General features: G+C 34.8%; 32 protein-coding genes, 1 long non-coding RNA gene and 6 other non-coding genes across 79 annotated transcripts in view; 22 read left to right on the top strand and 17 right to left on the bottom strand.

Annotated features, from left to right (window-relative positions):
* Mvb12 (multivesicular body subunit 12-like Mvb12) overlaps positions 1-5,353 on the top strand; it is a 25,474-nt gene extending 20,121 nt beyond the window's left edge. For both annotated transcript variants that reach the window (XM_076133402.1, XM_076133410.1), the window contains exon 6: positions 1-5,353. This exon is cut by the window's left edge and continues 2,517 nt beyond it. The gene's annotated coding sequence lies outside the window, so the exon portion shown is untranslated.
* Positions 5,354-5,692: 339 nt separating this feature from the next.
* Positions 5,693-17,596, bottom strand: LOC142985268 (uncharacterized). Of its 2 annotated transcripts, none has more exons than XM_076133339.1 (18): positions 17,388-17,596; positions 17,067-17,166; positions 16,350-16,475; positions 15,929-16,047; positions 15,482-15,655; positions 14,815-15,000; positions 14,355-14,498; positions 14,010-14,103; positions 13,240-13,423; positions 12,820-12,960; positions 12,291-12,447; positions 11,437-11,565; positions 10,882-11,102; positions 9,655-9,746; positions 9,297-9,419; positions 7,771-9,015; positions 7,398-7,499; positions 5,693-7,052 (listed from the first exon to the last, which is right to left on the bottom strand). In XM_076133339.1, exons 1-18 carry the CDS (start codon positions 17,417-17,419, stop codon positions 6,966-6,968), a joined length of 3,456 nt encoding a protein of 1,151 aa, XP_075989454.1. In that variant the 5' UTR covers positions 17,420-17,596; the 3' UTR covers positions 5,693-6,965. The 2 variants fall into 2 exon arrangements, with proteins under 2 accessions (XP_075989454.1, XP_075989462.1); XM_076133347.1 differs by having other exon boundaries at positions 10,894-11,102; positions 17,388-17,595.
* Positions 17,597-17,933: 337 nt separating this feature from the next.
* Positions 17,934-19,810, top strand: LOC142985282 (uncharacterized). The gene is made up of 2 exons (XM_076133359.1): positions 17,934-18,101; positions 18,182-19,810. Exons 1-2 carry the CDS (start codon positions 18,048-18,050, stop codon positions 19,166-19,168), a joined length of 1,041 nt encoding a protein of 346 aa, XP_075989474.1. The 5' UTR covers positions 17,934-18,047; the 3' UTR covers positions 19,169-19,810.
* Positions 19,811-19,891: 81 nt separating this feature from the next.
* LOC142985287 (casein kinase II subunit beta-like) lies at positions 19,892-25,616 on the bottom strand. Of its 3 annotated transcripts, none has more exons than XM_076133373.1 (8): positions 25,521-25,616; positions 25,196-25,271; positions 25,021-25,123; positions 22,980-23,079; positions 22,191-22,282; positions 21,779-21,968; positions 21,566-21,663; positions 19,892-20,154 (listed from the first exon to the last, which is right to left on the bottom strand). In XM_076133373.1, the coding sequence occupies exons 2-8, from the start codon at positions 25,265-25,267 to the stop codon at positions 20,123-20,125; spliced, it is 687 nt and encodes a 228-aa protein (XP_075989488.1). In that variant the 5' UTR covers positions 25,268-25,271; positions 25,521-25,616; the 3' UTR covers positions 19,892-20,122. The 3 variants fall into 3 exon arrangements, with proteins under 3 accessions (XP_075989488.1, XP_075989505.1, XP_075989497.1); XM_076133390.1 differs by having other exon boundaries at positions 25,516-25,556; XM_076133382.1 differs by having other exon boundaries at positions 25,392-25,530.
* Positions 25,617-27,301: 1,685 nt separating this feature from the next.
* Positions 27,302-31,699, bottom strand: LOC142985257 (casein kinase II subunit beta). Of its 2 annotated transcripts, none has more exons than XM_076133327.1 (8): positions 31,582-31,699; positions 31,257-31,332; positions 31,082-31,184; positions 30,504-30,603; positions 29,529-29,620; positions 29,179-29,368; positions 28,959-29,056; positions 27,302-27,567 (listed from the first exon to the last, which is right to left on the bottom strand). In XM_076133327.1, exons 2-8 carry the CDS (start codon positions 31,326-31,328, stop codon positions 27,536-27,538), a joined length of 687 nt encoding a protein of 228 aa, XP_075989442.1. In that variant the 5' UTR covers positions 31,329-31,332; positions 31,582-31,699; the 3' UTR covers positions 27,302-27,535. The 2 variants fall into 2 exon arrangements, with proteins under 2 accessions (XP_075989442.1, XP_075989432.1); XM_076133317.1 differs by having other exon boundaries at positions 31,453-31,636.
* A 923-nt stretch (positions 31,700-32,622) lies between these two features.
* LOC142985252 (BTB and MATH domain-containing protein 40-like) lies at positions 32,623-35,478 on the bottom strand. Its single transcript, XM_076133303.1, has 3 exons — positions 35,325-35,478; positions 35,048-35,162; positions 32,623-34,529 (listed from the first exon to the last, which is right to left on the bottom strand). The coding sequence occupies exons 2-3, from the start codon at positions 35,156-35,158 to the stop codon at positions 33,525-33,527; spliced, it is 1,116 nt and encodes a 371-aa protein (XP_075989418.1). The 5' UTR covers positions 35,159-35,162; positions 35,325-35,478; the 3' UTR covers positions 32,623-33,524.
* Positions 35,479-37,941: 2,463 nt separating this feature from the next.
* On the top strand, positions 37,942-60,208 carry LOC142978698 (uncharacterized). The gene is made up of 7 exons (XM_076123232.1): positions 37,942-38,321; positions 43,513-43,656; positions 47,945-48,023; positions 58,472-58,621; positions 59,157-59,286; positions 59,556-59,645; positions 59,844-60,208. Exons 1-7 carry the CDS (start codon positions 37,990-37,992, stop codon positions 60,032-60,034), a joined length of 1,116 nt encoding a protein of 371 aa, XP_075979347.1. The 5' UTR covers positions 37,942-37,989; the 3' UTR covers positions 60,035-60,208.
* Positions 60,209-64,627: 4,419 nt separating this feature from the next.
* On the bottom strand, positions 64,628-65,172 carry Polr2I (RNA polymerase II subunit RpII15). Its single transcript, XM_076123219.1, has one exon. The coding sequence runs from the start codon at positions 65,064-65,066 to the stop codon at positions 64,686-64,688; it is 381 nt and encodes a 126-aa protein (XP_075979334.1). The 5' UTR covers positions 65,067-65,172; the 3' UTR covers positions 64,628-64,685.
* Positions 65,173-65,419: 247 nt separating this feature from the next.
* Positions 65,420-67,930, top strand: RpS23 (ribosomal protein S23). Its single transcript, XM_076133290.1, has 5 exons — positions 65,420-65,548; positions 65,896-66,055; positions 67,025-67,223; positions 67,500-67,590; positions 67,844-67,930. The coding sequence occupies exons 1-4, from the start codon at positions 65,545-65,547 to the stop codon at positions 67,566-67,568; spliced, it is 432 nt and encodes a 143-aa protein (XP_075989405.1). The 5' UTR covers positions 65,420-65,544; the 3' UTR covers positions 67,569-67,590; positions 67,844-67,930.
* A 3,329-nt stretch (positions 67,931-71,259) lies between these two features.
* On the bottom strand, positions 71,260-106,374 carry Gapvd1 (GTPase activating protein and VPS9 domains 1). 3 transcript variants are annotated; one of them, XM_076133262.1, is made up of 31 exons: positions 105,804-106,374; positions 95,542-95,765; positions 94,982-95,149; positions 91,441-91,653; positions 89,808-89,991; positions 89,166-89,363; positions 88,670-88,776; positions 88,147-88,284; positions 87,569-87,810; positions 87,023-87,146; positions 86,526-86,667; positions 86,061-86,167; positions 85,847-85,952; positions 84,860-84,983; positions 84,253-84,356; positions 83,718-83,822; positions 83,479-83,546; positions 83,258-83,390; positions 82,657-82,754; positions 81,927-82,544; positions 81,432-81,580; positions 81,047-81,230; positions 79,221-79,332; positions 78,847-79,076; positions 77,908-78,053; positions 77,530-77,619; positions 77,174-77,288; positions 76,711-76,858; positions 76,056-76,169; positions 75,336-75,512; positions 71,260-75,024 (listed from the first exon to the last, which is right to left on the bottom strand). In XM_076133262.1, exons 1-30 carry the CDS (start codon positions 106,095-106,097, stop codon positions 75,354-75,356), a joined length of 4,944 nt encoding a protein of 1,647 aa, XP_075989377.1. In that variant the 5' UTR covers positions 106,098-106,374; the 3' UTR covers positions 71,260-75,024; positions 75,336-75,353. The 3 variants fall into 3 exon arrangements, with proteins under 3 accessions (XP_075989377.1, XP_075989393.1, XP_075989384.1); XM_076133278.1 differs by having other exon boundaries at positions 81,444-81,580; XM_076133269.1 differs by having other exon boundaries at positions 81,927-82,541.
* A 414-nt stretch (positions 106,375-106,788) lies between these two features.
* LOC142985195 (dual specificity mitogen-activated protein kinase kinase 7-like) lies at positions 106,789-132,554 on the top strand. Of its 4 annotated transcripts, none has more exons than XM_076133245.1 (15): positions 106,789-107,070; positions 109,172-109,263; positions 109,939-110,082; positions 110,446-110,673; positions 111,745-111,924; positions 112,483-112,629; positions 113,030-113,106; positions 113,967-114,251; positions 115,406-115,510; positions 116,396-116,477; positions 117,007-117,107; positions 117,538-117,687; positions 118,094-118,203; positions 124,840-124,879; positions 125,290-132,554. In XM_076133245.1, the coding sequence occupies exons 1-15, from the start codon at positions 106,917-106,919 to the stop codon at positions 125,366-125,368; spliced, it is 1,974 nt and encodes a 657-aa protein (XP_075989360.1). In that variant the 5' UTR covers positions 106,789-106,916; the 3' UTR covers positions 125,369-132,554. The 4 variants fall into 4 exon arrangements, with proteins under 4 accessions (XP_075989360.1, XP_075989345.1, XP_075989353.1 ...); XM_076133230.1 differs by having other exon boundaries at positions 124,768-124,879; XM_076133238.1 differs by lacking the exons at positions 124,840-124,879; positions 125,290-132,554 and adding an exon at positions 121,510-121,811.
* Positions 132,555-133,036: 482 nt separating this feature from the next.
* Positions 133,037-149,076, bottom strand: Uck (Uridine-cytidine kinase). Of its 2 annotated transcripts, XM_076133217.1 has the most exons (7): positions 148,885-149,063; positions 147,182-147,441; positions 146,147-146,289; positions 145,516-145,613; positions 145,190-145,238; positions 137,791-137,945; positions 133,037-137,542 (listed from the first exon to the last, which is right to left on the bottom strand). In XM_076133217.1, the coding sequence occupies exons 1-6, from the start codon at positions 148,978-148,980 to the stop codon at positions 137,800-137,802; spliced, it is 792 nt and encodes a 263-aa protein (XP_075989332.1). In that variant the 5' UTR covers positions 148,981-149,063; the 3' UTR covers positions 133,037-137,542; positions 137,791-137,799. The 2 variants fall into 2 exon arrangements, with proteins under 2 accessions (XP_075989332.1, XP_075989323.1); XM_076133208.1 differs by lacking the exons at positions 133,037-137,542; positions 137,791-137,945 and adding an exon at positions 138,391-144,772 and having other exon boundaries at positions 148,885-149,076.
* Positions 149,077-149,620: 544 nt separating this feature from the next.
* Positions 149,621-156,279, bottom strand: Paics (PAICS bifunctional enzyme). The gene is made up of 8 exons (XM_076133194.1): positions 156,117-156,279; positions 154,808-155,011; positions 152,105-152,362; positions 151,666-151,791; positions 151,428-151,513; positions 151,004-151,172; positions 150,425-150,642; positions 149,621-150,080 (listed from the first exon to the last, which is right to left on the bottom strand). The coding sequence occupies exons 1-8, from the start codon at positions 156,133-156,135 to the stop codon at positions 149,886-149,888; spliced, it is 1,275 nt and encodes a 424-aa protein (XP_075989309.1). The 5' UTR covers positions 156,136-156,279; the 3' UTR covers positions 149,621-149,885.
* A 1,003-nt stretch (positions 156,280-157,282) lies between these two features.
* LOC142985155 (amidophosphoribosyltransferase-like) lies at positions 157,283-182,689 on the top strand. 4 transcript variants are annotated; one of them, XM_076133156.1, is made up of 14 exons: positions 157,283-157,440; positions 163,616-163,764; positions 172,758-172,866; positions 173,933-174,079; positions 174,612-174,735; positions 175,781-175,911; positions 176,169-176,287; positions 176,789-176,824; positions 177,304-177,393; positions 177,802-177,960; positions 178,379-178,506; positions 178,960-179,181; positions 179,568-179,688; positions 180,482-182,689. In XM_076133156.1, exons 2-14 carry the CDS (start codon positions 163,623-163,625, stop codon positions 180,631-180,633), a joined length of 1,680 nt encoding a protein of 559 aa, XP_075989271.1. In that variant the 5' UTR covers positions 157,283-157,440; positions 163,616-163,622; the 3' UTR covers positions 180,634-182,689. The 4 variants fall into 4 exon arrangements, with proteins under 4 accessions (XP_075989271.1, XP_075989297.1, XP_075989288.1 ...); XM_076133173.1 differs by lacking the exon at positions 157,283-157,440 and adding an exon at positions 162,257-162,406; XM_076133163.1 differs by lacking the exon at positions 157,283-157,440 and adding an exon at positions 163,162-163,316.
* Positions 182,690-183,932: 1,243 nt separating this feature from the next.
* LOC142985145 (xaa-Pro aminopeptidase 3-like) lies at positions 183,933-189,933 on the bottom strand. Its single transcript, XM_076133145.1, has 10 exons — positions 189,783-189,933; positions 189,430-189,707; positions 189,016-189,165; positions 188,619-188,755; positions 188,059-188,300; positions 187,548-187,718; positions 187,054-187,160; positions 186,438-186,575; positions 185,875-185,995; positions 183,933-185,494 (listed from the first exon to the last, which is right to left on the bottom strand). The coding sequence occupies exons 1-10, from the start codon at positions 189,814-189,816 to the stop codon at positions 185,325-185,327; spliced, it is 1,548 nt and encodes a 515-aa protein (XP_075989260.1). The 5' UTR covers positions 189,817-189,933; the 3' UTR covers positions 183,933-185,324.
* An 867-nt stretch (positions 189,934-190,800) lies between these two features.
* pot (zona pellucida domain protein papillote) lies at positions 190,801-276,471 on the top strand. 2 transcript variants are annotated; one of them, XM_076133123.1, is made up of 21 exons: positions 190,802-191,004; positions 216,677-216,744; positions 233,962-234,047; positions 257,812-257,950; positions 261,157-261,240; positions 264,518-264,655; positions 265,026-265,168; positions 265,566-265,768; positions 267,353-267,517; positions 267,923-268,079; positions 269,341-269,497; positions 270,542-270,652; positions 271,279-271,388; positions 271,571-271,685; positions 271,993-272,152; positions 272,466-272,689; positions 273,016-273,240; positions 273,555-273,703; positions 274,234-274,365; positions 274,741-274,871; positions 275,167-276,471. In XM_076133123.1, exons 4-21 carry the CDS (start codon positions 257,819-257,821, stop codon positions 275,238-275,240), a joined length of 2,610 nt encoding a protein of 869 aa, XP_075989238.1. In that variant the 5' UTR covers positions 190,802-191,004; positions 216,677-216,744; positions 233,962-234,047; positions 257,812-257,818; the 3' UTR covers positions 275,241-276,471. The 2 variants fall into 2 exon arrangements, with proteins under 2 accessions (XP_075989249.1, XP_075989238.1); XM_076133134.1 differs by lacking the exon at positions 270,542-270,652 and having other exon boundaries at positions 190,801-191,004.
* LOC142985124 (cysteine-rich with EGF-like domain protein 2) lies at positions 203,830-207,170 on the top strand. Of its 2 annotated transcripts, XM_076133111.1 has the most exons (4): positions 203,830-204,058; positions 204,172-205,151; positions 205,422-205,472; positions 206,489-206,624. In XM_076133111.1, exons 2-3 carry the CDS (start codon positions 204,184-204,186, stop codon positions 205,435-205,437), a joined length of 984 nt encoding a protein of 327 aa, XP_075989226.1. In that variant the 5' UTR covers positions 203,830-204,058; positions 204,172-204,183; the 3' UTR covers positions 205,438-205,472; positions 206,489-206,624. The 2 variants fall into 2 exon arrangements, with proteins under 2 accessions (XP_075989226.1, XP_075989219.1); XM_076133104.1 differs by lacking the exon at positions 205,422-205,472 and having other exon boundaries at positions 206,489-207,170.
* Positions 276,472-278,703: 2,232 nt separating the features above from the next.
* On the bottom strand, positions 278,704-345,366 carry PsGEF (Protostome-specific GEF). Of its 8 annotated transcripts, none has more exons than XM_076133039.1 (32): positions 345,119-345,358; positions 322,441-324,818; positions 322,288-322,352; positions 321,924-322,111; positions 300,697-300,932; positions 300,320-300,503; positions 297,988-298,173; positions 297,455-297,707; positions 295,436-295,660; positions 294,887-295,045; positions 294,357-294,575; positions 293,965-294,078; positions 293,468-293,678; positions 293,034-293,187; positions 292,802-292,907; positions 290,213-290,371; positions 289,964-290,119; positions 288,722-289,894; positions 288,579-288,649; positions 288,393-288,499; positions 287,910-288,060; positions 286,724-286,883; positions 285,404-285,540; positions 284,901-285,000; positions 284,097-284,169; positions 283,144-283,269; positions 282,752-282,898; positions 282,209-282,363; positions 281,706-281,859; positions 281,229-281,328; positions 280,937-281,033; positions 278,704-279,656 (listed from the first exon to the last, which is right to left on the bottom strand). In XM_076133039.1, the coding sequence occupies exons 2-32, from the start codon at positions 324,809-324,811 to the stop codon at positions 279,579-279,581; spliced, it is 7,815 nt and encodes a 2,604-aa protein (XP_075989154.1). In that variant the 5' UTR covers positions 324,812-324,818; positions 345,119-345,358; the 3' UTR covers positions 278,704-279,578. The 8 variants fall into 8 exon arrangements, 7 of the variants coding, with proteins under 7 accessions (XP_075989154.1, XP_075989162.1, XP_075989169.1 ...); XM_076133047.1 differs by having other exon boundaries at positions 285,404-285,522; positions 345,119-345,357; XM_076133054.1 differs by having other exon boundaries at positions 285,404-285,510; positions 345,119-345,357.
* Positions 345,367-420,426: 75,060 nt separating this feature from the next.
* LOC142985077 (uncharacterized) lies at positions 420,427-482,673 on the top strand. Of its 2 annotated transcripts, none has more exons than XM_076133027.1 (8): positions 420,427-420,587; positions 463,029-463,188; positions 474,341-474,475; positions 475,943-476,080; positions 478,254-478,383; positions 478,780-478,916; positions 479,948-480,144; positions 481,493-482,673. In XM_076133027.1, the coding sequence occupies exons 2-8, from the start codon at positions 463,113-463,115 to the stop codon at positions 481,661-481,663; spliced, it is 984 nt and encodes a 327-aa protein (XP_075989142.1). In that variant the 5' UTR covers positions 420,427-420,587; positions 463,029-463,112; the 3' UTR covers positions 481,664-482,673. The 2 variants fall into 2 exon arrangements, with proteins under 2 accessions (XP_075989142.1, XP_075989132.1); XM_076133017.1 differs by lacking the exon at positions 420,427-420,587 and adding an exon at positions 441,989-442,147.
* Positions 432,906-432,978, top strand: TRNAR-UCU (transfer RNA arginine (anticodon UCU)). Its single transcript has one exon. It is a non-coding gene; the product is annotated as a tRNA-Arg (tRNA).
* Positions 434,410-434,482, top strand: TRNAR-UCU (transfer RNA arginine (anticodon UCU)). Its single transcript has one exon. It is a non-coding gene; the product is annotated as a tRNA-Arg (tRNA).
* Positions 481,518-487,716, bottom strand: LOC142985073 (5-hydroxytryptamine receptor 1D-like). The gene is made up of 9 exons (XM_076133001.1): positions 487,525-487,716; positions 486,840-487,083; positions 485,913-486,177; positions 485,385-485,532; positions 484,847-484,929; positions 484,327-484,431; positions 483,689-483,792; positions 482,957-483,145; positions 481,518-481,657 (listed from the first exon to the last, which is right to left on the bottom strand). The coding sequence occupies exons 2-8, from the start codon at positions 487,081-487,083 to the stop codon at positions 482,958-482,960; spliced, it is 1,137 nt and encodes a 378-aa protein (XP_075989116.1). The 5' UTR covers positions 487,525-487,716; the 3' UTR covers positions 481,518-481,657; position 482,957.
* A 367-nt stretch (positions 487,717-488,083) lies between these two features.
* Positions 488,084-637,130, bottom strand: N (neurogenic locus Notch protein). 3 transcript variants are annotated; one of them, XM_076132973.1, is made up of 33 exons: positions 636,809-637,130; positions 591,950-592,028; positions 542,347-542,624; positions 536,087-536,431; positions 529,543-529,705; positions 518,847-519,040; positions 518,271-518,426; positions 517,698-517,880; positions 507,931-508,045; positions 507,425-507,546; positions 506,820-506,987; positions 506,120-506,258; positions 505,145-505,297; positions 504,464-504,570; positions 503,894-504,007; positions 503,175-503,331; positions 502,102-502,334; positions 501,604-501,749; positions 501,060-501,208; positions 500,464-500,613; positions 499,777-499,916; positions 497,276-499,488; positions 496,763-496,974; positions 496,198-496,398; positions 495,630-495,798; positions 495,030-495,234; positions 494,381-494,537; positions 493,987-494,098; positions 493,554-493,667; positions 493,012-493,141; positions 492,216-492,338; positions 491,779-491,886; positions 488,084-491,239 (listed from the first exon to the last, which is right to left on the bottom strand). In XM_076132973.1, the coding sequence occupies exons 1-33, from the start codon at positions 636,918-636,920 to the stop codon at positions 491,046-491,048; spliced, it is 7,341 nt and encodes a 2,446-aa protein (XP_075989088.1). In that variant the 5' UTR covers positions 636,921-637,130; the 3' UTR covers positions 488,084-491,045. The 3 variants fall into 3 exon arrangements, with proteins under 3 accessions (XP_075989088.1, XP_075989095.1, XP_075989102.1); XM_076132980.1 differs by having other exon boundaries at positions 493,012-493,126; XM_076132987.1 differs by having other exon boundaries at positions 505,178-505,297.
* A 581-nt stretch (positions 637,131-637,711) lies between these two features.
* Positions 637,712-642,923, top strand: CCDC151 (Coiled-coil domain containing protein 151). The gene is made up of 12 exons (XM_076123205.1): positions 637,712-637,850; positions 638,154-638,353; positions 638,925-639,104; positions 639,905-639,993; positions 640,081-640,177; positions 640,303-640,483; positions 640,651-640,767; positions 641,008-641,185; positions 641,383-641,527; positions 641,799-641,957; positions 642,338-642,461; positions 642,745-642,923. The coding sequence occupies exons 1-12, from the start codon at positions 637,745-637,747 to the stop codon at positions 642,858-642,860; spliced, it is 1,692 nt and encodes a 563-aa protein (XP_075979320.1). The 5' UTR covers positions 637,712-637,744; the 3' UTR covers positions 642,861-642,923.
* Positions 642,924-643,680: 757 nt separating this feature from the next.
* LOC142984990 (radial spoke head 14 homolog) lies at positions 643,681-646,064 on the top strand. Of its 2 annotated transcripts, none has more exons than XM_076132903.1 (3): positions 643,681-643,986; positions 644,551-644,726; positions 645,027-646,064. In XM_076132903.1, exons 1-3 carry the CDS (start codon positions 643,872-643,874, stop codon positions 646,062-646,064), a joined length of 1,329 nt encoding a protein of 442 aa, XP_075989018.1. In that variant the 5' UTR covers positions 643,681-643,871. The 2 variants fall into 2 exon arrangements, with proteins under 2 accessions (XP_075989018.1, XP_075989026.1); XM_076132911.1 differs by lacking the exon at positions 643,681-643,986 and adding an exon at positions 644,046-644,129.
* Positions 646,065-646,173: 109 nt separating this feature from the next.
* On the bottom strand, positions 646,174-681,809 carry sws (patatin like phospholipase domain containing sws). Of its 8 annotated transcripts, none has more exons than XM_076132852.1 (29): positions 681,575-681,809; positions 669,423-669,504; positions 668,785-668,996; positions 666,672-666,858; positions 666,175-666,320; positions 665,891-666,019; positions 665,524-665,604; positions 665,047-665,175; positions 664,483-664,575; positions 663,822-663,920; positions 663,336-663,467; positions 661,798-661,894; positions 661,301-661,509; positions 660,864-660,996; positions 660,407-660,586; positions 659,662-659,820; positions 659,177-659,295; positions 658,779-658,892; positions 658,345-658,527; positions 657,808-657,963; positions 657,311-657,430; positions 656,777-656,963; positions 654,410-654,526; positions 653,619-653,739; positions 653,277-653,367; positions 652,748-652,965; positions 651,897-652,044; positions 650,572-650,622; positions 646,174-648,967 (listed from the first exon to the last, which is right to left on the bottom strand). In XM_076132852.1, exons 1-29 carry the CDS (start codon positions 681,674-681,676, stop codon positions 648,857-648,859), a joined length of 3,906 nt encoding a protein of 1,301 aa, XP_075988967.1. In that variant the 5' UTR covers positions 681,677-681,809; the 3' UTR covers positions 646,174-648,856. The 8 variants fall into 8 exon arrangements, with proteins under 8 accessions (XP_075988967.1, XP_075989007.1, XP_075988958.1 ...); XM_076132892.1 differs by lacking the exon at positions 654,410-654,526 and adding an exon at positions 655,032-655,148 and having other exon boundaries at positions 650,533-650,622; positions 681,575-681,808; XM_076132843.1 differs by lacking the exon at positions 654,410-654,526 and adding an exon at positions 655,032-655,148 and having other exon boundaries at positions 681,575-681,808.
* A 130-nt stretch (positions 681,810-681,939) lies between these two features.
* Positions 681,940-685,323, top strand: LOC142985017 (RNA-binding protein 1-like). Of its 5 annotated transcripts, none has more exons than XM_076132948.1 (5): positions 681,940-682,081; positions 682,182-682,390; positions 683,453-683,524; positions 684,760-684,906; positions 685,004-685,323. In XM_076132948.1, exons 2-5 carry the CDS (start codon positions 682,182-682,184, stop codon positions 685,008-685,010), a joined length of 435 nt encoding a protein of 144 aa, XP_075989063.1. In that variant the 5' UTR covers positions 681,940-682,081; the 3' UTR covers positions 685,011-685,323. The 5 variants fall into 5 exon arrangements, with proteins under 5 accessions (XP_075989063.1, XP_075989055.1, XP_075989071.1 ...); XM_076132940.1 differs by having other exon boundaries at positions 684,983-685,323; XM_076132956.1 differs by having other exon boundaries at positions 684,760-684,910.
* Positions 683,233-683,368, top strand: LOC142986478 (small nucleolar RNA SNORA53). The gene has a single exon (XR_012960379.1). It is a non-coding gene; the product is annotated as a small nucleolar RNA SNORA53 (small nucleolar RNA).
* Positions 685,324-687,494: 2,171 nt separating the features above from the next.
* On the bottom strand, positions 687,495-692,407 carry LOC142985007 (UDP-xylose and UDP-N-acetylglucosamine transporter-like). The gene is made up of 4 exons (XM_076132922.1): positions 692,069-692,407; positions 691,435-691,556; positions 690,024-690,291; positions 687,495-689,079 (listed from the first exon to the last, which is right to left on the bottom strand). The coding sequence occupies exons 1-4, from the start codon at positions 692,234-692,236 to the stop codon at positions 688,714-688,716; spliced, it is 924 nt and encodes a 307-aa protein (XP_075989037.1). The 5' UTR covers positions 692,237-692,407; the 3' UTR covers positions 687,495-688,713.
* Positions 692,408-693,038: 631 nt separating this feature from the next.
* TRNAR-UCU (transfer RNA arginine (anticodon UCU)) lies at positions 693,039-693,111 on the bottom strand. Its single transcript has one exon. It is a non-coding gene; the product is annotated as a tRNA-Arg (tRNA).
* An 879-nt stretch (positions 693,112-693,990) lies between these two features.
* LOC142984939 (uncharacterized) lies at positions 693,991-777,316 on the top strand. Its single transcript, XM_076132828.1, has 7 exons — positions 693,991-694,362; positions 715,523-715,707; positions 768,340-768,510; positions 771,387-771,570; positions 771,923-772,159; positions 774,203-774,340; positions 774,660-777,316. The coding sequence occupies exons 1-7, from the start codon at positions 694,308-694,310 to the stop codon at positions 774,896-774,898; spliced, it is 1,209 nt and encodes a 402-aa protein (XP_075988943.1). The 5' UTR covers positions 693,991-694,307; the 3' UTR covers positions 774,899-777,316.
* A 798-nt stretch (positions 777,317-778,114) lies between these two features.
* Positions 778,115-779,823, top strand: LOC142984932 (uncharacterized). Its single transcript, XM_076132817.1, has one exon. The coding sequence runs from the start codon at positions 778,209-778,211 to the stop codon at positions 779,742-779,744; it is 1,536 nt and encodes a 511-aa protein (XP_075988932.1). The 5' UTR covers positions 778,115-778,208; the 3' UTR covers positions 779,745-779,823.
* A 4,679-nt stretch (positions 779,824-784,502) lies between these two features.
* Positions 784,503-971,830, top strand: LOC142984915 (uncharacterized). Its single transcript, XM_076132800.1, has 4 exons — positions 784,503-784,882; positions 926,836-926,908; positions 966,623-966,733; positions 968,303-971,830. Exons 2-4 carry the CDS (start codon positions 926,895-926,897, stop codon positions 969,372-969,374), a joined length of 1,197 nt encoding a protein of 398 aa, XP_075988915.1. The 5' UTR covers positions 784,503-784,882; positions 926,836-926,894; the 3' UTR covers positions 969,375-971,830.
* On the bottom strand, positions 940,278-975,869 carry LOC142984926 (uncharacterized). Its single transcript, XR_012960172.1, has 3 exons — positions 975,661-975,869; positions 975,071-975,192; positions 940,278-942,176 (listed from the first exon to the last, which is right to left on the bottom strand). It is a non-coding gene; the product is annotated as an uncharacterized LOC142984926 (long non-coding RNA).
* Positions 975,870-1,021,635: 45,766 nt separating this feature from the next.
* On the bottom strand, positions 1,021,636-1,023,605 carry LOC142978674 (uncharacterized). Of its 2 annotated transcripts, none has more exons than XM_076123192.1 (2): positions 1,023,010-1,023,605; positions 1,021,636-1,022,803 (listed from the first exon to the last, which is right to left on the bottom strand). In XM_076123192.1, exon 2 carries the CDS (start codon positions 1,022,712-1,022,714, stop codon positions 1,021,650-1,021,652), a length of 1,065 nt encoding a protein of 354 aa, XP_075979307.1. In that variant the 5' UTR covers positions 1,022,715-1,022,803; positions 1,023,010-1,023,605; the 3' UTR covers positions 1,021,636-1,021,649. The 2 variants fall into 2 exon arrangements, with proteins under 2 accessions (XP_075979307.1, XP_075979298.1); XM_076123183.1 differs by having other exon boundaries at positions 1,022,953-1,023,561.
* Positions 1,023,606-1,025,933: 2,328 nt separating this feature from the next.
* RpL7A (ribosomal protein L7A) lies at positions 1,025,934-1,029,522 on the top strand. The gene is made up of 7 exons (XM_076132780.1): positions 1,025,934-1,026,092; positions 1,026,482-1,026,596; positions 1,027,275-1,027,424; positions 1,027,721-1,027,809; positions 1,028,274-1,028,405; positions 1,028,822-1,028,944; positions 1,029,317-1,029,522. Exons 1-7 carry the CDS (start codon positions 1,026,078-1,026,080, stop codon positions 1,029,497-1,029,499), a joined length of 807 nt encoding a protein of 268 aa, XP_075988895.1. The 5' UTR covers positions 1,025,934-1,026,077; the 3' UTR covers positions 1,029,500-1,029,522.
* LOC142986510 (small nucleolar RNA SNORD36) lies at positions 1,026,770-1,026,846 on the top strand. Its single transcript, XR_012960390.1, has one exon. It is a non-coding gene; the product is annotated as a small nucleolar RNA SNORD36 (small nucleolar RNA).
* Positions 1,027,574-1,027,654, top strand: LOC142986456 (small nucleolar RNA SNORD36). Its single transcript, XR_012960372.1, has one exon. It is a non-coding gene; the product is annotated as a small nucleolar RNA SNORD36 (small nucleolar RNA).
* A 10,154-nt stretch (positions 1,029,523-1,039,676) lies between the features above and the next one.
* On the top strand, positions 1,039,677-1,151,494 carry LOC142984890 (uncharacterized). 2 transcript variants are annotated; one of them, XM_076132762.1, is made up of 5 exons: positions 1,039,677-1,039,986; positions 1,120,172-1,120,546; positions 1,147,788-1,147,914; positions 1,148,272-1,148,329; positions 1,148,761-1,151,494. In XM_076132762.1, exons 2-5 carry the CDS (start codon positions 1,120,465-1,120,467, stop codon positions 1,150,312-1,150,314), a joined length of 1,821 nt encoding a protein of 606 aa, XP_075988877.1. In that variant the 5' UTR covers positions 1,039,677-1,039,986; positions 1,120,172-1,120,464; the 3' UTR covers positions 1,150,315-1,151,494. The 2 variants fall into 2 exon arrangements, with proteins under 2 accessions (XP_075988877.1, XP_075988885.1); XM_076132770.1 differs by lacking the exons at positions 1,039,677-1,039,986; positions 1,120,172-1,120,546 and adding an exon at positions 1,138,674-1,138,854.
* Positions 1,151,495-1,153,433: the final 1,939 nt, after the last annotated feature.

Below are 1,153,433 nucleotides of genomic sequence, written 5' to 3'. Positions count from 1 at the left end.
TATCTACTAGCGGACCCGACAGACGTTGTCCTGTCTAATAAATTAAAAAATAATTTAAAAAAACATTGTCCAGCGAACAAAATTGTGAATCTAAACCATTCTCAGATCCCCTTGAACACACACAAAAAATTTCATCAAAATCGGTCCAGTCGTTTAAGAGAAGTTCAGTGACATACACACTTACAGAATAATTATATATATAAAGATTTTCCTTAAAACTTTAATTGTCTGTTGTTTATAAAACAAGTTATTTTAGTACTAATTTAGCCGTGACATTGTTATTATAAAGTAATATCCGCCATTGTCTGTTCCGTAGCGACCTCGGGGCCTTGTTCGCGTGACTCGTAGTATTATTGAAGGAGTTCTAACACGATGTAAATTGATGGGATAGCGGTGATTCTAAATAAAATGTATGTACCGTTATGTATGTGAAGATATTTTGAGTATGATGTGATTTTGATTGCAGACAAATGTTTATTTTTTCTTTATAATGATAGGTATCGTGTTGCGAGACAAACTACGGTCATTAAATGCAATTTTAAGTGACATTAATTATAGAAACATATCTCCAAAATCGCAAGTATATGTTCTTGTACGGTATAGTAGGCCTTCTTTTTAGGATTTGGGTATCGAAAGGTTAATTTCTTAATTGACTACAGTAGCCGCTCGTGACAGGGATAAAAACACTGTATATGAGTTCTGCCACAAGATTAAGGGTCAGTTTTTACATCTTAAGTCTCTAAAACTATTCTATAAATAACGTGTTTGAAATAACTGCCAAAATACTACCAGATAAGGTAAGTAATACTTATTCAGTAGTCATGATACCGAGACTAATTTTGTGTAAGGAATTTCATTTGTAGTCTATATCCGACACTGCATTTTACACTAACGTATTTTTATAATGTACACCGTCATAACTTAAACTCTCGCGTTGCATGTTTAATGTATAAATAGAATACGGGAATTAACGCGAACCCGCAGCCTGCGACCACGGCGAGTGCAACCTGCGCCGAAACGTTAGGCATTTTAAGGTAAAATGCGTGTTCGCGTTAATTTCCGTATTCTATTATACATTAATGTACACCGTGTTAGAACTCCAAGGATTGTGAATGACGATGCAAATTCGAAGACTCTCTTCTAAAGATAGAGTTATTATTACTCTTCATTTTAACAAGAGGCATCAACGCTCATTGTCAAATGTGTCAATTGTACACACTTATATAAATGTAATGGAAAATTATGATTAAGGTAAACTTCATAGTGATACCCAATATTAATTGATTGTGATTTTTCTTTCTTTTTATTATTAGATATTGCGAGTTGTTCTCAAATAATATTGACCAAAATAATATTTTTATTTAAATGTCTGAACTGAATGCAAATATCGCTCCCTATTCATTGGATATATGTATATTATGTAATTTCGAAAAGGCCACATGTTTTATATTTTCCTTTTTAAAAATTGTACATCTAATTTTAATATTCCCAATTATACATTTAGTATATTTTTCAATATTTTTCCTTTTTTCAATAAGACTTGTATTAAATTAACTACAAGTAACGTACTACCCTCATTTGTTGTAAATTTACTCTCGTCCTATCGCATTGCCCCAGTTGTGACACTCTTATGAAACTTTGACTACAATTTCCTAACGAAATGACGACTTATTAACTATTTTACTAATTATTGACTATGTGGCATGGCCATTATTATTTGTCACTCTATAGTATAGACAGTGGTTAGCTATTTGGTACTACAAAGATATTTTTTGAGTTGCATAGTAAGAGTTGTCCATTACTCACGTGATGAAATCCCTTTGACGAATTCTTCTTTATCTGCTCTTCTTTCAGAACTAACGTAATTAATGGATGATTCCTTACTAGCAATACTTTTAACCATTCTAACTGAGTACAGTACTTCATCGTTTCTATATATTAGTTCAATATTTTATTTTAATTAATAGCTAATCACTGCATAGAGTGATGAAATAAATATGTTTAGTACTAAAAGCCACTCCCATTTTTATAATACGAATCAATTGTGCCAATACCAGTTTTATATACAAGTCTGGTTACCCGGCGAGCGCCAGCCAACTCGACTAGTCATAGTGAACGAATTTTATACTACACTGCACGTTAATACACGAACGGACACTTGAACACCATTTACATTTCATTTTTATACAAAATTGAGGTTTGTAGACCTCCGTGCCTCGGAGAGTACGTAAAGCCGTCGGTCCTGCGCCTTACCTCTCATTGGTCGTGTCGATTATCCGTTACGGACTATGAGAATGACGGAATAGAGAGTGTACCTGTGTATTGTGCACACACTTGGACACTATAAACAAAGTCCTGCACCATTGGCCAGTTTCAATGAAACTGACCGCCGTAGCCGGATATCGGCTAGGAGGACATCATTATATATGTTACTGTAAAAGCCCGAACTGTGGTAAATCCTAAGATTTTCCGGTAAAACCTAAGATTTACCAACTCTCAATGGTAAAAGTCCGAACAAGCCAGAGTTTAAAAACTATGTTACGATATATAAAAAAATCCTCCTTCATAAATATGTTTATAACTATTTCACGGTATAATAATACACTGTGACATAGTTATAAAGAAGGAGTTTTGGGCAAAGCGACATGGGACATTATTTTTTTTTTAACCACCCAGTAGGAGGAGCCCCGCGAAGCGGGGCTCCGGCGACATCTCGACATCATCAAGTGAATATAGGTAAAAGCTCGAAATAAAATAATTGTTCGGACTTTTACCATTGCGAGTTGGTAAATCTTAGGTTATACCGGAAAATTTTAGGATTTACCACCGTTCGGTCTTTTACAGTAACATATACATACTTTTACAATATTTAATTAATTAAATTAGAGTTTTAAGAGTCCGAACTTGTATAAAAGACTTTTCCAAGCTCATTCTCGTATACTGATTGTGTATTTTTATTCTCGACTGTCCTATACACGACAATATCGGTCTTCTTATAGCTAAACCATGGACAACATTTTTCTCACGATTTGATAACATCAAAAAATTTTGATATTCCTTTAATAAGGCTTCCTTTCCTCCTATGCAAACATCGATCGAGCGTAAGGAATATACACTATGTTTTTTCATACAGCAACGCTGATTATTGAAGACAGCACGTGAGACCAATGTCAGCGTAAGAGCAAAGGGAAAGCCTAACTGTCTAGAATTATTCATAAATTAAAGTCGTGATTAAAATGTTGTTTCAAAGGTGACTTATGAAAAACGTTGTGAATGTTTAGATTTAATTGTATTGATGTTCAGAAACATGTTTGTTTGTGATCTATGCCAATATACGTTGATGTTTGTACCATGCAATATTATAATGTTATGTGTTAGATGGTTTACTGTACAGAGATGGATAGCCATGTATTTTACTGACTTTAAAGATAATCGTACACTGAGAAACTGCTTGGAAGTTGGCGTTCACTGTACGTTGTGTTGTCCTATTAGTCCCCTCACGCACTAGACGTTGCGCTAGCTGCTTTAACCGTTTAATATGCAACTGCCTGAAAATTCATTTCGGTTGAGTGCATATAATCACAGGTGGAAGCAGCTAGAGCGTAAGGGGGCGTTAATAAAGTATATGGCTATTCTTCACTCAAGAGTTGGTGCCTATCTAGCTGTCTCTACTTAACTATGGAGAACGAAGAATAAGGATGATGCTAAGATATGTAAAATTAATAACGAAGTATTTTAATGAAATGATAAAATGTGTTACTTTATCATGTCATCATCATTTTGTGTATTATTCATGACGTTGAAACAGTCTGGACTTTTTACGCAGTTTTAACATATTGTAGAGACAGTAAGATAGGTGCGTTTGTCATTATAAACGTACCTCACTGGATAATAACGTTAGTTATATGATTATACATTATAATTATACTTTTGACTGCGAGAGTCACTCGACGCAGATTTTGCACCAAACATTTGTAGAAACACGTTCTATGAGAGATTATGTAAGAAAGAGTGACTTCTTGTGGTTATAGATTCATATTTACTAGTCGATATATTGATGTTTACTGAACATATAAAGTTAATTTATGGTATGGTTGGTGGTCAACCTACTGTCTAAATTATTCAAGCCTCACCTAGGCTTTTGACACTAGGTTGACATGTTAAAATGAAAAGCTAGCATAATGGTAATAAATGATTTTCAGCGATAAAAAAAGCTCCCCATGAATCGACAGTTAAGGCCAGTTTCACTACTGACGAACAATCCGAGAGATAAATTAACAGCACCATACAAAACTGTCAAATTTTTACAAGATAAGTTAGTCAATACTTATTTAAACTGGATGAAACTAAATCTTATACGTAGTATTCAGTACCGCGATTCTGTAGTACTATCGACTACCGACAACCGGCTAGCTATCGAAGTCTGACATTTAGAATGTACTGCCAAAAAAGTTTCTACGACATCCGTCAGAAGCGCTGATCAGATTTTCATACAAAATTTCTCGATGACAGGTCGGTTGTCGGTAGTCGATAGTAATAGAGAATTGAGCTACAGTATATCGACTAGTAATATGTGTGATGATACACGGTCCATTGTAGCACGATATTGTTTGTCAATTTGTTGTACATATCTTGATGTATTGTGTTCGCACGACTTGTTATTTATTCATGTGTATCGTTCATAGCTTTACTTTGCTTTATAACACAATGATTGAATACAAATGTTTTACTTAAATAATAAACGTTTTTTCATATGTTAGGTATACGCTTATTTACGTATACGCCCGTATACGTATGTCGTTACGTATACTAAGGACTAGTTTTACACTTTCGCTGCCAACAATCCAATTGGTTAGTTTAATATCAATGTGTTAACTAACTTGGGCACTGAAAGTGTAAACAACTTATGAATAAGTGCCGAATAACCTATCCGATAGATAATGACAGCAAAGGTATGGAAATATTCTTCGAAATACCTTCTCATTCGCTATCCGATACTTATTCAGAAGAGGTTAACTGGTTAGTAAAGCATCTGTATTCATTTTATTTGTGATAATACTGACCTATGTTCTTGAAAATTAGTCTCTAAAGAGTGTAATGAAAAATTTAATAAAAAATATTAGCTCATGTTCATAGATGTATTGTTATAGAAGGAAGGTGACATAATTAGTATTGTTTTCGTCTCAAATCCTATTTGTTTTACTCAAATATTTATTAGCGATACTGTAAATACATTATGTATAATGCAATTAGACAATTAGTACGCTTTTTTACACATTAGAAATGTATTACGTCTGATAATTGTGTTTAGAATTATTATGAAGAAATAAAAATTTAAATTATTGACTGATTATATTATTGCGTTATTATTTCACTCCCAGGAACTCATTCATAGACTTACAAGCACAACACTAGAATTCGTTTCCTGAAACCTGTGTCCAAAGCTATCTACAGATGATGTTACTGATAAAAAGAAACGTCAATATTTATAACAAAAATATCTTTATTAAAAAATATTGTTTCACAAAGGTTACTTTAATTTATTTTCACTTAAAATCACAACAAAAACATGCTTATATTATAGTATTTGTAAATGTCCAACTACACTGGGCTAGCGTTAATGCAGCACATTACATTATCACCAATATATTTTTTACTTGGAAGATTTTCATAAGTTTTTCTTTCAGACATTATGTAATTAAACATTTACAAATAAGCCTTACATCCTGCCTTTCACGCGATTCACTGAAACTATACAAAATATGCATATACATAGAGCAAGTAATTTAAACGGCCGGCAGATAAACTTTGCACAGATTTATACCCAAGCACTATTGCCTAAAATATATTTTTTATTAGAAAATATTTTTTTGTGCTCGCCTTCACAATATATGAAATAATTCGTAGTATGAACACTAAACTTTTAGTTTTGACAACGTCTGCGTATATTTTATTAGTCCTACTAAAAATCATTTATATAAAAATGAATTTCGAGCGATCCATATTGCATCAATTCCGAATTTTCGTTTTTTTCTTCATAAAATATCACAAATATTTCTAGGAGTAACTCAATACAAACGGATTTAAATCATACGCAATACAAAAAAAGACAACAGTGCTTGCACAAAATCTTTTTATAGTATATTGCCGCCGACATTTTACAAATGTTTACATTTATAGTAGGTTTACGATGAACTACTTACCAACTCAGTTGATAGACTAGCGAGATATACCGACACTAAGTACAAACTGATTTTTACATCAAACCTGGCCACACACAATCAGAAATTCGACTATCTATAGACACACACCGTAGCCAGTTCATAAGACGACAGCATCGATACATCGCCTTAGTAACCAACGTAAACCCATTTTTATAAAATTTTATACAACAAATATTCTACACTACATCATGAAAATTTTCAATAAATAGTCGACTAAGCATTGGTAAGCATTAAAATTCCATATTACTGTCTTTTAAAAAGTAATAGGAACATTGTTTGTAGTTCCATTCTGCTTCGAAGCAAAATATTCCACTCGGGAATTTAGGCAAGCTTGTAGCTTGTATACGAATAATATGTGATTAATATGACGGTGGACTAGCATTTCCTTTAAACTATAATCACTATAAGAGCCAAAATATATTGAACAATAAGACAGAAACGAACAATGTACATCGCTGTTTTAGATTCAGGCGCTTCAACCGTCAATCGAGTGCACGCTACGCCCGTAGACCGTTCGTAGCGTATACGCTACGAAAGACGTAGACGCTCTACGTACAAATACATGCGTACATAGCAAAATATCAACGGGTTCTGTGATTGAAATGTGATGTTAAAACAATATGAGTGAAGTCACAAGCTATATATCTAATACGTATTGTAGTATTAGATATGTACAATGTGACGTGTTCACATAAGCTGACGGTGTCCGATATAAGTCCTTGTTGAGAGCAGGTACGAGTGTCATTGTGGCGCGGGGGGCTGCTTCATTTGCTTCTGCTGTTCGAGGAGACGCTCTAGAGGAGATGGACCTGGACCGGACCATAGAGACTGAAAATTTAGAAAATTTTACATTAACATTTTGTTAGAGGTGATTTTCTGATTGCTGTATTAAATTGATTCGAAAATTCCAAAATAAATTGGCATAAAAGAGCCGCTCTCATCTTAACTATCACTCATCATCAGTCTAGCCTTTCTTCCAACTATGTTGGAGTCGGCTTCCAGTCTTACCAGATGCAGCTGCACCTACCAGCAAGAGCGACTGCCTATCTGCCCTCAAAAACTTAGTTATGACACTTATCTTAGCTATCACTGATTACACATAATGAGATTTTTATGTATAAAAGTTAGGGAAAACATAATATTGTAAGTAAATAGTAATAGTTATGTAATTACCGGTGGTTGTCGTTGCGCGGCGCCCCACGAGGTAGTGTCGGGCGCGCCGCTGAACAGTGAGTACGTACTGCTTGGAGTCTCGCCGCTCTGGCCTTCACCGCTCTGGAGTACAAGAATATTGTGTTATAACATCAATATAGCCAATAGATGAATGCTTAGGTTCTCAATGTGTAGTATAGTTACATATCGTACTTTAGTTTAACATACACGCACATATGCATATCGAAAATGCGACGACTTTTGTTACCAAACGACACCTACCACCATGAAAAGATTTACACAGTACAGTGTGTATGCAGTAAATGAACAGGGACAAAGTATAGACCCTTCATCATCCGTTAGAATAAAGGCAAACGTTAGTTAGTCTACTCACCCCAACTTGATCCGTATTCTTACTCGCGGCATCAGCGAGCGTCTCATTGAAATTCATATTCAGATTCCTCTGATCCAACACATTGGCTCCAAAGCCGAGTGCGTTCATATCCATCAAGTCTTTGTTCCCCTGGTAACTTATCTGAGGCTTATCTCCCATCTTCATCTGCAGAGGCTGGTAGTTCAACTTGTTGTTAAACTGCGGGTACATTGAAGAATCGTAACTCACTGACGGAGCGTAGGAATTGAAACTGTTTAAAGATGAACTAAAGTTAGGAGAGGTGACCATATTCTGCAGCGCTTGCAACTGTGGCTGACCTATCGCTGACTGTAAGTACCCAGGCTGAGTAAAACCTTCTTGTTTAGGAGCACTTTGCACCTGATTGTATGCTAAATTCTGATAAGGATTAGGTAGATTCGCGTTCAAATGCTGCGAGTAAAAGTTTGGCAGTGGTGTTGCGAAGTTCGCGTTGAAGTTAGCCGCTTGTTCCGGCTTCCACCACACTGGCTGCTGATAATTCTCTGGAGGTTGCTGCTGGTTCCAATTGCGTGGTTGCTGAGCGTTGAACATCGGGTTAGTTTTAAAGCTATCGTCTCGAAATTTATTCTCATTGAACTGGTTGTCTTGAGCCGTTTGCCAGTAGCGGTATTGGTTAGCGAACCGCGGAGGTAGATCGTTCATAAAGTTCTTCTTATCACCAGACATTTGATAGTTGTATTTCTGTCCGTCTTGGAACAGCTCTTGGCGGGAGTTCTGTTTCTGTAGCGCTGCAGTTCTGACGTCAATCTCTTTAGGATTAACGACTGGTAGTCTTATACCTGGGTTATTCATATTCGGTGCATAGTTAGGGTTATAATTTAAACCTTGATTTTGTACTGGGTAGTTTTTCTGGAAGTTCATTCTCGGTCCTTCAGGGAATGGTACATTTGGTCCCCAGTTGGGCGAGGTGGGGTGTTCGAGTCTCTTCGGCTGGAAGGTCTGTGAATTCTGACTGGACTGACTTGGTTTCACTTCTTTCTTATCGTCTTTTTCTACTTTCTTAACCGGTTCCGGTTCAGTGTTGACTAGATGCGGGTAACCGGCTGATTTGTCTTTGAGTGAGAGAATCCCGCCAGTTTTCCTTCCTAGAGGGATGTTGGCGAGAGACTTGATGGCTTTCGGTTGGATCACTTTGGGCTTTTCCTCCTTGCTGTCCGTGGAGTCTGTTGTGGAGTCCGGCGTCGGCGGCGGTGTCACGAATTTCACCTGTGATATAACAATTACAAAATCAAAAAAATATTCGTCAATGTATAAACTAGAAAACTGAATTATGTTTATTGCGAAAATATACTATAGATTTTAATGCATTTGATTTAAGTCTCCTAGGCAAAGCTATTTTTGACAGAGTTTTCATAATTCTTGTATCCTTCTACTGCCTTTGGACACCACAACTGAACACTAAGCGGGAATTAAGCTAAGGGTCTACGTTAGGGGCAATGTTGTAGCTCCTAAGTTAAGGATCTATGTTAGGGGCAATGTTGTGGTACCTGTTTGTTAGTTTCCTCCTGTTTCCTCATGATGGCCGCCATGGCGATGTTGACGCGAGGCTTGCGAGCCTCCTTCTTGTCCTCGCCGCGGCCCTCCTCCGGGATGTCCGGCTCTTGCGTCAACTGTTACAATAACATGTAGCATGTTAGTCCATTAGAAAGACCACTGTACTGGTAGGAAATCATTTGGATAAGAGTTTCAGTAGAGATTGGTTAATTTAAATGTATTTGTGAGAAAACTTTGTAATCAGAGAAGCAGAATAAATAGATTGCGCGCTTAATGATTTGGTTAAAGATATATTGAACTAATAAGGCAGACTTTTATGAAACAATAATATGTAGGTATTTTAAAGGGTACCTGTTGTTCCTCCTGCGTGGCGAGTGCCCGCTCTTCCCTGGCGCGCTCCAGCGAGCCCTGCGGCTTCAGGATACCCACGCGCTTCTCACGCACTACACAGTCAACCACATGTTAGACAAGTGATACAACTGTGCCGGGTTTGTGTAGTGACATCTTAGTTTTAACTAGCTGACCCGCGCAACTTCGCTTGCGTCACATAAGAGAGAATGAAAAAAAAATCCCCGTTTTTGTAACATTTTTCGTTGCTACTCCGCTCCTAATGGCCGTAGCGTAATGATATATAGCCTATAGCCTTCCTCGATAAATGGGTTATCTAACAGTGAAAGAATTTTTCAAATCGGACCAGTAGTTCCTGAGATTAGCGCGTTCAAACAAACAAACAAACAAACTCTTCAGCTTTATAATATTAAGTATAGATATAAAAGTAAGTATATGATTTTAAAGTGATCTCATATACTTATATTTGCAATGCTAGACATATCCTTTTGAATAATAACCCCAACGGCAAAACTCTTTGTGTCAGGATTCTTATCATTACTAAAAAGGGTAGGATTTATCAAGTTGTTAAATGGTACACAGTATTTATTTAAAACACTAAAAGTCACTTGCGAAAGATTTATTTTGGGGCGAATATCTATATGGGATCAACAACATTTAAATATACGGTATACTTTACCTGAAGCGCTTGTTAATATAAGCGTAACAACATCGATATATAACTAAATACTTCTAGAGCTACAACAATATGTACTATCGCATGTTTGATAAGTAATCTACCACATTTATAGGTGGGTCATCCACTATTGAACAAGTTACATTTAAGTCTTTCTACAAGATTGTCAACTTTTTAATATTAATTTTGAGCACTTTTTTGATTCCATTGCTGGCCTTTGCTCAGCTGTGAAACAATATAGGCCTATAATATTCATCTCAAACGGGTTAGGAGTACATACGTGTACGTATACGTCGTGCACGCAATGTTAATTCACGGACCTCAAAAATATTATTGTTTCTTTTGATTCTCAGTTCTCGCATTTCAAAATATTACGTTAAATATTGCATTACCAAAAAATATACACAAAAATATGTAGTACAACAAGTAACCTATAACAAAATAATAATTTAAAAGTACTCTACTTGATAGCCACGTACTATTCAATACTAAACATGCGACACGCTACCCGTATACATGAACACATATATTGTTGTAAGAAAGTGTCAACGAACCAAGCACACTACCTTTCTCCCTGAAGTCGGCCTCCGAGATGACGATGGGCGGGGGCGGCGGCGCGGGCTCGTCGTCCGACTCGTCCTCGGGCTCCGGCGGGCAGGGCGCGGGTCCCGGGCCCGGCCCCGCGCCGCCCGGGGCCCGCAGCTGGGCCAGCGCGCGGGACAGCTGCTCGCCGCCGACTGTCGACGCCGTGAATGTTAGCTTGTCGTCTTCTTCACTATAATAATGAGAAAGGGTTGTTTTGGAAATTAAATCATTTACACGTGCGTCTGAAAAGTATGTATTATATCGTATAGGTAAAGATCTACTATAAAATAAATTTCTGTTATATTCTTCTTTTTGCGGCATTTTTAATTGTTTCGATTAAGACTTTCGAACACGTAATAAGTTTTGGAGATCACGTCTACTGAAATCACAATATACAACACAATGTTAACATAGATACAAATAGAAAAGAAACACACTCCTTTAATTTAGTTGTAAACTGTAGTACTAAATCACTAATAATGCAAACAATATAAAATACAGAATGTAGACAGTTAAATACTCACGTATAGGAGAGGTGTTCAGGAACAAGTTCAGCGAGCTTGACGCCTAGTCTGATGATGCGGTACGCGCGCACTCTCTGCTCCAGCCCCGGCTCGCCGCTCAGACATGTCACCGACACTTCAGCTGGCGACCTGAACAAATACACAGGTTATTACAATATAGGAACAACAATAGAAGCTATTTTTTAGAACAGACCTAACATTCCATGAAACATAAATCTATACTAATATTATAAAGCTGAAGAGTTTGTTTGTTTGTTTGAACGCGCTAATCTCAGGGACTACTGTTTCGAATAGAAAAATCCTTTTTGTGCTGAATAGATCATTTACCGAGGAGTCTCTAAGCTATATAACATCACGCTACGGCTATTAGGAGCGGAGTAGCAACGAAAAATGTAACAAATACGGGGAAAATGATGACCCATTCTCTTTTATGTGACGCAAGCGAAGTTGCGCGAGTCAGCTAGTTTACTATAAACTCGTTAATATATATGAAATGGACAATTGAAAACTTATAACTTCTTAAAATATTACTTTTCAGCGCGTAGAGCTCCGCACCTGAATTTTCAATGCATTTTTTTGTTTCTTTTTACTCTCCATAAAAACCTTTCCCTTGTTTAAAGACAATTTTACAAAAACAAAAAGTAAAATAATTGGTTGAGCTGTTTGTGTTTTGCATTAATTTTTATATAATAGAAAATAATTTTTAACATTACATATCCAATCAATAGACGCACATAAAAACTCTTTAGAACAGTAAGAGATAATTTACATATTATTTTGTCGTAATGATTGGAATATAAGGACACTGGGCGTCAGTAAGAACAAAACTTCAGTGGAATAGTATGTGTACTTACTCTGGTTCATTGTCCTCGGGCTCCTCGTCGAGGTCGGGCACTCGTCCCCCGTACGTGTCCCACGCGGCGTGGTTGGGGAACCGCAGGCCTTTCAGGGCCTTCTCTAGAGGCAAGAACCCGGCTAACTCCTCGTCTTCAGGCAGAGGGACTCTGTCATCTGCAGCGAAAAAAATATTTTCTTGAAAAATACGAAAATTTAATCCTTAATAGCACTATAATAAAATAATGTGTGTATTTTGGGTAGAATTAGATTGTTAAAGAGCTAATGGTGTAGTTATTTTGTAATCACAAACGGTTTAATACATTTATGAATGTAACTAAAACTAAGGTATTATATCTATGAGTCTTTGCAACTAAATATCGATACTAAATATTAGGAAATTCTATGTTCATGCTTTCGCGTTAAAACTGAATGATTTAATGACGTACATTTTTGTACAAATATAATTACAGAATATCACAGTGGTATGCAAAAAGTAAATTTTTGTTCATTTTGCAGTACAAAATAATATAAAAATGGCGGACTTACATTTGTCAGTAAGCTGTGCCGCAGTGGGTGCCAGCATGTTGAGTGTGTGCGCCACGGCGGGCCACAGCGCCGCCACCGCCTGCCACGCGGGGGTGCTGAGGATGGCCGGGTGGTAGGCTGCCCACGATAGCCATACCTTCACTGTGATAACAAAAGTACATATTTTTATACAACCCTCTTAACTCATCCAGCAAGAGTTTTAGAATTTAAAATTGCATTAAAAATGCAAGATCAATACTGAATTTGATATTTCGAAAGGCATACGAGAATAAACAGTTATTAACATAAAGACTTGAGGTAGACCATTTGACGAACCATAAATGTTTTGCAAGTCAGCTTAATTTTAATAAAAAATAAAAACTACAAGTGTAATAATAATTGGAGGTCTAAGTAGATGGCAGTAGGGTGTAGTGTAGTGACCTGCAGGCAGCGCGCGCTGCAGCGGCAACTGTGTGGTGTAGTGCGGCAGCAGCAGCGCCAGCAGCGTGGCCGCAGCGAGCCCGCACGCCGCCCGCGCCGCGCCCGCCTCGTCGCCGCTCAGCGCGCGCTCGTCGCTCAGCTCCTCCGTGGACGAGTGCACCAGCCAGATCAACACGCACGCCATCTAGTAACAACATTATTTACATTCATTAATGTCCTACAAGACTCCCTTCTTCTTCTTGGAAGTATAGCATAATATGGTTAGTAGTCAACCTAGTGTCAAAGGTGTTCAAGCCGCCCGAAGGCCTTTGACGTGGCTTAACGACTGTTATCTTAATTGACAACAACTGGGACCGACTTTTTACGTGTCCTCCAAAGCACGGAGACGCCGAATACCACTATGCGGTTACCCATCTATGGAATGACCACGCCAAGGTTTGCTTAACCCACAGATCGTTTACGGACAACGCGCAACTGGCTACGGGCGCCTCCCGTAGCCAAGACTCCCGGGCTCCGTTGACTAACATCCAAAACCAGTAACAAAGAAACCATAATAATCGCCGCATCACCCCAAAGTAGACTAGCAGATAATATATTATGGTTTAATGCAATACTTTTCTACAACGTTCTATATTAAATTTAAATAAATAAATAAAATAAAATTCATTTAAAATCTACATTTGTACACTATATAAAAACGTACCATGTTTGTTCTTAACTGTATAACTTTTCTAAATAGCAAGTTAATCTTAAATCTTTGTATTTATTACCTTGATGAGAGTCATGGACTCAAAGTTGTCGGTCGCGATGAGCGCGCTCAGTGAAGCATTTAATGAATTTATTATAGCAGCCGCCGTGTCCAGCCTGTAATAGAGAACGAAGAGTACAGAAAATAAGTATCAAAGAACCCTATAAAAATAAAATATACAGGAATGAAAAACTTTCTCCTTTACAGATATATATTTATATTACACGCATAACTAATTTGGTGGTTGCCTTAGGTTCGAACCCTTGAGCACTTGCGTTGAGAGCTAGAGCTCATTTGGCAAAATAAAATTATAAAAAATTCTACACAGTATGCATGATTATAAGACATATTATTATTATGTACTCACTCTTCAACAGTATGTATGTAGTGTATAGCTCTGATGAGCTCTGTGACGTAGGAGTGCGCGTCCAGGCGCGTGGTCACCGCCGCGGGAGACGCCTTGCTCTGATCCGTCACCCCCGGGATCACTGGCAGAGGACTCGCGTCCGAACTGTGAGGAGGAACCATATCGTTAATATACTAATGTCATGATATTTTAGTCTACATATTGTTAGTAGTTGCAGTGTGAAGGACATCGACATGGAGTAAGGTACAACAAAGCTTTATTATGCTTTCTGACGCAGGGAAACGCTCAACTCAAATACAACCATCATCGACACGGCCACCTAAGAAATGTCCGCGTCGAAGATTACTTATTGCAGAGTCTCACCTCTACCAGAGCAGTTTACTTGTGCTAGAGTGAGCATGCCTGGCCTACTCATTAATAACTAGTTAGTAATATAATCATGAATGATTGCACACGGTACCTGGCAGCAGCGGCGGCGGCCCGCAGCGTGCGCGCCAGGTTGGCGGGCGCGGGCGGGAAGGGCGCGCGCACGTGCAGCGAGCGCACGTGCCAGTACAGCGCGCCCAGGCGCCGCCCGCGCCGCCACGCCACCAGCGCCAGCTGGTTGTACGGCTGCCCCGAGTGCGCCGACACCACCAGCGCGTGCCTGCGTGCCGAACGAACCGCTGTTAGCCGACTGACACTGCTTATCGTGAGGTTATATTTACGCGGTGGCGAGCAAAACTGTCTAAAAATAAGTCTCTCGTTTTCAAAGTTCCCCCTACATAAGAAAACGCAAATAAAATTGTCGGTATACTTAACATTATTGCTTGTCCCTACACACAGAGGACGGGGCGACGATAAATATGGTGCTTTGTCTTCAAAAAAAAAGAACATTAATAATCTGTTTGTCATGTTGTTCAGATGCATCCAGATAGGTGGGCTGGTATCGTCACACAATGGATGCCTGAAAGTCGACGACGACGTCGAGGCAGGCCGAGGAAACGTTGGCGCGACGATTTAGACATTTATCTGGAAGAGTGGCAGGAAGTAGCTAACGATAGAGACCGTTGGAGAAGTTTTGGGGAGACCTTTGCCCAACAATGGGACAGTATAGGTAAAAAAAAAAAAATAATATGGTTAGTAACCTGTAGAAAGTATGCGCGACTCTCAGTTGTTGCCTGTAGCGCGCCAGGTCGCCGAGGTGCACGAGGCAGTGCTGGCAGATGTACCGCGCGGACGCGGGGGGCGGCAGGCGGGCCCCCACCGCGCTCTCGCCCGCACCCCACCCCTCCACCAGACCTAGCAGGGAGGCGCGACGTCTGAATAACGAAAATAAAATACAATAATTATTATTCTCAACCACTCCAGCATTGGTTTATCTATGTCAATACTAACATTGTTAACAAAGATTTCATAATATTATTAGTCTGCCCTGAGCATTCTTAATTAGTAATTTAATGACTCAACAACTTTTTACACAATTAAAAAAAAACTGACTTTGTTCTAATTTCATAACAAAATTCAAGGATGGTGCAGTTAAATACTTATAACATTAAATAGTAATAAATAATATAACATTAAATAACAGTTACCTGAATGGTAGATCTAGTTTAAAGGTGCTACAGATCTGGTGTAGCAGGCAGAGATAGAAGCCGGCGGCGGCTTGCAAGACCCATGATAACATCGCCTGACCCTCACTGCGTAGGGGATTCTTAAACAAAACAACATTCATAAAATTATTTAATTGACAAAGACTATCTTTGAAAGCTATTGGGTGACATTGGCATTGGAATGGTGCAACTTGAAAACTTAATCAAAAACAAAGGAGAGTTTGCTAAGGGTAGATAAAAAAACATAATATATACAATACTCAACATGATGTAGTGCCAATTCTAAACTTTTTGTTAAAATAGGATCCATTTCATTCTACATTTTAAACCATAGATAACATAATTCAAATATGAAACATCATCATTATCATCATCAAATGAGTATATTTTTAGTCATACATACTTTCCTGTCCTTGGAGATGGCTTGTAGAGCCTCAATCTGCTGCTTGAAGCCCACATTCCATAAATCTTGTTCCACTTTCTTGTCCAATGCATAGTCGAGATCCAAAACTAGTACTTTTTGATATACCTGTAAATTTTACTATATCTATCAGTAAACACTTAAGATGCATAATAACCAATCTGAAGTGCTCTAAGCAGGACATGTGATTATATGTGAAGATAGAAGGTGGACCAAACCAGTTGTCTGGCAGCCATGAAATGGGTAAAAATTGCAAGGAAGACCTACAACTAGATAGTCAGACTAATGCATGTCTGAGAGACCAGTAGTCTACAGTGGGCTAAATAGATAGATAGTAAACTAATGACTGATTTACCCATATACTTATAGATAACATTATAAGATGAATTATACTAATATTTTGTTTGATATTATTTCACTATTGGTATCTACTTTTAAATTCTGTAAAGTTCTTTTAATGTTTATCTTGATCTATAGTGCTCAATCTAGAACATTTACACAGCACCAAATACAATTAATTATTCCTTTTTTATGGAAACATTAAAATAGAATGGTTACAAAAAAGTATATATTATGTGAATATTGATTTTGAATTTGATTGATTGTGAATTCTACTGTAATGTGAAAGACTTGATATAATTGTTAGAGTGTGTAACTTAATTATATCATGCATTGAAGCTAGGCTGTTAGACTAATGACCTTCTGCAACTGTTGTTGTGTGGCCCATAGACTACGTTCCTGTAGCATAGAAGTTCCACTCTTGAATTTAGATATTTTCTGTTTCAGCTCATCCGCCTCCCTGAATAGAAATAAAACATTATGTCGAAAAATTAAAATTTCTATGACGAAATAATACAAGGTTACAACGACAAAAGAAATTCTAAGCGAAGTTTTCCCACAAGAATTGTGTGACTCAATTGATACAATAACAACGCACAAATTAATTTAATGATCGCTTATTACTAAATAGAATAAACTAGAATTATGAAATAGGTTACTAATAAAATTATCTTTACTCACCTTAACATCTGCACAGCGGCGTTTAAAACCATTATGATAGAGGCTTAGAGCCTCAGCAATTGTCATAGCATTAGGAAATAATCCAAATTAAAATTACGGAATAATGAAATGAAAAACTCTAAAAACAATCGAGATCCATGCACTGTCAAACTGTCAAGGTGACATTAAACGTGAAAATTGCCATTTTTGAATGTAGACGTAATGCGTTCCGATCCTTCGTAATTCAACAGGACATCATTATGATATGTGGTTTAATAAAATGAGAATAATAAACGGACAACTTTAGTCGTTACTTGCAATCCTAATTGCCAACTTAATGCTATTTAATTTAAAGTATTGTTTTATGTTTTTTTAATTTAAGTACTTCAAAATATGTAGTAGGTACTATATTGGATCATAATGACCATTAAGTAGTAACGTAAGCCGATAATATTTACAAATTTATCAGTTTTGGTTCTTCAGTTAAGATCTTATTACATATCCCTTCATAAAAGATCCATATCATAAAAATTTACAAATAAACGCAGAGGACTAGAAAATACATTTTCTACCACTACCACTGGAACGGAACGCAATATTTGCAAAAATATTTATCAGTCTTGCTAAAAGCGGCTTTATTCCGAATAATATTAATTTGAAACAGATTTTAATAATTATAAAATGTACGAAGCACGTGTAGTACCCGGCCAGGAGCAGAACAAAATCAATATAACGGTAAGCCATCATTTTCATTCTTATTTGCTTTATCATCAGAACTTCTGAGACTATGACTAATTTATTGTGCAATTCTCCAGGATTCTGAAGTTGTGCATGGACACCGTACAGTCCAGACCAATGAAGCTAAATGGCTGTGCCTCGACCAAATATACGAGAAGTTTCACCGTCCTAATTTCTATGATATCGGGGGCACTCATATGGAAGATGTGGCTGACTACTGGTTCACGTATAAAACTGAACAAGTGGGTGACATGTTCCTCCTCCACTTGTTTGTATGCAATCGCGGCGTGAGCTCATTCACTGTCGCCGTGAGTGGCGGCAACAAACTCAGAATCGACAAGAAGAACAACATAGTGTACTTGCAACAGTTCCTCAAAGAATACAGGTTCAAAAAACTTGCAGAGATGTCCCATAGTTACCTGACCACCTACAACTTCTCAGAGCTAGATGTGGCATGTTTACAATCTAGAAATCTGTATATTGCAGTGGCATTGCCTCATTGCAAGAAAGAAAGTGTCAGTTTTGATGTCATCAGTAGTATCAAAATCAACCATGACTGTGGTGCTCTCTTGACTGATCCCATTGGGTCAGATTTTACCATAGAATCTGCTGATGGTTCCAAGTTCCAGATCCACAAAGTCATACTGGCCGCACACAGTGAAGTCTTCAAGGCTATGCTAAAGGAAGAGACAGCTGAGAGCCAGAACAGTTATGTCAAACTAGTTGATGTAGGAGATGAGGATTTACGTTATATGTTAGAATATATCTACACAGGAACAGTCAAAGATATTGAAAATATAAATTTTGAGAACATGTTAATGTTAGCGGACCGATACAACCTGAAAGGTCTATGGGAGTTATCCCAGTATGCTTTATCAGAGCAATTGAGCCTGCAGAATGCTTTAGACCTGCTTATTATTGCTGATATGTATGATTCTGAATTCTTGAAGATGGAATCAATGAAATTCATTAAAAATAATAAAGAAGTGCTGGGTAGTAACACTTTCAAAGAGATTAACAATGTTGATTTAGTCCGGCAACTGTGTACATTCCTAGCATCTTAAGAATGACAAGTTATGTCAATAGTGTATTCTCAGTAGTGTATGTTTGTAATTTATATGACAATCAATGATTTTTTTAACAGTTTTGTATGCTAGAATAGTGACAGGATATTCTACTAGATCTATGTTGCATTAAACTTAGATATACAATATATAAGAAACATATGTTCAGATCCAGTCTAAAGTAGGTGTAAACTGCAGAATGTTGTATGGGAAAGTAGTGCTCTCTCTGTCTACCAATGTCCTGTGGTAAATATTGTAGAAGGAGGACTTCCTTTAATAATGATAATATTGTGTAGTGGTTAGCCATCACACAATATTATGAGAAAGTCATAAATACATTGATATAGAATTAACTCTCTCATCTAGCGTAAGATAAAATAACTACCAATTTTCTCTAGCTTTATTTAAAAGTAAGAATATTTTTTGAGATGTGATAATTGTGTATGACTTAGCATTTGTTACTTACATTTTATTACCTTTAGTAACTGATTCTTTGTCTACTCATATATTATGTAAGGATCTAAAATTTTAATAACATACTATAATTTGATTAAATCAGTGATATTATTTAAAATTTGTTGCGCATTATTATTTCATAGTTGTTGCTTCAAATTATTTAAATAAATGATAAAATCTTATATTTTACAAAATATATTCTTATTACTTATTTAATGTCATAAACCTTCATAAACTGCACACACAAAATAAATGAAAAACATACTGTACAGAAAACGTAAAAATAAACTTTATTGAATTTAAAACATAACTGTATCGTTATATGGGAAGTAAAATTAATAAAATAGTCTTTAATAAATATTATTATGTATGCATGTATTACTCGTAGAAGATAAATATATCGTGGTACAAGTGAGGTGGCACGCAGGTCACTTGCTCAGTCCGCAGCAGGGTGCTTTGCCCTGTGCCCTGGTCGCAGCGCACTCGGTGGCTAAATTATCATTTTGGAATGTTACTGGAAGTCTTCGTTTCTGCGGCAAACAAACATTTTCTCATTAAAAATGTTAGTTCACGAGTTACGTTCGGGTGTATTGCGACAAAGGCGGTTAATAACTGAGTAACGTGATGCGGGTGGAGTGTTCACGTCGCGGCGGCGCCGCAAGCTCTCGCGCTCAGCTGTCTGCCGCGTGACGCGTCTGTTCAACTAAGCAAAGGCGTTGCAACAAGCTCAAGCTTCTCGTCCGCGAACAAGCTCTACCCGCGGCGACGGTGAACACTCCATGAGATAGCGTGGCGACTACGTTAAATAGCGATCATGTACGTAACTAGCTAAGGTGGTACTCATGTCAACTGTACTATATTGCGGCCGTCGCAACTCAGCGCTACGATGACTCTCACAAGTACGTAAACAGTGTTACTCGACACGACATCTAACTTCGACTCTATCCTCCATTCGTGTGCGGTCAGCGAGAGGATTCGTCGTGGTCAACATGCAGGATAAGCAAGAAAAAAGGCCAATAGTTGTCTCATCGTTTATTGATAATTACTGGAACCGGTACACAAGAACGAAGTAGAATAAATCTCTCACGAAAAATAATCGCGTCCATGTAATGATCACCTACATCGTAATGGCTGTAATCGGATATAAAAATAATAAAAATACATGAACCCCTACTGTTACTCTCATATTGAATGCAAGCTACAGTACATAATGCTACTCGTCAACTGCGTTTACTTACTACAATGCTCATGGTGTTAGACCATAACATACATTACTGTGACGCGAAATGAGCTCTTGTTACAATATATTATGTTATTTATCGCTAATTGGCCACAGGATTGTAATAATCTTAGTATACAGTCGGCAAACGTCCCACGACAGACAGATCCCAAGATCGGCTGTAGAGAAGCGGCTCTGTCGTCTGTTCTGTTTGTGTAAAACAGTGATAGCAGACGAACTGTGACTGACACCCGTTTGTCCCCGAGTGACTCGACACGGCAGGCTCCGAGTACCGAGCGCGCCCGCCCGCCGCGGCACGGCACATAGCTACCGGTGTGAGCCACGCTCCCGCTAGCGACACTTCCGACTCAAGCTTATTGTAAGCGTGAAAGTTAGATCAAGAAACAGAAGGAACACAAACATACATACACTGTGCGCTGTGTCGTACAACAACTATGATATTATGAGCTTTGATGGTTTATGATGCACTCGAATGCCGATGTTAATGTTAAACTATCAAGACGCAGTTCTAGCGCGCTGCCCTCGCGACATGAGAGTGATGGGTCACAGGGCGGGGCTCGCGGGGCACAGACCGGCACAGGGTGGCGGGTGGTCACAGGCCGCGGGCGTGACGTATGTACACGGGCGGTATCGATGTGTGGGAGCGTCTGTATCAGTGTGCGGGTGTGGCGCCGGGCGGCGCGGCTGTCACTAGCGTTTACCGTTGTTGTACGAGATACTCCGCAGCGGCGCCTTGAAGTTCGCCGCCGATTGCTGTTGGATCTGGTACGCGAGCGGGTGGATCTTGAACCCGTACAACCTGCGCAACGAAACACGCTTGTGTTACAAAAATGGTTGATGACAAGCACTCTTCAGCAGAGAAACATGGCATTAGTCACTTAAACTGACTGTAACATTATAAGTAATGCGTGTACCTAGGCACGAACTGCGAGGCGGGTCTCTTAGGTCTGTACTCCGGGTGCACCATGAACACCATGTGCGGGAAGCCGGTGCCGAAGTAGGCGCCGTCCGTGTGGTGGTGCCGCGAGGACTTGGGCGTGTACACGTCCATGCAGCGCGGACAGTACAGCTTCACCATCGCCTCGCCTGGCATGTCCGACAGACCTGCCACATACAAACATAACATGTAACACATATAAGGCGACATTGAAAAACTGCATTAATCACCTGAGTACATGTTAACGTCATTTTTACCAATATATTATCAGTAAGCTACTACTACATACTATAAGCATATAATTATACAATTTTGAAAGGTACATCCCACACAAAGAATGCTCTCTTTTTCGAAATTTCATATTATTATTGAACTGTTAAAATACATACCAAGTGGAAGCATTGGTTGACATTCACAATAAACTCGAGGGCAATGGCCAAAATCACCAGTTTGGAATTTTTCTAACATTTGTCCAATCCCTCTGTAACAAAAACAAAAAAATAAATAATGTAATGCCCTACAAAAGTCGAAGCTAAACTGGCACTGCGAAAAACTTTAATATTATTTTTAGAATTATTGCAAGTAATTTTGAAAGGAATGCATTAAATTCGTAATCTTACATGTTGTTCTTGCAAGCTAGAAATATCTGGTTTGCGACTGTAATACACAGAAAAAAAATCAGGATCGTGTTTATTACATAGATTGAATTTATTCCTTTATCAAAAGGGCTTATTCTTTCTAAATCTATATTGTTCAAGTGGTAAGTAAGTCAACATGACATCCCAGTGCATTTGTCAATGTCACATAACTCTTGCCTATAAATTATTTATAAGCATTGATATTCAGCAAACCAGACAACAAAACTGAATATTTTAAAAAATCCCCTAAGTTTTTACTTAAACATGAAATTTAAATTGAGTTAGGTGATGCTTGACGAAAGAAGGCTACACCATGGCCCGGTAAGACGGTGGATCGCCTGCCAGGCGCTCTTGTTGCATAAAGAGGACCGTGTGGTAGACTAAGTAGTGAAACTGGCCCTCTTGGAAGCACATGAGGCTCGAACTCCTCTTTTACCGGGACCCACACATGGCCCGCAATGTCCCCTAATACAGGGCACCACAGAGCCAATAGCTACTTTTGCATTACTACTGACTATAGTTATAGAAATTAATAAATACCTATTAGTTAAGATATAACGCGCATGAATCAGTCCGTAGAGGATCTCGGAGGCCTGCTCCACCAGATCTGACTGGTTTGGATTGTCATCAAGGTCATCATCTGCAAATAAACAAATAAAACACAATTAAATCACTGTGTAGTTCAAGTGGTAGTATATGCACTGCTAATTGTCGGTATTATGGACTTTTTGGAGTTTAATTCTCGAGTCCTAGGCAAACAATTCCCATACTTTTTTAAACAAATTAAATGGTAAAAGTGTTTGGTACAGTCAGCATCAAAAGTACCTGATCATAGTAATTTTTTTAAAAATCAATATACTGAAGTGTGCACATTATTCCACAACAAAATCAGGTAGAATGAGATAGAATTAAACATTTCAATCAATGGCAAATGTTTTTTCTATGGAATAATGAGCACACTTCAGTATATAGGGTTTCAAAAGATTGAGTATGATCAGCTACTTCTGGAGCTAACTGTGCCATATCTGGTAGGAAACATGGGAGTATTTCATACACTTTTATCAATCACTCAAATACAGTAGGGGTAATTTTATGTCTGCTACTGAAATATAGGTTAGTAGCATACTATAAACAAAAACTAAGCCATGTTATCAAGATAATGGGCCTATAATATAGATTTATAGGCACCTATGACAAATGAGTAGCTGACCTCACAGGATGCAGCACTCTACAACGAGAATGTTTATCAAACTCATCTGATTACAGTCAAAGAGTACTGATGCCAGATATAAAGAGAAAAAATATCAAGATAATAATATATGTGGGAAACATCACACATGGCAGCATGAACAACACAAACACTAGTTATCTATTATGATATGACTAATATTGACATAGTTTTAGTATGAAGAACATAACCTTTCTCATTCAGTTGGTTAATAACACATTAATAATTTACAATCATGTGCTATGTGAATGATAATCACTACAAATATTGTGTATTGATATTGACACATTTGTGTAATCAATTCTGTATGTTTGAAGGTAGAACAGGGGTTTTAACAACAGGTTTTCATTTTAATTTTAAGACAGAATATTGCAAAACACAAAAAAAAACTATGCAGTAAGTAAGAATAGTCTTTAGGTCTCGACATTAATTGCAGGTGTGTTCACAACAGGTGGGCTTTGTCATTTGTAACTACAAACTATAATTCTTATGTTCTAGACTTTTTACTGGAAGTAATGACAATTTATATGAATTTACAAAACTGTCTTCTTAAAGAAAGTGCTTAATTCTCTTTGTCTTTAGCTTGGTCAACCTGCATCAGACCATCAGTTATAGAGACAGTTTTACTTTTGAGAATTCTTTTTTAAACAGCTAGTAAGAAAATTCTATAGGTCTAAGAAAAAAAAACCATTATGTGAATATTGGTAGGGTTTAACCATTTTTTTTTCAGTTTGTATCAAGCAAAACTTAATGAACTATCTATGTGGTATAAAGTGAAGTTCCCAACAACATCATTACAAAATGCCTGTGATAGTTATTAGTGTGCAATAAAAATCTATTGTGTCTATGAATACTAATGAACAGTGATTTTCAGGGTTAAACTATTTACCCCCAGTAAGAAACAATACAGCCAACAAGATAAATGCTAACACACAAATAATATTGGGTTAACAATATAGTTTGCAATACCGAAAGCTGACAAAAGGTCATACTTTGTGCAATAATTGTATGAAATCCATACATTATAAAGGATTTCAAAGCTATTATTATAATGTGCAGTGTGCACATCACAAATTAGTGTCAACTTCACACTAATATAATAGCGATTACACCCACACAAGTACAAATTAGTGTATATTGTATAATCATCATGAACAAATCTCTTTGAAGATATATAAGGGCAATAAATAAAAATAACTAGTACACCAGCTGACATGACAAATAAACACAAATCCCATTTATGGTGTTTTTTTACTCTACCATGAACAATACTTCTTGGATTTGTTTAAAATTAGAACATTAACCTCAATTTAAGTTGTAAGTTAGATCACAACAATAACACATTAAACTTACCAGGCTCCAGATCTAATATCATATCCAAAGCTTGTCTGTAATGTGGCACCTGCTCATTCAGCCCCGTCAAGTTAAATTTATCATTTATATAATCCTCGTCCACCTGAAATCACATATGTTAGATCAATATCAAATACAATCACAACACAACTCACGAGTAAATCGAACTAAGTACCTCGCAGAAGAACTCGTTTCCCCGCAGCCCGCAGAACCATGAAATCCATGATACCTCCTCCGAGCTGCTCATTTTCCTAAAATAAAAACATTTGATAAGTGGAAACCGTTTCCGTGCTGAAATATGGACATAACAAATCCAACGCTTCTTGGTCCACACTGTTACAACAAAATACTAAGCATTTCTATGCTTTCACCTGGTTTTTTATGATTCTTTCGATGACCACACTTTTATTTTTACGTAAAATACCGATTTTAAATGAATAACGTGGATATTTACACGAAATAAACAGATTTAAAAGCAATAAAGTGATGACAAACCTCACCTTTTCGTGCCTTGATTAGCCACGCTTGACGGGAGGATAACTTGGTTGGGATGAGGGAGAGAGAAATTTCAATTTGCTGTCTGTGTGGGTGTCACAGAATATAGACAACCTAGTCTATGGTACAAATATACTTCGATAAATCATTCAAATGTTCATTCTTTAGTATTTTATTAATGGTGCAAAATTTATTCTCTACACATTTTAAATAATTTATATGAATAAACTGATAACCTAAACTAGCAGTGACTTGTACACGAAAGTAATAATGATATTATAATGTGTCTCAAAAGACTATGTTACAACATGAAATTAAACATTATAAAAATATATTATAAGCAATATAAGCCCACTTACGCACTAGCGGTATCAGTATTATTACTATACTCTGTGACTAGCGGTTATTTAGTGGTAAAACGTGCGGTTATAGTTCAATATTTATAAGCTTGAACCTCCATCCATAAGCGGTTGCATACTAAACAGTAACCGCGCGGTTAATCCCGAGGGCAGTTAACGGCGCGGTTGCTGTTATTTTTTTTAGATATTTATTTTTATTTTGAATAAACTACGAACCCATGCACATATAATAACTATTTATTTTATGTTGTACCTACTTTTGTATCACTTTACGATAACTACATTATACCGGAGCCACGGTTAACCAAAAAAAATTATATTTCGAAACTGATACTGTCATGAACGCTTTAAAAGTTCGATGGCCGTAAAATGTAGGCAACTGTTAGCACAACCTTGAAAAAAGACCATAGCTAAAAGCAGCTTTCCACGACCGGTGCGTCGATGCGGACCAGCTTGTACCGTTCCACCAGAGGAAAGTTCTTGGTCCGTGATAGCAAAGGCCAGGCATGGTGGTGTTCTGTATCAATAGCTGGTCGATAACTTCTATAGTGCGGTACCGGTTCCAAAAATGTTACTATATTCCAACAAACTAGTAGATAACCTCGTTTGCAACGCTCGCGGACGGCGGTGGCAGTACTTACATAAAATTCAGAATACTGCTGCTTTATTTTGGTAACATATACCTAGGACAAATAATTTTAATTGAGACAAATCGTGCATGCCAAAACCCTCTACTAGGATGTCGGACTATAAAACAAACGGTCCTACCAGCGCTGGCAGGACCACGGGACTGTTTAATTTGTTAATTTTCTCCCGGGCGAAACTTACCCACCAACTAGGTACATTCATTCTATCCTGATATCCCCATTGCTTTTTCCTTTAATAGGTCGTGTAGTATTGTTTTTTCAAATTGATACCTACCACAACCGCAGCTGCTGAACGATATGTTATGCCGCGAATCCTATTATTTATGTTATTGTATCTATACAACAAACTAATGAATCGAATGCTTCTGTATTGATATACCTAGGTATCAAAACTTATCTAGAAAACTCGTGCGAGTATACTCGTTTGAGCGTCTTTACCTATAGTGACATAAACTGCATTTGCAGTAATAATAGCTAGGGTAGCCAGATGACCGAGATCATAAAGATTGTTCCGAAAATAAGCGCCTTGCTGGGAGTCCAGTGAAGAGACACTTACACGCACAGAACACCCTGATTCTTTTGTAAATATAATATGTATTAGGTACACCTTCAAACTACCCAACGGTTTGAATGGCTTACTCATGTGACTACCCTTCAGTTAGGTATTATACTAACTTATATATCATTAAAATTGAAGTTCATATCTTGCATTCTACAAAACATACTCTTATTTCACATGTAATTTCATAAACTGCACACACAAAATAAATGAAAAACATATTGTACAGAAAACGTAAAAATAAACTTTATTGAATTTAAAACATAACTGTATCGTTATATGGGAAGTAAAATTAATAAAATAGTCTTTAATAAATATTATTATGTATGCATGTATTACTCGTAGAAGATAAATATATCGTGGTACAAGTGAGGTGGCACGCAGGTCACTTGCTCAGTCCGCAGCAGGGTGCTTTGCCCTGTGCCCTGGTCGCAGCGCACTCGGTGGCTAAATTATCATTTTGGAATGTTACTGGAAGTCTTCGTTTCTGCGGCAAACAAACATTTTCTCATTAAAAATGTTAGTTCACGAGTTACGTTCGGGTGTATTGCGACAAAGGCGGTTAATAACTGAGTAACGTGATGCGGGTGGAGTGTTCACGTCGCGGCGGCGCCGCAAGCTCTCGCGCTCAGCTGTCTGCCGCGTGACGCGTCTGTTCAACTAAGCAAAGGCGTTGCAACAAGCTCAAGCGTCCCGTCCGCGGCGACGGTGAACACTCCATGAGATAGCGTGGCGACTACGTTAAATAGCGATCATGTACGTAACTAGCTAAGGTGGTACTCATGTCAACTGTACTATATTGCGGCCGTCGCAACTCAGCGCTACGATGACTCTCTCGAGTACGTAAACAGTGTTACTCGACACGACATCTAACTTCGACTCTATCCTCCATTCGTGTGCGGTCAGCGAGAGGATTCGTCGTGGTCAACATGCAGGATAAGCAAGAAAAAAGGCCAATAGTTGTCTCATCGTTTATTGATAATTACTGGAACCAGTACACAAGAACGAAGTAGAATAAATCTCTCACGAAAAATAATCGCGTCCATGAAATGATCACCTACATCGTAATGGCTGTAATCGGATATAAAAATAATAAAAATACATGAACCCCTACTGTTACTCTCATATTGAATGCAAGCTACAGTACATAATGCTACTCGTCAACTGCGTTTACTTACTACAATGCTCATGGTGTTAGACCATAACATACATTACTGTGACGCGAAATGGACTCTTGTTACAATATATGTTATTTATCGCTAATTGGCCACAGAATTGTAATAATCTTAGTATACAGTTGGCAAACGTCCCACGACAGACAGATCCCAAGATCGGCTGCAGAGAAGCGGCTCTGTCGTCTGTTCTGTTTGTGTAAAACAGTGATAGCAGACGAACTGTGACTGACACCCGTTTGTCCCCGAGTGACTCGACACGGCAGGCTCCGAGTACCGAGCGCGCCCGCCCGCCGCGGCACGGCACATAGCTACCGGTGTGAGCCACGCTCCCGCTAGCGACACTTCCGACTCAAGCTTATTGTAAGCGTGAAAGTTAGATCAAGAAACAGAAGGAACACAAACATACATACACTGTGCGCTGTGTCATACAACAACTATGATATTATGAGCTTTGATGGCTTATGATGCACTCGAATGCCGATGTTAAGGTTAAACTATCAAGACGCAGTTCTAGCGCGCTGCCCTCGCGACATGAGAGTGATGGGTCACAGGGCGGGGCTCGCGGGGCACAGACCGGCACAGGGTGGCGGGTGGTCACAGGCCGCGGGCGTGACGTATGTACACGGGCGGTATCGATGTGTGGGAGCGTCTGTATCAGTGTGCGGGTGTGGCGCCGGGCGGCGCGGCTGTCACTAGCGTTTACCGTTGTTGTACGAGAGACTCCGCAGCGGCGCCTTGAAGTTCGCCGCCGCTTGCTGTTGGATCTGGTACGCGAGCGGGTGGATCTTGAACCCGTACAACCTGCGCATCGAAACACGCTTGCGTTACAAATATGATTGATGAACATGACAAACATTCTTCAGGAGAAGAAACATGGCATTAGTCATGTAAATTAACTTTAACATTATAAGCAATGTGTGTACCTAGGCACGAACTGCGAGGCGGGTCTCTTGGGTCTGTACTCCGGGTGCACCATGAACACCATGTGCGGGAAGCCGGTGCCGAAGTAGGCGCCGTCCGTGTGGTGGTGCCGCGAGGACTTGGGCGTGTACACGTCCATGCAGCGCGGACAGTACAGCTTCACCATCGCCTCGCCGGCCACGTCTGACAGACCTGCCAATACATAGGTTACACTATAGTCTATACAATCATTGAAAAATCAGTAGCTGTAGTACACATTTGTAACAAATTTGATAAGTCACATCTCACTGTGAAATTCTTGAAATCCTGTACATATAACAGATAATATGTAATAATATACAACTATACATACCAAGTGGAAGCATTGGTTGACATTCACAATAAACTCGAGGGCAGTGGCCGAAATCACCAGTTTGGAATTTCTCTAACATTTGTCCAATCCCTCTGTAACAAAAGTTAAACATATAAACTTATTTACAAAAACCTTGTTGAATATGAACAAATTTAAAAAAGATTCAGGCTCCCCTAAAATAATATCAACTTAGCAACAGTATAACTATAATTTATAGTAATAGGATTCCTAACATGTTTCTCTAAGATCAAGACAAGACAAAGACAAAGGAGTTATTCTTCCTTCATCCATACAGTTTCAATTCCAAGTGAATCAACATGACATCATCAGTGCATTTGTCAATGTCACACAACTCTTAGCTATAAATTATTTATATGCATTGACATTCAGCAAACCAGACAACAAAACTTAATATTAACATATCTCCCCCTAGGTTTTGTAACTGAAATATGACTAATGTCTTTACATAAATATTTTAAAGTTTGAACCATAACATGGCCACAGGTAAATAAATAAAATATTATACTTGTACTCATAAAAAGTTCATCCAAAATGCTCATGCTATGACAATATTTTTCATAAAAATGATGTTAAAATAGAATTAATTTCAGTCTGAAACATAATATAAGGCATTCATTTAATCTCCAACAAATGTACGACGTATTAAAGCCACTATGCCATTTATCTAGATTTCATAAAGAGTAGCTAATTGGACTGCTAGTTATTACTTCTATAATAAGTGAGAAAGTTTGTGACAAGTTGTTCAAAAGGAGTTTTTATCCTAAGCTTGCATTTCAACAGGTTGCAGGCATTTTTTTTTAACTAGAGAGCTGTCTTCATCACATCATTGTAACCAGGTTTGAACTCTTATACTGAATCTAATTAAAATATTAAATATCACATATATAGTTTTGTTCTTACATATTTTATTCTGGATCATGAAGTTATACTGGTGAAAAAATATGTGTGAGTTACCTATTAGTTAAAATGTAGCGTGCATGAATCAGTCCGTAGAGGATCTCGGAGGCCTGCTCCACCAGATCGGACTGGTTTGGATTGTCATCAAGGTCATCATCTGCAAACAGATAATATTGAATCATTCCACATGTATTAGCTGCTTTGGTGAAGCAAATTGTTATCATGAGGTCTAGCTAAGGTTTCATAGATGAGTCAGTAAGAATAATTTCTTATAAAGTTCATATTTACAGCAATCACTGTATGAAAACAATGTATTAGTGTAATCATTGTATCAATGCATTAAGATGTTATATACACATTATCACAACATAGTGTCAATAGGTACAAATATGTAGTAATAGGTATATAAATAAATTACTGTGCATTGACTGAATTACAAAGACTAGAACAACAGCTGACATGATAAATAAACACAAATCCTATTTGCAGTCATACAGTAATATTTTATCACATAACCATTAAGTCATCAACAAATAGGTATTTCTCAAGCTATGAGATCATGAAATTAGGCGCAGGAGTTTTTTAAATTTAGAACACTAACCTCAATACAAGTAAAGTTAATACAATAAACTCACCAGGCTCCAGATCTAATATCATATCCAAAGCTTGTCTGTAATGTGGCACCTGCTCATTTAGCCCCGTCAAGTTGAATTTATCATTTATATAATCCTCATCCACCTGAAATCGAAAATGTTGGATCAATATCTAATACAATCACAACACAACCCACTGATAAATCGAACTAAGTACCTCGCAGAAGAACTCGTTTCCCCGCAGCCCGCAGAACCATGAAATCCATGATACCTCCTCCGAGCTGCTCATTTTCCTAAAATAAAGACATTTAGTAAGTGAAAACCGTTTCCGTATAAAGATACGGACATAACAAATCCAAAGCTTTTTGATCCACACTGTTACAACAAAATACTAAGCATTTCTATGTTTTCACCTGTTTTCCTACGATTATTTTGATGTCCACACTTTTATTTTCACGTTAAACACCGATTTCACAACAAAAACGTGGGTTTTTATACGAAATAAACAGAATTTGGTGCTTTAAAGCGATCACAAACCTCACCTTTTCGTGCCTTGATTAGCCACGCTTGACGGGAGGATACCTTTGGTTGGGATGAGAGAGAGAGAAATTTCTATTTGCTGTCTGTGTGGGTGTCACAGAATATAGACAAGTTTGTCTATGGCACAAATACCCTTCAATAAATCATTCAAATCTTCACTCTTTATTATTTTATTGCATAAACTGCCGCAAAATTAACTTTCTGCACCTATATTTTTAGTCATGTTTTGTTTGAAATTAATGAAACTTAATTAATATTGTGTTCGTTGATTGATATCTTTCAACAAGACGTATGTTATGAGTAGGGAGTTAGTACGTAGCGTAGGTATTAAAGGACTTAGATATGTTATAAATTATTATGTAGGTATGTACCTACTTAGGGTCTCAGCACACATATGGGATCGGAAAGGGATCGTAACCGTAACGCCTTTCGCCTCGCTGTCAACCTACCGTATGCACGTAACGAAAGCGTATCAGCAGCGCCTGTACGTCAACTCAGCTACGGCTAGGCGACACCGCGCTTACGCCTCGCTTATGGATATTTTCTCACTTCTTCAATAAGTTTCTCCCTTTGCATCGTTATTTTGTGTTTGAATCGAACTTAAAATTTTAAATAAAACATACGCGCAACACGAATGAAATACTCCTTGCGAATGGCGGCGTCTTTAGCAGGCAAGTCGCGGGAGGGGAAAGGGTGGACGAAGAGATGTGAGCTCGGGTACGGAGAGACGTAAGCGCGGGTACGGAAAAACCTAAGCGCGGGGACGATGAGCCGTAAGCGCGGGAATTCAAGTTCGGAGCCTGTTCCGAGGCGAGGCGATTACGTTATTATTCCGATTAGTGTGCATTGCAGTAGGGAGTTTAATACAAACCATTCTGAACGGCTCGAGGCGATACGGTGACGATCCCTTTCCGATCCCATATGTGTGCTGAGACCCTTAATTAACAATGTGGCGATATTAAAATTTAAAAAACCGACGTATAACGCAACCGCTATGTAAATAAAGGGTTAAGTAGGATGGAATGAAATCATAGATTCTAGGCCCGAATATTAATATTTATTGTTTGTTTAAACACACAGATCTATAGTTTTAATAGTGATTGATTAACATGTTCAATAGTAACAAAATGCAAATTTAAGCAGGCTCCTAGCCAAAAAATATTGCATAAAATAAATATACTTAACTAGGTCTTATTGTATATGTATTACACTGAGAATGAATTGTACAAAGATTAAAATATATTATCAAATAATTATTCTTACAAAAATCTACAAGTTAAGTGCATTTCCACTGGCTAGGGGAAGAAAAGACTAATTAATTAAACATCTAAACATTTTCGATTGAATACATTTTATAATTATTTATCAATCAACTATAATTATAACAAATTTCCAAGAGATCAATATTCGTATGCTAGCGAAATTTAAAGAATTACGCAGCGTCGTGCCCATTGAAATAAACCTACAATATTTCCTCTCATCAAATTCTTTCTTCACCTCGCCAGCCGATATGCATACATAAGAACTATTTTTTTTTAAGTTACACATAGTAAATGTAGTACTACTCCAGACAAGGAAAGTACCAAAGAGTTAGAAGTCTATGTTGCTGCATCCCGCCGTCTCTACTATCACAGATCTTTACCATGTCCAGAGTCCACATGCATTTCAATGCATCACATGCCAACCTTATCATAGTTACACTTACATAATGTTTTATGACACATCAATATACAGTTTATACATAGCACTGTATCTACTATTATATTGTTATTATAATAAAACACTCCTAAACCTTTAGTTTACTACTTTATCTCACTTTTTCAGTCCAATAATAATGTCCATTTTTTAGAATGCTGTGGCTGGTTCGCAAAAACTCTGCTTCAGAAACAATTTACTGCAAGACGCAAGCTTGTAATTGTTTCAGAAGCGAGTTTTCGGGAGAATATCAGTCTCTCATAGTGTGCATATACTGAAACAGGTACTTGGTCAGCTCCACATCCTTCAAGTTCATCCATGCATCTGTCTTCATCACTTCAGGATTTTTAATGATAAAATCAAAGACTTTATTCTGCAATTCTGTCAGTTCATATTTCTTGGCTATCACTGCCATTTCTACAGCATTTGTAACACTGATCTGGTCACCGATCACATGCTGAATCAGCATGAACAGTGGCTTGAGTTTGAATTTATCAGCAATCTCCAGTAATTTTAAGCAATCTTGATTCATCACATCTTTGATGGTGCCTGTGTAAATGAACTCAATCAATAATTCCATGTCAGAATCATTCAGGTCAATAAATAATGATGTCAGCTTTGAGTCTTTGATCATGTTGCGTAGGACTGGACTGTGTGCTGCCAAAAGAATCTTATGTGTTGGAAACTTCTTATTAGTAGATGACTCAAGGAAGAAGTCTGTCTTCTCCTGTTTTGTCAACAAGCTGCTCAGGTCATGTTGAAGTTTAATTGATTTAACAATATAATCATCTAGGATGAACTTTGGATTCATTTCAATTTTGACTGGTATGACCATTGTACTTGCTGAATGGAACTGAGTCAAGTCACAATTGATGCTGAAAGATTTTATGAAGAAATTTTGGTTTGGTTTAGTACTCTTGAATACGAGGGGTGAACAAAAGTCACTGGGGAGAAGCAAAATTGGTACATCATGTTCAGGTACTGTCTTCTGTGTGACATTACCACTCATGGGTACTTGGATGGAGAAGGCTCCGATGTTTCGATGACATACGAAGAGGTTGACTAGGCGATTTTTCCCATGGCACAATGAGACTGTGAAGAAGAACCATAGTTCAGGATCTTGACTGGGCAAGTAAGTGCCTCCTATGTCATATTCACCACCATTGATGATCTTCGCACAGGCATCATATATGACTATCTTAGTCGCTTTACCGGTTTGGCATCTATGTACGGCTGATACATAGCCTAGAGGCGCCTGTTGAGAAACAAAAAAAATATATAAATATCTCAAAAGTATATAAGAGAATACTCACTGGGGAAATACCCAGTCTGGTCATAACAATATAAATAGCATAGGGTATGAACTTTTCCAGATCACTCTGTTCTGACATAAAAAGTATAAATACTTAGCTAGACACATACTATTTTGTTTACAATCAGTTGTAAAGCCTGATTGTCATTGGTATGCATTCAATTATAAATTTTTAATCTTATCTAATCATAATTTAACAATAAATAGGTAGAGTGGACTGTGTCCGGCACAGCTAATATTATATTTTATTTATTCATATAAGAATCTAACGATTTCGCACAAGCATTTTTAATTACCTTTACAAAAGACTGTCATCATTTTAGAAAAAATAAATGGTACCTATGTTTGGAGTAGGTATGGTACTTAAAAATGTCATGTTTGGTAGACTTGAGACAAATCGCTTGTATTTTTTTCAGATAAACATTAAAAAATAAAATAAAAAATCGAATTCTTGTTATTACCTTAGCCTTGTTAGCTTCAGGTGGTGGAGACGATGGTTCTTCTTGACCATTAGATGCGCTGCGAGGGATGCCCCTTCTCAGAAACAGGTCAACAGGATTCCCACTCATCATGAATCTATGCACACAGAAATTGCATCATGATTTGAAATTATTTTACAATATTAAGTTTACTTACTCATTGCTAGCTCACTGTTTTCGTATTTAAACAAATATACCACCAGTAAAATAAGATATCGCAATACAATTAACAGAATATAGTAATATATGTGTTACTTACCTGTATGAAAGCGATTCGATATATGCTGAACTATCAAAAATTAATATATTTCCGAAAATAAAACTAACTCGTTAGTCATTTCGAGTCATCTGTCAAACAAGTCAAGTATTGATCGCGAATTTGCGTATTGGCTTCGTTCGGAATCATTCGATGACCTAATTTATTTATGTTTTGTCATTTAGTTCTGAATATTTTTGTGGGACTTGTACGAAGGGGGTAGGTAGGTGTACCCAAATATATAAATACTATCAACCCAGTCATATTCTTAAATATAAAAAAATGGAAATTTTAAATAGGTAATAAAAATTAGTAATTTGTCGAGCTGCTTCTCCCAAAAAATCCTTATAATCAAAACGTAACAAATATTAGAGATGGTTATGCTACAGTATAGTAGATATCAAAAATAGAATAAACTAAAATGAAGCTTGAATTATGTCCTGGTGGTAACTAAATAAAAGAAGTTTTCATCATGGCCACACCTATTAAAACAATATTATTTACATTCAATCATTAGGTAGGTAGGTACATTAATAATCTGTACAAAAAGTTGAGGCTGCGCGGGTGTCGCTATGGTCATATTTAATCTGTGGTCACATATCTGTATATAGATAGGTAGGTATGTAATAAATTTTATATGGCTGCATGCAGCCAGCAGCTGTTTCATATGAAGCCTTGGACTAACTATATACAGATTTAACATGAAGGTGCTGTAAAAAATCTGTCTTATGAAAAAATCTTTACCGATTTGTGTATTTTGTTCGCCCAACGAACAAAAAGAGATTAATATTGTCATTTGACTGGTCCTGGAAATCGAACCTGGACCTATGTGCACACAAGTAGCCTCTAAGTCAGGAAGCTGTATAACTTTTAAGTTTAAAGTTTATAACGCTATTACAGCATACCCATGCTACATAGAAGTGAAATATTGTATTATTTGTTAACTTAAAATAAAAACAATATTTTACGACCGTAATATATTTGCGAATTCGAGTAGGTACATACCTACTACATACTTACGTACCTTCGTTTTTCCGAAAACATAACAGACATAAAGTTTTTAAACATTACGTTAACTATATCCTATAATTATATGATTTCAGTATTTTGTACAAAGTAAAATATCATGGCACAGTTGTCATTGCGTTTTTACTATCATACCGTGATAGTTTGATTCTTTCTTGAAATGAAAGGCATATTTTTTACTCGTTATTTTATATAATGGAGAGGTTTTAAATAGCATTTTGTAGCTGGCGTAAAGAACTCAAGTCCTGAACACTGTCTGTAATCTGGAATAGGTGCTACCAAACCACTTGACAATCTCAGTAAACGGATTTTAGTTTAGAATTGTCTACGTCCTGCTGACTCTGCACTTGGTCTACGTCCATTTGTTTTTGAATCCAGCAACTTGTGTTCAAGTTGTTTGGCGACACTTATTTCAGCAGCAAGGTCTTTTTTGTTTAGCTTTGTGGCGATCCTGGCTTTACTTATGCCTAATTCCAAAAATATTTTATAAGTAGTCGTATTTTTTCGACAGTAATCATGTTGAAACGAAAAGTCGAATTCGAGCGAACCCAGCAGTAAGTTCGCCTCGTGAGATGAGTCTGGATGAAGTGACAGTTGGCGCACTGCATAGCGCATGCGCGGCCCGGGATTCGCCCCGGAACGGCCTGGCACCTCCCCCTCGCCACTAGTGCTGCACACAACAATGTCTACGATACAATTTCTATCGTGATTTTTGAGTATTTCTATCTTCTTCTTATCGTATGGTTAGTGGTCAACCTAGTGTCAAAGTTGTTCAAGCCGCCCGAAGGCGTTTGACATGGCTAAACGACTGTTATTTTAGTAGATAACAACCCGGACCGACTTTTTACGTGCCCTCCGAAGCACGGAGACGCCCAGCTCAAATACCACTATGCGGTCACCCGTCTATAGAACGGTTGCTTCACCCACAGATCGTTGTCAGACCGGTGAGCGCAACTAATAAGAATAAATTATGATTGATAAGTAGTCCAGTCTACTTACTTTTATTAAGTTCCTAATACTGGGTAGAGTGGGTAGAGGCTTCTTCCGAAGACTTCCAGATCCTTCGATCACTTGCTATCTCTTCTCATCTTTGTAGGAACGTGGATCTCTTTTCTGGTTCCCTTTGACTAAGTATATACTAATATAGAATTATAATCTGATTATCAATTAGTATCTTTCCACCCGAATTTTAATGTACTTGGTAAGATGTAATGGATGACGTTTTGCCTTTCGTTAGCTTTTCTTAGTCTGCCCAAACTAATGAAAATATGGACAAACTAATACCGAAGCCTTTTTAATGTCCAGCAGATATACTTACCCGGTCTTTAAAACACTCCAAAAACAGCATAGTTTTTTTTAAGAAAGAAATCTCTATCAAATTGATCATTTGAATTTCAAATGATGACATCATTTGAAATTTGAGTTAGGCATGTTTATTGTTGTTTACTCTTGTTTCAATATACCTATACCTACCATCACACTGTCTGGAGCCACCAGACTAGTCTGGCCTCATTTGCTTACGCAACGCGGACGGGTGCTGTCGTAATGCTATCCAAGCAACCTGCGCATATTTCGATGTTTACGAGCCCGCGTGGCCGACCGCTTCATTCCCGTCGGCACTCAGTCATAGCACGGTTCCCCAATGGGTAGCTCTTCCAGCCCAAACAACAAACATGTCGTTTTCGATATGAACAGACTCTCGGCACAACACTACGCTGCACCATTTTCAAGGCCGCATCTTTCAGTAGGCTGCAAGCAGCCGGCGCGCTCGCACGATGCGGCTCCCGCTATGACAACACCACGCGATCACCGTTCCAACGACACTGTTGAGTTGTTACCTCTCAAGTCGGCGTTAGTGAACAATAATTACAGAGATGAAGACGCCTATTACCCGCCGCCTATCAACAACAACCCCTCCAGCTCGAACCTCTACGATTACACGTTATTGTCGAAGAGAACGCCGGCCTCCAAAAGGTATTTTTGTTTATTTTCTTTGTGATTCCAATTTGAAATTACTGAGGATTATTTTTCACGAGTGCGGCGAGAGGCTGAAACATAATCTTGCCGCCTTCGTCTTAATTTTCATTCAGTTTTTTTCAGATCTGTTTCATTGTTTCTGTTGATCCGCAAAAATAGATGTCTGGTTCCAAAATTACGGCTCTTTTTTACGCAAGTACAGACAGATTCTAGATTCTTAGATAATGAGGATTATAGAGGGACCTAGGGTTAATTAAAACATAATATTGTTATCACGGACTCATTAAATCAGACAATGAAACAGTATGTTGCAATTAAGAAAAGTTGAACGTTCTGTTTTTAAAATGTGAAGTCATTTTTTTATCTACTTAATTGGGTATCTTGGCGTCACAATCACCAGCTTTATCACCATAAATTATAGATCATGTATCTCTCGTATTAATGTCATCGTCATTCAACATTCTGCCAATACACTGCAGCAATAGATCCCGGTAATTGGCATATTCATCACGCGTGTCGGGATTATCGTTTGTTCCGATTATTATCCCTACATCAATGGCTTTAATAAATATTTATGAAGTAATTCCCTACAATACGCAGTCGGAAACAAAAGGTTAAGCAATGCGAAACTAGGTCAGGCATTAGATGGATGACCGTTTGAAGACTACTTCTAAATCAAGCGTTTTGTTTTTAAAATGTGCTTTACGTCGTTCATTTTAGTTGCTGTAATGAATAAAGCGCAGAAGTTCTGTGAACGACTTGAAAACTCTTGATTAAATTGGCTTCTAATTTAACTTGTACCAATTTGGTCTCGCGGAGTGAAATAGCAATGTTTTTCTTCGTCTTATTCTTATACTAATTTGTTATGCCTGTAAAAGTTGATTTATTAAGATTCAGTTATTGTTTTTACCAGTTACCTTGTAAGAATTAAATGTGTAGCCGTAACATCAAATCTGTAGTTATTAACTCATATTAACTCATTAATTGCACTCATTTCACGACGATGTTTCATGAGTCTCAATTTCTCCCCTACGTGCCTTCTTCGCAAGCTTTTTTGTTGTTTTTGAAAACCTCACAAAATTTCTTGGCTTTATATCTTATAGCGCGTTCAAACAAACAAACAAACTCTTCAGCTTTATAATATTAGTATAGATACACCATGGCAAATTATAACCGCACCGGTCTATTTTCCACGGTAAATAAGTTAGAGAGGGTCTTACATAACTCACAGAAGCTTTTGAAGATTTTCCCACTTTTATAACAAACAAGGTTGACCCAATATCGCTTGGACTCTTCGACCGTGAAATATTGAAACTTGGAGACGTCTCTCATATCCCTAGGTATATTTTTTTTATTATTTATGTACCTAATGGGCTTTATCTACTAGTATCCCTGATATAATGCAAGATTTTTATTTTAAGAAATAATCACAAATCTATATGAGTATAATTTTTCATTGCACAATCTCAAGCTGAAATTACGCTTCCTTTTACAACCTTTTTTTTTATTCAGTGTTGCTATTTACTTACTACATTATTTCGGTAACACCCTTTGTCTAATTACAATATATCCCTCGAGTGTTAAAGCCCACGTATTTTCGCAAATGTCCCGTTTATTTCTGGACAGAATTATACGGATTTGTCGTAATTAAGTTTCATTGTGACATTGTTTAGTGTTGGGTCGGACGCGCCATTATTAGGGCTGATAATAGCTGTTGTTCATTTAAATTTAATTCGTTTTTGTTTAGTTAATCGAATATCTGTTGCGTATGGGAGCCATTGGCAATAGTCAATGAAAAGGAATCGACGTAAAATCGATCCTAAAACGAGTGTTCATACTTCCTTAATCAGATTTGGGACACCGCAGACACATGCTATATTGCCGATGCCAAAAGTGCTATGTCTCCGATGTTCCTTATCAAGAGTGTTAATTATTACAAGCACGATACTAGTATATCATCCTAAAAATAAAACTTAAAAAATGGTAATCGCCCAAAATACACACTTCGGATTTTAAGCGACGTTTTGATTTGATATGATCAAAATCTTTTTGAAGGACTTTACGTCATAGAGCTTGAATAAAATTGCATGCTTTGTGGCAAAGACCGTCTTGAGTTCAAGAACACCTCTAAGCGACGGCATCAGGTCATTCCGAGGGTTGCTTATTACAAAGACCGCTGAGCGACCGGTGCAATGGTTATGAGACGTCTTTGACATAATCATTTGCTTTTATTGCCCACTACATAGGCATAGGTAACTGTACTATCAGCCTTTGCTAATGGATAATATGACCTCCGCTCTATGAACGTCGCATAATACCAATAACGTCTAACTATGTAAGACATTTACAGGATATGTCATTAATGGTAACGATATGATGGGTAGGTTTATTGCAGAAGCAAATGGCTAGGATATTTTGGTTGTAGGATCTAGTGTGCGTATGCCTAGGGTTTTGTTTCTTTGGCTAGAAGTTTAATTAGAGCGTGGAGCGAGAGTGTTGAACTGAGTATTTTTTAGGGCTCTGAGCCTCATACTTCATTATTCTTGGATCCGCTATTGTATCAATCATAACCTTACCTTCCTACATACTAAAAACAATTCTAAAACATAGATGATTTGCTCTAGTAATGTGTATATTATTCGAGAACATATCGATTGCCATGGCTCCTGTTACGACCATCGGGCACCCGGTTTTATTCCCAAATAGATACTTCAAAGATGAAAAATACCGTCAGGTTCCTCTCAAAACATAACTAATTCAGTTTCAGCAAATGGTACCCACGATTGCCACAACATTTTTCGATAGATCTTCACGTCTTTTGTCACTACTTTGGACGCGAAACGGGAAGTGAGCGTCGTGCTGTCACAAAAGGGTCACCTGTTCGAAATAAGGGTCTATACCCTTCCTGCGTCAGATTTAACGGTAAAAGGGTATTTTATTTGAAAGCTTTTAGTATTGAAATGATCATATGAGAGGGAGGTTTCCCCTAACATAATGAGAATGGGACCAGTAAAGTATTTTCGGTAGAGGTATTTTAAACTACATAATGTAAGATTATGTTTTGCCGCCTTTGATTGTGATAAGTTCGGGTCTGTAGCTTTATATTTTGATCTATTTCCGTGTAATTCGGGTAAATTAAAAAAAAAATATATAAAAGGAAATGTAGCCTTCGTTGCCTGGGTCTCAAAGCCGCCACACTAACTGTAAAATCTGTTTTACAGTTTATTTATTTAGAACAGGGGTTCCCAACCTTTTCTTAGTCCGGGACCACTTTTATATTATTCTTGTTAGCAGGGACCACTATGTTAGTACATTAAAGGTAAAGTGTATTCATCATCCAGAAAATTTTAAATTTTAGAGTCATTCGGGGACCACACATTGACTTCCGCGGACCACCAGTGGTCCGCGAACCACCGGTTGGGAACTACTGGTTTAGAACATTTAACGCCCTCGCATTTATAGTTAAATACTGCACTTCCACGAAACGGATTTGATCTACAGACGAGAGTCTACACTTTACTTACGTTCTTCTATCTAACTGTATTGTCGGTGCCACAGAAATACGATTACTCGTAAAATGTATTTTCTAGGGCCGGCGCTATGCGTTCCCGAAGGTGCTGTAGTTTGTGGTATACCGAGAGCAGGAATTATCGTTCTAAATATCAGTTACAACCTGCAAATATCTTTGCAGCTTAGGATAAGGCAACTAAGTAAAATATTATCTATTTGAATGACTACTAAGGTATATATTCCCTTGTCAAGTTATCTAACTAAACCTAAAAGATATCTCTCCGTTTGTTCATCAGAATTTCACCAAAATGTAATATTCTCATCGCTGCAACCGCGCGAGTTCGTAGATGGTTCGTAGCACTGCATCGAGATTTCATTTGAACTCGTAGTTAATTCTACTGGAAGCTCTAGAGACCACAGATGCTGAATGCTTGGATGTATAATTTAATGTCGACGACTCGATTTCGTGAAATTAGAATATTAAGTACACGGCTTTGTTTTTAAAAAAATAATAACGGATTTTGATAAGAACAGAGAATGGTATATTAAATAGTTACACTCTATGCATGTTTAATAATAACAATGTAATTGAGGTTCTTGTCATTTCTGGAGGTTTTATCGTAGATTTTGATTTATCGTCTGCATTCATTTGTTAATGCATTTGCCCACATTGTAAACCCGAATCATCCGAGTTTAGAAGACGACCTTATTGGATTTTTTTCAAATATTCTGGTCCTATGTTGCTACATTTTTGAAAAACAATTCCCGTTTTAAATTAAGTTGTTAGTAAGTTAAAAGTTCTATACTTCCTGACTTCTATTTTTAAAACAAAGTAAAGGCATTAGATAAGTTTCTCTCCGGCCAATATTACGCAACAGTGTATCAATAGAAACAGATAGAGTTCTCAAAGTCTAGATAAGTGTTCAGGGTTAGCGGCGGCCGGAAATTGAAAAGTTCTAAGCGCAGACCGCGATTCCGAGAAAAAGATTCCACAGATAACTTCAAGACAGTTATCTTAATGTTGGTACGATTGGAATTGGAGTGAAGGTTTAAAGATAGAGATGTAGACTGATAGATTGTGGTGCCTTCGTTATTTTACAAAAGTTTAAACTCAATGGCCTTAATTTTCTAACCTCTGGTAAGAATGATGGGCTACTATGAAGTGGTGAACCTTCGTGGTTTTGGTAAACGGCTGCTAGCTATAATTGCTGTCTACTCAGGTTAAATCTATCCAGGAGTAAAGGATTATAAAATAACGAGTGGTCTCCACAGGCCCTTGCTTGATAAAATGGGATTAAACTAGCCAATTGTATTAATTGTTGACTTGCCCAGCGTTAATCACGAAGTTCTAAGGTTCGAAATCCATCAATAGCGCACCAATGGAAACCTGATCCTTTGATTAAATGACAAGTATTTGACTTGTCAAATTGTTAAATGGGTTACAACCCACAATACTACTAGGTTATCTGTCATCTATCATCAATGATGAGAAATTTCGAATCTTCGATTAAGAGGAGCCTTCATTTTGAGTATCTTAATGGAATTCATCACATCATGGCTTTGGAAAGGAGTTTTTAGTTAAGGTCTCTCAAAAACTTCTAGTCGCTTCTTCCTATATTTTAAAGCAAAGCCTTTAATTGCCTTCGCCTAACATAATATATCTCTCTTTCTTCCTCAGACTACTCTCGCGCAACACACAGCCGGCGCCGACGCCGCTGTTGACGCTGTGCGGCGCGCCGCCCCCGTCCAGGAAGCGTGAGGAGCTGGCGGCGCTCGCCAACCTGCGGAAGAAGGTGGCACCTGCACTCTTGCAGGCCGACAAGTGAGTACAACCAACATAATCTATACCAATATTATAAAAGATGAACCAATACCTATGTGAGCAGTATTCAGATTTCCTCGTAACGTTTTCTTTCACCATTAGGTACCCTGTTTTAGATAAATCATATTATGTGATCGGACAAACGGAGCAGTGTTATTGAATTTTGTTTTAATTTTGGTTACAATTATCACAAGGATTAACAGAACCAAGCCCACACCTTCTTAAACTCCATTACCTACCCATATAACTCAGCTCTGAAAGCCTTAACTACAGAGTATAACACTAAACCTACCGTAAATGACTGCACTGCATAAACGGGTTCGTGCGGGCGCATGAACACCCTGTTAATAACCCTCTACAATGTTAGTACAATGTTAGTACATACCTGTAACCTGCATGCTATCTCCCGTTTAAATATGGCTCAAATCTATACTAATATTATAAAACTGAAGAGTTTGTTTGTTTGTTTGATTGTTTGTTTGTTTGTTTGTTTGAACGCGCTAATCTCAGGAACTACAAGTCCGATTTGAAAAATTCTTTCAGTGTTAGATAGCCCATTTATCGAGGAAGGCTATAGGCTATATATCATCACGCTACGACCAAAAGGAGCAGACTACCAGTAAAAAATGTTACAAAGACGGGGAAAATTATGACTCATTCTCTCTTATGTCCGCAAGCGAAGTTGCGCGGGTCAGCTAGTATTAACATATTTCACCACTAACGTTGTGGGGAATATTTTGTAAAGAGACGAATTTGTGGCTAGTGTGTCAGCGCTTCAGGTTTATGTGTAAAAATTTACTCTGTTTCAGTTAACGGTATATAAATTTGAGTTTATTATTAAGATAATATTAGTACGGACAGTAGTTCGAAAAGTGAGTTACCTGTTCCAATTCAACCATGCTCTTTTATTATGAAATGTAAAGGTCAGAAAGTTAGATGAGCTTTAGATTATTACGAATTTAAACCTTTAAAATAACGTAACAGAAGGGGTCTTCTATCGAAAAATATTAAAAGTATTCAATTCTTCGTGCAAAGTTACAACAGTCTGTAAATGTGTATATTCACAGAATTAAAAATATGTTTTAATCACTTCAGGACATTTCGTTTTAAAGCAGTGACCCCAAAACTGGCAGTCCTTACAAAACCTTTGATTACACTGTCAGTTACAATCACGCACAAGACGACGAAACATAACAAACTTAAATTGCTTCACTGAAATCGACAGCCCGTTTAGTACTGAACAAATAAGTAAACAAACCTCTATAGGAACGATAGAACGGTAGAACTGTAGCAAGTCCTCTACATTGCGTGTTTACCTTCAATATCGGGTGGCTTCGACCCAAGACGGTTCAGACAGATAAGTACACAATAGAATGCTCCTTTATAACTTCCGCGATAAGCTGGAAACATGCGATTGTATCTTGGACGTTTCCGAAAGTTGTTGTCAAAAGATTCGGAAGAAATAAACTTGGGTGTCAGTTGAAGAGGTTAGAGTAGTTAACTATGGATTTTTAGATGTATTTCTTGGTTTTCTGTGTTGATCTTGTACCTACTGTATCTAAAGTATTTGTCAAAGAAAGTTAGGCCCGCGGTTTCGCCTCTGAATAGGTAAGTATCGTCCAACTTAACAGGTGGAATTTTCATAATTTTATTTTTATACAATTGCTGTCACTTTTCAAGCCGCGGAATTCGCCCTTAGTTTTTTGTTTTGTAATATTGGACTGAAACTTTTAGTCTACGGCATTCAGCAGGTGGATGCGCGGCAGATGAAATCAAAAAGGATCAGCGCCTAAGTTAATTTAAAATCTTTTAGCGTATCCTATTCTATTATATGGATTCATCATTGCAATCGTTCTGTTCTTTTTTGCTGTAGCTATCGGTAAATCTTTTGGATCCTTTTCCTTTTTCTTTTTCTACTTGACCTGCCTGCTAGCAGATACCGTGTGAATATTTACCATTTACCTATAAATCACGACTGAAAATTTTAAAACTCGAGAGCGAGGAAAAATTCCGCTCCAGTGGGTCACACAAATATTTGATTCATTCATTTCGTTCGAGTTCCTCCGCTCTCCTATCTCTAGTTGTGAAATATATAGTTTTATACTAGGTTTATAGAGGCAGTTTGTAACGGAAAATAATGACTGTTTCGAGGAGCGACTAGTCTGTAATTCGGCTATCATCAATCTCCTTTTTCCTTGTCGGAAAGCCTCACTTATTAGATATATTGTAGTAAATGTATCGCTTCCTGTCGAGTGACAGTCCGAAAATGGTGGAAAATGACGCATAGAGAGTGTAGCCGTGTAAAGAATGGTTTGACGAAGTAAGCAGTATTGTTTCGCAAATGTAATTTCTGACCTCTGAACTTAATTTCTCAACCTTTGTTAATAAGACTTCAAGGTTCATTCAGTTGATAATAACCTAATTTGGGTGCCCTCGGAACAATTTTCACAAAAACATGTTTGTTTCCTGAATCCTTCATATTCCTGCTAAACTAATAAGAGTAAATCCGCAGGGCTTCGTATGTCCATTATAATATTATCACTTTTCCTAATAATGTAAGTGGTCGTACATTTCGACTGAACGCACATTTTTTTCCGTATTAATAATAAATCTCATTAGAGACCACAAAGGGCCTCCTCATCAAACAGCCGCGAGGTAACCTGGTGAATGCGGTCTTACACATCTTGCATTATTCATTGTAATTACTTACCTAGCAAATTGAGAATGACTGGGATGTGAGGATTATGTAACTAGCTTATATCTGCGGCTCTATCAGCATTAAAAGTCGCGCCAGTTTAGCTTTTGTGTCTGAATATAGCAACAATCGAAAAAACTAAATGTAGGTAGTTTAGAGACGGGGACATAGAGTAAACGGTTTATGAAAGAAAGAAGATACATCTTGGGAAAGAGCAAAAACAGGGCCTGTGTCCTTTCCCGCGATGATACTCATATCGATGAATTTAGTTCAAATCGGTTTTAATTTCTCTCACAAAAGAACACTTCTATAACAGTAGTATGGAGTATAGAAATGAATCGAGGCGTTTTAAGTTGCATTCTAAAGTTTAGGCAATAAAATAGATTTCGAGCGTTGGTTTTGGATTGTAGCCAAGCCGATGTCTTCAGTGAGTTGAACAGATTAAGCGAAACTTTCAAGTGGATTCGGTTAGATAAGTTCTATGTTGCTGAGATTTCAGTTGGTTATTTATGTTTACGTATTTGTCTTAATGTTTTATTCACACATACGATGGCGGATAGAGACGTCACAATACGACTAAAACACAAACGATAACAAAGTAGGATTTCAGTACACAATACCAAAAATTTACTCCAGTCGATCCAGGATTTTGATAAAACCTTCTTACACCTTCGCAAAGGTAATGTTGAATCACTTTTGCACAGTACCCAAGTGAACTCCGAGGCATTTTATGCTCAAGCATGAATTTCTCTCTCAAAAGCGAAAGAGAGTTCTAAGTTCTACCACTGCCTGAATACGCAACATGATTATTACTACAGTCAGCACGAGACTCTTCAAAAAGCTGAGTGCAACCTGCGCCGAAACGTTAGGCATTTTAAGGTAAAATGCGTGTTCGCGTTAATTCCCGTATTCTATTATACATTAAACATGCAACGCGAGAGTTTAAAAGTTATTAATTCAAATGCTATACACAGTACTCTTAACTAATACAATCACCCCCATTGTCAAACATCAACCTTGAATCGAGCAGGTTTTCACGCCATCAAAATGATTGCATTTACTATTTTTAGGCAAGGTATATGAGGAGCTCGTGGCTTTGTAACAATGGCCGCGGGATAGATCTCTGAGGTTAAGCTACGCTTGCCGAGGTTGTTCTGTTGATGAGTGACCATCTAATACATATTGAGTTCGTCCGTGCTCCGAAAGGCATGTTAAATAGTGGGTCCCGACTATCATTTTTTTCGTTTTGGAGGTCCGATAGTCAATCGCTCCATGTAAAATACTGGTATTTAGTTGCATCCGGTGAGACTAGAAGCCAACTCCAACATAATTGGAAGAAAGGCTTTTCCAATTGATTCTTTCTTTAGTATTTGGGGATCGCACAAATAATTGGCTCGTGTGGAAATCGAACCCACAACACTCGACGCAATGGTAGCGGCATGGCGACCTTAACCACTGCAGGTATAAAGGAAGGTTATTATACTTCCTAACCTGTAATAAAAATAGCCTGTTCTCTCTGCCCTTCTGAAACTCAGACCTAATTAGTTATACCACTAGGGATGTGCCGTCTAACCAAACTGCTCTTGTTCGCAGGAACTCCAATAAGAATGACAACGAAAATAAGAACAATATCGAGGAACAGCTCGACAACAGACCAAAACTTTTACAAAGGGTAAGATTTATCATAATATAATATACAAATATATGCGTTAGATATTTTTCTGGAATAAGACGGCATAATTTTTTTTTTCACCGTCTTCGAAAATGTCAAACCTATTTATTGCACGTTGGACTGCACTTGTGGTCAAGACTACTCTGTATCTAATGTATACGACTGCTGATTTCGAAGTTTCGGGTTCGAATACCGAATTCAGCAAAGTGCTATTAGGCTTTTCCTAATTTTAACAGTATTTCTCAATAGTTGTTTGGAGTATGGTAAAGCACCTGGTATTAAGCTATATGCGCGACCCGTGTTACATGAATCGTGTTATATTGTAAATGACGATATGCAGGTGTAAATCGTATATACCTTCGGGTATAACAGATGTGTAAAAGTAAGACTAAGGAAAATTTTTGCAACTAAAAACTTCTTTCTTTCATAGCAAAAAAGTTTATCGGCAAATATCCTCGTCATAATTAACCCAATTTTAACAATACCGCATTGAATTACACCAGAGTTATTTGCGAGATGTCCTCTGTCTTCTCCCATGGGGACAAAGCGAGATATTCATTTAATTCCTGACAGTTTAATGTATTCGGGAACGACGTGAATGATCACGTCATTATGCATCCCATGGGACTATGAAGGGACTGTAGAATGACATTTGAACCTATTATTTTAATGGGGAAATTAGTCGTTTTGGCTTGACGTTTGGAAGCATCTTCCAAAAAGACCATTGGACGAACTGTTAGGTCGGGCAAAAAGTCTTTTCGCATTATAGTATGTATGAACTTGTAATAAAATCTTTTCTCTACAAAAAAGCTCGATGTTTGGGTACCTCACGAGCTCACTGAAAGAAACCTAATGAACCGTGTACTCATTTGTGATTCTTGAAGCCAAAGAGATTTTATTACAAGTTCATACATACTATAATGCGAAAAGACTCTTTCCCCGACCTAATATGTACTCTTGTGATAATAATTATATTGTAGTTTATAGATCCTTTATGATCTTTTTTGTAGAAGGTTTTCTCGTCGCGAATTTGTGTCGAAAATATACTTGCAACTTAAAAAATACCGCAATCAATTCGGTTCACTCGTTAGGAGCTACCGTGCTTCTGACAAACAGGCAGACAAACAAACAAACATAGACCAAGTGGTCAAATTGGCAAAACCATATATTTAATTAATTGGGGTTAAAAATATGATAAAATGTTTGATGCAAAATAGTTCAGAGCCTCGACTGTAAAAACTATTTGCTGCTGAAATTCGAACATAACTACTGTTTTAATAATCGCGTGACTTCTCGTGTCAGTTTAAAGGTGTTAACAGCTCACGTTATACGGAATCTAATAACGTCTAGACGAAGCCGAATGAAGCTGATACCTCTCGCCCGTCATGATCTAAATCTAATTTTGATCTAATTTACCCCAATTTATTTAGAACAAGTCGCGTAGTGTTACTGTTTTTGAGTTTTTTGGATACTAGAGTTATTTTACTACTTAACAGTTTTTCAGTTTTAAGATAGTGCTAATATTTTTATGCTTAATTCAGAGTAGAGTTTAGTCATTCTATTCACAATTATTAGGCCTTGTTTCAGGCCTTTAATTACTCGTTTTTCTGTCATAGTTACATGGTTAATTTTTTTTTTTTTTTATCTAGCCTATTTCTGTGTCCCACTGCTGAGCAAAGGCCTCAAAAAATATTATCATAAAAATAATAAAGGAAATGCGCAGTCGTATAAAAACCATCATTCATTTTAACAAATCGTCTGTTTGATAAACGAACGTCACGTATTCATTTTCAAACTTTGGAATATAAGAATCGTGTTCCCGCGATTACGAATGCGAATTTCGTTCCCATCCCTAGCATATGAAACTGGCAAAGTTTTACAAGGGCGGGTTACGCGAGCTGCGACCATATTGTCATTGTTTTCGTTATGTATTATGCATTATATTATGATCTTGGGAAATAGAACGTGTCCTTGACCCAACACGGAAGCGTTTCCGCGACCTTTAGGGCCCCTGTTGACCTCAAGGGCTGTCATCCATGAAATGGCCCGTAAATGTCTCAAAAAGAGCGAAACCCTTTGGTAAAAGTTGCAAATTAAGTTACCTACGTCATGCCTGTTTCTGACGTATCTGTTCCTGACGTTTTTGGAAAATATAACGAGTTTTGTGTTTGATTTTTCATAAAAAGTTTGCGGTCGTTTGCTTGGATGTTAATTTAATTTAACGCCTTTTTTCATGCATAAAAATATATTTAAAAATTCGCTACTACGCAAATATTAAAAAAGTATGTTAAGTAAAGTTGTTCAGAATGTTATACCTACCTTCATCATAAGTTTGGTTTATTCCAAAGAGCACTTAAATAGAAACGCTTATAAAAGCATGTATGTACCTAAATGAATTTCAGTGGCGGTGCCGATGCTGATAGCATTTTCAATTATTTAGATTTTAATCGGTGGACTGCCTCTGTGACGCGGTAGTTTATCCGCCTGCTGACCACGAGATCCCGGGTTCGACTCCCTGTTCGGACAATTATTGGCCGTTTTTTTTATTTTAAAGTAGTCTGGAGTTTGGTATATAGTATAGTAACGCTTGTATTTCTTATACATCTGTATACATTTCAGAGTTTAACAGGCGTGATATTTTGGTGTATGTATATTTAATCAGTTCTTGGAAATTCCGTAAAACAGAACATCCTGTATAAAACATGCTTTTACCGTTCTCTAAGAAATCCTAAGCTTTACATATCCAGTGGAGAGGAAAAAACCAGGTCGATGAGTTCAGTGAGACGTCTTAACTGCGTCTGACGTATATACATTGCTGCTTATGTATAGCTTCTTAAGCTCTTGTGTGTGGTCTGAGCAGTGTGGGCGGGTAATGTATGCACGTGTTCGCTTACTAGTGCTGCTCAATGGTTCCACAGTATATGGTTAGAATTGATTATAGAGTACCTGTTGTAAGTGTTATAGAGTGAAGAAAACGTCAATCGAAACTTAACAATGTTACAATTATTTAATTCACGATGAAGATTGAACGGTGTAGTTTAAAATTTACTGTATTTTACAGAATGACCATTTTCAATAGCCGAGGTGTTTACATTTAGAGTTTTTTTTTGCGGTGGTATCAGCTACCAGTTAACGACGACTATAGTTAAGTGAAAGAAAAAATGTTAATTTCCAAATCGAAATCGAATTCATGCAACCTCGAGCATGTTCTAATAATCAAATAACCTCTTTTTTTACAAATTCCCTGAAATTGACCTAGATCTGAAAAGTTACTCAAAAAAACCAGTCAAGACAGAATGAAAAATGATCATCTTTTAATCAGGCTGTAACGCCTTTTCGTTAGAATACAATCAGTGGATTGAAACGTTTCTCTCTGGTCTGTGATGAATGAGTCCGACCTCTTTGAACACAGCCTCCGATATTGATGAATGAGTTCAGTAGCAAGGAGGTCTAACATTAAAATTTATTCTCGATGGAATCATTGGTAAGCCTTGAGAATTTTGCGGTGAATTCGAAATGAACACTATTGGTATTTACAATAGTTTCATCAGTCACAAGTAAATGAAGACGCTTTGTAGAAAATTCGATACTTATAGCATGTTTTTAACTTGCAATTGCATTAAATTTTTAGGTTAGGTATATTATTAACCAAGATTACTTGCGAGTAGGTAGGTATTACCCATTTTCATATTACTTGCATGCTAGGTTATAAAAAGTTTATTTATTTAAAACACTTTTGTCTAACTTCCACTTGCAAATTTCATAAATCAAACTCAATATTAACATGGAAATATAAAAACTATAAGTATTTCCACCTCATTAGTATAATAATAACATTTTTATGGAAGTAAAAACGTTATATAGAAAATAAACGCAATAAAAAATTCGTTACTAGCATGTTCATTAATCACTGAGTCAGCAGAAACAGGCGAACTAATTTCCGTGGCGTTCCGAAACTCAAAAAAATACTTTAACACCTTATAAAAATGCGATTATTAAAAACGATAGTGTTCTTTATTATGTACAGCTATTATAGTTATCGTTTCTAGTGATTTTGAACTGATAATAGTTATGATTATTTTTCATTTGTTACACGTAGACTGTCAATTATTATTATTACAATGAATTATTCGTCAATTTATCTATATAAGTATATATTTAGAAGTATATAAGTACGTTTATCAGTTATTTGGTTACCATAGTACAAGCTCTGCTTAGTTTGGAATCAAATGACCGTGTGTGAGTTGTTCAATAATATTTATTATTTATTTATTTAATTTGGATAGCAAGTACCTAAACTTTTTTTCCATTTACTTACGTGAATTATAAAATGGAAAATTATCGGGTAACTTATTCATCCAGTGTTTTAATGAGTCTCGAAATCCTATGCATATGTCTCCAATATGGAAAGGTTAGAGAGAAACGCTACCTTTAACTTACATACTCAGATTTTTTATGAAAAATGGAGTTGAAACTACTGTTTATAAAAAACGCTTTACCCTCCTTTGCATCCCGCAGCCGAGTTATAACAACTCCATTTACGTCGGGGGTTGAAAAAGCTGTACCTACCTACCTACATTGAGTCGAATAGTGAAAAAGCAAAAGAAATTAAAACAATTAAATCCCTTTGATGGTCGGAAACAAAGCCATTACAACAATGTAACGATTGTTACAAGTACTTACACTAATAATAACAGGTACGATACCTGTTATTATTAGTGTACTTGTAACGTTTTTGTAAAAATAAACGTTTTCACCTTTCCACCATAGTAGATTTATTGCGGGCTATTCAACTACAGGCTACTCGCTTAACCCGAAAATAAATTTTAGATTTTTCCAGTCAAGAAACTTTGTTCAATTTTGTCGTTACAATATTGGACTGTATTACTTAAAATCTGCTTCGTACGTACTTACCCTCTTATTCATAAACACACTGTAAACCTATTTTAGTTAAAAAGTTATAATATGTTTTCTCTTTTTCATTTCGCTTAGGAGTGAAAGAACCAAAACACTATAAGCCTTTCATAACTTCATATATATCTTTATGAATAAGAGGGTTAAAGTTTAGTCTATGGTGGAAGTTATTTAAAATATTGTGTTATTAATAGTTTATTAATTGAAAATACGACAGCCCCTTCCTAAACCTACTTAAAGTTGACTTTGACTTTGTAGCGCATTATGTTAAAAGGCTTGAGGTTTCCTCCTTAAAACGCTTTGGCATAGGTTGTTTAATAATCCTTGCACCTATTACTTGCCATAATGTATCTAATAGGCCACCCGTTCTACTCCGGGAGAAAACTTTTGCCAAACCAGTATTAAGTAAAACTTACTTTCTATTTTTTTATTAAGATTTATATTAGGTACCCGTTATTTTATAAATGCTATCTAAAAGTTAGTACTTATCAGCGAGAGAAGAGGTTATAGGTATTTCTTTCACTTATACAAACCAAAACCTCTTTACATTTTGAACTACAACATCTATCTTAGTAAACCCACAAGTAGATCCAGGATCAGTGGCTTGTGTTCCCCAGTTATTAAATTGAGTGAGCTGACCGCAAAACATTGGGGAAATTGCTAGGATTATATCTACCTAATTTTATCTTAACTAGAGGATTCCGTTACAATCCTTTGGGCCCGGCCTACGGAGCAAACACTAGCTAATCATAATTTCGCGGCACAGTTATATCAACGAAATAACAATAAATCTTTGTAAGTGAACACATAAATAGAATTCTAAGAGTTAGAGGGTTGTTTACTTTTTATTTACTAAGCGTCGCTTCTTTACTCTGCTCGAAATGTCGGAAAAAATAATCGCTATATTTGGATTAGTTTTCTCCGAATATTTTCTAACACATTGACTGCTATGTTTATCAGAACGTATACGTAAGTATAAGTTATGATAAATCACAAGTTCCTAGTTGTTACGCTGTCGCTTTTTGGCATAGCTGTCTAAAACTTCAGAAAATAGATCAGTAGCTCGCTAACTTATATCTAATTTGACCATTAAAAAAAAGCGTAATGGAAAACGGAATTGACAAATGTCCCAAAACGTTTTAACAAGTATGGTGACTCTACATATCTTTACCTGCCAACTTCAGTAAGTTTAAATTCATAAAATAAACTACATTTTCTCCTTTCACAATATAAAGTTTCTATTGTAACATTGCGTAACTATATCGAAAATTATGAACCTGTCTTTTAAAGCCAAATTGGGACGTTCGAGTAGTTGGCACAGAGCCATATTCTCGTGACCTTTCCCTTATGTAACAGACAAACGATTCGTTTCCACAATTATTCATAAATTCAGGAGCTTTCCAACTGTTTTAAAATAATTCTAAGAAGATACGTTTCAAACTTATTTGTTTAATTTAGACGTTTTGGGTTTATAAAGCGGGAATGATGAACGTCGAAGTTGTAGCATAGAATTTTAGATTTACATCGAGACAGTCACTGTTGTTTCGTTTTATAAGGCAATTGATAAAAGTATAAATGAGACTTAATTTGATCAATATTTAGATTCCAGGCTGATGTTGCCATTATACACCCTTAAGTTGTAAAAAAAACCTTACAATAACTTTCTTAAAAAAAGTTGACTTTGCGGTTATGTTTAGAAAGTACAGCACAAGTTAAAAAAGTTTAAGGTCTGATCCCTTCCTTGAGAGCCCTCGGACAACTTGTTTGCTTTGACAAAGACATTCATAACAGTACTAAGCTTCTAAACTGTGCTCATTAGATAACAAACTTCAGAATCCCTTAATACATGCGAGACGGGCACGATACATCTATGTCGGCTTAAGTACCTACCTACTATCTAAACACAGTCACAGACTCGTAAGGTAGGTACCTACACCTGCTTAAGGAAGCTTTTCACCTGAGATGTGCTATGCCCCGTTGCTGAGAATGCGTTTAATATAATAATATCTACCAATCATATTCGTTGATGAATATAATAATATGTAGCTTAGCACTGGAGGAAACGGATGCAACTAGGGTTGCCAGATGGCCGGGATTTCCGGGATTGCCCCGGAATTTTGCGTGTTGTCTCGTGTCCAGTAATTTTACTATACTGTCCCGAAATTAAAGATATTACTTTTTTACAAAGTTACCATACTACGTCGTTTTTTTTTCGGTCATTCCTACTTAGTGTAGTCTCGGACCGGAGTCCAAAACTCTGATTCCGTTCGTGGCTCCAGAAATATCCAAGCCACCGTAGATTCAACTAAGATATATGTCTTTTGTATAGAGAAATGCGTGCTGCGCTACCCCCTTATCTTCATAGCACATCTTACTCGTACCGCTACACAGCTTAATATCGAAACGGTTTCACATCTTAGCTATGACATCGCAGTGTAGTTGCGTAGCACATTGTTGGAAAAGCACCTTAACTCTAACAAATGTGACGTCTTTATTCAGAAAGTAAGCCGCTCCATTACCCCAAGTTTGCGTTAAAGATGCTTAATTAATTGCAACGGTTTAGGTAACGAACTCCGAAGCAACAATTTAACTTCGTTTATACAGCGGTGGCGGATGGCGCTACATTCGCCAGCCGTCAACTCGCAAGTCGGAAGTGAAGCATAAAACTTTCAAGATTGTGCACCGAAGAACCGGCATCTTGTAGTTTTACTTGCAAGGAACCTGTTTGATCAAATATTTAGATTAGTTCTGAAATGTATTCTCCTTGCCTGGATGGCTACGTTGCGACTGGGAAGAGTTTTCAGCAGAAAAGTATAGTAAGGTATCTTTTATAGTCGGCAACAAATGCGATGCTTTTGGGAAGGAAATGCATGTTATTCTTGTCGACGCTCGTAGGCTAATCAAGAAAAAATCGAGAAACGTTATAAGGTTAAAAGTATGTAAGTAGTACCTATTACCTAATAAAAATACCATGTAAATCGTGTAAATCTAAGAAGTTATAGGTAAAAATATAATTTCCGCTTTTAGTTTTTAATATTCTTTTACAAACTGAACGTAAAACACATTAAGTGATCGATGTTTCCTTCGAAGCAGGAAAATTTCGTTTTTATTTCACATCGCGTCGAATTTACGAGTTTAAGTTCGTTTAATATTGAAACCTTACGTTTTATGATATTAAATAATTTAGCAGATTGTTTCGTTCACTTGCCTTTTTAGTACGCAGATACTAAAATGTAAATTACCCAATCCAATTCTGCTGCGTGCCTACAGGCTACAATAACAAGAAAGTATTTTTATATGAGTTTCTTATTTACAAAAGTGAATGAATAAAAAACTTTATTTACAGAATACATAGCAGGTCTCATACATAAATAAGAATTCTTGTTTTCAAAACAAATTCGCCAAAGAAATTATGGTTTTATTTAAACTTTTGACGCTTATTTTCATTTACCAAAGATTTTTTTAACTTGCATAATATAATTTTATAAATACAAATTCTTATTCATTTTCAGTTGTAAGTACATTATAAAAAACGAATGAAAAGTCCAACTTTCCTATTCAATTTCTTTAGAAAACAGTCCTTTCAACTCTTTTTAAAACATACTTCGTATGCTTACATTATTTCCTTTTATTAAATTCAATTTCGAATGGTAAAATATGACGTCAACGTATGTTGTTCAAAGTCTCTCAAGATTGCAGTCTCTGCAGGCTTTCAAAGTAATGAGAAAGGCTCTCGTTTTAAAGAGTTTGCCCTCAGTGGGTAGACTGGCTAGAAGCACCCCGACCGCAAGCTTCTTGAAAATTCTTTAACATTTTCTTACTTTTAATTGAAATTTTCGTTCGTTTGTACCTGACGGGAACCAATTTTAAGCGAGTTTTAATGCAATTAGCAGGTTTTTAATGAGTTTTTTAGACTTATCAAGTAAAGGAATTAATGGAAATTAATTCAAAAAATATTTTGTGAATATGATTGACTTAATTAACAAACTAGAAAATATATCTGTAGGAAAATAGCTTATAGCACAGCTAATATAGGTACTTCTAACTAATAACGCAATAAAATGAATTGCTTCCCGTGTATTAATCAAAGCTTTTAATTTTCACATCTTATAATGTTTTACATTCGTTAAGAAACCAAAATTGAAATAAGAACACAGAAAAACCAACCCTTAATAAAACCTCTTTAGAGGACTTTTAGCGAAAAACGCTGGCAATTAAAAAGTAATTAAACTGGCCTCGTGGCGCCGATCGCGTGCTTTGAGCCGCCCCGGGGCAATTTATTCAAAGCTGCATATTATTTGCATTTACTTGAGCGTGCCTTTCTTTACGAACAATGTTCGGCCCTGATTTCATAATGCAAAGCGTATTTAAGAACACGCGTGTATTATGCAAATGTCTAAAAAGTTAGCTAATAAGTATTCTCGTTTACGTAAACAGGCCCCACGGTGGGCGCCAAATTGGTTCAATAAACATTTTGTGGCTGACAGTCAACAAAATCTCCGGATATTATGAAACTTATACATACAAGTTACTGTAAATTCAATTTGTTTAGCGCGACCAAGTTTAGATGTTAAAATTAATTCGGCGAATTCGACGACTGAAATAACTTTATAGGTAACACTTTTCTCGAACATTCGTTTCTTCTCAAACGCCGCGATATCTAGATCAGCACAACTAGATATTTATAAATCTTTATTTGCTCCAAATATATTCAATAAGTATGTATTCTTACAAATGTGCCCAAAATATCGAAGTAAAGTGTAGAACATAAAAGAAATGGAGCGTTAAGAAAGTTTGTCGAATATTTGCTTGGCAGTCGAGCGTCTCCGACGTTGCATAACGTATCGTACGTGTGTGGCACATAATATAATAAATGGCATCTTGGCCAGGCTGCCAGGTCATTTGGCTCGGACCCAGAGAGGTCACAGCTTATGGCCAGGTGCTACCAAATATATTGAAAGGTTGTATTTGAAAAGTTGGTGCTATTGGTAATGCGGCGCGCTGCGATACGACGGTAGACGGATAAACGGAGACGCCGGAGACGGTATTGTGTTGTTTGTACCATAACGCTTGATGTACCCAAGGTGTAGACAGATGTGTACTGAATATAGCTCGTTTCGTCTCTGATATTAAATTTCCAATGTAATAAGGACTGATCATTTATACAGGCTAAGTTACCAAACTCCGAGCTACTATTGAGAATATTCCAATAGGAACTAGACGCCCGATAGTACTTTGCCCGACCCGGCAATCGGATTAGAGACCTGACCAGCAGTCGTATTGACTATCGTCACCGCAGAAGGAGACTAAAATAATATGGTCCGTGGCGAAGTGGTTTAGGTCGCCACGCCAAAAACCATTGCGTCGGGAGGTCGTGGGTTCGATTCCCACGACAATTATTTGTGCGATCCACAAATAATTGTTTCGGGTCTGGTTGTGCTTTGTGTCCGTTCTTTGTTTGTTTGTAAAAGTCCTCGCGACACAAGAGCAATTCCTAGTGCGGGCGTTGTCCTTAAAAAAAATCTTTAATTCAGGTGCTACAATCCAAGCCAGTGAGTATGGTGGTGCAGTGGAGCGAGGTACGGACCGCGTGGCAGGACAGTGACTTTATCACGGAGTGTCTGTGCTGGCACAACGTCTACCGGCAGAGGCATGGCGCGCCGCAGCTTTATATGGCACCAGAGGTTTGATAACTAACCAGTTTATAATTAAGTAGCAACTGTTTTTGTCTGTGGTATATGATTTTAGTTTACGGGGGATTTATACTAGAATTTGTGCCAGATAGCTCGGAAACCGGGAACGCCTAGTGGTAAATGCGGAAAATATGATGTTCTTTTAAAATTCGGTTACAGAATACCAAAATACAGTTATTACTAGCTTAGTCTCTGGTTGTAATATCTTTCTATCAAATCAATTAGTAGCGCAATTAAGGTCCGCTGATAAATAATGTATTTTTTAGAAGCCGTTTTTTTTTACTTTCAACTCTCCTATTTCTGGGCAAGATTCTTCATCTGAGTTAGGGATGGGGTTAGGCCTGAGTTTTAAGTTGAGTCTGTCTATAACATAAGTATTATAATCGTTTGCTTCACATAGTAAAAAAAACACTAAATATCTTACTTAACGATAACAACAATGGCTGGAAACGGGCGGATTCGATTAATATACATATAAGTACCTCTAGAATGAAACTCTCAAAATATAAAATGTTTTATTCCCCAGCTGTGCGACTACGCGCAGGCGTGGGCGAACCACCTGGCGCACACGAACAAGTTCAGCTACAGGAACGACCGCGACGTCGGCCAGAACCTCTACCAGCGACCAGTCAGCGCCCTCCAGCCTGACGTCACGGGTACATGACCTTTCATAGTGAACTTTTGACAACTTAGCAAAAAGCCAGCTTTTTTATTTTTGTCTATGGTCCATTTAGCACAGATAAGTTTCTTGGCGGATTTTTGTATCATAGTAGTATTTACGAACTAAAAAAATGTTTAATGAATCACAACGTGTGTATCAGATCCTAAGTCGCTAAATCGTTTTAGTTTTTCGATATAAAAATATCATATTTGCTATGGTCTCACATTTAAGATATTTGCTTTATGATTATTTTTCTTATTGCAGGTCAAGAAGTGTCTTCCTACTGGTACGCGGCAGTTCGCCAGTACAGTTATTTTAAGGAGCCCGATGTTCTACATGCTAATGTCAATGGAGGTAGTACATCTTAGTTTATTTAATTGATAATCGTTACCAGAAAGTGCTCATGCTTAGATCGAAAGAACGTTTTAGTTTTGTTCGATATTTGTGCCTGACGTGCCCGTCAATTTGATTGTGAAGTACTGCGTAACGCAAAAAAATACTTGAGTAAGTAGTCTAGTGTGATAATAAACTCCCCTATTTCTTATTCTTCAGGCCACTTCACACAAATGGTATGGGTGGCGACAACCTTCTTTGGCGTAGGCAAGGCACGTTCCCGAGACGGTAAAGTCATAGTAGTAGCGAACTACTCTCCACCTGGGAACATATCGGGGCAGTTCCAAGAAAACGTTTTGCCGCCATTGCCAGAGAACTTTCCAGATCTCCCGCCGCCGCCGGAACACTGACGACGGTTCTCCGTGCGTGGCAGACGATTGAAGATCGATGCCACGTTCATGTGTTAATTTTAACGGCCTTTTTTAACTTGGTGTTTTTTTGTTATCATGGTTGGTTTTATGTGAAATCTCGCTCGATGAAACCTTTTTTTAAGGAAATTATATGTGGGTATCCTGTGGAATGCTAACTAAAATTTACTGCTGAAATACGTAACTGAAAATTGTTCTTGCTACTTTCGGAAGGGAACAAAACTCCACATTTTTTTTACAAACTATGTTTCAATGTTATTGAGACATACTGGTATTATGTTTGTGATAATTTTACTTACGAGTATTCAAAATGTACGTCAGTCAATATTAGAACAATTAATATAACGTTTAACGCCTGATGAAAATGTTAGATTGTTATGATGACTAGGTACATATAGTACCTAAGTACTAAAAACATACCAGAGACTTAGGTACCTACTTTAAATTATTTTGTACTGAAATTAAACTGAAACATTCTGTCGATATTCCACAGCATATTTACCTGTATTTACCCTGAATTTTTAACCAGTAAATAATAAGTTCCCATACATCGACACAGCAATAAATAGTGCACCAAAATTCCGTCTAGAAATACCACGCCGTCCGCTTTGTGCAATGAGCAAAATGTTTCACGTTGAATAATGTCAGGTAGCTTGACGTATCGTTGCATATAAATCACTTTTGTGAACGAAGCTTCGGACATTTACATAAAAATAATAACGCCATTTTTGCTTGCGACGGCAAAATCGGCGGTTGCGTAACGCAAAAATAGTTACCTCGTAATAAAGTCAATTTATAACTGACTTTCATAAAAAACATTAGGAAATAATCAGCTTTGGAAAGCCATTTAAATCATTGTGATATTTTAAACAAGAACACCTTTTAGGTAACGAATAATCGTTGCAATTATAAAGACTAGCGTACACGATCGCTAATACCGTATGGTACTAATTACGTAACCGGTTACAGTACTTCCCGTAACAAATAAGTACAAAATATTAGCTTACAAGCTATCGTACATCCATTGATTTGTCCAAATAATTCCATCTAATGCTTAATTACTAGGGTAGTAAAGCGGTTGTTTTGCCCGAGCTTGACTTTGATAAAGTTTTTTAGAACATAGTGAAAGCAATACAGTAATACGCACATTTTAGGGAATTAATTATATAGATAGGTTTATGCGCAGATAAACATAGATACCCGTATATTATAGATACATTTGCGTATGAAAATTATCCTTTAGCATAATAAAATTAAGAGTATGTGTGGACTTCATTGAGCGCGCTTACAGATCGGGCTAATTCCTGCGTGCGGGAAAAAGTCTGTTGATAATTTTCTAAATCTACTAAGCCGCTTATTATTGCAAAATAGCAGTTAGGATACTGATTTGTCAGTGACATAAAACAAAAATTGTATGGTTCGACAACATAACAGTCTATTCTGTAAAGAATCACGCGAATATCATAACGCAATAACTTCGATCCTACCGCGTTTATCATAATATGGTAATGTGGGTAACGCCTACGCCTGAAATAATAGGAAACATAATAACTGTAAGAAGTTATTCAACAAAGTAACGGAAAATACGTACTTCGACGTACTACTAGTTACTACTTTTACTAGAGATCTTACTAATAAACGCGAAGTTCGGATTTGTAATAGTGTTTTGTCTCTTTCACTCACACCTAGCTTAAAATATGATCGAAAGTGACAAAATATAGACGACTAATTCTTACACCAAGTTTATTGGTAAGACAGCTAGAATACTTTATGTAGTTAATAGGTACCTTACTAATAAAAATCGTGTAAGCTCAGATTAGTTGTAACAGTGTTTTGTCACTTTCCATCAATTTTGAAACTTTATATGAGTGAAAGTGACAAAACACTAATCAATGCTTACGCGACATTTATTTGTAAGATTATACGCAGATGTATCTTAGTCATAGATTTGTTTGGTGCTTAAAGTCAATATACTCATAATAACACCATTAATAATAGTAATAAAGGATTTATTTACTCATATACCGCAGATGAATGCCATTAGAATAAGAGAAATATGCAATTATGTCAGATGAGACTGTTCGTGGAACAGTTTAGTTGCGAAATAATGTATTACTGAACCAACAAAATTTGTGTATTGATAGTAGCAAGAATTCGAAGTATGGAGCAACAATATAAAAGCATCCGGGAGTAATTACTTCGTTAGATAATGTCAAGCGAAACTGTTATAATAGTATTGATTATTCCTGGAAGAAAGTAATCTCAAGATAAATAAGAGATATCAAATAATATCAATGTGTCTTTCTTACAAAATCGGATTAACATTTGTATAAACTAAGTTACTTGTACAAACCTATATTTGTGTAAATGGATTTTGAAAATGTATAGTTGCACAAACGTGAATACTAAAATAAAAATGCAGCGTCTATGTCCAGTTTCAACTTTTCAAGTGTAATAATTTGGAACAGGGTGTACCTACAACAATTTGGTGGTTCGGTAATACTCCAATAAGAATAATTACTAGGTATTACTATGTAGGTAAATTGTTAAATTTAGATAATGTTTTGCTCTTCCTTTTTATGTTCGAAACCCCGTCTTCCCGAATGGTTGATGATAAAATTATAATGTACACTTGTTAAGTTTTCCCTGTTAAATTAAGGTTTAATGCTTCGTATAATTCGGCTACAAGAACGAATTGCGCAAAAAAGCAACAATATGCTCCTGATACGACTGATATGAAAAACTGCAAGAAATATGAAATTTCCCGTGTGATTAAATCTTGAAGCTGAAATATATAAGTCATGATTGTTCTATTTAATGTCCATTTTGTTTTTACTGTAGAATGTATGGTTATACGACGGCCCGTGCAGTAGCGAAGTTTACACTGAGATGTCTATGATAACTCTACCTTCTTAATCATTATTTAACTATTCATGTTTTTGGTAATTTATTCTTTAATCTACTACGACTATACAATTTTTCTATAGGAAGACATAACTTAGTAGCTATAATGAAAATAATCACAATATGAAGCCTACACTACAAATAGGTGCAGCGCGCACAGCGTAAACTTCGCTAGTCTGAGCCCGGGCTTAGTCGTATAAAAAGTAAGCGTAATATTAACGTAGTTGTAAGCATCCATGAGAGAAAGTAATTTTAATTTAGATATAATGCCTAAAGGCACGATAGAATCTGTTAAAATGTTGACATAATAAAATAATAAAAAAAAATCGATTTTTCTCACTATGCGACGATCAGTGTCAAAATTCCTACACTTTTTAAATTTTGACGATAGCCGCCGCATAGTTCTAAAATCAAGCTACTTCGAAACTGTATACTTATCTACTAATAATATTTTTGTCTTTTCTGCTGTATAAATCTACTAAATTACCTAATTCAATTCATAAACTTTTACACATTCGCCATAGACACATGCGTTTAAAAATAATTCCCGCCTATAATTGTTTAAACTGGCTTGTAATAATTTTTCATGCATGTTAGGTACTTCGTAGACTTTTGATAGAAGCAATTAGTAGAATTACTAACTAAAATGTTTACTATTCATAACTTATTGTATTTACACTATACAACTTTCTGAACTCTATTCTACATTTCGTAAGCTTGTTTTAGGGACTTTGAACTTTACTGCACTTGCTTATAGGGCACAGATTTTTACACTAGGCCTAACTTGATACAATTTTGTTCAGTCTAGTCTAATGTAACTCAGAATAAAATTTCCAAACAGTTGTTTGTAGTTCCTTAGTGGTTAGTTACTAAATAGTCATTTATCTGAATACTACATTTTATTTGTCTAGGAAGTTAGTACTTGCTTCACTATGTGCCAAATTAGTGCATAAAGCTTTGACAGTTGTAAACCAGTATTGTATACCTTTGCCATCATTGTAAAAAAGTTATATAATTTTTTTTTGAAAATGATGGCAAAGGAAACTAGTTTTCAAAAGGCCTATAGAATAAAAAAGTTAATAAACAAAATATTATAACACAAAATTGTTATGTTATTGTTAAAATTAGATGATTTATAAAAAGTGGTATGTTTGTGTTAGAACGGGTAGAATATTCAATGTTTATTATTAATTAATCAAAGGCTGTGAATTGTTAACTGTTATATAGAACAGATATGCTTGGCAATATTTTTAGTTAAATAAAGTGTACAAAATATTATTGCTGCTTTTAATACAATGTCACCTTTTCCCTCATTAAAGTTTAGGCTAAATCCCAGCAGAATTGAATTTGAATTCCATCAAATCCAATTTAGCCAATGTCAAATCATACTTCTAAATTCCCATCTGAAGTAAGCCACCTGAACCTACAAAGCACTGAAACACTTAAGTTATAGCGTAATGTTTGATTAATACAAAGTAGTAAAAAATCTCTTATCAGTGGGTAGTGTGCTGTGTGAGCTAGAGTAAAGTGAGTGCCTTACAACTATCAAATAAGATGTATAGTGATACTTCGTCTAAATCCTTGATACTGGATATATTTTAACTAAATGAATTATGCTGATTAATATTTAATCAGATCAAGTTAAGTCAATTCTACAAATGAAACTCCAACTTGAAATAATCTGATTTATTATAGAGATACTTAGAATTAGCCTTACAATACAAAACTTTCACTCAGTCCATCTGTGTTTACAACTCGTGCACACGTAGTACAGTCTCATCTCTTCTTCAGCACGTCTTGTTTGCCCCTGGAAGAACACGGCTTCTCTGTTGTTGCATTTAGGGCACATGTGATCTTTAGTGCGAGGTAAAGTTGGATCACTCACTACATCAGGGTTTATATGAGTTAGCTCGTCGACTTCGTGCATAATTTTGTTGACGTACACGCAGTTTGAGTCGGCTAATTGTTTGTAATCACAATTTCTGCAAGCGTACAGCAGAACTTTGTTGTTTTTGTCCTCCCGCGGATACAACATGTTGTTGCATTCTTGACAGAATTGAATGCCCACGTATCCCGGGCCACCATCCTTTCTTGCTAAGTTTAGTGTCATCTTCGACCAATAGATTCTAAATTGTTACTTTTAATACAATTATACTCAGAGCAACGGGAATGTTTCTAGAAAAATAGTATATCAGCGTCCACCACAGACAATGCCATTGACATTAATGACAATGACATGTCATGTCATGCATAATGACAGTGACAGCAAATGAATGAATGATTTAAAATTCTGTGTACCTTTAAAAATTTACCTGTTGTGATTATGTTCATCTTAATTTAAGTATTTTTTCACTTAAAATGTGAACTTTAATTTAATTAAGTAAGTTTGATGAAATCGCAGAAAGCTTTTGGTTTTTTTCTTAGTATATCTTTTATATTTCAGTGTATCTTTATGGCAAGTTTGATAAATGGCAACCCTATATTCGCGTTGTTATGTTGGCACCAGTGATGATTTGAAGCCGGTGGTTGGCTGTCTAGCTTGATAATTTCTTTTCCCATCCGTAGCCGATTGGTGTCGTGCTATCCAAATGGGTAAGGAATAGTTTTGTGCAGTTTTTGTTATGGTTTATTTATTATTTTTGTTTTAAAATTATGTGTATCAGTGCTATTACTACGCACGCGATGTAGGAGTGAATATTGCAAATATAATATCCCAAAAAAGTTATAACTTATACGTGCATGCATAGGTGTCGGCCATGGCGCAGACATGTTTTTCTCGTGGTGTAAAACTAATCCGTTTCCATCTCTTTGCCGTCGCGTTAATTATAAGGTGCAATCTAAGTTTCACCATTCACGATATTCAGTTTAAACTATGGTGTGTCGATTTCTGTGTTGTGCGTTGTAAACACAAGTGATAACCGGCAGCGTCGCTATTTCAGGTAAACCCCGTGGTATCCGCACGGCGCGGAAGCACGTGAACCATCGTCGTGAACAACGATGGGCTGACAAAGATTACAAGAAAGCCCACATGGGTACGAGGTGGAAGGCTAATCCCTTCGGTGGTGCATCTCACGCTAAGGGCATCGTCCTGGAGAAAGTGTAAGTACGTCTGTCGAACTGTACTAAGAATGGCCTGGGTGAGTCCATGGATGTTTGTGTGATCAGCAGTAGTGTTTGTCGTATACGTTTTGGCGCATTTGCATGTAAGAAGATGTCGGAAGAACGAAGAGGCGGCACTCGGCGTCGCGCCCTCACGCATTATTATTGCCTGTGAATGTGTTTCCACTACAATCACAGGATAATACTGCGAGAGGTTAAGACGCATTCTTCAGGAAGACAGAAGACAAGAGCGAAAACTGGTACAAATATTGCAATGTACTTGTAACATGGCATTTTTATTGACTCTGCAAGTGCTTGACTACGAAATGAAGCATGTCCTAACAGTTAACTATACTGGTTTAGGCTACTAATTTGTTGTTACTAGCACTTAACAAGATCGTATATGCATTTTTCCAGTGCATTATATCCTTAATCAGTTAGTTTTACTGCTAAATAGCGCGTAACATGAGATGTAAATACCACATGGGTCATTGAACTATGAATGAGGTTATACACATGCATGTGTGTGGTGTTTACACTTGCGCACCGTTATTTTACTAGTTTTGCGCCATTTTATTGTTAAAAGAGATGTAACATCGACAACATAAATTCTGCTTCCTACAAGTGTATGAATTTGATACTCAAATGGTTTACTCATTTATAAAACATGTTGTTAAATTATTCAATGAGAAGGGCCCTAGCAATGAGTCATGTTTCCCTCCAACATGGGGGTCTTAGCTTTATTGATTTTCAATTTACTATTACTAGCTCTGCTACTAGTATATTGTATTAGTACCTTGTTTGTGATAACTAAGTCTCTGAAACATTATTATGCGTAATGCATCATTGACTATGAAGTGATGCTGTAACAGTTCCCTGACTATTAGTTTCACTAGATGTATCATGTGTTCACATGTTGCCTTCCATACATTTTGAATATCAATCTTGATGATGATTTTGTTTCCACAGTGGTGTTGAAGCTAAGCAGCCCAACTCTGCCATCCGCAAGTGCGTGCGTGTGCAGTTGATCAAGAATGGCAAGAAGGTGACAGCGTTCGTGCCCCGGGACGGTTGTCTGAACCACATTGAAGAGAACGACGAAGTACTAGTAGCAGGTTTCGGTCGTAAAGGTCACGCCGTCGGTGATATTCCCGGAGTCAGATTCAAGGTGAGATGATGATTTTGAATTTTAGTTTAGTAAAGTCATCAATGTCTGATTTACTTTGATAAAGTTTTCTGTGACATCTAAAACAATGGTTTCAAGGATTCAAATTTTATCAACAACTTTCTTGCAAGTTTCGAATTTGAAATAACTGTTTTCTTGTAATAGGAAATAAAATGTTAACCTAAGTCTCAACTAACAACTTCTTATCTGTAAGCGTTCAGCAATTAAGTTTTGACTAAGTGTGAATCATCATTATTAACTTGTGTGTTTGTTCCGCAGGTCGTCAAGGTGGCCAATGTATCTCTCCTAGCCTTATACAAAGAGAAGAAGGAGAGGCCACGATCATAAGCGTGATCTACACTGTGATAAGGTGAATACACTTAATAATTTTATAATATTCATATCCCCATAAAATATGACTGATCCCAAGGATTTTCTTGATTGATGTCTTTATGGCAAACTCAGTCTTCTATGTTTTTTATTTTGATTGTAAATGATGTAATTAAAATTTTATTTGCTACTGCTGAATGCCATGACGTAATTCACTAACTGATAACACTCCACGAATAAATGTAATGTAAGGAAAATAAGACATTGTAATAATAGTAACATTTTTGTTTCAGTGACCTGCTGCTGCAAAGCTGTGTTGTTTATAAGTGTACATTTTAAAAAATGATAAAATCAAGTACAAAATAAACAGTGTACGCCAACATGACATCTTTTATTCCAAATCCTTAATACCTCACAGATTCTCTTCGGAGCTCGCTTCAGAGCCTGAGTTAAAAATTAAAATCAAACGTTATTCATAACTCCTGCCTACTTGATGGCGTGCAGTCTTCGTATTAGTAGCGCCGACTCAAAAGCTCTCACTATTTGGGACGTGGTGGGCTATCATAGATTTTTACTACTCGTAGTAGATCATGAAAAAGCGCGAGAATTAAATTAATACGAGTGCAGGCTACGTGACTTGAGCCTCGTAGTAGACGCGCATAGTCGTTGAATCACGGTAACCATGTGTCACTGAAAGTCACCCCTCCCAAACGAGTCTCATTGTATCATATTAATTTTTAATGATATTGAGAGCTTGAAAGTTTGCTTATGACCACAAATCAACTTGCTTGGCGGTTACGTCTTTATATTTTAGTACTTACGCAGCAAAAACCGCAGGGCACTTAATTTAAAAATGCGGCTTTCGGGATACCGCAGTGCGACATGTGTAAGCGTAATAAGGCTTGGAAAAACCGTGTGCGTTCGCGCAGCGGAATGTTGTTGAATTTAAAGATATTAATTATGCAGATATTTAGTGTATGACGTCGTATAATTGTGTATGGTAAAAAAAAAATTGTGTACGCAGCCATTGTGGAGAAATTCACCAAAAACTGATTCCGCTGGGCGAACGTTGTCCTGGCGGAACTTATTTTAATCCATAGACTTTAGAAGAAAAGAGGTGTGTCCAAAAATTAGTGTGTATTTGTGTGTAATTGTGTATGTATGAATAAAATGAGTGCATGCATAAACTTCGGAGAAATTCAAGTTTCCGCTACGCGAACGTTTGGCCATTAGCTAGTTTTCATATAAAGCGCTTACATAGAGAGCTGTAGATTTTTACATACGTTGTTTTGAATTTGTTTATATTTGTTTAAAAAACAGATTTAGAAAAAATCGTAGGGCTTAAAAGATAAAAATATAAACGTAAAATACACTTAATAGGTCTTAGTTCTTAAAGTATGCACTTTGGGGTCTAGATTTTCACGTTTATACAAACCTTGTAAGTATCTGAAACATGTTGCCAAGTATCAATGATGTTCCGTTAGTAATTAAAGAGTTAAAGGACAATTTTACCATGAATAGATCACTGTTTACAAAACAGTCAAATATCACGACGTTCTAAAGGAATTGCATGGTAAAATGTATGCCAAAAATTAGTTTATTCATTCAACTATTCACATGCAAAATTTCATGTCATTAAATTTAGTAATTAAAGAAATCAATTAAAATACTGACGAAGCATCGAAAACCTACATAACCCGACCAAGTTCGGATAGCTACAAAAAAGCGTCCATGCAATATATTTAGGTAACATCCCAAAATTTACCGTATAATACCGGTATTGAATTGGTATAGGTGATAACACAATTGTTGTTTCGATATAATTTAAAGGTCATTTATTTTTGTACACCAAATTGTTGTTCAATTGTTCTGATTTTTCAGCTCCAGAATTGACTGGAATAATTCCGGAGTTCCGATAGGTATTCACATTTTTTAAAAGTTAATATTTTGATTTAATTATATTCTTGTGAACGCACGTAATTTAACGTCTGTGGAATATTCCACAAACTGCTAGTCGAACAGGACGCGCGCGGCTTCCCGCTTGAAACGGTACTTCCATCCTTGAAGAAAAGAGAGGGCAATAATATGTAATATACTTAATAAAAAAAAAATTTGTACACGGATATTTAAATAGAAAAGTACTTGTTAATTGAAGATTTGTTTTTATCGTAGATAGTTGGGTTATTATTAAAAAAATATTTTTAATTCAAGAAATGCAATTGTTTTATTTTTTCCTAACGCTTGTGTACGGAACTGTACCATATTAGTAAATACTATATTGGAAGGTTAAGAACGTCTCTTAGATATATGGCTGGGCCGCTTTTTTGTAGCTATCCGAACTTGGTCGGGTTATGTAGGTTTTCGATGCTTCGTCAGTATTTTAATTGATTTCTTTAATTACTAAATTTAATGACATGAAATTTTGCATGTGAATAGTTGAATGAATAAACTAATTTTTGGCATACATTTTACCATGCAATTCCTTTAGAACGTCGTGATATTTGACTGTTTTGTAAACAGTGATCTATTCATGGTAAAATTGTCCTTTAACTCTTTAATTACTAACGGAACATCATTGATACTTGGCAACATGTTTCAGATACTTACAAGGTTTGTATAAACGTGAAAATCTAGACCCCAAAGTGCATACTTTAAGAACTAAGACCTATTAAGTGTATTTTACGTTTATATTTTTATCTTTTAAGCCCTACGATTTTTTCTAAATCTGTTTTTTAAACAAATATAAACAAATTCAAAACAACGTATGTAAAAATCTACAGCTCTCTATGTAAGCGCTTTATATGAAAACTAGCTAATGGCCAAACGTTCGCGTAGCGGAAACTTGAATTTCTCCGAAGTTTATGCATGCACTCATTTTATTCATACATACACAATTACACACAAATACACACTAATTTTTGGACACACCTCTTTTCTTCTAAAGTCTATGGATTAAAATAAGTTCCGCCAGGACAACGTTCGCCCAGCGGAATCAGTTTTTGGTGAATTTCTCCACAAACGACTGCCTCCGTGGCGCAGTGGTTTAGGTCGCCACGCCGATACCACTGCAACGGGAGGTCGTGGGTTCGATTCCCACACGGGACAATTATTTGTGCGATCCACAAATAATTGTTTCGGGTCTGGTTGTGCTTTGTGTCCGTTGTTTGTATGTTTGTAAAAGTCCCCGCGACACAAGAGCAATTCTTAGTGCGGGAGTTGTCTTTTTAAAAAGAAAAAAAAGAAAAAGAAAGAACAATGGCTGCGTACACAATTTTTTTTTTACCATACACAATTATACGACGTCATACACTAAATATCTGCATAATTAATATCTTTAAATTCAACAACATTCCGCTGCGCGAACGCACACGAAAAACCAATTCTCGAGTGACAGGAAGTCTAGGTCCCTGAAGGAAAAAATGTTGATACATACAAAACTGAAGTCTAAATCTTAACATTTTACCAAAGCACGTGTTCGCGCATGCATTCGTTATAAATATTTAATGTTTGCTGTTCTATAATAATTTATGTTAGTCCTACGCAAAACGCCGTAGCGTCTTGCTATCTCCGCTTGACTTTATCATTGTTGTAAATTTGAAACATTTTATCCAGTTCTGTTAAAAACCACGTGGTTTAATGCTGAGGCAATGATATGACTATATGAGGCAATGGGGTAAGGGTAAAAATAATACTCGAATGTTTTATTGCTAAATATAATTTCATTGCTCTGATTACATTAGGTACATCTGTATACTAGACGGTAGCGCCTATTAGCCGTTACAAACACTATTCTGCTGACTACCTAGGCAAGATACTTGAAAGCGTTTTCAGTAATTTTTAATTAGTTCGCGAGATTCTAAAACAGTTTACACAATCGAAGCTTGGATGTGTTATTTTACTGAATAAATAAACTAAGTATGATGATAATAAGAGAATGCTATGTCACTTAACCAATATTTTGCCAGCGTGGTGTTCAGGCCGAATTCTTCTCTAATTCCAAGAGGAAACACGTGCCGGTAGAGAGATAACAATCAGTTACACAATCAAACAATTAGTTTTTTTCGAATGTGAATGCTGTAACTTCTCTTCCTACAGAATAGATAAAGAGTAAAAACCTCTGATTACTTACTGGATTAATCACTGAAATGTATCAAGATATGTTCACGTTAACATTATTTTATGCTGCAATTACTTTACATTGATAACTTAACCTGTTTTAGAATCTCGCGCGTGCTATAATTTCCTAAAATTCATTAACTCTGAACATTCCACACAGTTGGGGATTTCTACGAGATAACTTCTATCCTTGTTTATTTTCCTCTCATTAAACAAACGTGGGGTTATCCATAAAACAGGATATCATTAACGATATGTACGTGTAATTTACCTATATTATACTTTTTTTTAAGAACAATAATTGAGTTAAAACGCAAAGTCGATATAATGACATCAAAATTTAATTGAAAAACATGAAAATTTGTAGGAGTTTTATAAAAAACTGTATGAAATGTCCAAAGCTAACGTCACAATGAGAAGCTATAATGTCTGATACATGGGACTATAATGCCAATTACCTATGACTACATATTTCGATTTATCGTTACATACTATGTTAGTTCAAAAATAGTGTCTTTTGAATCGGGGTGCGAAATAAACCGGTGCTTATCAACAAAACTTAGCTTAACTAGTAAAATGATACATGATGATGTAATGGGGTTTCATTAATATTATAATGATTATTTCAATGTATTAATATCAATAAATGACAACTAAACACTAAGTTACAAGATCTAAAACTAGTAAATGTACAATTTGCAATAAATTATTTTATTAAAATCGGCCTCTTATTTTCGATATCATATTTTCATTAATAATTATCACACCTCGTTAGATACCTACATCGTGAAAAATACACATTTTCGAGTATTATACCAACTCTAAATCACAGACCAATCGAGATAACGAATTAGGTAACAGTGCGATGGGCGTAGGTTCGATTCCTACACTTTACAAACAGGTACTTCAACTAAAAATATATAATTACAAAACTTTAGAATAATATAGCGAGCGAGGTGGATTGCAAGAGACTGTGTATTGTTATAACAAGAATATAATAAACAGATTTTTCCAACCACTAAGTCTAAAGTTATTTGATGTTTAAAAGTAAATTTGTCAACAATATTATCATTTGCAACCCACCATTAGCTCAAATAAACGATAATATTTAGGCCAACACTCCTATCTCATAAACATAAGAAACAATTACCGACATAATTACTATAACTTATATACCGAGTTATCTTGTAGATAAAATACATAGAACAGTATGTACCTCCGTCTAGAATTAGGCAAAGGTTAATTTCAAGAACAATCTAGGATTTTCAGATCACCCAACGGGAACATTTGCTAGTATATTGTAACGCAAGGTATCTAGATTTCAACCACATTAGACTCCAGCTATAAAAAATGTATAGAATTGTATTTTTTAGAAGTACTTAGTTAGTAGAAGAGTTTTTAATATTGGAGTGTTGTTTTAGGTCGCAAGGCCTTTTCATCCACGCATCAGCCAGGAAGATCGGGCATCCGAAGGAATTATTTCCCCCGAAAAAAAAGACTTAAAATTTGGAATTGGGTCTTGCGCCTTGTTTTGAAAATGTCACTTTATAAAGGATGTTTAGGTGTCTACTCTTAAGTATCTGTAAAAACTGATTGTTGGTACCGTTCCCGTTGAGTGATCTTTAACTACAAGGCGCAACAATATCGCTTGAATGTCGGGTAGCATTAGAGCCTCGTTCGCGATGAACACATAGTGCGAGCACTTTCCTATTACCTTCATTCCTCTATACGCATACATTTATACATATTCAATATAATAGATATTCCGTCCCTTTCTTTCATAGGGTATTGAAAAGGGACAACATGTATCATAGATTTTGATAACTTTTGATATTGTTTTCGAATTTTATATGAATGAGTAAATTTTATCTGTAATGAGATTTCACTACTACACGATTAGCGATAGATATGAAATCTGGTAGATAAGGACAAACGTTGAAATCAGTTGTCAAAATCTTTTCGATACACTTATTTGAAGATGAATCCAGTTGTAGAACTGAATACGATACAGATGTGAATAGACCTTTTGTATCACACTAAAAGCTTTATATGTATTACAATTTATCGTTCAGAAAGATTTATTTTGATAAATATTTCTACTGCAAGTTTTAAATATCAAGTTAGATAATATTAACATCTGATTTTATGTAAACCAAAAATTAATTTCGTAAGATAGATTTGTGATCAATTTCACCTAATTCCCCCTACTTATACCTACTTATAGGTCACATAGTCATGTGAACATTAAAAACTTCCATAGTAAGGTCATTTTCAAAGAACTAGGTACTAATCGACTTTTTAATATAGTTGATACATAAACCATTGTATAAGACCACTAAATATGACAAGGGGATCTAACTTAGGGGATATAAGTGAAATTGGATATTTTGAAATATTCGTTTAAATGCCAGTTAATTGATTACGATTAGACCAAGCTCGAAATATGTTTATTTACATGATTTTTCAAAATGGCGCAGAAGTTTAGATTTTATGACGATAGATGGCGCTAGGGAGGCAAGAGATCATTTACGCATTTTTAAACATTCTTATCAATTTTAAATATATTATTTTTATGAATACATGATGTTAAAATATATACTTGTTTTTTTAAGATTTTTGCCTACACAAGCGCCACCTATGTCACAGTTAACTACAGGATAATAATATATATTAATTTATATGTCACATCGAAGGCGAGAGATAATTTTAAAGATGTCACCATCATTATAACGCACTCTATTTACATGATTTCGATTATAATACGGACTCACTACAAAAAAAGTCACACAATAATTTTGGTATATTTTTTACATTGTCGAAACAATTAAACTGATTATTTTCGCGTTGTTCTAGGCGACAAATACTAGTAAAACAGAGACCAACCGTACTTGCGTCTTAAAATATATGACAGTCAGCTACAGCGCACGACTCTCCACAGTATGACGCGTCATATCCCGTCGCATCTATGTAGATGACTGCTAAAGAACACGTTACGCGATGGCGTTTACGTCCGTAGAACAACACTAGTAACTTTCGGTTTCTGTGGTACATTTAGCGGTAGTTTATCTATTCAATAGCTGAACTATTTAAGCTACAGTTACAGTTTGAATAGATTAACGCTAAATGTGCCTCAGAAAGCGAACATAAGTTCTTTTTGCCAATTTTCTTTCTTAAACACACATGAGTCCTAATGTTGATATTTTTTGGTACACAAGTATATGATTTGATTGCCGATAATTATAATGATTTTGGTATAGTTCGTCTAATATTAGCTCGATGTGCTATATTATGTTTAAATTGTGTGACATCGCTCTCGGCGATGGACTTCCAATTTTATTTCGAAGATACGCGCTGCATTCTGAAAAAGAAAATGAGAATTAGTATACAACAGATAAAGCTACAGTTTGTATAGCGTCAAATATGTTATACTTTAAGATGCGGGTAGTAAATTGAATAAATCCCGCATTTCGCTGTGTAAAATGTTAGTGCTATGTAGATAGACTACCATTGAGAACATTGTTACTAAAATAAAAATAATATTTTAGTCGATCCGATTATTATGGAGCACGGGAATTCATGGTTCCTGTATACACAGCGATGGAAATGATATTAAGTAAGAATTTATTTTAAACATCATTAGTGTACATGTGTGTGTATGTGTGTACGTACGGGGCGCGTATGCGTGCGCTAGGTGTCGAGGGTGTCGTTGCGCGGGTAGTCCATGGTCTTGATGTAGGCCACGGCGGCGCAGAACTGCGTCCACCAGTACAGCGCCTCGCCCTGCAGCGCGCCGCCGCCCAGCGCGTTCACCAGCTCGATGGTGGACAGCAGCGACGGAGGGTTCACCTGCACGCACGAGACTCTCGAGTCAAAACTTAAGGTACTAGGCTAGGACTAAGGACTAGGCTTTTTTTCTTCTTACGCTGACGTAGGTCGAGCGCACATACACAATGTTCTACGGAAAATTGTCATATTTCAGTGTGGAAGGAATGGAAGCTTAATATCAGCAGCGAAAGCTGGTATAGAGCGTTTATTACGCCCGCTAGTCTTTATTTTGTCACACTGACTATATGGATAATATGTTGAAAAAAATTCTCTCAACTCAAAACTCATTAATATATTGAATGTAAGTGGCGCTAAAGTAGTGATAGTCGAGTGGTATATCTATATTATCACTTGTTCCAACTTTGAAGGACAACATCGTGAGGAAACCTTGCATGCCTAAAATTTGTTTAATACATTTTTATTGAGGGCATGCAAAGTCCCTAACCCGCACTTGGCCAGCGTGGTGGACTTAAGACCTAACCCCTACCTCATAACGGGAGATCCTTGCCCAGATGTGGGACATTAATGGGGTACATTTATTTTTATTATGTAAGCGGCACTCACCTTGAGTATAACGTATACGAGTACAGGCGTGAGATCGTCCGCGGAGGGCGTGGTGCCTTCAGTCAGTCCCAGCACCGCCATTATTGACGTCACGCACCGCATTATACATTGTAACTGAAAACATATCACTTGTTAGATAATGTCAATATTTTCATTGCAGTACTGATACAGTTATTGTAACGTTTTGTATAGTCAATACGTGTTGTGTCTTTGAAATTTTCGAACGTTAACACTTAAATTAGAGCACGGCTATGGCAATGAGATATGAAAGTAGTTTGTTTGTTTGTCGTATGGTTAGTGGTCAACCTAGTGTCAAAGTTGTTCAAGCCGCCCGAGAGGCCTTTGACATGGCTTAACGACTGTTATCTTAGTAGACAACAGCCGGGACCGACTTTTTACGTGCCCTCCGAAGCACGGAGACGCCCAGTTCAAATACCACTGCGGTCACCCATCTATGGAATGTCCGCGCCATCGGTTGCTTAACCCACAGATCGATTACCGACCGGTGAGCGCAACTGGCTATGGGCGCCTGTATATGAAAGTAGTAATTTCAAATATTGTCTGTTTTAACAATTGAAAAAAAAAATGTTATTTGCTTCTGTCGTTAACACCTAAATATCGAAGTTATAATTTATCAATGAATAGTATATGTTACCTTATCCCGTGGCGTGCGGTACACGGCCAGGTGTCGCAGGTAGCGCTGGGCGCGCGGGTAGGGCGCGGCCCAGCGGTGCGCGGGCGGCACGCCCAGCGAGCGCGCCGACGTGCACGCGCCCACGCGCCGGATGTGCTCGCTCAACACTCTGAACAAAAACACATCAGTATTAACATTTTTCCTACTTTTTTGCATGATGAGTGGTCAAAATAAAGTTAAAATTGTTCTAAAAGCCTTAGACGTGGTTTAACTACTGCTCTATTCCATCATCCATTGTTTTTACTGTCTACCAGGGCTGAATTTTAACGTGCTAAATAAAGCTTGGAATTTTTTTTCTCAAATTTATTTTGACCATTTATAATCTAGGTACAGAGAAACTAGAACAAACAGTATCAATTAAATAAACCAACATTCCTCACATATATTTTCGTATTGAACACAATAATGAATAAGTATAACTCACTGGTCTCTCGCGATGTCTCCGTCACCGTTAGGGAACAGCACGTGCAGGTACAGTCGCGCGAACGCCGCGCGCTCCACCGTCAGCTCCACGCTCTCCAGCAGAGTGCTCGATGCACCTACACACAAACAAGTCAATTGTAACTTGTTTTAACACTACGTTTGCTAGGAAACATCTAGTTAAAGCTTAGTTCTCCTGGAAGGTCAACTATCAACTAAGTTATGCAAACCCTAGCTGATTAACGCCTTAAAAAAGAGTTCTCAAGTCCTCTCACAAGGTTTTTGTTTAACATTTGATAATTAAACATTTAATAATTATATAGTTTAGTTCAATGTTTTAATGTATTATTTATGACTTACCTTCCCACGATGGGTCCGCCTTCACTTCAGCTGTAATAGCTTTAATGCTAGCAGTCAGTCTTGTTGCCTTCTCATCCATTAATTCTCCACCTGTAAGAATACATACACTTTAGTACCCACTTAGGGTAAATGCTGACGGTTATTCTGCTTCTTTGTTTGTCTGTAACAGTTTCTGTTAAGTTTTAATTGCCATTTTTTATGACAGTGCGAGTAACCTTAAGTTGAATTTGGTTTTGCTATCCCAAATCGAAGCACACTATTGATACAAAATTTAATATTTTTTTACCGACTCAAAAAAAGAAGGTTCGGTTTATTTTTTTATTCTATCTATAGTAATCAGTGGTCACAATACATCATGTACATTGTACAGCGTGTTACCATTGTGCATGGCGTGGTTGTTATGCGCGTGGTGGTGGCGGGCCAGGCGCCGCAGCGCATTGCCTCGCTCCAGCTGCTCCAGCACCCGCGCCGCGCCCGCCGCGCGGCAGCACCACCACCACTCCTCGCGGACCTGCTTGATCTGTCTGCACACAAACAGAACTTATTGTTAATTCATGAACTGGATGAAATAAGGGGTAATATTATAATGCAACGGGTCTTAAACGCTGACCACCAGTCAGCTCGTGACCACGGTCGATGTAATTCGATCGAAACGTCGGGCAGCAAATAAGCTATCCTAACCTTTAAATTTTCAATCGCGTATAAGACCCGTTGCATTATAATATTATGTGTACTAGTCGCGAGAGTTTAAAAAATAAATAATGGATGTTTGTGTGTATTTAACTTGACTGTTAACCCTTTGACCGCCAAGGTCGGTTATACTCCACAAATCGGAACGTGGTAACGACATTTTCGTTAGCAAATGTCGACAAAAATATAGCGTTGTGAGAACGTTTTGATTTGTCGACCGCGGCGGTCAAAGGGTTAAAGATGTGAATATACGGTTTGACAAAATTTATGCCATGGTGCTACTGCAAGGTGTAAATGTTAGGCGGTTGAATGTATTTTAAAGAAGAGGTAGGTAGTCAATGAGGTTACATTAAGGGTAAAATGCTGCATCATATTTCTTTGGCGAAGGTATACTTTACATTGGACCTGGATTTTTTCTAGAATTGCGTATTTGATTTAGTGGTGGAGTCGATTTCACGTAAGTAACATGTGGACAACACCGATAAAATGTGTTGAACCGATGCTAATGTAAAATTTACTACGGAATAGGATTTTGTGTATGTAATATAAAGTTTTTGGAAATATGTACATAAATAGTATCATCATCATCATATACAGTATGTTGTCAATATCAGCTGTTTGCCATACTTGTTGAGAGCGTGGTCAGCGTGTGCCCGCGCGGCCCGGCAGGAGGCGAGGTAGGCGGCGTAGGGTCTGCGGGCGGCCAGGTCGGAGCGCAGCGCGGCCGTGAGGCGCTGGTGCAGCGCGTGGCGGGTGCCCAGCGCGCGCGCCAGCTCGTCGGCGTGCGCCGCCGTGGCCGCGCCGCCGCACGCGCCCGCCCACCGCACCCACTCCACCAGAGATGTGCTCGTGCAACGCTGAATATTACAAATAAATAAATAAATTCAACCCATTGCTGTCCCACTGCTGGGCAAGGGTCTCCTCCTGTAATGTGACTCTTCTATTGTAAATAATTGTAAAGCTAAGTCTTCTGTTTAACAACAAAATTAACCAACACTTACATTAGGCATGTAGTCTGAACAATTTAGATCCGGATTGGACAACACCGTGCGTAACTTTCGCTTCATGCTGTTGAACACCTCAGGATCGTTTAAATCTACTATTCCTTCACACCTACAAAAAAAAAATCATTATTTTTTTTAAACTAAACATTCACATCAAATAATAATCTACAAAAAACTATAAACAATATTAATGACAATAAATATTGCTAATAAATATACCACTACTGCAGTGGCGAAGGGTCATTTTTTACAAAAGGTAAGCCGGAGCTATAAGTCATTGTCTAGGTATAGTACCTACATTTTATGTACATCGTAAGAATACCGACATAAAAGTAGCGTATTACTGCATAATAACAATATGAGTGTATTATCTACATTCGACTACAGTAGGTATCTTATTTCTCTCTCTACAGACTAATAATACATAGGTACTTACCATTAGCTACCTAATCATGCTTGTTTTGTGTTAAGTTACTCTGTCTTCAGTAGTAACACGTAGGTAACACAACAGCACATATTTAAGATAACGTATATCGAACGATTGATGATTGTCTCGCACTGGTTGTTTAATAACTTATTATACAAGCAATTTAGAATGTATTCATCAACAATAAAATATCAAACACATCATGGATAAACGCAGAACACTTTTATTGTTATGAGTTTAACCTATAAATCTGACAAAATGAAAATTTACTCTAATAGAAACATGCAAAACAATTACTGTTTTATATACTGATACATTCACAATTATGCACAAACACAATTATTAAGGAATAATGTTGTGATAAACACAAATATTTACAAATAATTCACGACCATCCCACACGTTTACGGTCTAAAATAATTAATAACCTTAAAAAATAACTGTCTTCCAATATCTATATTTATAAAATTTATAAAATAATATTCTTATTTAATTTAAGTTAATATTGTTAATGGATCTCATTAGGGAAACCAAATTAAGTTTTAGATTTAAGTTTTTTAATATTTAGTTTGTAATATTTGTATGTCAGTTTTATTGAATGCTGTGCATGTCTTTAATAGGTATAGCACACGCCCATTTATTTCATTTTTTATGTTTTTTTCAAATGTTTGTGTTCATACTGTTGACATGCCTTTAATAATAAATAAATAAATAAATAATTTGTAATAGAGCGCGCGAAAGATGTAAACAGTAAACAAACATGACCTAATGTCAAAATGGACAAAAACTAATACTTATGCAGGATGCTTAGCTTATATTTTCCATCTCGCTCTTGCACGCGGCTCGCACCGCGATAGAAACATGCGTAAGATCATGTGTCCGCCGCGGCGCGAGCGCTGTAGCGCGAGGCAACCCGCTCTTCCTCCGGCTTGCTCGCCACTATGCAGCGCGGTGCGAAGCGCGATCCAAAAGGTCGTAAGCGACATCGCCGCCATAGTTTTTATTGTACGCGATTCTCGATCAGCGCCTTCGGCTTATTTCATTATTATTACCTCACGTTGCGTTTTTAGCGGAGCGTAATTTTTGAAGTGTAGGCGTACTGTTTCGATTAAATTAATGATTCTAGTTAAAGATTTCGTATTAAATATTGGTGATTATTCATTAGTTGTGTTTTATTTGGCAATAGTAAACAATTAATTTAATATTAATATTAAGTCTGTCCAGAAAGGGAAGCCGATAGGAATCGAGTTGTATGGAGCCTTCGCCACTGCACTACTGTCACACTGTTGTTAAGACAAATAACGTAATTATCAAACTAATAAGCATTTGACCAAAACTCAATTATATAATAGATCTTCACAAATAAATTCCTAGGAAATGTTTATTATACACTTACCTGTCTATATCAGCGATGTCCGGCACATCCGAGACCCGTCTCTGGTTGCGCTTGTGCTTGTTGTTGTTGGTGCAGTCGGAGCTCTTGCGCCGGTACTTGGCGAGGATCTCCTCGGAGCTCTCCGCGCTCGCCGCCTCGCGGGAACCGTCGTCGCTGCGAGACTCTTCCTCGGGCAGCTTCACGTCTGTGTTTACAAAAGAAAAAAATGTGAATAATTTATTAATGACTCAAACAATTTACGTGAAAATAAAATTGAGATTTTGAATATAATTATGTCATAACCGACGTCCGCCTACAGCGATCAACTTCATTGAAATCTGCCGAAACCTCTGCTCTCTATATGACATATAATTATGTGTATAAAAAGGAAGTGAATAGTAAGTACCGTTGCCGTTACCGTTGTGCTGGTGGTGCGAGCGTCCCTTCTGGCGGAACATCTTGATCTTGTGCAGCAGGTTGCCGCCCGAGCGCTTCACGTTGTTCTTCAGCTCGTCCAGGTTGCCCACCAGCCCTTCCTCGCCCACTAAACGACGCCTGGACATAACAAGAAGAAATATTCACGTCCCAAAAATTATACATAGTTTTTTTTGCCATTCAGCTGCAAAGCGGGTGTTTATTTTCGTATGATAGTCTGTTTTATAATTATATCATAAGCTATTCCAACTAATAATTCTGATGCTTTCTATTAAACAGCAATTATAAGGTATTGATGAAAAATCAATATCCTCCATCAATTCATCACCTAATTGTTAAGTTGGTAATTGTTAAAGTAATGGAAAGGAGAAATTAATATGTCAATTTTACTGGTTCTTCTCTTTTGCTACTAAAAAGAATATGGGGCACTTTGGCTACACAAAAAATAATGTGCAAAGAAACTCACCTCTGCGACTTTTCCGCCGTAGCATCGAAGCTAATGCTCTTAGGTATAGCTCCAGTGGACACATTCTTGACCGGCGGCGGACTGACGCGTCTCTCAGTCACGTTCTCCGAGTTCACATCCTGGCTGGAGCTCTTGTCGGACACCGACGTCTCCGCGCTGTTCACCGACAACGTGCTCAGCGATATATTCGACGTGCCGTCTCTCTTCTTCTCAATCTTCGACGAACTAATACTCACAATACTCGTACGAATCTCCGACTTCACTATACGAGAAGTTATATTATTCACAAGGTTAGCCGAAGTCGATATAGTGGCCGAACTCATCCGAGTCATGAGATCGGTGATGGTAGATCGGGATTCCTCGGGCCTGTCCGTATCGATGCCGGAGTCGAAGCGGCCGTACATCGCGTTGAAAGAACTCTCGCTGGAGTTCAATGACCTGTCCATAAGGTCATTGTCGTCGTACGGTTTAGAGGTTGATGGAAGGTCGTATTTGGACGTGGAAGGGTAAGGTCGGTCGGGGGAGTGGTGCGGGGCGGGGAAGCTGTCGTCTACCCACTGGCTAGTCGCGTCTGATTGGCTGTTCGCGTCTAGTGTTGATTCGGTTTGGGCACTGCTGCTGAAAGAAATACCATGGTTAAAGTGCTTATCTGTATTAACGTTTGACTGAATGTTTAAGCGTTCCATATGGTACAGTGATGTAGAGGTAGGTATTCAAAAGTAAAACTAACCCATCTTGCGGTACATAATCGAACACGTCACTGGACAGTGGCACTGGAGGACACGTGCTAGGACTCTCGGGGGCAGACGTCGCGTAGCATGTCATCACCTGCAAGGAAGAATTAATTTAATATTTCTTGTTGTTTGTTGTTTGTTTGTCGTATGGTTAGTGGTTAACCTAGTGTCAAAGTTGTTCAAGCCGCCCGAGAGGCCTTTGACGTGGCTTAACGACTGTTATCTTAGTAGACAACAACCGGGACCGACTTTTAACGTGCCCTCCGAAGCACGGAGACGCCCAGTTCAAATACCACTATGCGGTCACCCATCTATGGAATGACCGCGCCAATGGTTGCTTAACCCACAGATCGTATACCGACCGGTGAGCGCAACTGACTATGGGCGCCTCTAATATTTCTTAAAATGTTTAAACCTAAAGCGTATTTTCATTAAATTATAGCAGCGATGCAAGGTGACTTAAACGCACGGACACGTCTACGTATTGTGACTACGCGTTAAAACTACGGAACTAAATATATACATTATTTCATTTGTATCAAGCTTTAGATATTAGAAAAAAGATTTTTAGGTTACGTAAAATAGAGCCATTTTTACCGGATATCCATTGACAAGTATGCTCTTTCTGTTTTCAATATTGTAGTGTTGGTGCGTTTGTGGCGGGTGTGATAAGTCTAACTCCCCGCCGCGAGAGAGTGCTGCAGTCGCTGTGAGATAACCGCAACCAGACCTAAAATAAAGTCAAATATTTTAAGAACAACCGTTTATTATTACAGATGTTATGAAACAAGAAATAGGATTAATGGAAATGTTTTTACCTATTTGGTAGATTTGGCCGCGATGAGTGCCTTGGACTACCCACATCTGAGCGTTTCACATTGCCATTCTGAAACAATATAAAAACTCGTAAGGGAACAAACGTAGAAATATTTTCTATACATACAATAACGATACAAATTTATATAGACAACCATCCTGTCATCTATCTTTGCTAATTATGTGACTCATTATTTAAATGAAGTTAAATGAAACATCGGTCGTTATTCAATCTGCATACCTGGTGGTTGTTCCGGAAGACGGCGGGGTCGTCCTGCTGCGAGGGGCGGCGCGGCCACGACGTGTCCGAGCGAGCCGCCACCGACACGCAGTCGTCCGTGTCCACCTGCACACAACACACTTGTAATTGCAATTACCATTCATACTCAGTTGATATAAAGTTTACAATCGTATAACATCACACATTGTGACAAATAGCCACATTACATGTAACTTTCCTGACATTGCTGCGGAACTATACAGTACTCTGTCCATTATATTATTGTTTTTTGACAGCTCACGCTCATAAAGTTTTGTATTGCTGATGTGAAAATGCCATACAAATAATATTTGTACTTCATGGACGGGTACCGCCCACTTAGTGATGCGTTACACATAGTAAACAGTTATCACAAAAAAAGTTTGACCGCAATAAACAGATTGCAACAATCTCACAATCACATATACTTTTTTGTTATGCTAAATGATAAAATATGAGTTTATAACAGGGAATAAGCGACAAATATGTAGAAATATGTGAGGAGTGATGTAAGTACCTCAGTATTTCTATCACTGTCAGAAGCGAGTACGTCCATGCTCCAGGCAGACTCGCTCGCTGTCTCCGACACGTCCGGCGCGTTCGTATTACTAGTGCTTGTACCTGAAAATAAAAGTATACAAATAACACCATCTATCTTCTTATAATATCTTAATATGTTGGAAATTAATTATAATCATAGTGCGTATGCTACCTTAAAGTACCTGCTATATAAATCTATACTAATATTATAAAGCTGAAGAGTTTGTTTGTTTGAGGGCGCTAATCTCAGGGAATACTGGTCCGATTAAAAAAAATCTTTCATTTTCATTGCTAAATAGTCCATTTATCGAAGAAGGCTATATATAGGGTATATATTATCACGCTACGACCAAAAGGAGCAGAGTACCAGTCAAAATTGTTACAAAAACGGGGAAAATTTTGACCCATTCTCTCTTATGTGACGCAAGCGAAGTTGCGCGAGTCAGCTAGTACTGTATAAAAAATGTATAAACTGCATTTAATACGTATTAAAAGTGCTTAATTTTTATACATGTCATGTTAAAATATTAGGTTTTTTAAAACCATATAAACACATTTTTAGAATATCTTTTAATCTAAATTACCTTGGCTAGCCGCAACTTGCGTCTGGTCGCAGGAATCCCCAATAGTCTCGGAGTCTGAAGCTAACACATCCGTGCTCCACGTATCTGACATTATACTGATCGTCTCGTCACCTTCTAGCAATTTCTGTAAAAAAAACATTATTATTATTTACTGCTCATAAAAGGGTACTTGACGGGGTTAAATGAATATTATTAAACTTGCACTCGTAAATGGTTCATCTAAAATGCTTTTGCCGTCAAAATTATTACAGACTGAAACATTATATTGACCACAAAAAAAATAGTGCGATATAGTGACGTCACTATACGTCACTATATCGGGGTTATGCCACTTTACTCCAAATCCATTGTTCTCTAAACTTTAACATCCCATACATTATTTCCACTTTGACTCCAAAGCAATAAAAAAAAATAATTTACAGATAGAAATATTTCCCTACATCAATTCCACTTAACTCCAAAAGAGTTTTTGTAGAGTCAGCAGCAAAAATTATATCTTGACGATATTTTGGTGTAAGCCCATATACCAAACGTCCTAGTAATTTTTCACAAACCAGTAATTTTGATTTAAGTTATTATAATTAGGTTAGTCAGTTCATCGTCCTCAAAAACGAACACCGTAGGATCAAAAGTGCTATCCTGGTGAAAAGATTGAAAGTCAAGGACGGGATTAAGCTGTTATATCTCGAACTGCTCCCTCTGCATCCATGTCATCCGTATGGCTAAATATTTTAAGCTGCTGACTCTACTTCTGCTGATTTCTTGGAGTTAAAGTGGAATGAATTATATTTAAATAAAATATTTATTAAAACTGTTTTGGAGTTAAAGTGGAACGTTTTTTTGGAGTTAAGTGGAATAACCCCTATATCGCATTTCTCTACTAAAAAGTGTTTTTGACATTTCATTAAGAGTAGCTGATTTGGCTGGTAGTCCACTGCCTGTTAATAGGATGTGTACTTATTAAGTTTGAAGTAATACTCATGTTACCTTAATCTCAAACTTGCAGAATTTATCTTCGATGTCGTTTCGTGTTTGTTTCATCATTTTCGCCTGAGCACTGGCCTGTTGACTGACCGGCACGTTTTGTGGTAACCTGACATAATATATAGAACATAAATAAATTATTTATTCCATATCATTGTCTCGAAGATGGTTAATGTCACTTTAATACGTTTATTCTGAAAAGGCAAATATTTTGTACCTTCTGTTCTGTACGTCTCCGGCGGCGTCTCCGTCAGTGACTTGTGACGAGGGTGTCTCTCGGCCTGATATATTCGGACTGCCACGACCGCTCACGTTTGCTGATACCTAAGGAAAGGAAACAGTTTGTGGTATTAAAGGATTTACGCCAAGTGCAGACTTATTCATTATAACTTCAAAACATACGAAATGAATTTAGTTTTAGAGCTAATCTCTAAAATTGTGGCAGGCAGGGTGACTCGTTATTGGTTTCTTAAAGGATCAAAATTTTTTGTACAGGTAATTATTATAACGGATATTGTGTTAATAATTCATAGTATTTTTGATCTTGTCCTTTGCCCTACAATGGGACAGTATAGGTTAACAAAAAAATATTTTCATAGAACGAGCGAGGATTGCAATGGATGAGATAAACGCAGGATCGTATAAAGAAACTGACTGGTTTAGTAGTAGTAGGCTGTCTCACCATATCAGAGAGGTTATCATTCTGGTCTTCGGTCTCGAGCTCCAGGCTGGAGGTGACGCTGTGGTTGGACGCCGCCTCCGACACCGCCTCCAAGTTGTCCGACGTGTTGCCCAGCGACACCTCGTCGTGGGATACTGAGAACCTGCATAAAATAACATAGAAATAATTTAGTTTTTTGTATCTATGCCTGTTAATTCCTACAATACCTGTAATACATTGTCTGAGAAGATAGAGGACCGTTAATTTTGCACTCGGCATTCTACTTTTAAGAACTTGCGAGATACAAATAGCGCGGCACTGTTATACTAGACATTGTACAATGAACCGTCATTTGATTTTCACATTCCTCTCCCCGATATCCCTAAACGCGAGTACACGACAAGTTTCCTTCAGAAAACTTATTGAACATCCAAGAATATCATATTTGCCCGATAATACTATGCTATATATACATAAATATATATTTCATACCAATCGAATTAAATATGGAGTCATACCTGGTTCTCTTTTGTACTGGAGCGCCGGGACCGGCTACAGCAAGCGCTGATCCTGTGTCGTCCGCGTCACCCGCTTCTGAGCCTCCGTAGTAACATTCTAGAACTTTCGATTCGGGTACCAGACCTACAAAATATAACGACAAAAATATTATAACTGCAAAGCATACCTGATAGTCCTGACCATTTTTTCAGTGCTTACATTGCCAGTATCTGCATTTTTGCATTGTTTCATTAATGTTATACGAGCTAGCTTTGACGTTATGAAAACGATGTAATAGGGAAGTGTGTAGGGTTTGAAACCCAGTTCAATGTGTTTAGTTACATGTGGCCTTTGAGCTCTTGGAGAGCACATTAAACCGTCGGTCTAGTATCTGACTTATCAAGTTGTAAAAAAATCTTCTTCTAAAATGACTAAACAATATTATATGTACATCAAGAAATCTCTTTTACTGATCACCACGATACCGACAATTGTGGTTGTCACTGTAAAAAATTATCACTTAATGAAATAAAAAATCTTTTAAGTAATGTAACTTGGCCACTCACCCACATAATCATTATCTTCGACATTAGCTAGCTTGATAACGAGTACATCTAGCTGTTCCAGATGCCCTTCATCCTTGCTGCTGCCGTTGAGCGAGCGGTCGTCACTGGACGCCGCTAGTGAGGAGTTGGAGCTGGCTGAACGAGGCAGCCGGGGCTTGGGAACTTTGGCCAGTATGGACTTCTTGGTCGAGTGCCCGTTCTCGACGGGAGATGGTTCCTTTGGCTCAGTAGGAGACGATTGCCTGGAGAAATGAATAAAAAGATTGGATTAGAGATATTAGTTTGAATGATTGGAAATAGTAACGTTATAAGTTATTAAACGTTGTTGCGATTTTTGAAGTAATAAATTTCATATGAGAATCCGCATTTAGACTATTTTTTTTCTGCAAATTGTACATATTGCTTTTCGCAAACGTGTTAAAAAGAAATGATAAAGAATGCTGAAAAGAGCAAGAAACAACTTATATTTAAGTTGCATTTTCATGACCTTTAATTACTTTCATTGTCAAATAGACAGACGATTTGGATATTTTTCAGTCAGTTCTTCATGGAGAATACATAGACAAAAAGTATATTACCTGTAATGAGTCAGGTCCGGCATGTATTTCAGCAGATCGTGCAGTCTACTGCGGTAGTTAGGTTCAGTCGTCTGTAGTAGCGCCGCCAGCCTGCTGGCACACGCTTCACCGGTGCTTGAACTATCGCTGCTTGATTCACTAAACAAAAACAAATTAAATTAATTCACATAGGGTATTTATAATTAATTAATTGTACACCATAGTAGCTATTCGGTAGTTTCTTTCGTGTGGATGTCGGAAAATTAGGCCTATATTTGGTTACAGGTCTTTAGATTTCTTGATACCAAGCAAAATTGATTTCAGACAATTTCGTTCTAAAATATTTACGAATGCACGTTCACGTTACGTATACGTCCGTATCTAACTACTTATTTCTAATACAAATAAGTGCCACTTGGTGCATACTTTACGACCGTCATAACACACACAAAAGAAGTGAGATAATGAAGATACAATAACATCGAAATACGAGAATCTTATTAAAGTAAAAAAGTATTTATAATTTATCTTTTCATACAGTTACCTGCACGCTCCCGCGTCAGTAATGGAGCTGCTCGCAGATTGTTCATCCGCAGTGACGCTCGGCATATTGTTGTTTAACTTAGACGATATACGCTTTAGGAACGTTATCTAGAACAACAGAACATTCTAGTTAGTATACTCAATATACTTATGTTATGCTGCTAAGTTTGTAAGATGAATCGAGTAAATAATTTATAAACAGTGTAATTTTACCCTTAATCTTCGAACTACCAGTTTGATTTTGATTATTGGGAAGTAAACGCAAATTGGGTCAGCAGAATGAGACATATTCTATAAGGCTAGTAGTAGGGCTGTTATTGAAAATTTAATGGTTCTTTTTAGTGCACGCACGCACGCACGTACGGACGTACATACGAGCGCACGAACGCTGCGTACGTACGCACGTCTGTAATGGACTGAAAGGCCTAACCCCACTTTCATTCCGGGAGGAGACCCTTGTCCAGTAATTGAACAGAAATTTAGCTATGTTAGGTTACCAGCAGCTGTGCATCGCTGGGCGTGAAGAGCGCCACGGTGGTGGTGAGGAGCGCGTCGGTGCGCAGCGGCGAGTCGGCGGGCGCGTGCGGCGGCGCGGCGGCGGGCGGCGCCCACGCCTCCGTGCTCACGCTGTCCACCAGCGACCACACGCACGAGCGCTCGAACTTCACGTAGATGTCGCGCACCTTCGCCTCCACCTAAGAGACAAACTTTATATTAGCCTCCCTTGTAAGCAAACAATACATTATATTACTCTTGATTAATAAAGTTACTTAAGAACAGTCGATGGCAGTAAACCCACACAATGGCAATATTTGACAAATTCAAGACTGTTTCAGTCTGACTCTGAATGCCAGAAACTTTGGACTCAACCAACAAAAATATCATCCCATTATATGTTAGCATACAACAGCCAACGCACTTGTAGTGGGTCACAAAATTTACTTGTCACAAAACTGCACCATATTAAAGACAGACTGCTTTCACACGATGAGGAAATAACGTAATGCTTGGTGTGGCCAATCTTTGTAGCCGGAGGAAATATTTGCCGGTTTCAGGAATACAGTATTTTGGGTTTAAAGCTATGTGTATGGTAAGTTAAAACCCTTGCAACTCAGGATCAATAGTTTGCATGTACATACCTCCTGGTACTTAGCCAGGCACAGCATCTGAATGATCTGCGCGATCTGTATGAGGTTGAACCGTGCGATGTATGACACGGGTATCTCGACCACGCCGTGTGCCTCGGGGTTCACTATCGCAGGACATATGAAGTGGTTCAGCACTAGGTCTGTCACTATCGCGTGCAGTTCGCGCTCTGGCGTTCTGTGGGACAGGAAAAAGGCATTTTTAAGATAAGTATATAGTAGTTTAAGGCTTATTTTGAAACAGTAGGTAAGTGTGGACGGCATAAAATGAATTTATGAATATAAATATATTATGTAGAAGTTTAAAGTTTAGTTTAGTAGAAATAGTTTTTTTGGGAATCAAATGGTTCGCCCAGCAAAAGCAGCCATTAAAATACGTGCAAAAGTTACGTAACGTTTTTGAGAGGTTACAAGTTACACGGTACAAGTTGAAGGTAAAATAGACCTAAGTGGAATAATTTTCTTTCATCTTCTTTCTTACACGGGCGACATGGTCTATGGAACAAATGTATACGGACAGTGTCCATAGCAGATAAATTGAAGAATCCTTTTAAATTTTAGAAAATGTTTATTAAGTCAGTATTTTATTCATTAAATGTTTTCAAAGAAATAAACTCTAAGTTCTAAACGAAAGACCTTGTGCCCGTATACTCTTTATTTCAAGTGAATGAGAAAACTGTTGAGTTGCATGAAAACATAATGATTGTTACGTTTTATTGATTTGCATTTAATTATTTATCGAAACACGCAAGGACAAATCAAGTATTGTTGCCAGTTTATTAGATTGTATTCAAAACATATAACAAGGGAATATTGAAACGTTCGCTATTATTTTAGGAAATGTTTTTTAACATATTCTATTTGTTGTACCGACATTGTTTTAAGAACAAAACCGTTACCAATATTGAACTAAATAAATCTGTAAAATCACTTCCAAAACCAAAACTAAATACGAAAAAGATAGATGTTTTCAAAAAAAGTATTTTTTATTTTCGTCTTGGAAGACTAAGTACATAGTTGGTTTAGTTGCTTCGTCACACACTCATGTATTAAAAATATTGTTAAGTATACTAATTAAGTGTAATGCTATCAATCGCAACATTTGTATTAAATTAACAATTAGATAAAACACCACTCAATTTCAATTGGTGCTCAAGTCTTTGTCGTTATGATGTCGTGCTTTCCGCATACCTCTCCTTAGTCTCCCATTTATAGGTATGTGAGGTGAACCGAATGTGTGTGTATTAAGTGTTAGGCCCTCGCTCACGGTGACTTAACGTAGCGATAAAATCGCGACAGAATCTCTTCTAATGCGTGTTAGTCGCATTTGCAACGTGCTACAGTTAGCGATACAACACAAACAGGTCCAGCGGGCCAACTCCATAACTGAATCGCGTCTACATCTGTACTGAATCGCGTTTGCATCGCAACTGAATCTGGGCTCGTGGGCGAGGGCACACAGCTAGCGATCGCTTTGCGTCTTTATCGATGCTACGCGCGACAGCATCGCGGCTGCATCGCTACAAAAAGTCGCCCTGGGGGAGGGGCCTTAACCTTCGTAACCTTGCACGCAACGGCTTGTTTCTATAGTCAGACACATGCTTCTATTCTTGTTAGTTTATCTTACCTGGAGTGTTGCTTCAGCAAGTGCACCATCTGCTGGACGATCCAGGCGATGGTGGCGGGGAAGTTAGGCCAGTGTTCCCTCAGCGACGCGATGAACTTAGTCGTGAGGTTGTAGAGAGACTGGATAGTCCACTTGCGGTACCGCGCCACCTTGCTCGTGTACTCCGCGCTGTTCGGCTGACCGAACTTCTTTAGACGATCAGCTGATGTAAACCTAGTGAAGGAGAAGGATAATTTAGTTTATTTTATTTAGTATATCATAAATTTTTGATTTTTGTTTCATTTACTGTAGTATTATGTTCCTACATGTAACACTACTATACTTATTTGAAAAAGAAATGATCGTATTATTGACAATAGCGCTGTTTGTACAATGTAGTAAAGCAGGTATCGATTATATTATTTGTTTTTCTTCAGATTTTACCCTTATATAACGAGAAAATGCAGTATTAAAATACAGTCTTCTATCAATCATAGGAACAGCAGTATATTTAGGACAATCTTATTCAGAATTGTAACAAAGTATCATATTAAATAATAAGTAGTACGACCATTTGTATCAATTTAGTTTGAACTACAAGCGGGGGTCAAACCGGCGATATCTCGACCGTCTAACTGATATCCTAAATATCAAATGCAGTACAAAATGTTACAACGTAGAACTTCGCCGATTACAACGAGAATACAGCTGTACTCTTTCAAACAATGATTGGATAAACTCTACATCCTTATTTACGAAGTTTTTATATTTCTTGTACAAAATGGCAGAACTTTTGTTGCTTATTTGATACACTGGGATTATGTCCGCTCCAACCAATTTATATTAGGGACGACAAGCGGTACTTTTACCCTATAGTATAGGTACATATGAAAATATGTGTCACCCTGGTAGGTAATGGTAACACATTTCAATTGTCTGGATTAAATTTGAAAAGGACAGGAAAAAACAATTTAAACTGCTATAGTTTCATAAATCCAATAATATAACAGGAGTCGAATTGTAAAAAAAATACCGACTCGACTAATTTAACCATTTGCTCTTTTCGATAATAGTAAAATTAGAAACCCTAATAAAAAACGTTAAAAATACCTTTTAATAAAAGAAACAACCAATCGTTGTATTATTTCAGAACATGTGTTTTTAAAACGCATACATATTTGAACACTCAACCGCAATCGATATGACCACCTGACGCTGCAAAATGCAAGACACACAGTCTTTTATTAAAGACTAGCTGACCCGTGCGGCTCCGCTCGCGTGAATTTCGTACTGTTGCTTATTCGTTTGAGCACGCGAATTGCGAAGCACTCGATACACATAAAAATGCTAACAACTCTTTTGTCATCTAATGGTTATTTACGAAAGGGACCCGAAGGGCACACAATGTGACACAGGCTCAGGCAGGCCTGATTTCCTGTGGTTACCTTCTTTTCCGCTCTCGTCTGTATCCGTACCAGTTTACAGTGTAAAATATAATACCTTATTATAGACTGACCATTGCTTACCCGTCGGAGCTCTTCACACGCGTAATAATGTTTACTTGCGATGATACGTCCGAAACCGCGTAACCCGTAATTATTTTTTATATATCATCCGTTGTTTATTTTTTAAAACTTACCACGTAGTCTGTTTCATAGCTATCCAATTTATTTCCTTAATGCAACCAATTAATTTGGTTATGTGTTTCGAACAACAACGCCATCTGTTAGTTGCGGCGAACAACGACAACAAACGAAATTACTCGATTGCCATCTAGGATATCCCGACCGCACCGGACCCACGTAAACCAACATTTTTGTGTAATATATCATACAACATTTATGTTTAAAAATCTTATAAATGTATAGCATGTTTCAAAGGTATATTTTTACAATAAAGCCATCAAAACAAATTAATTAGAAAAAACATGCTTTGTTGCGAGCTATAACGCCATCTATTGGTTGGTGCGAACAACAGGTATCGATACGGCAGGCGCCGCGTTAACTTTATTAAATGCGAATGTTGTGAAATGGATTGTAACGTCATCTATGGTCTCTATAGGGAAACGCAGGTTCAAACGATTTCTACGTATATTTTTCAATTTTCTAAATTTTTTTGAAATTTTATGCTATAAAAAGTATCCTAGAAATTGCTCCACTACTTAATCTATGCATATACCAAATTTCAGTGCATTCTATCCGGTAGTTTTTACGTGATAGCGTCACATACAGACGGAGGACAGACAGACAGACAGACAGACAGACAGACAGAAAAGAAAATTATAAATTGCAGATTCGGTATCAGTATCCATTACTAAACATCCCCCATTGGTTTTTTTTTAAATATATTTAATGTACAGAATTGACCTCTCTACAGATTTATTATAAGTATAGATATTGGACGGGCGTTTTCACATGTTCCATGCGGCCACAATTCAAGCATTATGTGTTACTAGCTGACCCGCGCAACTTTGCTTGCGTCACATAAGAGAATCATAATTTTCCCCGTTTTATAGCCTATAGCCTTCCGCGATAAATGGGCTATCTAACACTGAAAGAATTTTTCAAATCGGACCAGTAGTTCCCGAGATTAGCGCGTTCAAACAAACAAACAAACTCTTCAGCTTTATAATATTAGTATTAGTATAGATGACCCGCGCAACTTCGCTTGCGTCACCTAAGAGAATGGGTCAAAATTTTCCCCGTTTTTGTAACATTTTTCGTTGCTACTTCGCTCCTAATGACCGTAGCGTGATGTTATATAGCCTATAGCCTTCCTCGATAAATGGGCTATCTAACACTGAAAGAATTTTTCAAATCGGACCAGTAGTTCCTGAGATTAGCGCGTTCAAACAAACAAACAAACAAACTCTTCAGCTTTATTATATTAGTATAGATAAGGCACGGGCATCATGGCATGTAAAATTGAAATCGAAATGTTGGATAATAAATATTGTAACCTTTAAAAATTTCATCACTAAGTCCTTTTTAGTATTAAGTTATAAATGTGTAGTCTATTATGATAGCTTTCACATGATACGGTTGCCGCTGCCAATTCGTTTCTACTTCAGTTGTATTAGACCTTTAGCTGGCTGCTTTGTTGTTATTACGGGCAGAGTTTCACCTAATTTCAAAGCAAATGGCAGAAATAAGACGATTCCATTGCGCTTTTTACTCATGTCTCTAAATTTCGTCTTTTCTGTACGCCTTCCTTATTTATGAGTACCATAGAATCTATATTTTATCCAATAACACAATTTATTTCGCCAGTACGAACACACCGTGATGAAATTTTCATCATCTAATAAGTATAGATAGCATTTCGCAGCAACGAATAATCATACACATGAAGAATATTCAGCCGTATCATAAATCAAATTTCTTCAGATACGAAAAGACGCAACCTGTAAGGATGCCTGTATTTTTTTTTATAAGCATAATACTCATAAGAAAAATATTGGACTCCCTCCCTCATTCCGGGAGGAGACCCTTCCCCAACAGTGGGGCATTAATGGGTTATTTTTTTTTTTTATAAGTATTACACCATAGTTGTAAAACCTCACCTCTCCATAGCCTTATCAGGGTCGATATCGAGGAAGAACTCGTCCTCGTGCAGTACAGCCATCACGGGGTTCTGCAGCGCTGCAATGAGGAACTGTCTCGCTGGCGTGTGACCGTCGCGGTATACCGCGTACATAGAGGATAGCGCACACTTGCCTGTGCGGAATAACCTGTCGGAATAGAAACCACGTTTACAAAGATGGTATTGTAACACATTAAGTTAGTGTTCAGTTTTTGAGCGTCGAACTAATCAGTTGCCTAGAACGATTTTCCGCCAAGATGTTGTTTGTTTCTATTATATAAATTCTCTCCAATCTGATTTATTTAGGTAAAATGCTGACACTTATGATAGTCAATGATGCAGAGAGTGAATTTACCGCCAGTTCGGAAGGTAGGGCCAATCAGAATAGCTGGCAAGAAACTCCTGGCTGTAATTGAGATTAGATTTCCAAAGCGTTCTGATATTTCCTTTATTCCAAAACTATTTTTTTTTTGCCTCGAACAAACTGTTATTTTGAAATAATCTGTTTTCGGTCCTTAGAATATAACTGGTGTTACTCACTTTCTTGGATCACTCGAAGTGGCCATCTGATGTTTGATAAGCGACCTCACGACGGCCAAAAACCGTGTCCTGTCGGACGCAGACCGGCAGCTGCCGTACAAGCCGGCGACCAGCGCTGACGGTAGACTGGGCGGGATATGGTCCTCGCCGAGCAGTAGGCACAGGGAGACCAGGTGAGGGGAGTCGCGGAGCCATCCTAGAAGATCGCCGAGCGCTTGCACCTCCTGGTAAAGAGAAATACATTTTCAGTTTTTTGATGAGGTAGTCGGTTGGAAACAGGTTCAAGAAATGAGTTCCTATCATATAGTCAAGTGTTGAAAAAGATGATCGTGAGAAATGCTCCATATGTGACAGTTTTTTAACAGTTTTTGAAAGTGGGTAAATAGGAAGAATGCTTAGCAGTTTAACGTTCAGGTCACCTTTCATACTGAAAGAAGCACTATTACTATTGGCTATCCATGATTGGGGATAGGTTCAATGTAACTGGTGAATGAGTCAACAGTTAAATCCCAAATCTTTTTTCCTGTCATTACCCTAACGACAATATGACGAATGATTACGTCACGCTTATCAGTAACTTTGGCAATGGTGGGTGGAGTAATTCGGAAACGGAAGGTCAGAGTTCGCGGCGGAAGATTCTTCCGGTACCACAAGGTTGAACGACTGAATGTCCCTTTATGCCGCAGACGATTTACGATGGGAACCTTTATTTGAAAGGATTGACGTGTGAATGTGATTTAACTATAAACATCGGGATCGCATGGGTAATTTCGAATCGAAAAAATACTTTAATCATTTAGATGCCGAAACCATGGGTGCTGAAAAAAAAGATGTTTAGAGAGAAATACTACTCATTTCAGTAAATAAAAAAATTACAGTTTATAAAATTTGCAGTTTAAATACATAATACTAAATTGCTAAATAACGATTGGAAAAATAGCATTGATATTTCTTTTGCTTAAGAATACCCAAATGGGACATGTCCTGCGTAATACTAAATAATTTGTGCAGTTTTAAACCTTCCTGACTGACTTACGTACTGTACGTCCTGTTACGTACGACTGACTTAAGTACCGAAAGACTATCGATAATATTAAGAGTTGTTAAGCTATAGCATATTTGATAGTATCAAAAGTTTGTAATCGCGATACATGTGTGACACATGCGTAGATTGTTTATCAACGTATAAAAGTGTTTGTTTATCTTTGTACTGGCACATGAACATAGTTTTAACGAAATAAGACTCTGGACTTGAGTCACTGTAAGCGTTTTATTAAATGTACGGGAACTTATCGGGAAGACACAATTCTTTCTTCACTTTACAAAGGTTTCTGTTCAAGTTTACAACTGCGAAAAAAACGTTTGATAAAAAAAGGTCAGATTTCCGTACGTTTATAACTACATGTATTATCCAGTAAATCGAAGGCCTAAGATAGAATTTATTCGCGTCATCAAAAAGCTTCGTTAAATAGCAAAGTCTGTCTGTTACCTTCTCACGTCTATAACACTGAACCTTTTTTAACTAAAATCAAAAACACCGTCTTTTATAAAAATAACTATAGAAACACTAAACGTCACCTGTAGAGTTATAGTAGTAATGTACATACGATTTAAAACAATTTCAGAGAGGTATATCTATACTAATATTATAAAGCTGAAGAGTTTGTTTGTTTGTTTGTTTGTTTGAACGCGCTAATCTCAGGAACTACCAGTACGATTTGAAAAATTCTTTCACTGTTAGATAGCCCATTTATCGAGGAAGGTTATAGGCTATATATCATCATGCTACGACCATTAGGAGCGGAGTAGTAACGAAAAATGTTACAAAAACGGGGAAAATTATGACTCATTCTCTCTTACGTGACGCAAGCGAAGTTGCGCGGGTCAGCTAGTGATCAATAAAATCGCTTATAAACAAATATTAATGACTAAACAGTCGTAAACTACAATCACCTGTTCATACAAACAGCGCACACAGTTCTACTTGGAGGTAATGAGCCTAAATGAGTTGCACCGTTACTTCCTGCTGACGGGTTAAGAAAGGGATGAGTGCTCTTTGTGTTAGTGTTACTAATTTAAAGTACTTTAGGGCTATGGAACAAAGGCATTTGGTCAAAATAAGCTGGACGTTTTGACTCATTTGAAATCATTGAAGTCTAGATGATAATTGTTATTTTTACGTATTTCGTTTTAGATTATTTATTTTGGAATAATTGCGTGGGTCTGATAAAATTAATATTTTAAAGAATAGCAGAAAGTTTAACGAACGGGTTTTATTGAAAGATAATACCAAAGACAAAAAAACAAAAGCTCATGGAACACAATGATAATATGTAACACTTTGAATAGTGTTGTGCCAGTCACATCATGTCAAAGAAGAATTTAATTTTAATATTACAACACTAGAAACCTTATTTTTAGTTCCAGTATTTATAGTGCGTGTAACATTAGGGTCTGATTAACTAACTCAGTGCTAGTTTGCGCGCAATTTTGTTGGACACACATTTGATGTTACTTAGTGTGGAATACGTCTCGTATTCTCTTGGAAACAAGAGCCTCTAGTCCAACAATTCATTTGAGCCTTCTATGCAAATTATGTGATCGTGCATACCAAGCCTCTCCACTAAATTGTCAGAGTATAATTATCGCTGGTATTTGTGTGATAATATTATACATAAGATACAATCAGTAAATATTGTAATCATCATGACGCAAAGAGTATACCGATAGGCTCAAACGGCAAACAAAGCGTCAGCGTCAACAAACAAGAGACGAGTCAATATTAACAATAGGATCTAATAGGTTTTACGCACTGATCACTGTCTAAACTAAACAATTAAAAATGTTCAGTCTGGAGATACTAGGTTAAAGGCTGTAGACATAAAAAAGAATATGCATTTTTAAATACCAAACTTTAATTCAGGAGTAAGAAGTAGTATTACAGACGAATAGATTTACATTTAAACATAACCTAGGATTCCGAATTATAAGTTGCTTATCTCATTGCAATTCTTGGGTCTAGCTAAGTAGTATTCGGTTGCTAGTTTCTACTGTAAGGCGTTTTCTATAATAAGACTAAAATATAAACGGCGAAAAGTGAGTGGTTATAAAACATATTATTTCTTACGTGTCTCGTACAACAATAAAACAAGAATACTATCTTGATAAAAGAACCAACGTCAACTTCCACGTTTAAAAACCATTTATTTCAGTCATAAATAGCAGCAACCGTGCATCAATCACAGATTTACCTTGGTCCAATCAATTTGTATAGTTGATAAACCGCTACACAGTTCCCGTTGTCGTAGGTCGCACACTCGTGAACATTGTCGAGAGTACCGCGTATTATCCATACTAATATTATAAATGCGAAAGTAACTCTGTCTGTCTGTCTGTCTGTCTATCTGTCTGTCTGTCTGTCTGTCTGTCTGCTACTCAATCACGTCTAAACTACTTAACCAATTTGCATGAAATTTGGTATGGAGATATTTTGTTACCCGAGAAAGGACATAGGGTACTTTTTACCCCGGGAAAATGACGCATTTCCCGAGAAAATTCAGAAAATTCAACGAAGTCGCGAAAAATCAATATTATAATGACATTGAATTAACAAAATTCTGTTGTCATGGCAACTGTTTTAATGGCGGATATGCCTTAGCGCGACTTCGTTATACTAAGAGATATAAATAATTTTGAAAATATTTTTCGTGAAAAAAAAGCATATTTTATATCATCACGCTACGACCAATAGGAGCAGAGTAACCGTAAAAAGTGTTACAAAAACATGGAAAATTCTGACCCATTCTCTCTTATGTGACGCAAACGAAGTTGCGCGGGTCAGCTAGTGTATATATAAATGTATGAATTCAATCATAAACAATCTTCAAACGATGTATGGAAAACGACTTGTGCGAATAAATATGACGAATACAACTACCTACTTATTTGCTACATGAATACCTCAGATATTCATTTAGATTATTTCCTTTAGTTTAGATATATTATCACATCATTATTGATATTTCTGGATTTATTTCTAATCTATATGTATTCTTTCTCCCTAAAGTATTCTGGGAAAGAATGCCTCAAGGCATTAATTCCGCCTTGAACATACATCAGGAGTTTTAAATAAATAAATAAATAATTTACGCGTAATAATTATGACAATGATCTTGGCATGTTACATATTAAAATGAAAAATGTTCCTTTCCAAGTAGAGATAAAATTTAGCTATTGTACGCCCACTATACGACGTTATCGGTTTACGTTGCGATTCTGTGCATCTGTTCATAATATCAGTGTGTTGGTGTTTTACTATATTTATCCAGGAAGACTGGTTGAATGAGATATAGATTCAGCGGGAGTAATGATGTATTAAGGGCACATCATTCGTGATCAGCACACACGTTAGTACAATAAAAGTGTATTGTCAACTTTGCTAATGTTTTGTGACTTCTAATACAAATATGATTCTGCAGATGAAAGCTTTCATTATAGGAATCGCCTCTGATTCAGTAAATCGCAGTGTCTGTTAAACAAAATAAAGAAAAAAAGCTGTATTTAGCCTTATAAGACAGGCGTGAAATGCCTTACGCTAGTGAAATGTTAAGTACCACAATAGGCTTGCGACATTAGTCAAGCATATTCGTTTATTTAACGAGAACTTGTAAAATTCTCAGTAGCCATCTGACAATATGGACTTGCGGACTTTCCTGGGTGAAAAACCCATTAGTGTCCAAACAGTCATATCCGTATCCAGAACTTTGCGATAAGGAATGACGGCAAACTTATTTACTTATTTCATTCAATTAAGTAAGTAAATAGGTTTTAATGAACTTCATTGTAATGTTACAATTTTTAGGCCTTAGCCTGCGTTTTTAGAGGACGGCCGTCACCTCGTAAAAAGGGGTCAGGGCTGGGGGGACAAGGGTGGCGACCCCAAAAACTTGAACTTAAGCTCCTACTGACTCTCCTTACTCAGAAAAATAATAAAATGCGTCCTCTGAATGTTAATTTTTAATCGACTATAAGTACTTGTTATATACAAACGTACGTAAAATGACGCCTTCTTGCCATAGGACTAGGCAGAGACCAGAGAACAAAACTTACACCCGGTTTCTGAGGTTCATTTAGCGGTATTTTATGTATTCAATAGCGTTTAAACATATATGACAGTTTCAATCGATAAATTACCGCTAAATGTGCCTCAGAAACCGGGCATTAGTACCACACACTTCCTTTGCTTCATTCACATCTATACATCTTGTTATATTCTACTTATTATGCGGGGAAAAACGAAAATAACAATTACTATCCACTGACAAATTATCTGATCATCCTAAGCTACTGGCTATCACAAACAATATTTCACGAAGAAGCCGCAGACAGGACTGGGAGTGGGAAGCAAACACTCGTATTTTCGTTCAACTATCTAATATTTTAGCTGCAATATAAAACCAGACACAAAAGAACTGCCGATAAATTGTGATTTATTGATTACAGATCGTCTTTGAAACGGTCCAAGGTTTAGGAGTGTTTTTATTTCAGTCGTATTGAAAACTAGCTTTTACTCGCGACTTAGCCTGCGTAACACCAGGTAAATAGTCTTTGTCTTATATGTATACAAAAATACAAAGTATACATGTATAACATGACGCCTGTTATAGACGAAGGTGTAAGCATAGGTGTATGAAACACACTCGTGTTTCGCCATTTGCAGAATTAGTTCCATGTTAAGGGGGAGAGCCTATTGCCATATACCGGAACGTTACCATATTCCGGGCTGCTATCGTGAAATATAAATTAGAAAAGACCGATAGCACTTCGGCCGACCAAGGAATTGAACCCGAGATCTCGTGATCAGCGGTTGTATATACCGCGACACAGACAGGCAGCCAGCAAAGTATGTGTAGATATAATTGTTTTGCATGTGATAATCCAGGTACTTAATAAATCTGTGTCCAATTCTATCAAAATCAAACCGTAGTTTTAAGTTACGTGAACAGTTTTTTTTGTAGTAGCAACCATCCATGCATAACAATGATATGTACACATACTTTCGCATTCATAATATTAGTAAGATAAAAGTTTGTTATTATTTCCGTTAGTATAGTTAGTATACATCGGAGACAGATAAGCCGATAGTTTTGTAAACATATTATCGTTGTGTCGCGTTGACCGACACACGACATGTCCTATTAGATAGCAATTAAAACGAGAAAGAACTACTAGCGGCATTTAGAAACGTGAGACTTTAAATAACAAAGATAATAATTAATTATATTGACTGTCTCCATGGCGCAGTCAGTTGTGTATCCGACTAGCTATTGATTATTAGGTATAGGATTCATGTCGCAGGACGGGCAAATTACTATTGATTTGTATTAGAATATTTCCCTAAAGTAGCCCGGAGTTTGGTAACGTGCCTGGTATATGGTTGGCAATACACTACCTCCCTATTATAATTATGGTACTAACATTGTTAATGACAAAAAATACCATTTCTTATTGCTCTGTACACTTCCCCTCAAGTAATAACAACAGGTTGAAGACAGATCTTTAAGAGATATTTAAAAATCTCCCAGACAAGCAAAGTTTAAATAAATAGGACAATCAAACGGGTAAGCAAATAAGGTATTGTACCCTTCAATTTTTAATCCTGATTAGGACCCGTTGCATTATAATATAACGAGGCTAGTCCTAAAACAGTCTGTCTACATCAGTCTGGCAGCCCTACAGATAGTTTTAGAAGGGGAGCGCGCGTCGCCTCAAAACGTCTTCGTCTCAGGACGGATCAATAAACTGCATTATTGATGCACCTCTGTCAATGTTACACGTTATTTACTCAGCAAATACTACTATGTACTTGTTCAATATGTTTGCTCTATGCATATAAATAAAAGAACTAGGTATTAAATATGTTTTATATTAATGGAATTGGCAAATCTATGTAGGATTTTAGTTTGGAAGTTGAGGAGTCGACTTGGTTAAGATGTTATGGTTCAGACATCGATTTGGGGTTTCTACCTCTCGTATTGATGCTACTGATTTTTATAGAGGGCTCAAGGCTTAATCGAACTAGATATTAATTAACACGGCATGGTATTGATATTATCGTTTTATCGATTGCAGATTAAGTATTAAGGGTTTAGAAGAAATTGGAAACCGGAAAAGTTCGATCCAGTAAAATATTCGTAGAGTTAATCTACGAATATTTTACTGTCTGACAAGACGACAAGACTATAATTTAGTCGAAAAGGATAAGGGAAATTCAAGAGCATTTTTATGCCACAGGTTTTTTTCTCCGAGTGTCATCGTCAACATTACGATTTTGCATAATAGCTGTCCTTTGAGCATCTCTCACAAGGAACGTATTTTCAGCTCATATTAAGTGCCTTTGTCGACCCTAATAAAGCTATTGTGAGGATCCGGCACCTTCCTCAACGAGATTACTATTACTCCTCAATCAGATAACTCTTCAATTGCTTTATTATCCACTCACAATCGTTCACCCCACTTATGGTTCAAGGCTCCGAAAGATTAGCTTATAGTTATTTACGTTTCCTTTACTTTACTTTATAATTTCATATTTTCGGAGCATTTTTAAAACGTACAAAATTGAGCTTAAGCATTCGACGTTTAAATATTCACGAAGTAGGTAGGTATTTCTTTCATAGCGCATGAGAGTACATTAATTATTGCTGACTTGTGATTTTCGGTTCTTGTAAGGAAACTTTAGAAACACAACTGACAAAAAAGGCGAGAAATTGACATAGAAACGCTAGATTAATTAAGCAAACATCGAAAGAAATTATAAGGTAAGACCTATTGAATAGTCTCAACAATCGCGAAAAGATCAAATACACTGGCTAAGTAGCCAACAAGTTAGAACAACTCAAAGGTTGTACACAAAGGTTGTTCACAAAGTAATGCGCCATTGTCCGCGCTCATAAAGTATGACAATACTACAATGCGACACATACATACATGACAATGAGACAAAACGCCCACGTGTTGCGTTTCCTGTCGTATCACTTTCACTAATTCTTGTGCAGATAATTGTTTAATTGCATAGTAAATGTCATATGGGCTAGGGTGCCAAAAGCAGCTTATGGCGCCTACAGATACTTGTTTAATTGCAAAGCATGTGCGACAAGGGCTAGAGTTTGATATTACTCTATTTTAGAATATTGTACTCTAACTCTTATTCTCTTCTTATTATAAAAACTCTATGATATATAACACTGATAGAGTACTCTATTGCAAAATGTTTACTGCATTGATAACTAAGTGATACTCTATCTAATAAGACCATACTCTTTATTTACTTCCTCTAAAATCAGAAATACTCTTATTCGTCAAATGTAAGTTGGCAACCCTAGCTAGGGTGCCAAAGGGAGCTTATGGCGACTATACACTGTACGGAAAAGGAACAGTGCCGAGATAGTAACTGAAAGAATTGCATAAAAAAATCCATACTCCTGCTAGTTTTACTATTGCTTTAGTGGTTAGTCAGCCTTAAGCTCTAAAAACATATGCACTAGGAAGGTACCGACCGTACCATAGGACTACCGATCGATGGGTATTTGTGACCTAGGTTTCGGCCAATATGGAGGCATGTTACAACATTGTGTTGTAATAGAATAACTTATGTTGAAGGTATAACAAGTTTAGCAAGCAAAATTAGTCAGCTTTAAGTCATTAATCAAATACAGTTAAGGACATCAGTGCAGTGTCTGTCTTATGAGTCATCTGAGGTAAAATGTATTAGTATAAAATATACCAACCTAGTTGTTAATAACAAAACCATATGTAGCTATTTGTTACCCTGAATTAAAATGCCCAGAAAGGATTATCCTTTTTCCATTTTGAGCATTTTGAAAATATATAGTTAAATTCACTTATGCATAATTAATAACAAAACCTTAAGTAACTATTTGCTCTACATTGATTTAAAATTCCCTGAAAGGATAATCTTTTTTCCATTTTCAGCATTTTGAAAATGTACTGAGTTCTTTTTGTACAAAGTTAGGTTTTTGAGGGTGCTACAAACTGTTTGGTTTTAATTTTTATATATTCTTTGTATTGTCTACACCTAAACAAAAAAAAAAAATGTACTGAGCAATGACTTTGGTATCAAAAAACTACTGTAAGTTGCTTTTATTGATTAAAATCTGTAAATTCTGTATAACAAGTCCAATATTTAGGTCTGCACACCATAATAAGAGTAACTAAAAGAAGAACACAACTACAATTACACTTGTAGGACACAAATACAATTGTAGGTATTGTTTCCGTACAAACAAATTCATTGCTAATGGCCACTCTAATGTATTATAATGAATTATTTATTATTACATTGTTAAGGAATGTTAGAACCAACGAGATGAGATAAGATGATTATTTTATACTAGTCTATGACTGTGGTTTTGCCTGTATTATTATTTAATAGCACCATTTTGTGACCAATAAAATTCTATGCAACTGAATAAAACAACACTTTTACAGACTTGACCAAAATCCCAACTTAATTGAAATATGACGGGTTCAGCTTTATAGCCATAAAAGCATAATGGACATGTCTGTGACTGTATATCCATTATGCTAGCTTGCTGTTACTTACGCATTAATAATTTAAAAAATTATTAAATTTTGTGTTAGGTACCCTAAATTTAAAAAAAATACTGGGTACAAGGTATGTAGCAGATATATGTTTCTTGTGTAGATAACTGCATGTTATTACCTTTACCGCATCAATAATATTTTACATTTAGCATTTTAATGACACTAAGCCAAAGAGTGTAATACCTAATTAATACTCAATACTTGGACCACAAGACATTTTATGCAGAATTCATATTTCTGTAGATAGGTAATGATTTTGCTTATAATGGAATGACATAAGCTACTAAACAATACTCTTTAAAATAAATAATGTTGTTTAATTATATTAAATAACAAAAGCAATATCATTGACATGTGATAAATAATAAAAAAATAATATAATTTATCAGTAATTAAAGAATCAATAGAACACTCATAAAGTGGGTGGATATGTATGTAATATTTCATTACTCATTTGTGTTTACATGATATTTATTACACTGCACTGATACACTACATTCATTTACTGCTAGCAAATATTTGTCTGCTTTCACATTGTTATTCAGTCATTACTTCCTTACTAATTGGAAATTGGTTACAAAACAACTATTCATAATCAAAAGATAATCAGTAATGAATGAGTGTTTACAATAACTCACCTTATACTTCAAGACCTTGTAGGCATCCACAAAAACAGCTCTCTCAAGCAAACTTGCCCTCTGACAAGCAGCAATAGAATCAGCTTCACATCGCGATGTGATCAAGTTAGTAAGGTTTTGACGCTGCTGCGAACACACCCAGGCCACCTGCAGCAACTCCTGAGCTCGCTTCTCCACCTCCTCATTGAGTTTTTGCAACAGCTGCCTCTCAGAGTTGATAAAAATCTTCTCTCGCCTCAACTGGTTCGCTAATTCCGCGATATTCATACATCCCTCCGACGTTGATTGCATCATGATCGTTTGCAATCAAAAACACATATCGCACCAAAATGTTTATGAAATAATATTTTCACGTCATTTCAATAAAGGGAAACAAGTTTTTGACACTTTTTCACTTCGCTCATAGCACTTGAGTTCTAAACTAGGCACTGATTGATTCTATCCATTAGATTTTTAATATCCACTGATATTAATCTTCGAAAAGATAGAATATCTTCCGATTTCCTATAATTTTTTTCTCGTTTTCTCTTTTCGGAAAGTATGGCAAAAAGACGAGAAACGCGAAATGAATTGAAAGAATTGAATGAATGAGTTGAACGATAACTTATTTCGTTCAGAAATAAGGCTATTGTCAAAAACAACCAAGTTTCGGTGTTAACTTTTGTAATGTATTATATTATTATTTGTCTAAATAAATAATTTTTAATTGTTCCAATATTTACCTGATTTTTTGTTTGTTATAATACATTAACCCTATTTCTCGTATCATTTTTCTTGACAACATCTGCTATAAGATCGCAAAATAAGAAGTGAGCCGGTGAAGGTGATGCCAAATAAAGCTATTCTGTAGTGTAATAGAGATAAACAAAGCCAGTCTGTACGTTTTCATTTAGTCAGCTTATAAAAAGAATGTTTTGACTGTACGAACGTCTGATAATTCTGATTAAAGATTAAAAATGAATGAATGGAAATGGTTGGCGATTGGCGAAGGAAATTGAAGGAAATCCTTGGACTGCTGCGCTTTTCATTGTAATTTTTGTGTAAATAAAATTTAGTATATTTGTTTTGTAATAAGTACTTAAATGTTATCAGTGGACTATTTTAGTTGCAATAATGTCGAATAGGGATAGAGATACGATTGAGGGGAAACTGAAAGGTTTACAGGACCGATTCGAAGAAATGCGTCGAAAAGGAGAAGGAGGTTTTAACAACCAAAGTGGAATTGGGCCTCCCAGGCCGGGGAGCGGCAGGAGTAGACCTAGACCCCGTGAGTATCCTGATGCTATCACTATTTAGTACACGTGTTCATTGTAAGTTCAATTCACACAGCAATTAACAGCAGCACTCTAAATCTGTGCCTTTGATCACAATTTTAACTCTGTGCTGGTATTCCTGGTGGATACCCGAGATTTTTAAGTCATATTCTAGTTTATTCAAAGTCAATTTTGTTTTGTTGTTGGTTAGAAATGCGAAATCAGTGATATAAATTATACTCTACCAAAGATCTGCTTTATCAGCTATGTGTAAAGGTTATACAGTGTAGTGTAATGAAAAATAATAAATGCACGCTAACAGCCTCCCTGACGCCTGCCCTACACATTGTGTACAAATTATTTGCATAAATTGGCATTGAGTGAGCAGTGGGTGGTCACTGTTGTTGCATAAATCTGTGCATTGTTTTTATGTTTTTGTTTGAAACCATCATATTGTATAGATATTGTTATTGATAGACTTCTTGTTTATGGTTTTCTATGTGAGGCAAATTTGTGTGATGGCATTTGTTTTTTTTTAGTCTGATGAAATAATCTAATTATTGTTATTAGTTGATAAGCACTGAGATGGTTAATAAGATGTTCTGTGGTTTTGCTAAATGCCTATAGGTCAGAATTAGATGAATTAAGGGTACTTGTTTATATTATAGTTATGTGAGTCATTCTTTTATCAAGTTTTTTCTGCAAGCGGTCTAATTTCTCTTACATTAGTTCTTATTTGAATTGACCCACAAGTTTGTAAAAGTTGAAGAGATAACTTTATTGTTAGTGTTTGTGTAAAACAGTCCCAATAGTTGTAAACAACAATATGATTTTGATTACTACTGATTGTAAATTATTTATCATAAAACCAATGTTTTTAGTCCCTGGAACTTTAAATATAATCATTTCATTATTCTCACCAATTTCTGTGTATTTGTATGTAATATTAAAACTAGTTTAAAAAATTATAGTCTATTACACTCAGTTAAATTCTCTTAATGCTGCCTAATGCTTAATTACTTTTTACTGGATCTATCATTGAAACTGATGGCAAATGCATTTACTATTATTGCCAATCACAAGTGTCAATATTTGACCTAAATAAATTGAGAGGTTACTTACTATACATATGCAAAACTTTATTTAATTATAATATTAGTATAGTTCATAGCAAGTGCTTTATGAATGCTCTGAAGCAGTACACCAATGACTTTTCTAATTTATGGGTGTAGGTATTAGAAATAATTATCACTTGCTCTAACTGTGAAGGAAAGCATCATGATAAAACCCTTGCATGCCTTGAACAAATTTCTTCCCAAACCTGCACTTGAGCACTTTAGGGGACTTACCTCCCTCATTTGAGGGAAAACCCTTGCTAAGACATGGGAAAGCCAATGGCAAAGCTTAATTTACACAGCTTCATTACATAATATTTAAATACAAAACTTGTATTTAATTATATTGCATCATAATCTATGCTACAGCTGAGTTCAAATATTCATTTCTTGGGGAATTACTTTAATATTATTGAGTAAACATTTTCAAAATACATAATTTCATAAATTGGTTAAAACCCAGTGAATGTGTTTTCCAGTTATATATAAATAGCTCAGTATCATATTAATTCTTGTTAGAACAGGGTGTGATTTTGTATACTTAAAGTTACATGTTTCAAGATTCTGCAATATCAGGTATAACAGGTACCCTCACTTTAAACTGTATATGTATTTTACTACTTGTCTATTACTAATATATGCATTCAGTATGTATTTATGTTAATCAAGCAGTCAGATCAGTGATAACCAAGTTGTCACCTCTCATGCAAGTGGTTGCAGGTTCGAACCCGAGGCACACATCACTGACTTTTCAAAGTTATGTGTGTATCAGAAATAATTATCACTGGTTCCAATAGTGAATGAAAACATTATGATGGAACTTTGCATACCTTATAGTATAGATAGTTCTTGAAGGTATGCAAAGTCCCCAACCTGCAGTTGGCCAACATGGTGGACTCAAGGCCTTACCCCTCCCTCATTACGGGAGGAGACCCTTGCCCAGCAGTGGGACATTTAACGGGCTAAATTTATTTATGTAAATGTTTTCTTTGTTTTTCAGCCCTAATCTTACCAAAGAGAGACATACCAGCATTCCCACCGAGATCCCCACAAGCCACTGAGACTGAACATAGGATGAGAGAGGTTCATAAGGTAAGGCTTAATTTTTTTATTTAATCTGTGAACTGACTGACATTAAAGTTAAATTATATCTTACTAATAATATAGATGCGAAGGTTCGTGAAGATCTATGTATGTATGTTTGTTACTCTTTAATATAGAGTATATTAATTTGGTACACCTATAGCTTATAAACTGGATTAGAAAATATTTGTCACGCAGACGATGTCGCTGGCCAAAGCCAGTATAATAATATAATTAGAAGAAAGAAACAAATATGTTTGGGGTATTTCCCTTGACCTAGGAAAATCATTATTATTCACACAAGTTAACATATTTATAGCAGTATCATTGAATGATGATGGTTGCATTTGTAAAGTGTATGAGTCTATCAATTTCATTTAAATTTAGCTGTGTTAATTTTAATTTTATAATTATGACTTAAGGGTTAAATAAATAATCCCATAACTGTCCCACTGCTGGGCAAGTGTTACCTCCTATAATGAGGGTAGGAAGAAACCTCAAGTCTACCACATAGTTCAAGGGTGACTTGTAGACTTTGCATTCTTTCAAGAACCATGTTAAAGAATTCTTCGGCATTTTGCATTACAATACTTTATCATCACCATTTGAACAAGTGATATTATTTTAACTTTAAAAAGTTATTCCTAAAGGCTTAGCGTAATATAAAATGTGATTTGTTTGTAGATTAGCGGCAAACTAAACGTGGACGGCAAGGAGTACCGCTCGCACATAGACGAGCTCCAACACCTGGGGGAGCTGGGCAGCGGGACTTGCGGCCATGTCGTCAAGATGCTGCACAAACCTTCCAACACTGTTATTGCTGTTAAAGTAAGTACTTATTATAAAATAAATAAATTTAATCCATTACTGTCCCACTACTGAGGAAGAGTCTCGTCCCGTAACGAGGGAGGAGTTAGGCCTTGAGTCAACTACGCTGGCCAATTGCGGCTTGGGGACATTGCATGCCTGTTCACGAAGGCATGCATGCTTGTTTTAAAGAAGTTTCAGGCATGCAAGCCCTTGTCCAGCAGTGGGACATTAATGAGTTAAAATTATTTTATTTTTATTTTATTAATTGGTTTTTCACCATCTAGACTACTCTAGAGAAACGAAAGATGCGAGAAACTGGCTTTGGAGATGGTAAACCTGGGCGTGAATGTCAGTAGTTCTAATTTAAATTATTTCCACCAGCAAATGCGTCGGTCAGGCAACTCAGAAGAGACGAAGCGTATCCTCATGGATTTGGACGTGGTGGTGCGCTCACACGACTGCAAGTACATCGTGCAGTGTCTCGGCTGCTTCGTCACCGAGGCGGACGTGTGGATCTGCATGGAGCTCATGGCGTCGTGCTTCGACAAACTGCTCAAGCGACTCGGCGGACCTATACCTGAAGCGATATTGGGCAAGGTCACTGTTGCGGTGAGTCAGAAAATCTTTTTGCAATGATTCTTTATGATGAAGAAATGCGATTTTACATTTAATAGTGAATGTTTCTTTCTACCTTTGCGTAATAGATAATAAATAAATTAAACCCATTATTGTCCAACTGCTGGGCAAGGGTCTCCTCCCGTAATGAGGGAGGTGTCAATGTTACCCAAATGATGCAAAGTTACCCAAATTGTCCTTAGCGAAGATCAATAGTGTTACAGTTTCTAGTCGTAGACTTATTGTTAAGTAATGCGTGCACACAAAATTGCGTAAAAGAGTGCGGCGACCCGTATACGTGTACGATATTTAAAACATTTTACTTATTTTCAATCCCTTCTGTGGCGTGGTCCGTAGTTCAACCGACTGCTGATCATGAGTTTTCCTAAATATTAATGGTCTTTTCTCTTTTATATTAGAATATTTCTCAATGGTTACCAGGAGTATGGTAGCGTGCCCTTCAAATGGCAATAGGCTCGCCCCCTATAGATGAGACTAATGAGATGGCTAAACGTAGATGTAGTAGAACTTGTAATAAAATCTCTTTGGCTTCAAGAATCACAAATGAGTACACGGTTCATTAGGTTTCTTTCAGTGAGCTGGTGAGGTACCCAAATATCGAGGTTTTTGTGTAGAGAAAAGATTTTATTACAAGTTCATACATACTATAACGCAAAAAGACTTTCCCCGACCTAATATTTCATGCACATCTGCCTAAACTTTCGGGTATAAAAATACATGATATTATGTACCTACGTATTTATGTTTAACTAGCTGACCCGCGCAACTTCGCTTGCGTCCAATAAGAGAGAATAGGTGAAATTTTCCCCGTTTTTGTAACATTAATTACTGGTACTCTGCTCCTTTTGGTCGTAGCGTGATGATATATAGGCTATGTCCTTTCTCGGGTATCAAAATATCTCTTTCTCGGGTATCAAAATATCTCCATACACAAATTTCATGCAAATTGGTTCAGTAGTTTAGGCGTGATTGAGTAGCAGACAGACAGACAGACAGACATTGTTACTTTCGCATTTATAATATTAGTATGGATTTTGTCTCCAGACGGTAAAAGCGCTGTCGTACTTAAAAGACACGCACGGCGTGATCCACCGCGACGTGAAGCCAAGCAACATATTGTTGGACGAGCGCGGTAACGTCAAGTTGTGTGACTTCGGCATCTCCGGCCGCCTCGTCGACTCTAAGGCCAAGACTAGGAACGCTGGCTGTGCTGCGTATATGGCCGTAAGTATTTTTTTAACTGGTTTTATTTTATAGCCGCTGCCGCCGTGCCGCAGTGGTTTAGGTCGCCACGCCAATATCATTGCGTCGGGAGGTCGCGGGTTTGATCCCCACACGGAGCTATTTATTTGTGCGAAAAAATAATTGTTTCGAGTCTCATCGTGTTTTGTGTCCGTTGCTTGTATGTTTGTAAAAGTCCCCGCGTCACAAGAGCAATTCTTAATGCGGGAGTTGTCTTTTATAAATAAAGAATTAAGGTTAAAGAATAACTTTATACCGAGCAATGTAATTAACGAGTTTAAGCTATCGGAACTTAAACATTGACTGTAAACGGGTCTTTTACGCGATTGATTAAAAGTTTAGCCAGCCTGCCAGCAATGTCAGCCTGCGACCACGGCGAGTGCAACCTGCGCCGAAACGTTAGGCATTTAAGGTAAAATGCGTGTTCGCGTTAATTCCCGTACATACTAATACATTAAACATACAACGCGAGAGTTTAAAAGATAGGTTTATAATGTGTTTGTGAATAAGAGGGTTAAGCTATTGTTGTTATGGTCATAGCCCGAGCGGATAGAGCCGCCGGACCCCATGCGGCCGGACTACGACATCCGCGCGGACGTGTGGTCGCTGGGCATCTCGCTCGTGGAGCTCGCCACCGGCGTGTTCCCCTACAGGGACTGTCAGAGCGACTTCCAGGTGCTCTCCAGGGTATGTCACTTTTACTATTGTTTCAAATCAAATCAAATCATTATTGCTTAATATAGTATATAGGTACACTAGCTGACTCGCGCAACTTTCGCTTTCGTCACATAAGAGAAAATGGGTCCAAAATTTTTCCCGTTTTTGTAACATTTTTCGTTGCTACTCCGCTCCTAATTGTCGTAGCATGATGATATATATATATATATATATATATATATATATATATGGCCTTATAGCCTTCCTCGATAAATGGTCTATAAAACACAAAAATATTTTTTCAATTCGAACCAGTAGTTCCTGAGATTAGCGCGTTCAAACAAACAAACAAATTCTTCAGCTTTATAATATTAGTATAGATTACGACAGCGTCATCTAATACTATTAAATGTGGTGTATTTATGTGCAGGTAATAACTGATGACCCGCCTAAGTTACCAGAGGATAGTGATTTCACACCCGAGTTCAAATCATTCGTGTCACAGTGGTAAGTTCAAAATGCATCAATATTTCATACTAACTAATATAGATTAAATAGCTCTTTATATAAGCGTATGCTTTCTTGCCGCCTCAACTTTTAACTTTTTGAGTATAAACATTATTAAATATATTTGTGTACAGTCAACTTGGGTAACTTTGAATCATTTGGGTAACATTGAAAAAAAAAAGTTTGCAAAACTAAAATAAATCTTTATCAATTGTGTTGGTTTCATATGAAAAAATAATCGAAACTAGTTCAAATTCCCACGTTCAATGTTACCCAAATGATTCAAAGTTACCCAAGTTGACTGTATTGTTGTTATTAAATTATGTTTTCACTATTGCACACCCGACAGGGTGAACTATTGAGACTGTAACTCATATTTAACATCTTTTTATGTACATTGTTATGCAATAAATTTATCTTTATCTTCTCATGATCTTGTGACTAGTCGCAACTTCTCTTTAAAGTCGAGGCAAAGAAATTCTAACAGTGGATTTTTAGTTCAGATCCCCAAGCTATAACGTACGTTCATAATACTGACACACGAAAAGAGTCAGAGAAAAACACTTTTTCTTATCGTGTAGTTAGTGGTCAAAGGTCAAAGTTGTTCAAGCCGCTCTAAGGTCTTTGACGTGACTTAACAACCGTTATCTTAATTTACAACAACCTACGTTTACGTTCGCTCCGAAGCACGTATACGCCCAGTTCAAATACCACTATGCGGTCACCCATCTATGCAAGTACCGTGCCAAAGTTTGCTTAACCATTTGAAATTTCGATGACGAACAACACAAGTACCAAATTCTCTTAGCTACACAGCTAAAGATAATCATCAGATTAACTTTTATACTCTTTCTTTGCAGCCTAACAAAGAACTACAGACAGCGTCCTAAATACAACAAGCTGCTAGAACATCCATTCGTAGTGAAATCAGATCGCAACCCCATCTCGATTGAAGCGTGGTACGCGTCGCTTCCGATAACTGGGCAGGGTAAAGTGTCCAGGGCTGGATCAGTGACGACGGTCGCCTCGCACTCTGCGCACTCGCCCAGCAATGGAGTGGAGACGCCGGTCACGCCCATACCCGGCCGGAACTTTGTTACCAGTTCACAGCATTGGATGGAGCAAGTTACGCCTACGCCTACTCGGTAAGACGATATTTATTATTATATTTATATTACTAGCCGATCCATGTACTCTAGTTATACCACTTTTTGTAAAAAACATAGTTTCTATGTTAAATTTTATCTACATCGATTAAACATAACAGACAGACTGACAGACTTTCATGAAAATTAATTTATTAAATAGTATATTGTTTATAGGGTGTTTGAAATTATCACAACAAATGGAGATGTGATTATTAAGTATGTGAACTACTTATGTAATGTGCATGTGTTATGTTACTACAATCCCTTGATATTGTAATGCACATTAGCATTTAAAATAAAAATTACTCATCCAAGAAAAAAAAGAAAAATCTCATAGTATTAAGTTAAGTTATAAAGGTTATGTTAGAAAGGTCAATATTTATAAGTAAATAATGTATTTGTCATAGTCCGTGCACGTTTTTCCACGTATACGCAAGTTTACCCGTTGCGCGGGTCTGTGTTGGTTACAAAATCAACTGTTGGTACTATATGTTCATTCGTTCAAATTCACAGTATATGTTCAGAATGTTATCTTCACTCTTTCATACGGTTTACATTAATATTTTAGCTGTTTGAAACTGCAAATGTATTAAAGTGCAACATACTGCAAATTGCACTCATTTCTCTGTCAACTGTGTTACATTTGGTAGAATAAAACTTGTTGGAATTACATTAGGGTGCTTGACTGGATTAACGAACTATTGAGAAACTTTACAAGATAAATGTACTAGCGTACGTAACAGTATTATTTTAGATGTAAGTAGTTTTTTTTGTTTCAAAATGGAAAAATGCCGAAGACCTAAAATATATTTATTAATAAAAATATAGTGACGCTACATATCAGTACCAGCTTTTACCCGCGACTTCGTTCGCCACCTGAATTTTCCCATAATGTGTCATTTTCCCGGGGTAAAAGTAGCCTATGTCCTTTCTCGGGTATCAAAATATCTCCATACCAAATTTCATGCAAATTGGTTCAGTAGTTTAGTCGTGATTGAGTAACAGACAGACAGACAGAGTTACTTAATTTCTATACCAAAAGTGTTTTTAACAGTTCATAGAGAGAAATTAGTATTTCTACAAGTCCAGTACCCTATTAAAGTTATCGTCGTAGTGTTCATGTAGTTGTAGTAATAGTGGTTGATATACAGAGCGTGTTGGGCGCCGAGCAGTAACTCGAGCGCGGGCGGCAGCAGCTCGCAGCCCGCCAGCCTCGAGGCAGACTTCTCTAACCACTCGCCTTATCCGAGACGCAGGTATGTCTGTACAAACATACTAAGTACCCTCCCGGTCCTAGGTGGTGAATATGGCTGCCAATATAATAATAATAGCTACCAATCTATCTTTATAAATAAAAACGACCGAAATGTATGTACGTGCATAACTCTTAAACAACTAGACTAAATTGGATAATTCTCTTTTAATACGTTTGTGACTATCGGGACAAGGATTGTATAGAATCGATGGGATCAAATTCCTACAGGATTGGAATCCACGGGATGAAATCGTACTATACCTGGACGAAGTGGGGCCAGTCCGCTAGTATAATAATAAATCTACCAGGTGGTAGTTTTATAGTTATGCATACCTATATTTTGAGTTGAAAATTATCTGTGTATGGGTCCCAAAATAGCTACTAAACCAAAAAGAAATGCAGGTCACGTAAACAATAATGACACTGTCTTATTCAAACCCTCGCTACTACTCTCTTATGTTTCTTGTATAAGTATATTTTTCCCTTCCTTGCAGCGATTTGCTGATTGAGTAGACAGTATCAAATTGGGTGGTTCACCTGTCACAATAAGGGTTCGGTTTTAATTTTGCTGTGCTGTACCTCGATTCTGTACCACTATCGACTACCGACAAACTGCTAGCTATCGAAATTTTGACATTTGGAATGTACTGCCAATAAAGTTTCTACGACGCTCGCCAGAGGCGCTGATTAGATTTTCATACAATATTTCTCGATGACAGGTCGGTTGTCGGTAGTCGGTAGTAGTAGAGAATTGAGCTGGCCAAACTTAAATTTCCGTCCCTACTGGAACTCTCACGAAGGTTTCTTCTCGATGCTGTACTTCAAAGAGAACAGGTTTTAATTGTTATGTATGTAGGTGAATGTGACGTATTGTTTAATGTTTCAGGACGATAGATGCGTGCGCGTCACCGCCGCCGGCGCCCGTGCGGAGGGTCTCCGCTGACAACCGGTGGCGAGGCTCGCCTGCTGTAAGTATTATATTAGGTCGGGGAAAAAGTCTTTTCGCATTATAGTATGTATGAACTTGTAATAAAATCTTTTCTCTACACAAAAAAGCTCGATATTTGGGTACCTCACGAGCTCACTGAAAGAAACCTAATGAACCGTGTACTCATTTGTAATTCTTGAAGCCAAAGAGATTTTATTACCAGTTCATACATACTATCATGCGAAAAGACATTTCCCCGACCTTATAATAACAATACACCCACTTTTTCAACGACACACACGGAAATACTGTTAAAAAAATGTTAATCGTTCTTAGTGTAAATTCGACATCCTTTGCTCTGCTACATTATTAAACGGATTAATAACCTTATGCATATTCGCGGTTATAGTTTAGTTTGTCCAATGTTATAATTTACACGTTATTTTAATCTTGTATCACTTAACTGTAAACATTATTACTGTGAGTATATCTCTACCATGTACACATACAAAACAAATTTGATACCACACTATGGCATAAGATTTTACCTAATTATTTTACTTCCACAGAGTTCTGGCAACACTAGTCCCATAGTAATGCAGAGGTTTATACACCAGAGTCAACAGAGACGGTCTCGAGTCGATCTTAACTCCACGCCTAGGCATAGAAGGTAACACTTGCATTATTTTAATCAACATCTGTGCAACATAATTTGACTCCAAACTAATGAAATCATATTTTCAACTACTTTTATGCAAAATGTAATCATAATAAGTATGCATTTAATACATATTAGACAGACAAACTTTCGAAATTATATTAGGTCCGGGAAAAAGTCTTTTCGCATTATAGTATGTATGAACTTGTAATAAAATCTTTTCTCTACACAAAAAAGCTCGATATTTGGGTACCTCACGAGCTCACTGAAAGAAACCTAATAAACCGTGTACTCAAGACTTTTTCCCCAACCTAATAACATTAGTATGTATTTTAGTACTATATAAACTCCAAAGGTAGAGCAGCGTCTTAACCAATGTGCCATTTTCAAAAAATCTATATCTGTCAATACACATAGTTATGTTTATGATCGTTTCCGTCAGTTTAAGTCGCGAGCACAGCACGGGGCGGTCGCCGGAGCCCCCGCCGCGCACGAGCCGCCAGCAGCTGGCGCCCGAGCACAACGGCGACCACGAGCCGCCCGCGCTGCACGAGCGCCTGCACCCGCCCTCGCCGCTGCTGCTCAACGACAGGTACATACGATATAGTATGCGATAGTTTACTTTATGTGCTTGAATATATAATAGTAAAAGGCCACCGCTCCGAAAGCTAAAGGCAAGGAGACAGGCGGCTACACATGCGTAGACGTCATAAAGACGGCGTTCCTTTCAAATTTTTCAATTTTTTTTTTCAAATTCTTAATGTCAAATATTGTATATCAAAATTATAGAAAATCGCCACGGTCAGTCGCTGAAAGCTGCGTACGATGTACTCATCTGTGTTTATCTGGGTTGCTTGTCTAATCTTGTACATTTATTTGATTTCATTACCCGTGAACTCGTACGTATTATTCGTGTACGTGTACGTTACGTCAAACGTGTACGTTTGCCTAACAAATCTACAGTATCAGATTATTACAGCTATTTACTTATTCTACAGGCTATCAGAAGGCCGTAGTCAGAGTCTAACCCGCGCGGAACTACGCAACGGTTACCGCAGCGAGCTGAACGCGCCGCACCCCGCGCCCAAGCACCACCACGACGACCAGGGTGAGTACTACATAGTGACTAAGTTATGAACATTAATGTTATTAGAACAATATCATAATTAATATGAAGACAAGGTCTTTTAAGAGGTTATTGACCTAAAAGCCAAGGTCCTTGCTGAGGTCATTGACCTTAAAGACCTAGTCTATGATCAGGTTATTGACCTTAAAGACAAAGTCTTTAAACAGGTCATTGATCTTAAATACTAAATCTATGATGAGGTCATGGACCTTTAAAGGTACAAGTCCGAGGTGAGGTGCAGACTTGAAATTGTAAGCAGCTGCTGTTTTCTATGATTCTTTATGAACGGTTTTATAGAGATTTCTCTCGTTGTTGTTATCTACAGCCCATTTCGGACTACCTCTCTTCTTTAGTGAAGCACTACTGATTGATATGTTAATTTATACTAACGTCTGCGTTATGACAGTTTTCGAGATGCGAAGTTTAATAAATGTAGTCGGTTTTTTCGGGAATCTTCAAAGTTATATTTTAGAAGACAATGCTCTTCAGTTACTACTAATTTTTAACACTAAATACGCCTTTTAGGCTTACTCTGTAGTTTTTAAACAGTGTAATTTATAATAAAATCTTTATATATGTTTTTTCTTTAACTATTTGTATCGAAAATTGTCTTAATATAGACGTATATTTGAGGCTACATACATGCAGGTTTAAAATGCCAGGCATTCTCGTTTGATGCTTAAGTGAATTCAAATTTCCTCTTAACTAAATAGATTTATGGTCTTTTTTTATGTGCATGTCTATGGTCTCACTAAAAAATATTGTGATAATCTAAGCAATAATAAAAAAGTCACTAATTGCAAAAAATACTAAATAAAGAGATTAATTAATTTATAGCAGAACAAGAATATTTATTAACTAATTTAATTTAATTATATTTTAACTGGATGTATTATAATTAGTGTTCAAGTTATATTAAGAAGTATTAAGTCCCATATACACGATTGTTTTATAAATTTTTTTATAAGTTTTTTCTTTATATGATTTGTATAAAGAAAGTTTTTCTAGAATTTTCTTTATGCATGTTTTTTGTGTTTTTATTTTATAACTCGGACACAAGAATCAGTTTATGTAAATATAAATATATTAATATAAGTAAATTTTTTATGTTTTTAAGTTGCATACACATTGGATCATTTACTTGAGCAACTAATGTTTGATGTCGCGCAGTCAATCACATTTGTAAATATTTCATAATACTTTTCTTTTTGCATACACTCAGACATTAATTTCCTTTTTTGGTTTATAGAAATTCAATTTTATTCAAGTGTCGAGACTATATGACTTAACTGATTTAGCGACAAACTATAGTTTTGTTCAAAAAAGTCGTTGACTTAATTTTAAATTCATCTTTTCTGCATGCCAAAATACAATTACAAACTAATTTTACTGTTGTACAGACACGAGCATTGTTATGTTCCAAGTAAATGTTCTAATGTCTACCCACATTCTAAGTAGGTCTTCAAATAACAATCTAGAAAGTCAGTAGGGTTTCTTAACATTGTGTTAAACATTTTAAGATGAAGAGCAAGATGGTGAGTCGAAAAAAAGGCGTTTGTGTTAAACCACGAAGAAGTATAACAACTAAACGACTTGAAGAACATTTATATGAATATGGCCAATATAATGACGTCTCACATGGTTGTTAATGGACGGTGATGAGGGATAATGCTTAAAGTGTGTTAACCCACAAAAAGTTACTTTCGGATATATTAATTTAGTCCGATAACTCCTTAACTAATCAAAAAAGTTTTAAGTCTGAAAAAGTCCGTTAAATATAGGTTTCTTTTAACAAATTAATTAAAGCCTGTTGATGGATCCTCAGCCGCCATTTTCTCAAAATGTAGTCTGTGTGGGTTGAAACATTATTGCTTATCAGCGTCTGTTTTTGTTTGCGTATTCGTCATACTGTCTTATTTACTCTTAATAATTTTGATGATATAGCCTAATTATTATTTTTTAGCCCGTCTAGTGGGCTGTTAGAAAATGATGGAAACGTATTTTTTTGCTCAAAAAATCTCGACTATACATTGAGTTGTAAAGTTTCGTTACCTCTCGGATCATTTTATTTTAAAATACGACGTCATTAGCCCCCATTTCATGACCTTCCCATAAGGACCATCCCCGTACTTCAAGGAATATTATAAAAAAGAATTCGCGAAATCGGTCCAGATGTTCACGCATGATAACGTGACCAAGGGAAATAGAAATTCATTTTTGTATGAAACGAATTAGGTCCTATCGTGGTGTTAACTTTATATAATTCGACAAATACGCAAATATAAATAGCCAAGTGAAGTGTTCCCGTAATACATAAGGATGAATGGTGACAGTGCCTTTGCCAGAAAGCATTTGAACATAGCTCAGGGACCGAGTATACTTAAAACATATACTTAATACATTTTATTTTACTTTATATCATTTCTCTTTATTTTTATCATTATTATTATAGGAACATAATGTCACTAAGATAATACTTTTTATAGACTTTATTCATATTGTTTTAATCTTTTTTTTCATTACTTTTTAGCCATTCCATTAAAATGCTTATTCTATATTGTTTTTTAAAGGATAGTTAGGATTTAATGTAATCGTTACTATGTTATTCAAAATATATTAATTTTATTTCATTAACAACTGTTTTTATTACCCTACTGTATCGCACCTTCAGATGAAGATTGTCATATGTTTGTATCGACGTCTTGTCGCTTATGGCTTTATTTCACTAAGGGTGCGATATGTCGTGAAGGCGTTAGTGGGATGTTTCATCGGTTCATTGTTCAGGGTGTATGTATGTCTGGGATGATTCTTGTGCCTCAGTTATATTGTGTACCAGGGTTTTGTTTGTAGAAAGAGGTACATACGTTGCAGTAATGGAGACGAAAGCTCACAATTTACTTAAAAAAAATAATAATCATAGTGATGAACTTAAAATGTCGCTTGTCAATTTATATTTTGCATTCAATTTCTCATTTATTCTAAAACATCTATGAGTGTTCTGAAATTAATTCCGGCTACTCATTGCATAACCAAAGTTGACTTGTCTAAATGAATAAAATAATTTGAAATACTTTTAGCTTACACAATGCAAACTAATTTGATACGTTTTAGATATTATCGTATCGAAAGTTTGTGAATCACGACAGTGTATTGAAAAAGTAAAGATTGAAACGTATGTGCCTCTGTCTACATGTCACATACATAAGCATGTGTCGATGGGACTTTAGTAGTATACAGATACTAAATCCAATTATTTATGATTGACAATACCTTGTTCTGATGACGAAGGAGGGCAGCCAGCCTCTGACTCGGTATACCGCCGCCTGTATGAGTTGCACCGGGTCAGGTCCCGCGTCGCGTACTCGGGCGCCGCTTGCCGCTCTGCGCGCGCGCTGTGTCTCAACGTGTGAAATGATTGCCTTCTAACATTCAAATACTGTATCTTTTTCTTGTGCTGGAGTATTTTTTTTAGTTGAAATTCTTTTTCTTAATTGTTCTTTTTTCATTTCAAAGTCGGTAGTCTTAGTTCCCTGCCTCACTAGGACGCCATGGCGGCGTCGCTGGCTACGTATCCAAGCAGTTAATATTGAAATGTATGTCACCTACCTCACGTGACGACGATGTGGCAAGTTGACAATGTGACATTTCAATACTAACTGCTTGGATACGTAGCCAGCGACGCCGCCATGGCGTCCTAGTGAGTCAGGGCTCTTATAGTTAAGTTATCGTATTGGTCTTTCTGTATTACTAGAAACTAATAAAGTATTTAAACGGTATCTAGTCACTAAAATTTCAATTCTAAATTATAGTAGAGTAGTTCTCAAACACGAATGGATATAAAATTTTAAATTAATAAGATATTGAATGCAATCATTTCACAGATCATTATCATTCTCATACTGTCTCAGCCCTTCCGTGTTGTATATACAGGGTGTGAACACCATGAAGTTATGGGACATATGCTTCTGGCGCGCTCCTATGTGCTTTGCGGTTACATGCTTTCGCACAAAATGTCGGAGCTAAACAAGCCACTTTATTTTAAAATATATGTTTCGGAATTTCAAAATTCAATAGATATCATTGTGACATTATTTGTTCAAGCGGTCAGTTTTATGGCTAAGATATTCGACTACCATAAATCACAGTTATTAGTTTACACTTTAGTATCAAACTCATTCTTAGCACGTGCTCAATTTCACGTATTGGTAGTTTTTAAGAAAATCTTCGCCCGTAATCTGTCTCTTTATGGTAGAGTTGTTTGTCATACATGTATTTATTGAATTTTTCAAAATTATATTAGCACATAGTTGACATTATTCAATTCCTTTCCATCGAGAATATGTATGCACACATACATATTGTCGGTGCTCCTAGAATTTTGTCACGAATTTATTGTCAATATATTTTTCTAACAAAACTCATTGTATGCTTTTCAAAATTTATTGTACCCCCAAATGTTTCGTCTTACATTGATGTGTACTTGTATTTTTTATGCGTAGAAAGGAACGTATCTTAACAAATAAAGCAACTTTTAAACTTTTGAATAAAATATGTTCATTGATTTCAAGAACAATATTCAACTCAACATTGAATTCAACATATACTTTTTTATGGCTATACATAATCCTATATCAGAAAAATATGTCTTTTAATTACTCTTATTATTTTTTTTCTGATTCAATCATAATTTTCCGTTAAAAAACGTTCCTTTTTACGCATTCTGTGCTTTCGCCGCTGTCCTTCCGCCCCACATTCGCCTGCCCATTAGTAGCTCTGTCACATGCCTCGCTACACTAAACACGACCTTAACACATAGACAATAAGAGCTCTCATAAATACGTATCGCTTGGGAAGCGTTGCTAAGTATTCACTATGCGATTCTGTGTAATGCAATTGATGGATGGTTCACAGGTTGTATGGAAACTGTGTTGTCAAACAAAAGGCTGCGGTATTTGGACTAAACTACGATTCGTTCGTTCGTCGTAAAGCACAGTTTTAACATCTATTCGACATACTAAAATAGGTTTTAAAAACCGTGTCTTCAAATGGATACCAGTCTAGCGCCAGGGTCGGCTATACTCGACAAATCAGAACGTGCTCACTACGCTTTATTGTCGATATTTTGTCGACATTTGCCGACGAAAGCGTCGTGAGCACTCTGATTCAAGTATAGCCGTCCGTGGCGCTCAAAGGGTTAGACTGGTATCCATTTGCAAGCACCGTTCTTAAAACCTATTTTAATATGTCGAATAGGTGTTAAAACTGTGCTTTTAAATAAATATAAATTTGTTAATACAGACCTAAGTTACGTTGTTAAAAATGTGTCCAATTCTCATCACAAGATTACCTTATTTTCAAAAGCGAAATTAATATTGTTCGTGTAATGTAACTTAGCTTAGTTTAAGTGAAACCGCAGCCATTATTGTGCTTTCGTATCTCTGTGTCTTGTTTCTGTTTTGTTTGTATAAATATTGACAAACATCGGAATTAGGCCATTTTGAGAAAATTTTACAAATGATATCCCGAGTTACTAACTACTAATATTGCTATTTATGGGTTTTCGATCGATAGTATGTAGATGTACGAAATAATTACAGATTAAATAATAATAATATGTCATTATATCAGGACAGTTAATTTCTTACCTGTTTCAGAAACTTACTTTAATTTATATGAATTCAAAGTCATTATTCTAAATTCAATAACACATCTTATTTACTCACCAAAAAATCGCAAAAAATTCAACATTTTACTTTTTCTTGATACAAATTAACAAAGGTACTGACGTAACACTAGATATTCCTGCACTTAACCTGTGGAGCCATCCGTCGGTGTAAATAACATGGTACTAGCGAGGTGTGATCACCTGTCATCATCATCATCATTACGTAGCTTCAGCCCAGCCAACTGTGGCCAGGGAATACTCAATCTTTGCTTGATACAAACCAGTTACCCGATTTAACCCCGGTTTCTTAGATACATTTAGCGGTAGTTTATCAATTCGATAGCGTTTAAACTCATATAAAAATGCTATTGAATAGATAAACTACCGCTAAATGTACTCTGAAACCGGGCTTACTAGTACTATACTTCATTGATGATATTTCAAGTGTCGCTTTTGGTCTTTAAAAACGTGATATAAAATGAATCAGTGATCTTTGGATAGATAAATAGATCAGAAGTAAAGTAAGACCTTATTATGTAACATTAGTTCAGGAATTCTTGTGTGACGTTTCATGTAAGTGTAGCTTTGAAAAGTTCAGATGCATATAAAGTAGTTTCATAATGAGTTCTACGAAAATTCAAGTTTCAAAAAACTTTACCTATCTTTGACATTTCATTGGTACATATTACAATTTAAAAATGAGTTGTTCATATGGACTGACAAAAAATTTCAAGGGCGAAGTTATTTGAAATGTTACGGTAGTATAACAAGCAAAGAGTGAGTAAGTAGCAAGCAGGCAGAGCGGCTATAGGGGTGGGTAGTGCGGGTAGCATGTGAGGGGGGAGGGGTGGCACGTGTCGGACATGTGTGTCGGGTCGCAGGCTGGCTGCACTCGCTGGCCGGGCTGGTGAAGCGCCGGCTCAGCGGGTACGTCAAGTGGCATCACGTTGCAGCGCGCCGGGACACACATCACAACCACCATCTGCAGCACAGGTGCGTATAACATTTAATTTACTATATTATACATATTATATCACACTTATCAATTGATGTTCTCTGGTCTATGCCTACCCCTATGGGTAAAAGTCGTGATTTTATGTATGTATTTATGAATTGAAAATTCTTACAGTCATATCTATATTTATCTTGAGCCCTATTAAGGAATTTACTTATGATTTGAAACATTAGGAATCGTAACAATTGATAGACTTTATTGAAATTGTGAAGCTCTTCTGGAAATCAAACGACTTCCTGCAATGTGCTAAAGCAGGGCATACAATTTTGCCGCATATTATTCAATTATCAATACTCCTAAAGATTTCTGAATTGACGTATATTATTTTTACGTAAATATAATAACACGTATCTTTAAATAACCATACCATGGTGATGTTATTCTACAGATGGGGTAATAGCGAGAGTTGGAGCATGCCTGCGTCCCCGCTGCCGCCGCGGGCTCCTCCGCCGCGCCCCACAGACTAGCGCGCCCCCGGACTCCGCCCGTACACGTCACGCCACTACGTCACGTCGCCCTGTCGCTACACCGTAGCAGTCAACTGTTAGTCACCTACACAAGCATTTTATTATTATGGTACAAAACTTACTATTTATCTAAGAGGTTTTCTACGCTGAGCGTATTTTTGTTTCGATTTTGATTGTTCGTAAATGCGTGCACGTGTGTATACGCAGGTGTAAAGTCACTCGTAATACTACGAAACGTTAATACGTATACGGGCGAGTACGGTCGTGAACGAATGTGGAATAATGTCCGCACTAATCGACGCAAAATCAAGAAAATACGTACGAATACGTATACGTAAAAGATACGCCCAGTGTGAAAACGTTCTTTATGCCTGAAATAAGACTTCAGCTAAAATGTAAGATTCTTATACGATCTTCAGGCATCGTTATTATACAGGGTGTCCCAAAACTCAACGATAATTCGAGACAGGATGAAAGGCCAAGTCATACCGGTTCTAGGAAAAATAAGAAAAAAATTCCATGTCACTTAGTTCAGCAATAATAGACACTTTTCAAAAAAGTTGAAATTCCACACCCTTGATCGCATTTTCAAGTCCTGTGATCACCAATGTCACAATTTCGCTGTGTTTTTTTGAATTTTGTGATCTTCATTAAATATGCTATTAATCGTAAAACAAATTAATGCACTAAACATTGTTAATTTCATAAAAAAGGTAAAGTTTTAGTGAGTCATGGTTCACAAAAATATCGTTAGTTAACTTTGACGCTTCATTTTGAAAAAAAAATGTACTACCCTACCCTTGGCAAGTTATTTCAAAAGTTGGCGCATTTAATCAAGATTTCAAAATGGTGCGACACTTGCCACTTTTCTTGCCATTCAAAATGTTATTTTTATTTGAACGACAAGTATCCTCGAAAATGGATCGGACGCAGTGGTACATTTGTATGGCCTCCTCGTTCCCCCGATCTAAATCCAGTAGATATTTTTTACTGGGAATGCATAAAAGAAAAAGTCTATTCGAAATCAATAGAAAATCTATCAGAACTTCGCCAGAAAATTGACACAGCGTCAGAGGAAATAAATGCAAGGAATTTTGCTTGACTGGTGCAAAGGTCTTTTGTAAGGCGTTGCAGAGCCTGTATTCGTGCCAGTGGAAAACAATTCGGAATTACTTTAGTTTAAGGAGAATAATTAAATCAGAACGATGGTTCGGTTCTTTTTTTTTATTTTTATTACCTATTATGTTTATTACATTAAGTATTGGTTATGGACTGACTCAATTACATCTTTACTAAACATAATTGCTTTCCTCTGGCACGAATACAGGCTCTGCAACGGCGTACAAAAGATCTTTTTACCAGTCAAGCAAAATTCCTTGCATTTATTTCTTCTGACGCTGTGTCAATTTTCTGGCGAAGTTCTGATAGATTTTCTATTGATTTCGAATAGACTTTTTCTTTTATGAATTCCCAGTAAAAAATATCTACTGGATTTAGATCGGGGGAACGAGGAGGCCATACAAATGTACCACTGCGTCCGATCCATTTTCGAGGATACTCGTCGTTCAAATAAAAATAACATTTTGAATGGCAAGAAAAGTGGCAAGTGTTGCACCATTTTGAAATCTTGATTAAATGCGCCAACTTTTGAAATAACTTGCCAAGGGTAGTGTGGTACATTTTTTTTTCAAAATGAAGCGTCAAAGTTAACTAACGATATTTTTGTGAACCATGACTCACTAAATCTTTACTTTTTTTATGAAATTAACAATGTTTAGTGCATTAATTTGTTTTACGATTAATAGCATATTTAATGAAGATCACGAAATTCAAAAAAACACAGCGAAATTGTGACATTGGTGATCACAGGACTTGAAAATGCGATCAAGGGTGTGGAATTTCAACTTTTTTGAAAAGTGTCTATTATTGCTGAACTAAGTGACATGGAATTTTTTTTTAATTTTTCTTAGAACCGGTATGACTTGGCCTTTCATCCTGTCTCGGATTATCGTTGAGTTTTGGGACACCCTGTATAAATGAATACACTTCAAATTACTAATCAACGACAAATAAGTGTTTTAAATATTGTCTTCTCTTTCCATACTATATTTAACATAATAAGAGGAAAAGAGAAGTACAATATTTAAGACAATTTTATTCAGCGTTCATTAGTAATGAAAGCAAGCTTAAGTGCAATATAATTTATAACAAAATAACACAAAATGTAGTTACGATTGCGGCGGTAGATTGTTGAAAGTGACGCTGATATATTGATATTTTATCAATGTAGTGTGTACGGCGGAAAGCTACGTATTTTATTATTGAAATAGATGTGGTTCTGTACATTCGTTTATACGATATACAACTTCTTGCTTGTTTATGCGTTAACTACCGGTTTCTACGCGTACTATGGTCCGCATAATTCGTACTCGGGCTCTTGATACTGTAGCTGTTGTCACTTTAAGGCACCTACAATTCTTGGACCGATGATTTTAGACTCAAACATGTTTAACTTTCCTCCTCAAATATAATTTTTGTTATATCCAGTTACTCCTGTTTTTACTATATCATTGGTACACTAAAAAAAACATAGCGACAGTAATATCACTACTAATTCCAATGGAGATTTCTATGAAATGAGAGGTCTTGACCTACTAATTTCATTTAATTTCAAACAATATGACACAGCAACAAGGCCTATAAAATTTAAATCAAACTAAGAAACGAAGCATTTGAAGTTCTTAGAACCGTATTCACAAGCGTTGCACGTATCGCATGTACAGAAACCACATCTATACGTGTGTAAATAATTAAATGAAAAGCCGTGCAGTATTAAAGCATCGGTATTTGAAAAGGCTTATCGCGTGATAATAGATACTTAGCACATGTTCATAAATACACGTTTAAATGAATATTTTGAAAACAAACGCGTTAGGAATATAATGTATCGTGTAATGTCTGTTCTATGTGGAATTGTACGACTCACACGTCGAATATTTTTGGGATGTAACTACTTAATTAGGCTGATTTTTTCACCGTTAAGAAAATATATTTGAGGAATTGATTTGATGTTTTAAAGGAGAGTCTAAGTAATTTTTGTCAGGACGTTATGGCAGTTTTAAATATTGCTCATTGTGCTTCTTTCACTGCGCGCAGTTGTCGTAATCTTAATTACCACACGGTACTAAGTGTTTGTATGATCTCCGAATTAAATAGTTGTTTCTATACTTTAGCCATTGTACTATACGAGCAAAGGTTGCGATAAAGGTGACTTATGACGCAGCTCGCACGTTTGGTATGGCCCGAGTACAGTTAGTCTGATACTTTGTGTCCGTTGTATGAATGTTTGTAAAAATCTTTGCTTGTTACTTCGTAATCCGGATCCTGTCTTTATGAAATTTTTATTTCTTTCTTTCTTCTATGAAAGTGTCAAAATTATTCCTTGAGTTAAGTTTTTTGACGATGAAAAAATAGGCTCTTACTCGACTACGATTTATCTGTTCGAATGGTCAATGCCATATTAGTTTTAAATTAGAATATAGAATAGTTTAGATATCACTTCGTTTGATTAGATGGCATATGGACTAAACTGATTTTAGTGGAGGTCTCTTTCTAATATACGTTAGTAGAAAAGGAGAGCAGATAATAAATAAATGTGTCTTATGGCTGTACCGTATTTTACTTATAGTACAAGTTATTTTGAGTTGGGATCGTGACTAATTCCAAGGCGAAATAAAATTTCTGTAAACGGGAAACGTTTATTTGTAATAGACGGGTTTATTTTGAGTAAAAACAAATATGGATGAGTCCCCGCGATGCAATAATAATTCTTGATGCGGGAGTAAGAGCCTCGTACAAACTTTTATCATCTGTCCCATTTCTATGCTCGTTAAAGAAAGAGACAGCGACATTAAAATCAGTACAGTCACCTAAAACTGAACACCAATATTTCACTAAAATATTTTAGCATTTTCAAAATATACTCCTTTTAATCGTAGTCGAGTAACAGGACTAAGATACTTACTTGTGACTCTAAATAATTAACTCCTTGAAGAATCAGAAGCAAGTGTCGTTAGTCCGAAATAAAAATAAATAATAATTAGATAAACACAGATGAAATTGTATACAACATGTATATTTAATGCAATGTTCGGTCTATACAGGCTGTTACTTTAATAGTGTGCAATATTTTAAATATTTATACCACTAAAAATCACATTATTATTTTTTAGAATATCAATTATATTATTATTTTCTTTAAAAAGTAGTATTCGAATAAATACTACTTGTTTTTATTTGCTTTTTTTTTATAATAATATCAAATTTTAGTAATATCAATTGCCGCTACCATCCACCAATCATCGTTTACTTAGAAATTTAAATGCTTTAATGAAACCTCGATTGCTTGATCGATTATATTATCATACTACTTTTAAAACACATTTCATGTACCTACAAAGCAATGTGAGATTTGGCATCATAAAAGTTTATATAAAGACTTAAAACCAAAAGTATTGAAATGATTACTTAACTTTGGACCTTTAAACGACCTTTAATTTATAATGACTGTAGGTCGAATTTCTACAGACTTTCATAGTCTCACTTTCATTAATAACCACATTTTTTTCCTTTATACTCCAATCACAAGCCTATATATTCTCCCCCATTAACTCGTATGGCTGTGAACAACACAGTATTGTGCACTATTAAGTCGGCCACGTTAATGTAACGATTGTAACTCTGTGCAGTGTAGCTTTGACAATATGTAACTTGTGTAACGTATTGGAACGGGATTTGATTTGACATGCTCTGTGTGAACGCGTGTACTGTGTTATACGGTTAAATTACAAAAAAGCTTTGTTCAACAGGCGATAATTGCTTTATAATGTGTGGTACTGTGAAATTTCAATTGCTATTTTACATGTTATGATACTTTAATTGCATAATCAACGTAAATGTTGTTGAAAGACATGTTATCGTCGTAAACAAATAGTTTTGAAATCTGAATATTATAAAGCTATGAAATTCATCTAATGTGCATGTTTCTACGTATAGATAAAACCTGATTTTATTCTACTTTTAAAACTCGTACGCTCAAACTTACGTATACGGAAACGGTCATGCAATCTTAAGTTTAAAGACTGACTGACTCCGTGGCGCAGTGGTTTAGGTCACTACGCCGATACCTCTGCATCGGGAGGTCGTGGGTTCGATTCCCACACGGAGCAATTATTTGTGCGATCCACAAATAATTGTTTCGGGTCTGGTTGTGCTTTGTGTCCGTTGTTTGTATGTTTGTAAAAGTCCCCGCGACACAAGAGCAATTCTTAGTGCGGGAGTTGTAAAAAAAAAAAAAAAAAAAGAACTTTTTATTGAGCATACATTTCGTTCTTAAGAATTGGTCAGGTCATAGAATTTTCAGTACAATATTTAGAACAAGTTTCACGACTCATGGATAACTGTCAGATAACCCGATAGATAACTTATTCATAAGTGTTAATACCGGGGTTAGTATATCACAGTACACGTGGTCACACAGTATACGATCGCACGTAAAGTTGGGGTTGTATTCCTATTTGACAATCAATAGTGTTAGACGATAGCAAGTTTTAATGTAAATATCGTGTATTATATATTAGTGTAAGCCAGGTAATGCAATACATATAGCGTGATACACGTCGCTTTTACTGGTTACAGACATTTTTGGAAGTAATTTGTTGATAGTATCTTGTTCTTGTTTTGTCTTTATTACGCGTTGAATACGGTATGCTGTAAGGAAACTGGCTTGGCTTGGAACTTGGCTAATATTATACAGGCCGGCTGACGTCAACTCTCCTGGGGAATGTGGTCTAATGGTAGTGTGATAATCAAATAATTGTTTGCTAAAGTACTACTCAAAATAATATGTCCCCACATTTTGTTTGTATATTTTGGTAACTGAAAATAACGGTTTTATTTGTGAATAAATCGTATGTCATTTTTGAAATTGTTTAAATAAGTAATATTGTTGGGTTCGTAATGGTTAGTTGACTGTATTTCTTTTGTGTTTTCATGTCTCTGGTCTGAAGTTTTGTGCGTGTAAACTGTTGTATGAATCAGATCTATAACGAAAGAAAATACGGTCTTACAAATTGTTTTCAAGAATGTCGTAATCAGTAAAACATTCGTGATAAAACAAAGTTGTATTTTCATTTGTAACAAATAGAGTCTTAGTATTTACAGCTTATATAATAATAATTGTAGTATTTAATTGTACATTTTCTTTTTTTAATATTTTGACCAAATGTATAGAGTAAAAACGGATATATTTTTGTTCGCTTCGAGTGTACGGTTATTGTGTAACTCGACTGTTTGACGTTAGTCTAGTAGTCGACTTATTAGTCGAATCAGTCAACTAATGTATACATTAATAGATTTTTAATAAACGTTTGGATATTTCCAACTAGCGTATTCTAATGTTGACGTTTTAATCGACCAAAGTTGATATTGTAATCGACTAATCTCGATAGTGTAATCGACTAATGATTTTAGTCATTTTAGTTGACTGAACTTCGATACACAATTGTAAGTAAAGTTGCGACGTTAGATAGTTTTTGTTTCAATTATTTTTACACGATTCATGTTATTTTGATAGTCCTCGCAAACTGCAGACGATTGTAAGCTCTAAGGTGATGTAGTGAGAGTCAGTTTTTGTATGGAGCTGATTGCTTGTTGCGTGACAAGATAGTTAATGCCTTTCGGAGCTACTTTTGTAAGCACCGCGTGTTTCACGCTGGGCGATAGTACACGACTGCTTATTGACTTATAGCTAACGTACATTTATTTCGACTATATTACTTAAAAAACTTATTTCGCCTTATATTCCTTCTTATTATCAAATGTTTAATTTTCCTTTACTTTCAAAGTTAAGTTCTGATTTTACTTCAATTCTATAACATTTTACTAGGTTTCTTGTTATATTATTCTCCTAATTAATACTTAAGAAAAGTACAATATATACGTTGAATGTCTCGATGTCAATGAGCAGTCGCCACTAACGCCCTCTAGTCCGCGCGCCACCTTCGTGCAACCACGCTAGTTAAGGCGAGACTATTTAAATCTATTTAATAAACAACGATTAACTTGTTTTCTATTATATTATTGCAATAATTATTATTTTATTGTGTATTATATGAATCAAATTTTATTTTTGTGCTTCATTTTTTACTCCCGTTTCAAACAGTTTGCTATTACAGATAAAGAAACCTGTTTTTCTAAGATCTAAATCAGTGGTTCCCAACCAGTGGTCCGCGGACCATCAGTGGTCCGCGGAAGTCAAAATGTGGTTCGCGAATGACTTTAAAATTTTCAGGATGATTAATACACTTTATCTTTGATATACTAACATAGTGGTCACTGCTAACAAGAATAATATAAAAGTGGTCCCAGACTAAAAAAAGGTTGGGAACCCGTGGTCTAACTTGATATAATAATATGATTCAAGTATTATTTTCTGGTATCTTTCAAGCTACATAGAAGAAAATCGGGAGCTTCGCTATACATTAGTAGGCGTAGAGAAGTATCTTGCCTGGGACTAGAACACTGTAAATGGAAGTATCCAAACTACACTTACACAAATATGCTGCATTATTATATAAGTATTGGGAAGGGTTAAAATAAACACATATAAAAACTAAAATAGCTTTATTTAAAAAATAAAATATTTTTGTACAATATTTTGTGTGGAAACAAGTTGACTGTCGTCGAATACGAAACGTTAGAATGTAGTGCGGAATCGATAGCTTACGGTAACAGCTTGCGTTAACACTTGTGAAGCGAGCACTCACAACTGCTGGCAAGGAGGCGTTTTAAACAGCTCTTTAAGCTTAAATATTATATTTAAGTTTAAAAGTCTCGCGTTGCATGTTTAATATATAATAGGATACGGGAATTAACGTGAACACGCATTTTATCTTGAAATGCCTAACGCTTCGGCGCAGGCTGCACTCGCCATGTTGGCAGCCTGCGACCACAAAATGATATTGGCTCTCTTTGACCACAATTTAGCTATGCAATGGTGGTGGTAAGCGTCACGAGAGACAGAAGACCGGGAACGGAGACCAATATCGTTACTTAACATTGGGTAATGCATATGAAACAGTTTGCAAGAGACAGAGTCAGGAGACAGACCGTGACCTTACGCACGCAAAGACGCATAAAACATATAGTTTCGGCAAGTGCTTTGAATATAACTGTCTCAATATTTGATAATAAAGAAGACAAAAGCTTGTAAATATCTCCACAATATTCTTATTCATTTTGCTCTTTCTTCATACCACATAGGTACAATGTTATGATATATCTTACATAACATTCAATAAAAACAAAGTAATTAAAAACATTGTCCTCGTTAATCACTTATCCCTCAGTTCAACGACCTCATAGCCAGCAGTTATCGTACGTAATTAATAACTAAACAAATACAGCAATAAATATAAACGATCACATACTAATAAATAACACTCTTTGGTACACAGGCGCAAAAACTTTTATTAACTAAACGCGCGATAAATATTCAGACGAGAAAACGACCATTTTACTTAATTTTGCCGGTTTAACAACGTCAGACACACTATTTTCGTAGTAGTGCATCACTACTACTGCTAATTTCACCTAAACAGTCGTCCAATTCTGTCCATACTAAATTCTATCATCAATCGTCTTGAAATTTCTTACAAAACAATCTCGACTTTTAGTCATAGGCTTCGTTGCTTAACTTTTAAATGACTTCATATGTGTATCATAAAACATCATCTAAATGTCTAGTAAATACCTTCTAAAATGGACATGGGTGACACTAGGCTTAGCAATCTGATCGTGTGGTTATATTCCTTGCACCGGCAAACTTAAGTAAAATGAGTATCACATAAATAGGAAGTCAAAAAGTTGGGTACAAAACAAAAAAAACTGAGTTTCATTTTGAAATGATTATAGAGTTTAGGCCTCTAACGAGCAGCACATCGCATTTCAATGGATATTGTTTCATAAACCAGTTTAAAACCTTTTTACTCCAGACTTAATGATGAAAACTTGTTTTTATTTGATCAGGCAGGGTACTCATTTCTCGTGTCCCCTGAATTGGCATGTAACATACTCGTGTTCATGACTACTTACTGACAGGTGAGATGGGAGACAAATACCTTATCCAATAATACATTTAAAAAATATACAGTACAATCATTTCAAAACGAAAACCCATAACAAACTAACATTGACTTAATTATAAAAAAAAACATTCAATTGAAATCACCAAACAATCATCATACATTTTTAATTAGGTATCCTTAGTTATCTATAGATATAAATTGTCTATGTTACATTAAAAACTGTTAATTACATGTCCTCAGAAAACAATAAAAAAATAATCAGCCTAATATTTAATTGTAACTTTAAAATGTCTTGGTTATGTCCTTTTACATTTTAACTTTCAACAAACACTTGACAATAATATAAATAAAATCTCGCTGTTGTTTTTAATTTTTTAAGCGAAATACTTACCATTTCCGATCTTTTTAGGCCTAAAATATACAATTTACTAGGTATTTATTTAGTTGTTTTCTTTCTACACTCCTTAAAAGAAGCGAATATTACAGATAAAAAATTCAATCAATCGCTAATCGACAAGACTTGATATTCTAGTAGCTTCAATTCTTTGTGTATTTTAGGCCTAAAAATCTTCCATATCTCAGCAACTTTCGAGAGAGTGTATCGAATGTTGTTCTAGAACAATCATCGGCTATAACATTTGTAATGTTGATAATGTGAGCTAAATTCTTTCTATAATAATATATACTTTACATACTAGCTTTGAATTGAAGGTTAGAATACGTGTATTGATACTACACTTTGCTAGTGCCTTTTTAATATTTGCTAAAGACTATCATCACTATACTGCTCGGGAACCAAGTCTTCCTGATCATTAATGGTTTACATTACAAATTTTACAGACGGTGATTGAACAACTTGAGGTATAAAGATCACTTGCTAGGCCTCACCGCTATGGCACTGCTCATAGCTAGAATTTTAATCACAATGACAAGTGGACAATATTATCGTGCCAGCTGTATGTCTACTCTACGCAGGTTGCAATTCAGACTATAAACAAAACAAAAATTGTATGTTTTTTTGCTACGATTACAATTGAATAAAGTCGAGACTTAACAACGTATAATTTCGAAATCTAGCTGTGAGCCGTATCAGAGTGGTTCAACCAAGCTTCGACCTCAAGCCCTACAAACCTACATATTAGTCTAATTACATCTACAATAAATAAACAACATAAAGCGAATACCGCGAATGCGAGCGTGTAACAGCCTCGATACGTTCCCTACGCTTCCTCCATTAACGTCTGACTAGTAACACACTGTTATACGACGCTACGAAACAACATCACTTAAAATAACTCCTGAGATAAAAATCTTATAGCACTTCCTCAGATGCACTTATGCCTTTTTGTCACAGTATGTGCAATGCAACCTCAGTGAATATCAATTGCGATGCTGTACTTTGGCTTGCAAATCTAATAGTGTATCAGTTTTGCAACTTTACTGCTAAATGATTAGATAATACAGTGCTATAATATTTTTACCTGTTTTCAAGTCTTTCGTCATTCACAGCTTTAAGTAAATAATAATAAACTTTTACTCAAATTTCGACCAAGTTTTGTCTTTTCCTGCTCTATTTAAAATAGGTTAGAGAGAAAGAGACAAGATGATGTCTTCAAAAAACTTATAGTTTTTAATGAAAGTGAATGACCAATGACGAAGGCTTCAATAAAGCAATTTAACACTCTTTACTCTCAAAATCAATATTTAGGCCCATCTCACACAAAGCGACCAATAAAATAGTTTAAAGGCGACACAACCAAATAAAGGCAAGACTCGACGAAGCAACCAGTTTCAAACGTCAGCGCAACTAAAGTTGCATTACAAATTGGTTTCGTACTACGGTCGCTCTATGTGAGAACGACCTTACACGTACTTAAAATATACTAAGCTTTTCAATACAAACAATCCATTTCAAAGCTTTACGTATTTCAATAAAATTTATCTTAATTTCATTAGGACGAACAAAGAACATATTATATCAAAAATTTATAACAGACCGAATAAGTACTAATGCCATTGAGCATCATTTTATATTTTCCATTGACTAGTTAAAACTAGATAAGTTTTATCTACTAGATATGTAGCTCGCTTGTGAGATTTTTCCAAAAATGTCACTTAAAAAATAATTTTGTTAAGATGTTTGCTATTCTCCTCTACGTGTGCAACTTTTTTTTAAATATGGCGCAGCGGCATTATGGCGGGAAACATCTACTTGACAGGCGGATCGGGATTTATAAAAAATATTTTGTGCTTCGAACTTTAAACGCATAGTTACAGATGCGATAAAATTGACCAAAACTTTTTACGAAATGTTATAATATACGTTTGGTGAGATACTTTAGCTTGAAATATTTTTACAAACCTTATTACCAAAATACAATGATTATGGTCTCTCTCTTGCATTATCAATTTAATCAAAATTGAGCACGAATTTTCTTGCGACCGATGTACCTAGAAGGATGGATACACTAACATGGTGAATATGGATTGTTTTACTAATACTTGTTTTATAATCTAAATTGTGTTTTAACATCAAATAATTGCGATTGCAATAAATTATCATAATGGAAGAATCAATTTGGCCTCTTTTAACCACTGGCTAAAATAACCCACCAGAACGTTGTCAAAATGTGAAGACTATTCCTACATTTAAAATTTATTTACGAGACACTACATCCACCTTTAATAACAAGGCACACCGCTATAGTCAGGTCTTCCATCGAGCCCAATATTTAAAAATCTAATTTTTAAGCTTAGCTACTCTTCAAGAATTAATATAGACCTATATTATTTGGCTCAACATCCTTAGAGAACTGAGCTATTTAAAATTTAAACGATACCGTTCTCACTAAGTGTTTTGGTATCCTTTTTTTTTTATATAGTGTAGTAGTGTTGTCGTTACTTTCCCGCCGCGCTAGTGTTGTGCAATGTTACGATGTAACTAGTAACCTGCCGGTATCGATGCAGTCGCGATGGGCGTACGTTCCTAATGTTTGTAATTATTGCTGTTGTCGCTCTCATACATATCCTGCAACAGAAGAAACATTTATAGGCATAGAAACCAAGGTAATGTTTGGTGTATTTATTGCGAATCAAATCTTAAAACTTTATATGATACAGTTGACTTCTGCTTATTAGATTTGACTATTGAGAAAAGACAAATAATTTACAGGTAAAGTTGAATCATTAATATTTTTATGATTTAACGTAAAATTTGTTTACATCACTAACGGAAATTATGTTATATACGGCTAATTTTGTGAATTGATTGCTTACCCATCCAGTCTAGTGCGGCCGTCCTCCCTTGCCGGCACGTTGCGGACTGCCGGGCACTGACGATGATAAGCCGTAGTCCACCACTGCTAGGGGCTTGTCCACCGGACTCCGCTTCAAGTAGTCCGATATATGCTGGACTATCAGATCGATCGCCACTGGAAATAAAGAAAAAAACAAAGGTAAGTTAAAATATTTGTTTGGTGAATTGAGCGAGATAAATAAAATCTATAATTTGCTTATAACGGGATAGCCTACTGTAACAGTATAGTAAATATAAATAAAACAGTCTAGACTTATTTTAAACCAACGGATATATACTCGTACCTCGCCTATATATCATATTTGAAAGGAAAACAAGCCGACTCTTTCTTACCGAGAAGTGATTGTGTATTATTATGTTATACAATTTGCATCTCAATATTCTACCTAAATCTAGTATTCAATTCAATATAAAAGACCATTTCTTATTGGTCAGGGGAATTATTAAGCAGATATGAATTATTATATTGTTGCAATACCCTCTTTTCTTAAGACCGTCGTTTACTTGAAGGTAAATTGAATAATAAATAAATATAAATAAATTGTAATAAAAACGCACAATAGTGGTTTGCAAACACGTTTATTTCATTAAAATATACATAATAAGTAAATTGGTAATAATACACGTTTAAAATGGAAATGATTGAACAAGTCGATAATAAACAAGTTACATTGTTTGTGCAGATTACATTGTCAATTATAACATAAGGTTATTGATAAAGCAGCTTATATTTTTGGTTATTTTAAAATACTATTTTTGTCATGCTGTTTTTAGTTTCATGATACAATAAGCAAAATAAAATTATATACTGATTTAAATCATTTATACTGATTTTAAATAAAACGAATTACATTTTTAGTAGTGGCCAACTCTTTCATCATCACTCATTAGTTAACTTTTTCGAGGTATAATTTTAACTAGAACAGAGACTTATTTTATTTCTTGAATATATTATTTGACGATGAAAACGTCGACTCAACGTAACGCACATAATATTTAAGAAGAGTCTAGTTTTAAATATCATGTATTTTGACATATTTTGACCGAAAAAAATTAGCTGCTTTACAAACAACGTTGTAGGAGTACAATAATATAGAACAGTACAAGCATCAGCTTTATCGTACAAATCATTCGAATAGTATATAAATGCTACTAAAATGCGGAAGCGCATACAATACATACATATGCGGTTGTGCATTAAACTAGAGATTAAGGGCCGGTTTCACAGCATAAATAAGTGTCGGTTAACTTATCTAATGGATTAACCCCCGGTTTCAGAGTACATTTAACGGTAGTTTATCTATTCAATTGCGATTTTTTATATGAGTTTAAACGCTATTGAATAGATAAACTACTGCTAAATGTACCTCAGAAACCGAGGGTAAGTGAAAGCAATAAATCTGACAGAATTCCACCTGGTTAGCTAACCGACACTCATTCAGAGGTGAAACCGTGGCTAAAAGTAGACTTCAAGACTACATACAGTGGTTTAGAAGAATACGGTATCAAAATCATTTCTTTCGCGGCACTTTGTCAAGAATATTGTGGATGGCAAAGTCATAGTGGATATCAAAACGTCTTTTCTGGTGTAGTTAGCATTACCACTAGTACCATAAGCAAATCTATTCTTCTCGAGCCACTGTAGTTATCTTGGCAATAAAACAATACAGATACATTAGAACTTTCTAAGTTTTAAAATACAGTTGTTTGGCAATTCTATTTCATTTTGAAGGATTATGTATATGTTACTTATAAAGTACTTTTATAACCCAACCACGTCAACGTGACCTATGAACATAGGTCATAGGTACATCTTTGACTTATATACTTGGATAAGTTAGGAAGACAGTTAATATAATATTTGATTTAATTATTAAATATTACTGTATGTAGTAAGAACACTCCACAAGTAAAATAGACATAATCATTCAAACATAAATTTTCCCACACCGATAGAAGGAACCCTATAAATTTTCAGTCAGAAATAATCACAAAAAGAAACCACCTTAAAAGCCAAATTAAAATAAAAAATATAATTATTAATTAATATTATCTATACGTTAAATTTATAACTACGATATTTTTAAGATTTTACACATTTTTTGTTTATTTTTTTTATTTTTCCACTAAGTTTTATCACATTCAATCATTGGAATTGGCCACGCCGCCTATTCCTGTCGCAAATTTATAATTTCGGTAACAAATTGTTAATTAATAATTGAAAATTTTGAAATCTATACATTTTTAGTAAAGAATAAAGTATATTAGAAATCTAAACGTACATATTTAGTTAAATTTTATACTGTTTTATATAGGCTTTGAGGTCAGTATAATGGGAGCAACATTTTCTCCTTGAACAGTAGGTATATCAGAACTAAACTATGTGAGGTTATGTAACGTTAGTTTGTTTTGAGCAAAATTATTTGAAAAAGCTGATGTATTACTGCATCAGATTTTACTCTTTGGTACATTTTTCTTAACGTTTTTCATTACACTCTTTACTGACAAAACAACAACAAAAATTGTAGAAATATCTATTGTTTACATCAAGGCCTGGTTTTACAACTCCTGGATAACTATCAGATATAATTTTGACAGTTGTTTTCATATATCTCTTACTTTATCTAACAGATACGTTATCTGACAGTTATTCATAAGCTGTGAAACTGGCCTTAAAGAATATAAATATGAAACAGACGGCGTTACTAGATCATTTATACAATAACGTGCTAACACCTACATGAACTGATATATAATGTTTATGATAAATCCTTTAGTCTTTCCAATGTGTTCAGTCTGTTCAGTATTCAGTATGTAATGACATAATGCCAATTATTTAATGCCTTTGCCTAAAAAAATCATACTGTCAACAAATTAGTCTATGATATTTGACAGGTATACTTTTTAATTTTGTTTATGGAAGAATGAATGGTCGTCTAAGTCTATTTCGTATCTTTTAAGTTTATTTGCACGTACGTTGCTTTGAAAAATATATCGTATTTTATTTAAATACAAAAAAAAATATACATATTTCTCTGCAAATATTGGTACTAAGTAAAAATAACGTGTGTTATGTAAAAATAGTTACATATAAAAAAGTAGAATAGATATTGAATAAAAATTTGTGCGTAAATAAAGTATTTAAGTGCGAGCAACAAAGCATATTTATAATAAGTCATATAAAACGGCAGATTTGAAGAAAAATGCGCAAGTTCATAAATAAAAAAATACAATACATTCAGTTCCTTACGTATAAACTATTACAATGATTTTAAGGGTCGTAGAACATATAATATTCAGAGATCGGCGATAAAAACAAGTACGTCACGTTTTAGTCACGATTAGATTTTATATACGCCATGAGAGGACGCTCCAGAAAGACATCGACAAGATCATATAGGTGATACAAATGGTATATTCCCAGTTGTTCCCTCTAACACGGTCACCCCGGGATGACAACAGGGAATTTTCTCCCTTCTTGTATTCCCAGTTGCCACCCCGGGGGACAGTGTTAGAGGGGACCACTGGGAATATACCACACAATACAAATATTCCTATATCTGACGCCACCTAAATCATCTGCTATAGATATTCACAGGCCAATGATGGTGATGTTGAGTGCCCAAACGCGACTGTATCATCGTACACAGATTATTTGATTGCTGATCTCTGACAAATCAATTGTGTGCTACAACTCTAAGAAAATTCAATTGCTATAGTTTATTCGTAAGTGTAACAGAGTTTCGAAAAGCGGTGCTTATTTTGAGTAATTTGATTTCATAGTATTTCAGTTGGAAGAACACATCACATCCTCTACTTGTTAAACAAATGAGAGCCTTAGAAGCTTCTACAGATTATTATTTTAAGAAACACTTTCTTAAAAAGGAAGGATTTTCTAAAAGAACAATCTACAAGCACTTTGCGACACGTTGTAAGAACTTTATGTTACCTTACGTCACCCCTTAGCGTAATAATCCTCATATTTTCATACCATATGAAATCAAATTACTCGCAAAACATTGTAAATATTTGTGCTAAAACATCGGAAATGACAAAATCAATACACTTTAAACAATACTGGTCACCATCACGTGTAATTTTGTCAAATAAAACTGGACTTTACCTACTTACAAATAAGGCATATTATCGTCAATACTTTGGGTTATGTCTACGAAAAATATATAGTTTGATACAAATATTGGCTATATGGTGACACTTCACTTGGTTATTTGCATTTACTTTTTGTCAAATTTAACAGTCTTGTCTCAGCTAGCTATTGATCGACTTATTTTCGGTAATTTAATAAATATTTTACTAAACAAAAGCGGGACTCTCAATTTGAAAGTAGGGCAAAACTATAGGTAACCGGTTAAACTCAAGTCTAGATTATTGAATTTTATATAGGTACTTAACTCTCGTTTAAATCCAAATATCAAGTTTTGTGCGTGTGGTCGAGTAATCTGTCTGAAATACGAGAAGACAGCTAAAGTAACAAGTTCATTGAATTTTGCCCTGTAAAGTCAGGACATAATCTTCCACCATTTTCTCATATTTTAATGTGAATAGTGAATACGCAAAGACAAATAACCAAGTGTCGTGTCACCGTTACAATTTGTATAATACATTGGTGTCCAATGTTGGGGCATTGGTTATACAAGTATACATAGTGTCACCCTGTGAAGCGCATTGGACTATAATCTGATACATATTTATATGGGGATATACTGATACTTTTTATGTACGATTTAATCTAGAAAATAATAAAATTTTAATAAAATACGTAAAAAAAATTAGTAAATTAATAATCCTCCAATTTCGAATACCCAAATTTAGATAGACTTTTTAATCTATCTGTATACAGCTGTTATGTATTTTACAACAATAAAACAGGTAAACTAATATGAATAAAAAGTAGTAGTGTATTGTGGTCGACTATTGACGACATACTTAATTTTTTGGTAATAGCACGCGCCAAATTACTTTATGTGCCTGAATTAGCTACAAGCATGATTGATATTTGATACATATTATTTAATATGTGCTATATACTTGTCGAATAGAAGGTTATATAAAATATTATCAGTATACCCCCTATATTTCGATTTAAACATGAAAAGTGAACACGCTATACGTAATATACTTAAACTATGCTTTGAAAAGCTTCAGCCTTATAATAAAAACAATAATGGACCTTAACGACTGTTACTTATATATATGGATATTTGAGATATACATTGCTTAAAGCATATTCAAGTTAGAGTACAGAAAAAAGAATTTGGCTTATTATTACAATTTGGTTTTGGCTATCAAATATGGAAACCATCGTAACCTTTTCTCATTATACCAGAAGCACTATATTCCATTACAGTGCTAGGTAGAGTAATTATTTAACAGATTTAAGCCGATAAAATGAGTAAACGGATTTTCAAGAATTATTCTAAATTGCTGAAAGGGCTTCAAACGCGGTAAGAAGTATAAGGTTACGATATCTTATTTATTGCTTGACTTTTCGATTGAGTTAAATTAAATATAACTATTATAAGATTAAATCTGGTATGTTAGCAAGTACGTCATATCAAATATAAACAGTTTTAGTCAAATCAAGTCCTCAATGACGCTACAAAATAAACTGTTACTCAGTACTATTGAATATGCTCTAGGCAATAACCGGAGAGGCGTTTACAACACAATATTACGAGGTACTACATACCCATAACGATCATTACATTATGACTCTGTGACGTAAGAACTCCTTATACATGACCATTAAAAAACACTTTGTGATATGGAGAGTAGAGGTAAAAAGAACAATCTCTTTGTATAATAATTGTCTGTCAAAATGCAATATAATTAGTTTCATAAAATAAATTAATATTGGTTATTGTCGTTCGTTGTAAAGATGATTTAATTTTATTTGTTTTGTTAATTGAGTGTTGAGATCTGTTACTAAAACTATTACTATATTTATATAAGTGATATAAATGGATATCATGTACTGCTATTATCTGGACCCAAAAAATATACAAATCTTAAAACAAAAAATATGTACAGTTTTGTGATCTAGCAGCCGAATGTAGCTTAATTTTGTTAAAAGCTTAAAAATTACACCAGGAGTGTCTATGTCTGCGTTTATAGTCTTGTTTTATTAAATTCGTCTCTTATTTATTACAATGGCTATTTAGGAACTATTACAAACTACAAACTACTGTATATTCAAGTCTATTAGTTTTCCTTTCTATTCCACACTTCTAAGGATATCGGCAAATGCGCATAAAGGTATGTTTTAATCCTCTTTCAATCACGTTGGGGTCAAATTTCTAGGATTTCACACATTTCACTATATTTTCACAATTTATCTTCATATGTCAAATAATTCAATTAAAGTCATATACGGAACTCATCCGTAAATAATACTACTTCGACCTACATCCCCTTTTCTAATACTAGCATTAATTATTGAACTCACCCCAAAGGCTATACAACGAACGACAAACAACAAAAAAAAATACTGGCGGGATCCGTCGTGTCCCACAACTGTTACGTCAAATAATCAAAAAGGAATTGGGTCATCAGTTCAAATCTAAATTGTTTTGAAAATTACTACTGAATATTTTCAATCATGTTTAATTGGAAATACTCAATAAGGTCTGACTTATCTATCGCCAAATAAATTTAATTACCTGGCCATGGCAATATCATCCTATTACACAAAACCAGTTTTTACTTGAATCACGTCAAACGAGTACCTACGTCACAAAGTTTCAAAATGGCGGCGAACCGTAGACTATCGGCTCAGCGTATCTTCAGAACTGCCCGACATCCTTCTGCCATTAGTCTCTTCCACTTCATGATGTCCGTTGATGCCGTTCACAATCTTCGGCGGCGACGCTCTTTTCTTATACATGATATCCCAAATATGATGCACGATTAGGTCAATAGCCACTGCAACAATGTAAAATATACTTTATACGTATGTACGGAAGGTCGGTATTTGGCTACTAAGTACATAGCCCCTGCAAACTGTTTTTGCATTTAGCTCGGATACAGGATGCAGTATTCGACCTCGTTGCAGTGGCTATGACCTTTTGGCACTTACCTTTAAATAAACACTTTTTTAAACACCGAAAATCAAATTTTGTGTAAAAAGTTTTAGTACAGTATGATAAGGTTAAGTGTTATATTTTTTTCTGGCACTCAAAGTTTTGTGTCGGAATAATAAACGGTACGAAAGTTCGTTTGAGTTCGAAATGCGTGTTTTTTACTACCTTTAAGTAAAGTGTCTTTGTGGTAATATTATAGAGGTCCCGAATATTGTAATTAATTTGTCCTAACTAAAAATAATTGAACACAAAAACTCACCCAGGTTATCAGCTCCCCTTGGAATGATGACGTCAGCAAACTTTTTGGTCTGCAAACAAATATTTCCTAATCAACACCTAATGTTACATACAAAAAATAAATAAATGATACCTACAATAAACTATCTATTCAGCCAAAATAGCTATAACATATTTTACGAGGATAGAAGTACATAGTACATACAATAGGTTTTTTACAATGCAGATTACTATTGCTGCCTTATTACAATTTAACATAGGCACCTGAAAGAAAATCGTGCATGATGATAGAATGTATGAAAAGTTCCGGTTGTGCCTATCCAGTCTAGTAAAATAGTGCGTACTCACCGGTAAGCAGAACTCCTCGAATGCGGGCTTGACGAAGTTCATGTACTGATTGAGAACCTGCTCCAAGTCACGACCACGCTCCATTATGTCACGGGGTACTGCAAAATTTACAACATATTAGCATACAATCTATTGAATCTATACTAATATTATAAAGCTGAAGAGTTTGTTTGTTTGTTTGTTTGTTTATTTGAACGCGCTAATCTCAGAAACTACTGGTCCGATTTGAAAAAATCTTTCATTGTTAGATAGCCCATTTATCGAGGAAGGCTATAGGTTATATATCATCACGCTAAGACCATTAGGAGCGGAGTAGTAACGAAAAATGTTACAAAAACGGGGAAAATTATGACCCATTCTCTCTTACGTGACGCAAGCGAAGTTGCGCGGGTCAGCTAGTTTTTAATAATTGTGTTCAAAACGTTCTATACGGGAAACGAACTCACGACCCTCAAGAATCGTTATGAGGATGATGAGAGCCATAATTACTATACCGTCGTCATTAGCCAATTCCGTTTATGTCTTTTGTTTTCTTTACAGCGGCTTGTTACTAAATTCAGACACATACAGTTATTCTGCGCGTAAAACGTGTAAAGCAGTAGAAAAATGTGTAGTGTTAAAGTTGTCTTACCTCTCCTAGCAAGCCGGGTGTCCGAGTCGGTATCAACGAAGAGCTTCATGTGGAACAGCTCGCGGACCTCGGGGAAGTAGAACACGAGGATACCCTCGATCAGCACCACGTCCGCCGGGTATATTGTGTGCGAGCGATTTGGGCTATAGAGAATGATTAAGTTATTTTTTTCTCATATTTAGGGGTTTGTATTGTATAGTTACTTCTCTTTTTAAATCTTACGACAGCTTCATAAACAACCAAAATTTTGTTACTGGCCCAAGATTTCGGCCGGTACACGCCATCTTAATATCGTTATTATCGGTCGGATCGGACGGATCGGATGGTCGGATCGTACCTACTAAATCGGTTCCACACACAAGGGGGTGTGTATAATTTTGACATCCTCAGACGAGAGGATAAGCAAGGAAACCGGTTGAAATCGTAACATCACGTTATTTCGAAACGCGTCAATCACGCCGTCGCAAAACTCGTGTCTGAGACCTTTTTTATAATCAAATTGTCTTTGAATGTAGTGATCAATGATTATGATTCATCAATTGACCTAAACAATCAAAAGCCAATAACTAGCCGTTTAACTCAATTACACTAAACAACAATGAAAGTAAGATAGATAAATCTTAAGCAGTCTAGTCTGTACTATAACCTTTCAATACCCTCTAGTCAAGTGTAACACACAGTTAATCAATAAACTCAAGCATGGCCTTTGTGGAGCCCAAAATTTGTAATCTTCCTCTTTTATTTTCCCACGTTTCTACATCAATCTTTAACAGTATTAACTGCTAATGACAACAATACAAGGTTATAACCATATATTACTATTTACAAAAAGAAACGGATAGATAATTTCTCTAAGAATTACTTTTGTAATATTTTATAACTTACAAATGATAGACAAAAGAACTGTAAGACCTTTTGCCATTTGCTCATTGCATGAATAGCATGGCAATCGTCTTAAACTGTATGTCTGTGACAATTCAGACAGAAAAAATGGTTTTACTATTTAAAAAAAAAAACAATTTCTATAAAACTCACCTAATAGCATTTGTAATGTAGTCATATTCTGGCACCTCCACCTTCTTTCCTGCAAGGATATCCTTCAGAATAGCCAGCAGTTTCTTATCATCGAAAGCATCAGGATGATCAAAGTTGAACTGTCCCCGTTCAGCCCGGAGCCTCTCGGAGGGACTGAGTGTGCGGTAGAATGAGTCTTGGCTGATGCAGACGACGCGTCGTTCTGTCTGCTCTTTGTGCTGCTGGCCAAGCTTCTCCATGATGCGTTGGCATACTGTTGACTACAGTAAAAAAAAGCGTAAAGTTACTATTAAAACTGTACCAAGAAGGGTTGAAAACTTTTTACTTCTTCAAGTTTCAAGAACTCTAATTATGCCACTTATGCCACTGTGTTTTACTTCACTGTCCCCGGTTTCTGAGTACATTTAGCGGTAGTTTATTTATTCAATAGCATTTTTTTCATCTGAGCTTTAACACTTTTGAATAGATAAACTATCGCTAAATGTGCCACAGAAACGGGGGGTGTATCATGTATACATTAGTTTTAGAAACCTAGCATAATGTCTCCTATTTGAGATGTATACCTTATTAGTCTATCTCTGCATTTTTATCATGCACACTTAGGGCATAGTACATTTAGGGCATAGTTCATTTAAACCAATGTGTTTCTCCAATAATAAAGGGACAACTTTAACTTATAAATCCCATTACTAAATATAAAAAAAAATATGTCTCTCTATGTTAAACATCTCCCAATACCAAAATGAACACAGACATTTATAAATATACTCATAGTTCAATGATCTCTTAATAGTCCAACCTCATCACTATTTAATGTAAACACATTAGCTACCAACTAGCTGACATACTCAGTAATTCAATTAAAATCAATGAAAGATCCTTGCATGCCTATTAATAAAACTATTGACCTAAATGTATATAGGTACTCAGTTTTACATATTGGTGATAGAACCATTGTCTCAATATGATAATGTATATATTTTAATTAGTAGTTTAAGTATTATGTGAAATTTTACTATCAATTTAATTGAATTTAGAGAATATTCTACAATACATAATAATAATTATCTTTTTAAATGGTAATCTAATTTGAAACTAATCAAAATATTGTCTAAGTATTAGTATAACCATTTTACATCATAGAGTGACTGCTTGCTCAATTTGTAACTCTATAGCACATACACTTTTAAGAACAAGTATTTTTAAATTTCCAAAAAGTATGACTCAAAAATCTGCTTGTGCCTGACTCAGGCCCATGAGATATCTGAGATAATGCAAAAATAGGTTTTCTTATATCATTATATGGTCTTATAAGATTAAAATATATTTATTTATAATTTATGAGTCAAAATTATTTCAGTTTATGCATTGCTATTTAACTAATTAAGCAAGAAAAACAATTAAGTCTAAGGTAGGTATATCGAAAACAGCGTGTATGATTGAACATGACTACTTGTAAGTTCTTGTTAATGTATTGTAATCATAATATTATGACGGAAGTTTATTTTTTCACCAACATTCGCACAATGAGGTTCATTAAACGAGGTTATACACACCATGACATACAATATTTTACATACTATACCTCATACGATACCAATTTTAAAAACCTAAGCATGTATCCCCATTTCCAGTTACGTAATTCAGGGTACTAAAGAAGAAAATCGATAATTCCTACCAAAACACTACGAGGTTAGACTTACCTTCCCGCTGGCCGTACCGCCTGCAACTCCGATCAAAAATGGAGTTTTGCTCTCAAATCCATTGGCAGTAGCGTAATCTGCAGATTTCTCTGCCATTTTGTACGTATGAATTAATCTAAAAGAACTTCTTACAGCTAAAATACCACAATACGCACTAGAACGACACTTCTGCAAAAAGCTTGACATTGACATTTCTAAATGCAATGTTGCCAAGGTTAGAATGATAGTTCAGAAACGTAAGAAAATTATACAACAAAAATATGAACAGCAGCTTGAAAAAGTAGTCCAAAAATTGTCATGACCTCCTTTTTTGATACCTTACCTTCACCAAATCAAAGTTATAGGTTGGGGCTACAGATAAAAATGCTTAGAACATTTGTTCCGACACCATTATCTAAATTTTACATTGAGGCTGGTATAACTTGAAGGTCACAGACAGCCGCAACTTTAGGCTTATCGATCCGACGCTTGACCTTGACCCTGCGTTTTCAGCAACTACCTACTGCTCAATTTCAGGGTTATGTTCAAAAGGTGTTACATAACGACGAATGGCGAAGAAATTTTCAAATTTTGGGCAGTGTAATACTGTTAGAAGGAAGACTACACATTCAAACTATTTTGACTAATTAATTTTCCTACACCTGTTTCTTCGACGGGCCATCGAAGTATTTGGGCTCTTTTGCGGCTTCTTTATCAGTGTCGATAGTTGGAACCCCAGGAAAAAAAAGCAACAATATATTTTTAATATTTTTATTTAAAACATAGCATAACACATTACGGAATGTAAATATATGAGCAGCATTGGCACTTCATATTATACAAAATAACAATATTCCAAATAACAGTGACTGGAAGTTCGTTATTAAAATACTGCACATAATTAAGTAAAAAAATATTCGAGTATCCACAATGTTTAGGCATTCGAGACACCCCCATACGTTATAGAGTATGAAAAGGTTACATTAGCCTAAAGACTGTGAAACTATAGCAACCAGTTAAATCTAGACTTTGTTTCTGAGCTTCTTGTCAGCCTGTCTGAGGGACGTGGCCATCTCGAGCTGCTTGACGCGGAGGCGAGCCCATACGAGGTAGTCTTGCAGGCCGATGATCTGCGCCGCCATGAGGGCAGCACTGTCGGGGTAGATCACTGTAGCGCAACCCAGGCCGGACGGCACGGAGAGGGATGACCAGATGTCCTGTAAAAATAGGAATGAATTATATACACTTTTATATTTGGCCAAAGCATTTTCTTTTTAAGCTTCTTAGCCAAGCTTTTAACTCCAGCTTAGGTAAAAGACTTTAGGATTAGTTCACATTGGTAGCCGTGGTTGGGATGGTTACACGCGGCCTCTTCGTAGTTACCTAGCATTGTACAAGAGGTACAAATGCGTCTCCGTGCTTTGGCGGGTCGTAAAAAGTCGGTCCCAGTTGTTGTCAATTAAAATAACAGGCGTCGATCCAAGTCACAGCCCCTTTCGACGACTTGAACAGCTTTGACAGACTTGTAGTACAGTAGATAGCTTGACTTGTAGTAACTTACCTGTACGAGTTTATCAGAAGGAGGTGGGCAGTTGATGACTGGGTACGACGTGTTGCCAGACAGCACAGGTCCGAGTCCGTTGGAGCGTCCAGCGACGGCGATGAACACGAGCGCGCCGTGAGTGTCTTCGTACTGCTGCATAATGCGCAGTGTCTCCTCTGTGGCCTTGTGAGCTGAGGTCACGCGGAGGTCTACGTCCAGACCGAAGTCACGGGCGGCTGGAGTGAAGAATAGACTTAGAAAACTTTTAAAGGTACCAAATTATTGCTTTAAATTATGAAGATCAGTTTTAAAAAGTCATAGTTCCAAAGAAGAAAATTATTCATGTCTTACAAAGTCTTATTGTAAGCTTTTACGCTTAAAAAGAGCGAAGCAAAGAGTTGCATATTTTTGAGTACCGTGTTAAAGATGTTTCGATGTATATAGTAAGAAGCAAGGCATAGAGTAATAGAATAATACTTCAGTTATTATCCTCCTTTTTCGAGCCAAGGGTAAATATTTTAGATCGAAAAATGTATAAATGCATTTCGTAGCAGTTCTTTGAAACTCTGCGCAAATGCAGATTAAATTAGTACTCACATTTAGCAATATTCTGGCAATGTTCCTGGTCGGCCGGCGAGCCCATGAACACGACTACCTTGTGGTTTACGTTAGGTTTCAGGAAGTCCAGCTGGTCCTTCACCCAGGCGAAGTTGCGCTTCACGTTGTCCAAGTCAGCTGCCGTTACTGTTGTCAGGTTTCTGTATACCTGAGGAAGAAAGTGATAATGAGCCTTAATGCTAGATGGATAGAGTGTAAAATGGTATGAAGTTTTCTCTGATGTATTTGGACTGGTGTGGCATATTTTATTCGAGTAGGAAAGGTAAACAAACAGAACTGTGTTTCATTATGTGGATTTAATATTTAAATCAAGTTAATTTGTTAAGCTACTAGTTAAGGAGTTTTGAATAAACTTTCTGCATTTTATTAAAATTGCATAGATAAATAAGATTAAAAAAATTACCTGTTTGTCAACCATGAGCCTCTTGTCTCCAGAGGGCCACAGCCTCCAGGAGTCGGAGTCAATCACATCAGCCAACAGAATGTTACCTGAATATAAAAATATTCTGTAAATATTTTATATGGCAACACCACACAAACAAAAGACTCAAGGAAAACCCTCCGTTTTTTCCTTTCCTCTCTCTTCTGCACTTACACTTTCTACAATTTACTTTTTATAAATAAGTAGTTAGTAGGTATACCTTCGGGGTCAACTCCGAACTCAATCTTCATGTCGATGAGCGCGCAGTCGCGGAGAGCCCAAGCCTTCTCCAAGATCTCGAACACCAGTATGGTAGCCTTCCTCATGTAGTCTACCTCATCTTGACCTGTATACAAACACAAAATGTTATTGAGTAATTAATATGACATAATAATATATGCTTTACCATTCTCGGGACTCTAAATAGTTAAATAATCGACTAAAGAAAATATGTATGTGTGCCACATTGACTCCAATGTCCAGAAGTATTTTTTATTGCAATGGAATTAATGACGTGATTTTGGCGCGTAGATTTCACGACATTTATTGTGGCAAGAAATTAGGATTGGAGATAAATACAAAAAAGTTCCTTTATCCAGCAGTGAGACAAGTAAATGGCTAATTGACGTAACCATATCAAAATCAAAAAGCGCACTTACCAATAGTAAGTCCATTGATCTTGAAGTCAGCAGACACGATCTGTTCCTCAGACCACTGAGGGTCGTGGTTGGCGTCGTCCTTGAAGAAGGTCTCCTGCTTGGGCGGCGTGAACCGGAACCCTTCCTTCACTCCAGGGTTCCTCTTGAGGAAGGAGCCGGTCGCCAGGCGCCGGGTCACCCACTCGATGGGGATCATGTCGCATTTCTTTGATACGAAGGCCGTGGCTGAAGCGCTTTTTACGTACGCGGTTTTGATGCCTGAAAAAAGAGGGTTAGGATTTTTAAAACGTGGTTATGGTAGGATATTTATTTCGCATAACAAAATAATATTGCGGGGACTTTCGTTCTAACGATCGCGTTCTATAATACCTACATAACTCATTTAAAAAAATAGGGTTGTTTGGGTTCAGAATAGGTATTCAGGTAATAATAATGTTTAGTATAGTTTGGTTCTCTTTTATCCACATCGTTTCTCTTTCATCCTTAGTACTTATCGGCAATAACATGCCCTAGAAGTTCCATTCCAACCTATAACATCATGACTTGATTACCATTTTACATTCACCCAAAACAAAAAATATTTAGTAAGCGTACAATCCAGTAGGTAATGGAGAAAATTGACTATGGGAGTATGGTTATTTAACTTAATTAAAATAAAGTTGCATAATATCTTTGTACGTATCCATAGGGAGGTTTTAAGGCTGTAAAAAGCAGAAATACATTTATGTATTGTCTTTAAAAAGGAAAATATCAACTCCATCAGATAACTGCCAACGCAACAACAATCTAAAAGCGAAACCTCTGACGTAAATGCATGTGTGTATAAAAAACAAGCACATTATCGATAAGGCACAACAAAGTCAATAAATAATAACTGTGACCTTAATGATGGAGATATTTCATAATAATTATTACATTACTTTTATCTGGCTGAGGTCGGGGGTTCAACAAAATAACTTGATGTATTATGGAGTTTGGGTGGTGTAAAAAGATGCTATTGTTTCAAAGCAATTGAATATTTCACTAATGGCGACGAGTTTTGCGATGCAGTGTTTAAGGTCGTGAAGTACACGTATTACCTACCCTACCTTTAATTACCTAGATATAAAAAGGGAATCCATTCTAAATTTATTTTCATAAGATATCGCAAGTTTAGAGGTACAGCGTATCATAATGGGATTGTAATGTAATGTAACATTTTCAATTAACTTGTTAACGGTCTTTTGTGAGCCTTTTTTTCTGTCCTTAGACTATAGAAAACGCATAGTCCTGTAAACGATATTAGAGACCTAACTTACTTGTTTCTTAAAGTTGGAATCGAACCCACCACCCTATTTTAATCTGCTTCCACACCGTCATTCTTAATAATATATTTAACTCACAAACAACACAATAACAAACCGTACTACATATAATTTAAATGTCGATATCGTTAGCTTTGACGCAATTACATAAGAATGATGTAACAATAGACAATAACATCTATGTGATAATGAAATGAAGAATTTATAAATTAATGAACTGATAACGTAGCAACAGGACACAGTAATTGGAGCGCCCTTCAATTTATTGTAAGAAACTGTGACCCGAAAATTTACTTTAGTTCATACTAAGTATGCAGCGTGATGTTAGATAACCTTAATGTTTTGTGAGAAAAGTGAGATAAGTATATAAAAAGCTTAGTTTTGTAGCTGAGAACAGAGTCTAGTTAGTAGTCTTTTTTTACTTTTCGATTTTTTATTAGAACTGTACAGTAGGTATTGTAGTGTAGTGAACTGTAAAGTAGGTATTGTAGTGTAGTGGCCAGTAGAGTAGGATACGATGTTGTAGTTTCGATTGCCAGTTAAAGTTGCATTATTCCTGATTTTCATAATTCACAGCTTTTATTCATTAACCATTGGTGTATCTATTTACTATGTAAAGTTATTTACTAAGGAAAAATCTATAAGTATTTAGTTAGCTATAATAGCTATCTTTCATTAAAACCAGTTTGTCAATGCCCGTTGAACCTTATTTGCGTTTAAATGTATCCCTTAATCGCGAGTCGACCTACCGCGGTGTCAAGCGTGTTTGACAATCTCACGGGTGGTCTTCAGATACCTATCCAAGGTTAATAGATAAATGTATTATAAATATGATAAGTAACAGGACAACCGATAATGTTTTTTGAGAGAGATCGATGAAGATGAGAGTTTATGTAGGTATTTTTAATATGGATATTACGATCGCTATTTGATCAGCTTTCTTACAAGGTTGTTTTCAACCAAAGATAAAAGTGGCAGCTTTTACTTTGTAGTTTTATAGTATATGCAAGTATTGTCACATTACTAGGTTTAATTAAGGAACATGGAAGAAAAACTCCATAAGTAAAGAACTCCAAATACAATAAACTTTGTTAAAGCAGTAAAATCTTAGTATTGGGGTTTTGCTGTCTCTGCCTCAGGAATAAGACGTTAGCAATTTACAAGATGTTTAAGTAGGTATGGCGTACTGTTGATAAAATAAGGTCATAAACGGTTTAAAAATACGTAAAGCAGCTGTTATACTAGCACCTTACAATTTTGCTTGTACCATAGCATAGGGTTGTGAGCGTTATGGAATACTGATTGTAGCCAAGCTACGCTTGACCAGGGTCTCTTGCAGAAAACACCACGGCAGCGGAGTCGAAAAAATACCAAGCATTAGAGATCAAAATATGCTTACCAGCAGCAATAAGGATCTCGAACACCTTAGCATTGGTCTGGTTGGAGATAGCGGCCTTGCCCTCCAAGTCGTGAGCCTTGACTCCATCGCCGGCGGTGATGCGGTCTTTGTTGAGAAGCAGGCAGTGGCCCGGCAGCTCAGGCAGGTCGAACACCTGCTTGGTCTTGCCCTCGATGATGAGGCCGCCCAGCTTGTAACCACCAACTGGAACATTTAAAAATTTTGGTTAGTTTTTCGTTTGTTCGAAGTTTGGTAATCGGTTCGATAGATGGCGATGGTCTCGCTTTAAACTTCTTAGGTTTCTAACTATTCTCCGGACCTTAAATAAACTTATGTTTAACGATTAAAGCCAAATTTCGTAATAGAGAAAATACGAAGTAGATCATATGAAATATTCCATGGAAGGTTAACGTTAAGATTCGTAAGTATCAATTAGGTATCAGATTAACTCTACATTATTGCGTAACGTTAAAATTGAAAACACCAAGATCGAAATGCGGCTTTGTCTTGTTTATTATCTATTACAATAATAATATTGGACATTGAGCCAGCCAGCTTACTGGACTGATTCTGATTAGAAAATTATGTTAATTATCGCATTCGTTGCAGACGACTTAACTATGAATAATACAAAACGTGGAATAGTGGGTAGGTATGAATGAAGTCGACTGTTAATTGCTATTTTACGCATAATTTTTATTATGTTGCTACTTGTTTTTATTTTGTAGCCTTTACCGTTTAGCCCATTTCAAATTAAAGAGTTTTCTTATGTAACACGATTTTACAAGTTTGTATTTTTCAACAAAAAAGTTAATGAATAAAATAATATTTTTTGTCAGATAGTAAAGTGTTTTTGTTAATAGATTATGTTATTCGGTTAGTAAATTGAAGGTCAGCTCAGCTAATAAAGCCTCAGAGTTATAAAGTTATTTTATTGACACAGACTATTTTAATCCTAATTTAAACAAAGAATAAAAATATCACACTATTTTGAAGCATGTTAGAAATATAACGAGTTTATCAACAAGACGCAAATCTCTAGCGAAGATTACAGACGCAGAGATCAAGGACTCTTTCAATTAAATAGGCCATGATATCCTCTCAATAAGATAATAAATAAGTTTTATATCAATAGACACGACTAAAATCTAATAAAGTGGTCCGATCAAACATTTGATTCGAATTCAAGGCCGAACAAAAAATATGCCATGACAATAAAAACTTGTTGTATCGTCTATGGTGCTTTTTAACTTGGGCGGGTAATGTCTTTGACAGAAGAAAAGTTTTAAAAACAAATGAAATTGTTTACCTTCTTTAGGATGAGCCATTTTCGTTAGCAGCGCGAGTACCGGTGTGAGATTTCCGAGACGATGGTTCGCGCGTATGCTACACTGGGTGGGCCTTTTATAAAGTTTTGTGTTCGTAGATGTGAGAAGTACGACCACGTGCTCCGCTACGCACACGACCGGCGAGGTTTGATAACATTCGACGTACGAAGATCAAGTGGTCTTGACACTTGACGTCTGATTCTGTAATCATTAATCAGGTTATATTTTTATTTAATGGAACTGCAATAAACACATTTGGTTTTATTTAACAATGGTTAGTAGTTACCTGATTGACTTACTTATTGAGAAAACATAAGAATGTATTCTAGCAGTGCCAAAATACTTATCAATATGCATAGAATGAAAGCTACATTAACTCATAGCTTTATGGGTCTTACTAATTAAACTTATTTTAACTCTGAGCTCCTCTTAGATTGCCACCTCATGATCTCATTGGATCTCTAATAATATTTTCACGGAATCTTATTAGATGTAAATTACTATAAGTATCAAAATCATTTAGTTTATGATTGTCTTTTAAGGCTTGTTCCGAAACTGATAGCATTGTTGAACTGGCTCATGTGTTTATTTTTTCTCAATATGCAACTTGCTTGTTTAAAATAGAACAAATATAAATGCTAGTAATAAGTTTGACTGAGAATATCAAAGTATTTAACGTAGGCTTTCCTTCGAGACACATTCAGACACTGATTTATGTAAACAATAGATAATTAAAATGTTTTTTATGATTTTTCATTTAATTTATTACGCGTTTTGTGAATGATAGTAATTTTGAAATAAATTATAGATACTTCTATCATACTTGATCGATATTGCTAGATACTTACTGACTTTCTTATATTAGATGATATTATTTTTATAAATATGCGATTAAATCTAGCAAGGTTAGTTTGTCTTAATAATGCGTAAAACAAAGCAAGAAACTCTTTAAACAGTAACTTAAAACTAAATATAATATTTAATAGGACCTAAAATAACCAACAACTTTAGCAGCTTAATTACATTGGATCATTAAAATAGGCACGCAATAAGTTTCACTAACTTTTCTGCGTACTTAATAGTTAATGCAATGTGATGTGTGACTAAAAATCGGAACGTACTCTCCAACTTTTGTCCTTGTCGCACACTTAACGTCAACTAATTCAAACAAATGAATGAATACAGACGGCCGTACAATTACTTCCTTCACGAAACATAAAGTTGCCGCTCCGTTGCTGTGAATACGCTAGTAAAAAACCTGTGCATCTCCTATTGTAATATTTACCTGTCAAGAAATCCATCCATGTAAGTACAATAATAAAAAACTATTTTACATTAACAAATTCAGGTCAGGTGTGCATCTTAGTACCTGTTGTCTATAAAATAACGCGACAAAATTAAATTCGCGTAAAATGTAAGTTTTTGTTTGTTTACAGTGTACTTTGCAACTTGGTTTGGTTATGTGTTAATTCATTATTTTTATTGTACCACATGGTTGTAATTTACGATGTATTTTTGATTGTAATTTATTTGTTTTTTAGTACACTTACATGTGACTTTTGATGTTTCTTTGAACGCATGTATGGTCTGATTGGAAAGTAATATTGTTTGTGTGGAGGTTAGGTCATATGGTCTTATTATTTTAATAAACTTCGGACCTTATTTTGAACTTGTTATGTAGCATACATTTAAATTTGCGAGACCTTGACTAAATTAATTTTCTTTGTGTCGTTTCGCAGTGTCTTGTGAATATAAATTATATCTTTTTCAGCTGCGTTTTATGGCCCTTGTCTGCAATGTTTTTATTTATTTGAATAACTTATCAATAACAAAAATCTGAACATTTTTGTACATAATACATTAAAAGTTTTAAAAAAATAAATTATGACTTAACATTCATAAATAAATATTTCACTTATTTTATTTTTAAAAACTTAAGTAACTCAAGTTCCATTTAGTAACTATTACTAAAACTTATCTTTTATTCACTTTTCAATTGAAAGTAACAGTAAAGTCCCCAAAACATTTGGTAACTTTCCTAAAGTTACTATTTAGTAAACAGTGATGACCTTTTTATGCTTTTGACCTGCGATAATCAGTAATCTAGTATACAACACCTTAATGGCTGCCAAACTTAATGACCATTGCATCATTCATACTATCAATAAACTTGATTATTTAAAAATAAAATTTGAAAGGCAAAAGTTACCAGTTAAAAATAACTTCACTGCAAAAGTTTTATACTTTATTTTTTTACAGCCAGTGTTATTGTTGAATGTAATCTAAGCCAGTGGCTAATGACTGTAATGTTATTGGCCTACATATTGCTTGCCCTGGCTATCAATAGGTCTATTTATTGTAGATATTGAAGAAAATAATACATTTGTAGGTATCTATCTTGTTATTTGCAATAGGAATGTTACCGTTGGCCTCAAAAGTTGGTTGACTTTAGCTCAGGAGAGTACTTGAGTTGTGACTGATAAAACACAAACTTTTCATTGAATAAATTTGATGAATGCTGCAAATACAGTTGAAGCAGTTTTTCCTTTCAGTTTTAAATTAACTGGAAGGGTACAATAATGGAAAAGAATCCTCTTTAAACAATAATTTCAGTTTATTCAGAGATATTTACAAGAGTTTTTCATTTTTGTTATGTCATGTGTAGCTTTTAATTAGATAATCAATAGTAAATCCATCAGCATTTAAAAAATGTTGGGAAAGCATTTCAATCTTGCATAGCAACTTTAAGTAGGTCAACCTTATCATGGTGTGGACTTGCTAATGGAAGGATTTTCCTTGATCCTTACTTAGTATTCCAGTCGTAAATGTATTGCATCGAGTGAGTACCTAGGCAATGCGTAACTTATCCCCAAGAGACTGGCAGTCTAGGTTTCTATGAACTTGAACAATTAATTTTTACTTCAAAACTACAAAGATGACTGAAAAGTTTTTTGCAATAGTATACTCTTTCGTTTCACCAAAAATGGTTTTCGTCCATAAAAAAATTGGTTCTGACGTAATTCGTGCTTTCTCATGGTTATAATTCTAAATTCTCATTAGTAAAGAAGATAACGTGGATTTAAATAACCTTCCTGTAAACAGAGTTTACTCTCACTTGGATCCATCTGTTGAATTATAAAGTGGCTTAGTTTTATGCTCCTCGCACGTGCAAAATACAATAAAGTTTTGCGTCTCACGAACAGTGGTCCTAGTGGAGAACCTTGAGGTACTCCTGTCGCGAGGCATGAAACTTACATAACGCCAATCATCCATTCATCTATATTTGGAAGTCACAGTTACATCATCTAAGAAAAGCGATAAATAAAATATCAAGGCGCTAATTCACGATATATATCTCAATAAAAATAGCGTAAAAACTTAATTATTACAAGAAATATGTATATTTCTAATTTAAGATAAAGCTTATCTCAAATGGTTAATCAAGGTCCCGCGGCACAATTCTTTAGGCGTATGATACGCAATCCATCTACGCTTGTTACGTCAAATGAAATCGCGTGCGTATGTTATATTTGGTTAAACAAATAACAAGAATATAGTGCTTTGTCATTATATTTATCTAGGCACTTTGTAGGCACTTAAAATATAGCTAGTATAATAAATAAACTGTTTTGCTGAATAGTTATTATGAAAAACCACATAAGGAACTGACATTAGGTTGATACAATTTCCTCTTTGATCCGCGTAAATTAGCGAAAGGCGCTACACTTTATTATACTTTTTTTGTCCTGCCCCAAGCTTTCGATCTCTAAGGAGGTTGCCTGCCTTATTGAAACGAAGCATGGTTTTGAAGATTTTCTTAGATACAGGAAACGAGGATGTAGGCCAAAAAACACTCAGATAATCAGATTTTTTGTTTTCTTACGATAGCGCCAAGACTCTAGACGAGGAAAATTCTAAACTACAATTCGATTTCTGAAAAAAGCAATTTGTAAAAACCGTTATAGAATCAACATTTTATTGTTCAATTGATAACAGTGGTTTTTGATTAACAAACAGTTCTCTGAAGTGAACGAAAACATACTTTATCAGGTTTCAATTTATTTTGAACTAGTTTTAACCAATTTTGTCGATGTTTTGTCAAGTTTTCATTACTCATATTCATTTACCACCAATTTATAACCAATATCAAAATTTATCGACCTAAATGTCGCTGTACAGACTAGGAAATAAGAGTTTGAAGTACGTTTAAAAAAACTATATCAAGGGAAGGCGATAATATTGCTAATCATGGGAAGCTCGTTATGAGTAGTGAAAATGTTTGGTATACTTATATCATGCTATATAAAAGTTTTCTACTATTATGACACGCTAGTTGATTGGGCTAAATGTTTATTGACGTAGTATTTGGCCCAGCTATGATAGATTCGTCATCTGTCATGATGGGAAAGTACGCAATAAGATAGACCTGTCAGCGCACAGCTGCGCTTGGTTACTTGGAAATATCACAGCCATTTGGCTATAATACAAACTTGGACCTGCTAACCGCAAATTGATAGCACGGAGAAATGCCTCAGTTACAAAATTTCGAAATGGTCAGTCCCAATGCCCAATAGTCCTAATCGTCCCAATGTCCAACCCATAACCGATTTTCACCTGAAAATGTTGGTCCCACTGCATTATAGACAAAACGCTGCTGATTATATTCGAGATAATATAATTTCTGAAAATAATGATTAGTCCTTCGGTAGATTTTCCAAAGAGATAGTTCTCTCAATAAATCATCTAGCGTTTCATAAGATTCAATCAGTCGGATCCGTTGTGCAAATAAATTGCTACATGTACTTATTTATTTGTAATATAATCAGACAGCTGTTTTGCAACTCGAGTGACAGTATTGAGAAGTTGCTCCAGTTTAGGTTGACCTGGGTACGGTTAGAATGATTAAACTTGCGTCAAATTAACTTTAATTAACCGTTGGTTTCTCCCTGCGGTTATTTTTGCTAAACATTCTTCTTGGCGACAGTCTGTAACTGGAAACTTTGTGTAATCCTTCTATCCTGTTTTGGTGCACCAAATAGTTCCTATAATCTGTCTGCTATTCCATCAATTGCATTTTGGTTGTGTTAAGTGGTTTGTGTTTGCGTGTCACTCTCTTCAGAATAATGCCGCATAATAACTGTCTTAATAATACTACTTAGCTAATAATCTCCTCAAAACAAGATGCTGCAATTGACCACTTTGAATAACAATAATGGTATGTTGTCGCCTCTGCTTTGGGTCAGCAAAATACGCAGAAAATTGACCTCGTGTAAGATTTCATAATATGTAAAACCTATAATTAACCGCTACGTCAAACACACACGATAAATAACTTGATGGTGGCATTATCGTTAGTCTAGGTTCATCGTCAGTTGCTAACAAAAATATTGCAAATATCACATTGTTTTTTATTACACCAGCAAACTATATATAGTGCGCAACTGTCATCGTCACAATAATTATTAATGTTGTGTTAATTTCCAATAATCTTATCGTGCTTGTTTATTGCGCCCTCTTGTGGAAATGTACTTAAAGTCAGGCGATAACTGACCCCCTGCGGTCGCAAAACAGACCAGCTATTGTACTGACGACACTCGACCAGCGAATTGCTAAATGTTTACGACCATATCTACGGGCTATCGCGTGCAAAAATCATCTTATTATTAGGTATACTCGAGATACTCTTTCATCATGTTTTTTAATGATAAAGCAATAATAAGACGCAAGTGGCTAGTTCAATTTGGTAGTTTCATTATCTCATTATGTTTTTTGGGTCATTCTGATTGCTTTTTGTTTTGGAAACGTGGATAGGAAAACGTGTTTGCGAATCTACTCTCGAGCAAACTTTTCATACTTGGATGACGTCTTTTCAGCAGTCAGTTACGAGAGGAACTGACTAGTAGGGTACTAAGTCCCCAGTTTTATAGGTCCGAAGTCATGCAAGATTCCTTTTGCGAAATCAATCAGTCAGTAGTCTTGGTCAAGAAAAGTTCGCACGTGTGACAGGGATGGCTAAAGGTTTTTTGAAAGTTAAAAAAGCTGTGAAATAGATAAAGACATTGTATCTATTTGAAATTCAGTGTAGTTGTTACATAGTGTGTTTGATAACCTGTGAACAACCCGATTATCGATATAAAAGAGCTATAAAAAAATAAAAATACTTTAGAGTTTCATCTGAATTTTGTGAACGAAAGTGTTGACTTCTTGTGGCGTTAGCTTGTAACAGCGCGAATTGTGTTTGAAACTGGTGGAATAAGGGCATAATTAACAGGTAATTCATGACGTGCTTAAATAAAAATTTTAGAATTTTTGAGAAAAAATATCGCACTATTTGCACAAGACCTTAGGGACTTACTTAAACTTCTTCGGATAAGTACTGAGTAGTCTTATCCCTTGATTGTGTGACAAAAAATAGATATTATGTGTCTCTATGCCCCTGTCGAATTATCCGACTTTTAGAATGGGAATTGTGACAGTAATATTTCAGAATTTATTATTATCATCAAGGACGTTTTAAGAAAACATGCATCAACATCTGTATTTAACTAGGTGGCATCTGACCCCTGGTTAAAAATAGCGTTATCCGTTCTATTGATCAGCGCTTCGACATTATCATAATCGTATATTTATTACTTTGTATGTTGTGCTCTACTTTCACATGCAAACAAACATCAGCTAAACAAGCGTCACGTGAAAATCACACAACACGTGTTTGTTTAGCCCTAATTTGACCTACAAATGAATAAGATGCGCAAATAAATGATAAATACTACGAGATATATCACGCCTGGCAACATTATCTCGGTCAAATTATCTACCCCCAATAAAAACAATGACGCCAATACAAAATTAAACATTCCCTTGACGTCACGGCAGAATCGCGGTACGCCTTTGCCTAGAGTTCGTTATAAAAAAAACAAGCTGTCATTTAGTCGAATATTAGTGATGTTTTGTTTCATTATCGAGCAATTGTAATGTTATTGGCATTAAAAACTTGTTTATGTACGGTACGTTTATAATCTAAAGTGTTTAAGGCGTAACGTTAGTTTGACTCTCAACGTCGCTGTGTGATTTTGTGCGGTCAGAATAATTAGTGACCTCTGCCTTTCAGTGTTTGTTTTGATTAAAAAGCTTTCGTATTTTTTTTTAAATCGTATCAGCTGTTAGTGACAGTTATTTAGGTAAATATTTTTTTTATTCAAGTGAGACTTAAGTGATCGATTGACAGTTGGTGATTTATAAATACAAGTTTAATTTAATACTATAAATAAATACGTGTAATTTTATTACGGCGCTTATAATATGCGGTGTGAATTTACTTACGTGAATTAAAATAATTTTCATAGCGCAACATTTTAAAATAGGATTGAACGTAAATTAGTATGGTTAAACGACATTTAGTATCGGAAACCTACTTACTTACTTAAAATCTTATATTTTAATATCATTAGTGCTAATTTAATTGGTGTTCTCTTTCCAGAAACACAATGAACGGTCCCGACGGGCCTGCCTGCGTGGACGCAGACGTGAACAACACACAGGCCGCCATGGAGAGGCTAGGAGTTGAAGACGGTGCACAGCCAGGAGTTAAAATCAACAAGAGATTGGGCAGAGGAGCTGTGCAGACTGGTAAGTTGCTGACGAAGGAGATTAAGGCTAAAAAATTCAGTTTCTGGAGAATCCAAAAATCCTATTAAAACGATTATATCGAAACGGACTAGTTATGTCGCTTTATAGCTGATGCTTGGCGGGAAAATCTGCCACAGACTTCCGCTGGGTCCGTCTTTAGCATATTTTGCAAGGTCTATTTCTGCAAAAACGTTTTTCAGAAGCAAAATTCAGGACTTGTTTTTGGATACACTGTTGTCTGCGTAGTCAAAAAGGTTGAAAGTAATATATCAAGAAAAGTACCGCAAAACATTCCAGAACTCGGTAGTCGCAATACTAAAAGAAATGGCTTGAAGAATATAAATAATCACTAAACTTTCTCCCATGTTCTTAGCAGCATGGCCAAATCAAAACGACCCCTGTCAACGTATGATGTAACAAGCAACAAGAGATAAACTTTTTACTTGTGATTACAATCGCGACGATCAGCTGTTTACGTACAAAGGTCGGGCGAGTCAATTGCTTGTTTTACTACCTAGATAGCTGGTACATGCAACCTTGTCGGATTTTTACACAATTTCATTCAAATACAACGAACGTAGCTTTAAAAAAAGATGGAAAAATTGCCCGTGAATAATCGCACGCACTTGCGGATTTTGTTCTTTGCCGCGTTTTCGTAATCACCCGTACCTATCCTACCTCTTTGGTTTTGGGCTTGTACTTTTTAGAAAGTAAAGAAAGAAGACGTCGTGTTTCTGCTAATCTTTAAAAAGGGAACTTATTTTAACTGCTCTATTATCTATACTAATATAATAAAGCTGAAGAGTTTGTTTGTTTGTTTGTTTGTTTGAACGCGCTAATCTCAGGAACTACTGATCCGTTTTGAAAAATTCTTTCAGTGTTAGATAGACCATTTATCGAGGAAGGTTATAGGCTATATATCATCACGCTACGACCAAAAGGAGCAGAGTACCAGTAAAAAATGTTACAAAAACGGGGAAAGTTTTGACCCATTCTCTCTTACGTGACGCAAGCGAAGTTGCGCGGGTCAGCTAGTAATATTATAAAGCTGAAGAGTTTGTTTGTTTGTTTGTTTGAACGCGCTAATCTCAGGAACTACTGGTCCGATTTGAAAAATTATTTCAGTGTCAGATAGTCCATTTATCGAGGAAGGTTATAGGCTATATATCATCACGCTACTACCAATAGGAGCAGAGTACCAGTGAAAAATGTTACAAAAACGGGGAAAATTTTTAACGCTTACGTAACGCAAGCGAAGTTGCGCGGATCAGCTAGTTAATTATACTACTGAGAGATAATTTCAGCCATTGCAAGTCTCATGTTAAATACTTTGAATTGGATCAGCATAATATTGTGTCAGATATAGACAGAATTTATATATCACCCAAATATTAGTCAAAGTCAAAGTCAAAGTAAAAGTCAAAGTATATTTATTTGCATAACACAGTAAATAAATAGATGTTAGGTACATTAAAAACAAGGCACGGTATGTTATGACCATTAGTGGCATGCAAATGTTATTAAAATTATTGCAATGAAATTCAGAATGATGTCAAAAATAAGAACTATAATATTATGTCATCAAGCAATTGAATTAAATAATAAAAAAATGAAGTTCAAATAAAATATTACTATGTCAAAAAATAAAGTAAATTTTAATATCAACAACAAACAAAAAAAAATAAATACTATAAAATGTCAAAAGGAGTCATTGAGAAAATCATTCAAATTGTAATAACTTTTGGTGTACAATAATTCTTTGAGTTTATGTCTGAATAAATTAACATTAAGATTTTTTATATTATTTGGTATCTTATTGTAAACTTTAGGCGCTATACAAAATACACTTTTCCACATAAGTGTTGTGTTAGCCTCATGTATTCGCAACTTATTATTGTCCCTTCTGTTCCGTTTCACTGTATCAGACAGCCGAGCAAACAGCTCAGGATTTGTTTTTACGAATAGAGCGACCTCCAGTATATACAGGGACGGCAGTGTTAAAATTTTGTGTCTTGTGAAATATGTTTTACAACTGTCTGTAACTTGAAGACCAAACATGGCTCTAATACATCTCTTTTGAACTTTGAAAATGACTTCCTTGTCTGTGGAATTCCCCCAGAAGATAACTCCAAATCTTAGTAAAGATGCAACTAGTCCATGATATGCAGTAAGGAGGGTGTCAAGACTAACTATAGGTGCCAATTTGTAAAGAGCATATGAAGCGCTACTGATCCTTTTACCTAGGTATTCCAGGTGCGGCTTCCAATTGAGCTGCCTATCAATGACTACACCAAGAAACTTAGCCATTTCAGTGTCATGTATTACAATATCCTGATATTTTACTACTATTTTGTTCGTGAGGGTCTGTCTTTGTCTAAAATGAATGATCTGTGTTTTTGCCAAATTAATTTTTAAATTGTTGTTGTCTAGCCACTCTATCATTGACTTTAATGCATCATTAATATCATTCTCATAAGAATTCGGGTCTTTAACTTCTATTATTAAAGTGCTATCATCTGCAAACAGTGTTATTGGATGGCTTATTGATTTCGGAAGATCATTGATGTAAATAACAAACAACAGAGGGCACAACCAACCAAGACACTAACAAACAACCAAGACACTCCCCTGAGGCACACCGAAAGAAATTACGCGTTCATCAGAGGCGTAGACACGTTCCTCTTTTGTTGCCGTATCGATTCTAGCTATTGTGGTTATTTGTTTGCGACTAGAAATGTAAGATTTTAGCAAGTTCAGTATATTTCCCCTAATTCCGTAGGCTTCTAGTTTGATTAATAAAATATTATGATCAACATAGTCAAATGCAGCCGTCATATCACATAATATTGCACATACGGGATGTTTCCTGTCTACATTGTCCATTATTATTTTCAAAAAATCATGAATTGCCATATTAATTGTTTTGTTCTTTCTGAAACCCTTTTGTTCATTACATAATATATTGAATTTCTCTAAATAGGAGTTTATATTTTGATAAATGAATTTTTCAAATATTTTTGAAAATATTGAAATTAGTGCTATGGGTCTATAGTTTTGCATTAACTCTTTATTTTCTTTTTTGTGTAAAGGTTTTACAACAGAAATTTTTAACCTCTCAGGAAACTTGCCATGTGTTATGCAAAGATTCATAATATGACTGAGATGTTTACAGATAAGTTCTCCTACTGCTTTTATGACCTTTGTTGATATTTCATCTTGACCCACGCTACTAGTGTTTTTTAACTGTTTTATTATATGTAATATATCTGTAGGCAGGCTTGGAGCCATGAACATGGAGTTTTGTGAGTTGGATATTTGAGATGCTACATTTTTACCTGAATCTGATATTGGTGTTATTTTGTCAATGAAATAATCATTGAAATGTTTTGCTATTTCTTCTGGTTTTGTTATTGCTACATTATTTATGTTTATTTTACTAATTGATTCCTGAGGATAATTAAATTTATTGTTGTTAATAACTTTCCAGGCTTCTTTATTTTTATTGCAGGCAGTCCTTATGTTATTATTATTTTGTGATAATTTTGTAAGTCTAATATTTTTTTTAAATAATTTATTATAATTAGTGTATGTAAGTTTATTATCTGGTGATGGGTTAAATCTATAGTTCTTCAAGAGTTCCCTTTTTTTGAGACTGCATAATTTAATCCCCTTTGTAATCCATTTAGGTTTATTATGTATAGTGATAGTAATTCGTCTAGAAGGAAAACAGAGATCATAAAATAGTTTAAACAGTTCAATAAACTTGTTATATGCATCATCAGGGTCTTGCGTCTCATATATGTCAGAAAATGTAAGCTTTTCAAGACAGCTTCGAAATTTCAAAATATTACAATTTGAGTAATCCCTCCGTATTGTACGCCAGTATTTTAATAAACAATGTACCTTTATAGGACACTTTAATATTTGTGCGGTGTGATCCGAGAGAGCAAGATCTATGACTTCCGCATGTGCTTTTTTATAACTATGTGCAAAGTTATCAATGCAAGTTTGGCTTTGCAATCTAGTTGGTTGTTCTAATGCCAAAGTTAAATTGAAACTGGACAGAAGATATTTTAATTCTTGTGTTGGACTATTATTTTTTAAAATGTCAATATTAAGATCACCAGCTAATATTACTTTAGATTTTTTTTTATTTACATATAGCAGTAATTCCTCCATTTTTTTAAAGAAGTTATTTAAATTTTGACTGTTGGGTACCCTATATAGACATATTACTATAGTATTGTATTCTAACAATTCAATTGCGCAGCATTCAAAAATACTGTTACATGACAATGATGCTACTTCAGGAAGTTCTCTCCATTTGTGTCCGATTCTAACTAATATACAGACGCCTCCTCTATTGCTATTTGCTCGACTGTAATGAGCAGCAAGGGTGTAGTTGGGTATAAGTAAATGTATTTCTCTACCCGACATCATAAAATGTTCAGTGATACATAAAACATCAATAGTTTGTTTTTTATCAGAAAGTACATCCAAGCATACAGATAAAGAATCGCTTTTGTTAATCAAACCAGCAATGTTCTGGTGTAGTATATACATATATTTATTGGCGAAAAAAAGTATTTTCTTTATTCTCAGACTGAATATCTAATACTTTATTATTGTAATTTGTATCATTATTTATGAAGTACCATATGTTTTTGAATATATTTTTCATTCCGTTATTATTAATCAAACCACTTTGCTTAAACATTGTATAATCACATTTCAAGTCAGCGTTAGAGTCAAATAATATAGCATAATTATGTGTATTAATGTCAAGATATAGTAGATTATTAAACATCTCAACTCTCCAATTGTACATAAAATGATAGTTGCTAAATTTATAAGTAGGTAAACATAACATAACATTAGTATTCTGTATAGATAATAAGGTTTCGCGAATAAATACAATTAAATCAAAATAATTTTTTGTTACTTTAAAGTCCTCTTCTCCTATAAAAATGATACAATAGTCATTACCAGTATAGTCCGTCAATTTTGTCTTAACTCCTTTAATGAGGTATTTTATATCACAATTAGGTGTTAGGTAATGACATATTTTTGTATCTCTGAATGTGTTTTCTGCCAGTCTTAATGTGTTGTGAGCTTTGTCGCTGCTTATAATGCAGATTTTACGTTGAGCCTGAGTTTCCAGGGTCGATGTCGATACAGTTGATCCGTTTTTTATTGCGGGAATATTCTCTGGTAAATTCTGTGTAATTGGTGTAGAATTTTCTGTGTAATTAGGTCGGGAAAAAGTCTTTTCGCACTACAGTATGTATGAACTTGTAATAAAATCATTAGGTTTCTTTCAGTGAGCTCGCGAGGTACCCAAAATTTCGAGTTTTTTTGTGTAGAGTAAAGATTTTATTACAAGTTCATACATACTATAATGCGAAAAGACTTTTTCCCCGACCTAATACAAAGTTTTTGTGACGAACTTCAATGATTTTAAGCTATAATCTCACTATGCCATGCTGCCAGGCATGTCTCTTGAGTACACTTGACTCTTGAGCATTTCTAAATATCGTCTACAGAATTTATTATCCGACCCTTACTTTGATATTGCTGTTGTTAATTTTCATTATATTTACAATGTTTTAGTTCCTTATTTACAATATTATGTACGGATATTAGTTCCCTATCAGAGGTCAATGTTGCCATGCAAGTTATCAGCGTCCTATAATGGGATCTGTTTGACGTGACCATACTCAATAATATTAATTTATTCGTAGCCATTACAATATTATACACCTTAACTACGTAGCGTTCTTGTATTATGTCATTTGGTACGATTGCCACTAAGTATAGGTACCACTACTTGTATTACAAATGCGAAAGTTTGTGAAGTAAGCGCGGATTTTGAATACTATATGACACAAATAATACTGAATTGATTTTGTTGATATTTGGCTAGTTCAAAACCTGGATTAACAACATGGGATACTTATTAAACCGAGAAGCTTATTCATACGGACGAGTCGCTAAAAACCCAGTAGGGTTTGTAAACCGAATAGTGGCTATTTTCTAAATTTCCCGCTTCTCAGCTTCGATTGGCCGCCAATGTATGAAGAAGTAGTTACGTTAATTAATGTACTCGCAAATAGTCAATAGGCCTTATTAGGACACATAGGATACTTTTCACTCCGGGAAGTCTTTCCACGCAAACAAAGTTGAGAGCAATAGCTATTGTTTAAATAATAATATAGCAAGAAAAACATACAAATTGTAAAGAAGTAGGTCACTGGTACTATTCTATTGCACTGTCATAGTCATGCATAGCTAGGAAATACCTGAGCTGTTACTAATGAATTTGGTATGTTTAATAGCGATATAATGGCTGTCAATAATTACTCGGTGTTGCACAATTATTTGTTGTTGTGTTATAGTTATTACGCAACTTTGTATGATTTGTTATTGTTTAGGTGGTATATATTTGGTTTGAAAATAGATTAGGGGTTGTCAATTTTACGCTAGATCACGATTTTCGTACATTTGCGTAATCAATTATTAGATAATTTATAGACCTATCCAGTTTACTTTACTTTTGTGTGCATGTGCGTTCTCTGCGAATACTAAGTATTGAATTAAATGCTGGAGAGCTCGAACAAATATATTTGAAATCGCAAAACATGATACCTATTTGGAAAAAGCCCAAGTTTTCAGTTATTACACACATTTCTAAGTTGAACGTTTTGATATGTCTTCAAACCTTGGAAAATAACGGATACGCCGTAGTTCGTAATTATTCCTTCAATTACTAAAATAATTTTTGACAACATTCAATAATACTTACATGATTTTCATACATATGAAGTAAATGTTATGTATTGTTTTACAATAATGATGAAACAAAGAGGTTAATTCCATCACGATAGTGTTGATCCACGAGTTCTTATAAAACTAATGATAATCTGTCAATATTCACGTGTTTACTATATATTATATAGATTATACTGTTATATAACATGCACGTTTTATTTATATAAGAAGTAGTGATAGTTGACCTCAAGATGCAGTGATTACCTGCCGACCTTTGACGAGTTGAAATAACTTTTGATGTGAATGTAGCGGTGATAGTAAAGTTGGTGATAAAATTGTTTTGAAGTTATTGAGAAAGAAATGTAGTTATTTAAAGTTAATACTTTTTGTCTTTATAAACAGAAACTGTCTACCATAGATAGGTATTATAGTAATGTATCAATCCCAAACCTTGATAAATGCTTTCTAATTAAACTTATTTTATTGTTTAATGAAAACTTCTTTGAAAATCGGTATAGTTTCTATCAGTTATCGAAGCTATCTCTTTTGAATCTGTACTGTATGCCCTTACGAATGCTGAGTGTAAGTTGAATACAGATAATGCTGGTGATCTTCTTATATTATTTTCAGTAGGTACAGAATATACACCTACATATCAGAGCACGCGTTGAATTAATGTTTAATTAAAATATAATTTAAATTGATAGACACATACCTAATAAAAACAATCAAACTTTATTATATTAATAACTCAACCAATAACCAGATTCAACCGGGCACATCTTCCTGAAACATCGATACAATTACGTATCTCTTGACCCCCAAATCATTCAATGTTCAGGTCAAATGGAAAACTATTATCACGGAAGTCAAACACGTAATCAACTAAATTATTGATAAGTTCCTTCCCGGATAAATTCGACCTCACGCTGTGTTATCATAGTGGCCATAGTACGCTAAGATTCTATGCTAACGAGAAAACCACATGTGCTTGTCGTAAAAACGTCACTTTTTTAAAGATTTCAAACTGTTCTTTGAAAGTAGAGCTCCATTTGTCTCCTGGCTCCCTTAATTGGTTAGTTAAAAGTACCCAAATATTTCTTAAAAAAACCACTCCAAAATACTTTTCTGTGGCTTAAACATAACCCCTGGGCTTGGGTTTAATTTTGGGACCAAAGAAAAGGTATGTCAGGATTCTTGCGACTCGCTCAAGACGAGGCTCCTATTTAGTTGAGATCTGAGACATTTAGCCGATTTGCTAAAATAAATTTCATAAGTAAATTATCTACTAAGGGAAAAAAGGCAGACTCTAACCCTGTTATTCATAAAAATATATAAAGTTATGAAAAGCTTACCTATAAAGTGTTTTGTTTCTTTCACTCCTTAGCGAAATGAAAAAGAGAAAACATATTACAGTAGCTTTTTAACTAAAATAGGTTTATAGTGTGTTTATAAATAAGAGGTTTAGTCTTTTAAATATAGGCTTTTACCAATTTTTACTCAAGAGAAAAAATCTTTTGCTATTATTCTCAAAAGTATTCACAAGTACGTTACAAGTAACCAGCTGTACTCTGATATAACTTATCTTGATACGCACGTACCTACCGCGCAGTAAAACAAGACGCGTTGTCCGAATGAACTTGAATGTATTAGATAGCGGGTGACCCGGAGTTTTTAATTCTATATTATTACGTTAATTGATAATCTGCGTTGTAAGTTTTTTAGCGAAGACGTAGCAATAATGAATAAGTTAAGGAAAAAATAAGTATATGGCATTGCAACTCGATGATTTGAGAGAATTAACCTTTGTATATTTGCATAAACGAACGTTTAGTTTTTCAATTTCCGCGTTGCGTATTCGATATCTAAGTAAAAATATGATTGACGCATTAGTTAAAGTTTAAATTTTTTACATAATATACAATTTGCGCCATTTATGTTTTCCTGATACATCTATGTTAACGTTTGTTTTATTGCCGCGCCAAGATTCCCTACAAGGCTTTACAAAAACTCAGCTCTCGTTTCACAGCTTATAGTTAAATGACAGATAACCAATCCGATACATAAAGTGACAGCAAATGTATGAAAAAGAAATGCCATGAAATTTACTTCTGATAAGTTATTCGATAATTATTGAGATGTGGTAAAACTGGGGCTTAGAGTAAGAAGCCTAACAACACCTTCGGAGTATTGAACCGAAAGTAACTAGAAATATTTTGTTACAGGTCTGACACACGAGTGCGGTGTGTTCGGCGCCATCAGCACGGGAGAATGGCCTACACAAGTGGACATCCCGCAGGTCATATGTCTAGGATTAGTCGCGCTACAGCACAGGTAAGGCAAACTATTTTATTTAACTTCTATTTACTAAAACGCGGTTCTGTACAGTCGTTACTATCGAATATCGAGAGTTTGACATTTAAAATGTACTGCAAAAATTGTTTCTACGACGTCCGCTAGAGGCGCTGAACCGATTGTCAAACATATTTTTTTGATAGCTCGGCTCGATACTCGATAGATGTACAGAATCGCGCTACTGTAGGTTAATTGTTAGTTTCACATAATTTAGTAGTTAACACGTACGCACGGCGTATACGTGCACGTGTATGTATGTTAGCACGTATCATCTTTATATTTATTTTATGGTTACTTTTAATATATGAACTGATATATTACACATTGTTGTGAGAAAGACAGCTCAATCTTTATGACGGTTGAAAACAGTTCCATTTGCTAGTTACCAAAACTGTACCTAATTCAAGGTAGTTAACACAAACAGGATGTTCTTTGAAATTCTGGGAACCAATCCAACACTGCATAGCTTACAACAAACTCATGTATGAGATTATTTGGTTTTATTAATCTAGGAATTATTGCCACACATCCTGTATAACATTAGTTAGAAGAACTCGGGGATTTACTGGGTTCCTAGACCGACTTATGCCTCTATGGGAACAATGCTTGATATTCTATGTAAATGAAACATCAGCCTCGAATAATATTGCTTAGGCAGACAAAAGACTTGTACGCGAATAAGTCCTTGCATCACTAGTAATATTAATAAAATGTGGAACGTTTGACCTTTATTTTATTGAAAATTAAAGGATACCTCATTTGTTTACTCGACGTTTCAAACGATTTGCGTCGACCGTGGAAATCGGCTGACATAAAAAATAAACCTTGTTTGAATAATCAACACTGTGTTAAGAGAGTTTTCGTTCATCGTAATACGGCGAACTAATGTATGTCTGGGACTGTTCCTCGTTTTTGTAGGCCCTTATAATATGTTGTAGTGTTTAAAGCAAAAGAATAAAACAGTATTATCGTTAACGGGCAATTTTAACACTGCACTTGTAATTATTTGCCAAAAATACAAAGTGAAGTTTTTCCATTTGTTCAGAGGGCAAGAGTCAGCGGGTATAGTGACGTCAGAGGGCAAGAACGCGCGCTCGTTCAACTCACACAAGGGCATGGGACTCATCAACAATATATTCAACGACGAAGCCATGAAGAAACTCAAAGGAAACCTCGGCATTGGACACACTAGGTAATTATTATACTTTCACTTAACATTTTTTGCTCTATTTTATTGTTTTATATTAACTTGTCAAAGTGTGTTAACGTGCCCTCCGAAGCACGAAAACGCTCAGTTCAAATACCAGTATCTGGTCACCCATCTATTGAATGACTGCGCCAAGGGTATCTGACCCCATAGATCGTTTACCGACCGGTTAGCGCTGCTCGGTTATGAGCGTCTCAGAGATAAATCAGTAGTATAAACATATTTGTCTCATATGCAAGCAACCGAGTATACCGACCACTCTAAACTTTGAAAGTTATGTGAGTACTCAAAATAATCATCGCCATTCTTGCAAGAGCACTTATTCTGAGTTGTTTAATAGTTCAGCTAAATCTGTACTTGGATAGTGTAATCGAATTATAATTCTGAAGTGAAGCAGTATAAAGCTTTGTTTCCCCTTGTACCTATTTTCTAATATAGCAACACATGGTATCATTTTCTTTTGTATTACAGGTTATTATATTGATATTATTAATGATTGTTTTAATGATAAACCCAGGTACTCGACGTCAGCAGCGTCCGAGGAGGTTAACTGCCAGCCGTTCGTGGTGCACACGGCGCACGGAGCACTCGCCGTGGCGCATAACGGAGAACTTGTCAACTGCAGCAGTCTTAGGAAGATGGTGAGCACAGTATACAACTGGCATATACATATTAGCTTATGTTAGGATATTCTCTGGCTCAAAACTCGCCAAATAACTTCCTTACTCCTAAGATATCTAGTATATTAATTATTCAAATACTATACTTTAAATAAAAAAAAACAATTCTATTTGAAAAAAAAGAAGCTATCAATGTGATTATATAAGTTAGCTGATTGTCAGTACGAAATAAAGAAAATATTACGATTTCCTACCCTCGGCACTTAATTGAGTATATGACAATGAATGTTAATTGTTTAATTAGATCTGTCCGAACACATTTTTAGTTTGCTACCTAAAAGTATGGGTATGGGGAACCGCGGCCAAATCTAATATCCAGGAAATACAAATCTTGCAAAATAAAATTATAAAAACACTATACAATTTTGATTACCTTGCACCCACCACAAAAATATACAAAGACACACACATACTCAACATAAATCAAATATACGTTTATAAAACATGCATGTTAGTAAGAAAAATAATAACACAAAATACACATACACAAACACACTTTGTCGAAAAAGTCCAAACATACAACAGTAGAAGACACAACAAGTTAGAACTAATCCACCCTAGAACAAACTATGGCAAGAATAGCATTTTATATGCAGGAGCCAAACTGTACAATAGCCTACCGGAAGAAGTATTGAGTAGTAAAAACCTAAGTATTTTTCGAACCCGACTAAAACTGTTCGTACAACAAAATTGTTAACAAAAAAATGTTTTATTAGGATGAAATTGTATATTCTTTTCTTTGTGTTACTCTATATAGAAAATTTATTTGCTCACAGATTGTTAATGCATGCTTATTTAATTATGTACAGTTCTCAATGTAAGCGAACTACTTGTTCTTTTTGAGAAATAAATGTCTTTAAACCGAAAAGCTGTCTATGTCTAACAACTCGCGCTACTAGTCCTAAAAAGCATTAAGCATAGCATTCTTCACAAAAATGTGGAATTATAAAACTTTACACAAACTGTACCTCACATACATATTTTAACCTTCTTTGGTGGTCCCCAGGTATTGGGTCGCGGAGTGGGTCTGTCCACACACTCAGATTCCGAACTGATTACACAAGCGCTGTGTCTCAACCCCCCAGAGGGAGAGACCAATGGACCCGACTGGCCGGCACGTATCAACCACCTTATGAGGTAAGAATTAATATCACTATTTAAAAATACCATAGACTCCAAAACTGCCTAGAAGATATAGAAAACTGTTTGCTAGGTCATAATAGACATCAATAAATGGCATAGCTATTAAATACACATCGTTTGCAAGTTTCTCGAGTACAACAGAAATGACAGCCATTCTGACAGACATATTTTTATAAAAAAGTTTTAGTATAAAATTCAGTCATCATTCAATAATCCAGCATGTAAATAAATATTTTATTTTTCGTGTTTAGACTGGCTCCCCTAAGTTACTCACTGGTGATCATGCTGAAGGACAAAATCTACGCAGTTCGCGATCCCTACGGCAACAGACCGCTATGTCTCGGCAAGATTCTACCTATGGGCTCATCATGTAAGTACCAATCTAGTTATATAACCATTTATAGGGCACCAATAATAATCTGTACTGCGACAGTATACGTCACTGCTGTGCGTGTACATACGTGCACGTGGCGTACGCAATATGAAATGTTGTGTACTTGAAGTATATGATAAAATATGGTATAATAACATGGTGCATCTACGTATAATTTGTAAATTGCATGAAATTTTATCAATGATTTTTGTTTTATGCCGCATTTTTATGGGATTTTAATCAATGTGAGTATTTATTGTCTTATAATGTTAACTTAAAAATAAATGTAATCTGCATGTATACAATTTAATGGTGTAAGACGTCACATTGGGCTATCCAAAGAATATATTGTGTGTGTGATTACATCTACATGTTATGGATGATTACATGTCATAATACATTGTTATATAACACTTTATTGTTATATAACATGTTGTGTTATGTGTAATGTCCGCCATACTATGTGTCATTATAAATGTGTTTAACTAAATATTTCAGATGTCTACAAACAGTCGTCATCGCAGCATGGCACGGGTAATGCATGACTCACTGTCATTTTAACTATATCATCTCTTTTACATAAACGCCATTTAATAAAGAAGTTAAATAACTGAAATGGATAACTTATGTCTTAATATATGTCTAAGTAACTTAACTGGATAATCATGATAGTGCATGCCTATGTTTGGGTTCAAGTCCCATTATTTAGTTAGCTTTTATTTTAGGTAAAATACAAAGTTATTTGAACTCAGATTTTAAAGTTCTGTATTGGAACTTTTGCATGTCATAATATGATAAATAAAATAACAAATTTCATAGAAAAAATTATAGCCAAAAAGTTAATCGTAAATGTGGGTACCTACTCATATATTTTTGTTTAACTAACTCAACACATATTCCGTGGTGCATTATCATACTAATAAGAGGTCATCATTCATATTTTCTTCTTCTCTTCGTTTAATACTATAACATTGATCACGTATTGGTATTTAAAAGAAAATTTTATGTTACAGTCTTAATGAACGGTTGCGCGAAGAACGGTGTGGACGACAGGCCTGAGGGATGGGTGGTGTCTTCCGAGTCTTGTGGATTCCTCTCTATTGGTAAGTATTAAACTATAAAATTTAAATAATTTCATAACTTAAAGGCGCCCATCGTAAAGATATTTACTCTATCTAGCTATTACGTGGAGTGACACTCAGGGCTCGGTCAAGTAATACTGTGTGTGTGTGTGTGTACAAAGCAAACATCATATTTTGATCACATACAGAAACGTTCGACAGATTACAATTTCAAATATCCAAACCTTTTCAAGACTTATTTCTACACCAACCACCTGGTAAAATAGGCCACGCACTTTGGATAACCATACCACATATGCAAAAGCACAAGCTTTAAACATAATACTTTAACATTTTTTTATTATTATTTACAACATTCAAATGAAGCTAAATCTACTACTTTATATACAAGCAGATAAAAAATGTAACAATCACGTGTGTCGTGTGCAGGTGCTCGCTACGTGCGCGAGGTGCTCCCTGGTGAGATCGTGGAGATGTCGCGCCACGGCATCCGCACCGTGGACGTGGTGGAGCGACCCGCCGACAAACAACAAGCTTTCTGCATATTCGAGTACGTGTACTTCGCCAGGGCTGACAGTATATTTGAAGGTAAAGGAATCAAAGTATTAGCTATGCTCCTATTTTGATCTGAGGACTTTCCACGCCAGTGATTAGTTAGAAATCAAGGTAACACAATGTATTTTCAAAGTTATGTATGTTAAAAATAATTATAACTTGTCCTAACAAAAAAAACTTTCGACAAGATCTTCTGTAAGTTCTTTAAACAATAATATATTGAATATTTCCTATCTGCTTTTTTTTTTGGACTTAAGGCCTTACCACTGTCTCGTTATTAGAGCAGATTGTTACTAGGTAGTGTGCTAAAGCAGTCCGCATGTTTTTTTAATCTTTTCAACTCTTTAATCAATATTTCAGCACGTCATACTAAATTACCTAAGAGTTGTTATAATTCTGTAAAATAACGTTTGTCGGAGAGTTGTATTCATACGTAATGCGGTGCTTACAGGTCAGATGGTATACTCGGCCCGCATGCAGTGCGGTCGCATGCTGGCGCGCGAGTCGGCCGTGGACGCCGACATCGTGTCGTCCGTGCCCGAGTCCGGCACTGCCGCCGCGCACGGGTACGCGCGACAGGTACGAACACATACTTTTAGTCTCTATATTTTAAATAGTAACTTTAGAGGTTCGTAAGTAAAATTGTTAAATGGTAAAATACACACAGTTATTGTGAAACACTCATCATACGACAAACTACGTTATATCGAGATGAATTGCAGAGCTTTATAACTACTTAAAAATAATTGTAAATATTTTATCCTAACTTATCTGAAAAAAAACCTTAGGATTTTATTTTACGATACAGCCAATGCCTCGTGTGGCTATCATTGTTTTAAAAACATTGTAAACTTGAACAGAAATACATTACTTTATCTCTTTATCTTTATTTTACGTTTGAAATTACGAGCAAAGAGCAAACGGTACACACGCAAGCAATCTATCATTGCCAATCTTTACACCTTCTTTACTTACTAAGCACTGAAATTTACCATTTACTACGGTTCCTAACACAATATTAATCTCTTACAGTCCGGCATTCCATTCATGGAAGTCCTATGCAAGAACAGATACGTGGGTCGCACGTTCATCCAGCCGTCCACGCGGCTGCGGCAGCTGGGCGTGGCCAAGAAGTTCGGCGCGCTGTCCGAGAACGTGCGCGGCAAGAGGATCGTGCTCATCGATGACTCCATAGTGAGGGGGAACACTATCGGACCTATTATTAAACTGCTTAGAGATGCGGGAGCTGCTGAGGTGAGAATGTGTTTAATTTTTCTTTTAATTCTGAGAATTAATTGGCGTTGAAATTGAATAGTTTTGAGTGCCAAATCGTATGCTTAGATCTAGTAAAAGAACAACTTCTATTACAAACCTTTAAAATCGCTGGTTTTAAAAGGGTTAATATGGGAGTAAAAAGTTTTAAAAAATCTAGTAAGTAGATGATCTAGCTTTGGTTATATGATGGGTCAAAACAAATCAATTATTGATGAAACTTTAATCTCAGTGAATTCTTTAAATTATTTTTTTCTCATTGTCCCAAGTAGTTTTTTTTATTACCACATTACTTGATTCCACACAACACAAAATTTACCATTACTGTTTCTAAAACCCTTCAACTTAATACTATTGTTTGTGTGCAGGTACACATAAGGATAGCGTCTCCGCCGCTCAAGTACCCGTGCTACATGGGCATCAACATCCCCACCAGAGAGGAGCTCATCGCCAACAAACTCAACCCACTCAAGCTCGCCGAACATGTTGGTGAGTACACTATTATTTCATTAATGCCATTAATTCATTCGGCATATTACAAATAATAATGTAAATAAGCGAGTATTACGAAAATAGCTGGTTTGGTCCGGTTGAGTTATGAGAGACACAAAATTGCTTCTTGTCAGTTAGTTATTTTAGTCAACTAAAATTAGATTGTTACACCCGGTACTTAATTTTCTAGCTGACAATAATTGTCGAATTTTATACCCTATTTAAGAGATTTAAAAAAATATGGATCTTTGAATTGTTGTTAGTTGTTTTCATCAGGTGATAATTTATTTAATAAGAACAAGCTCTCAATAGTTTATAACATTTTAAATAAATAAATAAATTTAACCCATTACTGTCCCACTGCTGGGCAAGGGTCTCCTCCCGTAATGAGGGAGGGGTTAGGCCTTGAGTTCACCACGCTGGCCAAGTGCGGGTTGGGGACTTTGCATGCCCTCAATAATTGTATTAAACAATTTTTTAGGCATGCAAGGTTTCCTCACGATGTTTTCCTTCACCGTTGGAGCATGTGATAATTATTTCTAATACACACATAACTTCGAAAAGTCATTGGTGTGTTGCCTGGGATTCGAACCTGCGACCACTAGCGTGGAAGGTGTCAACTTAAACCACTCGGCTATCACACACATTTTAATTCTAAAAATTTTACGACCTAACAATATGGAAGAACGAAGTGATATTACTATATCGAGTGTCCTACTGGTGGGCATAGGCTTCCCTCTTTATCCCAAAGCAATTTCTATAAATTATTTAATCAAAAATCATTTCTCAGGTGCTGACAGTCTGGAATACCTAAGCGTAGAAGGCCTAGTAAGCGCAGTGCACTACAACATGAAGTCCACCCCGAGCGACGGACTCGGCGGCCACTGTACCGCCTGCCTCACGGGAGAGTACCCCGGCGGAGTGCCCGATGATGACTGGTGAACAAGTGAACAAGTGAAGTGTAGTGATGTGATGAGCGTTTAGTTTTTGCATATGTATGACTTAGGATGTGTTTTGTAAGACGATTTTTTCTAATAATTTGGCACCGTAGAGAAATCGTTAACGTGTTTTTAGTTTGATATTTTTGCTTTGTGAATTTTGACACAATGAAATAAGATGCGAAACCCAGGCTATTAGAAAAATCGTGTTGTGATGTGCGTTTTATTGGTTTATGAGTTCTGGTATAGATTTCTATTGGTCGAAAACTAATTTAAATATATTTTTTTAATATTTTTATTCTGATCTTTGTACTACGTATACGTACGCGTCTTTACGTGCACGTATTTGTAGCGTATGACTAGAAATAATAAAAATTACACACGCACAGTCTAACAACTAACTCCATCTGTTGTCAATATTCGATGTTTTTAGATGAGACTAAGTTCAAAAATATCATAATAGACAGTTTTCTGTACCAGAACATATGCAGCTAAGAAATATCTGCCAAGAATCGACAATATTTAGACATAGGAATCTCCATAAGGATATAATGTATACTTTGCAATTTATCTCGAATAAATAATTATTCATGACAGAACTAAGTTAAGTAGGATGCACTACATTCCAACTAGAATATTATATTTGGTTTCAACACTTACGGATAAGTAATAGCTAGTGTATCAGGTGGCAGATAGGTCATCACTTTATCTATCAATTAGGTTATCAAACACTTATTCTTTAGCTATGAAACTGACTAGATTTTGTCCAGAAGAGGCGAATTCGCCGCTATTCTTTCGCGCGTATTTTGCGGGCACGTTCTGTCCACAAGGGACGTGAGTATAGCGCGTACTTTGAACACGGTAGAAGCTTGTGGCTTCGATGTATAGGCGCCTAGTATCTCTGTAACGCACGAACAACTTCGCGCGATTCGAATCGCGGCGTATTCGCTTATAGTTAAAACATTCCATATTTATATCTATGCAAAAATTAAAACGATATCCATTGTAACTAAATTAAGTTGCAGATTATACTTAAATATAAATTATAAGAATTGCTTATTTATGAGACAAGACAAATATAGAAAACACTATATTATAATATGAAACTCTCTATGAATATGACAATAAAATAATTTATCACAAGCACTGCTTAAAACTCGAATAGAATTTTAATAGTAATTAAATGATCTGTACTAAAGCATTTTAAATAGACTTAAAGAGGATAAGATAAGATAAGGATTTAGAATAAATAAACGTCAACCTAAGGATGCGTTTCAACTTAAACGGGAACGCGGACCTCTCATTGACCAATCACAGTGCTCGGTGAGCGCAACTGGATATGGGACACAGATACAATCCGCTATGCTAAGCTCTATTCCATGGAAATGCACCCTGATACCTAGTATCTTTGCCTTGCCTCATAAATAAGTCGTAAGAAAACAAAAATCGACTTTATATTGCACCTTACGGTATGTAATTGTAAACTAATAGCGTAATTATAAATACATATTATTTACATTTCTACTTATTTTTAAATATATCTTTATTTTATTTAGGAAGTGGTCCAAAAATATATAAAATTTCACTGTATTTTTAACAGCGAAAAGTGCCTTAGATTGTTAGATTTGTAAGTTTTTGGTTTACATAATAAATTGTTTTTTATGGATTGGTAAATAAAAAAATATTAGAGCTCAGAAAATATTGTAAAATTAGGTTTAATTAGACATTAATGTCACAATCAAGCATTCCTCGGGCTAAAAATACACATGGTTACAAAAAAACAATATATTTTCGATTGAGTAACTTGTGCATTGTACCCCTAAAATCATTTATAGTTAAGTGAAATAGATAATGAATATTTATCTCAAAAGTAAGAAGTCTCTATTTGCATTTGATCCGAATATCGTACCTCGAATTTTAGAAAGTTTTTACTTGTTATTATGTTAGTTATTGTCGTGCTGGCTACGACGATAGTGTACGAAATAAGATAATTCTACGACTAGTGATATTCTATATATAAGTAGATACTATTTTTTAATAAAATGTTTTTGAATATTTCATTAATTGTTTTGTTCTAACATTCCCTACTTTTACAGCCCTTAAATCATCTCAAGTAAAGTTCGTTCACCGGGCTCACAAGCCATATAATACTCGAATCAATGAAAGTAAAATTTAAAAAGTGCGCTTCCCATATTTAGTTTTTCTAAATATTTTTTTATTAATTTATTTTATTGTTGCTGTAAATAATATAAAATATCATTGTAAATATTCACCATTATGAAAATGGATAATCTTGGACAGTGAAAAAAAGAAAAAAAAAACAACGTACGCGTTGCCGCACTGTTTGATGTTTTTTGATCTATCCCGCCAGTACCCCGCGAACCTGTGGCATTGATACACTTACCGGTGCATTCTAAAACTAAAATTTTAGTTAACCTTACGCAAAAAGGACGCTTATTTATAGTTTGTTCTTAGTGTAAAAAATAAATAGTAATACTTAGTTAGTGTTTTGTGTACTATAGACATTTCAATAATAAGATTTAAGTGTTTACCTACTTTGATACTATAGGGACGCCAGTGTTACTGATGGTTTATCATTATTAGGTAAGTAGTGAGTGTTTGTGTTGTTTTCGCAGTGCCTAATACACACCGTATACGTTCCTTGTATTCGGCGGGAGCAAAGTGTACTAAGCAACATAGATTAGAACTGTGTAGGTATCCGAGATGGCGATCACATTTAGCACGTCAAAATTTAAACATTGTGCTTTATTTATCTAAAATAAGTGTTCGAAGTGATTAGTGATGAATAAGCAACAAAACAAGTGATAATAACTCATAAGTGGGTAGGTAATGCATTCGTCGCACGAAATATTTGGCGCCACAGGATCCAGACGCGCCGGCGCCGTACTCGCGTTTGTCGCGCTATGTGTCGCCGTTGTTCCAGCGTATACGTAAGTAATAATTTTTATTTCACGGCGGAGTTATACGTACGAATGAATGTTTGTACAGAGAGATACTGTTTTGTTTACATTATTAAAGTATGTGTAACATACTATATTTTGATTTTTCACACAATACTATACCTATTTCTAAACTAAAATTAGTTTTGGACATTTATTTTCATAAAGAGTAGCTGATTTGACTGTTTTCAAGTACTCCATCATGTTTTTTTTGTACTAAATTCTATAATGAGTGGTGTTTAGACTGCTATTGCTTTCAAAAACGTGTATTCCCCAAATACTAATCATAAGCTGGGTGAATGGTGATGCATCAAAATGCACATAATAAAACAAAGTGTTATATGTTTGCCAATTCAACATCATTTATTAACTTATATACAATTTATTTACAAAGGAACTGGACCAATCTGTCTGTACAACGCATATATTAATATCAAATATTAAAATCACAAATTGCGCTAAATTGTAAACTAAACTCAAAACAAATATCCATTGAATATTTAAATAAAAAAATGTTGTGTACTTATAGAAACTAAACTAGTAGCATTCGTATTGAAAATTAAGACTTCGAGCCAAGCTGTTATAGTTTAACTCATAAAAAAATGTTGTGACAATACCGCCATCTATAATTAAAAAAAATATTTACAGTAGCGCGATACTCAGACATCGACTATCGACAACCGGCTATCGATAAATTTTGTATGATAACCTGATCAGCGCCTCTAGCGGGCGTCGTAGTCAATTTTTGCAGCACATTTTAAACGACAAACTTTAAATATTCGATAGTACTCACTGTAGAGAATCACGCTACTGAACTCCTTTTACAGAATTAATTCCGACAATATATAAAACTAAAAGGATTTTGAGCATTAAAGTGATTTATCCTAAATACAATAATAAGTTTGGAAAATAATTATAGAGTTTTAAATTCGAGCGACTGAACATAAAAGTTTTACATAATCTGAGTATAGTCATAGATTTTTGAGCAAATTTTATGATATTGCTCATTATAAATTACAAGCGCGAAATAAGGAATCTTTAGCGCAGTCTCTTGATTGATAGTCGTTAATTTTTGAGTTAAGTCTCATAATATTGGATAGGAAATTTAGCAACTGACATCAGTTATAATCTGCTATCATAGATTTTTTATAAATTGAATGTAGGTACTATGCGATAGTAAAACAAGCCATTAGGCAGCAGTTACATAAGCTAAGTCAGGTTTCCCTAAAAGGGCTTAACTGCAAGTCTATATTGAAAGCTAATTAAAGATCTCTAATCAATATCAAATTCGATATCTTATATCTCACTATAAGCTCTAAATCAACTTTAGGTCTCACAAATCGGGAATAAATCTAATGGTCCTATAATACAAGCGGTCAGGTTTCATTAATAGGCAAAAAACTAAACTATTTTTACCCAAAATGAAAATTCTTCCTCAAGCAAAAGTGCTAAAAGGTATTCAATTTAGAATTGCCTTTGAATCTCTCAAATTAAATTCAGAAAACCTTTAGATATTTACCCTGAATTTGAATTTGTATAGTAAACTATTAACATATTTGACTTAAAAACCCTACAAATTCATTTTTGAGTGTCAAAAACTAAATCACAATCAGTAAAATTCAAGACAAGCAAATAACCACCAGATCAGAATTCACCTATCATTCCTGACCACATCAAATCTCACACATGTTCATACATGTATTATCTCACTTTCATACCCATCTCTCATATTGCCTCACAGAGTGTGCTTGCCCACGATTGCTTCGACATCACGCACTTCTTTAACAGCCGAGTCTGTCAGTATAACGGGTTCGTTGTCCGTGACAAGCACGTCGTCCTCGATCCGGATGCCGACGCCGCGGAACTCTTCCGGCACGGATGTGTCGTCCGGACGGATGTAGATGCCTGAAAGTATAATATTTCAAATAATATCTTGTATTATAAATGCGAAAATTTGATTTTCTGTTACGTTTTCATAGCTAAAGTGAGATAGTTAAATACACCTATTTTGTTTTCTCGAATTACATGCAACCAATAAAAGTAAATAGTTTCTATAGTTTTATTGGTCAAAGATTTTTATAGCCATTACAATAAAGTTGAAAGTTGTGCCCAAAAGATGAGAAAAAAGAACAAAATTGTATAACGTTACACTTAGATCGGGAGTTGTAAACACGGGATCCATCAACCACGGGGTTCTCTCAACGTTGCCATTGGAGGTGGGTAGGAGGGTAAGAAGGCAGGAGGGCAGGAGGGTGTTTAAACCAATAAATAATGAATGTATATACCAGGTTCAACGGTGACGATCATGTTGGTACAGACGGGCACGTTGCGCCGCACCAGCGGCGAGTCGTGCACGTCCAGACCCAGGTAGTGAGACACGTGGTGCGGACATAAGCGATACGCTTTCTATAATCAAACAATATGTTATTATTATTTAGTTGTCAATACAATTTATTGCATGGAAAAGGGACTCTGATTTATTGATTTTTATTATTAAATAAAGCAGCTAGAAAGTTTATGATATACATTTGAGCATCATTTCAGAACTAGGTGTATGCATATTACCATTAATATTTCAGAGTTAAAACCATATAAATAATGGTCATACATGAGAACTAGGATCAGTTTCACAGTTTAGAAAAAAGTGTCAGCTAACCTATCTACTAGATAAAGTGACAGTTAACTTATGGAAACACCTGAATAGCTGCTCCTGACAAGTTATCTTATAGTAATCCAGAAGTGGTGACTTTTTAAGACTTTTCTCTCAAGAACAGACATTTATCTGACATTCTATACGAAGAATTTAACCATTTTACTCAATAAAGAGTCAAAGTATCAAAGTACTCACTCCAATAAGTTCATGTCCGTCAATAGTGTTGGGTATTATCCCCTCCTGCTGCAGATGCATGCCGAGTAACCGACACATACTGTCAAACAACTGGTCTAGAGGCGGCCGGTGCTCGCCTAGTAGTTCTATTAGGCGCTTCTGTAACATAATAAAAACTTATTTTTATATCGTTTTAGTATTCTACAGTTGAGCATGGGTTTCTTCATTGTTTTAGATCAGGGGTTCCTAACCTTTTCTTAGTCCGGGACCACTTTCATATTATTTTTGTTATGAGGGACTACTATGTTAGTATATTAAAGATAAAGTGTAATAAACATCCTGAAAATTTAAATTTTAAAGTCATTCGCGGACCACATTTTAACTACCACGGACCGCTGGTGGTCCGCGGACCACCGGTTGGGAACCACTGTTTTAGATAGATAAATTGGGGTTTTACTGACTGTTGCCCTTATGTTAACGATTTAGTTTCTTATAGGAATATTTTTTTGCTTAGTGGGTAACAGCCAACTGGTAGATACATTTTAAAATATGTTATTAGGATTTGCGCAAACGAAATACGGTCACAGTACTAGTATACCAAATATCATAAAAATAATAACTAAAATAAGTGACTTACTTGCACTGTTAGCACCAGTTCGTATAGTATACGATGATATTTGTTGAACTTGCCTGACACCGGCCACGTGCGAGATATGTCCGAGTTGTACAACCATCGCTGGCAACCTAAACAGACAATAATATTGAATTGATTAAATATTATACAAATGTGGCACATTACATTTATCAGGACAATGATAAGTCTGTTTCGGCGTTATTCTGGTGACATAGTGATAGTGATGCGTGCACGCACGTGTACGTAATAAACGTACACATCCAAATTACCCGCTTTACGCCTTCTCAAAACGTGCAAACCTTCTCAAAACATGAAATTTTATTCGTCTTCCTATCATTTACTTTTTCACGACTTACGTTCGGACTGATAGTTGAAAGTACGAGACCAACATGTGTTTTAACGAAAACTATATCTAAAACAAAGAAATAGGGTACGAAAGACGTTCCGCGAAGCAAAAAAATTAAAATAAAGGTAAAAAAAAATTGTGTTCGTATTACCAGAGTCGACGAGCAGCATCTCATGTTGCTGCAACAGCTGATTGTTGTTGACGTAGTGTATGTGTGTGGCGCGCGCCCCGCCCGCCACCACCGGCGGGAAGGCCAGGTGCTCCGCCCCGCCCTGCTTGCTCGAGTACTCTAGTACTGCGTTCACCATGTGCTCTGATACACCTACAAAATGTACATTATTTTAGAGCCAACGATAAATATCAGACGAGCAGAGACAGACAGGTTTAGAGTTGCCACATTGAAGAATAAGAATTTAAGATTTTGGGATTGATTTTCATTGTATCACAAAATAATATGCAGTATCAATTGCAGTAAGGTATATTACGAGAGATTATAAAGTCACATTTATCATGTGCTTTTTTGTTTACGGAAACCAGCATTTTTAAGGGATACTTTGTAAAGACTTTTAAATTAAATCAGGATTTTTTTACAAATAATATCCACTGATAAGCTAGAATTTATCAGAAACCAGAGTTATCAAGTAAAGGGTAAAGGCACATACCAGGTTTAGTACAAGCCATAGCCATATTCATGCTCTGTGCTCCAATATAACAAGTCTCCTTCATGAGCTCTATCTCAGCGGGAGACTTCACCACTCTCATCAAGTGCAGTGCTCTCTGTGGGTCGCCTAGAGCCACGTTGCCGTCCCCTCGTAATGTGGATCTGACTGTAGCGTGTATGTCCGGGTTGGCAGGACACTCATTGTGGTACCATAGGATTGATGGCTTAGATTTTAGTGTTGTTCTAAAAATAGAAATAAGTTGTAATTAGCTGTTCATTCTCTTTGTTTTGATGAAGGGAAATAAAAAAATACAGAATCAGTAGACACTTGATCGCAAAGCTATATGATTAATTAATTATATTGTCTGTTGTCAACTACCTACCATTTTATGTGGATTTCCAATCAAATCAAACTAATTAATTTAGTTTGTTATCAGCTTGGTTCAAAGTTTTTTAAGATTCCTGGTCAAATGAAACTAATAAATTAAGAAAGGTAATGCTATCACAATTTATTATTATTTTTTAAAATGCTTAGGAAAACTGATTATTTTGCATACATACTGATTTAAAAAGCTGCCAAAATTCTCAACAGGTCTTGCCTCATCTACTGCAAACAGTTTGACGGCGGCAGAGCATCCTGTCCGAGGACCTTCCCATAACTCTGCATGAGCATCTTTATCATGGACAAACAGTATTGACTGTGGATAAGAAAAAAAATGATGATTATGACTAAATAAACACATTTAAGAATTTTAAATTTTTTCGAACAGTATACAAATCTTTAAAGAAAAGCCATTTAAGGTGTAATCAAAATTCACATCCTGGGATTTTTTTAGCTTGTTTACTCAAAATATTAATTATTAACACATTTTATTTGATATATAAAATACTTTTCATCGATTGAACAGATCTGCGACAGTCATTATTACATTATTAGTATATTATTTTAAAATCTTACCTTAAAACTATCAGTTTGTGCAGGTTTCACCATAACTAGAACTGCGGAAGGTTCTAAACAACCCGTGAGGTAGAAGAAGTCAGAGTTTTGTCTGAACACATATGGGATTTTGTCTGACATGTACTGCTTACGAGCTGCCGGTATCACTATCTGAAAATGTTATTAAAAAAATGTTATTTAAATAGTCACTGCTCTTACTTTCCATTCATATTCGAATTAAAACTATCTTTTTTATTTTCTAAACCTCTTAAAAAGTAATTTTTAAATTTTGTCTGCTGTGAAAAATTGGTTGCCCAGACAATAAACAGCAAGAAATTATTTATTATTGAATAATAAAACTTATTTTTTATTCTAATATTATTTATTAGTTTTATGATTGCCTTCTGTCATGTATGACAGTGGAAAAGTACTCACCACATGAGTTTTATGTGCATTATCCATTTCTGCAACTAACTTGCGCACCAAAGTTTCCCGCCTTTCTTTATATTCAGCCTGGGTTATACCATTCGTTAGATGATCCTGTGTTATCATGTGCGGGTGTGTGTGACAAGTTGGCTGTCCAAAAATTCCTTTCGGAATTAACATTTGAGGTATTTTGTGCTGTTCTGGAGGTACTTCTACTGTACTTAGACATCTTTTTGTTGTAAATCGTAGAATAGGCTGTCTGATCAACTTCCTCCGGTCTCCACACACTAAAAAAAGTTTGTTTATTTTTTTTTATCACTACAGTCGATGATGTAAACTCAAAACATAACCTAACAATTTACCTGAATTTGTTAAGAACTTTCTAAATTGATGCATTTCAGTTCAGCTGTGCAAATTTTGGAGAAATTTGTCTTTAATTCCAATATTTATGATGATACAAATAATAATAAATTAGGTTAGAGGAAAACAGAAGAATTTTGACACAACAATGACGTTGACAGAAGTTTTTCGGTGTTGCAAACATTAGATCAAAATAATCTACTGTCCTAAAATATTGACTGTTTCACAAAATTCAGGACATACGTATCGTAATTAACTGTAATATAACTTAAAATAATGATTATGACCCTCAACCCTCCCATGTTTTAAATATACCACAGTGTTTGACGACAGATGAGAATACCAAAATGGGATTATTTGGTATGTGGCAACACTTTAGTAGTTCCGTTACACGCATACGTAACTTCAGCTTGCAGCGTGTAAGAGTTAATTAATTATATTGTTCACCTGTTAACACTTTCTTCACTTGTTACCGCAATGATGTGAAACGTTACGCTAAAATTGAAAAAACATTCATGTGAAACTTACGTCTTCTGATTTTCTCATCGAATTATATACTATTAACAGCATTGTTTTACTCTAATAAGAAATTTTCTTGAGTATTGGAATATTTGTTGACTAGAGTAGCTTACAATAATTGTTGAGTAAATAAAGGCCTGAACAGAGGCGAAGAAGCTAAGTAAACAAAGTCTGGCTTTACTTGACCTTATTACGACTACGCCAGGCGACCTATTGTTAACTCTGTTGTTTTTAAAAATAAGTCACACATATTTTGCAGGTGAATATTTCGTCAACCAACTTATACAGCCGTATACTTATGTAACAGCTATTCTAACATTTATGTAAGAATGCACCCGTTTCTTTCTTCGTAACCACACGACTGCTCTATGACGGACAGTCCTATTTGAAAGGACCTTTCCTATTAATCCTCGAAGGCTATTAATTTTGGGGACAAGTCTCTAAAAGGAAAAGAGGTTCTATTGCTAGGCTCTGTGGGCAGGAAGGTCATGTTACGTTCACTGGGCACGTCTCGTGCGGCAGTCAGCGCGGAACGAGCGGCGCGTGCGCACGTCGCTACGTCACACAGTTCGAATACGATCGCGGGACCCATTTGTGTCGTAAACTGTCAATCGTGCCCGTTACAATAGTGTTTCATAACCGTTCAGTGATTGTTAATTTTTTTATAATTTACTGACGTCCCGCAACCAACGACTCTGCAAAGAGGTTTGTTTATTTTCCTAGTTATATCGCCCTCTCTCTGTCTAGTATATTTGTGGTCTAGTCGATAGTTTACATCGATAAATGGTCGGACCCAGTTCGCGGGTTCATTTGCATCGTTTTGTAAGCCATTCATTAGATGTTACGGTCGGCTGCAAGGATTACTTAACCGACCTCGTAGGACTTCTAAATTATAACTCTTGATACAAGATTGTTCGATGCGTGTGGTTGATTACTCTCTAACTATTTGTACTTATATGTAGCAATCTTTTGCATATATTATTATTACATATTATTGTTTATAAGATTTAATGTTGTTATTGCGTGTAAATAAACATGTTACGAGTGCAAGCATTTGAATCTTAGAACAATGTTTGCACTTCCTTCTTGTTGAATTCAAATTGTCTGTGCCTCATGTTATTGTTCTAAAAATTCACACGAAACTTTATTTTCACTCTTGAAGATACACTACTTCTTTTTTACAGTATTATAAAATTATTTGCGATCTTTACAAGCAATGTATAATTAATTCGCCACGATGTCATTTATAAGCGTGATGTCATAAACAGTTACAGGTTTTTATAAAAACTTCTAAATCTCGTGTTAATAAAGTTTTTATTATATTGACTTCTAACTTTGAAGGTGATTGTGACGTCTTTACTTTTTTACGTAAAAAAAGAAAAACCTGGCATGCATGACAGGCGTCGTTAGACGAGTAAATAGCGTGAAGGTACGGTGAATTAAGAAAAGATTTGGAAAAGTAAAGACGCTTTACATCTAATAAAGAAATTTTACCTTACATGTTGAGGAGATTAGCAATATATGAAAAACTACTTAATTTAACTGTGTACGTAATAAACTTCTATCTGACCTTTTATGATTGGGTCTTAAATTAAATTTATAGATTTAGAATCTAATTTCCGCCTACCCAGCGAGCATCTAGCAATTAAAACTACTTTCTCATTGTCTTCAAGAATTTATGTCTCAAGTATAAAACTTATAACACCTTTAGCGTGTTTCAGCGTTTTGATAATAAATAATGGTTACTTCTTATTACGTAAGTTACAAACTTTATGCGGGTAACTATATTGTCGAAACGTAGCCCTTTTATAAAAAATCAACCTACTTCTGTACTGACTTTAATGAAAATTATGCATATTATTTGTATTTCTTATTGCAGTAAAATAAATCATAACGTTTTTTTATTACTTATCTAAGGCAACGAGCATAATAACTATAGTCACCATAATGTAACTCCCAAAGTCAACGACTGGTCAAAAGAAAAAACACATTCTTCATTTTAATCTATGGTCGTTTCCAAGTTAAAGTTTCCCGCCATAAAGTAAGATTAAATTGGAAGCCAAGTCGATTGGCTCGTAAAACCTTCTTTCTTATTTTGTAGTAAACCCGCAGGCCAACCTAATGTTAATAGGATTCCGTAAAATATTTTCCTAGATAGATAGAAATATACGTATGTGAAAGCTTTGTTCCGCAATTTATAAGTAGTATAATTTTGAAAATTAAGGAAATTATAGCAAATTTTATTAGAAATTGCGTACCCACTGTACCCAGTCACCTATGCACAGGATCATTACATCAAATTACTTAGTCATAAATTTTCTTTGCGAGTCGCCGTAATATAAAGGTACATTTTGACCGCAGTGCGCATGCGCGTGATCATCTTACCCTTTCTAACGTTCCTCGGAGTTATAATGGATTAGATATGGCATTACAGTTAACTAAATTCTTTTAAAGAAACCGCAATTTTTTGTGGTAGCTGCTACTTTTTTGGTTAAATTACCCATTGTTTTATTGCTGTACGTTTTGGTAGTTGAGATGCAGATGTTACATCATATTATATTTTCTTACCTACCTATGTTGAATTTTCGTGGTTAATTATTTTTGGATTTTTTTATGTAAGCTTTCAGGCAGGGAATAATGGAAACTGAGTCAGCCAGTGAGCATACTAACGCGTAGTTTCTACTAAAAATACTAGTCGATCTTAAATCTATTAGGTATTCATTCCATCACAACATTGTTCCCTCACAAATCTATTCCTATAATAGCAAAACGAAGCAGTTACGGGAAACAAACTCTCACGATGATTTTTTAAATGCTTTACTCTTAAACTTCCTACAGCCCTTCATAATTACTTGGGAATAAAATTCCCAATCTCTTGTCACGATAAACAAAAGGGGAAGAGCATTATCTTAGACGCTTTGAGCATAAAAGCGCAACTCGTTAATGGTTTCCTAAGCCATTCAAAGATCGTAAGTACTTCGGCATTCACGGGCCCGTCAGCGGAATGCGCCTATTACTAGAGTTCCGCCTCTCGGATGCGCCTGCGTCGACTTTAGAATGGCGGGAATCTAACGTTGGACTAAGTTAGGAGAAAATGGCGGAAGCGTAATGTGATTTGAATGTTATGATTGCTTTATCGTATTGTCAGTTGACGTAAGGCTTATGGCCGATGTTAATATGCTTCTTATGCGTAGATTTACTCATCTTCAGAAGGATTTTGGAGTACATTTTGTATGAAAGATCTGTCAAAATTCAATTTAAAGTAGGCAAATCAATCCATGGGAGGTTTATTAATATTAGTTGCAAGAGCGAAATGATTCTTGGCTAAAAGAAAATTATAATATCGGGGATTTCGGAATCAGAAATGGTTTAGTATCGGCATCGTCGTGAATAAGTGCGCCTATAACTTACGTGTTCCATAGCCATTGTTTACTTCATTTTCATCTATACAGCTTTCAACACAGAAAGTAAATTTGAAACAGATTGTGAATTTCCTAGTGAGGACCGAGAATTTAAACTCATCACTTCATTTGGTACAGGCAAGCTTAGCTATTTGCAAGTGCAACTTAGACTTATTTACAATCCATTGTCCAGTCCGCTCTCAACTTCAACTCAACTAAACTATTTAAAAAACATAAAACTTTTACCATTCGGTCGTTATTATCCAAACTAATTCTAGAGTAAGTCGTTAAAGAAGGTTGGTAATGAGATTTCGGTGCGTCGCGTCGGTGCGTCCCTTCAGAAACAAATTAAGCGTACATCAGTAGTCAAAGGTTTTTATTGCTGTCATGACGGAGTTTTTTGTGCTCAGATAACTTTATAATTCGACGTGGCTTGGCTGTAAAAAATGGGATCAGTGCCTTATGCTTTTTTAATCGGATCAAAATTATAAACTTTTAAGTAGTTTTTGGTTAAGTATGGAGTATGGTATATTTTATTATAGGTGCGTAAGTCAATTAAATCTAAAAATGCAGTGTTGTGGTACAGTGATATGTAGAAGTCTAATTAAATAACGTCATGGATGCTCAACCGTAAATATAATGCTAATGAATGACCTAATACCCCGTATCTATTACGTTCAGTAAAAAGTTATCCAACATGAAAATATTACATTGAATAATAACATGTAAAACGTTACATCAAAACCTTGACGATGTGTTTAGACAGCGCAAGAAAAAAATAACGCTGTTTTTATAACTTAATTACCTGTCTATTATAAGTTAAACTCTATTATTACGCCTGAATCAACTCCTGCACCGACAAAAACGGTAATGTCAAAATAACTTCACTTTGATGCGCGTCAAAATAAAATGTTTCTTGAAAAGAAATGAGCCTCGCATGCTCTCGAGGTGTAATCAAAAATGGAACAAAGCGGCATAATAAGGGCTCACAAAAACATCTTTATTATCCTTGCGAATATGATAGTTGATACATCATTAGGTACTGAGAGTTATCGACGCGCCCCGCTGGGAACGATCAATATTTTTTGTTTATCTTTTTATTTGCCGCCGCCAATTTACCTGGTAACGCTTTTTCAAAATATAACTGACAATATTGACATGACAGTGCCGAAAGATGTGACAGTTGTTTTTTTTTAAATTAACGAATTCGGTTACACGCTCGGGTGCACACCCCGTTTTTATTTTTGTATTAATACTAATAACGTTACAATTTTCGTACAAACCATTACATGGATAGCTACAAAGTTAGAACTCGTGGTCCTATTACATGGCAATTTGCCTGTGGAAGATTAGACCACGTTTTAGTCTAGCCCGGAGGTGTCATGACCGAAGCGAAGTCCAGACAAAGGTGGCCGTAACCTAAGGCTATTCTTTCTAACTTATTATCCTGCACCGGACCACTTAGGCAAATAACACGATGCGAGGTAATGGATGCCGATGCGTTCAGTGATTTGTGTGGATCGAACCACTTTGTTGTAGACGTTATTTTTTTTTATGTAGAACACTCCTTTGTTCGAGCTCGGTACCCAAATTAGGCAATATCACAATTACAGCGCACACTTGTGTCTACAGCGAGACACGACTGACTTGGAACTTGTCTTTCCCGTAACCGTTTGACTGCCATAATAAAATATAATATTTTTACGAAAGAGCTAGAGAGCGATGACCGGCGATTAGCTGCGACGTATTTTTTATGTACAACGACGCATCGCGCAGGATGTCGGTACGTGACTTATTTATTAGGTTGTACCCACAGGTAGTCTGCGATTTGATATGAGACGACAAAAAGTAACGCGACCACTCCACTATATTGAAAGAAAAACCTATTAGTGTAGGACATTTTTTGCTGAATGTTTTGCGCCAGTTGATTATTTCTTATTAAAATTGACTGCGAGCTTTATTAGGAGCTTGTACGTTTTTATCGCACTAACGTGTCGTATAAAAGTTGTACAATGCTTGTCAATGTGTATCTACGTCCTTGTAAGTGTTCTGAGTAGAAACATGACGCATTGCTTTTATATAGTTCTAAGAAAATATGTGACGGATTTTACAACGACATTTTTAGCAATATTTCATAAAGTTACAAATTACCCAAAATATAATCGACCAATTCATATTAAATTTTAGTCAACTTGGCAACACCTACATGAAAATGTTGCCCAAATTAGGCAAACCTGACGACAATTAATTGTTGTCAACTAGAATTAATTTGTTCAGCACGCAACCCTCCTACAAGTCAAGTAACTCCGAGCCCTTCACTAAACTATTTGCGTCGACTGCGACCTCATTTATTAGCAATTCAAAATCTGCGAACAGGATTAATCTAACAACTGCAGTAACTCGGCCTTACGCAACTAGATGTATGGAACTATGGAGTTCGGTGGGCGCACCCACGGTTGCCAGCTGCAAATATATTATTTAAAATTTGAATAATGAACCCAGTTGCGAAGGAATTCATAACTGGTGCCTTAAGAGTTATGACGATAATGGTAACAATTGTTACTTTGGAATACTTAGCAAAGTTATTTGATTGATTACTCGTAGGTACTGTCATTATAATGCAATATTAGGATGCTGTATAACACAGTTACGTCTTTTGAGAATGGTCTTGAAGGCCACGTAAACGTCCCTAGCAAAGCCTAATAAGATTAATGATACGTTATTAAATAATTTTCTATGATAATCAAATAGAGAATTTCCTTCGCGACTAATAATCATTCATCATTTAAATTATCGTTTTGTACAATGGTGGATGAAAATTGGCGGGAATCGATTTTATTTCTGTGTGGCTGGTATTACTGTCCCGTTTCGTTTTACGGTCTGTGTAAGCCGTAACATTGAGGTTTTATTGTGTTTCGCCTCGGCAGAATGGAGATGTTGTCCGCGACCATAAAATTCAAGTGCCAGTTTACATTTAGCAAAATGAACATGCAATTTTATTGTTGTTCTTAACTACGATGATATTATACACTATGACACGATTGTAGACATTGAATGAAGTAATTGGTAGCGTTTATTAACAGGTTTTGTTATTCCATGTTGCTCTATATTATTGACAAGTACCTACTATAAGATATTGTCTGTAAAAGTTCTTAACGATTTGCGTGTAATTTAAACCTAATTATTTTATTAAATTATTTTGAAACGTTTGCTGATTTTTGTGTCAAACGTTGGTTTCTAGGATATCGTATTTAAAATACACTACTTTTTATCTTTAAAATGCTGATTCGTATAAACCCATGAATCCAGTATACAATAATGTTAATAATAATGTCTGTCGATATAATTTTGCTATTAATCGGTCGGCGTAGCGGTAGGTATGGTCGTTTGGTCGCAGAGTTGTCGCAAGGCCTCGCCAAGCCGGTTGGCATTTGCAACGATGACGTCAGGCTGTGACTCAAGATATTGCTGCCCCGTTGCCTACAAAGTATTTTAATGTAAAGCCTTCGATAGCCATAAATTGTGTTTGTTTTACACAAAACTATAGGCCTTGTTAGCACGGCGCTAGTTCATTCGTTATTTACTGCTTAAAAACAAAAGATTATAAAGTTGTTTGTTTTTTGCTAGCGCGGTGAAAATTGGTTTTTGTAGCGCTTTTGCTCCTATTAACAGCTGTGTTTAGTATAGAACTCGTTTGTTTTCAATGCTTATAAACAACTACGTATTTTTTGCGTTAGATAAAATATGGTTATGAAAATAACTTTGGACTTGGCCGTGTTCTCGTAGCCGTCATCTTTAAATGATGAAAATAGGCGTCTTGTCTATGCTTTCTTAAGAAAATATTTCCAACATCCGTATTTGTCCGGAATGACGTACAACAGTAACTATTCAATGAAGCACACTTATGGTAGAGCCTCATTCAAAAGTGGAAGCCTATTACATAACCAATCACTTTACTACTAACTAACTTACCGTCCCAAAAAAAGTTACTCTACGTCATTCACAGTCTAACTACAGAAACTAGTCAGGTTTCTGTAGTTAGACTGTGAATGACGTAGAATTTTATGTAATAATGACATATTTTACAAACATTTAGCAATATTGCTTTAGTCTAGTACATCAAAACCTTCTCAATGAATTACCGATCTTACCCAAAAACTCGAATTTTGCCGAGTCGAATTTATGCCATAACAAAAGTTTAAATGCAGAGTGCTTCTTTAAGAACCCATATATGTCCCAAAAAGGCATTGATGTAGAACTGTTCACGCCTTTCTCCCTTCATACAAGTCTACATGCTTTGAATGTGCTGTGCAAAGTTAATTAAGTACCCAACTGATGCGCATAATATAAGTTTTTTCCCTTTTTTGCATAATGCCCATAAAACTGTTTGTTTTAATTATACCGCTCAAGAATATGGTATTAAACGGCTTAGTACTTGCCTGGTATTCTTTTTTATGGTAGCAATAATATTCAAAATCTCGTTTATGTGGATTTACTTAAATTTTTTTTTATTATAGTCTATGTAAAAAAGCTGCGTGTGAGTCTGTGCCTTGATTGAGCTACCTCCCATACATTATCTTATTTTAAAGATCGAACGCACAAAAGCGCTTTGTGAGAATCGCGCCAAGTCATCTCAGTTATTGAAGAATCACTTATCAGATGTTAACCAATTAAAAATTGATCAAAGATACGATTGCGTTTGAATAGAAGCCATGATTCTACAGAGGCTATTTGTTCTTTGTTGATCGGTAAGTTGAACTAATTTCGATTTAAAAAAACGTATCCATCGACCAGAAAAAAACTGCGTGCAAAGAAAATACATACTTTTAAATTTCTGCCTGCATGTTTGTGTGAATGGGCGTCTCTCAAAATAAATACGTACTTTGTGCAATTTAAAACGTCAATTCCATTAATTACAGCAGCATAATGCATCTTCATTCATAGTAATTTTACTTAATTCCTGCATATAATAGCTAAGTGGTACGTTCTCGTTTACAACCAGTATCAGATGTCGATAATTTATGAGACAATTGTTAAGTGCATTTTGCACGCATATCTCAAGTAAAAAGAGAACAGACTTAATTTATGTCTCTATTTTTACGTTTCTATACCCACATGTCGGTCATTAAGGGCGACTCGGAGGCGACTTTTTTATAGCTAAGGTATTTTTTAAACAAGCCGCTGAGAGCCTATTTGACGCTCATTAATTTAGACAAGTATTAATTGATGGCGTTTATGTCGACAATTTAGGTATCGAGAAAAAATTACCCGCCAATTGTAGGCCATTAAAATAATTGGTTGCTGTTGTTGATCTAGCTTCTGATCACGTTTGAAAAATATGTACTTGTAACAACAAAGTTACCGTCATTTTGTCGGTCTATTTCTTTTTAATTTCAGCTCAGATTCGATTGACAGAAATTACTATAAATAGTGGCATGGTCTAGACAACGATTGCGTGAGATAAATAACTTAGTACGTACCGCCCAAGCAACTCCGTTCACTAGATACCCATCTTAAAAATAAACTTTTCGCTTTTAAAACAGCTGTGTGACAATGCAAAAACGAATAAATAGTTTCCTTTGCCGAGCGTAGAGCAGGTACTATTGTATTAATACGATAAACCATTACTAACAAAACAAAATAGAGTTGATGCGAGTATCGGAACGTACTCGGAGAGCGTTTCCAACTACTGGCACAGTGTTGCTTTCATAGTTTCTTATGTGTAATTAAAGTGATTTATTGTGTAGTTTGCTTTGTTTTCCCACACGGATATGAAAGAGAATGGATTTACTTATTTATAGGAACTCTTCCTTCCGTGCCTTCCATGAATATTTAGTTGATTTAGGTATGTCAATTGGTATTTTTTTACAAAAGTTGCTGTCTATTCAGTCAGACTTGTTCACCATAGCGGCAAATATGGGTAAACTAAAGCTTATTAAGTACACATAAAGTCCTTGTTTTTATAGTATAAATAAATATGTTAATTATTCAAGTGCGTTGCTCTGTGTCCGTTAATAAAAGTTATTGTGAGCGACCGAGCGCTTTACACGCTCCATTTAAAACGCTGTGTTATGTGCAAAAAAATCAAATCATCCGTATCGATGCACTTAAGGAATTTATTGTAAATAAAAGTTTTACGTCGATATGTTTTCTTTCTATTATTCAAGATGGATCTTAATAGACTGGGTATAAATAATAAACTTGATATTTTTCGTAAGAAAGCGTAAATGTATTAACCATAGTAAGCTAGAAGCGGTTTATTTGTTTATGGACGGGGCATTATTTTAGTAATAGTTATCAATCTACCCAACTTTAACGATTATGAAGTGACATCGAGGTGAATTCAGGATATCTTTTTCGAAAATGAGATATAAAAATGAAATAAGTGGCGTTTCGGCATTTCAATCAAACCACTAGCATTTAAATGGTTCCACTTAAATAACTAATTGAAACTTACTTATAACTACAGGCTAGGCTACTGAATTATAATTGAATTCCACATATAATAAGATTTTTTTTTTAAACCAGATAAATTATACCTGATGCTGTATCTATGGATTAGCCACTTAGTCGAGTTTGCACTCATTTTCTTTAATTATCGCCAAGCTTACTACATGGCCAGTAATTTCCGTTTCGTTGGTATGTAGGCTTCTTGAGCGTTTTCTTAGAAACTATAATTATAGGCACAAACATGTTCTTACAAAATTATCTATTGGATATAAATGTTATTGCATTTGCCATTTAATTAGAAAAAAATATATGATAGATTTTTTTTTTAAATTAGACTGTTTCATCCCTAGCTTGTATGTGTGCTTTTTTAATCATTGGAGATTCGATTATCAAATGTAATTTTTATAAAGATAGACACAAAAATTCAGAACATTAATAAAAATTGTAGATTTTAAAAAAGTGTAGTATGTATATATGTAGTATTTTTACGAAAGTACAAACTAGTCCAGATTCGTCTAAAAAAATTAGGATTTTGCTCCATAGTACTAAATAGCTAAACGGGTCTTTGCGACAAGAATTTTAAGGGTTACAATACCTTATTTGTTACCCGATGTTTCGACCATAACTTTATTCTGTGTTTAATCGAAGTTATTGATTTATAGAGGCTGTAAGAGCTTACATTGTAGAACAATGATAGTAGATAATGAAAGAATCGAAGGACCTCCGTCGATGGGCTGTAGGCGTGAGAGATATTAATAAGATATTAAAGCTTATAGCAATATTTTACAATGGTATTTTCAGCGTTTTTATTATTATACAACTTTTATGATTTGCAAATATACATTTTTAACGACTTAATTGCACGCTCAAAAAAATATGATATTGAGAAATTGAGACAAATAATAATGATGGCATATTTTTGGATTATAATGTCGACAATTTATATAAATGAAGAATTCGTCGCTACGGACTTTTATCACTTCTAAATATACATTTTTAACTTTGTCATTGCACGTAAGACACGTAACAACTAAAGGACGGCATATTTTTTAATTGTATGCAGTAAACAATTTTATGGGTCAAATACGATTCATAATCATGGAAAAATTAATTAAAAAATAACCTAACCATAAAGACATCAAACGCGGTTTATGGTATAAAACTTGTAGAACACAGTAAGCCGTTATAATTTCCATTTTAGCTCAGATTAGCGTTGATGACATGCGCGTGTAGTCGAGATGTTAATCAGCATCAGTTTGTTACGTAAAATATGTAGGCAAACGGCTTCATAGCGGGGTACAGGGTCAAAATCGTTACCACCGGAGACGAAGTGGAACGAAGGACTAAGAACGAATATTATTATATGATTTTATCATTATTATGTTGGTAAACCTGCAATATAATTGTAATAATTCGCTTTTTGCGTCTGTAAATTTGACTGCTTTGATGGTCCGCGGGTTGGATTCCTGGGTCTGACATAATGCTATTGGTATTTTTCTAATTTATGTCAGATAATTTTTAATAGTAGTCAGGAGTTTGGTAAGATGCCCCATATATGGCAAATCGCCCCTTATTGTTTGAGACTAACATTGTTAATGGCGTAACCCGGGTGTATTTTATACACCTTTGCGAGATATTATGTATGTATGTTTGAACTCCTAAAATTACCCTCTGCCAACGGCCTTCTTTACAGCTATTATTATTTATTCGTATCATGGCATTTTTTCAAAACAATAGTAGGTACTCTCTGTCATAGAATATTGGTTCGTGTGATATCGAAATTACGACAATTTACTTTGCTATTAGAGCTAAATTACCAGTGCCATTGAAGAATAGCATTCATTGATCAAGCCGGCTCTTCCTTGATTAAAGTTTTATTCAAACATTAATTGCTAACATTAGTCTCTCTGAGAAACTCATTAGGTTGGTATTAATAATTTAAATAATATACATATACTAGCGGACCCGACAGACGTTGTCCTGTCTAATAAATTAAAAATGAATTTAAAAATAATTGTCCAGCGGACAAAATTGTGATTATTTATATAAAGATAAGTTTGAATTATATATATAAAGATAAGTAAGTTTAGAAATATGACAATTATAATAAAAACAATCTGGTATTGCTTTTATAGAAAGCGGCATTGCCCTGCCTTATAGTTATTCTGTCTTTTTTTTAAATTAAAGAAATGAGATTATTATACGACCAAGACCTGTAAATTCTGCCATTTCATAAAAATACCTACGGCTTGGGTAAACAAGATTCTGCCAAGACCTAAGGAAAACACAGTAAAACCTTTCTAAATATTCCGCTAAAACGAAACGTGATTTTAAAGCAAGCTTAGAATCCGTTAAGCTTGAACTTCAACAACAATGATATTGTTCAAAGCTACACGCAATTATTGCATACACACCTAACCTTATCAAACGAGTGGCGCTAGTGTCTTCGTGAATCAAGCAATTTTCCCTTAATTGTTTTAGTTCCATGTTTTCGCCACCTGTAGGTGTTATGTTTGTATTTTTGTACCGCAGTCGAGAAGTAGTCTTTGTTACAGTGAAAGCAGGAAGTTATTATGCAAGTATCATTGCCGGTGTAATTACGTATACGTGTTGTAAAACATTAGACTTTTGTCTTTTGTTTATAGACATCTTTTGATATCAGATTGGTGATGATTTGGAAACAATCGTGTTCTTTGAAACATGTTTAATACAGTACTTTACTTCTTTTTGATTCGTGCGAAAATTCGATACTTATTTATTATTAGTCGTATGAAATGCATTATTCTCTGAAGTCGTTTTGACGTTATTTGTTACAGGTTCTGTTAAACTAAATTATTACTTGTTAATTGAGCTCAAAGCTCTCCATATAGAAAATACGCTGTAACCAATTAATATCATAAAGATGAGTTATATCGTTATTTATAAAGAGCAGAACTCGTAATGCTATTCATAGCAAAAGTTTCACGTAATTAGGTCCTTGTTTAAGACTACACTTGCTATGATCGAATGCGAATGCGGTGGGATATAAATGATGGTCCCTTTCAAGTACTATTATTCATTATTCGCATAATACCGAGATATTGAAGATACCCATTCGTATCGAGTCCACTATCGATCATTTTACATCTTGATCACGCCTCCCCACATGTTTTATCGTATTTTCTTTTATTATGAGCATCGAGCTTTTTAAACGTTGCGGTCAAGATGTCTAGAGATTGAGTTGTAAGAACTTCCCGTGCTATTGATGCAAGCAAATAAAAAGTAAAGGCTTTATGGCGGCATTTATATTTACTTTTTCTTTTATTTGTCTTTAGTGAGGAACATGGGGAATTATGTGGAGTTATGTGTGCGAAGAGTACGTTTATTTGTTGTTATTGTACAGAATACAGTTAAATATTTTTATTTGGTTACGGAAAGAATTAACATTATATTTTGCGAAATATCGGTAAGGTCAACGGATTTAAATTTCCTCCCACAACCTACCGACAAACATAACATCTGTAGGTGTAATGTGTAGGCGAACGCTATTAAAATATTATTTTTTCGTTGTAGTGGTTCAGCAACAAAATATGCACTTTAAAATATCAGTCGATATAATCAACTCTATTCCGGCTCGAGAACTTGCGTATCATTTATTCATTGTTTCGCATGTCTCGTTAGTGCTCGTGAAACGAAACGTATCAAGATGGCGTTACGTCAACGCTAACAGCTGAGTGGAATAATGTCAAATTTTTGCGGGCGGACGATTTAGCGAGTCCGATTAGAACACGTCAGTATTTTACATTTATAATACGTGGGAAAAACTGGAATTATCTTCATTTGGATCTTGATACTAATAAATCTTGAATGTAGTGTTCTATTATTTGGATATCGTGTTGTGTTTCGAGAAGAATCCAGGATCGATAAAGGTACTTGCGAACACAACAACTATGTTATAAATAGTAAATAGCTATTATTGAAACAAATTGTGAATTAAACTTTGAAGTTAACCGGTTCTATTATACTATTTCCGTCTTTCCAGTGTTATATCAACATGGGGAATACAAAAAATTACACGATTAGCATTCTAACCGCGCTCGCAATTTTACCTATTTTATTCTGCACTGCTCAATCGCCCGGCATAAACTCTAACATACTAACTCAAACTCAAAGCCTCGGCGACTGTCAGGCGTGTAAATTATTCGTAGAATCGTTTAAAAATGGTTTAGAGCGAACCGCGAGAGGTAAATACGAAGGTGGCGACGCGGCGTGGGAGGAAGAGAAACTAAAGCTCTCGTACAAGCGTAGCGAGATGCGCCTTATTGATATACAAGAAGGCATTTGTAAAGAGGAAAGAAAACATTCAGTTCAATGCCACCATATGGCTGAAAAAGCTGAAGAATACATTGAAACATGGTGGGCACAAGACCCTGATGAATCAGCTGACTTGTACACCTTCATTTGTATAGAGAAAATGCAAGTGTGTTGTCCTAAACACCACTACGGCAAAGACTGTACACCGTGCCCTGGTGACCATGAGAATCTATGCAGTGGCAATGGGAAATGTAGAGGTGACGGGACCAGGAAAGGTAATGGAACGTGTCTCTGTGATATAGGCTATACAGGAGAGAACTGTGATCAGTGTCTGCCTGGGTTTTACATATCCTATAAGGATGATACTAAGATGCTTTGCTCACCGTGCCATCGGTCATGTATGGGAGGTTGTAGAGCTGGTACCCAGAAAGACTGTATGGCATGCAGGCCTGGTTTCGTATTTGACTCTGACGAAGGCTGCTTAGATGTTAATGAATGTGATGATTTATCCCGTTGTACACAGAACCAGTTTTGCATGAATTCAATCGGCTCATACACTTGTATGACTTGTGATAAGTCTTGTGAGACGTGTCATGGCGATGGACCGGATATGTGTCGGAAATGTGCCACAGGATATTCTAAGAAGGGAGAGTTTTGTATAGCTGATAGAGAGGATGAGGATCAATCGGAGAAACTAACTACAACAAGGTAATATAAATTATCTAAAATATTACTTCATTTTTTTTGTTTTCTTTGAATCCGTTTGAGTTGAATGTGACATTATAATCTAAACTAACTTAAAAAGCAAATCCTTATTCTACTTTTGAACCAGTTCCACAGGTTTTAATAGAATTTTAGCCAACAGGATTTGGTGACCGTTTTTAACATAAAAAATAACTTTGTACAACAAGATATGCTTTGTCATGTTTGTTTTTTTTATTTAATATTATTTTTGCTTATGATTTGAATTTCTTACAGAAACGAGGAGTTATAAAGTTGCGTGTTAGATGTGGGCATTATTTTGAATAGGTAAACATTGATTTTACTTTACTGGTGGTGGGGTATATTGAAATTATAAGAATATCTATGTACTTTTAATTATTGGGATATTTATTATGCACTAGCGGTCGCCCGCGGCTCCGCCCGCGTGGAGGTCGGTGAAATTTTCCCTGAATTTTGTTTGCTACAAACCTCACGGAGCCCGAGACCTTTCCAACGAATGCAAAACCGTGGCAATCGGTTAGTGCGTTCTGGAGTTATAGCGTCAGGAAGGAAAACCCGACTTATTTTTATATTATAGATATAATGAATAGTATATGTCAATCTAATTTAATATATATTTATTGGTTATCTGATTACTGATTAGTATCCTGTAAAGAAAAAAAAGTTTTAATTAGTATATTTTGACTCTATATTATATTTTTACAATAATTCAATTTATCTATTGGGATTTATAACTATAGATTCTATGGTGTAGAATTTTAAACATATTTTATATATTTTGCGTAAATTTACGAATTTAAATCTATTTAAAACTGGTATTTTAAGCAGACATCAAGTTTTAAATGGTTTCTCATTAATATTCATACATCTCATCTTATTGCTATAAATAAGCAGGTTCATGGGTAAATCTATACATTTGGCATTTTATTTATTTCGTATTTTTGTTTGTTTTGATGATATTAAGTTGACCCTGTAGAATCAAAGGTAGTTGACAACACATTAGACTTACTTATTTATTGGTATTTTTGAAAATTGTTCATACAGGATTTATCTTAAAACTGCTAAGACAGTAATATTATACTTATAACTAACTTCTGCATTTTTATGTATGTGTTTGACATTTAAATATTTACCTATATAAATATTAACCAATGTTTAAGTAATCCATCATTTGCTTAAACTACAATTACTTAAACTACTAACATAAATAAAAGTATATAATTGGATTTATATCACTAAACTATCATAACTACGTATTATTTATTTTCGGGTCTTAAATACGACTAACACAAAACGACTAACCAAATTACTCTCTTCCATAGGTACATGACATACGTCGGTCTTCTGATCGCAACCGGCATTCTACTTCCCAAGTCTACCTCATTGGGCGGCCTTGTAGGAGCCATGGTACTGGCCTACATCATAGGAGCGGAATACTATTGCATGATTAACGGTCACACAGGCCTTGTCAACTTGAAGGAGTTCGATCTGATGCAAATGTTCCATACTTAGATGAATTTTTAATACAATTTTAATAAAATTAAGTAATTTATTGTATTCATAAGCAGCAATTGTTTGACTAGTGACGGTCAGTCTGTTTTTTATCGTTATTTTTTGTTGTCATTTTGTAATTAGACTAGTCGTTCACTAGCCAAGGAGTTGTATTAGACTATTGGTCTTAATCGTGGAGATTGTTAGTGTTAAGTAAATTTCAGGGATTTAATTAATTATTTTAGTTAATTTGATGTAAATATGTTGATTCGTGGTCATACTGTGTATTACTAGTTTCAAAGGTTTAGTTCAAAGTTGTATTATTTTTAATGCATTTATGAAATTACTTGTAAAATTTTAATAGCAGAGGTTTTGTTATCGTGTCGTCTCTTTCACTCGTAGCTAATTTAGAAAAGATACGACTGAGAAGACACGAGAGGTACTGTTATCAAAACTTTATAACTAAGTTGTTTTTTTACGATTATTGAATAATAAAACAGTTAATTTATAAATTTTGTTCGTTTTATTCCTACCTAGTAAAGCTGTGCGAAATCTGCATCGGAATCGGAACTTACAGACCGTAAGGATTTGTTCCTCTTTATAAACTTCTGTAATATGGTACTGCGTCCAATGGATTTGTATTTCGGCACCAGTGACAGTTAAGCTACAAAATTACGCTCCTTTTTCGATGCAGTGGACGCGTAGCATTATTCTTGTTTGTATATAACTACCATAACTATCATTTGAATGCTTGAAGTAGGTACGAGGAAACATGATGGCTGGAAATGTATGTAAACAAGACAATCTAATTTCAATTAGTTACATGACAAGAAAATAATATATTCAAGATAACTTTATATTTACGTAAATATAAATATTTTCATGTTTACGTCAATGTTTATTATTGAAAGTATGAGCCATGTCGAAATTAGTCATATTGTTCTAATACGTGGCTAATATTTCCTTGTATAGGACACGTTTTCTAACACCTCTCGTCTCATAATAAGTTTCTGGGTGTCGAACACGTGACAAAAAGTACGTACTGATCTTACAAGTTATTGGATGTAAGTAAATAGAGAAACTAAACGTTGTCGGTTTTTATTTAGACTTTAGTATGCGATGTTTTCTGTGTACGAGTGTCCGTGGTGTCAAGCTGACCGCTATGCTGCTTAAGACGAGGACACGGAGTTTAGTAGCAAAATGCAGGTACAATGTACATAGGTACATACAAATCATCACACTTGTTATATAGGAAGATTTAGGCAGATGTGTGTAAAATATAGCCGCGTTTCGCGTTTTACCAATTTAGCTATGGGGCGAGTCTGTGCCATTATACCGGTCACGTTACCAAACTCTGGGCTACTAATTAGAAAGTATTCATATACGAACTAGAAAGAGCATTAGCACTTAGCCCATTCCGCGAATCAAACAAAAGACCTCAAGATCAACAGTCGTAATCTCTACCGCTCAAACTACAGGCGCAGCTTGTCTAAGTGCAGTAAATATTAAAATTCAATAAGATTTTTAACAATTCACTTCCAAACAGCTAGTCTTGAAGTCTAACCTTTAACCAACATCTCATATTTGGCATCTTATACAACAATACACACGTAATGCATGTAATATTGGGCGCAAATGTCGCCGCGGGACATTTACATACAGTCACGGCTGTCAATACACGATTATGTGGCGACCGTGACACGATTTTTATGTTCTATGGATGTTTTTATGAGTTGAGTCATGAGGTACGGGCGGAATGGAATCCTTGCTAGATATTTTTAGTATTATGAGTATTATCTTTTGTTAAAAGGAAAACTATGCTTCTTACTTGTATCTCTAGAGTTCATTTAAAGGGAAAAAATTGTGGTACCTAAATATTGGTCGATAAATTATAAATAGTTAAGTATACCTAATCAGCTGCGAATTATGATGTATTAAAAACATATTTCTTAAGTGAAAATAAAATCAATCCGCTATAGTCATTTTCATCACACAAGGAACCTTTATAGATAAGTACTTTAAGAGCTTAACGCTCGCACTGATTTTTTTTTTTCTAAAAGATAATTATTTCATTCCGCTTGTCTCTTATAACTTACTTGCAAGCCGTCAATCACAGCCCACAGCGGTTATGTAAAGCTAAGTACCTGCTATTAGTCGCCAGTAACGTTGAAAGTGGAACTGATACGACACCACTACCTACTACATACTACCTACTAGCTATGTACTTCCACATTCTTCATGTACTCGTGTGCATTTCAAAATGGTTTGCGTATGTTGATGACGTATTTTGCCTTTATTTATTAGGAGATAGGGGTTAGTAAAATTTATGTACTCGGCAATAGCTCATTGAAACGACTATGACTGTTGAGAGAGTTGTTTTTTAAAACAATGAAGATAGCATGCCCAAAAATATTGATAGTGTCATCTTATTACTTAACTCTTATCTTAAGAATAATAACAATAATAAATAATAACAGAAGAAATATCCATGGTGTAGGCCAATTTTACAACAGTTCATTACCAAGAATCGGAATAATGCGCGAATTTCGGTTTAAAATTCTTACCACATATTCTTGAGTAGTTATACTAACAATTTATGCAATAAAAAAAGTAGTTTTTTTATCAGTCTAAACTAATTTCTGTCCTTAAAATGCTGAAATATCCATCCGAACACAAAAATCACAGCAGTAGGTATAGTCAAAAATCTGATTAATTCTCTCAACTTGGTGAAACTGTAGCAGTTACTATTTATCTACTTTCTAGATGTTATTACGTAGGTATATTCCTACCGTTCTATTTACGTGATGCGCGTAAGTCGCTGGTACAGTCATGTTAGTTCAACAAGAACTCGTTTAGCTAGTTTCGCTTCCGTGAACATCCTGCTTTAAGTGGACATTTAGCGAGATGCAGTTTGTTTTGTTTCTTGTTACAAACTAATGGATATTAGCTCACTAGATCGTTGAATGTGATTGTTTTAGACAGTCAGATTGCTTGTTTGAATGACAGTTTGCGGTTTGAGTTAAATGTTTTCCAGGGTAAGTGTAAATGTTAATTTTACGCACGTTTTTGTATTAAACATAAGACCATGTGCCATATTCTATTGAAATTTCTAAAGTAATGTGTGCAAGGTTCTCGGCTGATTGACGCATAGAAAATTCAGAATTTAGAAATTAAGTGACCCACAGACTTGTACAGTTGATGGTTGTCTGTTTGATACTGCTACTTTATTTTCGGAGTATTCAGAATTGTAAATTATAATCTAGAAGCAATTCGTGCATAGGTACCTCACAACTAAGTTGTTGGAATATAAGAACCACTTATTCTAATTTCTTATGTCTTTGATCTTTTCTACCACTCTTTACTTGTATAGACTTCAATAACTTTAAATATTTTTGGTTCCTGGAAGTAACCCTAATCCTAGTCACAGCATCAGGCATCATTAGATTTAACATAGGATGCTATCATATCTAAAACTGGTTGCTAGATAGATAAAGGCTCAAAATATAGGGTCAAAACCGGGTATTGAACTTTAGCAGTAAAATTAGCGTTATATGGCCATTAAGACTGAGGACAGTTTCCACACGTAGCTGCGTAGTTAGTACTTCATAACTCGTTTGTGGTTGTGACAACGTGATTCAGAGCAAAACGGTGCGCAAGCGTGTGTGATGTGTGACGTAAACCGACATATTATCGATCTATCAACACCAGAGACGGTTTTTGCAAGAGTATTAGATACTTCATTATGGAAAGAGATTGGAAAACGATATTCTAGGTTTATAATAGCTTGTTTTTATTGTGTTGTGATTACAAGAGTGCTTGCAAATGCGAGCTTTCCTAATCCTAATGCTCCATTCGTCCAGTAGCCGAACACCCTATTAGTAGGTAATCACTTGCAATTGATCTTAACATCGCAAGGAAACAATCCAAATTGCAACTACCTCTCCACACGTATTCGCTTAGACAAACAATTAGACTGTTGGAACTTGTCCAACAGTCGAGTGTAGAGTTACAGTGTAATTACTAAGGTGGTCTAAAATCCATGCCTATCATCGGTAGTCCTGTTTTTGACTCACGTATACTTTACTAACTTTAGACCTTCTGCTTTTTGATCTCGGTAAAAATGTTTGTGAGTTTTTTTTAAAGCATCTGCTTCAAAAGTTGCAAAGAAAACAGAATCTTTTTCAATCTAACTTGATGTCAATTAGATTGGCAGATAAGATAGCTAATTACACCAGTCTATTTAGCGCCGTTCCTTTTCACGGATTCGTTCAGGCTGTTTCTAAGCCTTAATAGACCAATTAATTGTTAGTTAAATATTTGTTTTACTTGTATTTTATCTACAATCAAATGGAGTAAATCCGGTTTTATTTAATTGGCATTATTTCGTCAGTTGAGACGGGAAGCGGGTGTAAAAAATATATAAACAGTTAATATGATAGGTTATATTTCCGTAGAAATACTTCTTATGTAGTCTCCGTTATGTAAATTTTTATTTTGTTGTTACTATGTTTGTTTGTGTGGTTTGACAAGGTTTATCCATTTAAACGTTGTAGGATGTATTATTCGTCATTATTTTTTTTTTATAGAAGTTTGCCGAATTGGCTTTGACAATGGTAGAGTCTGAATTCGCACGTATTTCTAACTAAATATGTATTTTTCAAAGTATGTTCAAACTGAAACATACATGATTAAAATTTTAATTTCTATACCTGTAAAATCTTACAAATGCTTAATTACACCATGCATAATTTTTAAGATCAATAGCATTAATTCAAGCAATCATTGAAGTACGCACTTCATTGATTAAAATTTTCGTTGATTAAACCGAGTTAAAATCGCTTAATCTGCAGGATGCTGTAATATTGTTCAGTAAAATCCCGACTCAAACGCCAAACCATTATGTAAATTAAAAAGTAATGTTTCCGAAAACTTTTACTCGTGAAACATGATTCACTTTTATCAAGCCATAAAGTGAAGTAAAGTCTATAATCACACGCGATCAAGAACATTAAAAACGTATCTACTGTCGATGAGACTTTGAAACCCGGAGAAAGGTGCATACAGATTATAAAAACAATTTTTAAAACAATGGCGAAGGAAAGTAATGCATAATTCCTATTGTGCGCTATGTCGTGTGAGAATCGAGTTTCATAACGTTATAAAAAAATAACAGTTTTGTTGTAATTAATTGCTTGTGTTACGTTTGCTTTTAAGGTGATTTTTGATAAAATATGCTTTTAGTAATGTCATTATGTCGGTTATGAAATGAAATGTCATTGTGACGGTGTAACGGAAGTTTTTAATAAGATAAGGTATTTTACTTCACAAGTTAGGTACTTGTATCTTATCTAAGAAAGAAGAAAAGCTTTTTAATAACTTTGCTGTATTCTGCAATCAAGTACCTATTATCAAACACAATGACTTTACAGTAGGAATGTTATGAAGCTTCTTAACCGTGAACGAAGAATTCCCACGAACTTACATAAAAATTTATCAGTAACCTTAACCATAAATCTTTGTAAAAGCTTCAATTCTGAAATCTCGGAGAGTCTAAAACTTATTAGATTTTCACTTAAACAAAACTTTAAAATCTAATACCCATATTTTATAAGTATTGCTAAAAGCTTACCAAGTACTAACAATAAGTCTATACTATAATTATGCCGATCACAGGACAAACAATCCAGCTAATAAGTCAAGTCACACACACACTCTCGACTAGGCGCAGTTATGTGTGTGCATAAACGTGATGCATATTTGTTTTCTCTAGCCACGCGTTACGTGCAAGAGAAAAGACAGTTAACACTAGGGCTGGCGAGTAATCTAATTAATAAGAATCTGTAAGTATTCAATTTATCAACAACTGCAGTTTCTATGGATTTTTTAATGTATTTATTAAGTAAATTTCTGGAATAGCTATTTTGGAGGCATTTGAAATATTAGTAAGACTTTAATTAATGTATAATTTATGATTCAACAAGGTAAATTCAATAGGCCCATCTGGTTTTCATTTCAGTACCTACTGTACAAAAATACTTTACAATTCATTTGTTTTGTATTCATAACTTCCTGCTTTTCAGAAGAAAAATGTACGTTGACTTGAGATAATTTGACAAAATGTTGCGGTTTCAAATATTTCCTGTTATAACACAAATCTTAGAAAACCGACGTTATGAGCCACATACATTTCAGAGCAAAACACCAAAGTAAAGGAAAAAAAGAAAGCATTAGGTACAAAATAATGATCATCAAGTCACCTCCAAATCTGTCAGCCCTACCACTCACACATGCAAAGCCATACCTTCACGTATACAATTCTCAAGGGCCTCAGTACTAACGAAGGCGTTCAATTATATATTATTACAGGCTGATAGTGTGCCGTACCGTTGCCAAAGCCTAGCCGATTGTCTACAATAAGACATACGATTCGTAGAAAGGCGAGCTTGAAGGACGGTTTTCGAAAGGGATTTTAGTCATATTTATTTTGTTAATGTAAGTTTATAGCCAGTTGTACTTATTAATAGGCCGGTAATATACTGCCTGTGAAATAAACAGTCTAGAAAAGCATTTTTATGTAGGTGAATAAGTAATTTTAGGAGAGAACAGTCGACGGCTTGATCTCTCGGGTAATTTATAACTTGCATCTAGAATTCTGTATCGATAGCGATGAGTATAAAACTACACCTAAACGTATATTGGTTGTTTTGTAATTTGTATAAAAACACGTGGTTATAATTTCTTCGTGCAAACGAAAAATGTACCTAGCACTTACTAAGCTACTATATTCTAGACACTATTTCTCTTTCGGAAGACTTCAAACGTTTCAATCTACTTTAATAATAATTAAACAATTCATCTTAGACACTTTACTTAAAAATTAATCACCAAACTAAATCAAACTCCAAAAATATCAAACTAAACAGTTTAACTCGAAAAAAAACAAGTCATCGACTCATTCATTAAGAAATAGTTGGCATTACGTCCAAAAAGGTTGTATATAACGACACAAGCCGAATACAGCACTCGTCCTTCCATATTGATGGCTATTAGCTATTAGTCAGAGCGCGTGGGCGAATGACATTACTGAACACGGAATTGAACGACTGGCTTTTGAAATTATAGGATTAATATGGCTTAAATGTAGAGGCGAAGAAATAATGATTCAATTTATGATTATAGTGGAGGAGAAATTTTAAGGCAAGCATTAATGATAGTTTCGAAAAGTAAAGAGGATGGAGAAATGTTTATTTGGCAATCACGCACTAAACGGTTAAATGAATCTAAGTAAAATGTGACAATAATATAGTTTACGATCTGAATTACCAGAATCTATGTGATTTGTTAAGAAAAAATGGATAGAATTTTGGACTCACAGAGTGCTAGTCTTTTAATCATATTCAATTTTATATCTCCAAAAATCTTTCTTCGAAACTGCGAGCTGACCCAAGCGGGTATTAAAAATACTTATGATAAATGATCAGTCTTGAGGGTTTTTTTAAGTTTCCGCTAATGAACGGCAAAAAACATTAGGATTCTTACGAGAGCCTGAATTTTATGAGTTCAAGTTTAATCTCTTTGGGGCACCGACACCAAATCCTGACATCATTTCTAAATTCGTTCTGGAAAGCAGTTCAACGTAGCTAAATATATATTTAAGTTCGTAAGGGGCACCAGTCTTATGTCTGTGTAGATGAGATGTGCCCTTTTCGAATTGGCGATTTCGTTTGAGATGAGGTGATGTCATTCCGTTTTTGGGCTTTTATATTGCGTCATAAGTAAGGTGATATCGTTCGAAATTGAGTACAAATGTGAGTTTTAAATATGAAAAGTGATTATTTACATTATCTTTCTCGAAATCGTGATAAAATGCATTTGAATTACTTCTCGTGTTATAAAAACGAGACTTAGGCCGACAACCGAAAAAGCCGGACTCAAGGCCTAACTCCTCTCTCATTCGGGAGGAGACCATTGCCCAGCAGCGGGGCAGTCACTGTTTTAAAAGTCTAAAGCCGACTAAAATCAGTGTAAAATCTGACTAGCAAATGTTCCTTAACATCATGTCAATTTCTAAGAAAGTAAACAATAAAAAAAATCAATAAACGTATGATACAATAAAAAAATTCAATTCAAATAACACCTGCAATAAAATTACGGCATCGTTTCACAAAAAAAAATAATCACGCAATCTCAAAAGCCTTTGGAACTAAAACCTCAGTCGATCACCTACTGATTATACTTTCAAACAACATCTTATAACAACCTCTTGTTGAAAAAACAAAACCACATTTCAAGGCCACTCGGCCACTTTCAATTTCAAAATAACCTTTTCATATGATGAAGAGCTAACAATATCGCTTGCACACGTTCCATCGCTTCTTCAGTACCTAACGTGCAATGTATACCTGTCAAAAATCACGCGATGGTTATCGTTTTTTGAAATTCTTTCGCGGTAAACCCGAGTTTACATTGTTCGAAACCTGCTGCTAAAAGTCAAAAGAGTCACATTGGCAGGTCCTTCGTGTGTCTGGGAAACGAACGTCCTAAAAAAAGTTTGGTTTTTACCTTAGCAATGACTGGGATAACCATGTGAAGTGAGTATTTTGGGATATTTTCAAGGTTATCTAATTGGCTAGTTTTAAAGTTGTGATTTTTATTATTTTTGTGTTAGTTTCGGTCTTTAGCTTCATACATACCTGTAATATTATTTTGCGCAGACTTGTGGTCGGTTATGGCAATGTCGAATAATATGCAGGAAAAAACCTTTGCAAAGTAGGTAGCTTGATTGTTTTCTTGAAGGCTTGTAGAGTCCCCAACCCGCAATTGGCCAGCTTGATAGACTAGAGGCTCAAGTAGCTCAAGTTATTTTTTAGAATAAAGTAGTTACTAGTGGTAAAAAGTTAGTACTCTAGTATAAATTAGTTTAAGGATCCTTTTGAGAGTTTCAAGAAGCCACGACTCGATTGGCAATCAAATAACCTTTAGCCCGTCTTCATAATATAATAGTGATTGCGATGATCAGTAAAACAGGCTTTTACAAAATTATCTTTAAATACTTCCTTAATCTGCTAAAATCTAAGTTGACCTGTTTAATAACAAGGCATAACAATTAATAACAAAAAACTAAACGACAAGCTGGCTATAAAACGTTTAAATTCTAATATAGGTAAAAAATATGCAGGAATTCAAAAATGTCTTAAAAAAGTATGTTATGTGCAGTATAAAGGGCATTAAAAACGCTAAATCTAGAATCTATGTCTTTCAAGACGAAATTGAATGATCTGCAATTTTATTTTTAAGAACTATGTAACGATTTTGTACTATTTTTAACAGCACGACTTTAATTAGGACGTGTTTATTTGTGTCACAATATATTCCCGCCAAAATCATTCAATATCATAGCCGAAAGAAATCCTCAGGAACTGATAAAAAATCTATGAGACATGTGCCCTTTTCAAGTGTCACTTGAAATTGTAAAATATAAAGTAGGTTGGTTGTACTTTAATGTAAATAGTTGCACAATCCCAAGGCACTCGTAACAGATGGTGACCCTATTCTGAAGGATTGTTATTAAGTACCGGCTTGTTAGGTGTGTACAGTCACGGGCGTTTTTAAACTTTGTATATTATCAAATTTAACTCAAAATCATAACTTTTAATCGCGTTGCATGAATACGAACATATTGAACATGCATTTTACTCAGGGTTGCTAACGTTTTGGTGCAAGTTACATTGGCCGTGGTTAGTGGACACGTCATGTGAAATGTAGTCATATAGCATTTCTTGTGAAAATTGAAGATTATAATTATCAATAGAATTATGTGTTGTACAAGCAATTTTATCAACCCGCTACTGCTAATTTCCCTGCCAATCTATTTCAACGATTCGATTGAACCTATAATCATTTGCTTGTAGGTTTGAAAACAGCTATTACTTTAACTTCCATTTATATAAAACTTTGAGTACTAGAGACTCCAAATCAATGCTATAAATTTTATTAACAGTGCTTTATTTTGTTTGCAGATAATCGAACGCAAGTCTCAAATGTCGCCCTGTAGCAGGGCTCGAAGGAGAGACGTCGAATAATCGAGGTGAATATAAAAATAAACCTAACTCTACAATACGATACGAAATTATAATCCATTACTGACAATCGTAAACCAGTCAGGCATATCTCACACCTATCATTTCGTATAGGCACATATTTTTATTTCCCTTTTGCCTGTGGTAGCCATCTTTGCATTACCACTATCTACACCTTTATTTATCGCACCTAAATATAATATTACAAAATATAAAAGCACAATTTCACTGAGATACCAAACGTTCCATAAAATAAACATATAAAATTCTCATTGCAATATAAATAAATATTTTGCTGATAAACATATTTTTGCTTCTCTATTGCAACCAATAAAACTGCGGGATATCTTTGCCTAGATTGTCATCGCTGGGCACTCACCAAACGGATTTATAATATCCTGAAAAATTCAAACGATTATGACCTTTATTTCTTTCAAGTAAAGTCTGAAGCCACAGGGTTACGCTTGTTAATAAGCGAATAAAAGGAATTCATGTGGCCCAGAGACAATATAGAATAAGCGGCCATGTTGCTTGTCTATGGATAGAGATTTATGGCGCGAGTGCAGCTGTAATTTCGCAATCTTTATATTTTTGCGATTGTCGGATTAGTTTTTTTAAGCTTTGAATCGGGAATGGCAAGATATTATTATTGATGTTGGCTCTATAAGCCTGGAAATTTATTATAGCGTTGTGAAAATATGATAAAGATCCTTTCGCTGGCGACATCTACTGTATGAACATATTTTATGGATGATCGGCCTCTTTGTTCTGACGTGGAAGACAAACGGTCGGGAAGGTAAAAAACGATTATTCAGAGAGACTTTTCTACATGTCAGGTTATAAAAAGACTATGTTCAATTAAGTAGAGGCCTAAAAACGATGAATCCTTCCTAAATCGGTAAGGGCACTTCATTACATTAATTGTACAAAACAGCTAACTCAATCACGTTTGTAAGTGAAGATGCAAGTAGAAAATAGTACTTAAATAGGCTTGAATATCGGTACAATCAAAATGCACTCTTGAAACCCAGCAATAACATCACAATGTTAATTGCTTACGTATATTACGTTTTTCTAAACTCCAGTTCAAAAAGACACGCAATCAAGCGCGCGTGGTTATAGGCATTCCTTTGATATTTCCATAATTCCCGTGTCCCTGTATTTTTTCTGCGAATGCTCGAGCGTGCTGGACCGCGGGCAAAAACTATATAATAACATGCAATTCTTCTGCGCGCGATAAAATGTCATTTTTTGTTCAAACGCCTAGATTTTATGGCGCAAAAATTGAAAATATTTTAATAACGTCAAAGTGATGATTGTTGTGTACGTGGATTTAACATACTGGATGGTAATGGTCTATTATTTTAAAATATTTTACCTACATTTGCCATTTTTAGGAGTAAAAGAGTTCATAAAATAAACTATAGTTAGTTTGAATATTAATGCATATTTTAAATTCTAAACGAAGAGATACATTTTGGAACTTTATTTGCAGTATTTTCTGTAAAAAAGAAGGAATGATCCCGACTCCTAAAATGACAGGATTCTGTCATAAATTGAAACCTAAAAATTCTTTCCCGAAACAAATTATACAATTCCGAAAACACGATCGCGTGTCGGTAACAGATGCAACATTGAAAAACAACAAATTGTCTTAACAACGTGTCGCACATGCGCATAAAACTCAACCGAGTGTAATAATACATGTAATAACCTTAATAGCAGCGATAATAGCACTTGCATACAACACGTCAAACCGATTCGACATTTGACAGTGAATTAACAAAAAAATATAATCATAATAACCCCTCCAAGCGTTCAGTATTGCCAGCTAAAAATTACAATAAAATGCAATTTTATAATCAAGTGAGACGTGTGAGTGTTAAGTGTAATTATTTATTTTTTATCTGTGGATGCATAGGTACGGAGGTTGGTATAAAATGGCGGGCTGTCACTACTGCAGCGATCTTTATAGATGCCGGTTAATTTATGGGGTGAGACATTTAGACTGAGGGCTACAGTTGATTGCAAAACGAAAACTTAGGAGCTAATTTTATGCCTCTAGGACTTACTTTGATCTTCCGAAATGGTTTTCAGAAATAATTCTGTACTTTAGCACGGGATTTTTCTCATCCGCTGTCATAAGTTTTGGAAGGTTGTTTAGTAATATATGCAGCTATAATTCTTTGTAGTAGCTTAAAATTATAGTGCCCTTAAACAGAATTTGCCTTACAAACGCGATTCTCATCTATTTTGTCCTTATTTTTTGTGACCACACAAAGAGTTGCAACATTGTTTCACAAAATTACACCCGAGCTCAGCCGCGGGGAAGAGCTAGTAATATACTCTTCATACTAAATAATAGTAGAGAAATATCCACAGATAATATTTGCGTATATTTGAAGTGACAATGGTCAAACATTGGCGTGTAGTTGGCACTTGTATAGTAAATTAGGTAACTTCGTGAAGGCTACGTAGTCCATTCAGTTGACGTTTCAATATACTGTGTTAGGCCTATGTTCAAATAGGTTCTATCTATCTCTACATCTTAGGTAACGGAAGTTTTCAGTACTTCTTATATACTAGTTTGTATGATTGACTGTACCTTTTCGGAATGGTAGAAACTTCTAGTATTTTTTACTTCTGCTGTGTAGTCCTGAGTACTAAGTTTTTTTTTATACTTTTATATAAGGCATGCTGCAGCTAACTCGGACATACCTTTTACGTGGCCTAGCTTGCCAGCTCTAAAAAAATAGTTGTCATTTACAAATAGTGTTGTGTTTCATTTCTAAATTTTAAGATGTTTGCCACCGATTGAATGAGAGGTATACATACGTACATAAAATCACACCTTCCCATAGGGTCAGGCAGAGACTAGAGAACATTCTATACATGGTATCTGAATTCCTCATCTGTTCATATCTACAGTGATTGTGAATAGACTAGGTAGATAATGGCATAGACCAATTTGTGACAGCCATTTATGCCCTTATGCTTACTTGCTCACACTAAATGGACGGTCCATATCCCTAGGGATAAATAGTAGAAGAAAATCATCTCAAGTAAAACACACGTTTAATATTCACAGAGTATATTATAATATTTAATCATCCTTTCCGTTTTATTGCCTGCCATTATACTAGTAATTCAGATGATCTATAATTTGAATAAACGCTGGCTTCTCTATTTATTAATCTATATTCCATAGTAGGTTCACTTTTAATTTTAATCTAAATGCTAATAAGATCTGACGCCGTTATAACACGGGACAAATGGATGAGAAACTGGAGTGATTATGTGAAAAATACGATGTCAGTATTTTATATTGACACTGTGTAATCATGTATGTAAATGATTTAAATATCTATTTATATACAAGGGTTGGTACAGTACCCTATAGCAGCGTTTTTTAACGGTATTCACTACGTGGTCTCTAAATAAAAAAAATGTGTTTTATTTTAAAGGAAATGTGCAATATATCCGTAGATAAAAAAAACACCCCTATATATTAGGTTGGGGAAAAAGTCTTTTCGCATTATAGTATGTATTAACTTGTAGTAAAATCTTTTCTCTACATAAAAAAGCTCGATATTTGGGTACCTCACGAGTTTATTGAAAGAAGCCAAAGAGATTTTATTACAAGTTCATACATACTATAATGCGAAAAGACTTTTTCCACGACCTAATACATACTTGCGGACCCTAGGTTAAGAATCATGACCCCGTGTCCTGAAATTCTACCAAAACGCGAATGACTCATTCTTACCTATCAAAGAAAAATCAGACAAACTCTACATTTCAAACCATGCCTCATGTTTTTCTTCGTATTTTTTCTCTACAAAGACAATGTTATCTTAGCCATACATTCGTATAACATAAGCCACGTGATGACATAACGACTCTAGGTGTGGCCATTGCCTCATCAGTTCCGTTTATTTACATAAGAACTCTATGTGAGGTTGTAGAGCTAACATGTGGGACACTGATCTTGGTTAGAATATAATGTAGCGTGTTTTTATAGAAGGAGAGATATTGTAGAGTTTTGGTGTCCTACTTGAAGTACTGAAAGATTACAGTCTCTATTTTCTTTCTTTTTCTTCTAATAAATACTATTTATTCGTGCTGTGAACAGTGAGAGACTCTGGAAAAATCTAATGAGTGCTTCAAAAATATAGCTAGATTATCTCTACCATCTGCTCTCTATTCTACATTTAAACTTAGTTATAGCAAGTTATAAATAAGCAGATTAAAATTTTCAATTATTAAAACCATAAAAGTAAAAAATCTAGCAATTTACCAACTTGTTATACACCAAAATAGCAAACGATTTTGAATATTTTGAAAGATAAAAATATTTCGAAATTCACAAAAACTTTTATGACTGTATAATCGAATTTCATCCGTAGTATTTTTTGCAAAGGCTAGCCATTTTTCTTCACACTCGAAACTTAATTCCCGTAACGAACATTTTTTTGTAAACTTTTTTCTAGTCTTGGTAGAGCCGAATGTAGAGGTAGAGTCAAAACAATTAGCAATCGTCGGCCAAAGTTTGTTGCACCTATTATCTTTGGCTATACGTGTCTGGGTTCCGCAGTGAAATACCAATTGGATGTTAGTTTGTATTTTTTCTCGATTCAGATTGTAGGGTTTTGTATTTTTTCCTCGTCTTGCAATTTTATTTAAGGTAAACAATTTTAGAAAATCAAGTGAACTAAAAATTACTAAACTATATATAGTCTGTGTAAAAATATATTTTAACGTCATTGTTATAATAATTTCTCTTTAACCTAAATATGTATGGCCAAGTATTAAATTATTGTTTAGTTTTGCATCCCAAGGCATCCCAATCAGTCCCCCATTTCCCTACCTACTGATATATTTTTGACTATCGACTGTATAGTCGATAGTCAAAAATATATCTGTATAGTTGACTGACTATACAGTCAGTCAACTATACAGAACCTTCTACGGAAGAAAAACTTCGCACCTTGCACTTTTTTATAACAAAACCGGTCAGAATCAATATTTGCCTACGATTCGTTGACTCTACGATACCAAACCAACGGAAGAAAGAAAAAACCGGTAAACTGCCATTATGAGTGCTCACACGCGACTCTTATACAATAGATAAAATTATGCGCATGCGCAGGGAGCGCGTTGATGTCTTTTGTATCAAACTTTTTTTATACACCAAATATTTTTTGAACTTTTTTGGTAGACTTCTAGAACAACGATATTTTGAGATATTTATTACGGAAATCAAGTTTAACCATATAACTAGTTACTTATTAATCAAAATATAAATCGTCTTTTCTAGATTTGTTTATTTACCTGCCGTTTTGCCACTGCTTATAGAGATAATCTCAGCTAACACATGTAAAGGTAGGCTGTTATTGGATATATCAGAACATTCTCGGTAACTGGCCGGATATTGGTACTAAGAACCGTATAAGGTAATAGGTCCGCCACGCGCTGCGTGAGTTGAAACATAAGTAGTCAAATGCTATTACAGTACACATTCTACTGACTAAGTAGTTTATGTAGAGAATGTACTGACGGAAAAGCTTCTCGAATCGCTTTTAGAGTATCGTAGTACCCGTTTTTGTAACACAAAGTTAAAGGTGACTATGGCAATCTTTTGGATGTTTTGAATTTGCGGACTGAGAGTGTATCCCACTAATATTTGTGGAAGTTTCTGAGGATGGGTTTATGTGTGTATATTTGTTCCTATTCTACACAAAAACGACTGAACAGATTTTGATAAAAGAAAGAAAATAGATAAGTAATAAGTCAAGATTTTGATGAAATTTATTACACAGTCACATGCAGAACCTAGTCAAAGATAAAGGTGGTATAAACTATGAACATAGAGATTTGTTAAATTCTTTTATTTCTGCTTATACTGCAACTCCGTCATTAATGTCATATATTTACAGAATGTGTAGAGTTCAAAGTATGTCTATGACATAACGCTACAATCAGAGTCAGGTGGTAGAGTCACCTTCACATACTCTACCATGCGTTATTATAGAGTCATACTGTAATTATACGTTTATTAATAGGTATTTGTGTATTGTTTGTTGCGTTTTTATATAAGTACTTCTTTATATAGTAATTATGGTGATTTGTTTGTTTTGATCACGATTAAAAGGAAAAATGATATATTACCATATTTAATAAAACCACTAACGTAATCTTCATAGATATTTTTAAATACAATATATTTTAAAACAATGTAAATATGCTGCTTTACTCAGACATATCTCAAAACAAAAACCCTCTCTTATTTAAGAAGAAGACCCGTGGCGAGACCTAGAACATTGGGATACATTTTTATAACTCACAGTAAAAGAAAAACGAATAAAATCATCATAAAGTTAAATGTTTTTTTTTCTGTGACTTCTGAATGAGTTTTTATCAGCGATCGCTAAATCTGTGTAGTGTTTGTGTTCAAGTGGGTATTTTTGGTGACACTGCTGACGCTGTTGTTGCAAAACCAAGTTTAACGTAGGACGACTCGATTTCCTTGAGATATCGTCTTGTGTAAGATGTCCATACAACAGTGTCGACTATAAAGCGTATTGTTTGTATTATTTTCTCTACATAAAACACTTTAAAAAATAAATTTACTCATCAAATAAAAAAGATTTATTTATTTTTAACGAATCCGGATTTTTTGATGAGCATACCACATCTATAGTAGAAAATGACGTTCAGTTACTTTAAATTCTGAAACTATTCGATGAATGAAGTAATACATAATAATTCGTCAGAAGAATCAAATCTGAACTAGAAAACTAAGGAAACAAAATTTCGACGACAGGTGGCGATTTTTTTACAAACATAAAAAAAACAAACAATCGAACATAGTATCGCCTCCTTTTAAGTTGGTTTAACTAAGAAAAAAACATATTATTGTAATTAAATATATACAAAATAATACTAAGAAAACACAATATTATCTCAATATTTTCATCATCAGCTGAACTAGCGTAAAATCATTATCTTTCATCAAAACCCAATTTATATAACTCATCTTCATCAATAGTCTTGTCATTACCATTACAAGGTTGTATTCTTCAATCATGTAGGTGATTCGGTACCATTTCACAAACCCACCTACATGTTCGTGCACTTGACCCCAAGGTCATCACAAGGTCAACACTGCATAGAGTCCATTATCACAAGTAATTATTCCTTATTGTAGTCTATCGGAATGTTATTAATAATTTAATTAGATTTCTTTGGGCTTTATTTGATTATTGTGTGTTTGTTGTTATCTGATTTCTTTTTATGTAGAGGTGGTAGAGTCAAGGGTGTTCATAAAGATAGATTTTTCATGTCCGGAAGAAAAGTGTTTAAATTATTATTATTATTTATCTATAAAGTAGCTTTGAATGTAAGCGTATTTTGTATGCTCGACAATGTTTTTGTGTAAAAATACAAAGCAAGCAAAAATATAGAGTCATAAAATTCACTTGATCTTTTACATTTAGTTGAAAACGACTGGTGAGTCAATTTTTTTTTATAATTTATATGATGCTTCAATACAGTGGCTAGTAAATTGATACAAAACAATTTATAGGTAGAGCCTATCATTAACTTCACCGTTTTAACCAATTTGTTGATTAACCCCTCATCAATAGTTCGCAAAAAATACCCAATCTACCTCCGACTTTGACTCTCACATTTACCGCTAACACAGACTCTACCATTAAGGAAAAAAACTCTATTAAACAGTTTTTCCACCATAATTAAAGATCATCTGCCAGCATTATATAGTTTTTGTGACGCCAAAACTGGCAATTTTCTCAGAAGGCTCTATTGTAGAGTCTCTTTCTGATGACGTCATTGTGAATCAGTTTCCGGCGAGGATGTGTTTGCACGGTCCGTGGGTTCGACGCGACCTTCGGGCGTTTGTGTGAATTTTTAATTCAAGGAGAATTGTTATTTGATAAGTCTGCGTTTTAAGCGCATCACACTTATAAATAGAGTTTGTATTTATGACGTTAAAGAAACCAGCAGTATTTATTTATTCATTTTGTTTATGTGTGCACAAGATTTAGAGCTAAATTGCATTTCTCTCTGTTTATGAAATGTTTGCTATAAGAAATCAACGTAGAATATTAGTCCTTTACGTATTTATTTAAAGTTAATTTTGTTACAAGGAATTTAATTCTGATGCACAGCTCCACATTCAGCATTCAGTCTCCTTAACAAAAAATACAAGGATAGAAGGTAAATCGTTTGTTTCTACTCAATAAACATACCAATCTCGGACACACCATGTTTTAGTTCATTTTGCCAAATACCATGCAAATATACGAAAAATCGCAATACGGACCAACATTATTTGGCAAACCTCCAAGTGTCACTATCAACACAAAAACACACATATCATTGACTCTACAACACAAACAATCTCAACACTGTAAGAGACCTTCACGACCAGGAAGATGACCAATGACATAATAACTACTTACCTTTTTATAGCAACCTATTCAAAAAGATTATCCCACCACAGCTCTACATTTTACGAGACATGTTCTACTGTTAACAACCCATAAAAACATAGAGCCATAAAAACGGTCACTGCAGTAGCTAAAAAAAGCAAGAATAAAATCTCGAACTGTAAGACTCTACATATGTATGCATCGGTGTTTACTTGGCTGTGCCTTAGTGCGTGATACGCATGACAAGTAGCTTATAAACTGCGCTGACGCAGCTCTACGTGGACTTGTAGAGTTTGGTAGAGTCGGTTTTTGCTGTGGTATTACTTTGTATTTCTGTTTATATGAAAATTTGGGGTTTTTGTAACAAATAATTTAATTTTTTTGGGTTATGTAGAGTCGATTTTTTCCGTTCTAATGATTTGTAAATTGAATAAACTACCATCAAATGTAATCAGAAACCAGGGGTTTTGGTCAAATGCAGACACTTATGATAGTCAATGATACAGAGAGTGAATTTACCACCAGTTCGGAAGATAGGGCCAAGGAGTAGAGCTGCCAACAAACTCCTGGCCACTCTTTTTAATCGATCAGTCGTAAAAATATCAGCGAAATCCTTTATAACATGTTTTTGACAAAAAACATAATGTGCCAACCTTCAGTAACGTGGGATAAGGACATGAAAAATAAGACTCAAGAAAGATCTTTGTGTACATGTTACTGAGGTTTGCTTTACCTTTAACTAATTTATGTAGAGCCGGTGTCAATTCACGAGCCTCTAGTATAATGATTTAGATGAATATTTATAGTCATTGTAATTTATAATTGAAGACTTTATACGGAAACCCGTTGCAATGTCAACTTGTACTAACAAACAAACAAATCATTTACGGTACCTGCTGTGTAAGTTTTTTTAAGAGTTGTAATATAATTTAGACTTAGATTATACTGCAACTCATGGCTGTTGATCTAAATACCAGATGAAAAAGCTCAGAAATTCTAAGTTTTAATGGTCCTTTAGTGCACTATTGAACTCTACTACATAGCTCTACTTTTTGAATATATGAACTAGCTTCAAGCCGAACTCTTTGTTCATTTTACAATCTTCATATATTTTGCTTTATTGAACAATTACAATAAGGTTTATTTAACCTTTAAATACGTATTACCTATAGGTTTAGTAAGCCTATAAATAAATAAATAAATATTATTGGACAACTCACACACAGTCATTTGATTCCAATCTAAGCAGAGCTTGTACTATGGTAACCAAATAACTGATAAACATGCTTATATACTTCTAAGATATATATAACTAGCTGACCCGCGCAACTTCGCTTGCGTCACTGAAGAGAATCGGTCAAAATTTTCCCCGTTTTCGTAACATTTTTCGTTGCTACTCCGCTCCTAATGACCGTAGCGTGATGTTTTATAGCCTATAGCCTTCCTCGATAAATAGGCTATCTAACACTGAATAATTTTTCAAATCGGACCAGTAGTTCCTGAGATTAGCGCGTTCAAACAAACAAACAAACAAACAAACTCTTCAGCTTTATAATATTAGTATAGATTATATAGATTAATTGAAAAATAATACATTTATATCTAAAGCCTTGTAGTCTTCTACAATATAATTACAATGATGAGAGTTATTATTAACACGCGGGTAATTTTTCCTCGTGCAATATGGCGTCAGCTAGTGACATCAGATCAAACACGATTTTAATTATATACATATTAATATACATGAGTTTGTATAGCGATTTTTACGATAATCTGACTGTAACTTTGCCAATAGGAAAGAATTTATCTAACTTTTGCCAATTATATGAGCTTATGAGTGGTTTAAGTTGCGCTTCCTACGCCGGTGGTCGATTGTTCGTACCTGAGGCAACACACCAAAGACTTATCGAAATTACCTATGTGTTTATTAGAAATAATTTCTCTTACTCTAACGGTGAAGTCAAACATTGTGATGAAACTTTGCATGCCTGAGAGTTCTTTACAACAACTCTTTACTCGAAGGTATTCAAAGTCCCCAGTCCCCAATTGGCCAGCGTGGTGGACTCAAGGGCTAAACCCACCATTACGGGAGGAGACCCTTACTCTTGGACATTAATGGGTTAAATTTATTTTATTTATTGGGTCTTTCACATATTATCACCGTAGGAATAATAACCAAGTGGTTTTAATTCAGCCATGTCATCGTAATCATAAATTCTTATATAAAATGTGAAAACATGATAACGAGTTTCTATAATTTTTAATTTAACATAACAGGTTAAGAATAAATATTCTATAACATTTTTCCAATATTACCTAATGATGTTCCTTCTAGACTGTTAAAAAAAACATAATTTTGTCAAACTAGTAAGACTTGTACATAAATTGTCTTGTTTTCCATAGTTTTTTTGTTTACTGGATTGAAAAGGTCGCTAAACAGTGTGATTTTTTTTTGTAAATTGATAAAAGTCAGGTTTTAATAACCTTTTGCCGGAATTTATATACATCAGAGAAAATTAAAGGAATGAACTCAGAAATACTCTAAAACGTATGACTGGAAAGTAATTATTTGTGCTTTGTATGTGTAAAGTGAGTTTTTAGTGTTAGATGGTGTTTTCTTATAAGAAAGAGCTTCTTAACCCTTTGGGAAATAATATCAATTTCGGCTACGGCGGCCAGTTTCGTTGAAACCATCCAACAGTGCAGGACTTTTATAGTGGCCAAGTGTGTGAACAATACACAGGTATACTATCTATTCCTTAACTTTCATAGCCTGGTAAGACGGCTAAACCAACACGACCAGAGAGAGGTCAGGCGCAGGACCAACGGCTTTACGTGCTCTCCTGGGCACGAAGGTTTATTACCTCAATTTCCTAACTCCGGTTCATCTCTGAGATTTTTTTGAACGGAAAATTCAGGGACGATTTAGGCTCGAGCCGGGATTCGAACCCGAGACTTTTTGCGCGGCAGTCGCAGACACTACCGAACACACTTCAGAAAAACCGGTACTTCTAAATGTTTTTCTAACAACATTCAAGTCTTCAAATAAAGCCCACAAGTGACCAGTATCAGGCATTATCGACATGACAGCTGGTTGCGCGGGCACACGGCTCCCTTCCTAGAAGCTGAGCATGCTCGCAAACGACCCGCACGTCAAATTGCGTTACGTTATTGCTAATAGCGTTACACGTGGGAATCCAGTGTGGGATGACGTGTGGAACACTGTTGCACAAAAGTTCAAGGAAATTTAGACTCTATTCTGATAAATTTAAGGCTGACTTTTGTATATTATTGTGCTAACCCTTAAATTTCCTAGACGGGTTTTTATTACAGACTTACTTTTCCGGAAGACTAAGGTGTAACGATAAACCCACATGCGCAGTCGTTGTTTTTCTATTTAGTCTACGTATATCTCCAGACACTTGAAGGTTCCTATTAATAGACTGGTATCAAATTTGAAGCAAGATTTTTAGATCCGCGTATACTATTGACATAAGTATATATTAGTTATGTAGAAAACCTATTTGACATAGTAGTTGAAATTAGTTCCTAAAACCGTGTTTTTAAGGTGATAGCATGTCATAAATATGTACCTAAGACGATAAAATATAATTTCGCTCGATAAAAAATCTACATTTTTTAAGTTTGTTAGTTTGTAGAGTATCATAGTCCTGCCCGCCGGTACTACTCGAACTTAACCGATCTTCGCTGAACATTTAACCAATAAACGTTGACCATTTTGTTTCAACAATGCCTGTGAAGGCTTGTACTATTAAAAGCTTTTCGCAGTTTGACGGTCTCGTTTAAATGAGTAAAACAAAATTACTTTAAGGATAGTCCGGTCTATGTAACGAAGGTTCCGTACTAGAGATTCTTCCTGCTATAAGGAGTAACTGAAATAAGTAATTAATCCGTTCATAAAATAACTTTAATCAACGAATGGATTTTATATTCTTTTGGAAAATATTTGGATTGCCAATCTCTTAAAAAATTCTTTTTTTTAAGGTTATTAAAAATATCCTAAGAAAAATTGGTCTCTGAATGCTTATATTTTCGGAAACTACAAGTGTTAGAGAAACACATAATCAATTATTAAGTTTATCCCTTAAAAAATGAAATATTGACGGAATCCTCGACCTAACAATTTTTATATCGCTAAAATTCAAATAAAAAATAACAAAATCACACAAATTAGGTCCGAACTCGAAACAACATGGGTGGTCCAGTCAACAGCAATAGTCTAATAGATCACAGATCCCTAAAGACTACAGAATTATTGGTAATTTCCCATTAAAGTGAAGGAGTGGTGGTCGATGGTCGTAATGGTAATGACCACCATGGGACGATGGTGTTCGGTGTCCTTTACGACTGTACCCCTTTGTTTTATGGGCAAACGTGCACATGAATTTAGATGAACGAACCGATTTGAATTTGTAAATGGGAACAGTGTTTTTTTATGTTTTTTTGGCTGTTTTAGTTCTATAGGGCTGTGGAGGAAGGACCTTCTGTTTAAAAAGATATGGTGTATTGTTTGTGTATGTGTTACTCTAATATCCAGAACTGATAGAAGATTGGTAAAATTGATAGGCTTTGATCAGTATTTAATTATTTTGTTATTTGTATTTTTGTGATATTAACATACGTTTATTAACACTTAGTTTTAGTTCCAGATACAAGTAGTTGACTTTTTTCTAGTGAATTCAATTTTACGTAATGACCTCCCAAATTCCTTCTTATTTTGGCATTTTTTAGACATTATTTTTTAAGTTTAAGCATGGTTTAATATTGACGAATATCTGATTTATTATTGCAAAACCTATTATATAATCTATTAATCGGAACTTCGGAAAAGTCAACTCAAAATCTGATATTTTCGCTTCAAACACAGACTACTAACTTCACACATGTCATAACACTCATAACGTTTTGTAAAAACTCGCGCTACAGTTACCAGTTATTCCTTGAAGTTAACTGTACTAGTACACGACGCTCATAACATGTGATAACAGAATGGATAACGTTTTATAACAGTTGACAACGCGGACTGCATTTATTAGATAACTTGTTTTGTTGATATTTTTATTGGTTGTTGGTATTTGGTAGGATGATTTGTTATAGAGAGGTTAAATGAAGGGCGTAGAAGTTAATATTGATTTTTGTAAACGCTGTAGTTTAGGATGTGAAGAAAATATCATTTTTATTCAAGGCAGTTTTATGTACTGCAACGGTTAGAGTTTACTACAAGTTGCGTAGAAATAAATGTAATATGCGCTTTATGACATATTGAATGAAAGATTAATTTAGTGTTTTAGAAAGGCAATATTTTAAGTTGTTGAAAGTATAACATATTTTCAATGTCAATTGTTGACGATTTCAACAGACGTTGCGATTGTTTGAAATATGAAATTATGTTGGTCTAGACGCCTGCTCGTTTCTGAAAAGTACAAAATTTGATACTAGATAGCCAGTTGTACATAGTTGTTAGTCTTAGAAAAACGCCTTACAGATGTTTTTTAAGCTTTATATCTATCACGCATAAATGATGATATCACGACATATATGAGTAAGTTCAGATGATTGTGCCGTGAACATTGACTCCGCCATTGTCTCCGGTAGCGCATACAAGGAATTATAATGTCAACCACTGACTCACTAGGGCTGACAACTGACTAGAGCTTATGGTATTCTTTAAACATTCAGGTTATAAATGCAAAAAAAGGATATTTACCTTTTCTAAATAAAGAAGACGGCGAAGGCAATAGGTGCATGATTCCAACGTTTCGCCATTTTAAATGTTTTATTTTTAACCCATTACTGTCCCACTGCTGGGCAAGGGTTTCCTCCCAAACGTAGAAGGAGCTTATCAGTTATTTGGTTACCATACAAGCTCTGCTTAGTTTGGAATCAAATGACCGTGCGTGAGTTGTCCCATAACATTTATTTATTTATTTACCTTTGAATAAATTAATATTATTTCTATTAAAACCTTTGTGACAACCCTAATTCCTATGACGCACAGGAATGCACGCGTCGAACTAATACGTGTTTGTACCAATGTTTGTGCAAATGTTTGTGGCCAACAGTTTGTACTAATAGAGTAAATAAAACCTGCTTTAATAGCCAATAATTATAGTACCCACAATGTTTATAGTACAGTCAAATTAAGTATATCCTGTCACGTTTTCAATAGCATGTTTTTCAATGAAAATAGTAAAATTAATGCGGTTACAGTTCAGTGATAGCGGAGTGGTATAAGTTGGTACCTTCCATACAAGTGGTTGCAGGTTCGAACCCGAGGCAACAAACCAATGACATTTTTAAGTTATGAGTGTATTAGAAATAGTTATCACTTGAATACAGACACCACACACGGTGAAGGGAACATCGTGATGCAACCTTGCATGAGAGTTGTTTAGAATAGTTCTTGAAGGTATGCAACGTCCCTAACCCGCACTTGGCCAGCGTGATAGACTCAAGACCTAACCCCTTCCTCATTACGTGAGACCGTTGCCCAGCAGTGGGACATTAATGGGTAAATTATTATTATATTATTAACTTTAAAAAAACTTCAGCCGTACAGGTTTGAATTTAGAAACATCTCAATCAAAAAAATGACTTTAATCACGATTAACTCTATTTTTTTCTTTTAAACCAACTCCACGTGTACTGAAACTTTTTACAATAAACCGTTACATCAAACATCTGAACAATCGTTTCCCAATCCGATTTAATCCAGTAAAAACACAGACCGTTAACGAAACAATCACTACCATAGACACCCGTTAGACCTAACCTCTTTGTATGTAGATGTGTTGACAGGAGTACAATGAGACCCATAGACTAAAGATGTACACTTTTTTTAACGCCTACCGGTGTTTTTGGTTCACAAAAAATGTGTTTGTGATAAGTAGAAATGGAGATCATTAAATTAAAAATAAGAGTGATTCATGTCGTGAATCAGACGGACGCTGTGGTTTCAATGGAATGTATTGTCAATCAATATATATGTATGTATATAAGAATGAATAATAGTACTACTTGTATGATGTACTCTACGCATGTAAATTAAGTCTAGTGATGACAAACTATTCATACTTTGTATGATAAATTAGTTGACTAGTGTTCAGTGACTTTTTTACGACTCAATTTGTGCCTTTTATGTATATGTTTTTGGTTTTTATAGTAATGTGTACTATTTTGTAATACCGTGCCCGGTATATGGCAATATATAAAACCCTAATACACGGGACTTAGGTACATTGTAAACGGTCAAATGCGCGAATATTTCCGCCTACATGTTACCTTAGCTTTCTTATAGGCGTAATATTATGTAGGGTATGTGTTTATTATTATAATTATAAAATTTAAATATTTGTTTACTAAGAATCATTAATATAATCATCTATACTAATATTATAAAGCTGAAGAGTAGGTTAGGTTAGGTTAGGTTTCCTGGGCTTTTTCCGCACTTAGCCTCTTAAATGGGCCTTTGTGCGTGTATCTACCCTCTCTTATTGTTGCGTTGATTCGCCCTCACTCCAGCCATCCTAGTTCTTCCCAGAACTTCAGTAGCTTTTTCAAGTTGCTGCAGGCTTCCTGGAGTGTTGTTGTCAATATTTTTGTTCGCGCTCGTTGGTCCGCCACGCTGTTGCATTCCACTAGTACATGTTGTGGTGTTTCCTCTGCCTCCATGCATCCTCTGCACAGAGGGCTGTCCGTCACGCCTATTGTACATAGATGTTTGTTTAGGGGACAATGGCCGGTTAGGATTCCTATTACCTTGCGTATTTTGTCCCTTTTTAGACTGATAAGGTTGCGGGCAAGATTCTTAGGTGCCACCGGAACTGCAGCCTTAGTTTGCCTGCAACCTTTGCTGTTGTTCCATTCTTTTAGGTGTTTCGCTTCGGTGTTTCTGTTCAGCCAAGATTTAATTTGTGCTTGGGGGATAGGCAGTAGTGGTTCCGGTCCAAGTACTGTTCCATTTGATCCCCTTTTAGCTAGTTCATCAGCTGCATCGTTTCCCATTGAATTGCTGTGCCCTTTGATCCATTGCAGGGTAACTGTGTTCGTACGTGCAATAGCCTGGAGCGCATTATGGCATTCCAGAACAAGGGCAGATGTTATAACGTTATTTTGTAAGGCTTGTAGCATGGATGCACTGTCCGAGACAATTTTTATTTTAAAGTCTCTGACATCTCTGGCTGCGACTGCTTGTGCTGCCTTAGTGATTCCTATACATTCTGCTTGGAAGATTGTATTTAGTTTGTCTAGGGTGGCTGATATTTTGATATTTAGATCGTTCGAGAAGACGCCGGCTCCTGTACCAAATGCGGTTTTGGATCCGTCAGTGTATATCCTAACTTCGTTGATAAAGCTGAAGAGTATGTTTGTTTGTTTGTTTGAACGCGCTAATCTCAGGAACTACTGATCCGATTTGGAAAATTCTTTCAGTGTTAGATAGCTCATTTATCGAGGAAGGTTATAGGTTATATAACATCACGCTACGACTAATAGGAACAGAGCAGCAGTCAAAAATGTTACAAAAACGGGACAAATTTTTTGATTAATTTTCTCTTATGTGACGCACGCGAAGTTGCGCGGGTCAGCTAGTCATTCATATAGTCATAGCATTGCTTTCCTTAAACACTGTTTTAGCATGAAAAATAAGTCACCAATTTAACCTTTTTAATAATAGTTTACAAGAAATCTCTCTTCGTTTACCACAACAGATATGATCAGTATTTATTTAACAGTGTCCCTTCTTTGTTACAGTAACAAGCCGACAATGTGACGGAGCCGCGGCAGTTTCCCGCCGATACGTCCACCATCTTGATTTTATCACAGACAACTGTTGCCAGGTAAACGATTAAAAACTATTTTCGAAACAAACCTCGTTTATAAAAACTGCTTACAAAATTAATGTCGTATACTTTTTCCATTCGACATTTAAAATTTAAATTAGCAGCAGGTTTTTATACACAAAAACTAAATTAAAAAAAAAACTGTATAAAATAAATTACTGACGGATACTAATCTTAGATTATTCCACGAATTATTGTTTTATAGATGTAATAGGGGAAACGTCAACTACTGCTCAAAAAATGTTTAGTTGAAGATAAAATTGGCCCTTCTTAAAAGCAATTTGAGCAGTATCATTTTGATCACGGTGACAAATAACTGTTTTCAAGATTATCCACAAGAAAATAGTGCAGATATCTTTTACCAAATACAGATTAACTTTTATAGTAGCAACAAATAGCACAAACGTCTCTACTTTTTGTATTTAAACTATCAGAATACAATCCGTAGATACTCGGAGGCCTATAAAAGTGGTATAATCGTTGGGAATGTGGCGCGAATGGCATTTCCTTTAATTACAGAGGTAATGCGGCTAGACCTATTAACTGTACGTGTCGATTTGTTGTTTAAAAGAAACACTATTTCTTCACGAGCTTAAGGTAGGTAAATAAGGTACCTGTGTTGCTAATGTATAAGTAAATGATGAATTTAACCCATTACTGTTCGTCGGCAAGGGTCAGCTCTCGGAATGAGAGAGGGGCTAAGTTCACCATGCTGGCCAAGTGTGAGCTGCCAATGTAAATATAAAAATTGAAATAAAATGCAACACACTGTACAACAAAAACCTTTTTGCATATAAATATAATATTACCTGATTTTAAGATTCTAACTGTATATTTTTTCTGGTTGGCACACCCCTTAGAAATAGAATTCGATGAGAAAAGTCAGTTTTTTTTAAAGTAAGTTAACTACATTTAAGTTCTTTCATTAAAAGCAAAGGTAAGTTTTATGCACTTCAAACTGCGATAATAGTCGTGGCAGTACCTTCAAATCATTAGATTTATTACCAGGATATAGCTATGTTAAAAAGCTTGGGAAATTGCTGGCAAGCAATAAAAACAGGGAAAGTCATGGAAGAGGTTTTATTACATTTCCTTAGCCTATTGTGAGGTTTAGTTGCGAATTTATTATAAACATAGATTTTTCGCTGCTAAAGCGAACTAATAAATAATTGGTTAATAAGCTCAGATTTTCTTTAAAAAATATCGGCCGTACATTCAATTCATCAGGTTTTAGAGAAATATAAATTTATTATAAAACAGTCTTTGAAAACCATCATTTAAAAATAAATTAGTGCTCTAGAAGGCCGTCGACCAGTCATTTTTTTAAATATATTCTGTGATTCTCATGTCACATTGTAAAAAAATATTATTTTGTAATTTTATTTTCGGAATTAGTGCTACAATCAATCTTACCAATCCAAATTTTTTTTAAATTATTGTAAACTATTTTTAACATTTATAACATTATTTAAAAGTACAGCAGCCAGAAGCGTACTGCAATAAATAAGAACAAGCCGCCATTTTATCTCATTTTGATCTATTACCGTTATCGGTGAATTGTGGCTGAATCTGGCTGAACGGTAATGTACCTTTGCCTCACCTTAGGGCACGATAACGGTGGATACCAAATAAAAAGTTACATTTTATTCGGTTGCCTATGGCTATGGGAAATAAATATCTTTGCGGTATTTCATTATGTCTTATATTAAAATGTCCGGAAAAAATATTGAATCGTAATATACTAAGAAATTTAAACGTTTGCAAACACAGTCTATAAAAAGTGTGAGATAAATGTTAAATGGTCAATATAAAATAGAAAATATACATGATAGCAGTCATAAAGTACGCGCATTCGCATCCATATAGACCTCAACAATTAATTTGTTAAAGTATACAACGTTTTATTTAAAAACTATTTGTATGAAAATAAATAAATGAGTAAATAAATTGCATATTTTTTTACTGTGATAAAATTTTCAGTAGGTATTTGTAAAGATTTAAATGCCAATTTACAAAGGAATTGCGTTAAATACATTTGCACAAAATAGACCGATGTTAATCTGTTATTTACTTAATCTGTTGCCGACATTTTAACGTTTAATAGGCATTAAACAAATTGCCAATATATTACAATTCACTTACGAAAATCTTGATTTGGACAAGACAAATCGATTCGTGAACCGTTTTAAAATACTTTTATTTAGTTTTTGTGAAGAAAAAAGGTACTTTTTATTGGTACATTCGTTAAAGACATAAATGAACTGCAAATCGCTTGTCAATCCGTAATTTAATTTATATGTTGATTTACTAAACAACTGATCGGATTTCTATATTATTTGGCTTATTTTCTGAGGAATAATAGAGGTTTTATTTGTCTAGTCGTTACGTACTAGGAAAATTAGTATGGATTTTTATGAGCACTAAGAATAAAGTGGCTCAAAATCCTTATAAGCTCTTTTAAGTGCAATTTTCTGACAATGAATGCTCACCCATCCACTACTAAACCTTAAAAGTATGGCTTAACTTCACCAAACAAATAGATCATGGCCTCCTTATCCACTTACAGTAGATAATTCAGAAATAAAAACAAAAATGAGATGTTACTTTTTATGTTAGAAGTTTACGTGACTGTGAAATTTAATAGTGGTTCATTTGTCAGGCGTGGCTCATCGAAGGCGATGGGTCTATTGATTACTTTGTATTGCTCTTTTATAGGCCAGCCTTACATGGTGTTTTAAGAGTTAGTGTACATAAATGACATTGTCGTTTTTTATTAGTAAAGATAATCTTGTGGCTATCTATGGCTATACTAAAAAAGTTTTGAAGTTTTTCAGAGGTAACCTTACTAGGTAAGACTTAAAACCTAAGATGGTATATCGTAACCTACAATTTACCAATACTTATATACTTACTTACAATACTTATCATATAATAAATTTTACGTAATTCGCAGTCAACAAAAAAAGTTTGGAAATAAGTCAGAACTCAATTTGAACTTTGAAAAAGTGAATAAAATCAAAGTAAAAATAGTTTTTTATGTGCACACCTCCTAGATATTATCTATGACATAGAGCAGATACCTGTAGTAAAGTATAAAGCAATGAGTATAACAATTTAATTAAAACGAACCAAACAAAACGACATCATTTGCAATTATAATAAATACGCACTTTGTTAACATTAATACTACAACAAATAGCCAGTCAATAATAGTTCGTACACCATTGCAATAAGGTATCTGAGGTAGAGATGGCTATCGTAGTTTTAACAAGCAGTCACGGCTAGGTATCTTTGATCGGGTCGTTAACTACGACACCTCGGGAGGAATGCGAAGATGGGCAAGATTGGTAAAGGGATGTTCTAGGACAGGTGTAGTTAGGCTTTGTTTTACTCGGCCCGCAAAACAACGAAATAAACTTGTAAAGTTTAATATTTGTACTCAATAAAAACATATTCTGCAGTTTTTCATTAAAAATTCTTACGGCGCGAGGCTTTTAGAAGTAATGGCCATGCAATTTTTAAAGCTGCTACATTTTATTATACGCACCAGTATGATTACAGTTCCCTAATTGGGATTTGGAAGAAGATAGTTGTTCAAGTCTTCTTCTTATCGTATGGTAAGTGGTCAACCTAGCGTCAAAGTTGTTCAAGCCGCCCGATGGCCTTTGACGTGGCATAACGACTGTTTCTTAATAGGCAACAACCGGGACCGACTTTCCACGTGCCCTCCGAAGCACAGAGAAGCTCAGTTCTAATACCACTGTGCGGTCACCCATCTGTAGAATGACCGCGCTAAGGTGGTGCTGGCTGATCTTTAATCCGTTGCCATTAATATCTGTAGCTTTTTAGCCTTGTACATAAATATAAAGACAAAAAGGTCTTCAAAAGATCTTTTCACTCACAACCTTTTAAAATGTCATCAACATCAAAATAACTTGAATCTTTATTTACCGACACTCCATTTTAAACCATCATTATTATTAAGGTGCTTATATGCAGTTTTGTATGCAGTGGTTGGTAAAAGGTTTGTAAGGTAAGCAACCTTTTGGTAAGACCAACTCGTAAATTAGCTTAGTATTGTAAACTGCTATTAATTGTTTGGTCAAATATTTCACCCCTATTTGACAACTGATATTTCTACGTTTAGGATGAATCCATCATAATCATATATGACCACAGAACTCATTTATAGAAACGCAGTGTCAGCAATTATGTGAAAAAGTTGGTTTTTTCTTAATATCGAGAAAGATTTTAAAGATCTTTGGCTGGCTTGAAGAACTTTGACACGAGGTACACTTACTATATAATTATATGGATGGTAAAGGTCTATCGGGTCGGTTCTCGGTTGAGAATATCTCCCTCCGATGTATTGAAATAAATGCATGTGTAGCGGTCTTCCTTTAACGGGAGACAATGTGTAAAGAAATCCTTTTGTACGGATAGATAAGGATTTGCGCGTCCAATCGTCTATGCCTTATCCGGGATCTGGCCGATACGAATAATAAGATTTCCTGATGTTCTATTGAACGTCTTTACGTCTAGGAAGTAGGAGATAAACAATTGAATACTGAAACGTCATCGCTCAAATAACGATTAAATCTTCATGTCATTTTTGTCCCATCAATGTAAGGTCAATTTGGGTAACTTTTAATAATTTGGGTAACATTGACAGCGGGAATTTGAACTAGTTTCGATTATTTTGCATATGAAATCAACACAATCGATAAAGGTTTATTTTAGTTTTGCAAGCTTTGGCAGTACATATCTTGCTAAGCGCTAAACTCAATAACGGCTCACCCGATTTTACTATTTTTTTTATAATATTCCTTGAAGTATGAGGATTCTTACGTACAGAAATTTACTGTTAGGCGGTACGAAGTTCGTCGGGTTAGCTAGTAGGTATATACCAAAAATGTAACAATACAGAAAAGATTAGCATGGCTTCTACGTATATTTCCATTAGGTAAGAACCTGAAAAGATAGCCGTAAGGATAAATAATAAATCAATAATCTATCTAAAGGAAAAGAAGAGAAAAACTTTTGACTGCTATTTAAATTGATTCGAGCTTGAGTGACAAAGAGTAATGTATTGTTATTTCTCCGCTATAAAATGTCGGATTTACCCGGTGTCAGAACTATTTTAAGATTTTTAATGGCAATAATATTAAGTGAATTTTCCTTAAAAGCTATTTTGGTTTTATTGCAACTTGTAGAAAAAGTATCGTAGTGTAAACTGTGTAATACAAATGAAGAGGAGGGAAAATATCTTTTAAATATTAACGAAAGTAGTTACGAAATCTATTTATATGAAACTCTTCCGATACTAACTGTCTGACTGACTGATGGATAACGCACAGCCAAATCTACTGAGATTAGAAAGTTGTCATTTGATATGAAGATTCCCTAGGAAGTGTAGAGAAGCACTAAGAGGAAATTTTCGGAAATTTCCCTCGAAGGCAGTGAATTTCCACGCAGGCAAAGCCGCGGGGGGAAGGTTAGTTGAACATAAAATTATTTAAAATACAATTATATTCCTTACCAAAACAACACAACTCACTCGCCGTATAAGTATACAAGTAATAAGCATTTTAGTACTACTGACTCAAATATCTTGACCATAAAACAGCATCAGTCGACATTTTTGTCCAAAAAGCAAAAGTACGCGAGTGATCGTGCCGCTTTTGTTTTTGTGAAGTAATTGATTTTGGACTCAAAACGACGCGACGCGACGTGCTATAAAGCTCGCTTCCGTCTATGGGATATCATATAATATATATTTTATCTTAAGATATACCTAATCTAAAGGCCTTACCCCTCCCCTCGTTTGGGAGGAAGCCCTTGCGCAGCAGTGGGACAGTAACGGGTAATAAAAATATACCTAAACGTTTTGAAAGGCTAGTATCAAATGTCGTCCTTGATCTTTGCTTACCCCTATGGGAACAAGGCTTGATTTTATGTACGTATAATTTTATTGCTTGCATAATATTTTGTACGAGACCGTCTACCGCGTTTTCTTCTTCTTTAAATATTTCTTCGATCGTTTAAGGGATCATTTGAAGATCTATATTATACCTCGCACCCACAGATTTAGCTTTGCCCTGAGCTTGAATTTCATCGCGTGTCAACTGTCAAGATGTAAAAAGTATTATATCCTGAGATCAAGAGCCGGCCTTAATATTTTTTCATACGAAACCTATATTGAAGGGGCTCAAGATGGATTGCGAAATTACTTATGGTCGTACCAGCAAAAATTACTACGTTTTTTAGAGGAAATTAAGCAAGTTTTGTGAAAGTTTTTCTGTAAGTGCGACGTTAAAAATTGTATTACTGGTAATGGTAAAAAGTTTTGTATATCTTTGGAGTATTTTCCTCATTCCGGGTTATTTATTATGTATTATGTATGTATATGTTTCCTTTCGATTACAAATGTAGCAGTTTTAAAGTAAGCTTTGTGGTATAGTTTAGCTATATTTAGAAAATCTATGTTCTATTCAACCCACGTCTACCCACTTTTGAGTATAGGCCCCCTCATTACGTCATATTTTGCGATCCAGCACTTGTTTCATTCATAGCATATTTACAAAATGCACTCGACAGTAAAAAAAACAGATTTTTAAGTCCAATAATAAACAGTACATAAATCTCTTAATTATAAATTCATACGACGCATAAACTGCACTATACTAAATCATGAAGACGAGGTAAATTGAAATTTACCTCGTCTTCATGACATTGACATGACATTTCATGACATTCTTCTTTTTCCGTTCGAACCAGTAGTTTCAAAGATATCGTTCAAACAAACAAACAAACAAACGAATAAACAAACTCTTCAGCTTTATATTAATAGTTTATGTAAGTAGAGATAGCAAAGACATAAAATACATACAAGACTACCTGACTACTAGATATTACTTATCTATAGTTGTCAAACTGCCAGCATTTCAATTTAAGTACGGCGCACATCGAAGGTCTTGTATTTCGAAATCGCATCGGCCTAGGTCCTTACTTGTCTAGATTGTAGATAAACACTAGTTATAATGAGGTGTGCACGCAATACAACATTGCTGTGTTATATGTTTTATTTTATTGTGTAACGGCAGACCTGTGGCAAGGTGGGCCAATGACACTATTTAGTTTATCCAATGGCCCTGGTCAAAAGTGGCACGAAACGGGATTTATTGCCATAAATGGTAGATAGATAATACGGTACTAAATATGTACGCAGCGTCCATTCTTCCTTTTTTTTTATTAACAATATTTTTTTTTACTTTGGGGCTGACTTAAGCTTTTAGAGATAAAACCCTTATTAAATATAGATTTTAGAAAAACATATATAAGCATACACGCAGCATACATTTTCGGCTTTTTCAATTATTTTAAAATAATAGATTATAAATATTTCGTTTATTTTTAGTTGATATGAATTGGTAAAAGCAATTAGTACTCATACCTATTTAAATGGTACCATGGAGTTCCTTAATTGGACAGATAGTGTTTCATAATCACCCTTCAGATTCCACAAACGAAATTACAAATAGCTTTTAAACCACCTTTAAAAACTTGCCAATAATAAATCAAGTATATCGTGAGAGGTCCTTGTTCTGGCCCCGGGCCATATTTGGGTCCCAAGGTCAGCGGGACCCGTCCAGTCAAGTGAGTCCTCATTACTGAGACCTAATTTGGGACAAGAGTTTAAAAGAGAAGGCATAAATATTTTGGGTTTGGCATTTAAAAAGTGAATAAATTTCGCTTGAAGGTTCCATATTTGTGTTTGGTAGAGGTGTTAAATAGATATAACTAAATGTCAGTTGAATTTAGGTTACACTAAAATTCTGAATATATCTATGTATTTCGCGGCCTCGCGTACATAGTTTCTTCTTCTATATCAAAAGGTAGAGTTTTATTAAAAAAGAAAGATTAGAGCACTTTCTATGTAAAACAGATTGTCACTATCCAAGTTTGATAACGGAACATTCAGTATTTTTATGCTAAAGTTTAATCGAAAACTATGTAGCAGTTAAGTTACAACAGAGCAAATGACAAACAGACAAAATGTAGCATGCATTTTTTAGCACTTGAACAGAAAAGCTAGGATCTAGTCATCATGAACAAATGCTTTTGAAAAGTACCAACAATTTGCTTATGATTTACTTGTACTGTGAATTCATTATATACGTAATTAAATAAAAATATTTATAACCTCACCTAATTTAAAACAAAAATATAATTAGTAAAAAGCGGACATGATTAATAAACGTCCGAATGTGGGCCGTTGCATACAAGGACGAGACGCGTTTGCGCAGATGTCGACACTCGGGTATACTCGGCCACTCTCGGTAATTTTCGGCAATTGTACATTCGACTACTGAAAACTCTTGTGTAAATGTAGAGGTATACTAGAGGAATAAGTTAATATTTGTTTAGTTAAGTATATTCTGTATTGTGCAATGTTTTTCGCTTTCTTTCGGTCGATGACACAATAGTAAGAGATGACATAGTTTTTTTGGTAAATTGAGTTAGATATTTAAGTTAGAACTCTGCGTGTTTTGAATAGTGGGTCTTCCGTATCATAGCTTAGTCTGAAAAAACGGCCATAAGATAACGTGATTTAGATTTATATTTTGTACTGTTTAATAATATCTGTGGCTAATTTCACCTGAATCCATTCAACAGTTTCTGAAAGAGTAACAAACACCCATCTGCCTAAGCTTTCGCATATAAAATGTTAGTGTGATACGAGACTTAAGTGTGTAAGGATATTATCACAAACTAATTGTAAAACTAAATTAATCATATAGAAACAAACAGCTGGTACGATTCATATAGTTCATATAGCTTATAACCTGCAATGATTGTATGTTGATAAACTAAATACAGTTATATTTGCAATAGAGCCTTGACACGGCGGCTAGATAGGATCATTGTTTCTTAATATACTTGTAAGTATCTACATTTATCTTAGTAATTTGTTTTGCAGTACTATAGCTATGCCCCAAAGGTTTACTCGCATTTTTATTAGTTTCTTCGGTCACAAACGGTATACTACTAATATACGACTGGGAGATTCAGAGATAACTGAAATGAAAAAATGTGGTGCTGTGTTAAATAATTTAGATTACAGATTTGAAGTCCCCAACCCGCACTTGGCCAGCGTGGTGGACTCAAGGCCTAACCCCTCCCTCATTACGGGAGGAGACCCTTGCCCAGCAGTGGGACAGTAATGGGTTAAATTTATTTTTATTTATACAGATTTTAGAAAAAGTTTTACCTTATTTTGTATGAATTCGTTGATTTACCAAATTACTAAAAGCATTGAGTAGCGGCTTGATCCCCTCTGCATTTTTATTTCACAAGTTTAACATTAGAGACATAATGCAGTTGCATTCGACCTTTAATAACTTATTTTCATTTTACAGTGTTTGCTTATAACCTTAAAATATAACTGTTACATTTAAACTTGACTTATATATATATTATTATACGTTATTTAATATATTATAACAATATATTATACGTATATAATTTACAAAGTAACTACTGGTGTTACATTAACCGTGCGTCCTCCTTCCGTTGTTACGCAAGCCACTTCCTTTAGCGCAACACTGATAAGAATACGTAATAACTATTTACATATATTATTTACTTATTGTTATGTGTGTTACTATTTATTATATAGAACACATTTATGACTATTTATTTGTTACCAATTTCAAGTACTTAATGTTAAATTGTGATAACTTCTTTAATGAATATTTATACTTGTTGCCAAGATTTGATCCTTGTAACACGATTTCCCAAAATTATTTTTTACACTTTTGGTGTGTCTGCCATATTTAAACACGTTAAGCCGTTTTCACATGTCTGAATAACTCTAGGTAACAAACAAAACTTTAGTCCATTTTTTTCAAAGTTATTCCAGTCTTTTAGCTAATAAATTGGATATAACGCGGTTTAGACTTGAGAATTTTAGTCCTTGGCTGTTTTGGATATTGGTACAAAAATAATTGGTATGTGTAGTATAGTCAAGGGCATTTTATTATGAGAATAGAATATAAGCGGCACGTAAAGTTATATGTCTAATACGTTGTCCAGTCAAGTCTAATCGTATCATGATTAAGTAGCACAATGAGTTTGACCTCATTCTGTTTACACGTGAATAAACATATACAAACTGACACAATAATGGACAAATATAATATTAATAACTAGCAGACCCTGCATATTTATTAATATTATTATTTATTTATTTTACCCTGTATGTTGCATATTTTGTTGGAACCAGGCTTCCAGGGCAATATTTTTTATGATTTTGAAATTGTTTTCTTACCAAAGTTTACGTAAGCCAACGTTCACGGCTGTGTGAATTTAGAAATGTGACCCAAAGGATTATACAGGTGACGGTAGCCTGTTTGATATAATTTTATTTTGTAAATACACTAAATTATAACCTTGAATCAACATAGATAGTGCATGCCAGGGCTCTCTTTAAAGTTGTCGAATTAAAGAAACAAAAATATTCTTCATGAATCAATCCATCTGTTAGCGAATGCCTATGAAAATTAGTTAAGTAGTTTTTGAGTTTATCGCAAAAAGACTAACGGCTTTGTTTTATGACATTAAGTGATAAATAGAACAACTATTATCTCAAATACTAAACTATTAATCTTAATCTATTACATAAGCAGACATCAATAGGGCGTTGCAAAAAGTGAAAGTGGTTACCAAAAAAAAAGAATGGAAGAGACCTCACATGTGAGTTAAAACACACCTTATGTCTTCGTAATAGGATTGTATTTCCTTTGATGAGGGGTGTGTAGTTAAGTAAGGTGCCGTCAACCAGTTTTGGCGACGGAGCCTGCAGGTTCTGTAAAAGGATTACATGTTTATTACTGTGAGAAACGGCTGGAACACTTGATTGGATTGCTTTTGTTTCTGTCAATACGTATGATCCAACTAGGTGATTTTCAACTAGGTGGTTTGATAAAAACTTCGTTATATCTAGCAGGCAAATGTGTATGAATTATGACGATGATAATATCGAAAAATAACACGTTAAATTGCTAACTGTTTGGTACAGTTCATAATTTTTCGTTTACAATTTCGCGAGAAGACGAACGGTGTTTATTATGTTATGGTGACAGTTACAAAAACGTATTTTCTTGCGCACAAACTTATATAAATGGAAAAGTTTTTGATAGGATGCTAAATCAGTACTCCGCACTTAGCGAGCGTGGTGGACTCAAGGCCTAACCCCTCCCTCATTACGGGAGGAGACCCTTGCCCAGCAGTGGGACAGTAATGGGTTAAATTTATTTATTTTTTATTTTATTTCATTATATTACTTGTAGAAAAACGGCACCATGCATAATTTTACTTGACAGTTATGCACGAGAGTCCACGCTCGGCCCGCTACTGAGAGTACCGCGAGTTCGTGATAGAAAGTATTACCGCACTGGCTGAATACCATTCAATCTGACCCACATCGAGGTCATACGTACTTGTGTTTATATTTTGTTTGAAAATAAAAGAAAATTTAAGTATAATGGGACCAAGTTTCATGAGTGTGTCTGGGATTTTACTAATGTGAAAAATATGTTTAATGTCGTTCGGGTTTCTCCGGAGAGTTTCGGGTGATTCCGGAATTTTCGAATGCAGGAATATTCAACTCTTGTTTTGTGTGGGGATGGGGACATTTACTTTAGCCCATTTTTCTTAGACTCGAGTTTTGAGGACATAACAATGTTCGTGGAATTGTTTTAACATTTTTATAAATATGTGGAGATAATTTAATTTGCTTGCCGAAATTGGTACGTACAGGATTTTTTTGGAACTAAGTGAAGTGTTCCTTATGATAAATATCTTCGATATTACCAGCATTTACTTATTCTAGAGTGCTTCCCATTAATTTTCATACATTTATGATTTAATAATATATTCCTCAGTGCACAAAATGCAACTAGTTACTTTACTAAAAAAATTAAAGTTTCTACTGACTCAACTTTTCCTACCTTTACTTCAATAACTAGTAATATTTTTTGTACATTTCAAAGCACGTATTTTCAACATACAGTACGTAGCTACGTCATGTAAAGTTGTTGTGTAAACAATGTTCATTCATCGTAAGACCCTGAGCGGTTTACTTAACCACTTAGGCGTGGCTACCTGTGTTACAGCTTGTTCACAGGCTATACTGGAAAAATACGCTTTAAAATAAAAATTCAGAAAGAAAAGATGATGCAGTAGCATTGGGGTCAGAGGCTTCATCGGAGTTGATAAAAAAACGCTTGAAGAATCATATTCATAGCATTCATATTTCTTTTCTTTGGACTATTTATTTTCTGATCCATATTAATATTATAAATGCGAAAGTAACTCTGTCTGTCTGTCTGTCACTCAATCACGCCTAAACTACTGAATCAAATTGCATGAAATTTGGTATGGAGATATTTTGATACCCGAGAAAGGACATAGGCAACTTTTTATCCCGGGAAATTGATGCATTCTCATGGAAAAATTCAGGTGGCGGACGTAGTCGCGTGTGAAATTAATCGCCCTGGCCTAACTTTGACGTTTGATGGCGACTATCTTGAAAGAGTGTTAGCTTCGGCTTTATCCAAGATTTCCCAGTTTAAGATGTGTGGCTGTCAATTTAGGTTATAAGCTGTCTGTGTGCTATATTTAATTTGAAACCAGTTACCGGTTTCCGAGTACATTTAACGGTAGTTTATCTATTCAATAGCATTTTTTTATATGAGTTTTAACGCTATTGAATAAATAAACTACCGTTAAATGTACCCAAGAAACCGGGGGTAAGTAGTTTTAGTGTAAAAGAGTAACAAACAAATGTCTTCTCCTACAGACTCTCGCATTTATAATATTAGCAGAATTTAAGTTAAAGGTATGAATTACTCAAGGTCATATATTGTGTTGCGACACTAGAAAAAAATTGAATCAAATTCATATTTGGCAACTCAACTCCCCAAAATTCAATTACTAAATCCATTGGGTTTTTATAAACTCAGTATCTAATTTAAATAGACTTGACCATAGCAAATATCAATAAAAACCAGTCAATTGTCACGTTGATATTATTGTTGAAAAAAATAATAGTCATCGTCTATTAAGCAAACGAAATTCAACCTAATTTCTTTGGGATAGAGTTTATGTTGCTTTGTGATGATAAGTTTAGTTACTATTTTAATATTTTACAATGACATACGTTAATAAATAAATTGGAATCCGGTTCTAGGATAGACCAAGAGCCCGTGGAAGTCAATCCTTGGGTATTTTAGAAAAGTTGAAAGTTTGTTAGCTATTGATAAGTATGACAACATGTGTTATTATGAAGTTCAGGTTATCTTAGCTGTAGCAGCCATCAGACGTCACCAGTCAGGGATAGAACTGTCGGAATTCAATAATAGTTGATAATTTATATTTCAAAGAAATTTAAGTGTCTTTCATAGTTTTAACTCGATTGAATCGATGATAGTCTCGCGAATAACTTCTAATTTCTAATGTAATTCTAAATAAAATGCGAACAATATATCATTTGCGACTGATAATTTTTAACCGTTTTTGGGGTCTGACAAATGCTATTAAAAGATAGCTTCATTTTTCCGTGTTTGTTTAAACCTTTGATAGAAGGATAGAAAATTTATAACCTAACGAAAGTTTGACGTTACCGGGCTCTTGTTCAATAAGTTCTTATTAAAATAGAATGTTTTCTCACGGATGACGATAGTTAATAACTTGTGAGCTTCGAATTGTTATAATTGCTTCCCGACGTTTTACTGTAAGTTATAGAGACGGTCATAAATAATAATATTACAGCTGTTTTAATTCACTTCTCGTTGTAAATCTTCTATATGAACGTGTTATTAAAGTACAGGGTTTCGTTCAATTAGTCGTTATTTTTGTTGAAGAATTATTTCATGCATTATGTGAAAAGTCAGAAATTGTTTTGTTTCTAAGACTCTTATTATAGTAACTTTAAAATGAATGTAAATTAGTACAAATATTTTTCCAATTTGTGTTAACTCTCAGCGCTCTCATTGTCATATTACAGTTTGTGTTTGGCCAAATAAGGGTTTTATATACAGTCAAGGAGAAATCGCTTAATATTATTTGGTCTGAAAGCATTTTCACATCGTCATGTCTTTACGTAACACAAAAATCGTCTTAAATGTTATAAGTCAAAATCATATTTTCAACATGCCTATAGTCGTGATATTTACATAAATATTATCGTTGATGCCCACGAGAGGCTTTGATAGCTATGTCGAAGGCTTTGAGGAAGGATTGTGGCAATATGCGTGCCGCCCACCATCAGCGCGCACGCAGGTGATAATGTGTGTACAGTCGAGAGAAATACTTGTGCGCATATTTTTATCATGTCTTTTTTAGTTTTGTTATTTTTTTTTGTACTAAGAATAATTTTACAGTTGTCAATGTTTTTTTACAGGTTAGGTAGTTTTATAAATATGTACTGCTTAGTTGTTATTATTATTTAAAGTTGACATAGATTGAAAATGTTGACATAGATTGGGAAACTTATCTAATACTAGCTGTCCCGCGCAACTTCGCTTGCGTCACATAAGAGAGAATGGGTCAAAATTTTCCCCGTTTTTGTAATATTTTTTACTGCAGCTCTGCTCCTATTGGTCGTAGCGTGATGATATATAGCCTATAACCTTCCTCGATAAATGGGCTATCTAACAATGAAAGAATTTTTCAAATCGGACCCGTAGTTCCTGAGATTAGCGCGTTCAAACAAACAAACAAACAAACAAACAAACAAACAAACAAACTCTTCAGCTTTATAATATTAGTATAGATAATACTACTGATTGATGGCGATGCACCATGTTTAATAAAAACCTTGTCAGCAACGTAAGAATTCTAAAGTTAAGTTTAAAAAAGGCTTGTTTGTGTGTAACGACATAGATATACTGTCTCGACAGATAAACCAAAGGGCTTATATGACAATATATTATTATAGTAGTGTGCATAAAGAAATTTATAAATGTGGCGTATTTCATATTTTTGCAGCAGTGATGTAATCCTGCAAAGTATTTTTGCCGTAAAACCTAAAGTTTATGCAAAGCTTTGCATTGCCCTAAATTCTTTTTGTGAAAAAGAAATGTTTTATTTGAAACTGTGACGTAATTTGGGTTTTAGGTGGTGAGGTAATCTTTAGACTCTTATCGTAACTGTTGAAATTTTGTTAAGCTGTGATACACTCAATAAGTTAGAAGATGTGGTGTTTTAAGAGCCGTTTTCTTGCAAGCTGCTAAATAAATCAAGAGAGATAATATCAAAACAATTAGAAAATTAAAACCACATGTACGAATTTAATGTGACAATATCAAGTAATCAGACAATAACAATATAATAATATTATTATGAAGTCTTAGTCTAAGTGTTCAATTTATTTGGGCTACACATTTATAATCATGGCTTCCCTAGCCGTTAGTTAGGTAGATGATATATTTTAAAAATTGCTCCTGTGTCGTGGGGACTTTTACAAACGTACATGTGATATCGGCGTGGTGACCTAAACCACTGCGCCACGGAGGCACAAGTGCAGTGTTATCAATATTACATCATGAAATATGCATTCCTTTATCCCATACGCTTCGCAAATAGTAATACGCACATTATCGCGTCCGACTGTACCGTTAGTTGCGCGTGAGTGGCTCCGTGGGAGACGGCCCTTGCACAAGCTCCTGATAATTGAATCATTCATACATGTCTCATGCATTTGTATGAATCTTTACTTGTATGAACACTGTGTGGTTGTGTGAATTAGCGGTATAAAGCTAAGTTGATTTAACATGTTGTATGATTGCTTGGCTTTCGTTGTATTGCGAAATGTGGATGGGATCTTATGACTTTTATGCTGGTCTAGTGCAGGTTGAGGGCTTAGGTTAGTTTAAGGTTTTCAAAAGTTTGTTTTAGTGTTCGATAGATGGCGGTTAATAAAAGAACATTTTTTATATCTATGTAGTCTGAATATGAGAGTTTCAAGAATACTTATTTTAAGACTTTTTCTAATTTTACCTACCAATAACTAGTAAGACTTATAATTTAAAAACACTATGTTTATCTTAAAATCTGTTGTTACTGTGTTTGTTGATTTTAGCTGATATGTTTAAAACGTTATAACAAAGTAAACAAAAAAATTAGTTATGAATATCTAAAATATACTAGAATGTACAACATTTCTTCCACAAACGAACATCCATTGGCCCCTTACACCTATGCAAATTTTATCTCCTATATACCGTCTTAATAATATAATTCAAGACCAAAATAAAGATGGTATCAAAACAAGCCTTCTTTAAAACATTCTTAATGATTTGTGCGCAATAAAATTATTTAAATATACACAATATTTCGCGTGAAACCTGTTGGACTCGTACCGCAAACTTCTGTTTTATTTCATACATAAATTTGGTTTAATACATGTATGAAATTATATTTGTGGATGATTCTTGCGATATGAAAGGATGTGGGGAAGGTTAGGCTGTGTTTATAGTGTTTAAGAACTTGATGCAAAATATAAAATTTGTAAAGTATGTATGATAAGATGTATGGATTTGAATGAAGCAAAAGAAGTATGTAGGGAATGTACCAAGTTGTGTGTTTTGGCCTGCTCCATGGGAAAATGCCATGCAATTAAAAATTTATAGCCGTAGAGGGAATCTAGGCGCAGGTCATAAGGTTTAATGATTCCTACAAATAATTTAGTTGTGGTACTCTGGCATTTCAATAGACAAGCTAATTTTAGCCTCATGTAATGAAGGACTCAAGATTGAGCCTTTCCCTCATTAGGAGGCCAGCAGTGGGATAGTAACGGGTAAAAAAAAACAGAGGGTAAAGCTTTTATGTACTAGACATTAAAATTACATATTACAAAATGTGGACATATTTTTGTGTTGTCTGCCTATACCTTCGGGTGCAACATGCCAGGTAGCTATACTTGATTTTTAACCAATTAATTTCATATATCAGCATCGCAACGGTTTCGTAACGTAGACTTTTTTTGAGGTCTACCGGATACCGAGCCGCTTAAGTAAAAATGTTAATTATTTCCGCACAGCCCGAAAGTATACATTTTTATATTTTTTTTTCTTTAAATTAAATTATTTCAAAATTGTAGCCGTAATCTTTTACTCCAGGCAAAAATGATATAAAAATCTAGTTAAGTAGGAATTTAAATAAGTTCTAATCATCGTTTTTTATTTCGTATATTTATGCAAATGTATACAACGTTAAAATCTTAAATTGTCTTTGCTAACATTTTTGCAAACTCGTTTAGATGGTGTGAGTACTATACATTATTTAAATTTAAAAAGATTTATGAACCATTTCATCTTAAAAAATATGTACCTTTGCGGTAATATAACATTTAAAAAAATATCGAAACAATTAAACAAATTTATCGAGCTTTTTTTAGCTAATTACTTAATTACAGCTTTTTGCATAACATTTTTATATTTAATGCAATCCATACAAACGCATATTTCGGAACGAAACCTATCCCGTAGCCTCATTACTAACGATCATGAAATCTATAAACAAAAACACTTCATCTTCCTTTCGTCGTTGGGCAAAAAGCCACTTCAAAATCCCGCTTCGTTCAATACAGCACTCTCTATAAAAAAAAGGTCGTTTAATAACACCCCGCTCGGATAAGCACCATATTTGGCACAGAGGGCGTCATCGACACATGGACACATGGACACATGGACACGAGTATCTGTTATTGCCAGTTATTGCCATCACGTGAGTTGATTAAGCGTTGCGTGTTGTTACATAACATACCCTGGGTCCAATGTTGTTCCACTGTTGTTTACTACTTTGTGGGTTTGATATGCATTTTTATATTTGGGAATGTTTTTCCACTACTGTCTTCTGTTACGGGTTCGTGAGTCCGGCTTTCAAACTGCGCATGCAGAGATCAAATATCTGGGTTTTCGGCAGGTGGCTGGTTGTAAAAACATCAGGCAAATCTATTAACAGCATGTTTTTGAAGAGGACATGTTTTGACTACCCCACGTAACGGTGGGATAAGGACAAGAAGAGAAGAAGAAAAGTTAATTAAAGACATATAATTCAAAGAAATCTATATTTTGCTAAATCTCATAAAATAAAGAATTTTCGTACCTTCGAAGGCGAAAATTCGGCACAGAGTTTCATAAGCTTGAAACGAGTACGATTCTTTCCCGAAATAATTGCAGTTAAGATATCTACTTTACCTTTGTTAAATTAAAAAAAAATGCTTTTATTGTCACGACTGCCTATAAATATAACTATTTTCATTACAAAATAACAAAACAAAAAGGGTACAAAACCAAACGAAAAAAGTCTATAAAATCAAATAACCACAACTACGATTCAAAGTAAAGATGATTAAATAAAGTACCCACTTATTACGCGCCTCGCACAAGGGTGTTATTACATCATAACACAAATGCATACAAATCATACACCCCTGCTCACTCCGCACAGTCGTATTCGGATGAATATAAAGCAATTAAAGTACAGTTTTAATTTCCGGTGTACATTCCCTTCATATCTGATGGTTTCTTAAAATAAGGGTTATTTTTTATGGCGTACTTAGCAAAGTCTTTATCTTTTTCAAAAGACTTTTGTTTATTAGCACCTTAATATATTGATTTAATTTTTGTTACCAAAGTGTATTCGGTAGTGTTGGTAGGTAGCAGCTATTTACGTCATCAATGTTTTATACCAAGCATAAATATTGTTAAAACCATTTGGCGATTATAAAGAGTGTCCAGGAGTTTCTTGCCAGCTCTTCTCATTGGCCCTACCTTCTGAACTGGCGCTAAATTCACTCTCTGTATCATTGACTATCAGTGTCAGCACTTGACCTAAATTAATAAATGATTTGATTTTAATTTTGATTTTGACAACTTGAAGTAAGAATTGATCTTGTGTCGCGGGGACTCTTACAAACATACAAACAACGGACACAAAGTTAAAAGAGACCCGGAACTACTACTTATGTATCGCACAAAATATCTTCCACGTGGGAATTAGGGTGTCCCAAAAAAATCAAAGTGATTTTTTTTCGACGCATACCCGCAATTATTATTCGTTTTGTAGTAATATAACTCTAAAATAAATATCACGTACTTCGGATAACAGCAACCCGTGCCGACTTGTATCGAAACATGTTACTACGTGAACTCCTAAGCGCGTAAGGACTTGCAAATATCAGTGCGTGTTGTTTCTTGTTTTAATATCATTTATTGCATTGTTTTCAAATAATCAACATGTCAGTCGAATTGCGCAGTTCTAAAAAGAGTGAAATATATTTAATTGGTTACGTAAAACATCAAATAACTGGTTCAAAACTTCCCTCTAATGGGCAAGTTCTAGCAGTTTTGTTTTACAATATCCGCGAAGTAAATTTAAAGGTAAATGAGAGTGCAAATCTAACGATACGCGAGTGCATTATTTTTTGGGAAAAGGCACGAATACCTACTAAATCATTGCCAAACTGTATAAAAAAACTTGTAAACTTATATCAAGTTTGGAGAGACTTGCAAAAAAATGCTAAGAAAACTCAAGATGTGTTTAAACGGCGTCGCGAAGAGTTTGTTGCTAATTTGAACAATCTTTTTGATATTGCTCACGCTGATGCGTTGACTATGATAAAAATAGATGAAGACAAAATCTTCCTGCAGCACCAGAGAGAGCCTGGTCGGCCGGGCCATCTAACTGGAGTCGACAAAAAGTTAACGAAGAAAGAGGACAGGGCGCGCCTTAGATCTATTGAGGAAGAGAATCGCCGTGCTAAATATTTTGCTGCGTCGACTTCGTCGGCGATTATTGAACCTTTACCGATTAATTCGTCTTCAGATTCTAGCGACTGCGAGACCTTGCAAGAAAGTTCCAATAGCCCGCCCATTGAAAACGTGCAACCTGTAATTTGTAAGTCAGTGCGGAAGAATTTTATTACCCCGAAGTTAGTAGCAGCATTGGACCGATGTCAATTGAGTATGAGAGATTCTGTGTTTATTTTAGAAGCTACTATTGAGGCGCTGGGACATAATGTCGACGATTTTCCAATTAGCAAATCCTCCATCCAAAGAATCAGAACGGAAAAACGAAAAGAGCGTGCGAAAGCTATAAAAATCGATTTTCAAGACAAGGTTCCAGATGTTGTGACTGTTCATTGGGATGGCAAACTATTACCAGCTTTGGATACTCGAAAATCAAAAGAAGAACGTCTTCCGATTGTTATTTCTTATGAAGATAAGGAGCAGCTTATATCTGTGCCACGTTTAGAGAGTTCTACTGGAAGTGAGCAAGCCCAGGCTGTTTGGAATGCTATAGTAGACTGGAACCTCGAAGAAAGAGTACAAATACTTTGCTGTGACACCACGGCTTCTAACACTGGTCGTCTCAACGGGGCTTGTGTGATTTTGCAGCAAAAGATCAACAGAGAAGTGCTTATTTTTGCTTGCCGCCATCACATCTATGAATTGGTACTCAAAGCAGCGTTCGAAGTGAAAATTAGCCAGGTGACAACAAGCCCAGATATTCCCCTATTCAAAAAATTTCGAGACAACTGGAAAAATGTCGATAGTACTAAAATCGAAAATTATCGAGAAAAAATTGTTTCTTGCCTGACATTAAGCGAAATCCAGAATCTGATTTCGTTTTACCGTTCTGAATTGACAAAAACAATTGTCAGAGACGACTATCGTGAGTTGATAGAGCTCTCAGTTTTGTTTTTAGGCGGAGATGAAGAAAAAAAGTTTAAAATCCGACCCCCAGGTGCTATGCACCAAGCTCGATGGATGGCTAGAGCTATCTATTCTTTAAAAATAGTGTTACTTAGCTCTCAATTTAAAATTAATAGTAAAGATAAGAATGCTCTATTGGACGTCTGCCTGTTCATCGTTTCATCCTATGTCAAGCCATGGATGCAGTGTATTTCGGCAGTCAAAGCACCCTACCAAGATTTGTCATTTTTGAAAGCCATGAGAGCTTACGAAAATATTGATAAAAATATATCAAAAGCAGTATTGAAGAAGTTTACTCAGCATTTATGGTATTTGACCGAGGAAGTATCTATGTTATCACTTTTTGACGACGAGGTGAGCCAAGAAAGTAAGGAAAACATTATATCAAACTTATCTAAAGATAGTATCTCGTCTCAAGAAAAACGCTATATACCATCAAAAGAAGATTTAAGCGGACTATTGTACGAGAAAAACATAGAAGATTTTATATCGTCTTCAAGTAAGTCTTTGTTCTCTCGTCTGAAAATTGATGATAGTTTTCTCGAAGAAAGTCCTGCTTCGTGGTCTAATAATTCTTCGTATCTTGAAGCAAAAGTGAAACTATCAACACTGAAAGCAGTGAATGACACTGCTGAAAGGGCAGTTAAGTTGATGCAAGACTTTCACGGGCTAATCACGGTTGAAGAGGAACAAAAGCAATTTTTGTTACGTTGTGTACAAGAACATCGTAAAATTTACCCTGATTGCAAAAAGAAAACTTTAAAAAGAAAGTATATAGAAGATCCTTGATGTATATTAATATCATTAAATACTATTTCTTTTAAATATTATTAGTTGTTTTCTTTCCAAAACCTAAATTAAGACTAAGTAACATAATTTTTCCATACAAATTTTTAATTTATAACTTTGAAGTCAAGTCGGCACGTGATAACATTAAGTTATCACTATAATATTTTTTATTTAGGCTTTTGAGGTCAAACAGAATAAAATAAAAGGGTATGCGTATAAGATTTCAAAAAAAAAATTTTTTCCCTTATAGCTTGGGACACCCTAGTGGGAATCGAATTCACGACCTCAAGATGCACTGGTAGTGGCGTGGCGACCACCTTAACCACTACGCCACGCACTTATAGCCATTGTTGGTACTCTTAAAACTATAGGATAGGCAACTGGTCATAAGAATATTAAATAATTTATCAGGAGTCTTTGTAACAAACATCCTTCAACTTAATAGAGATGCCTATCTTCTCTTAAACAACACACATAATATTTAATTTTGTATGTCTTTTGGAAGATTTTGAAGATTTTGTCAGATATTATCTAACAAAATCTCCAAAATGACATACACAATCCATAAATTCCTTCCATATGTTGTTATATCACAGTACAAAGAGTCCGGTGAGACATGGCGCACGACCTTGCACGGTGAAAGGTTACCGCCGACGCCATATCCTTGTCCACCTTGCATACTTGACAGCTGTGCTATGTTCATACTTCATAATGTCAGGCTACGGCTTTGGTTTGGTCTGGCTAGTTTTTTTAGTGTCGAAATGTTAAAGATTTCGTGCCTACTGTCCTTTTGCTATGAAAGATTGTGTCGTTTGATGAAACAAAATATGCGTGGGATTTTTTTTTATGATTTGTCGTCCGATTAGATAAATATTTTGAGTCTTTTATCTATACTAATATTACAAAGCTGAAGAGTTTGTATGTTTGTTTGTTTGAACGCGCTAATCTCAGGAACTACTGGGCTGATTTGAAAAATTCTTTCATTGTTTGATAGCCCAATTATTGAGGAAGGCTATAGGCTCATCACGCTACGACTAATACGAACTGAGTACCAGTAAAAAATGTTACAAAAACAAGGAAAATTATGACCCATTCTCTCTTATGTGACGTAAGCAAAGTTGCGCGGGACACCTAGTGTGTAATACAGATTGTACATCAGTACTTGTACCTAATAAAACTACAAAAGTGATGCTTGTTTGTTTATACGGATTAATGTCTTGAATTACCTATGTTCATTCGTATAAGGGCTTTAGGCTACAGCTACAAAACAAGATATGACGCGTTAGTGGTCATCGCAAGTGAAATTGAAGCACAGTCATTTTTTTTTGTTTATGCAAAATAATTTTCAAGTCTTAAAAGCAAAATTACCAACTAGTTCGATGTTATCATAACTTTTAATAGAATACGAGAATTAACGCAAACACGCATTTTACCTTATAATACCTAACGTTTCGGCGCAGGTTGCACTCGCCGTGGTCTGACTGGAGGCTGACTGGAGCAGCGATGTTAAGCATAATTTTGTTAGGTTTTAGAAAAAAAAAACAAAAACAATACATCATCTAAATCGATTAAAAATGTAACTAATTAAATAACAATTGAAAAAAACACCATAAAACACCGATAACAGATTGTTTACAAGCAAAAATCAGTAGAAAATCTTACACGAGTTTCTCAAAGTGAAAACTTACACGATGGTGTATAGAAAAGTAACAAAAACTCATTTTCTTAGTCCCGCTGTAACGTGAGATTGTACTTTCTTTGCTTTCATACTTATTGGCTTGTACAAGTAGCTTTCTACCACCGTTGAATGGAGTAGTCTAGGATAAGAATGTAGTAATTGGAAAATTGCGGGAAATGTGATTGATGATTGATATCTACTTATAGATTCAGATCTGAAATACAAGTTTTGTGATTGTTACGTTTGTTATGAAATCTAGCTAATGGTTTACGGGAATATATTAAAATTAAATACAGATAGTCATAGAAAAACATATAACATTGTTGCCTGATAAAAGTTACTGTGATATAAAAACATTTTTTCGCGGTTAAGAAAAAAGCCCATGCTTTTTAATTAAACAGGAAAAGTCATTAGAACATAGGTTCTATTTTCGTCGTATTTGTTGTCTACATACAAAAGTCCGTTATCCGATTTATACTCATTATTGATTCGTAATTATTGTTTGTTTTAGATAAGAGATGGCGTTATTGTGGTGTGTGCTGGCGTGCGCGCTGGCGGCTGCGCAGGCGCAGTCCAACTATGGGTCCCAGGCGAACAACATCGAGTACCAGGGCGAAGGCCTGCCTGAACAGACCGTACTTGATGGAAAGGTAAGTTTATTACGGTGCGAGAAAGTAAAAGGATAATAAAAACGGGAGAAATATGAGAGGAGAGGAGTGCTTGCGGCACACAGCTATTTGGACAAATACTTGATTTAGTTTCCAAAACAGACATTTTACTTACTTAATATTGAATTGACCAGTTATTAACATCTATCAGTAAAATCTACATCTCATTCTGAAATATTATATAGAATATTTTAGTCTTGGTAAGTGCCACTCGTGCCATTATTGGACACAATGTCATACTAAAAGAAAATATCTACAAAAAGGATACAAAAAGCTAAACTTGACCTCTCGTTTCCAAATCATTTCGAGTCAATTTCGTCTTATTTATAACAACAATACAGTTTTTTATCGACAAAAGAACATCTTGAATCGGTCAAAAATCTTAACAATACAATAAAATACACAGTTATCCGTTATTTTGTTATAAAAATATTTATTTCCGCATTCAATTTGTTAGAATTTCATGGTCGTATTATAACTGTCAAATATGATAATATAATAATCGTAGCAAATGCAATAATTGGTGAGGTCGATTCACACACGACTCGAGAACTGAAAGTGAGTTTGGTTTTATTCTGAGAACAATATTTGATCTCGATGTTTGATATTGTTTTAATACGATTAATTCATCTTTAATAAATTTATTTTTTGAATAAATTGAATTTGAATTTGAATCTTACAGTTAGTGGTTAACTTAGTGTGAAAGATTAGTTAAATTAGTTCAAGCCACTTGAAAGCCTTTGACATGGCTCAATTAACGACTGTTATCTTATTGACAACAATCGAAACAGACATTTTACGTGCCCTCCGAAGCATGGAGTCTCTCAGTTCAAATACCACTATGCGGTCACCAATCTACGGAACATCCGCGACAAGGTTGCTTAACCCACTGATCGTTTACCGACCGATGAGCGCAACTACCTATGAGCATTTAATACGATGATCGTATTTTTTATGTTATTGATTTTTATATTGAAGTTGAGTGACTTGCACTTAGGTTGCAATTAGGTCAAGGTGAAAGAAGAAAATACTACGTGTAATAAAAGGCAATGCATTTAGCCATTTTTCAAGTACGTAAATTGGCCTTTTTGTGCCTAATTTTCGAAGCAACTCAGTGAGACGATGGCATACATTTCCTAAGAATTGTATACAGTTCCGGAAGTCCATACATATCCAGTAACGTATATAAAACTTTTACGCTATCGAGTGACTGGCTGACGTACAGCCGAAACTACTAAACGCAAGTAAAAATTGGCATACAGTATAATATATGTATGTTCCTCGGAGTGTTAGAGAAGCATTATAATTATAGCAAATTCCAAATGGGCAAAACCGCGGGCTGAAAACGGAAAGAAGTTTCATATAATACATATGCACAAGTTGTGAATCCCCCTATAAACACAATTTTCGTCTCTTAAATACGACTTGCAAGAGCACATGTTGTCGTACACTCGCTAACAAGTCTCGTTGTCACCGCACCGGTATCTTGCGGTCACTTGCGGTACTGGGTTAACAATACGCTGCTCAACGGCTGCGGAAATAAACTGATTTCCGATACTTCTATAATTGTATTCTGTTGTAAATATTTGTTTAGTTAGACGAGAGACGTTTTTGCACCGTGATATACTTGCACTGTATTTTAAATATTTGTTTAGTAAATAGACTTTTTGAAACATGGTAGAGTAGCTTTTGTAAAGTGTAGCATAGGGATACTGGCTAATCTTCTTTTTGAATATTATTTGAAACAGATGATTTGACTCACGATTTCGTATTCGTGGTACTAATGAATAACAGTATTCTAGAGTATCGACATTGAAAATTTTACATTAAAAAGCACTTGAAAAGTAGTTCCTCTAACACTCGCTAGAGGCGCTGATCAGTCCATGTAAAAACGCGTGTTGTTCGTGATCGGCGTACTGTTTGCAATCAACGCGGATCGTAAGTGTCACCACATCTTGGCTCCAGAGAGATATTGTTCTGTGCCCAGAGCAAGGATACTTGTTGCTTTTCTAGATAGATCGCCTGTAGGAACTGTGCGTTTCCATTGGCATTACTATTACCATTATTATTACACACACCTACGCTATGATAATGAAAATTGAGATTTGAAATAGTCTAGATTCCGTGTAATATTAAAGTAAAATGTATTATAGACTAACATAATATGTATTGAATGCTTATCCTTTCTGTAGGTACTATTGATTTAAAAATGATATGCGAAAATCTTTGCAACTGGCAACCACGACATTAAACTTTAATAACTTTCGTTTGTAGCCCACGATTCAACTTTTTTGTTGTTAGTAGCGTCAAATAAACGATATTACGCCATCCATTGCTTAATATATTACTAAGGCACATAATTTAGAAAGAACCTTACTATCGCCTACATTCCTTTGAGAGAAACACGATCAGCTCTAAATTGGATTTCTTAAACAGCCAGTTTAAAGTGGTATTTTTATCGTTGTACAATGTACACAGTGACCGATAGCAAGTGCCCGAAGGTAATAATTAGCAGGTCAGATTTATAGCAGTGGCGGTGCACTGGAAGCCAACTAAATATAGCATAGTTACCGCGATCTTCTGCCGCGGGGGAAACTGGGGGACTGCACGAGTTTACTATATTTATGTAGAGATTAAAACAGAGAAAGTGGTTTATTGTAATTTGTTTAAAGGCATTATAAGTGATTATAATGTTTTGTAATTATTTACATTTAATATCAAAAAGAACTACAGTTGAAACAATGTTTTAAAGAATCCTTTGCTTATCAACTATTCGCTAGATCGTGCTATACCCGGACGATGTCTGGCCGGTTCTCTAATGTTAATTAAAAAGATGGGAACCTTCTCTTTTTTTTTAATCGGATGAAAAGATTCCAAAGACTAATAATTAGGATGCTAAACTGGAGAGTAGTCGTGCATCACGCATCTGATTTTCACGATGCATAGAGATAAAAAAATCAGGTACATATTCTTGTTATAAACTTTGACCATATAACCATCAAAATGAATAACAATTGATACAAACCATCAATTAGACTTCATCTTTTACTTAACTTGACAATGATTTCTTTTATTTCCTTGATTACTTTCAGAACCTACTTGCATCTACATCATTAAGTCTCCAAGCCAATTTGAATCTTATTCCCTTTACCACATGTACGTTATATGATGTTATTCGTTTGTTTCAGGTCACGAAGCTGGATGATCTCAGTCCAGTTATATTCTTGAACAGAACGAAGGCGGCTCTCAATTGTGCCGCTGGTTCTATGCAGGTCAGTAGTACTATATACTTATACGTACTTACTTAGAAGTACGGGTTATCTTGTTCCTGAGATTTAAATGAAGGGTTTTCTTATTGGGATTTGTAATTCAAGTGGAAGTGTATGCGACAGGTCATAAGGTCTCGGGTTCGAATCCCGATTAAGCCGAAGTATATATTTTTATGGTCACTAGATACCTTCCACCGCTTATTGCGGGAGGAGACCCTTGCCCAGCTGTGGGACGGTAATGAGATTTTCTTTTTATATGGTCACTAGATATAATTTATATGGGAAAGAGTCTTTGATTAGACTATGTAAATTGGTGGATTATCGGGAAAAAAATGTATTGCAAGTAATTCGGCTATGTAATGTGCCTGATATTTGGTAATAGGCGCGTCTCATTAAAGAAAAGAGTGTTAATTTCGGAAAATTTGATTATTATAACATGCTCGAAGTTACAGAAAAATATAAAAATGTTCGTTATCGTGGGTGTATGCTAAATAGAAGCTACCGTTTTCTTTCAAAATATTCGAGTCGCACGATTAATATCTAATATGATTTGCTCGGGTATTACCTTGATCGGGCATGCATGACTTCTCAATCAGTTTGAGAATTCGGCCATTGCAACATTTTAACCAAAGGGGCGATTTAAGTAAGCGGGCGTGAAAAAGTGGGCGTATTTTATACACTTTTTCATAAATAAATAAATAAATTTAACCCATTAATGTCCCACTGCTGGGCAAGGGTCTCCTCCCGTAATGAGGGAGGGGTTAGGCCTTGAGTCCACCACGCTGGCCAAGTGCGGGTTGGGGACTTTGCATGCCCTCAATAAATGTATTAAACAAATTTTTAGGCATGCAAGGTTTCCTCACGATGTTTTCCTTCACCGTTGGAGCATGTGACAATTATTTCTAATACACACATAACTTCGAAAAGTCATTGGTGTGTTGCCTTGGATTCGAACCTGCGACCACTTGCGTGGGAGGTGCCAACTTAAACCACTCGGCTATCACTGCTCATACTTAAGGTATAATAAGTTGTTCATGTATATGTTACTGTAAAAGCCCGAACGGTGGTAAATCCTAAGATTTTCCGGTATAACCTAAGATTTACCAACTCGCAATGGTAAAAGTCCGAATAATTCTTTTATTTCGAACTTTTACCTATATTCCCTTGATGATGTCGAGATGTCGCCGGAGCCCCGCTTCGCGGGGCTCCTCCTTCTGGGTGGTTAAAAAAAAATAACCACGAAGGCTAAGGTGGGAGCTTCGCTTCGCTCGCTCCCACCTTAGCCTTCTAACCTAACCTACCCATGTCGTTTTGCCCAAAACTCTTTCTTTATAACTATGTCACTGTTTATAGTTATACCGTGAAATAGTTATAAACATAGTTATGAAGAAGGATTTTTTTATATATCGTAACATAGTTTTTAAACTCTGGCTTGTTCGGACTTTTACCATTGAGAGTTGGTAAATCTTAGGTTTTACCGGAAAATCTTAGGATTTACCACAGTTCGGGCTTTTACAGTAACATATACACGATTGATAATAACTAGGGAACGATTTTCTGGTCGGGCAAACTGCTATTGTTGTTTTCTCATTTATAAAAGATAATTTTAAATGTATAGGTTACTTTCATAATCTCTCAGAGTTTGATAACGTGTCCGGTATAAGGCAACATGCTCCCCCCTATTACGTAGGACTAAAATTGTATAAGGCGAAATGTAGGAGACACGTCTGCCTCCACGTTTGGGCATAACAGGCGTGATGTTATTACATACTTTACCTAGTTTTTATAACGTTTCTTTAATATCATCTTGTAATGAATTTATTAAAATTGTGTGAATCAATTAAATATTCACGCTATTGTTGTCTGCGATACATGTTCAATGTGATAGCGCCATCTATTGTTCGATTACGGAATTAAATATATAATATGTGTTTAGAAGTTTCACATAGTTTTTTCATACTATGCAATAACTTATGATATATGATACCATTTAGTAGTTATTTATTTATGATGTTCGCCTGTTAGATATTCCTGGTAAAACTAAATTCAATATAGTCGTTCACTAGAGCCTAAACGACATTCTTTTTTATGTATACGTTTACTAGGGCTTTAATAATTACAAGGTATTGTTCATAGAAAGAATGGATAAACGCTGTACTAACTTTAGATTCTTGACATGTCCTACAAACAATAGCATCTAAATTCCTTAATAAATACAAAATTTTAAAGTATTCTAATCTGTAAGAAATCGGCCGTTTAAAAATACATAAAACTAGTGTCGAAAAAGTCTATACTAGAATTTAATAAAAATTAGGTATTTGAAGCCCTGTATGCTACATTTTTCAACGACGGACTCCCGCTCAAAAAAACTGGTCCTCCTCGGGACCTTCCAATTTCTACCTCTCTTCAAACTTAAATCATTATTTCCCTATTTACGCTTTTTTCACTTAATCCTTATGCTTGTGTTTCTACAGACTTGTCCTTCAGCAAGTAAACGCCGTGGTATACTAGATGGCAGTAGTATATCGACAAAGATTTGTGCCATAAGGTAGCATTCGGTTCTTAGCGACCGCGACGCGCGACCGCGACCCGCGACCGCGACCGGGTCGCGCGACCCACTCTGCTCTCTAGCCGCGCCCACCGGTCGCGCGTCGCGGTCGCTAGATTTGTTTAGTACTCCATATAAATCCATACTAAGCAGTGGGTCGCGCGACCCGGTCGCGGTCGCGGGTCGCGGTCGCGCGTCGCGGTCGCTAAGAACCGAATGTTACCTTTAGATACGTGAAATTCCTTACAGTCGCTTGTAAACTTGTCGCTTTGGTTATCTCGTTATCTGCTGACTATTGACTTTATAGTTCTAAGAACTAGAGGCTTGTATTAGTTTATAGCCCGAGTTAATAAGAGAAAACGGGAGTTTGAAAACAAGTAACGGGAGTGGAGTTTAAAATATTTTTATTCAGAAAACAGCTATCCTAGCTATAAATTGGTTTTTTATCTTTGCACAGAACATTATAATTTTGAATTAGGATATTGAAGACATTCAGACTCGCTTAGAGCGTTCAGTGAATCAGGCAAACAGTTTCTTTGACCGATATTTGTATGCGAAAATATGTGCTGTAAGATTTTTTGGAGATATGACCATTTTCTAGATGTAGTCAGGTTAAATACGTCTAATTTTTGAAATAGGTACTGCAGCTAATTTTTTTAAGCAAAACTTTGATATTGTTTCCATAACTTTTATTAAATATAACAAATAAGATGTATTGTTCCTTAATTTTAGATCGAAATGAAATTCAACGAGAAATTCTACGGCATAGCGTACGCGGACTTCGACAGAAACTCCGCATGTCAAGTGCGCGGTAAAGGAGCGCTGTCGTACAAACTTGAACTGCCGCTCAAAGGATGTGGTACTAAACAGGTAATGTTCTAGAAATATTATTATAGCAATATTACAGTTACTACTAGTAGTAGTTAGTAGTAGTAGCAATATTGGTATTTCTATTATCACCTCAAACGTATATTAAAGAAGACAATTCAAACTCCCGACCTTTCCAACGGAATTCCGGCCTTTACTCACCATAGGTTGCCGTCTCTTCAATTTAAATAAAAAAATCATATGTTTGCCAAAGCGTCTTGGAAACGACAAATACTTTCTTTACATTAACACATAAATAGAGTTGATTAATTACATAATAATTTATCTAACCGTTCGCCTTGATAAGGAAGATGGCATACAATCTATTCTATGGGGTATGAATACGAAATTTAACTAAATACTTTTTTCCTAGGATCCTCTCCGAGTGTTCACGAACAACATCGTGGTGCGGTTCCACCCTGGCCTGGAGATGGACGGAGACGAGGTCATCACCATCGTGTGCCGCTATCCTCCGCCCATCGTGCCCAAACCTGTACCCATCCCTCTTATTAATACGTGAGTATATTTACTATGCTTGTTATATATATAGCAGCGTTGCATCTGGTTTCTGCATCTATGTACAAAATTAGTCTTCAGCCATCTCGAAATCAAATCTCTGATAATATCATCAAAAGATCCTCACTTAATCCTTAAGATTAATATTTTTTAGTAATAAATTTATGGTGCTCTTGAAATACGTATAGGAATACTCCTTTCAGAGAGTATGTAAAGCCGTCAGTACTAGAACTACTGTCCCACAGCTCTACAAGAGGGCCCGAAAAGAGTGTATTCTTGTACCAAGTGTTTATCAAAACTCCTTAGAATGCCGTTGGCCAGCTTCAATGTGTACTATCGTGATAAAATATAAGAGAGAAGACTAATATTACTAACTAACACCGAATTTTCCCTACAGCCCAGAGCCAGGTCCTCTCCCCGCGAAGGCTCCACTAGCAGGCACGCACATCCTGATGATAATCTGCGCGATCCTGTTCCTCACGCTGCTACTCCTGGGTCTCGGAGTATCGTACCTGTGTCTCAGGAGGCGAGCACTGCCCGCGCCGAGGAGGTTCATTGATGATTCTTCAGCTTCTATTGTCAGCAGGGAGAGTATACAAGGTGAGGACAATACAGATTAATTTAGATTAATGTAAAGGTATATATTTGGTGTTATACTGTGCTGAAACATTGATCTCAGCGACACAGTCAGTTGTAGCGTCGGTCAGTAAACGACTAGTGATCAGTGGCGGTAACATTGTCGTGGATATTGTTTCGCGTGTCTAGTCGCTTTAAAGGAAAAAGATCATTGTAATTTTTAAATAAGATTTTAGTCGACAAACCATGGTTTGACCCCTGACCTCTGGTGGCTTAAATGACTCAACAGGATTTGGATCTGTAGACAAAAAATGGTCTAGTTTATAATTTTAAGGAATAAAAGTCTAAGGCTGCGTTTCCACCAGAGATGTGCGAGGATGCGTAGCGAGGGATGTGTTTGTAAAGAACCAATAGAATCGCTTCATTTACCTCGCCTCGGTCAGCACAGCTCTGGTGGAAACGGCTCAGCGGAGCTAGATTTTTGCGCATACAAAACAAGCGAGGAATGTGTGCGAGGGATGTGTACGAGGGATGTGTGCGAGGGATGTGTTGAGAAGGATGTGTTGCGAGGTTTGCGCATACTGTACCAGCCAGTCCATAGACGGAGTTTGTTGAAAGTAGAAGTGCGTAAAATAGATATGGATAATTGGAAAAAGAAGATACTTTTATATTTAACAATTTGCGATGAAGAAATGGAAGCAGAAGATACGGAGTTTATTAGTTCTATAATTTTAAACAATAGAAGAACACACAGGTTTTGGATACGTAACCATATTAAATATCATCGTTTACATGGAGAATTCTTTACCTTTTTTTATACGGCTGATGATGAAATATTCGAAAATTCTTATCGAGTATCTAGAAGTAACTTTTATGAGTTACACAATTTGATTGAGAACATTATCAAGAAGGAAGACACTCACTACAGAGAATGCATCAGCACCACACATAATGCGCATTTTCACAGTTCCGCTACACATCCTCGTAGACACATTTTCATCGCACAGCTTTGGTGGAAACACCCACACATTTTCACAGCACAGCTAGACATCCTCGCACGACACATTTCCATCGCACATCTCTGGTGGAAACGCAGCCTAAGAAAGAAACATCAGCCTACCAAAGTTAAGAGTAACTGTAGCCCGGTTACGCATTAACGCAAAATTGGGTAAAAGCCTGGTTAACTTTTGCCAATATGTTAATAAAACTAATTATTCCGCGGCCTAGTAACAATTGTGTTCACTAAGTAACTGTCAAACTTGGTAACAATATTGGTAAACTAAAGATTTTTGACATTGACATGCGGTTGACATTCATTGAAACGAGACCGGTGACCACTATTCTGTAAGATAATATTGAATTATAGGCGCGTGTTTTAGTGGCCCACTGATCACTGTAGTGTAGTTGGTCATAATCTTAGAGTATTTTTTTTACTGATTACAAGTTTGGGTTCTATTTCAAAGTTGGCCACTTTAGGGGCTTACCAATTTCTCTTAATATGTTCTCATTAGCAGAATGAAATTGACTAGACCAGTATCTGGCAGTAGCCGGACACTTATAAAACTTTTTTAAATACAAACAATACTAAACCTTATACGTTTTCCACAGAGGTGAAGATCCCGCGAGCGCACCCGGTATACCCACCAGCGGCCGAAGCAGTGAGCATGGCATCAGACACGATACCGTCGGACTACCCCTCCGAGACGCCCAGCGAGGCGGAGGCCACGCACACCAACCAGGCCTTCACCATGGACGAGTCTTATCATAGCGAAGGTAAGAACTGACTGATTATAAAACATACATACATAAAATGACGCTTTTTTCCCATAGGGCTAGGCAAAGACCAGAGATAATTACTGTTTATAAAATTCTGTATCTGAAATCACTTTCCTTATCGTTCTTTACTAAGTCTATTTTAGAAATCATTAAAAGTTACCGACCCGCGTGCGCCTCCTATAACTTTAGGGGTAGTTTTCCTAAAACAATATAGCCTTAATACTTCTCGTTTATCTGTGAAAGCATAGCAGACAGGCTACCCTAATATTTGAATACCCTTATTGGTATGAATATTTAATCAAACAAGAGACAAGTTAATGTAACTTTATAAGTTACATAAACAAATTTTCTAATTATTCTATGTCGTAACTATTCTATAGTACAAATATTCTTATTATACAGGTTACGGCGAGACCCGCGAGACACTCGCCACAAACGCCCGCCTGGTGTCGGGCGCGGCGCCCGCGTTCGACGTGCGAGTGCGCGTACAACGACCTCCCGTGCCGCCCTCACCGCCCTCCACTATCACTGCTACTGAGACTGATGGTGGTAGCATGAGGTAAGCCTTTATTTCTCATCACTTGCAGATCAATATTGTCTGCTAAATAAAGTTACAATCAACATATAAAACTACTACTAGCGCCATCTCGGGAACAGCAGGTGACATTAAAATTGGTAGCTTTTAATGTGGGTTATTGATTGCCCTTGCTTTATTCTCAATTGTATTATGAAATTTATCCCACATATTCATATTTTTTCAGTTTAATCAGATTACTTATATTCGGTTGCCGTTAGACAGAAATATTTGTCACGAAGTAACACCTTCATTCGTGGCCTAAAAGGCCTATACTTACCAATACAAATTAAACTACCATCCTTGCACTTATTTAGGCAGCTTGTGTATTTTGGTGCGACTTCACCTGCTATTAGTGAATGCAATCCCGATCTCGCGGGATCCCGATCTCGCGAGATCCCGTGTATTTTTTCGGGATCAATCCCGAAGCATAATATGACGAGATCCCGTTCGGGATTGTCGGAGAGGGCATTTTCAGCAGTTGGCTACATTGCAATAGACTTAAGATGCCGATTAGAAGCTCGTACTATTGATACACTTTGTATTTTAAGAGGCTACTTTCAAAATGCCATGTGATTACTTTTTATTTTGATCTCCTGGAGCTACACCTACTTTTTTGATTATGTTCATGTTATTACACCTGTTAATTATGTTACGTTGTTAGTAATATTGAAAAATAAAGGCTTTTATTTTCTTTCAAATAATAATTTATTGCATTCACCACACTATCACACACATATTACATTAAACAAGCCGTTCGAATTGTATTATTTTTACTAACTAGACGGGATCCCGAAAATCTCGGGATCCCGCGGGATTGATATTTCTGATCGCGAGGGATCTCGAGTTGACGATCTCGAGTCGGGATTGCATTCCCTACCTGCTATACACAAGTCCAACGTAGCACTGCGGCTATAGCCATTAAGGCATTGAGGCGCCTATAGCCACCGGTCTGAGTTGCGCTCACCGGTCTGACAACGATCTGTGGGTGAAGCAACCGTGGGCGCGGTCATTCTTTAGATGGGTGATTGCATAGCTGGGCGTCTCCGTGCGTCGTAAGGCACGTAAAAAGTCGGTTCCGGTTGTTGTCTACTAAGATAACAGTCGTTAAGCCAAGTCAAAGGCATTCCAGGCGGCTTGAACAACGTTGACACTAGGTTGACCGCAAACCATACGATAAGAAGAAGACTGCGGCTAAATCTATCGTGAGTCAAATAGCCTAAATAAGTACTCTATTCTTCTCCAGACAAACCCTAATGACAGAGGAGCACGAACGCCAAGAGTCAGTCCGCACAGTATCCCCGGTGGCACTGCCGCTGCCAGCGCGCGCGTCGCAGCTGCCGCCGCCCGAGCGCCCGCCGCGCCCGCCCGCCGTCTACTCGCAAGTACATAGAGAGAAACAGGTATGTAGCCGTTACTATAGAGAGTGTTATTTATGGATAATACTGGGTTTTAATATTGCACGATTTACTTCCAGTTTCTGAGGTACATTTAGCGGTAGTTTATGTATACAATAGCGTTTAAGTTTATGTAAACAATAGCTGCCCCGCGCAGCTCCGCTCACGCTTTCTTGTTTTTATTTAATACGGAGTATTTAAATTTATTCACCTTTTACACCTTCTCTGGACTTCCACAAATAATTCAAGACCAAAATTAGCCAAATCGGTCCAGCCGTTCACGAGTTTTAGCGAGATATATAGATGACAGTTTGAATAGATAAACTACCGCTAAATGTATCTCAGAAAGCGGGGGTTAGGATTATTCTTTTAATATTTTGGTTACGCCTGATTGATATTTTGCGAGGACAAAAGTTCAGCTAGTATTCTTGATTAAAATATATTGGTTTATATAAGCCTTGTCGAGAAAGAGTTCAGTCAGTCGTTCCGAAGTTCTATTATACTTAATTTCTTCACTTGTTTTAATACAATATCAATATCTGAGTTTTTTATTAATAAATCCTTGAATTAACTTTGAATGCACTTTTGACATTATCTCCTATAGATTTTGTGAAAAAGTGACGATCATATTAATATCAACAACAAAAGTATCGTTAATTTAATGATGCATGGTCTAGTATAATTTAGATTTAATATTTGTTACACAATAACTTACGAGCACGAATCACAAACACAATTTTACATAAGCACTCTTTCAAGTCAAAATTAATCGTAATGATAAAAAGAACACTCGTACAATTCCTTACACCTTCATAAAAACATTACCCTTCTTTGCGTCTCACAGTCGGGTAAAAATCATTACGATGCACTCAAACATTTTCACAACCACTCACAGAATTCAAAAAACCCTTCATAATAAACGCTCTCAATTTCTATCTCTTTTCAACACACAATTTCCTCATGTTAAAAAGAGATAGAACCATTGTCTCAGTTTGTATTAACATCACTTATTCACGATAACCGTACCACGATCATTGTGTGACTAACTAGGAGTGGTCGAGGCGGCCGAGGTCCATCGTCTCGCTGAACACTGAGATGACAGACACGCACTCTGTCACGGAAGTCACTGACAGCTCACACGCTAGGATGTTCCATATCAAGGTATGTTGTAAAAGAAAACGGTTTTAAGAATTTTGCTAAATGATTCATTGATTTTTTGACGGAATATGGCTCAGGACCAACAGGTTTGGAAGAGGGAGGGCTTTTGCCCAGCAGTGGGAAACATAAGGGGGTAATAAAAAAATGGGTTAACGGCTACCGAAGAGTTTCTCGATATCTTCTTACCTACTTTCAAATTGATATTCAAGTCAGTATAAGCATTAGACAAAATATTTTTTTCTTTATTTTAATTAATTAAAAATGCGAGGTCCTGTTTTATGTATGTTTGATGTATGAATATAATAACTATACTAGGGCCATTTCAAACGTGTGAAGTAAGTCATGTCGTTTTATCGCAGTCTCTCGTTCGCACTTACACATTGTCACATTCCTATGATTCTTTTGATTATGACGTTGTTCGCACGTTTGTAACGGCCGAGTTATAGTAATTTGACAACAAACTTTAATTTAGCAATCGGAAGATATTTTTATTTGCATACACACGACAGAAAAAAAGCAATAATATATTTAGCTATTTCATCAAAAAGACTATTCTTCTTGATGAAAAAAGCTTTTCCAAAACCGTATCCATTTATGCCGTTTTAAGTTAACATTCGGTTCTTGTACAGAAACCTCCTCCGCCACCTCCTATGATGAGCCAGCGTCTGGAGACTGAGGAACAGGAGATGTTGATGGAGAGCCTCGAGCCCATCCCGGAGACACCCATCATGCCGGCCAGGTATGTACCGATTCTTTATCTTTGTAGGATGATGCAGATGGAGGCTAAGAAATTTAGTCGTGATTCTTTTTCATTATGTTTAGTCAACTCAAAAACTGGTGTCAAAGTAGAGTATGTAAGCAGTTGAAATGGTCGATGTGCTATAACTGTTTCTTATAGTAAATTTTATTTTGCATTTACAGGAAACCGGAGATCACCTCTCATGTCGTGGATGACGTGTTCCTCCGCACCATCACGGAAAAGAAAACCATCGAAGACATCGAGCGTCACAAGAGACTCGTCACGGAATACAAACAGGTATGGCTTAACTCAGTCCTTGTCCTAACTACAAATCATCAACACTACGCATAAATAATTAGACTTCTCGTTAATAATTTTGTTTTAATCTTCATCCACCAAAACATCGATATCGAGTTCCTCTGGAGGATTTAGGTCTCTTCTACTTTGATATTTAGTCTTGTATCGGTAGGGTAGCAGTGACATAGTTTTTTCTGCATATTTTTGGGTATTAGATGCACTTGAGTAGATTGTACACGTCAGAGTACTTCTTTCAAATTGCTGTAAAAAAATTATAAGTACCAATTAAAATATTCTGGTTGTCCAGGTGCCAGCTCCCCCGCCACAGTTTGACGTGACAATCCGCAACCACACGGTCCCGGAGGCGCAGTGGGAGAACTTCTCCGACATCAGCAGCGCGTCGGGCATGACGCTCACGCCCAAGATGGAGAGAGTACCACTGTCACTGCCGCCGCAGAAATATATCGGTAAGAAATTGTACCTGCTATGAATATTTACGTCTTTTTTTTGGATGTTATAACGATGTTTGGATGCGATTTTTTGTGATTTTCGTTATACTCCAATGTTAAAAGGTTAAGATATCGGAGTTTCTGATTATAATAAAGTTATATGTTGTGGTGAATGCAAGAATTTTTATACATAATTTGGTTTTGCTTAACTTCTCATTAGCTTATAGACTATTAAATAGAATCAGTATTGTATTAGCCACCACTGCGTTAAATCTAACGCGAAGTTGGAAATTTCAATTCTGTTCTTTACTTAAAGATCCTTTCTTCCCAGGCAAAGGTGGTCCAGACCTGTTCTCCCCCGAGCTGATCAAGCAGTCGAGCCAGTCGTACCAGGCCTCCTCCGACCTGCCCCTCCTGCCGGAGCTGCCTCCAGCACGCAACCCTCTGTTCCGTGACGAAGATGACGAGGATGTGCCGGAGCCGACCCCCGCGCCGCCCGTGCCTGCCAACTGGAGTGTACTCACCAGGGTGTTGAAGATTGAAGCGCAAGATGAGGTAATAATTACTTTTTAGATTTTATTATAGCTGCTGATTTGATAAGTTTTTTGTTCTGTAGAAATGTTTTTTGTGATTTTCTCCATTCTTTTTAACAGGAGGTCCACGAGTGTACGATTGAATAAGACGTTTATATGTTATAATTTCATTTAACGACTGAATTACTTCAATTCATATTTGAGCAAGACCAAAAAGTGTTTGGTCATTTCAATCGCTATTGCATTACTCTTAATAATGCAAGGGTATCTATAATATTTAATCGGTTGGTTCGATCTTCGCTTGAATTATTGTCTGGCATTCAATATGAATCTCCCCCGTGGTGTCAGGTGCTGCTGGACACGGAGCGCTCGTGGCGGCTGACGCGCTCGGAGCGGCTCCGCTGGCGCGAGCTCATCGCGCACGAGAGCACGCTGCGGCGCGCGCTGTCCGCCGCCAGCACCAGGGACGACTTCACGCGCGTGGCGCACGACCACCGCTTCGCGCCGCTCTACGCGCCGCACAAGTGGGACGTCATCATACGCATACTCGCGCCGCCCGCCGACAAGCCCAAGGTAGGCTCACTTGTATATAACATGACTCAGATTCCTTTTTAGCTTTCGAACCAATGTTTATTCACGAATCAAATTGAAACAATTGTTATTAGCTCTTTAAAGTTTTGTCCTGCCTGATTAGTACTTCTCCACTTTTAAAACTGATTACAATAAACTTGTAGTATTATTTTCCGTTTTTTCCCATGTAAATCATTTAATGTCGCTTAGACAATTACGATAAAAACCTATTAGTGTTTTAAGCCATCAGAGGCATTCTGGGCAGTTGAGACGAAACCAGCATGAAAATTTAAAAAAATAATTCCTGTTTTTTCTAGAACCGTTACCGCAAGAAGACCGAGTGGGACTCCCGTTCTCGTCGCAGCTCCCTGCCGACGCTGTACGAGTACGACAGTGACGCGACGTCACTGCGCGACCCGCAACGATCACGCCGCTCCTCCTACCGCAGCGACCATGTTGATATGAGGTAAACACACCAACAACTTAGCTATAATTATTATATAAAACTTAAAAGTCTGACAACCAGTCTCACCGAAAGGTATCGCGTTATATCCCAGGTAACTGGGTTGTGGAGATCAGATAGACAGTTGCTCCATGTGTAACACTGGTATTCAGCTGCATCCGGTGAGACTGGAAGCCGATTCCAACATAGCTTGAAAGAAAGGCTAAGCTGATATAGTTTTAATACAAACTGCTCATTTAGAAGGATTGTATGCGGCTATTGACTGATACACATAAATTGTTGTGCGACTTAATTTAAATGGTTGTCGGAAAATGAAGTAGGCAGTCTTTAGTTAACCTCAGCAGGACGATTACATGCTTCTTTCAACTACCGATAACCGGCTAACTATCGACAATTTTTTCATGATGACCCGATCAGCGCCTCTAGCGGACAGAGCAGGAATTACTTTTGCAGTACGTTTTGTATTCCAAACTCTCGATACTTGATGGTACCGACTGTAATAAATTGTATCTAATATATTTGTTTGTTTGCAGGTCGATGTCTGAGATGATGGTGGACTACGCGCGCGAGCAGGCGGACACACACTCCGAGGTGTCAGCGGGCACTCAGCTCGGACGATACTATGATGATGATAGCGATTCTGAACACCCCTTCCATCAGAGCCAGTGAGTATTCATTCAAGTTATGTAAGTTTGTGGGAATAAACATGAGGTTCAAATAGGAACAATCAGTGAAGGAAAGAATTGGTATACTGCTCAAATGATTTCGGGTAAAACGGTCGTTATTCTGTGTGAGATTGGTCAACAAAACTCACTACTTGTTTGCCTAGATTTTTTTAAAAATATATAAAAATGGTTACGAGGGCATTTGACTTTTGATTTTCTTCGTGAATAAAATGGTGTAGAATTACCGAGAATTGAAAAGATCTGTTGACAATTAACTTATTTGGAAATGTTTCTCAATAATATTAATCGTACTCCGAAGCAGTACCTACAAAATTATTGTTTATACTATACTTAAATTGTTTGTTGTGTCACCAGGTCATGGGGTCGTAACTCGCTGCACCGCTCAGTGAGCCAGCCGTCTCTAGCGCGGTCTGCCACTGAGGTGGTGGAGCAGTGGACCGCTCCCGAGGGTGACGTCACACCTACACCCGGACGCAGGATCAGAGGTAAGATATACCAACTAATTTGACTTTGCAGAAGTAAAATAAATGACATACTGGGATCCATTTAGAGCACCCATAAAACGCATGGTCATAGAGTATGCAGGTTGAAAAAGTTATGACGAAAGACTCGTATGAAATATGTCTTAATTTAATGAAAAGATACTTTGAAAAAGAAAGAACATGTCTACCAATATTTTCGGATAAATTTACGGGTTTTGATGCCTTGTAATAATCGTGCTGTTATTCGACTATGCAGCAATATGTTTACTAACTCTTCAAATGAATAACTCTTTTTCAGGTCCTCAAGGTTTAACAACTTTCACATCATCAGAAGTGCGAACCTTCCAAGCGACCAGGGAGTGGAGAGAATAAACAACGTTAACGAGAGTCAGCACTTAGTGAGTCACGGAACGGACAACAGATGGCGTTGTACTTAAAATAGTGAAATGATTTTATTTAGAAAAATGTACAAGCAAATTATTTGGAATTTCAATTTTTTCGAAGTTTTAATGCTCAAAGTCAATTTTCACTGCCTTTTTATTGTTCAGTACATTCCATATTTGTTAGTTTTTAGCGAAATTCCGTCCATTTGTGACTAATATCTTTATGTGACATAATAATATAATTAAATGTATTTTTATAAAAAAATATTATTGGATCGGCGATTTTCAACTTCTGTGAATACTTTTAAAAAGTAAAGATTCTTTTTACATCTAAATGTTTTTAGAAAACATTGTAGAGTGGATTATTTTTTACGTTTAATATGTCGTAAGAACAATACCATCATTTTAATATTTATATTACGACGACAATTAAAAAATATACCATTATTTTAAATAATAAATATTTTACAAGGTCAACTAGTTATATTTAAGCTACATTAAAAACGTTCATTAAATATAATTTTAACTAACAACGTGCCAAAATGAATTGTAATGCTTCCTAACAATCTGGAACTATTCATAAATATTTTACTGTATTTTATGTAAATCGTAACTATTTTGCTTTTTTAATCTTCTTAACCGACTTCAAAAAAAGAGTAGGTTCTCAATTCTACGGAATCTTTTTTTTTGTTCGAATGAAGTTTAGCTTTTTTTCTGCCAATACTAATATTAGGTTGTAAATAGTTTATAATATAAGGCGAAGAATGTTTTTAAACCTAGCAGTCGAGGCAAGATGGCTCACGACTATATCTCTTCGATTCGTTCTAAGTCATTTTAAAAGGCCTTTTTTTCTAGTGAGCCTTTTTAAATATTTCTTGCCTTGATTGCTATGTACGTGTGGGATATAAAGGGCAAAGGGACAGTGCATGGTGTGCTCAATTAGTGGTCGTAACGATTAACTGGAGATAAAAATATTGTATTTGAGGATGAAAATATTGTTTAACAATATGATTTTTTAAATATTTTTTGACCATTTTTTATATGCTTAAACGAATGTACAATTTATTAATCATATTGTCTCCAGTAGATAACCGTGGTGCTAAGTTGATGAAAATATCTAATATTTTTTGTATCAATTAAAATTGAATTTTAATGTAGATGTGTTTACATTGTGAATTGATTGTATTTTGATAATAAATATACGTACCTTAACATTTTTATATGAATTGATTTATTTTGGAAAACGGTGTCCGTTGTTTTATTTGTGTTAAGAGCCCACCAGGCATGATCACCTCGCCTGGTCGGAGGATCCTCCCTTTGTGTTGGAGGAACATGATCACCTCGTTCCTTCACAAGGTTGTAATACGTACAGTACAATACAATATGCGAATTAACGCGACGAATTTTTTACTTTAGAATACCTGACGTTTCGGCGCAGTTTCACTGGCCGTGGTCGCAGACTGACTCAGGTTGAAGTTATGATGTTTTAATCAACTCAACTAACATCTAGCTAATACTTTTGATTCTCTACATTAAACATCATGTTATGTACATTACGTCGATAAGTCAGTACGAAATAAATTATTTCATTCAATTAGTTAGAGAGTTATAGAGAGGTTGAGCTTTGTGTCCGTTGTTTGTATGTTTGTAAAAGTCCCCGCGACACAAGAGCAATTCTTAGTGCGGGAGTTGTCTTTTTAAACTAAAAAAAAAACTAAAAACTGTAACGGGTTTTAATTGCGATTGATAATTTAAGGTTAGAATACCTCATTTGTTCAAATCCCTTACATTATAATATTATGTGTACAAGTCGCGACAGTTTAAAATCGTTAGTTAGAGAGTTGTTGTATGAGTTATTAGATGGGCTGTGTTCTTTATTATTGTAAGGATAACGTCAAAGTTACGTGTCATTGAATTTTCAGTTCAATGGTGTATGTTACTAAGTATCTATACTTACCGACCGATTCGCTCTGTGACAAACCTCACCATATGTATTTACATGCCCACCATTAATTAATACATGAATCTTCTTCTTGTCACATGGTTAGTGGTCAACCTAGTGTCAAAGTTGTTCAAGCCGCCCGAAGGCCTTTGACATGGCTTAACGACTATTATCGTAGAAGATAGCAACCGGGACCGACTTTTAACGTGCCCTCCGAAGCACGGAGACGCCCACTTGAAATACCACTATGTGGTCACCCATCTATGGAGTGACCGCGCCAAAGGTTGCTTAACCCACAGATCGTTTACCGACCGGTGAGCGCAACTGGCTACGGGCGCCTCAATGATCAATACATGAATGAAAACTTTCCTGTTTCAAACAAAGACACCACAAAATAACACTTTCGAAATATTCAATCATTATTTATTCTGAATCATCGAAATCAAAGAAATGAACTAAATCATAATTTTAAAACACTATTCGTTACAATGAATTTAAAATTAATAAATTCGACGATCATTACAATTTATCTACAAAATAAATATAATTACATATTTTCGTTTAAAAATTTCACTATAATTTTTCCATTTAGGAACTCAATAAAGCATTGTCGTTTTGCGATTTCACTAATTTGATACATATTTGGTAATATGAATACTTTTTCGTCTAAAGAATTGTACACACCAGAATAGAACATTAGGAGAGAAATACATAAAAAAGTATATATTCAACCTCTATATACAACGAGCCGCTACTAGGGCATTATCTTTCAACATATGGGTAGGGCTAGAGGTCCCTAGACATATGAAATACAACCATTCCTATTATTATTAAATACCGAATGATTGATTTAGTTTATAAACAAATTTTTATAGCCTGTACGTTTTTAAATTTAGCAAAAGTTGGTCACTCACGAGTCACATGATATTCAAATCAATGAAATTGAAAAAAGAACGAATGATAAGGCACTGGCCAATAGGAAAAGAGGAAGAAAGCCTCTCTTTCCTAGCGACTCTGCTATTGGGTGGCGCACGCGACGCGCGACGCGCGCACTGTTTTGATGTAGGTACTTACTATTATGATCCCGCCAGTACCGCGCGAATCTGTGCCTTTGATACAGTTACCGAAAAATATCGCGCGCTAAAAAGTCGAATTTAAGTTAATCTTTCGCATATGGGACGTTTATTTATTGTTTTTTTTATTAATTTTTAGTTAAATTAAATAGTAATGATTGCTGTCGTGTATTTAAAAGTTTGCCTATTGCGATTATGGACGCCATAGTTTTGTTGACAGTTTATCATTATAAGGTAGTGAGTGTTTGTGTTGTATTCGCGATGTCGGTGATACGTTCCTTGGATTTTAATTATGTGCATTGTTTTTCCAAGTAATTCGCTGCAAGTGATTAAATAACTAGTGATTAAATATGTAACAATAACTCATAAGTGGGTAATGAGATGTTATTAGTGAACTATCCGCGCTGGCGCCGAAAATATTGCCGCTGTTGCTCCAGCGTACGCGTAAGTAATAATTACTACTTATATAAATGAATGTTTGTACAGAGTCATACTGTATTCATAGAATGTGTACAGTGTAACGTCTTTTATTCATATTTGTCACATGACTATTGACCTCTAGTTCTATAAAAGCGTTGAGGGATTGATACCGTTGTTGAAGCGGCTAGTTGCATATTTCTAAAAGAATACAAATCAAGGGAATAAACTCAAATTCATATTTATAGACGTCCATTATTTACAAAAGACCTACAGGTATAGAGTATCATAATATCAGGAACAATTTCACTGCTAGTGTGTACAACACATAAAAGATTCATCTAAAAATCGTGCTACATATAAAATGAAGCGATACACATATCAAAGGACAAAATGGACATAGAATACAAAGTCGAGAAAAAATATATTACAATAGTTATGAAAAAACAAATTTACATCATGTTTCAAATGTAACAATTTACAAGACAATTAAAACAGTATCGTAACCTATCACATATTTTACATTTTCTATCAAGCTCAGTTACAAATAGATCTATTTGTACAGCTATATTGAGAAATAAACAGCTCTTTATTTACAGTCAACAATTAGGCCTATTTCAGTGTTATGTACTATAAACACGATGAATCTAAGATATGAAGTATTGACAGGTCCCTTTTGTCAGTATTTTGGCATATATCTGGCATCTTTTGGCATTCCTTAACTTCATTATCCATACGTCTAACTTTAACACATCGCACTTGGTAGTCGTCTCACGTCTCGTGGTCCGCACTCAGACCATTTAAGTTAACAGTCTCTAATATTGAATGTTCTACATCTATAGTGTGAAGGTCTACAAATGAACACTTGTTACGATTGTCTTTACTCGTCTCTCGTTCATATCTGACTGATAGATCCGAGTGATTGACGTCTTCTAGTCACTTGTTTCCAGAATCTTTTCTCGAATTGTTTTTCCTGTAAGAATATTAAATTATTTGTGGGATTCTACTGTGATTCAGTGTTCTGGGTTTTCAGTGAAATAAAATACAGGGTTATTGTATTTTTGTGCTCAAGTTTCATCAAATTGTGTACCTGCGTACTTGCAGGTACTGAAATAACCCGGTACTTCAAACTATTTATTTGTGTAAGGTTATCTAGTGGTATAATAAACTGCGTGATTTATTTTATTTTATATTAATAAGAAGACTAGCTTAGCAAAATCTAAGAGCAATAAAAATCTAGAAGTGGAAGTGGACGGCTTAGTTAGCATTGAACAAAATGAAGGAGTGTTTGAAATGAAGGAAGGATCAGCTAAGCTGCAGGATGAAGAATGAAAAGCGCAATGATATTTTATTAAAAATATATTTTCGAGAACACTCGTTCCAATCAAAATGGACAGATCAGTTCAACAAATAACAAAAAACAAATTTAGCATATCTGAAAGCTGGATTTAAACTTTATTACTAAGTGTTAAGCAGAGAACAAATTGACATGAGCTTAGTGCCAAGACAATCACAATAATAACATTATACCGAACGGTAATATTCTTACGACATAGCTAAAGGTTAAAAACATGGAATATTTTTCACTAAAATGTTTTTTATATTACTAATATAACAATATCGTTTCAAAAATCTAAAAATTTACTTTTAAAGAAAGGCAATTTCATTGGCCAATTTAGAAAAACATTGACTGAATTGTCTTTAAACAATATATTATATTTTACTACTTCGTATATTAGGTTTATAATCACACTCACGATTTTACGATTGCGACAAATTTTTACTTTACCAATATTTTAAGACATTTTCGATACATTTTAACAATTAATTTTAGCTCCTAGCCTTGCTATTAGACTCGTATCTAGAGTTCGCTTTATCTAAAAGTTAATGAACGTTATTTTTGGGGCTAATTTGGAAGGCAGACTTTGAAACCCCTCGACTACCATCAGATCCCACTCGTCACATCTTATTATATTTCGTGTACACACTACATAGGAAGTTTCTTCATCTATATCAACTTTCGTATCCTACACTATTGGCATATCTTTAACCCGCACCACTTAATTTCACCATCCTGCAGAAGAAGAAACGGCAGTAGACAGAGATAGTGTCAGTTAAGAAATAAATGAAGAACCAATGAAAAAACTTCCCACAAACGTTTAAATCCAGCTGATTGGCACAGATAAGCCGGGTGTGCGGTGCTCACACATAGCCATTGACAAAGCATATCTTGTAATAGCCGTTGTTGCTCACGGTCGTGCGCCGCGGGGAGAACGGCCGAGTAGCCGTCACTATGAACGGCTCGCGCCGCGGGCTATCGGACGATGCGCGGCGACGGAGGAAACCCATTCTGTCAAACAGTTAGCATAAAATATCTCATTGAAAGCCTTTGAGTTAGTCTCTTACAGGGAACGTCACTGGGGCCTGCACTCTATTGTCTATTGTGGTCAATATTAGTTTCTCGTAAATACAATAAAATACCAATTATGGATAAATAAATACTAATATACCTACTGCTAAATATGGTATGAGTGCGTATACTCACATCTTCCCGTTCTGGCATAGAGAGCGCGTCCGCGAACGCATCGTCTGAACTTCCGCTCGTGCCAGTTGCTCCATCTCCATAAGTTTCTCGTTTTCTGGAACTAGACAATGTTCAGTATTAGCATTAGATAGTACGCACATACATAAAATCACGCCTTTTGCTCGTAGGGGTATACAGAGACCAAAGAACGCCACTTGTTTCGATCCGTATAAAATTCCTTTGTATCATTCACATCCATGATCTTGTCACAAAGGACCGCCGATAGTGCATTGTTTAATAAGGGCTTTTAGTGCAATAAGGGCTTTTAAAGGTTTTTGAAGAACGCTTAGACATATTCATGGTTAAGTCGCTTTAAAATGAACTATCACTAAAAAACGCTGATAGCGTTTGTAAAAGGTCTCTTAGAACTTGTATTCATAGATATGACTTCTCTGTCAAGTGGTATAGACTGCTGTATTAAGAGTACTTAGCACTTACCCTTCCAGGCATATACAGAATTGCGCGAAGTAGTATGCGGGACGGTGCGGCGCGGGTGCGCGCGGCACAGCGTCACTGCGTCGGCGCTCGCCACGCGCCGCAGCAGCGAGCGTTGGCACGCAGCGCGAAACGACCAGGGGTCGGACCCGCCACCCTGGAGCCACACAATCAGATCAGTTTCATTTAGTAACCCTATTATTTGAGCTAACAGTTTTGTTTAAGTTTTAGTCCTACTCTAGATCTATAGTTTAAACTAGAGAAAAACTATAAAACAGTATTTTCGAACAGCAATTTCCTTGCACTCTTATGTCTTGATTAGCATACTGCTTGCTTGTTTACGGCTTATTTCTATCCCTCTAATGTACTCCTATCTTTTTATATATACTCGGTAGTTTTCAACCATTATTAAGTAAAAGTATAATTGTGACCTCGTACGAGAGACCTTTGGCCAGCATTGAGACAGTGAGGGGTTAAAAAAAGTTATGTGGATTTGTTAAACTTACCCGACGTACCCATGCCGGCTCCTGGTCGGCCAGCATGTCCTTCCCCTGGTCCAGCGCCAGCCTCATCTCCGCTCGAGGACTGAGTCGCTCCGGCGTCTGTGGTCTCTGTTCCTCCGGTTGTGAGGTAGCCTCCAGTGCTTGTGCTGGCTCCAAGACTAAAGCACAAAATGTTATGAACATTGTTGTGAAATAAACTATATTGTCACTGCCCGTCACCTATCAGTATGAGATATACAAATTATAGGGATCAAATTTATTTTAGACCAAAACTAATCTACGACTTCTAATAATCAGTCCAGCGATGAATTAGTTATTGTGCATGTTTGCATACGTTAAAAAACAGTATTACCCTTTATCTTTAAAAAGCTTCTTAAATATTTTTTGATAAAATAAAATTAAGACATAATAAATTTCTTCAAAAATTGAACGTTATAGGAATTCGAATACAAAATAACCCACTTAAATTGGGTTTAAAAGGAATCCTTCTTATTTTATAATGACAGTCCATGCAAAGCTGCGAATGGTTTGTTCCATGGTACATACCTGGTGAAGGCTGGTGGTGCGTGGCGGTCGTGGTCGTGGGGTTGTGTATAGTGGTGCGCTCGAGTGTGGAGGGCGTGCTGTCCGAGCTGGCTGAGCCCCGACGACCAGCTCCAACAGCGGCACGCACCTCCGCAAACTCTTTTGAAACTGGACAAGTTGTTCAAACGTTAACCATTGTCACTTTCGTCTTCAATATATTGTTCCATTTCTACTAACGTGCATTGTATCCCGTTTTTTTTTGTTTTCTTGGTAATTATTTAAAGATTTGTATGCGTAATGACTGCATGCAATTGTTGCATTGTATCTATTGTCTGCATTAGATCATTCATGCATTCGTTAGATCATTGTCTGTCACAAGATTTGATAGAAGAAATTGTAGTGGATTAACTAACCAGATAGTAAGGGCGTCGAGGGCGCTTCGTTGGTGGGTGTCCGGTCGGGGCTCAGCTGGCACCCGGCGCCACCACCTCGCTCCCCTCCAGCATCCGCTGCGGCGCCCGCACCCCCGCCCTCTGGTTCTGACAAACCAAAACAAACCTTATAACATCAATCATAAAACTCAAATTCGTGTCCAGTTATACAGTGTGTGTCTTGTTTGATAGTCAGTATGTATTGAATAAATTGATAAAATATATTAAATATGAATGTACATAGTGGAGTGCTAACTACATATCGATACCGTGCTAGGTTTACGGGGTACAACAATAAAATTACCTTTTGCTGTTTACCAGAAATTTGATTAATTTTAAGCTGCGTATGAAAAAGGCTTAAAATTGAAGCTGATGATAAAACTTCTGGTAAAATGTGTATCTCGTACACATAAACATGCATCGTGCTCCTTCGATACGAATCGTGCGTCTTTGAAAAATATTAATTTGCAGAAATATCGTCATATTTTTGTGTTAAATTGAGATGAGATCGTATGTTTTGTCTTCTCACCTTCGATCAAATGTCAAGCTGTCCACTTTTCTGTCAAAATGTATTTTCTCTGTTAGTAATGGTATGAGTGCTTGACACTGTGTTGTGTGCAGATAATGTCGATCATGTTGAACCACGTCAAGCTCATGTGAATTTCATCAGATTCATACATACATTCATCATCTTGAAAATCTCTTGTTGTGTACAGTAAAACAGAAGTCATAGAACTTGAAGTTTTGAATAAAAATATTTTTGAAATATCGTATTCCACTAATCTTCTACGCATAACTTTTTCGTCCACTACGATGGTTCCTTCTAAAATGATCCCTACTATAGAATGTAATGGATTTAAGTCTCTCTCAGTCAATTTTCATTGTGTACTTCTACGCACTTACCGCGCTCGAGTAAGTCATCCAGATAGACTCACCTTGTTCGGAAGCAGAGGGCGGCGGGTGCGGCGCGTCGCAACAGTCGTCAGCATCGAGGCCACGCTCGCTGCCCTGCGCCAAGCGCCGCACCAGCGGACCAGTCACAATGTGAGATTTAACCTAGCTACGGGACCTTACTGGGATTTGCCAATAACCCGGACCCGGCTCCAGGGATAATATCAAAGTGACTTTCATCAAATTTGGAATTTTGCTCTTTTCAAAACAAACGCGATTAAGATTACTATCGAAAAGGTCGTGGTCCAAAGTGAATCTAAGTAGAGTCAACATATTAAACATATATTATAGGTTTTATCCAAATATGTCATGCAACAAGCATGCTGTATCCAATAACATTCTTCGTTTTTACGGTTATTGGCATGCTATGATTGTAACAACGATACCTTATATCCTACACAACTATATACTTGAGGTCTGTCAAATTTGACATAATTCCAACCTAGTGATAAAATTATTAAGTATAAGTTTATTACATCGGGATATAACTGCAAAATAAAATTTAGTGTATCAATTTTGACAGACAATACAGAATTATTACGTATATTAAGTTTTATGTAAACAAATATGTATATTGAGGTAATATACTAAATATTATAATTACGTATTATTATAATATAATCAACATTAAATTAATTTTCAACAGGTTTTTGCACCAAAATTCGACTGTGTTTGGGGATAGTTTGTGCAGATGAGATATTTTTACATTAAACAATTTAGTGATATTTCTAAAGGGTTATAGAACTTTGGTGCAAGTATAGTTGTTCTATTTCAGGGCTAATATTCACCTGGTCGTCAGAGTTGGTGGGGGTTGCCTTGTTGTCGTCACTGCCGCTATCGGAACATTCTTCTTCCATGAGAGGCTCAAGCCTTCTCCTAAAAACGTCCCTACATTCATTGTTATCATTAGTTATGTGTTCAAAATTTGTATGTTTATTGCCGATTGGTGCACGATTGAATTATTTTATTGATAGCTAAAGATTCATGAAATGCTAGCATTATCATTTAGAAGCGTATTGCAAGAAATTGCGTGATTCTATTGAAGTAATTTAGGCTTTCATAATTATAGTGATTTGGCTTTAAGAGAGAATCCAGGAGCATGACTTAACACCCAATTGAGTTAAAATTATTAATTTTACTGCGTGGATTCGCACTTATTAATAAATAGCGTGAATATGCTCATATGCTTTAGCTTTTTTATACTCAGCCTCGAAAATGCAGAATTTTAATTAAAATTCTAGGAGACTACTTTAAAATTCGTATATAATTACTGTTTTTTTATAACATTTACCTCGGAAGTAAAGGCCTTAAAGTCGTAGGTCCAGTAATAGTCGGTGCCATGAGGAGTTCATCCATCATCAGCTCTGTATCATCATCTCCCGCGTACGATGATGAAGACTTCGTTGGCGACTGAAACGGTGAAGGATTCTCCATTCAAAGAGTTTAAAAATCTGTCCTCTATTACTATGTACGAGTACAATGGAGGCTATTCTTGTTATATATTATATAAAAAAAAAACTTATACGCGAGATTACAAGAAGCCTAAAGCCCGGGATCTTCAATGGCTTTGGCTGCTATACTACAATGTAGACCCAAAGCAATTATGTGTGGATTGCAGAAATATAATTGTTCCGTGTGGAAATCGAATCCCCGACCTCTTGAGATAATGGTAGTGGCGTGGCGACTTCAACCACTGCGCCGTAGAGGCAGTCAAAACTAAAATACACAATACTGCCGTCGTAAATGTAAACACAGTAACTTAAGTTACTGTGTTTATACTTTGTTTAGTTCTTTGGAATCAGGAGACCGCGGGCTATTTGAGAAAGTTTTCGGTTTGTTTGTACGATGGATAGTTACCGAAATACATTAAATAAAAACACAGTATTTTTACAAAAAAAACATTTTTTTTAATAAAAAATACAGTATGTGTGTTATTTTAAATTAAATAACAGTATCTCACTACTAACTGTGTTTTTTTAACGTGAATAGATTATAATTTTTCTTTTTTTGCTTGATTATAACACGGCTTCTTCAGTTACTGTGATTGCGTATAAAATATGGTTCATAAATAAACAACAAATACTTGAATAAATCACAGTATCTCATTTACTGTATTACTGATTTTATACGTATTTCTAAGAAACATAGTTATAACACAGTATGTACATACTTACTGTGTCGTAATTCCCCTAATGTTAATATCTTTACAAAGTTACAACACAGTAATAGGTAAAACTTGGTTACAACACAGTAACCGTTGAGTTACCGTGTTGTAACTTAAAAAAGAAAAAAATATTATATTATTACCCTAGCTTAAAACACATTATCTAATTTTATTATTTATACAATAATAATATACTAGATATATATATACAGAATCAAAGATTTAACTATATACTAACATTAAAAGTTGCATGAAATAATATACAATAATTAGTATCTTCATGAGAGCAAAAATTAACCATTAAACTTCAACCGCGTTTTTCTCAAAACGCATATTTTGAAGCTACTGTGTTTAGATTTACGATGGCAGAATATGCATACAGATGTCAGGACTGTCAAAGCTAGAGTCTAATTATACATTAGTATTTTCTTTGTAAGTGATCATTACCGATAATGTCCCATGTTCAGAGTCCGGCAAGTTGTCTGACAGGTCGCCAGATGAAGGAGTGCCCCAAGCTTCTTCACCGCTCGCTCCACTTCCCTCCCCTGTCTCGCCTGTACCTTCCTCTGTGCCAATGGCCGACTTCCAATCACTCACACCAAGGCATCTGCGAAATTTGGTTATAATTTTTTGTTAAATTGATAGTTTTTTGGAAATGAAAATAGCTAATTTGAAACTTTTAATAAAAATATAGTATTACTAATTATTATAAAATACGTTTTGGAGTTACAAATATATAATATGAAATATTATTATTGTATAAAATCTACGTTTTTATTATTTATTTACAGTTCTACACTTTTCAAATTCCAATAACTCTACGAATTGTATAATGTTCTCTATGTCTATAACGGTTAATCATATAATATGTTGTCTATTTTTTATTATCGAAATAAATTGAAATTCACAAAACAGTCTTTGCTATAAAAAACAAAATAATTAAATTTTGTTATAAAATATGTCTATAGTTGTCTATCAACGTATATTTTTTAATTTTATAAAAATATGTAAAATACAGCTAGCGATCTATGCTAGCCTAGTCATAATAAACACGTCACGTTGTACATAATATTCTAGCTTGTACTACCATTTCTATCATCATAATAAAATGATTAAAATCTATAATGATTATTCTAAATCTATTACAATATATTCCACACAAATCTAAGTAGCGTTAGTTTAGAACAAACTTTAATAAATACATTAAAACATTCTACATATTTTAGCACCCACTCATACTCATCGCTCGTTGGTTTTGCTGCATCGACTTGATTTCCACCTAATTTGGAAAAATATTATTAAAAAACATATTTTTGAGATGACACGACAAGCGATTCCACTCATTTCAATCACGACTTCTCAATTTGTAAATTGTCGTTAGCAGGACTGCGTCAACAGTCTGCTTTCTATGCCTTCAGTGATCTCCATTATATTCTTATATATTCAAAATATTAACTTCGATTACAAAAAAAGTTATATTGAATTTTGAATCCAAAAAAGGAAGCGGTAAACCAAAGATATTAATATTCTTTTTTCATAAAGTAATTCTTTTAAAGACGTTGCAACTTTTATTTATAGGGTGGATAGTATAAACATTTCGTTTTTAACACGCTAGTTAAGTATAAAGTCTCACCTTTCTAAGAACGAGGGCTGTTTGTGAGCTATCGAAGTGTTGGGCACACTCTCTGTGTAGCTGAAGATGTTCATCTTTTCTACGACGAAGGAACCTGCCCTTGCCGTCCAGCCCATGATGCCACCGGCGGCACCACTCACCGGTACTATTTCTATACAAACATACAAAATCGTTTCATCGTAAATCTAGTGGTGTTATAATACTATTTTTTGTTTAGGCGCTCATAGCCTGTTACGCTCACCGGTCGGTAAACGATCAGTGGGTTAAGCAACCATTGGCGCGGTCATTCTATAGATGGGTGACCGCATATTGGATTTTGAACAGAGCGTCACCGAGCAAGGGCACGTAAATAGTCGCTCCCGGTTTTTTTCTACTAAGATAACAGTCGTTTTAAGCCATGTCAAAGGCCTTTCGGGCGGCTTGAACAACTTTGACACCAGGTTGACCACTAACCATACGAGAGAAAAGAACATTGTTAGTTACCTGCGTTATAAGGTTTAGACGTTTCTGGCTCTTGTGCTGTCAGTCTTACGTTGCCATCGTCAGTCTCGTCGGACGGTAGCCTCTCCAGGCTCGACATCGTACCATATCTGATACGAAATGGTTGCAAATGAACTTGTGATTGAAGGATATTTATATTAGTATGGTCATGTCTTTGTTCTTACGTACCTTTTGAGCGTAACATAAGGTAGGTCGTCTGGAACATCAGGGGAATCTGGGGACTCATCTACAAGGTCATCCTGTAAAATAATATTAATTTTACACTCCTAACAATCTGTGAGAACTTCAATAATATTACAAATTCAACTCACAGTCTTATTAGTGGAATTATAGTCAGGCGTAGGTGGTACAACAGCTATGTTAGGAACAGGAGACTCTGACTTGGCCGAACCAAGGCTACCTGGTCGCGAACATGGATTGTTTAGGCTTGCCGCTGATCCTCTCTTGAAAGGCTCTACTCTCATCAAGTGAGCCGCAGGATTGATAGCCGACAAACCCATTAACATCAAAGGTCCTAATTCTAAATCTTCGTCAGATCCATCAATCGTGTTGTTTGCGTTTATATCGTCAGTCTTCTTATTTATATCTCCATTCATTTTGCTCACGGCCGAAATACCCATCCTCGGAGACCTTCTCAGACCTCTCTCAATTTTGAAATCGTTATCGTCCTCGTGTATTGAATCATCTTCTAAGAACACTGACGATGTTTTCAAACAAGTACCAACATTTTCTCTCTTAGTGATGATGTTCATACCTAACACTTTATTTAGAACGTTTTCAGCCTTTTGTCTCGTTATTTGTTCCTTTCTTGCAGATGCCGGTGATGGGTAGTTTGATGTGCTCGTTTTAGTTTTAGTTAATGTTATGCTTTCAACACATTTGACTTCGTTCAAGTATTTCTCTTGAGCAATGACGCATTGTACCTGATTGGCAATATTCGAATTGGACATTCTTAAATCGTTAGAACTAGAATTAAAGACCATAGAACTACAAGTAGTGTGGCTCGTAGAGAGTGGACTGTTTCTACTGCTCGAAGACGGACTGGGAGATCTTATCGAGTTCTCCTTTCTCAACTCCAATTGACTCTTCGTATGACTCGAATGGACGCTTCTACTTAGAATTGGTGAGTCAGTTTTCAGTTCGTAGGACGTGGACTTGAGCATTCTTTGGCTCTGCTCTATTGAATCTATGACTTTCAAGGCGGCCTTAGGGGCGTCCTCGGGACGTATCTTGATAGCACCTTTACGTTCTAAATGTGAGAAGTTCTTTGGCTTACGGTTACCACAGTTAGCACTACACGCACTGGCCGAACTTTTGTTAGAGTTCGAGTTTTGGGGCGATGCCTCAGTTTTTGGTTTGGCGGGTATCACTGGCGGTTCCTTTTGGGACACTAGGGGACTGTTTGGTTTGGATAAACACTTTTTGTGGCACTGTCTGCAGACGGGGATCGTGTCTACTACCACTGGGCTTGTCCTTACCGTAATCTGAAATATAATTTATAATTAGGGAATACATTTCTACTTGACACTAAATAATCCTTGTTCTCTACAAACCTGGCTCCCAGAATTACTGCTTTTCGAAGGGCTTCGATCGACTTCTTTCTTTTCACAGGGTGATGAACCTTTAGGTTCGTTACTGATGACTAGATCGGCCACTTCTAGAAGGTTTAATTCTTTGGACCGTTTTCTCAGTTCTTCCACACTCCACATCTAAACAAATAATTCAAAGAATATGCAACTCGTGGTATGAAGTTGAATAATCTTTCAAACGACACTGACGAGCTAATCCTGCTAAGGATTTACCTCCATGTCTGGTTCCGGAGGGTCCATTTCTTCGGCTTCAGGCAGTTGTGTCATCCACCTCTGCAGGTGAAGGGTTGAGCCTCTGCTTCTTGTACTCCTGGCTCCCTCAGTGGCACTACCTCCTGCCCCTGTTTGAGTCTCCACTGAACTGCGTCGAGTCTAGAATGTTTTATAATATACCCTATCAGTAACCTTCGTATTTTTTTTATATATCAGAATAATAATAAATTAGATAATAAAAAAAAAGTTTGGTTATGTGGATATTTGACGATGACAGGAAAATGTACTCACCCATGTTGTAGTTTTACATAATATAACAGTTAATATTATTTATTTCTTTCATTACGAGAAAATTGTTAAGAATAATGTTAGATTTTGAACTTTGTCATTTTAAAAAGGCTTTCTTTTAAGCCATCGTTCAAATTTTTCATAAAATATAATAAGACAGGTAGAGGTTGAGTCAGGTATAGGTATCGTTTCAATTTAAGTCGTGACTTTGTTCGATTCAAACATAAGTGTTACACAAGAAACATCAATAGCATGTTCGTAGACTTTTAGCTAGATTGGTCAAATAGTTTTAAGTATACATGATTTTACAGGCTTAATAATTATAGGTACAGAGAAAAATGGTAGATAAATTAATAAATATTAAAAATTTCGTTAGCGTCGCAAAATTGTGGGTCCCTTAAAGTTCATCAGTTTCAAATAAAAAATGTATTTCGCCATTGACAAAATCACTTTATTTACGGATAATTAGAAATATACTGCTCCGATCTAAACATAAACATCCAAATTTATATTATTTTAATCCATTAATATGTCACGAAGAAACCCGAACTATAAGTAAAATGCTTTCTCAAAATTATAATTTTTTCCTCGTACTAACATTAGACTATATTAAAAATTTACACACAGCCAAAGACATCGAAAATTATCGGATTCTAACTAGGTACGTAGATTTGTAAAAAAAATCTCATTTATACACATACAAAAATTTTCCCGGGAAACGTTTAGGTTATGTGAACATTTTGCGATGCTAGCGACACAATAATACGATCCTCTAATAGTTTATTAACATTTACATCTGCTGTTACATGAATATAATACTCTATGTGTTCAGTTGTTACACTAAGAAATAAAAAAGCATCAAATAAACCATCCACATTTAACATCGACTACCATTTTTCTTTGTAAATATATTTATTATCTAATGGCGATGAACGTGTCAACATAATAAGCATTGTTCAAATCAAAATGCTCTAATGTGCAATGATGGCAACTAGGTGATTGACTTCGCGAAGCTGATCGCCAAATATCCACATGACCTGTACAATTAACTCTATGTACAGATTTACAATGTTCAGTGTCTGTACATTTACAACATCAACATTATTATTAGCTAATTGTTCCATTACACAGTTGAAGGAAACAGAGAGTGTTGTATGTAGATAGTAGATAGTGCGCCGTTCAAACAACTACCAAAACAAACAAGCCTTTTGAATTTTCTTAAGAAAAGGACGGAAGACTTAAGCAAACTTGTTATCCAAAAAAGGTTAATGTATTGTACATGAATGTTCTCTATTGGTACCCTATAGTTACATTTGACACTGATTTTCTATTTGGTAAATATTGGCATACACATTTTTGATTATACTAAAGCGATTGTATAATACCCGATCGTGGATTCAGTTCTGTGATAAGTAAATTTTCATTTATACCCGGTAGCGTATCATAAGTGGGTATCAGACTTACGAATTATTCTTCTATTAATAATCAAAATACCGAGATTTTTTAATACTGCTAATGTTCGAAAATATGTCTCTCAAAATTTTGTTACCACAACCTTAATCTCCACTATAAGCGAATTTTTATAACAATCCAACAAATTCTCGCCAGTCTACGCGGCGGAAGCTTTCGATCCTCTCTCCTAAACACCGGCTAAACATGACTACTAGAACACACCGTTTGAGGATTCCCTTCATTTCAATAAAAGGGGTCCTATCTCCAATTTCCACGTTTCCGGGGGAAGCAAGAGTCTGCCAACTCCGGATCCGATTCCGCGGATCAAAGTTCCAAGTACGCCGGCGGCGTCGGTCGCTCTGGGAGTGCCATACATTGTAGAAGGGGATCATCAGGCAAGAAGATGCGCTCCTCGACTGCATGCTTGTACGAGGGGTCGACATCTAAGTCTGCTAAAGCTAAATCAGCTTCAAAAGATTCCCATCTACAGGGAGAGCTTTCTGAATAATCTTCACCACCGTCCGGGGTGAGCTGAGCGCTCGGAGACGTGGGACGTTCATCGTTCTTTTCAATACTAGACGATGAGACAAAATGGGAGGAGAATGTCTGGGAGTCCGCTGGGGACAAATTAGCTGAAGGCGTTTCAGGGGTTGGGGCAGTTCTCCAAACAGTGCTAAGTGGGCCTCTGACTGGTTGAGGGGTGGGGGAATCCGAACTTGTTCTGACGTCAAAACTGACTCTGACTTCTTTCTCTGGCCGTTCTTCGACGAGCATGTTGAGGTGCGAACGGTAGGAGCTGGCTGGAAGGAGTGCCAGGCTCGAGTGCCGCTGGATGCTGGAGGCGGATACCTGGCGTTGCTGCGAGTCCAGCGTTGCGAGGGAGAACGTCAGCTGTGGGTCTGGTGAATCCAAGGGTGATCCGAGAGGTGTTCCTGACATCGTATGGGCGCGGTATCTGTAGATGGAAAAAATAAGTTAGCAGTTTAAACCAAAAATACAATACGGCAGCAATTTTCATATTATATTGAGATGGTAGTAAAGCTAAACGTTATATATAAAGGTGGGAATTCATATCACTTACATTTGCCTCTGCAGTAAGCTTTGCCAGACTGCCTTGAGGTCGATAGAGGGAGCTCGTAGGGCAAGGGTTCGTGCTCTCTGTGGCGTGCGTGGGGCACATGACACTAAGGGAGACTCGCCGCCAGTTCGACCGAGGATTAACCGGAATTCTGTCGCTGTAAGGAAGAAACGATATTAGAATTCACTTATTTTAATAACTCAAGACTAAGCACAGGTGAAGAATACGATTTTATATTAAAGATTCGTTGTTTTGTTTAAAAAAACTATATTTGTATACATTTATTCGGCGTTTTTTTGGCATGTGTAAAGAGGATTTGCTGAATACTAGCTTTCATCACATTGACTTTTAGAGCCTTTGATTCTACAAGCTACTGATGAATTACTGATTTCTTATTTATTTGTAGTAGTAGCAACAAAGAGTACTCAAGTACCAACCTTTTTTCCTAACATTAAACTGTGCCTCAGACACAGTTCCGAGCGCGACTGGCTCCTCAGTGACGAACAGCACTCGGTCCCTGGACACAGTCGCAAAGAGCAGCAAGTCACTGAACAGTAGCGCCCAGTACGGTCTCACGGCGCGACCTTCCACCCTCGATAGCTCCCCACCGAAGATCCATTGACGACCTGCCGTGCTTAGTACGAACGGCTGCAACAAAAAGTGGCTTTTTGAAATTTCTCGGATTAATCTCGTCTCAAAAATAAGGTTTTCATATCGCCATAACTTTTCTCAGACAGTGATATGAAATGACTTTTTGAATGAGTAACTATTATAGTATTATAAGACCTTTCTAATGACATATGTCACGTCCTTATTGGTATCAAGGACCGTTTTGTTCGGTCCTCCTTTGTGAAAACAAATTTTAATAATATAGTTAATCCTACAGTTACAAGTACTTGCAACGTTTGTGACCATTTTAGTTGGTGATATTTACCTTACACCTAGTGAACACGAGTCGACTCTCCAAGTCGGCGACAGATAACAGCGGCTTGCCGTCACCAGCGAGACCCATCAGCCCTGATCCAGCCGTCACATCTTGATAACCAGTCTGAAAACGAAACCAAAGGTTACACGGCTATGAAAACTACAGGGTATTATCTTAAATTTTCACTCAAGATACTTTTTTCTAAGTAATACAAGAAAGTTTCGTTAAGATGTTAGTAATGTTGAATTAACGTGATAAAGACCATGTATTACTTATTATTATGCAGAATGATGGTTATAAAAAGTGAAAATATGACTTTTAAATATTTACTAGACGATCGTCCATTACGATGATGAGCTTATTCGTGAATGTTATAAGAAGATGATGGCTATTGTAAGTACCTGTAATTGTTCAACAATAACTTGTAACTGTTTCTTCTCGAGCTGGTCGTAAGGTCCTGCGCCAGTCGCCGCCGCCGCCGCTCTCATGAGCCTCAGCAGTTCTCGGAACTGTTCCAGGGGCTTGTGGACTAACGACGTGATGTCTGGTCTTCTTCGGGGGATCGGGGGACTTGTGCAGAACCGGGAGAATGCCCCGCTTGGGTCTTTTGACTTTTTTACCTGTTGAAGAGTAAAAAGTACATCAGATGTTAGGCTATTTATGATTGGATTCAACAAGCTGTTCTTTCCTTATGTTAACGTTTAAGGTTTGCGGCTCCCAAACCCGTAGGACGTTTTATATTGTGTTGGGTTTGACTTATTAATTCTAGTAGATCGACGAAAATTATCATAGCAATAAGTAAATTTCTCTCTTCTCTTTTATCAAATTTTTTCAACTGCTTGTTTCAGCCGGATGATGATGTTAATGCAATAATTAATCACTTTTATAAAAAGATCAGCGTATTTCAAGTTAAGTATGTGCTAGTTCTTACCAATACACAGTCAGCTCTCTTGAGGCCTAGACAATACTTCTTATAAAGGCTAAGGAACACAGGGGTCTTTTGCAGATAGACGGCGACCACCGTCGACGTCTGGATCTCGCCGTCGTCTTGTACCACTTGGTCTAATATGTCCTCTGATAGTCTGAAGATCTGGAATATTATAGATCTATCAGTTTCCTCCCTTTTTTATAAATTCTTTGTTCTATTATTTCGTGATAGAATAAGGTTTGAATACAGGTCGAACAAATAGTTTTGTCTGTTCTCAAAAATTCGCATATGCATTGGCATATGCGAATTTTTGAGAGGTTGAGAATGTAATTTTGTGATAACATCCATTGGGATGTTATCACAAAATTACATTCTCAACCAAAAATTTTTGTCTATTTTTACACACTTACAGATCAGATGGAACTTTGAACTACTAACATGACATTACAGTCTTAATTTTTTTACTATTTGTTCTACCATTCAGAGAGTATACTTAAATTTACTCTTAATTAGATGGGACTCTTAAATACGAATTAAGTTTTATTTGCTTACCTCTTCAACATTTTGGAACAAAAGCTGGTGATCATTAGGAGCTATGAGGTCTGCCCTCTCGGCCAGGGGTGACACAAACCTAACCAGGCCGAACTGAAGGCAAGTGGCGTAGTGTTGTTCTCTCGCTACCACGGCCAAGAGAGCACGCTTTCTACCGTCAGTTGACAGCCCTGGCGTCTGCTGACCAATGGTGCTGTTAGTGTCTTGCTTTGAAGGTATAGACGACTGCCAAATTTTGAAAAAGTCCAATCATGCAAGGTACTTCGGAAGATTTTTTGATAGTATAGTGGTAAGAAAGATGTGTTGGATGAATTTGATGATGTGGGGTTAATTTAGGAATCTCTGATAGTCTGTCTGACTCGGAAAGACAATTAAAATATGGTACAAGTTGTTGTGAATGCGGGCTTTAAATTATGTATTGAGGTCGCCATAAAAAAATATGGTTAAGCAACATCTAAATGTCTTTAATCATATCGTCATGATATATCAACAAGTTTGAGTTGTAAAAATAGATTTTATTTATTTCATTGATCCTTCATTATGCTCTTTAAATATGAACCCAAAAAATATAAGAAACATGATAATGTTTCAATATATGTTTCGTAGAATTTGTAGATTGAGAAAATATGATTAGATTATTTGCCAGGAGAAAAAACATATTTTAGAAGTATATTCAAAAGTTAATATTAAAACTAAAAATAATTGTTTGTTGTTATTATTCTTGGAAAAACAATTTCCATCAGAGAATAGCGATGAAACTTCCTAGAAGATTAACTTTGCGACATAATTAGTTCTAGGAAAGCCACGATTCGTTTTATAAGTTTTATATAAAGCAAAAATGTCCTGCTCGATATATTTTTACAGTTATTTATGTTAAAATTTACTTGTGCAAGTCATATGTTAGTGAGTGATGATGATGATGATTGTGACAAAGGTGATAAGCCTTGTGCTTTCTACTATGTTTCAATAAATGTAAATGTAAAGTCTTATTAATAGGAAGAAAAACAGGTAGATGGATAAATAACAAAAGAAAAAAACAAAAAACTAAAAGCAATAAATTTATTTGCACTTAAAATTATAGAACATAAATTAAAAACGAAAAAAAAACAACAGGAACCAAATTTGTTTATCGAATACACGAATAAAATAAATTAGAATTACGATACAAAATCATTATGTGTTACATAAAGAAAATTATACAAAAAAAAAACACTATTACAAAAAGACTACTATTAAAATACAACACGCAAGTTCTAAGACAAAAGAAAATAAAAAAGAAAACATTAACAAAATAAATAATAACAAAAACAGTAAGCTTAAACGTAACGATTCCCCTTTCAATGAATTTTACTTACAAACTAGAAATGAAGACGTCTATACTAAGTTCGTACACTGCAGATTTTTAAGAAATAATTTTGAATATAATATAATTTGGACATAGAAATATATCTACGTAACTTAGTAATAAATAAAATTTATTTAGATCTAAAACCAATGATCAAAAATCGGCAGTGCACAGGTGAATAAAAATTGCAGTAAAACTAATATAAATGGAATGTATAGTGAAGTATATACAGACATGTTTTAACAAGATGAAATACACACTACTGTACATCAATGAGTCCACTAGTCTAGAAGGTCCGAAACTAGCACCAAATTCTTTAAATTTTTATCTCTCAAATACCAAAATAATAAATTCGAATAATGTTTCTAATGACCCGTTAGCTAGATATAAACTTGTTGCGAAAAATGTGGTTTTGGATCTAAAACTTAAGACAAGTTAAGGCGTACTTATGTGTGTATAAGTTCGTAGAAATAATGAAAAATTTAAATGAACCTAGGAAAACTTTAGGGGTGTGAGTTGATTGAGCATGTTGATAACTCTATTTTGATGATAATCAGAATTAAGATTGACAATTTTTTTACGCTGACAAATCTACATAAAGCAACAGGCCAATATGACTAGTTTCCAAAAATGATTTCGATGAGGTGTCGTTAAACGATGATTCCGTTACCGACCTCCTTGGAGAATGTGACTTGGGGCAGGTGGAGCTTGCGTCGGTCCAGTGACTGACTGGTAGACGAACAGGCTGTAGGTGGCCTGGCTGCGGTGGCTGGAGACGCCAGGGCTGCGGCCCGAGGAGACCTTGGTGGAGGAGGTGGTGTTGATTCCGCTGGTGGAATGGTGACCTGTGCTAGCCTTGGCCGAATACCAACGCCATTAGGCGGCACTCGTCTGAACGTCTCGATGTTTAGCATCTGACCAGCCGATCTGGAATGGAGAAATTGAAATTAGTATTATTTGATAATGAATCTTTTTTTTGTAATTTAAGTCATGATAGTCTTCTTAAGAAAAAAATTGTCTGTTGGCTGTATTATATTAATCGTTTTAATTCGTAACATTTTTAATTAAAGAAACAATTGCTAATTCTATGCCTTATCCAAACTAATTGTTAAGCTATTATTTAAACCATATTAGCGACTGGTATTTATTACTATTTGCTACCTCATGTTATTAGTTCAGTAAAGATAGGTAGGTAATTGATACTCACTTGACAAGGTTCCGGACCTCCTCCTCATTAGCGGTGACAACGTTCTTATTGCCTACGAACACAAGATAATCGCCGGCCCTCAGACCGGCGCGCTCGGCTGATCCTCCAGCCGCGACCCTCTCCACCCTCGGCGGTCGGGTCCAGACCACGGTGAAGCCGAAACCACCGCCTGTTCCGCGGACGAGTCTGAAAAGAGAAATAATGGTTAGACTTAGAATTGAACAGTTAACAATTGAGAATTGAACTTTCTAGATCTGTGTTTGAAGGTTTTATTATACTACTGTATCACTTAATTAAATTAAACATCGTGAGGAAACCTTGCATGCCTAAAATTTGTTTAATACATTTATTGAGGGCATGCAAAGTCCCCAACCCGCACTTGGCCAGCGTGGTGGACTCAAGGCCTAACCCCTCCCCCTCGTTCGGGAGGAGACCCTTGCCCTGCAGTGGGACAGATATGGGTTATTAAAAAAAAAAAAAAAATCACTTAATTTTACTTTGGTTGGTGATAGCAGTCGATTGTCATAATCATTTATGACTACATAATTATAGTCTCACAGGTGTTAGTTAGATGTTGAATGCCTACCTACTACAAAAATCTTTATATCTGGTAAAAAAAACTTCGGTGTAAAGTCTGTCATAAAGATTCGATTGCAATGAGGAGGTATAAAGTATGTAATAAAATACATTGGAAATTAAATAAATTGACATTGGCCCGCGGGTACAGTTAAAAGAGTATGAAGAACACTGCAGAGATCGATAATATTCTACAAAACTTCCAAATTCGCTAGTGGCGGTTAGAATATGGATGTTTGCCAAATGTAAAAAATGATATCGCTCTGTTCATACATTAGGTTCTCGGATTTATTTCGGGTTTATTTTACAGTTATAGTACTAAGTTCTGTTTAGTAGATAATGGAAGCATTAGATCTTATGAGTATGTAATCATATTTCAGGACAAACTACCGTTTAAGAATGTTTGTATCGATCTTACCAAGTTATTGTAATATAGAAAAATAAGTAGTCGTTTCTAGAATGTTACTTTTGCTTTGGTCTAATTTTATATATCCGAGAGACTAACACTACTTATACTTTTACGCTAAATAGTAAAAGATCCAAAAACAAAACTTTTAAGAATAGTATACCACTTTCAATTTCCTTACCCAATACCCAATTCTTATCTTCAAGCAAGCTGAAGACCTTTAACCTCGACTAAGCTAATCAAAAGATACTTTAACTTTTGGATAATACTTTCTTAAAGTTGTATGCAGGTACTATCGAACAAACTGAATCATGACCCACCATGTGCTCATTTTCTAAAACACGTCTATATACGCGAAGGTCGAAATTGGCTTGAACCTACGTTTCCTTGGTAATGAACTTGTTATCTGTCATTCTGCGACAAATCTTTGTGCGCCAATACAATAATGCTTTGTTATCGTTTTCAACAGGCTCCGTGGCGTAGTGGGTTGATGTTACGACTGCCACGCGTAAGGAGTGGGTTCGATATCCACTCAGGGCATGGTTTATTCGGCCATTATGGAAAATAATGTAACTATAAAAATTAAATAATATAGGGTAACCAGCATAGTTATTACCCGGTTAAGGAATTGATACACAATTTTGGTCAATAGTATCTTTATTTAGTAAAACATTGACATAAACTCTATTATAAACGCAACTTAAATATTATTTCTAAGAGAACATCAGTCCTTTGTTTCAACTTAACTTTATACTAATTCAATATAAAACACTTAAAAACCAGAAATACTAGCGAATACTGTTAATTCAAATGTGTTATCCTTAACAAAATATTGCAACAAACTTTTACTTTTTCTTTTCGAACTACACACTTGTCGCACAAACGTCGGACATGAGTTCTATAAATTAAAAATGTTACCAATATTCTAAAAGTGACACATATCGCAATTAATTTGAACTGGTTACTTTAGAAATTAAAATAAACGTAATATTCCTTAACATTGGCAATCACTGTATGATGGGCAATGACTATAATGGTTACCCTAATCGTTTCACAGATTTCTAAATGACGTGCTATTTGATATTTGACACAAATAGGTTTTTTCGTAGTGAAAAGAGTTTACATTCTACATTCAAATTAAGAGTGATTTATCGAAAACGTATCTACGCCCTGTAATAACAAAGGTCAAAGTTGTATGTAGTCGTAGATACATCACAACACAGTTGTATGCATGTTTAAAATGTCCTAAGTGCAACTTTGACGATAGAGACGAAATTCTTACTGTTTTGACGGTGTCAAGCGAATTATCGGCAAAATGGGTCATGAATCAGTTGGTTCGATAGTACTTACTTTCTAGTAGTAGTGAACGGCGTCCTCCCGTTCCTCTGGGCTCTTCGTGGCGCGTTGGGGTCTTCTGGCGGGTCCAGCTCCAGGTATCTGAGGAACAGGTGCTCGTCAGCCTCGCGCTGGAGAGCAGCCGCCACTGCCTGCGCCTGGCTCGCTGTTGTGGATGCTGGGCCGTTGGTTGACACTCCTAAGAAATAAGATAAATGGTAGATATAATTAAAGAAAAGTAAAAGACTGGTTGGAGGTTATTAACCTTTCGTCTAGGATGGTAAAATTCCTATATGCAATGTGGAACAAAGTAGGTACTGAGTTATTATTGAGCAGGAGGCGAAAAAGGTCTAAGTCGTATTTTCGGTACTTTAGTGATTTTTAAGACTTACCTTTATCATTATGGTTTTCTTTAGTGCCATCGTTAGTGCTAGTTTCAATGTTGTCGGTAGCCATCTTGCGTGTATCCCCTTCAGTCACGCTGTCCTTAACGAATCTGTCATTGGCGAGCGCTTGCGTCGCGTTCTGGCCGCGTCCAGAGCCTTGTTGCAGAAAATAAGTGCCGGATATGTCGCAGTTAATTGCATCTTTCAGTGGGAACGAGACACATCCTAAAAACTCGCTCCGCCTGTAACAATGAACACAGTCTTATGAAAACACGAAAAAAATGAACATTCCCTACCTATAAATCCTGAAAGTATCCTCTATTGAAACGTTAGCAGCCTACGCTAAAATTGTTTGATTCTTAAATATCTTTTTTTTTAAACCATGTCGAATCTTTGTGATACCGCCAATTTCAAAGTTGCCATTCCTAAATATAAATTTTTGAAGTACAATACATTTGACAGTATACTTATGAAACTCTAATATAAACGCCAATTCTCTTTATATTCATCTATTACATTACGCCTTTTCCTATTAATAATGGTAAGATGTAAATTTAAGTAGCGGAGTGACATCATTATTTCTAATAACGACAATCTGGGTTCGGCTTGCATGAGCAAAAAGCGACCCGCATTCTAACTTCGCTCCATATCTCACCAATTTCGGATACCGTACAAAATTAAGTTTGTATCTATTGAAATAAGTTTAGCTGTACAATAAAATAGAAAACTATATACAAAGTAGAATGGGGTATAAAGGTACAAAAATACTTGGATAGTAATAGAAAAAAGTAAAGGTTCACGTTAACGATTACTATTAATAAAATATGAAGCAGACGGCGTAGGTTCTGTAATATGCATGACTCATCAGCGTGGCCTTAACGCAGCGTGACTTGGAGTCCTGTGCCCTACATACGTAATGTGTTACATAACACCGATGTGGTTTGGGATTATAGTCCGCTTCAGTAGTTTACTCAAAGCTCATCTATTCACTTTGTTCCTTACTTCCATTTAAGTCCTGGTTTAAGTACTCAAATTCTCGTGTTTCATTGTGTTTTAGAGGCGGTCATAAACAGTTGCGCTCACCGGTCGGTAAATGATCTGTGGGTTAAGAAACCCTTGGCGCGGTCATTCCATAGATGGGTGACCGCATAGTGGTATTTGAACTGGGCGTCTTCGTGCTTCGGAGGGCACGTAAAAAGTTGGTCCCGGTTGTTATCTACTACGATAACAGTCGTTAAGCCATGTCAAAGGCCTTCGGGCGGCTTGAACAACTTTGACACTAGGTTGACCACTAACCATACGATAGATAGATTGTGTTTTAGTAATTACTTAATATTTTCTCCATCCGTAAGCGTGTGATTGTTCTTTATTTATATTCCTTCAGTACTATGTACTTTTCTTTTTCCATTGTTATCGTCTTCAGCACGAATGCTCCCATTTCAGCTATCATATTTCAATCGGTGCTTACAAACAGCTGTGCAGTTACGTGCACTGCTACAGAAATAACTTCGCGTGCTATTAGCATGCACGTAAGGGGAAAGTTCTGGCGACCTTGTAGGATCATCTGATAAATTGTTCCCAACCAGAGTGGCCTCAAGTGGCTTGACTTTCTTTAGCTTTGTTAGAGTACTCGGTTTGAGGGTTCGTATCGTTGGATACGGTTTTATCTGTTTTATTTCTCGCTTGGGGTTTATTTTTATTTACAAACGTGTTGTCTGTTGTCTACTTTTAGATTATTCACAATATGTTTTGATCTATTAGGTCGGGTAAAAAGTCTTTTCCATTATAGTATGTATGAACTTGTAAAAAAACTCTTTGGCTTCAAGAATCACAAATGAGTACACGGTTCATTAGGTTTCCTTCAGTGAGCTCGTTCTCTACACAAAAATCGATCGTTTTTGAGTAGAGAACAGATTTTATTTATCAAGGCTACCCGAAAAACCTTATTTTTGTTATTGGAAATATGTATTGGAAATAAAGTAATCACATATATTACATCAGTTTTCATAGGAACCACAAATATAGTAATACAAGTTAACATCACATTTCGTGGAAACGTACTCCATTGGTTATTAGCGATCAATTTCGAAATTGCTCTACGAGGCAGGAGTTTGTTTCCGCCTAATCACTCCGCCGAGACGGCTTCCCGTATATGTTCAATACTCCATATTGAAACTTTGCTTTCATATTTATGGAGTGAGTATAACCGGTCGTTATCGTTATAGAATATTAGGTTTTGTTGATTACGTCAATTTGTGCATCGAACAATATTACCAGTGGTACTATATTTATTGTATCTCTCTATTATTTTACTAGGTTTTAGCTTGTAGTAGCTGCTGGTAGATAAACAACTTTTAGGTCAAGCAACCATTGGTGTAGATAAACTTAATATTGATAACCATTTGATATTCATTGTTAGAGTGGTAGGGAAAAGAGTTTTTGGGATGTTAAGACTTAAGAAAGTTATAGGGAACGACAAATTCGTTTTCTTATCTTAATAATTTCGTCAATGTTGATTTTATTTTGTTTAAGGTTCACACACCGTGGGTGTTTTAAGTGAAAGTATAATCAATAAATTACTGTCGACCATATTTCCTGTTTTTCATTACATTTTCGTGATATAAAGTATCACTAATTACAGCGTTTACTTCTTGGTCTACAAATTTTGCCGTCGGTAAAACTGTACCACCCACCAATGGCAACTTCCTGGGCTAAATCGATTGGAACTTAATTACTTGGACGGTAAATTGATCCAATTATAAAGAGGAGATTCGAACGGCAGACTAGTGGGATTGGAAAACGAAATGATTACGCGTTTTTAATTGAAGGGACTAACAGTATTTATTAGTGGAAAGTTGAATATTTTCTAAATTGATATTGCATCTTTGCACGTAAATTGTTTTGGAGTAATGGCATTCTCTCAGATTACCACAATAACGGGTTCAAATTCCGGTAGTAAATAAAGGTTGAATATCATACTCATCTCACCTTTATTTAGTTTAAACCTATATAGGTAAAATCAATTATCTTAAATCGTTACATTTTAAACGATTTAATAAGTTTAATCACCGTATAGGTATTGATGTAAATTGAAAACGTGAAGCTCAGTTCACGGTGACCCTTTGATCTCCATTAATCCTTTGATGTCCATATTTTCAGTTATACAGATAATTTCATTATGAATGTAAAGGATGAACTGAATGCCAGAAGGGTGAGTGACATGGGTGAAATATGAATGACAATGAAAGTGGGAGAATTTGGGTTTCAAATAAGACGACCGCACTTTCAGACGAAACGGCCTGGAAATATATTACAATAAGGACCCTTCATAATATTATTCTGTCGTTTCCGACAATATTCATAAATGAGTTCATTATTTTCCTTATTATTTATTCTCGAGTTCAATAACACTGCTTATCAATCGATTTTTCGTTTAAATGCATATGTCTAGACATGTTATCGTTGAATTTTTTATTTGGAGGACGAACTAACATTCACTTGCATAAATAATATTGTTTGTAGTGTCATTGCCTTGGTTATATTACTGTACAACATCTACGCACGAGTCTTCGAGCATAGGAATTATAGCGCTTATTAGGAATCTTCATACATTTAACATTTCTTCTTTTATTTTTTTTCTTATCTACAACCACATCTTCAAAATCTTCAGTTAAAACATCTTCATCACATTCACGTCATTTCTTTTCCATTCATTACATACATTTACGCACAACACATATCTATGGGGTTCGTGCAGGGTCTTCCCCTAATCACATAAGCCTCTAAGCATGCAAGGGGCTGTTCCATAAAGCCTTTCTCTTCGTCCTGTGCAATACATTGGAGTGCATCCATGCGTACTAGAGTGACGGGGACACCAAAACTTACGGGGTCAGCTGTCACTCCTCTAATATAGGGCTCGTGGTCGGTTCCGTCATTCGGTCCATGATATCGGCGGGTAGGCTGTTTTTCCTGGTTCTGAGTTCAGGGGGGTCCCATTCTGGGAGACTGTTCTTTCGGCAGAGCTGCATGTGACGGTGCGCGTGTTGGTGTGAGCAGTGCTGGCGAGGAGGCGGATCCTCGCGGCGGGTTTGGCTCAGGCCAGCGACCGTTTGGGATACGAATGACATCTTTTTTGTATTGGGTACTGCAAAATATATGATTTTATAGTTTACGCACGAGATTTTTGGATTGAGGAACTAAAATTTTGTAGACGTTGTATGTCCTATCGTATTTTATTTTAGAATTTATACCCGATTAGGAAATAACGTAAAATAAGTAAGTAGGCCGCGTGTAATTTAGACTGATCAATAATGACTAATTAATGACCACGTAAGGTTTCTGCAGGTGTGAAAGAATTTTAACGACATAAGACCCAATCAAGGCCACACCTTTAGGCACTAAAGCCGATAAGTTTTATAATTTTGTGCGCATTGAAGTAAATAATAAAAACAAGAGTAAAAAAAACTATCACGCGAGCGTTTGCAGGTTTCTGGAATGGTCAAGTTGAGAGTATAATTTGTGAAAAGTGCAAAGTACTATTCTTTGAAGGTCACAGATACATCGGTCTTCAATAGTATTATAGGATTAATGTAACATGTTCACGTTTTCTAGGCGTGGAAATTGTGACGTAACTATTTCCATTTTCCATGCAAAGAACACAGAATAACTCTACAGTGTAGTAACGCTATTAGTTAAAATTGGACTTTGAACTTTTACAAACCAACTATGGCAAGAATGTACCGAACTCATGTACGATAAGGAAAAGGCGAACGACCTTCGTAAGGGCAGTTTCACCTAGCAACAGTCCCAAAATACGTCACAACTTTGCGAAAATAAATGTAAACTTAAATCCTCATTTGCCGTGTCCTGAAACTGCCCTTTGTCTTCAGCCGAAGGTTGAAAGGGAAAACGGAACAAATCGACGGTTATCACGCGAGCCTCGAACACCCGACCCCTAATGAATTGGCAATTTATACAAATTACTCTATTTCTACTGTTTTTTGTACCCGCAGTTTTGTGGCGGAGTATTTCAAGCTAGTGCCTTGTTTTTAAAAAAACAATAGTGCTATAGAAAACAGATTTGCAAATTCTAATATTTTGCTGTCACACTTTTAGTCACCCCAAATATTTGATAAACCAATCATATTATGGCTTTTTATAACTAATACTACTCTAGAAATCTACGTTAAAATCAATACTATACTGATAGAGGCAACTTCAAAATTTCACCTACAAAATACATACATATTTCCCATCGTCCATGGTTATACCACCTTTATCCTCAAACGCTTTCAGAACTAAACTGGAGCGGAGAAACTCCATATCTTTATAGCTCATACATCATACAATATCTACTTGTATGCATAAAAGGATGTTTTGCTAAGGAAGCTGGCTGGCTGCCAAGTTGGAAGGTTGGTTGGTTCGTGACGCCATGGCGTGTTACTTTCGATGGAGGAATAGGGGTTAAGGCGATTAGTGGGCAGTGTTCTGTGGGCGTGGTGCGAGACATTCAGGCTTCTGGTGTTTACACAGATTTTAGAAGGTTTGAGAATATTTTGAATAGTGATTTTGATGATAGAAGACAGGTAAGTGATAATTGTGGGCAACAAAGTAAAGATTTGTTGCCGAACTTAATTATGCTTTGAATTATGATGATGTATTTTATGCAAGAAAGAAGACAGTGATAGAAACCTATAAGAATGTTTCTGTGTATGAAAAGAAAAAGAAGAAAGAGAGATGACTATTGAAGACACTGGTGACTAAAGACTCAAAAGAGACTAATGATGACACGTCACTAATTAACAAGTCATGTTACAGTAATTGTTGTAGCAACACTATAATCATCCATCTCAAACTTATCGGTAAGTTAAAGCGAGAAGCAAACAATCCCACTAAAAACTACTCAGCAATCCAAATCTACCTTTAAATACTCATCAAACAAGTAAGTTTGCCGTCTAACTAGAAGTTAACGAGTTCGAAAACCATTAACCTTTGACTCTCAGTTAACTGAAAGTGTAACGAGCGAAATGCCGTAACGCGGCGGTTATGACACGGCCTGCTGTATACTGTATAGTATTAATGGAACAGGGAGAGGCTCAATACAAAGTTTTTAGTTTATGTCTAATGGAATGGTAATAGGTCAGTGTGGTGGATCGATTTTGAGGTTATGTGAAATTGCTAATGAAGATTTTTTGGCTGACATTTTGAAACGTTAAAATAAATCGTATGTATAATGGTTATCGTGTGACAGTATATGGTGAATATCAAAACAATTCTAAATGTCTATGATGTATGAAACTGTATGGATTAATGACAGACCCTTGCAATGGCATGTTTAAATTTCATCAAGAATTGAGAACTAGTTAGTAAGACTTGGATGAAGTTACATTGGTAAATTTCATCCACGAAATATGGCATATCGTCACACACACGTACGAAAGCAGGACAAGTTGAATGGATGGTTTAAAATCAATTAAAAGCCGAGTGATTACATTACGTAGCCTGCCACAGTACATGCCATCATAATACTACATACAATAATTAAATTACCCAAAAGCTTTTAAACCAACAAGCCAATATGCTGCAGAACGAACCGCAAAAAGGTATTAAACTTGTTACCCTTATTAATCCCTTTCATCCCCTAAAACGGTGATCCTAAAGCAGTCCAATCAAACGGAGAAGAGGGCTATAAAGTGAGTGGCAAACAAACATACATAAAAATAATTTGCTGGCGGAACGGCGCAAACAGGCAGAGGAAAATGTGACCAACTCACTCCCCTGTTTGCTCTCTAGAGGGGGAATAGGGCTGCCAGGGTGGTGGATGGACTTTTTTGAATATTTGTGATTTGATTTGAGATTGTATCAGTCTTTGCTGTGAATATTTGGTTGATGTGTTTCTAAATTCTGATGTTAGTAATAAAGGTTTAATTCTTAATCGATATCATCTATATTGAAATATTCTTGCTTCAGTTAGATGCACGCAGAATGTTATTCGTATTTAATATGAAATGGATTACTGTGTCGTTTTGTAAAATCACAATTAGATTCTTTATAAAACTGTTCACATAGACTTTCTAGCAATGCGCTATATTTAGAGAGAAACCCCATTCAAAATGATACAATATTTTACATAAAATAAATAAACAAACCCATCAGACGAACAAGTTTCAACATTAAACAAAACTTGGCTAATTATTCCGACTCCATTGTTCACATTTTATTGTCCTCGCGTCCCAGTGTACGCGGTCTCAGACCAAAGAACCGTAACTTTGCGCCGTTTACGGTTTTGTCAATGAACGGTATTACGGTAAATATGATTAAACACGCACCCTTACTTTTCATGTTTGGGATTTAAAGGATTTTGAAAATTGGAACGGTAAACTTTTGTGATAAATTTTGGCTAAAAACATTTCGATATTATGTCTATAATATATTTTGTTTTGGTTATTTCTGCAATATAAAAATATAAGAGTTCCTTTATATGTTTGTTGCTTTATTATAGGTATCTACGTTAATATTATAAAATTATAAAGTTCTCAACAAATCTACATAAATATTCCTTAACGAATAGCGAAAGTATTATCAAAAGAATGTGTATTATGAGTATTGATTTCTATTACGTTTGTCCCATTTTCGATAAAAGAAGAAAAACATTATCTTTCGCGTGACAGCCCTGCCTCTGCAGCGTCAACACGAGTCTGCCGAACCCCTTTAGCAGGCTTAGCATTAGTGTAAAAGTTGGACGCTCAAAAAGTTCCCTGATGGCTTATACAGGGTGCAGTTTATGTTGCCTATGTTTTATGTAAGGGAAGGTTTTAACGAATAGCAAATTAATTCATCCCTTTTTACCGTTCGGTTTTAATGGACACAGAATTAATTGATCTACCCAGCTTTTATTGGATTTTCCAGTGTCTAGTTTTGTTTGGACGTTCAGTCTTTCATTGAACGCGTTCGTTCAATTAATTGGGACGATGAATTTATGTGTTAGTTATTCATCCGGGTGAATCAGTGAATGTGATAATCCATTATCGATATTATATTTATTGCGATAAGTAAGCGCTTTAAAACGCAGTATTGTGTGGTTTTTGAGTACATCTAGCGGTAGTTTATCTATTTAATTTCGTTTTTTTTATATGAGTTTCAACGCTATTGAATAGATAAACTACCGCTAAATGTACTCAGAAACCGGTGGTTTGCGTAGTCCAATATTCTACGTGTTTTGTTGATATCATTTATAGAAACTGAACGACTAATTATAGTTTAACTCTTTGCTGTCCCAATGCCAGGTACTGTTATAAGGCAGAGCATATTGCGCTGCTCAAGCGCGAATAGTGAACGTTACCCTTCTATTTAAATTTAACAAAAACGACTAATTAGTCTTGTTTAAATAAACACAACAGATTTTAAATTATCGCTGAATGGACAAATACTCAAAAGATATATCGTTTTATAACCAATAGGCCCCCGTTCTGCTAACTAGACAACACAAAGTTTACGATGTCCTAAACCATCGCCATAACAGCGAGAGGTCGTAGATTTACTGATCGTTTACGACGGAGGATAGGACAGTTGGTGTTTATGGCACACATAACGCCCCCGTGAGACTACTGCCACAGTTTCACACTTATTGATAAGTAGAGGTGCTTAGCTTGTTGTATATTTGATCAAGATACTTGGTAAATTTTGAGAGCGTCTAAATAAAGTGTGGTCGTGAGACTATTTCATAACTGGCATGTATGACAAGATACATGGATGAGAATAAAGTAAAAGAAGTTTGGATCACAGCAAAGGGTGGTGTTTTGGTCTCTGAGAGAAAGGCCTGTAATTATGTAAGTACGTATATAAATGATTAATAATAGGAAGTTGAACGTGTAATTTCCACTACTATTTTTGACTACACATGAATTAAAGCCGTATTAAAGTTAAAGCAATCTAAATTTAACCATTTAGAAAGGGTGGAGATAGACATAAATCGCTTTCCCAGCTGTTAGGAAACTATAAGGCAGTGACGACCTAATAAAAGGAACAAAGAAGATAGCTCGTCTAAACTACACCAAGAAAAATACGTACAGTGTAATAAATAATTCAGCTGCTGAGAGTTCTACAAAGATATGTCGAGCGTATAAACTTATCAATCGATGTTACAAAGTCGATACGGCTGAATCCCGAAAGAGCAGTATTTTGTAGCTTAGTCACTCCCGCGTGTCCTTCGTTCGGCCCCAACTATAAACATCTTAGAAGTAGGTGAATCTAGAGCTCCTTATAAATTCTACTGTCCAGTATATTGTACTGTAACCTTTCAGCAAGAATTCTAGAAATAGAGTGACTATAATCTCTCGATTTAATGTTATGTACCGTAAGTAATTTCTATTCATTTGTATTAACTACGTACAATACTTTATACAGAACGGATTCACCCTTCATTGCACAAAAATAAATGTATGACAAATAGTTAAAGTATTAGTTGGTAGCAAAATCGCGCGGAATTAAGCCTGCAAGGTGCGTCGCAAAGTAAAAACGTTAAAAGAAAAATCATCCAGTCGGATGACTTCTTCCCACTATCGACTAACGACTGACTGTATAAAAACCCGTCGGCAATAGTACCGATTGTAGAAAATCTACCTTCGAATGCCCTAACAACTAGTCTAACGTTCCAATATCATTATCCCTTAGAGGTCAGATGGCAATCGTAAGAAACGGATCAGCACTACAGTCCCTACTTGGAAATAATAAGGGAAGGAACGTAAAAGGTTAAAAAGGGCATCTTATTCCTGGCAAAAGTCCATATGTGTGTTTTAAAACACATTCAGATAGTGTTGCCAAATGGAGTGCGTAGTGTGGTGGCTATAGAATCTGATGGGATTTGAGTCTAATGGAGTGTTTATTATGTCAATATTATTTGTGGTTTTTGAATGCGTACTTTCTGCAGATGAACATTTTGGGAAAAATGTTAAAGTCTGTGCTAGAAAATTTTTATAGTTAATTTAGCTATTTGGGTGCCAGTTCCGCCAGTTCAAATGTGCGATTTTGGGAGTTTGAGAATGCAAAAGACAGCTTCTATTTCGACACGTATTAATTGCAACTTATTTCAACATACATATGTATATTTCCAATCAAAACGGGTAAAACTATTCGCACTGTATACAAAATTGAAAACATAAATAAAAAATACATGAACCTACGCTTGGACACTTCAAAAGGTAGCAAGAACACTATCCTACTTACACAGACTTTCCAAAGCCGGGACGTGTCAAGTACAGGTGGAAAACGTTTCCTAGTAATACACTGAAGGCTGAACAAAAGGCGAGCTCTCACGGTGAAGCCTGTAGGTCAATATTGACGGGCGGGAAATTGCAGTCGCCTACAATACCCTTGAAAAATAGTTGGTAAAACAATATTGATTGAAGTGTACCTTGCGATTTATGTGCAGATGCGGCTGCTATATGTAATATCACTTCGAAGTTATTGCATATGAAAGTTTGTATATCAATATTTATAAAGGTTCTGAATGTCTATGTGATGGCTAAATCAATGGAATACAACGGTCTCAGTGTGACTTTAGTGTCGGGCATTGGGTTAATAGACTTGTGTTCTGGAACTTTCACAAATTGGTAAGAGATTTGAAACGTATATTTAAATGGGTAAAGGGTGTGTGTACTAGTTTCGAATTTTATACTCTTATCAGTAATGAGACTCTCATCTAGTGATCTGAATCGAACATTTGGATATTACTAAAGTCACATTGCACAGAAGCAAAGGCGAGGCAATGCACTGTAATCAGTACAATCCAATTTTGAGACTAAACACCTTCATACAAACTAACAAATTAAACGAACATAAAATTTTCGCTTCCGCCACGCCTTCGCTCCGCTATTATAAGCTCTAACTTACAATGAATTACAAGCTATATTATCGAACTACTACACAAGAGGTCTGTTCCCTCCTTTATTAGAGTTATTAATCAGAAGTTTCCAATTAAGCCGCCTGTTTTATCGTGATAGGTCATTATTGGTGTTCAATGTAAAAGGTTTTTTCTAAGTTTGACCTTTACTGTATATGGATGTGTAGGTGACCTTTTTAAATATGTAAGATGGTAAAAATAAGTTAATTTAGTAAGTTAAAGATATTTTTTCGTTAGTTTAATGGTATAGTAATTACTTTAAGTTGTTATATCTGTTTTGTTACGTCCGTTGCTTGAAAAAGTTAGGGACTATTTATTCTTACGGATAAGTGCCCAAAAGTGAATCGGATAGATGTGTGATGTTGATTGAAAATGAACTCTACCGTACCGCGATTCTCTACAGTCGCTCTATGGAGTTTCGAGAGTTTGGCGTTTGAATTATACTGCAAAAAATAATTCCCTCGGTGCTCGTTAGAGCGCTGTTAAGATTTTCATACAAAAGTTCTCGATAGCCAGCCGGTTGCCGGTAGCCAATAGAAGTTAATAATCGTGTTACTGATTAACTAATACTTGACTTAAAAAAATTACATTATAATATTTAGATGTTAATGTAATGCTAGACGTAGGTCTTTAAATGTACCTATATTTTCCTTTTTTTTTATAACAGGTGTCGTTTTAGATAAATAATATAGACGGCAGCCTCAAGTTTTCACTCAAGAGAGACTATAAATGCAATTTTACTTCAACAATAGTTGTAATAAAATATGATCGGCTATTAAATCTTACTGTTATAACAGTTTTTATATTAGTCTTGTGCATATGACTTGCTATATGTTTGAGGTCAGCAGAACAGTAGGTGAAGTGCGAGTTGCATTTCTTTGATGTGTAAACTGTATTGTTAGTTAGTTAGCTATTGCCATTATTGTGAGTTCTTGAGTTTGATTACCGGTTTGGCTAATTAACACAGATTGCCAGTGTGGTTATTGATATATTTTTTTTGTATTTCTTTATTCTAGTTTTCAATTGGTATACGATCTAAGCGTTATGCTATTAATTTCAGAGCTAGCTAGTATTCTAAATATCATGAAGACAAGATTATTAAACAATTTTTCTTGAAAACTATTTACATTTTTTTAATTAATCCCTGCATTATACAAAACGTTTCGAGATCGACTCAAGATAAAATTTGTAGTACGCTATTAAATTTAATTCTCAAGTTTAACCTTAGCCTTAGTTAAACCTCAAACAAATTCCTCCTAAGAATACAACCTGAACTATCGAACTGAAAACCTCCCCACACAAAAGCTCGAACATCCTATAGTCTACATAATTATCTACACACACATATATACACACGGCCCCCGTTTTAAGGTCACATTAGCGCCGGGTCATCGCTTATGAGTTAACCTCATATAACTTTCACTTTAAACACTGTCAACCACAGTGCCCTGAATTTATCCCCATTTTCCGATGCTATTTGCGTATCATTTCATTATAAATTGGTTATTGATATTTCGTATATTTATTCATTTTCATAAGAGTCAATATTTGACCTAAATGAATAATTGATTTGATTTTGGTTTTGAACCAGATATTTCGTACGGATTTAACAAATTTTAATATCGAATTTCCTCTTTCGCCACGCCTTCGCTTCAGTAATATAAGCTCTAACCTCTAATTATAGGCTATATCACCGAATTACTAGAAAAGAGGTACGTTAGAGTAGTAGAGTTATACGTTTTCCGATGTTATTTTCGTATAATTTTATTATAAATTGGTTATTGATATTTCGTATGTTTATTAATAGGAATGTAAAGGGAATCTATTTTGGAAGCTGTTTAGTTAAACTTTGAATTGATTTAATCAATTGTTGGTATAGAAAGTTTGAACAGTGTAGCCTTTTCCGGTAAAGGTATTTTCATTGATTACTTTTGAAAGAGGTAAATCTATTTTCAATATATTCAATTTAGATAATTGAAAGGTATAATATTATTAAATTGTTCGACGTGAAGTAATTCAATATAGACGACAATGTTTAAAAATTATACGCATATACGTATCATTATTATTTACCTATTTAGCCAGATGTTTAAGATTGAATCATCTAGCATAAGTGAACGCTCGTTCAGGGCTCAAGAGTCCAATACGAGAATAAAACACATTGATAATATTTAAATAACAATTTGAATAGAAACTATTCATTTAGTGTTCATATAATTGTTATTAGAAGACTATTAGATATAGGTAGTTTTTACCCAGGTAACTGGGTTGTCATTGACTTTCCAAGAACATGTCTAAAAATATAGGTTAAAATTCTATACGAGAAATTCGTAGTCAAAAACATCAAGCTAAAAAAATAACATTGCATAACTTTCGCTGTCAAGTGTTAACTTCAAGTAGAAACTAATTGCGTCACCGTTCGTTATCCTTGCATAACCCGGGAGTCGACGCTGTGATCCATCATTACAGCTCACTGGCGCGATGCCAAGAGTGGTCAGGATTAGTGGGCGCGGCTCCGGAGAGCTTTCAAACAGTTTTATTAAGTAACAGTTATTTTACTGGGGTGTTTGTTAAGGAATTCATGTTGAAATGAGTTGTGAATTGTTTTTTGAAATAATAATGTGCAATAATGTTACGGTTTATCTTCTTCTTATATTAGAAATGAGTCGCCGAATGTGTTGCTAAGCGCAAAACTCGAGAATGGCTCAACCGATTCGCTTATTGTTTTGTTAAAATTCCTTAATGTAAGGGAAAGGTTTTTATAAAGGCGGAAAACAGGCGATTACCATTTTTGACCATTAATTAAGTAATACAATGTTTAAATACGATATTGAAAACTTAAGTGGCAGTTACCAAATATCGTGATTTTAGTGTTTATAGTGAAAATCGACCACCATATCTAGCCAACCTCTTGGTAAACACAAAAAAGTAGGAAATCACAAAAACATAAATTTGAAAAGACTGCTTTAGTGCCCTACTTGAATCCGCCTATATATTTTTCAGGTAATACAAACCACAGATAAACATAGGCCGTAGAGCCTTCAAGCATGAATAAGAGATAGGTAACCGTATGTATTACACATTTATTTCATAGATTTCCCCGGAGAACACCCATATGTACTGCAGACTGGCCATTTTTTACCACTTTACTTATGTATGGGAAACAATAAAATGGTTTTAGGCACACTAGGTAAAGAATAACACATTGTTTTTATGTTTGAACGTAAAAAGCAAACGGGTTGCTAGCTCAGCCTAAAGTTTGCGATGTAAGATGGTTACAACAAATTGAAAATAGGAGTCATTGTTTCGAAACCTAAATGGAATTACATGATATTATTATTTGAATATGGGTAATTTGTGCCTACCATTTGTACATTTGTTAAAAATATATAAAATTGTGCGGCAGCTTACTTTCTAAAAACTGTTATACAAATATTTGCAACAGTGTGGAAGGAGAATTTCGAGTGACACAGATAGTCTTTTTAAAGTGTCCTGATTATTAGTTATTCCCTTTGAAAATACTAGTTTAAGTGCCACAAAATAGGTTAGAAGCACATCGTCTGACCTTTGAGGTTGGGAAAAACTAAAAGTTTTCAAGAGCGTTTAAAGCAATGACATTTAGAGCTGTGGGGGTCACAAACAATTGAAGGCCTTGCGGGTAGAAGAACTTTGACATTAGCACTAACCACTAGAAAGAAAGAGGCTGTTTTTTTAGTAGGATATACACAAAAGCCTCTTTTGATAGGGAATCTAGATTCCTGTGAGTAAATGAGAACGGATACAAAATCTTTGAGATTCTTTTCTAGACTATTGTACATATATAATATCATGCCAGTGTAATCGATGGTGTAGGAAGAGGTGTATGGAAAAACACCTGCGTTTCGTCATTTACAATGTAATGTACATTTTGTTTTTACTGTCGATTCTCTTATTATTCCCGGTTCTAGTTTAAATCATGGTTAACTTAAAAATACTCTGTCCTTTACACGAAAGTAAAATAGGGAAAAATCATTATCAAAATTCATTTCGACTAACATACCCGATAGTAGGACCACGAAATCCAGATAAAAAAGCAAGCATGAGCGGAAAATTACTGAGGAATCTTGTAAAGAAGAAAAATAATGAAATATCTTCTCACACGCGTGCATATTGTCTCAAAATCCGTGAACTTATTCAAAGAATTCAAGCATGCAGAGATCACACATTCTCTTAACAAGCGACGCGAGTGCTAATTAATTTACCCTTCATCTCATAAATTACATATAACATGATTTCATCTCACCCCGTATCAGGGAGAGAATTCCCTCTTTACTAAATAATGCAGTAATTTAAACATGACTTCGTTTCGTGTGAATTATTCAAAAATTGCTGTTTCAAGGTAAAAGGGAAAGTCCCTTATTATACTGTTATTGGTTTCCCCGTTTATGCCGAAAACAGTTTTCAGGCTTCATATGAGATGTACGAAGCAACAAAGGTGCAGTTTTTGGTATTCAGTTCCCGGGATATGAGATAGTTACTAAATATAAAGACTGTTACTATGATAGTATGGGATTCGGTGTTCTTTATGTTTTCTATTACACAGTTTTGGGTACAATATTGGGGCAATAACGCCTGTGTATATGAGGTTATATTTTCTATAACTAAGAATGAGGAAATTGGCAGTCACAGTCATGCCGTGTTTACTTTCTCTGCGTAAATGTGAGGGTAGTTTTATAGGTGGAATGCAACTCTTATGTGTTGTTTTAAATAATCTAGACTTAAGTGTCGAATAGCGACTAGTTTTTGTAAGCGAAAAGAGACGTTAGCAAATTGATTCCAACTATTTCTGTGTTGTCTTTATAAAATTATAGTAATTATCAAATATTTAAGTCTCCAGAAAGATCTTCAGAAGCCTCTAAAGCTTTGGCACAACATCGTGAACTGCAAACACGGGAAATAATTATACTTCTCTAAGGATTCAGTTCTAGAAGCATGACTCATTGTTTATAAACTAGTATATTAACATAACAATCTGATTTATAGTATAGTTGGATATAAATAATAGGCGGTGTTGTGTGTTTGAACACAATAAAAGCCGATAACACTCAAGTAGGGCATGACTTACAAGATCTTAGTATCACGAAAGGTTATTATTAGGTTAAATACTAAGAAGCTGATTGAAAATGTATGTAAACGCTTCAGTTGAATTAAAACATCATTATTTTGGTGCAATTACGGGCCGAACAATGATAGCAATCCTGACAATACATATGTCCGCGTCTATGTGTCTGTTTTCCAAAATCTTTTGATCGGATTTTCACACAGTTTTCATCAATAAACAGAGCGATCTCAGGTAGGTTTCAGTGTAGAATTTGCTAAGATTCTATACTGAAACCTACCTGAAAAGTAATTTTTTAAATGGGCGAAGCCGGAGTGGGCCGCACGTAAAGTACCTCTATATACCACCTTTTTAAGCCCGAAAGGTTTGTAAAAGAACCGGGTTCCCAAAGATAAAGCAATGCTAGGGTTACTAACTAAAGACCTCATGACACCTTTTTCGTAAATGTGTGTACGTAAGCAATTTCAAAAAAAGGTTGCTAACACTAATATATCAACACAACAAATCTCACAAATATTTGTTGCAGTTGAGAAGAAAAACCGACACAAAATTAGCAGCTAGACTCAAGAACTAGTAGTAAATACTGTCTTTAAAAGCTTTTAATCCCCTATAAATTACTTAAACAGTATATCAATGTACTTCGGTCCCTAGTAGAGAGCTTAACAGCTTATTTAGATTTGTAACTGGGAAAGGCATTAGTGTTATTGCTTCTGTATTACAAATAGTTGTAAGTGGCTTTAGCGTCGGTTGACTTAAGCCTTTATGGAATTAGTGAGAAGGAGTATGTTGAGATTTTGAGACGAAGAGCTGAAGAATGAGTTCTGTGGGGAAGACATGATTATGTACAATAGTGGACAGAAAGGGGCCTATGATGATGGTGGTTTATCTTGAATAGAAATGTATTTCTTTCTGTTAGTTCTTTGAGTAAGTAGTAAAGTAGAAAGTAAGAGGGGTGAGTTAGTAACTTTAAAAGTTCTAGGCCTAAGTAACAAGGGATTGGTTCTTTAAAAGGCTGGATAGATTGACCCAGAAAGGAGGAGGGGGTGATTTGGTTACCTTAAAAGTTCTAGGATAAAAAAACAAGGTATATGATTTTTTAAAGGGCCAGATAGGCCTTTGAAGACAGGAGTAATTTATTTTATAAACTTGCATGAATGGGAAAAAAATAGTTAATTTTAAGATGTATTTTTTAACCTTTAATTTCGGTATAAGTTACGTCACTATAGTATTTATGTTAAGAAACGGTTTTAAATTACCTATGAGACTTTGTAGACGCCATAGCAATATGACATTAGGACAGATTATAAAAGCTTTTAGCTTGCCCATATATGTAGTTATTAGTTCATTGGATACCTATTTAAATGATAACTTTTGATGCTTCAGATTACCAGTGGTATATTACTTCATATAAATTGTTACCATGATTGTGTTATATTTATTAGGTAGCCGCAGGCACTAAATATTTGTTACAATTTCCAGAGGTTTTTATTACCGTAAAAGGACACAAAACGATACAAAAAATAATAGCTTTCCGTATCTCATGCAATTTCCTTTGAAACAAAGCGTTCTTAAGGAAAAGTCAGAAGGAAAATAAAAAGATCATTAATTGTGTTGCGGGTTAGTTAAAAAAAGTAACAAGATAGTTACAAAAAGGCTAAGCCGATGATGGGTTTAAAAATAGGGGTGTGACTAGGATACTATGTTAGTGTGTTATCCTTGCCAGCCTAGTAACCTGTAGTCCCGACAAAAGAGGTTGCACAACGGCACGCGTTCCCAGGGTACAAGAAAGTTGTCTATGCCTAGTTATAATTGTCTATGGTAATGTATGTATCTATTGTACGTAGGTAAAGAGCACACTTGTTGTAGAAGCGTTTTTTTTTAGTTTGAGGTTTTTAAAGCCAATTATGTATTTTTTATAAAATTTTTAGAAAATGATATTTTGGTAAAATAATGTTATGTAGGTTTTTTATTTTATGTAGATGAAAATATGGTGGTTAATAATAAATAAAGATCAATTTTGAAAATTGGTTCTAATTGAAAGAAAAAAGTAAAAACGTCAGTTAGCAACGTAGTATTCGCACGAAAAAACTAACACTTGTTACTGTACAACAGAAAAAAAAAACTAAAAAAATGTCGTCTACGAACCTTACCCTTTACAACTCAATCCTTTTTATTAAAAAAAAGAGCACACAATCACAACACAGCACGGCACTTTAAAAATCTATGCGTATATGGATGAACGCGGCAAAAACGGGACTTGTGTCCTCGCTGAGACGGCCACAGAACTGGCCGGGTTTGCGTCGAGCGCCAATCGATCGAGCTGCGCAGGTCTACTGAACCCCTCGCTTCTACACCCCCAATATCTTATGTATGAAACTGGAATATACAGGGAAAAGTGAATAAAACACTACGGCACGCCACGCTATGTTTGCATTTTTATTTACCTAGAAAATACAGGTTATAACTTAAGTGTGATTATTCCCGACGCTTCCATTTTCATGTTTTGAGAACTTGCTGCTTTTGCTCGAATTGATAAGACAATAAATATTTTTGATGACTCCTATTTTTCACATCCACCCTCCTATTCCAGAAACCTACTTTACATAAAACTATTTCGCCCAATGTCGTCTCAATATTGCTAACTTGTCTATCGCTGTATAAAATTTTAATGGCCGGTTAGTGTCATTTCGAAGTTCTCTAGAATCGAGCCTTCAATAATAAGTTTTAATAACCAGTGTCATGTCTTTAGCTAAGTTAAATTAAGTTACAGTTCGTTTACAGGTAATTACTAACTCAGGTAGCTATGAATCTTGAAGCAGCAAAGTTGTCCTTTGGTAAAAAGCACTTTGATATCTTCGTCTATTCTTCGTAAATTTACAGCTGTCCGCAGCAGTAAATTTTATGACGAGATTAAGAGATTATTAATATTATTTTGGGTAATATACCCGTGCACGTTTTTAATTTGGAATGCTATCTAAAATGAACGCTAGGTCTGTTTGACAAGATATATGGTTGTGAATAATGCAAGGGAAGTTTGTAAGAATCGTACCAAGTGGATTTTTCTGGTCTCTGCCTACCATTTGGGAAAAAGGTGTGATTCTACGTGTGTATATAATCATTCATAATATTATATTCTTCAGTATCTGATCTACAAGAGTGTGACTGGAGTCATATGGGTATTTTCGTTTAATTTCTAATTTCAACCAGACAAAACACTACACTAACATCCAAAGCAGTAGACGAAAAAGGAACAAATCCCAACATGTGAATAAAGTAAAACCATAAAGCCCATCGGAGCACGTTTACCGTCGGAAGCTCCACACAAATAATATAGAAGTAACATTAAAATGTAAAGCCCACTAAGCCGAACAACAGAGCATATTACAAAGAAACATTGTAACTCACAACGCAATCATGCAACAACTTTACACCGCACGTTTCGAACTGATATCATATTCTGTGAATTATACAGTACCGTACGCGTTTCCAACCTGAATTTCTGAAGGTAATAAAATGAGAATAAATGAGTTGTTAGTGAAATTTTTAGGGGCTTTGTAGGTGGTTAATTTTTAAGTTGAGTGAGATTTGAATTGAATCAGAGTTTTAACCGATATATTATACATATCTGAAGAGTGAAATTTAATAATGTAAAAAATTACGTAGATACCTAGATTACTACAGGCAAGAAAAAAAATCCATGGAAATGTTATGTGTTATCATTAACTTGTTTGTGTATACCTTGTACATAAATAAAATAACAAAGCTCTATATATAGCTAGCTAAGTAAGCATTTGTATTACATACACCTAACAGACACACACTAGCACTCGCGTGGTTGAGAAATTTCCAGAAACCTTTCTGACTGACCTGAATTTATAATATAATTATTTCTTTAAAAAAATATAATTTTATAGAATATCCGTTTTCCATTAAATAACAGTGTATTGTTTATTTAATAATAGATAGAATAATTAATCTGTTTTAGTGGCGCCATAATCCTGGCTTAATGGTGGATTACCTCTTACCGTTGAGGAGACGTTCAAATTGATAGGCTTGTTTTGATTAGAATTTTATTTTAGTTTTATGGAAGTACCATGTCTATGTTTTTATACTTATAGCTCGCTGTTTTAGAGGTTAAAACAGAGATGCATCACTTCATTAAATACCTTTACGTAAATATTGTCGCTTTTGAGGCCATTGCCTAGTAGTGAGACACCACATAGGGCTATAAAATAGTTTGATAACTTACGTATGGTCTTTTGATACCAAAGTATACAAAGCTTAAAAAAACTATTTCCGCTTACTAGATGAACTTTATATTCACGATCATAACGGACATTCGTGTCATGATTGTCTTTGACTTGTTAAAAATCTATGAATTTCAGTATTATATGGAATTTGATCGAAACGTCGGCTAAAAAATAAAAAAGTATCATAATACGAATAATTATTAAATAATAATTAAAGCACAGAAACACACGATATACTCGTATGTACGTTACATGTTCCCTTGTCTAAAAGGTTGATAAAAACGTATCCTCTTAATGAATGATGAGATTCGTTTTCAGTTGCCCATTTTCCTTATTGATATTCATCTCGTTTCCTTGATGGTGTAGCAAAACAAAACAGTATATCGTCATACGCGATACGTCTTACACAATTCGCCTCTGCATTACTTTCTTTTCTCGAATCAATCATTTGGAAACCGTTGTTTTGAAGGAATCGCGCTGATCTGATTTTTATATAAAATTTGTTGAGAGTCGTTAGTGGTAGAAAATCGCTTAAATCAAGATTAGCATTGCTATAGGTTGTTGTACACTAGAATTTATCAAGTTGTCTATGGGGAAAGGCTTATAAATAGTTAAGTATAGAAAATATACACACTATAGAAAATGTGGGTGGCACTGCGTATGGCGTTAAGTTATACGTTATTTTATGGCGTTAGACCGTCATGTCATGGTTGCAAATAACAGCAATTACCATTTTTCTTATCTTGATTGTTTTACCTTATGGTTAATATGCTTGTAAATATTATTACTTTAGTATAATTACGGACCATTTTATTATTACCAGATAACTCAGTTAAAGAGTTAGTTAAGACGTTTTAGCAGATAATGTATACAACTAAAAATATTAAGCAATATTCCTTAAATATGGTTTCTGTACAATAGAAAATTCGGCGGTAAATTAACCTTGTTAAAACCGATGATAAAGCGTATTAAATAAATAACTTACCGGTATTTCTTATCTCGGTGCCATACAGAGATGTGCAGCATCTGATGGTCGTAGATAGCTGTAGGGAGTGGTAGTTTCAAGTGCCTCTGGAACTCCGGCTCGCGCTTGCCGTAGAGGACTGAAGTACGCTGGAAAATGGACCTCTGAGGGGGAAGGGACTGGCTTTCTGATACACCGCTGATGACAACCTGGGAACAGAAAATACATATAACATTAAACTAGTGCATTCAACTCATAATATTTGCTTTGTTAATATATCAAAATACTCATAAAATAGTAATAAAACTCTTTGAGTAATAAAACTGATAAAATAGTATTTTAAGAAATGAGTAAATTTAAGTATCTATTAAGTAATGAGTCTGACCTTCGCATAAGCGTTGATGTCATCCGTTTTCCCTGTAGACCTTTGAAGATCGCGGCACCTTATAACTGCAAATTAAACACAACGATCAGAACACCACGCAAATGTGACTTCACTATAACATAAAAATAAATGAGGTCGATAGTCACCACTCACCGTGCACGTCAATGACGTCATTTCTCGTCATAATTTCCAAATCTATAGTCCCTTTGAGCGCTTGGAAACGCTCGCTGCTTCGCTCTAAACGATTACTAGCGACGCTCCTACGTTTTTCCTCGCTACTACTTATACTGTATTCCTCTGGAGAATACGTTAAACAACGCCTAATGGATTTATGCTCTATTACGGGAGTGAAAGCCTCAGTAGGTAATAAATCTTCATCTAATTTGCTTGTCTTGTGCGCTCGTTCCTCACTTAGTACTTTCCCTGGTCTTTTGAGATTGGGAACAGGTGTTATTGGACTTGGGATGCCGTGTTCCAATGTCAGGCCGAAGAGTTCTCTGGACCTTTTGTTGTGAGCGTTGTCGTAAGGCATCAAGCTGCTATGAGAAACATCAGATTTGATTGAAATATTCTGGTAATCATCCGATTCAGTTGGATGAGACAGTGGAGGGCTTAATGGCTCACATAAGGAAGTATTTGGCAGTTCAGTAGCAGGACTTGGAATTCCAATGTCAAGAGTTAAAATAGAAGTTTTAGGATCTTTCTGCTTCCATTGACTTTCGTTGCTAACAGTCGATTTCTTTCTACGAATGCATCGTTGACGCTTCAACCTAAGGCTAGCCCGTTCTTCAGCCATTGAGTACAGGTCAGGAGTGGATTCAGATGATACAGTTCCCAAGTTACTCTTGTTAACTGACATGTTCATAGACTGCGACCTGCTTAGCACGTTGAAACGTTTCTTAGAGCTGGCCTTTCGTTTCACATCAATAGCATTGTCGGGCGTCCTTACTTCTCTCTCATTGTAGCCGTCTCCATCATCTAGGATAAAACAGCCAATAGGAAGGTTCTTCAACAGTCTATCGTTCACTCGATGTATAGGCATTTTCTTCGTCGGTGTATTTTTCGGTGATACAGAATTTTCTCTAGACAAGTTCACGTATTTAGCTTCTTTGATCAAATTAGCTTTGTTCTCCGCTTGAGGATTGACGAATAAATCTTTCACTGTATCAAGAGAAGGTACTTCTTCCTCTATTCTTTTCTCTTCTTCACCAGGAACCTTGTTTAGAATCCTTCTTTTTGATTTGATGATTTTAGTACTCTTGATTATATCCTCAATCATCCGTTCAAGAGTCACGTCTCCCATTTGTGTGGTGGAAACAGTGGAACCTGTATCATTGTTGGTCGTGTCTTTACCCAAGATGAATTTATTTTCCATTTCAGTAGAACTTTCTTCATCTCTTAGAGGAATAGTAAAAGGGTTCTCTACTTTAGGAAAATAATCAGTCACGTCATTAGTAAAAGCAACTCTTTGAGACTTGCTATGTGTACTTATAGTACTGAATCTGAGAGCCGCTAGTTTTGTTGATAGAGGAGTGATAGAGACAGGTGAACAGCCCTCTCTTACTAGCGCATGAGCATCTTTCTTATCTACTGAAGGTGATTTGAACGAACTTTCAAAATCGTTAGTTTTCTTCCTCGTCCTTTTCAATGGTCGTATATTTGTCAGACCAATATCATTATTATTAAAATACAACGGATTATCCATGAAAATATGATGGCCAAATATAGGCAATGTTGTCTTTTCTACCGTACTATTAGGAATAATAGGTAAGGGCTTTTCTATACAGTTGATAACTAAATCTTCATCATATTCTATTTCGACTAATCCTTCGGTTGTAGTCTTTGTTGTACACACTGGGTTATTTACTTGCTTTCCTAAAGCAAAAGAGTTTCTACTGCTTGTAGTAGTAGCACTCAATCTATCAGAGAGTTCGTTCAAAGAGGGCTCAGATGTACTGTGACTTAGTTTAGGACTGAATGACTTTCTATCAATAGATTTGATCCGCCTCTCGGACTTGTAAACGCAACTATCTCTTCTAAAGACGTCGTTAGCGCTCGCCATTTCTAGTTTACGTTTCTTAGCTTCTCTTACTCTTCTACTGTAAGTTGGTGGTGTAGGAGGTAAGTCAGGAGGTATATCGTCTTTAGAACTATTTAGATAGTACTTTCTCCTTTCATAACTCTTAACTGGAGTACCAGTAGGTGTGATATTACTAACATCTTTAAGCGCAAGCCCTTCAGCTTTCTTAACAAATCCTTCTTTGAAGTAATTTGGTGTATTTCCTATGTAATTAACGTTTTCTTTATCTACAGCTTTTAAGTTTTTTCTAGCTGCTGTTGAGCCTAGAGATCTTCTTTGATATCTGCTAGGCTTCTTGCTCTTTTTAACTGTTTGAGCATCTAAAGACCTTCTTATTTTGTTGTTATTGTTATAAGGTCCATCAGGATAGTCGCAGTCTTCATTATCCAGCTCATTGGACCGGAGTTCCTGGTTCTTCTTCCCGTAAACTGCCCACTTAAGCATCTTGGCCCTGAAAATGAAAATAGAAACTAATTAAGTGAGTGTTTTTAAAATATTATAATCAAGTGAGTATGCTTTTAAAGTAAAGTTTTGTAGATATGAATACAATGATACATTTTCCGATCCATCTAATTGCGTGGGAAGCTATTAATAAAAGCGAGTAATGGCTTCCAGCAATTACAAGCATCGTTTGTCATCAACAGACAGATGTCAACGTCTCCTGTTCACACGCCGAATGAGGGATTATGTATTCGCATGTATAATGTATTGGCAAACATTGATGGATTCCATTCCGTTGTCTTGTCAGTAGGTATTACATTTCTTAGAAATTTCAACGAGTTTTTCTTATGAACATAAAACTATATGATAATATGATAGATGTGAATATGTATGGTAGTAATTTTCTTAAAAAATAATAAGGTATTTAATTACTAAGACTTTATTGGCTTCACGATTAAGTTAATTAAGTTACAGACAAGACTAAGTAATCCAATCAATGTAGCATATTTTAATAACGTTTTTAAGTAGTTGGGCGTTTCTTGATCTATTCTAACATTCACAAATCGGAATGAAACTATCTATAATAAAATCAATGTTTTCATTATTGTAACGGTAGCGTGTTAAACGTCTGTTAAAGGCTATAACATAGTATTATGTCCTATTACCGTCTTATACCGATACGCATATATAATATGAGAGTGGTAAAGTGTGAACCGTAAAATATGCGCGCCTCATGGAGACGCATTCTTTTCATTCCTTCACGGGTTTCGGCATGCAATGACTTTAAGCCTATTGTAAATCGCTTGGAGACTGAAAGGAAGGTCGGAACTATTCTTTAGGAGGAGGTGCTTTGCAAATGGGTTCATACTTATAAAGAATTCTGAAGATTATAAAAACTGTGTGGTTACTAGCAGAAATAATAATACCACCTAAATTTCAAAATCTTTTGACAAGATTAGAAAATAATTGTCCTGGATTAATTCAACTGAATTAATAAAATCGTAAAGAATTTATTTTCCCAATCACGAACCGTATGTTGGTCTTGACTTCTAATGTGTTAAAACAAAAAGGAAGGCAAAGATAAATAAACGATCTACAAATCCAAAACATTGCCTATTTCTGCCACTCATTCTAGTTGTGCTGTGGTCAGCTCATTTATTCCAATTGGACTGTGGTCAACCCACTTAACAAGTACACCACAAAGAAGACCACAGTCTAAAGCGACCACATTAAACCATATCGCTTCCAATACGGTTCTAATACAGTTACTCGATCATTTGTGGTCTCGAGCGTATGCAATTCGGAATGCGACGTTCATCGACGCTTTAGTTACGCGTTTAAATAAATGTTCTACGCATATTTGATGTTGTTGCGTAATGTATGTTGCAAATATAGTGAGAGTTTTGTAACGAATTGATGTTATTATGAAGACTCGGATGTTGTCTTCAGATTGCAATATCCTTATGGCATTATTCAAGACTTGCTACGTGTCTGCTTAAATAAATCTAGTACAGGGAGAAGAAGTTTACCGTTAAGCTGAAAAAGTACAAAATTATATTCGAATAAGATTATTATATTGAATTGTTTTGTTACATAGCAGACTCTTGAAACTCACCCTAGGCATCAAAAGGTCGTTTATAAGCCAATTGAATTTTAAAATGTAACGTTAAACAGCAAATTAGAAAATCTTAAAGACCAATTTGGAAACCCGCCGGTTACGTAATTCGACGTCCCAGCGACATCATTTGCAAAACAAACAAATTTTAATTTCTAAAATGGCACGCCTCCCAACGGCACACGGTTATTATGGGCTAATCATCAACTAATCGCTTTAAAATACAATCATAAGAGCACATTATTATGCTAAACCGTTCAAGAATTTCCAATGTATTGTCGAATATTTAATATGGCCGATTTCATCTCGGTTACGGCCAGGGCAATAACTCATATTTCCCGCTTTACCTACCAAATTGAGTGTGTAATTAGAAACTCGGTCGCTCCATTCATACCCGAGCACTGTGACAGACTCACGCTGGGCAAGAAACCAGTGTGTACACAATGCAAGTCGAGAAATTCGCGTACTAAATACAACACCGCAAAAACAGGGCGTACTTACATTATCCTCTCCCTACCTATTCAACACCAAATTACTATTGAATTTAAGATTTTCTGAAGCATTTTTTAATATCGAATGCACGTCTCGACTCGCGAAACGTGGGGTCGCGAACAAAAAACGTTTCTTAGTCAATGCACAGACGCTATTACACCCCGATATAGTTTTTAAATAACGAAATCACGTAGGAATAAGGTTTAGATTCAAGAGCTGAATACTTTTTGGAACGTATGGTGCGTGCTGGACGTCAACGATGCTGGCTGAATAGAAAGAAACACGTTTTAGCGGATTCTGAATTTGAATCTTTCGAATTTGTGAAGCGGTTACGGGATAAAGCAAATTTTATGTTGCCATTGTAGCGAGCAATTCTGCTCTTTATTTCTTAGAATGAAAACTTTTTTGGTCGCATTAAAGGAAGATAACTACTTGGTGTACTTAGATTTTTGTAAATTATACTCTAAATCGAGGAGATAAGGCTTTTATTGGCGGTGTAAAGTTAATATTGTCTGTAGTAGGTACGTCAGCTTTGTCTTCTTCGGCTGGCAAGATGGCCGGATGTTTTTGTCGTCTAGAATTGAATTTAGCGAATGGTTACGATGTGTTTGTTGTCCGATTTAATGCAGCGACATGATTTTGTTCAACGATACGTTAACAGACCATAGTACATGAATTATGTGAAATAAATTATGCAACCAGTCTCTTTTATTTAAACTAAATGTAAGGATAAATAACGTTCACTTTTAGAAATGATTTCTTTGAATTCTGGGAAAGTTAACGGTTTTAAACGGGGTCGATACTTGATAATAATTTTAGGGTATCTTTAAGGGTAGCAAATTTACCTGCGAGAAAAAAAAGTATTCCTGTAGGAACAGCCTTCAGTCTCATAAACAGGTACCTTTAGAAATAGGATCAGTAGTTCTAGAGATTAATAGTTACGGTCCAACTTACAAGCCTTAATCTCTATCATTTAAATCGACAGGTTATACTAATTACAATACTAATTTAGCTTAATTCACATAAAACCTATTCAACTATCATTTTAACAAGCGAACTTTAGTTTTAACAAATTAAGTACTAACCTAATATCACTCGGAACATTGGAGCAGCGAAGTTTTAATTACCTTACATTTTACAACTGTGAAACTTTGTTACCCATATTAGTTTTCATTTAAGTATATTATTACAAAATAAAATGTGTATCCCTCTATGGTGTAAGCGGTAGTGTATATGACTACTGACTAGGAGGTCTGGGGTTCGAACGGGCTATTGGTATTTTCTAATTTATGTTAGACTAGCTTTCTGCCTGCGGCTTTACCTGCGTGGAATTTCATTCCGAGGAGAATTTTCAAAATTCCTCTCTTAGTGCTCCTCTACACTTTATAAGGAATCTTCATATCAAATTTCAACTTTCTATGGTTAGTAGTTTTGGCTGAGCGTTGTCTATCAGTCACTCAGTAACGGAAGGGTTTTATATAAATTGATTGATTATTCTCAATAGTAGCCCGGAGTTTAGTAACGTCCCCAGTAAGTATATGAGAATAGATCACCCCTTACTACATGATTACTAACATTGTCAAAGGCGAAACGCGGATATATTTCATACATTTTCATACCACCTTCAATTTTCACATACCTTCCTGCCTACACTCAAATATAACAGGCGTAATATAAGTATGTAAAATTTATGTATATTTTAAATAGAGGGCTTTAAGCACTGGCCAAATGCACTTTTGTAGACATTACACCCCTTTAAAAACAGTTTGAAGAGCTCTCGTAAAAGCAAGTTTGTGTATTGTGTTTCTTTACTGTTTAAGCATGTGTCTTTACGATACAAATAAAATTGTAAGGATTGTCTGAATCACTAAGCATTGCTCTTGTACCGCGGTGACTTTTACAAACATACAAGCAACGGACACAAAGTACAACTAGACCCGAAACAATGATTTGAGGATCGCAACATTAATTGTTCCGTGTAGGAGACGAACCCACGATGACCCGACGCAATGATAGCGGCCTGACGACCTAAACCACTGCACCACAGAGGCAGTCAAAAAATGCGTCTATCTTAGAAACTACTAGTCTAATTTGGGTTTGCTATATTGAGGTCAAATGCTTTTGGGTATTTTTTAATTAGATTTCAATGCAAGTAAACCAGATGGGGTGGCTAGTTAATACACATAACTTTTTGAAAAGTCGGAAACGTATTAGTAAATAATTTATGTAAACAATCGTTAGTACGCCGGTTGGGCGGCAGGTGGCGTTGTTGCATAATTCAATATGGCGTACGGAACCTAGGGGTTTTATGGACCAATAATGGAATTCAAATGCCGTCCTGTTTGGGGACATTCGTGAATATTTTATTCATAACTGCCACCCGCGAGTTTATAATACTTATAGGTGACTATAGTCTGTTCTGTTAATGGTATTGTTATTGACTTTAATATAAATTAAAATTTGGTTGTTATGGTAGAGAATTATATGGTTTTCCACGGTCGGTTCTAATTACCTAACTACTTACGTCGGTAAAGGTAAAAATATGTTACTAGATAATAGCTAAAAAAGAAATAAAGCTAAGTATTTTGAGAACCAGACTGTAGTGGAAGTGTTTTAAACAGGGTCATGAAATTCTTGGTTTTCTTATAACTTTGCGTAGACTAAGTGTCTAAATTGAGTGAATAAAAGTAGGGAATTAAATTATATTTTTGATTCCCTACTCATTATCCGTCTGTGAAATAAATCATCTAATAAATTAACCAGTTCAAAAAAACACACACTCTTTTAAATACTTAGTTATCTATACTATAATTAGTTTAGTTTTCACTTCTAATCTAGGTGGGGCTTAATTCCTTTACTCTTGCTATGTACCTGATTTACGTCATATTACATAAGCGATGTATTAAAAATGTCAGTTATGTAGTTACCTGATCTTTTCCTGATATAACTGGTATGATTTCTAGCTTAGCTAATAGCTGTGCTAATATGTTTTCTAGTTATATATATATAGAACTTATAACTTAGATTGTTAAAGGTAGTAAAGTTAATTAAGGTAATTTCTATAACATAATATTAAGTGAAACATTTATAAAGGTACCTACTTGCCCAAAAAATACTTTATTCAACTATATTTAAATACAAATAATACTTAACTTCTATAAAGCTTATGATTTCTATGTATACTTAGATGAATGTTTGTAACAATTTTACTCAAAAACTACTTGAATAATTTTGATTAAAAAAAGTACACGGGTAGCTTAACAAACTTACGCTTATCGTAACAAACTTATGGTATTTTAAAACGCCAACCATTGCAAGCAGACTTCGCAGGGAGGAACTAGATATTCATAGAAAATTATTTATAGTGTGTATCTACTCTAATTGCTTACCAAGCGTAATTACAATTAAAGTAATTATCAATACATCTGTCGTGGCTCGTGCCTCCTGCTACATACAATATGTGTCGTTAATAGAAAACTGGATTAACAGATGTAGCGATATGTAATTACGTCTATGTTTCCTTTGCTTATTATGGTAATAACAGTAGAAAAGTGAGATGTTTGAGAATAAATAGTTATTTTTGATAAATATAATTTTCTGTTTTAAAGCATTTTTTGAATAATTTTCCTTCAACTTCCGGCTGAGGCTTACGTTTACTTCTGGGCATTTTCTTAGAAATTGTAACCTATTTTTAAAAGTGGGCAATCAGAACAAAAAATTGTAACGAATTGCAATTAATAGGTATCTTATTTGAGTTCTCCATTTTTGGAAGTTAATTTTTGCCCAATATTTGACTTATCAAAATTACAAATACTTAGCAAAAAGTTCCAAAACGTATAAACAGTCTCGATTACAACTTTTGTAAATATATCCATTACTAACCTAACCGCAAAACTGCAAAAGCTCAACATCAACTCAAAAAGCACTAACAAATTAAATAAAAATGTATTTTCGAATATAATTTTCCTCGAGTGTCGGTAGAGTTGTAGAGTACTTGACGCGCGCAGCTGTAGCGCCCCCGCGCGCTGCGCAGGCGCCGCGATAAGTGCCTCCAATTACTGACCAATTACGTCAGCGATGCGTTTTATACCATTGTTTTATTGCACTTCGAAATGCTCGGTTTAGTTAAACTGATGTGGGTATGTTTTAGTTAGGTGTTGTAAAATTATTTGTCAGTGACAAAATATACGTAAGCTTTTTGCTTGAAAAAATATTAATACACTATAATTAATGTAGTAATCACTGATTACTTTTAAAATACATTTTCTACAAAGAGCAACAGACACACTGCGAATTTAAAAATCTCAAGAGTTTAGCTAGCTTTTATTACTAGCTCTACTTTCTGAACTTGAGCAAAATAAACTGTATTGTTAAGCATAAATAAGCCAATAATTTACCTCAAATAAAAATGACTTGATTTAAGTTTTCAGTAGTAAATTGTAGAGCAAATTCAACTAAAGGACTTCCTAGCTAAAATGTCGAATTACGAATGTTACGAATTGTGGAAAACCGGACAAGATCAATAAAGGGCCGGTCCTAATTACTTAGATATCTTTATCAACCGTTCCGGGTACTCCGGGTATCTCATCCGGTTGTACGTATCCGGGAATATAACATCAGCAGAATTAGGTAGGCTGTGTAATTTTGCTAGCAAAGCCTTTGATAACATAGCCTAGTGTATAATTAGGAAACACAATTTTGCTCTGCTTTTGGTAATACTGTATGATGTTTTCTGGCTTTGTTATTGTTATTTTGATTATTATCTATGTTATTTGATTATTATAGTATGAATATTTAATAATATTGTTAGACGATTAACTGGCAACAAAAGGATGACTCACCGATTCACTATAAAAATGGATGCGCAGGCGGCGCGCGCTCACTTTTGATCGAGAGTTTGTGCGGAGCGGACGTCTTATTTGAATACTTTTGTTTTATGATTATTTTTGAGTTTGTGATTAATAAATGTTTTAGGATTAGTAACGGCTATTTTTTTAAAAACTTAATCCACTTTTGATTTCTAATATCAGAAGTGGGATTCGAACACTGCTCACTGTATCTATTTCCGTTAGAGATTCAAATTAAAATCATTTTTTTCTTCTGTACATTTATAACGTAACTAAATTATTTTTCTTGACCGTTAAGATTCAAATTTACAAAACCGTTAAGCGTCCGTGAAGTACAAAAATCGTTCAATTTTTACGTTCAGGTATCGTAGGTGTAACAAGTGTCGTGAATTGATAGCGTTCAACATGGATCGAGGGTCTCACTCTCGTGACGAACGTTATCGTAGTTCTCGCAGAAGCCGCTCACGTGTCAGGCGTTCAGCAGGCCGCAGTTCGTCAAGAGGATATACCCCACCGCTTAACGAAACGTGCCGTACTTGTAGCCGGAGCCCTATTGGTGTTCGTAACCGTGATAACCCAGTTCATCGTGATCGCAGCCGCTCTCGTAGTCGTTGTGCAGGCCGCGGTAGGGACCGAAGCCTTAGTAGAAACCGTGAATACAGCAGCCACGGATCGTGGCACACTTTAATGTCTCGCTTACGTGCTTTAGAAGCACGCACGTCAAATACAATTGATAAACCGGTCTCAATTGAGCCATCTTTTGCAAACGGGACCGATCAAATAGTAGAAGCAATCCAGTCACTTAAATCTGTTAGTACCCACAGTTACTATGTGTCCAATTTCGATCCCAATGTTCACGATGTTGACTCGTGGTTCGATGAGGTGGATAGAGCTAGGCTTGTGAACCGTTGGGATGACCGCGAGTGTCTTGCTCGTATTGGGCGGTGTCTAAGGGGTGATGCGAAATCGTGGCTGGACGATTGGGTGACAAGTGATCGTTCTTGGAGTAACTTCAAAAAGGACTTTAAATGTTTATGTGTCAAGAAGGTAGACATAGCAGGCATTTTATATGAGGTTATGTCAACCAATTCAGACAGCTTCCGTACTTATGCTGAATACGCGCGCAAATCCTTGTTGCGTCTGCGAATAGTGAAGGGCCTTAGCGAGGACCTTACAACAGCCATAGTTTTGCGCGGAATTAAAGACCCACATGTCAAAGCCACGGCTACGAATGCAAATTTGTCGCCCAATGATCTAGTGAACTATTTATCAACGTTCATGAAGCCTGAGGTTCCGGAGGCTTCAGGATCACGTCGTACATCACTACAGGCTAATTATAAAAGCCAAAGTAGCAAAAGATCGTTTCCAGTCTCTAGCTCAAATGTCAAATGTTATTCATGTGGCAAATTAGGGCATAAACAGGTAGATTGTTCTAAAACACCCAAATCTGGTAGCACAGCTACGAGTGGTCCAGGTCCCAGTGTACCATCAAGCACGTCAACGGATGCTAACTCAAAATTTATCACTTGTGCCTATTGTAAAAAACCAGGTCACCATATTCAAGACTGCTTTGCAAAGCAGCGCTCCGAATTAAATAAGAACAAATAACATCGATCGACCTCGTAATTGGGCTCAAATTGCCCAAGCTGGTGACGAGGAGACTCAAACTATGCTCCAGTCATTGGAACAAGGTCGGTTAGATCCAACAAGGTATGTAAAGCATAACGAGATTTTATACTATCGGTATAGACCGACAGGTGAGGAGTCAAGGCTTCTTTGCTATATACCAAAGGGCTATCGTTTGAGTCTTCTCCGTATCTTTCATGACGAGCATAGTCATATCAGTGCTGACAAGGTAATTGATCTCATATTGAGACATTTTTGGTTTCCTGGGCTTAGAGCTTTTGTTGCTAAATATATAGCTCATTGCTTGACATGTATCAGCCACAAGCGTGTACCACTTCAGCCAATAACTTCTTGGGACAAATCTGAGATCCCATTTGAGACTTTACATGTTGATGTCTTGGGGCCTTTACCAGTGTCAAAGGGCTATAAATTTGTCGTGCTCGTGGTTGATGCATTTACGAAATATTGTTTGCTGATGCCTATATGTCGACAAGATCTTGACGAGCTAAAACGAATATTTAAGTTTGTAATGTCACTATTTGGTACGCCTAAACTAATTGTATCGGATAGGGGACGTATGTTTGAATCTGCAGGATTTACTTCGTGGATGCAAGTGTTGGGAGTGGAACTTCATCATATTACTCCGGAAATGCATCACTCTAACGGACAAGTGAAGCGTTACATACGCACTGTGCTGAACATGCTTCGCATCGCGACCAACCACCGCAAGAGTGAATGGGCTGACGAGTTATGGCAGCTTCAGCTCATATTGAACCTGACGAAACAGAAGACTACTCAGACTTCTGCTCTTAATCTTTTGGTTGGTCATGAGAGCGCTACGCCTGCAATTCGAACTTTGGTGCGAGATGAACCCTCCGGTTAATCGAGAGTCAAGACGGGAAATGCTTAGACAAAGGACGGCCGAGCGGCTGGCTGGCAATCAGTTGCAGCAAGACGCTACTGTTAACGAGGGTCGCAGCCCTCCTCGTGTGTTTCACGAAAATGACCTGGTGTTTGTCATCAAGTATGCACAATCACAGGGCAAACTGGACTCTGGGATGAGAGGGCCCTATCGAGTCATGAAGGTTCTTCGTAACCACCGTTATGAGTTAAAGCTCCTTGCTGGTGCATATGGGAAGAAAACCTATGCTGCTGCCCAGTTTATGGTTCCTTGGAAAGGCGAGTGGACACCTGAGACGTGTGGAGCGTTCTTTGATGGTGCGTGTGTCACCCTTTTTATGTGCCTGATGGTTTTAAGACCATGGAGGTACCTTGTTAAAGCTTTTCGCGAAAAGTCGTTGGGGGGGTACAACCTCTTTTCCCCCCAGCGTGAAAGCTTCTTGCTTGTCAAGGAGTCATCGGGGGGGTACAACCTCTTTTCCCCCCGGTGGAAAGCTTTTCGGTATAGGCCTTACCGAAGAGTATCTGAGCTTTCTGTAAGTGCTCAGGTCATATTTTCTTTGTTTGACTTTGCATGTTTTGTCAGGGTTTTTAATTTGTAATCAGTATCGGGTTGCAAGTTAAAAGCCTTGAAGGTCTTTTATTCTTATGGTTTTGGTAATTTAACAAGATAACACAAACTAACACTTTCTAACGCAAATTCCGTTCTTAAGGCAAATGTGAGACATATGTTTGTTCAATTGCAGACGACACTGATGACGATACACACTTGGCCTCGGACGTTATTACAGACGAGGCAGGGCCCTCTTCCACGCCTAGTAGAGGGACACGACCGTCGAGATCTACGCCCGGAATTCATCATAATACCTCTGAAGGTGAAAGGCCTGACGAGGACGCCAGGGTGTCAGGAGAGGCCGTGTTAGACAATTAACTGGCAACAAAAGGATGACTCACCGATTCACTATAAAAATGGATGCGCAGGCGGCGCGCGCTCACTTTTGATCGAGAGTTTGTGCGGAGCGGACGTCTTATTTGAATACTTTTGTTTTATGATTATTTTTGAGTTTGTGATTAATAAATGTTTTAGGATTAGTAACGGCTATTTTTTTAAAAACTTAATCCACTTTTGATTTCTAATAATATATAATTTTGGGGCACATATTTTGAGGAACCGCAATGTGCTAAATATTTGTATTTAGCAGTAATTGTTGGGAAATATTAACTTCATTGCGAACTAGACTGCTTTTAGTTTAAAAAAATATTTTTTGTGTAGACTTCTATCGTAGGTACAAGTTCATTAAAATATTAATTGGCGATATTATAATATTTTAACTGTCTAAGGAAAGAATTAACATTTTCAAATTTGGTTTGCTTGACATTTCGGCGCAAGTTACTCACATTAACCATATTACTTTCTAACCGGATTAAACACTACAATATTAAAGAAACCAAACGACCCTAAGGTCATAGAACTATTTAACGTCATACGAATATGTTACAACATGTTTTATCTATCAATCTTTGAACATATGGCGCTGCGGCCATAGAGGGGAGCTGTCTATGAATCAAGACATATTTCAAAGGTATTTTAACGAGTTTTTAAAGAAATTGTGGTTGAATTTATTTTTATGAAGAATTTGTGACAAATTGGGGCTTGAAATTCTGTTAAAGAATTTGAAATATTAGGATCAATTTACTAAGCAACTGTTTTTTTTTTATTTACTGATTGAGTTTGAAAATTCGTGTAAAATCTTATAATTTAAAGCAAAAAGTGCTACGTTTTTATCATATCAACGTAAATATACACATAACCAGTGTATTTTTTTGTCCTACTTAAATTCTATGATTAAAATAAAAATATGGTTGTAAAAATAACAAATTAGTCTTCATTACAACAAAACAAGACGTGTTCTTGTTATATTAAACAAGAATGCCACTTAATTAGATAAAAAGCAAACAAAATAAACCAAAAACAAAAGACTTACAAAACCCACTTCCAAAACTCTACAATTAACTCTACAAAGACACAAAACTCCTTCACCGCAAAGTAACCACTGAATCATAAAAATAATGACGCTAATTAACTAACTAGCTGTTTACTAACAAAACCGTCGCCCGGAAAATTATAACCTACAAATATTATCTTCAAGATAAACATTTGACCATGGGAAAGTTTTCAATGCATTGTCACCCACCCGCTGGGCCTTTCTATCGGTCAACTATAAATTATCCCGATTTGATAGAAATTATCCAGCTATGTCCGATTTTAGCTGCAAATTTGTTTGTTTGTTTGTATTTCTGTTCAAAGGACTCGCTATCGCACTGATTGGTACGTTTCATATTTATTTTATGAGCCATTACTGTCTTGTTAGATCTTAATCACGATGGCCGTAAATATTTTGTTTTGTTCATAAATCTTTCCTTATTTGAAATCGTGTTTTTAATGGCTACAGACTGTTTTGTACATATTTTTTTAAGAAATATAATGGTAATCAAAAACCCATCGCGAAACGGCCAAAAATTATTCTTACCAAAAAAATAATAAGAAGACATAAAAAATAGCAGATGTTATGTCAAAGGTAGCAAGCCCTTACCTTACCAAATTGAAACTATTGTTAACGCAACAATCGTTCACCTTTTGACATACCTTCCGAATTGGAGTAATAATATTTATTGTTATACAATCTGGAGCACCGGCATCCCTTTGTTAACATAACTCTGCTCTCCTTCGCCATTGTTTGAGGAAGTGTGCGAAACGCATCCTGCATCACTGGCCGATACGAAACTACCAACATAACAACACACGTTCGAAAAAAAGAAAATCTTTAACCCAAACGTAATAAGGGTGAGTTTGAATTTCGAAGGGAGTAAAATATAACATTGTTAAGAAGTCGTTTTGTTAAGTTCCGATCTAGTTTTTTTTTTTAATATCACCAAGGAGTACATGTAAATGTCATGATTTATTTGTGACAAGAACCCGGCTGGTTGTGGGAAATTTACGACGATATTAAGGGGTGGGCCATATTGAACGTTTGATTATGTATTGTGGATTAATTTATGTAGCAGATGACTTTGTAGAAATAAGTTACTTTAGACAGGTGAGGTTGTAGCGAAATGGTTCCACAATGGTAAAGCGGTAATAAATGGCTTCGTTTAATAATTGAAAGGAATACATCGATTTTAAATGAGTTTTGGGTTACCGTTACCTTTTTGGTTTGTGTGAGAAAATTACCCGTCGAACAAATAATATTTATTGTGACAAAATTAGTTCATAAATTAATCTCGGTGATAAAAGGCAATTCAATTTGTTAAACAAATAAGCAATATTTGTTTTTTAATTTTCAAGAAATTAAGAAACATGATGAATTTTTTTGCAGTTAATAAAATTAAAACTGAATCTGAATTTGCAGTAATTGTAATAACATTTCAAATTACTGCAAATAGAATAAACACACTAGACACTAGAGCATAATTACGACCAATGTTTGCCTAAAAAAGTCTATACACCAAGTACGGTATATTAAATCCTCATTTCATATAGTGTAACTTTATTACACGTAATAAAAGTAGTAATAAACCAGCCTCTTACAGATAATATCGAGTATATAATCCGGAGTCCATAATAGAGACGTTAAAATTTTATAACCTATTTCTGACAATATCTTTACGATATAAACTATTGCGATTTTTTTTTCTAAAACTCCTTTCTAGTCGCACCCCTATTGTTAACCTGGCTGTTAGCTTCGTCCCCAGTGCCTAAGTTCGCGAAAAAAAAACTTGGTCTATTGTCAACTTTTTAAAATAAGAACACGTTTTGTTGGTGTGATTTTTCAAAATGGCAGCTTTGTTTTCTTGCCTTCTGTTGAGACCGGCTTGATTTTCAACGGTTAGAACTCTTGATTGATGTTACTATGTGGGGTTTTAGTTAAATTCAAGCAGGTGGGAAAATATATTCACCATTCAGGGTATTATGCGAAATGGATTGAAGCGATACAAACGGATTTCGAAAACAATGATAAACTTCGACGAAAATCCGTTTATTTTTCGAAACATTGCGAAATCGTTTTTATATGAACAACACAAGAATGCGTGGAAACATTAAAATTAATTACGGGCATTCAAGTAATAAAATTTTACATGCATCGTTAACATCGTTTTTTGGATTCTGCAATCGATTATTGGTTGCGTTTGTCGTTATTTTAACAATAATGCTTAAGCCTTGGTACTCGTTTTAGTATTAAGTAACTGGCTGTATTACATTAACCTACAGAACATGTATGGAAATGAACATATAAAATGAGCATCATAATAATAATATCGTATATTTATGATTCAAATGTCTAGGAATAAAAAACGCTATGAATTTCAACACATTAATAAAACAAAACAAATTAACCAGATTTATGAACAAAATAAGTAAAAGTTGTGAAAGAATTATTCAAATAAGTTTGTAAACAGGGAAAGTTTGAATGCGAATTGAGCAAAAGTCGTAAGTCTTACGTCACATTTTGAAACACTCGCGGGTACGGAGTTTGAAAGTTTGGACGTTCCGTTTCTGGCAGACCGATTTGAAACGCTGCCAGGTACAGTAAATTGCTTTCCAAGTTTGAGGTTATGCGAAGGAGGTGTTATAGTCTTTGGCTATTGTGATTGAATATTTGCTGAGATTTCTTATAAAGCTATAAAAATATTAACTTTTTAGATAATTAGCTAATGAAATTCTGCGGTGATATAGAATTTTATTGAACCTGTAAATTTTCCTTTAGTAACTATATTTTTCTTTTAAGTTTTAACATCAATTTAAATTCATTGCCACACTGCAAGTGACCTCTTAGAACTAGATACAGTGGATACTTGACCCAGTTAAAAGGCAATGAGCCAGAAAAAAGTACTATATACCTAATCGTATAATCAGCAGTCTAGTTATTAATCAATGTTAAAATGTAGCGAAAAACTAACACCTATTTTCTGAGCCCATTAATAAGGCTCTGTCTTGAATTTAGCCGGTTTTTAACCCGTTTATATACTTTTTTTGTATGTCTAGAATTATGGTTGCCCTTATCTATGGGTAATTATAAATTGTAACATTTCTAAATTAAAATATTCAATATTGTCTAGTAGTTGTACAGACACCATAGATCAAAGTAGGTAGTAATGTCTGTAGGCAATAGGCATAAAACTACGCTTTTTTTGCATAATCCTTTACAAAGTCAAAGAACTTCAATTATTCATAGTTTAAGGTGTATAGTACTACTACTAATATGAAGTTACTTTTGCAAATTATTTGTATAAAATAATTGTAAATTGTAAAATCAACTGAACACAATATTATTTCTGGTTACAAAACATTAAATTGTCTTTAAATTTACGAGCAACCAACAAGTAATACAAGTGAATTTAACCCTTCTAAAGCTAAAAAAAAACAGATCGCAATCAGTTAAACTATCAAGAAGGTTTGAAGTAGCCAGGTGTCCAAGTATCAATAAAATACAGGCCCGTCACCTTCTGACCTCTTTGGATTAGGGTCTGAGTTCCCAGAATTTATGCCACCTCCTTGGTTTGTATGGTTACAACCAGTAAATACGATTGATGGCGGATTAGTACAGTTTATGAATTTAAATGGCCGTCTTTTCCGTGTAGTGGACGAATTAGGTGAAAGGATAGTGTTAAGCTTTTTGTATTTGATGAGGAATTAGAATTGTTGTATGAAAGCTGTGTTTTGAATGAATTTGTAGTTATTAAAATTAAAACATATATTATAAATTTTTGTAAATAATTGTCTTAGTTTTTTAAATATGGCATCGTTCTATTTTTTTTATTTATTGTTTTCTATTTGTTTTTATCGATTATTGCGATCTACATAAAAATGACGACTGATTTAATTTTAAAATGCACAGGAAATGTGAGTATAAAATCTCAAATAATATAATTACAGAGGCACTTGAACAAATCAACCTTCAATTAACAAAAAAACTTGATGTATATCTTTTAATTTAGTTTTTTATTTGCCCTTACGCACCCCTCCGCCTAACGCTTGCTACAATTTCTATTTTTTTTACCTTTCGCCTGTACCGACCTTTTTTAGTTCCGTGAGAACTGTCAAATATATTTTCGAGTGAAAAAAATCGGGACTTGCTAATGGGTTAACTTTTTCATAGGCTGTACCTGTGAACAACTTTGAAAAAAAGATTTTTGATACTGGCTGAAAAAAATTTTTTTTTAATTTTTTCTTGTTGTTCCAAACTTGAATACTTTTTCTGTTCTGTATGTTAAATTTTAACAATGGGTTGCAGTGACAAATATTGTTCCATCATTTGTCATAATTTTTAAATATCATCGGCGGCATCCTTTAGGCCCGTGTTCCCACTTCATTGGTTATAAAACCTTTGAATTCTTTGACCAAGAGGATGCCACAACTCATGTCAATAATCACGAAAATATTCTTTGAAATTTCCCATTTTTGTGGTTTTACTGAATGAAATGTGAAACGAAATGAAATTAATGAAAATACATTAGATAATATCCGTTACAGTAAAATCACTAAAATTCGAACATTACATAGTAACAAACCTCAATTGAATCAGCTAGTTTTTGGAACCGCACTTAAAAAGTTGAACATAATTATCTTCAAACACCTCACAATATTGATGCGGGTACTCACTTTTATTTTTTCCAACCCCTTGCATCCCTAAATTAAATGTGCACTCCACGATTATAGCCAAACAAATAAATTATAATGATAATAAAATATTTTATGCTTAACTTGACGACACAAGGAACCAACAATTCCGGGCGTTACTGCAGTCTTTTGTTTCGTAAATCTACGATTTGTTTTTACATTTTTTTCAAACAGCCGGTTCTAAAGAGGTTGTGTATCTATTTAGAAGGGGTGTGTAATAGGGAAGTAGGAAGTATTGTTTATTTTATTCAAGATTAATTTCCAAGACACTGTTTGACACATTTTAACGTCTTGAAGTATGTATTTAATTAATAATGAATAAGGTACTCCCATGTGGCCTTTAATTTCCCCTACAAGTTAAGAATTGTGTAACAGGACATTTTATATTGGAACAAACAGGTATGTTATGTCATTTCCGCCACGAAACCCAACGATTTCAATTAAAATTTAGAAAGGAAAAAAAACAATAATTCCCATCAAAAGATAGCGTGATATTTATCCATTACTGAACGAAAGCACTAGACTGTAAAAGCCGGGTTCTCACAGACTGTGTATTGAAAAAAAAAGCTCCAAAGAGGTTTGAACTTGCGCAAAAAAATCCGCGCGCACGGTCCGTTGAATCGCAAGGGTGCTTTATTATAATCTATTTACTCTTCCCACTCTGTTCAACAAGGGTATGGGATATATTTCGGTCCCTTTCTGCTTATAATTAAGGGCATGACTGACCTTTCAGAGTACTTGAGAAGTGCTTGTTATGATCTTTTGTTTTATTATGGCGTGGTTAAGTGGGTAAGGGCTCTTATCGAGTGCGGCTGAATTTTGACTTTTTGTACTTGGTATTGCGATTTTTAGTACAGTCAGGTAACAAGTTTATGTTCGAATTATTTATACAATATAAAATATTAAGTTAAGATACTAATAACAAAGAATTTTCAAAAGTGCGTTAACTTTGTAGAGCCTGGTATGCACGGTTATCTAGATTCTAATTAATCATTCGGTATATTTCCAAAATACAGTACTTTTGACAAACGGGAAACCGCCAGTTGCATAAGCCTTCGGGTCACTCATGTTCAAAATCCTCAATATTGTATACCTCCACTAATTGCAAACCTTGTTAACAAAGCTCTCTACTAAGTTGTTAGGACTATAATAACAGTCGAACTCATAAAAAAAGCATTTCAATTTTCAGTTCATCTTGACTAACAAGTTACAGTATCTATTCCGCGCGACAGATAACAAGCATAAACCCTTACTTCTTATAGGTACTTTCCAAGGGAACGTTATAATATATTTGATTATTCAACACAAGATAAATATTTATTTACATCGTATATTAATAGTTACATGATCGTAACCGAATAAAATTGACAAACAAGAATAATTACTCTGCCTCTACTGACCCTACACAAATGGACTCTAAATGAAGGGCTCGACTACTGAAATGTACAGTCAGGAGAAAAAATATGTACACACTGACACATTTTAAATTGTACTTTCTGCATGAAAATATAAATTTAATTATAGCTATCGCTAGTGGATGCAATGGCTTTTAGAAATATCAACGTTGACAGAAAACATCGCGATGAAACCTTACATGCCGAAAAATACTTTAGAATAGGTAGTTCTTGAAGGTATGCAAAGTCCCCAAACCGCAATAGGCCAGCGTGATGGACTCAATGCCCTTGCACAGCAGTGGGACAGTGATGTGTGAAATTTATTTTTATTATTTATATTATATTAGTAAACAGTGATTGTAACTTTAAAGTTAATAAACAGTACTTATTTTTTTATTGACAAAAATATATTTTAAAGTGTATCATTGCACACATACTTTTGATTTTAACTGTACTTAATACTCAATAAAAACGTCTCTATAACAAATCGGCGATATTATTTATAACTCATTAATGCAGTATTTTACATAAAAATGTTCGATATCAATATTTATGCCGAAGAAGGGTTGTGGTGAAGGAAAATGTGAAAAGAATAATTTACTGAGGCCGTTGAATCGCGATGATTCTCAAGTTTGAAATGTATTGAACTAGTTAGTTGGGTATCACTGAAAATTAGATTGAATAATGTACATAAGATAGTTTTTAAAAAGTATAGAAGTTAATTAGACTAGGTATATGAAGAAAGCCTTCATGAATGTTAACCTAAAATTATAACGTACTGCACATTTTTTTTATGTAGATTTTTCGTAACCTTTTCCTTAGTAACGAAATAAGTTTTTGCGACATTACATAAACAAATTATAAATATTTACTTTATACCATTAAGTTTCCAATTATAAATGGAGTACTACTAGCCGGTGCTAATATTATTTCTTCATCTAAGCTTTCATTAAAGATCTACAGTTACTTTAATTACCATTTTCTTATTAATTTCTCATTTCATCCACTGTAGCTACAATAAAACATTGAAACATTTATATTTAAACACAAATTTTGTTCTCCTCTCACCGGATTCTCCTCATAACCGCTCAAAGGAGCATCGACAATAGAACGAGATACATCTTAGATAAGATCTGCCCCGGATGTGAAGAGTTGAACACAAAATGTACTGTCGCCGACTGTCGCTAACGCTTCCGACTATTTGTATGTGTGAACACATGTTATAATGTTATACATTTTATTTTATCGTTTTGTATATATGTTACTGTAAAATTTATATATCATTGAGAGGTGGTAAATCTTAGGTTTGACCGGAAAATCTTAGGATTTACCACAGGTCGGGCTTTTACAGTAACATATACTTATACCGAAACATATACGTTTTATTTGCTTTATGGCATATAGGTAACATGAATGTAAAAGGCTGTCTATGAGCATCTAGTGGACATAGGCATGAAAATCTAGGATTAAACATAGAAAACTCTTTATATATTTAAGTCAATTTATAGAACCTTTATGATTACTTAATCCGCGTGTGGAGTCGAGGTGGTCGGCTGGTTGTAAATTTTCTAACGAAAAACATAGTTTTGCAAAGTAACTAGTAAAAACTAGCATAGATATAAATGTATTTTGTAGTACCTTGATGCTTTAGCCAATATAAATTGCGCCGAAACGTCAAGATAAATGTTCTTGACCACGTTAATCCCTATTTATTATTGGGTACTTATTGGTCATATTAAAAGTAACGAATATTATTAAACGAATGGATGAGATGTTTTTCGTTTGATGACATATGAAAGTTTCTATATTAAAGTTTTGCAACAACGTAAATAATTATCTCTTAAGTAAATACTAATTACTGTAACACTTAATAAGTGTATCCAGGAACGGAGTAATTTGCGTCAAGTCTATCAAATTAACAGCGATAATGTAAGGGAAATTGACTATTACTATACTAAGTATGGTGGACAGTAATTATAGTATTACTATAAACTCGATGGCGGTTAGCACATTGCCAATTGACATAGTAACCTAAGTTATAAAGTATATAGTATTTGTAAAACTAACTTCTGCGCATGAGTTTGTCCGCGTGGGAAGGTTTTTTAAAAATACAGTTTTAAAAAGAACCTTGTGTATTAAATGAGGTTTCAAGCTATGTGTGCTTTTCCTAATCCGTTGAGCCGTTTTTGAGTAATGGTGTTATAGACATACAAACTTTTATATTTTAGAATAATTGAAGAAGAAGAAGAAAATAATTTGTTGACTTGGAAAACATTGGGTTGAGTAACAAATTATTTTATCTTTGTGTAAAACATGAATCCTTAGATTACTAGTTAGTAGTTTTACCCGTGTTTAACACTTCAAGTTTAAAGGGTTTAGTCGTTTGTTACTACTTAAACTTTCCTAGTACCTAACTAAACATTGTTACGTTATTAATTGCGATCCACTCGGCGTGAAATCTAATTAAAACTTATCTAACTTTAGCACGCGATACCGTAGACGTTAACTCATAAAAATATATTATATAAGACGTTATTTTTTTCAGAAAAATATACTAAAATAAAACCACATTGTCTACTAAATAAATCTTTCACAATATAAAACTTTCCCGAAGTTCCGAAAAGTTTCCAAACTTGTCAAAACTTTGAGGTAAATCTCTACCGTATATTTCTCACAAATTTCTTATAACACATATTAAATGTACATAAAGGTAACAGTTGCAACTTGAATGTCTTATTGAATAGGAACCCGACTCACCGTATCCTTAGCTCCGGTACAAAAAAGTAATCCCTAATGCACAATAAGATGGTCCGGCAACAAAAAAAATACCAACTGTCATTTCACAAATCACTAAAAACTCCTTCAAACACACAGTTCTTGTTCATTAAAAAATATATAGAATTAAAAAATAAAAACACAATTTTTAAACGATTCCATTTTCGAATAAAACCGCCGAAATTTTAAAAAATGGATAAGCTCTCGCGCAGTCGTGTATTCGCGCGCGAAGCTCGCGTTCGAATAAATGGAATCCAAAGTTTACCTGGGGTCGGTGTGACATTACATGTGGTCCGCTATCTCTTTTTGGCATTTGATCTTTTGAGTTGTGTGAGAGAGAAGGATATATTTTTATTGAAGGTGGAACGGTCGCAAAAGATGTTAAAAGTTTTTTTCTTTGAACCGGTGCATTGTTTTCGCGCCTTATCTTCGGCGGTCTGTTGATAACTGTGTCTGCGATAAGGTCCATTGATAAAAATGCCATTAAAACTTTTTGAATGGGCTCCCTCGTTGTTTTCTACTTTGAACATGGACACAAATGTTCATTAGTTCTCATTGATAAATGCCTGTCTACAGTTTGTTAGACAGTTAAAAATAGGACAGGATAGGAATTTATTTGCGGAAAATATTTTGATAGTAACAGGGAATTTAAGATCTCTTTTTTTAGACGTGAGCGTAAAAAGTATGAAGGTTTAGTTTTGACCGTTTGATTTTTTACACATGGTCTTCTAAAGCAGTAGTAATAAAAGTTATTAATATCCATAATTTTATGTACCTTGCTAAAAATGTTTGTCATTACTACTTGGGAGGCATAGCTTAGCTGTTCTTGTTACCATTAATATATGTAACCATTGTTGTTCAATTAATCTACTTTCAAAAGTTTAGAAATGTATCACCATCAAATCTCAAAATGAAATTTATCACATTAACATAAACGCTGTAGTCTATCTGTCTATCTGTTGCATTAGTGCGGTGAAACTTCTAAACCGAATTTTAGAATTGAGATAGATGAAATCTTCATATCAAATAGAAGCTTACATTTTCCCAAACAATCAATTCATAAGCGACTGAAATAAAGAATAAAAGTACGAGCAGAACCGCGCTGGAAAACTTGTCTTAACTAAAACGAAAGTTGTAATAATTTCTAATTTGGTTGTCTATTGTTGAGATTGACACTATTATAAAACATAACTCTCACATAAGAAATATGTTTTAAATACCAAGTCACTGTGGCTCCGTTACTCTGTGTGCATAGCGGCAATGTTGGTCAGTGGGTTCGGTTCCCGTTTAGTGCAATTAAACGATCAACAGCATTATTACACATTTATGTGACGTTTACTCGACATTGAAGGTAACTGTTTTACTTTGAGTTTATTTCAATCAACTTAGCGACAAGCGTAAGGTGTAGGGCGTAGGCGTTATACATATAATTAGCTTATGATAATATTGACATAATCAATATTAGTCGGAGTTACGATTTTGGTACCACGGTTTGGATGTATACCAATAAATTACACAAGAATTTAATTCTGGAAAAATACTTCCATGTTTCAACACTTTCATTCGAAATTAGATCCCAATTCTCTAAAAAATTCAGTCTTCAACCTGCATTTCTAATTCAGTCATGATCCTTACTGAAAACAGATTTGTGGCAAGTACAGCTGGAGCATCTTAGCTATGTCCATAATAGAATTGTTAAGCACCTTCTCCTCTCACCACCAAGACGTTCTAAAACTTTTGAAACTGTATACACTGCGATTATGCTAAACTATAGCGCTATTTACTACCACCATCAGCTACATTCCTACAGCGCCTCTAGTGGGCGTCGAAGGAACAATTTTTTATACATTTTAAATGTGTTACTCTCGATACTCTATAGTACCAACGTAGAGAATCGTGCTACTGTATGTATAGTACTGCTAGTCCGAGACAAAACCACGCGGCATCAATTATGTAGATAGAATAACTGTTTATACTAAACTAGTGTCCGTATTAGCGTGTGTCGGTGATTATACCTCTTTGAGTCATCGATGAATTAACTGTTCACTGTTAGCTCCCGGAATAAACCAGCTAGTAAATACTCATGAAGCTTATTAGAATATTTTTTATCTGTAGTTTTAGATTTGTGACTAATAAAGACATTTTAAACCAACTCTTCGTAAAGACTTCGTAATTAATGTTAATATAGACAGCATTCTGTAGTAACATTTATGATTCAAAAATGTCTCTTTTACGTCTGAATTACTGGACCTAATAAAATAAAATAAATTAGATAGACAGCTTTTATCCTGTCCAACGCAGCCTAACTTTCACTTTTCTCAAAAAACTCATAGTGAGCATAATTACGGCTAAAACTAAATATATCATTTCTGTTCAAGAATTACTTATCACCTTATGTCTTTAGAAATACAGAGACAAAACACAAACTGCACAGTAATATTACTTTTTTACATTGTTATATTGTCTAAAAAAATATCCCCAAAATCTTCAATTCGAAGAGGAAACCAGAAAACTAAGCGAATAACCTTCACTATCTGAGATCAATAATAAAATATCAAACGTTATTACGAATATACAGCTTGGTATAAAACAACAAGTTTTATGTGAAAACTTATTCGACATAAAGTATGCCGCATCTGAAAGTTACTTTTATTACTTCATGGACTCTGATGTTTTGTGTATTGTAATTAATGTTAAAATTTGCATGGATGTGGCACTTTTACGTTGTGCGCCTCGAAAATGTAGGAGAATAGTCATTGTCACAATCACAAAATGATATTTATTTTTCTATTCATTGCGCTTTTTTTAGCCACCCATCCATCTAGAAAGGCACGCTCTGATGTTATTGGCAGTAATTAATTACTAGTAGTAGTTGCTATCACCTAAACGAACTAAATGCTGCAACTTTAAGCCTAAATTGGCTTATTATATTATTTATCTCATCACTACTAATTTCAGAAAATAAATTGTAAGCAATAAATAATTCACTTACACTTTTAAAATTTACACAGTTATGAGTCTACATTGTCTTTGCTACTTTCCCGCTCAAAAACCAAAATGGTGGAATGGTCACATTATTTCGTGGATATCTTTTTATTTATGTTATTATCTTGTTAGCTTATATTATGAAGAGGCGACGTATTATAATATAACAACCGTTGATATATAACAAATAAACATAAATTATTGACATCGCAACAATGGAAGCGAAACAAACGACATTTACTTGATCCTACCGTGAAGCGATTTAAAAAAGTTTTTCGTATTTTTAGTAAAAAAGTTTTATAAATATTGTTAAAAATGTTTCGTTTTTCTACGGCTCATATTTTTGGATTTAAGGATTGTTTCTTTAGAGGCCCGTAGATAATGTTTTACAATGGATATATTGTCATTGATAGGATAGTTGATTTTTATGAAAACTTCTGTCGAATGTAAAAAAAAACTTTGCCTTATTAGTGTTTCAGTATTTTTTTGATTGCTAGTAGTTTATAGTACCCGTGAGACGCCCAGGGAAAACTGGAAGCAATAATCATCTTTTTCGTGGACGAAATGAACTGACATAGTTTGGCAAGCTGGTTGTTGAATATTAACTTACCGTGTTATGACGAAATCGGAGTAATCGTTTTGACGAAAGAGAGGGACGAAAAAAACACATTTGTAATACTTATTTTAAATCTAAGCTAATAAGATAATATGTTTAGGTTTAATAAACTGCCTTTGAAATGACCTATATTTAAAAGCATTTTGGACTTGCCAGCATTATAAAGGTCCCTGCATACAATATAAAACTTTAAGATATACGAGTACCGCAACCTCTAAAACTATGTTAGTTTATTCCCAAAGAATCTTACTTCGTTTTCTTTCAAGAGACGTGTCTCGAAGGAATTTGGCTTGTTTGTTCAGGATTCGAAAACAAACATAGTTACCTGCTGACTTTTTGAGAAGTAAGAGCAGTGAGCTTTGAGATCAAATCTTTGGTGTGCTACTTATTGCATTTGCTAGTATATTCAAATAATGTAAGTTTTTTAATATACTAGCCGATCCCCGCGGCTTCACTATAAAGAGTTTAATTTCCAAATAAGGGCCTTTACATATGCTTATGTCTCGGCTATACAACTCTAAAGTTTCATATAAATCTATCAAGTTGTTTTTATATGACAGAATATCAAACATCCTCCCGAACCATCACATTATTATTATTCGTAGGAAGCAATTACATTATTCCGTTACTGCATTTGGGCTTGCATTAACAGTCTATAAAATTAAATCACCCTGCCTACATAATCGGGCTTAGAACATGATGTTTTAAAAATAAATATATATATTATTAGCTTAGTCTTTGTTCCAAATTATGTTGGAGTCGGCTTCCAGTCTCACCGGATGCAGCTGGATACCAGTGTTTTACATGGAGCGACTGCCTATCTGACCTCCACAACCCAGTTACTTGGGTATTAACACGGTTAGACTGGTTGTCAGACTTTCAAGCTTCTGACTACTGTTAACGACTGTCAAAGATCTTCGAAAATGACAGCCGGGACCCACAATTTAACGTGCCTTCCGAAACACGAATGAACTCGATATGTATAAGATGGTCACCCATCCACGGAACAACCTCGGCAAGCGTAGCTTAACCTCTGAGATCGATCCGTGCGGCTGTTGTAAACTAAGCCACGAGCTCTTCATGTTTTAAAAATAAATACCAATCGCACAACACAGAAACCTTATTACCAAATTACTAAAAAACAAACAAACGAACTACTAACACTTCACTAGACCAGAAAGTTCCCAATAAAAAGTCCAAAACGCTGAACATAAGTCCTCGGTCTTCAAGAGTCTACCTAATTATCTTTGTATTGGAACCACCTCAACTCAACGATTGAGACACTAACCCACTGTTCATCCCGTTATCGAAAGCGACCGTGAAACCGTATGTACTTTATGACTCTCAATAATAACGATGATCGTGTGTTAACTAAGTAAGTAGAACATTTTAACTGGTATTGATATTGCACTAGTAATGATCACTTAAGAAACAAATATTTGTGTGATCGAATGACCACTTAACAGTCATCTTGGTGCAATGGTTAAGGTCACCACGCCCTTGTATTTAATTTTGTCTGAGTAAATAGTTATTTAAGGTTGAATTGTTTCACTTAGATTTTAATAACCCTAAAGACTCTTTCTACGGGGATTTTCTATGTAAAAGAGTGTTTAAACGACAGTTCTTTTGTTTTGCTTCAATTGGCATTTTGTAATAAGTCCCTAGTTAAGTTACTAATATTTGTAGCAATAGAGTAGCTAAGAGCGCACAAATACATATTAATACAAATTAGGAAAGGAATTAGTTCAGGAAAAAGTCTTCAAGCCGTATCTAAAGTATTAGGACAAAAGGGCTGTAGATTTACCAAACAAAAGAGAAAGTGTCTTAAACTTTTATCAAACAAACGTCACTTCAATTGATAATGAAGTTAACCTTATCGACAATCTATTAATACACCAGCATGAAATAACGATATATTTCCAAATATATTTGAAACAAAATGGCCACGGCTGTCAAGAAAGGTGAAATGAAACAGTTTGTCAGTGAAACAAATGAGTGTACGTTAGTGCCGTGAATAGGGATGTTAAATGAAGTTTTGGTTCCGGAATATCCGAAATTATACAGGTTTCGGATATGAATTTATTACCGGACTAATCGTTAGATATCGTATTTCTTTTTGTTTTATCACATGGCTATTGGTCAATCTAGTATTAGAGATATTCAATCCACTAGAAGGCCTTTGACTTGGTTTATCGAATGTTATCTTAATTGATAAAAACCAGGGCACACTTTTACGCACCTATCAAAGCACGGAGACGCTAAGCTCCAATATAACGAAACGGACACCCATCTATGGAATGACCGTGTCAGAGCTTAATCCAAAGACCGTTTCCCGACATTTTCGGACTTTATCCGATAGTTTCGGTTACAGTTCGGAACTTATAACTTGCCTGCTTGTGAGATCGGCGCGTGCGCATGTTACGCACCTGCTATACAAATGGTTCAATAACAATGTGTTTCTCAAAGTTAACTTTATAGGTTATTTAGAAAGTGTTTGAAAGTACAATAAATTATATTCTTTTGTTTCATTGCTATTGTTTTGGATCTATTGCTATTGTTTATAAACAGTTTTATTTGAAATGTCGTAATAAATCTTGACTATACGGACATAAAATAAGTATAGGGAAGCTGGTTGGAGACTATCATAAACTAATGTAAAAAGAAACCCAAACATTTCCTGAATCCTGAAGTAAGTTAGCCCATAAATATGCACAATGAAAATGTGTGTATACGAGATACCTATAGCAACTAGAAAGAAAGTTTAATCAGCAGTAGGTTGATAGAAATCAGAAAAAATTGCTCAGAAAATTTTTGAAGAATTATCAGAAAATTGCTTAAAAAAGAAATTGGCAAGGGCAGGGCGAAGTAGAAGGAAAGTGTAACGAAGGCTGACCCTACCGTCGTATGAGACAAATAGCCAGCAAGAGAGAAAGAGCTATTTCGGGGGCTAATTGTTTATAAATCTTATTTTGCTTGACGTTTCGGCTTTTGCTGTGGGCTTTAGCAGACTAAAACGAGATAAATTAACAAGCCGAAAAGTAAAAATTATTTCTAATGATTCTGTTTTGAATTCGCCATTTTAGAATTGCCAGAAAATAACTCGGTCTAAGTGTAACAATGCACTAAAAAGCTTCGTTCTTCAAACTTTGACATTAACTCGTTAACACATCCACCAATATTTATATACAGTGTGTTACATATTATAATTATACAGCAACAGACAGGTGTATTTAATGTAGCTACAATTTGTAGAGCAGTCGATATATCTACATGTTATTTTATTAGGTGTTGCTATCGTAATTTACGGTTGTCATTCATTATAAATATGTCGGCCTTTGTTCAGTTTGCTGTATAATTAAATAGTTATTTTGATCAGCGTTTGAGTGAAGAAAGATATTTTAACAGGTTTTTAATTTGATAGAAGTATAACAGCTTTGGATAAAAAACGTCCTTTTGTTAGACTATTTTATATTTATTTCGTCAATAAATTGATTACTTTATAGGACTTAAATAGTAATTCCATTAGTGATTACTTTAAGGAACCTGCAGGGGCTTAAGAAAAGATCACCACATCTAGTCCATGTACAAGATTAAACAGCGTCCTAAGCTAATAGTAAATGTACATATACTAAGTAATTTTTACTCAATTTTTTGAGTTTTCAGTACAGTTTTCTCTATGGTTCTGTGTATCCTACTGCAGGGCAAAGGTTCTTTCTTTTCGAATCGTCTCTTTCTCTATATATACAACGTGTAACGGAAACAACGCACATCCTCAGACACCCCAACAAGAAAATCCTTTTTCATTCACAATTAATGCATCAGTATAATAATTTGATTATTGTAGATATTGTTTATGGAACATATTGTTTTTAAAATATCCCGCAAATTCTATGGTCACAATAAACCTACGCACTGACGCACTGGCGCACACGAGTAGCGCTGGCGTACCTACCTAGGTATCTACCTAAACATGACTTAAACGTGATTTATGAAGACAATGTCTACAATTTACTAACTTTCAAGTATTTCTAAACAAAAAAAAAATTTTTTTGGAAAGAAGTGGGATGGATTCAGCTACCGATTCTGAACTAACTAATTTCAGGATGTGCGTTAATTATGTTACAGGTTGTATATCGTACCATTAGTGGAATAAAAGCGTAAGCAACTTGATTTAGGTTCAATGTTAAGTCATTATTTCTCTGAAGATGCGATATGTATGTATCTTAAGCCGTTTTCCATCACAACAAATACTCTCGGGTTTGCAGTTAACTATAATTATAATTTAATATTCACTAACTTTACTTGGACTAAAATGTTATCAAAATGCGTGAGTTTGACGAAAAAATATTTAAATTAAATATTTTTCATAGAAATCCGTTGTATTTCGAGGTAATCTATTTTAAATCAGAATCGTGGGCGTTTCCTAATAACTTTATTGTACTCATGACACGATTTAAATCGATCAACTTAGCTCATATTTTAATTTATAGCCTATTAAAGGGGATAATAAATTACTTGGTCTATTATGTTTTAATAGTTACATTAACGCCCACAATAATTGGCAAACGAGATGTTTTCTTATTCACGTAAATAGATTGACTAGTGATAACATATAAACTAGAACTCATAGAAGTTTTATTTCTGATGATGATTGGAAGAAGGATAGCCAGAAACAACAAGTTACAACGGGAGAGGTCTTAGGTATAAGGAGGGACATTAAACCAGGCCAAAAATACACAGACCTACATATATTACAAAACTAAGAACTAAATAAAAAGTTCCACAACTGAAAGAAAAGTACTACTTATACCTATCAGCACCCGTAGCCCATGGCGAAAATTAAAAATAAATAAATTTAACCCATTACTGCCTACTGCTGGGCAAGGGTCTCCTTCCGTAATGAAAGAGGGGCTAGGCCTTGAGTCACGCTGACCAAATGCGGGTTGGGGACTTTGCCTACCTTCAAGAACTGTTCTAAAGAACTATCAGGCATGCAAGGTTGCATCACGATGTTTCAGTGATAGGTAATTATTTTTAATACACACATAACTTCGAAACGTCATTGGTGGGAAGCCTCGGTTTCGAACCTGCAACCACTTGCGTGGGAGGTACCAACTTATACCGCTCGGCTATCACTGCATTGCCGAAAATTAACGATAGCAAATTAGTATCCTCTACCAAATTGTGGATACAAAAGCGATACGATAGCACGAACAGTAGGAAATCACGTTACAGACTCTAAACGGTCACAAGCTACCCCCAAAAATAGTTAACCAGTACAAAATAACCGCTAACTCTATCAAATTAACAGACAATCACTACAAGAGATAAGGACGCCATATTGTGCACAGGTGCCGGGAGTCCGTGACGTAAATCAACAGAGATATGATCTGTTAATTAAAATAGAACCGCAGGACAGCATGTGCCCGATTGAGCTCCGACAATATTTGGCTGAATTGATTATGCAATATGCATTCGTATGTGAATGTTATTTTTGGATGCCGTATAGTGAGATTTAAGTTGGGATTTTTGTGATTCTGGATCACTTACTTTTTGCAATAATCTGTGTTCAATATTGGGGCTCTCCTATCTTAGATGTGTAAGGCAAGGGCTGTAATTGTTCTTCACAGTACATCAGATTCAGCTGAAAGATCGTCTCCGTTTCCCCTTCTTCTGCGCTTTTAATTTGTACATATTCAGCCAAACGGAAGCCGTCTACGCTTCTGGGATTCACCTTCCTTTTCTACGATTTTAACATTTGCTGTTATAGGTTGACTTTAACCGACGCTACCTGAATCATACAGGTGAAATATGATGAAAGAAAGTTATTTAGTAAAATGTATTTTACCTCATGATTGAACAACAAAGTTGACTATCAAATAATTAGGCTGCACGGTATTGCGCTCATGTCTTTATCAACTGATATCTGCTCCTAGTATATTGAGATTTACAAGCGCTACATTTATCCGAACCTCATATTTTATCAACTACGTTAGTAAAAATTCACCTATGATGACAAAAGATACCTTAAACATCCCATTAGTACCCACCTAAACATATTAACCTAACACAAAACAATCGTGCTCCTGCTACTAGATTACAATCCAGAAGGGTGATAAAAGCAATAATTTCGGTAAAGTGCACCAAATTGGTAGTTTTCTCACGTGGTTGTTTAATTAGCGAGCGGGCGCAGGTGCGGGCGGGCACCGTGACGAGGCCGTTGACGTCACGTCACTCGTTGATAAGAGATAGTAGGTGTGAGGGTGACGAAAGAACTTGACAGTTTTGCCAACATCAGGTGAATGGAAATGAAAGTCTCATCACGAAATTTTGTAAACAAGTGAAATTGTACAGCGATTCTCTACCACTATCGACTGCCGACAACCGGCTGGCTATCGAATTATTTTGTATGAAAACTTATCAGCGCCTCTAGCGGGTGTCATAGAAACAATTTATGAAGTACACTTTAAATGTCAAACTCTCAGAACTCGATAGTCCACTCTCATCAAAGAATTGGTACTGATGATTGAATGTAGGTTGTGTTATTTTTTAAAGATTACTTGGAAATCCTTTCAGGTTTCTTTCCGACACATTTATCTCTGAATAAGTAAGAGTCATTACAATCAGCAAGATAAACTAACCTCATCATTGTTTACAAAAAAAGCAAACATCTTGTTTCAAAAGCAAATAAAATTCGCACAAAATCGTGAAACAAAATACAGCGAAACCGTCGTTGCACCGCAAAAAATATGTCAACAGTCAAATGGCGTACTGGGCCGAGAGTACCCAACTCTATTAAATAAAGTGATTGGGCAGTTTTTCGGAACCAACTACTACTAACACATACCTAAAGCTATTTTCAACCTTATCTCCTTCTAATAAGGGTGTGCGTATTGTGTAGATATTTTGCAATAAGTTATTGATTGCTCGCAATCTCTTGTGTTGCAGTTGACAGATGATAGAAGAATAGTTTATTAAGTGCGTGACGAATTCACGTTACAATGGTTATTTTACGCGTGGTTTTATGTTAAGATTGGCTATGTCATTTTGTTGGATTGCCTTTAATGCTACCAACATAAGTCATCTCTTGAATTTGTATTATGTAACCTAGTATTTTGCAAAGTAATACCTCTATTTAAGGACATTGCGAAAGTTTTACTTTAGAAATTACTCTACCTACATTTAAAAATATATTGTTAGTGGACCTCTTCAGCTACATTAAACTTCTCAAGTTTGCTGTTGCCATGTGCATCGAATGTAACAAGCTCATTTCATTTCTATAATATCTCCTTTAGAGGACTTATGTAGTGATTCTTTTTTCTGGAACTGAAAAGTACTTACAACATAGTCATAGTCCTTATGACTTAAAATTAAATTCGCAACTAAACCATAAATACGTCATCAACGAAATGTATAATATGTTACTTTATTAAAGTAAAGAAAAAATATAATAATAGATCAGAACAGACACTTTATCAAACAACAATAATATTAGTAAGAAACAACTGTTACGTTTAACTTAAACCTTTTTTTTCCGGATGAGGGTAGGCACATAAAACTTTATGTTTATTGGTTTACGAGCGATTTGAACAAATTAGATTATCTGTTTATAACAGATGCGCCGAAACAGTTGTGTTTGAATTGTTCGATAGCTAGACCCGACGATTATCTAATAAAATATTTAAATAGAAAATAAGGATTTAAGTCGATTTCGTAACGCCTGCTTTAGGAGTAAAAGAAAATGTAAATAACGTATTTCTAGCGGTGTCATCTATACTAATATTATAAAGCTGAAGAGTTTGTTTGTTTGTTTGTTTGTTTGTTTGTTTGTTTGTTTGTTTGAACGCGCTAATCTCAGAAACTACGGGTCCGATTTGAAAAATTCTTTCAGTGTTAGATAGTCCATTTATCGGGGAAGGTTATAGGCTATATATCATCACGCTACTACCAATAGGAGCAGAGTACGAGTGAAAAATGTTACAAAAACGGGGAAAATTTTGACCTATTCCCTCTTATGTGACGCAAGCGAAGTTGCGCGGGTCAGCTAGTTAGTCATAAGCATTTCATTAAACAGTTCGTGTAAGTGAATAACACAAACTTGGAGAAGATCTGTGTCCAGAATCCAACGATATTTATATTTCTTTACAGTCTAAAGCATAAATTGCCACAGATTAGAGAACGTGGAAATCAACGACTCAACGTTTTTCAATAGTCGTTTATATAATTTAGGTTCGTTAAAGGACTCTGCAGTCTGCATATAATCTAAACACAAACATATCCAACAACTTAGCATCTTTCGTCTAGCGGAGGACTACAAAATACAAAATATCATTGACCAGGTTTATGCAGCTGACGGTGGTCTGTTCGATATAAGTACTTTATCTTGAAACTGAAATAATGATCACAATCTAGATTGATCGTGCAGGCCAAGGTTTTACTAGGTCTGTACTCTACTAATCAGACTAGTCAAAAGCGCGTTGCAAATATGCAATACTTTTCGCATCATAGAGCATGCATCTAGGCATTGCATCCACAGCCATCTGGCATTAATCAACTCAAAAATTATTCCTAACTTCATTAGACTCCACACCCCGTGGCTATTGACGCCTCGGGCGAGAAAACAAACACAATACGAGAGACGCGTGTCAGAAATTTAACAAAATAACTGAATGCATGTTCATTACACGGCGGTTGCATTGACCGGCGCATGCGCATGCTGGGCGCCGCGGGGTTCGCCCACACCCCACTCACAAAGGGTTGACTATTCCTGAATAGGTATAATGATTGGACATTTTAATTATGTGCTTCCGTAATTGTTTGATGTTGCTACAATAGGTTTGCTTTGATTTTATTATGTGTTGGGTCAATGTACGCACCGGTTTGGTCCTAATATCAAAAACGCTGTAGCAGCCGCTCTTTTCCGAAGCCCTTCGAACTTTGGCTATCTACAAGTTTAAAAATAGTGATCTCCTTCAAAATATTTGTATTCAGATAGTTCTAACCTCGGCTGTTTCCTTTTATTCTACCAAATAGACGTGATAGAAACCGAAATAGTAGTTTGTGGGAAATCTTTCTTAACGACAAGAATAATAAAGGTTAAAATAAAAACATATTGAACTCCATACGACGCAAATTAATTTCCTAAAATTATACTGCATCGACAAAAATCAATTCTAATAATATGCCTATATTTTATACAATTCAAATATAAAATTTATTCATTTGAAAACCTTCACACTATCTTAACCGCAATCTTACTATACAACACAAAAGTAAAACTTCCAATCCGCTTAACAAAATCAGAAATATCGATCAATACACCCAATCAATAGAAAATGCAAATTATCATATTAAAAATGGATAAACCGAAACCGAAATTCTCTACTACCGTGGGTAGAACATACCCCTATTGTAAAATAAGGGTTGAAATATGGAAATCGCATGATTTAATATGCAGAGGAATATTGATTGTGAATTTTGAACGTAGTAACTGTTGGCAGTTGATTCAGTTAATGGGAATTGTGTTAATTTCCAGCGCTGAAGGTTTTCAGCGAGTTTGCGTTAATTCACTTGTTGTATCTGATGTTGATTTTATCTTGTTAGTGTTGATAATAGTAAAATTGTAAGGTTTTTTAACAATATAGGATTAGATTTTGATATTTCGATTTTCAATATCGTAGGGTATACAAGTGGGATAGTTATTACATTTCAATAGCGTAGTCAAATAGAGATTGCTTTTCCATAATACTGATAAAACATTTACCTTTTTAATCATAGAAGTGAATTATGATGAAAAAATACAAAAAAATTATAAATAAAAAGTTATACTGATAAGCAAATTTTTTGACGCTTCCCACCTCTTGAAACTAATAATAATAATAAATTTAACACATTAATGTCCCACTGCTGGGCAAGGGTCTCCTCCCGTAATGAGGGAGGGGTTAGGCCTTGAGTCCACCACGCTGGCCAAGTGCGGGTTGGGGACTTTGCGTGCCCTCAATAAATGTATAAACAAATTTTAGGCATGCAAGGTTTCCTCACGATGTTTTCCTTCACCGTTGGAGCATGTGATAATTATTTCTCCTAAACTAAAGATAGATAACTACTATTTGAAACTAAAGATAGATTTTAATTAAAAAAACAGACTCTATACATGTAAATTATTTTAAGCCGACTGCGCAATATTAAGAAGGGCTATTCTAAAGGCCACCTTCTTGCAGTTAGTATAGGAACATAACAATGTTGCGTGATTTCAAGCTCATTTCAATTTCTTAAAAAATACTAGTGCATGTATAATGGATTAAATTCACAATAATATTAAATATTTCCTCTATCAGCTGCGTCTAATTAACACTAAAGTGCTGAGGGCTGGTGCGCACGCGCAAAAGGTCGGCGCAAACGTTACATACCTTTGTTTTTTACTTGTACTGTTGAATTTTCATGAAGGTCGAGTATAAGTGCTATTACCAAGTAATGAAGATATGTGATTACGTGTGTGTAATTAAATATGAAATAATTGTATGTCTGTCTCTATATTTTAGATATTTTCGCATTATAGTATGTTTGAACTTGTAATAAAATCTCTTTGGCTTTGAGAACCACAAATGAGTACACGATTCATTAGGTTTCTTTCAGAGAGCTCGTGAGGTACCTAAATATCGAGCTTTTTTTGTGTAGGGAAAAGATTTTTATTACAAGTTCATACATACTATAATGCGAAAAGACTTTTACTCGACATAATATTTATTGATTCAACGGTATTATATATATTATTGTATACTATTTTAAGAATAAATGAAAAGAATACTCTCAACCAACTTCGTCTTTAGGCGCTGCATAGCCAAATAATTTACTATAATCCTGATTATGTAAGGAGACATGAAATAGTCATGGGACCATAACTTTTAAACTCTCACGTTGCATGTTTAATGTATAATAGAGTACGGGAACTAACGCGAACACGCATTTTACCTTAAAATGCCTAACGTTTCAGCGCAGGTTGCACTCGCCGTGGTCGCAGTCAGCCTGCGACTTGGGCTTGACAGCATGGGACTTATGTATTTCGAATAAAAAGTAGAAATGCTTTGTAAATATTCTATATATCCGATATTTTTTATAGAAAACTATCTGTGAGAAATCCTAAAAAACATTTCTAACCCTTATGTCTTAAATTCCAAATTAAATTATCCGTCCAATGTTACTCGAAAAACAATTTTACACCTCACTGCCTATTTCTTCTTAAAAATTTCATCTAAATCACACCCTAACAAGAAAAGAAAAAAATACACGTAACGTTATTTTATTTGCGAGACGTACCCACGTTTTTTATTCACGGAAGATAGCATTTAAAAAAATAATCACCCAACATTAGAAGAGGGGTGATGATACGATTTTTTTACCCCCAAAAAAAGTATAAAAACATTTTATCTATATAGAGCAGCCTTTTGTCCACCGGTCTTAGAATACGCCCCACCAATAAACGTTATAAAAGAAATATCCGATTAACTGCTCTATTTATTCCGACTTCGAATAAATTTACAGACGACTTTAACCCTTACGCGGCAGTTCCAAGTCACTTGCAAAAAGAAGTCAACCGCAAAATAAAGTTTGCAAAAAATATTAAAAACTCTAAAGTATTTTATTGATACGATAATTTTTTGATTCGATCTAGTAATACATGCATGTAATGTGATAATTGGGTTAGCAGAGTTTAGAGCACAAACCTTTTATGTTCTGTTTTGAATATCTCCGCCGCTAATGGCGTGTCTTTAAGACTTTTATTTTGTGTGAATCTGATTTATTGGATGTTAAATGGTTGACTGTGGTATTGAACTAAGCAATATAAATTAAATTATTATTAGAAATATTGGCAGCATGATTACCATGTACTTTCTCAGTCAAGTGTGTCAAGTTGCTTGTTTTAATCACAGTCTAGGAAAACTTGAAGTTAGTTTCAAACACATAATAAATATTTCTTTTCAAAATGATTCAAGTTTTGGGAAGTGCACATATCATCATTAGAATAACCGATGCTAAGAATGGACCAAAACTACTTCTGTTATTAGTAAATTCTTAGTTTTGCTTGAAAACCGAATTTATAGTCAAGTTACAACTTATAAGTAAAATAAAGTTTTTTGTATAAATATCTGTTTTACTAGTTTTAACGGTAAAATGTAATTCCCTATATTACAAGTCTTAAATTTCTGTTAATAAAATGTAGTATTACTATGAAAAAACTTGACATTTTCTAAAGGTTAGGCGTGTGCCGCACATCTGCCAACGGTCTACAATTACTACTTACTATTTATGGTCTAGTTTAATACCTTAATGTCTAGATATCGTGGCACGCGTTGGTTAAACGGCTAAACGACATTTTTGAAAAAGAATGCCGTCTTTTTTATGAGTAAATTGAGCCTTCGTAATCGGGAATTTAGGGCTATCGGTGGAGACGGGTTGATAATTGTCACTTTTATTAAATGTTGTAGATTGTTGCTAACGAGAATATTAGATACTTATCTGAAGAGGCAGATAACAGTGACCTTTCATTTCAGATAGCTTATCGAAATTACCAAAAATAAATAATAGTACTTCATTAATTCGAGCTGACAATTTGTCGCTTCCAAATTGAACGTGCAACTTAATCTTCAATTTAAATTGTCTAATCTAAGCTTCCACAAAATTAATTTACCTAATCTAAACGCTTTTTGCAAAATATGCTAATGATTCACTTCCTCGTTTCCCCAAAGACTGGGAAACGTCACAATTATAAATTCCTATTGTATTGTCAACTCGTCAAATCCGGATTTACATAAAAAATCCCTCCAAAAATATTTAAAAAGGAATAAAAATAGGCAGATGCGGCATAAAGGTGGGTATACGCTATACACTCATAACTCAAGTAAAACTGGAGCGGCGAATATTCGGAAAATTGAATCACCGTTACATCTTTGCATTCGTAAGTAACGTGGCAAGGATCAGCTGCTGCTCGCACAATAAGACTGCTCTCATTCCAAGCTATTGTCAAAGACTGCATTGTTGCATTGTTATCATAAAATGCGTATTCTTCGGACGGGAACTTCCGTGTGCGAAAACGTAACTACACGACAATGGACCCTTCTATTTTTTCGAAGACCAAACTAGTTTTTTTTCGGTTCATGTAAATGTTGATTTATTTTCGTCAACAATGCGTCGTCGTTATGGGAATTTACGGGCTCGTCTCGAGAAGCAAGTTTGTTACCAAGGGCAGTTTAATAACAAGTAGACGTATGGAACTTTATATTAAATGAAGTTACAATGAGTTAGATTGAAGTGGGAAATTAGCGATAGGAACTTGATTTGCCGTCATTGTTGTTGATAGAATGTTTTGCTTATAGTTCAGGGGTCACTGGATTAGTTGTTAATGCATTTGCTAAGAGTATAAAGTTACTTGTATTTGCAAATAGAACTTGTTTTGGTTAAGAATTGATGTTCACGTGAGATTACATAAGCGGTATTTGGACTACTGTAGTGTGACTTGTCTGCTGTATTCAATGCCAAATAAAGAATAATATTTTTTTGGCGCTAAACTCAACATTTAAAATTGTTTTAGCGCAGTTACTGCTTTTGGATAATTTAAATCACACTCAAAAGTCTCTCTTTATAATACACTTTACTAATATTACAAAACAGATAAGTTTACCTAATTTGATAATTGCATCTACAAAAATATCGGACCAATTATTTCCCAAAAGATAGTCACATAATCTTGAGTAATACACAACTTATAATGTCAAGAATTTCTTCCACACGAACGAAATTACAACCAGAATCAAGTATAACATGAAATTTTAAAGAATACTGGTAAAACATCGCAGTATAGTAAACTATAGTACATCTTTCAGTAATGGCTCTGTAGCCGGCCTTTTCTGCGTTTTTCTTTGACGCAGCTATAGCACAAAGACGTCTTAGACTCCATCCTGTACTTCACTATGAGATTGTAAAGATAAAACACGAACTCTATAAAATGTACTGACCGATTTTTCTCGAAAAATATTTTAGTAAGAAACTATGAGCTATGAGCAAAAATGAGCTTCGCTATTCCTAATATTTTATTGAATTGTTTGGATTATCTTAGTTCAATTCAATAAGGTAGAGTCAAAAAATGTTGTTTTAGAAATTTAGAACAAATGTGGAATTTTGTAACATTTAAAAAAAATAGTAAGCGAACCTTGTGTCCTTAAAGTAAACTCTACAGGTTTTTAGCAGTTTTATAAGTTCTCTAATTGGCCAGGTTTTTTTAATCTACATAAGTTCTTTAAATCTATAGGTTGGTAGAGACTCCAAAAACCCTGTGCTCTACAACTTTTCTGTCAAAAAAGAATAAAAATGTCTATATTTTTTTGCTATCGCAAGACTAAACAGGGTTGAAATAAACATATTATTATGTAGAGTCATTACATACAAATGTTTTAGTAAAAGCAAATATAGAGAAATACTAAATGTATTGGTATTTAAGTAAAATATGACGTAACAACTTCCTAACGCTCATAACAATAACAGAAACCATTTCAAATCACGATCCTTTTCAAGCAAGTTGTTATAGACTATTAAAACGGGTTTAGAGTAGATTACGAATATGATTTATACCGCTTATAATATTCTGATAGAGACTTTACGGCGGATCAAATAGGTTAAAGGATTAAATCTCTATATAATGACAAGCTGACCCGCGCAACGTCGCTTGCGTCACTTAAGAGAATGAGTCAAAATTTTCCCCGTTTTTGTAATATTTTTCGTTGCTACTCCGCTCCTAATGACTGTAGCGTGATGTTATATAGCCTTCCTCGATAACTGGGCTATCTAACACTGAAAGAATTTTTCAAACCGGACCAGTATTTCCTGAGATTAGCGCGTTCAAACAAACAAACAAACAAACAAACTCTTCAGCTTCATAATATTAGTATAGATTACTTAGTTTATGTTTGAGTGTGGGCTTAGCATTTGCCCAACAAAGAGTGAACATACTTATAAGAAAGATTAGTGGCCGCCCGTGACTTCGTCCACGTGGACTTTAGTTTTGAAATTTTCTATTGCTGATCTTTCATATGAAAGTTTTCCCTCTTTTTACCCTTATCGGAGGAAATTTCCAAAAATCTTCTCTTATAGGTCCTGTATACTTTCTAAGAAATCAACTTTCTACGCTCAGTAGCTGTGGCTTTGCGTTGTCTCTCAGTCACTCAGAATAACAAAATAATTTTATATTTATTGATGATTGATAACCCATGACCAATAGGGGGTCGGTATTGTCTTTAAGAGACGAGAATACCCAATTGGCTATCAACGATTTATTGTTTAAAAGTATCCCTGCTATGAATAATTTTACTTTTAGTTGCTGTATAAAGTGCTCATAATCCATACTAATATTATAAATGCGAAAGTAACTCTGTCTGTCTGTCTGTCTGTCTGCTACTCAATCACGCCTAAACTACTGAACCAATTTGCATGAAATTTGGTATGGAGATATTTTGATACCCGAGAAAGGACATAGGCTACTCTTTACCCCGGGAAAATAACGCATTTCCCGGGAAAATTGAAACTGAAAATGAATAATCAATATTATAATGAAACAACAACAACATTGAATTAACAAAATTCCGTTGTCATGGCAACTGTTTAATGGCGGATATGCCTTAGCGCGACTTCGTTATATTAAGAGATATAAATAATTTTGAGAATATTTTTCGTGTGAAAAAATCATATTTTATATCATCACGCTACGACCAATAGGAAGAGAGTAAAATTAAAAGTGTTACAAAAATGTGGAAAATTCTGACCCATTCTCCCTTATGTCACGCAAGCGAAGTTGCGCGGGTCAGCTAGTATATTGTATAAATGACATGTACTATCGAACAAACTGAATCATGACCCACCATGTGCTCGTTTTCTAAAACATGTCTATATGCGCGTAGGTCGAAATTGGCTTGAACCTACGTTTCCTTGGTAATGAATTAGTTATCTGTCATTATTGCGACAAATCTTTGTGCGCCAATACAATAATGCTTTGCTACCGTTTTCAACAGGCTCCGTGGCGTAGTGGGTTGATGTTACGACTGCGACGCGTCAGGAGTGGGTTCGATACCCGCTCAGGACCTGGTTTATTCGGCCATTATAGGAAATAATGTAACTGTAACTATAAAAATTTCAATAATATAGGGTAACCAGCATAGTTATTACCCGGTTCAGGAATTGATACACACTGTTGGTCAATAGTATCTTTATTTAGTAAAAACATTGACTTAAATTCTATTATAAACGCAACTTAAATATTCTTTCTAAAAGAACATCAGTCGTTTGTTTCAATAACTTTATACTTACTCAATATAAAACACTTAAAAACAAGAAATACTAGCGAATACTGTTAATTCAAATGTGTTATCCTTAACAAATATTGCGACAAACTTACTTTTTTTTTCGAACTACACACCTGTCGCACAAACGTCGGACATGAGTTCTATAAATTAAAAATGTTACCAATATTCTAAAAGTGACATATAAGGCAATTAATTTGAACTGGTTACTTTAGAAATTAAAATAAACGTATTATTCCTTAACATTGGCAATCACTGTATGATGAGCAATGACTGTAGTGGTTACCCTAATCGTTTCGCAGATTTCTAAATGACGTGCTATTTGATATTTGACACAAATAGATTTTTTCTTAGTGAAAAGAGTTTCGACTATTTACATTCTAGATTCAATTTTTTTTTTTTTTTTTTTATTACCCATTACTGTCCCACTGCAGGGCAAGGGTCTCCTCCCAAACGAGGGGGAGGGGTTAGGCCTTGAGTCCACCACGCTGGCCAAGTGCGGGTTGGGGACTTTGCATACCCTCAATAAATGTATTAAACAACATATTAGGCATGCAAGGTTTCCTCACGATGTTTTCCTTCACCGTTAGAGCAAGTGATAATTATTTCTAATACACACATAACTTCGAAAAGTCATTGGTGTGTTGCCTCGGATTCGAACCTGCGACCACTTGCGTGGGAGGTGCCAACTTAAACCACTCGGCTATCACTGCTTTTAATAAGATTCAAATTAAGAGTGATTTATCGAAAACGTATCTACGTACTGTAATGACAAAGGTCAAAGTTGTCTGTAGTCGTAATACATCATAACACAGTCATATGCATGTTTAAAATGTCCTAAGTGCAACTTTGACGATAGAGATGAAATTCTTACTGTTTTGACGGTGTCAAGCGAATTATCGGCAAAATGGGTCAGGATTCAGTTGGTTCGATAGTACATCAGTACTTTCAGAAAAATTCAATCGACTGTGAGTTACTCATCATTTAAATGTATCCATTCTACAAAAATGTTCACTTTCCCGTGCTTTTCCTATCGTCGAAAATGAATGTAATTAATTTCTAATAGGCACTTAACTTTGACATAATAATTAAGGTCGAATTATAAATGAATTATAAGAGACACGTGCCAAGGGTGATCTGTAATAAGTTAAATTTCAGTTGATAGAGTCTTGTGTTTTTAATGTCAAGTTCTTGGTATTTTGCTTGAAGCGCGTAAATCAGTTTAAATACAATCATTTAAGCCACACCTAAATATGATGGCTCTCTCTCTCTCTCGCATGTATTAGTAATAATTCGTGACCTAATAAATTATACGTGTAACAGGCACTCAGTCTTCTATTACCATGAAAAGAGGAATGATAAGCTTCTATGATGAAAAGTGGCAAAGGGATGACTTAGTTATGAGCCTTTAAAATATTTTTAAGGAATTTTAGGTGGTTTTCCCCTTATCGACATAATTAAAATCACGCCCTTTTTACCATAGGAGCAGAGAAAAAACCAAGATCACTACTTTTAAGATGAAGTTAAAATGATAAAAACATTAACTTCTGACCATGTTTACAATCTTTTTTGAAACAATGATAGCCATACTATGCGCTACCTGCATCGCGGTATCTTCCCATGCTATTTATTATTTTATTCTTCTGGGTAATTCAAATTCATACATCTTGTCAATCGGTAATCATTAATAATTTCTAATTATTCTCGAAATAAAAGATCACAGGTAGGACAATACATATAAAGTAGGTCTATCTATTATTACAACTATAAATATTTAACGGTCATTTCAAAAAGAATCGCGGGTGTCAAACTAGTTCACACCAAACGAGCCAATTTCTATACATTCAGAAAATAAATTACATTTACTTTAGTTCCCAATACCTACGATGTACAAAAACTGGTTGGCCCTCGTACTGAAATAAATCAACTATGTTTTGACCCCTGACCCCCTCGGTTTGGGGGATTAGGGTCTTAGACTGTGGTCTCACGTTAACGACTTCTCGATGAAGGAATATTTTTTTATTTTTAGTTATGGTTTTCGGTTCAGTGATTCAGAGGAGAAAAACAATTGTGTGAAATAAAATTGTGGAGAGAGTTTTTAGTTTGACTGAAGTGTAAACTGGTTTTAGGATTTGTAACAGGAAGTGTTAGTTAGTTATTGACAGCTGATAAAGTTGTTTTTAGGTAATATGATGGGAAAAAATGTATTGCGAAAGATATTCTGGAAAGACTGAGAATTTACTAACAAGTTAACTGTTCGACTGAAATTTCTTACTGTTATAATTTTTAACCACTTTTCATTAGGTTATTTTTCTTTGCGCCGCCGTCGCCGGTATCCTAAAATACAACATCTTCTAATTGAAATCTTTATTCCAAAAGATGTTTCAAATTATAATTGATACTTAAAAACCTCCCCAAAAAGCTTAATTAAATGTTTAATTACTTAATAGTTACAGATTTTTTATTGTATTGTATTGCTCTGTTGGCCAAAACACACATGTCATACATTAAAAAACATTTAATATTTTAACGGCCAGCACCACAGATTTAGGGGTCCTATGCTAATACAGCCAGGTGGAGCCAGGTGCCTAGTGGTGGGCGTAACTTCGTGACAGTTCGTGACACTCCGTGATAGTTCGTGATAGTTCGTGACATTACTTATGCAAACGTTCTGATTGACAAATATTAACATACTGACCCTCGCTAATTACATATTTTGGGTGGCGTTGCACCCGCGTGTCTCGTGCGGAACGAAATCTTTTGACAGTTATTGAGTTTGGAGTGAAAATCAGTAACGTTAAAAAAAGGTGTAATAGATTTTAATATTAGTGGGATTAAACTGGCCAATTATTTTATGTATTTTGGCGCTTGCACTGCTATTTAATAAAAAGCTCTTTATTTTTATATTACAGAAACGTAACTTTTCATGTATTTTCATACGTGTCGTATGTAGAGAACATAAATGGTGAACAGGACTTTATAATTTTTCACATTGCAATTGCAACTGGTTTAAAATATATTTTTATGCTGTACACTTTTTTGTTTGTCATAGTGTTTATTGAATAGTTTGTTTGTTTAACTCATTTTCTAGCATCGTCATCGGGGGTAGGCGGTACCGGCAGGTGCTGTAACTATTTGTATAATACCTATTAAAATTTTTCGATAGTTAACGACAGTTGGTCGGATTTGTGCCTTTATCAAAATAAACGCCTACACTTTATTTTAAACGGTATTGTATATTGAACTATTTTAAATACAGTACGTTTAATAAGATAATGTATTTTGAAATCAGTAAAAGAACTAATGTATTGCCATCTAGTGCACAACAAGCGAACTATTAACTTTTTTTTTAATATGTCTAACCATTTGAACTCCTTAGCACAAAAAATGCGAAAGACTCCCTGTCTATCAATAACTTGCTTTCATGACTACTGAACCGAATTTAAGAAAATTTTGTGAGGAGAGATGAGAGAGATGAAAAAAGAGAACGAGAAAGAAATATACAGACTTTTTTGATATTAGAGTAAGGTCTCAAATAATGAATCGTAAGGCTTTAAATATATTAAATATTACTTTCCTGTAAACTTACTAAAAGTTCACAAAAAAGCCGCTATACACATTCAAACAAAAATAAAATATTCAGAAAAACCCCAACATATTTAACCTGAAAATAAAAAGCTCTGAAAACAAACATGGACGCAAGTTAAATTGTCCCGCTTAATTGTTCCCGCCGTTTTAATACTCACCGGATTTCCGCTTTTTAAATTAAATGCCAGAGCCGACACGAAAGGTTAAAGAGTTTAAATTATTCTGTAAATAAATACAAGTATAATTGAAGAATAAACGTATGAGTTTTTTTATCCAATAAGAATAATTGCCTTTATAATCTGTGCATATGTGACTGGAAGATAGGAGTTTCGAAGGTTCGTACTAATAGATCGTTTATAAGACCACAATCTAGCTCGATTCTCTACTACTATCGACTACCGACAACCAGCTATCGAGAAACTTTACACGAAAATCTGTTTAGCGCCTCTACTGGACTCTGTAAGAACTATTTTGGCAGTACATTTTATATGTCAAACTCTCGATACTCGACAAAAATAACTCTCAAATGTCACAATGAATTAAAGAAACTACTTCGTTTATCGTTTAAGTTAAGTCCTAACTAGGTGTCGTATTAAAACTTTTACGAAGTAAATTAACAATATTTCAAATAAATGTTTAATGGAGAATGATATTTCCGGGTTAGAATCCAGCTAGGGACAGCATGTTGATAATACCTGAAGCCCTAAGACCTAAATCGGTAGATTACGTCAATACAACGCTTAGTGCTAGTTGGCAAATGTAGTAACATGCTAAGCTTGTGTTATCAGGCGGATGATGAGACTTAGGTGTCTAGATTAGTAACTGTTTAGCTTATTGTTATCTATTGGATACAAGACCTTACGAGATATGTCTAGTCATGTGGTTAGACTGCCTCTGTGGCACAGTCGGTAGTGTTTGAGACTGTCACGCAAGAGGTGTCAGGTTCGAATCCTGAGTCGGGCCAAAAAGTCTTTTCTGGAATTTTCCCTTAGGAGTTTCTCAGAGATTATCCGAAGTTAGGAAGTTGAGGGCATTGACCTCCGTGCCTCGGAGAGCACATAAAGCGGTCGGTATAATACGCCTGACGTCTCACTGGTTGTAACAGTTACCCGCCCCACCGAACTTTGAGAGTGAAGGCATAGAGGCCTGTGTATTGGGCACTCACTTGGCAACTGTAAGTAAAGTCCTGCATCGTTGGCCAGTTTCAATAACACTGACCGCTGTAGCCGGATATCGGCAAGGAGGACATTGATATGGTTATAAAAGTAGTAATAATTACATCTAGTTTTTCTACTATAGTCCAACAACTTAGCAAAGAGCCTTATATCTAAGGTTCGCGGCTGGCAAACTATAACAACGTGGCGTGGATATTTTATACGTCTCAGCCTACACCTCCGGGTTTTATAAGCAACATGTTATGTAAGTCTTATCATAATTTCATGGTAATAGTGTTTAACCCTTCCTGTTGACCCCACGAGTGATAACAGGTGCTATGTCACACCTGTACCCGTGACGGTTATAGATAAACATAAATAATATGTTTACTATGCTAATATTATTAGAACCATTAAGTAAATAGTATTGTAGTGAATTAAAAGTGGAGTAATTGCAGACTGCCTTTGTACGGTCCGTAGTACATCCCACGGCCGATCAGGATGTCTCGGATTCGATTCCCGGATCGGGCAAAGTGCTATTAGTCTTTTTTACCTTATGTTACATAACTTCTCAATAGTAGCGCAGATTTTGGTAACGTGCCCGGTACATACCTAAAGGTTCGCCCCCTATTATTACATGGTACTAAGATTGTTAATGGTAAAACTTGAAATGGGGTGATATTATGTATGTATGAATGTAAATAGTCTTGTTGTTATAAAAGTCGAGCCATTTCGGAAATTCAGTCTGATTGTTATAATTAACCCGTTTTCTACTCTTCTAAATAAATTAGAATTGGTTAGCTTATCAGATAGAATTTTGACCATTGTTTTTGTCACGTTATATATTGAAAAGGATATACGATACTTATTCACGTACCGTGGTACTGGCCCATAGTAAAGTTCATTAAAATACGATTTATTTTTGTGAGATTTCCCACATTTCAAGATGTTGATGTAATGATAAAGTGAAATGATGATCGTTATTTAATTTCAGCTTTTTCCAAAGAATCAGTTTCGTAGATCTTTGATGTGAGAGTAGTTAATATCCCATTATAATCTTTGTGACAATAGTTTAAAATTTAAAGGCGATCACGAATGTCTGTCATTCAAAATATCTATTAACCTCTTTTGTTTTAGCTGTCATACTCCTACCACAGGTAGCTCGATTCTCTACCACTATCGACTACCGACAACCGGCTAGCTATCGAGAAATTTTGCACAAAAATCTGAACAGCGCCTCTAGCGGGCTCTGGAGGAACTATTTTTACAGTACATTATAAATGTCAAACTCTCGATACTCGACCGGTGTACCAACTGTAGAGAATAGCACTACTGGCAACTAAAGTTAACAAAAATAATAATTTATCGTCGTATGTAGAGAACATAAATGGTGAACAGGACTTTATAATTTTTCACATTGCAATTGCAACTGGTTTAAAATATATTTTTATGCTGTACACTTTTTTGTTTGTCATAGTGTTTATTGAATAGTTTGTTTGTTTAACTCATTTTCTAGCATCGTCATCGGGGGTAGGCGGTACCGGCAGGTGCTGTAACTATTTGTATAATACCTATTAAAATTTTTCGATAGTTAACGACAGTTGGTCGGATTTGTGCCTTTATCAAAATAAACGCCTACACTTTATTTTAAACGGTATTGTATATTGAACTATTTTAAATACAGTACGTTTAATAAGATAATGTATTTTGAAATCAGTAAAAGAACTAATGTATTGCCATCTAGTGCACAACAAGCGAACTATTAACTTTTTTTTTAATATGTCTAACCATTTGAACTCCTTAGCACAAAAAATGCGAAAGACTCCCTGTCTATCAATAACTTGCTTTCATGACTACTGAACCGAATTTAAGAAAATTTTGTGAGGAGAGATGAGAGAGATGAAAAAAGAGAACGAGAAAGAAATATACAGACTTTTTTGATATTAGAGTAAGGTCTCAAATAATGAATCGTAAGGCTTTAAATATATTAAATATTACTTTCCTGTAAACTTACTAAAAGTTCACAAAAAAGCCGCTATACACATTCAAACAAAAATAAAATATTCAGAAAAACCCCAACATATTTAACCTGAAAATAAAAAGCTCTGAAAACAAACATGGACGCAAGTTAAATTGTCCCGCTTAATTGTTCCCGCCGTTTTAATACTCACCGGATTTCCGCTTTTTAAATTAAATGCCAGAGCCGACACGAAAGGTTAAAGAGTTTAAATTATTCTGTAAATAAATACAAGTATAATTGAAGAATAAACGTATGAGTTTTTTTATCCAATAAGAATAATTGCCTTTATAATCTGTGCATATGTGACTGGAAGATAGGAGTTTCGAAGGTTCGTACTAATAGATCGTTTATAAGACCACAATCTAGCTCGATTCTCTACTACTATCGACTACCGACAACCAGCTATCGAGAAACTTTACACGAAAATCTGTTTAGCGCCTCTACTGGACTCTGTAAGAACTATTTTGGCAGTACATTTTATATGTCAAACTCTCGATACTCGACAAAAATAACTCTCAAATGTCACAATGAATTAAAGAAACTACTTCGTTTATCGTTTAAGTTAAGTCCTAACTAGGTGTCGTATTAAAACTTTTACGAAGTAAATTAACAATATTTCAAATAAATGTTTAATGGAGAATGATATTTCCGGGTTAGAATCCAGCTAGGGACAGCATGTTGATAATACCTGAAGCCCTAAGACCTAAATCGGTAGATTACGTCAATACAACGCTTAGTGCTAGTTGGCAAATGTAGTAACATGCTAAGCTTGTGTTATCAGGCGGATGATGAGACTTAGGTGTCTAGATTAGTAACTGTTTAGCTTATTGTTATCTATTGGATACAAGACCTTACGAGATATGTCTAGTCATGTGGTTAGACTGCCTCTGTGGCACAGTCGGTAGTGTTTGAGACTGTCACGCAAGAGGTGTCAGGTTCGAATCCTGAGTCGGGCCAAAAAGTCTTTTCTGGAATTTTCCCTTAGGAGTTTCTCAGAGATTATCCGAAGTTAGGAAGTTGAGGGCATTGACCTCCGTGCCTCGGAGAGCACATAAAGCGGTCGGTATAATACGCCTGACGTCTCACTGGTTGTAACAGTTACCCGCCCCACCGAACTTTGAGAGTGAAGGCATAGAGGCCTGTGTATTGGGCACTCACTTGGCAACTGTAAGTAAAGTCCTGCATCGTTGGCCAGTTTCAATAACACTGACCGCTGTAGCCGGATATCGGCAAGGAGGACATTGATATGGTTATAAAAGTAGTAATAATTACATCTAGTTTTTCTACTATAGTCCAACAACTTAGCAAAGAGCCTTATATCTAAGGTTCGCGGCTGGCAAACTATAACAACGTGGCGTGGATATTTTATACGTCTCAGCCTACACCTCCGGGTTTTATAAGCAACATGTTATGTAAGTCTTATCATAATTTCATGGTAATAGTGTTTAACCCTTCCTGTTGACCCCACGAGTGATAACAGGTGCTATGTCACACCTGTACCCGTGACGGTTATAGATAAACATAAATAATATGTTTACTATGCTAATATTATTAGAACCATTAAGTAAATAGTATTGTAGTGAATTAAAAGTGGAGTAATTGCAGACTGCCTTTGTACGGTCCGTAGTACATCCCACGGCCGATCAGGATGTCTCGGATTCGATTCCCGGATCGGGCAAAGTGCTATTAGTCTTTTTTACCTTATGTTACATAACTTCTCAATAGTAGCGCAGATTTTGGTAACGTGCCCGGTACATACCTAAAGGTTCGCCCCCTATTATTACATGGTACTAAGATTGTTAATGGTAAAACTTGAAATGGGGTGATATTATGTATGTATGAATGTAAATAGTCTTGTTGTTATAAAAGTCGAGCCATTTCGGAAATTCAGTCTGATTGTTATAATTAACCCGTTTTCTACTCTTCTAAATAAATTAGAATTGGTTAGCTTATCAGATAGAATTTTGACCATTGTTTTTGTCACGTTATATATTGAAAAGGATATACGATACTTATTCACGTACCGTGGTACTGGCCCATAGTAAAGTTCATTAAAATACGATTTATTTTTGTGAGATTTCCCACATTTCAAGATGTTGATGTAATGATAAAGTGAAATGATGATCGTTATTTAATTTCAGCTTTTTCCAAAGAATCAGTTTCGTAGATCTTTGATGTGAGAGTAGTTAATATCCCATTATAATCTTTGTGACAATAGTTTAAAATTTAAAGGCGATCACGAATGTCTGTCATTCAAAATATCTATTAACCTCTTTTGTTTTAGCTGTCATACTCCTACCACAGGTAGCTCGATTCTCTACCACTATCGACTACCGACAACCGGCTAGCTATCGAGAAATTTTGCACAAAAATCTGAACAGCGCCTCTAGCGGGCTCTGGAGGAACTATTTTTACAGTACATTATAAATGTCAAACTCTCGATACTCGACCGGTGTACCAACTGTAGAGAATAGCACTACTGGCAACTAAAGTTAACAAAAATAATAATTTAGTTTTCTTTATTTAAATTTCCTTTTTTCAGCCTGCCCGTGACCATGATTGATGTAACTCGATCAAAATGAAGGCCAACAAATAAGGTATTGTACCCTTAAAATTCTTATTGCGTTAAAGTACCGTTTAACAATTAAGTATTATAAATATTTCTTCTTTGTCTGAAGAAGTAAATACTAAGATCAACAATAAGTTATCTAACACTTCTATAACACTATTCGCGACATCCTGCAACCTTCGATTAGTATGAATAAACAGTGATTATCATGATCCCATGAAAAGTCGCAGACGAGGAACAAACATCTGTTTAATTCATTCACATTCTATCGAGAAACTTAGACAACAATTTTTTTAATCAATCTACTTAAAACATGAATTTTCAACTCATATATACTCATATATTTATATTTTTTTTGTTTCTTTTTTCATTTGTACATATAAAATTATTATTTAAAGTATTTATTAAAATGGTTTCATAAACGCAAAAAATATATGTACACATATAACTTATTTACATAACTTCTATTTTTAAAACCATGTAACACAACAATATTGAATTTTCGGTGGGTCGATTTTTAGATAATTTTGACAGATTCTTCAAAAAATTGAATTAAAAAACATCAAAATGGTTACTCAAATGAAATGAAATTACGATCTCAAATTGGAATTTTAGAAGTTGACTGCCGATTTTGTCTTGCATTAAAAACACTCTTCCAAACATAGAATAGAGCAAAAATCTTCCTAGATCATCACATTATCATGTATTCATATAAAGTTGTTCCTTTGATTATCACATTTTCATTTATTTGTACATTATTCCTTGTGACAAACTGCTATCAATTAAATTTACCCCACCAACCGTGATTGCAAGCGTTTTCCCGGTACAGTCAGCTCCAAAAGTAGCTTAACAACTTCACAATTTCAAAGCCCCTGTGTTACGTAACTTTAATAAATAACTGATCAAAATCAGGTAGGATGAGTAAGAATTAAACATTTCAATCAATTGAAAATTATTTTTCCATTTAATAATGTCCACACTTCAGCATACAACGTGCCGCTGCAATGGCTTATTTTCTTTAACGTATCAGTAGGGCTGGACGTCTTTAGTCATGTAAAGTACAACAATTTGTATTATTATTATTAATTACCGACTTTTTAACAATTAACTTTTTTTTTAATTCCACAGACTGTACATAATCAACTTTCCTAGCGTCCTGCTATTGGACGGGCGGCGCACACGACGTTGCCGCACCGTTTGATGTACTTTGATTGTTTGTACAGTGTTACAGTGTTTGATAACATTATTTTATTAATTATTATGTGTGATATTTAAGTTTTTTGAATTAGCTAACAATGTTGTTTTTTGTTTGTTACATGATTATTAACCTTTTACCTTACCCATACGTTGAAGGAAATTAGCCATTGCAGCGGCACGTTGTATAGGGTTTCAAAAGATTGAGTATTAGCTACTTTTGGAGCTGAGTGTACAAGTAAAGCGCATTCAAAGTGCTAGCTAATTGGATTGAGAGCGTAGTTACATCCTGACTGCAGTTGCAACTTCGTCCTCGCTTTGGAGCCAGTGAGCAAATAACTACAAACTGAGTTCTATGATTTGATTATTGGATTTTATCATCTTGTTACTGGTTATTGCTTTTTCTTTTTGATGGAGTTAGATTGTATTTGATTTTAATATTTGTCTTTTAATTTAATAAAAGAAAATTCTTAAATGTTCATCGGGTATTCGGACGGCTTCCACTTATAGAGCGATTCATCGTATTAGTATGTTGTTGACTAAAATGACGAAAGAATTAGCCGTGTTTGAATTCAGGACTCGAGCAAAATCTAAAAATAACAAACCTCGTAAGTTTAAAAAGAGTGGAAATTTGATCTTAATCTTCAAGTATCAAACTTCTGATATCTATAAATCACATCCCCCTGTTACTTGAAATCAATATCGAAAGTAACTATTCGGCTATTAAAAAAATAAAACTATTTAAGTATTGTAATATACTACTACAAATGTTTTTTTGTTCACAAAAAACAGCAGCACATTAAGTAGGTAAATAACAATTTACTTATTTTTAAATTTGTACCTTTTTCGATCCCGTGTCATTCTCACTATGAGACATTTAAAAACGAAGAAGGTTTGTTAGTATTAATAAGAAAAGAAGCCGTCTGAAAGCGCCCAAAATATTAAACCGATGCCAAATAGTCATAAACGAGTAAAATAAAAAAAAATGTCTAATGGCCTCGTATGATTATTTTGACTAAAATGACCAGTGACAACAATAGAAAAACAACTAAAAAGTCTTAATTCTTTAAATTCGTTTGAAACAATGCAGAATTTTTATGTCATAAAGTCAACCCTCTTAGTAACTATAACTAGAAATAAAACACAATAATAATCTACAAAAACAAAATATTCGAGTGACATTTAGCGCGATTAGGGCGGCAAAACTGTCACTTTGTCAGTCGCGGTAATGTCATTGTTAGGCAATGACAAGCATGTATTCATCCATATTTAAAAAAGCAAATGGTCATCCATGCATGTGCACTTTTATAAAGTACAGTAGTTTTTGTATGAAAAAATATTAAATTAATAATAGAAAAGTGGATATTAAAAGGAATTGAAGTACAAATGACGTCATATGTCATGTTTATTGTAGCATTCTGTCATCATTGTTATAATGGACTCCTATTTTTGTATAACACGAGAGATAATAGGTTTTCCTAACATAAATGTGGACATTAAGTGGACAAGATCAGGGTTGGAGCTGTTCGTAATGTGTTCAAGCTAGTGGAAGAGTTTTCCACCATAATTCATTTTGATATTAAATGGATTACTAAAAAATATTTTTGTGGCAATTGCTGACCATGTCGACATTTTAATAAAAAAAGGAACTGCGTATCAGATACCCAGGTTCCAATTTTTTAAACCCGTCAAATTTATTTCTAACATAGAAATCTAGTTTAGTTTTAGTAAAAGCTTCGGAACTTTTATAAAAAGTACATTCATTTTTTTAATCCATATTGCTATGCAACCTCCTTAGATGGTTCATATTGGTGCCATGTTACGACTACTGGCTAGTTAGAGATATCAATAGTGGTGAGGTGCCATTAAAGTTTTCTTGTTTTTGACTTTTTTTTATATTTGGCATTTGTTTCCATCTTTTCAGCACAACCAGCCTGTGCTTTGTTTACTATTTTTATCAAAACTTCTTGTCATTTTTACATTATTTTGCGCTTTTTCCTTTTTTTATTACAATTATTATCGCGAAATCTTCATACAGTCATAACATTAAATAATATTTAATAATAAGTAAGAAAGGGTATCCCGGAACACTCAAAAGGCCGAAAACAAGTAACACAAAAGACATTTTAATTAAACATCTCATGTCCCAATCATAGCCACACAACAAAACCCCTATTAATTTACTAGCAACACCGTTAATTAAACGTCACGATTAGCTGTCAAAATTGAATAAACTTCAACCCACTTCCTTTATTTTTTTAAGACATTTACACTATTTTTAATTCCACAATAAAGTACCGCAATACGTATACCCTTTGAGTAATAAGACCTCTTTTGGTGGAGTCAAGTAATTTGAGTACTAATTCTTGAGCGCGTGTACTATATTTTAAATGGCAACATTAAATTTAACCTCAAAAAAAATCCTTAGAATCTTATGTCGTAAGGAATAAGGTTAGTTTTTGCTTGACACAAAGTTTCTTAGTTGTAAATAACTTGGTATTTCTATTACAAAAAGCCAAATCAGCTGCCGGGTCCCTTCTTTTGTTTGAAACGGAATAAATATATCTTGAAGAAGTTTTGTGCAAAGGTATTCGCGAGACGAAATGCGGTTGAATGCTTGTTAGAAAAACTTTTAGGGATGTTGAAATATCGATATGAATATAGGTATATCGATTTCGTGTTTTTTAAGAGTAACAAAGTAAACTTTATATTTGGGCTTATTAATGTACCTAAGACCGTAACCGTAATAGTAGTAACTTTCATCTCTCGTAATAATTTAGAAATAATGATTTTACAACCTCTTTTTATCATTCCTCGGAGATACCCTTGAATATTCAAAAAGCGAAAGGAAACCTCAAAAACGTGACCCTTTCATATATACTATAACGCTTTAACAAAAGTATGTAGAGGTTTACAATATTTACTTAGGACGTTTCTGGCGACCAAATCCTTACCGGTAGACCGAATTCTTATATTTATCGTTAAAATTATCGACCTGGCACATCACTAGTAGCCAGGTGAAGCGCGCGTGGACGTATTTGCTCTTTGTCGCAGCCCGCGCATAAAAAAAGATATAATGTCAAATAAGGATATGTCATAGACTGTTTACTTTTTAAAATTTGAACAGATTGCATGTTCTTGAACTGATTTAGTAGAGGACGAATGTCTTTGAAAAAATATTTTTAAATTTATTATCCTATGTATTGACGTCTTTTTATTTACACTTGCGTACTTGGAGTTACAGAGGTACCTAATATCAAAGAGATTTCCCGAAAAAGATTTAGTAAATATCTTTAAAAAAATGAAGGACTAAACATACTGAATGAAGAAAATAAATTTACAGAAACTATTTCAGTTCAAAATCAGCAGAAAATTGTGGACCATTTAAAAATCACAAGAACATTTTCTCCGTTTGTTTTTTCAAGCTTTTCTATGATTTCGGTTTCCTTTATGATTCTCAAACTTATTTTACAATTGTCAATAAGTTAACCGTATTGTTACTTTATTTTGTTACATTATTCTTATTTCTAAAGCAATAAATCCGCAAGTAGCATTCTGAGATTATAAATCTTAAACACAATCTTACGGTGCATTGTCGAACTAACACCAACAATTACCAACCCTATGTACCTGTAAATAAAGTTGAAAATCAAACAAACAATTGTGTTTTTCTTTGCAAGAAGTCTATGAAATGTCAATTCAGATTTACAAACTTATAATTGCAGTTGACTTTAACATTCTTTCGAACATTTTTCGTTAGAAGTTTAGTTTTACAACTGTATACATAAGTTTGTCGCTACTTGCAAGAAAGAAATAATTATTTATACCGTTGAAAAGACCGTATTTAGGTGCGAGGGTGGTCGACAAAGGAAACTGGAGCAGTCCTTGGCACGTGGGCCAGCTGTGCACGACAAATAATGTACAATTTGTGCAATAGTAAAAAAAATAGGAACGTCGGATTAAGAAAATCTCTTTGAAGTCATTGAACCGTGGATTTGGGACTTTTGGAGAGAAAAGACGTTAGTTTAATTGTTGATCTTGAAAACGAAGTTTTGATTGAAAAATGTAACGGTAGAGGCAAAAAAGAATACAGGATGGATTTACTTTTGCTTTCAATTTTCTATACCAAATGTTGAAGATTTAAATGAAACAATGTATTCGGACAGAAGCGTGGGAAATCTCTTTGCTTAGTCGTAGTAATTTTTTTACCTTTCTCATAAAATTACTTAGAGCCTTGATAGCATAGAAAAATTCATTGATTTTTCTGACACACAGATATTTGTAAGAGAAAAAACATTTCCTACTATCTCATGAAAAGGTATAAGTTTAGTATTGGTAAAGAAATGTAAGTCTATTTCCTACTTAACTCTCAATCATTTCAAACATTCGCTTTAAGCCCATACATCAATAAATGGTTTAATAAACCATGAGTATAATGTGATCCTGTCACTCAATATCGGAAGGCGTAAGTTCAGCGCCGTCAAAGTTCATACACATGCTAGTGTCCTGATTAATTTATGCACATTGCTTATCCTATTGGTCAGTCTTGCATGAAATATCATCCTTAGGAACCAAGTATGACGTTGATAGCCTTATATCTCTGTCTTTATTAATAAACGTTGTGTAAGCCCTGATTAGTTATACAATGTTTTGTCTTTATGACTCATATACAGTTTTAAAACTGATTGAAAGGAACAAAACACTGGAACTTTTCAGAGCTTACACGACGCTTAAAATAGTTAGACAGATAGAAATTAAAGAAAGAATTACTTTAATTACTACTTCCTAAAAACCACAGTTCTATGAAACATACAAACAAATTCTTTGTAGTAAATCGAACTCGTTCTAAAGGCAAGAAAATCTTTGCGATCGGATTTTCTCCTAACGCACCATTTCGCTACCTTGAATTTCTGGACGAAACTAAAGTTAGAGTAGCCGAGCTACCTGGCTACGGACTTTGTCTAATCTGCTTACCAGAAAAACCGTGAAGTTACAACCTTTTATAACATTGTAAACAAAACTGTTAATAACTTAGTATCGTGTAACTTGTCATCACTAAACCAACACCAAAATATCATCCGTGCCAAAGAAAAATAAGCCTTATGCCTTCAGCACAAAGTTCACATCAAACGTTAGAGTAATTTTAGTTCTATAATGATGGACCTATTCATATCAGCAGCTGCTTGTTTGTGTTTTTTCGTAATTGAACCTTATGGTAATGAGATAAAGGCTAATTTCGTTTGTTAAGAATCTTGATAGTTTTAGTTCTAATTAGAAAAGAAGTTGTAAAAGTATTTAGTTAAATGTATCGATTCGATCAAAATTTGAGATATAGTATCGATTTACAAATTCGATGTATTGATACTAATATTAATAGTAAGCGGTAGATTTGATAATATTTTAACTATAATTTATGTGTAGGACGTAGAAGTTGACAAAATATTTTAAAAAGTGTGATTAATGTCTGATTAAAGAAAAATTACACGCTTTTTTTCTCAAAACACACTAAAAATACTTATTAAATCACATTTAACTTCAGTAGAAGGAACTAACCACGTCAAATAGTAAAATGCTGTAAAATGTGCCACTTATGGACGTAATATACAAGCACTCCCATCATTTGTTCATATCACCAAAAATAACCAAAATATTAGGTCGAGGAAAAAGTCTTTTCGCATTATAGTATGTATGAACTTGTAATAAAATCTTTTTGGCTTCAATAATCACAAATGAGTAAACGGTTGATTAGGTTTCTTTCAGTGAGCTCGTGAGGTACACAAATATCGAGCTTTTTTGTGTAGAGAAAAGACTATAATACAAGTTCATACATACTATAATGCGAAAAGACTTTTTCCCCTACCTAATACCTAAGCAATAAGCGACAAGCATTTTTTTTAAATCTGTCATAGTAGTATTACCCTTTTCAAGACCTATAAACCCGGGCTTTACATCCAAGCTAACCAAACGTCATTTGGGGCAAAAGTATCTTTCTAAAAGACAGTTCAAAATCACCTCAATCGCCCAGCTGAACACACTCATGGAGTAAATCACTCGTTTAACTATAAATATACAATCGATACAAGACACGTTAAAAGGAACTTTGTTATAAATTAAATATTTACTCGGCCTTGTACATGACTTCTACAAGGTTAGATTAAAATTTAATGTCAATATAGATTAAAGAAACCTAAAAACGATTTATACCTAGTTTCTGAGGTACATTTTGTGGTAGTTTATCTATTCAAACTAACATTTTATATGCGTTGAAATGCTATTCAATAGATAAACTACCGCTAAATGTACCTCCGAAACCGAGGGTTAGTGCCCATTTAACAGTCAGGTATTTTATGTCGTATCCTACGCTAAAATGCAATTATAAAAGACTAAAAATTGACATCTTAGCAATAGTTACGTAAATACTTAACGATACCTTAGTTTTGATACCAAAATCATCAACTGGCATTTAAGAATGACGAGGCTTTTATTATTATAAAAGCAGTATAGAGCAACTTTACCAATCGCTTGAGACTGTTGCCGTCAAATGACAAAATGGGTACCTAATAAGAAAAACATATAAAACTGAACTTAATGAAAAGTGAACTACTACAGTTAGTTATCCGTCCCGACCTACACTACACCAGCAAGAATATTTTATTTTTCAGAAAACCAATCGCTGATTGTTGTTAGCTCCTCGTACGATCAATTATTGCATCAACCAAATTGTAAATCTTTTGGCGATTGAAATAGTAGCCGTGTGTTTCTTGCTAGCTCTTCTCATGAGCTACTTCCTTTCCGAGCTAGTGTTCCATTCGATTCGATATGATTTTGAATTTGAATAAAGTTTTACTTAGAAGCGCGCTTAATAGACAATCTTAAGCTTATTTTTCTCTCAATAACATAACTTTAACAATTTTAATATCTTTCGGTTCATAACAACACCAAAATCACCAAATTTTATTTGCAACCTTATCACCATAGTAACCAATCAGTGGTTGCACCCTGTTGCGTATAATTGCAGTGCGATATTAACGCGTGCGCGATCTAAGATAACGGCCTGCGCACACGCGGCGCAAGTAATGGTGCGTATATCTACGCAATCTGCGCAAAATATGGAATTGTATTTGATTTATTGTTACTAATAATATTTATATGAGGGGAATTTAATTACTGTAGAATTTGTGAAGTGTGCAGCTTTCATTTGTTATTGATTTAGTTTGAGGGACTAACAAGTGCCGCTATACATAATATGAATACATACATACATTATATGAGAACATATAAATAAAATGTATAATATGTATTTGTAAGAAATATTTTTGGATTGTAAAATTAAATATATAAAATAAAATGTACGTCAAAAAGTAATCACGTTTTAGACAATATTTTTAAACTTTAATATAAAAATATAATAATGAAAAAGAAAAAACATTTGCCAAATTTAAACAACTTTTTCTATATTTTACGTTTTATTTTTGACGAATGATTTACGAATTCGAGATTATTTTTTTATAGTCTTACATATAATAATTATGGAAGCATGTTTTCTGCATTTATCTCTCATTATGTATCTACATGACATTTAAAACGAGTAATTACAAACCTTACCTAGCCTATTTACTCAAAAAACGGTCCAGCACAACACAAACAGAAAAACAACCTCAACTTTACATCTCAAAGACAAAAGACAAACAATCATACAGCCCTCGGTTTCGGGTCAGCTGGTGCCCCCTCACCCTGGCTTCAGGTCCTCAGGGTAATGGGATTATCACTAATAAGATTCGTACGCATTACCGCTTCGGTAAGTACGAGGTGGGTTATTTGGGAGGACAATGTCCATTCATATTATGACATTGTTATAGATCTTTTAATTTTATATTGTGATTTTGTGTAAATGCGTAGTAGGATGCTGTATTGTGTTAGTAGTTTGCGAGAATTAACAATGTAAACTAGCCGAAACGTTTAACAATGAAGCAAAGTAAAGTTTCATCAAATTATCTATTCCATTAGATAATAGTCCTTTCGAACCATTACTGTCCCACTACTGGGAAATGGTCGTAGACCTTTAATACACCACGCTGGCCTAGTGCAGGCTGGGGATTTTGCAGGCCCTTAAGAAATGCGCTTAACAATTTCAGGCAACAATGTTACATGATTACATCACAATATTTTCCTTCAGTGTTGGAAGAAGTGATACTTAATAATTTCTAATACATACATTATTTATCTATTTAATAGCGTTTAAACTCATAGAAAAAAAAACGCCAAATATATAAACTACCGCTAATCGTATCTCAGATATCGAGGGTTAGTAATGCAATGCAAAATTACAAAGTTATGTAGTAGTTGTTTATATACGGTTAAAACTACCACAACAGCTAATTACTATTAGTAATTAGTTCTGTGTTGCCTCTCTGGCAACTACGTGCTACGAGATTGCTAGTTTTAATCACCGCAAAGTAAACACTCTGATGTACAAAGTAGAGTAAGCTTTGACATTCAACTTATAGCTATTTGTAGGCAAAAGATAATAGTTATATTTTTTTAACTATCTGACCCGCGCAACATCGTTTGCGTCACATTAGAGAGAATGGGTCATAATTTTCCCCGTTTTTGTAACATTTTTTACTGGTACTCTGCTCCTATTTGTCGTAGCGTGATGATAAATAGCCTATAGCCTTCCTCGATAAATGGGCTATCTAACACTGAAAGAATTTTTCAAATCGGACCAGTAGTTCCTGAGATTAGCGCGTTCAAACAAACAAACAAACAAACCCTTAAGCTTTATAATATTATAAGTATAGATTAGTAAGCTTAATAATATGTCATGGATTGCCAATGAAAAGAATTAGAATTTAATTCTGTGAAGCCGAATACGAATGCAAATTACAACGATTGGCAACTCAACTGCCTCTGTGTCGCATTCGGTAGTGTCTGCGACTGCCGCGTAAAGGTCTCGGGTTCGAATCTTTGGCAAAACCCAGGAAAACCTTTTTTCCTGGGTTTTTCTATATTAAGGATTTCTGACCAGATTTAGGAAGTTAAGGTTATAGATAGCCGCCGGTCCTGCGCCAGACTGATAACTGGTCGTGTAGCTTTTGCCGTCCCATCGGCTATGCATTTTTTAAAAGTTCCTAATAAACATCAAGGACCACTGTCATAAACGGTTACACTAAATAAAACTCATCAGAACTAAACACCTTAAACAGACAAACACATTGATGCACACAATCACCCCTATACCGCGATGTGGGCTCAAACGGCGCAATTCAGACGAAGCCGCACGTTATTACATGTATACGGGCGGCAGATGTTATCTAATGTCGCCTGATCGTCACTACTGCAGTTATTAAATTTATTGAAGTGTTTAGTGTGTAGTGGTGATAGGTAATAGTCTGGCTCGGAGACGGTAAAAATAAAATTGCTTTTTGGTCTCAGTATCTAACCAGTTTCAGCCATCAAAGCGTAATAGACTAACAAACTTTATAAGTTTGAACAGAATCGAAATATTATGAGCTTGTAAATATAATTGAGGATGATTTTGACCATACCATTCAATAATCATTCCGTAATTTTCTTGTCTGTTTTAATATGTTTAGGTACCTATGAGAGAGGTATTGTTTTCAGGCAAATTAAACGTACGGTTTAATGATTTAGTTAAAATTAAATCTGTTGATTTGAAAAATATCGTAAATTTTAAATACCACCCTTTTCGTCAACCATAACTTTGAGCCGCCGAAATATAACCCTTGATCGCAAGTCCAATATGTTAACCATTACATTAAACGTAATAATTGAAAACCAAAAGTCACATGACTAATTTCAAAAACAAAGCGTACACAATAATTTGTGAGGAAATTAATTACAGTCCATCTGTCGCGGGTCTATTGAGTGAAATAATTGTGGCACGTACGTAGGGCACGTTTAAAAGCCCATCAGCCATTAATATGGCACGCTTCACTCATTATTGTCATTATTTGTGTCCACATGTCGCTGTGCGCTACTGTTTTGTGGATAGTGGTAAGGTAACTAGAAGATAGCGGGTTTTGAATGGCAAAATGAAATTATGAAAATGTTTGGACTGAGCGTAAGAAATGTCAGAAGTTTTGACATTTTGGCGTGTTACTTTCTTGTTCACAAATTTAATGTCAATGTCAAGTCATTCTCTAAAGTAAACTATATAATTGTTCCTTTTATAAGATGTCCGCTGGACAATGTTTTTTTAATTAATTTTTAATTTATTAGACAGGACATCGCCTGTCGGGTCCGCTAGTATCTTTATAAGTTCCTAGCAAACACCGGCCATAACAGCTACTTTGCAGCTTTAAAAAAGTATGAATTACTACACCAATACTGAATAATCGGTTATATGGATTTTTTCTTATGGTTGTTATACATTTGCAGTTAATTTATTCTGCACTCATCTATAAACTGCGAAACTGCGGTACTGCTTTACTTACTAATTCGCTACAATGGTCACTTAATTAAAATCGCTTTCTCCCCCACAATGTCCTCCACACTCGTCATTTTATTAGGTACGGAGGTAACATGCACTTGCCTGTACAAATTGTACGGGTTTATTGACCGTGCGTCATTATACAGACGCCATATTGTCATGTTATTGTACCAGTGATGCGTATTGCGAATGTGGTGTATTTGTTAGTTAATTATGGATTAAATTATGAACGTAACTACTAGATGTGTTGTTAAGGTTTTGTAGCGACATAAAATTATAGACATCGGACAATACATAATTCAAAATTTTAATATAAGGAAAGATATAAGCTACTATATGACTATATTGATATATTGGGTAAGGATTTCGTAGAGTGATTTCGATAGCTCTCTTATCGTACGGAATCAAAAAAGCTGTTTTGTGGCTTAGAATACTTACTGTTTTTTGGTTTGGAAAACAAAATTTACGAACAGTTTTTTTTAAAGAAACTTAATAATGCAAAGACTACCCTGCTACTTAAATTTTACGTATTTGAAAAGGAGTAATTTAATCAATAATACATTACATTATTTGATTTTGCATTATTAGAACTTTATTCTTACATTCTCATTAATGCGTAAATACCTTGTTTGCAGTACATAACGAAACATACGCCGCTTTCATGTATTTTCCATTTACATCTACCACACATCTAAACACACATTTCAGCAATGTAATACAAAGCTTCAGTAAAAAGGCTTTACAGTCGCCTAGAGGGTCGTGTTTTATCCAGACAAGTTTACAACCTGAACGATGGCCAGTGCCGCCACTCAGTTAAACAATTTGTGATCTTGCATATTTAATGTAACGACGTTTCCCAGTACTACGTTTCATTTGGGAAATTGTTCCCAATGCGATAAACTGTTTTGCTTGCAAAATATGTTTTGTTTTTTATGAAGCTTTTCCTTTTTTATGTAATTTTGCGAGGTAGAGACTATGTTGTATAAGTAAAATTGTTTCACTGTTTTGTTTTTTGGGCACTAGATAAATGGTTATCGAAGATACATGTAGTGATCACCAGTAGATAAATTCTTTAGATGGATAATCGCTCGACAATGTTAGTTTCACTTAACCGTGTTTTGCAAAACACGAGAAAATTCGGTGCCAGTTTTCACAATAATATTTTTATATAATAAATATAGCTATTGTTTTTCCATATCAAAAATAAGCTAGCAGATAGTAGCATACATTCTACTGTAATGTAACAATTAAATGATTAACTGAGCATAAAACTTTTAGTCCTAAAATAATTTGATGCTAGGGCATTCTAGTTCTATGACAAACTAGTTTAAATAGGCCCTTTCACCGTAATAGCAACACTTACTTCTTCAGTACTAACTACCTAGCATTATCTAAAGTTAAAGGTAACAGCCTGTCATCAGGCGTCGCTTGCATCGATCGAGTAATGGACGGGCGGATGATTTCGTTAATATTAACCTGACTGAAACCGTTCATCGATTATTACACTTTCCTTTTCATATTATACCTTTTATGTCGAAGCAGTTTTACTACGTTTAGTTCCCTCATCAAGTTTACGGTGTGTACGAGTACGATCTTTTCTCTATTTTTTTCTTTCCTGTGCAATAATAATTGATGTAATTTCATTATTTCACGGAAATTACATTGACATTTAGGCACATTATATAGAACGTAGAACATTTTTCGTTTTATAGAGTCCAAGATTTATAGTCGAGAATAGACCTTTAACATAACGATTGTAAACCGAATTGTTAAATTATAATTACCGGAGTACTTTTTAACGTACCCTTTAAAGCACGGAGATATTCAGCTTAAATAGTCGAAACAGTTACCATTAATTAGACCCATGTGGCTACCCATCTGCGAAGTGCCAGCGCAGAATATAACCTAACTTACTGATCGATTACAGAACGGTAGCCGCAATGACTTAGTAGTTAAAAACTACGGTTATTTTATAGAATAGTAGAATTTATAATTGAAAATCTATCCTTCCCCTAAAATATCATGGAATACAGGAAACATCACAAAGCGATCGCAAACAAACAATTTTGTATAAAAAACGTGAATAATAAACTACAAACGAAAGAATTAAACGTGTGGCCATCAAGTACTATTATCATAACTATTGTTAGAGCAATCACATATCTGATTACCATTTGATTGTCATTCTTTGAGGTATAAGGGTGGACTCATGTTTGAACGTTCGCTTGTAACATTGTAACATTCGCTTGACGCACGACTGTGCTCCTTAAAATGGTCACTGCGCGTTAGTTTCACTTGGATATGACGGACGAAAATGGGGTTTTAATTTAAAATTCCTTAAAAAAAACTTCGATGATCTTATTAAAGTTTCAAATTCCTTATACTTATTTAAATGGAACACTAGTAGTTACACTAGGCTTCATGTAATATACTATTATGAGTAAACTTGTACCTATAATAGGTTTAGTGTATGCACTCATGCTAGGCTAGAGTCTGGTTGAAAAGTTGATACGTTAATGCTTCAATGATCTTTCTAACAAACATTGAAAAGTTACGCTTTTGTAAACCTGCTTGGTACTTTCTTTCGGTAAAATTTTAGAAAGGAGGTGGAAAATTCATCCGAATAATTTCCTAGTAAAATATTTCTAATATTTAATTAATATGTCTAGTTAAACTAGATGCTAGCAGCCAGGCACATTCTATATCAATTTGGTCTTCTGTTACAATCAAATGCTCTAACATATCTTCACCTTCAAAACCGGTTAGCCCCTGCTCTATTTAAATTCGTACTGAAGTGTCTAGTGTCCATGTTTTAGAATAGTTTGTAATAGAATTAAATAGAATAATAGAAACGGAGATAATATTGAAGAGGCACAACATGTATTGTGATTATTGTATGCAGATACAACTAGTTTTAAAAGCGAACTTTTATACGAGTTGTGAATATGCAAAGTGCAATTTGCTTGAAATGTATTTTTTATACTTAGTTCGAATTGTTTTACAAAAAATGTTGTATGGTTGCCTATGAAGTGCGGTTGGTAGTGTATATGATTGCTAATCATGGGGTCCCGGGTTCGATTCTCAAATCGGAAACACCGGACTTAAACCGGACCAAACACCAGACTTAAACTATGTAATATAAAATTGCTATTCCTCTAATTTTATATTATATAGTTTAAGTCCGGTGTTTGGTAACGTGCCCGGTATATGGCGATTGGCTCGCCACCTTTTACATGGGACTAACATTGTAAATGGCGAAGCGCTTGTATTTCATTACACCCCTGCCTACCTTCTGGTGTAAGAGGCGTGATATCTGATAAATAAAATTAATATTTATATGACTCGTAAAATATAATGTATGATTATTTTTATATGTCAACACAAAATTAAAAAACATTATAACCATTTTGTGCACGATGGAATCATATTTAGGCATTAAATATTACGCATATAGAACATTGTAGAAATTGGTAGAAATAAGCATATTATTATTAGAAAATTCTAGTCGTTAAGAATAAGAAACGTACGAAAGAATAATCGCGAACATTGTAAGCGGCGGCGATCCTTCGATCAAGCGCACCGACTGTTCCCGAAAGGTCAAGAACGAGACAGATATATAGGCGAGTCGCGTACGCGCGAGCGAGACGGCGGCGTTCTCGAACCTCGCGCGGTGCGGCACGGAGCGCTTGATCATTCCGTTTGATTCTAGATTAGTGTAGAAACAATGTTTATGAATATAAATAGGGACGCGCGCTGCGTAACATCAGTTTAAGTTGTAAACTCATAGTGATCACTTGGAAGAAAAGAACATAGTATGAACATAGTGAACATAGCGAATATTATTGTAAAGTTTAAGTTTTAAACTCATCGAATGAAGATCACATCGGAGAAAGAAGAAAAGTACATAGTGAATAAACCGTACATAGTAAAGTATATGAACAGTGTATAGTAAATAGTTTATCATACAGTCCACTTTGAAGATTTGAATAAAATAAATATATTACTTCGCGTCAACCGGTGTTCTTATTGGAAGAATATTAATCCTCCACATTGCTGGTCACTTCGAGCGCCGGATTGAAACAGTGCCTGAACGAAAGAAGAATGCCTATTACGCGAAGTGGAAAAGGAAAATCTATGGAAGAGTTGGCGACGTCGGAGACTACTACTGCCCTCACGCCAGCCACAGAGATGTTGAACACCGCGACAATGTTGGAGCCCGCCACTTCGATGGTGTCAACGACCGCGATCGCGCTGGGGTCAGCGACCGCGACAGCGACCGCCACTACAGCTGCGCCTGCGATGACCGCCGAAGGTGCGAGGTCACGCGGGACGTCGCGTGTGTCAGGAAAACGAAGACGAGAAATTCTTGCGGCCGAAGAGGAAGTAGCCGCACTAAAGCTGGCTCTCGCCGAGTTAAAGTTGAAGCGTCTTCGCGCTGAGATCGAGGACGAGGAAGAAAACTGTGCTTCATCATCGGGTGAAGATGAGGATGATGCACTCAGCCAAGTGGAAGAATGGCCGGACAAGAGCGAGGCCACCAAGGTGAAGGATCCTGTTTGGCGAGGACAGAATACTTCCAAGGAGGAGGGAGTACCTGCGCGTCAGCTGGACGTCACTTTGTTGACGGAAGCGCTCGTGCGAGCTCTCCGGATATCCAGAGAGGCACCGCGGTATATACAGGAGCTGCCAATCTTCACCGGAGAATGCAGTAGCTGGTTGCCGTACCGCGCTGCTTATCGAGAAACGTGCGGAATGTTCTCGAAAGTCGAGAACATCGCAAGAATAAGGAGAAGTTTGAAAGAAGCTGCTCGTGATGCCGTCAGCAGTCTTCTCTTCAGCCAGCCGGATCCAGAAGCTATCATGGAGGCTCTGGAACGAAGATTTGGAAGACCGGACGCACTGGCTATGTATGAAATAGAGAAATTGAGAAAATTGCAGAGAGTAAATGATGAACCCCGCGAACTTTGTATATTCGCGAACAAAGTATCGAACATCGTCACTACGATCGAGGCCCTTAAGAAACCCCACTACTTGTATAACCCGGAGCTGGTGAAGATTACATTGGACAAACTCACACCTGTTTTGAAAAGTAAGTGGTACGACTACACTTACAAGTACAAAGAAGATGTACCGGACCTAAAGAGACTTGCTGCATTCTTGAACGCCGAAGCTGACAAGTGTAGTGCGTACGCACTACCCGAGAACGTCACGACGACAATGAATGAGCCGCGGTACGAGCGAATTTATAACGTGGTGGATAAGAAACCACAGTGCCACGTATGCATGAATGAACATAGAGTGTCCGATTGTAGTAAGTTTCGTAACGCAAGTGTGAATGAACGATGGGACATAGCGAAAGAGTGTAGATTGTGTTTCCGCTGCCTTCTTAGTACGCATAAACGTGATAAGTGTCGTGCCAAAGCTTGCGGCGAAGATGGCTGCAACATGTCTCACCATCGGCTGTTGCACCATAGAAAGAACATTAGGAAAATGCAGCTAGCGTTATCGAAACCTGCCGAGATAGCACCGACTATGGAAATGGTAAAGACATGTACTTTGCGAGATCGTGAAGCTCCCGCTGAAAAATGGAAAATGAAAATGGTCGGAGAGCGGACCACACCGAACAAGTGGCTCACTAACCACGCCACAGGACAATTGCTGCAGTTCAATGACCCGTGTGGGAACAGTAAACACGTCGTGGCTGCAGCATGGAAATGTACAAGGGGAAGGTCGCACAGTGACCCTACCTGGAGAAAACGTGAAGAGATGAACGGTGAAGAAAAGCCGGTGTTGAGCGAGCGACGACGGCAACGCTGGGTAAATAACCACCAGCCTGCACCCCAACACCGGCGGGAGCAGCGCACATCCGGAATATCTACAACCGAGGAAAATGGACATGGACATCACCACGGACAACGTACATCCAGTGACGACCGAACAGAGGAGCCATCGTGCTGCCAAATTAATCGCGAGTTGCGACGGCGGGAGAAATGTGCACGATGGAATCATATTTAGGCATTAAATACACTCAGCGGCAGAAAAAGTGGCCCAAAGCAAAACTACGATAAAACTTTTTAGAATATCAATATATGGTTACTATTTTGGCTATAACTATTAGTTAAACAGTTTATACACAAGTTTAGTTACAATGTACACTAAATAGTCGTAATTTTTAATCAAAAATGGGAAAAATTAAAAAATACAGCTTTTGTCGAAATCGCTTACTGAAAGTTTTTGCAAAAACCTAATTCTGCACCAAAGAAAAAATCTAGTTTATACCGCGTGTTAACTCCTCTAGCATTTATGGTGACCTGCATGCATTCTGGCATGCTTTGGAGGATGTTTTAATTACTTCTTGAAGAACTTTATTCCACACTCTGACTAGAGCTGTTCTTCGCTCACCAAGTGATTCTGGTAGGTTGGGCAGTGCGCATACACTGTTTTTTAGCATGTGCCAGACATGTTCAATGGGGTTGATGTCTGGACTGCGAGCAGGCTAAGCCAGTTTTTGAATCCCGATATCAGCAAGGTGCGATTCCACAACGCGGGCGCTATGAGCGCGCGCATTAAACTGCATTAGAGTTAATCCTCCCGACCAATGAAATCCATAAGTGGTACAACATGGTCTTGGAAGATTTCTTCAATGTACCCGGCTGCTGTTAGGCGCTGATCTACGATGACAAGCTCCGTACGTGCCTCCAAACATACACCTCTCCATACCATAACAGACCTACCTTTGTAACTGACCGTCTGACGTGTTGTGTTGGGAAAAAACCGTCCTTAATGGCGTCTTTACACTCTCTCACGACCATTTGGTGCTCTTAATGCTACTCAGCACTCATCGGTTAGCAAGGACTTGCTCCATTGGTCGATAGCCAATTCACATGTTTACGAGCAAATCGTAATCGCGCAACTCGATGGTGTCTCTCGAGTTCTGGTACTCGGGTTGGTCTTCCTGCCTGTAAATTACGTTTTTTTATCCTTCGCCTCATGTTCCGTTCACTAAGAATGACTCCGCGTGCCGCTTGAAGCCTCTAGTGAATTTCAAACGCTGTCAGAAAGCGGTTTCTCAGCACCTCGAGGTTAACAAATCGGTCATCTCTTGCGGATGTACATCGTGTTCGTCCAATTCCTGGTCGCCGCGTGTAGAGACCAGTCTCACGATACCTCCTAATCGCAGACCTTAAAGTGGTACGCGATACATTGAAAAATGCAGCCACCTCTCAATGGTAATGGCCCTGATCGGACAACAAGACCACCTAAGCCACTTGTTCAGCAGTAAGTGGCATCTTCAAATCTTTTCTAAAATCTAAATAGACCAATAATCAATAAAAATCATAAAGAAAATCGTTTCCGTGCAGCAATATTTCGAAATACAGAATTCAACTGACCTCTCGAATCAACACTGAATTCAGTTCTAACATACATTGTTAGAAAAAGTCATCCGTCACTTAAATTAATCTGAAATTAAACACTTCATAACACTAAACAGATCACTTCGCAACTACTTACAACAATATATCTTTCATATATTACTTAATTTGTTTACAAATTCACGATAAGCGCTTGGGCCACTTTTTCTGCCGCTGAGTGTATTACGCATATAGAACATTGTAGAAATTGGTAGAAATAAGCATATTATTATTAGAAAATTCTAGTCGTTAAGAATAAGAAACGTACGAAAGAATAATCGCGAACATTGTAAGCGGCGGCGATCCTTCGATCAAGCGCACCGACTGTTCCCGAAAGGTCAAGAACGAGACAGATATATAGGCGAGTCGCGTACGCGCGAGCGAGACGGCGGCGTTCTCGAACCTCGCGCGGTGCGGCACGGAGCGCTTGATCATTCCGTTTGATTCTAGATTAGTGTAGAAACAATGTTTATGAATATAAATAGGGACGCGCGCTGCGTAACATCAGTTTAAGTTGTAAACTCATAGTGATCACTTGGAAGAAAAGAACATAGTATGAACATAGTGAACATAGCGAATATTATTGTAAAGTTTAAGTTTTAAACTCATCGAATGAAGATCACATCGGAGAAAGAAGAAAAGTACATAGTGAATAAACCGTACATAGTAAAGTATATGAACAGTGTATAGTAAATAGTTTATCATACAGTCCACTTTGAAGATTGAAGAAAATAAAAATAAATATATTACTTCGCAACCGGTGTTCATATTGAAAGAATAGTAATCCTCCACACATTTTAAAATATTAATCTTCTGGAAGCTTGTACCCAAAAATACATAATATTTTGGAAATATTCTCTACACCTTCAGCCAACAAAAATAATATCAAATCAATTAACCACCGAACACTCTAAGTACCATCACATCACACAGAACTGTCACTAGGCCCTACATCTGCCGCCCGCATCGCACCTCGCGCCCCTGCACATTATCGACTAGATACACTCGATACGCACTATAAATACAAAGTAATGAATAGACAACCCTCTTGGGTACAATTGTGAGGTTAACGATGCTTGTGTTCAACACGCGTATGCGAACCATCCAGTAGTAAAAATTTTGTTCTTATTTAGTAATTTTTTGATCTCTTATTTATCTACTTCTTTCTCGCTGATTGTTGGCAGCCCCTCGAATGATCAATTATAGTATCAGCCACATTGTAAATCTTTTGGCGATTGAAAAGAGTGTGGCAGTGTGTTTCTTGCTAGCTCCTTTCATCAGGCTCTACCCCCTTTTCCTAGCTAGTGGTAGAATTAGTAATTGTAACGACTATCATAAGTGTCAAATAACAAATGTATGATAACACTTGTCAAAATTCTTCTAATAAGTTATCTGTTAGATATCTAAAGACGGTGAAACTGGAACCAACTTATTTAATCAAAACAATTGTAAATATGTATAATAGGTATAGGTATATGTTACTCGAATTTACTGTTAAGTATAACTATTTAAAATAACTTATATTCATAGTGCCTCTGACCTATTACTGTGTTTATTACTGAAAGTATTTTGTCTTGTTTAAAATGTTTATTTTAAGTTAAAAAGTAATTATATATTAAGAAAAAAGTAAGTATAGCTCGCTAACATAACACGTAATACAATTCTGCCTGTTTATTTCAATAAATTATTTATATTGAAAAAAAAACATATTTTTACAATAAGCAGTTCAATCTAACTAATATTTTACAAATATCTACCACCTAGTAACGCCACCATGCGGTAAAGTCACTCCCAGCGCGTACGTTTGCGCTCGCATTACGATTCCCAACAGGCACAGTCATGGCGTACGAGAGGTAATGAGAATTACTTATTGATGCAGAAACACTTAATTGGATAGCTGTTTTTACTCTGTTACTGTATACACTTCCGTTTGTACGACTTTCAGGTAAAGGATAAAATTAAGTGAGTATTTAGAGTCGGTGAGCAGTGATAGCCAAGTGGTATAAGTTGACACCTCCCACGCAAGTGGTCGCAGGTTCGAACCCGAGGCAACACACTAATGACTTTTCGAAGTTATGTGTGTATTAGAAATAATTATCACATGCTCCAACGGTGAAGGAAAACATCGTGAGGAAACCTTGCATGCCTAAAAATGTGTTTAAAACATTAATAACATTAATTATTGAGGGCATGCAAAGTCCCCAACCCGCACTTGGCCAGCGTGGTGGACTCAAGGCCTAACCCCTCCCTCATTACGGGAGGAGACCCTTGCCCAGCAGTGGGACAGTAATGGGTTAAATTTATTTATTTATTTTGAGTCTGTGTTATGCAACCAGCGAGTGAAGGAAAAGAAAAGCGGCTTTGAAAAGCTTGTTAATTATGTAATGTCCTTTAAAAAAATTACATACGAACATTGTAACATATGTCCACATGGTAGTCAGTGGACAGAATCGTTGAAATGAATGTTTAATAATAGTTCGATGAATGATTGAGTCGTTTGAATGATGAATGATGAATGTGTTTGTATTTGGTTTTAATGAGGGTAATAAGTAATGAATAATTGGTTAGTTTTGTTGTTATTGGTTGTTGGTAAATATATTAAAAATGCTCGTTGAAATTAGTCTGGTTACTTAATTTGCTGTTATTTTCATTCTGATGATTGATGACACAACTAAATTTTCGTATTTAAAATATGTATTCACAAACTGAATGTTCTTTTACGGGAAAATATTGTTGCATGTCAAAACAGAATTTCAAAATCTTAAATTTTCTCAATATTATTATAATAAATTGACAGCTTCTATTTTTATCAAGGATACTCTTGCACCTACACTGGAAACTAAAACAGCTTTTCTAGAATTTTCGAAGACATATACAATAATTAATCAGTCGAATCCAAAGTAAAGGTACTCATACTATCATAATCGGAACAAGATCTCATTAACTTAAAGAATTTAACAAAATAAAGGCATTAAATACATACGTTTTACCTCTATTTAAGAACTCAACTGTACCCCGATTCTCTACCACTATCGACTACCGACAACCGGCTAGCTATCGAAATTTTGACATTAAGCATGTACTGCCAAAACATTTCCTACGACGCGACGCCCGTCAGAGGCGCTGATCAGATTTTCATACAAAATTTCTCGATGACAGGTCGGTTGTCGGGAGTCGATAGTACTAGAGAATCGAGCTACTGAAGACGTTCTACTTCATTAAATCCACCTGATTCGTGACTTGTTCGACCTTCCCGGAAGCCAAGCAACCACGGAGAAATCCCACAACTACCACTTAATAAACAAAATTATAGTCTCCCAAATATAATTACTATATAAAGTATAGTTATCTATTAACATTGTCACAAGGAACGGTTCGGTAGGCGTTTTGACTATTAGTTTTGTGGGAACAAGTTTGTTTAATTGAGCGTGAGTATCTTAGAAAATACGGTTTTGTGAGAAATGTTTAAAAGGTGAGTATCTTAGAGAGGACTGTTTTGTGAGGAACGTTTTGAATTAAAGTGAAACCCTTATTTTTTATTTAAAATTACTAAAACTAGAAAAAAAAGACTACAGTTTAAAACTAATTTTGAAAGAAAGTAACATGCGTGTGGAATATTTACGGAAACGATAGATTGAAACTATTTAGTTCTGCATTGAGTCTAATTAGTTTCGTTAATGATTCAGTGAACAAAATGGGGTAAGAAATCGGTCTTCCTAACTTTACTTTGCACACTACAAAGACATCAATTGATTTGTGAATTTCAGTTTCTGAATTTCCAATTAGACTTGTTGTTGAATAAAAATCGAACTGACAACTCCACACAAATTAGTAGCAGCGGAATGACCTACGTGGTTCAATGTTTAGGCAGCAGTGTAGGTCAAACTTTTATTTCCTTGTGTCTCTATTTACTAATATACATTCTAGAAGAATCAGTACACTATGTCCTTCATAGATATCACCTAACTCACGCAATTATATTCGGTATAAGGTCAAGCTGTCGGCAGGAATATCTTCGTCTCCACCAAACTGATGGAGAACAATAAATAATTCATGAAATGATATGTCTTTCTTTTGGCATTTAAGTTCGTGGGATACATACGAGTGTAGACTTGATCCAGCATTGGATAAAATGAGTAAGAAACTATAGAAAGTAAATTTTTAACTCTCTTAACTTTATAATTTTATTCGCCTAGTATTTAAGAAATATTTCTTAATGATTATATATTTATGCTTAGTCTTGTTAACCTGGTATCAAAATAATTTGTGAAGCTAACAGATTTATAAATTAAATGGCACTTACACAGTAACTTAGTAGGGAGCTTTGGCATATGCATTATATCAGATAGTAATTAATAATCCTGACTATTAAACAACCAAAATTATGGAGCTTTATCAAACAGATCATAGTAAGCCCGCCGGTCACACTACGTTTGAATTCCTCCGTCAGCGGCAAACTTTGCATGCAAGGCCCTCTAAAAAGTTGTTGTACTATAGCGAACCTGTAAAAGAATGATACTAATTGTTTGACGCATACAAAAAAAAATTATAGCTATATATTGAATGTCTGTTGTTTGTTTGTCAGTCATCAAGATACAAGACATAATTCTTAATGCTTATATTTTCCTCGACAATATCTTCTCAACATAGAGCTTCCTCCATTGCCCTCCCGTACAATGTCATCATGCATTATTCCCTTCGCCGTGGAAGCCAGCGCCCTGTGACCGACGCGCCCCAGATATCGACACTTACTTATGTGACCGCGTATCACAATCACTAGATAGATATTAGGTATTATTTATAAGTGGTTATGTTTTAATGAAACAATACATTTGGCCAGCGTGGTGGACTCAAGGCCTAACTTCTCCCTTATTACGGGAGGAGACCCTTGTCCAGCAGTGGGATGTTAATGGGTTAAATTTATTATTAATTATACAAAAAGGTAGTGTTGCTAATTCGGATAGTACAGTTATGAAAAAACTAAAAGAAGAAAGGTCTAGTTTAAGATTTTCAAACTTTAAACAATACCTGTAGTATTACTGTTAATTGCATTGTATTGTTATTTTTTTTACTTCAGCCCTTAGTTCGTGTAATGCTGTGTTTCAAAACATTTTCTGCTTATAAGGTAACAATTACATACATATATAAAACAACGCTTTTTTTTCTATAGAATTAGGAAGAAACCAGATAAAATTAAACAAATGCGCCATTCTACGACAGTCCCGAAATAATTAGTAGTCAAAATTTCCAATAACTCAACGCTCAATAAAGGGATTAAATTGAACTTTAACCAGAACTGCACCGAACCAATTTACATTAAAATACGATTCAAATGCGAGCGAGCCTTTATGTCCAATATTTATGTTTATTTCGCTAATAAACTACGAGATTTTCATAATCACATTGAGTGACCGACTGTACAAGCAGATGCACAACCCTCAAACGCTCCCAGCCCACTTTTATCCCAATCTCATATTTTTTAGGCACGCGCTCCATTGTCCAAGTTATAAATTATTACAATACACAATTGTTACACCGTTGACCATTTAAATATTAAGTGTGAGCTAATTATTTTGTTAAAATAATGATATGTGCATGCCGACCACAATGGTCCGGGTTCGAGTTTGTGCAAGTAATTACGGTCAGTGCTTTGTGGTCTCAAGGGTTAATCGTTATATTGAAATAACAATGGTTTTTGTACAAGTTATTTTGTATTTTAAGCCTCGTATCCACTAGGCAACATTTGACGCGCGACATGTTGCTCAACATGTTTCGCAACTTGTTGAATGTTGACGCGGAACATTTGTTTAACAACGTTGTCTGTCCACACATTCTTCAGTCGTCGACAACATGTCGCCAGAGGAACTTGTGTTGATTTCAGCGGCAGTGGTTATAATTTTATCGAAATCAAAAAGAAGAAAACCACGTTGGTGGTTAACCACGTGGGTGGGTATCCCATAAACATTCATAGTTTTGGTACAGTTCGATTAATTTGAGCACTCGTTCGTTACACCACACTACGGACATTGTTGTGCGTCACGTCTCCACTCGACAACAATTGATGCTCAACTAACGATGCACTTTAAACAAACAACAAGCCGCGCGTCACGTTGCGCGGTAGCTGGCAACGTCGCGCGCTGTTGTGCAGCGTTGCCGTACATGTTGAGATTCACGTGTCGCGCGCCAAATGTTGCCTAGTGGATACGAGGCTTTAGGGTTTGTAGGTTATAATTGGCAATTTTTTTGCGGACTATAATAATAGATGGAGGTAGAATTATGATTTGAATAATGTGAGAGGGTTTGACCTCCGAAAAACGGTAATATTTTTTCCACTGGTTGCATTTTATAGCCGGGAAAATTAACGTAGATTTAAGCTTTTTAATAAGATACGTAATTACTATGTTTCTAGTAGTTTGTGATGATATCTCCTAAAAAATATTTCTACTTGAAGTCAACTGCAAATAGAGGGCATTAGATTGTTTAATAGAGCGCTACTGAATGACATTTGTATTGCATACTTTTGCACTCTTCTCTATCAACTATAAATATCTAAACAATTATAAGGTATCAATGTCAATAACATCAATATAAAATCGTACTGACTGTTGTATGCTTAAGATATTAATATTGGTAAAGCATTTTCCACAATCTTAAAATAAATATTATAAAAAATAATACACCCTAAAGTTTTCAGACAGCTATCCGAAACATATGCGCGAATCGTTTATTGATTAGCCATTCGTATGCTATCAATAACCTTTTAACTCCTAATAAAATACCCCAGAACAGCACATAAAAATCAATGAAGCGTTTCCCATATTTTATGAAATACGGTACGTTACGTCCGTAGCTAGCGAGGGACAGACGGACAGACGGAACGATAATTTTGTATGCAAATATTTAGTATCTTAAGTGGGATCAAAATACTTGCTTAGCTGTTCAGGGTTAAGTACAGTCGGTGGCAAAAGTTTTGTTGTAAAGGGTTGATTTTTTAATGAAGTTTTCTGACAGTGTTATTTTGTTTTTGGGGTTTAAAAAAGTTGATTATCCAGTTATTCAACTGCCTTTTTAAGAAAACTTGGTATACGTTCAGCAAAATTCAGTACCATTTTTGTGTAAATCTTAAACAATATTTTTATAATTGAAAATCATTTCTAACTGGCGCCCGGTACTTTGAAAAAACTTATGGATTTTTAAACCTATATCTTTTGGCAAAAAGCTAATTCGTAAACATACTCTTACTTTAAAAAAATAAACTAAACTTGATATTCTACTCGACTCTCTCTCTATGAGGTTTACAGGAATAAATGGCACTTGAACCACTTTTTCATCAAATTTCAAGCGTTTTGTCGCCACTAGTACTGGTTGAGAACAGATGTATGTGGCGTACCGGCTAATTTGATATTCAGTTAGGGGTCGCATGCGCGGCGGCCGCGTGCGCCGGAGTCGTGTTACTAACACCAAACATTGACTACTAACGATATTGGTTTCATATGAGAATTGAGTGGTAGGTTCGATTCTTAGATAGACTAATGAAATAGTCTAGTATGCAAGTAGGTGGTCATAAGTGGAGTACCGGTTTTTTTTTTAGAAAAGTCAACTACCACACTAAGAGTTTCTCTTGTGTCGCGGGGACTTTTACAAACATACACAGCGGACACAAAATACAACCAGACGCGAAACAATTATTTGTGGATCGCGAAAATAATTGTTCCGAGTGGGAATCGAACCCACAATCTTCCGGCGCAATGATAGATAATTGTCTGGGAGTTCTAGGGCTCAAGTTCTGTGTCGTGTTTAGTCGCCATAAAACTAGTCGCAGATTTCGTAAATAAAAATAAAGTAGATCAGGCAGTTGTAGAGGCAGTAACTCTTCAAACACAACACTATAATATTTTTTTATCAGAAATGCAAATAAAAAATTTGCATCAACAGAAACAAGCCCGTTTTTAAAATCTCTTAATCGCTCATAAACAACGTGTCTACTTGAAGTCCAGACTTTCGAAAGCCTTATTTAAGACTCACAAAACACCAATGGCTTAGTGTAAAAAGCGAACCTACCGATCGTCAACAAAATTGGCCTATTTTACAATATCGTTCAAATTCACTTGCAAGCCGAACAGATGTACATATTAGTTGTTATTCAGGTAAAGGGTTGTGCAAGAGTCGCGTTACGATGCACACCCCCTCAACTGTGGAGGCTTTTAGTAAAGCATATTAGGAGTAAATTATAGTTTAATGGACGTGGTTTTTATTAGTTGTATATGGTAATTGATTGGTTTTGAAAACTTTAATATTTTTTAATAAGTTTGAATGATATGACCTACCTCTATAATTATTGTTGCAAATAAAGTTGAAGTTATGTTTTGCGTCCTAGTAAATCTATAAAGAAAGTCATTTTCTACACAAAACTGTGCCAACGCAATCGCAAAAACTGCTTTATGCCAATGAGTTCATTTGTAACTAAAACAAGGATTAATTTCCCGCTTTATTGGGTTAAATATTTAAAAATACAATAGTTATTACTATTTATTATTTAGTAAAGAATCTGATCAACGTTCCTAAGAACTATTTTTAACATATTTCGAATGTCAAACTGTCTATACTCGTCGTATCGTGTGGAAAATCGTTTAACTACAGGAATCCTGTCAAGACTATAACCTCGCCTAGTCATACAACTGTAGCACGATTCTGTACAGTCGATACTGTCGAGTATCGAAATTTTGACATTTACAATGTACTGCCAAAATATTTCCTGCGACGCGTCGTCAGAGTCGCTGATCAGATTTTCATACAAAATTTCTCGATGACAGGCCGGTTGTCGGTAGTCGATAGTAGTAGAAAATCGAGCTACTGGACAGTGGACACACAATATAAATAATATTCAGTTGCACACACAGCGATCCACCCCACGTCACGGTCGATTCGCTCCTACATATTCTGTTGCCGCTTGATTTACTCGTCACCGATGTTTCTATGTCTGTTTGTATGGCTGTGTGATTGTGTAAATATGGAAGGTAATAAGTACGGTTATTAGCTCCACACTTCTCGTAAAATATTGTTTGCTGTAGAAAGACATAAATTTAAAGAAAATCACTTGCACTCACCATTAAAAGACTCGAAGGAAGTATAAAATGTCTCAATAACAGTGCACTTTTTAAATTGCTGTTTTTCATCATGAATTTATATAAATTAGGGTTTTTTTTTTATTGTGAATTTGTATGATTTAAGCCGGTTGTCGAAACCGCCTGGTTTAAAAGTGTACTTTTATGGAAGCAGTCATACTAGGTGACCTATGCACAATAGCTTTTTAGAATACGGTATTCAGCAGTGCTGTATAAATGTCGTATTCTACTAATATATCTGCTTTTTTTATACTACTTACTGTTTCCAACGTTAAGCTGCCACTTGAAGTATCTAGATTTTATGTATTTTATATCATTTATTCAAGTTCAACTATAAAAATTACATTTACACAAAATTCCCCAAACCGCTTAACAATAAAGACAGCATTAAAATCAAGCTCGAAATCGAATTATACATTTCACCTTTGCCACAGCTTATACGAACAAAACAATACCCAACCTCAAAACTTCCCAATCTTCAACGCCTTCCCCTTACTTACTCTAGCATAACATAGTAAAAGTTAACTGTCTTAAAACCACTATTACACCAATAATTACTTTGAAACCCTTTAAAAAACTACTTAAGCGCCACATGTTTTAAGCGACCTTTAAAACCAATTTGTCTTTATAATGGACTCTATACACCAAAGACGACGACTGTCCCTCGGGCTTATTTTTAAAGGAGTTAATAAACAAAATAAGCCGACCTGCTAACAAATGTTGGCGGCTTATTGTCGGCGGCTTTTTATTACAAAAGTAATGATTTAGAGAAAAATAGCGCTGACGTAATTTCAGCGACACATTAACTATTACTTTTATCGGTTTTCCACTATTTTGTGATTGTTTCTCCATTCCTATTAATCATAGCCTGATGTTTTAATTCGCCTTCCGCAATAAATGGACTATCCAACCCAAAAAACAACTATTCGAAAGAGTAATTCCTGAGATAAGCGTGTTCAGATAAAGAAACAAACTCATCTCTTTATGTTATTTATATAGCATATACTACGGTATAGATATGTCGTCAGTCGCGAAATGATCGCTTTGAAACAAAAAGCCGCCGACATTCATCGACAAATCGGCGACTTTTGTGTGTAGCCCCCTTTACGCCATTCTAACATGGTGGCATACCCTAAAATGCAATTAAAGGGTATTGTATGTTATCTTGATGTATCAAAGACAATTAATAATTACTTACAGGACCCTCCTCTACGCACGTGTGATCTCTAGCGTGGATGAACGAATCATGGATAAGAAACAAATTACAATTGTGAGTGTTCAAATTAGATTTGATTCTGTCTTTTGTTGTGTAGTTAAATAATTGTTTCTTTTTGAGTGTAGGAATTTGTGTTATTTGTTTGTAAATATTGGTGAAATAAATAAATCTTCTTCGGATATCTGTGAAAGTAGTTTTTGTCTTGAAATACTGCGACTTACAATTCTTAGATAGTTAGTTATTAAGCCGTTATGGCATAATTTTGCCGACTATTTCGACGAAGAAAAAATTTAGTAGGTAACTAAAGCAAAAAACTATTTTCTACTTGTAAAAGTCCTACATATACACACGTTTAAAGATAGGTCATAGTGCCTATTTTAACGCATAATAATAAAAAAATAACAATTTGAAACCACTTTAAAAAAAGCGCAAGCGTTTCGGTATTTTATTGAATCAATTTGCAAAAGCATAAAGTTTTGACAACCACATGTTTAAAAAAATAAACTATTTCTACAATCTACTCCCTATCCACTCTTCACTTATCTAAGTACCCTTGCTTTTCAATTAGTGCGTTCACCCACTATGCAACATTCTTATGACCACGGCTACCCTTGAGACAACCCCACGTCTATAACGCGACGTTAAATGAGGGTTTAAGGTAATTTCATGTTATTGAACGTAATATCATGGTAATATTAGTACTTGGTTATAGTGAGAAGGTTCTGGAATGTGGGGATTGAAAATGTGTCATACTTTGCAATTATTATTGGTGATTTTGGTTTCATTGTTCTTTGAACAGGCTTCATATATCATAGAGTAAAGCCTAATTAACGGCTTTATTGAAACTAGTTTCCTGTTTATAGCAGTACAGTCTTGCTAAGTATTTAAATTAAATAACACTGACATTTCGTCCAAAACCCCTTCAAATAAATCTGCATTTTAAAATACTGTCTGGGAACACATGCTGTTCATATGTTATTAATGGAAGTAAACATTTGGTTTATTATGTGCTCACTTGTACCCAGAAAGTTTTTTTTTTCACGAATATCTCATATTCCGCCCATTTTGGTAAAAAATAGTGTGTGTTTGAGAAATGAAATGAAATGAAATGAAAATAGTTTTATTGTTGGCAATAAACAAATATAAACAATAAAAAAAGAACAATATGTGCACGTATGAGGCCCTCATTCAGCTATATGCTGCAATACCACGAAGATATTGCAGCGCTGGTTTTCAATGAGAGCCTCATTTTGAGCGATACTGGTACTTATCTAGGTTACTACAGCAAGTATTAGGTCTTACTTAATATTAATAATAATTAATAATTGATACAATGATAATTTAATAAAATAAATATATTTATATTCTTATAGACAACAAGATAACTTATTAGCAACCAGTAAAATTAGGCAACTCAAAATAGCTTTATATTTACGTAGACCAACCCTTTCACTTCAAAAGTTTACCAAAATACTTATGCGACAGCCAAAAAAAAATAAACAAAATATTTTTGCCCCTAAATACCTACTTTATGGGGATTTCTAATGACAATAGAATTTTTCGCCCGCAGCTATAATCCGTAGGGGTGTTATAACAATACGTATCATCATCCCGGTTAACAATAGGTACTTAGGTAGGTGGTCATCGTGATCATCAACTTTGTGTAGCCTGCAGCGATGGTAAAGTCCAGCTTTAAACGACATTGGTGGCTAAAGTTTGAAAATAATGCTTTATTTCTGTTATGTCATTTGGTAAATGAATAAAATGCCGGCGGCATAATTTCGTTGGTCAAAATAGTATTGATTGAGTGATTGTCATTATAAACGAGCGTTTTGTTGTAAAACGCAGATGGATGTAGTTTGCATCTATTCTTTATTAAGTAAAATGTTTTAGAAACGCAAATGTTTTGCATATGTTTTGTTTTTGACTGTACGTTGAATAATGCAACGTGATTTAATTACCAAACAACAAATTTGAATAACATAGGTCATTCTTACGTGGCATTTAGCAAGTCTTTTTAATACACAGTACTAATTAAAATTGGAGACAGCTAATCATTTAAATATATAATATGTTCTTTCAAGAAGTTTAGTGACTAAGAAATATTTTTCTGCTAACGGACGAACATTGCAGGCTATGAATATGACATATCTGAAAATTTGTAGCAAAAGACAACACAATTAATTCGATTCAGTAGCTGCAAAGACTGTCGAGAATAGAATTCTTTATCAATCTCTTGTGATACCACCTTTACCAACGTATAGTTTTTTAGCACAACTTTACTAAAAATAAATCATAACAAAATTTGTTCACTACTCAAACAAAAGGTTCAATGGAACTATAGTCTTCACTTGTACCGTTTTTTTACATCCAAATAGATAATAGTAACAAATCTCTTCCATTATTTTACTCCCTATTATTCATAGATTAAAACTCGGAACTCTACTTACCCCAGAATATTGCATGCGTGAATAAATAAATATTCATTGAACCATGAGATATGTATGAACGACGGACGATGTATTTTTAAAACACGGCATTTTTTTTCCAACTTTTATGCCAATTAGTAAAATGTCGTGTGGATTCGGACAATGTCGTTTAGGTATGTTTTTTGGTTAGTATGTTTGTAAATATGGCCGCTGAAGGATTAAATTCCTGCATTTTTTAAGTTTTTAGTTTGAAAGAAAATGAAGGTATGAGAATATGGGTCATTATTTGGGTATTATCTGAAAATATTATACGAGTAGTTATAGTTTATTTAAGAACTGCAACATCCTACCTCATCTTGTATGAATTATACATTGTCATATATGAGTGTGGATGTATGAGTAATGAGTACGGTAAAAAGTTTTTTACAGGACAAAATGTATGGAAACGTTTGTAAGGATTGTAGTGAGAGGCTTTTTTTGGTCTCTACCTACTCATATAGTATAAAAGGTGTGATTTTATGTATGTTTGTGAGACTTGTGACTTCAGCAACCTAGAAAGAGAATTTCGAGTCACGTGGTCTTTTAAGTATATACTTTCCTTGATAGAATATAGCTTCATTTATTCAAAGATAATGTCACTATTTAATAAACCATTGCAGTTATATCACTTTTACCTCTTTCAAATAAACATAAAACTCTTTACATTCATCTCGGAATAGGATTATTTTAATTATTTAAGCGACTGTCCCGTCGCGAGACTCACTTTAAATATTATATTAGGCTTATTTAATTAGAAGATCAGACTGCCTAACTGTTAATTTACCTGTATAATTAGTAAGGCTTGATCTTGACAATTAATATACAATTAAATATGGACTAATCCGGCTTTGTTCAGGTGTAATGTTAAACTTGGAGAGATCTTTTAAATGTTTTTCTTGCATACTAATTTTGGCTATTCTGGCCTGAATGGATGTGAATAAGACATGGGAAGTTTGTAAGAATCGTTTCTTGGTCTCTGTAAACCGCTTTGTAAATAAAAGCGATGATTTTACGTATTTTGTACAGCATTTCTTATTATTTTTTTCTATCAGAACCTACGGTTTTACTGCCTAAAGCTATAGGCAATAAAGTGCTGAAATTATGTGTTCTGAAAAGGAGTATTAAGTAAAAATTCCCTAATTGGTAGAACCACAACATTTGATTAAGAAGGCGATTCTATGTTCGACCATGTGTCTTTTCATTAATGTTTATGTTATACATCATACAATTTTCAGTACCCAAATAGAAATCATAAAAACCTTTATTTTAATAAGTAGGTTACGCTACTACATCCCCTAAAATTATTACGCGTCCATAAAAATACACCCAAAACTCACGGGCCCCTAAAAATAACCCAATGACGTAACCCATTGTCCCCAAAAAATAATCACCCTATATGCGTAGCCACGTATTAAGCACCACCCTGTACATCGTTATCTATTATGTTAAATAGCTATTGTGATGCAACTAATAAACAAAGATTAGAATAAGGGATGTTATTGATACGTCAGGATTAAAACTAATCTGTATTTAAGTCAAACGCTGCGCAAATATTTTCGCAGTGATGAGTGGGATTGAATTGTGTATGAAATAAATAGTAATTAGATGTGACATACGTAGGGAAGTCGGTATAAGTCTCTTTGAGGAAACAGTAACTACGAGTACAGTTTACGAGTTGTTTCTTAACTTTTAGTAGGTATATAGTAAATAATACTTGCATAGAAAAAATCTAGTTGGAACGAAATCATTTTTTGCAGAGGTTACATAGTGCGAAAGATTTTATGGAGAAAATAGCAAGTAAGTATTTCCAAATAAGTGTATTTGTTGATTGTGCACATACAGCTATTTTCAGTTCGTGATATACTTTTGATAATTTTTGTCGCTTGAGTGTAACCTATTACACAGAACTAACATTCTTAATGGCGAAATTAGGGTTTATTTCATTCACCTAGCCAACACCTATAAAAAAGCTGTGATATTTAATAATTAGTAATTATTGTCTGTGTGTTATACATATTTTTCTGTATGAATGCATGCTGTATCTACGATAATACCTAGCTGTCATAAAAATATCTCATTATCATCTTTCCATTTTAAAATAATAATATCAAATTCCCTCCATGTTTTACATTGTTGTATAAAACACGTCATTAATGTCTTGTTAATGGTATTACAATTGAAGTGCACTTCTAAACAGACTGAACGGCTGAACCAGTTTGGATGCTTCGTCACGGTTTGATAGTTCATGACTGTTAAGTCATCGCGGTTCAATTATTCACCGGGATCTCTATGGACATAATATTTTATGTTTTATGAATAATATTATGTGGTGATGATTGGTCCGTTTTTTAGGGAAAAATTGATGCATTGAATATTGTATTCTTTTAGATTTTTTAAATGGAGTGACAATGAATTTTATGATTAACTAAAATAAAATTAGAATTACTATAGTCACTATATGTCTACAACAAGAGTATTACGTATAAATAAAGGAAAAGTTGAAAATAGGGAACTCATCCGTCCGTCACGCCATCTATGTGACGCAGAGCGAAACGTTTTTATTTTAAAAGTATTGTTGTAAATTAACAAAATCAATAATAATTTAACTACCGCATAACAAAAAAAAAACATTTTAGACGTAAATTTTTCAGTATTGTGATATTTGTTTCGAAATATGTAAATTTATTACAACGCCATCTATGTTTTATTAGTTACTCTACTAAGACTTCTAGGGTCGACGAAGTTGACAGCGTTCATATGCCGCCACTACTAGTTCTTATAGTACCGCAGAGATAGCGCTGTCGTATTTTTATTTTATATTAAATTATTATTTTCATCACAACTTATTTTGAGCGACCACGACGTGAATGTGTGAATTTTATATTTGGAAAAAAAAACATCATGTGTCGTTATTTTCACTGCAAAATTAAAAAATATTTTGAGATCAGTTTGATCTCAAAATATCTGTGACTAGCTGACCCGCGCAACTTCGCTTGCGACACATAGGAGAGAACGGGTGAAATTTTTCCCCGTTTTTGTAACATTTTTCGTTGCTACTCGCTCCTATTGGTCGTAGCGTGATGATATATAGCCTATAGCCTTCCTCAAAAAATGAGCACTGAAAGATTTTTTTCAAATCGGATCAGTAGTTCCTGAGATTAGCGCGTTCAAACAAACAAACAAATAAACAAACTTCAGCTTTATAATAATTAAATAATTAATTAATTAACAATAGTTTGATAGATAATTTAGCTATTTATTTAGGTAATTCCATTTCCACCACATTATCTGTCAGTATCCTAACATAGCAGGAACAGCATTTAGCAATCTATAGCTATAATCACACTTACTTACCACTTTAAAGAAACTGCACAAAAACTTCCACAAAGATTAACCCCATTTAACTTTCCATTAAGTTCAATCACGTTTTAAACTTCACATTTGTGCGTAGTTTAATTTAATTACTTTGTATAATGGTTGTGAATGGTGGTTATAATCTCGTGTAGTAATTAGTGATGACAAATAGTTCGCGTTTCAAACTAGACGTGACATTATGATGTAGGAAGAATGGATAGGCAGGTTTTAATTTTGAGATATGTTCTAGAAATATTTTTTATTGTCTACAGGTGTATCTTACAGATGTGATGTTATATATTTGTGTATGTTTCTAGTACTATGGAGCTGAAAAATATTTTTTTAACTTTTATGGTAGATGCGGGATGGAGTGGAAACGATCCTGGAAAAGTCAGAACTGCTGAATGATAGAGGGGTCTGAATGTCCAAACGAGTAGTAGCTTTTGATGAGCGTGGCGTTAAAAAAAAGCTGAGTTTTATAAGAACAACATAGCTGGTCTGCAACTCATAGGATACTTTTACCTAAAAAATTACATAAATTATCCGAAAGGGAACTTTAGGCCCGTCTGCTAGATAAGGGGTTCCTTCCAAAATGAGAGAATCTGGATGTTCATTATGCTGGTCAAGTGCGGGTTAGGAACTTTGCCTTTCACATATTGCTTAAATATCTTCCACTATAAAAATCTTACTCTAAAACATAACATTTAATCTATAACACCACTATCATACTCAAATCTTCGTACATGCGCGTGCGCAGGTACAGTCGCGATCATAATGACGTCATAACGCGTACAGTCGCGCACCGTGGGAACGATGTAAGTGCTAAGTACCTTACTTGTTTTATATGTGGTTATAATACATAGCTGTGGGAAATTTGATGAAAGGAAGATATGGTTGCGACGGTGGAAGGATTTTAAGAAGGGATTTCTTTGCTTTGATATAATATTTTGTAATGGAATGAATTAGCTATACAAATTTTTACACGTCCTGTGAAGAAAAGGCCGCAAGCTCCCGAGGTTCGATTCCCGACAGAAAATAGAGTATCAGTATACTAATCACTCAATCAAGCAAAGTGCTGTGGAATATTCTAATAAGGACTGAATGTTCCCAATTGTAACCCAAAATTCGGTTAAGTAGCAATATGTTGGCACATTTAGATACACTCATACGAGTACGGTAGGAACACGGGTCAAAAAATATTTGTCAGAAAATCAGGAAAGACCTTACAAGGCGAGATTGCAATAAGAGCTAACTCCGAGCTATAAATTATGTATTACTCTATTTTGATTCTAATTCCTACTCTCTATAATACTCCAATCAAAACATAATCTATCCAAAAATAAATCAAAGTGTACCGACACGGGACTCGAACCCGCCCGCAGCCAGAGTGACCCATTACACCATTCCTTACATTCCTCACATAGAACAAATTACGTGAGGAGCCAATCTATGTAATAGCCGCGAATAATGGGATCCTGGCAACAAAATGATGGACACACACAGACAGACAAAGATTAGGTTTGATGTAGATATGACACGGAAACGATTGATGCCTAAAATGTTTTACTGATAAGAAAAGATAGTGTTTGTTTTGGATGTCAATTGGATTGTATAGATTTGGTTTGATGTTGCGAATTTTAAATTATTTTTATCGATATTGTCTCGTTATACATAAACACAAACATACATAAAATTGCGCCTTCTTCCCATAGGAGTATATGTAGGTTTAATATAATATTAATAATGTTACAATGTTGTTAAATTATGTAACAGAGAGAGTACTTAAATTACATTTTACTATTTGTTTGAAACTATAAGCCCTATCCTAGGGAAAACTACGAACACGAGCTTCTACGCCCCTTAGGATTTGCATCATAGTAGTAATTTTAATGATACCGTTCAATCTATACTAATATTATAAAGCTGAAGAGTTTGTTTGTTTGTTTGTTTGAACGCGCTAATCTCAGAAACTACTGGTCCTATTTGAAAAATTCTTTCAGTGTTAGATAGCCCATTTATCGAGGAAGGCTTTAGGCTATATAACATCACGCTACGGTCATTAGGAGCGGAGTAGCAATGAAAAATGTTACAAAAACGGGGAAAATTTTGACCCATTCTCTTAGGTGACGCAATTAGGAATATAAAACTTCTGCCCAAACCTTATACTAAAGATCTTATTAATCGTTTATTAAACTAAGCTAGCTTTAAACTCAACTTATTCTCAGTGAGGCTATAATAAAATAGACACAAAACATACATATTTTTAATCTTTATAATCTATCATAATTTGTCTAAAACAATGCACCCAAATACAACATCAACTAACACCAATATCAACTTTACCTCCTTGAAATTACAGTTTAAATTCCTATAAATATAAAAACTATGTTAATCCATACAATTTCCCATAAATAATGAAATTACAGGCGTCGTAGAGTTGATGGCGGAGACATAGACAATCAGTGAGGTGACGTGATGAGTCATGACAGGCCGGTAGCCTAGGGTTTACTGTGTTTTTTTCTCTTAAATATACTCTTGCACTAAGAATAGGTGCCTTTACACACACGCTCTTTCGCGCGTTTGTCTCTTGTGTCGGGTACTTTTACAAACATACAAAGAACGGTCATTACGTACAACCAAGGCTATCACGTACCTCAGTTGACAACTATTTAAAAGCCACTTTGCTGTACATTGATTTCCCCCTTATAATACAGTGATTAAAACGTTGTGTCAAAGCAGCAATGTACTGAATAGTGACCATCAATTTGACGTTACCTAGGTGTCAACTGAGATACGTGTTAAGCCCGCGGACCCGAAACAACTATTTGTGGATAGCACAAATGATTGTTCCGTGTGGGAACCGAACCCACGATCTCTCGACATGGCGACCACCTAAGCTTACGGAACTATTTTCGCAGTTTTTAAGTATCAACCTCGATACTCGAAAGTACCAACTGTAGAGAATTGCGTTACAGATTTTCGTAGTAAAGTCGTCTTACAACATAACACAATTAATATTTTTACACTTTTGTTCCACTTCGAGACTTCAATCAATAGATCTTTCATTTAACCACAAAAGACGCTTCAAAAATAAAACTCTTAAAAAATCTTTATCGCTACTTAAACATTTCTACAACAGATCTATTGTTTACCTCACACTTCTATAAGAGGCATTGTTGTTTTAAAGAAAAGAATATAGAAGCTTGAAGCAATAAAATGTTTTTAACAAAGCTCAAAGGAGTATTGATGAATGTAGGTCGATTGTAATTGACTCGCGTTCGTTTATTAACCATCTACTTTTAGTGAGAGTTTGGAGTTTGGAGTTTCAAAGAGTAGTCTTAGCAGGGGTGTATTTACCCTAGGGCTAGAAGGGCTATAGCCCGGGGCGGCAGGCCGCGAGGGGCGGCCCAGGGGCGGCCCAAGGGCGGCCGGGAGGCCGCCCCTACGGCTTTGGTTTGGACATTTGGAAAAGTAAAAAAAAATAAAACGTAAGGCTAGAACGCGCCTGAGCCACCTTTCCCAAGTATGCAAGCCGCCCCTTGTTCTTTCCTTAACTGGTTGAACTGTGTATTTTTTTCCACCTCGGTTTTATTATGTCTGAAGCAAGTCCGACCCTTTTTTTTTCTGACCATAAAAAACTATTTTAGTATTTCGCTTACGTCACCCTGCGCAAGGTAATTTCTAGAAGTTCTAACATGTACTCGTCTATCTTGAAAATAATAATATACATATATAGACACCGGGGCGGCGGCGAAGCAGTGGAACAGAACAGAATTGATTGTGTGAAGTCAGTCTTTCTTGGACTAGTAACTATCTTGGGTCTCGGTATGTTTCAATGTTGGTCGGCTCGCGTTGGGTTAGGCGCGTTGCTTTTTCCCCTCGTGGGTCTGCATCTTATCGCGGAGTGGGGGTTAGTAACATTGAGAAGTTAGGGAAACAGCGATCGTGAGCAAGTAAAAAATTCTGTGCCTGTCTCTCTGCTAGTAGAGGACACAGGACCGGTGAGTCGTCAGTGGGAGGACGGGCTCGGTGTGCACTCACACTGCCCCGAGCTGACGAGGAGCCAGGCCGCTGCCGCCCTCGTCAACCGTCCGATATCGTAAACCCGCCCATCCTGGTTGGGACCGAGAGCCTTGCCTGAACCGGCTGGCTCGCGAAGAGACACCACCTCTGTTAAAATCCCGAGTAACTCCGGCAGTGGCTCCACCTTTGGGGGCCTTGCGTGGTCCGAGTGCACTCGCTATGTGAGGGAATACCAGTCGCAAGCGGCCACTAGGGCACCTCCCGCCCTCCAGTGGTATAAGGATCACCGGAGTATGGGGCCTCTACCTCGGTGGAACGATACTTGCCACCACACTCGCGGGAACTGTATGGATAATATAAATTTTAAAACGAACCCATTTGATGTAAGTGGGAGGGGCGAAAAGCCCCAACCTGAGGAGATCGGGGGCAAGAAGAACAGCAATATTGACTGCGTAGTTGCAGAGGGTCGGCGCACGCCCAGTTTTGCGGGACCCTCGTGGTGAGGACGAGGTCGAAGGTCGCTCTGGAGTCTAGTGTCGATTCCGACACTGGCTCCGACAAAGTCGTGGTTTCGGATGCAACTCATCTATGCAAGAGCGGCCGCCTTTGGCGATAGAGACAACCGCGCCCCGACTCCTCGGCTGGCGGCAGCTAGTCCCACCAACCACGAGTCCAATGGTGGAGGTGGCCGACAAATCCGGTCTCCGCAAAGGGTCCTTTTATAGTTCCTAAAAGACGCTGCCAGGAACATCAAGCTGCCAGTGTCGGAGCAGAGCAAGCAGTATGCCTCGAGGGAGTTTCTGGCGCTTCAGGCCCATAATCATGGCTAGCAAGCGGAGGTCGATCACATGCTGCGAGAAATCCCTCGCTCGGAGCCTCGCATCCGTCTGCCCCTAGTGGCAGAAGGCAGGGGCACTTCCCGTGCCCGCCACTAGAGCGGTAAAGGCAACGGCACCAACCCCCACGCTAGAAAAACCAGGGGCAGCGTCCTCAGCTGCGCCGGCTAATGCATCCGCCAAGCCACCGCCACCGCTCTGCAGCTTACAGGTCCCCGGACCAAGGCGAAGCAGGGTAATCGGCCGCAGCCTTCTTACAGTGCGGTGGCTTCCAAACCGCCGTCCACTAACCCGACGGCTGCCAATGAGTGGCAGGTCGTTGGGAAAAACAGCAAGGCAGCCAAGGCAGGTAATGCTACGGAAGCCGACCAAAAGGGCAAGAAAAAGAAGACGCCCAGACTTCGGGCTCCGAAATCGGCTGCAGTGATCATCACGGTGCAGCTGGAGGCGGCAAAAAGCGGAGCGACCTACAGAGACGTTATTGGGGACGCGAAGGCCAACATAAACCTGGCCGACATTGGAATAGTCGAGCTCCCAGGGGTAGCCAGGGCCGGAAAAACGGACGCCCTGGCCTCTAAATTGAGGGAAGTCATCAGGGAGGACACCGTCCCAGTGTCCCACAAAGGGCCCACAAAGACCGCGGAACTGAGCATTACAGGTCTGGATGACTCTGCCTCCTCAGAGGAGGTGAAGGTCGATTAAAGCCGATTTAATAAATAAAATTGATTAGGACGATCTAAAAAACGAATTTGTTAAAAATGAAAAATAAATTTTAGTTTTCTTTCATTCCTTCATGGGGCGGAAAGCTACAAGAGCCCGGGGCGCGCCATCTTAAAATACGCCTCTGAGTCTTAGGATCATTAGATATAGTTTACTAACATAATGCTGGTTCTTTCTATACTTTACGAGTTCTTGAGATACCCTAAAGTGAATATTGAGTGTGGACGAAGCTGTAAGGCCTTTGCTTTAAGCTTTCTTCTCGCACAACACATGTTTTTTTTTTGGTCGTGATGCATTACGGGGTAAAAACGCGTCTTTGTGTATGTAGTGTGTTGTGTTTTATGACAGAGTTACTAAATTGGGAAATTAAATATTATTAAAACATTAAAATTTAAACCCCACCTGAGTGGCGCGACACCTTGTCTATAAAAAAAAACTTACTTATCATATTCTGAACACTTAAAAAAAATCATAAACGTCGCGATTGTATGAGATGTATTGAAAAAAAGAGGCTTATTCATAACAGTGGTTAAAATAAGGCTATGCACAGTAATGGCGATGCAGAAGAAACTTTAAGTCATAGTTTCTCACTTGCGGTGCTCTCAAAGAAAGCTGTACTCATCTACTCCTTTCATTTCTCCAACCAGTAAACTCACACAAAATAATCAAAACAGTCACTCATTAGGCCTCACATCTCAACAAACAAAGTACTCGTATCATTAATAACTGCGCGCGCATTACATAATGAGAATTAATTAACTTGTGTGACGTGACTGTTTGTTTGTTTGTGCCGACAAAACTCATTGAATTACTTTTTTGTACGCAGTAAAAGTTTGAAAGTATACAATAGTGTATGAAAAGGAATTGTTATAGTTATAGAGTTGCTTTGGAGATGAAAGGTAAAGAAAGTTGGTCTAATGAAAAAGTATAAATAAATATTAACGCCTTACTGTCCCACTGCTAGGCAAGATTTGGTTCTCAGTTTGAGGGTCAGGTTATGCTTAGTACAGCATGTTAGTTAGGTGCCAGTTAAGATATTAGCTTTGACCCATCAGACGATCAGCACCTTTGCCTTAACCTCATAAACTGCTTATTTCTTGCTTTAGCGTAATATCAAAGTTATCTTTTAATTAGATGACTTATTTCTTGGCTTTTAATTTAAATGTTCCGTTAAAAGTATTTACAGTAGAGTCTAGAAACTCGAACCCAAGAGCCTTGATATCAGTATTTATGGACTTCATACCTATCATATTTCTACAGCCATGTTGCTTAGATACAAAGCTCATAAGGTTCTCGAGCTCCTGTCATACATTTAATAACAACAACATAGGTATACAAAGTACAAGTCGTGGGAACTACGGCGCGTTGAAAGGCACTTATCTTCCATCCTTATCACTCCTACACAAGTCTGTATATCGCTATCTCTGTCTTAAATTCGTGACTATACGATTTTGCTTCAGACACCGAGAGGTAATTTGTGCTTTTGTTTTTTGACAGACGATTTTTTAATGAAGATATCTATCTGAGTTATGTCTTATGTCGGTACACTTTGTGTTATGAAGTAAGACTTACTTTGTTGCAAGTGAACTCATTAATTTTGTTAAGGATATTTGATAGTGTTTATTGAAAAGGAATTTAAGTAAAAACTTTTCTAATAGGAATAATAGGTAGAGACTTTATGTTGTCTTTGGTAATATTGCAATCCATTTCTTATTGGAATCATCTTAGAATCATTCGCATCTATTTTTTGTGTTTCTTATAAAGATGATCGAAATAAATCGCAGTAAGTTTTTTTTAGAAAAACACAATGACGCGAATAAAGTTTAGATATATATGTAGATTATGAACGTAACTTATCCATGTACTTATGTGTACTTATATAATTGTGTATGTACTTCCCGCCTTTGCCTAACTGAGTCTTTAAAGCTAAGCTAATCTAGAGTTTACCACACAAATAGTCTACAAATCATTTTCTATTATTCCCATAAATTGATTTTATAATACACATTAATAGTTTATTATTATGATATTTCCAATAGACAGCCAGTAAAATCATCGTGCGATTCTACGTGGGTTGTAACGAGCTAAGATATTGTTGCTTTATTGCACATTTGTTCTATATTAATATCTAATAAGATTTTTAGTATTATGATGCCTTTAGGCAATGATCGAGAAAAGTAAAATACAGTTATAAAAAATTGCCTGTACAATTGATCATCAATGCTGGTATAACTGCATACATGGGTATAAAGAAAACTTCCTTTTGTAGATGAGAAATGTAGAGTCGTAGAATAAGTCTCGGAGAATGGATAAAAGGATGCTTATGTTGTAATCATTTGGATCAATCGTGGATAACGCACGGGATAGAGTCGAACCTATGTTACGTGACATCGGCAGTTTGTATGTAAATAATAAATATATCATTCGACAACTCTATAACTCTAACTTATTTCGATATAAGCGCATGTTTTTTTATTTCGAAAACACGATTCGACATCCAATGTTCATTTGGTAGTGTCGTAGATTCTGCTTCCCGAGTTTTTTGAGGACACAAACTTCTAATTTTACATACGACTGACAGAAAGAAACCCAGGATCATTCAAATAAACTCCCTAACACCTCTAACTTATTGTTCAAGCAGAAACCCATAGTACCCATAGTACATCTACTGTTGGGACCACCCTACCGCAGTCAGTGGGAGTGCTGTGGGTGTCAAGTGTCTTCATAAGTGATGATTACGTTGTATTCCTGAGATTATGGTATGTCACTCGCCTGACCACATTGTGAACTTCATTCATTGATAGTGTGAATGATTTGGTTTTGCTGTGAATTAATTGGAAAATGCAGTGTTGGTTTGGTTTATGAATCTTTGTTAAAATTAGCGATTGAAAATTAAGTTTTATACTTATTTCTTGCGTCTGTATTGATAGTTTCTTATTGTGTTCTATCAAAATATGTCAAAGAATGGACAATACTCATTTAAGGCGATGCTTTATAAAACGAGCGTTTAAAAATTTCAGTGGTATACTTATTTCTTGGGTCTGTATTGATAGTTTTTAATTATGTTCTCACAAAATATAATAAAGAAGGAAAAATACGTGTTTAGGCGTCGCAGCAATGCTTAATAGTTCGTTATTTCGTCCTGCAACTCCATTTCTAAAGCACAAAAATAGCGTTGACATAGTCTGAAAATTTTACTAGCTGAAAAATCTTACTGCATTTGTTCCTGATTGCTATTTGTTATCTTTACTTTTATTAAAATGCGATAGATATAAAAAAAAACTCTGATCTCTTTGTCATTTTAATAGGCTTTTTGGTTTGCAGCACAACCGATTTAGGTGAGATTTGGCCTTTAAAAAGATGTAGATAGATACTTAAGCTTATTTTAAAATATCCCTGAACGTGGCTGAAAGCGAAAGTTATTTACCAATATTTAACTACATATTATGTATCATTTTCGCATGTCTCTGCCTACGTACTTGTGATAACACATGTCAGGTCCAGCGAAGGCGCCGGCTACATTGTTCAGACTCTCACTGTACCAGTTTGTAGGGCGACTACACGAGGCGAGGCTTTTGTGAGCCGAAATAACTTCGGTATAGTTGGTACTGCTCGATATTCGGGATAAGTGCGTTGTCTAGAATGTTGCTGCGGCTGTTTGAAATCCGTTTTTTGTGAAAATCTGCTAAACGATCTAGTTGTCCTCTTTGATTAAAATTAGCTGATGTTTGAAAAATTGGTCGTTAGTCTAACTTAAATTTTAGGTAGGTACTACTCACATTGGAAAGTACCTCATTTTTTAAAAATATTCCTATTTAGAGTAATTTAAAAAGCATATTGTGTTTTTACTAAAAAAAATTGGAAAATGAAAATATTTTACAAGCTGAATTACTTTGTTAAAGTTTTCGCATTATAAAATCCGTACTTTATCAGTTTCTTTAAACAAAACCATACAACAGGAGCTAATACCTATTACAGTTCAGGAACCTATATCATACCTATGTACGTATAGCCTCCATTTATTATCCCTATTGATATTAACTTACTGAACCACAAAAACCGCACCTCCGAAAAATATATTCCATATCCTTTTGTCCCTTCAGCGTGGTCACAGCCGGACACCCACCGCCCGGATGACCGACATTCGATCCGGCATTCTTATTATTACGGAACAATCATTTTTAGGGTTCCGTACCCAAAAGGTAAAAACGGAATTCTATTACTAAGCCTCCGCTATCTGTCTGTCCGTCCGTCACCAATCTCCCATAACCAGTTGCGCTCACCGGTCGGTAAACGATCTGTGTTAAGCAACCCTTGGCGTGGTCAATCCATAGATGTGTGACCGCTTAGTGGTGTGGTATGTGATGTCACCAGGCTGTATCTCATAAACCGTAATAGCTAGGAAACTGAAATTTTCACAAATTATGTATTTCTAGCCGCTCTAATAACAAGTACATAAAAATGGGGTCCCCATACAATAAACGTGTTGTTTTCATATTTTTTTGGGACGGAACCTTACTTCCGGGAGTCCGACTCGCACTTGTTGATCCGTTCCCTATTCGGATGTAAACGGCATGTGATCTATGGTCTGTATACTCTGTATTTCTCTCTATGGCGTTGCGCAAGCGCATTGAACGCCATTGATCGTCTATTGAGCTCTGGATCACAATTACTTGTTTTGTTATTGTTGATTGAGTGAATGTTTCGCTTTGGGAAAGTTTTGGAGGTAGAAATGTGAAGGTGTCTTTGTTAGTTGCAGGTTTTGTGTAACATGAAAATACTTTCGGTGTTTTTTTTTTTAATTGGTAAACATAGCAAAGCATTTCCCGGAATTGTTAGATATACGTAAAAAAATATATAAAATTAAGTACCTACCTAACTACTTGTTTTTCAATAAGAAATTGATATTCACACATAGCAATAGAAAACTAAGTAGGTATGTGTCAGGATTTAGAAATTCTTATAAGTATTTAAATGAACTATTTTTCAGATAAGAATCGTACAAGAATTTTATCCAATAAAAACAACAATGTAATGGGACATTTTTTACTTCGAAACAACGATTGATTGAAATATCTCAAATTTTTCTCGACCCCACATTTAGAGGCTTCTATCGAAATGCTCTTTTCCGGGGCAAGCACGGAAGGAATTCGTACGGGCCAGTGGCCACAACATTTGAGCATTGCTTTGGCGCCAAATCGAGCAGTCTATGGCCGCCCGGCTGTGTGTGCGCATGCGCGGCGACCGGCCATCTTGCCGTTGCTATAGTAACGCGAGTGTCATCAAAATAATCGAAAAACTTCTTTTTTGAATTGGATTTTTAGGTGAATGTGTTTGTTTAATTGTTTTTTTAATTATTTGGAAATAAAATGGTAAGTTTCATTTAAAATTTAGAGAATTTGTTGTATTGTTTTTGTTTCAGTATGTGTTACATATTGTTTATTACTTTTCTTTTTTTTTTGCGCATGGCAAGCGATTATTGTGAGATTGTTGTTCGCGGTATTTTGATGACATAGCGGTATTAATTGCTATGTCAATTAATTATTAATGAAGTTTTTAATTTGTGTCAAGTTGTATTAATTAAATAATGATGTTGTGCACTTATTTCGTACATTTGAGACATAACTGCAAATTTATCATGTTTTAAATTGTTTTTATATTACGAATGGTGCTAAAAATAAACAATGAAACTTTGCAAACATCGTTGCACATGACGTCTGCTAAAAAAGTAGAGCAGTGAGTCTATGCGCTTACTTTCTCATTAAACACATATGATTTTATAACAGGTATCTAGGTAGATAGATTTATCTAGTCTATACGACGTATGTTAATAGCTAACATACTTTTCTAACGTATTAAATGAACGGAATTAATAATTATAAAATAACGGAATATACTTAGAATATATTTTTCTGGGTTTAGTGTTCGTGTTATTGAAGTTCTAGGTTCTATTACTGATACGGTTTAAATGATTGGAAACTATCATAATCCCAGAAATAACGATGTCTTTTAATTTAAGTAAGAATGTTTTTTGGGAACTATAAAGAAAATCCACTGTTATACCCGTCGACAACTGTTACTGTTTGACAATGTTTATTAACTAAGGTGTCACAGGTTCGATTGCCACGCTAAACAAAATATTTAAGCATTATCGAGATTAACTTTGTGAGTAAACTTTTTTACAAAATAGTTACAGCACCTTTAATATTATAAAGAACTAACCAGATTCTTATAAGACACCAATTAATAATTTCGCTGTAAGTTTGACGACATTCCTAGCCATAGATCCATTTAAAAAATCCCAGATAACCCTATCTCTTTCTTCTCCTTTTAAAAGAAAGAAACACAACATAATCTAGGGTCTATCGTCAAGTTAGTGCACCGTACTTCACGGTAGAGGCTAGGCATTAAACCGAAGTAATTAAATCGGTAAATCTGTTATAATTTAAATTTACCGTTGTTGCTTTGTACATTACCTTTGGTGATTCATTTATTATATAGTAGTCTTTATGTAGTTGTAAAATAATTTTGTTTATTATTTGTGCATGGTATATGTGTTATCAACCATTCTATGACCATACCCAACTAGCACACAAGCTGCTTATACAGTCGTTATACAGCCTAATAGTTGCATAAGAGTCGTTCAAATGCTGTACAATTCTCTATAAGTTGTATACTAGCTATTTAAAAAACCCTTTAACAGCTAGGCGGGACAGTAGCCGTTTAGTAGGAAACTAATGACTTATAGTGATATATGAGCATGTAATTGCATCGCTAGACAGCCTAGGGAAGTATAACTGAGTTAATGGAATCTTCTATAACACCGTTAACTGTATAAGGGGACTTTAGGAGATAAAGGAGTTTAAACGGAGTTATGCGTTGCGCTTATAGCGCTCAAGAGCGTAAATAAGCTTTTTGTAATGCCTTAGGTTCTATAACAGATTTTTTTAGGGCTAGTGTATTACTCATCTATAAAAGAGTTGCGTAGGTCTTTAATAACGCCTTGAGCGTTATATCAGATATTTATATGGCTTCTGTACGGCAAATAGATGTATAAGGTATCATTCGAAACATTTTTACAGCCATGGGGATTACAGAATTATGTTAAGCACCTAAAGCGCTATAACCGCGAGTAATATACCTTTATACTAAAGCTTAAAATTATTATCATAATATATTTACATAGGTGCAGTGGTGGTTCAGTCTGTCAAATAAAATAAAATAAAATAAATAAAATAAATAAAATAAATAAAATAAATAAAATAAATAAAATAAATAAAATAAATAAAACAAATAAAACAAATAAAATAAATAAAATAAATAAAATAAATAAAATAAATAAAATAAATAAAATAAATAAAATAAATAAAATAAATAAAATAAATAAAATAAATAAAATAAATAAAATAAATAAAATAAATAAAATAAATAAAATAAATAAAATAAATAAAATAAATAAAATAAATAAAATAAATAAAATAAATAAAATAAATAAAATAAATAAAATAAATAAAATAAATAAAATAAATAAAATAAATAAAAGAAATAAAATAAATAAAATAAATAAAATAAATAAAATAAATAAAATAAATAAAATAAATAAAATAAATAAAATAAATAAAATAAATAAAATAAATAAAATAAATAAAATAAATAAAATAAATGAAATAAATGAAATAAATGAAATAAATGAAATAAATGAAATAAATGAAATAAATGAAATAAATAAAATAAATAAAATAAATAAAATAAATAAAATAAATAAAATAAATAAAATAAATAAAATAAATAAAAAAAAAATGATTTTCAAACTATTTTAATATTCAACGACTGACCCCTAAAAGTACGAGTAAAATGCTGGTGTGCGACCAAAACAATTATATTGAAGCACTCCTATGCCACAACTGCAGAACCTTGAGGTCTACAACAGCAAACACTAGAGCCTTTGTACAGCTTAAGCCGCTACAGCAGATGTAACCAACTCTGAGAGGTGCTTGATCGAGACGCCATTACATCATTTGGTAAACATATTTTTTGAGGTTATTACGATCTTTTGAAGATCATATAAATCTATAGCCTGGTAACGTTAACATAATTAAAATCATTTTTTATTACCTCTAACCCTAATCAAAATCAATCAAAATCAAATCATTTATTCATTTAGGTCAAATATTGACACTTATGATAGTCGTTACAATTACTGAATCTACCACTAGCTCGGAAAGGGGGTAGAGCCTTATGAGAAGAGCTAGCGAGAAACTCACGGCCACTCTTTTCAATCGCCAAAAGTTTTACAATGTGGTTGATACAATAATTGATCATGCGAGGAGCTGCCAACAATCAGCGATATAGACTAAACGTCAATTAAGTTAAATTAATATAGCTAGGTTATTTATTAGTCTCTGATCATACCGTATGTTGGGAGCACCTACTAGCATGTGATAATAAGAATATGGGCAGCAAGTGAGCACACTGGTTGTGAACATTATAAAAGAAAAAAGTGACAGTTTTATGAATAACATCAAATTGTACGTAACATCACCTATTTGCATCATTAATTGCCCATGTTTTACAATATTAGACCTACTGCTACTGAGTTTATACAATTTATAGCAAAGTTCCCTAATTTCAAAGAATCCTAATCAAGCGAGCGACTAATCCCAAGAGCTATTGTCGTTTAGATACTCATCAATTCTGTAATAAGCTTTCCTAACGAGATGTTCCTTAACAGCAACTTTGAATTTTGGCAGGGGTAAATCCATGATGTGCTTTGGAAGCTTGTTGAAGAAACGAATGCCGAGACCTACAAACGAATTGTGCACCTTGTGTAAACGATGATGGGGACCTACTAATTTGTGTCTGTTTCTAGTGTTATAATTGTGTCTATCGCTATTTGTTGCGAAAGTCCCTAAATTTTGTTTTATATACAACAAGTTTGCAAGCACATACTGTGATGACACCGTCAGTATCCCTATCTGCCCAAAAAGCTCTCTCAAGGAGTCTCGCGCTCCTAAACTATAAATTGCACGGATAGCTCTTTTTTGAAGGACAAAAATAACATCTATATCAGCAGCCTTACCCCACAGTAATATACCGTAAGACATGACGCTGTGAAAATAACTAAAGTAAACCAGTCTTGCCGCATCCACACCAGCAAACTGTCTTACTTTTCTGATTGCGTACGCGGCGGAGCTGAGTCTCCCCGAGAGATGCGCTATCTGAGTGCCCCATTGGAGCTTGCTATCCAGACTGATACCTAAAAACGTTGCCGAATCTACCAAATCGATAGTTTGCCCATTTACGACTATGTTAGTACCTGAATTCCTCGCGTTGGGCATAGTGAACCTAATGCACTTAGTTTTGTTAGAATTTAATAACAGATTATTACAAGTGAACCAGTTGTGGACCTGTTCAAGAATACTATTGATATCAATAAAACAAGACTTCGAACGATCTACTTTAAAAATGAGTGAAGTGTCATCTGCAAATAATATAATATCACATAAGTCCTGCACCTGAAAGGGGAGATCGTTTATATATACGAGAAAAAGAAACGGACCGAGTATCGAACCCTGAGGCACGCCGAGAGAAACAGCTGAACCTGAAGACCTTACACCATTGATATCTACTCGTTGAATCCTATTACTCAAATATGACGCAAGTAAATCGAGCGCTGTATCCCTAATTCCATAGTGGTTTAGTTTCCTAAGGAGCGTATTACTATTATGTTGGACACAGTCAAATGCTTTGGAGAGATCGCAGAACACCCCAATGGCGTCCTGGGATGTCTCCCAAGCATCATAGATATGCTTGACGAGCGAAATACCTGCATCGATTGTTGACCTACCCTTTGTGAAACCATACTGTTTACCATGAAATAGCTGATTCGAGTTAAAGTGACTTTCGAGCTGCTCTAAGATGACCTTTTCGAAGATTTTGCTAACCGCAGGCAAGATGGAAATGGGCCTGAAATTGCTGGGCTCACTCTTAGATCCCTTCTTAAAGAGTGGTACTACTTTACTGTGTTTCATTAAGTCCGGAAACACACCAGCATCTACGCACCTGTTAAATATTAAAGCCAAATGGGGGGCTATTTCCAGAATGATACTTTCTACTAATTTAACAGAGATGCCCCAGAGGTCAGGTGTTTTTTTGGAGTTGAGCGACCTAAAAGCCTTAACTACATTATTAGAGTTGATATGTTTGAAGAAAAAAACACTACCACACTCTTCTACACTATTTCGAAGTAAACATTCTGCCTTGGCAGGACAGGAATTCAAGGAGCTAGTTGTAGCTGTGGGAATATCAGCGAAGAAAGTATTGAACGTCTGAGCAACCTCTAAGTTGTTGGTGATAATCATGTCATTTACTTTCAGTTCAAAATTATTTTCGCGCTGGATAGCACGACCTGTTTCGTTGTTAATGATATTCCATGTGGTTTTGATCGTATTGTCTGAGCTTTTAATTTTGTTGCTTAAGTGTAAGGATTTAGCAGCAACACAAGTTCTCTTAAAAATTTTTGAATAGTTCCTAACGTATTCAAGAAATTTAGGATTAAAATTGAACTGTTTCATGGAATAAAGCTCATACAGCCTAGCTCTACTTTTATAAATACCTGCTGTCGCCCAATCGCAAAATTTCAGTTTCCTATTGTTATCTAGTATGGTTTTCTCTTTGAAGATAGTTTTGAACTTGGATTCAATAATGTTGAATAACGATGTGTAAAGGTTATCCGGGTGTTCTTCGGTGTCGTCTAACTTTGTCATAGCACTAGCTATCTCACTATTAAATAATACTAAACGATCCCTAGTAATAGGCCTACAAGTAATTTTCTTTAACCTATTATCTATCCTAACAGGAAATATAGCCTTCTGTCCACAATGGTCCGATGTTAGTTCACTTAAGATTTCCCTACCTAAGCATTCGCAGTTGCAGAATATATTGTCCAAGCATGTAGCAGAATGTGCAGTGATTCTAGTGGGCTCATTAAATAAAAAAACTAAATTAAAAGATTTAAATAATGACTTAAGTCTCGTACTAGTCGAAGATTGCTCAAGTAAATTTACATTAAAATCACCACACACTACCACATACTTGTTGCTTATACTTAAACGTTTTAATATGTCCTCCATTATCGACTCAAATAAAGTAAACTCACTATTTGGTGGTCTATATATACAAACTACTATGTGTCGCTCTAGCTCGACACAGGAAACCTCAGCCGTGCGTTCTATTGACAAATTAACTATGTCCCTACGTTCTTTACATTTAATACTGTTAGCTACCATAATCAGTGAACCACCATGTCTAGCTTTGTTCCTAATATACGCACTAATAATTGTATAAAACTCATTGTTTATTGCGATTTGTTCCGTGTGTAGCCAATGCTCAGTCACACAGAAAATACCTACATTATGTTTTTGTAAGAACAATTCTACTTCTAATTCCTTGCTGGATAAACCTTGTATGTTTTGATGTACTAAATTTAATGAGCCTAGCTGTTTATCCATTGTCCTACCTGTCAGTTTAAAGAATCGGATACATTATTCGTAACCTTGTCGCTAACTACACTACCTATACATTTAATCACAGTATTGTTAGAATAACTACACAATACTGGGTCGTCCCTTAACCTAAACTGCGTTATAGCACCTATAACTGTGTTAATATTATAAGCTAACAATGTAGCAATTTGTCGTTTGTCCGAACTATTAAGAAACATAGTTTCTTGAGTGTAAATAAAACTACTAATAAACTTATTAGTGTCAAAAAACAATAACTTATCACTATGATAAGATGTCATTAAATGTAGTTGATTATTCAACCTATGTATACGCTTATTTTCCCTTTCTGTAAGAGATTGTGAGTATGGGAATGCGCAGATAATTAATTTACCTAAATCTAATTGCAATAAACTGCTAATACTATCAATAATATCAGTTTTATCTAAACCTAAACTATCACCTATCAGTAAAACTACTGTTGTATTTATATCTAAGTGAGTGTTCCTAATTCTATCTATTATTTGATTTAATTTGAGGTTAGGGTAACAGTTATTTTTAAAACTACAATGTAAGTTATTGTTTATTATAGGTCCTAAGTTAATGCCTAACTTATCTGAGAACATAGCTACTCTGTTCTTTGTGTTAAGATCTATGAAGGAAGAGGGAATACTGTCAGATGAGTCGGTCAGTGAAGTCTCAGTACCTAAACTAATTTGAGAGGGTTCTAACCGTTCTAAGTCACAAGGGGGTCCCTGAGACTGAGAACACCTAGTGCATGGAGTGCTATTAGCTAAGGCCCTAACACGCTCTAAATTTTCCCTGCCAACTTTAGCTATCTCATCGTATTTTAGTATGTAATCGTGAGTTTCACGTTCATAATCTAAGGTAATTTTTGTTAATTTAGATTGTAGGTGTGAGATTTGTGACTTAAGGTCGAGAGTATGCCTGTCATACAATAGCCTACTGGAGATGAGTTCTTCACTACAACTATTGACTTCTAAAACTAGTTCCCTACGTTCCTCAATCAAATCTTTATTTGAATTAACTAATAATCTAAGTTTGTTAAATTTCTTAAGTTTTAATTCTAATTTTTTAATTATCTTACTAATTCTAGTGTATTTCCTAAACTTTTTATTGCTTTTAACTCTAGTTAATAAAGATTTACAGCCTATAAGCTCAGAATACAAATGATGAGTTGCACTACTGTCAAATGATTGTATTGACCGTTCCAATGAGATGATCTTAGTGTGGGCTTCATGCAGGCTTGTCTCTAGCTCATTTATGCGGCTCAGAGACCACTCATAGGTCTCATTACAGCTGCCAAATGAGCTAACTTCTTGTTGTAGCCTGTCCCGCTGATCCAGTAAGTCCATATTTTCAATATGGAGCTCAGCAAGTTCCCCCTTCAGTGATACAACCTTGTGGTTGACCTCCTTGATCTCTTCTTCACAGTCAACACGCTCCCTCAACAGCAGGCTGTTCTCATCTTTGCACTTCTTGAGCTCGAGCAGAGCAAGTTTAAGCTTGTTCTCAGTATCCTTTGCTGTTGCCTTCCTGGTCATCATTGTTGATATTAACAACAAAGGATCTGAAACGTTATAAAGAAAGTTGAGATATACAGCAGGATATAGAAAGAATTAGTTGGGGAAAGTTAGTATTTATTGAGATGCTCTATGTTAGTATTGTTAATAGTTTTAGAAGAAATATACACAAAGTAACTAACAAAAGAAAGAGGAAAACACAGATAAAGATATAGGGGATAAATAATAAGGGGTTAGTTGGACCTTGCAGTTAAATAATTTATAATTACAATGATGTTACAAGATGTTTTTAAAGTGGGTAGGTTTAGACCAAAAAATTAATAAAATAAAAAAACTAGCATTGCAGTTAATAGGAAACCTAACAATTAGACTCTTACAATACTAATTAAACTGAATGGTATATGGGAAATAAGCTACCTACAATGGAAGACTATAACACTGAATCAGTGCTGCGTTGATTCAATGTTGAAGAGCATGGGGGTAGTGAGCCTGAATATGCTACACTTTATCTAACGGATTTTAGATAAAATCTAATAAGTCTATAATAACAAGCGATACGAAATACTCCCTGTATTTATCAAACACTTATTCCTTGTTTGAATTTGAAATACGTTGACGCCTTGACACTTGGTTGGCGTAATTATTATATTGTTGTCTTAATCACACTTTTCCATCTTGATTGACTATATATTAGTAGAAGACAACCTAATTACACTTATTTACAACTTTTAGACACAATTATTGACAAATACGTAATAAATAAATAAAAATTGAATTTTAAAACTGAGAGCAAAAAATTTCAAGTCACTACACCAGTGTTGCCAGCCTAATTAAACTATCTGTAACCCTCAAAGTTTTATTTATGTTCAAAATACAATTTCCAAATCCACATATCTATATAATTTTTGCATTTAAAACTGAATATTTTGAGGGCGCATGAAAATATTGACGATAATATACATATATATTGACAGCAAACTGGAACTCGCACTTTCATATCACGTACACAAAGAAATAAAAGCGATAGACTACTTGTTATTTTAATAATCCAATCCGTAAAAATAAAATGTCTCCTCATTTGTCACTGATGATTCATTTTAATACAATATATTTAGTTTACACCATAATAAACCGACCATATTACTAATTTAGAGCGTTAGCATTTATAACCGTTACACAGTAGCGCTAAAATAAGGTAAAGGTGGTATAATCGCGCTGCAAGAGCTTTTTCGAACGCTCGTGGCGCTAACCACCTCTGTACAACAGCTGGTAAGCGCCACGAAGCTGCGAAAAAGCTGTTGTAGCGCGATTATACCACCTTCATCTTATTTTAGCGCTCCTGTAGAACTACTATACTGCGTACTATTATAATTACTATTTACGACCACTGTAGATCCAATTTAGAGCTATAAGCTGGACAGTATGGGCCTATTTGACGCTACAAGAGATCTGTAGCCGCTTATAGAACCACTATACTTCTTACTAAGGAGCCTAAGGCGTTATAAAAATCCTTTAACCGGCCATTGTGCAGCTTGTTATAGCGCTTGTGTGCTAGTTGGGTACTAGTCGTTATCACGTATCTCAGTTGACAACTAGTGTACGTCAAATTGATAGTCACTACAGCAATGTATTGCACATTGCTGCTTTGCCGCAACGTGTTAATCACTTTAATCTAAGTGAGAAAACAATGTACAGCATAGCGGCTTTCAAATAGTTGTCAACTGTAATACGACGTGATAGCCCCCCAGATTTGACATTTGCTTCAAAATTCAAAATATTGTGACACGAATTTGACTGTCATGACAAATAAAATATCACACAAAAGGATTATTTCAAATGATGATTTTGGAAATGCGGTTAAGAGCTCTTCAGAATGCAGTATGAAGTACACACAGTTACAATATGTTGTGGGTTCGATTCTCATCTATTGTAGTCCTGAAGTTAAAACACTAATGGCAGCCTTTGAACTTAACTATGTGTCCTCTATGTAAATAATAAAAAATATTTACCAATCCAAATGAAAATCAAATAAATCTCCCCTACACTCATTCACAATGGTTCACATCAATAAAACCAACAAGTTACTTTATAGTGAACAACCCATGAAACCACATTCGAATCGGTCCAGTTGTTTTGAAGAAAGCAACAAACAGACATACAGAATAATGAGAGAACCACATCCGTAGGTACAGATCTTTTTGCGAGAGATAAAAAGCTGGATATCTATTTCATGTTTAATCTTAAAAGTTAAGTCTCTCTTATTTAAATGCAAATGAAACATCTGTCAAATCATGTTATACAAACTTTTGTTTTGAGTAATTATATTCTATAAACTCAACTTTGCACCAGTAAAAGGTATTATTTAATTAAGTACCTAGAGGCAGAGGTGACAGGTGAGACACTCTCTCTCTCTTCCTGGCTATTCGTCCCATATGGTAGTGGGGTCAGCCTTCCTTACACTCTTCGTCCACTTCGCCCTATCCTTGACGTCGTCTTCCTCAACCTCACATCCCTTCATGTCTCGCCGCAACACTTCTGTCCACAAAGACAAAATGTGCCACTATAGAATTATGTATCGGCGACATGTCAAGCAAAGCCAGGGTAGGTAGGGAAGCGTCTCGAGTCCGGCAAAGTCACACTTTACCCGTCGTCGCTAGCGATATGTGTTATATCTGCTGTTAAAATATTCGTTAAAAGTTACCCGATACATATTCAGTTGACCCCCGATTTCTGAGTACATTTAGCTGTAGTTTATCTATTCAATAGCGTTTTTTATATGATTTTACACCCTATTGATTAGATAAACTATCGCTATATGTACCTCAAAAAGGGGGGGTTAAAGAAACCTAAGCTTAATAACTTTTAACAGGCTACTAGTCTACTACTATCCCTTAAGTACCTACTAAGGCTATTTTTTTATTAGCATAATGTACAAGGTCCAAAACATGACACATTTAAGTACGAATAGCCAGTAGGTACGCAATCTTAAATACTTTGTATGCAAACAGTGCAATGGTGTCAAGTTGTTGTCTTTATTACCATTGTTAGGGCCATAGCTGACACATAATATAGTACTTATTCTGAATAAACTGTCAGGGTCTAAGAAGTACTTTACCCAGACTATAATTTAATTTGCTTTAAACAGACTATAATTTATTTTTCGGCGGCGATGATGATCCTGGATTATGCTGAATTTTAATAACATTATTATTAATGAAAATAAATAAATTTTATATTGGTATTTTTGAACTGTTAAGTAAAGTTGAAACAAAGAACAATTTTAAAAGTTAGCTCTCCAGATTTTTTTGCTTAATGATTGGAGTTGGTTCATATAGGTAGGTATTAGAGTTTGTGTATTTCAAATCTGTGCTCTATGTCAAATTTTGCTAATATATAATAATATTAATAATATAGTACATACTAAATAAAATAAATTCGGAGTCTTACGTTTTTGAAAACATCATAGCTTAGCAAAGCCAATTTAAGTGTTACTTTTCCAGTTTTTTTTGCTTAATGATTGGGTTTAGACGATATATTAGAAAGGTTTGTGCATTTTCTAAGTCTATGTAACTACGTAAAGAAGTTTTAGGTTTTGTAGAGTCAACTCTCTATACTTTAATGTACCATACATTTTGTAGCAATCATTACTAAAGTAGGTACTTCAAACGTAGATTATTATAGAAGAAACAAAAAAAAAATACTAATTGAGCAAACGAATCTTAAGTTATATCTAAATTTAAGCAAAAAACTGTAGTGTAGCCTCTTAACTTAAGCACTAATGATGCAAGTAAGTAAGTATGTCAATATAATAGGTGAAGCCCCTAGAATATCTAAGAAAAAAACACCAAAATCTAATTAGTTACTTTATAGTTCAATACGAAGCAAAATTTAAAAACAAACAATTTATTATGAGTAGCCAAGCTTGTTTGTTCAGATGTTGAATCGGTAATGATGTGTTGAAATAAAAAGATAGGTCAACGACTGGCGAACTTTGTAAACTGTTACATCATATTATACCTACTATTTTAAACAGGGACTTAAAGTTTTGTCTTTAGTTATAATGTGTGTAATATACTTACTTCTATTTACTACATTAATAAATAAATAAAAAGCTGAAATTTTTATAAATAATTTACAATAGAAAATTAGAAAACCTCCTTTTGAAAGAGAGAGCTAAGTCCGTTATTCCAAAATATAGTTAAATCTTTAGTCTATTTTTTATTAGAACGACTACTGTCTTATACTTTTTACTACCTTAAATCAATGTAGAGAAACGCTACGAATAATCAAATCATTGTTCATTGACATTTAGGTAGAGCCAGTGAGAAGAGCCCTAACAAAACTCTACACTGTATTATTTATCGCCAAGTACTTAGGTAGGTATTATAGGTACTATATTTTTCAAAATACTTATAAATAAATATAATTAATCCATAACTGTCCCTAAATGAAAGGAGGCCTTGAGTATAAATATACTAATTTTAATTTCGATAACGTCACATACAAAGTCCATTATTAATAACATCACTATTATTGGCTACGATTCGTTCAAAACAAACACAGGTATTTTATATAATGCGTACATACACGTGTGCGTGTGTGAGTGCCGTACAAACTAGTCAACTATTTCGCCGTCTCTCTCATCGTCCCTGTGGCGCAGAGGATAGCGCGTTGGACTTCTAATCCAAAGGTCGTGGGTTCGATCCCCACCAGGGATGCATCAAAAGATGTGCATATCTTTTTGTTTATTTAATTGCCATAAAATAGCTACTTTTGAAAAAATACCCGCAATTTATTAGTTTTATAATAAAAAACAGCGTTAATATTTTTTCGTAGAAAATTTAAAATTATTTTTGTGATATCATATATTGATAAATAAAAAATAGCTACTTTTGAGAAAATATCCGCAATTCATTAGTTTTATAATAAAAAATAGCGCTAATATTTTTTCGTAGAAAATTTTAAATGGTTTTTGTGACATCAAATATTGATAAATAAAATATCGGTAACATAACAATGTTTTAGAAGGTTCCGTACGTTATTTAATTTAAAATGTGTGTAAATGTAATTATTGTGCATGTACGGGAATGGTTTCCTATGTTTTTGATAAATTTCAATTAGTTATGCCAATCATTTAAGAACAATCCTACTTTTATTATTGATGTTTGTTACTCTTTCAAGCAAAAACTACTGAATGGATTTTGATAAAATTTGGTACACAGTTAGTTTACAGCATATTTTGACAGATAAGATATTTAACTCATTTATTAACTGCAAAGAATATTTCGAAAAGAACTAAATTACTAGCATAAGTTGTTAAATTTTTAACTTCCGACATTAACGTTCTGTGAATGAATTTACAAAGGTCACATATTATATAGTATGTTATAGGATATAGTAGTAGACAATAACTATTGTTGGGTATTGTTATTGTACCTAAATAGTTAATTATTGTAATGTACCTCTACTATTGTATTTGGGTAAACCTGTAAAAATAGTTGCAAGGATGAATAAATAAATGAATATAATATTACTCGTGTGTCTTTTACAAACATATAAACATCAGATACAAAGTACAACTGGCTTGTATTATGTATCTCAGTTGCCTATTTATGAAAACCACTTTTCAGTACAGAGTTTCCATTTAAAAAATATGGATTTTTTTACCAAAAATATTTGCGACTTACCTATTCATACATCTAAGTATGTGCTGTCACAATATTTACGGTAGTGATTTTACAAAAATAAGGGATTATTTTAATGAAACATCCTGCATAATCACTATAATGTCATTTCACTCATTATAGTTACTCAGGAGGTATCGTTCTAGATATTATATCGAACATGCTATTGTTCGCTTGGGTCTGTAACTATACTCGAGCTATAACACATGTATACTGTCGTCATAAACAAAAGAATTATAGGAATGTGACAATGTGTAAGTGCGAGAAAGAATCCGATAAAATTATATGACGTATTTCGCACGGTAGTAATAGCCAACTACTCTCAAACGCTATGGTCACGGCTATGGGGCTAAATAAAGGAAAACGTTTTAAAAACGTATTGTAAGGAAACTAAAATCTATTGTTATAGAAAAATAAAGGATCTCTAAAATGTAAAGAACCGCTTTTAAGTACATCGTTGTCATCGTCCCTGTGGCGCAGAGGATAGCGCGTTGGACTTCTAATCCAAAGGTCGTGGGTTCGATCCCCACCAGGGATGCATTATTCTTTTTAGTGTAAAAAGTTATATGAAGTAGCGTCAAGTTTCAATACTAATGTTTAACTTTTTCATTTGATCATGATGCAGCTCGTTGTCTGTTGTTAAGGTCGAGAGAGCGAGAGATTTTAGATTTGATTCCATGGACCCTTCATATTTGCTATACCTGCGAAATAGCGATAATTAAATTAAATTAACTAAATTTGGCTACCGTCAGTCAGTATTCGACCTAAATGAATAAATGATTTCAATTTGGATTATATCTCTGCCAATCTCTGGCTATCATAGGCATAACAATATTGTATTCAAAATCAAAATAATATGTATAAGCCTAAATGAAATATTGTTTTGGTAATTCTGTAAAGACTTACTGCGCAAAGAAGACAATTCGTATGCGAGCTGTGACAGGTTACTTTACTAACAAGAAAACTTTTTAAAATGCACGTACTTCATAAATATATTCTTAGTTATGTTCTATAATTATCATAACCCTACCTAGATTACAAAACAACCTATTTAACATTCAATCAGGTCGATTACTCCTATATTTTTAACCCATCAATGGTTCATGTTGACCGACTGACCGGTAGAGCGGATGCGAACTCGAGTAAAAACTCGATGGTAACTGTCGATACTCGTATGAAGCCGTATGTAGAGCATTGCTTTGTATGGTCGAGTATTACTATTTATAGGTAGAGTACTGTATGTTTCTTGGGCTTGTATGATTGCGTGTGGAGGGAAGTTTTTACCCAATTGTGCAATGGGAGGGTTATGTGTCTTTGAAGGATAATGAGAACCTGTCAAATTGTCAAAATAATTGGAATTGAATAAAGAAGATGGTAAGAAAATTTGTCGTAATCAGTGTCTAAAGTCAGGAACAATTTAGCCTATTCAGCCAAAAATGTAACCAATTTAAATGGTAAGCAGATCGCATGTCTATTCTTAAAAAAGTTAGATAAAAATTGATGTTCATTACATAGATTTTTATCAATAAGGACAATCTAACCGTATTTAAATAACATTGGGTATAAAGTTGATAAAATGTGTTTATATTTAAAATTGTGAAGTAATCATTATTAGTTCAATAGAGAAAACCAAACACTATACAACATTGTCCAAACCAATACACCTGTAGCTCAATTCTCTACTAGTCTCTACGACTATCGACTACCGACAACTGGCTTGTCATCGAGAAATTTTGTATGAAAATCTGAGCAGCGCCTCTGACGGGCGTCGTAGGAACTATTTTGGCAGTACATTCTAAATGTCAAACTTTTGATACTCCACAGTACCGACTGTACAGAATCGTGCTACACCTTCTAAAGTAGTATTAGTTATTCAAAATCTATTCTGGGTTAGTCTACTCAATATTCGTTACCAATACTCCTAAAAATTGGTAAGCATCTTTCAAACAGTCAATGAAAATGAACACATGTGTTCAAAGTAAATAAACGATAGCATGTAGTAACATAGTAAAGAGGTTATGTATATTTGGCGCAGTGGTTTAAGCGGTCACCTCGCCGCAACAACCGTAGCGCCGCGTGTGGTGGGTTCGAATCCCACCCGGGACAAATCTTTGTGTGATGAGCACGAGTATTTGTTCTGAGCCTGGATGTCAATGTATCTATATAAGTATGTATTTAGAAGTATATAAGTATGTTTATCATATATTTGGTTACCATAGTACAAGCTCTGCTTAGTTTGGAATCAAATGACCGTGTGTGAGTTGTCCTATGATATTTATTTGTTGTTTCCTCTTCACGTGTGAAATTAGGTACTTTCACTGGCCCAAATGTTTGAAGTTCGTAATTAGGTATTAGGAGAGAACCGGCTTCTTAATAAGCTTATGAAGCAAGATTTAGGTACTCATTTTAAGTTTTACGAGTATTTTCATCCTTTTTTTAGTTTTTGATGTATCTTTATGATTTACATTTTCTTATAGGGTTTAGGACATTATAAAACTAGACATACTTATCATGCTCAACTTTTCCATAGACAGATGAAGTTCGACAAACTCTTTTAACAATTTTAACACGTATTGCGTATCTAATTACCAAAATTATTTTACGAAAGAAATACACTTTTGAATGAGGTGGACACATCTCAATATTAAGTATAAGAAAAAAAATAAAATAAAAAAATATCATTGGACAACTCACACACGAGAACAGATACCTACTCGTGTTTATCACACAAATATTTGTCCCAGGTGTGATTTGAACCCACAACACGCGGCGCTATGGTTAGTGCCGCATGACGACTACCATAACCACAGCGCCAAACGTGCAGTTATTAAATATAGCAAGAACTGTAAAAAATCACAATCAGGTACAAATCCGGCTGCAACAATCGTAGCTTACAGCTCTACACAGTTCTATATTGCAAAAATCTCACCAAATTTTTCCTAAATAGGTCAAAACAATATCCAACAATATAAACAGTGTAACATAAGTTATTCACAATGGTGCGAACGTTACAGTTCAAGGCTGAAGCCGAACAACAGTCAAGAGCGACCTGAGGTCAAACGATAAGCGTTTTGTAATCTTTCATCTACGAACGTGAGCCTGAATATATTGTTGCTTGTGTATTTTGACTAGTTTATTTCAATAGCGTATAGCTTTTGAAATGGAGCAAGAAATTTTAAATAAATACAGCATTTTTTTCACAAATCTGTAAAATATTTGCCTGTTTATTAATGGAGTAATCTTCAGAGCAGAGAGCTTATTGATATACTCTATGAAGACATACTGTTTTACTAATAAACGATGTGTAAGCTCTGAGTAAGAAAACATTTAATAACCAGTAATAGTCAGAGCTTACCTTTTAATTAAGCGTTAAATCTTTTAAGTAGACAGCTGTTTCATATCATTACCTTAGACGGGAGGAAATCTGTGAATATTATTTAATATTCCTAGGTATTATTGACTTTACTAACATAAACAAGGAGAATTGTCTCGAAATCAGCAAAGTGTTTAAGTCTACCGTGCTAGGAAAGGACGCGTCGACATACCATTCCTTCAAGAATTGATCTATTTGTTTTCTTCCTGCTAAAAGAATCTCAAGTGTGCCGTAGAATCTTAACTCTTTAGTCTAGTATTTCGTATTCATTTGTTTGTGAAAATATTCTCGTCGCAATGCGGGATTAGTCTAGAACCTTAGTTCCCAACTTGTATTAAAATGATACACTTCTCAGTTTAACGACGGTACCCTAAAGAGAAATAACAATAAAGAGATAAAGTTCGGCCTTGAGACAGACCGGTATAACTCTTATACGAATCATAATAATTTACTATATCTCGTATACCTTCCACTCTATATATAATTGTATAAATATATACTTTTTTTATGTATTTCAAAGTCTTATTGACGACTTTTGTAGATAACTTACTGGCTACTAGTTCATTTTCGCGACTCTACCTTTCTTTATCTTGTAAAAATCTTGCGATTTTTTTAAGTGAAGAAAGCCAAATTAGTTTTTATTTTTCCCAGGTATATCTTTGACAAATGGTACTTATACATATTAGTTTAGCCATTTTTGATAAGGAAGAAAAACACATTTTAACGTTCAAAATTTGTATGGAATGTGGTATTAATTTCGACATCCAAACAATTTAAATCAACCTTTCCGAAGGGTACAGCAATTAGCACATTTTATAATCACCGTAATCAAATATTTTGATAATAACGAACACCTAACGGAAGGATTTAAATCAAATTAATTATAAAAAAGGTATTTGCGAGAAGTTGTAGAACTAAAGGTCCTGTTTTCTGTTCTCCAGGAAAGTTTATATACATTTTAACAAGCGGGTTAAAATGTTGCGGGTATAATCCGCGTGTTTCTATAATAATCACAAACATAAGTACAAGTGAAACTGAATGCCTTCCTTTTCTTGAAGTCGCAGTCAGTTAAAAATACTTCTTACGACGTATTTGTTTCTGTTTGTTTCTCTCAACGTTAAAAGTAATAATCCAATTTAACTCATAAGGTTTCTGGTTAAAAATAGAAACATTGACGCATTTCTTTGATTTCGTGATTATCCTTTGACAACATTGTATTGTATACTCACAAAATTTTCTTACGCGCATATCATATAAGCAACTTTGTGCATACGTTTAATATTTTCATAATGTTATGCATCAAGATAGCTGAGTCAATAAAAAAAATAGTACTATTTATTTTAATACTTTTCACCTTATTACCAAGATTATTTCTCACTTGCATCACCATGCATACCTTTATATGCCGTCCTTTTCCCTGCAGTTTTCCTCCACACGTCTAGTCAGTAGGTACTGGCAATGTCAGTAGATTGTTTCCTTAAGGTCACGCTCATTGATGTGACCTCGCTATGACGAAATGTACCAGTGTTTTGACCTGAGATCGAATGATTATAAGTGTTATTTTAGATCTTGAGTAGTTGAGGAAGTATGGTGAAGTAGAAGGCTTAAAAGTCTAACAACGTAGTAGAGAGAGAGTACAAAATTAGTAGCTGTATCAAACAGCCTCTATACTAAGTTGATGGACTACTATAAATTTTCAAGTACTGTTATGTATCCGTAAGTTATTGATTTATTTCTTCGCACATTTCTGGTCTTCAACGTTTTATTACTTTTTTAACGTGTTAAATATTACAGAGGGTGTGGATTTTTCTTATACCTCTGTATTATCACTATTCTTTACCTGTTGCAAATTCAATGCTGGTTGTATGACAGTGTGGGTAACTCCCAATCTTTAATATTTTCTGCATACCTTTTAACCATAGAGGTAAGTAGAGATCGAAGAACGCCACTTAGTATGATCTTTACAAACTTCCCTTGCTTAATACACATTCTCGTCATACAATATATTGTCAATATTCTCATGATTTCTCTACTTTGCGTAACAGTGTTGAAAGCATCTAGGTATCTTTTCACATTAGTGTAAAATAAACATACGCTTATTTCGAAGTCGAGTGTCAACAATTAATAACACGGTACTAAAATTAACAGTTCAAACTATGTATTTTACAGATTTACTTTAAAAGAGACCTATTGATAGCTCAATATAGTAACATAAGATATATTATGTAGAGTTCCAGAATACAACCTTCAACCCCAAAGCAAAAGGATCTAGACCTTCACACAAACGTATATATAGTAAGTACCAATAAAACGGGTCCGGTGAAAACGTCTCTATATTTGTAGAGCGGCCGTTCAAGGTCAGTGCTGCGTTCCGCGCTGCGCCCGCGCATCCTGCTCGTGTGCCTTGTATCATACACACTTGCCATTGTTCGTTCATGATGAAAGTTAATAACTAAAATGTAGAGTTAAAAACTGCAGTCTGATAAAAAAAAACTGTTACCCTGTTACATTTGTACTTATATTTCAAACAGTCGGTATATCTAAATTATATAAATAGTAATTTGATTTAGTTAAATGACGAATTAAGCACTATGACAGCAATGTAGAGTTTTAATGGGTGGCATTTCAACTGGCCTTAATATTATTGTATATCGAGCATAATAATTAATCAGAGAGTATGAAAAAATTGCATTAAAACTGGTTTGAATAAAATAACTAGGTTTTTAATTCATTAAATGAAATCTGTTAATAATATAACACTGGCTATTATTATTATTTTTTTATTTTGAAGGTGTTTTTATATAGAAATATTTTGTTTTAGTAACATCAACATTCATTGCTGTTAAATATTTTAATAATTAATGTGCTAATTATTTTAAAAAGGTGACACATGTGGCTCTTTTATCATAAACATATTCCTTAAAAAAACCTGTGTCAGTATCGCAAAAGTATTTACCCACAAAACCGCTGGTATTTCTAAATTATATAGGTCAGATGTCAACTTGTAATCAAATATACAGTGGGGTATTATTTACTTTACAAAACAATTGTACGAACTATAAATATTATATTACTGCCAATGTTACAAGTCTTGAATGAATAATAATACAGTGTTTAATTTGTATCAAACCGTAAAAATAAAGCTGTTAGAATGGCGGTCATAAAACTCTTACGTTACTGACTGACCCCCGGTTTCTGGGGTACATTTAGCGGTAGTTTATCTATTCAATAGCGTTAAAACTCACACAAAAAAACGCTATTAAATAGATAAACTACCGCTAAATGTACTCAGAAACCAGGTATGACTGATGGACAAAACACAGCTGAAACTACTGAGTTTAAAAAAAAAGAAAATGTGGTATGAAGATTTCTTAGGAAGTGTAGAGCACCACTAAGAGAGGAATTTTGAAACAGCCCAAAATGAGAGAAATTCTACCCAGGAAAAGCCGCAAAACAAGTGACTAATAAACTAGTTTATAGAACTTCTTGAAATCAAAAAAGAACTTCTTAAAAGATAGTATTCTACTACATGTGATTCACTATCAAATACCTATTACCGTAATCACACGTTCTGATAATTCTATCGGTAGGTTATCAATTATCACTGTATACGTCACTTAATGTGATAGCAATTGTATTTCACTAATGGGAAATAACACAAATAGTATCGTATTTTGCGGTTTGCATTATTTTTTTGATATGTAATCAATTTTAGGTCGCCAACCTACAATTGGCCAGCTTGATTGATTTAAGGCCTAATCCCTTCCTCATTACGGGAGGAGACCTTTACCCAGCAGTGGGATATTAATGGGTTAAATTAACTTAACTTCATCAATTTTGTGTCAATTTATTTAAGTCAACGAAAGATATCTGGGCTGGGCATTAGTGCTGCCTTTTTGAGGTTCACATTAAATTCTGCTAAAGTATTTTTGTATATTTTTTTTGAATGTCATATTCAATTCTGCTAAAACATTTTTGGTTTACCAATTTATAAGTTGACCGCATCTGAGATTCCTTAATTTATAATATACGGCCCATTTTGAGCCCATCAAAGAAACCATAAGATGTGATTTGATGCGGAATTGCACTTATGAAAATAACGAATTGCAGGCCTTTATACAAGAAAAGTATTTTGGCTTGTTTATGCGAGTCAGTTCAATAGACAATTTGGGCCAATCATTAGAGTAAAGTCTACCCGCATCAATTCAGGATGTAACAATGTAATCTAACCTGACAGTTTAATAAAACTGCTCCATGGGTCTCCATGTGAACATAATAATAGTAATAGCAGTAATAGCAATAAGTGGCTATTATTTTATCGTACACTTCAGAAACAAAGTAAATGTATAAATTGTGTTATCAAAAATACGGTCAAATTGAAAAACTTATTGAGCTTCCATCATTAGATTTAAACATCCAGTACGTGTTTATTTAGAAACATACTATAAAAGAGTTTGAAGCTAGTTGAACAAGCTAATTTGTTTTTATACCCTTCTTACTTATTAAATCGTTTACCAAACAGTTTCATTTGTAAAGTGAAATTTAAAATTCCGGAGTACCCATAAAAGGTTGCCCACACCTGCAAAAGCATATAGGTCGTGAAAATTAAATTCGCGATCGTGCTAATCAACAGTAATCTACATCGGTCAGTCAATACACAATACAGTAAGTTAGTTATATACTGAAGTAACTCAGTGGATAACAGGCCGCGGCGGCCGATAGACGTGTGTCAGTGTTCAAGAATTACCGTGAAAAATACGATGTTTGTTGTGACCGAAATAAGTGAATTGTGATACAATTTTTTGGATTTATTTACTTTATACTAAAAAGGTATGGTTTTTTCTTCATTTGTGTGTGGTTTTTCGAAGTTTTTTGTGCTATTTGAGGGTACTTTTCTTAAGTTTTCCGGCAAGTAAATATCAGTGTGTTGTGAGTTTTCCTTGATTTGTGACTCATGGTTTTTAAGTTGGTGTGTCACTGTATAACTATTTTGTTTACTTTTATTATTTTATAAAAATGTTAAGAATTTTGTTCGATAATAACTACTCCGAATCTAAATGAATTTACGAGCTTCTGACAGTTTTTATTGAAAAATTAGACAAAGATCTTTTCATCGAAATTACATTATTGCACAAAAGGAGCGGGATATAAGATTATAGCCAGTTTTCTACTGAATAATCACATAACCATTTCTACCGGATTTTTCTAAGTTATTCTAAATGAAAGAACACGGTTGTTGTCCTAGTAATCAGTACCAATATACCTACTACTTATTGCTTTACCACAGTTAATTGCTACAACAAAATACTGTCATTTTTGTACTTTATAATAAGTTGTATCCTTGGTAATCAAAGCTAGAATACTATGTTTAATACATAGTCGAATACTACAATTATATATTATTTTTCTATTTCAAAATAACTTCGGCAGTAGTGATAATTTGTTCCACAAAATTGTCGTCGCTCAAGGTCTTTGAAATAAATTACTTGTTTTTGTGACAATTGTCTGTTTTGTGTTTATAAGTATTGAATAGTATCATCTTTTGTGAGTACAATGTACGTGGGTGTCAGAATAGTCAACCGTTTGAAGGCTTCATAACAATGTAGAAAAACTGAAAATTCCGTTTTAATTTTATCACGAACCTTCGCAATAGAGAATACAAATATAAATACGAACAAAAAATCGCAATCGTTATAAACTATTGAGGTTTCACGTAGACTTTTGTTAAGCTGAAAGTTAGATACAATTCGGATTATTTTCGCTGTTCTTTTCCAGTACTGTTTTACAAGAGAGGGTTGCTGCAAGCTGCACATGAAAGTTAACTGTTTATATTTAGACTGTTTCTTCTCATAATGAAAACCTTAAAATGTTTTTAGTGGAAATAATATCATACAAATAGTGATATTATCGTACTTAGGCTGTAGATTCACTTATATCATCACTTATATCAGCTCCTGTTGTATAGTTATTTTCAAGGCATATTAATGTATCTATATATAAACGGCGATAGTTTAAACTAGTCGTTTATTAGATTTCGCAAACGTCTTTCACAGATTTTGTCCCAAAAAACGCATATTTCTGTTATAAAAACATTTTATAATTAAAAAAATCCTAGTTAGTATCTGCCCCAATTAGTTTGAATAGTCGCGGTTCTACTTTAATCTAAACTTATAGCATCTTAAACCCTTCGATTGACTAATAAAACACTTGTAAACGGATGTGATTAAAACAGCACTTAACCGCTAAATAATTTGATATCTAAGTAATCACCGGCACTTGTCAAATTGCCGCCTTCCTTTCGGTAAGTGGAGGCAACTTTCGCGACGTTATTTATTATGTAGGTTGTGTTATATGGGTTAAACAGCCTTAGCGCGGACATTATATAGATGGGCATAATGACATTTGCACTTTGAATAAATCGTGTCCGTGCTTGAAGAGCCCTGCCTCACTAGGACGCCATGGCAGCGTCGCTGGCTATGTATCCAAGCAGTTAATATTTAAATATATGTTATCTAACTCACGTGACGACGGTGTGGCAACGCGACATTTCAATATTAACTGCTTGGATACGTAGCCAGCGACGCCGCCATGGCGTCTTAGTGAGGCAGGGCTCGAAGGATGTGTAAAAAGTAGGTGTTGTTTTCGCATTCGTTGTTTGTATATTTTAACACTAGATTATTTTTACAGCAAGAAGTGTTCTTAATTAACTAATAAAGCATAGTAATTGTATTAATCAAATAGATATACATTCTTGACATTTTCACATTGAAATGAAAGGTCGATGATATAGAGAGGTAGAGTCCACACCTAGTCCATAATCTAATCTTATCAGTCCATTCATTGTGCGATACAATTCGCAATAGTGCTATTGTTTTGTTTAAAAATACATGCTGAATGAGGTATTTTTCTGTCTACTGCAGCATGAACTAAATATATACTTATCAAATACTAATAAGCATATATTTTACCTGTTTTTTACGCTTTCACAAAACAACAAACCAATAGAGTTGAATTCGGTAAATTATATTCTGGAAAAAACACTCGAGGGGGGTGGGTAGAGTTCTCACCATAAAATTAGAATCATTCTCAATTTAGTGTGTTTATATTTTTAAACTACTTAGTTAGTGGGTTTTACAAACATACATAAAATCGTGCCTTCTTCCCATAGTTATTAGGCACCCCAGTAAGTAAGTAAGTTTTAACTTAGCAAAAGAATTTCGTGACCTCTGTTGTCCTTGAAGTAGAGCCTCCTGCATTATTAAACAACTGCAGTACGTATAACCTAGACTGGTGACTGAAATATTAACCCTGAAAATATTCCCGCACTTTGCTGTAGACAATTCAGATTTAGTGTTACAGATACAAAACTATTGTTTCATGATTATACTATATCTAATTGTTTTAAAAATGAATGTCTATATGATATAAAACATTGGTACATTGTGAAACATTGTAAAGGATATTTTCAGAAAGAAAATGAAACTAATTACTGTCTAAAAATGTCGCGTCATTGTGATAAACTGTTTTCTTTAATTATTGTTTATAAGCGGCATCGTTTTGTTTATTTTATTTATTTATTTATTTATTTAAATTTCTTATACAAAATTTGTATAAAGGCGGACTTAATGCCAAAGGCATTTTCTGCCAGTTTATAGCAACAGCCAGAAAATTATCTACCTTTAATTTCAGAAAATTGAAAATCCTGTTGTGTATATATACGTTATTCTTCAATAAATACAAGACGTAATTTGGTTCTACCAATACGCAAATGTTACTTACGGTTCCAACATTATAATGATTGAACAATCTGTCGAAAAGTCAAGCTTATTTTCTGACAAAAGTTACTTGACGGAGAAAACAGTATTTTTAAATGCCAAAAAAAAATCCCTAACTATTATCTATCTGATCTAAATATCAATCCAACCAAATATACTCAACATAAAAAAAAAACTATACCGATCCAATAGCTACAAACGGAATAAACAAACAAAACAAGTTTCTACTACGACTATAAAATATAGTAACGTGACTATATAACACGGATACTACACAGATAATATCTACTAATATTATAAAAATACGAAAATAACTTTGTCTGTTTGTGTCTTCTTTATGCCTAAACCACTAAACCGATTTGGATAAAATTTTGAACAAAGATAGCTCGAAACCCGTGAAGTGAAAGGACATAGAGCCATTTTTACATGCATAACATCACTCCTGATATACTTGAAGATTTAAGTGTATGAAATACACTCACGTTTTGCCTTTAACAAACATAGTCTCATGAATTAGGGGGCAAGGCTATTGCCATTTACCGGGCACCAAAGAAAATATCTTAATTTTTTTTTTCATTTAAAAAAAATATACCGGAGGACTCACGGCAGCGGGAATAATGCTATTAATATGCCTTAAAACTTTAGTCAACGCGGACGGAATCGCCGACAAGAGCTAGTTCTATATACATCTGTATATTATTATAGTATTATTTAATGGCCGATGATACCGGTTGTAACCTTGACTTATTTTTCAATGGGCTATATCGTGCCTCTGCTTTATCAATATTTTTTTTATTGAAGTACAAATTATTGTTAGATGAGTCATCACAAAAACTTTTTTATTGTATAAATGTATAATACCTAATGGTTTGTACGTGGCTTTCTGTCGCTAGATTCTCTACTATAACTATCGACCACCGATAACCGACTAGCTATCGAGAAATTTTACATGAAAATCTGTTTAGCGCCTCTACTGGGCTCCGTAAGAACTATTTTGGCAGTACATTTTAAATTTGAATCTCTCGATACTCGACAGTACCGACTACTACCGAGCTCCTGAAACAATGTAGCTTAAACACAATTGCTCTTTGCGTCGTGCAGTCGGGTAAAATATACGTTCTTAGTAAGTTGCCTTTACTGTTCGGTTATGATGATTTTGAGGTAAGCAAAGTAAACACGGTCAATATTTTGGTGATCAGCCATTTATAGGGTTTCATACCCAAGTTTCCATTTACGTTTAATAATAATAAATCTATATATACAACAATTAATTACTGTTCGTTAGTCTCGCTCAAACTCGAGAACGGCTGGACCGATTTGGCTAATTTTGGTCTTGAATTAGTTGTGGAAGTCGAAAAGAAGTTGAAAATGCGCGGTATTAAATAATAACAAGAAAGCGTGAGCTGAGCTGCGCGGGTCAACTAGTGGTAAAATAAAAATATTAAAATAATTGCCACGAAAATAATACCAACGAATTATCGAACACAAATATATTGAAATGTTTTTCCTAAACTCTGTTTACTAATTATTCTATTTTTAGCTAATACCGTGAGAGAATCCAATATGGTATCGTAATTATCATAATTATCTTAACGACGCAATCAATAGCTCGTGTGTCGTATGAATTTATAATCAGCGAATAACTTAGGAGCTGTGTTTCTTCATTGTATTTAGAACTACGGAAACTTAAGCCTAAAATATGTAAAACTAGCTACCGCCCGCGACTTCGGCCGCGTGAAAAAAAAATGTAGTAAAAAGTATGTGTTAATCTAGGTTTGAAACTATCTGTGCATCAAATTTTATCAAAATCCGTTCAGTAGTTTTTTCGCGAAAGAATAAGAAATGAACATGCATACATCCTCACAAACTTTCGCATTTATAATTAGTAGGAAGTTCAAGGAAGTATGTCTTTTAAGAAGGAAAAAAAATCACACTGAATGCTACTAAGTTGTCGAACTGTAGACAAAGTACGTAATGCCACATAAGCAATTCAAAAAGTATTATGATAATTTTATGCTAAATGCAGTCGTCAGATGCTAAAAACCTGAGCGTGAAAATTCCGAAACTGTTTTAAAAATTGTTCTTCTCTGATGACAGTCATCAACTCCCACTGATGGTCCTTGACAGCTTTTCTCTCTACTCTATGGCTAATGGCAGCCATCTTAATATTTCAGTAACACGCAATACAATATAATATTTCGTTCTCACAAATCGTGATACCGTGAATAATTATTTAGAAAGTTGGTCGAATTCGGCTTTAAGCTTTTTTACGCAAATCTTAATCTCAGTTTCGCAATAAAGGTTAACCGCGGTTTTATGGTGCCATTGACTTTTTGTGTATGACATAATTTCGGTTAGTTTTGTAGTTTAAAGCGGTTGTTTTATTGTTTTAACTAATACAAATAGCGGAATTAATTTTATATGCATGTTAGAGTTACATGATTATGAGTTACTAATCGTTCACTGTTAAACACTGTGACTTTTCTTGAAAATTCTGATATTACCGATGGTTAGTCAAACTTAAATAATTAAAATAAATGCAGGATGTTTCTTCCTCAAGAAGTTAAGTTTCATAGCCATTTTGCCAACTGACATACATAGCAGCCCTGTATTTAAACTTTGTGGTACTTTTTAACCATATTGGCAATACTGCTTATGTTTGGAAAATAAGCAGTAGGTATAGTGCCGCTTTTCTAATAACAATGTGCAAATCTCAACAATAAATAAACCTATTGAGACAATAATAAACATATTGCTCAGCGATTGTCCAGTCCATTGATTTCTGATCGATGACTCACTTCAACGACAATGACACACGGTCTACTGTCATGGTGTCAGCTATGTCATCGCACAATTGAATGAATGAGTGTAGTTATTGTTGGGAATTTGATACAGATAATAATAGATAATATGGTCATTTGTAGTTGTATATGATTTAATAATGTGAAGTGGAAAAACTCGGAAAAATTTCCGTGACAATTAAAAATTACACACAGTAGCGCGATTCTCTACAGTCGGTACCAATAAGTATCGAGATTTTGACATTTAAAATGTACTACAAAAATAATTCCTTCGATTGCCGCCAGAGACGCTGATCGGATTTTTAAACAACATTTTTGGATAGCTAGCCTTTTCGATAGTCAACAGTGCCGCGACAGACAGACAGATATCGCGCTACAGTACGTATTTCTGAAAGGTTAAACTGATTCCAAATGTTTTTATTTGAAAATTGTTCGGTGGTGTTAGAGGCTGCATCCTATAGATAATTCTACGCCTGGTTTAATTTTAATTTAAATGAGATGATACATAAAATTACTTTTACGTCTTTACGACTCTTATGTCAGGACTAACAATAAGTAATTTGTGCCAATTCTCATAACGAGTGGTGAAACTCGGTGCCACTGAAACTCTGGCTTAGTATGTTTATTACCTAGTTATAGACTATTCACAGCTTAATTTTATCTTTAGAAACCTACATCTATACTATATATTTTGCAACGTGGAATATTCAATCCTTTTTTAATATTATGCTTTTGCAGACGACAATAAAAAGTTAATTTTTATCTAGAAACAGAGAGCAGAAAATTTTGAAGTTGTTCCTATATGCTATTTCTCTAATTTATTCATTACTACTATTAGGCAGAATCGGATAAGGGTGCCTTATATTATTGCACCATTGTTCGACCGACATTTTCTAACGAAAATTATTGTGATAAGCAACTTATATTCGTTTTCAATGGTTATAGTAAGGCTTTTGTTTGAAAAGGATTTAAGATCTATCTCAATTCCTTCTACCTGAGTTTTCGGTCCACAACCTCGACCTTCACTTTCAATCTAAGCGAAAACTTCCCAAAAACTGCTAACTAAATAACCAAGAGTCAACAACCTGGTTAATTCAGTTAACTAATTGCAACGTACAGCGGTGGGACACGGTCGCTACGTACGAACAATACGGATTGTGTGCATGTCCGGTTTTACTTAGATAAACACAAACAGTACTTTACGTGTAAAACAGGTGATGTATGGTCAGGTGAGAGAGTAGGTCATGTTTTGATTTTGTGATCCTTTACAAATTATCCTTTTTTTTTTCTTTTTACTTTTCCTTTGGGCTTCTGTTTATGAGTACTCTACATTCGTTCATAGAAAATGTCGTTTCATTTTACAATTTACTAGGCCTGTCTTTTATGTATTTCTTAACTACATTATGTAACTTATGTATTTATAACTGCCTCTGTGGCGCGGTCGGTAGTGTATGCGGCTGCCGTGCGAGAGGTCTCGGGTTCGAATCCTGAGATTTTCTGTTAAGAATTTCTTAGAAATTGCCTTGAGTTGGGAAGTTGAGGTCGAAGACCTCCGTGCCTCGGAGAGCACGTAAAGCCGTCGGTCCTGCGCCTGACCTCTCACTGGTCGTGTCGGTTATCCGTCCCACCGGGCTATGAGAGTGATGGAATAGAGAGTGTACCTGTGTATTGTGCACACACTTGGACACTATAAACAAAGCCCTGCATAGAGGGCCAGTTTCAATGAAACTGACCGCCGTAGCCGCATATCGGCTAGGAGGACATTATTATCATTATTATTATTAACTACTCTATAGATTACTACATAGTCAAATATAAATGTACATTTATCGGGAAAAATAGGATGAAATAAAGTTATCTTAGGTCAGTTTAGCTGGCCTGCAATGTAGGGATTTATTGATACACGTGTTGTCAGGTTGAACGTCTATATTGTTCTCTCCTATAATACTAAGACATATACAATTATATAAAAGTATACTTGAATAGGTAGGAGTCACGTCACACACACTACAAGCCTGATGAAAAGTCTCCGTCCTTTTAAAAACTTAAAGAATAATATCGATGTCCTCGCGAGATATACTCTAAAGCAGTGGTTCCCAACCAGTGGTCCGTGGAAGCCAAAATATGGTCCGCGAATATTTTTAATATACTTACATAGTGGTCCCTGCTAACCAGAATAATATCCCGGACTAAGAAAAGGTTGGGAACCCCTGCTTTAAAGCAATGATTGTTGTTCATTACACATTTCGAATAGTCACCGACCAATATAATCCTACAAACAAAAATAAATTAACTTATTTTCTCCAAGAATAACGTTTTTCAACAGCAAAAAAGCATGGAAAAAAGTGTCCAGTTAATTTAGTGTGTAATTAAAAGTTCGAGCAATAAAACAAGGCCTTTTACTTTCGCGGATATACTTAATAAAACGTGGTGTAACGTAATAATGTCTGTGCCAGTTTTAATAAAGAAATATTCATCTTTATATATATAATTCTTCTGTAAGTGTGTATGTCACTGAACTTCTTTTAAACGACTGGACAGATTTTGATGATTTTTTTTGTGTGTGTTCAAGGGGATCTGAGAATGGTTTAGATTATTAAAAAAAGTTTTCAATTTTCAAATTAAAGACGTGTAGACAGGACAACGTCTGTCGGGTCCGCTAGTTAATATCTATGTTATTTGTTAGTTATTAATCGTGGTAATTAATTAAATATATTGTATTATAAACAGCCTCTTTGGTATGGATGGCAGTGTACGACTGATGATAACTGGATTCTATTTCCGGGTCGACGCTAGTGGTCTTTTCAAATTTATTTACGACTGATCGTAACAGGATTCTATTTCCGGGTCGACGCTAGTGGTCTTTTCAAATTTATTTTCGTTTTAGGTATAACAGAAGTGAATCGAAATAAAAGATAAATACCAATCACATAGAACTGTATAAGTATTAGTCACAATCTTTAGCAAAGTAACAAGGTTTTTAAACTAAATCACTTCAACAATGATTTACAGAATAATGAGATGTAAGAAAAATACAGTCTAACCATTGAAACGGGCCTAGAATGAGCTCGCAAGGCCTTTTAGAGACAAGATCAAGAGCGTATCCCTCACTACCCTAACCGTCAAAATCAATCAGTCCCTAAACTATTTACCTGATTTGGATGAAATTTAATCCATTCCTGTCTTATAGAATCATCATAAAATGAAACTCACAGAAAATAAAGTCGTTCCATGAAATAGGAACCAATAACCCATACATCATACGAACACAAAACATTGAAACAATAAATATCAAAATGTCATACTTTAAGAGCAGTGATAGCCGAGTGGTATAAGTTGACACCTCCCACGCCAGTGGTCGCAGGTTCGAACCCGAGGCAACACACCAATGACTTTTCGAAGTTATGTGTGTATTAGAAATAATTATCACATGCTCCAACGGTGAAGGAAAACATCGTGAGGAAACCTTGCATGCCTAAAATATGTTTAAAACATTTATTGAGGGCATTCAAAGTCCCCAACCCGCACTTGGCCAGCGTGGTGGACTCAAGGCCTAACCCCTCCCTCATTACGGGAGGAGACCCTTGCCCAGCAGTGGGACAGTAATAGGTTAAATTTTTTTTTTTTTTTATTTTCATACTTTTACACTTCTTACATAATTACTATAAAAAATTGCCTTTTATACTGATAACATTTATCATTTTATCCAATAAAACTCCTACGTAAGACTGTTTGTAACGAAATTTCTAAAAAACAACTCGACAACACCATAACCTCTGCTGATCCTCTTTTTGTATGCGCACGCGCATCTTATCTGCGGTCACGATCTATCGTGATACAAAACCATTTTTTGTCTCTCTCTAACACGGATTAGTATTTCGTAAGTATTAGAAATGTATTTGTTGTATCATCACGGTTCTACGTCAAGGGTGTAAGTTGACTAAGTCTTTACTAAAATTTGTATTAAAATTGCTTAAGAAAAAGGTCTTGCTTTTTGTTAAAAAGACTACTTCAACACTAAGAATTGCTCTTGTGTCGCGGGGACTTTTACAAACATAACATACAAACAACGGGCATAAAGTACAACCACACCCGAAACCGATAATGTCCCGTGTGGGAATCGAACCCACGATCTCCCGACGCAATGGTAGCGGCGTGGTGACCTAAACCACTGCGCCACGGAGGCTCTTGGCTTTGGCACTAATCCGATGGAGGGAATATATCGCCCCTAGTTTGTTTCCTCCTGTAGTTTGTTTTTAACTCCAGAAGCTAAGACATGCCTCTGACTTGAACAGTTTATAGACATCCAATAATAACATCTATCGAGATTTTTAATATCAAAAAACTGATCAGCGCCCCTAACGTCGTCCAAAAGAACTAATTTTCAAGTATTTAAAATTGAAACGATCGCTACTTGACATTATATTGTCAATGTTAAATTGCTCTCAACCAGATATTCGGGAATCAAACCTGGTGATACAAACTATTTATCAGTTAAACTGTACCATTGGAGTCTTCGATAATTATCTTCCATCGTCGTTTAAACGTACTTACAGTGAAGTATTGAGAATTGTGATGTAATCTGAAACTCAGCGTGACTTCTCCTCATTTCTTTTTTATTTTTTTTTTTTTTATTTTTTATTTTATTTAGGGAAAACAAACAGTTACACACTTTTCTTAATAATAAATATTAACAAACAGTTTTATACAAATGTGTAGCTCACAACGTTATCCACGTATTAGTAAAGAAATATTGAATATAGTTAAGCAAACTCGGGTGCACCCAGTTAAAACTAAAGAATATATACAGGGTGTCCCATAACTCAACGATAATCCGAGACAGGATGAAAGGTGAAGTCATACCGGTTCTAGGAAAAATAAAAAAAAAATTCCATATCACTTAGTTCAGCAATAATAGACACTTTTCAAAAAAGTTAAAATTCCACACCCTTGGTCGCATTTTCAAGTCCTGTGATCACCAATGTCACAATTTCGCTATACTTTTTTGAATTTCGTGATCTTCATTAAATATGCTATTAATCGTAAAACAAATTAATGCACAAAACATTGTTAATTTAATAAAAAAAGTTAAGTTTTAGTGAGTCATGGTTCACAAAATTATCGTTAGTTAACTTTGACGCTTCATATTGAAAAAAAAATGTACTACACTACCCTTGGCAAGTTATTTCAAAAGTTGGCGCATTTCATCAAGATTTCAAAATGGTGCAACACTTGTCACTTTTCTTGCCATTAAAAATGTTATTTTTATTTGAACGACGAGTATCCTCGAAAATGGATCGAACGCAGTCGTACAATTGTATGGCCTCCTCGTTCCCCCGATCTTAATCCAGTAGATATTTTTTACTGGGAATGTATAAAATAAAAAGTCTATTCAAAATCAATACAAAATCTATCAGAACTTCGCCAGAAAATTGACACAGCGTCAGAAGAAATAAATGCAAGGAATTTTGCTTGACTGGTGCAAAGATCTTTTGTACGCCGTTGCAGAGCCTGTATTCGTGCCAGAGGAAAGCAATTATTTTTAGTAAAGATGTAATTGAGTCAGTCCATAACCAATATTTAATGTAATAAACATAATAGGTAATGATAATAAAAAAAAAATGAACGAACCATCGTTCTTATTAAATTATTCTCCTTAAACTAAAGTAATTCCGAATTGTTTTCCTCTGGCACGTATACAGGCTCTGCAACGCCTTACAAAAGACCTTTGCACCAGTCAAGCAAAATTCCTTGCATTTATTATCTCTGACGCTGTGTCAACTTTCTGGCGAAGTTCTGATAGATTTTGTATTGATTTCGAATAGACTTTTTCTTTTACGCATTCCCAGTAAAAAATATCTACTGGATTTAGATCGCGGGAACGAGGACGCCATACAATTGTACCACTGCGTTCGTCCATTTTCGAGTATACTCGTCGTTCAAATAAAAATAACATTTTTAATGGCAAGAAAAGTGACAAGTGTTGCACAGTTTTGAAATCTTGATTAAATGCGCCAACTTTTGAAATAACTTGCCAAGGGTAGTGTAGTACATTTTTTTTTCAATATGAAACGTCAAAGTTAACTAACGATATTTTTGTGAACCATGACTCACTAAAACTTAACTTTTTTTATTAAATTAACAATGTTTTGTGCATTAATTTGTTTTACGATCAATAGCATATTTAATGAAGATCACGAAATTCAAAAAAACACAGTGAAATTGTGACATTGGTGATCACAGAACTTGAAAATGCGACCAAGGGTGTGAAATTTCAACTTTTTTGAAAAGTGTCTATTATTGCTGAACTAAGTGATATGGAATTTTTTTTTTATTTTTTCTAGAACCGGTATGACTTGGCCTTTCATCCTGTCACGGATTATCGTTGAGTTTTGGGACACCCTGTATATTTATAAAAAAATAAAAAATGAGGGAACCATAAAGGTGCATTATATACATTACGTTACATACATTGATTTTAAAAATACGTAATTTTAGTTTCTATCTAAGATTACATTTGTTGTGATAGTCTTTAGCAATGCGTTTCTGAATCTGGAATAAGACAATGAAAATATATCTAAGTCTGTAAAATGAGTATTATAATTCTTAGTTATACGGTGCAGAGGTGCACGGACACCGGCGTTAGTCCTGCAAGAAAAGACAGCAAAAACCGGATATTCGCGCACCTCGCGCCTAATTATGGTTCTAGGCACAATGTAGCATAATTTATTTGTTATATCTGGACAGTCATATTTGTTGCGACATAAGTCAAAAAGAAACATTACTTCTAAAAATAGACGTCTAGACTTTAAATTCAATAATTGATTGCATTGAGCAGATGAATCATAGCCACAACGATAGTTAAGTGTCTTCACAAACTTTTGCTGAACACGTTCCAAGCTATTCGAGTACTTATCGTAAAGCGGATTCCAGATCAAAACTGCATATTCAAGTTGTGATCTAATCAAAGACCTGTAAAGATGAATATACGTATCTTCATCTTTAAAGTCCTTAGTTGATCTCATGACAAAGCCATACATGCGATAAGCGTTCGCAAGGATTTTGTCAATGTGATGATTGAGATGGAGTTTGCTGTCTAGTAATACTCCCATACTCTCTTCTTTGTGATCTGATTGGCAATTACAAGCGTATTACGAGGTGCTAGGTGTTAGATCAGTATTAAATCTGTTTATGTGTTTATTAGATATTTAGTTTCTTGGATTTACGGTAAAGTAAGTACAAAAAAACTTAACAACACTACTGAATATGAAAAAAAAATTTCTTCATTCGAATAAGTTTACGATTTTCTGTTCATGTTTGGATTAATATTTCATGACTTCTAAGTAACAAGGTACAAGCATATGCTCTATAAAAATGTATATTTTAGACAAATCTAACGATACTTTAACCAAAAGGTACGGAAAGCAATTCAATTCTTTAGAATCGTTAGCTGTTCATAACCTACTGAACTGATATTATAGTACAAGTTGAATAAAAATTCATAACATAATATCATTAAATACATAATAATATAATGTAACAACACAACATTAACACTAAAAGCACTTATTTACATAACATTTAACCCAAAAAAAAAAACACCAAAAAAACAATTTCAACCAAAATGCCAAATTTAAATCGCATTGCAATATTGAAAATCGATTAACACAAACAAAAAGTTACTCAACACCAATAATAATTGTTCGATAAATACTTGAGACTATCTATCTACCGTATGGTTAGTGGTCAACCTAGTGTCAAAGTTGTTGTTAATTGTTATCTTTATCGACAACAACCGGGACCGACTTTTTACGGGCCATCCGAAGCACGCAGACGCACAGTTCAATATACCACTAAGCGGTCACCCATCTATAGAATTACTGCGACAACGGTTGCTTAACCCACAGATCGTTTATCGACCGGTGAGCACAACTGGCTGTGAGCGCCTATATTCTTAAGACTGTATGATGACCAAGTTTCAGTTGTGTATTGCGTATGGCGGCAAAAACTCGAAGATGTTTGCACAATCGTGTGAGCCCGATCATGTCGAATGCATTACTGATATCCATGGAATGTTAAGTAGAGAATGGTTTTGAATAACAGTAAGATATTTATATAAAAAAAAGTGTAGAGTGACTTGTTTCTGTCCGCAAATGCGCTGGTTGCATGCCGAATTAATTATTTAGTAGTTTGAATATTCAAATCGTGAATTAGTAAGGCATTTTTTCAAGGCTTAACTCCCTAAAATACGGGAGGAGATTCTTGGCAACCAGTGGGACAGTCATGGGTAGCAGATAGTAAAAGACTTTCTCGCTGATCAATTGCGTGAAAGGGCATTGATTTAATAACTGTTAACAGATCTCTTTTGCTTCCAAATTCCACCCAGAGTCTATCCTTTCTTAAAAAAAACGTGGTATCGTGTGATTTATGAATACATAATATTAATTTATTTGTGAAGACTTAGAGAACTTACGATTTTGGGAAAATTAGTAAATTACAACTCGATCATGATTTTTCTTGTATATGAATGCGCGGAATGCAGCACACATATATTTTAGATGGTTAACAAAATCAGTAGATAGTCCAATTCCCCAGATTCCCGTTCACGTAACAATTTCTCGTCACGGCGCACTGGTCGCCGTGTGAAGTGCGACACGCGGTAGACCGAGACTCGCCTAGGAATTACACTAGTATTACACTATTGTTCCACTATTGTTTTAAAATCATCTGTAGTTCGGCTCAATTATTTGGAATAGGGCTGTGAGATTTATAATGGATTTTTGTGGGGAATTTTACATTTACATGTTGTTTCTGAATACTTGTTTGTTTATGGTTGTTTGTGAATTTCTAGGACATGATGTTATAATGTATTAGGCAATTTTTTTAAGATTTTTAAGCTTTGTTGTAATAATGCAAAATTAATTAATTTTTAATAAGTTTGAGTAGGTTTTGCAAGCGTTATGAATTATTATGATATCATAGTATATTTTCTTTAAATTATTTTTATCCAAGAAAATACAATTATACAGACCGTAGTAATTCAACAGAGCAAATTGAGAAAAACTTAAGTAGGTAAATCGACTGCCTCTTTTTATTCCTTTTTTACATATGAACAATCCTTAGTTTAATCAAATAAAGTAAATAAATCAAATAAATATGCATATCAACATGAGCTTTAATCACCTTGCACTTATAAAAAAAAACTAGATTCATCTCTGATCTAGTCCACCCAAAGCTTTTATCACCAAAACTTCAATTTTAAACAGTAAACATGGCATTCGTAGGCGGCTACGGTCTTAGAACATAATGATAGTATTTCAATCGGTGTAGCATCATTTGTCTGATAAGAATCCGGCCTTGCCGTGAGAACTAGTTATTTATGTCTTAACACACTACTTAAGATTCAAAGATAGTTTTTTAATAATATTTTTAGATTTTTTATAGAGTGATTTGTGGATCTGTTTTGGTTGTGGGAACATGTAAACTACTGTGTTTCTAAAAGGAATCTCATTCCTTTTGCTATCGATAAAAGTGTTTAAAATATATCAAATCCCTTAAATTAAAATATTATCAACTAGCTGACCCTAAAATATGCAAAATTAAATGTCTATTTTTCAATATTTCTGAGATTTTCTTAATATTTTTTTCCGTAAGAACCTTCTTCTAATAATAACAAATAGAGTCATTCGGGGTAACTGTTCGCAGTGGGTAAGTGAGCGCAGGGCCTATATCTCTGATCGGGGTGAGGGGACGGGTGTGACTGTTTTGGTCAATCGTAGCTGCAAGTGACGTGAACTAGTCGCGACATGTCAGTGCGCCGCACCACTCTTTGTTTTTTATTTATTCGCAAAAAACTGTTTTAGGCCATTTGATTGTGTCTTTCTTATTGTTTGGAAAACATTCTGACACGCAAGATTGTAAAGCAAGACCAGGAAAGTCATGTTTTTTTAATTAAATGGTTATTGTTGTTGAAATTTGTAAGCGTGATATAAAGTTATATTCATTACTTTGGACTCAGCGGTTCTTATATTCAATTTTGGGGCCTGCGGGAAAGTGTGCGCGGGTAAGTGGGCGCACGCGCACACTTGCCCGGATTCTTATAGATAATAATAAATTTATATAATTTTAGTACCAAATAAACTCTTATTTACTTATTTGTTTAAGTGTAGCGCCATGCTTCGAAATTATATTAGAAAAAAACCTGAACTTGCGACTGTTACAACAAATCGCTAAAGCAAAAGCTCTAATTGAACAGGGTAAAAGTAAAGCAATTAGTATAAGCGAGTCATGTCTTCGCAAAATACTTAAATTAAACTTTTTGTAGCTGCATCTTCAATAGGTCGGTTTAAGCCAGAAACAGTACAAATTATTCAATTTGATTAGGTATTTTTTTTTTATATTTATACCTAGAATGTTCAAGTAGTTTTGTTGGTTTTGTGTTTGGATTTTCTGAGAAGGAGATGTTTGGTTCTGGTTAATTTTCATTAAATTTACTTCAAAGGCTAGATAATTTTGGTGAAACAATTTAATTAATATCATTAATTTCGGTCAAATTAACCAATACGTTCGCTTGCCCCAAGTGCGTCTATTTACCCCATAGCTGTGCGCACACTTACCCACAACACGGGTCAAGTGTTCGCATTCCGACTTTCAGTTGTTTTTGTCTGTTTGAATGAAAACTAATATACTTACAGATTTAGTTAATCTTCCAAATTGTAGTCTAATAAATGTTTATTTTGATTTGTTACTTTTATTTTACTGATTACACTGTTCTAATTCACAATGTGGTCCCAAAGGTGAAAGTGCGCACACTTGACCCGAATGACTCTACAACACAAAAAGAATTAGTAAAATCGGTCCAGTCATTCACGCGTGATGCCTTGACCAAGGAAAACGGGTTTGCATTTTTATATATATAGATTAATGTATTGACATTATTTACGAGCGACTTAACAAATATACAGTTCATAGAATTTACGAATACTTAATAATTTTTGGAACCTACAAGTGTTTGTGTCGTGTGGTAATCGAATCTTCGACCACCTGGCGTATTTGTAGCGAGTGTAGTGACTCGACGATGTGGCGACCACCCACTGCACCAAGGACGCCTTTTAACGTTACTGGCGACATATGTAGGTACTGTAGTAATTTTCACAACCACTACATTTGCTCTAGCGAGTTTTATAACCTTCCAAGTCAAAATTGGTTGACCTATAAATAACCATGGTGTATTAGAAACCTTTAATTTTATAAGTATTAAAAAAAACTGCAAAGCTATCAAAATGGTCAAGATGATTTGACTGAAAAATGGTAAAGAACTATTTTTTATAGTCAAATAACTTCATTAAAATATAATTATTCAGAAGTTTGACAAATCAGTCCCTAAAGGAACAATAATATTTTTATTATCAGTGCCTACATAATTAGTTCCACTGAAAACACCTAGATGGCGTTACACCATTGTTAATCTTTTAAGTCTCTCCATAGAAATGCCATGCTTATCACTATGACATAGTGGCCTACTTGTACATACATACTAGGGTGGTCCACCGATATAGGGGAAACATTTTTTTTTCAAATAGAAGTTTCGCCACCCTCCCATTTTGTTACACCAATCATACTTATTATATATTTAAAAAATCAGCTTTCTATCTTATGTAATAGTGGATGCTCAACGGCGATGAAAATATTAAAATTTTAGTAAAATATCCAAAAAGGGTATGAGCATACATTTCACTACAGGTACATCAAAGTAAGACTTTTTATTGTAATAAGTAGTTAAAAGGCACATAAAATGAATGATCAAAGCAAAAACTAATTTTTGTTATTGTAAAAACTTTTATGATCAATCTAAAACTGAGTTAGTTAACTCCTTTTTAGAAGTTTCAGTAGACACAAGTTGCATGTTTTTTTTCAACTAAATGTAATAATATATTGTTTTTCTTCCTCGTCCTTAGTGAGCAAGCTATTGTAGTCTTCAAATAGTTTCACACCCCCTTCCGCAGCCTCTTTAATAACAAGCAATTATGCAACTTTTGCTTTAAAGATAATCAGCATTTTCATTCCAAACCTCAGAAGTCCTTAAATCTAGTAGAAAATCTGTTTTTAGCGAACTTTCCGACGCAAAAGTATATAATGTGTATCAAATGACAGTTAACGACTGTCACCTCGTTCTGGACGAGAACTACGATCAGCATTCATTTGATGAACTGTGGCAATTTTCTCGCCACAAAAAAGCTTGTCGGAAAACAGAGCAAAGATAATAAGTTCGTCTGGCAAATACCACAGGTGACGCTTTAAGACCTTCCTTGCAGCTTTACTTATTTCAAAATCAATGGCATCGTACAATTATAACTTCTTTTAAAGTAACAAGTCATTTCTTGGTGCATCTGTTTTTAAAGGCGTTTCAATACAAGTCTTGGTGTATTTATGAGCACCAAAACTAATTAATCAAGCTATTAGCTGTTCTTAACTTTTAATTAGTTAGATTATTCTTTTAAGGAATTATTTGTACAATAACTGTCTGTGTAAATAATGCCTGAAAAGAAAAATCTTCATTGCATAACTCAATTTAGACATCCATCGAGCGTGGTGTATTGGACCTGGGGCCAGCCAATGAATTTAGAAGGTGGTTTGTTCAAACGATCATAGTGAGTTCAATCAACTCCTTGTAGTAATCGCTAACTTGTTTTCCCCAGCTTTTACGATGGTAAGAGTGTCAAGTGTGTTCAGGGCGAAATTTTCCGTATCCGAATTATCAATCAGACTATCATACTGCTTTTTCGAAAAAGTCTCCCATGTATCACTGAATCTCTTGAATAGTGGTATTTGAAGAGAGCTTGACTGACCAAAGCACAGTGATTATGACTATAATTATGAAGATTTTTAATAAATTTCTCTACGCAATGGTCTAATTGTCTTGTCGAAATTCCCGATTTTTTCCATATTTCCACCACATTTTCAATAAGACCGCGCGCAGAATTTATCAAATTTATATGTTCAATAACTAAGTGGTGATAAAGAAGCAAAACTTGCCGAAGAGTAAGATGTTGATTGAGCCTTGATAAGGGTTCCACATCTCAACAACCCAAAAGAAAAATATCGTGGTTTTGTCGAGTTATTGAACATATTTTGTCCCTATTTTATGTAACAAAACACTGTTTTTTAATATATTTTTTAGTTTTAAACACTTAAACAGTCATATATATAATGAATTAGCTTAGTTTAATACCCAAAAAAGACCTATAACAGTGAAAGAAAAATTTGCACTTTTCACAAAAAAATCAAAAGTATAACTGCTTTGAGCACCCACTTCTACTAAAGCTACCTTGTTCAAATTTTGCAACGTTATTATTTCAAATACGTGTAACAAATTAAGCCCGTGGCGAAAGTGATAACTAAAAAAAAATTTTTTTGGACCACCCTAATACATACATACAAACATGAAGTGATATCAGTATGCATTGTTTCTTTTATTGCCAGTTCAATAACCGTCACGGTGGTACGCCACTTAATAAAGGTAGGTACTGTACTTACTTCGATAGTTCAAAGAAACATGTAACTTAACTATAAAATATTTCTTATTTGAGGTAATTTTGAAATTGTGCTTTTCTTAAAACCATTTTTGGGTACTAGGTACTACTGCTGTTAAAATTAATGCTGCCTTTAATATTTCTATCTTAACCTATAGCAAAAGTGTTGTTATAAAAAACTTTACTAAACTTAACAATCGTACAGGGTCGGTAAGGTTGTATATCTGAACCTGTAACACCGTAAATACCCGAAAATATAGCCCACTTATATTCAAAGGGTAGATAGAAATCTGTAAATATTTCACATGAGTCAGTCCCCTGTTTTAAAATTCAAAAATTGTTTTTTTATCATATACGCGAAGTTTTTCTTTTTGGCTAAAAATAACATAATAGCATATACTTTTTTATAAATTATCGCTCTGCCAATCTCAGCAATGTTATAATTACGCCACGAAAGCGTACCAGTATATTAATATCGACCAACAAATCATGTATTACACAACTTCCAACCCCTTATTTAAGTAAATTCACGTGTTTCCACCACGAGGCAGCCTTACAAGTGATGTGTAAAGGAAACGTGTTAATAAACTACACACAACAACATATTATAGAGCTGAATAGAGCAGTGGTTCCCAACCAGTGGTCCGCGGACCACCAGTGGTCCGTGGAAGTAAAAATACCACGAATGATATAAAAAATTTAAATTTCCAGGATGATTATTATAATTTATTTTTAACTAGCTGCCCGCGCAACTTCGGTTGCCTCACATGAAAGGGGTGATGGGTATGGGTGAAATTTTCCCCCGTTTTTGTAACATTTTTTACTGGTACTCTGCTCCTATTGATCGTAGCGTGATGATATATTTAGTCTTCCTCGATAAATGGGCTATCTAACACTGAAAGAATTTTTCAAATCGGACCAGTAGTAGTTTCCTGAGATTAGCGCCTTCAAACAAACAAACTCTTCAGCTTTATAATGTTAGGATATACTTGCATAGTGGTCCCTGCTAACAAGAATACCTAATATAAAAGTGGTCCCGGGCTAAGAAAAGGTTGGGAGCCGCTGCTATAGAGTATACTATACGCTAAAGTCCTGCAACTTAGTAGAGAGTTTTGTATACGGGGTTTTTAGCTGTTCAAAATATCAATGATGTTTTAAAATCTGAATTGACCACGATTCAGAATTTAAAACATCCCTGATACTTCAGTGACCTGTAAAAAATGCATTTTTTGTTACGGTGATTCTTTTATCCAAACGTTGAAAACTATAGAGCCTAGAACATTTTGAAGATATTAATTGTTAAAATATTTAATAAATCAAAGAACTGAACCCATATAAACCACCACTTATATTATTGCTTTCATTTTATATGCCTTATTTTTTAAATAGTTATATTTATAATAAAAAGAATATTGTAGACGTATCTTTACATACTATATAATAATTTCCTAGAAACTAGTACGAAGTCAGCTATATCTCCCCACTCCGTCCCTTCATCTCGTGACAAGTATTTTTCCTATCGCTAATTAATTACAGATGATAATATTATCTTATCTCCATCACAGACTGCTTTATCATAATTATATTGTATCATTTTTCTTAGACGTGAGACGGCTGGTGCGTGCGTCGCTGCGTCCCGACCGATCCCGACTGTTCCCGACGATTCCCGAATACCTGTGACGTCATCATGAAGGGTTGGGAAGTTTCCCTAGTTTGCTTAGCCCTTGGTTTTGGGATTGTGATGGGGCAAGGTCCGGAAAAACGTAAGTACCTATTCTTAAATGTTTAATTGTTAAAATGTTTATTGTAGATTTGTTTTGTATGTTTTTAATTTAAAAGTTTTGATTTTAAATTTGAAATCTTCCTTATTTTTTATGAGGATATTATGTTACGTCACTTTTATAATTAATCTAGCGAATATTCTCGATTCTGTATGGATTAGATCGCGTTATTCAATTCGAAAAATATTTTCACAAATTATATTATCAAAAAATCAAGTTGTATCTTGATTTAACCACTTTTTACTGTGTCAGCACTTTCATAACGTATATCTGTCTTCATTGCACAAGTTACGTCACATTTCTGATCATTGGCTTCGAGAAAAACGTGTGTACCGTTGTAAAATGTGATTGTCTTTGCGCAAGTAAAAGTTTATTACAGCAACTTCCACGTAAATGGTTCGATGGAGGTATCGAAATTTTATATTGCGATTTCAATCATGTCAGTAAGAAGAAAAGTGAAATCTTAAAATGGTTTTACTTTTTGAAATTTTGCGGGTACCAGAAACCACGGCTACTTACTGCTTTAGAGTATAATGTCGCTTCACTTTTTGAGAAATAATGATTTTATGGTAAATTAATCAAGGATTATTATTTAGGTACAATGTGTATTGTGAAGGTAAATATCGAAAAAGCAATGCAAATAATTATTTTTCAATTTTCGAAATAATGTGTTAAACAGTTACTATGTAATATACCCCGTGATTGAAAGAGTATCATTTCACTAAATGAAAATGTCAGGGTAATTTTGCAGACTTTTAAAATTCGTACACACTCACACTTTTCCAATCTTTTTACGAACCCTGTAGATAATTTCCTCATAACAACAATAAGTTTGTTTTCTCAATGTTAAAACAATGACGTTAATTGATAGATTATGTACGCTCTTACAAGCAAACAATTTGCAGATAATTTTAATACCGACCCTACTGCATTGCTGCAAAATCATACTATACTAAGTATAAAAATACTCAAATAAAAGAAAATTGCATTTGTTTTAAAACAAACTATGCTTATACTGAAAGGTGCTTTCTTTGCTTCTCCATAAATCTGGAATAATCTGGAGACCTAAAAGTATTACATACTTTCTTAAGTCCTAGACACTACAAACTGCTACTTATGTAAATAAATAACAACAGTATTTGTGCACACTTCAAAAATAACTATACAAAATTTCAAGGAACAGTATAATACCCAACTCGGTCCAAATATCGGGCAACAAATAAGGCACCTTTATTTTCTGGTCGGGTTTAAGACCCGTTTAGCTATTTAGAATTGAGTATATTTTTTAAAAATGTAACGCAAAAATAAAAAAGAGGTCTACGAAAATTATTTACCAAGCTATCCTACCTTTTTACAAGAACTTTGCACCTAACGTTATAATTACAACACGCTTCATTAAAAATAGAGTCAGTCCTTTGTTTGCAGATCGTCAATCTTCAGGCCTACGAAGTGTCTCATCATAAAGAGCTGTTTGTTTAATACTTTATATTATATTGCACGTCTCTCAGATAGCGAGTCAATGTTACGCTAGATACTTATCACTGAATATCGTGCTTATATCTTGCGAAAGAGTTTGAGCAGAGGCTGACATGTTCTAGGTTTTATGAAGAAGTAAATATAATTAGGCATTAAAAAAATACAATGGAATATTTAGTCACAAATTAACTAAAATCAACTCGTAAGTGTTAAGTGCTTAATCCCATTTCTGAATAAATAAATCAAGAATCAAATCTTAGATTAATCTGATTTAGCTGCTTTTAAATTTTCTTTGCTATACATAATAAATTATCATGGCATTCCTACGTATTAGCTCCTCACCTCCACAATTATACTACTGTTAGAAATTATTAAACTAAGATTATTTACTTGTACAGAGCCTTTTAAATTATCGAACAATAGAAGATAACTTTTGAAAGAAAAGATCAAAACTTAAAAAAACAATATCGTAAAGGTTTACATAGGAAATAACAATACACATACACAGTTTTATTCGCACAGTTTTCCACGTAGAAAACGAAATCGTTCATCGTTTCCCACTTCCTTCAGTACAGAACACTTACAGATAATATCGTCATTTATCAAGTGAAACTCATACTCATTTAACTACGAATTATCTGATAAATTAGTAGTTACAGACATGATCTATTTTATAATGTTTGAGATAGCTTGCTTGAGATTTGTCACGTTTTTTTGAGCTAGTGAAGATGTTGTTGATTGTATTCATAATTTATATCGTAGAATAACAACTAGGCAAATAATTGTCTTGTACTATTCGTGAATCGACGTGATCATGCATTTTTCCTTTGATTGCTTTTCTTTTGCTCGTCGTTGTCACAATTTGTTCACATTATTACCTATAAAATATTACGTAGTAGACATACAACGCAATAGTTTTAAAGTTCTAAGGGCCAATATTTCTACGTAACTAAAGTAATTCGAAGACAAATTCACAAGAAACAGCTTATTAAATATTTCCTTGCCGTTATTTTCTTCTCTTTAGGTATTCCTTTTATTTAACTAGATTACGCTTTTCCAGGAGGTAATGTTTGTTTCTTCGTTACCTTGACATAGAGTCCTGTAGTCCCTCTAATTTTCATTCCCCGCTTTCTCGAGCTCTACATGTTATGATCAACAATTTTCTTTTACTGTTTGTATTGTCATGAAGAACCTTATCTTATATACAAAAATACTCATAACTACTTGCAATTTTGTTGGTTTGCATCACGCGTTTTCTTGTTTAATACAGCAAAATTTAAAGGTAAGAACCACACCGCTGCCACTGTGCGCTTTCAGCTCGTTAGTTTGTACCGATTGTTAGAGTACTATGTTATCTTAACCCTAGAAAGATAACCATATTTTGACTGCCACAAAAGATAACCATGCGCTTTAGAGGCGTACGATATATTAATATTTTTTTTTTAATGAACTAACTTAACTACAACTAACTAAAAAGGACAGGTAGATAGCTCATTAGAAAGAGACAGCAATTTCAAACGGACGCGGGCGCCTCTGAGGCGTAGGTTATCTTTCTAGGGTTAATGTATGATTACTAGCTACTCCGCCTTCTGTAGACGGATTATTTTTATTGGAAATAGTGTAGAGACCTTCGAAGTGATCCCATGCCCAGTATTGCTCGAAAAAAGATATTGGGCGATGGCTAAGTATGTCAAAAAAAAGGTCTTCGGACGGATTACATAATTTTTTTTCAAAATTGTATACCCCGAAATGGTCTCTTTTTATTGTAACCATATTGCATGAAAATATCCAACCATTATTATCCTAAAAAAGTTACCTGGCAATGGTTAAGTCTGTCCCAAAAATACAAAGAAGTATTTTTCAGACTACCGTTGACGTATATATTTGTTATGATTATAATTCTTCAGACATGAGACAAACGCGGAAAAACTATCGAGTTCATTTAACTGTGTAAACGAGATAACAATCGTTCTTGCAAATAAAAGTCTTTGTTCCTAAGATATGTGCAAATATTCATAAAATAATTAACTTTGTTAATCTATCGTGTAAGTTTGCTTAATCTGATTCAATTTGCTTTGACAATATGAGGCACCGCTTGGATGGTGATTATTGTAATTAGTAGTATGTTTAAAACCTCTTTTAACTATGTTACGTACGGCTAATCTTTAAAATTTTCCATAGAATCTCTCTCTCTTGTAGATGGTTATCATTTTTATCCCTTAAACACTAATACAATAATATAGGATTTTGATCTTATTTTGCGAGATAAAAAAGTAATTTACATTTATCCAGGGACGTGAAATATGGGCTAAAATAGTATTTTATTCGTTAAAGTGTGATAAAAAAGGTTTGAAGGTTCTATGATTTAATAAATTCAAACAATAGTGAGTTTTTTAACCCGTGATTGTCCCACTGCTGGGTAAGGACCTCCTCCCGAAATAGGGTGGAGTTAGGAGTCTGCCATGCTGTCACACAAGTTAAATGTACAAATATTGTAAAATTAACTTAACAGTCACTAAGTACAGCTAATTATGAGAGTACATGTGCAAATTAGCGTGTTCAATTTGAGTGCGCTACCTCATATGTTAAGTGACGTAAGGAGGACAAGGACCACACTCACTCTTGAGTACCTACTCAGGAGTGAGTGTGTTCCTTGTCCTCCTACATACTCTAGAGTATGTAGAAGGTACTACTTGAAAGTTAACGGGTTATATACCAATGTACCTTTTCTACTCATATTTATGATTTAGTAAGTTAACAAGTTAATGTAACTTTTTTGGTGAGTGTTTTTTTATTATCGTCGGAATGAATAATTTGTAGCATTTTTTTAAAATTTATTTATTTATTGTTACAACTATTCTTATATCGGTGTGTACCAATACAATAATGTAGTTACATCATAATTATTAACTAATTAGGTACAATAATATCCACTATTATATTCTATGACAAACTATAATATATGTGGCGACCAAATCAAAATTTTGCAGGACAAAGTATTGAGTAGTTAGTGTTAATGTATGACTTTTCAACGACAGTCTAGGGGGGAAAAAAGAACAGGATTATCAAAAATATGATTTAGTTACTATTGGCAATTTTAGTAAAAATAATACTAAGGTAACAAAAACTACTATTACTATACTAGCTAGTCACGTCAATATTTCGTGTGTTCGATTTACACACGAAACTATATTGGCACACGATTGAAGTCGCAATTGTAGGAGCCTGCCGCAATCGTCCTGCTTACAAAATCCTATTTCAAAATAAAGTAAAAGTACATAATTTTTGTTTAACAACTTTTCATATTTAAAATTTATTCTCAGTTAAACAATATCATAGACTAGTAAGTTGATCTGTGCAACTTCGCTTGCGTCACATGAGGGAAAATGGGTCAAGAATTTCCCCGTTTTTCAATCAATTTTGGTGGCAGCTCCGCTCCTAATGGTCAACGACAGTAAATTCATTTTTCGATTCGCACCTGTAGTTCCTGAGATTAGCGCGTTCAAACAAACGAACAAACTCTTCAGCTTTATAATATTAGTATAGATTAAAACATTCAAAACTATGATCATCGGAGCGAGTCCACGACGAACCATAGACAATCACAATAAATCATATTTCTGTACCCGTAGATAACTATAACCGTTATGAACCATTTGCAATAGTCGAGCGATTCGTCTCGTTTGAACCGGAATCGAACCCGCACCGTCGCACTCGAACGAGCACAGAACGCGGAATGATTGGTAAACAACCGAATATAATTTAACCCGAGTCTGACCGGAGAAATTGATTTTTTTGTTCTCTCCAATTTTCATAGATTTTGAGCGATTTCGTTTGATATCGTAAACCGGTTTTCGTAGCAAATTGTCGTTATTTTCACCGCCTTTGATGCTCTACTTGGCTATAATATCTATAGCCAGGCCAAAGCCTTATCTCTTATATTTAGAAATGCATCCAAATTCATTTTATTTAAAATACTTTTATTTAGATTTTTTTTGCAAAACTCCTTAAGGTTACATAAAGCTTTCAGCTTAAGACTCACTATCAAGTTCGTCGTAGAGGCTTCGCATTCTTTCAAGAATTATGTAACTGTTTCTCCACAATTGAATAAATTTCTTTGCGGTTGTAGCAATCGCAAGTGTGTTTTTTATATAGCGTCCAATTTTCATTGGGCCAACTTGATAAAAATACATATTTACCTTATTAGAGCAGTGACCAGCCCAGTACCTAGGTTAACAGCAATGAAATGGCTAAGAAATCACGGGAGATACGCAAAAGACAATATTAAATAAATAAATAAATATTGTTGGACAACTCACACACGGTCATTTGATTCCAAACTAAGCAGAGCTTGTACTATGGTAACCAAATAACTGATAAACATACTATAATATAATATAATATACTTTTAAATATATACTTATATAGATAGATTGACAACCAGGCTCAGAACAAATACTCAAATAATATTGTACTTGGCTATTATATTTTTGCTTCGTTAATTCAACTTAATCCGGTGAGAACCGGTCTTAGCACATCTTATTCGCGTTGTGCTACATTTTAAATATGTTTTGTCGCGCACGGACGCTCATTAATTTAGTTGATGCTTGAAAGATACCGATATAATAATAAGTATTAAAAAAAGTTACTTTGGGAAATATTATAATTCAATTAATCTTTCAATCATTGATGCTCGGTTTGAATAAACATACATAATATATATTCATTATATGTTATCTATTATACCCAAAGGAGTAAGCAGGGGTACATGAAATACTCCCACTTGTCGCTATTGACAATGTCAGTCCCATGTAATAGGGGGTGAGCCTATTGCCATATACCGGGCACGTTACCAAACTCTGAACTGCTATTGAGAATAATCTGATAACATTTAGAAAAGGCCCGTACCATTTTGTTCGACCTGGGATACAAACCCGGGACCGTATAGTTAGCAGTCAGATACACTGCCGGCCACCGAGGTTGGTTCGAATATAAAGAGACCTTAATTCGGTTAAGGCGGTTTTTCGTTAAGGACCTATGCTTAGAAATTGTAAATACCTATGTATATATGTAGAAACAAGTTATTTTTGTGAATCTATAACCTAAATAAAGCCAGTAAAGAAACAAACTTATTATTACCTAGTTCTTTAATTGTAGGTACTTGGGTCGTTCTACTAACCCCACAACTACTACCTACCGACCTACCTACGCAGACAAAAATATAGACATCACACTACGAAACCTTGATTTTCACAAATTAAAATACAAAGCCCTGAAAAAACGTTATCAGTCGCAACCCTATCTTAGTTCAAATAAAAAACTTTATTCCCCAAAAATAATAAATTTTCACAATCAGTAAAGCTTTGTTTTAACCAACTCGTTAAAAATACGATTCAGGAGCTATAAAAAACTCCCTTTACACAATCTAATTTATCACAAACTGCTTAATTTAGTTAGCTTTGGAACTGTGTACAGACCTTGAAACAACAAAAAATAGGTACAGTCGGGTGCGAAAATATGTATATTTTCCAGCTCCTTTTCTATATGGTCTATGCTAATATTATAAAGATTTGTATGTATGTACCTATGCTTGTAATGAATTGGATCAAAAAGTTTTAAGCGATTTTAATAATCCTTTCACTATTTGATAATGCTAATTGCTAATGCTAATGCAAGAAAAAAAGAATGTCGACAGGTCGCTATTATCAATAATCTAGTTTATACTTACAATTGGTATACTAACATTTCTTGCGATCTAAACTATTTGCGACTAGACTTAGACTAAAGCAACAGTTAATTTGGAGGTTTATTCCTTAAAAAGTAAGTTTGAAAAGGTGACAGTGTGTACATATGCTCATGACTGTGCACTATCGACCATAAAATTTAAACATAGTTATATTACACTTCGGTGCAAACAAAGGTACAAGTTATCTAAGATGATTAATTATTATGTTTGCTTGTACTATTAGACCACAAAAACAGCTACCTATTGGTACAAATTTGACGTAGTACGCATCGCTGGTTGTCTGAAAAAATGCGTGAAGTAGACCATCTGCCGTTCTAGATATGGATGGGTAGATAAGTAAGGAAATTGATGGGACCAAAAGTAAACGAACTACTTATTCGTTGTTTGTATGTTTGTAAAAGTACCTGTGATACAAAACTAGTATATATAAGTATGGAGACTTTAAAATATAAATCCAATTTGTGATACAGTTTCTGTTTGATCTGAAACTTCCTAAAATTTTCTGAAACACATTGTCTTTGTGTAGGGTTCTTTAGATAATAAGGATTAGATGGTTACATAAGTTGTAAAGAGTGCCAGTAACAAACAAAAGATCGACAGATAGCAAGTGACAATCTTCAAACTACCCCCAGGGAAAACCTAGTGTTATCATATATTTAAGAGCCTGAAAATGGCTACATTACATTAAAAGGATTAAAAAGTTAAAGATGTAAAAAAATCGGACAGAACCAAGTTGCTCTTATGAAAATCTCAAAAATAATTACCTTAGGCCTTTTATTCGGTTACAGCGGCTACCTTTCCTTACCATAACAAGACATTATCACAAAAGAAAGCAAAACCATAGAAAATCCTACTCACTATGGGACTATATTGTATTGTAACCTATGTCACCGCACAATTTGGCTGGCCCTTTCTAATTACGGAAATAAGTGTGAATGCTGGCCGAACCCATATTAGTCGTGTGCAAAGCTAAGGCGTGTCGGCACCTTTATTACGCAAACACCGAGGTAACCCGTATTTGTTTTATCACTGAGAATAAAGTAAACATACAATGAATATGTGTTGCTGTGTACAAACTTATTTACTTAAACTGGTACTCTGTTTTTTGTTAACCAAAGATTTTTAAAGACTACTCCTCGATTTGAGATATATAATATTTCTTTGCAATACAATCGTGTTGCGGATACTTTGTAAAAATACAACAGATCAAGTGTTACTATATTAAATTTCGTGGAATACATAATGGGTATTAATTTTGTGTGGAAATTGAACAAATTATCTGCCCTGGCAATAGTAACTTACGTAGCTACCACAAGTCGACGCTACCGCCTTCCATACCAAACACCAAGCACATCCTAAAGTCAGAATATTTAAGCAATTCAATCTAGCCCTTGTGCTCCAATTAGGGCAGTATAAAAGCTCCATTTACTGCTTATCCAATCCTGCTTAGATTGGATGAAGATTTTTCTTTCCGATCCAATTCGAAGAAAGAGCGATTCCGAGAAGGAGCGATTTCTTCCAATATCGCTCCTTCATAAGTAAAAAATATCTATTAATACTGATTCAATAGGTCTATGAAGAGCCTTATAAACAAATGTACTATTTATAATATTGTTTTGATGATTCATAGATAGAGCAGGTATTATATGTACTTTTCTTCGCTCACGGTCACGCCGCGGCCCTGAACGCGCGCTGTCAAATCGGATAATCGTTTCTAACAATAACAATTAGTGTGTCGAAATATATTCTATCCCTTTCTTGAGTTTCGTAAATAAGGATAAATGGATTTGATCTTATTGTGATAAATATTGACTGGGTTTTAACTTGCTATCGTCTTATAAATCTAAGGAAGCATACTTAGAAAAAGTACAGCATTAAAGATTCTACGTTCAAATCTGTAATGCTCAGAAAAGATTAATTAACCCATTTTACATTTCGATGAGTAAAAAATGTCTATTCTTTTAAATCTTATTAGTAGGATATGATATAACTCATAATAACTTAACTTCATTTTGTCTTCGAAAAGACTTAAGCAAAAGAATCTAGAAATGCTAGTGCAAAAGAAAACCTAGAAACACATTTTTGACGACTATTTTTTCCAGCAAATAAAAGTAACTCTTCGCTTTGCAATGAATAAAACTGGTACACCCTAAACCGTACGTGGTGACATATCTAGAGGAAGGGTCGCATACGCATTGGTCAGTAAAGTTGTCTGAATACCCAAAAATAGTAATAAAATACTTCAACATTCATACATCGTTCCACCGCATACCAAATCATGCAAAATACCACACATCATTATCTATAAACAAATAACAAAACGGTCAGACAGTTTGAATAATTATTTAAATTTGTCACCAGTCACTTATCTTCATACAGAAGCACTTTTTTCATCATGACATCACTTCACCGTAACGAAATAACAATGTGATATTTGATAATTAGTTTCGCTACGATTTAACAAGGTGAATAAGTAATTGATTGACTAAAACCATTGGTTTAAGACGGCTCAATTGATTACTTTTAACACCTTTTAAATAGCCATGAAACTTTCTAAAGGGGAAGTCGGTAAAAGGGGAAAAGAAATTATCTGTGAAACTGTTTATTAATTAACTTTTTAGTTAAGTTGCGTTTAAAAGTAAACATCTGCTGTACATTTACTACCTATGAAAGTAAGGCATTTTAGTAAGTAGTAAGAAATCAAATTCAAATCATTCATTAATTGAGGTAAAATGAGTTGGTACTTATGATTGTCAAAAATACAGTAGGTGAATTAACGCCAGTTCGAAAGGAAGGCCAATGATATAGTAAGCAGTATGATTTCACACAATTGGGTTCTTGACAAAAGTCAAATCAGCTCTTTCTGAAATGTCAAAAACAATATTTTCGTTAAAATCAAATGAATGTTTAATAAAATGTTTCAGTGTAATAATTACAATTTCAACATTATTTACAAAAAAAATAAGCAGCCTGAGCATTTTAGATGAACCTTTTACGAGTACAAGTTTAACAATTTTTCGTTGACTTAGTCAAGTACCCAATTAGGTGCCAGTCCATTGCGCGAGACATGCGTATGACGGTGGTTTATAAATAAATTTAACCCATTACTGTCCCACTGCTGGGCAAGGGTCTCCTCCCGTAATGAGAGAGGGGTTAGGCCTTGAGTCCACCACGCTGGCCAAGTGAGGGTTGGGGACTTTGCATGCCTTCAATAAATGTATTAAACAAATTTTTAGGCATGCAAGGCCTCACGATGTTTTCCTTCACCGTTGGAGCATATGATAATTATTTCTAATACACACATTATAACTTCGAAAAGTCATTGGTGTGTTGCCTCGGATTCGAACCTGCGACCACTAGCGTGGGAGGTGCCAACTTAAACCACTCGGCTATCACTGCTCTTGTGGTTTAAGTTGTGGTGACGGTGGTTTGAGAAACCAAAATATGAGGGTAGATGAAAATTCGTCTGCCTCAACAAGGAGTCCTGTCATTGCTGATTCAGTATAACCTGCACCAAAACGTCACGCACTTCAAGATAAAATACGTGTTTGTACCTTTAAGTCCTCTATTCTATCAGCCATTGAGAAGTTAGCTTAGGTCTAGTGTTTATTTTCTGGATAGCAAATTGTGGTTCCAGAGTTTCTCTGAAGAGTGTTGTTGGTTGACCGAGGGTGGTTTTAGTCGGTAAGAATCCGATATAACCCAAGTAATAACTCCAAATAGGGTATCTTTAGAAGATTTCCTCCTCGTTAATACAAAAAAAATGTCTAGTGTTAAATAGTTTCTATAGCCACGTCAAAGGCCTTCGGGCGGCTTGAACAACTTTGACACTAGGTTGACCACTAACCATACGATAAGATAAGATGATGAATAGTTTCTTTGCTTAAACTGTCATTGTTTTTGTTTCCGCAGGTCGGACAGGCAACGTGTGTAGCGTAGACATGGACTGTCCAGACAATGCGTTCTGTCGCGTCGGCAGCTACTGTGTCTGCAAAGACGGTTTCGTCTACGCTGCAGTCAACAGCACGCACAAGGGATGCTTGAAAGGTATCGTATATAGATTTTATTACTTTGTAACTGTTCTTAAGCCTAGAATGTATTCATTAGAATCTGCGGTAATACTTGTTAGGGATTGTGTGAATTTTGACCAAGAGCTTACGGATTTTACTTGTAAGCTTTGCAATTATATCTATCTACGTCTATTGACTCTTTACTTGCTTTAGAGACTATATATTATAGAGGATTACAGGATTATTAGTGTTGTGTAATATAGGTAATCGACATACAAAAATATAAAGACCGACTGATACACTTGCCTTTTCGTATACCCTATTTTTCTAAGTTATTCCATACGCTTGTGATGTACTAACGCATACAAGTAAAAGATTGTTATGTATCGACTAGTGGCGTGTGGCGCTGTGGTTTAGGTCGCCACGCCGATACCACTGCAACGGGAGGTCGTGGGTTCGATTCCCACACGGGACAATTATTTGTGCGATCCACAAATAATTGTTTTGGGTCTGGTTGTGCTTTGTGTCCGTTGTTTGTATGTTTGTAAAAGTCCCCGCGACACAAGAGCAATTCTTAGTGCGGGAGTTGTCTTTTTTAAAAAAAAAAAAAAAGAAAAAGAAAAAGTATACGTATGTAATACAAACACTCATAGCCGTACCTAAATAATATCGGTCCTAATGTTCGATTCAAGGCCTAAAGACAAATCAAACACTAAACAAATAGCTATATTTGGCCCCCTTATTTACCTCCTGCCTTGAAGTAATCATTAACACACATCGACATCTATCAAAAATACCCACAACTACACCTTCCATACATAGAAAGTAGCAGAAATATATACATACTGGCGAAAGTACAATGTGTCGGCTTGAAAGCGGCCATTAATACCATTCTTTAGGCTCAGTTAGTGCCCAAACAATAGGACGATGTAATAGAAAACATTATGGAGGTCTCTAACTTTATGTTATTAAGCTACGCACTTTCTTGCTGAGTATTTTATAAAGACTTCCTGAGACAGAATAGTGTGAAAAGTCGCTGTATTTACCTATTTATTTACTAATTACTTACTTTGATTTCTCACATGTAAAATATGGTGTGCTTCTTACGAAATGAGTTACAAATAACAATAACAATATTTTATTTATTGTAAATAGCGTTAACTTGAGGTAGTACATAAAATAAAAAGCCTAACTAGCCGCATCAAGCAACATACAAAATTGTTTCACCTTAACATCTAATAGGGACCTAAATTACTCATTAACAAACTTATGGGGCATATGGCTGTTGGGTTATTTCCAACTTCTAGAAACTTTTCGTAAGCAGGAAATTTAAGAAATAGGCCTTATTTGGATTACACACCAAAATTTTAAGGTTAAACATATCCATGATTTTTTTGGCAGAGTAAAATTAGTGAGGAAAAGAATACAAAGGAAATCCGTGAGTGGAGTTGTGCAGGTCAGCTGCTGCTAGTTGTCTAATATTACTTATCTTGCCTACTTCCAGAGGCCCGTATCGGCGAGGATTGTGTTCAACACATCCAGTGTCACTCGACGACGGGCATCCACTCCGCGTGCACCAACGGCGTCTGCGCCTGCGCACCCACCGCGCATTTCGAAGACGACAGGTGTTATGAGACCGCCGGTAAGTAAGAGATACCTACTATTAAAAATGTTATTATATGATGATATGAAGGCGTCAACTGGTTTCCTTCTTTATTACAACACTTAGTTGCTCTACCACCACTGTTAAAGAAAGTATATTAGTAACTTAATCTTTGAGTGGTTTGATGTCATATTTTTCGCACTTTGGCTGTTATTTTTTTCAATCAGAGATTGTTTGTAGCTGTTAAATCGGTAATCGACTAGGTACCCTAATCACAATTTATTATATGGCCCTTTCACGAAATCGTTTAATCCGATTCTTGTAATCTTTTTACGTACACTACTAATACACATAAATTGATTAAGCTTTCATTATATTTAAAGTTATAACTCAGTTGATTTTGTTGAGCAAAATAATGCGCTGGCGCTTGTGGAATATCTAGTCTACACTTATCTACCAAACATAGTCCCACTGACTCTGCCCTACTGCCCTCCAAGCAATCATGACAGCTGTTCTGAGAATAGATCAGACCGAACCCTGTCGTGACGCATACAAATACTCAGTACTAGGTACTCAAGTGTCTAGCAATGGAGTAATGGCTCACTTCCTTTTGAGTCTTTCTACTACGATCTAGACTTGACTAGAACTAGGTTAGGACTAGAAAAAAATGCGTTTTACCATAGATGATATTTGATTTAGTATGCAGAAATAATAGGTATCGATCAGGAACAGTTGCGTGCCTTCCATAAAAGCATAAAAAGAAGTCCAATTTTTTAACTTCACGCCTGTAAAACTCTAGTGGAGATAGAGTTGTGTCAAAATACATTAATTTATGAGTTGTTAAATCGTGAGTCCCGGCTGTCATTTGTCGCTGACGCACAGAAGTCAGAAAGACTGACAACTAGTGATGGGCGTTGAATCAACGAACTCGTTGAATCAACTGTTGATTACTCGTCAACGGCGTTAACGTTAACCGTTTATAAATCAACTAGTTGAATTCCTCAACGAACGAAGTCAACAGAAGTCAACACGTTTACTACTAGTTAAATCGTTTCATCGTTTGTTAGATTACGAGAAACTAAACGCAACGTTTTGTTATTTTCAACGTAACTTATATTTGGTTACTTTAAAATAAACTTAAGTACATTAATAAACTTTAAAGGTAAATAGACGGACATTAGGATGATCATGACATAATTATTATTTGAAATGAGAATTTATATTGTTTGATTAGTTTGATCAATTGCAATATTTTAGAATAGGATAAAAAAGGAAGCATATTAATGATGTCTATTCAAGTCTATTGTCTATAACGTCGAAGCGTTAATAACGCTAGTGGACTTTCGTTGCCCGTTAACTCGTTGACGAAAATAACTAGTTGATTAACTAGTTGACGAACGAGAATCAACGTTAACGTTTCGTTGACGGAAAAGCCTTCAACGACACATCCCTACTGACAACCAGTCTTACGGACGGGTATCGTGTTGTAATATAGGTGGAGGTCCAATAATAATCAGTCGCTCTACTTATTACTGGTATACAGCTGCATCCGGTGAGACTCAAAACCGACTCCAACACAGTTAGAATAAAGGCTAGGTTGCTGATTGATTGACTTTGATATTCTTGTTGTTTCGGCCAGAGCAACGGTGAAAACCCAAACTCATTCTAAATGTTCAATAGTAAACATATCGATTAATGTTGATGGGTATTAAGCTCCTGTCTAATAATAGAAATCGTAGGTGGAATAAATCTCGTTAGTTTGTATGAGGTACTGTTGTGTGGCATTGACCATGGATCACGGTCATGGAAGGCTTCCGATCATAGTGATTAATCAAATTACCTTATTTAGCTGATGCTGGCATTAAATACAATTAAATGTATATTTTTAACCTTAATTAACTCGCACATATTTGCACTTATCAATTAAAAGTGGCAATGACTAAGACTCGCGGTAAGTAGTGGGTTCGTATCACATCTATTACACTGTCAACGCGAACACTCCTCTTCGAGCTTTGATTGGGGATCACAAATCTGTATAAATAAAAATGAAACACCGAAATGTATGTAGGTACGCGCATTACATACATACATTACTAGTAGTTTTTTTATACCTTGCGTACATGGGGCATGTACGCATTTTTAAAAAAAGGTACCTAATTTCGTCATTAAGTTGTAAAAAGTATTTTTCATATAATTTGTTTACTTATTCCAGTAATTGGAGAACGTTGCACGGTCGATCAGAACTGCTACCTCGGTGACCAGGGCACTGAGAGACAGGCGTTCTGCGTGCGAGGATACTGCGTCTGTCAGCTGCAGTTCAGCCCAAGGGATAATGGTACCAGGTCAGTCATTGTACTTTGAGAATTATTTATGGGTTTAAAGGATAGTTAACTTTTCACTTAACAGTAATATTGGTATTTTTATCAAAAAGACAATATTAAAGTGTCTATAAAATAAAAAACTTTGACAATACATAAGGAAGCACGTCAGAAAATATCAAGACCAATCATATTACTAAACAGACCTAACTTTCCGACAAATACCCTCGGTGAGATCAAGTTCAAGACCATCCATAAAAAGACCAAATCATTTTAATGTAATTGTCGTAAAGGTAACATACATACATAAAAACATGCGTCCACCTATGAGGGAAAAGGTTTTCCCTAATGAAAGATTTTTAAAAAGAACTAAATTCTTTATAAGTATTTCTTATCAGAAACTGTATCATATAATTCCAGATGTGTCCGCGACGCGACTCTGGGTGAGGAGTGCGAAGACCAGCTGCAGTGCGCAGGCGCAGGGCTCGAGTGCCGCGGCACGTGTCGCTGCAGGGACAACTGGGTGGCACATAACGCTACTAACTCTTGTGTTGAATGTAAGTATTACTTATAAATTCTATTTTTATGATTAATAGGTCTTATAAGAGACTAATTTAGTCGATAGTTGTAAGTAAATACAGTCACAAGATACGTACCTACGTACTTTTTTGTACGAAAATATCATTTTCATTAAAGACTTCTAAAATAAAAAGTGACAATTAGTTCATATAAATTCTGATTGTACACGGTAAGTTGCTTGATATTTTCGTCTAGTGGAAACAATATATCTACGCTAGAACTCAAACTTGTGCTTGGTGCTAAATTCCTATTGATTTTATAATAGGCGATAATGTAATCAAACCTTAGATTCCCAATCAAATACTAATTAAGATACTTAACTGCAGTCAATTCCAGGTTTATGCTAATTTTGTGGCCCTTGGCCCTAAAGGTGTGTGCCCTTAATTGTATAGAGGTCTAATTAATTGCAGTTAACGTGCTCATTAGATTTGATTTATCAGAGAATAGGGCCAAGGACTGTTAATCAGATTTTGATTGTAATTTTCAATGATGTCATGGATACAGTAGAGTAGTTGCCTGTGTTACCGAAAAATGATTTGACTCGTACTCGTAAAAGGTTCATAGAAAATGCTCAGGTTACGTAGCTTTTTTCGCAAATATTGTTGAAATTGTAATTATTACAGACTGAAACATTTTATTAGATACTCATTTGATATCAACGAAAATCTGGAATAGTGAGTATACTAAAATGTGTTTTTGACATTTCATAAAGAGTAGCTGATTTGACTGGTAGGCAACTACCGAATTAACAAGATTTCTGTATTGATTGAACTTATTAGGTACCATGTTTGATGTATTTTGATGCTACTTGCATGGTCTGATTATTTTGGTTGTTTAGATTTAGGTTGATATTTTGATTCCAAATCGCATCTATAGGTATATCTAAAAAATATATTTGCCATTTAGAACTTACAGATTTTACTTATGTATGTAATTCAATAACTTTTGGACGCGTCGCCATATATTATATTTTTAAGACGTTTCTTACTCAATGTTATTCTACCAACAGCGGTAAAAGCTCTAAACGAGCCGTGTGAGTACGACGTGCAGTGCGACTCGCTGGCGGGCTCCCCGGACGCGCGTGCGCCGGGCGCGGCGCTGTGCCTCGGCGGCGCGTGCGCATGCGCCTACAGCGCGCGCCCCGCCGGCTCCCCGCCGCGCTGCTGGCACCGCCGCCGGCCCGGACAGGAGTGCAGACGGGACGAGGTGAGAGGAATAATACTATAGTATATTTCGTAGTTACTATATACTATAGTATAAAGTAACTATAGTATACTATAGTATATAGTAACTACGAAAAGCTATTACCATGCACGATTTATCTAGATTATAGATAGGACCTCTGTGTTATTTATTTATTTAGGAACAATTAACAATCATATGTTACAGTGTTATATGAAGTCCTACAATTAACGGTAAACAAACATATAATCCACACCATAGTTCGCGGATTAATAATGTTGTGTTTATTATTCGAATGCGAGAATTAACGCAAACACGCTTTTTACCTGAGAATGCCTAACGTTTTGGCACAGGATGCATTGGCCGTGGTCACAGGTTGACTGCGCCGAAACGACAAGCATTCTCAAATAAAATGCGAATGCGATGCGAATCTACATTCAGAATTTGTTAACCTCTGCCTAACGCGAACCTTGTATATGAGGCTCTTTACTAAGTTGTTGGAGTATAATAATAATATGACCAAGGTTTCTTAACTTCAGTGTATTAAAATGATTTTTACTTTATGTCACTTAATTAATAGCTGTGGAAAATATTTACAAAATGTTAGAGAGGAAATTAAATTCATGCATTTTTGTTCTTGCATACATACTTATATGACTTTTATGAATAAATTATTTTTGTTATCTTTACATTTTAATATTACATTATTACTCAAAAATACATCTTAGTTTTAGTCAAAAATATGTGGTCAAATAATTGTGGCTCATTATTTTTGCATAAACGCTGAGTTTGGGTAAGAAAATAGATTTTAAAGGCAGAAACGAAAATCAGAATATAAGCATTAAGTATGATAGTAGGTAAGTGCAAATAGATAGACTTTGGTAGTGAGGGATAGCACCGCCAAAGTAGCGATAGATAGATACGTTTAACTGCCAAAGTAGCGATAGATAGATACGTTTAACTGCCAAAGTAGCGATAGATAGATACGTTTAACTGCCAAAGTAGCGATAGATAGATACGTTTAACTGCCAAAGTAGCGATAGATAGATACGTTTAACTGCCAAAGTAGCGATAGATAGATACGTTTAACTGCCAAAGTAGCGATAGATAGATACGTTTAAATATGGAAGTATATTCAACTTTTCGTTTCATCGCTTCTTCTTCTTATTTTTAATTACATTTGTAAATTGCAGGAATATTTTTTTTTAGTTTTATATTTTAAATAATTGTGTAATTAATATAGATGGTTACCATAATACTAAAGGCCTGACACACAAAGCTACACTCCTCTCTCTGAAAGAAGACCCTATCATCAGATAATAACATTATAAGTCTCTTTTGACCTTAATTAAACATTTGATTTATATTTCAGGAATGCGTATCTGAAGAAGACGAGCCCGGCTACTGTCTGTCCGGTCGCTGTACGTGCAAGACGTGCTCCCCCGACGCGAGAGACTTCGGCGGCGCGAGCACCTTCTCCCAGCCGCCATTACTGATCGCCGCCATATTGTCCACCGCCGCCATCTTGAGGTACCAGCTGTGAGTTTGAAATACCGACACAAGAATTTAAATAGATTATGGGTGTTAAAGGCATTATAAATATCTTGTGTAGATGTCAATTTTATTATTATTGGTAAAGTTGTACTCTATAAACATACTAATGTTTTGTGAAATATACATTTTTGATTTGTGAGGTATAAGAGTCGATTCTGAAAGTGATCGATGTTATATCGAGCAGCTAATGTCTACCTACAGTCATAATAATGTATTGTGATGACTTTTTAAGCCCATGCATCTTTATTACGAATCTATTTTTGTGTCGGATTTAGAAGATCTTTGACTTTCATACAAAGGCGTGTTGAAACATGCATGTTTGTAAAGTATTCTTATTCTTGTTGTAACTAAATGTTGTCTAAAACATTAAAAACAACTGCATAATATGATCTACCTGAATATAAAATAGAAATGTAAAAATATTATAAAATAACATTAAATGTACCTAATAGATATTATCGTTAATGGCTTGTTGTAACCAAATCATAAAATTTATTTGTAAAAATCGAACAAAATGCACTACATCGTATTTTGTCGAGAAAAATCCCAAAAATATTAGATTTTATGGAAACACCACCATCATAATTGTCTACGTATTTGTTTCTTGAAATAATAAAGTAAATTCATCAATTTAAAAATATTTGAGATGTCGAATAGGATTGTCGACAAAATATCGATGATGTGCATAATAACTACCATTGCGTGTACAGTAAAGAAAGCATATAAATAAAAAGTAATATATTCCGCACAATATGTTAGTATATAGGCTGTTACATTGTTAGTAGTTTCAAAGTTTATTTAAGATGTAAATAATTTGTTGTTGTTAAAACTTTGTACATTTTAAGAGTAGTGTAATAAATAATCCACTTAGAAACAGTATTTTTGCGAGTGCAATTTTATATATTTTTTGTTTTAATGAATGGGTAGTGTTTATGCCAAAGAAGTGTACACAAAATATTGAATGTATTGTGTAAATAAATATTATTTATTTTAAAACTACGTCGCCTTTTATTTAATATTGTTAACCGACTTTAATTATTATAACTTTAAGTTTTAGACTTGATGACTGACGTCTTATTCAGCACAAACTACAAAATAATTTATTGTATGTACCTATTAATTAAAAGACAGCAAAGAGTATTTTTGATCAAATAACCAGATTTGAGCCATTTTTATTAAGCTTTATGCATTTTTAAGTAGGTGCCTATTTCTTACCTTGTTTATTTAGAAATTGTGTTCTTGTTTTATATCATAATAATGAACATAAATAATATATAGATACCTCAGTTCCTCCGAACAGGGGTCGTCATCTGTATATCCTGTCTCGCAGAGCTGGTCAGAGACGCGTGTAGCGCTTGTCTCACGCTCGGCGACGCAGCCGCGTACACTAGCGGGTTCAGTGCCGAGTTGAGGTAGCCCAGCCACGTCGACCACTGCCAGATGGAATCCCATACACAGTCGCAGATGGAATCTGGAAGTTAGGATTGGTTAGATTAGAAAATCACTCTTCGTGCAGTTATTAGAAGAGGTCTGATTTAAAGGCGACGCATTGCGTCGGTTATGCGAGCGATATATGTATGTAGTCTTAAATGATAGTTTTAAATTTCTTGGATCCTTGACTACCAGTCAAATGAGCTACTCTTTATGAAATGTCAAAAACACATTTAATTTTTTTCGTTGGTAGTGCGTAACAACATGTCTCAGTCTCTAATAATTACAATTTCAACCTTATTACGAGGCGAGCGTATTGCTATTTACCGGACACGTTACCGAACTACGGGATACTATACAAAAATATTCTAGAATAAATTATAAAAATGCCAATAATAGTATGCCCGAACCGTGAATTGAACCCGATCATCAGACGGATACAGTGCCAGAGACAAAGAAAGGTGAACACAACACGAAAAGTTCTTAGTATTATTTTAGTGGTCATTAATCTAAATAGTGTTTTATCTAAGATACATAGATCGGCTGGTCTATTATAAAGAAAATAGAATATTATTGTACTTACCGACTGGTAGCATGACAAAGAACGGTGTCCAGCACACGAGGAATAACGCCATCAGTCTCACAATAGTTTGAGTCGCACGACGTTGAAGTGACAGTATACCGCCGCTGAAAAATATCATACATTTATTTCAATTAGAGCTATTAAAAAAACATTAATACAATTTTTATGATATGGTACAATAAAGTAGTCTAACCATCGGTTTCTGAGGTACATTTAATGGTAGTTTTTCTAGTAAAAACTCATATGAAAAAACGCCATTGATTAGATAAACTACCGCTAAATGTATATCTGCGACGGTTTAAACACGAGACAACACACCAATGACTTTTCGAAGTAATGTGTGTATTAGAAGTCATTGTCACTTGCTCTAACAGTGAAGGAAAACACCGTGACAAAACCTGGCTTGCCTAAAAAAAATGTTTAACACATTTCTTGAGGACAACAGAGTCCCCAACCCGGACTTGGCCAGCGAGGTGGACTCAAGGCCTAATCCCTCCCCTGTATGGGACGAGATCCTCACCCAGCAGTGAGACAGAAACGGTAAAAAATCTTGTTTCATATACGAAAGAAAATTGCTCGCCCCAAAACCTTCGTAAAGTTTCCATTCTAATTGTATTTATGTTTATAACATTACTCACGCAGAACTTTTCAATCCTCCTGTCTTCACTTTATTTGGTGCAGCACAATCTACCCGCTTGGATCCTTCAGGCAGGTTTAAAGAAGCACCCTTTGGAGTAAGTATCCTGTAAAAGTGTAAACATTGTGTTAATAGATAGAAGTCTTAAACTTTACAACCAAAATATTGTAGAGTATAGGAAAGAAGTTTTAAAAAAACTGTTTTTTGATTAAAGTATTTTTAAGAGACAAGAACCCGAAACATCTATTTACGGATCGCACAAATATTTGATCCGTGAGGGAATCGAACCCATGGATCGTACGACGCACTGGTAGTGGCGTGGCGACCACTTTAAACACTGCGCCACGGAGACTATTCTTGATGTATGGTTCATCTATCTATTATTATCAAAGATAGGGCTAAGTAAAGGGGGATTGTAAGGAAGGCTGAATTAACCCACCACCATTTGGTACGAATTGCAAGAAAGAGAGAGCGAGGGGAGAGAGAGAGAGAGTACCTAACTTATATGTATATCTACTTACATAGGACTCTTTGGCTGTTCTTGAGTGGTTTTGTCAGGTAACGGTGTGCTGCACCCAGATGACGCGTTCTTTGACGGTTTACCCTAGACATTTAAAATATTCATTAATTAATTAAATGCTACATGTCTGAGATCAATTCGAACAATCATCACGTCGATCCTTGTTAAAAATTTCAAAGTTTCTATGTAGGCATTCGTGATTATCGTCTTTGCAACAAAAGTGTAACGATTTAAATAATAATATGAATTTCTAGTAGCTTTCTGACTCTTTTTCTTCAAAAAGACAACTCTCGCACTAAGAATTGCCCTTGTGTCGCGAGGACTTTTACAAACATACAAACAACGGACACAAAGTACAACCAGATACTTAACAACTATTTGTGGATCGCACAAATAATTATCCCGTGTGGGAATCGAACGCACGACCTCTCGACGCAATGGTAGCGGCCTAGCGACCTTCTTAACATTGCGTCACGGAAGCCGTCAAAACTGAATGAATTATAAGTATGAATTAAAACAAAGTTTAACTAACTACTTACAATAGGAGACACAACGCGCCACGGGGAGCGCCCTCTATGCGAGCGTATCTGCGGCGGCACGGAGAGCGCGGAGAGTATGCGAGCGTACAATCCCACCATCACACTCGCCGGTAAGTAGAACGATAGAGTAGCGCTTACGAACACGTAACTGAAAATAAGGGAAAAGTTGGTACGTTACATTGTTGACGGCTGCTTACAAATCTAATTTAGCTGGGTTGAAACCGTAGCCTAGCTTGAACGGGGAAAAGTTTATTAAAAGTAAGTTTATAACTTATTATAAACCACCACCGCATTTCAGTTAAACTATTAAATGCATTTGTTAAGAATTCTTTAAATTATTTTATAAAGATGACCTGCAAGTTTAGATAATGAGATATTCTTCTTCTTCTGCGTCGCTACATTCTTGGCAGAGTGGTCGTGGTCATCACATCAGGGTAATAGAGATAATGAAATATACCCCACACAAAAAATAACATAATCTATACATTAAAAATGCATTATAGTAAAGAGATATTTTTTAAAACTAACCTAACATTCATATTATCCGGGCACGCCTTATCCGTCTCTCCTGGATGGTGTTTTGGCGCGTAAATAAACGCGGTTGGCATGGCAACGGCGAGGGATACTGGCCAGACCAGGCCGGCTAGGATCCTGGCGTATCTAGACCGTTGAGCGCGGGCGAGGGGCGCCGTGATGCCGCACCATCGCTCCCAGCCGAGCACGCATAGCGAGAGGATGGAAGCTGTACAGCATAGGACATCGAGGGTCTCCCAGCTTGTGCAGAGGAGCCAGTCTGGAATTTGTTCGTGATATCGGTAGGTTAAATACCGATTTCAATTGTAGTTAATTTTATTTGAGGTTTCTGTCACCTACATTTAGGTGTATAAAGGTTCCATCTGACGATGGAATTAAAGGTTTTCAACGTAGGAGTCAAGTGCATGAGTAATGCGTTTATCAAGGTTGTTGTGAATTGATATTTCAGATTATTTAAAAACGTGTGTAGCTGTCCTCTATTGCTACAAGTGTACAACTTAGGTTGATTCACCCATTATAGGAAAAATTACGATGTTCATAATGTAACTATGTATATAGGACCTAACTACCAATGATATCCATTTCTTTTCATTTATTTTCTAAAACTATTCTTAAGTTTTGCCACCGGAGATGTGTGATGTGATGTGTGTTACATTAGCTAGGCTGTGAAACTTACAACATACATATGTGACGGTTTCATTGTTACTAAACTGTGTAACGGCACGAAGATGTGCTACGAAGATGCTTGGTACCCAAAGCACGCATCCTTCCATATAAAAAACATATCCTAGTTGAATTCGTTTCGAATATGATTGGTGGATATCAAACACATCCACAGCGACGTAACACACCACATTTTTGGCGAAAAAGCACCCTTACAGTCCTACAATCCCATAAAATAACATAATAACCAATACTCACGCAACTGCACAACAAACAGCTCCCTTACAGCAGCAATAGGCACTACAAACAGTCCGACCAACAAATCAGCCGCGGCTAGACTAACGAGCGGGTAGTGTGCGGGGGCGCGTCTCGTTCGCCTCAGCGCTAGGAGTACGGCTGTGTTGCCCGTCACAGTGCAAGTGATGAGGGTGATGATGGCAGCCGCGCGGGCACACCAGTTAGCGTTGAAACCGCCGCGCGGGTACAATGTGGCTGACTGCATCTTTGATACATATTTTTGTATGATTAATTTGTGGAAAGTGGTGTGATTGGAGTTTGAAACTGTGTATTTGTACCGGGATTTAGATGATCATACTTTTTCCCTTTTATTGTTTATGGGATGTCTTAAATAAATATTCGCCTATCGTTTTGAGAGTATTTTAATGTAACAAAACTATGTATCTACATAATAACTACAGTAATTAGAAAACATAAAATTGTGGACTGTGGTCAAGTGAGTAGTACTCGTAACCAGCGGTACTGTATGGCAAAATGTATGAATGTGAATGGAGCAAAGACAGTTTGTAAAGATCAAGTCCCTAGGCTACCGTTCTTTAGTCTCTGCTTACCTCTATACTTAGAAGCCGTGATTGTAAGTATGTATGTAAAATTGTGGAGTTTTCTGATTTCTATCTACCAAAATTATATTGAATGAATAACTTACGGTCACAGTTCAGAAGTTCATTTTCACAAATCTCCGTTGTTGTTCACAAATCCATATTGTTCACTTAACTGTTCAACAATATTACTAAGGACTATCTAATTATGTCTGTCCTGATATTTAATAACTTAGTTTTCTGAATAATGCACAATAAATTAATCACTGCATGCTCACTTTATGACTAACTTTTTTTCATTGTATCTGAGGGTACTTTTGAAATAAGACTGACATTTCTGTGAGTTCGGATACACATCAAAAATAATATTATTATTTTGAAGCTACACTAATTCTTTAATGAATTAATTATTTTAGTGGTTTAATAATAATATGTGAATTAGGTTTTTTTTTACACTATCAATAATATAATCTTTATTTTAAGACAATGAAGCCGTAAGATGATAGAACGGTGATATTTCTTTGGACGTTTGTTAAGTATATGTATCATTTCCTATTTTTAGTAAATAGTTATATAATCAAGCAGTAAAAACTGAAATACTTACTTTTCTATTAGTATTTTACCACAGCTATAATTTTATACTTAAATTATAAAGAAAACATCGCAAACTTTATTTTATTCCTTTATTGTCATTACGGGAGAACATTTATTAAAATTTCATTTTTTCCTTACATTTAAATGCAATTATCTTCAATGAAAATAATTGTTTTAAAATATATTTACAGTTTTATCAACTACAGCTATGAAACTAAACTAATGTAATAGTTTAAATTACAAACGTAAGAACTAAAAGGCACACGGAGTAGACCATGATGACCGTCCCTTTACCGCTCCATCATCATTGTCTTATATTTTATAACAAAAGTGCCTTTGCATTACAAACGTGTCACGGGTACATTACAAAATGCCAGATTCATATAAAGTTACAAAAATACAATATTGTCATGAATTTACCTCTCTTATAACAACAGTCTCAATTTTGTGCAAAACTCGTAAATTTTCTGAAAAGTTACTTTTGTACTTCGACCAATGTCTGCAGAGTTTCATTATTCTCTTATAACAAGCTTTAGGAAGCACAATTCGCTTAACCATAGATCTAAGTTTACAAACTAGTAATACACATATTTAATATCTGTGCTTTACACGGTACAGTATTCAAAATCTGCTCATTGGCACAATACGATGACACAAAAAAATTAAAAACAAAAATCTATAACTAACTACATCTACGAAGATCAGTTATTTCATCGAATTTAAATATTACTTACATGTATAAAAAAATGATAAAAATATTTACATTTAGCGATACAACATCGGAAGCTAAAAAACATTAAAAATACTTAAAATTATAAAATATATTACAGTGTAAAGAGTATGTTATGGAATTGAGTAAAATTGAGCATGTGTGGTCCCGCTTTTACTAACTAATTGTCATATTAAAGCGAACATGGAATGGATGAGATCTTAAATAAATTGGGGAATATGCACCGTAAACCAGAGGTGGCATTTTTAAACAATTTTACTACTAACGTCTTTATTTTCCCGCCCTCTGTACACTTAAAAATGGAAGCAAAATACTGGAATGATTCGCAAACGGAAGATATGTTAACTACAGACTATAATATTAAAAACTGAGATTATTGCCAGATCAAATAATAAAATTCTGCGAAACAAATAATAAAAATACAAAAAAGTGAGAAAATGCGATGACGGGCATCAATCTCAGTCAATATTACTTTTATATACTAAATACAGTTTGTTTCTTAAGCCGAAGTAAAAATTTATTTGAGAAAAATTAAATGTAGCTTTTCTATTAAGATTTATTTTCTGCTCATAAAATGAGGACATAACTTGAATTGATACTCTTACGAATTGTCGTTACATATGGTATTTTGTACACTCCTGTGAAATGCATTGAAAACATCAGAAAAGTTACTAATTTCTACAAAAAATAATATTTTATCAACAACATTTATGCAAAAGTACAAACAACTAAACCTTGAATTATGTAAATAATTTTTAACAAATTTCATAATGTCCTATGTGCTTAGCAAGGTTCTCCTCTCGTAACAAAGAGTTTCGGCCTTCAAGTTCACCACGCTGGCCAAGTGCGGAGACTCTACTCGACTAACTCTCAGGCATGTGGGATGTTTTAATATTTTAAATTATTTATTTCAGCTTAAGCAACAAAATGTTTATCTATCTACACTAAAAGCACATTTGTAAGTGCATCAGAATCACACATAAATAATTTCCTTTCAAAGTGTGTGCAGGCGCACTGCACTAACAATCTCATATGCTTTAACCCAACGGTCGAAGACTAACAACTAAATATTAATAATAACAACAACGTAACAACTGTCTTTTATATGTGAATATCATCGGTGTATTTTTATTTAAAAAAAAACATGAAATTTAATGGCACACCCTTTTTTATTAATTTTTTTTGTTTACCATAGTCATAGCCAGGCTTTCATTTTGATGAAAATTTCTTTTGTGGATTTTAATACTCTGTATATTTGCCTACATAACTGCCGGATAGCTTTATCTGGAGGTTAATAATATTCTATTAAATTAGTCAGTTGGGACATACCTATATTATCTTGTCTGGGAAAATAATATACCCATTGTAACCGTAAAAGAAGATGATGCAATTGCCAGTTCAGACTTTAATAACCGTTTACTTGAAAAACAGTATATGAAGTATTGTTTTTAATACTAATGATATAATCATATTAATTTGAGGGTGCGCGTTTATAAGTAACATGTTGTATATTGTCGAAATTTTAAAAACTTATCTTCATAGTATAAAGTTTGCACTATGGAGCAAAATATGAAATTAGTGCCTTACATCTCGCGGGTATCAATAGTTTTCATATGTAAACAATAATGTACAATATAGTACTTACATAAAGTATTTTTAATTAACAAGTATGAAAATACAATTTTCAATCTTTTCTTTAATTCTTTCTAATTTATTCCACATATTATTATTTCATTTATATTCTCTTACAAATAACTTCATTATAAATGCATATAAAAATACACCGAAAAGGAATGCAAGTGAGTCGGGATGTTAGTTCTTACGTTAACCTATACATCGTCATGCTGTACATACAAGTCAGTCTATGTATACGGCACTGAGTCGGACGTCGTCGCCGCGGCGCAATGGACGCCGAACATTTTATATTACACGTCGATCGCTCTGTACATTGCTTGTTTTATGTTCGCACCTTTTAGGGTTTGTTGGATATAGTGCGCAGTTTTGTGAAGATCATGGCTTGGCAATATAAAAAAAAATAATTAAAATATTACAATAAGCAACCCTTTAACCTAGTGTTGCTAGAAATAAAAAATAAAGTAAAAAACAGAACACATCACAATATTTACCACTTCTACAATCATCTGAAAAATATGGAAAACTAAAAAACAACAATACTATCGGAAAATACACTATTTGTAAGTTTAAAATTAAAAACATGAATAGCCATGACCTCAAGCCTAACTAGCGCCCCCTACAATCCAACAATACTTTTGACAGAACATTTAAAATTGCTCTAACCTACTTCTATATATAAATGGCTTCCGTAGCGCCTTTGTTGGTCTGCTGTATCTCATTGGGCGAGAGCGCGGCGCGGTCCGACCAATCAGAGTGCGGGGATTGTGTCAAGGGTGTCTGCGGGGAGGGCGATGACCAGTGGTCGGGAGACTCCGGGGAGGGGGTGGGGAATGTATCGCCTATGCCCCATCCGCCGTATAGACCTGGAAAAGAAAATGAATATTATTAATCTGTAACCTATGAACTCATTACTGAAATTCCTATAATCTAACCCTCTTATTCATAAACACACTATAAACCTATTTTAGTTAAAAAACTGCTATAATATGTTTTCTCTTTTTCACTTCGCTAAGGAGTGAAAGAAACGAAACTCTTTATAAGCCTTTCATAGCTTCATATATTTTTATGAATGAGAGGGTAATTATCTAGTAGCTAGTTTACATTTAGGCAATGTGGTAGATTATTAACTTTTTCGTATTGAAACTTATGCTAAGTTATACTGCAAGAATGTATAAATATTTGGAGCCTGTGCTATTCTTCTATGCAAACTAATATTGACAATCGAAAGTAAGTCTATCTACATTTACTGGAGACCGTGTAATTTAGTGAGGAAGTAAGTATAAATAAATAAGTATTTTTTTCAATAACAACCTATTTATCTTTGAACAAAGTTTGCTATAAACTAGCTAACGCTAGAAGTCTTAAGTAAAACTAAATATATGTAAATATTGTTGGTACTTACTTGACATCATATTAGTGAGAGCTGGATGCTGCGCGCCTTGCACTTGTCCGAGCGCAGTCGCGTGAGTCATCATAGCTTGTAGCTGTGCGTTGTGTTGCCCGTTAGCACCTACAAAACAAAACACCATTAGAATAACTAACTTAACTACAAGCGTAAAATAATTTTTGGACAATTTTTTTTTAAAACGCCTATTTGCCTACTAAAGGGTAGGTAGGTAGAGCTACATAAACATATAAGACATATATAGCAGAAACCCACTTCCAGTGATTTTCTTTTTGTTGTGAAGTGTCAATGGAACTTGGTTATTGCTATTTTTCGGTATTTTTTTTTACTCACTGCTTAAAACTCGTCCAAACGTTTTTCAATATAGGGATTCGAACCAAAGGCGTTTTACTACTAAATACGATCGTTGTAAATCAGTAGTGTGATGTACTTACTTAGATGCGCAAGCGCGGAGTATGCCGCGGCGTCGAGCTGATGTTGATGTGAGTGGCGCAGAGCCGCCATGTGTGCTGGCGACGTCGGCAGTGACGGCCGAGACTTGCCCGGGGACGGGGAACCTGCACAAACACACAAATTACTTTGGTATATTGAATACATAATGATTGATCAGTGCATGTTGTTGGCCACTGTTATGCAATTGAACGGTACAACCAAAAAATATAGTTTTTCTTTTTGTTGTCCTTCATGGTAGATCGATAAAGATTTATTGCATAATATCCAATAGAACTATTTTTGTTCCATTGTAAAGTTTTAAGACTCAGGTATCAAACCTTAACCTAGACGTATTAAAGTCACATGCACTTTTATTTTTCTTATTTCTTTTATTTTTTCTTTTTCTTAATTAAACTTCTATTAACACCTAATACAAAGTGTTATTAGATATAGTGTGACTGTTATTACTAAAATTAACTAAGGGCGTAAGATACTCGTAGCAAAAATTTTTGGAATTGATTTCCACGGGAGCGTATCAACAAGTAATTACTACACATAAAAGATTCATTGGATAGTGTCCTTCTATAGCAGATGATGAATTATAAGTAATGTGTTGTTATTAGGTACATTGTGACTGTAATTTCCAAAATTAAGTAAGGGCAGTAAGATACTCGTAGCAAATATTTTTGGAATTGATTTCCACGCGAGCGAAACAGCAAGAGCAAATGCTACTCATAGAAGATTCATTGGACAGACTTTATCTATAGCAGGTGATAAGTAGTATATAAAATAACTTACCTATATAAGCATGCGGCGACGTGGTGTGGTTGCTGTGCGTGGGCGAGTGGTTGGAGTAGGGCGGCGACAGAGAGGACAGGCCGCCGCCGAACGACTGCTGCAGCGCCGCGCCCGTCTGTGGGATGTGCCACTACTCATGTTCAATTGTGTCCAATTTTACATACATTAAGTTCTTTTACAAAGGTGTATTTGCATTATAACAAGAGAGTATAATTTTTGATAGAAAGTGGGTATATTCTAACAAGTTTAAAACATTTTTGGATTGTCTATTGTATAACTGACTCGATGACATATTAATCCTCAGTGTTTTCGGAATGAATGATTTAAGATTGTGTTTTTTTTCTTGTAACTATCAATACGTTAAAAAAATCAATACGTTTAAAATTTTGAACCCAGAGCAGAAGTTCAGTATCGAAAGTTCATAATCGCGTAAAAATCTCTCCCCAATAGATGTGAGGACTTGTGAAGAGATGAAGTAAGAGATAGATAGGTGGAATATAGGTACATAGGGTGTGCAGTGTGTAGTATGTAGTGTGTAATACCTTGACGCAGTCCTCATAGCTGGGCGGCTGCTTGTGCTGCACGCGCGGCTCCAGCACGAACTGCGCCATGGCGTTCGAGTACAGCGACGTCGCGTCGTACGGCGACGGCAAGTCCTGACGAACAACACCACATTAAAACATGTTCCAAATTTATCTCCATATACTTTAAGACACATAAATTACTGTCCAATCTCATGCTTATATTGCTATCCAATTTTATGCTTTGTTTAAGCATCTTGGGTAACGGTTAAATAGCTTGAAATTCATGCACATTATCCAAATTTAGAGTATTCCTAATTACGTTTCTTTCCTGTCTCTAAAGTCTTACATTCAGAACAATTTATGTTGGAATTTTGAACCGTTAGAGACGCTTTCTAAATATAAAGAGACTAGCAAAACTGAAGAATATTGCTGTATCAATGAGTGAACTTACCTGTAAATTTTGTAGCGGAGATTCAACAGGGCTGAGGCTTGAGCCGAGGCTCTCCACACTCTGTGGCACTTCTTGTGCCACTTTCTTATTCGTCTTTTTTACACTCGCTTTCCTGTTACACAAAACAAAACATTTATAAATCTTAACGCTTTATAATATCAAGAAAATCGTGTTTACTAGGAGGTATTTTGTTACCTACAAACAAATATTTTCACTTAAGCATATAACGAAAGTAGAAAACTGGATGCGTTATATCATGTACAGACAGCAAAATGTTGTTAAATATTTTCTGAATTTTAAATTTCTACAATCTACACACTTTATCAAGCATGTTGAATATTTACATTCTGCATTAAGACTCTTTATACAAACATAGAAAATTAGTGTAACTGACCGTCTAATCTGCGTAGTTTGCAAGTTATTGTTGTCGTAGGGCTGGTCCTGCGGGCTGTCGGGGCCGGCCTTGGCGCGCGCCTTCTTCGGCTTGCCCTTCGCAGCCGTGCTGATCACCGTGGGCTGGCTGATCAACTGCGGGTGCGGGTTTGGTGATGCTGGAGAGAGAAAGAGACAAATTAGAGTTGTTATTCAAATCATAGGGCAATTAACTAAACTAGAAAATATAAGTAATTAAGATGTTAGTGTATATTTTTGGGCTTATTGGGCACGAGTATATTATTTACTTGCAATATTGTAGTTTGGCATATTTCCACGTGGATTTTGAAAAAGGGAATTAGAAATACAGGCCAAGCTATCTTTTGGGTCACTGTGCAAAGCCATACACTACTTAGCTGTATGTTTAAAACAGATACTTCCTTTTGGTGGTTAATATGCTGCAGTGACCGTTTGAAATTTATAATATGAAAAAAAAAACAAATTCAATCCAAATTTATTTTAATTCAAAATCTAATAAATTGAAATAGTCAATATATTGTATTTTTTGCCCGTTTCGAAAAAGCTGGTAATAAATCTAAGAACAATAGGTATTTGTAAGCCCAAAAGGAGTTCTGGGCTATAACGATAGAGATCTTTGATAATAAACTTACGCATAAGATGATGATGCTGCGGCGGGTGTCTTGGACAGTGGTCGTCGAGCAGCCGCACGATATCGTCGTGCATTCGCTCCTGCGCCACGTCCCGCGGCAGGCGGTCCATGTGGTCCGTGATCTCGCGGTTGGCGAGCGCGTCGAGGAGAGCACGGCACGCGCCGAAAGACCCTTCACGCGCGCCTAGGAATAGTGGCGTTTCGTCCTGTGAAGAAATAGGTAGAATTTGGAATGAATCAATGATAATTGCAGGATAACGATATTTTGCGGCACTAAATAGTAGGAAAATTAAGCACTAAAAGAAATAACGTTTAAAGTCCTTTTAAATAAATTCTATAATATAGACGCTGTTGAAATTTCTATACTTTGAGTCACTCCTGTGCGCGGAAAATTCCTGTTACTACGAGCTGGCTAAAATAACAGCTTTGAAAATTTACGGGGATTAACGTAACTGGTGCGATATCAAACGCTACATGTGATAAAACATGATATGTACATGATTTGGGAATAGGGCTGGCTATGAATATTATTGCTATGGTATAATGGGATTAAATTGGTATAATTTAATATATTTTTTTGTTCATATAATTATTCCCTCACCTTATCATCCTGCGCGTCTCTATTAGCGCCGTGAGCTAGCAGTACGTTAACCGCATCAATATTGTTGACGGCGGCGGCCCAGTGCAGCGCCGTCTTGCCGCTGTTGTCCGCCGCGTTGATATCCGCGTCCGCGTTGATAAGGTCCTCCACCATGCCTTCTATGGCTAGCCTGTGAGCAAATAGATTTAAGCATTAGAAAATGAAAAATTAAGCTTTGTTAGGTAAAACAACATTTACCGAATTCTTAACTAGTTCTATGAGGTATCAAGATGCTTTGACATCAAAATAGGTAAAATTTGCCGAATATTTTTGGATTTTTGAGTTCTTCTCCTTGTTCATTCCTTACACAATGAGTGTTTAGATACGCACACAGAAACATCTTGAAATAATTTCAAAGAACTATCGCTCACATAACATGTAACGTGTCAATTGTCGACGCATATTTTTCATAAACTTAACTATAAAGTCAGTTTGGAACCACTTAATTTTGGACATACACTATACATCCTAATCGTGGCGTTATTGTGATAATACCATCAAAAATTGGTCTTTTGAAAAGCTTCCTTACCTAGCAGCCAATATAAGCGGTGTAGTCCCATCATGCATCCTCGCATTAAGGTTGGTAGCTCTGTTCCTCAGTAGTATCTGGAAGACTCCCATGGCGTCAGCAGCAACGGCGGCGTGCAACGGCGTGCGGCCCGTGTTGTCCTGAGAGTTGGCGTCCGCGCCCGCGTCTAAGAGGCGCTTGGCGGCGTCCGCGCGGGCGTATCTGTGGGGGAATGTAGTGTTAGATATTGTGGTAGACAGTAATATTGTATTATGTAAATATTAAGATTTATAAGGTTTGTAAGTAAATCATAAACAGATAAGGTAGCATTAGGTTATTTGCACACAAAACTGAAAGCTGGCACTTTATAGTCCTCTAGTGGGGACGAAGATAGTATTGTATTTTATCTTTAAAAAAAGGGTCAGTCACGACGACCAGGGTGAACAAATTGCAATACAGCGGTAGAGAAATCAAAAGTAGAATGACAATAAATTCTATTAAAATGTTCAATTGTATAACAACTGTTCTATTCTTCTAAATACATTCTGGCTTAATACAAAATTAAAAAACACTACTAATATCTTACCTGGCCGCTAAATGCAAGCTAGTCTCCCCAGTCTTATCCATAGCGGCATTGAGCTGCGCTCCTTGCGCCACGAGGTCAGCGATGATATGTGCCGTCTGTTCGTCCTCGGCGTCAGACCCCGCGTCCAGCCCGCCGCCGCGGACGGCAGCTACCATCAGTGGCGTCATTCCGAGCGGACCGCGAGCGTCGACTTCTACGCCGTGACTGTCGTGCTGTGGAGGGAAAATAGAGTTATTAAACGTGTGATTTGATGTTTTAAGTAGCTTATTTACAGCTATTATGTTTACTAATAAGAACAAAACTTGATAAATTTGTTTGGGACGGAAAATATTGCTTTCACTTGGAATCAAACCAGGTGTTTGATCTTTACAGGAATGTTAAAGCCATCAGGTAATAACAACCTGAAAGGCACCTTAGCGAGATACTATTCCGAATATTCCTCGAAGAATACTCGAACGTTAATGTACGCAATATCAGTACAAATAATAAAAGTAGGTAAGTTACAATACTCACAATAGCCGGTGGCGTCATCATGCTCGGCGGTACTCTGATATCAGCCGCATCCAGATGTTGTTGTGTCCATACCCTCGAGTCATGCCCAGCTTCCTCATAGTCCGTGATAGCCGTGTGGTCTGACGCGTAACCCCCTGGCGCGCCGTTCGCGTCTCCCGGACCTCTCGCCCGCTTCGCCCTCGGAGGAGCTGACCCATCATCGTCCTCATCAGACCAATGATGAGGAGGCCCCATATGACCACCATTGATATCAACGTCAATACAACCAATCGATCCCTTGTTCAAATTCCTCATTTCCTGTCCATCCGGCACTCGACGACGAGAATGCCGTCTCGTCGAAGAATTATTCCGAATGAAACCTTCAGGGAACCATGTTATACCGGCCGCGCGTTTTCTCTGCGCTGTTACTAACACACCTATTAATAAACCAGCTAATAATACCAGTATAACTCCAATGAATACATATTTAGAGTTGGTTGCTATATCGTCGATTTCAGGCGGGCTCATCCCTTGAATCTGCATGATTGGGAAGTCAGGAGATAAGGAATGCTTTGACGCTGTGGCCGCCAAGAACTCAGCAGCCTCTTTAGCGGTGAAGAAACATTCAGACTCCGACGTCGTACATTTTCTATTATCAATTTCTAAATAAACTTGCACTCCCGACTGTCCCTTTTCTTTCACCAAATCATTGCCTAAATGGTCCTTCTTTATCACTACAGTTGTTCGTAGCGTATGTCCTAGATCTCTTAGGAAAGCTACTGAGTTTTCTTTGAACGTCCTCATGTCCATAAGCAGTGTTACTGACATGACTCCTTCTGCTAGATGTGGTGGTTCGTTCTCGCAATCCAGACCGTCCCAGTTACATTCCGCGTTGTTACATCCGTAGTCACAGTGGCCGTTTGCGTAATGTTTCTGACAATACGCGTCGTAGATCGGGTTGCAACGTTGTAAAGACTTTTGACAGTCCCTACCGTCGAACAAGCAAGCTTGTGTGTTGCATACTTCATTACATTCACCATCCATGAACACTTCCCAGCATTTGATCGGAGCGGTACAGTTTGCCCAAGGGTTAATGCCTAATGTGCAGTCATTGCCGTCAAAATCGCAAGCGTAAGTATTACATTCCTCATCGCAATGATGATCTCCGCGCTTTTCTTTACAGCCTTTCTTCACACACTGTTCGCGTTGGAATGCCAGATCTAATTCTTCGAAGGTCAAGCTAGGGTTTTTAGAACTGAATCCTCCATTGACAGGGCTTCCGTAGCCGCCTCTGGAATGAGGATCGTGGATATCACAGCTCTTACCCGTCCATTGTCTTGGGCAATAACATAAGTAATCTCCAGGCTTATCAATGCATCTAGCTTCAGGATGTTTGCAAGGGTTGCTGAGACACTCATTCATTGAATCAATCTCACAATTAACTCCAGATAGACCTGATGGACAGTCACACACATATCCTCCTATTTCCGACGTGTGACAGTATCCACCGTTCTGACACGGGTTCGAATCGCACGCATAGCCTGAATACTCGCAGTTTTTGCCGTAATACCCGTCGCTGCAAAGACACTTGTGTCCGCCTTGGATAGCAGTAGCAGCTTTGCAAACTCCGCCGTTTTGACAAGGCGAATTCGCGCAGAAGTTGACTTTGGCATCGCAGTGTCTTCCCATGTATCCAAGCTTGCAGTTACAGTGGTAATCGTTGACGAGTTGCACGCAATCTTGAGTGCCGGGTATAGAGCAAGGGTTTGAAAGACACTCATTGATATCTCCTTCACACCGTGGTCCGACGAATCCTGGTGGACACTTGCACTCAAAACCACCAACTTTATCAATACAAGTTCCATTATTATGACAAGCATCTTGCATACAATCGTTGACATTTATCTCACAAATCTTGCCAAGAGTTCCGAAAGGACAAGAACAAGAGAAGTTGTTGATCAAATCGTGGCAAGTACCTCCATTCTGGCAAGGGTTTGGCAAGCAGTCATTTACGTTTAGTTCACAATTTTGTCCTTGGAAACCTTTAGCGCACTGACACTGGTAGGTTCCTACTAAGTCTTTGCAGACTGCTCCGTTTTGACAAGGGGCGGAGTCACACTCGTTGATTTCCTTCTGACAGTATGAGCCGGTGTAGCCGTCTAAGCAGTGGCAGCGATGGGAGTTGCCGATGTCTTCGCATGATCCGTTGTTGCATAGTTGTTTTAGTTTTACACCTGTGATCAAGAAAATGTTGGTTTAGTTAACTTTCAACGCAAAATTCTACTTAAGATTGTATCAACAATAGAATCAGTGACTTTTAAAACTTTAAAACGTTTCCTTTAGTGTGACAATGGTGAGGTGTGGCATTTATTTTTCGGCATTAATACTGAAGTAAAGAATATAACATAAAGTTTTTGTCTTTACCAAAGAAGGTACCTTTTTGCATTTCTTATAGTCGGGTAAAACAGTACTTATTTCTCAATTTAACTGTACAATTAAGTAGCTAAGTGATTTTTTCTTACCTTTCCTAATGGCAGCGTCATTGCAGGAGACCATCTCGACATCGCACAGTTTCCCGGACCAGCCCGGCGCGCACGTGCACGTGTACTGCGGGCCCTTCTGCGAACACGTCGCGCCGTTCTCGCACGGGTTCACTTCACACCTGAGTAAAGAAAATGTTCGTTAGTTGTTTGTTGTGTATGCTATTTGGTAAATGTTTTTTTTACCACAAATCTTTCTGATAACCTTACATCGTCGCAATTGAAGCAGACATTAGACAAGAAATATTATTAGGTATATTTACATTGCTCTTCATCTTTTCTAGATCTTATTTTGTCTTAAGGTTGTAAATAACTTATTATGTGCCAGCTCAAAAGAGTACTTGGAGTATCTAAGAAGAATTTTACTAATAAACTTTACTTTTTTTTCAGACTAATTGCACTAATATTTAAACTAATGTAAAGTATTATCGAGAAAAGATGGTACGGCTGTGCCGCTTTTTTTTGCTCGACTTGCGGGGGCACTACCGTGCCCCCAGATACGACTTTAATAACAGTCTCTTATAATAACACCCATTTCAATTTCTTAGTAAGTCAAGTCTTTTCAAAAATGTGAGAGGGATTAGCCTTAGAGTCGACGACACTTATCAATATCAATTATTGACTCTATTCCTTCAAAAACTGTTTCAAAAGCACAATTTTCGTACTCACCAGTTAACATATCCCTCGCAATGTTTCCCCATGTATCCGTACGGACAGTGGCAGGTGTAATACGTGATGTGATCGTGACACGTCGCGCCGTTGTCGCAGGGAGAACTGTCGCACATGTTGATACGGAACTGACAGTTTGAGCCCGTGTACCTGGGAAAGAGAGTATGGGATTAAGGTGTGCTTTAAAATAATATAAGTTCATACAAATATGTAAGATTTTACGTAATTTTTTGACCTACGTCGGGTATAATATGTAAAAACTAGCAAGTAGTAAAGAATATAACAAAATTGTAAACTATAATAAAGACTATTTTATGTTATTTGGATGTCCAAAATAAAGAGAACACACAGCGTTAATAAACTGATGATGTTTAGTAGCAAAGTAACAATAAAATGATCTTCCATTTATTTCTAAGAACTGGGCAAAATTAATTGTTTGAACAATAGCTCCTGCATTTATTTATGCTCACAAATGACGCCCTTTTTAACAAAAGAAAACATTAGCATGAATTGTAAAGAATATATAAAAGACATATTTCAACAACAACTGTGATTATAGTTGATACGATTAGCTGATATGATAAGATGATACTAACCCGGGCGCACACGAACAGTTATAAGAGTTGACCCCATCGATGCAGGTGCCTCCGTTCATGCAGCTTGACTCTGTGCAGTCTTCGTCGTTCGTCTGACAGTTGATGCCCGAAAAACCCAGCGGACACGTGCACGTATACGATGCCACGTACTGTAACAAAAAACAAATTAAATTAAGATCAATAGAAAGAACATTATGTTAATTAAAATGTACGGTTATTGTAGCTACAAATAGCTCTAAAATTATAGTTAAAGACACTAAAACATGACTTTTGTAAGTAATATAAAATTAAGCTATGTTAAAAGTCTTTTCGAATAGCATGACTTTGAAGCTTAACAAAAACCGACTAGGTATTTGAAACGACTTAGGTATATAAGTACATATACTACATATATCATTATATTGCAAAAGTTTTCGAGCAGAAGACTATCTTCCTGCACATTATATTACGTGTCGCGATGTTTATATACAAAAATACCGGACACATTAATCTAAACAAACACACATAATGATTAGCTATGTTAAATAATTATAATGAATGATACCTGGTTGCAAGTAGCGCCGTTCATGCAAGGTCGTGACTGACACTCGTCGATGTCCACCTTACAGTCCTTGCCTTCGAACCCGCTTGCGCACACGCAGTTGTAGTCACCTATACTGTCCAAACACGTCGCACCGTTTTGACATGGATCTGAAAGATAAATAGTTTTATTGTAAAACTGTATCAAAGAAAATCTAGTTAAAATACTTTAGTTAATTTTGTATTGAGCAATAATATCTTGACAAATAGACGCATGTTCATATTCAGGCCTTCGATTATTGTTATATTTGCGTGATAATTACTTTTATTTTATTACAAAATAAAGCTTGTACAGTCTTATAATACAGTTTACTGAGAATTCAATGGTAGATTAATAGAGTGACTAATTAATGTTTTAATTAACTCCCAAATCTGTGCCGTTACAAATATTTACGAAAGAAAAAAAATTGCTCAATATTCAACCTAACTTTGGGCCCCCAAACTTATTATATTAAATACTTACAAGAAGCACAATCATCCGTATTAATCGCACAATCCTTGCCCTCATATCCTCGAGCACACAGACACGCGTACGATCCTTCAGTGTTAATGCACGTGGCCTCATTGTGACAGGGCGCGGTCACGGCGCACTCGTCCACGTCCCGTTCGCACAGCGCGCCCGTCCATCCCACGGGACACTGGCACGTGAACTCCGCGTACGATGCTTCGGCTACGCAACGACCGCCGTGACGACATCTAAGGGAAAAGATGGGGTTAAATAATTTTGATATTAAAAAGGTTCATTACTTAAGGAAAGTTACATACATATATCACATTTATGACCAAAGGTGTAGGCAGAGGCGTATAAAATACACCCGCGCTACGCCATTTACAATGTTAATAGGAAGGCGAGACTACAGCCATACCATACCGGGCTCGTTACTTAGAGGTATATCGAGAATAATCTAATAAATGAGAATAAGCTCATTAGCACTTTGTCCGACCTGGGAATTCAACCCGGAAGTTTGTGATCAGCACATACATAACTAAAAGGCCTGGAATAAAACCTTCATCACTTGCAAGAGAGGCAAATACGTAGACTTCTTGGCTATCATTACCCAAGAAAGAAATAAGTAGATACAAATTGCACCTCCGTAATTGCAACACTATGATTCAATAGAGCTGTATGTAGAATTGTAGAATCATGCGACACATTGCCTTAACATGGCTCGACATGGTGTCCAACCCAAGATCATATCGATCATACCAATAGGTGACAAGTAGATATCATCCAAATACTCCTATGTACAGTCAGACAAGGTTAAATAAACATATTCGTAACTAGCTGACCCGCGCAACTTCGCTTGCGTCACATAAGAGAGAACGGGTCAACATTTTCCCCGTTTTTGTAAGATTTATTATTGCTACTCTGCTGCTATTGGTCGTAGCGTGACGATATAGCCTTCCTCGATAAATTGATTATCTAACATTGAAAGAATTTTTCAAATCGGAACAGTAGTTCCTGAGATTAGCGCGTTCAAACAAACAAACTCTTCAGCTTTATAATATTAGTATAGATATACAAGTGATACTCACTGGTTAGGCGTGCAGGGGTCGAGCGTGTTCTCGCAGTTCCGGCCCGAGTGCGGCGGCGCGCACACGCAGCGGTACCCGTTGACGAGGTCGATGCAGGAGCCGCCGTGCAGGCACGGGTTGCCCGCGCAGTCGTCGATGTTCGTTTCACAGTTCACGCCTAGATAACATTCAAAATTGTTTATATTTCGCACAAAATACATCGTAGATATAAGTATACGAGAGTTTATTCTGTCTATAATTAATATATTAAACTTTTCCGTTTCTGAGTAGATGATGAACAACGCACAGCCGTAACTATTGAGCGTAGAAAGTTGAAATTTGCTATAAAATTTCCTAAGAAAGTGTATAGGAGTGCTAGAGAGAATTAATGGGAATTCCCCCTCGAAGGATATGTTCACGCGGGCGAAATACTAATCTGAATATATAAACAAGCCGCTTAGAAGGCGAAAAGATATAAGAAATATTAGCACGGAGTGCGGGTGATGAACGAAATAACGCAATCGTTGTTACGTTCGTCATTTAAACTCTTACTTATGAACCAGATAATTTGTGGAAATAATTAAGTAATTTAATCAATTGACTAAACTACCACGTTACAGAACATTTGCATTAAAGCCATAACAGAAACGTCTAAGGTTTGTATGTCAATAAAAGTACTCATATTTCTGTACTACTTTGAGAAAGAATAAATACATAAAGAATTACCACTAGTAACTTACCAGTGAATCCCAGTACACAGTCGCACTTGTAAGCGTTGAGCCTGTCATGGCAAGTCCCGCCGTGTTGGCAAGGATTTGAGCTGCATTCGTCTATATCTCGCTCACAACGTTGACCTAGAACATAAGACGTTCATTAATGAAGTGCTTTAGGTAATACCATGCTTGGGATACTCGTGATTTCTCATAAGTATAATAGTAAGTACGGGATTGTTTAAAGACAGGTCAAATTCTGTAAGGCGATTTTCGACAGTCGGAATTATGGACTGGCAAGCATTTGACATTTAAAATGTGTTTACTGCAACAATAGTTCCTACGGCTAAAGGCAAAATTTCCCGATAACTAGCCGGTTTTTATTAGTCGATAGTGGTAGAGAATAGCGTTACTGATCAATTTGTATACAAGATAATAATATCTCAATAGTCGATGGCAGGAAATCACCTAACTGATTAAACAAAGTTATTTGTAAGTGCTTTGAGAATATCTGAAACTCAGCCTAACAAAGCTAAAAATGACTCAGAAAAAATATAACCATGGCTTAATATAACTAGTTGAAGTTAACGATATTCTTACCTCCGTATCCCGGTAGACAATGGCAGATGAACTGGTTGACTCCGTCCTCGCAGGAGCCTCCGTTGATACACGGGTTCGTTTCACACTCGTTCACGTCCGATAGACATCTGTGGAACAATATCTTTATTAATACTATAGTTTATAATAAGAAGGTACTTAAGTCTCAGCTTTGGAGTGCAATGTTTCAGCACCGCTTTTAATTTATATGACGTCATTTTATAAGTAATGACTGTCAGAATTTCTTTGTTGAATGTTCGTGCCTGTTGTTACAAATATTTTTAACAGAATCAATTAGCATTTTACTTATTAAGGCTGCATTTTTTCATTTTCTGTTTGTAAAAGCTCTAATTTATTTTTTATACATAATATTCAAGTAAATAGCAGCGTAGTTTGAGCAGTCCAGACACACAGGTAGTAAATTTATATGAGTTGAATTTACACACTCACATCACGCCTGTTATACACCCAGGCAGTAGGCATAGGTGTATAAAATTCACCCGCGTTTCGTCATTAACAACTTTAGTCACATATAATAAAGGGCGAGCATTTGCCACACACCAGGCACTAGAATTCTCCACCAAACCAAAATGCATATTATCTGGTCTTAATTGTAAGTTTCTAATATAAAATTTGAAAAGTAGTATAGAAAAACCAATCGATGTCCCTAACTACCATCCGTACCTAGCATCATAATACCCTCTAGGGCATTCACACCGGAAACCGTTGATCCTGTCAATGCACTTGCCGCCGTTCGCGCACGGGTTCGACAAGCACTCGTTGATGTTTGTCTCGCAGTGCTGGCCCGTGAACCCTGGGATGCACTCGCAAGTGTACCTGTAGATAAAGATAGTTTAGTATGGTTTGATCACGTATACGTAGAAGAAAATTACGTGCAAGGATATGTGCATGTTGTCATAATACATAATATTATAAAAATGAAAAGCAATGTAAAATAAACGTGCATTTGAGGGTAGTTGATTATATTTTCTACTATGATTTGAAATATATTAACGGACTATGGTGTCCGAAAGTTTTGGTAATTTAGAGTATTTTTGTTCGAAATGGTGTTTTGAAAAGTAGGTATATACAATCGGAACTTACATATAGTAAACCAACAGTATTTTAGATAATGTTGAATTGAAAATTAGAAAAAATACGTGGTTTAAGGAATCTTGGGTCTAATTTCGGATCTATTATACACAAGGCAAGAAACAGGCAGCGAAGCAGTAAACAATCAACAATCAAAGTCAAGTAATTTTTGGGAAAATAAATAAATTCTATTGAAAACCATGCTAAATATACGTGAAGAGTGAAACTTACTCAAAAGGATAATTGCTGCGTGTAATGAAAATAAATAGAGCGTGAGTTAAATATAATAATAAATTGTACACAAATAAAATAACATTATATAGCGCAAAAAGTGAAGATTATAGGCACAAAAGTAATTTACATAAGCATTAGGGAATGATAAAAAATCCTTTCAAATTCAAAAACATGAAAGTTCGTTTGTGCATCTTTCACGTTGAACCTGCCGATGAAATTTGGCGAAGTGATAGATAGTATCACGGGACAGTAATGTGCCTACTTTCTGCAGAGCCATAGGCATAAGCTACTAATCGCATAAAACAAGAACTACAGCACAAAGTTACTTCTTACCTATTAATTCCATCGATGCACGTGGCTCCGTTCCTGCAAGGATTGGAGTAGCATTCGTTGACGTTGATCTCACAGTTGCGGCCCGATGTGCCTGGTTTGCAGCGGCACTGATAGCCGCCTATCAGGTCTTCACAATGACCTGGAGAACAGATATATTTAGAATATGGCTCAAATATATTGAGTTAAGTAATGTAGTACAGTAAGTACATATAAAGTAAGACAGTTTGTTAGTAAATTTAATTCTACCTCTATTTAGTTTTAATATAACAAGAATCAGACGTAAGATATTTGCCATTGGTAATGTTTTCATGAAATAAGCGCATCACTGACATTACTGGGCAAGATTCCCTGCTTCAAGCCAAGGTACTCTCGTTTAAACAGGCAAATATGCATACGGACACAGAATAGTTAGTTTCTTTGACGAAAGATAAACAGCAGTGTTAGCATATCTACTATTATGTGGCATCTCTGCGGCTACACCATCAAAGCCTCTATCAACTTGGAATGTCATCTGACGGTCTAACTCCCAGTTTCTGAGTACATTTAACTGTAGTTTATCTATACAAAAGCATATTTTTTTATTTAAATTTAAACGCTATTGAATAGATAAACTACCGCTAAATGTACCTCAGAAACCTACAGGTACAGGTTAGTCTTTCAGTCTTTAACATTAATAAAGTACATGATGTTAGGTACTGACCTCCAAACTGGCACGGATTAGACTCGCACTCATTGATCTGCGTCTGACAGACTCTGCCGGTGTACCCGGGGTGACAGTTGCAAGTAAAGCTGTTGTCCCCGTCGATGCACTCCCCGCGGTGACACGGCGCTGATAGACAGTCGTTGATGTTCGTCTCGCAGGACAACCCTGGGGAGAAGGTGTTAAGTTTTAGTAACTGGTTGGTAGAAACTATTGCGTCGTTTAAGATAAAAGGACATAGTAAAGAAGGTATAGAGTTTTAGTAGCTGGTTGGTAAGAACTATTGGGAGTCGTTAAGTTTCAGATTTGAGGACACAGATAGCTGCGTACTTAGATGTATCTTTCTACTCCTACAAAGAAAGCCAAAATACAGTTCCGATCATTCTCCTTTACTGTTTTTGCTATAGAATATCTACTATGTCAATCCTGACGGACATAAATTTTTCGCTAATATTCTATACTAAATGTCAACGCAAATAATAATATTTACTTTTACATCACTCTGGAGCGCTTTCAAATCATAGTTTGATTTGAATCATCTTCGCATCATGAACCTTTTGATCTACATTTTTTCATTTATTAGTAAATAATATAACTGTACGTACCAGTATACCCTGGCGGGCACACGCAGGTATACCCCGCGATAGAGTCGTGACACACGCCACCGTTCCGACACGGACTCGACGCACAGTCGTCTATGTTCACTTGACAACGGGCACCCGTAAACCTGGAAGAAGAAAGGAGATGATTAAAATCTAGAACATGTTTTATAACATTATTACTATGATGTTTTTAAAGTGTTTGTTTTGGTATTATAGAGTTAGGGGACTATTCATTTCTGTCCGGAAAAGACCAGACCCTTGGACCTAATACGTAACTTAGAGACCCGATGTCTCACGTAGATAGTATAACTAAATGACAGCATAAAAAAAACTGTGACCTTGAACTAAACATTTAAAATCAGCATCTCTCATTTAAATCAGTTTTTGCTGTTCTAACTACGCGAAAGAACTTAGATAATGTATATGTATGTATATATGTCAAAAAATATGAATAATAAACAAAAAATAATGAATTAGAGATGGAATTATATTAGTACAGTGACACTTACCCAACAACACAAGTACACCTAAACGCGTTGATCATATCATGGCAGACTCCTCCGTTCAGGCAGGGGTTATTCGCGCACTCGTCGATCTCCACCTCGCATTGCGTTCCAGTAAAACCTGAAGAAAGAACACAAAAACAATTAGCACAATATAATAATTATCGCAATAAGAATATAGAGGTATAAGGGTATCTACTATTTCGTCCAAATGAGTGTCCATGTTATTGCACGGAAGCTTATGCGATGTGTCCACTAGATGGCAGCACATGACTAAGAACAAACATTTGACCAAAACTGAAAACTCTTTACAGAAATATCTATACTTTATTGATAATTAAAAGTCTTACGTAGCAACAAATAGCAAATAAATCATTTATAATAGTCAACATTTTAGACGCCACATAAGTACAAAAAGAAAAACAACGTTTTCAATCAATAAGACTATAAAACGTTCTATAATTACAAGTAATAAACAATTAATTTTCCGCAGTAAATCTTTACAAGCCTTTTGTTATACTGTGAGGTCGTAAAACGAAGAGTAACTAAAATTGCGTTGTCCTTAACTCCCATAAACTTGTTAAAACCTCAAAAGAAGCTATAAACAATACTGCTGACCTATTTATTGGCAATAGTTCGCGACAAAGTAATAATTTTCTTCGTAAAATATAGGCCTTAAATTCGCAAACTCGTAAAAGTTTAAGTTACAATGTAGAAGACATTTTGTTCTTCAATGTCAGTTGTTTATTTATTTTCTGTAAAGCTTTTGCTTTTGTTTTCTATAATAATATGTGATTTTTCGTTTGTACACAAAATACTCTTGTTGTTTTACAGGGATATGTCAAAATTTGTGGATAATTAACTACATTTATACGCATAAAGCTGAAAATAAAATTCTAGCTCCTGGTGAGAAAGGATTTTTTTTCAGTCTTGCTGATTACCTATATACTAAAATGACGAGCAAACTGGCAAGTATTGACAAGAGCTTGTAGAAAAGGAATGATTTAAAGTCTTACAAAAATATTAACCCCCGGTTTCAGAGGTACACTTAACGGTAGTTTATCTATTCAATAGAGTTTAAACTCATATAAAAAAACGCTATAGAATAGATAAACTACCGCTAAATGTGCTCAGAAACCGGGGGTAAGACATACAGACACCTATTGAAAAACTATTGAAACAAGGTCCTAAGAAATAATCTCTAAGACTGCTTGACCAAGAATATTTCTCACAGTCCGAACCCTTTTAACCAGTCCAGAATGTATCTAGTACGACTATAAACTAACAAGTACTTTATTGTTAGATTAACATCAAATTACTTGCACAATAGTACTCAATCAGCGACACTTGAATAAGAACAGACAGATTTTATACCCATAGACCAGTCTACAGGAATGCTAATTGACGTCAATGTTCCCGACTCATCAAAACCGTACCAGCACACACTATATACAAAAAACTACTATATTACATAAGCCATAGAGCATAAATTTGAGTGTTGTAATTTCGGGTTGAGCAGGTACTGGACCTTTGATATAAAAGTTTGAAAATAAACTGTGAAATAATGAAATAAGGTTGCTTTTTGAATGTTAATTTGTAATGCCCGAGGCAGGACAATCTAGCTTCGACCAGTATCGAGTGTGCCCTTTTAAAGATACAATATTATCTGCACACATATGGCTTTTATCACACAGTCATAAGGTTGATTTTCCCTTGCTTTTTTAGGATTTTTCGTGGTAATGTCTTAAGAAAATCACTATCCAGCCAAATTGGGAATGTGGTTCTGCATCGCAAAAAATGGAAAATAATAAGTTGAATAATCCTTATTTGTATTGGATTAAAGTTCAATCTACTTAACGGCTTGGCCCTTTTACGTAAATATAATGACCATATCAAGTGCTGTAGAATTTCCTACGAGTGTCATATAAGTCGAAATAAATAAAAACGTGACCACAATTAGGTAGATTTACAAGCAATAAAACGCATTAAGCGAGACTAGAGGTTTTTTAATAAGCAATTTTAATCTGGTTTGACTTGTAACGTATTTGCTATGACTGCGCTTTCGTGCTACCGGTATCTTTTAGAACAAGTAAAATTCAAGTATTTTAAACTATCTTACGAATTAGTATAGCAAAACCTGAACAACAACGCCCTTTCTTTCATATAATGAAGAAAAACAAGTCTATCATCTTCATAACCAAATATGATACGTACGGTAATTATATTTTATTTTATAAGTAAACAAGGGGATTATTTTATTGTAAGGTTCCTAAACAGATAAAAAGGTTACAGGAAGAGGTGACATTACCCACACTCTTCGACCTGAAGCAACTTGATACCTAACAGAAGATTAACTATGAATGGAAAAGCTTTTACTAATTATTCAATGAGAAATACAATTCGCACCTCCGCTCAAATAGTGTTGTAACTCAAAAAAAAATATTTTTTAAGTTATGGCCCGAAAAGCAAAAAAAATAGGCAGGAGCAACTTTAAACCCATTTTACTCGACAATTTGTTTTTTGGACTTATGACGCTATTTGAGCGGAGGTGCGAATTCATTGAAAACTATAGTTTGTTTACATTTTGAAAGTCAGAAAATTCTTTCGAATTTATGGAAACAATTTTGATCGTCACCCTGACGTAGGTATTTAGTGACAATTTGATATTAAGATATTAGATTTAGTTAAATTTGGTTTTTATTACACAATATAGGATATCAAGCAATTGGGAAAAACGAGTTTTATAAGTTTTAAACGCATCGCAAGTTTCATTTTGTTCGATTCATCAAAATAGTGGACGTGAACATTACTTTCAGCGATGGAAAGACCTTTCTTGATCTTATTAAGGTTTTCGGGAGCTACTATCAAATCGACGTAAGCAAGTTTCCTTTCTTAACTGTGTCTTTAGAAGTTCATACTTACAAATTCTCTATACCTGCTTATAATAAACTCGTACAAGAGTCAGTGGGCACCGGTACAATTTAAGGCTATTCTATATAATATAATATTACGCAAGCGTGCTCCATGGTGTTTGAGAGACATGGCCTATTGAACGTTTGTGGTTGGCGCATGGGAGGGATGCCCCGCCTAGTCGTGGTCACTATATGGCGCAAGAAGTGAGGTTAAAGCGATTTTAATACACATTGATTGATTATAATGTGACGTGTAATATAGGTGATTAATGTTATTTTCTAGATCAAAGGAAATAAGTAATATTTTAGTTTATCTTTTTGTCGTACGCTTAATTTTATCTTTCAACTACTACATTTAGAACTTAGATTAACTGTTTTAAGCAAAAAATAATGTCGTTATGTCCAGCGAAAATTTTTATCATAATTGGAAAAAACACTAAGACTGATTCAATTATTACACAACAATCAAAAAGGCTTAAAAAACAAAAAGCGTCTTCACGTACTGTGCTTATATTAAACTTTAAACTACTATTAATCTTCATCTAACTAAAGGCTATAAACTAGATCACATTTAGACCTAGTTTATGCACTAAATGTCTAAATATATCCCGTTTAATCTATAATAAGCTCTTAGCAAGGTCTTCCATGGCTTGTACCGTTCGCTCACCGTCACGATTTCGGATCACAAACCACAATGAGTATGTATCGTGCATGCTAATGCTGACTTTATTCGCATATATGAATGCTTAATACAAAGTTTTTAAATACATATGACCAGCTGGTAAATGCTTGAAATATGTCCCACTTGGGGAATACCGTAGTTATGTGGGAATTTTGTATAATGGATCGTTTGGTAGATGCTTCGCGACTTAGTAACAGCTTTGCCACTCATACGCATATCATCATAGATGAAAAGGCTATATAGTTACAATATGACTAAGGGCATAACAATGCGATAAGACTTAACATAAAAGTCTTTGCTGTGGTATTTATTCTGAAAACTTTTGTATCCTAAGTTCCTTGCTAGCTCTTCTCATAAGGCTCTACCCCTTTCCGAGCTAATGATAGATTCAGTAATTGTAACGACTATCATAATTGTCAACATTTGACGTAAATTAATATTTATTTTATCTATATGAAAAATACGAAAGTCTGTATGTAATATGATAAAGAACCCCTAAGGACAACGGTGTCGTGAACATTTCAAGGTACACACACCTTCAACTTTGACATTGACATTTAACACCAAAATAAACCCTTTTACATAACTGTGATAGTACTATAGTTAAATATATAAGGAAAATCGAACACATACCTATGACACAGTTCTAGTCAAAATGACAGTAACTTCAATCAATATTCTAGTACGCATAGCTTTTAAATTATATTACTGCAATGAGCAATCCTTTCCTCATACAGTGATGACCGACTGTCTCAGCAATGTGACAGTTTGTAAATAAATTGCTTACTTTGTAACAGAAATAAGTATATAATACGTAGTTATAAAGCTACTAGATTGACTTACAAGATTCCGCACTATTCCGTAGACATGAAATTTGAGAAAATAAAGAAATATTTTTGACAAATAAAGTATCTTTTATCTGAAAACGGTTTTTCAGCTATCTCCATGTTAAATTTCATGAATATCGGTTCAGCAATTTAGCTACAAAGACGTAATATGCAGACAAACTTACTAATCTATAATATTTAGTATAGATAGCGTGGATTTCTAAGTAGTTTTCAGTAAAAACTACATTAGATTTGAAGAGAATTATGATTAATTTATAGCTGTTTTGTAGACACTCGAGTGATGGATGTGGGTAATTTCCTGAAGATTGAATGGTTTGGTAAAAACTAAGGTGTAAGACTGATTTATTACTTATGTAATTCGTGATGAGAAAACTTGTCATTATGAAATTATCTTATTTCCTACACCAGTAGTCTAAGCCAGCTTTTTCCCGCCATATAAATAAAAAAGAAGAAAACGTTCGTTTCTTTTGCACTTTTTACAGCCCGCCCCGGCTTTACCAGGCTTAAAAGTAGTTTTATATAAAACCTTACCAAATTTTACATTTATAAATGAAAACTTTCCTCGGTAATCTATGAGTGAAAACAGCATGAAATACTATTAGCAGATTTCCAGTTTAAAGCGAACAGAATAACAGACTCCGCTAAGGTACATTCAGTTCATAACATGCTGTGATAGTTAAGGTAGTAAATTTGTTATCAAATAACGGCTATTTACGGCATGATTTTTACTTTTGCATGAGACTAGAGAAATATTAATTCAATAATTGCCTAGCTCTATTTAAAACAACTTAATTATAACTGTTATAGCCCTTTACATTATTAGAAGCACGCAGAACGTTACTAAAACTCATAAAAAGGGTCTATCCAACGGTCGCCATTTAATATACAGTTGAAGGACCTAAGGGCACGTTTATAAAGGTGTATAAAAAGAACGTAATGCCGTCATACAGTGCAGGCATGCCCTTATAGGTAGTTGCGTGACAAGAACTGAGTCAGCCGCTGAACCGCTTGTAAGCTGGACTATGACAACTTTATTGTTTAAAATACGATATTTTAACTGCTTTTTGGAAAATGTTGAATTATTTTTAAGGAGCCTAAAAAGGAGTTTATAGCGTCTGTAACTCTTTTTATTCTGTCCTATTTTGGGTGGTTTACTTTCTTTTTCAAAATATAATTATACAACTATCTTTAGCCTGTATTCGACGTTTAGTCTATCAATAATTTATTTGAATCCAAAATAGGGATGGTGTTTCAAATATGGCGTAAAAAACTTAGGATGAAAGTATAGTATATCCTCTTCTCAAAAACAAATACGAAGCTAAAGTTTATACATATAAGAAGGGAATAGGGAAGCCGACAAACAAACAACTTTAAAACGTACTCCGTTACTAGTAAATTACACTACAATCAACCTTCCATACACAGACATACAACCCTTCCAAATTACGTAAGCAACTTCATAGAACAAACTATAATATCACAAATGACATTTACATTTGAGTGTATTATAACCGGGAGTACAACCCGACCGAATAAAAAAGGTATCTTATGACATAGCTATAGTACTCTTAACATGACGTTTTAAATTGTGGTGTGTTATAACCAGGAGTGGTTCCACTGGAGTGGTTTCCCTCGCGTCATTGCGTTTGTGACATGTTTCAACATGTTGTGCACACCTGACATCAGTTTTGAGTTTAATGGACTGTCTTATCAAGGTCTGGGGAGCTTTTGACTTAAGAAAATAACTGTACAAACGGGAATGTGTTTTGTGGCTAGGAATTTATTTTACTTGCTATATGAATAGTATAATAATGGAATGAATGTGAGGCAGTCCTGTTTTTTTAAGTTAAATAGATAATCTCTTCTTCTTTAGATTTTTTAGAAGATCAGTTTAAATAACAATTTAGCATGTGGTAGTCGATATGTCATGCAATCTTCCGCCTTTTTGGAAACTTTTAAGCTACAGAGCTTTATCGTCTTAAAATAGTTTATTTCAGACATTTCAATGACGTTTCTCTACAATACCTTAGGATCTAAATTGGTCCAGAAAGCAGCAATATCTAGCGCAAACATGTTACACAATATAGGACCATGTTCCCCAAAAAGAAACTCTATCTATCTCGGCTCGTTCATAAAATGACATAAACACTATCTAAACAGTTCATAAAATGACATTAACTCCTACACAATGCATAAAAGTACAACAAGACTTAAACATTATATAATTTTCTTCAAGTAGGGTAAATAGGATGTCATCCGTGCAATTTTCATAACGGGTTCCCATAACGGTGGAGTAATCTATCAAGGGACACCTTAGTTGCCTACGACGACTGGCTACGAGTTAAAGTTGCATTCCTGTTATTGTTTTGCTTTATTACTTTTGCTTGTGTTAAACCTTGTGAGGAATGTTGAATAAAACTTGTTTATTAAGTTAATAGTACATCTGAATAAACAATTTATAGTTTCTGATAAATATTTATTTTATGAAATCTACTATGTTACTGGTTTCAGCGCCGAGTTTCCTGTCGCCGTTTTCGTAAAATCTTAAGCTAGGTTAATTTAATTTATCATTTTAACCATCGTCGTTTCATCTTAACTACAGTCACACTATTACTTTATTAAAAGCTTTTGCCCATGGCGACCATTTCGACTACTAATCAAGTGCGCTAATTTTATTAGAAAATTCATATTATGTTTTTTATATTTTTGAATAAGCCGTTGCAGTTGCATTGTTAAATAATTAATTAATAAATTCTGCAACTACAAATCTATTACTTAGATCTAAAATGTTTAGCTAAATATTTCTTTGTCCGTTTACCTCGTAGTACACGAAATGTCGTAAGAACTTGGAGAAATAAGACACTGTTCGATAAAGCAGGTACTTATAATATTTATGCCGACGCGAATCTTTTGCACCATCTGTTGCGGCATAGTTCGAAGGGTATCAGCTGATCTCTGTCAGTGTCACTTTTAATAAGGGTGAGAAATTAATGTGGATATTGGGAACTTATTAGTCATGTAACCGTTTAAGGCTGTTTTGCGCAGGAACGCAAAATATTGGAGCTGTGACGAAGTGACTAGTAAAAAGCGCAAAAGTTTCTTTAAAATTCTATCGGATTATTGCATTGGCCAAGTCTAATCCCACTCTTTTTCAGAAAACGGACTGCCTAAGAGTAGGCATAAATGTTTTAGTACTTTACGGTTTCTTGAAAATTTCAGTTATTACTATTTATTTTTCAGAAAAAACAACAGTTCGTTATTATACTCCTGATTGTAAAAGGCTTTTTGTAATTGTAAGGCAGTTAAAATAATTTCAAGTCTTCTTGATATGTCTAACCATTTTTCTAAGTATGCTAAGCACTAATTAATATACAGCATCATTCAGCATTTCTACCATGTGTAACGATTTGTAACCAAAAGCCTGTTATTTAGCAGCAATAAGCAGATTAGCAGTAGTAGTTAAAACGTGTGTTGATTACGTTAACTGTCGCGTTGATAGTGCAACGTTTCCGCGATCGACACAATGCGCGGGCGCCGCTCTCATCGCCATGGGAATCGGGTCCCGAGTAGGGCTGCCACGCGGCACTACGTAAACTTGAAGTTAAACACGCAAATATTACGTCACTGAGTGACCCAAATAATGCTCTTGTGTCGTTGAGACTTTTACAAACATACAAACAACGGACACAATGATCGCACAAATAATTGTTCCATGTGGGAATCGAACCTACGACTTCCCGACGCAAAGGTACCGGCGTGGCGAATTCAACAAAAAAGAATTCAAAAGTCTTTTAAGATTTGATTTGAGACTATTGTAAAAATTACTCTTGATCTTAAGTCGTTGAAATATATGAAATTTGTGCCTATGCTAAATAATAAAAACTAAATATAAAATGTTGTTTTTTTTTCGTTGTAGGCATTATTTTCTTAGGAGTGAAAACATACTAGCAATTCTAAACCAGTTCAAATAAAAGTCAGTGCAGGATACACGCGTTTGCGTGCACGCATCGGACTTGACGGCTCAAATTATATACCTAGCCGATAAAGATTGACTGGCTACAAGGGCTTAAGCCAAAGCATAAGTCTTTAGACTTAGAGCTTAGCACTCAATACATTTTGTTCCGACTATCTTTGGCTTTTTTCAAGTATTAGTTATAAGAAGATTATAACAAGTGTGTATTTTTTATGCAGTTTTTATATTTACATATTTTTTCCCGTGGTGATAGCCGAGTGGTATAAGTTGGCACCTCCCACGCAAGTGGTCGCAGGTTCGAACCCAAGGCAACACACCAATGACTTTTCGAAGTTATGTGTGTATTAGAAATAATTGTCACATGCTCCAACGGTGAAGGAAAACATCGTGAGGAAACCTTGCATGCCTAAAATTTGTTTAATACATTTATTGCGGGCATTCAAAGTCCCCGACCCGCACTTGGCCAGCGTGGTGGACTCAAGGCCTAAACCCTCCCTCGTTACGGGAGGAGACCCTTGCCCAGCAGTGGGACAGTAATGGGTTAAATTTAATTTTTTTCCCGAAAATTAAATTTTTTTATTGTGCCTTCTCTCTGTGATTGATGTATTTTTGTGATTAAAAGGTATTCAAAAATAACTTTTTATAATTGACTACCTACTGCCATGGGAAAAGAGTTGGACTATATGTATGTTTGTAACTGCCACGAAAATACAGTATTAAAATGTGAGAGGCAACCCTAAAGACTATCTCTATCACCCTTCTCTATGTAATAGGAATTAATGATAATCATCAAGCGGTCGTCAAGCAGATTGTTACCTAGCAGGAGTCTAGAGAAATCGTTCCGTTCAACTTTAATTCAATGGTTTGCTGCTAGCTATATGTAGTGTAGTATAGGAGTTTAGATAATTCCATTGTAATGCTATAAAATTTGCATGGTTTTCTTTAATGTCATTCAGAGATTTTCAATTTGGCTATGTGTTTAATAATGAGACAGTTCGCGGCGAGCCAAATGCCACCCGTGCGGAAACATTAAGTCAAAAGTAAGATAAATAAACTTTGTCATGTTTCCTTGAGTAATAATACTTAGTCGAAAAGTACTATTAAACCCATTATACTACATGTCTTTGTAGCTCATTTCATTAAAAAAAAAAACAAGTAGGTACCGAAAAATACAGGTGGATAGGATACGCAGAGACCTAAGATTGCCAAATGCTAAGATCCACAAGAACTTCTTTTGCTATTTCTACACTCACACATTTTACCATTCAGCACCGCCGGCAGCACTACGCTGATCTATTTAAAGAACATCACCGCTATGATAAGATGGATAATAAATCCCAAAACAAAATTTTACTTACCAGGCATGCATACACATCGGAAGGTGCCAGGGTCATCGAGGCAGGAGCCGTCGTTCCTGCAGGGGTGGCTCTCGCACTCGTTCACGTTGGTCTCGCAGCGAGGGCCGGTGAAGCCCACTGAACAGTTGCACCTGAACGAGCCGGGAGTGTTCACGCAAATACCGTCGTGTTCGCATGGTGACCCTAGGGAGGTGAAAAATTTAGGTTGAATTTTGTATCTCTATTTTTATGCCTATTTTTATTTGTTATACCTTTTTTGTTTTCTTCGTTGACTCCCAAAAGCAAAGAATCATCTTAACGATGGAACTTTTAGAATAATAACAAACTTATCACTGAGTGAGTACCTACCCAGGCCCAAAAAGTGTATTAAAATTTGTGGAGTAGAAAAAGTGTCTGTGTGGGAATTGAACCCACAATCCTTGCTAGCATTGGAGAATCAATTAATATTATTGCGCCTTGGACAACCATAAGAGAAATGCTGAGAAAAAAATGGTATTTCCTTTCATCTTGATACAATAAGAAACTATTAATTACAATTAGTTATTAGTATCAAAGCCATTAGCAAGTACTAACCCTGTTCACACTCGTTGATATCTTCAGAGCAGTCAAGCCCCTTGTAGCCGGATGCGCAGGAGCACGTGTACGAGCCGTTGATGGGACTCGTGTCGCAGATCGCGTCCGCGTGACACGGGTTTGATGTACAGGCGTCGTCGAGGTGGCAGAGCAAACCTAGTGGAAGAAGAATAGTTAGTAAAAGAAGTAGAGACACAGTAAAGTATCGAAATAAAAGAATCTGTACCGAAAGAATAAAGGTCCCTAGGTAACTCATATCTGATACTTGAGATATGGAACTATATTTAATGAAATTCAATAAAATGTTTTTGCTATTAAAAGAACAGACAATCACTAGCGTTTCTAACGCTTATGTCTGGTTTCTGAGGCACATTTAGCAGTAGTTTACATACTTAAACTGTCATATTTATATGAGCTTAAACGGTATTGAACAGATAAAAAAACGCTTAATGTACTTCAGAAACCGGAGGTTAGTGTTGTTCAAATTCAAACTTTAAATTTAATATCATGCCAGATAATTTGTATCCAAAAAACATGGTATTAGTTTTTTAAACTAACTTGTTTATGATATCTTACCAGTTTTCCCCGGCGTACACTTGCAATAGAAAGCCCCAACCCTGTCAATACACGTGGCGCCGTTGAAGCAAGCTGCGCCGGCGCAGTCGTCGATGTTCACCGAACACTCCGAGCCCGTCCATCCGTTGACACAGATGCAGGAGAACCCGCCCACCGAGTTGGTGCATGTTGCTCCGTTCTGACATACTGAAGGCCTGCAAGAGAAATGTAAGGGTTAATATTGTTGATAGTTTTATGATTTAAAACACTGAATGTAGGTTTTAAAACTATCTTAGACATAAAAACAGACATCAAAACAGGTTGAAAGGTTACTTTTTTTTAAGTTGGTCATAAAAGTTAGTTTGAGAGACCAATGAGAAGATCCGAGACCACATTGAGAGGACTAAATTATTAGGTATCTACACTTAATGATACCATACAAATTTTAACCACAATTATTGAAGTAATAAACAAATGTATTTAATTCTTAATCGCATATACAGTCATCCAAAGGTTTACGACCAAAAAACAGTGCCTCAAAGGACAAAATAATATACATCACAAACCGAAAATATGCAATTAGCAAAAAATAATGGCACAAAAACTGCACCCAGTGCAAATACCCATGAAAAACTTAAAAACAAAGAATGCTATATTTTTGCCGCGAAATTAACAAAAACGTTGGTCATTACAGATTTAAAAACCATTTAAATATGGCTTATTAAAGAGGTTTAAATGTTTTCGTGAGATGATAATATAGGAGAAGAATTTCGCTTGAGATTTTAAGTTTCGTTCGTTGACAGTCGCGTAGAATGAATGTAACTCTGTAGATTTAAAGTGTATTGTAATGGAAATTTGCCGTTTAGCTGTAAGTTTAAAGTGCAGTGTGGTTTATTACGGCTTTTAAGTAAATACTGCATACTGATACACGATTATTCCATCAGTGGGCTACACGATTGAGATCGTATACTCATTCGTTTTGCGGCGCAGTAATAATTCGTAACACTTGACCTGTTACACCACGTTTCTAAGGCATATTTATATGTATACTAATTTACTAAACCGTGTTTCATATAAATGCTGTAGTTATTGAATGTGTGACGAATAAAGAAAAGTTGTAGCACCGGTTTCTCTCGAGGCAGATCATTGATAAGAAGGTGAATGAAAATGTCCATCAACTTTCCACTTACTGAGGAAACTGAGACTTATTCAAAGGGAAACAGGTCATTAGTCTTAACATCTTTACAACATTACTTAATGAAGACGCAAGTTAGACTTCATATTCATCATGAAATAATCAGGCAACGCATCTTCTTTGGAACTCTCCGATTAAATCGTATTTTTTTGGACTGCAGCCTGAGACAACGGCGATTGCAACCTGCGCCGAAACGTTGTGCATTTTAGGGTAAAATGCATGTTCGCGTTAATTCCCGTATCCTATTATATATTAAACACGCAACGCGAGAGTTTAAGAGTTATGATTTGGACTCTATGGAAATGGTGTTAAATAACAGTCATCTGTTGACTATGTACAATAACTGAGGTAGTCCATCTAGAGCACCCGTTTGAATAGCACAAAAAGATAGAAATTGACGAAAAGCACCTATCCTAGTCCACGAAGGGCAGCCATCAATATATGTATGTATTTGGCAGGTGCTATTCGAACGGGTGCTCTAGATAAACTACCTCCAAGAACTCTAAGTCTTAAGCTTTGAAACAAAAATGATAATTACATTTAAATATATCAACAATAAAGGTTAAAGTACAAACTAAATCACTAAGTCCGTATTACGAAAGATTTATACGGGCGGTCGGGCGCAATCGGCTACGATCGGCTGGGATCGAGAGCGGGCGCGGCACGAGCGCGTGCGCATATCAGATTAAATTGCAAACAATATTGCCAAACCTTTACTTAATATGTATTTATAGGCACGGGGTCGTATGGCCGAAAGATACCGTGATAACAATTACTGGGGTTGGCTTTTAACTAAATGCTTGTTTATTTTTAGTCAGGTTATATTTGATTGTGATATTATTTTGGATCCTAGCTTTACACACAGAAAAACGGTACAAATTGTATTTCAATAATACAAAGAAGAACTGTAGCGCGGTTTTCTACCGTCGGTTTTATGAGTATCGAAAGTTTGACATAAATGTACTGCAAAAATAGTTCCTATTACGCCCGATAGAGGTGCTGATCAGATTTTCATACAAAATGTGTCGATAGCTAGCCGGTTGTAAGATAGTGATAGAGAATCACTGCTCAGCACTAACCACCGCTGCGTACGTAAGTGGGTAGTAGAGAACTAGTTTTCATTTAATAATATAATTGCGACTTTTACCCTGTAGATTAACGTGGATAATGGACGACTAGCGATATTTTTATGGTTTTTCTAAGATGAGGAAAGTTAAAGAAAACATGTTAATAAAACGAACTCTATCCGGAAGTTTACATCTTAAACCAAACAACGTATAAACCGCAATTTATTTTGTCGCCTTTCCAATCATAAGTATAGTTAAAGTATCGATAATTTATATTTTCTTTTATCGCAGACACGCGACTGATAGAAAGCAAGGAGTACTTACGACAAAACAATCTGGCTAAACTATTAGTCTATCAACAAGGCATATTTGCCTTCAGTGGTAAGTATTTCAAACAACCCTGCTACTAAAATTCAAATTTTGACAAAACCCCTATGTGTTATGTAGGTAAGCACAATAGATCAGCATCAATCTTGAATGTAATGTTTTTTTACAAAAATACTCATGTGATGAACTGTAGCATTTTAGAGAAATTCTCCAACAAAACTCGCATATCAGAATCACTTCGCAATCACCATCTTCAGTACGAAACAAAAGTACCACGTGTCCATCTATTAGATAGTGAGGAGCTCATTCATCAGTGCGCGGAAGTAGCGGGCTGATTGCGAGGGTCATCATCATTAATCATTCTTCGCTTTGCCTGACCGACTATTTGCAGGATTCTGTTTATTTTAGATTAACTGTTAACTCGACTTTGTGCTAGTGGCTAATTTTTTATAGAAGTTTCAGCCAAATCAAAGTATTAAAATGAATATATTGTTTTTTGATTCCGATACCGTAACTGCAATATTTTGTAAAATGTGTTCTCAGAAAGGCGTATCTGCGAATTTCAGACGCAGTCGGCGATAATCCGGTAAAGAAATTTCATAGGATACGCTAACATTTGATTCTGAATAGTCATTAGAAAATAAGGCCCGTTATCTTTAGGAGCGATACTACATCACCGAACATTTTAAACAGAAGCTATGATGATCCACGGAAAAATCCAGCTAATAAAATAACGCCCTTTCACCTAATTACATTAGAAATCTTCTCAAAAAACTTCGCTTTTCTCATTCACTTACACCATCAGAAGAGTACCCGGTAGCTGGGACATGCCCGAGCACCTTAACGATCAACACAGCACCGTTTGCCGCAAATAGTTTGCAGCAATTTTATACAACGTATCAGCATTTTTAAATGTAATAAACGTTTTATTCGTAGTGACAGTCCAGGAATATGTTACTGTTATGTTATAGATTTGATGAGACGAAAAAGAGAGTATGTTATCGCGAGTCTACCAAGATTTTCTACAGGAAAAGTAATTAGGATTACAAATCAATTTATTACGTAATGTCAATAGGCTCACCCCCTATTACATGGGACTAACATTGTTAATTGCGAAACGATGGCGTATTTCATACACCTTTATCATTAGATATTGTGTAAATCAACTTATAACCGCCTCTTTTATCATATATTTAGGTAAGTTAAGACTGCCAGAATCTTTTTATTAATTTCTTCAAAGAAACCAGACAATCGTATCACTATCCCTATATAAAAATATGTTATTAAACCGGTTGCAATAAACTAAGTGAAAACCACAAGCCCTTTTTGCACAACCTTACCATCCATCTATAAAAGCTAGAAGATTACACGTAAAGTAATCGATTATACAATGATTAATAGTCGCTGAGTGGCGCTCAAATTGAATACCCTATCGTGATCAGTAGCCCGTCAGTAACAAATTATATCAATGTTCTTTAGAACCCGTTTGTTCCAGCTATTTTTGTATGTAAAACGCAATGTGGTTGTACAAATTAGTTGCATTCCAGGCCAGTTGAGAAGAAGGTTAATGGTAGGAATTATAGGCAGGAATTTTTGTGGCACACCTTACTTTTCATAATGTTATTTGAGACTAAGTGGTATGAAATAATTAAAAATAACAGACGCTAAACGGAGCTTAGTAGGTAAACTATTCCAGATAAAAGATAAGTGAAGTAATTTGTAAAGTTACATCTTTCAAGACATTATTCGCTTCGTAATCGCGTCAACCCTTTCACCTAGTCAGGACACGAGACGCGGATTATCCGAAAGAATTTAAAAACCTCCCCCAAATATTTCAAAGTCCCCAACCAGCACTTGGCCAGCGTGGTAAACTCAAAGCCTAACCCCTCCTCTTCGTTCGGGAGGAGACCCCTGCCCTACAGTGGGATAGTAGCGGGTTAAAAAAACAACAAACAAAAACATTTTAAGCCTGGCCTTCTCTACTTTCCTAGTTCACCAATTAAAGAAAAACATTAATCCAAGTAAAAGCAAAACACCTGTCACATACCGTGTCTTTACATCAAGATCAACATTGAAATATTTCCTACGTAGCCTAGCCAATTTCCTAGGCCAGCCAATTTTACAGGCACGGCATTAAAAAATAAAATAGTGTCCCTAACAAGGTGATTGCAGTCGTTACGTTAACACGTTGTAAGTCCAAGTGATTTGTGGGTGCTTACTGCTTCATGGTTAGGCTTAGAATGTAAGGGTAAAGTTTTTCTAGCGTTAGTAGGTTGTTTTTATTTATTTTATGGAGAGAAAATACAGTTTTTGCTAGTGATGTTTGTAGGGGCGACTTCCTACTGGAATGCTACATCAAGATTTTTTACGTTATATGGTAAACTAGCTTTCCGCACGCGGCTTGGCCCGATTGTGGTTTCAACCATTTTGAGGTATAATTTCCAAAAATCCTTTCTTATTGCCCCTGTACACGCTCCAAGGAATACATGCCAAATTTCACTCATTGACGGAAGAGTTTTCTATAACTCGATTAACAAGCTCTTTATGACAAATTTTAGTATAGTAGGTAGTAATCTACTGAATAAAATTATTATTATTACTGATTTCATTTTGCACAACACGATATAACAATTTTCTGGTCTTTCGAACATATTTTAGTAGAATTTAGTAATTGCGCAACGAAAGAAATTTCAATTTAAATTAGAAATAAACCATTCAACCCACACAAAGCTACTGAAACGATAACTAAAACGTAACATATTCTATAAATTCTCTACATAAAACCTTAGCACCGAGGAGGCGATAATTTCTTAAGCCCACAGAACGCACATTATCGTTTGTTATCATTAAAAGCTTCACGTAACATTAATTAAAACGCACACTTTTGGATAATTGACCAAACCAAAGTCATGAATAAACATGCTTTTTAAATTCGATGTTCGATTATCGATACTTTTTTTAGGGTTCAGTACCCAAAGGGTAAAACGGGACCCTATTACTAAGCCTCCGCTGTCTGTTTGTCTCCGTCTATCTCATAAACCGTGATAGTTAGAAAGCTGAAATTTGAACAAATGTTGTATTTCAGATGCCGCTATAACAACAAATACTAAAAAAACCATAACCTATGAACGTTATTTTTTCGTACTATTTTGGTACGGAACCATTCGTGCGCTAATCCAACTCGCACTTGGCCGGTTTTTAAATGAGGTAAAAAGTTTTTCGGTGTAAAGGGTTTTAGTCGCCAGTCGATTTTCAACTCAGCTTGAGCTTAGGTTCTGTAATTGGTAATTACGGCTGCTATACTAATTTGTGTGATCTGCCAATATGTTGTATGTTTTAAGCCTAGCTTGCCTCATTGCCTGGTTGGCAATTTGGCGAAAACTTCAGTAGTTAACTTGTTTTGTTAATTGTAACTACAGTTATTTTTATTTTAAATTTAACTTTTAGCTTTATGTTCTATGACTATAATCTACAATTACATTGGATATTATGATAAAAAAAAAATTGTCTTTTGAGGTCGCGGGTAGTGTAAGCTATACCGAAATGTCAAGCAAAATGAAGTAAAAATGCATGCTAACATTAATTCTCATGTCATACCAGATAGTTAATTTAAAATTAGTTTCTAATTCAACTATTTTTAATTACAATTTCTAAGTAATGGTTATTAGCTAGACATTGAATTAGGCTGACCATAGCCGTAGTAGTTTGGTTTCTAGGCCCACCTAATGTGGTTAACGAGTGCCTATTAATAAACATAGCTGAGTTTAGATTTGGTAAGGACTAGTTGATTGATTCAGATCAGTAGTACTTGATCAGGTAGACAGCCTGACTTTTGCATTTACTATAAGAGATTGTGTAATATTTCAGTGGGTACTATAAGTAAATTAATTTATTATTTTACTGTCCTAGATTTAGGCAAGGGTATTCACTCGGGACTGTGAGTGAGTACTATATTACAAAAAATATCACCCGTTATATATCTTATACCAGACACTAACAGGTAGAAAAATTACGGAAACTTACAAGAATTATGACAAACATCTTGTAACCATGGCAACGCAAGTGTTTGAAAACCATTGCGCTTCTATAAGCTATCTATGTTTATATTTCAAAACTACCAAAATGAATTATAGTACCTACCTATACACAATACTTTTATCAAATCTCAATATTTCCTTTATCTCTGTTAAAAAAACATGTACGTTCAATAACTCAAAGCATGTAACACGATAGCAGCGCCACCTGCGCGTGCGCTTCCGAACGAAACGTCATACGTCATTTATCACTGACAGTAGATAGGTATTAGTTGTTATCCCCGGGGGACAGATGGCTGATTGATTGAGAATAAATCCTTCGTAATTCAGATAATTAGCTGTACAGTTAGATTGTAATGAGATGAATTATTGTAATGTTGGGAGAAATTTGATTCAGAACTTAATGACGATAAAACGAAACAAAAAGTTAACTATACAAACTATATAACGATTAAATTCTAATCTAGACACCTATTTACATAATCTACTATTCCTGTATTTAAAACAAAAAAGACGAACAAATCTTAAAATAAACGTTTTAACAGCAAGAAATGATACACTAGCTGCAAAAAAAAATCTGAAAAGAAAAGATGTAAGAAATGATACACTATCAACAAATAGAAAACTAATAGTCACAATTCAATCTGAAACATCTAATAGAAAAGCTTCAATATTTAACACCACGTATAAACCAACACATGATCCAATGGCCAACCTCATAAAAATATCGCCTATAGATTCTTCCACTTCACAGAGTCTCAAACCGAACGAAAAAAAAAACCGAAGACATAGACGTAATTTGATATTGGGCACGCATTTATCTGGCGCGTTTCATGAGCCAGCAGGCTCGGATACTATGACACTATCCCATGACAACACTGCACAGAGGAAACTGTACCAGAATATTAAAGGTATAAAGTCCAAAATCAGACGATAGAACCAAACCCTTTAGTACATGCTCCAAGTAAAACAAAACACAAGCAACAGGGTTACGCTAAAGTGTGTTCATACAATGTTCGTTCTACAACTCAAAATTTATAGTTCAAACGAAAGTGAACTTTATTGCTTTGTATTAAGGAGTTTAGGCAAGGTCGGAATGAAAATACAAGTTGTTTGGTTTTGTAAGAGGGCCTTACAGCGGGAGGTCTAACATATCCATAGATGGTCGAAATATTAATAGTGTGTATAGAAACGATTAATTCGAAAGAAATGGGTAATAATATTCATTTTTATAATCGTATTACTTTTATGACGTAAACAATATATCAGAGGACCCAAAAATAGTTTTTAAGAGAATTTGGTTGTCTTTTGGGATTGTTTTTGTTTTTTGTTAATGATTTCTTCTTTCTTTAATTGATCGCCCTTGGGTGCCCCTCTAGGTGGTCGGATTAAGGTCCTAGGAGACGGATAAAGAAATCCAAAGGTCATGTTTTATACGTTTATATTAATGAGTATATAATTAAGCTTAGATTCCCTTAGAGGAAAATCAAGCATTCTACAATCCCTTTTATCTCAATCCTATTTAAGAATTTTGTCTACTAATCCAGACAGATAGAGATCGTCGGTCATCTTTCACTTGTTACACATTAATCAATCTTCCTATTCAGGTTTCTTAGGCGCCATTACGGAATGTTACCGTTTTGACATGTTCTGGTCAACATCATAACTTTGGTACAGTTAATTTCTACTAAAAATGCACGATTATAAACAATAAAAGAATAGTTTGGATACCGAACATTCGATACGTGCGACATTTGACGGAGAAGAAGCAAAAGAATGCGGTAACAGAAGTTCCCATGCGGTTCCGAACGGTGACCGTTTAAACACCATTTTTATTTCAAAGAGGAAAGACTTTTTGTGGACAGAAGCCTGAAATCCGGACGCAAAGAAGCCTCATAGGTTGGCTAAATCTCTTAGGATGTGAATTCACCAATAACAAAAAACATAAAAGTAAAAAGAATACCATACAGACTTTTCAAAACACATCCCGTGAGACTCGGCACAGAAATTGAAAAGAAAATAGACACATTTCACATTCACATCACAGTTATTAATTCATATCTAATCATCACTACTTCACTTTAGAAGTCAATTACTGGAAAAAATAAAGTCATTTGCGTGTACAAACGCGGAGGTATTATTCGAAACGAAGCTTACTATTACCGTGCGAACGTACAACATCATGGGATTTTTTTGTAGCCAATCATTAGCTAACAATTAATGTAGGAGCTACGGCGCATCGCACATGGCGACTTAGGACGTTGATCTTACGTCAAGTTGTGAGAAACAGCGGACGAAACAGGTAAATTAATTCCACAAATGAAGGAGACTTGATTAAAATCAAGAATAATTTCACAAACATAAATTTTGATGAAGAATTTAAGACAGTTTAAAATGTCAAGGCCAAACAACTATTATAACTATTACGTTTGCATCTGATCCACGTGAAAGAGATGAAGGTGAAGACATTTCTATAGAAAATTCATAGAATTGGAAAAGAAAACAATGAAAAAATCAAAAGTACAAACACATGAACAAAGTAAACAGGAAGACTTAAGTGTGTTCCGCTATTCTGTCGTCGCTTGAGACGCGAGGCCGTTGACTTCTTGACGAGTTATTTTGTAATTAACGCCCAATACATCGACACACAGCCGCGATGATATTGTATCATACAAAAAACCATCTCAATACAGATGTAGATATCATTAGCTCGTTTATAATAACATTTGGCAGTAATTCGTTTCATTAACTTGTCGGTTTTTTAACGAGTTCTGCAAAAAAATTGAACATAGTCGCATGCGCATCGTCATCCAAGATGGCGTCTCATATTGAATTACAGAGATCGGAACGCAGTGTCGTTTTAAAAATTATACCCCTCCGAAATTTCAGTCTTGTGTGTTCGTAATAAGAGCAATCTTTTGTTAAATCTATTTTTTCGGAGGTGCAATCATCCGATCCGTTCCAGACATCTCTTGCCGGGACGCTGGCTTAATTGGGCCGCGCCGATGTCTTGACAAGCGAATAATACTTCGCAACATATATTTGCCGATCCAGAAATTGCACTGATTCCTCGCCTTGGGCTATAAGGTTGATAATACCATAACTTGATAGGAGGGCAGTGATATTTCATCGTCAATTATAGGCATTGCTTCGAAGATCAAAAAGGAAACATGATGCAACAAATTGGCGAGCTGTAACTGTACATATGAAATTGTTTGCGTATGAAAGTTTAATTGTCGCTAAAAATTTATTGACTGAGTCATTCGTGCGGTTAGCAGATGTTTATTTCAATTGACTTTTGAAATCAATCGGTAACTAACTCTAGCTAACTCAGTTAGTTCCGCTTTAATATATTGACAAAGATATTTCGTATTGAATTAAAATTAATTTGAGATAATTGACAGACCTAGCAAAATATATTTGAGAGAGCAACGGTATTTGTTTTGTTGATTTACACAAAGCTTTTGGCTAAATTGACAACAGTTGTCTTACTTATGCAACGCATCTAGTTTTAAGATTCTATCTTCAGACACTGATTTATGGTTTTAAATATTCAGACAGCTTAAATATCCTCTGTTTCATGAACATTGATAATTACAAGCCGTGACTGAGCGAATTAAAAGAACACAGATTAAAAATTAAATTGCGACAATCGTTGTTATTAAGATGAAAAGTTTACAAAGTAATAAAAGCTATTATTTCGTCTTGTGCCGTTCACTATTATTCATGGAGTACCTATTCTGTTGTCATTCAATGTGATCGTCAATACTGTCAGTTAGTCAGACTGTCCGGAACAACTTGAATGATCTAAGCTTGCCCGGAATAGGCTACATAATTCAGACTAGTGAATGAAATCGAGTTAACAAGGCTTATTTGAAAGCAATGTTAAATGACTGCGGAATCTATTCTCGTTTTGAATAGAACACGATTAAATGTAGTTTCAATAAACGTGGAGCTAAAACCGTCCCTTGAGGTACTCCTTCAATTTAAAGTTTTAAAATCTATTACACATACATGATAGTCTCCATCATTAATTCATCGGTCAAAGGTAAGACAAGATAAAAAAGCATGGAACAATGAAACAATAAGCTTACCTGAGCGCGCACTCGTCGACATCGGTATCGCAAAGGGTCCCGGTGAAAGTGGGCGGGCACTGGCAAGTGTAGGAGTTGAGTCCATCGACGCAGGTCGCACCGTTCTGGCACAAGTGGCCCGGACAATCGTCGATGTCGATCTCGCAATTCTGACCGCGGTAACCTGGGAAGTTAATGACAATTTAATACACGAACTTTCGATTAAATCTATGTAAGTAAAAGAGAGATCTCCGGTTCCAATTACAGATCAGTCCAGTAACTTGAAATGTTTATCGATCTAGACTAATACAGTACTTATGTAAATGATAACTTGTTCTAGCTATTTAGAGTGCTTGAAGAGAAAACGGTGCTAAGCTGAAGATAAATTCAAGGAGAGGTTGGAACAAGTATGCATATCGGATATACAAATATGTATTAACGAGCCGTAGAGAAAACACAGTAAAATTGTTTAAACTTGTAACAAGTGCCAATTCATAAATTCCTAGGCCATGAGTCAACATCATGAGAGTTTCAAAAACAAACGGTTCCCAAATTAATTAGTCATCTATACTCTTAAATTTTGATAGACATTAAGTTTTAAGTACGGCATCTGGTGACTATTTTAGACTCAAGTGTTACAATAACATCTGGACACCCAAAACTAGCATCATAATAATATATTATGTTAATGTTAGAAACATTGTCATACTCCTATAAGTATATACTAAAACAAAATTGAAAAGGATCTTAGACTTTAGATCAGCAAAAAATTAAACGACGCCATTTTTTGTTAGGCTTACAACAATAGATCTAAAAGCTAAGCTTAGTCATAGACTTTTTGTTATAAAAGATCGATCTCTTTTTTGCGCTTTAATAGGTGTTTTAGACAAAGTAAACTGATGTAAAGAACCACCCAAAAAAGGGGGAACAATAAACCTATTAGCAGCAATTCAACATAAAAATCTGCTAAAAGGAAAACTAGCTGATCAATGGACAAATGTTGAGGTGTTGAAACTTCTATTGGTTCATGGCTTCATACAAACAGTCTTTCGATTAGCGTGTAAAGAATCTCATTATAATCATTAACCGGTGAGTTCCCACGAATAACACATGTGCAACTGTTTGTGTTCGGGCGCCTCGGTTTAAATCTCTCAACGCCTTTTTTGCTCCAGACTTGAAAACCAATGCGCAATGTTCGGTATAAATATTTTGATTGTAATCCGGGACTTTGCCGAATCTATACTAATATTATAAAGCTGAAGAGTTTGTTTGTTTGTTTGTTTGTTTGTTTGAACGCGCTAATCTCGGGAACTACTGGTCCGATTTGATTCTTTCAGTGTTAGATAGCCCATTTATCGAGGAAGGCTATAGGCTATATATCATCACGCTACGACCAATAGGAGCAGAGTACCAGTGAAAAATGTTACAAAAACGGGGAAAATTATGATTCTCTTGTGTGACGCAAGCGAAGTTGCGCGGGTCAGCTAGTTTGTTATAAATAGAACTTTAAACAGTTATGTTTATAATACCTATGATGTTATTAAAGGTAGTTTTATGTTTAGTTTGTACTTATTCAATTTCATAGGCTCTAAAATTGAGTAACATAATAGAAATAACATTACTCAATAGGCACTAGAATGAAAATAATGAGCTATAAACGTAGCAGTAAATTTTCAACTTTTCAACGATTCCAGTTTCCGTCTAATTAAATTATTTAATCCTAATTAGCACTTAATAAGATTGGTAATACTTAGAACAGTAAAAATAAAATGAAAATCGCTATAAAACTGTCTTTGGAGATGCGCGCGCGCAGATTTTATCTTTACGCCGTCATTTTTATGTGTTTGGAAACAAAATTCTTTAAGTTTTATTGTATATAAAAACGTATCGCGCTGACTATTTTAGTTGAGAAACGATGTATCCAAATTAAATTTCCATTAAGTAAATTAACATACCCCGGTTCCTTCTGAGCATGACATTATACATTCATTAGTTAATATAAGTTGTATGATAAAGAATATTTTTTTATTATTCTTTTGGTGCGTATCAAAATGTACTTTGCGGCGATAGAAATCAGATTCTCTATCAATAGCAGCAATAAGGATTGTAACAAATACATTATATTTTTATCCAACTTTCCAAGGCAATTTAGCTTCAAATTCAAGTCCATCTACAAACATGTTTCTAAAATCTCTATATTTACTTTCATATTGAATGAAGAAAAGTACAGATACATACAAATATTGGTTCGCTTAGTAAACCGTTGAAGAATCTAAATTGACAATCAGTTTAACATAATACGATAGTGTGAGAGGCTGTCGCCCCGCATTCCCATCACTTCTCTACAAGGGCCACGGAAGCTGTTCTTTAAGAGAGCACATGTTCCAGACATGTGTTAATGATTCATTTTTATTAACTAATAGTGATATTAATAACACGTATTTTGATGGAGGAAGTAGAAGACATCTTTAAACCTCGTGATTGATTGTTTTAATTTCGACGAAGGGATGAGGCGGCGACGGATTTGTCAATTTAGTTTGAAATTTGAATAATTTCTCGCTTAAATAAATTATTTTAGTATTGATGGCGTTAATTATGTCTGTTTTAATGTATTCAAGCGTTAATCTTTTTTAATGAGACAAATCTTTATCCTGCCAATATTTTTTCGACATCAATTGACAGATTTCGACCTTTGCGGCTTATTCAAAGTTATTGGATACAATCAATCAAATGCAAATAGTAACTACACCACCATCAATGCATAGCACTGTCACAAAACTGGCAGAAATGACATCACAAATGTTTCCCAGGCCTAGATAAAATTAACAACGGACATAAAATTGCCACTCAACTATGACACAGCGTCCATGATAACAAAACCGATACTAATGGCATTAGTATTTATTACGATGCAAATTGCTATAATAGATATATAATCAAGCGACGCAGCGAAGCGTACTAATCCTATAACATCATAGAAACTGGACAAGCTAGGTCATGTTAGACTAGTTTGCTGTCAACTATGAGAGGATAATTTGTGAGAAAAAATGCCTGCTTGTATGTAGGATGGAAATGATAGAGGAAAGGATGATGCTTGTTATATACATGCATGGCAGATTGAATGAAAATGTATGGCAGATTTGAAAAGCTATTGAAAGAAATTATGACAAGGATTTTAAAAGCGATACATTTTCTACATTAACCGATGAAATATTAGAAATGAAAATAAATTCACCATTTAACAGTTTGTAAAATTAAAGCAAATAATTCGGAAAAATAGAGACACAGTAATTGATATTTAAAAAATATGTTTAAAGTGTTTGGCATTAAAAACCAAATAAGCATAATATACGGAGTAATTATTAGGGAGGGACACAGCAAAACTTTTTTATTTTCATAATTATAAAAAATAATTAAAGTGTAATAAAACAATAAGGTCCCAAACATCAACATCAAGAATCAAAGCGTCCATCAAAACGTTATGTCACTTAGAAAACGTCAAAAACCTGAAGTTAGTTGTGGAAGTAATAAACAAACGTACGAGTTGTGGTGTTAATTAGTACGTAGTGCGTTTCCCACACTTGCCGTGGTCGTGACGTCACTAGGCTAGCTCAAGTGGTCGTATGAAGCGGTATCAGAGAAAGTGCTTTAGTTTTTTTGTAATATGAGCCATTTGAATTAGATCAATTGAGTTGTTATAGGACGAAAATTTTAAGTAGATTTGATAGCTTCTATGGCGCAGTGGTTAAGGTGACCATCCGTTGTCACTGTAAGGGGGAGTCGTAACTTCGATTTTGTACTTGGAAAATATATCTTATGATCTACAAAAGTAGTGATATAGGTACTTTGTGTCAGTCGAAAATGTGAATTCTGTTTATTGGTAAGAGTTGAAAACTTATCCTAAAATTCGCTTTTTACTTATCAAAGAATGCTTTTATAATTATTTTCTATCCCACGCTCCAAGAAGATTATCTAAAACGATACCTTTGTACATAAATACATAGTCACCGCGTCTTTACATAACAAAAACTAGCAAACTTAATTACAAATTGCCGTAATAAACAATTACTGGGCTTTATTAAATCTTATCATTTCCTGATTTCGCAATTTTTTCTCACAAACATATTATGTTAATTGCAAGAAATATGGAACATTTCTCAGTGAGCTTGTGTTGTAAGGTCTAACTGCTTACCACTGTTTTGCAACGGCGTAATGAAGCTAATGAATCCTAGATGCGCCTGCGCAGCGCCACATAAAAACTATGACGTAATGATTACGTCATTGCGGTTTTAACTTTATTCGCGAATTACTCAAATTGTAATTGTAATGGAGTGTAGAAATGTTGCTCTTTTGTTTATTTTTGTTGTATTGCTTTGACATCAATTGTTATAGTAGTGAACCCAATACAGAATTAGACACTATTCAAATCTTTGCTTGAAGTTCTTAGCTAAAAAAATGGTTAGAATCAAGCGCTATCCCTAAATCTAGTTGTAGATCTTACTAAAACATATTATGCATTGATTAATATTTTCATAAGATTATCAGAAACCACAAAAAATAGACACTTTATGATTAGGTACCCCAGTAATTACAGTAAAAGCGTTGTACACCTCAACATAGCACTACGAAAATCTCATTTAAATTCTGTAATCCACTACAGTTTCTCCAATAAACGTAAATGGAATCAAATATTGAACTTTATCCTTTGTTAGATGGTCTCAGTACTTTCGTAGCGGAGTCGTGGTCGCCGCGGGCCGTAGTCGACTTTCAGCCGATGTAAATAGTCAGCCATTATGTGTGCCTCATTGCCTGCGTGCTTTCTGAATTGATGGACGGTGTTGCATCATGATAATATATTGTAGTATATAAGAAATGACTGAGATGATTTTGATTAGGTTTTTTGTTAATGAGTGTCTGAAGGTTGTTTTTGTTTCACTTGGCAACAACTTTCAAAAGAGTAATTAGATTTTCTTATAAAAACGTTTAGATAACTTTTATTCTAGCTTCATCGTTTTGGTCAAATAGTAGCTAAAATTAAAGCCTACGATACTTTGCTTATTACCCCCGCCACAAAAAGAGGGGTGTTATAGGTTTGACGTGTCTGTGTGTGGAGGCAGTGATTTCAATATAGTTTTTTTTTAAGGTATAAGTTTTGCTTATAAATTCGAAGCTAAATAATAATATTTTAGTAGTTAAAACTACTTACCTATTGCTACAATAACTCTGATTTCCACTTTGAACTAAAACTGCGAATCAAGTTATTTTCTAACTCACATAAACTTACTAAAATCTAGTTTTGCCATCTCTAGAATCCGGTTATATCAAGATACAGTTCCAAATCAGTAATTCAACAACAAAACTAATAAGGCGACAGAATAATAATTGCAAATCACCCTATCAGTTCTCGAGTTATAGTAACATAAGTTTGCGCAGATCATGCCGTAAAGAACTTTCTAGCACTACGAGTACCTAGTACTTGGTACTAGGTAAGTATCTAATATAAATTATGTTACCTTCATACAGTTTATTAGTATGAGAACTTCTATGGAAAGTAGGCTCTAGTTCGCATGCTTTAATAAGGTGTCTTGCAACGTTAATTCAAGAATTGCCCCGGGGAAAAGCGGATATTTTAGTTATGGGACAAGAAATGTTATTCAAAAAAGGTAATATTTCTGTCCGTGTTATTTTATGATGGTTGTATATTTCCCTAAGGGTTAAACGGAAAATTATAGACAGGTTTCATAAGCGTATAACATAGTAGCAATGCGTTACAATGGCGCTAGTTAAATGTATTGGCAAATATGTGTTATTACAGATATTATTGCTAGCTAAATAAGTTTTTAGGATCCAATTTTTATTTTATCTTCTGCTCTAACAAAAATAGCAAAGCATTTGTAGCGTTCAAAATAATACTCACGCATCTTTTAGCTTTTTTTATAACCAGACATTTCTAACAACCATCAGTCTCATAGTACCCATATCATAATGAAACATATCCCTTCCTACATTAAAACAATAACAAACTGAACCATCCACTGCCAGTACGGGTCCCAATAAAGCTAACGACGGTCCGTGATGTGACCGTGCCTGCAGCTATCAAGTCACTCCGCTTATGGCAACTAGTTCTGCAACATTGTAGCACTCCTGATTGAATAATCCCAGCCAAGATGGCTATTAAGAATTATTGTGAGTGACCACTGGGGAATACATTTGATATTGGTTTTGTGCAGTTTATTAAATGTTGTTTGGACTCAGTAAGCGACCGAATGGACTCGAAATCTAGGGGAGGTCTTTGCTCAGCATTGGTACATTGAAAGAGGCTAGATAAAAAAATAAAAAGACAGCTGTCCAGGTTCAAGAAAAATCTCTATGAATGTTGAGTCTCATTCGGTAATATAAACAAGGTTCTACGGTGTTTAAAATAACATAAGTTTAAGTTCCAGATGCGCTCGGTAGTTGGTTCTCAAGTCGGGTAAACAAAACAATTTGCTAACGTTAAATAAAACTGAACAAATATGTTATCATTCGGAGCTATTCTTAAAAAATAATCAAAATCTGAACTCACCAGGTGGACAATCACACTCGTATCTCAGCTGATCCATCGGCGTGCACCTTCCATCATGATGACACGGAGACGGTTCACAGGGCACATACTCCGCATCACAATCTCGCCCAGTATACCCTGGCTCACACACACAGGTATACGACCCGTGGGTATTGAAGCACCTGCCGTGATGGCAAGGGCCTGAGCCACTGGAACATTCGACGACATCTTCAGTACAGCGGGAGCCAGTGAAGCCAGGTGGACAGTCGCAAGAGTAGCCAGCTGTCGTGCTGTTGTCTGCTACACAGCGACCACCGTTGCGGCAAGGTTGCGACGCGCAGTGGTCTTCGTGTGAGCATTCGTTTCCTGCAAAAAGATAAATTAGGTAAGTAAATTTTTTCGTTGCTGTCTCAATTTTGGTGACGGAATTTTCCTCAGAATATTAAGTGTTAAACTGTAGAGAGAGTCAATTTGTGTTGAAAAACCTTTGCATTAATAATACCGGCATGTAACTCTATTCGTAATGTAATAAAATAAAGTAACTGTAAACAAACTTAACTTTCTTCACCCACTATAAACATCAATCTAATATCACGTTATATCTTTATGTTAATCGTGAATCAAGAGGTTAGGACCCCACTATTTACTCAACGCGACGAATGAACCAATAAACTCATATTAACTAATATATCACCTATAAAAAGTTCATAAACCTATCGTTAAGAAAAGCTACCAACACAGCTTCGAAAAAATAATCAAAAAAGACAAATTAACGTGTGAATCGCGAAATTACTTCTGCCATAATTTACATAACTAAATCGATGTCTTTAATCGTTTTTATGATTGCGATTTTTTATCGATTAGCTATATCGATTGTCGTATAAATTAGTCGATTGTGGCAGCTTTGACAACTTGTGAGCATTAATTTTTTTGAAGTGCTTTATTTGCATACATATTAGGTTATTTGGGCATCGATTTGGGCAGTGTGGGCTGCAATTTGGACTCTGATCAGAATGAGGTGAAACATCTCAATAACGTAAATCTGTTTTTGCCTGTGAGTGGGTTTATGTTATGACTGGCATGTAGTTTAGTAACCGATTAGTCCTAACAAGAAAGAATGTAATGTTTCTTCAGTTATGTGATATCATTATAAAATCCACTTCTACAGTAACAAAACTGAAAACTAGACCTAATAAAAGACAGATTATTACAATTAAGATACACAAAGAAGATACTTTTACTTCACCCTATTAAAAAAACCCACATCAAAGTAATATCCCGCTTTATGATACGATGCAAAATATACTTTTTTCAGGTTTCTAAAAACTATCTTTGGTTAAAAGAACTATCCCAGTATCCACCATTGACCTCAAATAATTGATGATTGAGCAACTAGGCTGACTAATAGGGAGCCAACGAAAGAATTCGGCCTGATTGGTAGAACGAGCTTAATTGGTATTATGGACACGATCCGATCTGTGCAAGTGTATACTGCTAAGTGCTAGTGATATGTTACATACACTTTTGAAACTAGTGTCAGAATTATAGGAGGATAGTTGTATAACTAAATCAGACTATTAAGCATTGGAAAAACCACGTCCATGATAAGAAATACGAAACCAAAACAGCAGGATTAAATTTTTAAGGAATTACAGATTTGCCAATACATTTTGGCAGAGTGGTATAGTGATAGAAACTAGTATTTTTCAAGTGGAAAATTACTTTCTGCATAAATCTATTAGTATGTTAGGTATTAAGGGACAATGAAAAAAGAAATACGTATTTTGATATTGCAATCAGTTAACAATAAAAACCTTGTACAGTTTTACAAGAAAAGGTATTATCGCGAATATAAAGGTATTATAAAGGTATTATTTTCATCTGCTGCAGACTGTATAGTTTCAAACATCACAATAAACAAACAGTTTATAGTATCTGTAGAAGCACTTATCATGAAACTATCTCGAGATGCGCCTCTATACCTTAAGACCCTAATAATACCCTAGATTTAAAGATGGCTGGACGCTCCGACGGGTTTGCGACGCCTACGCAACACACTAACCCGTTTCTCTAACATTTCTTGAAGATAATAGGTTGGCATTCTTCACGCTGTAGTGTTGATCCCACAGATCTTATGTGTTTAATATTCGCTATGAATACTGCTGATAGGAACGGTAGGATTTTTAGTACCAGAATATCTCTTGCGGCAAATTCCTTTTCATTATGATAGATGGCGACACACGCGGTTGCTTTTTGAACAAAAAAGTAGCTTTTCAACTGTCTCATGTTATCACTTTATCACAAGTGTTATTTCACGGTAAATATGTTACATTTTTACAACAAACAGTGCAAGCATTTTTGAAAACTAGTACGGATTGTCAAAGGCTTTCTGTGTGTACCATGGCAGTTTCAGTAGTTTAGTTTTTGCTACAACAACAATAAATACAATGCCATTTTAAGCGCTAAAACAGTTATTATATTAATTCTATTAAACAACAAAAGCACCGACACAACGGTAAAACACTAATCGCATAGACAATTGAAAAGCAAACCAGCCAAGTTCACACAACGAATTAACAGAACGACACGGTTTAACTAAAAGTATTACAAGTTGGCATATAATTCAGGAAATTATAGATTGTCGGCTTTCTACGACTTTCACTGTGCGGCTCCCGTGTGATACCGGCGATGTAATATGTAATTTTCCATATAATCTATTAAAAGTTTTATTCTTTAATTGAAAATTGTTCGTGATTAGACTTGGTTTTAGAAGTAGGTAGAACTACCGGTAACATAATTGGTGTTCGTAGACATGCAACATACTTTTTTGGAGAGTTTTTTCTATTATTTTTTGTCGTGCGACTGCTGTTTGTAATGATAGTTATAATTTGAGAATTACATTATAATAGATACAGGCGGATATGTCCCATTTGTCTTCAATCTCAATTTAAAAAAAACATACTTATTTACTTTATAAATAAGGTAATAATCCTATTTCAGTAATAGTATTAATTAGTACATTCTATGCCAATAAAGGCGACATCTTATTAAATTAAAAATTACGTAAATATTTAGAGTAGTTAAGCAGGATCTGCGCCATAATTGCGTTCCCGTACAAGGCGGCTGCGCAGGCGCAGCGGTAGAATTTTTTACACGAATTCCTTGTTTATGGAGGCTACTGGCTAGCTTGTCGCTAGATGTAATGGTACAAGTGCATTAAATATCGCGATTAATTATTAAAAGAAGACAAAAAAGTAACAAAAAATTATTTCATTTTTAACGGCACGCAATACTGAGCCCTTGCGTGCATAACTATGGCTAATAATTGTGAATCGACATGTCAAAAACACATATCGTAATTACATATCAACTGCAGTGTATTATCTTCGTAAAAGAATTGGACCACTGTCCAAATATTTCTCATTTTATTAAATCAGTGATTGTTCTTAATCGCAATCTCCATAAAAATAAACAATTCAAGAGCAACGAGTTCTGAATGCTATTATTACTGCCATTATCGATGCACAATTTAAATTAAATATCAATAACAATAAAATAAGAATGTAAGGACCGCATTCGACAAGTTTAAATCGATTAAACATATGTCCGACATTTTTATTTGTCTGCCAAAAATAATTTATGCTTGGCCATGATCGTACGAATGTCATAATATAAAAAATATTGTTTTAAATTACCAAAATATTGTATTTATATTCACTTAGTTGTAAAAGGTTAGACTGAAACGATCAATTTCCATTAACATTTCCTAATAATCCAAAAATGGATACGCTTATAAATATAAAACCGTTTTGACGTAAGAGATATCTAAATTAAGGCTTCCTATATTTTTCCACTTAATGTACAAACTATAAGAATCATACAGTCGATATACCAAGACAAGCCGTCATACGGCTTAAAAAATCTGCCACTAGAACAAGCACTAAATAAAAAAGCCAGAAAACGTGTTTACCCGTTCTCAAGCGGGATTTTTTTTGCAAAATCAGATAAATACTTGAAATAAGAAGTGTTGGAATTCCTACGTATATTTCAAAATCAAGATCAAAATCAAATCTTTTATTCATTTAGGTCAAATATTGACACTTATGATAGTCGTTACAATTACTGGATCTACCACTAGCTCGGAAAGGGGGTAGAGCCTTATGAGAAGAGCTAGCGAGAAACTCACGGCCACTCTTTTCAATCGCCAAATGTTTTACAATGTGCTTGATACAATAATTGATCATGCGAGGAGCTGCCAAAAATCAGCGATTTCTACTTGTTTATAACTTGGACCAACGGTAGTAAGTGAACGTTGACACCTGCCTGTCTTCTGCAATCCAAATTGCTTAGAGATTTATCTCTGCAATCACGGGAGCATCTGATTGCCGCAACGTTTAACTATTCTAACACGACAAATTAAATTGTATTTTAATGTAGACGCTTGAATAAACAAGTTAAGATGTTGCAAATTTATTTTAATGTTAAATTGAGATCGTATGCATAAAATCACGCGTTTTTCTCATTGAATACAGAGACTAAAGAACGCTGCTTGCTAGGATTGCTACAAACTTCCTTTGATCATAGTGAATGATCAAAGGATCTTGCCTTATAGAATGATTTTACGTATGTATGCGAGATAATACATGAAACCTGTTACAAGCATGTGTTATTTTCGTAAACAATGTTAAGAAGAAGTGACAAAACTATAAATTAAATAAACGAGTATGTGTTGTACAAAAACTGTGGCATTTTGTAGTCTTATAATAGTCATAAACTTTATGATGGTACAAAAATAGCAAACATATTGTATCCAACTAAAGTAAAAACTGGACAATGAAATAAAACTGGCTAAGATATGGAAGATACGAATTACAATTCACATGTTAATAGTATAGAATGCCGTCTAATTTCCGATTATAGATTCTAAAAATCAATTAAAACCAATTCCACACAACGGAACACGAATTTGATAGTCGAGTGTTAACCTAAAATCGAAACAAGTCAGAATGCAACGTTCACAAAATACTTATTAAACTGTCGACTCTCAGTAGAACAGAATAAGAATTAACATATAAATACGAAACGGCAATTATAAATACAGTGTTTGAAAGGAAACAGCTTTCCAAAATTTACTAGTTACTCCTTCCTATGCTTACGACATTTACGATACAGTAAATCATTATGATAACATAATTCTAGAACTAGTTTCGCTTGAGGCACTGATTGATCAAATTTCGCTTTTGGTCGTCCGCCTTTTATATCAGTAATTTATATGATGCCAACTCCAATATTAAAACCTCTACGGGTTATGATGACGGATTTATATTGACTTTTATTAATATCGTTCCAAGTATATTAACCTTTCCATATTTTGATGGTGATTTAAGATTTAGAAAATTAATTTATTGTACGTCTCCTATTTGTTAGTTATTGGGTCATCGTAAATCAGTGGGATTTGGGATTTGGTTTATGTTTTTATTTCAGCAGGTGTGCTTATGAGATAAGAATCCATAAACACTAAAATTTTCTCCTTTATTATTTAACTTGTTTGATTTACCCGTTTGTATTCTTTCCCTATTATTTACGACATCCCTTTACAACATGAGGCAACTAAATTATTCTTAGGCATTACGTAAACGATAAAATAGGTATTAAACAAGTCTGTAGCACTAACAAGCCCTATAAAGGTGTAGGATATGCGCTATAAACGCCGTCTGAATCCATTTGAGTTGAACAAAGATTAGAATCAGTTCTACATACAAGAGGCTTTGGAATAATTCATATCTAAGCAAACACCTGTTTATTAGTCATCAAAATGCGTAACCAATTACGCATGTAAGACGGACAGACGGATAGACAATTATACTTGATAATATCTTAGCTATTTCTGACCGAGATTATAAAGTGGATGATTACGTAGATTTGTTTGTAGGAAATGTAAAAGAAGGAGAGATAACAAGCGTCGTTGGGGATGTAAAACATGTCGTGATCGATAATTGCATTTGTGATGTGTGTTGAAAATTGATTAGATTGTAATCCATTATTTATTAATGGGACAAGTCACAAATTAAAAATAATGAAAACGAGTTGTTGTAGACATTAGGTGGCAGGAGTACGGATGGAATTAGGTTAAAGAATTATATTTGTCGTGAGATTTAAAACCACGACAGAATAGGTCCTGTATGAAGATTCTATAGTTACTACTGAATTTATTACTTTGTTATTTGTACGGGCTTTTAAACTTCATAATAGCTATAAAATAACATATTGCATAGACTAACCTGTATACCCCGGCGGGCAATCACACTCATACGTGTCCAATGACGTCAACCTGCAAGTTCCTCCATGCAAGCAAGGTTCGGAGTCACAGGCAGCAGGTATCCTGATCTCACAGAGCGAGGCACTGAAGCCAAGAGGACAGTCGCAGGCGAAGGACGGAGGACCACCCCCCACTCCTGGCCTGACCCGACAGGTCCCGCCGTTCTGACATCGTGGGCTGGACTCGCTGTGGCAAGGGTTCAGATGCTGGCAGAACTCGCCTGCGTATCGTGATGTACAACTGAAACAAGAAGAAAGAATTGTTAGACAATTTGTTAAGTTTATGATATGATGCAGGTCAACTCTACAAAGAGGCATTCTTGTGTAGGAGCAATCCATGGGTGTTCGGTAAAACGTGTCTTTTAATTGGTTAAAAGACAATAATTGGACGAAATATTTATCTAGACACACAAAATCAAACTACACACATCCTCTTAAACTCTAAAGTTTGCTATTACAAAGAAGTGATCAAAAGCCTGGATAGGAGCATAACATATTCCACATAACATACACATAGTTACACACAATGTACGTAGGTGCTCGGTCGTGCCGGACGCCGCCAATAAATAACGCAGATACGTCGCGACACGACCCACGTGACGTGCGCACGCGCACCCAATGCGCCCGGTGCCCCGCCCGCGGGATCCAACACACTTTTTGAATATCCTCATGATATATGTTGAAGGAAATGCTTTGTGTGAAAGAAACTTTGTTTAATTTTATATATAAAATTTCCATGTCGCAACGTTAGTTATCGTACTCCTCCAAACCGCTAGACCAATTCTCCTGAAATTTTGTGAGCATATTGAGTAGGTCTGAGAATTGGCCAACATTTTTTTTCATACCCCTAAGTGACAGTATTTTTTATATAATAAAATAGAAGTAAATAAAGTAATAATATAATAGTACTTAAATATAATAGGACTTAAATGTCATCTTCAAAGACGAGGTTTCGTGGTTGATTTTAGACGACTAATTTCAGACTTAACTTGCGGTTTGAAATTGATTCTCTTAAAGAAACGTTTTCTACAATGAACAAAAAGTTTACAACCAATATTGCGAAACAAAAAATCCAATTTTCTCTAATCACTTGCCAATCATCGACTAAGCTCATCAAGAGAATTTCATAAAACCATCAAGAGATTATCTATTCTATAGTACTAAACTTCAAAACGAGCAATAAGGTGCAAAACCAACACGGCTGGAGTTTATAATGGAGGCGTTTTTGCAGATTGCAATACTCAAGTAATCATGGTCCCTAGCTCATCTTGATGCACCATTAAGTAATCAATTTCACTCAGGAACACCATAAAGTTTAAAGCACCGTAATACTAGTTATATTTGAGGATATTGTAAGGAATAAATTGATGGATGAGTCGGGTAATAGAATTAAATTTGTTGTTAGATGTCCATAAACAAAGTTACAGGAATAAAATCTGTATTAGGGCGGTAGAATCAATAAAAATGCTTCTGTTGCGGCATAATATTGTAGAGCAAGATAGTACTTAAGTAAAAATTATGGAAGGCAATAATATCTTTCAGTATTAACAGTAAAATATCCGATGCGTACAACATATCTCATTGATTTTAAATAACAAAGCAACGGTTCCGGCCGATATGAGAATGACACGATTTCAACTTAAGTCCATCCAATAATGTACGGAGATAAAACGTCAGTGGAACGCCCACATTGAACCGAAACTCTTTGAAAAAGCTCGTATTATCATAATCCCACGATAAATTACGGCTACATGATAACCAGACAGAATAAGCGGACGTTAGGTAAATCATTGTAGACGACAATGATGCACGTCCGAAAATATTGTAAATACGGTTTTCGGAGAACGTCTTCGTAGTGTCTCACGGTGATGAGAATACAGCCTCCGAGACTTATAGCTATTAATTCAAGTCTGACAGTTTAAAATCTACTTCCAGTAAGCATTTTTGAGATTCTACAGTTGCAGTGATAATATATAGAAGTAGTAATGCCATCAAAAACATTCTGTACAAACCTCAAGTCTCGCCGTAAAAAGTTGTGAGATCTATATAATACCAAGTCGATTAATCTATTAAGTCTCTACTTAAAGGACCTTCTGTCTTAAGTAATCACGTATGTTATTATCATGCCAATTTTAAAAAAATACCTCTAAAACAAATAGACCGACCTGGCCATCGCATGATTTGATTATTAGTATGTATCACACTACACAGCACGACAAGAAGTTAATGCTCCTGAAATGTTAATAATGGCGAATTTGTGTTTTCTTGCGATGACCAAGCCGATCTATTTGTTTTAAAGGTATTTTTTTAAAATTGGCATGATAATAACATACGTTATAACTTAAGACAGAAGGTCCTTTAAGTAGAGACTTAATAGATTAATCGACTTGGTATTATATAGATCTCACAACTTTTTACGGCGAGACTTGAGGTTTGTACAGAATGTTTTTGATGGCATCTCACTTCTTTTTGTAGAGCGAATAGAGCAAACATAAGTCCAATTTGTATGGAAAGCCGTATTTTTTTCATAATTCAACATATTTTCCTATGGGAATGTTGTTCAGTATCATGGGCTAAACACCCTTACCCACCCTATACCTCCTCCCGTTATGTCTCATATAATAGATACATATTTACATCTATTTATTTTATTTTCTACAGAAATAATAATTTAATTCATTAACTGCAAATGTAACCTTGTAATCTTATACATTTATTTGGGATTACAAAGTTATAGTTGCAGTTAGTGTATTTAGAAAACTGGACCGAAATTAGAAAATATTGAATTTTTCCCATGATTAAGACACTAAACTCTATTTGTATTCTAAATTTTAAGCTTCTAAGTCTGCTAGAAGTACCTTAGACTTTTGATGATCGGTGAGTCAGTGAGTCAGTGAATCAGTGAGTGACAAAATTCAAAATTTTAACAAGTTGTCATTCTTAAACTACTGGTTCAAATTGACTGAAATTTTAAATATACCGTGTTTATACAATGACTAATTAGTTGCTGAAAATTCAGGCTTCTTGTTTTATCCACTACGAAATTATAGGGGTGTCAAAAATAGCCCGAATTGCTTCGAGAAAAGGATGTTACGGCCGTGCCGCTTTTTTTTTGCTCGACTTGCGGGGGCACTTCCGTGCCCCCAGATATTTAGATATAATATACAAAACTGATAATATTGTTTCAATACTAACACCATAGATGAATAGCAGATAAAAGACCGTGTCGTACTTTTAAACCAAAGCACTTACTGAGACCAACTTCCTCAATGAAATTGATATTTCATATCTTCTATCTATACCATCGTAAAACTTATCATTTACAATCTTCGGTTTGTATTTCAATACTTACTTTTACTGCAAACACTGCGCCATTAAAAAAGGCTTTAAAAAGGGTGTAACCACCCACTAGTTTTATTGTATCAGTTTATATTATAGTGCGTGGTACCAACGTTCCCAATGTACCCACCCACGTGTATGTTAATGGCCTTAAATGAAGTAAATCTCATTTATTAAACCGCTCCAATACCAACACTCTAGGTGTCTGTGAGAACTAACGTATTCATAGACATTTCACCCAAATTGAACGTCATAAACCCATATTGGCCTGTTTGATTATACATTCATAATAAACGATTTGTGTATTTAATATTGTTTATATTATTTGTAACAATTATAACCACCAAATTTATGGGCCGTGAATCTCATAAAATGAGTATTGAACTAACGTTATTTATTTTCCAATAATTATGAATATTAATGTTTTATTAACGTTGAACCAACAAGGTGCTATAAACGGAGAAAGCTATGTGCATTCTGGTACGAGAATAAAATCAGAGGTAAAGGGAGAAAAGGCATAAAATATTCCATGAGTTTGGTTTAAGCAAAAACAAAATGTTGGAACTAAACAATGGGTTTCACCAAATACAAATGTGTTTATCGTGATTTTGTTACATAGGTTGGTGAGTTGAGGTGAGCCTGTATGCTGGGCCGCTCGCGTGGGAGGACGGAGGACAGAGCCTGTTCGATGCGCCCACGCACTGACCTCAGCCAAGGGGTGCATGCGCCGCACCAACTCGCTTATGTTATTGCAAAACATTCTTAGAAGGTCTTGCTTGTTTTGGCTACAGAATACTGAAAGGTATTTTGATTCGAACTAACAATTTTAAATTGTAAGATTACGTCACTTTATAAGTAAAAATTGAGATGCTCTGGCCACACCTGCTTAGGACAAAAATTGTTCCCACCTGAGTCATAAAGATGATAAGGTAAGGGGTCCTAAAACCCGAGGTTTTCTCATGGCGTTAATTACGACGTCGATGAAACAATAAGACCGCAGATGACGCCGCCAGCGTCCGAGATTATCTCTCAAAATTATAACCGGCCGCGAAAATAGGGCTTTTGTTCAACAAGACTAGGAGCTAAATCTTCATTATGGGGCGAACAATAAATTATCATTATCGTCGATCTAATTATATCGAGTGAAAAATACAACTGAGTGCAGCCGTGGCTGTGTTGTTTTTATTGCGCAGATTGTACCAAGTTGTGGACTTGTTTGAGATTCCATCTACTAACATCCACTTACATCATCGTTTTTATTAAGCTTCGTGAAGATTTTTCATACAACATTTTATTTTTGGTTTCATTATTCTTTGTTATCTCGTATCTCATTGCTCTTTTTCAGTTGAAGGTTTGTGTCACTGGTTTTTACAACTGGCTACATGCCCAAGCTTTGTTAGGCACAGATTTCATCAAATCTTTATGGGCCATCATTATTGTCATTGGAATAACATCACAGGGTTTTCCCCATCACCAATATTGGAATACCGTTAAGGACACAAGTGCATATGCGGCATAACAATCAAGACAAGATTTTTCAAAGAGAGTCTTACAAAAACATTGCTTTGAAAAGACACATGAAATACTGAAACGTCTTTCAATTTTATGGAACGTTTAAATCTCAATATGTCAGCAGTTTTGACACACAATTGCTTCACACAATTGCTTGAGCGTCACCTCAAATTGAGGACGCGATACTATAAACTTCACAATGAGCTTACAATTCAAGTCCAAGTAAATCCTGTGCCAAAACAGTGTTGGAAAATCCGCCCGATCAAGGCTGGCGGTGTTCAGTGTAGCTATAATTTATAGCCTGTGACAGGAGATGGCGCGTCGAGCGCTGTGCCCGCAATAAATAAATTGTTGCGTGTTAACCGCTAGCTAGTAATGCGATACGCTGTTACTATGAACTTTTAAAGAAAGCTGCGCCATTTTATGTTGCTGAATAAGGAAATGGTATTTTGGGATGCAGTTTTTTAGCTGCGGCTGGTGTAAATAATGAGACGGGAAAAATGTTAGTAAAAAGGATTCTGTAATTAATTTAGAGTAAATTTTAAGTAAGATAAAAAATAGAATTTTCGATCAATGGATAGGTAAAAACTGTCTTTAAAAGGGCAAAGGTTTCCTAAAAAACACTAAATAATTTAAGGAGGTCCTTACATAGTACATATGAATAGCTGAATAAATTAAAAACATGGAAGAATGTTGAATGACATAATTTATCAGTTCGGGTGGAATCTAGACCAGTTTTCCGTACCAGTTTTACCAAATATACGTGTGCACCAAATCTAACAGTACGTATACGTTCCATACATCATAATTAGCATGAGTATTTATGAATGAATCTATACTAATCTATACTAATATTATAAAGCTGAAGAGTTTGTTTGTTTGTTTGAACGCGCTAATCTCAGGAACTACTGGCCCGATTTGAAAAATTATTTCACTGTTAGATAGCCCATTTATCGAGGAAGGTTATAGGCTATATATCATCACGCTATGACTAATAGGAGCAGAGTACCAGTAAAAAATGCTACAAAAACGGGGAAAATTTTGATCCATTCTCTTTAATGTGACGCAAGCAAAGTCAGGTCAGCTAGTGTATAATATGATTAACAAACATGATGGGCGCGTATGCCGCATGCCGTCGTCTTCGTGGAAGCGCGCAGGGCACGTCGCATGTCGCTCGGTTATCAGATGCGCGCGCGCTGACGGCTGCGTGCGCATGCGCAATGGGTGTATCTTGACGCTCTATCGTTTAACGCAATAGTGTCGAAACGTGAAGGCGTTTTGGTAATGAGATTATCTTTTTGAATGTTGATGTTTGAAAAATTTGATCTGTTATTTACTTTGCTGCAGGTAGGTAAATAGCACTGAAATTTTCAGATACATTTATCTGGTAAACTTCGACGTTTCTTGTTGCCTATATGCGATGGTTTATAAGATAGGACGGATAGCCCTGCACTGCGCATATAATAACTTAATTTAACTTGAATAATTTCATAAGTTTCTTAATAATTTCTGCATAAGATTCTATATACCTATACCAGTAAGAAAACACTTTAACCACACTACCAATTTCCCTCCATACAAAAAACCACCAGCAAAAAATCTCTAACTAATCTGTCTCTTAGAACTTTACTGGCTTATTACCACATAGCTTAATAATCAGCTGACTTCCTTCACAGACCAATTTGTGGTGTAACGGTGTAGAACCATGTCCTACCAGAACGGGCGTTTTTCCACGGGATCCACCGTTTTTTCCTCAAAGAGTATGGACCAGTTCTCTTCCTGACATCATTAGGTGGATCTGCTATGGGCATGCGCAGTTATCCACCTTACGTGGCGTGTGGATGGGAATTATAGTAATTGGTGTTAGGCTGTTTGCTTTCAAGAAAGTTTAGTATGACACTGTAGACTGACTGGCTGAGCTGTCACTATATGATAGTTATTTAAAAGGATATTTGTCATGTTTACTATAAGTACTTAAACAATAACAGGCCTTAAGTAAAGTATAAAGTAAATGGAAAATAAAAAGAGCTGCTCTTAAAAATAAATCAAGAACAACTCGGGCACCTAGTAATAAACCGTGGCATATTTATCTTCGGCTACTACAAAAGACTGAACTATAATAACAATTTCTTACAGCAATTAAGACCGAGGCATGGGACATAAAGTGTACGTCGGAAAATAAATAAAAGTCAATCCTACCATAAAACGCACGGTAGCATGCGCAGGCGCAGCGTCGTAGCTCATCGGGCGCGCGCGCAACTAAAACATTACATCTCGCTTGTTCGATAAATACTTCTATTTTCTCCCGGCTTTGTATGCAAATTGTGTTTTGGTTAAGCTTTTTGGAGTGTAATGCTAAATGTGCGTAGAGAATAATATGAACGTAGACCTCATTCCCACATACTAGATGTGTTTGTGGTCACATGTGACACAGCACGGGGACGATTAAAAAGTGCTCGTTCTGAATAACGATCGGGTGTCTGTTCTTAGAAAAGGATTGTGTAATGAGATTTTATGGAGCGCTGTTATGACAATGGTTTTATAGCTTTATTCACAACTAGCTGACCCGCGCAACTTCGCTTGCGTCACCTAAGAGAATGAATGGGTCAAAACTTTCCCCGTTTTTGTAACGTTTTTCGTTGCTGCTCCGCTCCTAATGACCGTAGCGTGATGTTATATAGCCTATAGCCTTCCTCGATAAATGGGCTATCTAACACTGAAAGAATTTTTCAAATCGGACCAGTAGCTCTTGAGATTAGCGCGTTCAAACAAACAAACAAACTCTTCAGCTTTATAATATTAGTATAGATGTGGAGCTATATTTGCGTTACTACTTACTTAGCCTTACAAGATAATATCTGATTCATTGATTGATACAGTCATTTACATGTACTCAATATTGTTAATGTGTTGTTTTCTGGTGACCTTGATCTTCGTTGATAATGTACGATTTTGGGGGACTGACGATAATGTTATAAATAATGATTCACTAAGTAAATTAACGTACTTTAACTTGACTAACATCATCTGATATACTGTTGTCCCTAAATCCATCAGAAACTAACCAAACATAAATTCCAGGAGATTCCAGGAGGATTCCAAACAACAATTTAGCAAACACATCCTTGTACAACCTGCACAAAGCAACAACGGAATGCCTAATTAGCGTTGCAACAATTAGAGATAGTAACCACAATGGCTAGGATTGTATCTACTACTTTCGACTTCCCAGTCCCTGTAAATCTTGCAGATAGGACCCCAGACACCGGCGATAAGGGCCCACACGACCCTAGTAATTGACGTAATAAGCTAAAGGTTTTTGAACCCTTTATAAAGGTAACTTTATGTCCTACGACTTAAAATAGATAGGTCCTGAGATAATGTTATAGTGAAGTAATAAATACTGGCCTATCTTACGTTTCGTGTGAAACTGGGAAATATTATTTGGCGTGGACTTTGCCCAGCAGTGGGATGCTGGACTTATTTAGTTGCATGTAGATGAAGAGCTAAATATTACAGTTTATCTTGAAATATTGCTACTAAGTAATTTAAACGGCTTGCGATAAATTATTTAAAGTAACACTTTGTGAATTCATTTTATGTTTAGACCAAGCTTGAGAATCGATTGTGCGGGTGGCTCTGTAGAGCGCTACCACTCACAAAAACAACGAAACTACAAGACGTGATAATTACTACAATAAACATCCCACTATTGGAGTTTTTTGATGAAAGCTTCTACACAAAGTTAGACGGTTCAGACATCTAGATCGGTTAAATTCAGATCTATGTTAGTACGTGATTGGGCGAGCGAGCGGCGCTTGCTCACCGGCGGACGCAATTTGCTGGGGGGCGTGGCCACAGTAGCGGGAGGGGGGCACCAGCACCTACAGGTAATAGGTAACCTCCGTGCACTTGAATTCTTCAAGTTTTTCTTATAGAGAGATTTATAGTTATGCTACTTAGAGATGAGTTGAGTGATGGAATGACTTCGGTACAAGATTGTTGATAAAACGTTCATACAGTTACAAAGTAATTAATATTAAAGTTAATAACTCTTTTTGCTGCGTCTAGAGAGCTTGGGATAAAAAAGCAAGAGCAAAATGAAGCCTTCAGGTACACAATGGACTGAGATAATAAAACCGTAGTACAATCGAATCGTGTCACTAACTAACGTCAGGACAGAAATACAGAGAGAATTGAACGCGTAGAGCGAAATGAAATGCGAACAAATACAAATAATATACAGGGTGCATGAGCAAGCGCATGGAGGACAATAGCGCCGCCATCCATGTGCCTCGGGGGCTCTCAGGTAGGGCTGCCACGGACCAGGCCCGGCTTAAGTGCTCTGTGTATGTACGGGCATAATTCATGCTTGGTTTTGTTATTGGAAAATAATAAACGGCTTGAATGAGAACTGCGTTATCAGCATTTATATTTATTAACAGCTAATTTTAGAATATATGCATTCTTAAATTAATATGCGTTGTTCGATGTTAGTGATATCTTTCGAGAAATAAATATCTTTAACCATAACCTAATTTAAAGTTTAGTTATTTCTATAAAGATACATAGCCGCTGTTTAAAATATAGCTACAATTAAGTCCATTATTTACGACAAGCGTCAAGGAAACTCCGCCAATAATAATATACCTGTCACAAAACTTAAGGACCGTAATTTTTTTGACCCAAGTTAAGCAAGCAAAAGTCTACAAAAGGTTGGCCAACATAATAATAACAAAATTCGGCGTATAGTTGTGAAATCGTGACTCTACAAACATTTGCCAAATGGTAATGACTCCAAATGGTGATTTGTACGAGTGAGATGTCGAAAATTATTTTATAGAATGTATTTTTAGAGAGTAAATAAAATAAATGAGCTCTTCACGTGTTTCAATCCAGTTTGATATCTACATTTATAATTATGTTTGGAATTTTAAGATGTATCGTGAGCTTTGTTTTTCTTTCTTATTGTGGTAGTAAAATAGTAGAATGGATTGTGTAACACTATGTGTAATTTTTGAAGGTTTTATGAAAACATTAATTAGGGAACCTCGTTTTTAATATAATACTTTTCTCTATACAAAAGAAAAGATCTTGTCTGGGATGTGCAATGTAGAACTCTTCAAAAGTTGAAGTAAGTCGATATCTTATGGTAAAAGCATTCTTCGACAACCTGCTTTAACAATTTCTTATCCTGTTATTTATTTAAAGAAAAACAATAATGAAATCACAAAAATAACCTCGCCTCCGTCATTTAACATAACAGGTTACAAATGAAGTTATCATGAAATAATCAGCTTGATCGTGCAAGTCATATTAATCTGTGGTCGTAGCATAGACAAATAGACGTTTTACAATATTAGAAATAAGAAGCTGTCTCTATGGTAACATTTGAAAATGGAATAAAAAGTTAAACCGAAGTAGTTGTTTTATTGATCTCATTGATCTCAGAATTCAGTTTTTCAATTATTTTTTCCTACTTCTAGATTAACTTGCGTCATAATTACACAAATATATTTTTTTTTCTTTGTCATAAAATCATAATTTTTGTACACCATTCATAGTCAGATACATGTGTAATCTATGACCTCATGTAACAACATTAATGGAAAATCAATACAAATACGCCCTTCGTCCATCAAAGGTAAAACAGACCATGTTATAAGGTAAAAAAATGTTGATTTGTTTAAATAATGCACAATACGCGCATGTCACAATCCGCGCACGCGTCCGCCGCGCCCGTTCCCACGCGCACGCACACATGCGCACACGTAACACGCACGGACACGTCTCTGTGTGCGTGAAGCGCGCGCGCAGCTTGCGCTCACAACTTTCATAGAGTATTTTAAGCTAAACTAACTCTACACTTATAATATCGATCTAGTAATATGTAACTGATAACAAGGAATTCTACTTAAAAATGTAATTAACATACCGTGATAAATCAGTAATCGAATGTAATTAAATAAAAACTCTCATTTGAAATTCAAAATTTCCTTTAAGGGCTTTTAATATTATCGAGCTGTTAATGAATAAGGACAGAATAGGAAGGACAATGACTAACGCAGATGTTTCCGAAGGTCTACCAACATCTGCTAAACAAATTTAGCCATAGTTGTTCTAGAGTTTTAATTAAAATTGGATACAAATTGATCGTAAAATTTATAATTGTAGGCAACTTTGTGGCTAAGTGAACGTTTTTTGCGTTTCTATAATCACTCTTATAGTGTAGTTGTAGTTGTGTATGGGTTTTCATAAACTTGTTTAAACATGCTATAAATAAATTGACCGCACAATATTTTGTTGTAATATCCTCCCTCTGCATTATAAAAGATTAATCATAGGGTACCTATTAGCAATTAACCCTCAATTTAGATGAGTAATGACATGTCATTAAAGTTAAAACCTCATTTGATTTCATTCACCAAAAAAAAGGATTAAACTATTGGGTCTAGAATCAGACTACTTTATTGTGATTTTATTGTCGTAATGCTACCTTCAACTTAACTTTTTTTTCCATATAGAAATTCCGTCCTACCTACTGCAACCTATAGATGCATGCTTAAACAATTCTACAAAAATGATTCAATAAAAATCCTTTTTTCATAATCAAAACCATGAACACAAAAAATTCACATCTGTATCATAATCTGTGTACCCCAACATCCGTTGATGAACAGATGAGACGAACTGCCATGAACACTGCTGACACCGGCAAGGTGACGCCATTGTTGTACAAATCGACGGTTATTACGATAATGTGCCACACATTACCGCTGTTTGGATAAGCTAATATGGTGGTAGGGAAATTGATGGCAGTAGAAAGACTTTTGATGGAAATGTTTTGGACTTGATTTGTAAACTTTTGTAAACAAGACTATGGATAAAGTCACAGAGACTTTCTAGACAGTTGGTCTAGAAAATTGGACTTTTAGAGATAATACTGTGATATTCTTTTCCATTACTTTGTTAGATAGAGCAGGCGTGTGTAAAATGCAGGGTTAATGATATCGACATTCAAAATAATTGAAATTAACCTGCACCAAAATTCATAACGATTAACATAAATAAATATATGTACGGTGAACTACCTCCCCCAAAACCTTAGCAATTAAAAATAAAATTGCCATCATATCAAAGCAATCTTCGGGTATTCATCATCCCTCGGGTCCATACACCATTGTGTGACACAATACGGAATTATCTATACACCAGGATCGAGTTACTGCACACACGTGCATTCCCCCTCCCCTTCTCCTTCGCCCCCTTCGCCCCTCAGCCCGCCCCCCACCATGTGCGCAGACGCACACGTCTCAGTAAGATCAGGCGGAAATTTTGCCGCGCTGCAGTTTGTCATGGCCGCCTTATGTAAGCATTTCTAATGCCAAGATGATGGAAGTTTAAGGTTTCAAGCTGTTATTTACATAGTTGCATGTGAGGTTTCTATGTTAGTGCTATAGGGAACTTGGATAGTATTTTTACTTAACATAGATAGTTATAAGTACAAGATTGAGATCAAGTTTCGACACCAAACCTATGTTACAGGTAGACGTAGGCAACTTAAAGTATTTCCCAGACTCCTCGATTTATACTAACGAGGATTTAAAAATCTGCTGTATCAAAGGACATAAATCTTCACACGAACCCTTGTAATTGAGTAGTCGAGTATCACACAGAAGTTTACTGTAGAACGTAAACGAAACGTTGATATCAATCGCATCATTTACGGGTGCACGGCTGGTGCGAATCGCGTCGAGGCTTGAAACGAGCTGCTCAAGCGCACCCGATAGATCCCCGATAACATCAACAGATGTGCTAATGTAATGAACACCCTTCTTAGTATTTCAGCGACTAACAAGCCGCTAATAGCATGTGAATTCTCAGTTCAACGCCTCAATCCACGGTATCAAAACATCAAATGTTATGAACTGAGGTGTCAGGTAATCCAACGTATCGTATTGTCTTTTTATTAAGTGTCTTGACAAAATAACAGCGATATCTCCACCGATCGCACCTATTACAAACCGAAATATGATACCAAAACACTTCAAATTAATTACAAGGCGTTCGAGAATACAAATTACCGTTCGATAAACTCCAAAACTAAACCGAGCCACTAAATGGCTTCCAGGCATCGAGAACACAAAATAAAAACTGTTTTAAATTCATATTTGTTCCGTAAGTGATACCGCGAACAAAAACAAGAGTTTTTCCATTTACCATATCATCTACTTCGATCAGCATAAATATTAATATGGGCGTGACCATGTCGTGTTGCAGTTAAGATGATTAATGTATAACACTATTCTTTTGAGTTTAATTGTAAGCTGAGGCAGTGCGGCGCCGCGACGCGAGGTTAGAGCTCATAGCCTCGTATTGAGCACATGTTGGCAATTACTGGAGTCAATAGAGGATGCGAGCATTCGATCGTGATAATGGTGTGACAAACGTACGGCGCGGGCGTCGGCGGCGGCGGCTCGCCAGCCTGCCGAGGCCATAAATCTAAAGGCCCGACCAAAAGGACGCGCGCAACCCTTTATTATACCGAGACATGATTGGCCTCGGGCGCTCGAACCAAACGAATGCACGCTCAGTAACGACCGTCTCGTATCTGCGACTTCACTTTCCGAGAGAGGTTTTCTTCTTTTTGAAACGCAGCGATTAATACCTCAAAGGCTCAGAGCGCAGAGTTCAACGTATCACGCTCAAGGTCGCGACTAACGGTCGCGCACACCGCGAATACAATAGTCCACGATTTAGCAACATAATTGTTCCTTCACGATCGCTACGTGCGACACCCGGATTGTAAACAAGACATATGGAGTGGTGCGCGTGTCGCATACTGATCGGCGGGGAAACACGCCACCCGAACTCTATAACACTTTTTGCGATTATCGAATTCCATATTTTTTATCGAGAATCTGATGTCGGGATGGAAACAATTGTGTCTACATGGAACGTCGCACCACCGTCAATCATGTACTCGCTCGTAAATACGTCTGAAGCACGACCGCTATTGAATGCGGCAACAAGAGAACGAAATGTAAATCGAACATGACATCCGGGTGCGAGTTCAAGCGAGCATCACCGCGGATTCAAAATGGAAACATTCACGGACGCCGCTTAATCTCCTATCGAATCAATGAGATTGTTCTGGCGAGCACGCCCGGGGTCGGGTCACCGTGCTAAACGGCGCAACAACTCGAATACCCACCAGTCAGTAGTTAAAACCATAAGAACACGTGAGTACCTATACGTGTACCGCTGTCATAACTGGTTTATCACAGCAATATGAGCCGTACGTCATCGTGATAACTACCATTGAGTTTTTACATTAAGTTTGCTGTTGTGAGTCATACACAAACTTTATTTTTAATGAGGTTTAAAGTCAATAAACTTTTACAAGTTTTTCTTAGCATCTCGGTGTCATTTGTGTAGCTTGCAAATGAGCTACTGATTGGAGACGTGTATTGGCAAATATTTGTTTTGCGTCGTTAGCGGGACTGGGATTGAATCGTCGTAATCTGGTATGAAGCATGGAGGCGCACGACGAACAGATCTCTGCTCCAAATCTGAGTCGTGGTCGCGCCGCTCAGCCATTATATGCAAATAGTAAAGCCGTTCTCTAAGCACAAGTTTTGGACGACAGCGATAGCTGGTTTCGTATCGACTGAGTACTGTTTCGCGCTATCAGATCGATCAAGGTGTCCGAATAGAAAAGGCTTTATAAACGTCTGATATAATAACCATTATTAGTTATGAGACAGACATTTGAATAGTTCAAAACGTAAATAATAATTCTGGCATTGCTTTTGTTGAAATGTAATGTCGTAATATCAAGCAAATTCATACCAAAATGTTGTAACGAGCGTCAGTAACTTAAACCGTGTACTAAAACTTGAAAATAAATAACGGTTGAGCAACACATGTCACCCTATTGTGACAGAGAGGCACGCTTAGACGATACAAACGTTATAAGCGAACGTCTCTTGAATTTATCCGGACTATTCCCTGAATAATTGAGCAATCTGATTATGTATGTGAGAATGACATGTTTGCGATTTTGTTTTAGAAAGCGACATCATAAACAGATTGTATAATGTACTGTAATAAAGACATTTGTAGGTAAACAGGCGTCGTCGGGCGAAAGCGGGCCTTAAAGCGGCATGACTATGAAACAGGTAACATTATTTTATAGAGATTATAGCACATAAAATAATCTAAGGTATACATTCTAGATTAAGTTCTGACCGTTAGTAACAAACTTAGCTTTATAACTTTGCAGTAACAGTTATTTTTTAGACAGTAGAAAATTCATTATGAGCGCTGATAATTTTGAGACCACGGTAGTTAGTTTTAGACTAGCAAAAAGTCAGATAAAAAAGTGTCTTCTAATTACTGATGGAGTCTAGCAAAAAATTGTCTATGTAGACTTATTAAAGGACAACCGAAACTAACCGATTTTGTTCTTTAAAAAAATGTGAGATATTTTTGAGTTGTAACAACGATTCGTCTTATTTCGCAAGTACTTAAAACAATACGGTACTACTACGTATCCAGGCATTTACGGTGTGGTGGGAAAGAGGTTCTGATCGCATGGGAGCCCCGGAGGCCTGAGTTCTCTCGATTGGCCTCGCGCCACCGCCCCGGGCGCCCCGACCGCCTAACCACCGGTTCTTGGAGATATTTTTACCTTAAGAACACTGGCTAATAATAATGCGTGGATATTGGTTTATAGACGAATGGAATTGTTATCGAGAACTGTTCTACAAAACAGATTTATACGCTTATTTTAAAGCAGAATTTCTGTACGTAACTATGTACTAATGACTGTCTCCGTGGCGCAGTGGTTTAGCTCGCCATGTCTCTACCATTCGCCGGGAGATCGTGGGTTCTATTCCCACACGGAACAACTATTTGTGAGATCCATGTTTCGGGTCTGGTCGAACTTTCTGTTTGTATGTTTGCAAAAGTCCCCGCGACACAAGAGCAACTCTTCGTGCAGGAGTTGTTTTTTTTAAGATAATAAAGGTAAGTTTTGTATGTATTAAAAATATTTTTATATTGACAGATATCTTGTTTCCCATATTATAAATTCATAAATACGTGTCAATTTTATACATATTCAAAGCTATTACAATAATAAAGCAGAATGTCTTGAAGCATCAAATCTATTTTGCGTTGAACTCACAAACATTATTTTTTATTGTCCTAATGCGACTTGATGTGCGTTTTAACGGGCTTTAATATACAAAATTTTATACGAAAATTGATTCATATTCGGATTATATTAGTAACTTGAGATAAATGACAAGAACGGGTATATTGCACCATTTTTCTCGGTGATTTGTTATCTGTGGTAGCTCTGGGCGTCCATAAATCATAGACTTGCGTGGCTCGTCGTGTTTTAGGTGATTGAGTGAAATGTCTCGAGGGCCCTAAATTATCATTAAGGTGATTTGAAAGAGAATACTATAAGTAAGATGAGAATTACGTAACTAATGGAATAAGAGTTAAAATCATTATTTTATTTGGCACTTTCAACTTCAACCGAAAGGAATAAACACTTTCGTAGCAAGTAATTAAATTGAAAAATTATGAATATAGTTCGAATGTACTGGAAATCTATTTACCAAGACTACAAAATACAATACTAATAAACGTATTCCACGTAATAACTTTTAAAAATACAAGTGCAATAAACAGCAAAATGTATTTCTACACTCCTAATGCCAAATGACAATCTGCAAAGGAAATACACAGAGATAAAACCTAACAGTCTTTAGAAACTTAACTTAAAATACGAAATAGGTGATATAGTATTAAACTTACTTATACATTCAGATATGCGGTGGGCCATCATAGCGGTCTCCATACATATGTATAGAGAAGTAATAAGAAATTTATTGATGCTGCATGTCGGTAAAGATATTGTGTCTAGTTCTTTATGAGCCAGGAAACGCTGGGAAACTGTGCGTGATTTAAGATGTGTGGATACGATGGCATAAATGTGGATGAAATTATCATACCGCCCACAGTTCTTGACTGATTGAGTGTCGTGTATTGGAGCACGTTGGGACGCTGTAAAGTTATACACGGTTTCTGAGTACATTTAGCGGTAGTTTATCTATTCAATAGTGTTTTTTTTATTTATTTATTTAAGCTTCTTATACAGATTTATATAAAGGCGGACTTAATGAAAAAGGCATGTTCTGCCAGTCTACCTTGGGGTGATGCAGAGATTAAATGAAGTTTATATAAGTTTAAACGCTATTGAATAGACAAACTTCTGCTAAATGTACCTCAGAAACCGGGGGTTAGTGTTTCAAGTTGCTTTACACTTTTCTAACGTTGAATAGTTCTATTCAAGGAATAATAATACTGGTTACTGCCTACCCTATGGGAAAAAGGCGTGATCTTATGTATGTATGGACGAATAATAGAACTTTAGGAATAATTACTTTGATGTTTTGACTGATAGGGTACGCAAGAACTGACCAAAAAGGGACACATTAAAATTGTTAAGCAAAATCCACAATTTAACTAATTATAAAAATGGTATTTAAACACGTGAAGACAAACGAAAAATACATATACCTACCTAGTTAACTGAGTTGTGTATTACGTTTATGAGTTTAAAACTATCAAAATTACATCCTGTAATTTAAACTTGACGATGACGTGAGCTTCAAAATAACAATCAAAAACTTGATTGATTTAAATCTAAATATAAATCATGATACACACAGAAATATGAGAAAAAGGTTTCTATAATAACTTGTCTAAAATTATGTAAATTGTTTCGTTGTCAGAAATCCCGGTTGAAAAAGAAGTTTTTTGTATATTTTGACTAGACTAATATAATTTGATATTTTGTACGGAATCTTAAGAAATTCTGCTGACTTTATTTTAGAGAAATAATTGTTTTCTGTGGACGTCTACAGGCTGATATGATGATAATGATGATGAACTGTTATCTGGTAGAAAATATCTTTAAGAATCTTCTCTCAGTAACATAGTAAAGACCACAATGTACTACCAGTAGCCTTTTCTACGAAAGCAAATGGATAAACAAAGCGGGGAATATCCATTTAAAGCTACTGAAAATACTGTTCCAGTAACATTTAAGTAATACGCTCTAGGGTCAATTATAGAACAATAAATGAACAGTAATTAATAATAATACAAAAAGTTTAATTTCAGCTTTATAAATCGCGATTTCTTATACTAGCTAATATCATACCGCAAGTCTGACAATTAAGATTTACATAAAAAAATGTTCCTTTGAAATTCAGTAGAGGTTCTTTTCATAAATTTAACCCATTGATGTCCCACCTCTAAGCAAGGATCTTCTACTGAAATGAGGAAGGGATTAGACCTTTAGTCCACCACACTGGTCAAGTGCGAGTTAGGGGTGCTTCTTTATACAAAACTGAAATTTTCCATAATTAGCTGTGGCCTGAAAATCCCAAAGAAATATATACTGTTTGAATATTATTATCTTTCAGCCGAGACATAGCAAAATATTAAAAACAAGTTTACCATAACAATAGGTATCAATACAGTGTAATATTTTTATCCATTGTTGTCATGCGAATCGTCGCACACGTTATAAAATATGTTAATCGCAATAACAATGTTGCTGCTATTTTTTATATGAATATTATGTATCATAGTTTTTGAGGTGGATAATTTGTTATATTATTTCTGAGAAGTTTTTTGTGGTATAAGCGTATACATAATAAGTTTCTGACATTTTTGATACATGACAACACGTGTAAATGCATCTGAAGTATGATTCTCTACAGGCAACACTACCGATTATAGAGAGTTTGACATGTAAAATGTGCTGCAAAAATAGTTCATACGTGGTCCTGGATATGTTGATCAAATTTTTATTCGATTGCTAGCCAGTTGTCGATAGTCGACAGTGGAAGTCAATCACTGTAACGCGATTTTCTGTAGACGTTACTATCGAGTAGCCTTAAATTGTAAAATTTTAAAAAAGTAAATTTGAAATGCACTAGAAGCGCTGTTCAGTTTCCCATACACAATTTTGATAGCTGCTCGGTTATTATACATATCTGCAATACTCACTATCCTACCGGAAGATTGTAGCAGAATAATATAAAGTTATTTCAGTGCTAGCTTGACATGCAAATATCTTAACTCTTTGGATATTATAAGTAGATTTTATACATGATGTTAGAACTCACTATATTATTTTAATATGACAAGATGACATGGAGATTACTTGAAGAAGTAATTTCGTTTCTGAGTCTTGTGACTCACTAAGAAAATCTTAATGATTATGAGATCGTGATGACAGTCTTCACGACTATAGACTAGTAAATAAGCTTAGAAATTCTTAGAAGCTTCTTGAGATTGGAACTGTGCCCAGTAGATGTTAGAAGACTTACTTCTCATCAATGGCTACGACTAAAGATATTGGACTTGCAATCAACAACAAATGGGTTGAAAGACAAAGTTCTACTAAGCTATTAAGCCTCTAAGCCCTCAAATATTTTGTATAAAGTAGGTACGATATAAATAAAAATATTTGTTTAAAATTGTTGTTATAGTGCCCGTTTATCCCTTAAAATGTGAAAGCGTCGTAGCACGCGTTGTTGCGCCCGCGCATCGCCGGCTCACGCGCTGATGCTATCTAAGAAGATAATGATATAATGTGACGACCCATCACCGTTTACACTCGTACTATACGTTTATTTTGATAGACATTTACTTAAACATGTTTTCAAACGTATTTATTACCTAAGCAATCGATTAATAGAATTAATATAAGCAATAAATCATATATATTGAAATATTAACTACTAACGAACAAAAATGATTAATTTTAACAAAAACTTGAAACAAAAATAAAAATGACGTCATCAAAAGATCCATTAAACTGAAAAATGGGCTAAAAAACGAGCCACTAACGAGAAATACAAGCGAGAGATTAATTCTAGATCGAAAATCGGTAGCAGATCAAAGGCGTATCGACATTGACCTTATCTGCGCCGGCGCAGTACGAATCGATTGAGCGCGGAGTGCGCGGACCAATGGGGCGCGGCGCACCGAGTGATGCTGATCAAACACAACGGTCAGTGACCCCGCGATTTGCATACCTAGTTGCATCACAGCTCATCATTCGTTTGTTCGGACAATTGTGTGGGATATTGACCACACACGGCTCTTCCGCAACAAATATTTATTCAGTTTACAAATGATGGTTAAGTTAACAATGTATTCAAACAAAAGATCTCACATGCAAAGTTGTTGCTAAATATAAATAACAAAACCTGAATCAGCGTTCATACGAAATAGCCAAGTACATAATAGACTCAAAACATGGCTGAGAATTGAAATGATTTGAATGAAGGTCGTTTTAATATCTCACAATCTGAGGGATCATCAAGTACTATAGTTAAGTATGATTCATCAAGGCATCGGACAGGAGTGGGCTTGCCCAGCCTTCAACCTGTCATAATTAAAGAGGATCAGACATCACAGGGATAATTAGCTCTTATTTGATATACAAATTATAATGTACGACTTGAACCGAAGGTAGGCTTAATGGTAAATTGAAATTCATAAGAAAATTATAAAGAAGCAAGAACTTTTAGCTACACAACACCCTATAAATTATCATTAGTGTCGTAAACCTATGGTTGCGACAGTCACACACAATTAAGAAAGCATAATTAAACCTTTTATAACGACACTTCTTATTCATAAAAAGAAGATCAAAACGCCATATTTCACAACGGACACATAATGAGCCCGAAATTATCCACAAATTAAAATTTATGGAATAATCCCATGGTGGAGTCACATACCAATAAAGTTCATGGCATCATCTATCTTGTGAGGACTAATTTGTGCATCGAACGAGTCCGAAGCAGTAAAATCTGTTAAAAGACCGACATTAATAAAAGACGCTAAGAAAAATAAAATAGATACATTCAAATTTCTTTATGGCTCCAGAGAATCGAATATTCTAATAGGAATTGTGGTTTTCATATTTTTTACGATATCGCACGATTATGTGAAAACGTAGAATACCAGATAAATCTCGTTTTATATGCCAATAAAGATGTATCAGTTGTTGCAGATTTTTTATCCGTAAAGTCTAGCGATGTGCAAGTTTCTCATCAACAGTAATAGATATTTCGTTTGAAATCTAACAATCTACTGTGAAGAATACAGGTTGTGGTCGCGCGTCGTACAGACGGATGGATAAACACGAATCGTGTCTCGAGCTACCTACTCGATACCCGGATGCGTTTACGACTATCTACAATCACCTGTTAGGTTTAGATTGCAGTGTGCATAAACAATGAATAGTTTCGTAGTTCTCAATACATATTAACGTCTTATTTTCTGCAAGTACTCGGCAAATTAACGGACAGAAGTGATTTAAATTCAGGTCGGAGATTCACCTCATTTGTTGTAATCAACTGTCTTCTACAGTACGATGTTGCCCAAGTCTTCACACACGGCTTATCGAGATGTAACACCTACACGACCAAATCTAATAGTCCCACCATTATCTGATGATATCAAGTAGTCAATATATTAAAATAAATTAGATTTCATATACCATGTCACGCAGCTACTGGTTTTCTTAATTCCAGCCGTTTTCTGGACTTAGAGAATTAATGGTTAATCCAAGTTTCATGATTGAGGCTTAAGCCGTTTTAGATGCCATCGATGACAGACAAATTGACCGAAGAAAGACAAGTGAGGGATTATGGGATTTGGTAAAAAGTACCGCGGCTCGTAAAATACTTTAACAGTAAGTAGATTAAAACAAATCCATAACCTTCTTTTAGATGCAAAATTGTGATCAACAAATGGAAATTAATGACAATGTCGTGTTTTGTATTTAATTGTGAATAAATAAATAATAAGTGAAACCCAATATGTTTCTTAATTGGTAAATTAGAATGATGAACTCAAATATGTCACAATCCAAAATTAACTTAGATTAAAATTCATTACCAGATTATCATCTATAAGAACTGATAAACTAAGGTGTCCCATTAGAACTAGAAGACAAATAAATACGGAGATTAAAATTGGAAATACATTAGTCACTGATAAGGTTGAATGAGATCGGAATCGACGAATATTTAATCAACCAATCAGAGCACGTTGTCGAAAAAAATCCGTGCCGTGATTGGTCGAAATCTGGACTTATCCTTCGATGCATTCCTGTTCAAAGAGCTATTTATTTCGTTTTTTAATTCAATACAATTGCGGGGGCTTATTCAAATGAACGGGTAATCGGTCGTCGGCACCGCATTAAGCCTTTTTATAACGTTCGAGCCCAAATTATGAGTACAAGCGATTTTGATTACGGTTCATTGATGTCAGTTTTTACCGAACTTAATATAATGCGGAGTAAATTTAAGAAATGAAATGAATTTCCTTCTTGATTTACAGTAGGTTTCGTATTTCGCATAATGATGCCAAGTTTAGCAAGACTCTTAAAGGAATTAATTCTGTTTCGAATATGTAATTTGGTAAACTAATCATGACCTAAAAACTAATCTATTAATCAGATGCCTTCAACCAGTTCCACGTCATAAACTAAGGGAACATCAAAAGGACAAGATTTAACCGTCTTAGAACTTGGACCAAAATAAACGTTGTTTTATCGAGGCTCATTTTAATTTTATTAACATTCAAGCACAGTGCTTGTTTCTCGGACGATATCTGGAATACATAATTACTAATGGACATATTCAAAATTAGAGGGACCTCTAATATCACTCGCGTGGCCTTATTATCTTTTGAATAAATTTTAATGTACCAAAGCATTCCGGTAACGATTAAAAATTAAGTAGCCTCCAATAAATTTTCACTTTTACGATCTTGTATTTTAATATGTTTATTTGATCTGTTCAATTTTGCATAGCGTTTTGTTTGTTTACGACAAATAAATTCGTGGCTTATGTTAATTCTGTCAGTTTAAATATTTGACAACATACTTAAAATCACATTTTTCCCCATAGACAGATAGAGAACAAATCTTTTATGTGGCAGACATTGTTGAAATTTTTGAGCTGGTCAACATTTTGCCATTTTGCGAGTTTTCAAAGTCAATACTCGTCTCCCGCAAGACTATGTTCTTGGAATAATGATTCAGAACTCCATACAAATACTCATTAAGGAACAAGACAAACACGATTCAAGCAAACACACCATGTTTATACTACAAGCAACAATATTATGACACGCCAACGAACACAATCGTATCGATACACCACTCGGTGTCAGATCGATACCTGCCAGCGAGAACCGAGACCCGTGAGCACTATGAAAAATAAACAACCAAAGAATCGATTTGGAACTTCATCTGAATGTTTACTTAGTAACAGTGCGTTTTGAACGATTATAAATCAACTCGATTATTTAAAATTCGACCTTACAACTTGCGGCAGAAAGTATCAAATCCTGCATGTCCTTCTAATTTGATTCGTCTGGCTTGTTCGTTATATGAATAAAGACTTTATTGTTGTTCAGTCAAGATTCTATTTTGTTTGTCGTCGCGTGGTCAAACTGTGACATCCGCTGCGAAGATTTCGGAGTAATACACGAGAAAGATAACATGACCATTGAACCGCAAGTGAGACAGGAAACAGACTAAATACGCTTTCAAAGCAATCAAACTCGATTTAGAAAGTAATACCTGATTATTAAATGATAAAAATTGCTTGTTCCTTGGTTGCGTAACTTTCAAAATCAATTGGAATTAATTTAGCAATCAAATTGTTGCGAATTGGTCTTGTTTTGTCGAAGAACCGGTAGACTTCTTTCCGTTGAATTTTATATAACTGTCATTAATTTCTATTTTTTTTCACCTGAGAACATTTTTATGTTACAAGACTAATCAGAGTTATTTCCTGAGATAAATACAGTTATTTATGATCAGTTTCTGTATGTAGGTCAGAAGACAAGGCAAAATTAACTAAACACGAATTATGCAGAATCAAAGTTCATCTATTTAATTATAAAGTAACAAACAGAATTGGCCATCGATCACGTCTGGGCGTGTCGTTCGCAAAGACCTTAATAAGACCACAGGTTTGTACACACTGAGCGTTGAACGGGGCGTAGCCTTTCAAAGATACAATACATCAAACAAGTGGTTTCATATAATAACAACTTTGCGTTTATGCTTAAACCTGCAGCTTGCGCAAATGTCTATATCTCACAATCAGTTAAATTAACTTTGAATAGAATATAAACTTAACTAAAAAGTAGGTAAAAATCTACCCAAAAATCATCGATATGATACATCATGAAAAGTAAAGACACACACAGAAAATCCCACAATGTAGCAAATAAGATGCAGAGTAACAGATAGTCGCAGTCTAGCTAAACGGCCAGTAAATCTAAATCACTTGTTTCAAGAGTACAATGTTACGTTCACTCGTTACATACATACAAACATACATACATACATTGAAAACTTCTCGTTGAACAGATGTTACAAAGTAAAGTTGAGCATAATGAGAATGGACGTAAGTTATTGACGGTACCTGAGTCGGATGCGAAATGCGATCATTTGAACATGTAAGGAGAACTGATTAGCTTATCAAAGGTACAAGCTCTGGTTGTTGCTCTGAAGTATTTAAATGAATATACAGACACGATATTGTTTAATGGTTATAATTTAGGCATATTATGCCAGGATAATAAGATATTTTCCAATTTGTAGGACGTCTTTAAGACCCTCGAAACGCAAACGTAATTTGGTATCGATTTTTTGGAGATTGAAAGCAGATCCTATCAGCAATATAACCCATTTTGAAAGTAAAACTAAAATATGGAGATCGTTTTAAATTAATAAATAAGCCTTACCTAAATAAGGAAACGGTCTCACTATTTATGTCCCAGTTTGTAACAATCGTATTGTTGTCAAAACAAAAGGAAACGACATCCGAATCGAAGACTGCAATTAAAATTCTGCGTGCACGCATTACATTGTCGAATCGATCAAGTTGATTGGTCTACGATATAATAATTTACAATACCAATCGTTTTCAACTGCAATAATTTCCAATTAAGGGTCCGCCATCATGGCAACGACGGCGATCAGACAATGGCGAAAGATACGGTCACAAAAAGCCGGTCAGCGGGCAAAAATTCTTAGTTTATTTTTAGTACTATTCGCTGATCCAGCTCTGAGGGCTAGACTAATGATACACGATAATCTTACGCTACAGTAACGATATTTTCACAATCAATAGTAATTATAACATCAAATTCTAGAGCAAATTTAGCTCCATTACTCACACTTGTAGAATTGAATCAGCACACTCGGAAATGAAATTTCCTAACAAGTCAAAGTGAAATTCAATCGAGATGTTTATGAAGAAACTGGAAGACAAATTAACGTAGCAGCGATAAGTGAGGGCAATTTACACGGAACACGAGTCAGAGGGAACGTAGTGAGTGTTGCTCCTAACAAATATATGGAGTGACATTTAGTGGTACTTAAGTTTAATATTCGTTAAATAGAAGCATCAGTTGAAAAGCGGCAGCTGTTAAATATAGTTAATTAGTTATACGACATGGGAATGCCGTTAAATGGGGCGACTGAGATGACGTAATTTACAAAGTTTTGGATATTAAGTGCTCACACACGGTCTGTTTATTTGATACATTCATAGAAGACGCATTTTAAAACACTGCAGCCATGTTCTCCGATGCCGAGGTATTTGACGGCCCGATATGTAAATTTAATAACCCTAGTCAATGACCGAATGTAAGTATCATCGAAATTATGAATACACGAGTGTTTGCATATCATAATACCGTCGTGATTGTTACTAATAGTCTCGAGAACGACGCTCAAAAGCTCTGTAGGGCGTCGGCTTTTCACGGCCAAAGCAATTTGAAGAAAGCATTAAACATTTTGGAACTTGAAACGATTAGTATCACGGATTGAGATGATCGTGCGTAAATAAACGGTCGATGTTGAGTAAACAGTGGTATCAGACCTTTGGACACGGTTGGGCCGTCATCTAAAACCAAAATTAGTTTGTTTTTTGTCATAGTGTCAAGGAATGTGGACTGGTCACGTCTTGAGATCGATAAAACAGTAGAACCATGAATCGTAAAAAGTACCGGCCCTTGTGGTAAAAAGTCTGAGAAAATGTAGAGATCCCGTTAAAGTTAAAATGTAGGAGTGCCAAAGATGACCTCTTAGTCAAATCTCCAAGTCGAAAGAAGTGCATGTACAATATGTATTCTAAACCAACAGAGCTCATTGTAATGTCCGTGCGGTGAGTGACCTTTGCTCCGCGGCTGGTATTTACTCAAATCGTTCATGATACGATGACTGACAAATGACGAACAGTGGGAGTTTCTAAGTTAAAGTTCAAGTTGCGTAAAGGTGCTGACATATTACGGTCGAAGTTGTATTGAAATATTTTATGGGTATTATTTCGGTAAGAACAAATTGGTGGTTTGATTTCGGTAATGTGGAATTTTATGTTGTTGTTTATGCTTTTGTCAACAACATACAATTGGACGGTAAAATATGGCACTGGATGATGTTTTGCAAAAAGATCAGGTGCGTAGTATTCGTAAGCGGCGGCCCTGTATGACAAGACGCATGGATCTGAATGAAGCAAAGGAAGTTCGTAAGGATCATATCAAGTGGTGTTGTCTAGTCTCAGCCTACCCTCTCGCACTCTGACATTCACAGAAACATAACTTTCGTGACTTCGCCATGGTGGCAAGTTGCATACTTCTTCAATATTAGCACTGTGACCCATAGTTCAGCTACAAAACCTAACAAATCATCGTAATTCGCTATTACTGTCCCTAGTAGTGAAGGATCATTAACATCGATCAATAGTAACGCGGTAATCCGCCTGCATCCGATGCCATCCGGCTGTTAGATAACATTTAGTCCAAGTACCATGAATCACTGGGTATTGTGATTCACTTTACTGACTGACAATTGTGAATGTAGAGTACTGCCTAATAGTTAACCTAAGTTTATTATATCCATTTGCAATTAATTATTCTTTACCATTGCGGATTCTTGTTTTGTCTCAGTCAACAGCGGTCTTTCAGCAGCAAAATGTGCCTAGTTTATTGCTGATTTAGGCAGCTATGGAATCATAGTCAACAGCTCAGCTATCCAAAATTTTAATTACGTTTAGAGTCAAAACTCATCGGGTGACTTCATCGATTTTATCATCAGTTACTTCATAAGATAAACGTAAGCGTAAGAGTACAAAGACTATAATATAATCTTAAAGTGACATATGTATGAAGCAGCAGTAACCTAAAACACTCGGATCTAATACCTTCACCTAACGCAGACATTAGCAAATTTAAAAAAACCTTTGACATTAGACACAATAAAATTGCGACATATTACATCAAGCGGTGAGAAACGAAAGCATGCGTGTGCCTGACGACCATTGTTCTAGATCTAGTGTTGCGTGATGCACGCGCTATGAAAGTAACAACACTACTTAGTAGGTATTGCTGATGATTTATGGAAGTATGAAAACAATATGAAGAATTGCATAGGTCAATGTTTATAGGAAGTTGTTTTGGGCTCAGAGGGCCTAAAGTCAATTTCCGAGTCGAGTATCTTAGTAATCTTGTAAGATAGTTTGTAGTTAAGTGTCTAGTAATGATCTCGAATAACTGTAAGTTTAAAGAATAGCGAAATAAGAATAAAGTTGGTGAAAAGAAGAAATTATCTAGAAAACAGCCCCTTTCTTCCACTTTCATCGTACTTCATCACTGAAGGTCTAAATCGTCCTGAAAAGCCTTGAAACAAGCTGATAATGTGTTTCCATGCAACCTTGTCTTCACCTTATATTGCTTAAAGATTTTTCTCATAGTATTATTAAAAGATTTTTAGGTATTGTAATCGATGATGTAACAAGCATTTGCAATCACAGACAGTATTGTCTAAACAATAGAAATAATATCACAATAACTAAGCACAATAAATTATCTTTTAGCCATTTCTATTCATAGTTTAATTAATGATAGTCGGACTTTAGCAACGGCTAATGTTAGTTTTATAGTTCAAACGAGGTATTGTTTTATTTTATAATATAATTAATTTAAAATGTTCATTGTTTTAGCGTTTCTAACGGTATTTGTTTTGATTGGGAGGTGTTTAATCGTAAGTTAGTAGGTAGAAAGTGGTGATGTAATGTCAGGACTTTGTTGAAAGAACTTTTACAAATGTTTTTTTTTGTCATCTTTTTCTGAAAAAAAAAACTTATTTACTTTCTCCCTGGATGAATTATATTGCTTTACTCTGAACAGCTATGAATTATTACTAGACTAGCTGACCCGCGCAACTTCGCTTGCGTCACTTAAAAGAACGGGTCAAAATTTTCTCCGTTTTTGTAACATTTTTCTTTGCTACTCCGCTCCTAATGACCGTAGCGTTATGTTATATAGCCTATAGCCTTCCTCGATAAATGGGCTATCTAACACTGAAAGAATTTTTCAAATCGGACCCGTAGTTCCTGAGATTAGCGCGTTCAAACAAACAAACAAACAAACTCTTCAGCTTTATAATATTAAGTATAGATTACAACTTACTAGTTTTTAAGTTCTCTACAAACAATAATCTAGTTTCTACCTGAAACTCCTATGCAATATTTATTTGATTTGAAATTATATTGTTATCTAAGGTACAGCTGTTTTGTGTAACCAAACCAAAGAGTACAGTTAAACACGAAAGTACACACGTCTATATGCATAAGTTGTTTAAGGTTTTCGAATGCAAAACTTAACATGTCGAGACGATCAAGTTATTCCATAACAATCACCATACCTATTCCACCACTCCCATAACCCAACTAGTTCATTCCACTATCCCCATAGAACCACCACGCTAATATAACGTTTAGCGTCCCGTCCATCAGAATCAATCACATAAAGCTATGGAGCTACATGTGACAATTCATAGAGAACACATCGTGCTCTTGTTTGACTGTTGCAAACGACCGAGCGGATTTAAGACCGGCGTTTGTAGGGCTGCTGGAAACATTTTACGTTAGAAATAAGCTACAAGAAGTAAATACCTAGTTATTATTGAAAGACAAGAAGAAAACTTAACTGCCGCTTTTTGTCACAAACTTAGCTGTAATAATTTCTTCGATGTAGAGCGCAGCAAAGGGCGAAATATCATCGGAACAAATGTCATATTACCATTATTTTGCAAATTTAGCATCAGGAAATAATTCCTTTGCCCAAGATACCCTCATAAACTTCACACGTAATCTTTTGTTTTGTTTTTATATCTGCTTCTCCACAATATTTTGACAAGTAGGTCTATAGCAAAAAAAAACGTCATTATAACAACTAACCCCTTTTATTAATAAAAATATATGAAGTTATGAAAGGCTTATAAAACGTTTTGTTTCTTTCACTCCTTAGCGAAATGAAAAAGAGATGACATATTTTAGTGTGTTTATGAATAAGAGTGTAAGCCTCCGAATCTTTATACCATTATCAAAACGATGGACTTTTACCTATTACCATTTAGATGATCTAGTTCACTACGAACAACATAATTCACAAGAGGTACAGCCCTATCTGTCGCGAACAGTCGTGATCTGGCGTCGCTATTATTTCATTAAACTTATAATTGATAGCCGCTAGTGTTGTAATACAGTTTAGATTGATCGCTCGTGTTACGCCGTGTTAGTTGGACTTAGCTTATGTTACTTGTTTAGATGGTACAATAGACATGGGTGTTCTAAACTTATATTAGACATCACGTTTATATCATAATCATCCGTTTGATTTCAGACTTTAATTGAATACTATTTAATACTGAAGTCTGATTTATTGATAAACGAATTCGAATGCTAAAGTCTTGAAAATATGCGTATGATATTCTTTTTCAAAGCCCATATTAAATAATTACTCCTTAGGCAAAAATAATAGATATACTTTACAGGGCATATCGGTTACAAATAAATTATATCAAATACTAGCTTATTTTGCCAGTTCTGCTCGCCATGGCTTATTTAGGAAAACGGTAGCCTGTGTCATTTCCCGGTACATAAACTTGTCACGTCAAACAGACTGAAATTTCAATCACTATAATCATTCTAGTCTTACGTAACATAAACCTTTTCACTCTACATTTAGTGGGTGGTATACTACACACATATTTCCCAATACATAAGAAATGAATGATTAATACCCATACGTCGAACACAATGCGATTGTTGAACATCATTAGAACCGTTCATTAAGCGATACTCAGCTATATTAAATAGAACTTGATCAATCATTACGTTTCATACAAGAATAGTTTGGGCAGATACTTCGTAAGGTCTTTTTAGACTGCCAAGGAATAAAAATCACAGAGGTTTTTTTCAGGTACAAGTTATTATTACAAGTCTAGACATATAGTTACTTTGCTACTGATTAGAGACAGTTTAAAAGGTAGGATAATTTAAATTGTAATATATAATTCGAATAATTTTAAAAAAGTTAGTTAGTACTACTTACTAACTTTATTACTAACTTAGTAGCTAACCCTCTAAGTATTTACTTTGATTGACTTCATAAAAATAATATAATCAGGCGCTTATAAATATTCTAGAAGGAGCGATGATTTGATAATTTTAGAAAACTATCTTATGCTCAATAAACTCAAGATATTGTCAAGATGAAATTAACAACGGAAATTAGCAAAACGAAATCACCAAAAAGCAATAATATTCTATAGTCCATTGAAATGTTACATGAGATTTACATTTATTAGAGGACGCAATTTTATTTTTGGAACATGTAGGGGGGGTCAATAGAAGCTTAACTTGAAGTTTGTGGGGTCGCCGCCCTTGTCCCCCGGCCGCCATCTTGGAAAAGGGGGTGGAAACACTTTTTTCGCTATATCTCGGAAACTATGCGTCTTACAATAAAATTGTAAAAGCATAATTTGTAGCAAATTATTTTGTCTACAAATATGTCTGATAACTTTTTGCCCTAAATTAACAATTAAAGAAGTTATAAGCAAAAGAATGCAATTTTTTTTTATAACTATTTTCTTGATTGCTCTATAACTTTTTTTAGCGACAGCCGCGCGGATGTGTCTCTGAGTTTAAGCCACGCTTGCCGAGTTTGTTTGGTGGATGGGTGACCATCTTACACTTATCGAGTTCCTCCCTATTTCGAAAGGCACGTTAAATTGTGGGTCCCGGCTGTCATTTTCGAAGATATTTGACAGTCGTTAACAGTACTCAGAAGCTTGAAAGTCTGACAACCAGTCTTAACGAGGGGTATCCTTTTATATCCCAGGTATATGGGTTGTGGAGGTCAGATAGGCAGTCGCTCCATGTAAAACACTGGTATTCAGCTGCATCTGGTGAGACTGGAAGCCGACTCCAACATAGTTTGGAAAAAAGGCTAAGCTGATATGAATATATTAAAAAAATTAACTCAGACCAATCTTGTAGAGTATGTTTCGAGAAAAATGTTGCCCTATATTTTTTTTTAATTTCATTAATTAGAAACTCAGTAACAGCGCTCCGAAATAGACCGGATTCGGAAGGAAATTTTTTGTAAAAAAAATTTCACTATTTTGCTTATAACTTTTTTAATTGTTAATTTAGGACAAAAAGTTATGAAACATATTTGTAGGCAAAATAATTTGCTACAAATTATGCTTTTACAATTTTATTGTAAGACGCATAGTTTCCGAGATATAGCGAAAAAAGTGTTTCCACCCCCTTTTCCAAGATGGCGGCCGGGGGACAAGAGTTACGACCCCACAAACTTCAAGTTAAGCTTCTATTGACCCCCCCCTACATGTTCCAAAAATAAAATTGCGTCCTCTAAGAAATGCAATATTCGGCCCTCAAAATGTAACATTTCAATGGACTACTACTAAACCTAGATATTAAATCCAAGTACTCATAAACGGAATCGTGCTCACAGACCACCGCCAAACTAAATTAGCGTATACAATAATCCAACATTTCTATCTTATTTCACTTTACCTTTATTCATGACCACGACTTGGCCGGAATGTTTTAAATACCAACTAAATGAAAATATAGAGTTCCAGTTAACCTCTCATGTGGTCTGAGACCATTAAGACATGTGTTTGTTAGATAAAAGTTGGCGGTAAAACGAGACGTGCTTCTCACATCACGATAGGCAGGTACAGATGAAATTTTCACGTGAAAATACCAAAAAAACGAATTCGGGTTGAACAGTCTTTATATGAAACGCCATAAGGTAGCTTTTTGAATAAATTATTGACACATGCAGCTAAATTTTCACGACCTAACTGCCAGTGAACAAATGCTGTTGGTTTAGTCTTTATCATTGTGGCATAAGGTTGATTTTTGTATGATTTTGTTGTCCACTTGCGTGGTTATTCTGTCGGTTCTTTTAGTGTAAGTTCAAGCTCTTTATTACTCATATTGTCATCAAGATAAGTTGATAGTATAACAAAGGTTCACGGACAATGTTTTTTATAACTGTTTTTATTACAGAATGTGATTGTGTTCTAAGAAACACTGTAACGTATGCCAGCCGTTTTACCTTTATGGTGAGGTTTTCAAGATAACTGTAGTAATAGAAATTGTGTAAGTATTAATCGTAAAAATTACTGCGTCGCGGGTTTGATTCCAGTTCGGCCAGTTTACTTTTTTAAGAAGAAATGTGTTTATTCCATGTTACACCGACAAATACATTTAGCTGCTAACAAACCAATAGCAAAAGTGTAAAATCAAAACATCTGAACTGGGATTCGAACCCGAGACAGCCAATGATAAATCACAGACCCGGAACTAAAACTCCGCGCATAGTCTACATACATAAATGCATCATAAACGGTCAATACAGATGAATCACTAAATAGCCCATACTTAACTCTATCGCAGACTCTATTATTATAAAAGGATCAATCTTTATAATAACACGACGATTAAACACCTACCTGCATAACTGTGTAGAAGAATCTACTGGACATTCAAAATATGATTTAGAAATAGCATTTTAAGAATCCTCGGGAATTTAAAAGAGTGGCCAAGAGTTTCTTGCCAGCTCTTCTCATTGGCCCTACCTTCCGAACTGACGGTAAATTCTCTCTTTGTATCATTGACTATCATAAGTGTCAGCATTTGACCTATATGAATAAATGATTTGATTTTTTTAGATTTTTTTTTGATTCGGGCCTTTATCTATCGGAAAAAATAGTCTACTTTACCAAATTAGATCGTGATCTATTTTTAGTTTACCAGATATAAATTGCAATTAAACCGCTATTTACACGGTTTATAAATATTTTTAAAGTGATAATTCACTTTTTTATTAAACCTGTTGATGCTGTGTAGCACACTTAAGATTAGCACAATCAATAAGTAATGGAGACCAATTTAAATAAGCAAAACTCAAGCGTGAAAAGCACTACTAAAAATCACTTTATATAGCAGTATTATTATAGCACTTTCAAGTGATCTTCTTCTTATTGTATGGTCAGTGGTCAACCTAGTGTCAAAGTTGTTCAAGCCGCTCGAAGGCCTTTGACATGGCTTAACGACTGTTACCTTAGTAGATAACAGCCGGGACCGACTTTTTACGTGCCCTACGAAGCATGGAGACGCACAGTTCAAATACCACTATGCGGTCACCCATCTATGGAATGACCGCGCCAACGGTTGCTTAACCCTCAGATCGTTTACCGACCGGTGAGCACAACTGGCTATGGGCGCCTCCGTTTCAAGTGATAAAACTCTGTTATTAGCAATCTAAAATCACGTAACCATATCACTTCTCCCGGTGACTACAAACGAATAAAAACCAATATCTTAATAACGTTATCTGACGATCGTTTTCAATTATTTAAATTTCATAGACACTAAATTGAGATCCAAGACCTTTGATACGATACGCCGTATCGACGTATTATATCGCGACGTTAATAATTATATTTAATAGAAAATATTCTAGATAAATAGCTGTCGTGATCTCAAATGAAATGTATAAAGAGTATGTTTTAGATTTTATTCCTGAGGCATGTAAAGTGTGGTTAAATTTACATGGTTACGTTTCATTAGTGTCCAGCGAAGTTATTTAGAATAACGAAATATACATTATTAATCAACAACAAGAGAGACGGTTTTTATCGCAAATTTACTTAAGTTTTAATTCAGAAAACCTGTTTCTTGCGCAAGTTAGTGCGCAAGTTTAGTTGGTTCATACACAAATTCACAAAAAAAAAGCATAACTTAGCCCCACTTTTACAACAAACATTTTGAAATATACGACGAAGCTTCGATACAACCACGGTTTATATGTGCGCTACATATACCATGGGTGTATCTACATTTCAACCTATTCTGCGTTAAACAACCATGAATACAACAAAATACATTTCATACTTTACATTCAAAATGTTTGTCAGTTCCGTTTGACGTAAATTCCTCAGTTATCTCCCAACAGATCGTGATTGTGATGCTGTGATAATGATTAAGCGCAAATTCTTAGATGTTTGGAATCTCTGTCCGGTTCTGTGATACCTGACACGACACTTTTGAACTGTTTGAAGCTAAATTGATTAAGCGATAGATTAAGTTAACCTTTGAATTAAAAGGCAAATAAAGAACTAAGAATTTATCTTGTATCGGTAACTTACAATCTAATAAAATTATGATGGGTGCAAAATACAAACAGAACCAAACCATGTTGCTGAAATTCAGCTCGCGCGGGAATTGAACCTACACGTGCCACTTTTATCTAAAATTCTAGAGTCCTTGTAACTAAGGGTAAGCTTATTTTAAATTAAAACGACCTCTTTAGTACCACTAAAAACTTTCGTACAAAAAAAGTTGGCACAATTTTAGCCGACCCAGGAATCGAACCCAAGACCTTATATTCAGCGATCTTAACGTGACAGCCAGGGCAACTTTCTTCCCAAATCCAATGAAAATAGTCTACAAACAAAACTGAGCATTTACTAAGAGTCTTACTTGTCATCAAGCAGTCTCCGGAACTAATGGGCGAATGACGCCGAGTATGGACCTCGTTTGTGCACCATCAGATATCTGTATCACATCGCATTGTGGATGCCTAACGATGTCGATTGTACACTTTATTGGAAACCGCCCTTTCGTGGGATTGTTTTTAGCTTTTATGATCTTGCATTTACTTTGGTGCATGTTTAATACACTACATAGTGTTCCCAGAGGAATTTTGTCAACCTCGGTGATAGATAACACGGGTAGATTTTACATGGTCTCACTAAAAACATACATTTTTAACCCCCAAAGAAGAAAAAAGGGGAAAAGAGGAAATAGATGAAGTAAAATATTATTTTCTTAAAAGTACACTGAGGTAACAAAACGACAATTATTACAAAACATAGTGTATTTCGTTTGTCACACCCAAATTGCTAGTTGCGTCATTTCTACTACTGGTTCATGCACTTGAAGACATGCAAAATAAGCAATTAATCTTTTTTTTGTAGATAAAATAGACAAAAAAATAGCTTTAAGCAACATGGGGACACTAATGCAATGGAAATGTGCAATAAAGATTCAGTTGCAACGATTAAAATATTAGATAAACATAAATGCAAAGTGCACCACATTAAAATTCATCAAAACATTTATTATTATTAGAAGTAAACGTATAAAGCCGAAATGTTAAGGACACCAGACGACCTCACTTAAACGATCGGTAATTTGTTTTTCACTGATAAAATATAACACAATCTATTCTTTAAACAAACAAAGACGAACTATTAAAAACTGATAACTACAGGTCTATTAATATAATGCAATGTAAAATTGCGTTTGATATAAAAGAAAGGATATTCGGTGTTACGGAAACGAAACTACGATTCTTTGTTCATATTACCTAATCAATTATTTAAAAGACGCTGGATTCTATAAACAAAACTATAAACAATAAAAACTTTGAGTGTTATCAGAAGTAAAGCAACTGTTACTACGATCATAAATACCATTAACACATAGAAGAGACAAAATACAGCATTCAATAACCTTTAGATAAAGTTGAAAGCAGTCACTGACATTTCTAAAAGGAAATTTCTAAGTTAAATGCTCCGAAACCAGTTTAAAAGGACGAATAGATACTCGTATGATCCAATTTGTGACCAAAGGACGAGGGAACGGTGCCATTCTAAATGCTCCACTAAATTACAATACGGTAAAGGGAACCGATGTTCTGAAACCAGAACAAGCATTGATTCTATTTGAACCGACTGCATTGAGAAACTTAAACGCTGTTATAAATTTATTGAACGCTAACAATAAGTCGTAAGTGACGATAGTGAATGGGTTCGTTAGGCTTTCAGGCAAAAGTGTAATTGAACGTCAGTCTAAAGCTAGTAAACTATAAAATTATGTTAATTTAAACGCTATTAGCCAATCACTAAATGAATTGAAACACACAAAGGCTACGATTTATGTCTTGACTTAATAATAGCAAGATGAAAACAACCGATTCGACAGCCATGTTAATAACAGATTGCACAACACAATAAAATAACATAAAACCAAACTGCAATCACAATCTCAATGCATAACAATCGACTAAGCGCAAAGATAATTTCACACCAGGCCTCGGGGATATAAATGCAAATGCTGCCATCAAATGTCCGCGGAACATCTGCCAAATACCGAACCTGAATACAAATCTAAATCATTGAACGGACAAAAAAGACGCGCAAAAAATAAGGTCCGCCCGTGACCATGAAAGGCATGAATTGGTAGAGTATTGGCATGCATCTGCAGGAATATCAGTTTTTGTTGAAATAAGTTGATTTGTGGAGAAGGATTATAATGAGTCATTGATTGAATTATGTCTCCGCATCAACATTCGACAGATGTTAAAATATTGACTTCTCGAAATATCCATATGTATTAATACAGAGATTTCTTCTTAAAGTTCATGATAAAGTTGTATATCTACACGTCAAATTATTCATTTCGCAGTCTCCTAATCTGTTAAGACCCTTCATACTTTTCATCTATGAATATTTACCCTAAAATATTCTACATTTTGATATATAACTCCTTATAATTCAAGTGATTAACACCGTGTTGTGACATATTCGATAAAATATCATGAATAACTTCACCAATTTAATCCATCGATTTAATATCTAAACGAGTGTTGTCAGATTCTCTATTATTTGAAACTGGCGTGTCTTCCATTACATTATTTCTTTAGGTAAAATCTTGTCACTTAATTTTTCTTGTATAATCCTATTATTTCTCGTGGCAACATTTTTTACGTTATCATCATCATTTTTGTTATTTTCATTTTGATATATAGATTCAAGGTATTGTTAGTTCACACATTAATCAGTGTTTATTATATCGGGATTATTTAAATGTTCACATCACGATCTGGCAGCGAATATATTGCATACAAGTTCTCAAAAGTCGGAAATTCCTAAAAGGCTGTTGTCTGCGGCGAGATTAACTATGGAGACTTAGGTAAAGACGTACAGCCGTAGTCCATATTGAAACTGAGCCAGTTATGGTGCTCTTATGCTAAATGCGTATTGAAACTTGCAACAGAAGCACACATTTGCATGTACTAACTTCATAAGGCCAGTGTGCCTATAATGACTAAGTATATACGAGTTGCCGACCGAGCACAGATTGTATCACATTATTTATAGCATAAAGTCATGGTTCAATACCTTTGGGCTTATTATTATTCATTGGAGCTGTGTAGGAAATCTTTTGCCGCTCTAAGGCAAGGTGCCTGATAATGACAAAGTGTAATCTGTAATCAGCTTTGAATGTAGCCCCGTGGGGTGTCGAGGTAAACAAAAATATGCTTGATATCAATTGAAGTACTTGAATACATTCCTGTGTATTTTATAGGACGAATAAACAAACTTATAAAAGGAATGTCAAGTAGTACAGTGGTTAAATATTGTCTTAGTGTAGGCCCATGGGAAACAAGTGTGTAATTTTTTATCAATTGCGTGTACCGATCAATCTAATTGCGTATTGACCGTGAGATTTGAATGACAGTAGCGATTAGCCGGTGACCACGCTAATTGTACAGGTTACATTGTTTTACATACACCACACCTCATTCCGCCGCTGGTAGTCACCGAGTTACCGCTACATACCGTGACATTGAAACCTCAAGAATCCAATAGTAACATTTATATTCAATTAATCGTTAGACGCCACTAATTCCCTATCACCGTTAATGGCCTGTACCGGTAGCGGAATAGAATTCCCCGTCTTCAATAAGATAAGAAACAATATTTGAAATCACAGTAGCGTCCGTTTCATAATTTATTTGTTGGCCCGCCGATAAATATGGAGCCCTCTATGAGTTTTTATCGAAAAATACCTTCGGACAGGATTCCCTAAAGTTTTAACGAATAAAACTACTTTGGTTGGAATTTCTCTGAGACTGCGTGCGTGGATCGTTTTAGTGCTATTATCTCGGGAACCGGTTGGTTTGGGCGAATTTGAGACAATGGCGGCGGTGCGCGTGCGCATATATACGTGATTCGTTGTTCCGGGGCCGTGTATCAAGTTTATGCTGTACGCTGCATCAAACAATAAATCATGGTCTTACACTAAGCTGTACATGTGAATAAATCCTTTGTTAAAGTTGAACTTAACAACTAAATTTATTTCATATTAAAAGAAAAGCGTGTTGAGATATTTGTTACCCTTTCACGACTGCCGGTTGATCTGACAAAATGGTAGAGAAATTATATACGAGTGCATTTTATGAATAGCCAAATGTAATAATGTTTTCATTTTGTTTATTTCTATGCAGAAATACCTTCCCTTATTTATCGTAACATCACGTTGCAGAAAAGTATTTTACAACAGTTATTACCGCAAAAGTTGAACGCTAAAATGTCCATAAAAACACAATACTTGTCTCGCAAACCTCAGGACGGTACAATTTCAAAAAGTAACATTTCCATCCCAAAATTCAATACATAAACCGCAATTACTGAAGATGCCGTTCACTTGCAACTGTCCCGCGTGTCGATTTAAAAGCTTTTTAAGTGTTGTAAAACTTGTGTAATTGATCATTACGACCGCAGTTTGTCGTAAGGTAACGGTGGAACACTTAGTTGGCAACGGACCAAGTGTGTTCAAACTGCAAAAAACGGATAAGTAATCCTTTAAGTGAGATTGACGCGTATTTTGTTAGTGATTGTACTTGACTTAAGGTTGGCAGTTTGTAGAAACTAGAGTGTCCTGTGTTTTGTGTAGATTTGATTGACTTGTATTAAAAAATTGTGTTGTGAGGCTTTATATCTTTTTTTTAACTCGCTCCCGTCTCGTTGCTGGGCAAGGGACTGCTCCCAGAGAAAAATAATCAATCAGGAGGTCATAAAGGTTCTGGTGTTTGAGTAAGTTATATCTGCAATAAAATGCACCGCCACTTAAGTTTGGTTTCTCAGGAAACTGTCTTTTATAAACAAAAATAAAATCAAAATAAATTGGCATCGTAAAAATTTAATTTGCCCAAAAGAGCGCAACATCATTAACTTAAACTTTTGTCATAAATCTTTTATAACTTAATCACTTTTGTATATTTCAGAAACAAAAGCGAGCGCGGACAGCCCTAAACTTTGAGGGAGAGGTAACAAGGGATTTTGCAACCTATGGTTTAAGAAATTGAGCTTATAATAGCATATCTTGGATTCAATTATCGCCAGGACATGTAGTTTTATCGGGAGTAAGTATGCATCGTAAAGAGTCGATGATCCCCAAATTATTAGCATGAATACAGGTAGCTCTCAATTTATAGGCATATAAAATTTAGGATGTAAAATTAAAGATTTTTTGAATTTTGCATCTCTGGCACGGTCGCAATTTGACTGGCAATTTTATTCGTTAAGTATTTTTACTTGGAATGTCTGAAAGCTTTTCATAATTGTAGTACCGAAACAAAACCATTTATAATTAAAATTTCATTTATTACAAACATCGTATAGCCACTTTCTAGGTACCTTAATAATATAATGATTTTCTATAATCTAAGGCAAACTTCCGCAGTAAAAACCATCATGACACATTTCTAACTATTTCTAACTATGATCATTAATACACGAACTAACCAGGAGAAATCCATTGCATTGAATGGACACATCGCGAGCGAGAATCAGGTTCCAACATGAATTATTTCAATTAAATCTTGTTAGTACTAGATTTATGATATGTCGCTGAAATTAATATTTACTTGCAGTTCCATATATTCAATTAGCTGGCTAAGACTTACAGGCAGACTTTAATGAAGACAGCTTTTATGAACATGAAGATGATATTAAAACGATAACTAGTAGTTGGCTAGTTATCAAGAAAATTTGTATGGAAATCTGATCAGCGCCTCTAGCGGGCGTCGTACGAACTATTTTTGCAGTACTGTTTAAATGTCAAACTCTCGATACTCGTTAGTACCTACAGAGTCTAGTTACTACAGAGGATCGCCCTACAAATGATGGAATAGAAATCTACTTTTTTGTATTGTTAAGCAAAGTTATTTAAAGAATACAATTATTCTTGTTTTCATATATTTTACGATTGTTTTACTCACTTAGAACAAAACTTATCTCTCAGAATTCTCTCTACTATGTTCTTCTTTTCTACTATGACGTTATTTTCTAGTTTTACTACCTATAGGTGTGTCAACTTCTCTTATACATGGACTAGATCCGGTAATACAGTAGATTGTAATACAAAGAACATTTTTTTTTATTTATTCATAATATAAAGTACATAATAAGATGACTACTGGTGTACTATCATTTTATTTCTCACGGTACAGCCGAGTGTCGTCGAGTCATTCGAGACGAATTTGAGGAAGTGAACGCTATTATCTCCTTTGAAGTAAGTCAAACAGAGGAAAGGTCGCGTCGCATGCTCCAAACTGGTTCCGTAACTATAGTTTATTTACACAGGTGAACTTGTTTAGGGAAAACAACACAAAAACATGTATTATTCGAGTTACTTGGAATTTAAGGTATTGTCGTGATTAATGTAATTTGATGATCATCTCGCAAGGAAAAGGTAAGTCTCCGTCCTTACATACATACATAAAATCACGCCTTATTCCCATAGGAGGAGGGGGGGGGGGGGTAAACAGAGACTGAAACACGCCACTTGGTACAATTCTTACAAATTTTCTTGGCGTGATTCACATCCATACATCTTATCATGGACCGCATCGTCATCCTTATTCACACTTTAAATAGTGCTTCTTTCTTTTGAACCAATATGGCAAAGCAATAATTTATGACCCACTACAGGATTTAGCATCATTTTATCAATTTATTTCTCTCACCCTTAGCGGTTGAAATAGGAGAGGAAACATTGCAAGCTTCTCTAGCGTAGACTCACCGAAAGCTGTGATTTCTTTCCCGATCTACGATATGTTTATTTTTTTCATATTAAGGAAAAAGCCACCTTCTTCGAGATTTAACATCAAATTCAAATAAAAATGTAAAATAATCCGACATGACAGTAAAACCGGCCAAGTCCCTTTCACCGTATATTTTTTGTTTCGGTAACAAGAGGCTCTCAATGCAGGCTACGATTAACCTAATGCACTTCTTGCCGGCCATCGGCGATCCTTTATTAAAAACGCATTACTGCTAATGGCTCTCAAGTTACTCAACTGCGGAAGTATGAGCCGAAACTTGGGAATATGATAGGGAATGATTATGGAAATTATCTGGATGGTACTTGTGTTACCTTATAAGATATATTTTTTTTGTATTTGCTTTCATAGGTGTGACAAATTATAAGAAGAGTTTTGAGTGCACTATTTAAAATTACATTATATTTTCTTACGAAAATCATCCGTAATAATTGCAAGAATTTTAGTACCCAAATATCTCGACGCAGCAAAGTTCTAGGTATATGAAAAATGCATGCACTTGGCTTAAAATTTTAAACATACATACAAGACATTGCTGGATCTTGTACAGTTATGTGGTTAGCTATTTTAGACTAACATTTAAAGGCTTTCATAAGCAGCGTCGCTTTTCATCAGAACACACAAACATGAATATTCCAACTGACCCTAATTGCTCAAAGCTCAATACATTATACATGCAAATTTTCAAACACAAAGACAGCATACAAACTAATTAGCAAAATATAGTCAAGACATATTACTTAACTAGCTGACCCGCGCAACTTCGCTTGCGTCACATAAGAGAGAATGGGTCAAAATTTTCCCCGTTTTTGTAACATTTTTCATTGCTACTCTGCTCCTAATGGTCGTAGCGTGATGATTATAGCCTATAGCCTTCCTCGATAAATGGATTATCTAACACTGAGAGAATTTTTCAAATCGGACCAGTAGTTCCTGAGATCAAACAAACAAACAAACTCTTCAGCTTTATAATATTAGTATAGATACAAAACAGTTTCGCAAGTATACATCGAACTTGGTCTCGCAAACTCTCGCAACCGTCGTGTGAACTCGCTCAGTAAATGTCCCCTATATTATGTTTTATGGCCTATGTTCCACATAAACTGACCCTTGTATATAATGTGTTATTTTGTAAATTAAATTGTCTTAGTTAATTTTGTTTATATGTGAAGGTTAGATGAATTTATGGCGTCAAACTTGTTGTTGCGCTGCGGGATATAACACTTTGACGGTGAGTTTGCGATGACATAAAAAATATCGGAACGTAATTAGATCGCGGTATTAAAAATGTCAAAGAGTAAAAACGGACACTTCTATAGCGCTATTTTCTACAATTGGAACCATCGAGTAACAAGAGTTTGACATTTAAAATGTACTGCAATAATAGTTTCTGCGATGTCCACTAGAGGCGCTGATCAGATTTTCATTTTTTTTCCATAGCCAGCCGGTTGCCGCTACTCGATAGTGGTAGAGAATCGAGCTACTGTATTGAGTGTCCAGTCATTTAATAAGCTTTATTCAAGCGATTTGTACCTAGATTTTCTACCATTATCGACTACCGACAACCGGCTAGCTATCGAATTTTGACATTTAGAATGTACTGCCAATATGTCTCCTACGACACCCGTCAGAGGCGCTGATCAGATTTTCATACAAAATTTCTCGATGACAGTTCGGTTGTCGGTAGTCGATAGTAGTAGAGAATCGAGGCATTGAGCTTGAAGCAAATCAAAAAGATATTTTTCCTGATAAAAATCTACCAAGTTCTCTAGTGTTAAGTATGTCGAGTATGCTGTTAGCCGAACATCTGTTTTAATATTCGCTACTTTTATAGCTATTATATTACTAGTTAATATGTATATTAACGACCGGTTTCTTGAGAAATTCTTTTATTTTTACGAACTCAAAGGGCGATTATGATTATTTTAAGATCTGTGAGAACCTCAATTTTAAAAACTAGCTTCAAATATGTAAAAATAATTTTACTTTGATGACACAATCATATTAAAAATACACGTCTTATATCATAAGGTTATTGATGACAAGTCTCAGGTACAAAAACTAGGTAACCTTACCATAACTTCCACAAAATCTTTCTTTCCGAAAGGAAAATATCGAAAAGTCATCAGGCCAGTAATAAAAATAAATCTTCTTAATACAATTTAAATATGTATTTTTAATCCAGAATGCCGTAAACCGCCGTATACATTATGCACGTTGTAAAAGTCAACCTATAGAAATGTTCCCGTAGAGTAAAGAAATAATTATATGTATACTGGCCTCGTAAATATCTTCGAGATTAAGTTATACTGTTTGACGTGTCTATTCGAAACGATATTGATTTTTACTCCCATATTGAATAATGTATTATACTGATTTCGAAAGTCAACATTCGATGTTTAATTATAATAAAATGTTTCAAAATTAAAGGTGAGAATTGTAAAGTAGGATAAGAAATCATAGAAAAAGGTTAAAAATGTAGATTTTTTTTTAACGTACCTTAACTATAGCTCATACCTACATTTAAAACTTTTATATACTTCAGTAATACTTACCAAACTAATACGGATAGGTTAGGTATCAAAGCGTCTGCTATTTTGAAACAAACGTCTATAGAAGCACTATCATACCCAAGCACTTGTTTCTGAAATATTCAAATCATCATACACTATTTAATACAATATCTCACAGTGGTGCAATCTCAAATGTAAGAACAGAAAACTTTTTCTCCAGCAAATGTTCCTTTTGCTAGAGAAAAAGTTTTTTTTAAAGCAAGGAAAAGCAAGAAGCACACACTTCCAAAACGTCATAAGTCACAGCTAAAAAGCTCACAGCTTTTTTTTTCTCTTAACGTGTTTGCCAACAATAATTTTAAAAATACCTTCACTGCACATAAAGGCTTTCTCAATTAAATGGAAACATAAACAAGAAGCACACACTTTCAAAACGTCATAAGTCACAGCAAAATAAAAAATATTTTATGTCTTAACGTGTTTGCCAAAAATAATTTTCAAAGTACCCTCACTGCACATACAGGCTTTCTCTATTAAACGGAAACATAAACAAGAAGCACACACTTTCAAAACGTCATAAGTCACAGCAAAATAAAAATTATTTTTTGCCTTAACGTGTTTGCCAAAAATAATTTTCAAAGTACCCTCACTGCACATACAAGCTTTCTCTATTAAATGGAAACATAAACAAAAAGCACACTTCCAAAACGTCATTAGTCACAGCACAATAAGAATTATTTTTGTCTTAACGTGTTTGCCAAAAATAATTTTCAAAGTACCCTCACTGCATATACAGGCTTTCTCTATTAAATGGAAACATAAACAAGAAGTACCCACTTCGAAAACGTCATAAGTCACAGCAAAATATTGTTTTTTTTAACGTGTTTGCCAAAAATAATTTTCAAAGTACCCTCACAGCACATACTGTCTGATTCGTGACCTCTATCCGATTCTTACGCAGATTACTCATACAACGTAACGTGTTGCAACAAATAACGTGGTCGTGAGGACGTGTCCGAGCAGGGGTCGCGGGTTCATTCCCGTGTGTGCAACTGAGACAGTTTGTGTACCGTTATGTTTGTTTTTCATTGTTATGCTTGTTGAGTTATTTTAATGTTATTTTTTTTATTTTGTAATTTAGAATCTTGTGTGAAAATATTTTTAGTAACAAATTTACTGTTACGTGAGCTTAACTATATAATAAAGGTTTGACAGTATTATTTTTGAATTTATTCCCCGATATAAATATTGTTAACACAATACATCGATTTATCGATTTTTTTATTTATTTCAAGATTCACAAAAAAGTATAAGTATTTATCTACTTCGAAACACGTAACTTTTAGTTGTATTATTAACAAAATGCTTCGAAAATTACACAACTTCAATTACAATTACCTACATATTCGAATCCAAGCTTTTGTTTTGTAAAATCATCCATATAATCATCAAAACCTTTCATAAGTACTTCATACGATCAAAAAGATCCATTATCCCTTTGATAGCGGCCCGAATACGTAATTTTTTGTCCATATCGATAATAGTGATGTACCGAAATCGATTTCGAATTACAACATCGATTTGTAGTTATCGATTTGAAGTTTCCGAGATGTAAACGTTTTGTAATAAACGGTAATTGTTATTGAATTGATAATCTCGATGTTACGGTTTTCATAATTTGTATGGGGATTGAACACGTGGAGGGGTTCAAATTGTCTTTTGTATAGCGTAAGGGGTGAGGGAGCCGTTGTAATAATGTTAGGGGTAGTATTACACTAGGATGCGCTTTCTACTTTCGATTAAATGTTTGGAAAGTTTATTTAGTGCATATGTCATGATTAATGTTTGTGAATATTGCTTTGTTGCTTGTTTTCACAAAGAAAATAGCTTATGAACTACTCACGCATCTAAGGCAGCATTTGGTGTCATTTACGACTATCATATATTATGCAGAAAAATATTTCGTATATTAAGTAATGTTAACATTAGAGAACATAACAACAAAGAACGACCGGTGTTGTTATAACCCAAGAAACTAATATGAAAAATTACTTCAAGCATGTAAAATTCAAATCATTTTAACTAGCTATAACAAACAACCTAAATAACGTAAATCTAAAAGCTATTACAACAAACTCTCAAAGATTCATCATCATAGAGCCCAACCTAAAAACCAACTCGAATAAATTCTCTCACAAAGCAACTCAAAGCAAACATTCATTTGTGGTCAGTCCGAGCGGGATGACGTCAGCGGTATCTGGGCCGCCCACCTCACTTACCACGTCTAGACGGACCGGGGGACAATTGTTATCTATTATCTGCCTTCACAAAGGTAACGTCTTCGCTGGCCGGTCCCTGATGACTCAAGTGCTTGATTTTTTACAGTTATTGAGTTAGGATCTGATAGTATCTATTTTTAAGAGACTAGACTAAGACCCAGGATAAGTACCTACTAAATAGTTTAACAGATGGAATTTAATAAGCATTTTGAACATTTGCTATCACTTTATTTAACAGATAGGTTATCTGACACTTAATCAACATAACAGAACTTCGAGATTGTTGGAGATAAAATTTATTTCGTTCCATGTAAAGAAAAATAGCTATTTAAATGTGATGGTAATTAACTTATCACTGGCCACATTTTTATCAAATTAATTATAAGTAGTAAAAAAAGACAAAGAAAATCCGCAACTCGGTAGATATAAGACGATTTAGGAACATTATATCTTATCTTTCTATTCTCTAATTTCTTCTAAGGTAATAAGAAAACATTCAACAAAAATACGATTCACAAAATCGGTTCCCATTCGTCTTGAACTTCAAATCGCCGATAATGTTCTCGGGGCAAGATTACATGGAATTATGTATTCATATGGTAAAATTGGCCATAACGATCGCTATAAGGACTCCATACATGTCTATTCGCGATGTGTTTCCGTATGGCCATGTTGGCCATACGGAGAACATAACTCCTTAAGAGTAGGGATTTTAATGAGGACCGTGAAACAAAGGGTTTTGCCGCTTTGCTGGTGCCCTTACCTTTGGTATTGTTCGTGATAGAACAGGAGTATTCACATGCTTACTATTTTCCTGTACTGTTATGTCAAACATTCGGTAATGATTACTGAAATCGCATTCCGAATTAATTTATTCGACATATGGAAGAATTAAGATCAGTTTCTCCCTGGGTTTTAAATATTGCTTCCCTTTTGATTGACTACCTACAGTAATCATAACTAGTTTCGCCTAAATATGAGGCATTTGGCAAGCGTATAACAATTTCAGAAACAACTTCATTATTGTTAAACTTGCTCCAGAATTATGATAAATATTATAAAACAATCAGCAGTAGATTGCAACTATTTAAAACACAAAATTAGTATATCTACCGTACTTTCTCGTAGTCCTTTAAAACCCGTAGTACGGGACAACAAAGGAGTCTAGTGTGAAATTCCTCCTAGCTACATGACATATATGGTAATCTGATAGCGACTACGTAGTAGCAGAGCCCCGCTATCATAAGAATGGTCTACGAATGTAAACGTCCCGAGATTAAACAAATAAGTAGCTTAGGTAGGGGGAATGGTAGTCTAACGTGTCTTTTTAACTGAAATTATCTTGTTTGTATCTTTTCAGGATATTTATGGCAACTGAAACTTATGTGACCAGACGCAACACAGCCTTTGGACACAGAAACAGGCTAAAAAACCTTTTATATAGGCAGCAACTGTCAATTCATAATAACTTTGATAGTACATTGCAATGAAGATAGCTTATCTTCGATTGGAAAAATGCCTCATAATTTTGATCCTCAATACAATTATCTTGTGTCCATTTTGTTGTAATTTAAGCCTTCTTTGCTTGACAGGAATAATGCTAAAATTAAAACATAGTGAATTGAAGTGAATAAATTTATATTCATGTATTAAACAAGTAGTTGTATAGATGTTATGAAACATCTCATATTTCTTGGAAGTGAGTAGTCAAATTGCTAACGTTTTGTCAGTGTACGGGGACGTGTCGAGCTAGTCTGTGATTCCTATCGGGACTGGTTTAATCAGACTTGTGTAAGCAATTGTGAGGGAAGCTTTAGAGGTTTGTTGAAGTAAACCTACCTACTAGTAATGTTATAAACAACTTTAATTAGTACCTTATGCTACTTTTTGAAACTAAGGTCTTGAGTCTGAGACCATAATCTGTGAAACGGTAGTCTGGTCTATTGGCATGTAAAGTTTCGACTATTTTGACTGTCGTGTTGGCTTTTAAACTAGAGCTGTTTTCATTAAAATGTATATTGATGGTTTTAATATAGGTCTTTTTTTTAGATCTCCGCCTCTATGGGAAAAAAACGTGATTTTATGTATGTACAATATGTACATATGTGTGTACAGTAGTTTCTATCTTTCTATTAGTGAATTTTTGTCCTAAATTAACTTGCAAAAGGTGTTAAGACACTTTAAGTTAATTATCACCGGACCACTTGGTAAAGGTATACTATAACTCATAAAACAGTTAATATAAAAGTTAAACATAGGCATCCCGCAATTTTATTTACCCACAAAATGAAGGTTCATTTCACAAGAGCCAATGATCAAAAGAGCCGGTATGTATTTTTTGTTGGCAACCCTAATCAAAAGGGCATCTTCGATATATTGGGTGGAAGTATCAATAAGGCCCATTAGCAATAATAAAAATATACAACCGAATGGTTTTGGGTTCCGTTCCGTGATGTTCACAGAATTAAACTTATTAGGGACTGTAAAATAGGGAGAAAGTGTTGTATCTTGAATTTAAATAAATCTATGACTAAATGTAAGGATTATCACGCTAAAGATTATTACGTTCCCCACACGTTTTTCAGGTTCTAATTAATAACCGTTTGAAACTATCGTAGTGCCTAATTCATACCAAGACAAAGACAGAAACTAACTAAGTAAACGAATACGATTTACATAGATAATAAAAAATCGATATAAATACATAAATATTAAGCAATATTTTTAAAAAGTACAATAATACTAATTTACAAAAGGAACCCAACAAAATAATTACCGAATACATTTTTAACGAAATTAATACACTTGAACTCCAAGGGTTCGCATGCGCATCTGTCCAACGAACACACACACACACACACACAAACACACACATGCGTGCCAACACACACAAATGCATGCACACACGCTCAAAGTCATACACACACACACAAACACACACATGCGTGCCAACACACACAAATGCATGCACACACGCTCAAAGTCATACACACACACACATTAGCACGCTGTGTGTGTGTCACTCACACTGGTACAAATTAGTCACACTAACAAACGTCATGGTGTGCATGTAGGTCTATGGGGTGCGGTAAATAATAATTCTAACGGTTCTATGGCATATGGATGCTATATCGATTTCTGTGCTAACGATTTTTGGGGGAAAATTGTAAATGACTCTGATATTGAAGCTTTTATTTTAAATTATTCTGCATTAAAAAGGAACTGTTAAAGAACATAAAAAAAATGTGGAGTTGAAACCATAATGTACAGTTAAAATATGTAATATTTAGTTATGTTTGCCTTTCCACTTCGTCAAAATGTCTAAATTATTATTCCCCGATTACATATAAAGTTATCTGATGACATTAAAATCAGCTTTAAATCTGAAAATAATACCTAACTCAAAAGTACTAACCGATTTTGACGTCCAAACGTGTACACACTTTAATAGTATCAAAACAGCAAAACTGCAATACAACAAATACACTTACTTGCAAAGATATTCTCCTCTCGGCGTAGTGAGACATGTGCCGCCGTTCTTGCATGGCGACGGCGAACACGACACGAAACCTGACACAAAAAACAACACGTTAATATCTTATACAGGAAAAACAACTTTTATACTTAGTCTGTAGTTTAGGCTTTAATTTGCTTGTGTATAAAAAGCGGAATATTTTCTAGAACTAAACGAATATGCAGTTTTAAAAAGGGCATAATATCATATTACATATGTGCCATTTTTTTATTGCATAGCTGAATATTTATTTATTTTTCTGTTTTGTAACACGGAGCAGTTCGATTGACAATAAAAGCTTTTCTTCAGGCGTATTCATGATTAAATAAAGTACTTATAGTATTGAAATATTCGGAGACTGATATTGGTTTTCAAAAGTCTAGTTTGCTTGGACATCACTTGTTAAAGATTTCTATTTGCCGGTACGAGAAGCAGTCCACGTTAATTAGAGTAAAGTCTGTATAAAATGACATAATATCGTAAAGTTAAATGAATAAACAACCGTTACAACGTCTGCCTATCAACCAAATACATTCATTCAAGCAATAAAAAGCATTGCTCTATCATTTCCGTTCCGAAGTCCGTATAAAGTTGTGAACCGCTAGTTTTTCGCTCGTAACCACAAAAATGATATAAATTTAATTCCTCAGATTAATTACGAACATTGGTTTTATGTGCACCATTATACTTTACCTAAAAAGGATATGTAGGGCGTACAGTCACGAATAAAAATGGTGACTGCATGAGATCTTGATAACGTTGAGCGTACATTCGTAATGAGATTATAGTCTGCAGTATTTGAGGTCAATTTGTTCCAATAGAAATCAAGATGAAACGATTAAATGGTACAATCAGAAACTAGATAACTGATCATTAGTCTTTCTTACTTTCTTCCTTTTTAAATAAATCTGGTTCCGAATTCGATGCGGCGATATCAGATCGATAATTTTGGTTCTCAATTTTAGAGAGATACATATTCAAAGTGCACCACTTAGTTGTAGTTACCATGCAATCAAGACGTGTAAAAAAGTAATTCTTAAACCAAGAAATACTGTTAAGGAGCTCGAAAAATCGCTTAAAAGGAATTACAGGCCCTAAGGCTTAAATATCCAAAATCTGCGACACTTTTAAAGCCCCTATGTTATTTAAGCGTATTTGGCACAAGATTGATTGTCGACAAGGACCTAAATGATCCAGTTGCACGATACGGCTCGCTGTCTCATACACAGGACATATTAGTTATGTCGCTGAGATGTATGGCTGATCCAGTGATAATGAGAGCAGTTCGAGGTATCTGTATTTGGGTATTTGAATGTGCAGGAAATGATATAAACTGCGAATGTTTAAAAAGGTGTTCAATTACTTGCGAGGTAATGTGTGTAACTATATGGGTTATTTTTCAAAAACGGTATACTTAAGGGACACATATATTATTTTAAGTGTTATATTTTATTTTGGTTTAAATTAAGGAGAACACAGGAAATTTTGGTTTCTTTCTATTTCATGGTAAACAGCGCTTTAGAAGTGATTTTACAATCAACGTTTCGTAATTTCTAAGCAATAATGTTGACAAGACTAATGTTACGATCTGTGGCAAAATTGAATCCCGGGTTTATATATTTTTTTGTTATAGTAGCTTATTTATTCGTTCACTTAAGTTTTTAAAGTGATTTTTGATACAACACAAGAGATAAAAGTAAGGATGTGCAATAAAAGCAAAGAGCGGCTTGAAGCGGTGAAAAAAATTAAACATTGGAATCATTATCAACACATGCGAGTATCGAGTTGATAACATCTCGATATCGATCAGTCAGCATCCAGACCACCCAAACATTACTCGATGTATTAACGAAGGAAATTGGGATCAAAATGGCGGCTTATATTTGTATTTTAATTAATTATAATGGGAGAAGTAAAGATTATTGTGAACTAGAGGTTCGTGCCGGCTTTGCTCGGGTTAAAAAGCTTTTTTACAAATAACCTTTACAGTTTGTACACATAAAACTTCCTTTTGAATCACTCTCTATTTCTATAAAAGAGACCTTATCAAAATCCGTTAAATAGATTTAAAGATCTAACCATACGTAGGGACAGGAAACAGGAAAGCGACTTTGTTTTATAAATACTATTGAATTAAAGTGATATTGTCTTTCGATATTGTTGAGAAACAGTGCCTAATAATAGAAGTTAATGAAATGACTTACTAGCAAAATTCATAACAAGATTGAAATCCTACAATATAAATTATAGAATTTCTTTTGCTTGCATAAATATCTGCATTATTTATGATTTTATCACGATCAATAACGGTCTGATCTAATAAAATAAGATTTATAACCGCATATCCGCACTTTAAATCTTGATCAATATATTTTAAAGCATGCAATATTATGCAACGAAATAAATAAACGTAACCAAAAAATCTAAAAAAGTAAATATGTTTTTTTTATTTCGAAATTCGCAAAGATTTCACTGTGGGAAAATCTAACGTATTTAGCTAAAAATCACAAATTCTAAGACTTTTTAAGCGGAATTTGATAACGGTGATAATAAACAAGTTTGTTTACTGATAAGTGAATTTTTGGGTAAAATTAAAATGAGATATGGTAACATTTCACTTGTTTGTATAACACTTGTAAAAATGTAAATACACTTGAAAGTTTTTAACATAACATTGTAGGGTTATTCTGTATCGTGTTTCCACACTGAATAATTTTACAAGTAAAATATGTTGAAGATATAGATACTTTTCTGGCTTTATGTGTTTAGTAATCAAATTAGGCGTCTTCGATGTATAAAGTATGTAACATTTGACTAAAAACCTAGGTAGTTAAAATTCTGTTACTAACATCAAAGTTAACAATAATTAAAAAGTATTTTATTTGGCGCTTCAGATGATATATGCTATAGAAACTGAATTGCTGACAACAAAAATCAGTAAAAATGAACTGAGCATTGTTAACAGGACACAATGACGCAACGTTAGACCCTAACAAAAAAACCCTTAAATTTATCTGACGGTGGAAAACACCAGAAACATATCTAAACTAGGTAAAAGTACTGAACTTAACTTAAATCTTTAAAGCAACAGGTAGAGAATAGCCCGTTGTCGTTATCACAACAAAAATAAACAGTCCGCGATGATTGACGGTCACGCGTGGGAACTACTCGCACACAGACAACATACGATAGTACGGGTTCACCGCACATTGTTGCGCAATACATATAACATAATACATACTAATACATATAATCTAACATATTAATACATATAAAATAACTTTAATAAGCTGAATAAGCTCTTAAAACGGTTTTGATAATTTTTTCAAATCTTTAGGGTTGTAGCATGAATCTGCACTCTACAGCCGGTGAAAGTAGTTCCTACGGCGCCCGCTAGAGGGCACTGATTAGATTTTCATATATTTTTTTTCGATATCAAGCAGTTGTCGATAGTGGTAGAGAATGACACTACTGAAAGTTTTTTCTTTGATATAGTTAGGTTTAATAACAAAGGCAAAAAAAAATTAGAAATAAATTGTAGGTTTCAAAATGTCGTTAATTTTACCAAGCATTTAATAAAAATAGAGATATTCAGCAAAAATATAAAACAATTTGTTATAGTGATGCAACATAGTAACAAACTATTTAATCTCTAAATACTGACACACGTTAAGAAATCCACAAGTCACATTATCTCATGCAGTACCCACCTATTTGAAATTCCGTAGACCTCATAAAAGGCATTTACGATACATTTTGATTAAGTTTATAGCTCGCGATAGTCAAGGACGGAGACCAAACGGTTCACTGGTTCAATTGTTTGAACATAAATGTCAGCAGATCCGCATACCGAACTTTAGATATCAATTCTTTGTATTAAAAAACTATCAAATCACTTGACGAATTTAGTCAATAAGCAGAAGGTTTATTATCTGTGGGTACAAACAATAGATGACAAAATAAAATATTTTCGTAATTTTGTTCTCTCATTTGATAAACTTACATTTCATGGTGAATACAATTCAAATTCATGAATAAGTCCACAAACTTTTTTGTTTTGAGTAATCATTAGTAATCACACTATAGATTTGATTAAAATATTTAACAATAGTAAAAAAAATCACAAATATTTCCGTTGCTGTTTATAACGCCACCATATTTTCTATCTAAACTTGACTTCAAAGGTGCAGCTTTACTCTAAAAACTGCGTTCTCCACTCGCCCTATAAAATGTCGGCAGCTCTCCCAAAACTTAAAAACATAAGATCGTTAACATAGTCTCAAACCTTTGAGTCCACAAGCCGTCTGCATATTCCTTTTTCGCATAACTTCCCAATTTCGTTACCAGACGGGTGGCGAGGTAAAAACTGGATGGGCCGACTGGTATCACCTTATAAGGACACCCATTGTTTTTGCGAGAAACAACGCAGGGCCGGCTTTGAACTTAACGATACTTTTGTTGTTTATTCTGTATTTTGTGGAAGCTTTGTAATATTGTACAGGAAAAACAGGCGCTTTTTAAACGAACTTATCATTTCCGTAAGTCTTTCTAACTACTTTAACCGTTAACGATTCTTTATTATGTGTATGAGAAAAAATATTTTATTATTCTCTTTTTAAATAATATGTGTTTTTAATTTAACATTTTCTACCATTTTGGACTTTATTTTACCGCGAAAACGCGCGACGAAAGTGCTATCTAGTGCCGAGAAACTGACATGCGCTAAGGAAGTTAAGCCTCTTGTATTCGATGCTTATTCTCATATCCAAGATGCGTGTGAAAGTGATGTTTCTAGACACAAAATTAGCCTAGTTATTTAAAACAACTAACAAACGTAACAGAAGCCTCCGACTCATATCCGTTAACCCAGTTTCACTGTCCAAGCTTTTAATGTCAACAACTTACACAACAGTTATGTAGATTAAATTAAAATGGCAAACGTTATAAATTGTACAATAACGAGATCAATTCCAAAATCTTTTACTTTTGTAAGTGGTTTAAAAAGTACGTAACAAGAACTCGCTTTTTGCACTCAATTTTAAATGTCCGATATCTTTTCATATGAAAATGTCAACTTTCGCTGACATTATAGCAAATCCTTAATATTTTTGTAAAGTATTTGCTAAAAAAAACTAGATAGATTCTGATTCGGGAATCAAAAAAGACATGAAACTTTTTATCCTTTTAACCTGCTCAAAGGCATTGTTAAAAGAATGTTTTATAGATATTCTTATGGTCGCGTAATATGATCAAATTACATATACATGTCTTTTGTATTTTTTTTTCAAATATTTGCCTTGGTTTGCTTGACGTTTCGGCACTATAATCGTCAAGCAACGTCAAGTCATCATATCCTGCTTCCTACAGCCCTTATGTGAAGAGATTCGTCTCTGTTAATACGACAGCCGTACAGTAAGGACATTGATGGATGCCTTCAGCTCGTATGGTGCCTATAAAGTAATGACTCTGGATCATTTATTGATGTTTTATTGACCGATTCAACTTATAAGAAGCCATAAGTAGTTGGAAATTGATGAAGTTTATTGTGAAAGCTTTTACTTTGTGACGCTTTAAAAAAAGATTTTGATAACTGTACTTTTTGCAAGGCAATGCCTTCAAAGGTAGCCTTTTTCATACAGTGAATAAATAAATATATTTATTTTATTTTATTCTTCTTATGTATTTCATTGCGAGTACTGACTCTTAACGTAACTGCTTTTAAATTTATTAAGAAATATTGTAACTTAACCAATAGATAATCCATTTAATTTTTACCTTGTGTAAAGAGTTTATAAATAAACAATTAATAAGACCCATTTTCAAAAAAAAAATCCTACATTACCAACTCGATAAAAAAATAATCTAACGAGTAAATATATGCATAAAATCGGCAGATTCTTGTATCTGTCATTGAGGAAGTCCTGATACGTGTTATCAGTACCGTGGGAACGCTAGCCGTAGTACACTGATAACAGTAACAAAAATATATAAACATACATTAAAAAATCGCCTACGATCGGGCGTTTCCGTAAAGCCGTGAGATACCTACATATATGGCCTCTACAAACTGGACAGTTACGCACATGTAAATTAGATATTTTATGGCATAATTAATTTACAGTTTTACTGTTTTGATGGTCTAGATTTAGATATAGCTTAAACTCGTAGACTAGTATGTGATTCTCGACTTTAACTGCCATTAAAATAGTTAAGTTCAAAATAGTTCTCGAGAGTAAGAAACAAAATCCGCTTCTTAGACGCAAATGGCTAAAGATTGTTCTATTTAAACGTTCGAAAAAATACTGGCATTATATTAACAGTGTAAAAAGTTTGTAAACTAAATGATATCGTGACTTAATTAAACTATAAGCAAATAAAAAATGCTCATTGGCGCGAGATCTCTTATCGGTGCAAGGAAGTAGAGCCTATTAATAGTGCGAAAAATACTACCACGTATAAACCGGTAGATGTCATTATATCAAAGCATTAGGTAGACTTGTAGATTCGAGTCACATTTAATCAATGAATGTATAAAAATTTCATTGCCGCTTTTCAAATCAAATTATTCATGCATGTGATATTTGGTATAGTTTCAGGTCTTGTAGTTTACTTTTACTGCTTTTATCCAAAATCGCAAAAGTAATGTCCTTTTTTGCCCTAATTATTATAAACAAAGCAAATGTATGAATAAAAACTAAGTTCACAATACGCAATTAAATAGCTATCATTGCTCTTTGTAAAAAAAAAACAGTCTAAGCTATAAAAAAATATGTCTATTACCACAGATTTAAAATAATATTAGTCTAAGAACATAGTTTATAGTATAACATACACTCAAAGTAACAAAACTAAAAGCTCACTATTACTCGTTTTCATGTAAGCAGACACCCAGCTAAGATTATACTAAGAGGCGATAAGAAACTGTGTGAATGGGGCGCTATGAATGTGCCTGATACTATCCGTTTCCGCTTGTTCACCTGTTATTGTGTTTCATCCTTGTTTTACATCCAAGATGGCGTCGGGGTTTGTGAGATGGCGGGAACGAAACACGTAATTGCTGTTACGTGAATTTTGCGTATGATTGTGATTAAGAGTTTAGAGTAATAAGAGGAAAGTGCCTTAAAACTTAAATCGCGCATTGATAAGTAAATATGTATTTACCTGATTACCAACTAAAAAAAAAACTCGCAACGGCTTGCCCAAATTTTCAAAGATTCAAAATGTTGCCCAGTCAATTGTACTTCCAAAAGAACAAAATTTCAGGTCAATAGCGAATTAAAAGACAAAAACAAAGAAAACTTTAACGTTTAGACTGTCTAGAATATCCATCTTAAACGTTAGTATCAGAGAAACATCACAAAAATCTTGTACAACGAAACTAACAAGTTTTTCCATCACTACATCCACGTGCATATAAACGTACAGAAAGTACGACTATTTGTGTATAAACAGTTCATTATTATCGTTGGGACAGCATTATGTGAGGTACGCATGTAAATTTAAAATTCATAGTTGTGACATGAACTCCGCGGGTGTACCTTCAAAACCTTTGGCTATAAGTCAGATATTTAAAAGGCTGTTTCCCGTGCCATTAAGTCAATGAATCGTGATAAAATTTTAGTGTGGCCCATTCATGGATGACCTTTTACATATTTGACCCGTTTTGATTGGGGTTTTAGTATTGATAAGATATGATTAAGATGGAGTCATGCTATTTGATCTATTGTTATTGTTTTGTGAGGATTGTAACTTTTTGGTATAAATTTTACGTATTTTGACTTACCCTTCAGTCTACCAAGAAGAAAATGTTATGTCACAGTTTACTTTACCTTAAAGACTTTAGAGAATTCTAGTTATTAAATATGATTAATTAAGTACCTATAAGTTACGATTTTAATAAAACCACAGTAAGCTTAAAGTAAACAGAATCCTATAATCCCGAATCCTTTATTTGTTTGTAGCATAATATAACAAATTTAGTGTAGGAAAGAGGTCTTAAAATGTTTCTAAAACCATCCATTTCCACATTCCCAAGAAACCTTTGGCCAAACTAATTGTCAAAGCAACAGAATCGCGTGTCGGAAACCTATCGCCTCGACTATCCAACATTTGAATATAACAATAATTGGTTACGTTTACCAATTTCACGGTGAATCTCGTACTGTTTGACAGTTGGCGATTTGCCGCCATTTCGAAGGAATGCGACGAGTAAATGTAAGATTATTCCCATAGATGCTTTTGAATTTGTACACTTTTTAGTTTCGTGATAGTTTTTAATAAAAGCAGCGAATTGGTATAATTGAGGAAAACATATATAGCTGCTTTATTTATGTGGATCCTTTACTGTTTAGCTAAAACTTAAACTTTTATTTTTAGATTAAAAACCGTTTTTTGAGTCTTAAATTCAAACAATTTAACAAGAAAATAACCAGTATTGTCACATGCTTACATATCATGCTGTCTTACTCACACTAATAGCGTAAGTAAATAAGAAAGCGAGATAGAAAAGGGTCCATTCTATCATAGTAGCGCGTATCATTGTAATATACTCATGCAACATTGTTTGAAAGCAATTGATTACCGTTTCCGATTCCCCATGAACATTCCTATCGTTATTAGATTATTTTGAACTTTTCTTTATTGAAACTGCATAGTTTTGAATCATGAGTAACGGGCTTAGAGGTAATAACTTCAAATATGATACTTGAATCTTCGAATCTTTAAAATTTTCTTTTATTAAACACGAGAACTTGGCCGGAAAAGTTACTGTTAATGATACTTCAAGACGAAATTTCCTAACCTAAGAGCTTTTTCTATTTATAAACTAATCTCAAAATTAAAAACGGATTCAAATGCTACTATCACAAGCCTTAATACCACTCTCAAAGTCACTATCACTAATGAGTAAAACAAATTAGTACTATCAACTGTACGAGACGCCCACGCATTCCCAAACAACTAACAGTAGTAACATAACGGGACCGAATGTCACTTTTTGTATACAAACTTCCGCTCAAATCATCTATCTTAGTTTTTTTCTTAATTAACGGAGTTCTTAACCGCTAATGTGATTGTGTATTGACGCGAAAGTTGAATCTGTCTTAATTATGTTCACTGTTTTGTGTGATAGTGATAATTTGACAGTTTGCGAATGGAGTGTAGTACAGTTAGCGTAGTTCATGAAGTTTGATTATAACTCGGATATGTTAAAAAAATTCGGATAGGGAGTACAGTTGATTAGGTAATCACAATCAGATTGTTTTTATTTGACTATATCTAACCAAATCGTGTTTTATTAAGATTGGCCTAATTCTATTCAACGACTGACACCGGTCTTAAGTAGTTAGGCACACTTTTCATAGCGATAATAATATGTTAAATGCTAGTTTCTATAAAAAGCAAATTGCACTAACCACTATCCCCAAAATTACACCTGAAACTATACTCTTAGAAGTACTACTCAAAAAAATTAAAAAAACCGGTTTTTTAGCGTGATTTGAGAATAAATAACTTGCAAGTCGCGGGCGTCACGACACCATTTCAAACAAAGCTTTAAAGTTAAGTGTGATAACAGAAAAAGCGTGTCATTCAACCAATAAACAATGACAAATGTCTCTTTAAAACTGCAATAAAAATACCTTATCATCTCACTATCACTTCTCATATAACTCACTAATTGCTACGACTAATAACCAATTATTTGGAAGTGATTATCAATTAAAATTTAATAATGTTCATTAAATAAGTACGTAAACAAACAATAACAATTAATTTGTATGATTGATAAGCTTGGATTGTTGTTTTATTGCTACTGATTATGATAGTTGATTGAGGAAAAGCTTTTGAGTGCGCAATCAATTTGTAGTAGTGGTTTTAGATAATAGCGTAGGTGTATTTGAATAAGTTCCTGATTAATATAGATGATAGCTGTTGAACTTGGGACTGCTATCTAACTAAATTATTTTTCCTTTGTCGATATCAACCTTGCATGTCTGAGAGTTCTAAAGCAAAGTTCTTCAAGCAATTCAAAGTCCCGTCTTGGCCAGTGTAGTGAGCTAAAGGTTTCAATCCCCCCCTCATTACGGGAGGAGACAGCCCCAGCAGTGGGACAGTAATGGATTATATTTATTAATTTCAAATTGTCAATATTGTTACAACACTTTGTTACCGCAAGAGATATATAGAAATAATTAATTACCTAGTCTCTCTCTAAGATAAGGTGTTCCATTAAAAATAAAATAATATGGCGTGGGTTTAAATAAATTCAGTACGATATGCTAAATAATTAAAAGATAACGTAGAAACTACTTGTAATCAATTATGTTGGTACAAAACGTTATTGATAAGTTTCCGACATGTATGAACCTGTCAAAAGTTCTGTAGATAATGTGACAGCTTTATCATACATGTGTGTTTTTTGTAGGAAACGGTTAAACATGTTTGAGAGTGATATCTTGATTGAAACGTATTTTAGTTATTGAGTGGTTTACTAATACTTAGTTAAGTGTTTTTTAAGGCTTACGTTTATTTTCTGTTATGTCATTATGTAATAATCATTTAGGCCTGTCCAAGTTTCAATAGTTCGATTCTTTACTACTACCGACAACCGGCTAGCTATCGAAAAATTCTACACGAAAATCTGTTTAGTGCCTCTACCGGTGTCCGTAGGGACAATTTGGGCAGTACATTTTAAATATCAAACTCTCGATACACGACAGTGCCAACTGTAGAAAATTGCGCTACAGTTTTGAGAGAGGAAACAAATGGACTTCTTAATTCCGACAATGGATATTCAAGAATTTATATATTTTTGAAGCGAACATTTTATTTAACACCGTTGATACCTATTCCTAAACAATGCCTAGAGTATATTTTTTCCTAAAGAAAAATTCAGACCGAAATTTTAAGCGGGCGCTGGAGCTTACAGAAGTCAGCATTAAACTTTAATAATATGACGAAATAAAGAAAAGTAAAGTAATGCATCATAAAGTAATATCGGTTATTATTACTACCCTGCATTATAACTACCTTGCGTAGGGGTGCTCATTGCTCACCCTCCGTAGCGGGTGCGCAAGCGCATCGCTTTTATAGAACATTCGCGACTTTACCAATATGGCGTCACTGACTCTTACTATTATTATTTTACGATAGTAAATGGCATAGTGTAGGATGTTTTTGATTAACATAAAGGGGTGGATGCAAATAACGATCATAGTTAAGTTTTCTATTGTGAATAATAGATTGCGCTTGAATATTGTTTGCAAATATTTTTAGGGTGGTTTAATGACGTTTATTTATTATCTACTTTTAATTTATTGAAATGATATAGTAAAAATGGCGTGTTGCTCATTAACGAACGGAATAAATTTATAAAATTTTAACTTTGAAGACATATTTTTTGGTAATAAGCAGGCAAATTAAGGTTAGACTATAAAGTTAACGCTATCTTCAAAAAAAATGTATCTGACTAACTGATAGAATCATTTTATTTAACAAATCCGTTCAGTATTAAACAAAATGTAAAGTACAAAATATTGACCCATATAGTAACCCAACAGATCGAAGGTCAGCCGGGGTCGGCGCGAGTAGGTAACGCGGCCCTCAAACCAACGAGAGCGGATGCCGCCGCTTATGCGCCCGCGCACCATCCGCCCGGGCGCGGGCGACATCATTTCACTCAATTCTATCGATTACATCTCTACTGGTACTTGTTTATACTTTTTTATCTTTAGTATTTGTTCTGCTTTGAAATCAAACTGTGTGACAATTTAGTCACGTTTTTAAAAGACTGCTTAATTTCTATTTGATTGGGGAATATGGGGATGGACTTAGTTTTACAATTTAGCTACTAGCTAGAGAATAAATCAAATCTAATTAAACAGAACTTCAGGCAAACTAATTGTACAACAAAATACCACTGAATGACTAACGAACAGAACAGATATCGCGCTATTGCTTCTTATTAAGCCGAACGACCACCGTCAGCTAAAATAAGTCAGTTTCGTTTAATATTTAGTTGAACGGTGTAAATTTGGCTTTAGGTTGCAATTGCATTACTATACCTCATCCTCACCTCATTAATCTTAAAGTTATCAATAGCAACACGTATCCTACATCTAAACACTTTACACCACGAACCTATCAATATCAACACGTATTTTATCCAGTTATAAAGCGTTTTACACCAATCAAATTCCTTGAACATAAATCCTGTTAACATCAAGTATGTCATCACAACGCTCACTGCATCGTGGGTGTGATCTGAGATAATTTCGTACTGTTCATTAATACTACTGATATCCATCAATCGTGCTGACCATTATAATTACGCAGTGTTTGTTTATGTATGTTTATCTATATCGCTATTGTTTTATATTTCGTCAACACCTACGTGAAAAACTAAAATCGATATGATTACTGCCTAAGGTAAAATTCATACTGTGAAGAATTAAAACTTCGATACTGAACAATTTAAAAAAAAAATCTTTGTTGATTTTCGTTTGGTGTTAGCAACTCCGACTTTATAAGTAAATCATCACTTCTTTCTTTAATACATTTTATGCATTCAATAGATTACTATACTGTTATTATCTTATTAAAGGAAGTCATCACTATACATAAGACACTGTAAAACATACATAGTATTTATTACAACTAGCTAAGGACATCCCTTGTAAAACTACCTCATCGTTTACCGGCCGATGACGGCAATGAGTACCCACATAATAAAAACACGTCCATTAAGAGACCAGGCCTGCCTATACACAGCCTATAGTGGCCGTTATAATGCATATTATGGGCTACGGAGCAAGCCCCGTTATTCTAAGAACTATGCTCATACGACATGGCTGATCGCAATTTCTAAAAGCGTTTTACATTAGATTCAAACATGTCTGCATAATATTGCGAGCGCTTATATGCACTTTATAGAAAGTTCATAGAAGTGTGTTTATGGTTCAGATTTCATTAAACTTTATGACTTATTTTCACATATTTATAGGTAATAAAATAGTTTAGAACTGGTGGGTAATCTGAATTACGGTCATTAAAATATAAAGACTCTTCTATGATATTACATTAAAGATGTTAATAGCTATAGTTGCCTATTCTCAACTGGTACTTATAGTATAGTTACTCTAAAAATAAAATATAAATAACACAAAAACTTAAGACGGCTTCCAAAAACTCCAAATGGAAGCAGGTGACAAAATTACGCAAATCGACCATTAAACAAATTGTACCAAAAATCTGCCTAAATGAGGATCTACAAAAGACTAAATAGCTCCATAAGTTCCCAATATCTAGATCGGAACCATCCACACGTGTCTACTACTCCAGCCATAAGCGTGAAGATCCTGGGCCCTATTATCAACAACAATGGCCGCCTGTCCTTATACAGACACGATTGTCCTGGCTGCGTGCGATCTATTGTGTGAACTGAATCTTTTAGCTAACAAGCCTACACTTTTGGGATGTTTATTCCTTTTAAACAGTAAATAGGCTTTGTATCGCAATACTGGAATCGTGAGGACAGAGATTTGTAATAATTGTGAAGGTTTGTTTCAGCTTGTGTATTCAATTCTACTGCTACTTTGGAAGCTACTGCGAAAAAGACAAAAATGTTTACCCGTTAAGTGCATGGTTTCAAAGCCATACGAGCAACGTTTCCAGGTTTATTAAGATGACTACAGAGTTGGAGCCTGAGTAAATTACTATATTTGGTTGCAATGGTGCTATCAACAGAATCGTCTTTCCTGTTCACGTGTGGATAGACATAAATCAACTTAATGCACAAAACGTGCAATCGAATACCTCCCCAAATTCTTTATCGACACAATACAATTTATACTCGTATCACCTCATTCACATCCTCAAACAAAAGCCTAGAACATTTACACGAAGATTTATCACTGCAAACTATAGGAGAAAGCTCCAATCAAATTATAAATGACGGAGCGACATCTTCGCGGTCCGTATGCATCACGGTCCTTTGTATGTTCAACGGTATTAATGAATTGCCCATCCATTTATCATCGAACAATGGGAAAGTGAGGCTTTTGTCACACGAACCGCTCTATAATTAAGTTAACAAAGTCCAGAGATTGATGGCGGAAGAGTTGACTGAACTGTGATGAGGTCGTGAGTGTGTGAAGTTTTCTTAATGGTTCATTGGTTTTGGCGTTTTTTGACCCACAATGCGACCTCTCTCCGTCCGCTCGAAATTCTCTTGAGAATGTTAAAAAACTTTACAAAGCTTTAACTTCTTTCTTAAACAAAAGCTTTATGTTAAGGTTGCACAAGACTTCAAATCCTGTTAGTTTAACCAGTTAAGCTTGAAGTGAAGTATGAGAGATGGGTTTCGAGCTCTCTTTTAAGATCTTAAGTCCGATCCATTAGGTCGTTGCTTAATGATCGTTAGCATCCTAAATGGTAATATTATAGGCACTAAAAATCTCACTTGTTATATAAAATCTTACATCATAATGACGAAAATATGTATGTGATATCCACCTGCGTAATCCTTAAACTACATTCAATTTTGGATATCTATACTAATATTATAAAGCTGAGGAGTTTGTTTGTTTGTTTGTTTGAACGCGTTAATCTCAGGAACTACGGGTCCGATTTGAAAAATTCTTTCAGTGTTAGATAGTCCATTTATCGAGGAAGGTTATATTATAGGCTATATATCAACACGCTACTACCAATAGGAGCAGAGTACCCGTGAAAAATGTTACAAAAACGGGGAAAATTTTGACCCATTCTCTCTTAAGTGACGCAAGCGAAGTTGCGCGGGTCAGCTAGTCTTGCATAATTGCCTAAAAGTTAGGTTTTCTCACAGTTTCCATTTAAAGAATAACCTGATTAAAGTTCCGGTTTTTCCTTCAAAGTACCGTATAAAATGTATCAATTTCTCAATAAGTGTCGACAGTCCTGACACCGATTTCTTGCGTTTAAAAATCTGCTCGAACGTATGTGAACATCCGAGGAATCAAATTGAGAAGTAATCTCGGACTAAACTCGTACACTTAAAATGCCATAAAATATTGATCTCAATTGCATTACGTGTTTCCAACTTGCACCTGTAGGGTTGCTTAACCTTCGTTTTCTTTTTGCTTGTCACTTATGTCTTGATTTTATCGGAACACGTTAATTCGAATTTTATGGAAATTATCGAGCTATGGCTTATTCGCGTTTAAGTACAGAATAGCGAATTATATTGTCATCATGAGTCTAGCGTATGAATAGCAAGATGAGATACTCTAGCCGTTATAAGTTTCTACATTTGTCCTTCATTTTGTCAGTATTTTTCAAACATACCTAATAGCTTGTGGAAATACCAGCCAGCTACATAAGGTCAACCTACATTTCAACCGAAACGAACTGCATTTAATACCAAATTACGATTCAAGCAATAACTCCAAATAAAATAAAAATCTATCAAACAATTTCCTGACACAAAAACCTCCGATCGGATATCCTGACTAACGGTACAGTTACAGCCCTAAAAGCAACATGGCCGCTACACGTATTAATTTTAATTGCACGGTGAAATCGTGCAGTGCTTTGAGCTCATATCATAATACCTTAAATGGCGCAGAAAGTCAAACACATACGGACTTTCTTTCGCAAATATTTGATGTGACATTTTATTGGTTCGAAGAAACGTCACTTGATTCGAAGTCTGGTTTCTTTGCAACTTTGCTGAGAATTCGGCTTATGTTCTTAAGTAAAGAGAGCAAATATCTTTCGCTATTCAGACAGGCTTTTACATTAGTGAAGTGCTACAGAATTGTATGTTTTGGCTAGTTAAGGTCAATTTGATTTAAGAGATGAGTGAATTTGACCCTAGGTGTCAGCCCAAAGTACATTAGTAAATCATAGTTTAACATTAGCCTCCGTACAATTTTATGTGAATTTTAAATAATAATGCCTAAAAATGCAATTAATTGCCCCACGAAACTTGTATTCTACTCAATGCCTCGACTACAGAACAAATCTTAATGAAATAAACTTGTATTAAAAAGCAACTTCATAAAAAAGTTACGAACCACTTAATTTTATATACTTTTACATATAACAATTAACTAAATAAGCACAATTTCCGTTGAATAAGAACACAAGTCTATCGGCAGAGAGCTTGTACGATGCGCGGGCGCAGTAACGAGACGATTTAACAAATTGCCCCCAATCTATCTGCGTTTTTCTACATACCGACATACAAGCATTTAAAATGTACCTATTGAGAAACTAAATAGTACTGTAATTCTGTTAATTAATCGTTATTCATTGAAGCTGTTTTTACAGAATGATGCAAAGGAGGTTTCTTAATTTAAAGGCCTAAAATTGCTATCCTTACTAATTAAGTAGATAGCAAGTTTTATCCTAAATTGATAGTGAAGTACTATTTTCTTAGTTTTTTTAGGAATATACGACGCTATAAAAACTGCCCGGAATCTCAAATAACTGATTCTTGCAATGCCTATGAATTATATAATGAAATATCTGTATGACCACGTAACAAAAAAATGCCAAACATTTATCTACTGGAAAAATGTGTAGTGTCATAGGTGCTCATAAAAAACCTCTTTTGAAACTTGTAAACTAAATAACCTAGCTCTCGACAATGGACATGATTTCGCATACAGCTTCAAAACCTATTGACTAAAGTCTAATCAAGAGGTCACTGACCCGATTTAAGCACAAACTGATCTGAATTGGTCCCGAGGCGCCATGCGATAATAAATAATTAAAATTGCCTATAAAAATGAATTGATAGTAGAATCAAACCATTTTAATCGATGACTCAAGATTGAACACATAAATTGAACGATCATTTCGTCGGGCATGTAGGATGAACATCTATTCAGTATGTCAAAACGATAATAAGAGTTATTTAGGTAGTTGTTTTTGTCGAAATATAATGTAATAACTTCAATCAGAATGCCTGAATAGAAAAGTTGGTAGTAACACTAGCTCTTAACAAAGTTCATATACATTATCAGGCCTATTTTCCATAGGGCAGGTAGAAAAACACTTGGTACGATCCAGACGTAAAGGACCACAGTTAAATAGCCATTTCATAGCGTAAGAATGATGAAAATCAGTTCAGCAGTTACAGAGATAAATGCCAACAAAACGAGCAAACCCTACAATTAATACCATCAGCGTTTACCTACATTCATACGCCCACAACATACGCTTTTTGCTCTTACAATTTTACGAAGCCCTATAAATTGAACTGAAATCTCCCATTAAACATAAACCAAGCATAATTTACTATCTTTACAGGCTAACTAATTACTACTAGCGAACATACAAACGTAGATAATATTGTGTATCGTATAGAAAATGTACTGTGAAGTGTCGCCATATCATTACCAGCATATTACTCAGGCCAGCTAGTAAATTGGTCTATTTATCTACCAAGCCCACGCTTGGCAAATATTTGCATATTTGAACCAACTTCTTCTTCATATAAAAGTTGGAAGCAATTGTTTGTATATTGGTGAAGCGTGGTAGCGTGTTTGTTTGCCAGTATTTAAATATGCAGAGCAGCAGTTTTAAAATAAAAGAAAAATATATATTTAAAATTTCGAACAGCGTTTGTGCCAATATTTGACCTTAATGACTGTCTTTTTAAATCAAAATGATGATTATGTTTTTAATTTTGAAATATAAGTATCCACTTTCAAGACTGTTTTGATCAGATTATTTTAATTTGAGTCGAATTAAGGCTAATATATTTGTAGATGAATGAATTATTAAAATGAATGAAAGATGAGAATGCAGTTTTATGTGTCTAGATTCCCAGGCATTGACATCGTTCAAAGATCACGGCCTTCTAAAAATATATTTTGGAAAAATACTGGCTACCACATTTCGATATAAACTAGCTAATATATAAGAAAGGTTTGTAAAAATAACTAGGTAATGTTTTAATATATAAAATTACGGACACAGGAACGTCAACAAAAGAAAGTATTTTCTGTGATGGATACCAACTACTTTTTATCCCAGAAAAGCTTTTATAACAGCAGACCAAATGAATGGTGGAATCACCTCACGTTTATCACAAATATACTTAGGTACGTTAACTACATTGCTACAAATATAGGTAACTATCTACAAGCAAATATGGAAATCATAAACCCAAGACTAATATTCAATACGGGTATTTTAATCTAAAACACGGACCTTTCGCAACATAATATATTCCTTGTACGTAAGTTATTAATATCTCTATCAGACGTTTCCTGCACTGGCGAATACAAATAATATTCATACCATATTCTAGTGTTGAGACTTGAGATAGTTTACAAGTTAAGGTCTGACTGGCCGTTCACGCAGCTTTACTCATACTAAATGACGCACTATATGTATTTTATCTGTGGCACCGTAACAGGTTAGCCAAAATAACTGCCTAATCCTGTTTCGGGGAAAATATCTATTACGCAGTTTAATTAATTCTGAGGTTAGCCATAAAAGTGTGACGGAAATAAGCAAATATTTATTTCAAATAAGCTGAAACGACGGAATTGAAAAAAACAAAAAACAAAAAGATATTGGCGTGTCTCGCTTTAGAAATGTATTAATTCGATACGTACACTTTTACAAAAAGGAATTGCAAAATTTTGTACTTTACTATTTTTCTCAAAATAGCGTAACAAACGTTGCTATCGTCTCCGAATCCTTTAGAGTATTCAGAGTACAGAATGTAGCGATATGGCTGACAAATCTTAATGGTGGGTAAAGTACGGCCGGCCGGGCCGGGCTCCCGGGGCGTTACACGACAACGCGATTACGGCTACATGGGCCCCGAGTGATCCTTACCGTGTAATGATCTCCACTGATAGCAGAACCTTATTTTAAGCCATTAAACCCGTTTTGTGAACGGATTTTGTAGTCGCTTTGGTTTGTATTGTTGTAGCTATTGTATTGTTAAGGTTTTACCTCTTACAAATTGACTTCTAGGTACAGTAGAAGTGATGTTGAAAAAAACTATCTAACTGTTACTAATCTGGAAATTATTAAACAGACCGTAATTTTAAATATTTTTAACACCAGTCTTTTTTCTAAAAAATAAACTTATTTTGAAATTCTCCATTACATTTCATTTGTGCAAATAGTAATAACTACTCTTCGAGTAATTGGGACTTACCCCTAAAACAATTGAACTTAATTACATAATAAGTTTGATAAATATTTGTTATCAAGACCATCTTAATTACCAATCAACGATCCAATTAATGTTTTACGAGGTAATGTTTGACAAATTTAGCAATAAAGGCACACCAATCCTTATCAACGACATAGAAAAGGATAGCACCATTAAATTAAATACTTTTTTGTCATTTCTTAATCACTGTTATTTATTTTCTCATACTAATTTAAGTTGAATTATAACGAAATAGAGCGAAGTGACAGATTTTACGACGAGAACTAATATCACAGGAAATGTACTAGATAAGAATTAATTACTTGACCAACTAATATAACATGTTATTTGGGAGTTTTACGCAAATTTTACAATGACATTAAAGTTCTAAACTGACGGGGTGGTCTGAATGGTACGTGATGATTTGGTCTGAGTCCCCGGTCTAAGTCTAAGCATTGTCATATAGATATAACTAATATATTTTATACATATATTTATTCTCTTACAGAAAAGCAGGCAAGAAGTAGAAAAAACCATTGATTTCATATTAGTTTTCAATATTTATTTATTGGTATCATGACTGTCTGTTTTAATATTGCTCATATTTCATTCTTTTTCACTCTTGCCATTAATTTTAAAACCTTTTACCTATTTTAATCATATTAATATCAAAAGCGCTTAATTTCCGTATCACTATGAAAACCATTGAAACCTATACCTAACTTTCACCAAATGTTCAATTAAAAGGCATCCAGTTCGCATCGCAGACATATGAATGCCTCAGCCGGCAATGTTGGGCCACTTTACATGCGTTAGTGGCATAATAGTGCCCTAATGGGCCCCGTTAAATCGACGCATAAATCCGTCTATAGAATAGCGCGATTAATCAGCGTGCTTGAGTAATACATGCTGAAGATTTTAGCACTAAATCTGGGATAAGGTTTCGCTCTGTATAAATGAACGGAATATCTTTGCGTATATGTATGGAATTAGTTTATTGTCAGTGAATCTAGGGAATTTTATCACGTGTTAAATTATATTTTTTAGTGTTGCATACCTGCCTAGATATGACTTTTCAGTACGTAGGTAAATGTATTTTTGTGGACATTTATAAGTTTCCAGATACTAGTCAACTTTATTTGAAATATTTTCTATCAAAATAATTTTGTGGAAGCCACAAAAAAAATTGACTTAAAATGTTAAAAAATTGCTGAAAATATAAAAATGCTTTATAAAGTGCATGTTGTTATTATTGTTTAAAAATATCAAATAAATATTAAGAAAAGTATTTAATCTATTTTAATCCAGTGACCTTTCCAAAGTCGTTATGAAATGATTTATTCGAGAACGGTCTATAAACAGCTATTTCGAAGTAAAAGAGTTAGCAAAGTCTTGTATTATGCTAATATACACTATTAAATACATCTGATCTGGTATTATGCAAACAAAATGATGGGTTAATTCCTCAAAATTAATTGATAAGGCTTGCTACACACATATTCGGCTTACATTACTCTGCAATAAACGGCATAGCCGAGCGGCAAAACATAATATGTATAGAGCAGTGGTTCCCGACCAGTGGTCCGCGAATGATTTTACTATTTTAAATTTTCGGTAAGATTATTACACTTTATTTTTAATATACTTACATAGTGGTCCCTGCTAACAAGAATAATATAAAAGTGGTCCCGGACTAAGCAAAGGTTTGGGTACCCGATGAACCCGATCGGCACAAGCCACGTAAGTAAGTAGAGTCGGTTTTGTTGTTCGATAAACATTGCCGAACCGAACGTTGTGTGTTTAGCAAGCCTTATACTTAATGCATGCAGTTTTTGAAACAAACTCGATTGAAATATATTGTTTTTATATTAATTGAGTGATTTATATTCTAAAGCGATTGTGTATATTAAATGTATCGGTTTATAATTCGAAATATTTAATTTGGTAAATTTGAATCCTAGATTCGTGTGAAACATTCATTCTAAAACGCAAGTCAAGATCATATTATGTAATGTAAGGTTTCCTACAAAATAAATATTAATTTTAACATATACCTACTCACTTATATATTCAAAGAATTTAAACGCAATTTTCGATCGTTGCATTATATTTTATAAGCTTGATAGGATTTCAGAAAAATAGGAAGACCTTTGCCGGCAGTGAGAGTGGCTAAGTAAAAGAATAAAATCCAAGCACTGTGTTAAAATTGTTCCGAGTTTCTGACCATACCATGAGTTGGCAGACCTCTTCCATCCATAAATATCAATTGGTATAAGTTAACAAAATAGCCCAATTAGAATGATGAAGAGAGAATAGTAGTTGGTAATTAAATGCACTTGATTGAAGTTCGGGCGAGGCCGGGCGATGCCGGGTGATCGAACTAGTTAATTGCTATAAACAAGTAGTGATCAAAGACGCCGCGCATTCAAATGTCAGGGCTAGCAGGATATTTTATTGTAATATTGTGTAACGTGAATGCTTTTTTGATGGACATTTTGAGTAAGTGCACCTAGAGGCTATATTGCAATCCGTCATGAGCTAGGCTCAAACGTAACTAAGTTTTAATTTACTCAGAACCATCTCTCATTAGAGTTATTAATAAGTAATCTAGCAGAAAAACAGATTTACATTGTCTCCAAATATGACTAAGTCGGTATGAGAAACAATTGTTTTATCTATAGGTAGTATATTCAACAACAAGTTAAAAAAAAAACTAAGTCTATATGCGACCTAAACGCCGAGAACCACCAAAAATAACAAAAAAGATCATTTCGAAAATACATCTCAAAATAAATTCAATTCTGTTAATTAAAAACGCGCAACCCTAGCATAAAAACAAAGTGATTGTGCTGATTCGTCACGCGGTGTTATAATACCAATCACTGGATGCGATACACGAATATCACTAGCTATACATTATAAATATAGTAAAGCTATATAGAAGGAGATGCACAACCAAATTGAAGCAATGATCTGAAGTTTTAATTTCGTTATGTAATTTGAAAATTAATTGAAAATATTTAAGCAATTAAAGCTTCTATTGATTAATATGCAACCGCGAAATTAACAACAATTTTTGACTAACTTGAGTCACACAGTTTACGTACAGTCGCAAGAATAAGGTGCACAAACGGATTTTCAAGACTTACGATATTCTTCCTGTAAATTAAGCTTCCTTACGCACTAGCGATTAATCGCGGAAGCGCCTAATCCCGCGGCTATACTTTAATATACAGACAATTAATGGCGGTTAAGTGGCGGTTCACGGGACTAATGTATACCTAGTTGGGATTCATGTTTGACAAAAGTAACTGTTTTAATAGATACTGATAGATAATATTTAATGAATTAAGCAGTATTCTTTCAAGTTTTCTTCATCATTAGAAACATTGTAGCTAATATATTTACAAGGAATTATGCGTTTAATACAAAGTAAGCAGTTTAAATTAACCGGTACATTGTTTGTCTACGAAAATAAGTAGCCAGAACGAACAGTGCCCACGGAGAGAACACGGAGAATTCTCACAGATTATGAATATTGAACAGAGAATAAATAAACATTACACGCTACTGCATTTTATAAATCATCTAGACGTTTGTGTGTCAAGATACATAGCCAGGAATTTGGAAGTCCGATAAGGTCTTAATTATAATGATGGAAACTAATGAGTTCTCGTGATTTTAGTTATTGTTGAAAAGAGGTTTTCTCCATTGATCAAATATGCAGTGGTTACTATGTAAGATTGTAAGTTTTGGTGACGGAAAACTTTACAAAAAACGAGGATCAGGGCAATGAAACTGCCAGAAAAATGTGGAAATGAGTAATATTAGGATATGGATCTGAACTAAAAATGATTCCACATCCCTATGAAAAACCTAGTAAATTGAATATCAGAAGTAGTACTTCGATTTTGGCGACAATAAGTCAGCAAAAAAAGTTGTGTAAGACTAATGTTTCACTTCACAAATCAAACATTCTCACGTTAACATATAATAAGAATAATACGTACATATTGACCTCAGCTGATCATTATCTGTAATGGCCACTATGGCCACTATGGCCACATGACAGCCTGGCCTTCGACTAATAGCACCGTACATTATAGAGCACAGTTTGGACATACTCGTAATTCCGCGTTACGGCTCTGTTTTATGAATCAAGGTGACAATTGTGTCATATTTGCTACTATTAAGTAATCTACAAGTGATCTTTCTTGTGGGTAAAATAATGCTGTCTAAAATACTAGTTTGCAAACCATATTTAGGGTCTTTTTGGCCTGAATTTGACTTGAGTTAAAAATGATCTGTGTAGAGTGTGTAGATTAATTTTTAAAGCGGGTCGACTGAACTCTTTGCATATAATCGAGTGAGCTTTACCTTCATATGTATGGAGGAGCCTAGATAAAACGTCTAATGATATAAGTATTTAAACTCATTACCTACTAGATAAGGTTAAAACCAAGTTTAAAAAGGACAGTAAAAAACGGAATCAGGCTAATTGTTGTTAACATTGAATACTAAAAAGGGGTTAAAGTATAAACTAATTCAAAAGACACACTAACAGCTGGCAGATTTGAACAGATAACCAACTAACAATTAAAACTGGCCAGCATTACGAGCAGGCAAATGTAAAAAGGGTGACCTTTGCAAGAGACCTGGCGAGTTAACACTAAATAATAATACTTCTTAATCCAGCCTGACCCCTGTAAGGTCAACAACATGTCCCTAAATTGGCCGGCCGTCTATTGGTCCAGATTGTGGCCGTTTTCCGCGCGTAGCGAGCGTCGCCTGCGCACGTTACGCGCGCAGATGCGTAAGTTCCCACCGAGCCCCTCAATAAAAACACAAGTGCGGCCCATCTGGCAACCACCGTCCTATGTGGAGTAATGATTGATTTTTTCGGTTTACGTATGTCAGAGCTTTAAGAGATAAGTTATGTTCTGAATAACTGAAATAACAAGGCCTTTAAGACATCGGAACTTTCTTTAGTACAATTTCACTTGTAATTTAATTTTGTAAATATCATTCGTAGGGTAGTAGTCATTTTACATCGTTTTTATTAATTGTTGTATAAGCGTTTCACATTTTAGTACCGATTACAAGAATAAAGTATCCACAGTTTCAGTTAAACTCATCTAAATGGCCTCAATTTTATGCCTGTCTATGTCTACCGATCTAAACACTTCAATCTTGATAATTATCAGGATAATAAAACCACAAACACAAGCACACAAACTTCATGTTACAGCAATTAAAATTTAATAACACGAAATTTATACACATAAGCATGGGACATAAAAACTTAAATCTGTAATTGTTATAGCTCCTCGAAGGAATTCTCACGGCCACGTAAATATAACTAGCTAATTAAACTTAGTTTAAAAGTAGAATATTAATAAAGATTTTTATTACTTCGGTATTAACTTCGGCGCCACACAGCGTTTGAATGCACATAATAATATTATTGTAAGAACTTGATGGAATTTCTTTGTTTTTACAACTTTTTCATAACTAAAATAGACATTAACCTATATTCTTAGCAACGTTTATTTAGGATACACTTAAAACTGTAGATGATTATTGACGAAATACCATAAAACGCTTAAAATACATCGAATTATAACATAGCATAACCTCTAAACAGCAGGAACTTTTCTTTAATTTATAAAGATGGTCGAAAGTCAATCCAAAGCTAAGGGTATCTTACCAGCCTTTCAAAAAACTTAAGTACAGCCGTTCCAGCCTAATCAATCAGTCAATTGAAGTCAACATTGTAACGACATCTTCCGTCATCACTAACAACCGCAGTTTTACAAATACCCACATGTTCAGATCACAATACCTTCGTGAAAATCTTAACGAGACGAGCACTTGTTGCCAAACATTGTATTAGCCCTTGACAATGTTGGTCGAAGTGATGACGTCATAAAGTGCTACGTTGTTCCCGCGCTTCCGTTACATGACACAGGTGGGGTGAGTACCGCATCGTTCTTGCGCCGTTTGTTATTCACAGATTTTGTATCTTTAGTACTTATTTCCGAGTTTATTATACAATAGGTATTTTTTTTTATCTAGTCTATTTCTGTGTCCCACTGCTGAGCAAAGGCCTCAAAGCCTTTATATTATTGATTTTAATTACATAGGAATCATAGACTTCGGTTATACTTGCATATGAGACTACAACATCAATAACGAAGAAGTATGAAATAAACAATATTATCTCAGGTAAACTATACAAAATCAACATTGTTTCTCCACAAAAGCACCATACAAAACATCAACGATAAACAAAGTAAGTTTAAATGAAATATCGTTGCGAAATTCATCTCATTAAATATATTAAAGCCGACCACAGTTCAGTTAACGAACGAAAACAATCAGTTTAATAACATGGCCGTTTTCACAGACAATACGGGTGAACCAAAAGGTCATACGTATAGCATGTTACATGGTTTTTGTTGGGCCTTTTGTGATACATTTTATGCGTCGAAAAAAACATACAAGAGAAAAAACTACAGAAAAAATGGTTTGGGGAACACGTGGTCTTTGCCAATGGATTATTTTGCTGCAGCAACTTTGGTTTTTTGCTATTGAAAGCTTTAATGCGATGTATTTTACAAGTACCGACAGGCAGTTTTGGAGCGGGGTTTATTTATACGAGATATTTTTTGCATTGAAATGTTTTACTTTTCTATTCATTTATGATCTTCGATGCGATCAAGAACATAGTTGCTATTATACAAGACCTAGAAGGCTCCTGTCTCAGAAAGATGTTAGAAATTCCAAAAGACAACAAAAACCAGTAACAATTTCTCAAAAACATTACACAAATCGATACAGTTTCACCGCGCGCGCAGCAACGTTGACCGGATGATAGATATGCACTGGTGTGCGAGCGAGACAACATGTGCCCAACCCACGTGTCGGACAGAGAGGTGAATACACGTGGCGTACGTTAGTTGCAGCTGCCGTCGACGTCACAAGCTAGGGAATAATGGGAGTCGCTCAACCGTAGATACGAGGATAAAAACATGATGCCATGCCACCTTTGGTCACTTTCTGACATACCGAATGAACAAGTCCCGAGAATAATGTTGAATTTCTTGTTACTAAGAAGAAGAAACACAAAAGGCATCTTTGTACCTTAAAATATACTTTTTAAAGTATTGATCACAACAACAGAAGAATCGATGCAAGTTTTGAGACAAATTAAACAAAGCAACATCTTCACCTACTTTGTAAATACTCTAAATACTACAATGGAAGTTTATTAAATAATATGCCACTGAACCCATTGAAAACACGTTCAAAAACAATGCAGGTATCTCCCACATGCGGCATGCGCGTGCGACTGTACTCACATCCTTGCAAGCAGCAAACAATTGGTTGCCCGGGGCGCTCGTGACGCCAAAAGATAAGGTAGCACTATAAATAAGCCCTAATTACTTCCTATGTAACATTGGGAATTAGAATTTTCATTGCCAATTAAACCGAAACAATGAGCTTTCTGTGCAGTACAAACAATATAGTGCTTGTACAAATTCCAGATAAGTGACCAAGTGACCAGAGATTTATGTGATAGGACAACTAAGAAACTTAACGGTGCATGACTTACTAACGGATAAAATGGAAGAATTATCAATTTTATACGAAAAGTCACTTCATTTAATTAATACGGACAAACAAAGATAAGCTATTAAAGACAAATTTCAAACAATCAAAATAAACAGTAAGAAATTACAGACGTAACTAAACCTTAAACCGAGAACACCAATGAACTCTTAGCTAAAGGAAATCCAATAGATACAATACAATAAAATAGAAACTGGCTCGAGAAATGGAGATGAGAAAATGTAAGCACACCACAATAAGATATTATTACGGGCAGGTCGGCCAGTCCTGAGTCATTACTTACCTCACAATGCTGTCTATCATCGCGAATGGAATCGTTGAAAGCCGTTATTGGAGGAGCTTGGTGCAAGGTTCGACCTTTAGCGAGGATACTAGCTTTATTTGCATGTTTTATTCTATGATTAACATCTTTTTAATGTCTTGTTTTATTTTTGTTTATTTCTAACTTGTTTGTAAGCCTAGAGGGCAAGGATGTTCAAATTTTACAACAAAAACTTTTGAAATTCAAACTACAGGGACCAGTGAAATTATTATCAGTCCCATCCTGTGCTTCTACTAAAATAGCTCTAATACATAAACTCTCGGCTTTTTGTTAAATTGCATGTCTGAAGTCCATCTCGAAACATCAAACAGAAACAAAACAAAACTTTGTTCAAGCTTGCTCCAAACACGAACATCTTAGAGCCATCGCAGAATGATGATTTCGATTCGTCATGACGCTAACTGACTGTTCCCTCGATCCGTAATTGTTCTCCACGGTCGATACTCGCGAATTATCGCAATATAATATTGAAACATTTTATTGCCCACCGTAAACTTTATTGTGATATGCTTCAATACGGTTTTGTTGCATGCAGCTTTGATGATTCAGATGTTATGTGTCGATTACTTTTAGATAACCGTCAATGTTTATTCCTACCAACCGAAAACGTGCTTTGACCTTAGTTATAATTTGAAAAGTAGAATATAACGATACCAATTCTCGTTTGAAAAGCGTCTAAAATTGTTAATCACATCTCATTACTTCTACGTAACAAATGAGTGGATCTAGTAAAAGGCGGCATCTACTAGCTAATTAATCACTACACGTCTGTCTGTAAATCGAATATTAGTCCGATGTATACAAATGGCGTCAGCACTCAGCAGCGAATGTGGTTGCCGTACAATATGTCTTCCACACAAGTTCGGTGTTACAACTCTGATGGGCGTGTAATTCTTCATGCCTCACTTATTGCGGTTATATTTTTAGTTAGGAAATCGTTCGGAGCTTTCGAAAAAGTTTATTTAATGATGCGTATTACGTACATTTGATCTATATCTTGTATTAAAGTTAGATATTACTCTACATAAAAGTTACTGCGATTAATCTTTAGGGTGTCACACAAGGGATTTCGACATGACAGTTTGAAGAGCAAACGTCACAGGGGTGGGCTTAATGCCAGTTGTTATTGCTAATCCCTAACGATGACCGTTTATTTTTTGCGACAAATTGAACACAAATAAAATGTACAACATTTTGAACGTGGTTGAAGGTATCAAAAGCTTATCCCGAATCATTTGACCGAACTAAGACATATTTCAAAACTCGTATTCGTTATAAGACCTGAAATCCTTTAACTTATGCATAAAATTAATCATGATTAGCCTCTAGTGTGAGCAGCTGAATTATGAGCCAGTGTAGTTTAGTCCTCGGAGCTAACAATGACTAATAGACGCGATGAAATAGATTTGTTGCTTGCGCCAATTATGGAAGTGGGTGATCGTAAATTACATCGTTATAACCGACAGAATCTAGTTGTGTTGAAAGAGCTGGCACTACTTATTTCACAAGTATACTCATTGAGAAAATTACTGATACAAATGTGAAACTTCCTATTCTCAAAATAACTTATACTTCATCTCTCTTACTAAAAGCTATAAGATTCAAGATTATATTCATTCTTAAATCACAACTCTGACACCTTAAGAGAATATTGTCTGTCTAATTCTATAGCTTTTGTTTGAGCCCACAATGAAGAAGTGCATCATTGTCACTAACGTTGAATAACCTGAGAACTTGACTATAACATTTCTTCGTATAAATCGCCATCTACGGCATTCACCGAAGTAACAAAAGCATCACATAATTAGAATCAATAGTCATGTCCAATTTTCTCCTAAAGGTCACGAAATGGTTTGCGACCCGCAGGTTAAAACCCCTGGTGAATCAGAATATGCCATATATGTCTAACACAATAGCCTGGATTCACGATTTACTGTAATACCCGTAGTTTAAGCCCGTAAATGGCATATTTAGGCCGACAGCCGAAGATCCCTACATAGTTTTCTTAACAAGCTAGTTATAGAGACCCTGTTGTCTGTAATTTCGTTAAGTTTAAGTTCATTGTGTTGTATATTTATGGTCATTAACAATTGGTTGTACTTGCACTTTATGGATGGGAACAATGGTTGTTTTCTTGTCGGGTTGAAGGGGAAATATAAAAGCTCCTTATCTTGTGCCACAAGTCAATGTGTGCATAGTACAGCGTTATCAGCTAGATGGTTAAACAACCATTCTATTTTAAGACGCAGTTCATAATAGTTTACAAAAGAGCTTTGCCTACGTAAATGATGTTCTATATAAGGAAAGCATTGAATAATGATTTCATTACTAAAGGCACGAATTGTTAAATACCCATATATCATACGAAGTCCTCTTCAATTGGAATAGATATTTTCATATCCTGCGATCATTAAACGATAATATTTATTAGCCTAGCCGTTGCGTGACTTACGGCGGTGAAAGCGCCCTCTAAATGATAAATTTAAAGACACTTTAAGAAGACTTAGCCGGCATCCATACCGAGTATGCATTATTAAAGTTGAATATTAAAAATCGTGTTCTAACAAAATTTATTTAATCGCTTGAAACATTCAAGTTTGACCGCAAACAATAATCTGTGTATAAATCATAGTGTAGGCTCACACGCGAGGTGAATCACTGTTCCGAGAAAGCGGAAACGGCCAAATTCTCCGTTCTTTTTTATGGTATAAACCGACGGAATAACATGACACGGTTGCCATCGCTCCCGGCCAGGGCTTTTTGTCGTTTTTGTAAAATAGACGGTTAGTACCGTCGTGCGTCGAGCACCTGCGCCCGCGCACCCGGCGCAAATCTCGGAGGGTGCGACGCCTTTGGGCGAAGGGAGACGAGCAGGTAAACGGTCCCTTATCCCTTACTGTTGCAACAGACGACAAATATAATAAAACTAGTTTTGAATAGCAACATACCCGAAAAGATGGAACTACTTTTGCTAACAATAATTTTGGATGTAATGAACATAATCAGAGATAATAAAACGCTGTGATCCCATGTGTTACGCAAGTACCGTGCACATCGCATGCGCAGCGTTCGTGTAGTGCCGCCACCGACGACGAACATTCTCAGCACAAATCATCAGCAGACAGACAAAAAACGAGCCATGGAATAGGTTTAGAGGCATTAATTACAGCAGCGGTTACCGACACGATATTCGGGTATTATATAATTAACCATTACTATGTGTGTCGAAATCTCACGTGGAGGTTATTTTATTCATTAAATTGTCGTATAAATGATGTATTTTGGTTTATTATTCGCGCCGACGTAATTATAGAGTTTGATAAATAGTCGGATAATTTTCATTTTTCTATAATACTTGTGGACGTCGCCGTGTTTTCTCAGAGTTGAAACGGCGAGTGATCACGCGATTTTCGACTACAGCTTAAAGATAATTCCCGATGCGGAGATGTAGAATCTAAGAGATTTAAATGGTCTCACGGTCCGCAAATGGGTATTTAGCCGTCAACGGCGACGGGCCTTCTGGATTCGGTAGCATTATAATACTTAAGCAATTACGCGTGTCAGTCGGCCCGGGCCGTGGACCAGATGTCGATGTATAAACTCATGCCGTTATTACCTCGACATGCAAGTACGCAACTGAAGGATAATCCGTATAATTAAGTGGTATTGTTTCACCAGGATAGCGGCTAAAGGCACATTTAAATCGTTTGCTTTTAGTATCATTTGCAGAACATTTAGGTTCTTGCATTGTGCTTTTCCTTTTTGGATTCCACACGATCTTGATTGTATGTGTAGAAGCTCGGCAAGTAAAACTAAGAGAAGTTATTAACTAAAACCTTAAATCCCGTTATGCGATACTGCAGGTAGACTACTATTAAAAGATCAAGCAGCATAATAAACGATGGTAGTCAGCCGCCATTTTCATAGCAGTCACTTAAGCCTCTGCCACGTCTAAGACAATAAAATACCCAGGTAGTTGAGACAAGTGCACCAGTTTATGGACCTTCATTGTTTACAAACTTGTATAATGAATCTTACGGAACATTTTACCGGATTCGAGAGAGCCAACGACATCCTTTATTGAAGAGCACGTTAAACAATAGTGGTTACTTTTTGAGTACATTTTAGAGCTTCCAATGTTGACTTTTTGGGAGGAAGTTGTATTTGAATTGAATGATGAAGATTGAGTATACGGAATATTTTTGTGGATGGAGATAAACGATTTTGGGGCTTTTACCACAAATGGACTTAAAACAAGCTGACATTAATCTGTTTGTCATCTTCTCTGCTTTAAAAACAAGTAAAATGTAACATTTTAGGTCGTGCATGATTTTTTTACAAGAACGATCGCCTGGGAAAAAATCTTAGCCGGCAAGATTTTTTACACGTGTATAGTTAATAAATAAGAAGTATAATTTATGTATAACATAATAAATCAATCATAATCCATCTAATTCTATGATATCGTTCGCTAAACGCGCTGTATACGATTAGCTATGTAAATCCGGAACCGTTCACTAAAGCGACGATTTAGATCACAGTTGGCCAATGACGCTGGTTTTCGAACATACGAGGTCACTCCACAATAAAGGTAGGTTTATCATACTTTTGGAACCATTGAATATTTAACTAGGTACCTAGTCGGTTTGAAATACAATTCGTTAATGCGATATCTGATTTACTTTGCAAAAGTCTTTGTTTCTCAATTGAAATAATTTTATTTGAAACATTGTAAATACTATTTTGTTGTTTATACAGGTACTAAAATTAAATATAATTATTAAAAATAGTGTGTTAATGAGTTAACTTCTTGCCTAGCACGATATTATGAATCATTTTCGCATGGGAAACTGTATGAACAAAAACAATTACATTGTCTATCTCATCTTAATAAGATACGAAGAAAACGGTGTAGCTCTTGCGCAAGGACATCTAGGCATTACATAAGTTTACTAAATCATTTATAAGTGTATTATGTTACTGTAAAAGCCCGAACTGTGGTAACTCCTAACCAATTAAATGGTGGTAAAAGTTCGAAATAAAAGAACGTTCGGACTTTTACCATTGAGAGTTGGTAAATCTTATGTTTTACCGGAAAATCTTAGGATTTACCACAGTTCGGGCTTTTACAGTAACATATATAGTTACAAACCGAGATGGTGACCATTTCGGGTGCGGCCGCGCGGCTATCGGCGTGGTTCACACGGTACGATACTGGCCGCTTCCGAGAGCGCCTTTCCGCACAGACAAGTTCGAACCTGAACCACCCTATCGGACGACTTCCGCCGGACACCGCAAACATGTTTGTGCTACCCTGATAATGATAACATTTGATAGTTTGTTCTATTTCTGAAACGAACTCAAGGCCGAAATTTTAGAGTAAATATGTGTGACACATATTCAATTTGTGTAGTCCTTTGTGTCACATTGACATCACATATGGCAATTTTGTGTCGTTACTTTTATGTTTATCGGTTATCGGGCGTCGTAAAACGAATGATATAAATATTGTGAGCCTTTTGAAGCCTGTGGTTTTGGTTTGAATTGCGTGACCGCCTTTTTAAAGTTTGTGCCACATTATGTTATCTCAAGTAAGCTCAATACGCTTTTGAATTGAGGTCATTGGGATTGTCCAAAAAATTAAAGCATCAATTTTCAAACTTGAATTGATATTTTATGTGGGTCGAGTCTACTAAACATCAGAACAATATGGATCAACACAACAAAGGTGTGACACGAAACGATCTCACAACTATTGCGAGCGTTTCCTTAGTTGTACGCGCGCGCCGCTCCCATCATTATAGCTGCGCGCGCGCAACTCGTTACGAAAATATCATATTCACATGAAATTAATTGACGTTTCTTAATGTTGGATCGCCTTTGTTTGTTTTATAAGATTAACCGATAGCTGACGAAATCTGTGGGACGCTCGAAGATCCGAGATCAAATGAGAATGCATCCAACTGCGATATTTCCACGGAAGTCGTAAGAATTAAGTGAATGGAACTGGTTGTCGGCCGTAACTCCGACAATTTTATAAACACACGTTTAATTTTTGATCTCGTTTATTTCTCACACCCACGTTTTGATGTCTTTCACCGGCCTTCGCGGGTATTGATTAATTACCAAAGTTCAATACCTCTAGACGAAACTGGCCCACCTTGTATAATCCGTCTAATCTGAGATCGGAGCAGTCAGTCTATGAGACACAAAACACAATCGAAGTGACGGCTCAAACAAGTATAGAGCGACAACTAGCTGCAAGCAGACATCACGCACCAGTTGTTTAAGCATTCCGTAATCCAATTACCGTCTCAGACTGTCTGTGACCTTATAACACCTGTGGATTGACATCGTGAACGCTAATCACTTGGTGCGTGACTCATATTTGGGACCATTCTGCGAATGTTTTCACGAACGAGCGGTTAGATTTCACATGTGTGTTTATAAGATCTGTATTTTAAACACATCTTTGAAATACTGCGGTTATATAAATGACAAAATTAGCAACTAAAAGCAAACTTCATGGTTCGCAATTTTAAAGAATTCTACCATCAATTTGTTTGATAAATTGTAATACTACAAAAACCTAACGAGGAATAATTTTGATAAATCAATTTAATCTCTTCAATCGCCATTTTCTCCTCATTACAATATCATACTTAAGTTTCTCTCGTTGATAGTGATTTACCGTTAACCGGCTACCGATGACCGGAGCAAAACAATGAAAGGTCACTGATAATCCATCATGAGCAATCGCGGCTTATCTTCACCACTAATCGTATTTGTTTAAATGTGAACAACACGACTTGTGAAGCTACAAACAAACAAAGATAGTTTTGTGCAAATATTAATTAACTTTCTTCTTTTTTATGAATAAACTGCCTTTAAAATCGAACAGAAAGGAAGAGAAGCCTTTGACTGCTACCTAAGAAAGTTACGCAGAATGAGCTGCCGACTTTGTAAGTTTTTGAATCAAATCCTGAACTGAATTAACTACCTATCGAAAACTACAAAACTATATTTTGTATATCATAAAATATGTACTATTTAACTTAAGTGTGACATTTTCACACGTTCTGAAAATTCGTTCGTTTTAACATTGTGACTTTGTGACCGGCCCATAAATACATCTGTGACGATACATACATATCAGTGTTAGATACAAGCTAATTCACACCAAAATTTGAATTAAATTTACCTACAAATTAGTCGAAACACTTGAGGCCGAGAAAAATATCCACCACTATGAGTTGTTTGAAAAAAGTTTCCAGTTTTGGTAAACAATTACTATATCAATACCATTTTATTTTTTAAAAGCTCGAAGGCAGCCATTTTTTGGTTGACAATTAGCTAAAGTAATTATCGTTAAGTTAGTCGAAAAGTAACTGCTTTAATAGGTACTCAAACGATTACTTTTTATGACCCTCGAGTGAAGCGTCTCCGTGATTCAGGTGGCACGAAAACCGACCTATTGTTGCTAACTGGCATTAGTCGTTATGGAAGCTTCAACAAGGAAGAATAGTTCCCAAATGAGTTTTAGATCTAATGTATCTTAAACAAAAGATGTGGTACATGAAATAATAGATTTGTAAGAGTTGATTAATGATGAGGACGAGTAATGCACCGACTTTCACGCTAATGATTGTTAAGACAAAACTGTTTTAAAAACTTGATCTCAATACGAGGGTGATTTAAAAACTTTACTTAGGTAAGTACCTAATTTGAATATTTTACGTAACTAAGTTTATCTATAAAACACAATATTGTATTATATCGTAGGTAATTCACATATAGGTATATTTATAGTAGTACGAAAAATAGACTTAAAAAATTTTGCGTCATATTAACATTTTCCATATTTTTATTTTACTACAAGTGTGGTACTTTAACTTGTCCGCCAGTGTACAAATAAATATTTTAAGCGAACCAAGAGGTGCTTCATAAAACTTAATCTGAGTATACATTGTGGATACGACTATAAAACCGAATCTAAAGGTTGGATTACACCGACAGTTTATCTGGGGCCATCCTAATGCTTTACACGTATATCTACACCGCACAATGTACTTCGGAATAATTTAAAATCAATTATGTGTGGTCAGAAATTCCACACTGTCTTAAGTGGCTGTTATTTTGTGGAGTGATTTATTTCACTAGAAGATGTATGAGGTGTACCTTGTGTAGGTACAAGTGAGTGTGTTCACAGCTTTGGAATAGAGACATAAATGTAAATGGAAATTTAGGAACAAGCTTTTAGTTGTTTTAGTCTACCATGCAATAAAATAAATTAAGAAAGAAGCTTGGTTTTATCTCTCTCATAGTCTTATGGTACCTTGAAAACAAAAATTTGATCATCACAATGGCTAGGATTTAAAGTACAGAAAGCTTACCATATTACTAAGCTAAGTATAAAAGATTTTTCCGCTATTCGCTTGATACCGTTTACCGATCAATAACTAAGATATAAGCAACTTGAATTAATATAACGATCGGAAAACTGATTCACACAACAACGGCATAGCAGGAAGTTATTAGAATACTAGTCTATAATTTAAAATAATAAGTTAGTATGACGTTTATAGATAAATTAAACTGGTACATATATCAATTAGTATGCTAGGTTTTAAATACTTTACAATATATTAAGACCCGTATTCATTAAAAACAGTAAGTACCTAGTACTTTTGGACTTAAGGTCTAACCCCATTCTCAATTCGGGAGGAGACTCTTGCCCAGCATTAGGATAATAATATAATTAGTTTAAAAAAAACCTTTAGTTAGAACGTTTTCAGTCTACTTGCAACTATGGCCAGACTAACGATAAGCAAAGCAGAATAAAAACCTAGTTGAAGATTGTATTTAACCTCATATAAGAATAGTTAAACTATTATACCTATCTTCAGAAGAATGCAGCTTCAAACAAGATTTTGTTAGCAAAAGCTTAGTTTGTCTTTCGATTTCATCGAGAGCTATCTTAGATTTGAGAGTGGTTTAAACGCCTTAGTGGCTAAATACCAGTTGTAGTTAGATCCCAGACAGTGATTGCCATAACTCAAGATCAAGATAAATACTTTCACGATACGTCTGATCCATCCAGTTACAGCTATTAGGCAATAACAAACATCTACAATTGACAGACAGACAGACAAAAGAAAAAAAAAATAAGACTGGTGCATTCCGAAAAAATGATAAGTATGTATAGTATAGACCAGTGTCAAAAGTGTAGTGATTTTTTAAATATTTTAAGCAACATTAAGTGACATAAATGAGAAAATCATGGTTTTAAGTACATTGTATGCAGTATTATAGTAGTGTATATTGAAATACTAAACCATTTTAGTAAAATCATTGCCGTCAAGTATGATAAACTGAACAATAAAAAATCTGAGGATGATTGTTAGCCATGTCATGGTTATTCGTAAAAATATGATGATAAGAACTTGTAGGATCACGTGTAATCATTGAAAAGCATTTCAAATACCTAAATAATCTATTAGCAATCGGGTCCCACGCAAACTATTTATAATTAACGTTTAAAAAACTGAATTACGACTACTGATGTGTGAAATATATTGATTGGACGGTCACAGGTGGTTTTTAGAACAAAAAGTGTAGAAAAAATATGCACTGCACGTAGTGTTATTAATTTTCAAAGAGACCGAAACTTTAGATTAAAATATGATAACGATGAAAGGCGAGCAATAGGACAAAAGAAAAATATTTAATTAATTTATAATCTGTTATTCGGTTGACGTACGATCGATAAAATGCACTAATAGTTGCCCGTTTTATTATTTATATTCAGAAAATATGGGAGTATTGGTATGGAATAGAAATTCGTAACTTATAAAAGGTTTTTGACCCGTAACTCAATTTTTTTTAGGTAATAGAGTAATTAAGGTAAGCTAATTGGTAGTTATGGAGACCTTACCTTTTTTGATGGACAATTCGCGCTCAAAGAAGTATCAAGTTTTTTTTTCTATCTTTATATCATGTGGTCTATTTTATCTTAGTCTTAAGCTGAAGGAAAAGCATCCGAGCTCCTATATAATATATAAACCCTAATATAGCTTAACACTTCTTAAATTCGTAGTATTTGTACATTTTAAAAGTTAAAATAGCGCTTTAAATAAAAAGTAAGCTAATATTATACTAACAAGTTTTCAAAAAGTTACTTTGTGATATTTAGTAATCCGTTAGTCGGTGAAACTGTGGGAGCGTCGATATTCGATACGGGAACCGACAACCCTTTGGTTTTCGACTGTTGAGCACCAAAACGTACAAATAAAAGGTAATAGCCGATATATTTACATCAAGTTTTAGTAAAATTATCAAGTTTCAAACAGTCAGGCTTTTAAAATGAACTTATCTTAAATAAATACGCTTAGGAGACAGTTGTATCTTTGAATGAACAATCAGAATAAATTATGAGAATATCTTCTTTCTTTACATGAGATGTGTGTGAGGGACTGAGTATCTTTTACTCATTTTCATAATATTTTCAGGTACGCAAGTATACTTTCGTACTACTCCTTTAGTTATTTGGATTTGAAACTAATCTTTTTAAAATTGAAGGAAGGAGAGTTTCGTACTTTTTGGTGTTGTTTAGCGACCAGTCTAAAAGTCAACTTTTTACCTCGATTTTATGTTTTAGAAAGAGATGTAATAAGCTTAAAACTTGTTTTTTTAGGATCCTTCAACAACATTCAAGTGACATCTCAACTCTACTTTAAATACTAGAAAAACAGTCCACAATAAAACTCAAAACAAGCCAAAAAATTGGAGACCTCACACTTTTTTCGAAAGATGATTTTCATGTTATATTTTTTTCATTCTCCTCGAACATTTTAACACTTTTTCATTTTTGTATCCCGACGAAACTCGCTTAGCCCGAGGCTATGTTTGGAGTTCGTGACATCGGCGCAGGCGCAGGCTTATTATTTAAGCAAACGGGCGGACGGGCCGATAACCGCTAGCATATGCATGCACTATGTAAACACTAGAATATAACGCGTTTAATGTACCACAGTTGATAACCTTTATTTGAATGGGATAAGGTTTAGAATGGCTGTCGTTTTTGGGCTTATGAATGAATGAATTCTGATGTATGGTTAGAATCATACCCCTTCCATATTGTTAATATTGAACGAGAATCTAAGAATGATTTGTAAAGATGCAAATCGAAGATACCAACAAGCAATGCGGTTAAACCTTATGAAGACCGGATAAGTGCTCAGATAAAAAGGCGTAAGACGAAAGGGACATTTTTATTTTGTTTAAATTCTAGACATTCTCACAGTTTGAAGTTTCAAGCATGCGGGCACATTATGTAAAATAATTGTTTTGAGGTTTTCCACGTCACCAATAAGGCTGGGACAACTTTTTACTGCGCATGCGCAGTATTGTATGGGAAATGCCGGTTTCTCATGCGAAAGTCTCCTATTGTTTATTTTTTTCCAGTTACTTCACAATATTACTGTTTATTTGTTGAAAATAAGCGCTAATCACCGCGATGAAATAATGATCTAGGCGCAAAAAATAAAAGAATAATTATGCGTCTGGTTAGTTTAAAATATTCTTTGTGTATTCACCTTAGATATTTAGACTGCCTTTATTATAAGCGTTATAAAAAGCAATGACAGGTCTGACATGTGACGAAAAATATATAAATCATAAATCGTTCAAAGAGATTTATCACTGACACTCGTCCTCACTAGGTTCACATCACTAGCTTAACAACCAGGGCTGTCGCTAACTAAAATCCTTATCGAAAAAAATATTTAAATATACTATCGAGGAAAACAATCCTGTAGAACACATTCAGGTACAAAACCAACTGATCATGCAAAATGCAATGCAAAACCTACTAACTGGGTTAGTATTTTTCTTGCTTTGTATTCTAAATACTAAGTAGCTTTTCTCAAATGAAAAAGTTGTTGAACCACTTCAATTGAGGTAATTTTCTTATTCTAAGCACTACTAAGCAGTCAACTAAATCACTACACTGCCAAAAAAGCACAAACATCCAACCAAAAGGCACAAAAAAAGCCACTCCAAATGTTCTACGACAGCCCTAGAAAACATAGGTGAGGTCCAAACACAGTGTGTTTGAGCAAGCTGCGCCGGCGCACTGTTTGTGTGCAAACAATACGTGTAGATAACTCCGGTTAGATATTGCACCTCGTTTAGTTCAAAAAGGGGTCTTGCATTCAAAACTATAAGAAAGGATGTGAAAAAAACTAGGTATATTTTCCATAGTTTTTCGATTTTTTATTGAACATATTTTTATACCAAAAACGGTCGGGTGGTGAACTCGATTGATTATTTGCAACTAAACAAAAATGGTTATAAATAATATTAATATGACACCTAGGTAACAACTTGTTTGCAAAACCGAAACAAAAGAATTTACCGAATCCAAGGAAAATGTGGGTAAATTTTCATTTCTTTTTCTTTTTTTCGTGTAATTACAATTGATGAGTCGTCTGATTTTTGTAAAAGCGACCTGCAGATCAAAACCTATAAATACTCTGCGTCCCTGTGTTCTTGCAGGTTTTAATGTTTCCCAGAGACAATGTTTTTCAAGTTTGTTGGCAAGACGCTGATAGCTTACGATTTATGACGAGCTTTTTATTGGCAGAAGCTTACTTGAATCACAATAGTTCGCTTTTAAACATGTGAGAAAACAAAGACGGATCTTAGTCATGGCTTAATAACGTCGTAAAAAACACACACACCACAGAAATTATTTTTGAACATACACATTTTTCGTTCATCGTGCAACCACTTCTAGTGTAACAAGATAAAAGGTATAATTAAGATCCATTCCCATGTAATATTTAACACTACTTAGGCAATGCGAAAAATTAAGCTAGGTAGCTATATTTCAGGTTAGTTATAGCGTCTATCCAAGTACATTAAGTTCTATAAGTTACAAGCAGTTGATGTCTTTGAGAATTTATAACCAATGGCCAGTCTTAACTATTAAAACGCTCTCATTTTCTTCTTTTACATAACAACCTTCATTGTAAGTTTAACAAGCTGTACAAATTTATACGTGGTACAAGAGCAGTGCTTTATAAAACACAATTAAGTTGTAATTCTGATTACTTTACGACGGTAGATACATTTTACCTACCGTGAAGAGTAAACTGATTAATTTTACAACTCTTTCCTGTATCAATAACTAAGAAACTAGAATTTATTAGGACAGTTTATGGTATAGCTAGTATGGACTTATATTCCATGCGTAATTTCTAGCAGACAATATCAGCGTATGTAACTGCTAAAGAAACTCAGGCATTAAGGCATGCAAGACTTAAAAGCTTAATGATGCTAAAAGTTACTATACACAACTTGTTTTCAGCGTTTATTAGATAAGTAAAAACCCAGTTTTATTCCAGTAGTTAATGAAAGGCAACGGAAAGACAGAAAAGGTCTTCTTCGCCCAAAGCAGGATGTCTCCGAATTAATAAGCAATACAGTTTAAACGTAATCTAAATGCAACTAAAAGCTAAACCCTTTAGCGGTAAACTCTCACCGACTCAACATTCTCGTCAAAAGATATGTCAAAGCATAAACTTTAAACAGTTCTCTAGTCATTTCCATCAGAATAGCGGCATTATGTCGCGAAAGACTTGACAGCTAGTGTCTCATGCCCATAAACGGCTAATTAGCAATACAGTAAACACTAGACCGTGTGTGGTCCAAAACAACATGGACTTTTATGGACAGTTTGAACTCCATTTACAATTTGACGAAATCGACAATGTTGTAAAAAAGTTCAACCGTAATTGGCAACTGCAACTAGAATTATAGCCGATTTATATGAAGCCTGACAGTTTATGAAAATTAGTGTTTGTGTGCAGAGTGTAATTTGATATGGCACTCCTTTACAGAATTGAAGTTTGACATTAAGTTTTGGTATTTAATGCGCAGCTGCTAAATACAATCAATGTTATCTCGTCAAATGATTGATCAAATATGAGGCGTATTCGATAAAACTAGCAGCTTGGTGCATTCTAACTAATAACGATATTTACAAATATTGCGCAATTACTTCAAAATTATGGCAGTAACTTTAGTGCTAATCTCCCAAACTAAACAGGTGTAATAAACAAGTATTGCTTAACAAAAACAAACGTTGAAGCGTTGGAACTGTTCAAATATTCAATGTTTCTCAGACTCCCAACGTTACAAATAAGTAAAGGCGATTCGCAGAACAATTTCTTGTCGTCGGACACTCGATTGACCGTAAGCACAATGTAAATTCAGACTTATGATGTCAGAAACAAGGTTGAAAGTTAAATAGTTGCGTGTGAGAGATGCAAATGATGTAGATTAAACTGAAATTGGTCATATAGGGTGTGTTTTAGTTGAGATTTATAAGTGACAAGAGTGTCCAGTGACCCGATGCGGCTGGCGATGGTAGCCGGACAATTGATAATTAATTGGCCCATGTTTATAGAATTGAGACCGAGTGTCTGTTTGGTCAACATGGCGACATGTGTGCTACATGTATGCATGTGATTGTGTGAATAAAATAGGGGTGATAAGGGTGCGGCTGTTTGAACAGCAGCCGCTTTGAATGCGATAGTTATTGTTGTCGCAGATTTTTTATGATGCAAAAATCGCAATATGGTTCGTTAAATACATTCTCATAAACATTCACAGCATCGTGGTATCTTTTCCTAAAATAAAATAAAAATGATCCAATTAAGATTAACGGTTTCATATTTATAACAACAAAATACAAATTAAATATCCAACTGAAATTAAATCACACTAAACAAACGGAAACATTAATATTCAGGTAATAAAATGAGAATGAATTACTGAATGCTTTCAGAAACCTTTGAACTCAGATAACCGTGTATCTAAACGAGTTAACTTGCAAAACGACTACGGATACCATTTGTGATTTCAAACAATATTTGATCCGTTGTGTGCATAACATTAGCCGTTAGGTTGACAACATGGCTACACTGCTTTTGTGGGGAAGTGAGAATTCGAACAAATACGTATTTGGCTTTTAGGCTTGATGATTTCGGATTTCTATTAGACATGTATACAGTTTAGTGGTATTCTTTACTGTAAAAATAGATTCTAGCTTATTTTAAGTCTAGTGTATAGTCAGGTTAAAAAAGCGCGCTTGGGCTTCGGTGCGAGGTTTATTGTGTAGTCGTGTTGACTCACGAAGATAATAAAAAAACATATTTAAACACTTTTTCTCAAGCGTCTGAGTAAATAAACAAAATATTTATAAAACACGCAATATAAAATCGAATCACAAAGCAAATTTAAGTTGAATTGTCTCGCGCACCCACAAGCCGCATACAAAGTGAGTAACAATTTACAAACTTTAAAGAACTTTCCCCCAAAATGTGGAATTTATACACATATTGTCCCTTTCTAAACTGTAAAGTGTCAGTATGGAAGGTTGATCAATATTCAAAATGTCCCGAGTTGGTCCCGACCACAGAAATCGTGTGGAGATGCATCGAATACCAAGCGGTATGTCCGACTCACATTAGTATTCACCCGCTCCGTATAGGCGAACACGGCGTGAAGATTGTGTATAGAATTAAACTGTTCTTTCTTATCTCTGAATCTAGGATATTCCGATGTTTTGAAATGTTTACTGCAGACGGTAGACCACATTCTGGGAAACTAGTAATCACTGTTTAAGTTTTAAGTATACCGTTAATTGTGTGGATTAGGATTAATAGCACAGAGCGGCGCGGTAAACAATCAGAGAAGAATAGTATGTCTGAACTCTGATGTTGAAGTTCTATAGTTGTAATACAGTTATGAGTGAAACTATAACATTCATTGTTATTTAGATAGCAGTCATATTCTGAGAGCAAAACGCTAGTGAAATAACTTGAATAGATACTACAATATAATTGTATTGTCGCGCATGACTTGAGAATGTATTGTTCTTCAAAACATTACCTACGTCCCTTAGTTGGAAATGGCACAACTTTATTTAATTCATGGAATTCATCAAAGTTTGTTTAGAGTTCTGCCGTCGTAAATGTAAACACAGTAACTTAAGTTACTGTGTTTATAGTTTGTTTAGTTCTTTGGAATCAGGAGACCGCGGGCTATTTGAGAAAGTTTTCGGTTTGTTTGTACGATGGATAGTTACCGAAATACATTAAATAAAAACACAGTATTTTTACAAAAAAAACATTTTTTTTAATAAAAAATACAGTATCTGTGTTATTTTAAATTAAATAACAGTATCTCACTACTAACTGTGTTTTTTTAACGTGAATAGATTTACTTTTTTTTTATTTTGCTTGATTATAACACGGCTTCTTCAGTTACTGTGATTGCGTATAAAATATTGTTCAAAGATAAACAACAAATACTTGAATAAATCACAGTATCTCATTTACTGTATTACTGATTTTATACGTATTTCTAAGAAACATAGTTATAACACAGTATGTACATACTTACTGTGTCGTAATTCCCTTGATGTTAATATCTTTACAAAGTTACAACACAGTAATAGGTAAAACTTGGTTACAACACAGTAACCGTTGAGTTACCGTGTTGTAACTTAAAAAAGAAAAAAATATTATATTATTACCCTAGCTTAAAACACATTATCTAATTTTATTATTTATACAATAATAATATACTAGATATATATATACAGAATCAAAGATTTAACTATATACTAACATTAAAAGTTGCATGAAATAATATACAATAATTAGTATCTTCATGAGAGCAAAAATTAACTATTAAACTTCAACCGCGTTTTTCTCAAAACGCATATTTTGGAGTTACTGTGTTTAGATTTACGACGGCAGAGTTTATTTGTCATGATATCTAATAAAGCCCCAGCCGTGAAGAGAGAATCCACAAAAGCTTCAGAGCATCAAACATATCATAAGTTTAGTTGCAACTAGCAATGAAAAGCAGTACAAGAATAATAGGGCACTTTTCTATGCCGTATTATGGTTTTTCCTATAACTGTATAGTGTAAAAACTATCATTAACCACAAGACGTAATCTTTTAAGTCCCAACACGATTGAGTCTTCGACTTGTTGAGATTCGATCATTGTTCATGACTAAACAATTGAATTGAATGTACGCGCACTTGTATTGAATACTTTTTAATCATTGACTGGTTTAGTTTTTTTAGATCGAGTTTAGTTCTAGTCTTAAATAGTTTTAAAAAGTTAACCCGGTCGTTCATGGAATATTGTGCGGTGCGGGACCGACGGTACACAGAAATATCATTCGCTTGTTGTCATTGCGATAGATTTTATGTTTACTGGTTATACGTGTTACAGGTAGTTGTAATTATCGCCGATGGAGGTCAGATGTAATAGAAGAATAATTAAATACTAATGAAAAATGTCCCAAGCAAGAACCAGGCTCAATATGTACAAACATCAGTCTAGCGAACTAAAAGCGAACCGATGCCATAATACGGTCTCGGGTTACGGGCCGAGTTTAACGTCAACAAACGCGGCACAATTAAAAAACATTAAAAAATGCGATGCGTTGAATTCACTCCAGTTTTTAAAACGACTCGTTTCACAAGTCCCTACTGTGAGAACCGACCGGTAACCCGACCCGTTGAAAACGTCGACGTTTCGCCGAAAGCTCCGTAAGTCCGCGCGCCAACACAATTCGGTCGCGTTACCTTGCAGACCGCGCTTTCATAAGCTCAACTACTTGTATAACTAGCACTCACCTTCGACACCATCGATCCTTGTGGCCAGTGTCGACAGCAATACGAAGAATGAGAGCAATGGAATCCCATAATCCGGTATAAAGTTCCTCGACCACATTTTGTAACACAACATTCACACATGGATCACACACATTTGTTTTACTCCTTCTATGTCGTTTGAACACAAAATAATCAACACTCACGGAACTAAATGTAAGAACTGACACTTCATTTTGTTTTTGAACTGTTGTTACGTCGAAAACATTTGTTTATAGGACATTTTAGCGGTAAAACACGTTTAAAATAAACGTAAAGCCCGGTAGGAACATGCGCAGCCGCGTCCCGCTCGCATCTGACGGCTTTGTCCGTAAATACACAGCGTACGGTAAATCAAAATGGCCGCCGGCGCGTCTGTGTGCGTGCGCGCATCTTGTAATCATACATATTAAAGGATCTAAGCTTTTATATTGGCATAGGATGATAGTTTTATCTTATACAATATAGTATACAACTAATTTAAGTCATGAATAATGAAGTTCTGGCGTAAAAGCCCGTGAGAACAGAGTCACTCACACATATAAACGTACGCGGAGGAATGTTGATTCAATGGAGAAATCAAGCGATTCAACAGCGGTGTGTGCGCGCAACCAATCAAGAGCTTTTGAACTTTGTCGTTCGCTCACCACAACAGAGATGGCGCTATACTTTATTTGAGAATAGGGGTGGTTTTTAATATTAAAAATTAATTCGTGTCAGTTAACTTTATTTTAGAAATAGGTTTGAATGATTTATTCTAGAACATTTATAGAAAAAATCAAACAAAGTACTTCCTGCATTCCAGTTTATTCACAAGATTGTAAAGAGCATTGTTTAATCAATACGTTCTTAGTAATGGGCTCACAATCGTAGAATACGAGTTATCTTCTTGTTATTATTAGACGTTAAAATATTTACACAATGGCGACTTGTTATCAAAAACATCCCTTCGAGATAGAATCAGAGGACCGGCTCACAACTATTAACACGAAAATATTTGAAATCAAAAAGAAAATACAGTTGTCAGGTCTGTGAAAAGACACTTTTTGTTTTTTATTAATTTTGAAAACTTACATTCATTATTACTTTATGTGATACAAACTAAGATGTTTTATGAACGTAAAACAACATATACTTCGCGGGAAGTATTTATCGCACTTAATTTACTTTACTTCAGTTTTTCTTATTTTAATATGTGTATTTTTTGAGCATAAGATTTTCTTAAAATAAGAATACGTTCATTTTTTTAATAAAAAATACTTTACAGCTCAATAATTCTTAAGTAAGAATAAAAATATATCGCTTTTACATCTAATTTACTACTTTCCAGAGGGTCAAAGAAAGTCAAATTACGAAGAGAACGAAGCAGAGAAGCAACAAAACAATGACTTGATAGACACATTGAAGAAAGAGATAAAGTTGCGACTGACTGAGCTGGCGCAGGCCAGGACCGTGATAGGAGAGGAGGAGGTTCAAATCAAGAAGTATCTAAATGAAGTCTGTCCTGTTGGCAGTAAGAGTGCTGATCAGGTAAGAAATATTATCAAGGACTTTGGCAGGGTACAGGCATAGAGTGTTACTTGTTAAACCTTAAAGTGGTTCGATCATACACCTAGACAGTGATATTGTTAGTATCTCAATCAAAAACAAATCTTTGTAGATAATGAATGTTAAGAAAAGTAGTAAGGTTAATTTGGAAATACTTATCTGTACTAATATTATAAAGCTGAAGAGTTTGTTTGTTTGTTTGAACGCGCTAATCTCAGGAACTACCGGTCCGATTTGAAAAATTATGTGATGGAATGGATGGAATGGATTATCATTGTTTGATAATCCATTTATCGTGGAAGGCTATAGGCAATGATATATCATCACGCTACAACCAATAGGAGCAGAGTAGCAATAAAAAATGTTACAAAAACGGGGAAAACTTTGACCCATTCTCTCTTGTGCGCGACACAAGCGAAGTTGCGCGGGTCAGCTAGTAGTGAATATAGTGCAGTAATGAAGTAGCTTTACCCCTCTCGTATTTAATCATCGTGCAGAAAAACACACGTTAAAAATATATCTTAGACCTAAGCTTTGTTCGTTACGTCTACAGATAATACACAACCTAGACCTTAAAGTAATTGAGCAGCGGAAGATGCTAGACTTGCTGAAATACGAAAGAGGAAGCAAAAAGAAGAAACTGACTGGTTTAGAGAAAGAATACGAATACCTTCTGATTGAAGCTAATAAAGGAATACTAGTGAAATCTAAGAATAGCAGCAAAGCTAGGAAAGTGAGTACCTTCTAAAAAGCGTTACATATTGAAAGAATTTGTATCGGAAAGGACAACACCCTTCTAGACAAAGGGTAAATTTGTAAACAAAGGTCATGGTCATGACTCAATTATTTCATTATCATCTCCAGGTATACCTATGCTTTAAGTGTGATTACTAACTGACAGTGTTATAAGTCGTTTTAAGTTTGAATTCGTGTGGCTAGCGGGCTAAAACACCTCCAAAAATCATAAGAAATTATTATTGTCATGTAGTTCAGTGGGTAAATTTTCAAGCCTCAACATCTTGAAATCCCGAAATCAAAATCCCAGATCTGCTATTGCTAAGTCAACAACGTAATGACTTGAATACTCTTTATTCTGTAGTAATGGTTATTGACCGTTCCCACGTACTTAAACCCTTTAGTAATTAACTTATAAGGCAACCGTAATCAATGGTTATCTCATACAATTAATAGTTAAACACATATTTAGCTCTTTACAACATAATAACTTAAGATAATCACTAATGCGATTATCATGTACTTTTAAAATTACTGCTGTCTTAGTAATAGACCTTTTAAAACATATTACGAAATAGGTTTTGAGATGGATTTAGCTAGTATTTGTATGCTAAGAGACTACCTATACTAGTAGTCTACGCCAAGGGATGTCCATAGCACCAAGATTTATTTATTTCCCAATATAGATATAAAATCGTAAAAACTTGTCTTAAGTTTAATAGACAGCAATCATAAGAAAATTGAAGCACTATGATATAAGCATGCATTAAGAGCTGATGATAATAAATTATTTTTCAGAATGTTTCTCATCTAGAAAACGAGATACACAAAGTACTGATACAATGGACCGAAGCTGAATTAGTCAAGAAGAAATATATTTCTATCAGGTAAATAAGGCAAACGTGTAGGTATTTAGAGCCAGTTTCAATTAATGTGTATATGAGTTAACTTTATTATATTTTTTATTTCCACAGACAAGCCTTGATAGATGACTCTGTGAAATTCGAAAGCTCTTTATCAAACATTGAAAGTCTTCTAGGAAAGCAGCGAGAAGAAATCGCAAAATTAGAGGTAAGAAAAACAAAAACTGCACTTATACTTGAAATAACTAATTGGTAAGTAAGTTGAATTCTCTTCACGAATAGAAATGTATTTTATTATACTGATGAGAATCTATATCTTCTTAAATATTGCAGAAAGTTCGCGAAGAAGCAGCAGAGATGCGACTCCGTGCTACAGCGGCTACGGCTGCGGAGGCAGCGAGAGCTCATGACGCTGAACACGCGCGAGTGTCTGAGCGAGCATACTTCGCGCAGAGATTCGCGGAGAGGAAACGAGAACTTGAGAAGTTGGAGAAAAGAGTGTTTCCACCACAAGGTATAATATAAATGTCACGTATAAGAAATATAAAATAATTTAAATACCTAGATAACTAAGGAATGGAAGAAGAATTCATGTAGCGTCCACTTTTACCACCTTGCCGACACGGGGAGGTTAGTACTGTACAAATCTTATTACGTTAAAATCTTTTGTTATGATTGTAGCACGTGCTGTGGTCCGTCAAGAGTCCACGAGGTCTACGGAAGGCGAAGCAGTGAGTGAGGAGTTGTCTGCCATACAACAAATGGAAGACATCTTCCAGAAGCTCATGAAACTGACAGGTAAGTATGAGTTTTATGTATTGCTAGACACAATCTGATACGTTAATTTTAGAATGACATTCAATATACAGGGTCTTCTCAGAAACAACGATAGTAGTAAATACGTAACATTATAAGTCTTGAGATCAAAAGGTTCCTGCTACGCAGTGCAAACGACGAGCAAATCTATTTTGCCGGTGAATTTCCTTTAATCACAACCTTAATTTTGTACAAAAATTGCCAAAACCTTTTTGATTCCAGGTGTAACAGACTCGGAGGAAGTATTCGACAGATTCCGAGCACAGCGCGAAACTTCCCAACGTCTTGCCTATTTACAACAAACTACTGAAGAAGAGAAACTGGAGTTAGAACAAACACAAACAACACTCATGGCTGAACTGGAAGCCTTCAAGTTTGCGTCAGTTAAGGATAAGGATGAGTAAGTTACTGTCACCTTATAATTGCTAGTTGTTTCGGAGCTATGCTACTGACGCCAAAATATACAGACAGACGAGCCATATTAAAAAAATCTCCTTTTGCATGGATATAAAACATTTCTGCGATTTTTGAACAAAACTACTTAAGTTATTCAAAATATATTTTTCTTAATAGTTTATAACTCTTCCTATTTTTCAGAGGCCAAGACCAAATTACAGCTCTGAAAGAGGAAATAGAAGAAGAGAACCAAATATACGCAGAACTGGAGAAGAAGATGGATGAACTGGAAACATTGCTTCTTGAAATCAAACGACTTTTGTATGAACTTTGCAAACTCTTAGATGTAAGTTAAGAAGTTGCCTAACTTACTCTAAGTCTTTTTTTCCTTTTTTTGACAAAATCTCACCTTCAGGTCCTTGGTTAGCCAAATTACTAACTATTTAAATACTACAACCCACTGATATCCGAGAAGACTTTGTTTTTAACACCATAAAAGCCTTTTATATAAGATATTCAATCACTTCTATGATAACATGTATTTGATTCAAGAGGAGACCAAAAATCTCTCACTTAATTAGTTTTATGACTTTAAATATATGACTTTCGACTTCCAGATAATCCCCGAGCCCAGCATGCCGGAATGGACGGCAGAACCACGCGATGTTCAAGAACTGGTGATGGTGTTACAAGTACGTTACGACAAAGCCTGCGCCAAACTGGAGGAAGTCAAGGAGCGGCAGAAAGATACCACCATTATTATGGTGCCTTCAAATGTAAGTTATTTAATTACGTGCTAGAGAAATGTCTGTTATATTAAATATAGCAGCATCGATGTAAGCGCAAAACAACTTATTTACTTAAATGCAAAATAAACTATACGTTAATTTAAACTCTTTATTTAAATGACCCCTCCCTCATTACGGGAGGAGACCCTTGCCCAGCAGTGGGATTGTAATGGGTTACATTTTTAAATGACCCCTTATTTAATAAGCTCCTTTGACAAACAGAGCGTACCCTAAAACAAACTTAATAAAGGATGAAACTAGGATAAAGCGGGCCCAAAAAGAAAAATGAAGTCTTAGATTTTTAAAGTAAACTGCATCACAAGGCATTTCGTATTGAACTTTTTACTGATGACTTGTTCACCTTCTAGCCGACCAGCGCCGCAGCATCAGTAGCTGGCATGAGCATGCACAGTCACAGCACGCCGAAGGAATCAGAGAAGAATATACCAACATACAAAGAACTTGTTCAGAAGGAACCTTCAAAAGGACCACGTACGTTCTACTTTTCTATTAAACCAGCTATCGAGAAATATTGCTTGTGGAAAACTGATCAATGCCCGTGACGTGTTTTGGAAAAACCAATTCATGTCAAGTAACTTTACGATACTTTACCCCTCCCACATTACGGGAGGAGACCCTTGCCCAGCAGTGGGACATTAATGGGTTAAATTCATTTATTTAACTTTACGATAAGTTGTTCGAAATTGCACTGACTCTTAAGAAGGACTATTGTCCCCCATCAATAGTTATCAAATCAATATTGTTCTATTTGCAGCATCGGAAGATGAAGAAGACATACCTTCAAGATGCTACCTCAAGCGCCAAGCACAGCTAATAGTGGACACCAAGTGCAGAAGAAAAGGTTTCCGTCTACCGTACCCAAGAAAATAAACATTTAAACTGATTATCACTTGCGTTTTCACGGTTATACAATTGAAAGATTTTTAATGCAATTTACCATGAAGAGAGACGAGAGTTGAAGATCCGGGATATTCGGGATCGAAGATATGCAACATTTATCGTTAAAATACAAAACTGGAAGATGTTGCTGAAATGAATAAGTTTTTAGGTTTAGTGTTGGTAATCTTTTGAGTTACTTGCCTTTTCGCCCATAGCTAGTTGCGCTCGCCGGTCGGTAAACGATCTGTGGGTTAAGCAACCCTTGGCGTGGTCATTCTATAGATGGGTGACCGTATAGTGGTATTTAAGCTCTCCGTGCTTCAGAGAACACGTAAAAAGTCGATCCCGGCTGTTGTCTACTAAGATAACAGTCGTTAGGCCATGTAAAAGGCCTCTCGGGCGGCTTGAACAACTTAGACATTAGGTTGACTATTAACCATACGACAAATGAATGAAATGAACTTGCCTTTTACGATAGGCGTGAACCAACTAAATATTGTATAGTTAAAGAATAAGATATCATTATAGTGTGTTGTGTGCCTTTAATGTTTAGAGTAGCTTGTGTGATGTTTTTGCATTGTCAAGTGTTAGTTGAATAAGGTTTTGCATATTATGGTATTAAACAAAAATAAACATTTTGTTTACAAAACTTTAGTGTTATTTAGAATTTAATGAAAACCCCTACAATTTAATAATAAATGTTAAAATCATGCATCTATGTATTACTTTAAATAAATCTATACAGTCTACGTTATGACTTCTACTTATTACGTGACGTTTGTACATTTACAAAGTCGTCGCCCGAAACCCCCTAAATTCTCATAAAAATAGGTTTATATCAAGCAAGCGTTCTAAATTTCAAACCTCAGTACTCAAACCTTATTACATCTGTATTCACCTGTCAAATGAAATGAAACAAAAAAAGAAATAACACTTATCAAATTCGCTAGAGATTTTGTATATCGTTTAGTGATTTTAGTGTTTTTTAGTTAATTTATCACGATGTTTAGCGAGCACAAGAACTCGTATTTACAACTGGTATGCGCGGCCAATCCCAGGCTGATCAACAAGGCGGTGGACCGCGCTATGTTGTGGCGACGAAAGGACTCTCATGATGGTTAGTTAAAGACGTTTGTTCCTTTTGATGCTATGCTACTAGATTTGCAATACTTAAGTAAATACTTAAGTATTGCAAATCTAGTTAGGTTTCTATCTATACATGAATGACATAAGGCTACAATATATAATAATGGGACTTACGTGAGTTTCTAGTGCCAATCGTGATATATGGGGTATCTCGTATATTCTACTCTTGCTTTAAACGTGTAACGATGAATTCCTGCTTCATATTGAGAATACTATAAAACTACTTGGTTCTTGTCTAGCATGTGAATTTTCCGTCAACTCTCACACATCGTCACGAAGGACATTTAAAAAATTGAAGTAACTGTCACAGTCTAAAGCGTCCAGCAATATATTTAAAAGCATATCAGTAATTGATCAACTAACTCGGTTTCTGAGGTACATTTAGCGGTAGTTTTTATATTCAATAGCGTTTAAACTGATATAAACATGACCGTTTATTAAATAGATAAACTACCGATAAATGTGCCTAAGAAACCGGGCATAAATCAAGCAACATTAAACATAATTTTACAATCCTACTTACTTTCTTTCGTAGAGCGTCCAGCCACCCGTCGCTTAGAATCCATGCAGCCGTCATTATATGCTCCTCTAGTGGATGTTACAAGAGCACAAATGGGATTCGGCCGGGTCGGGCTACGAGTTCTAAACCGCGAGCTCAGTTCCAAAGACAATCTTATACAGCTGCAGGCTATTCATACTATTCTTGATCAGGTAATGATAATTATTTGATTTGACGAAATTGCAGTTTCGATAACGCATGTAGGTACTTAGCGAAAACAAAAAAAAACAGAATAAGTCAAGTTTGCAAATAAAGACTGAGTAATCTAAATTGTTGGAATAGCAACGTAAATGAGTCCCAAAAAAGTGCCAGTATGACGATAGATACAAATAAAAAACCTTTGTTCTATTGCTTCGGCTAGATTTTTCCCGGTCTAATTTATATTAACTTGTATACCGTTGGGCTTTACACTTTATCACTCCAACTAAAAGTGTTATAATTTTTGTTCACAGGTTCAAATATCAGAAAGCGCGATATTCCTCATAAACCTGAACATAGTGTACCGTCTCATAGAAATCATTCACGACCGGGACCCGATCGTGCGAGAAAAAGTCTGTATGATACTCACACACCTCGCCGGTTACTACCAAGGAAGGGAACGTATTATGTCTCGACCCATTGTCTTTGAAAACTTAATGCATTTGATCATGAGAGATCGTAAAGAAATCCGGTATGCAGCGGCTTACACTCTCATGACATTAGCCAAAGATCGATGTAGCTGCGAAACTATCATGCAGACTGACAATATCGTGGAAAACCTCCTCAAGATGGTAAAAGATGATCACACTGGTATCGTCTTATTACACCTTAAAACACTGTCCAAACTATGCGAATGGGACCCAGAGCCTGCGTTAAAAGCAAACGCTTTTCAAATCATGCTGGCGTTATTCAGAAATCATGACAAGAGGGTTGCTGCGAAAGCCATGGACTGCATGGCTCAACTATGCAAACATAATGTTGGGAAACGTTTAGCCGATATGTACGACATGACGCATCACCTCTTCAAACATTATTTAATGAGTCCCAACATTTCAGTAGTAATTAGTGTGACGGGTCTTATGGCGTATACAACACAGACTACAAGGTCCAAATGGCGAGCTAAAGAGTTTTCAAGCAGTTTAACGAAACGTCTGGTCAGTTTATGCATTGGACATAACTTGCCATTGTTACAAATGCGATGCATGCAAGTATTGATAAATCTATGCGACTGTCCGGACATAAGGTATCATATGAAGAAACATTGGGAGAAGAGGGTGAAAGCTTTTAAGATAAGGACGCATGAAATGTGGGACGGCACTTCTGAGATCACAAGTTACGGTTTAGAAACTGGTCATAATTATAGAACCATGTGTATTGAGGGTGTAGAGACTATAAAGAATGAGTATGGAGACAATGCGAATGTGATCAATGTTCATAGCTATCTAAGAACTGTCAATGAGTACAAGGAACACCTAATTCGAGCTATCAATTTCTTACCTCACAAACATTAGATGTAGTTTTAAATGTGTTGTTGAAATTGGCATTAATTTTTGAGATAAATTATCTTATAGTACGATATTAGTATTTAATTTCTTAGTTGTATATTGAAATTAAATGATACTCGATTTATTTAAGCATTTATTGAATAAAATTGATACGAATTACAATATTTGAGCTAGACATTTGGTTTCATTTAAAACATTTGTGCCTAAAGGCATACTTAAAGCTACATTCAGTCGAATAGACTAAATTATAATTTAACATCTACGTATAGTAACTACAATTATCGATCATAATATCGATAAGTTCACAGTCGTTCATATACAAAATATAGACATGTGATCTATAAACGAGATTATAAGTACTGGTATTACAAAATAATCACTGCAATAAAAAATAATATACAAAAGAATTATATACAAAGTTCGGCAATATTCGGAAAGCCGAATGCAAAATAAAATGGCAGCATTGGTTGCGCGCGCACGCACAGAAAATATCTTTGGGAGACCTTTTGGAAACAAAACCGCTAAGCGAAAAGCTCGTATATACAATTTTACGTTTTTAAATAACCATTAACTCCATAGTTCGGTTCTCGGCTACTAACTTATTTCTAACACTAACATACTTATATTGGCTACAATACTCAATAATTTGAGCGAAGACAGCAAACATTGGAAGTACGAGAAATGGATATTTACAGAGTATAACACGTTATTTGGGCAATGGAATTAATTAAGCAACATTCCTTTATACAACGCCCTCTATATATCTAATACTGAAACTGCACCGGTATTACATTATTATAGAGGTTACGCTTCCAATATAATATGTTTAACTATTATACATTAAAATGTAATTTGCGGGCTGCTTCAATTCTTTTTTCATATATTACAGTTAAATAACTACGTATTTAGTATCATTATACTATTACACAAGGCTCGTTTAATATCTCGGCGTATCTATTTCTAGATATAGGTGATTATTATTAAGTAGGTTACTACTATAATTTCATATTTACTTAAGGTTGTTCAATAGCGGAAGATGCCTAGATATTTTGTTATCCTAGCCACAGTGTTTTCAGCTTAAAAGCAGTTACAATAATATCCAAATACCACTAGAATTTCTGCCATATTTTTTTCTAATGATTATTACTAGTGTTTGGCTGCAACGTGTTTATTTTTAATTATAATTTAATTACTTATACAAAATGTCTTTATCAATGATAGTTGCCAAACAACAAGGGTAGTTAAATAATAACGAATTATCATTCAGTCAACATCAGGAAACTTTATACATTTATATACTGTAAACACGTCTAACCCCATTAGCTTAGAGTAGCGAGATTTTATACTATCGACTATCCTCAACCCGCCAGAAACCCGTACCACAATTCTCTACCACTATCGACAACAACCGGCTAGCTATCAAAAAAATTATATGACATTCTGTTCAGCGCCTCTAGCGGGTGTCGTAGGAACTATTTTCTTAAATGTCAAACTCTCGATAATACTGACAGTAGAAAATCGCGCTATTGGTAGAATTATATTACGATAAAGCTAAAATGCATTGCTATTTGAGTATATGGTTACATTTCTACATAAGTAGTGTTATATTATATTTTACATAATGAAACTTTGTTCTTTCAATAACTTGTTCCAAAAGGCCACACCTTATTTGACCATATTTACGTTACATTTATTTTACATACTCGTATTTTACATCGTTTTTACAATCAGAGACCACTTTGTTGATTATTACTTTATTGTAACCGTTTTAATATCACCCAATAACCATATAACATATATGTGACATATAAAACTGCCAAAAAAAGATTGACTATATTGCACCAAGGCTTTCTTTGTCAGCCGGATTTTTATTTAAACTAACTAGGATAAAGATGTTATTGATTATTGGGATATTCTGAAACGGCTTTCTTCTACATTACAATAGTATACCAATTACTTAGTTACCATTACAGAAACTATCAATACAAATACATAATTAGCTGCATTTTTATTTTCTATACAACTGGATACGATATCAATTTAGCTACATATACAATTTTACGTAGAACTGACAATCTTTACTGAAAATAACCTTCACAATTACTAAGTAACAATAATCAACATTCCCCATCAAAATCATATTTTCTTGGAAAAAATAACTCAAACGTTATTTTATTCGTTTAACTCGCTACACACATATTCAGTTCGGCATTAATTAGTCAAGCCGCGCATTAGTATCTAGACCATGTTGTGTAGATAAATATTTGAGAAAAATGCTGTTCAACTCACGGCTGAATAATTTAGAAAATAAATTAGAAACCGAATTCTGACGATCCGAAGGAACCTGATCGGCATAAGTCGAACAAGTGCTATAAATACTTCGAGTCTGTTTTGTTGTTCGATAAACACTGTCGAACCGACTGTGCCAGCTTGAATATGTGTGTAGTAAGTCTTACTATTATACCAAATCTGCAGTACACCTACTGCTAACTACATATTTCAGTTAACAACATAATCACAGCTACGAAACAATCACAGTACTCCAACCACACTTTCATCACTAAAGAAATACTCACTGTAATACCTCGAGTTTCCGTCACATAACTTTAACTTTAGAGTCATCTATCCTGCAAATATCACTCCGTAACTACAAAATTCCACTGCTAAAAGCAGTCTTTGGCGAACAACTGCAAACGTAGCACTCACTGCTAACTACTGCTAGTCAAATGCTACTGCAGTTATTCGTTGTACTGCACGTATTCAAATAGGGCTTTGCACAGATCGTGCAAGGTCGGGTCTCACCTGCCTCCTCCACGTTTGTTCAGAGGGTCGTACACCTCGGCCTCGGAGTCCAGTTCGTCTTCGGATAGAGAGAGGGAGCCACCTACGCGGCGCGTGCGCAGACCCTCCTGTAAATTGAGATGGGTTATTAAGTTTATGTTGAAATGTTTGGTGGGGTGGTCTGTGGTTGGAAAATAAAATGATGGATAAATTATTGTTTAAAATTTGTCTTGTCGGTCTTGTTGTCTCCAAAGAATTAGGGCAACAATTTAAATAGAAAAGGAAAATTCAGGACATTAAAATTTTGATGTTTAAATTATATCAGTTTTTAGTTTAGTTAGTTATTAGGTACTTAAGTTAATTAACCACAAGAACTTTGTTATTCGTCCCAATGTTATTATAGGTTAATTACCCATTATTAAGACAGGACATTTGGCAGTTGTTATTTAATTTTAGTATTTTAGTTATTTCGTCATAACCAAATAGAACTAAAAATAATTATTATACCTGAGTAAAATGTCATGTAGATGAATAAAACGTTAAAATGAAACTAATAAAAAATCTCTAGTTAAAATTGAGCTTCGAAAAACTATAAAGAAGTATAAAAGCCTAAAGGTATATTAAAAGCGTCGCTTGATAAATAGAAAAGTGTAAAATTTTATAATATTTAAACTTTATATAAGCGACTTCTTTTATAAAGCTCTAACTGTGTTTAACTCATAAATATTGTGCTTATACAAGCCAAAGTATGATAGAATATGGGTAAGTAATAAAGAATTTAAATCAAAATGTTTTTTTTTTTTCTCTTTGACTATTAGATGTATCTAATGAATAAGAATCTGAGCATTAAATCAAGTTGAATCTAATTCCTTGAATGCGTATTCTAATAGAATAGATAGTTTCAAAAACAAATAGTAATAATAGTTAAAATGTTAAAAACACAAACACCCTGTATTGAAAACGACACATATGTACATAAAAGTAAAACGACATTAATTAAATATGTAGATTCAGTATCTTAATATTATGATAGCTTAATCCCCTATGAAGTAAGAATGACATGACACAAAACAAAGTAAGAAACAGAGCTGTGTAAATAGAATAGCTGTAAAGATTCCGAGTGAGAGAGAGAGAGAGACAAATACAAAGAAAAGTGTTAGCTCTATCTAGCGAGAATCTTAAAAACTAATTTTTGTTTTCTTTTTGTAAATTTTGTTCTCAAATCTTGTTTACAAAAGTAATGTACCTTAGCAACAAACTGTCCTTATAACCCTCGCTAGATGAAGTATAAAAGTGACACGTATTATCCAAAAAACCGACATTAAGACTGCCTGCCCATTGGCGACAGGATGAGCGTTCGCGCAATTGGATTGAGCCACTTAAGAGGACGCTTCTATTGATTTATATTTCTCCACTTTTTTACACCGCCAAAGCAGTTTGCGTCAAAGGACAGGCAGCCATAAGATGCGGTCCCATTCAAACTACATTGGTAACAATTTAAATGTGAGATACATCCTTAACAACATAGCTTGGATTATTTTGGAACCACACCCTTTAATCTTTTCACGAAATTACGACCCACTTTTTTCCACCCCAAAGAGTAAAAAAACAACATCTATCAAGCTCCATGCAGACCGTAAGCCCGAAACCGAACGAAACGAACAGAAAGGTATATAATAATAAATAATAAAACCGTGATAGAACTACGTGCGCGGTGTCAATATGTGCCCACCAGTTCTGTGTCACTGATCCACGCGGCGCCGTCTTCGACGCTCGACGACATCTGAAGCATATGTAGCGCTTACAGATTGTATTTCTAAGGTAATGTTTGTACTCGAAATTACGTATAGGTTTCGTAGATGTGTGATATTCATATACCTATATAGTTTAGGTAAGTAGATTTAGATAACTATTATTATATAATCTATTTATACTTATTTTCTGTATTAAATTTTTCGCAGATATTTACATTTATTTTCTAAATTCAGTGTTTTTTATAATTTAGATAAAGAAATAATGTCAACTTGCTCATAATTGTTTGTTTATAATTTTTTTAATTCTTATTTTGTGACTCAGTAAAAAAATGGTAATTTCAATTTGTAACACCAATCAAAAAACATTTAAGACAGTTTTCTCTTCATTATGACTTCAAGTTGAAGTACGACTTCATCAACTCTTTATTATATTTATTATATTATATATTATATACAAATGATTTCAGTTAAACTCCTTGCCTATGCCGTAATTTCGAGACAACCTTGCTATAATAATACTGTTCGTTGCTTTACCAGCCAATGTAGAATATCATCTACAAGAGCAATGGGTAGCAACATTTCACTTAACAATGAATTCACTTATTTAATAAAAATAAGTTTTAATCTGAAGTATTAACGGTTTCTGCAAACTCGAAAAATACAGAAGAAACATATATCGAAGTAAAATAGTTCCTTCTTAAGTTCTTATTAAAAGTCGTAAATAGTCTGACATATACACAAAACATTTTACAAAAAAGATACAATTACATTATTTTATTTGATGACTTTTATCAACAAATACACTTCCTTTAGTCCCAGAAAAAGTTTATCTAAATAATTCTCGAAGAATAAAAATACTTCAATACAAAATTCACTCTTTACAAGTTGTTAGTTACTATAAAAATCAAAACAAACCAATATTTACAAATAATATTTAAAATTTTTAACCTCTAAATCTACCCACAACTGATTTGTAGCGTGTTTTTGAGACGAGAAGATGGGAAGTAAAATTTTAAATCTTATTATAAACACTGCTAGTTTCCAATGTCAAAATCAAAATAAAATACGCAATTCAAATATCTCAACAAAAAAGAAAAAAATATAGGATGTTTTAGTATGCTGACGTCGACCAAATAGGTCCACGTCAGCATACTAAAAAACTTATTTACGATATATCGGATCCTCACTTTTGTATAAAATTAAAAAAAAATGTTTAAAAAAATGCAACGTTTGCCATCTTCACATATCATAAACAACTATAGCATCAGCTCAATAGAAACCACTTTAATAAAAGTATCCATACCTCAAGGATGCCAGCGCTGGGTTCAGAGGCGTAACCTTCGAAGTGGCGCTGGTCTTCTTCATAGTCTGATGATGATGAGGAATCGTTGTCCACGTCGCGAGCTGTTCTTACAGAGCAGACCATCTGCGCTAAGTCCGTGAATGTGTAGCTAGAAAATGAAAATGTTTACATTTAATTTTTTGACAAATTTTATTGCTCTAAGAGTATCACCACACTTCGAGTTGTCTAGCGGTCAGAGTTCCACGGTCAATGTGAACGCAGAACCCGACTGCAAAACGCAAACCGCCGGGACAATTTATTCGGCGTCCGAGAATCTTGAATGATTATCTTATATTATATAGGGATAAACGCGATTATTCCTATGCAATATTAGATAATAGTCTTATAGCGCGAACATTTTCAAACAATGATTGGGATTTAAAAACATAAAAATCACAGACAAAATGATAAGAGACAGCTAATTTTTACACTAAAAGACAGAGATGATTAAAGAGCATGCTTTTGATAACGTCCACGATAGTCTCTATTTTTCTAGGGATCTTGCTAACCTGCACTTTATCAGCGAGGAGGGCTATTTTGCTTAGCAGTAGTAATGTCTATAAAAGATAATTAATATTTTATTGTTCGGAAAAATTGCAAACAGTCATAGCCGGATTGCACACACATGCGTTTAGACATCCAACTCCTGCCATTTAAGGGCTTTTTAAAGGGATAATTTAAAACGAAATTTGATAAGACGGCTTAACAATTTCTGAAGTTACTAACGATGGATAAACTGGGCCATAAATCATTAACCCAACATCAATCGATATAGAAGTCATCACAATTTTACGAATGTTTTAAACACGTACTCAGTAAGTGAAGGTTGTGCATCATGCCTGCGACCCTGCGTGGGCGAGCCACTAGCACCACTGACACCTCCCCCGCCGCCGCGGCGCTGGCCCTCGAAGTAGGCGGCGCCGTGGCGGTAGCCCACCTCGCGGATCTCGTCGAACGAGCCGAACTGTAACGTCTTGTACGCGTCGATGGGGGGGCGGATGTATTCGCAGTAGTCGGATTTCTTCACCTCCTGTAATGTGTAATGTGCAAGAAAAATAAAAGTAATTATGTTTTGTGTATACTTTATAGAGCAGCTCGATTTTTTTAGGAGATTTTTATATGGATTTAAAGTCTTCCTGGCTCTAAATCCAATTATCACAATAGGACAAATGTTCGACGATATGTCAAGCAAAGCCGGGCAGTTTTGCTTGACAAATCTGGCGATATCGAGCGACTTTGATGTGATAGTATGAACTAGCCGTAAAATGATGGGATCATAGCTTAAAAAGGTTGAATATTTAATAGAATGTTACACTGAAGCGAATGTTACGATAATTTTACCTCTAGCTGTCTATTGCAGGACACATAAGCTAATCTACTTTGAATATCGGGCAAGTTGGGCACTTTCACTGGTGTTGTAAACGGATTCCATCTGAAAACATAACAACACACATTAATATCATCTAATAAAGAACCAAAAATTACAATATCTATGAGTAAAGAATTACGAAGTAAATTCATATCTTAATTCAATATTAATACGGAAATTTCCACCACTTTTGTTTACTTATCTAGTACGTCGACAAAAAAAATCTGAAAGTAACTTAAATGTAGGGAAGACTTTTATCCAAAAAGTGTGGAAAAATAAGTAAAATATAATATAAAGTTTTTACAAAAGCGTACCGTTTCCAAAGCAGCCACCATCCAGACAGGTCATCACCATAGTTAGTGAGATCCGTATCATCTTGTGAGCCTACATCTATAGCCAAGATGTGTTTAGCACCAAGCGATCTCATCACATCCGCTGTAAATAGTATAATATTGTATTAAAGTACAGTTTCAAATACGATTTTAACGAGATTTTTGTAATTCGATTTCCTATTTGTGTACAAACATTCGTACACTGTTAGAATTAAACTATCTAAATATAGTTTGCATCTCGCATAGTTGTTGAAATGTGAGCAACCTGTCTAAAATTTAATTTTCTTGATCATGGATTGCCCCCGGTATCTGAGTACATTTAGCGGTAGTTTATCTATTCAATTGCGTTTTTTGTATGAGTTTTGACGCTATTGAATAGATAAACTATAGAAACTACAGAAACAAACAAACAATTCTAATATTCTATAAATTTTATATACTGTTATAATATTTATCATGTACTATCTGACCCGTGGGGCTTATTTCGCATTAAGGTCATCCCTGTCGGTGTCTATATATATCGCTCTTTCAGTGTACCTATGTATGTCAAATTTGATCACCATCGGTTCAACTGTTTAGCCATAAAAAGCGTAACAGACACACAAACTATTGCATATATTTTTATAATATTAATAGTACAGTATTCATTACAGAAATTAAAAATCTAATTAAATCAAGATTCAATTAGGAAAATGACAACATTGATTACAAATCTCAAAATAAATACAACAATTATATCAATAGATTAATATGTTATAATAAATACAATTTACCCGGTACATTATTGACGTAGCAGCCATCAAGCAGTAGGTGTCCGTCCATTGGATCGCAGATCGGCGGGAAAATGCCCGCGATGCTCATTGAAGCGCGGCAATATCTCCATAGCATACCTGACATTGTCCCACCGGGTATTATACAGTCATACCCGGGTATAACCGGCTAGTACCGGACACCCCACTTGGTCCGGTTGCCATTACTTACCGTAGCCGTAGACTGAGTGCAAATATTTTACTCTTGATCACGTATTTTAAGTTTTAAAGTGTATTAGTAAAAAAGGAATTTCGAGATGATTTTTTTCAAAGCGTATCGAAAGTTTTGTGATATGAATGAGAAAGGTTTTCGTGAGACAGAATTCACTATTAGACTAAAGGTGTGTAGAGGTTTTTAGTTATGAATTTAGATACCCAATACTACATCTATACTAACCCCGTATTACTGAAGTAAGAACCGTGATGATTATTTAAGTAGAAAATACTAACTGCACAGTTATTGAGTGTTTAGGCCGAGTTATAAACAGTTAAAATCACGAATTGATTATAATATTTTCACTCAGCCTACCATCAGCCAATTGCTTAGGTCACGATCACGTAGCGTACAGCTCTGTGATTGGTTTACCTGGGAGATTGTTGACGTAACCGCCGTCCAATAGGAGGTGGCCGTCTACGGGGTCACAGAGCGGCGGCATATACCCGCTGAGCGACATCGACGCGCGAATGTATCGCCAGAGCGAACCTGACGGTTTAAAAAAAGTATTTCTAACATCCGATGTTCAAACACCCGCCTATTCGTTATAATCGCGGTGCAAGTTCGTGTATTATTTATTCAACAACACAGTCCATGGATAGGAGAATGATACGGTGATGTTTTTACCAACCCCAACGCAGTTCCGTGTGATCTATGATGAGAATAGTACGTAGCTACAGTTACTACATGCGCATGCTACGTATGACAGCCTCCTGCGACACACTACACATGAAAAATTAAAGGTTAAATAATGAGGAGAGAACTAAGAACCACACTCATGCATATACATGGATAGATGAGAAATGAGATGTATGATGGATTTAAATACATACAAACTTTACACATCCAACCCGACATTATGAGGACGATCTTTTTTTTTACTATATTTTATTTGATATTATAATAAATATAAACTCCCATAAATAGCGTTATTAGGTAAACCAATCACAAGCGCTTTTAAATAGTAATGGCAACCTCCCAAAGGCAAATGTCGGATTCGTATCGTTGTTAAAAAAATAAATAAAAAATTTCAATATATTTTCGTACAAGAATTTGAAACACCAAGTGAGGGGGGCGGTACATACACAATACACAAACACAAGTGTATATACAAACACATAAATGCAAGTGAGTGTGGTTTGTCAAAAAAAATCTGTAGCGGTCAGTGAACTGTCAGAATTTCGACGTATGGGGGGACAACATGAAATGGTACATCCTGTGACAGTTGCTATTGCTATCATAAATATAGGAATCGTATGACGCAATAGCGATTACCCGCATATAATGAATACGTGGCCATTATGGTTCTTGCTTTACTGAAGCAGTATACAACATATAAGTCACATCTCTCTCTGGTCAGCAGAAGAGTATGACATCCACATATAAACATTGAATACTTTCATGCATAGCCACAAATATATAACATCAAAAAATAAGCGTCATCGCCGACGCCATCTTTTTATAAAGCAAAAATAAAATAAACGTTGGGTTAGTAAAAGTGCAAATAAATTATTTTTAAACAATAATAATAATACATAAAATAAAATTTCCCTGTCCATGAATGTGTTGTGTTAATTTGTAACTATTTCTACAAAAATCGTGAAGTCTCGTGAAATCACACACAATTCATATTTGTTTGCAATAAAATAATGCTTAAGCTTAAGTCAATATCACCAAACACAATAATAAACTTAATAATTATTTTAAAGAAAATGTTGAATCCCAACTGCATTTTGTTCAAAAAATCATTGATCTAATTAATAGATCTTTCATTAAATTACTCTATATTCTTAATTGATTATGAAATATAAAAAACTTATTATCAGTTCGGAACAAATTTTGTAATAGAAATAGCTTTATTCTGTACTATGTTTGTTCAAAAGTAAATAACAAACTCAATATATAAAATACTAAAATCTAAATTTTCGACATCATTGTCAACTGATTATAAAGTCTAACCATCAATAGGAAAACTCTTTTCTATTTGGACATACTTGACCTAAAAAATGCGTTTTTTATGCAATTCAATCAACAATCAAAGTAATTTGTTTTCACTGATTCTATTACAAAATTTCTTCCGATATCTTCACTAAATAAATTCAGTTCTACAAACGTACCGTGCCTATGTACTCTCATGCAACTGGAGCTGATGTCAGTCGTCACTGTAAAGTACGGCAGCCATAGATCTTCGATGTGCACTTCGCCGAAGGTGGACCGTATGGTCGTGTTGAACTGACGGCCCGAGAACATTGAAGTAGCTGGGTAGGTTAGGTCGAGGAGCTGTTTGCCCCATTGAGTCATTTTCTGGAATAGAGAGCAGGTGTTGTTTTAGTTGTGTGATAGGAATGAGGACTTTATTTTGTGGGTTTTGCCGCAGTAATAAATACTGTTGTCAAGTATCACTGCGCCCCAGTTGTTCGGTTTTCTCATGGTTTTTTCATGCAAATAAAAATATTTTGTGTCGTATCTTATGTGTTTGTGTAGTATCATTGTCGTTCGTCTAATTTGCTAAAATTAATTTTAAAGGTCGAATGAACTATAACCTGCTATAGTTTATAAGTTTGTTAATTTTCAGTGGCACAATATTGGTTGTAAGTGCTAGAGATGGAAAGAGAGAGAAATGAAATGAAGGGGTAGAAACTGGTACATACCTGTGACCATTCCCGGGCTTTCTGTGTGACGGTAGTGATGTTTCTCTCCATGCACCACAGCGCGCCCATGAATGCGCCGATGCTCACTCCGCCTACCATGTCGATTGGTATACCAGCTTCCTATAATAAGAAATAAGCGATTTTTATAACACAGTTCCAAAGATTATAAAAATTTACATTTTATGCAAGATTTGAATCAAGCGATGCAGCGATTTCCTTTCCTTTCTTAGATAGGTTAAAGTGTTCTATAATAACACAACATTAAGAGTCATCTAGCGTTTTCAGTACAGCTAGATATTTTAAGTCATTAAGTAAAATAAATAAATCACTTCCATAACTTTTCGCATTACTTCCCGTATTCTAAAATGCATTAATTAATCACTTTATTAGTGGGAGTCAGTCTGGATCAACATAACCAATGTGACTGTAGGCTAAAGTTAGTGCTCATATTATGGGTAACTATCTTTAATATGCAAGTAATGTAAGTGCACCCGTACCTGTATGGCGCGCACCATGCCCACGTGCGCCGCGCCGCGGGCCCCGCCGCCGCCCAGCACCAGCCCCACCGACGTGCCCGTGAGCCAGCGCGCCAGCCGGGAGAAGTCCGAGTGCACCGACGCTTCTGACATCAGCACCTTGCTGTACAACTCGCTCTGGAAATATCGCACAATGTCATTACTACCAATAATGTTAAAGACTAAGTTTGTATACATACGAGCTCGTAGCTTTAAAATCAACAGCCGCGGAGATCGATTTCGCAGATTAAACTACGTTTGCCAAGGTAATCAAAGTGGGTCATTTATTTTCAAATATACCGAGTTTCTCTATGTTTCGTTAAATGGTGGGTCCCGGCGATCATTCTGAAGATATTTGACGGTCATTACAAATAGCCAGAGGCAACCATTCTTTCGAGATGTTTCGTGTTGTGACCTAGGTAGCTGGGTTATGTATGTCCGATAGGCAGTCGCTCCTCGGAGGCGGTCGCCATAGTTGGAGGAGAGATACGACTGATATGGTATACCAGGTATACGTACGATTCGGTACTGGCTCTTGCGCGTGAACATGCGGTGCGGACAGCGCACGTGGTGGTGCTGGCTGACCCACGAGCGCATGTTGAGCCAGTGCACCGTGCCCGCCGGGTTGGCGCCGCCCTCGCGGTGCAGCAGCACCAGCTCCTTCTGCGTGCGGATGGCCAGGCGCTCGATCTCTTTCTCGATCTGAAAGTAGATAATTAATCGGTTACTAAATCTGACGGTGACGGCCAATAAAAGTTAAGGATACCACAGCAACTGATTTAACGTGATGCCTAACTGATGTATCAAAGGTATTTTCAGCATTCGAAGGGACCGAACAATTTAACAATAAAAAATAAATTTAGCAAAAACATGTAAAAGTTCGATATTACCATACGGTAATATCGAAGTTTTAATGTCAAAAAACAAAAATAAAATAAATATAGTAAACTTACTTTGCCAATGCTTGGTTGTTTGTCTCCCAGTGCCACGATGAGAATACAATCAGCTTGTCGAATGCAACGCTGCGTCCATTGTGTGAGGCTTGGGTCACATTGATACAGGGCCACCTGTAAAATACACACTTTATTAATCATCACCCTGTCATACTTAAAGGTGTTGAAAGAAGCTGGTGTAAGCTATTATTTTATTATCGGGAAAGGATATAGTCACATATCTTATAGACTTTAATAGTTCAAAATGGGGAATATTAGTCAAAGATTTGTGCGACTATTGATCACAATTCCCGAGCCCGCTTATGGCCATCACACTCAAGGCGTAATAAACCATAGTTCTAGAAAGGAGCCGAAACGTGCTAATAAGAAAAATGTATAATCATCAGATATTATCGTACCTTATGCTTGTCTTCTTGCTGAGCCAGCCAGGAACTAAGTCTGTATTCATTGTTCGGATCCATGATGGTCAAACCGAGGAGTTTTCTGATCACATCCGATGTCAGTCTTACAGTGGGACCTGTAAGGATAAGTTGGTTTCTTACTTAAGCAGTTCAAGTCAAAAATTTGATTTTTTGGTTTTCTGTTAAGAATTCTTTGGCAATTGCACGGAATTTTAAGTTGGAGACCTCCGTGCTTCGGAGAGCACGTAAAGACATCGGTCGCGTTCCTTATCCGTCCCACCGGGATATGAGAATAAAGGAATAGAGAATGCACCTGTGTAGTGTGCACACACTTGGATACTATAAACAAAGTCCTGGAGCGTTGGCTGTGCAAAGAATTGGCCGCCGTAGCTAAATATAAGCCAGGAGGGCATTCTAAGTAGTAAAAATATTCGTGACAAATTCTAAATGCATCAAGAATTCGAAAAAGAAAATATACTAACCAATAGCACACAACGAATGGTACAGCTCATAAGTAAACGCAGTGAGCGGCACGTCATCGCTGACTGGTACTACGGCGACTGTGGAGAAGTTGTGCTGCGATGGACGAGGCTCTATGGCAGCTGCACCACCGAGACCTGCTGTGGGTTTCTGCCAGGATCCTGGGAACGTAACACAAATTAGAAAATATATTGCTATAAAAAGAAATTAATACGCCAGACGTGCAGAAATGTAATGAATGAAAAGATTTTCCTTTTTTAATATATTTCTTGTACTTCGAGTTAAGCTCTAAACTTGGTACCAGTAAATATATATCGTTTGTCATGAAAGTAGTTTATCATGAAAGTAGTTTATTTATCGCAGGTGTGCGCCTGACTACACAATATTGTAGCGTCAGCAGTGTCGCTACACCTGATAAACAACAACTGTTAAGGCTCTTCCAAGATTTTGTCACATCCCTTGTGAGTGCATTAACAGTCTATATGACATGAGACTTTATGACATCTGGTTCAAAGTTTCTGATTTATTTGATTTAATGATAATGAGATAATGCAGAAATTTTAAGGAAAAAGCAGAGTATACATTGTAACGGGCAATGACTTACATAATTTTACGTGGGAAAACGTAAACGTAGGTGTATACCTACGTTTACGCATTGAATGCATTTGAATAATAGGTACACGCATATACGCATATGCGTGTACCTATTATTCAAAAGAAAAGTAAGTAAGAAAGAAATACACATACCTAAAATCCTATGTCCAAGTAGATTGATCAACCTGGTGACGACAACCGGGAACCTCAATTTGATGGCATTGAACAATCCTTCAGGCAGTTTGGCCAGCTCGGAGTCTCGTACAGCCATGACGGTGGTGCTTCTTCGAGTTTGAGTCACCATCTCTACGATGCCGACTAGGTCGCCTTTGCCTGTATCATGCAAATAATCATAGGTAAAAAAAATGGATGGGACTTAAGGAAATCGAAAAAAAATGGTTATAATTGCTTCACTAATCTGTATGTGACAAAATGAGATATAAAAAAATCGCTTAATATTTTATTGGCATGGTCTAACACTACAAAAATTAAATAAACTATGTATGGGGCTGATTTGAAATATTCTTTTATTAATATATTTTTGAGTGTGGTGATAGTTTTTGTGCAGGCTTGATTTTTTAACCAGTGAACGCCAAAGAATGTTTCTTACCGTATTCTCCTACCAATTCCTTCTTGCCATTGGGATGTGTGATTACAGAACGGAGACGACCACTCAGGACGATGAAGGTCGAGCCTGATTCTTCGTCTTGGCGGTACACCGCGCGACCAGATTCAAGGAAAACCTGTGGAATAAAATATATTTTGATAAATAATTCCATATCAAATACTGTGTTGATTGTTATTTTTTAAAAGCCGGTCAAAATTTTGCAAGACCTTCGGAAACCCCCAATTTATTTAAAATTATCAAGATCAGAATCAAATCTAAGAAATAAATAATAGAAGTTGGTATCGACCATAATCCAAAACTTATTAATTCGATACCACCATAAATAACAGCATTAATAAGTTTATCTAAATGTTGTTTTTATGCTATTCATACATACTATAAATCAAGTTTAACACTTGAAAAATGGAGCATTTACTCACCCAGTCCAGCGCGAAATCCACCTGCCTCACAAAAGGCGAGAGTCTTCTCACGACAGTGTTAGCGATATGCAGCACCACTGACGGTCTTTCTCTCATTATGCTGTACACAGTTGTCTTAGATAGCAGGCCGATACGGGAGAAGTGTTTAGCACGAATGGAAAAGAAGCTGGGCTCGCCTGTTAGCACGGCCAGACCGCCTTCTACTTCACCTGAAAGACAAAATAAAGATAAAATCTCGCTTGAAAATTACAAACGGTTGATACTACAATTAAAAACACGTTCTCATAGGTAAAGGACGCTATTTATCCTTCGAAAAGTCTTGTAAAATTGATATTTTTTATTCTTCCTCAATGATTTATAAACAATATAAGAAACTACACATTTACTATATTAAAACACAGGCGCATTTCAGAAATCTTTCCCGTTTTAATTAATAACCAATGTTAAGTCTCTTGAGATTCAGTCTAAATAAGAAAGCAGCGCTGCTATAATATTACCTGGATAAGCAGTAAACATGTGAACTTCACCCTCGCCTTCGGCCACTCTTTGTGAGACGAGCAGAGCACCAGACAGAAGATACACTAACGCCACGTCCTGTACACGATATGAATGTGTATTTAACAGTCATTGAAAAACATTCTACTCCTCATATCAACGACAAGTACAATTGGACACACAAACGCAAATAAAATAATTGAGCTTTTGGCCTAAATGATTTTGGTATACATATGTAAAATTGTAAAAGCAATGAGAAGAATATAAATATACAACATGGGATCATGTCTACGTCAGTCAGTTCATGTGGAAATGATTTAATTATATTTGCATGAGAAAAAAATATATAAACACAATAAATATTATTTAATAAAACACGTGATATTCTAGAGAGTTATTTATCAATGAAGACACTAAATACCATTTAAAGTAGTTCACTATAGAGTGTAGAGTATAAATTAACAAATACCCTTCTGTTCTTTTGAGATGCGTATCAACTATCAACCAACAAAAAGAAATTGCGATGATTGAACGCCGATAAATACAAAGATCAAAAATGCTTAATAAGATATTTTTTTAAATAACATCTTAAGTCATCAACGAATCATACGAACACTACATATTACGTTGAAAATATTATTATTTTTTCAACAACATTTGAACAGGACAAATATCTCAAATCCTTCGATTTATGTTATTTTATTAACTGCCATTCGCATAACAGAAATCAAGAACAAAATATACGAAAATAAGCAAAACATTGTTCTCTTTCCTGAGATTATCCCATCAAAGCAATAAAAACCTGTAGATACATGAAGACATTATTAAACGAAGTGAATGACATGGTCTTTAACATGGTCTACTTCTATTTCACATGGTCTAACTCTTTTTGCACACTTTGACCGTACCTGGACTATATCTGGCTCACCGGGGACACTATAATACAGCTTATGGAACCAAAATCATAGTGTTAATGTGTGCTTTCGCTATAAAATCATATATAAAGCAGAATACATAGTATATGAATAATATAATAATATAGATGTGTAAGTGTAGGAAAGTAAAAAATGCTAGTGTAGTGCTAGTATTAAAAATATATTAAAATTTGTGTAAGTTGCATGCATTTGTCTTCTTCTGAATATTTAATAAGCTCTGACTATAATGTCTATTGAATATCCCACCCATAAAACTTGGTTTTCAACTATGTAGGTTTATATTCTTATTTAATCTTGAAGGTACAGATTTCTTGATTCATATTTTTCTGAAAACGTATACGTACGTTTAAACACTAATGCGTATACGTACATGCATGTGTACGCTTGCATAACAACTGAAAAAAGAGTCTTTACACTTCTTTTTTTTTAAACTCTCCACATTCTTCAATTCTATTCCAAATTAAATGCAAGCACCCCCTTATCTCTGATTATATTCAATAGACATTAAAGACGTAGAAAAATACCTTTTTTCAGATAGCCTACATCATCAATCTATATTCTATCACCACAAAGCAAAGTTTTTACATACTCTACGTAACACATACCTTATGACTCTCTTCCTTCATGATGTAAGTACCGGCGGGTAAGTCTCGCACTTGCACGTTACCGCGCAGTACGTGGTCGCTTTCTAAACCCAGCTCCTTTACGAACGCTTCCGTCGCTATTTGGATTAGGGCCTGCAAATAATAAAATTAGGATTATTTTCGTATATTTTTTAGTAAATCGGTATAATGACAGATTAAGAATTAAGTCTGAAAAAATAGTTCTTAAAATAAACACAACAAATAAATGCCACAAACAGTTTCTCACAAATTTTGTTGTAAGAAAATTCCGGTATTATTTCTTTTGGTAATGGTTACTCAATCTTATACATACATTGATTACATACATAATTATTTGCACACGATCTTATTCGCAATCAGATGTAAATCTACCTTGTCTATTTGATCCAGGGATCCAAAAAGTTTAATATTCTATATTAATACAAACATTATATAAATTTTACTTATATTATGAGGATCGCAACGTACCTGTTCGTCAAGATTATCGGTATTATGTTTCTGTTTGAACGAGGAGCCTTCTTTGGGCCTCTGCATGGACGACGCGGTCTGCTGGACATCGGGTTGCTGCTGCAAAAATTAACACATTTTTATTCACTGCATGAGCTACTTGCTTGACTAATGGAGACAGTTAATTTATTAATATTAAGATGTTAAGTTAGCCGTGACCCCATTACCCTTTTATTATAATTATTAAAATGGACCATTATTGTAGCAAGCAGATCTTTCAAAAGCATTTAACTACAATTTCAGACTCAGCTTAAAGTCTGGTCCTTCATATTCTTCAAAGTATATTAAATTAGACCAATACCCGATCCATATCTATTTTATACTTACAAAAGTGTTATTATATTTATCTTTATTTTGGATCTTCGATGTATATGAGTAAAGTCTTTTCCGGTAACATTATTTTATAACTTGTAAACTCGCGTTACATGTTTAATGTATAATAGAATACGGGAATTAACGCGAACACGCATTTTATCTTGAAATGCCTAACGTTTCGGCGCAGGTTGCACTCGCCGTGGTCGCAGGCTGACTGTGACCACGGCGAATGCGTGTTCGCGTTAATTCCCGTATTATATTAAACATTATTTAACTTCAAAGCAGTATAAGTAAGTGTCCCACTAACCTGCGGCGTGTTAGTAGCTATGTCGGGCACCATGTCAGGTTTCTGCCGCCGCCCCTGTATGTGTATGGGCGAGGAGACCGAGTGCCCGCCCTCCTGTCATGCACGTTCACATACAGTTAACGACACACTCAATCAATGGGTATTAGTTACGATATGAGAATGATTGGGACTGTATACAATGGTATAGTTGATTACAAGGTTTCATTGATTCTAGCCAATGCACGAATTGATGGATCTAGGATTTTAGTTGACCAGCTAGATGCAAAAACCCGCTTGAAATGAAGGTTCCGACTTTGTTTCTGCATAAAATTATTGGTTCGATATAGCAGTCGATTGTTTTAGTAACACCCTAGCACATTACAAAACTTTCAAATCAAATGTAACATTCAAAAAATGATAATATGATGTAATATCACTAAAACGTAATTTCAAAACCTCATGCAATGTTTGGTCTGCAATGTTCACCCAAAAAATGTACCAATAACTAAAATGGTTACATAATTTTAAATCCCACTTCTCAGGCTTGTCCCAAGTAAATATTCTTCATCATCAATGTCTACTTACAACATGTTCAGGTACAGCTCTCTCACTATGGTGGGGGGAATGCATTGTAAAGCCACTGTCGGGAGCGCTCATCTTAGCCGTCTTGCCGGGAGACGATGATACTGTGGTCGGACGACGTTTGTCACGACCCTGGAAGAAAAGAAAAAGAAATTTTAATACTATATTAATGGGCAAAGCTGAAATGTTATTTAGGTTTAAGCAAGTATAGAGTCATGCTGCCTATGTCACTTTGATGTATATTGTAGCGACAGAAACAATTTCGAAAATCACCTTAGATTAAATGTTTTTGAATTGGACTGTTAAGTTCATATTGATATTTATCAATAAATTAACATTGAAATCATTGAATATAGTTAAAATTGGCATATTTTCTGTTCTTCAATTGGCACTTCACTGACATGAAAGAAACTTTTGAAGACTCCATTGGTGAATGGTGACCAGTGATGGCAATAACATGCATACTATACTAACACTTACTGGGTTAACGAGCTCAGCACTCAATCCAAGGTACTGATGAAGAGCGGTGAACGTCACTCGCTGTAAACGCACCATGATGATCTGAAATATACAACAAACAATTAATAAAAAATATCACCGATGACTTCATGAGTATTTAAAGCTTATTCAAGTGCCATAATTGGTTTATCATACAAATACATAAAAGTACTATCCAATCTTGCCCGACCGCAGTAATTTGTCCGATATACTGCATATACGCCGACAAGATTTCTTCACGTATTAAATATGTAGTTACATAAGTTTCACATTTTTATTCAACCAGTTATATTATTATTATATTCTTCTATTCTATACAATGTTTAGCTACAAATGAAAAGATGCGTACCTGTATAACTCTGACGAAGATATCAGGATACTCTTTGAATACTTCCTGGAACGCTCTCATCGGCAGTTTGATGACCTGCGAGTCTTCGAGAGCTTTTGCGTTTACGGTCTTGTAAGGTTGAGAGTGACCCTGAAAAGAGAGTATAACACAATTATTATTTAAATAATACTACTGAACTGCCAAAGAACTATAATAAATCTACTACCATAGTTCGTCTGTCCGTATTTTTTATAGATATAAATTAGTTGTTAGTAAGTAAGAAGTAATATTTTAGAATAACTTACAGTGAGCACATCAGTGAAACTGAGAAGTGAAGTGACGCTCTCTCCAGCTCGTACCACTTTCAGTGAGAGACTTGTACCGTCTTGGTTCGTAATGTATACGTTCACGCGCCCGTTCTGCACTACGTATACGTTCTCATCCGTATCACCTGCAAGAAAACACGTAATGTTAATACGGACATATAGAAACATAATAATGAAAACAATTTATGTTACTCAATTACTTTATTATATACTCAAATAGTTTAGAAAAGTACCGGTACTGCGTCTGTAAGTGAATTATTGTAGAGTTTAACCAAACAACACGGAGTTTCACCAATCGCAACTTTTAGCACCTAAACTGACTAGGTATTACTAACAATTCACTGTTACGGGTTAAAAGAAACCCCTACAATTACGATATAGTGATAATTAAGTTGTTACATTCATAATCTTAACGGATATCATCATTACAAAGTGGTTTGCAAAACTATAGTTATAAAATTACTATTGTTACGTACCAACTTTAAACAAGAACGATCCAGCGGGCAGGTTCAATATCTCAGTATGTTTACACAACATAAGAAACACGGGCTTCTCGAAGTGGCCAAACACTCTGATACTATGCAACATGTACAACGCGTCCGGTGGAACCCTGTCATCGCTAGTCAGATCTTCTTCTAAGTATTCTGCTGGAGGTTCCAGTACCTGCAACCAAAGGAAAGTGGGTTTAGGAAGTGTTTGTCAAGCTATTTGTAACACCGAAAATTACGCCCGGTATGATCGGTCAAATTTTGTAATGAATTTTAACGTCTAAAGCAGTTTGTTATTGCTCCGTGCGACGAGGCGGTGTGCGGGACTGCGGAACCAACATTTCATGAAGGTCGCATGAATGAATGAAAAGCTAGTTTTGCAGACAAAAGTCTTCGTAGGAATGTCGATTAACACTCAACTCAGATTAATTGCGAAAATTCGAGCTACTTTGTAAAAATACTTCGTTATAGGGCGCAGTCCCGAGCACCGTCTCATAGCTCAAAGCAACATAAGTACCGCCTTACTCACTTGGCACTTCTCGGTAGTCCGAATAGTTTCGGATCCGACATGGATCCTGAATCATGAGCAGAACATCCCGTCGTGGTGTGGCGTGCGGTACTGTTGGTACCAAACACAGTGCGACGCGGCGCTCTGAACGCAAGGACGCCAAACAAGAGAAACATATAAATGATACGTAAAGGGAATTCGCGCGATCATGCTTTTACAATTTTGAGGAAAAAATAAATAATATTGACTTCTTCGCTATAATTACAGCAGGCTCTTGATATTTAATACAAACCTTTTTTAATGCGTCATAAGCCCTAAGGCTAAAATAAATGAGCTAGGCGTAATATACAACCTCATATCGTCCATAAACGCGGACCGAGGAATAATAATACCTGTCTGTCTTATAAATATAAACAAAAAACTGTAAAACAAAATTGGAGACGAAAAATTCAACTTCTCAATGTAAAATACTTTTTATCAAGCACAATTTGTGAATTTAAAATCATTTATGTACAAATATTGTATACAAATTAGTGATTCAATAATGGCATTTATCGTTCTATACTGTGTCTAATAGATACAGCACGTTTGAATCGTAGTAGTTTCATTAACACGTTACGCAACTTTTAGATCGCGATGCGTCTATGTATTTAAATATCTTCTAAATCCATTTTTTTCAAATTTAAGCCCCTTTTCATAACGCTTAGTTACAAATCATGAAGTCTACGTAGAACTTGAATCTGGGACTCTATTTTGAATCATGTCCAGGCTGCATCGAGAACCTGAGATTTTTTATGCATTACCTTTCAAATATCTACTTTAAATTTATAATAGGCTGACAAAAATGAGAATGGATGAGGTGTAGATATCAAACAGAGAGAAACTGTCCGATTCTATGTTCAATTTTCTCATAAATATAGGTAGCCTTGGCTACTACCATTTGATTATCCTAATGTTACCAGTACCTAGATATAAAAAATAGCACAAGTAGTCCCAATCTGTCGAAAATCTTCTCTCCAATATAGGTAGCCTTGGCTAAGCCATTATCATCCCATAATGTTGCCAGTGTCAACACTTCACACATTGAACTAAGCTATGATAATATTAGCACAGTTTTAGCAAACATTCACACTGTTCCACGGTCATTCACGTGTCATTGTAACTATGTTAATTATTGTATCCATTTGTAATTATGTTTATGTTCTTTTTCGAGGATTTTTCGGTTTGAATGTGATATGAATTTAAATAATGTAAACTAGAAATAGATTTCAAATTGGGTGTTTTGGAACGGAACATTTTAAGCACCATTTTTAGCCGACATCTGCTATAGTGTGCTGATTACTGCTAAACACTTTGCGATGACTGCTTTGTTCCTTTGAGTAAAATGTTAGTCTGGGGTAACGACTAACGATAACCAAAATGTGAAAGAAAGAAGCAAAAATCATATAAGGACAAATAAGCTAGTCGATTCAGAGCACATCTCTAAAATGTGTAAATCCTAATCCACCGTGCCTAACCGGCAATACAGCTGGCCATTATTTGTTCCGAGCCTATAGTACTTTTACCAATAATAAACAAACGTCAAAATCCTACCTTCAATTGCTCAGGAGCCGATTCCTTCTTGAGTTGCAGCAGTTTCCTGGCAAATCTCATAACAGCCCGTCTCTTCCTTCCCTGGCCAGAGTTGGAGATAGATTTGACCTTCCTCAACATACGTCTGCCGTAGAATAGCATTTTGTCTCGCTTGCGGAAACGTTTCGCTGGCTCACCTGCCGCTCCCGTTGCGCCTGCGCCACCCGCCATTTCTAAAAAGATATTACTCGAAATTGGCTTATAATTGAAATAGAAAATTAGCGATTCAAGATAGTATACTAATTTATGCGAAAATAAATATTAATTTGATTAAAAAAATGTAAATATAATGATTATATCAAAAGAAAAGGTTAACATCTACCTAAGGTGAATGCCAAACAATGAATGAATAAGTAATTCAAATCAATGTAGTAGACAAAGAATTCGCGGAGAATAATAAGCATTGTGGTTTTTATTATAATAATATGTCCCTTGAACTCATTTGTGGTTGATTGATAAGTGTAATAACTATCGCCCAGTGTCGCCTAGTCTATTCTACCGTCGGTCGGTCCCATCGATGATCATTACAAAGATTATAAGCCATCAGCGACCATGATATAAATGATTATAAAGGAAATACAAACAAACAAATAGATTACCTTTCGCCCGCCATCGTTTATAGTAGTAGAAGAATACTACTACTAACGATACGAGGAGACATCCACAGATCGACCACAGCAACTGTAACAAAAATAACAACATTACATTACGCTATACAATTAATTTCTCCTTGAAAAAAAGGCTCGGGCTCTCCTTGGGCTTAATTGTGGCTTTATGGCTTTACTTAAGTAATTCTTTTTGACACAAAACCCATCAAGTCATTTGTAAGGATGTTAAAAAGATTAACTTGGTCTCTACTAAAGTCAAATAAATACTGTAAAAAAATAACATCGATTTACACGGCTAAACAATGGTAATCCTCACGTAATGGAATAGAGAGAAAAGGTCATGAATATTATTATTAAAATTGGTCTCATAACTTGAACCCGGAATAAATAAAGCCGTTTCGGATCCGAGCCAAATTCTTAAAGTTTATACAAATAGGTAAAGTTTTCATTTCTACGTTTTCTTTACTTTAGTCATAAAACCTTAAGATTTTTCAACGACGGTTGGAGATTTAGGACTTAAAACGTTAACGACCGATTAATAACTATTCATATCTGTAGACATCGTACGATGTAGACGTAACAAACAAACAAATTTGTAAACCTTTGAATCAAAGGTTTCGTTTTATCTGCAAGTGTAAAGACATGAAGATCGCGTGGTGCGGGCGTGTGTACGAATATCGAATATACGAATCAGTGTTTGATTAGATTTCGTATCTTATATCTAGGAGGTAGTGAAAAGGTTATAAAAATAGTACTATCGCAGGTCGCAGCCAAATTTTTAAATCAGTAGCTAATTATCTAAAATCCTTGTCTCTGCTTTACAGAGGTTTCTTTTATTCTTTCGACATTGGGATAATTCAAGCTATTCAAGCTTTGTTTATCACAAAGTTAAATAAGAGCCAATAGTCGTAAAGCTTTACATAGATCTTTAAACAACCAGCCAATTTAATGACGTCAGTATTTTCCTAACCTCATGAAGAGAATAGTGACGTAATCAACAAGCAACCAGAATGGGGTCTGCCAACCGCGAGACCCTGACAAAGCTAGGTCAATGAGTGACTTCATACAAGGGTATGAAGTAGCCTTGACTTCTATAAACAGAGTACTTATGTAGAACAAACTGAGCTTTTAAGACAAAAGGACTGTTTCGACTTGAGATAAAATTTATGACCATTGTCATGGATAAAATGGTCTCGTATGACTTATGAGTGGAATTTTGTACTTGCACGATATTCCTTAAATTTTGAGAAAACCTCTTACTCCCACAATCTTTCTTCATTATGATTAGTTCTCATACAACGATATAAAAAGTAGTACAGTAGGTACCTACACGAATTTTCAAAACTTTATGACAATTAAAAAACATATAGGTACACGCGTCAACTACAAATTAACTATGATGACAATAACAATTAATATTATAATAGGATAATAGCAGTGACGAAGATGAAAAATATAATTATTTACCACTACTTAAATAACCCATCACGTTTTAAGACATGCTATTTTCACGGCCTTGGGCGTTTACAATAGTAAATAAAAAAACAGTGATATTTCATCATTCATATTCACGAATATGCGCACATTTAAGATATCCACCTATTTTGTTTTAATACGGAATGTATTTTTGGATCGCAATAACAAACAGTTACTGTTCTTCATAATTACCAGAATTAGTCCCGGTGTAGATTATATCATTTTACAAACATGAATTCCGTTCTGATTCATAACCACCCTATTCTTTGCCAACGTGATGGACACAAGGTGCAAAACCTAACCCTTTCCCTATTCAGGAAAACACCCCTGTCTGTAATTTGTCAGACTTGCTACACGTATCTTCAATACGGCACGTTCGGTACGGCAATATTTATCAAACAACAAATTTACTACACTAACCCCCGATTTCTGAGGTTCATTTAGCGACAGTTTATCTATTCAATAGCGTTGAAACTGATACAAAAAAACGCTATTAAATAGATAAACTACCGTTAAATGTACTCGGAAACCGGGGTTATTCGGCTTGTGCCGATCGGGTCTGATTATTACAATTTGGCTTAACCGTTCAGGCGCGGCGATGTCGAGTGGCATTTTTCCCGAACATGAATCAACACATATTCTGTTTTGCCGCCCGGCTAGGCCAGTTGATCCCGAACCGAATATGCGTATAGCAAATCTCACCGAATATACGACGCCTAGTGCATGGCAGCGTTGCGTGGCAACCACCATCACGCAACACGCATCGTCTACCCATCGTTATATCCTACTGATCGCTTATCGTGAGTTCGTGACTGCAAATAATTTAGCCAGTGTATTTTATCGTATTACCAATCATCTAAATTGCTACGTAAACATCCATTTACTTCAAAGTATCCATATCTGACGTCAGAACGACCACTACTGAATCGATAATGCACTGAATTTTGAGCTGTTGTTCCGTCGATTACTCAAAAATTGGTAAAGAGATTTTGAAGATACTTGAGCATAAAATACGTAGCCAGAACTGCGAATGTTTAAATTGGGTTAGTAGAGCGGAAAATATGTATGTATATCACAATATACAAGCAGTTATATGCTTCTACTCGCTCCGGGACCAAGGCCGGTGTCATCTGAGCGAAACGTCTCAAAACCTTTAAAATACCATTACATTAAAGATCGTTTCTATCGCAATAAATATTATAAACCTACAAATCGCGAAAATACTAGAAGGTATTTTTCTTCGCAAAGACAGATATTACCATAAATGACAAAACTAATCAGGAAATCCATTCCGATATGTCCATGCACATAATCATTTAAAACAGTCTGCAGTATTAATAGACTAGAGTATTTATTTACCAAATGTAAATGCGTTTCATTCATCTAAAAGGTTACGTGTGGGTGTGTCTGTTATCGTTGAGAGGCCGGGCTGTGACGTAGCCGCAGGAGATGCGGAACTACTCTCGTAGTTGAGTTACGTTTCAAACTATTATATTTATAACAAGACGTATAACGTAATATGTTTTCAAGAGCAAATGAATCAATTAACTAATGAGTAGCAAAAAAAATATTATTTATCCCTGTTATTTGTCTTTAATATTAATTGGACACGCATAACACAAAATAGGGAGGATTGGGAAATATTGGGGGGAGACCTATGCCCAGCAGTGGCACAGTACAGGCTATCAAAAAAGGAAACCATGTTTTAAGTAAAGTATTGTAGACTAATAGGTATCGAAATATAGCTCTATATTCTGAATGATATACCTACAGAGCCAGAGCATCCCAGTTTCTGCTGTGCATTTATCAATTTACATTTCAAATTCCTAACTGCTATTCAACAGCCCGGGACTTCGAGATAAGTAGGTCAAGCAAACGACCGCTACGAATAGGCAATTTTCTTTATTATTTACAGTGTCATATTTCTCTAAAGGCATTTAGTTTAAAAAACATTCGTTCAAAACAATTTTTTATTGCTTTACCATGACGTGTAACCTTCAAAACTGCTTTTAAATGATATTATCCATCACAAAACTAGATAAACCGCGAGTTCGCGACAAACTCATCACCTTGAAACGGTCTTTAAATTCGCGACAACTTGTTCTAACGACTTTTAATAGAACATTTAATACTAGTTACGAAATAACGTTTCCTGAACGATTAATTACTTAAATTAACATAAGTAAAACTGAAATATGAATTGCCTACTTAAATGAATAGCATAATACTACTAAATATTCTTTAGGATCTTTGACTCCCATTTCTGAGATACATTAAGCAATAAGCGGTAGTTTATCTATTCAATAGCGATTAAACTCATATAAAAAAAAACTGATTTAATAGATAAACTACCACAAAATGTGCCTCAGAATCCGGGCATAAATTATTTTGTGTCGCCGTATGTGTATCATACTCTTCTCTTCAAAGCAACTTATTTGCCGAATGGAAACCAAAACACAAATGATGATTATCTACCCTTAAGGCATTATTATGGGTCCATGGAATTCCGCTCGAATTGCGACATAAGTTAGCAAAAACCAAGGGCAGAGCACATTAAAATTCAACACAGACCTCTTCATTCATTTTATCCTTTTCTCCAAAATATTTATTTTAAGTTACACAGCCCAGTTTTTGTTCCGTTGTTGCCTGGGTACGAAAGAAAATTAACTCAGTATGAAGAATGCATCATGCAAGATACAAAATTAAAAATATCTCTCAATATTAAGACATGAAATCTCTGTAATTTAAGCGACAAAATTTTTGCTAACTAAACGATTGGAGATTAGTATATCCGTATTTAAAAATAATTTGCACAAGGAAAAGTTTTAAAATGATAAAATTTTACCGCAACGGTCTAGGTTTTACGTACCTTTTTATGTTTTGAAAAAGACCATTTAAATTGTTTAAACCACTTCGCAAATCACCAGTTTCATGACAGTCTAATTTATCTTTTTACAATACGAAAATTTTAAAGCAGGGAAGAAATCTCTTTAAAAATAATTAAAATTTTCTATCAATAAATTAACTTATCAAGATGCATGTTTACTATGACAACTGGCGTAAATATCTCAATGGTGGAATGTCACGGTTCTTGGTCGCGAGATCGATTCCCGCATGAATAAACGTTTCTAATACTAAAATGCTTCTAATTAGACTCGGTTAACGAAAACAAGTGTAATTATAACTAACACTTAGATTTTAATGAGATATCTGAACGGAGTTAAAGTTTTTTCGAAACTAGTTAATTAGTGCACATAAATTATAATGATTTGCTGAAAATCTTAATTGTTCAGTTCTAAGTTATTTTTATTTCGCAATAATTAGATTACTTGTAAACAAAAATTTTGACCACTTATACGATTTTATAATAAAGAAAAGATTATTATCCGACTTGAAAAGAGGTGGAGGTTCGCAATTCAAGACGGAATTTTATTAATAAAAAAATTAAGTACGTTTGTCTTTGCTTGTCCTTATTAAAAACAAAACAGATTTATAGTTTACAAAAGCGATCGAACAAAAATCAAATTTGCTAGATAAACATCGAAGCGGGCATTGAACTTCCATAAACCTTTTGTTATAGAAAAGGTCAATAATTGAACACGTCATGTTTTAACAACAATGTAACATAAACACATAATTAAAACATATTGTTGCAAACAATTGTTTTGCGTACATTTGAAACAAATCATTGCAAAATACGCAATAATACGCGAGGACGATAACACGGACAAAAACATTCGCATTATTCAAAACTAGCTCACTTTTTTCAAACTATGTTAAAGAAAAAATATTTCTATTCACAACTTTAGTAACGTTCAATATGCCCCTGATCTTAGAAAGTAGCTTCGTCTGGGAATAATTGAACTATCTATCAGATGAAAAATTGTCCAAATTGGTTTTTTAATTTCAGAGAAGTCCTGAACAAAGAAAACGAAAGTACACTCTCCATATAGTTTGAAAAACTTACACGATGATGTTTCTCTCCCAATTGGGCTGTCAATATAACACATACACAAGCCACAAAGAACACCATTCTTAATCAGACAATTTCATTTCATAACTTTTTCTAGTACCATCACTGACACGTCCGAAGCGACAGAAACTTAGGCTCAACTAATCGCGGTTAGTAAACAAGTCCTTGCGACTGTCGCAACACGACTACTCTTGTTGCAAAACACCTTCACACTGCGTGGAACAGCTGATAGTACTATCGTATATTCGAGTTTCCGGACTATTGTTATAGTTTAAATATTAATTTAACGAGAACGCACGTGTACGGTTTTTTCATTCGAAAATTCGTAGTTATTTAACATATTAATTTGTAATTTTTTTTTTTGCGTATGTAACAAGGATCTTCGGTGTTAACAAACTAAGAGACGGCGGAATACGTGTTCAAGAAAAGGTTCTACAAAGGAAGATTGTTCCCAATTCTCAACGCAACGCCGCGACATCCAATTTCCTTGCCAAACTTAAAACACAATGCCAAAATAATAAATTCAAGAACCTTTTGTCTGACAGTCCTTCAATACTTCTTTGTTACGACATCAAACGCTTCCTGTATGCCTTACGTTACGTTGCTAAGAGCTCCTAACATCATATTACATAAGCAATTATCATAAAATATTAGCACAATATTTGGCCTGTGTAACAAAGATAACGTACTGTGGAAGGGTCAAAGTTTGAACTCTAACAAACAGCATGATTCATGTGGGGACAAAGCGAATGCGCAGCTCGTTTCACTAACACTCCTTTGAGCAGGAACACGGACCTTTATTTAATCGGTTGTAAACATGTTATTTATAAAACGTAACTACTCTTTAATACCAGCAAGAGAATATAATAGCCATCAATGGCCACTCAACTATAAACGAATACTTTTATTTTCCACCCACAGATTACTTTTCACTGGTAATTTAGGCGCTTTTACAGATGATATGTGGCGATTCTATAAAAACAACATAGCTTATAGTTACATAACAATATGTAAACCACCTGGCGATTGAAAAAGACCCCCTTATATTATTTACATGATGACGCAAGATCATTGTGCGTTATATTCAAGAAACTAATATTTATGTGGCCCAAAGACTAATGTTCCAGGAAGAGTTGCACTTTTTTTTGCAAGTTTGCAAGTTCACAAGGCTAATTTCTACCGCAAGTCATCTTAAATACAAGATTCTACTATAAAAAATAAAATATGCCGTTCGTCATCGGCCGCATTACTAAGTATAAGTAATTATAAGTATTATGATGTGTGATAATGTAATAAGCCGGGTCATTGCATTCTCAGGTGACTGTGTCCGAGCGTATCCTTTTGTTGAAAACTGACCATACTGGTTGGCACGTTTCTTTGTTCCACTGACATTTTATAAAATAACATCCCATGTTATCTTAGTAGATCAGTTGTTGAATAGATTAATGATGATGGATAGTATCATCACGATAGAGTTCGAACTATGATATCTATACTAATCTATACTTAATATTATAAAGCTGAAGAGTTTGTTTGTTTGTTTGTTTGAACGCGCTAATCTCAGGAACTACTGGTCCGATTTGAAAAATTCTTTCAGTGTTAGATAGCCCATTTATTGAGGAAGGCTATAGGCTATATATCATCACGCTACAACCAATAGGAGCTGAGTACCAGTAAAAAATGTTACAAAAACGGGGAAAATTTCACCCATTCTCTCTAATGTGACGCAAGCGAAGTTGCGCGGGTCAGCTAGTGAAAGATAAATGGTATATTTCTTAGTATTTCGCATACTTACCTATCAAATTGGTATGTTAAAGAGTTGCTTTATCATTGCTTGATGGCTTTATTCGAGCAGTAATTTATAAATATTTTTAGACGAAAAATGACAAGTTTCTTAATCAAATATCAGTTGTTTCTTAAATAATAACAGGGACTATTTTTTTTTTGTATAAATGTGATAAGTACCACAGACCACGGTTCATGAGTAAGTTTTCGATCCATGTTAAAAGGAATCATGCATAAAATATTATAACAAGTTCGTGAATTAAATTAATGCCACCTAAAGCCGTCTGGTATTTCTTCCGTATACGTATGCGCACGTGGTTTCATAGTTAGCTAGTTTCATTTTTTTATTGTATAGAGCATTCCTGTTGTTCTAGACTCGAATGAATTCAGTCAACATAAACAACCATGAGTGGGTGAGAAGAAACCGAAATGTCGAATTTTATTAAAGGCTTTCTGTACATTTCTTATCTTTTATTAACCTTAGATGGATAGAAATCGAATGTTTCTTAAATTGCTCTCCCTCAGAAATGGACGTAAAAATGCGGCAGGTAAATGCATCTATTACTCATGTTATAATGGTTAGTCATTAACCAAAACAACTGAATCAGTATTTATTCTAAAAAAACCCTACAAAAAAATGAGCTTTACCATTACGATTTTAAATAATGTATATACATTTTAGTAACATTTTCCTTATATGAGAATTTTTATATTAAAACTCCGCAAAAGTAATTCAAATTAATGTATCAATGTTATGTTATTATTTGAATATTTATCAAAATATAAAGACCAAGACTTATTTGAATATTATGTTTGTACAAGAATATTTTTATGAGATTGCTTGTTTAAAACCTACTGAATAGCTTACCGCGCAAGTCTTAAAATTAACCCTTTCCTTTCTTTAATTATTTATTGAAATATTAAATCCAGATTATTTTATTTTAAGCCTTCACCCCTCACTTGATTGGGCTTTGTCCTATACCCTCTTTCATTCCGGAAGGAGACCTTTGCCCAGAAATAAGGCAGTAATAATCTTTATTTATTAATTCATTCATTTACATAATTACATACATGCTTATGTACTCACGTGCTCAATGAAATGAACATAAAAATTAAAATACCCAAACGACAATGTCACATTACCACGGAAATAAAACTCGCTGATAAGCTGATAAGAAGAGTTTTTTGACGTAATCATATACGCCGTTCGTCATTGATAGGCATTACAAATCAAAATATTTATGTTGAACATGAGTTTTGCTTATCATTTGATAAGGAAGACCTAGAAATTGGCCTACTGGGAGATTTTACGACTAATTTTTCAAGCACTGATTTTTATGACGCCATTAGCATTATCTGTCAATAGTTCTTTTCTAATTTATTAGGTACAATATTTCTTACTAATAGTTTGGAGTTAACGGCCCTGTAAATGGTAATAGGCTCGCCTCCTATTACATAGGACTAACAGTCTAAATGGGCGTGTTTCATATTCCTCTGCCTACACCTTCGGGTGTAACAACCGTGATATTTTTAATGTAGTAAGCATATAAATAATTACTGCTTAACTAGCTTGATTCAGTGTGATCTTGCTGAGGTTTTGTCTCCACTGGGTCTATAACCTAAAGCTGTACAATGCACAGTGCATCGTCACATTTCAAGGTGATCACTTGCTCAGAGCATCGCCTATACTTTAATTTCTACAACTTGTACAACATTCGCCTGCTTATCCATACTAATATTATAAATGCGAAAGTAACTCTGTCTGTATATTTTGATACCCGAGAAAGGACATAGGCTATATATCATCACGCTACGACCAAAAGGAGCAGAGTACCAGTAATTAATGTTACAAAAACGGGGAAAAATTTCACCCATTCTCTCTTATTGGACGCAAGCGAAGTTGCGCGGGTCAGCTAGTATTATTATAAGTTTTCAATGGCTTTATTCTTTCTACAGTTTAAAGAAAATAATATTTATTAATAATCTTTATTATATAATTCTTCTGTAAGTGTGTATGTCACTGAACTTCTCTTAAACGACTGGACCGATTTGGATGAAATTTTTTGTGTGTGTTTAAGGGGTCTGAGAATGGTTTAGATTCACAATTTTGTCCGCTGGACAATGTTTTTTTTTTTTAATTTTTATGACAAAACAACGTTTGCCGGGTCAGGTAGTTTAATATATAATTCGATTATCCTATTTTATTTCTACGCAATGTTGTTATTCCAAGAAATAGCTTTCGTATTTATCAGGACTAACGTTGATTATAAAAAAATTGAAAGTTGTAATTCTTTGTACAAGTTATTTGTATGCTGTCTTAGTATAATACCGGTTTTTATCACAATCTAGGTTTAGAAACAAAGACCTCATCCGCCTTTGCGAAACTTAGTTTAACGATAGTTAAATCCAAGGTTTAGGAAATTACATTTCAACACTTGGTTTAGGTCATTGATCTAGTAGATAGTAAATCTAGAACTAACGTACATATTTTACGATAGACAGCTGTCTAGAATTGCGCCCGTCTAATAAACTGGATATTATAAGTAACGCATTTGTCTACTGTGCATATTACGAACTGTGCAAATCCCCTTTTCTAGAAAATGTATTAAAGAATGAATGGATAGTTGAAAAATTACCTAATTATAAACAAAAGTAAAGACTCTGTCGAAAAGCAATACATAGGAAGTTGGTACTTCGAAAAGAGATTGTTTTATTTAAGTACGTATTTAAGCGACGACCAAACTACGGCTGGTTACGCATTTCGTATTCCAATCGAGTGGATCCGTAAGTAATAGCTAGCTGTTTCTAAATAGAACCACATGTATCAATAACAACTTAACTTAATACACATTACTTGACCAATTGAAAATACGTAAAAACCATCAATTAGACCTACAAAATTACTACAAACTTTATTTCTTTCAAACTGTCATTACATTGATAGTTTATTTGCTTTATTCGTACCACAGAGCAAGCTATATGACTCGTTCAAGGCCGAGGTTGACAAATAGATGAATAAAAGGCGATGTTTATCCGACTACAGATATAAAGTTATTTATAGCAACCGTATTTTTTACAACAATTTGATGTAGTTGCATGACCAATTTCATTTACTTCCATGTTAAAAGTTTTATGTTACATATAGCTAGTTAGATGATTGTTTCTTTTTCAAATTTAGTTGTAGAGTGGTCAAGCAATGTTGATTTAGAAAATTTTGATTTTTTTTTAACCTTTTTATGTTGGATTTTACAAAAAAAAGCTTTACATTTTAGGAAAATTAGACATCTGCACAAATGTAATAAAGCCGAAAATGTTTTTTACTTAATTAATGATTTATCATTGAAAAGACCAGTCTGCTTTGATACCTTCAGTAAGGAAATAATCAATCTAAGTGGCAATTGCCTAAATTAGAAAAATGTCATACATATTAATAATGAAATAATTAAATTGAATTATTGAGCAACAGCAAATGTTTGTAATGATACACTGTTGATAACACCAGTGACACCTACTGTATGATACTTCTTAATTATTTAGATAAAAGATTTAAAAGATCCAGAATATTCAAAGGAGAATTTCTTAAAGCAGAGCAATAATATTATTTTTAATTAGTAAAATAAATTATAGTTAACCGCTTGCTTATTCTAGGTAAAGACCCATACTAAGCAGTGACACATGAATTTGTGTGGATTCATTGGTTTAACCTTTACTATTTATCTTATAAGCTAAGTACCAGTCATATAGTCTACCAGTATATATTTAATATTACATTTAATTAATGATCTAATGATCATCTTCATAACAAAAGATCAGTAGTTAAAAAATATTTTGTAATATGTTATGAAATAAGACCATAACTCTTTATTAATTAGGAGTAGGTATAATTAAGTAAGCATGAGTCAGATGAAATAACTACACAATAATATGCAGTATGCACTCATATAAACATAATTAAAATCACATTCACAAGTATAACAAACATATTTCTATAACGGTTAATATGAACTCATGAAATGCAAATTTATACATGCATGTTGAATATATAACCATCGTTTTAATCATAAAAATGTACACCGTATATGCGAGTAATGAGAGAAGGTAAATTTATTTAGCAATTTGGTTAAAGCTACAAGGTTACTACAGTCATACCTAGGTAATTTTTCAACACTATTGACAAAAAATATTACCTAGCTATTATCAAAACTTTACATTCATCTTCAGCAATAATCAGTGGACATTGTGTTATAAATGAATAATATAAAATTAAAACGAGCTGTCGAATTTAATTTTGACATCTTTGAACAGATCACCAGAAGATTATGAATGCCAGTAGGTACCATTTTTAGAAGTAATGAGGTAAGAAGTAATTATTATAATTCATGTGTCAATAAAATGGGATTTTATGAATAGAAACATTTTGTATTGAGGTAGATAATGATCTAGGTATGCTACTGAACCCCGTTAATGTACAAATAAAATACTTTTAAAAGCATTTAAAATAGTAATTTATATTTATAATTTGTTTCTGAGATGGTTATGTTGGAAATGTCATTAAGAATATATTGTTCAATTTCTACACTTATAATATAGGAAGTATTTATTGCTCTAGGTATTCCGGCGGAACAGCAACTTAACATGATAACACGTTTTCATTATTTGATAATGTTTGTTTCAAAATCTATTCTTGTATCAAATACGATAACATTGATTTCAAGGATACCGATTTCTAATAATACAATGAATTACCTATTGTAACCTTATAAAATCACGCCCGTTCAGTTCCTTCATTGCAAATAAGGCGTTTAAATGATACGCCTTATTTGCAATGAAGGAACTGAACGGGCGTGATTCGTCGCATACTTCTTGAAATATAATAATCTCGATGTTATTCAAAAAATCAATAACTCACCTGGTTGTCTTGAAAATTGTTAGACCACTCCGACGTCCATGTTTTCACAGCAAACATATTCGAATTATCGTTTATATTGTTCAATAGCCCTACCACATCCATTTTCGTTTATTTTTCGATTCACTACTCAGTCGAATTCTAAGTATTCATCACGTTTTTGCGAAACAATCAGCTGTTTGACAAATAAATAACAAAAAGTGAAGAGGGGTACGGGGTGTAGACAAGCGGAAGTGTCTGCAATATAGACTAAAAATTCTACCAAAGTATTGTTGATTACTACTAGTGTCTATGGTGTTAACTCTATTCTTCATTCATTCATCCGGCGAGTTCATGCGGTCCATTCGATCAATACGTGAAAACATCTTCATTCATTATTCACTCATTCCATTTGCGTCATCGCATGTGAAAGGTTGTCGAACGCGTGTCGAATTCTCGTGCTACCTATCTATTATTATATTAGAAAGTTACTTACTCTTCGTCAAAATTCGTGAACTAAGCAGTTCGAAAGTAAGTATGATCATAACACTTGCAATAAAATAATCCGGCATTATTCGAGTACACTGCACTCAAAATGGCGTCGTAAAATTAACACGTTATACCTTTCCAGATGTCTCGCTACCGAGAATGGGATCTCTCTTGCAAAGTTTACGTCGGGAACTTGGGTACAAATGCGTCTAAATATGAAATTGAAAAAGTATTTTCAAAATACGGGAACATAAGAAATGTGTGGGTGGCGAGAAACCCCCCTGGATTTGCTTTTGTGGAATTCGAAGATCCTCGTGACGCTGAGGATTCCGTTCGGGGGTTGGACGGCACGTAAGTACCACACACTATTGCTACCTAACTGTAGTATGTGTAATTATTTGATAGTTCACGTTACGCTAGTTTACCCGCCATCTTGGTTTCACTTGACCTATTTGGTTCCGTGCCTGTGGCTAAACTAGGTTATACGCGAGTGCGCGACATATATTTTGGCGGGACATTGAGACTAGGTGATTTTTAAAAGCTTCAAATGTGTATGATGGTCTCCATATTGTATCCTATTTATAAGACTTGTAAAATTACTACAGATCAGGATTTCCTGTTATTGTAGCCGGTTTTTGAACCGGTTAATTAACACTGACATACTCGTTACCTTTTTGCCTCCATTCATGACATCCCGCGTGATAAGTTTTGTATAATATGTCATATCAACGTAGCAATACGTATTGTCAGAAGATAACGATCGTTTTAGAGTTGTTAGGTATAATATTTGATCATAACATATTTTATACCAGATGAAAATAACTGACAAATTACGCTCCTTGGACTGTAGCAATAAGATCATCTTTCTACTTAAGTAGTTAAGTATTCCTATTACATTTGGCCACATGGGACTTACACTAAGATTTATCTCCCTTATCACATGACGACTCTACGCCAAATGGCAGCATGTGGCTCCAAACAACTTTTCTTCTCTAATGGTCTTATCTAAACTTTGTTAAAGAGTGAGTGACTATTATTATAATTTCACTAACATTAGGAAATTGTCTTAAATGTCAATCGTTCTTGTCGATAACTATCCACGGTTTCCTGCCGCTATCAACATTTATAAGCAACTAATTAGCGCCATAGCGTTTACGAGAACTGTTATGTAAACATTCCTAATTATTATAATCCGCACGCTCCTTAGATCCGTTTCATTCTCAATGTGAAACGCTTGAGTCATAAGTGTGCAAGAGCATGGTACCTCCATCCTAAGGCTGAAATGTGACGATCTTCTATGGTCTTCACTTGCCTTGGGATGGGGAACATTCCTATTATAAAATTTTATGTATGCCTTGTACGATTGCCCTGAATAACTTCCTGATCATATAATTTTCTTTTGTTTTTTTATAGTCGTTGCTGTGGAACTCGCATCCGCGTGGAGATGTCAAATGGCCGCACCAGGAGAGACCGCCGATACTCCAGGTATGTATATTTCCCAGATTATTACACTTTCCAATTGGATTTGAAGTTTCTCAGTAAATTATGTTATAATTTAATAGGATTATAGTGTTTTATATAATTTATTTTTTAATATATTTGGCTTTACACACGAAATTCTAACATGAATTAATGCATATTTTCGGGGCTAAACAAAAATATTGAAAAAGAAACTGTCCGAAAATAAAATAGAGCTTGAGTGTTGCGAATTTAAAATAACATAATGTAGACATCCTTTTAGTTTGCATTTTACACTATTTACTTTTATCGTTTATTATTTATGTAATTTACAAAATCTGCTATAAATAGTAGATAGTATGATAATGGAGATATTAAAAGTGGTGGGTGTTGGAACGTTTGCAGGTCCATTTTATCAACCAACCACCAACACACCAACGACCTCACCACATGTCTTCACCACAACTACGGCTCGTTAACCAATAAGACATCCGCGAACGCCGCTCGCTACTACAACATCCCGCTCAACTTCTGCGATCGGCTCTCCAAACTTCTGCGCGCAGCCGAAGTCTCCAACATCTGCGTCCCCATAACTTACCTCCTGACCGCCATCACCTAGTCCCTAACCGTAATCCGAACCTGGACTTGAATAAAACGCATAATAAAGAGCCACACAGTATAGGACCTACAAAACATCCTGAATATCATTGCAACTCCTAATGCTTCACCGACTGCACACACCGCCGTCACCGTGGCACCGAGCTAGAAATACAACCTAAAGGCGATCAACTTCCCCGTGTTACCGCAATTTTTCTTGAAACTTCCGATAAATGCCATCATTCGACGGAAGATAACATTGAAACTCGTCTTCGCCACGGTAATATCCCTTCGGCCTCACAGCAGCCCCACAACGGTCGACCTTCGCAGGCTCACCATGTCTCGGTACTTTTTGAATCCTATACTTAGAACCTTACCTTGCCTTACTTAGTATTAGAGAAGTCGAGTTGGCGTTTATGGTGTAGGTAACTTAGGGTTTTGTTGTAAAGTAGATTGTTTTAAATTTAATTAATGTTCCCTCAACAGTTATTTCACTGATTACACAAAGAAGAAATAAATAATTAACAATGCGGTGGATTTCAATCTAACTAAAATTGACAAATGTTAGATTTTAATCAAACTAAGCGTCCCTGAGGTGTAGATGTTGAACAGTGTTGTTGTATGTGATGATAGCAGAGCGAATACTAATTGTATTATGTTGGTAGATCCCGCAGTCGCAGTCCGCGCAGACGTTCGTACTCCCGAGGCAGGTCGGGGTCTCCGCGACGCTCGCCCTCTGTACGTCGCCGTTCACCATCCGTGCGACGCTCACGATCACGCGACCGACGAAGCCGATCCGATAGCAAAAGCAGGTAGGTACGTCTGTGGTATCATTTGGTTTTTTTTTTGTTTTGCTCCTGCTCGATCTCTTACCGTACGTGCATTAAGTTTATGATTTGAATTTCACAGGTACTAGCTCGACGACGCGCGGCGTTTACGTATAAGAAATTGGACAAATATTTTGTAGCTTATAAGTGACGTGAAGTGAATTGAGCGTTTGTGTGTATGATAGATATCTAGGTTAAATATTTTTTTGTAATATTGTACAAGCAGCTTTCTCTTTACTATTGTATGTAGGTAACTCCTTCATTTGCTGTAAGGTTGTATATTTTCAATTCTGTAGATACCTTACATAGGTACTGTATAATTTTCATGTTTATTATAAATCACTACTAAATAGTTTACATACAAAATATTTTTAAGATGAATAAATAAATATGTAATTATAACTTTTTGTATATTATTTCGTCCAATATTCATATATGGACCAAGATCCCAGAGCTGCCAGACCTACGTCATTTTAGCAAAGCTGAAATTTTGAGGATTGCTAGTATAAAGGGTCTATTAAGAGGTATGCACATCCACTACCTTGAAAGCGGGGCCGTTTCTGAGGTAGCGCGGAGTGAAGGTGCGTAAAAAACGACCCAACCTACGTCATAGTAGCAAAGCTGGTTTTCAGATATGTTAGTAATGATATTATGTAGAATTAAAATTGACTATTGCCAGACCGTTTCCCGGGGCCGTTACTTCTGCCAGACGCCTTAAATGTTATAAAAAAATGAGGTCAACTACGTCATAGTAGCAAGCCTAAATTTTATATATGTTATTAAAGGTACACTTTTAAGACCCCCTGTATGCGGACAGACCATTCCGCAGGGCCCTTCGTCCCCTAGACGCCATTAAACTTTCCCTATGAGTGCGAGAGTAAGAGCATTATTCATACAAATAAATGAAAAACAATGGAATTAAAAAAATAAAAATTGAAAAATTATTGAATACTAGCTGACCCGCGCATCTTTGCTTGCGTCACTTAAGAGAGATAGGTCAAAATGTTACATAAACGGGTTATGTAACATTTTTCACTGGTACTCTGCTCCTATTGGTCGTAGCGTGATGATATATAGCTTATAGCTTTTCTCAATAAATAGGCTATCCAACAGTAAAATATTATTTTATTCGCACCAGTAGTTCCTGAGATTAGCGCGTTCACACAAACAAAAAACTTCTCATCTTTATAAAATTAGTATAGATTAAAAGTACTTGGAATGTTTAGGAAGATAAGTAACATTATTTTGGGAATTATTTAAAAAATAGATATGGTTTACACTATTTACAAAAATTATGAAAAAAAAATTGTAGTCATTCATCTTCATTATCATCATCATCATCATTATCTGAGCTCTATTAAAGGTACAATTTTAAGACCCCCTGTATGCGGACAGACCATTCCGCAGGGCCCTTCGTCCCTTAGACGCCATTAAACTTTCCCTATGAGTGCGAGAGTGAGAGCATTATTCATACGCATAAATGTGAGTGAAACACACTATACACTTACAGTTTCCGAATACACTTACGTGCATTAAAATTGTTACACATTAATTGTTAAGTTGCTATTTTTACTTGTTTTTTATTTATACATGCTTTAAGGTGACATTTCATATACTACTACTACTACTATACTAGTTTTTGCAAACTTCGTGCACAATGTAAATGGACGGACTTATTGCCTCAGGCATTAATGGCTCTATATATAGGATATATTTCATAAACACAGCTAAAATATAATATTAATATTAATAAGTATATAAAGAGTTAATAAAATAACGCAAAACTTAGGCGATGAATGAATCGTATCGTGAAACGTACCAAATTTCTTAATAGTCAATTTCTAAGGATTATTCTTGTGTTGCCCAAAGTCATAGAAACTAGATGGGCACGAAGATGAGATTTCGCATTTTTTCATTCACACCATTTTCTTCACAAGTAATATATGGTTACCAATAATTTGGCCAAAAATGCACATGCCGACTTTTGTTCAAGTTGTTTCACGGCAACTGTAGCTCGCGTTGTCAACGTGTTACAGCAGCTGCACGATCATATACTAAATAGAAAACACGCTACAAACTTCTAAAGAATTCTGAGGGGTATAAGGAAGCAGTTAACAACAGCCGCGCGGATTGATCTCTGAGGTTAAGCCACGCTTGCCGAGGATGTTCTGTGGATGGGTGGCCATCTTATACATATGTGCTTAATAAGTTCCTCCGTGTTTCGGAAGGCACGTTAAATTGTGGATCTCGGGCTGTCATTTTCGAAGATCTTTGACAGTCGTTAACAGCGGTCAGAAGCTTGAAAGTCTGACAGCCAGTCTTACCGAGGGGTATCGTGTTATAACACAGGTATCTGGGCTGTGGAAGTCAGATAGGCAGTCGCTCCATGTAAAAACTGGTATCCAGCTGCATCTGGTGAGACTGGAAGCCGACTCCAACATAGTTTGGAACCAAGGCTAAGCTAATATATAAGTATATATAAGTATAGGGGCGTTAGTCTATAGTCTTTAGGAAAGTATAGTGTGTTTCACTCACATTGCGTATGAATAATGCTCTCACTCTCGCACTCATAGGGAAAGTTTAATGGCGTCTAAGGGACGAAGGGCCCTGCGGAATGGTCTGTCCGCATACAGGGGGTCTTAAAATTGTACCTTTAATAGAGCTCAGATAATGATGATGATGATGATGATAATGAAGATGAATGACTACAATTTTTTTTTCATAATTTTTGTAAATAGTGTAAACCATATCTATTTTTTAAATAATTCCCAAAATAATGTTACTTATCTTCCTAAACATTCCAAGTACTTTTAATCTATACTAATTTTATAAAGATGAGAAGTTTTTTTGTTTGTGTGAACGCGCTAATCTCAGGAACTACTGGTGCGAATAAAATAATATTTTACTGTTGGATAGCCTATTTATTGAGAAAAGCTATAAGCTATATATCATCACGCTACGACCAATAGGAGCAGAGTACCAGTGAAAAATGTTACATAACCCGTTTATGTAACATTTTGACCTATCTCTCTTAAGTGACGCAAGCAAAGATGCGCGGGTCAGCTAGTATTCAATAATTTTTCAATTTTTATTTTTTTAATTCCATTGTTTTTCATTTATTTGTATGAATAATGCTCTTACTCTCGCACTCATAGGGAAAGTTTAATGGCGTCTAGGGGACGAAGGGCCCTGCGGAATGGTCTGTCCGCATACAGGGGGTCTTAAAAGTGTACCTTTAATAACATATATAAAATTTAGGCTTGCTACTATGACGTAGTTGACCTCATTTTTTTATAACATTTAAGGCGTCTGGCAGAAGTAACGGCCCCGGGAAACGGTCTGGCAATAGTCAATTTTAATTCTACATAATATCATTACTAACATATCTGAAAACCAGCTTTGCTACTATGACGTAGGTTGGGTCGTTTTTTACGCACCTTCACTCCGCGCTACCTCAGAAACGGCCCCGCTTTCAAGGTAGTGGATGTGCATACCTCTTAACAGACCCTTTATACTAACAATCCTCAAAATTTCAGCTTTGCTAAAATTACGTAGGTCTGGCAGCTCTGGGATCTTACTCTAATACTTATTTACTAAAAATATAATTATAACAATATACTTAACATCTAATAAATGCAGTCTATAAGCAAGTTATATAATATAAAATTTCGAGTAATTTCCAACAAAATAAATTCTCTAAAAATTCGATGTAAATAAATATATCTAAAAACAATGCTTGGACTGATTTATCACAACTCTAGAACCATTGATTTCCATTAAATACTAGAATGTTTAATTAGCCTTAGTTTTCATAGTAACTGGCCTCTGCTTCCTATTGGAGAAAAAGTCAAAGTACACATAAGTACCAAGAGCTACTAAAACAGTACCTATCACATGGTAGACTGTTAAATTATTCTTAAAAACTATGGAAGATATCAAAAGAGAAACAAATTTCCTCAGAGTCAGTATAAAAGTCACTGTGACTGAAGTTTCCTTGGTTGCTAATTCATGCACTGAATGAGTGCAGTAAAATTGTGAGAGAATGTTGAGTCCTATTAGGAGCCAAGTGTCCAAAGTGAGATCTGATGAAGTGTCCTTCAACTGAGGGTAGATTCCTATGAATAATGGCAATGGAATGGCATGAGTGTAGAACAGCATCTGAAAATAATAAAAAGTACTCTAAAGACTGGACTTGTCTGTAATATATGAGCATCTATGCCCTATAAGAATCGCATGCGAATTATAGATTCCTAGCACTTGGAGTTTCGGAGATTTTGTGATAAGTGACCTTCCGCTTTTATATATTATTATATAGTTAACGACCAGAGATATCTATATTTAAATCTCGGAATTAAATATTGATCTTAGAACAATAGGGAGTTAAGTCATACAAGCGGACAAAACTTGAAAGTCCTTGAATAATGTAAGTGAAAACACAACAAACATTATAATTAGTTTGTAAACAGCTAAACACTAATTGTGGAGGATAAGATAATTATATTTGCTGAAGTTGCTAGTTTTCATTTGATAACTTTTAGATTGCTCACCTAAGGTCATTTGATGCTACATAAATTTTTATGAGGTCTATAAACTTAAAGATATGTAAAATAAGACAAAAGCCACCATCTATAATTATCTACTATAGCTATATAAAAAAGCCTCTCGCTCGTCACATAAATATTATATTTTAATAATAAATAAGAAAATAAATAGGTTTAGGCGATGGAAGTTGTTTATGCAAGTGTTACAAATTGTAAACGATTTTATTACTGATTGTGTACCAGTTCTGATAACCTATAGTTGACCTACATGTAATATTGCCAATTTATTGAAGTAAACATTTTACTCTAATATTTACCTATGTTAAATACAAAATTAAGTTTAAATGTGACACACTTTAACATCTATACTCATATACTGTATTTATTAAGTGGTTCTCTTAAGCCAATAGAAAAAAGACATGATAGTATGTATGTTAAACCTAATTTTAAAATAAAATTACTTACTACATACTTCTAGTCTATAAATTAGAGTCCCCTTTGATATACTACAGGGTCTTTCATACATTAAATGTAAATTAGTTACAAATTTTTTGAACATACCTCATTAGGATGCTTTCCATATTTAGAATACAGTCTCTCCTGCTGTAGCCCAGTAAACGCACCAGTGAACAAAGTAGCTAGTAATATAGTAACTCCTATACACCAATACAGGAATGTTCCTTTACTCTCCTCATTGGTGGGAGCTCCTCCATACATGGCTAGTGCCACACCACTACTGATGAGTACTGAACCAATAGCATTGGTTAATTTAGGTGATTGTCGTTTCACACAACAGTATACTAACATGCTAGCTGGGGAAGATGCTGATCTGGAACATAGAAATTATAATATTATTATAAAAATAAAACAAGCTGGCTCTAAGGGTATGTTTTGCGTTACACTCATCAAGACTAAGAGCTACAAACTTAGATACAACAATCACAAAGTGCAACTAAATCCAAGACAACTTCTTAACTTGAATCATAAAAATATTAGTTCCATGCAGGGAGACGAAACCTGTGAAACTGGCATGTGCTGTAAGCCTAGTGAAATCACCTTGGCCACTACGTCATGGACATCATTCAATTATTTTACATTACTGACGACTTTCAACTGGATCGGAGTTATTAAGGTCATGTGTACTGTAACTGTACTTTGACCAATTCTTCTTCTGCAATAAAATACAAGATTTTATTGCAGAAGTAAGTACATACTAAAAACATGTTAAGAAAAAAATGGTATGCTGTTAAAAAGTTTCTATTAATTTGCAAAAAAACTTTGTATTAAGAAAACCAGTTTCATGGGTAGGTAGGTACTTAATTGTAAGTACTTATATCGTTAATCAATGATGTCATTAACTGATGAAGACAATCAGGCACACTGCCAAGTACATTGCAACATTACTGGCTACATGAGGTCATTAACTTTTTGATCTGTTCATACTTTGTAGGTGCATAAGAAACCTAATACTTATGTGTAGTATACATAATAATATATCTGTGGAAGGATAAGTGCCAGTTTCACAGTTTATATTTAAATGTCACTTGTCTGCTAAAATTAAATACTGGCAGAAAAAGTATAAAAACATTAAGAAGTAGTGAAACTGAACACCAAAGGATGACTGTCGTTTTTATATCTTTAAAATGAAGGTGACTTTCATAATACCTGCGATATACTATTCAAATATACAAAAGTATGCTGATATTTAGCAATAAGCTTATAAATGGTGACATACACCTCTGTCTACACCTTCAAGAATTACAGGGGTGATGTTACGTATGTGAGACAAAGTGTTTTACCTACTTAAACGTAGCATGGACAACCAGTCACTGCTGGCACCTAATAATTAAACGAAAACTTAAGTTCACCACGCTGGCCACATGCTATGGCCTTCACTATAAAACTATTTCAAACTCTCAGCTGAAGTAAATATAAATAAATATATTATTAGTTAGTAAAATGTTATAATTACCTGATAATCATATGTAATGTAGAAGGCACATGCAAGGCGTAGACATAGTTATTTGCCACAGTTGTTATAAAAAACAAACTCACTAATATTATGTACTGCTTTAAAGGTATTTTAGGGCCTACCTGTAATTAAAAATAAGAAATAGAGGTTAAGGCAATGTTTTTAATAGATGCCATATACTACTCTTAAAAGAATAAACATAGCACTGGAATAATTTTAAAATACCTATATCAGATTTTTTTTAACTTAATAATATCAAATGTTAAATTCTTAAAGGGTCAATATTCTACTCTTAGGGATAACAAAAATATACAGAGGTCATAAACTCTGTTTTGCAAATAGGTATGTAACCATTTAACCATGTATAGATATAGACATGATTCACTCTGGTATTATTAACCGGGATACCAGAATTAAGAGGATATTACAACTGAAACATAAATAAAGTCTTGAGGAAAACATAATTATATGGAAAGTTTTATTAATTGTTTATTAATGTTAAAATTATACTTAAATACAACTTAAAACTTATTATTTAAAGTAAGTATGTATGATGAAAATTTACGATAATTTTCACGCGAAAAAATTAATATCTGTTTACGGAAAAGTTTTATCAAAAGAAAATATGACTCACCTTTCCCAGTTTAGTCGTGACTATGAAACCATGTAAAGAGATAAAGAAAAACTGAAGGAATGTTACTAAATTTGCACTACTTGGTTTTCTAGACATAAGAATTTCCATGAGAAAAGCGCTCGAACAACATCCTAGTAATACGTGGCCGGTCGTGTGCGAGAACCCCATTTTTGCTATCTATTTAATCGTAAAAAACACATTAATTAATATACTAATACTTCTGGTTAATTCTCACTAGAATCTTATTAGACAAAATGGAAAGTTAACAATAGGAATTTGTATTTCACACGGCGCCCGCGCACACAGTTTATTGTTGTTTACGTCACGTCAGTCGGTCGGTTGAAGTGACAGCGGATAATGTGACATTTGCCGCACAATGTTACCCACCACATATTTTAAAGTCCCTCAAGAATATTATAAAGTTGAGATTCTTTTATAACCACGGTAAAAATAAGTAATATTTGTCGTGATTGTAAACAAAATCAACTATAACTTAATAGTATCGGTTGTTATGGTGCCTTTCATAGCCTAAAATAACAATTGAATTACCGTAAGTAAGAATGTATAACTCATCTCTGACTCCTAATCTGGCTCTAAAAAAATATTAGAGGTATTGTTTTATCAAACAATCAGTGTGACATAGACGATAGATGTACGATTCCCAAGGTATAAAGGAAATCCTTAATTACTGGCAATCAATCAAAGTTTCTTGTTGCCAGTCTACAAAAATGAACTTAGTTTAATTTTTCAGTGCGTCAATTCTTTATTTCAGAACTGCGTAGTGTGAAACGTTGAATGAAACTAAAGTGGCGGAGCGCCACAAGACCACGTCACTTATTCTGTTAGCTAGCCAGCTAGGTAATTAAACTGTTATCCGTATACAACTTGACACCTTGTTTGAAAAATTGAAATATACTACTTAATTTTAGTGGGTAAAAAGACAATGTACCCATAAAAATAATTAAAGTAGCATCCCTGGTGGGGATCGAACCCACGACCTTTGGATTAGAAGTCCAACGCGCTATCCTCTGCGCCACAGGGACTATACGCAATGCGACGTTTCACACCGCTTTTGTTTCACAGTAGCTACGTTATCAATTTAGTGCCGTTGTACTAGTTATTTCTTCTACTCCACATGAATATTTTAAGGTGCCGCGATAGCGCACTGTGAAATTTTAGTTATAAATACATCTTTTATCAGTATGATGGTTTCTTTAAAGGAGATCAGAAGATAAAGACAAGAAAACTACGGTAAGGCGAGAGTAAAAAAGAATATAATAACTGTAACTGTAGAGTGAGATTATATTAAAATTGTGCTCAATACAAACGTTGTAAGTATATAATTAAAACTCCAATAGATCTAAAAAGAAAAAAAACTTCTTGCAATAATTAGGTAGGTACGTCCTTAGTTTAATTTAGGCTTTGGACTAGTTTAGTTTACTGAAGGCTCAAAAGTCGGCCTCAGACTTTGTGATGTGAGGCTACTACCTGCAAGAACTCAGCGCTTGTAGGCTTTTGGTATGACAGGCAGTAAAACAAACCCTTCCCTTGGTCTTTGTAACGGTCGAGCTAAAGCTATGCCTGAAACGTTTGAATAGATTAGAAAGGTTATTTTGTTTGAAGTTAAAATCTTCCCTAATGGTCGCTGGATGTCGTGGACTGGTTGCCTACATCTGTAATCTTTTGCATATCGTAACTCCAAATTGCCCGGAAGACAAATCAGAGAGTTATCTTTGCCTGTGTGTAGGTATTACATTAGCCGCACCAAACGATGTCGACCCGTAACTGTTGAGTAAATGCTAACGATTTGATGTCGATTGAGATTGGATGCAGTAGAACGAGGATTGTAGCGAACTGCCGCGTCGCAACAGCCGACGGCGCCATCGTTGTAATGGCGCGATGGCGTACCGCCCAAACAAGCCTCGCGAGTCGCGCGGCAACCGCAGAAACTGCCCGACTTGAGCAAGTCCGCTTCGCCGCTCCGAGCAGCGCGCACGTTCCTATTTCGCGCCAACATGGTCGCCCAACTACGATTTCACGCACCGAACGTTTAAAATAAGATTTTTCGATCGTTATAACTGTTATTTTTTGCTTTGTACAAAATCCTACAGTTTCTTTAGTGCTTTATAGTGATAACTAAAGTGTGGTGACTGGTGATTGTATTTATTTCTAGTTTTCTTTTCAAATGCACAATGCAAACGGTTAATTTTTTTGGGGTTTTGTTTAGTGTGTTGGGAAAATGTTGAGGGGATTCCTTGTGCTGTGTGTTCTTGTCTCAAACTTTATACCACCCGGTAAGTTTGTTCAACTATCATTTTATTTATTGTATGACCTTCGTTATTTAATAAATCCTGTTACCGGTCTATGCGGTGACCGGTGGCAAAAAGTCAAGTTACTTAATTACCTACTTACATGTAAGATATATAAAAACATGTAAAATATACACAAACGAATAAATAGGTAGGTACCTACTAGGATAATATAAGTATAGCATGAAGCAGGCCTAAGCTACCATACCTACTTCTACAATGACTGGTTAATGGTAAAACATGACATGTAAGTAGACAGATGTTATGTAGGTGCTTATTACGAATACGATGGTTGGCTGGCTGGTTGCTAATTATCATGCCGGGCATAATACACAATATGTTATCGATAAGTCCAAGCCTATTAAAAGTTATCAACGTCTTATTATATTAATCGTTTTAGAGTTAAAACTAAAAGTGGGAAGGTACCTACCTAGTTATGAAATGAAAAGAGATTTCTAAGTGTCCAGTGATTTTAAAAGCCGACCACGTAGGCACCTTACTGATTTATAAAAAACAAATGTGATTTAATCGTTTATTAGTTAGTCATGTGATTGTAAAATATTTATCGATATGACAGGCAGTAACATAAAAATTGTGACATTCACTGCCACCTGTTTTAAGTACGCAGGTGCCAGGTTTTATTATCGACTTATTTATTTTCAGTATTTTACTTATTCTTTGAATTAATTGTTACCCTTTTTTAAAATATAACAGATTTTACAAGTAGACATCGAATTCTACTTTATTTACTGAATATATCCGATATTTACATTCTTGAAACCACCAGAAACATAGCAATGGTCCCTAAAAAAAAAAGAAAATGTCATAGAGTGATTTCTTTTCCATTAAACCGCGGGAAATGCCGCGTTCGGAAAGTTTGATTTCCGGAAATAAAAAGCTTTACTTTTGGCACTTTTCGGAACTACGGAACGTTGCATCTATTTATTTTATACTTAGATTTTTTTTCGTTTAATCTTTTTGTATTTTTGTAGGAAAATTCCCACAGATTGTTGTTACAATCGAATAACAAGTAAAACCTTGACTATGTAATGTAATTCAAGTCATAAAGCAAAGCAGTCACTTGGTTGTCGGCTAGGAGTCGAATTCTTGTAGGTTAATCGTTTTGATCGTTAATGAAGATCCTGTTACTATAAGTTTTAGTTTGAAGTAAGTATGTTATCACTGGCTAATCGTTATAAAATGCACCCAAAAGATGGAATATTAGTAAACTAGAGAACTACCAGACATCTTTTTTTGAGAAGGAAAAAGTCTATAAACCAGCGTTTCGTTCAAACCCCACTTTTAATGCTAGGAAGAGACACACGCCCAATTAAGAGTCAGTAACGCATTCAAAATTATTTATAATCGTCACCTTTTCAATATAATCTACAAGACAAGCCTCATTCCGTTTACACTAGTCATCCCCGTTCATGTTTTCCCGACAATCTTCACTATGTCATAAACATACAAGGTCTTAAATCAAGCTTACTTTGTCAATTAATTTGCCTATTAACGTAGCGTGTTTACTTCAGACTAGCAGGTCTAATCAAGGCATAATTACAATATAAGCAGGACTTCAATCCATCATTACTACCATGGCATGTTTCACCCGACAATTACCGCGACGCACACGCATCCCGTTGTTTACAACGATGTAATTACACGAGAAATATCACTAGTATACGTTAAGACAAAGAAAATTATAAACAAGCATTTTGTTTCTTTTATTTACATACAAAATGTTGCGTATTTTCTCGTAAATATTATTAAAATGTCACGTATGATTTTTGTTACGATTTTAACGAGGTTCTGTCGATGAAATGTGTCAATTAATTAACAATTTGATTATTTCCTACACTCGATATTATCGTATCGCTTAAGTATTGAGAGGCTGACATTTAAAACGATACTTGAAATTATTTTCCTTTAAATTATTGTAGGAACACTGACCGTGTTCAGTACAAGACATTTCGATAGCTACTTATTAGGCAGCGATAGTAAAAAATAGGCTGTAGTCTTGTAGCTTTACCGTAACAATATTTGTAATCTACTCTACCTTACTATTTAATATAAGATGAGAAGAATTGGAAGGATAAGACCATCAGACTAGAAGAAAATCTAGGTTCAGGCGATATTTTCGTAAAGAGCCGGTTGATGTTTAATAATGTCGTTAGCTTTAAGTACAGTTGATTTCCTCACCGACGTTTGTAATTTATTCAACTAGGTAATAATGTATTCCCATCATTTACACATCTTATTTCTGTTAGTAAACAAACATGTTTTAAGATTATAAAATGACTGATTCGCCAATGCGAACAGTTGCCAAACGTCTGCATTGCAACAATGAGCAAACCGCATCATTACTTCATATGCAAATCAAACTGTCTGTCTGCGTGTTACGCTTTCACAGCTAAACTACTGACCCGATGTTGATGAAATTCAGCATAAAAATAGTTCACTGTAGAACCTTTGTGTGTATATTAAGAAGGTGTATAATGGCGTGAAAATTTGGGGTTAATTTTGCTTTAAATTCCTATTACGCCATCGGATTGAGTTTGCTGGCTATAAATAACTAGTACCTAATAAAATAAATGATTATGTGGTTTCGCCACCTAACTTCCATATAGTAATGTATTTCTACTAATAAAATTTATGTCCGTTTGTTTAGCTCCTGTATAATTGCAACAAAACACTTAACTCATTCTCTTTGAATGAGGTTCTTAGAGTAATAGAAATGATTAATTTATGACTACCGCCATTCCTTTACCAGTTATGAATTAACTTGAAACACTGTTTGTTTGGTCTGTACCTACCCCTATTAGAAGAAGACGTGATTTTATGTATGTATGTATTATAGATGTAATGTCTAGGTATTAAACACGAGAAAGGCTTTGGTAACAGTTAGAAAAAAACATTTATTGGTGGTCACAAAATCCTAGCATAAATAATATTACTATTTTCCCAGATAAGGAAATGAACCTGTTGTTTACTTTTACTTATAAAATAATCACTAATTGCAGTTACAACTTCCTTCAATTTTTTTTCTTGTTCGTTTTATCAAAGATCAAAATCGTATTTTGTTTGCAACTTTACAATACAATATTAAAACATTTATATTATTATAAATACATTTTCTACATTTTCTGCTCAAGGTGGACTGCTAAGTGAAAGAGAAATATCTCATACAAACAAGTCTTATTACGCACAAAATACAAGCGTAGGTGAACTAGTACTGAAGTAAATTTTATATCGAAACAATATCTCTCACTTCTAAAAAGACTTAAGGTGCCTAAAGCCTTAATGATTTGCCCTTTTTTACTGAAATTTTGAACTCACTCACTTTTCACAAAAAGGATTAACGGCAAAATACTCAGACGACACTCGGTTTAAAGTGATGCTCAAAATGAAAATTATCAAAACAACACCCATCAAAGTTACTGTGACAGTGCTTGACTAAATGTAACTCAGAAATGAGTGACGTTTAAGTATAAAGAGTTGTAGGAACAGTATGAGTGTTAAGTTTAACTTAAAACTGAAAAACGTTTGTATATTCAGCCCTAAGTCGCCTAATTTTACTTGTACCTTTTGTTGTTTATTCACTAAACTTGCAACCATTTCATTCGGCAAAGCTGTCTCGCTTGTAATACAAAAAGGATTAAGTCACTTGGCGCTAATAACTAGTGTCTTATGCCTTATTTCCACTAAAGGTTTTTCTCCTTGCTTAACGTAAGCTCAATATAATCAAGATCAGGTCGATTTAAGTTGTTAATGGTTTAATTGTTGGTATAAGGAAAACCTATTGTTTGCAAATCAATGGGATGGGCAGTGCGTCAGAAGGAATAGAAAATGATCTTTTATTGATTGAACTTTGACTAGCTGTTAGAGGCAATTATTTTTTGGTCAATCTGAAAAAAGGCTTTTAATTTTGATAAGCTACGTAGCCTTTCGTTCTTCGGACAGTATTTATTATTTAGTTGTTCTAGATTAACTTATCTGCTTAGTTACTGATATAATTGCATAAACTTTCAAATAGAACGATTTTTTTTATTGGGAACCAAAGAGACGAGGCATGTGGGTTTTATTCCATACCTTTATATGCTCAGACTCTGCCAAAAGATAAGATCAATATTTTAGTAAATCCGCAGTCAAGTCCTGAGTACGGATTGTATCATCATCACATGTCGATATCAATAACGAAAAGTGGATATATTAAAACACATGATGAATAGAGTCGTTAAATTCATTCACCCACGAGACGACTAGTTTAGTTGAAATGGTAACAAATAATAATCTTCACTGTCATGGCCGCGACACGTGCCAAATGCCAAGCCGCGAGGAAAGCGGCGTCCATTTCAAAATAGACATGTTGTTGAGAACACATACGTCAAATTAGAACCCGTCTCACACGGAACTGTTGCGCGATTCTCTACTACTGTTGACTAACTATAACCGGCCAGCTAGTGATAATTTTTTAAAGAACATCTACAACACTATTTTTGCAGTAGGTACATTCTAAATGTCGAGTCTCTCGAGAGAAAATTACTCTACTAGGCCTGGAAATCGGGAAAAAGCAAATAAATGGAGCTGCAAAAAATCTGGAAGAATTTTAGAGATTTATTATTCGAAAATGTTCCTCGAATAAAGTAAAATATCTATCAAAGACTTAAGATTAGAATGCGATCGTAGTTTTCCAAGACAACAAAAAAATAAACATAACCAAGAGTTAACAGTAGTTCTACATCATTTAGGTTTAGTCTGATATATATTACACCTCTTTTCATGACCTCTAGACCTTCATATCTATCAATTTAATCTGACCAACGTCATTCCCTGTTGAGTTTATTGCTCTCTCGTGTCAATTTACCTAATAAGTAAAAAAAAACAAAATAGGTATAGTCCAGATTGGGGGAGCGAAATGGCTCCCTGAGGGACTGCTTGACGGTATGACATGTATAATATTAAGTCTATGATATTTCAATGTCAACTCAACTTCTAAGGGCACAAAATATCGGCTATACTTTGTATAGAATACGCGTTCTTTTAACGTATATCTGGACTTTCTAGCATGCCTTAGCAAGGAAGGCAAAAAACTGAAAAGAAAAAAGGGTGACGTCGTATATCATAGGCGTCCTTTGCTCCTTCATCGTCGTATTATTTTCTTCTACAAAAATATTTTTAGAGTCGCAACAGCCTTACCACAAATGTCAATAACCTTTTTCAATATAAGAAATCTGTAAAATCTGGGTAAACGTAACGTTTGGTTAGGTAATAAAACGCATAAAATTCAAATTCGAATAGTAAAATGTGTGAGCGCGAGCCGGTAACGTATAAAACTGGGGTAAGTCTGTTGTATAATATTACGTGTTATGTATGTGCGAACGTTTTATGCAGTTGAAACGCCTAAAATACACTTGTATGAAACAAAAACTGAGTTTTAAATACTTTTAAATAGTCATATCTTAACAAGAAAACCAATACTTTTATACTAAAACCTACGTTTTAAATGAAGATAAAATTTCAAAGAAGAAATTCTCCATTTTTTAGAGTGCTAAATATCAGATTGCCAATCCTTTTTAAACATCCTGACAGTTACTAAAAGAAAATACAGTAACAGTACAAAGATGAAGCAGAGACAGACTCGAACTGAGGGACGATTTTCATTTTTTTATTGGCTACCGACTAACACCACTAAACCGGCTAGCTGTCGACTAATTTTGTATGCAAAATGATTAGCGCCTCTAATTTATTTTGCTGTACATTTTAAATATCAAACTTTCATTACTCGATAGTACCCACAAAATCGCGCAACTGTACTCGTGAGTTAGTACCACAGTACATAATAAACTATTTTTATCAGTACAAGATAAGTGAACTTAGTACGTATTGTGCCAAATATCGGACAAACAGCTCAGATCTGAAGCTAGCCGTGCAGACAGATTGTCTGCTGTAATCGCACGCAATTATACGCGTCCCCAATGTTTTTATTGCGATATCTCGCGTTGTTTGTTTAGAAATTGTCGCGAATTATACAAACAATGTTTGTTTACTAGTAGATATTTTGTTTGTGTAGGTAAATCGGGTCGGTAGGCTTAATTTCTCTAAGTGCAAATTTTAATACATTTGTTTCTATATTGAGGTTAGTTTATTGTCCTCTTTATTATTTACTTTGCTCATGGAAATATAGTGGAATATCTATCGTCAGATAATTTTATACAAAGATTAATTTAGACATTTTGAATGAATCTAATGCATTATCCGCATTTTCTGTCCATAAATAGCCACGAAAAAATCGATCAGTTCTAAATTTTAGCTTCATCATAAGACGAGAAGTAATTGCTACCACAATCAAACAACAGACAAGACATCAAAAAACCCATTTAATTAAGACCCACAATAATTATTACGAAACCCACACATCTTCAATGAAGCTGCCCTTGCCATCATCAGCCTGACGTGTCTACGAGTAAACAACCTGATACAATGACCAACAGTCAATTGACACCTTATTTCTAGGGTCAAATACGCACGCTATGATTTGTTCAACGGTCGTTGATTTGTTCCGAAGGCTGGAAAGTTTCAGTTGCTGGTGCAAGACTTTGTACTCTGAAACTTGCATTGATAGCTATTTATTGAGAACCTTCTAGTCTGACAAGCCTTAATTGATCTAGTGCAACTATTCGCTTAGCAACTGAAGGCAATTGGTAGTGCAGTGAAATGATTTGATCTGAATTATTGTGAAGTGTATTATACTGTCTGCGTCAGAAGGAAATTGCCTCTATTATAGCTAGGAAACCTTTATGAATTAGAGACTATGATATTATGTCCGTCTGACATGACGATGACTTTATTCAAGAAATCATATATCTAAGCTTACTTGATATATAACGCAGCTATGTAGAATCTAAAAAAAAAAAAATATTTTCTAGAAAATCGACCTTAAGAGCCATGTTACAGTTATTCTACAGAAGATTTTACAGCATATTTTGTGTTCTCGCTTCTCTTTCCAAAAGATGATTCAATCTTCGTTCACACATAATTACATAAACCGAAAAGCAATTAGAGCACTTCTGCATCATAAATATTTGGCAACCACTCGCTGACATAATGACTAAAAAGCCAGGTCTCAAAGTAAAACGGTTTCGTGTGAATTAGCAAAAAGCATGCTTTCGTAACACGTGTGATGATTTTGGCTCGCGTTCTCTTCCCTATTAATAGACATTCCATAGAGTTTAGAACAAAAGAATTGTGTATTGATTTAATGGTGGAATGTCTCGTTTACGTTGAGGAAAATCTGGAGACGATTGAAGCAAAAAATGAGTGGAATTTCTTCCCCGCATTTAAAGTTGAATCAGTTTCGAAGCAGTTATTATCCTGTATCTTTGTTACATTTATCCTGTTGGGGCATAAAGATAATATGTAGGGGAAATTGCTAATTTCCTAGGCATCATCGTTATTTATTTACATGGATATAGGTACTATTTGACTTAAGAACATTATATTTTAATTTCATTCACAAAAAATAGTTACACCAAAAAATCTATATCACGCAATAAGAACCGCTTTTCTACTTACTTCTATTACTTCTTCTCTTCTCACTTAGACACGGAGATTTAAGCCACATAATAAACCAACCAAAAACAGCTAAGAATAGAAGAAAAACAATGTTTTCTTCTATCTTATCAAAGTAACATGTAATATTCGTATCCGCTTGTGCAAGTGTGCCAACAAACGGTCGACCTGGCTCCGCTGAGAATCAACACATGGGAATGAACCCGCTACGTAATGTGATCTTGAGTTTGTAACAGAATTTGTTGAATTACGTTTTTTTGCTATTTATGTTAGAATTGCTACGGGTCATTGAAGTTGTATGATAATGATAGTTAACGTTTATGCGAATACTACACATTTGCGAATTAAGTTTTCCATTTTTATTTCATCTGAAATCTATTATAGATAATTGGGCATTTGTTTAGTTGTGCGACGGATGGCCTAACTTAATTTTGTATTGCATACGACATTGTAAAATTTTATTAAGTAAATAATTTTACCAAACTAAATCTTCATAAAAAGCATAATGACGCCATGACACTTTTTAGCGAATAACATACATTTGCAAAAATTGTTTATAATACGTTACATAAATTTAATAAACGGTTCAGTTTTGCTTTTGATAGTAGGTCAATGTGTACGAAAGTCTCCGATATAATATATTTTATACATCTATTTATAAATCCATAAAACGGGCTCACGTGTTGATAAGTAATATCTAAGCATTTAGGTTATAATATTGGGGTTAATGTTGTCCTAAAAAAACTGAAAAAATACACGTTTTGAATTTAAATCTTTTATTTTTTAGGACAAACATTTGTCTTAGAATATAACGACTTTGCTCTAAATAAAGATTACATTGAATCGTTTCCAGATTTAAAAATAAAAAACGGTTTTTCTAAAATGGCCGACGGGCAGATAGGGCAGAATGAGTTTATGACCTTTGCCTAAAACGAGACACAACAAATGAAAAATAAACTGTAATTTGTTATTTTTAATCTTTGTTTGTTAAAAAGATAACCTATTCAACTCGAGAGAAGACAATACACTGATTTAATTAATTTGAAGGATGTTCAATAACCTGTTTGTTATCTTATTACCTTGTAAAGTTTACGATATAAGAGCAATGACGTAGATTTATGACTATGATTACGAATAAAATTATCTTAGTATCAATTATCATTGTTTTAAATTGTTGCAGCGATTAATTACCTAGGTTAGACTTGAATAATTTTATCCGTAAAAAGATTTCATATATATTTTTTTTCCGTCCGGAAACTGAAGACACGATATCCGGTAGAAACCGTTTATTTTAATTTTTTTTCCTTAAATCTAACGCTAACAAATTCCCCGGTAATTAAAGTCAAGATCACTCCAATATTTAACATTGATATAAAAGACATGTAGCTGATTCATAAAAAATAAATATTTTACCATTCTACTTGTATGCAATAGTCTTCCTAAAGAATGAAGAAAGTGGTAAACCTAGAGTCCTCCACGTTGTCCAAGTGCTAGATGGAGATTTTGTATCTCTGCAGGAACTGTCTATTAGAACTTTCTAATAATGCAAGATTTAATCAATATGTTTTTCTCCAGTTTAAAACTGTATGTCAAATATACACTTCGATAAGTGATTCATATTATTTTGTTATTACAGTTTGGTCTTCCAACGGCCAACCTTGGCGCTGTCACGTCCAAACCTTTGCCCAATGTCAATGTCGGTCCATTCCACGCTATTTTTATTAACCTTTCAATGAATGTTTTTCATCCAAATACACAATATTTATTTATGAAAAATAACACTGTTAACAGCTGAAAGGATAGTGAAATATTAATTCAGTTTGTTACAGTAAATGAATGAGGAGAAAAACATATTTTCTTGTTTTGTTTATTTACATTTTTCATACGCAAATAGTCAAGGACACACACAAAGTTTTTCTACAGGGTAAAGTGGAGGGTAAAAAAAAGTGTTTTCAATTTAGTACTAGTGGAATGACTGTGCAAATATTTTTATAGCTGTGACAAGGCTGAGTGTGAGGGTCATGGGTTCGATCACCCGAGTAGGTACTCTTCAAATAGTACGTCGATCATGATCAAACCAGTTTATGGCGTTGTATTTAGTACCATGGATTTTTATTTTAGCAAAAAACGTAGGTACCAAACTATATAAATAATTTTTACATTATTTACTATGGATATGTTGACGGAATTAGTTAGTAGTTTTTGCTGATTTGTTGGTGGACATTTTTTATTCATCATCCCCTGACGAGCTGATAGATTCTATGTCTTGTGTATGTTCATAACGTTACTTTTTATTTTCCTAAACAACATAAGCAACTGTTTCATGAACATAATATTTCTGCTGGGCAAAGCACAGTGGACGAAAAATAGTGGTTTTAACACTCAAATAAATTGTTTGTAATTCTAAGTTTTCTCTTTCTTTGGACTTAAAGCCTTAACCTTAACCCTTTCTTGGTTCGGACGGAGACCTTTGTCCAGCAGTAGCACAGCTAGGAAAAAAATGACTAAGATTTCTTATTACTAAGATATTATTACGTTGTTATTATATAAAAATGTTCATATAAAACAGCCTTACAAAACAAACAAAACAATATTTCCTCCACAACAAATGCGTTACTAAAGAACGTAGTCATTCTTACAATCTATACAAATGTGAAGATTTATTGTTATTTGTCATGCTGTTTACTCACGCAGTGCCGGGTGATACGACACGTATAGGGCGATGTACCGGAGGCTAATAGGTTAAGGTATTATTGTTCCTGTTGATAAGGTATCAGGGACCTTGGGATGATAGGGCTTTGTTTTTTGTTTTTCTTATTTGAACTTGAAAAGTACTTGTCGATTCTGGACTATTCTTAAACGACATTCGGCCTTGCATTGTTCTTATTACAGAAGATCTAATGATGGAGATTCTGTTTTCTTATTAAGCCTATCTAGTTCGGCTTTTAAGGTATAAACAGTCAGGTCAGTCTTCTTAGACTACGCCATTTCGATCTTTCACTTTTTTCTTCATATAAACGAAAGATCCCAGCTATGAGAATTAAAATATAGGCTTGGCTACATAATAGGTATCTATTCATGATTTTGGACGCAATAGCTGTGGTCTCTTAAATACATGCCAATTTTATTCCGCTGTATTATATTTTTGATGTCTATCTACCTAAAGGTTTTTCAAACGCCACTTTCTCATTGCAAATACCTACTAATAAATAAATATTGAAAACTTCATTAAACCAATTACAGTTTCTTTCGCTAACGTGTTCACCGCGCACGTGCATGCGCAAACGCAGTCGTTGCACAAGTGCATGACGTCACTACTATATTAGCTCTCCATTAATTGCTAATTGCTCCTGCTGATTTAAAGGTCAATTTCCATACACTTAACAATGGTAATTATTGTTGCTGCCATGGAAAAAATCTAGCTAGCGTAATTGATAGGATCGTCCATTTGAACTTGCATGCAGCATATGACATGAGCAAATCTTGATCCCATAAGTTTCATGTCTCTTACACCAATGCGTGTCAAAGTTGTCTGTGCTAATACCAAAGTAAATGTCAAAGTATATTCTGCTCGCGAAACTTGCTCCTAGAAGATAAATGTACTTAATTACAGAGCTGCTACATAAATAGTATATACTTTTAACACCTTTAGACAATTACCGATTAGTTAAACAATCAAAATAATGGAAGATCTTTGTCATAACTCTACCGTTACTTTATAATCTTATACATATAACATTTCTATATCACAATGTTAGTTACCATACTCCTTCGAAACGGCTTGACCGAATTTCATGAAATTTTGAGAGCACATTAAGTAGGTCTAAGAATCGGCCAACATCTACTTTTCATACCCCTATGTGACACAATTTTTTTTATTTATATGGCAAGACAACGTTTGCCGGTTCAGCCAGTATTCTATAGTATATCTATAAATGGTAGAATCAACGCATTCTATATAAACAAGTTATGTATAAATATTTATTATCATCTTACGGATTCTTGGCGTCAATTGTCTTCGTACCGGAAGGGGCTTATGCACTTTACTCGTGGCATAGAATAATAAGGTTTTTGCATTGATTTACGTCGATGATTCATTGTTATATGTTATTGTGTCAAACTAGTGTTTGTAATGACACCACAAGTTAATGACTTGTGGTCTAACCGTCTGATGATGACGACTGGTAGACAAATTGTAAATTAATTACCTTTTAGGCAGTTCTTCCAGTGTCAGATATCGAAGCGTACGCGATGAAATCATCCAACAAAAGGATTAGCTGTAAACTGATGAACATGTCAGAGGAAGTTATGCTTTTTTAAATTGGTCAGCTCTAGTAATACGCGTAAAAACACATTATTATTACTTACTCAAATTAGCTAACTTTGAAAGTGCAGTTTTATACAGCATTATGCTTGCAAGTTTTCTATGTTTTCATAATCGTAACAGCAAGTGACTATAATGTCAAAGATACCAAACTTATGAAGGTAGATTGATAACTTTGAATAAGAAGAACATCTGTGAACAGTTCAAACATATTTTTTGTACTCACTTTAATTAGAAAACTCGAGTCGTCTATGTCGTTTATTTAGAAGCCTTCTTAAAACATTTATTATAATACAAAGTAGTTCAAGATTTATTTTAACACTAGCTGACCCGCGCAACTTCGCTTGCGTCACATCAGAGAGAATGTGTCAAAATTTCCCCCGTTTTTGTTACATTTTTCACTGGTACTCTGCTCCTATTGGTAGTAGCGTGATGATATATAGCCTATAACCTTCCTCGATAAATGGACTATCTAACACTGAAATATTTTTTCAAATCGGACCAGTAGTTCCTGAGATTAACGCGTTCAAACAAACAAACAAACAAACTCTTCAGCTTTATAATATTAGTATAGATTAACAAACATCTTAGGTGCAATTAATCATTAAGATATTAGCATGAAACAATGCAAGTGTAGTTGTATAGATGCGTCGGTGCATTCTCGTTCATTCTCATTCCGCGGCGGTTCAAGGGAGTGCAGCTTGTCAATGATTAGTGCACCTGTCACGTCGACTTGGCTAGCCTGATGCCGTTTACTGCCACGTGTGTTGTATAGTGTATGTGTACTTCTATGACTAAAGGACGTAAACACCTTTTTAAACTTCAATAGGTATACCTACACATACGAAATATCCTTAAGGTCAAAGTAATTTTTACGAATTTCTTTATATACATTTTTAAGTCAGACATAATTGGTTTTCAAATTTTTTTCTCAATATTTTTTTATTAATTGTGTCGACCGGCTAAATTCGACCGAAACGTTGGGTAAACAAATAATGTTTCATAATATTATGGAGGTTTTTGTTCAGCGTTTCTGATCAATGATAGACGACAATAAGAAGAGACAATGTGTTAAAACAACGAACTGGATCGGTAGCATATGTACTGTTTTAAAGAAAATATCAAGTCCACTGTGAGGATGTGGAGGATTCATTAATTTTTCAACTTACCCGTTAAGGTTCAGCCTACTGTAAAATACTTATAAAACTTTCTTAGTATCAATTGATAAAGGTAGTGATCAAAATCACCAATGAACAAGTGGCCCTATGAATGATATAGACATTTTCACATACGCCTTCTTACACAGTATCATAGTATGTATTTACTATACCTACATACAGTACAACATTATTATGGTCTTATGTTTAATCAATCGTCCGATACAAGCGTTTGTTATGACAAGCTATGAAGGACGTTTCGCGTACGTTGATTGACTACTGATGATGTACAATAATGATTAATTATTAATTATTATATTTTGTATACAGTTGAAGGGGAATCCGAGGGAATAACTACAATGACTGGTTGATAACGATATCAGTTTTATTCTTAAGGATATTTCGCAGTACGATTTTGTTGAAAGTTCATTTCATGGTACGAATAATTCATCAAAAGGAAAGCTGTCATATTCTTATTTCTATGTCGGGAATTGTATACAGGGTGATTTTTTTAGATTTCATGCATGAGTACCAATATATCTAGACATAATACTGTTTCTTTGCGTGGGAGCCTTCATTCCGGTCCACAAATAAAGCAGTTTAATAGTATCTTCTAGTTCTTATCTTGTTGTAAACTGTAACATGCAAAATACTTTAATTCGGTGTTTCTAAATCTACACCAATTGTAAGAACTGAAATCTTAAGACTACAAAAATAAAAAACTTCGCTCAGTTATCTAAAATTTGGAAATGATGTCATTAATCATTGTTCGCCCAGTTTCACGTTGTTGCACAATGCGCGTGCGCACATAAACGCTGCAATTATAACACTTCCTACGTTTTCGAGGATACACACGATACACATACGAAATACACAAGTACCTGATTGTGTAGTAAAGTCGTAGACTAGTTTATGTAAGAACGGATTTTACTCGATTTGCATCAATAGGTTATGGTTGCTTATAAATTTGCTTGAGTCTTTAGCAATGGTGATAAAAATATTTATGCTTGACTAGTTTGTATACATAAAATTACGCCTTGTTCCCATAGGGGTAGGCAGAGACCTAACAACGACATTTTGTAGGATTCTCACAAAATTTCTTTTGGTTCACATTCATTCTTTTTACTCGGTAACTTTAACCACCAACAAAATATGGTCATCGACCATATTTTGATCCTATAATTTTAAAATTATCCCTAATAAGATTTGAACCATTAACTAACTTAACTGCTGGGCATGCGTCTCTTTTCAGAGTAAATTTTTTTTTTTCGAAACGAGTGCGGATTGAAGACTAATTCAGACTTAGTTTAATAGTATTGATAAGGAAACTTATTACCATGAAATTTACTTTTTAAAAATTACTTTTAAAAGTAAAATAATAACAGTCTACTTTAACTTCAAAAGAAAACAACAATTTATCAAAAACCTCAATGCCAATTCTACTTACAAGTAACCTACTAACCCAAAAACTCATTAAAACTTTTCTAATCCTGTTCCGAAAATAACTGAAACAATACACGGTGGTCATGGCTACGGGCTATGGGGTTTTGTGACGTCAATACAGGTCAATGACCTATTACGTGTAACAAACAATAGAGTGCGGAATTGAAGATTACCACGTAATTTTAAAACATAGTGTTTTACTGTGACATAAGTGTTAGGCTGTCGTAATGTGACGAGGAAATGTGGAAAGAATTGTCTTCTTACTATTGTTTTAATGGATAGTAGGTTGTTGGTAATTTAGTTGTTCTAGAAACTAATTAGTAACTGTCTGATGCCCGCTTTTTGAGGTACATTTAGCGGTAGTTTATCTATTCAATAGCGTTTAAGCTGGTATAAACATAGCAGTTTGTATAGATAAACTACCGCTAAACGTGCCAGAGAAACCGGGTATGGACAGAACTAGGCACTAAAGGCGTTAATCTAAGATTTTTTTTCTTTAGTATTTATGGTATTTGAATTAACACGGTATATTTTATTTTGTTTTCTAGTACGGCAGCACTGATGGAGTTATAACGCTATGACTCCTCAAAATTAATGAAAATATAATTCGACTGCTACTATGATTTGCTTTACTTTACACATTTTACGTGATTGAAAGGAAACTTTATATGGTGACTTCTTTATATTATAGTCTCTCTAGCCGTATTAATAAAAATAAAAAAAAACATCGCGGAATGCTAAACACGTGAAATACCATAATTTCTGCTTTTTAACTTTTCTTGGTAAGCATAAAGCCATCCTCAAACAACTATGTATATAGAGTCAACTAATTACCTTGCTATCACGAATGTGCAGGTTTCGACAACCTAATTGGTTTAACGACGGACCTCTTCATTAGCAATACAATTCTAATTCTTTGTGTATCAAAACAATCTATATAAATGTAAATAAAGCCGTATTATTAGGGTGTGGCCGATAATCGCAGATAACAATGCAGTTACGAACACAAGTTGTAAACCAGTCGGCTATCAACTATCACTACACAAACCTTTCGCCTGTGTTACGACTATCGTCTGACGTGAACTGAACATTGTAAGCCACTGTTTAGTTTAACACGCATTGTAAAGAAAAACGTTACTATGCGCGCTGTTACGCAACTGTTTTACGCTTATATTGTCTGTTAGGTGATTTGTTTGATAATACACGTCAGTTTTAGGGATTTCTTTAAACGTATCCTTTACTTTCAAATAGTTTATTTATTATGTTCTGGTAGGGTATTCTTCTTTTCTGCAGCAAATGTTCAACAAAACATAGCAAGTCAACATTGCCAGACTTATTTTCGGATGTATTTTTTATCTTTTTGAGTATAGCAAGCTGGATTCTTACTTCAGAAAACCACACATTTTAAAATAAAACATCTGGACTATGTATAATAGAATACGGGAAACGCGAACACGCATTTTACCTTAAAATGCATTTTACATTAAACATGCAACGCGAGAGTTTAAAAGTTATCATCTGGACTATGTTACCGATAACTTAGAATACCGTTTGCACTAGCATTTGAACAAGCTTAGCCTACATATCTTACGCCCGCGCTAATTCCTTAATTCATGCGACAATCTGAGACGGTGTATTATGGTTAAATTGCCTTGATTTACGTCAATACTTTATGATAGTTGTCTCAAATCTCGGTGACTCACAGTAAAGACGGATGTTTGGCTGTTTTTGTGTCCGTATTTGTACATTTGTTAATCTCTTGCTGTATTAGGATTATAATGTGTTGTGGAAAAACATGAAATCCGTTTAAATACTGGTTCTCTTAAGATTTTTGTAGATTAGTTTATATTTTAACATTTACATGATAAAATATTGGTGCATTTACTGCATATAATTTAACTGTAAATCTCATAATACGAATGGAGTGGTTAAGAATACGCTGAAATAATGTTTTTTTTTTTTACACCATTTTATGTTAATGGTATAACTGCAATCCTTTCTTTCTCCTCCTTGGTGAAATCAGAGCAGTATTTTCGGGTACGGCAGTCAGTTTAATTGAAATGTCCCACATAATAATCTTATTGAAATATCATTAGGGTTAATATTGTAGCTTACTTTAGGACAGAATCTAACATCTCTCATGCTACAAAATCTTAAACTATTTCCAGAATGTAAATATTGAAACAAGTAAACCTCAGTCTAGACATAGGTAGGTACTAGGTAATTCATTGAATCGGCCGATGACTCGACCAGTCGGCAAGAACGGCTTTCTGTCTAAGCAAGCTTACGCAAGTACTAGTTATAAATAGAAATAGCTAGCATAATAAGACCTTTGCAACGGGGTTACATTGCCTATAAATTTTACTTCGCGACTTTTCCCGTGTTTCTATCATCTTTTGAATAATTCTGAGGTCATATTAGTTTAGGTTAATGAGGAATAATGTAGCTTTTTATTAGGGAAAGAATTTCTAGAATTGGTATAGAACTTTTGAAGATAAAGCCTACTAATAAAGAAAGTTATAGGTACTCTAGACTTTGTAAGAGGTAAAGCACCTAAAAAGATTGCATATTCCAAAGCAATTATATCGATGCATACCAATAGACGGTCACCTTGCAGATTTTACCAGTTAAAATACATAGCTCGGCTTTTCTCCTTCAGGAAAAGTAGAAGAAGTTTCTCCCAAAACAACAAAGATGTTGCAATCGACAAAATTAGAGAAAATAAACTGAGAAACTAGACTGTCTGCCAACAAAGTTTTTATGGACAACAGTTTGACGTAAAGACTTTTTTTGATCTTGTTTGACAACATTCAAACGACTCGTTCTATTCTTTTGCGTCTAAAATAATGCCGAAGCATCTTAGTTAGTGCTTTAACATGCCAGTATAACTTTTAAACTCTCACGATGCATGTGACCACGGTCAATATAATCTGCGCCGAAACGTCAGGCATTGCAAGGAAATATGAAAGAAAGAAAAATATTTTTATTTTTGCTCAACATGCTTAATATACTTATACATCATACAATAAATTAAAAGAAATATAATAAACAAAATCAAAAAGAAAAACAAGAAGTGTGTGTTCGCACTTCGTAGCTGCAGAAAAACAACGGTGATCGCTCAGCGTAATGCTATAGCACTAGCATTGCTGCAAGCAATTGACAGCACTGATTTTCGTTGTCGCCTTAATTCCGTATCCCATTATGTATCTAATATTTAATGTTTTCAAAAGCTATGTACAATATTACAATATTACATGCACGTAACTTTCACCTGTTTACTTCAAACTGCAGTAGTCTGCCTGCCAAGGTGATCACGGTAATTATAGGATACATCTGTCTGCACAGTGATTTATAGAACAACGTATGTACGTGGTTGTCTATTAATCATTGCACTATACGTACGTGACTGACCACACCCTCCCTGTGTCATAATATATATTAATCATTTTAGATTAATTAAAGTTATTACAGTGCTAATAATTTATTTTTCCAAAATTCTAGATTGAGGTAGATAAAACATAGATAGACATAGTAGAAAGATTGTAATAAGTACCTAATTGAGATCTGTTACAAAATAGACAGCTAATAGTAATTGTACTTTTAACACAATTCTCTTTTATAATTCTCTTTTTTAATTAATTTTTTGCTTGTATTGTATGGTTGGAGATAATGGTATTTCAATTAAGTATATTTGTGTGTGCTCCGAAAAGAAGGTACAAGAATAAAGAAAAAATAAATTTACAATTAACTGACTGTTTTAGAAAAATATACCTTTTTTAATTTTGTTAAAAATCATAGTGGATCACGACAATAATTAACGTCCTTCAAACAACCTAGACTTCGTCATGTCTTATTGTATGAGCATGAATGTCATGTCCATGTTTTTTGAGTCATCATGACGTCTCATGACGAACAATATTGACATTTTAACAAGTTCTAGAATTCTTTGAAAAAAACCTAGCTATTTTTACCCGACACGTTTTTACATCAAATTTGTTTTGGCCCATTGTTATTATAATTTGGAAATGTAGAATGCAAATTTTGCCAGGTTTTGAGCTAATAAATTTTAATTTTAGATAAACAGGTTTCTATGTTCTAACTTTTGACATTAACTGACATTACTCGACTTGTTTTTTGGAAAAAAAAAATAAAAAGATGCTGGCGGAAAATTTTCTAGAACGATTTGACGCTAGACATAAAGGACATTTAAAAGTGTCAAAAAAATAATGGAAAATTTCTAAGTATATTACTAACGGGCGAATGAAAGTTAAAAAACAAATAGGGTTGTTTAAAGATCGCAGATGGCGTACTTTTACCTAGAAAAACATCTATTAATCCGTGAAAGAAAACCAAAGTGACTGAGTAGTGACATTCATAACATTATGACATGTGTAACTAATAGTTTTTAACCGTAAAATAGGCAATAGTTGCCTTATGTTTGTTTTTTAGCCCGTTTTGAAAATTGAAACAATTTAAACAATTACTGATATATTGAGTTGTGCACACAATATATGAGTTGTTGATAAGCGCATGATGTCAAAGTTTCGTACATTTTATATTAAGTTACCTTTTTAAAGATAAGGAATACGTTACGTACTTACATTTTTTAAACTATATCTCGATAATTGCTTATTTGAATTTCTTACCGTTACTCTGAAAACAATACTATAGTCCGACCACATAATAAAGAGCCTAGGTTAATTTAACCAGATTATAATCAAGATTTCTGTGCATTGCCAGAACCAAGTAGCTGTATCAGACAGGCTACTGTCTACGGGCTACTAATGTTCTAAATGTTGTATACCTCCGTCTGCCGCGAATCTTGCATACAAGGCTCTCTAAGCTGCTGTTAGACTATACACATATTAACAATAAGTAAGTTGTTCTAGAAAATATAATGTTTAAAGTAATTACTTAACGTTTTAGAAGGTTATTTTCGTCCTCACTTATGTCTATTTAAAGGCATTTAATTTCATTCGGTAATGAGGCTAGGAATAGTTCGAGCTACTTTTAGTTATTTCTGTGGAGCCGGTTTCGGCGCATTTCGATTAAGGACATGTGAACGAGTGTTTTAGAAGGATTTCTAGATAAATATGGAGGCTTTAGGCTTGTAAGAAACTAGCGCCATTTGTTGAATTAAATTAGTTTCCTTAATTTTTTTATTTTATTAGACTATTAGTTTTGTGTTTAACGCCTCGCAAGAATACAAATCGGCCCGAGACAAGCACCAATATTTATTTCTCACGAAATCCTAATAATGATATCTATGAATTCATATGAACTTATGTTAAGTTAAGTGCAATAATATCGGGACTAACAGGGCTATACAAACACGAATGTGTTTCTTCGATTTTATGTAAATAAAGTAAAGTAGGTACTTACTATTAATATCGATATACCTACTACGTATATTTGTAGTGTCAATTCTCATATGACGACGATCAATTCACATATGAACATGCGACGGCAAAGTGATACACTCTTATTTGTACTTGTTAAATGTCGCGATGTTCAAATCCGGTTGCTCTTATGTCATTCATATTGGAATTTATAAACATAAAAAGTGTAAAAAATAAAAATAGTCATTCTTGATCATTTTGTGATATCGCTGAATATAAAATTTACTATATTACATATATTTTATGAGTATGTCTAATATAAATTAGAAATATATCGCAAACACTTTGTCCGATCTGAGAATCAAACCCTTGGACCAGGACCTCATGATCAGCGGTTGGATGCACTACTCCCCAGACCACAGAGGCAGTTTATACGACTTAAAATAATTGACAAAATATAAAAGCACTATAAAATACAGTAGTGTATCTCTTGTATATATGTACCTCTTTTTAATTATATAAGTCAGTATGTAATGAGAACGCGAATTTTAACAACAAATATTTAAGCAATTAGCGATGTTAATTCAGTTTGCGCGGTTTAATTTATTTAATCAGCTGAATTTAATACTTGTTACTATCGCAACGACTAGTTTTTACTGTCTTTGGGTGTTTTACAGGCTACAATAAAAATGTTTTTACTTATAGAAAATTAGATAAACTTAATCAGACGTTTTTACTGAAATATAAGTACTTACCTATGTTTTTAGTCTTATTTTTATACAACTTTGGAGAAATTCTATATCAATATTTTTGAAATATATCTTTATAATGTTTTGAAAAAGTTCAGCTGTGTGTAGTACTTGTAACAAGTGGTCGTGCATGACAACCTCAAGTCTGTTAAAGGATGTGAATGAGGCAAGGGAAGTTTGTAAACATCGTACCAAGTGGCGTTCTTTGGTCTCTGTCTTACCTTATAGGAAAAAGGCGTGATATTATGTACTAGCTGACCCGCGCAACTTCGCTTGCGTCACATAAGAGAGAATGGATCAAAATTTTCCCCGTTTTTGAACATTTTTTATTGCTACTCTGCTCCTATTTGGTCGTAGCGTGATGATATATAGTCTATATAGCCTTCCTCAATAAATGGGCTATCTAACACTGAAAGAATTTTTCAAATCGGACCAGTAGTTTCTGAGATTAGCGCGTTCAAACAAACAAACAAACAAACTCTTCAGCTTTATAATATTAGTATAGATGTAAATGATCTTTCTTTTTGTGACGTCATATTAACCTATTTTTCTTTTGTCTTCCAGGCGTGTGCTCTAGTCTACTATGCGGTCGCACGGAGAAGCTGGAGCTGGGCAACAACAGTGGCGCGGGGGCTGCACTAGCACTCGCTCTCGTGCGCCCGCCCAGCGCCGCCACGCACAGCCCGTGCACCCTCAGCTTGACCGCTCCTGATGCCGCTGCTTTTGCTGTCAGGCTCATTGATGTTAAGGTAAGCATCTTTATGATATGAAATGTATAAGGTCAGCTTAAGTATGATAATAATTTAAGTACTAAATAGTATAATTTTAGTTTCGGTACCTAGTAAAAGGAATACATGATATGTTATTGATAATCTGTCGCCTTTTTGTGAGTTTTTATTTAACAGTCTTAACTAACAAGAACAGATTTAAGGTTTATGTACCACGAGTAACCTAGATAGTAACAATGTCGGTAAAACACTAAGATAGTTGTTGTTGTTGTTAATTACATATATGCTTGTATTTCAAAAGATTATGACAGTGTCATCGTCTCGAAATAACGCCATAAGAATGTTAAGAAGTTTACTCACATGCAGGACACGTTTAGTTTACAAACCAACACTTCGCCATAACTTATGTATTTAAAAGGCAATAGATCTCTTCTATAGTACATTGCCAACAATCACAGTTTATCAAAGTGACTCAATTCACTCGTATTGCCAGTATATCGTTCCCTCTCTTCTACACAACATATTGCCAACAAACAGAGACTTTATAGCCAGTATATCGTTGCCAAGTGGTGGCAATACCCTCGTGGACCGTTCCACGTAGCGGTTTGCAAGAGCGACCGATATTTCCAGCGGACGTGGACTGACCACTAATCGGCTTAAATCTGGTTTAGTAATATTTTGTTTACTGTTTGTTGCATTACATAAGTGTATGTACTCTGGTCGGGGTGATCTAAGTAGAAATTGAAAATTGAATAAAATTTAAAAATTATTTAAATAGGTACACATACAATTTTCTCGTCATTTTCGTTCAAATACATTTTACTTCCTTGCTAACCGTTTCATTGTAATTTTATATCTTAGTCGTCGAAATACATATGTATAGATTGTATAGTATTTTTCATTATTGTTTGATATCATTGCTAATAACAATTACCATGCATGTCTATTTTAAAGACCTGAATTTAGGAGATTCAGCTCGCGACTTGTCCATTGTGTCTTTCGCCGGACCCTAAAAAAATGCATGTTTGTCTCAATTCCTGAATAAAATTAGATTATGCCACCTAATATAATTCAACATGCAACGGATATTTAAAAGTTATGAGGCTATGTTTCACATATTTAATATTATGACCCTCCTTTTTAGGGTATGTATGAAATATTGGTATTTAACTGTTCGTTAATTATGAAACTAGTATATTAACAGGTTTAACTGCCTAGGTTACTGGTTACCGAACAAAATTCGTAACAATACAATGTTATAACGTGTTTGCGTGTTCATAGTCAGTCTGATTAGAGGTTATACATTAGAATTTAATTTGTAAAGACAGACTGATTGAAGACTATTGCATAGCGAAGTAATAGTTATCAGTTACGTTAGTTTGTTACACGAAGTAGTCAAATCATTTAATCCTAGTTTTGATTATAATCTTTGTCTTATAACAAATTAAGTATGAAATAACATTTGATTATACTCGTATATTTTTCATGGTCAAACTATAGTATCTTCTTAGTTAGCTATTGTTGTAGTGAGACAGTAGACGACTTCATTTGTGTTTACTAATTCTATTATACAAACATACAGTCAGAATTAACGAACAATCCCTTGATCGAAATACTGTGATCACATATCTCGATCTGTTAAAATCACTTTTTGGACCCTTACAGACCTACCAAATATTCAAAATTCTCCAGTAAAAGTTGTCCACATACTTAGTCTAACCACGGCATGGTAACTAGACTTGACTAAATACCTACAAGCAGTCAGCTTCAGGCATTCATAAACAAACGACAATGTATGTTGCATTATTGAGCGTGTGCTATTGTGTGTGTGTGTATGTTACGTGTCAATGAAAACTGCGCCCGCGCACACCTGCGTCAATACACGTATGTACTGTGCCGTTTAAACTAGGTGAACCATTACGTTTTGTTTATGGTTTTGAGATGTTTACTAGAGAAATGAAGAGTTTATTTTGCTACTTGATAGTGCCTGCGGTTTCATTCGCAGAAATTTGTTGTAATACGTAGTTTGTCACACTACCAAATTTCATCCCAACAGGTCTGGTCGTCTTACATGAAAGAAGGAGAAACGAAACGAAGGGACTTTTAGTTTTGTTTGTCTAAATCTGTGTGCCACTGCTCGTCAAAGGTCTCTGTCTTAGATTTCCAGTCCCCTTTAGTTGTTCGTTGCACCTGACCATCTATCTAAGCACGCGTCATAATCCTCTGGCCATCACCCCTTCGCCGCAGATCACCGTGTGATGTAAAATTGTTTTTAAATCTGAAAGTACGAATAAGATTAAATAATAAATATGTACAGAAACTGGATATCTAAATATTATAAACATTAAAATGGCTAAACAATTTTACGTAACACTACAGTAATGTTACTAAATAAATAAGTATTATAAAACTATTACGTTTCCGTTGTTTTGACGGTTTTTTGTTACAAAATACCTGAATACAAGCGACAAGGTCGTTGAGTAATTGAACGTGATTTCAATTTTGAATTGTACTTTAAATTAAATCAAATACTGTCTCGATTGCCCGACGATTTATGAGAGGTATCGTGTTCCTGCGGGGCCATTCTGGTAAGACATTAAAGTCCGGTTGGTAAATTATTAATCGATAAGACTGCAAGTGGTAAGAATTGATATTCTTGGAGATAGACTAGATTACATGTAAAAGAAACAGAAATGCATAATCTGTGACAATTTTAATTGTATAGCTATCACGGTTCGTTAGATACAGTCTGGTGACAGACGGACAGTGGAGTCTTAGGAATAGGGTCATGTTTTACAACTTTGGGTACGTAATCGTAAAAAGGCCTGTTTTTCAATATTTTCCCCAGATATTTAGACAGTTTTTTCTGGATCTAAGCGCCCGTTAGTCGCATGGGAAAATGTAGGTTAGGCAGGCTTTAAGCTTAGCATTTCCGTGCTACAAGTGACATAGAATAACGTGTTATTGGAGCTAATATCTGTCATTGAACTGCATTTGTTTTTGTCATTCAAATTCACAAGTATTTGGGTGATTCAAGCTCTGATTCTGGGTTGACCGCAAACCACAAAAACTACTTAAACTAGTTAGTAAAACATATTCAAATGAAATATAAATTTCACGTACTTTAACATGCTTTACACTGTCTCCATAATCAGTATAAAGTAGATCGAGGTTTTGGCTTTGATTCCCGAGTTTGGTAAAGTGCTTTTCATGATTATTGACTTACTGCAGGGTATAAAAGCTTGTTTCTCAAAGTGCTTGAACATGTTCCTAGCAAGAGCCCGATGGGGGTTCGTGAATGGTGTTTGGTAGTAGCCTCGTCTATTATTATTAGCTCAATATCACAGGGGATTTGATTGAGACCAATATCGTGATTGTATATTGTCAATAAATAAACCATCGTTTATAAGAGGGCTAAAGTTTTAATAAATTGTATCATTCACGGAACTTTGAAAGTAAGTAGAATTCGTCCTTAAATCGTAATGTAGTAAGTAGGCGTAAGGTATCTGGTCGTTATAAAATACTGCGGTTTTCCTCAAAATGCTGTTGACCGAGGAAAAAAAGGTGTTACGACATTTTGTTTATTGTTATCGAGATTATATCATGGAGGGATATAATTGTTTTTTAAGAGGAAAACTAAAAATAAACGGTAACATCCGGACTACTGTTACTAAGGAAAATATGGAAGATCTCGAAGCCTTAATATTTTTATTACGATCTTTGAAAAAGTAAATACCTATGTAAGCCTTTTCTGCCTTTTATCAAAAAATATTCATCAGACATCTAGTGAACTAGACATTATTTTCGAAAAGAATTTGCCGATGCTTTGATGAAGATCTTCCCAAGCAACCCGTTTCTAATACATTACAAAAAAAATCTTTAATGTAACGGTAAAGCCACGTCAACCGTTAATACGATAGAACAATAGGAACACCTACAAAAGTCATACTTCAGAATGATATTTTAGTGTAGAAAGTTGCAATATTAATAGGTTTTGCAAACGTGTGGCTAAATCAATTGTTGCCGGTCATTCGTGATTCATAGCACGTGTATTGTGACCAACTAATCAATTATGAGAGCCCGACATTTATCGGTTTTTTATCAAAAACACACTTCGAACAAGAAATCTATACTGACTCTAAACTTGAAGGTAGTAAATGAACTAAAACTGTATAATATTCAATCATTAAGCAAGCTGTTAGCGTTCTAGGAACGTTCCCGGTAGCACCGGTAGACAACAATGTGGAGGTATTATTTTATGTTCCGTTTGTATATATTTTTTTTAGGTTTAACTTAGGTATTAGTTAACTTTCGTAATTAATATAGATTGTAATATTCAGTAGTTATGAAAATAAATATTTAAATAAGTGTGTACCAAGTCATTAAGTTAAAGAAGTTATTCCCGTACTAAGCGAAGATGAAACCTCCAGTCCAACATCCTTTAGATGGCGAAGTAATTAGAGCCGAAATTTTCATTTGAAAGCAAACATTTCTGATACCAGTTACATAAGCAAGATGAAAGTCTTTTTGCTCTTTTCTGTTTGTCTTTTCAAGGTTATCATTGAAAAGAGTGCCTTCTCGACATTCAGGTCACGATGACACTAGAGCCCTTCAAAAAGTCAGTTTCAGCATAATTTTACTTTGTGGTACCACTTATACAAATCGTTTCTTCTTCATTGGTATACTAAGATGTTAAAGAACTTGAAAACAGATCTAAGTGGACTAGATTAACGAAGAGTTATTAAACTTGTACTCATCAAAAGTTCATTCAAAATGTTCATGCTGTGTTGAAATTACAATGATTACAGTTTCAAATATTATAATTATATTAGCGATTGATCCCAGCGAAAATACGAAACTATGACGTCACCATGTGTTTTGGCATTTTATAAAGGGTAGCTGATGAGACTAATAGTCAACAGAAGTATTCTAATGTAACTCAATGCATCATACATACAGAAAATCACGCCCTTTTCCCATAAGGGTAGGCAACGACCAGATCAAATAACTCAATGCATTATTTCTTAGCAAAAGTGTTATGTAATAGAACTTCTTGATCATTCCATTGTTACAATTTGCAGTAAAGTGCAAGGACCCTGCAAACAATCTAGGTTAACAATTCTTTATTGCATTCCAATGCTGTTTTTTATCAAACCCATGACCTACGACCAGTATTCATTGACATGTGAGCTGCACAATAGTGCAATTTATAAACAAGTGCCGTTATCAAAATGGCCTCAGATTTCATAGGCTCATTGTGTGACAATAAATATGAAGGTTCTAGATTGCAAAATACCTTGTTTCTTTGGATATTTAATTAAAGACATTTATTGGACAATTGGTTTGTCGTATTTTAATTTTGAAACGTTAGCCTAACTCAGTTAGGTATTGGAGTTGTTATAGAGAGGTTTTGAGATCCGATGCATAGATGCTAACTTATTCATAACACTTGTTTCACGTGTTTCTTTTCAGGTGAAGCCAGAAAGCTAGAAATATGGAATAAAAAATAGCTTACTGTAGTGTAATTAGTGTGGCCCTTATTTCAAGTAACAAAATAAATTACAAGTAAAGGTTAATTCTTAAATACGGCATGTAAGAAAATCAGACAATATGAATGTCTTCATGATTGAGACCAATGAAAGCGCTCATATCCAGTTTCACTGATCAGATGACTCTATTACCGATTGCCGAGGTTAAGGACCGAACTTTGGCATACTCGGTACATGCATAGAACGCATGTTCATTTCAAAGGCTGTGTCCTGTGGTATGTCATAAATTAATGTTTACAGAATTCCGAAGCCTTTTGGGACGATGGTCTTATGCCCAGTTTCAGAGTACATTAAGCGATAGTTTATTTATACAATAGCGACAGTAACAATATTTTTTATAAGAGTTTAAACACTATTGAATAGATAAACAACCGCTAAATGTACCTCAAAAACTGGTGGTTTTTGTGTTAAAATGTATCTATGACAAAATAATTTGTAACAGAGGAAGAGAAAGCAATAATAGTATTGATTTTTTTAGCTAAAACAAGTGTTAAGTTCGTATTTGCATAAGTTTCATTAGGCTTTCTTAAACTTTCTGATGTGGTCGCTTCCTTTTCATTTGGTTCTTTGCCAACTGTTTGCATTATTCCTTCGTAAAGTTTCACTGAGTAATCAACTCTCAATTTCCTATCCATCATGAACAATTATGTCGTGACCCTCATGTTAACTTACTATTTCGCGTACATTTGCTCTATTTTCTATTAAACCTTATTTATAGTTCGTTCCTTCTATTTAATGACGTTGTAGATACAAGATGATTTGTTCCGAATAATTATAATTATTACACGAGCTCATTACCCGATCGCAAATTACAGCCCATTTTCCTACTATACTTTGTCAACAAGGCTACAACTGTAAGGTATGTCGTCATGAAAATTGCGAAAAATTATACATATTAATCCATTGTAGCCGAAAACGACCTTACTAGTCGTACGAGTCGTATCATAGAAATAATTGCGATAGTCACGCTTATACTGTGGTTATACTTTACCGTGTGTTAGCGTGATGCGTTTTTATATGGTGTGATGTTATAGATCACGTGATCATTGTCGAGTACTAAGTTTTTTAATATGTGTTAATATTCTCGCCCTTATAAAAGTCCCCGAGCTTATCTGATGGGTTTAAAATTTACAACTAGTATTTTTACGATTATCGTGACTTTTCGTTATTTGTAAAAAAACAAAGGGCTGTTATGTGGTTGTATCTGCAAATGGAATGTAAGCAGCCCCTATTGCTTGATAGGTTTCTGAAATTTTCAGCCATACTTTGGGCATACCTAATACATTATTATAAGAAAAGGGTTCTTTATCATAGATTTTCTGTATAAAAAAAAAATAGCAATAATAGCTTTCAGAGTTACTCTACCGATAACGGTTTCCCAAGCAAACAATTTTAAAACAAGTGTTACAATACAATTTCAAAATGCCATTCAAAAGTTGCAGTAGCCATCTTGGTATGTTTTGCAAATATTTGCAAACCAGGAAGCGACATTAAAATCGCATATCATTCAAACGATCTGTAGATAATGGTACAACGGTCTTTGGAAACTATGCTACCACTATTGCTTAGTCTACTTAAGTTTTTGTTGTACGTATTTGATTCGGATATGAAAATCATTGTTTTATATTACCTGTTAAAAAAGTGTTTCTTTCCAGCCATGTTTAGGGGTGATTAGGTAGGTACTTAGTGCTTTTGCTTTTTACTCACTTTTTAGATGGTTGTAATTAGTTGTTGATAAAAGGGAAAAAAATATTGTCTTTAATTGATATTTCGAGAAATTGGCAATTACTTAATGGAAACCTGCCTTTATGAATTATGAATAGCCTATATTCATATATAGATTTTCCACAATATTTTCCACGTTTTACTTCTCTTATTAGTAACTACTCGTGATTTATTCTTCAAGCAAAAACTTAATCGATTTCCTCTCTGATTTCCTTTACATACGTTTTCCGTTGAAGGAAAATTCCAGCATTCTGCGTTTTAAATGCAAATGTATAGATAAATGCTTGTTTTACACCAAAAAACGATTAACAAGGCCATACGGATAAGTTCAACAATAAGTCCATAGATCTTTGGCATTTAGGAAGTAATTGAGAAACAAGGCCGCTTTGAAAACTGAATAAAAGAAAAGCATTTGTTTATAATTACTGTGATTTTTGTCAATTGAGGAAGTTTTGCTTTACATTTTGGTAGGTGTTCGACCAGCGAAATTGACCAGTACATATTATAGTATGTAGTTCATATCCAAAGATTTAAACTGTTAAATACATTACGGTTATCAATGTTAATTAAATGCCTAATTTTAATCGCTATATAGGCCTTTGAAGCTAAAGTTTAAACGAACCAATAAACTTAACAGATACGTAGCTCATTTCTAATTATAAGCTCAAAATATCACCATAGTCTGTTGTTGAAATTATCAGTGATAAAAAATGACATTAAAATTGGCTTTGCTGCAGACATCCCAGTACTAACCCCTAGTTTAATAAGTAAACTTTACAAAATTTAAATAAATTAAGCTAATCTATATCAGTTAAAACATTTGTCAATCTAAATCTAGATAGTAACGACAATCCCTTCAATTTCCACTATTCGATTAGATAACAAGCGTGGAGGTATGTTATCAGAAGCGCGAGGTCGGGTCAGCTTGAATACTTATGTTGACCCACATTTAGCAGGTCACCACACAGGTAACAAAGGGTGATTTGGTCGACACGATTATCGGGACATTGTTTGATTTGAGCACTATTTATTGGATTTTTTCTGATTTCATTTGTTTAATCTTGGGAGTAATTTATTTTATAAAAGATTTCTCATAATACTTGAGGATTTAAAATGAAAATTGAAAAATATACAATAATTTGAAAAAATCGATAGTTTTTCAGGGTTATTTTGGTTTTTTAGAACATTGTTTTATTAACTTAATTCTTCTTATTATCTATAGAGTAATAGCATAGTTGCTGGCTACTATTTTTGTTTATTTCTTGATTATCGACAATTTTTTGGTCAAACAATATGTCGAAATCTCTCTCAACCTCTAAAATTATTATAATCCTGAATGTTTTTTATTTCTAAACTAAACCTTCGTATGAACGTCCTTTCATTGTTTTACACTCACATTTATAATATTTGTATAGATTGTGAGGCCATGGCTTCTCAAACAAAAAATACATACGCAAAAGTGTCAATTATGATGCGAATTGCACACAAAACAATAATTAAATACATTTGCATACAATGTTTTGAAACGACAAGCGAGAGAATCGTTCAATGAGACTTTATTACTCAATTAAAGGAAGTTGGAGTAATGAATGGATGGTATCGTTCATTATTATTGTTTGTTATTAGTTCACTACCCTCGTATGAAACGTCTTGGGCTAGAGGTTAATATAGGAAACTTGATACTTACTTTATGCACTTACTTACAAATAGTACGTATGGAGTATACCCGCATAACTTACACGGCAATGATGGTCTCATTCATAGGGACGTTGAAGTCTTTAAAATCTTTATGGTCTAATGAAGCTTTAAGTAGATATTTTCGATAGATCGTGAGCCAAATCAGTTCTTCTCTTACCAGCCTTTGTCGCTTATTATGAAATGCAACAGCTGTGTTAATTCAAGTGCAAGCAAATGTGCTAATTCTTAACTATTTCATATATCAAACTAAACAACGATATAATTGAGACTCCATATTAGTCCGTGTAAAAATGCTTTTGTCATTGTTAAAGCGATAAGGTCAGGAAATAAGGTAGTACTGTCATATACAGTCCTACGTATAAAAGGGACAAATAAAGTCTCAAAGTTTAAAAGCAAAGGCGTTAAAATTTCCCTTATTATAAACCACCCATTTAAGGTGTTACAACGACGCGTAAAGTATTTTTATAGCTTATTAAGATGAATAAAGATAAAATTTATAGGTGCTTTATGTTTCTGTCTGCAATATGATAGTATCTTGGTATAATTAGTTGATGCAACTCCATTTTTAATTATTGTTGGCGCTTCTTGTGTCCTTGCATACCTCGAAAAATAGTACTGTAATTAGCTTGTTTTACAAAACGTTATGGTTTTGGTAAAATTCTTGAGTTTGTGAAGCAAACAGCTGTAAACTTTTGTAGAATTTGAATTCTTCTGGTATTATAAATGCGAAAGTTTAAAGGATGGATATAATATATGTATGTTTGTCACTCTTTCACGAAAACTTACTGGACGGATTTTTATTGAATTTTGGTATATTTGTAGCTTATATGGCCTGGATTAACACATATTATACATTTTACCCAGGGAAATCTTTTAACATGGTTGAAGTCGTGGACACTAGCTAGTTATTTTTAAGGCATAGTATAGAGAGAGCCTAAAAAACAAAGGTTTTGGTCCAAAATGTGACAATTTGAATGCTATGAAAATTGTATTGCCTATACAAATATTAGTCATTATTAATCTTTGTGGTTTATACTCACCAACTTCCTGACGATATTGTAATGAATCAATTAATTCGTCTGCACAATGTAAGTACCGGGTTTTCTTGCTTTTGTTTTGATTTATGACTCAATTTAATGAGATAATTGTTAGTGGTTTTATTAGTCACTGATAAAAATATTTCGATATAATCGTTATATGCTATAATTTTGTGCATAGATAATGGTTTACAATATAGGACAACTACAAACTACTACTTTACTACAAAGCTGCTAAGATCGAGTATTATGATCATGAGGTTATTTGATGCTCAAGAACTGAAAGGAGTAGTTATTTAGCCATATCATAATATTATGTTGAATGTGTTTAAGAAAAACTTTTCAAGTAAGATTATTCTCGCAAGCAAATACGCCTGCCAGTACTATCGGTAGAAAAGTAAAGAAATATAAAAAGGGACCCACAGCACTAAAACTTATACAAATCCGGGAGACCCGTAATAAACTATCAAACAAACAGTTCAATGATAAAGTTCTACATGAAGTTGACATAAAACGTCATACTTAAAATCATTATTTAAAAAATACTTGCAATATAATTCCCTCGCGTCCTGCTCCCACACAAGGGGGCGAAGCCCTACAACAAGGTAAGGTCATCGACACACCCTCGGGTCCTCGGGTTGCTGACCTACCAGACTGTTTAACACAATATTGACTTAACCATGAATGGTGTCAGCCATTATCAGGCTGTATTTGTTATGGTGTTCTACTCAATGTTTGTGTGTCATGTGTGTACAAGGATTAAATAGTTAACGACTTTTTTTTGTTTTATCGGAAATGTGGGCCGTTATGAACATACTTCATGTCATTAATTGATAACGTTAACGATGTTCGAAATTAATTAAGCCAAGATGAAAAAGCTGTCTATTTTTTTTACAAATATTAGGTCGGGGGAAAAATCTTTTCGCATTATAGTACGTATGAACTTGTAATAAAATCTCTTTGGCATCAAGAATCACAAATGAGTACACGGTTTATTAGGTTTCTTTCAGCAAGCTCGTGAGGTACCCAAATATCGAGTTTTTTTGTGTAGAGAAAAGATTTTATTACAACATATACATACATACTAAATATATTGGAAATTGCGCAAAGACTTTTCCCCGACCTAATATTTAAGCCTTTTTTACTCAATTGCAAGACGTAGACGTTAACTTTGCTTATCAACGTTCAAGGCACAAAATAGTAAAACATAAAATACATTTGTATTACATGATATTATTTGGTTTTCAAATGTTATACTTCCATATTAGTTAGCAAACAGTGACGTCACGTTACATACACGGGATTTTATACCGTTCTGACATGCAATAAAGTTTATTACATTATAACATGAAACCATTACGAAAGGGGTTTTAACATTAAAATACTAAGCGCTAGTTACACTACACAGTCTTTTAATAATTGTTAAATAACCAGTAAAATGCCAGGAAATGTATGAAATCAAAAGTCGAAATTCTGCCTAATAAGCTATCTAAATGTAGTTAAACTGAGCATAATTGTAATATAAAGTAGTAGATTTTTTTATGTTGTGTTTAAAAACTTGTTTTAAGTTCTTGTTCAAACTAGTTATTAATTGAAAAGATAAACTACGAAAAAGTGCCAAAAGTGATAATTTCTAGAAATTTCCTATCGGTTTATGAGGACATTAACCTAGTATTTATCATTAATTTGGTTGATATAGAAATATGGTAGCATTTTTTGTTAAAAAAGACATTTATTTCGCTAAAATGTTTAATTTAATTCAAATTGTTTATTTTTTACTTTACTGCGTGTTAATTCCAACAGTAATAAATAAAAATAAGTAAATTTAACATATTACTATCCCACATCTGGTCGAGGTTCTCCTAGAATGAGTGTAGGGTTAGGCCTTGAGTCCACCACGCTGACCAAGGGCCGGTTAGGCACTTAGCTATCCTTCAAGAACAAGTAATAAAGAACCATAATAAAGTCTATACCTAATAATATATATGCAAAGCAATTTATGTGCAAGCCGTGAAAATTTAAAAACAAACTTTTTTATAATTTTAATTTTCTTATTATAATTGGTAAATACAGCATGGACCGTGTGGAACAAGTTTCTAGGTAAAAAACTACAAGGACGTCTATATACATATGTCGTTTTGTTTCGACTATTCTTATAACATAATACCTAATGTTATAATGTATTTTTAGGGGTCAACTTGGACGTTTTTTTGACAGTATTTTAAGGAAAATTTTGAATTTAAAACCGTTTTGCTTTTGGTACATAAGTACAATATGTAGTACAATACGTAGTTAGAAGGTAGAAGTATATAAGTATGTTTATCAGTTATTTGGTTACCATAGTACAAGCTTTGCTTAGTTTGGAATCAAATAACCGTATATAAGTTGTCCAGTGATATTATTTATTATGTCTAAAGTACCTTTAAGGCTCTATTGTAACATGATCACAACATGAACTATAATTAGTATAATTATACTTCATTATCTATTGTATCACATCACGTTATTATATGAAAAATCTAGATTATTGCATAACAATTGTTTATTTATTTTCTTGTTGTATGTTTATCTATATCCTTGACTTATAATGGTCCAGATTTCTGTAGTCAACTGCTAATAGGTACTAATATTAAAAACCGATATTTTAAATAGTTTTTTAAAGAAAGACAAATTTAATAAATAACTAAAAAATAGCACAAGTACCCTTAAAAGTACCCTAATATTGTATGATAAAAATATATTGTTATGATTTAAATTAGGCATAATATAATTATTATAATCAGATTACTGTGTGTATCACACCCAAAAGGATTGCACCCGGAACCGCTTTGTTCCACGCGCCTTGACAATATCCATTTTAAAGGAGAAAATAGCCAATTTAATTTATTGAGGTTTCTATACTTCCAGTACCTACTATTATTCATATCTATTCTTTATCTTATTAACATTCGGCCATCTATAAAAGATGCATTTCATTGCATCATTGTATGACGCACCAATCAATTTTGGTTGTCAACTAATGCAATTTAAATTCCATCAAAGGTTTTTTATTTTATTTTAAGGCTTCCGCGTGGTTTGACAATGTAAATACCAGTTGCCTGTATTTGTCTACTGCCTAATTGAGCCTCTCCTAAACCGGTTTCATAATATATGCGTATATGTTTTGCAAATTATAAAAACTGGACCTTTAGTTTTCAAAATACTGTTAGGTGGAGAAGTAATTAGATGAAATTTACTTAGCTGTGATGATTTTTACTTTTTATCACCCATAAATATAACAGCCAAGTTTTTGGTATTTATACGAAAGGCGTTTGGCGATATCAACATAAAAATAAACAAAATAAATATAACCCTTTAATGTCCCACTGCTGGGCAAGGGTCTCCTCCCGTAATGAGGGAGGAGTTAGGCTTTGAGTCCGCAGTTGAGTATGAAAATAAAATTCGCGAAATTGATTTTTGATTCATGGAAAACCTCATTTATTTGAAATCCGCTTTAATTGAAGTAGTTAGTTATTAATGCAAACTCAAATATACAAAAAGCCGCCAGAGGGAAAGGTAGCACGAGTTAGCTAAAGATGAAGTAATTAGACCACTTTAAATTTCCAATGTTTTTTAATATGCTTTTATCTTGCATAGAATTACACGCTATGTAAGGAGCTACGCAGCATTTCCTACTATCATTGTACTTGAGCACTTCTCAATAAACATTTCTACGAAGAAACCATTATATTCAGCAAGGAAACATTCGTGGGAAAGTGTTCTATAAATAAGTAAACAAGCCTCGGCTCATGGTGTCACACGTGAGTGCTAATGACCAATGGACTGCGCGTGATATGTCATTATATTGTTGCTCTACATTGTCTCCGTTTTTGTTTTCTAATTAGTGATTGTTTGTACTTGGGTTTACTACGCTTTCCTTTGAATTTGTTATTAAGCTAATCCTGTGTCTTTAGTTGATGTGAAATTCTTATATTGATTATTCAGATTATGTAATGAGTGATTTAGAAATGATGCTACCGAAGACGACTTTTAATATTTACAGGCCTTACTAGTATAATGTTCCTTCTAAATGGTGAAATATTATCCAACATTTACCTTAATAGGTAGTCTATAGGTTCTTCACATAAACCTCTCAAACTCCCAAAATTTATGCACTCTCTTTGCAAGTCAATAAATAGCTACAGGTTCGCCTGGGTCACATAAACGCAAAATATACTTATAACGCACGTGTACTTTTCAAAAAGTGAAAGAATTTTCAAGTGCTTTTATTTGGTTCCAGAGATGACCATTTATAATACTACAGATAAAAGATCACAACGTTAAACTGCAGATAGTAATACATTATCGTCAATAACAAAAGGTTACAAAACATATAATTAATGTGCTACTTTCGCCCTTTTCGTCATTAGTTCGTGGCTCGTATGACATTGTAGACGTCGTTGGATTGAAATTAATGGCTAACCAACACGCCCAGCTTTTATTTCTACAGTTTTAGTTTAAGTTCAAGGTTAGGCTTGTGCTGTTATAATAACACTGGGTTAATAAATCTTATTAAATTGCTAATTTTACTTTTGGAAATTAGTCATGAAAATACTTTTTGAGCAATTTTATTTTTACGAAAATTCTTAGTGCAGAAAATACGGTTCATACTTCGCTATGTTTTCCAAATGCTTAATAGTAATTTCCCACTGAAATAGTGACTTTTTGTAAAACTTAAGATTTTTAAGAATACTTTTGTAATAAGTACCTAAAGTAACTTAAAAAATATACCTACCCTTTTTTATAATAGGTATCTAAATCGAGATAATAAGGAATGTGTCCTGCATAACGCTATGTGGTTTTGCTTCAGGTTTTTATGTTAATTTTAAATGTCATAGTGTAAATGCAAATTGTTTGCATACATTATGTATTTGATATTTGTCAACTGTCTTATGTCTGTTGCTAATAATAGATTGTCAGGTATGCATATTATAATAAATTGTTTTTATAAAAAGGTTTTTGCGTTGACCAATCAAAAATCATATACCGAAATCATATGTTATGTTTTATAACTTTACGCCTGTAATACCTGAAAGTGTGGTCAGAAGCATACGCAATGCACCCTCGTTTCGTCATTAACAATCCGGGAATCAAACCCACCTCATGATCAGCAGTCGCATCAATTACTGCTCAGATTACAGAGACAAGAAAATTTCACATTTACATTGAAGATCATCAGTTTTGAATGAAAATATATTATAGAGAGCATATTTATCAAATTTTAATTTCTCTTAAAATACTGTGCATGTGCGGTGAAGTAGAATCATATACTCGTAATCTTAATGCAGCCAGTCCAGACAAAAAAATACAAAACACGCCGTTAATCTCGTAATCAAAATGGCGCCAGTTTTAATTGAGCGCCACGTGTAGTTGCACATGTAATTCTTTGTATACATCTTCTGCGATACACTCTGTGTAATTGCGAAATATATCGTTACTCGTTACGCCTTCCTTGATAACCGGGTGAATATTTTAAACGGTATTTGGTTTGACATCATTGTTTTAATGAGGTAACAAAACGGGGTATTGTTTTACGAAGATTCTTTCTTTTTTGGCGTTACGCTCTGTAGCTTTGCCACAGATTGCATTCAGGCTTATTAAAACCTTACTGTAGTGCGATTTCTACAGTTAAACTATAGACTAAAGAGCTATTTTGTCAACCACGACTTGCGTATTCCTGGGCAAGGGTCTCCTCGTAGGGAGGGGTTAGGCCTTGAGTCCAGTACGCTGGTTTAACACGAAATATCGCGACAACTTTACAGGATGAAAAATGATTGCGAATTGAAATTGTTCTGACCTAAGGTGTACGGAATTTTAATGATCGAAGATAAAAATTTGGGTGTTTCCCAATCCAAAATTTGGATGACTTTGATGGTCAATGTATCTGGAAATATGTAGAAGCTTTTTATTATCGTATTTATAATATATTTTCTGCATGTTTATTTCTTTTATAAGGAAAATTACTATAAATTAAAGTGTGAATTGTAAGGAACCTGTGAATTATGGCCCGTGTTAATTAGATGAATAATGTGAACAAAAGAGTCATCATCACTTCTGTTATGGATTATGATATAATTGCTTCTCGGTTCACCAAAATTGGCAACGAAATTTGATATTGGTGTTATAACAAAGGCGCCAAATAAAAATATACCTCGTTTTTTACGAACAATTTAACACACGTAGGTTGCTATAGATACCGGCGAGCCAACAAAGAAAAACAAAGCCTCCATTTTTGCAATGAACAACTTTATTACAAGGTGATAAAGTCTATAATAGATTTGACCTTTTCAAGGTTGGAAAGAATTTGGGAAAAAAGTTAATTGAATCGGATCAAATATACCTGGGCCAATTTGGATGCTTGCCATATAGGTTTAGTCTATATTGTTTCTAGAATGTTCTTTATCACCTTATTTTATTTGTTTCAGGTATGTAGCTGTGCTGATATTTAAACCGTAAGGTGAATACATATACTAAGGTTTTTTTTTCCTGATCTGCTGGTCCACTGCTGGGCAAGGGTCTCCTGCAGGGCGGGGGAGGCCATACTTAAGTAAAATTTAAGAAATTGCTAATTGCACCGATTGTCTGGGAATTTAACAAACAATATTGCTAGCTGTAGACAGCTTTTAGTTAATTTCTTTAGAATTCTTAGGCCTTTGATTCAGGATAAGCTTTCGATTAGGTATATTACCTCTTTAAAAACCACACCTGCGTAATATTCTTACATGCAATTTTATATCTTCTTATTTAAACGTGCATTGCTAATAATAAACTTGTGATACTTGAGAATTATGTTAATAAAGACTATTTATTATGAACTATAAATAAAATGGTAATAAACTGCATCTTATAATTTATTCACCGGTCATAACTTTACGTAACCAAGAATTTTATACATTAAATTAGTAATAGATATGACGTACATATATTTTTCCTTTTCTCATAATAAACATTGAATTTTCAAACATCTTCGTTCATCATCTTTGCTTAATTTCAATATCCATGATTAAAAATCGTACTAGATAATAATATATAATCCTTATAAAGCAAAATGCATATCAAACTATTCTATATCAAATTGTAATATGACTGAGATAGAAAAAACATTCTCACAAACATACAAAAATAATAGGAATTGTGGGTCCTCTAAAGAGGCTTGAGCTTACTCATATTTAAATTCCCATTTATGTACTCCGTAAATATTTCTTGGCGTGAAGTTCACGGTGTGCCACAGCCCAACTAGCACACAAGCTGCTTATACAGTCGTTATATAGCCTGATAGTTGCATAAGAGTCGTTCAAATGCTGTACAATTCTCTATAAGTTGTATACTAGCTATTTAAAAAACCCTTTAACAGCTAGGCGGGACAGTAGCCGTTTAGTAGGAAACTAATGACTTATAGTGATATATGAGCATGTAATTGCATCGCTAGACAGCCTAGGGAAGTATAACTGAGTTAATGGAATCTTCTATAACACCATTAACTGTATAAGGGGACTTTAGGAGATAAAGGAGTTTAAACGGAGTTATGCGTTGCGCTTATAGCGCTTAAGAGCGTAAATAAGCTTTTTGTAATGCCTTAGGTTCTATAACAGATTTTTTTAGGGCTAGTGTATTACTCATCTATAAAAGAGTTGCGTAGGTCTTTAATAGCGCCTTGAGCGTTATATCAGATATTTATATGGCTTCTGTACGGCAAATAGATGTATAAGGTATCATTCGAAACATTTTTACAGCCATGGGGATTACAGAATTATGTTAAGCACCTAAAGCGCTATAACCGAGTAATATACCTTTATACTAAAGCTTAAAATTATTATCATAATATATTTACATAGGTGCAGTGGTGGTTCAGTCTGTCAACTGTTTTTAAAGAATAAATAAAATAAATAAAATAAATAAAATAAATAAAATAAATAAAATAAATAAAATAAATAAAATAAATAAAATAAATAAAATAAATAAAATAAATAAAATAAATAAAATAAATAAAATAAATAAAATAAATAAAATAAATAAAATAAATAAAATAAATAAAATAAATAAAATAAATAAAATAAATAAAATAAATAAAATAAATAAAATAAATAAAATAAATAAAATAAATAAAATAAATAAAATAAATAAAATAAATAAAATAAATAAAATAAATAAAATAAATAAAATAAATAAAATAAATAAAATAAATGAAATAAATGAAATAAATGAAATAAATGAAATAAATGAAATAAATGAAATAAATGAAATAAATGAAATAAATGAAATAAATGAAATAAATGAAATAAATGAAATAAATGAAATAAATGAAATAAATGAAATAAATGAAATAAATGAAATAAATGAAATAAATGAAATAAATGAAATAAATGAAATAAATGAAATAAATGAAATAAATGAAATAAATGAAATAAATGAAATAAATGAAATAAATGAAATAAATGAAATAAATGAAATAAATGAAATAAATGAAATAAATGAAATAAATGAAATAAATGAAATAAATGAAATAAATGAAATAAATGAAATAAATGAAATAAATGAAATAAATGAAATAAATGAAATAAATGAAATAAATGAAATAAATAAAATAAATAAAATAAATAAAATAAATAAAATAAATAAAATAAATAAAATAAATAAAATAAATAAAATAAATAAAATAAATATAAATAAAAAAAAATGATTTTCAAACTATTTTAATATTCAACGACTGACCCCTAAAAGTACGAGTAAAATGCTGGTGTGCGACCAAAACAATTATATTGAAGCACTCCTATGCCACAACTGCAGAACCTTGAGGTCTACAACAGCAAACACTAGAGCCTTTGTACAGCTTAAGCCGCTAGAGCAGATGTAACCAACTCTGAGAGGTGCTTGATCGAGACGCCATTACAGCATTTGGTAAACATATTTTTTGAGGTTATTACGATCTTTTGAAGATCATAAAAATCTATAGCCTGGTAACGTTAACATAATTAAAATCATTTTTTATTACCTATAACCCTAATTAAACTATCTGTAACCCTCAAAGTCTTATTTATGTTCAAAATACAATTTCCAAATCCACATATCTATATAATTTTTGCATTTAAAACTGAATATTTTGAGGGCGCATGAAAATATTGACGATAATATACATATATATTGACAGCAAACTGGCACTCGCACTTTCATATCACGTACACAAAGAAATAAAAGCGATAGACTACTTGTTATTTTCATAATCCAATCCGTAAAAATAAAATGTCTCCTCATTTGTCACTGATGATTCATTTTAATACAATATATTTAGTTTACACCATAATAAACCGACCATATTACTAATTTAGAGCGTTAGCATTTATAACCGTTACACAGTAGCGCTAAAATAAGGTAAAGGTGGTATAATCGCGCTGCAAGAGCTTTTTCGAACGCTCGTGGCGCTAACCACCTCTGTACAACAGCTGGTAAGCGCCACGAAGCTGCGAAAAAGCTCCTGTAGCGCGATTATACCACCTTTATCTTATTTTAGCGCTCCTGTACAACTACTATACTACGTACTATTATAATTACTATTTACGACCACTGTAGATCCAATGTCGAGCTATAAGCTGGACAGTATGGGCCTATTTGACGCTACAAGAGATCTGTAGCCGCTTATAGAACCACTATACTTCTTACTTAGGAGCCTAAGGCGTTATAAAAATCCTTTAACCGGCCATTGTGCAGCTTGTTATAGCGCTTGTGTGCTAGTTGGGAGGGCGTTATCCTTGGTCCTGTACAAAATGAATCACGTACAAGTACAAAGAAAGGCCAGTATTTTTAAAATACTTTTATTTTGTTCGAGTGAAATCATAAGTAGACGTGAGGATTTCGTGTTTGCATGCCATTAAGTAGTTAGTGATTCAGCAGATAATTCTCATGTATGTAGGTTACTTTCTAACAATATTGCACTTCCAGTTATTTGCTTATTTATGACCGATTTGACTGAAGAAACTGGATGCATGTAATACTTCTCTTCGAATGGTTATTTAGAAATGTATTTCGTTTTAATATTCTTATGAACTTCTATCGGAGTTCCTAGTCAATTTAGGTCTGGTATCATTTTTTGGTAATATAAAATCTGGTAAGCTCTTCCTATTGTCTTAAAGTTGAATTAGTTTCAAAACCACTTTTTCTGTTCACGAAATCTCTTTTGTATTTCACAAGATATATGAACCATATTCACTTAATACTACCAGCGTACACAAAATCATTATGGACTACATTTTCTGCGAAGGACTGAGCTTGCATCACATTAAGGATATCGACCTCCTTAACCATTTTACCAAACACGTCATCAATTTAATCAGCTTATTAGACATTTCTTGGTATAACAGTAACAGGATAAACTGCATTAAAAATATTTTATTCAAGATCCTAAGTTATGAGAACGAGGGTTACATTCCGACGTGAACCGTTACTTCCAATCAACATCTTTGTTATATCGGCCGGTGAATCATTATTGTATACCTTTAGTTACGGATTGTTTATTGCAACGGTTATTGAGTACTGCAGATTAATCTTCTTTTGGTTTAAAATTAGAATAGGATTCGTATTACCTTTCTCTTTTGAACTGTTTGGATTTTGGCTAATCTATTACTAGATATATTAAGACTCATTTAGAACCGTCTAAGTGGGTCCAAGCTGATGGCAGAGTGGACGATCCTCATTTCTTAAGAACCTTTGCAGGAATTCTTTGGTCTGAATAATATTTGTAATGGTTTCTCTCCTTTTTTATGATTAGGGAAATGCTCTATGTATGCTGAGGGTTCAGTCTAAGCCTTCTGTAAGACTGTTATTAATATAATACTTAAAAAGTTTTCCAGAAATAGTGTCTTATTTTCTACAAAATGATTTGGTAATACTTAGAAACCAAGAAATAGTTTAATTTCGAGGCCTTCTAACCAATTTCGAACTCGTTTAATAAATCTTGCAGCTGTAAATGAAGTTTCTAAGAAATAAAACACAGTTATTTGTAACTTCAAATATAGATAAGGTAGCTATTAATACTGGTGCAAGACAAGCACTTAAATTGGTCATACGTGCGGGCAAGAAGGCTGCAAAACTCGAAGGCGAGTCGCCAAGCAGGTTCTATGGGCCAAAAATAGCTCTCCAACCATCAACGGACAACACAAACACATTTCTCCTTTCACTGCAAACTAATATGTACCTTAAACGGTCGATTTACAAATTATATTTCCTTGTTTCATATATCTGTAGAATTTACTTTCAAATATATGTCTGTTTTTGTCTCGCTTCTGTTTTAAGGTTGTGTAATGTTATTGATTTATTTGTTCTCTTTAAGTATTTTTTAAAATTTAAATCTTTATTTTGATAAATGGCAATATTAAGTCAAGTTTTCAAAGGAGAAACCAAAGTAATATTTCAATGAACGAAATTTGCAATATCGAAATAAATCTCTCTTACATAAAGGCTTAGTCAGGTTTCTTGGAATATTATTTACAACTTTCTTTAAATCTTTAACTGTCGTACGTGACAGACTAAATGATTACACCACAATTTGTAAGTAATATACGTACTTATAAAAATACCGAGCTTAATTTCAAACTTCTGGGTCACATAAATGATTGTTTTCGGGAAAAACCCTGATTTTCTTTAACCTGGATTCAAACCATGACCTTTCAATTAACAGTAATGAAACTGACGATACAAAGACACGGATTTGAACCCATAACAACGTAACGGAATCACAAACCTTGGCACCAATAATCCTCATTAATTTTAACTTCAAAGATGATTCAACAAAATTCAAACTAAATCGTTTTCTGTAGCAATTTAATGAAAAACCATTAAAGCTAAGGTCTGACGAATAAAGCCTTTATTGTAAGCAAAGACTTCGTACAATGTTCCTGATGGTAACTTTTAAAATAACTGACAGAAGTTATCATAGATTTCATAGTATATGGAATCCTGGATATATTTTTTGGGCGTTTATGTCACTTTCTATCTATTTTATATTTATGCCTGAATTTTTCTGGATCGGACCAGTAATTTCTGAGATTAGGACGAACAAACGAACAATCTATTTACCCTATTATAGTATAGATAGATTAAGCAATAGTTAATCGAAAGGCAAGCTGAGGTAATCGTAAAACCCACGCGTACGGTCAGGCGTAAACCGACAGCTATCGGTACACGTGTCTAGATACTTCTATGCACGTGATCCTAGACAGTTTCATGATCATACAAGTTAAGTTAGGCAATCTTTGACGCGACTAGCTTTTAGAACTAACTGGCAATCAAGCTGATTTTAAATGCATTTAATGTTTATCTGATATCACAAAGAAGTTGAAGTTGCCATCCCATTGCTGGGAAATGGTCTGCTCTTTAAGAATAAAAAAGTGATTAGACATCAAGTTAACGAACGTTAGCAAAAACCCAACGACAATATGGCGTCTCCGTTGTGATTAAAAAACAAAATATTTTTCAGGTACTTAACAAACGAAGGTGCTACAGTTATCTTCATGGAAAATGTGTGCACGTAATTCCCAAATTGAAATTCCCATTATACTCTCAAAAAATGCTCTTATTGTATGTGTTTGAAAGTCAAGACAGGCAAAATACTATCAGCTGCGTAGGCTAACTTAATTTTTTAGGAGCTTTTGAAAGGCGATATGTTAGATCTAGTGTAAAAAGTAGGACATGTAACTGCCAGTGCCCACTTACTAGGCTGAATTGTTTTATCGATACTCTTCTATAATTCAATATGTCGTGTGTAAGGCGACCGCCTTAATGAATAGGAAGGTATAATAGCTAAGAATAATAAATTCTCTTTTGTTTTGTGACAGAAATAGGACTTGTATTTACTAGGCATTGTGGGCACTGTAATTTATTGGAGTTATTTTTTTTTTTAGATAGTGAGTGTTTTGTAATGTTCAACGTAGTGAAAGATATTGTTAGGGGACTATTTATTGATCATTATCGGACAACAGGAAAGTACGCATTTGATTTTTTGACATAAAAGTATCACTATTGAAATACATTATACAGCTAACAATATTTATAGGCGATGATAGTCGTCTCTCTTTCTCCCTCTCTATATAAATATAATTAATATTTAATTCTAACAGTAAAGGAAAATGTCGTGATGTATACATGCGTGCCTTAGAGTTCTTCAGAACACTTCTTGAAGGAATGCAAAATCCCCAAGCCGCTATTGACCAGCGTTGAGGGGAGGGAACCCTTGCCTAGCAGTGCGGCAGTGATTGGTTTTTATATACTTATATTACGTACTATAAATTGCTGATAGTTCTGAAAAAATGTAAACAGCAAAATTCACGGAAAGATCGTGACTTCTTTCAATACTTTTTCCGCAAGGTTTTGCAAATATTATCGATAAAATAACATTACGTAATTCTTCTTGGAACTTATCTCTTCATGGTTTTGAGAATCTGCAGTTTTTTGGGTGGCATTGACACGGTCGTTGTGACGTCATAATTTGGTTTTTGCATGCGTCATTATTATGGTCATGCCATACTTTCTTTGTATGATTTCAATTTATTTGTATATGTTGTGAAATTTTTGATAGTTGTAATAAGTGCGTATGGCAAGGAAATTATTTTAAAATAGTCACATTATGACTCAATTTTTGCAATAGGATTATCTAAATCAATACATGAATCTGTCTTATTCAAGGCAAACTATAGCAATCGATAAAAGCAAAATTTACCTTAGCTTTCTCAAAACCCGTTATTAGCTATAAAAAGTCAATTTAACCAATTTTTTTCCCGCATACACCATTGTACTGCCAAAAGCCTTTCTACCTAAAATTGATTTCAGACTACAATATTTAGAAGCTGAAGAAGTATATAGGAAAAGTCCTGACATCGATTTTAATACATAAATTAAAATAGCCCCTAGTCATAGACTCGTTGATTATTATTTACATATCAATTCGGTTCAATTCTTACAGTCCTGACTATAGTGAAATATAAACTAAATTGAAGTCAAATAGAGGTTGACGCCTCGGGACACGTACTCACACAATTTATGAGTCCAAAGAGCGCAAGTATCTACAAATATGAGTAGTTTCGAGAAATTCAGACATGTTTGTACAAAGCTAGGTGTTTGCTTCAACTTCCCCTGACTTTTGTTCGTTGTGTTAATGTGAATTAGTCCAAAACTTAAAAAAACTTACAGTTACTCAGCCAATTAACCAATGTATCAGTGTTTGTATATAACATAATTATTCTAAAAGTATCCTTATTAAATTTTACGCATGTGGAGTCATAGTTCTGAAATTCCTGAAAGATATTTTATGCTACTTTATGTATAATTTTGCGTTGCCTTATTTTAAAGTGGAAAATAACTTCGAAGAACGCTTAAATCTGGAGGATAATAACGAATGCATGTTTCCTTCTCGAGTCAGGCCTAAATAAAAATAAATCCAGACCCTTCAGGCGCAACAAAATAATATTTTATCTAAGAAAATTTAAGACGATCTTCACATTGTCTCCAAAACGTGTGTTTGTTTGTCCTCCTTACTAGTAGCAACAGTTACTCGGCGCCAGCACGCCATACTATTATATGATACGACTTTTATCACCGCGTTAGGCCTTATTTGAAGCCTTAAGTGTGCGATCAGTTTACCATACGACCTTCAGGAGATTACTGCGAACTAAATTGTGTTAGAAGTCAATAATAGTGTACTCCGTCGATAGGAAAGAGCTATGAAAAATCATCTATATCAAGAGGCGATCTTTTTATCAATAAAAATACTTTATTGATGAAAAGCATCTGTGATGCGAATTTTTTCGATATCAACTATCGACAAAGTTTGTATAAAAATAATAACCGTCCTTAGTGTAACTAGCAAGAACTATGTTTTTCAAGTAATTTTAGATGTTTAGCTCGCTCGATAGTACCGGCTTTAGAAATCGCAATACATATCAGTGCCTTTAGTGTTTTTGAGGGCAACAAACTTGAATAATTTGCCCTCAAATCGAATGGACGGCTGAATTCTTTAAAACCCAATTATCAACTATGACATAGGTAATATGACACAAGAGATTATTTAGATACATTAGATAGAATTGAAGTAATATTATTATTGTGACGTCATCGATAAAGACAATTATTGTAAAAGAAAAATGTTAATTGATATCCATTGACAATGGCGCATGAATACTTATATTATAAAAATGATGTTTTAATGACAATTAGATTGTAAATCAATTGATTGTCTTTCCGCACAATATAAATTAAATGGCTATTATAAAAGTAGCGCCTTTTGTAATAAATAGCCTTTCACAGTATGGATAAGAATAGCTAGACTAGATTTATTGCTCTTTTATTTGAATCTCTCTATTGTAGACGGAATAAATCATTATGATACCTTCATAATGATTTATTCCGTAATAATTTCATAATTCATTTTGTAGAGTAAGGAAATAAAAAATATGTTTAACTGGCTGATCCACGCGGTTTCGCTCCCTTACTCGTCTTATTTTCTTTCACGCTCTGTATTTTGTTTCTCTGCTATAATCCTAAATTCAGATTTAGGATGAAAGTCATAATGTTTTTTTAAAAGTAGTGGATTTTATAAAGGAGATATAATTAAAGAAATAGACAGGTGACACATACCTTGAAAAGAGAGTACATAACGACTTGAAATAAAAAAATAACAATAAAAAAAGAGATGGCACGACATAAATTGTTCAAACACACTAACTCGTAAAACCTTAGCGTTTTCAACACCATAAACCATTTATAGACAGGCAATGTTACCAATTACATTTAACGATGGTCTTAGTGTTGCCAGTATTACCACTCTCACGACACTGCTCCCCAATTAGCACCACTAATTACTAATTGTAAGTAATTTTATATATTGCGCACATATTTTGCAAGTTCTTTGTTATTTGAGTCGTGCCTATGTCGTTTAGTTTTCGCAAGCAGACGTAAATTGTTCAGTAAATAAAGTCATAGGAGGAAGTTTTATGAGTATTTTGCTAGATTTGTTATTGAAGATGATTATTAAATGTCTTTGAGTTTTTCGGGTTTCATCTTGCCTGAAACTCCTATGTACTATTATAATGCTCACTTCACCATTTCTTAATATTCATTAAAAACATGTAAAAGCTATTTCCTCAATAAAACGCTAAGAGAGCTGATCACCTTATATTTTCCCAATATCATCCTAAACGGCGGACATCATCTCTGAGGAAACGGTTATTTATTAGTGACATTCCGACCTGGATATATTCGTAAATTGAATATTTTTGCAAACCTCTGATGATAAGGTACGCACATTCTGGCATACAATTGAAAACTCCAGTAACGGAAATAATTCAAAGATATTTAATTTTGATAATTGAGTTATCAAATCTTGCCCGGAACTTCGGAAATAAAAATCCGACTAAACAAATAATAAATAAGGTAGTCACGATGAGCCAAAATTACAATCAAAATAGCAAATACTATATTTCAGTGCGAAAATAATCAGTACCTAAATAAAACTTCCGTAATTCTATGTACTCTTCCGTTACACATGATTGTCATATTATTATATGCGATAATTTTCACAAAGTTTGTTTTTGCACGGAACACGGATGTGAAGGCTATGCAAAATATGAGAACGTTTGTGTATTGTGATGTCTGTTTATATGTTATGTCACGTTATAAGGAAGAGAGACAACGGCACTTTGACATAAAACTCTCGTGGTTTGAAAGTTTTCTATTAATTTATTGGGCTAGGTCGGTCTTTAAGTTATAATAGTGCGGGGATTTTAAGTTCTTGTTGCTTTATGACGATTATGAAACATGCTTGAATGACTGTGTATTTTTAATTAGGGGTTTCGAGGTGAAAAAGTCACTTGAGTGCATCTGCCCTATATGATACCCTAATGAAGCCTAACACATCTTAAAAATTTAATGACCTGTTTCGCCACTTTTGAATAAGTATCGATTACCGTATCAATGGTAATATATATAAAGAATGTTCCATACTTTTGTTGTTACTTTTACTAAGAGATAGAATATCCAACATAGTTGTTAAACAAACAAAAAGACCTGATGATGCGAAACTAAATACAACATGATGAACGATACAAGCAAACAAACTGGTCTACCTATATAATTTGCTAAGTAAATAAAATTATATTACGTATTGTTTTCCTGATCTATAAATCTGTCCATACAACAATAGCACGCGTCTTTGACTCAATTATGCTTGACTACCCATTCATAATTACGTAAGTACCTGCTTTAAAAATACACAATATTGTTGATTTTAAATCACACGGCTATCAGAACCAGTTAATTTAATTAGATGAATATATCATACCTTTTAACAAGATATTTACGTCATTATTTCGTAGATGGGTAGGCACAAAACAATTCTACAAAAGGTTTCTGTACAAACTTGTAAAGTAGGAACTGAATAACAATTGAGTCTCAAATAGGCTATGTTTTTTTTATATATTGATCTAATATTCAGAATAATTAAAGCTCTGGAATTCTTTTGATCTTAATTTCCTGTTTTTTATTACTTTTATTCTTTTTATAAAGCACCTACATCTTGTCTTCTTATCACTAATTCCTTTCGTTATTTTCGTTATCTTTGACGTAAACTAAGTTTTATCTTTTCCGTTTCTACGCAAGAAGAAGAAGCTTTTCGTGTACATAATTTCGTAGTCACTTATTACCCAATACAGTCACACACTTTTAAATAACCAAAAATATCTCTTAAATAGTTCAAAACAAGTCCATTTTAACAATTTTACAAGATTTTCCAAAACGAGATGAACTAACGTTACAAAGGTACACTGCCATCTATCGACATCAAAACAAAACAATACCTTAAACCTTTAATCTATCGAATCAATATTCTCACGTAACAAACAATTATGAAACATATGCTTAAGTTTCCCGTCACGCCTGCTACACCTAGTAGGTAAGCAGACATATATTCAGGCTGCGTTTGTTGTTACATAAGTCAGTAATTATGTCAGAGGGACCTTCAATAGTATGCGATCGTACGTGTTTATGTAATGTCACTATACATATATACCTGTGATTGTAGGATAACAAGAGCAAAACAATCGTTATACATTATTTATTAGAGGACGAAAATTGTTGAGGATTGAGTCACGAATAGTGCCTCTAGCATGAGCTATGTTAGTTTCGTGTCTTGGCTAAAATTATATTGTGGTGTTGCAGAAAATAAACGTTATAAAAATTCAGAATTTTTCTTATTTATATTGAGGATAAAGTATTTAATGTATTTAGACAACTTGCGTTTTTGTTACGTTGACATTCACAATTTTAACTATTTTTAGAGTTTAAGCGGGCTTTTTTCCTCCCTAACACTTTTGATTTCTTAAATATCGTTTATTATTAGGATCTTTAAGTTCCGCTGATTTGACTTGCGCTTTATATTGGTTTTAGAATTCACTCCATTTTTTTTGTTGGCTTTTAATAATTATCATAGTACAATGCTTAGAGTCATAACTTACTACAGGTCCTCAACGCATGTATACAGTCATAGACCATCACGATAGGTCATTATACATCCATTCTGTCCGCAGCATACCAACTAGATACAGATATTATCCTCATTTATCTGTCACTAGTGTACACATAGTTTATTACGTAAGCACATAGGCATGTCAGTTACGCCTACAATGACTTGTCGGTTCCATTACATTAATATTTATGGTTATTATGGACAATTGCCTTGAAGGTAACAAGAGGTGACTACTCATCGTAACGTCTTTGGTTCGATTTCCAATTAAGACCAAGTTATGTTTATTTTGGCTTCGAGATTTTTGATTCTTCTTAGCTGTCTAGAGTTTAATAATGTGCCCGGTAGATGGCATTATAAACGAAACAAAAAGTTATTCAAACAAATTCTATCTCCCTTTGCCTTTACCTAACCTTTGAGAATATATAAATATTGTATATGTATGTATTTTATAGAGAAAATATGTCTGTTTGTTTATAGGAGGTAAGGCTCGACGTGGCACCGTGCTTCCTGGTCCCTGCACCTCATCCCTCTCTTTCCAATCCGTGAGTTATTCCATTGGTGTGAGTGAGATAGCAGACTGCGTTGACTGGGTCTTTCGTACCAGGGATTTAAAGGTATGGGATTGTTATAAAGTTGATGGCGACGTTAAGAAAAAAGTAAGTTTCTAAAGCAAAGTTGCTAGATAAATTAAGGAATTTCAGAGGTTGTTTTCTGGTTATTTTACTTCATCATAAAGCATTGGTTCATGATAATATGAATTACGACCATATTAAACTACTACTTAACTATAGAGGATAAAGTTATATATTAAAATATAGAGAAAATTAAACATTTCTGTAACTTGAATATCAATAAATTCGAGTAAAACTAAAGCATTGAACTAGTTTTTATAACTCAGTCTATAATAAAATATATTGAGTGACAGATTATATCATACGTTCATGACATAATTATTTTGCCGCGCATTTCATACTATCCGCTATTTTGTTTGCAATTAATTGTAAAAATCTCGTTTTCATTGATATTATTCGACCTTATTTAATTGTACACTAGTTACGTTCATTAATATAAGGTCAATTGGTCGATTTTTAATTATTTATTGCGGTTTTAAGAAACTTAAAAACCTATTTCTACATTCGTTTTCTGCTAGACGGATAAGTTAGGAATTTATTTATCCACGTGAGCTTTTTCTGCTGATTGATAGAATCTTGGAAAAGAATTACGTTAAGATTAATATGTCTGGATAAGCAAATTAACTATTTAAAATTAATTGAGGCAAAAAACTGTACCTAGTATCCAGAAAACAGACAAGTACGCGAGAGTAAAAGAATCCCTGAGAAATATCAACTTTAAATAAATATGAACATCTACTTACTGTCCAAAATAACTAGACTTTTTACAAGTTTCCTTTCTATCTTTGTTTGAAAAATACTCCTTTCACCATACATTCTAGACCTACCTTTTTGGCCGTTGGGGCAGAAAGGTTCTGGAGTGGCGACCACGAACCGGGAAACGTAGTGTTGGCAGGCCCCCCACAAGATGGACCTTACATCAATCAATAAATATTTGCTAACAAGGCTTACACAAGTGTACTTCATTGACAAAGCCTTGCTACAAGATATATTATAATAACTAGCTGTTACAGAGTACACGACCTCAAGACCATTGTCTTATGTTTATATACATAGAATATGTATGTATATTGTATGTACTTAAGATGTTTACTAACTTGTAAGTCGTAGTACATGGATTGCATTTATAGATAAGTGTAGGCTTTAGTCTTGAATGATGGAGGCTTTTATGTACATAGCGTCACGTACAGAAATTGTTATTTATTATAGGTTAAGCTACTTTTTTTCATATCAGAAAAAAACATCTGTTTTATAGAAAGTTGTTGGTTTATTTGATAAATTGTAAGCTATATAGATCGGTTGTAGTTAACAATGGACCTAGTCAAATATTTGCGTGATTTATAAATATCAAGTATGTTAGGATATGGACCTTAGCTGTGTCATTTGCAAGTATGCAAAGTTTAATGAGAATCAATCTTAAGTAAGTTATTATTTATACCTTTAACGAAGGACGTATTCTTCTATTATTGACTATATAAACGCTCAGTTCCCGAGCCAAAGTCTTTCTCTAAAAGTAGCATAATCCATTGCGTGTGGTATTATAAAAATTCAAAGTGTGTTTCACAAAACAATGAATTATGACGACATTGAAATTACATAATTTGATTAAACCGTAAAATCTTTATTTTAAATATAATACAAAAATATGAATAGAAATTCAACCTTCTTTCAATATAACACGCTATAATTAGAAACAAAAAAGGGTAGTGTAAATTCAATCTTAACTCTTGCTTTTAAAGTTCAAAATCGTTTACAGATAGTTTTAAGGTTCGTCACACACTACGCATATAATCTTTTTGTTGTATTTTACCGTTGCTGTCTCGTGACTTACACCTATACAAATTGTATTGTATTTGTATTTTATGTATATGAAAACAATACAAAATTAGTGAAGTAGTATAATAGTTTTTTTGGACTGTTCTTACGTAAGCTTGTTGTTATGTGTTTTTAAACAAGGCTGTAGATGATCTCTACAAGATGTCTTTTTCTGTGAAAAAGGTTTTTAAAATATTACAATTACCACTTATCAATTTAGGAGAGTCGGGACAAAACCATGCCTTTTATATTTTTTATATTGCCAATTGTTTGTTGGCATACATATTTTATTGTATGTTTAATGTAACATGGTCAAAAATGAAAATATCTAATCTAAATTCGCAAAATACTGGGATATCGATGCTCCTCCATTATTATAGTCATTATTCTAAACTAAACTTCAAGCTTTTCTTGATTGCGGATCCATGGATTTAAGAATTTGAAACAATGATGACAATCTCTCAGGGTATCTTTTGGTTAATGTTCGTCAATATTTTAGGATGTTATTAGATATAATATGTGTATAAGAGAAAGTGTTATGGCACTTAGCTTGGGGCGATTTGACGGTGAAATCTCATGACGTATGATGTTTATGGTGTAAGTAGGGGTGACACTGATATTTAGTTTGAGAAAAAATAATGGAGATAGAATCTGCTGCATACAAAGCTTCAGAAAGTGTTAAAGTTCCAAAAGTAAGTACTTATTATGAAAAAGTAAAGTATTATTTAGCCTATTGACAATCTGTTCTCTGTCACCACAGACAATTTTTGCGAATTAATCGTGTTGAATTAAGTTTAATCAATCGCAAGTGTTAGTAAGTTTATTTTTCCTGTATCATGAAAATCACTGTTACAAGGAACCGTATTCACTTACTTAGTAACTTATGTTAGAATATCCCGTATTCTATTATACATTAAACATGCAACGCGAGTTTAAAAGTTATACTTAGTAACTATAGGTAGCAAAATGACCACCATTTAAAAAAGTTTATTAAAAAGTAGAGTCATTTGTGTTTAAAAATTGTATTTTTCTGTAAGTAAATTATAACGTTAGTGTGGCTTAGGACCAGTAATGAAAAAGAATAAAAAAATGGCACTCAGAAATAATATAATTTTATTTTTCTATAAGTAAACTATGTCGTTACCTCTAGTAATTTTAAACCAGTAAAGCGCTCCCAGAAAAAAGAAATAGTTTCTTAAAACTCTTTTTGTTACAGCCCTACTCCAAAAACGTACAACTTTTTTGTGAAACTCAAAAAAAACTTGTCGAAACGTGTCTATTTCGGTGTAGTTTTTCTATCTACATAAAGTCGTCGCCGGGCAAAGGCCCCTTACATAATGACTTGTGAATTGACGACCAACCTGATATAGAGGTCGATGAACTTTGAAGATCTTTTTTCAGTACTATGATTGAACAATTATATGTATTTAGATAATATTATTTTTTTATATTTGATGGTATCATTAGGTACTAAATAATGATACACAAGATCTGTTCTGAGAATGATTATTTTAGTTTTAAATTGTGTTGAAATGTCTTAATATTTCGCGTTGATTAAGTGATTACAAATAGTAAAGTAGTTAGTTATAAACCTGTAATGTAAAATGATAGTCTGGTAGCCGTATAATAAGTAATTTTTAAATTAATGCAATGGCATTTTCTTGCCGGAATCTGCAATGCCATCTTTTTCCTTGATATCATTCATTGTTACTATATTTTAGCTATTTTACTCAGAATATGATTTCATTTCGTCTTCTGCTATCAAATAATTTAACGTGTCTTTTATCAGACTTATAAGATTGGGTATTAATCTACAAAATAAATACTTAGGTTTATATTTTAGTCCAGTTAATTATCATAATTATCACTCTCAATATAAACATAAATTATTAGAAATGTTTATTAAAAAGTGTAGGTCATGCAAGTTATTTAGTCCCGGAACAAGATTTAGTGCGAAATCACGAAACATATGAAATCGTGACGGTCAATTTAATAGCAATGGAAAATATTTTATGATATCATGACGACGAATACAACATACACGTATACATGAAGCGAATCATTTGCGTATTCGCAATTGGCTACATTTGACGTCAAATATCACGTAGTTTCAAGTCCCAATAAAATTAATAAAATTGCAATGAAAGTAATAAAAGAAATACGATATTGCAAGGTTTGGTAGTACCTTCGTATGCCTTCTTTATTTTCGTCTATTTTTCTCTCGAATGGAGGTAGGAGTTTTGTAATCCTTTTCTCATATCTATAATTCTACATTTGGAACTTTCATGGGTGTATTCAGAAATAATTATCACAAACACTTTATTAAATACCAAGAAATTGGCTGGAAAACTAGAAAAAATTGTACATTATGAATTATCGTAACCAGAAAAGAAAGAGCATTAAAATATCATGTATCACACTTTATTTTTATTCGAACAAAGGAATAAATCCAGTTAATGACACTTACAACACAACACCTGAAACATGACTAAAAACAAAACAAAAACTTCAAACTCATCACATAAAAATGCACATAGATCAGTAATGATTATTTATTAAATAATACTGCATACTTCCACTTAATCACGGATCACGCGGTGAACTTGACCGAGTTAAACAGTGTACAACAGCCTTAATGAATATAGTTGCGGTCAACCGGCCGGCGCGTGTGGTTTCCGCCTATACGATCTGTATCTTTCCACGGAATACTGTATTATTAAATAAATTTTACTTAATATATTATCTCTCGATTCATGATTTGCGCATAGTAAGTTGCGAATACCGTTCGGTAAACGATCTGTGGGTTAAGCAAACCTTGCCGTAATTCCATAGATGGATGACCGCTTAGTGGTATTTGAAATGGGCGTCTCTGTGCTTCGGAGGACACGTTGACAGGACACTTGTTGACAGTTAAAACGACAGTCTTAAGCCACTTCAAAGACCTTCTGGCGGTTTGAACAACTTTAACACTAGGTGGACCACTAACCATACGATAAAAAGATCTGCGAATATATGCACATCATGTCTCATATGCATGTATCTGAAGGTGTTGGGTAAAGTGTATGAGATTCATCCACGTTTTACTATTTACAATGTTAGTCCCATGTAATGGGGACCGAACCTATAGCTATTTACCAGGCACGATACCAAACTCCAGGAATTAAACCTAGCGGTCTATGAATTTGTCTATTTGCCGGGCACCTAACCAAACAACAGGTATTGAATTCATGGTTTTGTAAATGAAGAGTGTATTTTAAACAGTCAAAATCAGTCCCAATGAGAATCAGTTTACGGTCTTCGATCAAGGCTTAGATTTAACGATGTTAGAATTACATTTTTGTAACACTCCAGAGCCACTCAATGAAACTACATCATGACTGACTTGTGACTGATTCCTATTCGCCTCTTCGATCAGTTTTATAATGATAGTCTCCATGGTTGGACATTGGAACAGTCCTTGATAATTCGCAGTGTATGAGCTTTCCATTGACATTTACAAACATATTAACCTAAACCCTTCGAGGCTGCGGCCTTAATTACGCACTGTGATTGCTATATTTTGTATTATTATTTAATACAAATTAAGTATTTCTAATCATACTTTATTTACGAATAAATTAATTATTTAACGGCAATTGGAGATAAGAGATATAAGGTAAAGACTCTTACTTTGATATTTTAATCATAAACTTTCGACTAATATTGTTAGCGTTGATTATTATTATATTATTTGTTGTGGTTGCTACAAATTGTTGTTTAGTGAAGCCAGCAGCTCGTATTAAGGATAAAAGCCAAGTCTAATAAGAAGTAAAACAACAGATCTTAGCACTCAAGTACACGAAAAAAGGCCTTAAGGTATCAAAAACAATTAGACTTTTAACAAGCCCTTGAACTTTACCATCAACAAAAACAAGGATTAAGGATAAAAAAGTCGAATAAGGAGTAAAACAACACATCTTAGCACTTAAATACACGAAAAAAGCCCTTAAAGTATCAAAAACAAATAGACTATTTAACAAGCCCTTGAACTCTATCAACAATAACAAAAAACAATCGCGCCTTGTATACGAAGACGTTTTTACGAAACGTTGCGAATTTACGTAAATGAGTGGCGAAAGATTGCGACAGACCGAGTGTGAGCCCTGGACTTGCCAAGGTTCATTCAATTTGATGTGTTGTGTAAATAAGCGAGAACTTGGTGCAATATATGAAAACTAGGGCGAAAAGTTCGTATAAAAATCGTGGTGAGAATACTCATTTGGTATTGTGTCGTACAAAAATAGTGCTGCTTTATGCATCTTTTGGTACAATTTTTATTACAAAGTTGATACAACGTTTTAAATACAGTAGCACGATTGAAAGAAACAACAAAAGATTCATTTTGCAGAGGCAAAAGAATATAAAAGGTCGAAAAAAAAAACATAAAAAAAAAATCAAAGACTATAAATGTTTTTTTTGATGTCAAGATTATCCAATGCTGTATTATATACTTAAATCGCTTAAATTAGTTCTCATGCCGAATAGAAGTAATCACAAAAAAACAATTAAATCTCGAGTAATTAGATAATCCAAGTTTCAAATTATGATAATCTTTCCACTTTTGGACTCTAGACTGTTCTGGTGACCTTGTGACTTTGGTTTTAAACCCAAATCATCTCAGACATTAAGATGGCAGCTATTATTGTGTTATTTTTATATGCGTATTATATTATTAATGATGACAAAAACAGCAAGAGGAAACTTCCAAGTTAATTCAAAATTCGTCATAGTGCGTCATGTTAATTCTCTTTTTTAGCAAGGCGTATATTATGCTATTTTTTATATGCAAGAAATTCTACTGTCAAAAACTTTGCAATTTATCGCAACCCCTAATCTACTGTTAAGAATATTGCAATAGAAATTGAAAATATCCAATAACCCCAATTTGATCATTAAACCCGAAAAAGTAATTACAATTACGGACACTACCTTTTGGAAAGCACCAGTGCAAATTTTGCCAAAATACGTGCGTCAAAAAATCACGCCTTTACCAATGGGGATAATACAAAACGAAAGAAAGTCACCTGTTACAATCTCTACAAAATCTTACGCTCCATTCACATGAATTCATCTTGTGAAAGAAACACGCCGCCAAAATTAGATTTTAATTCTTCGAACCCAAGATTTTTTACACTAAATCTGACACATCAGTAAAAATCTTTGACGTCACTCCACCCTTTACATCCTTACAGGTACAGGTAGCCTAACCTTTTATATAAGCAATTCTATATAATTGTTACATCACGGTCAGATAACTGAGATTCCTAAAAATGTCTAGATATCGCTCGTGATATGGTACGGGTCTTTCCCAGCTACTGAAAGAATTAATTGGTATTGATTTTCCTTTAGAATTATAGGTAATCTAATATTATCTAGACTCTTCTTTGTATGGATAACTTTGATTACCTAGCATCTGCAAATAGGCACCTGCATTTTATTTTATCCTTCCAGTTTAAAATGAAATGTTTAGTTGGTGATCCTCTCAAAGGATGCCATTGCGGTGACGGATCTGCCTTGATATTGTCGTAAGTGTTATTGACGAGGTCCTCATCCAACATTTTCGGTCACATCGCGGCCTATGTTATTTGGGGTGATATGTTAGGTACACGACCAGTTTTTTTAGGAATTCGTAAAAAGATCTATATAATCGTTAATCGTTTTTTTCGTCGTGTTACTCATTGCTATAGCAACAACAGCGTCGCCGTAGATCGATCTAAACGACTTAGCTAAGCATCTGTAAATATTTTTGACGTAATACCTAACGCCATTACGTGCTTTTAAACCACAATTAATTGCTTTGTGGTTAAGATATGTTAATTAGGGCGTTAACTTGATAAGTAAGTTCCTAAGCTTAATTACTTAGCTAATATTAGCAACACGACAGCAATAAAGACGTCATGAATCAAAGAGTACCAACTTATATTTTTTGGATCATTGGTATAGTCTAAATTGATTTTATTTAAGTTATACTACTGCTCCATTTAAAGTAGCATGTTTGTAAATTGGTGACTAAAGATGCCTCTTATTATTTTAAGCCTGTAGCATCCTAGTGCTGGGCAAATTTTCCAATAGCTTTCTATCGTAGTATAACTTTGGCGGCTTGCTGTATCCATTCTGTATTTGTAAATATCAAGTTTGCATTGTGATGTTTTATATTTTATCGTCGGAATATGGGTATAAGCGCATGTTGTTTGTTCATTAAAAGGATTAAAAGCTATTTATGGAAGTAATAGCGAGTATTTTTATTGGATCAAGTTGATAAATTGAGCCACTGACCGCGTTAGCAGCTAATGTTGCAGATTAAGTGGTCAAAAGATTATCGGAGCCTGTTTCTTTCACTATTTCTGCGCAACGGTTATTTTTATTCAATAATTTATTACATGCCTCTATAGAGCAAATTATGGTGTAGTTCGATTCCTAGGCTACGCAATTGTTTTTGGTATTTTAGAATTTTAAGGTAAAATGCGTGTTCGTCGCCTCCTATTATATATTATACGTAAAGTGGCAGATATATTGCCAATAGGCTTGCCCTCCTTTACATAGAATTTGCAATGTTATCCATGTAAAAGAGGGCCCTAAGTGGAAGGCAGGGGTGTATGAAATACACCAACACTGCGCCATTGACAATGTTAATCCTGTGTAATAAAAAGTGCTCATATTGAAATATTTGGCCCTTGCTATATCAGTTTTAGCTGTAATCTACGCATTTTCTGACGTCTCTAGACGAATAGCAAGAGATTCGCATAAACTAGCTACGTAACTAGCATATTTCACTGAGAATGTCAAAACGATCATGACATCAATAAATTTATCGTGTATTTGACGTAAAGCAGGTTATATAGTAAAGTCGCGCGTGCGTTATGGTCACGTAAGCACGTACTGTTGAAATGCCGCGTTTAATTAACACCTGGTTCAAAGAAAACGGAAAAATGATTTGTTTGAAGTTACGAAGCGGCTTTTTTATTACTATTTTGAAGTATTTTTGGTACACGATTTTTTTACGGAAAATTGTTGGTAGTTAGTGGAAATTATTTCTCGGATAAAGCTTCTGAAGACTAGATTTTACCTTTTTTTATTTTACTTGGGGAATGCATGAAATTGGGACTCTCCTAACCCAAAGGACTATGGAGACTAGCTGTTACCTAGACGTTAGTACGTAGAAGTAATCTGAAAACTACACTCGTAAAAGCAATTGGCATTACATCATTCATCCTCTATGGCCTTACATTCCCAGCAATTGAAGAGAAGCCAGGAATATTTTTTTTCGAATTACAAGTCAGTTATTGTGATTCATATAAACGTAGACACGTGCGAGACTATTAATTAATGGCCTACCCTTTTAAGTCGTTGTTATACCTGACAATCACTTACAATGGTGATACAAGAACTGTTATGGGTGAAACTGATGCTAGCAGACGTTTTCTTTACTTTCCCTATTGTTTAACTAATGGTTTTGTTATGTTAATTACTTTGAACCATTTTGGAATTATTTTAGGAAGTCATAAATGGGTTATTTATTGGTAAAGGTGCGCTAATTGCTTGAGCTTATAATAAAACAGAGATTTTATTTTTGAAAAATTAATGTTATTGTTCGTTAAGTAGAGAATATCTAAAAGTTCAGTTGTTTCTAGAAGTTTAGATAAGTCCACCATCGTCTGCAGCTTATCCTGCGTTTAAAGATTACCTAATATTTTTATACTAACATCGATCCAAAGGAAAACTCTTAATCCATTTAAATTTCGTCTTTATTTAAATACCTATAAGCAGAATACTATTAGATAATAATACCTTGATCCTAAACTCCTCTTAAAACCTTGCTAACTCCTATTAAAAGCCCTAAAAATGCATATTTCGTAACAAAATTGACCTGCCATTGAGCCCTAAGGAAAACATCAGTAACACGATGTGGCAACACTCCCAAGTCCCACTCAGGCACGGGTCTCCTCTTACAATTAAAGGGGTCAGGGCCAGCAGCTGACCTAGAACTAGTTATGAGAAATACATCGTGCTCTCAGACACGTAGGTTTCTTACTATATTGACTGCATATGTGGTCTGTCACGAAAGTAACTGGTTTTAGAATATCAGTTAAATATTTGAGAGGAGGCTTGTAGCTTGATCAATGACGTCGTTATCTGCGAGTAGACATTTTCATGCACTCTCTCACACACACTCTTTTGAATTCTTAATACCTAGTTTGATGTACAAAAGTTACCCTCAACTAAGCTTGATGAAGAAGTAATGAAGAAATAATATTAATGAACTTAATGAAGAAATCTGTCTGATTTAACACATTTTAGTTTTAAGTTAAAGTCCCAAGTTTATAAAAGCACTTGATATCCATCTAAGGATTGTACAAATAATCTCTTGTAAGTGGAAACCAAACACATTTTACCAAATGTAATTCTCTGGTCTCGCAACAATTCTTTTGACAAGGCGTATAGCATGCATACTATAGCCACGCATCTTTTCCAATAGGTGTATCCTAAAACAACGATAGAATCCTTTAATAATTTTCTAGATATTCTATTTAATACGTATAAATACATAATTACAAAGGTTATTTACCACAGAATGTTGGCAGAAGACATAAAACAATGGACATTTGTACAGTCTGTTTGTCTTTATAATGTTTATTTGTTCAAAGTAATACGTACTTCTCGGATATACGTAGTAGGCAATTAATTTTGAAGGCGTATTTTAATTGATCATGGTATTATGTAATATCGGTTTAGTGAATGAACTGAATATCCATTGTCTTTGATAATCGCGTATTTTTCTGCATTTATGAAAGGCATGCAAATGCATTTATTTAATTACTTAAATGTAAAATCCCTGCTAATTAGTTTAATTTTACGATGGCAACAGGCAACAAAAACTGCTAATTTACTATTGAGCCTAGGTGTATCTATGGACTATTTCAATACATAAATCACCACCAAGGCTTTATTTAGGAAAAACAACATTCATGTTTGTTAAGTTTTCCATTGAGTTGATTTTGTACAAAAATAACGTAATACCTATTTCTGTACCAAGGAATTTTCTAGAAATATTCCAACAAAATGGCCTCCGTGACTTACACATAAAACTCCTATTTACTATTTAATTCAAATACGAACTAAAACGAAAATACGTCAGATACATTCCTAGCGAGCCTCATAACGCGACCAAATTAAAAACACATTACTATAAATAGAAATTAAAGGTGTGGAAGGCTTTTCAAATCGGTTGGTTGTTTGTTTGTCAGTACGAACCGCCTTCTGCAAGCTGAACCGGTTTGCGTGAGTCAGCATACAAAGGATTAACGTTTGCTATGAGAAACTTGAATTGACTCGTATACTTATTGGAATGAAAACTGCCGATTTCCGCGAGGTTTTTCTTAAGTAACGTAATAAGTTCTTTATAAAAAATGGTCTACGAACCATTACCAACTTATCTAGCCGCTACAGTCGTAAAAGTAAACGCATTAAAAGCGTATTTTAAAAGGGTTTTTCACGTAGTTAATGTCAAACGCTCGATACTACGGCAACACCATAGAATTAATAGTTTTTATCAGTTTTCTGAGTGTCTCACTACTAGGCATCCGGATTTCTCATGGGACTTTAATCTCCTTCGTCATCCTTTATCTCCGACCATTAATAAGGACCAATCATAATATCGAGAACAGGGATTTACTTACCTTTATTCGTAACCCATAAAGAATATTTCAAATAGTCATTAAATAAGGTTATAAAGAAAATGATACGTTAGGAAACCTAGCATTTTGTCAAGTAGGTTAGGGCCTCGAATTATCTTGATGTTGATGATTAGGAGCTGATGTAAATAATTGTTCTGTTATGTAAGTTTCATTAGTTATCATTTCTATACTTTGTTATTACGATGTAACTTTGATTACTCAGTGAATTGTCAAAGGAACTATAGACACATCTGATATATAAAATACTCGCGTCACAGTTTTCGTTGCCATACTCCTCCGAAACGGCTTGACCAATTCTCATGAAATTTTGTGAGCATATTAAGAAGGTCTGAGAATCGGCCAACATCTATTTTTCAAACCCTAAGTGACACAATTTTTTTTTTTTTTTGGCAAAACAACGTTTGCCGGGTCAGCTATTAAGTAAATAAGTATATAATATTATGTGTTTGCAACGACACGCATACACCTACGATCTACATACATTTAACGGCAAAATATTATGTATTAAACTCGACACGAAGGTGTTATTATTTCATTAGTATCATATCACTAGATTGCTCCACGGCTACTTCATGGTAAAAACAGTTGCAACTATCATACCATAGGTATTAAATACATTGTTGCCAGTGAAGCTCTTTTCATTACGAGTATCTTTCGATCACGTCCCATAATTCACGTGGTCCCTGTACACACACTTTTAAAGTCAGCTTACTTCTATCAAGGTTTTAATTTAAAATGGTGTTCAGTATATAGGGCTTGCAGCCTTTTACATAGGACTAACATTGTTAATGGCGAAAAGTTGGTGTTTTTCTTTAGCTACCCTTGATATTTACCGACTGCAAAGAACGTCTGCGGAACAATCCTTAATAAGGACCAAAAGTTTAAGATTTTTTAGCAAGTTTTTCCTTTGAACAGTTAAACGTCACTAATTCTCGTAAATCCTGTTAGTACTTGTATAGTTAATTATATACGGCATACATCAATTCGCATATTTGCTATGCTAAGTCAATGTTTATTCAAACATGAATATTTTACGATCTCTCATCGTTAACTTGACTTAAGTTATTAACACTGGACTGGCAAGTAATTCCCCTATGGAGTTTCATTAATTACTAATAATTTGGTACACGAATAATTAAATATTTGTCTGAATAGGATAGGTACGTGTATTGCCTGACCTTTCCTTGTGCAAAGGAATTCTAAATATACTCTTCTCATGCAGTTTTATTTTACTATCACTAAGTTCTCCACATTTTAAGTGATTTTTTGTTCATGTTCATGAGAAATCTGAATAGATATTTCCTCTTGTATAAGGACGGTTAAGCCTTAATCTACCACGTTATATCTTAACACTTTTTGAAAGAATGCAAAGACTTTTAGCAGTCATAAGCGTGGGAGACCACGCCCAATTATTTTCGCCATCAATTAAAAAATTCGCCCTGAAAAGACCAGAGTTCAGCATAGCCTTATGTAGTAAAAATAGAATTAAAAGACTTCAGGAAATTAAAATGTCATCAGTATTTCAAACCTCTTGTTTTATTTTATTACAGCGAAAAATCTTAATCGTGCAGTTATGCTAATAAGAGATTAATTTCAACGAGTCCTGTCGAAATTGGCAACGATTACAACACAAACCAGTCAATTGTTACAAAACTCTGGTCGTCTGGTTACAGTAACCGGTTAGCTCCAAACTATTTGATTTATAGACTGGTTGGTTGCTATGCTAATGTAGATTACCATTATGGGTAACTTACCACAGCTTTGTCTGTATAATACGTGTTCTTTCCGTGGTTTAAGTATAAACTATGCCAATTCGGTGTAGCGGTTTTCGCTGTGGAAGTGTAACAAACCAACCTACTTGGCATATAATAAAATTCGAGACAATAATACTAGCTTATGCCAATTCATATAGTATGCAGAATTTGGGTTTATATGTTTAAAGTAGACGCGACGTCCGAGTGTGGTAAGTGCATATTATGACGCAAGTTTCACAACAAACACGACCACATTCAAATAGTTACTACGAAGAAATCCTTATAAAAACCTAACATAGTAATTCAAAATATCGACATATTTCATCATTCGATACCTAGTATTGATTTTCCTTAACAAACAATCTTAACGAATGTTAATCGCGACAAATGATTAGAAATCACACGGTTTTGATGACGTCATTGGCTTGTAAAAAGGCTTCAAGTCTTATTATGACACAAGGTGATGTGGGTGTGTCTACGCCGTCATGTTATGCGTAGTATCATATAAGAAGGTCTAGTTATACTGGACGTTAAGTATTTTGTATACGGTCTTGTGTAATTTGAACTGTGTTTAAGTTGTCAATAAGACTTGGCTACTACTTGCTACGACTAGTAACTACCATGGCCTGCTTTGTTAAATTTTAATTGATTTTACATTTAGCTTCCAGGATAAATTTCCGCAGTTTTTCATTGTATACGACAAGAATGTAGCAAGCTAAAGCATTGGGTTTTATGCGTCATTAGGAGTAATATTTTGTAGGTAATTTTGCTATGTTCTTTGATTCCGGCGAAAGATCTATGACCAATCCGCTACTGGTCATAGATGACCGAAATGTTGTAGAAGTTTTTTTAAATAATCTTTTTATCCTTGTTTTAACGTAGAATGTTTGTAAAAGATCATTCTACAATAAATACAAGATGGTTATTCGTAAATTGTCCTTTATAATTTGAACTATTTTGTGGCTTAAGTATATTGTAGATTAGAGGTCTTATATGAATGGTTATTAAGTTATTATTTTGGTTACAAACTGATATAAATTGACCCGCTTTCGCACTATGTTGTCAAACAACATTTCTCTATATCTTTTGAATTTTAATATGGTTATAAAATATTTAAAAGGTATGTGACAAAATGCTTGTGTAAGGTTTATAGCGAATATTATTAAATGTTTATTAGTAAAAATACATGTTTGAAGGGCCTGTTTTTCTATCTTCATTTTATGAGGAATTATTTTGATCTTACCTTGCGCATAATAATATGTGTAAAGTTTGTGAACCGATCTATGATGCCTGATACAAATTATCTCGCTGTTGCAACCACTCACAAAAACACTTACCCCCTGTTTCTGAGTTCATTTAGCGGTAGTTTATCTATTCGATAGCGTTAAAACTCATACAAAAAAAACGTTATTGAATAGATAAACTACCGCTAAATGAACTCAGAAACCGGGGGTTAATTATTCATCTAACCTGACAAGGATACCAGCGTAGTGTAGGGAGTAAGAAACTTAGACCACTAAAGTCTTAAAGTTCATCACAAAGTTTTTACAGATCCAAGCAAAAATCACCACAAGACAGTAATTTTCCCACAGGCAGGCAATTAAAAGTTATTTCCTTAATATATTTAAGGAAACACTACGGAAACTCGCAACGGATATCCGATAATCATTAAATAAATATAACAACATCGATTTATTTAGAGTTGATCTCATCAGTGAAGTTGTTTATTTAGTTAAATCATCGTTTAAGTTCGCAGTTATTGCTACACGTTATATCATACGAACCAGCAAGTTCTTTTTCTATAGAAGATCCTACAGCGTCCCTAGTGTACACTGTACATTTAAGGAACCAATTTTGGCTTTACGTCTTTAACCAATACTATTGCGTATTTGCATATTTGTCTTACAATCAGGTTTTTTTTTAAAGTATAAGAGTATTTTAGGCTATGCGTCCTATAAATAGGCTTTTACTCTTTCAATCGAAGAGGTTGGCATTAAAAACATACCTTTTTTAAATTATATTAATATCCGTTTACTGTAATTGGTGGAACTCGGACCCATGATCACTGATATGACATGTTTTCTAATTGTTTTCTTTTATGCAAATGTCACGGAACACAAGAACACAAAGCATAAAAACATAATTCTATTATTCATCTATTTTCTCATAGTAAAGTATGACATAAACTTATTCAATACTAGTGCATCGTAAAGCCATAGAACAAGAGATTACAATAAACCTATTATGTGGAAGCTTGTTTAATGGATTCGAACCCAAGGTTGGCGCTCAACTCACCTTGGACTCAGTCTCTCAAGTATAGGCTAGACTTGTAGGTAATAGGTATTACTGAGTATTTGTGGAATGTGGTTTATTTGATGAATGCAAATGATGATGTATGGATGTGAATGAAAGAAGTTTGTAGGGCTAAGAAGTAGCGAACTTAGGTCCCTGTCTACTAGTACTATCAATATAAAAGGCGTGATTTTATATATTATGTAGCTCTAAGTTCCTTTAATTATACCTTGCCAGATCAAAGGTACCATTTTTATTCCGATTCCGTGACCATTCCAAACAATATTTCCGTATTCTCTACGGGGTCAATGGGTTAGTTATGGCTGCTACCACACCTGTCATCGATAGTCTATTTACGTACATTCTGTTGTCTGAAATTATATTATTAAAAATAGCAGTAGATAATTTAATGTAATTAAATACAAATTAATGTAGTTTTTATTTTAATTGCTATAAAAAAACAATAACGCAACTTCCAATGATATCATTGTAATTTAATTGACATCTTAATTGCCTATCATCGACCGATATATTTCTTCTTATGTCTCATGTGCGTAGGTGTATAATATTTCCAAGAAAGCTTTGTTAAAGTTAACATTAATAACTATGAAACGTTTTTTTTAAATAAATAATTCGAAATCACGGGTGTTTAACAGTCTTCCACACTCTCAAGTTTTCAAAAACTTCCACATCCTCAATAATCTTCGCATTTATAATATAATAGTCTGGCTTCGCTCGCGTTATCTAGGTTTTAATTTGTACACTAAAACCTTCCAAAAGAGGCATGAAAATCCTTTCAGTAAATTTTGAATTTATCACGAACAGACAGACAGTTTGATCGCTTTATAATTCGTTGTAAAGTAGGATAGTAGGATAATAAGTATCAGGTGAAGGGCCGGAGAACGGAAGACATGACAATAAGATAAAATTTTATGATATTATTATGTGCGTGTATTACTCACAATATGTTAGTTTCCGTGTGTAACAAGATTGTTATGTTGATATCAAGATAATTTGCAGTTGCGCTTTTATAAACTATACTCTTATTTGCCTTGTCTTCTTTGTCCCACGTTAAGTTCGGAAGCTAAAGCATATTTCCTTGGTGAATTTGGCTAATGTTTTCACAACCCCCCTCAGAAGTACATCATACATGACACTCATAAAAGAAACATCGACTTACAATGTTAAATCTCAGTCCAAATAGGATTTTTTTAAGTGATTCATCGAACTTATACTCTTAAGCTAACTTGTGATAATGAATTTCTACGTGGTAGTAGGAAATTGATGAATGCACTTAGGCAACAAAATCCCTGACTCACACCTGCAGAGCCTTCATTCTGCTGTATGACTATAACTAATTTGAGTGGTCTAAAGCTGTATCTAACAGCTTTAGACCACTTAAATTAGTTATTGCTGTTATATCAAGCATGAAAGGACCTATTTATGTCATGACTGTATACCTGTATGGTCACAATTAAAAATAGACATAAATAATGGAATATTTGTCGCAAAAAGTCCAATTATATTTCTAGAACGCCCTATTAGTGAACCTCAGACCTCGAGACCATAACCCTTCCGGTCACTAAACCATCAACACTAATTAGCTCTAGCTTTCTACTTCCTGTCATATCATAGACAATTGATAGATTGTCTACTGACAGGAAGTTGGTCTAGGAAACCATGAGCCCCAACCGGTTCTGTAACATGATACATTATGATAAAGGTATTTATAGGTTTATTTTCTCTGTACTTTACTTGGCGACATGGTTTAGACCATATGGAAAGATTTCATATCCTTAAAGCAATTTACAAAATACAAGTAACGCTATTTTCTACTGCTATCGACTATTGACAACCGGCTATCGAGCTATCGTGAAATTTTGTATGAAAATCTGATTCGTGCCTCTAGCGAGCTCGGTGGGAACTATTTTCGCAGTACATTTTAAATGTCAAACTTTCGATACTCGATAGTACCGACTGTATAAAATCACGCCAAAGTTCCACCTTTATCTAAGTATATAAACGACAAACTTATATGTAACATATCACATAGTTCCGAGCCTATTAGAAGTACATGCAAGGCTGATGCAATTTCATTCACACCGGCTATTTCTTTGTTAATCGCGCCGCTTTATAGTACAGTGGAGTGCAGTAATCTAACTCATCGCGGAAATTATTGTAGAGAGGCCCTTGAGGATGATACTTATTATACAGATTAAAGTGTGTCTATTGTTAATTAGATAAGTGTGTTGTGGTTTATGTGACGTAAGGGTTTATGTAAAGATGTGAAACTCAGCAGTTCTATTTTCATATAAAATATACATGTAGGTATATTAAATTGGTATGAATAGGATGACAAATAGTAGGCTATGGACTGCCAAGCTAACAGCCAAATACTACAGGAATATTTGAAATGTTACATTTCTGTAACATAGAGCTTTTTGAATTATAATCGAGTCTTAGTCTTCGTAATCGAATCAAAATCAATTTAATTCATAATTACAAATTGGTAGACATGATGGCATGGTATAGCGAAAATTTAAATACTGTCGTCTGTATGACAGCCAAAAGAACTTCCAAAGATGTGACGTCATAGCCTAGGTCACCTGTGTCTTAAACTTCTGCGTATCACCTGCATCATGGCTCCCCTCTTACATATAAGTATAGTTGGGTAAGCGATCCCATTGTTAAGTTTTTCATAACACTATTGTCTAACGTTTCAAATGTTTTTATCGATGCAGCTACAATTAGCAGTTTTTGTGGAGCGGTGTACTGACGAAAATGCATTTATTTTCGATTTTTTATCGTATGTAGGATCCGGTTAAGTAAACTGAATATGGAATTTATTTTATTTTTTTCACAATGAAACCACTGGCTCTTCGTGAGACTTTACAAAATACAAATACTGGGATTCCAAAAAAAAAAACTAAAATACTAGTACGAGTAGGTACTAAACACAAAACGACTATCTATATAGTACTGAGCTATTAAATATCGAGCTTTTATATTTCAGATCTCTTCAAAAAATGCTTTCTAAATAAAACGCTAGAGGCGCTTATCAGTTTGTCTTACGATGTCAGTAGGTTCTCAATATTCGATAGTCTTAGAAAATCCTGAATCAGTAATGAATGTCGTCAACTTACGCTATCAAAATATACTAAACTTATATTTTGACGACTGTTTTTGTAAAAATGGTGTAAACTTTAGCCATTTTTTTAAACCAATTCATACTTTACAATCATCACAAGCAAATATTTTCACACATTTTCAAGTTTTAATTTCAAAAGGAAACAAGAATGATTCGTGATAATCTTACTAATCAAGTGAGTCGTTGTTTGAGAGCTGTAATTTGAATAGCTGGCAATAAAGGCCTTGTGTACAATGAGTGACGAATTTATAAGTAGGTATTGTCTTATGTGATTTACCGATTGCTTTTGTGGTTTGTAACGGTAGTTGATTTCCAAGTTATTTTTGTTAAAAGAGTCATATATTTTCTTATTTTAGTACTGTCGACGCAATTGCAATAGTCTCGCCTTCTATTACTTGGGACTAATATTGTTCATGGCAAAACCTGTCTGTGGGTATTGTTGTCGATATTTATATGAAAATATTTCTGGATCTTTAAATCAAAACACTTGTTCTGTTAAGAATAAAGGTAACCCTTGCTTAGACTAAAGGTACCGTAAGTTGAAGGTACTTTAATATGCAAAGGTCTTTTTGAGGAAACATAGTGTCTTAACGAATAGACCGATGTAGCACGTTTTTTTTTTGTTTAGAAGCTCTGCTCTGATTACATGTTTTTAATTTTTAAATCCACATAGGCTGAGAATACACTTTCTTAATTCATAAACGGATCATATCATATCACTTGCTGACTCGCGCAACTTCGCTTGCGTCACATAAGAGAATGGGTCAAAATTTTCCCCGTTTTTGTAACATTTGTTATTGCTACTCTGCTCCTATTGGTCGTACCGTGATGATATATAGCCTGTAGCCATCCTCGATAAATGGTCTATCTAACATTGAAATAATTTTTCAAATCGGACCAGTAGTTCCTGAGATTAGCGCGTTCAAACAAACAAACAAACAAACTCTTCAGCTTTATAATATTAGTAAGTATAGATAAATCAGGTTTATTACTTCTACTTAAGTTCTATGTACAGTACACTTAGAAACAATTTTCATTTGCGACCACAAGATTACCATTTTGCTATGCATCTATTTATCAATGCTTGTATGTCATCCAACAAGAATGTCTTTGTGATCATCTCAAGCATTATATTTACAAAAAACGTCCTTCAAGAACTCTAAAAATCTGAATTTGCACATGTAAAAGTACGCAATAATGAAACAATAGATTTTTACAATTCATTCGGCGTATGCATCTATGAATATTTAGATCGTAACAAAATTCTGTTCACGAGATGAATTTTAAGATCGTGAGTGCTGCATTAAACTTTAAAAGATTTGTGAAATAGGTAAGTATTTGGACAAATATTTTGTTGGTTTCTAAGAATGGTTGAAATCTATATGTGGTAGCTTGTTTGTAGATCGATTTAGATGTTTATTATCGGTTTTAGTGACAATTCCATGTTATTTAGAAACGATTCGTATGATATTTTTGCGTTGCTTTCAACTGTCAGTTTATTGTCCGTGGATCTTTATATTATAGCAGTTCAGAAGAGGGAGTTTTTACTAGAAAATCGCGGTACCCTTTTTTATGCAATAATTTTTCCATAGTTACCGCGAAATATTTTCCTCAAAGCATAAAGCTAATAAACCACTTAATAAGTGTTCAAATCATAATAATCATTGCGTCTATTCAACTCGAATTACTCGCTTCTTCATTACTGTAATAGCAACGATTATTGGTTCTTTTGAAACAATCACTTAAGTTTAAAACGTAATAAGTGTAATCGTTATTGTATAATGAGTTCGACCTTGTGGAACGGAGTTAAGTTATTAGTGTTTTTGGTTTAATATCTAAGTCGTGTGCGCTAGTTTAAATTTAATAGCTTTGAAGTAATAATTGTTTAATTATTATCAATTGCACTATTTCTTATTTGATTTAGCTATGTAGTCATGAAAATGTCTTATGGTTATTTTGAAAGAAATTGTTAGAGGCATGCAACATTTCCCGCGCAGACTTAGGCAGCCAGTAAGCCATTTTGGAAGGAGACCCTTGCCTAGCAAAGGTAAAATAATATATCAAAATATTAACAATTTTAATATTTTGATATATATGTTACTGTAAAAGCCCGAACGGTGGTAAATCCTAAGATTTTCCGGTATAACCTAAGATTTACCAACTGGCAATGGTAAAAGTCCGAATAATTATTTTATTTCGAACTTTTACCTATATTCACTTGATGATATCGAGATGTCGCCGGAGCCCCGCTTCGCGGGGCTCCTCCTTCTGGGTGGTTAAAAAAAAATAACCACGAAGGCTAAGGTGGGAGCTTCGCTTCGCTCGCTCCCACCTTAGCCTTCTAACCTAACCTACCCATGTCGCTATGCCCAAAACTCCTTCTTTATAACAATGTCACAGTATATAATTACACCGTGAAATAGTTATAAACATAATTATGTAGGAGGATTTTTTTATATATCGTAACATAGTTTTTAAACTCTGGCTTGTTCGGACTTTTACCATTGAGAGTTGGTAAATCTTAGGTTTTACCGGAAAATCTTAGGATTTACCACAGTTCGGGCTTTTACAGTAACATATACAAGCATACAAAACAGTATTTTAGGTTGCTTACTGCTCTTTTTTTCTGACAATATTGGGCTTACACATATTAGATTTGGAAAACACACATTCTTTAACTAATGACTGAAACATGGAAAGATATGATTAGGTATTGTTAATTTTAATTAATTGTGTTATGCTTCAATAATTAAGGAAAACCATTATGGAGAAACCTACTCGTCCAAAAGTTCTTGAAACATTGCCAAGACTGCAGCTCTTGACTAGTGCCGTAGTCGACTACTTAATTGCTCTAACAAGTTAAAAATTTTCACCGAAACATAAATATTTATGTATTTTAATTCCCGTGTGATGTTAGATAACTTAATTGCTTTGAAATTCGACACAAATTCAAGGCATTGTAGCCTGCAATGCTACACCCGTTTGCTATCAAGTAGCGAATGCTTAAGAATTGAAATGAGTTAAAATATAGTTCCAGCAGTATACGCTAGGGGCGCTGATGAGTTGTTTGTAGTTACATACAATGCACATTGTAATGTTACGATTTTGTAACTAAACAATACACATTTAGGTTAATTCCCGTATTGAATTATAAACATGCAACGCTAAAAAGACATATAACCGCAATGAGAAGAAATTTCTTAAAATATTTTACAATTTAAATTGTAATATACCCATAGTTTTACGAATGATCTCATTTAAAATAATGTGAAACGTAGTTTTCCTTTATATACATTGTTGGAGAAGAATATTTAATAACATTAACATCATTGTCGAGACAATTACTTCTAATAAATTGTAAAAGTTTATAGTTTGAATACAAACGATCTATTTAACCCGTTACGGCTGCCTTAATGGATTTCTAATTAATGTCCTTTAGAAATGCTTAAATTATCCCGCTTGGACCTAGTTTATTAAAAGACTGTATATTATATATGAACAACTTAAAACGTAAACCTAACGTTAGCTTCATCATTTCATTAGTTTTATTTAGTTCTTTATTGAAATATATCCAAGCGACCGTTGAACAGTTAAACCTAAACATTTGTATCTCGTGTTACTAGTGTAACCAGTGGCTCTGTATGACACCAAAAAAATTGCAGGGCCCGCGAGCGAATTTTATTATGTCTGCCTACGCCTTGAAACCAGCGCGTGATTTTGTATATGTGTGATTATAAGGAAGATGTTCCAATCTATGTAAAACAGTATAATATACCAATTATATTATATTGTTTTTCAGTGTTTATTGTATTCGTGATTTACATAAACATATTTTCAAAATTCCCCGCAATAGATAAATCTAAGTTCGTACGGGAAATATCTTTAAAACAGACATTTTCCCCTAGTTTCTTGTTCGAACCTATTCAATTATGAACCGATGTCATTGTATTCTATACAAACCGTTCTATTGTGTGTATAAATCATTGTCACTACGCCAATTTATATACGCACTCGTCATTCGCCATTGTATCAGTAAATGGAGGCAATGACTCGCGCAGGTATCCATAAAAATGCATTATATTATTTTACTAGCTTATGCCTCTGGATTCACTGGCATATTTTTATAACAAAACTAGATCACGTTCTATTTAAGAAGCCTATCAAATATAGCTGTACTTCTAACAGTCATTGACGTTGAAAGGACAAATAAACCATTATCATTTTCGTAGACGGATACCTAAGGTTAGTAGCATCGTTGGCTACAAAATACCGGTTATCCTGTTAATAATTATTTTGGTCAAGTCAAAATTCTTTGAAGCTCCAAATAAAAAAAATGTGTTTCTTTTCTGTTATGAATATTGGTCATGCTCGTGACCAGACCATGCATTTTCGTGGAAAAAAATTACGTGTAAAAACGAAGAACACTGAACGATGTTTTACTAAGAATTATAAATAAATAGTCTTGTTCTGCAATGTAACAATTGTCGAAGAAATATAATTTACTTTTTATTTATTTAGCGCCGGTATTTTTTTGTCACACAACTTCATGCGAAGTTTATTTTGACTAAAAGCGTAAGATCGGCTCAACCAATTCGACTTATTGTTTTTTAAAACTGCCTTGAAGACACGAGAGCGATTTCTACCCGAAGCCGCGTGGGTGAGCTATTCTTAAACAATTCAGACAACAGAAACTGTTATTTAAAATTCTTCTTTCTTTTATTACAGGAATCCCTATCAGAATGGGAGCGAGGCATCACGGACCTGCAGCTAGCGACCTCCGGCGGCAGCGGGTCGGGTCGCAAGTGGAGCGCGCGTACCGCTGCGCACGCGCAAGACACCGCCACCGATCAGGCAGCGCCGGTCAACAACGGCACTGACGCTTGCAAACTACTTATTGTGAGTATTTCAAATATTATGGATCTTTTCCTGAGAAACTAAAATTAAATCTTTCACTTCAAGGGACTTAATCACCATCATAGAATAAGACCAGAAATATAACTCGACGTGACTTATCCTCATCATCATGGCTTAGCCTTTCTTCCAAACTATGTTGGAGTCGGCTCCCAGTCTCACCGAATGCAGCTGAGTACCAGTATTTTACATGAAGCGACTGCCTATCTGACCTCCACATTGGTTGTGTTACTTGGGTTATAACACGATGTGACTCATCCTATCAAAGTATAAAATTAGTTTTGAATGTAAGTAAATATAGTTCATGATATTAGATGCTTGGTCATGCAGGCTGCTCTTTTTAATGGAGATCGTGTCGTATACTAAATGATTTTCGACAAACAAGTATGATAAATAGCTATTCTTCATGGAATTAAGGCAAATTTCAGCTGTAACATATTTTAACTGGTTTTTATTAGTTTCTTTAAGCAAAAATACTAGTCCTACTTCCTTAATAGGATTAAATTATCACCAAAATTAACAAAATGCCACCTATAAAGAGGTTACTTCAAGCAGGTTTTCGCGTACTCAATTAAATTCAAAACTACAAGATGGTTAATTATTCCACGTTTTCTCATGACATTAGCCGTTTGGAGCGTGACGATCCACTTATTGTGTTATGAGAATATTCGGGTTAATTGATGTCAAACTGATGCGGAGTATTCTGGCCTCTGTGCCCTGACCTTGGAGAGAAAGAACTTTGAAGGTGGCTGGGAAAATCTATGCTAATATTTTAACAATGGTGTGTTTTGAAATGGCCGAATGGTGAGTCGTGGGATACTATGTCGATTAGATGTAGTAAAGCTGTACAATTGATTTGCGAAATAGTGTAGAGCACAGCTAATTTTACTAGCTCGGGATAAGATTTTGATTACGGGTCAAATGGATTTTTTGAAAGTTTTGACGTTTGCTGTTAGTTTGTCTATCGCTAAATTAACTAATGTTACTTACAAAACTGAAATCGACTGTCGGATATCAACGTGTCTTCAATCCTTACTCTATTAGCAATCGAAATAATTCTGCATAAAGCCAGGATCATCACTAAGCCAAATAAAGAAAAATAACGTGCTATTTATTCTCTACATTTCTCTCAATTGTAGATATACAACTGGATTCATGTAGATTGATCACCTCTCCTCTCCACATACCTTCAAGGAAGGACGTCATCTATGACAAACACCATCCTCTACATCTGTTCACTAGGATACGGACATCCCATACTTCTTAGTCACAATTTACACTAGTCACTATTATGTAACTTCGTGTTACTAGTCAGCAATGTCCTGATGTGTGACGTCATATATAAAATGACGAGGTCTTGATGCACATATCGTAGGTCTTACTAACGTTGTGTGACGTCAAAGATGGGGTAAAAGACGTAACTGTACTTTCTTGTTCCTTCTTAGACTTGCTTCTAGTTGTTAACTGCCGATTTTAAATAGAAGAACTATTCTTTCAAGTCTCTCTTTCTTGTGATATTTTCTGCCACTCGTAGATGGCGCACGGCTGCGGTGTCCACCGAGTGAAATCCAAAGCCATTTGAGCCAAACATTTTTAAGGGTTTTGATAGCCATTAGATATGGAATACTATAAAGTTTACTAAATTTGCTTGAGGTTTTGGTAAAGATACCAGCAATGTTACCTGTAATATTATTCACTCGACGCGTAAAAGTTTTGACTTGCATTGACTCATTTTTGAAACACTAAACAATCCGGAAAATCTATAACCTTTGTATTTATAACAATATAAGGATAGTGTAAAGGAAAGCATATAACAATTAGTTTTTCCCATACACAATGCAAATGACGTATCATGACTTGGCTGTATTTCAATGTTAAATCATGAAGAGGAAACTCATATACAGATCATAGGACTAAGTGGTTAAAACCACAAGTAAAATAAGAGTAAAAGTGCGCAATAAGAGTGCAATATATTAAGCCTTTCAACTGTAAATAAATAAATAAATATCATCAGACAACTCACACTCGGTCATTTGATTTCAAACTAAGCAGAGCTTGTCCTATGGTAACCAAGTAACTGATTAAATTTAAATATGCTTTTAAATACATACTTATTAGATACAATAATAAATAGAATAAGTATAAAAAAGTACAGCGAGGATTTTGGCCTGCCAATATTCTTATGAAACTAAATATATTGCAGTGTAACCGGATTAGAAAAAAAAAAATTGGGAAATAGAGTAATTTCATTTCTTTTAATTAGGTAGAATATTAAAAAAAAACAGTCATTTTACATCACGCCTCCTCTCAGAAAAGTGACATATGTTTTCCTTCTTATTAGTCTTTAATATACAAATCATCCTCTCAAAGTTCAACGCAATCTGTAACAAGGACACTAGCTATTTATGAATCATATGTATTCTGTCTGAAAAGCCATGATCACCCAGTGCTATTGAACTAGAGTAACACTTAGTTTTCCTTATTTATTGAAACATAACAAATAGTAGAAGGATGAAATACACAAACAATAAATCATTTCCAATTACTATACCTTCACTAATAACTTATCATATAGTTAAAATACCTACTGCTTCAGTATGATCATTTTACAAACGAATAAAAAAAATATCTATCTATTTTAAACCCAAAATTTTGCGAACTGGTAAGTGTAGCGTGACATTTTAATGGTCTTTATTAGTTTTGAAAAAGATTAACTTTACCATCAAAACCCAATAATGTCTGGCCTGACTCGGTACATGCGAGTCTTCGCGTCCTAAAGTTGCTTACATTACCACTGAGAGTAGTTGAGAGTTCAGAAGCTGGTGTTCTTTAAATAATGAAAGAAAACATTTCAATTTCAGTACATTGGTGATGCCAAAAACCCGATGTGGCGACTGAACCTATGCGGAGGGAATGCCGCAGCTGTCGCCGCGAGGGCCGGCACGAAGCTGCTCCCCTCCAAGCTGAAGATCGTGTGGAACCCCCCCACGTCCCCGTACCAGCATACTGAGAAGTTGAGGCTTGTGGTCACTGCAGTTAATAGTGGTAAGTCATGGAACTCGATCTCGAAATATGTAGCTACTAAACTTCTTATCAACTTCGGAAGTCAGAAAATATAGTAATATTATGTCCTATAAGAGCTAATTAAATCGCTTTCTTGGTAATTACCCATGACTCTAGAACTCTTTTCCTATTCTAGAAGAGCTGGTGTGATTAGGAGATCTAAAGATACTGACAGACATTGTGTGTAACTTTTTGACCTGGCGTAACAAATAAATTTTTGATCCTTGCTAAACAAAAATGTGAAAGTGAAATAGGTCCCGGTAATGGTCCTAGCAAGCAAGTAAATAGACAACCACGAAACGAAGAATGAATACTGATAACTGTTTATTTTCAGGTGCAATATGCAACAACGACACTCAATTCATTTGCGGGGCTACAAACCTGTGCATCTCATCGTTCCTGGTCTGCGACGGCGTCCGCCACTGTCCTGGGGGTGAGGACGAGGACCCCAGCGCCTGCTCTCATAGGCACGACCCCCCGCTATTGGAGCTGCTGAGGAGGTTCGCAGCCAGGAACCAGGAACTGTTGGGGCTGGACCCACCCGATGGGATGACGAAACCTTCGGTTATAAGTAAGTGTTTGTTTATTTAAGAGAATTTAAATGAATGGTTGGAGTTCGCAAAAATATTTTATAAAGCATTTAGTGATTGATTGTGGTCTTTGGGTCATTTCCTGAGCTAAAAGTGGTGTATTTTAAATGATAGGACATTACCCTCTTCAAAAAAAACGAAGTATTATATTACAATACAATACTGGATTAATAAGAATATAAGTAGGCCATTTCCCAGCAGTGGGACAGTCATACAGGCAAAGTATATAATGTGTAACTATTTCTACTATTGAAACAGTAACAAGGCTGAGTTGAGGTTAAATTGAAGTAGTCTGTATGACAAGATATGTGGATGTGAATGAATCAAAGGAAGTTTTGTAAAGACCGTACCAAGTGATTAATTGTAGTCTTTGGGTTGTATTTAGTTTTAAGCTACTTTTAAATAAATAAAATTATTAAAAAAAAAGTGGCGTTCTCTGGTCTCTGTCTACCCCTATGGGAAAGCGTGATTTTATGTATGTATGAAATAGCCTATGTTTCTATACTATTACTAAAGTTTATAGTAGTTAAAGATTTAGTCATACGTAAATCTGCCCGGTTTTACCACAACATATAGGGAAAATCTATGTCATAAGTTGCGCGTCCCGTCAATTTCAATAACACTTAATATTTTGATATTCATTTAGTAGGATGAGTATGTTTTTCCTGGTATGAGTAATTCTAGTAACAAAAAGACATAGCTAGAATCCGTTAGTTAAGTAATTAGTCATCATATAAGGGCGTTACTTAACTAATTGGCATTCAATTTTATTCGTTAGTTAAAAAAGGTAAAATAATACTCCAATTATTATTAAATAAAATATTTTTCATGCGATAAATAGGTACCATTAAAAATGAAGTTATTAATTAACGGAAGCAAAAGGACCATTACGTAAAAATCTAAATATTTTTAAAATAATTTACATTAATGTATCACTAGGAGAAATACCGATGAGTCAATAATAGTGGTCATTGCAATCATCTCTCGATTGAATCAAATTAATTTGGTTATCTTCGAAATAGTCTTAACTGCTAAAACTAAGTATAAATAAAACATTTATCTACTTATTATATTAGCCCTAGGCCGATCGTCTATATAGCCAAATATCAAAAGATCGACAAAAATAACTGTCAAAAACTTAAATTAATTCATAGAACCTTAATGACAAAAGTCATTAAATTCCGTTGCGTTAATAGAAAAAATAATTAATAGATGCGTCGCAGGTATAAAGGAAATAAGTACTTTTGCTTTCAATGATGTGACTGGCGAGGTAAATTAGTAATTACCCGCCGATAACACCATGACTGTTTGACGTAACAGTATTATGCACGCAACCCATTCATTCATTTGAACATTCAGCCAGTATTTACTGACTAGCCATAGAGAACAGACGCTTATTAAATTGTTTTTTTAAAAGTGATTTGTACTTTGTGGTCGTGTAGTGATAATGATTTTGAGTATTTTTAATTATGATTTATTAAGATTTGAGACATAGTTTAGTGTTTTCGTGTTAGTCATGTATGTGCCAGATGCAGGTGAGTTGTAAAAGAAAAGTTTAAGGAAAATTGTTAGCGAATCGTTTTTTACAAAATAGTACGTTTGTGTTTTACGTCGATACACGCTAGTAAAAAAACTTTTTTTTCATGTTAAAGTGAAGTCGGTTTTACCTTAATTTTATAATTTAATTTCCAATATAAAATTTTATTATGAAAATAACGACTAATGTGACTATTATGATTTATTGCAATCGGGGATCGCAAGAAACTTGATATTTCATACGATTAAATCGTTACCTACATTGTCATGACTCAGGCCCTAGATAAAAAAATCATAGAGAGCTATAAATCTAGTGTTCTAATTATTTGTAATGAATTATAATATGTGTGAAAAAAAGTTTTCTCTTACTTTGTAAAGTTTTGAACTAGAAATCCGCTTCGAAAAATATTACGACTTTTATCATTCTACCCCAAAAATATTTTGGTCGAAAAGAATCAATGTTAAAAAATCGTTTTATATTGTTTCAGTGAAAATCGGCGAAGGTGAGAAGTCGTCGAACGCCTTCATGGAGTTCGCAGCGGCACTGAAGCCGTACGGTCCGTGGAGTTACCTGGTCGTGGGCATGCTCGTCTGCGCAACCATACTTATGTTCTGTTTAGCGTGGGGTAAGCATTCTTCGACACTTATTAGAACAGATTCTATCAAGCTTCCAGAGTCTTTTAGAAATGTTTACTAGGTACGTGATTTCTTCTGCCAGTTAGTTTCACGAAACAAATTATGTCGTGTAACAACTGAGTTCTGCTTCGATGTTTAAGGTTACCATTCATGCAATCATGCTGATGCGTGCGCGTACGCAAGTCCCTCTCAGCATATTTTAAGTTGGTTTTACGTACGACGCAGATAGTATGCGTTAAGGACTAAGGTTCATGCCAAATCTTTTGTCATTATTCGCATGTAAATAAATATCTCCTTCTTATTTTCCAGAATGCTGCTGTAAGCGCTCCAAGCCATCAGACACGCCAATGAACATACCGCCATCTTGTATAGACCTGTCACCAACTGTCACCGTGACAGCAGCATCACAGCAACTATTCACTCAGCCATTACCTCCCTCCCCGCCGGAGTACGAACCTCCTCCATCATACTCTTCCCTTTTCCCTAGAGCTTTCAAGTCTTCCCCCACGCCGGTACCACACTGCTCCCACCAGGAACCCCCAGATTGAAGACCATAACCTTCTCTCTTAGCTAGTAGGTAGGCTATTTTAATTAATTCGGTTCTAGTGTAGTGGCAAACGAAATGTAAGACTTTTTGATCAAACAAAAAAGACGTTACGAAATGACAACATGACGTCATTTGACATTCTGTTTTTAAAAAACTTGAACGTCAATTGACGTCAATTTTTTTTCTTTTTCGCGGATAATTTCTACAGCCAGCCACTATGCTTAATGACCAACGAAACTATATTCGGGTTTCCATGGTTGACGCATTTTCTATTGACTTATTGTAGATACCGGTATTTAGTGAGGTTGGAAATCCTGAATGTAGACTTGCGCATTCCATAGAGGTCATTTTACTTTGTATTTCAATCGTTTTCCATCAATCTTTCAACATATTTCTTTATTGAAGTTATCTGAGTCAAGTGCTGTTAAGAATTATTGAGATTAGGTCATTATCCTTAAGACTCGTGGTAACCGACTCAGATTACGCAATATCACTTGAAAATGCAGAACTCTTGAAGTAGTTAGATTTCAAAATAGATATTATTATAATCAAGTACTTCAGGTAAAAATAGACCAACATGACGAAAGAACGTGTTATACCTTCCATTTACAGGATAGAACGACTGTAGCGTACTCACAATATACCAGCATTATTACTAAATACCTACCAATATCACGTACTGGATACTATGTATGGTATTAGGTACCAGAATAAATACACATGCAGGATATAAAATTTTATTCTCGGTTTATCGGGTGTCTTGGAAGTACCTAATGTAGGGTAAGGTATAGTATTCGGTATATGATATTTATAGGTATTTGGTAAAAATGCTGAGTATAATAAAAGCACGCTTCATTATTATTTCTTAAATTAGATTGTCATTTGAAACTTTTAACTTCAATAAAGAAACTTCGTAAATACGTACATGGTTATAGCTACATTAATAAATATTGACCTTGTAAATAAATATCGAATGTGTGACAACAGTTATGTATCGTAACCGGAATGCAAGAATTTCACGTTTTCTCTAGGGATGGGTTGCATTAAACCAATGAACATATAGTAATAGGTTATTGATGTAGGTATTAAAAATATTTTATTAATTAAAGTACACTGGTAGCTAATACACAAAGCCATGTAGTATCAACTAGTATCAAGTACAATAAGTAAACTATAGAAACCTTTTTCACTATGACACAAATAGTTGGCAACACTAAAGTAACTCTTAATCTATGCTGTTTCCTTTTTCACTTTTCGTTTTTTGGGACCAACGTCGTAATTTTTCGAATTAAGTTTTTGAAAATGATTGTCTGATAATAAGTGCCTTAATATCTTTACATGTATTATAGTCCCAGAATAAAAGTAATATAAGTTATCGTAAAAATTGTAAGTAAATAAGGCGGGAAAACCGATGTAATTATCATTGTACGAACTAAATATGGCGCTGAGTGCAATTTAGATATGTGTTATTGTATGTATTAGTTTTTATTTTTTTGTAATAGAAATGTTATACTGAAAAATATTTATGTGATGATAATCATTAGCAATAAAAATGAATTGTAAAACCGGACAATAGTTATGATTTGGTTGGATTTTACGACCATAGGGCCAGACTTTTTATCTGACACTATGGTCTCAAAAAGGCTCATTTATTTTTAAAGAGTTAAATATCCAACTAATTAGAACTATCGTCCAGTTTGACGATGCAAAATAATACCTGTATTAGACTACCCTACAAAATGTGCAATTTGAATTAAATCATTAATCTATCTATAATCATAGTATGTTTGTATTTTATTAACCAAATCCCACTGCCTTGATATAACGTAATGGAGTTTCCTAGTGGCGCAATTTTTAAGAATAAAAACAAATCATTTTTTAACTTTTTTATTTTTAAGCTGTCGATGCAATTGTTTCGTTGACGAGAGAGGTTGAAACATTGTAATTCTAGACTTATTATTTTTAATTTTCTTTTGCTTATTTATAAATGAGTATGATTCTCAGTGGCGTAATTATAGGGTGGCAAGCCGGCAAAATGCCACGGGCCCCCAGCCGGAAGGGGCCCCTGATCAGAGGAAAATCCCAACTCATTTTTTTTTATTTATCATACATTTAAGCTTTTCCATACTGGGGGAGGAGGTCCATCTGATGAATTTGCCACGGGCCTCGAACGGTATAGTTACGCCACTGATGATTCTATTGTTTTTTTAGGTAGCGTGTCTGCACCGTTCGTTTTACTAGTCTTCTTAGAATCTTTCAACTCTCAATCTTATTAGTATCGTTTAATAATACCTACTTTTTAATAAATTGTAATAAGTTAGGTTTTAAAACTCAATTCCATAGAATATTGTAAGAAAATAAAGTGATATGTATTATAGAAAATATTAATACAAAAAATATTAAAATTTTATTTATTTCAGTTTTTGTTTTATTATTTCTTGTTCTATGTAACAACAATTATTGTCAGGAGTAAAACGCTTGTCAGTATCTAATTTCTGAGTTTCGGGTGATCATGAACCTCTTGCGTGATTTTAAATAAATTATGATTGAAATCCTATTATAACATTATTATATATTTATTTCAATTTATTACTACAGATAGAATCCAATGCACTACCTACCTTTTATCTTGTTTTTTTTTTAGTAGGATTAGTCTGGTAACTGAAGTTAAGATTGTTCATAAATATTAAATTATAAAGATTGTAATCAAATAAAATAAAAGATTACAGTTCAAGAGTTCACAAAACGGCAATAGCAAGTGTTGTCAGACTGCTTGATTAACACAAGATGAGTCAGTAACGCCATCTAGCGAACCGTCACAACATACCGCATCGTATAGGTAACCAAGGTAGTAGTAGTAAACTGAGTTAGCTCCTCTAAATAGACAACTACGGTTTTATTTTTTGCTTGAATGAACTTATCGGCAGAATTCGACGCTAATGCAGGTTGATATGGGCATAATTTAATTAATTATTTTATTATAATTTGTTGGGACGATGGTGAACGATGAAGACAATTTTTTTTTTTACTGGCAATTTACAAAGCGCGCGTTCCAGTTTCATGCCCGTAGCAAAAACGTTAAATTAACTCATTGCCATTATCTACTGTCTCTTTTGATCTTTGGCAAATTACCTTGTCAGAGTGAGATACAAGGTATGACAAATTTCTTCGCATATTTCAATGTCCAACCGGGAATGTTCAGTTACTTCAAGAATTATTGACAACTAAACATACACGTCAAAAGAAAATGGAATAATATTTATAAAATTCTGTTTTTAAATTAGTTTCTTGCTAATAACAATATTTGAGCAATGTCCGAAGAGAGTTCAAACATTATTTGTCGAGTTTGCTTACAATGTGATGTAAAAGAATCGAAGAAATGTCTATCTGTATTTGAAACATACAATGGCTCGTCCATATCAGAAAAAGTTAATTATTTAGCTGAGATTGATATAAAAGAAGGAGATGGTCTTCCTGACAAGATATGCCCTGACTGCTTGCTGCAGCTCGAAAGTAGTGTAGCATTCAAGACAAAATGTAAAACTTCCGACCGTTTTTTACGATGCAAAGTGTTACTGGGACAACAGGCATTACCAAAGGTAAATGAGAGCAGTATAGAAATCAACAAAACTATAAAAGAAGAAGCAAGTGAAAAACATACCATTGAGATCAGTATAGAGCAAGATGAGCTATTTTATTATAACACTGAGGAATCTTTGGCAGATATCAGTCAGCCTCTAGAGGACACCTCAGAGTCCGCAGTGGAAAATTTGCCAAACAACAGTGAGCCTTCTGAAGTCAAGTTAGAGTTTCCAGTGCGGCCATCTAGAGCCACAGATTTAAAGTTGATCTGTGATGATTGTGGAGGCAGTTTCAAAAGCAAGTGTAAATTACGTGTCCATTGGAAAAATGTGCATCAACCAGAGAAATTAATTTGTCCTATCTGCAAGAGAATGTTTAAGTCTTACAGAGCTTTTAATTTGCATAAAAAGAAGAAGACCAAGGCATGTACAGCTGCTCTGAAGGCCCGTGTTGAGGGTCAAGGAAAATCTAGAATATTTCACTGTAATGAATGTAATTATAAGTCCAAGAGACTGAAAGATATGGATAGCCACTATGTAACACACACTGGTGAAAGACCATTCCAGTGCAAATTGTGTCCAAAAACATTCACACAGCAAAGTTCTCTTCAGGAACACATGGAGAGAACCCACCATGTATATATGGTAGAAACAACATGTCACTTGTGTGGTAAACACATACTAGGTAGAGGAAAACTATATCAGCATATGAGAATACACTCTGCAAAAAGATTTCAATGTCACATTTGTTATAAACTATTAAAAAATAAAGACTCATTAGCGAATCACATGTTGCGTCATTCAGGTGTCAAATCATACTCATGTGAGGTGTGTGCCGCTTCTTTCTATACTCCTTGTGAGGTATATAACCACAGAACAAAGGTTCACTTGAAGAAGAAAAATTTCAAATGTGATTTGTGTGATTATACCATGTACACAAAGGTAGCTTTGAAGAAGCATAGAGCGAAACACACAGGTACAAATGTTGTGTGTCTTGTTTGTGGGACATTCTGTGAAAATGCTGAAAAGTTGCTGAAACACCAACGGGTACACTTCAATAGGCATATAGAATGTCCACATTGTGATAAAAAGTTTCACAACCGACATGCTCTAAGTAAACATATTTGTAAGAACCATAGATGCACATTGCTTGTTGAGAAGAAAGAAGAATTAAAATTAAGTTCTAATTCTGATATTAAAGAAGAAAGTCCTACTAATAAAGTTGAAGTTGAAATATTATCTCCTTCAAATGTTATATCAAAATAAAGTTACATTTATTTACATTTAACCTATTTTACTCTTGTTCATTTATTGGCTGCAATATTATGTATTAAAATAAATAAGATTTTTATTTAGACATGTATTTGTTTTATACCCTATTTCAGGTATGGGCTTCCTATAAAACTTACAATCAAAAGAGCAGTTTTCCAAAAATATCTGTACTTTTTACACTAAATATTTTAATTGCTTTCAGTACTTGTTACCTGATCTAGATGAGGCCAATATTTGTCAGTGACCTCTTTCAACCAACTATGATTAAAACCTTAATAAAAAGTCAATAAAACCAGAAGGTACATCTCGGGTTCAATTCCTACTTCGTACAGTGTATGGTGGGTCAGAGACATGTGTCCTAAGCCTTCGGATAAAGTAGGCCCGAAGTATAACGACACACTTACTAATGTATCTAATAGATGGCGTTACTAGCCCGAACATTTTAAGTTCTACCATGTCGTTTCAAATATTATTTTTAGCTCATTACTGTCACACAGCTGTTGGGCAGCGGGCAAGGGTTTCCTCCCGAACGAGGGAGGATTCCCTTCGATTCGGATTCGATTATTCTTTCTTAAAAAAATATTTATGGTGATAAAAAATTAGCACATGATTAGGTAATGCTTTGCAAAAAGATCAGAGAAGAATAATTTATGATACATAGAAATGAAAATGACTGCCGATTGAAGCCCAAAATCGAATCTCGGCCCTGGCAGACTGGCTAAATTATACGAGGAAAAAGTTCCACCCTTCACATAACTTACTGACTTCTTCTCATCGTATGGTTAGTGGTCAACCTAGTGTCAAAGTTGTTCAAGCCGCCCGAAAGGTCTTTGACATGGCTTAACGACTGCCGTCTTAGTAGACAACAACCGCGACCGATATATTTTACGTGTCCTCCGAAGTACGGGCTCGTCCAGCTCGAATGCCACGATCCGGTCACCCACCCATAGAATGACCGCGCCAGCGGTTGCTTCAGCCACAGATCGTTTACAGGCTATGGGCGCCTCACAAGTCACAGCTTAGGTACTGTAATATGAGGTTTTAGTGCCTTTGTGACGACTGAACCATTTAACGAACTGCAGAGAATTTCCTCTTTAATTTGCCGACGATTTCCGTAATTATAAAACTCAAACACTTTCAATACCGGATGAAGAAAATAGGTCACCGTAAAACTTTTGTTAACACAGCCTTAACTTCTGATTTCGACAAATTGCAAACACGAGATTGGAAAAGAGGCTGAGGTTAATGAAAAATTATAACAGAAAATGAATGTTTTAATTATTCTTCATCCGACAATCTATATTCCGATATAGAAGTAATTGCCGATGAAGCCTCTTTGTTTCTGATTAAAATCGATACTCGGTGTCTGTGCCTACCTTATTAAATTTTTAAACTATGTAGGTAGGTACATTGGAAGGCACCGGTGTTGCTTGTTTGCTCTGTCGTAACAATTTGCAGTTTAATGAACGATGTTCTTTATGTGCAAATTATTTTGTTGTAGGTCTGTACCTATACAAATATAAAAGTTACCAATATTATATTAATAAACCAATTGCAGCTCTACGAGCTCTTTCAGATTAAACTATTATTATAATTTGTAAATTTAGGTGACTAGCAAGAGCAGCAATTTTGTTGTACCTACGTAGTATATAATTCATGATTGTCTAAAAACATAATGCCACCAAAAACATTCTGTAAAAATCTCAAGTCTCGCCGTAAAAAGTGGTGAGATCTATATAATACCAAGTCGATTAATCTAGTTAGTCCCTACTTAAAGGACCTTCTGTCTTAAGTTATTACGTATGTTATTATCATGCCAATTTAAAAAATATACCTCTAAAACAAATAGACCGACTTGGCCATCGCATGATTTGATTATTAGTATGTATCACACTACACAGCACGACAAGAAGTTAATGCTCCTGAAATATTAATGGCGAATTTGTGTTTTCTTGCGATGACCAAGTCGATCTATTTGTTTTAAAGGTATTTTTTTAAATTGGCATGATAATAACATACGTAATAACTTAAGACAGAAGGTCCTTTAAGTAGGGACTAACTAGATTAATCGACTTGGTATTATATAGATCTCACCACTTTTTACGGCGAGACTTGAGATTTTTACAGAATGTTTTTGGTGGCATCTCACTTCTTTTTGTAGAGCGAACATAAGTCCAATTTGTATGGAAAGACGTTTTTTTTTCATAATTCAACATATTTTCCAATGGGAATGTAGTTCAGTTTCATGGGCTAAACACCTTACCCACCCTATACCACCTCCCGTTATGCCTCATATAGTAGGTACCTATTTACACCTATTTATTTTATTTTCTACAGTAATAATAATTCATTAACTGCAAATGTAACCTTGTCATCTTATACATTTATATGGGATTACAAAGTTATTGTTGCAATTGGTGTATTTAGAAAACTGGACCGAAATTAGAAAATATAAAATTTTTCCCATGATTAAGACACTAAACCCTATTTGTATTCTAAATTTTAAGCTTCTAAGTCTGCTAGAAGTACCTTAGACTTTTGATGATCGGTGAGTCAGTGAGTCAGTGAATCAGTGAGTGACAAAATTCAAAATTTTAACAAGTTGTCATTCTTAAACTACTGGTTCAAATTGGCTGAAATTTTAAATATACCGTGTTTATACAATCACTGATTAGTTGCTGAAAATCCAGGCTTCTTGTTTTATCCACAACGAAATTATAGGGGTGTCAAAAATAGCCCGAATTGCTTCGAGAAAAGGATGTTACGGCCGTGCCACTTTTTTTTGCTCGACTTGCGGGGGCACTTCCGTGCCCCCAGATTCGTCGTTAAAGTAACTTGGTCTAAGTAGGTATAGGTAGATGTAAAGAAATAAAAGGAAAGCGACTTTTCACTTCCGAATTTAATTCCGATCTGCTGATTAATCACACCATCAACAGTAACTAGCCACTCTTTTATCGCTTGCGTGGGAAAATTTACAAAATTTAGGTATTTGCTTCAACACATACTTTTGTTTTCTACGTACGGATCATGAAAAGAAGAAAGCGGAAAACGCCTCCTCCTTGTGTTAGCTGTTAGACACCTAATCAAATAATTTAAATACCTGTATTAATTTACTGTTTACATTTCTAATTAAGTATATCCTACAATAAAAATATATCGATTTGTAATTAGTTGCCATATTATTTTTATGTTTTTGAAAACCAGTTTTCTGCGGCGCGGTAGCACTGCACTGTTGCTTGCACCATAGATTAAGCTAGACGACCCGAAGACGCGATATTTTATAAATATATTTTTTGCCGAAACTCCCTTGGTGAAACTCTCCGATTTTTGTATAATTTAAATTCAAAATTAACTAATTTTTGTTGCTTGGGTGATCCCCAGTTACTGATGTGTGATGGAAGCGAAATCACAAAATCAAAATCAAAATCAAAATCAAATCATTTATTCATTTAGGTCAAATATTGACACTTATGATAGTCGTTACAATTACTGAATCTACCACTAGCTCGGAAAGGGGGTAGAGCCTTATGAGAAGAGCTAGCGAGAAACTCACGGCCACTCTTTTCAATCGCCAAAAAGTTTTACAATGTGGTTGATACAACAAAAAACACAAAAATCCTAATTTCTAGGTGAAGCATATTTAATCTTATTCCGCAAAATATTAATTTTCTTGTTAATTCCCACAATTTTTTCCTCTTACTAAAATAGAAAAAAAGTGAGCTTTGTTACGTTTTTCATAAAAAAATTAACGTAGGTAGTTGGTAGGTATTAATTTTTCCGGAGCATTCGATTATAAAACGTTTATCAATAACAAATATTTAAAAGTCTAAATTGTGACATCGTAATGTGTTTCTCTGTCAATGACAGTCATTAATCACAACCGCGCTAATAATACAAATCTAAAATTGAAATCTTTGTGATGTGCGGAAATTAAAGATGAGATGTTCAGTCCATTTATACAACCTACTCAAGCTTTTATCAATATCAAGCCTTTTGTAACGTTAATTTTAATTTAAGTCCAATAAATGTTAATCATCTCAGACAAATGCCTGAGGTACACTTTAATTAGAATCCAATTCTTGTGTACCTACCTTTAGCCTACCTATAAATGTGTACCTACACAAAAGAAAATGATTAGTTTAACCTTAAACTTCAATTCATAGGAAGGAAATCTTTGATATTTTTTTATTTCACTTGTAATGATCCCGTTCGCATAGTTCCAAAGAGTAGGTAAGTATTAGGTACTTTGTAAGGCTCTTCCCCGAGTGTATAGTTGTTATTCAGGTCTACTTATACGTTTATCTATTACCTACTAAAATTTATTACTCCTAAAAGTACGCCAAGTTCATATAAAAACAATATTTTCTTCAAAATATTTTACATTTTAATTCATTTAAATAAAATGATTACATACCTACGTACCTATCTAATTTAAATGTCCAATGTTTAGCTGCTTAGTTATCTTTAAAGTATTCTATAGCCGTTTCCTGGCGAAAACCTGTTAGGTATCACTGCGCTTATTCTATAAATTCTATGTTATTTTTACTACGCATTCGCGTCTTCCTGCTTCCATGCATAAAATCATTTAAGTACCTCGAGACATCCAGTCTTTGCATCTATTTTTAATCTTAATTACAAGTTGCCTATCATTAATCTACCAGTCTACCTGAACATTAATTTTCTCACCTGTGCATTACACGCATGATCTTTGACTGCGCGGCGCCGTTCGCCGTCGACCGGCCACCGCCATTTTTGCTCAGTCCAGTTATACCAGCGCCGCGTGAACACGTGTCGGTCGCGTATTTACCGCCAAAAACGATCGTCAACAAATATGAATTCGTTAAAAAGTGTTATTATTTAAACAATTCATAACCAAACAAGTGTATTATCAGTAAAAATAAACTTTTTGTGGTTGTTTTTGTTTGTATTGTACGGTAAAAAGTTGTGCTGTTTTCTTTTCGTCTAAAACTTTTCGAATTGAAGAAATTGTCGGATCGCGGTTGAGTTGTGTTTCGATAAGTGTTGTAAATAGTGAATTTTATCATTATTATTTGTGTCGAATTGGATTCTAATTGGACATAAGACAGCCCGGTGGTGATCTTTCGCCGCCGCGAGGCCCCTTCTTGCAACAGGTTAGTGTTAGGCACGGCCCGTGTCAAGATTTTCGTTGCATTACATATGGATAACGGAGATTATTTTAATTAACGGTTCTTACAACATGTGGGATGTTAATATTCACGAATTTTATGTTTTGGTATAAATAATTTATTAGTTTACAACATGTATTTTTAGGTAGGTACACGATTACTAAATAATTTATTAGGCGGCTATAGGCTATATCTACCTACACCTGCCGACTAGCAAAATGATTATTAATAATGAAGGCAGTACTAGGACCCTAAGAACCCAAGTACGTAACCCTGTAACTTATCAAAGCTATGCGCTACAACCAGACGCTCATTAGTACAGGTTCAATTAAGGCAGATTATTTGTGACTACCATTTCAAATTGTACAGAATTCCTACAAATTACTACGCACATTTTCCACTAGGCATGGATTCTAAGACGTAAATATTAAATTCCTAGCTACATTTTCTTCACAGGACTAACTATCATATGCTTATTAAATGTATGAAACTCGCAATACGTATGTAAACTGAGGCAGTCGTTATTGTTTATCTATTAGGCACTTTCAAGTGTGTTGGCACTCAGCCGGTTTTGCCTAAAATACTCTGAACCCACACGTGTATTTTTAAGGTAGGTATTAATTAAATACCTACCCGACTACATTACAGTTCAGCCTCAACGAAAGGAGTTTACTATCGAATTTTCGTTTGTAACGTACCTAAATAGATTCGTGGCATTTAGTTAATTCTTAAACGGTTTGTAGGTAGGTAGGTATACGCAGTACCGACCTACCTACTACCTATTTACCTGTTGATCCCACACTAATCCTACAATTGCCTCCCTTGCCTATCCATACTAACCTCCTACTTTTACCATTCCAGCACTTGAATCAAGGCCACCAAGATTATTGAAAAGCCACCCTATAAGAATAAGACAAAACAAGTTAAGGATTTTCGCAAAAATAATGCATAGTATTGGAAGATATTAGAAGATTTAAAAAAGGCCTTCGGCGCCCCCTTTTTGTGTCCTTATTCTTAATCACAATTATCTGGTGTAACCAAGATTTAATAGCCTATACCTAATTCATTTTAGAATAACAGACTAATTTTTGATTTAATAAACGATAAGGCAGTGTAGATTCCAAAAAAATCATAGACCATTGTGTCATTTTACTAATTCTTAGAAGAACCTAGGTACCTATTCATTAAATACTGAGATACAGATATGCGTATTATCTACGTGTTTTGGAACCACAGAAGAGTTGGAGACAACTCGAAGGATTTCCGAGTAAGCATTTTTGACACTTATCCGTTTGATCATATAAAAATAAAAACAAAAAAAAATAATTTCCTTCGGTATAATGACTACTGAATATCAAGCCGTTTTCAAATATGGACCCTAATAATATTTACCTGCATTCTCGATATAGAAATGTTTCTTCACGATTCGCACCATAATATTCCAATGCCACGGTAGTAATTTGTGCTCCATGCAGCAGAAACGAGTTGGGTTCAAAGATCGCAGAGTCCAGTAACGGGTTGGTTGTCACGACTGCTATCAGTCACCGTTTTCCCTTCACAGAAAACCTATGAATTGAGTAGACAGTAAATACGCTCCGACAGTAAATGTTCCTTATTATTAATGGGATTGGAAAACAATGAAAGTAGCCAGAAACTTTATGATAAGGTACCTACCTAGGTAATATTTCACAAAATAAAGTGATATGTGAACTGTACTACAAATGAAATAATATAAATAAGCGCCTTGCAGTTTACAGTCCACAGTCTATCATAATTCATTCTGTTGTCTTGTGTCTTTAAAATTGAGTTTAAATACTCTAATACAAGCGTACTTTAAAAAGAAATCCTAAGTAAGACAGCCTTATTGCACATTTCGGGTCGTCTTGAGAGTTTACGGCAAGATAATCCGATAAGCACGTCTCAAGCGGAAAATAAAAGTTATGATCAACAGGCTCGTTTGAACTCTCGAACGATTTCCTTCTTTCCGCAAGTTATGTAGGTACGTATAGGTTTCTTAGAGATATTGTTGTATTTACTTGAATATTCTGCATAATACTGTATCAAATAGTGCTTGTACCGTTAACTTTGGAACTAGGCTACATCAGATAGATAGATAGATAGTAACAGGCCTCTAACAAAGGCAGGCGCAGTCAGGGCTTGAAGCTTGTGTGCATCCGCAGTCAAACTTCGTCGCTTCATGTCGTGTGACAAGTTGCTAAGTACTTGACGGCCTGCAGCACTTTGTTAAGTTGTAACGAGTTGAAATAAAATATGAAGTTTTATATTTTGGTAGGTTACCTACTTTTGTCACTATAGATTTGGTATAGCTACTTCGATAAATGCAACTCGATATACCTACCTACCTAGGTAACATGATTTCGCGAATACAGTTCTTGAAACGCTTGTTAATTATAGTTTATAGAATACAAACTGTTGATATATACTTATTCTTTACTAGCTTTTCCTAGCACTAAATGATAATAAACATTGACTTTCTTATCCTAACGCAGGTATTTTATACTTATGTCATTAGGTTTACTGCGCTGATTTACGATAGCAAGGTAATGAAGTGATTTTATTTGACGTCGGAATAAACTGAAACGTCTTTGATTTTACTAGTTGCTAGTTTCTTAATAGCGAATTTTGATCTCCTTAATTTTAAGATCAGTAGTTTGTTTGAGTTCCCTTTTGAGGCCGATATAGCATTTTGATGGCTGAAGGCCTTGCCAATAAACTTGATAAAAAATATGCTTGGTTGTTCGGTAATACAGACAACTGAAGACATTGTTGATACTGTGCATTATTCCATTAGTACAACAATATTCTTATAATAATAGATAATAAGGTTTATTATTATCTTATTAACGTAATTTATTTTCCATTCAATACCGTATTAATACGACTTACTAGTCCTTAATACTTAATTAATACGAAAAAAAATGACATACAAGTCTGCGCGTACGACGCGACGCAATACAAGCGAAATTCCTTGCATATTAACGTCTTAATATTCCCACACACGTTCAACAAGATCAAAAAGTTGGTCCATTCGGTGTATTAATGAGCTAACAAACAGGATTACTGACCACTCACCTCTATGCCCCGTTACTGCACACGTGAGAACGTCGCTGACCGATATTACTATCTGCCAGGAGATTCACACATGCTAAAAATGATAAAATAAATTATAATATTTGTGAGGGTTACCTTATCCTAAATGGCCAAGATTTTTGAAGTTTTCTTAGTAGATTCTGTTATACCGAAACTAGCTGTGTTATTATGGATAACTAGTTTCTGCAAGAGACTTTGTGTGTGTGTGTGAGAAATCATTTCCTAAAAGTATCCTGTGTTAATCCATACTAATATTATAAATGCGAAAGTAACTCTGTCTGTCTGTCTGTCTGTCTGTCTGTCTGTCTGCTACTCAATCACGCCTAAACTACTGCACCAATTTGCATGAAATTTGGTATGGAGATATTTTAATACCCGAGAAAAGACATAGGCTACTTTTTACCCCGGGAAAATGACACATTTCCCGGCAAAATTCAGGTAAGCGAGTAACCAATATTATAATGACAATTGAATTAACAAAATTCCGTTGCCATGGCAACTGTTTAAATGGCGGATATGCCTTAGCGCGACTTCGTTATATTAAGAGATTTAAATAATTTTGAGAATATTTTTCGTGAAAAAAGCTTAAATATTTTATATCATCACGCTACGACCAATAGGAGCAGAGTAACAGTAAAAAGTGTTACAAAAACGTGGAAAATTCTGACGCATTCTCTCTTATGTGACGCAAGCGAAGTTGCGCGGGTCAGCTAGTCTTGTTATAAACTAAGTGTGTTACAAATTACAAATTCATAAAAATCTTAACAGTAGTTATTGCGTGAAAGACTAACAAACAACATTCATACATCCTCACGATTTATAATATTATAGTAGGATTATTATACATATATTTTTATGCCGGATTATCTAGTCGTCAGATAACTTTAATCAAGGAATAACTGAAGTTTTGATAGATTAAGCCCCAAACATTATCCTTCAAATTATTCTTCGAAGAAATTTGTCTGATGGAAAAATTAAGCCAGAGATGACTAACTAGAGTATAATAATAACTTTGACCTTTTTATCAGTTCAAGGCCATTTTAAAGGTGGTTTGGTCATTAATATGGGAAATATGAATAGTGAAAAGTTATCGATGGGATTAAAAGTTTTAATTAGGGTGTCAAAACTATACGAAAGCTGTTGTTTTAACTTTTAATGGGGCCAATTATACGGAACCGGGGTGTTATCAAAGTTTGATGAGGGCACGTATAAAGTTATTAAAATGTTATGGCTATTCTCCGTTAAATTAGTAATGTAACTGCATGTAATAAAAAATAAATGTTAGGAAAATAAAATATTCTTAGGGTTTGGATTATGAACACCTTTGTTTTTTTGTACTGTTTCTGTAGATTTGATACAAAGTAGAGACTACCAATACCAAAAAGAAAATTTATTAGACGTTCTCGCGACAGGAAGACCAATAGCTTGAGAAAAACACACTGTGTTTTACCGAAAGTATAGGTCTAGACCAGATTAAAAAGAGATCTAAGTCCGTAGAAAATTTCCAATGATTCATTTTATTATTTTTCCGAATATAGGTATTCTTTAAAATCGTTAACATTCTTCTACAGTTTCCTCTTACACATGCATTAGTTTGTCATTCAGTAGGTACATACTAATCCGCGCTATAAAGCCACGTTAATCGAGCCTCAAAATGGCTCCGTAATAGCGTATTAAATTGTTTATAACACGTGTCAGATAGCTCAGTAATATTGTAATCGATAGGAGATAGTTGCCTATGCAAATTAGCTAAGTGCTGTTATGAAATGAAACGATTTATACTGTATGTTCTCGATAATATCGCTTAACGAGGCTTACGAAGTTTGCAATATTTGAATTTGCGGAATTAGGAACTGACGTTAAGTTAAAGCCATGTTTATATTTGGATTCATGAAGTTTTTGATTGTTAATAGCAAAATGTATGTGTATTTCGTCTGATATTATGTATGTATGTTGTACAAAAGTCTATCAACCTGGCTACCTACTTCCTGGTTTCTTTAATTCCACACTAAGTGCAAAGTTTAGTTAACAAAAAAACAGCTTTACAGAGCGTTATTTTGATCGACTAACCAACATTAGTACGCATTGATTTTGAAATGTGTTGGATCTCTACCGGCTATCAGTCAGACAGTCAAAGTAAAACGCTTTTGGCATAACAATATGCGGCCTTTGCATTTGTACGCAATGCACAATTATTTGTTCACTTACCACCGTGACAGCTGTGTGACTGTAAAAAATGCACAGCTCTTACTTTCAACAACTGCTAATTTGTTTCGAGTTTTGCCAACTTTTCACTTTTACGAAGTTTTCACGGCGGATTCAGTAAATAGCCAAGAAGGAGATAAGTTTGCCAATTTACAAAATGAAGAAAACATTCACTTTTTATTTTTTACTTATAAATCGTTACTTTATGGCACTTAGCCAGCGTGGTGGACTCAAGGCCAAGCCCCTCCCTTATTCTCAGAGGAGACCTTTGCCCAATAATGGGACATTAATGGTTTACATTTATTATATTTATTTAGATGTTGAAGCGGCACACTCCAAATGCATTTGTTTACACAATAGATAAGTCTCATAAGTATCAGACACTTTAGTATGCAATTAAGTCAATAATTTATTTCAAATACCTACTTGATAATAACTAAAGGGGCTTATTTTATTTATATTTATATCACTAGCTGACCCGCGCAACTTCGCTTGCGTCACATAACACACTGGGCAACTGGGACAATGGGTGAAATTTACCCCGTTTTTGTAACATTTCTTACTGGTACTCTGCTCCTATTGCTCGTAGCGTGATGATATATATTAATATAGATAATATTAGTATAGATTACTTACTATCTATGATTGACGGGAAACTGAGAGACTCCAAATGCTTGTACACAGGAGACAAAATAAACATTACCCTTAGGATATTATTATAGCAAACAATATGCGGTCTAAACCATGTCAGTGTTATGGTTGCCGTGTTCAGTTTCAAAATGGCTGACCGTCATTTTAAATGGCCGTTGTGTGGGTGTCCAACACCTTTGACTTAAAGCAAAGCGATCTTGCCACCCACAAGTTTGTATGTTATCTTAGATTATTTAGTATTAAATGGTTAGAAAGGTTTTGTTGCATTAAATCAAGTGAATCCTTACCTTTTGACTGTCTGTTACTGTAAAATACAAAAGTTTGTTTTTATTGTATGATTGTTTTTCAAGCAGAAAACGAAGCAAAGAAAATTTTGTACCTAGTCGATTAACATTAATTAGTTTATTTACCTTTTTGTTCCGACAAACATTGCTTTGAAGTCACAGGCCGTGAAATAGACTACTATTCTATGATAAAGTTAGGCTTAAGTTGCGTGTAATAGAAGCTACAACAAATCTACATAACATTACGCTTGTATCTCCCTAAAGGATAATGCAATAAGGGCAAACCCATTTACATATTTTAGACACTGATTTACAAACTCCCGATTAACTTTACGATTTTTTTACTAGACCTTGAATTCTTTCGAACGGGCGATAAATTTACCTATTGTAGTTCTGGCAATCATAAGTGTCTATATTTAACCTAAATTAATAAATTATTTTATTTTGATTGAGTATCCTAATATTTTCTCTAACTGGTAGCATATAAGTAAGTGAACGAATAAAGCAGTAAATCTACTGAATCTAAAAAGGTAAAAAGTTACCGGATTGCGGAAGTAAGTAGTTTTTAAAGGTTAACGTGAGTTTAATCTCTTCGGAAGCTGACAGCTTGAGCCACACCATTTACTCTTTTATTACAAAGCAAAGCCACTTTAAAAAAGGTTGGTTTAATCTTTGCAGGATAGAACAAAGGACTCACTAAGTATACAACTTTTTTGTATAGGAAAATAACTGATGATACGAATGGTCTAAGAAACCTATTTTAAATTATCAATAAGTACTTAATACTTACCAAATAATTATCGATAAAAAATCTGCTTATTTGCTACAACTATCTTATTATCAAGAATTCTTAAAACGACAACGACCTGAAAAAACAAGATCAGGATAAACAATTATTTGTAACACAAAACCAATTAAGTAAATCTTGAAAAGTAGTTTATCAATTGCTCAAATCTTGTAAGATGATATTGCTGAAACGATGTTGAAAGCGTTAACAAACATTTGAGATGTTGAATTACAAAGAGATTAAAAACTTGATTACGTCACAGTTCCGCGTTTGACGGTCAATCGAGTGATCGGAGGAACAGTCGTAAACCTAAATACTTTGTACCTAGATGTCGTGTTGCTAAATAAAATAATTGTTATAAGTATTTGAAAGTGTTTACTGGTAGTACCGTAACTAATTGTGTTGTTTCACGGTTTGATTAGGGAAGTGAGAGATAATTTATCGGTTGGTTTTGACACGGCACACGTAAATTAAGTTTGAAATATTGTTTTGCTAATTTTACTGATGTAGACATGTTTATTGTTAGTTTAAGTATCACATGACCCCTGTTAGCCACCGATTTGGGTATGTTTTGAGGATTTAACGCCAATAAAAACAATTCAAGTAGACACGCAACTAAAACATAAATAAGAAAATTGTTAGTCATTTCACGTTTAAGTAGGTAACTTTTGTTTATTATATTAGCAAAACTTCGTTTCAAATAAAAGAAAGAGACGTTTGCAAATTAGCGTTGAATGTCAGACACATGTATTTGTCCAACCGTGTCACAAATAGTTGAGAGCAATTACAATAACGTCTGTACCGTTATCACACAAAACTAATTAACCTAAACCCATTCACACCCCATCATGCATACCCGCAGAAGGAACTGACAGTTTTGACAACCGTACGTTACAGTTATACCATAGACAATGGCGTCCTTAGCGTCTATTCAGCCTTTGTGTCATTTGACATACGTAAATTGGAGTTGTATTTAGTGCTGGCAACAAAAGTAGCTCATTTACTGTACCCTTTGTGTCCTGACGCTTTACATGATTTAGGAAGGCTTTCTGGCTATATTGAGCCTCTCTGAGATAGAAAGGGTCATGTCGGATTTATGATTTGCTAGGATGTCTCGGCTTTTGTTTTCTAGTAGTAAAGGAAAGTATTATTTATGGATTCTAAGAGCCGTTTACTAGACGGCTGCTTCAATATTTAAATTAGATGTCGTTCACTCTCCATGCTTCGAAGCGCACGTTAAAAGTATGGTTCTAGTTATTGTCATGAACAATCGTTAAATCTTGGTTCAATATCCAAAGAAAGAAATCTTAAATAGCACGTTTAAATTTCCCTTTCGATTCTCGGAAGAAAATATACCTACTACACATTTTTTACAATCCTACGAAATACAAAAATAAGTACGCTTATAAAAAGAAATAAAGACTCTTTTGAACTGCCATCAACCAAGTTTTTCTCATTACTCAGTCAAATGAGATGATAATACCTGTCGTCTTTTATTTAACCCAGCTTTCAGAGACACTGCTATCAAAAATGTACGATTATTAAATATTTTACAAGCTTTTAAAACTTTTAACGTCATAGTTGAAGTGATCAAGTTTGTACTTTATATAAAACTTTTATGTATAACGAGCATAAATTTCAATTAAAATTTAACGAGTGTTTTATGATATGATTTGTTTCAGAGCGTCGCCATGCATTTAAATAACATAATAGAGGCAAAGGCAGTTCATTGTTCTGCCTCAAAAGGTCGCAATTGTCACAGTCTATTAAAGAAACAATCACCCTAATCCGTATTTGACAATACCAGGCTCCTACCACGTGTTCTCGTTTTATAAAGTCACTAGCGGACCCGACAGACGTTGTCCTGTCTACATGTTACTAATAAATTAAAAATTAATTAAAAAAACATTGTCCAGCGGACAAAATTGTGAATCTAAGATCATTCTCAGATCCCCTTGAACACACACAAAAAATTTCATCAAAATCGGTCCAGTCGTTTAAGAGAAGTTCAGTGACATACACACTTACAGAAGAATTATGTATAAGTCATTAGTGACTAGTATTTGTATGAATTATTTATAAAATACATTCGTTTTATATTTAATAACTTCAATATTGACAGTTGAACGTATGTAATTATTTCGATTGAGCTGATTCGATTGTATAGTCCTTGAAGTAAATATAGATTCGATGGATTGTAAGTTTATTTAAAAGTAGGTATAAGCTAATTATGTAGACAACAAGATTTAACTGTTCACTCATAATAAAATTTTCCATAAAATTTACCATTGTCAAGAGCACTTGGATATAATTATGACGAAGTTAATTTTGACAATCGTTACGATTGCTCCATGATTTTGCTTAAAACATGTCGATAGTAACTCGATTGCAAAGTCACAAGTGTTTTGAGATCTTGTATAGTTCAAATGTCACCAAAGCTCATAGTAGGGACATTTGCAGACTATCTTCTATTACAATTGAAGGTACTTATAAACCGATTTGTCGGGGCTTTATTAGCTAGCTGTGTTTCGTATTGTAGTGCTATTGTTTTTAACTGAGTTTAGTCCATTAGTGCTTGATGCCGTGCTCCGGCGGTAATTTGATTTCAGTCCATTTGCTGTGATGGAAAAGTTTCCGATTATCCAGGTACTACGGGTAAATTCTATTTGTAAGCAATTGGATTTCTGTAGATAGGGTGCCATATTGTATTTTTTAAAACAGTTATTCTGTTCTAAGAAGAATAGGTGTATTAAGACGTCTTTATTGAGCCATGTCAAAGGCTGAGCCTATGATGTGGCTCAATAAACATTAATAAATGTGCGGCTTGAACAACTTTGTCACCGAATTGACCACTAACCATACGACAAGAAGAAGATTGGGTTTAGCCTGCATATATTACGGGGGGATATATATTATTGTATCTTTTATTAGGTCTTCAATAAAGGTACTAAAACTTGATTCTGAGAGTAATCAGATGTGCCTAGTGCTTCTTTCCCCTAGTACCGCTAGAGACCGCAGTATTTAATTTTAGCTCGCTATATCTGTATGCCCAAAGGAAAAGTAGGGGATAATAACGTGTAAGTAGGTAGGTTTAAAAAAGCCTTGACGCAGAAAATGCTGCAAGGTTATGCCGCAGTGAGCTTCATACACTAAATAGAGAAAAACGCGACGTTTAGTTCTGAAAGTGTTAAAATTAAGTAGGTAGGTAATACAAACATAAAATTTCAAACATATTTTCAACGACAACACTTTAATATTCCTTTACAATCTCCACAACATTGCGTTCTCTCAAAATTTCATGCAAAATATCCAAGAGACGTGTTTAAAAATGATTCAACCTTGTTCTATGGTAATATTACCATACCTAAATAATTATAACATTAAAATATACGATGAGAGATAAAATTTAATGTTACGATGAGACATTGCGTACAACTATTTCCTAAACAACGCGTTAAAAATACCATAAGCGACTTTACATAAAAATGTATAAAAAAGCCTGTTTTCTTCTGTGTCTCTTTTGCATTAATAAACATGTTAATGACTAAATTATAACAATAACGTAACAGTTCAAATACTTATGTACATTTAATTTTTATGTATATTTTGGATTCTTTTTTTCCGTAATCATTTTTAAACACCTAGAACTTGAACACTCCTAAACTTTTTGTGGCAAGGCGGCAAAATTTTTACTTCAACAAACATGGCAACGTCCTTGGCGTCCAATCACAAAACCTTTTTAAAACAGCAAAGTAAAACATAAAGGCCTGGCTTTACAGACAAGTGCTAAATAACCTATCTACTAAATTGACAGTAAATTAATAAAAACAATGTGATCTAATAGATATAGAAATAGTGAAAAATGAAGCGCAATTCTCTACAGTCGTTAATATCGAGTAGGGACAATTTGACATCTAAAATGTGCTGAAAAAATAATTTCTACGATGCCCACTAAAGGCGCTGATTAACTTTTCATAACAACATTTCTCGATAGCTAGCCGGTTGTCGACAGTCGATAGTAGTATAGTATCGCGCTACGGGCCTAACATATTTTATCTCGACCTACAAGTATCGTGAATGTGAGCCACAGACCGACTTGAATTCATAAGAAACTCTTAAAATGGACATTGGTCATTCAATCGATTGTCCAAAAATAAATATCGAAAGTAGGTCGTAGTATTACAATATAATACGTTTAAGTGTCAATATATTTTTGACAATGGTTCGACGTTTTTGTTAAGTTTTTGAACGAACTTTGTTATGTCAAACGGTTTAATACGAGCAGATTAAAACGGCTAGAGGAAAATGATTGCGAATAATATTTTTAATGATAACTTACTTTCCAAGGAGAGAACGAAATTGGAAGAAAGATTTATCATTGTATTTGATTTGAATCAGGGTGAAATCAAAAAGTATTTCCGATTTGATAAACATTAATCAAAATGCAATCATTTTAATTTGTAATGCATTAAGGAGGAAAATGTATTGAAATAAACCTGAATACTATTTTTAATCTAGATTTTAGTCATTAAAATTAATCAAAAGTCACGTACTTGTATCATAAAATCGATTAAAGGAGACCGTTAAATAATTCCGACTGTAATGTGTCTATTAAAAAGCTTAACTGTGCAAATAATCTCACTAGGCGCGGTCATTCCATAGATGGGTGACCGCATAGTGGTATTTGAACTGGGCGTCTCCGTGCTTCGGAGGGCACGTAAAAAGTCGGTCCCGGTTGTTGTCGATTAAGATAACAGTCGTTAAGCCACGTCAAAGGCCTTCGGGCGGCTTGAACAACTTTGACACTAGGTTGACCACTAACCATACGATAAGAAGAAGAAGAAGAATACAAAAGTCTGCCTGTCTGTTGCGATATCACGTTCAAACGACTGTACCGATATTGATGAAATTTACCACGGAGATAGGACATTGAGGGTCAAGGCCACTTTTTTGGCAAACGCCCAAACGGTTGTTAAAGTTGTGTGTGCATTGTCAAAAAGATTCTCTTATCAGCTTTTTATGAATTTCTGCTACATTTAATACCAAATAACACATGTGTCCATACCATGTTCCTAACCCAAAGCCATGCAAGTTGTACACCACAAAATGTCAGATGATACCATATATTCTAACTACAGCCACCCGGCACCTAGTTTATGTAACACTTGCATATTGTACAACGCTGTGTGGAATATCAGAGAAATTTATTAGAAGTTACTTTCTAGGATTAAGCTATTTTGTATTTAATATTTTTAACTGGAATAACTCAAATTGCGTAAAACTTTTCATGCAACAGAAAGAAAGAAACGTGCGTCAGGTAAACAAATAGGCGATCATAACTTTTCAATCGTATTTAAGACGCTTTGCATTAGTCTGTTATGTGTACAAGTCGCGAGAGTTGTAAATCAAATCAAGTTATTTTATCTTTTGAACCAAAAGGACTAGCAAACCTAACCAAAATCCCTTAGAATCCCAAAATACGGTTACCTATCCATCTCACGAATTCGCGTTATTACCCTACCAACGATTGCTGTTTTGCATTTCTCAAGAAAAACTGCGGCACTTGTCTCGTGGTAAATTGTTGTTGTTTACGGCTTTACGGCCTTTTAGCTTCCTATAGTATCCTGGTCACGTACACGGACGTGAAACAGAAACATTTCGATAACAATTCCAAATTGCGGTCGGCGATCCGTATCTCACTGTATTCAAATTTCGCAGACCTTGCTAGACCTTGAGGCACTTTTACTGACAAAAGTTGGCCAAGTCAGATAATATTATGATAATACCATCTCGTATCTGCTCTTTTTTACCCTTTTTAAAGGCGGGTCTAAATACATCCATTTATTGCTGTGTTATGTTTCACCTATTAATTACTGTTTAGACGATTACAGTTTTAATCTGTCATAAGTCCCGATTTAGGCTGCTTTTCAATCGACGAAGCGTGGATTAGTATTTCTCCGTTTCCTTGCACTGTAGCCTTGCTTCGCTTCAATGAACAACCAGTGTGATCTCAAGCTCTAGATTGCTATGTATTTTTTATAAAATCCGTTTTTCCATTTAAATCTTATGTTGACCGCTGTAATATTTGCATCGGTTTAACCGGGTGTCATAAAATATGAACATAATATTGGTTTGATCCAGAAACTTGAAAATAATTAAACAACTATATCGACTTCGTAATCCTTATTTATATAAAGTTGCTAGCAAAACAAGATTCATTTAGCGCAGAAGTTGTATTCCTAAAAGGGACAAAAAGAGCAGTAAGTGGAATCAAGGCCTATCTGTATAATAATATTACCTGCAGAACACCTGTCGGTGTCGAAATATGCTGTTTATTAAATGATTGGTCAACAGCAACATGCTGGCCAGTAGATAAAACACGTGCGTATGTATTACACGTGTTGTAAGGCTGGTTATCGCTTTCGGATACATGTTTTGAAATGCACTGAATTAAGGGCGGTTCTGATTTATTGGTTAGGTTTGTAATGTTTCTTTCATTTGATCAGTTGCCTTGGATATGTGTCTGGTGCTATATGGAATTGTTTAAGGCTCAATATGATAGTTATAAGTTAGAAATCGCACGTTTTTTTTACGTTACCGATATGACCGTTAACCATGTTCTTGAGCTATAAAATAAAAGTATTTAGGTACCTACTTGGATTAAGCCTTATATATTTAAAGTCAGTTTTTATCCCATTTTTTTTTGTAAAACATCGCAGCAAAACTTAACTTTTGGGTACCACGTTTCAACACTAATTTAGCAGAGAATATCATTAGAAGGCCTGTTTCTTATCATATACTAGATCTTTTACCATTTAGCTGAACAAAACCAGAGACCATTATTAAAGATTTCCCAGAAAATTTTTCGCTGCGAAAATTACCTTGGAACAAAAGTCAATATTTGATGATTGTGATCGTGTAACGGCTGCAAAAAGGTAAAGATTTAAGGAACCATCCATCTGGAACGGAATTGAAGGAGTTATTACCGCATTTAGTGAACTGAACATAACTAATTTATTGGAAGTACTGCTTTCTTGGACGTTTCTTTTGTTTGAAGATTGGATTACTTTTACGACTGTAAACGGAGAAAATAGTTGTTTTTGTAGAATTTCGGTGAATTAAAAATGTTGCTGAGTTTTGTTATTGCATATTTTAATTTAGTATTCCATTATTTTTAAGGTCTTGCCATACTAAGTGTTCATGTATTTGGATAATTATAAAATTAAAAATTCTTCTAAATTTACCTTTGCGCACTTTAATAACAAAAGCCTGTCATTAAAGAGATAAGGCTAAAAGTAAAATAAAAAGTGAATTCCAGAAAATAAGTAAGACGAAGTGAGAGCTTTTTTGTGAATTAATTCTGCAAACTGTACCTTTTGTTGCTGACTGTACTTAATTATCTAATTAACTGCAAATACGTAATTCTGTTTTAAACAAAGCTTTCCAAGAATTAACTGGTAGCAAGAAATAAAATAGACTCTGTACATTTATTTAACTTAGTTCACTAGCTTTTGTAACCAAATGAGGGTAATTTGAAAAGACGCCATGACAGAACGGAAGGGCGCTTAAAAATGTCATGTACTTAATAACAGCTGTTTAACAAATTGTACGCAATTTTGGCTAAACTTTGTAAATTTTACATGGAAGCTTATTTAGAAGGCAGCCGAAATATTTGGTGTTCTTAGAAAAAAGGTATGTGTTATGAAAATGAATATGTCTACACCGAACACATATTCTTCCTTTCTTCGCATCTTTTTCTTGGAGACCTTGTAGAAATATATCTTAGATGTTCTCGAAAGACTTGCTTGGCAATAAATAGTTAATCTGTTTTGTGGGCAATTTTGCATCAAGTTTTTTTAAGTTAGTGTTTGTATAATGTTTTTTTGGAACATCAAACAGATGCTTTCAAATGTGAAATCATGTTTTCATCACATTTTTTGTATTTTATTTACTGTCTTTCTAATAAACGTCATGTAAACTTTGATTAGTTTCACAGTGTTTTGTCATTCTCAATCTTTTGGAAAATTGTATATGTGCGAAGAAGACAGATCACTATCATGTACAACATTTTGAGGGGAGAATTTCGAAGTTATAAGTAAATAATCAGTACCAATACATATTTATGTCGTTTACTTTTCCTCTATCTACGCATTATGCCTGGCGTATTACCAATTTACTATGACAACGCAACATAAACAAACAATTTGCCTAACTCGTGTAGTTTGTTAGCAAACGTTGTAGCAATTTGTTGAACAAATTAAACAGTTGTCGATCGTGGCTTGTTATTATAACTAATACGATAGTTGTAAGCCTGCTTGTTTAAATTAAGGTTTTAACGTTGCTTAATTATATGTTATTTAAAGCAGTTATTATTTTTATTATACCACTACTCTCGCACTATCCCCCGGTTTCTGAAGTACATGTAGCAGTAGTTTATCTATTCAATAGCGTTTAAGCTCATATAAACATGACAGTTTGAATAGATGAATTACCGCTATATGTACCTCAGAAACCGGGCATAAGTGACGAAGGCCTATTTACCAAGACATGACTGTTGGAGATTGTGGGAGAACATGATCGTAAAGTACCAAAAATATGTCAAATTCAGGGACTTAGCGCGATTTTCTACATTCCGTACCATCGACTAGCGAGTGATATTGAAAATTGTGGAAAGAAAATAATTCTTGCAAAATACGCTAAAGACCAACGTCTTTAGTGTATTTCGCAAGCATCAGTTTTTTATCAAAATCTATGCAGCTATTCGGTAGTCGATAGCCGGTAGTGGTACGAAATCATTATGGTGAGAGTTAAGAAGGTATATAGCTTAGCAATAACACAGCTTACTAAAATATTTATCGAGTTCCTATTATAAAATACCATCTTTATAACTAAGCATCCACAGCAGACTAAGCATCACAGTAATGAAAATGAAAAATACCGCAAAATGAACATCAGAGTGTAAGCTTCTGTGCGTTTCAATGTGACAATGGGATGCCATGGCTGAGGCCCTTTGTTCACTCATACTCATGCAAGAATGCTATTCTGTGACTCCGTATTATGTTGGAGCACGTTGTGACACTTTTTCAAATGCTAGTTTTGTAATAGGACTGGAGGTTTTCGAAGGACTGTGGATTTTTCGCGTTATACCTACTCGTAACATGATTTACTAGCTGACCCGCGCAACTTCGCTTGCGTCACATAAAATAATCATAATTTTTTGTAACATTTTTCACTGGTACTCTGCTCCTATTGGTCGTAGCGTGATGATATATAGCCTATAGCCTTTCTCGATAAATGGGCTATCTAACACTGAAAGAATTTTTCAAATCGGACCAGTCGTTCCTGAGATTAGCGCGTTCAAACAAACAAACAAACAAACAAACAAACAAACAAACAAACTCTTCAGCTTTATAATATTAGTATAGATCAGAATATTTTGAGGGGTTTTGTTAAACTATCTCGCGATCTAAATATCTTTCTTTAAAATACAGGTTTTTTTAGGACTGAATTGCTACAGTCCTGTTGATATTGTATCATATAAAAAAACAGAAGACGTTCGAAATAAACAGATTATAATAGCAATTCCGAATATTCTTTGCAATACATTTAACTATCGTCCTATTTTTGTACATAATTTACCATTTTGTTGATTTGTGATGTTGGTAAGTATAAAGTAAATAAAACCTGTCCATATACGTGATGTGAGTGAAACGTCAATACATAACGGGTTTAATTGAACCCAAATTATCGGTGAATATGGATAAATACTGCGCCATTTCATAATGAAAGCCTTTTAGGTATATGTGACTTCAAATATTTAATAATTGAAGTATTTGGATACTGCAGTCCGAATGCTGTACTATTTTCAGAATTAAATGTGACCTCATTATAAAATGTTTCAATGATAGACTTTTATTTTTCTGGTTCAATCTTTAAATGCGAGTATTAAAAACGCCTTCTTTTACTTTATTTCGTTTAACCTAAATTACTATAACTTACATCTACTTAAATTGCGCCTTACTACATTTATATGAAGAATGGATCAGCACGTCTAGGATACATTGTAGGATTAATAATAATATAATTTTTGATCAGAAATTTTCAATATCAAACGCCTGAAAAGAAGGTGACATATCGATAGATTTAATCAAATTAAAACCTTTCGGGTAAGAATCGACATGTTTGCGTTCAACACAGCCTATAATTATGTTGGTAAAGTGTACATTGCTACTTCAAAAGCCACTGGAAGCCGTGTACGGTTCAAAGCTCAAAGTACTGATGAACGTTTGCTGCTCAATTGCTTTGTGCACTTAGTTGGAACCTAAATGAACGCGTAGGATTTCTTATGTTTTACCCCGCGAAATCTATATTAGATAAAAAAAGTAAGCAATAAATATTTTTGACTTCTACCTACACACGCTTTTAGACTTTAACAGAACTTGTATTTTTGTTAAAAGAAAACTGACAAAAACATATAGCAGTCTAGACGAGAGATTGTGTAAAAATATGTTACTAGTTGATTAGCTATCACGTTTTCATGCAGTTTCTTCAAGCCGCTAGATATAGTTATACCGGTCACTTTTGCATTTAATTGTACCTAGAGTAATAATTATAGATTTTATACAGATAACTAAAAGATGTCTCTAGGACCATTTTGTAGAAAACATCCATCAAATTTAGTCTATTTTAAGAGAAACTTCATTAAATATTTATAACAAGATGGATGCTATAAATTATGGGAAAATGGCGACTGTGGAAAATAGCTCGAAGGGTAAGGATGAGAATAATTATTATAAATATAGTGCAGATAAATTTAATAATAGCCGACCTTATTTTACTTGTATTCATATTTATAATACTGATATTGCCAAGTATATTTTTATATCGGTAGGTACTAAGTTTACACATAAACAATTTTGAGAACTTTATATACCGGTATATAGTTTACAATTTGAAGCTGCAGTAGCTCTAAATATATAAAAATAATTCTCTTTGTTTGTTTGTTTTGTTCTGGCTGGTTTCTTTCAGTTGTTTTGACCAAATGAAATAGATATTATTACACCATTTTTAATAATATTTCTGATAGGTAGAAAATCACACTCTCCATGTCTAAAAACTCGATTTAAATATGTAATGTGCACGAGTCGCGAAAGTTGAAAACTCACTTATTCTTTAAAATTCGTGTGACTTTCGATCAGTTCATAAAATATGCTCCGTTTGGCGACAAACTTTACAACGCACTATATTAAAGTAAACTTAGTAACTTTACGACTTTTTGTGTTACAGTTTTACGAGAGTTTGACTTTAATAGATTTTATAAAGGTTATCCTAATAAATAAGGCATGCATTAGTGACGCTGAATTATTTATTAATTCATGTCTTAGTTTAGTAGCAAATTTAGGAGTAAATATATTTTCTGTAATATATTCTGTATTTAAAAAGTTTTACGTTGGCTTAGCTTTTCCGAATCTTAGAGTAAATTCATAAAAACGTCTTTGATTACAAAGAAGCTCGGCTTATCCAAAACCCATCTTTTATTTTAAGACACATTACGTCATTAAATAGTAAATATTATATCAATCCATTTGCTACTTGGTACTTATATCAAGTTTCTTATTTTACCGCATTTATACATCTACATAGTTTGGTATTCATAAGATTTATAATACACGAACATTTTTCAAAGACAAGCATTTTATTCTTAGTAACAAGGTTCAGAAATAAACGACAGTAGAATAATATGCGAACACCGCAGACGCCATTCTTCCTTTCCCTGCTATATTTTATTTCGTATTTTCTTCAATGCTGACTTTATTTTCTTCATCTTTAGCAAGAATTTCAGCCATTTGCGGCAAGTTTTCTCCAAGAAATTAAGGCTAAGAAATAGGTCTAATATAGCGAAGGCTCAGTTCGAAACTTTGGTCGTCTAAGTCCGAATTAGTTTGTTAAGAAAGTTTGTAAGACAAAATGTAATGACTTGGTCTTCAGTTGCTGAAAGTTTGATCAGAAATTGAGAAGGGTATCTCTTAAATTAGGAGATAGTGTTGCTTTAGTTTTGATTATTGATAGTGTTTAATTGATATGAATATGTGTGTATAAAACGCGAGCATCGTTTTAGAACATAAAATACGCGAGCTTGTCATTAAACCGTGTTAAATTATATTATTCTTGTGACAAATATGATATGTATTTTAACTAAGATCTATCTTTTTGTTTCAGGTAAATAACGATTTTAAAGACAATATGGAAATCATCTAACGTAAGTGTAACTGTTGGGCAGAAATGTGGTTAAAATAGTATTTATTTTCTAGCAACATTAAGTTATACTGTTTTTTTTTTAAATAACATAACATAAAAACATTACTTACGAAAATATCCCTATTAACTAATGCATTCTCCTGGCAACCGTTTAATTTAATTAAAGGGTGTCTAAAATCTTGCAAAAACTTCTAATTATGTTGACAAAGGTAAAACTATTAACCAGAGGATGAGCCGCAGCTCTTCCAGGAACTTCCACATAATAGGAAACTGTGATAACTATCACATAAGTTTAGTAGGTCATGGGTCACGCTATTCAAGGAAGAAACAATTAGTACACCACGATAATTACAGGGTGGCAACACTGTCGTATAATCTCACTAATCCTATAATACCCTGGCAACACTGAACTTTCCCGAGATACTAACTCCATAAACAAACAGATCCAAATTGCTTGGTAATCTTTGGATAATATTTGTGTTTAGAAACTTAGAGCAACAATATGATTTAATGAGGTTAGCTTAAAACCGGCGTTAGAGACGAGATTTTGAAGTGGTCTACGTTTTTGGTTGAATAACACTTGAAAATTGAGACTGTTTTCATAGTTATTGAACTGTCTTTTACAATTAAAATTAATTAAAGCCAGGCAGCAGATGGTCAGTTTTAACGGTTTCGACTTCAGTAGAGGGTACTATCCAATATCCAGAGTTTGACATATGAAATGTTCTGCAAAAATTGGGGGCGGGGGCAAATTAATACTAAGATAAATAAAATTAATATTAATAAGTATAAAGAAGCCTCCGCGTTGCAGTCAATAGTGGTTTCATCTGCAGATCAATGAGGTTTCGATTCCGGGGTCAGGCAAAATGGTATTCCTCATCCTTAATTTACATGTATTAGATTATTGCTCAATGGCACGTGCCAGGTAAAATGCAATTGGGTCGTCCCATATAACAAGGGACTAACATTGTTAATAGCATGCACCTGTGGGTAAAACATGCCTGATATTATGTTTGTAGAAAGAAATTACCATCCAGGCAGATTAATTCACGCTTATTTAATGTATAATAGAATACGGGAATTAAGTCCAGTCAGCCTGGGACCACGGCGAGTGCAACCTGCGCCGAAACGTTAGGCATTTTAAGGTAAAATGCGTGTTCGCGTTAATTCCCGTATTCTATTATACATTAAACATGCAACGCGAGAGTTTAAAAGTTACGCTTATTTAAGCTCTATATTTATACAAATATAGAATCTAAGCCGTATTAATACATTCCTTCATCGAGTTAGATTTAATTACCAACTGGAATGACTAGTTCAGATGGCAAGCATTAATCCTAGCCGACAGGCTGAGATGCAGAGTACTAATACGTGAAATCAAATATTACTTACGAGCTTATGAGTTTATTAATAGCTCGAGTATCCAGTTAAATACTATTTTAGATATCAACTTTGTTGTAATTGAAACAAAATTATAAAGTTTCATTTTTGAAAATGAAAATCTGGCCGAATCAGAAGGAGTTTATAGGCAACGTTAAAATTAGGCATTTTTTTACTTGCTTACCATTATAACGTGATTTTATACATATCGATCATTTTGAAACAAAAATGGCACTGTCATCGTTCTTCCTGAATTATTTTCCATGGGAATATAATATAATCTACGGATTTATAATAAAAGTTTAATTTAGTCTTCGTTGTAAGTGGCGCCACCTAGCGACCTTCAATTTACCAAAGATAGATGAAACACGGCCGTCTGTTTAATAATTCCAGTGCAGGACCAAACTTCGTTAATACAGAAGCAATGTGTATTACTTGACATTGTTACTAAATTGCTATTTTGATTGCTATAGTTCGTAGCAATTTAGTTGAAACCGGTGGCTTTGGCCTGCCATTAATGACTTTTGATCGTTGCTTCGAGCACAGATTAATTTGTTGGAGAAATTGCAATTGATTTGAGCGTTTTAACGTTCATGACATTATAGTATATTGCAAATGTTAGTAGATTAGGATTGTTAAGACCCCGATTACTTGTCAGTTTCATAGAAACCATTGTTGATGATATTAATTTTTCACTTACGGCAAAATGCAATCTTTGATTTGTGTTAAGCTGAGTGTAGGCTTAAATCTTCAACTATTCATTTTTGTTATAATCGTAGCATAAATATGACAACTTAAATGTAAGTCAAACACAATTGATTGTTACTTTTGCAACTGATTAATAACACGACGACATTGTATCACCCATAACAGATAAATGAACAAATAAATAAACAGATGATAATAAACATTCAAGACACTATCTTATGTAGTTTTAAGCTAGGGCAGTTATAGAAGCACGTGCTGCACGAGATCCTTACAACTTAAAACTTAGATTACCGCTATCTTTACTGACATGCGGAGACAAAATTACAAGCATTTCGTGGGAAAGCCAACGAGATGCCAATCCCTATACATAGGAACGTTGAAAAATGATCTAAGATACCAATATATCGCTAATCTGACAATAAAGACATCGTAGTTCTCGTGAGAAACCCTTATGAAGTAATTATTGAAGGTTTTTACAAGATAATTGTTATTATTCTATGTGCTCACACGTTTTTCGTCCTGGGTGCGTGTTGGTATATGACAAGGCTTGTTAGAAAAAATATGTTGATTGATTGATCGCAACTACTGAAGGTATGTTCTACGGGAATCGTGGTACGCGGCTGTTTCTTGTCTGCTAAAAAGGCAATAGGTTTGGCAATGGAATATTGTTTTCTATTTGGAATATAGGGAGATTAAAGAAATCATTGAAAGGCGAACGGCAGGTTTATATGAAGAATTCGTACAGCTTATAAAATGTCATGTTTAGGTTTACTTTTTGTTTTAATTGGTAGCTAATATGATAGACAAGCTTATTTTAAAATTCTTATATTTTTAAAAGTTGGGAGGTAAAAGTTATGTCCATTTTTAGAAGCCCCGATAGTTCGCTAAATTGCTCAGATGCTGTCAAAACCACAATCCAAAGTAGTGATGCCGCTCGATAGGCAAATATCGATAGACTATCGATAGTCTATCGATAGTGTGGCAATAGTGGGAATATCGATAGGACTATCGATAGTATCGATAATATCAATACTATCGATCGTATCGATAGCTCAAAATGTGGTAATACTATTGACAACTTGCAATAGTATCGATACTATCGATAATATTAAGCTTTAATCGTCACTATGCTATCGATACTATCGATACTATCGATAGTATTTTCGCCCTTGACAACTTTACTATCGATACTATCGATAGTATCGATACTATCGATAGTTTTAGACTATCGATAGTTAAATAATTTTCGATAGTATTGATTAAGGTTTAATAGCAATATAACAAATGAGAAGGAGGAGTAACGCTGCTTTGTGTAATAGTAGTTTTGTAAATTTTGATATAGGCAATATAGTGATATACTTTGATTTCTTTGTTTGTGGGTAGATGTAGAATTAAATTAGAACGCTAAAAGTAATATTGTTATGTGAGAGTGTTTCTGTTTAATCGAAAGTATTGCAAAAATGGAAAGCCAAATCGACGTTGCCATTTCACCACAATTTTCTGGTAAAAAAAAATCGTCTATGTGGACATATTTTAGCAGAGAAAGTGCAAACAAAGTTATTTGCAAATTATGCCAGCGTGAATTCAAATATAGCAATAACACGTCCAACATGAGGGATCACATGATCAGAAAACATGCAGAAGTGTTAGTAACAACTGCATCATCTTCGCAAGATGACACGTCGAAAGATGATGAGAAAGATGAGGGAGTAAGTAAAAATACTGTGTGTACTTACAACCATAATTCCTCAAGAAAAAAAATGTTAGATAATTTGTTTGTAAAAATGATTGCTGTGGATATGGAACCGCTTCAAATGGCGGAACATAAAGGCTTGATAGAATTTGTTGCTGGCCTAGACTCTAAATATAAAATGCCCGGAAGAACAACGGTATCCACGAAATTGTTGCCAAATCTATATCTATACTAATATTATAAAGCTGAAGAGTTTGTTTGTTTGTTTGTTTGAACGCGCTAATCTCAGGAACTACTGGTCCGATTTGAAAAATTCTTTCAGTGTTAGATAGTCCATTTATCGAGGAAGGTTATAGGCTATATATCATCACGCTACTACCAATAGGAGCAGAGTACCAGTGAAAAATGTTACAAAAACGCTTATGTAACGCAAGCGAAGTTGCGCGGGTCAGCTAGTTGTAAAATGAAGCTGAAATTACAAGAAATTCTTGGAAAAATTAAAAACATCGCAATAACAACCGACACATGGACATCCAAAAATAACCAATGTGTTCTTGCACTGACCTGCCATTTTATTATGAATAACAGATTACATTGTGTGTTATTAGCAGCAAAAGTCCTTGAAGGTTTTCATGATGCTGCAAACATATCAGAGGTAAGTCCAAATTACTGTTATATTCGAATAATAGTGTGCTGAAATGCCATCTCCACCTGCTCCCCCTTATTTCTAATTTATTAAATTAATTATATCACATGAAAATAATTGTACATTATTCAAGTGTATGCGGTGTTTAAAAGAGCAGGTTAGAAATTGTGATTAAGTAGGTAGTTATTGATTGTAGATTACCGGAACAAAAGAATAAACACAATGGTACGTTGGGGTCAGCTTTTCAGTCTAACCATATGTAGCTGATATCGGCTTTTGAAGTATACAAAAAAATATTGTTTATTATATGAATGTGTAACTATGATACGTTTTAGGTTATCACATCAATTTTGGAAGAGTGGCAGTGTAGCAACAAAGTAGTAGCAATTGTTACCGACAATGCGGCTGTAATGATAAAAGTGGCCGATAACTTAAAATTACGCCATTTGCCTTGTTTCGCGCACAGCTTAAATTTGGTGATGAAAGACGTTATCTGTGAATCGCACGAATTAAAAGAATTAGTTGGAAAATGTACTGCAATTGTGAGCTATTATAAAAGAAGTACTAAAGCCTCAGATCAATTAAAAATGATTCAAAGAGATCTTAAAAAAAAGGAGTTAAAATTAATACAAAATGTTGAGACTCGTTGGAACAGCGTATTGAAAATGTTCAGAAGAATTACGGAAGTAAAAGACGAGCTTACTCTGGCTATTAGTCAGAACCCGCATTCACCGCCCAATCTTACTGCTACAGAGTATTTATTGTTGAAAGAAATTGAAATTATTTTTGAGCCAATAGAGACTGCTACAGAATCAATATCGGGAGAAGAATATGTTACCATATCCTTAATCATTCCTCTTATAAAAGGAATGCTGTTAAATATCGCAGAGCAAGAAAGGCAACAGATGTCAAATTCAGGCAAAGCCATATTGGAAACTTTAAAAATTACAATCATAAAAAGGCTAAAATGTTATGAAAATAGAACACCATGTATAATATCAACACTTTTGAATCCACATTTTAAAAAACTCGGGTTTAAAACTGATACTGAAATAGAAAGGGCGATAAATTATGTACAAAAAGAATATTCTACGTATTTACTAAACGGAACCTCAATGACATCGGAATCTACTGAAAATGCAGAAGAAACTGAAATACCGGCAAAAAAATCTAAACTTAGTAGTCTGCTATCCTTTCTTCATGTTCCTTCACTCGCTAGTGGAACTGCTACATCAAATGCAATTATAGATATTAGACAATATGTGGAAAAACCCATCATAGCCCAAACAGAATATCCAATAGAGTACTGGGCTTACAGTCAAAGTGATTTAAAGCATATTGCTTTAAGGTATTTATGCATTCCTGGGACATCGGTGCCAGCCGAAAGAATTTTTTCCAAGGCTGGTCAAATCATAAATGACCGTCGCAGTCGTTTAGGGGAAAATCATATAAACGAATTGCTTTTTATTAAACAAAACAAAAACATTTTGAATACTTAATTATCATGTATTTACTTCACTATTGATAAAAAACATTAAAGTAATTGTTAATTATTATTCTTATTATCGTATGGTTAGTGGTCACCCTAGTGTCAAAGTTGTTCAAGTCGCCCGAAGGCCTTTGACGTGACTTAACGACTGTTATCTTAATCGACAACAACCGGGACTTTTTACGTGCCCTCCGAAGCACGGAGACGCCCAGTTCAAATACCACTATGCGGTCACCCATCTATGGAATGACCGCGACAACGGTTGCTTCACCCACAGATCGTTTACCGACCGGTGAGCGTAACTGGCTATGGGCGCCTCGTGTAATAAGTAATTGTTAAGAATGTTCTTATGTTAATTTCAAATAAATGTTTATTTCAATGAGTCTTATTGTTTTTATTTTCCATCTAAATCTAATAATCCACGTTATCTTGAATTACGTTTAATTAGTTTTATAATCTCATACATAACATAACGCCTTTTTAAAATTGGCACAAATACAACGAAGATACCAAAAGCCTTGTTAGCAGCCTCCAATTTTTTAACACCTTCGGTGGTACTTTCTGTAGTTTGACAAGAATTCTAAACCATCTTCATCGTCTGCGGTACCTTATAACTAGGGACATTAACAGCTAATGAATTACTTTCCTCCCAAGCTTGTGTATATTATTCAAAAACTTCAGACGAATCGTTGTGCATTGTTTCCAGTCCTAGTAATCAAAGTATAATAATTTTAGTTACGGCTTATTTACACTTTTTTTTATTATTTCCCTTGAAATTATAAAAAGAACACATAAAGCCGCATAAGCACGTACGAACATCGAACACGAACATTGGTTAAAATGTATGAGCGTATTGAATTTGAACCAAATGTTCTTGTTCGATGTTCGTACGTTGACGGTTAACGCGTTACGTACTTACGTCTGATAAAATTTACAGAATATGATAAATATGTTTCACATTTATTAATTTAAAGATACACGTTTTGAAACATAAACTTTTCAAAGTACTCGATAGGAATATTTTTAAACCTCTGTAATTTCTTGAAATTAACACGTTCAGGAGCCGCCGACACACCTAGCGTGTCCTTTAACATCATTTATACGAATATCGTTTGTCATGTCAACTTCTTTGTCATTAATTTTATTTTTACCATAGAATCAGTTGCCATAATCATTGGTTTCTATAATATATATATATATAACAAAATTTATATTGACAAAGCAATATTTAAATTTGGGTTAGGTTAGAACAGTGACCATAACCTACGAGCGAGCGATGCGAGCGTGTTTTGCAGCGGCCATCAAGCGCCAGATTTCCTCTTTTACTAAAAAATTCGTCGTCATTATACTTAATTTTATTATGTGTTAAGAATTAAAAATATAGCAACTTAATTCAATTTTAAGTATGTAAGATTTCATGATTATGGTAACTGAAACTTTATTTTTAATAAAATTATAGCATATAAATAAGCCTACACAAATACACAACACACGCACAGTCGTGCCCAACCCAAATAGAAATAATTAGTATCCATTATTTATTTGCATTTGGGTACACCCTAATTTCCTAAATTGTTAGTTAAGAATGAGTACCACGTACCCAGAATATTGCAAAATCAATCAATTCGTTTATTAAAATTATTGAATACTTACTTTTGTTTAACTGGATCTTCGAATTCATTTGCGTTGTTATTTTTCAAAGGGCACAAGGCAACAACAACAGCAACAAAAACACAAAATACAAACGTTCTTCAATGGATGATAATGGATCTTGCGTAACTCCTTCTCTTATGTTATATTCCTATTAAACCTTAATCAATACTATCGAAATTTATTCAACTGTCGATAGTCCAAAACTATCGATAATGTCATAGTATCGATAGTAAAGTTGTCAAGGGCGAAAATACTATCGATACTATCGATACTATCGATAGTATCGGTAGCATAGTGACGATTAAAGCTTAATATTATCGATAGTATCGATACTATTGCAAGTTGTCAATAGTATTACCACATTTTGAGCTATCGATACTATCGATAGTATCGATACTATCGATAGCCCTTTCGATATTCTAACTGATTCCCAAGGTCAACTATCGATAGTATAACTATCGATAGTTGGGCATCACTAATCCAAAGCAACAGCAAATTAGCGGATGCGTAGACGTCAGACGAAAAGTGACGTCTCATGAGATTTTCTTTTTCTTTAGTTGTCAACAAATATAAGCCATAGACCAAAAAATATTATTTAAATAAACAAATACTTTCTAATTAATCCGGACTTCTAAAAATAATACTCCCAAATAAAAATAAGTGACTTAGTCCCTTTGATTAGTGGTACAAATTCTGTTACGAAACAACACAAACTTTAAGCTGTACGAAATCTGCCGATCTCCTTTGAAATTAAAAGAATGACTATTGACTAAGCTTGAACGTTTGAATGAAAACACAAAAATATTATGATCATCTATAAATTTAATGCGAACCTTTAAAAAATTAATAACTTTTAACTGCTTAATAGGTTTAGTCCATTTCAATCCAGTCCAGTAAGATATAAAAGGATACAAAATTACATAAAATCAATCAATTTCCATAGAGGTAAGCTGACTAGAGAACGCCATGTTAGTACGATAGTTATCAATTTTCCCTGCGTCATTAACATCCAACCAAATTAATAAAGTAAACCAAAATCAAACAGTATATTTGCGAAGATACCTTCTTAATCTAAAACAGTTCAACATAATCTACAAACTACCAATACAAAGTAACTATCATTCGAAGCAGTTAATCCAAGCGATTAATCGCGTCTCGGCAAAGGACGGCATTCTTTCCAATTACCCGTCATTGCGTGCGTCGCCTTATATAACCGTTTGAACAGTTTAAACCCAGGAACTGGCATGCCCACGCGATTTTTTTGTCGCAATCGCACTTTGCATGCATTACATAGCTTACACCTGTTGACAATTGTTTAGTTTTCGCTTCATTAAGCGCGATATTATGTATGTTGTGATGAATATTAATGCGATTTCCCCAGTTTGAAGCTAATGTTTGTTTGAATGTGTTGAGCCGCTTATATCTAGCAAATATTGTGGTTGTAACGTTCCTGGGCTCTATAGAAGAATAGCATAGTCTATAATTTGTATTAAAATTATTTTTTTATCTTTGCTGTCCCACTGATGGGCAAGAGTCTCCTACCAAACGAGAGAAGCGACCTAAGTACTTTTATTATGAAAGACAGACATTATTTTTTTATCCTTGTCCGTCCCACTGATGGGCAAATGTCTCCTATCGAACAAGTTAAGCGACCTTTGTATTTTTATTAAGAAAGACAAAAATATAGGTAGACTATCAATTTAATATAATCAATCAAATCAAAATTTTGAAGTTTCATTAAATAACGTTTCATTAAAGAGCGCAAGTGCAAGTGACAATTCGTATTAAATTATAACGTCAGTTGGCGACATGGCGTCCTGTCATACTTAATTTATATGCAAAACGTCAAAAATGACACCTGTCATTGGCATATTGCCAATCATTGTTTTCTTTATGCACAGTAGCACATTATATTCAAAGTTTAACTTAAAATTAGATACTTACTTTCCTATTAGTCAACCATATACTTTATTATACCATATTGTTTAGACCACTTATCCCGGTTTCTGAGTACATTAAGCGGTAGTTTATCTATTCAATAGCGTTTTTTATATGAGTTTATACGCTACTAAATAAATAAACTACCGCTAAATGTACCGCAGAAACCGAGGGTTAAAGGATCATTTCGTTACAAAATCGCCAGTTTCGGGTTGCCTTCCAAAGTACGGAGGCAATAGCAAGTGGAAGCTAGCAATGAACTGTGTTGTATGCAATGTTCATACTATATGATGCTTAACCTAATGATAAATTGCTGACCGACTTACGAAGCTTGGAATTTATATTTTCGACCTAGAACATTATGATCCTCAAAGCAAATCAGTAATATTGATTTATATTGCTTTTGTTATTCATCTTAAGTAATACGACCTTCGTATTGTGACACACGCATAAATAAAACGTAAAAGTGATTGTTTTTGTGTGAAATATTAATAAATAATTGGCGGACATTTGTTTTATGAGATTTGAACTTTTGTGGTATTGCCGAGGTCGCCATTTCGCTTTACGCAAGTCCCTTCACTAATTATTTTAAATGTTGTATTGTATAATTGTTTATTTATGCGTAAGTAATACTTTCGTAAAGGATTAATTGCTAAGCAATCACTGACACAGTGAGACGGCTGATGACGTGCCGATTTATTGTTGGGAAACCCTAGGTTTTGCGATGTAAATACTGTGTTTTGTGTGCAACTTTCACTGTTGTTCCTTTGTTTTAATATTACGAAGCTATTACCTGTATTTTGAAGAAGGTTAGAGCGTCAACTGTACTTATATTTGTCTTCTAAAATTACAGCTAACCTAAATAAAAAATGAGGCGGCGACAACATTTTCAAAGTTTTGCAAATATTGTTACATTGGAACGAGTTTTGTTGAAATATTCTAGTATCTCCAGAAATCGTCTCATTGTTTCTAAATGAACTATTTCAATGCACGCCAAAAGCTTAACTAGTAAACTGTCGGTATTAATAAATATCTTTGCTTAGCCCCTTAGGATATAAGGCGTGAAGTTGTGATTAATTGTAGGAGCCTACGAAACGTCTACAATAAGTCATTGGCCGGCTTTTGGGAAATTTACGAGCATTGTCTGACAGATGGGCCTGTAATTAGATACTCCTTTTTCTTAGCTCAAAGAAATTTCTTCAAATAAGCCTAGTTAGACAATGTTGAAAAGATTAAACTCTTGAAGATTTTTATTGTTATATTGGAGTAAAAATATATACTTTAAAATAAGAGATCAAAGGAGCAGTGGGTATCAAATGGTTTTTACATAAAAGTTGACATATATGACGTCACAAAGCGGCACTTATCGGCAGTATGTGACGTAATTAGCTCTCACTTTTAAACTTTAATGCGTTCTACTGCATCAATACCTTGATTATCTCAGATTTATTAATACAAAAAATAACAAAGATACGTGTTTTGTAAATAGTACTGATACTACTTATATTTATCGCGTACAGGAAGATTATTGAGAATCAACCAATATAACCATATTGATATCTAACAGGAATACCTATATTTTTACTTGAACCAATCATTAATAAATCTGTACAGAAAGTACCTACGTGTTAATTTCATGTAGGAAAGTCTATGAAACTGTAGTTTATTTATTTGAACTTTACACTTGTATGGCACTAAATAGTTGTAAGATTTCCATATACAGTTAATTACGGTGTGCACTTATGTCAGTTATATGTGAATGGTTATGTGCCGAGTTTCCCACGTACAAAACTTTACATTTCGTGACACTAGATGTCGCTTTATTGCGTAGTAAGATTTTTGTAATACATTAATAGTTTTTTATGGGTTTTGAAATATATCTTGCCATTTTTTTAAGAGTTTTATAGGGATTCGTGCAGGATCCTAGATTATCATTATTATGTGGCGCGGTCTATAGTGTAACCAACTGCTGATCTCGGGTACTGCTGGTCTACGGTTTGTATTCCGTTTCGGGCAAAGTACTATATTTTTCAATAGCAGTCCGAAGTTTGGTAATGTGCCTTACTAGGTACTTGTGTGTTATGGCTTGTTAACTTACATGGACGCGTGGCAGGCGTCGTATTATGTATACCGTATGTATTAAAATGACAGAAATTAATTAAATTAATAAACTAAAAATACCTAACACGATTATTAGTAAGACAGATTATGTTAACTGCCCGCGTATCCTGTGTATCTCATATCAAACTGGTTACTGTAACCATGTAAAGGAAATGTCCGCAATTACTGCCATGTTCGATCAAAGAGTAAGATAAATAAGTGCTAGAAAATTTGTCAAAGACTTCGAATTTTCACCTGATAAGCTAACCATTACTTATCTATAAGGCTTGCTACAGATACATATAATATATTCGGGTCTTCATTTTCGTTTCGGCGGTATTTATCGAACAACAAAACGGACTCGAAGCAATTGCTGCACTTGTTCGGCTTGTGCCGATCGAGTAGTTCCTTCAGCTCCGATGGTTACAATATTTGGCTTAAACAATCGCCTGAAGGTATGTCGCGCGGTATTTTTGCCATATTCTTTCAGCTTTGCCGCCCGACTAGATCGAATAATGCCAAACCGAATATGTGTGTAGCAAGCCCTAGCTTTGGAAAGTCCTTTAATCTTCCCACTTTCTTGATAAGCATAATTTTAGGTGTTACCATGGCAATCTTCCAACTTTCAACAGGTTTCAATTCTTTCAGTTGTTACTTGTATTTTTATGCAAATTACTTTACCTTAACTTTCATTATTGTTTGTGTGAAAGTTATTTACTAGAAGTTTCAAGTGAAATTATCGCTGTTGCCAAGTTGTCTAGTTTAAAACTTGGGTCAGACGTAAATAATGGTAGCAGAGGGACTTTTATAGACGCCATTAAACCTTACTGGAACTTATTTTAACAAGACATTTTTCATAAAACTATTTAGACAACATACTATAAAAACTTTTTAGTGTCCATGTTTTTAAAAGCGCGATTTTAAAAAGAAGTTTAAAAACTTTTTGAATATGGAACGTTTGGGATTAAAAATGTGGCAGTGTTATTTACATTTTGAATTTGAATATTGAAAACGATTCGATATACAAACTTTTTTACGAAGAGTTTAATAAAAATACTGGCTAGTTTAATAACAATCTGAATTCCCATTTTGTTTTTAGATAGAGGTAGCTACATGGTTCGATTAAGTTTGAAACTTTTCATTCTTTTCTGTATCGGGTTATTTCGTTACAAACATTTATTACAAAATAAAAGATTTCATCTTTTAATCCATTCTCGTAACACCTTTTAAGCTATGTGGTTTTCATAAAAATACCTAGTATTGGTACTTTCCGCGTGACATACATTTCAGGTTTAAAACAAATTCTACATCGCCCAATTGTACATCTTAGTGAACCAGCTAACTAAGTTTTCATACATAAACTAACAAAACCGCTATTAATCTAAAACAACTAATTCAACGTCGGAACCTCGAACCCACAACCTACGCGTTTACAAATACCGTGGGAATGAGTTTGAAGCCATTTGTTTAAAACAAGCGGTTCCTGGTGAATACAGTTGTTTAACGTTTGTACAAACCATTATGTGGATGTTAGTTAAGTTAATGATATAATCTTGGATTACAATTGTAAGACTAGTGTGTAATGTGGTTTTGCTTGCTTCCTTTTTCCGTTTTGTTCTGTGTAGTGTTCTTAATTTCTTGTTTTGTGGTAAATGACGTTATCACTACTGCATATTAAGTAGTATTTTTTTAAATGTATCGTCATTAAAACTGGATACCTGAGTAATCTGGTGTAATGTACAATTATAGTATTAAAAGGTATCAAAATGCAGCATTTAGATTAGAAAGCCCTATCTTAGATTGGAAGGCCAGAAGCTCTATCTACGATGCATTGACAATTAATCCTGTCATGTGTATTTAATTAAAATTAAGTTGCAAAAAAATAATAAAGAGCAAATGTGTGTGTGATTCCGGTAATTTAATTAATAAAGACACGGAAATATCAAAGAGAACTGTCGACATTTTCACGTCGTAGATCACTAAAAACTAAGGAATCAATCTACCGTCAACTAACATGAATTCTTAGCGAAAATTACTGACATTCTATTAGTTTATACAGTGGCTCTAAACATTTTTACTCACTGATGCGACTTGCAACTGAGACTGCAACTTTTAGAAACGTAATTATATATTTGATACAGTTCTATCGCTATGTGCTACAATAGCTATGGATAGTTGTAGGAAATAACTTATAAGCTCATCCGTAACGGAAAGGTAAAATGAGAAGCACTGTTCCAAATGAACAAATTTTTTAACTATATTTTAACCGTCTCACTAATAAACGTCGTGATAGATATACAGTATTTTTGTCACTAGTATACAGTTTCAAAATTGATTTGAAGTTGATTCAGCGCTTACACATACTAACAACGAAATTCATTAATGAAACAGAAATTATTAATCAGTCGATAGTCGATAGTAACTAGCTAAGAAAATCACAGCAGGTTGACAACCGCTGGTATACAGCATGCATTAGTGCATGGAGTTGATCGATTAAGATTCTATGCTTCGCTATTTTTTCTCGGATGTATTGTAATTAGTAAGAGATTATATCTAGAATATCGTTATTAGCGCTTAGGGGTACACGTTTATTATTAGTTATTAATGGGTGCTATTAATCAGTACGTCTAGTAGGCCTATTTTATCTGGTAGTTAAGAAATTGGATGGATGGTTAACCGATGGTGTAATTTATAAAGATATTTTTAATAACGGCTAGATTTCTAGATCAAATCTGCGGGCTTATCACCTATCTCAGTTGACAACTACTATACGTCAGATTGATACCCACTTTGCAATACATTGCTGTTTTGACATAACGTGTTAATCACTATAATCTAGGGGAGAAAACAATTGAACCCCCCTGGAGAATCGAATAATAGTCTCGTATATATAGTGTCAGTTACCAAGTAGTTTTTTTAAATAATACGTTTTCCAAAATATAATTACCAACAGCAATTATAATAATAATTAAAATACAGTATTCTTGACCTCAAATCATCGTGCTTCCTTTTCCCTATAGTATAAACGTATTTAAGATAATTGCATTATTACCATTGAAGTTTTAATACTTTACGCATAACTAATAATAAATCATTGTTTGTTTTATTACCCACATGTAACATGAACTAAATTCATTTTCATTCATTCATAAGCCTCAGCCGCGATTAAAGCTCTTTTATATTTTTTTAAACTTACTTTTTAACTGAAAAGAAGGCATTTGCTCATTAGTGAAACACGAGAAAAATAACTCTTAAAGTGTTTTCTTCCTGTTCATCAATTAAGATGTGGATTTTCTGAGTAAGTATTACAACTTATAATTTTAACAATATCGCTATCATATTGTTTCCTAGTCTCATCTTAAATTCAACAACAAATTATTCTCGGTACAAACAGCTAACGCAACACCTTGGCTAACACTAATCTTAGGAAGAAACAAATACTGAATGTCGAAACTCCTATAATGGCGTGTTTTCGCACGAAAACATTTGATTAATAAGTCATTCTGTTAATAATAGATCCATAAATATGGTTTTTTATGTGTTTTTTAACGAAGTGTGTGAAATGTAGTGTTTCTTTCAGTTTTGTGTGTGAATGTTACATTGGAACTGTGTGAATTTTGTTATCAATGGGTTTATGTGCAATGGTGATAAAATTAGATTTCCATATTCACGGTCTTATAGCAAAAAAATAATGAATATGAGTGACGCGATTTCTGACCTCTATTAGTTAGCTATTAGTTCTGTAATTTTTTTCTTTTTGTTTTTGATTTGAACTGTTTTTTATAACTATATTGCCTCGTAGACGTAAGCAGCACAATAATAAAGCTTTCAATTCAGCTTCCTACCTACAAGTACTTACCTAATATTAATAAGCTTAGAAGTTATTATTTGGGAACATCTTGCTTTTCGTTTTCTACCGTATCAAGTACCTAATAAAAAACACGTGGCTAGCGTATGAGACCAAGTTAAAGGCACTACCGAGAACTAACAAGCATCCGGAAGCATTTAGAGTCCTAAGCTTTTACAACAAACTATCCTAAAAAGCAAGATACTTATAAAATCGAATAATTAAGCCTAAAGGTTCTACAGTCAAATCCCATTTACAATATTCTAAATAAACCCTTGAAATTACCTTACGTTTGATCCTTGCCTAACTTGAGCGTCGATCTGCTGCTCAATGAATAATTTACGTGTGTCTGGCGTGTATGCTCACGCGAAATAATTCGCTTAGCTCTAATAGAATTGTTAATTAAATACGCACGCGGAGAATATGTACACGCAGACGCGTTAATATTACTTGAGCGTTTATGAATACTCTACAAACAGAGACTAACTTTTCAGTTTATAAGAAAGAGTAATCCTGCGTAACAATACTCCATGGAAGACACGTTAAATTGTGAGTCCCGTAGCGCGATTCTGCACAGTTGGTATTGTCGAATATCGAAAATTTGACATTTAGAATGTACTGCCAAAATAGTTCCTACGTCTCTCGGCAGAGGCGCTGATCAGATTTTCATACCAAATTTCTCGATGACATGCCGGTTGTCGGTAGTCGATACTAGTAGAGAATCGAGTTACCGGCTGTCATTTTCAAAGATCATTGACAGTCGTTACCAGTAATCAGAAGCTAGAAAGTCTGACAACCAATCTTACCAAAGGGAACTCCACTACCCAGGTAACAGGGTTGTGGAGGACCAATGAGCAGTCGCTCCTGGCATTCAGCTGCATCCGGTGGAAGAAAGCTTAGGCTGATTATTTTACTTTAATGATTGTCACTGTGCATTAGATGTAACTTTGAACAGGTTTCTTCTTTATGTTTATAATTTGCTGTAAGCGGAGCCGAAGAAAATGTAATATTATATACTAAGGAACTCATTTATACCTATACTACGTAGTTAATTATGACGAAATGATAGACTTTATAATAAAATTTTGTTCGTGAGTGTACAAGAGTACAGGTGTATGCCGTATTATTACGTTCTTACATGTATATTCCATTTGGTAAGCTTAGGCTCAACAATATTTGTGTAGAATATACCTACATCGAGCTACGTTTGTTTACTTTGTTATATATTAGCATGTGTAGCACAATGGTTCAGACGGCCACTATGCACCAAATGTCGTAGGTTCGGAAAAATAATAGTTGTTGATTTTGGATCCTTTGATTTTTGTCACTTGCTTTGCATGACATAAGTAATAAACGTCGTCGGATACTTTACAGTGACAAATAAAAGAAGGAACTAGTAAGTTTAGGTCCAATTTCGTAACTCATGGATAGACCAACAGATGTACATCAAATTAATTTAATAATATGTTAAATACCGATTGTTACGTAACCAGCACAATCCAAAGAAAATGATCCATCATGATAAACCTAGCAATTCTTATTCAAAACTATCTCTTTACTCTTTCATTCGCCCTAGAAAACTAGACTCTTACTAAATAGAGCACATTCTCAGCCTACTTCAGAGCTACGAGTTGTTTGTAAATAAGTCTTTGACTCGGGCTACTTTGTGACAATAATGGGCTTTTACTTCCCTTTCAAGTAACAACTGTGTCGCGATTCTTCGTGTGAAATGTGGAGAAACTTTAGGCTTTAACATTCATTCTCTAACGCACTGCAAAACATAGAGTTTGATTCAGCTTTCGATGTGACGAATTTGTTCGTGTTGACTTGTAATTACTGGAAAACGTTGCTGTTGAATGGCAATATATGATCATATATTAATTATTTTAATATTTTTTTATAATAATTTTCCTAATCCTATGTCCTCCCTCAGGGCTTAATTTATCTTTGTACAAAATTTGAAGAAAATTATTTCAGTGGTCTAAACCAAACAAACACGCTGAAAAAGTATCAATAAATTATCTCGTTAGCCTGCTCAATCACGCGAGGCTTTATTTTAGTGTAGGTAAATTGTTTTTATCTACAATCTATCTCTTTTTAACAATCATAAGTGTGTGTATTTGACCCAAATGAATACAATATTTAATTTGGATTTTGCAAAAGTACTTGTATGCTTCTTAAAACAGTTTCTGACGGATTAGTAGGCCGCGAACCAGTATTCGAACATCAAACGACTAGACAACTACTTAATCTTAAATAAATAATCAACATAACCTCAAAACGGTAATCGGTTCATTAGTAAATCTGTCATTTAACTGTCACATGTCAATATTAAGTGGCGATACAATCTCGTTTTAATGAAGTGTCGACTTATCATATTGTTATACAAAAGATTGCGTCATTGGGTTAGGGATTATGTTTGATTTGTTAATGAAGGGTCAGATTTATCTTGTTGTGTGTTATGATTTCTGTCTTCATCTGTCATATTGCGCTAGTGTACTTAAGGATGGAAAATAATAAATCGCTAATTAAAAAAAAATCCTTCTGAGTTTTTGTAAGTAAACAGACATAGGTATCATGCATGTAGAGTTGCGCTGTATTTTAGCTAAATAAAAATATAATATGAGAGATTTATTTTTTAAGGTCGAAGGCCATGTCTGGTGTACGTATTCAAAAGCCCAAATCAATCTAGCTCCTCCGTATCAGTCGAACTGAAACTTTGAAAATGATCCTTCCAGTTTATGGATTACGGTAGTTGCAGCTCTATATCTCTAATATTCTTTTCTCGTTTACCATTTCAACTATAATCTTCTATAAGTAACTAGTACATAATACTATTAAAACAATCTATACTAATATTATAAAGCTGAAGAGTTTGTTTGTTTGTTTGTTTGTTTGAACGCGCTAATCTCAGGAACTACGGGTCCGATCTGAAAAATTATTTCGATGTTAGATAGTCCATTTATCGAGGAAGGCTATAGGCTATATATCATCACGCTACGACCAATAGGAGCAGAGCAGCAATCAAAAATGTTACAAAAACGGGGAAAAAATTGAACCATTCTCTCTTAAGTGACGCAAGTGAAGTTGCGCGGGTCAGCTAGTTAATCTATAAGATGTTAGTCACTAGCTAGTCTGATTAATTTCGACACACAGTTGGCTAAAACTATTATTCAAATCTGTGATATAACCAAGTAACCGTAAGCTTAACCAAATAAAAACTGGTTTGTTTGAGGAATTAATTTGGAGACACGTGTTAAAATTAATTAAGAATAACCTGAGGTCTGTGACCAATGATGGAATAACAGATTTATTGCTAGTCACACCTCTAAAGATATTGGGGTTTTTTTGAGCACGTATAGTAGCTTACTATCTAATAAGAGTCGCAGTTTCGTGTAATACGGTCTATTAAATCATTCATTTTTCGTTTTAAAAAGACAACTCCCGCACTAAGAATTGCTCTTGTGTCGCGGGGACTTTTACAAACATACAAACAAGGGACACAAAGTACAACCAGACCCGAAACAATTATTTGTGGATCGAAAAAATCCCCGCGACGCAAGAGCAGTTCTTAGTGCGGGAGTTGTCAAAAAAGGCGCATTAACCGTAGTAGTTTATGTATTTACTAGCTGACCCGCGCAACTTCGCTTGCGTCACATAAGAGAGTCATAATTTTCCCCGTTTTTGTAACATTTTTCACTGGTACTCTGCTCCTATTGGTCGTAGCGTGATGATATATAGCCTATAGCCTTCCTCGATAAATGGGCTATCTAAAACTGAAAGAATTTTTCAAACCGGACCAGTAGTTCCTGAGATTAACGCGTTCAAACAAACAAACAAACAAACTCTTCAGCGTTATACTATTAGTATAGATAAATAGTATTAACAACACGAGAGAGCAAGAGTATATTACGTACAAAAGCAAAGATAATTTCTTAATGTAGTTTAAAAACACATACTGATGATTATACCAGAGATAGGTTGGTAATTTGGTCTCATTATTATCGTGATTGCAGTGCAAATTGTAAATTACACCGGTGGTCAACCGCCGGTGTTAACTATGTTGTAATCACCGGTATTTTGTACAGAATGCCATTATATGCTGATGAAGGGCTTTAGTGGTGAATTTTCATGTAATTTGTTCTGGATGGGCATTGAGATGCTAACTGCACTAATGTATTCTGTAACTGTTTTTCGTTAGTTATTATTAGTTCGAGAAAAAAATTACAATTCAATTTTAAAGGTATACTGATAAATAAATTTAACCAACTGCTGTCCAAAGGTGACCACTGTGACGACACAGATTGAGAGATAATTTGTAAGATATAATTTGACATATAATTGCAAGTTTAGTTATCTTGACAAGACGCAATAATTCGTATCTCAAATTAAATTCACAATGGTCTAATAGATCGTAGATTTTTTAGTACTCCGCTTTTCTAAATAATATAAAGGTGTTTCAATCGTATGTTGTTCAAATAATATTAACATTAGCATACTACTTCGCTATTCGTAGTCACATACACTAGGACTATAAAATAAAGCACTCTCAAGTTCCCATACTCTTCCTTCAGTATTAACATACTCGAGTAATTACCAGCAATTAACAATTTTATGGGACCCCATAGATAAAAGGGATCATAAAACTAAGATCTATAACTTGTTTTTATCTGCTAACATTGTTGTGAAGGCTATCACGTAAATATTCACGAACACACATCGCCATACTGGCTACTTATCGATTCTATAAATCTATACTAATATTATAAAGCTGAAAGTTTGTTTGTTTATATGTATGTTTGTTTGAACGCGCTAATCTCAGGAAGTACGGGTCCGATTTGAAATTTTTTTTTAGTGTTAGATAGCCCATTTATCGAGAAAGGCTTAAGGCTATATAACTTCACGCTACGGCCATTAAGAGCTGAGTAACAACGAAAAATGTTACAGAAACGGGGAAAATACGCATTTTATTTTATGTTGCAAGCGAAGTTGCGCGGGCAGCTAGTTTCCCATAAAACTGCTATAAATTGAGTACGCGTAGGTGAGTTGACTTTGCGGGCACAACAGTATACTTAGAATTTTAAGATCAACAACTACTAAAGACTTGACGATATGTGCCTTCTCCTTCAATTAATCAATCAATTATTACTGTATATGAGTCCTTGAGTCCACTGCTGGCCATATTATTATGCCTTTCCAAGTATCCCTGTATCTTATGTCTTTTATTACAATTAAGTAGTGTTAAAGATTCCTAGCATTTTTTTTTATTTGGTTGGTTTGTAATTTCGGACACAGTAAGTAGTAAGATGTTTTAAAGATTTTATAATAATTAAGCTGGTCTTGTCACATCAAAAAGCAAGCTAAATACTTGGACATATTTATATGTAGATAAGATATGATCTATGCGTGTGTTGGCGATCGTGAGTGATTTTATTTGTGACTCAGTAGGTACTCTGTACTTAAGTATACTGTGGCGGCAAAAAATAAAGGCCGCCACTAAAACTTTTGCAAACAAAGCTGTGTGTTAGTTTTAATTTACTTATTTGGCTTCAAGACAAGTGCTTTTTATCCATACTGTAGTAAAATTTAGAGACAATTACCATATTTTAAACTTCAAATAAGGTTTAATTTAGGCTAATGATTACTTCTTTTAGTCAAAATTACAACAAAGAATTTAAAGTAACTTGTTCTAATCTACAGATAAGGCCTTGTCGAGAAACTCACGTTTTTCGATCAAGGTCAATGACCCGATTGTAAAAAAATAACAATCGGATTAGTGCCGAATCATTCTTTTAGAAACAGTCAAAGACATCTTGTTACAAGGAATAAAGGCAATTATGGCGCAATAATTACTTGCTTTTTGAACAATAAAGTATCAAAACGATTTTCTGATATTTTTTTTTACTAAAATATGAAAAGTATTCTGTGTATGTCCAAAAAAAAATAGGCTACCGTTAACTGCATAAGCCTACGAGTCACTGCTGTTCTTAAAAATAGTTCTAAACACGTACTAGGCAAGGCATTAGGGTAATCCCTTCCCTATTCCGGGAAAAACCTTTACCCAATAGTGGAGCAGTCATCAAATTTGTTTGCTTGTTTACTATTCTACGATACAACGGGTTGTGCCACTTAACTATAAAGCCATTGTTCTCAAAACTACATCCCATACGTTATTTCCACTTTGACTCGAAAGCGATAACAGAAATAAATTTACAGTTAGAAATATTTACCTACGTGACTCCAAAAGATTTTTGTAGTTTTTGTAACTGAACAAAACAAAAAGAAAATCTACACCACTTCAATAACCAGTAAACCTTCTATCTCGTCAACGGTCCTTCAAAACGTCGGGTCCTATTCTAGACCATTTACAGCACCCAAGTTCTATAGCAACAGGTCCTAAGATCCTCTCAGAGATAACTGAGACCCTTACCATGGACCCATTGTGTTCACAATAGAATGTCTCTTTTATTTCACTCCTATTGTGTTTCGAGTTGGTCCCTTCGAGTGTTGGAAGTGTTGGCACTTTGCGAGGACTTTTTGTTTGTAGAATGTAGGTTTATGAAAATGTGGGGTGTGTGACTGTTGATTTTAAGGTCGTGACCTTTGTGATCGTCTAAATAGAGTGGGAAATCAATTTTAGAAGTCATTTTGCTCATATTTTTAGTACCTTCTTCAGCCATAAGTTAACAACCGATATCAATATTCGAAGCGATTCTCTTACGCCAGTTAATTGGAATCGATCATTTTGCAATTTTAATGGATGGAAAACGTTTGGAAAAGCTCTAAAATTAGCTAAATTATTCTTGTGACAAGGTTCTGAAGCTGAAAAATCTGCTATTTATTAGATTAGCACTAAAAAGTAAACATAACTAATTTCCAATGACATAGTACTTACACGGTTCTTCATTCGAGAACCTCAAGTAGGGTACTGTCGTGTTATTCAGAGTCGTGATTCCAATTGCGCGCGATACTCGTGTAAAAATGCCTGCGGAACCGTTGCCCTGATGGCTGTGTCGTGACTGACTGTATACCAACGATTGACGCTAGACCCGGCTGACATTTAACATGGAAAGGGTTTCTGCTACTATTTTACTAAAAAGGTTGGGTTTACTTTTTGTTTATGATATTGGATGGTTAAGGGAAAGGGGTTTTGTGAGTTGTGTGAAAATGGAGGTGTTGGAAAAATGTTTATTCCGTTGTGACTGTTGAATCATCAGTGATGCGAGTTGTCATGAATTGTTTACAGGCTTGTTGTAAGTTTAATGATTCGGTACGCATATTATGTTGATTTCGTACCTTGATTTCCTTCTCCCAAAGTGAAATTCTTATTTTAATTGCAATTTGCGGTACTTCCCATTTTCTCTTTATTATTAGTTGCTTGATATTCCAATTGAAATTATTAAACATCTCTTTCAATCCCTCAAGGGAACTTTTTTCTGGAATTTCGTCTGCTACTCCAAAACGAAATCGGTCGTGGTTTGATTTCAGTTCTATATAATAAATAATATTATATTCTTCTGTACTGCCATCGTAAACATAGTTTGAACGACATTTAAATGATTTCGCCTAGTGTTTCGCTCTCGTAACCCATTTGGCACATGTGCAGAATGGCGACCCACTATTGTGAGCGCTGGAATGCGGGTACTATCTCGCTTTGGTACTTTTGTTTACCTTTACCTAATTATTAAGCAGTTTCTGTTTGTGAAAGTACAATATTTTCTGCTTATCCTTTGTACATATATGTAGGTAGTGAAACCAACCAAGAATCTTTTTTTTTTAGTTTAGAGATAGCAAGCAAAGTTGATATCTTTTCTTGCGATAAATAGGTTCTAAAATCGGGTGTTCTGTTATTTTAAGATGTCCTTATAGCTGTCATACTAAAAGCTGTACTGTACTAATGCTATTTACTTATAAAAAAAAAAACATTAAAATATTAAATTTATTCGCGCACATACGACCGCTATCACATGTGCATATGTGTAAAAGGAACCATTTTAATATAGTTTTCGTCCTAAAATAATACCTATTCTAAAAAAAATATTCTGTATTAAAACGCAAATGTCTACCGTTTTAAAGCTTGCACCTTCCTCCATTCACCTAACCTTTGTAAACTGAAAGAAATTCTCGTTTTTCAGGTAAAACGTCTCATTTGGCTGAAGGCCGCCGCTTTGTGTGAGTACAACATATATTCAGGCCAGCTCAATGGCTACGGGATAGGCAGACTTTAACGTCTATTCATGGAACGTAAGTAATGAAAAAGGGTTTTTGGAGAAAAATTGAGGGTATTTCTAAAGTCGGGTGTGAAGTAATTTTGTTAAGCCAGTTTTGCCCTCTGTTGGCCAAGTTTTTTTCTTTTTTTGGACTTTTTGCCTTTCAATTTGGTGTCCAAATTATACGTTAAGGTACGAAAACAAGAACATAGTAATTTGACTATTTTTTAACAAGTTTGTCGTACCTTACACCTTTAGTCTTACAGTTCTGGACAAATATACGAATAATTTTGTTTATATTAGGTCGGGGAAAAAGTCTTCGCATTATAGTATGTATGAACTTGTGATAAAATCTTTTCTCTACACAAAAAAGCTCGATATTTGTGTACGAAACCTAATGAACCGTGTACTCATTTGTGATTCTTGAAGCCTAAGAGATTTTATTACAAGTTCATACATACTATAATGCGAAAAGACTTTTTCCCCGACCTAATATAAAGCTTGTAAATGCTAAAGACAAAGCTTCATCTTTATGTCTTTGTTAAAAATCAGACAAACAATGACCGTCCATAACATCTATACTAATACTAATATAATAAAGCTGAAGAGTTTGTTTGTTTGTTTGTTTGAACGCGCTAATCTCAGGAACTACTGGTCCGATTTTAAAAATTCTTTCAGTGTTAGATAGCCCATTTACCGAGGAAGGCTATAGGCTATATAACATCACGCTACGGTCATTAGGAGCGGAGTAGCAATGAAAAATGTAACAAAAACAGGGAAAATTTTGACCCATTCTCTTAGGTGACGCAAGCGAAGTTGCGCGGGTCAGCTAGTAATCTATAAAACTTGTAAACCAGCTCAATTTTTACCAACTCAAAATTCAATCTTATTGAGTCCTAAGTCTTTATAACTTATATGTCCAATATAGTCATCAGTATCGCTATAAAAGTGTGTACATTGTCGCGGCTTACGAAGGCTTTGTCTCAGCCCGGCTTAGGCTTGACATTCTTACACGGTCCGTTTGTCCTTTGTGTCCTTTCACTGAAATATTCCTAGGTATATTGTTATTTGGCTTATGTAATTTTACTTTGTATAGCGTATGTGGTAAATAGATTGCTTAGATATGGTGAAAGTTATTTCTATTTTTATTTCAACAAATATAATAATATATATATAATATAATGTACCTAAAGTTTAACCAGATTATTTTTAAGTGATATGAAGAGTTGCAATTTCAATGAAAATTACGTACTAAATAAGAGTTTGGAGACATTATTTTCATAGCGATTTTTCGTTAAATTTTTCAACCAAACATAATTTTTAACTGAAAAGACTGCGGCTATACCTGATAAATCTGTAATATTTCAACTTAGTAGCGTGCTATGTGTATAAAGCAAGAATAGGCACGGTTTATTCCCCAAAAACAACACAACAATAATAATTTTACTGCCAGTTATCAATAACTAAATTAAACCATTGACATTAATTCACAAAAACACCTGAGCGTTAATTTGATGTATTCAATGACGTCACAACTGGCGGGTTCATTGTTTTACCGGTCAATTAAACTCATTAAGGTAATCAATCGGTCACTCGTTGTTCATTCGGCTATTTGTTCTGCTCTTTCGGTTTGTTACGTTTCAAATAAACCGCACTGTATTTTATTAATTAGTGGCGAATGTAGTTATTATTATAACTATTTACCTATTGGCTGCAATCAATTATTGAGTTTGTGTGAACCAACATGCATTCGTTTAGTGGCAAACGAAACTGAATCTATCAAGCTATTCTCAGTAACTTAAGATCAAAAGTTTCTACTATACTCTAAGCACTTACCTAAATACTTCTAAATATTTCCTATTGATGTTATAAATGCGATTATTTGTTTGGAAGTATTTGTACTCTATGACAAAAAAACTAGAAGAAAGGATTTCAATGTAATTTGATACACAAAGAGCTTATAATTTAGTTTAATTTATAGGGATACTTTTTACCACGGGAAATCTTGTCACATGGACGAAGTTACAGGTGGAGGTTTGTTCATCATAAAACTAAGGCTCTTTTTTGTTTCTAATGTTAAGATAATTATATTTATATAATTTAGATGCAGAAGACAAATTAACAAGCAGCAAGAGAAGTTAGTGTTTAAAGCGAATTAGATCACCTAATAAGATGACACATACTTATGAATGCAAGTTCAAAAGATCAAAAGATGAGTGCATTCTCTTGCATATTTGTCATCTTCAACAACCGGTAGCCATTTGTAACAGTTTGACATTTAAACAGTGTTGCCATCATAGTGACATGCAATGGCTGCCGTCTCGAAATCACGCGACATATATATATATGTTACTATGTTTCTATTTACCACGTTCACAAGATTATGTAAAAGTTTTAATTGTTTTGTGATGACAGTGTATCAATAGCTTAAATAGCGTATGATGACACGGTTAAAGAAATACCAGTAGTGAATGAAGTAAATGACACCTTTGTACGGTGATTTTCTGCTTCCATCGAGTATTGACAACCGGCGACAATATTATTTTATGGGGAACCGTATTTCGATTCTCTACTACTATCGACTACCGACAACCGACCTGTCATCGAGAAATTTTGTATGAAAATCTGATCAGCGCCTTTGACGGGCGTCGTAGGAAATATTTTGGCAGTACATTCTAAATGTTAAAATGTCGATAACTAGCCGATTTTCGGTAGTCAATAGTGGTAGAGAATCGAGGTGCCGATCCGATCAGCGCCTCTGGCGCATTACGCTCAAACTATTTTCTTCAAGTAACTCTAAATGTCGAAAGTTGTCGTCAATATTATTGACTGTAGGTATTCTCGTTTTTGTGAACCCAGACGCGTAATTCTGTCATTTTAATGCAACTATTGAGTAGACACCGAAGTATTAAATAATAATTAATTGTATAGAATTGATCACAACCCTTATCATATTTTTTTTATAATAAATTAAGGAAATTGCGATATAACGTGGCAAAAGTTTATATTGCATGTTATCTTAATATCTCAAATAAAAAAATAAAATATGATTTATGCGCTACTTTTCCGTCGAACTAAATAAATCCTGCTACGTTATATTTTGATATGAAGATACAAAATAAATATTGTTCATCCACGTGTATTTTATATAAACATTTATGTATGCATGTATGGAAATGTATGCAAAGGGCATTGACACGGAAAATTATTGCATCAAGGTTTGTTTACGTTTGAAGAGTGAAGTAATTATTTATGTATGAATAAACTGATCTTGAAATGGTTTAAGACCTTCTCATATAATTTACTGATTATAGGTAAATTTTAAAACCACACAAAAATCCAAAACAACGGACAAAAACTACATACAAAATTTACTCCTTCGCACCACTATCGACAGCCGGTTATTTATCGACAAATTTCATATAAAAATTTAATCAGCGCCTCTAACGGGCGCCATAGAAACTATTTTTCAATACATTTTAAATGTCAAACTTTTAAAATCTCTGTCAAAATTGCACTACGTTTTGGCACTTACACTACGCAGTTTGTGTATCACACATAACATTGTCATATTTGTTTTATATGAGAATCAAACCCACAAGTCCCGCATAGTATAGACCACGGTAACCATTAGTGGACGTCGACCTTACATAATTTATAATCTATTCTTGAAACGTAAGTAGGAAACTGCCTAGGTTTATTTATAGCCCAGCCGATGAAGGCTTATGTAAAGAGATACCTAGGTATTCCAACTCTAATAATAACCCTAGAAATATTTTAATTATAACTTGAGATAACTTTTAGAATATAATCCTTAATTTAGAAAATATTTAAAAGGAAACTTTCAGTTATTTTAATACTTAGTATAAATAGAACCTACTAACTTCTAATTTAAGGTTTTGGGTACTTAAACTAAAACTACTTAAGGTAAAAAACTATTTAATTCTGATATACACCAAATAAACCTGACACCAACTAAGCCTGATTTTTCAACTGTAGCACGGAGATAATAAAACGGTTACCCTATCCCCCTACAAAATATATTTTTTGCGCCGAAGATAATTTAAACTAATCCTGTTACAAATGATAATTTGGTTACTTTCTGGTATTTTTGAGGTCTTACAAGTTTTGTGATCAACCATAATCCTATATTGATATCTCTCCTTTATTTACAGGGAGTTGAAAAGCACTGGAGTAGAAATAGTTTGACTGCAAAAAGGTTCTAGTCGTTCAATTACTAGTTGATAAGTAATATTAAAAAGTTTTCATCCACGCTATCGAACTTATTAATCCACTTCTTTATGATAAAGTTATAAACCGGCCAAGTGCGAGTTGTACCCACGCCCGGAGGGTTCCGTTCCATCTTAGTTTACACTTATAAATGTGAATACCTGTTGCCGTTATATAACGAGCAAAACACTTAGTATTAATAAAACTTTACTTTACTTATAAGTTTTTCAGTTCTTGTTATTAAAGAGACAACAGAAAAACAAAATCGGTAAAAATTTCAACTGTCTACTATCACGGTTCATGAGATACCTTGGTCATAGACAGGCAGCGAAGTCTCAATAATAGGGTCCTCTTTACCTTATAAGTACGGAACCCTGAAAAGGAAAGTTTCCGAGAAATATGTTCTTTGTAAAGAAAAAATATAAAGTATCTTCCTAGAGTCCTAGGTACTTAGCGTTATTGCATATCTAGTTTCATAAGAATTTCTAAGAAAGAGAACTTTGTTCATTAGTATAAGTAGGTTTAAGTTTATTGTTTAAGTTGTCTTTGCAGGAACTTGATGTAGAAGTTTCATATTTCAAGGAGATTCAATCTTAATGATAGCAGTTTGACTTTGCGGGTAATTCGATTTTCTATCATATCGCTACTGCCTTTGTTTATAACGGCTTGTTGTTGTGTATTTGAAGTTAAAAGTAAGTGTGATAATATCTTGTTAAAGTTTATGAAATAAAGAATATTTGACTTGACTTGACTTGACTTCACATGTCAATATCAATTGAAAACAACATCGTACAGAGCCTAATCGGTTTAAGATTCTCCTGTAGCTCGCCGACAGCCGACCTGTCATCGAGAAGTTTTGTATGAAAATCTCATTAGCGCCTCTGACGGGCGTCGTAGGAAATATTTTGGCAGTACATTTTAAATGTCAAAATGTCGATACTCGACAGTACCGATTGTACAGAATCGCGCTACAGAACATTGTTTCCATTTGATAACCTTTATCAGTAAATACCTGCTTGATGCATTTTATCTCTCGCGTGCATTTCATAGTTAAATATCAAATCGCTAGCATATAAATAGTGCTGGGACCTTGGCACATTAGATTGTAACCTTATTTGCGTATAATGTCAAATTCGCAGGCGCACAATAACGCAAGTTAAGGTCGGTACACATTCGTTCACTCTGAGAATTGTATTGTGATACAATTGTGTGGAATACAAAGATTTGTACAAAGGGGTAATGGACTGTTTAAGCATTGTGGTTGCATTTTGGGCGTTGATTTAGTTTGTTATATAAAGTTAATTTGTAAGTATTGACAGGTGCCTGTTAAACTTTTTTACATTATGGTTTAGAAACCATAAATAGTGTTTCGTTTCATACAAAGAGGTAAATAAATAAATATAATTAGACACATTTGTAAGTAACAGATGACGTCTTTTTAATACTTTATGTTAGGCTACAAATATCCTCCAAATACAGGATTTTCTGCGACTTGACTGATGTAAAATTTATACTAAACAATTAAAACAACAATTCAATACCACTACAAAGAAATAGTGTTTATGTATTTCTTCTTATTGCATAATAGAATTCTTAAAGTAGGTAAACATTGATTGATAATCAACACACCCATCAGTAACTACCTTCAGAATGGTTGCTTAACCCAACAAATAATTGGTTTGTTGCTTAGTGTTTAGTGCTATAGGCCTTATAATTAGTATTGCTATATAGACAAAGTAAAAATATCCTGCAGCATTCGTCCCTGACTCGTAACGACTTGCGTCTAATGAGCGAAGTGATTACGCCTTATCTATTCCAAACGACTGTGACATGTCTACCTGAGAAGTAATTATTATGAATGAGATAACATATTTATGATTTAATTATGTGTTCTTGAAATATTGCTGTTAAAAACTTCGGTAAATTATCAAAAAATCTTACAGAATGTCTCTTGCATAACATCGTAACTTAAGAATACTCGTTTTTTACTGCTTTTAACTATCGAGTGGCCATCGAAAACTTTGTGTTGATAAACCGACCGTACCTTTAATTTGGGGATGAATTTCTACCACCATCAAGTGCCGACAACTGGGTAGTTATTGAGAAATTTTATATGAAAATCTGACCAGTGTCCCTATTGCATTTCGCTAGAATATTTTTTCAAGCCATCTTAGATGTTAGTCATATTCTAGATAATAGTGCAGATTGTAGAAAAACACACTAAAACGCACCTAAAGTGTCCCAGAAACACAGCTTTGATTAATTAAATACTAATATTATAAAACTGAAGAGTTTGTTTGTTTGAACGCGCTAATCTCAGGAACTACTGGTCCGATTTGAAAAATTCTTTCAGTGTTAGATAGTCCATTTATCGAGGAAGGTTATAAGCTATAAATCATCACGCTTCTACCAATAGAAGCAGAGTACCAGTGAAAAATGTTTCAAAAACGGGAAAAATTTTGACCCATTCTCTTTTATGTGACGCAAGCGAAGTTGCGCGGGTCAGCTAGTTGTAAATATTTTTGGTACAGAGTTTCAGAGCAAATCGCACTAATAATATTGAAAACACGCTGCAAACTACATACAAAGGCGATATGTATCATTATGTCAGTCGTAACTTGCTCTAATATGAATAATCGCATTACCTTCAACCGTGTTACTAGAACAATGAATGAAACCTACTTCTTTACGTGTTATCCTTTAAACTATTTATTTAAAACAAAATCTTATCAGTATTCATAATATATTTTGGCTACGATGATCACTTTGATTTCTTATCCGACTGGCGCTGATGCTCCGAGTAATGGCTTGATAATTTTATCAGTATAAAGCAGACATTTCCAGCGGTCCTGTATGACATAATGTATTATGTATAAAAAAGGGTTTTATTGAAGTAGTGCTACTATTTAGTGGATAACTACTTATCTGGTATAGTGTTACATAGCATTATTGCTGCATGGTATAGCTTGTTACTTATTATGTAGGAATTTTTAATAATATATTATAATATGTTACATGCTGGAAGGCTAAACAAAATGTTTCCAATGTATATTATATATTAATATAAGATCTCATATATAATTAAAATAAATGATTCCTGTACACTAAAGAATAACAGCCTATATTATATTAACGTTCAGAATTTATTCTATAATTGCTTGAGAATTATTTATAACATCAGTTTATATATAGAAAGATAATCTTAGAGGATATTCCCACAGATTCCTCACCTTATAAGTATTACATGAGAGGTTAAACGGCTGGGAACCGGTCTTCAGTGCGTTTTTATTTATAGTGCGGGTCAGCCTTTACTGGCATTTGATAGATGTGATTTACATAGGTAAGTGATGTTTAGTTACCTAATGAGGTATATTAACTGGTTGGCTGTTAATTCATTGATACTTGGATAAGTTGTCAAATTAAATTCAGTTACACTAATAATTCGAATAGTCCTTGTCATGTTTATTGGCTTGAGGTGCGATTCCCTGCTATCGACTGTCGACAACTGACCAGCTATCGAGAAGTTTTGTCTGAAAACCTAATCAGCGCCCTTGATGAGTGGCGCAGGCAAATTCTCGATATCGAATATAGTAGAGCTCGAAGATACAAGTAATAGTTTTATTTATTTCTGTGTAAATAATATTATGAGTACCGTTATCAATCCGTGATTAAGGAGTCATTTAAAAGGTAACCCTTGGTCTGCAGTATTACCATTAAATTCCCTCTTACGATTCTCTTAAGAGTAACGGTTTTTTAAAATAGCGTCATCAATAAAAGTTATAACAATTTCAGTCGATTTATGATATAATCCCCATCGAGGCATAAAGATCTTCCAGACGTTATTTCAAATATCAATATCAAAAAGCCTATTTTCGTGATATACGAATATTTCCAATACCAATATTCCGCCGATATCTACCAAAACAAAAATACGTATGACATGTAACATGGCGGTCGTTTCCGCTCCGATGGCGCTGATACAACGTGTTATGAGCTGAGTGAGCTGACCTCTTGTTCTTACTTCCCCTCACTGGGTCTGCTTTATTACTGTATTATATTGGATTTAGTTTCTTATTGAGGAAGGTTTTTTTCTGTATATGTGTCATGGAGTCCTGTTTATGGGACGTAAGAACTGTTGTGAAATGCGAAGATCTATGTTTATTTTCTTTTAAGATGCATATAAATACCCGAAATTGTGCTTAATAATGATTTTGTTAATATAAAAATTATAATAGCCCTTCACAAAGAGCTATCTTAGACACTTTTAGTTCGGCGTTTTTGGCCTTATTTAAGGCAGAGGCTGTTGAATTAATGCAATGATTTTGCAGTCATATAGGGAAATAGTTAAAGGCGAACGGCAGGTTTATATGAAGAATTCGTACAGCTTATAAAATGTCATGTTTAGGTTTACTTTTTGTTTTAATTGGTAGCTAATATGATAGACAAGCTTATTTTAAAATTCTTATATTTTTAAAAGTTGGGAGGTAAAAGTTATGTCCATTTTTAGAAGCCCCGATAGTTCGCTAAATTGCTCAGATGCTGTCAAAACCATAATTCAAAACAACAGCAAATTGGCGGATGCGTAGACGTCAGACAAAAAGTGACGTCTCATGAGATTTTCTTTTTCTTTAGTTGTCAACAAATATAAGCCATGGACCAAAAATTATTATTAAAATAAACAAATACTTTCTAATTAATCCGGACTTCTAAAAATAATACTCCCAAATAAAAATAAGTGACTTAGTCCCCTTAATAAGTGGTACAAATTCTGTTACGAAACAACACAAACTTTAAGCTGTACGAAATCTGCCGATCTCCTTTATTAATAACACTGAGATCTAGAACCAATTAAGCCCACATAGAATTCAAAATACCCATACAAGAATGTAATCTCGGTTTGATGCCTAATCCACACTATGGATTCCCTAAACCTAACAAAAAAATAGTAAATGCAAATCACACACAAACAAGTAAAATACAAAAGCGACAATATCGAAAACCTCGCACCCACCGAAAGAGAAAACCCACTTTCGCCGAAACAAAACTAAAGAAACTCTAATTACCCAGAATAACGCACGAAACATCGCTTAACGACTTCGCTTATAAGCGCATAACGCTTAAGCGATTTAAGCTGAGAACTATTGTCTTTGAGCAAATGTCACCTTTTGACCCGGAGGTGGTATATTACCATTGTATCTAACCTTTGGTGCTATGTTATTATGGTTTTTTCAAGCAACCAGTGAAAGTAATGTCAGGTCGTTTTTAACTGTGTGATGTAAGTAGGAAGAGTTATAGATAACACGGAAATGCTAATGATTTGATTTGGCTCTCGTTAGATACAGCTGTTAATTGTTATTGGTTTGAACTACACCATGCGCCCGTCGGTAAAAGATCTGTGGGTTAAGCAAACCTTGGTGCAGTCATTCTATAGATGGGTGACCGCATAGTGGTATTTGAACTGGGCGTCTCCGTGCTTCTGAGGGCGCGTACAAAGTCGGTCGCGGTTATTGTCAATTGAGATAACAGTCGTTAAGCCACGTCAAAGGCCTTCGGACGGCTTGAATAACTTTGACACTAGGTTGACCACTAACCATACGATTAGTTGATAGTAGTAAGAAGAGCTATAGATAACACATGAAAATAACACGGATGCAAATGATTTGATTTGGTTCTCGTTAGATACAGCTGTTAGTTAATTGTTATTGGTTTGAACTACACGACGCGACGTAACGTATAGTTGCATTAAGGGTGTAATAAAAAGGTTTGCAGGTCAAATTGTTCCACTATATCTTTCCATAAACATTCTCTGCGTCGATTTACTACGGTGATTGACCAAATTTATTATTTACAATTATTTGATACAACTCTGCATAAAAGTATACGTAATCTTTCACGATTCTGGTAGTACGGGCTGGCTTTTTTTGTTGCGAGTCTTGTAAGGCCAATATATTGTATAGACAATTTTTCATTGAGCCATTTTAGGTTCTACATAATATTATGATTATTATAATAGTACTGAAGTGTCTAAAATGCGAAATGCATGCATTTATTTTTTAAATAGGTTTTCTTTACTTATGAGACATCGTTGCCTTTTAATAAATGAAAAGGGACCAAATCCTTTTCAACACACTTTTTTATACTGATACTTATTTTCCGCGTTTTATCAATAGCTTCCAAAACTGGTACTCAAATTATATAATAACCCACATGACTTCTAAATACACACGTATAAAGGCTTCAAAAACACATCTATACTAATATTATAAAGCTGAAGAGTTTGTTTGTTTGTTTGAACGCGCTAATCTCAGGAATTACTGGTCCGATTTGAAAAATTCTTTCACTATTAGATAGCCTATTTATCGAGGAAGGTTATAAGCTATATATCATCACGCTACGGCCATTAAGAGCGGAGTAGTAACGAAAAATGTTACAAAAACGGGGAAAATTATGACCCATTCTCTCTTACGTGACGCAAGCGAAGTTGCGCGGGTCAGATAGTAACAAATAACTACCTACTATTAGATCTACCTTTATCCAAATTTAGACTAATAGTCTAACCAGTTAGATCTTATTACGTAGACATTAAGGTCTAATTTTGTTTGTAATGTTGTGCATTGTTAGTCGAGCTAACGTTTCCGGCTGTTTTATATGATTAGGTTACAAATGAGTGTCGATAGACCTAAAATGGTCGGATGTACGTTTCTATAGTATTTGATAAGTACGTTTCTTTTGTCATGTCGCTACTTAGATGAAAAATTCTATCTGTACTTAATATTATAAAGCTGAAGAGGTTGATTGTTTGTTTGAACGCGCTGATCTCAGGAACTGCTGGTCCGATTTGAAAAAATATTTCAGTGTTAGATAGCCCATTTATCGAGGAAGGCTATAGGCTATATATCATCACGCTACGACCAATAGGAGCAGAGTAACAGTGAAAAATGTTACAAAAACGCGGAAAATTATGATTATCTTAAGTGATGCAAGCGAAGTTGCGCGGGTCAGCTAGTACATAATATAATACAAAATGACTTTTTCCCCGACTTAATATGTTGTTTAATGTAAAGTATCGACCTGAACCGTATAAAATCTTTCTTTACTTACCGATTTCCCTCACAATTCTCAACGATGTGAAAACTATTATTCCTCGCAGTAGCATTGCAAGTTTAAAATCGTGTTATGTTAATTCTATGCAGTGTTTATGCTCAAGTTTTCCGAGAATGTTTGCAGGGAAATTTAACTTGAAATAATGTAAAGAGAAGCATTTCTATGTCTTTATTGTCTGGAGGTTTATTGTTCACTTTCTTTGGGTGTGAAGTTTTAGAATTGTTTGAAGTAATAAACTTAATTAATTACGTTATTATGATGTGTAATTTTTATAGTTATTACCTACAGTTTATATTCTGGTTATGCTTTCAGGCACATATATGTTATTGAGATATGTAATATTACGACGGATCAAAGCGATCGCAATTAAATGGTTCTGGCAAAGGTTACTCAGCCCTGAAGCGGTCAAAATTTTTTAGAATGTATTGTTTAGAATCTATTTTTTAGGAAGTCAGAAAGTCGTACTTTTCGGAAACTATCAAGTATCAGATTTATTCGTTTTTCTGATAGCACGTAACTGGCACTTAACCAACAGCTGCCCAAGTCTATTGTTCTAATAAGAGATTCGTGTAAGGCTATAATTACGCTTCTCATAAAAAAACCTTACTAATTGACTGAATATTCGATCAATATCAATATATTCTGTTTAAAAATACTCTGTAAATGTCCCCAACTTCTGTCAGAATATCCAATTGATTGATTAATCAACACGGCCATGCCATCCGTTTTAATTCATTTTCAATTCTGTGCCGTAAACTGTCACGTGCCGACAGATTCAATATTGAACTTGAAATAATATCACGCCTATACAAAGGGGAATATAGCAGTGATATTTACCATTACATGGAGATGAGTTAAAGGACAATGAAAATACTTGTAATTTTGCTACGCGTTAATTGTATAGAGGCTATTATGGTTATTTAGAGAGTTTAAGTATAGGATGATTAAGAATTCGCTGGTGTGCATAACAATTTAGCATTGTTTTTGCTGTAATTATGGCATGTAAGGTCAATTAAAATATCCTTTTCTCTTACGAGGTTCTGGTTGTGTGGAAGTACATTTTTTTCTGATATAAAACAAACAAAGTTTATTAACATTACATAAGTATTGTGTACTCGTCGGTACAATGACAGTGTTTCGTGTAACGGGTTGTGTTCATAGTAACGAGTGCCGTCACGCGACGATATGATATTTCCAGCTAATTACATTGCTAGCATACTACTGAATCTGTTTCGCGTTTATTTTTGAAAAAGGCGTGATGTTTACACACGTTTTAATAGGTTATTTTTATGTTTTTACTCCAGTAGAAAATTTATTATTTAAAATTTAAAACGTGAGGGTTACCAATTATGGTTAGCTGTAGGTAGAGTTAATCGCGAGTTAAAATGTAAAAATATTAAATTTTTTTCTAAATTTAACTTATTTTGTAAGGATATACAAAGTGGCGTCCTCCTGTTTCTGCTTACCCCTACGGGAATAAGGCGTGATTTTATGTATGTATATTGTATGTACCTATAATCATTGATATACTTAAATGTAGTCTGACAACTAAGTTAGTTTCCAAACGTGAAGAACTTTCCAAGCTAAAAATCTTCATAAGTTATTGTTATACTAAGACTTTTATAACGAATACCTTTCAATATTTTTTTAATGGTCAAAGGACAGTGATTTGAAAGCAACTAAAATAAGTGTTTCAAAATCTAGATCTCAACTTTAGCTTACAGTCGCAACAATTATCAACTTCTTTTACAATCTAGACACAGACAAAATAAACATTTTAAAACAACTACATTATTCAGATAAAATCATTTAAATACTTTTCTCTGACACAAGAATTAAAATTCAACGTTCAAACCGGGCCAACCCGACAGATTTGCGAATGTCACCCGTGTCCTACATTTTAATTATTTAAATTGTATTACATAACACGGTCGGTTTATGTATAATGTTGCAAGCAGTGATATAATAATGATTGATTGTAACACTGTTTTTATTTGATTTATTGATGTTTGACTATGCGTTTATTGAGATTTATGATAATTTGAGTTCTTGGTTGGTCTGTTTGTCAAACAGTATCAGTATTAAATATGCTTTTGTTATAGATTTCTTTATTAAGTTTGAATACATTCTTTAATGTCATATTAATTATGCTTCATATCAATGCTCTGAATACTGTCCCTGGAGTCAGGTTGTATGGTTTATTCGCAAAATCAGTACTAATAAATGTGAAAGTTACTGTCTGTCTCTTCTGCTATGCTAAAACTACTGAACTGATTTTAATTTTGTACAAAGATAGCTTAAAACCAGCGGGCTTATCACGTATCTCAGTTGACAGCTAGTATACGTCAAATCTATGGTCACTATTCAGTACGTTGCTGCTTTGACGTAACGTACTAATCACTATAATCTAAGGGAGAAAACAATGGACAGCATAGTGGCTTTCAAATGGCTGTCAACTAAGATACGTGATAGCCCCCCTGAGAAGGTAACATAGGATAGTTTTTATTCCGGAAATCATGGAATGGGAACTAGGCAGGTTGTCTACGTGGATGGAGTTGCAGAGCTAAAGCTAGAAGGCTATAAATATATGATAGAAAGGCCTATTTTATAATACGCTGTAATAAAGCATATTAACGTTTGTTGTATTCTATATAGTAGCTGGCGTAGATGAGTTTAACAGTTAACAAAAAGTGTTCAATGCGATTTTCCAAAAATAATCTGACAGAACTGTTTACTAAATGTACATTTTTGTACATTTCCAGTAGGTATACAGAGGTATAAATAAATACGTATGGCGGTGTTTGAGTGAGATTACACATTAAATATTTACTCAACAAACGGGATCCATCACTCGGCGAATAAAATAGGTTTTATTTCCCAACCGGCACGTTTTAGCAATGAAAACATATATATCATGTGATAAACGAGAACAATTGATGTTTGATGTAATATCTCATGTTGTTTTGGAATATCGATAGGCAAAATAAATAGATACCTATGTATACAGCACTAAGCTTTGCCTGAGACCTTATCTACGTTTGAGTAGATTTAATCAAAATCTATAAGTGTTTTTTGGCAAATTAATAAATAGACACAGCAAGCGTTTATATAATGGCTTATTTTTGGTAGTTTCAATGTAAAACACTCCTTATTCCATGAATACGAATATACCGGTTTCAGCTTTTTAATATAAGTCGGAGTAAGTTTATCAGGCAAACGATTTCTTACAATTTGCTGTCATTCTATGTATCTTATGTTATTGGAGATAGATCCATAAGCCATTAAGAGTCCTTCTAATTAAAATTATCTTTATCGAGTTGACCAAAAATATGCGTATTTTTTTAAACCTAAATACCATTTCTCTTAGAAAAGTATATAAATCATCTTCACCACTAAAGCACAATTTTCCGTGTACCATCGTAGTACAATTTTCGAAAACATACACTTCTTCGTGATCTAACGGTGCACAGGTGTTCCTATATACATGGTACCCTCATTAAATGAAAGACGATGGTACAGGACCTTCAATAGTAACATGTACCGGGAACTCTTTATAGCCATGGTTAAGTAACGGTCTTGCGAGTTACGTAGATGATGGGTATTTGTAAAGGGTTATGGAAAACTGTGTCCAATTAATTTTTGTTGGTACTATTTGAATTTCTTAAGACCAATTTTCTTACGTATATATATATTTTTTTTACCACAATGCAGTAGTGTGGGTCATAGTGTTACATATTGAGTTATTGGAGATCCAGTTTCTGAGCTTTTTAAAGTGCTATAAGGTTTTTAATAGTACAGGATCATTACTACAAGCGGTCATAGAGTCATACAAATTTCGATTTCAATACAAAGAGTCTACATTTTTTATGATAAAAAACGGCTTTTTTAATGTTATGTAACGTTGACATTAAGTTCAATCTGGTACAGTTAAAACAACTCTATATTTTGGAAACTTTTTAAAGCTTTTCAAACTTCTGTGCAGCCATTTACCTTGTTAAATTAAAGAGCCACTATTTCGAAAAACAACAACGCCCTGTATAGCGCACCATTTAAGGTAAAGTATTTATAAGCTTAAGTAACCCAAACTAACTTATTCAATGTTGCAACTACAAAAAAACTAGTTCTATAAATCGTCACCAATTTCCTATGCCTTAAAGCTATGGGACACCGTTATAGATTTAAAAACATACAAACCAAAACCGGCATAATACTAGCCCACTTTTGACAAGATTTTGACGTAATGATAATTATGCTATAATTGATATTATTGTTCTAACACCTGTATTACGTGTCGAACTAGTTACGAGTAACGTAATTGACCATAAAATTAATTATTATTGATTCAAATGTAGATTTTGCGGCCGTGACTTTGCCCTCTTATTAGGCCTACATAATCAGTAGCGGAAATTCCTACACTCGGTACTATTGATATGCGAGCTTTAAGCAATATTTGAGAAATATAATTCTTGCGGAAGACGGTAGGGGTGCTAATCAGATTTTCAAATAAACTTCGATACTACTCGGTAGGTAGTTATCGGTAGGCTTTATTATCATGCGAGATGTTATATAGCTTATAGCAACATTAATTTACCTCGTGAAAAATACACTTTTTTCCTTATCCGAGTGTTAGTTTCAGTGTTAAGCACATCCAAACGACCAAAGTTAGGTTATAAGTATTAATTTAACAAACTAGAGTTTACCTATTTAGCCTAAGATTCATTTTAGTAAGCGAGTCTATTGCATTCTGTTATAAGCTCAAAAGAGTAATATAAATCAAAATTCTCCCAACATCAAATCATCTGACAATCATCTATTACGAAACGATTGTAAGCCTCGATAGAAGTAGTGTTATAAAATTTTATAACCTCTAGTTAGCAACAAATGGTGTTAGTAACCAGTTATCCAACGAGTCGTATTACTTCCATGCCTTGTATCATGGTAGTTTAAGGTTGCCACACTGTACTACAAAGTTATTATTTCCGGGACTAGTTCGGCTTGAGACTTAGGCTATATAAAGGTAATTATATAGTACTTTGTGCGATATATATAGCAACAAGCAAGTGCACAGTAGGCTACAGAAATTCAAGGAAGCTAAAGGACAGCTTTTCTCCGCCTCTTGAATGTATGCTTCATCTTCTACGAAGCCGCTTGTTGCTATATTCAGACATATGAAGCAACATGATGTATGTACCAGATAGGTTCTTAATTTACTAGATGCTAAATACTGCTATGTTAGATCTACTACGCCGAAATCTCTAAGTTTATGAATCAGTTCCAAATAAGAAAGACACATGTCACTCTGTACTAGAAATTATTGAAATTAATTAAATGTTTCTGGATAATTATTCCTTAGATAAAAGTCTCATAATTACGTAAATCGGGATAAGGCGTTGAATTCATGGATAGAGCTACATTTTATTTCCGGCGACTTAGCAACCCTGTACTAGTATGGAGTATGATATGAACAAGTTATTGCTAAACTTATGTGTGGATAATACATGAGTGGTACTGGTTAGGTATGTCCTTGGGAACTATTTATTTGTACGATAGTAGTTTTAGTGTTTTCATTATTAATTAGGCTTGAGGCTGTTCTAGTTTGATGAGGCTTTAGGCTTAAACAATTTGATTTTGTAGATTGCTTGGCAAAATATGTATGTTTCTGTTAAGAGATGTTGGTATGTTCGTGTATTAACGACTTTAATAAATATACTGATCCGATTTGCTTGAATTGAGCGAATGTAAGGTTGTTTAGTTAAACTACTAGCTTTTGGAGGATTAAGTAAATTCACAATGGGGGTCAAATTACAGTTAAGAAACAAAACAAATAAATTAGTACAAAAACAGAATCTATACTAATATTATAAAGCTGAGTAGTTTGTTTGTTTGTTTGAACTCGCTAATCTCAGGAACTTCTGGTCCGATTTGAAAAATTCTTTCAGAGTTAGATAGTCCATTTATCGAGGAAGGTTATCTATACTATCTATACTAATATTATAAAGCTGAAGAGTTTGTTTGTTTGTTTGAACGCGCTAATCTCAGGAACTGCTGGTCCGATTTGAAAAATTCTTTCAGTGTTAGATAGTCCATTTATCGAGGAAGGTTATAGGCTATATATCATCACGCTACTACCAATAGGAGCAGAGTACCAGAGAAAAATGTTACAAAGCGGGGAAATTTTTTAACACTAATGGAACGTAAGCGAAGTTGCGCGAGTCAGCTAGTAGGCTATATATCATAACGCTACTACCAATAGGAGCGGAGTACCAGTGAAAAATGTTACAAAAACGGGGAAAATTTTGACACATTATCTCTTATGTGACGCAAGCGAAGTTGCGCGGGTCAGCTAGTTAAAAAATAAACGTTTAAAGTCTTTTAGTAACATTTTGATACTATTCCTACTCTAGTCTAGTCTTCTAACCATGTAGTAGGTACATAGGTGTACTAGATTTCTATTTTCGGTCTAATTTGGAGCCTGCATAAACAAATGTTTTTATTTACATAAACGCTAGGCGATTATCAGCCCGTATTGTTAGTAGATTACAAGTCATTCACTTTTGTGTTACATCTATTTAGCTATGTTTGGTTTAGAAAAATACCGTTATGAAGTTAGCAAAAAAAGTATCTGTGGTGCCATAATTAAGACTGTTGACGTGAGGTTTTCAGTTTGATACCCAAGAAATATTTATTTGATTAAATACTCTTTATGTATGTGTATGAAGTCTAATTGTACAAGTCTGTAATGAGCAGATTACTAAAAATCTGTTTGGATGTTTATTCCTTGTCTATGCTAAATCTTTGCTTAATAAAATAATCTCGAATTGTTCTGTATAAAAGTCCTTCACCTTCAAACACATCCTTTGTAACTTTGTGTCTCAGAGAACGCGTAAAGCCGTCGGTCTTGCGTCTGACCTCTTACTGGTCGTGCCGTTTATCCGTCCCACCAGACTATAAGAATGATGGAATAGAGAGTGTACCTGTGTATTGTGCACACACTTGGACACTATAAACAAAGTCCTGCACAGATGGCCAGATTCAATGAAACTGACCGCCGTAGCCGTATGTCGGCTTGGAGGACATTATTTGTAACTTTGACATGTATTCTACTTTAAACAAAGTACTATAACATAAGTTTTATAAGATAAAGATGGTTTTCAAGTGTACCGATTAATCTGTTATTCAACAAATACCGAACTTTGAAACTTACTACTATGAATAAAGGCTCTTTCAACAGTCAATCAATCGTGAATTTATTACTTTGGATATCTTAAGTGGGGGCTACTATTTTATTATCTAACGAAATATTAAGATTCTATGATATTAAGAGGAACTATTTTTTATTGTTCCTCCCTATCAAGTATTTTTTAGAAAGGTATTGTACAAATAAGTATATGCACTTGTTTTCTACTAGTTAAAAAGTAAGAAGTTTTTTTTATTTGTTCCGAGCGCGTGTTAACGTCATACATATAGGTGTCGAACCTATAAAATTCGCGCAGCATGGTGACCAACTTAACCTTTACACCACATTTTTAGTTTATTTTTTTTATTTTTTTCGAAATATGTTTAAAAAAATTAAGTTCGTATAATACGAGCTATATAACCTACTGTTTGCTTGTAGACTTTTAACTTCAGAGATACAGATTAAAAAATTGATCGTGTTACAACTCATCTGTCAATGCGTTGCCCGACAGACAGACAGACACGTCAAACTTATAACACCCCTCTTTTTGCGTCAGAGGTTAATAAAATAGAGTAAAGTCATAAACGAACAATGTTGTAAGCTTAGTAGTTGAAGAACGAGGGTAGGCCTTCAAACTTTAGACATTAACGCAGCCATTAAATATTTGTGTTTAGCACTGTCTGGTGTCTAAGGGCAAACGCAGAACAAGTGATTTAATATGTAACCTTTAATCTATATTATGATAATAAGCTGCGGAGTTTGTATATTAGAACGCGCTCATCTCAGGAACTACTGGATCGAATAAAAATATTTTTTTGTTTTGAGTAGTCCATATGTTGAAAGTTATCTATACTAATCTATACTATCTATACTAATATTATAAAGCTGAAGAGTTTGTTTGTTTGAACGCGCTAATCTCAGAAACGACTGGTTCGATTTGAAAAATTCTTTCACTGTTAGATAGCCCATTTATCGAGGAAGGCTATATATATCATCACGCTACGGCCAATAGGAGCAGAATACCAGTAAAAAATGTTATAAAAACGGGGAAAATTTTGACCCATTCTCTTATGTGACGCAAGCGAAGTTGCGCGGGTCAGCTAGTATAATAAGAGTGGAACAGCAACAACAAATGTGAAAATTAAATAATAAGTAAAGTCTAGTCCAGCGGACTAAGTCGCGGGCGGCCGCTAGTATTAAATCAGTACAAGTTACATATTTATATGCCTTGATTTTACTCATTTTTAATATTAAATAAACCAAGTATAAAAGTTATAAAGTTTTCTAATTGAATTTTAATAATTTTGTTTTATTGTTTGATATATCAAACTTTTATGAAGTTGGTGGAAAGTCAAACTCAAAATTCTGACTTTTAAAGTTCATATTTTATTCATATTGAGCTTAAGTTGACCTTACAACCTTTGGACGATTTACTTCTAAAACTATGTTACTAAAACTATACCCATTATGATTTTCATATGAATAATAATATAAAAAACAATTCATTAAAATAAGGTACTGCACACAGTCTGTTTATTCATTTGAAGACAGTTTATAAATTCCTAATTGCCTAAAGACGTAAATCATTGCAAGTAAAACTTAGGGCCAGTTTCTAAGCATACGTATAAGTGTCGGATAACCTAGGGTTGCCATCCGTCCGGGTTTCCCCGGATTTGTCCTAGTTTAGAGGCCATCCGGGGAGCGTCCGGGGAAGGTTTCAGTTGTATAACGGGTTTTAAAAAAAATATAAAAAATTGGGCCACCTGCGAGACACGCACTATGCTCGCACATCACGATCAACCGACGAACCAAGTATATTAACCGTTCCCACTCTCCTCCCGTCGCGGTTGCTCTTCTTGTTGACATGTCCGGCTTTCGGACTCTAAAATCCGGGGTTTTCACGCGTCTTGTCCGGTTTTCCAAATTTTAGAGATGGCAACCCTAGATAACCTATCTACCAGTTAAGGTGACAACTAATTTACGAACAAACATATCAAAATGATATCTGATAAGCTATCTGTTACTTATCCAGAAGAACAAACCGGGCCTTACCCACTATTCTGATTACCATAACACTATACTTTCGTGTCCTGAATCCCATAATCAGCGGCCCATCGCCATTTGCCGCTCTGCTAGCCGCGTTGTCGTCTTAATTGCCAGATTACAACTGATTACAGCTGATTACTACTGATTAACTCTTGCTTGACCATTAGTGATTGTCCATTAGGTATTAAGGTTGGAGATGAGATGGGGTTTTAGATTAGCGGAGCGGGGAGCGATTTAATAAGAGCGTAGATTGTTGTACAGCGTTTATAAATGTGAAACTCATTGTTTTTCTAGCATATTCCAGCGTTATTTTTGTATTTGAAATATGACTCTATGTCATCTTCTGGGATACGATCCAGCTAGGTAGGTACTGATTAATTGGCATGGCTGTGTTGAAAAAATGAAAACATGCGAATATAATGCGAGATAAAAATTTGATTTCTTTGAATACTGTACTGTGTTTGTTTTCTACGCCTAAAAATTGTGGACTGTAATTTAAGATTTTCGTAGTTTGTCGAATCTGTAAAACGCAATTGATTTATAGATTCGATCACACTTAATTTACTCAATGCCCTATAATTACCAATGAACATTTTCCTAATACAAAAATACTTTATTATATCAAACAACAGATAAACAGTAAGCAATAAACACAATCAAAGAGCTCCAGTTGCAAACGTGTATACAATTATGACACATCATTGAAACAACACGAGTGACTTGTGATAGCAATTTGAGAGCCAATCTAGTAGCTAATTTATGCATGGACCGTGTCCCTCTGCTCATTACCATTCTAATCAGGATATTGCTGAAAATGCAACCTGGCTGGAACATTGGATTAATGCAACATGAACAGCTTTATCTAGTGATTTCAAATACTTGTTGAAAGTTCATGAAATAAAGCATATTTGACTTTAACTTTAGTGCAAAAACTTTGTATAATTTGTCTGTGAAAACGCTTATTTTTACAAAAGAGTATGCTTATTTGCTTTTGTGATCCAAGTGGTAGTTTCACTGTAGATTATGAGGTCCCGGGTTCGATACCCTTGTCAAAGTTTTAATTTCACAATTAAAGGAAAATTGAAATTTACTCAATAGTAGCCCAGTGTTTGGTAGCGTTCAATAACAGGGTAGCGTAGACTAGATAGTCTGAATAAAGTTAAGAGTTTCTTACTCGTCATTTTATCGGCTTTACCTCCCGAAATTTTAGTGCATTTCTGCTGTTATACCTTCTGATCGAAGAAGTATATTTAATAATTTGATGACTACAACTACTAATATTTGACCTAAATTTGGAAACAATACGATATTGTAAAGTGCAGTTTGCTATACGCCCCGCTATACGCGCCTCTTATATCTAAGTTTCAACCTAATCCAGGCTCACAAACTGGTCTAGATCGCATAGAAAGTTTAGCGACATAACAATGGTTTGTTTTGCTCGTTACTTTCTCTGAAACAATACCTACTGTTACTAGCGTTACTGCTCACCTCAAAACAGCTTGTTAACTTGAATATAAGTGTACTGCTAATTTGTATTGTTTTCGGACGAGTTTTCACTTTTATTTGAGGAAAGTGCCTTGAAGAATGATTGTGATAGGTTCGATTTTTGTGTCCAGTAAAATGTATTTGTACGCACTTTTAAATGTTGGTAAAAAGTCTAATTATGGCTTAACGCTCGTGTCGTATTCACGTTTGTACATAAATTATTTATACTATACTATAATTTTAATAATGTTGTAAGATCGAAGCATTACCTTGAGAAGAATTGATTGCCGGAGCGTCTTAATATCTAGAACTAATTTTCCAATTATTAAAAGTCTTACCTATTTTAGTCTAAACTGTCACTGGCTCAATTGCAAGGCTCCTTATATTCCAAGCTTAAATAATCAGCTGGTTTGCGATACACATTTAAACAGCAATTAAATATAAGCTACAAAGCCTAACATAATAGTATCATCAACCAAAATTCCCCGCGAACAGCGAGATAATCCTCGTACAGCCTTACGCATTATCCGAAACAGTTTCACGAGAAACTTTCACAAGTATCTAGGATTTATTACACCAAGTGATCTATGGCGGCCTTTCAACTATGTACAAGATAGAAGAGAATAGTTTAGGATTAACGTGTGAGTGATTTTGTCGACTGTAACGCGGATTAAAATCGTGGATATATTGTTAACGCATAAGTTTTTAGTATTTGAAGTAACTTTGTTGATTGTTTGTGATGCTATCGTATTGAAAGTTGGACATTTAAATGCAATATGCTAAAAATAATTGTCCTTTAGGTACACGCTAGTGGGTTCGACTACTTTTATATTGGGTAATCAAGGTTATTGATAGTCGATAGGAATTTGGTATCGTGGTGCCCTCATACGAAAGGTTGGGACCTCCAGTTCAAATTTTTTTGTACACTACTCACGATGAAAATATTTAAGAATAAAAACATACCTTCTCTTTTAGCCTATGTAAGTAAACAGAGACAAAAAATCACTCCTTTGCACCCTCTTACCTCTTTTATCCTCTTTCTTTTTTGTAAGACTATAAAGCTTTCGATATACTTTGCTAGCTTATATCATACTCTGTTAAATCCTTTTATAACCTTGACATTTTAAGTCTAAAGACACTATTAGCTACAAAAAAATATAACAAAAAATGTTACCAATATACATAAATTAGGTACCCTATAATTATCTTTTCCCACAATCGTTGATCAGTCTATTTCCTTGGGTTTAGGCGTTTGACTCGCAATACGAGACAAACGTTACCACATCGCTCCCACGCTTCCAAAACATGTAATTACAACATTACACTGTGTTTAATATTGTTTTTTGTTTTGATGTTAAAGGAACTAAGGTTTATGTATAAAGCCCGCAACTTCGTATGCGTGGAAAGATTTCAAGGAGTAAAAGGGTCCTGTATGATAATACTGATTAGAAATTATTAGTTGACGGATAACCAATGTACCTAAATTTTACGTACAAAGTTATATCATGTGCCAAATAACTCAGCGTCTCTCCAGTCTTCTCTCTCAGCCGCAAGTTGCTATATTCACGCTGACAAAATTATTTGGCGCATTGTATAGTGATAGCCGAGTGGTATAAGTAGACACCTCCCACGCCAGTGGTCGCAGGTTCGAATCCGAGGCAACTCACCAATGACTTTTCGAAGTTATATATTAGAAATAATTATCACATGCTCCAACGGTGAAGGAAAACATCGTGAGGAAACCTTGCATGCCTAAAATTTGTTTAATACATTTATTGAGGGCATGCAAAGTCCCCAACCCGCACTTGGCCAGCGTGGTGGACTTAAGGCCTAAACCCTCCCTCATTACGGGAGGAGACCCTTGCCCAGCAGTGGGACAGTAATGGGTTAAATTTAATTAATTGTATTCATACCCTATTCTATAATAGGGTTAGAGACTATTCTCTAAGACAAAAATTCAAGTCTGCGAATCTAAACAATATAAATAAGTCTATGTTTTACCTCGGGTCTTTAATAGAGTCGATTCAGTGGTTTAACCCTGAAAGCCTAACAGATATGAAAGTAATATCTACATTTTCGCAAAGTATTCCACAAAAGCTAGTATTTTCATTCTGCTGCGTGTGAAATCAGTAATCCCTAGTTGACCACAGTTTACATATTGAGGTCGTTTGCTCCGGTCATTAAGTCACTATCGTTCCCTGAAGACAGGTAAATTAAACGAACGACATAATGGAACGTGAGGGTTGGAAAAAGTCCAAAGGACAGCATGTTAGTTATAATTTATGGTTATAAAAGTAAGCTTTTACTGATTACATTTACAGATACACAAAAAAATACGTATATTTTTTGATATACGTAGATCTTGAACTGAAAGAATATTTTTTGCCGCTGGACACAAATCTAATGTTCGAGGATACATTATGCGCTAGTCCGTAAAATTAATTCCGAATAGGTTTCTTCTCAATTGTTGAATGTGGTGTAGGTGAATAAATGAAAACAAGAATGACTGTGATGTGATAGGTCATCTGCACTTTAAGGTACTTATGTTGTGTAGCCTTCCCCATAAAGGAAGAAAAAGGCAATACACAAAATTCGACTAGTAGGTCCAAACGGAAAGTGAAGCGGACTCAAACATTTTGTATGTAAGAATATTTCAGTATTTTATACAACGTATAGTATACGAATAGATATGTAGTGACTAATTTAGCTGTGTAGAGGCATATAGACCCTATTCAGTCTTAAAATAGCCCATAATCTACGTATCAATGGATCTAATAGTCTCCCACGATAGATGACGACTGTTCAAAGATAGAAATACGATTGATGTTTATAATGTCTAGTAATTAATTGTGTTGTCCTCTAAGCCAACGTGTGGGAGCTTTGTAGTAGGAATACAATTCATACAACATTTGTGTTTTATTAAAAGAGGTATAGTTTGACATTTATGACGAGGTAGGATTAGTACCTACTTAATACAATATGGGAATGAACGCGAACATAAATAAAATAAATTTAACCCATTACCGTCCCACCTCTAGGCAAGGGTCTTCTCCCAAACGAGGGAGGGGTTAGGCCTTGAGTCCACCCACGCTGGCCTAATGCGGGCTGGTAACCATGCATTTTATTATACTTCTCGACATTTCGGCGCAGGTTACATTGGCCGTGGTCATAGCTGACTGACACTACATAAAAAACCGGGTTTTTTGCATTTTAAATTTCAATGTAATTTCCTGTTTCTCCTTCAAAGTAATTTTCTGCAAAATCCAGACGTTATGTTATATTATGTTTTATTTATCGTAGCAATTATTTAATTCGCTATGCGATTGTGTGCATATTACAACGGGAATTTATCTTTAGCCTAGAGCTTAAATGGCTTCCATTGCATAATAATAAACAGTCTGTTTCCTATTGTCTTTTATTCTTAATTTCCTTTACATAAAGTTTTATTTATTAATCAATCTTATTTGCATTCACTTTGATACTTCACAAAAAGCCTCACAAGAAACTAAAAGCCATTTTATTTGAAACTAAAATATCGGTAAGTACTTCTTTTCTTGCCTAAACTAACAAAACTGCCTAATGTGTACATTGAAATGTTATTTCACTGTTTCCATAGGGAATAACCGAGTGGGTAAAAAGAACGTAATGTTTTTGAACGAGATTTAAGAAGTTTTCGCTCGTTGTTTTAGTTTAAGTACCTTTGAAACGTGGATTTTATTGGGAATATTGGGTTTTTGTGTTACATTTAGTTTATTACTATAAATTGGTATATTTTCTGCCAGATTTTTTGTTATCTAACCGAATATTCGAGAAACTTCCGTACCGGTTTGGCAATTCGTTACCAAAAGGGTTTTACTCACATAGATATATTTGCCTTATTTTTTCAAAACAAAAAAAAGCTTTTTTCCGAGGAATTTTAGGTATTCTGTATTTAATGTGAATTTAATGTACGTACACTCCATGGCTGCAAACTTTTTCAACCCTGTACACTTAAATATTATAAAAGAAAGTTTTTTTTAAAATTATTATGCATAATTTAGTTCTAATAAAAGTCATTATTAAATACCTTTAAGCTTATAAAATCTAATATGAAAGCATATTTTTAGATTTCATTAGATCTCATTTTATTATAATTCGAAACTAATAAAAATATATTAATAAAATACTTGAGAATATAAGTATTCTCATTCATTTGATTAAGTAGTTAATAAAGCTTACGTCCTGTTTTTAATCTAAAGGCGCCCAAGGCTCAGTAGTTAATCGTTGGTCGGTCACCTTGTGGTCTCAGGATCGATTTCTATATGATGCTGTGGGAATTACAATAATAGCCGGCGGTCCAGTATAAGATGTATGAATCTGAATAAAGTAAAAAAAACCCCTGTGGGAAAAAAATGTGATTTTATGCATAAAGCGTTATTCGTTTTGATTTTGTTTATATATTTGTTCAAATCAATACCTACAAAATGCATTTTTATTGAGAGTATTACTTAAAAACGGCAAATTTTCTTTCGTTTAAGATTTTAGTCAATTTTATTGAAGGGTAACTGTTTGTTTATATGTCAAGGGTCTTACAGGGCCCTAAGGATCTTCTAAATGCTTATGCCAACATCCATGACAGTTGTTAAGGGCACTTCAGGGTAAGGACATCCCTGAATTACGATTAGTCACGCGAAGACGTTGGATTTGTTTGAATAAATATTGCAAACCTCCTCGACTAAGACGCGTAGAACGATTTGCAGTAATATAAATCTAAATGGTACTAAATGTAATGTTCAATGAAATAAAATTATTTGACGATTATAAAATCTGCATTAAGTTACATATTATGTAGTTTGGTCTGAATCGCATAATAAATGTCAATAACTTTTTTACCAATTTTCAGTACTTTTACACTTCTTGAAAAGTTTGCGGTTACCAAACATAATACTAACTCAAACTTTAGCTTAAAAACTCCTCCTCAATGTTTCCAAAGGACAAGACGAGAAGACTAACAAAAACATCTTCACAAAGTTACTTAGATATAAAATTTTATCAAATAAAATTGCAGAAATTCTACGAACTTTAATAACGAACATTAAAATCACATTCTTAAAGTAAATAGTTTAAGAAGTAAAACTCTGACTACATTACTTTTCTGCTGTCGTTAAGAGACACTAGTTTTTGCTCCCGATTTCGTTCACATGTATACGTATATGTATATGTCTCACGCAAATATACAATTTGCCATGTTAATTCAAAACTGTCGTAATATATGTGACACTATCACGAAATGCTTGTTTTTCTGTTATCGAGTCATTTGTCTTTGTCGAAAAAATTTATCAGCCTCTCTAGTATATGCAAAAAGCGATTTTACAAGACTATTTAACACGTATAACATGTTCTTGACACGAAAGCTACGTAAGAGCGTGGAAAAGTCTCCATTTGTAAACTTAATAAAGAGTGCCTAAGCGGTTGCATCAACTGATTCAACAACTGACAAACTGTACCGCGACTACCGACAACCGGCTAGCTATCGAAAATTTTTGTATGACAATCGGTTCAACGCCTCTAGCGGGCTTTGTAGAAAGTATTTTTGCTGTACAATTTAAATGTCAAACTCTCGATACTCGATGGTTTCAGTTGTAGAGAATGGTGGCTGATAGTTTATTATTATATTTTTTCATTGTTGGGTAAAGTTCTTACTCACACTTTGATCACTATCTTCGACGAATACGATTAATATTAATTTAGGTAGTTTATATCTTAGGAAGAGCAAAACGTTATTCTGTGGCATCGACGCAAGTAGAATTGTAACCAAGTATTGTATTTTTTCATGACATACACGGCACCTTCTCTCTCTACCTACGATTATGACAAAAGGCGGGACTTTATGTTTGTAACTATGTGTCTTAGAATCTTTAGATATAAATTAAATACATTAAAGAAAATAAAATAACATAACAACATGTGTAGTAGAAAATACGTAGCCTTTACGTTTCGCTTTTACTCCGTTTAACTTTTCCATTTATGCTGGTGTCTTGAAAGAAATTCAATCTTAAGAGAGACATATAAGTCACGTCTTATTTTACGAACGGATTGCTAGAATTATTGTCACATTTTGTTAGTTTTATTAGATTTTCTAGGATAGGGAGAAAGCCAGACAGGTGCCGTAAAAATAGGCACTGTCTGTTGCCTAGACAATACAGTTTAGCTAAGATGCTTTAGCAACAAATCTTGCATCGGTATAAAATATTATTTAGCTCGTTGCATATCTGTCATCAAAAGTGCTTATTGATTGCAACAACAACATTATGAGTGACTTCAAATCTAAAATCTTTAATCACACACTTTAGTAGCGATTCTCTACCACTATCGGCTATCAAAAACCGGCTATTGCTATTAATAATTTTTGTATGAAACTTGATTAGCCTCTACCGGTCGCCGCAGGAACTATTTTTGCATTACGTTTTGAATGTCAAACTCTCGTTACTTAATAGTGCCGTCAACAGAGAAGACCGTAGACTTGCTTATATTTTGACTTCTAAACACAAAAACACCCACTATGTCAAACATAAACATTTAAATTATATTATGTATACTTTGTATAAAGGCTATTCTTCTCTTGAGAACCTTCTCACAGGCGGCCTTCATAGTGTCTTTGTTATTGCAAGGATGACCGAAACAATGCGTAGGTGTTATATCTTTTAGTAGTTTTGTACCTTATTTGGTGTACAATGTTTTGAATAGGATGATTAAAATGGTATCTATACTTAAGAGTCAGGGTTAAAGTTGAGGACACTTGTTGCCTATTGACACATTAGTTAGAATTTTAACGTTTTGATCCATTCTGCTGCTAGATTGTGAGTTCTTTGAAGTAAAAATATCGAAAAACTTCTCTCTACAGAACTTTGCTCCTAAAACATATGGTTAGTATTAATTTTGACCAGGGCTTTCTTCAATGATTGATCGTCGATTAATAGTATTGTTTGACTTTAAAGATCGATTGATCTCTTTGTGATTGACGTTTATTAATAAGCTAATCTTCCATTGATCGACGCCGGACGCGCGACGGTTGAACGATTGATGTCGATACCATTTTTGCCGGAGCCATTTCAAATTCACGGACACAACTTATAACCAAATCTTTTAAATCTAATGAATTTCGCTTAAACCTTCAATACGACTATTACACACTACATTTAGTGGCAGTTTATCTATACAATAGCGTTAAAACTCATACAAAAGAAACGCTATGGAATAGATAAACTTCCGCTAATTGTACTCAAAAACCGGGGGTAAGTAATCTTATATGTATAATGGAATTTGCGAGAATTACTATGTTTTACCAATGGAATGAGTATAAAAATTATTAAATCTATGTACATACGATTGACATACATTTAGGTTTACCTTACAAACTAATATTAAACCAAACTACATAGAATATTCACATCTATTACTTCCCTCCATGTCCAGACAGCCCTCCACAAGACTCCTCACATAGGCGCAGTAATACACTTAGCTGACAAACTGCTAGCTAATACCTCAGTCTGTTTACAAACGCTTCAGGCACACGTTAGAGTTGAGCCATTGTTCTACACGTTCAGCTTTGTATCAAGATGCAGGAATACTGAACCGATTACTATTGAGATTGGGAACTTGAAAGCATTGGTGTTCAACAGGCTTGTTACTTAAAATTATTTCTTTTTAATAAAATGTAATTAAATGACATTGACATATAAATGCTACAATAAGATAGTAACTGTTAGATAAGTAATGGTTTTCTGGTATCTAATAACGAGGTGTTTCTTGATAGCGTGATAGGCATGAGCTATCATAAAATTCATTTTCATCAAACAACGATGGTTTGTTGAAAATGTCTTTAATTTCGGAGTACATTTAGAGCAGTTATAAGGTTAAGATTCACTTAAGTACTTAACAAAATTGGGCGGTCCGCAAGAAAACAGACCCCAGAAACTTACTTTTGTATCTTTACTGCTTCAAATATTTTGCATTGATCTAACTTAAGTTTTATTTTTGTTGCAGGTATGTCTTCCCAAACATAAAGAAAGAAGTAATCCAAGGTGAATAAAAGTTAAAGACATTTCTATCACATCGTAGCACTCGCTCCTCCGAAAACTCAGTCTTAAAGTTGTGTATTTAAAACTAGGTAAACTATCTATTGCAGTAGGCATGCGATAGTATCTTTATGTACTATATAAAGCTACATTTTACTCTCTACTATTATTTATTCAAGTAAAACAGTAGTACTTGGTAAACAAGTGCAGCCTTCGGCATTCAAGGCCGTATCGATTCTACTGAATAAAACTGTACCGCGATCTGTGTGTTTATTCACGGCTGTTTTAACTCAACAGTTACCTAGTTTGTTTTTGTTGTATGTAGGTTCTTAAACAACCAAAAAATAAGTATGTGATTTCTATATAACAGTTAAACTTAAGCTATGCAAAGTCCGCCGCATTCTCGGACGGAACAATAATTAGCAGGCGGATAGCAATAGGTTAAAATTATTTTGGATATCCCTTTCTTCTTTTGGAAAATTAACTTTTTATGAAGCAACTCAGGATGTTTTTTCCATTAGAAGTTTTGTATAGTTTGTAAGTTGTTGGTTAAGCTTACTTTGGTTAGATCAAGACTTATGCGGTTATATTACGGTGTTTCACTAATCGGCAAAGGCAGTAAAATTCACTTGTTTAATTTCTTCCCATTTAAAAAATACTAATAAAAATTTCTCAAATGGCACCATGTTGTCAAAAAGGCGATCATTTAAACCCTCAAAGCGTTTTATCCCCGTTTATTTTCATTTCCCTGAAACGCTCTCGAATTTCCTTTGGAACAATAAAATGTTAAGTCGTAAATTGCAAATTGTTTCTGTAAAATTGTTTAGGAATAATAAAATAAACAAACGATTCTAAACAAAGAAAGGAAGCATCGATTTTATTCCTTGTTTTTGTAAGGAAGTGTTTAGATCAGGCGGTGTAAAATAAAGCTCTCCTAGCCCTGTGAAGAAGGCTCTATCCACAAGCTTATAACTAACATAGTTCATGACATTATTGTTTTTAAGTCATTATTGACTCAAAGATAAATATCATTGGACAATTCACACACGGTTATTTGATTCCAAACTAAGCAGAGCTTGTACTATGGTAACCAAATAACTGATAAACATACTTATATACTTCTAAATACATACTTATATAGATAAATTGACATCCAGGCTCAGAACAAATACTCGTGCTCATCACATAAAGATTTGTCCTGGGTGGGATTCGAACCCACCACACGCGGCGCTACGGTTGTTGCGGCGAGATGACCGCTTAAACCACTGCGCCAAACGTGCAGTGGTTTTAGCAGATGTCTAGATAGATTTGATAATGGCTGCTTTGTGTGAAATACAGGCTTCTTTTCGCCGACATGGTTCGGCGGGTCAGCGAATCGGCTAGTGTGATGTGTGCTAGACACCTCTAAGCTTTAAAAGTGTCAACTTCCACGAAACGAAACTCCGACCGGGAATCGAAAGCCAGACCTCATAATCAGCAGTCGGATACATTACCGAATACGCCACTGACCCCCTGTTTCTGAGATACATTTAGCAGTAGTGTATCTATTCGATAGCGTTTAAACTCTCATAAAAAAACGCTTTTGAATAGATAAACTACCAATTAATTGTTCAGAAACCGGGAGTGAGGCAGTCAATTAGTCAAAGTATTTAAGTTCAATTTGATGTGACTTTTCTGTCCTATTAGTTTTGTAACTGTTATTAAAAATAAACAAAAAAGTATTATCTCTTAAGGACTGTAAGATCTTGTTCAATATAAAGTCTCTATAACATTCAAGGTGAACAAAAGTTCATCGCTTAGCAAACGTTTATTCATGCTAATGTTTCGCAAACTCCCTTCGATGTATAATGTATAACAATATTTCTAAGGTCATCTCTACCTAGCTAATATTATTTGTCTCTAAGCAGTTGAAACTTGAAGAGCATTTCCAATGTTTTAAAGGTAAATTCTTATAAACAGACCGCTTATAATTATTACTCTTATGTCGCATTTTGGAAGCCGCTATTTATTATCTGTTATGAAACTACAGCGTACTTTATTGCACGAGGTCTGGTTACCACAGTACAAGCTCTGATTATTTTGAAAACAGTTGACCGTGGTTGTCGAAAAATATTGATATTAACAAATTGAAAGAAAATATTTGCCGTTTCCTCGTTCAATAGGAAGGTCTACCACGCTACTACCAGGAGTGACAATACACTACGCTACTTCAAGAATTGTGTTAAAGAACTCTCAGGCATTCACGGCTAATGATAATTATTTCTAATTCTCACATAACTTTGAAAAGTTCTCTGTTAAAATATTTATTAACAAAGGTCTTTTACGACAGAATACTGTAAAACATAATATGCACAATTATCCAAACTTGAAACCAAAATCATCAGCCAACAAATGTACTGTTTTGTTCAAATTAATCCTTCAGTTCTTCGAATTTTCCACGTGGTGGAGTATCAAATCACGGTTGACGTTTCATTGGCCTGATTTCCGTTCTAAGTGGTTCCAAGTAATTCTGATGCCTATTCCGTGTGTTACATGATACTGCTGATTTTCAGAACCTCGTTGCCATTTGAATCGGATAACAATTTATTCGATCCGCCTGGAAATTGATGCTTATGATATGTTTTAGGTGATCTTTTCTTTTAATTTTGCCTTTTTTAAGGTGCTCAAAGAATAAATAAATCCACTTTTTAAGTCAAAATCAAGTGCAATTTTCTGAAGCACCCAGAATTAGCCGAGTCATAAATAATTAGCCAGCTTATGAATAAATTACGCTTGAAATGAACACACCAATCTATAAATCGGCTGAGACACAGTTGCTTAACAATATCGATAAGTGAATGTAATAAACATGTTAGCTAGGCCGTACATAACAGCCTACAAAACTCTATTTTTAACTAAAACACAACAAACCATACCGGAAGTGTTAACCAGTTGTTAAATAATAAAAGAAAAAAGACCTACCCTACCAATCGAATAACAGTTATAATCGATAAAAAGCGCATCGATTAATCGGTACAATCGAGTCGATTATTAATGGCGGCGATCGATGCGTGAAGCGATGGCTCTCGGCTCAGCGGTTGCGTTGAATTGATTCCGCTATGCGTGTCACTAGTTCGGTTACCGTGTCAGTTAACTTGCGGTGCGTGGGGAGATACCAGGTAGATTGTGACGATTCACTGGCTATCAATAGAATGTATTAATATTCAATTAATTTATTGGCATATTTAGATTAGTAATGTAAATATTGGTTAATACGTTTTTGTATTATAAGTAGGCTCTAATTTCAATTAAATATTCACATCTACATTTACAATGAAAATCCCGTGTAATAGGCAGTTTGTTGCAATATACTGAGCATCTACCATTGCGTCGTGGGTTCGGTTTAATACGGTACAATAATTTGTATGATCCACAAATAGTTGATTCGGGTCTGGTTGAACCTGTGTCCGTTGTTTGTATGTTTGTAAAAGTCACCACGACACAAGAGACGATTTTTAGGGCGGGAGATGTAAAAAAAAGAAAAATATAGATAAATTGTTTAAATAGCTTCATCACGACTATGTAACGTTCAAGCACTATTATCTATCATATTTACTCCATATTCAGCCTCTAAACTCTCGAACAAGCTACCCAACATCAAGTGCATGTATGTCGACCTATATCCCGCGGCTGAAAGCTGAAGTTATAGTGATTTCTGTTAATTGCTGCCGTTTAATTAACGGATCTCGGTCAAGTGGCGGCTGGAGGCTGTACTAGTATGTTTGTAAAATAGTATAGCTATTACATACACTTAGTACTTTGTAACTCAAAGATGGGTTTGGAATTACCCGTTAAAATAAGTTTCTTTGGGATACCGTGGGTAGGATATTTTTATATAAAACTTCTCTGGCTTTTTGGCAAAAATACGCTTCTCAGATTTCTTTCCGTATAAAATTTTTCTTTAGCAGATGAAGCTTCCTCTATAATAGTGAAGAATCGTGTGTCAATTTTCTTTGAAAAATACTTGGTATATGTAGCCCGTAATTTACACATACCCAACTCATCAAAGTTTTTAAACGTGTCCGACAAACTTTACATAACTAAGAAAAAAATTTTGTATGACCTGCCTCTATCCCACATTGGGTAAGCGATTCCTTCCATATTGAAAAAAGGTTAAGACCTTGAGACCATCACGCTGGCCAAATGCGGTTTGGAGACTTTAAAGTTAAAACTACACATAAGATTAATGTTGTATCTATAAAACAAATCACCCTTTTTCGCAATACACCATATCCCATCTAAAATTAATACCCTTACAATATATTCCTTCTATTCTATTTCTGTTCATTGAAGTTGCATTGCCTTTGACAGATAACCTTTGTCAAAGTCTTCACTGTCAATATGTTCTCGGTACAAAGTGAGCGAGATATTGACGTATGGCGCGACTGTATGATGTTGTATTGCAGATTCTGTTACAAATGGATGCGTGGACGGTAGCTGTGTACTTGTAATGCGAAGGATATATTGATTTAGGTTTGAGTAGTAGTATTTGAAGTTAATTTTATCAAAGCAGCTATCCTTACTGATATTTTAAATACAAAAATAGTCCTATTTGTGGTCACTTATAGTAATAATATAAATGCTAAAGTAGGTCTATTTGTTGCCTTTTAACTCGTGTCGTTATGTCTAATCCATCTGAACCAATTTATACGAAACTGGGCAGTGTGATATACTTACATACGATATGCCAGGAAGAAAATAAGCCCCTTTGAAATGTTGAAACGATAGTAAATGGATGGTTTCCGATAATTCATAAGCTGCTCTAAAAAATACACTTCTTTGGTTTTCTATTGCTCGATTTCTGAAAGATTACGAACGTGTCATATCGAACGTTCAATCGGCACTATGAAATGAATAGAAAATTAACTATCCTTTTAAATCAATATTTTTTTTGTAAATGTCGTTAAAAAAAAAAAATACCATATAAGTTATTGTAAATGGACAGTCTTACAAATAAATACGTAAAAGTGCTAACATAGAAAGCGACAAATATTTAGATTTGATCAACGAGAGCAATAAAACATAATAAAGTACGTTGTTATCGTTTATCGCTTATCATTTATCGAGTGTTCCGCACATTTGAAGAGTCCTTCAAGGCATATGCCATCATATGAGGAGGCGTTTATTTATAAGTGTAATAAATAATCGCAGTTTTGTGATGATAGTTATCACTTTCTATCCTTGGTTTCCTTAAAAATGACAACTCCCGCACTAAGAATTGCTCTTGTGACGCGAGGACTTTTAAAAACATACAAACAACGGACACAGAGTACAACCAGACCCGCAACAATATTTGTGGATCGCACAAATAATTGTCCCGTGTGGGAATCGATCCTACGACCTCCCGACGCAATGATAGCAGCGTGGTGACCTTAGCCACTGTGCCATGGAGGCAGTGTTTTGGATACCGCATTCGATTCTAAAATCAACTCATGGACCTTCTTTGATTATTCAAAGAAGGTCCATGAGTTGATTTTAGAATCGAATAAAATTATTTACAGGTCACACTTTTATCTAAAACTATTTGTCTTTGATGAACTCTAAGAGTTTTCTTGGCGAAATGCCACACAGTACTAAAAAGTATCTACAAAATGGGTTTAGTTTCTGTAAACAAGTCTTTATGGTATTGTTACATAATGGTACTGTTTATTATCCACATTCAGTATTCTATTGCGTTTTAGTAGTTTGAATAGAAATGTAGTTTTAGATACACAAACAACATCGCGTATTTTTTAAACGCGAAACTTAGTACTTTAATATTTTTAATCACAAATTGAAGCGACGTCTTTTTCGTGATATAAGTATAGTCTGTTTTGATCAGGCTTACTATATATTTGTCTATCAAAAACCGTGCCTAAGAATACTTGTTAAACATTTAATGGATCAACTGCTTAGCATACCTATGATTTATGCAAAAAAGTAGGCTATGCTTATCGTTTTTTGGGGGCATAAACTAGGGGAAGAAGGCGTGATTTTATGTAAAAGCCTTGTTCACGTACAATAAGGATAAATTGACAACCACACTGTCTCATTTAAAATATTGGTTTGTAAAGATTTTGTAGTTTAAAGATCAGTCTCTAAATTCATAGTCTATCCCTCTTATTCATAAACACACTATAAATCTATTTTAGTTAAAAAGCTTACCTTTACGAGTACCAGTAAATAGATAATATGAAGTCTACATCGTATTCCTCCATTTGCTTCGTGTATCAAAGTGATTTCTCCAGCATTCTCCTGACTACCACATCAAACAGGTCGTTTCGAACTAAGTACATAGAATATTCTCATAGGATGTTCTTTTATGTACATAGTGCGAGTAAATAAGAACATAATACCGTTTTGTATTGGGTTATTTATTTTTATAGTCTATTTTAGGAAGCATTTTTGTGACTTTAGGATCAAAGTTTTGCTTCAGGCAAGGATGCATGGAAAGAGGGACGGATAAGATATCTTGCTCGTTCCTTCAAAACGCAAGCAAGAAGGGTGTAGAGAAGATATTATATTTTATTTTATTTGGGAAACAAACAATTGTACATTAAATGTTTCATTATCCAGATATTGCTATTTTATTAGCAATACTGTTTCTATTCTTTGTTTTAAGGATTGATCATCAAGGCCACATAAATTTATTTTTATGAAATAAGGTCCCGATAACGCGATAATGGAGAATGTTACTAGGTATGCCAAATCGCTTGAAATTTTGACACAGTATAGCCTGTATGTATACATATAAACTAGTTTTTGTTTTAGTCAAAAATACCAAATAGTTTTGATTTTATAAGCATTCAAAGTTTCGAAAAATAACGAGCCCGCTAACAGCCGCGTGAGCGGCTGTGACGTCATACTACTTTACCGCGCCGCGCGGGCCGCGTCCCGCTTAGTATTAAGTCGCCAATCGTTGTTGTAGGTGTAATAGTTTGCGTAGTATTTTTTTGTGTTTTCGTCCGCTTATGTATAAAGTAACTTATAATAATAGTAAATACTATTCGATTAATAAAATGGATAAAGGATTTTAAAAAGGGCAATCGGATAATGTACCTAAAATAAATGGAATAATGGTTGCGAATTATTTGTGAAACAAATAGAGGTTTTGTTGCTTCCGAAATCCTACTTAATATTATAAATTTGAAAGTTTGTGAGAATGTATATATGTACATTGTACATACATAAGTACATAAGTAATACATACAATGACATACATATGTCATTTTATGTATGTATGTATGTACGTATGTATGTGTGTACGTACGTACGTATGTATGTATGTATGTAAGTATGTAGGTATGTAAGTATGTATGGATGTTTGTTACTCTTTCACGCAAATTTGACAGAACCGATTACGATGAAATTTGATATATACCTGAAGACCCAGAATAAAACATAGACTACTTTTTATCCTCGAGTTCTCGAAGGATCGGGATTTACGCGGGAAGGGTTTCCATGCGGACGAAGTCGTGGGCGGCTTCTAGTATATTATACATAGGTATAATAAGTAATAATGTTAGATAAATATTTACGATCACTGCATATTATAATGAAACAGTTTTTAACCGAAATAATCGTATACTTATCGATTTTACATTTTTCCTGCCACAGTAAAATCAATAAACTCGCGATAAAACCGGTTAGAAATTGTTTTATTATAAGATGAAGTTATTTATTATTACTTATGTACTTACTTACATAATATTAAATTACATTTAGGCACAACATATGATTTCCTACTATTTGAATTGAACATTTTTAAAAGTATTTAGGAATAATTTCAACGCACCGAGCGCGCGACCTCAAGCGGACTGTGTGAGCCAGACTGAGCAAGTGTAGAGTGACGTCACACCGTCACCAAGAGCTAGCGTCGTGCGGTTACAACTTGTTTTACTTATAAATCGAAAACTAATTGACGTATCGAAGTAATTCTTTCACCAGTATTTTTTATTTTTAAACGAGAATATGGAGTGCTAAAAATCAAAATTAGGTAACATTCTCCATTGCGAACAGGGACCTTAACTGTTCGAGGTAAAACAAATACTACTAAAGGGATTCTCATGCGGTTTTCTTCAATAGGTAAATTAGTATACCAGATAATTTCTGGGTATATTGGTTGAAGACTGTTATTGTAAATGATTATTATAAACAAGCGGCCCTTGCTGACTTCGTCCGCGTCGACTTTAGTGAAAGTAATTTCCCGTTTTCATAATTCTTTTTGCTGGTCCACTGCCATTGATGTCTTCTAAAAAAGAAATATTTTATTAATTGACCTATTTTTGGAACTTTATAGTTTTAGAAAAGAATGTCGAAAAACCCGTGGCGTGATCAAATTACGAGTTTAGGCAACTACCTGTCTATCGTTAATCAAATTATATTATAACATCCATTATATAAATCTATATCACTAAGTGTATATTACAGTTCGTGTTACAATGCGTGATATATTGTTGTTTACCGCTACGAACGATTCGCGCGTGAATTGCATTCACTCAATGTAATTATATGCTATTATTGATTTACTTTGTATGCTTGTATTTGGGCTTGATTTCACACCACTTAAGTATTGTTATGATGAAGTTTGATTTATTGTTGAGTTGTTTATATGCGATTACAAACTTATGTAAATACAGTAATTTTATCACGGTATTACATGACCAGAGAGAGGACAGGCGCAGCACCGACGGGTCTACGTGTTTTCCGAGGCACGGAGGTCTACAACCTCAACTTCCTAACTCCGGGCAATCTCTGAAATATTCTTGAACGAAAATGACAGAAAAGATTTTTTGGCCCGACCCAGAATACGAACCCGAGACCTCATACGGGACATTCGCATACAGTACCGCAGCGCCACAAAAGATTACCCTACAGGCTACAGATGAGTAGAAAACGGGTATAGCCGTCGGTCAATTTTGTATGAAAATCTGATCAGCGCCTCTGGCGTAATTCATAAGGACTATATTCTTCGGTAATTTAAAATATCGTGCCTACCGACTCTTAAAAATCGCATTGCATATCAAACTTTAATTATTATTCAGACATTACCAAATTCACACACATTAATTAACTAACAGTTTAAATAACTGAACAATTAAAAATAATCCGCGTAAATTCTGAACACAATTTTAACCCAAAAAAACCTTTATAAGTTCGTAAATCAATTACATATATCTACTTCCTACTCCTTTCTTACGAGTTATATAAACGGTTACACATTCGGTAGTGCGTTTACGACACGGCACCGAACCCGGAACTGTTGCGGAATACTACGTGTCCTTTGTAATCCTAATATGTTATCGGTTTTGGACGTACGGTTCTATTTGGGTAGGGAGGGACAAGTGATTTGTATAATATATTGTTATGTTATAATAATACTAGCTGACCCGCGCAACTTCGCTTGCGTCACATAAGAGAGAATGGGTCAGAATTTTTCACGTTTTTGTAACACTTTTTACTGTTAGTATACTCCTATTGGTCGTAGCGTGATGATATAAAATATGCTTTTTTTTTCACGAAAAATATTCTCAAAATTATTTATATCTCTTAATATAACGAAATCGCGCTAAGGCATATTAATTTTGTTAATTCAGTGTCATTATAATATTGAATATTCGCGACTTCGTTCGCCACCAGAATTTTCCCGGGAAATGCGTCATTTTCCCGGGGTAAAATGTAGCCTATGTCCTTTCTCGGGTATCAAAATATCTCCATACCAAATTTCATGCAAATTGGTTCAGTAGTTTAGGCGTGATTGAGTAGCAGACAGACAGACAGACAGAGTTACTTTCGCATTTATAATATTAGTATGGATAGTAGTGCGTCAATGTAAATTTAAAATGTCTGATATGCGCACGTATATTAGTAATGCGCGCGGGTCGTGAGTTCGATTACCATCCCCAAAACATGCTTTATTGTGTACCTCTGTTGTTCGCTTTAGGTAAAGTCTCTTACATTGCATTTCAAGGATAACGTTTGAGGCAAATTTAATACTTTCCACCTTATCCATACTAATACTATAAATGCGAAAGTAACTCTGTCTGTCTGTCTGTCTGTCTGTCTGTCTGTCTGTCTGTCTGTCTGCTACGCAATCACGCCTAAACTACTGAACCAATTTGCATGAAATTTGGTACGGAGATACTTTGATACCCGAGAAAGGACATAGGCTACTTTTTACCCCGGGAAAATGACGCATTTCCCGGGCAAATTCAAGTGACGAACGAATTCGCGAATAATCAATATTATAATGACATTGAATTAACAAAATTCCGTTGTCATGGCAACTGTTTTAATGGCGGATATGCCTTAGCGCAAATTTTGAGAATATTTTTCGTGAAAAAAAAGTATATTTTATATCGTCACGCTACGACCAATAGGAGCAGAGTAACAGTAAAAAGTGTTACTAAAACGTGGAAAATTCTGACCCATTCTCTCTTATGTGACGCAAGCGAAGTTGCGCGGGTCAGCTAGTTTATTATATCTTAATAATAAGTCATTATAGTACTGCCTACTCTCTAAATAGCCTTAAATTCTCCATAAAAGCAGACTGTCAAAGCGTATACTTAAAATCTTAATAGTCATTTCCTTTAACGACGATATAATTCCGTTTTAAACCTCCATCCGGGCTCCATTTACATTATTTTAATTAACCAAAACGATCCCGATTCAATAAATTATAATTATAATAGCTTAGCCGTTTTCCAAAAGACAGTTTAGATTGCTATCAAAAATACTTTATCAGTAGCGCAATTCTCTATAGTCGGTACTGTCGAGTATCGAGAGTTTGACATTTAAAATGTACTACCAAAATAGTTCTTACGGAGCCCGGTAGAGGCGCTTCACAGATTGTCGTGTAAAATTTCTCGATGGTTTAACGGTTGTCGGTAGTCGATAGTAGTAGAGAATCGAGCTACAGTTCTCATTAAGTTTTTAGTTAATTAACAATTTATGATCGCTTATTCGGATTAAATATTTTAGGTATCATCTTTTCAATTTGAAACGTTATGTAGCATCTTTGGTCGTATAAAAAATCGACCGTCTAGCATTGTTCTAGTATAATACTGAATTAGCCCAATATTACTCAAGAGTGCACATATTTCACCTAGAATTTTTAATAAAAAAATTGTCTCCTTGACGTTTATGAAAAATAATGAAATTATCAAGTAAAACCGGCTGTAGTTTCATTCGTTATCGATACACTATTCCATAAAAATAACTTTTCAATTCCAACTGACAGTTCCAGACACATTCAAACAGACGGACAGTTCCAAAAATTGGTGCGTTCAAACATGAAAAACCTAAATAAACTTTTCATATTCCTGGAACATCGAACGAAAATAACTGAAACACGTGAATTACGTAGAATATTCACGTGTACATACAAAAACACGAATATACACATAAATATTTTCGTGCTACAGATTTATTTCGTTAATACCGTAAGCTTAAAGAATTTAAAAAATGGCAGAGCGGGATATTGAATAACGCATATTTTAAAATTCGGAGAAACTGCCTTATTATAAAAATAATAATATTTGCAATGTTTAATCAATAGGCTGGATTTTAAAGAATTATTCTATTTATTTTCTTTTTTTTAAATCGAGAATAAGATGTAACGTGCAAATTTCGCCGACATAAAAAAATGAGTTAATTAATTCGCCTTTTAGGCCAGTGATACGTAAAAACCAATTCATCGCAATTGTTTAGGTGTAATGTAATAGAAGCGATATTTTCATTAAATACGGAATAAGTTTTCGTTAAGATTAATTACATTACATTATCTGGTACAGGATCCATTTGCACGATTAATTCTAGTTCGGGTCCTAATCTAATATTTAGTATGATATTCTTACTATACTGGCTCCATGAAAGTAAAGCCAGGAACCTGATTTCCTCATGATTTTTGCTAGCATTCCCATAACTTATGTACAACATTAATAAAACAATTTCTTTTATTTCACGATACAAATGGTTAAATAGTTATTTTGACTAACTTCTTCACCTTGCTCGGTTGTAAAGAACGAGAAGACAAACACACATTCTTCGGAAGGACTATTCTTTTCTGCTAGAAAAAAAAAACGAAACCTATAGGTACTCTATTTTACAGTGTTCTGTATCTTGAGTACGTCTTTTTACAAATACGTCATAAGTAAAGACCATAAAACATACAATTCCTATGACCGATACGAATTTCATATTTTCTATAAAAGAACATTGTGTAATAGACTGTAATACAGTTGGAAATAAACCCGTGTAAGAAAAGATAAAGCCATATTTTCTCTTACTCCAGTGATTTCAAACGTAGCTAAGAATTCTCGGCGTTAGTCGTTTTGTTTGAAATCGTTTCAGATTGCAAGCTTCGTAATGACTCTGCAATCTTTAACGTCGGTTCATTTGCTAGGAAACTGATAGCTTTGCTGTTCAGACGGTGTAATGGAGACGTTGATTTTGATGAATTGTTGGAAGGAATTCAGGGATTATTATGGAGATAAAAGTGATAAATAAATTAGTGAAAATGTTTGTATTTAGATTTGTGGTTTCAATGGAAAAAGGTCCTATTAGTATTTTTCACAGTTTTTGTTTACGCACCTAAACCTATTGATACGACGGCACATTTACGGTAGATAGGTTTTTCTTAGAATGTCACGTTGCATAACTATTCCCCTATCTTTGCACGACATTGATGATCCATCGGATACAGATATCAACTCCTGTCATCGCAAAAACATAATATAGCAATTTGTGCCGAAAAGTGCAGCCAAAATCGAACTAAATATAAGTATATTAAGTATACTATGATTCATCAATTTTATTCCCATGTAACAAACATACAGACTTTAAAATATAAGCTTTATATTCTCACTAAGTATAATATATTTTCGTGATAGAATATACAACGATACACTCTATAGCAAGACACGTGCAAAATCTAGCACGCTAAATGTTTCCTTATACCTACTTACTTATTTATTGTTCAGTTCATCGTGTATTCCGTATGTGAGGTGTATCTGTGAAAGTGCGGCCTTATTAACAGACGTCAGTCTGTTGCAGCTGATTACCTATTCTGTGTGTGAACTGAGAGATTTGCAGCCGCATTGGTTTGAGATGAATGCGGAAGACTTGGCCTGGATAGGGCTTAGCGTCAGTTCTCGGCTTAAAGATACCATTTGAAGAGTAAAAGTCCATATTCCGAAGTGACATGACAATTTTGGAGAAAAGAATAAGGCGTAGTACATGGTGTAAAAAGCACAATAACCCGAAAATGTTATTCAGCTGTTATTTTTTATATACAAAAGTACAAAATCAAGTTGAACTAATTCATACAGTTACAGCAATATTATGTGATTTTTCACGTGATAGAAATCACGCGCTAACCTAACAAAAATACGAGGAAACAGTTAATTAACGCAACGTTTAAGATACATTAGCTGCATTATGCTTAATTGACACAGGATTAATAACATCTGGAAAAATAGTACTATAAGTTAAGCAAGGTCAAAGTCGTTATGTCAAGAAAAACTGAGTCGCTTATTTCAAAAATATTTTGTTGATCACTTTTAAAGCGACTTATTTCCTATTCTTACCGGCCATCGATCACAAAGCACAATTAGAAACACCACAATACACCTAATTCATCATCAAAACATTATCAATATCAATAAATCCATTCGTGAGATATAAATCAAGATAGAAGTCATTTGTTATCTTCTGAGGCTCTCGGCTTTCTCTTAGAACTATTTATTAGTTCGCCGATTTATTACTTAGGTCGATAGGATACAATTATAGATTGAAAACTGCGGATCGTGGGAAGTTTCAATGATAGAAGCCTTTGGCGCATTCATTCGAACACGATACAGGTGTGTAGACTGTGTAAGGCCTAGTGCGGGGACTACGAAATATTTATAATGCCCGGTTTCTGAGTACATTTAGCGGTAGTTTATCTATTCAATAGCGCAAAAACTCATATAAAAAAACGCTACGTAACGTACCTCAGTAACCGTAATTGTATTACCAATAAGAGTAAGCAATATTCAAAATGACCTTAGTAGTTTTTAATATAAGTTATAGTAATGTCTTTATGTCGTTTGGTGTGTTTAAATAAATGATTTTTTATTTTTTCATTCTATTGATGTAGTCATACAACTAAATAGAGAGAGCCCTGTATGCTTTATTTCGTAGATGAGTAGTCTTAAGTACAACAACTTCGTTGAAAGCCCCATATGCAGATTGCGCGAGTGTTGAAGGTATACAAAACTGAGAATTTAGAACATCAAGCACGGTTGCCTGCTTGGCATGGCGACTTTATCTTGAATACATATGAAATTATTAATAACACTCTAAAGTCTAGATACAAAGAGCATGCTCTGAGTCTCTACTCTTATTACTAGAGTATTTTTAGGTTGAGAGTCTCTGTGCTTCGAAAAACCCGGGAGTTTTTAATTAAGAGAACAATCATTAAGCTATGTCAAAAGGTTTTAGTAGGCTTCAAAAACTTTTTTACTGCAATGAATCATACAATAAGTGTTTGTATTTGTAAAATAGAAGTCCAATAGTTTCGAGAATTGGGTTAGTATTAAATGGGCCGATGTTGATTGATTAATAATATTTGTATAGGTTAATAGGCCAGGGATGAATATTGTAAAAGTTTTTGTCATAGTTTTTTGCTTGTATAACGATTGACGTAAATGTAGTACGGGTGTTCACTTTGAATACTTATCTTATTGATTTTGAATCGATTAGTAAATAAGTAAGCTATTACTGTCTCACGGCAGGTGAATATCATAGCAATTTTGAGCGAGGGTTAATTCAAATACTCACTGTGACATAGTTTCCAAAAATCTTCAGGGTTTCGTCATTATGCTTTGGTATTGAACCCTCGATCGCTTACGTAGGAGAAGAATGATTATACCACTTGGCTAATACTAAATTGTTGCTTGTCAACGTTTCGAATATTTGACATAATAATATTACTTCTTAAAAAACTTGATAATTAATAAGCTCTACCAATTTTCAATTGAAATATTCAACAAATTGATGCTTAATAATAAACGGTTTGCGCCCCTCAGAGCCGTAATACATTTGAGATCGGGATTATCTAACAAAACGAATCTTACACAGACAACAAAACAGAAATAATATTTACACTCGCCTGTCCTAATTGAAGATTGTATACAAACTGAAGCATGAAAACACGGCCATTTTAGTTGATTTACTAAGCATTGTTTAGAGAATATTCCATTAAGTTGGAGTCATTCAAGGGACGCACCGGGACTTGGTATAATACACAATGTTCGTATGAATAGTATTTGTTATTATGAGTTTGTGTTGTTGCTTATAATTAAAAGTGCTCTTTTAATTTAGTAAGTATTGTATAATAATTATGGAGGAATAGTATGTTACCAGTACCTCGATTCACACACAACCGGCTAGCTATCGACATTTTGACATTTAGAATGTACTGCCAAAAAGTTTCTCCGACGCCCGTCAGAGTCGCTGATCAGATTTTCATACAAAATTTCTCGATGACAGGTTGGTTGTCGGTAGTCGATAGTAGTAGAGAATTGAGCTACAGTACTTGCTCCCGACAGTTTTATGAATTAGAGCAGCGTAACACGAAAGAATCAATTGAAACGAAAGCGACATGATTATTTAGATTTTCACGTTACTAGGTAATAAAATCAGTGTTAAGATTCACATAATAAAAGTACTCTCTATTATATACGCGAGAGGTACTGTAACACATTTTCTACAGTCGGTACTATCGAGTAACGAAAATTTTACATTTAAAATGTACTAAACAATTAGTTCCTACGGCGCGGCGCTGATCGAATTTTCATACTAAATTTCTCGATAGCTAGCCGGTTGTCGATAGTCGATAGTAGTAGAAAATCGCGCTACTGTTCACTTTTCGCAATATTACTAATCCATAAGTATAAATATTTGATGGTTTCCGAGCATCAAAAATCATATCGGCTAGATCCAACCTAAAAAAATTTACTAGATCTGATGAGCCGGGTATATATGTAAGTTGTATCACAAAAATGCGATTTAAATATGTTTTTAATAAACAGGCAGTTGTAACCAGTTACATGAATCGTCGAGTATCTGATTTATTAATTTATTTATCGCTTGACGTTGATGACCATTCATTAATTAGTTACGAAGAGATGAGTAAGGATAAATTTAATTTCTCATTGATATTGGTTGAGAATATTAATATGAGTCGTAATATTAATTTAATGAAATATTATTATAATCATTTAGCATTTTTGCTGTGTAGTCGAGAGATTTTATTTGAAAATCAATGTATACCTTAAGTATATAAACTAGGTATATATGACATATAGTTTATTTACTTTTGTCTAGTAAAGATATAGGTTTCTTCGCAAAATACATACATATCACCACGACTGTTATACTCGAAGGTAGACGTGTTTTGAAGATACAACCACGTTTCTACATTTACAATTTCAGTCCTATGTATTTTTTGCTTCACAAAAATTGGATTAATATACCATTTGCCAAATTAATTCTAAATTTGGTCTGCAGTTTACAGCTAAGACAGCGCTGCTTACAAAAGGATTTTGAAATAGATAATAATATTAATACGAAATAGTGAGTTTATTCACATCAAATGAAAGTAATTATTAATTTATGATTTTGTATTTTCAGTTAATTAAACAATCGTTTTACCTTTGTATTTATTTATGTATATCAGAATAATAGTTAAATCTTTGCATCAGAATAACAGTTCAAATGGATTTAAAATGAAAGCGTATTTCAATTTTCATTCTTGGATAAATAATTCACATTTCAACGAAGCATTTTGTTTAACAACAAGATCTTTAATAAATATAAGCATTAAATTTGAATGATCGTATTATTTTTTTATTTTGAAACACTTCAGACGTCCCAAAGAAAATTCACATTTCTCTTTTATTATGACCTATTTCAGGTCCTTAGTAGGGGACAAATCTTTAGAAATTTGTGAGTAATTTATCCTAATTCCTCAACAAAAATGTTCAGAAAATACTAGTACCCGTGTTTCATTCATACTATCATTAGTATGAATAGTACCTTAATCTTAGTCTTTGAGGGATTTTTGATTTTAAACCCTTATGAACTCTTGATACTGTCGTGTCGTCTTCGAATCGACCATTTAACATTAACTCGACAAATATACTTTTTTCCCATACATATACCAGACGCTATCACATACCTCAGTAAAAAAAAAATCCAAAAAACATTGAACAGCTAATCTATTGCTGAATCAATAGAAACCTAAAATCGTTACTCAGATGTATTTTGAAAGGAAAAAACTCTCTTATAAAACACTTTTATATCCATTGCAATCTTCATAAAGTACATATTACATTCTTCTGAAACCTAGAACTGCATTACTCTTTGATAAATATGAAGTCTTGCGGGTAAAAGATAATACTGGCCGTCTGTCCGACTGTTGTCCGACTCAAATAGGTTCAAAGAGCTTGTTCTTTTTGTACGCCATTATACGAGTATCATCTTTGAATGTTACTAGAAAATGTACTGTGATGCTTTAATGGAGACTGAAATGTAGCAAGGTTTTATTTTTTTAAAGTTTGGTTGGTTTGTAGTGTATCTGTCGAGAATTTTAGGAATGCTTTAGAGTACTCATGATGCTATCGTGTTGGTTTTCGGGTTAGGCCATTGACATTTCACGTTACTTGAATTTAGTTGTATACAAAATTTTAAACTTTTTGAAATGAACGAACATTTTGAGTAAGATAATATGTCAATACAAGAATTTTCGATACAGAATCGATCGTGTTTCACTATTCCTATTTGACTATCTGCTGAGTTGCGCTACGCGAGCATTCAAGATCCCAGAACTTCACATATAAATAGTGGTGCTGGTGAACTAAAGGTCTCATCATTCTTACCCATCAGTAAATTAGCCATAACAACATAAAATGTAGTGTAGCTAGTTTATAAATATTAGTGCCTGGTTTTCAAACATAGAGTTAAAAAATATTCAACGATATCTTTCTTTGTAACCATTATAAAAATATCCTACGTCACCTCTATTTCAATGAATTCTCTACACAAACTACGTTTCTATTCTCCCTACCATTTTAATTTCTATTTCCTGTCACAAAAGGCACGTTTTAATACTCATAACATGCACTTTTATTATGAGCATCTCGTTTTTTCTTCTAGTTCGTAACTCCGCAACTCCGTGACTGAAAAGCTCATATTTCTACAACTGTGAACTTGACATGTTGCATTTTTAATTAGTTTTTAAAAATACTTTTAACTGTAATATGTGTTTCGTGTTACGTTTCGGGTGCGAAGCATGTGGATATCTTTTTGTAAATGTTTTATTAAAATTTGCTGTGATGTGGTTTTTAGCTTGCATATGTTTTCACTACCTAATTAATGTAGGTTTTTGTAAATGTTTAAAAGAAAAATATTAAGTCGGTGAAGGTTCGACGAATGATTTACATTATTATAAGGCATTATTATTTAGAATCTTCTATAACTACAAATTTAATTTTATTTTAAATATATTATTATGAAGATCTATCCGACCGATTTTGGCCACGGCGATTGAGGTTTAACCGGGCACGTTACAAAAATTCCGGTCTACATTTGAGAAATATTCTTTGCCTTTTACTTTATATTATCGAACTTGAGACTTCGTAATGAGGTTGCATTCTCTACCGCCCAGACTACTGGGGCGGTATCTGTTTTCAGTTGCAATATACTGTAGCTCGATTCTCTACTACTATCGACCACCGACAACCGACCTGTCATCGAGAAATTTTGTATGAAAATCTAATCAGCGCCTCTGACGGGTGTCGTAGGAAACATTTTGGCAGTACATTCTAAATGTCAAATGTCGATAGTTAGCCGGTTGTCGGTAGTCGATAGTGGTAGAGAATCGAGCTACTGTACAGTCGGTACTGTCGAGCATCGAAAGTTTGACACTTAAAATGTGCTGAAAATTATTCCTGAAAACATTCGTCAGAGATTTTCATACAAAATTTCTCGATGACAAGTCGGTTGTCGGTAGTTGATAGTAATAGTGAATCGAGCAACTGGTTATACATTTGTTTCTCTTGTTTTTGATGCACGTTTTGAATAGAATTCGCCTCGGCAGTTTAGCTTTGTGCTTCTGCGGGTTTGGAAAATGCACGGTGTGTTTGACGGTTCTAGATGATATGAAAATGTCGGGGAATGTGGATAGGAAGATAATTTTGTGTTTGGAGTTTAATTTCGGGAAGTTTATTTGCAGTTGCTTCGGGAATATGCGTTTAGGTAGTGGTAAAACGTACATTTATTATAATATATATTGTGTTTGTTGAATATTATCAAATTCTTCGTTGAGTTTAGAAAGAAAGCCGGCTATTCTCTTAAAAGAATATTGAATTCAGGTTTGTAAAACAATTTCATAGAATTATATTGTAAGAATTCTCATTGATCAATTCATGTGAACAAGACCCATAAGATTTGAAGGATAATTATGAAAAGGTTTTCCTTTTGATGTTTGTTTAAGAAAATCCATTTGAATATAATCAAAAGATATTCGTCATTGATGCAGAGAAAACCTTATATCTTTTTCAGCGATTTAATGGTGCCTTGTAAAAAAAAATATCTGGTAAATAAGCTTTGTGATTTTGTGGAGATTAAGCTTATTTGAGATATTAAGAGTATGTATCCAGATTCGGCTGATTACATTTCAGATGGGTTATTGCCAAGGCTATGTACCGCGATTCTCTACCACCATCGACTACCGACAACCGGCTAGCTATCGAAAAAATTGTATTACAATCGGTTCAGCGCCTCTAGCGGGCGTCGTAGAAACTATTTTGGCGATACATTTAATGTGACACTCTTGATCCTCGATAGTTCTAATTAAATACACGATCGTGCTACTACGGGTCACATAAATCTTTTTCCTTACACTCTTTTTCTGCTAACGCGACTCCAAACTTTATTACAATTGTGTTTAAGTGTAACCCTATAATAGTTACAAACAGACTGAAATACTTTAGTGATAGTTCGGAATTATACATATTATTATGCTCTTTCAATAGTTTTTATTATTTACTTCAATACACACACCGACCAGATTCGACCTTTAGGAACTTTCATTTCAAAATAATACAACTCATCTTTCATTTAAAATCTTTACAAGCAAAGGAGTCCTGTAAAGAAAAAATAAACAGAAAATTGGGGTAAGTCTTCCATTGTCGCTTTGTTTGATGTAATAGGATACTGGCAGAAACAGGTGTGTCCCCTCACACCCCCCTCCCCTAATTGGATTTCACTGTCTTTAGATTTTTGCGGGTTCGCGCTTGACACTTACTTTGTCTGGTAGGCTGAGGTTTATTTTCTTTGTGTGAAAATTTTGTTTTGATGGAAATTTTAGGGATGGTTACAAGAAAGCCTTGATGGTTTTGATGCAACTCGATCGAAAAGTCATATTGTATTAAGTAAATTTTACCGCGCGGAAGACTCGTGCATGTTAATATTATGTGTACGAGCCACGATAGTTTAAAACCGTAAATTGATTAATTAAATGAAGTTTGTTAATCTCTTGATTGAGACCAATTTAATATATTCATCGATTTTGTCGTTTACGAAGACCTTAATGATGGTTTGGAATCTTTGATGGTCTAGCAAAAAATTTGAACCAATATTAAATCGAAATTTTCAATTCTTAAAAATTGTTGCGAAATTCCGGCTCACTCCACATTTATCCGATTTAAAAAAGAAATACTAATCATACCCAACTAGTCCACCACAACAGTCTTATTTAAGGAATATATCATTTGATTGACCTTTACAATGTAGGTAGTTCCACATTAGGAGTGATGTCCTCGCCCTTGACCCCGAGGTGACAGGCGCTCCGTGTCCTCAAGGTCACCACAATCTATTATTTAAATAATAACGATCTCTAATCGCTTCATTTATTGAGCAACGTTTAGGAATCATTTATGCATTGAATTTGATATATTTCATTTAATTCGTATAAATGCATTGAATATGATATACTTCATTTAATTCGTTTAAAAATATAGAAGTTTTTAAATTGAGAAAGGAAATGTAATGATTTCCTTAGATTATATATGTTTTTAAGTAAACAATAGGCTATTTTATTTTATTATTCTTCCGTACAATAGAACGCAGTTCAAGAGTAGGTACAAAGAAATATTTTAATGCGATGCATATCACATAAAAAACGTACTGCCAGAAAATCGTTTTTTTGGTTCCAGTCGAAATCAAAACCCGATACTCTTAACGGACATGGTAGTGAATACTACCACTGAACCTTAGTTACCCTTTCCTACATTGCGTAAACAATGCAATAAGACCTTTGCCCAGCATTGGGACACAGAGTTTATAAATAAATAGTTAGTAGACATAAAACGATAATCCTCCTTGCATCACTAGAAACCTTAGACAGATATAAAACGCATATCCTCCTTGCATTACTACAAAACTAGGTCTCAGCGTGCGTGAGCAATCCACGACGGCCAGTTTATTTAAACTTTACTGCTACCCCTTCAGGCGAGTAATCAGGAATATGTTCCCATGTTCACAAGTAACGGGTGTTGATACAGCCTTCGGGTTAAGACGTTAAGCTATTACAATAATCCTTAAATGGTGATGCTGAAGATGTAGTGTAAGTGATTTCGTTTAATAATTACTAGTTAGTTCTCGCGATTGTTTGTGTGGAAAGATTGGTAACGAAAGGATGCTTTTATTGTGACGTCTCTATCACTGGTAGTTATTTTTTCTCTGGTCTCTCGTTATTTGCCTCTTTCCCAGGGCTTGTTGCTATACTCAGATAGACAGGATCATTTTGCGTGCACTAATAATATAGGTACATATGTCTTTGAAATTTTATCAAAGTCCAAGCTGTTTTGGCATGAGAGAGACGTACCTGCATCCATTTATCTTCTCTGAATCTTTCGCATTCATAATATTAGTTAGGTTTATACAATATAAAATTTCTCTATTTATCTAAATCATTTTCCTACGCCTTTATATTTTGAGAAAACTTTATAACGGAAACAGAATTCTCTCAGAAAAACTTCATTCTAAAAATCATTTAACGTAACTACAAAGTTCACTCACTATTCAGTTCAAACTAGATTTCCTATACATTAAATCTAGACACGATTTAGCACATAATGGTGCCTTTTAGGCTGAAATCCAGGCAGTGACTGTACAGAACTGCCTTTTAGCGTTATCGATGGACTTGTAAGGTTGCACGTGGAGTAAATATTTCCAAATACAGAAACTCAACGGAAAGGTCTTGGCGGCCATATTGGTGAACTCGAATATACGTTTCAGAATTATTTTTGAACGATTAATGTGATGTTTCTTTATAAGAATAGATGAAAGTTTTTGTATATCTTTAAATGTGTGAAGTTAAAAAGTGAAAACAATATTTTGATGCAACTTTTACAAACTAAATAAATCTGTTCATCACGTCATGCTTATCGAACTTAGCTTGCTTTAATGTACGTAGCGCAATTGCAGGGTCTAATAAGTGCTGATTGTTTGTTCTACAAGGGTTTTTTTCCTGAACCTGAAAGAAGAATGTTAGAATTAATTGATGACTAAATCAAATGACTTCCATATAATCCAAGGTGTACCTAGGAACAATTTCTTGATTATAACTCATGATATCTATGGTATCATAAACCTAGGATAAATAATAAATTGTGTAATGGTAACCTAAAAAAACAATTTGATATTTAAGGCGACGAATTTAAAATAGAGATTTTATATTTTATACACAATGTCCGGACGACATCACGTTGCGAGTTCCGTGACAAAAACTAGTCTTAAAAAACCAGTTGCCTTAGTAACAAGTGTCCAAAATGACCTTAATATAATTAGCATTTATACCTTGTATGACATATATGTACCGCGAACAGTGGTCTAGACTTCACGGTCTGCCGACGACCTTTAGGCACCAATCTTTTGATTTAAATACTAACCTTTCTACAATACTGATTTGAGACTCTATTATGAATGTAATAGGGTATATTCTGGTTTAATCGTTATGCTTGATTTATTGGAAATCGACCTTTGTCTGTTTTAGCAACTTGGTTTAAGAAAGATTAGTTCGTATTTGGCTAATAGTTTGTGGCTGTCTCTTATTAGTTTGCTTAAGATAAATAATAAGACATTCTTTATGCATTTATGGTGGTTGAACCTATTAATGCATCTATTACAGTTCGTCGACTTCTAATTTATAAAAATATTTTATTATGATTTAAACATACTTTTGAGAATGTGAAAATGAGCCTTGGCACAAGACTTCGAAGAGTAGCATAAAAAAGTAGTTAGAAATTAAATGGTTGATTATTTAAGAAGTATGAGCGAATTTTCGTCAAACAGTTGTCGTTTAATCTTGTTTTACCTATAGTTCAACTTACATTATAGACACAATTCTATTAGGTTTGATATCCGCTAGCAACAAAACTTTGCTACAAATTTTACGCTCAATACAACTACAACCTTACTTGCAAAACAAACGCCATAGTTCCGCTCTATTGAACTAGAAATACAAAATACATATCTAAAACTTATTCTAAGTGATTTTTCTACTTGGATAACTTTTTAACTTATATTTACTTTCAAAAGGTTTTCATACAACTTGACACTTCCTAAAAGAAACTTGGAGTTAATTTACTTAAGTGATTTGTTATAGGATCGAAAGTGCGATGACCTTTTTAGGTATTTCTTGCAAAGAGTCGTAAATAGAACCTTTGTTTGGTAAAATATTACTGTAATGAAAGGAAATTGTGATTCTGCAATGAATATAGGTTATTTTAGGAAATTAGGAATTCTAAGTTAAGGTGGCCCTGAATTACTTATACTAAAATATTGTAACAATGATTTACTACAATTGGAGACAAGAGACAAGGGAGACAAATATGCGATGGATAATTTTATTATGATAGTATAAAACGGTAGTCGGGAATGAAATCAATATTATCACCCTACTACATTTTCCCTAGTTCACAAGTCATCTTAAACTTTGGCGCTGTTATGACTCTTAAAACGCACAACTCACGCTTTTGTCCTATAAATGTAGGCAAAAACCAAAGAACACCACTTTGTGTAAACCCTACAATTTTCTTTAAGTTGTAAGTACAAATACCAATAATATAACAATGCGTGTACAAGTGAAAACTTATCCCTAAAATATCTTGACATTGCCAAACTAAAAACAATCTTCTTACAAAATGTCTCAAGTAATATCTGTTGAAGGCGAGATAATAGTCGCTTCTATCGTGAAAATATGTATCAATATTTTATGTATGTATGTATTTAGATTCTGTTCCCGTTTCAGTGTCGGGTGTGATGTTTTCTTTATATTCAGCCCGTATTTACATAGGAAAGATATCAGCCGAGGGAAATTATTGAAATGTTAAAGAAAATGGGTACGTTTGTTTTATTATAAGAAGGGTATACGGAATAATATAGCTTTCTGTATTGAATAAGTGGGTCAAGTTATGTTAGTATTATATCCATACTAATATTATAAATGCGAAAGTAACTCTGTCTGTCTGTCTGTCTGTCTGTCTGTCTGTCTGTCTGTCTGTCTGCTACTCAATCACGCCTAAACTACTGAACCAATTTGCATGAAATTTGGTATAGAGATATTTTGATACCCGAGAAAGGACATAGGCTACTTTTTACCCCGGGAAAATGACGCATTTCCCGGGAAAATTCAAGTGGCGAACTAAGTAGCGAATAGTCAATATTATAATGACATTGAAATAACAAAATTCCGTTGTCATGGCAACTGTTTTAATGGCGGATATGCCTTAGCGCGACTTCGTTATATTAAGAGATATTAATAATTTTGAATATTTTTCGTGGAAAAAAAAACATATTTTATATCATCACGCTACGACCAATAGGAGCAGAGTAACAGTAAAAAGTGTTACAAATACGAGGAAAATTTTGACTCATTCTCTCTTATGTGACGCAAGCGAAGTTGCGCGGGTCAGCTAGTTAGAAATATATGTGAATGTAATAGAATTTGTGATTAAAATTATGAACTAGTAAACGCGTAGTTTATTATGTAGTGCATATCCTTTTTTCATTAAAACAGATTTGAACTGATGCCGAGTAATGCCTATTGCGGCTCCTGCTATTTGGATTTCTTAATTAGTAATCATTCTTCCCACAAAAATCTTTCGCTCTTGCAAATATCGTGGAAATTGTTTTAGACATTTGTCTCTTGTTCCAGTTATTTACATTTGCTCACGAGCTTCTTATCATACAAAATAAAAACAAGTCCTCATAATAAATCTATAAAACCATCAACAAGTATCAAAATCTTTGAATAAAATATGTATTAAGGAAAAAAATCGTTTATGTCAAATTGAATCCACAAAATCTTTTGGCCTAAATTAACGACTGCCGTCAACCACACCGCCATTTCACTTGCCAACAACATAAAAAATACCTTCAAAATCATGAAATATGTCCTCTATAAAATGAAATATATCGTATCTTTTATCAAAGGTAGATTGATACTGGTTATTCGGTCAGAGATCGACAATATCCGTTAAACGAAACGTTCTCTCGATCCGTTTTAATAACACTTGCGCGTTAAGGTTTGAGTTTTACGTAGAACCGTTTGTTGTTTTACCAAATTGATTACGGAATTTTGGGGAAAAAGGCTTTTTGTAACTTGATAATACTTTTTTTTAACGTAGCCTAGTCAACTGTTACTCAGTTAAAAAAAGTGTTGTTAGAAGTAATGCGAATGCAAATGGCTTTTCTACTATCACTAACCATAGGTAAAATAAAAATAAAATTCCTTTTTACATGATTATATAACCGTGTTTTGCAATTTCATTGCACATTGTAGTTAATAATTAACGAGTTGTCATAAACTTTTAGTTCAATCTATCACCCGTAAATTAAAATAATCTCAGACCTAATTGACTCAAAAGAAAATGCACATTTCGTAAAATAATACAAATATTTACTAACATCAGAATAATTTAATACTAAAGTTTCCTTCCCAAAAGTAACACGAAAAACATTTCTATTACAAAATCTTTTGCTAGTATTAAATTCCTTTTTCCTTGAGCGCGACGTATTATCTTCTTATTTCGGAGGTGAATGTCCTTATATATAAAATGTACATACATACATATATTTTATACTTATCTGTCTGTCTTTGTTTCAGGTGAGCAAACATATTTCATTTGGGAGGTAAAACGGGTAATGTATGAAAACTTTATTATGAATTTAAAATATGCTTTAATTTTCTGTTATCTCTTAAAACTAAATTATTGTAGTATTCTAGGAGGAATAATTGTAAGGTTAAAAGTCTCGGATTAAGCTTCTCTCGATGTCAAAGTTAGTTATGAATTCTAGGTATTCATTTGAACTGTAAGATAAAATATAGATAAGATTCCTACGGGAATTAACGCGAACACGCATTTTACCTTAAAATGCCTAACGTTACGGTGCACTTGCCGTGGTCGCAGGCTGACTCCTGCGCTTTTCATACATGTCGTATTCTATTATATTAGGTCGGGGAAAAAGTCTTTTCGCATTATAGTATGTATGAACTTGTAATAAAATCTTTTCTCTACACAATAAAGCTCGATATTTGGGTACCCCACGAGCTTACTGAAAGAAACCTAATGAACCGTGTAATAATTTGTGATTTTTGAAGCCAAAGAGATTTTATTACAAGTTCATACATACTATAAGCGAAAAGACTTTTTCCCTGACCTAATACATTAAACGCGAGAGTTTAAAAGTAAAGATTCCTACAGCTTTAAGTAACTAGCGGCTTATAAAAGCTTGTTATTGGTAGCCGATTACGACTGCCGACGACGAGGATAATCCGTATTCCGTATACCACGGATATCCGATAATACAAAGATTTTATTTGATAGCATTTAGTAGCTGTCGGATTTTTTGTTAATACAATTTATTGGCAAGACCTTTAGCCAACAAAAGGCTATGTCGGCCTCATAGGGAAATTCAAATTATGTACAGCAAAATATTAAAAAAACACTAATTTCCTAACTGAAAGCGATCAAAAATTCGTGAAAAAAAGAGAAAAATAAATTTAACGTAGCATATCTACGGAAAAAACATAACTAAAGAACTTAAAAATTTTAATCGCCTTTTCACAAAACGGCTCACTTAAAATAACATTTATCATTCCATTATGGCAAGGAAAATGCTGCAATGCTGTCGGATTTTTGCAATGAGTATTTCTAATTATTTCTCGTCCAATGATAAATCTATTTTCACACATGTAAACATATATGTAAAACATCTCGTTTTCCATTGTTTCTCATTGAAAATTAATGTTACCTAACAGCTATACGTATTGTTCAAAACAAAGTGAATAAAATGAATTTGATTTCAAATCCATGTCATATTATATTCAACAATAATTACAATAAAAGCTTTGTTTTAGAGCACTCGCAAATAAGCTTTCACATATCATATCTGTGTTTGTTCATTTGAAACTAAAATTGTTTTATTAAATATTCATCAAATTGTATTTGTATCACAAAATATCGCTATTTCATATATAGTTATACCCCGAGTTACGCGACTCCAAATTACGTGGATTCGCTATTACGCGAATTTAAAATCTCATTGAACTTAGGTTTTTAACGCAAAATTTAATTTGTATTAGATTAATACATACGTAAATCATCATTTGTTATAAGAGCGGGTAGACCAAGAAAACTATTTATTCAAGAATTGTGTATTGAAAATAATGTTATTGTAATCGGTTTCTATTAGTATGTATGTGTTAATAGTAGCACACTGTATGCGATAACGGTTCTTGTGCAACTTACTACTCTTTTACTACTTACTTTACTACAACCTTTTATTCTTTAGAGAATTCTATTCATGTAATTTCAGACAAACACGTCATGATTTATTTATATGCGAAAATCATACCACGTGGTATGTCTTACGTGGATTCGAATTACGCGATTTGCCGTCCCATATATCATGTAACTTCGGGGTATAACGATAATTTCAAACGTAGAGCTTGAATAATGAAGTACTAACTAAATTAAATTGTGGTATAATTTACTAGTGCCGCGGGTTGCAGGGTCATTTCCATATAATTATGAGTCTCATTATTCGTTGTTTTAATTAGCCAGCATGATTTTAATTAATTTGAGTGTATTTTGTTTTATACAACCATGTATGACTTTTTTAAATTGCGTTTTCCGCTATTCAATAGGCCATCTTGTAAACCTTTGCGTTTAAGTTCAAAGGTTTGTGTTAGAATAGACTTTATCAGTAAATTCGATACGTTAATTATATTAGAGGGGTTAGAAAAAGCGGGTTTTTTTTAATTATTGATAAAACGTTCCTAAAACTCGGTTTAAATATGGCCAGGCTTATTTATCGCCAAACTTTATTTAGTTTTTACACTCTAGCATCTTGTCTGAATAAAAAGTATGTAGTGGTCTAGGAGCAACATACCCAGTAATTACAGAGCAGTTAGTAGGTACAGAGATTCTCTAAATGACTGCTTAATTTGGCAAAGACCCTTAAACGATTGAATGTCATCTCATAGTTAATATTAAACATATTACACTAAACCATCTTAAACTACACGATATCGCGGGTAACCCAACTTTTTCTCTACATCTTTCACACCAAAACAAAAACTGAACCCGCTGAAAGCAAATGAAACTAAAATTGATTCGTGTGAGTGCCACGTCAAATAAAAGCCGAATTGTATTGAAATATTGATGGATGAAACACGCGACAATGTAACGAGATGTATGGGATTTGAAACGCTATTTTAGGCAAGGATTTTGGGGGAAAGTGCGAAAGTAAAAGCTAAAATAGTTTTTTTTGTTTGGTTTTATGTTCGTAAATGTGTATGGAAATGAAGTCTGTGGTGGATAAAAATATGTTGTTGCTTCTCGTGTATGCTGAATTTAATATTTATATTTATTGGTTATTACAATTGAAAAATTGAGTCCTATTGAACCAGCTTTAAGTATCGATTAACAACATAAAACTTTTGTATCGTCTTCGTCTTTTGTTCGTCTCACTTATAGAAGATAAGTGCAAATAAGAAAAAAAGCAATGTATTTTTGGGTCATTCAGGTAATATTGGCATTATTAAAAAAAACTGTTCTTATAGACAACGGCCATGCTAAGAATTGCTCTTGTGTCGCTGGGAGTTTAAGGAACATTAAAAAAACGGACACAAAGTACAACCATTCCCGAGACCACTATTTGTGAAACCGTTAGATATAATTCATACTTTTACTCTCATACTCAAAAATATATAAAACATGAATACCATCCTTACATGTAGTAATACGGAAAATCAATAGCGAATTTATGCACAGGAGTAAACACATCAACAAATTTAAACAGCATTTCATCTCCTATCTCAACTAATTACACAACATAGTAGTTTTAATTACATTGTCTTACCTCGCTTCTCGAACTAAACTTAGTTACCACGACAGACCTGCTTCTTAACGTGGATAACCTGCCTGCAACCCGGATAACACGGCTGGAAAGTTTCTTCGCATAATAATTTAGAATTTACCAACAATTTGTAAGTTTTTGGTAGTTCGCTAACTCTAGGGTAGATAGTTTTGCAGCGGAAGTTTTCTTACTTAAAATATGAATTGTGTGTTCCCTGTACCAGCGTTTTTTCGAGAGTCTTTTAAGAAATTACGATTTATTGAATGATGGTAAAATTAATTTTTATATTTTATCTTTGATTTCAATATATTATTTTAGAAAAAAGTAATAACAGCTTTAGTTATTTTCTTAGGCAATTTATTGTTAAGAAATCTCGAACGGTTCGCATTATGTTTTTTTCTATAAGCTCCATGCAGAATCTTGTAGGTAGATGTCCATAGTCTATGTGTCTAATGATATATCTTAAATTTATTCTTTAAATATAAATACCCCCTAATCACGCATGAGTTTTTCAATTTGTAGATTCTACTTAAAACTGGTGCAAAAATTTACAAAGCTTCTATGCCTTCTATTTTCCCATTTAAAAATAAACATTTCAAAGCGAATATAAAGAAATCGTACAAGAATACAAGACGTTCTCATATCACGTTCCTTTTTCAATCGAATCTTGCTTCCTTCTGCTTTGTGGGCTTAAAGATTAAACTTATATATTTTCCTTTGAAATCCGCTGATACTTTTCATCAAAAAATAGCGTATTTTCAGTCTAGGTTTATAGAAAGTCTGATAATCGATAATCATGCACATGCTTTATGACTCACGGATAGGTCACAATTATTATGTAAAACGCATTCTTCGTAACAAAATGTCATATTTATGCATCTGTCACACAAATATAATGTTAATTGAAATAGCAAGAAACTTAAAAACTGCTGAACCGATTGTGATAATTATATAAGTATAGAAGAAACTCCTACTTTTATCGGAATGCCGACGGATTGTTTTTAAGTCAAGTGCTATTGAATTTGAAATGATCTTAAGACTGTGGTTTACTTATTACTATTAAGTTTTAAATATTAACAAATAAAACGAATTAACTTATTTGTCAGTTCCAAAACAGTAAATAAATCGCAAAAATATACGTTGAAAATTTCAATTTACCTTTGTAAACTGGCCGTAACCGCACTGAAACTGAATTTTAATGCAGTTAATACAAAAAGTTGTTAGTTTTGAACTGTGCAATAGTTGCTGGCTATTTGACTGCAAAGTTTGGCGGTCAGAACTGCGGTCAGATGCAGTAGCTACTCTCCATCCGATAAGTGGAGTTATGCAGTTTTATTTTAGTTTTGTGGTTTGATTTTTTGTATACTTTTATAGAAAATTTAAGTTTGAGTTTCATTTTCACTGACGTTAGAAGGCTAGTAAAGCATATTTAGGTGCTAGGTAAAGCACAAAAGAAGTATCTATTTCCAGTAATTTAAAAGTATATTTATGTTTAGTTGAGGATTATTATTTTATGACTCTTCAGGCAATGCTGGTTGAGTTAGAAAGAAACATGGGTATCGCGGAAGCTGAAGGAATAAAAATTCGCTAGTTTCTTGTCACCATTCAGTTCTGATATTTATAACTGTGACACTTTAAGGCGCTGCTGGCTACTTCCATTCATCAAACGGTAAACGATCAGTGTGTTAAGCAACCTTGGTGCGAACCTTCCATAGATGGGTGGCCGGAAAAAGTTGAACCCATTCTTGGGGCGGCTTGAACAATTTTGACACTAGGTTGACCAATTACCATGCGACGAACGAACGAAAGAACTGTGATACTTATTTCTTTACTTTTATTCATGTGTCATAATTTCCCTTTCTAACGTAGGCCTACTGGTATTAATAGTATTACATTAAAGATACAGTTTTAATAGAGTAACGGAGCGTCAAATTGGATGAGTCCCACGCACCGTTTTAAAATATCACCGATATCCATAGCCTTAGGAAAGGTTATTTTAAATTAAGGTGATATTTTAATATGACTTACGTTGGTTAAACGGGTTACTAGTTCATGAAGTAGAAAAGATTTACTTATACAAATGACTATCTGTTATGAAAAATCATGATCATAATTTACAGATTATGTCTGGTTTCACTGCTGAGCATGAGCCTCCTCTCCCGTTTGAAATGCTCAATATTTTAAGAATTCCCAGGACATTTTCCTTTCTTGCGTCGTTGCGCGTTTTGCTGTGCAGCAAGGGCCTTGTTTCCATTGTCAACAGGTTTCGTTTTAGACATGCACACCATGTATTTAAAAAAAAATGAAATGAATACATAAAAATGTCTGAATCAAAAAGAGTGTTTAATATTATTTAAGGACATCTTTTGCCTGATCGCACGAAACATTGATTAACGCCTTTGATTTCTAGAATAACAATAATTGTTATCGGCTTCGACCTCCAGATTACACCTACAGCGGTTTGAAAATCAACTCTGAAACACTCAAAACTAGTCTACAAAACACTTCAATTTGAGCACTTAACTTTATAATTGCGCGTTCAAGCGGTGGCAGGTTAAACTTGGCTCATATACTTGAGGGTTCTAACTTTATGTGGGCATTACATACCACCTGTAGAAGGTATAAGTGGACACCCACGTGCGTCTCAACTGTAGTGTATGCTTGTGCTATTTATAGCACTTTGAAATAGATCATGATGAGGTGGAGTAAATAGAATATAATAAACTGAATTCTATCTCTATTATGTCTAAGCGATTCTAGTTCTACTATAAAGGAGATATAGGTACTATAGATTTTGTAATTAAAGACCTTCCCAAAAGTGATAAGGAGCTATTGTTTTTCACTGGCTTTATAACAGGGAATAGAGTCAGGCACAGCCAACTAATAAATTATGTACGTCAGGCTGGCCCGGCCCCATGGAATTTAATAATGAGATTGTTATCAATCCAATGTACCCGGGTATACTAATATATGTAACACCTTCATTTTCAATGTAACTCTTTTTAAAAGAAATTACGTGCACTTCTTAGTGGCCGGGCCAGCCTGACGTTTTCAGCCCGGCCACCTTGTTTCCCACTAATCTACAAAAAATACTGGCAATATTGTGCTACAGATGAAATGTACCCTATAATTTATGCATATGTAACACAAAATCGAATCCTAAAATGCAATAGCATACGAAATATTAGCGGTTGCAGGTGGCCGGGCTGAAATTATTTCGTTAATATAAAACAGTAAAACTGCAACACCTACCAAAAACTAATACCAGTACATAATGAGATATAGAGATATAGAATACATGTAACGCTTTCATTTTAAATTATAATACATATTTAGAAAGAATAATCACTTGAAATTATATTTCAGCCCGGCCACCTAAAAGCGGTAATATTCCCTAAAATCTTATGCCAATTTGTACAGTAAAACCTGATACAGCTATGAAATGAAAGTTACATTCGTTTCGTTTTAGTCGTATACCTTTAAGCCTTCTGTTTGACTAGATTATCAAAATCTGAGAAACTTGTCGAAGAGTGACTATCATTTATTAACTAATTTCAGGACATTTGGTTTGTTGAGTGAAACAAAATTGGTAATTATCATATTTTTTTAATAATCATTTTTTAAAATTAGTTAGACAACATTTGTACTTATATTAATTAGGTACTATAACAATTGTTCATTATAAATAATGTAAAAAAAGGTTACACATTGATAATAACACAGTTATCAAAAAATTATACAACCACTGACAACCGCAATATTTCGTATGCTATTGCATTTTAGGATTCGATTTTGTGTTACATATGCATAAATTATAGGGTACATTTCATCTGTAGCACAATATTGCCAGTATTTTTTGTAGATTAGTGGGAAACAAGGTGGCCGGGCTGGAAACGTCAGGCTGGCCCGGCCACTAAGAAGTGCACGTAATTTCTTTTAAAAAGAGTTACATTGAAAATGAAGGTGTTACATATATTAGTATACCCGGGTACATTGGACTGATAACAATCTCATTATTAAATTCCATGGGGCCGGGCCAGCCTGACGTACATAATAAATTGCGTAAAGAAGTCAGCGCCCCGAGCGTATGCCACAAGAAATATATTAAATGCTGAAAAAAAAATTGATACGCAACACGCATGTTTAATAGGTCCGAGTAAAAAAGTGTACTGCCTGTATAATAAAAAAAAGCTTAGTACTGGTGGTATCCAAGATATGGCGTAAATCAGAATATATACTGAGAAATAAATACTGTTTCGTTTAAACTAATATCGAATATCCTTTTTGATACTAGAGATCCATATCAAACTATCAAACAAACCGCAAGAGTGTTGCTATTTTCGATTCCAAACACCTACGTCCATTTTCAAAGCACAAGTTTAAAATTTTCACTTTACTTCGCTCAGCTATTTTTCAATAAAGTTAGCAATATCGTATTGCACTCGGTATTCCGAAAGTGTTTATTTACCAATATTCGAGGAAAACTTGTGGGTAGTTGAATAAAGATCGATCGGGCTTGCGCAAATGGTAAGTAAAGTTACGAACGGACGAGGGTTTTAATAAAGTTTGTGTTGAATATTTCTACTGGTCTTCTGTAATAAAGTTATTTTTAAATACCTGCATTTTCAGGCTATTTTCTCTTATTTACCATTATACGTAAATACAGTAATAAAGTTTGTGTTGGAGAATATTTCTACTGGTCATCTATACTAATATTATAAAGCATAAGAGTTTGTTTGTTTGAACGCGCTTATCTCAGGAACCGATTTGACAAATTCTTTCAGTTTCAGGAGCAGAGTACCTACCAGTAAAAAATGTTACTTACCTTAATAATGGGACGTTAGTTTAAACATATAATTAGATTTTAAAAATAATCTCATAGTTTTATTAAAATCATAGTAGCTTCAGAAATACACACATTGCTCTAAATACATCCTATATTTATCTCCTAATATTATCTTGTGTGAGAACTACGTCCAATCTCAGCTAACTCCAGTGAACACAATAATAACTGAACAGTGTTCTAATACAGTGGAATCAATTTATCTCTATGTGATTGGATTCAACAGGCGGTGTGTAGCATTTGGTGCAGATAGCTATTTGGAAGTAATGTGTGTTATCTGCTGCTTTATTAAGAGAAGTAGGAAATAGGGAATGACTTATAAAAATACTAGCTTATACCCGCGATTTCGTCCGCCATCTGAAATTTCCCATGGAAATGCGTCATTGTCCCAGGGTAAAAGTAGCCTATGTCCTTTCTCGGGTATCAAAATATCTCCATGCCAAATATCATGCAAATTGGTTCAGTAGTTTAGGCGTGATTGAGTAACAGAGAGACAGAAATACAGACAGAGTTACTTTCGCATTTATAATATTAGTATGGATAGAGGTGATTACGTACAACTAATAAGTCTTAGAGGCTACCGGGTAGCTATAAAAAAATGGTGTAAATAATTGATGTATTATAATGTTTATTTGTCCCGGCTGCCATTTTCGAAGATCTTTCTCAGTAGTTAATAGTAGTCAGAACCTTGAAAGTATGACAACCAGTCCTACCGAAGGATATCGTGTTATATAACCCAAGTAACTAGGTTGTGGAGGTCCGAAAGGCAGTCGCTCCATGTAAAATACAGATATTCCGCTGCATCCGGTGAGACTGGAAGCCGACTCAAACATAGTTTGGAGGGAAGGCTAGGCTGATGACTATATTTCAGACAAAATTCGTTGCTACTAACTCTAGGTATTCCACAAATTAATTCTTGCCAAAAACTTACCCAAGTAGGCTGTTCTCATTTAAACACAATTTGTGTAAACTGTAAATGTTAGCTTGTGCGGTCTGAACCGTTTCAGTAGCGGGCTTCATTAAGGCTTCTTTACAATTCAGGGAGATAGCAAATAAAGCCTCTTTTATGTTATGAAACCGAGTGCGATGAATGGACCAGTGCCATGCCAGACATGTACTCGGTAGGGACACCATAACTTTGTGGTTTTCTAGGATATTCTTTTGTATCTGTTTCGTTTCTAACGTTGTTGAGCATAGCTCTTTGAACTTGTATATTTACGTCTCTATGTATTCGTGTTTCTTTTCTGATTATGGTAGTTGATATTTTTTATCCAGGAGTATAAAAGTTCGTTAAAGCTTAAGTTTTAATTGGTCTGTACTTAGAGCCACGTAAGGATATTTAATAATAGTCTTTTTAGCAAAACTCATTGTTCACGCTGATTTGATCATTGCTTTTGGTTAACGGAAAAACATTTAACGACATGCATTAACGTAAACATTTATTTTTAGGGGAAATCCTTTGACAAAGTCATTACTAGCATATTGCTAATTTACGAACAAAAATTAAGCATACTATGCTTTAACTCTTAACTCTTTTTAACTTTTTACTTGTTGCTCTTGAAAATGTTTGTCTAGACAAACACGTTACGACCTCGGGACAATCCTCAATTTGCTTCATTCCTCGTCACTGTAACATAACGAGGAAGCCATTAGGGTACAGTCGTGTTCAGCTTGTTGCGTTACTCCACCGTTTAGAGACTACTGGCCAAAAATGAACCGCGCTATACAATACGTGAGAGAAACCATTATTTTATATTTAGACTGTATTTTAAGGAGAGCGAAAGTAATTAGTACTTTTTGGTATGACTGTACTTTTAGGGTAAACACATGGACATACGTTTGTAAAAATGTTTTAAGCTGTATTTTATGAAATAAGTACAGCAACAAACAGTGATTTGTAAATGTTACTAGTGGTCGTTGCGTGTTGGGTTTGATTCTTAGGTCGCGTCGTTAACTATATTATGTCTAGGTATCGTATCGATGGGCTTATGGTTCTGATTCTGAGATCGCGTAAATCTTTTGAATTGACTTAAGTAAACATCAATTTATCATTGCTAAATTTGTCTGCTGTCAAGTCAAGTCGCAAACAATTTTTCTTTTTCACAAAAATGCGACACTGTAAACGTTTTTGTCCATCATTAAAAAGTATAGCTAGATGATATAGAAACCTGAGGCGACACTAGGTTGACCACTAATCAAACGTTAATAAAAGTATAGAAACCAGAATACCATATTTATTATTATACGTAAAAAGCACGAAAAGTCTGATTTTCCAGAGCCCAAAATACGCTACTACTAATATAAGTAACCGAGAACTAGCGAACACGTTACCGTGGTTAGATAACCGCGGGTTATCCCATAGAAAGCCGTCACATAACGAGTGTCATTATGGCGCGTTCGAGCCTGCTGTAATCATATAGTGCGACACTGCGACACTGCTGAATGAAGGCCTATTAGTAATTAGAATATATTAGAATATTTTGTATTTTTGTAATATGAGGCTTTATTTATTTAGTTTTTTAGACTTATACGACAAGATGTAAGAATTTGAAGGAAGCAAAAGTTTGTGAGGATATGGTTATAATAGACAAATGGCAATTTTTGGTCACTGCCGATAGCTGATAACTTTATAAAAATAGGTAAATTACGAATAAATAATTAAAACAATTTACATTTATACATAAAATCGCGCCTTTTCATCAAATGGGTGGGACAGGCAGAGATCAAAAAACGCCACTTGCTTCATTACCATAGTCATAGGTACATTTAGTCCTACAGGACCGCCGGTCACGAAAAATAACATTTTAGAAACCTAATAAAAAATCCTACCCTTTGACGAACATTTCAACGCCTTTATTATTAGGTTGTTTTATTCCTATTTTATGAAAAGGCTGCCTTTTAGTAATACTTTAAATCTACCCATCAAAGGACTCTATCGATAAAATAAATATTTTCGTCCGCGAGAACCGTCTCTGTTTACACAAGAAGAGACAATTTTAATCTTCAACAGCTCTTCTCATCTAAAATATATATTTTAAAATGACTTTTCTAGTTTTATACAAAGGTTTGTTTAACACAATTTCAGTTTATTTTGCTCTGTTTGATGTTAGTTAATTTTACAGACTATTTTAGAAATATCGTTTATTTTCCACTTGACTGGAGCACGCAAATTAGATTAAAGTGAAAAGCTTTTTTTGGTTTTATTTAGGTTGTATTTATTCCCCATTTTATATTAGTTGACTTAACCTCATGTTCACTACTGAATAAGTATCGGTTAGCCTATCAATCAGATTATAAAATTGGTTTTAAACGTAAATTATTTTTAATATTGGCACGATAATAACTTATGTTATAACTTAAGACAGAAGGTAAAAGTAGAGATTAAAAAGATGAATCGACTTGGTATTATAGTATAGATCTCCCATCTTTTTACGGCAGAGAGACTGAGCTGCGAAACTTGGGGTTTTTACAGAATATTTTTGATGGCATTTCTTTTACACGCAAAGTTTTGATAACTCATTGTTGCGTTCAAACCTTCGACCACATGCAAAAAGGCAAATGCTTCGACCACTTTGCTATAATTCCATCTTAATTAATTCAATGAAAGTCTTATTTAAAGCTCAGAAATATTGGTTACAAGAATTCCGTCCCAATGAGTTTGAAAGATTATTTCAATTCATTTAGCGAAGATATTTCAAGTACATAGTTCAGATTCAATGAAGTTAAGACCACTCTGAATGAAATCAAATTAAAGTTTTATCTTTTATTGGACTCACGCTTGACTACTTTAGATCCATCAAACTGTCTAAGTATTAAATAATTTAAATTGTTGAATAGTGGTTCAATTTCTAGTAATTAAATTCTCGGCTGTAAGAGTAGAGTAATTCATTGAATATTATTTATTTATGACCGTGGTTAATCCCGAGAAATCGTTATTCATAGCCTTCTCCTGAATGTAATCTGTTACCATGCTAAATTTCTTCCAAATTGGTTCAGTTGTATTCACCTGAAAGCAGGTCAAGATCTTGGTACGAATGAACTATTTGTGTAATTGCCTGAGATCAGATAGAATTATACTACCAGCCTTTCATTGATACTGTTTTTTATGGTCACAACGATAACAACGTAAATTGCTGATACTTACTTTATTAAACAGGGTTAGCAGTTCACACGAAAAAAATAAAATAAATAAATAAATATCATTGGACAACTTACACACAGTCATTTAATTCCAAACTAAGCAGAGCTTGTACTATGGTAACCAAATAACTGATAAACATACTTAAATACTTCTAAATACATATTTATATAAGTACATTAACATCCAGGCTCAGGCACAAAGATTTGTCCTGGGTGGGATTCGAACCCACAAATACGTTCTATCATGTAAATACTAACAAGGAAGAACCTACATGCATACATTGAGTACATTAATCATCATTTCTCTAGCAAGACCATTCTGTATCTCTTGAAGACTGTACGAATTCGGAAGTGAATTGTATTATTTATGAAAAGAGCCAAACGGTACATGTGTCGTGTTGCACTCGCATCAAATAAAGTGCTATTCGCTTAGGGAGCATAGTTTCTGTGGTAGAAAGTAACTTTATAATATATTTCTTTAAAATATTGTAGCAATTTTAGTTTCGAAGTTACTTCTTAATAAAAGGAAGTGAGGTAATCTTTTAGTAAGAGCACTTGCAATAAAAAATAAGAAATATTATTCCTGTTATAAACTTTTTGACTATTTGTCTAAAACAAAGATTATAATATAAGGCTAGAAAAATGCTTGGATTTTTTTTGTTATTCGTACCTTTAGTCTGCCTGTTATTTAGTAGAGCAAAATAAATTAGTATTCATTGTGCCTGTACTTAATAATATTTGTAATTACGTATGAGGTGATTGCCGATTGCTATTTTATTACGTCTCATATCTGTAACAGACAAACCCGGTTCAGAGTGTTTTTAATAACAAGTTCATCTTCTTAGAATAACTACAGGTACTAAACCGACAAAGCAAATTCAATTTACGCTCATCGATTCTTTGCTAAATTAATATCAGAGTCAAACGCATAATATTCATTTAATCAAACTGTTACGCCAGTTACAATTCCAACAAACAAAGCAAAATTAAAATTATTTTGCTGCATAAAACTTATCAACTTTGCCGCACTCTCACTTGTAACTTTGCCCGCCATCGTCAGGTAAATTTGCCGCTAGAGCAGTTGTTATTTTGCCACGTGTATAACGTATTATCGATACAGTATTTTTACACAAGTTTATTTCACGTCTATTTCCGTTCAGTAAAGTTCTCTTTTGTTTTAGAAGTTGTCTCTTTGGAGTGAATGATTGTGACTTATAAATATCTCTCAGCTTTTCTTTTTATAGAACTTTCCTTTTATCCTGTTCTTGAAATTGTGATATACTGAAGACATTTTAGCGCTGGATGATTAAGATAATTTTAATTATTATTTAGTGATATTGGCTTTTGCATAATTATTGCGACATAAGGATGTCAATTAGTTTTAATTATGACGTTAAGATTGCCTAGAAATATTCTTTGTGTGCTATAAAATTGTAAACTAAGAAATTACATCTAAAACGGCATGCTTAAATTGTATTTACTAGCTGGCTTTATTTCTCCATTAGTACATGTTAAAAGGAATAAGCCACTAACAAAATACATCATTACACAGGTAAAAGCACACACAATTACTAAAGAAAAGCCATTATCATATACTAAAAATCCAAACAGTACTAACACCAAACGTTCATTAAGTTAATGTCTTCGAAACATACTTGAAATATTTCACCGAACTACACAGTGTGGCAAAGTTGCCTAAGTTCCAAGTAAGGTCAAACTTTGTATCAAACCCGGGATATCGTGATCCATGAGTTATTTGAATACTATCGTCTTGTAGATTCAAAGATTGGTAGTTGAATGGTATTCAAGTTGAACTGTGATATTGTGCCAAAGGACATGGCAATTCTGTGGCAAAGTTGACCTAAGTCTGGTATTGGATTTAGTAATTATTTTGGCTGATTGAGACAACGCCCAGACGGTAAAAAAGGTTATCTGTAACGCTACTTTCGACATTCAGTGCTATGGAGTTGCGAGCATTTACCATTTAAAATTATAAGTTTCAACGCATTTAGCTCTTCATACAAAATTCTCTATAATTTATAGCTTCTGGCAGTGGTAGAAAATCGCCACTTAATTCAAAAAATACTTTTACAAACTGTTTAGGATCTACAAACTTTGTAGCATGGCTATGTTATAAGCATAAATTCACATAAAAAAATAAAGAGGAAAGAGTTGTTAATCAATGTTTACGGCAATTGACTACATAGTGACTTGTCAAAGAAGCAAGTAATGCTTGATCGCCTCTTAAAATTTTCGGTTGTTACAACTACAAATAACAGAAGAAAAATGTCTCTCAGCTTGTTACTTTCAAAAATATACAAAATATTATCAAAAGATTAATCAATAAAGTGGGTATTTCCTTCTATCTCATTAAGAATGTTGTTTAAATAACTAAAACGGTTCTTAACAGTTCCTTTGTAAGGTGTAAGGTTAAGAATACATTTATAAAGAGCTCTTGGCAAAGCGTCTCAATGTGAAGGTACCAGTTAAACGATTTTTTATCTAATATTCAATTGTACAGTACCGTTTTGATGAACAGAGATGTTATTTCTCCGTCTGTTGTGGTACAAATGCAAGTTGATAGCGAGATAGTTAAGTTAACAGGTAATTTATTGTGTAGTATGTAGTTTAAGAAACACTTGCTTAACACATTAATCAAAAATTCTGTGCTGAAGCTTATCAAATTAGCATCAGATGAAATCATGTATGCATTGCAAAAGTATGAATCAATTTGTATAAATAACTCTTAATGTAAAACACAAAACAGCATAAATAACACTGTGTCTTGCTTTCCATCATTCATCATCATTATTTGATTTAACTGCAAACATGTAAACATTAACATCCACTACAAACATCACTTTTCATCACCAAATCGGAAACTGTTCAAACCGAATGGTTTTATAGTTACAACCGAACAACAACTAAATGATTTACAGAAAATTTCATGTTACTACATTTCACCTCTATTGAAGTCTATCGCTGACTTACATCCCACGCGTCCATCTGACCTGATTCTGTAAACAACGGTCAAACGAACGCTTCCTCTTATCACTTGCACCAATCGTATTGAAACGTCGATATTATCTGACCGCCATGATCGTGACAACTGGATCGAGGCTCGCCATTGTTTGAAGTATTGTAGAACTTGATGTTAGTAGTTAGAACAACGTTCAGGTGGCTTTTTGTATAATCTATTTTGCTATGGGGGTCTTGAAAAGAGCGATTATTTTGTTTTAACGCAGATTTTTTTTTCGAGTATATCATCAAGCTAATTTTTTTTGTTAGAAATGATTTTAGATTGGACGAATTCCAGCATCTTTGAGATGTGTTTTTAAATATAACGAAAGAAGTATTTTGCAAATAATGCTTTTAAGCTATTATACACGATTTGATGTACAGGTAAACTTAATATTTTGTTTGTCATCTACAAAACTTAAACAGATTACAAACCTATCGTAGGTTCAATATATTTTAGTTGTAAAACATTACTTTACGAAAACATCAAAGTTAGTGGAAAAACCTTAAAAGTGTCAAGTCTTTACTCCAGAAAAAACTTAACTATCAGGCTGAGCGCCATATTTATTTATTCCGCCATAACACCTTTCAACATTTTTATCTCTAAACGCTATCTCTTCTCCCTTGTACCCGTCACAAAACCGCTGTCGCTTATCACTTAAACAGTGGTATATTGAAACGTCGATAGTATCAGTCCGTGATCGTGACAACTGGTTCACTATTGTTTGTGCGCGGCTCTGCTTATAAACGATAACTACAAACAATACTGCACTGTAGCTTTGTGTTCTATTGGAAAATAGGTTGCCGTGTCTACTAAGCTGGGGAGTGCTGTGTTGGTACTCAAGTATCTTTAAAGAAGGCTGTTTGAATGGAGGAAGATATAGTTTTCTGAAAGTGTCCTTTAGAAAGTAGTAAATATTTTTTACTCTAAGCGACAGAAAAATAGTTTTCTTGACATAGTTTGATTGTGTTTTTTTTATAAGTTATATACCCTATGTCATCTACACGTTTCTTGTCGTCGCGACTGGGCACAGAAGGCTTTAAAAGTTATAAAAATAAAATGCTAATTTTAAAAATAATGCTGTAATAGACCACAACAGTCGAATTATGGTAATATGATTGGAGAAATAACATTCTCGTAATGTGGCAAAGTCGAATATTCTAGTAGTTGAGGTAAAAATCTACTATAACATTTATCAAAATCAATTTTACTCAGTAGCTGTGTACAAACTCGTTAAATGGCTCCAAACTATTAAAGGTCGGCTTTCATCCCTCTAAAGGGGTTTTCAGTTAAATCGCCTGTCACTTGCAGCGCCGGACATATCAATATTGTGTGTTTGCGACGGCTACCGAAGCCGGCTGTTTGCGCAATTGACAGCGATGAAAACTGCGCAAATACTCGCCGAGATATGAAAATGAGTTTTGTGTGAACAATATGAGGTGGGTTTTGGAATGATCTGTTTGTTGGGCTGAATACGTTTTGTTGAGCGTGTTTTTAAATTGTGTGTGTATTTATGGAAATTCGTTTCGTTTGTTTTGCAGAATTCTTTTTTATAGATTAAATTACAAGTTTTTGCCTTGAATGTGTAAAATACCATTTATTCATTTTGGTCAAATGTTGACACTTACGAAAATCTTAATTTCTGTTACCCTCGAGTGTATCGCGCGTTAAGGGTTGGAAATCCAGTTAGTAAAAATTTCGAGCGGCATGTAAGTAAGTGTATAAAAAAATTGCAACAACGGTATAAGGAACATTGGGAGCGAAGCTTACGTGAATTCTTTAAGTAGTGTAAAGCGGAGTTATATCTAACTTTTTAACCAGCGCTTGGACAACGTAGAGTACTGAAGGCCTAGCTTCTGGCTCTGACCTCTCTCTCTCGTTCTGAGAGGAATAAAATAAAACAACTACGATGTACATGGAAGGCATCGTGTAACATTTTTGTGACATTAAGGTAGCAGAATAACGATGTCAAAAATGTGTAAAAATTATCGGTATTTCGTAAAGAATTTTTAATCAAAATTCCGTTCTGAGGGATTTGGGTGTATCTACGAAGTGTCATTTTTTTAATCAATATGCCGAAAAATATGTAACAATACCAGCGATCTAGTATTTTTGTTTACCTTCAATTTTGATAGATTGCTGTAATATTTCGTGTGATAATAATTTATAGTTTTACAACGATAAAGTTTTATGCCTTCTTATATTGTTTACATACCTAACTGCTGAAAAATACCCATTTCCAACAAAAACTAACCAAGCTTTACAAACAAACAATCAAAAACTATCGTATGACAACAAATAATAAAGACCCCGATTCAAAAATTTACCACCAACTGTAAAAACAATCCCATTTTCTCCGTCTTTCCTTTAACTTTAGATAAAGAAACAAAAAATCTCAATTTATACCCTAAAACTGAAAGTGTCGGTAAAGACAGTATCTTCCAACTATTTTGAGAAGAGCTTAAGGTTGTAAAGAAAAAGTTTCTAGTCGGTCATATTTCAGCAAGTTTGTCAGTTACATAGCCCGAACAATTTAGTAGCCAGACTGTTTGTCAAAGTTTTATGTTTTTACTTCGTCGTTTTGGAGTTTCTACGTTATAGAATATTTTGCTTTGGACAAAATATTATCTAGTCCGTTCGTCGTGTGAAATTTTTATTGAAAATATTTTGAGGTGTTTTTATAAATGTTTTGTTTTTATAGTAAAACCTGTAAAATCGCTACTTTACTGTCAGTATACCAGTTGTGGGGCTTAGCGAGTTGCAATCATTTTTAATAATCAAACATTTTTAAGTGTCGTGCAATAACAATATTATCACCCGAACAAAGTAATTTACGGATCTAAAATTCAGTCCTAAATCAACTTTCGTTGAGAACGCAATGTAAACATTTTCAAACTATCTCTAATTTCCAATTTCTTCCAACATGCATTCCATTTCCATTCCAACATATGTGTCGTTGAGGAAATTGGACTGGAATTGGCTGAAAAAGTCCCCACAACGTTACCTCGAGATGAAAATGGTTACGTGCACTGCATATACCGAGATTAGATGAGATTTTATTTGAAAATATTACATGGGATTCGTAAAATGGGTTTTTCTATATATCGTTCTTAAGGAATTTGTAGTTAGAAGATCCCGGAGTAAGATAGTAGTATAAGGACTCTACTTACTTGACTTTGATATTAATTAACAACAAAGTGAAAATACAAAATGAAAATTTTCTACGAGAATGCAAACAAAAGTAACAACGACTAGCGTTTACATTCAAACTTTATTTCTATATTAAATTAAACATAATATTACTTATTTCGTTAAGGACGATTCCTTAACGAAATATATTATATAAAAACAAGTAAAACAAGTAAGTTCGATAACTTACTTGTTTTAATGAAAAGAGATCCTAATCATTTTTGCCACAAGATCATCAACCCACAAGACACATGCCTAATATATTTAATCGACACACCTAGAAATCCTTAAGAAATATGCAGTCTGGTTTAAGTACGTGTAAAAAATACTTCGTAAACGCTCTTAGAAAACAACAACATTTTTCACCACGCTCTTTGCACATCAAGCCTTGCATTCAATCTCAAAATATTCTCTTCTGCAACACACGTACTACCTATTAATAGGGGGGGTACGGTAACGGGTAGTTGTACATGTTCAGCTTTGAACCCGCACCTAACTGCCGCACTTAGTTTTTATGGACCGTAATAACCCTGCATTCGGCTTACCAAGCTTCGATCTATGAGCTATCTGCACTAATACTGAGGTTTAATAACTTTACTATCGTTGAGGTTAGCTGGGGAATCGTGTTTTATTAAAGCTTTCGTACTAGAAATTAGTAAAAGATATTTATGGTAGGTATTTATGCTTATGTTATAAATATTTTTATCTTGTATCTTAACCTATTATAATTGTTTTATATTAGATTTCCGTCTGTACTACAAATAGGTACTTTTTGTTTTGTCTATTTTATTCGTAATAAATCCATGGAATCTGCGTAATCGATCAAAATATAACTATTTTATACCATTGCAAAATAATCAGCATCATTAAGCATGAAGTAAAAAAGTTTAAAATGGAGCACCCATTCGTAAATTATTAACCTTCTGAAGCAAAACTCGTTCCAGAATAACCTTAAGAAATTTAGAGTTAACTTACAGAATATTATGTTGTCAGTTGTAAGCCAAAATACTCCTGTACCCAGCTGTGACAAACTTCGATGAATTTCTATCTATTTTCGATCAAGTTCCCGTATTTCGATGTAAACGTCGTTCTGCAAAGCGCTTTGGCGACCCGTGGAAGAATGTATTTTATAGCGGCATTTAACTACTATTACACTTTTGTTGCTAGACAGAGTAAAATACAACAATCAAAATACAGTTTAAAGCCAGTAATTACTTAAAAGTTAATTTTTCCGACCGCTGCATATTGTTCAGAATTTTAGATGTATGATTCTCGCTTATAATCGTCGCATTATAATTATAATTCAATATCTCTTTGCAGGTCAATTGCCTGCTCCTTTAATGCCAATTTTGTGTACAATTATTCTCTAATTTAATTGTGTGTTTTATTAAAGAACTCACTAGACATGATTTCAAGCAGTTTACTTAAAGTCTTATCACTTTAAGCATAACATCACTTCATCTATAAATTAACTGCTTCTACAAAATTAAAACAACAACTTAAACCTCTAGTCTTCTTTGAATATAATTCCTCGAAGGTCTTAACTAGACAGGGTTCTAATTCCGGGCGCTTTCTGAAGTTTCCCGACCTTGTTCGTAGTTGATGGAACTTTTGCATTCTCTGTTTATGTGCCACTTCGCTCTGAAAACACTTGGTCCTTCAGTACAGATGTTAAACAACGTGTCGGATTTATTTGCTTTAGTTTGTATCTTTACATAGCAGTTTACATTGTAAATTAAGTGGTTTTTGTAAATAAATTGGTACGTTTTTGTACTAATAAACTCGCTAAGACAAAACATGTTTGTGTTTTTTTGATTCTCTGCATTTGGAAACTGTTTAACAATATACACGCTTTGTCGTATCGATTGTGTATCCATTTTCTATAGTTCAAGTCGTAGTAGACAGTCTTGTATACAAGGTTCACAGATGGCAAAGATGTACAAAATATAGGACTGAACATCAATTACCACCCAGTTTATGCAACAGCAGTGGCCTTTAATACATCTTCTTTATTTTGGAAATACACAGAATAATTAAAAATAATTTAGATAATTAATGCAAGCCAGAGCTAAATAAGGTTCAGTTGTCGCACTGTAGTAATATTTTGTCCTGAAATCAACATGTTGCTACCACAACACTGTAGACCCAGCTCGAACATTATCGATAACATTTCTTTTATAATATCGTAAGAAGCATGTTGAAACCTTTCAAAACTTGAAGCTCATTTGAGTATTTTATAAAGACTTAAAACAACAATGTTCCCAAGGCTGTAATCCTTTAAATACTTCTACTAAAAAACATAAGTACAGTTTTAAAACTCGGTATTTTTCATTAACCCACTTTGTAACCAATTAATGGAACTTGTAACTTCTATTACAAGGAGGCAGGATAAAAACTTAGTCCTAACTAATTGCTTAAGTATAAACTTTCTAACTAAACTTTGGTAAATTGGTTTTGAGGGTGAAAGAAAACTGTTTTTTTAGTGGTTGATTGTCAATAGGTCTTAGTTATTATAAAAGTGACTAAGCAAAGGTTTTTTGCCGGACCGACTTTTTACGTACCCTCCAAAGCACGGAGACGCTCAGTTTAAATACCACAATGCGGTCACCCATCTATAGAATGACCGCGCCAACGCTAAACCCAACAATTCATTATTATTCATCATCATCAATGACAAACCAAGACAATCTATACTAATATTATAAAGCTGAAGAGTTTGTTTGTTTGTTCCAACTCGTTAATCTCAGGAACTACTGGTTCGATTTAAAAAATTGTTTCAGTGTTAGATAGCCTATTTATCGAGGAAGACTATAGGCTATATATATCATCACGCTACGACCAATAGGAGCAGAGTACCAGTAAAAAATGATGCAAAACGGGAAAAAAATTGACCTATTCTCTCTTATGTGACGCAAGCGAAGTTGCGCGGGTCAGCTAGTCAATAATATAACGAAAAAATCAACTGCATCACATAATTCATCTGCCGTCTTCAAACAACTACATTTTTAATACCCAATACAGTCCAATATCCAGTCTTTTATCGTACCCGATCACAGTATAACAAGCTCTTTCAAACTGCATATTGCTTGGACCAGTCTCTTCATATTCGCATTGAATGGATTCTGCAGTGAAAAACTTAAGCCTGGATAGAGATTGCGCTCGTTGATTACATAGTGACCTTCGTCGACCTATAAGAGGAAGAAATGAGACACGTGTGGCTTAAAAATACGTTTTGTGATGTATTTTCAGCCTGGAACTGAAAAACAGGCGTGAATGTCGATGTACGAGTTGTTTAGCCGATGTTTTCCTAGCTGACAACCTAGACGACAGTATTAACTGTAGGGGAACTTACTATTGTTGTAATTGTAGGTTTAGTGTAAGTATTTTCATTACAAATAAACAATTTTAGTAACAAATAATAAATAATTATCGTTTTTGTTACAGGTAATACCAACGTTGCAGTACAGTGTTGCCAGCATTAAGAGAATTCTAGTAATTTGTGAGAACCTCTACGCTTATTTTTACAATTATTCTAATTCCACGCACATTAACAATGTTTGCTGTCGTACTAATTCAGTGTTTTGCCACTTCGAATCAATGTTGTTACTGATTATAAGTGCAAAAGATGAAACAGCGTATAATAGGCATAACTGTTTAGAGCTTAATCGACGTTTACTAGTAAGACAATTACTGTGAAAAGAAAATGTAACAAATGTTTCCGCTGATACAAAAGTTATCCATTCTCGATTTCCGTGAAATTTACACGTATCCGTTACACTTCAGTTTCCAGTAGTCAGCTTCCTTGTAATGTAATTTAATATGCTCTTTCCATACATCACACACTCGTGAGAAGTCAAACACCGAGAACAATGAATAATTACAGTCAGTCTTGATAATAGCCGGCCAGAGTACGAACTTTCCGTTTGAACAGTGTTAATGTGGCAGACGCTGGTTAAATTGAAACTAATTTCTGTTATTTGAGTAGTTTTTGGGGTTCTGCTACGGTTTAAAGAAATATGGGAAAGTTGGTTTTCCGGCTTTAACAATTGATGTTTGGTTAACTTCGAATACTAGAAAAGAGGATTAATAAAAGATGATAAATGGAGGGATTTAAAGACCGTTAAGATATGTTATAGCAATTATTATTTTGCATAAATGGTAATGTAAACATTATGTCTGTCAGTCGAAAAACATTTCGATGCTTTTAAAAATGTACCTACACTTCTGATAACCCTTCTACATGTTTGTTGCCTAATCCTGATAATTCAGCTTGACGAATTTGGTAAAAAAATTCTACACGGGTGAAGTCGGGAGCAAAACCTTATAATAACCGTAAAAACAATGACAGCAGCCTTCCGCCATTATCTTTTAACTTATTTAAGTAACCATCTTTTTCTTCCAGTTTTTAACATAATTTTCCCCTTTGATACAAAGACCAGCCATTTAATGTAATTACAGCTTCCATTTTGTGCTTCAACATTTTTATTTATTTTTAGCGGGAAAATAAATCTTAGGGTCAGCGCAGATACGAGTCTTTTAGTATTTCTTTTGCACTTAGTATAAGTTTTTACTTAGTATGAAATCATAATAATTCACAGCATTTTTTACCCAATATCAACCCTTCACTCGTTTAGGTCACAGAAGTATATGAGTTGTTAAAACACCGGTTTCTTAGTTCATCTGTGAATTTGTAATACTTGACTAGGTAGGCAAGTATCGCAAATTCGTAAGTTGTTTCCGGGTTGGTATGTACCAGGAAACAATTTGCAATTTTTAATACTAATATATACACCTTGTTTTGGTGGAAATACAACGCTGAAAAACTGTGTGTCTATTATGGCCAATTCCAACTAATATTGAGCGATCAAAATCCAATTAAATACGGCACTATCCTTCTTCCTTCGGTCTCTCTTTATTAATTGCGAAGACAAGAACCTTTATAAGAATATTCAGGACTATAAAATCCTTAAATCCTGTAATATATCAAAGATTAAAAGCTTCTCATATGTACAAAAGCCCTTATGCCTAATAAGTAATAAGCATCCGTCATTTAAAAAAGTTATTACGTATATTTTATTTTATGAGCTCAGAAATTGCTCTGTCTGATGTCTTTTGAGCACAAAATGATGTTTTAGAAGCTTTCCGTCGTTACTAATAATGAATATGGAAAGAGAATTATTCGTGCCTCATTTTATTTTTGTTTATTAGCATTCTTAATAAGCATCTGTTAATTAGCTGCTTGAGAAAATGCCGGGAGAAGAGCGGTAGGTATGTGTTTGTATTTCATACAGCTCTGCCTAGCCTTTCGGTGATAACAGGCGTGATGTTATATATGGTAAAGTAAAGAGCAGGGTTTCTACTATAATACAATGAAAATGTATCTTCGCACGAAATTACGGTTGAATATTACTTACTATGATTTCATTCAATTAATTAACTTCTTTTGCATAAGTACGATACAAAAAAAAAGTTAGACGCATAATAGCTATCGAATATTTCGCCGTTTAACAGCATCTTATGATAAATAAGAGTTAATAAATCATGCATATTTCGATAAGCCTTTAGAATCCTAAATAACAAATTCTAAAATCTTTTCTTTGATGTCCGAATGTCAAACGCAATATCAAAGAAACTAGAACTAGTAATCTTTTAAACCTCTACTTGAAGTTTATCAAAGAGCTTACTTTAAAATCTTTTACTTGCAGACTTTTAAAAGACTTATCATAAAATAACTGTTATCAGTCTTAACGTCCTTAACTTGGTCTATACCATACGGAGTTAAAAAGTCTTAGACAGTTTTCATCCTATAAAATAATATGATCTTCCTCTATGAATAAGTTTCTGAAAAATATTGTTACAGTTCATAAGTATAGAAAATAATCGATTAACAGTTTCTGTATGTCTTTGTCTGCTTAAAAAAAAAATCCGGTAATTAAGAGATTCTCTGGTCTCTACCTACCCGAATGAGAAGACGGCGTGTTAAATGTATGTATGTATGTGTGTAAAGTATTTCATATCGATTGCTTGTCATTGTATCAAGCTTTTGCCAATCTAATTTGTCGTTTGAATTAAATATTAATCCTTTCAGCAGTTTTGTTGCAATTAAGTAACAAATATCAAAGCAATATAACGGGGAATATTTCATTAATTTGCTAAGTATAGTACTAATTGTTATTAAAGAGCCCTTTAGTAGTAATCGAGAATTTAGAGCTTGAGTTTTAATACTAATTGTCTAGTATGAATTGTTTTCATTTTTCATCAATTAAAATTATTTATTTTGACATTGTTCATAACCATTTGACCTAGCTCCACGTCGACCCTTCTAAAAATTGGATAAGGTAAAGACAATGATGACTTATGCCTAGTTACTTAAACAGGACATAAGTATGTAGTTTACATTCATACATACATACATAAAATCACGCCTTTTTCCTGTATGGCAGATACTACAGTTTAAAAATATATTATTATTTTCATCACGATGACTATTTTTCTTAAGAATATTGACTTGACTGACTTTTTCCAAACTCTTCAGTGAAATTGTAACTAGCACCTACAAAAATAGCAATTTAGAATTTAGTACTTTATACTCTCGAAATGAAAAACTCGAGAGTTCAACGCCCTTTATAATATTATAATTTATAGTCCCGTGTTTGTGAAGGTAGATGAAAATATGAAGTATGCAGCATCTTGCATTTTCAGACGTTCATTAAGAGCGGTTTAAACGCTAAGATAAATCGTCATCCATCTTGGAAGAAACATTGTAATATGCATAATATTATGTTTTATTAGATAATTAGTTTGTGCCTGCGACTTCGTCCGCGTTAAAATAAACACGAGATAAAATTATCCAGGTTGTTGTTGGTAGTATCTGTATATCCAATTTCATTAAAATCCGTTCAGTTGGCGTAATTGGGCATTTAATATTATAGAGAAGTTAAGTTAATTTGTGTAGTGTAAGAGTAAATGACTTGATTCCTTATCACGGTTCAAATATATAAGATTTTTTACTAAGAAAATTTAACTGAAAATCTCACAGCTGGTGAAATCTAGCAAAAAAATAAACAATACGATGCCAATTTCATACAGGTGTATGAAATTGCTGAACATAAAAAACTATGGCACAGGAGCACAGGTGTGCTCCTGTGCCATAGTTTTTTATGTTCAGCGCCATATTTAGTTTAGAGCCATATAAATTTGGATTAATATAGTCAAAGTCACAGCTCAAAACTTTTCAACATTCGCGTTGCATATTTCTAATATTGTAAAGGAATTCACGCGAACATGCATTATACAATGCATTACTTGACGTTTTGGCACAGTTTACAGGCCGAGGTCGCTGACTCTAAATTTCTAATTCAATTTTACTATGAAATGTATATTGTCTTATAATCGAGTACAGACCTCTAATCTTAGATAGCGTGATGTTCAATCAATTTCGTGAATAATTTTGTAGTAATTTATTTTATTAGGTGTACGTGCAATCTTTGGAGATAGGATAAGACGTGAAAGAATGTTTAGCCGGAAGACACTGTGATGTGATTGTGAAACTTTTCACTATAAATAATAATACTAGCTAGTAATGGTGCTTTTTGGCCTTTTCCTAATTTCAAGGAACAAGGCTTGATTTATGTGTCATACTTACACAAATAGATCTGCGCCTTTTATTATTCCCATGGACTTGGCAGGTCAAAGAACGTCACTTGCTCCGGACGCTACTTCACAAACTTCCTTTGCTTCAATTATATCCATACAACATATTCGTACCTGACTTTTTTGTCGGACATCAAATGATATGTTTGTCTTCTTAGGGCAGCTTTTTCTTTTACATCTCGTTCATTTATTGTCAATTTGTTTAACAATTAATAAAGTTGATCTTGCTTAAAAATAGCCATGGACTGCACTTTGGAAAAAAGTAATCCATAATAAAAAAAAACATAATTACGCTACTTCCGGTACATTACTATAATAACCAATTAAGGCAAAACGAAAGTCACATCACTAACAATTAAACAATAAGTATATTTTCTATAATAAAATACAAATAAAATCAGTCCCTTGTAAGGATCGGCTGGAGCTATCCAGGGGACTGATTCCAATAAAATATTGAAGGCTGTATCGAACTGTGCATAAACTTTTATTACCTGCACGAGTTTTACGCCAGGGTTGCCAATAATTAAGCCGTAAAATGTTACTGGCAAACTAATTGACCTTTAAACTGAAATAAAGTTTATGTATTATTAAGTATGTTATATACTTTATTGAATGTTTGTTGAAAATGTTTCAATTAAAATTCTAATAACTGTAGTGTGTTGTGCTTTTAAATATGTTGGTGAAGTCGAAGAAGACTATAGATTAGATATTTTGACTTAGGCTCTCATTTCGCATGATTGTATATGTTTTGATTGGATCGTTATTTAATCTTAAGATTAAAAACTAGATTATGCATATGTATTTCTTCCTTGCTAGACTGAGTTTTACACATTTTTTGTGAATTATTATAATTAATTATTATTGATTAGCAGGGTGAAAGTAAATTAGTAGCCTTAAAAGCATATTTTTGTTATGACATAATTTAAATATCTTGGACGAATGAAAATCGTGTCTAGAAGTTTGTATGTTTCATTTCATAAGGCAATTAAAAATGTCGTAATGTTAACCTGAAAAATTCATTTCCCCAGTTTTCAATTACCTTATCAGTCACCCAAATCGTTTAAAACTTATAAACCCTTTATCATTTCACACCACACGCCCCATATTCCCAGGATAAGGGTAACTGAAGTGACAACCCTATGTAGTATATTTAGTATGGATAATCCCCCGAGATGAATTGTTTAGGTAGTTATTAGAAACTTTGGATATTGTTCAACGTTGTTTAATGGATAAAACGTGTTTTATCTAATATTTTTCGTTTTCCCCATTTTGATGAGAAAAGGCAATAACAAATACAATCGTTGAAATGTATATTTTAATGCTCTTTTGAGGAAGAAGGAGAGTAAAACAATAATAAACAAAGATTCAGTTTATGGAAATCAATGTTTTTTTTAAAGTATTAGCTAGAATCATATGAAGACTTAGGTTCAATGATTTCTACAGTTATTTTTCTTATAGTTTTTTTGATTATAAGTATGAAGAAGAAATGAAGCTTATATCTTGTTGGGCATATTTAATATAATTCATTGGCATTCTTCTGAAGGTGTTCTATAAAGTAAAATAGTTTATTTGGTTTCAAACATCTTAACAAAAGTAGATTTGCTCTTTTTTTTCCATTATACCCTACTTAATACAATTAATAAACTTAAATCATCAAAAACCTCAAAATGAACCCGTAATAACCCGTTAAGAGGTGCAAAATCAACCAACCCACCTGTTCTCCGGAAGTATACGGTAATAAACATTTGACATAACAACACATCAAAGAAAAACCAACCTTAATATGAAGTCATTAAGAACGAATATCGTTAATACGTAATGACACATGATTGCGGGGTCGATGACCCGTTATGCGCAAGAGCAGACTTCATTCACGCACCTGCCTGTTGTGGACCAATGATTTCTGGTGTACAGTCAACAACAATAGTGTTCGTTAATATTGATTGTTTTTTTAAATTGTTCTTGCCAGTTCTTGAGTTTCTTGCCAGCTCTTCTCATTGGCCCTACCTTCCGAACTGGCGGTAAATTCACTCTTTGTATCATTGACTATCATAAGTGTCATAAACATTAGTGTTAACATTTGACCTAAATTAATAAATGATTTGATTTTGATTTTGATTGCAATGATATTTGTTTTGTGACTTTAATTAGTGCTTTCAAATATTGATGAGTTGGTTTTAATGTTTTGTAAGACTGTGTAGTATTTCTGACAGTAGCGTTTTGAAAAGATCACTATGATGGTTCGTAATTATTTTATTAAAGTTAGGTGATTAGTTCCATAATTCCATCTTAATACAATTTGTAAAAGAATGATGAACTCGTTTCTTTAATTAATATTCCTTTTTATCATAATTTATTTATAACTAGCGGACCCGACAGACGTTGTCCTGTCTAATAAATTAAAAAATAATTTAAAAAACATTGCCAAGCGGACAAAATTGTGAATCTAAACCATTCTCAGATCCCCTTGAACACACACAAAAAATTTCATCAAAATCGGTCCAGTCGTTTAAGAGAAGTTCAGTGACATACACTCTTACAGAAGAATTATATATATAAAGAAAAAGATGGGAATAAATGAAATAACTTGCTACTAAAAACTAAAATGCAGCTAATGTCTTCTCTTAATTTCGTTTCCAGAGTCATAATAAAAATAAATAGCTGATCGCTTTTTCTAATCTTTCAAAACCGGGAAAAATAAACATTAGACTTAATTTAACGGCTTCCGTTATTTAAAATAATGACAACATCTTCGTCATCCTAATACAAACAGCTTCCTTCACTTTCTCAATTTTCATCCCTATAAAATTATTCATAATGTCACTGCCTTCCAACCATCAAATTGGACAAAGGGAAATAGCCTTGAATTATATTTTACAACATTTTATTTTTATATTCCTTGCTTAGTACCATGAATGCAGTTAGTAGCGTAAAGATTGATGTGTAAATCTCCATAGTAAAACTAAATAAACTTAAGCCGTTACTGATTGACTGTTGAGCACGGGCTTAGCATGAATTTAAATTGAATATGTTTCGAATTACGAAATAGCTACAAGTACTGCCCGCGACTTCGTCCGCGTGAAGAGATTTCCCGGGATAAACAGTACCTTATATGTACATAATATGTTGATCTAGGCTAGAAACTGTCTGTATAGGTACCGAATATCACCAAAATAATTAGCTTACTAGGCTTTGTGTTAAATATGAATATCCTCATATCATCCATCCTCACAAACTTTAAATAATTTATAATATTAGTAAGATTGCAGGATATTTCAATCAATAGTTACATTTTATAACTGGAAATTACAGACAGATTTTTTCAAGTATGATAGACGGATGGATAATAGCCCATTTTATAAAAATCAAAGTACGCGGAAAAAGTCATATCTCTGAACAACTTGACCTTCGGCTTTCATTCTTTTGGAGTATTTTTGATGAATTCATTCCATAAAATTACGATCTTATGTTATTTCATACATTTTATTGGAAACGAAATGGATTGGAATAAGTATTTGTTGACTGCGAGCTTTTAGGAATGTATTATTGTACTATTAGATTATTGGGGCACTCACAGAATTATATTGGTTTCTTAGAATCTGTTTAGATTTCTGGTCGGATTGCTTTTATGCCTGATTTTCATAGTTGTGACGCAGTGTATTATTCTTGCGAGAGGCATGGCCGAATGACATAGGCATAGAATCGGAGAATGTTGCACAAAAATTACAACTATTATTATAATTGTTGTCCCGGTAATTAGTATGATGACTGTTTTTTAGAGGTAAAAATTGCATTTCAGTTTTTTCAAATGTAGATTTGCACACATATTCGGGAAATTAACCTTATGTCGTCACTGATACGATAATCATTGCTTCTTTGTTTATATGAAATATTTGTAATTATTGTGAAGTCGAAGAAGGTGTTTATTTTCTTATACAAAAGCATTACTTTTATCTAAAAAAATAATAATAAACCTACTTAGAAATACATATTCCTGTGTTATTCACTGTTGTCTGCAAGGGAGCGCGTCAATTACTCTTATTAACACAGTTAACACTTTTGTACTCACCAGTACTTTCACCCAAATATTGATTTAAAGTTGATCAACATGTTTGTTCACATCGCGCCTCGTGTTTAACACGCAACGGCGGGCTTTGAGTTCGATTCCCGTGCAGTGATTTATTTGTTTATCGCACTGTACAAATGTTTGTGGAATTTGTTGATTGATGTTCAATTTTAATGTGTTTGAGTTGCTCTTGTGTGAAGAAATACGTTTTTTGAATAAGCTATTTATATTAGAATTTTAAATGTTTGTGTATGGTAATTTCGGTACAGTGCTAATAGCAAGTTACGTTTGTTGGTTTAAAGTGAAGTTATGTCAAAATTACGTGGCGTATTATGAGTTTTTCAGGTTGAACAGCTTTGACAACTACTAGCTATACAAAAGGTTATTATTATTCTAACTAGTTAACGTAAAACCTGAGTATTTTCTTGAATTTTTTACATGTTTAAAGTCCTTCGCGTTAGTAAGATAAACCTTTTAGTAAGTGTTTACCTAATCATTAAATATGTAAATCAAATCTTTACAAACTCGTGTTCTACAAAATTAACTCTTTTTCCTAAAAACTAAAAATAATCAGTTTAACTAAAATTACTCGGTATTTTTGATCAAAAACCTACGACCACTTACAATAATACCCATACGAGCCCCGCCGAGTGTATAATATATGTTTGTAACATCAGTGTAACGACCGTAGCTGATGATGATGAGTGCGACACACCTGTAATGACATAAATACGTCCAGACCCTTGTATTATCTGATTACATATAACTACTATATTAGGATGGTTCGTCTTTTGTCAATTGCATGCTTTTGGTAACGGTTTCTTATTGAGTTATGTAGTTTAACTAGCTTTTGTCTGCGACTACGTCCGCGTGGATTGTGACTTAGGGTAGAATTTTCATACAAACTATCTTCCTCTTTGTTATCCCCTTGGGGGTAAAATTTATCAAAATTCTTTCTTAACGGATGCCTACGTCATAACATATACCTACATGCCAAATTTCAGCCCGATCCGTCCAGTGGTTTGAGCTGTGCGTTGAACGATCACTATGTCTGTCAGTCACCTTTGAGATATATTAGCGCTATTTGTAGAGACTGAAGCAATGTAGGTATTTAACACCATACTAATATTCTAATATAAACTTGACTACACAAAAACGTTACGTAACCTCCCACCTGAAATCTTTAAGTCTGTAAAGCAGCTAACTAAATGCACATAAAGCCAGCCTTAATCTAATACTAACACATACGTTTCTAATCTCTCCCGACCATCCATTTAATCGTATTAGAGCATTAAAAATGAACGTATTTGGAAGATTTGGCCCTTAAAATGGCTACTAAAATAATTAACAGATGAATTTTCATGTAATTGAATTTGTGTAAGACCACGTTGAATACAAAGAGGTATATTAGCAGATTAGATGTAAGAGCTGACTCAGACGAGAGAGTCGGAATGAGTCGGTAGTGGATTACACGATTATTTGATTAAGTTTGCTACACGTTTTGGTTTAAAACTTGTTAGTGATGTCTGTGCTAAGTTTAATATATGATTTGCTTTGTATGGAAAACGCTTTTTAATATTTATGGTGTCCATCACGTAGTGCTTGTTATTTTTTGTGAATGTCCATGAATTGAGTCGTTGCACAGATACACATTTGTGGTATAGGGCTATAGGCATCTCGATACTATTGTTAGAAGTTTTTTTTTTATTATGTCAATGTTGAAACCAAAAGCTTGTTTCTCATAGAATAGCAAAGAAAAGGGCAGCAGTAAAAATTTCTGGCATGTTATTAAACTCTTATAGTTGGTTTATACATAAATCTTTTTAAATGATAATGAATAAATACTAATAACTTAAATACATCGACTTAAAATCGTCCATTCAAAGTCGGTCGACTGTTTCCATCAGTCTGTGCTACACTTTACTCTTAAAGTGGGTTGTTAATCCCAAGTTAATCGTGCTCTCAGGGCAATAAGGTTTGGAAATAAAAACTTACTATCCTCACTTAAAGCCTACTTCCTGTATACAACCGTTTATATTAATGGTGCAGGCAGTAAAGGTAAGTACTAAACAAGATGTAATAATTAAGTTTGTTTGTGAAATAGGGAAGTCGTTATTCTAGTTGTAGATTTGTAGTCATGATGTTGTCGTCGTAGTTTTTAGTGCAAATAAATTATTTTGTAGTTTAACCTCTTCTGAAAAAGTATCAGGAGCGCGGTTCTCTACAGTCGATACTTTCGAGTATCGAGACTTTGACATTTAAAATTTACTGCAAAATAAGTTCCTACGATGCCCGCTACAGGCGCTGAACCAATTGCCATACAACATTTTTCGGTAGCCGGTTGCCGGTAGTCAACAGTGGTAAAAAATCGCGGTAAAGCTATTTTTACAGTTTCATTTGCTTTATCTAAGAGATAAGTTATCTGGCACTCATTCGTATGCAACAGGCTCTTACCCTCAAAAGTTTTAGAACCCATTTCAAGTGAGTACGATCTCAAATATGAACAATCTCCAATAACACATCTACGTGGGAGGCTGGTAATAATAACACAGATCACTGATAAAGATATCTCAAACGATATTTAAGTAGTTATGATATCTGCCTGTAAGTACTTTTAAAATGATCGTTTGTAATCATATGAACGTGGGCAGATGACACACATGTAGGTACTTACAAACTCATAGTATGTTTTTTACAGTGTCTTAGTGCTGACTGTTTCTATGATCCGGTCGGTAGTGTGTGCGACTGCTGCGCAAAGGTCTTAGGTTCAAAATCTGAGTAGGGTTGAAAAGTTATTTGACTATAATTCAGATTTTTTGTCAGTTAGTCCTAACGGATTGTTCGGAGCCAGAAAGTTGTGTTTGTAGACGTCTATGCTTCGGAAAGCACATAAAACTTTCGGTCCTGCGCTTGAACTCTCACTGGTCGTGTTGGTTATCCGTCTCATCGGAATATGTCAACACTAAACGAATACCTTCTCAGATTGCTACAGCTGGTTTCAATAAAATGAAATAAAAAAACAGTTAGTAGTAGTTACATTAAGTTCACTGTACAAATACCTCTATGTTTTCGCCGAGGCGTTTGATAAATAGTCAATCAAGATACATAATAATATGATATCTACTATCGCTTTCATCGCCACTATATTTAAATCTAAACAATGATATCGGCCCATTGAAGGCAAATGCTTTCCAATTAAATTCAATTGAATTATGAATAGGCTCATTAGAATCTATTTATTAGGGTTATCGTGGTTATCTACGCTAATAGCTAATAAGGAAGTTTAAGAGATAGTTATTCGGTTTCTCGTCTATGCAAATATTTCATACAGTGTGTAATAAGATTTCAGTCTCTAATTTCCTGATTCGAGACAAATTATAACAAAAGATGCAACAAGCTTAGAAAGCGGATTAAAACGATACTGAAAGAATAGGTTAGAATTTAAAATTAAAAAAACCCTGAAACTCATTTCTACAGGAAAACATCTTGCCTGAACTGTGTTATAAACTAGGCAAGCTTAAAGAAACTTTGCAATTTATTATCTGTAACATATTACTATTAAAAAAAAATGCCAAATTACAAAGTGTATACGCTAAGGGGCTACTAGAGAAAGCGAGTTTTTTTAAATTCAAAAATGTAGAAGCTCCTTACTAAAATACCTTTAAAACAGAACACTATATTAAAATATAACCTTCAGTTTACAGCCGGTAAAAGCATAAGTACGTAACATTTTAGTTAAGATGTTCACCGCTCAATTTAACATCATTAGGGTCCAACGACTCGTGGTACACGAAATGTGAACACTTGAATTCACACAAATGTCACTACTGCTACGTCTGAAGATGAGTTTTATTATACTTAGGTAGTTAACCAAATAACTCTTGTCTACAAAATCGCTATTTGGTTGATATAAATGGAATAATCACTGTCTGGACACCACAAAGTCGACACCGCAGTTGAAGCTGGCCAAGTATCGAGATGATGAGATTAAAAAAAAATATTTGCAGGTGGTAGCAGGAACTCGCAAAATAGAACAGAGGGGAGGAAAGTAACCAGATCCAGGACACGTAATAGCTATTGAAAATAATGAATACAACTAATTAGGTACTGCGCTACTGTTGTAAAAGATCCTACGTTCGGAATGTGACAGAGTTAAGATCTTGAGTCCACCACATTGATTTAGTGCGGGATGAGAACAAGAACATTTCAAGAAATGTACCAAAAAACCTATCTGGCGTGAAGATGTTTGCCTTTGCCATTAAAACAAGTGATATTTATCTATTTATTTAGTCGCGTTTGTTTAACCCGATGGTGTAGGCATAGGAGTATGAAGTACTCCCACGTCTGGCGATCTATAAAGTTAGTCTCATGCGAGCTTATTGCTATGGTGGTTATTTCTAATGCATTGAAAGTAATTGGTGGGTTGCCTTAGGTTTGAACCCTCGACCACTTGTGTGGGAGGCAAATGCTTATTTTCTTATATCGTTGCTTTAACTTTATAAAATATTGTATGATTTGGAAACTACATTTACTTAATCCCATTCTACTTTGCATGTGAAACTTTGTGAGGAGTCGATGTAGGTTTGTCTCTCACGCAAAAACTATCAAACGGATTTTGACGAAATTTGGTACACAGATAACTTTTTAACCTGGAAGATCATTTTACGCCAACAAATTCGCGGGAAGAAACTAGTCTTAACATGAATCTTTCCCGTTAAAAGACGTGAACATTTCTGCCTAATATAACCATTTACTTACTTGTTTCAAACAAGTAAAAGTCTGTTTTTCTTCCTTATTTTTGCTCCACCTTCACTTAAACGAGGTGAATGCTAAGCAGCCCAGCTGTTGCATCGTACTAGTAAGAAACGTGATTTGGCATCACTTGCGAACACGTGTAGGTAAAATGAGGCTTGTTTAGTTGAAAAGTAGTGTTTCATGGATTATGTAATTGTGTCTTTGTAGTGTTTGTATGAGAATGGTCATATTTAAGGTAGCCGCCATAAAGGTTAAATTTTTTCCACCTAAAGATTCAGGCTTTTCATACAAAAATGTGAACTTTAGAAGGTTTTAGAATTTAATTATGGACGTTTTGCAATTTAAGACGTAGATCCTTTGTAATAAGAAGAAGCCAATACTAATTTTATAAGTACGAATTATTGATGTAAAGAACGTGCCAACAATGCAATCATTCGTACCCCAACAGCAGCTTGCCGACCAAAATTGAGTGACAGAGCCAGAACAAACTCCTGAAAAAGTTTCTGGTTTTTGGCAAACATTGGAGTTAGTCATTTATTTATTTAGAGTTCTCAATCCAAACCTCTTTATTGCTTAAATTAGAACTGAACAAACTCTTCCATACATTTACAGGTCCCTAGATAACCACCACCCACATTCGCAATGATCAGCGCGATTTATTACAATCGCTGCATGCGCAACGATAAATGACGTCATTAAGTCCTGAGCTTCATTAGTTAGTTATTGTTATATATTAATAGTACCCGGAAGGGTAAAGATGGCTATGAGCATTCGTTACTGTCGGCACGTTTGATGTTCAATCTTTGTCATACATTATTGTTTAATGGCTCATATAAGTTAACGGATTACTGTCCTATGGGTAAGGTATGTTTCGACGATGAACGACGGTTTTGGTGACGGCTAAAGGTCGTTTTTCTTAGCAAGGTGTTTCGTAGAGGAAGGTTTTTCTGTGTGGCTAAAAACCTAGAAGAATCATATGGTTTCTAAATTAAGTAAAATAAAATACGACGAGTTTTATATTAGCAAACGTTTTTCTAAGTCAAGTAAAAGACGATAAACTTTTTTCTATATTTATATTACGAGAATATTCCCTAAATCGTAGTAACTACATTAGTCTATTTGTTACGTAATCAATTTAAGTAGAAAAATAGTAACACTCTTATATCAAAATAAATTTCAAAATTTCTTAACATACCATTAACCAAACATTGTCCAAAATTAATGCTCAACACTTTATTCAAACGATTAAATAATCTTAAGTTACAACATTATTTAATGCCTTCAGTTTACAGACAACTTTGTGGGTGTATTTGCAACAACTTTTACTAATTGATGCAATTTTTGATCTTAAAAACTAAAGAAGATAAATCACTTGAACTAACGATAATTGCCCACGAGTGGGCTGTGGGCTAAACAAAAACAGTTTGCAACAATAATTAATGTCAATTAAGTTGAAATAAGGTTCTATTCAATGTGATATAGTTGCTTAACATTTGGTTTGATTCAATTGTACGTGGGCGAAGATTTGTTGATTTTTGTTGTGCAGTTTTATATTTCATGGGGTTTTGAAGATGTAGGAGTCATGCGTAAATCAGTTTTGTAACCCTTATTGAATTGTCCTTATTTGAATATATTGTACTTGAAGTTAAACAGCATTCTTTCTGCCGATGTCCGTTGCTGGATAATGCGCTTTGAGTAAAAAAAAAGCATAGCAAGATTTCTTTCAGACCTTAATTGAATGTCCACTTGTTCTGACTATTATGAAATTATATAATTAGCGCCTCTACCGGATTTTGTAAGAACTATATTTTAGTTATTTTTTAAAGTCAAAAGCATTCTCGACGTAACTGAATGTAACGTAAAATGTAAAAAAAAATAATTTAGATAATTATTTACAATATTAATTAGCTCAACTTAATAATATTTTGAAGTGTGTCTACATATGGAGACCTTAGTCGTCCTGTATTGAATTATTTTGCCAGTGTTGTTATAGCCTTAGCAACAATCCCGCAGATTTATTTGGCAACCCAATCAGTTTCAATTCCTTGAGGGTTTATATTAATTGTATCAATCATTATATTCTGTTTCCAAGAACTAAGGTCTACGAAACAATTACGATAGCTTCTGTTTGCGCACTGTCCCTTGACGGTTCGGTTACATTGTGAAATTAGCTGGCTAAACAGAAATGGAAATGTATATGAACAATCTATTTGCATTTCAAATGTAATTATTAGTTTGTGTTGTCTTCAGATTTTGGACATTTGTTAAATAACTAGCTACTACTCTGAACGTGGCTAACGCCTTTTTAATATCTTTCCTATTATACAACAATGAGCAAAATTCGAATATAGTTTAGTAAAGATCACTAGAACTTTGTTCGACCCGGAAATCGAACCCAAGACCACCTCACCTGAAACCGTAACCACTGAACCAAATATGTGTTTATAAAAAAAAAGAATTTAACATATTTATACACAGGGAAACGGAGGCGCTAATCTTTAAATGCTTTAAGCATTTTTACAAACATCGGGATTACGAATTTCAGATGTAGGTAACAAAATGTCTTTTTCATTTGTACGAGACAATTTTTATACTTAAGTCCTTGTTGTGACTGTAAAAAGCTTTATAAAAGATTGCTCGCGGCTTCATTAGAGTGAAAAAGGTTCTCGGGGTATAAAGTAAATGGTTTATCCAGCTACCATTTTTTTTTCAAAATCTATTCAGTAGTTCTAGAGGGAAAGAGTAACTAGTATCCTCACTAACTTTCGCATTTATAATATTAGTACAACAGACTTAAATTATTTCAAATTCACTTACCCCCGGTTTCTGAGTTTAAGCGGTAGTTTATCTATTCATTAGCGTTTTATTTAGATGAGTTTAAACGCTATTGCGTAAATAAACTAACGCTAAATGTATCTCAGAAACCAGGGATTAGAGTAGAGTTTTAATCGAATTTAAATTTAAAGTTATAAGTTTGTTGAAAGCGGAAGCTATGGGTTTACCGCAGGTAGGGAATCGATCCTGGGACCGATCGTAGCCCGACAAGTGAGACTTCCTGGCACGGAACCTTGACCGCTCGGATAGTTTACTTGAAATGGTCTAAGTTGTAAAATATAGGCGAGAAAGTATGAATTATATTTCTTTTAATGATCATTATTTGATTTTGAAGATCATGATGTTTTTGAAGATGTGTGAGACAAAGTGGGACGACATTTTTTTTATATAAGTTTTAACGCTATTGAATCGATAAACTACCGCTAAATGTACCTCAGAAACCGGAGGTAAGCTCTTCATACTTAGCTGATGACAGCATCACTGTTTGACAAGTTTGCCTCACAGCATAATAGCATTAAACCACTACGCTGACGTCGGCACCGGTTATATTCAAGACTGCAACTCTGGAGCTTAAATCTCGTTCATCCACTCCACCACGTTATCCTCTCCCCATGAATTCAATTATAAACTCTTCAATCCAATATAACATCCAGGAACTAACTTCCCATCAAATAACGATCAAGTCTCTAAGTTGTGCCAAAGCTAAGACTCCCACGGGCAAACTAACCCAGCTTGTAATAGTAACTTAAACTGTACAGTTCTAAAACTTTGTTATCAGTTAAACCGTATAGCGGAACCAATGTTCGGAGGTCAGTAGAAATCTGATATTTCTATCTGATCCTGAATAACGGGCCTTGGGAGATTAAGATATTGCTTCTGAGATACTTATTTGTTTTAGTATTACTGTCCTTTATTTGCTTTGGGTCTTGATTTAGTCGTGTCGATCGTGGTTGCATGGCATAAGTCTCTTTCGTGCCCAGAAAAAGGATTGCGAGTTATTTCAGGATTGAATCATTAATTGTGTAGACTAATATAGATCTGACGAGCTCTAGTGCATATGGGAAGGGTTTACCTTATTTGCCTTCTATGAAATTAAAAATAATTTTGTTTGTTATCACGATAAAGTTGTATTTGTTAATAATGCAAAATTAAGCGAGTTCTAAATTTTACCTTGCTTTAAAAAAATTGTTACTCTTGGGTTTAAGTCAAAATTCTACGAAATATTAAAATATATTCCTACCCCGAAAACCGTATATCCATAACACATCGTAAGCATATTTAAAGCTATAAATACCATTCATATCAGCTATTTTCGGAATAAAAAAACGAATCGACATCATTTTCGGTAGAGGTTTTCAAAAATACGACCCGTACTTTCCAAATTGGTTTCAGCTAAGGTTGCTGAAATACGGTAAAAGCCGAATAAATTCAGGCAGTTGTAGATAGGCTAGATTTATAGGTAGCTACAGGATACTATATACCTAATGGACGCTTTGAAATGGTCCGCCTTTTAACCGGATATAGGAGATTGCTTGCTTTTATCATTGGGAACCTTTCGTTTGTATGAAGAGGTTTGAATGGACATTGTAATATTTGAGATCGAGATTATATACGTATTGTTAACGCCATGTCGTTTTTTTTACAATTGTGTCAATATGTTAAGATCGAAAGTAACAATGATTTAATAAGTTAGTGTTAAGTGGTATTTTAATCAAACTTCTACGTTCGAATAATTTACTTATTCGATCATTGGAAAGCACTAGTTACTTCAGCGACTGTACCTGAAAATCGAACCATTTCGCAACTGTTAGATTACCAGCTTTTGAAAGGCAAAACAACACTTCTGTCAAGTCCTACATGCATTTTTTCTCTGACTAGTGATCTATGCCGAAATTTCAAGCAAACCGAAGTCTTCTTCTTATCGTATGGTTAGTGGTGAACCTAGTGTCATAGTTGTTCAAGCCGTTCGAAGGCCTATGAAGTGGCCTATGGTTTAGTAAGTCAAAATGCAAAATCCCGTTTCTTGTGTCATATACATAAAACATTTTTGTCTCAAGTCTCATTATTTAAATCCATATGATGTAATCAAATTCAGGTTAATCTCACATAAAAAAACCTTATAGTATCAATGAGTGCCTTGCCTTTAATAAGTTCCCACGTAATATCTCATTATGCTAGTTAATCAATGATATTGGAGAAACTAAGGTTCCCATCGGTAGCCATTGTGTTGTTGATAGACATCTGGACTAGTTCCCGGGTTCGCTATCCGTTTGTTGTTCTTTTTACGTGCATTATTGAAAGATTTATCGCAATTTTCTTAATAGTGTTTGTTTGAGAAATTTCGATATTATTGAAAAAGTATGTAGCTGTAGAAACGAGCTTGGGAAACATGAAACATCGTGTCGTGAGGATGAAACTTTTGACTGTCAAATAAGCAGATGAAAATAAGGGTCGGTCTTATGATTGTCAGAATAATCTTATTTTCTAAGCGATACGTTAGGTAGTAGTAGGTAGGTCAGTAATATACTTAACATCATCAACATAAAATTACATCTGAATGATGCCAAGACATTCGAAGTACGTATAACAAATTAACAAAATTAAATCACTACGATATCACACTACTAAATAAACCATTCAACGAGAAAAGAAAACCGTAGTTATAAACGTCTAACGAATCGAAACTCTCACCCATTAGCCAAAGAAAAAAGTAACACGGAAACACCAATAAAAAGCACTGGAAACTTTTGAACGTCCCCACATCCTCAGTGATTTTGTTTGAGAAGTTGAACGTGCGAGTGGAAAATAAAAAGTAAACGGCACTCCCCAGTTACGTCCGGGAACGTTTAAATTCTTCCATTCCATTTTGTAGTGAAGTTCAAGTTACCCACATGATTTTGGTGCAAGTCAAAAGAGACTTTCTAACAGGAGAATAGACTAATGAATCAAAATCAGACAATGAACAAGATTTTTTTAACCGGTGCTCTAAAATTCTACACGTCATCTTAACTCCGTCTTTTCTTTCGTACGATCTGCGGTCAAGATTCTTTTACTTTGACTCTAGTAAAGACTTTTAGTCAAAAAATCAAATCTTCTCACTGACTTCAGTTTCTGGAGACATACAGTCACTTAGTTCAAAATATACCAGTCCAGACGTAGACCGCTTATTTTATAAAATGAATTCTTACAAGGAAAGTGTTACTATTACTATGCTAGGCTTCAAATTTTGCGACAACGTACGCTCAAAATCTTCTGGAACTATTTAAAGTCGCTGTCGCCTCCACTTCACACCATTGCACTGAAGTAAAATCTTATTTGCCACACAAACGAGCTATTTGTTTAGAATACTGGTTTAGAAAATTGCATTGCAGTTAAATTGCCGTTCAGTTTTCATTGCACTTATTGCACTACAGCAGGGTGGGAAGCTGACAGTTTACGGGGAAGCGTGAAGAATTGAAGACGTTTATGGGATGAAGTAAATGATTTATGAAACCCAGTTTATGTTTCTTGACATTTATGGATGTATATGATGATGAGTTGGGAAGACTGGTTATTAGTCATGCGATCTAATGAAGATTATTTCATTAAGTTTTATGTTTTTTTGCTAGTTGATAATGAAAATGAAGATATTTTTTATCTGTCACAAACTTTAGAGCTGAAACACGATTACCTTAGAGTAATGATATATATTTATATATACTGATATTTATTTTATTGTCAATTAAACCTAATATGCCATATCGAAAAGAGCAAGTGTAGTAAAAACTTGGGGCGATTTTCTACCACTATCGACTATCAACAGCCAGCTTTTGCTTGAAAACTGATCAGCGCCTCTAACAGGTGCCACTGAAAATAATTTTAAAGTTTAACTTTTTTACCGTGGCTAACTTGGCCAGCGTGGTGGACTCAAGGCCTAACCCCTCCCCCTCGTTTGGGGGGAGACCATTGCCCTGCGGTGGGACAGTAATGGGTTAAAAAAAAGTTTTTTAAAGAAAATCTCTCGATAATTACGACTGATGAAAATCGCGCCACTGAAGCAGAACATTTTCCCATTAATAATAGTGAATTGTAACTAAACTTTTATTATGTATCTATTGTTTGTCTTTATCATTTCATCGGAACAGGAAGAGACTTCTTAACTTATGTAATGACAAAAGTTTTTTCATATTGTATCGATATTATTCGGAACGATCAATAGGGGTACGGAATATCGTTATCTGGAATCGTGACAATATTAAAACTTTTCGGAACTAAATTTAGTATTGTACACTATATAATATTATGTCTTTGATTTCAATTTTTCTAACATCATCGGGCGTCAATTTTGGTCATAGATTTGTGAACGAATATTAATACATATTTATTTTTTAAAGATTTTTTTGTTTTCAAGATTTTTGCACGTTTTTAAAGAACTCGGTTACGTATTAAACTAAAATTTGGAATGCATGATAAATTACACAAATAAATAATTTGTCACAGGTGCAAAATTCTAAGTGCAGTTACGAGTACTTACGAGCGCTGGCATAAAATGGTAAATTAAATGTCACGATTTGTTTTCTTATATTACCATACTTTAATAGGATGCTGTGGGATTTTTAATTAAAATTTTATTTAATTATATTAAATTAGGCTTAAGTCTCAATAACTTTAATGCTGAATAAAAAATATTATCGTCTCTAGCTCAGCCAGACACATATTTCAATACGATCGTTACATCAATTCAACGAGATACTGCGCAGTTTAAAAAACCATTTCTAAAAATGCAGCATAAAATTCTAATATTTTCGCATTGAAATTCAATATTCAAACCATTCATTGTTCTCGAATATTCAGCGTTTTTCCATTCGTTTGATTTGACAAAAAACTGTATGAATTTTCATTTGTTCCAGTTGTACGCGGCGCAGACAAAATTCGTCAAAACTGGCTACCGAGTGAAAACATCACCGGCATGGATTCCGAAAGGTATTTATTTCTTTATTTATTAGATCACAACAGAACTAGTTTTTAAAATAGGTACATTTTGTTACAATACGCTAGGTAACGAAGCGTTATGTGCTTAGGTGCAACCCTTAGTATATCAGTCGGCCTACGGAGTATGTAATATACATATTATTATTACAATGATGATTTCAAAACTGATGATTTTGAAATTATTTATTGAATTAATGTTATTTTAGTTTTTGCGTTGTGTTATTTTAATAGTGGCAATGCTACCAGCATACTAGGGACTTTATCGGTGGACAGCGATGTGAATGAGTACTATAACGCATAGCCCACTTTCAAACCTCTTTTTGTTTTCCTTTGTGTAGGTACCTATTGTGTCTATATTTGTATAGTTTTAGCATAGCTTAAAATAATATCAATGTAAATATTCATTTGTTTACATAGTTTTAGCAGAAATTTAAGATATTCCAAAAACTGTATTTCGATTTCGACGAAATATATTTTTGCAGTTTTTGTATAAATAACTACTGTGTTTGTTTTTGTGGGCGTTTTGGATGCAAATATGAAAGTGGCCTGTTCTGTTTTCGATTGAAGCTTATATTTATTTAGTTGCTGAATAAACAACGTGCCGATTTATGTGGGAACGGACTTTTAAAACAATTTGTAGGTAACAACAGTTAACTTGTCAAGAAACGGCGTGCTAATTTATAATTGCAGTAAACAATAAGACACTACTTGAATTAAAACTTTCTCCTAAATCATCGATTATTAATCTCTCATAATCTCTCTCTCTTCCTGGCTATTCGTCCCATATGGTTGTGGGGTCAGCCTTCCTTTATGAGAGATTATTAATCTCTCATAATATTTTGCAAAAAGATTATTAAGCATTTAATTATCGCTTTAGAATTTATGTCTTATCTGGACACTCACAATAAAAAAATACAATAGTAGTCCTGGCATTCCATAGTCACAGTTACTTCTACAACCATAGTCACTTTAAAATGTGCAAAAAATCGCAACGTCAATTATGATGCATTGATATTTCAAATTCCACTTGCAAATATATTTCACGAATTCGAATTCAAAGCGAAAACATGACGTATTTCCCGTCCTTGACTGAATGCTACCGGTATATACGGCTATACGTCACTCGTTAGCCGATGGAGGCCGAGCAACAAGTCTATTGCATTCACACGAAGGTCGCTTCATGTTGCACGGATTACGGAGATAGGGGTAGGAATACCCTTGAGAATACAAGGGGTAAGTTTAAAAAAATATATGTTTTTAGGAAAAAATGTGTTAGTAGTTAGAATGTGCGTTATTTTTTTAGTAGAGAGGCGACTGTCTATTGATTGCCGACAAACGAGTAGCTATCGAGAAATGTATGAAAATGTAAACAGCGTTTTACAGGTGAACAATATTTTTTTCAAGTTATTTGAAATTATACTACTTGATATTATTAAATTTGGATTTCGGTGTTACATAACTTTGGTATTTTATACTTGACAAACAAATAAACTCTTATTTCCTATAGGTTTGTCAGTCATTTTTTATTCTACTATCGTTATGATGACAGACGCGCCCAAATACCTGTCAAAAATGTCAAAAGAAATCTTTTAGTAATTAGTTGATCAACTATTTGCAGTTAAAACAGTACTTAACATAAAACTGTAGCAATCGTTGTACTTTTTGTATGTTTGTAAATCTATTAAGAGCATATTGCATTTACGGGCGAAGGTCAGAGTCTTGTTGCACAGATTAGCTCGGAGACTGATCGGAACACTCTTGGGAATAGACGAGATTGCCTTGCGATAGTGCTTAGATAATGTAATTTGTTAGTCCATGGGAAATTGCGTATAGCGAGATTGTAGAACAAAATTAAATATGTAGAAGATGCCTTTTAGAAATGCTTTTGTTAAAATTTAAATAAAATATACGGTGAGGTGAGGCAAGGCATTGATAATTTTAAATTAATTTATTAGCTTAGCCAGATGTAGCTGTAATTAGATAAAAATGTAGTTAGAGAATTCAAGTAGAATGTAATATAATATACTCGTATTTATGACTTTCTCATTTTTTTAGCAAAGTTAGCAGTTGTAACTAAAATACAAACTTTTTAAATAAATTCAATTTGTAAAATGTGCAGATGGACCTAAGAGTAAAGTGTTTTAAATAAATTGTTTCAGTCTTAATAAATATGAGTTTCTACGAGTATGTAAACGGTCGTACCGTAAATTAAAATCACTTTCTGCATAAATAATGACCCTTAAGTAGGGTACCATTAAAACAAAAAAAAAGTATTTTTCACATCTAAATGTCTTTATCACCCGCACTTATAAAACATCAGAACACATTCGTCGGCAAAAATGCCACAATACCACAATTTATTATGCGTTAACCCTAAAATGCCGTTTATTTATTACCCCAAAATGTGGGTAAAAAGGCACGATAATGCTTAACACTTACGCTCGCAGTATTTATGTTTTTGGGGTAAAAGTCGTTATGCGTTCTCGCTTGAAAGAGTATGATTTTTGTGGAATGAAATGTTGCCAATTTCTGCGATTGAAATTGTTATGTAACATCAAACTGTAATGACCATAAAAGGCTTTCAGTTTGTTATAGAGGATATGACATACATGAATGGTGTAATTGCTACTAATAAAATATAAAAGTTTTATATGAGGCGGTTACTTAATTTTAGTAATATTAATAAATTCACTGCTGGGCAAGGGTTTCCTCCCGGAATAAGAGACGGGTTACGCCATGAGTCCAACACGCTGGCCAAGTGCGGGTTAGAGACTTTGCATACCTTCAAGAACTGTTCTAAAGAATATCATACTGTCTTTGTCACTTTGACGTGCATCGTAGCGGCAGAAAAACCTTAAAATTAGACGGTCTCCACGACACAGTGGTTAATGTCGCCACGCCCCTACTATTGCGTCGGCAGATCGTGTTTTTGGTTCCCAAACGGAACAAATATTTGTGCGTTTTGTTGTGTTTCGGGTCTATTTGTTTGTAAAAGTCCTCGCGACACAAGAGCAAGACATGCGGGAGATATCTTTTAAAGATCAATAAATGAAAAAATTATAAACTAATAAATGTTTCTGCATTCGGCCTCAAAACTCAGTCCGCAACTTTACTTTGACCGTCATAGTTTAATAACTTTACTAGATTCAACGTGATCAACTATGTACATACTGTTCACATGTGTTATATATTGTACATGCTACAATGAGGACAGGTGAATCATTTAGCAGGTCTGCTGCAAATTGGACTATATCTTACCTAATTTTATTACGAGGGGACGTGGAATTCCTTAGTAGTTTCTTTATCTAGTTTTACGTAGACCTTGCCGAATTCGCAGAACTAGGGTGTAAAAAGATTGCATAGGACCTTGGCTTGGGCCTTGGCTTACTTAGGATAATACGGAAGGCTAAGAAAAATTTCAATGGTTATTGACCGAATATGGTGAAATAAAAATTTTTCATCTCCCATAGATAGAAATTAAATCTCTATGGAAGTAGATAGTGTCATGGTTTTTAAGTACAAGTACTTACCAGTTATGCAGTGAATACTCTGCTTGCAAATGTTATGATGCTTGATATTTATAGTCTTCTTATCGGACTTATACATAAATTATTTTGGCTGTGAAACCAAAAAAATTTTAACAAAAAAATAAGCATTATTATCCCTCAGCTGTAAATTCTAAAACTCAAAATGGGTAGAAATGAGTTGAATAGATGCATAGATAGAAAGGTTATAATACAGATATAAAAAATACGTCATTTTAACTCTAAGGAAGACATATTTGTCAGTATAAAGCCCCTTCAAAACGGGCACAGCTGTGAGCCCATTCAATAAGCAAAATTACATTCAGTATAGAAATACGGCATTTTTCCTTAATAATATATGAATTCGCTCAAACTCGTATAAGAATCCTTTATAACTTGGATAATATGTTTACGAAAATAACTTTGGCGCGAGAATTGCTTAATATTAACTTAGTTAAATCATTTTGAATCGCATTAAGGATTGTTATGAAATATTCACGTAGCGAAATGGGCGAAACGAGCATTAAATATGTTGAAAATGTATAAAAATGTGTTAAGAAAAAATATATAAAAAATGCGTTGTAACTAACTATTTTATAGCTATAACATAAAGTTTGCAAACTAACTACTGCATTATTATATTCGAAAAATAGTGCAATCAGAAAACTTCGGTCGGGTCGTCTTCGTGTCGAGCGTTTGACGTTTATCAAAAATAGTTCTTTCCTAATTCACTAGAGGCGCTGATAGTTTTGCTTACAAAGATCAAAGATATCGATAGCAACTCGATTACCGACTCAATATTATAAGAAAACAGTTCATATGATTCTGTTATGTCACACACTGTATCTAAAATATTCATATATGCAAATAACCACATAGAAATGCGCTCTAAATACGCGAAACAAAAGCCCGTATTTTAGCATTCTTGTACAATATTTCCTAGACAGTTAGATATTCGTATTAAACTACATCTCTCGCACAAACGTCTTATATCTCGTATATGTTTTGTTCGCAACACGTAATGCCAGGATGTGTTGTGCGGATACGCCGGATACGATTGTTATGAGGGAGAAAGTATGTATGATTTTGTACGGTGTATTAGACTAATTTGTTGATCGTAAGTTTCCTAGAAGTAGTAGACTACGACTATCTTTACAATATACAATTTGTGACAAAATAAGAAATGTTTGTGATTGCTGATATAGAACATTTGTTTAAAAGGAGAAATGTTTTATTTTAATCATACTTTTTTGTGACAGCAAAAGTCTGTTTTAAACTTAATTATCGGTATTAATTGCAAATGGTTTCGGTAACATACTTCTGTAAGCTGTTTCCTATGTCTGTATGGCTAACTAACTGTCTGTATGCCTAACATTTTACAACATGAAAGTACACCTAATCAATTAAATAATACACTTCAATAAATTTTACGTTGTCCACAGCTAAAGTTACATTTAATAAACAACACTGTCACAGTATGATACGCACAAAACTTGTTGATTTACCGATCTTCATTGTACATTAAACAGGCCTAATTACATTCTCTCAAATAACAGAAAATACCTAGTGTCAGGTCAAAACTTAAACAATATTTTTTTGTCAGCATCTGCTTGGAGCAGCCACCATTTGTCATTTCGGCCAGGGTCGCAAAAACAGCTGTTTACTGAGGCACGCTCTGTTGACAGAAAACAATCAACAACATTTATAAGAAGTTTATTTTTCATTTTCTTTTTGAACTGACGACGGTGGTTGAGATGGCCACGTTATGTTCTATTGAAATAATGGTCTGTTGTTTTAAAAAATGAGTCTAATAGCGTATTAATGAGCATGTTTTCAAAGTATTTACTAACGTGTTCCAATAAATAATGGATAAGCTACTAACTACATTTTGCCTTGTCCGGCGATCGAACACAAGATTTCGTGATCGGTAACACAGTATCGTTTGAACCACAAAATTGACAGAGACATTTACCTGTGTACTCAAATAAGAGTATTAGCTGTGTGTTATCAATATGAACTGAAGAAGTCACAAGTCGCAATTTCGTTTTAAAAAAACATACAAAATAATGATATATTGCAATACTTATCTATGCCTTCAGACTGACATCTAGGGTGGCTTCTAAATGTTTTTTTTTTCAAATACGCCTTTACCAATGCAACTATACTGAGGAATAAATCTGTGAATAGATCGATGTTAAACCGTATCTACTACGTGTAATAACCATAGACAAGAAGTAAACATGAATGAAAAAGGTACAAATTTTATTGTCATACATCTATACTATCAATTTCTATAACGGATATCACGGATTCTTCACAATAAAGAAGTAATCGAAACCTCTTAACCTATAACTAAACCAATCGAATGGTAACGAATACCACAAATCTTTCTACTAGCCGTTTCCGCAATCGAATATTTCAAATCGATTTGTCGATGTGAATAGATTTTTCAATTAGTTATAGGTGATGTTTTGTAGCAGTTTGCTCCAAACGCAAACCACACTTACTTATTAAATATATTATTAAAAATATTTTAGTGAGATTTTGCTTTTCGCTCGAGTATGTCACCGTAATATTAGACATTCGCGTCGATTTTTAAAGGTATAATATTATACTTACGACATTAATTCAGGCTTCTGCAGCCTATGTGACACAATTATGCATGTACACATGTTATGCATAATATACAAAATTGTACTGTATTTATGTGTGAAAGGTTACGCGGTTTTATTGAAGAAATAAACAATATATATTTGTGTTTTATGCTTGATCGTTAAGTTTATAACCTTTATTTGGAACGCGGGTGAAATATCCGATATTTTATATTTTGTATTTTTCTTTCTGATTTACATACAAAGCAAATGGCTTACGCTCGAGGCACCGCAGTAAAAACATGATCTTTCCCGGGACGTAATTTATTACCCACAAAATTCTATCTAATTTTTATAGCGATTTAACTATTAGGACTATTTCAATCGATAGAAAAGAATTCATGGGGTAAAACGCATCCTATGTGTGAATCCAGGTAAAATGATCTGTGTACTAAATTTTATCAAAATTATTTAGCAGTTTTTTTCGTGAAACAAACATACATAATAAGTAATTCCTAACAAACTTTCGCATTTATGATATTAGTAGGATATTAAAAATATACTCAAGAGTCATACAAACGGTCATACAAACTAAGTATCATTTTCTATTATCATTTCCACGATTTCTTGCAAAACCAAGGTCTAAATAAAATACTTGCTTATTTCTCTTATTGTAAAAACCACAGATCTATCGTTTATCGGAGATTGCGGTCGACAGATGGTCTTGAACTTTGAAACATTGACCCGTGGTTACAGTTGGTTACAATAGATAGATCAATATTCATAGGTTTTTAGAACACCTTGAGTTTCTCAATCGGATTGGTTTTCTATATTTTTTTGTTATGTTATTATGTAGGCTGATTTTTTTATGTCGGACGGAATGTCCAGTGTCTTTACTATTCAGAGTTATTGTTGATAAAATATAGTTTAATATTAAATTGGAAAAGGACTGGTTTTTCGATCGCTACATTACTTTATTTGAGCAGTATTGTGACAAATAATGCACGGAAACGACTAAGTTATTATTATAATAAAGTTATCTTGATAAAAAGCAATTTCTTTCTTTTATAAAACGTACCATCGAATAACTACAGAGATATTGTATAAAAAAAAGTATTTTTTTAAAGCTTCAAATACTCAATACGAAGTTGCTACACACTATTTAAAATCAAAATCAAATCATTTATTAATTTAGGTCAAATGTTGACGCTTATGATAGTCGCTACAATTACTGAATCTACCACTGAAAGGGGGTTAGTAAAGCAAATACCATTTATTTGTACACATCAAAAACTCATCGGAAACGCCACCCACTTTCAAATGACGCAACAAAAATCTAGTCTAGCCTAAAATATCTCAGAATATCTAGGAATCGAGCTAGCTAATAAAGTGTAATAAGTGTATTGCGTAACCGTTGTAATGGCGAATGATAATCACTTTCGCTGCAAACGTATTGACATGCGCGGGAGTGCTACCGGCTAACGCATTGTGGGGACCATGATTTATATGTTTATTTTTGGGATAATTTATAAGTTTGTTTTACTGTGATTCAGGATTTTAGGTGGAGAGTTTGTTTGTTTATTTTTTGTGTAATTAGTTCTTCATATGCTTGGTTTACTTTCCTGTAGGTGTTTTTGCGAAATGTCTTCTATAAACTTTGTTGTGCGTTAATTTTTCTTTAGATTTTTGCGCGATTTATCCTTTTGCAGATTTTTGTTGTTATGTTCACGTTAGCGTGTGTTTTATTGCTTAAAATAGTCCTAAAGTATGTTTTGTTATGATTCAAACAAACGTTACACCTACTGTGAAAATGGTGGTTAGTAGGTGTACCTACTTTGGTTTATTGTAAATAGTTGCTAACTAAAGTGAGTTAGCAACTATTTACAATAAACCAAACCCATGTTAAGGTTTGTTTTGACAAACCAAAGATTGAAGATCATTTATTTGAAATGTAATAATTAATGTGTCAATAGCCCAATTTAAACCTACTACAAAAAAATAACATTATCTCCTCACTACAGCACTCATAGTCACTCTACACATCTGACGTAATCTCGATCGGTCGGCGCCGGCGCACGAAAGCGCCACGAGCCGCGTGCGTCACATTATTGTTGCTTGTTTGTATGTATCTGTTACAACATACTGTATATACCGGATACTGCACACCTGATTAACAACGGAGGTTTTTTAACAATATTTTAATGTTTTAGTACCTTTTTAATGAAAAATATGTGTATTAATTGCTGTAGTTTGTTTGCGGAAATGTTTTGTTTTAATACGTTTCTTAATACACTTGTTATAATTAATAACATTTAGATTAATATCAGTTAGATTGATATAATTAATGCGAAAGTTTGTAAGGATCGAAGTATGTTGGTTACTTCACTCAAAAACTACTGAACTGAGATACACAGTTAGTTATTTACACAATAATATTTACAATGAATAAAAGGTGATAAAGGCTTTAACTAAACCAAACTATATTAATATTTATAAAATATAGTCTGTTAATTATTATTCAGGATACTTTGTACCCTACGAAATCTTTTCATGTGGACGCAGTCGCAAGTAGAAGCTAGTATAAGTTAAATATTCTTAGTAGCCTGGAGTTAGGTAACATGTACGGTATAAGGCAATAGGCTTGCCTCTTATTATATCGGATTAAACGGTGAACAGCGAAACGTGGGTGTTCTATACATCTCTGCCTACACCTTTGTTTAAATGTAAAAAACAATAGGCAACTGTTGGAATAACAGGAAATGGACTGTGTTTATATTTGTTTATTCTGAGTCTCCTTGCTTTATAGGTTTTAGGTTGATCGATGACTTACATAAGTTTTTTTATAAGTTCTGGATGCGATACGATGGCAACAGACAATAAAGTATATAAATCTAATATATAAAATTCTCGCGTCACAGTTTTCGTTACCGTACTCCTACGAAACGGCTTGACCAATTCTCATGAAATTTTGTGAGCATATTGAGTAGGACTGAGAATCGGCCAACATCTATTTTTCATACCCCTATTTTTTTTTGATTAAATGGCTAAACGACGTTTGCCGGGTCAGCTAGTAAGTATAATATATATAGGCGTTTGCGCTGTAGTGTGTGTAACCAATTATCGTCGCAAGAATCTTAATACATGCGGTAAGCATACAAGAAATATACTTGCTTACGAAAGCTAAGGACAAACCGAGATAATATTTATAGACCCGGACTTTCCCTAGAACGTACTTTCTTAATATTTAAATTACTTTTGTTATAGGTATTTCTAGATTTTCCTTAACATCTTGCAAAATATTTTCCTATTTAATGTCTTTCGTACTGCCTCTGTGCAGATGTGGTTTGAAATACTGCTATTGTGGTCCTGGGTTTGATCCCCGAGCTGTGTGGTACCTACCTATTGAGTTTATGTTACTTCATATTGTTATTCATTTCTATCATTAGTAACCCAAAGTTTGGTACCTGGCCCTGGATACATGGACTATCATTAGAAATGGCAAAACGTCAATGTATTTCATAAACCTACACTTTTGGATACATGACAATAATTAATAAAAAAATAAACTAACACACATATTCTTTAATTTTCTTCTACATCACAGATTCATTTCGCATACTCAACGTCAACCTCAATAAAGTTAGCTCAGGAAAGCGTATAAACGTATATGTATGTATAGAAAAAACATGACAATAAAATTTAGCAATAACACTCGGAGATACAGCGGTGCTCGTAACCGGAGGATTCGAGCACGCAATATCTTCAGTATTCAATAAATCAAAACATTCTTGTACTTACACGGTAGGCGTACAGTTTGTAGCGTACTAACCGCCTGGTAGATTTGAATAAAGCCGGCAAAACACTAGCACGCATTATCACATGCTGTAGAATGTAATGTAATGTGTTGTGTGTGTTTGTCTATTGAATGTTAGTGTGACTTAGGAGAGTTATTCCCTATAGTCATAGAATTAATAACTTTGTTTTCAAATGCGAGCGCAGCGGAGTAATTATTAAAGTATACCTATCTCAGCTACCCATTGAACTATAGTCCTTTAATCATCTTCACGTGTTTTTGTTCGGCGTTCAGACAAAAAAAAAACAGGGATGAAAATAGCTGATAGTTGGCCGCCACTCGACAGCATCATACGACTGTACCCTTATAATTTGACAATACAAACTGCCACTTTCCCGCTACTTTCTGAACAACTTTTTGATATATTTCTCAACAAAGCCATTAGAAAACCTCGGGTTTTTGTTTGTAACTTCACAAGATTACAGGCGACTGAAGCCTACTCGTGCGAAGTACTGAATAAATTGTCCAAACCCGAATTTGTAGTAAAGTTATTTGATTCGTAGAATATTGGGATACTTCAAAGGGAACGTTTTATCTCAATGGTTTGTTTTACTAGAGTAATTTTTCGCTAGACTGCTTTGTGTGATTTTTGTCTGTTAAATGAGGCAGTTTGTTATAACGCGTGGTTAAGTTATGAAGGTTCGGTCAAAACTCCGATAGGTTAGCGTCGTTAGCTCTGAGAACTAGACATTACTAGACAAGCAGTAGTGGTTGAATTTAATTTGATTTTAAATTTGCGATCTTTAAGCAGACGGTCAATTTTGTACATCGTCGTCAACTAAAGCAGTGAGATTTGTATGTACAAATTATATACGTAGAACAATTTATTTTCATCCAAACATTTAGAATTCTAAATATTCAATGTGTGGTATATTATGTCAAACGTTTGTTACTCGATAGCAGTGACTAGAAAATCGCGCTACAAAACAATGTAGGTACAGTTCTTAGGTAACTGGAGGTTGTTAGGTTTATTCTAAATCAACAGTACCTTTTTCAAGATGTCACGCCGTAAATTGTCTAAGAAAAATATTTATTTCACCGTCTAGAATAAGAAAACATTTTCTTTATGCTTCGACCTTTTTAAACCTTAAATTATTCGTCGACCTAAATACGGTGTTTCAATTATTTATTTTGGTTCAACAATCTTGTTGATATTTCTCTTGTTTTACGAGAGTATTTTCTTCTTTCAAACAATTGTAAATCTACGAATTGTATAAAAAGAACAATAAGAACCGCTATTATTTCATTTTAAATGAACTTGTGACCTTCACCTTGACCTCAGGGCTGTAAATCGCTGGGGTTTAGCACCCAGCGTAAGGGCTGTCGCGTAAAAGAATATATTTGCTTCGGAAGTTTTGACAAACATTTTATTTATGTAGACTGGATTATTTACTTTGTATTCTAAGGAAAATTTATTGGTAAATTTTAATACAATGATAGAAAGAATGATTTCTTAGTAACAGATTATAATTACGACGTTAGTTTAGTTATACAGTTTATTTCTAAACTAGCTGACCCGCGCAACTTCGCTTGCGTCACCTAAGAGAGAATAGTTCATAATTTTCCCCGTTTTTGTAACATTTTTCACTGGTACTCTGCTCTTATTGGTAGTAGCGTGATGTTATATAGCCTATAACCTTCCTCGATAAATGGACTATCTAACACTGAAAGAATTTTTCAAATCGGACCAGTAGTTCCTGAGATTAGCGCGTTCAAACAAACAAACAAACAAACTCTTCAGCTTTATAATATTAGTATAGAAAAATCTATTAGTAGTATTTATAAAGCAATTTTTTTTTTACCCATAAATTTCTTATAAATTTATCAGTCAAATGGGCACTGATATTTACGTCTAAAGTGTAGTTATTATAGTAAACTAAAAAGTTATTTTTAACTTTCATGTTTTAATGCAACCTAGAACTATGAAATGCGGCAACCGCGGAAGGTCAAGGGCGGGCTGAATAGATCTTTAGCACGAGATACAGTTAAAACGGTGAAATATTATAATTTGTATAATTACATATTCTCACGAAAGATTTGTTTTGAACGGAAGTTGACATTGTTTACTATTTTGTAGCTCTGTATCCGTTTTGTTTAAATAACAGAGATGTGTTAAAAAGTTAATAATAATACAATTAGTTAGATATTTTTTCTTATTACCTAGAAGATCGAAACCTTAGTTTTTATTAGTATGACTTTTATGGTATTTGAAATATTACCTGAAAAAAAAACTGCCTGCATAAAAATACCCAGAGTAACTACATATTTCATCATTATTCCTGAAAATGCGTCAACCCTAAACCCAAGGACACAACAGTAACGGGTTACGAGGTTTTCAATCTTATTACTCTGAATTCAGGCTTTATTACCTACTATTTGTTTAGGTCAGATTAAAATAAATGCCTTCGCCAACGTTACGGGAGTTAGCACGGATTTCTACAGGTCTACATTAAATGTGCGTCAAATGAAGAAACTTTAGTGTTAAAACGTAAATGCTGTGTTTGACATTTAGTGTATTTAAAACATTTTTGTTTTTATAGGATTTTGTTCAAGAATTGTCGAACACTTTTATACTTGGGACAGTTCATATTATTTTGTGTCACGTACCCAATTCTTGTGGGATAAAAGAACTTAAATAAATTATAATTCAATAATTATTGAATACATCATCAGTGTTGACTTAAATATAACATTTAGTTAATAAGTACTAACTTTAATTCCATTATGACAAAAGTAAGATTGAAAAAATGCCCATTGCTATCCCACTGCTGGGCACGATTTTCCTCTTTTAATGAGAGAGACTAGATAAAGTTATAATTACATAAATCAAAACACGTTTCCAACAATTTTGTGGATAGTTCATGATTAAATTGAACGCTCAATTAACCTGTCAAACTTGAGTTAAAACAATGTATTTTCGCGCACATTTCATGCGAGTGAAATTTAAATTCGTGATAGTAATTATGCATACATCGCTCTACATAAGGAACATTTTAATAAAGATATAGAGGAAAAGGAAATGGTAGAGTAATTTCTAGGAAATTTTAAGTAAACTCATTATTAACTTTAACGAAACGTCTACTGTCTTGAGTAAATAAACGCTAGTTGTAACTTAATTAGATGCAATAATTAACTCTGCCTTCTTGTAGCAAAAGAAAATAAATTATGCGAAAATATATTGTTTGAATACACTTTCTTAACGCCGAATACCGCTGTAATTTTAATAAAAACTGGAATACCTGTATTTCGAAATCAAAGTTGCTCATGTTACTTGCAAATATTGTAGCTTACGTTATACTAAATACTTTTTTGAAATCGGTTTTCGACTTTCGTACATATTAATTACAAACAAACAAAAAAACAAAATCTTTCCTCTTATTATCACTACATAGTATAAAACAAAGTCGCCCATTTTGTCTGTAGTCCCTTCGTATGCATAAAACTTTAAAACTACGCAACGGATTTTGATGCGGTTTTCACTAATAGAAAGAGTATTTTCTCCGACAGGTTTTTATATATAATTGAAATACATTGAAACTATATTAGCTGAGTTACAGCGATTTATGTCCAAGAAGTCAGAAAAAAAATCTAATTGAAGATTGCATTTGTGCGTGCGCCGCTTATACCGTTGGATACAAGTAAGAACAATGTATAGCAAAAACATTGGTCTTTATTAGTTCTACAAAAAAGTCCGCGATGACATATATCCAGCTTTTTTATTTAAGTCACAAAAACTACTTTTCTGTATTAAAAAAACATTTAATTCGTTGGGTGATGTTTAACTGGTGATATAACCAATAATACATATATCCTTATCAAAATAAGTAAGTTCATCATCACGAGCATTTAATTTAGATTATTTTTGCAGTTTACAGTGTGTTATTTAAACATATAGTTTAGGAGATATCACGATATTAGTATTGCGGCACGGTACGGGCCGGCCGCGGCGGCGGGGGCAGTAAAAGTAATAAAATGTAGAATGTAAATAATTTAAAAAGTAAACAAGAAAATAATAGTTAGATGTATATAACAAAAGTAGGTAAGTACATAAAAAAAAAAACAAAAAATATAAAAAACGGTACATAAAAAATAAATAATATTAAAAAGTAGGTACTACGACTTTGATCTATACATATAAGACAAAAAAAATCTGTACATTACTTAAATATTTTTTCCAAAAACTGATAGGGGGGGCGATCAAAGAAGAGTCACAGAAACCAAAAAACATTTTAATATTTTAAACGCGGTTAAGGGAAAGAGAAGTTATTGTGAATTGAAAATTAGTATCCAATATGTGTTGGTGCGTTGACTGTATTTGTCGAAGTAGCGGGATACACGCAAACGAAGTTGCGCGGGTCAGCTAGTATTAGTATAAAGTAAAGATGGACGGTAGGACTACTCAAAAGCGAAACTAGCTCAGCTAGTACTATATCATCGTAAAATGCTCTAAGAAAATATTTTCACTTTAAAACAGAATAATTTAAGCATTCTCAGTATGTTTTCATATGATGAATGACACTAAAATAGTGGCTATTCATAACTCAGAACTGAGGGCTATTCAGCTGCTTTTCTCTTAAAAACCTTGGTTTTAAAAACTTGGAGCTTTCTTAATGAAGATTAATAGTTGAAGGGGTGGATTCTGAGGGTTTGTAAATGAATATGCGGATTAAAATAGGAATTAAGTAGTGTGTAAGTTTATAGTGTGTTATATAGTTTTGTAAGGATCGTTTACGAAAACGGTGACGTAAATAGTGGTGTTAAAAGCCTGAGGCAAACATATAAAATGTACAATTTTTTTGGTATATTATTTATTTTAAACAGAAATAATAAAATCCTTATTAACTTATGAATCTTGTGTCATGAGGACTTTTGCAAAAACACAGAAAAACAAACACAATGAACAACTAGAGCCGAAACAGCTATTAATGGCGCACATATAACTTGCTTATTCCACGTAGCAATTGTAAATGAAAATGACAACATCACAAAAAACATTGTCATAGAATCAAAAGACTTGCCTTAATTTTTCAAATCATTGTCGATGTAATTTTTTGAATTTAAAAATCTTTTTCGCCTCACTTCGTATTATATTCCTCCTTATAAAGAACAATCCTATCATTACCAATACATTTCTACATTATGTCATAACAATATCAATCTACCCTCAAACGTCAAGTAGTAAAAAACTTCACAAACTTACATCTTGACCTTATTGAGAGCCTCAATGATGACGGAAGATCTAACTTTACTTCAATACGCTGCTAATTGGCTTCTTAGAAGTTCCATTGAGTCTGAAAACATCAAAGCGTTTTCATTACAAATGTTTGGGAAAGGTATATTTTCTTTAAGGTAATTTGTAAAAATATTTTTTAGACAATTTGACTAATAGTCGTTCGCCTGTCCAGTATATGACAATAGGGTCGCCTGCTATTACATAGGCTCACATTTGCTCCGTTTGCGTACAAAGTTCATTCCCTTATTTGAAAAAATCATTGCTGAAAGAGGAATAGTGCATTTCAGCCGCTACGGGATTATTTTCGCAAAAACTAGCTCATAATTTTTCTTTAACTGTATCCGTACTTTGAAAGCGTAACAGATAGACACCTAGGCAGACTTTTGTATGTGTACTATTTGTATTGATTTAACTTTCAGTAGAATAAAAGTTTTAATCTAGGTCTAGCTAATAATGACCTTTTTTACCCCAAGACTGTTTTCCAATCCTGGGCAAGAGTCTTCTCTCGAACTAAAATATTACCATAAAAATATATAAATTAACCTATTTTGGAAATAAATACTATCCGCCACATACTATATTATCAGGGTATCAGTCTATGATCGATATGTTCTTTATGTTTACATTATATAAAAATGATTTGTTTATAATGACACAGTAATGTGTTTATATTGACTTGTTTATTACGTAGCGTGTTATTTATGATTGATTGACTTGTAATGTCCGCTGGACGCTAATGGCGGAAATCCTACGTAATTATTTGTTTTCTTTTAACTATTTTTCATGTAAAATAGTTGCTAAGCTCAAGGCTTATTATGGTAGTGTGACTATGTCGGAGTAGGAGTAATTTAATTAAATTTCGGTGCCTTATCATGAGGATGTTTGCTTCAGAGACTTTTTCACAAATAGATCACCTTCAAAATCCTGTAAGTTCCCCAAAAAATTAAATAATTCATACATACATAAAATCATGCCTTCTTCGGGCAGATACCAGATAAGGCCACTGTAAATAATGTTTATATAAATTGATTTTCGGAGTAGTAGCTGTTTAGTTCATTAGGAACTCTAAGAGGAAGAGAATTCCTAATGTTTACCTACTATAATGGAAACCAGCAACAAACTAGGTATTCAATATTGGAGCTTTTAAAAAGATTTCTAATCACAAACTTTCCATATTCATCTCCCCACATCACACAAACCCTCATTGCTCCTGCTATCAAGAAACTTCCTTCATCCCTCAATGAACCACGTAAAACTTTACATTAAAGATGATCAGCACACCGCGCAGAACCGCAGAGCAATAAATAGGCCTAAACACACAGCGCGCCAGACGCGACCGGGGGCTTTCTCTGAATTATGTATGCTATTAGTAATGCTGTATATGCTTCCTTCTTGGTTCTTCTACTTGATGTAACATTGAGGTTATGACGTGGAGCTACGTAACGTCTTCTTTATATACTCGATTAGTACCACTGTCATTCGACCAGTGATTTTTGCAAATCACGATATTTAATTTTCCCGACATTTTATTTGATTGTTAGGGATTTCTAGTTTGTACTAAAGGCAGTAGTTAATTGTTATTTTATAAATAAGTTTCCAATTAATTCCTATCCTATTGCTGAGACACAATCTCCTTTCAATGAGAGGGAGAGATATGGCTTTCTTTCCGCCAAGTGGACCAACTAAAAGTATTGTTTTACCCCTTCAAAAACTCTTACGGTACCAACACGACATTTGTCATCACTATGATAACTTAAATTTCCTAACAAAAAACATACAGATTAAAATAATATACAAAAATACCTTACATTATAATAAAAGTGTGTCCAAGGACAAAAGTATTTCTCGTTTGTATAACAAATGATATGTCGCATGTCGTCGAGTGTCGCGAGTTGACGAAAATGGGACGTTTCCTTTCGCGCAAAGAATAGGGCACTACTTGTTGATGTTACTATGACATGTATTGAAAAAAGATATGTTTTTTGTGTGTACAAAAGCAGTACAAAGCGAGAATTGTGTAGCCAATGCGCTCAGCGGTCCGTAGACCAGCAGTGATAGGTTAAGCAACTCCAAATCCGTAGATGGGTAGTTAGCTGAGCTGAGCTCGCTGAGCTTAAATACCACATAGTGGTATTTAAGCTCAGCGTTTTCGAACTGCGAAGTGATATATTTTACCTTTCAGGAATGAAGGAAGGGAAATCTATACAAGCGGACTGATCTATGCCGTATAATTTTAACCAACTACCGAAGTAGGTATTCCAAAATTTTTTGTCAACATTTTATGTATGTCTTAACCATAGCAATAGATAACGTCAACCGTCTGTATATTAAATAGTAGAAGGACTATATTATTCTACAGACACTTAACGCGTAATACCATAAAATTACATAAATCCCCTTCATTTAAACGTCTGTCACTGAACTCCGTTTAGCGAGCCTCAAGGCAAACGGCTTTTACCGATAACTAGCTAACTATCAGATAACTGCTGGATAACTTGTTGTCGGAACTAAGAGTTAGTATCGATACGTCCGGTGCCTGCAGCGGTTGTTTACTTGTTTATGTATGGAAAATCTGGATGGCTTGTGTTTTCCTATATGTTAAGCTAATTACTTACTTGAGGACGCAGAAGATCTGTCCATGTGAAATTTGGGTATAAATAATAAATAAAAAATAGGGAAAACATTGGAAAAATAATGTCTGTTTGTTTTGATTACTGGTGTTGGGCTATTTCAGTGCCAAAGTACATCTAAATTGTTTAAGAGGTTTAGGTGTGCAAGGGTAACAGACAGACTTTGTAATAATATAGTAGAATACATAATATAAAATCACGCCCCTTTTTCCATAATATGTGTAGGCAGGGATCAAAATAGCAACTTCCTACGATCCCTAAAAATTGCCCTTGCTTCAATTACACCCAAACTTCATGTCATATAAGAGTTTCTTCTAAAAATAAAATAACTGTAAAGTGTCAACTCCCGCCTTGTAACAAAACCCCTTATTTCACGAGTCATTCACAACACCTACGAGCATCAATACCTTCTCCTTTGTAACGCCATCGATCGCATTTTGAATAAATAACCACATTAGTTTGGGAAATACCTGCTTTGTGGGAAAAACGACACTCGTTACCGCGATAGGCTTCATTACACCCTCTTTCATATGCGATTATAGCCCCTATTGTTAGGTAATAGGGGTGAAAATTGCGTGTTCAGTTGTTGGCTTCACGTTGTGAATTAACCAAAGTTTGTATTGGATTTATCTGTGTTAGAAGTCGAAGGAAATGTAGCTTTTTATAGGTTTTTTACTTTAAAATCTGTTGTTAAGTGTCAAGCTCAATAAAATATGTATATTTTGAGAGATTTTCAGCAAGTCATGTTGAGATTTTCAATAAGCTTGTTGAATTCAATGGCATATAGTAAATGGGGTGATATTTGTGACACTTCATAGTGCACACGTAAATATTAATTTTTAAACTCTCGCGTTGCATGTTTAATGTATAATAGAATACGGGAATTAACGCGAACACGCATTTTACCTTAAAATGCCTAACGTTTGCACTCGCCGTTAATTCCCGTATTCTATTATACATTAAACACACGTAAATCTATAGAAAATGTACAAATTTTGGCTTTTGTCTAAGCTTATCGGTAAACCCTGTAGGTTATAGGAGCGCAGGCCATCAATATGATTTAAAGAATGGTAGATATTTTTTTAATAAAAAAAAAAGTATTTCAACTCGCACTTACTTATTAAGTTGTTCTTTAAATATATACAAAGGCAATTTATTTGACGTGTAAAATATTTACTCTTTCTATTAATGTCTTTGAGTCAAAGGCTTAATATTTTAGTTATAAGAGTGTTTGCTTTGCTTTATTCACAAAGTCAATCTTTTTTATGACTGACACTTTAATTTTCATATGGCTCATGATTTACAAAGGAACTTCATACATATATTATTTAGTTAGATGATCAAAGTTTCATTTCGAAAATAAAGATTCTTTGATGTTAAAAAATTAAACACACGTTATCAAAAAGTTTACTTTTGAATAGCCTTTTGAAATATAACTAAGTTACGATTATAATTATTAAAGTGATCTACATCACACTTGTAACTGTAATTTTGCTTAAATATTTATATCTGTTTTACTAAAGACAATAGCATTTCATTATGAAGGCACTAATTTGAAAATTAGTTTTAAATGTCAAACCCATTATATGATCAAAAGTTTAAAATAACGCTACAGCAAGCTAAAAATACGAACATTTATATCATTAGCTAACATTGATATCATTAGCTAAATGCACTTAACGTAATTAAATAGAAAATATAATAAAAAATAATAACAGGAAAGTGCTTTTACTGTTTTAAAATTGAACTTTTACTATAAACTTCGTTAAACGGGTACCGTTATGAAATAAATTGATTTTCCCTACAATTTCCTATGGAAACACTTTAAAAAGTAAAAGCTTTTTAACGCCGCGGTACGAGTGGACCTCGGTACTGTGGAAATAACTTCAATATGGAAAATTTGTTTAATTTTTTAATAGATGTAAGTCAATTTGTTAGACGTTTTTATATCTTTAAGCAAAGCGTGTTTAAGCGGCTATATGTTATATTTTCATTAAATATTATTGCATGTATTATTCTGGAGATATCGATATAGTTCATGGATCGTCTTAATTACGGACAACAGGGACAATAAAGTTCTACATTTAGTATGCCATGAAATGGTAGCCACGTTTTGTAACATTTTTGTCATGCACCATTAAAATCTACTCAGCAAATATTTCAATATAACAGATTTTCCAAGTTACACTATTATTATAGCAATACTATATTGTATCTACAAGTTACCTGTCCAAACAAAAAAAAACATAGGAATATCCGGTAAACAAAAAACAACATAAAAATTAGCAACAAAATGCGTGCAGACAAGAATTTTCCTTCACTTCCTGCCATTGGTTGCCGTTACAACGCCGGCAGCTGTCAGTAAGCACTCCTGCGCTCACCAGCTGTTGCGCATGCGCTGAAGCAGCCAACCACGACCGACGATGACAGAGCTCCATAGCGGACGATATCGCAGAAATGCAAAATATTGGTCGTTTCTTTTCGAATTTTACACGATGTTTTATGGTTATTTGAAGGTCGATTGTAGTAAATTTTGAAACAGAAGTTTTACTTATGACCTTTTAAACATTAATCAATGTATATTTTATACATTTAGTTGCTACTTTTTGGTCACACTGCTCTATAGGAAACTATGCAATTTTAACCGGACGGACGGATGGACGGACGCACAATATGCGCGTCATTAGCTTTTTTTGCGCCTTACTTCGTTCTGTTATCAAACTTGATCTAATTGCTTTACAGTCAACTGGCTGTTTCTCCCAAATTTTCAGGCTCTGTTTGACTTTGAACTACTCGTAATTAAATAAATCTTATATTACTTTGGAAAATCAACTAACCATTAGCAATAAAACAGCATCATGAACTTTTGAACTAGATTTTCTTCGTGGGTGTAAATCGGGACTCGAACTCACGACTTTCGAAGCCTTAACCGTTAAGCTTTCAATTTAGCTTAGGTCATTATGGACTTTACTTAATTGGAACACGAGTCACATATTGCATCTCTTTCTTTTGTATGAAGAGTGAGGGAGACAGAAATATATGGAAGTTGACCCTTGCAGGGAAAGGTGCGGTTGTCCGTTGTTTCGCTTCCTTGCGCAAGAGTTGATTTTTTTATTTTGAGTCGTTGTGTGCGGGTTCGCGGCTGTGTGGTGGATTATTTTGTTTTTGTGATTATTTGTGCTTGTTTATATTATGTGACATGGATGGAGAGAGGTGAGATTTTCAATGATATCTTATAGTTGTAATTTTCGTGATGTTGTTTTGATGATATTCGTAAAGTTCAAGATGTTTGTCATTAATAATATAGTAATATCTGCTCGTTATCTAAAATAGTTAATTATTCATTTTTGGAGGAGCCTTGTCCCCTAAAATAGAACAGTTACAGATTAAGTTTATTTATTTTAATTAGGTAGAACAAAAATACTAAACGCATTAGTCAATTCGTTATCATTTTTCTCAACTGTTCTACAGCAGTGAGAAGTTTCGAGACTTATTTACTTGTTACTATTTAAAGCCAGTGTGAAATATTTTGATACATGATACATTATATCTATTTATTTTCGTTATAGTACAATTGAAATAATACCATAATAAATAATAAATTTAACCCATTAATGTCCCACTGCTGGGCAAGGGTCTCCTCCCGTAATGAGGGAGGGGTTAGGCCTTGAGTCCACCACGCTGGCCAAGTGCGGGTTACCATAGTGCCACATTAATTTTAAAACTGCTTTGACTTAATCTTAATGACTTTCAACACAATATCATCCGAAACCATACATATGTATGAAACCTGTATGAACTTCATACACAAATATTCCACACTATAAGTCTTCAGATTACAGCCAGTTGAATGTAATCTGCATACTGAGTGCTTCATGTACGTACTAATCGGGTTTACTGTGAAAATTTGTTTTGTATGAAATTATGTATGTATGGGTGGTAGTTGTTTCGTTTGTTTGTAATATATAGCTAAATCTGCCTTAATCTTGTTAATGTGAAATTGTATTAATTGGTATTTGCAGAACTTATTGCTTTACATTTTTTTGAGAAGTAGGTTCCATAGAGATATTATTTTTCATTTTAATTCTTAGTCTCAATTTTCATTTTAATACTTAGTCCCAATATAAAACTTCTTCTTATTCGCTAAACTATTATTTATTATATAGCTAGGGATATTGTAAACGATAGAAGAGTGTCCGAGATATTTGATGAATTACATCATTACTTTTAAAACATTCTAGAATGTAGATATCGAAATTCAGTAATTAACAGCTCAGACCCCAGAACACAATACAGAAAAAGGAGAAGAATAAGATTTGACAATGCATTAAACGAACAAAAATCCAAAAAACTATTTCACTCAAATCCATACTAATATTATAAATGCGAAAGTAACTCTGTCTGTCTGACTGTCTGCTACTCAATCACGCCTAAACTACTGAACAAATTTGCATGAAATTTGGTATGGAGATATTTTAATACCCGAGAAAGGACATAGGCTTTATATCATCACGCTACGACCAAAAGGAGCAGAGTACCAGTAATTAATGTTACAAAAACGGGGAAAAATTTCACCCATTCTCTCTTATTGGACGCAAGCGAAGTTGCGCGGGTTAGCTAGTAATATATATTATGTCCTCTCTATATCAACAAAACACACTCGAAAATACTTTCAAACACTAACTTCAACACACTGTTAGATATTTCCACTCGTTACCCGGATATCCTAGTTGCGTATCAAATATCTCTCGTCGAGTTTATTTTGCTAAACTCCTGCAAATGCTACGTTATTTACTTTCAGTTGCAGTATCGGAAATGCCCTCAGGTGCTTCAAGTAAGCTTCCAGTATTGTTATAGAATGTGTATTACAAATGTTTTTGCACTTAGGTTTAAAAGGTTTGAAAACGAAGCAATTTGCGGTTTAGTTCTGCCCGGATTTACTTAAGTTTGTATATTTTCTTTCGCCTTGTTTGGCAATTAATTGATGTATTTGGGTATTTAATGTTTATAATTAAAGGTAATTACTGATAAATTTTGCTTAAGTATGTCTTTCTGTTAACACTTTAACGATCTAACGGCTAAATTGATTGAGCCAAAGACAAGCAGGCTGATCCTACAAATAAACTATATTGGACTCTATCTATCGGTTACTCTCATATGGTTAAACGGCTGTACCAATTTAGGCAAAATTTTGTAGGGTGATAGTTCTTCTAGGTAAGCTAGTAGACCGTTTTACTAAATAATGCAGACATTTGAAGATTCTATTGACTGTCAAAGGTAGTTATATAACTAGTGAAATAGAAGCAATATCTTTAAATTCTCAGTATCTGTCGCACCGGTAACAGATGTTGGTAGTCGGACGACCGGAACCGATACCTTAATGTACCCGCCGCGGTAAGAAGGGTGTAAGCCCCTCAAATGACGACAAAAAAGACCATTTCCTTCCGGTCTTATACAGTTTTAAAGCAGCCTGTCTAGTGATGTTTTAAAGAAGTAAAACTTGTGTGTAGATATGCTTTGACTTAATAAATTTGTACTATGGTAACCAAATAACTGATAAACATACTTATATTCTTTTAAATATATACTTATATAGATAAATTGACAACCAGACTCAGAACAAATACTCGTGCTCATCACACAAAGCGGCGCAACGGTTGTTGCGGCGAGATGACCGCTTAAACCACTGCGACAATCTAGCAAAATGCATATTGATTAGGTATTATTTTATCGACAATACCTGAAATGACGAAGATTTGCAGCTTGGTAAACACTTAAGGAGGTACAAATTAAGCACAGAAATATCATGAGTGATTGTGTATCTGTGATACCTTTCTTATAATTGCAGATGTTTTTGGAAATCTATAACATATGATGGAAAGTTACTTATACAAAACGTACTTGTATTAGTATATTAAAAAGCTCAATTTCACAGGATACAGTATATTCTACCTGTTTATAATGATACTAATGTAGTAACACGATCGTGATTCATACAACAATATCGCGTGACGAAACATGTTAAAGCTTATTTCCTGCCAGCTTTTATTGACGAACTTTATAAAAAGGGGTAATTTATCTACATACGATGATATACGTACATAAAATCACGCCTTATTTCTTTAGGTTTAGGTTACTATAAACACTGCTGATGTCGATTTTTGAAGACTACTTCATGGATCTAATACTTTGAAAGAACATCGTAGATATTTCTAGTTTTTCTAAAACGTCTTCTCGCGGCATTATTTTATAGATTACTAGCTGACCCGGCAAACGTTGTTTTGCTGTATAAATAAAAATAAAAATTAGTGTCACTTAGGAGTATGAAAAATATATGTTGGCCGATTCTCAGACCTACTCAATATGCTCACAAAATTTCATCAAAATTGGTCAAGTCGTTTCGGAGGAGTATGGCAACAAAAACTGTGACGCGAGAATTGTATATATTAGATGTCAGAAACTTTTTACTAATTACAATTTGATGTTGCTTTACTACACTACGAACGACAAATTAGTTATTCGATCGATCTATTACATATCAGTAATAGACCAATGACTCCTGCGTTTCAGTTTGAGGGACATATTCACCGCGCCCTTGTCACACATAGCTTAACTTTACTATTTCATCTAACAAACACTGCGGTTCCAGTTTGAGGAACTTATTAACCACACCCTTGAAACACTTTATTTTACAATTTCATCTAACAAACACGATAACAAAGTTAATAGCGACTGAGAAGATAATAAGACAGTATGTCTGGAAGTAATGCAGCTGAACCCTGGGTAATGGTGGCAGTTCAGGAACCGACGGCTGGCGTCAAATTATAGCCCTGTGGCGGGAGTAACGGGCGCATGTATGCTCACACCCCAAGGTGAAAGAGAAAACGGCAAAAAATTAATAAAGAACAATTAGATTTCAAAGTAAAACTATTCGATAACTTTTTACTTAAGTATATTATAAACGAAACTGTTTGAAGCGTAAAAGCCTCATTTAATTTAAATTGAATTTGATTTGTCTCTGTACAAAAATGGTTACTGGATTACGCAACTTGGGATCGGTCTTTAATTTGTGACAAATAGCAACAAAGTTTCAATCGTCTCAAGATACTCGGTAGATAATACTATTACTTATTAAAGTATTAGTTATTATTTGCTGCCGTTATACACCACAAACGCCTAATTACCATTCGGTTTAGTAAAGAACAATAATTCATCATTCACAAATTTTAGTCTAACTATAGTTTGGGTATCTTCCCCTAGATATATTCAGTTAATCTAAAACCCGCTGCCGCTCATCGCTATCTCCCATAACTAGCACCAAACAACACGCATCCACTTACCGTATCGTAGTAACGCTTATAAATATTGCACGTAATACTTAGCAGAGCCTTGCCTTCGCGGATTTACTTGATTGCAACCAACACTGTAATAAACACATCAGTTACACTCAGGAAGTATGGACGTGGGTTGTAGACTCTACATCACGCTTGTTGTAGCTGAAGGTATAGGCAGAGGTGTATGAAACACACACCTGTTTCTTCAACAATGATAGTCACATGTTATAGGGGTGAGCCTATTGCCGTATACCGGGCACGTTACTAAACTATTGAGAGAAACTATACTAATATAAATTAGAAAAGAACAACCGTACTTTGCTCGACCGGGGAATCAAACCCGTAGCCCCGAGATCAGTCGTCATAGAAACTATCGAACGCACCGCAGAGATAGTTAAATTAGTTTAATATCTATAGAAATTTTAAAATATCCATATATCGTGTATATAATATCGGTTTGTCGTGTTATTGTATATTTAAATTCTCGATTTTACTTACAAGTTCTAGAAATTGTACCCATTAAAAATATTTCAAAATTAAATCCATTTATAATAATATACGTAATAGCATTAAAAATGCTAATTGGTATAAATATCATAAGATTCTCATGTATGTGTAATTCAAACCGGATACAAGATGTCTTTATAAGGCAATATGTTCCACTAATATCATCTCCTTATAGGCAAGTGTTGTAACAAATTAGATGCTCTAAGTAGGCTTCATTCATACCTACATACGTACGTACATACCTACATACATAACTTACTATAAGTCCAATAGAATGAGTGTGATCTTTCAATACTAATTGTGATTTGTATCGTAGATTCATTAGATACTACGTACCAAGAATTTAAAATTTGTTAATATTTATTACGTTATATTAAATTCAGACTTCGTGTTTTTTAAAAAATATAATTCATCTTGGCTTCCACAAAAAAGACATCAAATCGGTCAAGACTATTCCACGTTTTAACGACCTCAATCTCTGTATGAAGCAAGGAGGCATTTTAAACGCAAAATATACTTGAGCAGAATGTATCTACACAATATACTACTTACTATCTATAAAAGGTACATGAAAATGTTAGTTTCAAAATGATCAAATACAATGAAAAAAAAACATTAGTCACTTCATCGTATTAGGAGCCGTGAATGAGCAAATTTTGTAACCAAATTCTAATACGTAATAATCACATTAAGGAAGCCTATATAAGGAATGATATTCATCTCTGCGGTAGATTTAATCCCGTTAAGATTATAATAATGATATTGATGATCTACTAGCATCGATTTCCTTTTTTGGTTCATAGAAAATTGCCTTTTTAAGTCGGAGTGAAGCATCTTTGTGTGATGTAGTGAATAACATACTCCAATGAAAAACCATAGAATGGACAAAAAATGAGCGATTCCATAGAGCGATTTTCTACCACTATCGACAAGCTAGCAACGGCTAGCTACTGACAAATTTGGAGTAAAAATAAAATGCCGTAAGATTCTAAATGTCAATATTTCTGTATACGATAGTACCGACTGTAGAAAATTGCGTTACGAGTCGAAATATTTGCATATTTATTACCCAAGTTGAAGTATTTCATGAAAATATTGGCCGATTTTTTATTAAAATAGTCGACCTAATTACTAATTGAGACTTTTATTGAAAAAATATTACAAAGAAATAAAAAGGAAGGTATTTGATTTTCCTCCTACTTTCTGCTTTAATGAAAATCGTTAATCGTCATTTGTTCCTAATAATTATGTTCGTTATTAAAGTTACTAATTCGTTTTCATACTCTAATGGCGATTACTTCGTTTTATCGTTATTCGATCAAACAATTATTATCAAGGTTTATTAGTTGTATGACAAAAACAAAAACATCAACAAAATGTGACTGCAATTAGTTGGCATTTAAACTTCCATTAGTGTTACATTTAGTTTATATGTAGCGTGTGACAGTTAAATCAGACTTATGAGAAAATCTCTAATGTCTTCTCAGGACGTCAGATTTTAGAAAAAAACAATAGTTTTACAATAAGAAAATGGTCAGGTCGTCAAATCTACAAAAAATCCCTCGAAAATGCAATATTACTGACGTGTTTCTAACAAGTTTTATAAACAACTAGCTGACCCGTGCAACTTCACTTGCGTCACATAAGGGAGCCATGATATTTCCCGTTTTTGTAACATTTTTCACAGGTGCTCTGCTCCTATTGGTTGTAGCGTGATGATATATAGCCTATAGCCTTCCTCAATAAATGGGCTATCTAAAACTGAAAGAATTTTTCAAATCGGACCAATAGTTACTGAAATTAGCGCGTTCAAACAAACAAACAAACTTTTCAGCTTTATAATATTAGTATAGATAATTAAGTAGAAGTAGATCACTCTACAAAATATCGAAAATCACAAGACACTTTAAAATGGAAAATTCGTAGATGACGGTAAATCCATCCAGGAGCTAGATAATATGATCAAATCAGATATTCCATCGCTTCAACGCTACATAAATGCCTAAATACACATAATAATATATTTGAATACATAACATGCCTAACGATTGTACTAATGCTGATTTCATGTTTGTAGTTCATTAAAATTCATGTAATGCGTCTGATTGTTATTCTATATTACGATGTGTTTCCCATTAATCAAATTATACACGTTAATTATTAATGCGTTTATATATTCTGAATATTTTAGATCAATTAAGAAATAAAATAGTTATATCAAAAGCTTTCTGTAGCGCGATTATTTACAATTTGAACTATCGAGTATCGAGAGTTTGACATTTAAAATGTACTGCAAAAATAATTTCTACAAAGTCCGCTAGAGGCGCTGATCACATTGTCATACAATTTTTTTCGGTAGCTAGCCGGAACTCGATACTCGATAGTAGTTAGTAGAATATCGGGCAATACAGCTATCACTGTATTTTCAGTTTGTTTTTCATTGGGGTCTACGTAAAATCATTATTTATTTTCAGAGCGGGAATGTATCAGTGTACAGAATTCACTTATGTATCAACACGAATGCAAAGCAAATAAACTCCATTTTGTATTTATAATATACACGTTCCTGAAAATATTGACTCGCAGTAACGCCCGCATTCTGCCAATAAATACATCGAATTGTCCAATCAATTGGCGGCCATGTTTTAAACGAATTCCCGCTACGATCTTTTGTACTCGTGGAAAATGAAATACTTCGGAGAATTGCGTTTATTCGATGAAAATCTACTGGTTTATTTTTAATCTTTTAAGAGGAAATGCTATTACAATAGTGAAGTTAAAAGTTTGCGACGCTGTTCATTTGTTTTGCAGTTGTTCTTTTCAAAGATTGGTTGTTAAGTTTATTGTATTCGTACATCATCATCACTGGCCTGTATTCGTCTAATACAGATGAATAAGGTACACCTCCAAAATAGTATGAGTAATATTTAATAGTATTCGGTCTTAAATTTCCCTAATCTAACTTATTTGTTTTCAATCCTTCCAAGTACATTCCTTTATTCTTATTTTATTATTATTTTTCTATTCAAGCATAAAAAACTCAACAGCCTGTAAAAGTCTGTCTTACAGATCTAGTACCTTTCACCTAGTCAATAACTATTCAAAATTCTAGACTCAAACAAATGGCACATAGTCCGATTGACCGTATGCAAACCATATGACATTGAAAACTGCCCTCAATCTCGAAATACACTTCACATGCAAATTAGTTGGTCGAAAACCGGACCGGAGTATATTTTCAGGTACCACAAACGCGGTCACACTGTCAGCCGCGAGTCCACGACCCACTTCTCGAAATAAATACTTTTAGGAGAATCAATATTAGCTATTTAAAAAAAAAGAGACAATTACCGACGAATTATTTATTAACTCTTAAATAACAATAAACTCTAACTGAATGAACATTAACCACTAAAATTAACTATTATCGCAACTACAATAAATTAACTTTGAAAATACAACTGAACCAAACAATCAACCGATAATCTACCTGTAATAAAATATCTGACTCTATCGCCATGCAACAACAACCTATCGCTACGAAAGCCGAAAGTCAAATGACCGTTAAGCGGTTTGGCGTTCGTATTTATAGTTGTTGAAGCGTGACGTCACAAAGCAAAGACAAATCAAATTCAATTATGCTGATACGGCCTCTCCTGACCGTGCTCCGTCCTCGGTGCACATCTTCACAGTGGTCGATAGGTCTATTCTGCAGCTGGCGACGGAGGTTCACCTTCTGTGTTACCCGGCGGAGCTCCTGGAGGAGCAGCAGCAGATGGCCCGGGCTGAGCATCATCCAATTCATCGTCAGTGGCAGTCTCTTGATAGGGAAATAATAAAAACAGTTAGTTATTTAACCAGTTAACAAATCAAGCCTATTCTTTCATACTTCACACTTTCAAGGCCCTCAATCATAAATATTCACACATAATTCAACTTTTTGTATACCTAAGTCTTTTAATCAGCCACAGACCTTGTATATCTAAATCTTTCAGCCAACCACAAATCTTGTACACTTAATTACAACGAACGCGCGTTTCATGCAACCCTACACACGTTTTATAACAAAACGTGTCTGCCAGAGCAATGTCCGTGTACACAAATAGTGCAATTCCGGAACAAAGCCTGTGAACAGCGCAATTCCGGAACACAGTCCGTGTACGCAAGTGCAATTCCAGACTATAGTCCGTGTACACCATACAGCGCAATTCCGGAACACAGTCCGTGTACGCAAGTGCAATTCCAGACTATAGTCCGTGTACACCATACAGCGCAATTCCGGAACACAGTCCGTGTACGCAAGTGCAATTCCAGACTATAGTCCGTGTACACCATACAGCGCAATTCCGGAACACAGTCCGTGTACGCAAGTGCAATTCCGGATCGTAGTCCGTTCCACACTGGAAAGTGCGTGCTGGGTGAGACTGCACATGTGAAAACACACTCCAGACGCCAGAAGTATATACAGCGCGAATTATGGCCTGTATAACTCTGTAACACAAAGCGGATCATTAATTTTTCAAACCACATACCTTCGAAAAACGCTGCACAAGACTCGGGACACCACTCTCCTTTCCACGGCACCATGTATTGTGCCGCCGCTTGTGTAGTTTTTCCACGTGCGCCACTCAGGAGTTTCAACTCGTACCGATCACTCGGCAGGGCCTTTGTAACTCTGTATGGACCTCGCATACCTGAATCGAGTTTTCCCGTGGACTGTGAATACTTAATGACGAACACTAAGTCGCCAACAGCGAATACTCTGGGAGGGTGTCGGTGACGATTCACTTGAGCATCTTGATTTTCTTGATTTTGGCTCAGTAGTGTCGCTGCTCGACTCCGGCTCAACTCTCGTCTTGCATCACAATTGGGCTCAGCTATATCCACTGCCACATCGCGGATCAGAGCACGGATCACAGGAGTCGTCGCATCAGTACCAATTAACAAATTCATAGCGGAAGATTGTGTGGTTCTTTGCTTAGTAATATTAAGAACAAGTTGAATCTTACTAATTGAATCAGACCAAACAACATCCTTGTGACGACTTTCGACGCGAATTAAATTTAAAACCGTACGTATATAACGCTCGGCCTGCCCATTTGCATGGTGCATTTCGGGCGTGATATAGTGAATGGCGCAACCAAGCTCTGAAATCCAACTTGTGAAACTAGACGCTTCAAACATACGACCGCGATCACATACTAATAAGTTAGGCACGCCAAACAAGGATATTGCGTTATTAATAGTCCGTTTAAGCTCAACAGTATCTTGACGGTATAAAGGATACAACAGACAAAATTTTGTAAACGAATCAACTAATACAAGTACAAATTTATAACCTTTAGATTCGGGTAAAGGCCCGAGAACATCTACATGCACAGTATTAAAAGGTATATCCGGTTTTTCCCATGAAGTTATGGGTTGTTCGGGTGCTCGAGGAACTCTTTTCTTCGAAATACAAATAAGGCAATGCGAAACATATTTCTGGACAAAACTTTTGAGTCCGGGAAACCAAAAGTGTTTAAGTATGAGAGCATAAGTTTTATCCACACCTATGTGCTGATGCTCATCATGAAAAACACGCAAGACACTTAAGCGATGTCCTTTAGGGATGTAACATAGAAGCCTACCTTCTTCCCCTTTTGGAGTATAGCGATAATATAAGATACCGTTTCGACACAAGTATCGAGTCGAATCTAACTGGCCTTCGTTAACTTTTTGTATAAGTGCCTGAGTCTCGTTATCGGCAGATTGAGCTATCTGTGCCCAATTCAACGGCCTTTCAATGCAGTGGACTTGCGCTATTGGTGGATTTCTGCTTAGGTAATCGGCATGGGACATCATTACTCCCTTTCTATATTCTATGGTGAAGTTATAATCTTGCAAGTAAATCCACCAGCGCGCAACCCGAGGCAATAAATCTTTTTTACGTTCGGTGGCTTTCAAAGCATTGCAGTCTGTAATAATTTTGAAATTTATGCCAATGAGATAATGTCGATAATGCTGCAACGCTTTGACAACCGCCAAAGTTTCCAGTTCGTAGGAGTGGTATCGACTTTCCGCTCCCAGGGTGACCTTACTAAAGTAAGCAACTACGCGTTTGTTGCCATCACCGTGTGTTTGCATCAACACCGCCCCGTACCCCGCGCTACTTGCATCTGTATGCAATTCAGTAGCTAACTGAGGATCAAAAATGGCTAGTATAGGCTCATTAGTAAGCCGATCAATTATATATTGACGAACCCGCTCTTGTTCTTCACCCCATTCGAACTTAACGTTCTTTTTAGTCAGTTTAGAAATATTGGCCGTTTCCGTTGCATAGTTTTTAATGTAGCGACGGAAATACCCAGCCAGTCCTAAGAACTGCCTAACCTGTCTAACAGTCTGTGGTTTGGGAGTATTAACCAAGGCTTCGATCTTTTGAGGGTTCGGCCTTACCTGACCATGACTTATAATTCGGCCTAAATATTCAACTTCTGTCGTCAAAAATGAGCACTTTCGAAGATTTATTGAAAAACCTGCTTCAGTAAGTGTCTGTAATACCTCACGGAGTAAACTGACGCCTTCAGAGATTGTGTTACTCATTAAAAGTACGTCGTCAATATAAACAAGTACACTTCCAGCGTGAATAAATCTTCGAAGGGTCTCATTTATAATTCTTTGGTAGACCGTTGGTGAATTGCAAAGTCCAAATGGCATTTTGAGAAACTCATAATGTCCTTCGGGTGTCACGAATCCAGTTAAATGGGTGGAATCCTTACTAATAGGAATTTGATAGAACCCGGAAGCCATATCGAGACAACTGAAGAATTTGGACCCCCCAAGCCGATCTATATGGTCCTCGATAAGTGGGAGAGGATACCGGTCTTTTATGGTAATTCTATTTAACGCGCGAAAATCTACACACATACGATCCGTGCCATCCTTCTTTTTAACAAGGATGATAGGGCTCGCATATGCAGAAGTTGATTCCTTTATAATGTTTTTGTCTAACAGCTCTTTTATCATTTCGCGGACTTTTAATTTCTCTTGATGAGACAATCGGTATGGGTGATATGCAATGGGAACTTCACTAGATAATTTTATATGCATTTGACCAGTTTTCACAGTAGAAGAAGCAGTACCGGTTATCAGAAATGATGAAAATTCATTAATGACAGCCATTAATGACTTAAGATCGGAATCTTGAAGAGGCGTATTTATGCTTGTGATCTCAGTCCCAATAGTGTTTACAGAAGTAGAATCATTAGAATGCATTAAATACTGACCGTCCCTTGATCTAACATAAGTAATACCATCCCTATCAAGGACATCCGTACCTATAATAATCGAGTGAGTACTCATACATGTAGAGGGAACAATCACAAAATCCACCTCGAGAGCAATGTTACAGAATTCCACAACAAGGGTAACATATTCATAAACTATAATTGGTTCTTTACCAATTCCCTTCAACACACAATTGGTTGGTTTATGATGACAGCTAAAATGTTTGACAACATCTGACGACATCAAGGAAATATTTAACGCCCCACTATCTATTAAAACATCTACAGGTATACCCTGTATTACCCCTGTACTAATATCCCCAACCTTCTGATTATTATTTATCTGTTTACACAAGTTAACGCTCTTATGATTATTATTCTGCGTAAGCGCACGGGATTTGGCAAAACAAACATTTTCCGTATGACCTACTTTCTTACAAAATGTACAGGAAGGTCTCGATTCACCATCATTAGCTTTATGTTTCGGTTTATCATTACCTACTCTACTTGGGCATTGCAAACGCATGTGACCTGTTTTACCACAACCATGACACTTAACCATTCGGTTCTTATTAGAAAAATGACTAGAGCTGTGTTTATGAGTCTCTATTTTAGTGGATGACTTAGGTTTGACGTAAATGGCCAAAAACGATACTAAATTATCAACGGTTAGGTTGGCATTAACAGCAGCGGCCTTAACCTGAGGATTGTTTATACCACGAAGTACAATTTGTACCATAAGGTCATCAGCGATTCCCTTTACTATGCGTAAACGTAACAAAGACCTTCGAGCGTATTCCGCGTAAGTAGAGAACTTATCAGAGTTCGTGCTCATAACCTCAAAGAGTATATTCGCATAATCAAGACGACGCGGACACAACGATTCAAAATCTTTAGTGAAATTGGACCATGATCGATCATTAGTCGTCCATTCATTGAGCCAAATTTTTGCGTCACCCTTTAAGCAATTTGCAACCCGTGATAAGCACTCTGAATCACCCCAATTGTTAAGTCGCTTCGCCTGCTCAACCTCATTGTACCACACCTCAAAATCGTGTACAGATGGGTCAAAATTTGAAATGTAGTATCCTTGCCTTTTAGTACCAACTATGGAGAGTAATGCGTCGGTGAATGCTTGAGCACTCGTAGACGCACAGCTTTCAGCTACAGGCATATTATCACTATCAGGCGGTATGGAATTTCGCGAGTTATTAATAGAGGATTGTTCAATTGCCGACAAACGATTCATAATCGAACCTAACATATTCCTCATTGAACTATTACTGCGAGAACGGGATCTATTTAAACATTGTGACTGTACAGTACCTTTCCGCGACACCCGCTCGCACTTACGTGATCGACACCTGTCCGACCGTGGAGATCGTTCGGCATCTCGGCGCGGTTCACGCTTATTGTTGCGATCACGATGCTCACTTCGACGGCTACGAGATCGCTGCAATGATCGAGAACGCGAACGACATGATCCCTGTTCACTAGACTCGCTATGAGACCGGCGTCGGCGGTCCGACCTTGATGACTTATAACGACCCTGCTTATCCCGAATCGACCTACTGCGAGATCTTTCTTTTACATGAGAACGCGTCTCCCTCAAACGACTGCGCGTACGTGAACGAGATACTCGTGTACGCGGCATGATAATTATTATCGGTTGATTGTTTGAACAACACAAATGTGGTATCGTTAGGCGTATCCCACTTCTGATTTTAGGAGAATCAATATTAGCTATTTAAAAAAAAAGAGACAATTACCGACGAATTATTTATTAACTCTTAAATAACAATAAACTCTAACTGAATGAACATTAACCACTAAAATTAACTATTATCGCAACTACAATAAATTAACTTTGAAAATACAACTGAACCAAACAATCAACCGATAATCTACCTGTAATAAAATATCTGACTCTATCGCCATGCAACAACAACCTATCGCTACGAAAGCCGAAAGTCAAATGACCGTTAAGCGGTTTGGCGTTCGTATTTATAGTTGTTGAAGCGTGACGTCACAAAGCAAAGACAAATCAAATTCAATTATGCTGATAATACAACCTCGGCGTTTATTATTGTTCAATATCAATCGTATTATGTCTGTCCTTCTGTACCTACTTGATATAAAGAGGTGTAAATGTTTTGTGGGGTTCATCTTGAAGATTGTTGAGCTAAGCTTATTTTATCTTATCTTAGGGGTTGGGGTGCCAGTAAATGCTTGGCTGACACTTCGACCGTTTCTGATACTTTGTGTCTATCCTGGGCTAGCTGTGCAGCTAAGTTTATTTTTTCCCTTCAAGAAGCAAACATGAAGTTTAAGTACAAATAGTCTGTACTTTATTACTAAATATTTTGTATTATAAAATACACTTTGATTATTGGCAACTACAAAGTCGGTAGGAATTACTTGGCAGTTCCTTTGTGATTCGTAATTATTCTTTTTTTTTTTAAAGACAACTCCCGCACTAAGAATTGCTCTTGTGTCGCGGGGACTTTTACAAACATACAAACAACGGACACAAAGCATAACCAGAAGCAATTATTTGTGCGATGCACAAATAATTGCTTCGTGTGGGAATCGAACCCACGACCTCCCGTTGCAGTGGTATCGGCGTGGCGACCTAAACCACTGCGCCACGGAGGCAATACTTTTTGTACGTAACTAGAATCTACATACTTCCTAACTGGTGATAGACTCAGTAAATGTAACGTTGATTTACAAGTCAACAATTCACGAAAAGACCGGCAACAAATTGGTTTACAATAATCTGTTCTGATAGTAAATCAAATGAGTAACTATGTAAATGTGAAATTGGTTAGTACTGCACTGACAGTTTTGATGTGCAATTTGCGATATTAATTTGTAAAGTTATTAAACGTTATTATAGAAATAATGAAGCTCAAAGCCTATTCATTTTAACGTAATAGTGAAAACTTAATTAAGTCCCTTTTAAATGCGTCATTACAACGACGTATAATCCCTTTCTGATTGGTTGTTCAAAAGACTTATAGTAAATTAAACTGACATTTTAATTTGGTACAAAATATTATTATTAACTCTTTTGTTATATTAAAAATTTACATATATTTTCAGTTATAATTTTGGAGGTGCAGTTTAAGGGTAGACACCCGAAAAACAGCCGTTAACCATATCTAAGGCCTTCGGGCGGTGTGAACAACTTTGACACTAGGTTGACCACTTACCATACGATTAACGCATAATTATTTTTAAGTGTACATTTGTACGAGTCCCGATAGTTTAAAACGTTATTATATTATTTTACAATATCCTTAAGTAAAAGTCAAACAGTTTTACGCAATAATTGCAATCAATTGATGTCAGCCTGATATGTCAATCATACCATATTAGTGTGGTAATTAATTAGCATGTTATGTATTAAATACACTCTTAGACTCGCCGCGAAAAGGTTATTAGTGCAGTTGCAATAATGTGAAGCAATTAGTATTAACAGATGTCACTGTAGCGAAAAATTATTGCATTTAAATTACATTAATATGAAACTAGTTTCTGTCTACGAAAGAAAGATTTCTACGTGTTTCGCGTGGATAGATTTCGCGGGATAGAAAGTATCCTAGGTATTAATCCAGGTTCTAAATTATCTGTGTGCTAAACTAGACATTTTGCGTTGACGGAGTTACCTATCCTCACAAACTTTCCCATTTATATTTATTCTCCATAATATTAATAACGTACCTACTATGATTTCTGGTCTGCAAAAACCTTCACGCTAAATTTCATTAAGATTGCTTGAGCCTTTTACCCTCGGTTTCTGAGGTACATTTAGCGGTAGTTTATCTATTCAATAGCGTAAAAACTCTATTAAAAAAACGCTATCGAATAGATAAACTACCGCTAAATGTACTCAGAAACCGGAGGTGACTCCTGAAATATACATGTAAATATCGACACACAGAATTTTGCATTAATAGTATCTGTAATAATGTGTATGCAAGTATGGACTTACATCATTAAACTGGAAGAGAATGTGTGCTAAATTCTGAACTAGGAAATATGAGGCTTTCAATTCTATTTTAGAAACGTAAAGTCGGATTATCAATGCAGTAATGGCCGAAATGTTTCAGTATTTACCTCCCACGCAAATGATGGAAAGTTCAACCAAACAATAGCTTTACGAAGTGAACACTGTATTTCAAATAACCACTATCCACCTGATGGCAAAGGAAGAGAGTTATTTAATACAGTTCTGAAACGAATGTTTAGACTCGACAAGCATTTTACCGACGTGGTAAGGTTTAACCTTTGTCTCTTTTTGATAGGTGTTTACCCAGTAGTGGAAGACGAATTATGCTATCTATAATATGTATGACAGTAAATAGACAAATACGTACATTACTTGCTTTCAGATAGAAATCTCTATTAAATATACCAAAGTTTAGCCAATACCCTAAAATTAAATATCTTGTAGTCTAATTAAGTCAACCAAGTCTAGCCAATGTCCCTATCTATGTAAAACCTATGTCAAAAACGTATATAAAACAAACCTTCAAAGCGTTACCTAACAAATATAAATGAGTTGGTAACTTGTGAAGGCTGCTGGATGCCTCATAGAGCTTACTCGTTGATTAGAATAATGAGCGCTCAGTAAAAAGTTGCTTGTTGCCAACTTTTAATGCGTACCTGTATTGACAGGGGAGCCCAAGTTGGGGGATAAAAACCGTAATTTATTCCGGACCGCTCAGTTTAACACCCCTGTTTGTTCTTTAGGAAGTTTTACACAATGTCAGACGAAAGGCATTGGGTGTTTTAGTTTTTTTTTATTATGTAATAAGAGCTGTTGAGGTCAAAAGGATCGATAGTTTAATTGATCATTTATAAATTGTGGACGAAATGTCATAATTTTCTAAGCTCCTTATATAAGCGTTCACGTGAAAAAAATCTCCCGTTTTTAAGGCACTACCTATGACTAACTATAGGAAAACGAAAAAAAAATTCTCCACTTTGCATCCCTTTCCGCAGTTAAGAAAAGAGCTAGGATATGTGAATACTACTGTCCATCTTTTTATTTTAACCACCAATTTTACATAAACAACGCTTTTATCATTTTATCTAACCCAAAAACTAACATAGTTGACATTGTTATTTATCTACGTATTTATTTCACATACCAAAACAACCCACTTACATATTCACATCAAAAAACAATAAATACATCTTACAAAAACATTCAAAAGCCGTCCTACAAAGATAAATTCAATCAAATCCCATCAATACGTCAATCGTATCAGAAATTGTATGACAATTGACCTTTTTCATACAATTTTTCTCGTTCGCGTTACAAAGGGAATACCTTGACATATTGCCTTTCAGTGTGGAGGCTTCAGAACCTCGTGAAAGTCGCGAACTAATTAAAACGTAATCTAATATTAAGACAGAGAGTTTGGAGGTTTTTAGTTTGAACGTGTGTCGTGTGGTTTTCATATTAACATAATTTAGACCTATTTTATTAGGAAAAGTACAAAAAAACTGGGATAAAAATTAGCTCATGTGTTAATTTGTTTTTTTTTTTAGGTGTGGGTGCCAGTTTTAATAAAAATCGGAGTAGTAGATTCTAAGTGAAAAATAGCATCCGTAGTGTTGCGCATTTAAAATATTTTGTAAGAAGTTGGATGTGATGTTCATTTTTAGAATTGTATTAATACTGCTTGTAAAAGATACAAAAAACGTGTGATTAATTTTGTGTGGAACTACCTGACCTATAATAACTGTCTTATAATGTGTCGGAGTGAAAAATGTATTTAAATCTGACTTAAGTTATTAAGTGTTCGTTTAATTAACCTTTTAATTAATTTTAACGGTTTATTTTACAAATATGTTTTTTTACTAAATTACCTACTTAAATCATGATATGGTTATACCGAATTGGTTTGTGTATAAGGCGATTTTTATCCAACTTTCGAAGGTAAGGTTTAACCCGACGGTAACAAATAATTGGGGTGCCTATTCATTTATATTGGCCCGGAAACTACTAATATTTTATGATATTATTATACGATTTACCTTTCCCATATTGACTGAAGACTGAGTAATTGGTTAAATATTATATTAAATATTTAATGTGCCCACTTTGCGTAGTTGTGAGGGGTTGGCGTTCAAATATATTTGAAATGAGTTAATAATTCATTTTATCGTTACGTTACATTCTAATTTAGCAAGATGGCATTAAATGTCACGATTTAGAAATTAGAGCGATTACGAACTCGAAATAGTTTCAAACGTTTGACATTTGGAATGTCATTTTTTAAGAAACCTGCTCGTTCGTATAGTAGTTTGAATTAATTACTTTTTGACTTTCCTAGCGTGTTAAAAAAAATCTATTACTTCCAATACTTATAATTTAAAGGTCAACGTCGATATACGAAGGTGACAAGGCATTGTATTTCCGTGATAAAAAAGGCAGGAACTAATGTATAATACTTTTTCAACCATATTATCCTATCCTTTTTTCTCATCGAATAAAATCTTCCTTTCTTTTATAAAATATACTTAATCTAAAAAACGTAAAACCATAACTTTTCATAAAAAGACCTTTCAAGTCCAATTATAAGTGAAAGGTTAAGTTGATAGTGGAAAATTCTTAATAAGTCGAATAAATACTGCCTCTAATAAATTATGAAATACTGCCCCGAGTGAACCAGGCCGTCTCCACCAGTAACACTGTATATAACCATAAATATGAGCTGTTATATTAAACGTATTTTCTCTTGTCCTCAGCCGGAGCGAGTCGGCTCTGAACAGCCCAACGGAGCCTGACGTATCGCTAGCGGCATCCCTCACCGACCCTCTCGAGGCGCACACCTTGGAGGAAGCCAGGAGAACTATCAGGTAACCTTCACAACCATTTATCGTCTTTTCACTTATACTTGCAAAGATTCAATAAACTATTCCTACTCTAAGATTTCTGACAATTCATATGAGCCACGTACAAAGTGGTATAATGATTGACAATACTGTTCATGCAGAAAACTTCACTCATTAACCTCATCAGCCATTATTACGCTGCCTTGGATAAAGAGGAAGCTTTCAAAACTAATGGCTAATACTGAAACTCATTTTCGCAAAATGCGCAGGGTCGATTTTTATTTGTGATATTTTCTGATTGAGCAATACTTATTGGAAAGAATATATACTCTAACCTTTATGGTAACTTGTACTTGTAGTTAATCCACGAGAATATTCTTCTATATCAGATGGATACTGAGGAAGTTAAACCTTCAAAAGGTAAAAAAGTAGCAAACTAGCAACATAGTACAAAACCAAAGTCGTAAAAGTCCATTCTATCGCAAAACGTGTGACTGAAACAAGGAAAACATATTAAGAGATCTTCATCTCGACAATGTCATTGACCCTAACTAGACGTAGCTGTAGCTCTAATGAGGATAAGTTTCATGAAGTTTGGAAATAAGTTTAGTAACCAGGTGTCTGGATGGCTCCCTTCGGAAATAACTTTAAGGGAATACCTTGAAACTCTATTTTGATACAATCAGTTGAAGATTGTTTATCTTTATATATATAACTCTTCTGTAAGTGTGTATGTCACTGAACTTCTCTTAAACGACTGGACCGATTTTGATGAAATTTTTTGTGTGTGTTCAAGGGGATCTGAGAATGGTTTAGATTCACAAAAAAATGTATATAAAATTCGTTGCCATACTCCTCCGAAACGGCTTGACCGATTCTCATGAAATTTTGTGAGCATATTGAGTGGGTCTGAGAATCGGCCAACATCTATTTTTCATACCCCTAAGTGACAACATATTTTTTTTAATTTACATGGCAAAACAACGTTTGCTGGGTCAGCTAGTATTATATATTCTTATTCTTCTATGATATTCATAATAATAAGTTGTTAGTGTTTATACTCAATTGGAGCTCCCTTGATTAGCGCGGTCGCAACGCGCTCGATATTATGGCAATAGGCTTCCCGCTATTAGATGGAACCAACAGTATTAAGAGCGAAACGTGGGTGTATTTCATACACCTATGCCTACACCTGCTTGTATAACAGGCATATATTATGTATGTATGTATATGTGTCAATACTTAAGCTCTAAGTGTTAGACTTGAAGGTGGTTCAAAGTGTTACTTTGATGTCTCACAACACCTTTACAAGTTCAAAGGAGGCCCAACAACTCAATTTACATTTTAATGTGTTATAACAAATAAAAACGTCTAAAATATCTTAGGGTTTCATAAATTACACAAATTATACACGAGCCAGGGTTTTGTTATTTAGATTTTTCACAATATTTAAATTTCAAAATTATACAAAAGATTGTACCGACTTTTATTATAGTTGAAGAATACTGAATTTATGTAAATCGGGAAAGTTACGCCCCGACGCTTAAGACTGTTTATGTAGTGGATTGTAATGTATTCTTTTTTGTGTTACAGAGATCTTCGGATGAAGTATCGTGCTCAAGCACACCAGCTCCTGACATGGCGCCGGGCTCAGAGAACCCAAGAGGAACTAGTCACTCGTCTGCAGAAGGAGAAAGCGGAACAGCTGAAATCTCTCTCCAGCCAGCTGTTACTCTTCGAGTCGCGCCTCGTCCGCAAGCAGAAAGAAATAACAAGCATGCTCGCGCTCCGAGAGACCATCATTATGAAACAACAGAAAGTTATCGAGACTCTCCAAGCTAAGCTACTCGATAACGGTATAGAAATCACTCAGAATATACCAGATTTCCGCGACATGCTCCAAGATACTCACATCACAGGGGACTTCGATTCCCTCAATGATTCAGACTCAGCTGTCATCATGGAAGACGTTGACTTCGACAGCAGTAACACGCCTGTACCGAGGTTCAGGTCGACGAACCCTGACAGCGTCACGATTGTCAGGTCAATATCAGATGCCATCGACCCCAACCTCAAATACAACATCGTGAGGCGGTCGAACGGATTCCTGCGGCGACCAGAGATCCTCGAAACTGTATACAGCGTGGAAGAAGAAGTCGATGGAGACTCCACAAAGGGATTAAGTGCGCAGAACAGCACAGAGAAGGAACTCAAAGATGCCAACAAAACTGATGAGGAGAAGTACAAGGAGACCAGTTTGCTCGCACAGCGGCGGGACAACTTCCGAATGAGGAGTGTGGTGCTAACGGCTGAAGTGAAGAGCATAGATAACGACAAGGAGCTCAAACCAAAAGCCGGCAAGGAAGTGTGGTCGTACAGTTATGTGCCAAAACGAATGACTCCAGCCAACGAGTCTGATGATGAAGTCACCTCCAACCCTGAGAGCGACGAGGACCCGGAGCCGCGCTCGAACCACGTGGTCACGTACAACAGGGTCATGTCGAACCACAGGAACGTGACCAAACCGAAAGACGTCAAGTACAAACGGATAAACAAGGCCAAGTCAAAAAGCCTTGAAGAATTACGAGGTAGGCTAAAGAACTGGGTGGAGAAGGGGAATAAGTTCTCGAATATTCCGCTAGAGCACGCTCAAAGCTACGCCTAAAAGTTCCTTTAGTTAAGAGTTGGATACATCACTGGATTCACACTTGTAGTATCGAAGTATCTTTCCGAAAGGGTTGTAACCTGTCAGCTTTACAGAGGCAAATCATGTTATTCTTGATACTCAAACTATTGTAAATAGATATTTCTTATATGTATGAGATTGTGCAACATTCAAATAGTTTAAGGTAGTTTTTTCGAGTTTTCTATTGTTTTCGGGACTAAGTAAGAGATCCCTAGTTGATATAATCTGAGATTTAAATTTTATATCCTCCCTTTATATTAAAGGCCTATCTATAACTGTTGTTGATCTTAATGTTGAGCTTACAATAGATGTTTGAACGTAATATTTTTAATACAAAACATATTTTTCCCTTCTGTGCTTACCCCAGCAGTGGACGTTGCGTAGTAATAAGTAAGTAATAGAATAAATAGTTTTTGTTAAAATAGTACAAACTGTTCTTTAAACAATAGAAAACTTTTAAAAATATGTATTTTTCGCGCACGACTGATTTTGTGTATTTCATTTTTAAATAACAAAAATATTTTTGATTATATAAAAATTGCTTGATTGGAATTGATAAAACTCCTGTGATTGTGTGATTGTCTCGTCAAATTTCTTTCGCCAATTCATTGTAATGTAAGATTAAAGTAATATAAAACAGAATAATAATTCTGAAGATTTATAATAATTTAGATATTTATTATCTCGGTGCCAATTATTAAAATAATTTTTCTCTTTATAATAAATAGTTCATATTATTTCCGTTTACAGGCTGGCCGTGTGTTATTTCATAAATTACATAAAGTCACAAAATAATTTATAGTTACTACACAAAACATCACAAAAATTATTCAAATTTAATATAAACTTTTTCTATTATAAACTGTTTCAAATGTAATAAAATTATATCAAAATCCATCAAAATTTGTTTTTAAAAATCTGCTCCGATTTTAACGACTATTATTTATTATATTTTGTTATTATCGTTACTGTTGTACATACCTTTTCAATTAATGTTGTATTCAAATATATTTTCCTATGAAAAAAAACAAACTAACTACTAGATAATATAAGCCAAAATAGTAGTTTCAATTATATACTCGATACATATAGACATTAAGCATTGCCATATAATATGTTATGACAAATCAAACCACATTCTAACAAAACGATTTTTTCTTATATTTCGCGTGATAAAATTAAGTTTTTACTACAAAAGCAGGACAAAACTATAAGTAACTTTAAAAGTTATAATAATCATAGTTTTCTATTTGCTTTTAATAATTCGATTATTTCCGCGGAATACAACGCATAAAAACGTAGAAGTAAACAATCTATATTAATATACGATTTAAATTTTCTATACAAACATATATTATTATATCCTTCAAACAAAATATTATAAAAATTCTAATAATATACGAAAACATAACATTTTAACAACAAAATTTCCGTAAACATAACAAATTATATTATAATAATAATTAACATTTCAAATACATAATTATTAACAGTCTTTAACGTAACAAGAATAACGTCTTCAAAATACCATTGTCTAAACACGTGTACATTTGTGTGACAATTTGGGCACGTGCACAATTTTTGTGGCAATCTTACAGCACGTGTACATTTGTGGCAAATCGTGACACGTGTTATGCTATTTTTTGACACGTGTATTGGATTATTTTAAAGTAATTATACAACGTGTTTCATGGAAAGAGATTTATTTTTGTTATTTTTTTAGTTATTGGAAATGAAAATATTGAGATTTATTTTTATTTTTGACAGAGGCGTTTATTTTGCGATATTTTTGTTAAAACTTTTTTTATTATTTTATTTTATTTGGATACAATGTACGAGATATTTTTGATCATATTTCGGTCGATTGTGTATATAGAAAGGAAGGCACATTCAAAAAACACTAACAAATACTCATACATCCTATTAATAATAACAAAACCATCATTAAAAAAATCGAAAGTTACTTATACATAAAACGACTCAACAAAACGAATTTTACAAATGCCCCAAATTACTAACAAAAAATATTGTATGAAAAATTAATCAGCGCCTCTAGCAGGTGCCGTAGTAACTATATTTTCAGTAAATTTTAAATGTCAAACTTTCCCTACTCGATAGTAACGACTGTAGAAAATTGTGCTACAGGTTAGACTAGAAATACCTGAAATTTGGTGTTTAGGCGAAAAATAGACGTTTCGCTGAATACTCGAGTCGCGCTACAGGTTATACTAGAAGCCTAAAACTTAGTAATAAGGCTAAAAAACAGCCGTTTTGCAAAACACCCGGCCAGCCTGCAAACACCTACATATCACTATCCCGCTGTAAAATGAACAAAGCTTAACAAAATATATTTTAATATAATTACTGTGTACACCGCATTCCTAATAATAGTCAAACACTGATATTGAATTGAAAATAAATATATGAAGAAATAATTTCCGTTGTTTTAATTTATCAAATACCTCGACTAAAAATCCTCTGGAAACGAAAGAAAGAAAGTTTTAGTCTAAAACAGCGACCATAGTCACCGTCAATTAAAGCAAAATCACTAATTCGAAACGATAGTATCTAATTCGTATCGTTCAAACGTCAAATAATAGTAGCATTAAGATCACTTTTGCAGCTTACGAATAATGCCCTGTAGCTCAATTCTCTGCTACTATCGACTACCGACAACCGACCTGTCATCGAGAAATTTTGTATGGAAATCTGATCAGCGCCTCTGACGGGTGTCGTAGGAAATATTTTGGCAGTACATTCTAAACGTCAAAATTTCGGTAGTCGATAGTAGTAGAGAATCAAGACTCTGATCACACTCGTCGTAATGTTCATAGACACCGAGTACTCGGCCGAGCGCACTGTCTCGCACGTCCACTCGGTAGGTGTGATCAAGGCATAACTGTCAGATAATTTATCTGCTACATAAAGTGACAGCAAGTCTAACACTTCCAAAAGTCCTTATTCCGGCCTTAAAGTGGCAAGTGATTGAAACATCCTGTGTCTTTACACCTTAAAAAATACGATGCCGACAAATCAGGTTAAATAAAGTTATACAACGACCTGAACTTGAGCAACGCAACTTGCAAATAAACATTTATTGTACAATTAAATTTAACTGCTCGATATCAGTCGGTCAGGTGTTATATCAGAGCTGTTTGTCTGCAATCAAACCAATAAAATATTACTGCTGCTTAATTAGTATTATTGTAGAAACACTCCTAGCTAAGGCAGCCTATTCTACGAGCAGACTCCAGCCCACAATTATTTTTTATGCTTTTTTACATTTTTATAAGACTACTTCCGACCTAGGAGTTGTCATTGTGTCGCGGGGACTTTTATAAACAACGGATACAAAGTACAACCAGACCCGAAACAATCTTTTGTGCGATCCACAAATAATTGTCCCGTGTGGGAATCGAACCCACGATCTCTGACCCAATGGTGCTCTAGTGTTCACTAAAGCCTGACTTTCCTTTAGAGAGACTATGGAACTACTATTGCACTATCAAGCCCGCTAATGACATTTATTTGAAGGTATACGCTATTGGAAGAAGAGCTGATTTTATATAATTTTGTATGTTTGTATAATAGACAGCGCCTCTAGCGTATGTTAATAGTAGGTACTAACTTAATTTGTTTATATATCGGCGGACGGCCTGAATATCGGAAAAATTGTTATACGAGGTAAGTTTTACGAGGTACAGTAAGTCATAAAATGATTTCTTGATTGCCTAAACTTGGGATATACAGTTATGTCTTTATTTACTAGACTGGTCATCAGATACCAGATACCTGTCTAAATAGTATATGGAGGAGTGTGATTCAAATGTTTAATTCTAACTCATTCTACCTGATTTTGATCATTTATTTATTAAAGTTACGTAACACAGAGGTTTTGAAAATATAAACTTGTTAAGCTACTTTTGGAGCTGACTGTACCTACATTTTAAATGGCAGATGACTAACCTCACAACAAAAAGGACCAATATGTAAAAAAAGTATATTTTTAAGTATCGTTAGTTGGTCTGTATGCTATTCTACTACTAGTCGTACAAACATTTGGCTCACATATCGTATAGAACATAGATTAACACAAATAATTCCTACTCTATGACCTGAGGACCTTTTCACGCGAACGAAGTTGTGGGCAGAAGCTAAAATAACTTGATTTTCTTAATGTCATTGCAAGTTAGCCTGTTCATAATAATCATATCAATTTGCGCTTACAAAATAAACTGTCACTTTAAGAGAAACTCTATTGTTACATTAAATATATATTAAGTTAACATAAAACCTTTTGCAGACTTTGTTTAGCGCTGAATGGAAACAAAAGAATATTTTTGGAAGTTTGGGAAAACATTTCGTTTAGCAGTTTGCATTTGAAATTGTTTTTTGAAACTAAATTGTTGAGCCATGTGTTGCAAGAAATTTATGAATTTCATTTAGGTATGTTATTGTTTTTATGCAGTGATATAAAAGTTTAGTTTTTGATATTTTTCAAAAATATGTAATTTATAGCTATAATATTTTTCTTGTTTTTAAGAGTTAAAGATCCTCGTATTTGAGGAAAAACTTAGTTTAAGAAAGTATTTATTAGAATTTGCAGTGTTTTATAATTATCCTTTTTTTTTAATTTTAATTGGCATTATATCACGAAAAGAACAGAAGAATTTAATATTTTCAGCGATAATATCATCTACTTAAGTGATGCTATTAGTAAACAATACACTGCACATTCTTACAACTGAAATAAATAGTCATAGACTATATTCAATTAATTTCTACAATATCAATTATTGTACGAGTGTAATACAAACCGAAGAACATTGTTATAAGAACAATTGTGAAGCATCGCGAGCTCTCAGCCATTACTGAAAGAAGCTTTGTTCTAACAATTCCTACAATTGAATCAACGGCTCAATGTAAATGTGCAAGTAGCCAAGTTCGGTTTAAATTGATTTATATAAAATAATATAATTTGGGAGACAATTTCCGCCAGTGACTTATTTACTTGAATTATTTTAGCTAGAGAGGTTAGATTTGAGGCGAAAATGCGTTTTACGGAAAATCGTGCAGTTAATATAAAAAATATCACTTTTGGAACAATATTCTATTGCAAAAGTTAATTGTAGTTTTAGTTGTAAAATGTGACCGAGTAGGCGTTGGTGGTCGTAGTGTGGCAGTTACATTCAGACTGCTATAAAAGAATACTACTTTCACAACTACTTTTCTATATGACTAAGCTTTATCAAAATAAACATTTATAACAATTCATCGCACCATATCTACTTCTTAAAAATATCTATTTCATTACGAGACTTGGCCCTTCACTGCCGGATCCTTCACTTCGCGCGAGAGATCTCACAAAAAGCAAGAATGTACCTAATCAAGAGGCTCCAAGGGTCTGATTGGCAGCCGTACCTACCCTTAACTAAGTTATTTCACCCGAATATCTCGAATGCTTCGTATTAAATTGTTCGTGAAGAGCTTAATTGGCCTTTTCATATAAATACGGCGTTTTGTGCGAATATTTTTGTCGCTGAAATTTGAAAAAGGGGATCGGTGTGTAGGGAGGCAATTTAATTTATATAAGGTAAGAAAGATGCTTCTAAAATTATTATATTGTAGGTGTAGATAAATTGTGTAAAATAATAATAATAAATACATATGTGTACCTTTGTATGCTGCAATTCAACCAGATGTGATGAGATGACTGGGTGAGTATCTTCACACTACATGCGGTAATGCATGGCACAGGTTTGGGTTTCAATTCCAGAGTGACAAAACCAAGACCAATCTGAAAGAAAAACGTATAATTACATTACAGCACTGAATAAATAATAGTTAGGTAATTATATGAAATTAGTAAATGCGCCTGTTGAAATATAATAGCAAGTAGCACGTTCGCAAATTGCTAATTATTTCTGTCTGCAGAATACTTGAGATCAGTATAACTAGGTGATTAGAGGAGATAAATACGGGCATGATATATTATATAATAACAGAAGAAACTAAGTGATATCATAAATAACAATTACGCTCGGTTTCTGCGTCTAATTGAGTGAAGGACCGCAGCAGACAGAAATATTTATGATAATAAGCGAAAGCGTCTCTCGTACAATTATGAAAATTCAGTTTGTTATATAATTTTAATATTTTGTGGGATGACATTTTGTTAATTTAAAATGCCAGAATCAGATGTTGATAGTGAGAGTGTGAGATATGATTCTTATTCAAGAAAAGTACCTATACATATTTTTCTTACCTTCTGTTGTCGTTATTCAGACGTGGTGTTTAAATAAAACATGTACCTACTATAAACGTGTTGAAAAAACTTCAAAAAAGAAATGACAATTGAAGTTATAAAATCACAGTTTTTACACACAATACTAAATTGCTAAATGAATCTTGAACACGATAAGAATATAGAAAAGATTGCGATACTTTTTTTGTTTCCCGACCGACTTTAGAGCACGTCTGCTAAGCGTCGTCTTCGCGTAGCGTGAGTTTTTATGTCTACCCTCGTTTAGTCTTCACTATTTTCTTATTGTTTGAACTACTAAAGTATAAATAAATAAAGAAAATAACAATATCAAAGGACGGTAATGTTGTTTTCTTTTTTTTTACCCGGAATTGTCCCACTGCTGGGCAAGGGTCTCCTCCCGAACGACGTAGGCACGTAATACAATTAAAATTAATAGATAATAACATATAACTACGAATGTATGTACTCAAACTAAAATCTGCACATCCACTACATATATTTGGCGCACAAAATAGAAACGAATTCACTAATTGGAGTACTAATTAGTAACCTTCCCATTGACTGACGTGATGACTTGAAATTAGATAGACTACTAATTTGCAGTACCGCGTTCTCCAATGCGTTTTAGTACTATTTTAAATTCAATTAGGTGTATTACCATCGTTTATCTAGTGGACATCGGTTTGTTTTTCCGATTTATGTAGTAATTTTGGAGTGGGTTTATTTTGTCCATTTCTATACTAAACGGGTACAGTCTTAAGATAAGTAACCTAATGTCACTGCACGTCGCCACTGATTAATTATTAAATTAATGGAATTTATGTTAATAGAGCTTCAACAAAAAGTACAATAATACACTTTTGACCCTAATAATGAAACGCTTTATTACATATTCAGAAAAAGGAACTGTTAATCTCAAGTAATTCTGACTACATTTTCCTGGACTACCATCGACGACAAATTAAATTTTTCATCGAGTTTTACTACCAACTGAACCAATAATTTAATTAAAACCGTCCGATTTCATTTTTCACGAAAAAGCTCCCTCAGTGTTGCCACTTAAATATTCTATTTGTCATGCAGTTTCCAATCGACAGTCGAAACGGTAATAAACAAAATTCGATTCAGTGAAAGATTAGATTTCCCTAGAGCTGAACTCTACCCAATGTATCAAATACTGACAATTTATAATTGGTTTACAGTGAAATGTGGAGATTAGTTCAAAAGGCACCCATTTTAATTTCTCTAGAGTGTTGGATGTTGACGACAATGTGTTGTTTTTAAAAGTGGCTGTACTTTGTTTAGAAAATCGCACCAATACAATTATCTATTTTGTATAGAAGAGCGATTATCCTTCCACTTTGAAAATTGGAAAGCGTCGAGAAATATTTTGTGGATAACCGAACCCTAGCGTCTTCGGAAGGTATACTTGATTCTCTAGCAGTGAGTGTAGGAAATCGCAGAACTGTTAAGAGACCTAAATCTTAAAAAAAATACCAAATAAAAAAGATTCATGAATATTTTTATTATTTCAAAATTATTTTTTATTGTAATATAGTCGAATACCGGTTCATTTTCTTAAACTTCAAATGAAGTTGTACTTTCAAACGCTAACAAAATGTATTCATAAGTATTAATTACTCCAATTAGCAACTCAAATGTGTCTCATACACAACTTTACCGTTAGCTCTCAACAAAGTTTCGTTATTAAGACATCTACATAATAATGTGTTACTCTTGAAATATAATTAAACAGTATGAAAAGCAAGAATGTATTTTAATTAAAACGAACCTAGAATATTTTGTTATATGGATTTTGTAAGTATTTGAAATTTTGAGAGTCGATGTGAATTCTTTATTGTCTCTATGGTGTAGCGGTGATTGTTGTGCAAAGATTCAAGTTTGATTCCTGGTCAAAAAATGAATACCTATCGGTGTTTCAATAGAATCTGAGTGTTTCCGAAGTACTGTATCTCGTAAATCATATAAATACGACGACTTTATATAATTTTCTAGACAGTTATATCATACCATGTCGTACAATATCATGTCATGTTACCGGGCTATGAGAGTGTTATAATAGAGAGTTTACCTGAGGATTGCCAAGACATTTTATTCATCCAAGCTCATATAGTTTGAAGACGAATGTCCAAATGTTTGAAAATATGAAAGATTAAAAAGTATACGATTTAAAAACATATATTACGTGCCCGTGTTGTTTGCTTAAATAAAAAACTGCGAATACCGCCTGTTTGTGATTAGGCTGTGCTTTCCCAGTCATAATCTATCCCAAACAGTTTAACATTCTTTCTAATATTGATAAACAAACAATAGAAAACCAAAAACTCATCTCTTCCCCTCAAAACCCTTCAAACTTAGTGTTCTCTCAACACCTCATATATCTTGTACAGCAAGAAAGTAATGGCCACCGTAATGATATGTCACAGCGATGTTTTATAGCGACTGCGGAGTACGCTATATATTATATTTTCTGGCTTGATTTATACTCGCGTTTTATACTCCAATACTTTATACTGAAGGCAGTTTAAGTAATGTTATGTGTGATACTGGGAGCCGTTTTGTTTATTGGTTTGTTTTTATTTGTTTAAAGGAAATGGCGCCATTTTCTTTGATATGTTTGTTAGAGATTAGCGAAATGAGAGCAATTAAAATGTTTTGTTTAAAAAAAATCTCAAATTACACTCTGAATAGAGACGTATTTTATCGTATATAAGTTAGTTATCTGGAATTATTTTGTAGTGAAATAAAGAGGAATGCGAAGTTATACCTATTCACTTATAAAACCATTTGGGTAAGTATCAAATAGTCAACTACTCAACTGAAACATAATTCGCGGTAAATTGCACAAAAATAATATTGTGAAATAATTTATCAAAATACTGGAAAGTGTGACAGTTTAGAATAAATGCCATTTCTATAAAAGTATGTACGTGACTTTCTTTGATATAAACAATGTCTTGACCAACTGTCACGGAGGAGTTGTGTTTACGCAAGTAACTTTCATCATTTTGATAAGAAGTAGTATTCCGTGATGGAGGTATAAAATCGGTTTAATTGCTTATTTTTTTTGTGAATTAACAAAGGAATAAAATTAAACAAATGCATAGATACTTCTTAATTCAGTATCAGAAAGCTAAGAAATTCTTAACGACTTATCAATTTATTATTAGTAGTTTTAATGCTGAAGCTTCAACCTGAGACATAGTAATTAGCAATTTATTGCTACTACTTATAGGTAGTTGTTTTCACGAAATTCTGTTATCTTGATAAAACTTCTTTTTAATTATAATTTTTGAGGCGAAATAGGTATTGGCTCAATAAATTAGACAGACATTAGTTTATAGATCTCCTTTTGGACTTTAAATGTTAAGTTTAACTGTACGGAACCAACGCCACTATTTCACACTTGACCGGTTTCAATATAAATAAATATAGGGCACTGGGTGACTTACTTTCAGTATAAAACAAACTAAGTGACACGCATCTTTTTTTACAATAGTAAAATAATCGAGCAAAAAAATGAAGAAAGTTGTGATTTTTGTTTTCACCCTGTATCTTGTCCAGGTAAGTATTTAATTATTTTTGTTTATTGCTAGATTTTATTAAAATAAGATACTCCAGTGGAATAGGAACAGAAGTCTCCCACCCGCACTCGGGCAGCGTAGTGGACTCAAACATAACCCTAACCTCTCCTTCCCCTTATTACGGGAGCCCAGCAGATGGAATGTGGATTGACGAGTTTGTTTTTTTTAAGTAATGGTTTTTATTTATCATTTGTGATAACAAATGTAAGTAGGTATACATATATATAAATCTGTAAAAAGTATGAACATACCTCTCATAAGCCCCCGATGTCTCGCATAGGGATTCAAATCCCCGAAATTGCGTCAATATTTTCTAGCTAGATTTTCTTCTGCACAGCTTGTTTCGATTCTTGTGTTGTTGCCTGTAATTTGTATGTTTTTATACCAAATATAACTCAGTACAAAACTACTAACAACGATTTAAAAATATCAATAACATTTTTAAAGCTTCAAAAACTCACAAAACTATGTCTTATTTCAGTTCGCAAGCGCATACAGCTGCTTCCGTGACCCTTGGATGCTGCCATCTCCCTGCGGCTGCGGCGTCGCCAACACGTGTCCATCATCCAACCTTGGCTGCAACATCCCTTGCAAGTGTTTCCGAGACCCGGCCAACACTTGTGAAGTGTGCGACGGGCCATCACCAGTGTGCCAATGTTTGAGCCAATGTGGCGGCGGGTGTGGTTGCAAGACTCCGATCTACTTCCCAGAAGTAGAGTACCCTGCAACGATTATGGAGATGAATCCGTTTTACTATAGGTCTTGTTGGTGTTATTGATTGTTGAATAAAGTGTTTTAGTACTTTAGAAGTGATTTTAGTTCCCCCTATTTAGATATTTTGTAATGCTGCTGAGTAAAATGTGTAGCGTATGTTTTTAAATAACTTTATGGTGGCAAACGATACAGAGTGATCCCTGATAGTAACTGGCAGCCGATGGTAAGAAGCAAATAAGTAGAGGTACATCAAGAGCTGCTAGGATGGGATGTATCCTCTTACTTATCTTTGAGGATGATCACTTTTTCCATAAGAGACACGTCGGGCAACAGGAAGGCATGAAGTCGTCAAAATTCTTAAAAGTAGACAGTGTTAATTTGTAGTGAAGATATACATTAATTACCACATAACACCAGAGTAACATTCCTATTTCCTAATCCTTTGACAGATCAACTGTACACATTCCATAGATCATTACTTAATGAACCTTCTACAAAGGCCACAGACTACATAGGTACTATTACTAGTATTACTACTATTATACCTATACTTATTATATACATACTTACTTCTGCATCAAGCTTCCCAGTAACGATCGTTATCTCTCAAGCCTCTTCGTTGCAAGTAATAACGTTGTGCTTTTCGTTCCTGGAAAAGAAATATTGAAACCTTGAATTCTGCGATATTGATATTTCTATTTAGATGAAAGGCACTTTGTTAGAGAGCCGTTTTAGAATTCGGGGAAGAGTTTTAATTGAATGCCAGTTTTGTTGAAATGGAATATAAGCTGTCGATGCACATGTAAAGATGTTTAATCACGAATAGTTACATTTTAGGTGATCTTAAAATGATCTATATTACTTAATTCAGTAACGATAAAAAGCGCCGAAACTAAACGGGTGCAGGTAAAAATTGCTAGTTTTAAATTAATTGACATCAGACAGGTCTTAAAAACAAAAGTATGTTTGTTCCTCTTTAAAGTATGTTTTTGACAAAGAAAACATGTTGTACCCAATCTACACCCCACTTATCCAAGAATAAGGACAAGACATAGAAGATATTGACCCCCTAAACCATAATATGCGTTCGTGTATGCATTATTCAGAGTTTGTTAAATTGGTTGAAAGATGTGTCACATATCGTGACAATTTTCAACATGGCTACTGACAGTAAAAATATTCAGCAAAACAGGAATTAAATTTGGCTTTTTCACATTATAATGTTGGTCCCTAAGAGTCAGGGATTTCCCACACGCCAACTTTGTGGCGACTGAAGCCCGCAAAAGCCGTAAATTCAAATTGGGGTACAATAATTCAGGTGCGGTGTAAACTTATTTGTGACCCTTAGCGTTGTCTATAAATTATATGACCATACCTATATGTTACCTAAATTGGTTTCGATAACAGAAATTAATTACAGCGAATAACCATCCAAAAGTGGAAGCAAATCCTGCAAAGTCCAGAATTTAACGATTTTAATAAAAAGTTAGCTCACAAATCGATGGTATTTGGATTAAAAAAGCAATTCTGCATTCAAGGTTCTGCCCAAAATATTAAGAGACTTACTCACTGTTTTATTATGTTATTCAAGACGAAAATCCTTAACATTACTTGAGTACCTACTATAATTTAATTAGCAAAAGTAGAAGTAAAGGTAGGTACTATAAAAATATGCAAAAGTTAAAAAAGCCAAATATTCACAAAATTAAAACGCAAAATAAGGTATATGTTTATTACGATACTTCATTCTGGAATTAATTTCCAAGTACCCGCAAGAAAATTATTATGTCCCGCGGAAGTATTCCAGGCGGCCATTAACTCTTAATTATTCAAAGCCTAAATTACTTTTTGCCGGGAAATACACCGCCATATTTAATTTTTTCCGCGAACGATGCGTGCACGCAAATAATCCGGTGGGATTAATTAATTTTTCATATTTATCTGGGTAAAAGGTTTTTTGGTTTAACGCGGGAAATATTGTGATTTAATTTCGTTCAATTAATTACATAAATAATAATGTTTTTAATCTACTTTGGGTGGGATTCTGTTAATTACGATTTGTTCGTGCTGTATGATAATTCGAAAGCGGTTTCGTTGTCATGGCAACGCTGATCTTTTGCTGTTGCACGTGACAAAGCCCGCACGGTAACATGGTAATGCTTAATAGTATTATACAGAACAAAAATTATCTACTGAAACGTACAAGGGATAAATTGCAAGCTGTTATGTGCTGACTCGTCACAGCACCAGTCGTCGACGTTATACGTAATTTGATTACAGTTAAATAACAATCTATGTATGCCCGGTTTCTGAGTACATTTAGCGGTAGTTTATCTATTCAATAGCCTTTTTTATATCATTTTAAACGCTATAGAATAGATAAACTACCGCTAAATGTACCTCAGAAACCGGGGGTAGTCGTTCAAAAAACTATTATTTCTTACTTCTTTTGTTATCAACCACCGCAGTTTTACTACTTCTGAATAAAAGTTAGGTTAGTTTATAAGGTCAAAACTTGAAAATAGTTTTGTAGCATTTGCAACACTAATACATCGGATAGCCTATCTGACACTTATCTTTAAGCCACAGCACTAGAAATAAACACAATTTCCTCAATCACGTCAGAATTTTATAGAATTTCCGACATTTAACACAATTTTATCCATAAAACATGCATTAAATATTAATCCTCTTACCTCATACTCTTCAATAAGCTTCTGTTAATTACTTTTCATCGATAGATAGGCTTCAAAGGGTACAAAGTCAGTTCCACTAAGATGAAATTAATTACAAGTTGTATTCAATCGCTAACAGACCACACCTGTGTTGCCAATTAATTGAACGAACGTCCTCAAACATTCGGAAACTATTTTGAAGACGGTTTCAATTAGTTTGATACTAATTTACTTTACTAGTTAAAACGTACTAAATATAATATAATAATATGTAGTAAACGTACGTAAATTAATATTTTTTTAGGTAAGATTGTGTTTAACTTTTTACCTTGCTAAACTAAATGTGAGGCCTTTGCTCAGCAGTGGGACACAGAAATAGGCAAGATAAAAAAATAAAAACAAAATGTTACTTTAGCTGAACAGGCAATGACGCCTTTCACGCGCGACTTTAATATAATATTTTTATTGCAATAAACGCTCTCACTGATTAGGACACAAAACAGTGTTTTTATTTCAGTGACCATCCCGTTGTATGTAAAAATGCGAATTTTTATCGTTTCCTTAGTGGTTAACCTAGTCTCAAAGTTGTTCAAGCTACTCGAAGGCCCTTGACATGGCCTATTGAATGTTATCTGGTAAGCAGCCACTGGGACCGAGTTTTTACGTGCCTTCCGAAACGCGAAGACGCTCCGTTCTAATATTAGTAAGCGGTCACCCACCTTTTTTTTTTGTCAGGAAAATGCATTACTGCATGTCCCGCTCCAGGGAGGTAGCGGGGGTCTGTCGGGCTCTCCCGCCGGCTAGACGTTCCGGCTTTTAAATTTGCGCATACCGACTAAAAACCTGACGGTGTTCCTTCAACAGTCACCATAAAGTGGCCAGGACGCGGTACCTCCAATTATTGGATACTCCGCGTCCCCCACCTACGGAATTACTGTGTCAAGTGTTGCATAACCTACAGATCGGTTGTTTACCGATGAGGGCCACATAGGCGCCTTATTTGATTGAACTATAGTGACAAATTGAACTTAAAATGCTGTCCATCATATTGTTAAAAGTACGTAAATGTAAATTAAATTGTATAATATATTTAATATGAAAGCCGAGTAGCTCTTATTATAAGCTCGGTATTAACGTAAAGTGGGTTAATATGGATTATGAAACGAATCCGTTTTTGTGTGGTAATTAAAAATGTTACCTGTTTATAAAGGTATGTTGTGAAACTTGACTATTAATGGGTGCAATCGTAACTGTACTGCATCTGAAAGAATGGAAAGCCATATCTGGACTAACCCATTCGAAACTGTTCATAAATAACGTCAACAAAAGCTGGAGTAATAACCTAATAAACCTCAGCAAAGACAGCATCAAGAAAATACTTGGTGCTTTCACAGGACACTACGGCACGAACTACATGTTAAACAAAATAGGTGCCATAGATGACCCCAAATGCAGGCACTGCAATGAAGAAGCAGAAACCATGAAACACATACTGTGCGAGTGTGATGCTTTAGGAAGGAAAAGAATGGATCTTCTAGGATGCGGTTACCCTAAACCAGAAGACTACAGGCTGCTTCCGGTGGGGTGCATAGCAAAACTGATAAGTTTTGCCCTGCCCCCCAACGTCTAGAGCAGCAAAGGAGGGGGTGACACAAAGGATCAGGAATGGTCGAAGTGTCAGCCAGTCATTAACTGGCACCCCCACCCCTAAGATAAGATAAGATAAGAACTGTACTGCATAAGCAAAATTTTAATATTGATATCAATGTTTTAAAAGCTTAATAAGTAGATTCAGTAGTCCCCTACCACATCTGTTGTTTTTAATACTGATAACCTTAACAAACTACTGAACAGATTTTTATGTCATGAATATATAAATGTACAATTTATTAAAGTTTTTTTACATAATTGATGATGATTTTTGAAAATATCTAAAGGTTGTCTTCCAGATTTTTTTGTTTACGTTGCAGATTGACCGCGTTCCTTATACATAACTTCTATACAATCAATGCATATATCAACAATTAGTCAATTATAAGCATTTGAATAGAAACGCTTACCCGCACTATGCTAGCGTGGTGGACTCAAGGCCTAATACCTCACTCATTCAGGAGGAAACTCTAGCCCAAAAGTGGGACCGAAATGAGTAAAAAAAAATGAAAGCGCATCACATTCTTTAACAAGATAAACTACAGTTACGTGTTCTATTTATCATTCCTTCACAAAACACTGTTAGAATCTTAACCATATTAAACATTTTATACAAAACTGGTTGTTTTTCTGTTGTGAAGAAAGTTTCTTCGTGGAACTGGTGTAATGTGATTATGTTAGATAACGCTCGGTCGACGTAATACGTTTACCACTGAAGGACGCTGTACTAGACCTGAATAATGACCAGGCTGTGTAATGTGTTTACGACGGCAGTTGCAATTGTATTTTGCTTTTTAAGAGCAGATTTTTCTCTTGCCTTCTGTCGTGGTAATTGAGGCCAAATGTATGTAGAATCTGATTCAACGTAGAGTAGCCAATCCTATTCTAAAATAGGGAACTGTACTCTAACCCCCGGTTTCTGAGGTACATTTACCGGTAATTTATCTATTCAATAGCGTTTAAACTCAAATAAAAAACACTTTTGAACAGATAAACTACCGCTAAATGTACTCAGAAACCGGGGGTTAATCATGTAGGTTAAAAGATTATTATTACTATAGTACCGATTTCCAAAAAAGTTACGTTCCACAAAAAGTTCCCTAAATATTTTGTCAATAAATGATACTCTTTTTTAAAGGTCCAAACTCTATTTCCTTCCAAAAATATTACTTCAAATAGTCTAGGAATCAAATTTAAGTACGATTAATACAACGACTGGGAACATAGAAGGAAGACTATTGAAATGCTCACATTGCAGTAAAATCATCACAATTTCATCATTTAAATTCAATTACTAGCACATTAAACTTGCATCAACCGTGACAAAGGCTTCAAGCTGCCATTGTAAGGGCTTAATTGAAAGCCTTCTGGAAAGTGCTCAGTTAAATGAAGCGCTTTGTACCGAGAACTGAATCAATACTCAACAACTACATTATTTATTGAATATCGGGCTTGTTTTAAGCTTTAAAGTGGAACTAGACTGCGTAATAGCCGAGTGGTATAAACGTTAACCTCTCAAGCAAATGGTCGAGGATTTGAATTTACAGTAATACCACTGTGTGGGTTTCAGTAAGCTGTAAGGTCACCAATGGCTGATGTTCGCCGATGTTCAATGTTTCAATAAGTTCAATGTTTCAATTGTTTCAATCAGAAATAAAATCAACGTTGCTTTTCGAATTGAATGTGTTTATTATAAAAAATATCGTATTGTATTTCATTTGTTGTGCCAAACTTAATGGAACCTTAGGGGAAGGCTACACGTATAGTATACCCTGATAACATTATTTTGGAAGATTATGGTCACTTTTAGATATATAATCGGGTTTTAAAAATCCCGTAATCCGTGTAGGCATCTGTAAATGCTTAAATCTACATTATTGGAATAAGAGACCACGAATCACGTTTGAAGCGTAGCTGTTTAACAAAAATTCCCTAAAACAGTTTTTAAATAGATGAAATATCCGCAACCCATACTTTGCTAGTGCGGTAGACTCAAGGCCACTCTCTTACTCTTTCCGGGCGAAATTTCTGCAGCAGGTTAGTAAACAGTCAAAAATAATATAAATATCTTGATATAAACAAATGACGGTGTACATTTCCGTTACCAAGCCTGACATTGTGTGAAAAACAATGTTTTTCCTAATATATTCCCAAACATAATACAGTGCTGTCGCCCCTCACGTCAAGTGTCAACCCTAGGGGTAAACGTTGTTAAATATTGACAGGAGCGTTGCAATATTTATGTTTATGAAAATGGAGGTTCGTGTGCATTTAGACATTTTGATCTATAGCTGTCAATGTTAAATTTAAACGGATATTTAGTTAGGTTTAACTATGGATCCCAATGAAAGCCTTATTATTATAAGCCTATTTGAAATTTAATCTCCAAATGACTCTATTTCTTGCAAATTAAAATCTCGTTAGATTGCATTACAACCAAATCTTAACTTCAAGAGTTCTTGTAAGACCGTTTTACAGCTTGTCAATTCTTATTAATCTGTCAATAACATCAAACAAACGATATTTAATATAAAATGGGTCGCAAGTTCACAAGTACTTATTAGTTGATCGAAGGGCCGACTTAAGCCCGCCCTGCCACTTTAGCCGTCAAACGCGATGAAAAATAAATGTTTACGAGAAATGCCAGGAATAATAAGCAGAAAATATTAAATGGTGAAGTTTTTCACAGAAATTCGGGTCTCTGTTTGACGCTTAAGGTTTTTAATTAATTTGATTTTATACTGAACAACAGCCGTGTAAATTGATCTTTGAGATTAAGCTGCGCTTGCCGAGGTCATTCTGTGGATGGGTGACCATCTTATACATATCGAGTTCCATTGTGTTTCGGAAGGCACATTGTGGGTCCCGGCTATCATTTTCAAACTTCTTTGGCAGTCATTAACAGTAGTCAGAAACTTGAAAGTCTTACCGAAGGGTATCGTGTTATAACCCGGGTAACTGGATTGTGGAAGTCCGATAGGCAGTCGCTCCTTTGAGACTGGAAGCCGACTCCAAAATACTTTGAAGAAAGGCTACGTTGATATAGTATAGTCTCACACCGCATCTAATTAACGATCCGTTTAAGACCCATCGCGTTGCTCTATAATATTATGTGTACAGGTCGCGAGAGTTTAAAATCATATTCCTATTTCTTTAACACATTTTATTAGGGCTTCATTTAACCCATACATCACTGAGTAGGTAAAGTAGTCACTTCCTTATTACGTTTAAGCTCCGGACGCCGTAGCAGGTGTGAACTGACCAAAGACATCACGTAAGTGCTTCGTTACATTGAGAACAACTGAAACGTTTACTTTATAGTAGTCGTTTGTTTTATAGCCTGAAAATAAAATTGGTAAGTAAGAAATAGTTGTACAAGTATTATTAGGACTATTTTTAGATTGTGTGCAAGATTGAAAGCATTAATCCCTGGTTTCTGAGGTACATTTAGCGGTAGTTTATCTTTCAACAGAGTTTAAGCTCATATAGTTTTTTTGTATATATTTAAATTGAGTTAAGGTTGTTCGGATCATCACCAAGCCACAATAATATACATATATATCTCTTGCATTGTTGTGACCATAGACGAGTAAGTGGTGTTAAAATTCCTGAAAAAAATAAAAATTATTGTGTGAAAGTAATAAATACCTGTGACATTTATTAATTTTTGTCAAGTGATATATCGCTACAACGAAATATATACTTCGAAATACTAAGAAACAGCTATAAATATGTACATAACAAAAAGTTCTATGTACTAAAATATGAATGCGTCGCAAGATTTCTCCGCAATACTACAGATTTAGCGCAAAAGCGTTGTTTTGTAAAGCCTGGCAGATTTATAGGATTACCCTTATTTATCTGAATATTATTCCTGGATATTAACATACAATATACATATATTTCGTCGGCATTTTCTAGGATAGTTTATTAGGTTAGGTGGATCATCCATCTCCCCCGACGGGTCTCCACCTTGCTGTGGTGGGGGGGCTTAGTAGCTGCGAGCCTTGAGGTGAGGGCGCACTTCGGCCGCGGTGAAGCGAAGAGAGACCCATTGGAGAGGCCGCTTCCCTGTCTGGGCGGTACCGCACTAACCCGGGGGACCAAAGTGGCCGGCCGGCTGGGCCGAGGCGACGTAGGTCCGGCTGGTTTTGGAGGGGCTAGTCGCGGAGGAAGAGGTGTTCTAGTGTGTCGTTGCTGGGCACCCTATCCTCCGCGACTGGGCGGGGCCGCACCGCGTGATGCGGCAATGGTGGGGCTGCCGTGGGGAGTCGGGGGTCGGGCGGTCGGACCCGGCTCTTAACCCATGGCGGCTGATGGTGGGACCGCAGGGCCTGGGAGTGGGCAGACTACCACTCTCGGGTTCGTTGGTCGACGAGGAGGTGGCGGCGGCCTACACACCTTTCCGCCGCCGGCGGCCGGGACAAGCTGCGCATCTGCGCGTGGCCTGTCCCGGCTTCCGAAGGCCCCCTGGCTGGCAAACTCGGGGGAGTTTTCTGGCCACTGCACTAGGGGGCATGTGGGGGGACGGCACCCGTGTGTTGGGGTGTCGTCCCACACTGTGGAGGAGTCCACATTGTGGACGGCCGCGTCGGGGCCGCGGATGTGTGCCTAAAGGCGTTCCCGTGGCCTCGGCACTATGCGGCGAGGAGGCAACACCTTGGTGGTTTAGTGGGTAGGCCTTGCCCTTCTGGTTCGGAGAGCCCCACATACCCCAGCGCTCCCCCGGGCGTTGGGGATGCAATTTCATGCATTAACCAAGTAAAAAAAAAAAAAAAAAAAAGGTGGATCATCCATAATGATATATATCATATTTATTTATACATTCGAGTATCTAAGTCGTACACAAAGGTTTCGCACGAATATTGGATTATCCAGGCATCTGGCTTTCCATTCCAGGAAAATAAGAATTTAATGCTCCTTAAATTGCAGCCTAGTCTTAGTGTAAATCTTTAAAAGTCCTTTGACTAAGAATAATATGGTGAACGCGCTAATTTCAGAAACAACTGGTTCGAGCTTGACATATATTTTGTGTTGAATAGCCTCGTGGATACAATCATTAGGGGTTCGAGGGTAGGATTTTGTCAGTCTACCCACTGCCTTACATGCTGCTGAAAATATTTCATTAACATTTTCACTCTTTTTGATAATATTTCCGCAACGTTAACTATTGTAAATGGAATTCAACCCTTTCTTAAATCATGTCACAGTAAACAAAATTAGAAACTAGTTTGATACATTTTATATTAAAAAGAAGTTGTTTGAATTCCAAACAGATAAAAAGGTTTAAAGGGTAAAAGGCGTATCGGGTTTTCATTTAAATCGAAGTATTCTGAAGTGAAAATCTTTATTTATTAGAGTAGAAGAAGCTGTTCAATATTACAAACTTTCAAGTTTCCATCGAGAATGATACTAAGAGAGTTTGTACATTTACCGTTTTGCTACAAATAAATATGTTTGATACTGCTCTTATTCTGAAGATTTCGGAAGATATTAATGACTTGTATCAAAACAATGGGGTTTGGTTTAGGGTTTAATCTGAGAATGTAAATAAGTCTATATTTGATCTTAAATCTTTCAGAATTATGTAAACTAGAATGATAAAATTTACTTTTATCGCAATCAGGTCAGCTGTTTACCGGAAACATAAGAAAGAGAAGAAATCTATATAAATAAAAATGACTCACTGAAATGTATGTACGCATAACTTTTGAACAACTAAACCGAATTCGATAATTCTTTTTAGCATGTTTGTAACTGTCGGGACAAGGTTTAGATAGGATCGATGGGATCAAAATGACCACGGGAATGGAATCAACGGGATAAAATTGTACTATACCTGTACGAAGTCGGGCCAGCTCTCTAGTCTATACTTCTATACTAATATTATAAAGCTGAAGAGTTTGTTTGATTGTTTGTTTGTTTGTTTGTTTGTTTGAACGCGCTAATCTCAGGAGCTTCTGGTCCGATTTGAAAAATTTATCGAGGAAGGCTATAGGCTATATTTCATCACGCTACGACCAATAGGAGCGGAGTAGCAACGAAAAATGTTACAAAAACGGGGAAAATTTTGACCCAGTCTCTCTTATGTGACGCAAGCGAAGTTGCGCGGGTCAGCTAGTAAATGATAAAAATGAAGTTGGAATGTCTGTTTGTCAGTCTGTACTTTTACCATTAAAATGCATTTATAAATCTCTTTTATTTCATCAAATTGCTCTCGTATGTATTTGCCTCTGAAATGTTCTATTCACTGTTCTAGGAAAGGGTTGTGAATACTGTCACTGGGAATACTTACAGCGCGACCGTGAACGAGAGAAAGCTTTTATTTTACTACACGATGACAATTTTCACGTGCTGAAATGTTGAATAGTATGATACAAAGTTGCCTTTAAATAGATAATGTATTTATTTAAAACTGAGTGAAGTGTTTGATTGAAAGATAATATTCTTTTGCATAACAGCGGTAAAGAAGAGCAATTTTGTAGAGAATTTTCGCATTTTTGGTCGAAATGTAAGTTCTGGGATCAAGCAAAGAAATTATGGGCATGATTGTAACATTTGCTAGACACAAGGATATTATTTCAAACATGAAACAAAACCCTCAAAAAGCAAAAAATGGAGCATTGTCTACATAAATCAACCGCTTCTGTTATTTCTTCTACTTCTGTTAGTTTAGATTAAGTTCTTTTTGAAAACAATTTCTCTGTACACCAGAAATATAAAAGTACCCAAATTCGTTCATCAAAACTGAAAACAGATCACAAACTCGTACTGTCACAAGCACAAAGAATTTTCTGATTTTCAAAATAATTTTCTCGTAGAGCCCTAAAAATGCAATAAAGTTTCATACGCTTCATATTCACGTGTGCAATCACAAAAATCCCAAGGCTGTGTACTAAAACATTCATCCCTTAATTCTCTCCCCCCCCCCCCAGTGCGAGTTATTCTCTGAAGTAATAAACACTACAAATGGCACATCTCTCTTGTTTATACCTCCAAATTAAAAACACAGTCCACTGTGTTTTGTTTCGGTCAAAACTTTCGTAATTTTCCCTTTCGAGTGTCTCGTTACATGGATGTATGAAATGCAGATGGATAAGGGAGGTACAGTGGTCTAGAAATAATTTAGAGTTGAGTTTATCTAAGAACATTACTATGCCATCAAAAACATTCTGTAAAAACCTCAAGTCTCGCCGTAAAAAGTTGTGAGATCTATATAATACCAAGTCGATTAATCTATTTAGTCTCTACTTAAAGGACCTTCTGTCTTAAGTTATTACGTATGTTATTATCATGCCAATTTCAAAAAAATACCTCTAAAACAAATAGACCGACCTGGCCATCGCATGATTTGATTATTAGTACCTATGTATCACACTACACAGCACGACAAGAAGTTAATGCTCCTGAAATGTTAATAATGGCGAATTTGTGTTTTCTTGCGATGACCAAGTCGATCTATATGTTTTAAAGGTATTTTTTTTAAATTGGCATGATAATAACATACGTAATAACTTAAGACAGAAGGTCCTTTAAGTAGAGACTAAATAGATTAATCGACTTGGTATTATATAGATCTCACAACTTTTTACGGCGAGACTTGAGGTTTTTACAGAATGTTTTTGATGGCATCTCACTTCTTTTTGTAGAGCGAACATAAGTCAAATTTGTATGGAAAGACGTTTTTTTTTCATAATTCAACATATTTTCTTATGGGAATGTTGTTCAGTTTCATGGGCTAAACACCCTTACCCACCCTTTACCCCCTCCCGTTATGCCTCATATAGTAGGTACCTATTTACACCTATTTATTTTATTTTCTACAGTAATAATAATTCATTAACGGCAAATGTAACCTTGTAATATTATACATTTATATGGGATTACAAAGTTATTGTTGCAGTTGATGTATTTAGAAAACTGGACCGAAATTAGAAAATATTAAATTTTTCCCATGATTAAGACACTAAACCCTATTTGTATTCTAAATTTTAAGCTTCTAAGTCTGCTAGAAGTACCTTAGACTTTTGATGATCGGTGAGTCAGTGAGTCAGTGAGTCAGTGAATCAGTGAGTGACAAAATTCAAAATTTTAACAAGTTGTCATTCTTAAACTACTGGTTCAAATTGACTGAAATTTTAAATATACCGTGTTTATACAATGACTGATTAGTTGCTGAAAATCCAGGCTTCTTGTTTTATCCACAACGAAATTATAGGGGTGTCAAAAATAGCCCGAATTGCTTCGAGAAAAGGATGTTACGGCCGTGCCTTTTTTTTTTGCTCGACTTGCGGGGGCACTTCCGTGCCCCCAGATTAAGTATTAGTCTATAAATTATTGCCATATGCCAGAATATGCCTTGGCTTCTTCGTGTAGCTGAGAAATGGCATATGGGAAATCATAACATTTTTTATGTAGTGATCTTTATGTTTAAAGTTGTTTAAGCGATCCTAAGGCTCCTGTAGTTTAGGTTAATTTATACGGAAAGCCAATTCAACAGCAGATATTGCTTTCTATTTATTTATTTATACCATCAGGCCTGTTACCTATATGCGAGACTGTAAAAGAAGTGCCTGAAATACAACCTCGTCTCGCTATTTACAATATCATTCAATATCATCATATAATAAAATGCCCTAAATGTCGTAGAGCGTTTTTAAGCAAATATAACTTGAATCTATACACAATTATTTTGCGTTTATGCCTAACGAACTTCGTTATATCTTAGCTAATACGCCTTATGTGGTGCTCACTAGGTACTAGATATTTTCCTCACAGAAGATTGATCGATGGAAGACAAACACGCTTGGCTGGAGTAAACACTGTTTACATATTATTATTATTATAAAGGTACGCGTGGATAGACGCTCTTTTAGACGGAAATACCTTTCACTAAGGGTAGTACAATTACATCAAAATTTTACTAGTGCCGGCCTAAGAAAAACCTACCAGCAAAATCAGGGAATCAAACATAGAAAGAAAGAAATAAAATATGTTTATTTTCAGCACACACGCCATACACCTTAGAAATAGGTTCACAAATATGTAGGTATCGTAATTAAATAATAACATCAAACATCAATAGTTAAATCAAGTGTTTCAAAACATCAGAGCGCCTGTAATTTTCACAGAATTAGTACTAAAAAAATGGCTTGTTATAAACTTCTTTCACTACTGGGAAGCTACGTTAACGAGTGCTACTAACTAGGTATTTTTTTATCCAAAATTTCGCCTCTACCAAAGCTGTAGGCGACAGTAAATTTTTAATACATCCGTTAATTTTATATGCGCAGTCCAGATTTTCGTTCGGAAACTGCATTTTTGCCCAAACTACCGTCTCCATTCCCCTCACATGAATGTACAAGCACGAATATTAATTTATCCGCAGCCACAAGTTCGCGTCGTTAGCATATTTTTTTATTTTCACGCGAATAATTAAGATGGCTGACAGAAAGACCGTTTTATATTGTAATGTTCTACGATATTTTCTGTGAAATACTAGAGCGTTTGTTTTATTCAAATCCTCTGGGTGTATGAATGAAAAATGTGGTTTTCACGAATAATTGCATTCGTTGTTCTCATATTTCTGCTTTCTATTATTAAAATAATGCGGTCTGGACTACACAAAGTAACACAAATACTTTTTGAACATTGAAAAATAGTTTTAAACGCTATTCGCCAGACTGCTGCGTTTTATTTTTAATTTTAATGGCAGCCGACGCATAATTTTTATGTCACTTCTAAACATACTCAAATTATGAATAAAAATTGGTAGCAGACTTTAAATTGGGAACGTATTTTTAGCTTACAATCTATAAAATGCAGATAGAAGAAAATTATCCTATAATACAGTTCAAAATGCATGGGCTCTCAGTACATTTAACTAAGTAGCCCAATCTGAAAGTAACGCAAAACTGCTCCTCTCCTCAAATACCCTCCACGGACGTTTGAGGGGATAGGGTATACTTTTACTATTATTTATACCAAAATAGTTTTCAAAGAATCACATCTAGCAGCGTTCCTTACTCTCTGATTACCATCGGTTCTGGGCAATTATTTTATCTAGATATCTTAGTATGACCTAAATAGAATCTTCCAGCAAATATAACCATTTAGCAACACGAGCGTAAGTGAAGTAATGAGAAAAGTTGTGATCACTCCGTCCACGCTCAACTGGTGGCTTGCTAGCGTGGGACTGGCTGGAAAATGTCGACGCATTTCACATTTCACTGTGATTACGTCTCTAGGCTATATTTAGATCATTTGTAGGTGGACTATCTACCTAGAAGGAAATAGCTGTAGTTTTGAAGTTGTTTTTTTTATTTTACTTGTTTTATTTAAAAAGACGACTCCCACCCTGGGAACTGCTCTTGCGTCGCGGGGACTTTTACAAACATACAAACAACGGACACAAAGTTCAACCAGACCCGCAACAATTATCTGTGGAACCCACAAATAATTGTTTCGCGTGGAAATCAAACAAAGGATAATAATATAAACTGTAATAAAAATACTTTTATATCAATAACAATCAAAAAAATAACTAATGCCTTTTACTATTAGTCGTATTTTGTTTGTATTTGAAAAAAAAAACATTTTCAATGAGTTAGTTGAAATAGTAGTTGGACCAAAAAAATACAGCATTCAGAAAATGGCTGCTAACGAGCGCCAACTCTATTTGATATTGTTTTTATTTGTAACGGTCATTGCTGGACTATTTTATTTCGATCTGGGATAACAAGATATTGATTTTGCTTTGAATATACAGTATAGAATTTATATGAAACGGAACAGTGCTTTAATATATTATTTATTAGGTAAAGGACCCTTTAGTTAAAGACCTTTTGTTTGACAAACATTTCTGACCTGAAAATTTCTCTAGACCTTCAAAACGGTGTCCTAATTTAGACCTATCTAAAATAAAACAACTAAATCATGAGAAAAATGTCTGAAAACCTTCAACATCAAAGTCTGTCTTTTTCACAAAGTATATATTTAACAAACATCAACAAAAAATGTATCTACGTTCCTGTTATAGGCAGAGTAAACATTTCTTCGTATTTAAGATGTAAACAGAACTATATTGGACCGGGAATTTTTCTTATAAAGTAAGGAATTCTTTATTAAATGTTGTATTAAGGGCAGCTCGGAAGACACTACACGACATACAAAGATGAAATAAAAACTGTAAGTATAATTAGTCTAGACTACAAAGGACTGAAATATTTTTGGAAAAATCGTCTGTTAGGATTCTCTAATCTCAAGAATTTCAAAATATTTCACCTGTGGCAAAACTATCTCAAGAAGCAACAGTTTGCGTGAGTACTGGCTATGCTACTTAAAAATTCAGACCGCGTGGTTTTCATATTATTGGTTGTTTAGCCACGGCCTTTTATAAAGTCAATGTTAGTCACAAACTAGGTAAAGCATATTGCATGAAGCAAAACGGGGTTCTGACTTTCTGACATTACTCTTCAAGCTTGCTGTGCTTGACTTTCGTGCCGTCTGTTCTGTGTCACAATAATAATTGATCTAGACTCTAATACTCAGTATGGTTGATTCTATAGAGCCCTGCCTCACTAGGACGCCATGGCGGCGTTGCTGGCTATGTATACAAGCAGTTAATATTGAAATGTATGTCACCTAACTCACGTGGCGACGATGTGGCAACGTGACATTTCAATATTAACTGCTTGGATACGTAGCCAGCGACGCCGCCGTGGCGTTCTAGTGAGGCAGGGCTCTTACAGTGAGCTTTTAAACCTTAAATAACACTTCAACCGGCTATCACCGACTATGTTCTAAGAGAATTAAATCGTTTTATCAAATTTCGACGAAATGTAAATACGATCCAAACGGTCCACTTGTCAAAGGTTCCCAGAAATTAAAATAGAAAAGTTAAGTGATGAATGAGGGCTTTATTTTATTCCCTTTTCGCTTTGGCAATTCAAAGTTTGAGGGTAGGCCGAAGTTTTTACCACAATAAATGGTTTGGAGATGTCGCATGAGTAGACATTCAGAGAGGTAGGTATTGAATTTCGATCGTGTAAATTCAAAGTAAGGGTGTTTATCGTCTGATAATAAAATTTATAAAATATTATTTACGAATTTGGCTGATGACGGATAAAGAATGGATCTATACCGGTAATAATTCTACGGAATAATTGGTCTATATGAAGATAATTTTCTTTTAATTAGGGATGTTATTTAATAATCACTTTCGTATGACGTGTCACTCAATGCGTGATACGGAATAAAACGAATAAAATGGTGACTTTAACCCCGTGAAAACACGCATGGAATTCGTGCAAAAGAATTTCTTCGTTAACTTTATAATTTACATATTTTCTCGTCTTATTTTGAGAAAGGGTAAGGAAGACGGGAATCATTTAAAAAAGGTCGTTGCTCAACGTAATACTGAAATTGTCAATTGAATAATCACAAAATTCCGAAGCACCCTAGATTGGGATTAGGATAAAGCTTGAAATTTTGTTTTCAATGCTTAAAAGTATTTGTCACAACATTAAAATAAGGGATATTGTTTTCGTTATCCACTCAAACAACACCTCTAGTGGATTAATATAAACTATTTTTTCAACTATATTACTAAATCCAAATACACGCCGCAAAAACGTGAACAAAATATCAAAAAATCCATAGCTATCGATTTTACAATACAGACCATCAAGAAAAAACGTTCGTATAATTTCAATACGACTTTAATAAGTCCCATCTATAATAAGCATATCTCGATATTTACAGCAGTCATTAAAGAACTTTGATTACCGTCCGATGCCGTGGGCGGTGACGTAGGACGCTTCATTACTCAGTAAAGTCCCACGTAAAGTGAAAGTCCCTCATCTCACAGGCTTTGTGCAAAGAATAAATTAAATTCCTGAAATGCAGTCCTTTGAAAAGGATGCGCTTTGAAGCATTAATTACGTTGCATGATACTAGTAATATGAGATTCTAGGAAATGTTCGTATGATAATATTCCATTTATTGTGCACGTGTAAGTTTCTAGTTAATGTTTGTCGCTTTTATTTGCCTATATTACATGGTATACTTTTGAACTGAATAGGACAGTTCCTATTTATCAATTGTCATTTTCCCAACTTGCACTTGGCCAGCGTGGTGGACTCAAGGCCTAAGCCCTCCCTCATCACGGAAGGAGATCCTTGCCCAGGGAGGAGATCCTTGCCCTTGCCGCTCGGCGACAAATAATTAACTATAACACCTTAAGTACATATAAATTGTTTCTCCTTTGTCAAGAAGCCTATTAAAGACAAATCTCTCTACCCTGCAATCATATGCTCACCATATGGTAGAGTAGCTAGCCTTCCTTATCACACTTTTCCACTTCATACATACATATTCGGTCATGGATCTTTATAACTAGGAAACATGGATCTAAAATTACGTCGTTTCTTAACACAAAAATAAAATAAGACGGAACTAAGCTACGGATTTCGACTCAAATCCGTAAACTCCGCATCCGAATGCAGACAGATCTCACATAAAGGTGTCTACATAAAGACGAGGGAACAAAAGTATCTGTCTCTCGCGACAGTGGCGCCGCCATCGGCAGACTCACAAAGTCACAATACACGGTGCGGATTGAAACCTTTTGTCGTTCATTTCAATGCAAGCTGTTTTGTATTAAAGGTTTGTTTATATTTTGATGTAGAAGGCAGCTTATAAAATTACGTGGCTTTCTTATTATTAAGTAAACTTATAAAATATGTTTAAAGTAAAAATTTCGTTTTATCAAAGTCAAAAACAGTAATTCCGGTAAAATGTCGCAGGCAATTGTTTTGATTTTTCTTTATTTTTTTAACTAAACGCTAATTTATAAGTATTATCAATATGTTGAACTCAAAGTACGAACAAAGACCAACTCAAGTACCGATCGTGAGTAAAGCGCTTCAAAAAAATTTTTTTTTTTGTTAAACATCTTATTCCCCTTGTTTCTGTGGTCTTGGCGGTTACACAGACCGTGGTTTTATTTCAAAATATCTGCTTAAGTATAACAGGCGTGATATTATGTACCTACGTATGTATGTATGATTATATTATGGAGATCTGCCGGGTTATCACGTATTTCAATTGACAACTAGTGTACGTCAAATTGTTGGTCACTATGCAGTACATTGCTGCTTTGACATATCGTGTTAATCATTACAATCTACGGGAGAAAAAAGTGTACAGCATTGTGGCTTTCAAATAGTTGTCAACTGAGATACGTGATAGCATGATTTGATACACCGACTATCCTTTGAAAAAATCCATATTTACCTATAAACAAGATATTTGTACCCCAAAAATATATTAAAATGTCCCCAAAATTGTAGTCTATTGACACTTTGGTTGAATGAAAGCCAATATCCCGTCACATAATGTATGGAGTCGGCCGTCAAAGGACGGAGTGGCCGAGGTATGGATTAATAATGTTACCGAACAGCCGGTTATTGGATTTTGAAGCGAAATTCAAATAGGACGGGAGCTGAAAAGCTACTAAAAGGTGTGGTGGATTACAGGATTCGAATTGATAAAATCGAAAACAGTTGATAACGGTTTTGTTCATTTCTTTCTCAATGTAGTATTTAAATTGTATAAGTAAATTACTGCCTATTTAGGTACTTCCGAACTTTAAAATTATTTGAGACTATAATTTTTTATTGGAAATTAATGTATTATCATATCTACCTGAATATTCCCCATGCAATGTAGCAAGCCAAAGATAAAATACAAGCAGCATGAAAGAAGCAAGACAAATACCAGATATAAAAAAATCGGCGACCACGACCAATTCAACCTTCGCTGGAACGTCAGACAATCCAATGTGAAATGCATGTTTGCATTGAATCCTGGTCAATTTTAGATAAAAAATTAAAATTAAATTAAATTTAACCCATTACCACCATTACTAAAAAATTATTAAATATAATTATTAATTATTATTTAAATTATTTAAGTTAAGCAATAAGAAATAACCCAGAACGATATACCTATACCATTTGACAAGCATACTTCTATCCCTAAACAAATAAAACTTTTCCACGATTAAACTTTCCATCTACTCGCCCAACAGGTGTAAAAACGAGATGAATATTTCAACACGTAACCGCAGAATTTTTCAAGCTAAATTTCGCGCCATTTGCAAATGGCGGGCGCGTATTCAAAATGGTGGTCACGTACAACATGGCCGCGGCTTTCACTCCACTCAAAAGCGGGGTTTTGTGTCTGTCCTCTCTGTTAAAACTGAATGAATAAGTGAACAAATGTAGCGGACAGTACACGGATTTTATTAAAATTTGTGTGGTATTGTGTTGCGGACTGCGGACAATTGTAGCAATTTACGGCTTTTATTTTGCTTATTATATACTTTTTTCATAGTTAAGATAAGTATTTAATAGTTTAGTTAATATAAAATGAGCCTAGCCTATCTTCCAACTATGTTTGAGTCGGCTTTCAGTCTCATCGGCTGCAGCTGAACACCTACCTTGTATGAAGCACTGCCTATCGAAGCTTCACAATAGGGTTATAACACGATTTCTCTCGGTAAAACTGGTCATCAGCCTTTCAAGCTTCAAAGTTGTTGAAAAATTACAGCCGGGGCCCACAATTTAAATTCCAAAACACGGAGAAACTCGGTATAATATGGTCACCCATCCACAGAGCAACTTCAGCAAGCGTAGCTTAACCTCAGAAATCGATCCGCGCGGCTGTTACTTTGCTCAACTTTCTCACGATATAAATAAATAGGTACACCAATGCTGCAAAACACCGTGTAAAACTATAAATCCTATAACAAAATTGTTCAAAAATCATTTTCCGAAAAAATATGGCTGCGCTGCAAAAAACCGTTCGAGTAAAAACAACCCCGGCCGACGGACGATGCACGGGGGAAGCGGGAAGCGTGCGGGGCGGCATTAAGCGGCAGTTGCCCTCCGCACGCGGGCGAGCCCTCACGTCTGTCAAAATGAATATCGACATCCCACTACTGATCAAATTAGTCAAAGAACGACCCTTATTATGGGACAATACATTGAAGGAATATAGAGATAAAGCTCTACGAAGAAAAGCGTGGCAGGAAATCTACGTCAGAATGCGGGTTGGATATGAACGTATGTCGCAGTCGGACAAACACATATTCGGTGAGTTTTGTTGCTAACTTCATAGACTACGAATATATTGACGTACCGGTAACTTCGCCTGTTGGAAATAAGCTGGCAACGTTTTGTTATCGCATTAAAGTATAAATAAATTATGATCAAAGATTACTATATTAGTAGCTATAGCTATACCTGTATTTTCCCATGGATTAAGTCAAAGTCGATTTTGCCGTAGTATGTGTGAGGGCCGGAGATGATGTTATAAGTCTAGATTTGTGTGAGTGTATCTGTATGTGAAAACCAAATTGACTCACCCTTTCCACTGTGCGTCGGATGCCAGTCTCGGATAATATTTAACAAAAGTTGTAGTAGACATTTTTACTTTGTCCAATTTTACATAAATAAACAATGGCGTTCGCCATATTGCTTAATGTTGCCACGTTCATTAAATCATACTGAACTGTGAGTGCATACCTCGTGTAGTTTGATAATGTTATATAATAAATAATACCTAATTTATAAATAATATAGAGGCGATTATATAAAAATTATAATAAATAATTTTTATTTTCTACATGCATACATGTGCAGGCAGAGGTGTATGAAATACACCCCACGTTTTGCCATTAACACTGTTAGTCCCATTTCCTTTGTTCGTCCCTTGTAACAGGAGGCGGTCATATTACCATACACTGGCCACGTTACCAAGCTCCGGACTATATTAGGAATGACTATGAATTATCAAATATAAATTAGAAAAAGACTAATAGGACTTTGTCCAACCGAATATGTATTAATAAAGTTTTTATTCCCAGGTATTCTACTTCACAAAAAATGGAACCACTGTCGCGAAAATTGGATCCAAGACATTAAAAAGTGCAGAGAACTAAAGGACCGTGGCTATAATTGTCAACAGGGACGGTATCAATACGCGAATCAATTGTCTTTTCTAAGAAAAGCATATAATAGAACACTTTTTAGCGAAGACATAGATAATGAAGACGTAGAAACCAGGGTTACCCGTACTAAAAAGAATATTCAACCAAGACAAACAACTTCAAGAAGTTCGGACATTCCGAAACGAACCAGAAACCGAACAGTACCGAAACAAAATGAACCAGAAAGTAGAATTGCTGAAACACCGAAAGAAAATGACACACATTTTCACTTTTTCAAAAGCATTTTGCATATGACTTCGACATTGAACACGGATGAAACCCTCGAATTCCAAGCAGGGGTCATTAACCTGTTGCAGAGCATTAAGAAGAAACGAACACTGAGTAAAAGAATCGAAAGTTCTAGTATCCAAGAAATAGATCTTATTTCACCAGACAGCTCAAATGATCCAACAGTTATTATCGGCAAAGCAGAAAATTCTGATGAGGAGTTTTCTCTTGATTAAGTTTATTGTGATTTAGTAATTAAGCTTAAGATTATTTTAATACAAATACTTTTAAAATATGGTTTTTTATTCATTTTACTTACGTAACTTCACCTGTTATAACTGAATGTTCAAGCAGAGGTGTTTAAGTCTTTTGCTATATACGAAACTCCGGACTAGTATTGTGAATAATCTAATAAAAATCAAATAGCACTTTCTGAGACCAGGAATCGAACACGGGGTCTCGTTTCTAGCAGTCAGATACACTGCCAACCGCACCACAGAGGCCGATGAGTATAAATATGAGAAAAAATAGTTATCATTCTTCATCAAGACACCTCTCAACAAAGTTTTGTCAAAACATGTTTATCACAATTCTTTCTGCACTAAATACTAGAGCAATTTCTTAATTGAAAACTCCCACTACTTAATGAGCAATGTCTATTTAACTTCCATTTTCATTATCTTCCGAAGAAAGCCAAAGAATAATGTCTTAAAACTACTTCGAGTTGTTAAACCATTTATTAACTCTATTTTTTCACTGTGACTTTCTTTACAGTGGTGTTGGCGCGTTTTGTTTTTCAACTATGGCTTATAGTGCGACAACTTAGTAGAGAACCTTGGTTTGCTCGATTTATCTAGATTAATTCTATCTTCGCTTTATATTTCCAAAATAAAATATTTGTATCAAACAGGGCACTGTCAGCTGCGTAAACTGCGAGTTACTGATGTGCTAATTTCTGAATAATGTATGCCTCCGTCAGCCGCGAACCTTGCATACAAGGCTTTCTACTAAGTTCTTGGACTTTAGCTTTATGACTTCATGCTAACGTTAAAAAATAGTTCAGTAGTGTTGTTAAAATAAAAACATGATTCGTCCTTTTAAACGGCGAGACACCTATGCATACATTACCGAGTAAAACAAGCGCATACAACTTTAAAATCAGTTAATTGCACCGTCAAAACGCAACAGTCAAACAGACAGACATTTAAAGCGAGCAACCTACGCAATACTTTATCTGGGATAAATCTGGGCAAATTTATCAAAGTGGACGCAAATTGGATTGCGACATCCCTGGGGGGAGGGAGGGAGGTACCTGTAACCTCCAGTGTTAATATTGAAGTGGGAATGGTAATTGTTCTAGGAATTTGTTCCTCTGAGATGCATTGTTCGAGAGAATTGTAGAATTGTAGATTGTGTATTTTTGAGATAAGCTTTGGACTGTAAAAAGGTAAGTTGCTTAGTTAGTTAACCATTTGGTAGTGCATTTGCATTTTACTTTTAAATACTTTTCTTTTTGTTTTTCTTTGGGTGCTTTTAGTATCATTTTTTTTTATTGCGGATTGATTACTTCTGCTATAGATTCACTTTACAAACCATCGGACCTGCTTAGCTTAGATATGAATAAGCAAGTCATCTATGATACTCCCACGCTAAAAAAAAATAACCTACGATAGAGTAAAATGAGGCTTAAAATGCAACTTTTAAGAATAGAAGAAAACAATTTAAATAGTGTTATTAAAATAAATCCGCAAAACTAAATTATATAAGGACAACTAGTTTAAAAACTTCACAGAAATAGTTTTAAAAATGTCCCTGAAAAATATTAAAATTGAAGTTCCGAACGAAAGTTTGTGAAAACCTCTAAAAGTGCTATGTTCCCACTTCCAAAAGTTTAGGTCGTTAGAGACTTATCAGGCACTTAACCGAATTCTACGAAATAGTACTTAAAGTAACTTGGGACATACTTTATGGTTAATACATGAAAGGAAACTAAAGTTTGTCGATGGCAACAAGGCGAAAACTTTGTTTGGTGACCTTTGAAACTTTATGATTATAAAAATGATTAAACTTTAAAATCAAAATTTGTACTATAAAAGTAAAAGTGACGAATGCTTGATCCAATATTCGATATAAAATGCAGGCTAGCAGATGATAGTTAGATGCGCGATCACGGAAAACGGCCGAAATGACTAGGATGTAGGCGCAATGCCAGTTGAAGCGTCGTTAGCGTAAGAAAAATGCCTGGTAACGGCGTAAAGGTAAACATTGACGCTACGATAAGTAATATTATGTATCACTACTTCTTTTCCTTTTATCATTTCAAGTTCCATTCTCGCAAATAACAATCTATCATCTTCTTTCTAATTAATGTGCCAACTGCATAAAACCTGGATTAAAACCGTCCAGCACAAAACTAACTAGCTATTTATAAATGCTACAAATACACTAAAATCACGCTTCAAATCCTATTCAACATCTAACAGACTTGTATTGCTAATCAATCTCTATGCCATTGCCAGACACCTAATATCACTTAGTCTTCTCTTTGACTGACAGAACAATAGCAGTGTAATCTAGATGCATGTAGTATGCCTAGCTAGAATACATTAAGAGAAGTGCTACTGTTAGATGTAGGTACTTCTTGATTTGCTCTCTGTACAAGATATATGTATATTTGCGCAAGATAAGAATCTAAGCCTATTTTATACTTGAGGGGAACGACTTTCTACCACTTTTTATTATGGATCAGCGACTTATCGGCAGTGGTTAAAACGGGAAGGTTACGAAAACTTGGTCACAAGTGCGGCTCCGCTCGCTTGCATCCCATAGTTGCGGAAATGAAATAATAAAAAAATAACTATATAGTAAACCCGGGCACTAAAAAAACTGGTTCAGCAGCAGTTTGGCAGTCAAAGCGTAACACACGTATTGACAGATTCTCGTTAGCGTTCTAGCGTATTCTTTAAGAAAGATTCTTTCTGCTGCGTAGCGAATTGAATTTAAGTTAAGTAGCTTTAGCTCCATATTTAAGTAAATCCAATGACAATTTTTGCGTTTCAAAGCTATATTTCCGATAGTTTATTCCAATTCCGCTCTCGCTTAATAATCCGTTCCTTTAACGTTGTGTATCTTTCATCGATTCCTTTAGTTTTCCCTCTAAGTATTCCCACAAAGGTATGTCGCTAACAGTGTTCCCCGGGACTGTATAAAACAAACGGAATATTTGCTGAAACTGGGGCTTTTGACATTAACTTCATAACAAGTTAGCGAACCTTGAATCGGAATCGCAATTTTGCGTTTTCAATTCCCCGGAGTTATAAAATTTTGATTTCAATCCAACTCGAAATGGAATTTGACGGTGGGTTCATATTTTTGCGAGTTACCATGAGTTTTAATGGCGTGACGACGGTCGAGAGTTTTAAAAATGTTAACATAATTAAAATAAACCCGTGCTATCGCTGAAGGGTTGAAACTGGGGTTGGCCACACAAACATTTATCTAGTAACTAGCTGACCCGCGCAACTTCGCTTGCGTCACTTAAGAGAATGAGTCAAAATTTTCCCCGTTTTTGTAACATTTTTTACTGGTACTCTGCTCCTATTGGTAGTAGCGTGATGATATATAGCCTATAACCTTCCTCGATAAATGGACTTTCTAACGCTGAATTAATTTTTCAAATAGGACCAGTAGTTCCTGGGATTAGCGCGTTCAAACAAACAAACTCCTCAAATATTAGTATTAGTATAGAGATAGTATAGATGTAAAATTCCACACATTTGCGCACGTGCCTTCAACCACAGACTGTAATTAAACATTCCGTGACTGGTTAAAGCTCTCAAACACTCGATCTCCTTTATTAGATTCACAGGTTCAAAGTATGTCTTTGCGACACTGATTGCAGCTACCACATTCGCACACAACGAAATGAGAATTAATTTGTAGAAAATCACAGTGACTCTAAGACTGGTTATCTTTGACATGGTTAACGACTGTTATCTCAATGGTAACCACTGAGACCGAAATTTTACGTGTCCTCCGAACATCGAAGACGCTCACTTCAAATACCAATACGCGGCCATCCATCTATGGAATGACTGCGCACTCCGTTGCTTAACCCGCGGATCGTTTACCGACCGGTGAAAAGCTATGAGCACTCACAAAGACGAAAACATGAGAAGCTGAAAGAAGACATTTTAAATTGAAAATAGGTGCTTTATCACACGTAACAACTAACAATCAATCGTTATTACCGTGTTCACGGTTCAAGGTATCTACTCGTTACCGTGAAAGAGGGAAGGCCTGCGCCCTCCGCCCTCCGCCCTCCCGACATGTCAATTTGAACTAAAGGGTTGACTGATCGCGTGTCAGGCTATTGACTTCTGCTCCTGATACATACTGATAATGATACCTGAAGATACATACAACCTATTTTCCACATATTCTTTTAAGGATTTTTGTAAATATACTTAGGTAAGTATTGTTATTAATGATGTAAGTAGGTTATTAAGATGTTGTATAAAATAAATAACCAAACCTATTTAGCCGCTTTAAGTAGCATGCAATAACATTATTTTTGAATCTATTAGGAACTTAAAATACTTGATAACAAACTAATAACTGTTAATATAAGGCCGGTTGAAAAGTATTTACCAATAGAGTTGTTGATTTATAAGTTCCGATTTTGGTAAAGCAAAAAATATAATTTGAAAACATAAATTACCAAATTATCAAGCAAAAAAACATATTATTTAGCTTATTTCAAGACAATATAAACGCTATATTCTAGGCCTAAATCCCAGTTTCCAAACAAAACACATAATTTAAAGATATGTGAATATATTTCAGACAAAGCGTTGCGTTCCTGAATATAAGAAAAGCAGCATATGAATTATGCAGTTTTATAGCCTTCACTCCGAAACATGCTATTTTATAGAGTTATTCTACAGAATGAAGGTTATTTTATAACTATATTAGAGCCCACGCACCACTTGTAACACCATCTTATAGAATAAATAAGGTAAGTCAATACCTCGGTATGTATTTAGTGCATTTCGTATCCCACACATTATATAGATTTAAACTTTCAACTTTTTACTCGACGAGTTTATCGTCACTTTTTTTATTAGAAAGATGAGAAATCTTCTCAATAGTTCTCTTTTAATAACTGATTGTCGTGGCATTTATAAAAATACTTACTAGCTTTTGCCCGCGATTTTGTAAGCGTGAAAAGATTTTTCGGGTTAAATAGGCCTATATCTTAATGCAAGTTGTAAGCTAGTACCTATATAACATTTTAATAAAATACGTCCAGTAGGATTTTGTAAAAGACCATATTTACAAACTTACGCATTTACCTCACAAAACGTTGGTGTAGAAAATTTATTTTATCTTTAGAATTGAAATTCAAGACAAAGTCCAAATCAGGATCTTTCTTTATTCGTAATACAAGAGGTCCTCAATTCAAATTCTAAGGGTAAATAATGTAAAAGGCTATTCGTCCTTTATAGCCGTTATTTTATGTTCTCGTTGAGTTGAATACTTGATGGTTTAGGCCTGAAACATACAATTTACTTGGCAATGTAAAGGTAAAGAAAACAGGCCTTTATTAAACTTAATTAATTTATTACTCCCAGTTATTATTTTTTTTCTTGCAGTAAAATATTTTGTGTATATGTGGATGTCGATTAATAGGTTTCAAGTTCGGTTCCCGGGTCGCTCATTACCCTGCAGTTTAATAACGACTGGCTTGAATACTTGCTAGCTGTCTCCTAACTTTACCTTTAACCTAAAATTTTATAAGTATTACCAAAGCACAAAAGCAGTAAGAAGCAACAAATAGCACTTAACGTCTTTCTAGAAATAATAAAAAAATAACGACGCTAAAAGATTCTACGAAAAGTACCTTCGTACTAAACAACTATTTTTATGTAGGCACTAAGTAGTCGTTCAAAATGGTGCTATATGAATAAGAAAAATGGTGTTTCTTCGAACTCAAGTGGAATAAATTTAGTATTTGTTCAAAAAAATATGTATAGGCACATTTTCGTACGTGTACTAGTAAACGTCAAATATGTTTTGGGTATTTTAACACTTAATACGTCTTTGTACTTCATATTTATACTTTTCTTTTCGTTTTCTACGATAATAGGCATGTTTGGCAATTGATTCTTACCAGCATAAGATCTTTTATATGCCAACAATAAAATTACTTCATATCGTTGCCTTAGCAATCTAACTTTGACGGTTATACAGTTTCATGAAAGCTCTTGTTATAACTTATCCGACAAAACGTACCCTCTGAAGGTTCAAACCACAAAGATGCTTATCTGAAATATTACCAAACTTACCCATCAATAACCTATCCGCGCCATGACTGCTTAATTCAATGATCGTTGACCGAAGCGCAACTAGTTACAAACGTCCCAAAGGCGCTCTTAACTTGATATTTTATTCTTCCCTTTCTCCATATTTCAGTAGAAAACATAATTGAAAAACTCGCACCCTCACACATTGTTTTTTATGAGTCCATAATTCACATAAAAAAGGTTTTCTTTTATCCGTTTTCATCACATAACACGCTAAGGTATTGTAGTGACTGTCGTGTAATGTTCACGTTAACAACTCTTAGAAATTGGCTGGAGGGAGTGTAAATTGGGGACGACAGTGGGCTTGAAAGGTATTTTTTTCACTTACTTAAGGTCTAGTAAATGTAGACTAGTTTGTTTTCTTTGGTTCATTCATTTATCGTATGGTTACTCAACCTAGTTTCAAACTTGTTCAAGCCATCCGAAGGCCTTTGACGTGGCTTAACGACTGTTATCTTAATTGGCAATAACCGGTACCAACTTTTTACGTGTCCTCCGAAGCCCTCGATGCCCTGTTCAAATACCACTATGCGGTAACCCATCTATGGAATGACAGCGCCGAGATTTGCTTAATCCACAGATCGTTTAGCGATGAGCGCAACTGGCTATGGGCGCTTCAGGTATTGTAGTGACTGTCATGTAATGTTCTAGTTAACAACCCTTAGAAATTGGCTAGAGGGAGTGTAAATTGGGGACGACAGTGGGCTGGAGGGTTTCTTCACTTGCTTTTAAGGAATGTGTCGCAGACTATTTTGTTTTATTTGGTTGTAATGGCCCATTTCACTAATCATGAGGGGTAGAATTGAGGGCCAAGCCCTCCCAAATCCAAATATATATTAATAAGAAGGTATCTACAGGATAATGATCAAAACAATTAAACGCCAAAAAGCAAACTCTTGATTCCCCGATATTGTTGGAGCTTCATTTTTAATCATTAATTTTTAATATAAAAAAAAATAAAATCCCATTATTATCCCACTTGCCGAGACAACGATTGCCCCGAACGAGGGAGAGGCTCTTAAAAATGAAAAATATTAGAAAATGATTTTGTAGATTGCAAAAATAGAGCATGAAACCATCATCTTAAAAGTGTATTAACATCTTAAATGTCATCATTATCAGTCATCCCGTCACCGAGGTCGATGTAATTTGGCTGAATTTTGGGGCAACAAAAAAGATCATGTTTTCTTCCGATAATACATAAGTACACAAAATCACGCCTATTTTCCATAAAGAAACGGCGAGGGCTATAGAACAATAATACTCTTTTGTAAACCCTTATTATAAATGCCAGTTCGATTGCGGATACGAAAAATCAGATAAAAATAATCAATTTGAATATTGTTCGTGAACAATACAGGTATCCATTTAATTTGTATCATTAAAATGGATATGACACTCTTGCATGATTAAGCACAGATTAAATAGTGGGAGAGAAGGCAGTTTTTGTTGTATTTATAAAAAGTTATATGCCTTTTATTTGACCGCTACTAAGGTAGACAAAATAAAAACTCATGTCTGGTAATAGAAATGGATTTGGTAAACAAGCGATTCACACTAAAATAAATGAATGTACGAGAATGTTCTGGAAATTATATGAAATTTTCATGAAATGATCTTTATCAATCATTTATTTATATATTTAATCCTATATGTATATGTTACTGTAAAAGCCCGAACTGTGGTAAATCCTAAGATTTTCCGGTAAAACCTAAGATTTACCAACTCTCAGTGGTAAAAGTCCGAACAAGCCAGAGTTTAAAAACTATGTTACGATATATAAAAAAATCCTCCTTCATAACTATGTTTATAACTATTTCAGGGCATAATTATATACTGTGACATAGTTATAAAGAAGGAGTTTTGGGCATAGCGACATGGGTAGGTTAGGTTAGAAGGCTAAGGTGGGAGCGAGCGAAGCGAAGCTCCCACCTTAGCCTTCGTGGTTATTTTTTTTTAACCACCCAGAAGGAGGAGCCCCGCGAAGCGGGGCTCCGGCGACATCTCGATATCATCAAGTGAATATAGGTAAAAGTTCGAAATAAAAGAATTACTCGGACTTTTACCATTGCGAGTTGGTAAATCTTAGGTTATACCGGAAAATCTTAGGATTTACCACCGTTCGGGCTTTTACAGTAACATATACACAACACTGTAATCTGTATTAAAATGGCCCTAATGCAGGAGCTTTTAATGTGCCGCAAGACTTGATCTGTGCTAAGACACATTCAAATCATATGTGTATGTTATTTTATGGTAAACTTTCCAGACCTTTTATTATTAAGACACCTTCTGCACCATCTATACTCTATAGTGCGATCACAACCCAGCCCATGTTCATGCAATGTCGCTTCGGAAAGCAATTAGCTGCGATATTAATTGGCCTGTTACAGACTTCGCTCGGCTGTGCCCGTGTTGCCCGGGTGTCTGTGTTGCCTGTGTACGGCGACAAATAGCTTTTAACGGTATTAAGCAACAGGTGAGACTTACAAGCTGGGTTTTAAAGGCTGTTAGGAGCGGTAGCGGAAGAATAGTGAAGGGTACTTTTTTGTTCTTTGAATTTTAATGTAACTAATGTGCAAAAAACATTTCTGGTTTCAGTAATTTAATTGGCCTGTTACAGACTTCGCTCGGCTGTGCCTGTGTTGCCTCGCCATGTTGCCTGTGTACGGCGACAAATAGCTTTTAACGTTATTGAGCAACAGGCGCGACTTACAAGCTGGGTTTTAACGGCTGTTAGGAGCCATAGCGGAAGAATAGTGAAGGGTACTTTTTTGTTCTCTGAATTTTAATGGTAACTAATGTGCAGAAATAATTATGGTTTCAGTAATTTAATTGGCCCGTTACAGACTTCGCGCAGTAGCGCGATTCTGTACAGTCGGTACTGTCGAGTATCGAGATTAAATCATTTAGAATGTACTGCCAAAATATTTCCTATGGCGCCCGTAAGAGGCGCTGATCAGATTTTCATACAAAATTTCTCGATGACAGGTCGGTTGTTGGTAGTCGATAGTAGTAGAGAATCGAGCTACAGCTGTGCCCGTGTTGCCTGGGTGTCTGTGTTGCCTCGCCATGTTGCCTGTGTACGGCGACAAATAGCTTTTAACGGAATTAAGCAACAGGCGAGACTTACAGGCTTTTTAAGTCTGTTGGGAGTGCGGAAGCGGTGCAGAGGCGGGTATTTTGATCTTTGAATATTAATGGCACCTAATGTGCAAAAAACATTGGTTTCAGTATTTTTTTTAATGCAATTGCGCAACTCACACACTGTCCTTTGTTTCCTAGCTAGAGTTAGTACAATGGTAACCAAATATTTTTTCAACTTGCTTATATACTTTTAAATACAAACTTATATAGATACAATAAATCACAACCAGGCTCAGAACAGATAATCATGCTCATACATCACATGATCACATAAATATTTATCCCGGGTGGAATTCAAACCCGCCACACGCGGCGCTACGGTTATTGCGGCGAGGAGACCACGTTGACCACAGTGCCAAACGAACAGACCTCTCAGTCTCTAGTTCGATTATTGGGTCGTTATAATTTTTCTAAGCAATTACTTCCCTTGCTATGCAATATAAAATAAACATGCGTTTATTTTATATTTTATATTGCATAAAAATAACTGCCCAAAAGGGTTTTTAAACAGTTTCGCTTTCGTATCGCCTTACTTCCAGCATCGCTTATTCAAGTGCATTTCAATCTCTTTTTACAGAACCTTTTAGATTACACCACGTAAACTTGGCATGCAAATACCAGACTTGCAACGGAACCAATACCTTCTGATACTCAAATATTAGACGCAAACGAGAATCTAATATTGTAGTCGATACACGATACTATAGGAATGTAGTATCAATGCAATATTGAGCTTTATGACAAGATTCCCAACGGTGCATCGAAGTAGGCATGCACCATGCTGCGATATGCCGTAGGAGGTAAGTTTTCGACAGTTATGATGATTGCATTGTCTTTTATAAAATTTCTGAATAAATCTGTTTATTCAGCACGATGTTTTCTCCAATCTTTATATATATAATTCTTCTGTAAGTGTGTATGTCACTGAACTTCTCTTAAACGACTGGACCGATTTTGATGATTTTTTTTGTGTGTGTTCGAGGGGATCTGAGAATGGTCTAGATTCACAAAAAAAAATCTCGAGTCACAGTTTTCGTTGCCATACTCCTCCGAAACGGCTTGACCGATTCTCATGAAATTTTGTGAGCATATTGAGTAGGTCTGAGAATCGGCCAACATCTATTTTTCATACCCCTAAGTGACATTTTTTTTTTAATTTACATGGCAAAACAACGTTTGCCGGGTCAGCTAGTTTTATATAAAATTCAAATAATACATTTTCGTAAATAATCTACTAGGAAAACTTGAGGTCGGTTCTTCCGTTATGGAAGAACCGACCTCAAATAAAGAAATTAATCACAGTCTAATGTCATATTTATTAAAATCTAGATAGTGTCATGTAACTTTCATGTAAGTATCTACCTCATGTATAAATATCACACTATTTAGAAAATTAGAGCATAAACACTGGAACAGAATAATAAAAGAATAGGGCTTTAAAACAAAAGAGGATTGCAACAAGTGCACTTTTAAAAAAAACATTACATAGAGAATAAAATATACCACTACCAAACTCAAATCTGAAATTAGCTCAAAACCCTTTGTTTCAAAACGTAACACAATTAAAACAACGTAATTAAACTTTGTTACTCATACAATTGCATTAAAACGAAACGTTTTGTTCAAAGCCAACGGGATTACGTGTAAATATATTATTTCATTACTCTCCTTTGTTCGGTCAAGGTTAACGTAATAAGGAAAAGTTGAGACGAGATTGCGCTATTTCTCTCTTGTTTCATAAGTTAAGTGACGTGTGGAGGCAAAGTTATAGTGGTTAAGGAATGTCTTGTTAAGCCTGTTTATTATACGTTTTTTTATGCATGAATTGTTGTTTTAGAGATTGTAAAGAAATTACAAGAAATAGGGAAACAACAATTTAATAATGTTACTAGCATCGATTAAAAAAAACCGTAAGACTTTAACGTTAACTTAAAAACCTAAGTTCTTTAATAAACCTACAATATTCAATACTTGATACATTTTATGTAAATGTCCTTTTAATGTTATAAATAAGCATAGATTAACTAGACTAAAGACGTAAAGCCTTTGAATTGGAAACATTTATACTTATGTCGCTAGATTTAGCATATTAAAACACATTAAAGATACTTATATAATATTTGTCTGTACCTAGGTTAAGGTAACCTAGGTACAGACAAATTAAGGTAATTTAAATGATTTAAAGTTTGTAAATAATTATAGCATACTAGCTGACCCGCGCAACTTCGCTTGCGTCACATAAGAGAGAATGGGTCAGAATTTTCCATGTTTTTGTAACACTTTTTACTGTTACCTACTCTGCTCCTATTGGTCGTAGCGTGATGATATAAAATATGCTTTTTTTAACGAAAAATATTCTCAAAATTATTTATATCTCTTAGTATAACGAAGTCGCGCTAAGGCATATCCGCCATTAAAACAGTTGCCATAGCAACGAAATTTTAATTCAATGTCATTATAATATTGTAGCGGGGATTCGCAAATAAGACCAGTATATATTTAAGCGCCTTTATTCCTTAAAGACACGACGCGTACCACCAAGAGTACGTACGTATTACAACACGGTTAACAAATTTATCCCTTTGTCCAAGGCAAGGACGCAAGGGTTTATAATACTATATTCTATGCTCTAAAAGTCTCAAGTACTCATTCCAAGTAGGACGTAAGCCTCGGGCGCAATCAGAGTTAGAATACTTTTACATCAGATATGTATCGGTAGTCATTCAACCTCGGAGAATCTTAACACCGACTTTTAAAAGGTGACGTCACTGCTTCAGCGCCATCTACTTTACATAACAAGGTACAAACAAGACAGGTAATAAGGTTAGACAGATAATAATAATAAGATTCCTCCACAGATGGTATTAAAGTAAATTGGTGTGTTACAATCTCCCCCTCAGTCCTTGAAGACGTCTCGGCGAGAAGGACTGGAAGATTTACTGTTTTCTAGGACGTCCACGTCCTCTTTTCACTCTTGACGGTGATATAGACACATCAACCTGTTTTCGAGGCCGTCCTCTTCTTCTAAGAGGCTGCACAGGTTGAGGAACCGTAGTTGAATTATCATTCTTGAAGGGAGTCAAGGCTGACGCATGATAAATACCGATAGGTTCATCAGGATTGTCCAAAGATGCTATTTTAAAAGAAGCGGGACCATGCTGTTCCATAATTACATATGGTCCATCTCGTCGCGGAGCAAATTTAGCGGTGACGCCCTGTGTTCCTTTACTTATAGGATGTAAGCTAACAAGAATTAGGTCTCCTGACTTATATTGAGGATGAGGGCGCCTATGTCGGTCAACATATACTTTCCGAGCCTCTTCTTTCATTTCCTGTACTTCTCTGGCTTTCACCAAGTTGTCAGCTAAGTCTCTAAGTTTAGGCGTTATTTCTGGAACTATATTTTCTGAGATAAGTATATTTCTGAAATCAATTTCGTTGTCTCGTGGACACCTTAACTCTCTTCCAAATGTCAAGAAAGCTGGGGTTTGGCCTGTTGCCAGACAGGTAGCACTATTCATGGCAAATCTTATTGCAGGTAAAAGGTCAGACCATCGGTTATGTTTCTCCCCCTGCACTAAAATGGCCAATTGAGTCTTTAAGTCTCGATTTCTGCGTTCCACTGGATTTCTCGTTATGATACAATGTTCTCCACGTAAGGAAGGCTTATCATTATCCATAAAAACATCGTGATACACTAACAGAATTTTATTTAACTGGACGTCTTGGGACTTAGTTACACTAATGGAACATAAATTTACAGAATCTGTACGAGGGCTACAGGAACGTGCTAAGTTTGGATTGCTAGGAAACAATCCCTTTGAGTGAGGTGACAAAGTAACTTCAACTTCCCGGACGTTTCTTTCTGCATCACTCATCATAAATTCAGCAAAACGAGGAGAGTAACCGTCGAATACCGTCTTGGGTCTTTTCACAGGACTTACGTCCAATGGTATTAACCGATAGCTTGAAATTGCGTGAGGGCGAGATACGGTTGCGGTCTCGGTAGGCAATGCAGCTATTTGTGTGACTGCCGTGACGTTGATGTTCGTAGGGCGGCTACTGGTGTCCAAAAAAAATCCCATAATTTTCGTCATACAGTTCATATACTTGAGTTGGTTCATCGACGAACTGCCATGTGAATTGTGGCAGATTCAAAACCATCTTGGCATCCTGAATGAACCCTATACCCAAAAGAGTGCGATTGTCTCGGGACTCCGGTAAAACAATAAAACTGGTTGGCACTATGCGGTGTTCAAGTTCTACAGCCACTGTTGTTTTGAGAACCCGTTGTTGCTTGGGTATCCCATCAGCTAGAGTTATTTGCACAAATTCTTCTTGGAACTTATACCCCTTTTCTAATAATTGCCTGTAGAGCGTAAAAGATGCAACACTCGATTTCGCACACGTATCAACATATGCGGAACCTCTCACACCAGCAACGTTGATGAACACAATTGGTCGATTCCGAACATCTGAACGTATATTCATGGCGCAGAAACCTAGGTTTGTAGACTGCGATGTCTTCTTACTTGCAGCGCACGTGGAACAGCTACTGCGTACTACACCCGGTGCACCACACCCGTAGCAATGCACTCTCGGGGCTGATGGAGAAGGAGCCTGTGTAGTCTGCGATGTTTCAGGCGTTAGGCGTAATACAGGAGTGCTTTGGACGCTCAATTCCTCTTGCTTTCTTTTCAGTTTTCTGCACTCTTCTGCTATGTGGCCATTGAAGTGGCAGAACCCACATTTCTTTTTAGGTGCCATGCCTGGTCTTAATATTTTTACTGCATCAGGTCCCTTACGCTCGTGTTGTTCGCGATCCAGCCACATCTGCTCGACTCCTCGTGCTGCTTCTAGAAGCTGATCAAAGGTACGGAACGCGCTGCGGGGTACCCTTTCGCGAATACGGTTATGTAGCTGACCGTATATCATGTCCAACTGATGGCATTCAGGCTGCTTTGGTTCTGGCAATTGAGCGAAAAGGTTGCGTTTATGTGCCACGAAGCTTTCTGTGGACATGCGTGAATCCTGTTTGATACCCATTATTTCCTGATATAGGATGTACGCTGGTTTCTTGGGTGCGTAGGTATATTGTAAACGAGCTTGGAATTCACCCCATGTTGATACATGGTCCTTTACTCCTTGCCACCATATTGCAGCTTCCCCTGACAGTAGCAAAGGAACGCCTGTCAGGGCCTCAGCATCCGAAATATTTTCTATTTGCTTAAATACCGTAGCTGCTGCTAAGAAGGCTTCCACCACCTCCAAGTTCTTGGTACCGTCGTATCGCGCAGTACATGTTGAAAAAGTGCCGTGTCTGCCAGGTGAAAGTTTCGCCAGCAGAGCCTGGAACTGTTCGTCGGTGAGGTTCACAGACATTTTGTTACTGGAACTCGGTAGCTTAGCGGCAGTCGTGGTAATTCTACCCGTGCGTGTGACGTATCTTGGACCTGCGCGCTGGTCTGGCCCCACGTTGGGCGCCAGAATTGTAGCGGGATTCGCAAATAAGACCAGTATATATTTAAGCGCCTTTATTCCTTAAAGACACGACGCGTACCACCAAGAGTTCGTACGTATTACAATTTACAACACGGTTAACAAATTTATCCCTTTGTCCAAGGCAAGGACGCAAGGGTTTATAATACTATATTCTATGCTCTAAAAGTCTCAAGTACTCATTCCAAGTAGGACGTAAGCCTCGGGCGCAATCAGAGTTAGAATACTTTTACATCAGATATGTATCGGTAGTCATTCAACCTCGGAGAATCTTAACACCGACTTTTAAAAGGTGACGTCACTGCTTCAGCGCCATCTACTTTACATAACAAGGTACAAACAAGACAGGTAATAAGGTTAGACAGATAATAATAATAAGATTCCTCCACAGATGGTATTAAAGTAAATTGGTGTGTTACAATATTAATTTTTTGCGACTTCGTTGAATTTTCTGAACTTTCTCGGGAAATGCGTCATTTTCCCGGGGTAAAAAGTAGCCTATGTCCTTTCTCGGGTATTAAAGTATCTCCATACCAAATTTCATGCAAATTGGTTCAGTAGTTTAGACGTGATTGAGTAGCAGACAGACAGACAGACAGACAGACAGAGTTACTTTCGCATTTATAATATTAGTATGGATATTATATTTTTAATGTGTTTTAATATGCTAAATCTAGCGACATACCTAGGTATAAAAGTTTTCAATTCAAAGGCTAGAAACTATAACTTTTTTAGTCCCTTTTAATTCCACTACAAAACCAATCAAACCGATACATTTTTTAAAACCCACAGAAAAATCCGTTAAGCTTTTATCGAATCGCAATACGTTTGTATAAGTTAATTAAAATACGAGCCGCAACCGCACGGCTTAACTATTTCAGTATTATTGGACTGAAATATAAGCTGGAATTATTGTGAGTGTTCCCGCTGTTGCCTTGTTTATAGTTTATTATTGTGTTATATTGTATCTACGTATGTATTTATATAAGTGCATGAGATACAAGAACTTACCTATTATGATTTTTTTTTCGCTTTTCTTAGGGTCGTTTTCAAAATGCTGGCAGCTTCACTAATTTCGAAACAAATGCGATTCGAATGTAGGTCTCTTTTTTAATAATATGAAATCAATTTTCTAAATATAAATATCTCGGTTTTCTGTGATGCTTTTAATAACTATAAAAAAAGATTGTTCTATTTTTAAAATTGGCGAATTCTTTTTTTCTCGTCACAAGTGTGACGCGTCTTTCTTGATACTTTAAAATATTAATATTCAATTATTTAACTATAACAATTCAAGTTGATGGGGCGACCTATAATAATATGTTCTTTTTAACACACACAAATATTTTAAAATTACCTTCTACTAAAAATGTAAGCTAAACTACTTGCCGAAAAAGAGAATGACTGAATAAAAAAATTATGAACGTCATACACTCTATCAATGAAACAAACATTTCCCACTCTCAACGTGAAGGAGGCTCAATATTCTCAGAACTCCGAAGTTCTTTCGAAGTTGTTTCAACTTTTCTTATTGTTTTCGTTCAAAGTGTTTTTCCCACAGGTTTGCGAGTACCTGTGTTGCTTTCTTACGCCAATTTGGGGTGCGGAAACGATCTCACCTTGTTATTTTTATTAAGATCCCTGTTGTTTGGTTTTGTATTTTATTTCTGAAGGAAAACACTAAATTCTACTGTTTATGGTATTCGATACGTCACCACAGACTATTCAATGTGAAATTAGTCGCATACCGCCATTAAGCCGGTGTTTGGTGTTATCGACGCTGAAACTTTTTTGTGTGAAAAAGTAAGTACTTCTTATATATTTTGAAGTCTAATAGTTTTAAAAGTTTTCTAATAGTCACTTAACTGTTATATGCTATCGGTTCTTTGATTTTACAAGTCTCAACACAATAAAAAACTTACGAGATACTTAAATTCTAAACTATATAAAATCACCGTTTTAGTGAAGTTGGAGTAGTGTTGTACCTCGGTCACTGTCGATCAGTTGTACCTTGGCCAGTGGCCAAGGTACAACCTGGATGTTATACTTTGGCTAGGAGAATGTTTTATTAAATTATTTCACATTTACGTAATAATATTCCTAATTAAATATCTTTATTATTTCAGAAATCGATGCAAAAACCACTTAAAAACTGGAAATGGCCTGAAAAAGAGGAGATTAAAACCCCGCAAAAAGTTAACAAGAACAGAGAAATTTATTATGTTCCAGAGATAGAAGTACTGGGATTTCTACTAAATGCTTAAGGCTGAATAAATATATCTACATTATTGATAGTGTTTTTATAATAGCTAGTCCAAATGACTGATTAAAATTTAAGAGAGAAATAATAATTTATATATAGGTAAAGATAATCTATACTAATCTATACTAATATTTAAAGCTGAAGAGTTTGTTTGTTTGTTTGTTTGAACGCGCTAATCTCAGGAACTACTGGTCCGATTTGAAAAATTCTTTCAGTTTTAGATAGCCCATTTATCGAGGAAGGCTATAGGCTATATATCATCACGCTATGACCAAAAGGAGCAGAGTAACAGTAAAAAATGTTACAAAAACGGGGAAAATTATGACCCATTCTTTCTTATGTGACGCAAGGGAAGTTGCGCGGGTCAGCTAGTTGTTTCAATATTTTGTTTTCCTTTGCTATGCTATATAGGTATATTGATTTGCTATATTATATTATGTGATATCGTCGCTGCGCCTGCCAAGTTCTACATGTGTCTTTTGTGAGATTTTAGAAAACTTTTTTTTTATTTGGGACACAATATTCATTTTTTTAACATTAAAATACACATATGGAGTTTGGCAGGCGCAGCGATGTGATGTAACGAAACGGTGGCCAAAGTAAGTTGTTTTTGTTTAAATATTTTGTTTGAAAAGCATAAAAAAAGCTATGAATATTATTTTAATTTTGATCATTTCTAAATTTTGATCATTTGAGAACTTTTAAAATGTTTTGTTATATACTGTGGACTGTAATGAATCAAATAAAATGATTTTAGTTAACAAAACTTGATAATTTGCTTAAATTACCCCCAAATTTTAATGTGTCCTAGGTACAACGTACTACTGGCCTGTACCTAGGCCAGTAGTACGGTATAGGGTATGTTGTACCTTGGCCACATTTCCCTTTTTTTTTAAATTTAAAAATATTATGTAAATAATAAATATACATTTCTTATATTTTTTTGGTGAGTACCCAAATAATTGACATTTCAAAATATGCAAATATGATTTGTGTGCTGCAAGTCAAATCACAATAAAAAATATATTTCTAAAAAACCGGCCTAGGTACAACAGGTTCCCTTGTACTTTTTTGAAATTAAAGGTACCCCTTAAAACTTAGCTGAGCCTACCTGACACGTGTAATTCGAATAAAATAACAAGCCGTTACGTAACCCTACTCGAATAATGTTTCTGAGTACAAAATTCATATTCTTCTACTTTCACAGTTATGATACCAGTTAATAAGCTCTTATAAAACAGAATCCATTACAAAAGTCGTATATTTTCATCAGAATCCCTAAATTACCATTACTGAGCCTAACATAACACTACCATTTAGACCTTTTCTCTACAAGCCACAAAACCAATTACGAAAGAAAACTAACTATATTATGTAAGCCATTAGTGTGTGTTAATGATTAGATTATATTAGATTAGTCGCCTTTTCTAGTTCGGGAATACAATTAGGCGATTCTTTGATAACCACTGCACGTTTGGTTTGGTTAACGTAGTCACCTCGCCGCTATAATCGTAGCGCTGTAGGCTAACTCTTGGGCCCAATTTTAAAAAAAACGGGTCTCCTCCCAAACGAAGGGGAGGGGTTAGGCCTTGAGTCCACCACGCTGACAAAGTGCGGGTTGGGGACTTTGCATGCCAACTAAGACCACGTGGCTATCACTGAAGAAACATTAAAAAATATATATTTTTTTAATATTTTAACTAAAATTTAATCAATGTTATTATATTATATCATATAAATAAGATAGTGTTTTAGTATTAGTACCTAATTCAATTAATATACTTTGTCCTTCAGCTAACGAAAAAGTATTTTGCTTCGCACAATACAACCAAAGTTCAAACGCCTTATTAAGTAAATTGCCTCAAATTTTGAATTAACATAAAGCAAGAAAAGTTTTCAGTTATTACTGCAAACGGTCCAAGTTTGAACTGATAATTATCAAAGATTTCTCAAATTACTCGACCTTTCTTTCACTGAAGAAAGTTTTGTAATAAATTAGGAAAAATATTAATTTTACACACAGGTGTTCAATTAACTGTACCTATTAAAAGACGGGTAGCAATGATCCAATGTCTTACGATGAAAAACTTATTTGTTACGAACAGCCCGTAAAAGAAGAAATACGGCAATTTATCTAGTTCCATGAATAATTTCTTCTTTTCCAATGACCTTCAAAGAAACAGATCAAAATAACATTAGTTCAATTCACAACAAATTCCCACTACCAGCTTATTCCCTAAAAAGGTCCTTTACAAAACTTTCACCTTTTGATAAACGACAAATATTAATACATTTTAAATGTCGTTTCGCAGTTTGACCAGTCATTCCGCGTACCGAGCGTTTTACGGGTCCGATCATTAGGTACCATTAGTGTTATGAAAGCGTCGAATAACAAACTTTTTAATGTAATTTCTACTTCACAGGTAGATTACGGAGGGTGAAAATGGGCAAATGGGTACGTTTCAGGTATTTGTTAACCTTTTAGGTTCAAATATTATTTGAGATAACATTTGCTGATGTGTACGTTGAGAGGAAATGAGTTTTATGTTTTGTTTGGTTTATAAAAGTATCAAAACTTCTGTACAGACTGTACTTTTATGTAGTTGTATGTCTACTTGTATCTATTATAGGTTCATCTTTGAACATTGACATGCGACCTTAAATAACTTATAGGAAGCCGTACTTTCATGGGTATTAGTACCCGGGCTAAAAGATTACACTACATTTTAATTTTAATCTTCTCAAGTCAAATGAACACGTAAATTGAAAAACAATGAAGACAAAACTCATTTAATTTTCAGGATCAATAGTCAGTTCCAAAAACGCCTTCACTTCCCTAATGACTTTCACTTGCAATTGTTCGGACACCTCATACAGCTGGTCTCCTATCTCTTTCATCACGTCTCTTACATACGACCTCAACTTCGTATCCATCGTCGTCCATTCGAAGAAATTCGACAAAAACACGTGAAAAGGATCCACCTTCCTTTTAGCGTAGATATGATCCATATCGGAAAGTATCACGTGGAGTAATTCCACATCTTTCCCACCTGTCTGATGAGCATTTACTTGAACCTCACCTAGTCTTTCATCCACAGTTTTATGAACAGTATGTAGCACTTCTTTAGTCGGTACACTATCAGAATACGCCATGTCGTTCAATATCACTTGCAGTTCATTACTCGTTGTTTCACTCAGATGAGAGTAAAACGTAGTTTCTAATAAACTTTCAGATACTATTCTCATAAATCCTTTTACTTTTTCTCCATCCAGATCGGGAAATGCGCCCAATAATGTGCTTAACGCTTTTGTACATTCGAACGATTTCGTACAAATCCCATGTTCTGAACAAATTCTGCTCTCATATTTACCTTCAATAACCACCGTTGCGATAACAAATTTCTGTGTCAATGTTTTCTTTATCTCGGTCAAATCACCATGGTTATTTTCTATTTTCTCCAAGCCTACTGATATTCCTGATTCCTGAAACATAGAGCTTATTTTCTTGATCAAATCGGTCCAGTAGTACGATTCAGTTTTTCCCGTTACCACCATGTCGGCCGTTCGGAGCAATTTTCTTATTTCTCGCAAACATGCGTTAAGTTCTTCATTGAAAAATGCATTGCTTGTTATGTTCTCTAAGTCTGGCTTCGGTTCAGGATGGATTACGACTTCTAAAACCGACTTGACTGCGTTTGTCATGTCCGATACGTATTCATTTAAAAACGGTTCTAATTTCCCCTCGCAGAAAGCCAAGCCTCGGCATAAATTACTAGTTTTTATTAAAAGATATGAGTAGTCATTTTCTTTACTCGGTGACATTGATCGTCTTGAAAAGCCAGCGTTTCTTCGCATGAATAAACTCAGTGTGTCGACTACATCTTTTCCAAAACTGAGAGAGCCTTGCAGGTTAACTTGGATGGCGTTGGAAGATGATATTAATGCTGAAAAAGATAAGTATTGCAATTATAATAACCATTTGCTTATTTACAAATCCTAATTGCGTATCGGTAAATGAGCAAGAGCAAGCATTTGGGTCATAGTTGATGTTTTTCTAAAGTTAATTTATTCTGAAGATAAAAAAGCACCTCACCGAAAAAAGCAAACAAATACTTTTTAAAATCCATGTGGAATTTAACTTAATATTTACTTATTCTAAAATAAATAACATTTTCGTTTTATAGCCCATAAACCTGTTGCCGCATTTCTGTTTTCCTTTAAAATTTCAAAATGGACGATGTGATGTGGTGATTCAATTTGCCGGTCGTAAAAAGACCGAAGTACGATAAACAGTGTTGGAAATGTAGAGGATATAAAACATTTGTTTTATTGTACTTTTCAATAATTTATTAACTTTACTTAGACATAGCATCGCGTTTATACAATGAACTATGAAGCCCGCTACATAACAAAAGTTGTAATTAATATTTTAACTGTTGTCCTTTATAAAAACTGAACATTATTTCGTTTGTTCTTCTCAACTAATTAAAGACACAATAAATTGCCGCATTCGGTCAAACAAATAAGTAATCGTTTATTACAAGAATCGAATCCGCAACATAAAATGTTTACTTTTTTTTTATTTTACCCATGGTCACTGGGAAGTACAGCGCCATCTAGGTGGTCTTTATCTAAACTAAGCAAAGTGAGCAATGAGCATATTATTATCTATTGAAGTAACCACGTGTACCACAAGATGGCGGTTGTCGGCGAAGAAAGGCGATAGCAGTAAAATGATATATATTGCAATTAATGTTTTATTTTCGTTCTTAATTCCAACAAATATAAAAAAAAAAATAAGATTCGGGTCTAATGCCAGTAAGTTAGAGACAAAATTAATGAAAAAAAAGTTGTGGGGTGAATACTTCTCCTGTCTCCTCAGACCTCAGAAAACCAAACATAGGTACCTATATAAATATTATACCTCAGAAAACCAAACATTTAAGACAAAGAAGTGAAAATTCTGCTTAATATTATAATTTTAGGCCAATAATATTCAAGATAAAACATGAAAGATAATTGCGTTGTAGTATAGATTTTCAACCACGAAATAATTAACACAAGATGTTATTTCGTGTTAAAATCACTTCTTACAATTTATGCAAGGTAGGTAAGAGATATCGTTTAGTAAAGAAGAGTAAAAAGTAAAGTGCGGTCAGACTCTTAACCTCACTCAGCACATTGAGGACGGATTCGAGCTGGGCATGATAACGGGAGCCGTCTTTGTGGATCTATCAGCAGCCTATGACACGGTTAACCTGAAGCGACTGCTCTGGAAGGTTGAGGAACTAACTGGCGATTTCAACTTTGTGAGAATCCTGAGTGAACTCCTTAGAAACCGCCGCTTTCAAGTACACCTGCAGCCAAACAAAAGCCGATGGCACTCACAAAAAAATGGTCTACCTCAGGGAAGTGTACTGGCACCTCTACTCTTCAACATTTATACTAACGATCAACCTGCCACCGTGAATACTAAACGGTTCCTCTATGCAGACGATCTCGCACTGACCTCACAGTCGTCATCTTTCGAAGCAGTTGAAGACTGCCTTAACAGGGCTCTTGACGATCTGAGTCAATATTACAAGGATAACGCACTCAAGCCAAACCCTTCCAAAACCCAAACCTGTGCCTTCCATCTACGCAATAGAGAAGCCAATAGACCTCTCGAAATTAAGTGGCAGGGAGTTCCAATTGAACACTGCTCCAGTCCGAAATACCTGGGAATTATTCTAGACAGGTCACTTAATTACAAAGAGAACTGCAAACAATGACATGTGAAGCACAAGGTTACTGCACGTAATAACCTGCTGAGACGCCTTACCAACACCAAGTGGGGAGCTTCACCCCATGTTCTGCGCACCACAGGACTGGCTCTTTGTTACTCAGCAGCGGAATACACCGCCCCAGTGTGGAGTAGATCGGCTCATGCAAAACAAGTAGATGTAGCATTAAACGACACGTGCCGGATTATAACTGGCTGCCTCAAACCGACCCCGGTACCAATGCTATATCCTTTAGCCGGAATAGCTCCACCTGCTGTGCGCAGGCAGGTTGCTGCTTTCAGAGAACGACACAAAATGGAAACAGACCAACGGCACCCCTTGAATGGGCACAAAGGTGTCCCTCAACGACTTAAAAGCCGTAACAGTTTTGTTAGGTGTGTCCAACCATTAAGTGGCAGCGCTGCGTCTCAAAAAAGGCTCACAATTTGGCGTGAAAACTACCCTCCACCTCCAGACTTTGTCCCCCCGGCCGAGGAACTCCCACCAGGACACAATATGCCGTGGTCAACCTGGAAATCCCTCAATAGGCTACGAACCCGGGTAGGCCGCAGCAAGGAGAACATGGCCAGGTGGGGTTTCCTCGACAGGTCAAATATTTCTTGTAGATGTGGAGCCACAGAGGACATGGCCCACATGTTGTCATGCCCGGAGTGCCCTGACTCTTGCTCATACCAGGACCTTATGAGCTGTACAGAAAACGCTATACACGTAGCTGAATACTGGGCTGGCAGTGTATAGCAAGACAGAAAGTGTTATACACTATTTTAAATTAATATTATAATTTGTTTGCCATCGACACGCTAAGAAGAAGAAGTAAAGAAGAGTTAAGTTCGCCATTGAAATTGTAAACCACATAGCGTAACACACAAAGAATAAAATTAAACATCAGAAAAAAATAACAAATATTGAACTTTCTTTTCCTAAATAATCTGAATATAACAACACGCGCTGTTATGAAGAAGTAAAAAAAAATATTCTGCGCCTACTTCTCTGCGAAGAATAAAATAAATGCTGACTGTAAAATGTAAGGAGTGGTACATAAGAAATGCTAGTGAGTACGGGGACAACGACTATGGTTATTACTGATATAGTTCGTTGCCGTATACAATACTCTGATAACAGTATTACAGTGTAGTAAAAAACAATAGGTATATAAGCACTAATTCCGTAGTAGGTAGGCGCCGTAAGCTTTCTTTTATGGTCAGAATAACGGAATAACTAAATAAGTACTGCCTAAAAACCCTCTGTTTCAAACATATTATAGATGGCGCTCCAGTAGCACATTGAGCTATAGTCTGTGGTAACGTTTACATTTGACGTTTCTCATTGCTGTCAAACCTTTTTGTTTCGGCCATTTTCGCCGAACGTTTGGTGTTCGCTTTAGGTCACGTATCTGTTCGTGGCCTTTAGATCACTTTAATAAAACTCTATCAAGATGGTGCAGAAGAAGGTAAAAGCCATGTGCGTTTAGTCAATTACTGTATTTTTGTTACAAGAAGTGATATTATCGTGAAGTTTACACCATAACATGTTTATGGGGCCGTCGTTGTTTTGCACATCAATACAGTTTATATTCCATATCTCCAGGTATTTTATATTAGTAGTGCGTCTATAACTTGTGTATTTGAGTTTATTTCCCTTGTTAAAGCTTAATTTCTTAATTGTAATTGATTTTGAAAGTAAAACGGACATAACCTCAAATCAATGCCATGATGTTAACTTTTTGCTGAAGTGCTATGATTACCACCAAATTATCACCAAGATCGCTGACGACAAATTGTTACAACTACAAAACGTGGCAAATCACAACCGTTGCTTATGTGGTTATTGTTATTTCAGCCTAAGAAGAAGGTAGGCAAAAAGGTAGCGGCCGCTCCTTTGGTCGTGAAGAAAGTTGAACCCAAAAAGGTGGTGAACCCACTCTTTGAGAAGAGGACCAAGAACTTTGCTATTGGTAAGTTTCCATTCTAAACTTGTTTATTCGGTGACGAGTTTACTGAACTGGCCAGTGTTTTTGTTAGTGAAGTGCAAGTGTTCCAAATACAAACGAAGTTCTTACTTTTTTACTAGTGTGTTCAGTCAGGTTAGTTTGGAAAGTTATGTTTCGCGCCTTATCGAAAGCATGGACTAAAATGATGTAAAACTTTAATCTGAATTAAACCATGTGGTTTACAAATTATACGAGCTTTTTAACACTGATTAGTCCATGTAACTTCAAATATAACTTAGCATCATAACCTCTGAATAGTATCTTTGAAATGAATTATTTAAAAGTTTACTGTACTGCACTTACTCTGAGGTGCGGTCATTGTTTATAAAAGTTCTTCATGCATTTCCTGATCATTGAGGCACATGTGTGATTATACAATTTATTATGTGTGAATATTCTATCAATTGACTACAAGCAACAACATTCAATTCAAGGTGAACACCTATGTTATTTTCCGCTACCATTATTGTCATCAATCAACATAGTGGATTTGTTTTTTTATTATGTTTATTATTACTAGGTATAACCTAAATTTTATTCCAAAACTAACTAATATAACCACAACACTCAAAAGGTAATAGGAGTACTCTTTTTGTTGACTACTAAATAATATTAAAGTTTGTTTTTGTCATTGATCACCAGGCCAGGATATCCAGCCCACAAGGGACCTCTCCCGTTTCGTCAGATGGCCCAAATACATCCGTATCCAGCGCCAGAAGGCAGTGCTCCAGCGCCGTCTCAAGGTGCCCCCGCCAATCAACCAGTTCACCCAGACACTTGACAAGACCACAGGTACATAAAAATAATTAATCTCTATTTAAATCTTTACTTCCTGTATACATATTTCCTTTGGAAATACAATCAAGCTGTGTGTTGAGCTAATTGGCAGTTTAAGATTGTAAAAACTTTTGCAGTTTCTGATATCAAAATAGATGTATAGGTTTACATGATGATCCTACCAAATGCAACGATGAATCACTATGATTATCAAAATATATACGAGCTTTTTAACTCTGATATAACTTTCTTTAACTTTCAAATATGAATTGTACCAGGATTTGTTACAAATAGTTGTTGTCGCGTTTCAGCAAAGGGTTTGTTCAAGATCTTGGAAAAATACAGGCCAGAGACTGAGGCAGTCAGGAAAGACCGCCTAAAGAAGGCTGCTGAAGCTAAGGTAAGAAAAACAAATGTTTTCAAAGCATTCCCTGCAAAGTTATGTCTATTTTAAGTTTCAATCTGTGTGAGTGCAAATAGTGTTATTCAAGTGTAACTTTATTTTATTTGTTATTATAAAAAAATATTTGTAGAAGAGAATCAAGTATTTTTGAAAAAAAAAAACATGCCAGTAAAATACTACTGCAAAACTTGATGCTTTCTAGTTATGACTGTAAATAAAGAAATATCCTGTACATGCAACCCTAATTTGAAGGACTAAGACAACATTTGCACAATTAAACAAATACTGTACACAGAAAATTTTAACTTTAAAATATAGTCAAATATACATTGTCATGATGCATAACAAAACACTTCAGATTGCCATGAAGACCACTAACCACCAAGATCTCTGATGTTTCCTACACAATACCCATCCCCCCTGGTTTATAAACTCCATACTTACCATGTGCCATATTGTAGGTTGCCAAGAAAGATGAGCCCCCACCAAAGAGGCCCCTCACCCTCCGTGCTGGCACCAACACCGTCACCAAGCTGGTGGAGAAGAAGAAGGCACAGCTGGTTGTCATCGCACATGACGTAGACCCTATTGAGGTATGTATTTTTTGTTACTAGTTATGATTTTAAATAATAATATTCATTATACATTTACAGAACTTTAGCTCATTGTCTGTTATCTATGCCACTAAAGTATAATTTTTGAAAAAGGTTTCATTAACCAGTAACAAACATTTACATCTTAGAAAAAAGTGAAAGTTACTTATTGTCTTTGTGGCTAAATAACTCACTTGTATTAGTTAACAGCAGTGCAGTATGTGCATTGTCTGTTTATAAGAATACTTTGCTTTACATTGCAATGATGTTAGAATTTCTTCACCTGAGGCTACAAATTAATACACACAAAATTTGTAGTTGCATGAAGATGAATGACTCTGAGCATATTCCATACTCTTTACACTCTACAACTATCGCAAGACTCAAGTTTTTATTTAAATTGTTGTTATTTCCAGCTCGTGCTCTTCCTGCCCGCCCTCTGCCGTAAGATGGGTGTGCCGTACTGTATCGTCAAGGGCAAGTCCCGTCTGGGAGCCCTTGTACACCGCAAGACTTGCACCAGTGTTGCACTGACACATGTATGTATATTCTTTTCATTATTTTAGAAATGAAATAACTTTTTGAGATAATGACTTTGATATTAGCTCTTAAGTTCTTGTTTACGTATTCTGTTTTCATTTTGAATTGGCTACAAAATATAATAGGTTGAGAACTCATCACAATATTGTTCTTATTGAGTGAACTGAACATTTCTGTGCACACTAATTATTACTTATGTAAGATGAGCATGTTATGATGATATATTTGCTATCAATAATGCCATGATGACAACCCTTCTACCACCAATAGATTTATCTGAGGATGCCATCTTACCACTTCCAAACGATACATCCTATTATTACAAAAATATTTTATTACTTTTCTACTATAGCTTTTTTTTTTATCATCAGGTTGAGTCTGGCGACCGTGCTGCCTTCTCGAAGGTGGTGGAGGCCATCAAGACTAACTTCAATGAGCGTTATGAGGAGCTACGCAAACACTGGGGCGGTGGTGTCCTCGGCAACAAGTCCAATGCGCGTATCGCTAAGCTCGAGAAGGCGAAGGCCCGCGAGTTGGCGCAGAAACAGGGCTAAGCCTAATAAAGTTTAAGACCTAATTCCGTTGTTTTTCTTGTATTACCTTTACCTTGTCTTTTATAAACCACCTTTACTGGCCAACAAAATGAACTTAGTTTGCAAAATTAATTTGCAAGTTACGATATAATCTACCGCCATGCCTTATTACATTCTAAACGGATAAGCCGTTATCACGCGAAAAAGAAACTATGCACCAACACATACACTACCTCCGGAAACGCTAGCGCCCTGAGTTCATGGGAATTCTTTTGTAGTTATGAAGCTCAAGGAAGCCGCCATGGTGTTCTTCGAATACAGGGCACCAAGCTTTGTACAATTATAAGGGCCAGTGGGCATACAATCAGGCTGATGGGCGGTTGTACTGTATAATATGCTGGCAAGGCACACGCCGTTTTTTCCATTTTTCGATAACGCCATCTATCATTGATTTTTCGAATTGAGCATGATTTGACATTGCTGATTCTGAACGTCTTGACACCAGTTTACTATAGATGTCGCTTTTCACAATTGTAAACTAAGGCCTATTCCACATTCACACAGTTCGTAAATGTCGATAATGTAAACAGCCAAGGAAGTCGGAACACATTCGCAGTGTTTCCATTATTGTAAATTATTTATGAGAAAGTACGCGTAAACACTCGTAAACTCGACAGATTTAACATAATTACGCATGCTGAAACACATCTGTTAAATGATGAGATGAATTTGCAAGCTTTTAGCTCGTACTAATAATAAATTGTTATTAAAATGTTATGACGTTTCAAGGCTTTGGTCTACATTTTTGATAGGAATTCGATTACGTAGGTAGGTAAAGCATGCATTTAACTAAACTAGGTCTACTGGGTAACATGCCTGTTTGTCTCGAATGGAGATTTATTTTAGGCAGGGTAGGTCTTTGGAGCTTGCTAAATATTCCCTAGGTATTTAAATAAATATACTTAAACTAACATGTTGCAGATTACAATGTGATGCTATTTTTACTACAATGTAAGATACATAAATCCTCGAAACGACGACCAATTTTCTTACCAACATCTAATAGTTTAAACACAACAAAGTTAAACAATATTAAATCCACACTTTTTGGGAAGATTAATCGACTTAAACACTATGTCTTATCTGCTATGGCTACGGTTATATAAAATAGCCCATTGGAGGCTGTAGCCGCATAGATAAGGGACAATCGGTAAGCGGATGAAGCTCCATTCATCTCTGAAAGCGTCTATTGTGTGAACTTCTTTGCTTTCGAGAAAATTTTAGCCGCCATATTTTAAAATGATTACCTGAATTTGGCATTGAGTTTTGAGGAGATTTTAGGTTGTTATTGAAGGTTTAGTTATGTTATTTTAAGGTTAAAATTTTTGTAGATTATTATGCTTTTGGTAGAATGTTTTTAAAATGCTGGTCGATTATTAGGTACATTTGCGCCATAAGAAAGTATTATAGTTTTCCAACTACAATAAAAAATTGATCCGCCAAGTCTAATAAGTGTTTTCTTTTACTGTAATTTATAGCATAAAAGATACATTACATACATTACAATGACATACTACGTATATCTGACCTGAATAAATGTTTGAAGTTATTGAATTAAGCTATTAAGCTAGACTTCAGTTAACATCTTCGTAAAAACGGGATAATTAAAGAATCTAATCAAAGATATTTACGTTACCTCAAATTAATTATTTAATAATATATTAATATTTTATTAAATAGCTTATAAATTGTATTTGCTTGCTTAAATCACATATTTATGTAAATAGTGACGTACATTAGCCGTATAACATATAATTAAGTGCGTATATTGATTGTCACCTCAAGTTATTTGAGACATGATTATTATTCAACAAGGTGTCCCACGGTTAAGTAGCGTAGCGTTACGGAAGTGCTACGTAAACCGCGTAGCGCTTACACTATTTAAATAACTTAGCTACGCATTGGAGAATTGCTACGTCGTAGCATCGTTGCAGATACGCTTAGCTTGCTAATTGCTTTTATAATGTTCGTCTCTCGATCTGCAAAAATATGTTTGTTAAGCATTGTCGGTGTCAATATTTGTAAATATCAAAGATTTACTTTAAGCGTTTATTATTCTTATTTAATTAATTAGTAGTTTAATCAAAATAAATGTGGCTGTGATTATTTTATGCAACTTTTTGGTCACTGTTCGAGTTGATCGCTAGAATCTATCAAATAGAAATTGGGATATTTTTTTTAAAACGTGTACCCTTTTTAAAACTAGCAGTTTAATTTTTTTGTTACATTTTTAAATATATCTTTCGAAAATGTTATTGTTTAATAAATAAACTTTATTGAATAACTAATGGTTTTACAAATATTATTTAGTTAATGAAATATAAGCGATTAAATATTCTTGTAGACGATTTTCAGTTCCACTGAGTAACATATTCAAAACCTTCCTATGAAATACATAACATAATTTACTGAATAATCACACTTTTATTCACTTACATGAAGGCCAATGAATTTAAAAAAGTGCACTTATATCATCTACAAGAATGATTAATTATTGTAATCGACCTATTGTCTCCCCTGACTAACATTGTGACAAAGTGATAACCTATTTTTCTTTGTAACTATTTTAATTTCAACTGTTTATCTTTAATAAGTCCATATTAAAACGACCAACAAATTTAGTTTTATAATAATAAATGATATTAGTACCTAACTAATATAAATGAGTAATTAAACCTTTTTTTGTATTCTCAAAGTAATGGACACTCACATCAGTGGAATGCAAAAATTACTCAGTGGAAAAGTAAGGCTCTGATTAATATGGGCACTTTTTTTGGCAAATTCTATAGAATTCGAAAAATCAATAGACTCAATAGGTTAGGGAAAATAACTCAACCCGGTTTAAAAAAAAATATAATTTGGAAAAAGGGAAAAGGAGGCTTTTCGAAAAGGCATACTTAATAGAAAAAAAACAAATTTGAAATTGTTCAAGTGTTTATGTTTTAATAATATTAATAACCTAGAGATTAAATCACAGACTATATCGTAAGCCTCCTAGTTATTGCTTGTATTATTACCTCGCGCGGGATGTTCGCAATACTCCCTCGTACTATCGAAATACAATCAAATTAATTTGGAAGATAAAATAAATAAAATAAATTATTAAAAATAACGGTTTCGTGTGATTGACAAAATATTCATTGTGCATGCAGTTTTAGCGTTCCACTGAGTTACTATTCATTCCGATGACTAACGTTTTTCAAAAAGTTTATCAGTGGAACGTTACGATTTCGCACCAACGACATTAGTTTTTTATTTCTTTACATAATTTCACATTAAAAGCAACGAAACTTTGATACAAATTAGTAAAATATTAGTTAGTTTATCGTATATTAAGTGCAAATTACTTGAAATATAGTTCATTTACCCAAAATCCGCCGTTGATCAATGGAAATATTTTTAGCACTTGACAAACCGCCCATTTTCATTGATATTTCTTTTGAGAATGATCCACGAAACAATGACGAAAAGTATTCCAGGGAGTGCACAATAATGTTGGCATATATTAGAAAGACTACTGGTGTAGTACATCTATATCTATACTTATAATAAATCTGTAGAGAGGTCAATTCTGTACATTGAATATATTTAAAAAAAAACCAATGGGGGATGTTTAGTAACGGATACTGATACCGAATCTGCAATTTATAATTTTCTTTTCTGTCTGTCTGTCTGTCTGTCTGTCCTCCGTCTGTATGTGACGCTATCACGTAAAAACTACCGGATAGAATGCACTGAAATTTGGTATATGCATAGATTAAGTAGTGGAGCAGTTTCTAGGATACTTTTTATAGCATAAAATTTCAAAAAAATTTAGAATATTGAAAAATATACGTAGAAATCGTTTGAACCTGCGTTTCCCTATAGAGACCATAGATGGCGTTACAATCCATTACACAACATTCGCATATAGTTAACGCGGCGCCTGCCGTATCGATACCTGTTGTTCGCACCAACCAATAGATGGCGTTATAGCTCGCAACAAAGCATGTTTTTTCTAATTAATTTGTTTATTGTAAAAAAATACCTTTGAAACATGCTATACATTTATAAGATTTTTAAACATAAATGTTGTATGATATATTACACAAAAATGTTGGTTTACGTGGGTCCGGTGCGGTCGGGATATCCTAGATGGCAACCGAGTAATTTCGTTTGTTGTTCGCCGCAACTAACAGATGGCGTTGTTGTTCGAAACACATAACCAAATTAATTGGTTGCATTAAGGAAATAAATTGTATAGCTTATGAAACAGACTACGTGGTAAGTTTTAAAAAATAAACAACGGATGATATATAAAAAATAATTACGGGTTACGCGGTTTCGGACGTATCATCGCAAGTAAACATTATTACGCGTGTGAAGAGCTCCGGCGCAGATAGGTCTGTCTGTACCTATTATAATATTCTGAATCCAGACGGGTAAGCAATGGTCAGTCTATAATAAGGTATTATATTTTACACTGTAAACTGGTACGGATACAGACGAGAGCGGAAAAGAAGGTAACCACAGGAAATCAGGCCTGCCTGAGCCTGTGTCACATTGTGTGCCCTTCGGGTCCCTTTCGTATATAACCATTAGATGACAAAAGAGTTGTTAGCATTTTTATGTGTATCGAGTGCTTCGTAATTCGCGTGCTCAAACGAATAAGCAACAGTACGAAATTCACGCGAGCGGAGCCGCACGGGTCAGCTAGTTTTTAATATATCGCTTTTATGAAGCAGTTTCTCAGTGGAATTCCACCCAAGTCAAAAATTAAGACTTTCATTTAAAAAAATATTAAAATTCACTGAGTTGTTTTGTACTTATAGTATTTTGAATATAGATAATATAATTACTAAGCTATCAAATGATAGGAGTTTCGCTATCAAAATATTTGTAATTATCTCGTAATTTTAATTTGTTGGTGACAAAACATCGGTAGGACAGGGTAAATATCGACATCTGCAAAACAATATTCATGAAAAAAATATTGAAATAGTTAAGTAATTAGGACAATTTTAGTAGAAAAATATAGTTAAGTATATGTTTTTACTGAGGACATATAAAATAAATAAAATACTATCATGGTTATCGTTTAAAAAAAATGTAAAGTCGTAGGACATAGCAAAAATCGATGGTACACGTTTTAAAAAATCCGCCTAATAGCGAAATTCTGACATGAGATTTTACTTAAGGATTATTAATTAACTTCATAACACATTTTGATTTTTTCCTTGATTCAATGACCAATTTTAGCTAGCCGTGTTTCTATAATACCCAATAAACAAACTTCCGTACGCATGATCGTAATTCATTTTTAAAGTAAATCTCAATTTGCTAATACCTGCATAACTTCAATGAATGAAAACAACAGGTCTTTATTTACAATCGGTTTCTCTCGTTTGTTCAAGTTAAGCGAGTCTTAATACAAACAGTTGGAAGCCTTCCAGACAGGTGTTCTAGCCAATAACTCGCCTTATTCTTTAAAATCTGCAGATTATGCCGGATTTTAGCATTGTCTGGTTGGTTTTTAAACGTTACTTGCTAATTGGTACTAGTTTTAAGTAATTGCACGTTTGGCGCAGTGGTTTAAGCGGTCACTTCGCCGCAACAACCGTAGTGCAACGTGTGGTGGGTTCGAATCCCACCCGGGACAAATCTTTGTGTGATGAGCACGAGTATTTGATCTGAGACTGGTTGTCAATTTATCTATATAAGTGTGTATTTAGAAGTATATATGTAAGTATGTTTATCAGTTATTTGGTTACCATAGTACAAGCTCTGCTTAGTTTGGAATCAAATGCCCGTGTGTGAGTTGTCCAATGATATTTATTTATTTATTTATTTTACCATGTCAGTCAGTGGCTGGAACAACTTTGACACTTACAATACGATTGATCACTTACAATACGATTAACAATAATACCTCGCTAAATATCCAGCACTCGATGTGTGATGATTGTCACAATGACGATAATAATTATCGGACATAAAAATACATATTGTATCAGTTAATAAGAATTTTACGAAAAATAAATGCCATAATAAATGAGTTCCCACGTTTACGGCGCGAGAATCGAAAAGCAGTATTTGTTCAAATATGAGTTGAGTAGCCTTTTTTTTTCACGTCAGGAAAACGCATTACTGCATGTCCCGCTCCAGGGAGGAAGCGGGGGTCTGTCGGGGTCTCCCGCCGGCTAGGCGTTCCGGCTTTACATTTGGGCATAGGGGCATACCGACTAAAAACCTGACGGTGTTCCTTCAACAGTCAGTCATAAAGTGGCCAGGACGCGGTACCTCCAATTGGATACTCCGCGTCCCAGCGGATGGAGTTGAGTAGCCTAGACGCTACTTTAGTTCCGGTCCGAGAATGATGCCTTAATGCAAAGACACATTTGTAAATTTTAACTTTACCTACGCTTCTTATAAAAATTAGGTCACTTTTATACTATGCTTATAAACTACCCTTTTAAAGAGCATTGCTCTACAGTTCCACTAAGTACTAGCACACTTACTTAAACCTTTACTTACTATATCACTCGATTCTCGAGTATTACTCAGTGGGGGGTGCGGGGTCACAGCAAGGGTCCATTCAAGCTGAGCTTTCTGTAGTGGCCATTGATTGAGTTGAAAGTTTACAGAGATTGAGTTACATATCTTGTTGATTGCTTTTTGTATTAAGGTTAATTATATAATGATAATTTATTATGTAATTATATTCAATTCATTATTACAGGACAGTAAATGGATTTAATGCATTTTGGAGGGCTTTGCAGGGAACAGATATTAAATAAGAATGAGCGAGTGGTTTAGCTTTAACCTGTAATGGTGGCCCTTTCAATAATAGTTAGAATCTTTAGATTTAGATTATTATCTACATAACAAGATTATATGCGATGTTGTTGGTTACTATTAATGGTGAACCAACACCGACGTAACCTTTTCATTTGCATTTAATAAATATTAAGTTAAATCTATTCAGCCTACGTTAAACGCGAGTTAAAAAAACGTTTCATATTAGATTTTCGAAGACTTCAAACTTTAAGATTACTATGAATTTTATAGTTATTGAAATATTCAAAAACTACTTTTACTTTACACTTTCAAAAGGCTTAAACAGTATTATACTTATATTAATGTTTTAATCATAAATCTTTGTCAAAACGAAGGCGTGTTTATTCATATAATTTCCCAAAGGTGTTTCCTTAGACTGGTACCACTACTTGCTCGTAAAATATGTTGTCGTAATTGTACTTATATTTATGAGATGTTAAGTGTAATGTGAAATATGAATAATTTGTGATATTTAAGAGCTAATATATCTTTAGTTTACGACAAATTTAAGATCATAATAACATCTTTTACGGGCTTTATCGTCGCAGTTCTTTAGCAAATTGTATACTTACTAGTCAAACATTTAAGTTAGATATTTAACTGAAAAGGGTCGTTTAACCCCTTTCAGCAGTACAGTTGCTTTTGACTAACTCACTAACTTCCTAAGGATTAATGGTAAAACGGGACGTTCGCGTCAATATTTTTTCGTCAGACAAATCGTCGAAACATTCCTTTTTTAGCACAATTTATTAACAAAGGCATACTATATAGGTTGCTCAAACCATGCTAAAAGAGGAATACCCCAAATTTGCCATCCTCCCCTCTCTCCCCCTACCGCTTACTAAACAGGAACTATAACACGTTATAATCACCACAAGGTACACATTGCTTGAACACGGCAATCATATTTCACGCGCGTCTCCCTGGAGGCTGTTAGTCAAGATTAAAAGCCTTGCTAATGTTACTTACGTAACATAATCCACACACGTTTGTAAGTAAAACGTTATTAAATTAGAAACGTGTGAGGTATGGCCGTGTTTGGATGAATTTTGATGGTAGCTGAAGCGTATGATAGAGCCTTGGGTATGTAGATTTTTTTAACGATTCGCTCTTTATTTGATCCTTTTGTATATTCTATGTTGGGTATGGAGTATTATGCTGGCGCTCATAATAAATCAATTGGGTTCAGAAACCTTAACGCGGTCGTCTATAGATGGGTGGACGCATTGTGGGTTTGGATCTGCATATCTACGCCCTTCGGACGGCGCGTAATAAGTAGGTCCCAGTGGTTTTTAGATAACAGTTGTTAAGCCATGACAAAGGCCTTTAGGCGGTTTAAACAACTTTGACACTAGGTGGACCACTATATCTAGATATACGATGAATTAATTATATCGGTAGTGCCTCGAACTCATTACCGAACCAGGATATTTTGTTTAAAAAACACCCGTGACCGCAGAAGAAGAAGCGTGAGAGCAGAAAAGGCCATAGGGTTTGCCAGTAACCTTTCCACTAGGTTACGACACGGAGTAATTATTTTCTTTTTTTTGATAAACGCCCGCACTAAAAATTGCTCTTTTTAATGCGGGGACTTTTATAAACATACAAACAACCCGATGGAAGACCCAAAACAACTATTTGTGGATCGCACAAATAATTGTTCCGTGCGGGTATCGAACCAACGACGATATAACTTCCGCACATTTGAACAGGAAACAATGTTACATAGGTAGTTATATAAATAAATATGTAGGAACAAGACGCAGGGCTCTGGGTACGAAAATGAGTTGTCGCATACATCAGGCGTCGGTGGTAAAAGGGTTAAGTGTTACCATTTATTTAAATGCGTTGATAAATGAGTGCTTTTATTTTGATAACGCTATACAGAAATGTACAAGATAAAATTACTCTTTTAGAAGCTTTGTTATCTTAGGAATACTTAGGATTACTGGCGGTTGATAATTAACATCGTATAAGTCTAGGATTTTGATATTGAGGAATAAAAAAAACAGGATTGACAGATAACTAAACAAACTTATATAATATCACGCTTGTCAAACTCGATAGTGGAAGTAAAGATTTATATACAAAATACAGCTATGTTTTTCTAATTACACTGTTAGTCCCATGTAATAGCGGGCGAGCCTTTTGCCATATAGCGGGCACGTTACTACTTTCCAGACTACTATTCAGAAGTATTCTAATATAAATTAGAAAATACTAATAAGATTTTGTCGAACACGGGAATCAAACCCAAGATCTCACGATCAGCAGTCCTGATCGCTATAACCTCGATTACAGGTAGTTAAATAAATAGATAGCCAGTTTAAATAAACTTCTGATGAAAAATTCAAGACACAATATTATCATAAGAATGAAAACAAAACTAACAATACCAATATTATTGATACGAACATCCAATAACTAGAATAAACGTTTGAAAAGGGTATTCCATTAAAATAAGTAGAAAACACCTAGAAAAGAAGGTCCGTAGCGTACGAAATAACTTTATTATTGTAACCTCATATTTTCGAACAAAAATTTTCGTTACAGCAATACAGGAAACAACAGAGCAAAAGGAAATTTAAGAAAAAAACCGACCATAAACAAGGAGTTTTCGTGGCTTGTTATCTAATGAATAATATTTGTACAGGGTTTACGCGTTCAACGTGGATATTAAAATATCATCTAAATAAAGGTTTTGAAAAGGTTTCCGTACTTTATTTTGAAAGAAAAGATCATTTGAATTGTAAGGTTAAATAAATGTTTACTTAAACTCTTTTAAGTTTGTAACGCTCATTGCTTTTTTGTAAATACCTAGTTATTTTTAATAATGATAATAAGATAGCTACTGTTAATTATATTGTCATCCCTCTTAAATATATTTTAATCTTATAATTTATAACACCAAACGTAGTAAGTAATACAAATGACTAGTCTTCCGTTTAACGAGAGAATGAGCGCATACAACCATCTTTCATCCGTGAAACAAACCGCTTAATCATTGCACCGAGAGAACTGAACTGCGGACGTTTCATTCATTTACAAATTGCTACAAAAGCTTCCCATTAAGCCGCACTGATTGACAAAACCCAACCAAGAGAAAAATCCTCGGCCAACAAGGAAACAGAATCAACGATGCGCTCAATAGTTCTCAGTAATTACAACCTAACTAACAATCAAGAATTGTCAACGACTATTATGCAAACTTAATAATAAACGCCTCTCTTAATGGTTCCGTACCCGTTTTGTAGTACGCACGCGCAAAACCATCTGATATGTAACAGGTACTGTGAACTCTATGGACGCTTCGCTCAGTCGCGAAATGTCGGTCGACGCGCGCACGCGTGTTGCTCGACCTCGACAATTAATCCCATCACTATAAAAGCAATAAAAAAAAATAAAAACGTCAAATAATCCCGCCAATTGTCGAACTTCAAATATGGAATTCGATTTTTGTTTTGATTGTATTTCAATATGGCGATGTTTTGTGAAGATGTATTGTAGTGGCGTGTATTATTGACTTTTTGTGTTTTGTTTAGTGATAATTGTGATAGCGATGCCAAGTGGATATGGGTGTGATAATGATAACTGTTTGTGGGATTGGATTGCTCAATGCGTCGGACTTTATGGTAAGCTTTAATTCATAAAAGCTATTAATTTATTAAAACGATACACCGATATTATTTGTTTAAAATCAACGTTTTTTATGACAGTCTGAAAGTTCATTGAACCTTTCTTTACGTATCTATGTAATGTGCAATTGCTTTATGGCTTTTAAAGCAATTGCTCGTTTTTAAAGTAAGTATGTACACACGTAAGCGTCTTATAAAATAAGTGACTGTTTTAGAAGCATGTTTTAAGAAGACCCTTCTTTTAAATTGCTTAGATAATTAAAAAGATTTGGCGAGAGTAAATAAAATACGAACCAGTAAAGAAATAATTAAAAGGTTTCTTTTTCTTTCGTTTATTCAAACGATTGTTTTCTTTTAGTTAAATATTAGGAGCTGTAGATGGAAACATTAGAATAATGAGGAAAGCAAAAGATTGGCAAAAGAAGAAATGGATTACAATAACTGTAGTACTTAATTAAATAATTAAACTAAGTTTAATTATAGTCTACGAACTATAGCAGCGGCTAAAATAAGTTAAAGTACAAGGAAAATACACTTTATTAATTTCCTAAATTCGTTGTAATAACTATGTAATTTAATTATTATGCTGTTTGGTTATAGCTAAGTAGTTATACAGAATGTTTTCCATCTAAAAAATGTTTTCACCCATTTCCCAAATTCACATATAAAAAATATGTAAGATATTTACGTGTAATATGTAAATATGTACATATTATTACGTGTTTTTCTTTATCTAATCAGTATTCAAACCCTTTTTTATATCATATCATTTGCTTTTAATAAATAGTTTGGTCTTTTTTAGGTATAAACTATACCTAAGTGGAATCTAGGTCGAAACCCAAATAGGTACGTTTAATTTTACTTCGACACAATGTACACTCATTTACCCATACATAGTCTAGTTACAACAGCCAGACAGAGGTTTTAAGTGTCGTCTGAGGGTTTAGCACATATACCTACTAAGTCTACAATATGTTCTCATATACAGCTATTTTCAGCTCCGATTTTGTTTAAAAACGTTTCATTTATTGTATTACATATTGCTCTATTTAAAGTATGAATTGTATCTAAAGTACCTATTGTTGTGTAATATTAGGTTTACAGAATGTAATTATATTCCTACCACTTATGTTGTTATATAAAATACGGCTCATTTTGCTCTCTTCGAGGAATTGACTGGGTCAAATGACACATAATAAAATTCATACATACTAACATTCCATTTATCATTTCGACATTTTAAGCTATGAGCTGAACTGTCCGAAGAAATTAAATCAAAATGTAAAATTTACAGCCATTATCAAAGGTTACATGAGTTTTACAACTTGAATAAAAATCTTTTTTATGCGTCTGACACGATTCGACATTCGAAATCTTAGTTCAATCTTGACAAATGCTATCTATCTGACAAACGACGGTTCGATTATTAATTTCAACCGAGAATCCTATCTGCCGTTCTGCGAATTTGAAATTGGTCCAACGCGATTTATTTCATTTCTTCAAGTTCTATTGGCTGATTTTGATCGTGGGTTTCTTAATGAAGTTAGCATCGCGTGGGTTGCACCGTTTATAGGGTTCCGCACCCAGACTCGAAAACGAAACCTTATTAATAAGCCTCCGCTGACCGCGTAGTGGTATTTGAGTTGGGCGTCTCCGTGCTTCGGAGGGCACGTAAAATGTTGGTCCCGGTTGTTGTCAATTAAGACAACAGTCGTTAAGTCACGTCAAAGGCCTTTGGGCGGCTTGAACAACTTTGACACTAGGTTGACCACTAACCATACGATAAGTAAGAAGACTAGGTATTGTAGCTCATTATGTATTTCCGTTGCCGCTATAACAACAAATACGAAAAATAAAACAATATATAATAAGGGGTGTTTCTGTTTTTCAGTATTTATTTGGTACGGAACACTTCATGCAAGAGTCCGACTCGCACTTGGCCGGTTTTTTTTTTAGTACAGCCCGGCTCCTATTAAGTTAGGGACCCCCGGGTACATTTAAAGATGTTATGGCTATATGGGGTGCGAAAACTGGCTAAAAGCGTACCATGGGAAAACTAAAGTGCGTTTGTTGGGGCAATCGTTTTATTCTTCTAAGTTTCGTCACCTCCGGATAAGTGTCGATTAGCTTAGCAATGGAATTGAGACTTTTTATTTATATTTGCTGTCATTTATAAGTATCAAGTACTTAGTCTGATATTTAGGGTGAAACTTGCATTTGGCAATTTCTTAAACATATCTTGAAAGTTACTCGTCAAATGCGACCATATGGCAAGCATCACCATCAAATAAAAAACAATAATTAAAATTGGTCCACCCAAGAAAAAGATATGAGGCGACAATCACAGACGAATGGAGAACCTCCTTATTTTCATAAAGTCGGATCCCAGGGTCAAAAAGTACAGACAAATTGAGACTTTCCTCCTTTTCACAAAGTCGGTTAAAAATAAAAATTCCACGGTCAAAAGTACAGCTATATTCTTAAACAAAAAGGTACCATTTAATACAAATAGTCTCGCCATCTTAACGTAATCTCTGGTCCCCGAAATGTAGAATGGCCATGAAACTTCAATTTATCGTTATTGGCGTGTTATCTGTCGTTCGGATGAGTGTGGCTTAGTATAATCTCGGGTATAAAGAGCGGAAAATGAAGCTCATTTGTACGCTATTGTTTTGAATTTTAATGTGTCTGCAGTGGAAATAAAGGTGTTGATTTGAAGGTTGACTTTGTTTTGCTGTTTTGTTTAGTTAACTTAGTATTAAGATTCGTTTATAAGTATCTTGAAGGGCAGATCTCAAACTGTTTGATTTTGTCATTATACAGTCATTTTGACGTAGGTTCTTTTAAAGCTTAGTTGTCTACTAAAGAGTGGTACTAAGTATATTAAGATTTACTTTATTAATAACAAACAAAGGTAGTTATCTCATGTTCACTTAATACCCGTGATGTATAATCTGTTAGCAGCGCAAAAGTATTGAGAAGTTACAATTAAATAAATATTTTTTTATGTTTTATGAAGTGCTAATTACTGATATTCTCTTTCACAAAAAAAAAGTGGTTAACAGAATTTTTTTCCTCGAAGAAGAATTACTTTCATGTGGGCGAAATCGCAAGCAGGCGCTAGTATAAAATACGCAGCAGAACCAGATTTTAATCACGGCTTCTACATACAAAACATTGAGATGATTTTCCACGTATTTCATATTGTTTTCACTCTTGAAATATGAAGTTCGTTTATGACAGGCTGTAAACCTTGTACGGTCCGCTAACCTACTTCCTACGGCCAGAATTGTGTGGGAGTCCATTGTTTCTATTATAAATTTAGAATTATTTATAGAAATGGGTAGTTTATAGTCACTTTGGCCTTATTGCTTAGTAACTGAGTAATACGGCTCCACTTCTGTCAAAGTATAATCCTTTTTCGCCACTTGGTGGTAGAAAATATGAAGCCTGTGTTTGATCCCCTGTCTTTAACCATGTCCTTGCTAAATTCTATCGAAATGTTAGTGGCTTAGACGTAAGAGCGTAAAAAACACATAGACGGACAATCATTCACATTTGCAATATTAGTGTCAATTGGGTAAAAAATTCGGGGAACAGAAACTTTAGTAACAGTCAAAATGAGTGTTCTGAGCGTTTCTGTGAATCGTTTTTGCAGTTCAATTTAAATCTGTTGTTTGATTTTTAAACTAAAAGATGTCTCTTTACTTATTTAGTGGGACTGTTGAAGATTCTAAGAATTGGATTATTAAGGTAACTGACGAGTATTTTCGGCCGTTTTATTTGAGCTGAATGTCTCTGTGACTATTAAGAAACGCAGCAACTAATTGTTTTGTTTTAAACAAGGACAGTTTCGTACATGAGAAGTTTTTATATAATGTATCCAAAGTACAAGCAGAACTATACAAACAATGACTACAGTCATGTAGTCCAAATTCTATGTTGTGGAAGCAATTGTAGTGATGTAGACCGCTTTAACCGCGACTGATTAGATAGCAGTGATTGAAATCCAATTCAATAATTGTTCAACATTAATTAATAAATTATATTGCATCATTAACCCTAAATACATACGTTGTTACATTAAATATAATTAGTCGAATAAAGATGAGCAAATAGGTTTTTTATGTTTTCTTTACTTATGTAAATATCATTGAACTTGGACGTGGTATATTATAATATGCCGGTCTTCTGGGCACATTTCCTGAAGATACTCTACACTGCATTAATATTGAATAGTTCCGCTTTTGAAGCTAATTCAATTTGTATAAACCTAATTATACTTCATTTAATTTCGTGGCAAAACCTTTGTAAATATGCTAATAAGAGTTTGGATAGTAGTATTTTCGATTTAATATTACTAAATATTAGGTCGGGGAAAAAGTCTTTTCGCATTATAGTATGTATGAACTTGTAATAACATCTCTTTGGCTTTAAGAACCACAAATGAGAACACGGTTCATTAGGTTTCTTTTAGTGAGCTCGTGCGGTACCCAAATATCGAGCTTTTTTGCGTAGAGAAAGATTTTATAACAAGTTCGTACATACTATAATGCGAAAATACTTTTTTCCCGACCTGTTTGTTAATTATATAATATTTATATGAAAACATTGACTGTACAGTCATAGTCATAAACTGTTATAAGCCGGAAGAGCACGCATTGTTGTATCAACTGCATGCTATTAGCTATTAATGTTTTCCGGAGTCAAATCAAATATTAGTGCTGTTACGAATCTATACTGTTTTATGTGCACATTAAATAGAGAATTCCATTCATGTTAAGCCGTTTCTACTCGTAGTCTAATGCGATATTGAATCACTCTTAGGCTTTTCTTTGCTAAAACTGCAATTGGTGGATTAAGGTGTAGTTAGTGTGCCTATGTAGTTGCATTTTGAGGTTAATCTGTACAGTTTTATTGGCACATTAAAATGAGAATTCCATTCATGTAAAGCCGTTTCTACTAGTAGTCTTGTGCGATATTGAATCATTCTTAGGCTTTTCTTTTCTAAACCTGCAATTGCTGGATTAAGATGTTGTGTATGTAGATTGTAGGTGCAGTTTGAGGTCAAGTTTGATTCCTTTATCATGATATGATATCATCATTATTTTTTCACAATCAGTTTTTTTTTTCACGAATGATTCATTGTTCGAAGGCGTGACTATAGCTTTTCAGAACCCAGGCTAAGTCCCTATTTCAAGTTTGTGAGCGGCTGTGAGATGTCAACTAAGCTTTGCCAAATGCAAAGCTTAGTTGAATGGTGTTTGATAATAGGCTAAAAAAACTCTAATATTGCAAAAGACTTGCTCCAATTGACTTTATACCTTCTCAAGCCTTCGAGTAAACAGTTATTTGTAGAAGTATAATCATATAAAAAATTTTTTGCCCACTACTGTCTCACTGCAGGGCAAGGGCCTCCTCTTAAACTAGGGAAGGATCAGGCCTTGAGTCCGCCACGCTGGCCAAATGCAGGTTTTATAAAAAATATGATTACCTAAAATATATGTGCTTCCATTTCTAAAAAGGAAAAATATTTACTGTAAAAACGAAATGGTGCAAAGTCGATAGAAAACTCGACACGGACACATGTCAATCGTTAGTAAAGTTTTCACGAGCAAAAATTTATATCGGATTTTAAACCAGTGGCGATAACGAACTTTAACCGTCGTGTCAGCGTCGTATCGAATGTTAGACTGATTGGAAAAAAGAGTACATTTGACGTAGCATTTGATCAGATTTGCAAATAAAATATGGCCGATGGAGACTACGATATCCATAATTGGTGTGTGAGAGAGGACTTTATTCAGAAGTGCTAACAGGAACACTGACTAATGTTAATAAAAATGAAAATAAAAAGCCTAAACTTTGGATGTGTGGATGGGGTATTATTGTATTGTTATTCAATCATTTCAAAACGACTGCTGCTGTGCAGATTTTGATGAAATTTTGCACAGCAGCAATCTATCATCTGTAATAATACATGGGATTTTTCCCCGGATAATCTTTTTTACGCGGACGAATTCGCGAGCACAAGCTAGTAGGCTGAGGTCCTTTTTGATCAGTTCTTTTGCTTCTATAAAAGACAAACGGAAATCATTACAAATTGTCTGGAATTTAAAATAGTCCTGACGATTTTCTTTAGGCTGGCGATTACACTACTTTTTAGAAATAAAAAGTAGCCGTAAAAGGTTTCTATAATCCTAATTTGCTTTTATTAAAAGATCAAAGCTAGTTACTTAATCTACGCAAATCGTAATAGTAGAAACAATGTTCATTTTTTGGGGAATAAAGAGAAAATTTGAACAAAGGCCTTTTAACACAGTTTTATTCAAAAGTAGTATTTTATAAAAACTAGAGGTAGTTTTTATTTTTTTTATTAGCTATTCGGATATTGGTATTAGTTTTTGTTGGTGTATATTGCACAGAGCTTTTACTAGAGGGAAATATGTTTTGAAAAATGTTCCAGCTGAAAATGCTTTTCAAATATACAAATACTATGTAGATTACTTTTTGTTTTGTTTTGGGATAAAATCGACTACTAAATACTAAAAGCTTATACGAGTATATCTACTATACCAACACTTGTTATCGAAAGACTTAAATATTTTATTCAAGTAATTACGTTTGTCAACAATTTTATGAAGAAAAAACGATTAAACTGATAAAATAATTAAATTAAATTATTACAAAGTTACATCTTACTTGCTCGGAAGTATACGGTTTCAGGTTCGGTTCTCGGATAATATCAAATTCTAAATAGCTTTGTGTTTGTTTAGTCTCGTAATAGGACCACTAGCTGATACACGGAACTGAAAAAAATAGGTTTTGATAATCGCGGAAGATCTTATACCTCAACTTTTCTTTACGTATTAAACTGGTTCATCCTAAAACTACATATTTAAATTACGTATGTACCATTGTGTGTAGGGAAGTTAATTTCATAGCAGAATCATGTAAATAACTTAATAACTAGCACAAAGTAAGCTACCCCGACTATAAGTAAAATCGTATCATTTAAATTATTTATTTATCTGAACAAATCAATTTGTTTCAATTTTAAAATAACTATGGATTTAAAGGATACTCAAAGTCACTCACTTCAAAAGTCACATTAGCTAACTTGTGATCACGACTTGTGTAATTGTTATAGAAATATCAAGCTAAAAATACATGGTCGCGTTAATTCCCACTTAATATTAGATGAATATCATACATTTAATTCAACGCTATGAAATAAAAAAAGCCTTAATACAGTCGATTACTGACGCAAACGCCAAAAATAGAGAAACCACTCTAGTTAAATTACATGGCAGACGTCACAATGGTTTCAACTATTTTTATTTTCATTAAATACGTACTGGCACGTGTCTATTTTCTATATTTACTTAGATAATTACATAAATGGGCTTAAGCCGTCATAAGCCTACGCACTTCACTCCCACTTTCATAAATGTTGAGATAATTATTTCCAATTTTAGTATGAGTATTGATTTCAATCAAATAAGAAGTTTTCAAACTATTAAAGTTTCGTTATAAAGTTACCTAGTGTTTTCAGTACGGCCAAGAATTATGTTGACTTAAGACTAGTCAACAGCTATATTATCAATGATTATGCCTACAACGTCTTTATTTTAATGAGTAACTATTTTAAAAAAAATACAACATCCAAACGTGCCTTCTAAAACTAAAAGATACAGTAATGGGCTTACTTTAGACGCCATTAAAGATACTTTTCTTTTAGCTGTAACTAGCCAATCTTTTATCGACCTTAATATCGACTGAAATGGCTGGCAATCTAAAAGATAGGCCTTTGCTCAGCTGTGGGACACAGGAGCAGCCTAAATGAATGAATCAACCAAGCCTTTTTTCCAACTATGTTGGGGTCGGCTTACAATTTTATCAGATGCAGCTGGATACCAATTCAGTTACCTGGCTCTTAACACGATATCCTTCGGGAAGACCGGTTGTCAGACTTTCAAAAAGCCTTAACAAGTAAATAATAAAAAAGATAATAGTATATTAAAAAAACAATTACTCAAAAACGTGCTGTAAAATTTCAATTTAACAACCGTATACCCACGTGTAACGTATGGAAATTTCTAGAAATTCTCAATTGTGCCGTGTGGTCCCGTGGGACGTGTGCTGTTATATTTGGTACAGGGAAATATTGATTCATGGCACGCTGCTCGTGGGTAGACGAATTTAATCCGCGGTGCCCGTAGCTTGTTTGTTTTGTATATTGTAAATAGGGAGAGAATAGGGACTACAATAACTAGCATCAAGGAATTTAAATGTTCGTATTTGGTCGTTATCAAAATTTCTATACTTACAATCTAAGACTTTGCCACGGTCGCAACACACAAAGATGAATATGCAAATCATGTCCAGTAGATAAATTTTCAAAACGTCTACGTAAGAGTCTGTGCCATTTTCTTGCGTGCATAAGTACCACATATTTACTTTGAAAAAATGCTGTTAAAGAGATTTTATTGATGTCTTTAGAATCGCCCGACTGCCTGATTGATCTTGATGAATCTAACGTTCAACTGGAAAGTGAAAAGGAAAATGAAAAAAATAGCCTGAAAAAGACTATTTGTATAATATTATTGGTAAGGATCAACAATATCAATAGACAGATACTCGTATCATATAAACCTTGAACAATGTTACCAAATTCGATCCAATTATGTCAATGCGAAATTAGTTTCGCCCGAAGCCTCTTTGTAAGTAATCTCATTATGTTATTAGTTAAATCTTGCTTATAGTCTGGCTTTCTTATCTTTCGTCAGACTGATGTCGAATTAATATTGTTTCGTATTTATGTTATATTTGAATCACATAAAGTGGGCTTAACTTAGCTAACTTAGTGTTTTACATCTAGACTTGAGTAATTAGACTTGATGTTTCGATTTCAGTTGAATGGATAATTAAATAAAGCATAGCGATTGTATAAAAGGGACTTTCCTTACAAAGTTGACCTTATTGTTCAAAAATTTTAACAACTACTTATTTGGAATAGAACCTACGAACCCCACGGCATATGTCCTTAGTCACTACATAGTATAAAGCAATGTCGCTTGCCACGTCTGTCCCTATGTCTGTTTGCACGCAACGGATTTTGATACGGTTTTTTTTATAGATAGGGTGATTCAAGAGGCAGATTTATGAGTAAGAGTTGTGAAGCATTTGTAAAAATACTGTTTAAACCGGGTGAAGCCAGAGCGGGCCGCTATAACTCTAAAGATATGAAAGTTGACGTCGTCCTATTTCTCAGTTTCTATAAGCAAGCACTTATCAATATGAATTAGTCATGATAGTATGTTCGTTATTGTACTACAGCTGAAGTAGATTAAAAAGGTTTATGATTGATCTATCACCGTAGAAGAAATTTTTAATTAGACAATATGACCTTTGACATTACAACGCGAGTCTAGGTATTGTCGTAGAAATCGTGAGAGGAGCTAACACGGCGTTGATTGAGAGCGGTCTTGCAACCAGCAGAATTGAAAGGTTGTTAAGGCATTTATGGGAAATCGATACTCTGACCAGAGCAATGCGAGGATTCCACCTACACCTTACCTTTTGTTGTACAGTCTTAAACATGAATGTGCATTTTTTATGTACAACTTTATTTGCTTTATCAAAAATAAATATGATCAATTTAGTTATTTTGGCGGACAAACATAGCGGACTACTTACATGTAAAATACCAATGTTTGACAAATAAACAATTTTGATTTGATTTGATTATTATCAACGTAGTTTTCGAAATAAAGAGTATTTTAATTTTTGCATGTTTAATGGTCCCCCTAGCATCAAGGTTGTTTAAGCCGCCTGAAGGTTTTGACGTGGCTTAATAATAATTATTATTTTTATTGATGAGGACCAGTACCTCGATTCTCTACCACTATCGACTACCGACAACTGGCTAGCTATTGAATTTTGACATTTAGCATGTATTGCCAAAAAAGTTTCTACGACGCCCGTTAGAGGCGCTGATCAGATTTCATACAAAATTTCTCGATGACAGATCGGTTCTCGGTAGTCGATAGTAGTAGAGAATTGAGCTACTGGACATTTTAAGTACTCTTTAAAGCACGAAGACGCTCATCTCAGATATCACTAGCCGCCTACCCTTTCTATAGATTGTCTGCACTAAGGTTTAAAATTCCACTCAATCGTTTGCCGACCTGTAAATGCAAATTTCGCACTAAAAAGTTATCTCTTGTGTTTTGAGGTTTTTAATAAAGAACTATTAAACAATGGACACAAAATACAACTATGTATTTGTGGATCACACAAATATTTGGTTTGCATAGGAATTGTAGCCACAATCCCCACAAAGTAGTGGTAAATGCGTGGTAACCACCTTTACCATTGTGCGACAGATAACATCAAATAATATCATGTCATTGTGCATTTTCATATTTATGACTGAAAACAATAAACAACTGCGGTATTTCTTCCATGAATAAATTTTACTTTTCTCTCTTAGCTACAATCATTGCTTTCAATTCATGTAAAGGCAGCAGTGGCTCGGGGTGGTTGAGATTGCGTGCCCGAATGTCTCTATTCCATGGTTGGACAGATTAATAAATAGAGACATTCCTGCCCAAAAAAACACTGTGACATAAAATGTATTTAAATTGTCATTCGTTTTAGTCGTAAAAATAGATTAGAAAATGTAACAAAACGTATCTTTGCCCACGACTGTACTAATGTTATATAAACACAACGTTCAATACATATCAAGTTCCAATTCTCTCGTATCCCAAAATAACCCTTCCGATAACCAATTAGCGAGAGACGATAATGAACGCAAAAAACTAATTAAAACGGTAAAGTATTTTAATGATGCTTTCATTAAACTGAAACGCAATATCTTGGGTGTTAGGAAATATACTGATTTTTTATTGCTTCTCTTTCTAATTATCTATACTAATATTATAAAGCTGAAGAGTTTGTTTGTTTGTTTGTTTGAACGCGCTAATCTCAGGAACTACTGGTCCGATTTCAAAAATTCTTTCAGTGTTAGATAGAAAATTTATCGAGGAAGGCTTTAGGCTATATAACATCACGCTACGGCCATTAGGAGCGGAGTAGCAACGAAAAATGTTTCAAAACCGGGGATTTTTTTTATTCATTCTTTCTTATGTGACGCAAGCGAAGTTGCGCGGGTCAGCTAGTGGTTAATAAAGAGAGATAGATTGTCTTAACTGTATACTGTAAAACTAAAGCTCATGTTTTGACAAACGACAAACACACTTATGAAATTGAACATTTCATAAGTGTGATCTTTTTATCTGTATTTAAGATTAATTTAATGTAACTTTGATAAAGATAAGTCTTTGACCCAAATAAAGTTTTGAAACAATAGCTGTAAGAATTAAATCTAGCATTTATTTGAATTTAATATTGACAGTGTTCGAGCTAGTAAAATCAGAAATAATTTTAGCAAATTTAAAATCTTTTAAGTATTGATAAAAAACAATATACAAATGAAGACTAATTAAGATTCCCTGATACAGGCCTAACAATCTATTTAAACTATCTCACCTTATTTTTTAAATACCAAATAATGAAAGACATAAATGTAAAACAATTAACAAGATATAACATTACGTTTGATCTTAAACTGTTTCAAAAATACTTTACGTTTGTATATCTTTCTCAGTAACAAAAACAATAATTAAGCGTTACAAAGGATTTATCATGTAAACAGTTTAAGATATCTTAAGAATATAATAATAATCGGATATCATTCTTAGAATAAGAACGGAAAAGACTTTGTTGTTTTCTTAGAATTTACAAAGCACTTTTATACTAGATTCTTTCCGCAGTTTTGTTGGTGTGGAATCATGTAGAAAATTGTGATGTTTATCACAAAATTTGATGATACTTACCTGTGAGGTAATTTTACGAAAAAGCTGGTTTACTTAACTGTGTAATCTTAAATAATTAGGGAAAACTACATATGTTCAAGCCTATGGACAAACACTTTTATATAAAAGATTATCCACCCTCAAATCATCTCTAAACATTAGAATTTTGTAAAATTAACTGACACAATCCTTATCAGAATTTATTCAGTATTTAAGTACCTATACCTATAGAATTACGTCAAAATTGGTTCAGCAGTTTGAACAAAAAACGTGTCAATAAAAAGTAACTTTTCAATTTATTTATGTGTTTTGGTTTAGTATAGATCCGATTTATAATGTTTACAAGATAACACAATACATTATGGGAACATTTCGATGTTGTTATTTTGATGTTATCAGTATTGATATGAGAATTTAGTGCTCTGAAGTGAAGAAATTAGATTTAAACTTGCTTAAACTTTTTTGCGTGGGTGTAGAGAATAGCTACGGCTATGTTACCCAAGGTATTTTACCTTTGGTAACATAGCATCTTATATGAATAAATACAAACGTACATAACAATATTTTTCATACCTTTTTCCCACAGGGGTAGGCAAGAAACCATAGAATCATACCGTTTTATATTTTTATTTATTAAACAGCCTTAAAATTTTAAAAAATATAATTAGTCCATTGAAATGTTACATGAATTTTACATTTGTTAGAGGACGCAATTTTATTTTTGGAACATGTAGGGGGGGTCAATAGAAGCTTAACTTGAAGTTTGTGGGGTTGCCACTCTTGTCCCCCGGCCGCCATCTTGGAAAAGGGGGTGGAACCACTTTATTCGCTATATCTCAGAAACTATGCGTCTTGCAATAAAACTGTAAAAGTATAATTTGTAGCAAATTATTTTTCCTACAAATATGTTTCATAACTTTTTGCCCTAAATTAACAATTAAAGAAGTTATAAGCAAAAAAGTGCAATTTTTTTTATAACAATTTTCTTTATTAGTCTATAACTTTTTTTAACGACAGCCGCGCGGATCGATCTCTGAGGTTAAGCCACGCTTGCCGAGGTTCTTCTGTGGATGGGTGACCATCTTACATATATCGAGTTCCTCTATGTTTCGGAAGGCACGTTAAATTGTGGGTCCTGGCTGTCATTTTCGAAGATCTTTGACAGTCGTTAACAGTAGTCAGAAGCTTGAAACCCTGACAACCAGTCTTAACGAAGGGTATCGTTTTATATCCTAGGTAACTGGGTTGTGGAGGTCAGATAGGCAGTCGCTCCATGTAAAACGCTGGTATTCAGCTGCATCTGGTGAGACTGGAAGCCGACTCCAACATAGTTTGGAAAAAAGGCTTAGCTGATATGTATAAATACAAAAAAATTACCTCAGACCAATCTTGTAGAGTATTTTTCGAGGAAAATTTATCCCTATAATTTTTTTCAACTTCATTAATTAGAAACTCAGTAACAGCGCTACGAAGTAGACCGGTCACGGAAAGAAAATTTTTGTAAAAAAAATCACACATTTTTGCTTATAACTTCTTTAATTGTTAATTTAGGGCAAAAAGTTATGAAACATATTTGTAGGAAAAATAATTTGCTACAAATTATGCTTTTACAGTTTTATTGCAAGACGTATAGTTTCTGAGATATAGCGAATAAAGTGGTTCCACCCCCTTTTCCAAGATGGCGGCCGGGGGACAAGAGTGGCAACCCCACAAACTTCAAGTTAAGCTTCTATTGACCCCCCCTACATGTTCCAAAAATAAAATTGCGTCCTCTAATAAATGCAATATTCGGCCCTCAAATTGTAACATTTCAATGGACTAAATATATTTGGGATATAAATCTATCACCTTGTCATATATCAGCTCAATCGTTGCAGCAGTTTAAGCGTAAAAGCGTAACAGACAGAGTAACTCTCGCTTTAAAATATTTTATATTTTATGAATTTCAGTTTCAATGAATAAAAGCATATTTCAAAAATGTCTGGCAACTGGCAGATATGAACGCAGCTTTACTACAAAATCGTATTGCATTTTAAAAATTCCTGCATAGTATGAACTCGTTGGACTTTCAAATTGTATCTCAATGCATGATGTAAAATTGAACAGATTCGATTTGTAAAATCTTGAATTACATAAATGCATGCATACAAATATTCTTATGCATGCATTTGTGTGATAGTGTATCCGTCTGCTGACGGGCTAGAGTTCTATTCCCGAGTCGGGAAAAGTATTATAAGTATTTTTTTCTATCTATATAATTATATATTAGCTTTGCCTTTGTTCCAAACTGTGTTGGAGTCGGCTTCCAGTCTCACCGGATGCAGCTGGATACCAGTGTTTTACATGGAGCTTTTTTTCCATCTATATAATTAAAAATAAATCACCAACATGTAGGTATTTACGCACATAATTTTTAACAAGTAATTTTTTTTTTGATATAATGTTTGTAACTGTCGGGCCAAGGTTTGTATGGATTCGGTGGTATAAAAATTCCCACTATAGATGAAGATGAAGATAAGACTACTATACCCGGACGAAGTCGGGCTGACGTCGGGCTAGTTTTCTAATAAATATATCAAGCAAAAGTAACAGTATAACAAGTTATCTGTAAATTGAATAAGTAGTAAGTTAGTATTATAATATAATATTTTGAGATAGTAGTCAGAAGTTTGGAATTGTGCCCGATAAATGGCAATTAAATAGGCTCGCCCCCCATTACATGGGACTTACATTGTTAATAGCGAATCATGGGTGTTTTCCATTCACCTCCGCCGTGTGTGTTAAATTTTCATAACGTCAAAGGTCGATTGTAAACGGACAGTTTTCACAAATATTTTATTATTGACCTATCGATTACGTCCTATATTGGATAGACCTTATTACGACCGCGAACATTGTAGTAATTTTCAATGCATTATGAGACTACTTATTTATTATTCTCATACGGGGTTAATATTATATTTGATTGACGTTTCGGCGCAGATAGTCTAAAATATTTTAAATAAAACTGTATTTTTATGAAATACCTAATCTGTAATACAAACATATCATATTCCTTTCTCATATCTCGGTTTCCAGGAATTTGCTACTAAAAGCACATTTAATTCTAAAAGCAAAAGGTGAATAAGAAATAAGCTTTCAACTATTTTTCTTTGGGATTTCCCAAACGTAGCGAATGAAACCCTTCGAAACATTAAACTTTAATATTAGATTAAGGGATGCCGGAACAAAATAAATAATGAAAAACATCCCCCTTTGATTTTACTCTCAGTTCAATTTGTGAAAGGCGATTGCGTGTTTGCGTGAGTTCGAATATTTTATTTGCATAGTGGTTGAGTGATGCAGGTGTTTAAGGAGAAGCCTGGTCATTACATATTTTCAGGACAATTATTATGACTATGCTTTTAATCATATACATATATGTACTAAGATTTTAACCAAAAATGTCTGAGATATTTTGTTCGATACTTTCTAAATTACAGATACTGCAGCTAGATTATTTATAACTATCGACTTCTGACAACCGGCTAGCTATCGAGAAATTTTGTAAAATCCGATCAGCGCCTCTAACGGGCGTCGAGGGAACTATTTTGGGCAGTACATTATAACAGTCAAACTTTCGATTTCTGACAGTACCGACTGTATAGAATCAGGCTAAAAACGGGTTTTATCATGTAATGCCTGCTTTTTCAATAAGTTTAGTTTTACTTTAATTTGTCCCCTACTCAAGTCTAGATACGATTTTAATTACAAATCACTTTAGCAGACACTCTCAAAATGAATCTTAAAAGGTGGAAACTCCTTCGTATTCATTTTCATGTTTTCTTCTACCACGCAATGAAGGCATATAAATCAATTAATTCGCAGTACAATAAATAGCATGTATATCAGTAATCAACTACATTTAATAGGCAATTCCACTAACAGCGGGCTTTAACAGCCGTGGGAAGTTTCCGTACTTAATCAATTACCTACTAACGATGTTACGAAGATTCTTATGAACGAAGTCACATAGTTTTTGTACGGAAGTCTGCCTACTAGGACGATGTTTTTAGCCGAAAAAAAACGGAGAAGTTCTCAATTCGAGATATATAATTTTTTGTGTAAGACAACGCAGAGAAGAAAAAACTGATTCAAAAATAGAAACCTTGCTTTGGTAGACGTTTTGAAATTAGTTACATAGGCGATCTTTAAGACTAAAACATCACATAGATAACAGTTGAAATCGTGTTAGATTTCATTTTGGTGTTATATTGGATAACAGTTTTGCAACACGAAAGCTTAGAAGCTAAAATAATTGTCTCAGCCGCGGACGCTTGACAGACAGAGAATAGTTTCGTTATTCATATGAATTAACATCATATTAACAAACGATAAATTTCATGAATTCAATAGTTGACTACACGTGACTGTAGCACACCCTACTAAATCTACGCTAACTCTTTGAGTCGACTGACATAGTAACTTATGGCTCAAAGTCCCTTAAAAGAAAGAAGAAAAACAACTCTTTGATTCATACAAAAATCATAAACCTATTTACCATCACTACATAGTATAAAACAAAGTCGCCCATTTTGTCTGTAGTCCCTTCGTATGCATAAAACTTTAAAACTACGCAACGGATTTTGATGCGGTTTTCACTAATAGAAAGAGTATTTTCTCCGACAGGTTTTTATATATAATTGAAATACATTGAAACTATATTAGCTGAGTTATAGCGATTTATGTCCAAGAAGTCAGAAAAAAAATCTAATTGAAGATTGCATTTGTGCGTGCGCCGCTTATACCGTTGGATACAAGTAAGAACAATGTATAGCAAAAACATTGGTCTTTATTAGTTCTACAAAAAAGTCCGCGATGACATATATCCAGCTTTTTTATTTAAGTCACAAAAACTACTTTTCTGTATTAAAAAAACATTTAATTCGTTGGGTGATGTTTAACTGGTGATATAACCAATAATACATAATAATATATCCTTATCAAAATAAGTAAGTTCATCATCACGAGCATTTAATTTAGATTATTTTTGCAGTTTACAGTGTGTTATTTAGACATATAGTTTAGGAGATATCACGATATTAGTATTGCGGCACGGTACGGGCCGGCCGCGGCGGCGGGGGCAAATCTCAGGAACTACTGATCCGATTTGAAAAAATCTTTCAGTGTTAGATAGCCCATTTATCGAGGAAGGTTATAGGCTATATATCATCACGCTACGACCAAAAGGAGCAGAGTACCAGTAAAAAATGTTACAAAAACGGGGAAAATTTTGACACATTCTCTCTGACGTGACGCAAGCGAAGTTGCGCGGGTCAGCTAGTGATCTATAAAGAAAGATACTCAGGACTTTTTTCAGTCTTTATAAGTCACCAACCCGCATTTGGCCAGCGTGGTGGACTCAAGGCCTAACCCCTCCTCCTGGTTTGGGAGGAGACCCTTGCTCTGCAGTGGGACAGTAATGGGTTACAAAGAAAAAAGTAACAAGTGTTACATTGAACCCAAACTAAACTATAAAAAACATCACAGAATTGTTCTTACATCTGCTGGGTACTATTAATACCTACAAATCACATAAATCAAGTATCTATACATTACATAAGCCTAACAAGAACTTCTCAAAGCCGACTTGAACAAGTACTTAGAACTTTTGCTACAACTAAATGACAGTATGAGTGATGTAGGTTTATCTTTATACATCTAAGAAATACTGACTGGCTATGTGATCAAGATGTGTAAAGGTTATGCTGTATCTCAATTCTCTATTAACTACTATCGACTACAGGCAACCGACCTGTCATCGAGAAATCTTGTATGAAAATCTGATCAGCGCCTCTGACGGGCGTTGTAGGAAATATTTTGGCAGTATATTCTAAATGTAAAAATTTTGAAAGCTAGCCGGTTGTCGGTAGTCGATAGTGGTAGAGAATCAAGATCCCAAGATCTGGGGTGCGATTCGCGGGTAGAACAAAAAGCTAATGGCCTTCTCAAATTTATCTTAAATCAGCGAATCGCCCCGGCTTCTGCCAATTTAAAGAGACTATTTAAACAAAACCTTAACAAATTATCAACTGAAACGTTCTTCGGGAATCGCTCTATCTATTGGTGAAAACCAGATGAAAATCTGTTTAGAAGATATTGAGCTTATTGCAAACAGAGAGACAGACGCGGTAGGATGACTTAATTTTATAATATGCGCTGGTTCTTCATTAATAGTAGTGTGCCTGACATATGGCAATAGGCTCGGCCTCTATTTCATGGGACTACCTTCGTAAATAGTGAAACGTCGGTGTGTTTCATAACTCTGCCTACACCTGCGGGTATAACATACGTTGTGGTATAATTAATAACCCTCTTTTTCATAAAAATATATGAAGTTAAGAACGGCTTATAAAGAGTTTTGTTTCTTACACTCCTTAGCGAAATGAAAAAGAGAAAACATATTATAGTATTTTTTTTAACTAAAATAGGTCTATGGTGTGTTTATGAATAAGAGGGTAAATCTATAAATACAATATTATCACGGCGCTCCCCAAAGGGTTGGGTAGAGGTGTATTAATAGACACATTGTTTTGCTCCCCCAAGGACGAGCCTTTTAAAATGTGACGGGAGATGTAAAGTTTGGACAGGGGAGATTTTTGTGTTACATTTACACCTGATTCCTATTAGGATTAAGCAGAGGATTTTTTTTATTCAATAATATAAGACTAATATAGTACAGGCAGGTGTTTTCTAGCTATCCCAACAAAGATATCGTGTTATTTTGGAACATTTTAATTAATTTCAAACAAATTATATTAGCTGCTTGATTTCGGGATAAATCTCTGAAAATTTAATGGCAATCGGTTCAGTAGTTTATTCGCGAAAGCTTAATATAAAAATAAACTGAAACCGACTGACTAACTTTGGTATTTACAATTTTCATAGATTATTATTATTACGGTGTTGGCAATATTTAGTAATCCCATCGAGCCCTGGTTATTCAGGCTATTTTAAACTGCAATGATTTGTACATAATGGAAGCGTGCTATTTCCATTTACAGATGAAAATGGAATACCGAACTCATACATAAATTCTCCTACATTTCGCTATTTATGATCACATGTTACTGGGAGCGACCTATTGCCATGTACTGGACATGAAACCAAGCTATGTTATACTAATGAACGCTAACATTCTTACAGTAATTAAAAAACCTGGTAAGTTCTTTGCATGATCGGGGAATCATTTTACCTTAAAATGCCTAATGTTTCGGCGCAGGTTGCACTCGCCATGGTGTCAGCCTGCGACCACGGCGAGTGCAACCTGCGCCGAAACGTTAATTCCTGTATCCCATAATATATTAAACATGCAACGCGAGAGTTTAAAAGTTCTTCTGATCGGGGAATCAACCCGAAAACCTTATAATACGCAGTCGTGTTTAAACGCAACACAAAATATAATATGATTAGATAATAACTATAATGTATTGTACGTGGAAATCGAATTCAAAACTTTCTTCTACCTAATTATTCGTATCAAAGTAGTTAATCTAAAAATAAACTTGCAAATTGCTTTAACAAGGAGGCTAAGGGTTGGAAATATGATTTGTGGATGAAAATTGCAATTTCGTGGTGCATCATTCAGTAAATTGGATAAATTGAGTAACTGCGCTAACCGGCGGCGGAATGGAGACTTACATTTTCTTTGGGGAAAGCACGTTTATTTTGATATTTTCCATGTTAGATAGTACTGGGATAGTCATGGATGTTTGATATGATTGAAAGGAATATTTGTGGTCTTAAAACACAGTTTTATCATACATATATTATTGTATAGATTTTATAATTTGTTTATATTTGTGATAAAACTGGTATGCCTAACTGAAAAATAAAGATTTAATTTATTGATTAACAAAATTAAAAAATCTTGTACCTAAGTAAACTAATTTTTAAATGATTAATATCATATGTATTTATATACAGTTCGGTTTCGGGAGTTTATAAGAAGCTTCAAATATACTAAACTAGCATTTGCCCGCTACTTCGTCGGCGTGAAATTTTCCGGGGAAAGTTGCCTATGTGTTAATCCAGGTTATAATAATTGCTAATTCAACGAAATTACTTGTAATTATTTTACAAAAATAGATTACAAACATACTTATCTTTCCAATCTTTCGCAGTTTTAATACAAGTAGCATCTTCCCGTATAATTCAAGTTGCAATTAGATTAAATATTCATAAACATGTAAATAAACCAATACATATTTTATTGAGTAGTGAGGGTCTGTTCACGAGCTCTTGTGGAGGCAATTTCATCAGTTCTCGGATGAGCAGCCATGTTAAGGACCAGCCAGTATTGGAAATTGAGATGTTCGTACGAGACGTATTAAACGACACGACTGCGATACGATTTCTTTGTAAATTACGTTGTTGTTGTATTCTTTACCTTATAAATCTGTGCCACTGTGGTCTCAATTGTTGTGTATGTGTTTGCAACTTGTCGTTGCAGTCATTGACTTCAATACCTTGACCAGACAAAATTGTTGATTTCTCTAATTTCTGTTTAGTACATTTTTCATAATAGCCCGGACTCTCGTATCTCGTAAGGAGATAAGTATGAGTATACTTCTCTCCCTTTACATTTTGCACCAAAAAGCTGATGCTAACTGCCAGGAGGAATTCAATTTAATTGATAGTCGACTCCATAATTTTGATCAGACTTAAGATTCTAGCCATAAGCAAACCATGAGTAAAGCAACGCTGGCCCAGTTAATAATGGTGACATAGAAACCATCAGCTAACTGACCACTAAGGAGTCCTTTAAACTACGGCGAGTTAGTAATTGGACATCTGACACACCTTAATTAACCCTGTTCTATTTAACAGACGAACTGTGGGAGCATCCAAATGGCGTAAATCGATATTCCATTTCACGACATTTCCAAACGAAAATTAAGTTAGATGACCACTGCGCGGTATTTAGGTCGAGTTGTTCGAACGTAATAGATTCACGCAGCAATGTATGTGCTGTGCATGTAAATGTTTGTAGTAATTTGTGTCTGTTTGAATTTTAATTAGGGATCTGGGGGCACGGAAGTGCCCCCGCAAGTCGAGCAAAAAAAAAGCGGCACGGCCGTAACATCCTTTTCTCGAAGCAATTCGGGCTATTTTTGACCCCCCCATAATTTCGTTGTGGATAAAACAAGAAGCCTGGATTTTCAGCAACTAATCAGTCATTGTATAAACACGGTATATTTAAAATTTCAGTCAATTCGAACCAGTAGTTTAAGAATGACAACTTGTTAAAATTTTAAATTTTGTCACTCACTGATTCACTGACTCACTGACTCACCGATCATCAAAAGTCTAAGGTACTTCTAGCAGACTTAGAAGCTTCAAATTTAGAATACAAATAGGGTTCAGTGTCTTAATCATGGGAAAAATTTAATATTTTCTAATTTCGGTCCAGTTTTCTAAATACACCAACTGCAACAATAACTTTGTAATCCCATATAAATGTATAAGATTACAAGGTTACATTTGCAGTTAATGAATTATTATTACTGTAGAAAATAAAATAAAAATAAATAGGTGTAAATAGGTACCTACTATATGAGGCATAACGGGAGGGGGTATAGGGTGGGTAAGGGTGTTTAGCCCATGAAACTGAACAACATTCCCATAGGAAAATATGTTGAATTATGAAAAAAAAACGTCTTTCCATACAAATTGGACTTATGTTCGCTCTACAAAAAGAAGTGAGATGCCATCAAAAACATTCTGTAAAAAACCTCAAGTCTCGCCGTAAAAAGTTGTGAGATCTATATAATACCAAGTCGATTAATCTATTTAGTCTCTACTTAAAGGAACTTCTGTCTTAAGTTATTACGTATGTTATTATCATGCCAATTAAAAAAAAAACCTTTAAAACAAATAGATCGACTTGGTCATCGCAAGAAAACACAAATTCGCCATTAACATTTCAGGAGCATTAACTTCTCGTCGTGCTGTGTAGTGTGATACATACTAATAATCAAATCATGCGATGGCCAGGTCGGTCTATTTGTTTTAGAGGTATTTTTTTTAATTGGCATGATGATAACATACGTAATAACTTAAGACAGAAGTTCCTTTAAGTAGAGACTAAATAGATTAATCGACTTGGTATTATATAGATCTCACAACTTTTTACGGCGAGACTTGAGGTTTTTTACAGAATGTTTTTGATGGCATTCGTGTTTGTTTGTTGCCCCGGGGTTTCGTTGGTTTGGGCAGTATTTACAATTAATCCTGGTTACTTTGTCTGTTTTCGAAATTATACTCTGCTAAAAATGTTAATATATTGGTGTGAAAATTGAATACTTTCTTGCAGGATCTCCAAAAAGTAACGTGTGAAAAAGAATATTGATAAACTAATGTGGATAGGTGATGGTGTTCAATTAAGTCCGTTTCCAGATTTTCCGTATAATGTGCAAAGGTCATCGACATTCACCATTGCTGTCTTTTATATTAATTTGTCATAAGTTAATATGCTAATTTCGAAACTTAAATGAATTGTGCTGTTCTACCCTCACTTTACGAACCACTCCAAGACACTGACATTTGACCAAGTCACTTTCTTTAACTCTGTATTCGGTGGCTATGTCATCATCTCTAAGATATTTATCGCTGATGGTAACAGTATCGATTAGGTACTCACCTACTTAGCGTGTAATCCTTGTAGTAATTAACGTTCAATATCCCAAATGACATTAAATCATTCATGTGCTTCTTGGAACGCTCCATACATTTGTAATTACAGCACTCAAACTGACAGATAAGATTAAACGATCACGTAGTCTAGAACATTATCCTTAGGAGGTTTACACGTTTGACGTATTTTCGGCGCATAGAAGCTAAAAATTTGGTAGTCAAGTGCATCCTCACTCGGAAAACTGAGGCACAAGTTTCTATTATTGTCGTCAACCGTCGGTTAGATATTAACTTTATTCATGAAAGCTGCCTAATCAGCGCCTCTAGCGGGCGCCGTAGCAACCATAACTAACCATAACAATCTTGTATTGCATAACAAACTCCCGATACTCGATATCTTATCTATCTATCTATCGTATGGTTAGTGGCCAACCTAGTGTCGAAGTTGTTCAAGCCGCCCGAAAGGCCTTTGACATGGCTTAACGACTGTTATCTTTATAGACAACAACAGGGACCGACTTTTTACGTGTCCTCCGAAGCACGGAGACTCTCAGTTCATATACCACTATGCGGTCACCCATCTATAGAATGACCGCGCCAACGGTTGCGTAACCCACAGATCGTTTACCGACCGGTCAGCACAGCTTACTACGAGTACCCACTGTAGAGAATCGCGCTATTAAACAGTGCTGATTGCGGAAAATCAGGCTACTGTAATGTTCCTCATTCTGTTGGTCAAAACAATAAAACATTTTGTAATGCTTGAATCTTATATCATTTCTGTCATATGGTGTTTTGTAGATATCCTGGTTACCATAGTACTTACAATCTCTGCTTAGTTTGGAATCAGATGACCGCATGAGAGTTGGCTTATTATATTTATGTATTTATTTTACGTAGCAGTAAATTTCGTTTAGTGTAAAAAGGTATTTTACATATGAGACATGAATTTCAATAACCAATAAATCTAAGTATTGAATAACTTACACGTAACGACAGATAGGTCTCATGAATTAGTATCAATTAATCATTAACAAACGTCGAACTGTAATTAATATTCCTCGTATGGCTCGTATATCTAAGATTATTCTAGATAGAACACTGATATGTTTCAATGATATATGTCGTAAATTCTAGGGATTTGATAGTGCATTAATTACATCGAAATGATTTAAAGCTTTGAGTACAATGGATACTGAACTTTGAATAGAGGAATTATAGACTTTAATGGAAACATATCAATTTGAAAAATTGTTACTCAAGTCGAAATGATTGTTTTTCTTCTTCGGCACTAAGACTTGCTCTTGTGTCGCGGGGACTTTTACAAGCATAAAAACAACGGGCACAAGGTACAACCAGACCCGAAGAAAATGTTTGTGTGTCGCACAGATATTTGTACCTTAACCACTGCTCCATAGGAATAAATAGTATCGACCAATGATATATTATATTGAAAAGAAAATCTGCCTCAGTGATTAATTTGTTATGTTTAAGCATACCTTTCTAAAAGCATCTTTCGTTAATAGGAATCTAAAAATAAAGAACTAATTCAGGCCTAATTACCTATTGTTCCATTCACACAGCTGTAACACAAAGCGACGGAGAATAACGAGGAAATGTTCTACAACAGCATTTAAACAGTTGCTAAATAAAAGAAAAAATAACATTTTTATTATTTCAGTACTGTCTGAAATAGCCAGGAAACAATTAGTACGGATGAACGAATTTTCAAAAGCACTACAAACGTAGTGAAGTTAAAAATGCATTTTTTTCAGGATGAGCGTACAATTTCAGTGCAGAGTGAAACAAGTTTGAAAAAGCTGGATATTATACGAAGTAGAGGGAATACTGATGGGCTGTTAAATGTGTTTGCTAAAAGAACATAAAAGAGTTGAACAAATAAAAGAATATATTTCACAATTGTATTGTGTTTATAAAAGCTTTATTTTTAAAACTATTTTTACAAAAAAGTGTTTTAGTTTTTTACATATTTATGTTTTAATACAGTGAATAGGCTAATAAAATGGAAGATTCGTAGGAAAAAGAAATGGTCGCTTGTTGAAATAAGTTATCGTCATTTTCTGCTTCAAGTTCGTTGTCCAGTTTGTGTTGCAAAATATGGTCGCGAACAGGGAGAAGAGAATTGGCTACATACCTTTTTTTACTTCTTTTACTAATACTTTGTGCCAATATAACATGCAATCACGCGAATTAGCTAGTAAAAAAAATATTAGTTATTACAATACATATATTAAAAGCAATTTTCAAAATTTCCCTTATCGCTAGAGCGATTCTCTACAATTGGAACCATCGAGTATCGAGAGTTTGACATTTAAAATGACCTATCATAATAGCTTCTACGACGCCCGCTAGAAGCGCTGATCAGATTTTCATACACACATACTCACATTTACATTTTCGTTAACCAACCGGTTGTCGATACTTAAGAGAAGTAGAAAATCGGTTGATGACGTGTTTTATCGTATTACAAAAGAACAAACGACTACTGATGAAATATACACTTGTTAAAATTTCCACAAAAATCAATAAATTACAATTATTTTAACACTTTTCTTCAGTAACAGGTGGGCGTTGTAAATGTTTGATTAATGAGCTATGAGTCTGCAGCTAAATATAAAGATATCAATGTAATGAATCATGACTGCGCTAAAATTAGAGGGTTAAAAAGAGATTTGTTTAACACAATGGTCGTTATGGAAAACTTATGGAATGGCTGACTCAGACATTGTTGAATTCTTTCCGGTAACAAGGCAAATACAAGTCTGTTTGTTTCGCTTTTGAGACTAAATCACTGAATCAAGTTTAATGAAATTTTGCATGTAGCTGTAGAAAAAAGTCGCGTTCCCTGGTCTGCCCACCCCTATACGAAGAAGGCGTGATTATATGAAAATATGTATATCTTAACGTGTTGAAAATAGTTACAAAAGTCCGTAGATCAGCTTTTAATATACATAACAAAAACATTGATACTAAAACAACATATAAGTCACTAGCTGACCCGTGCAACTTCGCTTGCGTCACATAAGAGAATAGGTCTAAATTTTCCCTGTTTTGTAACACATTTTACTGATACTCTGCTCCTTTTGGTCATAGCGTGATGATATATAACCTATAGCCTTCCTCAATAAATGGGCTATCTAACACTGAAAGATTTTTTAAATCGGGGCAATAGCTTCTGAGATTAGCGCGTTCAAACAAACAAACAAACTCTTCAGCTGTATACTATTAGTAAGTATAGATAATAAGTTTCGTGCCTATTCTTGTTCAAGCCTACAAGTTTAAGTAGGTATATCTTTACATCTTCATCTCCATACGTAATGAACACAGCGATCTTTGCAAACGACATGCTACTTGTAAGAAACTTTAATAAAGATCTTATCCCGTCTCATACGATTACGTAACACTATGATTGTTATTTTGAAAACATGCGGGATGTGTAAAGGAACGGGCACGTTGACAAAACGCAGTATTTGTTATTATAAGTGTACAATTAAGATTTAACATAATAAAATTACCTGCGGGATCGAGATTATGCGGAATACTTGTCTAGATTTTTTATCACTGTGTTTCAAGCGGTAGTCAACGTAACCGTTGAATGTATTTTTTGGGATCGTTTTAGAAAAAGTATTTTCGGAGTTTTTCTAAAAGAAATCAAAAGGTTATGTTGAAATACTTTTAAATCATTCTGGTAGACAGGTCGTAAACGTAAATCACAATTTTGAAATTTCGAGTATATAACTTAGTATAAAAATCTACTGCCATCTTTAAATCGATTGCAAAGACTTTTTTTAAATAGCATGATGATCATGGTCATGATCAGTTAGTGCACAATTACAATAGCTGCCATCAACACAGCGTTTTCTAGGACCTTTTTAATAATCGTTTAATTATATTCTACAAGAACCCAAAAAAGTTCACCTTTTCAATATGTTGGTTCCTACAAGACAGATACAATATATCCCGGACAAAATGCTCATTTCCCGTGGGCACTGACACAAAGGAATACGAACGACGATCAAATATGGCCCGGTAAAGCCTCTCTATTCACGTGGATTACATTCCCGGTACTTCCTGAATAATTATTAATTAATGCTATTAACACTTTTGTGATGGACACTTGGGTTTTGTTGGTTAATTAAATTGATTTTGTAATTTACTAAGTAGTAATAAATATGACTCTAGATTGTCAGTCCAAATATATTGAAATTCTTAAAATAATTCTGCTATAGATAGAAGTTTTCTACTAAGTCTTAAAATTCTGAATTGCTCAAGCATCAATAAAAGTTGTTTAATGGCCGTTCAATTTTATTATGGGTCATACCATGACTTTATTCGTTTCGATTTACCGATCATATGTCCAAATTAACCTTCGCCAGATTTTCCAGCATTAAGTAACGCTAGCTAATGACCTGAGGGAAACTTCAAGCAAACCAGCGGAAAATAATATGCGAATGCGTAAATCCCCGAGCAATATAATCTTAGAAAAGAAAGGATAATAGTCGCTTTTCACTACCGCTTAATACCAATAAAATGTCTGCACAATATTAAAGAATAATCCTCAAAGATAATGGTATTCATAAAAGAATTGCTCTCAAAAGAAAGTGCGAGTAAGAACAATGGCATTCCCATTCATTTAATTGCCGGCTCATAAAAAGTTCAACAGGTATACACCGCATTAAATTTACTGCTAATAGGAACCGTTAATAGCTCTTTTATTATTACAAATAAACACAATGCTGCCGTTTGTTTTGATTTGATTTTTGGGGAATGAACAGTTATTTGTGTGACGGAGGGTTTAAAGTATCGTCTATGAATATATTAATAATTTTTAAATTCGGTCTGGCTTTTGCAAGGTTTTGTGTCTAAGAATATACCACAATAGATTCCAACAGTCACAATTGACCTGTAGTGCCACTCAACAATGGTATAATCCACTTTAAAGAAAGACGACATTTTGGAGTTCAAACAATGACTTCAAATTGGGAATCGCTTCATTACTCAAAAAAAAAAGAAATATTTTGGGATTTCATGGATCTCTTGAAGTAATTTGTTCTTATTCCTATCTCTGAAAATAAATTTAAGATATTTATTTATAAAGCGTGTCAGGATCAACTTATAGTGCGTATGTTTCTACAGTCTTGATCCAATTCCGATCACACAAAAGTTTTAGCGTTGCAACTTGTCAGATCACTGTTCTCTTAGCAACTATCGTATAGCACATTTACTATGAACTCATGTGTACAGAAACTAGTTATCCAGATCGATCGGGATGGATTGAATGTATATATGATACTATTGACACGATAAAATAAAGCTTACATGAAATATGGATAATCTGATTAAAAATATATTTACACTGTCATGTTTTCACTCGAATTTTTCTGTATCAGTCAACAAAAAATACGCAGTGATTGTATTATTATTGTAGAGTTAATATACAGTAGTATTTCACTATTGTTGTTAAAATTGCTTTTGAAAATGTGGAGTGTATAAGTTCTTGTTGATGCGTATTGTAGTCTGAAACTCTTAGCCCAGAAAAAGCCCTTAAAACATACACAGGTCTGTAGTACCTACAAGGAGTTTAATGAGATCTATAAACGTGAATGAAGAAATATAACAAAAAAAGTAAGTTGATACAATACTTTAGTCAGTCTACTTATATAGGAACAAGAAATGACGCTTCAGTCTATCGAATTTTTACAACTGGTGCTATAAAAAACACCTAAAATCAAATGGAGGCTCCAAAAAAAGGTTGAGCACTAAATTTTTATCGAGCAAGGAACATCTTATTTGATATTCAAGTCCTACATTCATACTAGAACAAATACTGCTGATTTTTTAGATAAATGTTGAAGTAGGTATGTCAAAGGTAAAAATCTTCATATTTATTCTGAAAATGACATTTAACCTGAGAGCTCGTGGATATTTTTTTAAGCCTGGCTCGTTGGTATCTGTGCTGTATTAAGCCTAGATTTTTACTACCCTGTATCGTTTGTTGCTGGACATCCATCTAGAAACGCATACCAAAACGGGAATCGAATCTGGGAACTCTTGGTCAGCAGTAGGATACACTACCGACCGCGCTACAGAGCCAATTATTTGCCTTATTTATAGAATTACCACGCAAAATGTCAAATTACTGGACTTACCCCGGTTTCTGAGTTACATTTAGCAGTAGTTTATAAAATCAAAAATCAAAATCAAATCATTTATTCATATAGGTCAAATGCTGACACTTATGATAGTCAATGATACAAAGAGTGAATTTACCGCCAGTTCGGAAGGTAGGGCCAATGAGAAGAGCTGGCAAGAAACTCTTGGCCACTCTTTTTAATCGCCAAATGGTTTTAACAATATAATTATGTCTGGTATAAATCATTGATTATGTAAGGAGCTGCTACCAACACCACCGAAAACACTTTGATCATAAGATAAATTAAATTAAATCAATATAATATTAAGGTGCTAGTAAGCACGATAACAAGTGTATTGGAAGCATGCTGGGAGCATCTACCTACACAATGATAGTATTGCAATCATAAGAGGCATCTCAAGAGCATACTATGGCACAATGAATTAATTATATTGATTTATATGTATTTTCTTGAAAATTTTGGCAAACTCGCCATAACCAGGACGACCAGTCACCCCAAGCAGCACCCGTTCACGAGTATGACGCATGGACCAGCCATCACCCCCTTCGCACATATTAGAGGGAAGGGGGTGACCCGGCACACGACGCCGCGGCGCCGCCGCAAGCAATGACATTTTAGTGAGCATGACGAACCCTGGCATGGGAGCCCACCATTTCAAGAAAAAAAAAAAAAAAAAGATAATGAATACCACTGAGACTCGTGCGATACCTCTCTGTTACAGAGTTAAATTACTGATTTATATTTATACAATGCAAAGATGTATATATGTATACATAAATAGATATTTAATCTTAATTTGTGTAGAACGCGCAACTAATCCCAGGGTTGCGTATCCATTAAATAATCGTCAACTTTATAATAACCCCTTTTAATGAGATGATCTTTAACAACTACTTTGAATTTTTGTTGGGGAAGATCCATAAGTATATATTCAATAGTGTCAAAACTCGTATAAAAAAACGCTATTGAATAGATAAACTACCGCTAAATGTACTCAGAAACCGGGGGTTATTGGTCTTATTGTAACATAATCAGTCAGTCAGCCTGTTTTTATAACAACGACGTATTACAAGATTTCCTACAAATGTGGAAGAAACTTTTTCAGCATAATATATTCAGAATCAGGAGTTACGAGTGATGATTTATTAGGACCAATGTGTTACATATGTCTTCTGCGAACGGCTGCTTTCCTCGTAAACTTGTGACAAAGTTCTTTGGCTTATTTCTAAGAAATTTTTGACATGTGTGGTCTAATGGCTTGTTTCATCAACTATAATGTTGAGGAAACAAATGTTTCTTTTACATTTTTGAGAAGACTATCTTTTTGTTTCGAATAAATCTTGCGGGAGGCGATTAAACTTAAGGAAAGCTACATTAATGTATTAGAAGACAAAGAAAATTGTGAAGAATTTAAGTAGACATACTTTTTTCGTGATGAATTGGTTTTGTGATGACTGTAGAACAACCCGAGTGCATGCGAGACGAAGAATAGGAACCCGCGGCTCTGTTTTTTATTTCTTCATTTCCTTGTAGCGATTTGCTACCATATTACGAGAAACAAAGTAATTTGACGCAAACTTCAAGTTTGTTTAGAATAATATTTAAAGCTTGATTTTGTCCCCGACTAAGCCACACCACACATTTCCTGAATATTGACGAATGCGCTTTAAAAATGTAAACACCGGATTCAAATTCTGACCAATGGGTTAAAAATTCTGCATATTGGTTTTGCAACGGATCCCTTTGGTTTCTAGAATTATTTATAGCTTCGATATTGGATTAGTAGTGATAGATAGAGGTATAAATATTCGGATTCTATGCAGGAAAATCTAACAGGTAACTTCTGTTATTCGGAAGAAACGTTAACGCCGTAACAGGCCAGCCATTTAATTTTAGACCTTGGTGCGCGTGACGATACGATAGAAAGTCTGTTCTGTGGCTAAGGTTTAGGCTTGGATTACACGTACCACAACCACACCACGACGCAGCGACAAAATGTGGTTTCATGTGAATAGTGCCGTTGCAGCTTTTTTTCTTGAGCTCTTATCTGGTGGTAGAACTCTAGTAGTTAGTGTTAAAACAAATTTTTATGGTCCACTAAAATAACCCAACTATCATAAGTTTAAAAAACACAATTCCTTCATAAAATAAAAGGCAATATTTCCAATGCTCGCGTATAATACAGAAGTTAATTGAGCAGACAGACGGATCAACAGAGCCGGTTGTCGCCGGGCTGATCCGGTGTTTACCGGATAAATCCAGTTCTGAAGCCATTGATCTCGCCGCTTTGTGTTAAACTGTTTATATTTGCTTTTTAATGGAGCGAGTGAATCGGTTACTTCAATGCCTTTTTGTTAAGAATATGTTCTTACTAGCTGACCCGCGCAACTTCGCTTGCGTCACATAAGAGAATCATAATTTTCCCCGTTTTTGTAACATTTTTCACTGGTACTTTGCTCCTATTGGTCGTAGCGTGATGATATATAGCCTATAGCCTTCCTCGATAAATGGGCTATCTAACACTGAAAGAATTTTTCAAATCGGACCAGTAGTTCCCGAGATTAGCGCGTTCAAACAAACAAACAAACAAACAAACTCTTCAGCTTTATAATATTAGTATAGATTTTCTAAAGAGTTGTTTTTCTTTTGGAAAACTACTATTGAATGTACTTACCCTATATTTGCACCGGAAAATGAGTTACGACGGAAATTATGATGGAAAATTTCTCTAGTTTTCCTATTTTTGCAAAAGTCAGAAAATCTGAATTACGAAGGTTAATTAATTGACTATATATCGATACAACAAGCCTGTAAAATGACAAATCCATACTAATATTACAAATGCGAAAGTAACTCTGTCTGTCTGTCTGTCTGTCCGTCTGTCTGTCTGTCTGCTACTCAATCACGCCTAAACTACTGAACCAATTTGCATGAAATTTGGTATGGAGATAGTTTGATACCCGGGAAAGGACATAGGCTACTTTTTACCCCGGGAAAATGACGCATTTCCCGGGAAAATTCAGGTTTCGCCACCGAAGTCGCGAATAATCAATATTATAATGACATTGAATTAACAACATTCCGTTGTCATGGCAACGGTTTTAATGGCGGATATGCGTTAGCGCGACTTCGTTATATTAAGAGATATAAATAATTTTGGGAATATTTTTCGTGAAAAAAAGCATATTTTGTTGTTAAGGAATAATTAAGCTTTGTATTAGTATAAAAAAATCATTCACGCGAGCGGAGCCGCACGGGTCAGCTAGTATTAATATAAAATTTTTGATAAACGTTTGCACATTAAAAACTGTATTGAAATGTATTTCAATTGCTACAGAAATACGTTACATTTCGTATCTAAACGACCCTTTTAAACTTTACAAACTGTCCGTATATTTCATATACTTTTATGTACACGATGCTGTAACCTGTATTACATAAACTTTAATACAAAATGTACTAAAAGCTTCATAGCTTTCAGCTTGTTAAAGCCTGCAGGTAGTGTGTGACGTCACAGTTTTAAAGCTTTATTATAGAGGTATTTCCTTTGATAGAGTAATAATATTTTTATTATACTTTGATGAATATTTACGTATTATGTATGAATTTTAGGTGTTAATTAGCAATAATGTTTGCATTTACATGCTGAAACACGGCAAAACAAATACTTACGTGATTTTAATAATAAAATTATATTTTTCTAAACAATTTTTTTTTTTTAATTATAAGTAAATTAATACCTAGATAGCTGATAGCTTTATAGTAGGAAAGACCAATTATTTTTATTCTATAATTTTCAACAAATGTAGAACGACTTTCGTCAAACGCTGGCATAAATTACGTAACAGTTTAATGTGTCTAAAAATACATCCAATTGCTTTTTTTAAATAACGTACAATGTTCATATCGCTGCTAAAATCTATTTCCCATCTAGAAGCCTGATGTTATCTTGTCTTAAACACACAAAGCAAATTACTTAGCACATATTGTAATACAATAATATGAGTAATTAACACACGTCAACCTATCCAATTACCAATTAACTAACTAGGTAACGATCACTAGTATACATTATATGCGGTAGATACTAGATAACTGATAAGATAGCAATTATATATTATTACCACTACTTTCAGGTATAATTTTATTTATTCTAATAGACACCTCCCGTACTATGAATTGCTCTTCTATCGTGGGGACTTCTACAAACATACAAACAACGGACACAATAGTCTTACAACCAAAATCGAAAGAACTATTTGTGGAGAATATAAAATTAAATATTTTGTCCGTGTGGGAATCGAACCCATAACCTTCTCCGAACTGGTAGTGGCGAACTCCAGAACCACTGCTCTTCGGAGGTCTTTGTACCTACATAATAAGTAAGTTTGATGTCATAACTAATAATTTACATTGAAAGACGCTCCTTCCTTCCTCTAGTGATCATTGGGATAATGATATTTGATAACAAATAAAAAAAAACGCTATATGAGCGGTAAAAGCTTTCTATGGAAAATTGTCGATGACGCCCTGATAACATACGAATATTTCTTTCTCCAAGGCTTTTTTATCTCAATCGTTAACCACAATAAAACTACGACCTTGTCACAGCAGCCAAGAATGCCCAATAATTTTCCTAAAACAGCCTTGAATAAATATTTATCTCCTACACAATACTTCAGATAACAATATAAGCAGTTAGTCGTATATAGACTTCTAAAAGCTGACATGCCAGAGAAATATCATAGAAAATAGCTACGATATCAAAACGGGGCTGGGACAAATATTTTCTCAAATTCCCCCTCTCAAAAATCAACCTTATCACGTTCGTATAGAGTTGAAAATTCTCTGGATGTGATCAATGATGAACTTGCCTACAAATTCGCCACATATACTACAGTTTGTTTTGAAGATCTTCGCAAATATTGTTATATGAAGCGGTTTCTTTTTGAAAAGTAATAGGCACTATGTGAAGGATAGACAAGTCTAAGTGAGCTCGTGATTTTTGGTACTTGAATGGCTAACAGGAGCCCAAATAGAAAAAGGAAAAAAAATGATTCAGAGTATTTTAAAAGGTATCCCACTGCTACCTGATTTTATCCAAGGCTAAAATAAAGTAAATAGATTGTGTAGTTTTTTATAAATCTGTACTTGTGTTTCAATTTTTTTTAACACAGAAAATGACCTTTGTGTTTAATTTAATACTAGTTCCTGTTAGCCCGTGTTGAAAACGTTTCCATTAATTCTTTGTTTCGAGAAGTAGATCCTTAGTTTAACATACAACAAACAAAGAAATTTAATCCAAACTTTTAAAACGTAAAAACAATTAACATAGTTCTTAAATCTTTTTTTTCTAAAACCAAAACACAAACTTTTGGAAAAAGCAACATGGGCGAATTCATTCATTTATTTTATTCTCCTCATTATTTACTCACTCATGACCATGTAGTATACATATTCACGAATCCTAAAACAATACCAAGTATCAAAATCTCCAACATTCATGCAAAATTATTAAGAGTTATACACGAACCCGACGCCATAGTTCCGCGAATAGACGGGTAATTAAAATATATTTAGTAGCAACATCAAAAGATTTAATTTTATTATCTAAAGAGCGTAAATTCTAAAAATACATTTATCAGAAATCGTTTTGAAGATATCAAGGTAAACATTAGCGGAGTCTCGAATAAATATGTTCTATTTGATATATTTGTGCTTGCTTTTATAAAATAAAATATATTAAGTCCGTTAGTGTCCCACTGTTGAACAAGGGTGCCGTGAGGAAGAAGAAGCTTGGTCTTGAATCTACCACGCTGGCCAAGTGCTTATTGGGCACTATGCTTTAATTTTCTTACTCGTATTATTTTCTTTTAAAACAGTCAGAGTCTTTAAATGTTTTTGTATTGCGCTCGATGATAATGACGATTTAGTTGAATTCAGCAAAATAATTTAACGGTGAAATATCGCGTTTTATTAGTAAACTTTGCTTCGTTCAAGTTTTTCCGTAATTTTGGCGTTACGGACTCATAAACACGCATCCGAACCTTCGCAATATTATAGTTACACTATAGAAGTAAGACAGTGATAACTCGCTTGTTCTTTTACAGCTCAAATAAACCACGTTCTCATACCGATATCTTCTATATCTCAGTGTAATAAAGATCTGCTATTGAACCTCAGGGACTATAGAGACGTTCCTATTATTTTCCTCCCAACAATCTGTTTATATCAAACGATGCGCTTCCGACACGGCCCTGGGACGACTTAGAAGGTGTTTGTATGCCTTTGATATGGCACTCTATTGTATAAGATCTGAGATCTCGTTTCAGTTCCAGGATTGCAGAGGTGTTGATACACCCACTGATTGCTTCTGTGTTCCTAGTACTGTGATAAAAGCAAGCTTACCTATTGATGTATTAGGAAGTAAAACTTCTATGTACTAGTAAAAACCTTCACATATATACAGGACATCTTAACACCATTAGAAAAAAGAAAATATTGCCTAGACACAACCACTTTTGTAGGCTATTTTTTTAGTAAACTGTAGGTAGTTAAAATATTTTAAGTTGTTTACGAACTACCATAGCTCATGACAGATAAAAGTCTATGCTGAAAACACTCTATTATTTCCAAATAACTACACATTTTGGAACAGAAACTTTTTTTATCAACTTACTGCTAAAATGTTTGACAATATACGTCAAACATTGACATTGACATTCGTCAAACATTGACAGGGTAGGATAGACACGCAATATCTATCAATGTCCCTTATGTATTTGTGTGGGTAAAAAATCAAATCGTGTGATTGCTACATTTACAATACTAAAATCATCTTCATTTCCAAAGTCTTTTAAAAAAAGACACCTCTTTTCCACATAATATTCCTCTTTCAAATCATATCGCGTGAAACGCTGCATATTTTATCAAATTCCGTTCGTCAATATTCCTTCCCGTGGCTGGTATGTAAAAGGTACCTGGTTACGTAAGCAATATCACCCAGTTCACACTTTGAAATATAAAGACATTTTATCTCGTATATAAGACAGTTTATCTGCATACGATTCAGGTAGAATACAAATTGTTTGAAGCCTGTCCTTTGAAATGTTTTATTGAAGGTTACTAGGTTCTCGTAATTTCTTTCGTTTGGTAGTATAATATAAAGAACATAAAATTATTATGGTACATGCTTTAGTCGTTTTGTCTTCCGCTATATTTAGTTAGTCGTTTAACCGAGTCATGTATAGTCATCAGGCTCCAAATGTTAAAGAATTTATTGCTATCTTTACTAACCGCGCTAATATTTAAGTCTGTACCTTTGAAATTTCAATTTTCATTTCAACGATTTAGTATGGAGATAGCTCAAAAGTTTAGACGAAAAGACCTAGAAAGGGGATGAAAATTTGTGCCATAGCGACGCCAGTCAGCTATGCAAGATTATTGTATCACAGAATAAACTCGTAATACAAAAATATGTGTTAATTTTGGCTGCATTTTAAATAGTTGTATTTCGAGTTAACCACCTTTGTTTTTTACTCGTATTGCAGATTTATAAAGCCACAATGGCCTCGACTGTTAGTCTCTCCGAAATTTATACCCCTGCGAGGACAGTAACAGCTTAAAATAAAACTGTCAGACTTAATAAATTGGTCTGTTTTAAAGATTTGCAACAGTGGGAATATTTTACGTTCCATACACAAAGAAAACCTTTGTATCGATGACTGAAAGCTATTTATTTTTGAAACATTCCTAAAAAATACATCAACACGCGACGGTCGCTTAGTTTCAACTCCTATATGAACCGCTAAGGGGTTTAATTTTGAAAAGAAGGAACATGTCTGTCTGATACGCTTTCATCGCTTACCTTCTGAACAGATTTTGATGAAAATTTGTATGTAGGTGGTTGAAAATCAGGAATCAAACATAGGCAGCATTTTTTAAGAATTTACTATTGATAATATTAACATTTACCCAAATCATCAGTGCCGGGACTGCTAAAAATATTAACAAATGCCTATACATATCCTTACACACACTTTAATAAGAAAAACGTTTTGTTGTTCTGAAAATTCATTCGCTGAAAAGACTCAACCCGCCATCGTGTTCAGAACAGCGTGTAATAGCGGAAAAACTCTGTATAAGCAAAGTTTTAGGCTGAAAAGAGAAACTTTGACTACGAATCGCGATCGAAAGGGGCTTAAGAGCATAGTTGATGTTTAGACTTTTTATGTAAAAGGCAAAGGTAAGAGTTATTGCTTGAGAAAGTTTAGGGAAGGGTGTCCAGACGGACGTCGAAATATATTTCTTTTACCTGAATTAAATGTAGGTAGGTACAATTTTAGGTTTAGGAAATATTTTCAAAAATATGTAATTTATTTTAGAACTTACGGAACTTCTTTCACGGAAAGCTTTAGAACTGATGAAGGTGAAATTATTTAGAGGTGAGCTAAACACAGAAATCGATATTGGTAAGTATTTTCTTCCAAAAATGTAGGCTTTTAGGCAGATATGTAAGTGCAGGCAAAATATTCCCAAAAAAGTCCATTTATGCACTTAGGTAGACATATAAAGGAGGCAATAATTTGTTATAAATATCTAGAAATCAGTAGGAAACCTTTATTTATCACCTTTATAGCTTTGCTAATGACTTAAAGTAAATGTCATGTAATTTTAGCCGTTTAGTTTCCTCATTTAACAAATTCTACCCTGCTTTTGACGCAGCCATTCAATCGAAACTTTACCATACTATACTAACCCTAAAATTTCAATTAAAACAGTCTACGTTCTGCCGTAAACTGTGAACTATAGTCCGACAACTTAGCTAAGAGTTTTGTATGCGAGACGCGGGTCGCGCAGCCAAGCCAAATTAATAATTATAGACGAACAATTTAGCAGGGAGTACTAGTGAGCTATGTATGGAAGGTTCACGGTGGTTGGAGGAATACAAAATTAAATATTTAGAACTTCAGTGACCCGCAGGTTTGTGAAGTTTACCATCGTCTGATTGATACGGGTATTTTATATTAGAAATACAAAGGATTATTAATTATAATTTGAGTAAATCGGGCAACTGTAGTAGTCGGACTATTATAACGTCGTTTACCCGCAGACAGCAGCCTGTTTGCTACGACAACTTATTTTGAACATAGATATCAATCGTGCATTTCAAGGTTCTTTACTAAATAGTCAGACTATACTAACGAAGTCGTTACAAGAAGTGGAGGCGAACTTCTTGTGCTGACAGTCGTTTATTTACACGGCTCAAATAGGCCCTGTTTGATGTACGCTGTTTACTGATATTACTGAAGTTATTTAAGTTATTAGTATTATAGGCTGTTTGCTCACGTCTTGTTAGCTTTGGATACAATTTTCGTAGGGAGAAATCATGCTGGGACAGATTTGCTGAAGTGTTTTCAATGTCGCTTTAGACTATGATTGTAACTGTGTGATATATTCTTGTCTTCTTCGTATTAACACCTTAATTCCTTTATACATATAATTATATACTTACAATAAATAAATATGGTAGCAAAGTTTTTGCATTCTTGCATGTTGTTATAAATTGATAATGAAATTGGCCATAAAAGCGACTTTAAAAACAGTATCAAGTATATATTAATTATAGAAATAGTATTAAAGCGAACCGTGTATGCAGGGTTAGCGGCCAGTGAAGGTATACAAAATTGGAAATTTTGAACATGGATAAGCCGCAGTGTTATGCAGCTGACGGTTACCTTTCTGATACAGTTTGTTAATTTTGGAAATACACAAATTTGTTCTTTATAACCTAGATAAAATGTGCATGCCGAGGTTCTCTTACAAGTTGTAGGGTTAATTTTGGAAATACACAAATTTGTTCTTTATAACCTAAATAAAATGTGCATGCTAAGGCTTTTCACTAAGTTATCAGATTATATCAACTCATTGCAATGTAATAATAATAATAGAATAATATCCACCCAACTTCTAACATACAAACCACGTGCAAGCTTGCAATTAACAACATTTTTATAACACTACACATTTCCGTAGCCACTAATTGGCCTGATAATCGCAGTTCGCTCGGAAACGTATAATAATTGCCGTTCAACATGATGATTAGGTAAATTAAATCACTACTGTGTATTAATTAGTCCCGTTCTGTTATTTCCGGAGGGTTGGGGTGTTGGCATGCGATTTTAGAATTTATGTGTAGGATTTTTTGATAATGTATTGGAATAATGTGAATGCTTGGTTTGATTTGTTATCTGTTAATGTGATAAACAGCTTAAATAATAGGAAATATTTATTCATGCTTAATTGGGAAGCGTTATTTAAAGCTTTGTATGTGTACAATACCTAAAACATTCGACATTCGTCCTTTGATTGTTAACCTTTCAAAAAACTTTCAAAATGAATTACACCCGAGAACCATCTTTGTGTTTAGAAATTTCGGAAACCACACCCCAAGTCAGCAGAATAATCGCAGAATTTTCATATTTTTTACAACAATTTCTTCCTTATTAAACATTGGAGACATAGTGCTATTAAACAGTGAACTTACTGAACAATATACCGTTCATTTACGTTGAAATAATTATGTATCAAAGAAAGAGAGAGAAGGAGAGGGAGAGAGAGAGCAACAGTAGTTTATGAAACATTAAACGTTTCGAAGAACAGAGGCATGCACTCCTATTTCCAACTAAATTTACTTCTAATACTAAGTTCAAATCTACACATAGCAACAGTACTAAGCAATTTACATACTTCAGAGAAACATTGTATATTCCCGCTAATTCTCTTCCTTGCATTATAAATAATATTAGGGGTTTTCCAGTGAAGCGAGGCTGTTTGGGCATAATTCATTAATGTAACACTTACTTCCTCACGCCGTGCTACTGGGAATTGTGGGCAGTGGGTAATGTCGGCTCGTTTAAAGAACCCATGGGAGCCCGTGTTATGGCAAAAATGTGAGGAATTATGATCTAAATACGGTGGTCAGTAAGTACGGTGGTGGTAAGGACATAATAATAAGTTTACATTTAACAATACTAAAACTTTGGTTTGAGTCTACGAATTATAATTATTTACTGAAAGACTGTTGGCCAAAAAGCTATTTAATTATTTTCCACAGTCGGGATTTGGTGTAACCTGAAGCAACTTTTTCAAAATTAAGACAACAGCTTCGCCTCCTTATTGCCAGCGTATTAATATAACAATAAGTGAGTGATATATACTTTTGCCTAATAAAGAGAAAATCCATTTTCCAAACCTTTGAAGATACGATTAGAAAGCTTAAAGAAAAATATGCTTTATTTATTGCAAAACATATCCTACACGAAATACATTCATATTCATCTAACTTCTAAACATTTTAATATACAACCAAGAAGAGCTGCCAACATTTTCCTTTACTTTTATTTAGAATTTAAATACGTACATGTAGGGTAGTAACTAGTGACGTCACAGGGTGGCTTTCAGTCGCCAGGTCAAAGTGTAGTACGTTTTACGGGTCGTTAGTTTTTCGCAACACGCGTTAAACTAAAATAACTAGTATTGAGGCGGTGCTGTAGTATGAGCTAAGCTATGTTATGCGATAATAAGATATCCGTTATTCTATACACTAGGCAAATGTATAAAATTTATAGATAGCTCTAGTAATTGGCACTGTTACTCAATTAAAGCTGAATAAGAAGGGCTTTGCTTTGTGCATTCTTATAACACGACCCAACAAGATATTATCATTTTTTGGATAACGTAATAATAACGTATTACGTCCATCTGTTTTGTTCAATTCCGGAAGTCATTTCGCAATTGTTAAATTGGTTTACATTGGTTTATGTAGGTTTGATAGTTTTGGTTACGGATACGAACATTTTCGCCAATCCGGAAGTTTGCATATGTTTGATAATGGCTAATTGAGGTAGTTAAACACTGAATTAGATAATTAATTCAGATACGGATATTTAATTACGCTGTACATCCGATAGCCAATTACGGATATCCATATTCATAATAATATCTATTCTGTAATCTCCTAATTAGATTCTTCCTTATGACCAGTTGCAATAGCATCATGCAGCACAGGTTTTTGAGAAAAAAAAGATGCTTTGTCGACCTCGTGGTGGACCACGTGGGATAAGGACAAAACAAATAAAAATCTCCTAATTAGAGCCATTTCATACAATGACATGCTTAGTAATAAAAAGAACAGCCATCATTTTATCAAACCAATTCGTCTTGCATATAGCAACGTGAAAGTTAAAACTCCCTAAACGATGTCAATAACAATACGACTTCTTAATGGGTCACATTCGTAATAAAATCAAGCTAAATTTTATTACAGTTTCGAAAGAAATTTCGTTGACTCGTTAATTCGTCTGTAAAACTTCACTGGCTTTATCATTCAACAAATCCACGCAATTTTTTTCGTCTTAGCTCGCTTATCGTTTAATGGAGTGTTGGCTTAATACCACTTTGTAAACGTCGGTTTAATTGAGGTCTTGTAGGTTAAAAAAGTTTTATAGAAAGCTAGAGTTAAGTAATTAGTTTGATATGTTTGAAGTTAGGAAAAATGTAGTTACAGTTACTTGTCGTTTTGGTACCACGTGCCTTTGTTTAGTTAATTAAAAGCAGAAAATAGTAACATTTTTGTATAGGTAGTCAACCTATACAAAAATGTTACTATTTTCTTTAATTGACTTCACTACAACATGAGATATAATTTTCGACTATTTTTTTCTTTAAATTTTTTTAGTTTATTATATATCATTTTTGTGATGATTAATATGCAGATATAGCAATTTGTACAAATTTATGTAAGGAATAGTCAATGGTTCAATTGTAGTACAAAAATTTAGCACATAATGAATTTCTAAAACATTACCACCATTGACAAAAAACGTTCACATTATCTGCATCACCAATTTTTATAAAAAAGATATTTCTTTAAAGTACATATCGATTCGTCGTGTTCTGACAATGCAATTAATGTCGATCACAAGTTTTGAGCGAAACCTCTAAGTCAGCACGTCTCTTGAATCTGAAGCTTACACCCCAATCTTCGAACGATCTACGTGACTCAGAGAATATTTCACAATACGCTAGAAAAACGAACAGCATGATAATCTGGTTGTAATATATTCGACTAGTTTTTGCTTGTGGCTTCGTTAGTGAAAAATCATTTAAAGTTATCTTTCGACTATCTTATATAATACTAATGAGTATGCTGTAAAGTCAAGTCTATCTTATGTTATACACAAAAAGATGGGGTATTTTACTGGTAAGAGTATTTTCAGAATCGGTTCCCCGAAGCCCTTTGTAAATTACTTCTAGTTCATAAAATTGAGCATTTATTACCTATTCTGAGTCTGCCAACATTTCATTTAAGGTGAATATGTGCAATAATATTTAGTATTTTTTTTTTAAATTATAATTTAAGAAGTCGCATTAATATCTGTCCTTCGAAGGTGCAAAATTCTTTCGAATTATGAGAGTCAAGTGGACCTTAAGTTTACCACGCAGGGAAAATGCAGGTTGGAAACTTTGCACACTTTAAGAAAAACTAAGTAATTCTTTGACATTCAAAACTTATTTTTCTTACATATAGAAAAGTTTCCAGTTTCATGTCTTGTGTAGCAATTAAACCCAGTAACATGTACGTGTTTTATACCCCAGTAAAGTACAGCTATAACTTGATTATAACTAGGCTGGCTCAGCGGCGCGAGAACACCATGGTAGACTAGCTCGCAAGATTGCGTGCTGGCAGTGGACGGTTAGAACGAGTATTTATAAGTATTGGAGTTTATAACTTGGTATAGTAACGACTAGCTGACCCGCGCAACTTCGCTTGCGTCACATAAGAGAGAATGGGTCAAATTTTTTCCCGTTTTTGTAACATTTTTTATTGCTACTCCGCTCCTGTTGGTCGTAGCGTAATGGTATATAGCCTATAGACTTCCTCGATAAATGCACTATCTAACACTGAAAGAATTTTTCAAATCGGACCATTAGTTCCTGAGATTAGCGCGTTCAAACAAACAAACAAACAAACAAACTCTTCAGCTTTATAATATGAGTATAGATAATAATATAATAATAATATTAGTATAAGATGTAGTAACGATTTAGGTGAGACTGTAAAGTAATATTTGAGAGTTTTTTTTTTAATACTTAAGTAGTGATTTGTTTCAGATATGAATTTTATGTATAAGAGACTTTATTGGTGACTAGCTGACCCGCGCAACTTCGCTTGCGTCACATAAAAGAAAATGGGTCAATTTTTCTCCCGTTTTTGTAACATTTTTTACTGGTACTCTGCTCCTATTAGTCGCAGCGTGATGATATATGGCCTATAACCTTCCTCGATAAATGGGCTATCTAACACTGAAATATTTTTTCAAATCGGACCAGTAGTTCCTGAGATTAGCGCGTTCAAACAAACAAACAAACAAACTCTTCAGCTTTATAATATTAGTATAGATTGTCGTGGCTGTACATGGTTATTAACTTACTAGCTGATCCGTGCGTTCATACCCTATTTCAGGCCTTTTGGTGTTCATTTTCTTTTAATCAATTAGTAGTTTATATGTAAAAAAAATCTAATATTTTTTGGTAACTTAGTCATGAAAATGTCACAGATAGACAGACTTTAACAGAATAAACAGATGTATTATAGTAGTATGAAGGTATGGATATGTATATAAAATCTTGTTATACTGCATGTTTCGTCTACCACAATAAATAAACTAAAGTAAAAAACAAGAACAACAAATCCCGCTGTTGTCTTGGCTACACGTAAAATAAAGTACACCTGCGTTCAACCCCTCCATGTAAAAAGAGGGTGGTTTTAGTTTGCTATATCTACCGTGTATTGCAAAGCTTAGGAATGGACGATCGATTTGAATACTCTCTTGTTAAAACGAGTTAAAGTAAGGAAGTCCGGAATTCTTTGAGTTCTTTGTATTTAACTTCGAAAAAGTTGTAGCTTTAATCTGTAAATATATTTAAAATGGAGATTCCTAGCGGATTGATAAATGTAAGTATAACTATGTATTACAGCTAATTCATAGGTCTTCTTACTTTTAAAATCTGCGTTGAGATATTATGAATTCGTCATGTGAGCTCGTCATAGAAAAGAACTATACAAAAACTCAACCCCTATTTTCTCGATATAAATTAGATGCGGTCGGTATAGAAAAAATGAGTAGAATTTTTAAGATGTTTTCTAAATAGGATGAACCATTTGCGTAGTACGTGTATAGATAATTTTTACCTTTACATTATTAAAAAAAAAATCATTTTAAATGATGGTTCATGTCGAAAACACTTCAAAAATGTTTTTTATGATCCCATAAAGTTCCTTATCAAATGAGATCTTACATTTGAGTATTGTGGAATATTTTTATGATTTTCCTGTTTTCAAGTAAGGGGCTCAGTAGGGAGTATCACCCTCACTTTGAATAAACATTGATTTTCATGGGAATGCATTATTTATGATTTTATTGTGATGCCAATAAACTATTTCGATGAGGAAATATTATGTTTTTGGTAGTATATTTTCATCATCTTCACAAAAATGTAATGTATGTCCCTTCCGTTCAGTCTTTATCGATGTTTGTATTTGTCTTTATTATACAATAGCAATACTACCACGTCTGTCTTGAGGATAAGAAAGATAGATAAGAAAAGATACCTAGTTCAATAGAACTAGGTATCTTTTAGTCCACTATCACAATTATCGACTCGACTTCGTCTGCGTAAAAGCATTTCCCAAAATAGCTCTGTATATTCATCTAGGTTTTAAACAATAAATGTCCGTGTCAAAATCCGTTCAGTACTTTGGTGTAATCAACAAACATTAATCAAAACTTTCGCATTCATAATATTAGTGTAGGTAAGTTATTGTAACAAATAACTAAATGAAATAACAGATCCAAAGAAAACTTCCCATAAATACCCCAGTATAGACTCATACCAAAATTCAATCCCAATTTCAACCCTTTGCCTTTGAAAGTGTATCAAAAAGAGCTTGAAGTAGGGTGTCGTCATCACATTGGCACCTCGTCTGCTCTACCAATTAACGTAATGGCTTTGATTGCTATCGGCTCTCGTTACACTGCTTGTTCAATGAATGGACTGATTTATTGACTGTTATATAAGGTGGGGGCTTTTTTATGGTATTGGTAAAGAAAGTACCTTTATATTTATGTGGATGTGAAATAATCAACGGTAATTGAAAGGACTTCTATAAATCTCCCAAATACAAACGTGCATATTGTGCATGCTCGGTATATGGTAAAAATTGGCTCCTAATTTACATTGTACTGACATTTTAAATGGTGAAACGTTAGTGTATATTTTCATACACCTCTGCCTACACCTTTGGGTATAATAATTGTGATGTTTATATATGTATGGTATCATGTTGTTTTAGATTAAATAATAAAACACAATTTGTTATAATAAGTTGAGATGCCAAACGCTTAACACGAAGACAACAAGATAATACAAGGAAAAGTTAAATAAATATTATTACACACGATATAGGTAGATAATAATATATACGATAGAATAACATCGATGTTGTTCAAATTATCAGATGCACAACTACACAGTTACTGAAACAAAAACCATCTATTTATTTAGAAAATAACATGTTTTACCATGAAGATTTTATTAAAATACTTTCCCAAAGCGGCGAAAAAGTTTCTTCAAGAATTAAACTTTTATATTTGACTAGATGACGCGAGCAAGACGGAGCGCAGCAGCGTCTGAAATCGGTTCACTGGTTAAGCCATGAAAGCGTAGCACACAGACGAAAATTCGTATTTATAATATTAGTATGTATTTTAGCAATGTAGATAGATTTAGATAAGATTACAAATTTTCTTATAGCTCAGAATGCAATCTGGAGGTTATGCATCCTTAGCGTGGAATTTCTGTAGATGGGCAGCCGAATTCTATATGAACTGACAATCTCCGTGCCTCGGAGGACACGTAAAATGTCAGTATCTTAAACAACTATAACCGGTATTGTTATTTAAGATAAGCCGTTAAGCTTCCAAAACCCTTCGGGCAGCTCTAACGTCTTTAGTACTAAGGTTGACCACTAGTTATACAAATGAATTCGCTATGAATGAATCTGGGTAGATTCGTATAGTTTGAAACTCAAACTTTCTAGTTCGTGTTACCTGTTGAGAGGTATGTATCATGGGTAAATCGATTCCGACGATGGATGTCATTCAATTAACGCGCCGACCGACAAGTTATCGTTGCGAAACACGGTGTTTTTAGTTTATTGCCACCGTGTAGAATGGAAATTGAATTACAAGTTGTAGTTTTTGATAGATCGGTCGTGTATGCTTTTACTTGTATAAATCGAAATAACACAGTTTGCAAGCCGATTCACAATAAGAAACAACAGTGGGTCTTACGTTTTTTGATGTCAATTATTATTTAACCTGTAGATAAGAGTTTACCGACCTTAAATACTTATATTCCATTATTCAAGTAACATTATAGCGATTACCGAAATTAAATACGAGTGTCATAGTATTTTTTATTAGATTTCAATAATTACAAGAAGTTGGAAACATTTGAATTGGTTAAATGTCAATAACTGTTTTAGATATTTTTGGTATTTAAATGAGATCGACTAAATTACAGTAACTAAACGTAGATATCAGTACAGAAACTGCAGAGAAAGAAAACTCCTAAAAATATAACTTTTTTTCATTAAAAATTCTATCTAACAGTATAAATGTAGTCCTAAATCTAGCAGAATAGTGCAGCAATAATCTTTTACGTATGAATGAATGCGGATCTCCATTCATTTCCATCCAACCTTCATACAGCGTTATCCACAAGGCCACTAGTAATGTTTGTTTACATTTGTTTACACTGAAGCATATGTATACAGATCTGAGTTTGAGAAAAATCGTTTCTCTAATAAAACCAGCGATAAAACGCATAATGTTTTCACGTTTTTAATTGTTTTGTAAACAATTGTTTTATATGTAGTTACATATTTTTATCATTGTGAAAGAATGAACTTTGAAATACAATATTGTTTTATAGATATCGAGAATCACAAACTGGATTGATTGATTTATGAATTATTTAATAGATTACAATGAATATAACTTCTATTTTTGTCTTTCAAGGACACGTAGGAGTCCCCGTCGTCTCTCCTATTTATAATTTATTAAGCATAAAATAATTTATTTACTGTATGATGTTTACCACACGTAAGATACTATTGAAACCTAATTTTACCACTACTAACCTCTCGAGCGCCCAATGTCAAAATTCAAATATACCGTTAAGCGTCCAGGCCAAAAATGGCGCGCGAAATTGAATTGGCGGTTGGCGTTTAAGCGCCGATTCCGACATATTTTGATACTAACACCCTAGTCATACCTTATATATTTGAAATCTACATAAAATTTGCTATATATTAAAAAAATAAACCACAAATAATATTTGATAGTGGTGGTACAATAGTCGGTTTAATCTGAATATTGTGTGCTTTAGGCATGTGTTTGAAGAAAGTCTAAAAAATATTTTTAGGCATAAAAAATAATATGACGGAAGGTCTTATCGTGTAGTTAATGAATAATGACATTAAAATCCAACTGTAAAATATACTGAAATCTTTAAAATTAGTTTAAAAAAGTATTTACAATATTGGTCATAAAGGAACATGTCGTTGGGTCAGATGTTGTTTAAGGTGCTCTCTGGCCTATATCAACCACTTATTCAAGTGTGTGCATTAGATCGTCGTCTCGGTTCATCAGCTTTAATGTCAAATATGTTTGAAAGGGATAAACATAGTTTTAGCATTTAATTTCTACGTTTTTTTAATGTAAGATCGTTTTGCCGTACCACGGTGGCGGGGCGCTTGACGGGGGTAGCACATTCAACCGTGACACGGTGGCCGGGCGCTTGAGAGGCTAATCAACCCGTCTTAAAACTGTTATTTTAACTTTTGATATCCTATCTCAGCTGTAAACGAACAATAAAAACTGCTCAGGCAAAGCTCATATTCTACTCCATTTTTCAACATTTAAAATACAATCACCTAATACAAATAGCATCAAAGATATGAACAATAATTTGTTTGAAGCGTTGCGGTAGTGTTGGCCGCAGAGGGCGCAACATTGCAGCCACACGTGGGAACGAGAGGGAACGAGACATCGGCTTATTGCGGTCGGCTTGTCCCACCATTCGGTATTCCCACTTATCGTTGATGCGGCTTTTTGAACTTGTGTGTTTATGAAATGCTGCGGGAATCCTGCGGTGGAATCGCTTTTGGATTAGGGTTGTATATGGGTCTACACTATTAAAGAGGATTTGTGTTCTAGCTATCTCTAACCCCATTTTGCTCCCAAAATATAGACCATTATTAAAAAATTTAAAGTTTATTTTCTGCTCCCGATAATTTTTGAATTACTTCTTCTTAGAAGTTTTTAAGTAAAGCGTAAAAGTTAGTCAGAAAATGCTGTTTTAGAAGTTTTAAGCTCAAATTTCTAAGGTAACCAAACTGACCTACATACTTCCAAGTCAAATTACTTAACTAAGTTACGAGCTAACAAGTCGTATCACTACATGAAAGTTCGTTTAGCGCGGCCGTTAGTTCAGTTGAAAGTTGTCAAAGTTCCACCACAGTGTGATGGCAAAGAGCCAACTGTACCTATCCGCTTAAATTATACTTCCACAGGTTCTTTCAACTTCCACGTGCAACAGATATCTTGGAACACTGCTTTTTGCTTTTAGAAATAGTAGGTAAAGATAACGATTATATAGGAAACACTATCGACTAGCAAATGCGATAAATTAATTCGTACAAGATGGTTTACGGAACGTAAGATTGATAGGTTTAAGAAAGAAAGGTTTACTGCAGTAGATAATCCTAGCTGTTAAATTATAACGAAGTCCAATAAACTAATAAACTGAGAACATTACTTTTATTTAAAGCTGGTAAAATAATTATATGAAGTTGAGTAATAAGAAAACAATTTATTTTGTTTACTCTTCCAAATCCAAAAAACAATTTCACACAACAATAACAAAATAAAAGCTAGGTTAAAAATCCTGGGAAACATTGTTCTTGGAAATCAAAAAGAATCCAGAGCATTTTTATACCAAACAAATTGTGTAAACAAATCCTTTTACGAGTCAAACAAAAAAATCCTTTTCCGTCACTCGCAAAAATTGAAACACCAAATAAAAGTTTGTAAACAAAAGTTATAGAAATACATAGAAAATAACCACGTAGTAAAATCTTGAGTTAGTCTACAGAGAGACATTTGTATAAGTAAGTTTGCTCCCCTAAGGGCGGGGGAGGACGGTCGATAACTCCCCTTCAAATTCGAGGGTAACTTTCTCCCAAATTCGTCATACATTGAAGAGTATGTATTAGAAACATGATGATGTATATTTTCTTGTTGATACAAACTCAGCAATGGATAATGAAGCGGGGTGAACTGTAATGTCATAAATTAGTAAGGAGATTGTCTGCATGGAAGACGGCGAGCGTTTGAAGGACAATTATTTGAAGTTGAAGTCAAAATGATTGTTTGTTTTGTTCGTAACTCGTGAACTGTTGAATGAATTTCGGGATTATTGGGTGAAGTTTGGTACCGCTTAACTGTCGTAATTTAGTGCGTAGGAGTTTAATTATTTAAAATTACATGTGTATATACAAATTTTCAAGTGAGTGTGTGTTTGAATGGAAGTATAATACGTGTACTAAAGAGTCATTTAATTTTCACCCACATATTTATGAAATAGAATAAATATCCTCAAGTATTTTTACCTAATGAACATTTATATTTATGATCAAAGTACATTAGATTTATATTAGATACCAATACATTCGATTCCATGATTATTCACTGATTTAGTAAACAAAACAAAGTAAAAAAATCCACGGTTCAATCTGAAAAGTCTCAGCATTTATTTCAAATCTTAACCAACCAATCCTACAAGCGAATTAACCTTAACACCTTTCAATCCGTACCAAAACTGCAATCAAAAACCACTACGTATTGTTTATCGTCTGGCTTCACCCCTATTTCACCCCTTACCACCCTCGGGGTTGAAATAGGGGTTGGTTTTGTCGCTTGCCATCTGGTCGTCTCGGCCGGGATCGAACGTATCCGGCCGACGGTATCGGCGGTAATTTATCAAATTAATCGAAAACTGCTGGTAGTGGATGAAAATTTGTTTGGGAATTGCAATGGTTATGAGCGAAGGTTTGCAGTGTGAACTGTGTGAAGTGTAGTTAATGATGTGGTTTGGGAGCTTCATAGAAATTTTGTTGCTTCCATTGTGTGAAGTGTTCTTAATAGTATGGTTTGGAAACCGTGCCGAATAGATTTTTTGTTGCTTACATTTTAGTTAAGTAACTAAAAGTTTACGTACTATTTATTTATTAAATACAGAAGTGTATGCAACTGTTGATCACGAGTCTTTTGTTCAACCAAATCGACCAAACCAAACCATGATCGAATCAAATGTTGTTGGATTTCGCTGAATTTAGTCAGAATTTCTTGGAGGTTGATAACGAACAGTAGGCTCGTCTCCATCAAACACCATGCCGTAAACCTTCGGGTATAACAGGATATCGTAAATTATTTCAACAGTCTGCACACCTCGGCTACTAAAAATATTTATTTATTTATATATTTATTACCGCCTTACATTAACAGCATTTACTGCATATGTAAGTTATAGGTACATTAAAATTAAAATTAATTATAGAATATTGTAATATAACAAACATTAACATTATAACAAAATAATATCAATCTAATTAACAATGAATAGTGTTAGGGGTTGCGATTATGTGATACGTATGTTGCATCAACATAAAAAAAACAGTGCTTATGGATTCATTTTGGGTCTATCCCACTAGTCCCGTTGAGTTGTCCCGTGACGGGACAACTGGCACTATTTTGTCCCAGTTGTCCCGTGGCGGGACAAGTGACACTGTTTTGGTGCCAGTTGTCCCGTTGCAGAAAAATCACGGGACTAATGGGACAGAGGGAGGGTCAAAACAACTGGTTCCATTGAGTTGTTGTGTGACAACAGTTATTTGGTACTTTGGTAAGATAGCAGATGATGAATTGTACGCTTATCTATGTAAACTTTAAATTCACAAGAAGTTTTTTTACCATTTGGGCTTTTCACGTTATAATTAAATTGACAAGAGTGTCTATATCTATGACCTTCCATACCATAAATGTAAAATGCTTATCCGAAATTCCCTACTTGAAAAAACATAATGTAAGGAAACTAAAAATATATTGTTAACAGGCTCCTGGAGCAGCTTAAACACTCAAGTCAATTCAACATGTACCTAATGTAATTTCAACTTATCTACTAGAAATTAAGAAAAAATGTAATACAACACAACGTATAACGTCTGCTATCTTACCAAAGTACCAAGTACCTGTTGTCACACAACAACTCAATGGAACCAGTTGTTTTGACCCTTCCGTCTGTCCCATTAGTCCCGTGATTTTTCTGCAACGGGACAACTGGCACCAAAACAGTGTCACTTGTCCCGCCACGGGACAACTGGGACAAAATAGTGCCAGTTGTCCCGTCACGGGACAACTCAACGGGACTAGTGGGATAGACCCTTCATTTTGGGGATTACACAACATTTTCAAATTATTTCTGTTAAAGCTCCTAATCACAGTACCACCATTGAACAACAATATTTAAATCATTCACCCTACTTTCTACCTGAATACCCTTCAAAGAACCTCGTCCGAGATGAAGTCCGCAATTCATCAATTTACACTTATTCCTCGTGAAGTTTCAGGTCGGCTTCGTTTACTCACACAATCTGTGATACTCGGGGAACGTTTATATAGTCTTCGATATATTACGCCGTTTATTGTATGGTAGGAAAGAGTGCTTGACTATATCTTGGTATATAGGCCTTATACTATGGTTGCGAAAGTTTTTGAGTATGTAGAGGCGGATTTATGTTACTATTTCACGCAATTACGCAATATAGTATAGACAAATTATTAGCTGACAAACAATTATTGAAAAGGATTCATAGGAAACCTTATTATTGTAGCAGGATTTTCCTACCCGGAAGATGTCATTACTTCAACCTAGACAGTTTATAGTATGAAATCAAAATCAAATCATTTATTGATTGAGGCAAATACATTGACCTAATAATTGTCAAAAATACAGGGTGAATTAACACCGCCAAATGAAGCAAGACTAAAGGAGATCATCCATTTTGGGCCTTTTTTCAAAGTGCCGGCCAACAAAAAAAAGTGGCATCTATCGATAGAACTAGCCATTTGAAGCAATAGTTAGTATGGCACGAAACCGGTAGGATCGATTTAAACCAAGGTTTGAAGATTCATAATATTCAAACATTTATTCATTTCTGAAAGTGCTGTGAAACATAAATAATGATTGATTTTGCTAGAATTAACTATCTAAAGCAATTTTGATTGTGAAGCGACCACTCTGAAGTTGATTTAAGGTCGTAAGCACACGTATCAACTCAGAAACGGGTCGTCACCGTATCAACTCCAGCTCATCAGTATTATTTGTATGTAATTTCCTACTGTAACACACTTATCGGAATCGTTATGTGATCGCCCTGGCTCACGACGATGGGAGTGGTGCGTATGCGCATTATGCATACACCAGCACCAGCTTTTTTTTGTTGGCCGGCATTTTGAAAAAGGCCCAAAAATGTATGGAGCCTGGATGATCTCCTTTGCTTTTATAAATAGGTAATCCTCTTGTTTTAGGAATTTGCGTTTCCGTTGCTATACAAAAATGAGGAAAAAGCACTCAATATTGATGTTTAGGCGTAGAAAGATCGCTAACAGAGATTTTGTTTTCAAAATTGATTGATGTCTATCGAAGAATTTCATGTTTGAAAATTATCTGTTAACCCACGCCGTGAATGTGATGACTTTATGACTGACAGCTTATATATACAATAGATTTAGATATTTCAAAACGTGCTTAAATTCTAGATTTCGAGATTTCAATGATGATGTAGCATTGGCTAAGATTTCGTGGAAAATTGCAGAACTGTCAAACAATCGTTTTATTTCTCTTGCTTAACGCATTACAGTAATAATGAGTTTTTAAGCACAGTAATTTCTCGAACGACCTGTTTTTAAGTATAGGAAAAAAACTGTGAACTGTTTATGAGCCTTATAGGCTACGACCATAAGGTGTCGATAAATGCGAGTCAATCTGTTAATGGCGTCACACCCCGAAGATCACCGTGCCCTATTTCCTTCAAAATAAGTAATACATGAAGAATAATTTTGCTTGGCTTTCTACATATCCATATTACCTATTATATTAACTTGACAAACCACGACAGTCTTACCGCCTACGTATACTAACACACCTGACCTTTAATTTATCTAAATTATTCACTATTTGGGTTTAATTTGACATAGTTGCTTGGAGGAAGCCGGATATTATAATAATACTAGCTTGTGCCGCAGCCCCTCCCCGTCTTATTTTTTTTTCAAATACTTTATGTTGTGTTAATTTATAGGCAATCTAGAAGGGAAAGTCAATGAGAAAAAGCTCGCACAAACTTTAGAGGACACTTTTCTTCATCAAAGTTTATTTTATTTATGTATTACTATGGTAATAGGCTATGTAAGTACCCATAATGGATAGAGCTGTGGGACTATAAAGGCTTGTATAATAATAATAAGAGTAATACGGTAATAAGGAATCGCCAATTACACTAAAAGGCAGCAGAAATTTTGATTATAATACACCAGTAATTGTCAACTTAACGGTACAAACTCAATAATACCACAATAGCTCTAACAAACATTTGTCAAGTGCGGAAATCGAACCGTTAACCCTCATCCAGGTGGATGAATGGTCCATGTCCTTAAGGTCACAATAGGAACCGAACCCGGGACCGCACAAAAGGCTGGGGGTTGGCCATTTAAGTTGTCATTTGGGTTGGCAAATTGCTAGCGGTTGTGATTAAGGACGCATACGGAGTTGTTTAATTACTTTGTTAATTACTGTTACAACTCGTTCCTGATGTCCATTTTGAAGGAAAATTATTTTTGCTGGCTTTAATTTCTGATTCAGGAGAAGAAAAATAAGACTATAGGGTACAACTGTTGAGTACAAGTTGTCAGCCTAATACGATTTCGTTTAGTGTAAACTATGTATGAAGAATCAGTGTTAATTAAACATTAGTTAAATTAAACGTAGTTGATAGTGTGTGTGGTTTTACTTGCAAAACAAGAGCAACACTACTGTAGTTGTCGTTTCTTTAAAAAAAGTGAAAACTATATGTAGCAAAGTAAATAAATATATATAAATTTAACCCATTACTGTCCCACTGCTGGGCAAGGTTTTCCTCCCGTAATGAGAGAGGGGTTAGGCCTTGAGTCCACCACGCTGGCCAAGTGCGGGTTGGGGACTTTGCATGCCCTCAATAAATGTTTAAACAAATTTTTTAGGCATGCAAGGTTTCCTCACGATGTTTTCCTTCACCGTTGGAGCATGTGATAATTATTTCTAATACACACATAACTTCGAAAAGTCATTGGTATGTTGCCTCGGGTTCGTACCTGCGACCACTTGCGTGGGAGGTGTCAACTTATAGAACGTTCGAAGGATGGTAGTTACGAAAGCTGGCCCTGCTCTATCAAAGGTTCTGAAAATTATAGGGTCCGTAAGGTTTGTTTAGATTCTAGTTTTTTTTATGGTTATATGATTCCATAGTTCAATAGCTTTTCTATAACAATAGATATGCTTTTAAAAATTTTTTGATGAAAAGAAATTATGTACAAGGTACCTTTATAATAATTTCGAAAACTACACGAACATTAGCCAATTGACTACACAAGTTACCATAATGAAGAGCAAGTATCCATGGCTACGAGTAACAAAGCCTTACTTCGTGGTCAATTAGTGAGGGCTAAATTAATAAATTCGTTTACTAAGTTCCGTCCAAGGGTTCGTCCGTCCGTCTTCTTCACTGTAATTAAGTTGCGTAACCACAAGTGACGACTAGTTGGTCGTAATTTGAACTATTTATAGATAGTACAAAGATTTACCCGGTGTGGGTCTTTTTCTAGCGATTAATTTACCACCTGTATGACAAGATTTATGGATGTGAGTGAGCAAAGGAAGTTTGTAAGAATTGCCCCAAGTGACCTTTTGGTCTCTGCCTATCTATATGAAAAAATGCATGATGTTATTTATGTGAGTAGGTATGTTGTATGCATAAAATAGCAGTTTAGGACCTTCAGTATGACACCTGCGTCCCTAACCAAGCTTTTAGTTTTACATCACTAAACATATATTCCAATGTGTTATTTTGATCTTGCTTGAAAAGACATAATAGCCAGGGTTGTCTTTACGTGCTACCCAAAACTCGGCGTTACCAAAATTTACTTATGATCATAAATAATCGTAAAATCCACCGGCTGAGCCTACATAAGCTCCAATATCTTAAGGACCTGCCTTCTTAATGTTTGACTTGCTTCTAACTTTTCAGCTTGTCGTGTAACTTTTGGGTTTAATTTTTGTTTTATTTCATAATTTAACAGCATATTAAATACAGCAGTCCTATAATTACGACTATTGCGTAAAAGTATCTGGTTTGGATCCTATTCATCCATATAAAATATCGATATGCTATAAGCGAAATCACAGGCATAAGCACAATTGTAAATATCTGCGCAACAAATCATGTTAATTTGAGCTTTATTTGTACAATTTCAATGTTCTTTGATACTTAAAATTCTTATTGTGAAAGCAATTTTAGAAAAAACGTTAAGTTAAAGTACAACAAACATTCACACTAAATTCGATTTATTAATCACAGTTCCAAATAATTCTAACTAATGCGTACAACAATGAATAAACCCACTTAAAATCAACCCATTTTTACAAAAACGCCAGCAATCTTTTCACACGCTGCAGTATTTCATCAATCGTTTTACTATTGGATATAAAACCGTTACTATAAACAAAGCCGTCGGATATTCCTGGCTACTCTCACTCTGAGCTGAAACAGACTGACATAGTAAACACTGTGTCGCGAACATCCCGTTATTCTTTATACTATTAAACAGGTATTAGGGTCTTCGAGATTAGCTTTGATGAAGAAAAAATCAAGGAAATTAAATTGATTGTGAAATGATCGTTTTGCGGTTTTTGTGTGATTGGGTGAACTTGTAAAGTTATCAATATTGTAGTTTAATTAACCATTATAGGTACGTCAAAATATCGCATTGTCTACATGTACGCGCTCTGCTAAAATCTGATTGCAAACAGCACAATATAGCATAATAGCAAAACGAAAAGTTTCAACTTTATAGGCTTTCATAAATCTAGAAAGATAAATGAAACGCAAATATGATTTGTGTTATGTACAAATACAAAATATAATTTAAAATTAATTTTCATTCGGTTTCATATATTATGAACTACAAATAATTCTTTTAAAAATTCAACGACCTTTAATCACCTTACTACTCATAATTTCGTAAAATTCAGGTGAACAATATCCAATACCAGTTCCATTATAAAGCGATCCCAAAGAAAACAAAAGCCTCTTCATAATATTCTTCGAAGAGAAGAAAATCCCATAATCCCCAGTGGGCGCACCCTATTCAGTTTGAAAAGTAGACTGTTTCACCCTTTCGTAGCCCTATCTTTTGGCAATACCAATAATTTACTGAGATATACGAGAATATCCTTATTTTCGGCCATCGAGCACAATAATAAAGAAAGAAAATGTCTTGGTGAATAAAAGGAATATAAGTGACAGTATCTTGTCGGTTTTTTATTTGATTTGGTGATATTTTCGTGTTATTTATTTATTGTTATAACATCTCGTCTATTGTCCTTGAAGCTATGCTTGGATAGCTTGTAGTAAGGTTGTTACTAAATCAATCGACTGATCACAGTTCATGTCATAAATCGACTTCGATCTTTGACAATTAACTATAGCGCGATTTTCTACTATTATCGACTGTCTACAACCGAGAAATGTTGTATGAAAATCTGATCCTCGCCCCTACTTCGCGCAATTTTTGCAGTACATTTTAAATGTCAAAATCTCTCGATAACACCGAATGTAGAGAATCGTGTTACTGATCATTTTATCAAAAAATATGTTCTCGGCATCACATTATTTGATTATTTATCACTTATTACTAGTGTGTTGACAGGTCTAGTCGTTTTACATTTGATTTCCAGTGGTCTGACGCGCTGTTAATGGAAGTGACGTTTGCCAAATCCATTACCTAACAGCCCGGTACGGAAATTAAAGTTGAGACTTGAAGTTGTATATCAATACGACTCTTCTAGGCCTATGCTAAACCGATATAAGTTTTGTAACTAACTTTTAACTAAGATAGTTACACTTACCCTATATCACTTCTCTTTCTCACGGTACATGTCAGAGAGGTGAATAACACTATCGACAATCGACCACCGAGAATCTTTATAGAAAAAAAAATTATAAATTCTGATTAGAGCTCTGTACTATCAAGAAATTCCAAAAGTCAATATTATCAAGTGAAGAAAATTGCGTTATGGAGCTGTGTAAATGAATGATTTCTAGAAGCTATAAAAATTTGGAATATAACTTAAAAAACAAGATCTACTGATATTAGTGTGTGTGGCAAGTACTCGTACTTTGCTAAACTTATATTTATGTTTGTACACCTCCTAAAACTCCAATCGTGTCCTGATTATAAGAAAAATAAAGCGCTAGAAGCCGTGTTCATAATAATCACGGTACCAAAAATAAGAGGCTCGAGATATTCCGCAGTCTGTTCTCAAAGTCTTGTCCAAATTAATTTTCCGCTCGCCATTACTGCGAACCACTTGAACAAAGTTTCATTCTCCAAGAATTCCTCACAATTCGCAAGAGCTGTTTCTCTACAAATTGCTTGTACATTTAGAGGGAACTTGCTCTTGACCGCGACTTTGCTTCCGTTTTGGATCACAAACAAGATTTACAATATAGTTATGTTAATATTATTAAGTCCCCAATCTGCACTTGGCCAGCGTAGTGAATTCCAGGCGTTCTTCCTCGGTCGCAAGGATACCCTGGCCCAGAAATGGGATAGTCACGGACTAGAAAAAAATTGGTAAAAGTAACACTATTACGCTTTCATGGCAGAATGTTTTTCTTTTTAAAAACCCCTCATGCGGTTAATTTACACAACATTTTGGATTTCTTAAGTACTCTATCGTTAAGGATAAGATTATTTTACATCTAATACCTGTAAATCGAAAAAAAGGTTACAGACAAATATTCATACTCAAATCTTTTAGTTTACAGTAATAATAGTCTCAATGCAATGTACCGAAGTAAATTACCGTATTAAATTGTCAAGAGCAAGAAAATTGCATTCACAATTTTTTTCTTGAAAAGTAATTATGGTTGTAAGTTCGCTGAAGGCTTATTTGTACAGGCGGTTCCAGTTTGTTGCAATTTGATTAGCGCGGTCGGAAATTGTTTTTACTCTATTAAAGAAGTGCAGTTAGAAGTTGTAATAAACTGTAGATTGGCTTAAAATACGTTTAAGATAGTAATAGAAGAGACTGGTGGTCTTGTCTCGGAACTAAAGAAAGTTTTAGTTTTCTCCGTGCTTTGGCTGTAATTAAATAATGAGGAACGTACTCTTGCCGTCTTAGCTGACAGCGATTTGAAAATAACAATACCTTTAAATTACCCTGACGACTATGTATTAGAATATGTTTGCCATTTAGTGGATGTTGGCTATTACCAGCCCCTATTTAGAAATCTAATGTTTTGTCCTGATCAGGCCAGACAAAATTGAGATTCTTGAGAAATGCAGTAAAAGAATGCCAAAAATCAGTTGATAAAACTGTGTTAATATTTTCAATAACCATAATACGATTCTGGTTCTTCACAATCTGACCGGAGAATAACTTGTTAAGTTTTATCATAGTTTTATCCTATTTATTTCCATGTCAACACAGGCTATATTCAATATCAATAAATATAATCCCTAGTAGCTGGTACAAACCTCATTTCATCTCCTATGTGCCGCTACGTGATTCGGTTTGCATTACATCATTCACTTAGGATGCATCGCAGAATGTGACGACGTAACGCAAACTAAATACACAATATGCTGCTGAGATGTGGAGTAAATACTGCTGTAGAAACTAGAGATAGAATTATTAAATTCTTTTTGTTTTGTGTCCAAGCTGTTTATTTAGTAGTTATGTGATTGTGTTAATTTATTTATTTAAACTTTATATATACTTGTATAATTGTGGAAATATTGCCAAAAGAAAAGTCTACTTTGCGGTGATGCAGAAATGAACGAGTTAGGTGTATAAAAGTAGAGAGAGAAAAAGGTTGGTTTGAGAAAAAGTATAAATATAAATAACGATAAGACAAGGCTTACATACATACCTAGTTATGTAAAGACTCAGGAAAGCAGTAGTGACTGAATGCAGACCTCATAGTAATTCGGCTAAAAAGTTATGGAATCTTTCCGACTATATTTGAAATTTTCTCATTAGCAGCGCGGAGTTTGGTAAAGTGAGTGATATAAAGCTCATGTCATTTATCACATACTAAACATAATATAAGGAGAATAATAAATAAATATATGGGATTTATTTATTAACTGCACGTTTGGCGCAGTGGTTAAAGTGGTCGTCTCGCCGCAATAACCAAAGCGCCGCGTGTGATGGGTTCGAATCCCACCCGGGACACATCTTTGTGTGACGAGCACAAGTATTTGTTCTGAGCCTGGATGTTAATGTATCTATATAAGTATGTATTTAGAAATATATAAGTATGTTTATCAGTTATTTGGTTACCATAGTACAAGCTCTGCTTAGTTTCGAATCAAATGACCGTGTGTGAGTTGTCCAATGATATTTATTTATTTATTTTAGTGGGACAGTATCACAGTACAGACTTTCGGGTAAAACAGGTGTGCCAAAATAGACCTGTCATAACGTTCTTGTGATCTTCAAAATGAGCAAATAATTTAATATCTACTGATCTTCAGAGTATGTCTGTTAAATCTCATAATAATATAAACATATAAAGCTATCATGTCTGAACATAATATGATTATCCTGTGCTGGATGCAAGCCAGTTCAGCCCTTAGGGAAATCACGCAGTTATCACATTAAAAGTTCACTTTCATGGACATAACCTATTTAAGTTTTGTTCTTTATTTTGTTTGTAGTGTGACGACGAAATATGTTTAGCTCCTTTTTCAGGCAATAAAAAAAATACTAAGACTTTTCAAAACATTTTCTTCTAATACTTAAATTATTTTTTTATTAATTTTATTTTAATTACAGCTTCACGCTTGTTATTAACGAAGATGTAGAGATAATAAATTTACGTTTCACTACTTACAATGTTGGGACCATGTGAGCCTATTGCCATATCGGAAACGTTGCCGAGTAAATCATTGGGCTAGTATTGAGAATATTTTTAATATGAATTAAAAAAGCCCAATAGTACTTTGGCGGAGACCCGGAACCTTATGATCAGCAATTCTATACAGCGCTCAGACTACAGAGTCAAATTTATTAGGGCTACGTACATACATATGTATATAATATAATCAAGCCTTTTTTCCATAGGCTTAGGCAAAGATCAAAGAACGCCACTATGTACGAATCCTTACAAACATCCTTTGCCTCATTAACATCCAATCTCATTTGATAACACTAATAACTACATACCACATAGTCCTTTCTATCCCAATATAATCTGTAATACAAAGTTTTATTTGAAATCTAGTTGTGAGTTAGGTGTAACTTTGAGGTTAGGTGTTAAATTACTTGGAGCGAAGTGAAAGACCCAAGTACCAACTTCGAAGTCCAAGTAGTACTAATAGGTTTCCGTCTGTACTGACTTGTTGCAGATCTTATTACAATCTGATAGGGTTGTGTACAATGTAAGTAATAGATTCTAAAATGTAGAAAATATTTAAAGATTCATAAATTGATATTGTACTTACTAACTTTAACAAGCAACGCCTACGGCCTAATAATGTAAAACTGTCAGAAACTGCTTAAATAAGATTATCTGAATAGAACTAAAAGGAAAAAAGGTATTTTAAAAGGTAGTTTTTTTTTGTTAACGAACAATAAATTTTTTACTTCCTTGATATTGAAGTTGCCAAATATGGAAATATCAAGCTTGACTGTAGCCGTAAGACCTAGCACATGAATTTACTCTCGCATGTATTTTCAGGATTATTTATTACAAAATTGTACCCACACATAAAGTATTTACATAAAATATTTGGTTCATTTGTATGTGTTTATATATATTTCCGTTCATATATTAACTAGCTTAAAATAAAACTGGCACAATGCAAATCAAAATAAATTGAACAAAAAACATACAATAATAGCTTCATAAATACCTCTTTACAAAACATCAAGCTATTTATACGATATGGTAACACGTTTGCTATGATCGGATCATTAAGCCAGATTACACCATCGATAAACCAATCCATTCGTATGACCCCATGATTTGTAAACAATGCCTTATTTTTAGACGGTTATTACAAATTGAAGTGTAAATTTGACGTGTGGGTGTACGTTTTTCGAACGCTATTTTCGTGCCAATGTTTTGCAATTAGAGCTGAAGCATGTACACTGTACAGTCACCTCCTAAAGTCGCTGAACATATCCAATGTTTCGAAACAACATATGTATTCTATAGCAGTGGTACCCAACCGGTGGTACGCGGACCACTGGTGGTCCCACCCAACCGTACCAGAATATGAGAGTGATGGAATAGAGAGTGTACCTGTGTATTGTGCACACACTTGGACACTATAAACAAAGTCCTGCACAGATGGCCAGTTTCAACGAAACTGACCGCCGTAGCCGTATATCGGCTAGGAGGACATTATTAGTTCAACCTTATTTTGTTCATGTATTCATTTCAATTTCGTAGCAAATGGATTCTGGAAATGTGAAGCTGTTAAGCGACTCTTGGACTTGTCTATACTATCAATTAGCGAGCGTAGGAATTTTGATATTACTCGAAAATAGTTCTTGGTCAATAGGCTAAGGGTGCTGTAACGCGACTTTCTATAGTCGATACTAACGGACATCGAGTGTTTAACGTGTACCTAAAATGAGCGCCAATGGCACCCGCTTGAGGCACTGGTGAAATTCTTTAACAAAATTTTGCCCAATGCTGGGGGGCTATCACATATCTTATTTGACAGCCATTTGAAAGCCGAAAGATTTGACGTATACTAGCTGTCGACTGAGATACGTGATAAGCCCGCAGGTCGATACTCGATAATGATTGTGCGCTACGAATATACTATCGAATAGGCTTTATGAATGACTTATATCTAAATAATATAAACACAGAGTTCTTGTAAAATACGCTAAAGGCGATGAGCAGATTTTTATATTTTTTTGCATAAAGATTTTTTTCTACCCGGTTGATCGGGCAACGCCGCTCTGTTGAAAATTGTAATAATAATATGTGCTTGTAAACGTAATAACTCTTAAAATTTATTGTTTTAATATCGAAATGTGTTCAATTTTAAATGTAAATTTCTCGCTTCATTTACCTGAAACTCGTATTTAATTTTACATTCATTTACTGAACAAATATTTCAAATATTTCATATTCGAATCCGATATGTGTAGGTAGAAATATATTTGATTTTAATTTATTGAAATGTTAAAATAATGAATTCTGGCTTTGCGTGTTCTCTGAAATACAGAGTTTTATTATTTTAATATAATTTGTATAACGATCGTTTATTTATCGTTACGAATATAAAAATCATTGTGAATATTGGAAGAACTTTACAGACTATGAATAATAATCATATTTTTTAGTTTAGGAATAGTGCTCAATTCGGTTTTAAGTTAAAATGTGGATGATGCGCTTTTGACCTCTATTCCTGACACACTTATTCAAAGAGCTTGAGACCAGTTTACAATTCACTTTGCCGAAATGTCAAGAAATCGTGAAAACCAAAGTAAACTATGCACGAACTTGTTAATATGTGTAATATTAGACAAACGCGTTTCTTACTGCCAAGTATTAATCATGGTTTATAATTATAATCTTTACATAAATATACCAGTTAACATGCGATAATGACCACCTTCAACTACACCAAAATATCAAGAATTAAAGGTAAATGGCATGATTCTAGAAGTAGTATCTTAAAATCTCAGCGTATAATTATAGTTCACTAGCTGACCCGCACAACTTCGCTTGCGTCACATAAGAGAATCACAATTTTCTCCGTTTTTGTGACATTTTTCACTGGTACTCTGCTCCTATTGGTCGTAGCGTGATGATATATAGCCTATCTCCTTAGCCAGCCTTCCTCGATAAATGGGCTATCTAACACTGAAATAATCGGACCAGTAGTTCCCGAGATTAGCGCGTTCAAACAAACAAACAAACAAACTCTTCAGCTTTATAATATTAGTATAGATTTCATTTCAGTTATAGTTCACACGAAAGATTCAAAGTCATGAACACGTTACGAATAACTTCCGAGAAAATTTCAACTTTTCCACGATCCATTTATACAGATCTTAAATACTATTTTAAATAGTTACACTATTTTCGTTATGTAAATATTATTCCTGCTGATTGAGCTCTGATTGAAGGTGAGAATCGTAGGCGTAATGTTTATGTTCAATGTTTCCACTGTGAAGTAATAAATAGGTGTTTTTATAGGTCGTTTTTTGTTAATACTGATGTGTAGTAGTAAAAACTCCTACGCAATGAGCCAGGTAACTCACGACTTTATGACGAGCTTTTTAGTGTGAATGCGTCCTGATTAGTACGTCTAATACTGTTGTCGTGTTGTCATTAGTTTTCTTTTGCTATAACGTATTCAAAAATATTGAGATTTCTGTGATGCAAGCGGTCTTGTCTCTATCTTCTGCTTTCGTGGCATTATTAAAATTCATGTTTTTTTTAAGAATTTCTCTTATTTTTTATTGTAGCTTGAGAAAGGTTTAAATATACCTGTTACGAGTCTACAACATAGTTTTAATAGCATATCTAACAGTGGACTATTTTATCAGGATTGAAGAGAACCCTATAACTCACAGACCCATTGCTTGTTCTACCATAGATTCTAATAGAAATTAACTAGTCTTACATAAAAACGACACGTCCATTATTTTTCATTACGAAGGAACCGTAATTTTTCAATTTACCTAAATTACGAAACGTATCGTTGGTTACTATAGATTATTACAACGGAATAAATAAAAAATAAGAACTTCTAAGTCTTTTATTTATTTAAATACTTATGTTAATAATGATTAAGAAAATCTTCAGTGTGATATCAAAGGCTATAATTTATTATATTCGTGACATTAACAATCTTCGTGATACTATTGCGAATAATGTAAAATAAATTCAAAAACACCAATAGGACCTTATGCGGGAATCAAACTCGGGACTACACGATCAGCAGCCGAAAAAAGAGTACTCTAAACAAAAGAAACCCGCCCTTACACTTGTAATATCAATACTATTTACCCTAAAGCTCCCATAACACCAATCTAAGCAGAGTGTTAGGGTTACCCCGCAATTGAAATTCTTTTCGTGTCGTAATTACAAAACACACTTAGGCGTCGTTACACGCGTCAAATTTAATCACGCCTGGCTCGAATTATTCCACGTACTCAGGGCTGCTACACAAACCAAATAAAATGAAATTAGGAGAACGTGTGACTAGTTAAGTTCACTTAAACTACGTTATTTTAATTAAAGATAGGTTTTTGTTACTGGATTGTAAGTTATTATTACCGCAATGTGATGAGTAGGCTCACTTAATTATAAATTATTTGAGATATATCTCGGTAATACATAAAATATCTTAAAATGTATGTAAATCACATTTTTCGGACATTATTAGGATTGAACTCATGTCAACTTTTAGCAAACAGATCTTTGCCCAGCCGAAAATATTCACCGCCAACGTCAAACTTATCTCCACACTGGTTACTAATAGTAACGACGTTTTCCTTACCTGCGTAATTTAAATCAACAAGCAACAAGGTAAAGGCTGGAAAATCTGCTATATACACCTGGGAGAGAACTTAAATTCAGAGAGTCTACTTTGACCACAAGCAGCTTAATGGAGGCTTAGGATTTCCAAAACTATTTCGTCTCCTTTATGTAATTAGATTACTTGACAACTGTCTTATAGTAAAGACAACGAACAACAACAAAAAAAAATACGTTATTTTAATAGGGAAATTAACAAGTGTATTTATTTTATCATAAACTGCTAGACTACTCGGCTTGGCCAAAAATATTTGCCAAATAGCATAAATAACGAATTTTAATTTCAATACATATTTCATAACATCGTTGAACCATTTGGTTTTTAATATCCGCAAGTTTAGAGCCAATATGAAAACTAGGCTTTCAACGCATACATTTTGATTGCGTTGTTAATTGGCCGTATATAAATGAAACTAGCTCTATATAATATTAAACTAAACTAAAAATAACAGTCATATCGTTTTACTAAAATAACGTTGTGGTAATCCAAAAAAGACATCAGAATCGCGATTCTGAGTTTTCTAACACTACCGGCAACTGGCTTAACCGGACGGAAAACCATCACTTCCGTTATAAAACCACTTCATAAAGTTAGATGGAAGAGATAATTCCGAGTTAATGCTAGTTAAAACACTAATTCTTTATTTAATACGCTTGTACTTTCATTAACTGTTATTTCAAAGAATTTGTAGATAACGATATAAAAACATTAACATTACATTTAATCCATCCATATTTAGCCAAATAAGACAGTTTATTTAAAACTGTAGGCTGAAAATATCTGTCTGAAATAGTCTGTGAATCTGGAGACACTTGTCTATAGCTGTCGTGTCACCCACTTGAGGCCGCAGACGTCTTCAAAGATAAGGCTTTACGGCCACTGACACGGCATTGCATGGCATTTTAAAAAATCTTAAGTTTTAGGACTCAATAACACATAAAAGTTGATTTATCTACGAAAATGCTTGCAGAAAGAACGCTATGGTGATTCATGTCTTTTTTCGGGGTGCTAAGGGAAGCTTTGGGATGCTTAAGTATTATTTGGGGTGCCAAATTATGACAGCGCTTATGTTGCACATTCTATGTAGTATGACGCATGCTTAGTGAGACCAGGATACCTCTGCAAGTATAAGGACGGCTATATCAGCTTAGCCTTACTTCCTAGCTATGTTGGAGTCGGCTTCCAGTCTCACCGGTTGCAGCTGAATATCCGTGTTAAGGACGGCTACATTTGTTTATAAAAAAAATTAGGCATTTGTCTCCCATCACACCTGATGGCAAGTGAAGATGAGGACAAAGATGTTATATGAGTATCCAACAGCCTAATTATTCTGCCTTTAAATAAGTAAAAAATAAGTAAAAGTAAAGCTAAGATTTGAGTGCGTTTTCCCATCGAAATGAAGAATCCCTTGGCGTGTCATGTCGCTAGTAAACGTTGAGCCTAAATAGCCAAGTCAGAGTTGCGGTAAAGACTGAGACGAAGTAAGTACAGCTAAGATCTAAATCGTGTTCGACTCTAGACGTTTCTATTTAGTTTGTTTAGTTTCCAATTTGTAAGTGATTTATGTATTTCAGTGGTTTTTGTGATTGTTTATTATGAAATTGTCAAACATTATTTCGAAATTGAAGTGCTTTGAAATGCTTTATTTGAAGATAGCTGACAAGCTTTTATTCTTATTGAAATAAATGATTGTGGTTAATATTTTAAATATTGCTTTTATAAACATATTCTATTCAAATATAGGTATCTATAATGTACGAGTTTCATATAATGCGTAGTAAAAATCAATAAACTAGCTAAAAACGTAATTCATATTGGCTACTTAATAAAAAAACTTTTTTGCAACCACAACAAACTTTCGAAATTGAAATTAATATAACTTTAAATATTCTAATTGATGATAAGTTCAATCAGTCACATGTTTAAATACACCAGCTTTTTCAATAACATAGATACGATATCAATATAAAAATCAGTAATTTATTAATAAAATCAGCCGCACCAGCCCTCCACATTCGCGATATTGTTTCGTTAGTCCTTTGTGCGTGAAATTTAATTTTAATCCTTCGACACAAAGCGCCACGTACGAGCTCTATGAAAGGATGAAAGTATGAGGATGAAAGTACGAGGATGAAAGTACGGTACAAAAGTATGAACGGATGAAAGTGTGAGTGAAACGACATTCTTTGGTAGAGGATGAGATTATGCCTACATCTTTACGGGTCGTGATAATCTTTTGTAATTAACTTTGTGAGGGTTTCGGTCTCTTTATATTAATTAGAAAAGTAAACAGAATTTTGTAGAGATTTAGGTAATATTTTTGTAAGTGAAATATATTACCTACTTAATGAAAGTAGTGAAGAGCAAACGTTATGTGCTATAAAAAGGCGTTACGATTTTGATAATAATATTTTTTTAACTTTTATGCAAATTACCAGTCTTTCCCTCCCCGGTCGTAGATCTAGAGGACGGCCCAAAACTAGATGGGAAACTGTAGTGCAGAAAGACATGAGTGAATGTGAGGTTTCCGAAGACGATGTCGAGGACAGAGCGAAGTGGAGGAGAAAGACCAGGAAGGCGGACCCCACTACCATATGGGACTCATGGCATGGAAGAGAGAGACCAGTCTTCTTATTTTATCTTGTTGTGTTTGTTATTAGGCACTAACTCTTTGTAGAATTATATGTTCAAAAATATAACTTTTTCGCAAACATGTTTATGAACAAAGTACATAAGAGTTTTATCTTGAATTAGTTTCAGTTTTAAGCTAATCATTATGTTTGTCTTTGATTCCGAATGTAAGTTTTAACGAGGTTTGTTCTTTGATTTCACAGTACAACACACTCTTAGCTGTTACCATATAGGTGTAGGCAGATGTGAATAGCCGGTTCTGACTGAGCGAGCAGCCTCGCGAGGCAAATCTTGGTCCCACTCATTACGATCTGAAAGAAAAAAGACCTGTATTTTGCCTCGCAAGGCTGCTCGCTCAGTTAGGACCCGGCTAATGAAATACACCCATATTTGACCATTAGCATTTGCTAGTTCTATATACTAGTTGTATACACTACGGACCGTGTCGCAGAGGCAGTAGAGTAGTTATTTACCTAATTAGCATAATTTTCTTGATCAACCAAAATATACCTGATAACACTATGAACAACAAAATCAGTCAATCTTAAACATCTCCAAATAAACGTATCTTCAACCATACTCTAAAAGCAAAACAACATTACTATAAAATGCATACTAAACACCTGTACAGCCTTCAACGTATCATAAACCACAATGTTTGATGAACAAAGCTCCAATGTTTGTGTTTTCCTTTAAACAATACACACTCTGCTTGTTTGAACAAACGTTGGCTGAAATTGTAAATAAAAAATGATTCACTACATCGCTTCACCTGCGGGATTTGGCTTGCATGGACGTAAATATTTGAGGGTATCATCAAACGTAGCTCTTTATATACAAATGCATACAGATTCACATTGTCTGAAAGATATGTGCATATGTATTTACGTAGCGAGCTTTGTTGTAAACGAGATCCTGTTTGCTTTGTAGATATTACATGACCTTTCGGCATTAACCGGGATAAGATTTTATATTGTAAACATTCCACTACACTTATTGATAAAAAGTTGTCAGCTCTCAGTCTCAGTATACTTAATTACAGAGTTATAAGCGATAAAACAAGGTAAAAGTAATAGAAAGTTTTATAAACTATTCAATTAAGTACAACACACGCTCACGCAACTAGTGTACAACACCATTTACTAACCTCTCCAATTCTGTCTTTACAACATTTCCAATTTATCACCCACTCAGAATAACCTAACAACCTCAATCAATACGTGTCACGGTATTACGTAATTCCTTTGATTAAGTTCGATTAGCTGCCTCAGTTGCCGCAATCTGCACTACAAACCGACTTAATGACATGCTGCACCGACTTAATCCGGCGTATAGCGCTGTCGCGTAATTCAGTACGTAAGTATGTCCGAGTCGATTTATTGTTGCAACGCAGTGGGTCGCGTGACTCCTGATATATGGCAACTACGTAGAGTCGGTGAAGCGCCGGATATTTTACTCTAACTTCCACATTGGATAGTTTGTTCTTGCTTGAATACTGAAATGGAGTTGTCTAGTAATACGTAATGTGAGGACTGATTTACCGAGATAAAAAGGTATGTGTTAATACAGATTACTTTGTCTGAATGCCCAGCTTTGTTAAATTCCGAGTCAGTTTTTTACGTGAAAGAGTAACAAACATCTATCTTAACAAACTTTCGTGTCCAAAATATGAGTATGGATGATTAGTGGAGTACAAAGTGACCAGTAAAGACTGGTTTTTTGTTGTAAAAATATATATTTTTTGATAAATTCTTTGTTCTCTCCTATTCTCTTTTGGCTCTATTATTCTACTTTGTATTTAATTTACTATTCTGTTAAGCCTTGTTCTTGTAATTATACGCATTGTAGTTGTCTCTTTGTGACGAACACAAACTTTGTTAGTTTCTAATTAGAATGCAAGTTGGTGTACGAAAAAGAAAGTAATTAATTTGTTACAATTTACGTTTCGTTATTTTCGTTACGTTCCAGAATTTAGAAATTCTCTTTTTAAACGCTGAATTTCACCTACCTAAACATAATCTAGTCTTTATTCCGTTTGTGATTACAAAGAAGTGACAAAAAAAATCGGAAACTTCATTAAATTTGACTTGAAAAATGCCATCGCCAGAAATGACCCATTGGGAACGTAAGTTTCGTATCCAATAAAATATGATTAGTCAAGGACCCAGTCAATGATGTCACACAACACCAACGTGAGCGGACTTTAAAAAAAATAAATTCATATATTAATTACGTCTATAATAAATGTAAAACTTTAAAAATCTACACCTTCCCTAACAAACTCGACAGGAAGTAATAACAAGTCTTGAAAGTTGCCGACACTCCAATTCCACTATATTAACCCTCACTATCACACTCACGCACACACCAATGCACCCTCTGTGATAGGCTGCACTGATTCTTGGAGCCTCTCATCACAAAGGTACTCTCGATAGCGCAGAGGGACGAGAGGGCTGAGGGCACTCCTGCCACTTAGACGAAGGGTGCACATGCTACGTTTTGTTTTCTTTTTGAACACGCAAGCAGACTCCAAACGGGTGTATGTGTGGAATTTTATTGTGTGTTACTTAAAGGACTTTCTGACAATCGTCTTTGAGTGTACTTAGGTGTTTTAAGTACGCTAGTTTTTAAGGGCTCTTGGTTTTGCTGGTTAGTGGTCGAAATTGAGTTGAATTTATATTTGAAGAATTACTGTCTTAATGAAAGTTATAACAAACCCCAATGGAGTTCTTTTTTGTCGGACCTGTTTTTTTTTTGTGTTTGGAAGTTTCATATTATTGTGGTATCTATAATTTGATATTTGCTTTTAGGCGAAAGTTTGTCCAGAATAAATATCGCGTTTTCATACCTAAAATATTGCCAGCCACTTTGGAGATTGTAGGTGCCAGTAGGCGGGAATCATCGTCTTTTAAATTGGTATCTCGATTTTTCTAATTAATTATTTAAATCTCAATTAAATACGGGTTCCAGATTTATATTCTCCTATCGTCAGTATATCATAAACTGTTCTCGTTGTTCTAATGAGAATTATTTCATAAACGCCTAATAAAGTCAAACTAAATTACATACTCCACTATGTCAAAACACAGAAAACATTTAAATATCAAACACGACTCAAAGTACATTAATAATAAACTGACAATTTGTTTGACCAAAACTTTCAGGCCAACTAGTTTCGTTTGACCGTATATTACCAACTACCTACCGTATATGAATCCTACTAATATTATAAATGCGAAAGTTTGTACGTATGTATGGATGTTTGTTACTCTTTCACGCAAATACTACTGAATCGATTACGATGAAATTGGGCATATAGGTAGCTGAAGACACAGAATAACACATATGCAACTTTTTATGCCAGAGTTCTTGGGTTATCGGGATTTCACCGGAAGGTTGAAAGTTAAAGGTTAGGATACCTTATTTGTTTACCCGACGATTCGATCGAATAACATCGACCCGTAACCACGGTCCAAACCTTTAATTTTCAACCGCGTTTAAGACCCGTTGCATTATAATATTATGTGTACAGTAGCGCAATTCTGTATAATCTGTACTGGCGTTTAACATTTAGAATGTACTGCCAAAATAGTTCCTACGACGCCTGTTAGAGGAGCTGATTTTCATACAAACTCGATGACAAGCCGGTTGACGGTATTCGATAGTAGTCGAGAATCGAGCTACAAATCGCAAGAGTTCAAAATCACTAATTCACGGGAAGGGTTTCCACACGAACGAAGTCGCGGGCGGCCTCTAGTGTATCGTACAGCATTATTAAACTGTCATGGAGTATATAATTTTACATGTTAATTACACTTTATTGAAACTAACTTCGGTATGTAATTATTGGAATATTTCGTTCATTATTAATATGGGAAATGATGAGTGTTTATGTTAAGTAGAACGTTTTGTTATTTTGACTGAATGGTATTGTTTTACTATTGGTTGCTGGTTGAATGAAAATGTAAATTTTTGATGATACAAAATGATTAAAACTACAATTTTGGGTCATATAAATCGGTTTTGTTATTATTTATTTAATATTGTAAATTCTCGTCAAATTGATTGACTATTATGTCAGAATATTTTATAGAAAAACATAATTTACAACCTTATTTATTCAAATATATACATATTTACAACTGCACGTTTGGCGCAGTGGTTTAAGCGGTCACCTCGCCGCAACAACCATAGCGCCGCGTGTGGTGGGTTCGAATCCCACCCGGGACAAATCTTTGTGTGATGAGCACGAGTATTTGTTCTGAGCCTGGATGTTAATGTATCTATATAAGTATGTATTTAGAAGTATATAAGTATGTTTATCAGTTATTTGGTTACCATAGTACAAGCTTTGCTTAGTTTGGAATCAAATGACCGCGTGTGAGTTGTCCCATAATATTTATTTATTTTATTTATTTATTTCATATCGATGTGCTATTCATAAAAATCACCTATATTGTATTTTTTTAAACCATTTATTTTTTTAACAGTACTTCTTTCGCCATGTTCTTTTGAGGGAAACGAAGAAATTAAAATATATTCTAAACTAAACAAAAACGACACACAAAATTATATAAAAAAGACAAAACAACTTTTATTTCAGTTTTACGAGAATGACGTCATTAAAACGAGTTGGGATTGGCCGGGACGTTTAAGGTCAAACTTTGTAAAACTTTAGGTATAAAGCAGGGTGTCCATCATCCCTCTGTTAAATATCACCGATTAAGTCCCCCACTTGTACGTTAAAAAACTTTGTGAATTTGCATTATCATTATCGAAGTTTGGGATTGTTACGGCGTATGTATTTTTAGTACATTCTTGTATGGTATTACGCCTTCTTCTTATAGGGATAGGTACAGACAGAACGCCACTTTTTTCTTTTTGGATGATAATATATTATTATACTGTGTTCATATAAATATATGAAATATGATCGTGTGAAGGTGAGTTTGTTTGTTTAATTGGCATTTGTAGAATACGAGCTAAAAGCTGGATATTATAAAATTGAATTAGATCTTTAATTGTATACCTAAGTCGAATGTTTTGCTTTTGAAAAGTTTGGTGTTTCTAAAGGGTTTGATGCAATAAAACCGTTTATAGGTCATCTAATAAATTGTTAGGCCCGAATTTATAGAATTGAATTAAAAAACAATTTAAAAAACACGTGACAGATAACAATGTTTCATTTCAATATTTCAATTTAAAATATACAAATTCGTATAAAATTTTATTGATACACGGCCAATATTCTCTACATTTTTCGCTTTCGAAATAAAAACTTTTACAATAGTTCGTTGATCACATTTCGGATTCAGTGACTGCATACTGCGAATTTAAATGCATTGGAAATATTGTGAAAATTGTTATGCATTCCTCATACACATGCATATAGTGCCTTTCCATAAAAAAATATTAATATTTTATATAGATGTGAGAGCATAACAGGCAAACATACTTTACAACTGACTCCAAAGAAGGGAAGTACTCAATTCAACCGGTACTTTTTTTAAATTATTAGTATACTAGTAATTACTTTATTCCGTCAGAACGAATGAACCTATTTGGATAAAATTTTGCATTGAGATAAATTTTACTACAAGTTAATTTTTTTTGTATCATGCTGGCGAAGTCACGATCATTAGCAAATATGTACACAAATAACATTTTCCGTAAATATAAATTGTTTTCTTTAACTAATACCACACATACAATTGTAAACTTAACCTCTACAATGTAAGTAATACTTAAGACTATTACATGCGAGTGATATTTGCTGAACGCATAAAGCTCGGTGTGTTGACTTGTTTCTGAAAGCCTCGCTACAGCCTGCGGCTCGTCAAATCTGTTTCCATCTGTCACGGGCAGAGCTTTTGATGTTGTAGGTTCTATCTCTTTTTATCAAATGCACCCCTCGCCGCAGACAGGGGAGAGACGGGGTAAATACAAGTTGTAAGCTAAAAATACATGTAGATGCGTAACTTTTGACAATTTTGATACTAAAATACTAGTGATGATAAAATATGATTTGAAGACAGCACAAGACTTGTTGTTGAAATAACTTTTTGACTTTCTGTCTTAAAAGTGACTATAACTAAACTTGCGACTATACTTCCAAAAAATATTGTATGATTTATTGCAAAAAAAGTCATTGTCTACCAATGTTATTGCTGATAACGCGAACGGTAGGATTGAAAAAGACAGCTAATGAGACAATATTTTTTATACTTCCTCAACTTCTATAATACTTTTCTTTCATTCAGTACTGTTTAATTAACAAAGACATTTAGGTACGAGCGATGATCTATCTTGTAGACACAGTTGTAGAAAATAGCCCCACTTATATCACCACCTTGTCTTTTCATTGAACGTTCATTCGAGTACTATTATTTTTCATTCTATACTAACCACGTCCGATATTGATTTGGCACTAAAACGCCAGAGATAGTGAGATTTTATTAATACCGAACAAAGCGGCGGACTGAATGGCCGTTATATGAGACCATTGTTTTTATATTCCCGGGGGACAAGCGCCAATTATTTCTACCCAGGGGAATGACGATACGAGTGCTGTGAATATAGGGCAGGCTACTATTGTTTTGAAATTTTATATATTGTTAAAAATCATTTGGTTTTTGGTTATTTATTTAGATTCTGAGCCATTGTTTTCAATATATTTTCCAACTCAGCCCGTACTTTAACTAATAAATACACCAAGAAGACGCTTCCGTTACTGAGTGACTGTCTGACAGATGCACAACGCACAGTCAAAATTGCTGAGCGTAGAAGTGTAGAGGAGCACTAAGAGAGGATTTGTGGAAAGTCCACTCCGAAGGAAGTGAAATTCCACGCAGGCAAAGCCGCGGGCGATCAGAAAGTTAGATATATATAAATATACTGGGAATTGTTTTCGGCCAAATAACCTATTATCAAGTATGAAAGATTAGAGTATTTGAAACCAAGATAATGAAACAATAATCATTTTACCAAACAAAATTCGTTACCGTACATACTTAGAAGTCATGGATTTAGAACATTTAGTAACGTTCTTTAAAAACGATAAGTTTTTCACCGAAAGAAGAAAATCCCTCTACCGAAAATCGTGCTTCTTTGAATATGGCTACTATAATTTACCTATTTATAATATCTATAAAAAAGATGATCGTCTTTCGATTAAAGGAAACCATTTCTTTTTATCTCAAGGGATACAGCGATGAGATTCTAATTAAATTGCGGAATTACTTTTTATGATACTGTAAGTATTGGATGTAGATTGTGCGGTTCAATTCTTGGGTTGGGCCAATTTTTATCGGATATTATCACACACTATGTATCACAACATTATTTTCTACTATTTGAAAAATTCCCTTGTGGCATTGACATTGACACCTTTCCTAGGTACTTAAATAAACTGTGTCAGTCACGAATAAAATTTGATCTTTTTGTTCATAATATTTTCCAAATTTGGGTACCCATGAGTGTGAGTCTTCCCGCGACAGAAATCGACTAATTGTGCTCAAACATCGAAAAATCAATATTTCAGTACGACACCTTCACACCCATATCTTTTAGGACCTATTAACATTGTAATAGTCATCAATTTAGCTGAAAATTCCGATCTAACCCAAAAACAACATTGGCCATCATAAAAAGCCGCTTATCACAAAGATTTACATCCGATACGAAACTTTACAATCCGTAACCAACTGTCAAATAAAAGAAGAATTAATAGTCATTAATGTCTAGAGAATTCCTTCCACCTGTTATTTTACGTTCATAAACAACTATTCTACTAATATTATAAATGCGAGAGTTTGTGAGTATGGATGCATGTATGTATGTTTGGTATTCTTTCACATTTTATGACATTTTGTACACAGATAGCTCATAACCAATTGTTTACCACATACGTCGCCTTTTACACCGGAAAGACTTTTCACGCGGACGCGAATCTAGTTAATCGTATTAATATTATAAATGCGAAAGTTTGTCAGTATTAATGTATGTATGTTTGTTACTTTTTCATGAAATAACTGCTCATCGAATTTTAATGTATTTTAGTACACTGATAGCTTATAACCTGGATTAACACATATGTTACTTTTTACACCGGAAAGTCTTTTCACGCGGACATAGTATCGGGCAGAAGCTAGTTGATTGTACTAATATTATAAATGCGAGAGTTTTCAAGTATGGGTGGTACATAGATAGTTTATAACTTGGTTTAACACGTACATTTTTTTTTCACTTTTCACCTTCGGAAATCTTTACATGCAGACGAAGTCGCGTGCAGAATCTAGTAATAAACAAACGCTTTTAGCGCCATATGTATTTATAAATGTTGGTATGCAAATATTTACGTTTGGTTTATAATATTTTAGGTCATTAAAGATTGCAGCGCGAACCTGTTTCTGGCGCGTCAATAAATAAGTCGTATGTTTGCGAAACGTTATGCAAGAGTTTCTAACAAATTGCATTATGAAAAGGAACTTTAAGGAGCGATACACACTAAAGTCATACATACGTGATATCACGCCTTTTTCTCATAGGGGTAGGCGAACCATAGAACGCGACTTGGTTCGATCCTTACAAACTTTATTTGCCTCACTCACATTCATACACACAAAAACCCGGCGACCAACGGAGCTCTTGTGTAGGCTGCCGACATGCTTCCAGTAGCTCGATTCCCTACTACTATCGACTACCTACAACCGACCTGTCATCGAGAAATTTTGTATAAAAATCTGGGGGGCTATCACGTATCTCAGTTGTCAAATATTTGAAAGTCACTATCCTGTACATTGTTTTCTCCCTTAGAATACTGTGGTTAGCACGTTACGTCAAAGCAGCAATGTAATGAATAATGACCATCAATTTGACGTACACTAGCTGTCAACTGAGATACGTGATAAGCCCGCTGATCAGCGCCTCTGACGGGCGTCGTAGGAAATATTTTGGCTGTACATTCTCAATGTCAAAATTTCGATAGCTGGCCGGTTGTCGGTAGTCAATAGTGGTAGAGAATCGAGATACAGGTTGTTTCGGCGAGCTGTGTCGGTGGATTGGCGACTTACTATACAGGGTGTCCCAAAACTCAACGATAATCCGAGACAGGATGAAAGGCCAAGTCATACCGGTTATAGGAAAAATAAAAAAAAAATTCCATATCACTTAGTTCAGCAATAATCGACACTTTTCAAAAAAGTTGAAATTCCACACCCTTGGTCGCATTTTCAAGTCCTGTGATCACCAATGTCACAATTTCGCTGTGTTTTTTTTAATTTCGGGATCTTAATTAAATATGCTATTAATCGTATAACAAATTAATGCACAAAACATTGTTAATTTAATAAAAAAAGTTAAGTTTCAGTGAGTCATCTTTCTCAAAAATATCGTTAGTCAACTTTGACGCTTCATACTGAAAAAAAAATGTACTACACTACCCTTGGCAAGTTATTTCAAAAGTTGGCGCATTTAATCAAGATTTCGAAATGGTATAACACTTGCCACTTTTCTTGCTATTAAAAATGTTATTTTTATTTGAACGAAGAGTATCCTCGCAAATGGATCGGACGCAGTGGTACAATTTTATGGCCTCCTCGTTCTCCCGATCTAAATCCAGTAGATATTTTTTACTGGGAATGCATAAAAGAAAAAGTTTATTCGAAATCAACACAAAATCTATCACAACTTAGCCAGAAAATTGACACAGCGTCAGAGGAAATAAATGCAATGAATTTTGATTGACTGGTGCAAAGGTCTTTTGTAAGGCGTTGCAGAGCCTGAATTCATGCTAGAGGAAAACAATTCGGAATTACTTTAGTTTAAGGAGAATAATTAAATAAGATCGATGGTTCCTTCACTGTTTTTTTTTTTTTAATTATTATAACCTATTATGTTTATTACATTAAATATTTGTTATGGACTGACTCAATTACCTCTTTACTAAAAATAATTGCTTTCCTCTGGCACGAATACAGGCTCTGCAACGGCGTACAAAAGATTTTTTCGCCAGTCAAGCAAAATTCATTGCATTTATTTCTTCTGACGCTGTGTCAATTTTCTGGCTAAGTTGTGATAGATTTTGTGTTGATTTCGAATAAACTTTTTCTTTTATGCATTCCCAGTAAAAAATATCTACTGGATTTAGATCGGGAGAACGAGGAGGCCATAAAATTGTACCACTGCGTCCGATCCATTTGCGAGGATACTCTTCGTTCAAATAAAAATAACATTTTTAATAGCAAGAAAAGTGGCAAGTGTTATACCATTTCGAAATCTTGATTAAATGCGCCAACTTTTGAAATAACTTGCCAAGGGTAGTGTAGTACATTTTTTTTTCAGTATGAAGCGTCAAAGTTGACTAACGATATTTTTGAGAAAGATGACTCACTGAAACTTAACTTTTTTTATTAAATTAACAATGTTCTGTGCATTAATTTGTTATACGATTAATAGCATATTTAATTAAGATCACGAAATTAAAAAAAACACAGCGAAATTGTGACATTGGTGATCACAGGACTTGAAAATGCGACCAAGGGTGTGGAATTTCAACTTTTTTGAAAAGTGTCGATTATTGCTGAACTAAGTGATATGGAATTTTTTTTTTATTTTTCCTATAACCGGTATGACTTGGCCTTTCATCCTGTCTCGGATTATCGTTGAGTTTTGGGACACCCTGTATATTGCGTTTAATATTGATGTGGCGTAAACGAAGCGGTTTGCAGGTGTTCTAGAACTACTCTTCGGTAAGAATTCACCACCACGCTTTTTAGCGATTGGAAAAGCAAGAATCCTTTTCCAATAATGATATACTCGAACATGCTACAGATGGTCTTAAATTGTAACAAAGTATTTCGAGTCCCTGTTGCTTTTAATTTCCAGGAGATATTCTATATTTTTCTACTTGTCAAAATATTATTTGCGTTACTTTATATTTCTTGCGATATTTAACGTACCTTTTATTTTTTTTGTGACACACAACATGAAAGGATCGCTTTTTGAAATAATAGTATATCAAAACTTATATACCTTTGAGCGTTAAAACACATGGCAGTTTTAAATAATGACATTTGAATGGAAATACCTGATCAGCGCTTTTGGTTCACTAAGTGTTTCCTATTAATGGATGTATAGGTAGGTTAATAATGATAATTTATTGAATATACCCCTATACACGCCTTTATATTAGAGTCGATAAATCTAGTCACTACCAATAGCAGAAAGTTTTAACAAATTTCGGCACTTTCCACCACAATATAAATTGTAAAACATTGTTTATCGAGTAATCTATCAAAAGAATGAACTATAAACTTGTAATGTGTTCTGGCATGTTTCACAATATCTAAATATCTAGACAACGGGGAGATTAAAATTTTATTGATGGATTATTTTAGCAGAACGTCTGAACTAATGTTGTAAAGAATTAAAAAATCGTTAACCGATCAGTTATAAATTAACTGACGAACTGTTACATGGACCATGAAAATTTACTTTTTCTTTTTACCTTCCCCCACAAAAACAAGGCGTGATCCTAAGTGTACCCTTTCTTTGCGCTATAGTACTTTTTTTTTATTTATGCCACATGTAGGTTACCCGTTTATTTTTAAATATGTGCGAAGTAAAAAATATGTACAAATAAAATGAATAAATTGTTGTTTTTTACACGATCATTGCTAAGATAATTGGCCAGTAAGATATTGTACTGTTTTTCATATGCTTCAGAACTATTACGATGTAATAATACGTATTTTATAAGTAACATAATTCAGTCCCAATTATAAAACCTGCTAATTTTGGTAACAGTAGCCATTATAAGTACTAATTATCCATAAAATATGTCTTTCATACGCTTATAATACTTATTTGGTCCACCAAATGAGTATTATATTGCGATGCCAGCCGAAACGATTTCAATTTATGTCGCAATTAACACTCAAACTTATGATACTAATAAAAATATACTGCTTACTTTATAATCATTTATTTGTTTATGTACCGTTAATTATTTTTACTTAAAAAGGTAATTTTACGGACTAATTTATAGTTTTGTTTGCATATTGGTGTAATTATCTCTCTTTATTATGTGGGTAAAGGACGAGGAACGAAGGTGAAATGTCTGGATTATTAATAAACTTATTTATAACATAAATGTAGTCATTGAATAACATGACAAAAACGTAAAATTCGTCCTTCAAATATAGTTATCTCTTCATGGAAAAATCGATCCTAAATTGATCAATTATTATGGTATTTCTAGTCAAATTGGCTGTTATTTATAGTGTTAGAATACAATGAACAATGATTTGTTTGGTGCTATATTATAAGATTTATAAGGTTAGTAAGAAATAAAAACTATTAAACAATGTGACGTTAACCGGAACCTTTGTCTAGAATCCAAATGATAAAATGTGTTGACTATTGTAACCTTGAAATATTTTTTTTCAACCTATTTAATTTACTCATCGTTTTAAGTAAAATAAAATGTGCAACGTAAGTTGAATTACTTACTTCTACGAACCGTTTCTACTAATAAGAATTAATTATCCATTTACTATCTTATTTAATCTTAAAATTCATGGAAGACACTACTTTCAAAAACTCGGATTTCAAATTTATGTTCCTTTGTCTGACCCAATTCTATGTTGTGTGATTACGTCAACTCCCCGATTTTCCAGGGGTATAATTACCCTAATTTTCTCCACAACTCATATTAAACTCTATTATTTTTCTTTTCCAGACCAGAAACAACCATGGAGTCAAGCTCACGTGTCTATAAGTCGAAAAAACATAAAAACAAGTGGAAGAGCATGTAATCAACCTTAAAACGTATCCAACTAGTACAAATTTTAATATAATCGGACTGAAATCTCGAAAGCAATTGGTTTAGTGATAATATGATAAAGTGACTGAATAAATCGGTTTGTGACGACTGATTAAGTCGGCTTGTGATTCATGATTAAGTCGGTTTCTGATTCGTGATGACTGATTTAGTCGGTTTGTGAGTGATGTGTGATTAATTCGGCATTTGTGATGGGGTGTGGCCAGAGTAAAATTAATCTTTATCCGAGGCGGAATAAAAATGGTGGAAAAGGGAACAGTGCCAAGAAATCAGGTGAGATTGTAATGAGAAATAATTTTTAAAGGGACGTCGTTTTATTGAATTTTTAATTGTAATGTACTATTTCTTCTTTTTGCTTTGACTTAAATAATACCATATTCTTATATTTATTAATAATTAAAGATATTTAAACTACTATTTTATTTGAATTGGTTATTCGTTTTAAACGTCTAAGCATGCAAAAGTTTTATGCTCTATTCCTAGTTAAACAATAAAAACTTAGTTCTTAGACTCGGGAAAATCGTAAAACCAATCTAGTCCCACCATAATATCAGAAAAGGCTCAGTAATTCTAGCCCCTTATATAATAACAGCTATTTATCTAAAACATCCGATACTTTGGCAATACCATCGCGTTTGATATCGAGCCTCAAAGGTAAGTCGGTATGAATCTACATATAGATATAGTTATATGTTTGATATAGCGAGGTATGCAGGGGGGCGCGCTAAAGGAGAGACGTGCACTAAATATTCATGACACTTCAGAAACTTTGTGACTATGGTTTTGTTAAAAAGCGGGAGCGGGTTGTCTAGAGTATAGGCTTTATATGCTGTTGTTAGGCCTTAGTATTTCTGGTTTCAAAAAAATATTTAGCTAGTTTATTTTGTTTTTTAGAAGTTTAATATAATATTTACATTTACAGTAACGTTTTCTTCCTCTTATTTTGTTGCTATTAAAAATTATAGTGAGAATGACTACAAAGCTAGTGTTTGACAAGGCACACCTGCGAATATAAAATTAAGATGTTTCAGAAAGAGATTTGACCAACTGATAAAATCCTAGTGACAAAAGCTCACACCACGATTCTTCAAGAAAATTTGCACAAGAAAACGTTCTACTATTTAATTGAACGATTATTAAAACATTCAATTATTAAAACAAAACAAATACTAGTACATTTTTCTAATAAATAATGTAACTAACAGTATAACAAGTTAGCTGTAAAAATAAATAAGTATCGCGTGTCCGGACTTCATAAATCGTGGGCGAATTAACTTGAAACAAATAAATTGTTTTGTTTATGTCCACGGCTGGGTTTACTTAGTAATTATCTTGTTGATGCCTGATAGATATTTGTCAAATGTATTATTATTAATTATGTTATCATTTGTTTAAACAATAATAAGGAAACTTTACTGAATGGATATAAAACGGCTTTTAGCGCCTTACTCAACAGATCCTAGATTCGATTTTCAGTTCCAAGTCTTTAACAGAGCAATGGCTTGACTGAACTGAAAAAGACTGAGCACAGCCGTCAGGTTCCTGTCAGAAAAATGTTTTAAGTATAAAATGGGTGTATAGCTGACAATAAAGTAGTAGGCAGAGACCAAAGAACGTCACTTGCTACGATCACTATAAAATAATTTTGCTTCATTCTATACATAAAATTGACATAAGATGACATCTGGAGCAATGTAAATGTATAATATTTGAAAGACTACATCGCTCTTTCACTGGCAATACGTATGAAAACATGAACTAAATCGCTTTCTTCCTGGCCTCAAATATGTATATAAAACTTCCAAAATACAGGAAACCATTGTTTCAACAATAATTAATTATGAAGTGTAATTAGTACGGACTTGAGGGCACAATCAAAAGTAATGGGATAATTTTTATCGCAGTCTTGTCGTTTGCATTATAACTGACTTTGGAAATTAGGCCTCTTGTCGATCATTTGTGAAGTGTGAATAAAATTAGGTCACTGAAAGAAATGGTATTTTCGTGATAGTCAAGTTGTTAAGGCGTAAATTGTTTCTGTAGCGTGATTCTTCAATATCGACTATCGAAATACGACTGGCTATCGGGATATTTGTATGAAAATATTTATAGGATATATTTTGCAGCCCATTTTAAATGTCCAACTCGATACTCGGTAGTAGCGACTTTGTTCTGATAGTTGAACGTACTTTAAAGCCTTCTATTGTAAGTTCATAGTTTGATATTTAGTTAAATCATGAACGTGTATCGTTTTATGAAAAATCTGTTTGTTTCACAAGTATGTGTAATAGTTGCGTGCAAAGGGACGGACGGACGGACACACAGCTTAATTTTTTGCATTTATAACAAGACACTCTATTAAACGTAATAAGTTATATCTTGTAAAATAAATATTACTCACTGAAAACGAGCAAAAATTAAAGACTTCTCTAAAAGTTCTCGATCTGACTGAACACTGAACTAACAAATACCTGCCTGCCTACAGTTACATAAGAAGGCTTATTATTTCCCCTTCAAAAGGATTTTTCACGGCAATTATAAAGTTTCCAAGTCTTTCAATTTACATCTTGAAATTTATCGGCAGCTAGCAATTAATTTTTGTTGTACTTTGCACCCTGGTTTTGTCCGTGTTAATTGAAAACGTAAGAATCTAATAAGTTGAAATGAACTATTGGTGTTTTGGAAATATTTGGAATTCCTTTGAGGTGTAACCTTAGTTAGATGTTCTTATTGACAAATAAAAATCTTAATTTTAGAAAAAAAAATAGAATACACAGAATAATGTTATAAAAAGTGCATTTGTTTGTCCTTCTCTTTTGTCCAAACTTCTAAATCGATTAAGATTAGAACAATTTTGCAAGAATTTGAGAAAAGATAGGGTTATAGATTACATCCCGCCAAAAGGCTACTTAGTACTTATTAGCTGGAATGAGAAAGCTAGTAGTTTATTACTAAAAATATCAAGTAGATACTACGTAAGTAACAAGTACATACATATATGCATAGGTTTATGAAACTTCATGAAAGATTCTAATAAGTCGACAATTTCAGCAGCATTTCAGGCACAAGAAATGAATTAAAAACGAGTTACAACCTATTAAATAATTACAATAACCGTGGGCGGTAAGTTTCTTCGGGAAAATCGTTAAAGTTCAAAAGAAAATGTGTCAGTTTTGTACCGATCAACGGAAGGCTATTGAAAGGCTTCAAAGATGAAAGTACTTGTAAATTGGCGTATCGCCGCGATCTAAATCATGTTACTTTTTACCTCGTCAACGTCTGGTTAGAATGTTCACACAATTTTTGAGAGTTTTGAGTGACGTTGAGCCATAAACCATTAAAATGTTACTAATATTAAATATAAGAAAGTTCGTTTCGACGTACGGATGTTTGTTACGCTTTTACGCAAAATATATGGTCATATTTGGATTAAATTTGGCACACAAATAGCTAATATCATGGATCAACACATAAAATACTTTTTTTTCCGGGATTTTTTTCACATGTACTATGTCCCGAATAGAAGCTGTCAGAATAGTCAGAGGAAAATCGGCGCTTTTTCCGCAAATCATCGATGATTTAAAATCTTCGACAATTTTTTGGCAGACCGGACACTGAACTCAACTTAAAAACAGATTATTTTTTTCATTATCTTTAATTTACTTTTATTCTCATTATCAAGTATACTATAAATATCTATTTTAATATAAACTACTTAAATAAAGCTGTTAATTTCCACTAATCTGGTTAATACAAATCAATTAGTGTACTTAACGACCTCCAGGCGTAGATTTAATAATTTTAATTAGAAATTAATCGTATTAACCATGCTTATCGTATTATTAAGGAGACGAGGGAGCCTTTGAGTGAAATATTAAATCGTTTACCCACTTTAGTTATTTTGTAAAGAATTACTTAACAACTGTTGTAAAAATGGTTGCTGTGCATTAAAATAATTGCAGAAGTGGTGTCAAACTATAACTAAGAGCCAAAAATATTTTTTTAGATATATATATTAAACGCGCCGGTCTTACCGATGGGTATTGAGTTAAAACCCAGATAACTAGATAGTGAAGGTCCGACAGGTAGTCGCTCAATGTTAAATGCTTGTATTCAGCTGCATCTCATGAGACTTGACTCTAACATATTAGGAAGAAAGGCTAGGCTGATAATGACGAACCATATTAAACGTGAACGGAGACGCTCGTTCAACTAGAAAACACATAAAGCAAAAATAATACAATTTTTTGTACAAAAACTATAATATTCTGATACGTAAAATTAGCATATACAAACGATATAGACGTATTCTATGTATTGTACATAGAACATTGTAATGAAATGTTCCGACCGCGGTACATTCTACGATAGCTATCTACTTGATTAACTCCTTTATATACGATCTCTGTTTATGTACCGTTTTGTATGTACCTTATCTTATTTGTTTTTAATGTTTATTATACTGGTTGTAAATTGTTGATCGTTTTAGGTTACGACTAGGTTATTATAATCGTTGTCTCAATATTTGATGGTTAATTTTGAGTATAGTTTAATTACTATTTGCATTGAATTAACTGTTTTTCATCTCAAATGCGATTTGTGTTATTAATTATTTTGAACCTATTTTAAAAAAATGAAAAAGTGTATGATTATAATTACGAAGGATGTTCTTTTTATCCAATCAATGCCATTAAAATTTGTTCCTCTATACAACTTTAATCAAAAGCTATCAGTCCTACTAATATAATTAGCCAAAGTTGAAAAATATGACTATACATATGATGTATATTTTTATCAAATGGGCAATGTCATTCAAATTTGTTCATCTATACAACTTTAAGCCGAAGCTAAGCATCCTCTCGTTTGAGACCGATTCTGCACATGTTAGTATATAATCAACAAAACAACAACAACTAACAAAAATCCCTATACATCTATTTACCTCATAGGCAAAACCACCTGGAATACCTTTTAATCAATTAGAATTGCACTCGGGCTGTGGACTGTATCCATTAAACATCGATCCAGTGAGAGCGCCACGAAAAATCTGTTTTAGGGACAAGCGTAAAAACCTTTTAAAATTTAATGAGTATGGTGCTGATCCGGCCCACCTATTTCGAGAGTAAATACGACGGGATATAATCATGGGATAATACTGTAATTTATTATGTAAACAGGTACGTGAAGGGTTTTTGGGGAAAACCTTCATTGTAATACGAAACCTTGACCTTTTCTCGTTGCAGAAGCTTGTAGGACCTTAAATTTTAAGGGTTGGATTCGAGGCCTTGAAGATATCAACTATGTAATAACATCCTAATCGTATGAATAGTTCTTAAAAGTATGCTAAGTCCCCAACTCGCAATTAGCTAAAGTGGTGATCTCAAGGCTTAATGCCTGCCCAGCAGTGGAACGTTAATAGGTTTTTTTTAAAATTAGTTAATAGGTTTTGTTAAAGATTGAAATTGCTTTTGTGTCGCGGCGAATTTTACAAACACACAAACAACGGACACAGAGTACAACCAGATCCGACACAACTATTTGTGGATCGCAGAAATCATTGTTCCATGTGGGTATTGCACCCACGTACTCCTGACGCAATGGACTGCGTGACGAGACGTTCATATGAACTTTATTTATTTAGAGGGTTCAAATTATTTATTATTTCGTTATTATAATATCCTATTCTCTTTTGTAGTCATAGAATCCTTTCAAGGAATGCCAAGCAGAAGGAGTCGTTTCTTGGTAAAACTACGATAGTTAATAGGATTTATAAAATCGATAGCAAGAAACCTCAACAGCTAAATTGATTCTATTTTCATCTGAACTGTTTTTGGTAAGCAGCTTTCCACGATTTCTATTCATAGGCACTAAAGCCTTACTTTTCCCTCTCACTACTTCAGAATCTGTTTTATTTTTTCACTTGAAGCCTAAAAAGACCAAACTTTCTCATATCACGCTTGGAATACCCGAAGGTGTAAGCAAAGGTATATGAAATATACCCACTGTTGCCTGACTGGGAACCACTGCATGATACCTTTTAGTCACAAAACTACCAAAACAGTAACCCATGAAATAAAGATTCCAGAATCAATTCCTCTTTTTAGATAAAATCAACCTATTTCTCTCACATATCACAAAGCCTTAATCTACCACGTCAGTCCTAACCCTTCCTCTATAATTTGCATACAGTACAATCGGATTGCACGCATGGTGACAGTAACAGGGTGTGACAGAGCCCTGGCCGGGTGTACAGCACAAAAGTGACGTCAGCGTTGATGCAATTTGTTGATTGGCGAGACGAATCTGCACCTAAATGCCGTTGATCTAGTTTCACGTTCAGTGAACTTTGCAGGCTGTGGAAGGGGATATTCTGTTGGTATCTATTTTTGAAGTTTGATGTAGTTTGGAGTGAAATTATTGTGACTAAAAGCATATATGTATACTAGTACTACATGGATAAAAATATGTGTCGGCATATTTGTAGCGCGATTCTGTCAGTGTACAGTCGGTAAGTATGTCCGAGTATCGAGAGTTTGACATTTAAAATGTACTGCAAAAATAATTCCTACTACGACCACTAGAGGCGCTGATCAGAGTTTTATACAAAATTTCTTGGTAGCTAAAACAATAGTGGCAAAGAATCGCGCTATTGATTATTGAATTGCTGTTTGATAAATTAGTGTAATGTTAATGGTCAGACTCACAATTGACAACATTTCAAAATTTTAAAGTACCTAAAATAAAAATACCATTTCTTTATTTTCTTACTCTGAATACAAAACACATTTTTTTATATTTTTTGGCTCAATATTTCGGGAGAAATAAAATAAAAACCAAAAATTACGCTATGACGTCACATATACGGAAGAATAACGTCTTACCTTTGCCTTTGCAATTTGAATAAAAGTTATGTAGATTGACATTTGAAATGTCATTAATGTTTTAAAGTAAACAAACACGAAAATACCACAATAAATAGGTTACCGAAGTATTTAGCATCATTTATGAACTTTAAACATTATAGATTTCTCGAAATGAATCCTAGTTAACAGTATAGGGTTATGAAGGATCTCAAATATTGTTTTGTGCCATCTTACGAAAACAGTTCTGGAGACGATCGAAAACAATTTTTTGCTGCGCCTAACTCAAACAAGCAAGAATAGTGTAATGCTGTGGGTGTTGTGTGTCCGTGTTTAAGATACTCGAGCCACACTGTTATATATAATAAACTAATTCAGATGAAAAAGTCACAGTAGCATGTGGGTCAATAAATCTCCATAAACCTATAATAAAAAATGAATAAAAAGACGTAAACTAATTTCAATTTGTTTTATTTAACACTTTCTAAAATAGTCTTAACAATATATTGCTTCCAGAATGGTTCAGCGTCTTCTAAAATCTTTGTAGTGTAATTTGCATCATACTCAATTTGTGTATTAGATTTGTCTGTTCAAAAGTTGGATCAGCAATACAAAACAGATCTTTCAGCATGCATCTGAACCATTACTTGGGCCTTACATTATCCTTGGAGTTTGCCATTTTTAACATAACTAGCTGACCCGCGCAACTTCGCTTGCGTCACATAAGAAAGAATGAAAAAAATTTCCCCGTTTTTGTAACATTTTTCGTTGCTACTCCGCTCCTAATGGCCGTAGCGTGATGTTATACAGCATAAAGCCTTCCTCGATAAATGGTCTATTTAACACTGAAAGAATTTTTCAAATCGGACCATTAGTTCCTGAGATTAGCGCGTTTCAAACAAACAAACTCTTCAACTTTATAATATTAGTATAGATTCTTGATTGTTTTTCCACTTATTGGGCATTTTATCTCCAGAACAAATTTCGTAGAAATCCCATCTGGTGGAACACCAATAACAGGGGAAATTAGAATTAGGCCTGAACTTAGAATAACTCCAAAATCATTTTCTAATATTTTAATTAATTGTTTTTATAATGTTTTACTTCGTCATATGGCTTTAAATTCAGGCACTTTATAGCCACCTAAGATACTTTGCACCAAAACACCATTTCCTGTTTGACAATGTACTGCTTCATAGATCCTAGAACCAGTGACTCTTCCCTGACACATGGAATGCCACAGCTTTGAATCTGCTTGATCTTTTGTTGCTTCAGCCACACTGTCAATCACCTTTTCACTTTGAGCATCTTGACAGAACTGATTAAAATCCCTATAGCTATGGTCTTACTGCTGGTGTATATACTGGAGCATTAAATTAAATATGCTGTAGTCATTTAAAGTAGGCTGATGTTTACCACAATAATTCAGGATTAGTCCTGAGTCTATTTTACGCTTCTCACATTCTTCAGAAAATATGGACAAAGTAATGCATAAGTAAGTATGTTTTCGTGCATATATTCCAAAAGCATTAAGTAATTTACTATGGGCAGGTTCCCACTATCAGCAACTTGGAGTCCTTCAGATATCTTCATGACTTATAAATAACGGAGAACGGAAAATAATAACTTATAAAACAATTAATGTATTTGTAAGCAAACAATAATACGATAGACGCGCCAGGTTGACAAGACACTGACATTTATATATTTTTTTTTCTAAATGATGTGACTTGTGAGGCAAAGGCATTATGCTATTCCGCCGTATATGTGACGTCATTTGGCACTTACGTCTGTTTAGAATGAAACAATTTTCAAAGTGAAAATCATGAATGAAAAAAACTGAATATCACAAAAATAAAAAATATGGGTCCCTTTATTTTACATCTAGTTTAGAATAAAAGGATAATATATGTTACTTAAAAAAATGAAATGTTGTCAATTTCGATAATTCTAAAGAAACCAAAAATGTATAATAAGAAATTTGCTGACGAATTGAGAACCTCATCCTTTTTTGGAAGAGGGATATCTCATATATTTTATATATAATTTTGTTATTATTTAGAAAATATACAAGAAAACAATCACCAATATTCCAAAATATGATAGTCCGGATAGTATCTATACCAGATAATCTACCTAACTTAATCTTATACCAACACATTAGCAAAGTGATTTTAACATGAGTGCCATCGTTAGAATGTTTCCTGCATCGCTAGCGTAAGCTATTTTGACCTGAATGCAGAGTACAAAGCCATAAAGCATCGGAGAATGCCTGTGGCATTAAGCCCGCCTATGTATTGTGAGAGAAATTTCACCCGACAGACGCATGTCCTGGAAATGCATAGAGAATTTAGAGATTTTACATTTCAATACATAGGAAAAGCTTAGTATGTTTCTACGTAGTAAATGCAATACGTGCTATAGCGCAAAGGAAATACTTTAGACCTGTTTTTGGGAAGCAGCTATTAAACTAGTCTTTATCATTACTCTATAAGAAGAGATGTTACACCATAGCTGCCAGATTTAGCAAAGCTAGCCTAGAAAGTACGCTAGGTGCTAGAGTTTACAGTAGTGCCTAGGCCAAAACGACCAGTGAGAAAATTTTTGCAGGCCACAGAAGTGCGTAGAGCACCTATACCAGACAAAAATTGAGAAAATATCTGGAGCAACTTTTGTCCAAACTCAAGTTATAGCAACGGAAAAGCTGTTATTTATGTTCAATTCCGGCACTAAACTGACGATAGTATGACGTAACAGGAATTCCTAGGTGAAGTAACAAGAAACTTTCAAGCGAGGAGAATTTGGTACCTAACTACACTTCCTTAGCATTCCTCCCCACAAATTCTAAATTCCTTGATCTACCCACGCTATTAAACCTGACTAAAATAGCTCTCTCAATCCTAATAAGTCACAGAATCGAGTTTAAAAATAGACCTGCTTCATCTACATTCATAAAACCGTCACGTAAAACTTAGTAGTCAACCCCCTCCCTACTGAGAACCCCCCACTGACGAGAATCATAAGGCTTAGTGCCCACACGCGGCATAACTTGGGATCCTTTGGCATCCGTATTAACGCAAACCAATTGTAATTATTATGCCTTGACTTTATTTTATTAGGAAGGCTTAAGCATGGTAACAAAATAACTGCTGACGTACGCGGGCATGAACGAATGATTATACCTCGGCATCCTAAGGACTTCTGAAGCTTGCTAGAGGATGCCAGGGTATCATGCAAGTTACTTACGTGGCATTTCTAAGATAAACACGGTATTGCTTTTGTACGCTTTTACGAGTATTATCGATGGAATGTCAAATTGATTGCCTTGATTATCGCGCGACTAAGAAACGCTAAGTCTAACTACTAAGTCGCTGAACAGTCCAGTGTCTCTTGAAATATGTGTATTCAGCGACTTTTGTAAATTTTTCGCCTATAATTTACAGTACTTTATTGTGTACCGATATTTGGTACATTTGATTATGTTCTGCGTCTTTTGTAGCCGACTGTATCATAGTTATATTAGTATTCATTACCGAAAAATCCCCTGGCATGCCGAGCCGCCAGTGGGTGCTAGGCCTAAGAACAAACGTTTGAGCACAAAAGCGTCGTGGTCCGTTCTTTGAGATTATCTACGCAAGATAAATATAATTAGAGCTACCTTAGTTTGTTTGCGGTCCTTGTTGTAAACCAGTTTCATTAAGTACGAGTTTTGATTGTTTTTAGACTTATCACACATTTAAAGTAAGTATTTAGGGCTTAGGTATGTTGCTTACCTAAGCAAGCCGGTAACAATTTTTAATTTATTGCATAAAAAGGCATTTTAGGTGTACTTTCGAGCTTAAGTGAAGGACTGCCATTTCGTTGCATCCTACTGTGTGAGTATTGGGTATTGATTAATTATAATTTTATGAGTTTCAATAAAAATGACATTTATATTTTAATAAAATACGCGATCTTACCTTAACATCTTCGGCGCACTTACTGTGGCCAGCGTCTCAAGCTACTTCACTGAATAGAATAAACTTAGAAATTATATTCTCGCTTTCCGACTATACTTTAACCATTTATTAAAACGGGACATCTTTCAAGATAAACTGGTGTATCCATCTTGAAAGACATTATGTTTCACAATAGCATCTGAAGTCACAATCGTCGCGGAAAATTACTCTATTGTGTTGTGACGTCATTTATGTAATGTGACGACATTTATTTATATACTTAGTTTTATTATATTACTGACTGTTTACATTTGTTAGGTTCTTTAGAATTACATATGTTTGTTGATATTGCGGCGGCGGCGCATTAATAAAATGGTCAGAGGTGTAAGGTATGGCTTATTTGTTTCCCGAAGTTTTGCCAAGTAATTAGTTCGATAGAATTTTGTAAAAACCTCGCTGTGAGTTTTGATTTGAAGATAGCTTTAGTTCAATTTAAAAATTATTGCCAACTTTCTATATTTTATTATTCGATCAAGAGCCCATGTCTCTCTATTTCTCACTGTTCGCTCCATAGGGTTGTCAGGAGAAAAACACATTTTTTCTCCTTTTATGTATTTTCACGGAAGACCATCTTAAACTAAAATAATATTTTTGGCTTATTTAAAATACCAGACGCTCGTCACAAAGTAAACATAACTACGATATCTCGTGTATTCGTATTTACACTCAGTTCCAACTCGAATTCACATATTTATAAGCTGAAACACTGCTCATGCTTCTAACCATCTAACTGCCCTTTGTCGGTTACATAACTTGCAATATACAACGTGTAAAGTATGTTTATAGACCACAAACGTGCCACACATACAGTGTCTGGTGCATTCGCAAACAGAGCAGTGGACTGACCAAATATTTGCCTCTAGCGGGAATCGAAACCGCACCCCTTAATGTTTATGTTGTGGCAGTGCTAGAAGTCATATTCTTACTTCATATTTTATTGCTATGTCCATGTAAGTAGGCGTATCTTTGTTGCTAAAACAAAATTCCGAAAAATAAGCCAAAATACCTACGAGTATAGCGCGATTTCTTACACTCAGTACTATCGACTATAGAGCATCTGTTTAAAAATTCTCAAAAAACAAGCCTATGTAAGCCCGGTAGAGGCGCCGATCAGATTTTCATACAAAATTTCTCGATATCTAGCCGGTGGTCGATAGTCTATAATCGCTAGAGAATCCCGCTACAGTTTTTCAGACAATATTTCTATATAGTTACCCGATTGTAAGTAATCGCCCCTGTAATTGTAACAGAAAACGTATGAAAAAACTGGGTTGCATGCAGATTTTTATACACTACATTATACAATAAATAACCACTTTATACTTTTCGTATTAACAGCAAATATTCGCACAAGATACCAAACCGCGAAAGAAATCAAACTCCATAATATTCTGATGGTTATCACAACCAACTGTTACAGAGAATGAATGTGTTTTGTTCAAAAGTACGGCACGCACGGCTCGCACATGTCATTGCAAGAATTATTACTACACAACTTGTTGCCTAAGAAATAGAGGTAAAGAAAACCTCAAGATTTGCTACCCTTCGAGAAAACATAGGATATGATAAGATTTTTCAGCTATAGCGAAGTATAAGTGGTGGTCATAATATCCTGTAGATAAATTAATATGCTATTGAACAATTGCTTGCGGGTCATTTTTTATTTAGTCTACTTTTTAGATCTTTTTTAGGTTTGCTACTTTATATACTTTCAAGAACTTTTGTAGATTAAAAGACTGAGAGATATTGGATGCTGTTTATAATAAATATCTTGACATCCTCACACTTCTCAAATCATCTATACTAAATAATGCTCAGGAAGGGTTTTTACAAAAATGTTCCAAAATTTTATTTCCTATAAATTCTTAGTTATTCTAGCCTAGATCCGTTTCATTTTGACGGCCTTGACTACACAAGTTTTCCGTGAAGGTTAAGGATACAAATATCGATGAGCTTGCCCTTTGAAGACGAAAGGTCACACTTCGTTAGCGATTTCATGGATCAGTTGGATGATTCTTCTCCGAACACCAGCGGAAGCACATACTATTGATGTTTGTTTTGCTATTCAAATTATATATAGGTAGTGATAAAGTGTACCTATAGTAGTTGCGCTCACCGGTCGGTAAACGATCTGTGAGTTAAGCAACCATTGGCGCGGTCATTCTATAGATGGGTGACCGCATAGTGGTATTTGAACTGAGCGTCTCCGCGCTTCGGAGGGCACGTAAAAAGACGGTCCCGGCTGTTCTCAATTAAGATAACAGTCGTTAAGCCATGTCAAAGGCCTCTCGGGCGGCTTGAACAACTTTGACCACTAACCATACGATAGATAGGTTATCTATCTATGGTATGAATAGGTTGACCACTAACCATACGATAGATAGATAGATAGATAGATAGATAGTGTACCTATAATTACTATCAAGCAAATTTTAAGCTATCAGAAATTAGCTTTCTACAGATTGTTACATCATAAAGGAAAAGAATGTTACCTTTTTTCCCCTCATCGGATAATAAGCTCGGTAAATAAGCAGTGATGAAAATACATTTCTGTTTTATTAAACACAATATTTTTGTACTTAACTGTAATTCGCGGTAATTTTTTATTATTAAAATATTTCCGGGTCTTACCGGGTACAGATTCATAAATTGTTTTTAAAATCAAAATATGTCGTACCAAAATTATGTATCACATAAAATATCTAAAGAAACTTTGGCTTATAAATATTATTACCAAAAAGTTACGAGGAAATCAGAGGAGGAAATAAGGTATAACAGGGATAGTATAGAGCCTGCTACGTCAAACGGTATGAATAGCGCACGTGACCAGCAGAAAGAGTAGCTTATCTATTTGAAACGTAATAGAGTCGTAAACAAAAAGGAAAGCCGCCCAAATAACTGGCTAAGCCGCTGAATTATAGTCGTTATTGCATCCTTTTCTCTCTTAGGAAAACTAGAGAAATAGCTATATTTAGTTACTTATGAAAAATAATGAGGCTGTTGTAGATTATGTTCTTTATCTATACTTATACTTATATACTTATTACTTATTACTTATAATATTATAAAGCTGAAGAGTTTGTTTGTTTGTTTGTTTGTTTGAACGCGCTAATCTCAGAAACTACTGATCCGATTTGAAAAATTATTTCAGTGTTAGATAGCCCATTCACCGAGGAAGGTTATAGGCTATATATCATCACGCTACGACCAGTAGGAGCAGAGTAGCAGTAAAAAAATGTTCCAAAAACGGGGAAAAATTTGACCCAGTCTCTCTTATGTGACGCAAGCGAAGTTGCGCGGGTCAGCTAGTATACTTATAATTTGTTTATCTTGGTGACTGGCATGTTAAAAAGACTAGCCCCAGACTGTTAGTGTCATTCTCGAAGGCTTGATTTTCTTCTACGCTGTGGTCGGCCGAGTAGACTATCCGTCGGACATTACACAGCAACATTTACCAGGCATGTCAGCGCGGCTTTGGGTGTCGTACGCTCGGCCAATGCTAGTGTTGTAGGAAAGGAAGCCTTACACTAGTCAAAAGCCTCCGAGCAACTTGAACAACTTTAACACTTCTACTATTTTACTAGCAAAAAAAGTTATAAAGAAACAACTTAAAAAAGAGACCTTAAAATGTGCTATAATATTCTGAGATAATTGAATTTAATGACGAAGCGATAATATGATCTAGAATTCTAGAACAAAAGCTTGATAGGGCTTTGTTCTGGGCTAATTCTAGATACATCCATCAATCTTGTGATATTAAGATTTATTTTCGTAATATATTTTTAACGCTACGATACGAACAATAATAAAACAAAGCTTAGTAGTGGAATGATTTTAAACAAAAAACGAACGTCAATGTCGACTACGCCAACTCAGAGACGGCTATGAGATAGACCCTGTAAAAGATGAAAAAAAAACGGGTTGCAGGTTACCCAGAATAGATATAGACTGCGAAGGCTGGCTGAACCAGAAAGCTGAAACAGCCAACATTGCTTCTATATAGGCTGGACATAAATAAATAAGAATTGTTATTTAATCAATATTAACTTAGGTAAGCGCGGGCTCACGTTGATAAAATTCCATGAACTAGTGCGCTGAAACGAATATGCACTTATGTTTGTCACCTAGGTGTTAAAAAATCAATTCAAAATTCTTGACAGGAAATCCAAGGTGAACTTTTAAATAGAACTTATACTCGTACAATCCTCAAATTACAATTCAAAGCATAATCTCTATCAAAACCTTTTACAAATAACTTCGTTATTAATCTATAAGACCCGGATGTTTTTTATTCGCCATAAGAAGGTTAGGACCATAATAAACACATACTACGCACCATTTAATGGACCCTCAATGGGATATGAGTTTTATGGCGCGGTTCAGGTGTGGACTTATATTGTTAGTCTTTAGTTCTTTAGAAAAGGCCATTTTGTTAGAGATTTTGTATTGAAAGGATGAATGGGTGAGGGGTCAAATGAGGTCATCGGAGTACGACGAGATGAATTTTGGTGAATGTTATTTGTATATTTTGTTAAAAATGATCAATTTTATAATAGTTTTCAAAATATTATAACGTTTTAAAAAATCTATTGAAGTTTTCTGTAACAATTATTTGCAATATCTAGTTAAATTCTGCTATAATCTGGAAGAAAGGTTCAACTATTGGTTAAAAAGAGAAACCAAATGAGATAATTTATTTCATGTAAAACGAACCGTGAAGTTTCTTGTACGATTTATTCTCATGCAGTTAAACGTTTTAAGGCTAACTTTGTAACTTGTACTTTTTACTTCCTCTTAAACTTCTTTTTTAACTATTTAAAGACTTTTGTTGAACTAAAACGTTCTGTAACACGATGGATACATTTGGTAATATAGTATTTATCGATTCATCGACATTGAATTAAATAAAATAAATAAATTTAATCCATTAGCGTCCCACCACTGGGCAAGGGTCTCCTCCCGTAATGAGGAAAGCCTTGAGTGCATTGAAATTACTTGACGAAATATTTACTTTTCCGTTTATTTTTTAGCTTGATTACTAAACACTGGTAGGACGCCCTTTCTCTGAATGCAGTACTTAGTATTTGCAATAATGTGTTTAGAAACATGTAGACTATGTAGAACTTATGACGAAGATATGTTCACAATTCTGTTCCTAATCACTTTTTGTACGAACAAACTTTATACTTTAAAAGTGTCTGGCATAACACCAACAAGCATCATCACTCCTCAAAGGCTATCTAAATAAAAAGTCAATTCACCAACAAAATCAGATTCATTTCAACATTTTACCAACATAAACCTTCTACTCTACCTTCAAAAGCCTTCAATATTAACAGAATCAAATCACAAAGTCCTGACAAATTCCTGTGATCGAGTCCTTTCAAACTTTCAAACTCGGCGCCATTGTAAGGTTCTACACAAAAGAGTTCCGGCTCGCCATATGACGAGTGCATTTTTTATTCAATACACCCTGTATAACCGAGGTCGGTTATTCATTCAACTTATTGTTTGAAATTGAACAGCCTTTATATCAGCTCTTTCTGAAGTTTTGCGACTAGTTTATTACACGTGCGACTTTTCAAATTGGGTTGGAATAAAGTGGTTGCTTTTTTTTTCTTAAACCGATCGGTAGTCTACCATCAGGTTCGTTCAACTACTAAGCTAAAGACTAGAGAGGAACAAAAGGGTTTTTTTCAGTAATTAGAGTTAGTGAGGCTTATCTCTGTAGTGTAATGACCCGTTTATTCTTAATTGACTTTCGCTTTTAGCTTTACCCAGATAAAAAGATCGACATGGACAAAATATAGTTCTTATGTTCGGGCCATTATCTGTTAACGTCAGTATCTGGTATGTCGGTAGCTCGATTCTCTACCACTATCGACTACGGAAAACCAGCTAACTATCGAGAAATTTTGTATGAAAATCTTATCAGAGCCTCTAACGAGCGTCGTAGGAATTATTTTGGCAGTACATTTTAAATATCAAACTCTCGTTACTCGAAAGTACCGACTGTACAGAATCGCGCTACAGTTTTCACGATTTAAAAGTAATACGGCAGAATTTATGTTTTAAAAGCGGCCTTGGTGACCACTGTTTGCTGTCGAAAGGTGAAGTCGCCTGTCGACTTTGGCTACGACTTACATTGGTAGAATGAGGCAAGCGGAACGTAACCGTCGGCCTGTCGATGAAGCTTATGTCTTAAAGCTCTAAAATTCCTTTTAGCGACTTCTATTCTGCAACTACGACATACAGACTACGACAAGCTACGACAGTTGTTCTTAGTCCTTCTTAAAGTTGTCTGAAACGCAAATGTTACTTGTTTATTACGAATTTTGTTTTCGCGAACGTAACTATGTAGTTTTGCATCCAAATCGACTGTGAAACAACTCTACCTACTAGGCAATTTACTTGTAGTTTATTCTTTTATAAATTTAATGCCAAACACTGATTTAGGACAACTATTCGTAACTAGCAAACTTTCCTACCCTAAAAATTTAGCATAAATACACTTTACATTTGCTTCTGCTTATCAACAAGCGATCTATGCTTTATCATTCCTGTATCCTTAAAATACAGAAAAACTACTTAGAAAAGTATAAAGCCCTATTAAAAAAGCGTTATCAAAGGCTTCTAATACAATATTAAGACGAGTAACGACATTAAAGGCACCTCAATAAATATAACAAAAGCCTTTTACGATAGTTATAGGCCTAAGAAATATCTACCAATGTTAATCTTCGGAACTTCAAGCTTAGATTAATTTGAACCTTAAATCTATAGTGTTAAGGTTTATTTTCTTACTTTCCTTTCAATTTTATTTCCCAATACGGTGTAATTTGTAGAAGGAATTGAGTTTGTGAGCAAAAATCGTAAATCAGTACACGTAGTTGGTTCCATTTAAGTAAATGAGATGCTGGAGTCGATAGTTTTAAATCTAGGACGGACTGGATTCAACTTATGAAATATGGATTAATAATGATTAATAGAAACTTTATTAGAGATGGGTGTTTTAGTTATGTTAATTTGTTGATTAGATTTATGTTTCGCTCAAATTGCCCCTAGCATGGTAACAAGCGGCAAATAAAAACTTGAAGTTCTTAAATTATAAATTATCGACACTAAAACAATAATTGCATTTGTTTGTCGTTTTTTATATCAAAACTACTTTATCGGTTTTGATAAAATTTGGTAGCGTTAAGCAACTTAAGTCCATAAAGACAAAATACCATTTTTATAATCAATATTGGAATTTTTAATTTCTTCCTTCAACAGTTTCTATTGCATCAGTAAGAGAATAATTTGTGATCATCGTAATTCCAAAAGTCTTAAATCCAAACAATTTGTCATAATATTTAACCTGCCCTTTTTCGAATCTTACACAAGTTTATAAACGCAATTTGCCAAAACTTTTCAAAGAATACCATGTGGGAATATTTTGTCCAGAAAGAGGGGAAATTAAATTGTATTTTTCATCAGGCAACACTGAAAAGTTGAAACAATGTTTTGCTGCGGGAATTCCGGGTGAAATGTTTTTGGTTGCAGGATGGAAGAGAACAGGCGGGAAAATGGCTTAATGTTCAGCTTCGTGAGGTCTCAATGGACTTTAGTAAGAAAAAGTACTGCGTGGAAAGTGAACCTATGGCCTGGACGTTTTGAAAACGTGTTTGTGTGATGATACGTTGCATATTATTGAGACACATTTCATTCATGCATATAAGAGGTAAAATGTTTTTTTTTCCATAGTTAGATAGAATTATATTTCTTTATTATACGGAGAAAAGATATAGTCTAAAAATCTTCTGAGAGGCTAAGCTATTAATCTACTGAGTATAACATTTTCTGAGCACGGAAAATTCGATAGTAATTTAATTAAATATAGATCATAAACTATGCATCTATAAAATGCTTGAAACTAATTAGCATTAAATCAATATCAATTAATTGGAACAAATTTTAAACTCCTGTAATACCAGCCGTCATCGATACAATAAAACAATTAGTGCACTCAATAATTTTCACGCGGCAACCCCGTGCATGTGGATATGGCGATGAAATCAATTAATTATAATGACATCGGCCAGTGATGGCTTGTTGATATTAAATTTAATGGAGTTTGAGCTAAATCAACTTGTTTACAAAATATGGTTACTAAATTTATGTTCAACTATTTCTTTATTAGTGTTGTGATATCTAAACAATTAAATATTTTTAAGAGCCCACAGATTTACATTTATGTCTAATGATTCGTATATTGTCCTACCAGTGTACGATTTATAAGAATTGTTTTTGACTAAAATATGTTCTTGAGAAAGCATACACAAGACAATTGACAATCAAGAATGATTTCTTGGGCACCGAAAACGACACCTTATTTTGTAAATCGTTCTAATGCATTCTAAATAAATAGAAAACATTAATAGCTAGTAAGCAATCTCACAATACCTGTATTTTCAATTCTAAATTAAACATTGATGAAAATGAAAAATAAGTTTTCAATATTTTTGAAAACAACTCAACTACCGAGAATACATATAAAAGAGATATTTTAAAGACAATATTGAATTTAAATCGCTCAAACTGCCCTACATTCCATAATATTGCGATATAAATTGAGGGCAGAATACGGCTTATTTGCGGCGTATCTAAGATATTTGTAGTAAGTGGGTCAGTAGAGTACGCACGTTCTACGTGACACTCTGAAGGCTTTGTGGGAGATGCAAGCCTTTGTGACCACGCATTTTACTTTGAAGAATATTTTAAGATGTTGAGAAAGAAGAAGAATTGTGAAATAAAATTAAGAAAGAAACCCTTGATCATTAGTGATAGAGTAACAATTTCAAATATTTTTATGCCATTACAATACAATTCAGCGCAAAAAAATGATTTTACAACTTTTTTGTTACTATAAAATCCACAAGTTTGGCTTGTTAATAGTGGACCTTGTAAAGTGGAGGGTAGAATGATATAACAAGGATGGTGGTTTTAAAATCATGTAACAGTTAAATTTTCCTTTGAAATTATTTTTATACACTGTAAAAAAACATCGCAAATGACCTCGGCAGTCAAAACTAGCCTGAAAATAAATTCGTTATATCTTTTGCATGCGGACAGTATCAAGTAGCGTTATAATTTAAGCTCCATCATACTTGAGTAGTCAAAACCGTTAAAATGTTCATGATCTTAAAGAAAAATATATTTTCCATGTTTTTCTTTTTTCCTAAAACACCTTTATCCTCAAAAAGTAGCAAAACGAAACAACAAGATGCTAAAAGGAAAATATTTCTTCACAATTTGAAGTATTCTTTTGGGTTCGCAAAATGTGCAATGTTTTGTCTTGTGAAAAATAACTCAAAGGATTTTTTGTAAGAGCAAAGTACTGTCCATTCATACTACTCGGCAGTTCTCGGAATATTATAAGCAAATTAATTATTCGGGTTCCAAATTAAAAATTTCTTGAAAGCATTGGTTCTTAAAAAAAATAACTTAATACCCATTTAAAAAGTAGTAAAAATACGCATTAATTTAAAAACAATTGAGACCTACGAATTTAAAAAAAAAACAGAAAAGATATCATACTGTTTTTAAATTGGAATATTGTAAAGTTATGTGTATATTGTTAAAAGGATATAACTATGCCAAATAATAATTGATTTGTTGGCCACATTGCTTTCATCAAACGGCAAATTATATAATTACTTGTAACATTTTACAAAACTATATCATAGATAAAATTTAAGAACTACTTTTGATTACTATGGTTGCAATTAATAATTGTATTGTGTACAGTACAGGTCGCGATATATATAAAAACCATCTGCACTTAGCTTAATACTATTTTTTATACAAAAACCTTATTTATTTAAAAACTTAAAGGCATCCAAACAATACTACAAAACACTACAGCCAGTTTATATTAAACTCGGTGAGAAAATTCCACGATCATACTCTTTGTAAGGCTTTCGAGTTAAATTCGCTCTTCTCGTAATTCCAGCTATTTTAATAGCAGTAGAGTTTCTTAAGCGTACACCCGGGTATTATAACAAGGATATCCGGTTCTAATTTCACCTTTATTTGCTAGTTATTTATACGATTCCTGGTATTTGTCTTCGTTGTTGTGAGACACAGGTTAAATGGACATTGATATAATAGTTGTCATAAAGTCAAAGTTGGCTACGGTTATAATAAATTGAAAATTAGATGACTTAAATATGTACATATAAAATTCTACATACAAAATCTTTCCTAGTTTTCATAAAGGAAATGGGAACAGGGCGCCATTGCTATAATTTCGCCATTGATTGCTATAAATCGATTGTATGTTTGTACAACTGTCGCACAATAATTATAGGTCTCGGGTTAGAATCCCGGCTGAAGCCAAAAAGTAATTCCTGAGTTTGTCTTTTGTTTTTTTTAACTATTGTCTTTTAGGAAAACACACATTGAGTTACAAAGCAATGTTGAGAGCTTAAATAATTGTGTTTCCAACTATTTTAATAGCTCCGTGAAAACGCCCGGGTTTATTAAGGAGAAGGGTATGTAACCGGGTATCCGGATCAAATTGCTTCAACTTGTGTTTCTACGTGTGTTATTTCTAGTTGAAACCAAACACACTGATTATTTGAAATAACATTGCGCTGTTGTTGGGAGTTACTTGATATTTATGTTGCTCAATCTGTTTATATACAATAACGCAGCGGACTATGTACTTACAAGATCTTATATGACAATACTTATACCTCGATTCTCTACCATTATCGACTACCGACAACCGGCTAGCTATCGACATTTGACATTTAGAATGTACTACCGAAAAAGTTCCTACGAAATTTGTCGATCATACAAAATTTCTCGATGACAGGTCGGCTGTCGGTAGTAATAGAGAATTGAGCTACTATTTTTGACAAATAAACAACTTAGATTTTATAAGCATGAAATAAAAGTCATTCATTAATTTATTTAAAATTAGTAAGGAGAAAGCAAGAAAATTTTAATATTTTTAACTTTTTAACACACTCAAAAACAGTTACGTGAATCATAAATTAAGGAGGCGCCTAAACCTATGGATTCTTTTCTTTTCTCTTGCCCTTATTCCACAATACGTGGGATCGATCGGCGCAGAAATGTTTTCTCTTAAAAAATGCCGTAGAGGACATTTTTTTTATGTTTTTAAATAACAACCGTATTGACATCAACTTACCTCCAATTAATATTAATTATGTGATTTTTCATATTAATTTCACTCATAAAAATAATTTTATCTGTCAATTTGTAAATAGTTCTCTTCGCGGAAACTAATTTTGATTGAACTTTGAATTTATATCGTTGAAGTGTACTCGTACTATATTACAACGAATACTTGAAATTTCAACTGCGAACATTTCACTGAAATATTCGGTTATACGTGAATTAATTACGGGTATATTCTGATTATTATGAGACTGGTAATCACGGGATAGAATTCCCGGGACAGGCAAAGCTATTGAGCTTCATTTTATTTCTACTAGATTATTTTTAAAAAAGTTGCCTTAAATAGATCACATGCTCGCTATATTGCAATAGGCTTAGCGCAAAGCGACTAACACTGTAAATGGCGAAACATAAATATATTTTCATATACCTCTGCCTACACAACTGTGTAAAAAAGGTTGTATGCAAGAAATAAATAGTCTACGTTATCATTTTGACAAGATGCGCAAATAGTGTATTGATTTACATTGAGTTCATTGACCTTTAAGTATATTCTACTTTGTATGGCCGGTTACGCTAGACAGGCAGACGTTTCGGCCTGATAATTTTATGATGACCTTTTTGGGTAGCGAGGTTGTACTATGTTCAACAGTCTTTCTTATTTTTTCTTACAAATAGCTATTGTTATTATTTTTTCTATGAAAATAGTACCCAATGATAGATCTAGGGACATCCACTATCTCCAATCCAAATTTGTTAATGTCGTAACGTCATTATTATGAAAGATTGTTTAGGTGCTTTAACTCTTTTTCTTATTTTGGTACTAATTTTCTCTCAAAAGAAAAAAATACAAAATATCAAAAATACCAACAATATTATCGTACTTACCTTTCATTTCAATCAAACAACCAAACAAATTTAAGAAAAATCATCACTTTAAATACATAATTAGCTATGAAAGCGGCTCAATACATCGATAAATGTGCTAAAAATATATTCATAGGGATAGTGCGCGTCTTTCGACCAATTATTGCCAGTCGATTGGGTCACTGAGGTCAAAGGCTTTGAGGCCACTCGGTCACTGTATATACTGGCCATCTAATAGCTATTAAAAGGTCCTTATAATAAAAAGAAAACTTTATCGTGTTTGCTTTTTTCTCGTATAGTGATCTTGTAGTGAAAGTTATGAAGCTGAATTATATTTCACTAGCTTCTGCCTGCGTCTTCGTTTGCGTAAAAAGATTATTTGGGGTAAAAAGTACCCTATCAAGTTATAAGCTATCAGTGTATCAAATTTCACAAACATCTGGTCAGCAGTTGTTTCGTGAAAGAGTAACAGATAAAAATCCATCCATTAATTCTAACAAATTTTCAAATTTAATTTATTGGTAGGATTCTATTATGCTTACGCTGCTTATATGTCCGTCACCCATACTCCTTCAGTGTGTTTGTTTGTTGTAGATACTATCGAGTATCAAGAGTTTGCTGGTACACAAATACAAATTACTTTTGCTATAAAGATTTAGCAAATTGATTCAAGGCTAATCTCTAGAATCCCTACATTATACCTTTCAAAGATACCTTTACCTTACCTTTCTTTCTCAATTCAAAAGTTTTAAAATACGAAACTACGATATTTTGATACAAAACTCAGCACAATTAGAAATCCTTAGAAGTCCGTGTCATACTGGTTACCAGACTAAAACGCTTCTCTAAGAAATAAATACGAAAAAATATGCTCGAAGCAAATGGCATAAAACATCCCGTTACCCTAAATATCAGACGCGAAACGCGAAATATAAATTCAGAGAGGATTAATATTGAAGTAATTTCACGAATGGTGAAGGGAAAATTCGCAAATTTCGAGCGAGAATTAAAAAGTAAGGGTACAGACGACAGCAAAAATATGTGTACACTGAACCAGTTTCAAAGACATTGTAATCAATGGAAATTGTAAAAATTAATACTCTTTGACATCTCTTTACTAATTTTAAAGTCACTTTGTATTTATCGTCGACCCATAGCATTAATTAAATATATCTTTTTATACACATAAGTATGATTGAAAATGTAAGTGAATACGTATTCGTGCTCGTGACTGTACAACTCACACTTGACACAAAATGGAGATCCGATGCTCTGTTTATTGTTGTGTTTCTTTGAATACGAAATTAAGTTAACTACGATAAAGAATTTTCAGTTGAGAATTTTCATAAAGAGGATTTAAAACTTTTTGTTACAAATATTTTATTAAAAAGATGCTTAAACGTTGTGAAATTAATATTATAAGAAGTTAAAAGGGTATTTGAAAGAAAACAAAAGCTACTTAAGTAAAGAAAGTCTTTGAGAAGTACGGCTTTTGATTTCGGCTTGATTTGGCAAAGGGCCAATGCTCTGAGTGAGATAGTTAACTAACTAACATTCCTCTTACTGTTGCTTAATGACTTTATAAATCTTAATTAAGTTACGCTGTGGTCAATAGCAGCATTTTTTAAGCTAGTAGGTAATCGTGATTGCTTAGAAAATGGTAGTAGAATGGTTAATTGGCGTGATTTGAAAGGTTTTGTTAAACATTGGTCATCCATCGATAAGTGATCAATAAGTGTAGTAACAGCTTTAACTCAGAGTATAAACAATAATATAAAAACTTTCTCAAAGAAATCGTTTACGCGGACAGGATCAGAGAAGAGTCTTGTATCACAAGATGTATGGATGTGAATAAAGAAAACAAAGTTAGGTATCGCAGCAAGCGGCGTTCTTTGGTCTCTGACTACACCCATAAGAAACAGGCGTCATTCTGTGTATGTTTAGTTAAATATTGGGTCGGGGAAAAAGTCTTTTCGCATTATAGTATGTATGAACTTGTAATAAAATCTTTTCTCTACACAAAAAAGCTCGATATTTGGGTACCTCACGAGCTTACTAAAAGAAACCTAATGATCCGTGTACTCATTTGTGATTCTTGAAGCCAAAGAGATTTTATTACAACTTCATACATACTATAATGCGATTTTCCCCGGCCTATAATATATTCTCATTTGTTATCACTTTGATGACAAATCGATTTTTTTAATTCTTACCCTAACAATTTAGAGCTTAACCCATGTAAAATGAGAACAGTCCTCGAGCAATGCTAATCTAACGTTTCAAAAACAAAACAGACATAGAAATTCATTTTTATCTCGTAAGGCTCATGACATTCGTGACACCTGCGACCCCTCGTTAATCCTCAGTCTCGAGTCTCACTGAACGAGACGAACCATTCAATTTTATGAACAACCATCTTGGATTGTGCCTCCTAAAACTGTACTTGCCTCCAATTTCAGTTTACGATGAAAATTATGATATTGTAGGGACTATGTTTTATTTGATTCAATGATTCTATAAGAATATAAGATTTTATGAAAGAAAATCTGCTTAGATATACATACTATGTATTTTTTACACAATATGTTTAATTGTCACGAAGAGTTAAAAATCGCTTTGCCTTTGGTTTCTGAAGGGGTAATTTACGATCTGTTTTGATTTTTTTGTCAATTTTGACTTTTTACGGAATAATACTTAGAGAATATATCAAATTAATTCCTCGAATAAAATTGATGGAAAAAACGTCTGTTAAGGTATTAAGTTACAATCATTCTCTTACTGAAAGAATCTAGTTTGATAGTAAACATAAAAATTCAATTAAACAATTGCAGCTTTAATAACTACTTTATTACTCTTTAGTCATCATAAAATTTCGCCAGAAATTAAAAGTGCATTTATTTTGCAATTTCACTACAAACATAAATCTAAATCTAGGACAAAACGAACAACTCACTAGAAGCGTTAAACGCTCACATTAAGTGAAAGAGGTTGTTAAAAAGAGATAGCAACATAAAACAATCGTCGCGTATTTCAGGCTTAACGAACTGTTAATGTAACACAGATATTGAGTTCGCTAGATACCGCAAATTTTAAGGTATAGCGTACCTTGAACGAAACGGGAAAGAATAGAATTCAACGAGTTTTTATTCCTGCACGTAATGTAATGTATGGGATTTTTAGTAAACGTGAGAAAAAAGAACAGAAACCTAGTAAAATAACATCTTGCTTGCAGTTTCCGGAGGTCTATATACTATATGTAGAAGTTTATGAAATACATTTTATAAAGACAAACCCTACTATTACTATTTACTGGATTGAAAATGTTATTTTGTAGCAATATTCTTACAAAACTGATAAAGTAATAAGATGGACTTTAGCTTAATTTGGTTGGTGAATGGTTGATCAGATTAAAAATGTAAGGGCAAAAAGTGGTTATTTCTTAGTCTGTTAATACTATGAGAACACAACATGAGCACTTTAAAATCCTCCCCTAGATTATTTTTTTCTTTACTCAAACCGAAAGTTCAATAGTGCTTTGCTCGACCTATAAATCGAGATGTCAGAATCTAGCCGTATCTAGAGTATATAAATATCTACGGTGAACCATTTGTTTCACGTAGAAAGAGAAAATATGATTATTTCAGCGCTTGAACTGAAAGTTAGTGAAAGAACATTGTGATACGTCAAACGAAACAGACTGAAAATACTTTTACTAATGGCTGGCTTTTAACAAAATAAAATGTAATAAATATTTGTCAATAAAAATAATTATGTTTCTTTTAAGAATACTTCTTTTGATATAATGTTAATATTACGTATTACTAGCTTTTGCCCGCGCCTTTGTCCACGTGAAAGATTTCCTGGGGTAAAGGATCCTATGTGTTAATTCAGGTTCTAAACTATCAGTGCACCGAATATCATTACAATCTGTCCAGTAGAATTTTCGTGATAAAGGAACAAAGATACATTGATCCATCTATACTTATAAACTTTCGCATTTATAATATTAGTAACTAGCTGGTTTGTAACATAATTGACTGTTTAGAAGTAATTTAATAGTAAATATTAAATATCGAGGACGTACTGTCTGGACGAAATTACACAATTATATAGACATTGAATAGGTACTTTTTGTGCTATTAATTAAACTACTACTGCCTTGAACGATGGGAATTGAAACATATGGAATGATTTTGAGATACTGACCCCTGACTTGTAACCGTAATATCAAGATAACGTTATTTTTCTTTCTTTCGACAGTAGAATAGCGCTAATCCACATTCTGGTTTAATTAAGGGTATAGGAGTATCATATGATGAAATCGACGAGTAATAATAGTATACCTATATGAAACTACACATACTTCAATAGGATGTTTAAGAAATTATACTACACAAACTTTAAAGATTCAATCTAATTTTTAATGGTTAAACCGTCTTGAACGAACTAAATGAGATCCAAATAGAATTCACCGGCTTCCCCAAATTTCTAATGCTTTAAATTTTTACTAAAGTATTTTGTGATTACACTGCAACCTGTATATTCCTTCAAGGAATTCTTCCTTAGTAGCGTTATTAACCAAAGTTGTTTAATTGTCAGGTGCAGCAGACAAGGAGGCCGATGAGGAAGAGGGCACGACGGGAGCGGCCGCGCCCCCAGAGGTGACTGAGGAGGAACAAGAACAAGGGAAGCATATCCTGCCTCTCGCCACACAGCAACCTATCATGTGAGTAGAGAGCAAGAAATTTATGACCTGTATCAGAGTTAAAAAGTAAGGCATCGCAGAAAACGCAAAAACTGAGAGTAACCAAGCTATGAGGAGGACTCCTTGATTCAACCTTGGTTTTTAATGTAAAACTTTGACTATTTTTTTATATAGATAGTTCCAATAAAAGTAAGGTGGTTGATACACATTTACAAAACCAAGACGCCTATAAAAGTACCTAATCAAATGAATACTAGCGTAACTTCTTTTTTCAAAACCAAAAGTAATGCAAACTTTAGTGCTATGATTAAGAATACACGGATATTTTGAATGTAAATTGACACCAATTATATTATAATGATCTTTTTTTTGTTGCAGCGAGGTGTCAGCGAGTCAGCAAGACTTCTTCAAATTGTTGGACGAAAAAATTGAAAAGGTAATTTCCCTCTTTATTTCGTTAACAAGCATAACGAGCTTTATTAATTTTATTGTGTTTATTAAAAGCAATTATTTGTTACTAAATATTTTTTTAGTGATAGCCGAGTGGTATAAGTTGACACCTCCCACTCAAGTGGTCGCAGGTTCGAACCCGAGGCAGCACACCAATGACTTTTCGAAGTTATGTGTGTATTAGAAATAATTATCACATGCTCCAACGGTGAAGGAAAACATCGTGAGGAAACCTTGCATGCCTAAAATTTGTTTAATACATTTATTGAGGGCATGCAAAGTCCCCAACCCGCACTTGGCCAGCGTGGTGGACTCAAGGCCTAACCCCTCCCTCATTACGGGAGGAGACCCTTGCCCAGCAGTGGGACAGTAATGGGTTAAATTTATTTATTTATTATAAATATTTTTTTGTTTCAGGGCAGGGACTACGACTCCGGCAGCGAAACGGAAATCAGAATAGAAACGGAGCGTCGAAAGCTGCTGATAGAACAATGGCGGTCGGCGTCACAATCTACACATTCCTCACAATCACAGCCAAGTCCACCCACTCCTGCCAGGAGGAGGGTGCCGAGGCCTATGCCAATGCCGCCAGAAAGACAGAACAGCCCAGGATCTGGTAGAAGATGCTACAGGCAGCAGCATGTGCCTGATGGTATGTCGCCACCGCCGCGAAGAGCCCACAGCGCCCAGTCTCACCACCCACCAGACCCGAGACAGATCAACGGTGACAACTGGCACGACCACTCCAAATCATCACCAGTCAAAAGGCCCCAAAGCGCTGGAGCAGATTGGAAAAATCCTCCCAACCAACCAATGTGTATGAGAAAAGTTAAAAAGAATGAAGCGAACGACATCAGAGCTAATCACAAAGAAGCAGACGGTGGAAGTCCAGATGTATCTCAGATAACATTTAACCCAACATTCCAAACTCATAGCCCGGCTCATTCGGCTAAATGTCAGCAGCCGTACATAGCACAGATCATAAGCTACCCGATGTCGCAGCAAGTGACCCCGCCATCTCCACCCAAGTACATTGCACCTCCTGAAGAGTACCAGGACCCTCAGAACAACGTCGTGGACAACAGCAAGTATCCGACACAAAGGCAGACTCCTCCGACGCCGGTGACGCAAGTAAACCCTCAATCACATATCTACTACATACACGGTAATACTACAGCGACGTTGGCCCCAGACATAGCTCAGCAAAGACAACAGACTGCGATTAACTTGCAGCAGTATGTAGCGATGAAACAAGCTCAGCAGCAAATGTATACATATCTACAGAGAAGTCCGCATACAGTGTTTCCTAATATGTATGATGCGCAGAACCCGCCTCCGAATAGAATGTATGAGGGAGAGGAGTATACAGGGCAGTATGCACCTCATCATCCAGCATTGAGGCCACACAGTGCTCCGGCGCCAGTAGGAGTAGTACGGCCGATGCCTCCTGGCTTTAACCCAATGCCTGATGGAACTCATATGGTGCAGATGCCTATGTGGACGCACATGCCCCCAGTAGTATCCACAATGGGTCCGTGGGTTCAAGGACAAGTCCCCCCGGAGATGCAGTACTACCCCCAGTCGCAGTTCATGCCGATGTACCGGCCAAACTCGGCGGGATCAGCGGGAACATTGACGAGATACCAGAAGAAGGATCCGAGTGATAGTGAAGTGAAGAGTAACGTGTGCCAAAGCATAAATCTAGTCAGACAGAAGCCGATAGGTCAGATCGTGTCCCTCCCGGGGCAGGAGCTGACGGTGTGTAATAACGTGAGTGACAGTCCCAGCCCGGCCTCCGTGAGCACCGACAGCGGTGTCTCGCCCGGGAACAGTGTGCCCAGTTCCAAGAACTCTGTCTTCAATACTCCATCAAATACAAGTGAAACTTTTAATCTAGAAACTAAGAACAAAAAGAATAAACCTGTACAACAACCTAGATCTCTTAAAAATTCAAAAAGTCTAGATTCTTAGTGAAAGTTTGTAATTATGTAGATTTTCTAAGTGTACGTAGCAATTAGTCGTAATGGCTATGTAAATTATAGTAAAATTAGATTCCAAAGTGCTTATCATTAAGGTGATGCGGTTTGGGGTACATTCTACTAGCATTACGCTGATCTGAGATTAAATAAATAATTTAAATGTTAAGTGAGAGCTGAAGATCGAGATGTTAATTCGCCGTTCTGGATAATGGATTTGAAATTTCGCATTAACGGGTCTTACCTCATAACAAATAAATAGATCCATAAAATAATGAATAGACGTATTTTAAAACTGTGTCACTTTAGCGTATGTTACGATCGTTTATACATTTTATCAACAAAATATTAGACATTTCGAGTAAACTTTTTACCATTTAGATAACTTTTTAAAGTTAAGGATGTACCTCAAAACGTAGCATTAAATAAATAATTGTATTTATTGTGATCTATTGAGACGTTTTTTTGTAAGATTGGTGTTAATCTTATCGATGTAGATGATAAAATATGTGAATATCACCGCTTCACTCTTAGCTGTGATCGTTTCTTCGTTATGTCAATATTCCTGACACTTTTTCGATGAATTATGAAAACACGAAATTAGAATTAGAGACGACAGTCGAACGCAATTAACTTCACTCCATGGCTGGTTATCGAATACTCCGTTCAAGTAACTATCAAAAACGTTAAAATATTGTTTGGCTAATTGCTAGAATTAGCATATTATGAAGTACAGTAAGTGTCAATTTTCTTTTTTTTTACATGAAATATTATATGTATATTCCGGGTTCCAAACGATTGCGTACTACCTTTCCATATAAAAATAAAAAGTTTATTTGTATGTGTAATTTCGAAAAGGGTACATCTCACAATACAAATACATAACACATAAGCCCTTTTCAAAACTGCGCATTCAGATAACAACTTAAAAATTCCGTGTTTTTGTAAATCATTCTCTATCACCTTTTATTTTAATATCTACAGTATTTTATACTTTTATTTTGTAATTGTAAATTATTATAATTATATTTTAATTTATGAAGACGGGTATAAATTTAAATTAATTGAATCCTACGAAACTTATCGAATCTAAATGTATGTTTAGATAAAGACATGTAAATGGTACCTTTAAGTGCCGAGATGCATTTTAAAATTATCCAATAATAACGGTAACGAACTTATTTGTTGTTTCATTTCATCCTTGTAGTAAAAAAGAAAATGAATACCATGGCCTATGTACTCTAGGAGTGAGAATAAGCTCCAGCAAAGTTGGATAGCCAGACAAAAAAAGTTATGAATATATTTTAGTTAGAGTTACAAAGTCATAATATTAAGATCAACATTAAACGATTTTCTGTATTCATATCTAGTTATTATCACAGTATATTAGAATAAAACCTATTACTTAGCAAAATTACTTCGAAAACCTAGATAATCTTAAAAAACTAACTCTTAACTAACTTTAACAAACAGTCAGAGGTGCTCACTTAAGTCAGTATAATATATGTCAGTATAGTATACATTTAAATACTTGTAAGTAAAAAAATGCAGCTTAAACACCACAAACACAAACCTATTACACGTGCCTTACCGAACGATAAAAAGGCCGAACACTTGACCAATTACTGAAATATTTCCCTTCGCGTACTTCAAGTAACTAATAAGTACATAATAAGCACAAAGCGACCCCACTTAAACGTAGCTTTGCCTGTGATATACATAAAATAATGAGTTTATATACAACATTGTTGCGATTAGTATCAAAATAAAGTCATTTTATAAACAAACTAGATGTATAACAAAAATAGGGTCAGCCAAAGACATGAAATGCTACAATTAAAAATACAATTGAGATTAGAAATAGGGAGTAAAAATCAAAACCTATAAATTACTTTTGACATGCGAGAAAAGTATGATAAAATATTTAAAAACTAGATATTCAGAGCGGAAACTTTAAGTATCATGAAGGGAAACAATTTTTCTAAAGATACTTTAATTAACTAAAAGAAATATGCTTTCACATTTGGAATAGACATAACTGCATTAAATCCACATGCATCTGGTTTTGAACTCTCTCATTTCACTTCATGGGCTGTGATATTTTTTCACCCTGTATAACAACAGAATGCAAATGTATTTAACTCACTGCCAATTACTTGACCCTACCTTAACAACAAGCCGAGATATAACACATGTACACTTTTCTTACAGAAACATACATACAAAGCAAGCCAAATAAAAAAGTATGCAGCTGGACACGACATCACAAAATGAATGGAAGCAAGTCACCGGCGACATCAAAGCTTTTTGTCACAAGAACTTCTTATTGTCCTACTTTCTTAAGGCTATTCTCTAAAGCCAGACTTGTTAATGGACCTTTATGTAGTCTGAATTACAGTGCTTAAGTTTTTACAGACCTAAATTACTTTTCTAAAGTGAATATTAGGAATTTAAAGTGTCAAAGTTATTCTAGTCCGGCAATTTAGGATTTCATTCAACTCTGCTTTTATAAAGAAGGCATTGTAAAAACATTCATATTGGAGAGAAAATGAAGAAGACGTTTACGACCTTTTTGTACGGAAATTGTTCGTCATTAAAACTATATTTTCTCGTAAATCTTTGTGAAATACTTTTTATGCATTATTAGATAATATTAAGTCTGAAATCACACTTGCATAAAACAGTAATAATGTCCTCCCAGCCGATATACGGCTACGGCGGTCAGTTTCATTGAAACTGGCCATCTGTGCAGGACTTTGTTTATAGTGTCCAAGTGTGTGCACAATACACAGGTACACTCTCTATTCCATCACTCTCATAGTTTGGTGGGACGGACAACCGACACGACCAGTGAGAGGTCAGGCGCAGGACCGACGGCTTTACGTGCTCTCCGAGGCAGGGAGGTCTTCGACCTCAACTTCCTAACTCCGGGCAATTTCTAGGAAATTCTTAACAGAAAATCTCAGAAAAGACTTTTTGGCCCGATCCAGGATTAGAACCCGAGACCTCTCGCACCGCAGTCGCATATACTACCGACCGCGCCACAGAAGCAGTCATATATAAAACAGTAGTAATAAGCCTAAATGTAAAGAAACGTATACCTTGCAGTAAATA

Source organism: Anticarsia gemmatalis, chromosome 2 (genome assembly GCF_050436995.1).
Source record: "Anticarsia gemmatalis isolate Benzon Research Colony breed Stoneville strain chromosome 2, ilAntGemm2 primary, whole genome shotgun sequence".
Classification (NCBI taxonomy): Eukaryota; Metazoa; Arthropoda; class Insecta; order Lepidoptera; family Erebidae; genus Anticarsia; species Anticarsia gemmatalis.
This window is presented reverse-complemented; position numbering and strand designations above follow the sequence as displayed.

What these genes read in the sequence shown, in the direction of transcription:
- LOC142984932 (XM_076132817.1), top strand. Translation starts at nt 778,209, where the DNA reads ATGTCCGAAGAGAGTTCAAACATTATTTGTCGAGTTTGCTTACAATGT.
- PsGEF (XM_076133039.1), bottom strand. Translation starts at nt 324,811, where the DNA reads ATGCTTAAGTGGGCAGTTTACGGGAAGAAGAACCAGGAACTCCGGTCC. An exon ending in ACATCAACGCTTATGCGAAG is followed by an intron (nt 322,112 to 322,287) that starts GTCAGACTCATT and finishes TTCTGTTCCCAG; the next exon opens with GTTGTCATCAGCGGTGTATC. An exon ending in TGGACTCGCAGCAACGCCAG is followed by an intron (nt 290,372 to 292,801) that starts GTATCCGCCTCC and finishes AAAACATTCTAG; the next exon opens with ACTCGACGCAGTTCAGTGGA.
- LOC142985282 (XM_076133359.1), top strand. Translation starts at nt 18,048, where the DNA reads ATGTACGAAGCACGTGTAGTACCCGGCCAGGAGCAGAACAAAATCAAT. An exon ending in AGAACAAAATCAATATAACG is followed by an intron (nt 18,102 to 18,181) that starts GTAAGCCATCAT and finishes GCAATTCTCCAG; the next exon opens with GATTCTGAAGTTGTGCATGG.
- LOC142985268 (XM_076133339.1), bottom strand. Translation starts at nt 17,419, where the DNA reads ATGGTTTTAAACGCCGCTGTGCAGATGTTAAG. An exon ending in AAACTAGATCTACCATTCAG is followed by an intron (nt 15,656 to 15,928) that starts GTAACTGTTATT and finishes TTCGTTATTCAG; the next exon opens with ACGTCGCGCCTCCCTGCTAG. An exon ending in CCTGAACACCTCTCCTATAC is followed by an intron (nt 11,103 to 11,436) that starts GTGAGTATTTAA and finishes TCATTATTATAG; the next exon opens with TGAAGAAGACGACAAGCTAA.
- LOC142978698 (XM_076123232.1), top strand. Translation starts at nt 37,990, where the DNA reads ATGGGTAGCTCTTCCAGCCCAAACAACAAACATGTCGTTTTCGATATG. An exon ending in CCTCCAGCCTGACGTCACGG is followed by an intron (nt 59,287 to 59,555) that starts GTACATGACCTT and finishes TTCTTATTGCAG; the next exon opens with GTCAAGAAGTGTCTTCCTAC. An exon ending in ACATGCTAATGTCAATGGAG is followed by an intron (nt 59,646 to 59,843) that starts GTAGTACATCTT and finishes CTTATTCTTCAG; the next exon opens with GCCACTTCACACAAATGGTA.
- Paics (XM_076133194.1), bottom strand. An exon ending in CGAGATCCTTATTGCTGCTG is followed by an intron (nt 152,363 to 154,807) that starts GTAAGCATATTT and finishes CTCTTTTTTCAG; the next exon opens with GCATCAAAACCGCGTACGTA. An exon ending in TTGCCAGAATATTGCTAAAT is followed by an intron (nt 150,643 to 151,003) that starts GTGAGTACTAAT and finishes TCTTCACTCCAG; the next exon opens with CCGCCCGTGACTTCGGTCTG.
- Polr2I (XM_076123219.1), bottom strand. Translation starts at nt 65,066, where the DNA reads ATGACACTAAACTTAGCAAGAAAGGATGGTGGCCCGGGATACGTGGGC.
- LOC142984890 (XM_076132762.1), top strand. Translation starts at nt 1,120,465, where the DNA reads ATGGGGTGTGGCCAGAGTAAAATTAATCTTTATCCGAGGCGGAATAAA. An exon ending in GAACAGTGCCAAGAAATCAG is followed by an intron (nt 1,120,547 to 1,147,787) that starts GTGAGATTGTAA and finishes TTTAATTGTCAG; the next exon opens with GTGCAGCAGACAAGGAGGCC. An exon ending in GCCACACAGCAACCTATCAT is followed by an intron (nt 1,147,915 to 1,148,271) that starts GTGAGTAGAGAG and finishes TTTTTGTTGCAG; the next exon opens with CGAGGTGTCAGCGAGTCAGC.
- LOC142985007 (XM_076132922.1), bottom strand. Translation starts at nt 692,236, where the DNA reads ATGGGGTTCTCGCACACGACCGGCCACGTATTACTAGGATGTTGTTCG. An exon ending in ACATTACATATGATTATCAG is followed by an intron (nt 690,292 to 691,434) that starts GTAATTATAACA and finishes TCTATGTTCCAG; the next exon opens with ATCAGCATCTTCCCCAGCTA. An exon ending in ATGGAAAGCATCCTAATGAG is followed by an intron (nt 689,080 to 690,023) that starts GTATGTTCAAAA and finishes TATTATTTTCAG; the next exon opens with ATGCTGTTCTACACTCATGC.
- LOC142985017 (XM_076132933.1), top strand. Translation starts at nt 682,182, where the DNA reads ATGTCTCGCTACCGAGAATGGGATCTCTCTTGCAAAGTTTACGTCGGG. An exon ending in GTTCGGGGGTTGGACGGCAC is followed by an intron (nt 682,391 to 683,452) that starts GTAAGTACCACA and finishes GTTTTTTTATAG; the next exon opens with TCGTTGCTGTGGAACTCGCA. An exon ending in AGAGACCGCCGATACTCCAG is followed by an intron (nt 683,525 to 683,902) that starts GTATGTATATTT and finishes GAACGTTTGCAG; the next exon opens with GTCCATTTTATCAACCAACC.
- LOC142985252 (XM_076133303.1), bottom strand. Translation starts at nt 35,158, where the DNA reads ATGATGAGTGGGAATCCTGTTGACCTGTTTCTGAGAAGGGGCATCCCT. An exon ending in CTGAAGCTAACAAGGCTAAG is followed by an intron (nt 34,530 to 35,047) that starts GTAATAACAAGA and finishes GTTTCTCAACAG; the next exon opens with GCGCCTCTAGGCTATGTATC.
- LOC142984939 (XM_076132828.1), top strand. Translation starts at nt 694,308, where the DNA reads ATGTTGAGGGGATTCCTTGTGCTGTGTGTTCTTGTCTCAAACTTTATA. An exon ending in CTCAAACTTTATACCACCCG is followed by an intron (nt 694,363 to 715,522) that starts GTAAGTTTGTTC and finishes TTTGTCTTCCAG; the next exon opens with GCGTGTGCTCTAGTCTACTA. An exon ending in TCAGGCTCATTGATGTTAAG is followed by an intron (nt 715,708 to 768,339) that starts GTAAGCATCTTT and finishes CTTTTATTACAG; the next exon opens with GAATCCCTATCAGAATGGGA.
- RpL7A (XM_076132780.1), top strand. An exon ending in GACCAAGAACTTTGCTATTG is followed by an intron (nt 1,026,597 to 1,027,274) that starts GTAAGTTTCCAT and finishes ATTGATCACCAG; the next exon opens with GCCAGGATATCCAGCCCACA. An exon ending in ATGACGTAGACCCTATTGAG is followed by an intron (nt 1,028,406 to 1,028,821) that starts GTATGTATTTTT and finishes TGTTATTTCCAG; the next exon opens with CTCGTGCTCTTCCTGCCCGC.
- pot (XM_076133123.1), top strand. Translation starts at nt 257,819, where the DNA reads ATGGCGTTATTGTGGTGTGTGCTGGCGTGCGCGCTGGCGGCTGCGCAG. An exon ending in CAGCAGGGAGAGTATACAAG is followed by an intron (nt 265,769 to 267,352) that starts GTGAGGACAATA and finishes CGTTTTCCACAG; the next exon opens with AGGTGAAGATCCCGCGAGCG. An exon ending in CACCCCTTCCATCAGAGCCA is followed by an intron (nt 274,366 to 274,740) that starts GTGAGTATTCAT and finishes TTGTGTCACCAG; the next exon opens with GTCATGGGGTCGTAACTCGC.
- LOC142985155 (XM_076133156.1), top strand. Translation starts at nt 163,623, where the DNA reads ATGAACGGTCCCGACGGGCCTGCCTGCGTGGACGCAGACGTGAACAAC. An exon ending in CTCGGCATTGGACACACTAG is followed by an intron (nt 174,080 to 174,611) that starts GTAATTATTATA and finishes TGATAAACCCAG; the next exon opens with GTACTCGACGTCAGCAGCGT. An exon ending in CGTATCAACCACCTTATGAG is followed by an intron (nt 175,912 to 176,168) that starts GTAAGAATTAAT and finishes TTTCGTGTTTAG; the next exon opens with ACTGGCTCCCCTAAGTTACT.
- LOC142984990 (XM_076132903.1), top strand. Translation starts at nt 643,872, where the DNA reads ATGTTTAGCGAGCACAAGAACTCGTATTTACAACTGGTATGCGCGGCC. An exon ending in ACGAAAGGACTCTCATGATG is followed by an intron (nt 643,987 to 644,550) that starts GTTAGTTAAAGA and finishes TTTCTTTCGTAG; the next exon opens with AGCGTCCAGCCACCCGTCGC. An exon ending in TTCATACTATTCTTGATCAG is followed by an intron (nt 644,727 to 645,026) that starts GTAATGATAATT and finishes TTTTGTTCACAG; the next exon opens with GTTCAAATATCAGAAAGCGC.
- LOC142985077 (XM_076133027.1), top strand. Translation starts at nt 463,113, where the DNA reads ATGAAGGGTTGGGAAGTTTCCCTAGTTTGCTTAGCCCTTGGTTTTGGG. An exon ending in CCAAGGGATAATGGTACCAG is followed by an intron (nt 478,384 to 478,779) that starts GTCAGTCATTGT and finishes ATATAATTCCAG; the next exon opens with ATGTGTCCGCGACGCGACTC. An exon ending in AGGAGTGCAGACGGGACGAG is followed by an intron (nt 480,145 to 481,492) that starts GTGAGAGGAATA and finishes TTTATATTTCAG; the next exon opens with GAATGCGTATCTGAAGAAGA.
- Uck (XM_076133208.1), bottom strand. Translation starts at nt 149,076, where the DNA reads ATGTCAATGTCAAGCTTTTTGCAGAAGTGTCGTTCTAGTGCGTATTGT. An exon ending in GCGGTACGGCCAGCGGGAAG is followed by an intron (nt 147,442 to 148,884) that starts GTAAGTCTAACC and finishes TTTTTACTGTAG; the next exon opens with TCAACAGTATGCCAACGCAT. An exon ending in AAGGGGAGCTGATAACCTGG is followed by an intron (nt 144,773 to 145,189) that starts GTGAGTTTTTGT and finishes ACATTGTTGCAG; the next exon opens with TGGCTATTGACCTAATCGTG.
- LOC142985073 (XM_076133001.1), bottom strand. Translation starts at nt 487,083, where the DNA reads ATGCAGTCAGCCACATTGTACCCGCGCGGCGGTTTCAACGCTAACTGG. An exon ending in GCTGTTTGTTGTGCAGTTGC is followed by an intron (nt 486,178 to 486,839) that starts GTGAGTATTGGT and finishes AACAAATTCCAG; the next exon opens with ACTGGCTCCTCTGCACAAGC. An exon ending in GGCGCGTTGTGTCTCCTATT is followed by an intron (nt 484,930 to 485,384) that starts GTAAGTAGTTAG and finishes TTAAATGTCTAG; the next exon opens with GGTAAACCGTCAAAGAACGC.
- LOC142985195 (XM_076133230.1), top strand. Translation starts at nt 106,917, where the DNA reads ATGTCGAATAGGGATAGAGATACGATTGAGGGGAAACTGAAAGGTTTA. An exon ending in ACTTCCAGGTGCTCTCCAGG is followed by an intron (nt 112,630 to 113,029) that starts GTATGTCACTTT and finishes ATTTATGTGCAG; the next exon opens with GTAATAACTGATGACCCGCC. An exon ending in CCGCTGCTGCTCAACGACAG is followed by an intron (nt 117,688 to 118,093) that starts GTACATACGATA and finishes CTTATTCTACAG; the next exon opens with GCTATCAGAAGGCCGTAGTC.
- sws (XM_076132852.1), bottom strand. Translation starts at nt 681,676, where the DNA reads ATGGATGTGGTAGGGCTATTGAACAATATAAACGATAATTCGAATATG. An exon ending in GAGCTGTACCTGAACATGTT is followed by an intron (nt 664,576 to 665,046) that starts GTAAGTAGACAT and finishes CGTGCATGACAG; the next exon opens with GAGGGCGGGCACTCGGTCTC. An exon ending in TGGTGGCTGCTTTGGAAACG is followed by an intron (nt 653,368 to 653,618) that starts GTACGCTTTTGT and finishes TTATGTTTTCAG; the next exon opens with ATGGAATCCGTTTACAACAC.
- Gapvd1 (XM_076133262.1), bottom strand. Translation starts at nt 106,097, where the DNA reads ATGATGCAATCAACGTCGGAGGGATGTATGAATATCGCGGAATTAGCG. An exon ending in ACAGTGATAGAAATACTGAG is followed by an intron (nt 83,823 to 84,252) that starts GTACTTACATCA and finishes TGTTGTGTGCAG; the next exon opens with GTGGACACGGACGACTGCGT. An exon ending in GACATCGCTGATATAGACAG is followed by an intron (nt 79,333 to 81,046) that starts GTAAGTGTATAA and finishes TTTTTTTTGTAG; the next exon opens with GTGTGAAGGAATAGTAGATT.
- CCDC151 (XM_076123205.1), top strand. Translation starts at nt 637,745, where the DNA reads ATGGCGACTTGTTATCAAAAACATCCCTTCGAGATAGAATCAGAGGAC. An exon ending in AACTTTGCAAACTCTTAGAT is followed by an intron (nt 641,528 to 641,798) that starts GTAAGTTAAGAA and finishes TTCGACTTCCAG; the next exon opens with ATAATCCCCGAGCCCAGCAT. An exon ending in TTATTATGGTGCCTTCAAAT is followed by an intron (nt 641,958 to 642,337) that starts GTAAGTTATTTA and finishes TTCACCTTCTAG; the next exon opens with CCGACCAGCGCCGCAGCATC.
- LOC142985287 (XM_076133373.1), bottom strand. Translation starts at nt 25,267, where the DNA reads ATGAGCAGCTCGGAGGAGGTATCATGGATTTCATGGTTCTGCGGGCTG. An exon ending in GATATTAGATCTGGAGCCTG is followed by an intron (nt 23,080 to 25,020) that starts GTAAGTTTAATG and finishes GTTTATTTGCAG; the next exon opens with ATGATGACCTTGATGACAAT. An exon ending in TCAACCAATGCTTCCACTTG is followed by an intron (nt 21,969 to 22,190) that starts GTATGTATTTTA and finishes TGTATGTGGCAG; the next exon opens with GTCTGTCGGACATGCCAGGC.
- N (XM_076132973.1), bottom strand. Translation starts at nt 636,920, where the DNA reads ATGTTGTGTTACAAAATGTGGTCGAGGAACTTTATACCGGATTATGGG. An exon ending in GTGCCCGCCAGGGTATACTG is followed by an intron (nt 506,988 to 507,424) that starts GTACGTACAGTT and finishes CCTTCTCCCCAG; the next exon opens with GGTTGTCCTGCGAGACGAAC. An exon ending in TTGTCTACCGGGATACGGAG is followed by an intron (nt 504,008 to 504,463) that starts GTAAGAATATCG and finishes CTTATGTTCTAG; the next exon opens with GTCAACGTTGTGAGCGAGAT.
- LOC142985257 (XM_076133327.1), bottom strand. Translation starts at nt 31,328, where the DNA reads ATGAGCAGCTCGGAGGAGGTATCATGGATTTCATGGTTCTGCGGGCTG. An exon ending in GATATTAGATCTGGAGCCTG is followed by an intron (nt 30,604 to 31,081) that starts GTGAGTTTATTG and finishes ATCTGTTTGCAG; the next exon opens with ATGATGACCTTGATGACAAT. An exon ending in CGCTACATTTTAACTAATAG is followed by an intron (nt 29,621 to 30,503) that starts GTAACTCACACA and finishes CTTTTGTTACAG; the next exon opens with AGGGATTGGACAAATGTTAG.
- RpS23 (XM_076133290.1), top strand. An exon ending in GGCATCGTCCTGGAGAAAGT is followed by an intron (nt 66,056 to 67,024) that starts GTAAGTACGTCT and finishes TTGTTTCCACAG; the next exon opens with TGGTGTTGAAGCTAAGCAGC. An exon ending in TTCCCGGAGTCAGATTCAAG is followed by an intron (nt 67,224 to 67,499) that starts GTGAGATGATGA and finishes TTTGTTCCGCAG; the next exon opens with GTCGTCAAGGTGGCCAATGT.
- LOC142985145 (XM_076133145.1), bottom strand. Translation starts at nt 189,816, where the DNA reads ATGCATCAATTTAGAAAGTTCTTAACAAATTCAG. An exon ending in TTTGGCAGCTTTTTAAATCA is followed by an intron (nt 188,301 to 188,618) that starts GTATGTATGCAA and finishes TTCTATTTTTAG; the next exon opens with AACAACACTAAAATCTAAGC. An exon ending in ACGGACATGAACTTATTGGA is followed by an intron (nt 185,996 to 186,437) that starts GTGAGTACTTTG and finishes GTTTGATTATAG; the next exon opens with AAAGCGTATCGCTTATGTCC.
- LOC142985124 (XM_076133104.1), top strand. Translation starts at nt 204,184, where the DNA reads ATGGGGAATACAAAAAATTACACGATTAGCATTCTAACCGCGCTCGCA. An exon ending in GAGAAACTAACTACAACAAG is followed by an intron (nt 205,152 to 206,488) that starts GTAATATAAATT and finishes TCTCTTCCATAG; the next exon opens with GTACATGACATACGTCGGTC.
- LOC142984915 (XM_076132800.1), top strand. An exon ending in GAAGCCAGGAGAACTATCAG is followed by an intron (nt 966,734 to 968,302) that starts GTAACCTTCACA and finishes TTTGTGTTACAG; the next exon opens with AGATCTTCGGATGAAGTATC.
- LOC142978674 (XM_076123183.1), bottom strand. Translation starts at nt 1,022,986, where the DNA reads ATGGATTTTAAAAAGTATTTGTTTGCTTTTTTCG. An exon ending in GTATTTGTTTGCTTTTTTCG is followed by an intron (nt 1,022,804 to 1,022,952) that starts GTGAGGTGCTTT and finishes TATCTTTTTCAG; the next exon opens with CATTAATATCATCTTCCAAC.